General features: G+C 42.5%; 4 protein-coding genes and 2 long non-coding RNA genes across 40 annotated transcripts in view; 2 read left to right on the top strand and 4 right to left on the bottom strand.

Moving 5' to 3' along the window:
• The window catches only part of GPM6B (glycoprotein M6B), a 148,647-nt gene extending 99,967 nt beyond the window's left edge, over positions 1–48,680 (bottom strand). Inside the window, exon 1 of one of the 2 annotated variants that reach the window (XM_056556262.1) lies at positions 48,524–48,680. In XM_056556262.1, the coding sequence (XP_056412237.1) occupies positions 48,524–48,527 (4 nt within the window). In that variant the 5' untranslated portion in view covers positions 48,528–48,680. The remainder of the gene's footprint in view (positions 1–48,523) is intronic. The other variant, XM_056556259.1, reaches the window with a different exon arrangement.
• Positions 48,681–82,078: 33,398 nt separating this feature from the next.
• On the bottom strand, positions 82,079–140,174 carry GEMIN8 (gem nuclear organelle associated protein 8). Of its 6 annotated transcripts, none has more exons than XM_056556247.1 (4): positions 121,399–121,467; positions 109,015–109,050; positions 102,661–103,096; positions 82,079–83,660 (listed from the first exon to the last, which is right to left on the bottom strand). In XM_056556247.1, exons 1-4 carry the CDS (start codon positions 121,438–121,440, stop codon positions 83,404–83,406), a joined length of 771 nt encoding a protein of 256 aa, XP_056412222.1. In that variant the 5' UTR covers positions 121,441–121,467; the 3' UTR covers positions 82,079–83,403. The 6 variants fall into 6 exon arrangements, with proteins under 6 accessions (XP_056412222.1, XP_056412226.1, XP_056412227.1 ...); XM_056556251.1 differs by lacking the exon at positions 121,399–121,467 and adding an exon at positions 140,078–140,174 and having other exon boundaries at positions 82,081–83,660; XM_056556252.1 differs by having other exon boundaries at positions 82,081–83,660; positions 121,404–121,424.
• A 100-nt stretch (positions 140,175–140,274) lies between these two features.
• On the top strand, positions 140,275–177,051 carry TFG (trafficking from ER to golgi regulator). 4 transcript variants are annotated; one of them, XM_056556246.1, is made up of 8 exons: positions 140,275–140,412; positions 156,464–156,673; positions 162,718–162,801; positions 172,333–172,479; positions 172,568–172,735; positions 174,526–174,660; positions 175,998–176,096; positions 176,246–177,051. In XM_056556246.1, the coding sequence occupies exons 2-8, from the start codon at positions 156,490–156,492 to the stop codon at positions 176,617–176,619; spliced, it is 1,191 nt and encodes a 396-aa protein (XP_056412221.1). In that variant the 5' UTR covers positions 140,275–140,412; positions 156,464–156,489; the 3' UTR covers positions 176,620–177,051. The 4 variants fall into 4 exon arrangements, with proteins under 4 accessions (XP_056412221.1, XP_056412220.1, XP_056412218.1 ...); XM_056556245.1 differs by lacking the exon at positions 140,275–140,412 and adding an exon at positions 140,742–140,962; XM_056556243.1 differs by lacking the exon at positions 140,275–140,412 and adding an exon at positions 153,913–153,954 and having other exon boundaries at positions 174,526–174,648.
• A 12,019-nt stretch (positions 177,052–189,070) lies between these two features.
• ABI3BP (ABI family member 3 binding protein) lies at positions 189,071–652,899 on the bottom strand. 25 transcript variants are annotated; one of them, XM_056556215.1, is made up of 55 exons: positions 652,565–652,899; positions 541,659–541,838; positions 472,198–472,260; positions 468,748–468,880; positions 442,653–442,822; positions 437,420–437,481; positions 413,975–414,026; positions 412,226–412,276; positions 400,960–401,034; positions 377,661–377,732; positions 376,838–376,918; positions 374,765–374,839; positions 373,577–373,672; positions 361,246–361,314; positions 360,885–360,944; positions 357,144–357,215; positions 354,113–354,193; positions 353,472–353,546; positions 351,729–351,803; positions 348,362–348,418; positions 346,972–347,046; positions 344,625–344,696; positions 343,575–343,649; positions 341,989–342,060; positions 337,640–337,705; positions 336,009–336,080; positions 330,554–330,622; positions 330,376–330,450; positions 327,477–327,539; positions 325,990–326,061; positions 325,386–325,457; positions 322,941–322,994; positions 322,641–322,709; positions 322,421–322,495; positions 315,112–315,183; positions 314,923–315,003; positions 314,341–314,418; positions 311,275–311,349; positions 307,234–307,308; positions 304,892–304,957; positions 304,122–304,190; positions 303,645–303,713; positions 293,866–293,943; positions 280,089–280,181; positions 272,568–272,657; positions 271,009–271,098; positions 268,852–268,962; positions 264,149–264,217; positions 256,371–256,583; positions 245,149–245,257; positions 207,639–207,718; positions 205,280–205,309; positions 202,460–202,621; positions 197,789–197,911; positions 189,071–190,055 (listed from the first exon to the last, which is right to left on the bottom strand). In XM_056556215.1, exons 1-55 carry the CDS (start codon positions 652,641–652,643, stop codon positions 189,940–189,942), a joined length of 4,608 nt encoding a protein of 1,535 aa, XP_056412190.1. In that variant the 5' UTR covers positions 652,644–652,899; the 3' UTR covers positions 189,071–189,939. The 25 variants fall into 25 exon arrangements, with proteins under 25 accessions (XP_056412190.1, XP_056412192.1, XP_056412191.1 ...); XM_056556217.1 differs by having other exon boundaries at positions 354,122–354,193; XM_056556216.1 differs by having other exon boundaries at positions 376,838–376,915.
• LOC130355716 (uncharacterized) lies at positions 459,219–561,745 on the top strand. Of its 2 annotated transcripts, none has more exons than XR_008888639.1 (3): positions 459,219–459,325; positions 470,849–470,917; positions 561,531–561,745. It is a non-coding gene; the product is annotated as an uncharacterized LOC130355716 (long non-coding RNA). The 2 variants fall into 2 exon arrangements; XR_008888640.1 differs by lacking the exon at positions 459,219–459,325 and adding an exon at positions 465,122–465,250.
• Positions 652,900–848,461: 195,562 nt separating the features above from the next.
• LOC130357794 (uncharacterized) lies at positions 848,462–849,540 on the bottom strand. Its single transcript, XR_008889267.1, has 3 exons — positions 849,427–849,540; positions 848,798–848,903; positions 848,462–848,709 (listed from the first exon to the last, which is right to left on the bottom strand). It is a non-coding gene; the product is annotated as an uncharacterized LOC130357794 (long non-coding RNA).
• Between the last annotated feature and the right edge of the window lie 207,468 nt (positions 849,541–1,057,008).

Genomic DNA, 1,057,008 nt, shown 5'->3' with positions numbered 1-1,057,008 from the left:
TCCCAGCATCTATTCTCAGTAAATAACCTTTCCCTCTCTGACTTGGTAGCACTTGTGAGCTGCTGAGATATTTTTTGTGGTATGAAGAAAGGACATTGGGGGAGATTTATCAAAACCTGTCCAGAGAAAAAATTGCTGAGTTGCCCAAAGAAACCAGATTCCTTAAATTTTTCAGAGGCCTTTTCAAAAACAAAAGAAACGATCTGACTGGTTGCTATGGGCAACTCAGCAACTTTTCCTGTGGACAGGTTTTGATAAATCTCCCCATTGAGTTCCCACATGAGCTATGGGACAGACGCCATCAGACTTTGGAGGAGTCTCTTTTTGGCCAACTGTGCAGACTATTCTATAGAAGGGTGAAGCAGATGAGAAAAAAAAAAGAAGATGCGGTTTGAGTGTAGGAGGGTTTAGACATAGGAGGTTAAAAACCTCAGCAGGTCTATGGGACCTCACATCGAGGAAGCCCGGTCATGCGTAGATTAACTCATAATAAGCTGATCAATATTTCTACTGTATGACTCAGCTCTTCACTGAAATTAAGTTGTTTTAATGTTCATCTTTTCATCATGGTTTATTTCATTTTTAAGAGCGGCAAGACATTATTTTAGGTACTGACACAGCAGTTCACAGCTCCGGGACGTTACTGATAACAAGGCTCCAAATAGCATGCAGAATGCTTTAGAAAAGTTTAGAAAAATATCAAAATGCCTTATAAATGAAGACATGCAGTTCTTTAGAATAAAAAAAAAAGACAAATATGTAAATATAGCCTTTTGATAACCAAAATAGTACAATATAAATGCAAAACATCTGCCACAAAATGGACACCAGATGAGCAGATTAAGGTGGCCAGACACCTCTAATAGAATCCAGAATGTTCCTTGGAACAAACTTGATTACAAGTCTATAGGACTTTATCCAAATTACAAATTGACTTTACAAACGTAAAGTCTAAGTTAACCCTGTCCTCCCATAGGACGTATAATTACGTCATGGTAGGGAACATGTGAAAACATTAAAATAGCACGTCCTGCTATTTAAATGCTCTTTGAAACAGTAATCACTTCATAGATGGTGAAAAATAGGTGGAATCATTCAAGACCCACTATATAGCCAAGACACAATGCTAATGCTAAACAGCGGAGATTGTACTTATGCCTGGCATTAACCCTTTAGATCCCGCCATCAAAGTTGTTAGTGGCGGTATGTAAAAGGTATAGTTATTGGGACTGGTGGGTTTGGGGGGCTGACTGGTACCTTTGCAGGGTAAACAGCTCACTGAGGATTAGATAACATGCTGCCTATCCAAGTCTATGAAGAAGGGACAGATCTGTGCGGCTTTATAATGTCATTCATGCTGTTGCTTCTTAGGGTGTACTTTAAAGAGCTAGAGAAAGACCTCCTCTTCTGGGTTTGTGTGCGCACGCAGTGTATAAGAACCATCATGGACAATAAGGTCTACTCACTAGTAGAACTGAAAATTACAGATGGTGTCTGCAGAGCAAAAATCTGATGGACCATGTCATATACAAGTTCTAGAATGGGCAGCAATAATGATATTCTTTATGTAAACGTGACCGCATATTCTGAAAAGTTACTTTTAACAACAGCTACACTGGTCTTAATGGTGTGAGGAGGAAAACAGATTAGACAGCTAAATTTAAAACAGATATGGGCTACTTTCTTTAAAAAAAGCCTAGCTGTAGTGTGATAAGGTGGAAGGCAGAATAAACAGTGCTATACCTTAGCAAAGTAACTTGTTAAACGTACACAACACGATTATTCCCCACAATGGTGCTCACTTATTCTGTGAGTGGATATATTTTTCTTGAGTAAAGTTCATTGCAAGAGTGGAAAGAACAGTCCACATTCCATGAGATTTCCAGAGGACACTTACACGCCAGGCTGCTCTGCTGTCCAGCTGCTATGTATGCTACAGCTTTAATAGGAATTTTCTGGTGACTTTCAGTGCAGACAGATGTGCTCCCTCATATCAATGACACAGGAAGAGGATTCTGGCAGCAGCAACAAATACATTACAAAGAACCTTCAAATACATTTATACATAAAGCTGAAAAAAGACAAATATTGATACTAAGTTCTGGATCAGTTGGTATAACAGTGGTTCTGTGGCAAGAACATTTAAAAAGTGTACTTTTCATATTTTAAAGCTTTACATCCTTTAGACCTTATCTTATGATGCATCCATTACAGTACAGAAAAGCCAAAATCACTTTATTAATATACTGAGGATCAAATCCACACATCTACAATACTAATGGGAAATATCAAATAGGATAGTACAGCATATAGTAACTTTTTTTTATTTTTTATTACAGATCCCATGGTGAAACCGAGAGGCTGCAGTCAATTGGGTCTGTTGGGCCCCTCTGGTATCTATCATGCAATGGATTCTGAAGAACATTATGGCTTGGATTATAAAGAGGGACAATGGAAACACAGTTGCGTACAGAGCCATAATGTTAGATCATGATGTGCTCTCTCGCTACATACATTTATTTTGGGGTATAGCTCTTTAGAGAAAGAAAAACAAACATTACAAAGGCAACTCAATGTTTAGTTGTCAAAAAAGTATAACATAGAATTAGGTCATTGTGCAATGATTACATCCAAAATTAAATCTAATATAAAATGTAGTGAACAATAGTGTTCTCATCTTTGATCTTGAACAAAAAATGACTAACCAACCATATTTGCAAGATATTCTAAACATAGGGGTTTCTGTAAATATTTAGCCAGAAAGCAAGATGAGGTGTTCATTACAAATGCAGAATTACAATTTGCCTAAATGAAACATTTTGAGAAGATTATAAGAGCATAATCCTAGCAGAATCAGAAGTAGTGTAGAAGTGTATTTCGCTCTCTATAATCACGACAATAGTCATACCATTGTGATCTATGATGACCTTGGAAAAAAGTATTACAGTAAGATGTTTACTTTTAAGTGAACACGGTTACGGATCACAGAAAGGAACATGAAATTATCCAGACATTATTATGAATTCCTTCACTCGCAGGAAAGCTGGCTTTAAAAAGGGCCATCAAGTAAAAGGGGTTCTTTAGTATAGAACTTTTTTGAACCATCATCCTTGGGCTGCCGGCATATGAAACAGCCACCAGTGTCTACCTGCCGCCTCTACCATGGTGCCCTGGTATCTCTGCTCGAGTACCCTTTAAATATCTTTATTTACTGAAGAGGTGAATGTTGCCTGTTATTCAGGGAAATGACTTAAAACTGCTGGGCCCTGATGCTAAATCTTTACCAGACCATGCATCCAGTAGTTGCCTTTTATAGATTTACTGTCCTCTTGTGTGGCAGAAGGCCTTTTAACCCCCTTAGGCAACTGGGTCTGGGAGCAATTATAACCTTGCCAGCTACATCACTGCAGATGTTCTATGTAAACTATCATTTCAAGATGGGGGTGACTAATGTATTTCAGAAATGTACTTCTTGAAATATGGGGAGGATGTTCCGTGACCTATGCAATATTCATTGGAGAAGAGATGGGGCACTGAGCAGTCTCCAACATTTACTATAAATGGTGCAATCCTGCATTATCTGCATCCAGCAAATGAGGAAACTGCAAATACCGCACAAGCAACAGGGATTTGTTCATTAGCGATTTCCTACTGCAGAAACACACGACTTACAATTCTCTGAGCAAGATTAACAAAGCAGACCTGTCAGCAAGCTTTCAGAGGCTGAAGTAAGGGCATGGATGTATATGGCCTATCAGTTAATTGACCCTTCCAGTGCAAAAATATAAGAGGAGTTTAAGGTTATATTCACATAAGTACAACAGCAAACAAAAAATTTTGTATCAATATATCAGAATAATACTTATTACAATCAACCTATTGTGTACTCCTACACAAATATCATAGCAGAAAAAGAGAATTGAGACACTTATAATATAAAAATTATATAACTTTATTGAATATACATTAAAAATTAATTAATTTAAAATCACAAATAGGGAGAAGCATCCACAAAGTGGGAAGACAAAGGCGTTGCTCACAGACAGATCCACATTAATAAGTTATATAAGGAAAAGTAACATGGTGCAAAGTCACACATGTGTGCATTAACAGCACATATATAGGCACAACAATGCTCTAATTATCATACAGTACAATGCACACAGTGAAGACAATAGACATACCATGGTATGCCTATTGTCTTCACTGTGTGCATTGTACTGTATGATAATTAGAGCATTGTTGTGCCTATATATGTGCTGTTAATGCACACATGTGTGACTTTGCACCATGTTACTTTTCCTTATATAACTTATTAATGTGGATCTGTCTGTGAGCAACGCCTTTGTCTTCCCACTTTGTGGATGCTTCTCCCTATTTGTGATTTTAAATTAATTAATTTTTAATGTATATTCAATAAAGTTATATAATTTTTATATTATAAGTGTCTCCATTCTCTTTTTCTGCTAGGTTACATTCACATGTACAGGATCCTGTGCAGATTTGATGCGCAGGATTTGTACCTGCAGATTAGAAGCTGTGCTCAGTCATTTAGTTTACATTGAAATCTGCAGCAGAAAATCCTGTGCATCACATCTGTGTATGTGTGAATGTACCCTAAAGGGGTATTTTAACTCTAAACATCTTATTCACTATCCAAAAGGACAGGTTATAAGATGTCTGATCACAGGGGTCCCGCTGCTGGGACCACACGCGATCTCCGACGCGGCACCCCAGTCCTCCGGTGCGTGGAGCGAACTCCGTTCCAGATAACGGCCGACCACAGTCGTCATGCCCCCTCTATTCATGTCTATGGGAGGAGGCATGACAGCTATGTACTAGCCGTCACGCCCCTCTCATAGACCTAAATGGAGGGGGTGTGGAGTGATGTCATGAACACGAAACCTCCAAGCTTCCGTGTTCAGAATGCTGCAGTGCTGGCCCGCGGCCGGACCCCCCGCAATCAGACATCTTATCCCCTATCCTTTGGATATCTGGAGATATGGAAATTAGGATCCGGAGCCTGCTAGAGTAGCCTATAATGGGACCTCGGCAGTTTTATCCTGGGATCTGCATAAAGTTGTGACAAAAAGCTGTGGTTTTGCACACAAGGGTTTCTGCAGATACATAGTTTGCCCTGGACTCAGAGGTCTCTAGTTACACCCCTGTCCTGTCTTTCTTTCTCTCACAGTATAAACACTATTAAGTCAGCAGGAGTCAGCATCAATTCTTATAAAGACACAGTAAGTAAGGGTGGGCATACACTGTGGGATCCATAGTGTAAGTGCTGGGATTGTTTCTGGATTAAATGGATCCATAGAACCATCTTTACCTGGCCAACAGTTTATTAGTTATTGTTTTATTTTTATTCATTTAACATGCAACACTTTGTATGATGGATGCTCTTTGTATGACGGATGTACATGGGTATACGCTGGACCTACAGGTTGGGGAATACCCCCGACATAAACATCTGACTGACAACTCGTGAACCGATCGCAACTGTCAAATCTGCAATCGCCATTAGAGCTGCTGCTACTGGCAGACTGCTTACTTGCAGCTTATCGAAGGAAGAATTCCGTAAAGTGGCAGGTTCATAACCAGCCCTGAATTTTAACAGACTCTTCCTGCAACTAAGGCAGTGAATTTCTAGTGCATGCCTGCTAAAGGGGTTAAAGTAGGTTGCACCCCATATTTTAATTTGGACTGCAAATGGGCCTTTTCTTTGAACTCAAGAATGCACGTGGCAGACAGTAGAAGATGAGTTTTGGTGGCAATAGCCCCCCCCCCCCCAATAACAGGATTGGCAATACTGCCCTAATGGGATTACAACCCTGACTTTAGAACCACAATTAACATACATACTTGGCCAGGTGTGTATGTGTTCTCAAAATAAAAGGAATAAGCCACTGTGTATGGTAATTTTTACATAAAAAAATTATTTATTTTAATCTTTGGTGGAAATGTTTGTTTTATTTGCAACTATATTAAGCTACTAGCAGATTACCAGGAATTGGCTGGTCTTCCTACACCTTGTGAAAGAGAAAAAGCAACAAGGACCTTTCTGATCTCATATCCGGACCCAGGCACTATTTTCGGCACCTGCTGCTGAACAGTCTGTCGTATATTTAAAGGGGTATTCCAGGAAAAAAAAATTTATTTATCAACTGGCTCATATTTGTAAATTACTTCTATAAAAAAATCTTAATCCTTTCAGTACTTATGAGCTTATGAAGTTAAGGTTGTTCTTTTCTGTCTAAGTGCTCTCTGATGACACGTGTCTCAGGAACCAACCAGTTTAGAAGAGGTTTGCTATGGGGATTTGCTTCTAAACTGGGTGGTTCCCGAGACACGTGTCATCAGAGAGCACTTAGACAGAAACGAACAACCTTAACTTCAGAAGCTCATAAGTACTGAAAGGATTAAGATTATTTAATAGAAGTAATTTACAAATCTGTTTAACTTTCTGCAGCCCGAGGAGTAACATGATCAGGAGATGTACAGACTTATATAGACTTGAATGGGACTTAAAGAAAAATATTTTTTATTGACATATAAGAAACATGTGTAACAGGTTTCATTGAATTATCTCCAGCTATTTGGAAACCCTTATAAAAAACCTGTTCGTTAAAAGTTTTTTCTTCAGACAGAAAGCAATGCCACAGGCATCCTATTGGGAGTTAAACACTCCCAATAGGTTAATTCTTCTAACAATGCATCCACCAGACTGTGGCACCACAGCTATAATCACGTATTATGTAACAATAACTGCATGAAAACAAATAGTGGCCCATTCAGTGTTTATTAAGGAGCTCGTTCTTTAGCAGAAACATTCTACTTGCTACACTATACATGTCCTAACTGCAGTCATTGTGCAACTCCAAAGGCTGGAATTTTAGGACGCTTTCTTTGCTGGTACATTTAGATTTTCAATGAGAAAACTATGTAAGGGACTGATCTACTGCAAACATTTGGCTTTCTATGATATCTCTAAGCCTTTGCACTTGTTGGTCATGCTTTATTTGTGCTACTCTTGGTTAATGCATCTCTCTACATCCATGTGAATAAGGATAGTTATGCCCAATCTTGCTTTTAGCTTACACAATAAGCTTTCCACATGCAGATTGGAATCCAGGGGTTTACAATAGTGGAATGTATTGTAAGGCCTTTAATAAACCTTGTAAGGCCATGTTCACATGGCGGTAAGTCTGCAAAAAATTCCGCACGCACATTCCATTGTAGCAGAGTACCATTAATTCCAATAGACATTGCTATTCTTTATGCAGAATCCACTCGGAAATGCACTGCCGCCTATGAAGAGAGTGCATTTCTGAGCGGTTCTAGAGCCAGCCTATTCTGCCTGTGCCCGCTATCTGGAAAATGCAGACATTCTGCCGTGTGAACATAGCCTGATACTGGCACTTTCCCACCATGAAACAAGGGATTGTCTCATCAGATCAACCCTTTTTTCATTTGTTCTAGTAGGGTATTGCTCGGGAAACTTCTATATCATCCATCATTTCTGTACAGTGTTTGGTGTAGGTGTTAAAGGGGATATCCACCATAAGGTGATTTTAGTACATACCTGGCAGGCAGTAATGGACATGCTTAGGAAGGATCTGTCTTGGGGCTAAATGGCTATGTAGTGAGATTACCATAACACTGTGGCTAGCTTTTTATGAACTGGTATTTCCTTTTTGACTTATTTTATTTTTTTACTACAAATCCCACAATTCCATTTTCCTCCCTCCCACACATCAGCCACCCCACCCATTGAAACATAAATTAGCTGCATCCATTCAAATCAGTGTAGTTTTAAATCAGGGTGCCTACAGCTGTTGCATTAGTTGCAGATTGATCGCTCCACCCATTGAAGCAGACAGGCTCCCTGTCATCAGCTGACTAGTGAATCAGGTCTCGGCTGCATTGCAAGCTGGGAAAAATCTGAGACAACAGTCATTTTGTATGCTGTTAAAAATAAATATTGGAGTGAAAATCACAAGAATTGTGAGAAAACCGTCACACACAGGTGCAGACACTATATTATGAACTACACTAACTTTACAGCCCCTGTAGCATAGTCAAATAAAAAAAAAAATTCCTGGAATACCCCTTTAAGAAAATCTCTATGCACATAAACCATTGTTACCTATATGGCCCCATTGAACCTGTGTCGTATATGGTTATTTATAATGGGGCTACCTATACAGTGTCATATGTTTGGGCCTTCCATCTGAAGTATAAGTCAGGAAACAATTACCAAGTATAACTTCGAAGTAATGCAAAAACAATATGTAAACATGGGCATAATGACTTCATTTACTGCAGGTTACAATGCCAGTCAGGATTTAAACTTTTAGGGTACGTTCACACGTACGCAGATTTGATGCACAGGATTTGATGCTGCAGATTTCAATGTATAATAATTAATTACAGAAATCAATCATGGCTTACTATTTTAAGACTTTTTATTTATAACCACAAACCCTTCTGTGTACTAAATGGACCGGCCTAACCTACAAAATCATACATTATGGAGCTAGGCCTTGCTTAAAAGACCACAATTAGAGTCCTTATTTGAGATGAGGAAGCTCAGTAACCGATCTCTCAAACCATGTTACAGCAACTACTATAATGAATTAACTGCATATGACAAGTGTTCTATTTACTCCTAACTTTCCTTCCAGTCACTATACATATTTAAATACTTTAGATAACAAAACAATGCTTAAAAGTCAAGGTTATCTTTATGGAAAGTCTTAGCAGCAAAACTGCAGTTCTGTAGAGTAACCTCTGCATGTAATTACAATTAAGTTGCTCATCAGTGGCACCATCTGTTGGAAAATTACACCCGTAAAAAGGTTTAATTTAGCCCCCCCAAGCCCCTTTTCACGATTTTCAGGATAGCGTTGAAAAACTTAAAGCAAATCTGTCATCAGTATCACCTGCACTAACCTGTCATACGGGCTTGTAGTGCAGGTGATAGTGATCAAAACAATACTTACGGTGTCCCAAACCGTGCAGCCGATCCACTGTAATTTCTCGCTATCTGTATATTCAAATTAGGTCCTTGGGGTTTGGGCAGAGCTTTGACCGGCTTATGCATATTTATAATCTCCTCCCTGCTAGCGTGGTTGTGTTACTGTACAGCATGTGCCAGGGAGCGGCGCATGCGCCGTATAGTAACATGGCTGTGCAAGCAGGGAGGGGGATTATAAATATGCATGAACCCTCCATGGGCCCAGAGTGCCCAGAGCTCGGGTCATAGCACCGCCCATGCCCTAAGGACTTAACTTGAATATACAGAAAACGAGGAATTATGGCAGAACGGCTGGACGGTTCGGGACACCTTAGGTATCATTTTGATCAGTATCAGCTGCACTACAAGCCTGTATTACAGGTTAGTGCAGGTGATACTGGTAACTGATTTCCTTTAAAATAAAATAAATCTTGATAATATAAATGTTACCTAAACAGCAATGTTATTGGTTGTGGCTCTAGGTCGAGACAATAAGGAAGATTCCCACAATATAATATTCCAAAGTTTAGGTTTAAATTGGCCCAAATAACAATGTACATTCAGTGCGACAGATTTATTAGGTGTTGTAGACAGTTTTCACGCCTCCCTAAACAATTTTGACTAAAAAAGTAAACATGGTTAAGTGGAGTTCTTAACTGCACCAGATTAATGCTGTGCTTCATTATTTACAGAAAAAATATTGGTGTAAAGCAAGTCAGCTAAGAGGTAGCATTAGGAAAAGTATCTAACATGTCTAGAATGATTTATGACACTGCATTTAGGGACAGTGCTAGGTTTCAAAGTTCTGCCTCTCCAAATTTATGATTGTTAATAAATCTTCCCACTGTTCTTACAGTTACAGTGGAAAAACTCCATTGCAGTAAAGATGTATCTGCTGGGCTACAATAGAGACATCTGTGCCCTAACGTCTGTCCACCAAATTCATCCCCTTTTCTGTCTGTACTTTGTATATTATTAATATATGATGGAAACACAGCCACAATACATTCTTGTATGATCATTAATGTGAGCCCATGCTTTACAGTGTGGAATGTAATAGATCGAAATTGGATTTTCTTTGTTCTTCTATGAGAATTTCTTTAGAACACCAGCTGACTTGAAACATCTGACTCCTATTATTAACCATGCGTTCATTGAGCAACAAAGCTCTGTATTTACATTTTTAAGGCATTCCATGAAGCAGAAGAGTTAACAGTATGATTAAGAATTAGCCTCCTCTTGTTTTCGGTCCAAACTAACAACTACCTCAAGAACAAATAAAATTACCCTGCATTTTATTTCTAGAGCCTGTTTTCCTTATTTGTCATAGAAAAGAGAACATTTTTCTGCTAGTTTCCAGCAGCTGATGGCTGACACCCACACACTCCAAGACAACTGTGAGCAAATCTATAACCGTTCTTCAGAAAGAAGGAAAAGGAACAACAAGCTCCCACCATCACTGAAAGAATGCTGGCCCTATAACAAAATATTGTCGTCAATCTTACCCTATATTATTACGTCTTTGACCACTTCTATCAAGGTCTTATTACTAAAGACAGCTTGAGGTGTCCTGCAGTAACAAGCTTTATACAGTGCCAATCTATACAGAAGCATTTAATGAAGATCTACCACCATAGATACGTATCCCCTATCCACAGGATAGTGGATAAAAGTTCCTTTTACATGGAGCAATTATTGGGCAAATTAGTATACTTTGTTCTTGATAATAGGCCAATGTAACATGGCCAGGGATCAGCTGCCGAATAAACTGACACTCATTGGCTGATCGCATCTTGTGGGGCCATATACAGTGGGGCAAAAAAGTATTTATTCAGCCACCAATTGTGCAAGTTCTCCCACTTAAAAAGATGAGCGAGGCCTGTCATTTTCATTATAGGTATACCTCAACTATGAGAGACATAATGAGAAAAAAAAATCCATAAAAACACTGATTTTTAAAGCATTTATTTGCGAATTAGAGTGGAAAATAAATATTTGGTCAATAACAAAAGTTCATCTCAATACTTTGTTATATACACTTTGTTGGCAATGACAGAGGTCAAACGTTTTCTGTAAGTCTTCACAAGGTTTTCACACACTGTTGCTGTTTTTTTTTTTTTTGGCCCATTCCTCCATGCAGATCTCATCTAAAGCAGTGATGTTTTGAAGATGTCGCTGGGCAACACGGACTTTCAACTTCCTCCAAAGGTTTTCTATGGGATTGATATCTGGAGAGTTGCTAGGCCACTCCAGGACCTTGAAATGCTTCTTACAAAGCCACTCCTTCATTGCACAGGCGGTGTGTTTGACCCAGCCACATTTCACCTTTCATGCCGTTGCTGATGGAAAGAGGTTTTCACTCAAAATCTCACGATAGATTGCCCCATTCATTCTTTCCTTCACATGGATTAGTTGTCCTGGTCCCTTAGCAGAAATACAGCCCCAAAGCATGATGTTTCCACCCCCATGCTTCACAGTAGGTATGATGTCCTTTGGATGCAACTCAGCATTCTTTCTCCTCCAAACACAACAAGTTGAGTTTTTACCATATGACAATCTCCCAATCCTCTTCTGGATCATCCAAATGCTCTCTAGCAAACTTCAGACGGGCCCGGACATGTACTGGCTTAACCTTCTTAGCGGTTATCCCGAGCGTGACTCAGGGTTAATTTTCCCTGCCAGGAGCGGTAACCCCGAGTCACGCTCGGGGTAGCATTGGAGAGCTGCCGGGGTAATAAGGCTGCACGATATATCGCAAAAGCAATCGAATCGCGATTTTTGCTTTTTGCGATATAGCGATATGGCCCCCACGGGAAAACATGCAATTATCTGCTCGGGTTGGCTCCCGTGACGGGGCCAGCCAGTGCAGGTAAAGACAAATCTAAATACTAAAAGTCAGTGTTTCCCAACCAGGGTGCCTCCAGCTGTTGCAAAACTACAACTCTCAGCATGCCCGAACAGCCAAAGGCTGTCCGGGCATGCTGGGAGTATTAGTTTCACAACAGCTGGAGGCACCCTGGTTGGGAAACACTGACTTTTAGTATTTAGATTTGTCTTTACCTACTCTGGCCGGCCCCGCCATGGGAGCCGGCATAGTGTGTTACTGATGGTAGCCTTTGTTACTTTGGTCCAAGCTCTCTGCAGGTCATTCACTAGGTCCCCCTGTGTGGTTCTGGGATTTTTGCTCACCGTTCTTGTGATCATTTTGACACCATGAGGTGATATCTTACGTGGAACCCCATATGGAGGGAGATTATCAGTGGTCTTGTATGTCTTCCAATTTTAATAATTGCTCCCACAGTTGATTTGTCGATTGCAGATTCCGTCTTCCCAGCCTGGTGCAGGTCTACAATTTTGTTTCTGGTGTCCTTCGACAGCTCTTTGGTCTTGGCCATTGTGGAGTTTGGAGTGTGACTGTTTGAACTTGTTACGAGTATAAAAGACACCTGTCCACAACCTCAAACAGGTGCCATTAATACAGATAACAAGTGGAGGACAGAGGAGACTCTTTAAGAAGTTACAGGTCGGTGAGAGCCAGTAATCTTGGTTGTTTGTAGGTGACCAAATACTTATTTCCCACCATAATTTGCAAATTGCGCTCCAGTGTGCAATGGAGGTGGGGAGTCCTGGGAAAATTCAGTCCTGGGCCCGCCCCCTTCTGTGACGTGAGAGCCAGGTGTATTGAGGAGCAAAGTGCTTATAACCCCCATACACACTCATCACCACCGCAGTCCTTACGTCACAGAAGGGGGCGGGCCCAGGACTGAATATTGATAATGCTCCCCGCCTCCATTACACTGGAGAGCAATGGCAACAAAATTGTATAAGGCAGAATTCAGGAAATATCTAATCTGAAATTGTAAGTAACCCCTCTTTTAACAGCTATTCATCTGTGCTATAATTCAGTCTTTTGGGTTTAGTGCAGGTGCAATAGCTGTCAGATTCTCTAAAGAATCTCTATTATTTTCGCAAAATTAAAAGTTGCATCTGGAAGCTTCAAGTTTTAGTTACCATACAGTCTACTACTGAGCTGCTGAAAATAAAAGCCATATTTTTTTAGCTATGAAATATAACTATCCTGGTGACAAAAGATAAGATGAATGTATAATTTATAAGATTCCCACGGTCAGCTGTAATGAACACCACTTCAACCACTTTAGAGGACAGACCGCAATTACTTAGAAAAAACCTTCACGAGGATAACACTTAAAAGGGTTCATCCACCATAAGATGATTTAAGTACTTACCTGCCAGAACTGGGTATTTCCTGTTGGATTTTGTTCTCTAAACTACACATTCCACAGTTCCATGCTTGAAAGTTTGAGGTCACTTTCCTTCCTCCCACACATCAGCCACCCCACCCATTGAAACACAGTGTTTTCTAATCAGGGGGCCTACAGCTGTTGCAAAATTGAAGCAGGACAGGATCCCTCTGATCACCTGACTAGTGATGTCAGGTCTCGACACACTGCAACCTGGGAAATTCTAAAACATGAGTAATTTGGTATGCTGTTAAAAATTTATATTGGGGCGATATTCACAGAAGAATTGAGAGAACCGTCACACACAGGTACAGACACTATATCATGAACTACACTAACTTTACAGCCCCTGTAGCATAGTCAAATAAAAACAAATCCTGGAATACCCCATTAACCTTTTGGGGATGCAAGGTGTATGCATACGCCCTGCATCCCCAATCCTTAAGGACTCAGGGTGTACCTGTACGCCCTGAATGTTTCTGGTCCCTGCTGCTCGCCGGGCAGGGACCGGACGGGAGATGTCTGCTGAAATCATTCAACAAACATCCCGTAACAACGCCTGGGAGGGGGGGGGAACGATCGTCGATTGGCGGCAATTCCGGGTCAATTGGGTCCCCGGTAAAAAAGGATGATAGGTGCCGTCCGAGACGGCACTTACCACCCTTTAGCAGCAGGAGTGAGGTGGCACTGGTGCGAATCAGGACGCCTGCTGTGGTGGTGTCCCTAATGGCACCCACTCAGTCCCTGTTCCGGAGAGCGAGAGAGGGTGCCGGGAGTGTGTACCTGTGGCTGGGGCCCCAGGAGCGGAGTCGGCAGTGGCAAGCGGATCTTCAGTGCGCAGCAGCAGGTGCTAGGGATGGAGGGAGTTGTGCCTCCTGCTGTTGCTTAGCAACAACTCCCAGCATGCACACAAGCTGGGAGTTGTTGTTATGCAACAGCAGAAGGCACAACTACAACTCCCAGCATGCACAGACAGCCAAAGGGCATGCTGTGAGTTGCAGTAGTGTGCCTTCAGCTGTTCCATAACTACAAGTCCACGCATGCCCTTCAGCTGTAAGTGTATGCTGAGAGTTGTAGTTTTGCAACAGCTAAAGGCAACACACTGAGTTAAGTAACACTCAGTGTTTGGCAACCAGTGTGCCTCCAGCTGTTACAAACTACAACTCAGAGCATGCACTGAGACCATACGTGCTGGGAGTTGTAGTTGTACAACAGCTGGAGGCACACTGGTTGCGAAACACTGAGTTAAGTAACAAACACTCAGTGTTTTGCAAACCGTGTGCCTCCAGCTGTTGCATAACTACAATCCCCAGCATGCACGACAGTCAAAGGGCATGCTGAGAGTTCTAGTTTTGCAACAGCTGGAGGTTTGCCCCCCCTGATGTAAATGTACAGGGTAAACACGGGCGGGCTTACAGCAAGTTTCTCGCTGCAAGTTTGAGATGCAGCAAATTTCCCACTGCAGCTCAAACTCCCAGCGGGAAACTCTCTGTAAACCCCCCGCCTGTGTGATTGTACCCTAAAAGCCATTACATTACACTACACAAAATAAAGGGTAAAACACTACATATACACATACCCCTACATATTTATGCACCCCCCCCCCCAATAAAAATGAAAAACGTCCTTTATGGCAGTGTTTCCAAAACGTAGCCTCTACTGTTGCAAAACAACAACTCCCAGTATTGCTGGACAGCCATTGACTGTCCAGGCATGCTGGGAGTTTTGCAACAGCTGGAGGCATCCTGTTTGGGAAACACTGCCATAGGGTTATTTTGTTATCAGAGGCAAGTAATTCTTGCATCCGGGCCAGTCCCTATGCAAATCCCTAATTTAGGCCTCAAATGCGCATGGCGCTCTCTCACTTCGGAGCCCTGTCGCATTTCAATCCAACAATTTAGTGCCACATATGGGGTATTTCAGTACTCGGGAGAAATTGCCTAACAAATGATCTTTTTCTCCTTTTATCCCTTATGAAAAGGTAAAGTTGGGGTCTATGCTTGTATGTTATTGTAAAAAAGGTAAAAGGAAAAAAAAAAAAAAGACACCCAAAATTTGCAATGCAATTTGTATGAAAATACCCATTATGTGGACGTAAAATGCTCTGCGGGCGCAAAACAAGGCTCAGGAGTGAGAGCACACTATGTAAATTTGAGGCCTGAATTGGCGATTTGCACAGGGGTGGCTGATTTTACAGCGGTTCTGACATAAATGCAATAAAATAAATACCCACATGTGACCCCATTTTGGAAACTACACCCCTCACGGAAAGTAACGAGAGGTATAGTGAGCCTTAACACCCCACAGGTGTTTGATGAATTTAGTTAAAGTTGGATGACTTAAATTAATAAATAAATAAACATTTTCACTAAAATGCTGGCGTTACCCTAAATTTTTCATTTTCACAAGGGAAAATAGGAAAAAAGCCCCCCAAAATGTGTAACCCCATTTCTTCCGAGTAAGAACATATCCCATATGTGGATGCAAAGTGCTCTGCTGGCACACAACAACGCTCAGAAGTGCACACAAGTGCTCTGCTCTGCTGGCACACAACAACGCTCAGAAGAGAGGGAGCGCAATTGGGCTTTTGGAGAGGTGTTTACAAATCCCCCATGGTGCCCGAACAATGGACCCCTCACATGTTACCCCATTATGGAAACCCCTCACGTAATGTAATAAGTGGTACAGTTAGCATTTACACCCCACAGCTGTCTGACAGATTTTTGGAACAGTGGTCCATGAAAATGAAAAATTTTATTTTTCATTTGCACAGCTTACTGTTCCAAAGATCTGTCAAACACCAGTGGGGTGTAAATGCTCACTGCACCCCTTATTAAATCATGTAAGGGGTTTAGTTTCCAAAATGGGGTCACGTGTGTGTGTGTGTGTCTCCACTGTTGTGGCCCCATGGGGGCTTTGTAAACGCACATGGCCTCCGACTTCCATTCCAAACAAATTCTCTTTTCAAAAGCTCAATGGTGCTCCTTCTCTTCTGAGCATTGTAGTTTGCCCGCAGAGCACTTTAAATCCATGGGGTATTCAGAATAAATTGGGTTATACATTTTGGGGGGCATTTTCTCCTATTACCCCTTGAAAAAATAAAAAATTTGGGGGGAAAAACAGCATTTTAGTGGGAAAAAAAATTCACATACACATCTGACTTTAACGAAAAGTTATCAAACACATGTGGGGTGTTAAGGCACACTGTACCCCTTATTGCTTTTCTTGAGGGGTGTAGTTTCCAAAATAGTATGTCATGTGTGTTTTTTTTTTTGCTGTTCCTAAAAATGTGATATTCCCCCCCCCCCCCCCAAAACCATTTCAGCAAAATTCACTCTCCAAAATCCCATTGTCGCTCTTTCCCTTCTGAGCCCTCTACTGCGCCCACCGAGCACTTTACACCTACATATGAGGTATTTCCTTACTGGAGAGAAATTGGATTACAAATTTTTTTTTGGGGGGGGATTTCTCAACTTTTACCACTTGTAAAAATAAAAAAAAAAGGGCTCTACAAGAACATGCGAAAGTAAAAAATTAAGATTGCTGCTATTCCTGTGAAACACCTAAAGGGTTAACAAACTTTCTGAATGTCACTTTGAATGCTTTGAAGGGTGTAGTTTCTATAATGGGGTCATTTATGGGGTATTTCTCACAGAAAAGCCCCTCAAATCCACTTCAAACTTAACTGGTCCCTGAAAAATTCAGTTTTTAAGTTTTTCGTGAAAATTTTGAAAATTGCTGCTATACTTTGAAGCCCTCTAGTGTCTTCATTTAGTAAAAACATGTCAACTTTATGATGCCAACGTAAAGTAGACATATTGTATTTGTGAATCGATACATACATTTATTTGGAATGTCCATTTTCCTTAAAAGCTGAAAATTTTAAAGTTAGAAAAATTCAAAATTTTCATGAAATTTGGGGATTTTTCACCAAGAAAGGATGCAAGTAACAACGAAAATTTACCATTATGTTAAAGTAGAATATGTCATGAAAAAAAACTCTCAGTCAGAATAAAAAAGGTAAAAACATCTCAGAGTTATTCATATATAAAGTGAGAGTGGACAGATTTGTGGTTTGGTGCATTAATTCAAAATGCTTAGATATAGATTTGTGGTGCTTATGTTGTACAATTGTTACAGTTTGCATTATGCTTTATGAGCAAGTACAGAACTGAACTTGCAAATATCTTTCCTTAACCCCTTAGGGACTCAGACCATTTTCACCTTAAAGGACATCTGTTCTGCATGAATTTGACATATTCCTGTGCCTGGGCTATAAAAATAAACAAAATAAACTTTAACTCACCTTCATGTTCCCCCGTTGCTCCCGTACCGGCCTCACGGTTCTCCGCTGCGGTCCTCTTGCTGTTCCTGGGGATGGGAAGGTCATGGAGCCGTCAGCGTATCACCGGCCGCAGTGATGACCCGCCACGGCCAGTGATAGGCTGAGCGCACTGTCATATAAGGAGCCCGCAGGAACCGGCCATGGGGGACATCGCTGCAGCCGGTGATACGCTGATGTCTCTGTGACGTTCCCGTCCCCAGAAAGCAGCAAGCAGTCCCTAAGGGGTTAAGGAAAGATGTTTGCAAGTTCAGTTCTGTACCAAACTGTAACAATTGTACAACATAAGCACCACAAATCTATATCTAAGCATTTTGAATGAATGCACCAAACCACAATTTAAAGCCCAATTTGAACAGCCCAATCTTAAAACTATAGATCAGTTCCCAAAACTATGAATCACATGTTGCAAAACTACAGCTCCAAGCATGCCCAGACAGCCAACGGCTGTCTGTACATGCTGGGAGTTGTAGTTCTACAAATCTGGAGCGCACAGTTTGGAGGCCACTGCTATAAGCTATTTCCAAAATGACTATTCACTTAAACAAAGCTGTCTAGGTTGCTGCAGGACTGTACCTGTATAGACACAGCTAGTTTTGATGTCAAGCTTTGATGTCAGGTGCCAAGGCTGTGATGTGGTTATACAATGATCCCTCAAGTTACAATGGCCTCAGGTTACAAAACTATCAACATAAAATGGTGTTTCCAGGACCATTGTAACGTGTAGCCATACTCCATATACAATGGCAGAAATAGTTCTGACCCGTGGATCTTGTGTATAGCAGGAAAACCCCATAAAATCAGGATGGGCATTCCCCTGTATTATTGATGTGCATGCGCTGGTTTAAAGTAGCACCTCCCTAGAGTATAGTATGGTATTGCACTGCTCCTTATACTCTTTTGGACATCCAGTGTATCTCGGCTACAGTGTGTGTACTGTACAGGACCTTGAAGAACCACCTGCCCTCTATATATAAAGCTATTTGTATCGTCTCTAATTGTCATTTGTTCCTATTTTGGGATGACATTTTGGAGACTTTGGAACTAATTACTAGTTTTCCAGTGGTTGTGGTCTTAACATACAATGCTTTTATATAAACTTCTGGAATCAATTAATATTGTAACTTGAGGAACCACTGTATTTAGCAAACCACTATTGACATTGGATAATGGATAAATGGGATCCTGCATGTGCATTCCTTGGATTTTAAAGGGGTATTACGGGATTCAAACATTTTTATATCTTGCTAACGGGCTGCAAAAAAAACAACAAAAAAAAACAAAAAAAAAAACAAACAAACACTTATCTACCCTGGTCTGGCAACTTCAGTTCCTCTGCTGTTCCCCGCTTGTAGCTGCTTCCGAGATAATCACTGGCATGGCTGGATTTAGGGGGGGGGGGGGGGTGGGGCAACCTGGGCAACTGCCCAGGGCCCCTATGTCCAAAAGGGTCTCGTGAACTCTAGAGAACACTTAATGCATAATGCTGCGATTTTATGCAAATTGTGACAAACTACAGTAATGTGAGAATAGCCCTGTGGGAACCCAGGCTTCAGAGAGCCCACAGAGCAGAATAGGCACTCACACTGTATGGTAAAGGACCTTCCTGATGAGGTCATCACAGGTCCTTTACCATACAGTGTACGAAGAGGAGGAGGCGGTAATAGGGAAAAGCATGGAGGAGAAGGGGGCAATAGGGAGCAGTATATGTCATAGGGGGTCATAGAAAGCAGTTTATATGTGATAGAAGGTCACAGGGAGCAGTATATATGTGATAGAAGGTCACAGGGAGCAGAATATGCGAGATAGGGGGTCATACAGAGTAGTATATGTGAGATATGGGGCCATACAGAAAAGTATATATGAGAGAGGACCATGGGGGACAATGTGTGGTGGGGGAGGGTCTTTTGGTCCAGTCTGGGGTCTGTACACAAAAGGTCATCACCAATACACAGAATATCTAATCAGTGAAACCTGTCCCCTGGGACCACCACCGATCATGAGAAGAGAGGTCCCTTGTCCCCCAAATGAAACGAGCAGCAGCACATGATCACCTGCAGCTGCATTTGTTCTCTATGGGACTTATAAACATTGCTGATCGCTGCACTCACATTTATGGAGACCCCATAGAGAATGAATGGAGTGACATGGGATCATGTGCTGTTGCTCCAATCACCCAGGGGTTCCAGTGGTCGGATCCTACTGATTAGATTTTTACACTGTCCCCTAGGTATGCTGTAGACATGGTAATGGGGCAGCAGCAAGCACAGCATTAGAGAAGCAGGATGGCAGCGTAAAGGATGGGGGTTGTGTTACTATAGAGTTTTGGGTAGACTGCAGAAGGGGCCACAGATGTCTTGGTATAGTCATCATCAGGAGACAACATCATTATTTGCCTGGGCTGGATGGAAAAGAGAATATATACAATCAAAGAAGACGCCCCCTGTGGTCACTGGATTTAATAGTCCTGTATGCTGTGACTGCTTCCAATCAGGTCAGAGCTGCTCTAACATGGCCACAATACAGGAGAGTTTTAGGGTCTGATTTATTTTAACCTCTTCAGGACCCATGACGTATGCATACGTCATCACACCCTGGGTCTTAAGGACCCATGATGTATGCATACGTCATGTCTTTTCCTGGTCTCCGCCGCTCACCCGGCGGAGATCGGAAGCGGATCCCTGCTGAAATCCTTCAGCAGGGATCCAGGGCAAACGCCGAGGGGGGCCATGTAGGCCCCCCATGACGGCGATCGCCGCAGATCGCAAGGGAAATCGCCCTTGCGATCTGCGGCGATACCGGGCTGATCGGGTCTCTGGGACCCGACCGCCCGGTAATTTCGCATGATCCCGGTTGTCACAGACAGCCAGGACCATGCTGAAGTATAGGAGCGAGGTGGCAAACCGGCCACCTCCTCCTATACCCTGCGATCTGTCGGTTACTTAACCGACCAATCGCAGGGGGGGGGTGGTTACTTCCTCCCGCCCTGCCCGGCCCCTGAAAGTCCGGAGAGGACAGGAGGAAGACCGGAGGACACTGCGGGGGACGGGGGAGTGCTGGGGCCCGGCCCCGGTACTTACCTCGTCCCTGAAGACCCGGCGAGGAAGATGGCGGCGGCGACAGGTGAGTAGATCTTCAGCCGCGGTCGGGCCCTTTACAGCAATGCACGTCGCCGTAAAGCGATATGCATTGCTGTATTGGGACCCTATATACTACAACTCCCAGCATGCCCAGGCAGCCCTTGGCGTCTGGGCATGCTGGGAGTTGCAGTTTTGCAACATCTGGAGGTCCACAGTTTGGAGACCACTGTGCCCTTCCAGATGTTGCAAAACTACACATCCTCAGCATGCCCTTACTGTCCAGGCATGCTGGGAGTTGTAGTTCTGTAACATCTGGCCCTTCAGATGTTGCAGAACTACAACTCCCAGCATGCCTGGACAGTTTTGGCATACTGGGAGTTGTAGTTTTGCAACATCTGGAAGGGCACAGATTGGGAACCACTGTATTAGTGGTCTGCAAACTGTAGTCCTCCAGATGTTGCAAACTACAACTTCAAGCATGCTGGGAGTTGTAGTTCTGCAACATCTGGCTCTAAAGATGTTGCCGAACTACTACTCCCAGCATGCCTGAGAATGTTTGGGAGTTGTGGTTTTGCAACAACAGGAGGCACACTGGTTGGGAAACATTGTCTGTTTCCTAACTCAGTGTTTCCCAACCCGTGTGCCTCCAGCTGTTGCAAAACTATAACTACCAGCATGCACTGATAGACTGTGCATGCTGGGAGTTGTAGTTTTGCAACAGCTGGAGGTCCCCCCCTTGTGAATGTACAGGGTACATTCACATGAGCAGGGGGCTTACAGTGAGTATCCGGCTGCAAGTTTGCGATGCAGCAAATTTTGCGCGGCAGCTCAAACTCATAGCGGGAAAATCGCTGTAACCCCCCCTGCCCATGCGACTGTACCCTAAAAACACTACACTACACTAACACAAAATAAAATAAAAAGTAAAAAACACTACATATACACATACCCCTACACAGCCCCCCTCCCCAATAAAAATTAAAAACGTCTGGTACGCCACTGTTTCCAAAATGGAGCCTCCAGCTGTTGCAAAACAACATCTCCCAGTATTGCTGGACAGCCGTTGACTGTCCAAGCATGCTGGGAGTTTTGCAACAGCTGGAGGCACCCTGTTTGGGAATCACTGGCGTAGAATACCCCTATATCCACCCCTATGCAAATCCCTAATTCAGGCCTCAAATGCGCATGGCGCTCTCACTTCGGAGCCCTGTCGTATTTCAAGGCAACAGTTTAGGGTCACATATGGGGTATCGCCGTACTCGGGAGAAATTGCCTTACAGATTTTGGGGGGCTTTTTCTCCTTTCACCCCTTATGAAAAGGTGAAGTTGGGGTCTACACCAGCATGTTAGTGTAAAAAAATAAATTTTTTACACTAACATGCTGGTGTTGCCCTATACTTTTCATTTTGACAAGAGGTAAAAGGGAAAAAGCCCCCCACAATTTGTAATGCAACTTCTCCCGACTACAGAGATACCCCATATGTGGGCGCAATGTGCTCTGGGTGGCGCACAACAAGGCCCAGAAGGGAGAGTGCACCATGTACATTTGAGGTGATTTGCACAGGGGTGGCTGATTGTTACAGCAGTTTTGACAAACGCCAAAAAAAAAAAAAAAAAAACACATGTGACCCCATTTTGGAAACTACACCCCTCACGGAACGTAATGAGGGTGCAGTGAGAATTTACACCCCACTGGTGTCTGACAGATCTTTGGAACAGTGGGCTGCGCAAATTAAAAATTTTGTACAGCCCACTGTTCCAAAGATCTGACAGACACCAGTGGGGGGGTAAATGCTCACTGTACCCCTTGTTACGTTCCTCAAGGGGTCTAGTTTCCAAAATGGTATGCCATGTGTTTTTTTTTGCTGTTCTGGCACCATTGGGGCTTCCTAAATGCGACAAGCCCCCCGAGCAAAATTTTCTCTCAAAAAGCCAAATATGACTCCTTCTCTTCTGAGCATTGTAGTTTGCCCATAGTGCACTTCATGTCAACTTATGGGGTACCTCCATACACAGAAGAGATGGGGTTACAAATTTTGGGGGGTATTTTCTGCTATTAACCCTTGCAAAAATGTGAAATTTGGGGGGGAAACACATTTTATTGACATTTTTTACATATGCAAAAGTCGTGAAACACCTGTGGGGTATTAAGGCTCACTTTATTCCTTGTTACGTTCCTCAAGGGGTATAGTTTCCAAAATGGTATGCCATGTGGTTTTTTTTCCTGTTCTGGCACCATAGGGGCTTCCTAAATGCAACATGCCCCCCAAAAACCATTTCAGAAAAACGTACGCTCCAAAATCCCCTTGTCGCTCCTTCCCTTCTGAGCCCTCTACTGCGCCCGCCGAACACTTTACATAGACATATGAGGTATGTGCTTACTCGAGAGAAATTGCGCTACAAACATAACTATACATTTTCTCCTTTTACCCCTTGTAAAAATTCAAAAATTGGGTCTACAAGAACATGCGAGTGTAAAAAATGAAGATTGTGAATTTTCTCCTTCACTTTGCTGCTATTCCTGTGAAACACCTAAAGGGTTAAAATGCTGACTGAATGTCATTTTGAATACTTTGGGGGGTGCAGTTTTTATAATGGGGTCATTTGTGGGGTATTTCTAAGATGAAGACCCTTCAAATCCACTTCAAACCTGAACTGGTCCCTGAAAAATTGTGATTTTGGAAATTTTGTGAAAAATTGGAAAATTGCTGCTGAACTGTGAAGCCCTCTGGTGTCTTCCAAAAGTAAAAACTCGTCAATTTTATGATGCAAATATAAAGTAGACATATTGAATATGTGAATAAAATAAAATAATATTTGGAATATCCATTTTCATTACAAGCAGAGAGCTTCAAAGTTAGAAAAATGCAAAATTTTCAAATTTTTCATCAAATTTTGGGATTTTTCACCAAGAAAGGATGCAAGTTACCCAAAAAATTTTACCACTACGTTAAAGTAGAATATGTCACGAAAAAAACAATCTCGGAATCAGAATGATAACTAAAAGCATTCCAGAGTTATTAATGTTTAAAGTGACAGTGGTCAGATGTGCAAAAAATGGCCGGGTCCTAAGGTGTAAAATGGCTGGGTCCTTAAGGGGTTAATAGTTAAAGCGCAACTGTCGCATAAAAATAAGTCAACCATCAGCACAGCCTACAAGCTGATCACTGGTATACTGCGGCCCCCGAGCTGATCACTGGTATACTGCGGCCCCCGAGCTGATCACTGGTATACTGCGGCCCCCGAGCTGATCACTGGTATACTGCGGCCCCCGAGCTGATCACTGGTATACTGCGGCCCCCGAGCTGATCACTGGTATACTGCGGCCCCCGAGCTGATCACTGGTATACTGCGGCCCCCGAGCTGATCACTGGTATACTGCGGCCCCCGAGCTGATCACTGGTATACTGCGGCCCCCGAGCTGATCACTGGTATACTGCGGCCTACAAGCTGATCCCTGGTATACTGCGGCCCACGAGCCGATCACTGGTATACTGCAGCCTACGATCTCTCTGTTTTGGCACTTTGTGTCTTCTACACTGTAAAAATTACTTTTACCCACAGTTGCCAAAAGTCAGAGAGGAGTAGCCAGGGATCTATAATGCCCCGGGGCTGCCAAGCCTCTCTTCTCTGGCATCACAGCACTGCCCAGTCTGACTGGCACACAGCTCTGTTTCTTTCTCAGTCAGTGAGCGGTGCCGGGGCGGTGCTGTGATGTCGGAAAAGAGATTGCAGATCCCTGACTGCCTCTCTGACTTTTGGAGAGTGTAGGTAAAAGTCATTTTTACAACATAGAAGACAAGGAGTACCAAAACATGTATGGCTGCAGTATACCAGTGGTCGGCTTGTGCTGTGCTGACAGGTTATTGACCTATTTTTATCTGACAGTTGCGCTTTTAACAAACAGTATTCACGATGGGGGAGATTTATGAAGGCCCGTATAGAGGATGCTACCCTCATTTTTAAAAAGGCATCTGATCGGTTGCTATGGGCAACTCCACTACTGATCCTCTGCACAGGTTTTCATAAATCTCCCCCTATATAGCTTAGATTTGGACCCTATAATGCATTTGTGTTATGGCCTTCAGCTGAGATGCAACACAATTCAACATGGTGATCTTTGGTCATGTGACCCATGGACCCCATTTTTTGGGGCCCATGGCTGAGAAGGCAGGTCCCACTCTGAAGCTTTGTTTTGGAAGCAGCAGTGGGGAGCAACAGGGGGATCAGGGAAGGAAACTATCATTAGTTTTAATTTTTAGCAGTACATGAACAGTACTTTTAATATTTTTGCAGCAAACTGAAGAAATATGTTGTTAGAGCAGGACGACTGTGACAAGTCTACTAACGTACATAGTATTGTACTCAACTGGTCATTACATAGAGGGAACACATGAAGTGGTTGCTCAACCTGAAGTAATACAATGTACGGAATACACAATTGGGGGCTGTAAGTCAGTAATACTAATTATGTGACAAAGCGGATTTTAAATTGATTTTGAACTATCCACATGATACATACACCTAAAGATGAGTAATTTTTCTTGACCACTGTTATTTTTCATAACAGCTTCAGAGAGTCAAGGAAAATGACAGAGCCTCACCAGCTATTTGCATTCAATGCCTCTATTATTCTTTTATAGAAAAAGATACTTGTTTAGAGCAGAAGTTATTACAAGACTTTGCAATAGAACATTATAGACAAAGAGCACAAAGAGATCTATGTACAAAAACTGCTACATTGTCAAAAGTGTCAGCAGAAAACCAACGCAGTTCATGTCACAAATCATGAAGACATTCTATAAACGTTTTCATATACATTGATTCTCTGGCTTTTAAAGTAGCAATGGTTTATATATTGTTACCATCCCAAAACATGACAAAAAATAAACTCCAAAATAAGTAATAAACATCTAATGGGGCCATTAAATGTTTGAGATATCCAGAACACCTAGATAATTTAGTTTTTTTTAAATTAGAGCCAGATATTAAAACATGTCTGGAATTTTAGAGCACATTTGGATTGGGAAATTAACTAAGTGTAGTCAATATTAGATTACATTAAAGTCCATTAAGCCCAAAGGGCCTGCTGGAAGTATGCCGCAGTATACATTTTTTGACAGGTTGCTGGCATGTAATGGTGAGTAATGTGGGTAATGTGTGATGTAAAAGGGCCCTTGATGGAAACCTAAATGCCACAGGAATGTTTGCAGGAAGTGACAAAATGTTTCTTAAAAAAAAAAAAAAAAAAAATAAAACTGCATCAAAATGCTGAAAGTAGGCACACAGCCTAATAAATGTAGAATTTCTACAGCTCTACTAATCTCTTTCCCACATTAAGTTCATTGTTCTGTGCTTTACTAGTTTACCCATTACTTGCAGAAAGGGGTAAGGAAATAGAAGTTGGGGGAAAAAAGCAAGTTGTAACATCCCATTGGCTTTGGGCCAAACTTGGAAGCGGAGTCTAAGTGTTACCCTGGTTTTCACCCTTATCTGACACCCGACTGAAAATATATAGGGGTTTTCAGGGTAATATATAGATATGGGGGCCATATGATAGGTCTAGAGATGAGCGAATTTACAGTAAATTCGATTCGTCACGAACTTCTCGGCTCGGCGGTTGTTGCCTTTTCCTGCATAAATGAGTTCAGCTTTCAAGTGCTCCCGTGGGCTGGAAAAGGTGGATACAGTCCTAGGAGACTCTTTCCTAGGACTGTATCCACCTTTTCCAGCCCACCTGAGCATCTGAAAGCTGAACTAATTTATGCAGGAAAAGTCATCAACTGCCGAGTCGAGAAGTTCGTGACGAATCGAATTTACTGTAAATTCTCTCATCTCTAGATAGGTCATTAATACAAGAAGGGCACACTGCTGAAACATTCTTTAGTGAAATGTGCCAGTTAAAGGGGTACTCCGGTGAAAAACTTATTTTTTCTTTAAATCAACTGGTGACAGAAAGTTAAACAGATTTGTAAATTACTTCTATAAAAAAAATCTTAATCCTTCCTGTACTTATTAGCTGCTGAATACTACAGCGGAAATTATTTTCTTTTTGAAACACAGAGCTGTCTGCTGACATCATGAGCACAGTGCTCTCTGCTGACATCTCTGTCCATTTTAGGAACTGTCCAGAACAGCATATGTTTGCTATGGGGATTTCCTTTTACTCTGGACAGTTCCTAAAATGTCAGCAGACAGCTCTGTGTTTCAAGCGGAAAATAATTTCCACTGTAGTATTCAGCAGCTAATAAGTACAGGAAGGATTAAGATTTTTTTAATAGAAGTAATTTACAAATCTGTTTAACTTTCTGGCACCAGTTGAGTAAAAAAAAAAAAAAAAAAAAAAAAAAAATACGTTTTTCACCGGAGTACGCCTTTAATGTTTTACACAGAGCTATGTCTAGTACTATTGCTACAGGTACTACACATACTGCACCATTAAGCCTTGATAAACAGTAGTCAGACTCTAACCAATCGAACACTGATGGTTTCCCTGAAAAGGGTATTCCCAACTCAACATCTGTGGCATTTCTCAAGTATATGCCAGATAAATGTGTCACCACTGGGACCAACACCTATTACTAAAAAGGGAACCAACAAGCCCATCTGGCTTGGTTGGATCAAAGGTGGCCAAGATTACAAAAATAGGCAAGCAGCCTGTTCTGCCTTTTTTCGACACCTCCCACAAAAGTAAATGTTTCGGAATCTGCGTAGCACTAAGCGCTGTTTCAGATTTCAGAGTTACAGAAGCAGCATAGCTGTCAGTGCTACACTGTAAGGGAATACAGAATAGAACAGCCTGCTGTAATCCACAGTTCAGATGGGGGTCAGAAGGAGGGTAAGTTGTTCTATACATAGGTACAGGTCTAAGTGGTAAGACTACATCTATCTGGCAATGATAGGACCCGGGTGTATTAGCAGAGGTGTATCTTACGGCTGGGCCCCAATGCAAAATCTTTAACAGTGCCCCTTAGCATTTATTTATGTATTTATTTAAATTATTTATTTATTATTTGGAGTGCCCTTAGTTCCAGGGTACTGTACATATAGTATGAGGATAAAATATATACAGTCATGGCAGTAAATGTTGGCACCCCTGAAATTAAGTATTTCTCACCAAAATAGATTGCAGGAACATGATTGGCTATACACATGTTTATTTCCTTGGTGTGTATTGGAACTAAACAAAAAAAATAAAAAAGGGGGGGGGGGGGGGGAAATAAAAAAAAAAAAAATAAAAAGTCACACCAAACTCCGAAAATGGGCTGGACAAAATGATTGCCACCCTTTCAAAATTGTGGAAAAATAAGATTGTTTCAAGCATCTGATGCTCCATTAAACTTACCTGGGGCAAGTAACAAGTGTGGGCAATATAAAAATCACACCTGAAAGCAGATAAAAAGGAGAGAAGTTCACTTAGTCTTTGCATTGTGTGTCTGAGTGCGACACTAAGCATGGACAACAAAAAGAGGAGAAGAGACCTGTCTGAGGACTTAAGAACATAAATTGTGGAGAATATCAACAATCTTAACCTCTTCAGGACATAGGGCGTATGGATACGCCCTGGATCCCGAGTCCTTAAGGACCGAGGGCGTATCCATACACCCGTGGGAATTCCGGCCCCCACCGCTAGCCGGTTGGGGACCGGAGCCGGATGCCTGCTGAAATCGTTCAGCAGGCATCTCGGCATATCGCCCAGGGGGGTCATTATGCCCCCCCATGTCGGCGATCGCCGCAGATCGCTGGACAATTCAGTCCAGTGATCTGCGGCGATACCGGGTCAATCGGGTCTCCAGTGACCCGGTGACCCGGAATTACTGGCTGTTCGGGGCCGTCTCTGACGGCCCCGAACAGCCAGAGCCTGCAGGGGTGAGGTGGCACTGGTGCCACCTCACGATTGCCCTGATTCGTTGGCCGGATTACCGGCCGACCAATCAGGGCGCCTGCTGCGGGTGTCACTCCCGCACCCGCTCCGCCCCTCTTCTGGAGGACGTGAGCGGGTGCGGGACGTGCACCCCGGGTGCTGGGGACCCCGATCCCCGGCGCCCCTGTTGGGATCGGGGCCCCAGGAGCAGCTGCGGCGGCGGGACTGACCTGCAGCGTCTGGATCGTTGGAGGTGAGTGACAGCCTCCTGCTGTTGCTTAGCAACAGCTCCCAGCATGCAAAAAGGGCATGCTGGAAGCTGTAGTTATGCAACAGTAGGAGGCAGACCACCACAACTCCCAGCATTCCCTTATGGGCATGCTGGGACTTATGGTTTTGCAACAGCTGGAGGCACATTCTTTCTATGGAAAAGTGTACCTTCAGCTGTTGTCTAACTACAACTCCCAGCTTGCACAAACAGCTAAAGTGCATGCTGGGAGTTGTAGTGGTGCATCTGCTGGTTGCATAACTACAACTCCCAGCATGCCCGTTGGCTGTCGGTGACTGCTGAGAGTTGTAGTTTTGCAACAGCTGAAGGCACACTGGTTGTGAAACTCAGAGTTCTTTTTTACCTAACTCAGTGTTTCACGACCGGTGTGCCTCCAGCTGTTGCAAACTACAACTCTCAGCAGTCACCGTACACCATGCACCGTACATGCTGGGAGTTGTAGTTTTGCAACAGCTGGAGGCACACTGGTTGTGAAACACTGAGTTAGGTCACAAACTCAGTGATACATAACCAGTGTGTCTACAGTTGTTGCAAAACTGCAACTCTCAGCAGTCACCGACAGCCAACGGGCATGCTGGGAGTTGTAGTTATGCAACAGCTGGATGTCCCCCACAATGTGAACGTACAGGGTACACTCACATGGGCGGAGGATTACAGTAAGTATCTGGCTGCAAATTTGAGCTGCCGCAAACTTTCTGCTGCAGCTCAAATTGCAGGCGAGAAACTACTGTGAACCCCCCGCCCGTGCGACTGTACCCTAAAAACACTACACTACACTAACACAAAAAATAAAATAAAAAGTAAAAAACACTACATATACACATACCCCTACACAGCCCCCCTCCCCTCCCCAATAAAAATGAAAAACGTCTGGTACGCCACTGTTTCCAGAACGGAGCCTCCAGCTGTTGCAAAACAACTCCCAGTATTGTCGGACAGCCGTTGACTGTCCAGGCATGCTGGGAGTTTTGCAACAGCTGGAGGCACCCTGTTTGGGAATCACTGGCGTAGAATACCCCTATGTCCACCCCTATGCAAGTCCCTAATTTAGGCCTCAAATGCGCATGGCGCTCTCACTTTGGAGCCCTGTCGTATTTCAAGGCAACAGTTTAGGGTCACATATGGGGTATCGCCGTACTCGGGAGAAATTGTGTTACAAATTTTGGGGGGTATTTTCTGCTTTTACCCTTTTTAAAAATGTTAAATTTTTGGGAAACCAAGCATTTTAGGTAAAAAAAAATTTTTTTTTTTACATATGCAAAAGTCGTGAAACACCTGTGGGGTATAAAGGTTCACTTAACCCCTTGTTACGTTCCCCAAGGGGTCTAGTTTCCAAAATGGTATGCCATGTGGGTTTTTTTTTGCTGTCCTGGCACCATAGGGGCTTCCTAAATGCGGCATGCCCCCAGAGAAAAATTTGCGTTCAAAAAGCCAAATGTGACTCCTTCTCTTCCGAGACCTGTAGTGCGCCAGCAGAGCACTTTTCACCCCCATATGGGGTGTTTTCTGAATCGGGAGAAATTGGGCTTCAAATTTTTAGGGGTATTTTCTGCTATTACCCTTTTTAAAAATAAAATTTTTGGGGGAAAACAAGCATTTTAGGTAAAATTTTTTTTTTTTTTTTTACATTTGCAAAAGTCGTGAAACACCTGTGGGGTATTAAGGTTCACTTTATCCCATGTTACATTCCCCGAGGGGTCTAGTTTCCAAAATGGTATGCCATGTGTTTTTTTTTTGCTGTTCTGGCACCATAAGGGCTTCCTAAAGGTAACATGCCCCCCAAAAACCATTTCAGAAAAACGTACTCTCCAAAATCCCCTTGCGCTCCTTCCCTTCTGAGCCCTCTACTGCGCCCGCCGAACACTTTACATAGACATATGAGGTATGTGCTTACTCGAGAGAAATTGGGCTACAAATACAAGTAAAAATTTTGTCCTTTTACCCCTTGTAAAAATTAAAAAATTGGGTCTACAAGAACATGTGAGTATAAAAAATGAAGATTGTGAATTTTCTCCTTCACTTTGCTGCTATTCCTGTGAAACACCTAAAAGGTTAAAACCCTGACTGAATGTCATTTTGAATACTTTGGGGGGTGTAGTTTTTTATAATGGGGTCATTTATGGGGTATTTCTAATATGAAGACCCTTCAAATCCACTTCAAACCTGAACTGGTCCCTGAAAAATACTGAGTTTGAAAATTTTGTGAAAAATCGGAAAATTGCTGCTGACCGTTGAAGCCCTCTGGTGTCTTCCAAAAGTAAAAACTTGTCAATTTTATGATGCAAACATAAAGTAGACATATTGTATATGTGAACCAAAAAAAAAATGTATTCGTAATATCCATTTTCCTTACAAGTAGAGAGCTTCAAAGTTAGAAAAATGCTAAATTTTCTAATTTTTCATCAAATTTACGGATTTTTCACCAAGAAAGGATGCAAGTATCGACAAAAATTTACCACTATGAAAAAACAATCTCGGAATCAGAATGATAACTAAAAGCATTCCAGAGTTATTAATGTTTAAAGTGACAGTGGTCAGATGTGCAAAAAACGCTCCGGTCCTTAAAGAAGATATCCCATGCAGCAAAGAAAAAAAAAAGATACCTAGCCATTCCATAGTATGTTCACCTACCACCTCTCTGACATGTTTGTGATTTTTTTTCCGCCCCCCATTCACCGGCTATTCAGCTCATACATTCCAGTTACTTCCTGGTTATGGTGGCTATGCCTGTGATCTCAAAGACTACATTTCCCTGCATGCACTGCTCACATTTCCTGCTCTCAGCTGCCTGAGCAGAGCGCTTGTTACCACCCCTAACTTATGTTAGCCACTCCCACATAACACTGAGCTCCAATCATAGCCCTATACAGCAGGGTGGCCACGAGGAAACAAAATGTAATCTCAGTGCTCAGAGAGAGGGACCCTGGAGTTGAAGCTGCAGTTTTACACTGTAAAATCACTCCCTCCCCCTCCTCCTCTCAGTGAAATAGCTTTACAGTGGCACAATCACCTCCCCCCTCCTCTGCCCTGCACTCCTCTCCCCAGTGCTCAGTGTGACAATTCTACTCTCCCTCCCCTCCATTCTCAGTGTGACAGCTCCCTCTCCTCCGTTATCAGTGTAAAAACATTAGCAAGGAGAGGGGAGAGAACTATGATCTGAATCAGCCGGCATATAGGCAGTGCTGCTCAGCCAATCACTGCAGAACAGAGGGAGGACAGTGTGAATATTCATCAGATGGGAGGGGCTAAGGCCGAGCTCAGGCAACTCTCTGCAGCACAGGGGTTTTCTGGGTAATTGTCACATCACGGCCCCTGGATGCTGCTGATAACAGCCTGAATAGGGGGTCGAAAGTCATGAAAACCAGGAACAGCTGAATTTCCTGTCAGACAGAAGAATGCAGATAAAGCTTGTTTCTAAGCAGCACTGGTAATGGAAGTGATTTACAAACCTGTATAACTTTACCTTCTGCACTAAAAGCTGAACAATTGTTTACTGTGAGACTTCTCCTTTAAAGCCAAAATGGGCTCCGTCCTGAAGGGGTTAAGGTTACAAGTCCATCTCCAGAGATCTAGCTTTGCCTTTGTCCACAGTGCGCAACATTATCAAGAAGTTTGCAATCCATGGCACTGTAGCTAATCTCCCTGGGCATGGACCGAAGAGAAAAAAATTGATGAAGGCTGGAATTCCACTTGTTTTTTGGGGGGAAAAAATGCCAAGAAAAACGCCAATTCTGCTGCATGGTGTTTTTTCGGCCAAAAAAATGCTGCGGCCAGATGTTAACTGTAAATAAGAAATCGCAAAATTCTTTTTCCACGTTTTCCCACTTTTTCAACTCCCTGGCGGTTTTGCTAAATCAGAGCATGTTGAGCCTATGGCGTTTTTCTCCCTGAAATCATGGCGTTTTTCTCCCATAGAAGTGTTTTTCAGACAGTTTTTATTCTCTTTTGGACTTTAGCGATCAAAAAAGTGATAGATACACCTTTTTTTTATAAAATTTCGTAGGGTACCATAAAAAATAAAAATAAAAAGATACAGTAGTAATGGAAAAAAATTGTATTTAACGAAATTTATCTTTTTTATAACTTAATTTTTTATTAATTTTTTTGATCAATTTATGTGTGCAGGCAGGGCACTAAAAATATAGCCGACAATAATAAAAATGTAGTGTGTGACATCCGCTTTGATTTTTTCCTTAAAAGGGGTATTCCAGGCAAAACCTTTTTTTAACATATATCAACTGGCTCCGGAAAGTTAAACAGCTTTGTAAATTACTTCTATTAAAAAATCTTAATCCTTCCAATAGTTATTAGCTTCTGAAGTTTTCTGTCTAACTGCTCAATGATGATGTCACGTCCCGGGAGCTGTGCATGATGGGAGAATATCCCCATAGGAACTGCACAGCTCCCGGGACGTGAGTCATCAGAGAGCAGTTAGACAGAAAACAACAACTCAACTTCAGAAGCTAATAACTATTGGAAGGATTAAGATTTTTTAATAGAAGTAATGTACAAATCTGTTTCCGGAGCCAGTTGATATATAAAAAAAAGGTTTGGCCTGGAATACCCCTTTAACTGCAGGTACTACTACTCCCAACATGGAGCGCACTCTGCTCAATGCTGGGAGCTGTAGTACCTGCATTAATAGACAGATCGCAACATGTGTCAGAAGTTACACTCGCTGCGGTCTATTAATGCATGTACTACAGCTCCCAACATGGAGCAGAGCGTACTCCATGATGGGAGTGGTAGTACCTGCAGTTAAGGACAGATCACAGCGGGTATCACTCTTGACATCAACTGCTAGCATCCTTTCTGTTGCAGAGATGCAGAACAGCTTTCTCCTGCGCTCGCATCTCTGCTCTGTACTCCGGACAATGATGTGACTAGAACACTCACTCACAAAAAATGCAAAAAAGCCAGAAAAACATCAGATGCAGGAAATTGCACTGGCGTTTTTTTCTGGGGTTTTTTCAGTGAAAAAAAACGCTGGGAAAAAAACCAAGTGGAATCCTAGCCGAAAGGTGTCAACGCAGGATAGACCGGATGGTTATTTTTGGTGTGCAACGAAATATTAAGTTAAGGGTGCCAATAATTTTGTCCAGCCCATTTTTGGAGTTTGGTGTGACATTATGTCAAATTTGCTTTTTTTCCTCCCTTTTTGGTTTAGTTCCAATACACACAAAGGGAATAAACATGTGTATAGCAAAACATGTTACTGCAATCCTTTTCTGCGAGAAATACTTCATTTTCTAGAAAAATTTCAGGGGTGCCAACATTTACGGCCATGACAGTGTAACACAAATGCAAGTATAATAAACAAACAGTAAATGACAGACTGATATAGAGGAAGAGAGGGCCCTGCCTTCGAGGGCTTACAATCTACAAGGGGAGGGAGACAGTTGGTTGTCTGTGATCAGTTAGGAAAGAAGCCATTCATAGGGCAATGATGAGGGGAGGGCACAGACAGAGGTCTTGAGAGGATCAGAGATTACGTTGGGGAGGTATTGGGAGATCAGGTCAGAGATGTATGAAGAAGAGAGATTGTGTATGGCATTGTATGTCATGGCCTTTGACTGTAATTATAACCAGCGACCTCCAGTAGGTGGAACTGCTTCATGTGCTGAGAGACCACAGATAGCAGGTAAACCAGTCATTTATTCCCAATATGCAACGCCTTTCGAGCTTAAGCGCTTCATCAGCTATCCTGACTAATTGACTGTGCCAATATTTTGAGGGGTGCATACTGTATAAGATGCTGGGCAGCCCACCTGGCCGAGTAGTATGGGTGTCACTAATAGGTTGTAAGCCACAATGGTGCACTACATGCTATAAAGTTATAATGTAACTCAGGGGTCCTCAAACTACTCCTCCTCTGCGCTCCGTTGCTATGGGCACACGCACGGGACATCAGTGACGTCCCTGCGTGAGCTACCTCCCGGTGGCCCTTGCATTTTTAAAGTAAACGCGGGGCCGCCGAGAGTTAAAACATCTTTTGGGCACACAGGGATGTCCTTAGGCAGTGGCGGCAAAAACACCCGGCGGGACGGATAAATGTCCTCGGCGGGCCAAATAGAAATTCTATTCCAGAAACATCTGATGTGGAAATTCAATTTCCTTGTTCTGCTAAAAGAATGAACACTTTCCTTCTTTCACTGGTATCCACTTAGAAAAGCATGGCTGTCTATGGAGACTGCACATTTCCAAATGGTTATAATGGCGGCTCGTTGTGCCGGCGCCCGCTTCCCGTGGGCTATCTGCCTGGAATTTTTTCAGGCGGATATTCCGCCATGTAAAAGGGCCCTTATAGCTCCCCAGTCCTAAAGTTTCTCTTCAACTAAAGATACCCTGCTATTTCCCTCACTACCACCTAGGGTTCATTTATGCGACACAAAGTTTCCTAAACAAAAAGGTCTTCATAGGAGGAAAGGCATTTAAAGGGGATACTCCGGCCCTAAGACATCTTATCCCCTATCCAAAGGGATAAGATGTCTGATCGCGGGGGGTCCCGCAGCTGGGGACCCCCGCAATGTTGCCCGATCCGGCAGGCACTAGGACCGCTCGGAATTATGCTGTCTTGTAGATGGCAACGTATTTACTTGTGGACTCCACAGCAGAAAATGTCTGGCATGGAAATTCTGCCATGTGAACAGTACAGCAGAATCCCATTGAAATGAATTCCATTGAAATCTGCTGCAGCAGAATGTCTGTGTGGAATATTTCATGTAGACATTCCGCAAAAAATCCAGGGTGTGAACATACCCTATGGCAGGTGGATGTCAGTATGCACGATGCTTTTGTTTTCTCTATTGAAAATACATGGTGGAGGGTGGATGTATGGAGGGGTGCTGTGTGGCAACCACAATGTATAGATGCTTACGGAAGGCCAAAAAGATGCTCTTTTGGCTTTCATCTTGTGAATGGGGTCATGGGCATATGTAACAGAAACTTTCCTAATAAAATATGGAAAACACATTGAGGGACATTTATCAATCTTTGCTTATGTATTCCTTTTTTTAGTAATTTTTCCTTACTTTTTTTTTGCTTATGTGTGACGTATTTATCAACTGGTTTCAGCCTGTTGATAATTTTCTTTCACGTAAGCAATTTTTCCTTTTTTACTTTGGTAGTAGCTTTTTCTGCTCCATGTTTGAGCTGGAGTAAATTTAGTAAATTTTTAACCTTGTTGCGACTTTTTTAGCGCAGTTGCGACTGTCGCAGTTAATAAATACCTGACTACCCGTAGTCCATTTTAAAATTATTACTACGTAGTTAAGTTTTGGAAAACTTGCTTTTCTCGCTTTCCAGTCAAAATGTCACACAAAAAAATCACGTAGTCGCAGTTGCGACAATTTTGCGACAATTATAGTAAAGAAAACCTGACTAAACCCGTTGATAAATGTCCATAATTGTTGAAGTGTAATGTAAAAAAGGGGCCCGAGTAAAGGTGGCCATAGAAACTGCATAAAATTGCCAGCATTTCCACTGATCTAATGAGTATGGAGGCATCAAAATCATTTCCAATGCCAAGAAAGTCTGCATGGGCTTAAACATGTCTGATGCCTTGTTCCATGGGAGATACATCACTACACCGGACAAGCATCTTATTCCACCTCTCCCTACTGAAATAAACAGGTTCCGTCAACCACACTGGTGGCTGGTGCAGTCAGATACTGCATGTGTATGGACAACTGGAACCCTGATGCATAGTTGCCAATAGAGATGAGCGAACTTACAGTAAATTCGACTCGTCACGAACTTCTCGGCTCGGCAGTTGATGACTTATCCTGCGTAAATTAGTTCAGTTTTCAGGTGCTCCAGTGGGCTGGAAAGGTGGATACAGTCCTAGGAAAGAGTCTCCTAGGACTGTATCCACCTTTTCCAGCCCACGGGAGCACCTGAAAGCTGAACTCATTTATGCAGGAAAAGTTATCAACTGCCGAGCCGAGAAGTTCGTGACAAATCGAATTTACTGTAAGTTTGCTCATCTCTAGTTGCCATATCTGCTGATGCACCAGGTTACAAGTGCTGGTATAGAGATTGTAATTCACGTCAACAAATTACACTACAATATATCTAATAGTCTATTGCTCGAATACAAAGGCTTTTGTTTCACAAAGCTTCCTAATGCATAAGCAGACAGCACTTTGTTTGCAGTGAAAATGAGTCTATTGGTCCCCCCTCAAAGTAACAAAATATTAAAGAGATATAGGAATTCGATTCTGTTTTGGCTATAACTATGGTGAAATAATTAATAAATATGCTAATGGAAATAAAGAATTCAATTCATACTTCTGATGGCTGGCTAAACTTAAAGCAAGGCAGTACAAAGTCAGGAGATATGCACCAATGGGGATCTGCAGACAACGTGACTTTACCAAAAAGAATTTCTTAGCTCAAAAATTCATAAACATTTCTTTGGTAACCAGTTAACCAGCTGGGAAAGGGCACTAATGGCCCAGGATGCCAACGCATTAATGTTCAGCACCTTCCGCAAATGTATATTCTGCTATGTTGTGGCAGTGTTAAAGAACCTGTCAAACGGACAGTTTCCCATGTGAACTTTTTCATTCAGGACAATGGCATCACATGACCAGCCGCTGTGAGAGTTACACCATGCGGTGAACAAAAGCCAAGATCCATTCAAACAAACAATTGAGGCAGACAATCAGATTAAACAGCCATAGTCACATTAGTCCAGCTACAACGTGGAGCGGTGGAGTATTTGGAGATCACTTCTCAGATGCGCCAGCCATTTACTCTTACAGACTGTGGAACAATCCTATTCATATATATTTGTATGTATCAGAGATGCAGATAAGAAATGTATTAGTGCTTGTAGAGACAAAACCACTTCTATCTGACAAACAAAACATTTACCATATTTTTCGCCCTATAAGACGCACACAATTTTAAAGGTGCAAAATCTAGAAAAAAAAAAAGATTCTGAACCAAATACAATGTAAAGTATAGGACAGTGATCTTCAACCTGCGGACCTCCAGATGTTGCAAAACTACAACTCCCAGCATGCCTGGACAGCCGTTGGCTGTCCAGGCATGCCGGGAGTTGTAGTTTTGCAACATCTGGAGGTACGCAGGTTGAAGACCACTGGTATAGGAGGTAATCCTCACGTGTTCCCTCCGCTCCGGACCCGTCACCACTGCCCTGGATGTCGCCCTCCATCGCTGTCGCCGCGTCCCTGGGGTTTCCCCATCGCTCCGGAACGTCTCTGCTCGCACTCCGTCACCACCATCACATCGCTACGCACGCCGCTCCTATTGGATGACGGGACGGCGTGCACAATGACGTGATGACGACGGAGGAGAGCGCCGGCTATGCAGGGGATCCCGGCACGGAGCAGACACCGAGGAGGCAGGTAAGGTCCTTCCCGGTGTCCTGTAAGCTGTTTGGGACGCCGCAATTTCACAGCGGCGGTCCTGAACAGCCCCACTGAGAAGCCGGGTTAGTGTCACTTTCGCTTCAGATGCGGCGGTCAGCTTTGATCGCTGCGTCTGAAGGGTTAATACAGGGCATCACCACGATCGTTGATGTCCTGTATTAGCTGCGGTCCCCGGCCATTGATGGCCACAGGGACCGCCGCGATATGACATGTATTTGCCGTATAAGATGCACCAAATTCCCCCCCCCCCAGTTTTGGGGAAGAAAAAGTGTGTCTTATACGGTAGATTTGAGGTGGTTTGGTAACTATATAACATCACTTTGTGGTTGCAGTACTTTTCAGACACTCAGCAAAAAGTAATACTTTTCACAATTGACATTACAAGAAAAAAGCCGCAGAAGTGAAGCCAGTATTGGGCAAAAATTCCTTGGAAACCTCAAAACATGAAACATACATAGCGCCAACACACCCTTAGAATAAATAAGTCAACTAGACCGGAATTTGTAAGTGTGTCATGCGGTTAGATTATAAATTATGCCATGGAACAAGTGGGCAGATTAAATTCTGAACAAGTCAGCTTTACTGCTTGCCTACCCACATTTCACCATATTGGATTTCGATGGTTATATTTCTTTAGATTCATCATATTAACCTGCGATATGGTTGTCAAGACTCTTATTCCAGCCTTCACCTCAGAATCTGTAGCCCTAGCCTTGAAACACAAGCTCTCACTTAATGTTAATATGCTGCTATAAAAGACAGCTGTTGGGCTTGGAAACAATAGAAAGAATCCAAGAGAAGCATTAAATGGAAAAGAACTGAACCTACTTTCTAAGCAGCTCTCATTTTCATTTTAAGCAATCGAGTAATGAATTGCTAAATTATTAAGTGTATGTAACCAGAAGTAATGGATTAAAATAGATTAAATACATTTTAGATGTTGCTAGAAACAGTGCCACTCTCTGCCATGGGCTGTGTCTGGAATTGCAGATCAGCTCAATTAGCAATTGTCTATAGGCAGTGTTCACACGTTGTGGTCTATTTGTGGTACCACAGCTAATTACTACATGCGTTTTAGCATTGAATGATCGATATTTCTGTAAAATGGAGTGTTCTACCGTGATTATGCAAACTGCTGCAAAATGTACAATTTTTACAGTGCTTTCGTGGCAAAATGCAAGCAGTATTTAGCTGCAACATGTGAACACAGCCTTAAAGGGGTACTCCGCCCCTAGACATCTTATCCCACTGCTATGGACCCCCGGGATTGCCGCTTCGGCACCCCGCAGTCATTACTGCACAGAGCGAGTTCGCTCTGTGCGTAATGATGGGGGATACAGGGGACGGAGCAGTGTGACGTCAAGGCTCCGCCCATCGTGACATCACGGCCTGCCCCTTAATACAAGTCTATGGAAGGGGCGTGACGACCGCCACACCCCCTCCCATAGACTCATATTGAGGGGGGCGGGCTGTGATGTCACGAGGGGCGGAGCCGTGACGTAACGATGCTCTGGCCCCTGTACTGCCCGTCATTACGTGAAGAGCGAACTCGCTCTGTGCAGTAATGACAGTGGGGTGCCGAAGCGGCAATCCCGGGGGTCCTCAGCAGCGGGACGGTGGCGATCTGACATCTTATCCCCTATCCTTTGGATAGGGGAGAAGATGTCTAGGGGCGGAGTACCCCTTTAAAGGGGTTATCCGCTGCTCATGACATGACGCCCCGCCCCCTCAATACAAACTAACTAATAAAATGTCTATATGTCAAAAGTTTATACAAACGACACTACCGCTTTAACCTGTCAAAAAACATCGCTCATTGTGCGCACATCGTCTTGTGTAATAAGGGATGCACAGGCTACATGAAAGCAGCAGTGATCATTCGTGCAGCCCTGCCCCCACGATAGTCAAGACTTGTAACAGGCTTACAAGAGTGCAGATCTGAGGCTATGTTCACACCTCAGAATTTTCCGGAGATTTCGGAGAAGTCCCATTGTATTCAATAGCATTCTGCTGCACTGTGCAAATGGCGGAATTTTCATGCCAGATGTTTAACCCTCACGGAATGCTTAGCCGTCTATGAGACAACGCATTCCCTTGAAGTCCTAGCGCCGCCACCCACAGTCTCTGGAATGTCCACACAGTTTTGAAGTGTGAACATAGCCTAAGAGATTAGTGCATTTAGCCAGTGTAATAGGGTCCTAAGGTTTAATGTACTCTAACTTTTTCATAGTACTACAAAATTGATTGATTACTATTACTATTGATTGATTACTATTAATTGACGGCCGCAGTCCATAAGATTGCATGCAACTCAATGGGCCCGATTTACTAAACTGTTTGGCCTCAGTCGCAGATTTCATTTAAGGCCATTCCAATGCAGATGTCAACTTAGCATTAGGGTGCGTTCACACGAGCGGATCCACAGCGTACTTTACGCTGCGGATCCGCCACTGAAGGACCCTCTGTATTCTGCCTTCACGTGCTTGCTCATAGTGGCAATACACCGCTACGTGCAGACACACTGAAACGATGTGTGAGTCGCAGCGCATGCGCGGTGTACTCGCACACATCGCGGCCGCTCCCCTTGCTCAATGAGCCAGGCCGAGAGCTGCTGTCATGTGCGAGTATACTGCGCATGGGCGCGGCGACTCGCACTGTGTCTGCTCGTAGCGGCGTATTGCCACTACGAGCAGGCACATGTGAAGGCAGAACACAGAGGGTCCTTCAGTGGTGGATCCACAGCGAAAAACGCTGCAAAAATCCGCTCGCGTGAACGCACCCTTAGTCTAAGAAAGTACCAGATTTATCAAAGTGTATCATGCCCAGTCTAAGGTTAAAAGTACTATTAGTGGGCTAAAACAGAGTCTTGTGGATTTTTGGAGCATGGTGTTGCATCTTAAGCGAAGCTGCTTTGTAGAGGCCACACTCTTTTGTCAGATGCTAAGAAAAAGTGTCTAAAAACATAAGTCATGCAAGACAGTTTTTTGGTGCATATTATGCCAGAATTTTGGTGCATTTGCAATAGCAAATCTGCCTCATGTATTGCTTTAGAATTTAGCTGTAGCTCAATAGTTAAAGGGGTTCTCCGGTGCTTAGACATCTTATCCCCTATCCAAAGGATAGGGGATAAGATGCCTGATCGCGGGAGTCCCGCCGCTGGGGACCCCCGTGATCTTGCACACGGCACCCCGTTTGTAATCAGTCCCCGAAGCGTGTTCGCTCCGGGTCTGATTACCGGCGACCACAGGGCCAGCGGCGTGTGACATCACGCTCCGCCCCTCAATGCAAGCCTACCGGAGGGGGCGTGATAGCTGTCATGCCCCCTCCCATAGGCTTGCATTGAGGGGCGGAGCTTGAAGTCACACGGGGGCGGAGGTGTGACATCACACACCGCCGGCCCTGTGGTCGCCGGGAACACGCTCTGGGGACTGATTACAAACGGGTAGATGCGTGCAAGATCACGGGGGTCCCAAGTGGCGCGACTCCCGCGATCAGGGATAAGATGTCAAAGCACCGGAGAACCCCTTTAAAAGTCGTACTCTGCTGCTCAGTGTTTGGAACAAACCGTCATGCCCTGCCCCTCAATACAAGTCTATGGGAGGGGGCGTCACGCACTCTCCCATAGACTTGCATTGAGGGGGTGGGGTGTGACGTCATGAGGGGGTGGAGCAAAGACGTCACAAGTTCCTGGCGCCGGCTCCAGCGCTCGGAACAGTTTGTTCCAAATGCTGAGCAGCGGAGTACCCCCTTTAAAAGGTGGAAGTAAAGCTATAGCCTAATAGAACACTAAATATAGCACAGCAATATTCCAGCATTCACATTAATCTCCTCCTCTTATTCTGTACTATTACAAGTTTTCATTGAACTACAGGGGAGTAAGAAGTTGTGTACGGTATGTATGGTATTCATCAACATTTTCAAGCTCAGCTACGCTACAGTAGTCTGCTGTGGATTCTTTCAGGGCAAAATATTTAGAACTATCTTCAGCATTACTATCCAGTTTACTTGACTCCTAAACCTCTCTGATGAACTGCGTAAGGGCGCATGCACACCACGTTTTTGCAATACAGTTCCCGTATCAGGTTTTTGATGAAAAACGGATTCCACAAAACCTGACTAGAACTGTATCAAAACGTGTACAAATTTCAACCTGTATACGGTTAAAAAACGTATACGGTTTGAAAAATGGTGACCAGTTGAACCGTTTTTTTTTTTTTAAGAAAAAAAAGTATACATTTTGAACTTTTCACTCCATGTTGTATAAAGTTTCACTTGTTTGATTGAAATTACAAGAAAAAAAGAAACTGTACAAAGTGGTGAAAACCGGATGGAACCGTATGCACATACGGTTCCCATTGACTCCCATGTAAAAAAACAAACAAACAACGTTTACGGTTTTTCACCCGGACCAAAAAATGTGGTAGACTACAGTTTTGGGTACAGGAAAAAACTGAATAAACAGTATAAGACGCAAAACGGACTAAACCGGATGATGCGTTTGAGATACGGTTTACAATGTTAAGTCAATGCATACGGTTTTCAACTTGAAACCGTATACGGGAACTGTATAGCATGCACGTGGTGTGCAAGCTGCTAATGCCAGAATCTAAATAAAAAATCCGGGAAGAGGACAACATAAAATCCATACAGCAATGTATCAGGAGACATAATATAAGGTGGTAGGTCTTCTGAGTTGACCTTTACTCCATCCTGAGAAACACTTAGCCCATTAGGGTCAATAGGTGGCCTTATACACAGTGTTTGGACCAATAAAATGTTTCCTGGACAGCCTATGTAAATGTCTGAATACAATCAGATGTTATGAAAGCAAACAGCTGGGACCCTAACAGAGCAAAGGGAGTAGGTTCAGACCCCCCTTTATTGCCTATTTGGTAACATAAACCCAGCTTATTTAAAATAGATAAAGATTATGACATGTTTAATGGACAGAAAACAAGTCTGTATCACAATAACACACTGAATTAATATATAGAAAACCCACAAAACACAACAAAAGCACAAACTCAGCCCTGCTACATCTATATCCTCCCATCAGGTAGTTTCTCAGTCAGAGTTTATCTTTTATGAAAGAAGAAGTGTTGGCTCACTATCAAAAAGCTATTCGAGATCCCCGTTCTAAAACTATGGCAGTTCTGTTTCAATTCTGCTTTAAAATCCAGCTGTTTCTTATGATGACAAAACCAAATTGTTAGGACAGCTCCACATATGGAAAACCATTCAGTGGTTTTATTGTACGCATCAGATCCCTTCACAGCCCCTTGACATATTATGGTTCCGTAAGAACACGCTATACAAAAAAAATGTAACTTTTAACAGGGTGATATAATGTTCCATCAGACATGCCAGAAGTAAACTTAAAAAGGGTTTTCCCAGGGTTAGAAAAAAACTTGCTGCTTCCTTCCACACAGTGCCACTCTTCTCCTCAGTTTGTCTTTGGTATTGCAGCTCAGTTTGACTGAAAAAGCAGAGTTGTGGTACCACACTTAGGGTATGTTCACACTACAGTGTGAACGGAATCTCCGCTCGCTGAATTCAGCGAGCGGAGATTCAGACTGGCAGCCGGCGGCGGCGGAAGGACCGTGCGGCACTGCGCAGTCACCAATGACGGCTATGCAGTGCTCGGACTTCCGCGCAAAGAATGAACATGTTCTTTCTTTGCGCGTAACAATTTCAGCGGTGGAAATGTGCGCCGCTGAAATTCCGCAGTGTGAATGGGTCTTGCGGAGACCCATTCACACTAATGTTAAGTTCACACTGCAGAATTCCGCTCGCAGAATTCCGTAGTGTGAACATACCCTTAAAGGAGATATACAGTGCTGAAAAACGTATCCCCTATCCTAAGGACAGGGGATAAGTTTCAGATCGTGAGGGGTCCGACCGCTAGGACCCCCGCGATCTCCCCGCGATTTCCTGAAGGGGCGTGTTGACCACTGCACTAAGTGGCGGCTGCCTTCAACAATCTCCGGCTCTGCCATAGCGCTGTATTGAGGGGGCGTGTCGGCCGCCGCTTTGTGCGGTGGTCGACACCCGCTATCTGGCCAGCGAGCCCGGGCCCCGTACAGGAAATCGTGGGGGACCCCAGCGGTCGGACCCCCCGCGATCTGAAACTTATCCCCTATTCTTAGGATAGGGGATAAGTATTTCAGCACTGGACTACTCCTTTAACTGGAGGACATGTGTTGCGCTGTGTTTATGTCTTTTAATTCTGTATTCCATAACCCTTTATTTGTAACCCCCAATAGAGTGCAGCATATATCTACTATTCATATTCACATTTAATGTATGTTCACACACAGGGAGGAGATTCTCAAAGAATTTTGTGCCAAAATTGTGGTACGAAAAGTATCGACCACATTTTCAAAGGAGGAGAAAAAAAAAAAAAGGGTGAAAAATATCCCTGGAACAGAAATTACAGCAGTTTTTGAGAATCACCCTCAGGGTTTTAGGGTACATTCCCACCTGGCGTATTTTGCTGCGTATTTGCTGCTTATTTGCTGCTGCATATTTTATTTCCCATTGAAGTCAATGGGTTAGAAAATACGCAGCAGCAAATACGCAGCAAATACGCCATGTGGGAATGTACCCGTAAACTGTTTCTTGCTCCGTAAAAAAGCCATTTCACACTTTAAAAAAAAAAAAAAAAAGAAATACAACTGAAGATTTTTTTTCCAGTGCTGAATTCTATTGAGCTTAAAAGGAAAAAATGGCTGGTAATTCTCTTTCACTACAATTTTACAACCATAAACTGAAATAAAAACTCATTTTCGTTGGCAGCTGTTTTAGATGTTTTATGCATGATTTGTGAGCTATTTTGGTCCCAAAAATGTGCAAATTGCACAATAGAATTTGGCAAAAAAAAAAAAAAAACACATCAACCGTCAGGAAAAAATACTAACTTTTTCCATTAAAAACTTCCTTTTTTTGGCAAAAAATACAGGGGGAAAAGAGTGTGTACACAGGCTAGATTTTGATAGTTTATTCCTTGCTCTAGGATAGGGCGCCTCCGGCTGTTGCAAAACTACAACTCCCAGCATGCCCGCACAGGCAAAGGCTGTCCGGGAATGCTGGGAGTTGTAGTTTTGCAACAGCCGGAGGCACCCAGGTTGGGAAAATTGCTTTAGGATGATAAGAGAAAGTTACCATGAAACACATGATGTCACAATTGTAACAAAGTTGAATCCGCAACACATCCCAGCCCCCCAGAATAACTAATCCCATTTCCACTTGTCAGCAGGTGGACTCCTCCAACGTCACACCGCATCTTTAATTATGACCCCCCGACAAAAGAAAAAAAAAAAAAAGGCATTGTTTAAACAATGGGTCACATCGGGCCCCAATGAATGCATCAGGGACTGGTCAGAAACCTGCTGTGTCGAGAAATTCCATGGAGCAGCTTTAAATGACTGCACAGAGACCACTTGTAGGGGACATCTAGAATCTACCAGAAACATCTTCTTGGAAGCAGAAGAATGGGATTCGGGCCCACACTGGATGACATCAGCTTGTTACTATTTATATTACAATCACTGAATATTAGTAATAATAGGATTACAATAACAAAACATATCCAGCCCTTTGTATCCCTCATGGCAGAACCCAGTATAAAAGGAGAAAAAAGGAAATATGGGTCTCTACATGACGTATACATAGATGTCTCATTATATATACTATCCTACAGATACAGCATATATTTTAAACCTCTATTGCAATTAGAGATGAGCGAACTTACAGTAAATTCGATTCGTCACGAACTTCTCGGCTCGGCAGTTGATGACTTTTCCTGCATAAATTAGTTCAGCTTTCAGGTGCTCCCATGGGCTGGAAAAGGTGGATACAGTCCTAGGAGACTCTTTCCTAGGAATGTATCCACCTTTTCTAGCCCACCGGAGCACCTGAAAGCTGAACTCATTCATGCAGGATAAGTCATCAACTGCCGAGCCGAGAAGTTTGTGACGAATCGAATTTACTGTAAGTTCGCTCATCTCTAATCCTGACACTTTCTGTATTGCTGACCTCAGGTGCCACTCTTCTAGGCTGGCACTGTTTACATTCAGCTCTATAGTGGACAGGATGGGGGGAGATTTATCACTGCATTTAGAACTTTTATTATTTTGCTTACGCCTGGCGTACAAAATGTCGCACGTGCGCCTAAACACTTTTTTATTTTATTTTATTTTTTTGCGACTTTGTAGGTATGCAGAAAGTACTGCCTTAAAGGAGTAGTCCAGTGGTGAAAAACTTATCCCCTATCCTAAGGATAGGGGATACGTTTCAGATCGCAGGGGGTCCGACCGCTGGGGCCCCCCCGTGATCTCCTGTACTCGCTGGCCAGATCATCCGGTGGTCAACACGCGCTAAGTGGCGGCCGACACGCCCTCTCAAAACTCTATGGCAGAGCCGGAGATTGCTGAAGGCAGCGCTCCAGCTCTGCCATAGAGTTGTATTGAGGGGGTGTGTCAGCATCCGCTTTGTGCGGTGGTCAACACGCCCCCTTCCCGCGGGCTGTCGGAGCACCGTACAGGAGATCGTGGGGGTCCCCAGCGGTCGGACCCCCCGCGATCTGAAACTTATCCCCTATCCTAAGTTTTTCACCACTGGACTGCTCCTTTAAGTAACTTATCACATTGCGGTGGTCACGAATTTATGAAGTGCGAATGTCGCAGGTAGGCATAAAAAAATACAATAAAAGTCGCAAACCCCTCCAAAATATCGCAAGTCAAAGCCATGTTGCCAAGTCAGACCTGGCTTACAAAAATGCCTTTGCAGGGCAATTTTTAAAAAGTCACACAAAAAGTCGCAAAGGTGTTCTGAGGTAAAAACCTTTTTGGTTTTTTTTTGCGCTTATGCGCACCAAGTTTACCGACCCCTGTGATAGTATGATAAATCTGTCGCACCACCAAAGCAAATAAATAAATAAATAAATACATTGAGTACAAAACTTACTTTCTAAAGATAACAATGATAAATACCCCCTGATATGTTCAAAACCCTTAAATCAGTGTTTCCCAACCAGGGTGCCTCCAGATGTTGCAAAACTACAACTCCCAGCATGCCTGGACAGCCTTTGGCTGTCCAGGCATTCTGGGAGTTGTAGTTTTGCAACACCTGGAGGCACCCTGGTTGGGAAACACTGCCTTAGGATGGGTTCACATCAGGTTTTTAATAAAAAAAACGGATTCCTCAAAACCTGCCTAAACTGTATGTATACTAAAATGTGTGCATACGGTTTGAAAAATTATGTCTGGTTGCATCCGTTTTTTTTAAGAAAAAAAAGAGTATACTTTATTTTAACTTTTCACACCATTATGAATAAATTTTCACTTGTTTGATTGAAATTCCAAGAAAAAAAAAAAAACTGTGCAAAGTCAAAAACCGCATGGAACCGTATGCACACACTGTTCCGATTGACTCCCATGTTGAAAAAAAAAAAGTATACTTTTTTTCACCCGGACCAAAAACCGTGGTAGGCCACGGTTTTCTGTCCGGAAAAAGAAAAGTTAAAAACTGTATGGTTTGAAAAACGTAGACAACCGTATACATTATGGTGCATACGGTTTTGAATGGTAAGTCTATGGGCACGGTTTTCTGTACGGTTGCATACGTTTTTTTTAATGAAACCGTATAGCAAAATCGTGGTGTGAACCCAACCTTAGATAGATTAGGATTATATGGCAGATTGCTTAAGTGACCCCCATGTAACCCAACATTCCCATTTTTAGACATCAAAGCTTAAAAGTAGATAACCATGGATGTTATAGAGTCCTTTAAGTGTTAATGAGAAAATCAGATTGTTACCCAAGGGAATCACTTCACTAGAAGAAGTTTGGATGTGTCATGTGTCGTACCCAAGGGACTGCTGCCTCCAGCTATATTAAATCAAGGCTTAATAGGAAATTAGCACTTCAGGTAATGTGCAGTCAGTGTATAGCAGTGTTTTCCTAACAGTGTATCGCCAGCTATGGCAAAACTACAACTCCCAGCATGCCCCGACAGCCGAAGGCTGTCGGGGCATGCTGGGAGTTGTAGTTTTGCAACAGCTGGGGGCACACTGTTTGGAAAACACTGCAGTAGAGAATGGTGGAATTGTCTGCTGATACCCTGTCACCTGGCACATACCCCTTCAGGAGGCACTGGTGGGAAAGTTGGGAAAGTTAGAAAAGCCTCAATAAAGGAGGGGGCAGGGGTGTATATAGTATTCAGTGAAGCTCTCAGACAGGAAAGGGTCTAGAAGCACAAGACAGCACTTACCCATGATGTGCTCGGTGCCTAGTCTCCTGTCCTGTGCCTCCTTTGCTTGTCCCCTGTCCTGTGCCTCCTTTGCTTGTCCCTGTGAGTTCAGTCAGGATAGTACGGAGATGTTCCTCCTCGCTCTCACTTCATTGGAGATGTAGTAGCCCGGGCTGCCTGACAAGCTCTGCAGAGCAGGGGGAGGCGGGCCAGTGATGTCACGGAGCCCAGCTGAGGGGCGGAGATTGCTGCAGTTAGAGACTATGACGTCACTATGGAGCGAGAGCCGTTCATTATGATAAACTCCACACACGGTCTGTGAGAGAGATACGTGAGGGCTTTGGTTGTTTCCATGTGTTCACGTGATCTCCATCTCCTCTAGGGATGGGGGACAACAGTGCAGAGTTGTTTAATGTTCCTCAGTGTTAATCTATTATCATGTATGATTGATTATGAGTGTCATAGTCTGGGTTCACACAACGTTTTTGCAATACAGTTCCCGTAAACGTTTTCAATTTGAAAACCGTACGGAGCCGTATTGAAAACCGTATGTATTGACTCTCCTTATGCTAAAAGATGCATCAGGTTGTGTCCGTTTTGCATCCTGTACGTTTTTGTCAGTTTTTTTTCCCGTACCCAAAACCGTAGCCTAAAGCTGCATTCACACCTCGTTTTCAGCCTACGGTTGCAGGTTCCGGCTGGGGAGGGGAAAACCGGGCGCTTCCGTACCCCAGCCGGACCGTCGCTGAAATCCATTTACTTTAATGAGCCAACCGGAGTCAAACGGTGACTCATATCGGCTAATTTTTGACCCGTATGCAGTTTCCTGACCGGACCTAAAACCTTAGTATACTATGGTTTTAGGTCGGGTCACAAACCGAATACGGGTAAAAAATGTAAATGGATTTCAGCAACGGTCCGGCTGGGGTACGGGAGCGCCCAGTTTTCCCCTCCCCCAGCCGGATCCGGCAACCGTAGGCTGAAAATGAGGTTTGAATACAGCCCAACACGGTTTTTGGTCCGGGTGAAAACCTGTATACGTTTTTTTTTTAATTTGGGAGTCAATGGGAACTGTACAGAACCGTATGTGTGGATACTTGCTAAAATAATGGCCACTCACTAACTCACTCCTCCCCCCCCCCCCTTCCATCGAGTATGAAAGATCGTCTCAAGATGGTGCCCAAGCAGGATCTACACCCTGGATGATAAGGCCATGTGACCCTGGATGATAAGGCCATGTGACCCTGGATGATAAGGCCATGTGACCCTGGATGTTAAGGCCATGTGACCCTGAATGATAAGGCCATGTGATGGACGAGAAACACCTGCAGATGGAAGAAACCAATCACAAGGACATTTATTCATGACGTATAGCTTTGCACACGGCCCATTGTTACAAGATTATAAAAAAAACCTTGGAATTGTTAAAAATACAGGAAGTATTATTTATCTGAACTGCGTGTCAGAGTGATTCCTTTCTCTCGAGCATATGCTGATCCAGATACCTAATTGGGAGGGGGCAGATACTCATCTGATACCAGGTCCGGTTGCGATCCATTTCATCTCAAATATATAAAGGCTACAATACAAATGTTTTTTTAATGTATGATACTACTTTATACTTCTATGTATTAGGCCCCTTTCACACTACTGTTATCTTCCTGTAAAAGTCCATAAAACCGCCATCAAAAAATCCCATTCATGTCAATGGGATTTTTTGACCATGCTTTAGCATCAGTTATGTACCGTTATGACTAAAGTCCGTTATTTTGACGGGGCAAATAACTGCGCATGCACTAATGTTTGTCCCGTCAAAAATAACGGTGGAATAACGGACGTTAAAATTTTAACATTGAAGTCTATGGGTGTCGGATGTTCACAAATGACATCCATTATTGTCCGTAATTTTTATGCTCTGTTATGATCCGTTATTGCTACTGAGCAAACTCAGTACAGTATCACAACCAGGAAGTCACATAGAAATAAAATAATGGACATAAAATAACGGACTATAACGGTGCATGACGGGTGATAACTAATGGCACATGTCCGTTATATTGACAGAATGGCCCAGATTTATCAAACTGTGTGAGAGAAAAAGTGGAGTGATTTCCCCATAGCGACCAATCACAGCTCAGCTTTCACTTTACCAGAGCTTGTTAGCTGAGCTGTGATTGGTTGCTGTGGAAAAATCACTCCACTTTTTCTCTCGCACAGTTTGATAAATCTGGGCCAATGTCCGTCAAAATTGGTCATCGGTTATCATCTGTTGTATTCAGTTATTTCATCCATTTTTTCATGACCTGTTATTGCTGAATAATGGGTGTCAGAGTGCAGGAGCATACCATTAGTGTGAAAGGGGCCTTAGTTATACAGTGGTCCCACAACATACGATGGTAAACCGTTCCAAACGGACCATCGTTTGTTGAAACCATCGTATGTCCGGGCATGCTGGGTGTTGTAGTTTTGCAACATCTGGAGGTCCGCAGGTTGTAGACCATTGCTAGAGGAAGTTGTACGCGCCGCGTCGCCGCGTCCCCCGGCATCCGCGCTCTCCATCGCAGCCATCATGTCGCTACGCATGCCGCTCCTATTGGATGACGGGACGGCGTGCGCAGCGACGTGATGATGTCGATGGAGAGCGCCGACGATGCAGGGGATCCCGAAGAGGACGCGCCGGAGCCCCGAGGACAGGTAAGTGATCGTCAGCAAAGGGCACGGAGCACCGTAAACGGCTATCCGGTGGCAGCTGAAGCAGTCTGCGCTGCCGGATAGCCGTTTATGCGATGGCCCCGACATACAAAAGCATCGTATGTTGATGCTGCCTTCAACATGCGATGACCTCTGAGAGGCCATCGCATTTTGAAATTATCGTATGTCGGGGCCATCGTAGGTCGAGGGGTCACTGTACCAGTATACAATGAACAAATATCAACACTGTTACTGGACCAATCCAAGCTTACCAAGGCCAATATTACCGCTATACATCAGACAAATAATTCCGCCAGAACATGACCACCACATAGTGACCTAATAATACCACCAGGCTCTGCAGACTATATTAGTGGTTACACTGCAGTTACATCCAGTCATTCAGGCTATGCTCAGACGGTGGAATTTCCACACATTCCAAAATTTCTGTGCGGACCAACAGTGGAAAGCCAGCAGAACATGCCGGTGCTAGGACCGCTCGGAAATGCGCTGTCTCATAGAGGGCAATGCATTTCCGTGTGGACTCCGCAGAAAGAATAAACATGATGTTTCCGCCATGTGCACAGCGTAGCAGAAATCAATCTGCCGAATTGCACACGGAAATTCCATCATGTGAACATAGCCTCACAGGTCTTCTCTGATTTGGATTGCCACAAAGACATTCTCAATGTGTTGAACTTACTTTTTCAACACCATTTCTATTTCTATACAAATGCCCCATCCATAGTGCCCTAATGAGTAATTGTGCCCCAAACAGTAATTAGCCCCACTTGTGTGCACTTTAGTTAGACACTTCTTATGCTTCCTAGTCTATAGACAGACCCCACATTTTGCCCTCACACTGTAATTAGACTTTAAAGGGTTATTCCAGGAAAAAACTTTTTTTTATATATCAACTGGTTCCAGAAAGTTAAACAGATTTGTAAATTACTTCTATAAAAAAATCTTAATCCTTTCAGTACTTATGAGCTTCTGAAGTTAAGGTTGTTCTTTTCTGTCTAAGTAATCTCTGATGACACGTGTCTCGGGAAATGCTCAGTTTAGAAGCAAATTCCCATAGCAAACCTCTTCTAAACTGGGCGGTTCCCGAGACACGTGTCATCAGAGATTACTTAGACAGAAAAGAACAACCTAAACTTCAGAAGCTCATAAGTACTGAAAGGATTAAGATTTTTTAATAGAAGTAATTTACAAATCTGTTTAACTTTCTGGAGCCAGTTGATATATATAAAAAAAGTTTTTTAACCCCTTTAATTAGTTAAACTCCCATACACAGTATGTGGCCTAACTATACTGTGGGGTCATAATTTGGGGGCCCAACTACAGTGTGGGGCACATTGTGGGGTCTAACTAAAGAGTAGGGACACAATATGAGGGCCTAACTACAGTATGGGAAAGCAATGTGGGAGCCTAACTGTAGAGACTATGGGAGCCCTCCTACAGTGGGGCACAATGCAGGATTTAAACTCAAGGATATAGACAGGCATTTATCAAGCGATTTATTAAAACATTTTTAACTAAAAATGTCGCAAAAATGTTGCAACTGCGACTACGCGATTTTTTGTGCGACATTTTGACTGGAAAGTGAGAAAAGCAAGTTTTCCAAAACTTAAAGGGGTAGTCCAGTGGTGAAAAACTTATCCCCTATCCTAAGGATAGGGGATAAGTTTGAGATCGCGGGGGGTCCGACCGCTGGGGCCCCCTGCGATCTCTCTGTACGGGGCCCCGGCTCTCCGCCCATATAGCAGGTGTCGACCCCCGCACGAGGCGGCGGCCGACACGCCCCCTCAATACATCTCTATGGCAGAGCCGGAGATTGCCGAAGGCAGCGCTTCGGCTCTGCCATAGAGTTGTATTGAGGGGGCGTGTCGGCCGCCGCCTCGTGCGGAGGTCGACACGCCCCCTTCCAGCGGGCTGTCGGGGCTCCGTACAGGAGATCGCGGGGGGCCCCAGGGGTCGGACCCACCGCGATCTCAAACTTATCCCCTATCCTTAGGATAGGGGATAAGTTGCTCACCACTGAATCACCACTGGACTACTCCTTTAACTGTGTAGTAATAATTTTAAAATGGACTACGGGTAGTCAGGTATTTATTAACTGCGACAGTCGCAACTGCGCAAAAAAAAGTCACAACAAGGTTAGAAATTGACTAAATTTACTCCAGCTCAAACATGGAGCAGAAAAAGCTACTACCAAAGTAAAAAAGGAAAAATTGCTTATGTGAAAGAAAATTATCAACAGGCTGAAACCAGTTGATAAATAAGTCGCACATAAGCAAAAAAAAAAGGTAATGAAAAAATTACTAAAAAAAGGAATACATAAGCCAACATTGATAAATGTCCCTCATAGACACAATGTGGGAGCCTAACTATAGCCTGCATTATATATAGACTATAGACTGGAAGGGGCCTAACTACAGTACACACAGGGGGGCTAATTACTATTTGAGGGCACAATGGATGTGAAGTTTGTATAGAGGTTAGGAGGTTCTGTATATGATAGGGGTCTAAAATATTTTCTGCCAAATTTTATAAGATTAAGTAATGGCTGGAAGAAGGCTTCATGGCGATCTGGACTTGGTGGAAAAGAAAGTGAACAACTTTGATCAGAGAAGATGTCACACGTGAGTCTGCAGAGCCTGAGGGTATATTTCAGTCACTATGGGATGGTCATGGTCTGGCAGTATTAAAGGGGCACTCCATACAATTTTTTTTCCTTTTTTTGGCTCCTAAAATGGCATTTTCATTGCTCAAAAAACAGGCAACAAGTTTATTTTTTTAATTTTTTTTACTATTTCGTAATATTGAGCTCAATAGCAAATCGGTCATTAGTGTACACACACATTCAGAATTCTTATGGCCATAAAACTAATTTCCATGATTTCTGCTGAAAAAGTAGTCACCATAAAATCTCTTCTCGGTTACTTCATAGGTATTTGTCGCTGCCATGGTTCATGTGTCCCCCAATGAAGCGACCAAGAAAAGAGGATTTTTTGTAAAATCTTTTTCTCGTAGCCCGTATATAGGGACACAGGAACCATGCCACCGTAGCAGCATATACTCATATAGTTCCCATGTCCCCCCTTGAAACGACTGAGAATCCACCTTTTTTTTATTATCAGTATTTCCAGCCATTAAAAATGCATTATTTTATGCAGAAACAGTTTATAAAATTTTATCTATATAATTTTTTTTTTATGAAAATTGTCCCAGCTGTAATTATTATATGAACATGGTCTCAAGCTGGTATGTATAGCAGAAACTGATAAGCAATTAGAAACAGCTTTATGGAACCCATACAACACAGACAGGTCAGGTTAACTGTTGCCTTGCTGGGGTACAGGGTGTGTCAGAAACAAATCAGAAGATAGTTGTATAGACAACAGGAAAGAGATAAGTAGCAGTGCAGGTTGTGACATTTTATTATTATTCTTATAATTATTCTTAGTGGCCTTACCTGTTTATACAGGAGGTTGGTGCAAAATTATAGCTTTGGTATTCGTAACCGACAGAACATAACACAAATTGAACATAAAAGACATACTGGGGGAGATTTATCAAAACCTGTGCAGAGGAAGAGTGGTGCAGTTGCCCATAGCAACCAATCAGATTGCTTCTTTCATTTTCCACAGGCCTCTAAAGAGGCCTGTGGAAAATGAAAGAAGCAATCTGATTGGTTGCTATGGGCAACTGCACCACTCTTCCTCTGCACAGGTTTTGATAAATCTCCCCCACTATCTATACAAGTTTTAGCTATATACTACCATGGGTGACACGGCAGAGATTTAGGTAGTAGTCCAGTACAATCCAAACACATGTCAGCATATCCTCGAATATGGACTTCACTGTTTTAGTAATGGGGTGTCCTAGGTGGTTTAGATTCTGTAGCAATGGGGGCAGATACACTGAGTACTTGATGGAGTCCCAAAGAAAGAAGTTGCAGGGCATTAGATTTGGCGATCGTTGAGGCCAGTGCAACATTGGTGAATAGTTGTTTTTGGCATGTCCAAATAAACATATTCATTCATGTATGAGTGCACATCTAAAATCATTCCTATACCATGCCCAGTGATAGTATCCTAGACAAGTATAGACGGGACTATAGACTATGTGCCTGCTCATTGTATAGAACATGTTTCATTCGGGAGATTCAAATTCCAACACACAGTAATGTTTTTACCATCTTTTCAGTCCCTCGCCATTTATCACTGACGTTACTTTAACTACAGACCTTTTACTTTTTTACTTAAAGGGGTTATCCAGGAAAAAACTTTTTTTATATATCAACTGGCTCCAGAAATTTAAATTTTATATATCAACTGGCTCCAGGCAAAACCTTTTTTTTTTATATATATCAACTGGTTCTGGAAAGTTAAACAGATTTGTAAATTACTTCTATTAAAAAATCTTAATCCTTTCAGTACTTATGAGCTTCTGAAGTTGAGTTGTTCTTTTCTGTCTAAGTGCTCTCTGATGACACGTGTCTCGGGAACTTCCCAGTTTAGAAGAAAATCCCCATAGCAAACCTCTTCTAAACTGGGCGGTTCCCGAGAGACATGTCATCAGAGAGCACTTAGACAGAAAAGAACAATCCTTTCAGTACTTATGAGCTTCTGAAGTTGAGTTGTTCTTTTCTGTCTGTGCTCTCTGATGACATGTGTCTTGGGAACCGCCCAGTTTAGAAGAGGTTTGCTATGGGGATTTTCTTTTAACTGGGCGGTCCCCGAGACACGTCATCGGAGAGCACTTAGACAGAAAGTAACAACTCAACTTTAGAAGCTCATAAGTACTGAAAGGATTAAGATTTTTTAATAGAAGTAATTTACAAATCTGTTTAACTTTCTGGAGCCAGGAAAGGAAATAACTTGTAAACCAACACCGTGACCTTGTACATAGTGCAAGATGTTCATCTACATTTGAATGTGAACAATTTAAATTTTCAAATGATAGTCAGATAAAACGTTCATAATTAGCTATTTTCCTACTTTTATGTGAATGGAATTCTTGAGGAATACGTTGACAATCTTTTAGTGAACAATGCATAACATTTTCTGTTTTTGGGTCTTGGCCCAAATCTCATATTAATCTTTTTAATAGTACAAACATTTTATTTTATTATTTAACAAATTATTATTTTAACGCATCGTTATTTTACAGTAGATTTATTTTGACACAAAAATTCTGGCAATTTCCTTCACATTTCATGTTTTTCTATTACACATTTTTGTTGGGTAACCACAAGTAATTATGATTCATTAATGTAACATTAGTCCATGTTTTCCTTTGGCTAATGAATTTCCCAGGACCCCATTTTTTAGTAAAGGCATACATGTTATGGCACCACCTGGAAGTTTTCTTCTGATCCCACACTGTCATAAGGAGCCATTATATGGGAGTACAGGCTACATCAAACTTAATGTACACAGCAGCTTAGAGCGGACACTATATTGAACCTTGAAGTGGATAGGTTACTATAGCAGCTGCCTACATAGGGTATAACTTATGTTACCGGCGAACAGGAAACTGTGTATAATAATGGTATATTCATATGTGCCTTATACTTAGACTAGAATATATACTTTACAAATAAGTTCCCACTGGGTGGGAATGCTGTGGATTTTATCAGTGGATTACAGTATAAGGGATGTGGATTTTACAATCATATCTGCATGCAACTGACTTTTTTTCATTTTTAAATCTGCAGTATGTCAACTTTTGCAGCAGAATTTCACAGCACATTGCTCAGCTTTTAATGCAGGATGGGTGAAATCTGCAGCGAATCAGCAGCAAAATTCATGGCACGCATGTGAATTCGCTGCAGATTTGCCATGTATTTTTGGCAATATCTGCCATGTGTGGATGTATCCTGACAGTGTGAATCATGTATTTTAGCACATTTTAGGGAGGATACAGGATATATCATGGGTGGTCTGACTTGTATGACCTCCTGTGATCTTGAGAATAGTGTCTTGAGCCTCCTGTTGGAATAAAGTGGCGGACGCGCATCCACACTACGACTTAACTCATTGTCTATACAAGCTTCCGCAAGGGACCTAAATACAGAGCTTGGCTATCTTCAGCAGCTGCCATAGAGAATAAATGAAGTGTGAGTACACAAGCATGTCCACCGCTCCATTCTGACAGGAGGCTCGGGCCCTGTTGTCGAGATTACGCATGTCCCAGCAGTTGAAGACCCAACCATTTATGCCCTATCCTGTGTATTAATGGGGAGACCACAGGGAGTTCACTTATTATGAGATATCAGACATGGATTTGAGAATGTCAAAAGCTTCCCTGTGGGGCTATAGTTCATTGCACATAGTTTACTAAGCTTTATGATCACCATCCAGAACATTTTAGGAAAAAGAATCAGGAAAAACTGTTATCCTATAACATGTCCTCAAGCAGGAAAAATAGATTTATTGACCTTCATTAATACCGTGATGTGATAAGGCAAATTATGAAATAGAAATGTCCACCGGTTCTCTGGAGTGCTATCCATCAATCCCTCAGACTCAACAACAACATCCATAGTTTCAAACGTGGCCTGAAAACACATCTCTTTAGACAGGCCTACAACAGTCTCTAATTGGCCTCGACATATTCCCAACATATCCCCAACATACCCCCAACATACCCCCAACATATCCTCAACATATCCCCAGCATATCCTCAACATATCCCCAACATATACCCAACATATCCTCAACATATCCCCAGCATATCCCTAAACATATCCCCAACATATTCCCAAACATATACCCAACATATACCCAACATATCCCTAAACATATCCCCAACATATCCCCAACATATCTCCAACATATCCCCACACCTCTTGTTTGAATAGTTATTGTGTAATATTATGTCTGATACTTGTCTTTGTTTGTACCCCATAATTGTAAGCGCTGCGGAATCTGTAGGCGCTATATAAATAAATTATTCCAATATAAAAGAACATTCTATTGCCAATTGCCATGGTATATAATTTTTTCATGTGTCTTCCGGGCATGTAAGGGTTAACCCTGTCATCCAGGACTTGAATCTCATTAGGCTCCTCAGCCTGATCCACAGAACACTAGATGTGATAATCTTGGATTAACTGCTAAGTAAAGTGAAAAGAATCTGGTAGTCCAGAGAATGGTCTTTGTTTACTTCTGTCATAAAGCTGACTATTATTACCATTGTAGTATGGAAGGCTATAGCTGGTGGTACCACAGATAGCATATATGGGATGTATCCAAAGCCAGGCACCCCTGTGGTGTAAGCTACATCTTGTCAACATTTCCTTCTGGTGATAATGTATGGCCAATACTTAAAGGGGTACTCCACTCCTAGACATCTTATCCCCTATCCAAAGGATAGGGGATAAGATGTCTGATTGCAGGGGTCTTATCGCTGGAGGGTCTGGCTCCCGACCACGGGGACGGAAGATCGTGATGTCACGACTCCGCCCCCTGTGTGACATCACGCCCCACCCCTCAATGCAAGTCTATGGGAGGGGGCATGACATCCCATAGACTTGCAATGAGGGGTGGAGTGTGATGTCACACGGGAGCGGAGTCGTGACATCACGATCTTCCGTCCCCGTGGTCAGGAGCCAGACCCTCCAGCGCTTCCGGAGCAGTAACAGGTGGGTGCTGCATTCTATATTGCGGCAGGACCCCCGCGATCAGGCATCTTATCCCCTATCCTTTGGATAGGAGAGAAGATGTCTAGGGGTGGAGTACCCCTTTAAACGCTGTACATTTCTAGGGGGAAAAAAAATAAACAGACAGCCACATGTGAGGAATTTTCATATTCAGTTGAAAAGAAAGAAATCAATAAAATGTCCACAATATATGTGATGTATATCACAATCCACAGCACATATCAATTTGCTTTCACAGCATGTAAATGGGATTTAGAAAATCCCATTTAAATGCATTGTGGTCTCCTTGGTGTCAAATTGGGACCAAATGTAAAGTATGTGGTGAAGGGAAAGTCTTTTTGGCACCTATGCTCCTTTGAACTTGCATGTTTCCGCTTCATGGTAAATGGAGAAGAAATTATGCGGAATCACCGAATAAAAGGGAAAGTGGCAACACATATACTTCTCTGCCACTGCTAAAAAATATAGTGATCGTATGCAGGGGTCAAGTCCTGCATACGACAAGGAAAAAAAAAAGTGAGGGAACTCATCCAAGATTTCCACTCAAGGACTGGTCCTGCAGGACTCCTGCTAATGGGAACTGTGTTCTTGCTGTAAAAAAAAAAAGTGCAGGAACTCAGTTCTCACACGTTCCTTCAGGACTTCAGCCCTTGTTGTATGTAAGGGCTATAGGAGGAGACAGGAATAGTCCGCGTAACCACCCCCAGTGCACCAATGGACTGTCAGCATACGGAATAACTATGGCTATATATTTTTTTTAAGCAGTGACAGGGTAGTAAATGTGGTGTCACTTTACCTTTAAACAAAGGGACCATGCGGATTCTGACGAATCCAATGAACGTGAATTTTCCGCCATTGAAATTCCGCAATGTGAATGGGTCAGCGGAGGACCTTGCCACACCAATGTTTCGTTTTGTAAGCGGAATACCTGAGCGCTATCACTGGCTGAGACAGGACACTGCTGACGTCAGTGACTGGCCAGGTGGAAAAGTCTTGTGCCAACTAGTCTCAGGTAAACTTCCCTTCCTGGTGCACAGGAAGTGAAATGCGACAGAGCCTGGGAGCAGCAATACCGGAGGCTACAGGGGGATAGGGGGAAGAATAGTTCTATACTGATGTTGTTTTGCATTACTCCTCTTTGAAACAAACGTAGAAGCTGCGCTTTCTTCAGAGACAATGAGAAATGGCTGCCAGGACTTCCCTCTAATGCCGGGGCAATAACCCTTTAAATTCCTGGATCAAATGTGATCTACAGATCTAAAATGGTAAAATTTCTGGTGGCAGAATGTTCAGGGGGTTGATCAGGACCACTGCTGAGTAGTCCTGTTCAGCTTAGATGAAGGCCAGAGTCCCTAGCTGCACCCATGCTATCTGATTGTTGCTGCAGTACTACAGGCAGCAACAGCAACAGTGGAGTGCCAATTACATTTATCAATACTATGCCTATGGCATTGCATTGAACAGTGTATGCAATCAAATGATTGCATGTAATAGTTCCCTATTCCCAATTTTTCAAATAATGCAAATAAAAACAAACACAAACATGCAGTTTTTTTTTTCTGTTTTGCCTTCCTATGGATTACACAATAAGATAGCAGGCAGAATTTTTTTTAGCCTTATAAACTCTGAAACTATGTAATATTCTGAAAAGCTATCCCCTATCCATTGGCAACTAGCTGATTAGTGGGGGTCCAAGCACTGGGGCCCCTACAATCCTAAGAGTGGAGAACAATGGTCCCCCAAACCAATAGAGTGGGAACATGCATGCACGACCAATGCTCTATCCATTCTCTATGGAGCTTCTAAACATTGCTGAGCTCAGAGAAGTAAATTTGGATCTTGGGATAACACTGCCACCCACCAAAAAAAAGATACCTATACCTCTTAGAAACCTGAGCATACATATGTTCCCATTCATCAGAGGGTAAAAACCTGCTGCCAGACAATTCTCGTGGCAGTTTATCATAAAACAAAAGACTGACAATCCTGAAAGTTCATGGTCTGCTGCTCTTGCCAATATTGTCGCATTTAAAAGGAACCTGCCATCAGATTTACCATATATACCCGCATGGCAATGTGTTATATATGGTAAAATCTTCTTTCTAACCATACTCGGGAGATGTTCCTGCCCACAGGGATGGTGAGGATATATATTAAAAGTGTCCCCTGCTGGTCCCGTAAGTAGTAGTCACCTAGGAGAGCAGCAATACTCATCTTGTCCTGTCTTCTCCGGCTGTAATCTCATCACCCCACTGCTCCCTAAGCAGACGAAACAGAGCATTGAGGTGGGCCGTGCCCAGGCTGTCAATCACCCTGAGGAGGGAGTGATTACAGTGCCGCAGAAGGAACTAGGCGAGTAAAGCTTCCCGCCCAGGGGACTACTTACAGGGCTGGCCGGGGACATTTTTAAAACTATACATCCTCACCATCCCTTAGGGCAGCAACGTCTCCTGAAGATGATGAGGAAGAAGATTTTTGTATATACGGTATAATGCATTGTCATGTGTTATATATGGTAAAATCTGATGACAGGTTCCATTTAAGTGATGTTTATGACATTTTAAAGTTAAAGCGCAACTGATATGATGTTTGGGTCATATAAAGTAACAACAGTATGTTAAATGTGCTTAGAATATCGATCCAGCATTACCTTTATCAAATTTATGGCAGGTTTTATGATGACAAAAAACACTTTTGTATAGACTCAGCAACAGTTGGATAGGCATGGCCAGGGATTTGCTATGCCCCGAGCCACCAAGCCTATCTCCTTTCCTGCTGGAGGCAGAGAGCGCGTTCACTCTCTACCTCTAGTGACAGCAGCGACCAGTGCAGAGGGCGCTCAGTGAACTCCCCGGCGGCACGTAAAAGTTATTCAGGGTGCATGTGCTGGGACCTGTGTGTCAATCACACAGCAATCCCAGCACTGCAGGAAATCAGGTAGACTTGGTCGCTCGGGGCATAGCGAGCCCCTGGTCATGCCTAGCTGACTGTTGCTGGCTGTATACAAAAGGTGTTTTTTGAGAACATAAAACCTGCAATAAAGTTGATAAAGGTAATGCTGGATTGATATTCTAAGCACATTTAAGGGTGGGTTCACACTACGTTTTCTCCCATACGGGAGCGCATACGGCAGGGGGGAGCTAAAACCTCGCGCTCCCGTATGCCTTCGTATGCGCTCCCGTATGTCATTCATTTCAATGAGCCGACCGGAGTGAAACGTTCGGTCTGGTCGGCTCATTTTTGCGCCGTATGCGCTTTTACAACCGGACCTAAAACTGTGGTCAACCACGGTTTGAGGTCCGGTTGTAAAAGCGCATACGGCGCAAAAATGAGCCGACCGGACCGAACGTTTCACTCCGGCCGGCTCATTGAAATGAATGACATACGGGAGCGCATAGAAAGGTATGCGGGAGCGCAAGGTTTTAGCTCCCCCCTGCCGTATGCGCTCCCGTATGGGAGAAAACGTAGTGTGAACCCAGCCTAACATACTTTTGTTACTATATATGGCCCAAACATCATGACAGTTGCATTTTTAACAACAGCATCATGTTTTGTTTTTAATGCAGAAGAACAATTGTGTGACCTGAGCCTAAGTATTGTTTGCTGAATCCATGCTACACAGAATATTGGAGGTTTAGAGGGCAATAGGGTATTAGTAAGTAGTGATGATGCACTTAATAAAATGGTCACTAAGTTGAGGGGAATTTATCATTTCCGGCAGCAGCAGAAAGTGGCAAAAGTGACATAAGACATTGGTGGACAAGTGATTTATACTTATAGAAGCAGAATGTGGTACTCCTAGCAGAATCTCTCTGGAGTAGCCAGTCCCAAAGGAGGCCATTCTCTGAAAAGAAGTCACACCATTTAAAAAAAAAAAAAAAAAAACACTTTAAATATTGGGAACTAAAAATGATTTGCTTTATGTAAAAAAGCTTATGGTTGACACAACAGTAGATATATTGTTACGCCGAGCGCTCCGGGTCCCCGCTCCTCCCCGGAGCGCTCGCAACATCCTCGCTACTGCAGCGCCCCGGTCAGATCCACTGACCGGGTGCGCTGCGATACCGCCTCCAGCCGGGATGCGATTCGCGATGCGGGTGGCGCCCGCTCGCGATGCGCACCCCGGCTCCCGTACCTGACTCGCTCTCCGTCGGTCCTGTCCCGGCGCGCGCGGCCCCGCTCCCTAGGGCGCGCGCGCGCCGGGTCTCTGCGATTTAAAGGGCCACTGCGCCACTGATTGGCGCAGTTGTTCTAATTAGTGTGTTCACCTGTGCACTCCCTATGTATACCTCACTTCCCCTGCACTCCCTCGCCGGATCTTGTTGCCATTGTGCCAGTGAAAGCGTTTCCTTGTGTGTTCCTAGCCTGTGTTCCAGACCTCCTGCCGTTGCCCCTGACTACGATCCTTGCTGCCTGCCCCGACCTTCTGCTACGTCCGACCTTGCTCTTGTCTACTCCCTTGTACCGCGCCTATCTTCAGCAGTCAGAGAGGTTGAGCCGTTGCTAGTGGATACGACCTGGTTACTACCGCCGCTGCAAGACCATCCCGCTTTGCGGCGGGCTCTGGTGAATACCAGTAGTAACTTAGAACCGGTCCACTAGCACGGTCCACGCCAATCCCTCTCTGGCACAGAGGATCCACCTCCTGCCAGCCGAATCGTGACATATATATTTATATATATATATATATACTGTGGACATTATATGAAAAGTATCCACTGTATATCCAACTTGCATTAATTTACTCTTAAAGGTTATATGGCAGTATTTTTTTGTGATTTTCCTAGGGGAATATATACTAGGTTGAATTACAAGAGAACCAAAAGATAAAAGGTAATACTGGTAAAAAAAAATAAAAAAAATAAATAAATAAAAAACACTACAGCAAATCATAACATCTGCTTAAAACAAATACACCCGGAATTACTTCTATATATTTCCTCCCTCTAATTATATCTTACACTTAATAACAAAAACCACATTCCCTAAGAGTTCCAAGAGCTTGGTTTCTGTATAATGAAAAGAAAATATTGGCTTACACTGAGACATTTAAAAGACAATCTGACGACAACATTCTTCCTGGTTATTGAACTGTAGATAGAAGATTTCACAGAGGAATAAGACTTCGGGATACATAAGTGATGTATGTCTCTGATGTACATTATTAAGAAAATGTTGCCTTTAGTTACACATTCATCTATAGTATTGATCCAGGTGAGACAATAACATACTTCAGAGAACTCTATTAAATGGTGCTAGATACAGCTTTATGATCCATGTATTAGCTGTTATGCCAAATTAACGCCACATTTACACACACATGGTACTGTTCCATTAAAGACAGAAAACCCCACAATGTTCCCTGAAATAACTTGAAACTTACAAAAGTGTTAATGAATTAAAAAGTACTGAATATTAACTGATCAGAATGTCTCACTGGATTATTCTAAAGTGGCCTTCTATGAGCCCTGATCTGAATCCGTGGAAGGAGCTGAAACATGCAGTCAGACTGGAGCAGTATCTTATGAGGAGTGGACAATATACGACTGGAGCAGTATCTTATGAGGAGTGGCCAAGATACGACTGGAGCAGTATCTTATGAGGAGTGGCCAATATACGACTGGATCAGTATCTTATGAGGAGTGGCCAATATACGACTGGAGCAGAATCTTATGAGGAGTGGCCAATATACGACTGGAGCAGTATCTTATGAGGCGTGGCCAATATACGACTGGAGCAGTATCTTATGAGGAGTGGCCAATATACGATTGGAGCAGTGTCTTATGAGGAGTGGCCAAGATACGACTGGAGCAGTATCTTATGAGGAGTGGCCAATATACGACTGGAGCAGTATCTTATGAGGAGTGGCCAATATACGACTGGAGCAGTATCTTATGAGGAGTGGCCAATATACGACTGGAGCAGTATCTTATGAGGAGTGGCCAATATACGACTGGAGCAGTATCTTATGAGGAGTGGCCAATATACGACTGGAGCAGTATCTTATGAGGAGTGGCCAATATACGACTGGAGCAGTATCTTATGAGGAGTGGACAATATACGACTGGAGCAGAATCTTATGAGGAGTGGCCAATATACGACTGGAGCAGTATCTTATGAGGAGTGGCCAATATACGACTGGAGCAGTATCTTATGAGGAGTGGCCAATATACGACTGGAGCAGAATCTTATGAGGAGTGGCCATTATACGACTGGAGCAGTATCTTATGAGGAGTGGCCAATATACGACTGGAGCAGTATCTTATGAGGAGTGGCCAATATACGACTGGAGCAGAATCTTATGAGGAGTGGCCAATATACGACTGGAGCAGTATCTTATGAGGAGTGGCCAATATACGACTGGAGCAGTATCTTATGAGGAGTGGCCAATATACGACTGGAGCAGAATCTTATGAGGAGTGGCCAATATACGACTGGAGCAGTATCTTATGAGGAGTGGCCAATATACGACTGGAGCAGTATCTTATGAGGAGTGGACAATATACGACTGGAGCAGTATCTTATGAGGAGTGGACAATATACGACTGGAGCAGTATCTTATGAGGAGTGGCCAATATACGACTGGAGCAGTATCTTATGAGGAGTGGCCAATATACGACTGGAGCAGTATCTTATGAGGAGTGGCCAATATACGACTGGAGCAGTATCTTATGAGGAGTGGCCAATATACGACTGGAGCAGTATCTTATGAGGAGTGGCCAATATACGACTGGAGCAGTATCTTATGAGGAGTGGCCAATATACGACTGGAGCAGTATCTTATGAGGAGTGGCCAATATACGACTGGAGCAGTATCTTATGAGGAGTGGCCAATATACGACTGGAGCAGTATCTTATGAGGAGTGGCCAATATACGACTGGAGCAGTATCTTATGAGGAGTGGCCAATATACGACTGGAGCAGTATCTTATGAGGAGTGGCCAATATACGACTGGAGCAGTATCTTATGAGGAGTGGCCAATATACGACTGGAACAGTATCATATGAGGAGTGGACAATATAACTGTAGATAAGTGCACAAGTGTCATTGCGAGGAATAGTGTTGAGCGGCATAGGCCATATTCGAATTCGCGAATATTCGCGAATATATGGACGAATATTCGTCATATATTCTCGAATATTCGCATATTCGTTATATTCTTGTTTTATTTTCGCGTATGCGAAAATTAACATATGTGAATATTAGCACATACAAAATTAGTATACGCGAAAATGCGCATATGCGAAAATTAGCATATGCTAATTTTCGCATATGCGAATTTACGCACGCCAGTCTCACACAGTAGCATTAGAGCCTTCTTTACACCACACAAGCTGAAAGCAGAGAGGGGTGATCACTGTGATGTGTACTGTGAAGAAAAAAAAAAAATGAATATTCATAATTACTAATATATAGCGCTATATTCGCGAAATTCGCGAATTCGCGAATATGCGATATTCGCGAATAATATTCGAATTGCGAATATTCGTGAGCAACACTAGCGAGGAACAGAAATCACTTGGCCAAATTTATTAACTTGCAGTTCGTTAGGGCACGGAGACACAATATATATATATATATATATATATATATATATATATATATATATATATTTATATATATATATATATTGGTCTGGGTTTCTAGAATACATAAAAATGCATTTATTCTTGGGTACCAATAGTTAACTACATCTTTTACGGGTGGAGCTTATCCAAAATTTGTTGGAGTCCCTAACACCTGAAACTTTGTCTCTGGTGTGTAAACAAAAAAAAAAAAAAATTAAACCAACCAGCTCTTGGCTGATGATTTGACTTTGAAAAATGTGTATTGCTGAATTTTTCTTTTTAAGTGTCTATTACAAGCTGCATCATAGTTAACCTAGGCTAGTTTGTGCAGTTTGGAACATGCATTTCAGCATATTCCCTTTGCTCAACTATGCTGAGGGGAATAAAGACTGAAATCACAATACACTCTTGTGACCTCTAAATAGGTGGAAAACCTTTTTAAATCAGCTGGTGCCAGAAAGTTAAACGGATTTGTAAATTACTTCTATTTAAAAATGTTAATCCTTTCAGTAATTATCAGTAGCTGTATGTTACAGAAGAAATTCTATTATTTTTTAATGTATTTTTTGTCTTGTCCACAGTGCTCTCTGCTGACACCTCTGTCCATGTCAGCAACTGTCCAGAGTAGTATAGTTTGCTATGGGAATTTTCTCTTGCTATGGACAGTTCCTGATACAGGCATCAGGTGTCAGCAGAGAGCACTGTGGACAAGACAAATAAGAAATTCAAAAAGAATAGAATTTCCTCTGTAGCATACAGCTGTTAAGTATTGGAAGGGTAAAGATTTTTTTTATAAAAGTTATTTACAAATCTGTTTAACTTTCTGGCACCAGTTGATTTAAAAAAATGTTTTCCACTGGAGTACCCCTTTAAGTTAAGTAAAGCAAAAAAAAATAAGGATCGGAGGGGGAAAAAAAAACAGAATTGTGACATCGCAATAAAACTGTGCCAAGGAAAAAAGCCACAATATTTTAACATCAAAACAGAGGAAAAAACAACAACAACTCTGTATTGTGATGCCATCACATGGAACTGTGTCAGGGGAAGAGACAGTTTTGTGACATCAAAACAGAACTCTGCTAAGGGTAAGTTTACACGTACGCAGATTTGATGCGCAGGATTTTCTGCTGCAGATTACAAGGTAAACTGAATGGCTGAACACAGCTTGAAATCCTACGCATCAAATCTGCACAAAATACTGTACGTGTGAATAGACCCTTGAAAATGAAAGTAACAATCTGATTGGTTATTATAGGCAACTGAACCACTCTTCCTCTGCACAGGTTTTGATAAATCTCCCCCATTCAGTGTATGCAATTTCCCAATGCATATGCCATATAAGTACACCTGAACATTGTGTAGGCACAACCTAAAATACACACATACTTGTACTTTGTACTTGTACACATATTCACATAAAGCACACATATATGTGTGGTGTCCAGGTACAGAACATGGTTCTGTCCAGTCCTGCAGGGTCCCCCCTAGGTCATTATATGGTATTGTCTTGTATTTAAAGTACCGTATTTATCGGTTTATACCACGCACCGGCCTATAACACACACCCTCATTTTACCAAGGATATTTGGGTATAAAAAGTTTTTTACCCAAATATCCTTGGTAAAATGAGGGTGCGTGTGTGTGCATGTGTATACCCCGATACACTGTTTCTGACCCCGCAGAAGCCCCCAAGAAAGGCAGGGGGAGAGAGGCCGTCGCTGCCTGCTTATCTCCCCCTGCCTTTCCTTGGGTCTAGAGCCCTGCTGCCGCCGCTTCTCTCCCCCTGGCTATCGGTGCCGCTGCCCCATTGCTGGCACCGATAGACAGGGGGAGAGAAGCGGCGCCGGCAATGGGGCAGCGGCGCCGATAGCCAGGGGGAGAGAAGGGGCAGTGGCACCCATTGCCGGCGCCGCTGCCCCGTTGCCTCCCCCATCCCCGGTTGTATAATTACCTGTTGCCGGGGTCGGGTCCGCGCTGCTTCTGGCCTCTGGTGTGGCGTCCCCTGCGTCATTGCTATGCGCTGCAGGGCGTGGCGCAATGACGAGTGACGTCACTCGTCATTGCGTCTCGCAGCGCATAGCAACGACGCAGGGGACGCCACACTGGAGGCCAGAAGAAGCGCGGACCCGCCCCTGGCAACAGGCAATTATACAACCGGGGATGGGGGAGGCAATGAGGCAGCGGCGCTGGCAATGGGTGCCGCTGCTCCTTCTTTTCCCCTGGCTATTGGCACCGGCAATGGGGCAGCGGCACCGATAGCCAGGGGGAGAGAAGGGGCAGTGGCGCCGACAGCCAGGGGGAGAGAAGCATCAGCAGGGCTCTAGACCCCAGGACAGGCAGGGGCAGAGAAGCCAGCAGCGACGGCAGGTCTCTGCACCTGCAAAAGCCGCTGCAGTTCATTGATTTAAAGCGCGTATAAAACACGCAGATAGACTTTAGGCTAAAACATTTTGCCTAAAAAATGCGTGTTATACGCCGATAAATACGGTATGTACATCTATTATAAGTATTGTACAATGGATATGAGCTATATACAGAGGTTATTAGGATATTTACCCTGTATAGGACCTTCCTAAGGTCATGTGATATGTCATCACATGATACCCAGACTTCCAGAGGCACAGATAAGGCTGGGTTCACATCACCTTTTTACCAATACAGGACCGCATACGGCTGGGGGGAAGCTAAAACCTTGCGCTCCTGTATTCCTGGCGTATGCAGCCCGTATGTCCTTCATTTCAATGAGCTGACCGGAGTGAAACGCTGACTCTGGTCTGCTCATTTTTGCCCCGTATGTGGTTTTCCCACCGCACCAAAAACCGTAGTTGACCACAGTTTGAGGTCCCTTCCATCTGCACAGACTTTGTCTTCTGTTTAATGTACTAAGTAGAAAGGGGCCAGTCAGCATATGTCTATGAATTTGCTGATTGATGGAGCAGAACAGCTGATTTTAAGGGGAAAGTACTTATTGTAACCAAACAAGGAAGAGCTGATTGTGATCAGAAGAAGAGATACCGATTTTGTCAAGAGCAGAGGGCTGCTAAAGCAGTGGCGCTTTATTTCCTTTAGGCTGCAATCCCATCACGTTTTGCCAAAACCGGGCACTCCCGTATCCCAGGTGGACCCGTGCCGAATCTCATTCACTAAAATAAGCCGGCTGGAGTCAAACAGTGACTCCGGCCAGCCCATTTTTGCCCCGTATCCGGTTTTGTGACCAGATTTAAAACCATGGTATATTACGGTTTTAAGTCTGGTCACAAACTGGATACAGGGAAAAAATTAGCCCAGCGGAGTTACTATCTGACACCAGTCAGCTCATTTTAGTGAATGAGATTAGTTTTGACATTTTCTAGCCATACCAGGCAGCTGTAGGGACAAAATGCGATGTGAACGCCGCCTTAGAAGGATGCCGCTGTATGCTGCATTTTCTTTCCCATTAAAATGTCCTTTTTTTGCTGGGAAAAAATAAATTAATTGCAGGCCACTAAAACTTAGAAATCAAATTGTTAGGTCAGGATTCATATTTCGGGAGGTTGCAGACTATGCAGTTTGCTGTTCTCTTAAACAGGCATTTGGTACATCAGTGGTCTTCCAGTCACTCCACACTGCTATTACAGCCTTAAAGGGGTACTCCGGCACTAAAACATCTTATCCCCTATCCAAAGGGGACCTCCGTGATCTTTCATGCAGCACCCCGCTGCCATCAGCCCCCGGAGCATGTTCGCTCCGGGTCTGATGACTGCCGATCACGGCGCCGGAGTATTGTGATGTCACGGCTCCGCCCCCTCAATGCAAGCCTATGGGAAGGGGTGTGACAAAAATAACTTGTCATATTTCCCACTCTTGACCAGCAGAGGCAGCTAACATGAGGAATCTTGTGAAAACAAAGGAATTGCTGCAAACTGTGGCTTTACCCGTCTACACCTTCCTCTTGTGTCTGTATGCAAAAAGAGAGGGGGAAGGGAATTTTTTGTTTTTTCAATTCCACTAGGCAGAGCCATTTTGTTGGTGAGTAGTAAAGTACAGACTACCAAAAGCCTCTCACACACTTTTCTGCTCTAATGCCGCAGCTGTGTTAAAAATAATAGATATATTGTATATACACACATATACATACACATACAGTGGGGCAAAAAAAGGATTTAGTCAGCCACCAATTGTGCATGTTCTCCCACTTAAAAATATGAGAGAGGCCTGTAATTTTCATCATAGGTATACCTCAACTATGAGAGACAGAATGAGAAAAAATAATTTATTTGCAAATTATGGTGGAAAATAAGTATTTGGTCAATAACAAAAGTTAATCTCAATACTTTGTTATATACCCTTTGTTGGCAATGACAGAGGTCAAACATTTTCTGTAATTCTTCACAAGGTTTTAACACACTGTTGCTGGTATTTTGGCCTATTCCTCCTTGCAGATCTCCTCTAGAGCAGTGATGTTTTGGGGCTGTCGCTGGGCAACACAGACTTTCAACTCCCTTCAAAGGTTTTCTATGGGGTTGAGATCTGGAGACTCGCTAGGCCACTCCAGGACCTTGAAACACTTCTTGCGAAGCCATGGCTTCATTGCCCGGGCGGTGTGTTTGGGATCATTCACTCATAATCTCACAATACATGGCCCCATTCATTCTTTCGTTTACACGGATCAGTCGTCCTGGTCCCTTAGCTGAAAAACAGCCCCAAAGCATGATGTTTCCACCCCATGCTTCACAGTATGGTGTTCTTTGGACACTCAGCATTCTTTCTCTTCACAACACGAGTTGAGGTTTTACCGAAAAGTTCTACTTTGGTTTCATCTGACCATATGACTTTCTCCCAATCCTCTTCTGGATCATCCAAATGCTCTCTAGCAAACTTCAGACGGGCCTGGACATGTACTGGCTTAAGCAGGGGGACTGCATGATTTGAGTCCCTAGCAGCGTAGTGTGTTACTAATGGTAGCCTTTGTTACTTTGGTCCCAGCTCACTGCAGGTCATTCCCTAGTTCCCCCCGTGTGGTTCTGGGATTTTTGCTCACCGTGCTTGTGATAATTTTGACTCCACGGGGTGAGATCTTGCGTGAAGCCCCAGATCGAGGGAGATTATCAGTGGTCTTGTATGTCTTCCATTTTCTAATAATTACTCCCACAGTTTATTTCTTCACACCAAGCTGCTTGCCCATTGCAGATTCAGTATTCCCAGCCTGGTGCAGGTCTACAATTTTGTTTCTGATGTCCTTACACAGCTCTTTAGTCTTGGCCATAGTGGAGTGTGACTGTTTGAGGTTGTGGACAGGTGTCTTTTATACTGATAAGTTCAAACAGGTGCCATTAATACAGGTAATGAGTGGAGGACTCTTAAAGAAGAAGTTACAAGTCTGTGAGAGCCAGAAATCTTGCTTGTTTGTAGGTGACCAAACACTTATTTCACCAAGGAATTTACCAATTAATTAATTAATTAGAAATCCTACAATGTGATTTCCTGTATTCTTTCCCCGCATTCTGTCTCTCATAGTTGAGGTGTACCTATGATGAAAATTACAGGCTCATCTTTTAAAAGTGGGAGAACTTGCACAATTGTTGGCTGACTAAATACTTCCCCCCCCCCCCCACTGTATGCATATATATATATATATATACCCATATACATATATAGGCATGGTCGTAAATGTTGGCACCCCTGAAAATTTTCTAGAAAATGAAGTATTTCTCACAGAAAAGGATTGCAGTAACATGTTTTGCTATACACATTTTTATTCCCTTTGTGTGCATTGGAACTAAACCAAAAAGGTAGGGAAAAAAAGCAAATTGGACATAATGTCACACCAAGCTCCAAAAATGGTCTGGACATAATTATTGGCATCCTTTAAAAATTGTGGAAAAATAAGATTGTTTCAAGCATGTCATGCTCTTTTAGGGTGCGTTCCCACAGGGCGTATACGCAGCGTATTTGACGCTGCGCAAATTTTACGGCAGCAGCGGGAAATACGCTGCGTATCCCTTGCTCACTATACACAGCCCTATGCGTGTAGTGAGTTTTGGAGGCGGGGCCGTGTGCCTGGTGTCTGTGACGCGCGGCCCCGCCTCCAAAACTCACTGCACCCATAGGGCTGCCGCCGGAAAGCCCTGTGTGTATAGAGAGCGAGGAATACGCAGCGTATTTCCCGCTGCTGCCATAAATTTTGCGCAGCGTCAAATACGCTGCGTATACGCCCTGTGGGAACGCACCCTTAAACTCACCTGGGGCAAGTAACAGGTGTGGGCAATATAAAAATCACACCTGAAAGCAGATAAAAAGGAGAGAAGTTTACTTAGTCTTTGCATTGTGCGTCTGTGTGTGCCACACTAAGAGAAGAGAACTGTCTGAGGACTTGAGAACCAAAGTTGTGGAAAAATATCAACAATAGATTTGCCTTTGTCCACAGTGCGTGACATAAAGAAGTTTGCAACCCATGACACTGTAGCTAATCTCCCTGGGCGTGGATGGAAGAGAAAAAATGATGAAAGGTGTCAACGCAGGATAGTCCGGATGGTGGATAAGCAGCCCCAAACAAGTTCCAAAGATATTCAAACTATCCTGCAGGCTAGTGTTAGCACAAACTATCCGTCGACATTTAAATGAAATGAAACGCTATGGCCGTAGACCCAGGAGGACCAAACTGCTGACACAGAGACATAAGAAAGCAAGACTACAGCTTGAGTAAGCCAAAATCCTTCAGGGACAGATGAAACCAAGATAGAGTTTTTTGGTAAAGCACATCATTCTACTGTTTACCGAAAATGGAATGAGGCCTACAAAGAAAAGAACACAGTACCTACAGTAAAATATGGTGTTTTGCTGCCTTTGGCAATGGGTGCCTTGAATGTGTGCAAGGCATCATGAAATCTGAGGATTACCAACGGATTTTGGGTTGCACTGTACAGCCCAGTGTCAGAAACCTGGGTTTGGGTCCGAGTTCTTGGGTCTTCCAGCAGGACAATGACCTCAAACATATGTCAAAAAACACCCAGAAATGGATAGCAACAAAGCGCTGGAGAGTTCTGAAGTGGCCAGCAATGAGTCCAGATCTAAATCCCATCCCACCTGTGCAGAGATCTCAAAACTGTTGTTGGGAAAAGGCGCCCTTCCAATAAAAGAGACCTGGAGCAGTTTGCAAAGGAGGAGTGGTCCAACATTCCGGTTGAGAGGTGTAAGAAGCTTATTGACGGTTAAAGGAAGCGACTGATTTCAGTAATTTTTTCCAAAGGGTGTGCAACCAAATATTAAGTTAAAAAACAAAAATAGAGAAAAAGAAACACAGCCGCACATCCACAATTTGTATTTTGATCTACTTACTTCTCAGCATAAATTCAAAACACTAACAGGTTGTTAGTATACATTTTGATCAAAAAGTACGAGCCCACTCACCTCGTCAAGGCCACCTATTCAGAGTGGGTCCCTAACCCAGCATTGGCGGAGCGCCAGGCGGTGGCCACCACCACCGCAACACCATACCCACAGGAGGAGCAACCCAGTGGCCAGGCAGCCCCACTGCTGCCCAACGAAGCCCCTGGCTCCGGGCCACACCACCCCACAGACAAAGCATCACAGTAACAATTAAAATGAAAGGAGATACAGATGCTGGCACTGGTGAAATGTTGTTAGTGGTAAATGAAGGGTGCTTGATTGGTGCAGCAATAGGACAGCAACTCCTGCAATGTTAGACATATTACAGTAACAATGACCGCCGCAGTGCAACAACACCAAATTGAATACCTACCAAGTGCTCCCTGCCAGAGGGCAGGGAGAATTCTAGGAGGAAACCTTTATGCAGTCTCCTGCTAATTAAAAATGCCTGGGCCGAATGGATGGAGCAGAGTGCTGGCTATAAAGAGGGGACAGACTACAATTGTAAAACAAAAATAGAGAAAAAGAAACACAGCCGCACATCCATAGGAGAATGCATAAGGGTTTCCTCCTAACTTTCTCCCAGCCCTCTGGTAGGGAGCACATGGTGGGTGTTCACACTGGTGTGGTTCTCTGGGGGTGGCCATTGTTTCTGTGATGCTTAGTCTGTGGTGTGATCCGGCCCAAAGCCAGGGGCTTGATCGGGCAGCAGTGGGGCTGCCTAGCCACTGGGTCGTTCCCCCTGTGGGCATGGTGTTTTTCGGAGGCAGTGGTCGCCGCCCGGCGCTTCACCAGCGTTAGGTTGGGGACCCACTCTGACTAGGTGGCCTTGACGTGGCGAGTGGGTTTGTACTTTCTGATCAAAATGTATACTAACAACCTGTTAGTTTTTTAAATTATGCTGAGAAGAAAGTAGATCAAAATACAAATGGTGGATGTGCAGCTATGTTTCTCTATTTGTGTTGTACAAATATTAAGTTAAGGGTGCCAATAATTTTGTCCAGACCATTTTTGGTGTGACATTATGTCCAATTTGCTTTTTTTCCTCCCTTTTTTGGTTTAGTTCCAATACACACAAAGGGAATAAACATGTGTATAGCAAAACATGTGTTACTGCAATCGTTTTCTGTGAGAAATACTTCATTTTTCTTGAAAAATTTCAGGGGTGCCAACATTTATGGCCATGACTGTATATATAAACCCACATATATAAATATATATATACATATACACATACATAGGGAGAACTGAAAGTGACAGAATGGGGGGGGGGGGGCACCTATATGATGCTTGTTTTTAGCACTAACAATTGTACTTTGTAATGACATCACTCATTTTACAAAAAAAAAAAAGTGTGATTTAACCTTTTATAAGTGGAGGAACTTAAAATTTTTTTTAAAAGAAAATGTTAAAAATCTTAAGTTGTTCAGTCCCCATAGGGCAGAGTTTTACTAACAGTGTGCCTTCAGCTGTTGCAAAACTACAACTCCTAGCATACCTAGACAGCCTTTGGCTGTTGGGAGTTGTTGTTTTGCAACAACTGGAGACACACTGTTTGGAAAACCCTGCCCTATGGGGACTAAACAATTGTATGTATGTATATGTGTGTGTGTGTATTTATATATATTTTAGGGCTATCACAATCCCAATTAAATTGCGATAATTGGGGATTGCTAGATGTCAATGCAGCCATGCAGCATGGCCAGGCTTGGCCCCTGCACTGCCATGGGGACTATTACTTGAATTCTTGTGATTGCAGACACCGATCAATGCCATGCCATAGGCAGAGCTTTAATCAATGCTATCGGCGTTCCATTACTACAGGCTGCTGAGGCTGCCTGCATTTTTGGAGAGCCGATCAGACAGGATGGGCGAAGGTAAGGAACCTCCGCCCGTCCTCCAGCTGATCGGGACCCGGCGGCATTTTGTTGCGGGTGTCCCAATTAGCTCCATTAAGCTACTGACAGACACTTCGGCATTTGATTGCGGCGTCTAAAGGGTTTATGCTGGACATCACTCTGATCAGTGATGTTTGGCAATAACCAGTATGAAGCGAGCTCAGCTCCAGAGCTTGCTTCATTCACCCGCCGCACGACTGTGCCATTTATTAATGGTGACCAGCTGTGGTGGGGTTAACCTCACAGCACTGGGCACTGCTAGGAGGAGAGAGACAGTTAGCCGCACAGTGCAGTTTTTTTTTTTTAGTTTTTTGCACTTTCGTTTTTCTCTCATCACCTTCTAAAAATCGTAACGCTTTGAGTTTTGCACAGACAGACCCCTAATTTTTGCGCCACCAATTGTGCTTTATAATGACATCAATCATTTCACCACAAAATTTATGGCAAAACCAGAAAAATAAATATTTGTGGGGCAAAATTGGAAAAAACACACCATTTTGTAACTTGTTGGGGGCCTCCGATTCTATGCAGTGCACGTTTCGGTAAAAATGACACTATTTTTATTCAGTAGGTCCATACAATTACAAGGATACCTAATTTATATAGGTTTTACTTTATTTTACTACTTAAAAATGTATAACTACATGCACCAAAATTTGTATGTGTAAAATTGTCCTCTTATGACCCCTATAACTTTTATTTTTCCATATACAGGGATGTATGAGGGCTAATTTTTTGCGCCGTGATCTCAGGTTCTTATCACTACCATTTCTGTTTTGATGGTACTTTTTGACCACTTTAAAAAAATTTTTTTTAGGGTATACTAAGTGACCAAAAATACGCAATTTTGGACTTTGGAATTTTTTTTACATGTACGCCATTGGGCCTGCGGATTAACATAAAATTTTATACTTTGGACATTTACGCACACGCAGCGATACCACACATGTTTATTTTTATTTATTTTTAAAATTTCAATGAGAAAAGGGGGTGATTCAAACTTATTACTGAAGGGGTTAAATCACATTTATTAACTTATTTATTCTTCCTTTTTTTTTTTAGTCCTCAGAGGACTATTACATGCAATCCTTGGATTGCATACACTGTTCAATGCTATGCCATAGCATTGCATTGATCAGTGTAATCGGTGCTCTGCTGCACCAGCCTGATCCTCAGGCATAGAGCAGCAGAGTGACAACGGGAAGGAAGGTAAGAAGCATTCCCACTGCCTCCCAGCTGTTGGGGACACCGCAATTTCCTAACAGTGGTCCCGACCAGCCCACTGAGCTAAGCGGCAACAGTTTTCTGCCATTAAAGGGTTAATAACGGACATCAGCCTGATCTGCGATGTCCAGTATGAACCGTGGGTCCTGGCTGCTGATAGCAACCGGGACCTGCCGGGTATGAAGCGCGCTCAGCCCCTGAGCACACTTCACATAACGGGAGCTGCCGCAGGATGTAAATATCAGTGCTGTGGAGCCGGACAAAATTTTGGGTACCTGGAGTCGGAGTCGGCAAACAATGCACCGACTCCTACTAAATTTATATTTGGTTTACACAAGCGCTGGTGTGGAAATAGTGGAGTATACTAGCTCTGACTGCAGCTCAACCAGAAAAAACACCTTTCCCCGTATATAGTATTAAAATAAAATAAATATTGGTTGATAATTCTGGTCTGCGCTGTCAGGGGTGTGAGAAATCGTAGATGTATAAAGCATTCCTGCTCCTGTAGTAAAGTTGTATCAATGACGAGTGTATCTGTGCAGTTGGTGAGGATAGTGATATAACACAATAAATCTTTGCTGGATACTTCTGAAAAGAGGGGGGATGGCAGTTAGTGATATTTCACACTTGACATCTGGGTTAAGCATACAGCATAAAGAAGTATATACCTAGAATTAATACATAGGAATGCTTCTGGCAATCTGTTGCTATGGGAGACGCCAAGTGGCCGTTGCGCTAGTTTGCGCTCTAAAAGATATAAAAAGTAAGCTAAGATAAGTAAAGGAAGAGGACCAATACTTTATATAGGTAACACGAACCAGTTCTAGGAATTATTTATACACTGGGGGGTAACACTTTGCAAGATCGCAGGAGCATGGAATGCCGCCAGAGTGGTATACTAATGCAACGTATCACTTTACCGATCTTTCATGCTCTGTCCATCGATCCGGTGGTGTGTCTCCCCTACGGCGTAGATCCCGTGAGTTGCTGGCTGCTCGTGTTATCCTGTAGTGCAGCGGGAGAACGCCCCGGCCAGTGGCGACTCAACCAAACTGCAGTGCGGCTTCCGAGTCAGATGGTAACCAGTGACGTCACTACTACGGCGGCTCCTATGGTCCACAATACCTCGAGGCGTTTCGGAAACTGTAAGTCGGTTTCCTTCGTCTGGAGTAGTATTGTGGTAGTGCTGGCATCTTTTATACTCGTCAGTGCACCTATAGTTTGGGGATTAACCTGTTGTTTTTCAGACAAAGCAGGGTATATACCGTTGCCAGAGTTCTTATACGCTATCCTAAAAAGCCAAACAGTTCAAATTCTGAGTTGAGTCCATGTGGATTCATTAAATTCAAGTTATAGATCCACTTGGATTCCGATCTTGATAGATGTGCGATATGATCACCCCCCCCCCTCCAATGAGGTGTTACCTTTTCTAAACAAAAAAATACAGACCCTATAGGTGATTGTTTGTGTTTTTCCCTATAGTGCATGGATAGGGGGTGTCCATCATAGCCCCTTTGGAAATTATATAGATGTTCTTTTATGCGTATCCCTAATTGGCATTTTGTTCGACCAACATATGTTTTATTACAGGGGCAAATGATAGCATAAATGACACTCTTTGTTTTACAGTGCATATGATGCTTTATTTAATATTCAGTATGATCAGTTGAATTTTTTACTAATAGGGTAGGAGAATTGTTATGGAATGAAGTTGTGGGGTTCCCTAATGTTACATGTTTCTTTATAGTTGGGGCTATTTTGTTGCCTATGTTCTGTGCCTTTTTATACACAAAAATGGGGGCATTGGGGATAAGATCTCCCATTATTTTATCTTCCTTTAGGTGTTTCCAGTGCTGTTTTACTATCTTGCGGAATAGAAAGCTATGGGCACTGTATTGTGTAACAATGGGTATCTTAATTTGTAAACCCTGCTTGCTATCCCAAGTTCCTTCTTGTGTGTTGTTCTGCTCCTGGTATATTAGGGGTTCCCTTGTAAGTTCACGTATTTGTTTTTTTTGTCTCATTAAGTAAATCCTCCTTAAATCCCTTATGTGAGAAATTTTTCTTCATTTCATTGGCTTCTTGGTCATATTGTTCTAATTCACTGCAATTGCGTCGAAGTCTAAAAAATTGGCTCCTTGGGATGTTTTTGAGCCAAATCGGGAGGTGGCAACTGTGCATATGGATCAGACTAAAATACTCACCTCTACCTATAGCAAACCTACAGACAGTAATAGTCTGATCCATATGGACAGTTGCCACATCCCGATTTGGCTCAAAAACATTCCCAGGAGCCAATTTTTGTGACTTCGACGCAATTGCAGTGAAGTAGAACAATATGACCAAGAAGCCAATGAAATGAAGAAAAATTTCTCACATAAGGGGGGGGGGGGGTGATCATATCGCACATCTATCAAGATCGGAATCCAAGTGGATCTATAACTTGAATTCAATGAATCCACATGGACTCAACTCAGAATTTGAACTGTTTGGCTTTTTAGGATAGCGTATAAGAACTCTGGCAACGGTATATACCCTGCTTTGTCTGGAAAACAACAGGTTAATCCCCAAACTGTAGGTGCACTGACGAGTATAAAAGATGCCAGCACTACCACAATACTACTCCAGACGAAGGAAACCGACTTAGTTTCCGAAACGCGTCGAGGTATTGTGGACCATAGGAGCCGCCGTAGTAGTGATGTCACTGCTTACCATCTGACTCGGAAGCCGCACTGCAGTTCGGTTGATACGCCACCGGCCGGGGCATTCTCCCGCTGCACTACAGGATAACATGAGCAGCCAGCAACTCACGGGATCTACGCCGTAGGGGAGACACACCACCGGATGGACGGACAGAGCATGAAAGATCGGTAAAGTGATACTTTGCATTAGTATACCACTCTGGCGGCATTCCATGCTCTTGCGATCTTGCAAAGTGTTACCCCCCAGTGTATAACTAATTCCTAGAACTGGTTCGTGTTACCTATATAAAGTATTGGTCCTCTTCCTTTACTTATCTTGGCTAACTTTTTATATCTTTTAGAGCGCAAACTAGCGCAACGTCCACTTGGCGTCTCCCATAGCAACAGATTGCCAGAAGCATTCCTATGTATTAATTAAATGTAACAACACATCAGGTATATATACTTCTTTATGCTGTATGCTTAACCCAGATGTCAACTGTGAAATATCACTAACTGCCATCCCTCCCTCTTTTCAGAAGTATTCAGCAAAGATTTATTGTGTTCTATCACTATCCTCACCAACTGCACAGATACACTCGTCATTGATACAATTTTACTACAGGAGCAGGAACGCTTTATACACCTACTATTTCTCACACCCCTGACAGCGCAGACCAGAATTATCAACCAATATTCCTACTAAATTTAGATTGGAATAAAAAAAAAAAGCAAGTTTAAATGTCCCAATTCACAAAAAGTTATAATTAATGACGTAACCGCAAAACGAATAAGTTAAGTGACCGCAAAGAAGCATGCTTTTCATGTGCTTCACTATATGGCACGCAATGCACAATTAGGAGCGGCAATACTTACTTTCCATATTGTTGTATTCTGCTGTTACAGGGAACCCATGGGTAACCTAGTCTCTCACTGATAATGTTTTTTGCAGGACTAGAGACACTTGTATAAGTGAAGGGAATGGAGGGTCAATAGTTCAAGACTGAAGCTGTAAACCATTAGAAAAACTGCTGCCATTCAGCTAAGGCTATAAAAACTTGTAAACTCAGATTGTTAGCTTAAACTTTAAACCTGACTATGGGATTCTACTAGGGAAATCATGTTTTATAATAAATGCCCCTTCCTGGATCCTCCCAACGCCCTATCTTCAGCAGCAGATCAGCACACAAGGAGAAGGCAGCAGCTTCTGCCCAACTACCTCTTTCTGCTAGAAGCGCTTAGAAGAATTTGGTGGAACAGCTTCTTGGATTCAACTGTAAGTGTTTATAAATACATTCGCATATTAATACAAAGGAGTCGGAGTCTGAGTTGGAGTCGGAAGTACAAAAAACTGCAGAGTCGGAACATTTATCTACCGACTCCACAGCCCTGGTAAATATACGTCCTGTGTTGTTAAGGGGATACACCATAGTTTCTTCTCACCTCACTGGTCTTGACTGATATATTTTTACCTGTTTGGGTATAGAGAGAGATCTATAAAGGCTGGTATGGCAGGGAAAACCTGCCAGGGACCACCCCGGTTACTTGGAGCTCCATTCGCAGATAGTTTTATAACTATGATTACTCTGGAACGCTGCAGTGTTTTACAGTGAACTGATGACCGGTTCCCTTTAAAAAGTGACAATGAGGATATGTACTGATTTGAGTGAACAAAATGTCCATCACCGCAGAATACAGTAGCGCAATACACCTAATAGAAATATATAATGTTTAGCCTATATTTTTTTTTTTTATCGACTACCATGTATTCAGTGCATAATGGTATATAATACAGACCTTAAAAACAACATTTCAACTTTTTATTTTTCTAGCAAAACCAATGTTGCCAAAGGAACAGTGTGACATAAAAGCTTAAAGAGCATTTGTACTCTTTATACAGCACTATGCAAATGGACAGATTATGTTAAAGGGGTACTCCAACAATTTAAAACTTTGGGCTGGCTCCCACAGACAGGTCGTGTAGAGTGCGCCGACCCCATCGCTCCATTCACAGGGTTGGACCCCCGGCGATCGGACACTTATAAGTTTTAAAAGTACTGGAGTTCCCCTTTAAGGTTACAAATAAACATAATTGTTTTGCAAAATCTGTGCTGCAAGAAAAGGGGTGAAATCAGTAGGGATCGACCGATTACCGGTTTGGCCGATATTATCGGCCGATATTCATGATTTTGGACATTATCGGTATCGGCAATTAACTTGCCAATAATGCACCACCCCCCCCCCCCGCACAGAGACCGCCGCCGCTGCCCCATTGCCTCCCCCATCCTCGGTTTTAGAATTACCTGTTCCCGGGGTCCGCGCTATGTTTGGCTCCTGCGACGTCCTGCGCGCTGTGCAGCGCAATGACGAGTGACATCCTCAATGCGACGTCACCGCTTGTCCACACAGTGACAACCCAGGACGCCGCCTGAGCAAGAAGTAGCGTGGACCCCGGGAACAGGTAATTATAAAACCGGGGATGGGGGAGGCAATGTGGCAGCGGCGGTGGTGGTGGTTGGACTAGGGAGGACACCAGGACAGGCAGGGGGAGAGAAGCGGGCGGTGGTCTCAGGCCAAGCGAAACCCGCTGCAGTTCATTGATTTAAAGCGCCCTCTTTAAATCACTGATCTACAGCGGCTATTGCGGGGCCGGGTCGGGGGGTGAAATAGCCGATAACTTAGACCGGAATATCGGTATAAGTTATCGGCTATCGGCCTGAAAGGTCACATATTATCGGTATCGGCCCTTAAAAATCGATATCGGTCCATCCCTAGAAATCAGCAGAGAAATTCTGCACACTTCTGCAAGATAAAATGAAAGAAGATTAAAGAATCTGCAGGATGTCCTGAATCCCAATTCACATGTACCACACCAAAAAATCTGCATGAGACCTAAGACCTAATAACAATGTTTTAATTAACTTACAAAAAGGAGGGAAATGAGAAGATCTGATAAACATTACAGCAACTGCTACAAATATATAAAGATGACTTATATGTAAGCATATGTATCAGTACAAAATACAGAAAAAAAAGTTATATACTGGCAGGACTCTAGACCAGTGGTCTTCAACCTGTAGACCTCCAGATGTTGCAAAACTACAACTCCCAGCATGCTGGGAGTTGTAGTTTTGCAACATCTGGAGGTCCGCAGGTTGAAGACCACTGCCCTAGACCAATGTGTAATAACAGTTCCAGACTTCACAAACCTTCAAAACCACTGTGCCATTACTGAGGACAGCTCATGAGCAGAAACAATTCTGCAATGTCTGCAATACATGTGACCTGTTTTTCCAAAAGATTCTCCAAATACATTTTGTCAGTAATGAATACAACATGCTGAGAGTTATTTTACATTTGCAACATTGTAACCAAAAGATGGCCATCAAGTTCTATTTTTTACGTTCAAGTTCTATTTAATCTATATTTTTATGCTCAGGTACAGTTCACATAAGGAAAACTTGGCAGAATGTCAACAGTAGTTTGAATGAAAATTCACACATGGTTGATCCAGTACCAGAAAATTCTACATTTGTAAAAACATTACCTGTTTGTACACTTCAGTGTGGGAACCTATTGCTAAGTTGATACAGCTGTGGTTTCTGACATTGCTGCTACATACAGTCGGGGAGATTTATCAAAACCCGTCTAGAGGAAGAGTGGCGCAGTTGCCCAGAGGCCTGGGAAAAATGAAAGAAGCGATCTGATTGGTTGCTATGGGCAACTGCACCACTCTTCCTCTAGACGGGTTTTGATAAATCTTCCTCAGTATGTACATCACATCTTCTGCCCAGACACTTATAGCTTTAATGGGATGATAGGCCAGTACTTAGGTTGCTTTTTATCACAGTGTCTATCAAAGTTGAGTTGCATTGCAGTTTCCATTCCTTGGATTTGAGCGGCATCTTCTCCGTAAAGTTTGTTCATCTCTATTCTACGTCTTTCTCCAGGCTGTTCACAAGGAGGCTGAATTGATCTTTTAGTGGCGAAGTGTAGATCATGACCGGCATCAACATACTGCTCATGCATTTCCTGCTCAATCTGCTGCTGTTTCTCTGAAATGGAAAGGTAGAAATAAAATAAAACACATAATAAACATCTCAGAAAAATCCACAAGTGTCGTATATCCTATGGCCACAATCTGTTGAATTGGCATAAGATTTGTCACCACGGTACATTGACCCACCTAATCGATACAAAGTAATTTCAGTCAACTAGAAGGTGCTCCTTCAAGGGTACAATGTAAGGAATGCATGCTCCACAATCAATTGGAAAAACGGCCTTCATTTTCTTTGGTGCTCCTAGCCATGTTGTTCATGGTATTAAGTTTATACCAGTGATTAATTCTGTTTGTTCAATAGAGAACACCTGCTAAAGATGACCTGTTATGTTGGTTGCACAAATCCATACTTTCAATGAGTTAGAGGGGTATTCCAGGAAAAAAAAACTATTTTTTTTTAATATATCAACTGGCTCCAGAAAGTTAAAAAGATTTGTAAATGACTTCTATTAAAAATCTTAATCCTTCCAATAATTATAAGTTGCTGAAGTTGAGTTGTTCTTTTCTGTCTGGCAACAGTGCTCTCTGCTGACATCTCTGCTTGTCTTGGGAACTACACAGAGAAGAAGAGGTTTGCTATGGGGATTTGCTTCTACACTGGGTGGTTCCCAGAGATAGGTCTCACCAGAGAGCACTTATACAGAAAAGAACAACTCAACTTCAGCAGCTCATCAGTATTGAAAGGATTAAGATTTTTTTAATAGAAGCAATTTACAAATCTGTTTAAGTTTCTGGAGCCATTTGATATATATAAAGTTTTTTCTGGATAACCCCTTTAAGACAACTCATTCGTAAGTTTAAGGCTGTGTTCCCAAACAGTTTTTCAATCTTAAGGGAAAAAATGCTGAGTGGCTTAACTAAAAATATTAAAGGGAAACCGGTCATTTTCATGCTGCCTGAAACACAAGTATAATATAACAAACATAGGCTACCTTATTACAATAGTGTAAGATTTACTTGGAAATGCTGCAGTGTTTCAGAGGAATTTTAAAACCAGCTGGAAAGAGAGCTCGGAGTCATGGGGGCAGTCCCTGGCGGATTCTCCACTCTCCGCTGACCTCGATTTACAGACCTCTGTGTTTGGGTATAGGGAGGGATCTATCAATCAAGTCCAGTGGGGCAAGGATAAGCCACCAGCGAACAGCAAGAGGAGGGCAGGGAATTTCAAGAAGAGCGTTTCACAGCCTCTGCCTCTCCACGCCTGTGACCCGCAGCAGCAGTCAGTGCTCCACATGGCTGCCTGTTTCAGGTAAGGTGAGTGCCTCCTAGGTAGCGCCCTCCGGCAAGCGAATATTAAGGGCCTGGCCAGCTGTAAGAAAAAAATATATACACCAACTGTGCCCACTGCCCAATAATAATATATATGCCCTACTACCACACATGCAATATGCTTAACACTGTACTGTGACATCACTCTGTATATTAACCCTCTACTGTCACATCAGTGATGTGACAGTACAGGTTTAATATACAGTGATGTAACATCACTGTATATTAACCCTATACTATGACATCACTGTATATTAACCCTGTACTGAGACATCACTGTGTATATTATTCCTGTACTGTGACATCATTGTAAATTAACCTTGTATTGTGACTCACAGTTCAGGGTTAACATGTACAGTGATATCACAGTACAGGGTTAATATTAAACAGTTATATTACAGTACAGGTATAATACACACAGTGACTCCACAGTATAGGGGTAATACACAGTGATGCCACAGTACAGGAATAATGCACACAGTGATGTCTCAGTACAGGAATAATATACAGTGATGTCACAGTATAGGGATAATATATACAGTGATGCCACAGTATTGATATAACAGTACAGTTATCGCTTGTATGGGCACTAGTAATCATGGAAGATTACACGAGATTCTTCCCTAAGAATTTTTCCGGGATTTACAATTTGGTGACATACTCAGCAATTTTGGTGCAAAAACAAAACATAACAAAAGTGGCAGAAAAATGAACAGCAGCACAAGAGACCTTTAAAAAAGTGAGAAAAAAAAATGTGAAAAAAAGCTGTAACAGAAATTACAATAGTTTCTGAATATCTTCCCCCATCCCCATAGAGTTTTTGCAAAAGCATTTAACACTGTCCCTCATTGACACCTGAAAGGTAAATTAAAGGGGTACTCCGGTGGAAAATTTATTTATTTATTTATTTATTCATTTATTTATTTTTTAAATCAACTGGTTCCAGAAAGTTAAACAGATTTGTAACTTACTTTTATAAAAAAAATCTTAATCCTTCCAGTACTTATTAGCTGCTGAATACTACAGAGGAAGTTCTTTTCTTTTTGGAACATAGAGCTCTCTGCTGACATCACGAGCACAGTGCTCTCTGCTGACACCTCTGTCCATTTTAAGAACTGTCCAGAGTAGGAGAAAATCCCCATAGCAAACATATGCTGCTCTGGACAGTTCCTAAAATGATTTACAAATCTGTTTAACTTTCTGGCACCAGTTGATTTAAAAAAAATAAAAATAAAAAAAAAATAAAAACTTTTCCACCGAAGTACCCCTTTAAGGTCTTCAGCCTTAGATTGTTTAGTTTGTTACTGTATTGAAAATTGGCTTAAGGACCCTACCCAGAGAGTGGTGGTGAATGATTCGTACTCTGATTAATCCTTGATTATTAGTTGTGTACCCCAAGGTACAGTACTGGGCCTGCTTCTGTTTAATTTATTTATTATAATATAGAGGTTGGGATTAACAGCTCTGCTTTTATATTTGCAGATGAAACCAAGCTTTGTAGCGCGGTACAGTATGTGGAAGACGTGCATAAGTTACAAGCAGACTCAGATACACTGGGTGTTTGGGCATCCACTTGGCAAATGAGGTGTATAAATAGGATACAGATTCATAACTTTACATGTCCTAGTGGGCGATCTACTGGTAGAGAAGGATCTGGGTGTACTTGTAGATCACAGACTACAGAATAGCATGCAATGTCAGGCTGCTGCTTCCAAGGCCGGCAGGATATTGTCACGTATCAAAATAATATGCTGTTCATTCTTGGACAACGATTCATAGAAAGGATGTCCTACAGCTAGCAAAAAGTTCAAAGGTGTGTCACAAACTAATAAGGTTCACGCAGCATCTTAATTATGAAGAAAGATTAAAGGGGTACTCCACCCCTGGACATCTTATTTCCTATCCAAATGATAAAACACAGAGGGAGCCATCACTGGATGACCACTGGGGATGTGCCCGTAATCCATCCGAACGCCAAGGATGAGTACACTTCACAATCTCTCCAAAGGAAACAGCAACAATCGCCAGGTCCAGTATAGTAGCAAACTGATATTTATTGCATCAATAACAGCAACATTTCGGCTAAAAGTGAGCCTTTCTCAAGCATAGTGCAAATGACAATGAGTCCAACTTATATATGTAGTGAAGGAACATGATTGGTGACAATACAAGTGCATTACATTAATCATTAGACATTGTGTCCACCCTCAACCCATGATTGGGTAGATGGGCGGTCATGTGATTTCAAATCTGTCAAAATATCAATAATAAACTTAATCTCTGTAAATATTAATATTATTACTTCCCCACATGGAGCAATGAAGTCCGCAGGGATCAGCAATTCTTCTCCAACCTTCCGATTGTTGACTGTTTGCGGCTGTTCCCGTACATCTGTGCCGCCGTCTCTCCGCTCCTCCGTTTGTAAACAAAGGAGCTGCGGCTGCGCAGATCCCACATAGGTCTCCGTCCAGCCTCAATTTCATAGTATCGTCAGTGATTAGGCTGCGCATGCGCGGGTACTCCGTGCATCGAACCCGGCCGTCCTGCAGTGAGTACGCAGTGACCGCTGTCAATAAATGCAGCAGCTCTGTGTATTGAATTCACCAGGATCTTGGCCAATAGTGATAGACGTAAAACAGACTGAAAACTAACTAAAATATAAAGCAAGGCCAATATATTAGAAAAAAAGAGGGGGTCGTATGTATTCTTCGGCAGAATTGCGTAAGATTCCGTGCGTCTTCTCGCTCCATGTGGGTTAGGTGTGAACAAGGTGTCTAAAAATAATACAAAAAATTACAAAAAGTTAAAATATAGTAAAACCAACGCCTCTTTATTGTTCATTTTTGTTTTCCACTCATATCTTTTATTCTTAATTTTTTCCTTTTTCTTTTCTTCTCTCTTTTTTTCCCTTTCCCCCCTTTCCCCCCCCCCCCCTTTTTTTCTCATTTTCTCTATGTTTTTCTTCTAGGAATTCGTGAATACTTTTGTTATAATGATAAACAATGTGAGGCGTTGGTTTTACTATATTTTAACTTTTTGTAATTTTTTGTATTTTTGTATTATTTTTAGACACATCATCTTTCGATTTTTTTTTTTATTTTTTTTTTAAAGCCCCAATCACATATCTTTTTTCATCTATGCCACCAGAATATACTGGGATACTGGTATGAAGATGTATATTGTGGCATAGCCATAGTGGGCCCATTGAGATTAATGTACAGGGTGGTCCATTTATGTGGATACACCAAAATAAAATGGGAATGGTTTGTGATATTAACTTCCTGTTTGTGGCACATTAATATATGGGAGGGTGGAAACTTTTCAAGATGGGTGGTGACCATGGTGGCCATTTTGAAGTTGGCCATTTTGAATCCAACTTGTTTTTTCAATAGGAAGAGGGTCATGCGACACATCAAAATTATTTCACAAGAAAAACAATGTGCTTGTTTTTAACGTAACTTTATTCTTTCATTAGTTATTTACAAGTTTCAGACCACTTATAAAATGTGTTCAATGTGCTGCCCATTGTGTTGGATTGTCAATGCAACCCTCTTCTCCCACTCTTCACACACTGATAGCAGCACCGCAGGAGAAATGCTAGCACAGGTTTCCAGTATTCGTAGTTTCAGGTGCTGCACATCTCGTATATTCACAGCATAGACAATTGCCTTCAGATGACCCCAAAGATAAAAGTCTAAGGGGGTCAGATCGGGAGACCTTGGGGGCCATTCAACTGGCCCACGACGACCAATCCACTTTCCAGGAAACTATTCATCTAGGAATGCTCGGACCTGACACCCATAATGTGGTGGTGCACCATCTGGCTGGAAAAACTCAGGGAACGTGCCAGCTTCAGTGCATAAAGAGGGAAACACATCATCATGTAGCAATTTCGCATATCCAGTGGCCTTGAGGTTTCCATTGATGAAGAATGGCCCCACTATCTTTGTACCCCATATACCACACCATACCATCAATTTGTGTGTTCCAACAGTCTTGGAGGGATCTATCCAATGTGGGTTAGTATCAGACCAATAGCGGTGGTTTTGTTTGCTAGCTTCACCATTCACATAAAAGCTTGCCTCATCACTGAACAAAATCTTCTGCGTAAACTGAGGGTCCTGTTCCAATTTTTGTTTTGCCCATTCTGCAGAACCTGAAACTACGGATACTGGAAGCCTGTGCTAGCATTTCTCCTGCGGTGTTGCTATCAGTGTGTGAAGAGTGGGAGAAGAGGGTTGCATTGACAATCCAACACAATGGGCAGCACATTGAACACCTTTTATAAGTGGTTAGAAACTTGTAAATAACTCATGAAAGAATAAACTTACGTTAAAACCAAGCACATCATTGTTTTTCTTGTGAAATTTCCAATAAGTTTGATGTGTCACATGATCCTCTTCCTATTGAAAAAACAAAAGTTGGATTCAAAATGGCCACCATGGTCACCACCCATCTTGAAAAGTTTCCCCCCCTCACATAAACTAATGTGCCACAAACAGGAAGTTAATATCACCAACAATTCCCATTTTATTAAGGTGTATCCATATAAATGGCCCACCCTGTATTTAACAGTCTACTCTGAAAGCTTTCTACCTTCTTGAGGAGAGCTAATTTACATATCCTTTTTCCCACGAGAACACTGCTCATCTATAAAACTTTATGCACCAGCTGGTATTGGCATAGGCTGTCATGGATCTCTGATTATTCTATATGAAGGCAAGTATAAGGCTGGGGAAAAGGGGGAACATGCCCTGTTCCACCTCATTATATGATTCTAATGGAGATGATGGTCACTCCAAGACCAATGTACATTATGACACACACGAGTCCTAGGAGCAGGCTGTGTTCTATATTATGCAAGAAAATGAATAAATAATTCTCCACCAGTTAGCAGCAGTAGTATACGTACATCATACGTAGTAGCCTATACTCAGTGAAGGCTGTCAGGATATTTCATCAACCCTTCCACATGGCTTATGTGTCACTGTCCCTGCTAAAGAGGTATTTGTATGCCACTAAAGTAGAGAATGTTAAGCATCCAGGCTTGAGCAATGGACATAGCAGCATTTCTCTAACTCCACTTGGGTCTAAAATCCAGAGGGCTTAGCCACCATAAGGTGATATTAGTACGTACCTGCCAGACAGTAATGGACATGTCTAGGAAGGATCTATGCTTGGGGCTAAAGGGCTATGTTGTCAGATTACCATAACGCTGTGGCTAGCTTTTTCTCCTGGCAATCTGCTGGAAGGGAGCGTGCCGACCCATGCATGAAGCAGTGTCCAACATGCCCCCTCCATGAATACCATAGAGATACATGGAGGGGCGAGTTGGCCACGGCTTCCTGCGGGGGTCAGAACATCTGCTTCCGGCAGACTGCCGGGGGTCCCAGCGGTCATACCCCCCGCGATCTATAACTTATCCCCTATCCATTGGATAGGAGATAAATCATACTTAACTGCACTACTCCTTTAAGCTGTTGTGGTTTCACCATCATTTATTCTTTGGGTGATGGGTATTCGTACATTTGTCCAGGCTTTCCTTCATTGCAAAACAAACAGACCAGGGTATCATTTGGAAAAACATCAAATAGGGTAGATTTATAAATCCCATCCTAAAGATAGAAAGCATAAAGCTAGACAAGGGGGTGGGGGCTTATTTGATCACAAATCTATCACAGCGATGCACAATATATGTTAAATTTGAATTACAATTTTCAATACGTCACACCCATTAATGGCACTTCCTGGCTGGCCTACAATTCTGGTGCATTTTCAATTGCTCTTAGCCCTACCCCCCCTTGCTAGACACTTTTCATAATCAACCAATGTGACAATTTGGCACGCAGCATATGTCTAAGTGCAAGGAGACAGAATTCTGTCACATTTTTCACATAAATCTCCTCAATATTGTGTGTGTAAAAACTTCTGCTAGCATGGAGGCCAGGACAAGTTTGGTCCTAAGCGATCCCCAGCGTGAGGTGAATTCAGAGGACCTGCAAGAAACCTTCGCACACAACAAATCCTGGCATGAGTCATACTTTCCCTGGTAAATGGCAGCAGATGCAAAGTTAAAGCATACAAAAGGGTGATGAGGGGGAAGTGGGAGGTGGGAATGTACAAAAATCTCTTGTATCACGAGTGCCAGGTTGGAAAAAGGAAAGCATCAAGTGGAAAAAATGAAATGGGTCTGCCAAGCCATGAGCCAATTCTTGACAAGCCAATTTCTTGCAGTGAGAGTATTTTCTTTTAATTTTTTAAACATGTTTCTATCACAACAAGGCCTGTCTCTCTGCTTTTATAGGTTTATAAATGCCTTAGTTGTCACAGAAGTGTGTCCGTTGCTGTAAATGAATACAGCAACTGAGCTGAGATCGGAGTATAGAAAATAAAGTTAAAAGGGACTGTCTGGATACATTTTTTATATTAAGAAGTGCTCATGGAAGGCGGTGGGAGGGGGGATAGGATAAAAATACTGGTACTCACCTGCTGCTGCTGATCCCCTGCTGATGTTGGTCCCTTGCTGCTTGCCTTTCGACACACAGACTGACCAACCTTTTACTATGTGTTCGAACAAAAGCAGGAAACTCAGCAGCAGGCAAGGACACCAGCAGGTGATCAGCAGTAGGTGACAACCAGTGTTTTTTACCCACATCATTTTGTTTTAGGCTTTAATTTGACATAAAACTTAGAAAATTGCAAAACTTGTCTTAGACTGTCTTGTTTCAGGTTAAAAGGGGAGAAAAGGGAGAGCACTTCTTGGTGTGATAAAAGAGAGATAATCAGTATAAAAGTGAAATAAGACAGCAGCTCACCAGATGTGGTTGTATAACGTCATAGACAACAATGGTAAGCGCATCAAGAGGTAGTGTATCCGCAGCCCTCCGACCCTCGGTCTGGCTTCAAGGAGAATGCAGTCTCCACATGGCACAGGATACAAAAGGAATGGAGATCAGATAAAATAGAGGTAATTTATTTCTCAAGATGCAACGTGTTTCGCTGCGGGAAAACAGCTTCATCAGGCATCGTTGATGCCTGATGAAGCTGCTTTCCCGCAGAGAAACACGTTGCATCTTGAGAAATAAATTACCTCTATTTTATCTGATCTCCATTCTTTTTTTATCCTGTGCCATGTGGAGACGGTATTCTCCTTGAAGCCAGACCGATTGTTTCAGGTTAAGCAGAGTTCACACCTGCTTGGGGAGCGCAGTTGCAGAGTCCGTAAAGTGACAAACGTTTCTCATGAGTTAAGCAGAGAAAAGCTGGACGCCTCTGAACAGAGCTGAACGCTGATGTGAACCTACCTTTACACTGTCCAGCAACTGAACAACATTGTTCAATATGGGCCAATACTTTCAAATTCAGCACAATTTACATACTCCTGTTCCTATTTCACTCACTGTCCTCATCACAACGTGACTGTGACAGCCAACTGTTAACCATAGCAGTGATGTGTCCTCCCCACACAGGGTTTATTTACAAGGCTGTATGTGCAGTGTCCACTCCACATTTTTGCATTTTTTTTTAATATATATATATTGACAAAATAAGCATTTACAATAAATAAAACAAAAAAAAGCAAAAACACAAAACAATAAAGATGGCTCCTGTACAAGTACAGCATTTTACTAAGCTAAAGCCAGATGTGCATCCATAAAAAGTGGGAAGTATCATAATACTAATATTACTTTGTTTTAGCACAGAAAAAAAAATAGCATGTACCTGCTTAAACTAGCAAGCATGCTAATCTATACTGTGTGTGATTTTGTGTGGGTTTTGTAAAAGTGCTAAGTTTAGAAAATCTGTAATGATTGAATATAAACCTTAAATGGGTTCTCTGGCAAAATAGATACATGGCCCATCCCTAGAATAGTTCTTCAATGTCTGATCAGTGGGTTGCCCACATCCAGGACCACCACCGAACAGCAGCTCTGCAGGGCTGCCACATTCTGCATACAGCTAGATCAATGTTGTGCAGTGAACAGAAAGCACTTTGCTCAAATCACTGTGTAATGGCTGTGCCTGGTTACTGACGCTTAACTGAGAGGTCAGCTGAATAACCAGGTATGACCACTATACAGTGAATAGGGCCAAGTGCTTCATTTTCTTTCCAGAGAAAAGATTTGGGCGCACCAGCCCTGCAGCACTGCTGATCAGCAGGGGTCCGGGGTGTGGGCACCCAACTGATCATACTGCTACCAACTGATATTAGTCACATACTGACAGGCTATCCTAAGGATAGACCATCAAGGGTGCGTCTACAGGGGACCCATAAGGGTGCGTCTACAGGGGACCCATAAGGGTGCGTCTACAGGGGACCCATAAGGGTGCGTCTACAGGGGACCCATAAGGGTGCGTCTACAGGGGACCCATAAGGGTGCGTCTACAGGGGACCCATAAGGGTGCGTCTACAGGGGACCCATAAGGGTGCGTCTACAGGGGACCCATAAGGGTGCGTCTACAGGGGACCCATAAGGGTGCGTCTACAGGGGACCCATAAGGGTGCGTCTACAGGGGACCCATAAGGGTGCGTCTACAGGGGACCCATAAGGGTGCGTCTACAGGGGACCCATAAGGGTGCGTCTACAGGGGACCCATAAGGGTACGTCTACAGGGGACCCATAAGGGTACGTCTACAGGGGACCCATAAGGGTACGTCTACAGGGGACCCATAAGGGTACGTCTACAGGGGACCCATAAGGGTACGTCTACAGGGGACCCATAAGGGTACGTCTACAGGGGACCCATAAGGGTACGTCTACAGGGGACCCATAAGGGTACGTCTACAGGGGACCCATAAGGGTACGTCTACAGGGGACCCATAAGGGTACGTCTACAGGGGACCCATAAGGGTACGTCTACAGGGGACCCATAAGGGTACGTCTACAGGGGACCCATAAGGGTACGTCTACAGGGGACCCATAAGGGTACGTCTACAGGGGACCCATAAGGGTACGTCTACAGGGGACCCATAAGGGTACGTCTACAGGGGACCCATAAGGGTACGTCTACAGGGGACCCATAAGGGTACGTCTACAGGGGACCCATAAGGGTACGTCTACAGGGGACCCATAAGGGTACGTCTACAGGGGACCCATAAGGGTACGTCTACAGGGGACCCATAAGGGTACGTCTACAGGGGACCCATAAGGGTACGTCTACAGGGGACCCATAAGGGTACGTCTACAGGGGACCCATAAGGGTACGTCTACAGGGGACCCATAAGGGTACGTCTACAGGGGACCCATAAGGGTACGTCTACAGTGGACCCATAAGGGTACGTCTACAGGGGACCCATAAGGGTACGTCTACAGGGGACCCATAAGGGTACGTCTACAGGGGACCCATAAGGGTACGTCTACAGGGGACCCATAAGGGTACGTCTACAGGGGACCCATAAGGGTACGTCTACAGGGGACCCATAAGGGTACGTCTACAGGGGACCCATAAGGGTACGTCTACAGGGGACCCATAAGGGTACGTCTACAGGGGACCCATAAGGGTACGTCTACAGGGGACCCATAAGGGTACGTCTACAGGGGACCCATAAGGGTACGTCTACAGGGGACCCATAAGGGTACGTCTACAGGGGACCCATAAGGGTACGTCTACAGGGGACCCATAAGGGTACGTCTACAGGGGACCCATAAGGGTACGTCTACAGGGGACCCATAAGGGTACGTCTACAGGGGACCCATAAGGGTACGTCTACAGGGGACCCATAAGGGTACGTCTACAGGGGACCCATAAGGGTACGTCTACACGGGACCCATAAGGGTACGTCTACACGGGACCCATAAGGGTACGCCTACACGGGACCCATAAGGGTACGCCTACACGGGACCCATAAGGGTACGCCTACACGGGACCCATAAGGGTACGTCTACACGGGACCCATAAGGGTACGTCTACACGGGACCCATAAGGGTACGTCTACACGGGACCCATAAGGGTACGTCTACACGGGACCAAAATGCAGCAAGTCTTCACTTGCTAATTTTGCTGCAGCTCTGCGATGCTTCACTGATGTTGTACAGGTTCCATGAGGATTTTTTCTGTATTTTATGGAATGAAATTAGTTTAAATCATATGCTTTTTGTTGCTGTCAATATACAAAGCTGCTGTCAAAAGTCTGCAATATATATATATATATATATATATATATATAAACATGGCCTAAGAGTCACTGTCACAGAATAGAAACCAGTGCATACTTAGACTTTCCATCACACTTCTGTGCCACTCATCCGGGGAGGATCAGCGGTTGCTAACAGCATGGCTCCACTGCTGGAGAGTGGTCACAAGAAAACTATATGAAAGATCTATGCAAAACATAGCAAACGCACTGTGAAAAGGACTGAAAATTTACATTGCTCTTTATGTGCCACCTGTATCAAATCGTAAAAAAATAAATAAATAAATACGGCAGGCACTGGAATACTGCAAAAAATACTTTATCATGAAGATAAAATATAAAAAGAAGAATCTGACAATTTTAGGAGTAATACTAGCGTACATTACATTTTACTACACATTTCCTAGGTGGCGGAGGGGTTGAGGGGGCAAGTTGAGAAAATGTACCGTAACTACAGCTTGGTTGTCAGTATTAAAAGCATACATAACTCCAGCAGGGAATCCATGGGAACAGCTTTTGTCTTAAACATGGGACTAAAGAAACAACCGCAAAAAGTTTTCTTGAGAGGAAGTTATTGATCCCACCAGAAAAAAGTAACTGTGCCAAATATAATCAGCATAGAAACATGTCTAGGTCTAAGAAAAGCAACAGATTTCACCATAAAAGGTTGATGCACACTGGTTCTCCCTGCTGCCCGGGCTACTTACATGATAGTGTGCTCAGCCTATCAACGGCCGAGGCACGACATCGCTGCGGTACCAGTGATACGCTGACTGCAGTGTGATGTTCCCAGAAGAAGCAGAAAAAAGAGCATCACCAGAGGAATGGGATGCCGATATCGGCGCAATCGGGGAACATAGAAAGGTTGAGTTAAAGGTTGCTTTTTTTGCAGCCTGGGCATAGGGGGAAGTTAAAAAAGTGTTGCGCCGCAGTTCTCCTTTAAAGCTTTTGAGATAAATTTGTATTTAAAGGGAACCTGTCAGCAGATTTTACCCTATATAATGATTCACAATATGTTATACTGTATAGGGTAAAATTAGTGTTTTTACCATGTCCCCAATTGCCTTCTTTCATAATGCTAAAAAATATCCTATGCAGTATGTTAATGATCCTCAAGTAGTCTCCAGAGCGTAGTGCATCTTCTGGTATTCACCACTGTTCTAGACAATATTCACGCATAATCGCGCATGACTGAAAGCCCAAGCTGCTCCAACAACACCACTCTGCTCCTTCTGAACATTTAAACCCAGGCCCAGAAGCTGGTTTATCCTTGGCCATGTAGCTATTTCTAGACAGCGCAAGATTTTAATATGCAGAGAGAACAGAGTGGTGACATCAGAACAGCCTGGCATGTCAACCTCTCTCGAGTGGACGTGAATACAGCCCAGGAGACTACTTGGGGGTCATTAACATACGACACAGGACAATTTTAAAAGTGATATTTGGCTTTATGGAGTACTAAGTCACCCTACTTGTAGTGCCTAAAATATAACTTTTATTCTAAGTTACAGTAAAAATCTATAAAAGTTTATAGTACAGGTCGAACAACATTTAAAACAAATGCTCCTTTTCAAATATCGACACAACTCCGTGCAACAGACTCCTGGGGGCCACCTAAACATATGAAATCAGCTTAGTAGGTCAGCTTAGTAGGGACTCATTAGGGTTATAGGTTGAACTAGATGGACTCTTGTCTTTTTTCAACCTTATGAACTATGTTACTATGTTACTATGAAATACTCTCATCTAAACCCATAGAGAAGTATAGGACAGAATTGCTGGCCATCCTTAATACAGCTAGAGACAAACTCTTGAGTAAAGAGGAGTGTGAATACTTGCCACCAAGGGCCCTGATGACGCCAACCTTCAATGCCCTTCCCAAGGTTCACAAAGTCACGAATCCACTCAAGTGACAACCCATCGGGCATAGGAGGTTTGGAACATAACATTAGTACATTGACCGAGTGCTAAGGGATTCCGTTTTTTCCCTCGTATACGAGGGACACCATGGACCTCCTGGGCAACCTGGATGGCCTCACTTTACACTTTCACGTATAATGTATAAAGTATAGATGTGGATGCACTCTACTCCTCCGTCCCCCACCATATAGGGTTACAGGCTGTGAGGAACTATTTATCGCCAAGAGGAGAACACCTCCATAGACAGAACAAATTTATACTCCAATTGTTAGAATATATCCTTACTAGGAATTACTTCCTATTTAATGTTAAGTTCTTCCACCAATTTAGGAATACCACCATGGGGAGCCCCTGTGCCCCCACATATGCTAATTTAACACAGGGCTGGTGGGAGGCGACACAAGTCTTTACTGATGAGAGGGAACAGTTCCCGGGCTATACTTTGTTATGGTCCTAGTTCATCGATGACATCCTGGTATTATGGGCGGGTTCCCAAGAAGACTTCACCACATTTGTTGCCTCCCTGAACATTAATACCATTGGATTACACTTTCGTGAGCATCCCTACTATTCCTCGGCATCCTTTTTATGAAAGATAACATGGGCAATCTACACACCACTATTTATTGCAAAAAGACAGCCACAAACAGTCTCCTGAGGTGAGAGAGCTGCCACCCGGTTGCCCTTAAACGAGGGATACATAGGGGCAGTACCGCCATCTCAGGAGGAACTGTTCAGATTAAGCAGAGTATCGCTGATGGGTACCCTGATTACATACTTACCAACCTAAGTAGACAGATGAGAGAAGGGGGCCTACAAGGAGTATAGGCACATACAATCAAGCCACCCCACAGGTCCGAGCAATTCTACAAAAGTACTGTCATGTCTTACTCATGGACAACGATCTTAGGGATGTTATTGACATATACAAATAAATTACTTTCAGGAGAGGCCAAGATTTGGGGACAAACTTACACGAAGCCACCTTAAACAGTCTTACTCTGCCGCAAACACGTGGCTGACTAGAGCTCATGTGAAAGGCAATTATACTTGTGGCCACTGATAGTCATGTGATTACATGGCAAAAACCAAGACATTTAGTAATTCACACACCAAAAAGACCTACCCCATTCAGGACTTGTAGCAGTAAGGGGGTAGTATATTTCGTCAACTGTGGCTGTGAACTACAATATGCAGGCAAAACCATCAGAGAACTAAGGAAATCGGTCCTGGAGCACTTGGGGCATCAAAAATACCCGGAAAAACCACAGGCGAAGCATGTGAACCTGTGCCATGGTGGTACCACAAAAGGGCCTTACCTTCTGTGGCATTGAGAAAGTCCATCTAGCGGTGGTAGACAAGATTTTGTTAAGCATGGAATGTCTCTAGATTTTTTTTACCTGGACAGTGTGGCACCTGGGGGATTGAAAGGGGTACTTCATCAAAAAAATCTAATTCCTTATCCAAAGGAGCGAACTCCGTGTTGGATGACTGGCAACTACAGCCGCCACGCCCCCTTCCATTCATGTCTATGGGAGGAGGCGTGATGGCTACGTACTAGTCGTCACGCCCCCTCCCATAGACATGAATGGAGGGGGCATGGTGTCACGAACACGGAAGCTCCAAGCTTCCATGTTCCGGATGTCATCACTGCCGGCACAGACATCACAGGGGTCCCCAGTGGCAGAACCCCCACGATCAGACATCTTATCCCCTATCCTTTGGGTATGTGATAAGATATTTTTTATTGGAGTACCCCTTTATGAACAATTACACATGCTTTATCTGCTGTGCCCTCCCGGCTCCTTGACATACATATTAATATGTTTTCATCTTTTCATGTAGGTGGTACATTTCCCATGCCCCATCACTTAGGCAGATAGGGGGGACCCTAGTGAGGTCCATCAGGAAGTTGGGCTTGGTCGGAAACCCCACCTAAGAATAGGGCATAGTATTAGGTGGCTATAGGGCCAGAATAGATCTAGGCCCACACCAGCCTGCTCCCTCATTACTCCTAAAATGTATTTATGCTAACAGCCCTATTAGTTACTTGTAACCTTCAAGTAGCTGCATATTCACCCTTAAACATATAAATATATTCCATATCTTGGGTCTTCCATTCTACTACAAACACTCCTGTGCCATTATCTCCATTACCATCTAGTTAACCGCGTTTACTTTAAAAACACAGGGGCCGCCGGGAGGTAGCGCATGCAGGGACATCACTGACATCCCGTGCGTGCGCATATAGGAACGGAGGAGCGGACATCGAGGAGGACGCACGCTGGCATGGTAAGTTACCAGCTACATCGATCCTCCGGTCCTGGGACCTACTGCTATGGCCTGTAGGTTGTGACCCCTGACCGGAGGAGCGGTGGACGAAGCACTGTGAGGCAGTACACTGTGAGGCAGTACACAGGCATACAGCCTCCAGCCATACACTGTATATGGCTGTATGTTTGTGGGGGAACTATACTGCACCTAATGTAGGGGGACTACAACCTAATGTGGGGGAACATACTGCCAACCTAATGTGGGGGAACTACAACCTAATGTGGGGGAACATACTGCCAACCTAATGTGGGGAAACTACAACCTAATGTGGGGGAACATACTGCCTACCTAAGTGTTTTTTTCTAAACTTAAACCTCAGTATTCTGATTTAATTGCTGTGCTGGCACTTTGAGGGAACTCGGGCTCAAAAAGGTTCGCCATCACTGATCTAGTACATCCCTTCCATATTCATTTACATCTCAAATCAAAACCAAACTACACATTTGGACATTCCACGCTAGGAGAGGGTATCCCAGATATTTTGCTCATACTCCCCCTAGTTATTTTATTCACCTGAGGACGTCAAGCTTAATATCTATCCACGTATTGACAGAAACGTGTCAGGAGGGAACAGAGTTGTTGCACATGAGCAGGACAGACCCTTTTGGGTGTACTTATGACACAGGGTTGCTGGGACGTATCGGCAACTCTGTGTATAGTTCTTTATTGAGTTCTGTCAATATTTGACTAGGAGCATTTTGTAAACTTTATAGATTTTACTGTAACTTAGAATAAAAGTTATATTTTAGGCACTTCAAGTAGGGTGACTTAGTATTGTTTCAAGCCTTGAAGATTTTGACTGATCAGGTTGTGAGAGTACCTTTACAAAATCCTCATTTTTGCACTTGGCTTTATGGAGGACACAATCCAGGGTATCCGGACATAGTAAGAACACTAATTTTACCCTATATGACATATTGACAACAGTTATATAGGGTAAACTCTGTAGACCGGTTACCTTTAACAATGCTTTTGTACAAACTCTGGTATACAGGAAAGTGCTGTATCCTACTAACCTATGGACAGTAATATGGAGCTAAAAAGCAGATCTGTAACTGAGTCCCCTCAGACTTGAGCATATTGCAGTGATAAGCACATGCCAAGTATTAAGAATACTCCCAATAACCTGCTTATTCTTGACTTTAGAAGTTATAAGTATGCTTGTTCAATGAAAGACACTTCTCTGTATCTCTACGATAGGGAGTGGTTACCTGCCATGCTATAAGCCAGTAATCTCCAAACTATGGACCTCTGGATATTGCAAAACCCCAACTCCCAGCATGCCTGGACATCTATATGTGGGCAAGTTTCTATGTGAAGACCGAAGACTGAAGGTAAGGGAACAAGTTTTAGTATCCACATTTGACAGAATTGCTGCAGATTTTACCTGTGCAGGTGAAATTTGCAGTGGACTACAGCAGTATCCAAGTGGATCAGATTTTACATATCCTTCCAAATGCTTCAGACTTTTTTCCCCAAGGAAATAGAATTATGCTGCAGATTCTTTAACCTACAGCATATTCATTATATTGTGGATTTTTACTACAGAATTTACCACTTTCATCATAAATGTATTTATTATAACAATAAAGATGTTGAGTATTTATTTCGAGAGTCTTGACTCCATTTTTCTGTGTTTGTCTCCCTTTTGTTTCTACAGAGCTTCCAGTTCTCTCCTACTTGAAGAGGCCCTATTGAGTCCTGTCAATGGAGCCTTTCTAAGCACTCTGTACTGTTGTTATGGAAACTTTAAAGAGTGGGATTGCAATGTTTTATAGGAAGCTGAACATCATGATGTCTCGGAAGAAGTATCAGTGAGACCAGAAAGCTCAAGCTGTATCCCCCCTCAGAGCAATGTGCTTTGGGCTTATAGCAACATGGAATCACAGAAAATACATGGTCGCTGCAAGGTATTTTCCAATAAAAGAGAAAATTCTCTTGGGCAAGAAATAAGGGATGGAATGCAAATTTGGTCACGTTACAACAAACCAACAGATCCTACATAGCAGAGGAATACACATAAAGCAAAAATGAGATCAGAACCAAAAAATAACATTGCAATATACATTGTGTAATAAGTGGCTATTCACACAGACATTATGCCACTAACACAGGAAAGTGATTTTCCGACATGCAGGTTTATTTACCTTCTTCATGCTGTGCGTGAGCTGGTGGGCTCCAGACATAGAAAGAATGTGTCAGCAGATAAGAACCATTCGTCTCCTCTTGTTTGCTAAATATTCGGAATACTATGAGTAGTCCCTAGTCTTATCTTATATGAGGGATAGCCTTATGCCTATCCCATGTATGTTTAAACTCCTTCACTGTATTTGCAGCGACCACTTCTGCAGGAAGGCTATTCCATGCATCCACTACTCTCCGTAAAGTAATACTTCCTGATATTACTGTATAAACCTTTACCCTCTAATTAAAGGGGTACTCCACTGCTCAGCATTTGGAACAGTTTGTTCCAAATGCTGGAGCGGCGAGCTTCTGACATCATAGCCCTGCCCCCTCAATGCAAGTCTATGGGAGGGGGCATGACGGCTGTCACGCCCCCTCCCACAGACTTGCATTGAGGGGACGGGGTTATGACGTCACGAGCTGCTGCCGGCACCGGATCCAGCGTTCGGAATAGTTTGTTCCAAACGTTGAGCAGCAGAGTACCCCTTTAACAACTATGTCCTCTTGTGGTAGTTTTTCTTCTTTTAAATATACTCTCCTCCATATTGCAGTGCTAGGGTCTTGGATTCAAACCCCACCAAGGACAACATTTGCAACGAGTTTGTATGTTCTCCCAGTGTTTGCGTGGGAGACTCTAGTTTCCTTCAACTGGAGCCAGAAAGTTAAACAGATTTGTAAATTACTTCTATTAAAAAATCTTAATCCTTCCAGTACTTAACTGCTGAATACTACAGAGGAAATTATTTTCTTTTTGGAGCACAGAGCTCTCTGCTGACATCAAGAGCACAGTCCTCTCTGCTGACATCTCTATCCATTTTAGGAACTGTCCAGAGCAGCACGTTTGCTATGGGGATTTTCTCCAGAGAGCACTGTGCTCGTTATGTCAGCAGAGAGCTCTGTGTTCCAAAAAGAAAAGAATTTCCTCTGTAGTATTCAGCAGCTAATAAGTACTGGAAGGATCAAGATTTTTTAATAGAAGTCATTTACAAATCTGTTTAACTTTCTGGCACCAGTTGATTTAAAAATAAATAAATAAATAAATAAAGTTTTCAATTTCAGTGTTCAATGTTGAGATATATAAAAATGATTGTGCAGTGAACCAGTATGCATAGAAGGAAATGCAGTCACCTACAAACAGATGACAGATACTTACTTAACTCTTCTCTGTGTTTCTCCGTCTCTGCAAAGTATTGCCGCAGCTCCTCTGTTATCTCCATGTTGCTCATGTCACATTCTATTCCTTCCTCCTCAGAATCAGATGACACAGCTTCAAGTTCCATTTCAGACACTTCATCTTTAGAGCTTGATACCTTTAAACAGGGGTGACTCCTGCGTGGCTGCACAGCGTGCTTCTGGGGCCTTGCATAGACAGAGGGATAAGAGGACTCTCCTCCTTTCCAATCTGTATAACGGGAATTATGGAAGGTTTCAGCCAGGTACCAGGGGGGATAACATATGGATGCCATGGCCATTCTGTATGCTCTCTTATGTCTATACAGCCACTGCATGGCTTGACTGTAATGCTTCCAGTACCTGGAATACACCCGTCCAGCATACCAGGGCTCAGATTCTTGGAGAGGTATGCTTGCCTAGGGACAAAAGGGACAACAATCACTAAATGACAATTTTCTAGTAATGTCAATAAATCTTGTCTTTTCTAGTATCACCAACTATGTCTGTAAAAAAAAAAAAAAAAAACAAACAAAAAAAAAAACCTGCTTATTTTTTTATCATTGCGTATATTTATATACTCAAGCCTTGGAGTAAAAATGTAAGATTGTAAAGTATGGTCATATTCTCCACTTCCTTTTAAAGAGGACCTGTGGCTGACCCCCAAAAATGTACAGTTTACTAGGGGTACTCCGCTGCTCAGCGTTTGGAACAAACTGTTCAAAAGGCTGGAGCCGGGAGCTTGTGATGTCATAGCCCCGCCCCCTCAATGCAAGTCTATGGGAGGGGGCGTGACAGCCGTCACGCCCCTCCCATAAACTTGCATTGAGGGGGCGGGGCATCATGAAGGGGCAGGGCTATGACATCACAAGCTCCAGGTGCCGGCTCCAGCCTTCCAAACGGTTTGTTCCAAACGCTGAGCAGCGGAACACCCCTTTAAATAGCTTATGTTGTCCTGATCAAACACCTTTTTACAGTTTCTTAATACACCCTCCCGTTGCTGACATATGACAAATCTGTCATGTGTGAGTTTCCTGCAGCAGGTTTTTTGTCGCGGCAGATTTTCTGCAGTGGAAAATTTGCTACAGACTCCATTGTGGTCAATGTATTCTGCTGCAGATTTTCGGTTAGGGAAAATCCAAAAATCCACCTATCCAACTATGAAACTTGCAGAAGATCCACTTGTGTGACCAAGTTCCTTCCATTTGTCTCATACATTTGGTAGATCAGCAAGTAAAAGGACAGATAGAAGCAGGCAGGATCAGGCGATACAATATTTATTCGTAGCCTGTTACCGTGGAGACATGTTTCGGTAAAAAGGTGTTAAAACAAAACTATAGAAAATGTTTAATTACAACCTAATATAAATAGTGGTGTCATTTTCGATGCATTGGTACATTAAAGAAAAGGTTGTGTAAGTGGACACAGCCGTCAAATAATTCCATCTTTGGCTAGAAATTTCCTACAGCTGTAGCAGCTCTCAAGTGCCTTAAATCTTGGTCACTGCCTGTTTTCCTGAATCCACAAATGTCAAACACTATCTTCTGTATAACGTGTCCGGGTTGTAAGAAAGAGACATTTTGACATATAGTTGTATAATTTCCACTTCCCATACATTCACACAAAAAGCCAAAGAAAACATCCTACATAACACTTGGGACTGTTATAAAGATCCTAAAACACATCCGCTTCAGCAGCTGTCCAGCACTGTTAAACATACTTTAAGTACATACAGTGCCTTGCATAAGTATAACCCCCCCCCCCCTTGACTTTTTTTCGTATTTTGGTGCCTCACAACCTGGAAACCATGGATTGTTTGAGGATTCTGATCATTTAATTTACAGAACATACCCACAACTTCGAAGATTTGTTAAATGTATTTATTGTGAAGCAAACAACAAATAGGACAAAATAACAAAAAAAGTCAATGGGGGAGATTAAATCCTGCGCAAAGGAAAAGTTGACCAGTTGCCCATAGCAACCAATCAGATTGCTTCTTTGATTTTTCAGAGGCCTTTTCAAAAAAATTTAAGAAGCAATCTGATTGGTTGCTATGGGAAACTGGGCAACTTTTCCTCTACACAGGTTTTCATAAATCTCTCCAAATGTGCATAACTATTCACCCCCCTAAAGTCAATACTTTGTAGAGCCATTTTTTGCCCTGGGATTTTTGCCCATTCTTCCTTGCAATACTGTTTCAGCCACTTCAAGTTGGATGGTTGGCGCTTGTGAACACAATCTTTAAGTCTGACCACAGATTTTCGATTGGATTGAGATCTGGGCTTTGACTAGGCCATTCTAACACATTGACATGTTTCCCCTTAAACCACTCAAGTGTTGCTTTAGCAGTGTGTTTGGTGTCCTTGTCCTGCTGGAAGGTGAACCTCCGTCCTAGCCTCAAATCATACACAGTGGTACAGGTTTTGCTCAAGAACATCCCTGTATTTAGCATCATCCATCTTTCCCTCAACTCTGACCAGTTTCCCAGTCCCGGCTGTTGGAAGACATCCCCACAGCATGATGCTGCCACCACCATGCATCACTGTGGGGATGGTGTTCTTTGGGTGATGTGATGTCATGGGTTTGCGCCAGACATACCGTTTTCTTTGATGGCCTATAAGTTCAATTTTAGTCTCATCAGACCAGAGCACCTTCCTCCATACATATTGGGAGCTTTTTTTTTTAGCTGAAAGTAATGGCTTTCTTCTGGCCACTCTGCCATAAAGCCCATCTCTATGGAGTGTATGGATTATTGTCGTCCTATCTACAGATACTCGAGTCTCTGCTGTGGAACTCTGCAGCTCCACCAGGGTTACCTTATGTCTCTGTGCTGCCTCTCTGATTAATGCCCTCCTTGCCCAGTCCGTGAGTTTTGTTGGGCGGCCGTATCTTGGCAGGTTTGCTGTTGTGTCATGTTATTTCCATTTGGTTATGATAGATTTGATGGTACTCCTGGAGATCATCAAAGATTTGGATTTTTTTTGTACTTAACAACATTGTGCCTGTTTGGAGAGTTCCTTGGTCTTCATGGCAGTGTGTGGTTACTGATGCCTCTTTGCTTAGGTGTTGCCTCTGGGCCTTTCAAAAAAGTTGTGTATATGTAATGACAGGTCATGTGACACTTAGATTGCACACAGGTGGACAACATTTCACTAATTACGTGACTTCTGAAGGTAATTGGTTGCACCAGAGCTTTTTATGGGCTTCCTAACAAAGGGGGTGAATACATACAGTGGGGATCAAAAGTTTGGACACCCCAGGTAAAAATTTGTATTAATGTGCATAAAGAAGCCAAGGAAAGATGGAAAAAAAAAATCACCAAAAAGGCATCAAATTACAGATTAGACATTCTTATAATATGTCAACAAAAGTTAGATTTTATTTCCATCATTTACACTTTCAAAGAACAGAAAACAAAAAAAATGGCGTCTGCAAATGTTTGGGCACCCTGCAGAATTATCTTGTACTGCCCCCTTTGGCAAGTATCACAGCTTGTAAATGCTTTTTGTAGCCAGCCAAGAGTTTTTCAAATTCTTGTTTGAGGTACCTTTGCCCATTCTTCCTTATAAAATCTTCCAGTTCTTTGAGATTTCTGGGCTGTCTGTCACGCACTGCTCTTTTAAGGTCTATCCATAGATTTTCAATTATGTTGAGGTCAGGAGATTGTGAAGGCCATGGCAAAAACCTTCAGTTTACGCCTTTTGATGTAATCCCCTGTGAATTTCGAGGTGTGTTTAGGATCATTATCCATTTGTAGAAGCAATCCTCTCTTCAATTTCAGCTTTTTCACAGATAGCATCAAGTTAGCATCCAAAATTTGCTGAAATTTTATTGAATCCATTTTTCCTTCTACTTGTGAGATGTTCCCTGTGCCAATGGCTGCAATACAACCCCAAAGCATGATTGATCCACCCCCATGCTTAACAGTTGGACAGAGGTTCTTTTCATTAAATTCTGTTCCCCTTCGTCTCCAAACGTATCTTTGCTCATTCCGGCCAAAAAGTTAAATTTTAACCTCATCGATCCACAGAACTTGTTTCCAAAATGCATCAGGCTTGTCTATATGTTCATTTGCTAAGTTCAAACACTGATTTTTGTGCTGAGGACATAGAAGAGGTTTTCTTCTGATGACTCTTCCATGAAGACCATATTTGTACAAGTATCTCTTTATAGTGGAATAGTGTACCACAACTCCAATGTCTGCCAGATCTTTCTGGAGGGATTGTGTACTCAAATGTGGGTTTTGAATTGTTTTTCTCACAATCCTGCAAGCTGTTCTGTCTGATATTTTTCTTGGTCTTCCAGATCTTGCTTTAACTTCCACTGTTCCTGATGACTGTCATTTCTTAATTACATTCCGAACAGAGGATATTGACATCTGAAAACGTTTTGCTATCTTCTTATATCCTTCTCCAGCTTTGTGAGCGTCAACTATTTTCAGGTTCAGATTTCTAGACAACTGCTTAGAAGAACCCATGGTGCTGATTGTTGGGGCAAGGTCAGATGAGTCTGGGCATTTAAAACCTTTGAGATTGACATAACCTGGTCCTCCCAGATGATGATTGAGAACAATCCATGACACTGGCAGGTCTCAGCTTTGCAAGGGGGGCAGTGCATGCTATAAATTCTGCAGGGTGCCCAAACTTTTGCAAATAAAATTTTTTAGTTTTCGGTTATTTTGAAAGTGAAAATGATGGAAATAAAATCTAACTTTTGTTGACATATTATAAGAATGTCTAATCTGTAATTTGATGCCTTTTGGAGATTTTTCCATCTTTCCTTGGCTTCTTTATGCACATTAATACAAATTTTTACCTGGGGTGCCCAAACTTTTGATCCCCACTGTATGCACATGCCAATTTTCTGTTTTCTATTTCTAAACAATAGTTTTATTGATATTTTTTTCTCATTTCACTTCACCAACTTAGACTGTTGTGTTCTGATCCATCACATGAAATTCAGATTAACAAAACAGACACAGCTGCTGTCCACACGGGAGGATGGGGAAACATGTGGAAACTGTGGGAAAACCGTACTCTACATCCTGCAGTACATGTTCCGGACTATGAAACTTCCAGTGTTTAATATCGGCAGCCCTGGACAGATCATTACAGTTCTTTAGGAGTCTCTCATGGTACGAACAGAAATTATGACTTGCAATTCAATTACAACAATGAAATCCATATGGTGATTATTACCATGTATTGGTATAAATAAGCGCTATGGGAAATGGATAATCTTGTCTCTGTTCATACAGCTGGACTGGGACCACATCCTGCTCTCACAGTATATGGGGGCCCTATTTGTTGTATTGATGACATTTAACTATTAGTCACCAAACAACAGCACAGCTCCATTTCCTTATTTTTTTTTTTTTTAGGAAAACTACTTAGATATGGGACATGCATATATAAGGAAAATGGTGGAGGGGGGTCTGGTGACCCCTGCTCGATGACTAAAAGCCACTGAAGTCCCAACAGTTCAATGGAGCTAGCCTAGAGCACAATTTATCAAAGTGTTGAGCCCATTTTTCTGATCTATCTTCGTCACCATCACTGCAACTGTTTTGATTTACAATAGGGCAGATAGTAGTACAGAAATGATAAATTCCCCGCAATGTCTCCACTGAACGATGGTTGACAGATGGAAGTACGGCCAAAGTATAATAGGTGGGACCTACAGCTATGAAGTTATTTCATAAATGCCTAAGACACTGAAGGCCCTTACTGTCAACCTGATGTGGGTGCGATGATAAAGCTGGATTCACACACTGGAGGGGAATTTATCATTCCCTGCACCAGAGCATAGTTGCAAAATTACGCAATTTCTTCCACATGCCCAGACTTTATGGCAAAAATGTTGTGCAAACCCCTATTTTGCATGAAATATTTTTGCGCAAAAAAGGAGCTTGAGCAAAATGTTGCCACTCTGAGCTAGTGCAGAAAATGATAAATTCCCCCCATAGTATTTTGGTTAGTGATTGTCTGAGCAGGTAATTCCTATGTGTCGAGTGGAGAGCAGAAAGTACCCGGCAGCAGGGACCAACACTGTTAGAACGGCACTAGCGAGAAATTGGAGACAGGTTAGTACATGTTTATTTTCTTTTTATCTCAACCTGAGCCCTTTAAAAATACATGTCACTTAAGATGTGAACAGCCATGTAACAGGACACTTATTTGTTATAGTAAAATGTCACATAATCTGGCACTTCTAAAGGTCCCGTTCTTTATTGTAGATGAATAAAATACTACAAATCTTCACATAAAACCACGTAGCTGGAACAACATTTGAGATGACTGTACCTGCAGAATATATTCCTTACACTGTAAATACTCACCATTTTTGATGAATTGTTTAATACGTTGTCAAGATACTAGAAGAAGAAGAAAAAGAAAAAAAAAGACATTAATATAGGTTAAAGGAGAATTCCAGGCAAAAACTTTTTTATATATATCAACTGGCTTCGGAAAGTTAAACAAATTTGTAAATTACTTCTATTAAAAAAATCTTAATCCTTCCAATAGTTATTAGCTTCTGAAGGTTTCTGTCTAACTGCTCAATGATGATGTCATGTCCCGGGAGCTGTGCATGATGGGAGAATATCCCCATAGGAACTGCACAGCTCCCGGGACATGAGTCATCAGAAAGCAGTTAGAAAGAAAAAAAAACAACTCAACTTCAGAAGCTAATAACTATTGCAAGGATTAAGATTTTTTTAATCGAAGTAATTTACAAATCTGTTTAACTTTACGGAGCCAGTTGATATATATATAAAAAAAAGTTTTGGCCTGGAATACCCCTTTAAAGCATTTGTTTAAAAGTAGCAACTTTGCATGTAAGACCTTTTTTTTTTTGCTGTTTTAAACTTACTTTGCATACATTTTTTACTTTTTTAAAACCTTATCCACCAGGAACCAAGGGTTTAGTACCTTCAACTCTTCAGACAAAAAGCCTGGACCTCAACTGCTGGATTACCATAGGCTCTAGACAGACCTCATCATGTCATTCATTGAAATCTTCACATTGTTCTTCACCCTAATATAAAGCCATGTTACCATTTTTTTAAAGCAATTTATCACCCCAAAATGGCAGACAAAACAAAAACCCTAAATATCCTAAACCTAACTAAAAACCATATGGCCTGTTTTTCATCTGTGGCTTAAACCATTTTATGGCTTAAAAATAGCCCAAATAGAGGTTTCCAAATGAAAGTCCAAGTAAAAAAAATGGTAGATTGCTTTCTTCTTCTCCTCGCATACATCAAACAAACAAATATGCTTCCTTCTATTTAATTTTGCACTTTGAAAAAATGACCACTAGGGGTCTCCCTACCAGTCACCTTTTTTAATGATTTCAGACTCATGCTGGAGTCCTAAATCTCAGACTGCAGCCAGGACACAGACAAGCTCAGCAATGCTCCCTGCCAGGGAGCAGTGCTGAGCTTGTCTGTGTCCCGGCTGCAGTCTGAGATTAAGGACTCCAGCACGAGTCTGAAATCTATATAAAAAAATAAAAATACTTGTGGCCAGGACTGGTAGGGAGACCCCCAGTGGTCATTTTTTCAAAGTGTAAAATTAAACAGAAAGAAGATATTTTGAAATAACATGCTATTGGAAAGTCATTCTGCATACATTAATCTATAATATATCAAAAGTTTTTTTGATGTAAGGTACCCTTTAACCAGTGGGGGCCAAAGGAGAGTGTCCTTCAGGTTTTTACCTGGCTAGTATACCTCCTTATTCATTTTTGTACATTACAGAATAGTATAGGAGAACACATTATTCCTTAAATAGTTTTACAGTAAGATCCTATTGCTCCTTCCAATGAATACCTCTGACATAGGTTCTGACCATGATGTGACAATTGACTTAGCATTAACAATCTTTAAATTAACAAGAAAGGAGACAGAACGAAGCCATCTTGACATAGTGAAGATCCTACAGGGCACCGACTAAAAGCAAATAGCAAAACAACTTGTCTTGAATATAATACAACTCAAAGCTGCAATTGTGCCCAGCTATGAATAGCAGACACTGAACCCTTTATACATTGTAACTCATGCCAGAAGAGATGACGGCTTTTGTGTATCAAGAGCAAGGTCTTGTGTAACACAGGGTACACTTTATCATGTGTGTCCAGAAACATTACTGCACAAAGAACAAAATCTTAGATAAGAATGGCCATAGCTTCCTGCAAGCAACTTGGTTCCGAAGAAAAGAAGAATGAAACACTGATTCTGGAATTCATTTAAGACAGAAGCCATCAGATATCTTGGTGTAAAATGTATACCGACACATTCCAGATTCCCAAAATTAAGATGGATATACACAGGAATCTTGGCATTATATTTCCGTGTGCCATCTCACAGTTCTTGGCTTCTTTCACTATTTTTTCTCCATGTCTATTTTTTGGCATATTTTCTTTGGCCGTCTATCCTTTTTTTCTACGGTTGACCACCGGATCTTGTCAGTTGCTTCAGTATTTTAGTTATGTATTTGATAAAAATGGCCTTATTACCCTGTTTATATCACTCAGGGAAAATTTTCTATATATTCTAGTAATGGACTGGCCATCATTACACAGCGATCATTGCCCCATGATCAAAACAACAAGTCACTGTGAATCAAGGAGATGAATGGCCGCTTGACTGGCAGATGAAGCTACTACATGCATTGATATATAGCACAGTGCTCTTGCATGAGCCATCAGCAATGGTTTATGGTGGTTTCTAATGATATTCCTTAATGGCAGTCCTTAACCCATTAAGGATAAGGGCTGCCCCTTAATTAACCCATTAAGGACGCAGCCCATTTTGGCCTTGAGGACTTGCGGGATCGCCGCTGCCTGGCAAAGCAGTGGATGTCTGGCTACTGATAGAGGACGACACTTACTGCTCTGAAGAGAGCACAGCTCCTGCGCTCGCTTCAAAGACAATCAAGGCGTCGGAGCATACAGTTATGCCTTGCGTCCATAAAGGAGTACTCAGCGTTTGGAACAATCTTTTCCGAATTCTGGAGCCGGCAGCTCGTGACGTCATAGCCCCAGCCCCTCATGACGTCACGTCCCGCCCTCTCAATGCAAGTCTATGAGGGGGGCATGACAGGCATCACACTACCTCCCATAGACTTGCATTGAGGGGGCGGGGCTATGGCGTCACAAGCTCCCAGCACCAGTGTTTGAACAGTTTGTTCCAAATGCTGAGCAGCCGAGTACCCCTGTAAGTATCAGGGTAAAGGAAAAAACCCTGCCCGCCCGCCCGCCCACCCACCCCCCTGTAATCAGACATTTATAGGGGATAAGCTGCCTAGGGACAGAGTACCCCTTTAACTGGTCTCTCAACATAGTGATGCAAGTCTCACCAATAACAAGATTGTGAGAAAAAAAAAAAAAAATGGTCCCAACATATGATTCCATCCAGACATCCCGTCGTGTGAACATAGCCTTAAAGGTAGATACAAGCTATAACATTCTGGAATACAGTAACCCTTTTGTTATTTATAAGCAGGGCGCCAATAATAATAAATAAATGCACAGTTATCCTCAACAGGATTTTACAATATCAACGGACATTTACAGAGAGAGAAAAACCCACTCCGATGGTTTATAATGGGTGTGGGCTGCTCTGCTCCTTTTATATTTGGTGTCTACCACCATCTAGTGGAATAGGAAAGCAATAAGAAATGGCTCCTAGTATAGTACTTGACTCGTCATATGGCTTGGCTCTATGAAAAAAATGACCTGTAATCCTTTCACCCACATGACATACTGCTGGACAAATCAAGACATAAACAGTACATCACAACATAGACACATCAGTGATTTGTATCAGTACTGATGGGTTAGGGGTGAGAAGGGGCTCACATCTTCCCTTATATTTTATTAACACATGCATAACCACTTGGAACATTGTGGATATGGGAGTAAAGAAGAAAAAAAGAATGGGAAATCAAAAATGGAGATTTAAGTGCATAAAGCTGGTTGTAGAGATATAAGGGGTACTCCTGTGGAAAACAATATATATATATTTTTTTTTTCTTCAAATCAACTGGTTACAGAAAGTTAAACAGGTTTGTAAATTACTTCTATTAAAAATTCCAGTACTTAGCTGCTTTATACTACAGAGGAAGTTGTGTAGTTCTTTTCCGTCTGACCACAGTGCTCTCTGCTGACACCTCTGTCTGTGTCAGGAACTGTCCAGAGCAAAAGAGGTTTGCTCCTATTCTGGACAGTTCCTGACATGGACAGAGGTGTCAGCACTGTGGTCAGACTGAAAAGAACAACTCAACTTCGTCTGGAGCATACAGCAGCTGATAAATACTGGAAGGATTAAAGGAGTAGTCCAGTGGTGATTCAGTGGTTTACAACTTATCCCCTATCTTAAGGATAGGGGATAAGTTGCAGATCGCGGGGGGTCCGACCCCTGGGGCCCCCCGCGATCTCCTGTACAGAGCCCCGACAGCCCGCGGGAAGGGGGCGTGTCGACCTCCGCACGAAGCGGCGGCCGACACGCCCCCTCAATACAACTCTATGGCAGAGCCTAAGCGCTGCCTTCGTCAATCTCTGGCTCTGCCATTGAGATGTATTGAGGGGGCGTGTCGGCCGCCGCCTCGTGCGGGGGTCGACACCCGCTATCTCGGTGGAGAGCCGGGGCCCCGTACAGAGAGATCGCAGGGGGCCCCAGCGGTCGGACCCCCCGCGATCTCAAACTTAAGGATAGGGGATAAGTTTTTCACCACTGGACTACCCCTTTAAGATTTTTCTTAAAGGGGTACTCCGCACCTGGACATCTTTTCTCCTATGCAAGGATAGGGGATAAGATTGCAGGGGTTCCACTGCTGGGCACCCCGCAATCTCTCCTGCAGCCCCCCGAGTAATCAGCTCTCCGGAGCTACTTTTGCTCTGTGGCTGATTACTCACGATACAGGGACCGGCGGTTCGTAACTTCACGCCCCACCCTCTTAACCAGCCTAGTGGTATTCCCGAGCGTGACTCGGGGTTAATTTTCGCTGCTAGAAGCGGTAACCCCGAGTCATGCAGAGTTGCTGTGCGGGCTGCACAGTATATCGCAAAAGCAATCGAATCGCGATTTTTGCTTTTTGCGATGTAGTGATGCAGCCCCCGGGAAAATATGTGATTATCTGCTCGGGTCGGCTCCCGTTGCGGGGGCTGGCCAGAGCAGGTAAAGACATATACTAAAAGTCAGTGTTTCTCAACCAGGGGGCCTCCAGATGTTGCAAAACTACAACTCTCAGCATGCCCGGACAGCCAAAGGCTGTCCGGGCATGCTGGGAGCAGTAGTTTCACAACAGCTGGAGGCCCCCTGGTAGAAAACCCTGAACTAAGTGTAAAAGTAAAAAGGAAGAAAATAAAAAAACCTTTTGCTCACCTAGTCCCGGTCCCTGCAGATGTCGTTCCCCTCCGTGCGCTCTGGTCACTGTTCTCTTCATCTTACAGGACCTTTCCCTTTTCAGCCAATCACAGGCTGCAGTGGTGTAAAGCCTGTGATTGGCTGAAGGGGAAAGGGCTTGTTCTGCAGCAAATACACTAGGTTTGAAATCTGCCCGGCAAACCTAGTGTATGCTGCTGCAGGACAAGACAAGGTGACAGAGGGGGGAATGTGACACAGGGGAGAATGTAACAAGGGGGGGGGGAATGTGACATAGGGGGGAATTTGACACATGGGAGAATGTAACAAGGGGGGGGGAATATGACAAGGGGGGGGGGGAATGTGACATAGGGGGGAATGTGACAAAGGGGGGGAGTGGAATGTAAGATGGAGGGGGGAGAATGTAACAAGGGGGGGGGAGAATGTAACAAGGGGGGGGATGAATGTGACGGGGGGGGGGATGAATGTGACGGGGGGGGGAAGAGTGTAACAAGGGGGGAGAATGTGACAGGGGGGATGAATGCAACAAGGGGGGAGAATGTGACAAGGAGGGGAAATGTGACAAGGGAGGGGGAATGTGACGGGGGGGAGATGTGGAATTTCAATGCAAAAAATTGTACCGCTTTTGGTACAAATTTCCAGACGGAATCATACCGCTAGGGAGGTTAATGCAAGTCTAAGGGAAGGGGCGTGATTGTTGCCATGCCCCCTCCCATAGACTTTCATTAAGGGGGCATGGCGTGATGTCATGATGGGCAGAGCCATGACGTCACTAACCGCCGGCCCCTGTCATCAGCCATGGAGCAAACTTAGCTCCAAAGAGCTCATGACTAGGGGGGCTGCAGGAGAGATCGCGGGGTTCCCCAGCAGCGGGTCCACCGAACTACAAGTCTACACCAATAGGTTAGTGCGGGTGATGCTGATCACTAATTCCTTTTAACCCTTGATGACTGTTCTCCAAATTGTAGACTTCCAAATGTTGCAAAACTACAACTCCCAGCATGTCAGGAGTTTTAGTTTTGCAACAGCTGGAGGGCCACAGTTTGGAGGCCACTGCCCTAGACAGTCGATCGGTAAGATATCCCCATAGCAAACCTCTCCTACTCTAGACAGTTCCTAACATGGACAGAGGTGTCAGCAGAGAGCACTGTGGTCAGACAGAAAATAATAATTCAACTTCCTCTTTAGTATACAGCAGGTGATAAGTACTGGAAGGATTAAGGGGGTACTCCGATGGAAAACTTTTTTTTTTTAAATGAACTGGTGCCAGAAAGTTAAACAGATTTGTAAATTACTTCTATTAAAAAATATTAATCCTTTCAGTACTTTTTAGCAGCTGTATGCTCCAGAGGAAAATCTTTATTTTTTTAATTTCTTTCTTTTTTGTCTTGTCCACAGTGCTCTCTGCTGACACCTGATGCCTATATCAGGAACTGTCCAGAGCAGGAGAAAATCCCCATAGCAAACCTATGCTGCTCTGGACAGTTCCTGACACGGACAGAGGTGTCAGCAGAGAGCACTGTGGACAACACAAAAAAGAAATTAAAAAAGTTAAGAATTTCCTCTGTAGCATACAGCTGCTAAAAAGTACTAAAAGGATTAAGATTTTTTAATCAAAGTAATTTACAAATCTGTTTATCTTTCTGGCACCAGTTGATTTTTTTTTCTTTTTTTTTTTTTTTTAAAGTCTATTTTCTACCGGAGTACCCCTTTAACTGAGATGGAGAAGCACTGCCTTTATGATTACTTCAGACTAATAACAATGCACCTGGTGTAGGTGTTAATGGCTTCTGTTAGCTGTTTTGGCTAACACTAGTAGACCTGTTCCTATTCTATGTTGCTCCATTGTCATGTCTACCAGATCTACTTTAAAGGGGTATGCCAAACTTCAAAAGGGGCTAACAAGCTGACTGGTAGGGCAACAAGCTCAGCAGGGTTTGTAAGCCACATGGAGGATGATTGGACTGCTTGCCATGAACGTGCACTGTGCTCCATTCATTTTGGGGATGACTTTCCTCTCATGATCTGTGGGGTCCCAGCTGTTAGACCCTCAATGGTCAGCTTATAATAGGAGATACATTATTGAGTTGGGAATACCCCTTTTAATTATGACAGGTTTTTCAGCAGATACGGTACTACATCCAAGATTCACTCTTTAAATGACACAGTGCACATGTAATAGGGTTCTTAGGTCCCAGAACTCATCTTGAGCTGTCTGCGCGGCACCCTTCAGAGAGTGCAATGATGAGAGGCAGCACTAAGCAGTTTATAAGCAATGATTTATGACAGTGATCAGAGCGCAGAGATCTGTGTGCTTAGCCCCGGAATCACAGACAATAAATCACAGCTTGCTTGTTCTGATATCGCTGCCTCTCGTCATAACACTCAATGAATCTAGACTGCCAGGATCAGCCCAGAATCTGACAGAAAATATAGTCCAACCCTCACCAAGTCATATGCAAGTTTGGGTTTTTATTCAAAAGAAATCATAATGGTACAAAGGACGCGTTTCGGCACTCAAGAAAACTTGCATACGACTCGGTGAGGGCTGGAAATATACACTGCTCAAAAAAATAAAGGGAACACTTAAAGAACACAATGTAACTCCAAGTCAATCACACTTCTGTGAAATCACACTGTCCACTCAGGAAGAACACTGATTGACAATCAATTTCACATGCTGTTGTGCAAATGGAACAGACAACAGGTGGAAATGACATCCCAATAAAGGAGTGGTTCTGCAGGTGGTGACCACAGACCACTTCTCAGTTCCTATGCTTCCTGGCTGATGTATTGGTCACTTTTGAATACTGGCGGTTCCTTCACTCTAGTGGTAGCATGAGACGGAGTCTACAAACCACACAAGTGGCTCAGGTAGTGCAGCTCATCCAGGATGGCACATCAATGCGAGCTGTGGCACGAAGGTTTGCTGCGTCTGTCAATGTAGAGTCCAGAGCATGGAGGTGCTACCAGGAGACAGACCAGTACATCAGGAGACGTGGAGGAGGCCAAAGGAGGGCAACAACCCAGCAGCAGGACCGCTACCTCCGCCTTTGTGCAAGTAGGAGCACTGCCAGAGCCCTGCAAAATGACCTCCAGCAGGCCACAAATGTGCAAGTGTCCACTCAGTCAGAAACAGACTCCAATAGGGTGGTATGAGGGCCCGACGTTCACAGGTGGGGGTTGTGCTTACAGCCCAACACCGTGCAGGACGTTTGGCATTTGCCAGAGAACACCAAGATTGGCAAATTCGCCACTGGCACCCTGTGCTCTTCACAGATGAAAGCAGGTTCACACTGAGCACATGTGACAGATGCCGTGGAGAACGTTCTGCTGCCTGCAATATCCTCCAGCATGACCGGTTTGGCGGTGGGTCAGTAATGGTGTGAGGTGGCATTTCTTTGGGGGGCCGCACAGCCCTCCATGTGCTTGACAGAGGTAGCCTGACTGCCATTAGGTACCAAGATGAGATCCTCAGACCCCTCGTGAGACCACATGCTGGTGCGGTTGGCCGTGGGTTCCTCCTAATGCAAGACAATGCTAGACCTCATGTGGCTGGAGTGTGTCAGCAGTTCCTGCAAGAGGAAGGCATTGATGCTATGGACTGGCTCACCCGTTCCCCAAACCTTAATCCGATTGAACACATCTGGGACATCATGTCTTGCTCCATCCACCACCGCCATGTTGCACCACAGACTGTCCAGGAGTTTGCTTTATGATGCTTTAGTCCAGGTCTGGGAGGACATCCCTCAGGAGACCATCTTCCACCTCATCAGAACCATGCCCAGGCATTGTAGGGAGGTCATACGGGCACGTGGAGGCCACACACACTACTGAGCCTCATTTGACTTGTTTTAAGGACATTACATCAAAGTTGGGTCAGCCTGTAGTGTGGTTTTCCACTTTGATTTTGAATGTGACTCCATATCCAGACCTCCATGGGTTGATAAATTTGATTTACATTGATAATTTTTGTGTGATTTTGTTGTCAGCACATTCAACTATGTAAAGATGAAAGTATTTCATACGATTAGTTCATTCATTCAGATCTAGGATGTGTTATCTTAGTGTTCCCTTTAGTTTTTTGAACAGTGTTTTTTCTACCTGCTTCTGCATGTGATGCCACCACATGCATGATCACATTTAGGAGTTGTGCTGACCCTTATGGCCGGGTTCACACAAATTTTCGAGCCAAATTCAGTTTTGATATTCCGCTCGGAGTCCCATTGCTGGCAATTTGATTCTGCTCCGGAGTTTGAGGCGAACATTTTCGCCAGAACATTGAACTCCGCAGACATTGCTGTGTATGGGGACGCCAATATGGGTGCGGCCTTGACGCCAACTGATTCAGTGCGCTGAATCTGTCCGCTACCCGCTGCCCGCACTTGAAATCCGTCTGGAGATTCGGTAGTGTGAACTCCAAGGTGTAAAAGAGGGAAATTTATCAATCCTGGTGTTTAGTCTACAAATGTTGCGGAGAAAGTGGCGGATGTGCGCCAAATGTATTAAGTGGCACACAGACTTTGATGAATCCTCACAGAACTGTTCTACTTTAGTCTGATTAAAAGTTGCAGAGAAGTGGTTTCCGAGACTGGAGCTGCAGCCCCACATAGAATGCGGCACAGAGATCTGCACATAAGATGTCTGATCGCGGGGGGCCCACTGCTGGGACCCCCCACGATCAGACATCTTATCCCCTATCCTTTGGATAGGGGATAAGATGTTTTTGGCCAGAATACCCCTTTAATGCTGTGTTCAGTCGATTTGTTTACATTAAAACCTAAAGCAAAAATTCTGCGGCTTCAAATCCTGTGCATCAAATATGCACAGGATACTGTACGTGTGAATACAAATGAAGCTGCAGATTCATTTACATGAAACTCTGCAGCATAAAAATCTGCAGCTTCAAATCCTACGCATCAAATATGCGCAGGATACTGTACAGGTGAATAGATCCTAAGGGGGAGATTTATCAAAACCTGTCCAGAGGAAACGTTGCTGAGTTGCCTATAGCAACCAGATTGAAGAGGCCTCTGAGAAGTGAAAGAAGCAATCTGATTGGTTGCTATGGGCAACTAAGCAACTTTTCCTCTGGACAGGTTTTGATAAGTTTCCCCCTTAGGGTCTATTCACATGTACAGTATCCTGCAGATATTTGATACATAGGATTTGAAGTTGCAGATTTTAAAGGGGTACTCCGGTGAAAACCTTTTTTCTTTTAAATCAACTGGTGGCAGAAAGTTAAACATATTTGGAAATTACTTCTATTAAAAATTCTTAATCCTTCCAGTACTTATCAGCTGCTGAATGCTACAGAGGAAATTTCTTTCTTTTTGGAACACTGATGACATCACGAACACAGTGCTCTCTGCTGACATCTCTGTCCATATTAGCAACCATGCATAGCAGATGTATGCTAAGGGCAGCATGGTGGCTTAGTGGTTAGCACTGCTGCCTTGCAGTGCTGGGGACTTGGGTTCAAATCCCATTAAGGACAACAATAAATAAAGTGTTATTATTATTATAATAACGTCAGCAGAGAGATCGTGATGGTCGTGATGTCATCAGAGAGCATTCCAAAAAGAAAAGAATTTCCTCTGTAGTATTCAGCAGCTAATAAGTACAGGAAGGATTAAGATTTTTTAATAGAAGTCATTTACAAATATGTTTAACTTTCTGCCATCAGTTGATTTAAAAGAAAAAAGGTTTTCACCGGAGTACCCCTTTAAGCTACAGAGTTTAATGTAAATTAATCGGCAGCTTCAAATCCTGCGCATCAAATATGCTCTGGATGCTGTATGTTTGAATAGACCCTTAAAGTGTTCCTGTCATTAACAAAAACTTTTTATATAATGTAGAGAAAAACATTATATAAATATTTTTGGAAATTTTGTATATTTTTGTCCCTGCAGCTATTCCTGTGTGTCTCTGTTAGGAGTCCAGGAGTCGTCTGACCGGGACCCCTCCGTGATCTCCTGTAGTGGGCCTAATAAATGATATTTACCTACCCTGGTCTTCGGCAGCTTCTGGTCGCCTGCTGGTCTTTGCTTAGGAGAAGATATGTTTCAGGACCTGTCTGCTCCACCAGTCAGTGATTGGTTAAGCAGACAGGTCCTGCTTAGACATCTAGGAAGTAGAGACCAGCAGGAGATCAGAAGCTGGACCAGGATAGGAAAGTATCATTGATTTTTTTTCCATTTTACCAGCCACTTTCAATATAATATATATATATATATATATATATATATATATATATATATATATATATATATAAAATATAAATTCCAGAGTGCCCCTTTAAATGATTTTAATGGGAGAAACAGTAAAAACTGCATTGCAGTTATACTACGTGGAAAATACAATGACATGAAATCAATGGGAGCTTCACGTTGACTGCAGTTCTGAGAGAGGGCACTGTGCTTGGTTTATCAGCGGTGTTCAAACTGCGGGCCTCCAGATGTTGCAAAACTGTAACTCCCAGCATGCCCGGACAGCCGTTGGCTGTCCGGGCATGCTGGGAGTTGTAGTTTTGCAACATCTGATTGGCCACAGTTTGGACACCGCTGGTTAAAGGGGTATTCCAGGCAAAAACTTTTTTTTATATATCAACTGGCTCCGGAAAGTTAAACAGATTTGTAAATTACTTCTATTAAAAAAACCTTAATCCATCCAATAGTTATTAGCTTCTGAAGTTTTCTGTCTAACTGCTCAATGATGATGTCACGTCCCGGGAGCTGTGCATGATGGGAGAATATCCCCATAGGAACTGCACAGCTCCCGGGACGTGAGTCATCAGAGAGCAGTTAGACAGAAAACAGCAACTCAACTTCAGAAGCTAATAACTATTGCAAGGATTAAGATTTTTTAATAGAAGTAATTTACAAATCTGTTTAACTTTCCGGAGCCAGTTGATATATAAAAAAAAAGTTTTTGCCTGGAATACCCCTTTAAGTATATGGTGAGGGGAGAAGTCAGCAGGGAATGAGTGAGGAAAGTTGGGTTTGGAGAGCTGGATATATGGGGTGAGAGAGCAGAAAAGGAGGGAGAGGCTTCACACTACAGTATGCAGGGGAGCAATTTATAGGGGAAAGGCTGCACTAAAAATTCACATCAAAATAGGAACCAAAATCCCCAGGGAAGATTCTGTGCCGATTAAGGATGCGTTTTGCCTGTGTGAATAAGGACCTGACAGGTTCACATTGTAATTAACCATAGAACTAGGTACTGTGCATAGCTGGACATCAGATGTATGACAGTGACAGCGCCCCCCACAGCAGTATATAGTGTATAACCTCCACTGCACCCCTCACTAATAATAGTCACGCTGGGCTTTACCGTACAGAAGGAGCGATAGACAGTGCAAACAGCGCCTGTCATCCAGCCACACACAGTACAGATGTAGACTATAGGAAATATACCTCAGCAGCCTGAGCCACAAGCTGGACGCAATAGGACCTTCATGCTTCTAGATGATGTATCCTAGCGTGCTAAAGGACCTTTGGTGATGTCATGACCATGTGATCAGTGACACGTGTGGGAGGAGTTAGATTCCGGGTTATGCAAATAGGGCATTTATGAACTGCGTTCTTGATTACTCACTGTCCACATGAGCATGATTGTTCTTATGTAGCAGTAGAATCACTTTTTTATGCGTTTTTTGATGGCATCAGGTGCTGAATGCGATTTTTTTTTACAGTCTAAGGGCTGGTTCACACAGCCGTCTGCCCCCGTAAATTTATGCCCGTTCTGCAATCCGTTTGATATTTTTTAAACGGGTTGCAAACTGCTGTAAAATAATCCCATTGATGTCATTAGGATTTTTTACAATCCTTTTCACCCGTTTGCACCCGTTTCCTTCCTGTTCCATTTTTTTTTTTTTTGACAGGGAAAAAACGTTGCATGCAGTATTTTTTCTCCCGTCAAAAATAACGGCATGGAAACGGATATTAAAAATTTAACATTAAAGTCTATGGCAAATGGATGAGCATATAATATCATCCGTTTGCTCCCAGTTTTTAATATCCATTTTTCAACCGTTATTACTTCTGAGCATGCTCATGAGTGAAATCAACAAACTCTTGCTGTGCTGTGGGACTACTACTACTCCCACCATGGAACAGACTTGTTTCCTTGATGGGAGTAGTAGTATCCAGGTTGCGGGAGTCTGGGGAGGCTAGATTAGTGCTTGTACTACTACCCCCATCACGGAACAGAGTCTGTTCCATGTTGGGGGTAGTAGTACAGGGGCTGAGGGATTGATCGCACTGGGTCTCACGTCTGAGACCCCATGCGATCAAAAGTTATTAACCAGGGGAATGGGCGGCATGGTCCACGCACCGCTACCCTGCGATGTAGATCGTGTATGTATGTGTTTTATTTTCAAATACCCCGCCTGGAGCCCTGAATGGCCAGCACCGAGGGGCCATTCAGGGCTCCCTGCGGGGTTTTTAAGGTCATTATTACAAGGATTGTAATGTTGCACTACACTGCGCTGCGTTCCCCGGCTGCCCTGATGCACTGCAGGAGGGCAAGATCTATAGGTAGCTCAGCAGAGGGCAATATACATAGCTAGCGCAGTGGGGGCCAGACATATAGCGCTATATGTATAATGCCCCCCCGTGCGCTAGCTATGTATAATGCGCCTGGCTGCACAAGCTATGTATAATGCGCCTGGCTGCGCTAGCTATGTATAATGCCCCCCGCTGTGCTAGCTATGTATAATGCACCCCGCTGCACTGGCTATGTATAATGCCCCCACTGCACTAGCTATGTATAATGCCCCCTGCTGCGCTAGCTATGTATAATGCCCCCCCCCCCCGCGCTAGCTATGTATAATGCCCCCCTCTGCGCTGGCTATGTATAATGCCCCCGCTGCGCTGACTATGTATAATGCCCCCGCTGCGCTAGCTATGTATAATGACCACCGCTGTGCTAGCTATGTATAATGCCCCCCGCTGCGCTGGCTATGTATAATGCCCCCGCTGCGCTGGCTATGTATAATGCCCCCCCCCCCTGCTCTAGCTATGTATAATGCCCCCCGCTGCGCTAGCTATGTATAATTCCCCCCCGCTGTGCTAGCTATGTATAATGCCCCCCGCTATGCTAGCTATGTATAATGCCCCCGCTGCGCTGGCCATGTATAATGCCCCCCGCTGCGCTGGCTATGTATAATGCCCCCCCTGCTCTAGCTATGTATAATGCCCCCGCTGCGCTAGCTATGTATAATGCCCCCCGCTGCGCTGGCTATGTATAATGCCCCCGCTGCGCTGGCTATGTATAATGCCCCCCCACCTGTCTAGCTATGTATAATGCCCCCGCTGCGCTAGCTATGTGTAATGCCCCCCGCTGCGCTGGCTATGTATAATGCCCCCGCTGCGCTGGCTATGTATAATGCCCCCGCTGTGCTAGCTATGTATAATGCCCCCGCTGCGCTGGCCATGTATAATGCCCCCCCGCTGAGCTGGCTATGTATAATGCCCCCCCCCCCTGCTCTAGCTATGTATAATGCCCCCGCTGCGCTAGCTATGTATAATGCCCCCCGCTGCGCTGGCTATGTATAATGCCCCCGCTGCGCTGGCTATGTATAATGCCCCCGCTGCGTTAGCTATGTATAATTACCACCGCTGCGCTAGCTATGTATAATGCCCCCCCACTGCGCTGGCTATGTATAATGCCCCCGCTGCGCTGGCTATGTATAATGCCCCCCCCTGCTCTAGCTACGTATAATGCCCCCCGCTGCGCTAGCTATGTATAATGCCCCCCGCTGCGCTAGCTATGTATAATGCCCCTCGCTGTGCTAGCTATGTATAATGCCCCCGCTGCGCTGGCCATGTATAATGCCCCCCGCTGCGCTGGCTATGTATAATGCCCCCCCTGCTCTAGCTATGTATAATGCCCCCGCTGCGCTAGCTATGTATAATGCCCCCCGCTGCGCTGGCTATGTATAATGCCCCCGCTGCGCTGGCTATGTATAATGCCCCCCCCCCTCTCTAGCTATGTATAATGCCCCCGCTGCGCTAGCTATTTGTAATGCCCCCCGCTGCGCTGGCTATGTATAATGCCCCCGCTGCGCTGGCTATGTATAATGCCCCCCGCTGCGCTGGCTATGTATAATGCCCCCGCTGCGCTAGCTATGTATAATGCCCCCCGCTGCGCTAGCTATGTATAATGCCCCCCGCTGCGCTGGCTATGTATAATGCCCCCCCCCCCCTCTCTAGCTATGTATAATGCCCCCGCTGCGCTAGCTATGTATAATGCCCCCCGCTGCGCTGGCTATGTATAATGCCCCCGCTGCGCTGGCTATGTATAATGCCCCCCGCTGCGCTGGCTATGTATGATGCCCCCCGCTGCGCTGGCTATGTATAATGCCCCCGCTGCACTGGCTATGTATAATGCCCCCTGCTGCGCTGGCTATGTATAATGCCCCCTGCTGCGCTGGCTATGTATAATGCCCCGGCTGCACTGGCTATGTATAATGACCCCCGCTGCGCTAGCTATGTATAATGCCCCCCACTGCGCTGGCTATGTATAATGCCCCCACTGCGCTAGCTATGTATAATGCCCCCCACTGCGCTGGCTATGTATAATGCCCCCGCTGCGCTAGCTATGTATAATGCCCCCCACTGCGCTAGCTATGTATAATGCCCCCCACTGCGCTGGCTATGTATAATGCCCCCGCTGCGCTGGCTATGTATAATGCCCCCCCCTGCTCTAGCTACGTATAATGCCCCCCGCTGCGCTAGCTATGTATAATGCCCCCCGCTGCGCTAGCTATGTATAATGCCCCTCGCTGTGCTAGCTATGTATAATGCCCCCGCTGCGCTGGCCATGTATAATGCCCCCCGCTGCGCTGGCTATGTATAATGCCCCCCCTGCTCTAGCTATGTATAATGCCCCCGCTGCGCTAGCTATGTATAATGCCCCCCGCTGCGCTGGCTATGTATAATGCCCCCGCTGCGCTGGCTATGTATAATGCCCCCCCCCCTCTCTAGCTATGTATAATGCCCCCGCTGCGCTAGCTATTTGTAATGCCCCCCGCTGCGCTGGCTATGTATAATGCCCCCGCTGCGCTGGCTATGTATAATGCCCCCGCTGCGCTGGCTATGTATAATGCCCCCGCTGCGCTAGCTATGTATAATGCCCCCCGCTGCGCTAGCTATGTATAATGCCCCCCGCTGCGCTGGCTATGTATAATGCCCCCCCCCCCCTCTCTAGCTATGTATAATGCCCCCGCTGCGCTAGCTATGTATAATGCCCCCCGCTGCGCTGGCTATGTATAATGCCCCCCGCTGCGCTGGCTATGTATAATGCCCCCCGCTGCGCTGGCTATGTATGATGCCCCCCGCTGCGCTGGCTATGTATAATGCCCCCGCTGCACTGGCTATGTATAATGCCCCCTGCTGCGCTGGCTATGTATAATGCCCCCTGCTGCGCTGGCTATGTATAATGCCCCGGCTGCACTGGCTATGTATAATGACCCCCGCTGCGCTAGCTATGTATAATGCCCCCCACTGCGCTGGCTATGTATAATGCCCCCACTGCGCTAGCTATGTATAATGCCCCCCACTGCGCTGGCTATGTATAATGCCCCCGCTGCGCTAGCTATGTATAATGCCCCCCACTGCGCTGGCTATGTATAATGCCCCCGCTGCGCTGGCTATGTATAATGACCCCCGCTGTGCTAGCTATGTATAATGACCCCGCTGCGCTGGCTATGTATAATGCCCCCCGCTGCGCTGGCTATGTATGATGCCCCCCGCTGCACTGGCTATGTATAATGCCCCCTGCTGCGCTGGCTATGTATAATGCCCCCTGCTGCGCTGGCTATGTATAATGCCCCCTGCTGCGCTGGCTATGTATAATGCCCCGGCTGCACTGGCTATGTATAATGACCCCCGCTGCGCTAGCTATGTATAATGCCCCCCACTGCGCTGGCTATGTATAATGCCCCCACTGCGCTAGCTATGTATAATGCTCCCCGCTGCGCTAGCTATGTATAATGCCCCCCCTGCTCTAGCTATGTATAATGCCCCCGCTGCGCTAGCTATGTATAATGCCCCCCACTGCGCTGGCTATGTATAATGCCCCCGCTGCGCTGGCTATGTATAATGACCCCCGCTGTGCTAGCTATGTATAATGCCCCCCCTGCTCTAGCTATGTATAATGCCCCCGCTGCGCTAGCTATGTATAATGACCCCCGTTGCGCTAGCTATGTATAATGCCCACCGCTGCGCTAGCTATGTATAATGCCCCCCGCTGCGCTGGCTATGTATAATGCCCCCGCTGCACTAGCTATGTATAATGACCCCGCTGCGCTGGCTATGTATAATGCCCCCCGCTGCGCTGGCTATGTATAATGCCCCCCGCTGCGCTGGCTATGTATAATGCCCCCGCTGCACTGGCTATGTATAATGCCCCCTGCTGCGCTGGCTATGTATAATGCCCCCTGCTGCGCTGGCTATGTATAATGCCCCGGCTGCACTAGCTATGTATAATGACCCCCGCTGCGCTAGCTATGTATAATGCCCAACACTGCGCTGGCTATGTATAATGCCCCCGCTGCACTAGCTATGTATAATGCCCAACACTGCGCTGGCTATGTATAATGCCCCCGCTGCGCTGGCTATGTATAATGCCCCCGCTGCGCTAGCTATGTATAATGCCCCCCACCCCCCGCTGCGCTAGCTATGTATAATGCCCCCGCTGCGCTAGCTGTGTATAATGCCCCCGCTGCGCTAGCTGTGTATAATGCCCCCCGCTGTGCTGGCTATGTATAATGCCCCCGCTGCACTGGCTATGTATAATGCCCCCTGCTGCGCTGGCTATGTATAATGCCCCCTGCTGCGCTGGCTATGTATAATGCCCCGGCTGCTCTAGCTATGTATAATGCCCCCCACTGCGCTGGCTATGTATAATGCCCCCGCTGCGCTGGCTATGTATAATGCCCCCGCTGCGCTAGCTATGTATAATGCCCCCCACTGCGCTGGCTATGTATAATGCCCCCGCTGCGCTAGCTATGTATAATGCCCCCCACTGCGCTGGCTATGTATAATGCCCCCGCTGCGCTAGCTATGTATAATGACCCCCGATGTGCTAGCTATGTATAATGCCCCCCCCTGTATTGTGCCAAGGGACTGGCGCAAGGCGAATGTGGTGCCAATCTTCAAGAAGGGCTCTAGGTTTTCCCCAGGAAACTATAGACCGGTAAGTCTAACGTGCATTGTGGGTAAATTGTTTGAAGGACTTATAAGGGATTACATACAGGAATACATAGGGGATAATTGCATTATAAGTGATAGCCAGCATGGGTTTACTAAGGATAGAAGTTGTCAAACCAATCTAATTTGCTTTTATGAAGAGGTGAGTAGAAGCCTTGACAGAGTAATGGCTGTGGATATAGTGTTTCTGGATTTTGCTAAAGCGTTTGATACTGTCCCTCACAGACGTCTGACAGGTAAGTTAAGGTCTTTGGGCTTGGAAACTTTAGTCTGTAACTGGATTGAACACTGGCTCATGGATCGTACCCAGAGAGTGGGGGTCAATGATTCGTACTCTGATTGGTCCCCGGTTATTAGTGGTGTACCCCAAGATTCAGTACTGGGACCGCTGTTGTTTAATTTATTTATCAATGATATAGAGGATGGTATTAACAGCTCTGTTTCTATCTTTGCAGATGACACCAAGCTTTGTAGCACGGTACAGTCTATAGAGGATATGCATAAGTTACAAGATGACTTGGATAGACTAAGTGTCTGGGCATCCACTTGGCAAATGAGGTTCAATGTGGATAAATGTAAAGTTATGCATCTGGGTACTAATAACCTGCATGCGTCGTATGTCTTAGCAGAGTCACTGGTAGAGAAGGATCTGGGTGTACTTGTAGATCACAGACTACAGAATAGCATGCAATGTCAGGCTGCTGCTTCCAAAGCCGGCAGGATATTGTCATGTATCAAAAGAGGCATGGACTCGAGGGACAGGGACTAATTTTAGGTGCTAAGTTATCAATAAAGCTTTTGGGAATATTTTAAGTGCATGGGAAAAATGGGAACTATTGGATGACCCTGCGGGGAAATCTATTGGTAAACTTGATTTAATTAATTAACCCTCCATATACTGGTCTTAAAATTGGAAGGAAAGAGTGCAGAGACACGCGACTAAACTAATATGGGGCATGGAACATCTTAGCTATGAGGAGCGATTAAAGGAGTTACAATTGTTTAGTCTTGAGAAGAAACGTTTAAGGGGGGATATGATAAACGTATATAAGTATATTAATGGCCCATACAAAAAATATGGAGAAAAACTGTTTCAGGTTAAACCCCCCCAAAGGACGAGGGGGCACTCCCTCCGTCTGAAGAAGAAAAAGTTTAGTCTCAAGGGGCGACACGCCTTCTTTACCATGAGAACTGTGAACTTATGGAACAGTCTACCTCAGGAACTGGTCACAGCAGGAACAATTAACAGCTTTAAAACAGGATTAGATACATTCCTGGAACAAAATAACATTAATGCTTATGAAGAAATATAAAATCCCATCCCTTCCCCAATATCGCGCCACACCCCTACCCTTCAATTCCCTGGTTGAACTTGATGGACATATGTCTTTTTTCAACCGTACTAACTATGTAACTATATCCCCTATCCGCAGGATCCGAGCGCTGGGGCCCCCTGCGATCTCCTGGAGCTGCACGTCACGACCCCCGCCTGAAGCGGGAGCCTCCACCCCCCCACTTGCGGATAGGGGATACGTTTTTTGGAAGAGACTTCTTCTTTAACCCCTTAAGGACCCAGCCAATTTTCACTGTAGGACACGGCCATTTTTTGCACATCTGACCACCGTCACTTTAAGCATTAATAACTCTGGGATGCTTTTACCTTTCATTCTGATTCCGAGATAGTTTTTTCGTGACATATTTTACTTTATGTTAGTGGTAAAATTTTGTCGATACTTAAAAATTTTGCATTTTTTTAAAATTTGAAGCTCTCTGCTTACAAGGAAAATGAATATTCCAAATAAATTATATATTGATTCACATATACAATATGTCTACTTTATGTTTGCATCATAAAGTTGACATGTTTTTACTTTTAGAAGATACCAGGGGGCTTCAAAGTATAGCAGCAATTTTCCAATTTTTCACAAAATTTTCAAAATCAAAATTTTTCAGGGAACAGTTCTGTTTTGAAGTCGATTTGAAGGGCCTTCTTATTAGAAATACCCCGCAAATTACCCCATTATAAAAACTGCACCCCTCAAAGTATTCAAAATGACTGTTACGCCGAGCGCTCCGGGTCCCTGCTCCTCCCTGGAGCGCTCGCGGCGTTCCTCTCTCTGCAGCGCCAACCTGCATGAACTTATCCATTTGGCCACCCGCATTGACATGCGTTTTTCTGAAAGACACCAGGAGCTCCGCCAGGAAAAAGACCTTGATCTCTGGGCACCTCTCTCACAGTATCCTTTGCAATCTACCCCTGTGCCTCCCGCCGAGGAGGCTATGCAAGTGGATCGGTCTCGCCTGACCCATGAAGAGAGGACTCGCCGCAGAGATAAAAATTTATGTCTGTACTGCGCTAGTACCGAACATTTCTTGGTGGATTGCCCTATTCGTCCTCCACGTCTGGGAAACGCACGCACGCACCCAGTTCACGTGGGAGTGGCGTCTCTTGGTATGAAGTCTGCTTCTCCACGTCTCACTGTGCCCGTGCGGATTTCTCCTTCTGCCAACTCCTCCTTCTCAGCTGTGGCCTTCTTGGACTCTGGTTCTGTGGGAAATTTCATTTTGGCCTCTTTTGTTAATAAGTTCAACATCCCTGTGACCCGTCTCGTCAAGCCGCTCTACATTTCCTCGGTCAACGGAGTCAAATTGGACTGCACTGTGCGTTACCGCACAGAACCCCTGCTCATGAGCATTGGACTGCATCACGAAAAAATTGAACTTTTTGTTTTGCCCAACTGCACCTCTGAAGTCCTCCTCGGTCTGCCATGGCTCCAACGCCACTCTCCTACCCTTGATTGGACCACCGGGGAGATCAAGAGCTGGGGTGCTTCTTGCCACAAAAAATGGCTCTAGTCTGCTCCCAGTCCCGTCTGTCAAACCTCAGTGTCTCCTCCTATACCTGGTCTCCCCAAGGCCTATCAGGACTATGCCGAGGGTTTTTGCAATAAACGAGCAGAGATTTTGCCTCCTCGTAGCCCCCGTCCTGGTAACACTCTGCCCCGTGCCAAGCTTCACCCTCTGCCCCCCCCCCTCCCCATTCTGACTCCTTCTGAACTGCCTGCCTTTGACGAGTATACCCAGGACTTCTCTGTCTTCCAGAAGGAAACTCTACAATCGCTCCCAATGTCCTCATCCCATGAGGAGCTACAAACGGACAAAAAGAGGGGGAGACCCAAGGGGGGGGGGGGGGTCCTGTTACGCCGAGCGCTCCGGGTCCCTGCTCCTCCCCGGAGCGCTCGTGGCGTTCCTCTCTCTGCAGCGCCCCGGTCAGACCCGCTGACCGGGAGCGCTGCACTGACACTGCCGGCGGGGATGCGATTCGCATAGCGGGACGCGCCCGCTCGCGAATCGCATCCCAAGTCACTCACCTGTCCCGGTCCCCGGCTGTCACGTCCTGGCGTGCGCGGCTCCGCTCCTTAGGGCGCACGCGCGCCAGCTCTCTAAGATTTAAAGGGCCAGTGCACCAATGATTGTAGCCTGGCCCAATCAGTCTGATTAGCTTCCACCTGTGCACCTGTCTATATAACCTCACTTCCCCTTCCCTTCCTTGCCGGATCTTGTTGCTTTGTGCCAGAGAAAGCGTTTACAGTGTTTGCCTTACCAGTGTTCCTGACCTCTTGCTATCTCCATTGACTACTAAGCTTGCCGCCTGCCCCGACCTTCTGCTACATCTGACCTTGCCTCTGTCTAGTCCTTCTGTCCCACGCCTTCTCAGCAGTCAGCGAGGTTGAGCCGTTGCTGGTGGATACGACCTGGTTGCTACCGCCGCAGCAAGACCATCCCGCTTTGCGGCGGGCTCTGGTGAATACCAGTAGCAACCTAGAACCGGTCCGCCGACACGGTCCACGCCAATCCCTCGCTGACACAGAGGATGCACATCCAGCCTGCTGAATCCTAACAATGACATTCAAAAGGTTTGTTAACCCTTTAGGTGTTTCACAAGAATAGCAGCAAATTGAAGGAGAAAATTCAAAATCTTAATTTTTTACACTCGCATGTTCTTGTAGACCCAGTTATTGAATTTTTACAAGGGGTAAAAGGAGAGAAATCTTCCTAAAATGCGTAACCCAATTTCTCTCGAGTAAGAATATACCTCATATGTGTATGTCAAGTGTTCGGCAGGCGCAGTAGAGAGCTCAGAAGGGAAGGAGTGACAGTGGGATTTTGGAGAGTGAGTTTTTCTGAAATGGTTTTTGGGGGGCATGTCACATTTAGGAAGCCCCTATAGTGCCAGAACAGCAAAAAAAAAAAAAAAAAAAATGGCATACTATTTTGGAAACTACACCCCTCAAGGCACATAACAAGGGGTACAGGGAGCCTTAACACCCCACAGGTGTTTGACGACTTTTCGTTAAAGTTGGATGTGTAAATGATTTTAAAAAAAATTTCACGAAAATGCTAGTTTTCCCTCAAATTCAATTTTTTGGAAAGGAATAATAGGACAAAATGCCCCCCAAAATTTTTAACCCCATCTCTTCTGAGTATGGAAATACCCCATGTGTGGACGTCAAGTGCTCTGCTGGCGCACTACAATGCTCAGAAGAGAAGGAGCGCCATTGAGCTTTTTGGGGAAAAAAATTGTTTGGAATGGAAGTCAGGGGCCATGTGTGTTTACAAAGCCCCCCGTGGTGCCAGAACAGTGGACCCCCCCCCCACATGTGACCCCATTTTGGAAACTACACCCCTCACAGAATTTAATAAGGGGTGCAGTGAGTATTTACACCCCACTTGCGTTTGACAGATCTTTGGAACAGTGGGCTGTGCAAATGAAAAATTTAATTTTTCATTTTCACGGACCACTGTTCCAAAAATCTGTCAGACACCTGTGGGGCGTAAATGCTCACTGTACCCCTTATTACATTACATGAGGGGTGTAGTTTCCAAAATGGGTTCACATGTGGGTATTTCATTTTTTGCGTTTATGTCAGAACCGCTGTAAAATCAGCCACCCCTGTGCAAATCACTAATTTAGGCCTCAAATGTACATAGTGCGCTCTCACTCCTGAGCCTTGTTGTGCGCCCACAGAGCATTTTACGCCGTCATATGGGGTATTTACGTACTCAGGAGAAATTGCATTACAAATTTTGGGGGTCTTTTTTTCCTTTTACAGCTTGTGAAAATAAGAAGTATGGGGCAACACCAGCATGTTAGTGTAAATTTTTTTTATTTTTTTACACTAATAAGCTGGTGTAGCCCCCAACTTTTCCTTTTCATAAGGGGTAAAAGGAGAAAAAGCCCCCAAAATTTGTAGTGCAATTTCTCCCGAGTACGGAAATACCGCATATGTGGCCCTAAACTGTTTCCTTGAAATACAACAGGGCTCCGAATTGAGAGAGCGCCATGCGCATTTGAGGACTAAATTAGGGATTGCATAGGGGTGGACATAGGGGTATTCTACGCCAGTGATTCCCAAACAGGGTGACTGTTGCTAAATTCCCAGCATGCCTGGACACTCAGTGGCTGTCCGGAAATGCTGGGAGTTGTTGTTCTGCAACAGCTGGAGGCTCCGTTTTGGAAACACTGCCATACAATACGTTTTAAATTTTTATTGGGGGGGGGGGGGGGGACAGTTTACGGGGGTGTATATGTAGTGTTTCACCCTTTATTATGTGTTAGTGTAGTGTTGTGTTTTTAGGCTACATTCGCACTGGTATGTTACGGTGAGTTTCCCGCTGGTGAGTTTCCCGTGAGTTTGCGCTGTAAACCTGCCCGTGTGAAAGTACCCTGTACGGTCACCTGGGGGGGGGGGGGGGCAAACCTCTAGCTGTTTCAAAACTACAACTCCCAGCATGTACTGACAGACCGTACATGCTGGGAGTTGTACTTTTGCAACAACTGGAGGCACACTGGTTGGAAAACCTTCAGTTAGATTCTGTTACCTAACTCAGTATTTTCCAACCAGTGTGCCTCCAGCTGTTGCAAAACTACAACTCCCAGCATGTACTGATCGCCAAAGGGAATGCTGGGAGATGTAGTTATGCAATAGCTGGAGGTACGCAACTACAACTCCCAGCATGCCGAGACAGCTGTTTGGGCATGCTGGGATTTGCAGTTTTGCAACATCTGGAGGGCTACAGTTTTAGAGAACACTGCACAGTGATCTCCAAACTGTGGTCCTCCAGCTGTTGCAAAGCTACAAATCCCAGCATGCCCAGACAGCAAACAGCGGTTTGGGCATGCTAGGAGTTGTAGTTTTGCAAGATCTGGAGGAATACAGTTTAGAGATCACTGTATAGTGGTCTCTAACTGTAGCCCTCCAGCTGTTGCAAAACTACATATTCCAGCATGCCCAAACAGCTGTCTGGGCATGCTGGGAGTTGTAGTTTTGCAACATCTGGAGGGCTAAAGTTAGAGACCACTGTATAATGGTCTCAAACTGTACCCTCCGGATGTTGCTAGGCAACTCACCGGCTTCCGTCGGATCGAGCCACACGTCATCGCCGCCCACCGGTCTCCGTCGCCCGCTGCCTCCGACTCCCGCCCGGATCGGTAAGTGTATCTTCGGCGCTGGTCTCCTTCCGATCCCCGTTCTGTCCCGCCTATTGTGGGTGGGCAGGACGGGGAAAACGAAAGTTAACCCCCCCGCCCCCGCTCTGCCATTGGTGGTCGCGTCTAGACCACCAATAGCAGGGATAGGAGGGGTGGCACCTCTGCCACCTCACTCCTATTGCTACAGGGGGATCCTGGGTGTCTTAGACAACTGCGATCCCCCTTCTATTCCGGGACATCGGGTCACCATAGACCCGTAATGACCTGGAATCGCGCAAATCGCAAGTGTGAATTCATTTGCGATTTGTCGCGATTGCCGACATGGGGGGGGGGGGGGTCTAATGACCCCTCCTTGGCGTTTGCACTGGATGCCTGCTGAACGATTTCAGCAGGCATCCCGGTCCGATCCCCACCCGGGTGTCATGATGTACGCGTACGTCAAGGGTCCTTAAGGGGTTATGCGGAATTCACATGGATTCTGTTATAGAATACAAATTGAAACTACGTCATGTAACTAGGGCACTCCTGTTGCTCTGAATCATTCACATCTTTATTTTCTGTATTTCATTACTAATAAGCTATCCTGAATGCAGCAGCTTGATCTCTCTATCCAACCACTACATTAATGGTTCTACTCCTTGCCCATCCACTTTAATATACAATTTACTCTAGCGTTTAACAACTTATCTCCTATCCTCAAGATTGGGAATAAGTGTCTGGGTCAGGTATCTGCCCTTAAAACCCCTGCGATCCTCTAAAACGGGGCCCCAAATCTTTTGCTACATGGAGCAAGGGTTTGGTAACCGATTCATGCATTCTTTATGGACGAGCCATAGATACATGACCGCTGACTCTGTGCTCCATGCAGCGGGGAGAGTAGGGTTTTTAAATACTGTATTACCTCCTTAGACTTATCAACAATGCTGTACTCCCCTTTATCTCATTCCTCTACTCCCACTCTCTGCTTTTGTGTGGTTGGAGGTCAAGCTTTTTAGTAACTGAGGACGGTCTCAGCGGTCTGACCCCCACCCACCCCATCCCCACAATCTGGCATTTTATCTCCTATACAATGGATAGATTCTAGTTCTCTAATTGCAACATATTAAAAAGATATTCTAGAGAATATATTATCAATTGTTTCTGCTACAAATCATTTACCTGTAACTCTTGGAATAATGAATCATGGTACATTAGTTCATTGTTTCCCTGTCTGGGATCCTTGTTACACGTGGAATATAAATTATTACTAGCACTTCTACAGCCATTGTGAATTCCACTGATCTTATTTTAACTGCAGTTTCTCAAGGTTAACTGTTCTATAATCTCATTTTCTTTATAAGATGTCTGGTCGCGGAGGGGCCCGCCACTGGGACCCCCCGCCATCTCCGTGCAGCACCTGCATTCTATGCGGGCCGCTTCTCCAGTCTCAGAAACTTCTGTGTTTCCAGGACTGGAGACATGACATCACGCCACACCCTCCATTCATGTCTATGGGAGGAGGTGTGATGACCATTATGCCCTCTCTCATTGACATGAATGGAGGGGGCCTGGAGTGACATCACAATGGGGCGTGGCATGACCACCAGGGCCAGCGTTAAGGCAGGGCAAACCGGGCAATTGCTCAGGGCCCCCATCCCCCAGAGGGCCCCCTGCAGGCTGCTTAGTGGCCTGTCCAGGGTGGGGGGATCCGCCACTGAGCAGCCCATAGGGGGCCCCCTATCTCATTCGGGACATCCCTGTGTCCCAAAAGATCTTTTCGGGACACAAGGATGTCCCGGTTACCTTTCTGCGGCCCCTTGTTAACCTTAAAAATGCAGGGGCTGCCGGGGGGTAGCGCACGCAGGGACGTCAGGCATGGTAAGTTACCAGCTGCACGTCAGCTTCGGTGCTCCAACCACAGCTCCTCCGGTCCCGGGGCCTACTGCTATGGCCTATAGGCCATAGCAGTAGATCGTGACCCCTGACCAGAGGAGCGGCCGACGGAGCACTGAAGGGGGGCAGTACACAGGCATACAACCTCCAGCCATACACTGTATATGGCTGAAAGCTGTATGTCTGTAGGGGCCAATGCCAACCTAATGTGGGGGAACTATACTGCCAACCTAATGTGGGGGGACTACAACCTAATGTGGGGGACTACAACCTAATGTGGGGGACTACAACCTAATCTGGGGGGACTACAACCTAATGTGGGGGAACTATACTGCCAATCTAATATGGCGGAACTATACTGCCAACCTAATGTGGGGGAACTACAAGCTAATGTGAGGGACCTATACTACCAGCCTAATGTGGGGGAACTATACTGCCAACCTAATGTGGGGGAACTATACAGCCAACCTAATGTGGGGGAACTACAACCTAATGTGGGGGAACTATACTGCCAGCCTAATGTGGGGGAACTACAACCTAATGTGGGGGAACTATACAGCCAACCTAATGTGGGGGAACTACAACCTAATGTGGAGGAACTATACTGCCAGCCTAATGTGGGGGAACTACACAAAAATCTAAAATTGTACTATTCTGATCCCTATAACGCTTTTATGTTTCTGTATATGGAGATGTATGAGGGACATTTTTTGCGCTGTGATTTGTAGTTTTTATCGGTACCATTTTTGTTTTGATGGGACTTTTCAATGGCTTTTTAGATATTTTTTTATGGTATTTGAAGTGACCAAAAATGTACAAATCTGGTTAGTGCACTATTACGACTTTTGGGGCCCCACTTTTGATTTTGCCCAGGGCCATGTTAAGCCTAAAACCGGCCCTGGGCGTGATGTTACATCTCCAGTCCCGGAAACACAGAGGTTTCCGAGACTGGAGAAGCAGCCCTACATAGAATGCGGGTGCTGCACGGAGATCGTGGGGGGTCCCAGCGGCAGGCCCCCCACAATCAGACATCTTATCAACTATTATTAGTATGGGGATAAGATGTATTTCTGCCGACTAGGCCAAGTGTAAAAGGGCTCTGTGTAAAAAGTACCTGTCACCAAACAAAACTTTTAATGTATTGTTCCTTATGTAATTATAAGCACAGAAAAAAAGGAAAAAGGGATACGCGCCGCTAGACAAGTAGGTCAGTATTCGCAATTATGTAATAAGTGGACTTACACTTACCAAGTAGGGTTGCGCTTAGAGCACAACACCTCAGAAGACATCTAATGATAGCAGCCTGGGACCTGCAGCCTTGGCTTATCCGGTGTTAGCTCTGCTAATCCGGTAAATAGACACTGGTAGGAAACAGGAAAAATCTGAGCTTCTCGGCGCTGGTCCGGTTTGGCGTAAAGTAGTTAGGTCACAAGATTCACGTCTTATAACACGATTTATTAGCACTACAGCAATGTGTTTCTGGTCCAGAACACACCCTTCATCAGGCAGGTTTAATTATAAGACACTTTGCTATTTAGTTGCTGTAAAAAATTCTCCACGTTTATATATTTTTAATGTGATTGAAACAACGGCCACTAGGTGGCTCTGTTCTGTTTCCTCCCGCAAGTCAAACAGTTAGTTTGGTCTCCTCCCGACCTGGCAGGAGACCAAACTCAGGAAGTACGTGTGGGGCATAGCGAGGCACTGCTCTCGCAGGCTTCAGTGGTGTCGCACCTGCTGGGGAACACCCACTTTCTCCTGCTGGGAGCTCACACAATATGAGCAAGACGAGAGGTATGATAGAGCTTTGTAAAGTTCAGAACATTTGTTAAGGGCAGGAGGGGTGTTAGGAGTAGTTAGGGAATATAGTTAGTTTAGAAAATATTGTTTGATGACAGGTACTCTTTAACATATACAGCGGGTGAAATAAGTAATGAACAGGTTGCCACTTTTCTCACTAAATGTACAGTTCCAAAGGAGCTATTGACATGAGACTTTCATCAGATGTTGGTAACAACCAGAGCTGAACTGGCCATCGGGTAGCACCGGCATTTATCTGGTGGGCTGGGCCGTCTGCAGGGCCACCCATCTGCCCCAGTGTCAGACTTTATTCTTTAAAAAAAACAAAAAAAATACAAACTGGGGCTTTGGCAGGGGAGCCTAGCTTTATTTTGGTACAGGGCCCCTGAGTATTCTTTCCCTGGGGTCACAGTCTGCTCCTGGGGTAATGTGATTGAATGAGGAAGCAGCAGTGCAGGCTAGCAGAGGAACAGAGGTCGCCTTTAGTGTTTGCACTGCAGGTGCATATCGTAGTCTTTTCTGTGAGAGGAAGCTGCAGCCTTCAGCCGTCCAGCAGCCATCCAGCATTGCCGGGAGCTTTAGCAGTGACACTAATGAATGTGACTAACTTCTAGTTGCAGCCAGACTTTAGGCAACAAACAATCATAGGGGGATACTGTCTACAAGGGGCCACCCATCTATATGGGGCAAACTATCTAAGGGGATCTGCCTACAGGTGGACAACTATCAAGGGGCTTCTGCCTACAGGGGCACAATTTCGGGGGGGGGGGGGTTCTTACAGTGGCAACTATTTTAAGGGGGTCTACCTACAGTGTGCAGCTATCTAGGGGTGTCAACCTACCTGGGGCACCTATTTAATGGGGGAAGCTATGGGAAGGGACCTCTCAACCTACTGGAGTGAATAAATTACTGGCTAGAGCCCAAAATGTTTTTTTTTTTTTTCTGGCTGGTTCTGCAGAGATGAATAATAGCTAGAAGAAAGTCTCATGATGGTCTGGATGGAGAAGAAAAAGGAAAGTGAACGACTCAGATCAGAGAAGAAATCACCTGTGAGTCACCAGATGTAACTGCACTGTAATCACTTATATGGTCTGTCACGGTAATGATGGCGGTTGTTTTCAGTCTGTCACCTGTGTGGTGAGCTGGGGTGTTTCCAAAGTGTAGCAGGGTCTGGTGGTCTTAACCCTGTGGGGTAAGGTGTTATTAACCCCGGATTATTCGTGACGCCAGTATGTGGTTATTCCGGTATGGTAACCGCCGTCAACCAACCCAAAAACGGTTTTCAATAAAGGAATGTCCACAGCAGGAATTATGCAAGAACTGGAACTTTTACTTGTACTTGTAATTCTTAATAAACAGTTTTCACAGTTGTGCAGTTTCTCTAGAGGCAACCAGGCTGCAGGATACCTCATAGGCTTGCAGGGACTTGTAGTATTGAGATGATTTATGCAGGCCACTGTGCTACTAATATTCTTGAGTTGAGTAGTAGTCACTAGAATTGTAGCTAGAGCTTGATAACTCACGTTTTGAAGTGGCTGCAGGTTCTTTAGGCTTTGGCCTAGATGAGATGAATTTAGATAGTACAGGTATTGTGCTTGGCTGAAATCCAGGAGATAAGAGAGTGCAGGAACAAGAGAGCTAACTGAAAGTCTACAGCCCCTTATATACTAAGGGGCTGGACTAAAGCCCATTGGTTGCAAAGCCTGTGTGTCCTGTACCCATGGCACTGTGAGTAGAGTCACATGACAGTAGTTCACATGACTAACACTTCTGTACACATTTGTACAAACTTTATAAATATTGACAATGCATACACAATATATACAATGAATTTATAGGAGACAATAGAAGGTGAGCAAAGGAGTGAACCCTGCAGGAGAGCCTTATGGACTGCAGGGTCTCTTTCTGAGGGGCCTGGGGGGGGGGGTGTACAAGACCATGTCCTGTACCGGGACACCACACCTGTGTATAGGAGGTACTCCTAAACTTAGATGACAGACTGACATTATTGCTGGTATTCCCATTTCACATGTGCAGGCATATATATGCTGTGGCTGGGGGTATGGCTTGACCTCATTGCATTCAACAAAATTTGGGAGGTATGCGTATGCACACCAAGTAACAAGTGCACTAACACAGGGCGATATTACCCTAATGGGTCACAAATGCCTCCTGCACATATCCTAAGCCAGTTTTTTCGACCCATCACAAATACGCTAGTGACCCTACATTTGTTCACCTGCTGATTCCATCGCATGAGACAATGGGGGGAGATTTATCAAAACCTGTCCACAGGAAAAGTTGCTGAGTTGCCCACAGCAACCAATCAAATCGCTGCTTTCATTTTTCAGAGGTCTTATCAGAAATTAAAGAAGCAATCTGATTGGTTGCTATGGGCAACTCAGCAACTTTTCTTCTGCACAGGTTTTGATAAATCATCCCCAGTCTTTCCTAACCTCCAGCTGTTGCAAAACTCTGACTCCCAGCATTCCTGGACAGCCAAAGGCTGGGAGTTGTAGTTTTGCAACAGCTGGATGTACACTGGTTGGTAAACACTGCCTTAAAGGAGAACTCCAGACCATAAAAATTGTCCCCCATAGTGTCGGCAGTAAAAAAATAAAGATGTACATACCTTCCTCCGCTACCCCGGGGCCTCCGGTAACCGGCTCCGGTCTCCGCCTCAATCCACTTCCTGGTTGCCGGTGGTCGGATGAATCAGCCAAACACCAGCCGCAGCGCAGTCCGACTGATAGGCTGAGCGGCAGTGAGACGTTTTCGGCCCTGGCCGCAGGTGCCGTTGTAGTGAAGAATTTTGTGTCCTGAAGCGTTTTCACACTGACGCTCAGCCTATCGCTGGCCGAGTGAGACTGCGCTGCAGCTGGTGATTGGCTGATTCATCCGACCACCGGCAACCAGGAAGTGGATTGCGGCGGAGACCGGAGCAGGTTACCGGAGGCGCGGAGGAAGGTATGTACATCTTTATTTTTTTACTGCCGGCACTATGGGGGACAATTTTTATGGTCTGGAGTTCTCCTTTAATACATCCATATGATAAAGATGTAGCTAGCCAATGGCTGCTGGGAATGCTGGAAGTTGTAGTTTTACAACAGCTGGAGGTTTACAACTTGGGAAATAGTGCCATGAGACAACCGTCTGGTGCTGATCCCTCTTCAACTGACACCTAAACATAAAGACAAGCTCATGCTTTGGACGGAATGATTTCGTGTCAATAAAGTTAGGTGATAAAAAAAAAAAAAAAGTTTCTCCAGAGCGCCTGCGCAGCGTGCCGGCGTTCATGCCACGTACAGACTGCGTGTTGGGTCAGTCACCTGTGGGGCTGATCCTGGTATGTGATTGGCTGTGACCGGAGGGTGACGCCGCCAGACAGACAGCTATCGGAGGGCAGAAGCCGTACAAGTGCTCCAGTCATTGTCCTGCTCGCGGTCGTCCCCGGCCTGTGTGCGCGCCGCTGCGGGCCTTGTTTCTTCCAGCGGAGGAGCGAGAGCAGCAGCGCTAGGTGAGTGAGTGTACGGGGCAGGAGCGGGGGAGCCTGGGTTGGGGTGTGGCGGAGTCTCCATTGAGACCACTGCGGGTCATGTGCCCCTCCTGTCAATGACTCACACTGCTGCATAGTGACGGATAGGCTGTTATGGAACTACAAGTCCCATCATTTCACTCGTGTATTCTCTTATTTCTCTGTAGTCTTTATTTAACAGGTAGTTGGACTGTCTACACCAGTGGTCTCCAACCTGCGGACCTTCAGATGTTGCAAAACTACAACTCCCAGCATGCCCGGACAGCCTTTGGCTGTCCGGGCATGCTGGGAGTTGTAGTTTTGCAACATCTGAAGGTCCGCAGGTTGGAAACCACTGGTCTACACATTCTCCACCATACTGCAGCCACAGGTCACCGCATCTCCAGTTACATGACTTCTATAGGAACCATTGGACTCCATTACAGAATTGGAGACAGATCCTTTTTCTTTTGCCGACCATTGTAGAACGTAGATCGGTGGTGCCAGTCCCGGCTAGAAGTATGTAGAGGTGACATCTATTTCTAGTACAGCGGGCTGGTCTCTGTTTCGCTATTTCCATTACATTATGTCTCATTTTGCTGTAAACAAAAACATAGTCAACTACGCTATTGTGTATGCCCCAAAAAATCATGCGTCAATAACCAAAAGCAGAAAATACATGTTAGAAACCGACAACGTGAACCCAGCCTTATAGCAAATCCAGAGTACCTGTCATCAAACCATATTTACTAAACTGCTGCAGGTTATATTTCCTAACACCCCTCCTGCATCTAAAAAATGTTGCAGGGCTTTTAAGGGGTACTCCGCTGCTCAGCGCTTAGAACAAACTGTTCTGAACACTGGAGTCGGAGCCGAGAGCTCTTGTTGTCATAACCCTGCCCCCTCATGACGTGCCCCACCCTCTCAATGCACGCCCCCTCCCATAGACTTGCATTGAGGGGGCGGAACGGGATATCATGAAGGGGTGGGGCTATAACGCCACGAGCTCCAGCGTTCAGAACAGTTTGTGCTAAACGCTGAGCAGCAAAGTACCCCTTTTAATAAGCTCTGTATCATACCTTTCCCCTTGCTCGCATTGTGTGAGCTCTCGGCAGGAAAAAGTGGGCGTTCCCCACGTCACTGAAGCCTGCGAAAGCTGTGCCTCACCATGTCCCGCATGCATTTCCTGAGTTTGGTCTCCTGTCAGGCCGGGAGGAGACCAAACTAACCGTTTGGGCCGTTTTTTCAATTACATTTAAAAACATATAAGGGTTGAGAATTTTAACAGCAAGTAAATAGCAATGTGTCCAATCATTACATAAGGAACAATATAGTAAGAGTTTAGTTTGGTGATAGGTACTCTTTAAAGATCTGGTAGTTGAACCACCTACTGTAAGGCCCCCTTCACACATGCCTGGCAGCGTTTCCCTCTGGAGGGAAACTGATTAAAGAACTCCTCCCGTTCAGCTGAATAGGACAGTTCACATTCATCTGGTGTCTCAGGTTGGATTCCGCATGGGTGCCGGACATCTTGCTGCGTTTCTCTGTCCGCCATGCACAATAACTAATGCCGGATCCTAAACAACTGTTGGACTTTTGTCATCGGTTGTGGTATCACTCTCGGAGAGTTTAGGCTGTGCTGGACACCTGACATATGTAACCCCAGACTAAGGGGATCCTAGAACCCTCCCAAATTGGTATTTCTCTCTAGAATTCCTCTGCTGCAGGTTGTACCTGCTGTCTCTGGATTTACACCCGCTCACATAAGGGGGCAGACTACTGTATTGACATGATGTCATTTCACTCGGTCACATGATGTCATCGAGCCAGCATGTCAGTAGATGCAGTGGGAAAGCTGAATAGAAACAGAGAGGAAAGACATAACTGAATTATTTAAGTGTATATTCCTATGTTTTAATGCCAAGTAACGCCTAATCTGGCACATATTTTACAGTATACGTTAACCTGTCAGAACAGTATTATGACGTATGCAACATCGTACCCTAACTACATCCATTGCTTTCAGTGCATTGAACCTAGTCTAGAAGTGAATGTGTTCAGTCCATTCTGCTTTTGCTGGTTGACCACACTTTTCACCTTAAAGGGGTATTCCAGGAATTTTTTTATTTGACTATGCTACAGGGGCTGTAAAGTTAGTGTAGTTCATAATATTGTCTGTACCTGTGTGTGCCGGTTTTCTCACAATTCTTATGTGACTTTCACCCCAATATTTATTTTTACCAGCATACAAAATGACTGTTGTCTCAGATTTTTCCCAGGTTGCAATGCGGCCGAGACCTGACTCACTAGTCAGCTGATGACAGGGAGCCTGTCTGCTTCAATGGGTGGAGGGATTGCTTGGTGGGAGAAAGATCAATCTGTAACTAATGCAACAGCTGTAGGCACCCTGATTGAAAACCACAGGTCATTTGAATGGATGCAGCTCATTTATGTTTCAATGGGTGGGGTGGCTGATGTGTGGGAGGGAGGAAGATTGAATTGTGGGATTTGTAGTCAAAAAAAGAAAAGTCAAACAGGAAATACCAGTTCATAAACAGCTAGCCACAGTGTTATGGTAATCTCACAACATAGCTATTAAGCCCCAAGACAAGCGCAGATCCTTCCTAAGCATGTCCATTACTGTCTGTCAGGTATGTACTAAAATCACCTTATGGTGGAGAACCCCTTTAAGTGTAGCGTTTTCACACACTGCACTTAACTTTATTTAGAGACATACGCGTCTTAGTAAATTCAGTGGCGCAGTGGGTGCCTGTTGTGCCAAGCATAAAAATCTATATCAGCTCTGATCTGGTGTAGATTTCTTAAAGGGGTATTCTAGGCCAAAACTTTTTTTTTATATATCAACTGGCTCCGGAAAGTTAAACAGATTTGTAAATTACTTCTATTAAAAAAATCTTAATCCTTCCAATAGTTATTAGCTTCTGAAGTTGAGTTGTTGTTTTCTGTCTAACTGCTCTCTAATGACTCACGTCCCTTGAGCTGTGCAGTTCCTATGGGGATATTCTCCCATCATGCACAGCTCCCGGGACATCATCATTGAGCAGTTAGACAGAAAACTTCAGAAGCTAATAATTATTGGAAGGATTAAGATTTTTTAATAGAAGTAATTTACAAATCTGTTTAACTTTCCGGAGCCAGTTGATATATATATAAAAAAGGTTTTGCCTGGAATACCCCTTTAACTATTGTCTAAAGTCGAGAAGGATGTGTCCCATTCATGTGAAACTGTGCCCTCTTCTTGTTACCTAACCCTACCCCTTGGCATATGCGACAATTGTTGAGAAACTTTGTGCAAAATCTGTTACTTTTGAGCAAATGTACCACTGACAGCTCAGGAAATATCAATATCAAAACCTGTGCAGAGAAACAGCTGACTAGTTAACCATAGCGACCAATCAAATTTCTTCTTTATATTTTTCAGAGGCCTTTTAAAAATTAACCCCTTAAGGACCAGGCCATTGTTTCATTTTTGCACTTAAAGTTTTTTTTCTCCTCACTTTCTAAAAATCATAACTAGAGATGAGCGAAGTTACAGTAATTCGATTTGTCACGAACTTCTCGGCTCGGCGGTTGCTGACTTTATACAGTTGCTGCATAAATGAGTTCAGCTTTCAGGTGCTCCGGTGGGCTGGAGACTCTTTCCTAGGAATGTATCCACCTTTTCCAGCCCACCGGAGCACCTGAAAGCTGAACTCATTTATGCAGGATAAGTCATCAACTGCCGAGCCGAGAAGTTCGTGACAAATCGAATCACTCTAACTTCACTCCTCTCTAATCGTAACGCTTAAAATTTTCCACCTACAGACCCATATGAGGCTTTTTTTTTAACCAATTGTACTTTGTAATGACATCAATCATTTCACCTCAAAATCTATAGCGAAACGAGAAAATAAATATTTGTGGGGCAAAATTGAGAATTCCCTGCAATTTTGTAATTTTTGGGGGCTTCCGATTCTATCCAGTGATGTAGGAGAGAAAAAGACAGGGGGCGCTCCCTTCGTTTTCGCATACCGACTTAGTGTGACCCTCCACCATACCCAAGTAATATACTCACCAGATCGGTTAGCAAGCCTTGATCCCTTGTGTCAAATAAATTCTATTGTCCTGTGCAGGCTCGAGTCTTTCTATTTGTGACCACTTTTGCGCAGCGCCTCTAAGACCGTTTTTTTCTCTGTAACCCTCGATTCTACGCAGTCCACTTTTTGGTAAAAACGACACCTTATCTTTATTTTGTAGGTCCATACAGCTGGAAGGATACCCAATTTTTATAGGATTTTATTTTACTACTTAAGAATTAATTATAACTACATGCACCAAAATTAATATGTTTAAAATCGTCATTTTTACTTTCACTTTAGATGCGGCGATCAACTTTGATCACCACGTCTGAGGGGTTAATGCCAGGCATCACCGTGATCGGTGATGCCTGCCATTAGACACTGGTCCTGGTGGCTGATAGCTGCCGGGACCACCCAGCTACGTGTCTCGGGAAACGCCCAGTTTAGAAGCAAACCCCCATAGCAAACCTCTTCTAAACTGGGCGGTTCCCGAGACAGGTGTCATCAGAGAGGACTTAGACAGAAAAGAACAACCTTAACTTCAGAAGCTCATAAGTACTGAAAGGATTAAAGGGTACCTCTCATCAAATAAACTTTTGATATATTTTAGATTAATGAATGTTGAATAACTTTCCAATAGCATGTTAATGAAAAATATGCTTCTTTCTATTGTATTTTTCCCGAGCAGTCCTGTCAGCAAGCATTTCTGACTCATGTTGGAGTCCTAAACACGCAGAGCTGCCAGCCTGCTTTGTTCACAGCCAAACAGGCTGTGAACAAAGCAGGCTGGCAGCTCTGAGTGTTCTCCTTTGTGAACACAGAAGACTGGCAGCTCGTAGTGTTTAGGACTCCAGCATGAGTCTGAAATGCTTGCTGCCAGGACTGGTAGGGAGACCCCTAGTGGTCATTTCTTCAAAGTGGAAAATTTTTGATGAGAGGTACCCTTTAAGATTTTTTAATAGAAGTAATTTACTAATCTGTTTAACTTTCTGGAGCCAATTGATATATATAAAAGTGGTTTTTTTTTGCCTGGAATACTCCTTTAAATGTGAATGTGCGATAAGACTATTTCCACTGCTGTATAATCAGACCCCCATATGTATAGCCAAATTATGAACCTGTCTCTGGTAGGAATGAGTAGGCCCACTAGACTCAGCAGAGAGGCTCATGGAGACATCTTTTCACTATCGTGAAGCTAAAACTCAAGTTTCAGTCCGTTCTGATCAATTCTACAATGGTTATGTCTAGTACAGTAACCTGTAGTTCTTACTGTTTGCCTCCCTTTATGTAACAGTCATTTAATTCCATTATAGATGTGAACCTGCCTTATCAAGAAAGTAAGGTGGACAAACCAGTCCTTTACATTCCACTTAGTACAATATGTGTATATATCAGCTCTGAGGCTGTGCAATAGAGATGTATCCAGCAGAGGAATTTGCCTGAACTAAATAATAGGGATGTACGAAAAAATCGATTCGCGCGATTTTTCATTTGGCGATACTGAATCGATTCAAAATATTTTTGAATCGATCCTTTTAGGGATGTGGAATCTATCTCCTGATGCCTGGGACATGCTGTTCTGGGCGCCGGGCAGGTGAATTTTTCCGGCTCGTGCAAGCAGGGCCGGACCTGACAAGCGCGGCAGCGCTCTGGGTGTATGGAGCGGGCTCCCGACTCCTGCCCGCTTCGTACTCTGCGGCCCCTGGCTGATTTCAGTAGCCGGGGGCCACTGATGCATCACCGCCGCTAATATCCAGCATGCGGCGCTCAGCAGTCTGTATGGAGCTGGCTCCGGACTCCTGTCCACTCCATACTCTGCAGCCCCCGGCTGTTTTCAGTAGCCAGGGCCGCCGCTAATAGCCAGCATGTGGCGATTGCTGGCTGGCTATTAACCCTTTAGATCGCTGCTGTCAAAGCTGGTGGGCTAGTGGAGTGGATCGCCCCCGCAGCGCGGGCGGGCGATCCACTATGAAGGTAGCCGGAGGGTTTACCTCTGCTTCCTACTGTCCCGTGGCTCTGTCATTGATAGATCCTGGCTTGACTAGGCTCTATCAATGATCACAGATCAATGGAGTTCATTAGAACTCTATTCATCTGTCTGAGGAATCTAATGATTCCTCCTAAAAGTCTAATAAGGTGTATAAAAAAAAATAAAGTTTTAAAGTGTAAAAGACATTGTTTTTGAGACAGAATTGGGATATATTGCGATATATATCGTCCCGTTAGCAGAATCGGGATATATCGTATCGTCATACGTGTATCGCGACACATATCGTATTGCCAAATTCTTGCCGATTCACACCCCTACTAAATAAATATTATTTATTAAAGGAGTATGAAGAAAAGCATTGATTCTCACATCCATTCTGCAAGTATCCCCAACATATTGTGTGAAGACATCTAGGAAACTAGGAAAATTTCCAGTATATGACACATTGGGGGAGGAATGGAGAAAAAAAGCTGAACTAGGATTGCTGGATGGATCAGCACACTTATAAGGCTTCTTTTGCAGTGCTGCAGAGACTGTTGGAGAGGTATTCTTGTATGGGAGAAAACTGTACCGTTTCTGGAGCTGATGGTGGTTGCCAGACTTGTGAAAATGCTTTTGTACTTAAAAATCTCAATCCTTCCAGCACTCGCTCCGGCTCACCATGTAAACCCAATTGCAGCCTGGACTGGTGCATGGCAGCACCACCACAAATCATTACATGATGATCAAGAACGCCCAGCGCAGGGTTGTGCAAATAACGTAAAAACTTGATTCTTAAAAAGCCGGTACAGTACAGGAATAGTGATGCGTTAAGTGCCAATGTGCACTCTTAGTCGTACATCACGTACACTGGGACTTGAAACGCGTCACTGTTTCTGTACTGTACTGGCTTTTAAGGAATAAAGTTTTCTACGTCATTTGCACAACCCTGCGCTGGACCTTCTTGTTCATCATGTAGTAATTTACAAATCGGCTTTACTTTTTGGCACCAGTTGAAATTTTTTTTTTCCTCCAGAGTACCCCTTTAATACTAGTCATACACATAAGATAATGGCCCTCATTTACTAAGAAAATCGGGTTGTAAGTCTATGTTGCTTTCTTACCCGACTGCTTTTTTCCCCCGGTATTTATTATTATGTCGCATCCTGTTTGTTGCACGTGTGGTTTGTTGGTTTTGGTTTCCAACTCCTCTGAGCTGTCGGGAAAAAATCCACAACAATTCAACAAATTCGGGTTGGAAACCTTTATAAATACGTGGGAAAGCTCAGAAATGTCGGGTAACGCCCCTTTTTCGGGTTTGGGAGAATCCACATCGGGTCCGTCGGGGAAAAAATGTTGCATCGTGTCGCAGACTGGCGCACATGTCGCAGACAAAGATGCGCCAAAAAAAAAACAAAGTCGGGTTTAGAATAGTAAATGAGGGCCAATGTGTAGGCTGGTTTACTGATCCCTCCTTGATGGCAGATGTTTGAGAAGGATCAGGCATGTTGAAGGGGGTACTCCGCTGCTCAGTGTTTGGAACAAACTGTTCCGAACGCTGGAGCAGGGAGCTGGTGACTACATAGCCGCGCCCCATCGTAACGTCATGCCCCCTCAATGCAAGTCTATGGGAGGGGGCGTGACAGCGTCATGCCCCCTCCCATAGACTTGCATTGAGGGGGCGGGGCTATGACATCACAAGCTCTCGGCTCTAGCGTTCAGAACAGTTTGTTCCAAACGCTGAGCAGCGGAGTACCCCTTTAAACCTCAATTGGCTTGTTATTTTGTTCTGAGATAAGCAACCACCAGAGGTATCTGGCAGCAACTTTCTCCCCTGTTCCCATTCAGAAGACATGAACAGTTGTCTGATCCCCTGCATGTGTAGAAGTGTGTGTGTGTGTGTGTGTGTGTGTGTGTATAGATATAGATATAGATATATAGATATTAGCTGATGACAATCTTGTATATAGTCAGTGTAAAGCCTTTATTACTCTGAATGTAGCGAACCTTGTGATCCTGAGTACACGTGTGCTGCACATTTCGGGTGCCTACCTGTGTCCTACTTGGAAGTGGTCAGAGTTCAGATGATGCCTTTTCCTTAGCTGACTCCAGGGGTTATGCAATATATTTGGCACCAGACAGAACTGGATCGGCCCTGTGTCATGTGGGCAGAGCCTCCACTTTCTCTTTGCAGTAGTTATTTGCCACATAACATAAAGGGCTGCGGTTAAAACAGATTTTGGGAAATAAAACTTAAAATATCTATTTGAAGCTGCTTCAAAAGGGGATCAGTACCCTCCCTATAACTTAAAGTTTTGTATGTCCAAACATTTACCTTTAACTCCTCCTTAATGTGAGTGGTTAAATAGCAGATGTACACGGTTTTCTAATAAATCACACTTTAGTGTAAACTGGTTTTACCACTATGACTGTCAGGGAACGTACTTGATTTACAGGTCCTCTAATGGTCAGGGCCCTGGAAGACAGTAAGGCTGGGTTCACACCACGTTATTGCGTATATGTTTTCAATACGGAACAGTATTGAAAACCGTATGCCAAAAGATGCACCGGGTTGTGTCCGTTTTGCATCCTATACAGTTTTGTCAGGTTTTTTTTCACGTACCCAAACCCGTAGCCTACCATGGTTTTAAAGGGGTTATCCAGGAAAAAACTTTTTTTTTTATATATATATCAACTGGTTCCAGAAAGTTAAACAGATTTGTAAATTACTTCTATTAAATCTTAATCCTTTCAGTACTTATGAACTTCTGAAGTTAAGGTTGTTATTTTCTGTCTAAGTCCTCTCTGATGACATGTCTCAGGAAAGGCCCAGTTTAGAAGCAAATCCCAATAGCAAGCCTCTTCTAAACTGGGCGGTTCCCGAGACACGTGTCATCAGAGAGCACTTAGACAGAAAATAACAACCTTAACTTCAGAAGCTTATAAGTAATGAAAGGATTAAGATTTTTTTTATAGAAGTAATTTACAAATCTGGAGCCAGTTGATATATAAAAAAAGTTTTTTCCTGGAATACCTCTTTAAGTCCGGGTGAAAAACCTCATTGAAATGTATACTTTTTTTTTTTTTTTTTTAAGATGGGAGTCAATGGGAACCGTACAGAACTGTATGTGTGTACAGTTCCATACGGTTTTTGACTTTACAGTTTTTTTTTTTCTTGGAATTTTAATCAAACAGGTGAAACTTTATTCCTATTGGAGTGAAAAGTTAAAAACGTATGTGTTTTTTTAATTTATTTTTTTATTAAAAATGCAACTGGACATAATTTTTTAAACCGTATACGATTTTCAACCTTATACGGGTTAAAATTTGTACACACGTTTTGATATAGTTTTAGTCAGAGTTTGCGGAAACCATTTTTTTTAATCAAAAACATTATACAGGAACTGTAGTGCGAAAACGTGGTGTGAACCCAGCCTAGGAGAAGTGTGTGTTTTTTTGTTGTTGTTTTTTTTACTCTTAGGATATGTTAATATGTTCACACTTAACAGATGCACTGTGTATTTTGAATTTGTAGGTGGGAAGATGTCAGCACATTACAGTAGCGGTAAAGTGGATACGATGTTACAAATCACATCCACACATGTGGACATTGACCTGCACATAGGCATGAGTGATAAGGTCTGGAAATATTGACCTTTCCCTTCCCTTATCTCACTTTTCTTGTCTGTCTTTCTTTTTTTTTTTGCTAAAAGATACAAACAAGCAAAGTGAGCAGGTGCTGGAAGGAGTCATTTATCTTTGCTGCAGACTTCCTTGTCTTTCCACCTATACCCAAGAAACTGTATAGCCAGGGGTGGGAGCAGGAAGCCTACATGGTGCTGGGAAAGGAGGCCCAGTACATCCAAGTCTATGAGCTGTGCATGTGTAGTGACATCTGCTTTAACCCCTTAAGGACCCAGTCAATTTTCACTGTAGGACACGGCCATTTTTTGCACATCTGACCACTGTCACTTTAAACATTAAAGGGTAGCTCCCACCATCCTTTTTTTTTTTTTTTTTTTTTTTTTTTCTGTCCCTGCCTATTGCCCATCTATCCCTAACCCCCTCCCTGCCTTTATTTATTTATTTTATTATCTTAAAAATGGCATTTTGTCTGCCTGGTAGTGTGCTCACTACCAGGCAGACTTCCCCAGCAGGCACCACGTCACTGATGCCTGCTGGGGGCCGACTTCCGCCCTTAGTTCTCCTGACAGGGTGCCTCCAGCTGTTTCACCACTACAACTCCCAGCATGCCCTGACATCTATTTGCTGTCAGGGCATGCTGGGAGTTGTAGTGGGGAAACAACTGGAGGCACCCTGTGTTGGAAGACACCCAGCCCCCGACCAATATCGCCCTCCCCTCCTCTCCCCCTCACCTGTGCCGGACCATGAGCGGGGGTCCGTAGCAAGCAACAAGTGTATGCCCGGCTTCCTGTCATGCCCGTACACTCTGGAAACTGTCTCTATGTTTCTGGAGGATTGAAAGTCCTCCAGAACCATAGAGAGAGTTACCAGAGTGTACGGGCATGACAGGAAGCCGGGCATACACTTGTTGCTCCATATAACGCGCTCCCTCCGGCAATGACAGGACACAGCTGCAAGGAGCAGTGAGGAGGCGGCGTATCCCCACTGGAGCCGGGGCTGTAAGGAGAGGTAAGAGCCATGTGCCTCCCTACTGCAGGGAGAATATGCAGCAGGGAGGCGGCCAGTGTGAGAGTCCAGGAAGCCAATGCGCAGCCCTGGATTTCACTGTGCTCGCTCTCGCCTGTTTGATTGACAGGAGGGAGCGAGCACCGCAGTGACTGGAATTTCGACTCATTTGCCAGGCTCAAATGAGACGAAATTCTGTAGTGACGTCACTGCCGAATGCATTCGGCCACTAGGAGGGCGACCCCTAGTGGCCGAATTTAAAAGTGATTTTAAACTGGTTTAAAATCACTTTTTTTAATTAAACTATATTAGAGATATGTTGTAGTACTTAAGTACTACAACATATCAATTTTTTTATTTCATGACAGTGCCCATTTAATAACTCTGGAATGCTTTTACCTTTCATTCTGATTCCGAGATTATTTTTTCGTGACATATTCTACTTTGTTAGTGGTAAAATTTTGCAAATTTTGCTCGGGGGGCATGTCACATTTAGAAAGCCCCTATGGTGCCAGAACAGCAAAAAAAAACAAAAAAAACACATGGCATACCATTTTGGAAACTACACCCCTCAAGGCACGTAACAAGGGGTCCAGTGAGCCTTAACACCTCACAGATGTTTGATGACTTTTCGTTAAAGTTGGATGTGTAAATGATTTAATTTTTTGACTAAAATGCTAGTTTTCCCTCAAATTTTTTTTGCAAGGGATAATAGGACAACATGCCCCCCAAAATTTGTAACCCCATCTCTTCTGAGTATGGAAATACCCCATGTGTGGACTTCAAGTGCTCTGCTGGTGCACTACAATTCTCAGAAGGGGAGGAGCGCCATTGAGCTTTTGGGAAAAAAAATTGTTTGTAATGGAAGTCAGGGGCCATGTGCGTTTACAAAGCCCCCCGTGGTGCCAGAACAGTGGACCCCCCACATGTGACCCCCATTCTGGAAACTACACCCCTCACAGAATTTAATAAGGGGTGCAGTGAGTATTTACACCCCACTGGCATTTGACAGATCTTTGGAACAGTGGGCTGGGCAAATGAAAAATTACATTTTTCATTTTCACGTACCACTGTTCCAAAAATCTGTCTGACACCTGTGGGGCGTAAATGCTCACTATACCCCTTATTACATTACATGAGGGGTGTAGTTTCCAAAATGGGGTCACATGTGGGTATTTCTTTTTTTGCGTTTGTCAGAACCGCTGTAAAAACGGCCACCCCTGTGCAAATCACCAATTTAGACCTCAAATGTACATAGTGCGCTCTCACTCCTGAGCCTTGTTGTGCGTCCGCAGAGCATTTTACACCCACATATGGGGTATTTCTGTACTCAGGCAAACCTACAGCTGTCTCAAAACTACAACTCCCAGCATGTACTGACATGCATGCTGGGAGTTGTACTTTTGCAACAGCTGGAGGCACACTGGTTGGAAAACCTTCAGTTAGGTTCTGTTTAGCGATGAGCGAACTTACAGTAAATTCGATTCGTCATAAACTTCTCGGCTCGGCGGTTGCTGACTTTTCCTGCATAAATTAGTTCAGCTTTCAGGTTTCTGGAAAAGGTGGATACAGTCCTAGGAGACTCTTTCCTAGGACTGTATTCACCTTTTCCAGCCTACCGGAGCACCGGAAAGCTGAACTAATTTATGCAGGAAAAGTTAGCAACCGCCGAGCTGAGAAGTTCGTGATGAATCGAATTTACTGTAAGTTCGCTCATCTCTAGTTCTGTTACCTAACTCAGTATTTTCCAATTAGTGTGCCTCCAGCTGTTGCAAAACTACAACTCCCAGCATGTACTGAAAGCCGAAGGGCATGCTGGGAGATGTAGTTATGCAATTGCTGGAGGTACACAACTACAACTCCCAGCATGCCGAGACAGCTGTTTGGGCATGCTGGGATTTGCAGTTTTGCAACATCTGGAGGGCTACAGTTTTAGAGAACACTGCAAAGTGATCTCCAAACTGTGGTCCTCCAGCTGTTGCAAAACTATAAATCCCAGCATGCCCAGACAGCAAACAGCTGTTTGGGCATGCTAGGAGTTTTAGTTTTGCAAGATCTGGAGGAATATAGTTTTAGAGGTCACTGTTTGGTCTATTACTACATATTCCAGCATGCCCAAACAGCTGTCTGGGCATGCTGGGAGTTGTAGTTTTGCAACATCTGGAGGGCTACAGTTAGACCACTGTATAATGGTCTCAAACTGTACCCTCCAGATGTTGCTAGGCAACTCACCGGCTTCTGTAGGATGCAGCCACACGACATCGCCGCCCGCCAATCTCCGACACCCGCCTGGATCAGTAAGTGGATCTTCGGTGCCGGTCCCCGTCGTTTCCCCTTTCTGCCCCACCTATTGTGGGTGGGCAGGACGGGGAAAATGAAAGTTAACCCTCCTGCCCCCGATCTGCTATTGGTCGTCGCTTCTGGCGATCAATAGCAGGGATAGGAGGGGTGGCACCCCTGCCACCTCACTCCTATCCCTTCAGGGGGATCGTAGGTGTCTTAGACAACCGCGATCCCCCTTATATACTGGGTCACCATAGACCTGGAATTGCGCAAATCGCAAGTGTGAATTCACTTGCGATCGCCGACATGGGGGGGGGTCTAATGATCCCCCTGGGCGTTTGCACGGGATGCCTACTGAATGATTTCAGCAGGCATCCCGGTCCGATCCCTGCCCGGCGGGGACCGTAATTCTCCATGACGTACGCGTACGTCAAGAGTCCTTAAGGGGTTAATGTGATGCTGCACAGGCTACATTTATCGAGATCATGTTTATGTAGTGGACTATACACTGATGTTGTAACTAAGGCCTGTCCATCCAAGGGATGAAATACTGCTAACTGCATAGAGGAATGTAACCGGACATCCAGAGAACTTTGTACATCAGTATAGTGGTGATTTCCCATGCTGGTTATCAGCAGTGACACCTACACCCATGTCTTGGCTGCCAGCGACCATCTGATTGCTGGGAGGAGCCACTATAAGTGTACTGCTACAACATGGAGAACCAGGGATGGCCTAATTTACCTCAGGTCTCACTACTACTGTGCAGCGAAGCCTGGCCTAAGTGACACTCCGTAATAGCTACAACTGCACTCCTGACCTGGTCAAGGGTTTTCAGGGCTCCCATGTCCTGTATACAGTAGGCACAGAAGTCACCCATTCTTATGTGGGAAGTGCCAAGGCCTTGTGTGCTGCAACACATCTCTCCCTATTTCAGCTTAATAAAATAAATTGACAGCCCCAAGTGTCAGATTAAGCCCTCCCGTCCAAATGTGACAGGTCAATTCTTTCTGCAAATTTCACTCCGTGTATTGGGCAGGATGCAATAAAGGTAAAAAAATAAATCCATAGCAAATCCACACACAGGACATTGGGGAGATTTCCTAAGGGTCCCACACAGGATGAATTACATCTACAAATCCTTCCCGATTCTGGGTCTGATAAGCTAAACTAGCAACTGTCAATTCTGGCTAGGACTTGTGGCCATAGTATGTCCCTATGTGGGGACCTAAAGGGGGACTTCACAAGTGGTAGGGTGGTTCTAGAACTGAAAATCTTTTGTATGGCAATGTACCCTTAGGGTATGTTCTCACAGGGGAGTTTTTAGTCAAATGTCAAAGTGCTACTTTGATTAAAGAAATGGACAGCCTTCTAGTGGTGTAAAATACACTATAACCTGTACTTCAGACATCCCCAGTCCCTCTATTTACCTCCCTGGCTCTGCTGATCTGTAGACATTGTAGTCAGTGAGGTGGAATTGATGAAATCTGGTGTGAGTTTTGGCCGTTATTAATCCAGAAATGTCTGCGGAGATGTGGCAGACGTGCACCAAATTTATCAAATGTTGCACGCACTTTGATGAATCGCCGCAGAACTTTTACTTTAGTCTGGTTTAATGTCGCAGAGAAGTAGTGGCTGTGCAACAATTGTATGAAATGTCGCACGGACCTTAAAGGGGTACTCCGCTGCTCAGCATTTGGAACAAACTGTTCCGAACACTGGAGTCGGGAGCTTGTGATGTCATAGCCCCCTCATGACGTCATGAAGGGCAGGGGCTATGACGTCACAAGCTCCCAGCACCAGCTCCAGCGTTTGGAACAGTTTGTTCCAAATGCTGAGCAGCGGAGTACCCCCTTTAATACAATTGTTGCATAAAGCCATTTCAATAGTTCTATGGGGCACGGTTGAGATTGTGATAAATCAGTGACCACTACACAAAGTGCTCTAAATAAAGAACACTTCATGGTAATGAAATGTAAATGTTTTGTGGCTTTTCATGTGATACATTTAGATGAAAAAAGCTGTGTAAATGATTTGATACATTCCCCTCAGTGTGTTTGGAACATCAGCAGAGCTGGATAGCGCCACATCAGAGGTAAATAGAGGGACTACGTAGGTTTACCTTGTTTTGTCTGGTTTATTATTCTCGCTCAGTAGAGAGTAATTTAATTCAGATGACATGTGCATGTACCATCCATATATTGGAGCAACTGATTATCCAGTGCACCCATGTATTCATCCAGTTGTTTACCACTTGGAACATATTGTCCTGTATCTTCGCATGTGTTTTGTTCTTCACAGTCTGTTATTGATTTGTAATATTTGGTAAATAAAGAATTGATATTAAAAAAATATATATAAAAAAATAGAATGACTGAAGCTGACTAAAGTGCAAAGTTTTATTATTTTACCCCCCTAGCAGCTAGCCCTACTACAGTCAGAATACTTTTTTCTTTTGGAAACATATTTTTAAGTGATGTTATTTAAAAATTCTAATATGTCTCTTATTTTTATTTCCTGTAGCTGCCTCAGTCATCACGGAGTCCACCATGAATGGACAGCTGGACTTGAGTGGTAAGCTGATCATTAAAGCTCAGCTTGGGGAAGACATCCGCAGGATTCCCATACACAATGAAGACATCACTTATGATGAGCTGGTGCTGATGATGCAGAGGGTTTTTCGAGGGAAGCTCTTGACGAACGATGAAGTCACCATCAAGTATAAAGATGAAGGTACGTTTCTCCGTGGGTTCAGATTAATTGTTCTGCATTAAACTACACACTATACTAAGTCATCTGTCCTGAGAAACGTATTCGTTTTTGTTTTTCTAAGTGATTGTTTAGTCTTTATGTATCTCCAGAACTCAGAGGAGAGTGACTGCACATGCCTTAGCCAATTTGTGATCATAAATGTTAATTTTGAGCAAACTCATTGCTGACAGGTTCCATGTAAAGCGCCCCCCCATAACTTATCACCCATCTACAAGGTAGGTGATAAGTGTCTGACTGGTGGGGGTCTGACCTGTGGGTCCCCTACTTATCATGCGAACAGGGTTTTGTGTCCCCCATCTGGAATGGAGCAGTAGTTGAGCATGTACCCTGCTGCTAGATTCAAACTTTAATGATTACTCATTTAAGTTTTCACAGCATCCCCCTTCATGACTGCACCATGATGAAAGATGCTTCTTCATCGCAGCAGGGACAAGAAACTGGTTTAAACACCCTAATGTTGCCTGTCCCTACAGGGATGGATCAAAGAGGGTACACTGTAGGGGTGGTAGATTGCAGCCTCTGTGGTCTCCTTCCTTAAGCCGGATCCCCTATGTAGCCAGTACTCCTGGCTGTGAATGCCGACCTGTTCCAACTAATGGTGGGGGCTGTACAGGGAGTCTCTACAAGGCACACCCACAAAAAGCTGCATATCCTGCGCTTAAAGCCAGGGACTGTAACATCACTCTCTGCTGCCAGAAAGCAACATGGTGAATGGGGACCGCAGCCTGAGAACCTCCTCGGAGACTTGCAGATTGTGTAACTGTGCATTCTTTGGTAGGATTCTCACAAAACAATGGCCCTCAGAATGCATTCAGAGGCTCAGAAATCGGCATGCTCTGTGAGTAGGGACCGGCGCACCCAGCCCACTTTTGTTATCCATTTATCTTTCGGGCCTTGTGGAAGATATAAAGGCGAAAAAATAAGGTGCGCAAGCTTAAAGCGAAACTCAAAAAGAATATGCTTGTGAAGCTGCACACACCGTGCACTAGGGCTTCACGAGCATATTCTAGGCATAGCTTTAAAGGAGTAGTCCAGTGGTGATTCAGTGGTGAGCAACTTATCCCCTATCATAAGGATAGGGGATAAGTTGCAGATCGTGGGGGGGTCCGACCGCTGGGGCCCCCTGCGATCTCCTGTACGGAGCCCCGACAGCCCGCGGGAAGGGGGCGTGTCGACCTCCGCACGAGGCGGCGGCCGACACGCCCCCTCAATACAACTCTATGGCAGAGCCGAAGCGCTGCCTTCGGCAATCTCCGGCTCTGCCATAGAGATGTATTGAGGGGGCGTGTCGGCCGCCGCCTCGTGCGGGGGTCGACACCCGCTATCTCGGCGGAGAGCCGGGGCCCCGTACAGAGAGATCGCAGGGGGCCCCAGCGGTCGGACCCCCGCGATCTCAAACTTATCCCCTATCCTTAGGATAGGGGATAAGTTTTTCACCACTGGACTACCCCTTTAATGGTACATTAGGCTGCTTTATACTTACAGTATTAAGCTTTATATTACCCTCGGGAGTTGAGGAGGCAGAGCCTGAGGTCTTCTCTGGGCCACCCTGCCTCTTTCTGCCTACGTCGCACAGTTGATTGACAGCCAGGGCATGCGGGAATGAGAGCTACACAAGGCCGCTGCAGGCAGACGAGTCCTGTCTGTCAATCAATAGAGCGATGTAGGCATAAAGACGTAGTGGCCCGAAGCAGACCCTGGGCTCCTCCTCCCAAACTGTAAGACTGACTCCTGATAATATAAAGCTTAATTCTGTAAGTATAAAGCAGCCTGTTGTACCACCAAAGCTATGCCTAGAATATGCTTGTGAAGCCCTAGTGCACAGTGTGTGCAGATTCACAAGCATATTCTTCGTGATAGTTGCGCTTCAAAAAAAAAAAATAATAATAATAATTCATACTACGTCTACCTTGCCTTTAAAAAAAAAATAAAAAATGACATCCTACAGCAAGTTCTGAGGTGACTTCATTATAAAAATATATATATTTGTGCAAAATTTTTCAAAGTTTGCGTGCCTTATTGATAAATTTGGTGCACGTATGCCAAAAAGGCAGGAGGAATGACTGCACACAGACCCAAAATCCATAGAAGGTGGTAGCAAATGTGGCTTATTCGCCCATCCAGAGTCTGTCAGAAGCTAAGCGGGTATAGCGTCCCACCCAGGTGCTGCTGGTCCTTCATTATTTGGAAACACCATAGAACTATACATGACTCCTGCTTAGACCTGGAAGACCCAATCTGATTAGCTTCCATCTGACACAGGTCTAGAGGAAGATAATATTAAATACAAATATTATTTATCCTAGAAATTCTGATTCTTTGTTGTGACCATCTGCAATACGATAATATTGTGGGGTCAGTCAAATTTAGTTCAGATGAGACATATTCCTGTGTCCCTCCCTGCTGAGTTGGCTGCAAGATGGTGCCTTGAAAGGGAGAAGTCCCAGTGTCTCTTGTAAGTATGGGCTCTGGGTCCCCAATCATGCAATCAAATGCAAGTTTAATCCCAAAATCAGATACTCAGCTGGTAAATACTGGAAGGATTAAGATTTTTTAATGGAAGTAATTTACAAATCTGTTTAAACTTTCTTGCACCAGTTGATTTAAAAAAAAAAAAAATAATAATAATTATAATGTTATCCTGGAGTACTCCTTTTAAAGGAGTTCTCTAAGCTAAAACTTTTAACCCCCGCTGTTCCCGGGCTGTAAAACTATACATAACCTTTCACTTACATGCCTACGATCCCCCGTTGTTCCGATATCGCCGTTCCGGTCTCTTCCACTTCCTGCGGGTCGGTGACTTCACTCTGCGCTCAGCCTATCAGCGGCTGCGACGGGACATTGCTACGGCCGCTGATAGGCTGAGCGCAGGGTGAAGTCACCGACCTGCAGGAAGTGGAAGAGACCGGGAACAACGGGGGATCGTAGGCAGGTAAGTGAAAGGTTATGTATAGTTTTACAGCCCGGGCACAGCGGGGGTTAAAATTTTTAGCTTAGAGAACTCCTTTAAGAATGTTTGAGTACAAATCAAAAGAACATGGGGCACTATCTTTGTAGATGTGAGTCTTCAGTCATTAAAAGTGATCTTATCTGTAGAGTATTTTGACATTAATGAGTGTGGAGCTACATTTTTGTGATATTTTTAAGGAAAGTGGTAACGCACTCCTGGTTTTATGGTCCTACACTGGACCTTTATAAAACTATATCTAAATGGAAGTGGTGGTGAGTAACGTGTCTGGATGGTGCACACATACCTGTTTATATTTACATTCCTCAGATAAAACTCTGAATTAACTCGCAGAATTGGGGTGCTGTGGATTACTTTTAGGGTACTGTCCCACGTAGCATATATGGAGCGTATTTTTCAGCAGGGGATTTTGATACCTATTGATCTCAATGGGAAGGTAAATTATGCAGCAGTAGATACGCAGCAAAATACGCTGCTTATACGCTACGTGGGACTGTGCCCTTAAGATGTCACAATTGAGAAGACATGTCTAGCGAGGCTGCCCCTAAGTGTTAGCCCTGTTATCCAGACACTTGTATGGACTATGGCTCCATACACATGAACAACATGAATAGATACAAACAAAAAATGTGCTGCAGAGTTTTGATGATTAGGAGTCTATAGATACATTTGATAGTTTGTTGAGAGTTGCAGTTTGAAGTATATTTTTAACTAGGGATGCACCAAAATTTCACCTGCCAACAATTGTTGTCCGAAAATGCCCCTTTTAGGCATTTTCGGCTGATTGAATTTTGTGCCGAAAATTTCGGGGGGCAGGTCTTATAACCCCTTCCCGACCCATGACCTACATGTAAGTCATGGGTTGAGTGAGGACATGACGCGGAACTGCGTCATACACGGGAGATGCCATGTCCCGACCATATCCCGCAGGCCCCTGCTAATTCTTGTAGCTGAGGGCCGCCGCTAATAGCCGGTATTCGGCGATTGCCGCAGGCGACTATTAACCCTTTAGATAACCGCAGTCAATGTTGACAGTGGCGTCTAAAGGGACATGTAAATGCTCCCTGGTGATCCAGTGGGATGGATCGTCCCCCCCCGCAACGCCATTGCCAGGGGGCGATCCACTGTGGAGGTAGCCGGACGGCTTACCTCTGCATCCCTGGGGTCCGTGGCTCTTCATTTGATTGAGCCTTGCTAAGCAGGCTTAACCAAGTGAGCACATTAGTACCCTAAGGGAAAAAAAAGTTAAGTAAAAAAAAAAAAAAAAAAAAAAAAAATACACCCATTAACCCCTTCCATATTAAAAGTTGAAATCACCCCCCTTTTCCCAAATTCCATATGAAAAAAATAATAAAAATAAACATATTTGGTATCACCACATTACATTTAAATTATGTTTCTGATCCTGCACTGTGAACGGCGTCAATGCAAAAAGATCCCAAACACAAAACTTGCTGATTTTATCCCAAAAAACAATAATAAGATGTAACAAACTATGTTAAAAAAAAAAGGGGGCAGGGCAATGTATTTTCTGTTTTGGGCCAAGCCCAACTTAAATTTTCTGTTTCAGTCCAAAATTTCCCTTTCGGTGCATCCCTACTTTTAACATACAGTGGTCCCTCAAGTTACAGTATGAATCTGTTCCATGAGGACCATTGTATGTTGAGACCATAACTCTATGGAAACCTGGTAATCGGTTCTGAAGCCCCCAAAATGTCATCCAAAAATAGAAAAAAGTGAGGATTAAATATGAATAAGTAGATAACTAATACAGATAAAGCAAATCCTTACATATAAAAGTAATAAAGATCTGCTGGGAGCTGTAATCACTGTCTATGTAGAGGACAGGATCTTCTTCAGGGTCCTGTACAGTAAACGCAGTGTCCTAAAAATTAAAATGGAGCTGCCCTTACTTGGTGTTCAAAGGAGCAGCTAATCCTGGCACAGGTAAAGAGTACAGAACATGTAATACCTCCCTGTACTGTAGGGGGCACTACCAAACAGGAAGTCAGTGCATACACTTCAGTAATACAGGGGTTTTACCAGTGAAATGCCCATTTTTATTGGTCAGTTCTTCCAGCCATTGACACGTTTCACAGATCTGAACTGTCCATAGTATTGTATGTTGAGTCTGGTTTCAAGTTACAATGGTCCAGAAAAGACCATTGTATGTTGAGGTCATTGTAAGTTGAGGGGTCACTGTACTTTTAGAGAGTTTGATATCTGTGTGTCGTAGGGTTGGGCATTTTCCAGGAGTCTTGTAGCCAGTCTACATAAAAATGAGCTTTTAGAGCTGATCTATAAACTGGGTTTCTAGCCACGCCTGAGAAACGGCCCATGGAGAGCCCATCTCTGTAATACTGTATATAATACTGTATCAGCTTATTGTTTACCTTCAGGATTTAGTTGCTGCAGTATTGCATGACTTTCTTCCTACATGCCTGCCATAGGTGTTCTCAGTCCTAATTTAGAACTAAATATTGTAAGCAAATATCCTGCTCAGGCCAACATTTCATTATGCCACATCACCATACAGTGTGGAAATGTAAACTAACTAGTATTTCCACAAGGTGGAGCCAGCAGGATGTGCACTGTACAAATCCACCGTAGGCTCAGCATTTGGGACTGTGCGTCAAGAATATAGGATGTATTGCAGTAAACTCATGAAATGCTGCACTGGGAGACAGAAAACATTCCAATATCATAGCATGGGATATCTATGCCAGTGTTTCCCAACCTGGGGGCGTCCAGGTGTTGCAAAACTACAACTCCCAGCATGCCCGGACAGCCGAAGGCTGTCCGGGCATGCTGGGAGTTGTAGTTTTGCAACACCTGGAGGCCCCCTGGTTGGGAAACACTGATCTATGCACTACACAGGGCCTTATTCTTCCTCATTTAGATGAAGAAATCACCAGATGGGAAACTGTTACAATGTGCTTTAACAATACTGTGTGACAACGTATTCAGGCCGACTTATTAATATATATGTAACATGCACAAAGTTTGACATAATAATATTGTATTTTTTTGTCCACAGATGGAGACCTCATAACTATTTTTGACAGCTCTGATTTATCATTCGCCATACAATGCAGTAGAATATTGAAACTGACTCTGTTTGGTAGGTGGTGGCTTATTGCAACACTTATGATTTATGCCTCATAACTTTATTATTGATTTTTTTTTCTTCTTAGCAGTACAGCTTAAAGGGGTACTCCACCCCTAGAGATCTTATCTATGCCTGATCACAGGGGTCCCGCCGCTGTGGACCCCCCTGCAGCACTCCAAACATCCAGTGCACGGACCAAACTTCGCTCCGTATTGGATGACTGGCGTTGCGGACAGCCCTCACACCCCCTCCCATAGACTTGCATTGAGGGGGCACGGCCGTGACATCACGAGCCTCCGCGCTGCACCCAACTCTCTAAACGAATGCCAGGTGCAGCAGGGAGATAGCGGGGGTCCCCAGCTGCGGTACCCCGCTATAAGAAATCTTATCCTTTGGATAGGGGATAAGATGTCAAGGGACGGAGTACCCCTTTAACCCTTTAAGAACAGCCCATTTTAGCCTTGAGGACATTGAACTATTTTTATTTTTGCCTTTTTAGTTTTTTTCCTCCTCGCCTTCTAAAATCCATAACTCTTATATTTCCATTCACAGACCCATATGAGGGCTTGTTTATTTTTTTTTTTTTTTTTTTTTGTGTGACCAGTTGTACTTTTGTAATGGCATCACTCATTTTACTCTAAAAAATGTATGGTAAACAGAATTTTTTTTTTTTTTGTGTTAGGAAATTTTAAACAAACAAAAATCTGAAAGATATATACCGTATATATACAAATGTAAAGGTATATATCTGAAAGATATATACAAATCTTCCACTAGGTGGTGGTAGATTCACATTAGTTAGATTCATTAGCTGGTCATTTCCCATATCCTGCTCAAGCACACATGTGAGGTTAGCAGTGTTTCCCAACCAGGGTCCCTCCAGCAGTTGCAAAACTACAACTCCCAGCATGCTCTGACAGCCTTTGGCTGTCCGACCATGCTGGGAGTCGTAGTTTTGCAACAGCTGGAGGCACCCTGGTTGGGAAACACTGGGTTAGAGAATGAGATTTTCTGCTTTGTGGAATGTGGCTCACACTGTACGTATGTGGGATTTTCCATTTCAAACCCTCTGTTTAGATGCATTAGACATCTGTTCTGTTTAACAGGGCTCTCATACGATTGCATGTGTCATATGTGAATTTAATCCTTAACTTCTAAGTTGTTTTTTTTTTTTTTTTTTTTTTTTTTTTTACAGTTTTGACGTGTACAAATAAAACTAACTACAAAATTATAAAGCAAGCACATTTTTCATAATTTTCTGAAAGTAGACATCTAGCACATTGTTAAAATACAGTTCAACACATTGTACACAAGGGATCCCTTTTATGTATTTTGTTTCGTGACAAATGCATAAATACATTTTTTTTTTCCACCTCTGAATAAAAGCTCAAGATGTGCACAGTTCCCACATACCATTTAGACCTAGGTTTACAGTCACTTATGGTCACAAATCTCCAGAGCTAAGACTACAAATCTGGTTACAAGCTGGAAATGTACAAAAAGTAACTGCCTTTCTACATCGACGGATGAGATTCCTCTTTAGAGAAATGTTCAAGGGGTATTTCCATCTTATGTTAGGACATAGGCCTAGAAACGATGGAGGATCTGGCCTTCACACATGCAGTATGGGGACAACCCCTTTTTAAAAAGAACCTGTGGGTGGCAGGCTCAGCTGTCCATGTATCAGATAGTTGCACGGGTCCAGCCATGCCTGCCTGTCCATAATGAAGAATTTCTGACAAATGGCCAGCTATGTGACACACAGATGTACTGAGACTGACAGCAGGGGGCACTGCTCTGGCTCATGTGGGGGCATCCTGAGTTGTAGGACTCCCCTGCATGACATCCAGATGCCCTTTAATGCTCCGTACTGAATTGTCTGAGATCCCTTTCTGACAAACACATTTTATGTTGTGGATTGTCTTTGTGCACATTTTTTTCGCATTGCCTCAGTTCTTTCTGCTCCACATTACAGTTGTTCTCTCTTGGCATCACGTTGTCTAATTATATCATCCAGATGCCTTTGCTGAAATATTCATACAACATCTTGTCAGCTTCATGCTGAACAATGAGGCATATAAAACTCTTTGCTTTCTTTATAATTGAACCATGGAAACACATAAGTTACAATGGTCATCCATGACAGGGAGACCTGATTTGGTATGCTGACAATAGTTATTTTGTACTTAAAGCAGATCTCCACTTTCACAAGTAAAATTAATTTTAGTGCAGAACTTTGCAATCTAGTCTAAAACATTCATGGGGACTTTTGACATTGGCTGCGGACTGTCTGTTCTGGAGGCTGCTCTTTACTAGATAGTGGAACAAGAAGAAAATCAGAGCACACACCTGAAGGTCCTGCTGCAGCACTTTATTCATCGTTCATGGAAAGAACATAGATCTTGCAGTACCCCGTATCACGAGCAGAACCGAGCCAGCAGGACCGTGCACCCGGACGACAGCCGCTGTTTCACGCCTACCCAATGACCAGGTGCGCGCTCCTGCTGGCTCGGTTCTGCTCGTGATACGGGGTACTGCAAGATCTGTTCGTTCCATGAACGATGAATAAAGTGCTGCAGCAGGACCTTCAGGTGTGTGCTCTGATTTTCTTCTTGTTCCACTATCTAGTAAAGAGCAGCCTCCAGAACATGTCAAAATTACTTATGAATGGGTTTTAGACTAGATTGCAAAGTTCTGCACTAAAATTTATTTTACTTGTGAAAGTGGAGATCTGCTTTAAGTACAAAATAACTATTGTCAGCATACCAATTATACCATTTATCGTTTGAGTCGCTATTCTCGTGTAGCACCACACATATTCCTAGACTGTATCTAGATTCTTACCCCCTATATCCTTTGCTAAATCACATATCTCCTGAATTTGCCTGGTTGTCTCTCTAGTTGGAATTATCTTTACTAAACAGTATTTTGCCCTGGTTGTTAGGCTACTATCTTTGTGTTGTGGGATCACGATACCGACTCCTGCACGGCAACCAAAAGCAGGACGTATTCTACAGGGTGGGCCATTTATATGGATACACCTTAATAAAATGGGAATTGTTGGTGATATTAACTTCGTTTGTGGCACATTAATATATGTGAGGGGGGAAACTTTTCAAGATGGGTGGTGGCCATTTTGAAGTTGGCCATTTTGAATCCAACTTTTGTTTTTTCAATAGGAAGAGGGTCATTCCCAAACTTATTGGGAATTTCACAAGAAAAACAATGATGTGCTTGGTTTTAACATAACTTTATTATTTCATGAGTTATTTACAAGTTTCTGACCACTTATAAAATGTGTTCAATGTGCTGCCCATTGTGTTGGATTGTCAATGCAACCCTCTTCTCCCACTCTTCACACACTGATAGCAACACTGCAGGAGAAATGCTAGCACAGGCTTCCAGTATCCGTAGTTTCAGGTGCTGCAGAATGGGCAAAACAAAAATTGGAACAGGACCCTCAGTTTACGCAGAAGATTTTGTTCAGTGATGAGGCAAACTTTTATGTGAATGGTGAAGTTAACAAACAAAACCACCGCTATTGGTCTGACACCAACCCACATTGGATAGATCCCTCCAAGACTGTTGGAACACAAAAATTGATGGGATGGTGTGGTATATGGGGTAAAAAGATAGTGGGGCCATTCTTCATCAATGGAAACCTCAAGGCCACTGGATATGCCAAATTGCTACATGATGATGTGTTTCCCTCTTTATGCACTGAAGCTGGCACGTTCCCTGAGTTTTTCCAGCCAGATGGTGCACCACCACATTATGGTTGTCAGGTCCGAGTATTCCTACATGAACAGTTTCCTGGAAAGTGGATTGGTCGTCGTGGGCCAGTTGAATGGCCCCCAAGGTCTCCTGATCTGACCCCCTTAGACTTTTATCTTTGGGGTCATCTGAAGGCAATTGTCTATGCTGTGAAGATACGAGATGTGCAGCACCTGAAAGGACGGATACTGGAAGCCTGTGCTAGCATTTCTCCTGCGGTGTTGCTATCAGTGTGTGAAGAGTGGGAGAAGAGGGTTGCATTGACAATCCAACACAATGGGCAGCACATTGAACACATTTTATAAGTGGTCAGAAACTTGTAAATAACTCATGAAAGAATAAAGTTACGTTAAAACCAAGAACATCATTGTTTTTCTTGTGAAATTCCCAATAAGTTTGATGTGTCACATGACCCTCTTCCTATTGAAAAAACAAAAGTTGGATTCAAAATGGTCAACTTCAAAATGGCCGCCATGGTCACCAACCATCTTGAAAAGTTTCCCCCCCCTCACATATACTAATGTGCCGCAAACAGGAAGTTAAAGAAGAAATCCCATGCCCCAATTTAAAAAACAAAAAAAGCTCATATTAAAGTACATGTTCTTACCTTCATAATGACCTGGTCCCCGTCCAAATTGCCCATTCCGTTCGCCCGCAATCTCAGCTGAAACTCCGTTACTTCCTGCTTCATGTACCTCTCTGTCTTCCGGTCTGCACATGGGTTCCCACAGTTCCTTTCGTTCCTAGCAGGGCTCCAGCCCAGCCTACACTGCCTTACTTCTCCACCCCCTCATTAATGTAATAACACCCACACATTTCTCTTCTCCCCACCCTCCCCCGTTCTGCTATCCCCCTAGCTTCCCCAGCACAGGTGGCAGCCTGCGTCATCCAATCCCCACTCATGCACGTGTTCCCCGGCTAGTGATCCAGCTATGTAAGCAGTTTGCTTATCTAGCTTTCATCACTAGTGTCGGAGGAAGAAAGCCCCATCATGGTAAATCAATGTGCACAAGTGAAACATGCAATACAAAGAAAACAAATATATATTAACCCATGTATGTTTGTGTATATCTATATATATATATATATATATATATATATATATATATATATATATATATATATATATATAATTATACACATGCATACATTTGCACATGTGTATGTCTGCATGTGCATATACACACACACACACACACACACACACACACTTACACATGTGTGTCTGTATGTGCATGTGTGTGTTTATATATATATATATATATACACATTTCTCTTTTGCACCCTCCTTATATGCCAGTGTTTCCCAACCAGTGTGCCTTCAGCTGTTTCAAAACTACAACTCCCAGCATGCCCGGACAGCCTTCAGCTGTCCGGGCATGCTGGGAGTTGTAGTATTTCAACAGCTGGAGGCACACTGGTTTGGAAAAAACACGGGCATATAAGGACGCCACCGCTTCATGACATGGTGACATCCCTGAGGTACCTGGGGCAGATGAGTAGGGGGGTCCCTATTCATTACTTTCAATAAAACACATCTACCACTATGGCTTATTTTTAGGGGATGTCTTATTTTTTAATTACAGTAAGAATGATACAACATTTCTCTTTTGCACCCTCCAAATGTGCTAGGGTTTCCCAACCAGTGTGCCTCCAGCTGTTGCAAAACTACAACTCCCAGCATGCCCGGACAGCCAAAGGCTGTCTGTGCATGCAGGGAGTTGTAGTTTTGCAACAGCAGGAGGCACACTGGTTGGGGAACACTGGCCTAGAAGCATCGGAAAATGCTTTATATAGCCTAGAACAGTGTTTCCCAACCAGGATGCCTCCAGCTGTTGCAAAACTACAACTCCCAGCATGCCCGGACAGCTGAAGGCTGTCTGTGCATGCTGGGAGTTGTAATTTTGCAACAGCAGGAGGCACACTGGTTGGGAAACACTGGCCTAGGGGGAAATACTTTATATAGCCTAGAACAGTGTTTCCCAACCAGGGTGCCCCCAGCTGTTGCAAAACTACAACTCCCAGCATGCCCGGACAGCTGAAGGCACACTGGTTTGCAAAAAAATGGTACTACAAGCAGGGGGGGGGGGGGGGGCCTGCCTCTGCACACACGATTTATTTTCAACTCTTTAGAAAAGATATATATCTCATGCCCTCTCCTGACCTGTAGCACTATATGACTGCTGCTTCAGCGCTGATCAAAGCAGGGACATATACTTCTATAGCCCAGATGCAGGGGAGTGCGCTCCTGGGCTATAGAAGTCTGTATTCTTGTTCCAATCAGCGCTGAGTCCTCGGTAATATAGTGCTGCCGGGAGGACACAGAGCTAAACTGGACAGGGGAGAGTGCAGGGGGACAAATACAGGGCACAAATGAGGGTGATTACAGGTTTTTTTTTGACTGAGGCAGGGCAGAACACTGCCAGTTCCTGCTCTAACCTGCCGTGGGATAAGAATGAAAGTGAAAGTGTGCGCAGGGGCTGCTCTAATTGGCTGAAGCAGCTATTACATATTCATAGCTGCTCAGCCAACCACGTAGGAGGGGAGGGGGGTAAATGATTATTTATGAGATGGGGCGGGCAGAGGCCGTGCACGGGGCGGGCAGCCGAACTGAAGGCTGCGTGGGGTATTGTGGGAATGTGTTGCGTCACGGCCCCCAGTATAACGGAGGTGAATGGGGGGTCGAAAGTCACCAGAAACTGTAACTGCTGAGCTTCCTGACTGACAAAAGAATCGCTGAAAACATAATTTCCATGCAGGATGGGTGATGTAAGTGATTTACAAACTTATATAACTTTCATTTATGCACCTAAACCTGTACAATTTTTCTCCGTGGGACATCTCCTTTAATATCACCAACCATTCCCATTTTATTAAGGTGTAGCCATAGAAATGGCCCACCCTGTAGTAGAAACATTCAGTCTAGGTTAGAAAAATGTCCTAATAGTGTACTTTTTTTTTTTTTTTTTTTTAAACTGGAGGTATTCCTGACCTAACCTAAAACGATCAAAACTTAAGACATGTCAAAAGTTTTGATCGGTCAGGGTCTCCGTGTTTAAGACCTGACCATTCAGGAGAACAAGGGGAGAAGCGTGCACATAAGTGTGTCACTCCCCAGCTTCGATGGACGGCTCCATTATAAATCTATGGGCTGTGAGCAGTTATAAGCACATTAAAGGGAGACTGTTGGGAAGATCACCCACACTACCCTGAATGTAGAGGATTATAGTGTAGGTGACCTGCTTTCTAATGATTCTTAACTCATCCAAATCTGTCCAGACATTCAAAAGATATTTACAAAATGTATTTATACTAATGTGCAGAAACTAGCAATGGGGGCGATACCATAGAATAGATGAGTTAGCAATGATAAAGCAATAGTAATACCCCTATGCTAGTTTCTGCAACATCACTTACATATTTTGCTCATATCTACTGAATGGTTGGACAGATTTAGATGAGGTAAGAATCCTTAGAAACAGGGTCACCCTCACTATAAGCCAGGTTAGTGCAGGTGATCTTCCTGTCAGTCTCATTAAAGCACATCTGCCACCATTCCTAAGATGTGAATATGTGAATTTATTTCCTTCCATGTTTCCTGAACATAAACAAGTTCAACCAAAATGATTGATCATCGGGTGAAGTTTAACAATAAAGAATTGTTTTTGCCGACCAATGACAGATTAATATCTTAATATCTGAAAAGAAGTTGGCTGTGTTAGAAATTTTTGTCCGACAGCCATGCAGATTATCATCTATGAATGACCTTTTGGGAAATAATGTTCTCACAGTGTTCCCAGTAATATTGCTTGTCATTGATCATGTATGGCCAATCTAAATGACTGTACAGGCCAATATGACATGATCAGCAGACTATTGCTCTCTTCTCAACCTATCTAATGTGTATTGTAACCTTTATACAGTGTAATCTAGAGCTGCGACTAATGGCTATTTTCATAATCGATAAGTTGGCTGATTGTTTCGGCTAATTGGATAAAAATAACCATAGTGGAAATGAAGCTAATTTGTGAGTTAGATAAGTTCTCCTGTGTGTTTTAGGTAAGGGATACATTTTGTGTTGAGAGAATTTGTGGGGTCAACTAGATGCTGAGCTTTGCAGGGGCTGAGAGGAGGAGCTTTTTATTATATTTAAATGCTTAATGTATAATAATTATTTTAAATATAATTTTCTTAAATTTTTTTTCCTTGTAAGGGCTTTACCCCCCCCCCCCCTTCCTGTTTCTACCTGTCGCCAGATAGGAGGGGTAGCACATTCCCTGGTTGTCCATCCTACGTGCTCCCAGCAGGCTATTTAGTACAGAGGGGGCTAGCACGCGTAATCTTCCACTTCCTGCATCTTCTCTCTGGCTTTTAGCACAGAGCCTGACAACTGGGGACTCGCCATAGCTCCAAGAAGCAGAAGATGGTGTGTCCTGAACCCCCTCTTCACTAAACAGGCTGCTGAGGACCACAGTTTCATATATACTAGGGATCGACCGATTATCGGTTTGGCCGATATTATCGGACGATAATCACGATTTTGGGCATATTTGGGCATAATAATGCCCCCACCACCACCACACTGCCGCCGCTGCCTCATTGCCCCCCCCCCCCCCCCATCCCTGCTTTTATAATTACCTTTGCCCGGGGTCTGCGCTACTTGTGGCTCCTGCTGTGCGCTGCGCAATGACGAGTGACGTCCTCAACGTGACGTCACAGTCAGTGCACACAGTGACAGCTCAGGACGGGAGCCAGAAGAAGCGCGGGCCCCGGGATATAAAATCGGGGATGGGGCAGCAGCAGTGGTTAAACTCAGGACGGGCAGGGGGAGATAAGCGGGCGGCGGCGGTCTCTGGGCAGCGGGGGGGGGGGGGGGGGGGGGGCGGCAGTGGCGTGGACCCCGGGAACAGGTAATTATAAAACCGGGGATGGGGGAGGCAATGGGGCAGCGGCAGTGGTTAAGCTCAGGACTGGCAGGGGGAGAGAAGCGGGTGGCGGCAGCAGCGGTCTCTCTGTCCCCGAAAAAGCCGCTGCAGTTCATGGATTTAAAGCGCCCGTTTTAAATCATTGATCTGTAGGGCTGGGGGGGTTTAAGAGTGGCGAAATAGCCGATAACTTATACCGGAATAAGTTATCTGCCGGAAAGTCCACAGCTTATCGGTATTGGCCATAAAAAAAAATCAATATCTGTCGATCCCTAATATATACATAGTGATACTTTAGAAATTGTCTGACCAACTAACCGACCAACGAATTTAATAGATTATGAAAAGTTGACAACTATTTTTATAATCGATTATTTGTTTCAGCCCTAGTGTAATCCAAAACAAACACCAATCTTTCTGACACATCACACGCTATCATTTTCCCCAGGAGCCATTACCTTTAAACGCATTTTAAAGCCCTTTTGCAATTTTTTGTGGCAGTTGTAGTTGTCCCTTTATGAAAGAACTCCTCCTAGCTCAGATGTGTGCCACTTCTATATTGTTTTTTCTAATTCATTGCTTTTTGTCTTGTTAGTTATCATGTTTCCGATCTGCTTAACAAGCTTTTGGAAAACTAAAATATTTCTCCTGATATACAAAGTTAATACAGTAAAAAACAAAAACCACTGCCCATAAAGTTCACGAACTTGTGGCGATAAAGTGGATGTAGGAAATGATTATGGGCAACTTGACTACAAGAGTTCTGTACTTCTACATGTGCATTAACATTTTGTTCTAAGAATTTGCCTAAGGCTTTTAGTACTCAATGTTCTTTTGTTTTTAGTGAATGGACAGCCTCGCCCTCTAGAGTCCAGTCAGGTAAAATATCTTCGTCGGGAGTTGATAGAATTACGCAATAAAGTCAATCGTCTGTTGGACTGTCTAGAGCCACCTGCTGAACATGGGATGCCAAGCAGCATACAAGATGCAGGTAATAAATACTTTCAACTTATTTTGCCTGCCAGATATTAATAATTATTGTATGATGCTTACGTTCTCTTGTTGCTTTCATAAAACAGAAACTGTAGAGGGTCGAGAAGAGAAACCGGCTGCCCCAGACTCCTCAGTCAAGCCATCCAACCAGGTTATGGCTGCCAGCATGTCTGCTTTTGATCCACTGAAGAATCCAGAGGAAATCAACAAAAATGTCATGTCAGCCTTTGGACTAACAGAGGACCAAGTCACTGGTGGGTCTTAAGATGTAATGTACTCCTTTGAAGTTTTGCTAAAGCTGTTTACTTTGCCAGCCTTGCACAGTAGGAGAGAAGATGCTGTTAGAAGCAGTGTTTCCCATGCTTTTCTTGAGGATTACTTTCATGTCATGTAGGTAATGTCAGAAGTTTTGTGAAACTGATATCGCATCCCTGGGAGTACCTTCTTCCGCTACCTCCAGCTCAGGCATGCAGTTTTGGTGCTGTTTTGCTCCCTGAGGGTTACTCCTGCCTTTTCTAAGGTGGAGCTTCTCCTTGTTAGCACGGACCTCTCCAAACCCCTCACCCAAGCGTATGCACTTTTACAGACTTTGGGGCCTTGTCCCTTTGAGTTGGCCTTTGGTAGGTGGAGGACATCCCTGATTTATCTCACGACCAGTGGAGGGAGGTGGAGAGGTCGTACTACTCTACTGTGGTCAGTACTAGGGATATGCTGATTCAGTCCAGGTTTGTTCTGCGCCTTTACTATACCCTGGAGAAGGTAAAGGGGTTATCCACCATAAGGGGATTTTAGTACATCCCTGGCAGACAGTAATGGACATGCTTAGGAAGGATCTGTGCTTGTCTTGGGGCTAAATGGCTATGTTGAGAGATTACCATAACACTGTGGCTAGCTTTTTGTGAACTGGTATTTCCTGTTTGAATTTCCTTCTTTGACTACAAATCCCAGAATTCCATTTTCCTACCTCCCACACATCAGCCATTGAAATATAAATGAGCTGCATACATTCAAAAGACCTGTGGTTTTCAATCAGGGTGCCTACAGCTTTTGCATTAGTTGCAGATTGATCTCTCTCCCACCAAGCGATCCCTCCACTCATTGAAGCAGACAGGCTCCCTGTCATCAGCTGACTAGGGAGTCAGGTCTCGGCCACATTGCAACCTGGGAAAAATGACAACAGTCATTATGTATGCTGATAAAAATAAGTATTGGGGTGAAAATCACAGAAGAATAGTGAGAAAACCGTCACACACAGGTACAGACACTATATTATGAACTTCACTAACTTTACAGTCCCTGTAGCATAGTCAAATAAAAAGAGATCCTGGAATACTCCTTTTAAAGCGCATTCGCGTTTCAGGTGATGCAGTTAAGTCGCAAATGCCCAAAGAAATTTGATATGGTGTGACTCTCTGGGTCGGTCTGATTTGACACAGTTGTTGCTCTTGTAGTGGGTGGGTGGGTGGGGGGGGGGGGGGAGTGCTGGGGCGTGTGTGTGTGTGTGTGTGTGGGTGTGTGTGGCGTGTGAATGTATTTTTTTTCTTGGCACCGTCGGGCCAATTTCACTCCAGGCGTTACTGGGTTTCCATCCCTTCTCGCCCGGTGGGTGGTTTGTGAGCTGGTGCCTTCTACCCTGCATGTTATTGATTCCACTTACTGTGATATCCCTTGTTCACTATGACAGGGCCGCTTCCTGGAGCCTCTGGAGTGTGTGCCTTATTTTATGTATGTTCATTATTTTTGAAAATGCTAAAATAAATACTTCATTGGAAGCTCAGTGGTGTTTAAAAAAGATTTGTACCACGTATTGTCTACAGTTTGTATGTTTGCGAGAACGCCTTAAAAATTGCTCATGATTAAGACTCTGTTCAACAGCTGCCCATGTGTGTTACGATTTTAACAGAGAAATACCCGGACAGTGATTTTACTGCGTTTGTGTTTCATATGATTGGTCCTCCTAAAAAAGTGTATAATGCAGAATGAAAGGGTCTTTACGTGTGAGTATTTTGATCTAACTACATTAAGACTTATCTCTTGTGTTTAGGCCCACCCAGTGCTCCGGTAGAGGAACGTTCCAGCACACCAGATAGTATTGCCTCTTCCTCCTCAGCTCATCCCCCTGGAGTCCAACAACCACAACAGCAATACCCAGGAGCTCAGCAGACAGGTCAGATTGAAGGTCAGCTTATGTATTTAACATGTACCTTCCTCTTTAATGCTATGCCTTTAGCATCTTGTAGTAAAATTATGGTGTAGACCTTTTTATTTTGTCGTCTATCCAACAATTTTTTTTTATTTTTTCCTGTTGAATGCAAATGGACACAGCCTGCAGTACATGTACTGCTTGTTACAAACATCTGCCACCAGCAATGAGGGATCATATTGTGCCCTCTCCCTTATCCCAGGCAGGCTATGTGTATTACCTTGCGGAGGTTCCCCTTGCATGTAGTGGTTTTCAGAATGTTTTTCAGGAATATTGGTATTGGCATTCACTTGAAGCCAGCGCTTTCAAAGCCAAAATGAATCAGATAACCTATCTTGGCGGAGAACAGTTCCTGGTAATTCTTTGTTTTTCTGCTTTAAGAACATGTTTTTTTTTTTGTGCAAAGCGCATTTTGTGCTTAGTAACAGGAACACGCCTGTCTTATATTTCTCGGGGGAGACTCTTTTCTGATTAGCTCAGATAAATAGAGGACATTGAGTATTCACAGTAAAGTGATCTCCAGGGCTCTGACATTAATGTGGCTACAGTTCTGTCTCTCTTGGATGCTGCATGGATTTGTTTCCTCTTACCCATACATTGGCATCTATGGAACTACTACTGTATGGATATCAGTAAATTAACAGAAATGGCATCGGCCAAGTGATCAGAAGAGTTCAGCACTTCATGTCCTGACACAAATATCTGTCTGCTGTAAAGTAAGAGGTCATGGCTTTCTTTCCCTTACAATTAAAAGAAATGTCTGGAAAATGTTTACAGATTATACTTTACATACAGAGTATAACACCTTGTCTCTGGTTTATGTTGGCGTCTTTCTTGGCAGCACTAATGTGACTGATCCTTCTTGTCGCCAGCCAGTATTTATATGGGTAGCACGCATTGTAGTCTGCTCTCATTTGGAACATTTTAGAGCATTGTAAATGTGTAGACTTTTCTAATCATACTTTAGCCCATGGATAGGAGACTGTATGTGCTGAAGTATTTTGGAAATAATTTCACACGTTTCCCATTCTAAAGAGACTATTTCTTAGGATTTTATTCCAGATGTCCCCAGCACAGTGCATGCTATTTTCATCTCTATCTTTATTATTTGTTGCTTTTTCCAAGAAAGCTAAAACAATGGATTGTGAATTTTCACCTAATTTTCTTCTGTGGTGCAGAACCTTTATTTTTCTCTCCGTGCAGAATGTAGCTGTGAATCCAACCTCATGGGTACAGCTCCACTGCTTTGTGTATGTTGTCGGCTGCATTTTCCTAGGCACACTAACAATCTAAAATACATTTTCCTTTTATAGGACAAATATATCAGCAGTATCCACAACAGCCTGGGTATCCAGCAGCGCAAGGCCAGCCTCAAGCTCAGCCCCAGCAGCCGTATGGCATGCAGTATCCCGGTAAGACATTTAATCCATGTCACACTAGTAACAGTAGACAGTAAACTTTATTTCACTGCTCTCATAAGATGTACTATGTGCTGAGGATCAACTACATTAATGTCATGCATTATGATTCCAAACCTTACATGTGTGTTTATATGTTCCAGGTTATAATCAACAAACTCCCCAAGCAGCTCAGCAGTTCCCAAGTTACAGTCAACAAGCTGCTCAGGCTCCTGCCACTAGCTTTCAAGGCCAGCCACAGCAACTACCAGCCCAGGCTCCTCAACAGTACCCAGCTGGCTCTTACGCACCACAAACCTACACTACACAAGCATCCCAACCTGCTAACTATAATGTCCCCCCTGCTTCACAGCCTGGAATGGCACCAAGCCAACCAGGGAGCTATCAACCTAGGCCAGGATTTACCCCTCCACCAGGTAGTACTGTAACTCCTCCTCCAAGTGGGCCTAACCCATATGCTCGGAACCGTCCCCATTTTGGTCAAGGGTACACCCAACCAGGACCTGGATACCGATAAATGCACAATCATTACCAAGGCAAAGGCTGCTAGATCTGTTTCCATCCCAACAGACTTCACTGTTATGCTTCAATTTTAATCTTGCTTCAGACAACAGAAGAAAAGCATTTTGTGCTTTTCAGTGTTGTCCCTTTACTGAAGAAGACCAAATGATTTCTGCTTTTGATTGTATCTGCTCTCTAGTTAAAATTAAATCCACAATAAGAAAACTTGTGTTTGAACAACTAGTCGGCCTTGTCAGACACTGAAAATCTGCGAATTAAACCCCCACTTATTTGGCTTGTTTTTAATGATCTGATGTGTTCCTATAGAGCTCTTCTGAGTTATATACTAGGCATTATGTACACATTCTAATACACTAATACCTAATAATAAAATGTTCAACTCGTTTAATCTTTGGTGGCGTCTAAATAAACTGTGTCCTTATTGGAAGTTGTGTACCTGTTATTGGAGTCTTGGTGTCTGGATCCATGGAATCGTGACATACAGTGGGGATCAAAAGTTTGGGCACCCCAGGTAAAAATTTGTATTAATGTGCATAAAGAAGCCAAGGAAAGATGGACAAATCTCCAAAAGGCATCAAATTACAGATTAGACATTCTTATAATATGTCAACAAAAGTTAGATTTTATTTCCATCATTTACACTTTCAAAATAACAGAAAACAAAAGAATGGCACCCTGCATAAATTATAGCATGCACTGCCCCCTTTGCAAAGCTGAGACCTGCCAGTGTCATTGATTGTTCTCAATCATGATCTGGGAAGACCAGGTGATGTCAATCTCAAAGGTTTTAAATGCCCAGACTCATCTGACCTTGCCCCAACAATCAGCACCATGGGTTCTTCTAAGCAGTTGTCTAGAAATCTGAAACTGAAAATATTTGACACTCACAAAGCTGGAGAAGGCTATAAGAAGATGGCAAAACATTTTCAGATGATCAAATCCTCTGTTCGGAATGTAATTTAAGAAATGGAAGTCATAAGGAACAGTGGAAGTTAAAGCAATATCTGGAAGACAAAGAAAAATATCAGACAGAACAGCTCGCAGGATTGTGAGAAAAACAATTCAATACCCACGTTTGACTGCACAATCCCTCCAGAAAGATCTGGCAGACACTGGAGTTGTGGTACACTATTCCACTATAAAGAGATACTTGTACAAATATGGTCTTCATGGAAGAGTCATCAGAAGAAAACCTCTTCTATGTCCTCACCACAAAAATAAGCGTTTGAGCTTTGCAAATGAACATATATACAAGCCTGATGCATTTTGGAAACAAGTTCTATGAACAGATGAGGTGAAAATTTAACTTTTTGGCCGAAATGAGCAAAGGTACGTTTGGAGAAGAAGGGGAACAGAATTTAATGAAAAGAACCTCAGTCCAACTTTTAAGCATGGGGGTGGATCAATCATGCTTTGGGGTTGTATTGCAGACAGTGGCACAGGGAACATGGATTCAATAAAATTTCAGCAAGTTTTGGATGCTAACTTGATGCCATCTGTGAAAAAGCTGAAGTTAAAGAGAGGATGGCTTCTACAAATGGATAATGATCCTAAACACACCTTGAAATCCACGGGGGGATTACATCAAGAGGCGTAAACTGAAGGTTTTGCCATGGCCTTCACAATCTGCTGACCTCAACATAATTGAAAATCTGTGGATAGACCTTAAAAGATCAGTGCGTGACAGACAGCCCAGAAATCTCAAAGAACTGGAAGACTTTTGTAAGGAAGAATGGGCAAAGATACCTCAAACAAGAATAGAAAGACTCTTGGCTGGCTACAAAAAGCGTTTACAAGCTGTGATACTTGCCAAAGGGGGCAGTACAAGATGATAACTCTGCAGGGTGCCCAAACTTTTGCAGATGCCATTATTTGTTTTCTGTTATTTTGAAAGTGTAAATCATATAATATGTCAACATAAGTTTGATTTTATTTCTAAGAATGTCTAATCTGAAATTTGATTCCTTTTGGAGATTTTTCCATCTTTCCTTGGCTTCTTTATGTACATTAATACAAATTTTAACTGAGGTGCCTAAACTTTTGATCCCCACTGTATTCTGCACTTCCCAAGTTTACATTTGTAAACACTTTCAAAAGTGGAGGTTCAATACAGGTAATTATTGTATTTAAAGCCCCCCCCCCATCTAATAAGGCTATCAAAGGGAACAATCAGAAAAACCAGAAATAAGGTGGAGGAGAAGCTGCAGCCAAACAGCTGATCAGCATAGGTTGCTGGGTTTCGTGTCACACACATTACACATTTTTTTTTTTTAATCCATTCACTGCCTGTGATTTCTGGACAAATTTATACTTTTCCCAAACACAAATAAAAAAAAATAAAAACGTATTTTCTGAAGATGGGCACCTGCCAATTTTCTCAAACGGCTGTTAAATTATATTGTGCGCATTACCAGTCCCCCCTACTGGCTTTCAGTGAAATGCCATTTCTTTTTTTTCCGCCTTTCTTTTAACCCTTTGACGTCGTTTTGCCATTAATGACCGGGCCCATTTTTTTTTTTTTTTATCTGACATCTTTTATGTGGTAATAGCTTTTACTGATCGAAGCAAATTCTAAGATTGAGTTGTTTTTTTTTGATGGATAGATCATTTTTTGTTGATACAAGCATTGGTTTGTGTTTTAAAATTTTTATTTAAATTTTTTTTTTTTTTTTTTAACGTCATCTGTGTCCCGTTGGTTAGACCAATTATGGCGATACCCAATGCAGTTTTTTTTTCTCTTTATGGCAGTATAGTGTCACTGTCTGTATTACACTGACAGTTTGCCTGTGAGACCCAGCCTGTGGTTAAACTTTACAGGCTTTTGTACTTGGCAGAGAGGAGGCTGCCATCTCATCGCAGGGTCCCAGTGGGGGACAGGGGGAGCCCCTCTCTCGAGTCAATCCTATAAATGCTGTGGTCAGTACGGACTAGGGCATCTACAACCTGTTTCAAATTTATACTGCAAATTATATTTGTCACAAAGATTAAATATTTAGTTTTTCAGTTTAACTCTTGGATGGCATTGTGTTTCAGGGCTTTTTTGATCACTGAAAACAATCGCGGACACCAGTGATGATTAGATTGCCAGGTGAGCCCAATTTAAGGAAAAACTACTAAAGGTGGTTGTTCCACATTATTAAGCAGAGCACCATTTTCAAGCAAAGGGATCTCTTGGCTGCCGAAAAGAGTGAAATAGTTCAATGCCTTGGACGAGGTATGAAAACATTTAGATATTTCACGATAATGTAAGCGTGATCATCGCACTATTAAGAGATTTGTGGCTGATTCAGAGCGCAGACTGGTTTGTGCAGATAAAGGCATATTGAGAAAGATTTCAGCCAGATCCATGTATCGGATCAAGAGAGCAGCTGCTAAAATACCATTACATAGCAAACAGATATTTGCAGCTGCTGGTGCCTCCAGAGTCCCATGGACATCAAGGTGTGGAGTCCTCCAGAGTCTTGCAACTGTGCATAAACCTTCTATTCGGCCACCACTAACCAATGCTCACAAGCAGAAACAACTGCATTGGGCAGAAAAATAAAGACTAATTTTCAAACAGTCCTGTTCACTGAGGAGTGCCGTGGATGGTTGGTGGACGGCCACCCTGTTCCAAAAAGGCTGTGATGTCAGCAAGGCAGTGGTGGAGTCATGTTTTGGGACGGAATCATGGGAAGAGAGCTGGTCGGTCCCTGAAGGTGTAAAGATGACCTCTGGAAAGTATGTGGAGTTTGAGTGACCACTTCTCGGGTATAGAAGAAAGAACTATGCTTTCCGTAATAAAACCATCTTCATGCATAACAATGCACCATCTCATGCTGCAAAGAATACCTCTGCATCAATGGCTGCTATGGGGTTAAGTCATGGCGTAGCCTCCATCCTCCCCTGACCTCAATCCTATTGAGAACCTTTGTAGCATCCTCAAGCAAAATATCTATGAGGGGGGGAGGCAGTTTACATCCAAACAGCGGCTCTGGGAAGCTATTCTGACATCTTGCAAACAAATTCAAGCAGAAACTGTCCATAAACTCATAAGTTCAATGGATGCAAGACCTGTGAAGATGCCATCAAATAAGGGTCCCATGTTACAATGACCTGTTAAAATAATTAAAAAGTTTAAAAGTTTGATTGAAACACTGTTGAGACCAGAGCAATCTGTCCCTTCAGCTGTGGCGGGATCCTGGCTGTGACCGATGGCTGGCTCCTGGCTGGCTACCCATACATCTCAGAGGGATGGGGTTAAACCATAAAACAGCCAAGTAATAGCAATTTTTTTGTATTTTCTACAGTATGTGGCAGACAAATGTTTCTTCCTTACAAGCATTCCTGAAAACGTATTAATCTGTAAATCTGCCCAGAAAAAAAGGGCCTTTACCTGAAGCTCCCCTTTACGTACAATGGGGGAGATTTATCATTGCTTTTAGCGCATTCTTTTTGTCTGTTTTGGCGCAGTTCAGGCGCAAGCAGCATAGAGTCTTTTATGCGCCTTTTGATATAGACCGTTTCACTCTTTTTGCCTACCCGTGGAACTTTTTTCTTTTTGACCATGTAGTGGTCATGTATTTATCATTTGCGACTTTTGTCAAGTCGCTATTTTGTGCGCAATGGTCCTTTTTTTTAGGCGCAAAACTACACCACCTACCAGTAGGCGTGAGAATCAGTTCTACCTTCCGCAACCTTTAACCTCTTGTGGGTGACAGCCTCCCACTCCCCTTCTATGACACGCGCTCAGCACCTGATCATAGCTATCTGCCACCAGGACCCATCTCTAATGCCAGACATTACTGATCACAGTGATGCCCGGCTTTAACCCCTTAGACACCGCAATCTAATTTGATTGTAGCGTCTAAAATGGTATAAATGTCCAGGCTGCTCTGTGAAAGTAAGTAAAAACACCTAACCTGCCAAATCAGGTCCCGGGAAAGTGTCTACTTCCCTCCCGCACAAGCGTCTAGAAAAAGTGTATGTGGTAGAGCTTTTCCCATCCAAAGAAGAGCTGCGCAAAATTCATCATCCTGCTGCACCTTCTTGATAAATAAGATGCACGCTAGTCAAACCCACCACCCAAATAAACGTGGGAAAATAGCTCTACCGTAGACATTCTTTGATAAATCTGTGCCAATAACTTGAAGTAAACCTTTTATTCTGCCCTGACTACAAACAAGTGTTGCTTTCTGAATACTACAGTGAGAAGAGTTTCTACAACTGAAAAATCATTTTATTGGGCTTGTTTCTGCAGCATGTTCTTGGATTACTGTAAATCCCATTTAAGCAAATGGAACAGTCACATATTTCTGCGATAAATCTAATGTGTGTGAGACATTCAAAGAGGGTACAAAAAATGCACTCACCCGGTTTCATGCCGTAGAAGATGTGTATTTATTCCAAGAGGTACATGAAAATTAGAGGCTCGGGTCAGGGAGGAAAGAAAGCATGTGTGCATTTACACTTAATCTTTACACACACAAAATCTCTTTTGCCTATTTTCATCTGGATAAGAGACTGTATTGACCCTTTTCTTACAAATAACGTGGATGTAAGCCCTTAAGTTGTATGTTCACACGTACATAACTTGCTTCAGATTTTTCAAGTCAGTGGGTAGTAACAAATTCTGCAGCGGATTATGTACAGTCATGGCCGTAAATGTTGGCACCCCTGAAGTATTTCTCACAGAAAAGGATTGCAGTAACACATGTTTTCCTATACACATTTTTATTCCCTTTGTGTGTATTGGAACTAAACCAAAAAAGGGAGGGGAAAAAAAGCTAATTGGGCATAATGTCACACCAAACTTCAAAAAGGGTCTGGACAAAATAATTTGCACCCCTAACTTAATATTTGGTTGCATACCCTTTGGAAAAAATAACTGAAATCAGTCACTTCCTATAACCATCAATAAGCTTGTTACACCTCTCAGCCGGAATGTTGGACCACTCTTCCTCTGCAAACTGCTCCAGGTCTCTCTTATTGGAAGGGTGCGTCTTCCCAACAGCAATTTTAAGATCTTTCCATAAGTGGGATGGGATTTAGATCTGGACTCATTGCTGGCCACTTCAGAACTCTCCAGCGCTTTGCCATCCATTTCTGGGTGTGTTTTGACATATGTTTGGGGTCCTTGTCCTGCTTGAACACCCAAGATCTTGGACGCAAACTCAGCTTTCTGACATTGGGCTGTATAGTGCGACCCAAAATCCATTGGTAATCCTCAGATTTCATGATGCCTTGCACACATTCAAGGCATCCAGTGCCAGAGGCAGCAAAACAACCCCAAAACATTATTGTACCTCCACCATATTTCACTGTAGGTACTGTGTTCTTTTCTTTGTGGGTCTCATTCTGTTTTCGGTAAACAGTAGAATGATGTGCTTTACCAAAAAGCTCTATCTTGGACTCATCTGTCCACAAGACGTTTTCCCAGAATATTTTGCCTTAGTTCAGTTCATTTTGACAAAATGCAGTCTTGTTTTTTTGTGTCAGCAGTGGGGTCCTCCTGGGCTTCCTGCCATAGCATTTCATTTAAATGTCAACAGTTTGCACTGACACTGATGCTCCCTGAGCCTACTGTATATAAAAAACAGGCTGGCTCAGCATCATATACAAAGGGGTGCTATTAAGCGTACCAAACAACAATAACTACACAAAAAAAGAGAAAGAAATACGCAATATAATGCACACCCACGGTAACTGTAATCCAAAAAATATATCTTTATTACATATAAATATTACAAAAAGCAGACAATACAGTTATAACCAATTAAAAAAGGAACCCCCTAACAAAAAGGGGAGAAACCCCACCCAGGGCACCTGCCTCCACAAATAAACAGGTTATCAACCTATCATACAACAAGAATGTTAAATCAATACAGTCCTGTCCCCACAACACTGATAATATATATACAACCTGAGTATCCTTAATATATAGCACAGGGGACTGGTAGTGGAGGACAATAGATGGAGGAGTAGTACGGCAGGTGCCCCCCTAGAGACCCCACGCATTCCGTTGCCCGTCAGCAACTTCCACAACACCCCTGAGAAAGTTGCTGACGGGCAACGGAACGCGTGGGGTCTCTAGGGGGGCACCTGCCGTACTACTCCTCCATCTATTGTCCTCCACTACCAGTCCCCTGTGCTATATATTAAGGATACTCAGGTTGTATATATATTATCAGTGTTGTGGGGACAGGACTGTATTGATTTAACATTCTTGTTGTATAATAGGTTGATAACCTGTTTATTTGTGGAGGCAGGTGCCCTGGGTGGGGTTTCTCCCCTTCTTTTTGTTAGGGGGTTCCCCCCCCCCCCCCCCTCATTTGTGCAGTGGCCAATTGGGCCTTTTTAACCCCTTCAGGACGGAGCCCATTTTGGCCTTAAGGACCGGAGCGTTTTTTGCACATCTGACCACTGTCACTTTAAACATTAATAACTCTGGAATGCTTTTAGTTATCATTCTGATTCCGAGATTGTTTTTTCGTGACATATTCTACTTTAACATAGTGGTAAATTTTTGTCGATACTTGCATCATTTCTTGGTGAAAAATCCGTAAATTTGATGAAAAATTTGAAAATTTTGCATTTTTCTAACTTTGAAGCTCTCTGCTTGTAAGGAAAATGGATATTACGAATACATTTTTTTTTGGTTCACATATACAATATGTCTACTTTATGTTTGCATCATAAAATTGATGTGTTTTTACTTTTGGAAGGCACCAGAGGGCTTCAACGGTCAGCAGCAATTTTCCGATTTTTCACAAAATTTTCAAACTCAGTATTTTTCAGGGACCAGTTCAGGTTTGAAGTGGATTTGAAGGGTCTTCATATTAGAAATACCCCATAAATTACCCCATTATAAAAACTACACCCCCAAAAGTATTCAAAATGACATTCAGTCAGCGTTTTAACCCTTTAGGTGTTTCACAGGAATAGAAGCAAAGTGAAGGAGAAAATTCACAATCTTCATTTTTTACACTCACATGTTCTTGCAGACCCAATTTTTGAATTTTTACAAGGGGTAAAAGGACAAAATTTTTACTTGTATTTGTAGCCCAATTTCTCTCGAGTAAGCACATACCTCATATGTCTATGTAAAGTGTTCGGCGGGCGCAGTAGAGGGCTCAGAAGGGAAGGAGCGACAAGGGGATTTTGGAGAGTACGTTTTTCTGAAATGGTTTTTGGGGGGCATGTTACCTTTAGGAAGCCCTTATGGTGCCAGAACAGCAAAAAAAACCCACATGGCATACCATTTTGGAAACTAGACCCCTCGGGGAATGTAACATGGGATAAAGTGAACCTTAATACCCCACAGGTGTTTCACGACTTTTGCAAATGTAAAAAAAAAAAATAATTTTTTACCTAAAATGCTTGTTTTCCCAAAAAGTTTTTATTTTTAAAAAGGGTAATAGCAGAAAATACCCCTAAAAATTTGAAGCCCAATTTCTCCCGATTCAGAAAACACCCCATATGGGGGTGAAAAGTGCTCTGCTGGCGCACTACAGGTCTCGGAAGAGAAGGAGTCACATTTGGCTTTTTGAACGCAAATTTTTCTCTGGGGGCATGCCGCATTTAGGAAGCCCCTATGGTGCCAGGACAGCAAAAAACCCCCCACATGGCATACCATTTTGGAAACTAGACCCCTCGGGGAACGTAACAAGGGGTTAAGTGAACCTTTATACCCCACAGGTGTTTCACGACTTTTGCATATGTAAAAAAAAAAACATTTTTTTTACCTAAAATGCTTGTTTTCCCAAAAATTTTACATTTTTAAAAAGGGTAAAAGCAGAAAATACCCCCCAAAATTTGTAACACAATTTCTCCCGAGTACGGCGATACCCCATATGTGGCCCTAAACTGTTGCCTTGAAATACGACAGGGCTCCAAAGTGAGAGCGCCATGCGCATTTGAGGCCTAAATTAGGGATTGCATAGGGGTGGACATAGGGGTATTCTACGCCAGTGATTCCCAAACAGGGTGCCTCCAGCTGTTGCAAAACTCCCAGCATGCCTGGACAGTCAACGGCTGTCCGACAATACTGGGAGTTGTTTTGCAACAGCTGGAGGCTCCGTTCTGGAAACAGTGGCGTACCAGACGTTTTTCATTTTTATTGGGGAGGGGAGGGGGGCTGTGTAGGGGTATGTGTATATGTAGTGTTTTTTACTTTTTATTTTATTTTTTGTTAGTGTAGTGTAGTGTTTTTAGGGTACAGTCGCACGGGCGGGGGGTTCACAGTAGTTTCTCGCTGGCAATTTGAGCTGCAGCAGAAAGTTTGCGGCAGCTCAAATTTGCAGCCAGATACTTACTGTAATCCTCCACCCATGTGAGTGTACCCTGTACGTTCACATTGGGGGGGACATCCAGCTGTTGCATAACTACAACTCCCAGCATGCCCGTTGGCTGTCGGTGACTGCTGAGAGTTGCAGTTTTGCAACAGCTGTAGGCACACTGGTTATGTATCACTGAGTTTGTGACCTAACTCAGTGTTTCACAACCAGTGTGCCTCCAGCTGTTACAAAACTACAACTCCCAGCATGTACGGTGCATGGTGTACGGTGACTGCTGAGAGTTGTAGTTTGCAACAGCTGGAGGCACACCGGTCGTGAAACACTGAGTTAGGTAAAAAAAAACTCTGAGTTTCACAACCAGTGTGCCTTCAGCTGTTGCAAAACTACAACTCTCAGCAGTCACCGACAGCCAACGGGCATGCTGGAAGTTGTAGTTATGCAACCAGCAGATGCACCACTACAACTCCCAGCATGCACTTTAGCTGTTTGTGCAAGCTGGGAGTTGTAGTTATACAACAGCTGAAGGTACACTTTTCCATAGAAAGAATGTGCCTCCAGCTGTTGCAAAACAATAAGTCCCAGCATGCCCATAAGGGAATGCTGGGAGTTGTGGTGGTCTGCCTCCTGCTGTTGCATAACTACAGCTCCCAGCATGCCCTTTTTGCATGCTGGGATCTGTTGCTAAGCAACAGCAGGAGGCTGTCACTCACCTCCAACGATCCTCGCCGCACAGGTCAGTCCCTCGTCGTCTCCGCCGCCGCAGCTGCTCCTGGGGCCCCGATCCCAACAGGGGCGCCGGGGATCGGGGTCCCCAGCACCCGGGGTGCACGTCCCGCACCCGCTCACGTCCTCCGGAAGAGGGGCGGAGCGGGTGCTGGAGTGACACCCGCAGCAGGCGCCCTGATTGGTCGGCCGGTAATCCGGCCGACGAATCAGGGCGATCGTGAGGTGGCACCAGTGCCACCTCACCCCTGCAGGCTCTGGCTGTTCGGGGCCGTCAGAGACGGCCCCGAACAGCCAGTAATTCCGGGTCACCGGGTCACTGGAGACCCGATTGACCCGGAATCGCCGCAGATCGCTGGACTGAATTGTCCAGCGATCTGCGGCGATCGCCGACATGGGGGGACATAATGACCCCCCTGGGCGATATGCCGGGATGCCTGCTGAACGATTTCAGCAGGCATCCGGCTCCAGTCCCCAACCGGCTAGCGGTGGGGGCCGGAATTCCCACGGGCGTATGGATACGCCCTCGGTCCTTAAGGACTCGGCATGCAGGGCGTATCCATACGCCCTATGTCCTGAAGAGGTTAAATTGGTTTTAACTGTATTGTCTGCTTTTTGTAATATTTATATGTAATAAAGATATATTTTTTGGATTACAGTTACCGTGGGTGTGCATTATATTGCGTATTTCTTTCTCTTTTTTTGTGTAGTCCCTGAGCCTACTGGACAGCTTGAATATCTTTGGCCATCCGGACTATCCTGCGTTGACACCTTTCATCACTTTTTCTCTTCCGTTCACACACAGGGAGATAAGCTACAGTGCCATGGGTTGCAAACTTCTTAAAAATGTTACACAATGTGGACAAAGGCAAATCTAGATCTCTGGAGATGGCCTTGTAACCTTGAGATTGTTGATATTTTCCCACAATTTTGGTTCTCAAGTCCTCACACAGTTCTTTTCTGCTCTTTCTGTTGTCCATGCTTAGTGTTGCACACAGACACACAATGCAAAGACTAAGTGGACTTCTCTCCTTTTATCTGCTTTCAGGTGTGATTTTTATATTGCCCACACCTGTTACTTGCCCCAGGTGAGTTTAAAGGAGCATCACATGCTTGAAACAATCTTATTTTTCCACAATTTTGAAAGGGTATCAATAATTTTTTCCAATTATATCTAATTTGCTTTTTTTCCCTCCCTTTTTTGGTTTAGTACCAATGCACACAAAGGGAATAAACATGTGTATAGCAAAACGTGTTACTGCAATCCTTTTCTATGAGAAATACTTCATTTTCTTGAAAAATGTCAGGGGTGCCAACATTTACGGCCATGACTGTATGTGTAAATGTATTCTAAGGGGAAACAAAGTTTAAACATGACCATTTTGGCTGGAATTTTTGTCTAATGTGTATGTGGGTTTTACTCTTCTTCAGACTACATAAACACTTGGCCAACAGCAACTGATTTTGTCTACAGCACTATCTAATACCAGAAACAAAAAGAACTCCCCTCAATACGGAAATCAAAGAGATGGAAATTGGCTTCTTATGAGTAGTATTGTGATAAAGTGCTCAACAACCACTGTTCGTTACATATTGTTACGTGAGACAACATAACCTTGCCTTTGTTCTAGTACATCTAGATGCAGTACAGTATGTCAGGGTAGAATTATAATACACTTAGTATTAGTAGAATGATACAGCACATGTAGATAGCTGAACTTTATATATAGCACAGGTAGATGGCAGTATAGTACAGGTTATTTTATACTGTAACGCAGGTGCTTCAGTATTACAGCTAAACAGATCTACTTGAACCAAATGTAATTCTCTGATTCACATATGTTTTATCAGTAAAATAACCATGATGGTCCTCTACATCTATTGACTGGAATTCTGAGAGATGAGGGCCGGAAAATGTCATTGTATGTTGGAAATATTGTAACCTTAAGCCACTGGAAATTGAGGGACCACTTTACACAAGAAGAGAGTCAGAGAGAGGACCTCGAGTATGGCGCCAAACCTCAAGGTTTCATTAAATTCTTTCATTTGCCACACACTAACACTTTTTTTTTTCCTTTTTAAATGACGACCTTGTATTTACACAATTGTCTGCAAAGCTTGTATGAAAACATTAACTACTATAAAAGGGTTTTCTATACATCCAATACAACTATCATATTCGCCCAAACTTGGATCGGTGTTTTGTGGTAACTAGAGATGAGTAAAGTATGATTCTCAAGCACTGGAGCTCAATTTGTTGTGTTTACATAAATGAATCCTGCTATCCAACTTGGAAAAGTGGAACTTATTCTTGTAGACAAAACAAATCGATTGCAGATACTTGGGATTTGGTGATTTGTACTTCAAATTATCCTATTTCTGTTGGTAACTTTTGAGATTTTTTCCTATTTGGGAGTAACACAAAATACAACAGCAGTGTTTAAAAAAAAAGTTCAATATCTTTATTGTAGGGTTCATATACTGCTCTCTTCAGATACAAAACCAGATTGCATTTGGAATAAAGCTATACTGGATATACTGTACATTCTGTAAAAAGTTAATTACACATCTATTTATCACATGCTTATGTTAACTTTAAAATATCTGCAGTCACAAAAGTAAAATGTAATCTTGCACCAGAGTCTAAACATATATAAGTACCTGCCTTTTTTGTGTCTTCCATCTATCCATCTAATGTCACAACGCTGTAACAGATCCTGGGAGGAGATCTAGGATTGGGGTCAGAGATGGGGATTTCTAGAGGATCACTGGAGATGCATGCTACTATGTGATTTCTAGGTGTTCTTTTAATCACTCCTAATACAAGGTCTTAAAACAACGATAATAAACAGAAAATCCTTTTACCGTTATATGATAAGAAGGTTGTATAGACTGAAATGACAGACACTTGATGAAATAAATAAAAAAAATAGCGTTGATGACACTAGATGAAAGGTACGATGGAGAGAAACATTTAACCGTGCTCGTTAAACAATGTAGTTGGATAAAAATCTGCTTCAAAATATTTCTTACAACATTTTGATAAATAACATAGACACTGCTTTTCTTAAAATACCAGAAACAGGGAGCCAGCTTCCCGAAGTTTTTTTTCCTATGAAAACAATATTCTTATATGTATATTGATAAATATGGAAGCAGTCTGTTAACTTTGAAACATGTAGAACTATTTAATACATATCTTACATTAGTAGAACCGAGTAGGTAATGAGAGTAGATTGAAGCTAGCATGTTGTCTATAGGACGGATGGGGTTGATGTTGCAGGCAAGTCCATGAAGTCATTGTGGTATCACCATTCTTACCACTTTCCAGGTATTGATTTTCCACATTCATACCAGTGGACATAGCTGATGTGTGAGCTGCCTCCAATATCCCCAAAGTCAACTGGCTGCTGGCGGACAGCTCTGTAAAATCCTGTGCAGAGGGGATATTATAACACAATGTAAATTCAAAAGGGAAGGTAATTATATTACATGTAGGTTAAAATGTAAATTTTTTACCCATTAATAACTCATGGCTTGAACTCAAAACTCAATTTTCACTCAGAACCAGCACTCTGGTTAACCAGTTGAGAAGTATAGCCAGAGGCAGAGCTAGGCTTTCTTTCACATATTACAAAGATTCAGTTTTGCGTTAGCTTAAAAAAAGTAAAAAAAATAAATAAAAAATTGTAAGGGTGCATGCACACCACATTTTGTGCATCTAGCAGCCGGATCCGGCAGGGGAATTTCAAAAGTGTCTAGTGCTGGATCCCTTTCAGCTCCATGCCCTACCCTATTCATTTTGATCAGATGGACGGAGTTAGCTACTCAGGTTGGCTAATTTTCTGACCGTATCCGGCTTTTGATCCTGACTACAAATTAGTGTTCATGCACGCTAACATAGGCTTAACTGGATAAATTTGTTTTTTAACCTTACAAACTATTACCCAGCCGGGTTGAATTAGAGGAAAGGAAAGAACCTCTATGCAGAATACATTTTTTGATCACTGATCCTCCTCTAGGAACTATAATCTGTAATATTTTTACACTGAAATGCATTTTACTAAAATTCACCATGGCCACTTCCTCTGACAAAGAGTTCCATAGTCTCACTGCTCTTACAGTAAAGAATCTTTACTAGATGCCCCAGTATTATACACTGCTCAAAAAAGTAATGGGAACACTTAATCGACACAATGTAACTCCAAGTCAATGACACTTCTGTGAAATTACTATGTCCACTCAGGAAGCAACACTGATTGACAATCAATTTCACATGCTGTTGTGTAAATGGAACAGACAACAAGTGGAAATGATAGGCAATTAGCAAGACACGCCCTGTAAAGAAGTGGTTCTGCAGGTGGTGACCACAGACCACTTCTCAATTCCTATGCTTCCTGGCTGATGTTTTGGTCACTTTTGAATGCTGGTGGTGCTTTCACTCTGGTGGTAACATGAGATGGAGTCTACAACCCATACAAGTGGCTCAGGTAGTGCAGCTCATCCAGGATGGCACATCAATGTGAGCTGTGGCAAGAAGGTTTGCTGTGTCTGTCAGTGAAGTGTCCAGAGCATGGAGGCGCTACCAGGAGATATGCCATTACATCAGGAGATGTGGAGGAGGCCGTAGGAGGGCAACAACCCAGCAGCAGGACCACTACCTCTGCCTTTGTGCAAGGAGGAGCAGAGCCCTGCAAAATGACCTCCAGCAGGCCACAAATGTGCATGTGTCCACTCAAACGGACAGAAACAGACTCCATGAGGGTGGTATGAGGGCCAGATGTCAACAGGTGGGGATTGTGCTTACAGCCCAACACCGTGCAGGATGTCTGACATTTGCCAGAGAACACCAAGATTGGCAAATTTGCCACTGGTGCCCTGTGCTCTTCACAGATGAAAGCAGGTTCACACTGAGCACATGTGACAGACAGGGCAGAGTCTGGAGACGCTGTGGAGAACGTTCGGATGCCTCCAACATGACCGGTTTGGCGGTAGGTCAGTAATGATGTGGGGTGGCATTACTTTGGGCGGCCACACAGACTCTATGTGCTTGCCAGAGGTAGCCTGACTGCCATTAGATACCGAGATGAGATCCTCAGACCCCTTGTGAGACCATATGCTGGTGCGGTTGGCCCTGGGTTCCTCCTAATGCAAGACAATGCTAGACCTCATGTGACTGGAGTGTGTCAGCAGTTCCTGCAAGAGGAAGGCTTTGATGCTATGGACTGGCCCGCCCATTCCCCAGACCTGAATCCGATTGAGCACATCTGGGATATCATGTCTCGCTCCATCCACCGATGCCACGTTGCACCACAGACTGTCCAGGAGTTTGCTTTATGATGCTTTAGTCCAGGTCTGGGAGGACATCCCTCAGGAGACCATCTGCCACCTCATCAGGAGCATGCCCAGGCATTGTAGGGAGGTCATACGGGCACGTGGAGGCCACACACAATACTGAGCCTCATTTTGACTTGTTTTAAGGACATTACATCAAAGTTGGATCAGCCTGTAGTGTGGTTTTCCATTTAGATTTTGAGTGTGATTCCATATCTAGACCTCCATGGGTTGATAAATTTGATTTCCTTTGATAATTTGTGTGTGATTTTGTTGTCAGCACATTCAACTATGTAAAGACGAAAGTATTTCATACGATTAGTTCATTCAGATCTAGGATGCGTTTTCTTAGTCTTCCCTTAATTTTTTTGAGCAGTGTAGTTACAGTCTTGGGTATACATTGATCATTGAAGAGTTCTTTGTCTTTACCCTTGATACATTTATACATAGTTATCATCAGGTCACTCCCTCTAAACTAGGTATTCTTTCTAAACTAAATAACCCTAGTTTAAATAATATTTCTGGCTACTGTAGTTCACCTGTCCCATGTATTACTCTGGTTGCCTGAACCCTCTCCAGCTCCACTATATCTTTCCTGTACACTGATGCCCAGTATTATACACAGTATTCCATGTGTGTCCTGACTAGTAATTTGTACAGTAGAATTATTTCCTTAAAGTAGTACTGTGGCCCCTTTTTTTATTAACCACACGCTGCTCTCAGCGTATCACTGGCCGCAGCAATGTCCCGCTGTGGCTGGTGATACGCTGAGAGCAGCATGACTCACCGACCCGCAGGAAGCAGAAGATGATAGGGACCAGAGAACGGGACACCGACATCGGAGCAACGAGGGAACGTAGGCAGGTAAGTTAAAAGTTTGTTTTGTTTCATTTTGCAGACTGGGCACGGAGGGTTAATAAAAAAAAAGTGCCATAGTACTCCTTTAATAATCCTTATCGTGTGCATCATTCCCCCTTTTGATGCTCCCTATGATTTCTTCTTGCATCACCATCCATGATGTGGTTTTATGTGTCTGTGCACCGCAGAACCAAGTGTATGTGATGAACAAGTACCTAGTTGTGGTGAGCTGTTTTTTTCCCGTAATCATTTTGTTGTAAACCAAGAGAGAATTGAAGGAATCCCTGTTTTACTGCAGAATACCATGATTCTATGATTGAATGTCCATGTGCATTAAAGCATTGTGGAAAATTGATCTGCACTGTAAAGAATTGCTCATAACTGGAAAATATAACATTTTTACCATGTGCTGACAACAATAAGCTACATATTTCACTAGTCTGATATTCCTATGGATCTGTGTAGTATGCTTCTAATTAACCACCTTATTACATGACATTTTTCCTGGAAATGAAACCAAGCCTGCCCTCCCGGCTAAACCATTTTCATACACGGATCTCTTTGCTTTATGTCTTTCATTATATTGTTGTTTGATTAAATGACACCATATATTTTACTAAGTACAGCTTACTATATTATTATTAATGTGAATGACATAATAGTTGGAATAACATACTTTTTTTTCAGTGTACAACTACAGATAATTACTATAATCCATGCTCTTTTTAATTTTCCAACAACCTTCAAGTTGTACCCAAAAAATTCATAAAGACCATGGGGGGGATTTATCAAAGTTGTCTATTTCCTGCATCAATATAGACCAAACTACAGAGGGTTAGGCCGGTCTATTGTGCGCCTAATTTATCAAAAGGTGCACGACTCTTGATAAATTCTGTGCGCAGACTTTGGGATCTATGCTTTAGACTGTATTTATACCTGCTCCAGTATGGTCGGACATTTCAGCGTACTCTCGGCTGATGCGACTTTTCGCTGAAAGATCGCTATTGATAAATTCAGCACCAATGGATTTTTCCGTCTAAAATAGACTAGAATGCATCATGTTCTAACAATCCTCTACAGCAAAAGTCGCAAAAAAGTTGCAAGTATTTAGACTGTGACTTTCTGTGCGACATTTTTAGACATGAAAAAACAGGATAAATCCTTTGATAAATCTCCCCCATGAATATAAAATATAAATATTTTATTAACACGTATTTATAGAGAAGACATGGACAAGTCCCCAACAACCCATAAAAAACATAAACCTTAAGAACAATTGCACTGGTGTCTGTATAAGAAAGTGACGTAAGATGAACTGTTAAGCACAGCAGTACTACTCCTAGTATACAATATTCCACCTCATGTGTTTGGCTATACCACAACAAATTGTTCATAACTACCTGATGGACCTCTTGACGAAGTAACCCCAGCTACGAAATGGCGTCTGTCGAGGCGAGCCAGCACAGGTGATCCCTCTGATGTCGCACACTATGTCTACTCCAGGTAGTTATGAACAATGGTAGTTATGAACAATGATTAGTTGTGGTATAGCCAAACACTTGAGGTGGAATATTGTATACGAGGAGTCGTACTGCTGTGCTTAACAGTTCATCTTATGTCATTACCTTATACGGATACACCTGTGCAATTGTTCTTGGGGTTAATGTTTTTTATGGGATGTTGGGAAATTGTTCATGTCTTCTCTATAAATACATGTTAATAATATATATATATATATATATATATATATATATATATATATATATATTTTGTTTTCATGGTCTTCATGAATTTTTTGGGTAACACTTGTAGGTTGTTGTATTCAAGTATTGTGGTACCTAATGTGATTGTGTTTCTTTAGGAAAAGTGCAGGTTATTGATTGTTTCTTTTTCATTTTCCATTAACATGAGTTCATGGGAATTTGTCAGCCGATCTGCATGTTATGAGACGTGGACTGAAAGATAATGGAACAATCAAATAAATCATACCTTGACTGATGGCCTCTTCATAAGTAATGAAATCAGGTTTTAATTTATCCTGGTTTTAATTGACAAAGAGGCGGGACTTAGCTGCTGAAGTGCTCACTATCACTCGTCTTCTGGCTCTTTCTCACTCCCTGTTCTACCATAATTGAGATACAGGCGTGACTCACAGCGCTGAGCCCTGCATATAGATCATGTGCATACACCGTGCAAACTCATGATAATGTACTGAACTTTAACCCACAGCAGGGCCTGTCACATTGCGCCACTATTAGCAAGCAGGCATGCGGTCTGTAAACAGAGCTTGGAACTGTGAGCTGAGCACTGTATGTCAATCATGTGGAGCAGGAGGAGAGAGGAAGCCAGGAGACTGGTTATGCTGTGGTACATAAACAGCTCAGCCCTGCATCTTTGACACTTAAATGGACACTGTCATTAAAAAATTTTTTGCTATTGCACTCCTTATAGTAAATAAAAAAATCTTTCTAATTTAATTTGTTAAAACAAAGAAAACTTCATTTTTTTAATTTGTGTTTAAAAAAGCTCACACTAGGTGTCTCCCTACTTGTCCAGAGCACATTTATGTGATTTTGTTGTCAGCACATTCAACTATGTAAATACAAAAGTATTTCATAGGATTATTTCATTAAATCAGATCTAGGATGTGTTATCTTAGTGTTTCCTTTATTTTTTTGAGCAGTGTAGAAACCACATGGAAATGATGACTACATCCCTGTGCCCCTTCTGGTGTAATGTGGGGAACCCACTACCTGTACTGTATAATCATACCCCTTACAGTGATAGCTGGAGACATCAGATGAACACAAGTGTTTTGCATGTCAAAGTAATGTTTTGTTATGTACATACTTTGGAATTAGTTTGTTGCAGTTTTTTAATGGGGGGAGATTTATCAAAACCTGTCCAGAGGAAAAGTTGCTGAGTTGCCCTTAATAACCAATCAGATCGCTTCTTTCATTTTTGGAAAGGCCTCTAAAATATGAAAGAAACAATCTGATTGGATACTTGGCAACTCAGCAACTTTTCCTCTAGACAGGTTTTGATAAATTTCCCCCTATATGTATCCAGAAATATAGAAATGTTAACCATTTAATTTCTTAGTGCAAGGCAGAGATAAAAAAAAAAATCCTTATGTCCAAGTGGCCATATATCTTTAGATGAAAAAAAAAATTTCAATAAAATGTATACAATACAGTAAACCTCTTATATACAGTCATGGCCGTAAATGGTGGCACCCCTGAAATGTTTCTAGAAAATGAATTATTTCTCACAGAAAAGGATTGCAGTAACACATGTTTTGCTATACACATGTTTATTCCCTTTGTATGTTTGGAACTAAACCAAAAAAAGGGAGGAAAAAAGCAAATTGGACATAATGTCACACCAAATTCCAAAAATGGGCTGGACAAAATTATTGGCACCCTTTCAAAATTGTCGAAAAATAAGATTGTTTCAAGCCTGTGATGCTCCTTTAAACTCACCTGGGGCAAGTAACAGGTGTGGCCAATATAAAAATCAGATGAAAGCAGATAAAAAGGAGAGAAGTTCACTTAGTCTTTGCATTGTGTGTCTGTGTGTTCCACACTAAGCATGGACAATAGAAAGAGGAGAAGAGAACTGTCTGAGGACCTGAGAACAAAAATTGTGGAGAAATATCAACAATCTTAAGGTTACAAGTCCATCTCCAAAGATCTACATTTGCCTTTGTCCACAGTGCGCAACATTATCAAGAAGTTCGCAACCCATTCCACTGTAGCTATTCTCCCTGGGCGTGGACGGAAGAGAAAAATTGATGTCAACGCAGGATAGTCCGGATGGTGAATAAGCAGCCTCAAACAAGTTCCAAAGATATTCAAGCTGTCCTGCAGGCTCAGGGAACATCAGTATCAGTGTGAACTATCTGTGAACATTTAAATGAAATGAAACGCTATGGCAGGAGACCCAGTGTCAGAAAACTGGGTTTGCGTCTGAGATCTTGGGTCTTCCAGCAGGACAATGACCCAAAATATACATCAAAAAAGCACCCAGAAATGGATGGAAACAAAGCGCTGAAGAGTTCTGAAGTGGTCAGCAATGAGTCCAGATCTAAATCCCATTGAACACCTGTGGAGAGCTGTTGGGACAAGGTGCCCTTTCAATTAGGCTGGGTTCACACCACGTTTTCTTAAATACGGTTCCCGTATACGGTTGGGAGGAGGGGGGGCGGGGCTTAATCGCGGCGCCCGCACTCAACCGTATTCGGGAACCGTATTTAATGCAAGTCTATGAGCCGACCGGAGTGAACCGCAGCCTCCGGTCGGCTTCGTTTTCGGCCGTATGCGGTTTCCCAACCGCAGGCAAAAACGTGGTCGACCACGTACGGCCGAAAACGAAGCCGACCGGAGGCTGCGGTTAACTCCGGTCGGCTCATAGACTTGCATTACATACGGTTCCCGAATACGGCTGAGTGCGGGCGCCGCAATTAAGCCACGCCCCCTCCTCCCAACCATAGACAGGAACCGTATTTAAGAAAACGTGGTGTGAACCCAGCCTAAGAGAGACCTGAAGCAGTTTGCAAAGGAAGAGTGGTCCACCATTCCGGTTGAGGGGTGTAAGAAGCTTATTGATGGTTATAGGAAGTGACTGATTTCAGTTATATTTTTCAATGGGTGTGCAACCAAATATTAAGTTAAAGGTGACAATAATTTTGTTCAGCCCATATTTGGAGTTTGGTGTGACATTATGTCCAATTTGCTTTTTTCCTCCTTTTATTGGTTTAGTTCCAATACACACAAAGGGAATAAACATGTGTATAGCAAAACGTGTGTTACTGCAATCCTTTTCTGTGAGAAATACTTCATTTTCTTGAAAAATGTCAGGGGTGCCAACATTTACGGCCATGACTGTATGATACACCTAGGGCCTAATTTCACATTCTGATGAACATATTGTAGGACAAAAAGGAGTAAAATGTTAGAAATGATTGTGCCTTACCTTTCTTTGGTTCAAGCTCATTGGGCTGTAGCTGCTGTCCTGTCCTCCCTTCAAGGAATGAGTCTACAAACTGGCAGTGATCTTCCCCAAATCCTGACTGATCACCTATGTTATAAAATGTGCCTGAAAAACAAATATCACAAAATGTGAAATAATTTCCTTTTTCTGCTGTTCCAAACGTAACAGGCTAAGAATATATTTGATGTGGTTTTCCATTTACAGAAGTGCTGTACATAAAGCATCAAACAATGTCATCAGTGACAATCTGTGAAGAAATACAGTTTGTGGGCCCCCACCAATGACATCTTTTAATATATGCTAATAGTATATCAGAAAGTGTTTAAATACCAACCTTATCTTTAAATCACTAGAGAGAGAGGGCACTGTCCTTTCAGGCAAAAATAGTTATTAGTCTGTGACTCTGGTCAGCTCATTTTTTTGGACCTTATGAATTTTTGTTGGTGGACTGAAAACAGTTTTAGTCCTGCAACAATAACTGATACGGTCCAAAATTGAGCTGACTGGAGTCACTAGTTGACTCAATCCAGCTCATTGAAGTGAAAGGGGTGCAGCTGGGATACGGCACCAGACGGTTTTTACATTCTCCCACCAAATCTAAACTAAATAATCAATGACATTGTGGAATATAAACATGAATGTGACATTATTATCTAACAGATAAGTAATTAAGACAATAACATACATACCGTATATACTCGAGTATAAGCCGAGTTTTTCAGCACGATTTTTCGTGCTGAAAACACCCCCCTCGGCTTATACTCGAGTGAACTCCCCCACCCGCAGTGGTCTTCAACCTGCGGACCTCCAGAGGTTTCAAAACTACAACTCCCAGCAAGCCCGGGCAGCCATCGGCTGTCCGGGCTTGCTGGGAGTTGTAGTTTTGAAACCTCCGGAGGTCCGCAGGTTGAAGACCACTGCGGCCTTCAACATCATCCAGCCCCCTCTCACCCCCTTTAGTTCTGAGTACTCACCTCCGCTCGGCGCTGGTCCGGTCCTGCAGGGCTGTCCGGAGAAGAGGTGGTCCGGTGGGATAGTGGTTCCGGGCTGCTATCTTCACCGGGGGCGCCTCTTCTAAGCGCTTCGGGCCCGGCCTCAGAATAGTCACGTTGCCGTGACAACGACGCAGAGGTGCGTTCATTGCCAACGTACTTCTGCGTCATTGTCAAGGCAACGCCTCTATTCCGGGCCGGAAGCGCGGAGAAGAGGCGCCCCCCGGTGAAGATAGCAGCCCGGACCACCTCCTCACCGGACCACCTCCTCACCGGACAGCCCTGCAGGACCGGACCAGCGCCGAGCGGAGGTGAGTACTCAGAACTAAAGGGGGTGAGAGGGGGCTGGATGATGTTGAAGGCCGCAGTGGTCTTCAACCTGCGGACCTCCGGAGGTTTCAAAACTACAACTCCCAGCAAGCCTGGACAGCCGATGGCTGCCCGGGCTTGCTGGGAGTTGTAGTTTTGAAACCTCTGGAGGTCCGCAGGTTGAAGACCACTGAGGGCGAATGATGAGAAGAGGATGATGAAGGGGGGGGGGGTGTGGGGATGATGAAGGGGGGGGGGTGTGGGATGATTACAAGGGGATGATGAAGGGGGGATGTGTGGGATGATAAGGGGATGATGAAGGGGGGATGTGCGGTATGATAAGGGGATGATGAAGGGGGGATGTGCGGGATGATAAGGGGATGATGAAGGGGGGATGTGTGGGATGATGACAAGGGGATGATGAAGGGGGGATGTGTGGGATGATAAGGGGATGATGAAGGGGGGATGTGTGGGATGATGACAAGGGGATGATGATGAGGATGTTAATGACGGGTCTGGATGATGACAGGGGGGGATGAGGTATTTCCCACCCTAGGCTTATACTCGAGTCAATAACTTTTCCTGGGATTTTGGGTTGAAATTAGGGGTCTTGGCTTAAACTCGGGTCGGCTTATACTCGAGTATATACGGTACTTGTCTGGGATTGCTATTACGTTGCATAAGGCAATCATATAATATAATATAACATAATATAATTTATATATTACTGATAATACCAGTATCTGCCTATATAAATGAGACTTGCCACTGGGGCGTTAAAAAATGAAACTGCATTTTACTTCTATTGTAATGTTGTGTTTATTTCCCTTCTGTTACTGTAAAGTCACTGAACTCTTAACTTTATATGTGACATCATCATTTATTACTCTGGATTGTGACCTCAATCTGCATTATGACACATTAACATGCGGTACTTCAAACCAAAACAAGGAGTAGAACTAGCTCAGAGAAAAACTATAATGGAAAGAAGCTTTTCAGTGCTTTGGATCTACTCCTAGTTTTGTTTTACAAATACTTATGCAAAATACTAACTGAAATACTGTTATGTGAAAGTGGCCTTATTCTTGTATTATGATGCTGTGTTAATTATGACTTGAAAATGTTCATTATTTATGTATGTTCAGAGGCAGCTCTACCATTAGGCGGCCAAACCTGCCCCCCTAAAAAAGCAAAATGAGTGGCGATGCGTACAATTTACGCATTGCCATTCAGGAATCCCTGTTCCTGTGGTCAGAGCTCCGCAGCTCTTGCCGTGCAGGCCGATCGAGATAAAAAGATGTCTCGGGCGACCTGCAATTGAAGAGGGCTCTATATAAGGGGGTACAGGAGAAGAGGAAGAGGGCTCTATATAAGGGGGTACAGGAGAAGAGGAAGAGGGCTCCAAATAAGTGGATACAGGACAGGAAAGGATGGGTATTTAGGAGGGGACAGGAGGAGAAGATGGGTCTTTGGGGGGAACAGGAGGAATAGAGGGGTCTATAAGAGGGGGACATATGGGGAGGAGGGTGTCTATAATATGGGGGCACAAAAGAGAAGGAACTCCTATTGGGGGACAGAAGAGTCTATGTGGGGGTGCAGGAAAGGCATCTATTAAAGGAGGATCAAGAGGAGGAGTCCATACAGAGGGAAGGACAGGGAGTTTCTGAGAAGTGGGTGACTGGATATTTATAGGGCTTGCAGGTGAAGAGCTGCAGGGAAGGGGAAGGTTCTTTAGGGTAGTGTCAGGGACCTACAGGGCAGTAGAGCCATTGGGGTTGCCCCTTGTCTGTCACTATGAGGTCTCTTCAGGTCCTGTTTTAGCTGCTCCCATTCTGCACCTCACAGCACCATGAAGGCCGGACACACAGTGGTGAATTCTTCTGTTACACCTCCTTGGCACCAGGGTGACATCTCAGTCATCTTTCATTAGTATAGGAGATTTATGTGGATTTTATTGATTCCGAGATTTTGCTGCATTTTATGTGAAGCCGCCAAAGTCCATTAGAGCTTTTTTTTTTTTTGTAGTGACCGGCTCTGTGACTTGGCACCAGTGATACCTGAACCCACACAATACTGTCCCTTGACCCAGGTTCTGCCAATCCACACTACCTCGTCACATCTCGTCAGTTATTAGGGCCTCATATTCTAGTTTCGCCAAAAGCCTCACAAATTCTAGAGCCGCCTCTGTGTATGTTTGTTTTGATTGTTATGTGATTCATTGCATTTTCCCTATATAGTGAGTTATTCTGATTAAATTATGCACATCGTCCCTATTCTATGACTATAATTCCAGCTCTGTTATTTTGACCAATACTAACGTGCTGTGACCTCACTCACTTTAGGATACCTGTGCAGAAGCATCACTGATTATTATCTGTGTGGTAAAATAAATAAGGCAGACCTTAAAGAAGAGCTCTATTTGTTGCCTGCAGCAACCAATCTTAGCTTAGCTTTTATTTTTCAAGTTCAGAATGTAAATGGAAACTGTGTTTTGATTGGCACCTATGGGCAGTTTCTTTTTAGACAATTTTGGACAATTTTTTTATACTATTCTTGTACCGACACATCAAGGAGTTTGTTATTCCTTGGCTGTGACTACACTATGTTTATTACCCCTATTGTGTGCGTTATACTGGTCCTGTGATGTAACTACAGTCACAGTGACCTATTTGTGCGAATTTCCAAAGGTATATAAGGTGTAGAGGTTACAGTTGCAGAATATTGGTACCTGTGGAACAATTCCCCTTCCACATAGGAAGATACCAGTAATAAAAACAAGCAAACATGTACAATAATCATTTAATGGAAATAGGTGAACTGAACGACTAGTGATAAAATTCTCTTTGATCATGTGAATAATCATTTATGTGAATTTAAAGGGGTTCTCCACTTAAAAAAAAAAAAAAAAATGTTTAAATCACCTGGTGCCAGAAAGTTACACAGATTTGTAAATGACTTCTATTAAAAAATCTTAATCCTTTCAGTATTTATCAGCTGCTGTTATGATCCACAGGAAGTTCTTTTCTTTTTTAATTTACTTTCTGTCTGACCACAGTATACAGTATACTGAAACTAAACTGATTACTGTATACCAGACCAAGGAGTTCCATAACAATTCTACATTAATGTTATATGTGTACGGTGGTTTAGAACTAATGTTTTGTAGTCTACTGGACAGAATTTTGAATATAAAAGAATAAAGAATGAAATATTTTATCTTCCCATGTGAGTGCTGGATTCCTCCTACAAGTTTCCTATTAAATTATATTATAGACGGATGAGATTCTCCCAAAAGATAACCGTGACCTTTCCTTGTGCAGCACTATAAAGAATATTTCACACACAAGATTACCTGAGAGGGTATCGCTGAGGTAAATCTTATATCTGAGAGAGTTACAGAGCTGAATGCCAACAAACTTCTTATACCAGGTTCTCTTGACATATTGTTTTCCTCTACATTCTGAGTAGGAATCTGCTTTAAATTTTATTTCTGTCCATATAGCATCCTTTCCTCCTATACAAAAAACAGAGGCTCGGTAAAAAGGCAGCATAGAATTCACTGTTTAACTATAAATGAGATGACTAACAGAAAAGAATTACTTTCTATAAAAGAATTATATGACTGAAGGATACTAAAATACACATCTTTTATAATATGTAAAATATAATTTAACATGAAAATAATGTCAAGATAAGCAATAAATAAAAGATCTGCAATGTTCAACAGAAATACAGAAATGTAGTTTTTTTTTTACCATTTCTTTTTTTGTTACATGTTTGTGATTGGTTTGCTTTCCTATTGTTCCTGTGCTGTTTATTTAACTGACTTCACATTGAATAAAATAAGGAGCTGAGATGATTGTCCTCTGCTTTGTAGTCCAGTGGGTGGGTTCACACAATGATTGACATTATTCCCTGTATAAGCATTTACTGTATACAAGAGTTAGCTGTCAATCTCAGATTAGGACCACCCATTTCAATCAATGAGTTACAGGTTATACTAAATTCTTTCTGACAACAGTATATATCAACCTGTTAAGCATCCCCTGCATCGTAACGGAATGGCCCAGCATTGCAGGAGTGTTGGGGGGTGGGGTGGTGTCCGCATTGGTTTACACCACCAAGCAGGAAGCAACGGTGTAGCTATAGAGGTGCCTGCAGCCTCACACTTTTATGTGGTTTACAAAATTCCAGAGTAAGTTAAAGTGGTACTCCAGTGGAAAACATTTGTAAATGACTTCTATTTAAAAATGTTAATTTTTCCAGCACTTAAAAACTGCTGTATGCTCTAGAGGAAGTTGTATAGTTCTTTCCAGTCTGAACACAGTGCTGTCTGCTGCCTGACACCTCAGTCCATGTCAGGAACTGTCCAGAGCAGTAAACCCCATAGCAAACCTCTCCACCTCTGCACAGTTCCTGACATGGACAAAGGTGTCAGCAGAGAGCACTGTGGAGCATACAGCAGCTGGTCAGTACTGGAAAGGCTAAGAGTTTTTAATAGAAGTAATTTACAGATCTGTTTAACTTTTTGCCACCAGTTGATTTAAAAAAATAAATTCCACCGGAGTACCCTTTTAAAGCATTGTTATATTTTGTAAAATTGCATGCTTCATCCCACATATCAATCAGCACATGTATTTAACTGTTGTATTTTACCCATAAATTAATGAACTCAATATCATCAACTGTAGATGATTAATATATATTTGGCATAAAATAAAGTCTATAGGAGGCCAAGACCAAAATATGTATTGCATAGAGTGTACAGACACATGCTTATACTAATAAAGTCACTCTTTTCCACACATATGTGGTACATTTTACAGACCACATCTCATAACATAATTGATGTCATTCAGGAATGTACCCCCTTTGTTCTGTCATGTTCTTAAATCTTATTTATTTTCTCTACGCTTCATGGCTGCCCTTTGAAATATCTTGGGAACATTTAGATATACGGTTGCTGAATAGAAAGAATACTAGTATAAATAGTCGTGAACTTGACATTTAAATGCATTTCTATGTTTCATGTATTTGCGTAATACACTGGTGGCATAGGGTGTTCTTGTCAGATTTTTGTATTAACCAAGTAGGAAGGGGAGAAAATGACTCTGCGGTTTAATGCACTGCTATAATAGAATAATAGATACCCATATGTATTAGATACATATCTGCTGGCAATCTAACACATGAGGCAAAATAACTGGACAAAGTAGTGCAGCATGTTGTGCTGTTTTGTCTGGTAAAATGCCGGACACCATGTTGAAAGTCAATGGACTTCTTTGCAGCCAATGAGTTTTGTTGGGCCATGTTCCTGTCCAGCATGCAAGGTATTTGCTAGCAAAGATAATTTTTTTTCTTGCTCCAAAGGCAAAGCATTCCAATGGAACATATACTACAGTTTTGAACCCAGCCTTAGCTGTCTACAAGCTAAATAAAATAATAAAAAGCAGCTTGGGTACCCTTTATAAATAAACAAGGCTAATTCAAAGGGAGTAAATAAAAATAGAGAGACCATAATGTGCCTGTAGAGGTCCTATTGCACAGAAGGAATGTGAGAGGCGGCATCTAATCTCTCGAGATTAGATTGAAGTATCCGATCAATTCATTACGTGTACTGCAGTGATGACAGCCACTGACATCAATGCCATGCATGCAATGCTGAAACTTCAGTGCCTTACCCCTCACACACAGCCTAGGGATTCCAATGCTCTCTAAATAACTTGCTTTTTGGAATGTATAGGGTCAATAGATATATTATAGTAGTCTTCTTTGGCTCCAGCTGGGCAACAGGGTGACATCCTCTTTATGAATATTGTAAGCTTTCTCTGTTTTTGTTTTTCACTTTCTTTGAATTGATGGAAAGAACTCCTAACCTTTTATATAGCACCAACATATTATGTGATGTTGCTCCGAGATTGTCATTACTTACATCAGTCCACATTCCCGATGCTGCACACAATCTAACATTCCTATGTATATATCAGACACACACATACACACAAGGGCCTAATTCATAGAAATCCAATAGCCTATCAGTATGTTTTTCACTCCATAACAAGCTCTGTGGAAGTAAATGTAGTTGTTTCTACTAGTATTATATTGTGCTATATATACTTGTACGTAAAGTAAACAAATGCTATAATAATGATCAGGTTTCTGCCATTCTTACCTGTAACTGGTTCACTTACTCTTGGGTCAGCTGCAGAAAGGAAGAAATACTTTGTTAGTTACTGTACAGTATACTGACGCAGGATATTCCATTTTACTATTGTCTACGTCTTTGGATGAAAGAAGGAACACTAGACCTAGCACTTTGCTATGAGCCTTAAAACCTCTGAAACAAGGGAAAGACTATACACACATGGACATAATCGGAGTACATTTTTCAGCACAGAGATTATGACCAGATGTGTAGTCAGCTGGAGATGTTGCTCTGGAACACAAATCTCTCCATGAATCCCATGGTGCCTAATATTTCCAAATTAGAACTTCAGATTTTTCTGCTGTATTTGGAAATATGAGAAACTGGAACCATGAACTCTTTAAATGAACAAGTTTTGCGTCACTTCATCTTCTGTATGAAATACATTTAGGTTATTTATGTCTACATTATGTGTGTTCTCTCTGTAGTTTGTAGAGATGTCGTGAATTTTAGTTTTCCTTATTGAAAACGTAGCATATGTGGTCACAATATTCAACTCAGGTTCAATTCAGAGCCTTTGTTAGCAGTTCTGTCACATTTGACAGCAAGCATACTTCAGCATTAAATGGGCTCTGTCAAATACAAAAACTTTTTATATGTTCTACATCTAGGCAAAACATTAACCTTTCTAAAATGCTTCGTAAGAAAATCTTATTTTCTTTTTATAGAAATCATGGTTTATGAAATCACGGCTTTTGTCCAAGCTGAAGCACAGGCATGGACAAAGTCCAGTAAGTGAGGGTGGGCTAGCACTCCTCTGTGCTCTCTCCTGTCTGCTAGTACTCCTCTGTGCTCTCTCCTGTCTGCTAGTACTCCTCTGTGCTCTCTCCTGTCTGCTAGTACTCCTCTGTGCTCTCTCCTGTCTGATAGGTCTCCTCTGTGCTCTCTCCTGTCTGATAGTACTCCTCTGTTCTCTCTCCTGTCTGATAGCACTCCTCTGTGCTCTCTCCTGTCTGATAGTGCTCATCTGTACTCTCTTCTGTCTGATAGCACTCATCTGTGCTCTCTCCTGTCTGATAGCACTCCTCTGTGCTCTCTCCTGTCTGATAGCACTCCTCTGTGCTCTCTCCTGTCTGATAGCACTCCTCTGTGCTCTCTCCTGTCTGTTAGGACTCCTCTGTGCACTGTCCTGTCTGATAGCACTTCTCAGTGCTCTCTCCTGTCTGCTAGTACTCCTCTGTGCTCTCTCCTTTCTGATAGCACTCCTCTGTGCTCTCTCCTGTCTGATAGCCACTCCTCTGTGCTCTCTACTGTCTGATAGTACTCCTCTGTGCTCTCTCCTGTCTAATACCCCTCCTCTGTACTCTCTCCTGTCTAATAGACAGGAGAGAGCACAGATGAGTACTATCAGACAGGAGAGTGTACAGAGGAGGGATATTAGACAGGAGAGAGCACAGAGGAGTACTAATACCCCTCCTCTGTACTCTCTCCTGTCTGATAGTACTCCTCTGTTCTCTCTCCTGTCTGATAGTACTCCACTGTGCTCTCTCCTGTCTGATAGGACTCCTCTGTGCTCTCAACTGTCTGATAGGACTCCTCTGTGGTCTCCCCTGTCTGATAGGACTCCTCTGTGCTCTCTCCTGTCTGTTAGGACTCCTCTGTGCTCTCTCCTGTTCTATCAGACAGGAGGGAGGACAGAGGAGTGCTAGCCCACCCTCATTTACTGGACTTTGTCCATGCCTGTGCTTCAGCTGGTACAAAGCCATGATTTTATAAGCCATGATTTCTATAAAAATGAAAAAAAAATTCTTATGAAGTATACTAGAAAGGTTAATGTTTTGCCATGCAGTACAACATATAAAAAGTTTTTGTATCTGGCAGTGGCCATTTAAGCTACATTATAAACCCTTTCCACCATTGTGGTTTTAGAAACATTTCTTTCAATGCATTTTAGAATAAAATCTACCCAATTTTTTTTATTTAGTAATTTGAGGACAAGTCCTACTAAAATTGAGACTTATGCTACTGGACAAAAAGTGAAGGTTAGACTCTTATAGACATAACTATGATAAAAATCTTTGTCAGCTGATGAAAGATCCCATAGACTTCTACTGGAGAAAATGGTGTTACAAACTATAATGTTTTGTCCATGAAAAGCAACAGAACCCTAATGGAATAAAGTCTAACAGACATCAACTGATCAATCCTATTGATATCAACTATAATAAATTCCATACTATCTAGTTTTTTTTCTATTTACTATCAGTTGATGGAACATAAAAGTGTGTCACTGGAAGCAAAATAGTTGACTTGAATATAGGTATATTTCTGTAACATGACTTTATGTAGAGATACCGACCAACAGTAAAAAAAAGTATATAATTACCTGATTCTGTGTTAAATCCTACTGTTGCACTGCCTGGTCCTTCACCAAGAGGATTTATTGGTATCACTTTGAACTCATAACTATAAAATGAAGAGAACCTCAATTAGTGGTTTTCCTATAAATGGTCTCATAAATTGGACTCTGTGCCATCATTATGTGGGGCCGGCACTATGACTGCACCATGAGGTTAATCTGATAACTAAGAAATCTGTCCAGAATTGTGTCATAGTTTTAACTACTGTAAATATGTTGACATCTTGTAGGAAAAATAAAGTAAGGTCACATTAAACTGGGGTGCTGGAAGCTTTTTAAGAAGTACAACGTTGCATAAGTATAACAGGTTTGGACCTAGCAGTGGAAAAGAGAAAATCTCTGCAAAACTCATTTTCTAAGATCTGTTCTTGTTTTTATTAGAATACATATGTTGGAGACAGAGAATGTGAATGTAGAAAAGCTGAAAAATCCTTTTTGCACAGTATAGGGGAAAACTAGTGGATCAGTGGTGGTCCAATCGCTAAAACACCTGCTGGTCTTGAGAACAGAAGACTTTTGTCGCATTGAATGAATGCTGGTCGCACATTTTCATTGAACCCCAATCTTTTATTTTTAATTATTTAGGCATATATGCATTGCTCTGCTTTTTAATACTATTAATAATAGACTCAATAGCATCTTCAAATAAGTGTAAATAAAAATTTATATACACTGCTCAAAAAAATATAGGGAACACTAAGATAACACATCCTAGATCTGAATGAATGAACTAATTGCATGAAATACTTCAGTATTTACATAGTTGAATGTGCTGACAACAAAATCACACAAAAATTATCAATGGAAATCTAATTTATCAACCCATGGAGGTCTGGATATGGAGTCACACTCAAAATCAAAGTGGAAAACCACACTACAGGCTGATCCAACTTTGATGTAATGTCCTTAAAACAAGTCAAAATGAGGCTCAGTAGTGTGTGGTCTCCATGTACCCATATGACCTCCCTACAATGCCTGGACATGCTCCTGATGAGGTGACTAAAGCATCCGCCAACTCCTGGACAGTCTGTGGTGCAACGTGGCATTGGTGGATGGAGCGAGACATGATGTCCCAGATGTGCTCAATCGGATTCAGGTCTGGGGAAAGGGCAGGCCAGTCCATAGCATCAATGCCTTCCTCTTGCAGGAACTGCTTACGCACTCCAGCCATATGAGGTCTCGCATTGTCTTGCATTAGGAGGAACCCACGGCCAACCGCACCAGCATATGGTCTCACAAGGGGTCTGAGGATCTCATCTCGGTACCTAATGGCAGTCAGGCTACCTCAGGCAAGTACATGGAGGGCTGTGCGGCCCCCCAAAGAAATGCCACCCCACACCATTACTGACCCACCGCCAAACCGGTCATGCTGGAGGATGTTGCAGGCAGCAGAACGTTCTCCATGGCGTCTCCAGACTCTGTCACATCTTTCACATGTGCTCAGTGTGATCCTGCTTTCATCTGTGAAGAGCACAGGGTGCCAGTGAAGAATTTGCCAATCTTGGTGTTCTCTGGCAAATGCCAAACGTCCTGCACGGTGTTGGGCTGTAAGCACAACCCCCACCTGTGGACGTCGGGCCTTCATACCACCCTCAGGGGGTCTGTTTCTTACCGTTTGAGTGGACACATGAACATTTGTGGCCTGCTGGAGGTCATTTTGCCGGGCTCTGGCAGTGCTCCTCCTGCTCTTCCTTGCACAAAGGCGGAGATAGCAGTCCTGCTGCTGGGTTGTTGCCCTCCTACGACCTCCTCCGCATCTCCTGATGTACTAGCCTGTCTCCTTGTAGCGCCGCCATGCTCTGGACACTACGCTGACAGACTCAGCAAACCTTCTTGCCACAGCTCACACTGATGTGTCATCCTGGATGAGCTGCACTACCTGAGCCACTTGTGTGGGTTGTAGACTCTGTCTCATGCTACCACTAGAGTGAAAGCACCGCCAGTATTCAAATGTGACCAAAACATAAGCCAGGAAGCATAGGAACTGAGGAGTGGTCTGTGGTCACCACCTGAGGAACCACTCCTTTATTTGGGCATCTTGCTAATTGCCTATAACTTCCACCTGTTGTCTGTTCTATTTGCACAACAGCATGTGAAATTGATTGTCAATCAGTGTTGCTTCCTGAGTGGACAATGTGATTTCACAGAAGTGTGATTGACTTGGAGTTACATTGTGTTGTTTAAGTGTTCCCTTTATTTTTTGAGCAGTATATATATATATATATATATATATATATATATATATTACCAACGAAGAAGCGGCACTCCAATGTAGCATGTAAAAAAGTGGTTTATTCACCCATCCAGTCACAAGTGCTACGTTTCGGTCTACTCAATGAGACCTTTCTCAAGCCTGACTAAAGGTCTCATTGGGTAGACCGAAACGTAGCACTTGTGACTGGATGGGTGAATAAACCACTTTTTTACATGCTACATTGGAGTGCCGCTTCTTCCTTGATACTGCATTTTAAATGGACATTGAATCTTGTCCTGAGGAGCAGAGCACTCTCAGGACCTAGAATCCGAGCTGGCTCCTTCCACCACGCAACATATATATATATATATATATATATATATATATATATATATATACTTTTATCTTTTTAGCATTCAATTGCATTTTCTGCCAAAAGATCAATGATCAGTGTTTGATATCCAAAGCAAAAAAGTCAATTTTTCATCCAGCTGCAGAGAATATTGTTGTACACTCCAGCTGCATATTACTTAATCATTAAAACAAATGAATCTCTGACATTTTTATGTACTCTTTGCACTCTTTAAATCAGAATTTCCCTGATTAGATATTAAACCCTATACCTATATACTAAAGTCTGAATTATTATTTTACCTTTATGGAAACATTCAAATAGTTGCTCAGTAACATAGGGTGTACATTCTATATTATAGGTTTATTTCCCAGAAACCATTTAGTTGACTGTTGTTGTATCTGTGACTTTAAAAAAATATGTACACATTTTGAGATTTAGTTTGAGCCCCAAAACCTCCCAAACAGTAGTTTTTACAGGCAAAATGAGTCTTTAACTTTCTGATGTTTTATTCTGGCATTTTAAGTTTTCTGTGCCTTTTTGTGTTTTCAGCTGTGTTTGCACACCAGCCATTTTGTGCTTCCATTATAAGTCCAAAATGTGCAAAAATGCTAACATAAAATAAAACATCATGTCACCTGACAGACATCCTCGCATAGAATTCAATGCAATTTATTAGGATTTTTTGTTGTTGTTGTTGTTGAACATAGCCTTACCCTTGGGAATTGGAAAATCAAAAATTAAAAAAACATTCATAAGTGAACAACCAATTTAATCAGGTATTCTACATCTATAGTCAAATGTTAGAAATCTTATTGATGAATCCCGTTTGGCTTTGTTCATCTGATTTAGGGTAAGGTTTGGTCAAGAGAGCTCTGCAGAACAGTACAAACTGATACTGATACAGATCTTTCTTTCAAAGTACCTCATTCTGGACCTCCATCAATGAACCAGAGTAGAGAGAAGCTTCAAGAACCCTAGACATGTATACTGTACATTACAAAGACAGTCCATTGATTTCAGTGGGCATAATGAAATGCTTTTCCCTGCTTCTGCATAGGAATTGGAAGCTTGCAGCAGGATTCTCAAAAATGTTAAAAGCGGATGTTGGGGTCCAAGCAGTGGGAGAACCCTTATTACATTTTTTTTTCTAAGAAAATATTTTCTTAGTAGAAAATAAAATAAATAAAAGATTGTCAAAGCAGATACCCCTATTTAATCGATGCTATGAGCATCATTTGGGGCTTCTCTGAAACCAAAATGTGATACACAGCAGTATGAGGGACAACACATTTCTGTATTAGGGGGCATGCACACCACATTTTTGCTATTCAATTCCCGTATACGGTTTCAAGTTAAAAACCGCATGGAACTGTATAGAAATACGTATGCATTGACTAAACATTGTAAACAGTATGTCAAAAAATGGGAGTCAATGGGAACCATACAGAACCGTATGTGCGTACAGTTCCATCCAGTTTTCACCATACGGTTTTTGACTTTGCACAGTTTTTTTTTATTGGAATTTCAATCAAACAAGTGAAACTTTATTCAAAATGGAGTGAAAAGTTAAAAACGTATACGTTTTTTTTCTTAAAAAACGGATGCAACCGACCATCATTTTTAAAATTTGTACACATTTTGATACAGTTTATTTCAGTTTTGAGGAATCCGTTTTTCATCAAAAACCTTACACGGAAATTGCCAATGTGTATATTTAGCCTTCTAAAGGGTACATAGCAAAGCAAAACAAAACATTAATTCTACTTTGTAAATAAATTAAATGCATGAAAAATGTTATAACATTTCTTCTACTCCATCTTCACTTCTGGAAGCTCTAAAGGTGGGCTATTTAAAGTGACCACATATGATCTTGATATGGATATTTATTTAACAGATATAACTAAATTGGTTTGTGAATGAAATGGTCAGAGCTAAATATTTTAAATGAAAGGAACAGAGAAGCTTTCAAAAATAACATAAATAAACTTAAGTAGGTGAAAACCTTTTCCAATGCCAGCTGTACAAAATGGACCACTTGTTTTGAAGGGACAATCCATCATTGTTAAAGCTTTATTATTAAACAGTTCATAGTCCAAGATTCCATTTGCATCTGCTGCATACTTGACACCAAAGTCATCACTATAATTCATTTTACAGTGATATATTAATACCATTAAACAAAGGTCAGAAAAGCTTATATTGTTTCAAATGGTAAAATTGTGTCTATGTGAATCCATTTTTTATCTTCATACAAAAACCATAAAAGGTAAATTGAGGACAAAATGTAGTGTTCATAGTTCTTCCAACCAAGTGCAATTGTGATTGTATAGGTTAAAGGAGTTGTCCGACCCATGTAAAAAAAAAATATAACTGGAACATTGTGGCAATAAAGAAGAAAGCCATATTCCGTTGCATGATTCCCAACATTCCCCCCCGTCCCCAGTCCTTGATGCTCAGTGCAGCTTCCTGGTTCATGTGACTCTTTGACCCCACAGGATATGTCCATTCAGCCAATCAGTGGCTGAGACAGGTCACCCCTGTGTTTAGTGCACTGAATGGCAGTAGGACTGGGAATGTGAGAACGACAGCTTTGGGGGATCAGAGCAAGAGAATATTACTTTTTTTCTGGGTCTACAAAACCCATTTATAAAGAATCTTACTACCAGCCTGATGTAAGGCAAATAGACAAATTGCTAGAATTGTAAAAATCTAGAGCCCTTTGAGATAAAATATACAGTGCCTTGCACGTTTAGGCATTTTGTCATGGTATAACCACAGATTCAAATTTATTTCACTGTGATTTTGTTTAATGGACCACACAAAATTTGTAGGTGGGGGAAATATTACATGGATTTTTTAAATCATTTAAATAAAAATCTGAAAAGTATTTAGTGCATGTATTGACCCCCTTTACTGTCAGACACCTAACAAAAGATCTGGTGTGACCAATTGCCTTCATAAGTCACATTTGTAAGTCACATAATTAGTAAATAGGGTCCACCTGTCTGCAATTTAATCTCCACATAAATACACATGTTCTGTGAAGGTCTCAGAGTTTGTTCGAGTGCATTACTGAACAAACAACAACATGACCAAGTAGTGCAATCAAACATGTCCGGGATAAAGTTGTGAAGAAGTACAAAGCATGGTTAGGTTATAAAAAAAAAAAAATTCAAATGCATGGAACAGCCTATGGACTGTCATAAAATCTATGATTAGTAAATGGATAGAAATGGCACAATTGAAAACCTACCAAGACAAGATCATCCACCCGAATTGACAAGGTGGGCAAGGAGAAAATTAATCAGCGAAGCAACCAAGAGGCCCATGGTAATTCTGGAGATGGAAACCCAACACTACCTATCACCTTGAGCACACCATCCCTAGAGTTAAACATGGTGGTGGTAGTGGCAGCATGCTGTGAGGATGCTACTCTTTAGCAGGTACAGGGAAACTGGTCAGAATAGATGTAAAGACTAATGGAGCCAAATGCAGGACAATCCTTCAATACAATCTAATGCAGTCTACAAAAGACTTGAGACTGGGACAGAGGTTCATCTTTCATCAGAACAATTTGGGAGAGTTATCAAAACCTGTTAAAAAAAGTTGACCAGTTTTCCATAGCAACCAATCAGATTGCGTCAAAAGCCTTTTTCAAAATTAAAGAAGCAATCTGATAGGTTGTTATGGGAAACTGGTCAACTTTTCCTCTGCTCAGGTTTTGATAAGCAATGAAATGGCTTAGCTAGAAATATGTTAATGTCTTATAATAGTCAATTCAAAGCCCAGACTCAGAATCTGACTGAGCTTCAGCTTTTTTGCCTAGAAGAATAGACAATCATTTCCATCTCTAGATGTGCAAAGCTGGTAGAGGCATATACCCAAAAGACTTGCAGCGAAAGGTGGTTCTACCAAATAGGTGGTCCTATCAAAAGTCTGTTAAGTCAATTTGAGTTTCAGTTTGTAACAGTAGCAAAAGGGGCAAAATATGCATATCAACAAACATTGATTTAAAAGTATTATCAAATATCATCCCTTTTATGTCTAAGGGTGTTTTGGGACTTTATATTTAAAGCTAAATTTTATTCTTTGGAGGGATGAATTCTAAAAGTAAATGTTTTTTTCTTAGTCTAACCTATAACTAGATAACAGTATTACTAGTGATTTGTATACAGAGACGGGCAGAGATCTATGAGATCCCGCTGCAAGGGGAATATCTGTGATGTCCTTAACAGCAATAGCTTTAGGGGAAAACTGTCATCAGTGTCACTGCACTAACCTGCTGCTACAGGCAAGTAGTGTGGGTGACACTGACGACAACCATACTCATGTGTCCTCGATACGTGCTCCCGTTGTCCTGGTCTCTTCATCTGTTCCCTCCATTTGTCCGGCAGGCTTGGGGCACAGATGGAGCTTAGTGGCATTACCCCTGCTGTTTATCTGCTGGGCCCTGCTGCAGACAGGCCTAGGGAAACAGTACCAGTGACGTCATAAAGATCTGCCAGTGCTCCAAACCTGCTGGCCAAATGGAGGGAACAGATGACAATACCGGGACAAGGGGAGCATAGATCGTGGACACGTGAGTATGGTTGTCCTTAGTGTCACCTGCACTAGCTGCCTGTAGCAGCAGGTTTGTGCAGTGACTCTGATGACAGTTTTCTTTTAATGAAGAAGCATTTGCCTTTAGAAACACTGCTTAATATGAGCGATGTGATCAGAGCTTTTAATGGTAGGGAACTTATTTTAGTTCACTGTACAAGAACTGTCGAAAAGTGTGACAGCTCCATGGCACTATATGTAGAAGTGCAAAGAGTCATCACACCCAGAACAAAAAATAACAGCATCTTGAACGAGGAAAGTGCCATTATCCTTACATTAGGTGCAAAGAAATGAGCTAAGAATGACTTTGGCACAAAGCTTAAAGTGGCTCTGTTAGGTCTTTTATACTAACCTATGTTAGACCAGCATAGGATAGATGGAGGAGATGCTGAGCTCGGATATATAGTGTATTTGATATGCTGTTTAATGCTGTCAGGACTGATACAAAAAGCATCTGACCATTGCTTTCCTAACTCACTTGTGCTCCCACTGTTCACAAAATCATACAGATACAGTAAAATGACCAGTCATTCCCCTTTTAAGGCAAATGGTTCCACTTGAAGTCAAAGCAAGGTTACAAAGAGTGAGCACATAGAGTTGCATATGCCTTGTTATCTAGTGGCTGTACTGTAGATTGAAAGGCGGGAGGCCACAAATCAGCAATATGTCATGAAAGTAATGGTGTCATATTAAACCTTTGCCATATGTTAAATATGAATACCTGGCCCTAGTAAAGTTAAGAAGAAAGAAATCTGGTTCTAACACAGGATCTTCTTAAATGTCACAGTAAACATTATAGTTAATATAAAACAGATACTATACCTCATATGGTGTACATAATTAAACATTACTTTAGAGACTGACATGCCAGACAAGTCAGTGGTCAGTAGGCTTGTCTCTAGTTTCTTCGAGTCCAGTATTTCCCTCCATGTTGTAATACTTGGAATTATAAAACCCATTTTGTAGTTGGATTTTAATGCATTTGTGTACTTTTACAATGTTTATGACAATGTTTTCATAAATGTGTGAGTAGTATATACAAAAAGTACAACATATCATACCAAGTGCATGGCTGTCTAAAAATGTAAAGTTACTCAAAGTGTTACTGTCGTTAAAAAAAAATATAGACATTTCATGCAGACATGTGAAAAGTTTTGATCTGTCGGAGTCTTAGTGCTGAGACCCCAATCAATGTCTAGATATAGCCGCATTAGCTAGAAATTACTGGGGGTCTCATCAGTGAGACCCAAAATTATCAAAACATTTGACATGTCTGCATGTCAGGTCAAAGTTATTTTTTATTTTAATTATTATTTTTATGACAGTAACGCTTTAGGATGGTTAGTGTACTATAAAGCATTAAAGGGGTACTCCGCCCTTAGACATCTTATCTTATCGAAGTTTTGTTCGCTGCAGATGTCCTTTAAAGGGAAAAGTAATGTATTTATATTCAGTGTGTACTATCTGACTAGCACATGTTGCTGAGCTCATACATCCTACAAGTGGATGAGAGATTGTTCCTGAAATTAGGTCTACAAATATAACATTGAATAGAAATTTTTCTATTGTATCAGTGAACTATTTGTTCTTTGGTTAATATACATCCTAATACACTTTCAAAACATCTGATTTTAGTGGTTCATTAGGTCTTTGTTGTCTTTTTTAAATACCTAATAGTATGATTTTTTATGTTATCTGCATAATAGGAAATTATTTATGTACAGTCAGAACCAAGTACAATTTTTACTTTTGTATATCTCATAAAGTCTCTGTTGTCACTGAGAAATCTGTAAAATATGAGCCAGAGTTAAACATTGCAGTGATGACCCATTCATGTTGTAAAAATTCCAATCCAAGAATAATAAATGAGCATACCAGTTGGTATACACCACCCATGGCCAGTCATGCATTTTAGTTTTCTGCTGCCCTAGGCCTGGGCCCATTCACCCCCCCTACCCCCTGCTGCTACCAACAGCCCTTCCCTTGAGCATATATTGCCTCTTCTTCTATGGCCTCCCCAGCCCTACTCCACGTTGAAATTCTCTTACACCCATCCTGCTTTTCCCAGTGCTGACTAATTCCCAGAAGCCAACGAGAAATCCAGGTGCTGCAACGACCCCACTAGACAGAGGGCACTGCGCCTAATCTTAAAGTGGTACAGTAAAATAGGGGGGGTTTGGCTTCCCCCCCCTGATAAAGTGCCGTCCTAGGCCTGGGCCTTGTTGACTACATGCCACTGGCCCTGTTATTCTTGTGATCTATGAGGCTTTTAAAAAATTTTTCTTTCCTCCCATGTAAATGACTATGCCACATTTTGTATGTATGCATATGTACACAATATTGTACATACATCTAGTCAATGTAATTGGAGCTTCATCTCTGATACCCCAAAACCCTTTTGCTGAGGTAAATGCATATAACTCTTATTGTGAAATATGGTTCATGATAACTTATGTTTTAAATGTTTCCTCATGCATAGAAAACTTTGTTCTGTATGGCTCAAGCTTTCAGTCAGATTCACTCCTATATAATTTCTACATACATAAAAAAAAACAAAAAAAAACAAATTACATTTCCTAGAAATGTCCATGAAGAAATATAAACCATAAAGGCTATTACATTCCACTAATGCTACACCAGAGGTAAGTCCCTAATGTAAAAAAGAAATATTATTAAACTTTGCAATGTATTTCTCCCACCAAATATTGCTGGAGGCATGATGATAGATGGGTTATCTGATTCACAATCCTCTGTTGGCTCCACTGTCTCTGTCTTTCAAACACTGCTACGTGCAAACATCCTCTCAGACTATAACACCCCCAAACCTTTTGCCGTGCTAATATTATATGTACATCTAGTCAATGTAATTGGAGCTATATCTCTGATACCTCCAAACCCTTTTGCTGAGGTGAATGCGTATAATTCTTATTGTGAAATATGGTTCACGATGGAAACTTATGTATTAGACATTTCCTCTTGGGATCTATCTTGCATAGGAAACTTTGGTATGGCTCAAGCTTTCAGTCAAATTCAGTTTTCTCTATACCTTCTGACATTTATTATTGGTTCCTCTAGTCTAGTACCTATCTTATTATCAGGATGTAATATGATGTATGAAAGAATGCTTGTCAGTGTAACGTCTTCCATATGGAGGTGGGGTTAACTATGGGTTATGGTGAAATAGGAAATGTGGAAGTGGAGTGTACGAAAAGAATGGCTGATTTACACCATGATAACTTAAAGGGGTACTTTGGTGGAAAGCTTTTTTTTTTTTTTTTTTTTTTTTAAATCAACTGGTGCCAGAAAGTTAAACAGATTTGTTAATTACTTCTATTAAATAATCTTTACCCTTCCAGTACTTTTTAGCAGCTGTATGCTACAGAGGAAATTCTTTTCTTTTTGAATTCCTTTTTTTTTCTTGTCCACAGTGCTCTCTGCTGACACCTGATGCCCGTATCAGGAACTGTCCGGAGCAGGAGAAAATTCCCATTGCAAACCTATGCTGCTCTGGACAGTTCCTGACAAAGACAGAGGTATCAGCAGAGAGCACTGTGGACAAAAAAGACGAAAAAGAAAATAATTTCCTCTGTAGCATACAGCTGCTAGAAAGTTCTGGAAAGATAAAGATTTTTTAATAGAAGTCTTTTACAAATCTGCTTAACTTTCTGGCACCAGTTGATTTAAAAAAAAATGTTTTCCACCGGAGTACCCCTTTAACCTCTTAAGGACCGTTTCGGCATGCGGTGATACACATATGTTTATTTTCATTTACACAGTTTTTTTTTTTAAATGGGAAAAGGGCACCCCCCTTTTCCCATAAAAAAAAAAACTGTGTAAATGAAAATAAACATATGTGGTATCGCCGCATGCCGAAACTCAAACTTTTATTAGGGGAGGGGTTAAATGATTTTTATTAACTTTTTTTTCACTAGGGGGCTATAACATCGCACACACTGATCTTTTACATTGATCATTGGTATGGGATAACCTATGGGATAACATTGATCAATGATTCTTCCGCTTGACTGCTCATGCCTGGATCTCAGTCACGGAGCAGTCATTCGGCGAACGGACAGGCAGGAGGAAGGTAGGGGCCCTCCTTGTGTCCTGCAGCTGTTCGGGACACTGCGATTGCGCCGCGGCGGTCCCAAATAGCCCACTGAGCTAGCCGGGAGTAGTTTACTTTCACTTTAGACACGGCTTTCAACTTTGAATGCCGCATCTAAAGGGTTAATAGAGTGCGGCACCACGATCAGTGCCGCGCGCTTTTAGCCACAGGTCCTGGCCGTTGTTAGAGTCCCGTGACCCCGCGTTATAGAAAGGGAGCAGACTCAGGGCATTCAGGTATGGGTCCTTAACCCCTTAAGGACGCAGGACGTAAATGTACGTCCTGGTGAGGTGGTACTTAACGCACCAGGACGTACATTTACGTCCTAAGCATAACCGCGGGCATCGGAGCGATGCCCGTGTCATGTGCGGCTGATCCCGGCTGCTGATCGCAGCCAGGGACCCGCCGGCAATGGCCGACGCCCGCGATCTCGCGGGCGTCCGCCATTAACCCCTCAGGTGCCGGGATCAATACAGATCCCGGCATCTGCGGCAGTTCGCCATTTAAATGAACGATCGGATCGCCCGCAGCGCTGCTGCGGGGATCCGATCATTCATAACGCCGCACGGAGGTCCCCTCTCCTTCCTCCGTGCGGCTCCCGGCGTCTCCTGCTCTGGTCTGTGATCGAGCAGACCAGAGCAGGAGATGACCGATAATACTGATCTGTTCTATGTCCTATTCATAGAACAGATCAGTATTAGCAATCATGGTATTGCTATGAATAGTCCCCTATGGGGACTATTCAAGTGTAAAAAAAAATGTAAAAAAATGTAAAAGTAAAAGTTAAAAAAAAGTGAAAAATCCCCTCCCCCAATAAAAAAGTAAAACGTCCGTTTTTTCCTATTTTACCCCCAAAAAGCGTAAAAAACATTTTTTATAGACATATTTGGTATCGCCGCGTGCGTAAATGTCCGAACTATTAAAATAAAATGTTAATGATCCCGTACGGTGAACGGCGTGAACGAAAAAAAATAAAAAAAGTCCAAAATTCCTACTTTTTTAATACATTTTATTTTAAAAAAAATTATAAAAAATGTATTAAAAGTTTTTTATATGCAAATGTGGTATCAAAAAAAAGTACAGATCATGGCGCAAAAAATGAGCCCCCATACCGCCACTTATACGGAAAAATAAAAAAGTTAGAGGTCATCAAAATAAAGGGATTATAAACGTACTAATTTGGTTTAAAAGTTTGTGATTTTTTTTAAGCGCAACAATAATATAAAAGTATATAATAATGGGTATCATTTTAATCATATTGACCCTCAGAATAAAGAACACATGTCATTTTTACCATAAATTGTACGGCGTGAAAACAAAACCTTCCAAAATTAGCAAAATTGCGTTTTTCGTTTTAATTTCCCCACAAAAATAGTGTTTATGATATAATGAGTGATGTCATTACAAAGGACAACTGGTCGCGCAAAAAACAAGCCCTCATACTAGTCTGTGGATGAAAATATAAAAGAGTTATGATTTTTAGAAGGCGAGGAGGAAAAAATGAAAACGTAAAAATTAAATTGTCTTAGTCCTTAAGGCCAAAATGGGCTGAGTCCTTAAGGGGTTAAGAGGTTAAAGGGGTACTCCAGTGGAAAACATTTTTTTTTTTTTTAAATCAGCTGGTGCCAGAAAGTTAAACAGATTTGTAAATGACTTCTATTAAAAAATCTTTATCTTTCCAGTACTTTTTAGCAGCTGTATGCTCGAAGAAAATTCTTTTCTTTTTGAATTTCTTTTTTTGTCCACAATGCTCTCTGCTGACACCTCTGTCCATGTCAGGAACTGTCCAGAGCAGCATAGGTTTGCAATGGGGATTTTCTCCTGCTCTGGACAGTTCCTGATACGGGCATCAGGTGTCAGCAGAGAGCACTGTGGACAAGAAAAAAAAAGAAATTCGAAAAGAATTTCCTCTGTAGCATACAGCTGCTAAAAAGTACTGGAAAGATAAAGATTTTTTAATAGAAGTCATTTACAAATCTGTTTAACTTTTTGGCACCAGTGGATTTAAAAAAAAAAAAATGTTTTCCACCGGAGTACCCCTCTTAACCTCTTAACCTCTTCAGGACCCATGACGTATGCATACGTCATGGCGTTTTCCGGTCTCTGCCGCTCGCCGGGCAGAGATCGGAACCGGATGCCTGCTGAAATCCTTCAGCAGGCATCCAGGGCAAACGCCGAGGGGGGCCATGTAGGCCCCCCATGTCGGCGATCGCTGCAAATCGCAAGGGAAATCGCCCTTGCGATCTGCGGCGATACCGGGCTGATCGGGTCTCTGGGACCCGACGACCCGGTAATTTTGCATGATCCCGGCTGTCACAGACAGCCAGGACCATGCTGAAGTATCGGAGCGAGGTGGCAAGCCTGCCACCTCCTCCTATTCCCTGCGATCTGTCGGTTAGTTAACCGACCAATCGCAGGGGGGAGGGCGGTTACTTCCTCCCGTCCTGCCCGGCCCCTGAAAGTCCGGAGAGGACGGGAGGAAGACCGGAGGATGCGGCGGGGGACGGGGGAGTGCTGGGGACCGGCCCCGGTACTTACCTCGTCCCTGAAGACCTGGATCCAGACGATGAAGACGGCGGCGGCGGCGACAGGTGAGTAGATCTTCAGCCGCGGTCGGGCCCTTTACAGCAATGCACGTCGCCATAAAGCGACATGCATTGCTGTAATAGGACCCTGTAAACTACAACTCCCAGCATGCCCAGACAGCCCTTGGCATCTGGGCATGCTGGGAGTTGCAGTTTTGCAACATCTGGAGGTCCACAGTTTGGAGACCACTGTGCCCTTCCAGATGTTGCAAAACTACACATCCTCAGCATGCCCTTACTGTCCAGGCATGCTGGGAGTTGTAGTTCTGTAACATCTGGCCCTTCAGATGTTGCAGAACTACAACTCCCAGCATGCCTGGACAGTTTTGGCATACTGGGAGTTGTAGTTTTGCAACATCTGGAAGGGCACAGATTGGGAACCACTGTATTAGTGGTCTGCAAACTGTAGTCCTCCAGATGTTGCAAAACTACAACTCCAAGCATGCTGGGAGTTGTAGTTCGGCAACATCTGGCTCTAAAGATGTTGCCGAACTACTACTCCCAGCATGCCTGAGAATGTTTGGGAGTTGTGGTTTTGCAACAGCTGGAGGCACACTGGTTGGGAAACATTGTTTCCTAACTCAGTGTTTCCCAACCCATGTGCCTCCAGCTGTTGCAAAACCACAACTCCCAAACATTCTCAGGCATGCTGGGAGTAGTAGTTTTGCAACAGCTGGAGGTCCCCCCCCCTGTGAATGTACAGGGTACATTCACATGGGCAGGGGGCTTACAGTGAGTATCGGGCTGCAAGTTTGCGATGCAGCAAATTTTGCGCGGCAGCTCAAACTCGCTGTAACCCCCCGCCCGTGTGACTGTGCCCTAAAAACACTACACTACCACAAAATAAAATAAAAAGTAAAAAACACTACATATACACATACCCCTACACAGCCCCCCTCCCTCCCCAATAAAAATGAAAAACGCCTGGTACGCCACTCTTTCCAAAATGGAGCCTCCAGCTGTTGCAAAACAACAACTCCCAGTATTGCCAGACAGCCGTTGACTGTCCAGGCATGTTGGGAGTTTTGCAACAGCTGGAGACAACCTGTTTGGGAATCACTGGCGTAGAATACCCCTATGTCCACCCCTATGCAAATCCCTAATTCAGGCCTCAAATGCGCATGGCGCTCTCACTTCGGAGCCCTGTCGTATTTCAAGGCAACAGTTTAGGGCCACATATGGGGTATCGCCGTACTCGGGAGAAATTGACTAACAAATCTTGGGGGTCTTTTTCTCCTTTCACCCCTTATGAAAAGGTGAAGTTGGGGTCTACACCAGCATGTTAGTGTAAAAAAATAAACTTTTTACACTAACATGCTGGTGTTGCCCTATACTTTTCATTTTGACAAGAGGTAAAGGGGAAAAAAGCCCCACAAAATTTGTAACGCAATTTCTCCCGAGTACGGAGATACCCCATATGTAGGCGTAAAGTGTTCTGGGGGTGCACAACAAGGCCCAGAAGGGAGAGTGCGCCATGTACATTTGAGGTGATTTGCACAGGGATGGCTGATTGTTACAGCGGTTTTGACAAACGCAAAAAAAACAAAACCCCACATGTGACCCCATTTCGGAAACTACACCCCTCACGGAATGTAATGAGGGGTGCAGTGAGAATTTACACCCCACAGGTGTCTGACTGATCTTTGGAAGAGTGGGCTGTGCAAATTAAAAATGTTGTACAGCCCACTGTTCCAAAGATATGACAGACACCAGTGGGGGGTAAATGCTCATTTTATGCCTTGTTACGTTCCTCAAGGGGTCTAGTTTCCAAAATGGTATGCCATGTGGGGGTTATTTTGCTGTCCTGGCACCATATGGGCTTCCTAAATGCGACATGCCCCCCGAGCAAAATTTGCTCTCAAAAAGCCAAATATGACTCCTTCTCTTCTGAGCATTGTAGTTCGTCCGTAGTGCACTTCAGGTCAACTTATGGGGTACCTCCATACTCAGAAGAGATGTGGTTACAAATTTTGGGGGGTATTTTCTGCTATTAACCCTTGCAAAAATGTGAAATTTGGGGGAAACACACATTTTTGTGATTTTTTTTTTTTTTACGTATGCAAAAGTCGTGAAACCCCTGTGGGGTATTAAGGCTCACTTTATTTCTTGTTACGTTCCACAAGGGGTCTAGTTTCCAAAATGGTATGCCATGTGTTTTTTTTTTTTTGCTGTCCTGGCACCATAGGGGCTTCCTAAATGTGACATGCCCCCGAGCAAAATTTGCTCTCAAAAAGCCAAATATGACTCCTTCTCTTCTGAGCATTGTAGTTCACCCATAGTACACCTCAGGTCAACTTATGGGGTACCTTCATACTCAGAAGAGATGGGGTTACAATGTTTGGGGGGTATTTTCTGCTATTAACCCTTGCAAAAATGTGAAATTTCGGGGGAAACACAAATTTTAGTGAAATTTTATTTTTATTTTTTTACATATGCAAAAGTCGTGAAACCCCTGTGGGGTATTAAGGCTCACTTTATTCCTTGTTACGTACCTCAAGGGGTCTAGTTTCCAAAATGGTATGCCATGTGGGGGATTTTTGCTGTTCTGACACCATAGGGGCTTCCTAAATGCAACATGCCTCCCAAAAACCATTTAAAAAAAACGTACTCTCCAAAATCCCCTTGTCGCTCCTTCGCTTCTGAGCCCTCTACTGCGCCCGCCGAACACTTTACATAGACATATGAGGTATGTGCTTACTCGAGAGAAATTGGGCTACAAATATAAGTATACATTTTCTCCTTTTTCCCCTTGTAAAAATTCAAAAATTGGGTCTACAAGAACATGCGAGTGTAAAAAATGGAGATTGTGAATTTTCTCCTTCACTTTGCTGTTATTCCTGTGAAACACCTAAAGGGTTAAAACACGGACTGAATGTCATTTTGAATACTTTGGGGGGTGCAGTTTTTATAATGGGGTCATTTGTGGGGTATTTCTAATATGAAGACCCTTCAAATCCACTTCAAACCTGAACTGGTCCATGAAAAATTGTGAGTTTGGAAATTTTGTGAAAAATTGGAAAATTGCTGCTGAACTTTGAAGCCCTCTGGTGACTTCCAAAAGTAAAAACACGTAAATTTTATGATGCAAACATAAAATAGACATATTGTATATGTGAATAAAAAAAATTTTATTTGGAATATCCATTTTCCTTACAAGCAGAGAGCTTCAAAGTTAGAAAAATGCAAAATTTTCAAATTTTTCATAAAATTTTGGGATTTTTCACCAAGAAAGGATGCAAGATACCACAAAATTTTACCACTATGTTAAAGTAGAATATGTCACGAAAAAACTATCTCAGAATCAGAATGATAACTAAAAGCATTCCAGAGTTATTAATGTTTAAAGTGACAGTGGTCAGAATTGCAAAAAATGGCCGGGTCCTGAGGTGTAAAATGGCTGGGTCCTTAAGGGGTTAACCCCTTAAGGACGCAGGACGTAAATGTACGTCCTGGTGAGGTGGTACTTAACGCACCAGGACATACATTTACGTCCTAAGCATAACCGCTGATCGCAGCCAGGGACCCGCCGGCAATGGCCGACGCCCGCGATCTCACGGGCGTCCGCCATTAACCCCTCAGGTGCCGGGATCAATACAGATCCCGGCATCTGCGGCAGTTCGCGATTTAAATGAACGATCGGATCGCCCGCAGCGCTGCTGCGGGGATCCGATCATTCATAACGCCGCACGGAGGTCCCCTCTCCTTCCTCCGTGCGGCTCCCGGCGTCTCCTGCTCTGGTCTGTGATCGAGCAGACCAGAGCAGGAGATGACCGATAATACTGATCTGTTCTATGTCCTATACATTGAACAGATCAGTATTAGCAATCATGGTATTGCTATGAATAGTCCCCTATGGGGACTATTCAAGTGTAAAAAAAAATGTAAAAGTAAAAAAAAAGTGAAAAATCCCCTCCCCCAATAAAAAAGTAAAACGTCCGTTTTTTCCTATTTTACCCCCAAAAAGCGTAAAAAACATTTTTTATAGACATATTTGGTATCGCCTGGTGCGTAAATGTGCGAACTATTAAAATAAAATGTTAATGATCCCGTACGGTGAACGGCGTGAACGAAAAAAAATAAAAAAAGTCCAAAATTCCTACTTTTTTAATACATTTTATTAAAAAAAAATTATAAAAAATATATTATAAAGTTTTTTATATGCAAATGTGGTATCAAAAAAAAGTACAGATCATGGCGCAAAAAATGAGCCCCCATACCGCCACTTATACGGAAAAATAAAAAAGTTAGAGGTCATCAAAATAAAGGGATTATAAACGTACTAATTTGGTTAAAAAGTTTGTGATTTTTTTTAAGCGCAACAATAATATAAAAGTATATAATAATGGGTATCATTTTAATTGTATTGACCCTCAGAATAAAGAACACATGTCATTTTTACCGTAAATTGTACGGCGTGAAAACAAAACCTTCCAAAATTAGCAAAATTGCGTTTTTCGTTTTAATTTCCCCACAAAAATAGTGTTTTTTGGTTGCGCCATACATTTTATGATATAATGAGTGATGTCATTACAAAGGACAACTGGTCGCGCAAAAAACAAGCTCTCATACTAGTCTGTGGATGAAAATATAAAAGAGTTATGATTTTTAGAAGGCGAGCAGGAAAAAATGAAAACGTAAAAAGTTAAATTGTATGAGTCCTTAAGGCCAAAATGGGCTGAGTCCTTAAGGGGTTAAGGACCCAGGGCATACCTGTATGCCCTGAGTCCGCTCCGTTTCTATAACACGGGGCCACGGGACATTAACAACGGCCGGGACCCGTGGCTAACTGATCGTGGTGCCGCGCACTATTAACCCTTTAGACGCAGCATTCAAAGTTGATCGTCTGTCTAAAGTGAAAGTAAACTACTCTCGGCTAGCTCAGTGGGCTGTTTGGGACCGCCACGGCGAAATCACGGTGTCCCGAACAGCTGCAGGACACAATGAGCAGTCAATCGGTAGAATCATTGATCAATGTTATCTCATAGGTTATCCCATAACAATGATCAATGTAAAAGATCAGTGTACAGTGTTATAGCCCCCAAGTGAAAAAAAAGTTAGTAAAGATAATTTAACCCCTCCCCTAATAAAAGTTTGAATCACCCCCTTTTCCCATTTAAAAAAAAAACGCGGAAATGTCCGGATTATAAAAATATATTGTTAATTAAACTGCACGGTCAATGGCGTAATGTCCAAAATAGCGTATTTTTGGTCACTTTTTATGTCATGAAAAAAATTACAAAAAGCAATCAAAAAGTCTGATCAATACAAAAATGGTACCGCTAAAAACTTCAGATCACGGTGCCAAAAATGAGCCCTTATACCGCTTTGTACACGGAAAAATAAAAAAGTTAAACGTATACATTTTCCTGCATGTAGTTATGATTTTTTCCAGAAGTAATACAAAATCAAACCTATATAAGTAGGGTATCATTTTAATCATATGGACCTACAGAATAAAGAGAATGTGTCATTTTTACCAAAAAATTTACTGCATAGAAACTGGAGCCCCCAAAAGTTACAAAATTGTGTTTTTTCTTCAATTTTGTTGCACAACGATCTTTTTTTTCCATTTCGCCATACATTTTTGTATAAAATGACAGATGTTACTGCAAAGTAGAATTAGTGGCACAAAAAATAAGCCATCATATGGATTTTTAGGTGCAAAATTGAAAGAATTATGATTTTTTAAAGGTAAGGAGGAAAGAACGAAAGTGCAAAAATAGAAAAACCCTGAGTCCTTTAACCCCTTAAGGACCCTTGGCGTACGCGTACGTCATGACACACTGGTACTTAAGGACCCATGACGTACGCGTACGTCATGGAGAATTCCGTCCCCCGCCGTGGACCGGGATGCCTGCTGAAATCATTCAGCAGGCATCCCGTGCAAAGGCCCAGGGGGGGTCATCAGACCACCCCATGTCGGCGATCGCGGCAAATCGCAAGTGAATTCACACTTGTGATTTGCATGATTCCAGGTCATTACGGGTCTATGGTGACCCGGAATAGAAGGGGGATCGCGGGTGTCCATGACAACCACAACCCCCCTGAAGAGATAGGAGTGAGGTGGCAGGGGTGCCACCCCTCCTATCCCTGCTATTGGCGGTCTAGACGCGACCACCAATAGCAGATCGGGGGCGAGGGGGTTAACTTTCATTTTCCCCATCCTGCCCACCCACAATAGGCGGGGCAGGACAGGGAAACCCGACAGGGACCGGCGCCCAAGATCCACTTACCGATCCGGAAGCTGCTGGCTACGTCGTGCGGCTGGATCCTACGGAAGCCGGTGAGTTGCCTAGCGACACCTGGAGGGTACAGTCTGAGACCACTAGATAGTGGTCTCTAACTGTAGCCCTCCAGATGTTGCAAAACTACAACTCCCAGCATGCCCAAACAGCTGTTTGGGCATGCTGGAATATGTAGTTTTGCAACAGCTGGAGGGCTACAGTTTGAGACCACTATCTAGTGGTCTCTAAACTGTATCCCTCCAGATCTTGCAAAACTACAACTCCTAGCATGCCCAAACAGCTGTTTGCTGTCCGGACATGCTGAGATTTGTAGTTTTGTAACATCTGGAGGGTCACAGTTTGGAGATCACTTTGCAGTGTTCTCTAAAACTGTAGCCCTCCAGATGTTGCAAAACTGCAAATCCCAGCATGCCCAAACAGCTGTCTCGGCATGCTGGGAGTTATAGTTGCGTACCTCCAGCTGTTGCATAACTACATCTCCCAGCATGCCCTTCGGTGATCAGTACATGCTGGGAGTTGTAGTTTTGCAACAGCTGGAGGCACACTGGTTGGAAAATACTGAGCTAGATAAGAGAAACTAACTGAAGGTTTTCCAACCAGTGTGCCTCCAGCTGTTGCAAAACTACAACTCCCAGCATGCACGGTCTGTCAGTACATGCTGGGAGTTGTAGTTTTGAAACAGCTGGAGGTTTGCCCCCCCCCCCCCCCCCCCATGTGAACGTACAGGGTACATTCACACGGGCAGGTTTACAGTAAGTTTCTTGCTTCAAGTTTGGGCTGCGGCAAATTTCCTAGCGGGAAACTCACCGTAACACGCCAGTGCGAACGTACCCTAAAAACACTACACTACACTAACACATAATAAAGGGTAAAACACAACATATACACCCCCTTACACTGTCCCCCCCAATAAAAATTAAAAACGTATTGTATGGCAGTGTCTCCAAAACGGAGCCTCCAGCTGTTGCAAAACAACAACTCCGAGGATTTCTGGACAGCCACTGACTGTCCAGGCATGCTGGGAGTTTAGCAACAGCTGGAGGCACCCTGTTTGGGAATCACTGGCTCAGAATACCCCTATATCCACCCCTATGCAATCCCTAATTTAGTCCTCAAATGCGCATGGCGCTCTCTCACTTTAGAGCCCTGTCGTATGTCAAGGAAACAGTTTAGGGCCACATATGGGGTATCTCCGTACTCGGGAGACATTGCGTTACAAATTTTGTGGGGCTTTTTCTCCTTTTACCCCTTATGAAAAGGAAAAGTTGGGGGCTACACCAGCTTGTTAGTGTAAAAAAAAAAATTTACACTAACATGCTGGTGTTACCCCATACTTTTTATTTTCACAAGCGTTAAAAGGAAAAAAAGACCCCCAAAATTTGTAACGCAATTTCTCCTGAGTACAGAAATACCCCATATGTGGGAGTAAAATGCTCTGTGGGCGCACAACAAGGCTCAGGAGTGAGAGTGTACCATGTACATTTGAGGCCTAAATTGGTGATTTTCACAGGGGTGGCTGATTTTACAGCTGTTCTGACATAAACGCAAAAAAATAAATACCCACATGTGACCGCATTTTGGAAACTACACCCCTCACGGAATGTAATAAGGGGTATAGTGAGCATTTACGCCCCACAGGTGTCTGACAGATTATTGGAACAGTGGTCCGTGAAAATGAAAAATTTAATTTTTCATTTGCTCAGCCCACTGTTCCAAAGATCTGTCAAACACCAGTGAGGTGTAAATACTCACTGCACCCCTTATTAAATTCTGTGAGGGGTGTAGTTTCCAAAATAGGGTCACATGTGGGGGGGGGCGGTCCACTATTCTGGCACCACGGGGGGCTTTGTAAACGCACATGGCCCCTGACTTCCATTCCAAACAATTTTTTTTCCCAAAAGCTCAATGGCGCTCCTTCTCTTCTGAGCATTGTAGTGCGCCAGCAGAGCACTTGACGTCCACACATGCGGTATTTCCATACTCAGAAGAGATGGGGTTTCAAATTTTGGGGGGCATTTTGTCCTATTACCCCTTGTAAAAAAAAATGTATTTGAGGGAAAACCAGCATTTTAGTGGAAAAAATCATTTATACATCCAACTTTCACGAAAAGTCGTCAAACACCTGTGGGGTGTTAAGGCTTGCTGGACCCCTTGTTACCCCTTGTTACGTGCCTTGAGGGGTGTATTGTAGTTTGCCCGCAAAGCATTTTAGGTCCTAACATGGGGTATTTCCATACTCAGAAGAGATGGGGTTACAAATTTTGGGGGTCATTTTGTCCTATTATCCCTTGTAAAAATTTAAGGAAAAACTGGCATTTTAGTGAAAAAAAAAATACTTTTTCACATCCAACTTTAACGAAAAGTCGTCAAACACCTGTGGGGTGTTAAGGCTCTGTGGACCCCTTGTTACGTGCCTTGAAGGGTGAAGTTTCCAAAATAGTATGCCACGTGTTTTTTTTGTTGTTCTGGCACCATAGGGGCTTCATAAATGTGACATGCCCCCCAAAAACCATTTCAGAAAAACTCACTCTCCTAAATCCCACTGTCGCTCCCTTTTGAGCCCTCTACTGCGCCCACCGAACACTTGACATACACATATGAGGTATTTTCTTACTCGAAAGAAATTGGGTTACACATTTTAGGAAGATTTCTCTCCTTTTACCCCTTGTAAAAATTCAATAACTGGGTCTACAAGAACATGCCAGTGTAAAAAATGAAGATTTTGAATTTTCTCCTTCAATTTGCTGCTATTCCCGTGAAACACCTAAAGGGTTAACAAACCTTTTGAATGTCTTTTTGAATACTTTGAGGGGTGCAGTTTTTATAATGGAGTCATTTATGGGGTATTTCTAATATGAAGGCCCTTCAAATCCACTTCAAAACAGAACTGGTCCCTGAAAAATTTCGATTTTGAAAATTTTGTGAAAAATTTGAAAATTGCTTCTATGCTTTGAAGCCCTCTGGTGTCTTCCAAAAGTAAAAACATGTCAACTTTATGATGGAAACATAAAGTAGACATATTGTATATGTGAATCAATATATAATTTATTTGGAATATTTATTTTCCTTATAAGCAGAGAGCTCCAAAGTTAAAAAAAATGCAACATTTTCAATTTTTTCATCAATTTTTGAATTTTTCACCAAGAAATGATGCAAGTATCGACAAAATTTTACCACTAACATAAGGTAGAATATGTCACGAAAAAACATTCTCGGAATCAGAATGAAAGGTAAAAGCATCCCAGAGTTACTAATGTTTAAAGTGACAGTGGTCTGATGTACAAAAAATGGCCGTGTCCTACACTGAAAATTGGCTGGGTCCTTAAGGGGTTAAAGGGTTAATATGGGGACAAACTTCAGTTGTTTTTTTTGTATAGATTCTGCTTGTGTCTCTTGGAGCACAGGAACTTTATCATACAGAAAAGCAGTGTTGTAATTTTTTTCTCCTTCTTTATTTTTATAAGTGTTTCTACACATTTTAACAGTGTCACATTATCTGCCAGTCATATGGTTTTGCTTATGTTGCTGGCTCCTGAGGCAAAACACACACACATTTTAGTTATATTTTATGTTTGTTTACTTATTTTGCTGAATGATACCTATGCCTAAATAACAATAGAATTGTCACTCTTAGATGTGCATACGGTACTGAGGACGTGGAGGGATCTCTACAGTATACTGGAAAACGCTGGTGAGTGTACTGTGGTGCTCTGGCTTATAGATAGATAGTCACAGTAGTCCAGTACAGAAGATAATGAAAATAAAGCCGGCAGTCACCATTCTTCTTAAAATTCTTGCTTTATTGTGCTTCACATGTGAAGCACAATAAAGCAAGAATTTTAAGAAGAATGGTGAGTGCCGGCTTTATTTTCATTATCTTCTGTACTGAACAATAGAATTGTGGTTAATATTTGTCACCTGCTAATAGAGAGTAAAGGCCAGGCAGCATAATTACCAGTTGTATTGTAAGATACTGTATGTTCTGGCAGTATGTAGAAATTGTAAGTATACAACAGCATATTAATGTGTTACAAGTTTTTGCTATGGTGCATTTGCAATATTTACAATTATAAAGCAGGTGCTAGCCATGTGACTCCTGGTTACATACTTTCTTTTCCAGCAAATTTTGCTAATTATTCATTAATTTACTAGCTGAGTACCTGGCGTTGCCCATTTTTTCCTTTCCTACCTTATCCTTGTGGGGGAGGAAATGCAACAAAGGAGGAAGGTTTTCTCCTCATATTTCCATTCCTCATATCCTGACCCAATATCCCCCCCTCCTCATATGTCGACCCCAAATCCCCTCCTCATATCCAGACCCAAATCCTCTCATATTCCAACCTCATATCTGTTCCTTATATCCCGACCTCATATCCTGTCCTCATATTTTGTCCTCATATACCGACCTCATATCCCGTCCCCATATCCTGACCTCAAATCCCAACATCAAATCCCGACCTCATATCCTATCCTCATATCCCGTCCCCATATCCTGTCCCCATATCCCGTCCTCATATGTCATCCTACTATCCTGTCCTCATATCCCAAACTCATATCCCATCTTCATATTCCGTCCTCATGTCCCATCCACATATCCCGTCCACATATCCCGACCTCATTTCCCGACCTCATATCCCATCCTCATATCCCAACCTCATATCAAGTCCTTATATCCCGTTGTCATATCTCATCCCAATATCCTGTTTTCATATTTAAACCTCATATCCTGACCTCAGGTGGCCTGAGTTGTGATAAAGATATTGTAAGACGAAAATAGATGGGGCATGGCTTTGTGGGAGTGGGCATGACTTGCAAGCCAGACCGATACACTAAAAGGGTAGAAAATAAAAAGGGAGTGGCTTAAAGGAAGGGCATGTCTTTTCAAGATGGGGCATGGTATGCAAGGAGGGTGTGGCTTTCCAGCCTGACTGATGCATTCACTAGGGGATGCAGAACGGAGCTTGTGGAGTAAGGTACCAGAAGTCCCATATACTTGCATGGGACTTGAAACAAAAACCCCATTCTTCACATAAATGGGTAGGCTAGGGTTAAGTTAACTATCCTATATTTTTATTTGACATATAAGTAGTATATAAGTAATATTTGCATCTGCATCACTGGACTAATACTGCTACTCAAATTTACTATATATATATATATATATATATATATAGAGAGAGAGAGAGAGAGAGAGAGAGAGAGAGAGAGAGAGAGAGAGAGAGAGAAGGTAGTGAGACAGCACCGGAGGTTCGACCTCTGTGCCTGTGGTTGCCCAGGCAGCCAGCCCAGGCTATTTGTAGCAAACGTCCAAAATCACAGCACAAGACAGGTCACTGATCTTCAAAGAAACTGGGTATATATATTATTGTTCTTTTTTTATTTATACATTTTAATAAAAATGAAAAGTTTTTTTAAGAAAGAGTTTTTGAAAAATGGTCCTAGCTTTGCTTACATGGAAAACTTCATTCAAGTAGTGCAAGTAAAAGAACATGAGGTGTTAAGTTAAGCCGATATGTGTGAATGCATGCTACCACTGCACTGGAAAAACTGGAAATGGCCGGTTGTCTCCGGCAGTGTAAATCCTGTTATTTTAGGATCGAGAAAAGCGGGAGAAAAAATAGTGCTTGAACTGTCTTTTTCTCTGGCTTTTCTCTCCGAAAATAACGGTGGCTGTTGAATACAATGGGGTGCATCGGGACCCATTATTTGCCGGTATGCTCCGGCAAAATTACGGCCAGCAAACTGCAAAACATTTTTTTTTTAAAAAGGAGTTTGATGGCCGAATTTGCCTGAGCATACCGGCAGTGTGAAAGGGGCCTAGGAATGACAGAAACCACCTAAAACTCAAAACTAGCCTAAAACTAAGTCACTGCTACCTTCTGTTATTAGCTGTGTCACTACTGCTAGGTGACAAAAATTGTAACTTACCAATAAATGGCAGTAACTAATGATTATGAAATGGTTGATAACATAAACAAATGATAAGATAGCAGTCAAGAACTGAAGCTAAGGATGATGAACAGGAACAACTACAAAAAAATTACTGTTGCTAGATATCTTTAAATCTTTTTCTAGATCTATCCCTGAATTCTAAATTTTATACCAGATAGCACTAAGCCCCACTATCCCTGCACATATCCCTATAATAACCTTGATGTGTAAACTAACTCTACCAAAACAATAAGCAGACCCTAGGACCCAGAGACTAAAGCAAGGTACAGCAGGAAGTGAACCAACGGCTATTTGTATATTGTTGGGTATGTATTCCTACTTTTCTTGATGTGTTCCTAAATCACTTTCAGAGGTTCGTTACAAGGTGTTCATTGTTAGACTATCATCTTGACTGTTTGAGTCCACAAACTGCTTATAGCATTTTCGATTGTGCAAAGAGATTTCCACAGGCCTTAATGAGAATACAGGTTCATTTACCTTGTTACTAAAATAACTGCTAAGGCAACGAACTAACTAAAGATAATAGGAATACAATGACAAAAAGAAAATCCTGCTAAAGAACTTTCCTTGAAGCTATTTCCTATGGAACACAGTGCAGTAACTAATTTACCACATGTGACCCTGGCAACAGAAGTACATTTCTTCCTTTCTATACTGCAGATGTAATACATTTACACATTGAAGCTTAAAATGAATGAGTGTGAAATTAAGGCACTCAATAAATTGAATTTAATCTATATTAGGGGGGGGATCAAAACCTGTCCAGAGGAAAAGTTGCCCAGTTGCCCATAGCAACCAATCAGATTGCTTCTTTCATTTTGCAGATGCCTTGTTAAAAATGAACAAAGCGATCTGATTGGTTATTATGGGCAACTGGGCAACTTTTCCTCCGGACAGTGGCGTAAAAAGTTTTAAATATGTCCCCTCACTGAGTGTGAAACTACCCTAATAGTGAGATAGTACTGCCAAATGCAAGGTATTGGAATGATTTCCCTTGTTCCCTCTTCTGGATCCAATTCTGGTTTTGTAAAAAGTAAAGCAATTGGGATTCTAATAAGAAACAAGACTTTATTTACACCACATTATGCATCCTGTTATAATATGCTGCATTTAAGATAAGATTACTTCTGACTTTTATTGTATAAAGAATAAAAGTTGTGTTATTTTTGTGTCAAGTTACATTCTGTTATAAAGGTAAATTTTACCAAAAAACCTCACAGTGTCTGACATGGCCGCGTCACTATTTTCCCATGTCTGGAACTGTTCAGAGCAGGAGCAAATCCCCATAGCAAACCTCTCCTGCTCTAGACAGTTCCTAAAATGGACAGAGGTGTCAGCAGAGAGCACTGTGGTCATGATGTCAGCAGAGAGCACTGTGTTCCAAAAAGAAAATAATTTCCTCTGAGTATTCAGCAGCTAATAAGTACCGGAAGGATTAAGATTTTTTAACCTGTTGGGGACCGAGGGCAGACCTATACGCCCTCAGCACACTCCCTTTCTATAACGCAGGGCCACGCCGTCATAGCGGGTCGGACCCGGCCTCTAACAACGGCAGGGACCCATGGCTAATAGTGCGCAGCACTGATCGCGGTGCAGCGCACTATTAACCCTTTAGATGCGGTGTTCAAAATTGAACGCCACATCTAAAGTGAAAGTAAAGCACTGACAGTTAGCTCAGGAGGCTGTTTGGGATTGCCGCAAAAATCCCGGCATCCCAAACAGCTTGCAGGACCACAGGAGGGCCCCTTACCTTCCTCCTGTTGTCCGATCACCGAATTACTGCTCAGTGCCTGAGATCCAGGCATGAGTAGTCAAGCGGCAGAATCATTGATCAATGGTTTCCTATGAGAAACCATTGATCAATGTAAAAGATCAGTGTGTGTTGTGTTATAGCCCCCTATGGGAGCTATAACACTGCAAAAAAAAGGGGAAAAAAAGTGAATAAAGATCATTTAACCCCTTCCCTAATAAAAGTTTCAATCACCCCCCTTTTGCCAATTAAAAAAAAAAACTGTGTAAATTCAGAAAGAAAAGAACTTCATGTGGAGCATATAGCAGCTGATATGTACTGAAAGGATTAATATTATTAAATAAAAGTAATTTATAAATCTGTTTAACTTTCTGGCACCAGTTGATTTAAGAAAAAAAAATGTTTCCACCGGAGTACCCCTTTAAGGCCTTTCTGGTGATCCAGCATCCTAATTCAGGTGCTGGATAAATCTGAATTGTCCCATTCAAATGCATAGGATCAGTTTATTCATCAGTTTTCCTCATTTGTGCAAAAATAAATAAATAAATAAAAAGTGCATGTTAAAACTACCTAAAGAAATGTGCAACTCCTGACCTGGGATTAACCTAAACTCCCAAGTAAGTAAAATGTCCTTATTCTAAGCCAAATTGGCACATTTGAACCAAAATGAATAGTCTTTTGGTTTAACAATACTTAAGTGAAACTTTAAATCAGTATACTGATGCTTTTAGGATGTGGACAGTCTGGAAAATCAACCAGTGGCAAGTACAGTATTCATTCTTTCCAGAAACCACAAGTCACCTCCCACATCAACTAAGAGCCCCGTAGGTAAGCTTTGTTCATGGAATTCTCGTTAACAAACAACCAAATAAATGGAGTAACATCAGCTAATAAAACTCATGCACAAACACAATTCCACTTTTCTCTGCCAGCAGTCCTCTAGTTTTTTTTAATTCATGGAAACTTTGAAGATTTGTTTCACTGGTTCAACCATAATTAAAAAATGATGTTACATGTTTGCCCTAAATGATCTGAGAAATCAAGAACATTGTACGCATGACATAAAAGGCAATACACAATTATCTGATAGGAAAAGAAATGAAATAAAAGAATGTATGTGGTATGGGACTGTTAACATTCCAGAACCTTAAGTTATGGTCTAGCTCACTTAGGGGGAGATTTATCAAAACTTGTGCAAAGGAAAAGTTGCTGAGTTGCCCATAGCAACCAATCAGATCGCTTCTTTCATTTTGCAGAGGCCTTGTTAAAAATGAAAGAAGCAAGCTGATTGGTTGCCATGGGCAACTGCGCAACTTTTCCTCTGCACAGGTTTTGATAAATCTCCCTCTTAGTTCTTAGGTTATCCCAGTATTTATGACTAGCCTGTTATAAAATAAAATAACTAATGATACTATTGTATACATAAATTACGCTTTTAAATTATTTAAACCACCATTACCAACACTAAATAATGTGTCATAATAATAGTTTAGAGATACCGTATTTATCGGCGTATAACACGCATTTTTTAGGCTAAAGTTTTTAGCCTAAAGTCTATCTGCATGTTATACTCCGATAAGCCGCTGCAGTTCAATGATTTAAAGCGGGCGCTTTAAATCAATCAACTGCAGCGGCTTTTGCAGGTCCAGAGACCTGCCGTCGCTGCCCGATTCTCTGCTCCTGCCTATCCTGGGGTCCAGAGACTGCTGGCACGGCTGCCCCATTGCCTCCCCCATCCCCGGTTTTTCTGACCCCGCAGAAGCCCCCAGGAAAGGCAGGGGGAGAGAGGACGTCGCTGCCCACTTCTCTCCCCCTTCCTTTCCTGTGGTCTAGAGCCCTGCTGCTGTCGCCGCTTCTCTCCCCCAGGCTATCGGCGCCGCTGCCCCACTGCCGGCGCCACTAGCCCATTGCCTCCCCCATCCCCGGTTTTATAATTACCTGTTGCCGGGGTCGGGTCCGCGCTGCTTCTGGCTCCGGAGTGGCATCTCCTGCGTTGTTGCTATGCAGCGCATAGCAACAATGCAGGAGACGCCACACCGGAGTCAGAAGCAGCGTGGACCCGACCCCGGCAACCGGTAATTATATAACCGGGGATGGGAGAGGCAATGGGGCACCAATAGCCAGGGGGAGAGAAGCAGCGGCAGCAGGGCTCTAGACCCCAGGAAAGGCAGGGGGAGAGAAGTGGGCAGCGACGGCCTCTCTCCCCCTGCCTTTCCTGGGGGCTTCTGCGGGGTCAGAAACAGTGTATCGAGGTATACACATGCACACACACGCACCCTCATTTTACCAAGGATATTTGGGTAAAAAACTTTTTTTACCCAAATATCCTTGGTAAAATGAGGGTGCGTGTTATAGGCTGGTGCGTGGTATACCCCGATAAATACGGTAGTTTATAAACTATACTGGGGAAAAGTATCAAGAGCAGGAAATATTAGTGATAATCGAGATAGGGAGTCTAAAGAAGGCCGAGCACCTCCAATAGCTGTTAGCCAAATGGTATTTCTCTTGTTTATCCATTTACATTGATGCTAGGTTGAGCCTTCTAAATGCTGCTCATCTCCTTGAGAATAAAACAATTGGGTAGCTATATCTCAACCTGTCTGATCTTTCTCTCCCTAAACATCATCTGTCTGGGGAAGATTCAGGAAGCCATACATATACATTAGATAGCTTGTCTCGCTGAAAATTGGTGTGTCCAGCTGTATTTTTTCCTACTATGGATCTGTGATGTACTCTGAAACTCTGCAGCATTTCAGTGAAATTATAGCTTGAAAAAAGAAAACTGGGGGCTCTGATTTACTGGGGTGACCCCAGTCAGCTTCTCCACACCACACTGGGCTTGACAAATCTATACACAAGCAGGGAGGGTTCTTTTAATCAAGGCGGCTAGATAGAGAGAAGCTTGCTGGGACTGCTCTGGTGATTTAAAGGGAATCTGACAGCATGGTTATCCCCATTAAAGCCCATACATAGGGTTATAGTGCAGGTGAACATGAGTAAAACAAAGTTTTACTCACCGCAATGGATGGTCCCGTTAGTGAGATAGAGCCCCGTTGTTAATATGCAAATTAGCTCTTTCGCGCGATGGAGGCAGGAGCCGGCGGGAATAGGAGAGAAGAAGGGATGCTCGCAATGCCAACCCCCACCTCCACTGTGCGAAAAGCCAATTTGCATAGTAGTGGTTCAGGCAGAATGAAACAGATGACAGATTCCCTTTAAGATATCATGCTTTTCTTTAACCCAGCAAGAGGGTATTGACTAGAAGGCATATCTAAATTCATACAGCAGTTCAACACGGGGCCTGAGTGATGCTTGATGACGCCAGTAAGTATGGCAAGTGACAGCTACTGACATTGATAAGCTATAGCATTCACCATACCTATCCTGTACATTATAGCTGCTACATAGACATTTCTGCAACTGTAAGATACAAGCTTAGAACTCCTTCATATTGTTATATTCTAACAATAAAGAAACATTTAAACATGATTGTGTTTTTTTAAATGGGACATGCAATTTTAAAGGTGTTTTACATGCATTTTTGGTGGGGTGTTATTTGGTGTTTTTTCCCCCCACTTTTTCTTCCTCTGTGGTCTATGTTTCAATACACAAAGAGGAAGAGATCTTACAAGCTCAGTATTGTGGGGAGAAGCTGAGTGGGACTGCCCAGATGACTGTGCCTTGCTTTCGTACAATTTCAGCTGCATCATGAGTTAATCACAGATGGTTGTAATATGGTTCGGGCAGCAAAAAAACTGGCAACATATTCCCAATAAAACATATGCCTCCAGTATTATGTATAATTAATTACGACCCCTAGTAGAATAATAGAATCACCACAATTACAGGATGATCCCCAAACAAATCCACAAATCATAGATATGATACAGAACAATGTTTGTATGATAGATGAACATCAACTGAGCATCTTGAAGCATACCGCAAACAAATTAAAGTAAATTATTTTAATTATTATGATTTGTTTTTACAGAACATTCTGAGGAATTTGAATTTCTAAAGCAAACACTAGTACAAAGCTAAAAATGCTAATTATTTTATACATAACTGGGAAAGTGCTTATAGAACTAACCAAGCTAACGGAAAAGAAACACAGCCCTAACAAGAGAGTTATCGGTTGAGAAATGGAAGGAATTCCAAAATTGTTTCAAGATGGAAATCCAACACAAAGTATGGCAAAAGTTGTGAGTAAAATTTGGTTCAAGAATGAACAAAATGTGAAGGGTATAAATGAAACACATATAGGTAGACCAAGGTAGCCATCAAACTTAGGATACAAACTTAAAGTAATGTGCCTTAAAAATAGGACATGTACATCACAGCAGGATATAACCAAATGGGTGGAAACAGGACTCGGTGTTTGTGACAGAACTGTAAGAAATCTGCTAAATGAAATGGGGTTGACACAAAAGCCAAATAAAATTTAGCACTGACGTTTAAATAGAAGTAAACATGGTATCAGTGGACTATAGAAAAGTGATATTCAATAAATCACCAATATACAGTGGGGCCAAAAAAATTTTTAGTCAGCCACCAATTGTGCAAGTTCTCCCACTTAAAAAGATGAGAGTGGCCTGTAATTTTTATCATAGGTATACCTCAACTATGAGAGACATAATGAGAAAAAAATCCATAAAATAACATTGTCTGATTTTTAAAGAATGTATTTGCAAATTATGGTGGAAAATAAGTATTTGGCCAATAACAAAAGTTCATCTCAATACTTTGTTATATACCCTTTGTTGGCAATGACAGAGGTCAAACGGTTTCTGTAAGTCTTCACAAGGTTTTCACACACTGTTGCTGGTATTTTGGCCCATTCCTCCATGCAGATCTCCTCTAGAGCAGTGATGTTTTGGGGCTGTCACTGGGTAACACAGACTTTCAACTCCCTCCAAAGGTTTTCTATGGGGTTGAGATCTGGAGACTGGCTAGGCCACTCCAGGACCTTGAAATGCTTCTTACGAAGCCACTCCGTCATTGCCCAGGCGGTGTGTTTGGGATCATTGTCATGCTGAAAGACCCAGCCATGTTTCATCTTCAATGCCTTTGCTGATGGAAGGAGGTTTTCACTCAAAATTCTCACAAAATTCTTTAAAAACCAGACAATGTGATTTTATGGATTTTTTTTCTCATTATGTCTCTCATAGTTGAGGTATACCTATAATGAAAATTACAGGCCTCTCTCTCATCTTTTAAAGTGGGAGAACTTGCACAATTGGTGGCTGATTAAATACTTTTTTGCCCCACTGTACATTAGCCAAGGAAATGATATAGGGCAATTCCAATGAATGACTGCCTAAAAAGAACAATCAGATTTCTCCACGCAGTTATGGTATGGGGTTACAGGTAATGAATCAGCGGAGATGGAAGTCATTACCCCCAACAGCCAATGCACAGGTACCTTTTTTATTCCATCAATATAGGTTTGGTGATGATTAAATCACAATTCAGGACGATATTGTATCCTCAGAGCAAATAGTGGTAAAGCTTTTCTTCAAAAAAAGGCTTATCAACATGAAGGTAAACTGACAGCTACTTCACCCGCACTAATACTCAATACACAGGATTATGGTGCAGGCGAAGCAGATTAAAATGAGATATAACTTACTCTGATCAGTGTCACCGTTCAGGATATACAAGAGGTATTAGGGTCTGTTGCTAATGTGCTAATGCAATCCTTTGCGCAATGGAGGTGAGAAGCAGCAAACAGTGTTTCCCTGCCTCTGTCCCCTTTGCTCTGATATGCTGGGACAAATGCTGGCTGGGTATGCCATGTCCTGCCTCCATTGTGCAAAGGATGGCATTAGCATATTAGCAATGGACCCTAATACTTCTTGTATCTTCTGAACAGCGGCACCAATCAAAGTAAGTTATTTCTCATTTTAATCCAGTGTAGTAACACCAGCTGACATGTTCCCTTTAATGACATGACCTGCAAACAGTTTGAATCTCAAGCCAACTAAAAGTTTATGCTGGAAAATAGATTGGTCCATAACAAGGCTGATCTATCAAAATGCTTTTGGAAACAGTTGGAACAAAAGAAGTCAGGCAGTAATATGAATTAAATCTTTAAATAATGTATGTGGAGAAACTGGCTCCCTGTATGCCAGAAAAAAAGTTGCAGTGAACAAATACAACCATCCTGGAGCTACAATTATAAAGTATGTTTACAGCTCAGGACTCAATGCACGCTAGTAAAACAGACACAGTCAATTAATATAGTTACCTCAAATCTCAAGCTACAAAATGTGTTTATAGACCTTTGCTCCTAGGGTTGCGATCTTTGTTCAGCATTTCCGCCAAGCCAAAACTACAAAATCAGTCAGGCATATCATGGAACTATTGTTGTTTTTAGAAGCTGCCATGACTGTAAGGAGAGTATTAACCCCTTAAGGACCAAGCCCATTTTCACCTTAAGGACTAGGCCAATTTTATTTTTGCATTTTTGTTTTTTCCTCCTTGCCTTCTTCAATCCATAACTCTTTTTTATTCCATCTACAGATCCATATAAGGGCTTGTTTTTTTGCATGACCAATTTTACTTTGTAATGAAACCTCTCATTTTACCATCGCCCTATTTTGACCACCTATAACTTTTTAATTTTTCCATACATAGGGTGGTATGAGGGCTAATTTTTTGCGCCGTCATCTGTACTTTTTTTAGATACCACATTTGCATATATAAAACTTTTAGATAATTTTTAATACATTTTTTTTATAAAATGTGACAAAAAAGCAGCATTTTTGGACTTTTTTTTAATTTTTTACGTTTACGCCATTCACCGTACGGGATAATTAACATTATATATTTATAGTTCGGACATTTACACATGCAGCGATACCAAATATGTTTATAAAAAATTTTTTTTTAGCTTTTTGGGGGTAAAATGGGAAAAACTGACAATTTTCATTTTTATTGGGGGAGGGGATTTTTCACTTTTTTTTTTTTTTTTTTTACTTTTTACATTTTTCAACTTTTTTTTAAACACTTTTTATGTCCCCATAGGGGACTATCTATAGCAATCCTTTGATAGCTAATACTGTGCAGTGCTATGTATAAGACACAGCACTGCTCAGTATTATCAGTGATCTTCTGCTCTGGTCTGCTCGATCTCAGACCAGAGCAGAAGACCCTGAGAGACGGCTGTAGTCAGGTGAGGGGACCTCCGGCCGCCATGCAGGATGATCAGATCGCCGCAGCAGCACTGCGGGCGATCCGATCATCCATTCAAAGTACCGCACTGCTGCATATGCCGTGATCTGGATTGATCATGGCATCTGAGGGGTTAATGGCGGACATCCGTGCAACCGGAACCTGCCGTGTATGACGCGAGCACCGTTCCGATGCTCGCGGTCATACACAGGATGTAAATGTACATCCTGGTGCGGCAAGTCCAGCCAAACTAGGACTTACATTTACGTCCGTGGTCGTTAAGGGGTTAAAGGCACAGGTTAGCAAATAAGCTGAAGGTCCTGTCCAGTGTTGTGTTGTTTTCCTTGATCTTATAAGGGGGGTTGCCACTTTGTATTATTCAAGAGTAACACCCTCATGAGTAGATGGACAATTACAGTAACAATTCTGAGCTCACCATTAATGCTCTAATATCCTAAGTGCTGAAAATGGCTGAACAAGTTTAATAATGGGGCTCAAGGATATGGACATAGAAAAATATGAAGATATATACAAATTTATTAAAAATGTTACTATAATAATATCCAATCAGTATGTCACACTCAAAAAACGGAACTGCACGACACAGGGCCCTTGTGGGAGCAGAACCAAAAATATACAATTTATTCAGAAAACCCTTATCATACTATAAACTGCTACACCATTATGACATATGACTGTGCATAAGGCAGTGTTTTTTAATTCCAGTCCTCAAGGCCCCCTAACAGGTCATGTTTTCAGGATTTCCTTAGTCTTTCCCAGGTGATATAATTGTGGTGATGCCTGATTCACTGACCAGAATTATATCACCTGTGAAAGACATAGAAAATCCTGAAAACACGACCTGTTAGGGGGTCCTGAGGACTGGAATTGAGAAACACTGGCATAAGGTGACCCCATATATATATATATATATATATTCTAGCAGATGTCTCCCAGTATGCAACCTTCTAGTGTGAATAATGATATTAATATACAGTACAACATTTCAACAGTCACTAGTAGATTCCATGTAATGTCCAAAATAGTACTATATTACACACAGTAAGTGTTAGCTGCATCCTGGTCAAGGCAGTCTCCTGCTTTGTACACACCATGATCTCAAATACCGTAATATGACCTGTAGGAAAAGAACACTCGGCCCACTATACAGCTCACACCTCCCGCGTGATTTTGCCAGGAGTTCTATGTTGAATAATTCTATGAGTACACAAAGAGAGTCGGATTTGCTGGAAGGAACTTTATGAATGGCATAGAAATTAAATCGGGATTTTTATAGCTGGCATTAATAAGAGGTCTTCAAAATCCAACCAGTTATTCTATAAACACTGGGTGTCTGGATCACACATTGCCAGGCAAGTAGCCATTCTTTAAATCCCACTTTCTGTTTGTAAGATGCCAGTGGAAAGTCCTAAAAAGGAGGTTGGACAGTATTTCCAAAACAAGCAGCTGAATAAACAGCAAAAAAAACGATTTTGGCAGTGATGGGCAGGTGTTGGTGTAACAACAATGCTGTAAAACGTTCATGAATAAGAAACATGTTAAGTCCATTTAACTGAAGTCTACATGGCTCCTTCTCAACTGAGAATGGCAAAACTAACTCAGAAATCAGCAGTCTAATATATGTAACCAGCATTTCAGAAACGATTGCACTAAAGGGATTTGTCATTTCCATATCCCGGTAGACTATCACCGACTTTGTGACAGACACAAATCTGGTCTTTAGAATGGTGAGAAACACTGATCTAGGCACTGATCTCTTCAACATACCAGAACAAAAGTTATCACTACTATTGCTTAAAATATCTGTAAATTCTCCAGTGTATAGGAGACAATGATGACCCTGCCCTCTTAAACATTAGCACTATAACTGTTATGTATTAAATCTCTTACAGATTTTCAATAGGGCTCTGGGAGATTCAAGTTCAGTCTCTTGAATAAATATAGCCATACTAACCAATTTTCCCAGAATGTCCAGGGAACTCCCGGAAAAGGGGGATACCTACCATAATCCCAGAAGAGCAGGCAAGTGTGGGTACCCCCCCATCTAGATTGAATACTCACCCTCCTCATCCTCTACTCCTGGGAACTGCAGCAGGCAACATCCCGAGACTAGTGCTGGCATCAGGACATTGCCTGCAACTGTACCTAGCAGTTACGAAGACTTCAACATACTTTTCTAATATGGCATGTGTTTTAGACAGGGCGTGAGGTAAAATTCATATATGTGAAAAAAAATCTATTAATCCTAACATTATACAGAATAATAGAGCATTCAAGGTATGAAAAAGCACTGCTGAATTGCCCTTGACAGATGCTGTTCACATTATTGACCAAAAAACAAAAGGTACAGCTTTCAGCCTAATCTAAAGGTCATTAAATGAGGGGTGATGACAAATCGCACAAAGGTATATAATAGATGATATACAGGAATCATATGTATACCCATATAGATACATGGGTATTGATGGGCTCACTATATTATCTTATCCACTTACCTTGTATCTGGTTTAAGGTTTTCCACTGTAGAATGTGTTTGATTTGTGGTTATGATTGATTCATCTTTTCCAGGAACTCCACCATTCTCTTTGGAAATAAGGTTATATTCTGAAAATGAACAATGGTTTTCTGGGTGAAATAAGATACAGCTGAACAGTATTTACTGGCTTTAGGAAGAAGACGTTAGGAAGAAATGTCCTTCAACTAATACAACTTGCTGTCACCAGGACCAGAGGCTGATTGTGTCAGTCTGATCAAGCTGTTGCATTAAGCCCAGCAAACGTATAACTAAATGAACAACCAAAAACAACCCTGCACTGCTTGCAACAACTGTCCACACAGTGCATAAAAATACTAGCATCTCTGCTAGATCCACAATATTCTAAAAACAGGAGAGAAGGCGCTCCATAGGGTAATACCACCGGAGATGGGGGGGGGGGGGGGGAGGGGAGAATAAAAGCTGATTTCAAACTGCTCACCCTGGGTGGTTGTGGTACAACATACACAACAATGGGAATCGCTTGGATACAATGGTCCGTCTGCAGCCCTCCTGGTGTGGAGTCCACAATATGTACATGCAAGAGAAGGCTTCAGTAAGAGGTACAGGAGTACGTCGTCGCTGAACGGACCCAGGACACAGGAGGTAGGAAAATAAAATCCAGTTTATTTGATGCAACGCGTTTCCCTGTGCAAGCCTGATGAATCTGCGCTTGCGCAGGGAAACGCGTTGCATCAAATAAACTGGATTTTATCTTCCTACCTGCTGTGTCCTGGGTCCGTTCAGCGCCAACATACTGCTGTACCTCTTACTGAAGCCTTGTCTTGCATGTAGATCCACAATATAACCGTCACACTGGTTGCTCAAAGGGAAGCAACAGGATGTGATCCCGTTTATAAAAAAAAATTCTGGGCTGTGATGTGACAAAAACAAGTAAATCTTGCAATTGTTTTTTTGTTTTTGTTTATTCTGTTCACAGTGCGGGACCAATAACATTATATTTTAATATTTTTGACATTTCTGCAAGCTTAGAGGGGGGGAATTAAAATTTTTATGATCAGGGAATTTTTTCATGCATTTTTTTTTAAACTTTTCTAATATATTTTTTCGCCACCCAGGAGGACTTTTAAAAGCAATCATTAGACTGCTTTAACAGAACTGTGAAATTGGTGATCTTCTACTACAGCCTGCCTGAGGCAGACTGTAGAAGAAGATCTCCCTATGGCAGACACAGTGGCTTTCACAATGTATTTGGCTGCCATAGTGCCCAGTAGGCACCCTGTGATTGTGCCATGGGGTGTCAATGGTAACCCTGACAGGTGCCGCACCTGTCAATTAACTCTGTTTACATGCCACAATCAATATTGATATTGATTGCAGCATCCAGAGAGTTAAACTGCTGGGATTGGACCAGGGCAAGACTGACATATGGGCGCACCGGACATTTTGCCTGGTGGGCCGGGCCATCTGCGGGGCCGCCCATCTGCCCGCCACCAGACTTTACTATTTTTGGGTAAAACAAATAAAACATGCGGCCCTCGATCCACGGTCCTGACACCCCCCATTTCCAGCCACCGCCTCGCCCGAGTACCCCTTTTCAGTTGACGTTGAAGGGGGCATCGCTCCTGGCCAGTCTCATACTGCAAGTAGTAAGCCGGGGCAGGGACACTGCTGCTTCAAAAGCAGAAGACGTCCATTTGTGCGCAGGCATGCTCTGACTTCACGGATATCCCTGCCCCGGCTGCTCTGCTCTGTGCAGGATGGAGAATCACTGGCACTGTACCCTGATGACCAAGCCTGCATAAAGTAAAAAATATATATATAGATAAGGGGAGGTGAGGGGAGTTTAGGGGGAAGGAGATAGAGGGGTCTGGGGTGGGGGGGGGGGCAGATAAGTTGGAAGAAGGATGACTCAGGGGTCTGGGGGGGTAGGGGACCGAGGGGTCTGGTGGGAAGCACAAAAGTTGCAGGGGTGTGGAATTTATAAAAAAAAAAAAACTACTTGTCAGCGGCTAAAATGGGAGCTCAATCCACTTGTCTTGGTACACAAAATAAGGGGAGGTTTCGTTTTTTCCTCCTAACCTTCTAATAGCCATAATGCATTCAATTTTCCACCTATAGACCCATATGAGGGCTTGTTTTTTGCATGACCAACTGTACTTTGTAATAACTTCACTCATTTTACCACCAAATCTACGGCGAAATTTAAAAAAATATATCTCTCTCTCTCTCTCTCTATATGTATATATATATATATATATATATATATATATATATATATATACATATTTGTGAGGAGAGATTGAAAGAAAAAAAAGCAATTTAGCAACTTTTGGGGGCTTCAATTTCAATGTGGTGTCCTTTTTGGTACAAAGACATGTTATATCTATTCTGTAGGTCCATACGATTAAAAAAAAATAGCCAACTTACATTGGTTTAGTTTTATTTTACTACTTTAAAAAAATTATAACTTTTTGTACAATAATTACTATGCCTAAAATTGTCTTCTTCTGACCCCCATAACTTTTTACTTTTCCATATACAGGAATGTATGAGGGTTCATTTTTTTGTGCCATGGTTTTTAGTTTTTATTGATACCATTTTTGTTTTGATGGGACTTTTTGATAGCTTTTTATAAAAAATAATTCTGCAATATGAAATGACCTTTGACGCCCTGCTCACCCCATTGACTATGATGTTTAATTAACCTTATATTTTAACAGTTGGGAAATTTACGCATGCAACGTTACCTCATATGTTTATATATATATATATATTTATTATTGTTTACATTATTTTATTGAAAAAATTAAAATTAATGGGGGGCTTATATATATTTATTAACTTATAAAAAAAATATTTTACACTTTATTCACAATTTTTTGTCCTCATACGAGACTTTTACCTGCAATCTTCAGATTACAAACAATGAACAATGCTTTTCCATAAAACAGCATTGATCAGTATTATCGGCACTCTACTGCTACAGCCTGCAATGGCTAACTTCCATCCTAACAGCTAATTGGGACATCTGTGGCAAAATTGCGGCATCCCAATCAGCTACCCTGAACTACTGGCACTAGAATTTGGCACTTTTAGATGCCGCGATCAACTTTGATTGCAGTTTCTAAAGGGTAATGACGTACATCACCCTGATCGGCTATGTCCAGCATTAGCCACAGGTATGAAGTGAGCTTAGCTCCTTCGCTTGCTTCATACCAATGCCTCGCTGCTGCCCCACGGTGTTCTGTGGCAAGGGGTTAAATCGGTGCTCGCTTGGGGCATCCGGGACATGAGGGCTAAAGCAGGGCTAAATGCCTTTAGTAATCACCTGCCTGGCACCTGGAACTGCATGTCCTGGGCTTCGGGCAATAGGATTTCCTCAACTGTGAGTTGGAAGAAGGATGACTGAGGGATCTGGGGAAAAGGAGGCAGAGGGGTCTGGGGGTAAGACGTTATGAAGGAAAATGACGGATCTGGGGTGGGGGGGGGGGGAAGGGGACAGAGGAGGCTGAGGGAGCACATAAGGTGGAAGAAGGATGACTGAGGGTTCTTGGGTAGAAGGGGCAGAGGGGTCGGGGAGGGGGCAGAAAGAGGCAGAGGGTTCTGGGTGGGAGAAGGGGGGTCTGGAGGGGGGGTAAGAATGAAGGAAGATAACTGAGGGTCTGGGGGGAGAAGGGGACAGAGGAGTCTAGGAGGATGAAAGTGTAAAAGAAGATGACTGAGGGGTCTGGGGGTGGGCACAGAAATCTGGGGGGGCTAGTCTGGCCGTCTGAGTGTCTGCAGTGTGGAGGAGCCCTTAGTTGAGGAAAGAAGATGGGTCTGGGTGGGACTTAGGAGTCTGGGGAGGGATTCTGCCAAACATAAGAAACGGTGTCTGGCAGTATTATTTTTAGGGGCATAATGTCTGGCAGCATTATAATGATTATTGTTGTCATACAGAGGAAGTGGAGCTGCTGACAAAGTGAGCAACCAATGATGTCTGAGCGTCAGACTCTGCAGGGGACGATGTAGCTGGAAGAAGTCACGGCTGTCTGGACCAGATGAAGAATGGAAAAGACAACAGAGAAGGCGTCACTCAGTTCACTGATATTGTGTATTCTGCTTCACAGGCAAAACTGTTCCCCAATTTGTTGCTCTCAAGCTGAACCAAGGTGATTTTAGACTATACAACCCAATTTATTTTAATGGGGGTCAGACTGCTGCAACTCCCATCCAAAAGAATAAGCTACATAATCTAATATGCCTGGGCCTATTTTTGGTCCTGGATTGGACTACAGTCAAATGCCAGCAGTTGCCAGTGGGTAACATCTATAATATACAGCCGCCACCTGCTTACAACTGCTTATCGGCAGTAATTAAAAGGAAGCATACATGACACCAGTTATCACAATGGTTTGCAGAATGTTAGGCTAATATGTAAAGACAGCATGTTGCAGCAACAGGTCTAATATCCCAGTACCCAAACTAGCATAAAATCACTAATTTGTGCCATTGAAGCACTGCACTAATACAGTGGGCTCATACATGCGGGAGATTTATCAAAACCTGTGTAGAGGAAGAGTGGCGCAGTCGCCCATAGCAACCAATCAGATTGTAGCTTTGATTTTTCAGAGTCATTTAAAAAAATAAAAGAAGCGATCTGGTTACTATGGGTAACTGCACCACTCTTCCTCTACACAGGTTTTGATTAGTAATTCTGATAATGTTGATTAAAGGAACACTCTCACTTTCCTCCACCCTTCTCTGCAAAGACTGCAGGATGCTGGGTATAGGTGCATATAGATGGTCAGTTACCATCCTAAAGGTTGGGGGAGCAGGGACGTGCAGGGTGAGCGCTCACCTCATGAATACAGCTGAGCTATGTGAGCCTGGTGTAGTCTTTCAGCATTCCTATTTGCTTGGGATAGGAATGCAGTAATACTATATGTTTTTGCTCCAGATTATAAATATGAAGCAATGTTAACTGATGTGCATTTTACATATCATGTCGGAAATCCTAATTAGATTTGATACTGGAAAGTTGGGGATGAAAAACAATGAATATTTACATATAATGCCTTAAAACCATCAACAGATGATTTTGCTTAGTATTTTGCATAAATGTTAGGAGTGGGAACTACACAGACAGAGTATACTGTAATACAAAATGTGTAAATACGGACTTCACACAAAGAGTTTTATTAGTAATTTTGCAATGTAATGCAATGTTTTATGCTTCTTTTCAAAGTATACGTTGGGAGCCTCCAGTACAGTGACCCCCCAACCTACGATGGCCCCGATATACGATCATTTAAACATACGATGGCCTCTCAGAGTCCATCGCATGTTGAAGGCAGCATCAACATACGTTGCTTTTGTATGTCGGGGCCATCGCATAAACGGCTATCCGGCAGCAGCGCAGACTGCTTCAGCTGCCACCGGATAGCCGTTTTATGGTGCCCCGTGTGGTCTGCTGACGATCACTTACCTGTCCTCGGGGCTCCGGCGCGTCCTCTTCGGGCTCCCCTCCATTGTCGACGTTCTCCATCGTCGTCATCACGTCGCTGCGCACGCCGTCCCGTCATCCAATAGGAGCAGCGTGCGTAGCGACATGATGGCGGCGAAGGAGAGCGAGGATGCCGGGGAAGCAGAGGCCTTGCCGGAGCGTCGGGGACACCCCGGGGATGTGGAGACAGCGATGGAGGGCGACATCCAGGGCAGCGGTGACGAGCGGTTGCGATCCGGAGCGGCGGGGACACGTGAGTATAACCTCCAATACCAGTGGTCTTCAACCTGCGGACCTCCAGATGTTGCAAAACTACAACTCCCAGCATGCCCAGACAGCCGTTGGCTGTCTGGGCATGCTGGGTATTGTAGTTTTGCAACATCTGGAGGTCCGCAGGTTGTAGACCACTGTCCTATACTTTACATTGCACGGATCCCTCAACATGTGATGGTTTGAACAAACGATGGTCCGTTTGGAACGGATTACCATCGTATGTTGAGGGACCACTGTATATGCCACTGTAAGGGCATGTGTCAGCCCTTGACTATCATTTAAAAAAAAAAAAGTATACACATGGTATAAGTCTTTTTACTGTGTACTCACGTATAGGAAAGTGGAGCAGACCATACTTTTTTATGCAGTGGAAAAAAAGGCATACCGACACATAACAGTCCAACTTAATGGCAACCTTTTTAATATGGCACATCTTTCTCACTCTCTGTGTGCCAGACTTTAAAATATTCTCCAGCAATGAGCTGAAGTAGATATCTGGCATAATTTATGTTCATTTCTGGAGTAAGTTATGTTAAATCTAGTTGGTCGCACTAAGCCCTTTCCACTTTTAAAAAGTGGCATAAAATTTTGAAAAGTCTAAATTTTTGCTCAAATCTTTTGTATGCCAGAAAACTGATGAATTCCCCTTTTTTTAAATATATTTATGACAATCATGAATACCTCCGATATTGCTCTGGGGAAATAGGTTAATGGGGTTTTGCCCAGATTTATTTTGAAACCCTTGTAGAGGTTATGCTATGTATTGATATTTACCCCTTTTTGTTAGTGTGATTCATTTTCCTTCCTTTTTTTATTCCAGTGTGATTCTGTATGGTATGCTAAGAATATTTTTATATTGTATATTGTTTAATAAAGATGAGTCACTATGTATTTAGTTAAGGCTTTGTACTTATTGTTCTTTGTAGAATTTTATTTTTATCACATGCCTGAATAGCAGGATTCTTGGCCCACTGCATTTCAGGAACTTTTATTGCAGATAATTATTTCTTTTTCAGCTTAAATAGCTATTTCACAACATTGAAAATAAGCATGGAATAAAATATATAGTGAAGTGTTGATGAGGTATTAAAGGGGTACTCCAGTGGAAAACCATTTTTGTTTAAATCAACTGGTGCCAGAAAGTGAAACAGTTTTGTAAATTACTTCTATATAATAATCTTAATCCTTCCAGTGCTTATAAGCTGCTGTATTCTCCAAAGGAAGTTGTATTTCTTTCTGGAATTCTTTTCAATCTGACCACAGTGCTCTCTACTGACACCTCTGTCCATGTCAGGAACTGTTCAGAGTAGAAGTAAATCCCCATAGCAAACCTGTCCTGCTCTGGACAGTTCCTGATACAGACATAGGTGTTAGCAGAGAGCACTGTGGTCAGATTGAAAGAAATACAACTTCCTGTGGAGCATACAGCAGCTGATAGGTACTGGAAGGATTAAGATTTTTAAATAGAAGTAATTTACAAATCTGTAAAATAAAATATGTTGGAGTTCAAAAGTCTATAGATATTGGGATAATAATTTCTTTAAAAGGGTTTTCCAAGAAAAAACTTTATTTTTTAATATCAACTGGCTCCAGAAAGTTGAACAGATTTGTAAGTTGTTCTTTTCAGTCTGGCAACAGTGCTCTCTGCTGACATCTCTGCTTGTCTCGGGAACTACACAGAGTAGTAGAGGTTTGCTATGGGCATTTGCTTCTACTCTGGACAGTTCCCGAGACAGGTGTCATCAGAGAGCACTTAGACAGAAAATAACAACTCAACTTCAGCAGCTCATATGTACTGAAAGGATTAAGATTTTATCCTTATATCGCACATTCCGGCACAGATAAATATTCAAACAGACAAGGTGTTGTACAGGGCGATATCTGCCCGATATCTCTTATATCTAATATTGTCCGACACAGCGATAAGTAGGTTGTCTGTGAGTAGATAGTTGCGCTATGTATCTGTAGATGTTGGTGGCATGGCCGGCTGGATTAGCGTTCCCCGTATGCTCACGCTCTCAGTGTTTGTCAGCTGTAGATAACTTTAAGACTTCGCTAGCAGCACTGGATGCTAGGAGCACAAGCATGCTCTTGGATCACTCTGATGACAGAGGATGATGCAGAATGATGCTCAATGATGTGCTCGGATCCCTCTGATGACAGGGGATGATGCAGGATCATGCTCAATGATGTGCTTGGATCCCTCTGATGACAGAGGATGATGCAGGATCATGCTCAATGATGTGCTTGGATCACTCTGATGACAGGGGATGATGCAGGATCATGCTCAATGATGTGCTTGGATCCCTCTGATGACAGGGGATGATGCAGGATCATGCTCAATGATGTGCTTGGATCCCTCTGATGACAGAGGATGATGCAGGATCATGCTCAATGATGTGCTTGGATCCCTCTGATGATAGGGGATGATGCAGGATCATGCTCAATGATGTGCTTGGATCACTCTGATGACAAGGGGATGATGCAGAATGATGCTCAATGATGTGCTTGGATCACTCTGATGACAGGGGATGATGCAGAATGATGCTCAATGATGTGCTTGGATCACTCTGATGACAGGGGATGATGCAGGATCATGCTCAATGATGTGCTTGGATCACTCTGATGACAAGGGGATGATGCAGAATGATGCTCAATGATGTGCTTGGATCCCTCTGATGACAGAGGATGATGCAGGATCATGCTCAATGATGTGCTTGGATCACTCTGATGACAGGGGATGATGCAGGATCATGCTCAATGATGTGCTTGGATCACTCTGATGACAGGGGATGATGCAGAATGATGCTCAATGATGTGCTTGGATCCCTCTGATGACAGGGCATGATGCAGGATCATGCTCAATGATGTGCTTGGATCCCTCTGATGACAGAGGATGATGCAGGATCATGCTCAATGATGTGCTTGGATCATTCTGACGATAGGGGATGATGCAGGATCATGCTCAATGATGTGCTTGGATCACTCTGATGACAAAGGATGATGCAGGATCATGCTCAATGATGTGCTTGGATCACTCTGATGACAGAGGATGATGCAGAATGATGCTCAATGATGTGCTTGGATCACTCTGATGACAGGGGATGATGCAGAATGATGCTCAATGATGTGCTTGGATCCCTCTGATGATAGGGGATGATGCAGGATCATGCTCAATGATGTACTTGGATCACTCTGATGACAGAGGATGATGCAGAATGATGCTCAATGATGTGCTTGGGTCACTCTGATGACAGGGGATGATGCAGGATCATGCTCAATGATGTGCTTGGATCCTTCTGATGACAGAGGATGATGCATGATCATGCTCAATGATGTGCTTGGATCACTCTGATGACAGGGGATGATGCAGGATCATGCTCAATGATGTGCTTGGATCACTCTGATGACAGGGGATGATGCAGAATGATGCTCAATGATATGCTTGGATCCCTCTGATGACAGGGGATGATGCAGGATCATGCTCAATGATGTGCTTGGATCCCTCTGATGACAGAGGATGATGCAGGATCATGCTCAATGATGTGCTTGGATCACTCTGATGATAGGGGATGATGCAGGATCATGCTCAATGATGTGCTTGGATCCCTCTGATGATAGGGGATGATGCAGGATCATGCTCAATGATGTGCTTGGATCCCTCTGATGATAGGGGATGATGCAGGATCATGCTCAATGATGTGCTTGGATCATTCTGATGATAGGGGATGATGCAGGATCATGCTCAATGATGTGCTTGGGTCACTCTGATGACAGGGGATGATGCAGGATCATGCTCAATGATGTGCTTGGATCCCTCTGATGATAGGGGATGATGCAGGATCATGCTCAATGATGTGCTTGGATCATTCTGATGATAGGGGATGATGCAGGATCATGCTCAATGATGTGCTTGGGTCACTCTGATGACAGGGGATGATGCAGGATCATGCTCAATGATGTGCTTGGATCACTCTGATGACAGGGGATGATGCAGGATCATGCTCAATGATGTGCTTGGATCACTCTGATGACAGGGGATGGTTCCAGGTGATTGACAACAGCTCAGTAGAAGTGAATATTCGTGGTAGCGAGAAAATATCAAGCTATAGGTGGTATTACTAGACTTAGTATACAGTGCTAGAAACCGGACGTGTTTTCACGTTATCTACAGCTGACAAACACTGAGCACGCAAGCATACAGGGATTGCTAATCCAGTCGGCCATGCCCCCAACATCTACAGATACACAGCACAGCTATCTACTCACAGACACCCGGAGCCCCCACAAGGTAAGAAGTGCGCAGCACCAGATCTATTGATCCTCCGGAGGGTGAGTTGAATACAATCTACTTATCGCTGTGGTGGACAATATTATCACTAAGAGATATCGTGCAGATATCACCCAGTACAACACCTTGTCTGTTTAGATATTTATCTGTGCTGGAATGTGCGAGGATAAGACATATATAGACACTCATTGCACCGTATTCCCAAGCCTGGAACTGTTACAGAAATTTACTTGGATATAATACAATTATCTGGAGTTATGCACTTTATTGTGGAATCTTAAAAGTTACTCCAGTCATTTTGTATAAGACCAGCTCAGCTAGCATAGACTATAGTATCTAATTCCACTAAATAGTGACTATAATTGGTGGTATTCTATGTATTGGCTATATATATATATATATATATATATATATATATATATATATATATTATCTACACAGTGCAATATTCATGTGATTTTATTTGTGGCTATTTTAAGGGGTGGTTTCACAAGGGCCCTGTGAATCACCTATTTATGCACGTAATTTTATACATATTAAATCAATTACTATCCCAATATCTATAGAATTTTGAGCTCCAACATATTATTATCTCACTTTCCTTGCATTTTTACACCGTTGGTATAGGTGTCGGGTTGGGTTGCTCAGTCTAGCCAGTGCCATTTAGCATCAATTGAGCCGTATCTGTTTTTTTTAAATAATTTACAAATCTGTTTAACTTTGTGACACCAGTTGATTTAAAAAAATTTCCACTGGAAACAATTGGCTGAACAATTATTGAGCCATGTAAAAGGCTCATTAAACAATCAGCGATTTGCTAGATCAGTTCTTGTCTCAGGCATTGGTGTGCCCATCTAAAAAGACCCTAAGCCATATCTTCTTTTCTTCTGATCAACTATTCGCAGATTAGTCAACAGGGGGAAAATCTGTATGAAATTTACATCCCTACCATTTGCATTTGGGTTGTAAAATAAGAGGGAAGGTCCTTGGTTAGGCACAAAAAAAAAAAAAGCTCGGTAACGTGAGACACAATAATCAATGAGACGAGCTTCATAAACTAGACAATGTAAAAAATGCTAAATGACACTATTAATAAACTCCCCTCCCCCCCCCAATGTGTCTAACAATATAAAGCTACAGCTGCTGTTAAAAGCATGTTCGTTTTACTAACCTGTCACAGTATCATTGTTAGGTTTGTCCCACTGTATAACAACAAAGGATGAACACCCCTCTACAGTTACCACTGTAAGATTAGTTGGAGGGTTCTGAGGGGCACTGGTGATCTCCTGGTTGAGGTTCTCCTCTTCTGTGGAAAAGTGTTGGAGAGTATCTGTGATGGAGCATGGTACAGAATCATTCTTGCTCATGTATACTACATGGGGTGCTGTGGGAATAAAACAAAGACAATTTAGCATAACAGTTTAATCATGGCTTTTATAGAGATATATTCAATATACAGTCTAAAAGGTGTGCACTTTTTTTTTTACTATGAATTTTGTTAAATAAGACTTCTATTTACCTATCAGCTAAATATTTAGAATAGAAAAGGTTAACTCTATGTTCACGTATATAAGATTGGCATGCTCTCCTGTAAATTAGATACCTTTGAATAGTACATGTACATGCTAGTAAATTCCTTTGGCGATAACAGTTTAGCAGTTCAGTAGCTGGTCTATTGGTTATCAGCATATTATCCACTGGTTACAAAACAAATTTGGTTAAATTTGGTTAAAGTTGGTTATGATGACTTACTTTCTAGAAAATGCTACAGGGGTTTGTGGTACAGTATACCCTGCCTACCAGCTAAAGGTAAGATCCACACAAAAGTAAGAATTTAGCATTTTAATATAGCCATACCATTTGCATTTGACAAAATACTGTTGTACTTTTCTATACAGTAGAAAAAATGGGGATAGCGGCATATACTAAAGAAAACCCTTTTAGCCTTTGTCAGGTCATGTGGGCCTATAACTACGGTAAGTTATAGTTTTTGCAATGCTCTACTTTTGTTTACTTTGATTGCATCATAACCACACATGCATATAAAATCACTTACTTGCTGACTTTGAGATATAGATGTATATATATATATATATATATATATATATATATATATATATACATACATACACAGTCATGGCCGTAATTGTTGGCACCCCTGAAATTTTTCAAGAAATTTAAGTATTTCTCACAGAAATGGATTGCAGGAACACATGTTTTGCTATACACGTTTATTCCCTTTGTGTGTATTGGACCTAAACCAAAAAAGGGAGGAAAAAAAGTAAATTGGACATAATGTCACACCAAACTCCAAAAATGGGCTGGACAAAATTAATGGCACCCTTAACTTAATATTTGGTTGCACACCCTTTGGAAAAAATAACTGAAATCAGTCGTTTCCTATAACCATCATTAAGCTTCTTACACCTCTCAACCGGAATGTTGGACCACTCTTCCTTTTTAAACTGCTCCAGGTCTCTCTTATTGGAAGGGCGCCTTTTCCCAACAGCAATTTTAAGATCTCTCTACAGGTGTTCAATGGGATTTAGATCCAGACTCATTGCTGGTGACTTCAGAACTCTCCAGTGCTTTGTTGACATCCATTTCTGGTGCTTTTTGATGTATGTTTGGGGTCATTGTCCTGCTGGAAGACCCAGGATCTCGGACACAAACCCAGCTTTCTGACACTGGGCTGTACAGTGTGACCCAAAATCCATTGGTAATCCTCAGATTTCATGATGCCTTGCACACATTCAATGCACCCAGTGCCAGAGGCTGCCAAAAAAAGCCAAAACATTATTGAACCTCCACCATATTTCACTGTAGGTACTGTGTTCTTTTCTTTGTAGGCCTCATTCCGTTTTCGGTAAACAGTCGAATGATGTACTTTACCAAAAAGCTCTATCTTGGTCTCATCTGTCCACAAGACGTTTTCCCAGAAGGATTTTGGCTTACTCAAGTTCATTTTGGTAAAATGTAGTCTTGCTTTTTTATGTCTGTGTCAGCAGTGGGGTCCTCCTGGGTCTCCTGCCATAGCGTTTCATTTCATTTAAATGTTGACGGATAGTTCGTGCTGACACTGATGCTCCCTGAGCCTTGGGGAACTTGTTTGGGACTGCTTATCCACCATTCGGACTATCCTGCATTACACCTTTCATCAATTTTTCTCTTCCGTCCACACCCAGGGAGATTAACTACAGTGCCATGGGTTGGAAACTTCTAGATAATGTTGTGCACTGTGGACAAAGGCAAATCTAGATCTCTGGAGATGGACTTGTAACCTTAATATTGTTAATATTTTTCCAAATTTTGGTTCTCAAGTCCTCAGACAGTTCTCTTCTCCTCTTTCTGTTGTACATGCTTAGTGTGGCACACACAGACACACAATGTAAAGACTAAGTGAACTTCTCTCCTTTTTATCTGCTTTCAGGTGTGATTTTTATATTGCCCACATCTGTTACTTGCCCCGGGTGAGTTTAAAGGAGCATCACATGCTTGAAACAATCTTATTTTTCCACAATTTTTAAAGGGTGACAATAATTTTGTCCAGCCCATTTTTGGAGTTTGTTGTGACATTATGTCCAATTTGCTTTTTTTCCTCCCTTTTTTGGTTTAGTTCCAATACACACAAAGGACATAAACATGTGTTACTGCAATCCTTTTCTGTGAGAAATACTTCATTTTCATGAAAAATTTTAGGGGTGCCAACCTTTACGGCCATGACTGTATATGTTTATGAAACCAAGTGATTAGTTATTAAAACAACAAACAGCTATGATGTTCCCCCAAGGTGTCACCCATTACTAATACACAGAGCCTATGTATTAATCTGCATTTGTACATGTACAGAGAGGAGAGTCTGTAGATGGGACTAGCACAAGTGACTGGCCTTCTACACAAAGCATGGTAGGTATGCAATAGAAACTTATTCTGCAGGTGAGGGGCTTTCTAGATATTTTTTTCTGGTATTTAATTAAAAACAAAGGAAACATTACAATTTCCTAATGTTCATAAAATTCTGCTCACACCCCCTTTTTTATTTAATTTAACTATTATTTATTCTTATTTGACATATAAGTAACATGTGACCAAGTATTATTGAAATATCTCCAGCCGTATGGAACATACATTTCCCATAGATTTGCATTCGACTTTAAACAAAAATCTGACCCTCACAAATGAGGGTAGGTTAGGGTTTACTTAACTATTGTTTATTTTAGTAGACATATAAGTAACATGTGACCGACTATTAGCGAATTATTTCCAGCCGTTTGGAAGTTAGGCAATAACGTATATTTCATATAGACTTATATGGCACTTAAAATAAAAACCCTGACTCTTATAAAAGGGGGTTGGGTAAGGGTTAAATGACCTATCCTATGTTTGTTGTTGACATATAAGTAACGTGTACCAAGTTTTATCAAAATCACTTCCAAACGTCTGAAGATATGTTGGAACATACATACATACATACACACCTACACATTGGGGAAAATTTTTATCAAAACCTGTCCAGAGGAAAGTTGCTGAGTTGCCCATAGCAACCAATTAGATCACTTCTTTCATTTTTGAAAAGGCCTCTGAGAAAGGAAAGGAGCGATCTGATTGGTTGCTATGGGCAACTCAGCAACTTATCCTCTGGACAGGTCTTGATAAATCTCCACCATTGAGATATATATATATATATATATATATATATATATATATATATATAAATATATAAATATATATATAGATGTGAATAGTATAATATAAAATAATATATTTTTCTTTAAATTGATTTTGTTATGATCCCATGTATGTAAGTTTAATATGTTACTGTGCCTTTAAAAATGTGAGTTAATGAGACCCCAAAAGTCTCTGGACCCCTCTGTATAGTGAGGTACAGAGGAGGAGTTAGTCAGTCTAGTACTGGACATTAGCCTGTCTAGTTTCATCCAGCCTCTTGAGCAACAGCTAAGCTCAGGAGTGCTGTGTCGTGTGTTCTAAGCAGATGCCTACTTCAGTATCAAGTTCACTACTGGTCATCCTACAAGTGTCATTTGTGGGGAAGATTCATGCCCCTGCAGAATAGTCTACGGTGACTTGGAAGGACCCTAAATACCAGAACCACAAATTCGACAATTCTGTCCGGTAAAAAGCACCACAAGTCTCAGAACGGCAACAAGGCTTGCAAGGGGTACGCTGCACTCTCACACTAAGGGCAGCTGTTTGTGTTATACCAACTTCACAAGCTCAGTGAAAGCCGTTAACCGTAACAAGACGTGGGTGTGTTTATTGGCTCATCGGGTCTGGCCCAGGAAGACTGCTTCCCACCTTCAGAACGTGGATCGGATAAACTGTGCCCTGGCATCATAAAGTGGTCAGGTACGTCTACTAACACCCAGTGGCCACCACATCCCTTTTTGGCACCACAAACAGGATAATTCCCTCATCGTGCACTGACGCCACAACCCTTTTTGACATGCACGAATAGGATACAGTAGTGTGCCTAGTCTGAATTGTGTCTTAGAAACCACACGTAGTGAGCGACAGTTTATGTGCCAGAATATTGTACGGGATTTTGCTTTATTTCTACCAGCACTTACCCATCACTTACATGGCCATATATCGTGTGAAGATTGCCAAAGATTGTGTATTTCAACATTTCAGGTATGTGCAAGCAGCGCATGCTGTGCTACAGATTCAAGTCCGCCCCAGTAGGGGTTAACTCAGCAAGCACAAAGCGTGCTTAGAATTGCTGCCAGACGAAACACCCCACCCCTGGGCGCAGGAACCAAGTTGCTATGCCGAAGCTTAAGTGGAACTCAAAGGACTGCCCCCTTGTTGCACAGGGGACAGCTGAAGAGGCTGCACGGGTGACGTACTTCCGGCTGGCAGGCATTTTGGGGGAGCCTGCTATAAAGCCTGCATCATGACTTCACCCATCAGATTCGTCTTGTGAGGAAAGAAGGAGTAGCAGCCCCAGCAGCTGCAGCCTCAACAACGGGTACCACATCCACACAGGTGGTGGTCACCTTGAAGCCCCACATTTCTGGCTCACAATTGTCAAGGGTCTCCTGGATCCAGAGCATTGTGATACCGTCTGAGGCCCCTTGTCCACCACGTCAACTAATGAAGAAAGAAAAAGAAGGTTGCCCACCTGAGTGGGAGCCCCAACCTCCACCATATTGAAGTTCATGCTATGGTGAAGGAAAGTGAGACATAACGCTCACCCCTTCATGTGCCTTTCTTGTTTTGTTTCCGTTTACCACCCATTTTGGTGAAAGAGCCTAAGTTATTCAGTTCCTGTTATTATTACCCTCTACGAACCTGTGTAGGACATTCGGCATCAATGCCTCAGGACTGGAATATGCTTAAGTTTTAAGTTCTGCAATATTTAACCCCTTAAGGACCGGAGGTTTTTCAGTTTTTGCATTTTCGTTTTTTGCTCCTTGCCTTTAAAAAATCATAACTCTTTCAAATTTACACCTAAAAATCCATATGATGGCTTATTTTTTGCGCCACTAATTCTACTTTGTAATGACGTCAGTCATTTTGCCCAAAAATCTATGGTGAAGCGGGAAAAAAATCATTGTGCGACAAAATTGAAAAAAAATACGCTGTTTTGTAACTTTTGGGGGCTTCCGTTTCTACGTAGTACATTTTTAGGTAAAAATGACACCTGATATGTATTCTGTAGGTCCATACGATTAAAATGATACCCTACTTATATAGGTTTGATTTTGTCGGACTTCTGGAAAAAATCATAACTACATGCAGGAAAATTAATACGTTTAAAATTGTCATCTTCTGACCCCTATAACTTTTTTATTTTTCCGTGTATGGGGCGGTATGAGCACTCATTTTTTGCGCCGTGATCTGAAGTTTTTAACGGTACCATTTTTGCATTGATAGAACTTATTGATCACTTTTTATTCATTTTTAAATTATATAAAAAGTGACCAAAAATGCACTATTTTGGACTTTGGAATTTTTTTGCGCGCACGCCATTGACCGAGCGGTTTAATTAATGATATATTTTTATAATTCGGACATTTCCGCATGCGGTGATACCACATATGTTTATTTTTATTTTTTATTTACACTGTGTTTTTTTTTTTTTTATTGGAAAAGGGGGGTGATTCAAACTTTTAATAGGGGAGGAGTTAAATGATCTTTATTCACTTTTTTTTTCACTTTTTTTTTGCACTGTTATAGGTCCCATAGGGACCTATAACACTGCACACACTGATCTTCTATGTTGATCACTGGTTTCTCATAAGAAACCAGTGATCAACGATTCTGCCGGATGACTGCTCATGCCTGGATCTCAGGCACTGAGCAGTCATTCGGCGATCGGACAGCGAGGAGGCAGGAAGGGGCCCTCCCGCTGTCCTGTCAGCTGTTCGGGATTCCGCGATTAGCCGCGGCTATCCCGAACAGCCCGACTGAGCTAGCAGGGAACTTTCACTTTCACTTTTATCGGCGCTGCGTGCTATTAGAGGCGGGTCCCGGCTTCACTATGACGCCGGGCCCGCCATGATATGACGCGGGGTTACTGTGTAACCCCGCGTTATATCAGAAGAGCAGGACCAAGGACGTACCGGTACGTCCTTGGTCCTTAAGGGGTTAAGGACTGTGCCTGGCCTGGGCCAAGAAATAACCAAAATGCTTACATATGCTTGACTTATGTTGTGAACTTTACTACATATCTTTATGTCTTTCTTGTTGGTAGCCAAAAATGCTATGAGTGCCATTCAAAATTGCATTTTTCTAGTCAGGATTGTCTAGAGGAGAAAATGTTGCATTACCTAGATAGTCTAAGGCTCCTTTCACACTATGAAAAGGACCCGTTATATAACACCCGTTTATAAAATCGCAGGTGATTGCGGGGTAAAATGGCCATTAGAAAAGCCCTAACGTACGTTAGTAAATCCCATTATAGTCTATGGGATTGTTCTAATACACGTTTCAACCCGTTATCGCCCGTCATTCATAACACACGTTATTTGATACGAGATAGTAGCGGGAGAAATAGTGCATGCAGAGGATGAGGATCTGCTGAAAAATTAAGGAACCAATGATGTCCGGGCTTCAGACTCTGCAGAGAAGATAAAGTTGGAAAAAGTCCTGATGTCTGGACAAGATGAAGAAAAGGAAAGACAACAGAGAAAACATCACTCAGGTCACTGATATCATTGTGTGTTCTCCTAATTGTCTCATGTACCCCAACCTGTGGTTCTCCAGCTGATATAAAACTACAAATAACATAATGTCAGAGGCTCTCCAGGCATGATGGGAGTTGTAGCTTAACAACTGGTGGTGTCTGTCTGCCAGTATAGGAGGTTCTCCTAAACTCAGGTGACAGTCTGACAACATTATTGCTCTTAGAGGTATTCGTAAAAATTAAAATGATCCCCTATCCACAGGATACAGGATAACTAGATGATATGGGGGGGGGGGGATTGTTGTTGCGTATGTGCTGTGTGTCGTGCACAGTAGTGGAAGAATATTACAGAAGGAGGCTGGGTGTGGTTAGGGGCGTGTTTGAGGGTGTGGTTAGGGGCAGGGCAGGGATGTGGGCTCTAGCCCGCGGTCTTTTTGAGACCTTACAACGCCCCTGCCTAGCCCTATGCTGGCAACACAATTGTCACTACTCAAGGCATGAACTCCGCAAGACCTCTTAAAGTCGGTTGTGGTATTTGGTACCAAGGAGCATCCCACAAGACTGACCTCTCATCACTTGGCAGAGATAATAAATGTTATTGACTTAGTATACTATGCGTGGTTTTCTCAATGGAAAATGAAAATGCACTATAGTTCTTTTCAGCTCCTGCTGAGGATATCATTCTAGCTCCAGATTTCTAGTGTCTTATATACAACTGACCAATTCCTTGTAAGTAATCAGTATTTAACTGTAGTTTAATAAAAATTTTCAATATTTTAGACATGCACATTATTTCTTACCTGTGTATCTAGTTTTGCCCAAAGCATCAATATCTGATTTTGGAGATGGACTGAAAACTGTGGAATACACTAGGGGGAAAAACAAACAGATTTAGGACATCTACTATTATTAAAATCATTTTTGGAAGCTGTGCTCACAATATAAGGAAAAATAATTGGGTTACTAGTAGTTATGAGTAAAGGGATTGCTTGGATATTGTTTCTATCAAGCATTGGTTCATTGATATTATCGTCTACTTTTAAATATCTTTTGTTTGTTTTCGAAATAAACACTGGCAGTGGTGGTTTTAAGGGTTTTCTTTTTGTCATGCACATAATAGTCCCAGGATATTCTTTTATTACAGTGTGTATATCTATTGCTATACGTTTCCCACCTATGTCCAGACAGCAGACATTTTAGTACAAATTTTAGTAAATTTTTATACATACAAGTATTCATAATTATACCGTTTTTATTCCCCCAGATTAGAGTCTGGCTTCAATGGAGAACATTTCTGTAGTGAGCCTGCCAATGGCAAACTGAAGAAACACCCAACTGACTGAGATCATTATTATTACTGGATGAACACATGCCTAGATGGCGAATGTCCTTTTCATAAGTTTTCCATCTCTTTAATGTTGCTATTTCTTTGAATGATTGTTTTATTTTTATTCCTGCACCAAAATGTTTTGCGGAACCTTAAGAATGTTTTAAACTATCTGATCTAATATAAAACTGGAAAACTAAAGAGAATACATAGTTTACCTTTCCAGATAAATTTATTCCTTTGAAAGGTATCTTTTTATGTCTCCAACAGAAAACTGTTTGGCAGCATCAAAGAAATTCCTATGCCACTTTCTTATTATGCCAAAAAAGTCAAATATTTCATTTTTTTTCCTTTGCAGAGACACGTCTGTGGTTTTGGAAGTAGTGTACTCAATTATAGTCATAGGAAATGCAGGGGATTTGTTTACTATACTAAAAATAACAAAGTAAACATCATTCTAAATCCAAGTCTATTCAGCTCCATAAAATTCCAGGGCAACTGAATGGTCCAGACCTACGGTTTACATAAATGACTTCACTACCCCCAGATGATATTACCGGATTGACATTCATACAGGACTGACCATAGAAGAGACATCAGCTAGCTTACTGAAAAGGATGTAAAAGATGGCAATGCACCCCAGATTTGTAACTTGTGTGCTTTTTTAAACTATTATTTAGATATTGTATAATACTGGTATTAGATTACTATTATGCATAGAACTGTTACTTGATCACCATATGCTGGTATTTTTTAAAGGGGTTATCCAGTAATAGAAAAAACTGCTAATTTCTTTCAAAAACAGCTCCACGTCTGTCCCCAGGTTGTGTGTGGTATTACAACTTGGCTTCATTCACTTCAATGGAACTGAGCTGCAGAACTACACCCAACCTGGATGCAATACTGAAAGTAAAAATAGGCCGAGCTCCCCATTGAGTAGTATCGCCAATGAATTTTAGGCAAAATGTAGTGCAAAGTTCATTACAGGGAACGGTTTACCTTGTTCTGTTGTGTATCAGACACAACTACTATTAGTGCATTTGAGACAATGGTGCTGCTTTCCCAGTGACGGCGTGGAGGTCCCTCGGCCGAAATCCGGGTTTTGGTGCTACCAACAGAAGAAGATTCTTGTGGATAGCAATGATGTTTTCATTATGCCAGAATACAACATGTTTGTATACCTGATAAAGAGGCATTTTAGCCTTGAAACGCGTTGTATTCTGGCATAATAAAGACATAATAAAGAATGTTCTTCAGTTGGTTGCGACAAAACCCTGGAGACAGGCAGGGAGCATTTTTTGAAAGTAATTAGCTCTGCTTTTCTTTTCCTGAATAACCCTTTTAAACTTTGTTGGTATTTTCGTGTGAACCACTGCAACTTTGGCATTAAATAGTATATTAATTTAAGAGTTTTAGAAAAGGAAAGTTATTTTAATGTGAAGCCTATATTAATTTTCTGTCTTTCCAGATACATTTATAGTCAATACCTAGAAATACAGGCGAGAGCAGTAACCTTGTGTGCAGTAAACAACTTTAAAGCAATAATACAGTAAACATGTATAGATGTATAATTCATGTTCCTACATGGCTGTAAAATAAATTTTTATTGGTTACTTTATTATACATTTTCACTGTGACTGATCAACATGAAGACACACATTATACTTACCTTAACATGTACAAAGCAAAGATACTTGTGACAAGCAGCTATTAGGGGTGGTACAGACCATGCACACATAACATTACTTACTTATTGATGAAAATATAATGGTTTGAAACTTGATGGTGAAATATATATGAATTACTTAAACTAGAAGGTTGTTCATTTAGACTGTACTTGATGGGAGGACATTTTTTATGACTTGTACAGCAGTTTCCTGATGTACAAGAGTCACAATTGTTGTCCCAATCCCCACCTGCACATACACATAGGCTTAGTAGGAAGGAATGTGGCCTCCCGCAGCCTAACACAGTTACTATAATTTACACAATAAACTGGTGCATATTACAGGAGAAATCAATGCCAGTTTGTAGTTGGCACAAATTTCAGAGTATGGGGAACAGACAGTCAATTCCTCCCTGTGTCTGTAAAACTAGTCCACAACTTTTCTTTATTAACTACATTTTACATAATTATCCAACATTTTTTATCAAACGTACGCTGATTTTTCAATTCAAAAATATTTGCATTTTTGCAAAATTTAGAACATCAGGAATGCAGGATAAATATTCTCATTCATTTTATCAGCTGTATTTTTAGTTAGCAGCCCACATTGGTACAACATTTGTCCAAATAAGCATTATAGGGGGAATTTTTGTTGGTGTAAGCAAATGATTTCTGTCCACCTTTATTTTCTGCAAGTACACATTTTCTGAAATTTTAGTTCAGAATACCATTTTTAAGTATTTGTGACTTTTTACCACCAAAAAAACCTGTAGAACCAATGATAAATTCCATTTATATCTTTTTGATTCAAATTGATATGGCTGAAAAATGGATGAAAATATCACTAGCAAAAGCACATAGCTAAAAACACAAGACATAAATAAATATAGGCATAAATATGGATAATTTAATGACATATTAATACATATGTCCAAATTTCCATCATCCAATGTCTATACACTCATATAGATCAGGCCCCATCCTGATGCATGTCATGTGCCAACACAACACTGTAATGTGATGGGTGAACACAATTGAAGTTAATAATTAATATAGGACTAAGTTATACAGTATACATGCATATGGTTCCATACATGAGTGCAGCTGTCCCTGCTTAATTGACATTGGAATAAGCTATGTTATAAAACAGGTGCCTATTGTTTTGCCTCCTAAGTTCAGCAAAGCAAACATTATCACTATTGCCTATCAAGTGCCCTGAACACAAATTCCCTGCACTAATAAGCGTATTTCTGCTTTTATGTAAGGCCTAGGAACTCAGGAACTCTAACATCTTGCACCATATTTTACTCTTACCTTAGAGGAGTTCTGTAGTGAAAGATAACTTATCCCTTATCCAAAGGAGGGTCGGCATGCCCCTTCGAGTAGACTGCCAGGGCCCCATTCAGGAGATGGCGGGGGGTCCGGAAGGGGGCATGTCGGCCACTGCTTCCTGGGGGGGTCAGAGCGGCCGCTTCCAGCAGACTGGGAGGGGGGGGCTTGGGGTACCGGCAATCTTTAACTTATCCCCTATTTTTTAGATAGAGGATAAGTTATCTTTCACTGCACTACTCCTTTAAGCTATAACGTGGACATTAAATGGACAGTGCCGAGTTGCCACCTTTACAGTTTTAACCCAGACAGTGATACTTTGGGATGTAGAACTTTCAGCTGTAAATCCCTTGTTTGTGTTTCAGCTGCGGAATAAATCTGCATAGTACAGTTCTAGGTTACAAATACTAAAGTGGTTGGTTTAAAGGGGTATCCAGGAAAAAACTTTTTTTTAAATATCAACTGGCTCCAGAAAGATAAACAGATTTATAAATTACTTCTATTAAAAAATCTTAATCCTTTCAGTACCTATGAGCTTCTGAAGTTTAGTTGTTCTTTTCTGTTTAAGTTCTCTCTGATGACACGTGTCTCGGGAACCGCCCAGTTTAGAAGCAAATCCCCATAGTAAACCTCTTCTAAACTGGGCGGTTCCCGAGACACGTGTCATCAGAGAGAACTTAAACAGAAAATAACTACTCAACTTCAGAAGCTCATAAGTACTGAAAGCAATAAGATTTTTTAATAGAAGTAATTTACAAATCTGTTTAACTTTCTGGAGCCAGTTGATATTTGTAAAAACATTTTTTCCTGGATAACACCTTTAACACTGTCCTGGTTCTCATTTTTTGATTATACTCTTTGCAACTTTTCAAAAGGTGGCAACCCTAAAGCTAAGACGTGTATAAAGCGTGTATTAAAGTGGACCTGTCACCAAAAAATGTTTCATTCTAACATATATGAAAAATGACGTGTCCTATTTTTGTTTGCCTCCTTCATAATAAATTCGCCAAATAGTAAAGTAAGAGGACAGACACGTATTCTGCAATATTTACAGTGCATGAGACTGAGGCATAATCTCTATTGTGATTTAAAAGTAAGCGGACAAATCGCCAGTATAAAAGTATATGAAGATGAAAGGTCCACTTTAACAGCCTGGGGTGACACAGAGCTCTCCGTCATACCCAAATCTTCCTCTTGAGCAGGTAAAGTTGGCTGCTTCGTTGGTGACTTTATACATGCAACTGCACACTCAGGCTTGGTAGCTGAAGAAGCACGTGGTATCAGAATACCCCCTTGTTAAAGAAACAGGTACTTGTTAAGACATCAAAAATATATTTCTCTATAGTAAACAGGTAACTCTATGTGCCAAACAATTGCTAGAAAGGAAAGTGAGCAGTACAACTGCTATGGTCCAGATTTTATGTAGAAGACCTGACTATAAAAATTCAAAATGTGGGAAACACTAGACACTGAATGGGTTAGTTTATTTCATGAAAAAAATCAAAATGTAAACCTATCTGGCATCACTGTCTTCAATCAATAAAAATAAACAAATTAATAAAATGAATAATAGCTAATTCTACGCTGTATTCACTAGCAAATATTTCCAGTTACATAAATTGTGAAATCTCTGTGTTACTTTGTCTACCACTATTAGTGACACAGACCATACATAGTAAGGAAATCTTTATACTAAGCTGGAAGATGGCAGTCTGTATCTTAAAATGTATAACCTTTCTGCTATAGAGGGAGAACCTATTTAGAAAATAAAGTTGAGTGGGAATGGATGTGACAAAATAATTTAATGGGAATTTATAGATGTGCACAGAAAAATATATATATCATAGTCCAAGTCATCTTGAAGCATTCACAACATTTCTACAATCTGAATTGTAAACAGAGTTTTCACTGCTAACTTAGGAGAACATTTTAATTACTTTGCGGGAAGCTGAATCACATCATTTACTGTGGTGAATGTAGCAACAGCAAAGTCTTTGGATTCTGCCTTACTTTGCTGTGCTTCTTACAGGGTGTTGTAACTATTGTATCTATCTTTTTGGGGACTTAGGAAGGATTTCACTTACACTAAATCTTGGAGGATAAACTGACAGATGGCTTAGCTGAGGTCTTTAATTGTCTTTTTCTTTGTTAATACAGCATCTCCAGAATTACTTTAGTTAGCTTTCTGGTTAGAATCCAATTCTTATATATTGCTTAAATATTGAAAGTGTTGTGATGTGTGTGCCTGTAATGTAAAAGCACATTGAGGTGAATACCCACAGCAGTGGACCCCTGTTAAAGAAAAGTATGTGAGGCCATTCCTATCCCTCAAAATCAAAAATCCTATTCCTTGTAGAACTTTCAACTCTGTGCTAATTTCCCTAACATAATTTATTCCAATAAATTCAACTCAGGGAAATCCAATAAGACCCTAGTTTCCCATATACTTCTTTTTTTGTATGTAAAATTCCCATAAGCTTTATTAATTTTCTACACAGTTTAAAAACCTCTGTAATTACTGAGTAACAGCACTATTCTTAGTTAAAAATGTTCCTACTCTGCCCCCCTCGACATGTTTCGCTACAAAGTAGCTTTATCAAGAGGTGGCCGACACCTCTTAATAAAGCTACTTTGTGGTCAAACATGTAGGGGCGGGGGGGGGGGGGGGGCAGTGTAGGATAATTTTAACTAAGAATAGTGCTGTTACTCAGTAATAACAGAGTGTGAACTGCAGGCACACTCAGTTTCTATTTGCAAGTAAGCCAGCAATAAGGGTATACAGCACTATTGGTTTTTAAACTGTGTGGAAAATTAATAAAGCTTATGGGGATTTTACATATAAAAAAGAAGTATATGGGAAACAAGGGTCTTATTGGATTTCCCTAAGGGGAATCTATTGGAATAAATTAACAAAGTTAACCCTCCATATACTGGTCTTGACCAGTTATGGTGAATTTCCCTAACATAAGTCATGTAGTGTGATACCCTAGTTACCCGTTTGCTGGGTTTGGTGCCCTAGTCCTGGATCGGAGTTATAATCAGAGGTTCCCAGTCTTACCCTCTTACCTTCAGGCCCACTGTGCAGCTTCAGAAACCACACATTTAGATGCCCATCAATGTGCATTATAGATTTTGTACACATATACCCCTCTTACGTAAACCATCATTTATTAATAGATTACAGAGATGTTCTGCATAGCCCTTGGTGGAATGTAAAGGACTTGGGAACATTGAAAATATATTAGAGTGCAGCTTCATTCAAATAACATTTTAGAAAATATAATACATAGTTTGCGTCCTCTGTAAGTCTCACACATTTGATGTGTTTATTACTTTACCTTGATTTCCTGGTCTGCCTGTTTCATTGGCACTTGGAGGCTTCCTACGTATAGTTGTTGGTTTAACAGGAAGATGTGGTGGTGAAGATACTGAAAGGATAAGGAAAATAAAATTACTATAACCAAAGATATTAACACAATGGGATGAACAAACTCAGCCCGGAGAACCTGGTCTCGCTCTGACCATTGGGGTCAAAGCAGCTCTCCGAAATTTCAAACATTGCCAGGTTCAGCTTGTGTGAACCTGGCAGAGGCAGTAATAAAAGCAGAAGATATTAGGAACAGACAGCATTTTGGTGCCTAAATGGAAGGAGGAAGTATTAGGAACACAGAGATCACTACAGCAGCTATCAGGAAGATCACTGGACCCCAGATTATCCAATCATTGCTTGCATTTATGAGTCATACAACTTCCAAGTCAATAGGACACAGCATAGGAATGTGTGAAAGAATGTGTGAAAGAAACCCCATGCACTACATTGCAGCTGCCATTTTGGAGAAAGGAGAAAAGAGAAAGAGAAAAAGAGAGAAAAAGAGAGAAAGAAAGAGAAAGAGAGAGAGAGAGATACTGTCCCAAGAAAGCCTTCACAAACCCTATAGAATTCCAAAGCAAGCTGAGCAAAGCATTAATCAGTGGCTGGTCCACCGAGACTGGCCAAACATACTTTTAAAAAGTTTGCTCATCTTTACTAACAAATTTCTCATTTTTTACATTATCATGTTACTTTATAATTGTGATAAAACACTACTGGTATAACCCAATCAGCCATAAATTAAAACAAGTCGAATGAATACCACTGATTATCTAAGGACAATGGCTTCTGTTAAGGGGTAATATATTACACAACAAGGGAACAGTCTGTCCTTCACAATAATGTGTTGAAAGCTGTAAAAATGGGAAAATGTAAGCATCTAAGTCACTTTGACAGGGCCAAATCATGATGGCTACATGACTGGTTTAAAGCATCTCCAAAACGGCAGATCTTGTAGAGTATTCCCAGTATGCAGTGGTTAGTACCTACCAAAATTACACCCAAGGACAAGAGCTTAACCAGTAAAAGGGTTACAGGTGCCCAAGGCTCCTGGGGGATGAAAGCTAATCCATCTGGTTCAAGCTCACAAAAAAGCTACTTTAGTCAAAATTGCGAAAAAAAACATTAGCTATAATACAAATATGTCAGAGCACACATGCATCGTAGCTTGTTGTATATAGAGGTTAGTACCCAGAGACCAGTCACAATGCCTATGTTGATTCCTCTCCACTGCTGATAGCACCCACAATAGACATGTAAGAACTGGATCACAAAGCAATAGAAGAGCATGGCTTGGCCTAGCGAATCACCTTTTGCTTTCCTGGGGATGAGATAACACCAGAATACACTATGATAAAAAGGCAAGTCGGCAGATGCAGTGTAATGCTCTGAGCAATGTTCTACTAGAAACACATATTGTCTGACAGATATAGGCTTTGCCAAAGAGTGTTTATAAGTCAATAAAAGCACACAGACTACACTACTTTAAACTGTACATGGCAGTAGCATAAAAACTGTACACTATACCTGAAACCCCTGGTCTTCCTGTGACATTGCTTGGTTGAATTCTTCTACGTATGTAGGTTGGCCTTACAGGTGGAAGAGGTGGTGATGATACTTAAGGGGGAAACAAAATACTAAATTAAATGTATCCTGGTGTTATTCATATAAGTTACTGTAATTTCTCTTTGGATCTATGTGCTTAGTAGGTGCAGCATGAAAAATATTTTTTTTTTTTATTGCTTGCTCCAGCATTTCTAACTGATTGTTTACTCCTACCATTTGCGGTATTTTTGTTTTTTAAACTGTTTTTATAGTAATATCACAGAGCTCTAGTGGATACAGGCAACATATCTGCCTCTATGCTTGGAAATACAGAACTGCATCAAATAAATATTAACATACAGTGCCCTGTCTGTGTTGATATTTAATTGCTAATTAAGTTATTCCAATTTAAAATAATGTCTGTATCCCTTGTAGTCTAGGGTAGTGAAGGGCTCTGTATGCCTGTGGTCTATGGCAGTAAAGGTATTAGTGCCAGCATTACTGGGTTGATGTCAATATTACTGATGGTCTAGGGCAGTAATGATGTCAATGTCAGTATTTCTGGGATATCTAGGGAAGTGAACAAGATACCATCAGTATAGATAGTGGTTTGGGACAAAGAGGGGGTTACTTCTCATATCTTTGATGGCCAAAGGCAGTAAAGGGGTTTATCTAAGGATCCTAGTTATTCTAGGGTAGTGACGTGATTAATATATGGATTCTTGGTGGTCTAGGGCAGGGAAGTGGTTGTTGTCAGTATAATTAATTATCGTGGACAGTGAGGGGTTGATTCCAGTATTCCTGGTGGTTTAGGGTAGTAAGAGTTTGAGGGAAACTGACATATGGACCAACCCCACTAACCTGTATAAGCAGGTGGTTAGTTTTGGTGATCCTGAGTAAAACAATGTATTCTTTACCCAAAATTGTTCAGCTGTTCCTGAGATATAGCACAATCTTGCAATTTGCAAATGCAGTCTTAAGGATTAACTCACCAGGGGCAGGTTTGTAGACTAGCTGTACCTCTGATGCCATCCTCTGGGTCCGGTTCGTGCCACCCTGCTTATCAATATTTATCTCCTTCTTTCTCCTAAGTCTCTATGATCAGTGGGGCAGTGTGAATGAGACCCAGGGGGTGGCATCAGAGATGCAGATAGTCTTCAGACCCACCTTGAGTCAGTTAAGAGCATATTACAAGATTGTGGTATATCTCCGGGACAGCTGAACAGATTGGGGTAAGAAACAGATTATTTTACTCAGGATCACCCATACTAACCACCTGTATATTCAAGTTATTGTGGTTGATTAATCGGTCAGTTACCCTTTAATGTCAATATCTTTGTTGTTGAATGGCAGTGAAAGGATTAATGTCAATGTACCTAATGGTCCAGGGCAGGGAAGACAATAATGTAAGGATTCCAGGTGATCTAGGATAGTCAAACTGTTAATATACCAAGCAGAAGACAGTGGGAGGGTTATGCTACATAACTGGGGTTCAGTAGGTACTTACCCCTCTCGGGTCCAGCATGGTTCTTTTTTTATTTTTTTTATTTCAGTTAGAAGATGATTAGAGATGAGCGAATCGAATCCGACGAAGTCGAATTCGTTCCAAATTTCATGAAAAATTTGATTCGGAGACTGAATCCGAACTTTGACTAGATTCGAAATAACGAATTAGCGACACCCCTGCGATCATCCTGTATAATGAATAGATGCGAGCAGCTTTCTCCTGCGCTCGCATCTCTGCAATAGATAGGATGATTGCAGCAGGTGTCAGGAGTGACACCTGCTGTGATCTGTCCTTAATCCCTTAACGACGAAGGACGTATATGTACGCCCTCAGCCGGCTCCCGCGATATGCCGCGGGGTCACGCAGTGTCCCCGCGTCATATCGGGTCGGTCCCGGCGGCTATCAACGGCCGGGACCCGCGGCTAATACAGGACATCACCGATCGCAGTGATGCCCTGTATTAACCCTTCAGACGTGGCGATCAAAGCTGACCGCCATGTCTGAAATGAAAGTGAAAGTAACCCGGCTGTTAAGGACCGCCGCGGTGAAATCAAGGCATCCCGAACAGCTTACAGGGCACCGGGAGGGCACTTACCTGCCTCCTCGGTGTCCGATCGACGAATGACTACTCCGTGCCTGAGATACAGGCAGGAGCAGTCAAGCGCCGATAACACTGATCACAGGCGTGTTAATACACGCCAGTGATCAGAATGAGAGATCAGTGTGTGCAGTTTTATAGGTCCCTATGGGAGCTATAACACTGCAAAAAAAAGTTTTAAAAAAAGTGTTAATAAATGCCATTTAACCCCTTCCCTAATAAAAATTTGAATCACCCCCCTTTTCCCATAAAAAAAAATAAAACAGTGTAAATAAAAATAAACATATGTGGTATCGCCGCGTGCGTAAATGTCTGAGTTATAAAAATATATCATTAATTAAACCGCATGGTCAATGGCGTACACGTAAAAAAATTGCAAAGTCCAAAAAAGCGTATTTTTGATCAAAAAGTCTGATCAAAACAAAAATGGTACCAATAAAAATTCCAATCACAGCGCAAAAAATGAGTCCTCGTACCGCCCTGTACGTGGAAAAATAAAAAAGTTATACGGGTCAAAAGAGGACGTTTTTAAACGTATAAATTTTCATGCATGTAGTTATGATTTTTTCCCGAAGTACGACAATATCCAACCTATATAAGTAGGGTACCATTTTAACCGTATGGACCTACAGAATAATGATAATGTGTCATTTTTACAGAAATATGCACTGCGTAGAAATGGAAGCCCCCAAAAGTTACAAAATGGCGTTTTTTCTTTGATTTTGTTGCACACTGATTTTTTTTCCCGTTTCGCCGTGAATTTTTGGGTAAAATGACTAATGTCACTGCAAAGTAGAATTGGTGACGCCAATAATATGGATTTTAAGGTGGAAAATTAAAAGGGTTATGATTTTTAAAAAGGCAAGGAGGAAAAAACTGAAAAACCCTGTGTCCCTACGGGGTTAAAGGGGTACTCTAAATTACGTCTATTGAAAAATCTTAATCCTTCCTGTACTTATTAGCTGCTGAATACTACAGCGGAAATTATTTTCTTTTTGAAACACAGAACTGTCTGCTGACATCACAAGCACAGTGCTCTCTGCTGACATCTATGTCCATTTTATGAACTGCATATGTTTGCTATGGGGATTTCCTTTTACCCTGGACAGTTCCTAAAAATGGACAGAGGTGTCAGCAGAGAGCACTGTGCTCGTGATTCAGCAGACATCTCTGTGTTTCAAACGGAAAAGAATTTCCACTGTAGTATTCAGCAGCTAATAAGTACAGGAAGGATTAAGATTTTTTAATAGAAGTAATTTACAAATCTGTTTAACTTTCTGGCACCAGTTGATTTAAAAAAAAAAAAAAATGTTTTTCACCGGAGTACCCCTTTAACTGCAGGTACTACTGCTCCCAACATGGAGCACACTCTGCTCCATGCTGGGAGCTGTAGTACCTGCATTAATAGACAGATCACAGCGGTTGTCACTTCTGACACCTGATGCGATTGTCCTTTATAATGTATAGATGCGGACAGCTGGCCCCTCCTCTATGCTCCCACTGTAGTATGAGTATATGACATATATAACTATTATTCATATTTCCCGCAGAGAGCTGTGAGTGGCTGGAACCATCTGGCCAGTCCCAGCTCTCTGCAGGAAATATGAATAAGTGGTGTGAATTCTATTCACATCACTGGCCAGCCGGATTATAGGGCAGTGATGCGAACACAGGAGAAAGCCGCTCCATCTCTGCAATAAATAGGACAATCGCAACGGGTGTCAAGAGTGACACCCAGAGTGATCTGTCTATTAGTACAGGTACTACAGCTCCCATCATGGAACAGTCTGTTCCATGTTGGGAGAAGTAGTACTACCTAAAAAATATAAAAAATAGAGAAAAAAAGTGAATCACACACACGCACACACATACTTTATTAAACACAATATTAAAATACACTACTAATAAAAAAAAAATATTATAAAAAATATATTATTTTTACATTTAAATGGTCCCTTTCTACATTTTTAATACTGTCGACTACATTTTTAGGTCCCTGCCTGCCCACATAAATTGATCCCTGTTTAAAAATTAACATTAACATTTTTTTTTGTCTTTTAATTTTTGGGAGCGGGCAGGGACCAGAAAATTTAGCGCTCAATACTAAAAATGAATGAGGAGTGCATGTCATAATTTGTACTTTTTTAGCCCCATTTATTAAAATTTTTTGGGCATTTATATGTGCTGCCATGAATAATTGTGGGGATCAGAGAAGAGATGAGGACACAGTAATATGTGTAATACAGTAGGCAATAATAGGCCTAATTTACCAAAAATCCATACATTTACAGAGGTCTTCTATCAGAAATCAAAGATACTTCAAATTGTAATTTGCGGAGGCAGATGGCCGGGGCAATAATGTATGTATGTATTTATGTATTTAATCCTTCACAATTACATTAAATACATGTCATGTAAATACATGTTAAATACTCCTGACGGCCATTTGCCTCTGCAAATTACAAATTGAATGATCTTTGATTTCTGATAGAGGACCTCTGTAAATTTGTGTCCTCAGGTCGTCTCTGACTCCCGCAATTATTCTTGGCAGCACATCTAAATGCCTGAAAAAAATTAATAAATGGAGCTAAAAAAGTAAAGTGAAAATAAAAAAAAGTATGATTTAGAACGAAAACTAGAAAAAAAATATGAAATGCACTCATATTGAGCATAGAATTTTCTGGTCCCTGCCCGCTCCCCAAAATTGAAAAAAAAAAAAAAAAAAGTTAATGTTAATTTTTAAAAAGGGATCAATTTATGTGGGCAGGCAGGGACCTAGCCGACAATAATAAAAATGTATAAAGGGGTCATTTAAATGTAAAAATAATATATCTTTTATAATACATTTTTTAATATTGTGTTTAATAAAGTGTGTGTATGTGTGTTTCACTTTTTTCTCTACTTTTTAAATTTTTTAGGTAGTACTACTATTCCCAGCATGGTACAGACTTCCCTGATGGGAGCTGTAGTACCTGTACTAATAGATCGCCCCGGGTGTCCCTCCTGACACTCGATGCAATTGTCCTTTCTATTGCAGAGATAGAGCGGCTTTCTCTTGAGCTCGCATCTCTGCACTATACTCCGGCCAGCCAGTGATGTGAATAGAATTCAAATAACTTATTCATATTTCCCGCAGAGAGCTGTGACTGGCCAGATGGTTCCAGCCAATCACAGCTCTCTGCGGGAAATATGAATTATAGGTATATATGGGATATACTACAGTGGGACCAGAGAAGAGCGGCCGGCCGCCCGCATCTATACTTTATACAGGACGATCGCAATGGGTGCCAGAAGTGACACGCGCTGCTATCTGTCTATTAATGCAGGTAATACAGCTCCCAGCATGGAACAGAGTGTGCTCCATGTTGGGAGCAGTAGTACCTGCAGTTGAGGACAGATCCCAGCGGGTGTCACTCCTGACACCCAATGCAATCGTCTTATCTAGATGCGAGAAAGCCGCCCGCATCTATAAATTATGCAGGACGATCGCAACGGGTGTCAGGAGTGACACCCGGTGCGATCTGTCTATTAGCACAGGTACTACTACTCCCATCATTGAACTGTCTGTTCTATGCTGGGAGAAGTAGTACTACCTAAAAAAATTAAAAAAATTGAGGAAAAAAAGTGAAACACACACACATTAGTAGTAACAACTTTTTTTTAACATAATGATTTTTTTTTATTTGGCAAATCGGCCGAATAAAATTTTTCTAAAATTCGCTCATCTCTTAAGATGATACATCAATTTAGGTAGGAGGTAGCACAAATATAAACATAACATATTCCTTCTCATCTCCTATTTACTACAGTGTTAATTACTAATAAAAATAGAAGGAAAAAAAGAAGAAAAGAAGGAAGAGGAAAATAAAAAAAGAAGGAAGATTAAAAAGTTATATAGAAAATATAGAGAGCCTTACCCATCCACTATTTAACTTGCCACTACTTATTTCTTGAATCAATAAATTTAATCCATTTATCCAAGTTGGTATTAAACTGTGGAAGTCCATGTTGAATGGAGGCAATTGTGCGTTCCATGAAACAGTTGACATGCGTGCTATTAATCATTTGTTGTATCTTCGGGAGCTCAGCACATTTTCCATTTAGCTGCTATGTTTAACTTAACTACAGTTAGAAAATGTACTAAAATAGTTATATCTGATATTTGCGTGTCTTCTAGACCAATATGTAATAAAAATATTTCCGGGTTCCCAAGATAGGGAGGTGCCTATTATATGGCACAATGTTGTATGTATATGCAATTTCTTATTCATTTCTAAATGAGATATACAGCTAGACACTCTTATAGGTAAACTAAAGGCTTTCCCCTATTGCTCTATAGTAAAGGACTTCCGCAATTCTCTTTCCCATTTCCAACATGGGGACAATTTGTGTATATCTAGAGCAAGAGCCTTATATATTTGCAAAATCCCTTTTTGTAGAGGAGTATTTGAAAAAGAACTTTATGCTATATAGGGATTTGTTTAGTCAAATCCCCTCGCCACCATGCCTGCTCCTGGTCTAATATGGATGCCTGATAATAATGTTGTAAGTTAGGACAGCCCGCCCCTCCTCTCAAAATTGGGAGACACAGAAGGTTTACAGGGACTCTGTCTTTTTTACCTTCCCAAACAAGTTGTGTCAGTAAACTTTGCAGGGAATCAATTTTACTTTTAGATATTACTACGGGTAGGTTCCAAAACATATAAAGAATTTTTGGTAGGAGTGCCATCTTGACAGCGGCTATTCGTCCCATCGAAGAGATAGGTAACTTTGAGATATTATTCCCATCCCGTATAAGAGTAGAGGACAATGCTGCAATGGTATGTTTCACTAATCTAGAAAGGGGCACTGTTAATGTAATGCCCAAATATTGTAATTGACCTTGTGAACATTTGTGACCATTTGTAGGGGTAGTTACTCTGTAGGACTGCTTGTAATTTAGGTGGTAAGGATAATTTCATTATTACAGATTTGGCTGGATTTATTTTATAGTAGCTAACGTTACTAAATTCTTGAATTAATTCAGTTAATCCTGCATGGGGTTGACTACAACACTGTTAAAGACACTCAACACTGATAACTTAGTCTCCTGATTCTTGGTCATAAAGACGAGTGCAAAGAGGGATAGAGAGGACAGTGTGGCTGAAACTGTATATTCATACTGTGGGGAAGAATTTTCCTAAGAAGCTGCATAGTTAGATACAGCAAATTATGGATTACATGGACTGCCATTCAGGGGAAATACAGCCTAGACACAGATTATTTCATTAACCAGCTGTAATTCCACCACCTTCATTTTGAAAAGAGGATGCCTTTGTGAGACAACTTTTTTTTTTAATGGCAGGAGCAGCTATGAGTAAACTATTCGAAAGAAATACTCAAGAATTATCATACTCACCCGAAAATGTTCTTTTTCCAGTGTTGTTTGATTCCATTGAAGTATTTCTGGTAGCACCAAGAATCCTTGTAGTAGTATCATGTACTCTTCCACCTAAAAAGAAATTCATAAATGTGCCATGAACTTACACAATAAGTACAATATGTAAACATAAATGACAAAAATAATACCATAACACGGATCATATCTTTATGGCTGAGTCTGTGGGTGTCAATTAGCCACTCACAAGACACAACAAACTTGTGACAATAACATAACTTGCAAGCTATATGTAATGGTTGAAAGAATTTGGAGTACTTGCAATTGTTACATGGCCTAGGTAAACATTAAAAAGACCACAGAACCAACTGTGGTCAGATTACATACATACAGTGTTTGTACAAATCTCAGTTACAGTCAACGCCTTGAGGGGGCTGATGTCTAAACAACTCCTACGCAATAAGAGTCTTATGGTGGCAAGTTGTTTAGTCAGTTTTTTGTAAAAAATATAAAACAAAAAACGACATAACTGTTTTGCCATTTTTTTGTATAGTTAAGTCCGGGGATGTGTAGCTGGTGGCCTGCACTGTCATTTTGTACAGGCTCCACCATCAGGGAACATACGGTACATGCTTGTTCAAATATCTGCATCCTGTTGATGTAAAGAACAGAGAGGGGTCACGAGACAGCAGCTCTTCTCTGTTATTGGTTGCTGTTTAATTCTGCTCCATCAGGACACAGAATCAATGACTGTAGCCACAGTACTATATGCTGCAAAGGAAGTGTAAAGTCGTCTGATACATAACCTGTGATTAAACATAATATTGAAAACATAAATGTGATTATGATAGAGATGTGAAAACATAAATGTGATTATGATAGAGATGTGAAAACATAAATGTGATTATGATAGAGATGTGAAAACATAAATGCAATTATAAGTGGATGATGGATGTTGGACTATATTATATCATGTGCTATTCAATATTTTCTTTAAAGTTTAAACAGAGTCATAAAAAAATATGACCTTAGTAGAAGTATATACACAGATCTTCTGAATACTGTATAATTCTTGTGCTTCTTCTGCCCAATTTTTCCACTTAACAAATATTTCAATTTACTTCTAAGTTTGAGGTTATTTTGGATAACAATATACCAAAAAAGAGAAGATCACTCAGAGGTGGAGGAGGTCTTCTTATAAAATGGCCCCTATGAAAATTGTATGGTGGACTGATCTGCATGAGTGGGTAGTCTTCCAAAAAATATGGAGGGAGATTCATCAAAACCTGTCCAGAGAAAAAGTTGCTGAGTTGCCAATTAGATTGTTTCTTTCATTTTTGAAAAGGCCTCTGAAAAATGAAAGAAGCGATCTGAAGAAGCGAACTTCAGATTTGATAAATCTCTCCCATGGTGTTTTGGAGAGGTGTTACTGGATAATATTAATCTAGGCCCTCATACACTTTAGAGAAAAGGCGAAAATGTAATGTGTATAACGGCCTCCTTGAATTTTCATGCCCAATCCTTGAGTTTTCCCTAGAAATAAGCCCCTGCCAGAGGTCTATGACAGCAACTTTATCTTCCTCTCCATGAAAACACATGCACTCTCTGCTGATTCCAGCATGGAAGTGTATGGGAAACAGAAAAACAGCTGTGGGCTGACAGCTATTAAAGGAAATCTGTCATCAGAATCACCCGCACTAAACCTGTTACACAGGCTTGTAGTGCGGGTGATCCTGATTAAAACGCTTCTTACCTGGTTAAAAATGGTTCAGCTGTTCTTCAGATATCTTTATTTTTAGTTTTCTGTTGTTCCCTGGCTTGGGACTCAGTGGGAGGAGTTATCATCTCGGACTCGGCTACACGTCATTCTAGCTGGGCGGAGCGGCCGCCCGGCTCATGAATATTCATGAACTTATCCTCGTAATCTAACTCCTTTTTCTAGGTCTGGTGGGGAGGGACGCTCATGCGCCGCGTTCCGTACACCCGGAAGCGGCGTTCTCCCCCCGGCTTTTCACTCATGCCCGTCGTCTTACTTGTATTGGGCCGCAGCTCGAGTGAAGCCGGGTGGAGAACACCGCTTCCGGGTGTACGGAACGCGGCGCATGCGCGGCCCTCCCCACCAGACCTAGAAAAAGGAGTTAGACTACGAGGATAAGTTCATGAATATTCATGAGCCGGGCGGCCGCTGAACCATTTTTAACCAGGTAAGAAGCGTTTTAATCAGGATCACCCGCACTACAAGCCTGTGTAACAGGTTTAGTGCGGGTGATTCTGATGACAGATTTCCTTTAAAGTTATTGGATACCTTAAACCTGTGAACTTAGGGCACTGTTAATGTGTGTGCAAAGGTGTAAAAATGTTGGTCGACATGCTCAAGTAGAACAAATGTTATACTACCTGAATTCTTACAATTACATATCAATTTACTTACTCAAACTTCCTGAATTTACCAGAAGAGCAATATTTTAACGCACATAGCAACAACAATACTTATCTGGATGCAGGCTGAAGGGCCGGAATGAGTGTGTACATCCCATGTCTTATATTTACCAACTGCATTTTTAGATACAAAGCACTTGTTGTGTCTGATAAATCACCTTTTCCCAGTAATGGATTCAGAAATGATTCCAGATAAGTGTGTGTGCTGCATCACTACTGTTATGTAACCACACAATCCTAACAAAGCCTGACATTTCCTATGCATGTGATATTTATATGATACCCCAGCTACATGTTTTGGTTTGCTTGGAAATAACATTAGGTCCTGTGGTGTAAAGCTGAGCGCTGAAGAAAACCATTGTGTATTGAGGAATCTCATGCAATAGTGAAGCTGAAGATTTATTGTTCCAACAAAAAAGCAGTTTATAACTTCATAACTAAAAGCTCTTTTGGTGGAATTTATGAAGAGCCCCTGGGTCTCAGACATTTCAGCTCCAATTAAACCGAGAGCTGATTTTCTACAGAGGATGCTGTGAATGAAAGAAAAGTGGTTTACCATATGAAAAGACTTAACAGTTCTCTTTGGGTGTTGTGCACAGAGCACATAGTTTCTGCATCTCTGCATATTTTCATGTCTTGTGAAAGCTGGCATATTTTCATGTAAATGTTCCTCTAATTTGCTTGATCCCATCCATTACAGTATATATTCTATTCTTTTATCTTAGACCTACCCAATCATGCCATATTGTAATGGAAAATATAAATGATCTCTTAATCCTTACTTATTATAACAATGTCATCATTTCCCCCAAGTACATAGCATTTCTTTCTGACAAGCTGAGTAGCTACAGTAGCTACAAATATGGAAGAAGCTACTACTTTCTTGATAAAACCATCAATCATAAGTCAATTTTCTCCATTAATTTTTAAATGTATTCATGTTTTTTAATGGTGACTGTCTGTTGTTAAAGGGGTACTCAGGTGAAAACCTTTTTTTCTTTTAAATCAACTGGTGCCAGAAAGTTAAACAGATTTGTAAATTACTTCTATTAAAAAATCTTAATCCTTCCTGTACTTATTAGCTGCTGAATACTACAGAGGAAATTCTTTTCTTTTTGGAATTCTCTCTGATGACATCACGAGCACAGTGCTCTTTGATGACGTCATAATAATAATAATAATAATAATAACTCTTTATTTATTGTTGTCCTTAGTGGGATTTGAACCCAAGGCCCCAGCACTGCAAGGCAGCAGTGCTAACCACTGAGCCCCCATGCTGCCCTTAGCATACATCTGCTATGCACAGTTGCTAAAATGGACAGAGATGTCAGCAGAGAGCACTGTGCTCACAATGTCATCAGTGTTCCAAAAAGAAATGCATTTCCTCTGTAGCATTCAGCAGCTAATAAGTACTGGAAGGATTAAGATTTTTTAATAGAAGTAATTTACAAATATATAAGGGAGAAAAGGGGTACCAAATGCCTCTAGACTAATACCATAAATGGTACATGATGATATAAATTTCAGAATAAATAAAGTCGGACTGTGCTTCACTTTAAATGATGTACAAAATTTTATATAAAATAATTACAAATGAGACATAAAATAAAATATAAATAATATAAATCAAATACATAAATATCTCCTTCCACAGGGCCCTTGTGGGGAGGTAATAGTATTATAATAAAATTGATATTTTAAAATCCGCATGTATGGTTTATTCTTCCGCTACTCCAATTTTGTGCAAACCGGCATAATTCACTTTTTATAAAGTGCACTCCGTAATCGTAAAGTTTGAAACAGTTCATAAAATGGTATAGTTACCAACTCCCATAGATGATGTGATTTTTTGGCTTTACGTCCGAGAGATAGATGGCAAGTGCTGTGGAGGCTGTGTCCAGCGCTGGCATGCGCTTGCGGTGACGGGCCCGGTTGCCACAGGCCGAAGAGAAGTCACCGGTCACGGAGTAACTCCACAGCACTTGCCATCTATCTCTCGGACGTCCAGCCAAAAAATCACATCATCTATGGGAGTTGGTAACTATACCATTTTATGAACTGTTTCAAACTTTACGATTACGGAGTGCACTTTATAAAAAGTGAATTATGCCGGTTTGCACAAAATTGGAGTAGCGGAAGAATATACCATACATGCGGATTTTAAAATATCCATTTTATTATAATACTATTACCTCCCCACAAGGGCCCTGTGGAAGGAGATATTTATGTATTTGATTTATATTATTTATATTTTATTTTATGTCTCATTTGTAATTATTTTATATTAAATTTTGTACATCATTTAAAGTGAAGCACAGTCACACTTTATTTTTTCTGTAATGTATATCATCATGTACCATTTATGGTATTAGTCTAGAGGCATTTGGTACCCCTTTTCTCCCTTATATATTATTTTATATTGGTATTTTTTGGTCTAAATACTTTCCATATAGCCTCGACTAATTTATTTTGTGAGCTTCACATACCCCAATTTTTTCTATTTTTGATATAATTTACAAATATGTTTAACTTTCTGGCACCAGTTGATTTAAAAGAAAAAAGGTTTTCCCCGGAGTACCCCTTTAAGGGAAATCTGTCTCTAGCTGCAGAGAGACTTGGGGGAAAACACAAGAAGTGGGGGTGGGGCTTAGACAATTTACAAGACAGAGTATTGATATTGCGAATTCAAGGGGAGCCTGTCTGTCTCCCTACATAGGGTCCATGGCTTCTCTCTTATCTCTGACCACCCATAAAGTTCTGGTCTCACTCCCTGAAATAAAGAAAATGAGAAGTAGCTGAGCTATGGAGGGAACTCCCAGGGGCTCTTTAAAGGGGTTATCCTGCAAATGAAACATATCCTCTATTCACAGGATAGTGGGAAAGTGTCTGACTGCGGGGGATCTGACCGCTGACCGCTGGAACCGATGTCCCGCTGAGTGGAGTGGGCTGTCACTCCCGAGACTGGTTTGTCCCAGAAAGTGTTAAATCCAAATAACCCATAGGGTATTCCCCGGGTTATTAAACAAATTACTCAAATTCCCATTCAGGTTTGTGCCCTACTGGGACTAATTTCCCAAGCTCGGGAACCCTCTTAGTTAAAATATAACTTTTATTTTGTTATTTACATTAAAATCCAAACTTGGTGAGATAACAAAACAATAATGTGGATTAAAACCACAGTCATTTGGTCAGTCTAGGGTTAATTATTTTTCATTCCCCTTACATTCATATAGGCGCTGGAAAAAGATTCCTAGCCCGGATATCTATTTAATACTTTTGGAATTATCCATTCACATCCAGCACTGTTAGATAATTATACTGATCCAAATGCTGCTTATTTAAAATGCACTCTACCCCCCCCCCCCCCCGATTTTTCGCCGCCCGTAACCGGCTTTATCAAGGGTCAAGGTGCTAATGGCGTCCCTGTCTGTGATCCAGATTTTTATATCCTCTGTTTGTGGGTGGGCATAACCTTTCCTAATTAGTTCCACCTATCACATCATTTTAGGCATACACTTACATCACTTCCGATCCAGGGTTTAGCCCTGAATGGTTACGAGAGTTTGTCAGTTAAGTTAACCAACATTGTCCCTACCTGGGATATTACATTTTATAAGGCTGCGCATAGCATCACGTGACCTAGGTAAACAACACACGTCATGGACCTTGTGATTGATCACATGACATAAATAAACAAAGACGTTATGGGCTGATGCGCAAGCCGGCTGACGGATCACATGACCCTGCACGTCACTCGGATCATGTGACCGCACGGATGCGAATAACCCGGAAGGATTCTGGGGTTTAATAGGAAGCTATGCGCAGCCTTATAAAACATAATATCCCAGTTAGGGACAATATTGGTTGTTAACTTAACTGACAATCTCTCGTAATCATTCAGGGGTAAACCCTGGATTGTAAGTGATGTAAGTGTATGCCTAAAATGATGTGATAGGTGGAACTAATTAGGAAAGGTTATGCCCACCCACAAACAGAGGATATAAAAAGCTGGATCACAGACAGGTACGCCATTAGCACCTTGACCCTTGACAAGGCCAGTTACGGCCGGCGAAACGTCGGAGGGGGGGGGGGGGATGTTTGAGTGCATTTTAAATAAGCAGCATTTGGATCAGTATAATTATCTAACAGTGCTGGATGTGAATGGATAATTCCAAAAGTATTAAATAGAGATCTGGGCTAGGAATCTTTTTCCAACACCTATATGAATATAAGGGGGATGAAAAATAATTAACCCTTGACTGACCAAATGACTGTGGTTTTAATCCACATTATTGTTTTGTTATCTTACCAAGTTTGGATATTAATTTAAATAATGAAATAAAAGTTCTATTTTAACTAATAGGGTTCCCGAGCTTAGGAAATTAGTCCCAGTAGGGCACAAGCCTGAATGGGAATTTGAGTAATTTGTCCCAGAAAGTGGAGACCGCAGTGCTCAGAGGTTTGAGACATGCTTTGTTCTGGAGATCACGGGGGGGGGGGGGGGGGGGGGGGGGGGGCGGGTTGTGGATGGGGGGTTCTTTTGAAAGTATAGGTACACTTTAGCACTGTAGATGAGTGGTCTAGGGAAAGCATATTGACATTTGTGACAATATCACAGACAATGTCATAAGTTTATCTACACAGGGAGATTGCTGTCTTTTGCAGAGAGCATAAAAAACCGAGTACAGTACTACAGACATAAACCATCAAGCAGCAGTCATTATGCCTAGTAGAATTAAGGGCATCATAATATATGGAAAAAAAAAATGAAATGCCTTTTCAGTGATCAGCTAAGTGCCACAAGTCTGCCTCCCATTTGCCAAGTTGTCACAATACATTAATACATTATTTGCTCAAATCGCTGTAACTCATAGAGGGTATTAATATCAGGTGGGGGTTCTACCTTCATAATGTCCATAAACGGGAAAAGAACATGGAAACTGGTGCTCTTTTTTTGTTTGTTTTCATTTTTTAGTTTAATTATAGTGGTTTAGGGTCTTTGAGAAGCTGTACTACTGTATAAATCAGTGGATTAGCCTTTTTTCATTAATATATATACCTTGACACATTTTGGCACACACATATAAGTTTATATGTATTTCAATTATAGCATTTGATCTAATCTTTTAGACTGGGATTTTATGTGGTCCTATCATCAGAGCGCAGTAAAATTATAAATACTACAGAAATGACATGAACCAGCTGTGATCTGTGATGCACATAACATACAGTGAGCGGCTTTAAGTGCTATAATATTTATAATATCATATCTCTATGTCAACAAAAATTAAAGTTACAAGGCGACATTAGAAAGCATTTATCATAGTTAGGAAAGTTATTTCTGCAGATTCTTGGCAGGAAATGTGATATATACATTATCCAGGCTATTAGAAATAAAACATCACATTAATGTATATGGCATACAGTTAATTATTCTCATAGTCTAGGGTCAGAAATGGAAAATGGCACTGTGCTGACACAATAAACTTCTGTTTTTCATCAAAGCAAACGCTTTTGATTTTGTAATATGACTATGTTTCTCTTTGTAATATAATATACAGCACAGTGCACACACAAATACAATGTATAACAGCTTGACTATATACATGTGTTATGTTTTATGTAGGGGGCATTATGAGATGTAGTGCATACCAAGTTGTCATTTGGTGCATGCTGTCATCATCAGGTCACAACACTGTGATACTTTAATGTTAGGAAGTAGGAATAATAACAATGAGAAGTTAAACCGGTTTCCCTTTTCTAACTCCCAGTGGTTACAAGAAATACATTTATTTTTGGGATTCTGCCTTTCCTCTATTAACATGGCCTATGAGAGGTTTTTTTTTATCCCACGTACAAAATTACTTTATATTTTGTTAGCTTCTCCTCAGATATCCTTATAATTGGTGAACAAGTTTTCTGTATAACAACTGTTTCACCTAAAGTGTGTGATACAGTTAATGAAGATGAACTTAACAAACTATTGCTGGACAGTAGGGGGACCTTCTGTTCCATTAGTACCTGACCACAATGTTCTTTCCATCAGCTGCTGTTTTCCAGTGCTTGCTGCTGAACTCCGATTGGCATAGGAATACTTTATGGAACTTGAGTCAGGAAAATATTTTTTTAAAGGCATGAGAATTTTATTAAAATTCATGTTATATGGAAAAACATGTATTTTACATTATGACTTTAATCCTTAACTAGATTTGTTTTCCAGCAATCACTGGGACTATCACAAATATTCATTCAGTAGTGCTTGTAACTAACCAGTATACAAAGGCAACACAAGCTTGTATCAGCCTTGTCCCATTCACTTAAAGTATACGTCAACTTTAATTGAACTTTATCCTAAAATTCTCCTTGAAGTGTTACTGTCATTAATAACAACTTTTCACATGTCAATCCGACTTGTAAAAAGTTGATTGCAGTGGGTCTCAGCCCTGAGACTGGCTGTGAGCTTAAATTATTAGCTAGGGAAACGGGCGACATTGCACTCCACTCCCTGGTTGGCAGATAGATCCATCCATTATCCTGCAACTGGTTGGGAATTACTGCTCTATAGCATAACTTTATGTCATAAATTAGTGCATGGCCTGTCAATAGCACAAGTGTGGACAGGCTGTGTATGCTCAAGGAAAGGATAGTATGGGCAGAAACATCCCATTTGCTGACACATCCATCAAATTTGCTTTATCCAGGAAGTAAGAAAATCTCAGGGAGGAGCATTAATAGCAAATAACAAGGGGAAAAATATAAAAAAAAAATGCATGAGACTGACCTGGGCACATTGCTGCCAATTTAGGACAGATTACAAGGCTGCAATATACTTCACGCTACTACCAAGTGTATTGATTTATGCATTGATTTATGGATTCCCCATTAGATAAAGACATTAGAGGACATTTATCATTGTTTGCTTTGGTAAGCGAGTTCTCTAGACATTTTTTTTGCTTTGGATTTGCTTACGTGTGACATATTTATCATACTAACACAGGGAGTTGCTAAATTTGGCTCACATAAGCAAAAACCAATAAAATCACTTTGGAATTTTCTTAGCACACTTGAGCAAAAAAAAAAATGTATGTGTGTTTATTAAATTTTTTTACCACTTTTTCCCCCCTAAATGTAATAACCCATTTTTTTTTCTTTTCATTTCAGATCCTTCTATCCTGTGGGCTACTTCAGATTTGGTGGACTACGATGAACAAAGTTTTTTTGTTTAATATTAACAACATTTTGTACCGAGGGCTTGGGGAAGAGTGTTTTTTTTGGAATAAAAGTTTTTTTAAATGTGTTTTTCAAAATTTACTGTACAGGCTTAGTAGTGGAATTCGTCTTATAGACGGAGTCTATTACTAAGCCGGGGGTTAGCGTTAGCCCCAAAAACAGCTAGTGCTAACCCCCAATTATACCCCGGTACCCACTGCCACAGGGGAGCCAGGAAGAGCCGGTACCAACAGGCCCGGAGCATCAAAAATGGTGCTCCTGGGCCTAGGTGGTAGCAGGCTGGCATTATTTAGGCTGGAGAGGGCCAGTAACAATGGTCCTCGCCCACCCTGGTAACGTTAGGCTGTTGCTGTTTGGTTGGTATCTGGCTGAGAATAAAAATACAGGGAACCCTATGCACCCCACTGAGCAGCCGGGAAGCTTTCACTTTTGTTTTAGACGCGGCGTTCATCTTTGATCACCATGTCCAAAGGGTTAATAGCGCACGGCACCGCGATCGCTGCTGCGCGCTATTAGCTCCATGACCCAGCTTCAGTTACATGCTGGGACCGACCCGATATGACACGTGGTCACCGCGTGACACCGTGTTATATTGTGGGAGCCGGCCAAGGACGTAAATAGACATCCTTGGTCATTAAGGGGTTAAATAGGGATCAATTTATGTGGGCGGGCAGGGCACAAAAAATGTAGCCGACAATAATAAAAATGTAGTGTGTGTGTTTTTTCACTTTTTATTCTTTATTTTTTAGGTGGTACTACTACTCCCAGCATGGAACACACTGTTCCATGATGGGAGTAGTAGTACCTGTACTAAATGACAGATCGCCCCGGTTTCCGTTGCGATCCTCCTGCATAATGAATAGATGCGGCCGGCCGTTCTTCTATCGTCCCCTGCACTGCCGTATATATACACCTATTCATATTTCCCACAGAGAGCTGTGATTGGCCAGATGGTTCCAGCCAATCACAACTCTCTGTGGGAAATATGAATAGGTGTATATATACAGCAGTTCAGGGGACCATGGAAGAGCGGCAGTCCGCATCTATACATTATACAGGAGGATCACAGCGGGTGTCAGGAGTGACATCCACTGTGACCTTCCCTTAAGTGCAGGTTCTACAGCTCCCAACATGGAACAGAGTTTGCTCCATGATGGGAGTAGTAGAACCTGCAGTTAAGGAAAGATCACAGCGGGTATCACTCCTGACATCTGCTGTTATCGTCCTTTCTATTGCAGAGATGTGGAGCGGCTCTATACAGCGCTTGCATCTCTGCTCTGTACTCTGGCCATTGATGTGAATAGAACATCACCCATTCATATTTCCCGCTGAGAGCTGTAACATAGTAACATAGTTCATAAGGTTGAAAAAAGACCAAAGTCCATCAAGTTCAACCTATATCCCTAATGAGTCCCTACTGAGTTGATCCAGAGGAAAGCAAAAAAAAAAAAAACAAACCCTCATACTAGAGGTAAAAATTCCTTCCTGACTCCAATATGGCAGTCAGAATAAATCCCTGGATCAACGTTCTGTCCCCATAAATCTAGTATACATAACCAGCGATGTTATTACTCTCCAAAAATGCATCCAGACCCCTTTTGAACTCTTTCACAGAGTTCCCCATGACCACCTCCTCAGGCAGAGAATTCCACAATCTCACTGCTCTTACAGTAAAGAACCCCCGTCTGTGCTGGTGTAGAAACCTTCTTTCCTCTAAACTTTGAGGATGCCCCCTTGTTATAGATACAGTCCTGGGTATAAATAGATCATGGGAGAGATCTCTGTACGGTCCCCTGATATATTTATACATAGTTATTAGGTCACCCCTAAGCCTCCTTTTTTCTAAACTAAATAACCCTAATTCTGATAATCTTTCTGGGTACTGTAGTCCTCCCATTCCCCGTATTACTCTGGTTGCCCATCTTTGAACCCTCTCCAGCTCCACTATATCTTTCTTGTACACTGGTGCCCAGTACTGTACACAGTATTCTATGTGTGGTCTAACTAGTGATTTGTATCAGCGGTGATTGACTACAACCATCCGGCCAATCACCACTCTGAGCGGAAAATATGAATATGAGTGATGTTCTATTCACATCACTGACCAGATGGCCAGAGTACAGAGCAGAGATGCGAGCGCTGTATAGAGCCGCTCCTCATCTCTGCTATATTATGGACGATCGCATTGGGTGATATGTCTATTAGTACAGGTACTACTACTCCCATGATGGAACAGTGTGTTCCATGTAGGGAGTAGTAGTACTACCTGAAAAAATTTCAAAAAAGAGAGTAAAAAAAAGTGAAACACACACACTTTATTAAAAATGTATTAAAATTTAGTTATAAAAAATATAATCACTATTGCATTCTTTATTTTTTTTTTTTTTTGGTACCCAGCTAATTTTGGGTACCAAAAAAAAAAAAAAAGCCAAAGGGGCAAAAAATGCTATTTTCACACAAATGAAAAAAACGGCAGAACAAAATGGCAGAAAAAATGCCAGACGCAGGAAGTTGCACTGGCGTTTTTCAGGCGTTTTTTTCAAACCAAAAAACGCAGGACAAAAAACCAAGTAGAGACTTAGTCTTACAGCGCAACTTTCACCAATAATATGCTTGTGAAGCTTCACACACATTAGGGCTTCGCAAGCATATTCTTGGCATACTTTTATCAATATATTTGACTGCTTTATACTTTATTTTTGAATTTCCTTTCTGCCTGACCACAGTGCTCTCTGCTGACACCTCTGTCCATTTTAGGAACTGTCCAAAGTAGGAGCAAATCCCCATTAGAAAACCTATCCTACTCTGGAGAGTTCCTGACATGGACAGAGGTGTCAGCAGAGAGCACTGTGGTCAGACAGAAAGGAAATTCAAAAAGAAAAGAACTTCCTGTGGATCATACAGCAGCTGATAAGTACTGGAAGGATTAAGAATTAAGATTTTTGAATAGAAGTAATTTACAAATCTGTTTAACTTCCTGGCACCAGTTGATTTAATTTTTTTAACCTCCATATACTGAACAAGAAAAAGGATGTTACAATTAAGCTATAATCCTTTAAATCCTGCAGTATACATCTTGTGCAATATATCAAACTTTGGATTTTCTGCAGATATTATTGCAATGTGTTGAAAGTAAATTTTTGCTGTTAGTCTGTGATGCACTAGTACTTTTCTTAAGGTTGTTCATGACCAGTCATAGTTAATATATTTAATGTTGTTTCAATAAAATCTATCTTTGTAAAGGAGTTTACAAACTCATATGTTTTCCTGATGTAGCTGTAATGTGTGGACCACATGATTTGTTGGACACAAACCTGACTGACTGATTATAATGATAGACTTCTATTTTAGTGATATTTATTCCCACATTTAATCCACAGTGGTACCTACATACTGCAGCTTTCCCACACATCCCTAACAGTATCCACCATGTGTACACCTATCATTCATGCACATGCGGTGCCCTGCAGCGGTAGAGTAAAAGGGACCTAATGGTAGTGCCTGCCCATGCACAAAGGCATCAGCAAGCACTGTACCAGAGAAGGGGAGAAACAACTACATGTGTGACCACCAAAATGGCTTGTTGCTTGTGTATGTAAATAGAGGATAAATATGGAAAAGTAAATTGATCCATTATGTCTGATATTTATATAAAAAATAGTCCATTATGACTGGAAGCTTAGTTTCAGAAACCCAACACAGTCATTACATAAGTTATCAAGCTGTCTGCATCAGTATTTTTTTTAATTATGTTTGTGTGCACCTTGGCTGTGGCAAATAGCTGATCCACAGAGGTGCCTGGTGTCAGTCTGCCTCAGATCTGATATTATTCCTTGCAATTAGTTACTTAAGTTTGGAAGGGCAACAATTAATCTAGCTAAAAATATTATCCTGCAATGTTGATACAAGGGAAGGGAAAACCCATAGGGAATAATCAAGTTTTCTCTAGTTTAGGGGTAAAATTAATTCTCAGCTCCAAATATTACAATCAGAATAAGTACCTGTCAACAACCCATATATCTTGTATGTATACATTGTAATACTATTACTTTCAAACAAGATTTATCATACTCTTTCATAGAATGAACGGAGACGCTCTTGCAGAGAGCTCCTTAGTCTCATAAATTACCTGGTATTGTGCCAGGTTGCCAGTTGAATTCCCCATTAGGTCTTGATCTTACTGGTCCCTGAGTAGTTCCATTGGTTGCTGCATGAGAAACAGTAAAATAAACTTCTTGAGTTTCAGATTAGTTCCACTAATGGCTATTACCTAAGGTGGCTATAAATATAAAGATGTTGTAAATTATTAGATTGTGTAAAAGAGGGTTTTCTGATAACAAAAATGCTTCTAATAACAGACTACCTGTTACTTCATATATTTGCAGCTGCAATTTTGACACTCACTGGGTCCCAGCTCATCTATTGTACTGTAGTTTTACACGGGTGTAAAAATGAATGCTTAAAAAATAGAAGCATTAGGGGTTACACTTCTGCTTACTCCTAGCACCCCACTTTTGGCCTGATCCCATATCGCTAATGTCGCTTTCAAACCAAGGGTGGGGGTGCTTTGAAGGGTTGATGGGGAGACAGGGGTGCTGTGGGTGGTGGCCACTGTATCACAATCATCATGGACAGGTGAAAAGAGTTACTGAACAAAACAAAAGACTAAATCAAATCAATATTTGGCATGACCAGCCTCTGCCTTCTTAACAGCATTGATACTTCTAGGTACACTTGCACACAGTTTTAGAAGGAGCTTAGCAGGGAGGCTGTTCTGAACATTGGAGAACTATCACAGATTTTATGTGGATATAGGCTTGCGCAAATTCTTCGTGTAGTCCCATACAGACTGAGTGAAGAGACCAGCACTCTGTAAGGGGTCATATAATCACTTCCACGACTGTTTGTTCTTCTCTAAATTGAAAATAGTTCCTGGCTATATGTGTGGGGTCATTGTCCTGCTTTAGTATTAATGAGACACCTGATCGTATTGCATTATGGATAAGTACAGTGGGGAGAAAAAGTATTTGATACACTGCTGATTTTTCAGGTTTTCCTACTTACAAAGCATGTAGAGGTCTGTGTTTTTTTTTATCATATCTATTATTTAACTGTGAGAGACGTAATCTAAAACAAAACTCCAGAAAATCCCATTGTATGATTATTAAAAAATGTTTTTGCATTTTATTGCATGACAAGTATTCGAATCATCAGAAAAGCATAACTTAATATTCGGTACAGAAACCTTTGTTTGCAATTACAGAGATTATACATCTCCTGTAGTTCTTGACCAGGTTCGCACACATTGCAGCAGGGATTTTGGCCCACTCCTCCATACAGACCTTCTCCAGATCGGGGCTGTCGCTGTGCAATATCGACTTTCAGCTCCCTCCAAAGATTTTCTTTGAGTTCAGGTCTGGAGACTGGCTAGGCCACTCCAGAACCTTGAGATAATTTTTATAGAGCCACTGTTTAGTTTCTCTGGCTATGTGTTTCGGGTTGTTGTCAAGCTGGAAGATCCAGCCATGACCCATCTTTAATGCTCTTACTGAGGGAAGGAGGTTGTTGGCCAAGATCTCGCAATACAAGGCCCCATCCATCCTCTCCTAAATACGTGCAGTTGTCCTGTCCCCTTTGCAGAAAAGCAGCCCCAAAGAATGATGTTTTCAACTCCATGCTTCACGGTTGGGATGGTGTTCTTGGGGTTGTACTCATCCTTCTTCCTCCAAACACGGCGAGTGGAGTTTAGACCAAAAAGCTTTATTTTTGTTTCACCAGACCACATGACCTTCTACCATTCCTCCTCTGGATCATCCAGATGGTCATTGGCAAACTCAGACGGGCTTGGACATGCGCTGGCTTGAACAGGGGGACCTTGCATGTGCTGTAGGATTTTAATACATGACAGCGTAGTGTGTTACTTATGGTTTTCTTGGAGACTGTGGTCCCAGCTCTCTTCAGGTCATTGACCAGGTCCTGCTGTGTTGTTCTAGGCTGATCCCTCACCTTCTTCCTGATCATTGATGCCCCATGAGGTTAGATCTTGCATGGAGCCCCAGATCCAGGGAGATTGATCGTCATCTTGAACTTATTCCATTTTCTAATAATTGAGCCAACAGTTGTTGCCTTCTCACTAAGCTGCTTACCTATTGTCCTGGAGCCCATCACAGCCTTGTGCAGGTCTACAATTTTATTCCTGATGTCCTTACACAGCTCTCTGGTCTTGGCCATTGTGGAGAGTTTGGAGTTTGTTTGATTGAGGTTGTGGACAGGTGTCTTTTATACAGATGCAGTTAATTTAGGGAATGAGTGGAGAACAGAAGGGCTTCTTAAAGAAAAAAATAACAGGTCTTTGAGAGCCGGAATTCTTACTGGTTGGTAGGTGATCTAATACTTTTTTGTCATGCAATAAAATGCAAATTAATTATTTAAAAATTATACAATGTGATTTTCTGGATTTTTGTTTTAGATTCAGTCTTTTACAGTTGAAGAGTACCTATGATAACAATTACAGACCTCTACATGCTTTGTAAGTAGGAAAACCTGCAAAATCGGCAGTGTATCAAATACTTGTTCTCCCCACTATATCTCCTTTTATTTATCAGCATTGAGGACAACATTAATCCTGACTATATCCACAACTCCATTTGCTGAAATGCAGCCTCAAACTTGCAAGGAATGTACACCATGCTTCATTGTTGTCTTCGGTGAACAAACTGCCTTTTGCTACCACCAAATATTTAACATTTTTATTCATTAGTACAGAACACCTGCTACCATTTTCTGCACCCAAGTTTCTATGTTTTCATGTGTAGTTGAGTCATTTGGCCTTTTTTTTCACGTTGAAGGTATTATGCAAATGTTGCATTAAAGACTACTCCTAGCCAGGCTTCCCCAAACAAAAGATAGGTGTACCTGAGTTCCATTAGTTTCTGTCACTTCCAAGCTGATGGCACTGCTGGACATCTTCCAATTTCAAAAGAAAGTACATTTGATGTGTTTTTCATCTGCTGCACTAACTTCTCTTGGCCAAAATCTGTGTCAAAGGTTCTTATTGTGGCCTATTTCTTTTTGCCTCTTCAAAAGAGCTTGAAGTCTCAGTCTGCTATGAAATCTTTGCCTGGGATAGACCTTTGCTGATGCTGTAACTACCTTGTGTCTCGTTGCTGTTCCCAGTCTTGCCATGGTGTATGACCTGTAACATGACACTGTTTTCCACAACCTGATTTTTGTTGGAGAGTTTGTGTGTTCTGTACCCAGTTTTAAGCCTTCCACACAGTAGTGTCTGTTTCAGTTAATGACTGTGTTACTCATAAACCTTACTATAATCCTAAAAAATCCCTGCAGAATTGATTCTGTTTTGAAGGATACGGATAGTCACAGCAAATATTGATTTGATTTACATTTCTATTCTGTTCATTCACTTGGCATTTTGTTAACTGATAACAAATAAACAATTAAAGGGTATTAAAAAGTATTTCTATTATTTTCATATACTGAGGCCACCGTTAGAATAAAAAACAACATATACTCACCTATCTTGCTCCCTTGGGCATCTCTCTGTGAAGTCTTCCAGTCCCCTGTTGAATACTCTAGTTGCTTCTTCCGAGAATGACTCATCTCATCTTGGAAGTGACAGCCTACTCAGCCACGAGCTGCAATGGTGTCCCCTTCATTCAGTGATTGGCTGGCCATCCCTGTCGAGACTAACCTGTCTGGGAAGTAGCAGCCAAAGCATTCTGGAGAGGGACAGGAAGACTTCAAAGAGGCATCCCTAAGTAAGTAAAATAGGTGAGTATATATTTTATATTATTTTCATTGTGGTCCCAGCCCAGTAGGAAATACTTTTTAGTACCAGGATAACTCCTTTAAAACTTATATATATATATATATATATATATATATATATTTTTTTTTTTTTTTTACCATTCTTACATTGCAGAATTTTGTTTCCACAGTACTATATAGTTCCTGGTTCTGTACAAGAAAATTACAGCTAAGCCCGTAACTGGTTCAGACAGTTTACAGTAGCAGCAAGTAACTGACTGACACACATTTCAGGGGCTAACTTCTAAATACATTTAAGGCATCTTTGGCTTGTCTATACAGTGTTGGACTGAAATCTATACCAGCTATAAGCTGGGGTAAATTCAGCTTTAATATATATCATTTACCACTATCTAGCATGAATGATGGAAATATGGCAGGTAGTGGGTGGTCCGCCCAAAATGTGAAAACAGCATATATACAAAGTCACTAAATTTTGTGCAAGGAAACAGCACAAAACTGGTATACATACCAGAACATCTATATAACTGCTGGGCTCTTTATATTTAAATGGGTATTAGCAGAAAAGTTATCCCCTAAACATAGGACTGCTGCGACCCTCACCGATCACATGTAGAGCACACCTAAGTGTGTGGACAACACACCTATCATTCTCTATTAGGTTTACAAATGTTTAGAAGCCCCATAATGAATGAGTAGAGCACAGGGCGTGCAAAGGAGGAGCACTTCATTCATTTGGGAGGAAAGTTTTTCTACAATCGTGTGAAAAAGGGTGGTCTTAGAAGTTGGACCCTGACCAATCAGCTTCTTATCACCTATCCTGTGTACAGGAGATAACTCTTGGAGATGAGAATACCACTTTAACCTTTCTAGGACCCAGGCGTACTTGTACATCCTGAGTCCGCTCCCGCTCTATAATGTGGGGACCCGTGGCTAATAGCACGCGGCACTGATTGCGGTGCTGCGCGCTATTAACCCTTTAGACGCGGTGTTCAAAGTTGATCGACGCATCTAAAGTGAAACTAAACTAATGCCGGTTAGCTCAGGGGGTTGTAAGACATGAGGAAGGTCCCCTTACCTGCCTCCTGGTGTCCGATCGCCGAATGACTGCTCAGTGCCTGAGATCCAGGCATGAGCATTCAAGCGGCAGAATCATTGATCAATGGTTTCCTATGAGAAACCATTGATCAATGTAAAAGATCATTGTGTGCAGTGTTATAGCTCCCTATGGGAGCTATAACATTGCAACAAAGAAAAGTGAAAAAAAAAGTTAATAAAGATCATTTAACCCCCTTCCCTAATAAAAGTTTGAAATCACCCCCCTTTTCCAATTTAAAAAAACAGTATAAATAAAAATAAACATATGTGGTATTGCCGCGTGCGGAAATGTCCGAATTATAAAGATATATCATTAATTAAAACACATTTCTAAAAACTTTAGATCATGGCGCAAAAAATTAGCCCCCTATACGCCGAAAAATAAAAAAGTTATAGGGGTCAGAAGATGACAATTTTAAACGTATACATTTTCCCGCATGTAGTTATGATTTTATTCAGAAATACGACAGAATCAAACCTACATGAGTAGGGTATCATTTTAATCGTATGGACCTACAGAATAAAGAGAAGGTGTCATTTTTACCGAAAAATTTATTTTGCAGAAACGGAAGCCCCCAAAAATGGGTTTTTCTTCAATTTTGTCGCACAATGATTTTTTTTTTATTTTGCCGTCGATTTTTGGGTAAAATGACTGATGTCATTTCAAAGTAGAATTGGTGGCACAAAAAATAAGCCATCATATGGATTTTTAGGTGCATTTTAGGTGCATTTTTAGTAATTTTACCCAGAAATCTACAACGAAACAGAAAAAAAAGTCATTGTGCGACAAAATGTAAGAAAAAACGCCATTTTGTAACTTTTGGGGGCTTCCGTTTCTACGCAATAAACTTTTTGGTAAAAATTACACCTTCTCTTTATTCTGTAGGTCCATACAATTAAAATGATACCCTACTTATATAGGTTGGATTTTGTCATACTTCTGGAAAAAATCATAACTACATGCAGGAAAATGTATAAGTTTAAAATTGTCATCTTCTGACCCCTATAACTTTTTTATTTATTTTTCCGCATATGGGGCGGTATGAGGGCTCATGTTTTGTGCCATGATCTGAAGTTTTTACCATTTTTGTATTGATCGGACTTTTTGATCGCTTTTTATTAATTTTTTCATTATATAAAAAGTGACCAAAAATACACTATTTCGGACTGTGGAATTTTTTTGCGCGTACACCATTGACTCTGTGGCTTAATTAAGGATATATTTTTAGAATTCGGACATTTCCGCATGCGGCAATACCACATTATTATTTTTATTTACACAGTTTTTTTTTTTTTTAAATAAGAAAGGGGGTGATTCAAACTTTTATTAGTGAAGGGGTTAAATGATCTTTATTAACTTTTATTTTCCACTTTTTTTTTGCAATGTTGTAGCTCCCATAGGGAACTAGAACACTGCACACACTGATCTTTTACATTGAGCAATGGTTTCTCATAGGAAACCATTGATCGATGATTCTGCCGCTTGACTGCTCATGCCTGGACCTCAGGCACTGAGCAGTCATTCGCCGATCGGACACCAGGAGGCAGGTAAGGGGACCCTCCTGCTGTCCTACAGCTGTTCGGGATGCCGCTATTTCACCACGGTGATCCCAAACAGCCCACTGAGCTAGACAGGGGTAGTTTAGTCTCACTTTAGACACAGCAATTAACTTTGAACGACGTGCCTAAAGGGTTAATAGCACGTGGCACCGCAATCAGTGCCGCGTGCTATTAGCCACAGGTCCTGGCCATTGTTAGAGGCCGGACCAAACCTGCTATGATGCGGGGCCACGCCGTGGCCCCGCTTTATAAAATGGGAGTGGACTCAGGGTGTACAGGTATGCCCTGGGTCCTTAAGGGGTTAATCAGGCAGACTGAGCATGTTTTTTTTTGTACAATCTGGTAAGAGGACCTGGAAATTGTTGCAGGGAATGACCTGCAGGAAACCATTTATTTATTTATATTTTTATATGACATTGGAATACCCCTTTAAACAGGTGATATGTGTCTACCTTTATAGCAGAGAATAATTCTCTTAACATAGATCAGATCTGTAATGCTGCCTTATGGACCTCTTCTAATACTTTTATTTCTTATTACATACTTTTAGAAAGATCTTAAAGGGGAATTCCGGTGGAAACAAGTAGAAAATGTTTTCAAATAAACTGGTGCCTGAAATATAAACAGATTTGTAAATGACTTCTATTAAAAAAATCTTAATCCTTCCAGTACTTATTAGCTGCTGTATATTACAGATAAATTTGTTAATTTCTTTTCTGTTTGACAACTGTGCTCTTTGCTGAAACCCCTGTCCATCTCATGAACTCTCCTGACACGGACAGAGAGCACTGTGGTAAGACAGAAAATAGCTTCACATATTTCTCTGTAGTATCTGTAGTATACAGCAGCTGATAAGTACTAGAAGGGTTAAGATTTTAAATAGAAGTGATTTACAAATCTGTTTAACTTTCTTGCACCAGTTGATTTGAATGTCTTTTTTCACGGGAGTTCCCCTAATTTGTAAATTACTTCTATTTGAAAATCTTAACCCTTTCAGTACTTACTTTCTGGCACCAATTGATAAAAAAAAATGTTTTTCAGTGGAGTGCCCCTTTAACCCCTTAAGGACCAAGGACGTACCGGTACGTCCTTGGTCCTGCTCTCCCGATATAACGCGGGGTTACACAGTAACCCCGCGTCATATCACGGCGGGCCCGGCGTCATAGTGAAGCCGGGACCCGCCTCTAATAGCGCGCAGCGCCGATCGCGGCGCAACACGCTATTAACCCTTTAGCCGTGCGCTCAGAGCTGAGCCGCGCGGCTAAAAGTGAAAGGGAAAGTGGCCGGCTAGCTCAGTCGGGCTGTTCGGGATAAAGATCATTTAACTCCTCCCCTATTAAAAGTTTGAATCAACCCCCTTTTCCAATAAAAAAAAAAAAAACAGAGTGTAAATAAAAATAAAAATAAACATATATGGTATCACCACATGCGGAAATGTCCGAATTATAAAAATATATCATTAATTAAACCGCTCGGTCAATGGTGTGCGCGACAAAAAAATTCCAAAGTCCAAAATAGTGCATTTTTGGTCACTTTTTATATCATTAAGATCAATAAGTCCTATCAATGCAAAAATGGTACCGTTAAAAACTTCAGATCACGGCGCAAAAAATGAGCCCTCATACCGCCCCATACACGGAAAAATAAAAAAATGATAGGGGTCAGAAGATGACAATTTTAAATGTATTAATTTTCCTGCATGTAGTTATGATTTTTACCAGAAGTACGACAAAATCAAACCTATATAAATAGGGTATCATTTTAATCGTATGGACCTACAGAATAAAGATAAGGTGTCATTTTTACCGAAAAATGTACTACGTAGAAACTGAAGCCCCCAAAAGTTACAAAACGGCGTTTTTTTTTCAATTTTGTCGCACAATGATTTTTTTTCCGTTTCACCATAGATTTTTGGGCAAAATGACTGACGTCATTACAAAGTAGAATTGGTGGCGCAAAAAATAAGCCATCATATGGATTTTTAGGTGCAAAATTGAAAGAGTTATGATTTTTTAAAGGCAAGGAGCAAAAAACGAAAATGCAAAAACGGAAAAACCCCGGTCCTTAAGAGGAGGCAGTCTTTGGGCAAGCAATTTAAGATTAGTGGTAAGTGTCCCTCCCTAGGGGATTCTCACTGCATCCCAACATATTATGTTGGTGAATGAGGATGAACGAGAATTGTTGGTTTTGTAGGTAAACCCTGTTTCCTGTCCATTCCCTTAGTCCATTCAGCCTCTCTTATTTAGTTGGTAGTTTGTTAGATAGTACTGGAAAGTAACACAATGGGGGTGGCATTTGGGCTTAGGCTTCATCCATTAAAATCAGCACACAGGGCAGACAATTTCCCCACATCATGTTGTGCCACTGAATGGACAAAGAGAAACAACACAAAACCAACACTTTTTAATGAAGTCCTAAAAAGGAATGGGCAACAACAAATCTATGCAGAAGGACAAGACAATCAGACAGGCACAACACCAAACACTAAAATAAGTGTTTACAGTGACTGAGTGAATTAGTTTAGATTATACAAAGGTATTTGTAAGTAATCAAATGATATTTGTTTTCACTGGGACTAGCTTTCACTTCATGGTTTTGACTTGGAATCTGTCATGTTTCCAATCTTCTAACTCAGACTATTACAGTTTGTGGTAAAGAACAAAAAATTGCTAAACAAATGTGCCGCATTCTTCAAGTCGTGATTTGTTTTCGAATGATAAATCTTCTGCAGTGTATTACTTGAAGAATGTTGTCAACAGTGCAACAATATGTTTTAAAACTGACAAGTTTGTTTTTTACCTCTTAATTTACTAGTGATACTCATACGCATTTCTGTGAGTTAGGTATCCAATTTCTATACTCTGCAGATACGTCATGCAGCTCATTAAATATTTTAGGTCCTTTTTCTCATCTGTGTTGGATGTAGCCTTTTTTTGCAGATTACACAATATTTGATGGTAGAGATATCCATTACATGCTTGATGGAGGTTTTATGGTCATCAGTGGTATCTATTGTGTGATGGATCCCGCACCGTATCATGGTTTTCATTATAACTGAAATTCATGATCGTTTTGTGAACAGAGTCTTATTCTCTGCACACCAAGAATATATATTTTTTAAACAAACACACATGCTTAAAATCAACCAGCCCAAATGTTGGCTAGTTATTTAAAGTAGTGTAAGGCTTGGTTTATGTAACCATTATTGTTTATGTTGTTCTTCTTCATCATCACAGGAGGCCAACAGACCCCCTGGGTTTTCCCAGCTCATAACTCTTGGGAGATATACTAAGAAAAGGCTTTATAAATGTTTGTACAGTAGGCAAAAACACAAAAATAATTTTAAATATAAATAAACACAAACTGTTACAGAACAGTAGACTGGCAAACAGAAGAAAGACTGGCAAATGAAATATGTTAAGTTCCCTCAGAGAAAACAAACAAAAAAAAGTTAAGAATTACCAGGAGGTCTAGTCCGTGGTCTGAGTGACGTTTTGGGCCTGGAAGAATTATGCTGCAATCTGTATGGCGCTAAAAATAAAGAGAACATTTCAAGTTAATGAACAATAGACTAAGTTAATTTGTGAGATGAGTCCTTTACATGGCCATGCAGTCCATTGCAGCAAGATTGCAATGATGATGGAATGTTGCATCTGAAATGGAAATGTAAGTTTAATGGTAAAATGAAAAAATGATGACTTTTTGTTTTCCAGAATGATTGTAGAAAATGGTGGCATGCTGCGATCTCATCATAAAAGCAGGATGATGACAGAACGAAGAGTTTGGTGAATAAGTAATACATTTTTACCAAAGAATGGATGAAAACAGCTTGCAGGTTTTCAAGTATGACCACATAGCATGTCACATATGCATAATGGAGGCAACTGACTATGTCACAAGAGAAATAAGCCATTCACAAAATAATGATTCTACTGTTACCCAACGTAGTTGCATGAATCACATGTGGTTGTTTAGGTTTAGCTGTTTCCTTGGGTGCACCTGTAGAAGCTGTTAAGAAATCATTTCAGTTTCTACACATACATTTATGTAATTCCAGGGTATAACTGTAAAACAAGTAAAGCCTCTGAACGGATTTGTATACAGTGTTATTAGGGTATGTTTATGTGACACAGATTTGCTGCATACATTTTAGCAACTAAAAAATTGTTCTATACATTTTAATAGGATTTTCCTTTCTCATTCAGCTATATGTGCAGTTGCAGAAATTTCTGCAATGATTCTGCAATGTGTAAATAAAGCCAGAGCATACATGGTTTTACTAGAATCAAGAACCTCTATTTAAGAGACATTAAGAGAAAAACCAAGCGCGCTTATGATTTTGAAAAGCAGTGTGGTACAGTACCCCATTAACACATTACCAGGGCATGCACCACACACAAGAAATACATTTATAATAAAGACCTTTTGTATTTATTGTGGCTATTTTTGCCATTATAATATACTATATATATAAATATATATATATATATATATATATATATATATATATACATATACATACATAGGAGCACCCCTTAGTATTTCCTTTTTTTTTTAAGCTGTTTTTATATGTAATGTCTGTCTCTTACTTTTTAATGACAACATTTTTCACATTGTCTTCAATAGCTGTGATGCTCAAACTCCAGATTGTGGGCCTTTAAATGTAATAGAAATATTTAAAAGAAATTCAACATTTGAAAATGTATTACCAGGTTTTGTCCGACGAGTTGGTTTGGGTTTTTTGGTTGTTTGCGATGAAACCTTTTGCGTTGGAACTGTAAAAAAAATCCAGTAAGATCTCTTTTTTTTACTGCGCAAAGCAAAACTTGTCAATTGGAGTTGGAAATCAGAGAATGGATGGTAAAAAATGGATTGTGCTATATTAGTCATGATCACAGGGAATTAATATGGTGATGGTACATATTAATAATGGAGTGTTATTGCATGGTATATTTCACTTAGCAATAATTATGAAAACTATGTCTAGAGTTATGTAAGTTGCATTACACTTCCATGACATAGAAATGAAATAAAAAGTAGTATCACTTCATTGTTCTGAGATTTTACAAACGCATACGGATTTAAGACTACAAAGGTATCAGGAAAAAACATTACCACCATAGTGACAATGAGTGATAAGAACCTCAAGGATGTACAATCTTATTACTTTTTAGATTTATCCATGCGCATACATACAAGTGTGTATTCAAATTCAAAAGTACCAAATCCCAGGTTAAGGAAATAGTTACAATATTAACAGACTATCACAGTTTAAGGGTTTTCTCGTCTGCAAAAATAATGTGCAAATGGCTTACATGCAGTAAGATTTGGCACTTACTAATGTAGCTGAGATGCCCGCAGAAGCCAGTCTAACATGCAGTTACATGGCAAAGCTCCTGGTTTGTATCTTCTTTCTCCTATTCTACGGATGTCACCCATTACATGCTTGTTATCTCCACTGCTCCCTGGTTACCTCATGTCTCTCCTTGTCTCTGGAGGGATCATGTTTCACATGCTAGGCAGCAGATATGCAGAGCAACAGTGAGCAGATCAATAGCAGAACAAAAATGGAGTAAGGCTGTTTGTTTTCACATCTACATTAGAAGCTGTGTTTGGAGCTTTGGAGTTTGGAGTGAACAGTGCAGCATGCAATGGTATTCTTTCTGTTAAAATGATGGACACTCTGATGGAACTATACTGGCCCTATTAAGTTACTGGGGGGCATGGGGTGGCACTGTTTTCCATTGTATAATGGATATGACATGCCATCATTTTCATTGTTGTGATTCTTACAGAACAAAAAAATGTAACTAATAATTATGTGCTATTTACAGCACTACCTTAAAACTGTAATGCCTTTGAAAGGAATCATGGGAATTATAGTAATTTACATTGGTATTCCGACATTCATCAGCATCAACACAACAATGCATTACAGAGCTGGGAAATATGATGAAAATTTTAAATAATTATTTTTGAGTTATGGTGGTGTCACCTGGTGGTATTCAAACACATACAGACACTTATGTGCAATTTTATGAGCTCAGGAAACCCATTTAATCACTGTCCACAAGCAGCCATACTGTAAACCCATGCTTGTTGCAATGTATCCTTTAATAAGGGGTAGAATGTATTGTAAACAGGTGTTCCATAAAATATACACACTTGATTTTACTGCTAGTTAAATTATTGGTTATTACACCTAATAGAGTAATAATTGAGGCTTGCATGGGCACATTTGGGATCAATATACTAATAGGAAAGCACATATCACTCATACTTCTGTGTATACATCAGCATAGGTTAGTAAGTTAGTGTAGAGATATGCCAGCAAAACGTGTGCAAATTAAACTACCAAACAGCGTACATATTATTGATAAGTAGATAAAATAATTCTAATCTAAGAATTGCTTTGAAGACAACAGACAAATTAAAAGCGGTGTAGGATTCAGCACAGATTGTAGGCACTTGATTCTAGACAAGACTTCCTGTCTCTGGTTAAATGCCAAATTGCCTTGGCAGATTAGTGTAGCACAGGAGGAACACCAGTATTTTCGCTTCGTATATAAGGGGTATTGCCCAATATATGAATTAAATACAATTCAGTATAGAATATTCTCATAGCTTTTAAAATACATTAAAATGATAAAAATAATAACGTTATAAAGCATGGTCCTTCATACTAGTATAACCAAATCAGCTCAGTTTGTTAACTTTAAATTATAACATATTAGGAGTTTGTTTACATTAGTGTCATGGTTCAGTTTTGCTAAGTTTTAATAGGAGGGAGGGGGCACAACATTGTTTGCTAAACTATGCTGCCCACTGAATTAAACAGAAACCTGATTTACCCATTCTGAGTCAATCGGATGCCTTACTGAACACCTGACACCTCTGTAAAAAAAGGATCTTATGCCATCTTTAAAACTAGATTTTTTTCAATCATTGGTTGCCTTTAAACACTCCTATTTTCTAGATTCCCAACTGGCCCAACTGCCCAATAGGTCGTAATTTATATGAGCAGCGCAACGGCTGTAATGAAAATATTTACCAGGCTTTGTTTGAGGAGGACTTTCAGGCTTTTGTGTTGTTGTGGGCTGATAAAGTCGTTGTGTTGTATTAGGAACTGAAAGATACAACAGTTTTAGTAGTGGTAGCTGTTCAACATAAGCAATCTATTGTATACTGGATGCAATCATGTTTACTAGGTGTGGCAAGAATATGTGTGTATTCCATTTACGTTTCAAAGAAGATATAAGATCTTCTTATACTGTCTTATTTACAGAAAGTAGATAATTTAAAGGACTAATTCACATATATATAGATAAGAATAAATCACGGAGCACTCACTGTTATCTTGTTTGCTGTATCTTCGTGTGGTAGTGTGTGATGCAAAGGGAAGATGGAATGCCCTAGGGGCAGACGGCATTAACCCCTTATATTTGTGACACCAGGGCGTGGTTTATCCTCGATACCACCCGAAGGTATACCACTGGATCCTGGGCTAGGCACGGGGGCAATAATGACTCCAATGCCAAGTTGCGGACAACGGTAGCTTTACTGAGGTTAGACAGGTGGAAAAGTCTGTACAGTTCAACCAGGCCCACGGAGGAGACCAGTGACTCAGAGACCTTAAGGGCTTGCTGGGACTTGTAGTAGATGGGGTCAATTTAATGCAGGCCACGTTGACTTGACAAATGATGACTGAGACTAACTTGACTTGACTGGTGACTGACAACACTGTGACGGTGGCTTACTTGTAGATTTTGTAGATAGCGGCTGCAGGACTTGATTTGAGGCCTCCTATGACTCTGTACACACTCAGGTTCGACTTGACCTCAGCAAAGACACAGGAACTAAGAGCAAGGAAAGAGAGTGAGCTGGCTCCTCCCAGGGCTATTATAGGGGAGGCTAGCATTGGTCACCCTTGAGTCACCTGGTCACTGATACCTCCTGGGTAAAAATCACATGACAACATTCTTAAAGGGGTTATCCAGGGAAAATACTTTTTTTTATATATCAACTGGCTCCAGAAAGTTAAACAGATTTATAAATTATATAAACACAATGGAGAGGCTCCTGTCTATCTGACCGTCACTAAAGACCCGAGCGACCCAACAAACACCTATACCCACGGTGTAAAAATTAGGGACAATGTATTAAAAGAAAATGGGGCTCAAAGGTCAAAGATATCTGGTTTAGATTAATTTGTATTTATTAATATAGAATATAAAATGAATTAAATAGGGAATGCACAGGGCCCTTGTACTCCCCTAATTAATTTAATATACAGTAAAATATATATATTAATCCCAATATAAAAATAGCAGCTAAAAACTAAAATTCAATACAAACTAAAAATAACTGTAAAAATTATTCTGCGATTTGAGCCTGTGTGATCAATATAGCGATCGGCTAATCCTGTAGAGAAGCACAGTACGAATGTTCATTCCTGTTCACAGATACAATGTAGCAGCTGCAGATAACAATAAGTCAATTAGTATTGTATCTGTCCAGCCAGTGGCAACTAGATTCCACCAATATAATGATACAGTGTAGCGCTTTGTGGATAGTCGCTTGAGATCGATCTTTAAGTGTCTCTGTATATACCGCAAATTATCACATCAACCAGTTGGCAATATAATCCAAAAAAATGCTCACCGCTCCCGGGATACCATGGATCTCCCTTCGGTGTAGTCCGACTACACCGAAGGGAGATCCATGGTATCCCGGGAGCGGTGAGCATTTTTTTGGATTATATTGCCAACTGGTTGATGTGATAATTTGCGGTATATACAGAGACACTTAAAGATCGATCTCAAGCGACTATCCACAAAGCGCTACACTGTATCATTATATTGGTGGAATCTAGTTGCCACTGGCTGGACAGATACAATACTAATTGACTTATTGTTATCTGCAGCTGCTACATTGTATCTGTGAACAGGAATGAACATTCGTACTGTGCTTCTCTACAGGATTAGCCGATCGCTATATTGATCACACAGGCTCAAATCGCAGAATAATTTTTACAGTTATTTTTAGTTTGTATTGAATTTTAGTTTTTAGCTGCTATTTTTATATTGGGATTAATATTTATATTTTACTGTATATTCAATTAATTAGGGGAGTACAAGGGCCCTGTGCATTCCCTATTTAATTCATTTTATATTCTATATTAATAAATACAAATTAATCTAAACCAGATATCTTTGACCTTTGAGCCCCATTTTCTTTTAATAGATTTATAAATTACTTCTATTAAAAAATCTTATTCCTTTCAGTACTTATGAGCTGCTGAAGTTGAGTTGTTAGTTTCTGTCTAAGTGCTCTCTGATGACACGTGTCTCGGGAACTGTCCAGAGTAGAAGCAAATCCCCATAGCAAACCTCTTCTACTCTTCTGCAGTTCCCGAGACAAGCAGAGATGTCAGCAGAGAGCACTGTTGCCAGACACAAAAGAACAACTCAACTTTAGCAGCTGATAATTATTGGAAGGATTAAGATTCTTTAATAGAAGTAATTTACAAATCTGTTTAAAGGGGTACTCCGCTGCCCTGTGTCGGAAGCTCAGCTCCCCAGCGTCCGGAAGTTTATTGTTCCGAACGCGGTGTGCGGGCTTCCGTGTTCCGGGCCGCCCCTCGTGACGTCACACCCTCTTCCCATAGACTTTCATTTAAGGGGCGGGCGTGACGTCACGAAGGGGGCGGGCGTGACGTCGCGAGGGGCAGCCCTGAACACGGAAGCCCGCACACAGCGTCCGGAACAATAAACTTTCGGCCGCTGGGGAGCGGAGCTTCCGACACAGGGCAGCGGAGTACCCCTTTAACTTTCTGGAGCCAGTTGATAGATAAAAAAAAGTTTTTTCCTGGAATACCCCTTTAAAGTCATAACACCTTTACATATGTAACATAGGGATAACACATAATGACAATAAAACCAGTGCAGGGGAGGTCCAGGGGACACTGCAGGAGGCTGTCTGACAGGGCAGCAAGGGTACAGGGTAACACCTCCCATACTGGGCCACCACATTCGTCCTTCATTGCACAACTGCACTGACATAGCAGGATAAGGATAGATGTTACATGCGGGGGTATTCAAACAGCGGGTGACGGTCAGCTGTTTGAATACCCCCACATGTAACATCTATCCACATCCCTCTATGTCAATGCAGTTGTGCAATTACGGAGGAAGATACAAGCAAACATGTGCTCCTTGATTTATTCTTATCTTTACATGTGAATTAGTTGTGTTCAGGCATCTTATACGTTGAGCACCCCGGAGGCTTCAGTCCACACAGCAGTAACACCAAGTTAGTAGCCCATGTGTAGTGACGTCCCAATATTAGTGAACATGTGTCGAAATACTGTCAATGCTGAGTTTCTTCAGTGACTGGAAATAATTTAAAGGGTTGTCTTTGGCAACAAGTAGGAAGCCTGGTTATCAGTTGCTTTTCAATTTCCGTTTGTAATAATCCCTGCAGATCAGCTGTTATGTAAACCTTTTCTAAGAAAAACATTTTTTCTGCTAGTTTGACAAGGGGCAATTCAAATGAATTTCTGACCATGTGATATCTGGGTCATAGAGTAACAGCTTCCACCAGAGTAACAGCTTCTCTTTGTGATAATCTTTTTGTTCTGGCTCATAGGGGAAAGAGGTATTAAACACTCTTTTAAAATACACATTAAAATGATTTTAGTAATATTAGCCAATTACTATTATCTTTTACTTATGAATATTGGCTTGTCAAATTGAGCAGATAAAATAGGAGTAGGGAAGTTTATATTTAAGTCACAAACACATGCACATGTAAGAGCAATGTTTATTTTTTAAACTAAGTTTTTAACACTAGGAAAATTCACAAATAATTAATGTAAGTAATCAGATGCACTGTTATCTCTCCTTTAAAAGAGCATCTGCAATCTCTCTATGCTTTGAATAAAATTCTATGATCAAGACACTTGTATAACCTCTGAATGGTTAAAGTTCAATGATATAAGTGCAAACTCTCCATGACGTAAAAAAATGACAATAAAACATTCTTGATGTGGTCATTGCAGATTCTCAGTTAATAAACATGAAAGGCTCTTTACCCAAAGGTGCATCTGGTTCTTCAAAGATCTGAAGACTAATAAAATTTATAGGTACTCTCTGTGTTGATTTTGGAGCTGTGATGAAGAACAAAACAAATCCTCATTACATTGAAAGTAAATATGGCACCAGCCTGTACATTTCTGGCTTATAGGAAACTGTTAATAAAAATGAAAGCAACAACCTAGAACTCTGGAGACATTAAAGTCATAGTGATTATCTTTTATTTGTTGAGTTATATAATTGAGCGAAAACTTACAAGTTGATTATTATACTCCTTTACCGATCATTATATTGAAGGGACTGCAGCACTGGTGTAGTACTGTGTCCCTTTCACGGGTTTTCCCTGTTAGGTTACATTCACACAGCCATTGTCTTCCATCCCCCTTTTCTTTAGTTACTGCCTCCTAAATGAACTATACCACTAACGGATGAAAACTGATGCAAAAGGATCCCATTTAGTGACATCCTTTTGCATCCGTTTTTCATCCGTTAGTATTAAAAGCAAGCTGCCTACAGACTCCCACAGCTGGGACTACTACTACTCCCATCATGGAACAGACTTGTTTCCATGATGGGAGTAGTACTTCATGGCTGGGGGAGTCTGTGGGTGGCTGGGGAGGGTATATTAGTACTTCTACTACTACCCCCATCATGGAACAGAGTCTGTTCCATGCTGGGGGTAGTAGCACAGGGGCTGAGGGATTGATCGCACTGGGTTTCACTTCTGAGACTCAATGCGATCAAAAGTTATTAAGCAGGGGAGCGGGCGGCATTCTCCGCTCACCTTTGATGTATAGAGTGTTTTCACTTTTATTTTAAAATCCCCCGCAGGGAGCCCTGAATGGCCGGTACTCGAGGAGCCATTCAGGGCTCCCAGTAGGGTTTTTAAAATGAAGATTGTGAGTGCGCAGTGGGAGGCATATGTATATTAAAAGCGCTGTGGGGGGCAATATATATAGCGTTGCAGGGGGCAGACATATAGCGCTATATATGTAGCCCCACCAGCGCATCAGCAGTGCATCGGGCCAGCAGCCGGCTGGAAGATGCGCTGCTGATAGAATACTTTTCACACATAGCACTGCAGGGGCATATGTATATAGATGTGCTGCGGGGGGCGAGACATATGGTGTTATCTGGCTCCCCCAGCACTTCTATTTACATATGCCCATGCAGTGTTATCTGCTGGCTTCCCTGGCAGACACGCTGCTGAATACTTTTCCCACATAGCGCTGCGTGGGCATATTTATGTAGAAGCGCTGGGGGGAGGGTCAGTTAACGCTATAAGTCTGCCCCCCCGCAGAGCATCTATATACATATGCCCCTACAACGCTATGTGTGAAAAGTATTCTATCAGCAGCGCATCGGGCTGGCCCTGCTGGCCAGATGCGCTGCTGATAGAACACTTTTCCCACATAGCGCTGCGGCGACATATCGTGATAAATGCACTGCGGGGGGGGCACATTATAAATGTGCTGCAGGGGGTATATCTTTATAAATGCACTGCGGGGGTCATATCTTTATAAATGCGCTGCGGGGCATATCTTTATAAATGTGCTGTGGGGGGCATATTATAAATGCGCTGGTGGAGCTCCATATATAGCGCTATGTGTCTGCCCCCCTGAAGCGCTATATATCTTGCCCCCACAGCACTTTTAATATACATATGCCCCGCTACGCACTCACAGTCTTCATTTTAAAAATCCCGCCAGGAGCCCTGAATGGCTCCTTGGAACTGGCCATTCAGGGCTCCTGGCGGGGGATTCAAAAATGAAAGTAAAAACACTCTATACATTGCAGGGGAGCGTAGCATGCTGCCCGGTCCTATGCTTAAAAACTTCTGATCGCATCGGATCTCAGAAGTGAGACCCGGTGCTATCAATCCCTCAGACCCTGTACTACTACCCCCAACATGAAACAGACTTTGTTACATGATGGGGGTAGTAGTACTAATGTAGTCTCCACAGACTCCCGCTGCCGGGAAACTACTACTCCCATCATCTGTTCCATGATGGGACTAGTAGTGGTTCTGCAACACTGCAGGAGTCTGTTGATTTCACCTCTTCTGAGCAAGCTCAGAAGTAATAATGGTTCAAAAACGGATATTATAAACTGGGTGCAAACGGATGACATTAAAGGCTCATCCGTCGGCCATAGACTTCAATGTAAAATTTTTAATATCCATTTCTATTCCGTTATTTTTGATGGGAGAAAAAATTATGCATGCAACGTCTTTTCCCCCCCATCAAAAAAAAAAAAAAAAAAAATGGTACAGGAAGCAAACAGGTGCAAATGGGTGATAAAGGATTGTAAAAAAAATCCCATTGACATCAATGGGATTATTTTACAGCCGTTTGCAACCCGTTAGAAAAATTATGCAACGGATTGATAATGGGCATTTATTAATGGGGGCAGACAGCCTTGTGAACGAGCCCTTGCACATTGGCTGTGCAGTAAATGACAATGTTACCCCATTCAAGTGAGGATGCAGCTGTGAAGGGAAAAACTTGGAAGGGGATGCAGGCTGTAACGCCCCCTCCCATAGGCTTGTGTTGAGGGGGCGGATCATGACATCACTCTGAGCCGTGACGTCACTATGCTCCATCCCCATGATCGCCAGTAGTCAGACCTGGAGCGAGCACGCTCTGGGGGCTGATTCTAACAAGGTGCGGCGTGGAAGATCACGGGAGTCCCCAGTGGCGGGACCCCCGCGATCAGGCATCTTATACCCTATCCTTTGGATAGGGGATAAGATGTCTTAGCGCCGGAGTACCCCTTTAAGACCGTGTTATTATTTTAAAAAAACAAATAAAAAAATCATAAAAATTATAGTGGGAATTAAGAACAATGTTACTAATAGTGTAACTGACTATTTTTCTCTAGCAGGGCACATAAAGGTATAAAGAAATTGTAATAGCACTTTAAATATATAATTCTTAGTGAAAATGATGATAAATAAATGTTGTCATAATGATGACACTTTGACTTTATATACTATTTAAACTTGAAAAAAAAAGAACATCACAATGAAAAGAAAAAAAAAGTCTATGAAACAATTTAGAAATTACCAGGTTTTGAGTATAAAATTTTATTTGACTGAGTTGTTTTAGGAATAGGAGGTGAGATGGTTTGTGTCTCAGTTTTTTCTGGAATGTAAATAAAAGAACAGATGTTATAAACTTAGTAAAACAATTCTAGGAATAAAAATCCATTATGTGATCATTTACTAGTAGTAAGGAATACATTGTAAATATCATGAAAGACTGGAATACGCAGGCTTTTAAAAGCATTGTATGTCTTAGCGTGCAGATCTGTAGCATTGTGAGCCGATCTTGTTCTATAGCAATACATTTACAGGTGGAGCAGAGTTTGTTGAGTTTTAGGTACTCTGTGGATAGAAATTAACAGGGTTCACAATGTCTCATCAATCACCCTCACAATTTCAAACTGTTATAGTTCATGGTTAAATTTGCTGCAACAAACTGTACTCTTTCTGTGCATCTACAGAAATAATAGACTTGCAAGAAGAAAGCTAAAAATAAAACGAACAAGAGCAAAGTAAGCATATGAAGCATTGTAGGTGGATTTTGCACTAACTGGTTAGAGGCAACAATAAACATGCCATACTAATGTAAAGCAGGCAACTTTACCACTGGGAAGAGTTGGATCCGCAAATATTTGAAGACTAATGAGGTTAATGGGCATCTTTTTGGTGTGCACTGGTTTTATCACTGTGTAGAATATAACATATTTTTAAGTACAGTTAGATAAGGTAAAAATAAAATTTAAATAAGATATAAATATATATTTTTCAAACAATAGAGTTCATTTAAATTTACCAGTGGATATTGTAGGACTTTTTGTAGTTCTGTTGAATTTAGGGGAACTAGCCTTTTCTGTTTTATTTGCCTCTGAAAAATAAAGATTTATTTCATAGGATATTTTCATTTGTGGAATGTTCGTATATATATATATATATATATATATATATATATATATATCTTTTAACAGGCATAGGTACAAGTGTTTCTCTGCAAGTTTCTAATTGCAATATAAGGAAGCTAGTAAATAAATACATATATAAATAAATAAGAATTTTGTCAGACCAAATTGATGTCATGCCTATACGAGTTATCCAGGATTATAAAAAAAAACTAAAACATATCAGCTTTCTCCTAGAAAACGCACCACTCTTGTTCTCAGTTCCATTGAAGTGAATGAAGCCAAGTTGTAATACCACACACAACCTGATGACAGGTGTAGCACCTTTTTTTTTTTTGGACAAAAGCCACTAATTTTTTTATCCTGGATAACCCCTTTAAGTTTCATGTAAATTTATTTTGTAATGCAGAATGTGCATTTCTTATGGGACTGCAATAAATTCATGTTCATAAGTTCATGTATTAAATCCGTAGGTAAACTTTTAAGTGATTTCATATCAAATTGGAGGTACATGTATGTACAGTATTGGCTCATAGATGTTCCATGCCATCTTATGGCAATATATGTGCATAACCCTTTAGGACAACATACATTTGTTGTAATTACATTTCACCTTCTAGTTGATGACATGTAAAAGCTGTTGAAAATATATTTAGTTTAAATAATTCTTTACGAATGTTAAGTCAAATGTGTAACAGAAACTCTCTTTCACGTGACAGTTTGGTAAATTGATCAATAGGATGCAAAATACTGATCACAGTACTGCTGTGTATAAGTTACCTAATAGATAAGGCCCAACATCCATTTAGAAAATGAACATTTGGAAGTAATCAGCTATTTTAGATGTATCTGCATGAAATCACTGATGTCTGATGCAAATGAAAAGCTGTGTTGGTCAATGAATACAAACACAATTCTGATGATTTGAATTGTATTATCCAAAATACACTTAAGGTGAATAGTCTGATAGCTTTTGAGATATTTAGTTTGGAAACAAGATTTCACTTTTTCTCATACACATTTCCAATAGCCCTTCCTTTGGTATTTAATTGTTCCAGCTTAAATGGTCAACTTATGACGTGTTGCAATTTTAAGACAGTAGGGTCTTAATGCATTTTTACTGTATTTGCTTTTATGTGAACTGCTGCACATTTTTTAACACTGTTATTTAAATTTTTAGGTATAAGGTTAACTACCTCATGCCTGCATACTTAACTCAACTGTATATAGTGAGTGCAAGCAATAACAAACTCAGAGGATACAAGTCAAATACTAACAACACTGATTTTATAACAAGACAAAAGACTCCTATTATGCAAAATACTTTCTTTTACTACTGCAGCAGCAACCAATCAGATTACAGAAAAGAGAAAAAAAGCCGTAAATATGCAAATTAGGTATAGTCAGTCCTCCAATCAGTATGAAGCATAGTCCATAAAACCACTGCAGTCAACAGTAACTTCCTCTTTCTTGCTGCTGCCAGTGGCAACAAGTTAAGTACAAATTTCTCTCCCTTAATATCCCATTATATGATTTAAATACACTTATTATTGTCTTATATTTTATTGCTTTTTCTCTGAATCTGCTATATCTGTTATTCACTCCTAATCTACAGTTATATTCTTAATATTCATGTGATTTGGTATATTTGTATTTATATATTTCCCCCTTTTTCTGTCTACTCTGTATATATATAAATTTTTTATTTGTCATTCACTCATTTTCCTGTTACCGGCAATGCAATATATATATATATCTTATTGTTCTTTGCTTATTGTTCTACCCTTGCTATTGCTGTCTTCCCCTCCCCCTCCCCTTATTTCCCTCCCCCTCCCCTTATTTCCCTCCCCTCTCCTTCTGTTATTTATTACCTGTCTCGCGCATCCTGTCAGGTCCCTGTGTCGCATTCCTCTTCTCTCCGTCTCGTGCCCCGATCTCGAGCGCTGCCCAGATCGAGGCAGTGTCGCACTTGTTTTTTCAGCTGATTGTCAGCTGATCCCTTCGTCTCTCTTTCCTGTCCGCTCGCGCTCTCCTGTCTTGTGGCGCAGCTGGCAGTGAAAGCAGACGGGTTCAGCTCATCTCCACGTCCTCTATATATACTACTTGTATAAATATATATATATGTATATATATATATATATATATATATATCTATATATATATACACTGTATCCTATTTCATATTCCTAGTGCATAAATTGTTAGATAGAATGTTTATCAGTGTATATTAACAATATATTTTCAGTGTTTGAAATTCCTATATATATTTTCAGATATATATTTCTTTTCTCCCAACAGCCATTGTCATACCTATATTACATACTATATATTTTTTCCCTACCCTCATTTTTTCCATTATTTTAATATATATCTCTACATCCCATAATACATAATTTATTTCAACATGTCTGTGGATTGTGGGAATGTTGATAAATCACCTGTTCAAGGTGATAAAAGTCTTCCTTCTGATTCAATTGCAAAACATGGTTGACATGTTGGTTCGTTCCGCCATTCAATCCGCTATGTCCACTTTGCATGCCTTAGTGCAACCAACCTCTATAGCACCTGCCCCAGTACCCTCTACTCCTTCAGAGGTTTTTTGGTCTGCAGAAAATTCAACAGATAAACTTGCTAGAGGTTTCAAAAAGGCTGAAATTAATTCATCCCCTCCCACTAAAAAATCTTCTAAAAAACATTCTAAGAAAGCTCGCCATATGTCTACTGATGCTTCTAAAATGCATCCCAAACCCTCAGCCCATGAGGAAGTACATTTTAATAGGGCAAAGAAGTCTTCCTCTGGGAAGAAACCAGACTCCTTTAACACTTCCAGTTCCTCATCTGAGGATTCATCTCACCAATCTGAGGATGAAAATTGTATTTTTGTGGAAGATTCAGAGGAGGATTTGGACGCTTCGACGTCCACTGAAAATCCTTCAGCTATACCTTTGGATAGTTCCGGAGTGCCTTTTTTCCATCCGGAAAATATTCAACACCCTTGTTCGGGTGAATGGTTTCCGAATCCACAAGTTGCAAAATTCCTGGAATATTGGATTGCTTGGCCACTTGACAAATCCTCCAGGAATAAATTACGGGCAGAATGCCCAAGACCATTTTTAGATCACAAATTTTCCTCTACTCCAGATATTGATTTAAGTCTCATAAAATTTTTATCTAAATCCGGTCCCAATCATAAGAAAGGAATTGACCGTTCTTTTCGTTCAATCCAGAATTTTCGACATTTTAGGTCCACTTACAAAAATTTGGGACATTTTGGAGGATTCCATTTCTGGGGGATCCCCTTTAAACGTTCAAGTTTTGAAAGGTTGGGCTCAGAGAGCTTCTCTTTTATTAGGTAACGCCAATGCTTCTGTCAACACAGAACGTAGAAGGTCTATCCTTCTAAGGCTTGACCCTCAGCTGGTGAATTTGGCCCAAAATGAACCTCCTTCTTTTACTAAAGGCTTTTTATTTGGCGATTCTTTTATTAAAGAATTAAACAAATATGTCAATCTCTTTTCTTCACTGGAAAAAGCACAATCTTCCATGAAGAAAGTGTTTAATTCTAAGGTTTTCCACAGGGCCGGGAGAGGCAGGAGTCGCTTTCCCGGCCGACAAATCATGGATCGTAGATCCTACAGAGGCTCCTTTAACTATGACCATACATCTCAACCTACATTCCAACAACCCACCCCCTTTTTCCCACCCAGAGGTCACCCGTGGAGATCCAGAGGTCAACGTGGATACCCTAGATCTCGGCCTTCTTCAGGTAAGTCTATTTCTACCACTAGAATCTCATTTTGGGAGGCAGACTAACACATTTTTTCCAGAATTGGTCTATTCTCCCATCCGACACTTGGATATTGAACACCATAATGGGGTATCAGATAGAGTTTTATACTCTTCCAATTCAATGGGTGAATCCTCATCCTATCCATTTTTCCCAGCAAGACAAAAACCTAATTACTTTAGAGATCAAGGAACTATGTTCCAAAAATGCCATTTCTCAGATACCTTTTCACACCCCAGGTTTTATCAGCAACCTGTTTTTGGTGAAAAAGAAAGATGGGGGTCACCGCCCTGTAATCAATTTAAGACATCTAAACGGATACGTAAAAATACCAACATTTCGAAATGGAGGGCATGGATTTATTGAGAGACCTTCTTTGGCAAGGAGATTGGTTGATAAAAATCGGCCGTGACGTCACTAGGGGCGGAGCCATGGCGTAACGATGTTCCGACCCCTGTATTGCCCATCCTTACGTGCAGAGCGTACACGCAGTAATGATTTCGTGCAGAGCGTACCCGCAGTAATGATAGCGTGGTGCCGCAGCGGCGATCCCGGGGGTCGCCAGCAGCGGGACCGTGGTGATCTGACATCTTATCCCCTATCCTTTGGATAGGGGATAATATGTCTAGGGGCAGAGTACCCCTTTAAGTCTTCCTTCCAGGAAGCTAAAAACTATACGCAAAGAAATTCGCTCTGTGTTAAACAAATCCCTTATTTCCCTACGGACTATTGCATGAATAGTTGGCCTTCTATCGGCTTCTATCCAAGCAATTTTCCCAGCTCCACTTCACTACTGAGCTCTTCAACGTTTGAAAGCTCTACATCTGAGGAACGGTCTAGGCTATTCAGACGAAATTGCATTGAATTCAGAGGCCAAACAAGAACTCATCTGGAGCGTGGAATGGAAAGACGATCTTTCACTCCATGCCAGATCTTATCATCGAATCGGATGCGAGCCTTTTAGGTTGGGGCGCGAGATGCGGCCCCTTATCCACAGGAGGCAAATGGTCCACAGAGGAATCTCTCCTCCACATCAATTGCCTGGAGTTACTAGCAGCTTCCTTTGCCCTGAAAAGTTTTGCGAAGGACAAATCTCATTGTTGTATCCTTCTGAAAATGGACAATATTTCAGCAGTCCAATATGTGAACCACCTAGGAGGTACAAAATCCAAGATTTTGTCGGACATTGCAAAACATTTTTGGCATTTCTGTCTAGAGAGAGACATCATTCTCAAAGCAGAATATCTTCCTGGAATTTCCAATGCGGTAGCAGATTGGAATTCCCGTTATCTTGCCGATTCGAGCAACTGGATGTTAGATCGTTCAACTATTAGATTCCCTTTGGGGACCATTATGCCTAGATCTTTTCGCATCACGATTGAATTATCAGATTCATTGCTTTTTCAGTTGGCGTCCGGATCCAGAAGCACTGGGCACGGATGCTTTTCTTCAAACTTGGCCAACAGAGACCCTATACGCCTTCCCTCCATTCAACCTCATTCTGAGGGTTTTGCTTCAAACCAAAATTCACCAGTCAGCCCTACTCCTGATAACTCCATGGTGGCCGTCTCAGACATGGTTTCCTCACGTACTGAGTATGACGATAGATTTCCCCAGGATTCTTCCAACTTCTCTTTCCCTTAATCTCGATCTGTCGGGCCTACCTCATCCTCTCATTCAATCAGGTCTTCTTTCCCTAGTAGCCTAGTTCATTTCGGGTCAGAAAGACCTGATCTTGAACTTTCACGATCAGCTCAAGCCTTATTATTGGAAGCCTGGGCCCCAGGTACTAGAAAAGCCTACCTTTCCGCATGGAGATTCTGGTCTAATTGGTGCATGGAACAGGATCTGGATCCCGTACGTGCTTCTTTAGCTTATATTCTTAATTTCTTATCTGAATCTTTTGATTCAGGAAAGGCCTATCGGACTATCAATGTGTACCGTTCGGCCATATCTTTTTATCATGAACCTTTTAACTTTTTACCTATAGGTAAATACCCTCTCATTTGTAAACTGCTTAGAGGCATATGTTTCAAATGTCCACCTGCTCCCAAATATCCTTTTACTTGGGATGTTCACATTCTTCTAAACCTTTTATCTTCATGGCCAGACAATGATCTCCTATCTTTAAAACTCTTATCCATTAAACTCACAGTTCTTTTATGTCTGATCTCTTTCAAAAGAGTCTCAGACGTTAAAGCCTTGGATATTTCTCATTGTATCTTTTCACCTCATGGCATTCAATTTACTATTTTTAGGCGCACTAAAACTGCTCTACATAATGTCTTTTATCCTTCCTTTCCTCATAATGAACGTCTTTGTGTAGTACGCTGTTTGAAAATGTATGAATCTAGAACTAATTCTTTACGCCTTCCTACTTTTTCTCAGCTTCTCTTATCCTATGTTAAGCCTCACCTTCCAGTTTCATCTCCTACTTTGGCCAGATGGGTCAAACATGCTATGTCCTTAGCTGGCAGTGATACATTTCTTTTTAGAGCTCATTCCACTAGAGGCACTATGTCTACCTCTGTTTTTCAATCAGGTGGAGCTCTATCTGATATCCTAAAAGCTGCAGATTGGTCTTCTGAATCTACCTTTCGTGATTTTTATTTTAGACCTGAACCTCATGTCTCCATGGTTCTTTTCTAATTGATGTATATGTGTTTTTCTCTTTATGTATCATTTTTTGATTGTTAATGTTTATTAACTTTAAAAATGCATAATAGGAGTCTTTTGTCTTGTTATAAAATTATGGATTTTCCTAGCCTTGGTGCTGGAAAATATAGATTTTATTAAAGACAAAAGACGAGTATTATCCCTCTCTTTTTTCCCATCCCTAATTTATATATTTTGTATTTTCATTTTAATCTCTGGATTTATTGTTCCTGGATCCTTCCCAAGGACTTCAGACTTATCCGTTAAGAAGTTTTGCTCCAGTTTATATTTCTTCTAAGTTCCAGTTACACCAAGAAAGAGGAAGTTACTGTTGACTGCAGTGGTTTTATGGACTATGCTTCATACTGATTGGAGGACTGACTATACCTAATTTGCATATTTACGTGTTTTCTTTTTTCTGTAAGCTGAATGGTTGCTGCTGCAGTAGTAAAAGAAAGTAGTTTGAATAATACTCATCTTTTGTCTTTAATAAAATCTATATTTTCCAGCACCAAGGCTAGGAAAATCCCCAATTATTATGCATCAAAATAGTTTCTTAGAATAGTTGGATGGTTCACCAAGCGCTTTCAAAACTGCACTACTATGAGCAACAAGCACAAATCGAGGCACACGAAGGCCAGAAAAGAGAGATACAGACTTAGATGCAGGGCTGTCAATACATAGAGTTGTCTGCAGAAATGGAAGCCAAAACTACAAAATGTTGAGCAAATATGACACTGACAGAAACAAAATCTGATGTTTACCCAGTGGTATCTTGGAATGCTCAAAAATATCATATCCCAAATCGTCAGTTGGAAGACTATGAGTTGTTCTAGGATCTGCATGGAATAAAACAGTATTACAGTATTAGCAACGTAACACCTCTTCTACATTGGACTGATACCACTGGGCTGTTTCCTATGAAAAGTCCTACATAAAAGAAAACAATAGTGGAAAAATTCTACAAAATAAATAAATTATTACCAACTGGAAAGGATGGAAGTTCTGTAGTGTGGGCCTTTTTGGGAATAAGTTTTTGGGTTTTGGTTTGAGCTGAAAATATAAAGGAAGAGCTTGGCTTCATTAATATATAAATGTATGCCCAATGTCCAATGAGAATTAGATCATATGATTTTAGAACCTGGCAAAGAGAAAATAATGAGCAAAATCTGCAAAAACAAAGAGATGCAAGCCTCTTTTATCAAGGAGTATGCAAGCCTAGGAAAGAACATGCAACATGGTTCAAAATGAAGGAGGAGACTGCAATGGTAAAGAATTATTTACCCATGGTGGTGGTTGTTTCTTCCAGTAACTGAGTAGGATCTATGTCCTTTAAAACTAAACGGAATGGAAATATTAGTTATGGCATTTAACGAATTGTTGTTACTAGATGAATAAATCTCTGCTGACTTCTACTGGTAAATTTCCCCTATTACTTGTGCAAAAGATACGCATATTACTTCCTACACCATTATCAACTAGGACACAATAAAGAACATGCAGGTTGGAGCATACTGGTAAACAATGGATATGTATACAGCTCCTAATAAGTAATAAATTATCACATAAAAAAATAAATAAAAAAAAAGTACAGCCTGTCTCATATTGTTAAACGGGTCTGGTCTGTGAGGCCTAAATACTTCCAGTATTAGGGGGCTCACTGGAGGGGACAGTGTGTGATGTCACGAGGGGGCGTGGAGTGATGTCACTATGAGTGCACCCCAAACCGACCGTTCGTTCAGAATGCCGGGTGCTGCACGGAGATCACAGGGGGTGCCAGATGCTTAGTGGCAAAGTACCCATTTAAAGCTTAAGGTTAGGCTGTTGGATACTATTAGGGTAAATACACAATAGGCTAGATTTGCTGCTAGCTTTTTCCACAGAAATTCCACAAGAAAATCCTCAAAGAAAAATTGTAATTGTGTAGATTATGGGGCGTGTTTGGTGCAGATATTTAGATATTTCTTTCCCCCATTTATTTCAGTGGGGAAAACATAAATTGACATGCTGCAGGTTGTAAAATCCAGACCGCAGATCCATTTTAGTCTGGAAAATATCTGCTTTGGGTACATGAAATTGGAAAAATCACATCTACTTTGCTGATACTGTAATCAGCAACGATTCTGTCCATTGTGCATTTAGCCTTAGGCTATGTTCATACACTTGAACATTTAAACAAAAAAAAAGCTGTAAAATAGGTATTAAAAGCGGCCTTTTTTTTCCTAATAATGTGTTATATTACAGTATATGAAAATGAGTCCGTGAGTATAAACATTGGAATTACAGACTTTTGTTTTTTACCACTAGGCAACATTGGAAGTAAATGTAGGGCATGGCCGCCTGGTCCTTAACACACCATGCCATACATTTACATGATGGCAGTTCAGGAGGTCTATAAACCGAGCTCAGTAGCTGAGCTTGGTTCATAGATGTGAGTGACGGCTGCTATCAGTAGCTGGAACTCACAGTCAAAAATCGACATCAGCGATAATACTGATGTCAGTAATTTAACTCCTTAAGTGCTGCAATCAATAGTGATCGAGGCATTTAGGAGATTTAATGACAAATGCAGTACCTGTCTATACCTGATCGGGTGCCGCATCTGTCGTCACTCACATCTATAAACAAAGCTCGGCATTGTATTTATTAGTATAAACAATCTAAAGATTACAGTGAATTGCATAAATTAATTTTTTTTAAGTATTTCTATTTTTTTATTTTTTTGCTATATCATAGTTTGATCTAAGAAAAATCTAATTTAAACCAAAATAGTACAAGTAAAAAGCTACAGATCACAGCAAAAAGTTAGCCATCATAAAGATGGAAGATGTCAAAAGCAACAAAAGTTTTAAAAAGTTTAACTTTTTTTTAAAAGGCGGTACAATAATAGAAAAGCATGTTAATATGGGTAGCATTGTAATCGGATTGACTCACGGAATATAGATAAAATGTCACCATAAAGTGTGTAAAAAAGAAACCCCCTAAAAAAATGTCATTTTCCCCCCACAAATAATAATCGTTTGGTTCAGTAGATTTTATGGTAAAATGAAAAGTGTCATTACAAAGTACAATTGGCCCCACAAGAAAGCCTATATTGCTCTGTAAAAAAAGAGATATGTCTCATAAGAAGGAAAAAATGAAAAAGCAAAGATGAAAATCGGCCCAAACAGGATATGTTCTTAAAGGGGTACTCTGTTGCTAGACATCTTATCCCCTATCTGTCACTGGGACCCCCCTGCAATCTCAGTGTTCGGAATGCTGGGTTTTGGGAGGCCATGGCCATGACTTCATGCCACACCCCCTTATGATGTCAGACCACACCTCCTCTATTCATGTCTATGGGAGAGGGCGTGGTCACCATCATGCCTCCTCCCATAGACATGATGGGACTTAATTAAGGGGGCATGGCATGACATCACAACCACGGCCTCCCAAACCCGCCCTAATAAACATAATGTTCAGAAAGCTGGGCGTCTGCATCAAAATCGAGGGGGGGTCCCAGCAGCAGGACCCCACGATAAGACATTTTATGCCCTATCCTATGCATAGGGGACAAGTTGTCTAGCAAAGGAGTACCCCTTCAAGGGGATAAACAACGTGTGCACCTTTTAACTTAAAAAACTGCCACTTTTTTTTAAACCTATTTTATACCTTTTTTGGTCCTAATTTTACAGTGTGTGAACCCAGTCTCCTGTAAACCCCCTGAACATTGCAATAAAGTAACAATACCAGCTGTAGGGTGTGTCTTTTTGGGCAATGGTGTTTTATGCTGCACCGGAGACACAGTGGCTTTCTTTGATGCTGTAAAATAATTGCAATTTGTCAGTTCTACCAAACGTAATTTTTTTTTGCAAACAGGAAAAAACATGCAACTACACAAATATATTTCATGTGCCTCCTTTGTCCACTGGCCCAGGACTTTTGGTGCCAGTGATCACATTTAGTTGTCTTCTGGTGCCCATGGTGCCCTAGTTTTCTTCATAGCTTACCAGCACCCCTGCATATATGCAACCTGTACAACATGCAGTGTACTAAATCATTTTGAGGTAGTTTATGCATGTACATAATTAATGTAAGTTTAGCCCTGCAGTATTGACACATGGTGTATATAAATAAAAAGGGCTACTGCAGACTTCCAGAAAAGGATATAATTTACTCATGCACATGTATGGTTATGAATCGATTGCACAGCCGAATCTACTACATAGGAAAAATAATTTTCTAAGAGAAAAAAAAGGTACAGAGAACCTTTCTACTTAAGAATAGCCCTAATATTGCTGAAGCAAAGCATTTTAAAGCAGAACTTGGGGCATAACAAATAAAGACATATTACCCTGTGTTGACTGCGTCCATTGTGAAGTTGTGGAAGAAATAGTTGTAAAAGGTCTGGATGTTGTCTTATGTACTACAGTTAGAAAAGAAAATGTGAATCTATAGCTAAATACAGTAATATTTCTTCACATATATGACTATCATCTAATATCTACCCTGGAAATTCTTTACATTGTTTGAAGGAAATAACCTAGATACATTAGAGATCATTTATCATAAAAAATGGGTCAGACACAGAAACTTACACTGGCCTTAATAGTTAAGATGGAGGTATTTTTGAAGTGAAGGCTTGGGAAAGATGGGGCATTAAATATATAGAGGACATTTTCTATAGATGTTTCTTATCTTTTGAACAAAAGTCAAAACTGACCTTTTTTTCCTTTGAGGGAAATTTTACAAAAATGTACTTTTTTTGAGAACACTGCGTCAATCAAAAAGTGGTGCAAGACACGGTTTCAAAATAATTTTGCCTTGTTTTCACCATACAAGACAATTTTTTTTTAAAAGGGAGTGGCTTCAGAAAAAGCTTAAATCTAACCTTATACTTTCTCTTTGAATGCCTAGCACATGCACGTTTGTTGTTTAAAATATTCGTTATATTTTTCTTTAATGCCAGGGTCACACGATGCATATTCAAAGCATATTTCGCACTGTGGATGCATCAAAGGAGCACAGAGGGACTGAAGGGCAAGCTCCCAACTGCGGCCGGGTAGCTGTGTTTTCCGCTCATAGAAATCTGCTGCTACAAGCTACCCGGCCGCAGCCCAGAGCTCACTCTGCAGTCTCTCTGTTCCTCAAGCTTTTCAAGTTTCTCAAGTTGAAAAAGTCAATAAAAATTATTGTAGATAACAAAACAGGTCAGATTTACTACTCCTAAATATTCAATAAAGTCATTGATATAGGGAAAATAAATGAAAGCTGTGTCAATATTCATTCTAGTCTTGGAAAAATGTAATATACTATGTCTGATTTGTACAATATAGTTCCTTGATGCTACAGAAAATAACATCCACTGCTACATATGACTAGACTATACAGTACAGCAGAAGTTGCAAAGATGATGCTTCCACTTTCTAACATTACTTAAGGCTCCGCAGTTAATAGCTGAAGACAATGGCATCTTGCTTTCCCTGCCCCCTAGATACATTTTGCCTATATTGAGAGCTCTCTACTGTTTCCTATGGCAGTTGGAATAAAAAGCAGAAGAAATAATAACACAATGCTATTTAAGGTCAATAAGTAATTCTGTTCTAATATTAGCTACCATGGTCACCTTTTCATGTCTAATACAGAGCACGTGATACATGGGGGAAAAAGGCATATGGCATATTTATAATAACAGCCCATAATAAAAGCCAACATAAGATATCAGCAGCAGCTAATAAAGCATTTATCCAGCCTTCAGCATATTACTGGCTGTACTATTTCTCTCAGTATATATCCTATCTCTGAATAATTGCATGCACGTTATTAAGAAATTGATTTTACCGGTTGTGGTTTTTGGCTTGGAAGTTGATGAAAACTTCTGAACAACTGTTTTATCTTGGGAAGCTGCAATAAAGACCACCTGGAGTTTGAAATATCACTGGGGTATTATAGTACAAGGCTCAAAGTATCAACTGATTCCTAAATTGTTCCATTAAGTGTGCAGTCACATATTCAGGTTTATAGTTGCAATTACTGAATACAAAGCCAGGAATAAATGTCCTCCATTTATGATCTGTTTCAGCTTTTAATTTAACAAATTGCAATTAAAAACCAGGATGTGTAAACGGAATGGGAGACTGCTGAAATGTATCTGTAAGCTACAAAAATCAACTTCATGAGAAATTTGTGGCCATAGCAGAAAGTTCAGCTTTCACCTAAAAGGTATGTCCCAAGCATTATAATTAGAGGAGAACTGAAATTACAGTGATGTGCCTGTGCCAGACCCACCAATTCTGAACTGTGCTGTCAAGAGCCAGACAGTATGTTGTACAGTGGGGATCAAAAGTTTGGGCACCCCAGGTAAAAATTTGTATTAATGTGCATAAAGAGGCCTAGGAAAGATGGAAAAATCTCCAAAAGGCATCAAATTACAGATTAGACATTCTTATAATATGTCAACAAAAGTTAGATTTTATTTCCATCATTTACACTTTCAAAATAACAGAAAACAAAAAAATGGCGTCTGCAAAAGTTTGGGCACCCTGCAGAATTTATAGCATGCACTGCCCCCTTTGCAAAGCTGAGACCTGCAAGTTTCATGGATTGTTCTCAATCATCATCTGGGAAGACCAGGTGATGTCAATCTCAAAGGTTTTAAATGCCCAGACTCATCTTACCTTGCCCCAACAATCAGCACCATGGGTTCTTCTAAGCAGTTGTCTAGAAATCTGAAACTGGAAATAGTTGATGCTCACAAAGCTGGAGAAGGATATAAGAAGATAGCAAAACGTTTTCAGATGTCAATATCCTCTGTTCGGAATGTAATTAAGAAAACACACCTCGAAATCCACAGGGGATTACATCAAGAGGCGTAAACTGAAGGTTTTGCCATGGCCTTCACAATCTCCTGACCTCAACATAATTGAAAATCTATGGATAGACCTTAAAAGAGCAGTGCGTGACAGACAGCCCAGAAATCTCAAAGAACTGGAAGACTTTTGTAAGGAAGAATGGGCAAAGATACCTCAAACAAGAATAGAAAGACTCTTGGCTGGCTACAAAAAGCGTTTACAAGCTCTGATACTTGCCAAAGGGGGCAGTATAAGATATTAACTCTGCAGGGTGCCCAAACTTCTGCAGACGCCATTTTTTTGTTTTCTGTTATTTTGAAAGTGTAAATGATGGAAATAAAATCTAACTTATGTTGACATATTATAAGAATGTCTAATCTGTAATTTGATGTCTTTTGGAGATTTTTCCATCTTTCCTTGGATTCTTTATGCACATTAATACAAATGTTTGATCCCCACTGTAATAAAATGACTTTTCTTAGTTCATAAGGTTGAAAAAAGACCAGAGTTCATCAAGTTCAACCTATAACCTTAAAAAGTCCCTACTGAGTTCTTAGGGCTCTTTACAGTGGAGCCTGGAATTTATGGCTTGGCACTGGCTTCAGTAATGGTCCAGGAGAGGTCTTCATAGTGGTGCCTCACAGGTAAGTAAAAGTTTTAGTGAAGCTACAGTATACAGTGTAGACTCAACTTTGATGTTCCAATCTAAGAAATAAATCATCTGGGACATTTATGTTATAGCCACAGGATATGCCAAAATTGTCCCCTAGGTCCGTGTTCCTCCTCTGGCCCCCCAATCTATCTTAAGAGTAAGGGCTACCTAGCCCCCTCTGACCTATTTGCAGCTACCGAAGGTATTCAGTAAATAGAAAACAGCTGAGTTAGCTAATTGTGGAGGATGTTACAGTACTTAAAGAGAGTCTAATTTGTTTCCTAAAACCTGTGGTGTGTCTGCTGCTTTTTCCACACTTGGCTCAGCTTGGGTAATTTGACAGGTCTATCCTTCCTTTTTATATTTGTGTATAGGATGAGACCCATCATTAAAGGGGTACTCCATGGAAACAAATTTTTAAATCAACTGGTGCCAGAAAGTTAAACAGTTTTGTACATTGCTTCTATTAAAAAATCGTAACCCTTCCAGTACTTATCAGCTGCTGTATACTACAGAGAAAGCTGAGTTGTTCTTTTCTGTCTGACCACAGTGCTCTCTGCTAACACCTCTGTCCATGTCATGAACTGTCCAGAGTAGGAGCAAATCCTCATAGGAAACCTCTCCTGCTCTGGACAGTTCCTGGCATCGACAGAGACGTCAGCAGAGAGCACTGTGGTCAGACAGAAAAGAACAATTCAACTTCCTCTGTAGTATAAGCATCTGATAAGTAGTGGAAGGATTAACATTTATAATAGAAGTAATTTACAAATCTGTTTATATTTCTGGAGCCAGTTGATATGAAAAAAAAAAAGTTTTCCACCGGAGTACCCCTTAAAAGCGAAGGGCGGCAGGGAGGCAGACCCCCCTCCCAAACACTTCCACCAATGCCAAAGCTTGTTTTCAATTGATGTTTTTCACTAGAATACTGCAGATCTGACTGAGTACTCAAGGTCCAAAATAGTTACGTCCTCAGTAGGTATGCTACAAAATGCGATTACCTTTCATATCAGTTAAGATTGGACATTTTTTGAGCCAAAGCCAGAAGTGCATTCAAAAGGAATAGGAAGTATAAAGGAAGAACTTCTACTTCTTCCTTCTGTAATAACTTCTGGCTTTGGCTTAAAAGCCTCAATCAAAAATGACAGCTTTTATTGGGGATTATAAATGAATGCTTAATTGCTTTTCCAAAGACCTTGCATTGGGTAAAATAAGGACTGCTGCTTCATTGAATTATTACCTAAAGTAACATTTTCTTCTTCATATGCGTGCGGTGCTTCAGTTCTACTTATTTCAGAACCTGGCTGTTTGCTGTCTGAGGTCAAATGAAAACAAGAAGCCATGGAGGCTGTTAGAAGAGGAAAGAATTCTGTCATAGGAACAAAAATATTGCTCATTTAAAGGGGTAATGACTTTACCAGCTTCAGCATTTTGTCCTTCAGTGCTAGGCAAAGGTTTTGGGTGAAATGATGCAGTTTCATTTGGAACTGGAAAAAAGAGTACAATTCACATTTAGCTTCCAGGTAATGTGGTATTTCGGTGAAAAATAATTTTTTTTTCATATCAACTGGCTTCAGAAAGTTAAACAGATTTGTAATTTACTTCTAATAAAAAAATCTTAATCCTACCAGTACTTATCAGCTGCTGAAGTTGAGTTTCTCTTTTCTGTCTGATAACAGTGCTCTCTGCTGACACCTCTGTCTGTCTCGGGAACTGTCCAGAGTAGGAGCAAATCCCCATAGCAAACTTCTCCTGCTCTGGACAATTCCTGAGACAGACAGAGCTGTCAGCAGAGAGCACTGTGGTCAGACTGAAAAGAACAACTCAACTGTAGCAGCTGATAAGTACTGGTAGGATTAAATTTTTTTAATAGAAGTAATTTACATATCTGTGTAACTTTCTGGAGCCATTTGATATGAAAAAAAAAATAGTTTTTCACCGGAATACCCTTTTCAGTTAACATAGGCTCGAAGGTGACTCAGGAACATAAAAATAAATTGTTCTGTGGAAGAAAAGCTGAGTGTAGCAGTGTACAGATCCACAAGGAAGATACACTAAGTATGCACAATGACAAAAGAGGATGATAAAAAGTAGAGCTTTGTATGCATATAAATGAATACAGAATATTGTCTGGATATAAATAATTAGATGTTTCTCTGCCATAATGTTAAAACCACTGACAGGTGATGGATATAACACTGATTATTTTGTTATTTTATTATCATGGCAGCTGTTAATATTAGGCTACCATCACACATGGCAGGCATTTTTTGTGTTTTTGAAAACTGCTACTGCTGTGTTTGAACCAAAGTCAGAAGTAGAACCAACAGGAAGGAGAAAAATAAAAAGTGTAAGATCACACAGTACATGGCAGATTGTTGTGCATGGGACTGTGATGCCACAGACCAATAAGAGCACCCTACAATGGCACAAAAGCAAGAACTGAACCATAAAGCAATGAGAAAAGATGGCCTGGTCTGATGAATCACATTTGTTTTTTACTTTATATGGACAGTTGGGTGCATGTGCATCACTCACCTATGGAAAAGATGACAGCTGCCATGGGCAGTATAATGATCTAGGCAATGTTCTGTTTGCTAATTTTAGGATAGGTTCACGCAGTGCTTTTTCAGGCATGTTACTATTGTTAAAATGTGTCCGCACCATTGCGTCCATATTTTTAGCATTAATGTTCTCTATGTAAGTCTATGGGAAAAGGGGTTTATGCACATAATGGCCTTCATTTACTATTGCAAACCCGACATGTTTTGTCGGGTTGTGCACCAGTTTTGGGCGCATTGCGCCTGAAATTCTGTCTGCGCCAGAATATGCGCCTGAAATTCTGTCTGCGCCTGAATGTGCACCTGAAATTGTGCCTGAATTGAAAAAACCTCAACTAACTCTCCATTTTGCTAAGAAAACCCGAAAAAGGGGTGTGGCTGTAGGGGAAAGGGGGCGGGGGTCACAGAAAAGGGGGTTGTCCCGACATTTTCACAAAATCCCAACATATTTACTAAAGTTTCCACAGAAAATGTGGTGGATTTCAGCTGAGGAAAACCCTACAGATCAGAGCATGTGTAAAAAAAGCAAAGTGTAGGGAAAGTGGAAACTGCAGGGAAAGCTTAGTAAATACCGTGGAAAACAAATTGTAGGGAATTAAAACCCACAAAGAAACCTACACAACACTCTTAGTAAATAAGGGCCAATATGTAAAAAATGTGGAAGCATGAAGCAGCAACATGTCACTTAATTACGCGGCTGTAAATACGCGGCCGTATTTTTCATATATTACATGCACAGACAATCACTTTTCCATAGACTTAGATAGAGCACATAAATGTAAAACAATGGGGAGGCAATTTAGCAATTTTTAACAAATGCAATACGCCTGAAAAAACACTCTGAACATAGCCTTAGGCAGTCGGTTTTATATATTACAAAAACAATCTTTTTCATTTGTTCACCATCTCTGGTTCCTGAACAAAAATACGCTTTAAAAGACCAAACCCCCGATCGACTCCTGGACCCAGATCATCGTTCTTATCCTTTTTTTTTCTCTTTCTTTTTTATATAAAGACATGCATGAATGATTCCTTGCTGGTCTCTAATCGGGACATACCATTCTCCGTGGTAATATAACTGTGTTATTACCTTATTTTGATGACTAATATCTTATTTCAAAGTTGCTAATCTCGATGGTATTGTAACGAGACCTGTTTTATGTAAAGTTATTCATATTCTACTTTTATTGCTGACTTGATTCATAGTCACCATGTCATTGATGTAAGTGTAATAATGATGATACTTGGGAACTTTTATGGTCATATTTTTTCCTGTTTCTTTTTTCAGTTTTTTCTTTCCTATGTCATTTAAAAATGTTAAAATCTTACAAATAAACAGTTAGTCCAAACCCCTAAATTACTAGTCAGAGAGTTCAAATACTAATCCCCCAGACAACACTTATTAGTTGAGACTGGAAGACAAAAAAGGAATCTGGATTAAGGGTAGTTTCACTTGGGAATCAGATTTACACCTATGACCCTGGGCCAGAATTAATGTAACTGCAATTGTAGATAATCATTTGATCATGTACAGAATTTGCAGGATCAATACCTATAAAAATATAACACAAAGGACAGTCTTTACATTACTCACATCTATATAGTAAATAAAAGTCTAAAATAAACTTATCACAGAGACCTAAGTGTAAGCACCTAAACATATAGTATGTGTAAAAATCTGTTGTGGGGTGATCACCCAAAAAAATCCAGAAAAGTGCAACTGGTTAAGCAGCTTGAAGCTACCTAAGTTTTCGTTCTAGTTCTTATTTAGAGGACAACCATTGCCATGTTGTATGTCCATTTCTAGAACTCTGGAAATCTACATCTTACATTTTATGATGACAACTATGCCATGATTTCATATTTTGCTTTGTACATTGTAAATTATTAATTGTATTTTGTGCTAAATTTTTGAATGTTTTATATTTTTAATTATATGGGTTTGATCTATGGTTGTGCTCTGGTTTTATTACACCTTATTGCACCATATATTTATCTTTTTGTTTTTCATTCAGGTCTACTATTAATCTGCAAACACTGATTTTAGTAATGTGTTTCTCTCATGATCAAATATAGACTATAAAATAAGACAGTATGAAGAAAGTAAAATGTTCTCCAACTCTTGCTGATAAACTGACTAATATGTTTAGTACATGAGAAAATTACAAATTTCCTATAAATATGTGCTAAGCAGTAGACCTCATATTGTGTAATTATGTGTAATGTGTAAAAGGATGTATACCCTGAATAGAGTATGGTGCTTCAGTCTTAAAAATATTGCCCTGTGTTGTATGAGTATGCTGATGTCCAATAAATGCTGAAAGACAGATACCAAAAACAAAAATTCAATCTATCCAATAAGAATTGGAGGACATATGCTTGCCCCTCTAAAGACAGTGACATGCAAATTTAGAATCCTTTGAGGCAGACCCTTTAAACTTAAAACTTCCAAAAAAGCTTTTATGGATACCATAATATTAAAAAACAAAGTCACAAGAAGTTTCCTTAATATTTTAGATACACTGTCACACCTTCAAAACTCTTAAAAAATGTAACAGATTTCTGCTGAGTTTACAAAACACTAATGCACTAAAAATGTGTTTGATATCTGTGCTTCAAATCATTGTATGTAGAAGAAAAAGAATATAAATCTTTCTCATATATATGAATACTGATATTATGAGTTCACATTCAGTAGATAACAATGGCCATACAGTAGATGCCACTGGAAAAGTGGAGTGGCAGCAATTATGGACTGCGCTACATAGGGACTATTTGATAGACAAGTGAACATTGGCTAGGCAATAGACTGTATTTTGTAAGGCTAGGTTCACATATGTCCGGCATCCAGCATAGGTGAACTCAGCCTAGATCTGGATGCAACTGGTGCCACAACTGATGACAAGTTGTCATCAGTTGTATGGCATCCGGTGTCCATTGTTTCTGGACTGCGGACAGGGGAATGCAGTAAGCTGCGTTCCCCTGTCCAGTGCCAATCAGGGTGTCCAACCATCCGGTGTCAAAATTGGGATGCTGAATGAATGTGAACTGTCCCATTGAAATGAATGGGATCAGTTCTAGCATCAGTTTCCCTCCGGTGCAAGCCAGACGCTTGATATATGTGAACCCAGCCTAATAGATTCAATTTATGCTGAACTCTAATGGGCTGTACTGTATGATCTAAAATTCAGATCTCTTTAGAATTTTATGCAAATCTTTCATTCATAATGCATTGGACAATCCAAAAAACAAGTAGTGAATATTTTTAGTTACAGGATGAATTACATATATCATCTAGATCAGTGTTTCCCAACCCAGTCCTCAAGGCACACCAACATTCCGTTTTTTTCAGTTACTCCATTGGAATAGAACAGGGAAAAATTAAAATCCTGGACTGTTGGTGTGCCTTGAGGACTGGGTTGGGAAACAGTGATCTAGATGTATTGGACAATCTAATGGTCTGAGAAAGGTCTTATGACTGAAGACATTCACCACATGGTTATTGGATTGACCACCATTTGTGAATGAAAGAGAGTGCTGAATTTTCTATGTATATCCTGAACATGGTTGATAACCTACTCCAAGTGCCTCAGTTAAACCAAGGAGCCATTACCCTGCAGTTGTAATGTGCAATGCGCTGGATTTCTTCCTGGATTACAAATTATTTTATGCAAACCTTATTTGCATTGTTGCTCCCTTAAAGCACATAAATCTGTCTATACTTGCTACATCACAAAATCTATCGGAACTGGAAGTGAAAACAGTGCAGGTAAAGGTAGAAAGTTTAAGGCATGTACTTGTATTGGTAATAAATGCTTGTTAAGAGGCAGATGTGTTGGAGTGAGAGGGACTTTCACTTGTATTTTTATTACTGTTCTCTTATCAGGTGCCAAAATACTACTTAAATCTTATAATAATACACCTTAGCTGCATTAAATGTAGTTATATATTTATGTATGCATCAATTTTAAACCATCTCCTCAGTGACTTTATTTTAAGAGCTTGCAATGTAACCTGCAGCGAAAACTTAGTTTGATATATTAGCCTCAAAGCATTCATTTGGAGCTGAATGTTTTTCATAGAAGAATACATAGCTCTAACAGATAAAGCAGAAGAGAATAGCTATACAGTGACTGCTACTGAAAAAATTGTTGCATGGCAGGAATCACGGATTGTGAGATGGTTCGTATGCTGGATGGATAATGATGTGGACTGAATTCATGCCTTTAAGCAAAAATATGTACTTTGCAATCCATGATATCTAATGCCATTCTGAAATGACAAAACAGCACTAAAAGCTACCAAACTTTACCCGTAGTCACTTTTGTTCGTGGATGAGAGGGCAGAGTTCTTTGTTTGGCTGGTATAATTTGCGTTGTAACCGCTGGAAAATACCAAACCTAACTAATTAATAGAATAACAGAAATGCACTGATATAAAATGTACTAACACAAGCCCAGTAAATATACACAAAATAATATATACCAAACACAACATATAAAACCCAGTTGGTGATATTCTAATGGAAAGAATCCCCAAGACCTCACTTTTGTAGTCCTTGGCCACTAAATAACAGCCATTCTGCTGAAACCTACCAACCACATCACAAAATGTAAATGCAGTAGAGCCCAATAACATAAAAGGGATACTCGGGAAGAAAACATTTTTTTTTTAATCAACTGGTGCCAGAAAGTTAAACAGATTTGTAAATAACTTCTATTAAAAAAAATCTTTACCCTTCTAGTACTTTTTAGCAGCTGTATGCTACAGAGGAAATTATTTTCTTTTTGAATTCCTTTTGTGCCCTGTCCACAGTACTCTCTGTGGACACCTGATGCCCGTGTCAGGAACTGTCCAGAGCAGGAGAAAATCCCCATTGCAAACCTATGCTTCTCTGGACAGTTCCTGACACAGACAGAGGTGTCAGCAGAGAGCACTGTGGACAAGACAAAAAAGAAATTCAAAAAGAAAAGAATTTCCTCTGTAACATACAGCTGCTAAAAAGTACTGAAAGGGTAAAGATTTTTTAATAGAAGTAATTTACAAATCTGTTTAACTTTCTGGCACCAGTTGATATAAAAAAAAGGTTTTCCACTAGAGTAGGTCCACACATGGCAGATTATTTCACTTCAAATCAACCACAGATTTTGACACACATCTGCTGTGGATTGGAAGCAACTCTGCATTTGTAGTGTTGATTTTAAAATACTTAGTTAAAATATATAACAAAAATTGACACAGTGATGACTTTAATATCTGCATTGCAGGCCAATTTCCTTGCAGAAAAATAGTCCATCCATGTTGATTAAATGTGTAAAATCTCTCAAATCCAAACATAAAATTTAAAATTCACCAATTGTAAATTTACCATTGAGAGTAAGAAAGTGACAAGGAGATTATATTTACACAAAGGAGTAAAAAGTTCTACTGTAAATGAACACAGAACCTGAACTATTCTAACCTAATAAAATCTTGAATAAAGTAATGTAACTGAACACAAGCCATCAGAAAGACTTTCAAATAAACTAAAAAGATGTATATAAAAATGTATACAGTATAGTATTTGATCTTAAAGATACTGTAAACAAAATAATTTGTGCAAGTAATAACTGTATACAAATTTAAACCTATACATGACTAAATAAGGTTAGAAGATGATGCTCTCTAAACACTTCTTAAAGGCGTTATCCAGGAATAGAAAAACAGAGCTACTTTCTTACAAAAACCGCTCCCCGTCTGTCTTCAGGTTAGATGTGGTTCTGCAGCTCAGTTCCGTTGAAGTGAATGGAGCCAAGTTATTAAACCATAACCAACCTGGAGACAGATGTGGAGCTGTTTTGTTTAAAAAAATAAATAAAAAAGCTGTGTTTTTTTATTCCTGGATAACCCCTTTAAGAATGCTGATTTACATTTTATATTGTAAATTGGTAATTAGAACTATACCAGATACAGAATGAGGTGCTTCAGTCCTAGCAATACTTTCATGTGTAGTATAAACATGCTGACCTCCTGTAAAGGCAGAAAAACAAATCCATAATCAAACATTAATTCTCCTCTTTTAATAATGAACTGTGAATGAAATGTATCAAAGTAATAGAGACTTCCAAAGATATTTTTCTGTCAAATGCAAAATACTACTTGAGTCTCATTGGTTGAATATGGTAACAATGTGGGAAATTTAGCTTACATTAAAACTCCTGAAGTCCATAGATGACCCATGATTTCTGTTGACCTTAAGTAGAAGTATATGAACTAGCAAGAGATCAATATGCACAAGTGATTAATTAAGGCCCACCCCTGACCTGCCTTATATACCTAGCAAAAGAAGACACAGAACTCATAAAGTATGCAACAATGTGAGAATTTTATTGGGAAAAAACACTTGTGCTGCCTATGGACTCCAGGAAAGGAAAATTTCAGGTAAAATTTATTTTTACTTCTTCGTTGTCCTACAGCGGCACACAAATGGGATATTCACAGAATAGGAAGAAAATAATAAATTAGGGTTTTACTGGCTTCCTGCTTCTTGTATGGTATTCAAACCAAAGGCTTACCCTTCAGAAACCATGATATCCAATTTATAATGCTGAATGTTGTAGGTGACAACAACATTGCGGCCATATAGATTTGATACCTCTCTGCAAAGCGTGCAGCTGTTGAATATGTAGTAAGCTCCTTCAATACCTTGATTGAATACCTTCCATTGCATAGCAGATTCTTATGGTATCTCTTATTCACCTTGCCAGAGTCACTTTGTTTGCCTTCCATTATTGGGACCCAGAAATTGAAGAATGGAGCTGTTCATTCCAGATACTTGATGACTATTCTCTTGATGTCTAAGAGATGCATATTTTTCCCTTGAGATTCTGATAGCATCGGAAGTACAATTTCCTGATTCACATTAGCAGATGATGGTACTTTTGGTAGAAAACTGGTCATTGTTCTAAATTCCACAGCATCTGGAAGAATTTTCGTGTATGGTTCTTTACACAATAACACCTGAAGCTCACTCAACCTCTGAATTGATGGGACAGCTATAAGGAACAAAGTCTTGAATGATATATACTTCATTGGTGAAGAAGCAGGTTATAAGGGACTTTCACATAACTCCTTAAGAACAAAAGGTAAGTCACAGGACTTACCCGGAAGGTAAAAGATTATGAAATAAAGGTCTTAATTTCATGATAGCCTTAAAGACTAGATGCCACTAGATGAAATCCTGAGAAAACATCTTCGATTTGAGCATTTTTCCACCTTCAAAGTGTTTGGCTCCAATCCTTTTGCAAGGCCTTCCTGAAGGAAATGCAACAAAGTAGGCACTTTTTAGTGTCTTTATTATTCTTTCTGCACCATGCCGAATACAGGTTCCATACTCTTTATTGAGTATAAAAATCGATGTATACTAGAATTAACACAATTAGTTTCCCACAGTAAACAATTCACAGGATAAAACAATTATTATGTCTAAAAAGCATCCAAATGCCAAAAAATCTACATAAATAAAATATACAAAAAGGTCCTCTTGATGTCATGAGTAACCACACTCCATACTCTAGAGTATACCTTTAGTATAGCAGGGTTGCTTGAGGCCATCAAGGTGTTCACCACTTCCCTAGACTAGCCTTAGTTCATTAATGAGTAGCGTTCAAGTTCCAGGCTGCCAAAAGAAGTCTGTCTAGATTCTTGTGTAGCATTCCTGCTTGAAGAAGAAGGCCTTTGGATACCGGAAACATTATGAAGTCTCCGTTCGATAGAATCCACACGAGTGGAAACCATGCCTCTCTGGACTAAAATGGTATAATGTAAATGGCCCTAACTCCCTCATGCCTGACCTTCTTCAGGACTCTCAGAATTAGAGGTACTGAAGGAAAGACATAGATAGACAAATTTTTCCACCCAATCAACAGACCATCTACAGCCATCGGGTGATCGGCCTTTGATAGTGAGCAAAACCTGGGGAGTTTTAGTGTTCTAGCAGATAGTTATCACATCCAGTGATGAATTGTCCCATTTGTTCGTTATTGTGGTGACAACCTGAGGGTTCAGCTGCCACTCTACCTGTAAGATGAAATTCCTGCTCAACCAGTCTGCCGTGGTGTTCACTGAGCCTCTGATGTGCACCTCTGAGATTGACATTAAGTTGTTCTCTGCCCAATTCATCATCTAAACACATTCTTTCTCCATTATCTGACTCTTGTTTATTCCTGACTCTTGCTTTTTCCTCTGTTTATTATGTAGTAAACATAGGGTAGATTGTCCGAAAGAACCAGCATCATTCTGTGGAGGAGAAGAGGTATGAAATTACCTATATCCCCTCTGATTTCTCTAAACTCTTTGTGATTGAAGGATAACCTTTTCTCCTCTGGAGTGCAGGTGTTCTGGACCCAGAAATCTTCCCAATCGAAGCCTGACGCATTTGTAGTGAAGTGAGAGAAGAGACTTTCCATGCAGTAAATGACCACTTAAAGTCTTCCCTGACTTGGATGGGAATAGTAATCTGAGAATTCACTTTCTAATGACTTGTTTCAATCCCTCATGATGTGACTCTGCAGAACCCTGATATGCCACAGGTGTAGAGCTCTTGCAACCAGAAGAGATGCTGTCACCACTTTAGTAGATGCTGCTGCTGCAGAATACATTTTCTTGCAAAGAGAGTCAGCTTTTTTTTCATTTGGGTCTGGTAACAGATGACTTGTTTGAAGGGAAAATTGACCTGTAAAGGCAGATGGATCCAGCTTGTTCATAGTTCTGAACTTAGCACCCAGGTCAGTTTTATTCCCTGATTTATTTTTGAGACATCTCTATCAGATTCCAATACTCCCTTAACCACTGAGATAAGTTTAGGTACCTTGTCCTTTTGAAGCAGATATAAATCATCAGCTACTTTCACATGTGAATTTATCCAATTCAGAGCTCACTGGAGGAGGTAGAGGTTTTAGGAGATTCATGTCTGGTTCTCTTATCTTTCCCTTTAGAGGACAAAGAAGCTATCATATCATAAAATGTGGTGGAAGTTGATCTTTAAACCAAGTAAGAAATGTATCAGTATTTATATGATCAGAACCTTTATGGGGCATGCATCTTTCACATAAGTGATGTTTCCAGGACTCTCTTTCCTCCCAAGTAAAGCATACTGAATAATAGCATATTACTTATTCAGTTAACAACTACCAGACATAATGCACAAAACTCCTTTGAGAAACAAACCTTAATATTCCCCTTATGACTCTAAAATGCCTGAGCTGTCTAAAGGATCAGATGCCCTGACTGTTTCAGACTGACCGCACAACATCTTTAAAGATGCTGCTCGAGAATCCTTTGCATGCGCAGTAGCTCTGAAGAGTCTACGTACCCACTGTGAATGCCCTGCTGAGGTTAATACGGATGCAATCTTGGATTTCCCTGCATAGAGCACACAACACTACCCAAGCCAAGACCTGGGTAGCTGTTACACAGAGTCAAGGGGTCGGATGAGTGCAGGCTTATTCCAGAAAACTGCAGAGGTTGAGGCTGCATCCATCAGAATGCTGGAGAATACAGCAGGGCATAGCTGAGTGACCAAAGAACTCCCCCCCCAATATATGGCTGGCACCGAAAATATGCCCTAGGGATCAGGTAAACACCCAGTATAGAGGCATCACTTGTTTACTTTTCTTCTTACTTCTACATCCAAGAAGGAAAAAAAATATGGCTTGTATGTCTTCCTGTGCTAGGTTTATAGGAGAGGTCAGAAACTGAACTTAATCTATTGCTAGTTAATATGCTTCAACTGGAATTAGTTAACCCATTCATGTGGTAACATAGGACAACCAGAAAATACATATTTATACATTAGGCATAAAATACTTTTAGATTCTACCAATGGCTTTACTTTAGGGACTTGCCATGCATTACTGCAGTGAATACCTAGTTTGATATCTTTGCCTCAAAGCTTTTTAGTAGCAAAATGTATGCAAGTGAAAGAATCAACTAAGTTTCCTTTTGTATATGTAGTCTTCTAAAAAAGCTTTATATGTTAGTATTCCAGCCCATTAGGAGCTTAAAAAAATTGAAACAACAATCCATACCTAGTCTATTCCTAGTTCTCATTGATAGGGATAGGCTGGTTATAAAGCCATACAGTGACTGCTGCTGGGAAATTTGCGTGGTAGCATTTCTCATTTGTGAGATGATTTGTATGCTATATGGACTTTAGATCCTGGGCCTTCATGCAGAATCATTTACTGTATAAAGCATGATATATAATACTATTATGCAATGATAAGAGAGTGCTACAAGCTATTAAGCTTTACCCATGGTTGCTGTTGTTTGAGTACGAGGGGGCCTTGTTCTTTGTTGGATTGGTGACATTTGAGTTGTAGTAACTGAAGAAATATCAAACCTAGCTGATTATTAGTATAATAGAAATGTAGTTTAAAACATATTTTAGCACAAGCCTAGTACATTTATACATTAGCAATGTATAATGTTCAAAGCCCACTCACTCCTATTAAGGAAATTATACTCCCTGATAATAAATACAGGTTACAAGACTTAAACCTACTGATGACAACACAAAATGAAGATCTTCAGGACATTAACTACTGTTCAAGCTATTCCTCCTGTTTCCCCCATAGAGATGGCATGCATGTGTTTTCAATAGGATGGAGGGCACAGACTGGTTCAGACACCTCTGGCAGATGCTTATCTCATACATGCACAAAGGATTGGCAGGTTGAAATCCAACATCTACTGTCTGGGTTGGGTTGGTACAACTTTTGTGCAAATGGCAAATGCATTTGCACAAAAGCTGTAAAAACTATACTAGCACTAGTGTTGCTCGAGAATATTCGCAATGCAAATTTTATCCGTGAATTCACGAATATTCGCGAATATAGCACTATATATTCGTAATTACGAATATATATATATTTTTTTTTGACAGTACACATCACAGTGATCACCCCTCTCTACTTCCAGCTTGTGTGGTGTAAAGAAGGCTCTAATACTACTGTGTGAGACAGGCATGCAAATTTTCGCATATGCGAAAATTAGCATATGCGTATTTTCGCAAATGCGTATTTTCGCTTATGCTAATTTTTATATGCTAATTTTCGCATATGCTAATTTTAGCATAAGCTAATTTTCGCATATGCGAAAATAAACCACAAATATTACGAATATGCGAATTCGAATATGGCCTATGCTGCTCAACACTAACTAGCACAAGGCTAATTAATATACACAATATCAAAATATTATTTAACACAATTTTTTAAACTTCGTTGCTGCTATTATGGTAACTACCCTGAATACCTCACTTTTTGTAGTCCGTGATAATAAAATAAAAGTACATTACCAAAACCTATTGATAATATAAAAATACAAGTTTGTAGAGCCCAATAAGCACTGATGTATCTCCACATACAAAGAAAACTGTTGTCTGACAGCTATTTCTCCTGACTATACCCCTGCCAGAGCTGCCAAAACACCTCTGGCAGGGGTATATCTATCACAGGAACAAGCATATGGCATATTAAAATTAATCATCTGCTGTCTAGGGAGAGTTGGTATAGGTCATATACATAAGGTTTCTGATGTGTATAGGCTTCTTAGGAGTGATAAGTATATAAATCAGTAGTAGAAAGTTAGACTGTAAATGACAATGCAAAAACCTAAAAACTATTTAAAGCTTATAGGAATTATAAATACATTAGCTGATTTTGAATTCTAAATACCGAAAACAAAAATGTGTGTAAATATAAATAATGGTATGCACAATTTATCTTGCAAATTATTTTCTATGGCTCTGATGAAAGGATGATATTCTTTCAGAATAGGGCCAGCATACTGGGAATATATAAGACCCCTAAAATATTGTAAAAGTGGTGAAATATACCCGATACAGAATGAGGTGCTTCGGTCCTAGTAATACTTTCATACGTAGAAGGTATATGCTGCCTTCCTGTGAATGCTAAAAGAAAAAATCCAAAATCAAGCAATAGTCTACCCTGAAATGATGAATGGGGATCATGCTCATGTTAGTAACAAATTTGAAATTCTGATTAGGAATACATTGGCAGATGACAGCAATAGAGACTTTTGCAGATACTTTATTCTATCAATTGCAAAATACTACTATAAAACACTACTTGAGTCCCATTGATTGATTGTGGTTACAATTTACAGTTTTACTTATCTGGGCTTAATGACTTTTAGATTCTCCCAATAACTGTACTTTTGGACCTCACAATGAATCCCCATTTCTCTATGTGTTCCTACTATATATCTGACAAAATGGGAATGATGACAAATACTGCTGCATTCTGGCAGTGGACCCATTTACTTTAACTGCCTGAATGTAGTCAACTAATGACTATTTCCAGGCTATTTATAAAATGATACCTTTACTTTTGATGAATTAAAAGTGTTGTCCGCCATACTTTTGCGTGTGGAAAATGGCCTGACGTAGTCACTTGTTTCATATACTGTTGCCTATATTTGGGCCATAAAAGTTAATACTGAAATATACAATTAATATATAGTGAAATCATAATGGGAGAACACCCTTTGTTTGATTTTCATGCCTCATCACTTTCAGTAGCAAAGTGTGTGGAAGTAAAAGAAGTAAATACACTTTCCTATATAGATATTCTTCTGAGAAGTTTCCTCTGTTAGTCATCTAGTCCTCTAGGAGCTACCAAAATTGTAACCACAATTCTAGTTCTAATTCTAATAGATAGGGACTTGCGGATTGTAAGGCCATACAGTGACTGCTGCTGAGAAAGTTGCGTGATAGCATTTATGGTTTGTGAAATGGTTTGTATGCTGGATGGATTATAATATGGCATAGATCCTAGGTCTTCACACAAAAAGATATTTGTATAAAGAGAGATATCTAATACAATTATGCAATGACAAGAGAGCTCTACAAACTACAAAGCTTTACCCGTGGTTGTTTTTATTTGGGTACGAGTGGACCTTGTTCTTTGTTGGACTGGAGACATTTGAGTTGCAGTAGCTAAAGAAATATCAAACCTAGCTGATTATTAGTATAATAGAAGCGTGGTTTAAATAGTATACTAGAACAAGCCTATTAAATTGATACATAAGCAATATATTATATACAGTGATAGCCGTAAATGTGGGCACCCCTGAAATTTTTCTAGAAAATGAAGTATTTCTCACAGAAAAGGATCGCAGTAACACATATTTTGCTTCACACATGTTTATTCCCTTTGTGTGTATCGGAACTAAACAAAAAAAAAAAAGGAGAAAAAAAAGCAAATTGGACAAATTGTCACACCAAACTCCAAAAATGGTCTGGACAAAATTATTGGCACCCTTCCAAACTGTGGAAAAATAAGATTGTTTCAAGCATGTGATGCTCCTTTAAACTCACCTGGGACAAGTAACAGGTGTGGGCAATATAAGAATCACACGTGAAAGCAGATAAAAAGGACAGACGTTCACTTAGTCTTTGCATTGTGTGTCTGTGTGTGCCACGCTAAGCATGATCAACAGAAAGAGGAGAAGAGAACTGTCTGAGGACTTGAGAACCAAAATTGTGGAAAAATATCAACAATTTCAAGGTTACAAGTCCATCTCCAGAGATCTAGATTTGCCTTTGTCCACAGTACGAAACATTATCAAGATGTATGCAACCCATGGTACTGTAGCTAATCTCCCTGGGCGTGGACGGAAGAGAAAAATTGATGAAAGGTGTCAACACGGGATAGTCTGGATGGTGGATAACCAGCCCCAAACAAGTTCCAAAGATATTCAAGCTGTCCTGCAGGCTCAGGGAGCATCAGTGTTAGCGCAAACTATTCATCGACATTTAAATTAAATGAAACGCTATGGAAGGAGACCCAGGAGGACCCCACTGCTGACACAGAGACTACATTTTGCCAAAATGAACTTGAGTAAGCCAAAATCCTTCTGGGAAAATGTCTTGTGGACAGATGAGACCAAGATAGAGCTTTTTGATAAAGCACATCATTCTACTGTTTACCGAAAACGGAATGAGGCCTACAAAGAAAAGAACACAGTACCTATAGTGAAATATGGTGGAGGTTCAATGATGTTTTGGGGTTTTTGCTGCCTCTGGCACTGGGTGCCTTGAATGTGTGCAATGCATCATGAAATCTGAAGATTACCCACTAATTTTGGGTCACACTATACAGCCCAGAGTCAGAAAGCTGGGTTTGCTTTTTTTCTCCCTTTTTTGGTTTAGTTCCAATACACACAAAGGGAATAAACATGTGTATAGCAAAACATGTGTTACTGCAATCCTTTTCCGTGAGAAATTCTTCATTTTCTAGAAAAAATTCAAGGGTGCCAACATTTACGACCATGACTGTATTTAACAATTATAGCTAAGTCCCTAGACAATAAATAAAGGTCATACCACTTGAACCTACTGGTGACATCAGAAAATGAAGATGTACAGTGTAATAAACACTAACTAGCTTACAGTACTTATAAGCTACTGTATATTACAGAGGAAGTTGAGTTGTTCTTTCCAGTCTGACCACATTGCTCTCTGCTGACACCTCTGTCTGTGTCAGGAACTGTCCAGAGTAAGGACTATCTGGAGAAAATAGCCATAGCAAACCTCTCCTGCTCTGAACAGTTCCTGACACGGACAGAGGTGTTAGCAGAGAGCACTGTGGTCAGACTGAAAATAACTACTCAACCTCCTCTGTAGTATACAACATCTGATAAGTACTGGAAGGATTAAGATTTTTTTTTACAGAAGTAATTTACAAATCTGTTTAACTTTCTGGCACCAGTTGATTTGAATTTTTCCCCCCCACTGGAGTACCCCTTTAAGCTCCCCATATATATTTTTATAGCTATCAGTTGACTGCTATTCCACCTAGCTTCCCCTTAAAGGTGTCTGGGTTTTTAATAGAAAACAGGTAACAAACTGCTGTCAGACACATCTTGTAGCGCTTTGTCTCCTACATGAACTTACAGGTAGGTATCATGTATGATTATACTGTAAATGAACACACAACAACTATTCAAACTTCTTAAGAATTCTTAATGTAGCAATACAGTTAAATACAGATGTTTTTATAACTAACTCAAAATCTGGATAAAACTCTGATTTAATTTGCTTACATTTCTACATCTAGAAAATAAAACCATGTGCAAGTAAAAATAATGGTATGCACATTTTTTCATGAACATATTTTTTTCTTAATTGCAACCAAAAAAATGATAATCCTCTCTATTAAAAGGGCCAATAGACACAGAATAGAGAACTTTTGTAAAATGGTGAAATATACCAGATACAAATTGAGGTGCTTCAGTCCTAGCAATACTTTCATATGTAGAAGGAATATGCTGACCACCTGTGAAAACTGAAAGAAAAATTCCAACGTCAGCCATTTAATCTTCCCCTAAAATGATGACATGGGGCTAAAGCTTGCATGGATAATGCACATAAAATGCTTATTTAGAATCCATTGAGGCAGATGTATCAAAGTAATAAAGACTTTTGCAAATATGTATCTGTCAACTACTACTTGAGTTTCAATGGTTAAATGCGGTTACAATATACAGCTTTATACTCTAGTCTAAAAACCTTTTAGATTTCTCCTGTTACTTTCCATTTAGTTTGTGAACAAAGTATCACTGAAAACTTGGTTTGATATTCCTGCCTCAAAGATTCCACAAGCACAAGCTGTGGAGGCAAGAAAGCAGCAAAGTCACCTTGTAAACAGGTATTGTTCTAAAAAAAAGCCTCCCATGTTAGTAAAAAAGGGAAAGAAGAGCGCTCCATAGCGCGATACCGCAAGGTAAGGGGTCCACAAATACAATAGGTAATGCCCTTACCATAAGCGGTTGTGTAAGCTCACACACAACAGTGGTCAGAGTGGGTGAGAAACAGGTCCAGTCTGCAGCCTTCCCATCCGAGCAAGACAATGGCAAGAGGGGACTTCTGGGTGTGATGGGATTCAATGGCGCTGAACAGGAGCAGACAAATCAGGTAGGAAGGAGAATGGCTTTATTAAAACAATGCAACGTGTTTCACCACAGGTGCGGCTTCATCAGGCATCAAGATGCCTGATGAAGCCGCACCTGTGGTGAAACGCGTTGCATTGTTTTAATAAAGCCATTCTCCGTCCTACCTGATGTGTCTGCTCCTGTTCAGCGCCATTGAATCCCATCACACCTAAAAGTCCCCTCTTGCCATTCCCATGTTAGTAGACCAGCTCACTAGGAGCTACAACATTTTCATGACAAATCCATGGAAGAATACCTAGTTTAAACGGATAGGAATAGGTGACTGTAAGGCCATACAGTGACTGCTGCTGGGAAAGATGCATTGTAGCAATTATGGTTTGTATGATGAATGGGTTGTGATATGTTGTAGATAATGTGCGCTTAAATTGAAACATATAGGGGAGAGTTTATAATTTGCTCAGTTTCTTGTGCTATGCATATGTTTCTAAAGCTATTGGTAGAACTGGTTTCCCACCGTGTACTTTATCATTAGTTGGGCGCCTTGGCTTTTTCATAGCCTGTGAGCAATTCAAAGCAAAATCCAGAACTCTCCCTATATTGTATAAAGGCACAATATCTAATACCATTATGTAATGATAATAAGTAATAATTAAGTAATAAGCAATAGTAAGTAATGATAATAAAGCATCACAAGCTGGTAAGCTTTACCCTTTGTTGTTTTTGTTTGGGTACGAGGGGGCCTTGTTCTTTGTTGGACTGAAGTAGCTGGAGAAATATCAAACCAGCTGATTAATAGTACAATAAAATTTTATATAAAATATACTAGCACAATCCTAAAAAATATATGCAATATAATATATTATAGCTTTTAAACCGGACCTTTGTTCAAAGCCCAGGCATTACAAAAAGTTAGGTATTTAGAATAATTTTCATAATAAAAGCAACTCTGTTTAAATGTTGTGTTAAAGGGGTTGTGTGCTGCCCTGACTTTCGGAGCTCCGCTCACAGCGTCCGGAAGTTCATTACTCCGAACGCTGTGTGCGGGCTTCCGTGTTCGCGGCCGCCGGGCGTGATGTCATGCCCGGCCCCTCGTAACGTCTCGCCCGCCCCCTTGTGACGTCGCGACAGCGGTCGCGCCCCCTTCCCACAGACTTTCGTTGAGAGGGCGGGCGAGACGTCACGAGGGGGCGGGCGAGACGTCACGCCCGGCGGCCGAGAACACGGAAGCCCACACACATCGTTCGGAGTAATGAACTTCCGGACGCTGTGAGCGAAGCTCCGAAAGTCAGGGCAGCGCACAACCCCTTTAAGCAGACCTGCCAGCAAGTTTTAGAGCATAAATGAAGGACATGGCTTTATAGGGCCTTTGCCCCTGAATCTGTACATACCTCTCATCAGTTAATTGACCCCTCCAGTGCCAATTAATTTACTAATGCGCAGTATGTACAGATTTAGAGGCAAAAGCCCTATAAGGCCATGCTTTAACCTTGCACCTTAAAAACCTACTGGCAGGTCCACTTTAAGGGTCTATTCACACCTACAGTATCCTGCGCATATTTGAAGCACAGGATTTGAAGCTGTGTTCAATCATTTAGTTTACATTGAAATCTGCAGCATAAAATCCTGTGCATCAAATCTGTGCAGGATACCGAACATAATAATACATTTAAACTGGAGCATTTAAAACTGGAGTTGTTGCTATTATGGAAACTATTCTGAATACCTTACTTTTTGAAGCACCTGGCCTTTATGCACAGGTTCATCACAGGTTTATATGAATTAAATGGGTACTCCGGTGGAAAACTTTTTTTCTTTAAATCAACTGGTGCCAGAAAGTTAAACAGATTTGTAAATTACTTCTATTAAAACATCTTAATCCTTATTAGCTGCTAAATACTACAAAGGAAATTATTTTCTTTTTGAAATACAGTGCTCTCTGGTGATATCTCTGTCCATTTTAGGAACTGTCCAGAGCAGCATTAGTTTGCTATGGGGATTTTCTCCTACTCTGGACAGTTCTTAAAATGGACAGATATGTCAGCAAAGAGCACTGTGCTCGTGATTCAGCAGAGAGCTCTGTGTTCCAAAAAAGAAAATAATTTCCTCTGTAGTATTCAGCAGCTAATACGTACTGGAAGGATTGAAATTTTTAATAGAAGTAATTTACAAATCTGTTTAACTTTCTGGCACCAGTTGGTTAAAAAAAAAAAAAAAGTTTTCCACCGGAGTACCCTAATCTATCAAGGTACACCACCTTGATATCAAGGTCCAAGTTTCTGGATGTGTATCGTGTACTTCCCCCACATTTATCATTTATCAAACAGGTCCACAATCTTTACAAATAGCAAAGTAAATTAGATGTAGACAAGTTGATAAATGTGGTTTGGGCTGGTATTGATTTGTGGTGTAAGGAGTTCTGTTGCTACAAAAAATGCACCTTTTCCCAAAAGTCATTCACAGAGGGGTACACATTTAAAATATAACTTTTAATAAAGAGGCTTAAAACCAAACAACCCCACTCCTAAGGATCAGGACAAACAGACAGAGACAACATAGAGCATCCCCAACAATAAACAGTACCTTCTCTATAACCAGTCAGATGCACTAGGGGTTCACGGTCAATATTGCACATCCATTATAGACCTGGGAAACAATTGCAAATTAGGAGACAGAGTAGTAGGTATATAATCAAACCTAGGGTTTGATATGACTCTGGAATACCCTATCAAGAAGATGTAGTGGTTCTACCCCTACTCCCACAGGGCACTCGCCCTAAGAACTAGAAATCCCTATAATAGAAGCCCACCCATGCACTGGTATAACCCGAAGTGTTTCTTGCACTTAGGTGGATTCCTCAGGGGTTAACCAGGCAAGCTATGCAGTTAACACGCATTTTTTAGACTCCAATTTTTAGCCTAAAGTCTATCTGTGTGTTATATGGCGATAAACTGTTTCTGGCTCCGCAGAAGCCGCTGCAGATCAATGATTTAAAGCGGGCAATTTAAACAAATGAACTGTAGCGGCTTCTGCAGGGCCAGAGTCCTGCTGCCACTGCCTGATTCCCCCCCCCCCCCCCGATCCCCAGTTTTATAGTTGCCTTTCCTAGGGCCAAAGTCCCACCGCTGCTGCCCAATTCCCTCCCCGTCTCCGGTTTTAAAGTTGCCTGTCCTGGGGACTGTGATCCTTCAAGCTCCGGTGGCATCTTGCGCTGTTGCTGTGAAATGACAAGTGACAGCTCAGCGGTGGCTGGATTCTGGCCCCGCAGAAGCCGCTGCAGTTCATTGATTTAAAGCATCTGCTTTAAATCATTGAACTGCAGTGGCTTCTGCGGGGCCAGAAACAGTTTATCGGGGTATACAAACACACACACACACACAACCTCAGTTTAACATGGATATTTAGGTAAAAAAAACTTTTTTTTACCCAGATTTCCTTGGAAAAATTAGGGTGCGTGTTATAGGCCGGTGTGTGGTATATCCCGATAAATATGGAAGTTACAATGGTTCCAAGTATACAAAAATCAAAGGGTAATATCAATCACTACATACATTGCACAGATAGCATAAGTGTAAGTCAAATCATAACCAGTGCAATAAAACAAATGGATATTACCACTGGGTGATAGCAATAAATAAATACAATAGTAATGGAAAAATGCAAGAAATATGGAGATAACTGTGAGGAATAAATCTGCATGTAATAATGCCACAATCTCAAGACAATCTGAATGCAATAATGCCACAGTTTAAAGTAAAACTAACTGCATGCAGGGCTCGTTGATACTCCACAGCTGCGGCTCCACGCTAGCACGGGAGGAACATCTTTATTAAAAGTTATATTTGAAATGTGTACCCCTCTGTGAATTACTACTTATCCCGGTACTCTTTCTCCATAGTGGAATTCTTTCTGTGAATTTTCCTAAAAGTCACATATAATAAATTAAGACAAAAACACACTGCGACAAACCACTGCAACAAATGTACGCAAAAAAGTGCAAAACCAATGATAAATTCCCGCCAATGTGGAGGGCCAATATAGACAAAATATAAAAATATTGCAAAATGGTAAAATATACCCGATACAGATTGAGGTGCTTCTGTCCTAGCAATACTTTCATATGAGGTAGGAATATGCTGACCCCCTGTGAGTACTGAAAGAAAAATTCCAAAATCAAACATGTAATCTAGTTCTGGTGATGCTCAAGCTCATTAATGCCCATAAAATGCTGATTTAGAATCCATTGAGGCAGAAATAATAAAGTAATAAAAGCTTTTCCAGAATTATATTTTTTCTTGAGTCTTTTTGGTTAAAAGTTGCTACTATTACAGTTTATATAAAAATACAGTTTTATAATTCGCCCTAAATAAAATTTAGATCTGAATGATTTTACTTAGAGAAAGTTCAACGCAGTACATCACTGAAAACTTCAAAGCCTCAAAGCTTTCAGTAGCAAAATTTGAGGAGGCAAAATAAGCAAAATTTGAGGAGGCAAAAGATTCTTATGCATTAGTATTTTTCCTGAAAGCATTTGAAATATTATAGGTCCAGTCCACTAGGAGCTGGAAAAATTGTGATTACAATTCATAGAAAAATACCTTGTTCTAATAGTTAGGGATAGGCTATTTGTAAGGACATACAGTGACGGCTGCTGAGCGATTGAATGGAAGAAATAGTGCATGCACTATTTCTCCTGTTACTATCTTCCATCACAAAATAACGTCCGTTATTAATAACGAGCGATAACGGGTTAAAACAGCTATTAGAAAAAGCCCATAAACTATGATGGGATTTTCTAACGTCCGTTAGGGATTTTCTAATGGCCGTTTAACCCCGCGATCGCCCGCTATTTTATAACGGGCGTTATCTAACGGGTACTTTTCATAGTGTGAAAGCAGCCTTATACTATATTTATACTTAAACCTACTAACCATATAAGAAATAACAATATATAGAGACTAATAAACACCGTGTAACTTCCTCGTACACTTTAGGTAGGTGGCAACAACTATTCCTCCTGACTCCCACAATTACATGCATTATACATGTTTTATCTCCCACAAAAAACAAATACGGGTATGTTAAAATCAAACACATGCTGTCTGGGGAGAATTGGTATACCCCCATACATGTTAGATAAGTTGCTATTTCTGGACAATGGGTTAAGCTGACATTTATCTAATGTGTATGGATCCCTAATGGCTGGGCTGACACATCGTAAGTAGAATACTGTAGGGAAACAGACTTTCATAGTGCATATAATTAGATAAACAATATGGCCGCATTTTATGGCCGCATCTAGCCAAAAGAGTGAGAGAATGATAATGGAGGAGATTTATTAAAACCTGTCCAAAGGAAAAGTTGTTGGGTTACCCATAGCAACCGATCAGATTGCTTTCATTTTTTAAAAGGCCTCTGAAAAATGGAAAAATTATCTGATTGGTTGCTATGGGCAACTCGGCAACTTTTCCTCTGGACAGGTTTTGATAAATCTCCCCAATGTAGTTAAATCAATAGTTGAAAATAAGTTCTTCAATACATAATAACCTAGAAATTATTAAACACTCTTAAGAATTCTAAATATAGTAATATAGCGTAATACCGATAATTATCCCTGACAAGATGTTTATACAAAACTCAAAATTAATTTGGTTTAATTTCTTAATATAGAAAACAAAAACATGTGCAAGTAGAAAGAATGGTATGCACATTTCACCATGTGCACATTCATTTTACATTCCAGTAAAAAAGAGCTGATCCTCTCTTTAAAACGAACTAGCAGACTTATAATATAAAAATATTTGAAAACGGTGAAATATACCAGATACAGAATAAGGTCCTTCAGTCCTAGCAATACTTCCATATAAAGTAGGACTATGCTGAACTTCTGTGAATGCTGAAAGAAAAATTCCAAATCAAACATTTATTGTTCTCCTGAAATGATGAAGTGGGGCTCATGCTGGTGCTGGTAATGAACAGAAAATACTTTTTAGAACCCATTGAGACAGATTTATCAAACTTGTAGAGATTTCCACAAATATATATTTTCTTACTTATTTCAAATGCCAAAACATTGCAAATGGCACAACACGTATGACACAGGTTTATTGACTTGATATCAATAAATTTCAATGATTCTTGCTCCTAGCTTGGTTTGATATCTCTGCCTCAAGACTTTAAAAAGCATGAAATGATCAAAGCAAAAAAGGAACTGAGATTTCTCATATATAGGTATTCTTGAAGAAACCAATGTACAATTTTCTAAGAAGAGAGTAAGGAAATTGTAATTGTTGTAAAAAAATACCTATTTTCCACAGACACAGACAGACTAGTAAATGGCTACACATGGATGCTGCTGAGAGATAGCTATTGTGAGATGGACTGGATTGTGTGCATATAAGCAAAGAGGCTGAATAATGCATGATGTCAACGATAAGACAGCAGTACAAACTACCAGTTTACCCAGTTTACCAGTAGTTGCTTGTGTTCGTGTAGGGGAAGGCAGGTTGCTTTGTACAGCTGGGATTATTTGTCTTGTAGTAGCTGGAGAAACATTACAATTATGTAAGATTTAACTTACCAACATATTCCCATTCCCACTGTGCAAATATTTTATTGAATATAGTAAACTTTTCCTCTACACAGGTTTTGATAACTCCTCCCTATAGCTTCTGTATTCTTGCACAACTAAAGGTTAATTAATATAATCCAAAGGACTAATGGGTTAAAGGTGTTCAACACTATTGTAAATGTACTGCACGTGTATGTGAACGCTTTAAAACACACATTGGGGTAAATTCATATTAGGCAAAACTACACTAATTTTCCTTATTGATTGTATTATTTAGATAGCTAAGGGAATTTTCTTTTATTCAGGCAGAGTAATGTTTATGGAAGATGTTGTGTGTATATGCAGCAGCAGCATAGGTGAGACTGAATGTGTGCTTTGTGTAATCAGGGACCCTATAAAAAAGTGGCATCCTAACTCAAAAAGCATTAACTCAGCAGTGTATCCATTCTTCCTAACACATGATTTACTTTGTTGCTATTTATTAGCAATAGCAAATTATTCTAATGCTATTTACTATAATAACATGTACTTGTTATAGGTTAGAAGCATACCATTATTTAAGGGGGTTTTCTGATAAGAAAGAAATTGGTAAAAATACTAAAGAAAAGCTGTATGTTTCTAAAATAACATAACATAGTATTGACCTTTTCAAAAAGCCAGCAATGATCCACTCAACACAATCTCTAAGGCTATGTTCAAACATTGTATTATGCTTGGTATGTTTAAACAAACCAGGAATGGAACCAACACAGAAATGGTGCCAATTTTAATTTTATAATTTTTCTCTATGTTGGTTCCATTTCTGGTTTTGGTTAAAAATAATGTGCAAAATACTATGTGAGAACATAGCCTTAGATTGGCACTTTAACAAGTTTATTACATGACTTAGCTTTTGTTCAATCATCCGTCAGCCATACATTACTTATTACACAGGGCAATGTGCATCCAATGAATGAGGAATGTTTTACAGGTTAAGCCCATGCCATCAGCCAATAAACAAGTCTTTGCTTGGCCTGTTTAACCCCTTAACGACCAAGGACGTATATTTAAGTCCTTGGCCGGCTCCCGCGCTATAATGCGAGGTCACGCGGTGACCCTGTGTCATATCGGGTCGGTCTGGGCATGTAACTGAAGCCGGGACCCGGGGCTAATAGCGCGCGGCAGCGATTGCGGTGCCGCGCGCTATTAACCCTTTAGACGCGGCGTTCAAAGTTGAATGCCGCATCTAAAACGAAAGTGAAAACTTCCCGGCTGCTCAGTGGGGCTGATCGGGACGACCGCAGTGAAAATGCGGTGTCCCGATCAGCTGGGACACGATCGGAAGTCTTCTTACCTTCCTCCGGCGTGTCCCTTCGGTGATTGATTGCTCCAAGCCTGAGATTCAGGCTTGAGCAATCGACTGCTGATAACACTGATCAATGGAAAGCTATGGCTTTGCAGTGAACAGTGTATAAGATCAGTGTGTGCAGTGTTATAGCCCCTATGGGACCTATAATACTGCAAGAAAAAAAAGTTAATAAATGTCATTTAAAATAAAAAGCAATCAAAACGTTCGATCAATACAAAAATGGTACCGCTAAAAACTTCAGATCCCAGCGCAAAAAATTAGCCCTAATACCACCCCATAAACGGTAAAATAAAAAAGTTATAGGAGTCAGAAGATGACAATTTTAAACATATACATTTTTCTGCATGTAGTTATGATTTTTTATAGAAGTACTACAAAAATCAAACCTTTATAAGTAGGGTATCATTTTAATTGTATGGACCTACAGAATAAAGATAAGGTGTCATTTTTACCGAAAAATTTACTGCGTAGAAACGGAAGCCCCCAAATATCACAAAATGGCATTTTTTCTTCAATTTCGTCGCACAATGATTTTTTTTCCGTTTCGCTGTAGATTTTTGGGTAAAATGACTGATGTCAATACAAAGAAGAATTGGTGGCGCAAAAAATAAGCCATCATATGGATTTTTAGGTGCAAAATTGAAAGGGTTATGATTTTTAAAAGGTGAGGAGGAAAAATCGAAAGTGCAAAAACGGAAAACCCTGTGGTCCTTAAAGGGGTTAAAGGATAGCCCCCTGTAATAGACCCCTGAGTTGTTAAGCACTGTACCTACTGGCACGACAATTTGACAGCATCTGTGAGGGTATTGAAAAGTCCTTATTTTAGAACCTTTACTTTTTTCTTATAAACTATTGGACAACCCCTTTAATGGCCTAACCTTTAGCCATTTGAGAAACAGAAGTGATACATCCAGCGATGCTCCAGCAGGAAGATTTATTTTTTAAATTCCCAGGCAATCTCAGAGCCCGAGACTTGCACGAGACTATCACGATATGGGACTTCTGGCACATATGTATCGAGATTGCTTTAGCATTATGGAAGTTTTGGGATTTAAATTTTAAAGAGATATCCTCCTGAATTTCTGGATGTACACTCTAAATATTTGTATTGTAAACAGAAGAAATTAATATGTGAGGGGGAGGGAGAGAGAAGGAAAAACTAGCACAAAGCTGCTGACACATCCACATTTATGGCTGAATATTACTATATATTACTATATAAAACACTACCTTAAGGATGTTAGCAGGGACAAGTTCTATTGGTGGCAAGGTGGTAGTTTTTACTTGCTGGGTCTTTGGGTTTTAGACAAGGAATTTTTTAGTATGAATATGCTACTGAAAAACCTGTAGCAGTTTGTCGAATCCATGCCATAAAACATTTTGGCACCTTATTGTTCCTACCCAGTACCAATAAGGTGTATAAAGTGTTCACTTTGTGTATAGTCCAAGCTAATGATCTAAAACACATTTTTATCTTCGTAAACCATTTACCAAAATCTTATTTCTCCTATATACTGATAATTGAGAGGTTTCACGTAAAATATATACAATACCCATACAGTGGTTGCTTTTACCTAAAGTTGTCATGTATTTTTTTATTGGGGACAGAGGGCTCACTTGTGGTACACCAGTTGCTAATGGATGCCCTGCAAAATCCAAAATCAAACTGCATTAGTAAAAGACCAAACTAAACAGGTACCTTATTCACTAGGAAACATACCTGTTCAAAATACTTGTAAATATGTATTTGTTTGTAGCATTTTACACAAACACAATATCAGAATTATTAAATCAAATCCATTTTATTTTGTTTGTATTAACATTCCTATAACTTGCAGGCATCATATGTCCTGGCGGGAATAAAACTGGAAGAGAAGAACTGGCCTGTAGAAAGAGACCTGGGTCTCTCTGAGGCATGACAGTACAGAGGAGGCAAAAGTGGGCTTGTTCATTGGCAACTTGCCCGTCATGAGAGTGAGGATGCACAAGAGGTCTGGATTTGGCTTGTTAACTGTAGAGGAGTCAGAGTACTGGAGGCCTGAGAAGTGTGAGACATGGCCTGTAAAGTTGTGTTGTAGGTTGCCTAGCATACTACTGGGAGATCTACTAGGTGGAATTTATCAGATGGATTTCTCTGAGCAAAAGCCTAGAGTGGGTCACGGATAGCTGACAGTGAGCTAACATTTGGTACAAATTGGAAGCAGTGGACTGCCATAGTGTAGCTGCATATGAGGATAGCTTGCTCAGAGGACTGATGAAAATGTAAGCCTTGGAAGTGGTTAGTTCTGAGGAGTCTACTGAAGTTTTACTATGTGTCATGGTAGGCTACCCTGAGACCTGGAGCGTGGCCTATGGTATAGTGGGCTAATCACAAAATAGTAGTAGGAGTCTGGTGTGGAATGAGCTTTTAGGAATGAGGCTGGGAATAGTAGGGACTCTAATGTGCAGATCAATTTCATTGGGAAATTGATCTGTGAGTTAATTAAAACCAGTTAAATCCTGTCTTGTTAAGCTGTGTGAAGTTAACACAGGCCTTGGATTCTGTGAAGTTATCAATTATCTGAGAGAGCATTGGAGCCATTACATTCTGAAGGCAATTAAAGAATCAAGTGTTTAGTGCCCTTTAGAGTGAACTGTAACCATCAAGTATTTTTGGGGCCTCATGTACAATTGGGGCTCTGTGTAATTTTAGGTGAAGAAAGTATAGGAAACTGCATTTCACTTATATCTATCAATGTTGTTCTCTGTAAATTCCCTGTTTTTCTACCCTGTTCATCTTTTTTAGCTAATATATTTATTTAAAAAAAATCACAATCCAAGTGATTTATGAACAGGTTAAATAAAGGTTAAATAAAAAAATAAAAAATAAAAAAACTGTAACATAGTACATGAGGCCCTATGTGTCAACATTGTGAAAAGAAAAAAGCAAAAAAAATATTCTGATTGAATCAATGCAGTGTGTGTTTCTTTTATATTTTTTTGTCTACCTTGTAAAAATAATGTACTACCATGTGTCTATATGACTGGATGTCTGGATTGGAAGGGCTCACTCCTGTTTTTCTTCACTGCAACTGGACCTAACAGGGTCAATCTACAGCACCCCCAAGGATAAAACACACCTGACACCTTACAAGCTGACCCCACAGCCCCAGCAGACTTTTCAGATCTTAGCACTCCATTCATTAAAGCACACTCCAAGACCATGATGATTTAATGGCAGCCCACATAGAACATTGTATGCTACCATCCTCTATGGTCATGCCTTCCTAATAACAGAATAACATGGCTCCCTTTACTAACTGATGGTCTGCTCTATCCTTTATTAACTTATTCACTGAATCACTCAGGGACTTGCTCTTAACTCAACTGGTGAACCATTTGTGCAACTCTACACATGCTTGTGTCACATCACCCAGCCTCCACACACCAGGGCATTCTGCCCTCCAGCCTGCAGTCCACCAGCACTAGCATTCTTGCCTCTTCTGCAGAATAACAAGTTTACATCCTGATGTACAAGCCTCCATATTACTCCTCAGAGTAACAGAACTCTTGTGAGATGTCCAAACACTCCATCATTAGTGTCAAACCTTAGAATTTTTAATAATTTTCCAGGCTTTTTCCACTATGCACAGTGCTGCAGTATATAAACATCATCACGTGTCCTCTTCCCAGAATTAGCCTCTTTTAGAGCCTATGTGACTTCCAGTACTTGATATGTGGCTGGCAGACCAGAATACTCTCATTCCAAAAACCTAGTTTTTTGTAATAATACACAGTGGGGCAAAACAATATTTAATCAGCCACCAATTGTGCAAGTTCTCTCACTTAAAAAGATGAGAGAGGCCTGTAATTTTCATTATACGTATACCTCAACTATGAGAGACATAATGAGAAAAAAAATCCATAAAATAACATTGTCTGATTTTTAAAGAATTAATTTCCAAATTATGGTGGAACATAAGTATTTGGTCACCTACAAACAAGCAAGATTTCTGGCTCTCACAGACCTGTAACTTCTTCTTTAAGAGTCTCCTCTGTCCTCCACTCGTTACCTGTATTAATGGCACCTGTTTGAACTTGCTATCAGTATAAAAGACACCTGTTCACAACCTCAAACAGTCACACTCCAAACACCACTTTGGCCAAGACCAAAGAGCTGTCAAACGACACTAGAAACAAAATTGTAGACCTGCAGCAGGCTGGGAAGACTGAATCTGCATTAGGCAAGCAGCTTGGTGTGAAGAAATCAACTGTGAGAGCAGTTATTAGAAAAAGGAAGACATACAAGACCACTGATAATCTCCCACGATCTGGGGCTCAATGCACGATCTCACCCGTGGTGTCAAAAGGATCACAACAACGGTGAGGAAAAATCCCAGAACCACATGGGGGGGACCTAGTGAATGACCTGCAGAGAGCTGGGAGCAAAGTAACAAAGGCTACTATCAGTAACACACTACGCCGCCAGGAAATCAAATCATGCAGTGCCAGATGTGTCCCCCTGCTTAAGCCAGTACATGTTCGGGCCCATCTGAAGTTTGCTAGAGAGCATTTGGATGATCCAGAAGAGTATTGGGAGAATTGTCATATGGTTAGATGGAACCAAAGTAGAACTTTTTGGTAAAAACTCAACTCGTTATGTTTGGAGGAGAAAGAATGCTGAGTTGCATCCAAAGAACACCATACCTACTGTGAAGCATGGGAGTGGAAACATTAGGAAGACTGATCTGTGTAAAGGAAAGAATGAATGGGGCCATGTATAATGAGATTTTGAGTAAAAACTTCCTTCCATCAGCAAGGGCATTGAAGATGAAACGTGGCTGGGTCTTTAGCATGACAATGATCCCAAACACACTGCCCAGGCAACGAAGGAGTGGCTTCGTAAGAAGCATTTCAAGGTCCTGGAGTAGCCTAGCCAGTCTCCAGATCTCAACCCCATAGAAAACCTTTGGAGGGAGTTGAAAGTCCATGTTGCCCAGAGACAGCCCCACAGCATCACTGCTCTAGAGGAGATCTGCATGGAGGAATGGGCCAAAATACCAGCAACAGTGTGTGAAAACCTTGTGAAGACTTACAGAAAATGTTTGACCTCTGTCATTGCCAACAAAAGCAAATACATTCTTTAAAAATCAGACAATGTGATTTTATGGATTTTTTTCTCATGTCTCTCATAGTTGAGGTATACCTATGTTGAAAATTACAGGTCTCTCTCATCTTTTTTTAAGTGGGAGGAAATGCACAATTGGTATCTAACTTCATACTTTTTTGCCCCACTGTGTAATTTTTAAATGCCTTCAGTGAAACACAAAATTTACCAGGTATAAACTGTGGGACAGTCGTATCCTGAGGCATGTAAGTTGCCAGTCTCTCATTTGCTAAAAAAAATAAATAATATTATCAACATTTTTGCATTTTATATATGTGATTATGATGATAGAATGGATAAGATAGGAAATGGCAACAAAACATATATCAAGGACACTCTATTGCAATCATGCACTGTTAAAGGCCATAATGAAATGGAAATTATCTTTATATTATGCCGTCTAGACTTTAAAAGCTCTAAAAGCGCTACAAAGTAAACTTTGTCTGTTGTAGTTACTGCAGCGAGACAGTGTGAAAGCAACTAAACACTGCAGTGAATAGTGAATAGCTTATATACTCTTCTTTATTTACCAAGTGCTTTCTCTTGTTGATGAGAGGGAATTTCCTTTGAATATGGAAACAACGTGATTGTAGGGGATACTGTTAAATGAAATATTACATGTCTTAGGAAATTACATGTCTTAGGAAAGTAAAGTATAAGATTGCTTGATATATATAAAATATTAATGAGTATTTACAAATCTGCTGAATATTTTACCGCTATTATAAATAAGACAAGCCTTTTCATAAATAATGATTCTTCTTGTGGAGACCCATCAAAAGGTAAAGAGACTTTAAAGGGTACCTTTCATCAAAAAAACTTTTGATATATTATAGATTAATGTATGCAGAATAACTTTCCAATAGCATATTATTAAAAAATATGCTTCTTTCTATTTAATTTTTCACTTTGAAAAAAGGACCACTAGGGGTCTCCCTACCAGTCCTTTTTTTTATTTTTTTTTTATTTTATAGATTTCAGACTCATGCAGGACTGCAGCCGGGACACCGACAAACTCAAAACTGCTCACTGCCAGGGAGCAGTGTTGAGCTTGTCTATGTCCTGGCTGCAGTCTGAGATTTAGGACTCCAGCATGAGTCTGAAATCTATATAAAAAAAAATAAATAAAAAAGGACTGGTAGGGAGACCCCTAGTGGTCCTTTTTTCAAAGTGGAAAATTAAATAGAAAGAAGCATATTTTTTAATAACATGCTATTGGAAAGTTATTCTGCATACATTAATCTATAATATATCAAAAGTTTTTTTAATGAACAGTAACCTTTAAGGTGATTCTCTCTATGAAAAATAGCTCTCCTGCTTTCCTTACATGGCATCACTGAGTATGGCAAGTTTACCAATATGGGCTAAACTTAGACTAGACTAGTCTAAAATGGGGCACATATATCACTGTGATCCATGCTGTTGGGTAAATATAAAAAAAAATTAAACAATTTTGGGTGCATAATGTTGCATTCAAGTCATGTCCCATTTTCTACTAAAGCACAGCAACACAACTATCAAATAATTACACAAATAATGTAAAACTGCACAACAATGCACAAGCATAACCCAAACTATTGGGAGTGTCAAAAAGACAACTGGCATGGCATTAGAAAAATATCAAACTACAGGAGAAAAGAATCCAATTTATCTATAAATGAACTCGATTTAACATTAAAGGAGTAGTCCAGTGGTGATTCAGTGGTGAGCAACTTATCCCCTATCCTAAGGATAGGGGATAAGTTGCAGATCGCGGGGGGTCCGACCGCTGGGGCCCCCTGCGATCTCCTGTACGGAGCCCCGACAGCCCGCGGGAAGGGGGCGTGTCGACCTCCGCACGAGGCGGCGGCCGACACGCCCCCTCAATACAGCTCTATGGCAGAGCCGAAGCGCTGCCTTCGGCAATCTCCGGCTCTGCCATAGAGATGTATTGAGGGGGCGTGTCGGCCGCCGCCTCGTGCGGGGGTCGACACCCGCTATCTCGGCGGAGAGCCGGGGCCCCGTACAGAGAGATCGCAGGGGGCCCCAGCGGTCGGACCCCCCGCGATCTCAAACTTATCCCCTATCCTTAGGATAGGGGATAAGTTTTTCACCACTGGACTACCCCTTTAAAGCCAGGAGATTTATTTGACCCTATCCGAGAACAGCATATAATAGAGGGAGATAAGCTAAGCACTGTGATATATAGGTTTATATGATTTGGAGAAGGATTTTTGAGTGAATCTTGACCGGACTTTGAGACAAGACAGTGATATTCCTGCTTATCCCACTTACACACGCCGATTGGCATATTTCTCTCCATTAGTGTGTAGAGATGAGACTGGATACAGAGAACTGTACAATGGCACAGGACTGTCTATGATCAAGCAAAGCAAATCAGGAGTACTGTTCTGACTTGCTAAGTATTTTCCTGAATGGTATGATGCTACTATACCACCCATGCTGCAAGCCACAGTTATCTTTGAGCTATGCAAAAGTTCTAGAGTTCTAACACAGTAATCCCAGGCTAATCTGGAGTTATCCATGATTTAAATGTATGTAATGGTGCCCTAGTACTTTGTCCAGCATGACGTACATGCTAATGGCGGACATCAGTGATCTATAGATGCCGTGATAGCCATTGATAAAGGAATTTATAGAGTTAACAACTTATTTGATATAGCTGTGCATGACAATGGGTGAACTATTAAAAAAAATACTAAATGCAGATGTTTGTTTACATCATATGTCAGATAAAATCATCAACAGATCACTGTGAAAAAATGAGCCCTTATACAGTAAAAAAAGAATAATAGAGGTCAGAATAGGGCAATTTTAAACATATTTATTTATTTATTTAAAAATTTGACGGCTGTTAAAAGTAGTGTTACAGTCGCACTCCAGTCGGATTCGCCGGCCGTGAGCGCTTTCTGTCCCTGCTGTTTGCGGGGCTGAGATTCAAAGTTTGGGATGTGCCCGCATGCAAGTCTCAGTCCGTCGCTCACTTTTCTGTGTCCTTACTCCCTGATGTCCCCGCAGCTCCGGCGTGTGTTCCTCTGGCCCCGTGGGCGTGCGCATGCCGCAGCTGTTTCTTAAAGGACCAGTATCCAATTATTCTAAGTGTTTGCACCTGTCCCCTGGTCCATAAGTATCTGTTCCTCCCTGCTCCCTGGGCCGGATCTGGGTTGTCTGTCTTAGTATTTGTTAGTCCTAGCCTGAGTCTAGTCCTGTTTCTAAGTCTAGTCCTGTTCCAGAGTCAAGTCCTGTTCCAGAGTATGTGTACCTGTCCCTAGTTCCGGCCTGTCCTGTTCACGTGTTCCTGCCTGGTCCTTCTGCCTTGCCAGTCACGTCCTGCCCACCACGTCTTGCCTGCCACGTCCTGCCAGTCTTTGTCTGTGCCACGTCACCCCCCCAGCTACCTGTGTGGACGAGTCGTGCCAGGGGTAGTGACCTGGGTGTCACCCGCCACAGCAAGACCATCTCGCTTTTACAGCGGGCTCTGGTGAATACCGGTGGCACCTTAGACCCCGCTCCCTGGCACGGCTCAAGTCTCTATACACACAGGCCCAGAGGATCCACCACCTGCTGTCCACCTTTCGTGATTCCTAACAGTAAAATCCGGCCTGTCTTTACAATAATAGACAAGCATTTAAACTAAAATGCAAAACAAAAATAAAAAGTGTCCTCAAGGCCCAAATGGGCTGTGTCCTTAAAGGGTTGTTCAGGCAGAGGTTGTTTTTTTCTCACTATGTGGCCTGGACTGCTTTTAAAATAACAAAGTGGTATACTTACCGGGCCTGTTATCGAACCGTTGAGCAGACATTTCTTGGCCACCTGAAACTTCACTGGAACTAGTTAAAAAGAGGGTGCTTGGGAAATTGGCAGCGGTGAGCGAGCAGGCTAGGTAAGTATACCACTTTATTATTTTCAATTCAGCCTATGCCACATACCAGAAAACACCCCCTCCCCAGACAATCCCTTAAGGGGTACTCCCGTGGAAAACTTTTTTTTTTAAATCAACTGGTGCCAGAAGGTTAAACAGATTTGTAAATCACTTCTATTAAAAAATCTTAATCCTTCCAGTACTGGATACTGGTGCTGGATACTGAAGAGAAATACAAAAATAGAAATGCATTTCCTGTGATGTCCTGACCACAGTGCTCTCTGCTGAACTCTGCTGTCCATTTTAGGAACTGTCCAGAGCAGCATATGTTTGCAATGGGGATGTTCTTCTGTTCTGGACAGTTTCTAAAATGGACAGCAGAGGTCAGCAGACAGCACTATGGTCACAACATCACAGGAAATACATTTCTTTTTTGGATTTCTCTTTAGTATACAGCCCCTAAAAAGTACTGGAAGGATTAAGATTTTTTAATAGAAGTGATTTACAAATCTGTTTAACTTTCTGGCACCAGTTGATTTAAAAAAAAAAAAAAAAAAGTTTCCACGGGAGTTCCCCTTTAAAGCCAGTCATATGTGCAATATTTCAAGATGATGATTAATAATATAAGTAGCTTACTTACCCTAACAACATAGTTTTTAAACACACTTTACGTCCTATAGATATCTGCAATAACAGCTATCTATGGGTAACATGGGTATTTTTTATTACTGGATACCAGTGCTATTAGGTAAAGATGCTGCTTAAAGGGGTTATGCACCATAAGGTGATTTTAGTACATACCTGGCAGGCAGTAATGGACATGCATAGGAAGGATCTGCGCTTGTCTTGGGGATAAATGGCTATGTTGTAGATTGCCATAATACTGTGGCTAGCTTTTTGTGAACTAGCATTTCCTGTTTGACTTTTCTTTTTTTGACTACAAATCCCACAATTCCATCTTCCTCTCTCCCACACATCAGCCACCCACACATTGAAATATAAATGAGCTGCATCCATTCAAATCAGTGTGGTTTTCAATCAGGGTGCCTAGAGCTGTTGCATTAGTTGCAGATTGATCTCTCTCTCCCACCAAGCGATCGCTACACCCATTGAAGCAGACAGGCTCCCTGTCATCAGCTGACTAGTGAGGCTGCATTGCAAGCTGGGAAATATCTGAGACAACAGTCATTTAGTATGCTGAGAAAAATAAATATTGGAGTGAAAATCACAGAAGAATTGTGAGAAAACCGTCACACACAGGTACAGACACTATATTATGAACTTCACTAACTTTACAGCCCCTGTAGCATAGTCAAATAAAAACAATTCCTGGAATACCCCTTTAATTTTAAGATAGATAGATGGATAGATACAGCTTAGAAAGTTAACAATGTTTTATTTCAAGCTAAATTTAGATACATTTCTAATAAAACAGACAATATTGTACAGCAAGGAAAAGCATATTTTCTTCTCTGGGAAACAAATGAGAATTTAGGATGGTTAATGAATTTACACGATGGAAAAAAAAAAAACGATGGAAACTTTGTTGCCTTAGCTTTGTAGGTCATGGCCTGGAATATAATAATCAAGCTTTCCACCATGCTGTAGAAATTGCTCCAAATGACTTGTGACTTTTGTATTTGTTTATAGTCACTGAGGTCCTCTTCTGACAAAAGGCTTGATACTATTTTTATATATTTTGGCCTTATGAAACATGATTATTATACAAATATGTTTTATAATACAATTTTATTAAATATACTTTGTGGATGCAGAAGCCTTTTTACCATAATGCATAACCTTTTTATGTGGTACAGTTAAAAATATATGCCTATGACATTAAATATGACTGGGCACTACAGCAACATAGAAACATAGAATGTGTCGGCAGATAAGAACCATTTGGCCCATCTAGTCTGCCCAATATTCTGAATCCTATGAATAGTCCCTGGGCCTATCTTATATGAAGGATAGCCTTATGCTTATCCCATGCATGTTTAAACTCCTTCACTGTATTTGCAGCGACCACTTCTGCAGGAAGGCTATTCCATGCATTCACTACTCTCTCAGTAAAGTAATACTTCCTGATATTACTTTTAAACCTTTGCCCATCTAATTTAAAACTATGTCCTCTTGTGGTAGTTTTTCTTCTTTTAAATATGCTCTCCTCCTTTACTGTGTTTATTCCCTTTATGTATTTAAAAGTCTCTATCATATCACCTCTGTCTCTTCTTTCTTCCAAGCTATACATGTTAAGGTCTTTTAACCTTTCCTGGTAATTTTTGTCCTGCAATCTGTGTACTAGTTTAGTAGCTCTTCTCTGAACTCTCTCTAGAGTATCTATATCCTTCTGGAGATACGGCCTCCAGTACTGCTCACAATACTCCGAGTGAGGCCTCACCAGTGTTCTGTACAACGGCATGATCACTTCTCTCTTTCTACTGCTTATGCCTCTCCCTATACATCCAAGCATTCTGCTGCTCCATTACATTGTCTTCCTACCTTTAAATCTTCTGAAATAATTACTCCTAAATCCCTCTCCTCAGATACTCAGGTCAGGACTGTGTCAAGTATTCTATATTCTGCCCGAGGGTTTTTACCCCCCAGGTGCATTATCTTGCACGTATTCACATTAAATTTCAGTTGCCAGAGTTCTGACCATTCTTCTAGTTTTCCTAAATTCTTTTCCATTCGGCGGATCCCTCCAGGAATATCAACCCTGTTACATATCTTTGAGTCATCAGCAAAAAGACACACCTTACCATCGAGACCTTTTGCAATATCACTAATGAAGATAGTAAACTATTTTGGTCCCAGTACAGATCCCTGAGGTACCCCACTGGTAACAAGACCTTGTTCTGAATATACTCCATTGACTACAACCCTCTGTTGTCTGTCACTCAACCACTACCTAATCCACTTAACAATATGGGAGTCCAAGCTCAATGACTGTAGTTTATTGATAAGTCTTCTATGTGGGACAGTGTCAAAAGCCTTACTAAAATCTAGATATGCGATGTCTACTGCCCCTCCGCCATCTATTATTTTAATCACCCAGTAAAAAAAAAAGATTTGTTTGACATCATCTCCCTGAAGTAAACCCATGTTGTTTTTCATCTTGCAATCCATGGGATTTTAGATGTTTCACAATCCTATCCTTTAGTAGGGTTTCCATTAGTTTCCCCACTATTGATGTCAGACTTACTGGCCTATAGTTGCTTGATTCCTCCCTACTACCTTTCTTGTGAATGGGCACGACATTTGCTAATTTCCAATCTTCCGGGACGACTCCTGTTACCAGTGATTGGTTAAATAAATCTGTTAACGGTTTTGCTAGCTCACCACTAAGCTCTTTTAATAATTTTGGGTGTATCCCATCAGGCCCCTGTGACTTATTTGTCTTCACTTTAGATAGCAAACGTAGAACCTCTTCCTCTGTAAAGACACATGGATCAAACAATTCATTAGTCTTCCTCCATAATGGAGATCCTTTTCCTTCTTCTGTAAAAACTGAACAGAAGTATTCATTAAGGCAGTCGGCTAGCCCTTTATTCTCTTCTACATACCTTCCTTTGTTTTTAATTTAGTTATTCCTTGTTTTAATTTCCTTTTTCATTTATATATCTGAAGAATGTCTTTCCCCCTTTTTTTTACAGACTGAGCTAGTTTTTCTTCTGCCTGCTCTTTAGAAGTTCTTATAACTTGCTTGGCCTCTTTCTGCCTAGTCTTGTAGATTTCCCTATCTTCATTGCTCTGGGTTGTTTTATAATTACTAAATGCTATCTATTTGTTTTTTATGATTTTGGCCACTTCTGCTGAGTACCACAGTGGTCTCTTCCTTTTCCTGCTTTTACTGACAAGTCTTATGCAGTTTTCTGTTTCCTTCAATAATGTGTCTTTTAAGTAGTCCCATTTCTCCTGGACTCCATGTAATCCGTTCCATTCTGATAGGGACTCATTTATGACTAATCTCATTTTTGAAATGTCTGTTTTTCTAAAATCCAAAACTTTTGTTTTTGTGTGGTGTGACTCCTTCACTGTTCTTATATTAAACCACACTGACTGGTGATCACTGGTTCCCAAGCTTTCACATACAATAACATCATGTACTAAATCCCCATTTGTGAATACCAAATCCAAAATGGCCTCCCTCTGGGTTGGCTCCTCAACCACTTGTTGTAGAGATAATCCCAGTAGGGAATTTAGAATATCAGTACTCCTGGCAGAACTAGCTATTTTGGTTTTCCAGTTTATATCTGGAAGATTGAAGTCTCCCATAATGATGAGGTGAAATAAGTAGGTGAAATAAGATCCCTAGACAAAAATAAATAATTGCATGCATCACTTTCTCACCTTACAACAATTCACTGTGCTGAAACAAAAAGGAATTGACTAAAACATCAACTTTTGTTTTTTTTATGTTGAAAAGTAATGTTATGGGCTCTTTATGCTACAATAAAGAAAAATAACTTTTCTGTTTAAAGTTAAATAAGGCAATCCTGTTTACTGATACAAAAAATTTACAATAGGGTTGATATTCCTACAGGTGTCTGTAATATGGAAAACAATATACATTTGCTAGCTAATTGGTAAAACTAAAGAAACTGCAGTCCAATATTTTCAAATGTAAAATAATGCACTTGGGTAGAAGGCATCCTCTATCTGAGAATCATATTGGCAGTTCTGTGCTGCCAAAGACTTCATAAGAGAAGGATTTCAGGGTAGTGATTTCTTAAAGCCTCAAAATGATTGAACAGTGTGGCTTGGCAGTAGAGAAAACAAAGTCAAAGGGTACTCCACTGGAAAACTGTTTTGTTTAAATCAACTGGTGCCAGAGAGTTGAACAGATTTGTAAATTACTTCTATTAAAAAATCTTAATCTTTCCAGTACTTATCAGCTGCTGTTATGATCCACAGGAAGTTCTTTTCTTTTTGAATTTCCTTTCTGCCTGACCACAGTGCTCTCTGGTGACACTCTTTTCATATCAGGAACTGTCCAGTAGTAGGAGCAAATCCCAATAGAAAACCTCTCCTGCTCTGGACATTTCCTAAATGACCAGCAGAGGTCAGCAGAGAGCACTGCGGTCAGGACATCACAGGAAATGCATTTCTTTTTTGTATTTCTCTTTTGTATACAGCCCCTAAAAAGTACTGGAAGGATAAAGATTTTTTTTATAGAAGTGATTTACAAATCTGTTTAACTTTCTGGCACCAGTTGATTTAAAAAAAAAAAAGTTTTCCACGAGAGTACCCCTTTAAGGTATAACTAGTAGAAGGAGAGAGATGGTGATCCCACTATAAAGAGCTCTAGTGAGACCACATCTGGAATACTGTGTCCAAAAATAGGCCAAAATACAGGCTACAATAATAGTGGAAGGTCTTAAGCATCAAGAAACATCCTCTGGAGGAAAGAAGGGAAAACCGTTAAATATTTTAAAGGGTAACACAAGGTTCAGTAGGAAAATGTTTCCTCCTGAATCACAAAACAAGGGTGCACAATCTAAGATAAGCCAGGGGACAAATAATGAGCAACATTGGAGTATTATTTCTTTGAAAGAGTAGTGGATGCTTGAAACACATTTTCAGCAGATGTGGCTGGTAAGTCGACAGTAACTGAATCTAAACCTACCTGGGAAAAACCTTTATAAATCAATCCCAAGAGAAAAATTAAGGAAATAAAGGCTGACAGGATTCACAAATGTTTTTTAACCCCTTAACGACCATGGACGTGTATACACGTCCAAGCAGGATGAACGTTCCCGCACCAGGACGTGTATACGTGGGCAGCACCCACGAGATCGCCGCAGGGACTCGGCTGTAACACACAGCCAGGACCCTGCCGCACTGCCGGGACCGAAGAAAACTTTGGTCCCGGTAGTTTAACCCTTACAGCCGCGGTCGAAAGTGACCGCGGACTGTAAGTGTTATGACAGAGGGAGGGAGCTCCCTGTCTTCCCTGCAGCACACCGTAGCGCGATAGCGGGGTGCTGTGTGTAATCCCCGGCGGGAGGGGACCTGGCGCACTGCCGGGACCGAAGAAAACTTTGGTCCCGGCAGTTTAACCCTTACAGCCGCGGTCGGAAGCGACCGCGAGCTGTAAGGAGTTTTGACAGACGGAGGGGGCTCCCTCTGTCTCTCTCCTGTCGGAAGCACCCCGCAACAATCGCGGGGTGCTGCCGCTCACCTGGGCAGCAGGGGATCTTTACAAGGACCCCCAGTTCTGTCCTGGATATTGCCTGCCAGGACGTGCCTCTGGCTGATATGCTGCCTGCTTGTGTAAAACTAGCAGGCAGCATATATCTGCAATGCTTTGAATTCCAAAGCATAAAAAGAAGTGAAAAAAAAATAAAATAAATAAAAGTGTATAAAAACAATGGGGGAGATTTATCAAAACCTGTGCAGAGTAAAAGTTGCCCAGTTGCTCATAGCAACCAATCAGATCGCTTCTTTCATTTTCAAAAGGGCCTGTGGAAAATGAAAGAAGCGATCTGATTGGTTGGTATGGGCAACTAGGCAACTTTTCCTTTGCACAGGTTTTGATAAATCTCCCCCAATAAGTATAAAAAAAAGTGTAAAAAAAAAGAAAAAAAAAGTGTAAAAAAAAGGAAAAAAAAGTGTAAAAAAAGAAAAAAAAAGTGTAAAAAAAGGAAAAAAAGTGTAAAAAATAAAATAAAAACACATTTATTAAATAAATATAATAAAAAATAAAAATATATAATGTGTAGTATCACATGGCTCACATAGATATTAACGTTAAACATTTTCTTCAGTTCATAAAAAATAATGCAGTTATATCCCTAATCATCCAAGCCAATGTTGAATATGTTTGGTATGACAACTAGCAAGTAATTCTGGGATTAGTGAGTGTATATCTGTTTAACACCAGACGTGCACAGAAATATTGCATATATTGAATAGTCCAAGCAGGTCTGATTCTCTTCTACAACTCCTTTCTACCATCACAGATTACACTACTCATAAAATATGTGGGTGCGGTAATAAAACAAAATGTTCACTAAATGGTCTCCAGGTTCTCTTAAACTATGCCACCTTGGGCAAGAATTTACAGAATGCCACAACATAACTCACCAGCAACTTTCCAGTCTATAAAATATTACTTCAAACAGAAAATGTTTACCTAAAATATAATTTAATAAAACAGAATAAATGGATCTAAAACATTTAACTGCTCTGTTGGAAACCAATAGTCATTTATGAAAGGAAAAGCCTGTTCTCTGCCTAAACTACCAAACTATATAAAAAGTTTACTTGAAATTTACTGTATAGCAATCACTGTACTTATTGAGAGGTAAGCATTAACATTATGGAATATTTATAATGATGTTAGCATCATGAAAGTGGGAAAATGCCACATTTTATTCCTTGTATTTTTCACTTTTTTTTTTTTTTTAAATGCTTTAAAAAAGTTGGAAACTAGTATTTTAACATTGCCAGATATATCCATGGGGCAATGTTTGTATCATTCATGTCTTCATTTCTTTTTTTATGTATTGTACATTGTAGCCTACCTTTTTCAACTTTGAGTTAAAAACAAATATTCAAAAAATGTCCCCTTATTTTTTATCTAATAATAAAAGTCAATGAGCAGATGTATCCAAACACGTGGCATCTGTTTGCATACATGAGAATAACGCTTAGTTTGCATGTTCTCCCAGATTGGGTGAGTTTTCTTTCACATTCCAAACATATCATTCTCAGTTAACTGGCTTTCTATGACACTGGGCATTAAGCATACATATGTAAGACAGATAAGCCCCACTGGTACCATATTCAATCTTTAACTTTAGTCTGTAACTTGCTGTTGAGCAACTCTATTACATTGCAATTTGGCTGTTAAATATATATATATATATATATATATATATATATATATATATATTTTTTTTTTTTTTTTAAACATGCAAAATTGCAGAGAAGTTGCAAGCAGGTCACAGTCACATCTGCATTGTGGTCAATGCTTGGAAAGTTACGTGAGACTTGTGAACTGTAACCAAAAATCCATAAAATTTGGATTTTGTGCATCTGTTGTGTTGTGTTCACATCATGTCATAAGTGCAACACTGCAATCTTTACATCACCATGTAGACCAAGCATTAAGAGAAGGCAATTTTACATGGTATGGCTGTCTTTCCCTGGATAAACTTCAGCCATTCATGTACATTATGAGCTTGTCCCTACCATTAAAAACAGAGCAGTTAAATAGTTATCTCCTCTCTTATGGGGGCACTGTGGTTGCTCATTTAAAAAAATAGTATGTATGTTTTCCTACTTGTATCTATATGTAAGCTGGTGATATGACTACACAACAATACCAATTCCTCTATTGAATGTGTATTTTACAAAAAAAAAAAACTCTCCAAAGATCTGTTTTGAATAACTGCTTATTGTTGTGCTTCATAGGAAAGTTTTTTTCCCACCAAAATGTAAGAATAAAATGCTGGTAACCAATACAGCTTGGTAAATGATCATCCCTAAATACAAAATGTATTCCTTTATTGGAGTCAAGGGCTGCAAGTCAAAAATTGTGAACCACTGTAATAAATAAAAACTGGAAACATCCACTTAAAAACACATGTTCGCATTCTGGAGCTTGTAAAATGAAATGATCCTGCATATTTACATATCTGATTTTCTCTGCAATATGGGAGACAATATTGAAATGCTTAACAACAGTATAGAACTTAAAACCATATTTTGGGTGCTATTTAGCTCACTTTTTATGTTTTTCTTTCACTATGGCTTGAGACCCTACTTGGAAAGCAGACTGACTGTAAATAATCCCACAGGCCCTTTCCTTGCACATTAATAATTAGACATTAAACAGCAACAACAAGATGTGTAAATGTTTATCATATCCCTCTATAGATAGAGACATGAGATACAAAGTCCACTTAGCACACCATTTGCTTAACAGTGTGTATTATAATATCATTAATAGAAGTAGGAGCAGCGGAAAAAGAGATCAAGTTCTTTATTACCCAATTTATCCCTTGAAGGATCCATAGTAAGAATAGGCTCCAATGGTGCCATGTCAGCAGACTCATCTTGTGTGCCATCTGATTCTTTTACAACAACTAATGGCAAATCATAAAGCAATGTAAATAGAAAATTAGAAAAGAAAACCCTATTATAAACATGTGTATTAACTGAAGCAAATGGAACAAATGTAACTTTATGTAGTAACATCAATGATTTTAAAGTCTGTAACTTGGGACATTATTGTGCGTAAGTACTTTAACCTTCCTCCCTTTTTAAAGTACTCAATACATCCCATACTGGAATTAACTCCAAATATACTTATTTCCTATTAATCCACATTTATTCATTAGTATGAAAACAAAGAAAACCATCAACCGTAACTGGAATATAAAATATGTCATTCAAGTGACCCAAGGAACAAAATGATATAAAAGGAAACAGAAAGAAATAAAAAGTCCCCTACATTGTGTTGTAATGATAAAAAAAAAGAAAATCTGAAAAAGTATATATTCTAGAAAGACATCATTATATTTTACATAATAGATGCAACGACATTAAAGGGGTACTCCACCCTTAGACATCTTATCCCCTATCCAAAGGATAGGGGATAAGATGTCAGATCGCCGGGGTCCCACTGCTGGGGACCCCCGGGATCTCCGCTGCGGCAACCCGCTATCATTACTGCACAGAGCACACTCGCTCTGTGCGTAATGACGGGCAATACAGGGGCCGGAGCATCATGACGTCATGGCTCCGCCCCTCATGATGTCATGGCCCACCCCCTTAATGCAAGTCTATGGGAGGGGGCGTGATGGCCACCACACCCCCTCCCATAGACTTGTATGGAGGGGGCGGGCCGTGACGCCACAAGGGGCAGTGCCGTGACATCACGATGATCCGGCCCCTGTCATTACGCACACAGCGAGTGTGCTCTATGCAGTAATGATAGCGGGGTGCCGCAGCGGAGATCCTGGGGGTCCCCAGCAGCGGGACCCCGGCGATCTGACATATTATCCCCTGTCCTTTGGATAGGGGATAAGATGTCTAGGGGTGGAGTATCCCTTTAATGTTATCCATGATATCCCAAACCTTTCTGAACTGCACACTACTGTATCTAACAAAAATCTAGACAAGACTCATGATAAATTATTTCTATGGAAGAAAATTGTACAATTCTATATTTTTACCCAAGGAAGCTGTGGGTTCATCTCTGGCAGAGGATTCAATTGGTATTTTAGTGACTTGGAAAAAAGGATGGGTTACTGTGGGTACAAATAAAGATGCAGTTGGTGTGTTTGCCTACAATAGGCTGCAAGAAATGACTGGTATGGAAAAAATCATAATATATACTAATTTTAATGCAAGAATAGTAGACAACTTGCATACATGCATATATTGCATGGCACCAGCTAAACAAAATGTTAAACCATAAAGCTGATATTATACATGGCAAATTCAAAAGTGGGGTATAGGTTACCCTTAAAATTATAGAGCCATACATTTATATATATATTTCAGGCATTCAAGTTAAGTTGAAGAATGTTGGGTTATACTAAGCAGACAGACAGAAGAAGCACAACAAAATCACAAGCCTAAAAATAATAATATTTAGTGTAAAAATATAAATAATTGTATTGACTGAAGAAACGCAGCAGGACACTGACTTCCCTGTGAATGTAAAATTCAGTAAGGACCTATCTGGAAGGATGAAAGTAAAAACAAGGCTTGTTTGAGATTTTCAGTGCCAATTACTATTAGAAAAGAATGAAATGGAACCGCAGTAATATCATTAAATGCAGTTCTTTGTTTTTGAATCATTTTCTCCAGCTGAAACAAAGGAGTTATTGATGGAATAAGCTAGTTCTGCTTGGTCTGATTGTGGCTGACTTGGAATGCTATAATGAAGTGTTTGGTTGAATTTTTTCAGTGTGGTTACAAATGTGTCATTTACTAGTCCCTTGCATACACTTCTCTAATTAATATTGTTATACGGAGTAAATTGAGAAAAACTGACTTTTATAACATTTATTTCTGTCACAAGTCCCAACATTCTCACACCCAATAAATGTTATCCTTTTTTTTTTTTTAAAGCAGATGATTATCTATAACCTCATTACGTTAGTGAATATAATATATATAAAGTGAATACTTCCAATTGTCTTGGTCACCTTAATGTCCTTAGATTCAAGAGCCTTTAAGCCTTTAATACTATATACAGTATAGCCAAATATACTCTTTGGCTGAGCTGGTATTAATTAGTACCAAATACTCTTATATCCTATGGACATTGCTGTACTCGCAGCCCTAGCCATTAGCTACTTTTTAACTCCAATAATATTGCCACTGCAATGTTTTTAAATACAGATACAGTTACAGATAAGACAAACATTGAAAGCTGGGTTCTCTTCAATAAACTGATTGTCTAAGGTAAGCTCCTTTATAAAACATCACTGACAATGGTGAAGAGACAACACACATTTGGTGAGGCTGGTATATGCCTTGAAAAGCTTGATTTTGAAGGCAGTTTAGCCATAGACAATGGTTTAGAGAATACAGAGTCACGGTGCTTATTGCTGTTACTAACTGTGTTGTACATTGCAATGTTCGTAGAATCCTTTTTTGATGTGATGTAACATCTACAGCACTGTAGCTGAAAATGTTGTCATATTCAGGCGAGTTTAGATCAGTAGTTAGAAAAGGATGTTTAGGCAGCAGAACATTACGATGTTGGGATTTCCCCTTATATTGGCACAGGTTATAGCAGTAAGTGCAAATCACCATATTACTGTGAATTTACAAAACTTGTGGCCATATCTAAGCTTCAGTCACCGTGCAGTGTTATAAGGTTCCCTTTGTATATTTTTTCTCAGTTCACATTTGTTTTAGATCCAGTAAACAAACTGAAAAGCTTGGGATTTTGAAATAAAGACATACAAATAAAACAGCACTTGCTTTGTAAACTTGCTAGCTGCAATGCACATGATTAATCTGTAGCCCAAAGCAATACTTAAGTGCTAAACAAGGGGGAAAAAAAGCAATTGCCACATGCAGCACAAGTAACGCATGAGCTAAGCTCACTGGCTGTTGAGCGATTTTCAGATGAACAAAGAAGAGAAGTCATGAGAAAATGGAGAAAATATGTAGCAGCAGAGTGACAGTTCAGCTATGGTTTCCTAGAAAGGCAAGTATGTAAATTGTTCATTGGAAAATATGAACTCAAGTAATGAGGATAATGGCGATAATCATGGAAGTTATGTTACCCATGGTTGCTCTGACCCATTCTAGGGTACCAGTTGATGAATCTGGAGTGAAAGATTTCACAACAGGTTGGCTTGAAACTGCTACAGAAAATTTGAAAATCAATACACAGAAATGTTTAGAGAAGATAAAAAGAATACACATTACTACAAAAAGTACATATCTTCAACCTGTAATGAAAGACTTATTTGAAACAAAATAACAACAAAATGTATTCATGTAATGGACATAAAATAGATAAACAGACAAAAACAAATATTTCATATTAGATATTATATAATAATAGTAAAATGGTCATATGAGATGACTCGTTTTGTCGGGTTGTGCGGCAGAATCAGGTGCATTGCACCAGAAATTCTATCTGCGCCAGAATTTGTGCAAGAATTCTGTCTACAGCAGAAATGAAAAACCCGACCAACTCTCCATTTTACTTGAGAAAACCTTAAAAAAAGGGGTGTGTCTGTTGGGGAAAGGGGGTGTGGTTACAGAAAAGGGGCGTGTTCCCGTCATTTTCACAAAAACCCAACATATTTACTAAGGTTTCCACAGAAAATGTGGTGGATGTGAGCTGAGGAAAACCAGACAGATCAGAGCATGTGTAAAAAAAAAAAAGCAAAATGTAGGGAAAAATGCAAAATGTAGGGAAAGCTTAGTAAATAGGGAAAATAAATTGTAGAGAATTAAAACCCACAAAGAAACCTACACACCACTCTTAGTAAATCAGGGTCGATATGTATAAAAAAAAAGCCTTAGATGAATAACAAATCAATGATTTTACTCTTCAGAGGGAACATTTTATATAAAAATTTTTATAGAAATCTGTACCTGGTTTGGGATGTTCAACAGCAGGTTTTTCTGAAGGTTTTGACACTGGAGGAGCCTCTGTACTTTTAGTAACTAAAAAAAAAATAAAACCCATATTAATACATTTTCTTGAGTAGTCTGGGCTATGAAAATCTTGGATGCACAAGTATTTTTCTATAAAAGAGCAGGGTGAACTTATAAATCATAATAACGCCAAGCACTCTGTATAAGAGCTGAGAAGAAACAACTGTCACAAAAAGCAGAATAGTCCAATAAGAACAATGTATGTGCCAATTTCCCCATATTTGTATTTAAACCCTTAAGGTGGAGAAAATGTCAACACAAGGACTTGCAACTCATCAGTGGCAGTGAGAAAAAGTTTCTAAAAGGTAATGACAACAACATGTGTCTTTATTAACCACTTGGTACCTACAACGTGCATGTGCACCCTTGTAATGCCTTTAGGATAATTTTTTTTCAAATGTCAGCAGAAATTTTCTACAAGATAAGCATGAAAGGAGGCAACATAATCTATAACTTTAACTAAGAGTTAACATGCCTTGACCATAGTAAGACCACTCTTTTTTATGCTTATTCAGCAAAGTACACACACTTAATTGCCATCTGTACAACTAATGAAACTATATCAAATGCAAAATATTCATTAAAATAAAGCAAGTATACTGAAACAGAAAGGTAGTCTTCGGTCTCTATAAGGGTATGTTCACACTGAGGAATTGGGGCGGGAATCAAGCAGAAAATCTGTACAACTCTATGGGGTTTTCACTGCTGAATGCATTGGAGAGGAAAAAGCGAGCAGAATTACTTGTGGAAATTCCTCTCCAATTCCTCAGTGTGAACATACCCTAATACAGAATCTTTTTACCACTGAATGTAAATTTGTACATAATAAACAAACGCTCTATTTACCTCGTGAATCCATGCCTTATTAGATTTTTTTTTTAGGATGTTTTCAGTTAAGTAAATTAGTAGTTTAAACGTGTTAAAAGTTGTAATTCCTATAAAATCCTTGGAGTGCTCAATTTGGACATCAATTCAAGAACATTGGGGGTCTATGTTTTGGCACAGTTCAGGCGCAAGCAAAATATTTAGCGACTTTTATGCGTCTTTTGATATAGACAGTTTCACTCTTTTTGCCTACCTGTAGAACTTTTTCTTTTTGACCATGCAGTGTCACGTAATTATCACTACACATACTTTTGTGCGCAAAGGTACTTTCTTAGGCGCAAAGCTACACCACCTACCAGTAGGCGTGAAAGTCATTTCTACCTTCCACAATTCAACCTTTAACCTCTTGTGGACGATAGTGTCCCACTCCCCTTCACAGGAGCTGAGTGCAGGTCATAGCTGGGTGGTCCTGGTGATCTGCCACCAGGACTCATCTCTAATGTCAGACATCACCAATCACAGTGATACCCTGCTTTAACCCCTTAGACACTACAATCAAATTTGATTGTAGCGTCGAAAATGCAAGTAAAAATGTCCCAGCAGCTTTGTGAAATTAAATAAAAACACCTAACCTTCCAAATTCAGGCCCCGGAAAGTGTCTACTTCTCGCCCTCACAAGCGTTTAGAAAAAGTGTATGTGGTACAGCTTTTCCCACCACAGCGGAGCTGCGAAAAACTTATCATCCTGCTGCACCTTCTTAATAAATAAAATGCACACTAGTCAAACCCATCACCCAAATAAACGTGGGACAACAGCTCAACCGTAGACATTCTTTGATAAATCTGGGCCATTATACCTACATTTTCTGAAAGACGCAATGTTTCCAGAACATAAGTAACATTGTACCTGTATCTAGCAAGCACCTTAGGCATTTTGCCATACCTGATTCTCCCATTGCACAGAGCTGAGCGGGGGTGTAATAAATTCTATGAAGACTACTAACAAGGGGAAGACCAGAGCTGTTGCCCAAATCAGCTATACCTTTCTTTCATTTCTGAAGGGCCTCTTCCTTCAAGATTTCATGTCAGATGTCATGTGGTCTCACATGACCAGTAGTCACTTGAAACTGCTTAAAGGTACAAAAAGTAACCCCCCCCCCCCCCGTATTATTTGAAAAATTAGTAATTCTATGCAAACTCCAAAAGCAGTTATTTAGAAGACTTATGAGCCCTAGAGGCATGTGTGCTGACCCACTGGGCTATCAAATTTTTAGTATGGCATACCATTCTTGATGCAACCAACACTGTAACAGGCAGATAAACTCCATGGCAAGTAGGACCCCTCAACAAATGTTCTAGCATGCTCTGACCTGGGTTGAGAATTCTATGTTTAGGGGCACAGCCACAAGTCCACAGGTATTCAAGTCGACTGTTTACTAGATAGTTAAACGTCCCTGTTCACCAGCTAGTACACCCACCTAAACTATTTTACATTATTTCATGACCAAAAAAGAATTGTTTGCCAGAGTAAGGGATAATAAAAAATAAAAAAACTTGGGTACTAACTTTAATTAACCCCTTAAGGATCGGGGTTTTTTCCGTTTTTGTATTTTCGTTTTTTGCTCCTTGCCTTTAAAAAATCATAACTCTTTCAATTTTGCACCTAAAAATCCATATGATTGCTTATTTTTTGCGCCACCAATTCTACTTTTTAATGACGTCAGTCATTTTGCCCAAAAATCTACGGTGAAACGGAAAAAAAATCATTGTGCGACAAAATTGAAAAAAAAAACGCAGTTTTGTAACTTTTGGGGGTTTCTGTTTCTACGTAGTACATTTTTCGGTAAAAATGACACCTTATCTTTATTCTGTAGGTCCATACGATTTAAATGATCCCCTACTTATATAGGTTTGATTTTGTCGTACTTCTGGAAAAAATCATAACTACATGCAGGAAAATGAATACGTTTAAAATTGTCATCTTCTGACCCCTATAACTTTTTTATTTTTCCGTGTATGGGGCGGTATGAGGGCTCATTTTTTGCGCCGTGATCTGACGTTTTTAATGGTACAATTTTTGCACTGATAGGACTTTTTATTCATTTTTAAATGATATAAAAAGTGACCAAAAATGCACTATTTTGTACTTTGACATTTTTTTGCGCGCACGCCATTGACCGAGCGGTTTAATTAATGATATATTTTTATAATTAGGACATTTCCGCATGTGGTGATACCATATATGTTTATTTTTATTTACCCTGTGTTTTTTTTTTTTATGGGAAAAGGGGGGTGATTCAAACTTTTAATAGGGGAGGGGTTAAATGATATTCATTCACTTTTTTTTCACTTTTTTTTTGCAGTGTTATAGCTCCCATAGGGACCTATAACACTGCACACACTGATCTCTTATACTGATCATTTTTATTCCATAGGGACCTATAACACTGCACACACTGATCTCTTATACTGATCATTTTTATTCCATAGGGACCTATAACACTGCGCACACTGATCTTTATCATTGATCACTGGTTTCTCATAGGAAACCAGTGATCGATGATTCTGCCGCATGACTGCTCATGCCTGGATCTCAGGCACTGAGCAGTCATTCGGCGATCGGACCGCGAGGAGGCTGGTAGGGGCCCTCCCGCTGTCCTGTAAGCTGTTCGGGATACCGCGATTTCACCGCGGCTATCTCGAACAGCCCACTGAGTTAATCGGCAGCTTTCACTTTCACTTTTAGCCGCGCGGCTCAGCTCTGAGCGCGCGGCTAAAGGGTTAATAGCGCGCGGCGCCGCGATCGGCGCTGCGCACTATTAGCGGCGGGTCCCGGCTTCACTATGACGCCGGGCCCGCCGTGATATGATGCGGGGTTACCGTGTAACCCCGCGTTATATCACAGGAGCAGGACCAAGGACGTAACAGTACATCCTTGGTCCTTAAGGGGTTAATGTAGATTAATCCTACCAACTAGAATTAGACTTCTCTTGCCAATCCCAGCAGGGCTATGTTGCAAACATAAAAAATACAGATAGAACAGCATCTCAGGAGCTATTAGGTTCTAAAAGGTGAGTATTTGCTCCCTTACTGATAAGCTGATATAACTATCTGGATCGTGGGAAAGCTATGTTCAATCTTGGAACAGTATTAATAGTACTTATTTTCTCAATAAATAAAGTCTTTTGGAAATATATACAGTACTGTGCAAAATGTATAGGCAGGTGTGCAAAACAGCTGCCAAATAAGAATGCTTTTACAAATATAAGTGTTCATAGTTAATTTTTATCATTTAACAACATGCAAAGTAAATCAACAGAAGAGAAATCTAAATCAAATCAATATTTTGTGTAACCACCCTTTGGCTTCAAAACTACATAAATTCTTCTATGTGCACTTGAAAAAAGTCAGGAACACAGTACTGTGTTCAGCGACTACTCGGCTTTGTCTCCTTCGCTGGGTGCCACCTAAACAACAACAATTTATTTTAGATGCTATTAGGCTTACTCTGGACTATAATTATCATTTGTACAGTGTGTCACACCAGTTCCAGGACTATGATAACAATGACCCTAATTTATTAAAGATCACCCCCAAAGAGAAAGTGAACACTAGGGAATATAAAAAATTGTGCAAATACCTTTTCGTCATATGGACTAAACAAGGCCCTAGTACAAGTATATTAATAGAATGCATATGCGCATATAAGAAAATTAGTGAATATGTACAGATGTTTACATAGGTGTGTGTATATGAGAATGTTTGTTTATTTTTAAGAGAGGATTACACATTTTTAAGAAAAACTACAAAAAATACCTATAGGAAGGATTTAAAATATATATATATATATATATATATATATATATATATATATATATATATTAATAAGAAGAAAAAATCTTGTCCACAGCACCAAAGTTCATGAAAAAATATGTGTTTTATTCCATAAAAGGTGTCAATACAACAGCGACGTTTCAGTCAGCTCAACCTGACCTTTCTCAGGTTGAGCTGACTGAAACGTCGCTGTTGTATTGACACCTTTTATGGAATAAAACACATATTTTTTCATGAACTTTGGTGCTGTGGACAAGATTTTTTCTTCTGTTTGAAAGATGATCCCCTAACCAAGGATCCAGGAGCTGCGTGCACCCCCCTACGATATTTTTTCTTCCATTGGCTGTGCTGTTCTTCTACTACTATATATTAATAAGGATAGATAAGTATGGGAGTATATGCATGTATCTGCAAGTAAATGCCAGTGAAGGAGTATATGCATGAATTATAACTTATATGAATTTTTGTTTTTAAATAAGAGTGTATGTGAAGTATCCGCAGGATGCCAAGTGGAGCGCAAAGTGCATTCAAGGCAGAGGAACCAGAAGAAAATGGGAGTAAGATCAGGAAGCCAAAAGTGAAACACATTGCAAAATGTTTTTTTTTTATGTGTATACTGTTTGTATTTTTCTGGAACCTTGTTGAAATAAAAGCCAGGATTGGAAGTGTTTGTCTAAAAGATCCCAACAATCCCTGTATATTGATACCCCCCCCCCCCCCCCAGGAGGGGGTGGGGGGGTAGTGTACACTTGAATCCCCTCCACAGTGAAGTAAGTCCTCAATGGAATCTGAATAATATTGCTGCAAGATTAGATAAAACCTCCCTTTAAGCACTGTTTTTTTCTTCTTCATTTATTTCATGTTATCTATCCAGTCTGATACATTTCTTTCCAGGAGATGAACTAGCGATCTCTTCAAGCCACAGCAGATGATGGGATGGAATATCGATTGACAACCACTATATGCTATCTTGGCCCTAAGCTGTTGTGTACAGTTACAGTGATAATTCACTACTGCCCCCCCCTTAAATCTCGCTTATTTTGAATGTTTACTTTTGCACACTAGATGTATCATGATTAGGTTTAAAGCACAGCCTGTTTTTCTTTGCTAGGTTATGGACTCCAGGATTGGTATGCTCTGGATGGAGTAAGAAAGTCTGGCTTGGAGATTATGCACTGTCTGCTCTTGCACTTTAGGCGACTAATATTTTCTATAAGATGATTGCTTAAAAGAGTACTCCGCCCCTAGACATCTTATTCCTTATCCAAAGGATAGGGGATAAGCTGTCTGATCGCAGGGGTACCGCCGCTGAATACCCCCGCGATCTCTCCTGCAGCACCCCTGTCTCTCAGCCGCACAGAGCGAGGATCACTTTGTGGCTGATGACAGGCGATGCAGGGGATGGAGTATTGTGACGTCACAGCTCTGCCCCCTCATGACATTACACTCCGCCCCCTCAATGCAAGTCTATGGGAGGGGGTGTGATGGCTGCCACGCCTCCTCCCAAAGATGTCTAAGGGAAGAATACCCCTTTAAACATTGACTGTAACTGTTTTTACAACTTAAAAGTTAAAACCTAAAGATAAAACTTAAAGTTATGGAAAACTGACACATTTCTCTTGTCTGGGTGATTATTACATGTACATGCCTGGATTGACTGGAGTGTAACAGAGCCTCCGCCCAATTCACACTAATACACCTAAGTGCTAAAAGGGTTCATTTCAATACTTGTTTGGATTGACAACTAAGGCAAAATCCAACTCTATCATAGGCTCTCCAATGATGCAGGATCAGTGGCCCCTGACTGGCTACAGGATGGCCTCTAGCAGAAAAAGCAATGCCTGAGCACCAGCCACAAATCCAGGCTATGGCTTTAATCCATGGAAGTAGAAAATCCCGGCACTCATGTTATGCTACAGTCACCATCGTGTTTAATCACAAAGCATCTTTACAATACGCAGAACTTCTTTAAAGAAATTCAGAGTACTTTCATTTGGGGAGGGAGGAAACCACGGGTGAAACGAGATATAATGAGGAATGCGAAAAAAAGGGGAGGTGCGGGTGTGCCGGACTTAAAAATACAGCTAATTCAAACACGTGGTAATTGACATTCGGGGTCTAGGAGGTGATTCTCACTTCTTGGATGGCCGGGAAGGAGGGGTGGATTAACCATTTTATTTGATTAATTTTCTTTTGTGTTTTCCGCCCTACTTCTTTTTCATATTTCATTTTCCCTTGCTTCAATATTGGCTTTGGTGGATTGTTTAAAGGTTTACAATGCTGTGGGAATAACCAATGATGATGGTTGTATCATGTTTGAATGTTAAATAAAGAAGAAAAATTTAAAACAATACGCAGAACGCGTTTCGGCTGATTAGCCTTCCTCAGCTGACATCGGCTGGTTAGCAAATCAGCCGAAACGCGTTCTGAATATTGTAAAGATACTTTGTGAATAAACACAATGGTGGCTGAAGCATAACATGAGTACTGGGATTTTCTACTTCCAGGACATTGTGATTTGTCTGCGATCACCACTTAAAGACGATTGCCGACTCCTACTATTTTCATGGCTTTAATTCATACTGTGGGCTGCTCAGGATTGGACGTGCTAGATTCCACAGTGTCAGCTGAACAAAAAAGTAGGATACATGCTTAAAGAGGTGAGGAAAGGTTCAAAAGATTAGACCCAGTAGTGTGCAGCTTACTTTCTACTCTCCCTCCTGGCTCTCCATCCAGATCATGCAGACAACTTAGAATGTTAATCCAATTAAAATATATTCAATTCATTTCCTGAACAAATAGCCACCACCTGGCTGCCTGGTGGAAATCTACCCACTCCTTGCAAAGGTTAAATCAAGTTTTCTCATTTACTAGCAATCGTTGGGGCTTTGACTTAATTCACCAATATATGACATTAGAGCTTAAAGGGGTTATGCACCATAAGGTGATTTTAGTACGTACCTGACAGACAGTAATGGACATGCTTAGGAAGGATCTGCGCTTGTCTTGGGGCTAAATGGCTATGTTGTGAGATTACCAGAACACTGTGGCTAGCTTTTTGTAAACTGGTATTTCCTGTTTGACTTTTCTTTTTTTAATTATAAATCCCATAATTCCATTTTCCTCCCTCCCACACATCAGCTACCCCACTCATTGAAACATAAATGAGCTGCATCCATTCAAAAGACCTGTGGTTTTCAATCAGGGTGCCTACAGCTGTTGCATTAGTTGCAGATTGATCTCTCTCCTACCAAGCCATCCCTCCACCAATTGAAGCAGACAGGCTCCCTGTCATCAGCTGACTAGTGAGTCAGATCTCGGCCGCATTGCAACCTGGGAAAAATCTGAGACAACAGTCAGTTTGTATGCTGTTAAAAATAAATGTTGGCGTGAAAATCACAGAAGAATTCTGAGAAAACCGTCACACACAGGTACTTACACTATATTATGAAACTACACGAACTTTACAGCCTCTGTAGCATAATCAAATAAAAAAAAATCCTTGAATACCCCTTTAATTCTGGAAGCCTTAATGGCAGAACATTATTGTCAGTACATATATTTTGAGCCCTAGTGCAGTAGAACAACATCTGGAATAATCGCCCATTGAGCTAAAACATTTACTATATATATATTATTTTTAATATAATGGTGGTGAAAGCTGATGATTCCATTGGTAGAATCTGTTCCTTTTCACAAGGTTTGATAAATCTCCCTCTCTATGTTTGTTTACAGTCATGACTAAATATGATGTACTGGGCTCCTGTTCTGGGGTACGAAACTAATCATATATGACATGGTCATACATCTATTTAAATGGCTAGCATCTACTACAAATGTTTCCCTGTATGGCCACCCAGAAACTCAACTGGCAATAGCAAATACATTTTCAGGTTCTCAGCTGCCAAGCCCACTGAGCCAACTATACAATAACACATAATCAAAAACAGCAAAGAAATGTATTTGCAAAGTTGCTTAATATTTTATATAGGTTGTGCAAAATGATTCTCAAAGAGGATTTATGCTCTGTAGGGCAAACTGATCCCTTGTGTGGTCCTGGTGTGGGTAATTTCTATCAGTACATCAAGATCCAAACCATCTTCCAGATATTAGTAAGTTTATCAGGTGTTTTAGTGTTTTAGTCTAAGAGCAATTACTACAAACTATATCGCATTTACACAAAAATGGAAGGAGGGATGAGAACAATGTTTTTTTTACAATCAAACTTGACAAGCAAATATATTTCAAAATTAATATTGGCAGAGTAACAATCCAATTGTGATGGCTTTTGCATTATAACAACAAACAGACTGGAAAACATGTGGAAGGGCTGCATGAAACAATGTTGGCATCACAAATTGGAACAAGCATGTGATAGATTTTATATCATGGATTCTATTAAGGGGATACTATAATGGAATTGATATATTCAAGCCAGAATGGAGGAAAAAGCCAAAAAATAAAAATAAAAAATTATAATAATCAAGCTTACAGATACAAAAGACTACAAAAATGAAGAACAACACAACATTTTCATATATAAAATCCTTGTGTCCGCAATGTAAATGCCACCAGCACTTTGTAATCCAGTCACAGAATACCAACTGCATCTTTAGGGCAGCTAAAAGGAATCTTCTTTCAGAGATACTATTGATCCAAGAGCAATTTCAATATTAAATTTGAGGAAGGATACACAGTGTTTTTTTTTTTTTATATATATAATTGTTAAAATGTGTCCAAGAGCCTCCTTTTTACATTAAATACCATATTTTATCCTCATGCTGTCCCATTGAATTGGATTAAATATGATTAGCAAATATGCATTCACTTAGAATGAAGTTACCATTATGACCGTGATGGTGTAACTACAGTTACTACAGACATTCATGGACATTACATTCATTTCTTCTTTGCTGTACTTCTTGTGCTACGTTGGAAACACTGAACTTATAAATTCCAGTCATAAACAACTCTGAAACAAGCTGGGTTACAATATTCTATATATTTATAAGCAAGGGCTACACAGCAAATCCCACCAAGTCAGGTAACCAAAATATTTGTGCTGTTTGTTGCATGACTTTAGTGTGTTTACAATGAATTTTCCAATAAAATCAGATTCCCATGTGCACATTTTGTAGAAATGACTGGTGGACTCAGAGACTTACTTCTTATGGTGGACCCTATAACTCCAGTCTTTCACTGCATTGACTCCTTACATTATTGCTATTTGATAAATACAAAAGTAAATGTTTATGTTACCAATAGCCTTACAGTGGCCAGAAGTCTCTAGAATACTATATGATTCTGTAATTTCAAGTTAACATGGATAAGACAACAGAATATTTTAAAAGCTGCTATTTTAGCACCTAAAACCATCAAAATAGAACAGTTTTCCTCTATAGTAAAGTATATAACATTCCAAAATAAGCAACAACCTACTTGATGAATTAATGACACAGACCTAAATGTCACCACCCTCGACTTTGATTATTTGGTTATGTGTAAAATATACAGTATGAGTGTCTTGTCCTGTGTATTGGTAAAACAAAAGAATAACAGATGGATTTAACTACAAAGCCAAGTTTTGTTTCAGAAAAGAATAGCAATGTGTAGGCTTTCAAAGCAGTGGAAATATGTTAATGAGCAGCCCTCACATCTGATGGCAGCTCATGACTACTTGGCTGCATGCTCACATTTTATTGAAAGAAAAATGCACTTAAAGGAATAGTCCGGTACTAACTTTTCTTTACCTTTCACTTACCTTCCTACGTTCCTCTGGAGCTCTGCTACAGCTGATCAGTTGGCCGGGCTGTCTTCTTTCTACTGCCCTTAGCCCCGAACATCACACTGCGCTTCAGCCTGTCACCGGCCGCAGCGATTTCCTGCTTTGGCTGGTGATAGGCTGAAGCGCAGTGTGACGTTCCGGGCTAAGGGCAGTAGATCAGCTGTAGCAGAGCTCCGGAGGAACGTAGGAAGCTAAGTGAACGTTTATTTTCACTTTTTTTTGCAGCTCAGGCAGGATAGAATAAGAATAGCCTGTACCAGACTATTTAACATTTTGTGTTGGACATCTTCATGCACACACTACCTATACATTAACCTATTACAGAAGGCATATCCTTCAAATGATATCCTGAAAATACCAAATTTATCAATATTTTAACGGCTGGCTGATTCTGCAATGAAGGTAAAGAACCTTGAATAGTACAAAAACACTGATGATTGCAAGTCCTCTCATGTATTAAAACTAGCTGTCAGCAAACAATCTTTACATAATATATTGATTAAAATGTACCAATAAGGGAAAACTCTTCATAGCTGGAGACTATATCTAGATCACGTATTTTCTGTGAAGTGCCTTCATTAAAGGGTAGCTCCCACTATCCTATTTTTTTTTTTTGCTAGCCCGTTCCCCCCCTCCCCCCCCCCGCTACGGCACTAGCCCACTCCCTCCTCCCCCCCCCGCCCCGCATACCCCGTTCCCTCATTACACTTGCAGTTACTGCAGAGTCCGGCAGCGGGCGTGCAGGGACAGCGGCGGCAACGAGGCGGGGGCGGCGATGTGCGGGAGGAGTGGCCTCCCAGCCAGTGGCCGGGAGCCATTGTGCTCACTCCCGCCTATTTGATTGACAGGCAGGGAGCGAGTGCAGCCTAACTGAAAAAGGACTGATTGCAAATCCAAAAATGAAAAATAATAATAATAATAAAAGTATATTAGAGATATGTTGTAGTACATAAGTACTACAACATATCAAAAAATAAAGTTGGTGACAGTGCCCATTTAATTTAAATAAGCATATAGCAATAATTTCATTTGGGTATACAGAGGTCTGACCACTCCTGATATTGATATAGAAGACCCTACCACCCTGATACTGATATAGAGGTCTACCCCATCGGATATTGATATAGATGTGCCAATATGATCTCAATGAGACTGCCTGTTATAACCTATTATAGGGTGGCTGACAATAATGAATTTGTCTACACTGGATAAACTTTGCTGAATAATGCTAAGATCAACTTTCTTTGAACCATATTGTGTGAGGATTTTCCTTTGGACAACTCAGATTTTCCTTTTATGATTACAAAAAAAAGTTGGACATTTAGGATTAGAAACAATGATTTCAGCACATCTGAAGAAAATTATAACAGCAGGTCGTTCTTGTTCTATGATATTTTTCACTCTAGAACAAGGCTATTATTGAAAAGAAGACAGGGCCAGTTAATAGAAGAAAGTACCGAAACATATGCCAGAACCATCACAGCTGTGGAGAGGCTGTAAAATAAATCTCACCACTGAAATGTGGCCATCCTGGAGTGTCTCCAGCTCAGCACTATCTTCTCACAGCAAGTGCTAAGTAAACAATTAGTATATTTCAATCTTCCTTGTCATAACTCTGGTAATTTAATATCATTCATTCACAAAAATTCCACACCTGCTGTGTGACTTGTCTCACAACGTCGACAAAAACAGCCTAACAGACGGTATAGGGCGGTTGCCGCCAATTTCTTCTTACTTGACTTCCATTAACCCCTTCACTGTCCTATTTGGGGCCTTAAACATGAACCTCTCCAGGACACCACACCAACCTAGAAGGCCACTATTCAGTGCATTTTAAGAGAGGTTTTAATATATATATATATATATATATATATATATATATATATATATATATATAATCATTGAACTGCAGCGGCTTGTTGGCGTATAATGCGCAGATAGACTTTAGGCTAAAAATTTTAGCCTAAAAAATGCGTGTTATAAGCCAATAAATATATATATATATATATATACCGTATTTATTGGCATATAACACGCATTTTTTCGGCTAAAATTTTTAGCCTAAAGTCTATCTGCGTATTATACGCCAATAAGCCGCTGCAGTTCAATGATTTAAAGCGGGCGCTTTAAATCAATGAACTACAGCGGTTTTTGCAGGTCCAGAGACCTGCCGTCGCTGCCTGATTCTCTGCCCCTGCCGATCCTGGGGTCCAGAGACTGCCGGCGCCGCTGCCCCATTGCCTCCCCCCGGTTTTTCTGACCTCCGCAGAAGCCCCCAGGAAAGGCAAGGGGAGAGAGGCCGTCGCTGCCCGCTTCTCTCCCCCTGCCTTTCCTAGGGTCTACAGCCCTGCTGCCGCCGCTTCTCTCCCCCTGGCTATTGGCGCCGCTGCCCCATTGCCTACCCCATCCCCGGTTTTATGATTACCTGTTGCTGGGGGTGGGTACGTGCTGCTTCTGGCTCCGGTGTGGCGTCTATGCGTCATTGCTATCCACTGCGAGGCACAATGACGAGTGACGCGAACAGGTAATCATAAAACCGGGGATGGGGGAGGCAATGGGGCAGTGGCGGCGGCAATGGGGCAGCGGTGCCGACAGCCAGGGGGAGAGAAGTGGCGGCAGCAGGGCTCTAGACCCCAGGAAAGGCAGGGGAGAGAAGTGGGGAGCGACGGCTTCTCTCCCCCTGCCTTTCCTGGGGGCTTCTGTGGGGTCAGAAACAGTGTATCGATGTATACACATGCACACACACACACCCTAATTTTACCAAGGATATTTGGGTAAAAAACTTTTTTTACCCAAATATCCTTGGTAAAATGAGGGTGTGTGTTATAGGCCGGTGCATGGTATACCCCGATAAATACGGTATATTTTTATTACTTTTCACTTTTTCTTACAGTACTCTACCCTATTCCATACAGTAAAAGTGTGTGAAGGAGTAACAGAATGCAAGTAGTTAATGTCTAATTGTCTAATTATCCTGTATAGTAGACATCCACCTAGAAGACCACTATTCAATGCATTTTGGTTGGTCTTCTCAAAAAGGTGTCTATATATATATTACTGGAGGAATAGCCCGCGCTTGTCAGAGTGAGTGTATATATTGTATTTAATTTATGGTGTATGCACATATCATGAATTTTGGCACTGTGAATGAGATCGACATCTGTTAATAGATGCTGATGTCTTTTAATTGTACACTTATATCCCCAGCTTTTATTGTAAATGAATTTACACTTTTGTTCATGCAATTATTGATTATTATTGATTATTCATGTATGTAATTATTAGCACTTTACCTGGCCTATTTAAGTGGCCTCTTAATTCACGAGAACATGCTTGAGAATGACGATGTGAGATCGTTGAAACGTAGCACTTTTGTATTGTGCCTGGGGATGGAATAAAATTTCACCTGGATTATTTACTCATGTGTGCTGCCATCTGTTCCTATGGATATGTAGAAAGCCTATCTGGCTGAATTTGTGGGAGGGGCTTAGTGTATATAATCCCCGCTAACCCCTCCCTCAGGGCTTATGAGGGGTTGGTGAAATCGGCTGGGATTTTCGTTGCGTACGCTAGGGACCGTGGTAGTGGTGGTTCAGGTAAGTGCCGGGTATCCGGCAGGTTGTTACTCACTCTGGGTGCCCTGGTCCGTAGCCTTTGCTCCCCGTGTCCGGCGGGCGGTCTCCGGCACCCAGGGCGTACAATGCGGCGGCAGCTGTCGGGCGGGCAGCGGCATGCCCGAGCTGTCCACGGCCCGTACCGGCGTTGGTGTTACGAGCGACGCTCGGTGCTAGCATGGCTGGCACGGCCCACGTGGGTCTCCCTGCTCCGGTGTCTCACGTGACACGCTGGGACTCTGGGCGGGTGGAGTTGTAGCGTGTCAGTGTGAGAAACCGGCGCTGCTGGCTGCAGTGCCGCCTGTGTGCTACAGGTGGCGCCGCGGCATATATGAAAAAAATATATATATATGTAAAGTGTGTATTAGATGTAGTAATAAGATAGGTTTAAATGTAGTAATAAGGTTTTCTGAGCAGAATCTACACAAGGAGCAGATCCTGTGGTATGGTCGGTACATAGACGATCTCCTGTTTATCGGGGGGTCGTCTATACCTACCATACACCAGTTTGGCCAATATCTCAATCTGAACCCTTGCAACCTCAGATTCACACTTTACAGTGATGAATCTGAGGTCAGCTTTTTAGATTTAAAGCTGAAGGGAGATAATATTAAACAAAAATTATTAGATAGGGAAGTATTTTGGATTATAAAATTGCAAACCAGAAATCCATCCAGTCTTAATTTAAGACAAGATGTAATTCTGCAGTATAACATTTTCTTCCCTTCTGTCAACTCACATGAGGATTCATTCATAAATTCACATACCCCCTTTTAGTTATATCCATATAATCAAGGTTGGCCGGTTGTTCAATATAATATGATTGATATATATTGAAATATCATTGTATTGATTGTATATGCAGGACTTATGATAAAGTAAGATGTTTTGTTTTTTTCATCTATGTGTGATGCGGCACCTGCCTAATAATATATATATAAATTTAAAGAGAAATAGTTGGTATTTACCAGTTAATTTTATTAATGAAAAAACAAAAATTGTCTGGTGCTGCTACACACATATATATGTATATGAGTCCGACATAATTTGGAGTAACTACAAATTTTAATATATTTGTATACAAATAATTCTTTTTTTCATGTTTAAAAATTTTTTGTTGGTCACTATTCACATTTTCATGCATTTTTATAATGTGTGTTATGTGCAGGGGAACAGTGGGTTAAACCCTGGGATGGTTTCCCATGGGTGGATCCCCACTCTTCCCCTCCATAAAAAAGATCCATTTGCACTCTATGTTTGTAAGACTAAGGCCATTGATTGCGGCCGAAACACGTCACCTGTCATCACTTTGCGTTATGGCTGAATAAAGAAATTTCGTATTGCTTGACATCCGCGCTGGACATCTGTTTCTTATCATGTACACGTGAACCAAGGTCCGGTTCTGTCCGGGTGACGCGGGAGGGGCGACAGAGTGAGCTGTGCCGCACTTGCTATATCTACCCCATTACATACAGTAAAAGTGTGTGAAGGGGTAACACAATGCAAGTATTTAATGTCCAATTGTCTATTATATAGCTATTTTTTATTTTTTTTTACTTAGAACACTTTTTGTAACACAGTGCAGTTATTTAACGTCTAATTGTTATTTTTAAAAGAACGTCAGATCCCAACCATTAAGCTTTATTATGTACTAATAATATGCACGAGCAAATATACATTTGGATAAGTAGTTTTTAGCCTCAACAAAAAAAAAATAAGAAAAAAAAGAAAAAACTGATAAAACTTTCCTTGTTGGGGAACATACTTCATTTTAAAACACTTCCTAGGAAAACCTACCTATTTGTAATAATATTATATTGCAGGTGCAGATATATTTTTATTGATATCCAAAACACTGTGTTCTGTGATAAATGTCTAAAATTCTGGAATGGATCTATTTAAATTTTGTTTCAGTAAATGGCTAAACTCATATTTTAAATCCTAGAGGGGAAGTACTGAATTTCACCGGAGCCATGTTAATTAAATGTTGTAGCTGCTTTTTATTCTAGTTCTTTATGTATACCTTTACAATGCAAATGTTTCTGTGATAATTCACAGAGTCAAAATGGGGTTCTAGTATTTAAAACCCCTGTTTTCCAGACAGGCCACCCAGTGACTAACTGAATGGTCTTGTTAGGACATAATGAGTTATATTTTTTGTGCACAATAGTAATTTTTTTGCGGCCTTGGAAAAATTTACAATGATGATCTCTGGTTAAATTAATCGGCTGTCTCAACAAATGTGCCAGATTCTTCAAAGTGTTAGCTACTCATTGCAGTGAATGTTCATACTGTCTAAAAGATGGGGCCCAGATCAAGAGACCTTTTCTTTTACCTCTAAATAGCTTATTGGACTATTTGATGGGTTTGTCATTACTTGTTTTTTTTGCAAAATGTTTTTATGTAATGTAGATAATAGAATTATATGCATATGTTATATACATTGATTGGAATTTTTTTTACTTCTTGGGTAAAAATGCTGTCCCTGCAGCTATTGCCTGTGTGTTTTTGTGTGGAGACAAAATACATCAGGTGTGGGCAGGACACGCAGGGCTCAGTGCAGGCTCCTGGCTTGTCAATCAGCCTGCTAAGTGAGCTGGGGGAGTGTCACAGAGCCTCACTGCACAGAGCCCTGCTTGTCCTCAGTGTACAGAGCCCTGCTTGTCTTCAGTGCACAGAGCCCTGCTTGTCCTCAATGCACAGAGCCCTGCTTGTCCTCAGTGCACAGAACCCTGCTTGTTCTCAGTGCACAGAGCCTTGCTTGTCCTCAGTGGACAGAGCCCTGCTTGTCCTCAGTGTACTGAGCCCTGCTTGTCCTCACTGCATAGAGCCCTGCTTGTCCTCACTGCACAGAGCCCTGCTTGTCCTCAGTGTACTGAGCCCTGCTTGTCCTCACTGCATAGAGCCCTGCTTGTCCTCACTGCACAGAGCCCTGCTTGTCCTCAATGCACAGAGCCCTGCTTGTCTTCAGTGCACAGAGCCCTGTTTGTCCTCAATGCACAGAGCCCTGCTTGTTCTCAGTGCACAGAGCCTTGCTTGTCCTCAGTGCACAGAGCCCTGCTTGTCCTCAGTGTACTGAGCCCTCCTTGTCCTCAGTGCACAGAGCCCTACTTGTCCTCAGTGTACAGAGCCCTGCTTGTCCTCAGTGTACAGAGCCCTGCTTGTCCTCAGTGTACAGAGCCCTGCTTGTCCTCAGTGTACAGAGCCCTGCTTGTCCTCAGTGTACAGAGCCCTCCTTGTCCTCAGTGTACAGAGCCCTCCTTGTCCTCAGTGCACAGAGCCCTACTTGTCCTCAGTGTACAGAGCCCTGCTTGTCCTCAGTGTACAGAGCCCTGCTTGTCCTCAGTGTACAGAGCCCTGCTTGTCCTCAGTGTATAGAGCCCTGCTTGTTCTCAGTGCACAGAGCCTTGCTTGTCCTCAGTGCACATAGCCCTTCTTGTCCTCAGTGTAGAGAGCCCTGCTTGTCCTCACTGCATAGAGCCCTGCTTGTCCTCACTGCACAGAGCCCTGCTTGTCCTCAGTGCACAGAGCCCTGCTTGTCCTCACTGCACAGAGCCCTGCTTGTCCTCAGTGTACAAAGCCCTGCTTGTCCTCAGTGTACAGAGCCCTGCTTGTTCTCAGTGCACAGAGCCTTGCTTGTCCTCAGTGCACAGAGCCCTTCTTGTCCTCAGTGTACAGAGCCCTGCTTGTCCTCACTGCATAGAGCCCTGCTTGTCCTCAGTGCACAGAGCCCTGCTTGTCCTCAGTGCACAGAGCCCTGCTTGTCCTCAGTGCACAGAGCCCTGCTTGTCCTCAGTGCACAGAGCCCTGCTTGTCCTCAGTGCACAGAGCCCTGCTTGTCCTCACTGCACAGAGCCCTGCTTGTCCTCACTGCACAGAGCCCTGCTTGTCCTCAGTGTACAGAGCCCTGCTTGTCCTCAGTGCACAGAGCCCTGCTTGTCTTCAGTGCACAGAGCCCTGCTTGTCCTCAGTGCACAGAACCCTGCTTGTCCTCAGTGCACAGAGCCCTGCTTGTCCTCACTGCACAGAGCCCTGCTTGTCCTCAGTGTACAGAGCCCTGCTTGTCCTCAGTGTACAGAGCCCTGCTTGTCCTCAGTGTACAGAGCCCTGCTTGTCCTCACTGCACAGAGCCCTGCTTGTCCTCACTGCACAGAGCCCTGCTTGTCCTCTGTGCACAGAGCTTGTGTAGCCCACGCTTCCTGCATTTTTGTCTCTGCACAGGCACAGGCAATAGCTGCAGGGACCAGGCAGTATTTTTATTCCAATATATACAAATTTTTTAAATCAATGTATATTACAAATATACCTATAGGCCCTCATTTACTAAGAGTTTTTACTAGTGTGAAATGTTATTTCTGACTTGCAGGATTCTACTCTATTTACTGTGGGGATTCACAGATTTACAGATTTACAGTAAGTTGGGAACATTTTCTGACCAGCTTTTTCTAGGTGGAAATTTCCAGCCATTTATTCCCAGCATTTTCTGTGAATTCAATAGTAAATGGTTGGGTTGTGAAACCATGCCCCTTTTTGTGACGGCCATGCCCCCTTTGCGACAGACCACACCCCTTTTTAGGCTTTTCACAATGCAATGTCAGGTTTAATGGATTTTCCTGGAACACACTGGCACAGACATGTCACAGACACATGTGCCAGAATAACTTGAAATTACCCTACAATAACTTGTCGGTTTTAACTTAGTAAATGAGGGACATAATGTTATCTACATTATATAAAACGTTTTTGCAAATTACCGGTACACTTTAGGAACCAGTGACACTAAAAAAACAATATACATATCTATATCTAGTCAACTTTACAATAGACTATTAGTATTTTATTTTTTATTGTATTTTTTGCTTATTTTCAGTTTGTCACATCTAGTCACACATAAAAACCAACATACTGGACAAAATATGACCTTTTAGCTCTTCTCAAAGTTGAAAAGCTATTGTCATATAGTCACCTGATTGCTTTTCCAGATGACTAAATGACTATAGTGTCCTTTCTCCTATTAGAGCACCAATGGCAACACTGTGTTATGGCTTCCAATCAGAGTTAGATCCTCACAGAGCTGGGATGCTGGACCAATCAGGCTCAGCACTGGTGTCCCATACTTCCTAAAGCATGGTCTTTTAACCCCTTAAGGACCAAGCAGTTTTCTGTTCTTGCCCTTTCGTTTTTTCCTCCTAACATTTTAAAAATCATAACCCTTTCAATTTTGCACCTAAAAATCCATATGAGGGCTTATTTTTTGTGCCACCAATTCTACTTCGTAATGACATCAGTCATTTTACCCAAAAATCTACGTCGAAATGGGAAAAAAAATTATTGTGCAACAAAATTGAAGAAAAAACAAAATTTTGAAACTTTTGGGGGCTTCCGTTTCTGCACAGTACATTTTTTGGTAAAAATGAAACTTTATCTTTATTCTGTAGGTCCATACAATTAAAATGATACCCTACATATATATGTTTGAATTTGTCGTAGTTCTGGAAAAAATCATAACTACATGCACAAAAATGAATACATTTAAAATTGTTCTATTCTGACCCCTATAACTTTTTAATTTTTCTGTATACGTGGTGGAATGAGGGCTCATTTTTTGCACCGTGATCTGAAGTTTTAATCGGTACCATTTTTGTTTTGATCAGACTTTTTGATCGCTTTTCATTCCTTTTTTTATGGTAGAAAAAGTGACCAAAAATACGCTATCTTTTAATTTGGAATTTTTTGCGTGTATGCCATTTTCCCCGCGGTTTAATTTATGATATATTTTTTTAGTTTGGACATTTATGCATGCAGCGATACTACATATGTTTATTTTTATTATGTTTATATATTTTTTTTTAAATGGAATTAATGTGTGTGTTTTTAAACTTTTTTTTTTTTTTTTTTTTACACTTTTAGTACCCTTAGGGGACTTTTAGGAGGAATCATTTGATTCCTCATACAGATCAATGGGATTCCATAGAATACCATCGATCTGTGTGCTCTGCGCTCGATTGATAAAGCCTGGTCCTGCCAGGCTTCATCATTCAGAGCACATGATCCAACGCAGCTGGAGAGGTAAGCCCTCAGGCTACCTCCACAGTGGATTGCCCCCCCCCCCCCCCCCCGCGATCGCGCTGCACTGGACCACCAGGGACAGGATAAAGGAACCTTTAGACGACGCTGTCAACTTTGACAGCGGTGATCTAAAGGGTTAGTAGCATGTCGGCTATTAACGCCGGCCCCCAGCTACAGGAATTAGCTGGGGGCTGGCCGGTATGATGCAGGCTCGAGTCGGGAGCCCGCGTCATATCACCTTAACGGCACATGGACGTGTATACACGTCCATGGTCGTTAAGGGGTTAAACAGGCATCTGCTCCCCACCGACACAAGTGACTGGTTTTCTTTGTGTCACGTGCATTATTGCGGTTTTCTAGATTTACTGTGCTATTGAACTCCCTTGCTTGGTGTCCTTACTTTGCCTATGCCTGTTGATATGGTCCCTGACACAAACATTCTGTCTTGGATTCTGACGTAACTACTGGTTTCTGATTCCGCTTCTTGGTTGGTTGGTTCTAACAGCGCGTTAGGATGACTGTTCTTCCATACTAGATTAGGACCTCTGCAGTTAGCTATGTAGGTAGGGACACAATGGCATATAAGGCTGCCCTTTTCAGTCCATTTTTCATCCCTTTTTCATTACATTACATGTAAAGTTATGAAAAATGGCAAATGTATAAACAAATGTAAGACATCTTTAGTTCTTTTGCAATCACATTTCTATTAAATGTTTCTATTGAAAAACCTGTGTTAAAGTGTCCATATAAATGGAGTACTGTGGGGGCATAATGAGGCGCTGAAAGGAATGGCCGCATAAACGAGCCGCTCCCGCAGCCCGCTGCCGGCTGTATCAGCAAGTGACCTGCACTCCTGGCGTTCCCAGCAAAGGCTGTCCTCCCCCTGGCGGTCCTCCGAACCTCCTGCGGGCATCACCAGGTTCCTCCGGCCGCCTCAGGATCTCGCCGCGGGATGCCCGCCCTCCATCTTGGGTCCAGCCTCCAGTCTGCGCTCCCGCTCAGCCAGCACTGCATCCCACCGAGAAGCCCAGGCTTGGAGTTCCTTCTTGCTCCGGTCCTCTGACGCTCCTCCAGTGCCCGGACTGCTGGTGGCTGCGGCAGCTTCTCTTCTGGACCCTCCTCCAGCCTCTCAGGTCAGTCCTCCCTGCCACACTTCAGGGACCCCCCCTGGATGGGGCTGGTTTGCCCTCTGCTGCAACATCTCTGTACTGTCCTCAGCCCGGGACTTCTCTGGTGGTGAGTGCTACCCCTAGCAGTGTGCCCCCTGCCCTGGGACTGCTCCTCTCCTCTCCCCTGGACCAGGGAACACCATCTTGGGCCTCTGTGGTGGCCAGTACAGCCTCTCCCCTGCTCCCAACCTCCGGATCCCCCCTGTCCCCTCTACAGGGTGCCCCCAGGACTGCCACATTGTTCCCTCCCTCTGGGCTCTGCCTCCTGCTGCCCAGGTCTCTCTGGCCTCTCCTTCCCCTCCACCTCAGGGATCTCTGCTGCCACATCTGTCCTCTCCTGCAACCTCTCCTAAACCCCAGAGAACGCAGACCTCCAGTAGGCTCTCCATGGGGGCCTCCCAACCCTCTGCCCAGAGGGGTCCTGCTTCTTCACCTGGGGCACGGGTTGCACCTCCGGCTCCAAGGGCCCTACAGTCATGGGATGTCCTATCTGATACTGACCTGGACTGCTCGGGAGTTCCCACTCCCTCCCCAGCTCTCCCTGATTGGAGCCAATTTCTTTCTCAAATTCCAACCAAGGATGATTTTCGGTCCCTTATTTCTGAGGTGAAGGACACTTGCCGTGCTGAGATATCTTCCCTCTGGCAGAACCTCCAGTTGGTTTTGGATAGGGTCGAGGGGTTGGAAGAGGCCCACGATTCTACTAGGTCCTATGTTGCTCAGCTGCAGGCTGCCCTGACTGCCCAGTCTACTTTAATCACTGATCTTCACGACCATGTTGAGGATTTGGACAATCGGGTGGCGACGTAACAACATTAGGGTACGAGGTCTTCCGGAGGCTACGAGGGATGAGAACCAGGTGACACTGGAGGCTATCTTCAATACTATCCTGGGGGGAACCCCCCATGCATCAAATAATGCTGGATCATGCCCACCGAGCCGTCCATCCCAAGTCCTCTATTGGTGTGCCAAGGGATGATTTCCAGCTGAAGGAGGCAATCATGTCGAAAGCCCGCAATCTGCGGAACTTTGACTTTGATGGTGCCCCCATACAGTTGTATCAGGGCCTCTTGTGGATTACCCTCAGGAAGAGGTACCCATCGATCCCTCCGCAATGCTGGTGTTTTGAAGTGGGGATTGGGTCCACATTTCATTTTTTTTTTGTTCGTGCCCGCTTATTGTGGAGTACTGGAGACTGGCAGCCCGTCTACTAGAATCGGTACTGGGGGTCGCTGTTCCCCTTGATCCCCTGGTTTATCTTTTACATTTATCTCCCAGGGTCCTGTCCAAAAAAAATTTAAACTTTTTATGCATGTTGTCCTAGCGGCTAAGAAGCTGATCGATAAATACTGGAAGCGAACACTCCCTCCGACGGAGAATGAGCTTTTAGCCCAAGCTCAAGAGATCAGATCCCTCGAGTCCCTGACTGCTTCTTTGAATAACACTGTGCCTCTGTTTCTCTCTGTTTGGGATCCGTGGGGTCGTTTTCCTCCCCTCCCCCTCCATTCTTTCTCCTGGTATCTTTATGGCACAGCACTCCAGAATCAAAACAAAGTACTTATTGCACTACTTTAATAAAAAGTCTAACTTTATTTTTTTTTACAAAATTCGTATGCTTAAAATTGTTCTTTTCTGACTCTGACTAACTTTTTTTTCTGTCTACGGGGCTGTATAAGGGCTCTTTTTTATTGGGACTTATTGATCAATTTTTATTCATTTTTTTCTGATATATGATGTGACCAAAAATTTGCATTTCCCTTGTCTTAAGAGGTCCAAAAAGTGTTTAAAACACATAACCGTGGTGTAAATATGTATATCAGTTATTTGGTAAACTGAGATAGAACTGGTTAATCTCCCACAATAAGTTCACAACAATATATTTTAAACTTCAGATAATTGACTTTTCAGTCGCAATCAAATGAGTAAGTAAGGAGGTTTACCTGGCTTTGGTTTTGGAGTTGCTATTCTTGTCGTAGTTGTTGCTACATATGGTTTCTTAATTTCACCCCTGTAGACTAAGCAAACAACAATGAAAATCAACAGCTAGCAACATAAATCCATGTCAATGTCCAATAAGTAACAAAAAAAACATTGATTTACCATCATAACAGAACATTACATGGACACCCTGTTATAATAGATTTATCCTTGGATAAGTCAGTAGGCTTATTTATGTCATTGTAGAAAATACAATTTTATGTCCGACAGGAGGCTCCCAGTATTTGCATTATCTTTCTTTACTGAACTCACATAGCAGCGAAACAGTTAATGAAAGTTTGCAGAGAAGAAAACTTAGGTGTAACCAAACATAACAGGTAGTCACAGGTGCACTAATCATGCTCTTAGTACAGGTAATAAATAGCCAGACAGGTTAAGCCCCGCCCTCTTTCTTCGCTGCTCACTTAGAGATAAGTATCAAATTGTCTTCTTTCTCAGTGTGATATGTTGGCTTGATATAATATAATATATAGTTGTTGGAATCACCATACAATTAATATATTTGGTTAACCCTTATAATACTATACATACTTTAGCATATTTCATACCCCCGTACACAATTATACTCCTTTCCCCATCGCAGCTTCACACTGCCACGCACCGCTTCTTCCCCCCCTCCCCCCCCAATTACAACCCCCGCTGGTAATCTCCGATACATTCTACTTAACTTAAGTCTCCAACACTAACCGTTATAATCCTATACGCGCGCTCTCCTCACAGTGCGAGTCTCACATATCGCGAAATCTCGCTTCACTTGCTGTCTCAGCAGCGGCGCGAACCTACCAGTCAGCTCTTTGCCGCGGTCTTGTCACAGCGACACAGTGTCCCTCCAGTCTTGTCAGACCCGGGGAAAAAACCCTAATTTACTTCAGGAAAGTGATTATTTCCCATAATATTTGTCATTACTCCTACCCTTATTCTTCAGAGTCCATAATTTAATTTTGCCTTATTGGTATTCAGCACACTTATTTTACTAAATAATTACTTCATAATGTCTGCTGAAAATAAATTACCCAAAGAGGGACAGCCCTCTACTCCTACTGACATTGATATGTCAGACCCAAAAGCCGTTAAAAACATGGTGAACCAGTCAATACAGCTGGCCATAAAGTCAGCTATTTCCTCCATACGTGAGGTCATATCAGAATCAGTATCAACTGTTATATCACACAGTAACCCTAATATTGCTCAACCCTCTACTCCTTCAGACATCTTTTGGTCTACGGAGGAGTCCTCTAGAACTTTAGCCAAAGGTTTCAAACCTCATGGTAAACGCACACATAAAAGACGTTTTTGTGCAAGGGACGACCAGCAAACCCAGTCCAAGCGACATTCTAGCCACGGGTTAGGTCAGGACATAAATGAACAATTGGCCACTACTAGCCACCAGAACGATGTTAACACAAAACATCCCAGACCCTCTGCCCAGAAGGAAGTTAAAAATACTAGGGCAAAAAAGGCTAAAAGAAGATCAAAACCTGACACTTATGTAGTCTCATCTTCCTCAGAACAGGATTCTGATTCAGATTCAGACACATCTGACCATTCTTTTGTTGAAGCAATGGATTATGAGGAAGGCGAGATCTCTGACACACAAAATAATACTGAAACTGGGATAAACACAGAACCAGTTCTGCTAGACAGCCAGGGCACCCCATATTTCAACCCAGATCTAATTCAACACCAGAGATCCTCAGAATGGGTCCCAAATTCCCATCTGGCTAAATACTTGTCTGCCAGAATAAGAAAACCCTTGGATAGATCCACCCGAAATAAATTAAGATCTGAATGCCCTCGGCCTAATCTACCCGATAAAGCAGAATGCACCCCTGAACTAGACCCTATTTTGGTCAAATATTTAAATAAAACGGGGAAGAACCCTAAAAAAGGCCTGGACAGGTCCTTCAAGGCATGCCAAGACAAACTCCTGGATGTCTTGGTCCCGCTAACACAAATTTTAGAAATTTCTGATTCATCACTCTCCTCAGGGCATCCTATAGATGCCAGCAATTTGCGCGGTTGGGCACAGAGAGCCCTTTGTCTGCTGGGCAACGCTAACTCAGCCATTGCTGCAGAACGATGCCGCACAATCCTTATGAAAATGGATCCTCAGTTAGCCAACATGGCAACACATGAAATAGAAAATTCCTCTGAAGGTCTCCTTTTTGGAGATGCTTTTATCAAAGAAATAGGAATATTTGTCGGGATTTTTACATCTCTCGACAAAGCTCAATCTTCCTTAAAGAAAGTTTTCTCTTCCAAAATTTTTGGGAAAGCTGGGAAAGGTAGGGGCCGCTTTCCCAGCAGAGCCTCCTCATCTAGGCAATACCCCAGAGGCCCCAATCAAGATAGAGGCAACTTTCAATCCTCATCCTCCTTCAATCCAGCACCATTCTTCCCAACCAGAGGACGTCCATGGAGATCCAGAGGCAGCAGAGGTTTCCCAAGGACCAGACCATCTTCAGGTAACTCCAGTTCCTCTATTTTCTTTTCTTCTTCCCCTAGGAGGAAGACTCCAACATTTTATCCATGCTTGGTCTTCAATAACCTCAGATCTTTGGGTTCTGAACACGGTCTCAGGATTCCTGATAGAATTCATAACTCCCCCAATACAACATTCTCTCCCTATTCCGATTCAGTTTTCAATTACAGATCAAAAACTCATAGACCAGGAGGTCTTAGATCTTCATTCCAAAGAAGCAATTACTCCAATCTCAAATCACACACAAGGATTCCTCAGCAATCTTTTTCTAGTAAAGAAAAAGGACGGAGGATACAGACCGGTGATCAATCTTCGCATTTTAAACAAATTTGTTCTATATCAACATTTCAAAATGGAAGGGATTCACCTTCTCAGAGACATGTTGATTCAAGGAGATTGGCTAGTAAAAGTAGATCTAAAGGACGCCTATCTCACTGTTCCCATACATTCCTCTCACCAACAATACCTCCAGTTTATCTGGAAAAGTCAAAAATGGCAGTTCACCTGCCTTCCCTTCGGCCTGTCATCAGCTCCATGGTGCTTTACAAAGCTAATGAAACCCATAACGTCCATCCTCAGGAGCAGAGGTGTCCGTCTAATTATTTACTTAGACGATATCCTCATAATGGCTCAGTCTCAATCAACTCTTCTCCAACATCTTCAATGGACAATATCCCTTCTCACCTCTCTAGGTTTTTCTATCAACAACAAGAAATCTATCTTGACCCCTTCAAGGGAAGTAGAATTCTTAGGTTTCATGATAGATACCCACAAGACTATACTAAGTCTCCCCACCAAGAAAATAAAAACAATTCGGAAGGAGATCCGATCTACCTTGAACAAACAAGTGATATCTTTACGGACACTTGCTCGTATAATTGGCCTATTATCCGCTTCAATACAGGCCATCTTCCCAGCACCTTTAAATTATCGGGCCTTACAACGTCTCAAAATTCATCATCTGAGACAGGGTATGGACTATTCGGATTTGATACCCCTTTCAACCGAAGCCCAGGAAGAACTTCTATGGTGGCTTTCCCACCTAGAATCCTGGAATGGCAAAACCATTTTCCATCATACCCCGGACATTATCATAGAGTCAGACGCCAGCCTTTCAGGCTGGGGAGCTCGTTGCGGAACACTCACCACAGGAGGAAAATGGTCAGAGAACGAGGCCAACCTTCATATCAATTGTTTGGAACTTTTAGCAGGTTCCTTTGCCCTGAAAAGCTTCGCGAAATACAGATCTCACTGCTGTATTTTGCTTCGAATGGACAATATCTCGGCGGTCCAGTACATCAACCGCTTGGGTGGCACAAATTCCAAAGCTTTATCAGAAATTGCGAAAGATTTCTGGCATTTCTGCTTGGAAAAGAATATCATTTTGAAAGCAGAATACTTACCTGGTTTAGCCAACTCTATTGCGGACTGGAATTCTCGTTTCCTTACGGATTCCAGAGATTGGAAACTAGATTCCTCCGTTTTCTCCTCTATCAATTCCATATGGGGACCTCTCTATATGGATCTTTTCGCCTCCCGCTTGAACAATCAGCTACCTCTATTCTTCAGCTGGAGACCAGACCCAGAGGCTTTAGGGATAGACGCCTTCCTACAACTCTGGCCACAGGAAATCCTCTACGCTTTCCCTCCATTTACAATGATCCCCAGAGTCGTATCCCAAGTGATAACTCATCGGTCGACCATGGTATTGATTACTCCATGGTGGCCGTCTCAAACTTGGTTTCCCCAAGTTCTCAGTTTATCCATGGACATTCCAAAAATCTTACCTGTCTTCCCTCTTCTTCTTCAGGACCCCTTAGGGAACCCTCACCCCTTAATAATCTCAGGCTCTCTATCTCTCATCGCCTGGATGAGCTCAGGCAATCCCCTCTTGATTGCGAACTTTCACAATCTGCTAAGGACATCCTCTCAGAATCATGGGCCCCGGGTACCCATAAAGCTTACAGATCAGCCTGGAGATTTTGGGTTCATTGGTGCTCTCAACGATCTCTGGATCCCGTTCGAGCATCTATCTCCCATGTCATGAACTTTCTTTCACAATCTTTTGATTCAAGCAAAGCTTACAGAACTATAAACTTGTACCGCTCTGCCATCTCAGCAGAACACGAACATATCAACTCTTTTCCAGTGGGCAAACATCCACTTGTATGTAGATTACTAAAAGGAATTCGTTTCAAAAGACCTCCTCATCCTAAATACGAATCCACCTGGGACGTTTCCCTCATTCTCAATCTCTTTTCCTCTTGGGAGGACAACGACCTTCTCTCGTTAAAACTACTTTCTATCAAACTTACAGTTCTACTTTGCCTCATCTCTATAAAGAGAGTCTCAGACGTCAAAGCTCTAGACATATCGAATAGATCCTTTTTACCCCACGGGGTTCAATTTTTGATCTCTCGTCGTACAAAGACTAATATACACTCGGTCTTCTATCCCTCCTTCACCAATCATCCTAAACTTTGTGTAGTTAGATGTTTAAAATCTTATGAACATAAAACATCTCCCCTTCGTAACCACTCTCTTTCCCAGTTACTCATCTCCTATTGTAAACCCCATCTTCCAGTTATATCCACTACCTTAGCGAGGTGGGTCAGGATAGCCATGAACATGGCTGGAATAGATACCTCCAAATTCGGAGCACACTCTACTAGAGGGGCTATGTCCACTAGAACCATCCAAAGAGGAGGATCTCTTCTTGATCTTCTTAAAGCGGCCAATTGGTCTTCCGAACATACTTTTAAAACCTTCTATTTTAAACCTGACACTCATGTCTCCATGTCTATCCTATGAAGTATAATATGATGCTTATGTCATTATAGCTTTAAACTTGCAAATATTGGGAGCCTCCAGTCAGACATAAAATTGAAGATTTTCCTAGTTTTAATGACGAAAAATATAGATTTTATTAACGACAGGAGGCGAGCAATATCCCTCCCTATCTATTGTCCCTCCCTCATTATGTTTAACAAATTATATCTTTCAGCGTACTGAGGACTCTCATCACATATCCGTGATCTACTCTTCGGACGACTTCCTTCCCCTGAAGACTCTTGATGACTTTACGTTCCGATTCAAGATCCTGGTTTACATCTGCTAACTTCGGTTTTTCCTGGACTATATTTTTCTTTGGAAAATTGGACTTGCTTTATTTTGGTTATACTTATATCTTTATCGCATCTCAGAAAGAGGGCGGGGCTTAACCTGTCTGGCTATTTATTACCTGTACTAAGAGCATCATTAGTGCACCTGTGACTACCTGTTATGTTTGGTTACACCTAAGTTTTCTTCTCTGCAAACTTTCATTAACTGTTTCGCTGCTATGTGAGTTCAGTAAAGAAAGATAATGCAAATATTGCTCGCCTCCTGTCGTTAATAAAATCTATATTTTCCGTCATTAAAACTAGGAAAATCTTCAATTTTTTTTCAAGTTCTAAGTTCAATTCAAAGTGTGTACTTAATATACAAAGCTAACAATGGTTTTTAGACTAAAATATTCTACTAGTCTGCATGATTTTTAAGTACTGAAAGCTACATAATAAAAAACCAGTGGGGATTTATTAATGTAAAATGTTACAGCATTATTTACAATGCTAGTAATTGTTTGCATGATACATATCAGTGTAAACATTTGAGTCTGATTTGAAGAAGGGCTTGTTACATATTATGTGTAGACATGTCCTTTCTTGGTGATGTGTTTCTGCATTTTTTATTTACAGTATAGTCCTGTGATGTTACTAAAAGATCTCAGATTATTTTATTCGACAGTTGCTCTTCTTGGCAACATAAGTGTCAGCTCTCACAGGGCTAACATGAACAATTGTCTGTAAAGTGTTTTAAGTTAAACAAAGTTAAAATGTAATACATATACAAACATAATACAAAACTATATATTTGGAAAACACTTTTAAGCTAGTTTACATACAAGAACACTTAAAACTTATTAAAGTGGAACTACGGTGGAAACAAGTAGAAAACAAATGTTTTCAAATCGACTGGTGCCTGAAAGTTAAACAGATTTGTAACTTACTTCTATTAAAAAATCTTAATCTTTCTAGTACTTATTAGCTGCTGTATAATACAGAGACATACGTGAATTTATTTTCTGTCTGACAACAGTGCTCTCTGCTGACACCTCTGTCCGTATCGGGAACTGTCCAGATTACAATCATATCCACATAGAAAACCTTTCCTGCTCTGGACAGTTCCTGACACGGACAGAGGTGTCAGTAGATAGCACTGTTGTCAGACAGAAAAGGACTTCCCAAATTTCTCTGTAGTATATCTGAAAGGGTTAAGATTTTTAAATAGAAGTGATTTACAAAACTGTTTAACCTTCTTGCACCAGTTAATTTGAATTTTTTTTGTTTCCACCGGAGTTCCCCTTTAACTCCAAAATCTCTTACTTTCAGACACTCCACTTTGCAAATGTTTGTAGAGGGAACAATGGCTTTGAAGATGGGCAATGGCTATTCAAATGGACAGGAAGGTGTATAAACCACATAGAAACCACACTGCTGAGGGCATGGCTTTCCTAACCATGGAAGTTGAATCTGGCCATACATATTCCCTGCAGCATCAGATGCCCTAACATGGCATATATAGTATCTATGCAGAAATATTTTTTTCAGTCTTGGCATTTTGGAAGCAAGTTGTACATACATTACATTAGAAAAAAAATCTAATTATGTTGACATTATAAGAACAGCTAAATAAAGAAAACATATTATATGTTTATGTATACATTATATTATAACATTACGCTTCTGGTTTCCAGGAATCTTAGACATTTTCAAAACTAACCAAGAAACTTAACTTGCTACACATTGGCATTGAAAGAGCCAGCTGACTTTCAATGCTTTATGTTCAGAGTGCTAAAGTATCACTGTCACAAAGACATGTAAAAAATGTTGATGGCTCAGAGTTTGGGTGCTGAGACCACTAACAATCACTAAAATAGGAGGGGAGAGGCACTCAGATGATCCCTTCTCTCCCTATATCTCTCATCACTACAGGGTACAGGCTGCATAGACTTTCTATAGAATTATCTTCATTCTCTTAGGGGAAGGCAAGGAGTAACTTTTACTTGCTCTATTGCCACCAGCAGCCAATTCTGGCAATTACTCTTGGTTTGCCTTAGTGCCTATTTATTTATCCAGAGAGTTAATCATCCTGGAAAAACAAGCATGGAAATGTTTGAGGCGGCAAAGTAATTCTAAAGTTTTTTTCTGGGTGTGTCTAAAACAATGATTATTTACCAGTTAATTGAGAGTTTTTAACCCTCTGAAATAATTGAAATTATTAAAGTATATTATTAAAAATACCTACTTAACCCCTTAAGGACTCAGGGCTTTTTAGTTTTTGCACTTTCATTTTTTCCTCCTTACCTTTTAAAAATCATAACCCTTTCAATTTTCCACCTAAAAATCCATATTATGGATTATTTTTTGCGTCGCCAATTCTACTGTGCAGTGACATAAGTCATTTTACCCAAAAATGCACGGCGAAACGGGAAAAAAAATAATTGTGCGACAAAATCGAAGAAAAAACGCCATTTTGTAACTTTTGGGGGCTTCCGTTTCTACGCAGTGCATTTTTCAGTAAAAATTACACCTTATCATTATTCTGTAGGTCCATACGGTTAAAATGATACCCTACTTATATTGGTTTGATTTTGTCGCACTTCTGGAAAAAATCATAACTACATGCAGGAAAATTTATATGTTTAAAAATGTCATCTTCTGACCCCTATAACTTTTTTATTTTTCCACGTACAGGGCAGTATGAGGACTAATTCTTTGCGCCGTGATCTGAAGTTTTTATCGGTATGATTTTTGTTTTGATCTGACTTTTTGATCACTTTTTATTCATTTTTTAATGGAATAAAAAGTGACAGAAAATGCGCTTTTTTTGACTTTGGAATTTTTTTGCGCATACGCCATTGACCATGCAGTTTAATTAATGATATATTTTTATAGTTCGGACATTTATGCACGCGGCAATACCACATATGTTTATTTTTATTTATTTTTACACTGTTTTATTTTTTTTATGGGAAAAGGGGGGTGATTCAAACTTTTATTAGGGAAGGGGTTAAATGACCTTTATTAACACTTTTTTCCCGTTTTTTTTGCAGTGTTATAGGTCCCATAGGGACCTATAACACTGCACACACTACAACACGCCTGTGATCAGTGTTATCGGCGCTTGACTGCTCCTGCCTGGATCTCAGGCACGGAGCAGTCATTCGCCGATCAGACACCGAGGAGGCAGGTAAGGGCCCTCCCGGTGTCCTGTAAACTGTTCGGGATGCCGCGATTTTACCACGGCAGTCCCGAACAGCCCGACTGAGCAGCCGGGTCACTTTCACTTTAGAAGCGGCGGTCAGCTTTGACCGCCGCCTCTAAAGGGTTAATACCACACATCGCTGTGATCGGCGATGTGTGGTATTAGCCGCGGGTCCCGGCCGTTGATGAGCGCCGGGACAGACGCGATATGATGCGGGATCGCGGCGCGATCCCGCTTCATATCGCGGGAGCCGGCGCAGGACGTAAATATACGTCCTGCGTCGTTAAGGGGTTAAAGGGGTACCCCGGTAGAAATTATTTTTTTCAAAGGAACTGGTGCCAGAAAGTTAAACAGATTTGTAAATAAGTACTTCTATTTAAAAATCTTAATCCAGTACTTATCAGCTGCTGTATGCTCCACAGGAAGTTGTGTAGTTCTTTTCTGCCTGATCACAGTGTTCTCCGCTGACACATCTATCCGTGTCAGGACCTGTCCAGAACAGGAGCAAATCCCCATAGAAAACCTCTCTTGCTCTGGACAGTTCCTGACACGGACATAGGTGTCAGCAGAGAGCACTGTGGTCAAAGAACTATACATCTTCCTGTGGAGCATACAGCAGCTGATAAGTACTGGAAGGATTGATATTTTTAAATAGAAGTAATTTACAAATCAAATTTCTGGCACTAGTTGATTAAAAAAAAATTCAATTGGAGTACCCCTTTAAATGTATTCATACTAAGCAACACATGTTGCTGAAAAGACTTCAAAAGCCTGGATATAATTCAATATGCTAAACCCATTTCTTCAGTACCTCTAAACATGGATGAATTAAATAAACCTTCAACAAAGTAAAGTGGATAACAATGTCCCAAATTGCTCTCTTGACTCAGGCTTAAACTTTTACAGTTTCCTCTTGATCTATTTAAACCTTCAGGCACTTCCTACTTGTTTAAAGGGGTTGGGGACAAAAAAAAAATGTCTATATGGTTGGGAGTAGTGTAATAGTTATTAAGAAGCTATACTCACCTATATCAGCCCTTGCCGGCCCATGTACAGTATTGTGTTGTTTTCTTGATTGAAGAGCGATTCATGTGTCCCTGGCATTTCCTCTTCTTTGGCTGATATCTCCTTTTTTTTTTTTATTCTAGCATCTTACTGCACTGGATGTAATTTCTATACAGTTTGCATAGACTCACTAAAATTGGACAATAGAAGACTGAAAGAACATTGTCTGGTCTGATGAGTCTTGCTTTCAACTGCAACATTTAGATGGCAGCAGCAGAATTTGGCATAAACAACATGAAATCATGGATTTACCGTGCCAAGTATAAACAGTTCAGGCTGGTGGTGGTGGTTTAATTGTTGTGGGGGACACAATTTCTTGACACACTTAGGGCACCTTAGTACCAACTGAGCATTGACAGTATTTCTGCTGACCATGATCATCTCTTTATGACCAGAGTACCCATCTTCTGATGGTTACTTCCAGCAGGATAATGCGCCATCTTACACGGCTCACATGATCTCAAAGAGGTTTCTTGAACATGACAATGAGTTCACTTTACTCCAATGGCTTTCACAGTCAACAAGTCTCAATCCAATAGAGCACCTATGGGATGTAGTTGTCTGGGAGATTCACCTCATGGATGTGCACCTGACAAATCTGCAGCAACTTTGTAACACCATCATGTCCATATGGACCAAAATCTTTGTTAAATGATTCAAGCACCTTGTGTAAAATTTTCCACAAAAAATAAACACAGTTCTAAAGGCAAAAGGGGGTCCAATTTGATACTAGCAATACCTAATAAAGGGGTGAGTGACATATATTTGTAGTAATACAGAATCCTGTATTACACTGCCTAGGGGTAGAGTAAGCAAAGATACATTCCAAGAGGAGGGTGTGGAGGAGAAGGTTTGCCAAAGCTGACGATGAGGTCAGCCCTGCCAACCCCTGCAACCCAGATATTACATCAACAGGACGTTCTGTATGTAAATAAATAAACAAAGATCAGAAAAGAAGCCACAGAGGATGCCCAGGATAAAAAGGTTGGAGGAAACCACTAATGGAAAGGGAGGGATTAAAAATGATAGTCTATTCCAATAAGGGTCAGACAACACCTTTAACGCTAGATCTTATATTACTGTATTTATTTAAAGTTTACCTTGTGCCCCTATGTAACTTAGAGATTTGTAAGACATTAACAGCAAGCAACATCTTGAAAACATAGTGAAAATGAATAGCAATGTATGTAAGAAAAAGAGAAGCCTGGCAAAAGCAACCATTGGAATTCTTTTGTAACTGAATGACAATGAACTTTATATTTTGCAAGTTCAATTTTTATATATGATAAAAGTTATCATATTTTTAAATATTGGAAAAATAATATTCAAGCACAAACAGTAAACCAAATAAATACCTGGACTTTTCCCAGTTGGTGGAGGTGTGGATTTAGTGAGATTATGAAATCCTAGGAAAAACATTTATTTTATGTCACTGAGCTGCATACATGCAGAATAAAATACATACAGTCTATATATACAAAATATATTGTTTTTATTAATTCTGACTTTGCAATCATACAAAAACAGGCAAAACAACAAGATTGGTGCAGTTTGTTTGACTAAATCCCCAAATTAAGACTGTAACTTGTGTATTGACGATATTTCCGATTATTAAAACCAGAAAGAGATCTGAAATGGTTTTATTTTATTACATTAAATTCTTTTTTATAATTTTTTTTATTATATTCTCTGTACATGATTATATGGGGGTCATCTTGACTAAGTGGTTAACAGCATTCAGACTGTGAACTGTTGCCTGAAGATGTTTATTGACATCTATAGGACACTGTTATAGGTATTCTCTGTTACCTGTCTAGGGGTCAGTGTACAGGCAGGAGGAGAAAGTGGGCTGTGACTATTATCTATGCCTTGCCAATGGTAGCTTGTGTGTTACCTTTTATTGTAATCATGCCTGTAGCAAGACTGTGGCGAAATGATTCTACAGAACTGCAAATGTCAGCCAATTATGAGGCCCAATGGTCACTAAAATTGTCAAAATTACAAGATTCTTTTTTTCTTTTTTTAATAGATACTGATAATAGAAAATTAAAACAAAAATGATTAATGTAGAAACAATAGGTCATTTTCTGACGGCACATTCTGTTAAATGTGCTCTTTTTTTGAGAATTTTAGTTTTTATACTATATAATGCAAAAGCTGCACAATGTAGAACTATTATTAGTGATTTTATTATTAGTGATTCTTTTTCAACCACTAAATAAACATATTTACTCAATGTGTGATTAAACTTGTGTGGAATCAGGTATTTCTCCCATTTTTGTATAAACACAAAGGCCCTGAATCACTTAATATGTCTTATTATTAGAGAGCGAAACATATTGGGCCTCATTTGCTAAGAGTTTTAGGTTTTTACTAGTGGGAAAAGTTGTTTCAGACATGTAGGATTCCTCTCTATTCACTATTGGGAAAATTCGGGAACATTTTCTGACCAGCTTTTTCTAGGTCGATATTTCCAGCCATTTACCCACAGGATTTTCTGTGAATTTTCTAGTAAATCGGTGGGGTTGTGAAACCACGCCCCTTTTTGGCCGGCCACCCCCCTTTTGAGACAGACCACGTCCCTTTTTCGGGTTAGTCTGGTTTTTCAGGCGCACACTGTCGCACACTGGCGCAGACATGTCTCAGACATGTCTCAGACAAAATAACCAGACAAAAACTGGTCAGTTTCAGCTTAGTAAATGAGGCCCATTATGTGTGAGCAGTTTAAGAATGCATCAGATTTATCAAAGTGGCAGAGACAGTTTGCTAAATCTGTTGCATTCTTAGACTTTCTAGTTAAAATTTAGCCAAACTGTGCCAGGATTGTTGGCCAGAATTTTGGAACACGATGTTTCATCTGAAGCCACTCTCTTTTTCTAATGCCACATGCCTTTAACAGAATCCATACACCTTATTTATTCATGTCAGGCGAGTAGCTAAGGTATCTGAAACTCAGAAATTGTAAGTCACGTATGGCAGATTTAATACACAAATTGTACCAGAATACTGTCACATTTGTAATAGAAAATCTGCCTCAAAGGGTATGTTTTGATATTGAATAGCTTTATCATTTATGTATGAAAACTTGCAACTTAAGACATTACCTTGCTTCACCTTGGTTACTGGAACAAATGCTTTTGTGTCTTCTGTAGCATACTGTAAATATTAAAAAAAATGCATTAGTATTAATTGCAAACAAGAGAATTGTGGGAATTGTAAACCAAATTTAGAGGACTAATGCCATGAAGAGTAAACATGAAATGGAACTGTAATGTCTGTTTATTTGTCTTTTGGTATTTTCTGTTTTTGGACCTGTTCAGACATGCAGTTTATGTCTGTTAAAATTTACCAAACCCCTTGGCCGGGGCCCGGGGTATAAAACCCCTATAATGCTACCCCTAAAACGTAACTTTTACTGTTATTGTTAAAAAAAAAAATATATATATATATATATATATATATATATTCCCAATGCAAAAGATAGGTTAAAACTGATACCAGATGATTCAGTATAAGTACAACAGTTTATAGGAGAGCCGTCTCCAATTTATAATCATGTAGCCCTGCAGTGGCTATTGAAACAAGAGATCATCTTTGTATTGCCTCTTGAGAAAAACGAGTGTTCATTTTAAGTGATACCTAGATGATCTCTTGTTTCAATAGCCACTGCAGGGCTACATGATTATAAATTGGAGACGGCTCTCCTATAAACTGTTGTACTTATACTGAATCATCTGGTATCAGTTTTAACCTATCTTTTGCATTGGGAATATATATATATTTTTTTAACAACAACAGTAAAAGTTACGTTTTAGGGGTAGCATTATAGGGGTTTTATACCCCGGGCCCTGGGGTTCGGTAAATTTTGTTGGATTGGCCCCCTACTGCCCTAGGGGTAGTTTGTTTTAAGTTTATGTCTGAACAGTTTCTGTGTTAGCTTCTCTCTGTTAATGTAAGAGCTAATGCTTTCAGCCATTCAGCACTGGGAGAGTATATAAGGCCACTTCAGGTGCTGCTCAGGGCTGGTAATTTCACCTGTTACTCTGACCATGTTTATTTATGCAACTTTGTCTGTCTGAGCACATTTCCTGAGTTTGAACACGTTATCTGTCCTGTCTATGTTATTGATATTTGGATTTTAGCCTGCTTTGTTTATTACCTTGTCGGGTTTTAGTATTCTTGCATTGCATATATTTAGTGTTTCTTGTTTAGACCAGTGTTCAGATTGTATTCTGTTTTGCCTGAGGTTTGTGAATCTTAGCTCCTGTTCACATTATGCCTTTCTATCAGTCCTAGTTTGACCTAGTTGGATCCTGGATCGTCTAGGATAAAATCCTGTTCAGAGCTTTGTGCTAATGCATCTATCTAGGAGTATGTTTGAGTCTATGCCCGTGTTTTTTTGTATTTTTATTTATGTTTCCTCCTTGGCTGGTATCCGTTCCCCACTTGGTTGTGCCGCTAGCAACAAGACCATTTTGAGTTATTATTGCTGTCCACTCCTTTTAAGGAGTGGGGTGTAATTTTGTCTAGTGGGAATTGTGCTCTTGGTATACACCAAGAGTGCACTCATAGCAGTGGTTCCTGGCAAAGATTGGAGGAGGACAAGAATCATGGACAGGCACAGATCCTTAAAATGACAACCCGGGCATGCATGCAGCCCCTACTGTCGCCGGCTCTTACAGTGTAGGGGAAGAAGTCTGGAGCCTGTAATGAGGGTGGAGAACCGAGCATGCGGCTCGGCCATGGTAACCTGCAGGACACCGGCGGCTATCAATCATTGGTGTTACAGCTTACAAGTTATTTTAAACATGCTTTACAAGCCTTTAAAAAATGTTGGGTTTTAAAATATAAAGGGAATTCTTTATTTATATATTATTTATATATCAACATCCACTTCCACAAAATATTACAAGGCACGTTAGAAAAAAGACTCTAGCATCAATGGTATACAGTATCTCGCAATGCAATCATTAAAGTGAATGGCTGGGGGGGAAAAATTTATATATTTTTTAATCTGACTTTTATATAATGTATCACTATGTTGCAATATTTGCATGATATTTATGGATACTTTCCTTTGTAGAACTTCCTCTGATTTGTGCCCAATTTATTGGTTTCCAAACTTGATTTAAGTGCAGATGAAGACATGGGGTTTAAACTGAATACTTTAAAGGATTAGGTGACTCTACCTACATTGTCACCAACTGATATTGAAAGCCAAGAATAGTTCCAGAACAGTACTTTATCATCAAAAGAGTTGTGTTGAAGGTGATCCCTGCTGAAACAAAATGTTCTGTGGAGTATGACATAGATAGAGTATGATGTGACTTATTAGTAATAACAAGTTATATAAAGATTGGGATGATAATTATTGGCCTAAGTTTTATCTAAAAGTTATATAAAGACAGGGATGACCATAATTATTGACCTAAGTTTTGTCTAAAAGTTTCAACTCTAACTGAATCCTGGAGTGAAGGTTTAAAATAAAATGCCATACAAAGCACAGAAAGCCTATTAAAGACAGCTATTAAAACCTGACAGCTGTGTCATGCTGTCCAAACCAGGCTGTATGGAATAGATACATTCAATGGGGTGCTGGGGCACTATGATTTATTCTGAAATGATTGGGAATTTTAGAGAAATTATACTTTAAAGGGGTACTCCAGGCCAAAACTTTTTTTTATATATATCAACTGGCTCCGGAAAGTTAAACAGATTTGTAAATTACTTCTATTAAAAAATCTTAATCCTTCCAATAGTTATTAGCTTCTGAAGTTGAGTTGTTGTTTTCTGTCTAACTGCTCTCTGATGACTCACGTCCCGGGAGCTGTGCGGTTCTTATGGGGATATTCTCCCATCATGCACAGCTCCCGGGACGTGACCTCATCATTGAGCAGTTAGACAGAAAACTTCAGAAGCTAATAACTATTGGAAGGATTAAGATTTTTTAATAGAAGTAATTTACAAATCTGTTTACCTTTCCGGAGCCAGTTGATATATATAAAAAAAAGGTTATACCTGGAATACCCATTTAAAAAAGCAGCCGTGACCTGGGAATGTAGCCACAGGGGGTGGTCTCTGCAACTCCTCACTGCCTCCGGCCTTAACCTTCACATCTCTCTCTAGTGAAAGATGGGGAGCAGCCTTGGCATCTTGATGCCTGTATCTCTTTTATGCTGCCTGTAGTTTGGGCAGCATGAAACAGTTGACAGGTTAATGTCAAAATCATGTTCCCAATCAACTGCAGATTTCCACACCATAATAATATAAATAGCAAATAGAAAATAGCAAACAGAAACAGGTGATAGAATATCTCAGCTTTGTAGAAAGGACCAAAGCTCAAATCCTTCAGGTTTTTCATTATCTATATTACCCACAATAATAATTTTTGACTTTTATAAAACAGAAAACACAGAAAAGATAGTTACACCGCTAGTATACAAAATCAGTAACGAAGCAGAAACTCAATCATATCATCAGTCACTAAAAAGATTAGCTTTGCTATGTAGGACTGCCGAGGTAGGAGACATGGTGCTTTACAACTCTGCACTCTGTAACACAAGAGACAGGAATTTAAAAAACTCCAGGACACTGTTATTTTGGGTAAATCATTTAATCCCTTTTGCGCTTCATTTAGCTGTACTGTAACAAAGTAATGTTAGCAAATTTAGATTTTTAGCAACCCTCTTGGGAACAAGGGCTACTTTTAATGATGACAATCTCTGTATATTCTGCAGAGAAAAGTCAGAGTGTGCATGGAGATGTAGTCTTGCAACAGCAGGTGAAAGGTTGGTGATCACAATTGTACTACCATTATAGAGACTGATACAGCTCTGTGTTTTGGTGCCCTGGATTTAACTATTATAACAAGAACACAGCTGGGTATGAACATCTCTCCAAATAAGTAAAAGCTACTCTACCAGAACAGCTCTCCATTATAAAATACAGAGGGAAAATTCCACCCATAAGGACCATATACAGTGTTCCTTCAACATACAGGGTGGGCCATTTATATGGATACACCTTAATAAAATGGGAATGGTTGGTGATATTAACTTCCTGTTTGTGGTACATTAGTATATGTGAGGGGGGAAACTTTTCAAGGTGGGTGGTGACCATGGTGGCCATTTTGAAGTCGGCCATTTTGAATCCAACTTTTGTTTTTTCAATAGGAAGAGGGTCATGTGACACATCAAACTTATTGGGAATTTCACAAAAAAAGCAATGATGTGCTTGGTTTTAACGTAACTTTATTCTTTCATGAGTTATTTACAAGTTTCTGACCACTTATAAAATGTGTTCAATGTGCTGCCCATTGTGTTGGATTGTCAATGCAACCCTCTTCACACACTGATAGCAACACCGCAGGAGAAATGCTAGCACAGCCTTCCAGTATCCGTAGTTTCAGGTGCTGCACATCTCGTATCTTCACAGCATAGACAATTGCCTTCAGATGACCCCAAAGTTAAAAGTCAGATCGGGAGACCTTGGAGGCCATTCAACTGGCCCTTGTTGACCAATCCACTTTCCAGGAAACTGTTCATCTAGGAATGCTCGGACCTGGCACATTCCCTGAGTTTTTCCAGCAAGATGGTGCACCACCACATTATGGGTGTCAGGTCCGAGCATTCCTAGATGAACAGTTACCTGGTAAGTGGATTGGTCGTCGTGGGCCAGTTGAATGGCACCCAAGGTCTCCCGATATGACCCCCTTAGACTTTTATCTTTGGGGTCATCTGAAGGCAATTGTCTATGCTGTGAAGATACGAGATGTGCAGCACCTGAAACTACGGATACTGGAAGCCTGTGCTAGCATTTCTCCTGCGGTGTTGCTATCAGTGTGTGAAGAGTGGGAGAAGAGGGTTGCATTGAAAATCCAACACAATGGGCAGCACATTTAACACATTTTATAAGTGGTCAGAAACCTGTAAATGACTCATGAAAGAATAAAGTTACGTTAAAACCAAGCACATCATTGTTTTTCTTTGAAATTCCCAATAAGTTTGATGTGTCACATGACCCTCTTCCTATTGAAAAAACTAAAGTTGGATTCAAAATGGCTGACTTGAAAAGTTTCCCCCTCACATATACTAATGTGCCACAAACAGGAAGTTAATATCCCCAACCATTCCTATTTTATTAAGATGTATCCATATAAATAGCTCACCCTGTACAATATTAATTGGTTCCAGGAGGTTCATTGAATGTTGAAACCTTCATATGTTGAGTACATATGTCTATGGAAAACTGGTAATTAGTTCTGGAGCTCCGGAACCATTGTATGTTGAGTACATATCTCGATGTAAAACTCGTAATTCCGTGACGACCATTGTATGTTGAGTGTGTGTGTAGGTTCATACGATTAAAATGACACCCAACTTATATAGGTTTGATTTTGTTTAACTTCTGTTAAAAAATTATAACTGTTTGCAGGAAAATTAGTATATTTCAAAATGTCCTCTTCTGACCCCTATAACTTTTTTATATTTCCATATGAGAGGATGTGTGAGGGCTCATTTATGTTTTGGTGGGACTTTTTGATAGCTTTTTATACATTTTTTTTTACGTATACAAAGTGACCAAAAAAAAATTTGCAATTTTGGACTTCGGTATTTTTTTAATTATACGCCATTGACCGTGTGGTTTAATTAACGTTTTATTTTCACAGTTCAGACATTTGTGCATGCAGCGATACCACATTTATTTATTTTTATTTTATTTACATATTATTTATATAGAATGTGGGAAAAGGGGGGGGGGTGATTAAAAATTAATAAGGAAGGGGTTAATGTGTTTTTTTTTTTACACTTTTATTAAACTTAATTTTTTACACTTTATTATTCCTCTTAAGGGAATTTTAGGAGTAATCATTAGATTCCTCATACAGATCAATGGAGTTCCATAGAACTCCATTGATCTGTGTGCTCTGTGCTCATTTGGCTGAGCCTGATCCAGCCAGGCTCAATCAAATGAAGAGCCTTTGCGGGGGGACGATCCACCCCACTGGACAAGCAGGGAGTGTTTTAAGGTCCCTTTAGACGCGGCTGTCAGCTTTGACAGCATCGATCTAAAGGGTTAATATCCGCCCGCATGACGGTTATTAAATGGGCACTCTCATTTAAACAAATTTTTGCTATTGCACTCCTTATGGTAAATAAAATATATTTCTTATATACTTTGTTTAAAAAAATAAAGTTTTCTATGTTTTATTTGTGCATAAAAAAACTCAAGAGCACATTTTCCCCCATCTCATGCACAGACTTTGGACCAAAGGCCAAACACAGGAAGTGCAGCCTAGAGTGCTGAGGGTGATGTGTCCAACCAACAGCATTTGGCAGTTAAGTGTGAGAGGAGCTATGATTTCATGAGGCTGGACACCCAACCCCCTCAGCACTCCAGGCTTCACTTTCTGTGTTTGGGCTTCGGTCCAAAATCTGTGTATAAGATGGGGGAAAATGTGCTCTTGAGCTTTTTAAAGCACAAATAAAACATAGAAAACTTCATTTTTTTTAACAAAGTATATTACAAATATTTTTTATTTACCATAAGGAGTGCAATTGCAAAAAGCAGTTTTAATGAGAGTTACCCTTTAACCCCGGCCCCCAGCTACAGGAATCATTTTAGGAAATAGCAAACCAATCGCTGCTCTGGACAGCTCCTAAAATGGACAGAGATGTCAGCAGAGAGCTCTGTGGTCATACAGAAAGGAAATTCAAAAAGAAAAGAACTTCCTCTGTAGTATACAGCAGCTGAAAAGTACTTGATGGATTAAGATTTTTACATAGAAGAAATTTACAAATCTGTATAACTTTCTGGATCCAGTTGATTTGAAAAACATTTTTTTTAAATCAACTGGAGTACCCATTTAAGTTAGAAAAGAACCTGAGGCAAAACAGTAATTCTTATAGTAGCGATCAGCAATAGACAGCGGCAAATTCCTCCAAATATGAGGTTTATCCTTCATTTTTTTGACAAGTGATTTAAAGTGGTTACCAGGAATAGAAAAACACAGGTAATTTCTTTCCAAAACCGCTCTGTCTGTCTGTCTCCAGGTTGGGTGTAGTATTACAACTTGGCTCCATTCACTTCAATGAAACTAAGCTGCAGAACCACACTAGTAACACAAGTTAGCAGAGATTTTTGCCCCCAAATATTCAAAGAATTTCCCTTCCTTTATTATATTAACTTCTCCAGATTCAGACAAATTAGACATGTTACCTTCTTGTGGGAGAAGGGCTGATTTAGACCAGTTTACTTTAAACATGGAGATTTTCCCATAATCTCCTACCAGCCTCATTACCCTAGGCAAAGTGGTGACTGGATCTCTCAAAAAAAACAGAAGAGCATCATCTGCATATAACAATAATTTCTCAGTTTTACCTCCCTTCCCAAACCCCCTTATATCCACCTGTTCATTTATAGCCTAGGCAAGGGGCTCAATATATATTGCGAATAATAGAGGGGATAATGGACACCCCTGCCTGCTGCCTCTCTCCAGCTTGACAGAGTCAGTAAGTTCTCCATTAATCAATAACCTTGCAGTTTGATTAACATACATCCGCTTGATCCATTCCAGGAACTGTCCTCCTAAACCCATATACTCACAGGTAAGCCATAGGAAGCCCCGCTCCACTCTGCCAAAAGCCTTCATGGCATCTAATGACAGAATGGAGCTAGCCCCTTCCATCTCCCCTGGATATTCATAAATACTTTTTTTTTATGTTGTCAAACATAGACATTTAGGGATATATCCCATTTGTTTTAAGACTATCACCTGATTTATCATTACAACCAGCCTCGCGGACAAAAATTTCGCGAAAAGCTACACATCGGAATTAAGCAGGGAGATTGGCCAGAACAATTCCCATCTAGTATGATCAACTTCCACTTCTTTGGAATCAAAACAATATTATCCTCACTCAATAAGGCAGGTGATTTACCACTTTTACAGGATTCATTAATAGTCCAAAGTAGTGGGGGAAGCAACTCATCAGAAAATTCCTTGTAAACCTCAAAAGTAGAGATAAGCGAATTTTTGAAAAAAAAAGTTTTGGTCTGAATTTATTTGAGGTGAATCGCCTCAAGGTGTAGAACACCTTGCCTTGTTGTAACATGCATAGGGTGTGTGCTGGGTTAGAGAAATAATACTGTTATTCAGTATGACATGCAGATCAGAGGGATCACTATGAGAATCACTGTTGCAGAGTGGCACAATGACACAGCCTGGAGGTGGCATCAGAATGAGGAGACCATATAGTGGCTGAATGACAGAGCATGGAGGTGGTGGCAGCAGTATGAGGAGACCATATAGTGCCAATGACACAGCGTGGAGGTGGCAACAGCATGAGGAGACCATATAGTGGCTGAATGACAGCGTGGCGGTAGCGGCAGCATGGGAACATATAGTGGCTGAATGACACAGCCTGGAGTTGGCGGCAGCATGAGGAGAACATATGGTGGCAGAATGAGACAGCCTGGAGCTGGCATCAGCATGAAGAGAAAATATGAATTAGTTTCGGTCTGAATTTATTTGCGGCGAATTGCTATTAAAAACATGTAACATGCATAGGGTGTGTGCTGGGTTAGTGAAATAATACTGTTATTCAGTATGACATGCATATCAGAGGCATCACTATTAGAATCACTGTTGCAGAGTGGCACAATGACACAGCCTGGAGGTAGCATCAGAATAAGGAGACCATATAGTGGAAGAATGACAGAGAGTGGAGGTGGCAGCAGTATGAGGAGACCATATAGTGGCTGAATGACACAGCGTGGAGGTGGCAGCAGCATGAGGAGACCATATAGTGGCTGAATGACACAGCGTGGAGGTGGTGGCAAAATGAGGAGAAAATATAGTGGCTGAATGCCACAGCGTGGAGTTGGTGGCAGCATGAGGAGAACAAATAGTGGCTGAATGACACAGCCTAGAGTTGGCGGCAGCATGAGGAGACTATATAGTGGCTTACTGACACAGCCTGGAGTTGGTGGCAGCATGAGGAGTTAATATAGCTGCTGAATGACAGATCGTGGAGGTGGCGGCAGCATGAGGAGAACATATAGTGGCTTGAATGACACAGCCTAAAGTTGTGAACAGCATGAGGAGACCATATAGTGGCAGAATGACAGTGAGTGGAGGTGGCAGCAGTATGAGGAGAACATATAGTGGCTGAATGACACAGCGTGGAGGTGGCGGCAGCATGAGGAGACCATATAGTGCCTGAATGACACAGCGTGGAGGTGGCAGCAGCATGAGGAGACCATATAGTGGCTGAATGACACAGCGTGGAGGTGGCGGCAGCATGAGGAGAACATATAGTGGCTGCATGACACAACCTGGAGTTGGCGGCAGCATGAGGAGACCATATAGTGGCAGAATGAGACAGCCTGGAGCTGGCATCAGCATGAAGAGAAAATATGAATTAGTTTCGGTCTGAATTTATTTGCGGTGAATTGCTATTAAAAACATGTAACATGCATAGGGTGTGTGCTGGGTTAGTGAAATAATACTGTTATTCAGTATGACATGCATATCAGAGGCATCACTATTAGAATCACTGTTGCAGAGTGGCACAATGACACAGCCTGGAGGTAGCATCAGAATAAGGAGACCATATAGTGGAAGAATGACAGAGAGTGGAGGTGGCAGCAGTATGAGGAGACCATATAGTGGCTAAATGACACAGCCTGGAGGTGGCAGCAGCATGAGGAGAACACATGGTGGCAGAATGAGACAGCCTGAAGCTGGCATCAACATGAAGAGAACATATGTTGGTAGAATGAGACAGCCTAGAGGTGGCAGCAGCAGTATCAGGAGTCCTGAAAGTGACCAGGTGACAGAGTGGTGCGGTGGGTGGCAATACCAGTACCCGGTGATGAAGGTGGGTGAAAAAATAAGAATTTGGCATCAGATGTGTGGCATCAGGCAGGTGGCAGGATCAGAATAGTAGCTGAGGCAGGTAGGCAGAAGAAAATGGTCTCTTTTGTAAAAGTGTCAGTGTGCAAAAGTAAGGATTGAGGATATGCAATATGTAAAACTTAACTTTTCATAACTTGCTTAAGATAAAATATATGGACCCAAAATAGTTTTTTAAATCAAATTAAAGGAAAGGTGTGCAAAAAACACCATGTGCCACCTCACCATCAAGTTTTGATGTGATGCACAGACCTCTAAAAGGTGGAAGGGAACAACGTATGGTCCATTGTAACCGCTGGGGGTAAAATCTTCCCCTGTAAGGCCCTAATCTCGCATTATTAATCCCCTTCTTGGCAAGTGTTACTCGCCCTAGAAAGGGCGGCCCACACAGGAACCTCTCCCTATTTCCACCTACAAACACTTCCATTTCCCAAGGTTTTTAGGTGGAAATAGGGATTGGTTCCTGTGTGGTGCCGCCTTTTTTAAGATAAGAAACACTGTCCTCGAAAAGGTGGAAGGGAACAACGTATTGCCCATTGTAGCAGGTGGGGGTAAAAACTTCCCCAGGAAGGCCCTACTCTCGCCCCATCAATTTCCTTCTTGGCAAGTGTTGCACCTTAAAAAGAGCGGCCCACACAGGAAACTCTCTATTTCTACCTAAAAACCCTGGGAAATTGAAGTGTTTATAGGGGGAAATAGGGAGAGGTTCCTGTGTGGGGCAGCCCTTTCTAGGGCGAGTAACACTTGCTAAGAAGGGAATTAATAATGCGAGAGTAGGGCCTCACAGGGGAAGTTTTTACCCCCACCAGTTACAATGGACCGTATGTTGTTCCCTTCCACCTCTTAGAGGTCTTTGCATCACATCAATACTTGGTGGTGTAGGTGGCACATGGTGTTTTTTTCATACCTTTCCTTTTGTTTGATTTAAAAAAATTAAATTGGGTACATATATTTTATCCTAAGAATATTATTAAAAGTTAAGTTTTATGTAATGCACATCCTCAATACTTACTTGTGGTCTGATGCAGAGGAATGTCTATAACTGGGGAGCAGCATCTTAAATATGTTTAGCACTATCCATATTTGTGAAATGTTGATGTGGCACAATGATCAATCTACTCTGATGCATAAGGTATTGGTGGGTGGTCAGTCTCTCCACATTTTTTGTGGACTGATGAGTTCTCCTTGGGGTTACTATGGCCCCCACTGCACTAAAGACCCGCTCTGATGGCACACTACTGGCCGGGCAGGACAGCTTTTCCAGGGCAAATTCTGCTAGTTGCGGCCACAAATCAAGTTTGGCTGCCCAGAAGTCTAGCGGATCTTCAAGGTGTGTTGGCATGGTCATGTCAAGGTATGCCCTCTCCTGCTGGCTCAGGTCCTGCTCCAGGTCTACCTGCTGCTGATGAGTTGCTTCATTATGCAGGTGAAGAAAGCTACTCATCAGTGAGTGTAGACTCAGGCTACTGTTCATGGACCTGGTACTGCTCCAGCCACCCCATTCCTCCCTAGCAGTCTTGGCAGTGGAAGGTGAGTGCAGAGCCCCCTCCCTGAGTCAGACCTGCGAGAGAATGGACAGTGGCGCAGATAATTATTGGCCAACTGACTATGCAGGATGTCTCTGTAGTAGGTCAGTTTGTCCTCCCTCTCATTGAGTGTAAAAAAGGCCCCCATTTTGTGCCGGTAGCGAGGGTCCAATAAAGTGGAGAGCCAGATTTCATCCCGCTGCCGAATGGTGAAAATTCAGCAGTCACTATGCAAGCAAGTGAGCATGCATTGTGCCATTTGTGCAAGTGACTCGGAGGGACTCCCTGCCTCCATCTCCACTGCATACTGACACAGTGTGTCTTGGTCCTCTGGCTCGCCTTCCTCATAACCCCCTAGCTCCTCTAGCTGCTTGTGCTCCTTCTCTCCTGTCAGATAACTAGAAAAACCGCCCATCTTGCGAAACTCAAACTGTTCTCCACTGTGCCCCTCCTCTCCTCCCTCCTCCTCCAGTTCAGCCCCCACAGGGCTCATGTGGCCGTGAGATGTAAGCGCCACATCTCCAGTGCCCTGACCAGCCATTGTTTCCAACACGTGTTGTACTAGATGAAGCAGTGGAATGACGTTGTTCATCCCGTAATCCTGGCGACTGACTAATAATATGGCTTCCTCAAAGGGCCTGAGCAAACGGCAGGTGTCATGTATGAGCTGCCACTGGTTGACATTGGAGGGGAGTCCCCTTATCCGCTTGGATCATCAAGAAATCGGTGATGGCTTTTCTCTGTTCATATAGTTGGTCCAACATATGGAGGGTGGAATTCCAACATGTGGCAACGTCACAAATAAGACTATGTTGGGGGATACCATTCTGTTACTGCAGCTCAAGGAGGGTGTACAAGTGGCTGAAGTTCATTCAAAGTTTCCTTGCCATTGTTGGAATGTCTTGCAGATGAGGGAAACACTTCACAAACGGCTGGACAACCGGATTTAACACATGTGCCATGCAGGGTGCATGTCTCAGGCTTCCTTGTTGCAGCGCAGACAAGATGTTCTTCCCATTGTCAGTTACCATGGTTCCCATTTCCAGTTTTTGTGGAGTAAGCCTGATTCGATTTCTTGATGAATAACTTTTAGTAGTTCCTCCCCTGTGTGACTCCATTCGCCAAGGCAAACCATGTGAAGAACAGCGGGACACCGCCGTGCCCTGCACACATGGTATTCTGGAGGGGCACTGTGACTTGTCCGTGCAGTGGAGGCTGAGGACACGGAGGATGAGAAGGTGGAGTCGCACACTGTCACAGGACAAATGGCCTGAAAGCTTGGAGGCAGAAGCGGCGTGACCGGTCCAAGTTGCTGTTGTGGCGGTGCAGGAACCACATTCACCCATTGTATTGTTCCTGACCGTAGTTACAGCTCCACATGTCGGCACTGCCATGCACTTTGGTCACTGACAGGCTCATTCAGCTTCTGTGCCGTTGGATAAGTGGGTGCATACTGTTGTCTCTTGGACATGGCTTTGGCGATGGATTGCTGATGGAATGACTGACTCGAAATAGGAGGAGCAGGAGCATCTTGAGAGACAGAAAGAAGGTATGACACACAGCTCCCTTCAGCTGAGGTGGTGGAGTTTTGGCTGGCTGAAACAGGGAGCGGTGTGCAACTGGGTGATGTAGCAGGCTGGACCACTACATCGGAGCCACGGTTCTCCCAGGCAGCTTTATGGTGACGCTGCATATGTTGACGAAGGGCCGAGGTGCCAAAATTGGGATCCTGGCCAGGCTTCACCTTCTGCCAACACATCTCCGGATGCTTGATGAAAAACTGCCACACCGCCAAGTAGCTGATTTTCCCACCAACAGTCCACACTGATTGACTGCTACTGACTGCTACTGCCGCCAACTCCAGGAATCCCTGTTCTACTACCGGGAAGGTAGTAGAACGGTTCCACTATTATACCTGATGAATTTTTATCTACCACTTTATTACAACTATTATCTGAAAAAAGTTGTAGAGCTTATATCGGACAAACTTGATCACTGCATTTTTTCGTTATCCAAGTTCCAACACTTACCCGAATATACTGAGTGACAGTCGTCCCACAATGAGAAGACGAGTAAATTAGAACAAGAAATTCTGCAAAAGAAACTCCCCAAACTCAAAAGAGATAGGGACAACTACCAACATAACATAACATAACATCAAATACTGGCTGAAAACCATCACACCAATAGATTCGCCCCCCCCCCCCCACCGCCAGCATAACAACGTCAAAACCTTCAAACCCTCCAATAAAACTCCGTCTCAACGATCCAACATTTCTATGCAGAAACCACATCCACCCAGAGCTACCCCACACCCTGTACCCCCTACAAACCCAAACCACCTATCACCCAGAACTTACCACACAATCCAATATACAGACATAAACATAACCCACATCTTCCACCCTTGGTGTCCTCGACTCCAACCAACATCATTACCCAGTCAGCTACTCATCCCCACCAGCCCCCTAGTCTGGCTCCTCCTCCCCTCCCCCCGCAAGAACTCATCGATTTCATTAACTCATGCTCCACACATCCCTCCACACAGGAACCCTCTAACCATCTTACATCTGGTCGTTTCTCAGGATCCGAGTCTGAATCCCTCATTGAGGATTCCCTCCTCACTGTCCACATCACTATTCCACCAGATACCAGCAACCACGGACTAGCATTTTTTACTACCCTTGATCATCTTCCCACATACCCCCAGCAAGTGCCTACCAAGACCATTCCAGACATGGACTTATCTTTACCATACAACCAACACAATCACACGTTTTTTTTAGCCCTCCCCCGCAAGATAAAGATACCACCGCCGCCATTGCAAACACCAACTACGATCGAACAAGTGGATATAGCTCCTCCCCTAGGGGGAAAAAGAAAAAACCTCGGAGAGGGGGATGCAGGGGAGGTCTACCACTTTATTACAACTATTATTTGAAAAAAGGGACTCAGTTGTAGAGCTTATATCGGACAAACTTGATCACTGCATTTTTTCGTTATCCAAGTTCCAACACTTACCCGAATATACTGAGTGACAGTCGTCCCACAATGAGAAGACGAGTAAATTAGAACAAGAAATTCTGCAAAAGAAACTCCCCAAACTCAAAAGAGATAGGGACAACTACCAACATAACATAACATAACATCAAATACTGGCTGAAAACCATCACACCAATAGATTCCCCCCCCCCCCCCCACCGCCAGCATAACAACGTCAAAACCTTCAAACCCTCCAATAAAACTCAGTCTCAACGATCCAACATTTCTATGCAGAAACCACATCCACCCAGAGCTACCCCACACCCTGTACCCCCTACAAACCCAAACCACCTATCACCCAGAACTTACCACACAATCCAATATACAGACATAAACATAACCCACATCTTCCACCCTTGGTGTCCTCGACTCCAACCAACATCATTACCCAGTCAGCTACTCATCCCCACCAGCCCCCTAGTCTGGCTCCTCCTCCCCTCCCCCCACAAGAACTCATCGATTTCATTAACTCATGCTCCACACATCCCTCCACACAGGAACCCTCTAACCATCTTACATCTGGTCGTTTCTCAGGATCCGAGTCTGAATCCCTCATTGAGGATTCCCTCCTCACTGTCCACATCACTATTCCACCAGATACCAGCAACCACGGACTAGCATTTTTTACTACCCTTGATCATCTTCCCACATACCCCCAGCAAGTGCCTACCAAGACCATTCCAGACATGGACTTATCTTTACCATACAACCAACACAATCACACGTTTTTTTTAGCCCTCCCCTGCAAGATAAAGATACCACCGCCGCCATTGCAAACACCAACTACGATCGAACAAGTGGATATAGCTCCTCCCCTAGGGGGAAAAAGAAAAAACCTCGGAGAGGGGGATGCAGCTCCCCTGCAGAAACTGCAGAGAAGCATGGATAGACCAGAGAAAGAAGAAAAACAAACCACACAGTGGTTCAATATTTCCACATATATCTTAAATGACATTGAGAACAAAATCCTCAAAAGAGGCTTATCTTTTTGCCCCACCGGCAAATCTAACAGCTTCGACTTATTTATTGATCTTAATAGTTTTGTTAGAAAACTAACTGTGAAACATTTTTTTAACATTAAAGGGGAACCCCGGGTCGAGTCTAACCCCACCACTATCAACAACTCCACAGAGCCAGCCCCAATCCATACTGAACTGAAACCTAAGTCCAAATTTTACCCACTCCAATCTAGAGGGAGCTACCTTGACACTTTTCTAAGTATGTTCGCCAGTGACCTAGAAAAACTGACCAAGAAGAACACCCTGCATTCTAACAACCTATCACGTATTGAACACCAAACCCTTAAAAAACTATCTGACAACCACGACATTGTCATCCGCCCAGCAGATAAAGGAGGAGGAGTCGTCATTCTAAACACAGTGGATTTCATCAAGGAAGCCAACAGACTACTTAATGATCCGAAATGTTACAAAACACTCTCCTCGGACCCAACCAAATCATACACGGAGGAACTTAAGAACTTGGTTAATGAAGGTTTCCAAACAGGTGTTTTAAATAAATCCGAGAAAGACTTTATCCTCATACGGGAACCTGCCATGCCCCCCTTCTACTATCTACCGAAGGTGCACAAAAACACTGATAATCCACCCGGTCGACCCATAGTGTCTGGTATTGGTTCTGTATCTTCCAATTTATCTCATTACTTAGATTTACTGTTGCATAAATACGTTTTTAAGATAAAATCACACCTAAAGGATACCACCGATTTTATCTCCTCAATTTTAAAAGTGGAATGGAAAAATGAATACACTCTGGTCACGATGGATATCACCTCCCTCTATACTATTATTGACCATGACCTGGGGATAAATGCAGTAGCCCACTATTTAAATGGTGACCCAGACCTCCCGCAATCACATTTTATCCTAAAAGGGTTCCGCTATATTTTAACACATAACTACTTTGAATTTCAAAAACTTATTTATGCACAGCATACAGGCACTGCTATGGGCTCGTGAGTGGCACCTAGCTTCGCTAATTTGTTTGTAGGCCTGTTTGAGGCAACTTCTATTTATTCTCATCATTTATTCCAACACTGTGTTTATTTTAAGCATTTTATTGATTATATATTTTTTTATCTGGAACGGTTCCACCATTTTACTTGATGAATTTTTATCTTCTCTTAATAATAACACCTGGGGACTTCATTTTACACAGAGTGTTTTTAATGACAATGCCGAATTTTTAGATGTGGTAGTTTTCCACAATGGCCAGGGATCCCTTAACACCAGAACCTTTTTTAAGAAAGTTGACAACAGCAGCTACCTCGATTTTACCAGTTCACACTATAAAAAATGGCTCCTTAATGTCCCCTACGGGCAATTTAAACGCATCAGACGTAACTGTTCCAAAACAAGTGATTTTATAGAACAAAGTAATATTTTAAAAAAGAGGTTCAAGGCGAAAAATATCCTAATGCCATTGTGGACTCTTCTTTTAAAAGGGCTAATAGTCTATCACAACAAGAGTGTCTTACCAAAGTACAAGACACCTTGGAAAAGAAACAAGACTGGTCTTCACGACCTTTACCAGGGAGCACAAACTCATTAAAGAGGTCCTTCATAAACACTGGCCGATCCTATTGAATGACCCCTTCCTACAAGACACACTTCCAAAATAAAACGGTATTACATACAAGCGAGGTAAGACCCTGCGTAATATTGTAGCTCCAAGTAGATTAAAAGCCCACAACCCACAACCCATGAGTTTCCTCTCCAATACTGGTGCTTATAGATGTGGGGACGCTCGCTGTAAATGCTGTGCTAATCTTAATCACCGAGCCAAGACATTCACATCTAGAACCACGAGCGAAACCTTCTTCATTAAAACCCTTCTAAACTGTTCCTCCCAATATGTTGTCTATCTGCTCGAATGCCAATGTGGTGTTCAATATGTAGGGAGGACCATCCGGTGTCTACGAGGAAGAATTACTAAACATAGAAACAACGCCACCAATGGTTTCCTCCTTCACAGCGTCTCCAAACACATTTCTGAACTCCATAACCGCAATTTCAATGTTATTTCCATCACCCCCATAGAACAAATATCTACAGACAATCCACATAGATTTGACACCCTCCGTAGGAGAGAGAATTACTGGATATACAAACTACAAACCCTGGCCCCCTCTGGCCTTAACGAAATGATTGAATGTTCCCTTTAACTACACACTGGCCCATATCTCCCCGTGGGCCCCTGTACTATGCTCTATCTAACACTGTTTTTAGCATTTTTATTATTATTCATTATTTGATACTTTTTTATTATACCCCTGTATACCACTGCTGTATGGTTTTAATATTATGTGGGTCCTTGTATTATGGTCCATTTTTTAACTATTACACAATTTTCTATTTATTTATCTTTTTATCAATTTATGGATTACTATTATTATTCATTATTTATCTCTATGTATTATAATTGTTATCACTACTACTACTATAGTATCCTTCTACGTATTTTTGCTTCCTTTCTTGACAAATTGAGGAGTCATTTTTAATATTTTTTGTTCATTAATTCATATTATGTAACACCGACATCTCCCTCCTATATTATCTACCCTGACTTCCCCAAGTAAATAGCCCCCATATTAAGGTCTTTTTCCCTTTTTCTACATCATGCTATCATGCATTTTATACACCTCTATATACTCCGCATATATATGGTTCATTTACCCACTATAGTGTTTTATGCCTCTACATGCTGTGTGTCCCTTGCACACAATACTGACCACCTGTCAGACATCCAGCCTGCACTCTAACCCCATGATTGATCTTCGCATTCTGCCAGCTTTCATCCCACATCCATCTCTCTTATCTCTTATCTTATCTCTCCCCATTCACACCATTCCTTCCCTCAGTAATTATTCACTGAGCTCTTTATTTCCCTTCCAACCCGGCCCAGCGCTCACTGTCAGTGCGATCTGCGAGCTGACAGTCGGCTTGCACGGATGTACGAGCACTGCTCCCACCTCGCCATCTGATTGGCTGACTGCCAATCACATGGCTCTCCTGTAAAGCAATGCGTCCTCAGCAACTAGCCGGTGTGAGGTGGTTTTTTGCGCCCCCGTAGATCCATGCGTCCGCTCCTCCCCCAGCTCTCCGAACATTTCCGAAGCTAGAACTGGGGGAGGGCAGAGCAAGGGAAGGGAGGAGGTTCACGCCCCCTCCCTCATCTCCCTGAGCTCGGCTGGACGCAGATCTCTACGGCCACACCCCTCCCTGAGGACATAGATCTCCACAGCAGGTCCCCTCCCTCATCTCCCCGAGCTGAGGACGTAAATCTCCACGGCAGGTCCCCTCCCCCATCTCCCCGAGCTGAGGACATAGAGCAGTGCTCCCAATGAGCTCTATGTGTAAAGGGGGACATACTGTACGGGCTAAAGGGGGACATACTGTATGGGCTAAAGGGGGACATTTAGCCTGTACAGTATGTCCCCCTTTAGCCCGTGCAGTATGTCCCCCTTTACACATAGAGCTCATTGGGAGCACTGCTCTATGTCCTCAGCTCGGGGAGATGGGGGAGGGGACCTGCCGTGGAGATTTACGTCCTCAGCTCGGGGAGATGAGGGAGGGGTACCTGCTGTGGAGATTTATGTCCTCAGGGAGGGGAGATGAGGGAGGGGCCTGCCGTGGAGATTTATGTCCTCAGGGAGGGGAGATGAGGGAGGGGACCTGCTGTGGAGATCTATGTGCTCAGGGAGGGGGCGTGTCGTAGAGATCTGCGTCCAGCCGAGCTCAGGGAGGGGAGATGAGGGAGGGGGCGTGAACCTCCTCCCTTCCCTTGCTCTGCCCTCCCCCAGTTCTAGCTTCGGAAATGTTCGGAGAGCTGGGGGAGGAGTGGACGCATGGATCTACGGGGGCGCAAAAAACCACCTCACACCGGCCGCAGTCTAACATAGGAGGCTGCACAGAGCTTCCGTTCACACGCCGCGGTGGGCCACTTCTGCCCAATGCGGTTCTACAGCTGTTTATAATAAACACACCTGCTTACTAACCCTGCATCCTTTTTACATTAAAACTTCATAAATATATGTTTTTAGAGTTATATGTTTATATGTATTGTGTTGTATCTATGTTTTGCACTTTATACTGTATTTTTACCTGTATTCTGCTGACTCCTCCCCCTTGTTTTTGGCGCCCATTTTGGGACCATATAAACCTGTCAATGCTGTTGTCATGTCATCCTGATTTGAGGAAGGGAGGGATCCTCCTGAAACGCGCCAGACTATCCGTTTTTTTATTTTTGTACAATAAAATGTTCTGCTGAGGACTTTTCCAGTATTCCTGGCTTCGCTTCATCCTTCATACCAGAGCTAGCAGTGCCATCTTCAAGGGTCCTTTTTCTGCCTTCTTCTATTATCCACTCCAGGACGACTCAGTCTTTTCCTGCAACCCTTTGGCTCAGCAGCAGCTCAGACCTTTAACACCCCGTTGTGGGTTACATGCGCAATAACTACTACCATCAGGTGAGCAGCCACCTATAAGCTCCGCGGGGTTGCCCCCCCCCCCCCCCCCACTCACCACTCTCTGTACCCCTGGGTAATACACAAGGCGCTGTCCGTCGGTCTTCTTTTTCTTTTCTCCACAGAATCCAGGGAAGGTAGGCTGCCGTGAAGGATGTGGTCTACCTCGGACACGTTTGGCTCCAGACTTTCCATTTCTGCCACTATGCTGACTGCTAACCATCATACCACCTTGCTGGCTCAGCTGCTGCCTCACGGGTAACCTGCAACCCTCTTCTCCTGATGATAATGAATCCCCTTCTGCATCGGCTTCCAAGTGCCATCGGCTTCATCATCAACGAGTTGTGTCTGCATGTCACTGTTGTCCTCCTCAGGTTCCTCAACAGTGTCTGCTTCAGGAGCCTGAATGCTCTTAACACCACCTCCCATGCCACTCTCCTCATCACTACTTGCATGCCTAGCAAAGGAAGCGGCAGATGTCTCCTCCACTTCTTGGCTGGGCAGTAGCTACTGACTGTCCTCTAGTAGATCTTCCTCACTAAATAGTGAAGCTGAACCCACAGCATAAGATACTTCTGTGAGAGAGGGAACAGCATAGGACAGATGAATTTAGGCCTCTGCCACTCCTCTCTGCACGTCCTGGCACTTCTCTGCCTGATATACTCAGTGCGTATATGTGGGGAGTACAACACGCTACACTACGCTTAAAACAGTATTTGTCTACAACTTCAGCAGGTGTGTTCTTTTGCCTGGCCTTTCACAGTATCTGGGCCCCTAAGATTTTAACAGGAACAAAATGGTGCACCACTTAGATTTACGTTTGTGGTATGCACTTATGAGGGGAGGATAATGCGCTCCAGTATGCTTAAAACAGTATTTGTCTACAACACCAGCAGGTATGTACTTTTGGTTGGCCTTTCACAATATCTAGGCCCTTAAGACTTTAACAGGAAAAAAAACAGTACACCACTTAGAGGTACGCATGTGGTATGCACTTATGAGGGGAGGACAAAACGCTCCAGTACGCTTAAAACAGTATTTGTCTACAACACCAGCAGGTATATACTTTTGCCTGGCCTTTCACAGTATTTAGGCTCTTAATACTTTAACAGGAAAAAATGGTACACCACTTAGATGTACGCACAGGCTATACTTTATAGAGGACAATATGCTTTTAGTGTTCTGCTCACCATAACTGGCTGGCTACTATTAGCTTTTCAGTTGTTGTACACACCAGTGCTGCAGCACACAGTCACTGTGTACTACACCCAAAATTTCACTCTCTCTCTTAATCTAACTCCCTTCCCTTTCAGTGCTTCTAGGCTGGATTTGAGCTTGAGGTGAATCGATGCTGTAAAAATGATTTTCTGTGCAACACACTGTTCTCTATCCCTCTCTGCAATAGAACGCTGATGTAACTGGGAGGTGAATCACTGCTGTAAAAATGCTTTTCTGTGCAACACACACTGCTCTCTGTCCCTCTCTCTCTCTGCAATAGAATGCTGATGTGACTGGGAGGTGAAACACTGCTATAAAAATGCTTTTCTGTGCAACACACACTGCTCTCTGTCCCTCTCTCTCTCTGCAATAGAATGCTGATGTGACTGGGAGGTGAAACACTGCTATAAAAATGCTTTTCTGTGCAACACACACTACTGTCTGTCCCTCTCTCTCTCTGCAATAAAAGACTGAAGTGACTGTCCGCAAGATGGCTGCCGATTATGTAGGGCTGTCACATCACAGGGGTGGCTGGTTGCTGATAGGCTGCATGCTGCATGTGATTCAGGGTCATCCCACCTTCCCAGGATTCCTTGCCCCATGTCCTCACATGTGGATCCACCATTTTAGATGCCCTGGAGCCTTGACCACACTAAATGGAGTTTAATTAAATGATTTGCGCATTCGTTGCAAATCGAATTTTTCCTGAAATTTGTAGCGAATTTGGATTCGTCAGATTCAATTTGCTCATCCCTTCTCAAAATGTAACCCATCACCCCCAGGAGCTGATCTAGACTTGCAAGAACTAAGTGCCAGGGTTCTACTAGTGGTACCATTTTCTACAAAATCCTTCTGTCTATGGAAGAAATGGTTCTATTGTACTTTATTATTAATGCACTAGTTATATTTCTCTTGAGTTGATTAAGATATTCAAAATTACTATTAGAAGGATTATTGATGAAATATACCTCTTTCCAATCCACCCTTTCCACCATCTCATTTTCCTCATGCCTAAAGCCACAAACGCTTTAAACAATAGCCCTCTAAGAATGGCCTTCCTCATATCCCACACAACCCGTGGACTTGCTGAGCCCAAATTTTCTGTCCAACCAGGCCCAGTGCTTTTTTAGTCTGTTCTTTCTCGGAGAGAACACTTAATCAATACGGGTTGAATCGAAATCCTCCTCCTCCAGTCAGGAGGAGGAGCGTAAATTCCAAAGAAAAAAAACGAACACAAAAGGACATAGTTTTAAATTAGAGGGAAAAAGGTTGCAAAGCAATATAAGGAAGTCTTACTTTACTAATAGAGTAGTGGATACATGGAATTTCCTTCCTGTAGAAGTGGTAGCTACTAATACAGTGAAGGAGTTTATGTATGCATAGGATAGGAATAAGGCTATCCTTCATATAAGATAGGGCCAGGGACTATTGACAGTATTCAGAGTATTGGGCAGAATAGATGGGCCAAATGGTTTTTATCTGCTGGCACATTCTTTGTTTCTACAAAGTGGTAGTGGTGTTTTGTTGTTGAAAAGTCTAGTTCAACAGTTCTGGCTGCAATCTCAGGAGCTTTTTAATCCTGACCCAGGAGTCAAGTGACATTAATAAGGTGAAGATTCAGTAATACCAAGTTATCCCTGGTGTCATTGGTGGACAGCAGTTTCTGTAGTTGCCAACAGAAGGAACTTACAACACTGGTCTAAATAGTCAGCTGTTCAGTATGTAACTTTGTATTTTACTGTATATGAAAATTTGGATGCAATTTATTTCCTGATTCTGACAAATTTATTATTTCTTGGTATCAGGACATTTTTATTCAGGGAAAATCCATTCTATTTCATAAAAACTAGTATTGTAAATCGTGTACAGTTTTATTACCAGTTCTACAGTAACATTATTCTTCTCTTTACTCACATATGTAGTTCTGTGATATTTATTCCACATGCACGCTGCTATGTAAACTGTGGAAACAGCTGGCACAGTTAAAATACATAATTAAATCCACTGTCCAAGCACATGGAAATATGGATAAATAAGAAAACATTTGCAGATACTGAATTCCCAAGCATTGATATCACAGCTTAGGACAGTATTGCTGATTATTGTTAAGAACTTTATTATATGGCATTCATAGCCTTCTTTTCTTTAAAAGAAAGTCTGCTTAAAAAACCCAAATTTTATGATATTAAGGGGAATAAAATGTTAATAAAAGGGCAGTCCCAGCACATGACTAACTTCCTCTGTTCCTCTCAACATAATGCTTTCAAATCAGTGGATCTTAAAACTTTAGATGAACATTAAAATATCATGTACACAGTGGAATCATTACTATGACATTACATTGTTGCACTTTTAAACATACCTGTAAGGTGCCTTTTGGAATTTTATAGTTGTTTTCTATGTTGCCATTTTCTTTACCTTTAGCTGTAAAAATAGAAAGTCAGCTTCAAAAACAATACAGATAATTCACCAGCCTGTTCTTCCCCCGAGGTCATCTTAAAACACAGTAAATTCGGCAGTTTTTCAGCAGTAAATGGCTTTAAAAAAAATGCAATTTCTATGGTGTGTATGACATTGCCTAAGGAGTGGTGATCAATCATATAGAAAGTCCATCAATGCCTGTTCAATTTTATTTTTATTTGCCAGTTATTGAAAGTGGATTAACCCCTTGGGGACTCTTTGCACTTTTGTTTTTTTCCTCCTCACATTTTAAAAATCAGAACCCTTTAAATTTTGCACCTACAGACCCAAATGATGGCTTATTTTTGGCGCCACCAATTCTACTTTCTAATTACATTAGTTATTTTACCAAAAAATCTACAGTGAAACAAAAATAAAATCATTGTGTGACAAAATTGAAGAAAAAATGCCATTTTGTACTACGTTTTTACGCAGTACATTTTTCGGTAAAAATTACACCTTATCTTTATTCTGTAGGTCCATACGATTAAAATGATACCCTACTTATATAGGTTTGATTTTGTCGTACTTCTGAAAAAAATCATAACGACATGCAGGAAAATGTATATGTTTAAAATTGTCATCTTCTGACCCCTATAACTTTTTAAATTTTCTGCGTATGGGGTGGTATGAGGGCTCATTTTTTGCGCCGTGATCTTAAGTTTTTATCTGTACCATTTATGTTTTGATCAGACTTTTTAATCGCTTTTTATAAAAAATTTTATGGTATAAAAGTGACCATAAATACGCTATTTTGGACTTTGGAATTTTGTGTGCACATATGCCATTGACCGTGCGGTTTAATTAATGATATATTTTTATAGTTTGGACTTTGGATGTTTATATTTATTTTTATTAACATGTTTTTTTTTTTTAATGGGAAAAGGGGGTGATTTGAACTTTTATTAGGAAAGGGGTTAAATCACATTTATTAACTCTTTTTTTGCAATGTTATGGCCCCCATAGGGGACTATAACATGCAGTACATTGATTACCAGCACTGTTTAATGCAAAGCCATAGCATTGCATTGATCAGTGTTATCGACGGTCGATTGCTCAAGCCTGGATCTCAGGCTTGAGCAATAAATCGCCGATCAGACGTGCCGAAGGCAGGTAACGGATGCTCCGCTCACGTCCGTTTTACAGTTTAGACACGGCGATAGGTGACGCGCGCTCTTAGGCCCGAGTCCCAACTACCGGTAGACACTGAGACTGACCCGATATGACGCAGGGTTATGTCACGGGTACGCCCTGAGTTCTCAAGAGGTTAAAGGGGTACTCACTGGAAAAAAAAAATGTATTCAACTGGTGCCAGAAAGTTAAACAGATTTGTAAATTACTTCTATTTAAAAATCTTGACCCTTCCAGTACTAATCAGCTGCTGTATGTTCAAGAGGAAGTTCTTTTCTTTTTGAATTTCCTTTCTGTCTGACCACAGTGCTCTCTGCTGACACCTCTGTCCATTTTGGGAACTGTCCAGAGTAGGAGCAAATTCCCATAGCAAACCTCTCCTGCTTTAGACAGTTACTAAAATGGACAGAGGTCTCAGCAGAGAGCACTGTGGTCAGACAGAAAGGAAATTCAAAAAGAAAAGAACTTCCTCTTGAACATACAGCAGCTGATTAGTACTGGAAGGGTTAAGATTTTTAAATAGAAGTAATTTACAAATCTGTTTAATTTTCAGGTACCAGAGGATTTAAAAAATGTTTTCCAGGGGAGTACCCCTTAAAATCAATGATTGTTCTTGCAATTGTTCATTCAAACCTCTGCACTCACAGATATACTGTACATTGTTTGTCCACAGAACATTTTACACAGGGAGATGTGATGCTAGCAAACAATGCATCAGCCAGCAAATTGAGCATTTGCTGTTTGTTGACTCATCGCTGGAATGTTTACATTGGAAAAGGAATGGAAAGGGATGTCCATAGGAACCTTCGTTCACCCCTTTATCAAAGGCAATTAGCCTGGGGAGTCATATTTTCTATGATTTTGGTATTTTCATGTAAAAAAATCTTTTAAATGCTACCAGAAGTGATAGACAAAATCCCCATAGCAAACATATGCTGCTCTGGACAGTTCCTAAAATGGACAGAGATGTCAGCAGAGAGCTCTGTGTTCCAAAAAGAAAACCATTTCCTCTGTAGTATTCAGCAGCTAATAAGTACTGGAAGGATTAAGATTTTTTAATAGAAGTAATATACAATATATGTTTAACTTTCTGGCACCAGTTGATTAAAAAAAAAAGTTTTCCACGGGAGTACCCCTTTAATGCAGAACTTCTTAGCTATACTTGATATCCTGTCACAACATGGATGTTGATGTATACTGTAATGTAATGAAGTCAGCTAGTGACTAAGTTTGACCACATTCCACTCATATTTGCTTAGTTTGCTGTAATCAATAGTGTAGTCTGTTGTGTTATTGAGTCCAGCAAATTAAATATATAACAGTGGGAATAAGTTCATTCCATTGAAATGAATGGGGCCTGCAGCAGTGCATAACAGTATATTGTATATCTGCATGCCTTTCTTTTTTTTATAGGATCCAAGTATAGCTGGGATATACTGCATTAATGCAACTAGACTAAGCTCTTTTTTTTCTCTGCTAGTAGTTTCTGCATTTAATTCATTTTCTTAACATGATCATGTGGGCAGCCATATTTCTTCTACTCTGGTGTATTAAAAGGATTTGTTTAAGATACGTCTCTCTGGCTATCAGCACCTCCACAGATCAGCTTTTTTAAGAGGCCACAGGGCTCAAATGAAAGGCTTCTTAGATGAAACCTAATCTTACAGCTCAGTTAAAGGGGTATTCCAGGCAAAAACTTTTTTTTTTATATATCAACTGGCTCCGGAAAGTTAAACAGATTTGTAAATTACTTCTATTAAAAAATCTTAATCCTTCCAATAGTTATTAGCTTCTGAAGTTTTCTGTCTAACTGCTCAATGATGATGTCACGTCCCGGGAGCTGTGCATGATGGGAGAATATCCCCATAGGAACTGCACAGCTCCCGGGACGTGACATCATCATTGAGCAGTTAGACAACAACTCAATTTTAGAAGCTAATAACTATTGGAAGGATTAAGATTTTTTAATAGAAGTAATTTACAAATGTGTTTAACTTACCGGAGCCAGTTGATATATAAAAAAAGTTTTGGCCTGGAATACCCCTTTAAAATCAGTAGATAGTACAATGCTGATGTGAACTCTAATACCACACTTAGGCACTACTAAAAATACAGCCTTTTTAAAACCGCTAATATACAAGAATTGGACCACCATCTAATATTGATGGACCGGATAATCTAGGCTGGAGATTATTATTGATTTTGATGGTATGTGTTCTAGTTATGTTCTGTGACACTCTGGGGTCACTCTGCAGGGAGAGGAAGGTGAGCTGCGACCATCACCTATTGTCAATAGTGAATCCCGTGTTATCTGTATAAGTTACCTTTCATTATAATCCTGTCTGTGATGATCATGGGATGACTGCCGACATGTGACCCCAGCAGAGCTGGAAGTGTCAGTCTATTATAAGTATTTAAATTTAAATAACAACATGGAAAATTATAAAACAAACATAGGAAAATCAAGCTATACAAGCAGGTGTATTCATTAAAGGGGTACTCCGGTGGAAACTTTTTTTTTTTTAATTAACTGGTGCCAGAAAGTTAAACAGATTTGTAAATTAGAAAAAAGAAGAAAAATGTGTGCAGCTCACAACCAAATCTCCGAGGCTTAATGTGGCTATAAGATCGATCCCCACCGATCGAAAATTTAATAAATACAAGTTAACCGCACCTAGAATACTGCCCTGCTGGGCACACAATGAAAATGAGTGTATACCATTTGCCTACTGAGGAAGGGGTCATTCTTTGCACCCTGAAACGCGTCTAGGCTGTTATCCAAATCTGAACTGAGCGATATAACGCGGTACAGCCGACTTCAACATAGCCGATTTGTGAGAGAAAGAAGGAGGCCGCCATTTGCACCTGCCTTCCTAATCAGCTGTCTTCCACATCGAGTGCATTTCCAGCTTGTCCGCGCTCACCTCGAGTATCCTGCTACAAGATCTGCAGCGAGGGTCCGACACGCCAACACAGGCACACTACCAGCGCAGACCCCGTACAGAGGAGTCTCATGCCGGAGCTCCACAGGCTCGTGAGGATCTCCTTGCATAACAACCGCCAGTGACCTTACAGGGGCCGCGTGATCTGTCAGCATCGGCACGTCGCAGTACGGGACCAGCGGCTCTGGATACGGTGAGCAAACCATTCATGCACACAAAGACTATGGGCAGCATGTTTTAACTTCTACAAAGATTTAAAAAGAGATTTAAAAAAACGTTACATCCAATTGCCGGACTATCAGTCTCCTCCGGATTATCGGCCTCCTGCACCAAACAAAATTGCAGACTTTTCTATCATCGGCAGTACTATACCTACCATCTTATATTTATATTTTGCCATTAGGGCCCAATGGCATAAGAATTGTTATTTAATATATTCGCTCTAATATTATGTTATATTTTATGCTTATTTTAGGTAACTTTATATTTTAATAAACATTCCATATATTTTTCAAACAAACTGTTCCCACTCATTTTCATTGTGTGCCCAGAGGTGCGGTTAACTTATATTTAAGATTTGTAAATTACTTCTATTAAAAAAATCTTAATTCTTCCAGTACTTATAAGCTGCTACAGAGGAAATTATTTTCTTTTTGGGACACAACGGTTTCTGCTGACATCACGAGCACAGTGCTCTCTGCTGACATCTCTGTCCATGCCCCATAGCATATGTTTGCTATGGGGCATTTCTCCCACTCTGGAAAGTTCTTGAAATGGACAGAGATGTCAGCAGAGAGCACTGTGCTCGTGATATCAGCAGAGAGCTCTGTGTTCCAAAAAGAAAATAATTTCCTCTGTAGTATTCAGCAGCTAATAAGTACTGGAAAGATTAAGATTTTTTAATAGAAGAAATTTACAAATCTGTTTAACTTTCTGGCACCAGTTGATTTAAAAAGAAAAAAGAAAAGTTTTCCACCGGATCACCCCTTTAAATGTAAAATCACTCTCACAAGATAATGTTCATGGCATTACATAAATAGAGGACATGTTAATGCAACTTACGACTTGTCTTATGAGTTTGAGGCTTGCTCCAAATTTCATCCTCTGAATTATCCTTCACACCAAATTCATATACAGTGTTGGGCTTCAAGTTTTCTATTACTGTTTCAGTTGTTGGGCACAGCTGGAAAAGCCAATCCTTATTCTTTTCTCTGTAGCGAACTGTATAAAATCTGTGTGAACATTTGGGAAAATTAGATACACAGCAGTCTAAAACATTTTCTTAAAGGGGGAAATGACGAACCTCTTCATAACCTGGCATGTTTTGGACTTAAAGGGGTACTCCAGTGAAAAACTTTTTTTTTTTCAAATCAACCGGTGCCAGAAAGTAAAACAGATTTGTAAATTACTTCTATGAAAAAATCTTAACCCTTCCAATGCTTATCAGCTTCTGTATGCTCCACGGGAAGTTGTTCTTTTCTGTCTGACCACAGTGCTCTCTGCTGCCACCTCTGTCTATGTCAGGAACTGTCCAGAGTAGGTGCAAATCCCCATAGCAAATTTCTTCTGCTCCAGACAGTTCTTGATATGGACAGAGGTGTCAGCAGAGAGCACTGTGGTCATACTGGAAAGAACAACACAAATTTCTGTGGAGCGTACAACAGCTGATAAGTACTGGAAGGATTACATTTTTTATATAGAAGTAATTAACAAATCTGTATAACTTTTTGGCACCAGTTGATTTGAAAAAAAAATAAATAAAAATGTTTTCCACCGGATCACCCCTTTAAGGTCCAGGACAATTTTCATTTTTGTATATTAGTTTTTCCCTTCCTGCCTTCAAAAAGACTTAACTCTTATTTATCCATATACAGAACTTGTTTTTTTCTGGGACCAATCTTACTTTGTAATGACCCCTTACATCTTATTTGTGGGGTGTAAATTTACCCCCCCCGCCTCCGTGCGCACACACACACACACACAAAATTATGAAAATGGGGATTTTTTTTTAATTACACAGAGCACCTTTACAGGAAAACTTATAATTATTTATATATTCTGTGGGTCAATACAATTACAACAATAACCATGTTTACATAGTTTTTGAATATTTTACTACTTAAGAAAAATGCCTTAAATCACCGTAATATATATATATATATATATATATATATATATATATATATATATGTATATATATATATATATATATATATATATATGTATATATATATATATATATATATATATATATATAGAGAGAGAGAGATATTGTGACAGTGTAGCAAGGAAAGGGTGTATTTCTCTAGCTAACCCTGAAGAAACCTCAACCTGTGGCCTAATTAATGAGGTAGCAGAAAGGGGGAATGTGTGTTTAAAAGGAAATCAGAATAATTTGGGCTGTCCCCAGAAGACAGCAAGGTGGCTCTAGGGGGGAGGCAGCGGTCCTGGTGAGAAACACACAGCCTGAGCTGTGAGTGGCCCCAATGGTGAAGTGTGGGCAAGACACACAGCATGACGTTGCAAAAGTTGTGTGCGAACAGTGAGTAGAAGGTTGCAGGAGGCATAAGTTTAACTGGCCGGGAAAAGCCCACCAGTGATAGACAGGGCATGCTGGATTGTTTAGTTAGTGACTGGACGGTCTAGGGTTTTGTTCCTGTGTTATGTTTTTATTTATACTGCAACCTGTCTAATAAAGCTGGCGAGGGGCCGGCCTTGCATAAAGTACAGTTTTTTTCCCAGTTTATTGAAGTGGAAACGTGTCCTGTGGCGGTGTCAAGGACAATCCCAGAGCTATCCCCAGGGAGAAATCTGTACAATTTGTGGAGGTTGCAGGCAGCACGTTGCTAAGAGCAATCAACAGTCGAGTTGCAGTAAAGTTGTTGCTAGGAGCAACCCACCCTGCATGTTGCAAGTCGGACAAGCCCAGCTGTGGAGTACAGGAGCAGGACTGAGCCTGTGGTGAAAGCGTTGCTAGGGCCAACAGATCGTGTCAAGCGAGTGAGTGCTCTCTCCACTAACGCAACAGGTGGATGGGCACCTGCACAGCGCAACAGCAGTAAGGCAGTAGATAGATAGAGATCCGGCACTCTAGTGGTCCTGTAAAGTGCTGAAGGTGGACTGATGCAGGTGGACGGGCGGTGCGGCAAGGGTGTCAGGGGTGCGCTTACATGGAACAAATAGAATGATAAAATTCAACAAGAGGAGGGTACAGAAAATGCACTCACCCGGTATTATGCCAAAGAAGAATGTCTTTATTCCAGGGGTCACATGGAATACAGGAATCAAGGTTGGGAAGAGAGGAGAGAAAGAGCTTGGCCGAGCTCGTGGAACGACGGTCCCGTTTCGCAGGTTCTCCGGGGAGTGACCAAGCGGAGAACCCGCGAAACGGGACCGTCGTTCCACGAGCTCGGCCGAGCACTTTCTCTCCTCTCTTCCCGACCTTGATTCCTGTATTCCATGTGACCCCTGGAATAAAGACATTCTTCTTTGGTATAATACCGGGTGAGTGCGTTTTCTGTACCCTCCTCTTGTTGAACATCAGCAGTAAGCCGTGTTGTTTGTTTTGCAAAGATGGGTCGACGTCGAAATGCCGTTGCTAGGAGCAACAGATGTGGTCAGCAACCGGTTGTCGAAAAGATGGATGTGAGGATCCGTGAGTTGATGGTGGGAGTCCTGCTGTATGTGGAACTGGACTGTTGCCAGGCTGTATCCAGAGTCATGCCAGACATGATACCATTTGTGAAGGTTCGACCAGAATCTGGTAAGACTGTTCTAATAGACTTTGAAACATGTTATGGGACAGTGAGCCATGTTATGGAGGTGTGTGCCGAGCTTGAGATAGAGATTATACTGGGCAGAGACTTCCCATATTTTTGGCAGTTGTGGAATGAGGAGAGTGTGCCAGAGAAACCGCACACAAAGGTTCCTGAGGTAATGATGGGTGGTGAGTCACTTCTTTACTGTGTGAACTGTCCTGTAAATTTTGAACCTATGCAATGTGATACGGTTTTGTGTGAAAAATGAATGCCTGCGTGTTCTGAAGTAATGTGTACTGCTGCCAACTAAGACAGGACAAAAGAAAAAAGATGATTGCTTTGCTAGAATCTAGGGGTATAATAAGTCTGGTGAAGCCAGACCCTGTCATAGCCGGAGAGCAGAGAAACAGTCCAGAGAGACTGTCCATGGACTAACCTGAGGCCCAAGGGGCCAAGATCCTTGCAAAGGGGATGACTACCCCTAAAGGAGGAGAAGAGTTGGAACAAGTTGGCTTGAAAGAGCAGGAAGCAAAGCTTCAGCTGCATTGCAGAAAAATTAGTTTGTGGCTCTGCAGGAACTGAACTGTCCCGGTCCCAGGATCTTGTGACCAGTAAGGAAAGAGAACTGGAGAGTCTGGCCAAGCAGGTCTCATTCAAGGATAAAGAAGTGAATGTCCTGTGTGAGGCATATTTGGCTCTACAAAGTGATCACAAGGCTAGGTTAGTAGCCATGGAAGAGCCGGAGAAGGAGAAAGTAGCAATGGCTCATAAGGTGCAGCGCCTGGAGGCGCAGAACGAAACGCACCTTAAGAAAGTGTCCAAGATGGCGCATCTGAATAAAGACAATGAGCAGATGAGAGAACAACTTCTGTCCCTGGAGGATACTGTCAAAAACTTGACAGAATTGCTGGAAAGTGAGAAGGTGAACTCTGCTAAGCTCAAGAGTGAGCAGCAGAAATATTTAAAGCTACTGAAGACTAAGATGCTTTCTCTAAAAGTTCTCTAAGAGTCTGAGCAATGGACTCAAGAAACTAAAGTCTGAAGACCATGAGAGGAAGCCATATGAAAAGTCCTTTGAAGCTGAGACTGAGGGGAAACCCTATGAAAGGTCCTCTGAAGCTGCAGAGATATGGAAAATGCTGAGGCAGAGAAGTTCTTTGAGGCAGAAGCTAAACCAGAGATAACTGCAGAAGTCCTTCAAATGGGTGATATAGGCTTGGTTGGCCACCAACAAAGTTCGGCGATGGCCGTACCGTAGACAGAAGAAGACAAAGGCCTGGAGCATCTGCCTTGTCTGCCCCTATTGTCCAGAGCACTGCACAGACCAAAGTGAAGAACCTGGTGTTGGAAAGGTGTGACATGAATAGAGCCTTTTACAAGGAATTTGTCAAAGGTGACCAAAAGTCTTGTGCTTGATGGCTGATGAAAGTGTGAATGAAAGAAGGGTGCGCCATTGAAGTGGTGCATACAAAATCTGCTGAAGAAGTAAGCCAAATGCCTCAACACCTGTTGGATGAAGTTGTTCAAGGAAAAGAAAAGGCAGTTGGACTCTGTCTTTTGAATTCCGGTGGTCTGAGCAGGGGGGGAGGGGGGTATGTGACAGTGTTGCAAGGAAAGGGTATAGTTCCTTATTTCCTTAGCTAACCCTGGAGAAACCTCAACCTGTGGCCTAATTAATGAGATAACAGAAAGGGGAGGTGTGTTTAAAAGGAAGTCAAACAGAATAATCTGGGCTCTCCCCAGAAGACAGCAAGATGGCTCTAGCGGGGAGGTAGGGGTCCTGGTGAGGAACACACAGCCCGAGCTGTGAGTAGCCCCAAAGGTGAAGTGTGGACGAGACACACAGCAAGAGGTGGCAAACGCTGTGTGAGAACAGTGAGTGGAAGGTTTCAGAAGGCATAAGTTTAACTGGATGGGAAAAGCCCACAAGTGATAGACAGGGCATGCTGGATTGTTTAGTTAGTGACTGGACGGTCTAGGTTTTTGTTTTGTTCCTGTGTTATGTTTTTATTTATCCTGCAACCTGTCTAATAAAGCTGGCGAGGGGCCGGACTTGCATAAAGTACTGTTGTTTGCCGGTTTATTGAAGTGAAACGTGTCCTGTGGCGGTGTCAAGGACCATCCCAGAGCTAGTCCCAGGGAGAAGTCCTTACAATATATGTGTGTATATATATATATATATATATATATATATATATATATGTGTGTGTGTCTGTTAGAGAGCAAATTTTTTGTACCATTTTGGTTTTGATGGGACTTTTGGATTTTCTGATGTATGATATGACCAAAAAATACTGTATATACTCGAGTATTAGCCGTTCCGAATATAAGCCGAGGCCCCTAATTTCACCCCAAAAACCTAGGAAAAGTTATTGACTCGACTATAAGCCTAGGGTGGGAAATACATCACCCCCCATGTCATTGTTACGCCGAGCGCTCCGGGTCCCCGCTCCTCCCCGGAGCGCTCGCAGCATCCTCGCATTCGCAGTGCCCCGGTCAGACCTGCTGACCGGGTGCACTGCAATATCTCTCTCAGCCGGGATGCGATTCGCGATGCGGGAGGCGCCCGCTCGCGATGCGCATCCCCGCTCCCGTACCTGACTCGTTCCCCGTCTGTCTTGTCCCGGCGCGCGCGCCGGGTCTCTGCAATTTAAAGGGCCACTGCGCCACTGATTGGCGCAGCAGGCTTAATCAGTGTGTTCACCTGTGCTCTCCCTACTTATACCTCACTTTCCCTGCACTCCCTCGCCGGATCTTGTTGCCATTGTGCCAGTGAAAGCGTTTCCTTGTGTGTTCCTAGCCTGTGTTCCAGACCTCATGCCGTTGCCCCTGACTACGATCCTTGCTGCCTGCACTGACCTTCTGCTACGTCCGACCTTGCTCTTGTCTACTCCCTTGTACCGCGCCTATCTTCAGCAGTCAGAGAGGTTGAGCCGTTGCTGGTGGATACGACCTGGTTGCTACCGCCGCTGCAAGACCATCCCGCTTTGCGGCGGGCTCTGGTGAATACCAGTAGCAACTTAGAACCGTTCCACCAACACGGTCCACGCCAATCCCTCTCTGGCACAGAGGATCCACCTCCAGCCAGCCGAATCGTGACAGTCATCTTCCCCCCCCTGTCATCGTCCAGACCACCGTCATTCACACCCCCGTCATCATCACCCTCCTCGTCATCATCCCCCTCGTCATCATCCCCCCTTTATCACCACCGCCTGTCAATCCCTTCGTCATCATCCAGACCCCCCTTTTGTTTTCTACTCACCTCCCCAGTTGTGGAAGGTTGAGCTTGTCTGGTCCGTCCATCTTCGGCCATCTATGCTGCAGGGACCGTCCGGTGGGGAGGGTTAGTTGTTCCGGCCGGTCCATCTTCACTGGGAGGCCCTCTTCTCCGCTCCGGGCCAGCCACGGACTAGTGACGTTGAGATGAAGACAATGCGCAGGGACGTCCGTGCGCAGCAGACATCCGTGATGTCCCTGCGCATGAACGTCCCTGCGCGGTGGCGTCAATGCAGCGTCAATAATTCGGGGGCCGACCCGGAGTGGAGAAGAGGGCCTCCCGGTGAAAATGGACAGCCCGGAATGACTAACCCTCCCCACCGGACGGTACCTGCAGCATAGATAGCCGAAGATGGATCGCCTGGCCCATCCTCTCACAGATAAGCCATAAGCGTTTTTTGTTCACTCAAGTATAAGCCAAGGTAGGGCGTTTTCAGCACAAAAAACGTGCTGAAAAACTCTGCTTATACTCGAGTATATACGGTAATAATTTTTTTTCCGCTCATGTCGTTCACTGTATGGGATCAATAACCCATTTCCGATCCATGACATACAAAAAAAAAAAAGAAAGAAAATAAAAAACACAATAGAAAAGAGTCACACAAGGACCTCTGGAAAATTCCTCTCAAAGTCTGTATGTATTTGAGAGTTACATTCATGTTTGTACTGGTGGTTGCTACCATACAGTATAATGGGATATTTGTTTTAAAACATCCCTTTTTTTTCTAATGCTTTAACTTTTTGCTGTAAAATTTGTCCCAAACAAAAATTAAACATTTTAGGGGGGCTATAGCTCTTGCTATAGCACAACAATATGCTTAAGAATACAAAGATTGCAGAACCGGTAATGCTGAGAGACTTCAGATCTAAAGCTGCAGTCTAAGAATGACTTTGCAGTCTTTAATAAGGCTGTATATTATGATTTTTATAAGATACGATGAACCAGGGATGTACACACATAGGGCTGTGACTTAAAACATTCCTTGGCTCTTTAATGTTATCACAGGGCCTGCCAGGCAGAGATGGAGCTGACAGACTATAGAGAGGGAGCCCACAGCCACCTCCCAGCTTCCTCCAGGGACTTTTACTGACAAGATGCCAGGGCCCTTTAATGCTAGTGCAGGGACTGCCAGGGTAGCAGACATTCATGCCGCCCACAGGCACGTCTGCTACGTCATGTGACCCCCCCAGTGAGAGACACGGAAGAGTGAGTACCTGTCTGCCTTCTTCTTCCACTGAAATGTGGAGTCTACTTCAAGCGCTGGTCAATTTCTGCACTGGTAATAATGTTAAAGAGTACCTGTCACCAAATACAGTGGTCCCTCAACATACGATGGTAATCCGTTCCAAATGGACCATTGTTTGTTGAAACCATTGTATGTTGAGGGATCCATGCAATGTAAAGTATAGGACAGTGGTCTACAACCTGCGGACCTCCAGATGTTGCAAAACTACAACACCCAGCATGCCCGGACAGCCAACGTATGGATATACAGAATAAAGATAATGTGCCATTTTTACCAAAAAGGGCACTGTGTAGAAACGGGAGCCCCCAAAAATTTACAAAATGGTGTTTTTTTTCACCCCACAAATATTTTTTTTTGGTTTCGCCGCAGAGTGTATTATAAAATAAGTGATGTCGTTACAAAGTACAATTGGTGACACAAAAAACAAGACCTTATATGGGTGTATAGGTGCCAAATTGTAAGCATTATGATTTTTAGAAGGGAAGGAGGAAAAAACGAAAAAACCATAAGATGATTTTAGTATGTACTTGGCAGACAGCAATGGACATGCTTAGGAAGGATCTGTGCTTGTCTTGGAGCTAAATGGCTGTGTGAGATTACCTTAACACTGTGGCTAGCTGTTTGTAAACTGGTATTTCCTGTTTGACTTTTTTTTAACTACAAATCCCACAATTCCATCTTCCTCCCTCCCACACATCAGCCACCCCACCCATTGAAACATAAATGAGCTGCATCCATTCAAATCAGTGTGGTTTTCAATCAGGGTGCCTACAGCTGTTGCAGATTGATCTCTCTCCCACCAAGCGATCCCTCCACCAATTGAAGCAGACAGGCTCCCTGTCATCAGCTGACTAGTGAGTTAGGTCTCGTCCGCATTGAAAGCTGGGAAAAATCTGAGACAACAGTCATTTTGTATGCTGGTAAAAATAAATGTTGGCATGAAAATCACATAAGAATTGTGAGAAAACCGTCACACAAAGGTAAAGACACTATATTATGAACTACACTAACTTTACAGCCCCTGTAGCATAGGCAAATAAAAAAAATTCCTGGAATACCCCTTTAAGGTGAAAACGAGTCCTTAAGGGGTTAATTAGTTCAAAGTAATGAAAGCATTCAGACTATGAAAGCATTCAGACTATGAAATGACTACATGGACAGTAGGATAATTATTTTTTATAGAATACTAAATATAATAAGCTTTTTCACTACACTAGTGGCATATTATTTTAGGAAAGATTTTAAATAAAATGGCATATTTTTTATATTTTGCAAATTATAATGTATTGCTTAAAAAAAGGCTTTAAAAGAAAAAGATCTTTGTTTGGAATGTGAAGTAGTTTAAGGGGCATTTTGGTTTTAATAAATTAAGTTTTCTTATTGTATAATGAGAAGTTATACAATGCTCTACATGTAATAGTTTCCATTTAGTAACTAGAAGCAGCAGTCTTTAAAATGATGTGGAACTGATGTATGCAGTTTATCAGAAAACTGCCTAGTTTTTCAGTAGACAATGATCAAACTTTATTTATGAAAATAGGGAAAATCATAGAGTTTAGGCTCCACCCACTAGCCCATGGACAACTGAAAATTTGAAATGAACCTGCAGAGCAGAAATCTGGTGAATAATAGCAATACACTGTGTCCATATTAGGACATCATCAGGCGTCAGACAAACCTCCCTCAGCCGTCAGACAAATCTCTGTCACGCCTCAGACAAACCTCCCTCAGCTCTCAGACAAACCTCCCTCAGCTCTCAGACAAACCTCCGTCACGCCTCAGACAAACCTCCCTCAGCCAAACCTCCGTCATGCCTCAGACAAACCTCCGTCACGCCTCAGACAAATCTCCCTCAGCTCTCAGCCAAACCCGTGTCACACCTCAGAAAAAACTCCCTCAGCTCTCAGGCAAACCTCATTCATGCCTCAGACTTCAGCCGAACAGCCATTGATGAAAAGTTTTCCTTGATTCGTAGAAAACTGGGAGCTCATGCGCAGCACAAGTAGGCAGCATTAGGAGCGTAGCCCTGCACATGCGCAGTTGTCCATACTGCTCAGAGCGCATGCTCTGTTTTCCTCTGGTACACCGTTAGCGTCGGGAGGCTGCAAAACTTTAAAGGCTGTCTGGCTGACGTGTGAGGCATGATGGAGGTTTGGCTGAGAGCTGAGGGCTGAGGGAGGTTTGTCTGTGGTGTGATGGAGGTTTGGCTGAGGGCTGAGGGAGGTTTGTGTCGACACCTGATGATGTCCTAATATGGGCACCGTAGCAATATGTAAGAGATATGGTCAGCACAAATAACGAGAATTTACAGAAATAAATCTGAGTCAAAGCAGGGTCAACTTGTGCTACCATGAATATTGTTCAGATGGATGTTGCTTCAAAGGTCCCTAGCCTAAACTCAGGTCTATTGGGGGAATTCATGAAAAGTGGTGTAGGTAAAAGTCTTTTTATTCCATTAATTCATGTGGTGGAAACGGTGTACCTGCATCACAGTGAACCAGTGGTCTCTGATCAAGGCAAGATGCAGCTAGGGAGCAGGGAAAGGGATCTGGCCACTGTGAACCAGCGGTATCTGGTTGTTGCGAGAAGCAGTGGGGGAGTGGGGATGGAGACACCATGTGAAGCAATCCACACTGCTTCTCCATTCCTGCTCTCCCCTGGCTTGGGGATGTAGATAACTGTGTTACCGCTGGTAGAGAGCAGAGGCACCCCCTGCCATCCCTACTCTCCCTGGCTCTGATTGGTCTGTAAATTATCTGCTGCAAAATACTGAGCTGAGCTGCAGCACACCCTCTGCAAACCCCCCTAACAACCAATAGTGGGTGGTCTTGGCTCAGGCAGCAACATTAAGGTTAGTTAACTCAGCAGTTGATCAACTGCTTGGGTCACATTCGGCCACAAGGGTACTTTTTTTCACATCATCATACTCTCCCGTGATCAGGCATGTTATCCCCTCTCCTTTAGATGGGGGATAAGATGTCTAGGGTTGGAGTACCCCTTTAAACTTAGTGGAATAAAACAGGACTTCAGAGATAAATCAGGATTTTCGGCGCTGACCATAGAGAAGATATCGGAGCCCAGGTAAGAGAATGAGGCTTATTAGCAACGCATTTCACTGCGCTTGCACGGCTTCATCAGGCTTCAATGATGATGAAGCCGCGCAAGAGCGGTGAAAGGCGTTGATAATAAACCTCATTCTCTTACCTGGGCTCCGATACCTTCTCTATGGTCAGCGCCGAAAATCCTGGTTTCTCTCTGAAGTCCTGTTTTATTCCACATATTCCCCAGGAAGGCTGCAGACAACAGGATTGTGATCCTTAAAATCACATGCATTCAGCATAGTTGTGTATGTCCTCACACAACTCAGCAGGGTGAGCACAGATATTTTACTTTTCCTCCTCCCCACCCTCGTGCTGGCTATACTCCACAGGGAGCACCTTTCCTCTTTTTTTTCACCTTTAAACTTAGTGTAAGGGGTTAACTGTCTGCACCCACACTTCTGTATAAAGCTGGTAGGATGTCCCACTTTTCAGCAGGGGCCAAGTCCTGGGGAAAAACTGTGGGAACTCACCCGAGATTTCCACTCAAGGGTTGGTCCTGCAGGACTCTGCTAATAGGAACAGTGTTCCTGCTGTATAAAAAGTGCAGGAGTTCCCACGCATTCCTGCAGGACTTGAGCCCTGCCTTTCAGCCAATCAGGGCGAAGAGCAATCTTGTGTCCACCCCAGTCCCCAGGGAAAAGAGTGGGACCCAAAGCACATCATTTGGAGTCTGGCCTTAGCCAGAGAAGAAGCAACACCTTACTGGTACAGCTCCCACACCTTCAGGGGGAGTCTGCCTCCAAGCACAAGATTTCAGTTACAAATCCAGCTGCAACCTTGCTAAAGAATCCTGCTGTAGGGGTAGAACCAACTTAAGTGGAGATTTAGGGACAATAGCAAAGCTGATGGCCCTTCTAGCAAAAAAGGACAAATTTCAGGTATTCCCTGGGATGAATTGTCCAAAGCAAGGGACTAACGTCTGGGATCTCCTTGCTGGATGCTCTCAGATCAGTGGTGTCTCAGTGCAACTTAAATACATGTAGGTGAGGAAGGAAGACTTTGGAAGTGTACCATGGACCATCCTTGTGAAGACCCCCGGGGTCAGCACGCTCACTGGATAGCTGCCAGCGTAGGAAGCCAGCCTCAAGTGTACAGTCTAGTGTACCCTGAGAGCTGAGAGGGACAAGCCAGGTACCCACAGAGGTCATGCATAGCAGTAGATCCCGGGACTGTAAGCTTCTGAGCCTAATCCTGTATTGAGAGAGAAAACTGAACCAAGCCAGGTCAGATATTATTAGGTCTTTCACTAGTCAAGTCAGTCATTAGTTAAATCAGTCATCAATCAAGTCTGTCACAATTCACGTCTGCCATGAGTCATGTCAGTCATTAGTTAAGTCTGTCATTAGTCTAGTCAGTCACAAGTCAAGTCTGTCTTCAGTCAGTCTAAAGTCAAGTCTACTTAGTAGACTTAGTCTACGGATAGTCATTTCATTTGAAGTAGTTGGTGGTGGGAATGGTCAATTAAACAACAGGGTTTTCACACTACAACTCGGTCACTAAAACCCCAATCATCAATCCATACACAGACTAACCACCCTATTTATAGCGTCATGAACCTGACAACCTGCTAGTCAAGTATCCATGCCAACTGTTATAACCCCCCCCCCCCCCCCCAGTAACCACATCTTCCAGTTCAGTGGTTCTCAGTGTTGCAGAACAGAGGTAGCAGAAAAGTTCAACAATAAAGATAAATTATATAGCACTCACAGTCGTCACTAAAAGTGTTTATCCTTTATTGTTCTTTTTGCAGGTACATAAGATCCATTAAGGGGAAAACTGCCCAGCCAATGGCCATTTTGTGTTGGTCAGGCAGTTTTTTTTTGTGTTACCCTGAATGTACCTGCAATAAAGCATGAAAAAAAGATATCTTATTTTAATGAAGATGGTGATATACAATGTTAAGCTATGCTATGTATTCATCTTTATTGCTGGACAATTTGGTAAAAAGTGCAATATAAAATTGATATAATGGCAAAGTTACAGGTATGCTTTAAGAAATGGAATGTCATTTATTTTTACTTAGAAATCTTTCCTGCCCAGACAGATATAGCCAATTGTTAAGAAAATAAACCATACAAAACTATGTTAACTATCATGTCATAGACCTAATATAATAATCAATGTCAAAACAATGACTCAAAAGAAATGTCTATTGTTGAACCCTTGTATTTCAGAGCTTGTTGATTCTTTCTACAAGATAAACCTGCTAATACATATTTTCAGAGGGGCTGAAAGTGACTGCCTTTCGAGTTTAGGTTGGCCTGTCATATCTGATTGACATGTACAGACTTTAATAATCCTTACTTACTGCTCTGACAATTGAAACAATTATTTCAGGGTTGGCTTGAAACATTCATGCAGATATGCACATTACATAGTATCTTAGCACTATGTACTCTATAATAACACAAAAACAGATATAAAATAACTTAGGAATGCGTCATGTCTGCCACATATCACCCAGATGGACTAAACAATACAGATATGCTGCCATAGCAACAAAACATCAGCAAATCAGGGCACTATGATTATAAGCATCATGAGTTTAAAGCTACTTCAGCTAAGGGCACTATTGAAAGTACTGTAGTGCTGATGGTTTATTGCATACTTTTCATTTTAATTGTTAACACCTTAACGACCAGGGGATTTTCCACTTTCGTTATTTCCTCCTTACCTTTAACACCATGGCCCCGCATTATAGAAAGGGTGAGGACTCAGGATGTACCAGTACATCCTGGGTCCTTAAGGGGTTAAATGTGATTTGGCATGCCTAAGGCTCTTTAATATAAAGTCTTTTAGGTAATGTCCATTCATTTCGGGGCTATATTTACTTGTTTCCCTACTGTGTTGATCCACTGGCAATCAGAATAAATCCCTGTCTCCATAAATCTAGTGGTGTTGAGCACTAATATTTGTAATGTGAATTTTTATCACGAATATCAGCACTTCACGATTTTGCGAATATTTAGAATATAGTGCTATATATTCGTAATCATGAATATTTGTTTTTTTCAGATGTGAATTATTATGCAAATTTTTCATGCAAATTTTCGTCTGGAAAAAAAAGTGAATGAACGTAGCAAATATGTGAATTTTGCCAACATAGGACGAATAATCATCAATATATTCCCGAAATATTGCGAATTCGAATATGGCCCCTGCAGCTGATTACTAAAATCTAGTACCCATAACTAATATTTTATTTTACATGGAAAGCATCCAGAACCCCCTTGAACTTATTGACTAGACAGATCTCTGTACTGTCCATGTATATATTTGTACATTGTGATCAGATTGCCCCTAAAATGTTTTTTTTCTCCTAAATAAATAAGATCAAGCTTGATAACCTGTCTTGGTGCTGAAGCCCATTCATTCCATTAGGAACCTTGAATGCCCTACTTTCCACCCCTTCAGTTCAGCCATGTCCTTCGTTTATACGGATGCCCAAATTTGGACACAAGGCTGCATATATGCATAAGTGGTCTGACTAATGATTTGTACAGAGGTAAAACTATGTTTTTCAAAAGCCTCTATGCCTCTTTTCATGCTCCCCATGACTTTATTAGTCTTGGCAGTAGCTGCCTGGCACTAGTTGCTAAAGTTGAGTTTACCAAGTCATTTTTTATTAAGCTCATAATTGTACATTTTGTATTCACCGCCCAAGTGCATAACCTTACATTTACCTACATCAACCCCTTAAGGACACAGCCCATTTTGGCCTTAAATGGGCACTGTCATGAAGTAAAAAAATTGATATGTTGTAGTACTTAAGTACTACAACATATCTCTAATATACTTTAATTAACCCCTTAACGACGCAGGACGTATATTTACGTCCTGCGCCGGCTCCCACGATATGAAGCGGGATCGCGCCGCGATCCCGCATCATATCGCGTCGGTCCCGGCGCTCATCAATGGCCGGGACCCGCGGCTAATACCACACATCGCCGATTGCGGCGATGTGCGGTATTAACCCTTTAGAAGCGGCGGTCAAAGCTGACCGCCGCTTCTAAAGCGAAAGTGAAAGTGACCCGGCTGCTCAGTCGGGCTGTTCGGGACCGCCGCGGTGAAATCGCGGCGTCCCGAACAGCTGACCGGACACCGGGAGGGCCCTTACCTGCCTCCTCAGTGTCCGATCGGCGAATGACTGCTCCGTGCCTGAGATCCAGGCAGGAGCAGTCAAGCGCCGAACACTGATTACAGGCGTGTTAATACACGCCTGTGATCTGTGTAAAAGATCAGTGTGTGCAGTGTTATAGGTCCCTATGGGACCTATAACACTGCAAAAAAAAGTAAATTTTTTTTTAATAAAGGTCATTTAACCCCTTCCCTAATAAAAGTTTGAATCACCCCCCTTTTGCCATAAAAAAAATAAAACAGTGTAAAAAAAATAAAAATAAACATATGTGGTATCGCCACATGCGTAAATGTCTGAACTATAAAAATATATCATTAATTAAACCGCACGGTCAATGGCGTACACGCAAAAAAATTCCAAAGTCCAAAAGAGCGTATTTTGGTCACTTTTTATACCATTAAAAAATTAATAAAAAGTGATCAAAAAGTCAGATCAAAACAAAAATCATACCGATAAAAACTTCAGATCACAGCGCAAAAAATGAGTCCTCATACTGCCCCGTACGTGGAAAAATAAAAAAGTTATAGGGGTCAGAAGATGACATTTTTAAACGTATAAATTTTCCTGCATGTAGTTATGATTTTTTCCAGAAGTGCGACAAAATCAAACCTATATAAGTAGGGTATAATTTTAACCGTATGGACCTACAGAATAATGATAAGGTCTAATTTTTACCGAAATATGCACTGCGTAGAAACGGAAGCCCCCAAAAGTTACAAAATGGCGTTTTTTCTTCGATTCTGTCGCACAATGATTTTTTTTCCCGTTTCGCTGTGCATTTTTGGGTAAAATGACTAATGTCACTGCAAAGTAGAATTGTCCACGCAAAAAATAAGCCATAATATGGATTTTTAGGTGGAAAATTGAAAGGGTTATGATTTTTAAAAGGTAAGGAGGAAAAAACGAAAGTGCAAAAACGGAAAAACCCTGAGTCCTTAAGGGGTTAAAAAAAGGGATTTTAAACAAGTTTAAAATCACTTTTAAATTCGGCCACTAGGGGTCGCCCTCCTAGTGGCTGAATGCATTCAGCAGTGACGTCACCACAGAATTTCGACTCATTTCAGCCTGGCAATGAGTCGAAATTCAGGCACTGCTGTGCTCGCTCCCGCCTGTCAATCAAACAGGCAAGAGCAAGCACGCTGATAGCTGGGGCTGCGCGCATTGGCCAGCTCCACTGGCCTCGCGCGTGGCCCCGCCCACCCCTGTTATCCTGTCCGGAGGCAGGGCGCGCACTCATTGCTGCGCTGGTCCTCCGGATGGGTAAGTCTGATCTGAGGTCTTATATTACTTTACAAACTATAAAAATTATGGCAGCAACATGTTCTGGTTGGGATCCGCCAACTACAACTCCCAGCATGCCAACTACAATTCCCGGCTGTAATATCGTGCAAGGCAGGCCGGCGATGCTCCTCTACTCCTCCTCCCTGGATAGCACATGCACAGGTAAACAGGGAGGAGGAGACCCCGAAGCTGCCTGCCTTGCTATTGACAGATCATCTTTCTCGCTCCCGACAGGAGCGCTGCATAGACGATCCGAGGGCGGAAGCAAGCGCCCAGCAAGTGATGTCGTGCCTGCTGGGAAGCGCTGCTTCCTGCCCTGCTTTATAGAGCAGATTTAGAAGCACTAAATCTGCTCTATTAAAGCGATTTAAACGTTTTTTAAAGCCAGGTAGGGGATTAGGGCTAGATTACTAATAGGTAGGGACATATTAGATTATATATTACTTGGTGGGAGCTACACTTTAAGGACAATTTTCTTTTTTGCATTTTCATATGGTAAAAATGACAAGTTCTCTTTATTTTGTAGTTCAATGCAATTAAAATGCCAAATACCCAATTTATATAGTTTTCTATTTTGGTACTACTTTAACAAAAAAAGCCAAACTTTATTTAACAAAATCAATATGCTTAAAATGAATTAATTCCACACTGAATCCTTAAACCTTTACATGCTTTCTAAGGATATATCCACACATCAGAAATACTGGAAAACTTTATTTAACAAAATCAATATGCTTAAAATTATTTTCTTCTGACTCCTACTTTTGATTTTTATGTATATGGAGCTCATTTTTTGCACTGTGATTGGTAACATTATTGATTTGATGGTTGATCTCTATTTCTTTTTTTTTTTCTATAACGCTATGGAAAACTGGTAATTGGTTCCCGAGTCCCCGAAATTTCAACTAAAAGTAAGAAATTATGAAGAATAAAGGTAAAAATAACCACAAAAAGAGTACAGATAAACCATGTCCTCACTTTTATTAATCAGAAGGAGCAACTTAAAACAGTTTAATCAGTACAGTACTGTATACAGTGCTTACCTCCCCCTCTGTCCCTATATACAGTACTGTACAGTACTCAATTGAATAAGGGGCAATACTGAATAGGGGCAATGTTGAGAATGTGTGTGTACTGTTTTGTGCATATTACTGTACTGTACTTGCTGCCTTGCTCATATCCCTGCAACCGCATGCACACTAGAGGTACATTTGGACTCCTAGTGTGCAAGGGGCCCATCGTATGTTAAAACCATCGTATGTTGGGGCCATCATATGTCGAGGGACCACTGTATGTAATTTTTTTTTTCTATTTTAATTTTTGTCATCATATATTCTATTCAGATCTCTAATTTGCAAATCACATGTAAGAAATACATATTGTACTATTTAACTAGTATATTGTTGTAAAAGGTAAGTAAAATACAGAAAAATATCAGGAAAACAAAGATGGCACAGCACCACAATATGTCATGCCTAAGATTAGCATTCACTCTTGTTTGGTCCGGTTCTAGTAACTCCTTCACACCAGAATCTTGCTATAATTTTTTTTTACATTTCTTTTTATTTTCAAGTAATTATATAAAACTGCACAAAACATAATACATCAATCAATATAAATACCCCCCCCCCCCCAGGAATTGGAGGGAACTAAAGAGATAAAAATTAAAAATAAACATTCTAAAACAAAGATACTTAAAGGGGTACTCCACCCCTAGACATCTTATCCCCTATCCAAAGGATAGGGGATAAGATGTCTGATCACGGGGGTCCCACCACTGGGGACCCCCGCAATATAGCCTGTTTCTGGTCCGGAAGCGCTGGAGGGTCTGGGTCCCGACCACGGGAACGGAAGTTTGTGACATCAATGCAAGTCTATGGGAGGGGGCCTGACATCGGGGGCGATGAGTGCAGATATACTGCTCGGTCATCCAGCCGGATCTATAAAAATGTCCCTGATCCTAGCCAGAAGCCCAGAATACCAAGGGTGAGTGCCAAAAGGTGAAGAGTATGTGTGGTGCAGTGCGTTCACTCAGTGAGTTATAACACCCATTGAGTTTCGGCACCTCAGGGTCCCCACTCCCAGCCTTATGGCGAGACCCGGAGGAACAGGTCACATCAGGGCAGCCGTTGAGCTGGTTTTGTGGCACCAGCCCCAGAATGCCCCGGTACACCTGAACCATACTATGGGCTTTGCATTGAGATGCAAATTTCTAATTAGCAATAGCCTTTTGCCATACATCCATTGATATACTGCCCAAATCCCTTTCCCATCTTCCCCTAATGAGATCCTGAAATTTTCTTTAACCCCTTAAGGACCAGGCCATTTTACACCTCAGGACCAGAGCGTTTTTTGCACATCTGACCACTGTCACTTTAAACATTAATAACTCTGGAATGCTTTTAGTTATCATTCTGATTCCGAGATTGTTTTTTCGTGACATATTCTACTTTAACCTAGTGGTAAAATTTTATGGTAACTTGCATCCTTTCTTGGTGAAAAATCCCCAAATTTGATGAAAAATTTGCATTTTTCTAACTTTGAAGGTCTCTGCTTGTAAGGAAAATGGATATTCCAAATAAAAAAAAAATTGATTCACATATACAATATGTCTACTTTATGTTTGCATCATAAAATTGATGTGTTTTTACTTTTGAAAGACACCGGAGGGCTTCAAAGTTCAGCAGCAATTTTCCAATTTTTCACAAAATTTTCAAATTCACTATTTTTCAGGGACCAGTTCAGGTTTGAAGTGGATTTGAAGGGTCTTCATATTAGAAATACCCCACAAATGACCCCATTATAAAAACTGCACCCCCCAAAGTATTCAAAATGACATTCAGTCAGCATTTTAACCCTTTACATGTTTCACAGGAATAGCAGCAAAGTGAAGGAGAAAATTCACAATCTTCATTTTTTACACTCGCATGTTCTTGTAGACCCAATTTTTTAATTTTTACAAGGGGTAAAAGGAGAAAATTTATATTTGTAGCCCAATTTCTCTCGAGTAAGGACATACCTCATATGTCTATGTAAATTGTTCGGCGGGCGCAGTAGAGGGCTCAGAAGCAAAGGAGCGACAAGGGGATTTTGGAGAGTACGTTTTTCTGAAATGGTTTTTGGGGGGCATGTTGCATTTAGGAAGCCCCTATGGTGCCAGAACAGCAAAAAAACAACACATGCCATGCCATTTTGGAAACTAGACCTCTTGACAAGGAGACACGTAACAAGGAATTAAGTGAGCCTTAATACCCCACAGGTGTTTCACGACGTTTGCATATGTAAAAAACAAATTTTTTTTTTCACTAAAATGTGTTTCCCCCCAAATTTCACATTTTTGCAAGGGTGAATAGCAGAAAAGACCCCCCAAAATTTGTAACCCCATCTCTTCTGAGTATGTAGGTACCCCATAAGTTGACCTGAAGTGCACTACGGATGAACTACAATGCTCAGAAGAGAAGGAGTCATATTTGGCTTTTTGAGAGCAAATTTTGCTCGGGGGGCATGTCGCATTTAGGAAGCCCCTATGGTGCCAGAACAGCAAAATAAACAAAAACACATGGCATACCATTTTGGAAACTAGACCCATTGAGGAACGTAACAAGGAATAAAGCGAGCCTTAATACCCCACAGGGGTTTGACGACTTTTGCATATGTAAAAAAAAAAAATAAAATGTGTGTTTCCCCCCCCAAATTTCACATTTTTGCAAGGGTTAATAGCAGAAAAGACCCCCCAAAATTTGTAACCCCATCTCTTCTGAGTATGGAAATACCCCATGTGTGGACGTCAAGTACTCTGCTGGCACACTACAATGCTCAGAAGAGAAGGAGCGCCATTCAGCTTTTGGGAAAAAAATTGTTTCGAATGGAAGTCAGGGGCCATGTGTGTTTACAAAGCCCCCCATGGTGCCAGAACAGTGGAACCCCCCACATTTGACCCTATTTTGGAAACTACACCCCTCACAGAATTTAATAAGGGTTGCAGTGAGTATTTACACTCCACTGGCGTTTGACAGATCTTTGGAACAGTGGGCTGTGCAAATGAAAAATAAAATTTTCATTTTCATGGACCACTGTTCCAAAAATCTGTCAGACAGCTGTGGGGCGTAAATGCTCACTGTACCCCTTATTACATTCCGTGAGGGGTGTAGTTTCCAAAATGGGGTCACATGTGGGTATTTTTTTTTTTTGGGTTTATGTCAGAACCGCTGTAAAATCAGCCACCCCTGTGCAAATCACCAATTTAGACCTCAAATGTACATGGTGTGCTCTCACTCCTGAGCCTTGTTGTGCGTCCGCAGAGCATTTTACGCCTACATCTGAGGTATTTCTGTACTCAGGAGAAATTGCGTTACAAATTTTGGGGGTCTTTTTTTCCTTTTAACGCTTGTGAAAATAAAAAGTAAAGGGCAACACCGGCATGTTAGTGTAAATTTTTTTATTTTTTTACACTAACAAGCTGGTGTAGCCCCAACTTTTCCTTTTCATAAGGGGTAAAAGGAAAAAAAGCCCCCCAATATTTGTAGTGCAATTTCTTCCGAGTACGGAGATACGCCATATGTGGCCCTAAACTGTTTCCTTGAAATACGACAGGGCTCCGAAGTGAGAGAGCGCCATGCGCATTTGAGGAGTAAATTAGGGATTGCACAGGGGTGGACATAGGTGTATTCTATGCCAGTGATTCCCAAACAGGGTGCCTCCAGCTGTTGCTAAATTCCCAGCATGCCTGGATAGTCAGTGGCTGTCCGGAGTTGTTGTTTTGCAACAGCTGGAGGCTCCGTTTTGGAAACACTGCCATACAATACGTTTTTCATTTTTATTGGGGGGACAGTGTAAGGGGGTGTATATGTAGTATTTTACCCTTTATTATGTGGTAGTGTAGTGTAGTGTTTTTAGGGTACATTCGCACTGGCGGGTTACGGTGAGTTTCTCGCTAGAAGTTTGAGCTGCGGCGAAAAATTTGCCGCAGCCCAAACTTGAAGCAGGAAACTTACTGTAAGCCTGCCCGTGTGAATGTACCCTGTACATTCACATGGGGGGGGCAAACCTCCAGCTGTTTCAAAACTACAACTCCCAGCATGTACTGACAGATCGTGCATGCTGGGAGTTGTACTTTTGCAACAGCTGGAGGCACACTGGTTGGAAAACCTTCAGTTAGGTTCTGTTACCTAACTCAGTATTTTCCAACCAGTGTGCCTCCAGCTGTTGCAAAACTACAACTCCCAGCATGTACTGATCGCCGAAGGGCATGCTGGGAGATGTAGTTATGCAACAGCTGGTGGTACGCAACTACAACTTCCAGCATGCCGAGACAGCTGATTGCTGTTTGGACATGCTGGGATTTGCAGTTTTGCATCTGGAGGGCTACAGTTTTAGAGAACACTGCAAAGTGATCTCCAAACTGTGGTCCTCCAGCTGTTGCAAAACTACAATTCCCAGCATGCCCTGACAGCAAACAGTTGTTTGAGCATATTCCAGCATGCCCAAACAGCTGTCTTGGCATGCTGGGAGTTGTAGTTTTGCAACATCTGGAGGGCTACAGTTAGAGACCACTGTATAATGGTCTCAAACTGTACCCTCCAGATGTTGCTAGGCAACTCACCGGCTTCCGTCGGATCCAGCCGCACGTCGCGCCGCCCGCCGATCTCCGTCGCCCGCCCGGATCGGTAAGTGGATCTTCGGCGCCGGTCCCCGTCGTTTCCCCGTCCTGCCCCACCTATTGTGGGTGGGCAGGACGGGGAAAACGAAAGTAAACCCCCCCCCCCCCGCCCCCGATCTGCTATTGGTGGTCGCGTCTAGACCACCAATAGCAGGGATAGGAGGGGTGGCACCCGTGCCACCTCACTCCTATGCCTTCAGGGGGATCGTGGGTGTCTTATACACCCACGATCCCCCTCACATTCCGGGTCACCGGGTCACTATAGACCCGTAATGACCCGGAATCGCGCAAATCGCAAGTGTAAATTCACTTGCGATTTGCCGCGATCGCCGACATGGGGGGGTCTGATGACCCCCCTGGGCATTTGCACGGGATGCCTGCTGAATGATTTCAACAGGCATCCCGCTCCGATCCCCACCCGGTGCACGGCGGGGACTAGAACTGCCCAAGACGTAAATGTACGTCCCTGGTCCTTAAGACCCATCTTAAGCCCCTATTAATCCAAAACTGTGTGTCTTTCATTTTAGAAAATTCAGTGAGAGTCAAATTTTCCCATAGTGGTGTGCAATCAAAACTACCTTTCATTTTGCTAAATATTTTTAATTCCCCCACACCATTATATAAGTGGGCATAAGTGTTCTTCCTAACCGAATGAGATGACAGAAAACCTGCCTCCAACAGCTCAATGGGGGAGATTTTTCAAGACCTGCCCAGGGGAAAAGTTGACAGTTGCCCATAGCAACCAATCAGATCGCTTCATTGACATTTCAGAGGCCTTGTTAAAAATGAAAGAAGCAATCTGATTGGTTGCTATGGGCAACTGGGCAACTTTTCCTCTGGACAGGTTTTGATAAATCTCCCCAAATATCCTTATAGGGGGAGATTTATCAAAACCTGTGCAGAGGATAAATTGACCAGTTGCCCATAGCAACCAATCAGATTGCTTCTTTAATTTTGCACAGGCCCTTTTAAAAATGAAAGAAGTGATCTGATTGGTTGTTATGGGTAACTGGGCAACTTTTCCTCTGCACAGGTTTTGATAAATCTCCCCCATAGTGATTAGAGATAGAAAAAAAATATTAAATAATATATTACTTCTCCATCTCATAAAGTCTTGTGATTTTAGTGACAAACCACCCATCCCAAACTCCTCAAAGGCCCTTCAAAGGAACCTCCACTTCATCTAGAGAATGCTAGAAGGTTTAGTATTTGGATTAATTCCACATTGAATCCTGAAACCCTTACATTCTTTCTAAGGGAATACAGTGGGGCAAAAAAGTATTTAGTCAGCCATCAATTGTGCAAGTTTTCCCACTTAAAAAGATGAGAGAGGCCAGTAATTTTTATCTTAGGTACACCTCAACTATGAGAGACATAATGAGAAAAAAAAATCCATGATTTTTAAAGAATTTATTTGCAAATTATGGTGGAAAATAAGTATTTGGTCACCTAAAAACACGCAAGATTTCTGGCTCTCACAGACCTGCAACTTGTTCTTTAAGAGTCTCATCCATCCTCCACTCATTACCGGTATTAATGGCACCTGCTTGAACTGGTTATCAGTATAAAAGACACCTGTCCACAACCTCAAACAGTAACACTCCAAACTCCACTATGGCCAAGACCAAAGAGCTGTCGAAGGACACCAGAAACAAAAAACTTTAGACCTACACCAGGCTGGGAAGACTCTCACTGTTGATTTCTTCACACCTTGCCTATTGCAAGCAGCTTGGTGTGAATAAATCAACTGTGGGAGCAATTATTAGAAAATGGAAGACATACAAGACCACTGATAATCTTCCCTCGATCTGGGGCTCCACGCAAGATCTCCCCCCATGGTGTCAAAGTGATCACAAGAATGGTGAGCAAAAATCCCAGAACCACACGGAGGGGGAGGGGGGGTGGGTTGGGACCAAGTGAATGACCTGCAGAGAGCTGTGACCAAAGAAACAAAGGCTACCATCAGTAACACACTATGCCGCCAGGGACTCAAATCATGCAGTGCCAGATGTGTCCCCCTGCTCAAGCCAGTACATGTCCGGGCCCATCTGAAGTTTGCTAGAGAGCATTTGGATGATCCAGAAGAGTATTGGGAGAATGCCATATGTCAGTTGGTAAAAACTCAACTTGTTGTGTTTGGAGGAGAAAGAATGCTGAGTTGCATCCAAAGAACACCATACCTACTGTGAAGCATGGGGGTGGAAACATCATGCTTTGGGGATGGTTTTCTGTCAAGAGACCAGGACCACTGATCAGTGTAAGGAAAGAACAAATGGGACTATGTATAGTGAGATTTTGCGTGAAAACCTACTTCCATCAGCAAGGACATTGAAGATGAAACGTGGCTGGGTCTTTCAGCATGACAATGATCCTAAACACACCGCCTGGGCAACGAAGAAGTGGGTTTGTAAGAAGCATTTCAAGGTCCTGGAGTGGCCCAGCCAGTCTCCAGATCTCAACCCCATAGAAAACCTTTGGAGGGAGTTGAAAGTCCGTATTGCCTGGCGACAGCCCCAAAACATCACTGCTCTAGAAGAGATCTGCATGGAAGAATGGGCCAAAATACCAGCAACAGTGTGTGAAAACCTTGTAAAGACTTACAGATAATGTTTGACCTCGTTGTCATTACCAACAAAGGGTATATAACAAAGTATTGAGATTAACTTTTGTTATTGACCAAATACTTATTTTCCACCATAATTTGCAAATAAATTCTTTAAAAATCAGAAAATGTGTTTTTGGAATTTTTTTTTTCTCATTATGTCTCTCACAGTTGTTGTATACCTATGATGAAAATTACAGGCCACTCTCCTCTTTTTTAAGTGGAATAAGTTGCACAAGTGGTGGCTGACTTTTTGTCCCACTGAATTTACACATCAGAAAAGTCACAGACATATTTTATTTTATTTTATGCATGCATTTTTATCCATAATCAGACCATAATCAGAAAAAAATGCAATTTGTTTGTGGTACATTTTTGCCAATTATAGATGAAAATATGTCTATAAAAATTAAATACATTGGTAAATATTCCAATATGTGAAATCAGCCTAAGGTTATGGGAATAACCTTGTAAGCTTTTATGTTGTCTAACAAACAGTATACATGGATTATTCTGGGGAAGGAAGGGGGCCCAAACAATTCTTGTTGAGTGCCATATTTTAGCTCAGATAAGTTTACTAGTTTCCAAACAGCTGAAATCAGTTTGGCTTTCCAAGTGTCAGATCTTACTGGGGAAATACTGGTCGAGAGGAAAGGATGTTTCACTACCACTGAAAATCAGGCTGGGAATCCTTTCTTGAAATACGATAATAAGTATTAGATGGTTCATTAAAGGGGTACTCCGGTGGAAAAAAATTTTTTTAAATCAACTGGTGCCAGAAAGTTAAACAGATTTGTAAATTACTTCTATAAAAAAAAATCTTAATCCTTCCAGTACTTATTAGCTGCTGAATACTACAGAAGAAATGTATTTTCTTTTTGGAACACAGAGCTCTCTGCTGAATCACGAGTACGATGCTCTCTGCTGACACCTCTGTCCATTTTAAGAACTGTCCAGAGTAGGATAAAATCCCCATAGCAAACATATGCTGCTCTGGACAGTTCCTAAAATGGACAGAGATGTCAGCAGAGAGCACTGTGCTCGTGATGTCAGCAGAGAGCACTGTGTTCCAAAAAGAAAATCATTTGCTCTGTAGTATTCAGCAGCTAATAAGTCCTAGAAGGATGAAGATTCTTTTAATAGAAGTCATTTACAAATCTGTTTAACTTTTTGGCACCAGTTGATTTGAAAAAAGTTTTCCACTGGAGTACCCCTTTAATCCAGGGATCTGCCTTATCTACAACAGTCATGAAGGATTTGATACACCATAAAATCAAGTGTTTCATAGAGCAACTGTGTAAGTGTTGTGAATTGACACACTACAAAGAGGTTACAATATGGCAGCCCACAGTACATAATTTATTAATAAATAACATTAAAACTACATTGTCCTAGAACTAAATATATAAATGAAATGCTTTATCTTGATAGAACAATTATATTTATAAAAAAATAAAAATAAATGGTGACACATTTACTTTAAGAACTTATCCCCTATCTGGCTGATAGGGAATAACCATTCGACAAATGGTAAAATTGCAAATTAAAGTTGAATAAAGTTTTAAGCAATTTAAACCAAAAGTGGTAGATTCTTCTTGTTACCAGAGTTGTTTACATTGTGCAATTAGGTACAGGTATTCAGGGGATTTTCACAATTTTGTGTGACTTTTTAAAAGTTGCAGATAATAAATCTGCCACTAGAAGATTTGCCATACAAACACACCAACTATGCCCAACAAACACACTCTCTGGCGCAGATGGCACAAATGGCATTTATGCTTGCCAAAAGTCCTATAATAAATGTGGAGAGTGCAGATTCTACATTTGCCATTTGTGCTATGTTTACAGGGGCAAATTCTTTAGTAAATGTCCCCTTTTGTCTTCAATAATGGTAATGCACGTAGATCACTTTGCAACTTGGCTATGACAGTAAATATTATTTTCTGCTGATCAGTGTTAAACAATTGGTGAATATCCGTTTTCCAGAGATTAACATTTCCTGCAGCTGGTTTGATTCTGTGTGTAGATAATTTATGAGGCAGTACAGTATGCATGGCCAGTACTCATAGACATGTTCAGTTTCAAGCACATTTACCTGTCATTTGGACATTTGTTGAGAGCAGACCAGTCTACTTGTGGATTTATTAGTATGCCCCATGAGAGGAAGACAGATGTGGGAGACAGTGTACCAATGACCAGCTGTAGAGGTTTTTGGAAGGAATTTTTTTCTGCAAAAAAAAAAAAAAATACATAAAAAAAAAATATATATATATCAGAGGAGCCATTGTAAAACAAATGTCCTAACAAGGCAGGCAGTAAGTGATAAGACATTAGAACAGTATCCACTACATAACACTCTGCCTAAATCATTATATCATATTGCACATTATTATGTGCCACAGTTTTACCAAAAATTATATTTTGTTATCAAAATGTATCAATGTTACTTGTTTAAAACTGTTCTTTTTCATTAGGAACTTAAATAGGGCCTGCAGTGGTATCTAGTAAGGATTGGACTGACAAATTTCACCCCCTTTGAATGTTTTAGATCATAAAATTCTATATAATGGTAATATACATTTGTCTAACATATGTATATGGAGTATTCAGATTGTTTTTAATCAAGAATAAAAAAAGTGGGCAAAATTGTTGATACCCTTCCGATAAAGACTTAAAATTCCACAATGCTCCCTGAAATAACTGGAAACTGACAACAGTAATAATAAATACAAATTTACTGACTATTAACTTATAAAAATCATACATTGGTTCTGAATTGTGGCTAACAGATTTATTTAAAAAAAGCTAAATAATAAAACTGGCCTGGACAAAAATGATGGTCCCCTGAACTTTAATTTTTTGTTGCAAAACCTTTTGGAGCAGTCACTCCAGTCTAATCCCACTCCCCATATGCAAACTGCTCCAGCTGTCTCGGGTGTGAAGGGTACCTTCTCCAGACTGCATGGTTCAGCTCCTTCTACAGATGATCAATAAGATTCAGATCAGGAATCATGACAGGCCACTTTAGAATAGTCCAATGTTTTGCTTTTATCCATTCTTAGGTGTTTTTAGCTGTGTGTTTTGGGTCATTATACTGTTGGAAAACCCATGAGCTGTGACTCAGACCAAGCTTCCTGACACTGGGCTGCACATTTCACTCTAGTCTTGATATTTCATTGCACTCTGTACAGATTCAAGACACCCTGTGCCACATGTAGCAAGGCACCCTTCACGCCTAAGACAGCTGGAGCAGTATCTTATGAGGATTGGGCCAAGATACCTCTAGACAAGTGCAAAAGTCTCATTGGCTCAAAATGTTGTGTAACAAAATATTAAGTCTGGGGTACCATCATTTTTGTCCTGGCCAGTTTCATTATTTTGTTTACTAAAATGATTCTGGTGAACCACATTTCAAAAGCAATGTTGGATTTTTATCAGTTATATTTCAGTAAATGTTTATTCATTATTACTTTTGTCAGTTTGAAGTTATTTCAGGGAGCATTGTAGATGCCCGGGTAGGGGATGCCATTCCTAATACTTTGGATGGGGCATACGATGTCTAAGGCAGAGTAAACAATTTTTTTTTCACATCAACTGGCTCCATAAAGTTGAACAGATTTGTAAATGACTTCTATTAAAAACTCTTAAACCTTCCAGAACATATCAGCTGCTTATACTAGAGAGGAAGTTGAGTTGCCCAGGGTAAGGACTGTCCGGAGCAAATCCCCATAGCAAACCTCTCTTGCTCTGGACAGTTCCTGACACAGACAGAGGTGTCAGCAGAGAGCACTGTGGTCAGACAGAAAAGAACTATGCAACTTCATCTAGAGCATACAGCAGCTGATAAGTACTGGAAGGATTAAGATTTTTTAACAGAAGTAATTTACAAATCTGTTAAACTTTCTGCCACCAGTTGATTAAAAAAAAATATATATATATATATATATAGTTTTCCACCAGAGTACCCCTTTAAAGTATATATAGGCTTTGTGTACAGGCTGATATCTTTGTTACAGTTTGTGGCATAGTGCATAACATTTACATTGTTTGTGGTTTGTCTTTATCTTCTGTAGAATTAGAGCCATATGTTTTGGTGAACTTTTCACTTTTATTAATTCATTAAGGACACAGCCAATTTTCATTTTTAACCTCCTTAACCACTAAAAACTGGAACTCTTACATTTTTTCATCTACAGGACCACTGTGGGAACAACTGTTCTTTGAAATGACAGCTTTGGAGACAGAAAGACAGTAAGAGTAGAGTGGTGAGATAGTTATTTCCTATCTTGCGGATATGTTCTAACTTTTCAATATGGCAGAAACCCTTTAAAGGGTTAAAATCAGGGGTCAAGTCCTGGGGAAAAAAGTGAGGGAACTCACCCAAGATTTCTACTCAAGGGCTGGTCCTGCAGGACTCCTGCTAATGGGAATGGTGTTCCTGCTGTGGAAAAAGTGTGGGAACTTAGTTTCCACACGTTCCTGCAGGACTTGAACCCTGCTTAAAATTGATTCTTTATGCTCTGGATCGAATGTTATCTGTCAGTTATACACTGACAAAGTATAGCTCAACATGTGTCACATAGCACCAAGGACAAGCTCTAGGCAATATGAGAAGTAAGAGCAAGGAAGTAAAACATATAGCACTCCCTTGATTTAAATGAGCCAAATTGGGTCAGATAGTGACTCCAGTCGGCTAATTTTCGAGCCTTATCAGTTTGATTGCCGGACTAAAAACCATGGCAGACCGCGGTTTTCAGTTTGGCAACAGAACCGGACAAGATCTAATTATGAGCCGACCGGAGTCACTATCTGACTCCATTCGGCTCATTCAAGTTCATATCTTCATCAGAGCTCAGTTTGGGATGATCCTTCTTGTGTTCATTTATTTGCAGGATTTGAGCACTAAAAAAAATGATTGCATTATTTTATCACTGCTAATGTCCAACTATATAGAACAAATTCTGAATGGAGATCTGATGCAGATGTGACCTTAGCCTTATAATGTTTTTTTTTTTTTGCAAACTAATAGTATGAAAATCCCGATTGGAAGCAACACCCTAAAAGGCATAGTGTCATTGAGTGAAATGTAACCTTGGAATGTAGGGGCATGTCTTAATGTGTTTACTATAAAATAAAAAAGGATTGGGGGTGGGGGGGGGGGGTGATATGGAAGATTCCCTAATACCAAAGAGTTTGAGTTTGTAGATGTTATTTTTCTTCCCTTTCCCCTTAGTAGGGTACTAACAATTGGAGGCATACAAACAAAAATATTAAATCCCCAATTTTAGGGATTATGCCAAATATTACAAAAACAAAGGTAACAACTAAAAGCAGAAACATTGTGAGCATCAAAACAATAGCAGAGGTAAATCTGAGGGGTAACACTTTTTCAAAAATATTTTTCTCTTTAGACAACTCCTATAAATTGCATATTCTTATAAAATAATAATGCAGCTAAATTGTTTTCTGTAGAGTGTTTCTTCAATGTACATTTTGCTATTTAGCAACACTGAAACAAATAACATTTTTTTTTTAAATATACTACCTTTACAGGATTTTTTGGGGTTGTCATTTGGCTTCACTGCTATCAAGTATCTGGTCTCTGCATCTGAAATGATATAAATATAATACAATAGGTCAAATCAGTTAGTTGTATCAACTAATCATTAAAGTAAAAAAAATCTAACTAAATTTCTGTAACATAATTATAGTCAACAACAGTAAGCAGGAGATTTATCAAAACCTGTGTAGAGGAAGAGTGGTGCAGTTGCCCATAGCAGCCAATCAGATTGCTTCTTTCATTTTTTGCAGACCTTGTTAAAAATAAAATCTTATTGATTGCTATGGACAACTTCCCCACTCTTCCTCCACACATGTCTTAATTAATCTTCCTCTAAGTGTTTTCCAGTTTGGAAGACCTATTTTCATCTAACCTTTCAAGGAATTCCAAGTTAATAGAGGAGTTTTCCTATAAGGGTCCTCCTTTCCTAGTCAGGGTGGAAATTGGTTACAAAGATTTTTGCTCTGGAGGACCTGTCCTGACCTGAATTATGCAGACAAACAAATAGATTTAAAGTGTGAAATGTAATTTCCCTTTGGAGGAGCTGTAGGGAGAGTCAACACTTACAGGTAGGTTACCTTACAGATTTCAGCTGATTGCTTTGGGTCTCAGCAGGGTAACATGTTGTGATCAACTTCTTGTACTCTGATAACAGAGAAGGACTGTCCAAAGGGGAGAACCCTTTAAAGACTTAAACAAGAAAAAATGCAAAAAGCGAGGACAGCGCCTCGTGTAATCCTGCGGATACAAGGAATTTAGTGAGGGTCTGGATTATGGACTCTCACCTGGCGTAACCTTGAGAAATTGCATATCACCCCTAATTGCGGGGTATCCTAGGGATTGCAGGCCGTGGGAGCTTGAACGGACGTCGTAACATCGGATCCAGTAATAGGCATATAGAGAGATAGGAAAAAGGATCTACAAGAAATGGCGCTATTCCGTATAAAAAAGCATAAATGGCTCTCTAGATAAGCAAACCATACTTTGCTGTCAAAGACAGTCTACATGTACATCCAAGGTAAGACACGTTTCAGGTATTTTCCTACCCTTTATCAATTGCAGATGTGTCACATGTGCAATTCATAAAGGGTAGGAATATACCCGAAATGCATCTTGCCTTAGACTGTCTTTTACAATAAAGTACGATTTGCTTATCTAGAGAGCCCTTTATGCTTTTTTTTTTTTATATGGGATACCGCCATTTCTTGGAGTTCCTTTTCCTATCTCTCTATATACTTTAAAGAGGTACTCCGCCCCTAGACATCTTATCCCCTATCCAAAGGATAGCGGATAAGATGTCAGATTGCCGGGGTCCTACTGCAGCACCCCGCTATCATTATTGTACAAAGCAAACACGCTCTGTGCGTAATGACGGGCAAGACAGGGGCCGGATCATCGTTATGTCCCGGCTCCGCCCCCTCATGACGTCGCCCCCTCAATAAAAGTCTATGGGAGGGGGCATGGCGGCCATCACGCCCCTCCCATAGACTTGCATTAAGGGTGCTGGCCGTGATATCACGAGGGGGTCGAGACGTGACGTCATGATGCTCCGGCCCCTGTATCACCGGTCATTACGCACAGAGCGAGTTTGCTCTGTGCAGTAATGATAGCGGGTGCTGCAGTGAAGATCCCGGGGGTCCCCAGCGGCGGGACCCTTGCGATCTGACATCTTATCCCCTATCCTTTGGATAGGGGATAAAATGCTAGGGGTGGGGACTTAGGGGTTTTCTGTTATAAGATGTCAGAGACAATCTCTACTTTTACTACTAATAAACTGCTAAAAACTAAAACTACTAAAAAACTGACTTGTAGCTAGGGTGTAGCAAATTTTCTTGCTACACAAAACACTTATTTAGGCCTTTCTTGATTTAACACTAATATTTCTAAAATACTGAGTTCAATCACCGCCTTCATTAAAAAACATATTTTATTGCTCATATTAGAAATAACAATAATAATACATTAAGGTAATCAGTCAGAGAGGTATAAACAGGAATGTGCTATAAAATGCACAGAGAAGTAGCCATATCACTGAAAATGTTAGTAGTGAAAACAATGCCTAGATATATCCTGGGTATCCTAATATATGCAATAGTCAAATGTGCTACTCTTTGCATTAAGTAAACAGCCCACACAGGTCTTGGGCAAAAGGAAGTGCCCAACTCTACTAAAGCTAAAGCTAACGATATATATATTCGATATACATATTCGATATATATATTCAATATATATTCGTAATGAAAAAAAAAGTGATCATCCCTCCCTGCTTTCAGCTTGTGGTCCACAGAAGGCTCCAACATTATTTACTGTGGGAGTAGATATATAGCGTGAATATGTTGTATATGCGAATATTCATGAATATCGGCACTTCCAGAGGACACTGATCCCTCCTTTCTATTAGTTTCTGGGCCAATGAGAAGGATGCAAATACAATGTGGAATCACAGTAATGAAGAAAAGAATACTGGAGCACTCACCCAATTCTGAGTTGCTGATATTAAATTCAAAGTCCAAAGACATGGAAATGAAAAGTTCATGCAGGAGAGCAGAGTTTAGGTGTTCACCGGTCGCCTGGTGAATGCCTAAGCCTCCGCTCTCCTGCATGAACTTTTCATTTCCATGTCTTTGGACTTTGAATTTAATATCAGCAACTAAGAATTGGGTGAGTGCTCCAGTATTCTTTTCTTCATTACTGTGATTCCACATTAAAGTTTTTAGTATTAACCTGTGAAGCACAACGCTATCTTACATCATGCCGCTGAATCCATAGACACACCTGCAGGTGATTGTCAACATACCGTTGAACCAGTGCCAGGGAGCTGTTTCTCTTTGGACAGGATGCAAATACAGTTGTCAAAGGTTAGCAACATCCCTAGGAAACCAATCACCAATAGGAAACTTGCCCACAGATAGTTATTTGAAAGATATAATCACGGATGTGTACTATATGAATTTCATAACGATTTTCGCATGGAAAAAAAGTGAACAAACATAGCGAATATGCAAATTTCGTGAACATAAGACTAATATTCGTCCATATATTTGCAAAATATTACGAATTAGAATATGGCCCCTGCCGCTCATCACTATTCCCCATACATTTTATTTACAAATTGGATTCAGTCTGAATTTTAATTAAAAAATTGTAAGAACCCAGACTTTTTTTGCTTAATTTCAGATTCTTAGTAGTAGTGTTTTTAAGAACATCAGTTATGTGCATAGTTAAAAGTCATCTATGTCAGTGTGCATAAATTTACTTTGATGTGAAATAGAGTTATAAGCCAGTGGTTTCAGTATCCATGCATAGGAACCTAATACATATATTCATATATCATGAGTTGCCATCTTCTAGGGGCCCATGCACAATACAGAAATTCAGCTCAGATTATTAAGAGCGGAATTCTGTTTGTAGCATCCCTGACAGAATGTCTCTTAATGGCTGAGCGGGCATTGACTGCAAGTTCTGGTTGGATTCCGGCAAAAGAATGGACATGCTCATTCTTTAGGTGCTACCTGACTCTGCACAAAGCAGCAGAATCTCAATGAAAATAATAGGAAGGTGTTGCAAGTGGAATTCTGCTTGGAATTTCCATAGTATGCAAGGGCCCTTATATTTTACTCATTCACTGTCCAAACAACTGGGATCACTTTAATGAAATTGCATGTTCAAAATCCTGGAGGATCTACAGGATTGTACATGTATAGAATAAATGTTAGAAATGGTAGAAATCTGCCTGATATAACAATACATTTATAACTTTATATTTGCCATTACAGAATTGTTCTTGTGTTTTTTACCCCCTGATTTGACCCTGTTGTAAGTAATACCTATACATGGGCTCCAAATAACAGTAATCTCTCATATATATGTTTTTACTTGGCCACTTAGCACTGGCCACTCTTATAAACTACAGATGCTATAGTCAGTCAGATCCTGACTACAGATGCTATTTCAAAAGCGAGATCCTGCCCCCCCCCCCCCGTCGTATTATAACCACTGAAACCTCAAAGTTGTAAAACCCCCTTTTAATATTCTGCACTTGAAGTTGTTGTTACTTGTGCAAACTAAGCAGTAGACATTTTTAGATATGCAACTAATATACCTGCCAGAACACTGGATAAATTAGGTAACCTTCTGATATGTTCAAATCCCATGTCCATGTCAGACAACCATTTACATAAAAATAACAAAATGATTATTGCATGAAAATTTAGCAATAAAAATATATAATACAGTTTAAATATGGTTATTTTCTTGTTACGATCAGATTTTATTTAAAAGTATATCAACTCTGGATATGACTAACTTACAATACAGGACCTTCAGCAGCAGAGATTAATTGGTGTTTATACATTTGGCAAAGATAAGTAAATTAGATGAAAAAACATATCAAAAGACTGCACAGCTTAGAGGAGAAAGGTCTTTTATAAACATGAACCTAACTTTTCCTTTTGCATGTATTCCAATTCCCTAAACGGCATTTTCTACATGAGTGCAAGCTGAAAAGTGTGGGTAATGGAAATTTAGATAGAATATAATAAATGAATAGGCAGGTTATATTTGTACTTAAAACTTTTACAGTCAAAATAATTTGGGAGTTATATTAACATAACTGTGCCAGTTTTCATGCTGTTTTTTATTTTTTACAAGTTTGTACAAATTTCTAAAGACCATGGATGCAGGTATGAAGGTCTCTGTAAATATCCCCTACCATTCTTGGCAGACATTCTTTTTAGAAGTATGACTGGTTTCCTATGGTCCACATTGAGGAGAAGATATTTTCCTAATCGTGAAAGGCTTGAGTACCAACCCGTGCAAAGTTTGTGCTAAATCTTTTTTCTTGTAATAATCAGTGATCTCTGCAAAGTTGTGAGCTAGAAATGATTATTATTTTTCTTAAAGGGTTACTCCGCTCCATAGCGTCCGGAACCTTGAGTTCCTGAACGCTGTGTGCGGGCTTCCGTGTTCATGCCCGCCCCCTTGTGACATCACACCCCGGCATGTGACGTCACATCCCGCCCCCTCAATGCAAGTTCATGGGAGGGGTCGTGATGGCCGTCGTGCCCCCTTCCCTGTGACGTCACCAGGGGGCGGGCATGAACATGGAAGCCCGCACACAGCGTTAAGGAACTCAATGTTCCGGACCATTACCAGTACCCCAGTAAGGGGCCCGAGCTCCCAAGGAGGCCTGGCCCACTGCACCCCCCTGCAGCAGCCAGGGTTGGAACATTGGCAGTGGCTGAAAGCAAGGAGTCTTGAAACACATATAGATCAGTCAGTGTGTCAGCCTGCGAACTCAGGACCTGTGTGCACCGCAGCTACAGCAGCACACACAGGTCCTGAGACTGACAGGCTGACACAGGGACCGGAGTTCCGGGGATACAGAGTCTGTACTACATACTGTACAGACAGGACGCTCACTGCTGCCTCTACTGTCTGCCTTCTCCTCACTGTTTATGGCTCCTCCTGCTGATGGCACACAGGAACAGAAGCTGCTCAGGGGAGATCTGCTACACTGGGTAAGAGGAACCTGATCTTATTACTATGTGAGGAAGGGGGACTGAGAGTCCTGCTATGCTTGAGGGGGACTGAACAGGGGGACCTGTTATGTGGAGGGGGGCTGAGAGTCCTTCTCTGGGTGAGGGGGGCTCTTATGTGGAGGGGAGGGGTGCTGAGAATCCTGCTATGTGTGAGGGGGGACTGAAAATGGGGGGCTCTTATGTGGAGGGGAGGGGGCTGAAAGTCCTGCTATGTGTGAGGGGGACTGAACAGGGGGGCCTCTCATGTGGAGGGAAGGAGGGCTGAGAGTCCTGCTATGTGGGAAGGGGGGCCTCTTATGTTGAGGGAAGGAGGGCTGAGAGTCCTGCTATGTGTGAGGGGGACTGGACAGGGGGGTCTCTTATGTGGAAAGGAGGGGACTGAGAGTCATGCTATTTGTGAGGGGGGATGAATAGGGGGTTCTTATGTGGAGGGGAGCTGAGAGTCCTGCTATGTGTGAGGGGGGACTGAATAGGGGGGCTCTTAGTGGAGGGGAGGGGGGTTGAGAGTCCTGATATGTGTGAGTGGGGAAGGGGGGAGTGGGGAGGGGGGGTGGAGAGGGGAGACCTGTTATAAGGGGGGAGGGTGGTCTTGGGAGTGAAGATCTGCTGTTACTACTGTGTGAGGGAGGGGGCACTTTGGTGCTTTATTTTTTCTTCTTCTTGCAATTCAAGTTGTTTATTGTCTTTTAATGAAGTATATTTCAATATAGTTACTTACAGTTAAAGGGAACCTGTAATCAGTTTTATGCTACCAAAACCATGGCCAGTATAAAACAGGCATTGCAATTGCAAGATACTATGATATATATCCTGTGTATCCAGGGGATAAGAAGTAAGGCACGGGAGTACCCCTTTAAGCTCTGAAGTATACAGGATTTGATCAGTAACAATATGATGGTAACAGGTATGGTGATATTTCCTCCTTCCTTCCTCATTGAATTCACTGGCTCTTGTTTTTCTTGTCCTGTGTTTAAAAAAATGTTTTATGGATGATGGAGAAGATGGCAGTCGTGTCCTGGGGGAGGCTGCAAGAGGTCGGGGGCCCAGACTTTGAGCTGTGTAAGGGGCCCCAAAATTTCTGATGGCAGCCCTGGTCAGATCAGATGAGAGGCAGGAGAGAAGTCATGAATCAAGCCAAAAAAGTCAGAGCTCAGGCAAGGCAAACAGGATTACAAACAAACAAACAAGCAGAATCAAGCAAACCAAGGTCAGAACCAAGAGGAAGGACTAAAAGGTACATAATGGCAGGCAAAGAATAGTCAGGTTAAGGAGATGTAAGATAATCAAGACAAGTAAGCGCTGGTGGGTAGAATCTACAATCACAAGCAGGGCTGGAACACACTCACAAAGGGATTTAAATAATTAACTCGGATTTCTGCTAATTAACTCGGCTAGCAACACTTCCAATTGGCCGGTGAGGCCATGTGAGAGCATGACATGCCACTCCTAGCAACTCTATGACAACTAATAGTCTCTATGAAAGCTAGTAGTGTGGAGCGATGGTAATGAAGGAAGGCTGCATCTGCCTGGTGCAACTTGACACAATGTCTAGTGACCATAGAAGTATGACGCGAATTGAAATGGTAATGTCTGAAATGTGTTTTTGGATTCTGGTTTTTAATGTATTAAAAGGTACAACCCATATTGGACTTTGCATGTGCTGCAAGAAAAAAGGTATAGGACATGTGATGTATTACAATTTATGTACTGCTGTACCACATGATTTTTGCATGTAGAATACAAGATAAATTGAGCAGAATTACACAAAATCTTACAGCACATGCAAATCCTGTGAATGCATTTATAGGAACCTTTGGTGGTTAGCCATGTTTTTTCCATTGGTGTCTTACTACTTAACATGCTTGGAGACAATATTTGCCCAATAGTGGGGGCCTTCCTAGAAACACATCTGCAATATTTTGGATAAAGGTATGAAGAGAAATGCAATCCTAATGATGTGTGTTTGTTTACAAGTGTGAATAAAGTTTACTGACTAGGATTGAAGGAACTCCTAGTACATACACTTGGGAGCTATCCTGAATGTTGTTAAATCCAGCTGTCGGCTAAGTGTTGAATGGTGAGATTGCCAAGATGTACAACAAAAAGTTTTTGTATCTGATAGTGCCCATTTAATGTCCATTGTGGGGAAATTGTTTGAGGGGCTCATAAGTGACAACATACAGGAATACATAGGGGATAATAATATTATAAGTGATAGCCAGCATGGGTTTACTAATGATAGAAGTTGTCAAGATGTGAGCAGAAGCCTTGACAAAGGTTGGGTGTGGATATAGTGGGCGATATTTATCAGAAGATGTGTGGAGGAAGAGTGGTGCAGTTGCCCATATCAACCAATAAGATTTTTTCTTTCATTTTTAAAAAGGCCTGTTGGAAATTAAAGAAGCAATCTGTTTGGTTACTATGGGCAACTGCACCACTCTTCCCCTCTACAGGTTTTGATAAATCTCCCCCAGTGTTTTTGGATTTTGCAAAGGAGTTTGACACTGTACCTCATAGATGCCTGACTTAAGGACCGTACCCAGAGAGTGGTGGTGAATGACTAGTACGGTACTCTGATTGGTCCCCAGTTATTAATTGTGTACCCAAAGGTTCACTAATGGACCCATTTTTGTTTAATTAAAATATTAATGATATAGAGTATATGGTTAACAGCTGTATCCTTGCAGATGACTCCAAGCTTTGTAGCATGGTGTTACGCCTAGCGCTCCGGGTCCCCGCTCCTCCCCGGAGCGCTCACGGCGTCCTTCTCCCTGCAGCTCCCCGGTCAGCGCTGACCGGGAGCGCTGCTCTGCCATGGCCGTTGGGGATGCGATTCGCACAGCGGGACGCGCCCGCTTGCGAGTCGCATCCCAGGTCACTTACCCGTTCCCGTCTCCTGCGGTCATGTGCTGGCGCGCGCGGCTCCGCTCTCTAGGGCGCGCGCGCGCCAGCTCCCTGAGACTTAAAGGGCCAGTGCACCAATGATTGGTGCCTGGCCCAATTAGCTTAATTGGTTCCCACCTGTTCCCTGCTTATATCTAGTCTCCTCCCTTGCACTCCCTTGCCGGATCTTGTTGCCTTAGTGCCAGTGAAAGCGTTCTTTGTGTGTTTATACCCTGTGTACCAGAACTATTGCTATCTCCCCTGACTACGAACCTTGCCGCCTGCCCCCGACCTTCTGCTACGTCCGACTTTGCTTCTGCCTACTCCCTTGTACCTCGCCTATCTTCAGCAGCCAGAGAGGTGCCGTTGCTAGTGGATACGACCTGGTCACTACCGCCGCAGCAAGACCATCCCGCTTTGCGGCGGGCTCTGGTGAAAACCAGTAGTGTCTTAGAACCGGTCCACTAGCACGGTCCTCGCCATCCCTCTCTGGCACAGAGGATCCACCTCCTGCCAGCCGGCATCGTGACAGTAGATCCGGCCATGGATCCCGCTGAAGTTCCTCTGCCTGTTGTCGCCGACCTCCCCACACTGGTCGCCCAGCAAGCCCGACAGATCGCCCAACAAGATCACCAGCTGTCGTACTTGACCACCATGACTCAGCAACTCCAGTCGCAGCTACAGCAGATACAGTCTCAGCTACAGCAGCAGCAACCATCTCCTCCGCCAGCTCCTGCACCTCTTCCGCAGCGAGTGGCCACTCCTAGCCTCCGCCTGTCTTTGCCGGACAAATTTAATGGGGACTCTAAGTTTTGCCGTGGCTTCCTTTCCCAATGTTCCCTGCATCTGGAGATGATGTCGGATCAGTTTCCTACTGAAAGGTCTAAGGTGGCTTTCGTAGTCAGCCTTCTGTCTGGAAAAGCCCTGTCATGGGCCACACCGCTCTGGGACCGCGATGACCCTGTCACTGCCTCTGTACACTCCTTCTTCTCGGAAATTCGAAGTGTCTTTGAGGAACCTGCCCGAGCCTCTTCTGCTGAGACTGCCCTGCTGAACCTGGTCCAGGGTAATTCCTCCGTTGGCGAGTACGCCATACAATTCCGTACTCTTGCTTCTGAACTATCCTGGAATAATGAGGCTCTCTGCGCGACCTTTAAAAAAGGCCTATCCAGCAACATTAAGGATGTTCTGGCCGCACGAGAGACTCCTGCTAACCTGCATGAACTCATTCATCTAGCCACTCGCATTGACATGCGTTTTTCTGAGAGGCATCAAGAGCTCCGCCAGGAAAAGGACTTAGATCTCTGGACACCTCTCCCACAGTCTCCACTGCAATCTGCGCCTAGGCCTCCCGCCGAGGAGGCCATGCAAGTGGATCGGTCTCGCCTGACCCTGGAAGAGAGGAATCGCCGTAAGGAAGAGAATCTTTGTTTGTACTGTGCCAGTACTGAACATTTTCTGGTGGATTGCCCAATCCGTCCTCCACGTCTGGGAAACGCACGCTCGCACTCAGCTCTCGTGGGTGTGGCGTCTCTTGATGCCAAGTCGGCTTCTCCACGTCTCACGGTACCTGTTCGGATTTCCACTTCAGCCAGCTCTCCCCTCTCAGCCGTGGCCTGCCTGGACTCTGGAGCTTCTGGGAATTTTATTCGGGACTCCTTTGTGAATAAATTCCGGATTCCGGTGACCCGTCTTGTCAAGCCACTCCACATTTCCGCGGTCAACGGAGCCAGGGTGGACTGTACCATACGTTTCCGCACGGAGCCCCTTCTTATGAGCATCGGATCTCACCACGAGAGGATTGAACTTTTGGTCCTCCCCAATTGCACCTCGGAAATTCTCCTTGGACTTCCCTGGCTTCAACTTCATTCCCCAACCCTGGATTGGTCCACTGGGGAGATCAAGAGTTGGGGGTCCTCTTGTTCCAAGAACTGTCTAAAACCGGTTCCCAGTAACCCTCGCCGTAACTCTGTGGTTCCTCCTGTATCTGGTCCCCCTAAGGTCATTAAGGACTCTGCCTGCCACAGGAAATGCCCCTCCCCCCCTCCCAGTTCCATCAGGCAAGCTTCTGTGTCCCCTCATGGCCCTCGTCCTGGTGTCACACTGCCCCGTGCCAGGTCCCGCCCTCTGCCCTCTCTCCCCATTCCTACTCCTGCGGTTCTGCCTGCCGTTGAGGAATCCCTCCATCCTTTCCCGGTGTCCTCATCCCAGGGGAGGCAGTTACCCGATAAAGAGAAGGGGAGACCTAAGGGGGGGGGTACTGTTACGCCTAGCGCTCCGGGTCCCCGCTCCTCCCCGGAGCGCTCACGGCGTCCTTCTCCCTGCAGCTCCCCGGTCAGCGCTGACCGGGAGCGCTGCTCTGCCATGGCCGTTGGGGATGCGATTCGCACAGCGGGACGCGCCCGCTTGCGAGTCGCATCCCAGGTCACTTACCCGTTCCCGTCTCCTGCGGTCATGTGCTGGCGCGCGCGGCTCCGCTCTCTAGGGCGCGCGCGCGCCAGCTCCCTGAGACTTAAAGGGCCAGTGCACCAATGATTGGTGCCTGGCCCAATTAGCTTAATTGGTTCCCACCTGTTCCCTGCTTATATCTAGTCTCCTCCCTTGCACTCCCTTGCCGGATCTTGTTGCCTTAGTGCCAGTGAAAGCGTTCTTTGTGTGTTTATACCCTGTGTACCAGAACTATTGCTATCTCCCCTGACTACGAACCTTGCCGCCTGCCCCCGACCTTCTGCTACGTCCGACTTTGCTTCTGCCTACTCCCTTGTACCTCGCCTATCTTCAGCAGCCAGAGAGGTGCCGTTGCTAGTGGATACGACCTGGTCACTACCGCCGCAGCAAGACCATCCCGCTTTGCGGCGGGCTCTGGTGAAAACCAGTAGTGTCTTAGAACCGGTCCACTAGCACGGTCCTCGCCATCCCTCTCTGGCACAGAGGATCCACCTCCTGCCAGCCGGCATCGTGACACATGGTACAGTCTATGGAGGATTTGCATAAGTTACAAGCCGACTTGCATAGACTGAGTGTCTGGGCATCCATTTGGCAAATGAGGTTTAGTGGGAATAAATGTAAAGTTATGCATCTGGGTACAAATAACATGCATGAATCATATGTCTTAGGGCTGGTAAAACTGGGCGAGTCACTGGAAGAGAAGGATCAGGGTGCATTGACTTGAGAGACAGTGACATAATACTACCACTTTATAAAGCATTGATACTACAGTGGTTTAGTCTAGTCTGCCTCAGGACCTGGTCATTCCAGGAACAGTTGGGGACTTCAAAACAGGGTTAGATTAATTCCTAGAACAAAATAACATTAAAGCGTATTCAGAAGTATAGAATTCTCTCTAATTCCTTCACCATACACCTTCCCTTCACCTCCCTGGTTGAATTTTATGGACATGAGTCTTTTTAAACCATGCTAACAATGTAACTATGTACATTGGTGCCGCCGAATCAGCACAGGCAGAGGAGACAATGCTGGAGCCTGACCATGTAAATTCGTTACAGGTATTTTGCTACATTAATCCAGAAACATTGGAAATTACTAATGGTGCTTGATGTTCAAGCTTTACACTCAGACATACCCACCAGACTGGAATAATAGTTTTACATGACTGGATACAGCCCTCTAAGTATGCATATAATATTATGTGTACTACTAAAATAAAAATAAATAAATAACTGATTTGGCTAGTTTTACGTAAAAAGGAGATTTTTTTTAACACTTACCGTAAAATCTCTTTCTCGAAGGATCCATTGGGGGACACAGACAGTGGGTGTATCTTGCTGTCTCTAGGAGGTGTGACACTATGGTGATAAAAAAAAGTCAGCTCCTCCCAGCAGGATATACCCGCCTTCAGGCTCTGAGCTAGTCAGTTTCAGTTCCAGAGCAATAGGAGGAGACCAATCAAAGAAAAACCCCAAACTGTTTGAGAACCAGAAGAAAAAACATAACTGAACACACCCTGGGACAGAGAACCAAGGAAAAAAACCAAAAAGGGCGGGAGCTGTGTCCCCCAATGGATCCTTCTAAAAAGAGATTTTACGGTAAGTGTTAAAAAATCTCCTTTTCTCTATTGGCTCCATTGGGGGGACACAGACAGTGGGACATACCAAAGCCGTCTCTTGGGTGGGCAGATAAGTAATCAGGCAGATGGCTGATCCACTGCCGCCTGCAACACCTTACGCCCCAGGTTAGCATCAGCTGATGCGAAAGTATGAACCCGGTAAAACCCTCGCGAATGTGTGCAAAGACGACCAGGTAGCCGCCTTGCAAATCTGCAAGGCCGAGGCTCTATTCTGGAGAGCCCAGGATGCCCCAACAGAACGTGTGGAATGAGCCACAACCCTGAAAGGAGGAATCTTTCCCTTACAGCGATAGGCTTCCGAAATGGCGGACCGAATCCATCTAGAAATGGTGGCCTTGGAAGCAGGTTGTCCCTTGTGACGACCTTCCATAAGGACAAAAATCACACTGACGAAATGAAGAAGTGATGGAGAGAAGACCGAACAGCCCGAACCACGTCCAGCTTGTGCAGTAAGCGCTCCCTAGGATGAGAAGGAGCCGGGCAAAATGAAGGGAGGACAATATCCTCATTGAGATGAAAGGCAGAGACCGCCATAGGTAAAAAGGAAGGGTCTGGCCGGAAAACAACCTTGTCCTGGTGGATCACCAGAAACGGAGAATGGCAGGAAAGGGCTGCCAATTCAGACACCCTCCAGAAACACCACTTTCCAAGAAAGGAGGCAGAGAGACACCTCTCTAAGGGGCTCAAAGGGTGCACCCTTTTTTTTGGACACAAAAAGAAGGATCTTCCGATTGTGTCGGGACGCAAAGAGGTCCACGTCTGGAATGCCCCAGAGGTCGCAGAGTTGCGCGAAGACCTCTGGATGTAGGGACCGCTTGCTGGGGTCGGGTGAGGACGGACTGAGGAAGTCCGCTTCCCAGTTGAGCACCCCCGGGATGTGAATCGACGAAATGGCCGGAACCTTGCTCTCTGCCCAGGAGAGAATCTTGGTTACCTCGGCCATGGCTGCCGAGCTGCGAGTGCCGCCCTGACGATTTATGTATGCCACGGCCGTGGCATTGTCCGACTGGACACGGACAGGACAGGACTGAAGATGGGACTCCCAATGAAGAAGACAAAGAAGAATCGCCCGTAATTCCAATATGTTTATCGGAAGAAGGGTCTCCTGGGGAGACCAGAGTCCCTGAACCGTCCAATCCCTGAACACGCCGCCCCAGCCCGACAGGCTGGCATCCGTTATAACAACCTGCCAGAGAAGGGGAAGAAATGACTGCCCTTGGAGAAGAAGGGGGGAGCGGAGCCACCAGAGCAGAGACTGATGGAACAATCTGACGATCGAGGGACAGAGGAGACCTGTTCCATCGGGAGAGAATCGCCAATTGAAGGGGGCGGTAATGAAACTGGGCAAAAGGTACGGCCTCCATAGTTGCCACCATCCGACCCAGGACTTGCATACAAGTGTGGATGGAGACCGATACCTGGGTCTGAAGGGAGCAGACCCCCGACCGGAGCTCCAGACGTTTGTCCGGCGGAAGACGAATTTGGGCAGAGGCCGTGTCGAAATGAAGTCCCAGAAAGGTTAGAGACTGGGTAGGATGGAGGACAGACTTGTCCTGGTTGATCATCCACCCGAAGCGAGTCAGAGTGTGGAGAGTGATGTCCAGATTCTCCAGAGTCTGGGCCCTGGTTGGAGCCTTGATGAGAAGGCCGTCCAGATAGGGTATCATGAGATTCCCCTCAACCGTTACAGGCCCATCACCGGCGCAAGGACCTTTGTAAAGACCCGAGGAGCCGTGGCTAGACCTAAGGGGAAGGCTACAAATTGAAAGTGCCCCTCCGGGACCGCAAAGCGGAGGTACCGATGATTGCCCGGAAATATTGGCACATGGAGGTAGGCATCCTTGATGTCCACCGATGAGAGGAACTCCCCTTGTTCCAGGGACGCAACCACCGAACGGAGAGATTTCATTCAGAAGTGGCGGATGAGAAGATGATGGTTGAGACGCTTGAGGTCCAATATTGGACGCACAGAACCGTCCTTCTTGGGGACAACAAAAAGATTTGAATAGAAACCCCGAAACCGTTCCCCTGGAGTAACAGGAACAATGACCCCCTGGAGAAGCAGAGACTAGAGAGCCGCTCGAAACTGCTTCGCCAGAGGAGGAGACCGGGGGGCCCGGGAGCGAAAAAAGTGATCCCTCGGAAGGGACGCAAATTCGATCCGGTAACCGTTTGACACCACGTCCCTGACCCAAGAATCTTGAATGTGAGCGGTCCAAATGTCTCAAAAAAGCAAGAGACAACCTCCCACCAGAGAAGAAACCACGGGTGGGGCCTCACTTCCTGCAGAAGTGGGCTTGCGGTTGCCTGATTTGGGCGCAAAACGGCCGGACCGGTTGGAGTCCGACTTCCAAGACGGGCGAGCCCGTAACGAGGGAGCCTTCTTATCCCGCGAGGGCACCTGCCCGGACCCCTTATTGGAGCCGGAGGTCTGAAAGGACCGAAAGGAAAAGGACTTCCTTTGGGAAGTAGGGCGAGCCTTATTTTGAGGTAACAAGGAACTCTTATCTCCCGTTGCCTCGGAGATAATCTCATCAAGGCGTTTGCCAAAAAGATGGCCACCCATAAAGGGAAGCTCAGTGAGAGATCTTTTGGAAGCAACATCCGCATTCCAAGCCTTAAGCACATAGAGCGGCAGAGAGCCGCTAGATGACCCACAGCATAGGCAGAACAACGGGCTGCCTGCATGAAAGCTGCGCACAGAAAATCCCCAGCTTTAGAGCATTGGAGAGCCAAAGTAGATAAATTCTCCGGGGGGGGGGTGATCCCGCTAAGATATCCTGACGGAGCTTTTGGCACCACTCCGACAGGCCCTTGGACACCCAAGTGGAGGCGAAGATAGGAAGAAGAGAAGAACCAGCAGCTTCAGTGGCAAACTTCGCTAAGGATTCTACCTTCTTGTCCGTGGGATCTTTGAAGGCAGCGGCATCTGCCAGAGGCAGTGTAGTCACCTTATTGATCCGGGAAACTGGTGGGTACACTGAGGGAGGAGAAACCACCTTAGTGACAAAGATCTTGTCAAATGGATAACGATCTTGAATCGTCTTGATTCCCGGGAACCTCTTGTCTTGATGTTTCCATGCGGTTTCCAGAATGTCGTCAAAGTCAGCGTGACAGATGAACTTCTGAGGTGCTGGCTTAGCACGATGAAAGGATACTCCTGGATTGACATCCGAAGATCCTGGGTCCTCTAAGTGAAAGGTGTCTCTTAGGGCTGTAACCAAAGAGTAACCAAAGAGGACCGGGCGGTCCTCTGAGTCAGATGATGGCTCGGAAGCCTCGTCCACCAGTTCACCAGGGGAATGAGAATGAGTAGAGGCAGTCCTGGAGGGGGGCGACTCTGACCGAGTGCGCAGCTCTGGTGTGGCAGAGCGGCGACTCCGAGAAAGTCCCCTGGAGGAGCGACATTTGTGCCCAGATGACAGGGGAAAGCGGGACCCACAAGGGGAACGCTCACGTCTATCTGAAGACTCATTGGAAGAGTCAGATGAGGTACCTCTAGGATGCTTGTGAGAGCGTGAAGTATGTGGAGACGAGGAGCGAGCCCTGCCAGAGGTCCTGCGCCGGGAAGACCCCTTCAAGGCGGACACCACTTCCCGGGAGGCCTCAGCCACCGAGCGGGAGACTTGGGTCAAGTCAGCCATATACTGGGTCAGGGAAGGAACCCAGGCTGGGGGAGCGGCTGGATCCACCGGGACCGAAGGGGCATCAGGGGGAACCAGGGGGTCTGGGGGAGCAGTTGAGCAGGCAGAATGAGTGGGCTTGGCAGAGCCAGACATCTTGGTATTACAGAGCTTACAGAGATAGTAAGTCACTGAAGTTCCAGGTCTCTGTTTAGAGGGAGGAACAGCTCTGGGTACGGACATAATGTGTGAAAAGAAGGGAAAACTTTCTCACCCTAGTCTGTGTCCCCTGTCAGCTGCAGTGAGGAGACTCACTCTGTGCAGCTAGAGAGAGAAACAGGCCAGCCAATAGGAAGAGAGGGGCGTGCCTGAAGCAAGGCACGAAGTAACTGACCCCTTCCTACTGAAAATCACGTCCACGGCGCTGATTGGAGGCTGCTTCGCGCCTCTGAGCGCTCCCAACCCTGTGGGCGGAGCTACAGACTGTCACACCTCCTAGAGACAGCAAGATAAACCCACTGTCTGTGTCCCCCAATGGAGCCGATAGAGAAACATTTATTAAACTATTAATTAAAAGTCACGTCTATAGAAGGGCCCTTGTCACAGATGAGATACATACATATGAATTAGCAATAAATGATGAGAGTAAAATGATGATAAAAATCACTATTAAGTCCAATGAAAGACTGCCTGCATAACAATGTATATATAGTCACTCGTTGGATACAGTCTATGATGTGATCAGATAGGTAAGTTAAGCATATAAAAACATATGAGACATTTGGTGCGCTGCGCCACTCATCACCCGACAGTCGACAAATAGAGCGAGGTCCCTGCAGCTTTTATAGGAGATATGTGATCTGGGTAGCAGTTCAGCAATGTAAAGAGCCCTTCTTCCTAATGCTTGCAGACTGGCACGGACATGCGTCCGGCCCAAAATGTTAGTCTGCGGCTCCGGAGAGTACTGCGTGTCGCGATCTGATATTGCTGCAGGATGACATGTACGTGCATCCGGACGTGATGGAAGGGGCTGTAGTTTGTAGCAGTGGTTGGTGGTGGGTGCAGCGGGGAGTGGTGGCGTCCTTGAGGATTGCGCGTGTGGTAAGTAGTGAGGTTCCAGCAGTTGCGAGTGAAAAAAATAATTTGTTAGTGAATATATCTGAAAGTTCATATGCAGGTGGTCTAATAGTATTGGGGTATACAGCAATACCAAACACGTTTCGGGGGTCCCCTTCCTCAGTAGCGGTGTATAGTAGTCCCCATATTGAATCTGAGTGTTTATATAGTCTTTGGCTTCTGATTAACAGGTGTCCCTGACATAGTGAAAAGATGGATTAAAAAACATGGGCTGGACTGCATTTGAGAGCACGATTAAAAACTTTTTAAAATACATTAATAACATTAATAGCATTATCTAGAACTAGCGATATTAATGTTGAAGAGTATGTTACATGGAATATTAATATAATAAAATGTTAATGAAGATTGCCAACTACAGTACAGACACAAATAAACAATCTATAGATAAATGGTAAATGATAATGCAAGATGACAAGCCTGAGGTGACGTCCCAGGGTTAGGTAGGGTTAGAATTATTGTTTTTTCTTAGGGCTTTACCTGTACCCCCTTTCCTATGGCCAATTTATTTAGGTCAGTACAGACCATACTTTGTCTTGTTTTTTGCTTTGTCGTTATCTTTATAATGTCATTGAGTAAATGGTAAACCATATCAAACCTTATTGGTATTATTTCTTGTTGTACTGTATTTAAATTACATAACCAAGAGCCAGACTTATTATTAAATGTGTGGATAACTTGTATTATTATCTAGCTGTCGGATTTCTACTGATAAGAGTAAGATTGAAATAAACAATGTCATATTTTCCTCATAAGACTCTTTGAAATCTATAGTTTTATGTATTACAAAGAGTATATGTATATATATATATATATATATATATATATATATATATATTATTTTTCTGCAAAGAAGCTGTGGTTCATTAAAATATTGAAGTTGAAGGATAGACAATAAATTAAAGCACTGGTGAAGGGCTCTAAAATGTGTCCTAAGTGTAGTGTGCTTCTATGAAAACATATGTAATGAGTAAAAAACACACATGCTGAGCAGTGATACAGGTCACCAATAGTTCCAGTAAATGTGGCCAATGATCTTAAATTTCTTTTTAACAGAGAGCAGTAAAATTAAAAGAACAGAAACATATTTCTTTCCATTGTAAACTGATATAGTGACAGATGCCTTTTTCATTTCTTTATGTTCGGAGATCTGTTTCTTTCACACTCCCAGTAGCTCAGACATCCATATGTACTATTAACCCCCACAGTTACTCTATGTATAGAAATTGTATGTACTGTATGGGTGACATGTATCAAAGATTTTACCCCTGTTTTGTGTTTACATTTTTGCGCAAAATTTCGCGCAAGCTGTTTTTCTGTGTCTTTTTTGCGTACATTCTGGTGGAGCATTTCCTCCGTATTTAGTATGCACGAATTTATTAACTGTGTACATTTAAGCAAATATAAGCCATCTTGGACTGCACATAGCAAGGTGCTCTAAATCATCGATTCCATTTTTCAAAGAGTGGTTTGCGGAGATTACTATGCTTCTACCACCAGTCAGATTATCTCTGGGATACTTAAAATCTTTTCCATGTACTTTAACCCCTTAAGGACTCAGCCCATTTTGGCCTTAAGGACTCAGACAATTTAATTTTTACGTTTTCCTTTTTTCCTCCTCGCCTTCTAAAAATCATAACTCTTTTATATTTTCATCCACAGACTAGTATGAGGGCTTGTTTTTTGCGCGACCAGTTGTCCTTTGTAATGACATCACTCATTATATCATAAAATGTATGGCGCAACCAAAAAACACTATTTTTGTGGGGAAATTAAAACGAAAAACGCAATTTTGCTAATTTTGGAAGGTTTCGTTTTCACGCCGTACAATTTATGGTAAAAATGACATGTGTTCTTTATTCTGAGGGTCAATACGATTAAAATGATACCCATTATTATATACTTTTATATTATTGTTGCGCTTAAAAAAAAAATCACAAACTTTTTAACTAAATTAGTACGTTTGTAATCCCTTTATTTTGATGACCTCTAACTTTTTTATTTTTCCGTATAAGCGGTGGTATGGGGGCTGATTTTTTGCGCCATGATCTGTACTTTTTTTTGATACCACATTTGCATATAAAAAACTTTTAATACATTTTTTATAAAAAAATTTTAATAAAATGTATTAAAAAGTAGGAATTTTGGACTTTTTTTTTTTTCGTTCACGCCGTTCACCGTACGGGATCATTAACATTTTATTTTAATAGTTCGGACATTTTTTATTGGGGGAGGGGATTTTTCACTTTTTTTTTACTTTTACTTTAACATTTTTTTACATTTTTTTTACACTTGAATAGTCCCCATAGGGGACTATTCATAGCAATACCATGATTGCTAATAATGATCTGTTCTATGTATAGGACATAGAACAGATCAGTATTATCGGTCATCTTCTGCTCTGGTCTGCTCGATCACAGACCAGAGCAGGAGACGCCGGGAGCCGGACGGAGGAAGGAGAGGGGACCTCCGTCCGGCGTTATGAATGATCAGATCCCCGCAGCAGTGCTGCGGGCGATCCGATCATTCATTTAAATCGCGCACTGCCGCAGATGCCGGGATCTGTACTGATCCCGGCACCTGAGGGGTTAATGGCGGACGCCCGCGAGATCGCGGGCGTCGGCCATTGCCGGCGGGTCCCTGGCTGCGATCAGCAGCCGGGATCAGCCGCGCATGACACGGGCATCGCTCCGATGCCCGCGGTTATGCACAGGACGTAAATGTACGTCCTGGTGCGTTAAGTACCACCTCACCAGGACGTACATTTACGTCCTGCGTCCTTAAGGGGTTAAAAAAAACTTGTGATCCCCCTTCACCCGCAGTCTAACCGGATACTTGGGATAATACACCGGTTATAGTGCGGGTGAAATACTTCCCTGCACAGTTAATACTTCAAACTGTGTAAAATTCAAACTCTTTGCTGTTCTTGATGAGAGTAGGAGATTGCACCTGTGTAGTGTTACCATGATGACCATACAGCTAAGAATATACCACTGTATGTGCAGGGAGGGAGAAGGAGGTACAGCTGTTAGGTCTATGTATATATGTGTGTGTGTGTGTGTGTGTGTGTGTGTGTATATGTGTATGTAGCAGAGTTGAGTGTGTGAGTGTGTATGTAGCAAAAATGAGTGTGTGAGTGTGTGTATGTAGCAGAGCTGAGTGTGTAAGTGTGTGTATGTAGCAGTTCTGAGTGAGTGTGTATGTAGCAAAAATGAGTGTGTCAGTATGTGTATGTAGCAGGGTTGAGTGAGTGTATGTAGCAGAGTTGAGTGTGTGAGTGTGTATGTAGCAGAGTTGAGTGTGAGAGTGTGTGTATGTAGCAGAGTTGAGTGTGTGTGAGTGTGTGAATGTAGCAGTTCTGAGTGAGTGTGTATGTAGAAGAGCTGAGTGTGTGGATGTGTGTATGTAGCAGAGTTGAGTGTGTGAGTGTGTGTAGCAGAGTTGAGTATGTGAGTGTGTGTATGTAGAAGAATTGAGTGTGTGAGTGTGTATGTAGCAGAATTGAGTGTGTGAGTGTGTATGAAGCAGAGTTGAGTGTGTAAGTGTGTGTATGTAGCAGAGCTGAGTGTGTGAATGTGTGTATGTAGAAGAGTTGAGTGTGTGTGCATGTAGCAGAGTTGAGTGTGTGTATGTAGCAGAGTTGAGTGTGTGAGTGTGTGTATGTAGCAGAGCTGAGTGTGTGTATGTAGCAGAGCTGAGTGTGTGAATGTGTGTATGTAGCAGAGCTGAGTGTGTGGATGTGTGTTTGTAGCATAGCTGAGTGTGTAAGTGTGTGTATGTAGCAGAGATGAGTGCGTGAATGTGTGTATGTAGCAGAGCTGAGTGTGTGAATGTGTGTATGTAGCAGAGTTAAGTGTGTAAGTTTGTGTATGTAGAAGAGCTGAGTGTGTAAGTTTGTGTATGTAGTAGAGCTGAGTGTGTGAATGTGTGTATGTAGAAGAGCTGAGTGTGTAAGTGTGTGTATGTAGCAGAGCTGAGTGTGTGTATGTAGTAGAGTTGAGTGTGTGAGTGTGTGTATGTAGCAGAGTTGAGTGTGTGTATGTAGCAGAGCTGAGTGTGTAAGTTTGTGTATGTAGCAGAGCTGAGTGTGTGAGTGTGTGAATGTGTGTATGTAGCAGTGCTGAGTGTGAGGATGTGTTTGTAGCAGAGCTGAGTGTGTGTGTGTATGTAGCAGAGATGAGTGTGTGAATGTGTGTATGTAGCAAAGCCGAGTGTGTGAATGTGTGTATGTAGCAGAGTTAAGTGTGTAAGTTTGTGTAAGTTGCAGAGCTGAGTGTGTGAATGTGTGTATGTAGCAGGGCTGAGTGTGTGAATGTGTGTTTGTAGTTGAGTGTGTAAGTTTGTGTAGCAGAGCTGAGTGTGTAAGTTTGTGTATGTAGCAGAGCTGAGTGTGTGAATATGTGTATGTAGAAGAGCTGAGTGTGAAAGCGTGTGTATGTAGCAGAGCTGAGTGTGTATGTAGCAGAGTTGAGTGTGTGAGTGTGTGTATGTAGCAGAGTTGAGTGTGTGAGTGTGTGTATGTAGCAGAGCTGAGTGTGGGAGTGTGTGTATGTAGAAGTGCTGAGTGTGTGGATGTGTGATTGTAGCAGAGCTGAGTGTGTAAGTGTGTGTATGTAGCAGTGATGCGTGTGTGAATGTGTGTTTGTAGCAGAGCTGAGTGTGTGAATGTGTGTATGTAGCAGAGTTAAGTGTGTAAGTTTGTGTATGTAGCAGAGCTGAGTGTGTAACTGTGTGTATGTAGCAGTGCTGAGTGTGTGAATGTGTGTATATAGCAGAGCTGAGTGTGTAAGTGTGTGTATGTAGTAGAGCTGAGTGTGTGAATGTGTGTATGTAGCAGAGCTGAGTGTGTGAATGTGTGTATGTAGCAGAGCGGAGTGTGTATGTAGCAGAGCTGAGTGTGTATGTAGCAGAGTTGAGTGTGTAAGTGTGTGTATGTAGCAGAGTTGAGTGTGAGAGTGTGTGTATGAAGAAGAGTTGAGTGTGTGTATGTAGCAGAGTTGAGTGTGGGAGTGTGTGTATTTAGCAAAGTTGAGTGTGTGAGGGTGTGTATGTAGCAGAGCTTAGTGTGTGTGATCAGGTGTATGTAGCAAAGTTGAGTGTGTGCGCGGTCATGCTTACACATAATCACACATTCAGCTCTGCTGCATATCCATGTCGCACACTAATTTCTGCTACCAGGGTGCCTCCAGCTTTTGCAAAACTGCAACTTCCAGCATGCCAAGTTTTTCAACACTTGGAGGCATCCTAGTTGGTAAACACTGATACAGAGGGAAGGGGACAGATTGTTCAGCAAAATTACATATTTTTTAAACCCAGACATTCTGGGGGAGATTCTCAAAAACTACTGTAATTTCTGTTTCAGCGATATTATTCACACCATTTTTTTCTCTCCTCACATTTTCAAAGGCCTCTTTTGCTGCTATGAAAATATGTGAAAATTCATTTTTGTGCCACTTTTGTTTATTTTTGTTTATTTTTTGCACCAAAATATTTTTTTTGTTGCAGCCATATTAGATTTTTTTTGCGCCAAAATTGCCGAGTTTGGTGCAAAAATCGACAATTTTTGTGCCAAAACTTTTACATCCAAGAAATTTCTGGTGGTAACATCTCACGAAATATTCCATGGTTACTAGTGCCCAGACAAGTGATAACTGTATAAATAAAACATTTCTGAGCTTAAATGTGAGTGCAGGTGCAGTGACCAATATATATATTTTTTTTAATAACCTTTTTCAATAATAATTATTTCTTTTTTTAATAATTACTTAGATACACCTTTCCACCTCCCCCCAAAAAAGAGGAAATAAACCCCAAAACAATAAAACTACAACCATTTCTGTGATTTCTACACTATCAAAAAGCTGGTATAAACTGGACTCTCACCCCTTTGAAAATATCATGTAAAGCAGACAATATACATGGACACGCCCACTTATACAAAACTGACATGAACAGTGTAAACCGCGGCACAAAGCTCTTTGAAAATGTGTTAGATACTTTTCGTGCCAAAATAGTTTTTTTTGGCTCAAAATTCTTTGAGAATCTCCCCTCTGTGTACCTTATAAATATTTATGATTTTACTATTGTGCAGAGTTTTGTTCGGCGCACACTGCTGTTCCGGCACTTCTAGCTGCAGTACAGACCAAAAGTTTGGACACACCTTCTCATTCAGAGTTTTCTTTATTTTCATGACTATGAAAATTGTAGATTCACACTGAAGGCAACAAAACTTCATAAAGTAACACATGTGGAATTATATACATAACAAAAAAGTGTGAAACAACTGAAAATATGTCATATTCTAGGTTCTTCAAAGTAGCCACCTTTTGCTTTGATTACTGCTTTGCACACTCTTGGCATTCTCTTGTTGAGATTCAAGAGGTAGTCACCTGAAATGGTTTTCACTTCACAGGTGTGCTGGTGTGGAGGAGGAGGTGTGATGGTGTGGGGGTGCTTTGCTAGTGACATTGTTGGGGATTTATTCAAAATTGAAGGCACACTGAACAAGCATGGCTACCACAGCATCTTGCAGCGGCATGCTATTCCATCCGGTTTGCGTTTAGTTGGACCATCATTTATTTTTCAACAGGACAATGACCCCAAACACACCTCCAGGCTGTGTAAGGGCTATTTGACCAAGAAGGAGAGTGATGGGGTGCTGCGCCAGATGTCCTGGCCTCCACAGTCACCGGACCTGAACCCATTCGAGATGGTTTGGGGTGAGCTGGACCACAGAGTGAAGGCAAAAGGGCCAACAAGTGCTAAGCATTTCTGCGAAAACCTTCAAGACTGTTGGAAGACCATTTCAGGTGACTACCTCATGAAGCTCATCAAGAGAATGCCAAGAGTGTGCAAAGCAGTAATCAAAGCAAAAGGCTAGAACCTAGAAAATGACATATTTTCACACTTTTATGTTATGTCTACAATTCCACATGTGTTGATTCATAGTTTTGATGCCTTCAGTGTGAATCTACAATTGTCATAGTCATGAAAATAAAGAAAACTCTGAATGAGAAGGTGTGTCCAAATTTTGGTCTGTACTGTATGTGAGCAGTGTAGTGAACTGTGAAGTGTGAGGTAGAGAAGCAGTGCGAGGGGGAGGCGTTTCTATATTTGCACACAATTTATCAAAGGATGTGCACAACTTTAGTAAATCTTGAGCAAGAGTGTAAATTAGACAACAGTGTAAAGGGGTAGATCTATGTCTACAATAGACACCTAATGATACATGTCCCCTTATGTCTTTTACATAAGTCTAAATAAAAGTATGTAATGTTGCTGTCCCCTCAAAATATCTGAACACAAACCCATTAATAGTTAAGCCTTGGCAATAAAAGTGAGTACACTCTGAACTAAGTGTAAAAATTTTGTGTGGCCACCATTATTTTCCAGCACTGTCTTAGGCCTCTTTGACATAGAATAGGGACCTGAAGAGTTCACAGACATAAGTGGATATTGACAAGGTACAATTTATATTTTATAGCTCTGTCATATGTTGAAAAAATAGTCCCCTGAGTTATATGTGGTTGTTGTTGCTAAAATAGTAAACTCCAGATCTGAAGGGTGATTGTAATAAAATTGAGGTTTGCTTGTTATAGCCAAATCTGGTTATAGCAAATTGAAGGAAAAAATAAGGTTAGTGCTTTATAAAGATCTTAACATTCCTAAGCAGATCCAAAAAGCATGTTTTGTTTGTCCAAAATGTTTAATATACAGGAACATTTAAACTTAAAAATATAGGATTTCTTTCAGGAATGGCACTCAAGGTTTTTTCAATAAATTTTTGATTTGCACAACTGGAAAAAAGATTTGTATAAAGTAACGTACAGGAAATGCTTTAATTTCAAATCACTGTAGTTTGGAATATAAAAAATATTTTCTTACACTTGTATTACACATGTATGAGCATAGTGTATGGTGATGCCAGGTGTATAAGATCTATATCGAGAAAACATTGCAGCAAACTATTTACGAGTCCTTACTGTAAATCAGTGGCAAAACATTGCCACAAGAGCACTTTGTTTTACAGCAATACATTTTCCAGGAGGGTACACTGCTAAGTGCTCATCACAGGTAATCCTTCGTAACCTCAGCTGCCTGAGAACATCCACCAAAACATGTCATTAGTGGTTAACCGCTCAAGTGTATAAAACATTTCAGCTTGATTTGGAACGGTGCAGTTACTCAAGCATTAAACCCACTGGGCTCATATCCCAATGTCTACAGCCTAAAATACTTAATCTTGAACTGACTAATGTTATAAAATATTTCTAACATTCATGTAACAATGTTTATCTCTTGACTTTTCTGTCATTTTGTCAGATACTAAAAATAAATATAATCAGAACATTCACACTTAAAGGAAACCAAGCACTAGATTTTACCATATATAACGCTTGGCAATGCGTTTAACTCCTTAAAGGGGTTCTCCGGTGCTTACACATCTTATCCCCTATGCAAAGGATTGGGGATAAGATGCCTGATCGCGGGAGTCCCGCAGCTGGGGACGCCCGTGATCATGCACACGGCACCCCGTCTATAATCAGTCCCCGGAGCCTACGGGAGGGGGCGTGATAGCAAACGGGTGCCGCGTGCAAGATCACGGGCGTCCCCAGCTGCGGGACTCCTGCGATCAGGCATCTTATCCCCTATCCTTTGGATAGGGGATAAGATGTGTAAGCACCGGAGAACCCCTTTAAGGACCAGGGTTTTTTCCATTTTTGCACTTTTCTTTTTTCCTCCTTACCTTAAAAAAATCATAACTCTTTCAATTTTGCACCTAAAAATCCATATTATGGCTTATTTTTTGCACCACCAATTCTACTTTGTAGTGAAATCAGTAAGTTTACCCAAAAATCTACGGCAAAATGAAAAAAATAAATAATTGTGAGACAAAATTGGAAAAAAAAAAACGCCATTTAGTATATTTTGGGGGCTTCTGTTTCTACGCAGTACATTTTTCAGAAAAAAATTACACATTCTCTTTATTCTGTAGGTCCATACGATTAAAATGATACCCTGCTTATATAGGTTTGATTTTGTCGTACTTCTGAAAAAAATCCTAACTACATGCAGGAAAATTTATACGTTTAAAATTGTCATCTTCTGACCCCTATAACTTTTTTATTTTTCCGCATATGGGGCAGTATGAGGGCTCATTCTTTGCGTCGTGATCTGAAGTTTTTAGCGGTACTATTTGTATTGATCGGACTTGTTGATCACTTTTTATTCATTTTTTCATGATATAAAAAGTCACCAAAAATACACTATTTTGGACTTTGGAATTTTTTTGCGCATACGCCATTGACTGTGCGGTTTAATTAATGATATATTTTTATCATTTGGACATTTTCACACGTGGCAATACAACATATGTTTATTTTTATTTACACTTTTTTTTTTAAATGGGAAAAGGGGGGTGATTCAAACTTTTATTAGGGGAGGTGTTAAATGATCTTTATTCACTTTTTTTTTGCAATGTTATAGTTCCCATAGGGGGCTATAAGACTGCACACACTGCACACATCTTTTACATTGATCAATGATTTCTCTTAGGAAACCAGTGATCAATGATTCTGCCGCTTGACTGCTCATGCCTGGATCTCAGGCACTGAGCAGTCATTGGGTGATCGGACACCAGGAGGCAAGGTAGGAGACCCTCCTCGTGTCTAACAGCTGTTCGGGATGCTGCGATTTCGCCGCAGATATCCCGAACAGCCCCCTGAGCTAACCGGCAGTAATTTAATTTCACTTTAGACGCGGCGTTCAACTTTGAACACCGCGTCTAAAGGGTTAATAGTGCGCGGCACTGTGATCATTGCGCGTGCTATTAGCCATGGGTCCCGGGCACGACCCGCTCTGATGCGGGTTATAGAAAGGGAAAGGTCTCAGGACGTACTGGTACTTCCTTGGTCCTTAAAGGGTTAATATCTTTCTCTCTACCATCCCCAAGGACTGTGTTCCCCTCAGGTATGGTGAGGATGTGAAGTTTGTAAGTTATCCCTGCCACCTGTAAGTAGTCCCCTGGGCGGGGAGATGTACTTACCATGTCCCGTCGCTTCGACCACAGTGACAACCCCTTGGCTAGACTGACAGCCTGCATCAACGCTTTGCTCGCTAAGCAAACAGAGCAGAGCAGTGTTGTATGCAGTCAATCACACCGAGGAGGCATCACTATGGCCAGAGTGACGGGACTTGGCATGTACAGCTCCCTGTCCAGGAACAGTTGCTTAGACCTTTAACCATTGAAACAAATACTGTCAAACAATCCTTGCTCAGCCACACAACTAAATTCTGCGTAGCAGCTGGTAAAGCTGTGATTGACAACCACACAGCCTTGTATTTCATTGTTTGAATTTGCTGGGTAATGGGTACCCAGTAAAAGGATTGGCAGAGGAGAGAGGCAGAGAAGGAGGGGCAGGTAGATTAGTTAAGCAGCAGCATTACAAATGGATTGTAGGGGAGCAAGGGTGTTACATGTGTCAGGGACCGGACTGGTAAGCGGTAGGATGCAGGTAGTGGATCCTCTGTGTCAGTGAGGCGATGATGTGGGCCGTACCAGGGGAAGGTTCTAAGAAGTTACTGGTTTTCACCAGAGCCTGCCGCAAGGCGGGATGGATTTGCTGCGGCGGTAGCTCCCAGGTTGTATCCCCTGATAGCGACTCGACCTCACTGACAGCTGAGACAGGCCTGGTACACAAGGACAAGGCGAAGGCAAGGTCGGACATAGCAAAAAGGTCAAGGCAGGCGGCAAGGTTCGTAGTCAGGGGCAACGGCAAAGGGTCTGGATACACAGGCTAGGGATACACACAAAACGCTTTTTCAGGGCAACAAGATCCGACAAGGACAGGAAGGGGAAGTGAGTTTTTATACATTTCGAACTGATTAGACCAGGCACCAATTAATGGTGCACTGGCCCTTTAAATCTCAGGAAGTTGGCGCGCCCTAAGGAGGGGGGCCGCGCGCGCCGAGAGGAAGGAGCAGTGGGACGACGATGAGTGAGTTGCGATGCGATCAGTGAGCGGGGACGTCCCGCCACGCGGATCGCATCCCCGCCGCTGACAGGGGAACAGCGCTCTCGGTCAGGAGCAGTGACCGGAGCGCTGTCAGACCGAGGACGCCGCGAGCGCTCCGGGGAAGCAGCGGGACCCGGAGCGCTCGGCGTTACAACTTGAAAGGGCAGAAAGAATGTTGCAGTGGTCTAAGTGGGAAATAATGATGAAAATAAAAAAGGGTGAGTTTGAGAAATGTTTTAGAGGTGGAGGCGACAGGAAGTGGTAAGGGTCTAGATGTGTGGTTTTAAAGACAGAGTAGAATTGAAGGTTATCCCAACAGAATGCATGTGGGACAGGGAGCGAATAGTTTTGACTACATTTGACAGATTTGGAAGGGTGTGGGTGGGGGGGGGGATGAATTCTGTTTTCTTTATGTTGCCTTTTATAAAGCAGGAAAGGCTGAAAGAATATATTGCAGTTAGATATTCTAGGAATCTTGGCAGCACAGAGGTAATTTTTAGACTTTAGAGATATATTTGAAGGTCATCAGCATAGTAGTGGTATTTGAAGCCATGCGATTCTATGACCTGCCCCAGGCTAAACGTATAGATAGAGAAGGGTAGAGGCCCCGGAGAGTGTCTTAGGAGACTCCAACAGTCAAAAGGTGAGTTTAGGACATGATATGTGACTGGGAGACACTGAATATACAGCTGGTTAGGTATAAGGAGATCCAGGAGAGGGCCAAGTGTGTAACACCTAGGGAAGGAAAGTGTGTAGGAGGAGGGAATGGTCAACTGAGGCAAAAGGCAAAGAATAGGTGATGAAGGAGCACAGAGTATTGGCATGTGTCTTTGACATGTAGCAGATCATTGGCCACTTTGGTTAGTGCAGTTTTAGTAGAGTTGTGGGGACAGAAACAAAATGGTAAGTCTTTGAAAAGTGAGCTGGACAAGAGGTTAGAGGTCAGGTCAAGATGGACAAGTGCTTCAAGTAGTTTTGAAGATGGGTGATATGTTTAAATGTTGAAGGAAACATGTCAGTGGTTAGTAATAGATTGAACAGATGTGTTATAGATGGGGTGAGCACAGTAGTAAGGTTAGGGCTAAGGTGGAATAAGATTAGATTGGATTACATCACACTTCTCTTAATGAGACTTCTATGTGGAACCACTACAATTGTACAAAGCGCAGATAGATACACTTAAACATCAAAATACAAGCTAAAATACAGTGCAACTGTCCTGGGATATCATTCTAACCAACTCTTATTCTAATGTATTTGTTAGTTTGGGGTATATGCATTAAATATAAATATATTACTGAAATATACACACTGTTCCAAATAATTATGCAAATTCTATTTAAAGGGGTATTCCGGCTTTAGACATTTTATCCCCTATTCAAAGGATAGGGGATGAGATGTTTGATCGCTGGGGGCCGGCCATTGGGACCCCCACGATCTCCCTGCAGCACCCGCATTATGTGCAGAGCTGTGCTTCCAGGCACGGAAACCAGAAGTTTTCGGGACTAGAGACATGCTGTAATGCCATGCCCCCCCCCCCCTTGTGACATCACGCCCCCTCAATTCATGTCTATGGTAGAGGGCGTAATGGCCAATACGCCTCCTCCCATAGACATAAAGGGAGGAGGCATGCAGTGACGTCACGAGGGGGGCGTATCGTTACATCATGTCTCCAGTCCCGAAAACTTCCGGTTTCTGAGCCTGGAGACGCAGCTCTGCACATAATGCATGCCTATGGGAGGGGGCGTAACAGCCATTACACCTCCTCCCATAGACATGAAGGGGGGGGGGGGGGTGACGTGACGTCACGAGGGGGACGTAGCGTTACATCATGTCTCCAGTCCTGAAAACTTCCAGTTTCTGAGCCTGGAGACACAGCTTCGCACATAATGCGGGTGCTGCAGGGAGATCGCAGGGGATCCCAACGGCAGGCCCCCAGCGATCAGACATCTTATCCCCTATCCTTTTGGATAGGGGATAAAATGTCTAAAGCCGGAATACCCTTTCAAATGTCAAAAAGGCAAAAAGGCTCTTTTGATCATTGAAAACAATCTCGGACACCTGTGATAATTAAATTGCCAATTTAAGTAAAAACTACTAAAGGTGGGTGTTCCACATTATTAAGCAGAGCACCATTTTAAAGAGAGGGTATGAAAACATTAGATATTTCACAAAAACTTAAGCGTGATCATCGCACTATTGAGAGATTTGTGGCTGATTCAGAGCACAGATGGGTTTGTGCAGATTAAGGCACATTCGGGAAGATTTCTGCCAGATCCATGTATCGGATCAAGAGAGCAGCTGCTAAAATACCATTACATAGCAAACAGATATTTGAAGCCGCTGGTGCCTCTGGAGTCCCACAGACATCAAGGTGTAGAGTCCTCCAGAGTCTTGCAACTGTGCATAAACCTTCTATTCGGCCACCACTAACCAATGCTCACAAGCAGAAACCGCTGCATTGGACAGAAAAATACATAAAGACTAATTTTCAAACATTCCTGTTCACTGATGAGTGCCTTGCAACCCTGGATGGTCCAGTTAGATGGAGTAATGGATGGTTGGTGGACGGCCACCCTGTTCCAACAAGGCTGCAACGTCAGCAAGGCGGTGGTGGAGTCATGTTTTGGGCTGGAATCATGGGAAGAGAGCTGGTTGGCCCCTTTATGGTCCACAAAGGTGTAAGGATGAGCTCTGCAAAGTATGTTTCATTTCTGACTGACCATTTTCTTTCCTGGTACAGAAGAAAGAACTATGCTTTCAGTAATAAAATCATCTTCATGCAAGACAATGTCAAATCTCTCTAGGACAATGTCAAGGTCTAGGTATAAATAATATGTGATGAGGAGGGTGGGAAAAACCCTTTTCCCACCCTCCTCATCACATATTATTTATACCTAGACCTTGTTGCTCCCGTATGACGATTATCCTCGACATCTAACCCTGTCAACCGGCATACCTATGCAAAAGGTAATGTATGCTTACTACTATCATCTAACCCTCCCTTGCCCTTCCCATCCCACCCACCCTATCTATCCCCTTCCCCCTCCCCCCCCCACCTCTCAGCTACAATCAATGAATTAAACTATTTAATCTATACGCCCCGTTACTGTTTTAGACCCATTCTACTTATTCTACGTCAGAGTGGAGACTCCTCTCATCACATAAACAGGTGTCATCAAACACCCCGATTTAAGATAATCTCTACCTCTCAGCAGTCCCCTCATATATCTATAAAATGTAGTAAGTAGACAGATTTAACACCTTCCTGTGTATCTTCTATTCTAGATTGCCACTTGTATGCAGCTGTCCAGATCAGTGTGTCACTTTCAATATATCATCATATAAGTATATCTACTGTACATTTCTTCATTTACATGTGATGATGCATTGTTACCTTATGTGTGATCTCTCATGACCCTATGTTTACAGTATTCGCTATCTGTGCTATATGAGTTATCTGTAGCCACACGGATTAGCGAAACGCGTTGGTTTAATGCTATCTCCGTCAAATGCATAATTGTACCTTCAATTATGCAACACATATAACTGTGGGTCTGTAAAGTGAATACTACTATATTCCTGGATACAACCCTCGGGTCTAGATATTGTACTGTATTTTACCACATGTATGTCTATTCCTGTATAGTACACTGTCAAATGGATCATATGGGACATTGGCCAAGCTCAACTGCTCCTTAGCGATACAGTACTACGATTGTTTGTCCCGTATGTAACCTAGGGTCACTAGCAGGTTCCAGTGTAGGCCCAGATCATAAGGACAGGGGACCTGCAGTACCGCTAGGCAGGGCCATTACATAGGGACATACTAGTCTTCCCCTGGCCATCCATGATCCCATTTACACTATCTTTCTATGTATATGTAAATACTACTGGCCCCTACCAGTTGCTATATGAATTTTATGTTGTACTTTAATAAATATATTTGCATATGAAATATGTTGTTCTTGATTCATACTTTTACCTTATGAAAGCAAAAAAATAGTCCAGCACAGGATTCCAGATGAAAAGCCTTTCCTCCTTTAAAAATTCATATAAATGAATTTTTAGCAATGAAAGAATAAGTGTGAACAACAACATTACGTCTTTCGACCTGGCAAGGTCTTGGTCATAAGCTACATTGCATATACACTTTATGCACTTTTGACCCTGCCAGGTCGTAATGCCTAAAGCTGTTGTTCACAATTATTTTTCATTTTATTTTTCATTGCTAAATATGCATATTTTTAAACATATTTTTTGTAATTTTTTCTCACATAAGAAAAAACAAACATAACAATTGTAAACAGTCCAGTAAAGTACAAGTGAGTGCTTACATACGAGAAAAAGAAATATACAGACACCCACCATAATATTGAAAAAGGCAGATACAGTCATGGCCATAAATGTTGGAACCTCAAGAAAATGAGGTATTTCTCACAGAAAAGGATTGCAGTAACACATATTTTGCTATTCACATGTTTATTCCATTTGTGTGTATTGGAACTTAACCAAAAAAGGGAGGAAAAAAAGCAAATTGGACATAATGTCACACCAAACTCCAAAAATGGTCTGGACAAAATTATTGGCACCCTTAACTTAATATTTGGTTGCACACCATTTGGAAAAAATAACTGAAATCAGTCGCTTCCTATAACCATAACCGTAACCTATAACTAGCTTCTTACACCTCTCTGCCGAAATGTTGGACCACTCTTCCTTTGCAAACTGCTCCAGGTCTCTCTTATTGGAAGGGAGTCTTTTTCCCAACAACAATTTTAAAATCTCTCCACAGGTGTTCAATGGGATTTAGATCTGAACTCATTGTTGGCCACTTCAGAACTCTCCAGCGCTTTGTTGTCATCCATTTCTGGGTGCTTTTTGATGTATGTTTGGGGTCACTGTCCTGCTGGAAGACCCAAGATCTGGGACTCAAACCCAGCTTTCTGACACTGGGCTGTACAGCGTGACCCAGTGTGAGGATTGGTAATCCTCAGACTTCATGATGCCTTGCACACATACAAGGCATCCAGTGCCAGAGGCAGCAAAACATCCCCAAAACATCATTGAACTTCCACCGTATTTCACTGCAGGTACTATGTTCTTTTCTTTGTAGGCCTCATTCCATTTTCAGTAAACAGTAGAATGATGTGCTTTACCAAAAAGCTCTATCTTGGTCTCATCTGTCCACAAGACATTTTCCCAGAAGGATTTTGGCTTATTCAAGTTCATTTTGGCAAAATGTAGTCTTGCTTTTCTATATCTCTGTGTCAGCAGTGAGGTCCTCCTGGGTCTCCTGCCATAGCGTTTCATTTCATTTAAATGTCGACAGATAGTTCACACTGACACTGATGCTCCCTGAGCCTGCAGGACAGCTTGAATATCTTTGGAACTTGTTTGGGGCTGCTTATCCACCATCCGGACTATCCTGCGTTGACACCTTTCATCAATTTTTCTCTTTGGTCCATGCCCAGGGAGATTAGATACAGTGCCATGGGTTGCAAACTTCTTCTTAATGTTGCGCACTGTGGACAAAGGCAAATCTAGATCTCTGTAGATGGACTTGTAACCTTGAGATTGTTGATATTTTTCCACAATTTTGGTTATCAAGTTCCTCAGACTGTTCTCTTCTCCTCTTTCTGTTGTCCATGCTTAGTGTGGCACACACAGACACTAAATGCAAAGACTAAGTGAACTTCTCTCCTTTTTATCTGCTTTCAGGAGTGATTTTTATATTGCCCTCACCTGTTACTTGCCCCAGGTGAGTTTAAAGGAGCATCGAATGCTTGAAACAATCTTATTTATCCACAATTTTGAAAGGGTGCCAATAATTTTGTCCATCCAATTTTTGAAGTTTGGTGTGACATTATGTCCAATTTTCTTTTTTTCCTCCCTTTTTTTGTTTAGTTCCAATGCACACAAAGGAAATAAACATGTGTATAGCAAAACATGTGTTACTGCAATCCTTTTCTGTGAGAAATACTTAATTTTCTTGAAAAATTTCAGGGGTGCCAACATTTATGGCCATGACTGTAAATAAAAATCTGAACTAAATACACACTATGGCGGGAGCTGTAAGGCACCCAACGTGTTTCCTATAGATCCTAAACATTACCATTCAGTGGAGCTAAATGGTCTAACAATATCAGCAATTTCAGTTGCTGTGTATTGTGAGAGAATAAAGATCTTCCATTTGTCGAAAAAAAAATTTGTGTCGTTCTGATCTTATCTATCCCACACAGTTTTTCGAGTTGCGTAATCACCATAGACAGAGTAGGGAGAGAAAGGGAAAGCCAAGAGGCAAAAAAAGGGCCACATAAAGTATATCAACTGTCACGATGCCGGCTGGCAGGAGGTGGATCCTCTGTGCCAGAGAGGGATTGGCGTGGACCGTGCTAGTGGACCGGTTCTAAGTCACTACTGGTTTTCACCAGAGCCCGCCGCAAAGCGGGATGGTCTTGCTGCGGCGGTAGTGACCAGGTCGTATCCACTAGCAACGGCTCAACCTCTCTGACTGCTGAAGATAGGCGCGGTACAAGGGAGTAGACAGAAGCAAGGTCGGACGTAGCAGAAGGTCGGGGCAGGCAGCAAGGATCGTAGTCAGGGGCAACGGCAGGAGGTCTGGAACAGGCTAGGAACACACAAGGAAACGCTTTCACTGGCACAATGGCAACAAGATCCGGCGAGGGAGTGCAGGGGAAGTGAGGTATAAATAGGGAGTGCACAGGTGAACACACTAATTAGAACCACTGCGCCAATCAGCGGCGCAGTGGCCCTTTAAATCGCAGAGACCCGGCGCGCGCGCGCCCTAGGGAGCGGGGCCGCGCGCGCCAGGACAGGACCGACGGAGAGCGAGTCAGGTACGGGAGCCGGGGTGCGCATCGCGAGCGGGCGCCACCCGCATCGCGAATCGCATCCCGGCTGGAGGCGGTATCGCAGCGCACCGGGTCAGTGGATCTGACCGGAGCGCTGCAGTAGCGAGAGTGTAGCGAGCTCTCCGGGGAGGAGCGGGGACCCGGAGCGCTCGGCGTAACAGTACCCCCCCCCTTGGGTCTCCCCCTCTTCTTAGAGCCTGAGAACCTGAGTAGCAGACTTTTGTCTAGGATATTGTCCTCAGGTTCCCAGGATCTCTCTTCAGGACCACAACCCTCCCAATCGACCAAAAAAAAAGTTTTCCCTCTGACCTTCTTGGAGGCCAGTATCTCCTTTACGGAGAAGAAGTCCGAGGAGCCGGAAACAGGAGTGGGAGAAACAAGTTTGGGAGAGAAACGGTTGATGATGAGTGGTTTAAGAAGAGAAACGTGAAAGGCATTAGGAATACGAAGAGAAGGAGGAAGAAGAAGTTTGTAAGAGACAGGATTAATCTGGCACAAAATTTTGAAAGGACCAAGATAGCGTGGTCCCAATTTGTAGCTAGGGACACGGAAGCGGACATATTTAGCGGAGAGCCATACCTTGTCTCCAGGAGAAAAAATGGGGGGAGCTCTTCTTTTCTTATCAGCAAACTTCTTCATGCGTGATGAAGCCTGTAAGAGAGAATTTTGGGTCTCTTTCCATATGGTGGAAAGATCACGAGATATTTCATCCACAGCGGGCAAACCAGAGGGCAAGGGAGTAGGGAGGGGGGGAAGAGGGTGACGGCCGTACACCACGAAAAATGGGGATTTGGAGGAAGATTCAGAGACTCTGAAGTTATACGAGAATTCGGCCCATGGTAGAAGATCTGCCCAGTCATCCTGGCGGGAGGAAACAAAATGCCGTAAATAATCACCCAGGACCTGGTTAATTCTTTCTACTTGCCCATTGGATTGAGGATGATATGCAGAAGAAAAGTTTAATTTAATCTTGAGTTGTTTACAGAGAGCCCTCCAGAATTTTGACACGAATTGGACGCCTCTATCCGAGACGATCTGCGTGGGCAACCCGTGAAGACGAAAAATGTGTACAAAAAATTGTTTTGCCAACTGAGGCGCTGAAGGAAGACCAGGAAGAGGGATGAAATGTGCCATCTTGGAGAATCGATCAACGACCACCCAAACAACAGTGTTGCCACGGGATGGGGGTAAGTCTGTAATAAAGTCCATACCAATCAGAGACCAAGGCTGTTCGGGGACAGGCAGAGGATGAAGAAGACCAGCGGGCTTCTGGCGAGGAGTCTTATCCCGGGTACAGACAGTGCAGGCTCGCACAAAATCCACAACATCCGTCTCCAGAGTCGGCCACCAATAGAAACGAGAGATGAGTTGCACGGATTTCTTGATGCCCGCATGACCTGCGAGATGGGAGGAGTGACCCCATTTGAGGATTCCGAGGCGTTGGCGTGGAGAGACGAAGGTCTTCCCTGGAGGAGTTTGCCTGATGGAGGCTGGAGAAGTGGAGATCAGGCAGTCAGGAGGAATGATGTGTTGCGGAGAGAGCTCTACTTCCGAGGCATCTGAGGAACGAGAGAGAGCATCGGCCCTAATGTTCTTATCGGCAGGCCGAAAGTGAATTTCAAAATTAAATCGGGCAAAGAACAGAGACCACCTGGCCTGGCGAGGATTCAGCCGTTGGGCAGACTGGAGATAGGAGAGGTTCTTGTGATCGGTGTAAATAATAACTGGAAATCTTGATCCCTCCAGCAGATGCCTCCATTCCTCAAGTGCTAATTTAATGGCTAGTAGCTCTCGATCCCCGATGGAGTAGTTCCTCTCCGCCGGAGAGAAGGTCCTAGAAAAAAAACCACAAGTAACAGCATGCCCGGAAGAATTTTTTTGTAGAAGGACCGCTCCAGCTCCTACTGAGGAGGCATCGACCTCCAATAGGAAGGGTTTAGATGGGTCAGGTCTGGAGAGCACGGGAGCCGAAGAAAAGGTAGACTTGAGCTGTTTAAAGGCGTCTTCCGCTTGAGGAGGCCATGACTTAGGATTGGCATTCTTTTTGGTTAAAGCCACGATAGGAGCCAAAATGGTGGAAAAATGTGGAATAAATTGTCTGAAATAATTGGCGAACCCCAAAAAACGTTGGATAGCACGGAGTCCGGAGGGGCGTGGCCAATCTAAGACGGCAGAGAGTTTGTCTGGATCCATTTGTAGTCCCTGGCCAGAGACCAAGTATCCTAGGAAAGGAAGAGATTGACATTCAAACAGACATTTCTCCATTTTGGCATAAAGTTGATTGTCACGAAGTCTCTGAAGAACCATGCGGACATGCTGGCGGTGTTCTTCTAGGTTGGCAGAAAAAATCAGGATATCGTCCAGATATACAACAACACAGGAATATAAAAGATCACGAAAAATTTCATTAACAAAGTCTTGGAAGACGGCAGGGGCGTTTCACAGGCCAAAGGGCATGACCAGATACTCAAAGTGTCCATCTCTAGTGTTAAATGCCGTTTTCCATTCATCCCCCTCTCTGATGCGGATGAGATTATAAGCACCTCTTAAGTCCAGTTTGGTAAAGATGTGGGCACCTTGGAGGCGATCAAAGAGTTCAGAGATGAGAGGTAGGGGGTAGCGGTTCTTTACCGTGATTTTATTAAGACCGCGGTAGTCAATGCAAGGACGTAGGGAGCCATCTTTTTTGGACACAAAGAAAAATCCGGCTCCGGCAGGAGAGGAGGATTTGCGGATAAAGCCCTTTTTTAAATTTTCCTGGATGTACTCAGACATAGCAAGAGTCTCTGGGGCAGAGAGAGGATAAATTCTGCCCCGGGGTGGAGTAGTGCCCGGGAGGAGGTCAATAGGACAGTCATAAGGCCTGTGAGGAGGTAGAGTCTCAGCTTGTTTTTTGCAAAAAACATCCGCAAAGTCCATATAGGCCTTAGGGAGACCGGTTACAGGGGGAACCACAGGGTCACGGCAAGGAGTACTGGGAACCGGTTTAAGGCAGTCCTTGAAACAAGAGGGGCCCCAACTCTTGATCTCCCCAGTGGACCAATCCAGGGTTGGGGAATGGTGTTGAAGCCAGGGTAGTCCAAGGAGAATTTCGGAAGTGCAATTGGGGAGGACCAAAAACTCAATTTTCTCGTGATGAGGTCCGATGCACATTAGGAGGGGCTCCGTGCGGAAACGTATGGTACAGTCCAATCTTTCATTGTTAACACAATTGATGTAGAGGGGTCTGGCGAGACTGGTCACCGGGATGTTGAACCTGTTGATGAGAGAGGCCAAAATAAAATTTCCTGCAGATCCGGAATCCAAGAAGGCCATAGTAGAGAAGGAGAAGGTAGAGGCAGATATCCGCACAGGCACAGTAAGACGTGGAGAAGCAGAGTTGACATCAAGGACTGTCTCACCTTTGTGCGGAGTCAGCGTACGTCTTTCCAGGCGGGGAGGATGGATAGGACAATCCTTCAGGAAGTGTTCGGTACCGGCACAGTACAGGCAGAGATTCTCCATGCGGCGTCGTGTCCTCTCTTGAGGTGTCAGGCGAGACCGGTCGACCTGCATAGCCTCCACGGCGGGAGGCACAGGAACGGATTGCAGGGGACCAGAGGAGAGAGGAGCCGGGGAGAAAAAACGCCTCGTGCGAACAAAGTCCATATCCTGGCGGAGCTCCTGACGCCTTTCGGAAAAACGCATGTCAATGCGAGTGGCTAGATGAATGAGTTCATGTAGGTTAGCAGGGATTTCTCGTGCGGCCAGAACATCTTTAATGTTGCTGGATAGGCCTTTTTTAAAGGTCGCGCAGAGGGCCTCATTATTCCAGGATAGTTCTGAAGCAAGAGTACGGAATTGTACGGCGTACTCGCCAACGGAAGAATTACCCTGGACCAGGTTCAACAGGGCAGTCTTAGCAGAAGAGGCTCGGGCAGGTTCCTCAAAGACACTTCGAATTTCCGAGAAGAAGGAGTGTACAGAGGCAGTGACGGGGTCATTGCGGTCCCAGAGCGGTGTGGCCCATGACAGAGCTTTTCCAGACAGAAGGCTGACTACGAAAGCCACCTTAGACCTTTCAGTAGGAAACTGGTCCGACATCATCTCCAAGTGCAGGGAACATTGAGAAAGAAAGCCACGGCAAAATTTAGAGTCCCCATCAAATTTATCCGGCAAGGATAGTCGTAGGCCTGAAGCGGCCACTCGCTGCGGAGGAGGTGCAGGAGCTGGCGGAGGAGATGATTGCTGAAGCTGTGGTAGTAGCTGCTGTAGCATCACGGTCAGTTGAGACAGCTGGTGGCCTTGTTGCGCTATCTGTTGTGACTGCTGGGCGACCACCGTGGTGAGGTCGGCGACAACTGGCAGAGGAACTTCAGTGGGATCCATGGCCGGATCTACTGTCACGATGCCGGCTGGCAGGAGGTGGATCCTCTGTGCCAGAGAGGGATTGGCGTGGACCGTGCTAGTGGACCGGTTCTAAGTCACTACTGGTTTTCACCAGAGCCCGCCGCAAAGCGGGATGGTCTTGCTGCGGCGGTAGTGACCAGGTCGTATCCACTAGCAACGGCTCAACCTCTCTGACTGCTGAAGATAGGCGCGGTACAAGGGAGTAGACAGAAGCAAGGTCGGACGTAGCAGAAGGTCGGGGCAGGCAGCAAGGATCGTAGTCAGGGGCAACGGCAGGAGGTCTGGAACACAGGCTAGGAACACACAAGGAAACGCTTTCACTGGCACAATGGCAACAAGATCCGGCGAGGGAGTGCAGGGGAAGTGAGGTATAAATAGGGAGTGCACAGGTGAACACACTAATTAGAACCACTGCGCCAATCAGCGGCGCAGTGGTCCTTTAAATCGCAGAGACCCGGCGCGCGCGCGCCCTAGGGAGCGGGGCCGCGCGCGCCGGGACAGGACCGACGGAGAGCGAGTCAGGTACGGGAGCCGGGGTGCGCATCGCGAGCGGGCGCCACCCGCATCGCGAATCGCATCCCGGCTGGAGGCGGTATCGCAGCGCACCGGGTCAGTGGATCTGACCGGAGCGCTGCAGTAGCGAGAGTGTAGCGAGCGCTCCGGGGAGGAGCGGGGACCCGGAGCGCTCGGCGTAACATCAACCATTTGAGGCACCTTGGGGACAAGCGGATGAGGAGAGTCTGGTGGTCAGAATTGGTGAAAGAGGAGAGCTCTGGGATTACATGGTAAGGTTAGACCCCACGTGTCATTAAAGGGTACTCCAATGGCCAATGTGTTTCTTCAGTTTCTACTTACCCTTGCAGGTGAGTTTTCTTATTATCTCTGGTCTCGTGCTTTCTCTTTGTTTATCTTTCTTTTCCTTTCTTTGCACAAGTGTGTCCATGTAGTGAACCATCTATTTCCGTTTTGCCTTTGCTTTAGAAACGACAGCTCCCAGCATGCCTTGAAGCCTGTTTCCTCTATCAGTGCCCTGCCCAACTTGTTTTGAATTGCCGCCCAGCCCTGTTTGTGGGCGGCTTTTTTTTCTTTCCCCTTTAGCACCCCCTTTCCCCGCCCAGCTCATTAGTATACTCATCCCACCCTCACCGTCAGATTCTCCCCCCAGAGTCCCCACATCAGGGAATGAATGAATTGTCAGCGTGGGGAACTGATCATAAGTGACCTGAGGGCGCTGCTCTCCTCCCCCCCCCCCCCAATGAATTGTCATCCATCTGCAGCACGCTGTCCCCACATAAGGGAACTAATCATATGTGATCCGTGGGCGCTGCTCTGCTTCCTGCCCCCCCCCCCCCCCCCCAAAGTGATGTCCTCGCAAGGGTTAAAGCACATCTGTACAGATGAATTTTACATATTCCTGTGCCCAGGCTGCAAAAATAAACAAAATAAACTTACATGACAGTGTGCTCAGCCTATCATCGCTGCAGCCGGTGAAACGCTGACGGCTCTGTGACGTTCCTGTCCTCAGGAAGCAGCATGAGGATTGCAGCAGAAGGACAGTGAGGCTGTTACCTTAGCAACAGGGGAACGCAGGAAGGTGAGTCAAAGTTTATTTTGTTTATCTTTGCAGCCCGGGCACAGGAATATGTAAAATTCATTAGTACAGCTGTCCTTTAACCCTTGTGGGGACATCCCTTTGGGGGGGGGGTGGAAGGGCAGGAAGCAGAGCAGTGCCCCCAGATCACATATGATTAGTTCCCTAATGTGGGGACAGCAGGGTGAGAAGCTGACATTGCGCCCGCGGGGGGAATCATTATAGCGCTGCAGCTGACATGTTACTAATTCCCTCGCCATGGGGACTGTGCGCCCGCAGGGGGAATCATGATATCCGATTCCCCCCGCGGGCGCACGGTCCCCATTGCGGGGAAGGGGTTACATGTCAGCTGCAGCGCTGATACAGGGTATTCAGTACATTGTGAGCCAGAGCCGGGAGCAGGGCTGGCTGACAGCGGGAGGAGACATCCATCCTCCCGCAACAATTCAATGAATATTCATTACAGAGGTGTGGAAAAGGGGGGAAACCATTACAGGAGGAAAAAAAACAGCAACTGACATCTTGTCCACAACAGTAAACAAACATGGCCGTGAGTGTGGATGACAGCCAAAAGCAACCAGAAAAACTACTGAACTTCCCTCACAAAAGAGGTCAGTAAAAAACATATATGCTGTGGAAAGATGTATAACATGTGAATTACAAAAGTGCTAAATTCGCTACAAACACTCTAGATAACCATAAAACTGTGGTACTGGAGTACCCCTTTAATATAGGTCAGGATGAGCTCCCAGTAGGACATAGAATGAGGAAAGGTCCACACCCCATGCCATAGGTTGGTCAAAGGTGTGGAGCATTTAGGGCATACTGTGATTCTATCAGGGAAATGGCAAAATATTAAAGCCGTAGAGTGCCCTATGAGACAGTTTAAAATAAGCTTCCCTCCAGCGTTCGTTAATGATGCATCTACGGATCCCATTCCAACCCCGCAACACACAGTCAGAAATGTCATCATCCGGTATCCAAGCAGACCATAGGGGAGTAGAGGGTGGTAGGGTCAGTTTTTAGGAGGACTCTCCTGAGGGCAGAATATATTGTGGAAATAGTGATTTTACGTGGAGTAGTACCTATGAGATAATCTAAGTTGTGGTCCAGCGATTCCATATCTAAGTTTTTCAAGCGAGCAGAAAGGAATGAATACAGCTGAGTTAAAGGGAACATGGGAAGACGGCAACCCAAAGAGAGTCTGCAAAGACATCTGTGAGATCCAACGTTTTGTGGGTCTATCAATAAGGTTATGAACCGTGGATAGGCCCTTAGAAGCCCACAAAGCACTAACCTGGGAAGGGATACCTGTTGGAAGTTCCGGGTGCTTAGTAAAAGGGAGATGTTTGGATACCAGAAAAAGGTTTCCAGACCTCCTTCCATGTCACCACCGTGTCTCAGGACAATGGAACGCTTTACTAAAGAAGGCAATTTAGAGTATGATGTGTGGAGTAGAGCAGTTAGCTCCCATGGGGTAGCCTACACCTTCTCTAAGTCCAGGATGGCATGGAAGGAGGACCCATGTATCCAGTCAACCACAAACCTAAAAGCAGACTAGATAACGGCAGGGTCTTTAAGGGATGAAGAAATCTAGCAAAGCTAACCATCTTGATCAGATTACATCTGCCCATAAAGGTGAGTGGGAGGCCCCCCATCTCATCAATTCAGAAAGGATTTTCGACAATAGAGGAGGGAAATTAAGGGTTTAAATGGTGTCAGGAGTCTTACCCACTTTGATCCCCAAATAAGTGACAAAGGAGTAAGCAATTCTAACATCCAGGCCACTAATTTTGGGAAGCCAGCAGGGCTTGGAGGACCCTAAGGGAAGCAATTTGGACTTGGTAACATTTATCTTATATTCCTATTACCCCACAAAATACTGTAAATGGTCTAGAATAACCTGTAATGATGCACAGGATTATCAAGGAAGAGTAGGACGTCATCTGCAAATTTAATGAGATTCACACCCTTCTCTCTCTCACCTTAATGCCTGAGTAAATGTCCGAGGACAGTAATGATCTGGCCAGGGGCTCAGGGGCAAGGTCAAAGAGAAGGGGCAACCTTGCCTCATTCCCTTAGAGGAAAGGGTGCCTAAATGATGCCGGGTGTGTAAACTCTAGCCACAGGTGCTCTATAGACTCCCACCAGGTAAGTACGGAATGCACCATCCCCAGCCAATCCCACCGGACATGGTCAAAGGCCTTTTTGGCATCAAGAGATAACAGTGCTGGCCTGTCACCTGGCCGGGAATGGTGCTGCAGCCGGTCCAACACTGCCAATACAGTTCTCAAGTTCATTGTAGCTGAGCGGTTTCTAATGAATCTCACTTGGTGGGCCCAAATGAGATCTGGCAGGAAGCAGAACAATCGGTCAGCTAGGATTTTAGATAGGATTTTAACATCCTGATTAATTAAAGAGATAGAACGGTATGAACCCGGGTCCCTGGAGTCCTTGCCCAGTTTGGGTAGTACCTTGATATAGGCCAGAGAAGCCTCCTTTGTGACCCAGCCAGATACCTTGCAAAATACATCTACTAGTAATTGGGACAGTTGTGGCAGGAGAGATTCATAGAATTCCCCTGAGTAGCCATCGGGGCCATGTGCCTTACCATTAAGGAGATATTTAATTACGCCTTGAATTTCCTCCTCCGTCACTGGGGCATTACGTTAGTGCCTGTGAGTATCTGTCAGTGAAGGGAGATCTAGTCCCTGAAGGAAGGCCTCCCCTGAAGATATATCAGTGGGAGAATCGTCACATAGGTTGGTGTAAAAATCCGCTAAAAGTTTGTTAATAGGTGGGGATTAGTCTGCACTACACCAGAGGGATCCTTTAACGCTGTTATGTGTGATGGAGTGCATTTACCCTTCGCCAAGCGGGCCATGAGATGACCAGCCTTGTTCCCATGACGGAAGAGGTCCACCTCAAATTAAGAGTGGCGCAAGTCTCCCTTCGATCAAAACAGAGTTCAAATTGAGCTCAAGCCATCTTCCACTCCTCACTATGCAACTCTGAAGGGGAGGCGAGGAAAAGTGCATATGCATTGCGCAAAAGGGTACTAGCTGCCGTTAACTGAGCAAGAGAAGTGCATTTCAAAGCTGCGACATGGGCAATTAGGCATCTCCTGAGGACCGCCTTCTCAGTTTCCCAGTATAGGGAAGGGTTAGACCGATAAGACACGTTATGTACAGTAAATTCCAACCACCAGGCCCTGAGCAAGTCTACAAAGTCATCTTCTTTCACCAAGAAAGAAGGGAAGCGCCAGAATATGTCTTGGCCCTTGGGGTAGGAGGGGTAAAACCGTATGGTCAGAAGTGCATGATCCAAGAGCGCCAGATCTCCAATGTCCATGGAGCGCACTTGGCTACTGATTTCCAGACTACCAAAAAAAAATTGTCAATTCTAGACCACGATTCAAGGGCATTGGAGAAATGGGTGAATTCCCGATCATCCGGGTGAAAAGACAGCCATTCGTCCTGTAAGCCCAGTTGTTCCAGGAAGGGGGCAGAACGCAATTGCATGTTCCAACAGGTGTGGGGAGAAAACTTTTCCTGTCTACCAAGGGATCTAACACAGTATTAAAATCACCACCTATCAATTTACCCAAGAAGACATCTGACTGTATCCTAGCCGTGAGATCCCTAAAAAATGACCCGTTGTCTCTGTTAGGTGCATAGATATTATAGAGACTTAGAGGCTCCCCATTGTGTTCCATTTGGAGATGTGAAACCCGACCCTCCATGTCATCCGTGTGGGAAAGGAAGGTAAAGGCAAATGATTTGTTGATAAGTGTTAGAACCCCAGCTTTGCCACCCCTGGCCATTACTGCTGCATCCGAGAGAAATCAGTCTCAGGCAGGTGAGTTTCCTGAAGGGAGAATCGTTTGAGATTAAAAAGAGCCGCCTCTTTTGCGGGGAACGTAGGCCCTTTACATTCCAGGAGATGACTTTAGCCATTGGCAGTCAGTAGTGAGGAAAGTACCACAGGAGAAATAGAAATGGGCACAAAACAATGTTCACCTTGAGAAAATATAGTACTGAAAACATGAATGAAAATTATATTGAAAAAAACTAAAAAACTAAATAATAAAAACAGACACCAACAACACACCCACAGGATGTCACCCACATGTGGACACTACATTCTGGGCAATAGGACTTCCTTTTTGTCCAACAACATAGGGAAACCTGAGAAAGCAAAATCAAGAGGGAAACAGTTGACCACCCAAATCCTCCCCAGCCAGGCCTAAACGGGACAGTGTCAGATCTAAACCATGGGGGAGAAATAGTACACCCAGTTCAGTTCCTGCGTCCAGCAACGGGAGATGGTCAGACCCAGAGGGGACAAGGACATGAGCACAAGGGCAGGGCAACAGGGGAAGAGAAAAAAAAAACATATGACCTGGGCAGAACTGTGTCCGCTAGGAAGTTCTATTTAATCGAGGAAAGACCAGCCTGTTCAGAATTTGGCAGGAGAAAGACATCTCACCAATGTTGGTCCCTCGGTTCAGGAGAGTGCGCAGAGTGTCTTGTAGGTGATCTGGAGCATTGAAGACCTCAAGAGGAACAAGGTCTTTGACTTGGTGTGGAGAGAGTAGAACGTCTTGAAGAGGAGTTCAGGATCTGTTCCACAGAAGAGGCCGCCGCCTCTGGACTTTTATAAACTAAAATAGTCCTGTCTACATGAAATACCCATAATATGGCTGGATATTAAAGCTGGAAGCGATATGTAGCCTTAAATAGTGAGGTGCAGATAGCATTGAAAGCGTTTAGCCACTTCCACTGAGAAATCTTCAAAGAGTTAGAAGCACATGCCATGAATCACTAATGGTTGTAACAGACGCCTGATGCGGCCAGAGTGCTCCTTTAGCAATAAATGCAGATTTTGTAAAGTAGCTTTAAGTACCTCCTCCACAATGTGGTGTGCAGTAGGGGCAATGCGGAGTGCTACCTCAGCAGCTAGAAGATGATAATCAATGTGCACAGAGGCTCCATGAGGTGCAGGGAGCAGCATGTCCTGAGGAGCTGCAGTTGTGGGCTTATCTGTGCCCTGTGATGAGCTGGCAGACTGTGGTGGCTGGTCTGCCTGCAAGGTAACCTCCATGTGCTCTGAGGCCGTGCGCCCGGAGCAGCTGACTGCTGCGATGTTTCCCCTGTGGACATATTGGATGTGCCGCATGGCGCCTGGGAAGGAGGCATGGACGTACCGCTCCATGCCTGAGGTGGTACAGCAGGGCTGGGGATCGTAGGACCCCTGGGAGGCGGTGTGCAGGCCAGGAGGGAGCAGGAGCTCACTGACTGAGCACCCTACATTAGCCTTGCCAGAACCGGAAGTCAAAAATGCATTTTTAAAATGAATTAATAAAGGAATCCCATGCTGGACTACTTTTTAGTTTTCATGCCCTTCTGGAATGGCAGAGCCCCCAGTCAGCCTGAGCATTGACGCTATATCACACCTGGTGTGCTGGATAGCCTGCTTCTGTTACTTTTATTGTTTAATTAACTTTGTTAATTTCCCTAATGGTGCATACTGTAATTTTTTTTCTACAATTAGGATAGTCTTTGCAAATGTGTTTTGTAATGTTTTATATTGAGTACTACTTATTTAAACAAATGTATAATGCTAGTACAACAAACATACAGTATGTGTGTTCCCTGGCTTTACAGATATAGTTATGCATATTTATGGTAATGTGTTTATTATCAGGGGCCTCGCTAAACAATAAGATTGGATTAAAAAAAAAAATCAGTGTCCCAAATCTTTTACCTAGAGCTGCACTCAGCTAAGTACCAGGGGGGACTGACAGGACTGCCGAAGGGCCCTGGAGATCTGGGGAGCAGGGAAAGACGCTCTGTACTTCTCCCTGCCAGACTTACCACTGCAATGCTGACAGGGCTGTCTGTGGGGTAGCTGTTTGACTGAAGGCAGCATCTATTAGTAGTACAAGCTGTGGCCCCAAAATCTGTGGCTACCACTTCAAAAAGATACCTGCCCATTACAGACATGGCACAGAGGTGGGCCTTTTTGCTTTATGCTGACACAGAGAACAAGTAGGGTTTTATTTTATTTATTTTAGAGAAACATAATCATAAAACACATCAATGATGTTTTACATTAGCATAGCTGCAAGTTTAACCACCAGCAATCAGAAATGGCATATATAAGTAACAACATGTTTTTACTTCATGAACACCCCAGCTTGGCATTTCACACTAATTTTTGTCATTTTATTTCCTAGTGTGTATGTGAATTGAATGTCTTAACTTCAAAGGCTATAGATTTATTGGCTATAAAAGGTGCCATTTGGCAGTAAAAGGTGTTAGATGTGTTTTGCTTCAAAGCAATTTCAAATCTTGCAACTTTAATTGTTCCTAATAACATAATATTGATGATTTATACTCGCCAATCTGTTACATTTAGAAAAGACATTCTTACATATCTGTTATCTGCCAATGGAGCTTGTATGTATTAATGACTCATCCCTGGACTTTCTTGGAATCTAGTACAGCAGATTTTATTTTATTTGCCAAAAGTCCATTTTTTTTAAAATACATTTATCTTACATAGGAAACTGAATAAAGGGAACCTGTCATAATTACCATGTAGTACAATCTGCAAGAATGTTATAGAGCAAGAAAAGTTAGGGTGCATTCACATCAAGGTTTTTTTTATATGGTTTTGTATAGTAAACCATGTACAACCAAATAGAAAATCTGTATGTAACCCATGCAAAAATGTATGCAACAAGAAGTATCCGGTTGTGTAAGTTTTTGGTCACGTACGGTTTTGTGCAGTTTTTTACCATACACAAAACGGAAATCTTCTGCGTTTTGAGTCCTGTTTAAGAACTGTATATGTTTGGTTTTTTTACATTGAAGTCAGTGAAAAATGAGTCTAAGGTGGCATACAGTTTTTGGGATACATTTTTTTTCTTGCACATGGCAAACCAGACCTACTTCTCTTCGAATTTCAATAAAACTATTTCAACTTTGTTGCAAGAAAGTGTTAATCAAAAGAATGTATACTTTTTGATGCATCTGGACATCTAAGTTCAAAATGAATATGGTTTAAAACTGTATGCAGTTTAAATTTATAGAACATGTTTGCATACAGTTTTGTTAATTTTGAAGGCATACATTATGCAAAAAGAAAAAAAAAACTGATGCAAAACAGTATTGCAAAATTGTGATGTAAATGTAGCTGGTGGGTTAATGTTGACCCAACATGTGCGATCTTTCTTTCCCACCTAACATATGCTATTAGGGAGAGTCAGAAAAGCCCATTTATGTTAATCGGCCTATCCTAGAGATTTTGTTGGGGAAAGACAGCTATCTTTGTATGCATATCTTTAAAGAGAAGGCAGCTGTACCTGTCATTAACAAAAACTTTTGATATAATGTAGATAATACTATTATACAGTACATATATTTGTAATATACATTGATTTAAAAAAATTGTATATTTTAGAGTGAAAAATGCTGTCCCTGCAGCTATTGCCTGTGAGGAGTCCAACTACAGGAAGTGAGGGCAGGACAACAAGGGCTCTGTACAGGCTCCTGGCTTGTCAATCATCCTGATGTGTAAGCTGAGGGCCTGTCAAAGAGCTTCACTGCACAGTCCTGCTTGTCCTCAGTGCACACTGCCCTGCTTGTCCTGAATGCACAGAGCCCTGCTTGTCCTCAATGCACAGAGCCCTGCCTGTCCTCAATGCACAGAGCCCTGCCTGTCCTCAATGCACAGAGCCCTGCCTGTCCTCAGTGAACAGAGCCCTGCCTGTCCTCAGTGCACAGAGCCCTGCCTGTCCTCAGTGCACAGAGCCCTGCCTGTCCTCAGTGCACAGAGCCCTGCCTGTCCTCAGTGCACAGAGCCCTGCTTGTCCTCAGTGCACAAAGCCCTGCTTGTCCTCAGTGCACAGAGCCCTGCCTGTCCTCAGTGCACAGAGCCCTGCTTGTCCTCAGTGTACAGAGCCCTGCTTGTCCTCAGTGCACAGAGCCCTGCTTGTCCTCAGTGCACAGAGCCCTGTTTGTCCTCAATGCACAGAGCCCTGCTTGTCCTCAATGCACAGAGCCCTGCTTGTCCTCACTGCACAGAGCCCTGCTTGTCCTCAGTGTACAGAACCCTGCTTGTCCTCAGTGTACAGAGCCCTGCTTGTCCTCAGTGTACAGAGCCCTGCTTGTCCTCAGTGTTGAGAGCCCTGCTTGTCCTCAGTGTACTGAGCCCTGCTTGTCCTCAGTGCACAGACCCTTGCTTGTCCTCACTGCACAGAGCCCTGCTTGTCCTCAGTGCAAAGAGCCCTGCTTGTCCTCAATGCACAGAGCCCTGCCTGTCCTCAGTGTACAGAGCCCTGCCTGTCCTTAGTGTACAGAGCCCTGCCTGTCCTCAGTGTACAGAGCCCTGCTTGTCCTCAGTGCACAGAGCCCTGCTTGTCCTCAGTGCACAGAGCCCTGCTTGTCCTCAGTGCACAGAGCCCTGCTTGTCCTCAGTGCACAGAGCCCTGCTTGTCCTCAGTGCACAGAGCCCTGCTTGTCCTCAGTGCACAGAGCCCTGCTTGTCCTCAGTGCACAGAGCCCTGTTTGTCCTCAATGCACAGAGCCCTGCTTGTCCTCAATGCACAGAGCCCTGCTTGTCCTCACTGCACAGAGCCCTGCTTGTCCTCACTGCACAGAGCCCTGCTTGTCCTCAGTGTACAGAGCCCTGCTTGTCCTTAGTGTACAGAGCCTTGCTTGTCCTCAGTGTACAGAGCCCTGCTTGTCCTCAGTGCACAGACCCTTGCTTGTCCTCACTGCACAGAGCCCTGCTTGTCCTCTGTGCAAAGAGCCCTGCTTGTCCTCAATGCACAGAGCCCTGCGTGTCCTCAATGCACAGAGCCCTGCTTGACCTCAGTGTACAGAGCCCTGCTTGACCTCAGTGTACAGACCCCTGCTTGACCTCAGTGTACAGACCCCTGCTTGTCCTCAGTGCACAGAGCCCTGCTTGTCCTCAGTGCACAGAGCCCTGCTTGTCCTCACTGCACAGAGCCCTGTTTGTCCTCAGTGTACAGAGCCCTGCTTGTCCAATACACTTCCTGTATTTGGACTCTTCACTGAGACAGACAATAGCTGCATGGACAAAAATATACATATTTTTAACCAATGTATATTACAAATATACATATGATATTATCTATATTATATAAAAAAGTTTTAGTTAACTACAGGTACACTTTAACTATTTATCAACATGCTCTGTTACATGCTCTGATGTTACAGCGCAGGTTCAATGTCACATGCTCCATTTAGGGCATGTTCACAAAGTGTAAAAAGAAGCTCCAAAAGAAACCTGAAGAGCAGGTCCAATTGGCTCTAAAAGAATCTTCAACCAAATCAACTGGCTGAAGAAATTGTCCGCTGCTGAAATTCCGCAGTGTGAACGGGTCTCGCGGAGACCTATTCACACTAATGTTAAGTTCACACTGCGGAATTCTATTCGCGGAATTTCTTAGTGTGAACATACCCTTAGACAGAAAAGAACAACCTTAACTTCAGAACCTCATAAGTACTGAAAGGATTAAGATTTTTAATAGAAGTAATTTACAAATCTGTCTAACTTTCTGGAGCCAGTTGATATATATAAAAAAAGTTTTTTCCTGGATAACCCCTTTAAATAAGACTATCACTCCTAGATTACTAATATAATTTTGTTATAAATTGTACTGGCTTCAGTGTGTTTTTGCATGATTCACCCCTGACAGAAATTTGTGTTGTTTTTTTTCGAATTCAAAGTGGTATTGTCTCCAGCTCCATGGCACCTCCCTCTCTCCCAAGACAATGTCACCCTCCTCCCTCTCTCCCAAGACATCTTTATTGGGACATTTAGGGAGAATAAGGTGTGTTTACAGCATGCTGCCTTGTGCTTAAAGGGGTACAGCGGTAGAAGTACAACGATTGGTAAATTACTTCTATTTAAAAATCTTAATCCTTTCAGTACTTATTAGCAGCTGTATGCTACAGAGGAAATTCTTTTCTTTTTGAATTTCTTTTTTGTCTTGTCCACAGTGCTCTCTACTGACACCTTTGTCCATGTCAGGAACTGTCCAGAGCAGGATAGGTTTGCTATGGGGATTTTCTCCTGCTCTGAACAGTTCCTGATACGGGCATCAAGTGTCAGCAAAGAGCACTGTGGACATGACAAAAAGAAATTCAAAAAGAAAAGAATTTCCTCTGTAGCATACAGCTGCTAAAAAGTACTGGAAGGGTAAAAAAAATGTAATAGAAGTAATTTACAAATCTGTTTAACTTTTTGGCACCAGTTGATTTAGAAAAAAGAAAAAAGTTTTCCACCGAAGTGACCCTTTAAGGCTGTGTTCCAGCCTTAAAGTGGCATTTTTTTTATTATTGGTACTGTTGAGGAACCATGCATTTTTTTTCACATTTTTATAAAATGACCAAAACCTCTGTAAATTGCAAAAGAACCACTAATAAAACTCCACATGTGAACACAGCTTAACAATGGCAAAAACAGGAATGAGTACAAGGTATTTAAAGGAAATCTGTCATCAGCATCACCCGCACTAAGCCTGTTACACAGGCTTGTAGTGCGGGTGATGCTGATTAAAACGCTATGTACCTTATTAAAAACCGAGCAGTGGATGTTTAGAAATCTTTATATTTACTTACCTGTCAATCACAGGCTTGGGGCTCAGTTACGTCAGCAGGACTCGGGACTCGGAAGCGGGACTCGGCCGGCCATTGATGTAAAGTTTCCTGTGATCTAAAGTTTTTACAGGTGCGCATGTGCGGGTTTACGCTAGCGCATGCGCTAGCGTGCGCATTTCTGTTTCTGCACAGTACATTTTTCGGTAAAAATGACACCTTAATTTTATTCTTTAGGTCCATACGATTAAAATGATACCCTACTTATATAGTGTTGATTTTGTCATACTTCTGAAAAAAATCATGACTACATGCAGGAAAATCTATACGTTTAAAATTGTCATATTCTGACCCCTGTAACTTTTAAATTTTTCCGCATATGGGGTGGTATGAGGGCTAATTTTTTGCACCGTGATCTGTAGTTTAGTGGTACCATTTTTGTATTGATCTGACCTTTTTATTCATTTTTTCATGATATAAAAAGTGACCAATAATACGCTATCTTGGACTCTGGAATTTATTTGCGCGTACGTCATTGACTGTGCGGTAAAATTTTTGATATATTTTTATAATTCGGACATTTCTGCACGCAGCGATACCACATACGTTTATTTTTATTTACACAGTTTTTTTTTTTAAATTGGAAAAGGGGGGTGATTCAAACTTTTATTAGGGAAGGGGTTAAATGATCTTTATTTACTTTTTTTTGCAATGATATAGCTCTCGTAGGGAGCTATAACACTGCACACACTTTACATTGATCAATGGTTTCTCATAGGAAATCATTGATCAATGATTCTGCCGCTTGACTGCTCATGCCTGGATCTCTGAGCAGTCATTCGGCGATCGGACAGCAAGGAGGCAGGTAGGGACCCTCCTGCTGTCCTGTAAGCTGTTCAGGATGCTGCGATTTCGCCGCGGACATCCCGAACAGCCCCCTGAGCTAACGGCAATGATTTAATTTCACTTTAGACGCATCTAAAGGGTTAATAGCATGCGGCACTGCGATCAGTGGTGCGCTATTAGCCATGGGTCCCGGCTGTTGTTAGAACGGGAGCAGACTCATGAGGTACCGGTACGTCACGGGTTAAGTGCCTAGAGAGAGCCTCAATACCCAAATTATGCCTGATGTTACTGTAAAGGCTTTAGACAACCAAGATGGTTAAAATGGTACTGTGACCATAATATCTGGCTACAGTGGGACAGGGGTTGAACATAACTTTAAATTCATTGTCAGATATTAGGCTTTTATCTTTGGCGGATAGCAACAAGCCCTTATACTCAATCAGATACAGTATGCACTAGTAGGATCAGATGGTAGTTTTTCATATTTAGTAGAGTCCAACAGCAGAGCCATGACCATGTCAACATCATTTTCTTTATCCATCACTACAATGTTTGCACCCTTATCACTGGGTTTAGTTACGATGGTATCATTGTCTTTCAGTTATGCAAGGGAAACCTGTTTTTTTCTTTCTAGATTTGATCCCATTATTGTTCTATTTGGGTGAATGTTGCCCAACTCTAGAGTCACAATGCAACGAAGATCTCAATATTCAGATATTGTGTGAAAGGTGGTGTTAGTTTAGACTTCAGTTTTAGCTCTTTTTTTTCCAATTCAAAAAGGTGTTTATTAAGTATAGAACGCATTAATATACATAGAGCATGGAATGAAAAGCAATGAGGATACATAGGTGACCATGTAGGTCCAGGCAACACAAACAATGCTCAAACGGTATCAAATATATAATACAATGGCAAAATATTTCCAATAAAGGGTGAGAGCAGAAGAGGAGCACATAGGAGGGACAAGAAAGAGAGACAGAATAAAGGGGGCAGGGGAGGAAGAGTATGGACAAAAAAAAAAAAAAGGGGGGGGGGGGAGCAGGAATGAATATAAGTCAGAAGGCCTTGTAGAGTAACTGAGAGAAGGGGTGGGGGTGGGGGGGTAAAGGAACAAAGTGTGCAGCCAAAGGAGGGGATGGGAAGGAGGAGGGAGAAAGCAGAGAGGTTATCCAGAAGATATCAGAAGAGCAAAAACTAGACCAGGGCAACCAAGTGGAAGCATAACGGGCGATGTCAGGAGGGGACACAGCCAATAGTTCTTCCATGCGTTGGGTAGAGGCTACTTCAGCAACCCATTCCTCTACAGTGGGAGCTTCTGGGGAGCGCCAATGTCAGGGGATGACCGCCTGTAGGAGGTGTCGTAGCAGTGAACGTTTAAATTTAGGGGCAGACATGGGGAACACAACAGGACCGCGTCAGGTTCATTCGGGATGGAGACACCAGACACCGTTTGCATAATAGATAGAACTGAGCGCCAGGAGGACAGAGCTGAGCAGCTCCACCAGATATGAGTCATCGTGCACTCGGCAAGTCCACACCTCCAGCAGGATGCAGAGACCGATGGGTACCAGCGGTGAAGCACCGATGGCACTCGGTACCAACGGGAAAGAATCTTGAAACTGGTCTCTTGGGCCTTGGTGGCCATTACCGACTTATGAGTCAAATAAAAACAGCGAGACCATTGCTCAGGGGAGTAATGTTCGACCTCCCAAGCCCCACAGTAGGCCAGCAATGCCTCTGACCTAGGTGAGAACAGAAGAGCATACAGAAGAGAAACGGAATGCCGAGGGCAGGACGAGGCCATACACAGGCGCTCATACAGGGTCAGTGAACGAGTGGCTGGGAGGGTACTACGTAAAATAGAGTAAAAGTGCTTCAGTTGCAGATATTCGAACACGGCCCGTCAGGAAACTGGCCAGGACTCCCGAAGAGACTCCAGAGGCTTAAGGCCCCCATCGGCCTGGACATGACAGAGGTGCATGGGGTTAGAAAGAGAAGAGCCTAGGAAGCTACCTTCGGAGGACCAGCAGGGAGGAAAGTCAGGGTGATCAGAAATGGGGAGCAAAGGGCCAGAACGATCCACGAGGGAGCTTCCACTACCCGCCGAGTATATGGAAGCCAGGGTGTGCTTAGTGGAGAAGGAGAGCGGAAGGGAGTCAGTGCGTAAGGGGGACCAGGTCCAGGGGAGTGTAAAGAGAGACCGAGTACATAAAGCTTGCGCCAGGCGAACCCAAAGCTTGCCAACTGAATTGTGGAACTAGCGTGAGCACAAGCCAGGTAGTAGAGTTTGCCATCTGGGAGTCCCACCCCACCCGATAGTTTCTGACAAGTCAGAAGGAGTCTGTTGATCCTGGGACGGGAGGACGACCACACAAATGAACCGAAACAGCTCTGGAGTTGCAACCAGAACACAGAGGGAATGTGTATCGGGAGCATTTGGAGCAGATACAACAAACGCGGCATGATCGTCATCTTCAGTATGGCAATCCGACCGAACCAAGAAAACTCCCTGCGATCCCATGCAGACAGATCGGTACGAATGCGCGCTAGCATGGTCAAAAAGTTAAGAGAGAACAATGCAGACAGAACAGCAGGAATGACAGTCCCAAGGTAGGAAATACCCTGAGAGGGCCAGGAGAAAGGGAAAGAGGATCGTAAGACCATCAACTCACAATCTGGCAATGAAACACCAAACGCCTCAGATTTAGAAAAATTTATTTTAAAGTTGGACCAGTGACCGAACTCAGAAAGCTTGGCCATCAGAGCTGGAAGAGACAGCACCGGATGAGTGAGGTAAACCAGTAGGTCATCCGCATAGGCTGAGCATTTGTATTCATGGTCGCCCACCACGAGGATGTGAATGTTAGGATCAGCACGGATGGAGGAAAGCAGGTGTTCCATTACCAGAACGTACAGGAGGGGGGAGAGGGGACATCCCTGTCGGGTGCCATTCCGAATGTGAAAGGGAGAAGAGAGGGAGCCGTTGATTTTAAACCGAGTGGACAGGGAGCTGTACAGTGCCATAACCTTTGCGATGAAGGTAGGGCCCAGACCAATACTGTGGAGGGTTTGTGACAGGGAGGACCAGGACACACGATCAAAAGCCTTTTCGGCAGTTTTAGCTCTTTTAAGGGCGTTTCAAAACGTACTTCTGCTCCTTCACTCTCCATCAGAAGTTCATGTAAGTTATGTTTACTTCCTCATCTCACTGCAACTGTACTCATGTATCACTATCTCTCTGTGCGTGCCACTTATGTAAAGTGAATTTTCGTGCAAATAAATGAATGTCCTTCACCCAGGTGAAATGGTCAAACTTTGGAACTGGGGTGAAGGATAGACCCTTGTTCAATAATGAGATCTCTGCTTCATTCAACTTATATTTGGAAACATTGAAAATCTGAAGTGAATATCTCACATTGGGAGAACTATCCCCCTCTATTTGTGTTGTCAAAAGAACGTTGGAGGTGGGAACAGTTGTGGGAGTGCCCCTAAAAAAGATTGTGCTGGGTTGCTATTTGCTTGTGACAGTGGTGCTTGTGATGACACTGTAGCCATACCATTCTGAGAATTGGTGGATCCTACCTGCATGGCCGCAGAGCCCTGCATTGCCATGCCTATGTTTTTGGTCATTGGTTGGGCAGTATTCATTTGAGCCATAGTTGTGCCAGATGCACAAGATAAGAAAGATGAAGAGGCACCACCTCTCTGTGACATTAATGCCTGAGGGCCACTGTAAACATTTGGCTGGCATGTCATGTAATTAATAGGTGATGGTCTAAACTGAGGAGTGGCATTCTGTGGGACAGGTAGCTCAACTTGAGATTGTCTGAACCAATGAGACTTTTCTTTATTAATATGTTCGTTGTGTACTACTACCGTCAGACAGGAAGCCTTCGGATCCCGAAGCCTCAATACGTCTCTGTGCCTGTTGAACTGGATAATAAGATTTGTATTGTATATTAGAGTTATCATAGCCACAATATGTGTATACTTGGTCGTTGTGTTTCGTGTCCTTGATTTTGTTTTTAAACTGTTCTAGATGATTTTGTAATTTGGATTCTAACGTCACAGAATTTCCAGTTCTTGGCTAACTTTGGTGAAATGTTTTTTTTTTGTACTCCAAGAGATAAGTTATCATACATAATGAATTTTCCGTTTGGACTTGTTCCAAAACTTTGATAAAATGCCTGATCCTCCCTATGTTAATTAGGAGTGATCGGAATGCGCAACTCTCGATAGACAATTCTTTATTTGTGCGTATCTATCTAAACTTCAAACTTCCCAACAAGACCTAATATATTTTTTGTATTTTTTAGACAGGTTTCTGCATGCCTTTTGTATATTATTTTGGTCTGGTGGTAGGCTATCGGTTGAGAACACTTGCAACGCTTTAGCTGCTAGGTTTTCTAAATTAACTTGTTGTGCAACAAACCTGCCATGATAATTAGCAGTAATTTGGTGGGTATCTTTATAGAGAATTTTATCTCTACACACTTCAATGAAACTCTACTAACCCGAGGCAGTAAGGGGCCCCTGGCTAGATCTAACAACCAAACCCCAGGGCCAAAGCCTGGGGTAAAAAAAAATAACTATTTAACAACCCCTAAAACATAACCTTTATTGTGTAGTTACTGTTAAAAGTATAATCTCCAACAAAAATGTTAAAAATAAATATAACGGACAGTGTCAACTGTAGCTCTATAAGGAGTTAACACTCCATAAACAATAGTAAATGGTCCTGCAGAAGTCGCAATACTGTGCCCCATTCTGGTATATTTTAAAATTCCCTTAATTGCCAGTCTCTACATGTTTTGCTGTCACAACGGCGTTCTCAAGAGGCAAGAGTGGCAATGGAGGAGGTAGTAGTTATAAGCATTCTCTATTGCATCACTCTCCTGCACCCGATCTCAGGGACCATTCATACTTGCTAGGTAAATGAAAAGAAGAAAGTTCTCCAGCTCAATGCAGATCAATGTGCCATCTTTATTAAACTTTGGAGCTACATGGATCACAGGTAAAACAGGATGTGACACTTTTGGCCAGGTGCTGGCTTTACTCATGGTATGACAAGGGAAATGATAGAAACCATTAAATAAATAAAGGGAATCAACGTGATAAAGGAGGAGAGAATATTTCAAAGATAAACTACCCCAAGACGACAAAGATTTAAATTAGAGGGGCAAAGGTATTACTTTACTGAGAGAGTGGTGGATGCATGAAAAGCCTTCCTGTAGAAGTGGTCGCTGCAAATACAGTGAAGGATATAAGATAGGGCCAGGGACTATTGATAGTATTTCCAATACTGAGCAGACTAGATGGTCCAAATGGTTCTATGTTTCTTTGTTTTTATGTTTCAAAGTAAAATTGGTGGAACAAAAACAAGCCATAAATTGCCCTGTAGGTGAAAAGTTCAGTGTTATGGCTATTAGAATGCGAGGAGGAAAAAAGGAAAGTGCAAAAAATGAAAAATTGCTGCTTCCTTAAAGGGGTACTCCGCTGCTCAGGGTTTGGAACAAACTGTTCCGAATGCTGGAGCCGGCAACGGGAGCTCGTGACATCATAGCCCCGCCCTCATTATTATGGCTGAGCAGCGGAGTACCCCTTTAAGGGGTCAATATTGTTTGCTATGGATGTAACACCCCCTCCCATAGAATTGCATTGAGGGGGCAGGGCTATGACCTCACGAGCTCCCGGCACCGGCTCCAGCATTGAGAACAGTTTGTTACAAATGCTGAGCACCGGAGTACCCATTTAAGGGGTCAATAATGTTTGCTAGGGATATTTATTCATGAAAGAACAAAAAATTTAAGAACAAAAATTGAAACTTGCTTGCCAGGCAAACAAAACATTTACAAAAGTTTAGATCGCATGGAATCACATGTTCAATATACTTCAAACTGTTAAATTAATTTTTCCTGAAGAACCTGTGTGAAAAACTAGCCTCACAGACAATCCAATCTTTCTTGTAATTTCATTGTTTGCAGAGCACATGAGATGGCAAAGGCTCTGTGGGGGGGAAAAGACAGCAATCCCTTTCTGGGGAGATATGGAAGGGAATATAAGGTCCAGTAAGTTGGGGGATGGGGGTCCGTTACTAGCATAAAATCCCCTCTGGTATCTGGTGTCTATTATGAGGAGAATCCTTCCTGCTGCATAATGCCATTATCAGCTCTGTTCTCAGAAGCCTCTAACTACTGGCTCCTCTAATAACCTGGTTCTCTGCATACTCAGTCTCAGGGCCTTTGGTCTCTTTTAGCAGGTATCTCAACAATTACCCTTGTCTTTACACCACAGTACTCCCTACTGTTTTCCCCATCATGCCTTTTCTGTCGGTTCCCTCAGACTCACTCATTTTGGCTCCCTTGGTCTCCAAAAAACTGCCACCCTTCGAGGGGTATGCCAATTGGTCCTTCATCTCTTCTTTATGTGGCCAAGAAAGGATAGATGAGCTGCCTGTAGCACACATGTGGATGACTCTCCCACCGGAGTAGTGGGAGTGCTCATCTGAGGCTTCACAGAGAAACAGCTTATCGCACAGACACCTAGTTTTGTTACAGTCCAGCAGGGCATCGGCTGCAACTAGGATGCTTTTATAATACATGGCCAAGAGATATGAGATTTTTAGGGTTTTTACAGGTGTTCTAAAAAAGATGCCTTTTAATTTATAAAAATGACCATAAACTACAGATCTACAGTATAGCAGCTATATTGTACAGCAGAGTTTTGCAAAGGAGACTAGTGCAGCCTATCACAACGTTACGCAATCTGCTTTAGGTACAACATTGATTTTTATTAAACCCTACAAGAATTCTACTTCATTTTAATTGCATCGTATATATTTCATGCACTACAACACTGAGCTATTTGCTAAGTTCATCATCAGTCATTTAATAGCTTGCAGGTGACTACATAAAGGGAGCCAGCTGGAATTCCCATCTTAGGAATCCATAAATCAAAATGCAGTGTACATTATTCTGAATGGAAATAGCTGACATTCTTTTCCAATGTTAAGGATTCATAGCTTTGTGTTATTATTGCATTTTTCATATGTGTTAGCTGTAGTGATCATAGAAGTGCTGGATTTGTTCAAATAAAAATATTAGTTTATGTTCTTTCCTTTACTGCTACTTTGTCTTCTGTAATAAAAAAAATAAAAAATAAGACCCATGTGAGATTTTATAAGTGACCAGATAATCTACATTTTACCTTCAGGACAGTGTGTTAGGGTCAGTAGGTCAGTCACTAGTCTTTAGGTACTGAGCACATTTAGATCAATGGACACATGATAATTTGATATACCTGCAGGCACAGTTCTAATAATGACATGCTTCTTACTAGTTTTGTTACTTTAAGCTATTTAGTCTCTATTATTCTCTCTATGAATATGCAAGGGTTAGCTGGCCAGTTTATGTATGGTACATAGACCTAAGGCTGACCCAGGAAAGGTCAAAACAAAAACGGAATCCTTGGACAGGTCATGTCTTGAGCAATTTGCAATTCTTATGTTGCAAAGACAATTATTTACATGGTATGGACAGAAGTCTTAGCCTGCCCATAATAATGAATGGATTAGCAAGACCTAGCAAGCTTATTTTTTTTTTTGTAATATGAAAACAAGTATAGTGGATACATAGGCAGTGCTGTAGTGTTGTTTTATTTTTACAATTAAAATAACAATTAAAATAAAATTGACTAGAATTGATGCACTTACACCTAAAACAATGCACCAAATATTAGAATATCGTGCAAAAGTTTATTTATTTTAGTAATGAAACTTGTCTGCGGAAGGAAGCATGAAGTGCTCCAAAATCTCTTGGTAGACGGATGTGTTGACCCTGAACTTAATGAAGCACAGTGGACTAACACCCGCAGATGACATGGCTCCCCAAATCATATAATATATTGGGGATTTGGGGTTTTCATGAGCTGTAAGCCATAATCATCACAATAATGAGAAATCACGGCTTGAACTATTGACTAAACTTCCACAATTGACTAAACTTTTGACATGTCTGCATGACATGTCAAAAGTTTTAGAAATGACAGCAATGCTGTAACAGTATAATGGGAAAACTACAGCATAAATATTCAGAAAGAAAAAATTGTAACATGAATATTCAAATGCTTATTCTGCAGCAATTGTATAACACTGTCTTCTTTACAATGATAATGTTTTAGGAATGTTCCAAGCACCTTGTTTAATTGATGTCATGCAGAATTAACAGAGTGTAGTACTACAGGTGTCCTTAATAAAGCTACCCCCATGTTAGTAGAATTTCGTTGCTCCATCCTAACTCTATTGACATGGATATGTATGTACCTGATGGAAGCCCATAAGTAATTTTTTAAAATATTTACTTACAGTATTTTGACACGTTTTAGCGAAACTGTACTAATACTGTGCAATAAGTACGTGTACAGCTATGCTTGATGAAGAAAGGGAAGATCAGTATTAAAGAGTACCTTTCATGATCTTGTTACATTTTATAATCCTCCCAGTTCACTTCCCCCATCATTATAAACCACCCCCTGCCTTCATTTTTATTATTTGTTAGTTTTCTACCTTGATATTGTTCTTTATTTTCTGCTCAGTCTCACAGACTGGGATGGGGCGTTACCCAGCAGACATTACATAATCTGAAGCCATACAGAGGAGAACTTCCCTCACTCTGCTACACACAGCCCATAGCTAAACACAGCTCCCAAACCTTCCCAACCCCCCCCCCCCCCCCCTCCGCTCAGCTTTTTCTGATTTTGGTCTTTTGCCAGGCCAGCAGGAGTCCAAAGTCTGTGCAAAAGATGGGGGGAAATGTGTTCTGGACAAGTAGGGAGACACCTAGTGGCAGCTTTTTTAAACACAAAACATAGAAAACATTTTTTTCTTAAACAAATTACATTAGAAAGATTTTTTTATTTACCATAAGGAGTGCAATAGCAAAAGTTAGTTTTAATGAGAGTGCTCATTTAAAGAAAATGTCCTTAATGCACAGTTCCCCAATTAAAGAAATGGTTCTCTGAGTTAGGACTTATGTCTCATGTATGGTTCCATTGCTTTTATTTTGTTTATATCAATGCATTTCTAAGCTGAACTGGCTTCTTCACCAGATACTACATAGTGATGAAAAAAATTAAACATATTTTTGAAAGCTTCTTATCTTGTAAACCAATAATAGATATCACTTTAATTGCAAAGTTTCTACAGTAAATGTTCTTTAATAGTGCAAGATAAGTGCTATTTACTAAGAGCAGGAGTGTTCATGGCTACTACATCCCTCCACCATTCCAGGGGACATGAATTCATGAATATGCTAAAAACTTAAATAGAAAAGCCACACATCTGTAGAGGTTGTCACAGCTTTGGCAACATTTACTACAGGAAAAATGATTTGCTGCTACCTAGGTGGATGTGAAAATCCCATGACATAATAACGCTTTACAGAGTCATGAAAAATATACTGGAAATTCAACTGTGTTCAAATGATGGAAAGCAGTTTTTCAACCTAAACCATTTCCATCTTGATGTTTATTTAGGCCCCTGCTGCTTAGATTTTCCAACATGACTGTAGATTAACAAGATGCATTTCTCTTCTAAGGCATACAGTAGTTGTTTTGGAGATGTCTACTGATGAATGTTTGACAAGAAAATAAGTTTGGTTACTAAAGCTAAGTTGTGGATTGTAATATATGTTTTACTTACTTTATTTGACAAAGTATCTACCACATTTGCAATATACCATATATCTCAAAAACACATATGGATGCATTTTATACAATATTTATTCTGTATTGCACCCTAGAAATCTTACGACCAGTGTAACTTACTAACCCAATTCTCAGTTATATAGTTTAAAGGACCAGTACTTTAATACAAAATGCTGTTAAAGTGCTACTAAATCAACTGGTGCCAGAAAGTTAAACAGATTTGTAAATTACTTCTACTTACTGGTATCCTTCCAGCACTTATCAGATGCTGTATGCTCCACAGGAAGTTCTTTTCTTTTTGAATTTACTTTCTGTCACAAGTGCTCTCTGCTGACTTCTCTGTCCATGTCAGGAACTTTCCAGGGCAGGATAGGTTTGCTATGGGGATTTGCTCCTACTCTGGACAGTTCCTAAAATGGACTTAGGTGTCAGCAGATAGCACTGTGGTCAGACAGAAAGGAAATTCAAAAAGAAAAGAACTTCCTGTGGAGCATACAGCAGCTGATATGTACTGGAAGGGTTAAGATTTTTAAATTGAAGTAATTTACAAATAGGTTTAACTTTCTGGCACCAGTTGATTAAAAAAATAAAAAAAATGTTTTCCAGCAGAGTACCCCTTTAAGTAAAGTGAGGCTATGTTCACACTAAGGAAAATCACCATGTGGTCATTCCAGAGATCGTGCGCTTAAAGCGTACCTGTCAGATCCCACACAAAAAAAATTTACTCAATACCTAATCCTGACAATGCACGTCTAATTTTATGCCTCTATCACCTATATCTATTATATAAAATCCCTCTTTTCATTAGCTTACAGTGTTATAAACCCTCTCAGGGGAAGGGGGTGTGTCCCTCCCTTGTGGTGGTGGGAGGTGATTGGTGTGTCTGCTCATGCCGCCTTGTCTATGAGTCATCTCTTGTCCATGACTCATGGTCAAGCCTGATGCTGCTGCAGGACTGGTTAGTTTCCCAGTAGGTATGGGGACCCCTAGTGGTGGGAGTTTCAGTAGCATTTTTCTTCATTAACCCCTTCCTGACCCATCACATACATATATGTCATGGGTCAGGTGGGCGGACATGACGGGGACCCGGGGGTCGGGTCCGCATCATGACCGGGAGATGTCTGCTGCTATCAGCAGCTGACATCTGCCAATAATGACAGACATCGGAGATCGCTCCGATGTCCATCGGTTAACTGGTTAAATACTGTGATCTATACAAATCACAGCATTTAAACATTAAATGCCGCTATTCTCTGGTGTCTAGTGGTCCCATAGCACCCCTCCCCCTCATGACATACATGTTTGTCATGAGTCAGGTGGGCGGACATGACGGGGGCCCGCAGGTCGGGTCTGCGTCATGACTAGGAGATGTCCGCTCCTATCAGCAGCTGACATCTGCCGGAAATGACGGACATCGGAGATCGTTCCGATGTCAGTCAGTTAAGTGGTTAAATACCGTGATCTATACAGATCACGACATTTAAACATTAAATGCCGTCATTCTCTGGTGTCTAGTGATCCCAAAGTGCCCCCCCGTGATTACATGGGTTGCTAGGGAAGCCCGAGGCCTTGCCCTGGCTCTGTTATTGCTTAGGGCTCTTTTTGGCAGCTCTTAGCAATCGAGAACAGATTTCATAGATAAATGTAATGCAATTAACCCCTCAGATGCCGTGATCAATACAGATCACGGCATCTGCAGCATCAAGGTACTTAGAATGGATGATCGGATCGCCCGCAGCGCTGCCGCGGCGATCCGATCATCCAGCAGGCGGCCGGAGGTCCCCTTACCTTGCTCCGGCCGTCTCCCGCGGTCTTCTGCTCTGGTCTGCGATCGAGCAGAAGATAGCAGAAGATGACCAATAATGCTGAAAAGTGCTATGTCCTATACATAGCACTGAACAGTATTAGCAATCGAATGATTGCTATAAATAGTCCCCTATGGGGACTATTAAAGTGTAAAAATAAAAGTAAAAGAAGTAAAAAATAAAAGTAAAAAAATGTGAAAAACCCCCTCCCCGAATAAAAACGTAAATTGTCCCATTTTCCCTATTTCACCCCCAAAAAGTGGAATAAAAATATTTTATATACATATTTGGCATTGTCGCGTGCATAAATATCCCAACTATTAAAATAAAATGTTAGTCCAAAAGTCCAAAATAGCTGCTTTTTTTATAACATTTTATTCCCAAAAAAATTAATAAAAAAAAGTATTAAAAGTTTTATATAAACAAATATGGTATCAATAAAAAGTATAGATCAAGGCACAAAAAATGAGCCCTCATACCGCCGCTTATACGGAAAAATGAAAAAGTTATAGGTCTTCAAATAGGGGGATTTTAAACATACTAATTTGGCTAAACAGTTTGCGTTTTTTTTTTTTTTTAAGCGCAACAGTAATAGAAAAATATATTTTCAAGGGTATCATTTTAATCGTATTGACCCAAAGAATAAATAACACATGCCATTTTTACCATAAATTGTACGGCGTGAAAACGAAACCTTCCTTCATTGACTTTAATGTTATGTTACGTACTATTTTAATATGTTAAAAATTTTAATAAAAGGATTGAAACAGAAAACGAAACCTTCCAAAATTTGCTAAATTGCGTTTTTCTTTTTCATTTCCTCACACAAATAGTATTTTTTAGGTTGCGCCATACATTTTATGGTAAAGTGAGTGATGATATTACAACGGACAACTGGTCGCTCAAAAAACAAGCCCTCATACTAGTCTGTGGATGAAAATATAAAGGAGTTATGATTTTTTGAAGGCGAGGAGGAAAAAAGGAAAATTTAAAAATAGAATTGTCTGCGTCCTTAAGGCCCAAATGGGCTTTGTCCTTAAGGGGTTAAATGGGTCTGTAGATGGAAATATAAAAGAGTTATGGATTTTAGAAGGCGAGGAGGAAAAAATGAAAACGCAAAAATAAAATTGGCCTGGTCCTTAAGGTTAAAATGGGATTGGTCCTTAAGGGGTTAAAGGAGTACTCCGGCGCTTAGACATCTTATGCCTGATCGCGGGGGTCCTGCCGCTGGAGACCCCCCTGATCTTGCACACCGTACCCCGTTAAAATCAGACCCCGGAGCGTGTTCGCTCCGGGTCTGATAACTGTCGATCACGGGGCCTAAGCATTGTGACGCCATGGTTCTGCCCCCATGTGACATCACGCTCCACCCCCTCAATGCATGCCTATGGGAGAGGGCGTGACAGCTGGGATCTATAGTGATCGTGAGCGACATTAATCAGACCCGGAGCGAAAAAACGAAAACGCAAAAATAAAATTGGCCTGGTCCTTAAGGTTAAAATGGGATTGGACCTTAAGGGGTTAAAGGAGTACTCCGGCGCTTAGACATCTTATGCCTGATCGCGGGGGTCCTGCCGCTGGGGACCCCCCTGATCTTGCACACCCCACCCCGTTAAAATTAGACCCCGGAGCATGTTCGCTCCAGGTCTGATTACTGTCGATCACGGGGCCTGAGCATTGTGGAGCCATGGTTCTGCCCCATGTGACATCACGCTCTGCCCCCTCAATGCAAGCCTATTGGAGGGGGCGTGGCAGCTGTGATCGACAGTGATCATGAGCGACATTAATCAGACCCGGGGTCTGATTTTAACGGGGTGCAGCGTGCAAGATCACGGGGGTCCCCAGCAGCGGGACCTCCGCGATTAGGCATCTTATCCCCTATCCTTTGGATAGGGGATAAGATGTCTAAGCGCCGGAGTACTCCTTTAATTTTTATCAGTAACAACATTTCTTGCATAATATATGCCAATTTCTGTTGAAAGTATGCTAAATCTGTTAGGCTGGAATTCCACTTGTTTTTTTGGGGGGGGGGGGGGAATGCCAATTCTGACGCATGGCCAGATGTTAGCTGTAAATCAATGAAAAAACGCAAAATTCCTTTTCCATTTTGCGTTTTTCAGTTTTTTTTTTATGTAAATCCTTTTGGTGTTTTTTCACTCTTTTTCAGCTCCTTGGCGGTTTTGCAAAATTGCAGCTTGTTGAGCCTATGGCGTTTTTTTCCTTGAAATCGTGGTGTTTTTCTCCCATAGAAGTCTATGGGAGTAAAAAGAACGCCAAGAAAAACGCCATGTAGGTTTTAATTTTGGCATTTTTGCATTCTATTGCATTTTTTTTTAATTCTTTTTCAGACTTAATGGAGGGTATCAATTAAAAAACTAATAAAAAAAATACAGTAGTAATTGAAAACATTTTATTTAAAGAAATGTATCTTTTTTATAATGACATTTTTATAAATTTTTAAACAGGGATCAATTTATGTGGGAGGGCAGGGCACTAAAAATTTAGCTGACAATAACAAAAATGTAGTGTGTGGGTTTTTCACTTTTTATTCTTTATTTTTTTAATTTTTTAGGTAGTAATAATACACCCAGCATGGAACAAACTGCTCCATGATGGGAGTAGAAGTACCTGTTCTAATTGACAGATCGCCCCGTCTGTTGCGATCATTCTGTATAATTTATAGATGCGGCCGGCCGCTCTTCTATGGTCCCCTGCACTGCCGTATATATACACCTCTTCATATTTCCTGCAGAGAGCTGTGATTGGCCAGATGGTTCCAGCCAATCACAACTCTGTGGGAAATATGAATATGTGTATATATACATCAGTGCAGGGGACCATAGAAGGCCGCATCTATACATTATACAGGAGAATCACAACGGGTGTCAGGATTGGCACCTGCTGTGATCTGTCCTTAACTGCAGGTACTACTGCTCCCAACATGGAGCACAATCTGCTCCATGCTGGGAGCTTTAGTGCCTGCATTAATAGACAGATCGCAACAGGTGTCAGAAGTGACACTCGCGGCGATCTGTCTATTAATGCAGGTACTACAGCTCCCAGCATGGAGCAGAGTGTGCTCCATGCTGGGAGTAGTAGTACCTGCAGTTAATGACAGATCACAGCAGGTGTCACTCCTGACATCCGTTGTGATCGTCCTATATATTGCAGAGATGCAGAGAGGCTTTCACCTGGGCTCCGCATCCCTGCATTATACTCTGGCCAGTGATATGAATAGAACATCGCTCATTCATATTTCCCTCTGAGAGCTGTGATTGGCTGCAACCATTCGGCCAACCCCCAGTCTGGGCAGAAAATATGAATGAGTGATGTTCTATTCACATCACTGGCCAGAGTACAGAGCAGAGATGTGAGCACTGTATAGAGCCGCTCCGCATCTCTGCTATTTTATGGGCGATCGCATCGGGTGTCAGAAGTGACACCTGGGGCGCTATGTCTATTAGTACATGTACTACTACTCCTATCATGGAACAGTCTGTTCCATGCTGGGAGTAGTAGTTCTACCTAAAAAATGGGGGGGGGGGAAGTGAAACACACACACTTTATTATAAATTAATACAAATTTTGTTATAAATTTTTTTTTGTTAAATACAATTTTCCCATCCCTACTGCATCTTTTTTTTTTTTTTTTTTTGGTACCCAACAAATTTTGAAAAAAACTACAAAGGGGCCAAAAATGCAATTTCCACTCAAATGCAAAAACGCCAGAAAAACACCAGAAAGAGTATCAGATGCAGGAAATTGCACTGCCGTCTTTTTTGGCGTTTTTTTTTCTGTGAAAAAAATGCAGGAAAAGAAAAACAAGTGGAGTCATAGCCTTAGGAAAAGCAGACTTTTTATTTTAAACAAAAAGTGGCTTGCAAAGAAACTGGTATTGAAAAAAATAGTAATACCGTATATACTTGAGTATAAACCGACCCGAATATAAGCCGAGGCCCCTAATTTCACCCCAAAAACCCAGGAAAAGTTATTGACTCGACTATAAGCCTAGGCTGGGAAATACATCATCCCCCCCTGTCATCATCCAGACCCCCGTCATTAACACCCTCATCATCATCACCCTGTCATCATCATCACCACCTGTCATCATCCCCCTGTCATCATCCCACACCCCCCTTCATCATCATCACCTGTCATCATTCCACACCCCCCCTTCATCATCACCGCCTGTCATCATTACCCTGTGATCATCCCACACCACCCCCTTCATCATCACCGCTTGTCAATCACAGTGGTCTTCAACCTGCAGACCTCCAGATGTTACAAAACTACAACTCCCAGCATGCTGGGAGTTGTAGTTTTGAAACATCTGAAGGTCCGATGGTTGAAGACCACTGCCCGGGCCTTCGTCATCAGGAACATTCACGAGCAACATCCCTGTGCGTCGTCGTCAAGGCAACGTCATTATTCCGGGGCTGGGCCCGAAGCGCGGAGAAGAGGCCCCCTGGTGAAGATGGACAGCCCGCTTGTGGTCCAAAGAAGGCTTCAATATTATTTACTGTGTAAGTCAGTGTGGAGCGCGAATATTTTGTATATGCGAATATGCAAATATTTGCAAATATCGGCACTTCTAGAGGACACTGATCCCTCCCTTTTTTTAGTTGAAAGATATAATTGCGCATGCGCACTATGCAAATTTCATTACGAATCTTTGTAAAAAAAAAAGAGAACGAACATAGCGAATATGCGAATATCGACAACATAGGACGCATATTCGTCCATATATTCACGAAACATTGCAAATTCGAATATGGCCCCTGCCGCTCATCACTAATGCTCAGTACATTTTCTCCATTTCCTTGAGTCCCTATAACATCATAGTACATAGCAGCAGGGACTCTATGGCCTAGATTTATCAGTCCAAAACACAAATGTATCTGATTTTTGTCTCAGACAGATAGCAACCTATCGCAGCTCAATTTCATTTCTCAAAATAAGCTGTGATTGGTTGCATTATGTCTGAGGTTGGTTGATATAGTCAACCCTATGTGTTTCTGTTCAGTTTCTATGTGCAAGAGGCCTAAGATTCATAATCATGATTATTAGGAAAGATAGTCCTAACAAAGAACGGGTTCCAGGTTATAACTAGACTGCTTTGCTTCTGAAGAGGCGGCCTTCTAGGCAACTGCATGTCTTACTTATGTATTTGACCTTTTAAGACATGACAAAACAGGATTATGATTTATTTAAAAAAAATTATAAATACATTCAATGATAAATTATATCATACATTTTATGATACTATATATTTGAAAATAACACAAAATATATTTTCTCAAAGATAAAGAAAAAAAAACTTACCGACATCTGTTATGTATGACTTCCCATTGTCTGGCCATTGGATATATTGGTTTGAGAAGTAATTGCTACCATATCCTAGAATAAAACCTTCCAGCTTTATATTCTGATTTGGCCGGTGAAATCTCATTATGAGTGTGTCCCCAGTGACGTTAATATAGGCCTTCATGTTTAGTTTCTTTACTGCAGGGGAAATAAAAACTATTTTAACTTTGAAAATACAAAAATAACTACAGTGCACAGTCTTCACACAATAGCAAATATGTAACATGTTGGATTGGTGAGAGTTTGTTGCTGTTCTGCATAATATTCTATATATAAAGATTTGTATGGATTGGCACTATATGGATCCATAATATAGCTGTTATGAACCCATTATTGTGTAAATATATTAGATTTAATTAAAAAACATTTCCAACAAAGATTGATACCATTGTTACCCCCTGAATGGTAAATCTACCTTGCTATGGTCACAACACTACTGAAAATCAGTAGAATGTATTTACATAATGCCAACATGATTGATAGTTCTTTACATTTGGGGTAGCAAATATGTAATATAAAAATGGTCAAACATTAACATAAAGGATAGAGGTACAGGGACCTGCAAGAGATTAAAATATCTAAATATATAGTTCCGTTCCTATAGAAGCCTAGTGACCCATACTGTAGAAAAGTCTGCCTCCAATATACAGTGTATTTTCCCTAACAATCTGGGAGATAGAAATTGTGCATGCTCTAATGAATGCTGTATTACAGAGGTATTTTGTACTAGCGCTGCACAAGTATTACTTTTATTGAGGCACCATATGGTCACATACTGTAATATGGAACTGTTGGGACTCCACATGTCATCATTATGGTAAAGGTTGCATGAGGCATAATACGTTTGCAACGTGAGCCAATATATAGAAGCCAGTAGTCTAATGTAAGTTCATGTAAGAATAACACAAACATAGATATTAGACATATTGATATAAAAGTTTTTTTAGTATCCCTGTTCTTCCTGTCAAAACGATGGACACTGAGAAGGAACATGATGGAGCCAATTATAAGTTAATGGGGTCAATCAGGCACTTCAGGTGATGTGAAATAACTGCCACAGCTTACAGTACAGAAAAGATGCTAAAACATTAATTTTCCAAGAATCATGTTGTTTTTTAAGTTTTAAGATATATTTGGATATTGGTCTGTATTAGGTTATGTTCTGACATAGTGGCCCAGATTTATCAATCTGTATGAGGACAAAAACCGTCAGATTTGCCCATAGTAACCAATCTGGTTTCATTTTATCAGAGCAAGCTGAGAAATGAAAGCGGAGCTATAGGCAATGCAGATAGTTTTTGTCCTTACATATCTGGGTTGATTTTTCTGTTGCATTATGCTGTGCTTTTTCTTTTCTTTTCTTTTTTTTGTAGAAGTTTAAAAAAAAATAATAAGTTCTGAAAGCACACCAAAAATGTGACCACATACTTACTACATTCGTTCAGCAGTTCAGACAGCTGTATTACAACCCCTGACAATGGGTTGATTTAGGCCAAGGATAAGAAATAGGAAAGATTTTTATTTTAGTTTACTTATTTCCATTATGTTACCATTATTTCTCAGGTAAAGATTCCCCAACATGACCTCGCAGAAAATGTGTAGCCTTTGGTGCCATCTGCATGCTTGTGTTGGTAAAGTGCCACTTTATGATCCCATTACCCTACTAATAACTGAAAAAGGGAATTTCAAATGAAACAACTTATTTTTTATAAAGAACTGAAATTACTAACTCATTTCTATTCCTTGGCCTTATTCTTCTTTTGTTCACAGGCTGGAATGCAGCTGTCTAGATTATTGAATGATTGTTCTTGACAATTGTAGTAAACCAGAGCATGGACATCAGCATTGCTGAGAGAGTATGACCCTTTGTTTTTGTTATTTTGCATCAGAAGTGCATGTAGTATTGTCTCACTGATAAGGGGGATGGAAAAATAACATGCACATAAATACAATGATCCAGATGTTTCCATAATATTGTAGCAATAAAAAATGTAAAAACAATTCTCAAAATAGTGGTACACACAATCTGTGGTCTACTAGACATTGTCCTACACCACAAGGTTCTTATTCGTGCACAACCGTTTTGTGCTTAAAAAATACCCTAAGCATATGTTTAGACATACAGCAAAAACCATGCAAAAAAAAAAAAAAGTTGTAAAAAAAAAAAATAGAAAATACAGGCTGTAAAAAGAAAGGACAGAGAAGTTTCACTTCATGAAAAAATTGCATGAAATTCACATGAAAAAAAATCACATTAAAATCTTCTATGCTGATTTTGAGGTGTTTTTGTCTATGTGAACAAACCCTGGGCAAAATGAATTAACACTGTCTTAAATTTAGACAGCTTGGAGGTACTGTATGTTAAGTGTAGCATATCTCTTAGCACTCTTGTCTAACTTTATCTTGGTCAGCTTATTTTATTTCTTCACCTAGACAATTCCTTTACTTCTAAGTCAAGTGCGCTGTATAGCAAGGCTCCATACACCTAAAACAGTACATGTGTGCCAGAATTGTTAGTCAGTTTTAACAAGAATACTGCCACATTTTTATTAGGAAATCTGTCCTGATGTGGCACTTTCCTCTGCATTTGGTCTGACAAATGTTACTCATATATATGTATTAACATAGTGAATGGGCCCCCCTCAGTACACTGTGCATTACATTAGCATGACCTTATGCTGACATCCTGATATATGCCTAGGACATAGAACCTGAAAGCAAGCTAAACTTAGCCTTAAATTGTTGTCCCTGCCTTTAGTGCTGGGCGGTATAGCAGTTCATACCGAATACCGAAATTTTTGTCCTGCACAATATGAATTTTTCCCATACTGCAATTTCCGGTTGGGCCCTTCCCCCTCGGGAATGAATGAATTATCAACCCAGCGTTGTCCTCACATCGGGAAACTAATCATATGTGACCCGTGAGCGCTGTTCTGCTTCAACCCCCCAATTAATTATCAGCCCAGTGCTGCGCTGTCCCCATCAGGGAACTAATCACATGGCACCCGCAAGCACTGCCTTCCTCATCCTCCTGTTTGTTGTGGGCCGCCGGCGCTGGAACTCTGTACTGTATGTTGTATCCTTATGCCCGGGCTGCAAAAGATAAACAAAATAAAATTTAACTCACTTTCCCCCGTTGGAGAGCCGTTAGCCTATCACCGGCCGCAGCGATGTTCTGTCTTGGCAGGTGATAGGTTGAGCGCACTGTCAGGTAAGAAGCCGGTGATACCAAATTTGTTTATTAAAAAATTTACGCTTTTTGGGGGTAAAATGGGAAAAACTGACAATTTTCATTTTTATTGCCTGGGCTGCAAAAGGTAAACAAAATAAACTTTAACGCATGTTCCAACGTCAGCCTTACGCTGGGGACGGGAATGTTGGAGACCCGTCAGCCTATAAATGGCCGCCGCGATGTTCCGCCTCGGCCGGTGATAGGCTGAGCCCACTGTCATGTAAGAAGCCGGCTTCTTACATGACAGTGGGCTCAGCCTATCAACGGCCGAGGCGGAACATCACTGCGGCCGGTGATAGGCTGACGGCTCTCCAACATTCCCGTCCCCAGGAAGCAGATGAGGTCGGTACCGGACCAACGGGAGGTGAGTTAAAGTTTATTTGGCAGCCTGGGCATAGGGATACCGCACAGTACAGAGCAGTGGTCTTCAACCTGTGGACCTCCAGATGTTGCAAAACTACAAATCCCAGCTGGCTGTCCGGGCATGCTGGGAGTTGTAGTTTTCCAACATCTGGAGGTCCGCAGGTTTAAGACCACTGGTATGTCAGCGCCGGTGGCCGCAACAAACAGGACGAGGAGGGCAGCGCTTGCAGGTGACATGTGAGTAGTACCCTGATGGGGACAGCGTGGGGCTGATAATTAATTGGGGGGGAGGGGGGGGCAGAACAGCACTCACAGGTCACATAGGATTAGTTCCCCGATGTGGGGACAGCGCAGCGCTGGGCTGATTATACATTCATTCCCGAGGGGGAGGGGCCAAACCAGTATTGCGGTGTGGGTTAAAATTCATATCGTGCAGCACAAAAATTTTGGTATTTTCTGCAGTATGCTACAGTGAAAGTTGTATAGTTATTTTCAGTTTGACCACAGTGCTCTCTGCTGACACCTCTGTACATGTCAGGAACTGTCCAGAGTAGGAGCAAATCCCTAACATGGACAGAGGTGACAGCAGAGAGCACTGTGGTAAGACTGAAAATAACTATGCAACTTCCTGTGGAGCTGATAAGTACTGGAAGGATTAAGATTTATAAATAGAAGTAATTTACAAATCTGTTTAACTTTTTAACACCAGTTGATTTAAAAAAAAAATCCACTGGAGTATCCCTTTAACTTTATTGACAACAATACAAATAGCAGTGTTTTGCTGTCTGGGCATGCCAGGAGTTGTAGTTTTGCTACAACTGGAGGCACACTTTTTGGAAAACACTGCAACTAGCAACAGGCAGCCACAAGTCACCTAGAAACTGGCAGTCATATTTTATAAGTATTGAAGGGATACTCTTTTCTTTTTTTTTTAAATAAACTGATTCCAGAAAGCTAAACCGATTTGTAAATTGTCCACAGTGCTCTCTGCTGACACCTCTGTCCATGTCAGGAACTGTCCAGAGCAGCTATGGGGATTTTCTCCTGCTCTGGACAGTTCCTGATACGGGCATCAGGTGTCAGCAGAAAGCACTAAAGACAATAATTCAAAAAGAAAAGAATTTCCGCTGTAGCATACACCTGCTAAAAAGTACTGGAAGGGTAACTTTTTTTTAATAGAAGTAATTTACAAAACTGTTTAACTTTCTGGCACCAGGCGTTTTGCTGTTTTTGAACTTTCGTTTTTTCCTCCTTACCTTTATAAAAAATCATAACACTTTCAATATTGCACCTAAGAAAAACATATGAGGGCTTTTTTTTTGCGCCACCATTTCTACTTTGTAATGACGTCAGTCATTTTACCCAAAAACCTACGGCGAAACGGAAAAAAAAATCATTTTACGACAAAACACCATTTTGTAAATTTTGGGGGGTTCCGTTTCTACGCAGTAAATTTTTCGGTAAAAATGACACTATCTTTATTCTGTAGGTCCATACGATTAAACTGATACCCTACTTATCTATAGGTTTGATTTTGTCGTACTTCTGGAAAAAATCATAATTACATGCACAAAAACTAATATATTTATAATTGTCCACTTCGGACCCCTGTAACTTTTTATTTTTTTGCGCACAGGGCGGTATGGGGGGTAATTTTTTGCGATGTGATCTGAAGTTTTTATTGGTACCATTTTTGTTTTGATCGGACTTATTGATTGCTTTTTATAAATTTTTTTATGGTGTAAAAAGAGACCAAAAATATGCTATTTTGGAATTGGAATTTTTTTTTGTGTGTATGCCATTGATTGTGCGGTTTAATTAATAATATATTTTTATAGTCCGGACATTTATGCACGCGGCGATACCACGTATGTTTTTTTTATTATGTTTATATATATATTTTTTATATGGAATTTGGGAAAAGGGGGGTGATTTCAACTTTTAATAAGGAAGGGGTTAATGTGTGTGTTTTTAAACTTTTTTTTTTTTTTTTTTTACACTTTTAGTCCACTTAGGTGACTTTTAGGAGGAATCATTTGATTCCTCATACAGATCAATGTGGTTCCATAGAACCACATTGATCTGTGTGCTCTGCGCCTGATTGATAACAGGAACCGGTAAGGGGAGAGGTAAGCCCTCAGGCTACCTCAGCAGTGTATCGCCCCCCCCCCGCCAGGGAGATGGGATAAAGGCACCTTTAGACACCGCTGTCAACTTTGACAGCGGTGATCTAAAGGGTTAATAGCCGCCCGCGGCGATCGCCGCATGTCGGCTATTAACGCTAGTCCCCAGCTACAGGAATCACCTGGTGGCTGGCCGGTATGAAGTGGGCTCAAGTCGGGAGCCCGTATCATACCCTATTAAAGGCACATGGACGAGTATAGAACAGAGTACCCCTTTAAAGTAGTTGAGCAAATTTATAGGTCTCTCAGGGATATATTTGGTCAACACATAAAGGACAAAATCAAGAAGGAAATCAAATAGGCCCAATTGACGAAACTCAATGGGGGTGGAAAACTATTTTTTTTTTTAAATCAACTGGTGCCAGAAAGTGAAACAGATTTATAAATAACTTCTATTAAAAATTCTTAATCCCTCCAGTACTTATCAGCTGCTGTATGCTCCACAGGAAGTTCTTTTCTTTTTAGAATTCTTTTCTGTCTGACCACAGTGCTTTCTGCTGACACCTCTGTCTCGGGAACTGTCCAGAGAAGGAGAGGTTTGCTATGGGGATTTGCTCCTACTCTGGACAGTTCCTGACATGGACAGAAGTGTCAGCAGAGAGCACTGTGGTCAGACAGAAATTAAAGAAATTCAAAAAGAAAAGAACTTATTGTGGAGCATACAGCAGCTGATAAGTACTGGAAGGATTAAGATATATTCATAGAAGTAATGTACAAATCTTTTTAACTTTTTGGCATCAGTGGATTTAAAATAAACTGTTTTCCTCTGGAGTACCCCATTAAAAATATGAATTCTTTGAAGTTAAATTCTAATTTTAAAAGCATTTAATTTAACTTGATACATGGCCTGTACCACTCCCCTAACCAACTTTATAAGTACGGTTGTAGGAGTAATTCTGAATGTCCAATGTGTAAAATGGAAAAAGCCGACTTAAAACACATAATATGGGAATGAAGGGAGGTTGATACATATTGGGAAAAATGTATAAGTACCTTGGGGAATTAGAGATATCCCTATGGATATAGGCCCAGATTTTACAAACGGTGTGAGAGAAAAAGTGGAGAGATTTTCCCACAGCAACCAATCACAGCTCAGCTAAAAAGCTCTGGTAAAGTGAAAGCTGAGCTATGATTGGTTGCCTCTCCACTTTTTCTCTCACACAGTTTGATAAATCTGGGCCATAATGATTACTTTTACTCAAGCTATTCTTTGGAGATGACACAAAGTTGAATTGTACTCGATTGTTGACCAAATTATACATATGTACAAAAACATTAATTCTTTGAGTTTAGCTCTCAGAGAAAAATCCTACATTTGCACAATGGTATAACTTAGTGAAAAAGGTTAAGAATTACCAATACAGTGGTCCCTCAACATACGATGGTAATCCGTTCCAAATGAACCATCGTTTGTTGAAACCATTGTATGTTGAGGGATCCGTGCAATGTATAGTATAGGAAGCTGTACTCACCTGTCCCCGCCGCTCCGGACCCGTCACCGCTGCCCTGGATGTCGCCCTCCATCGCTGTTGCCGCGTCCCCATGGTGTACCCGATGCTCTGGACGTCTCTGCTTCCCCACGATCCTCGCTCTCCGTCGCCGTCATCACGTCATTATGCACGCACGCCGCTCCTATTGGATGATGGAACGGCGTGCGTGCGACGTGATGACAACGAAGGAGAGCGCCGGCGATGGAGGGGATCGTGAATAGGACGCTCCAGAGCCCCGAGGACACGTAGGAGACCATCACAGGAGCACACGGGGCACCGTAAAAAGCTATCGGGTGGCAGCTGAAGCAGTCTGCGCTGCCGGATAGCCGTTTATGCGATGGCCCCGACATACAAAAGCACTGTATGTTGATGCTGCCTTCAACATGCGATGGCCTCTGAGAGGCCATCGCATGTTGAAATTATCGTATGTCGGCGCTATCGTAGGTCGGGGGGTCACTGTATAGGGTGGCCCAGAGATCAAAGAAAGGATTAATGGTATATTATTATTAGATTACGGGGTCCCCAGCGGCGGCACCCCCACGATAAGACATCTTATCCCCTATCCTTTGGATTTAAACCCGTGCGACACAAAAAAAAAAAAAACAGATGAGCGACAGATTTGTAAATCAGGAGAAAAAAACTGAGTAAAAAGAAAAACACTCCACATTAAATACTAAGGTTTTAGTAAATCAGGGCCACTGTGCGTAATCATTTGGAACAGTGCATTGTAAGTTTTTTTTGTTTAAAAAAAATACTGTTATCATAAGAAGGTTTATTTGATAAAATTCAAATTGTACTCTTAATAGTTAATAACAAGAGAATTATGCTGACTGTTATTTACATCAATTATTTAGGTAAATGAGAAAAACATAATTTGCATAATAATTTGGAACAGGGTGTAGAGTACGCACTACAGACAGCATTACCTCACTCCCTATGGCTCAACAGAGCTGAGCAAAATGTATATGTGTGTATATATATATATATATATATATATATATATATATATATTTACTGTATTTAAACAGATGCAATGCTGCATATATATATATATTTAATACACTACTAGTGGCAAACATATATTTATAGGATTTGTAAGATCTAAGTTATCTACAATCTACTTTTTGGCATGCTTTGGCTTCTATGATTTTGGGATTATTGTATTCAGACAAATTGGACTCATTTCCTGCAATAAAATATGATACATGCTTCGTGTGAACAGAATACCTTTTTGCTCAATGGGCTAACATATAATCCCAAATAAATCTCTCCGGACTTCCTTTACTTCAGTTTGCAGTCCAAAATATTATTGTAATTATGCATCATACTAAATTAAGAAATTGCATTATGTAAAAAAAAAAAAGTGTCGTGTATTTGCCAGAATTCTCCCAGAAACTTTTGTATAGTGTTTTCTTAGCTGAGCGAAAGCAAACTGATATCTGGAAATTACCCTCATAGGAGCCAAATATGACATGCCTGTTGTTTATATACAGGGATGTTTTTCCAGGAGGATAGTTCTGCTGTGCAGAATGTAAAACTCAGATTTCTTTGTTGATCACATCATTAACATTCATTCTAATTTGGCCAGAGATTATAGGTCAGTTAGGTCAGAGCTACTCAGTATGTCTACTAATAGCAGGTAACACTGTCGCCACATATCCTTTCTTGGCCTCTATTCAAAGCATTACATTGTAATGTAATGCATATTGGCAATGTGGCATGGCTGAAAATCTACAGGATGTCATGGGGAGGAAACCTCGAAAGTTGCCAAAGTGCTGCCAAAGTACTGTGCTATCATTTAGTTATTCCTTTCCAGTGACCTGTTCTTAATTTTAGTATATGGGCTCTGAAACATTATCGACCCTTGATGCAGGTGGTATGCTTGCATATTTTGGTGTAAATTTATTATTTCTGCAGAATGCAGGGGTATTGGGTACTTGTAATCTGTGGGGTTTAGTTAAAAGGTGCTTGGCAGCTCAAAATGATCTTAAAGAAGAACTCCAGAATACAAAAATTATCCTCCATACTGCCAGCAGTAAAAAAATAAATAGATACATACCTTCCTTCGATCCCCCGATGTCAGCGAGTCATACTGCACTCAGCCAATCACCGGCTTCAGCGAAGTCCCGACTCGGCCGGCGATAGGCTGAGCGGTAATGTGAGAATGCTTCAAGACACAAAATTCTTCACTACACCGGCACCTGCTGTCGGGGCCGAAAACGTCACACTGACGCTCAGCCTATCGCCGGCCGAGTCGGGACTTCGCTGCGGCCGGTGATTGGCTGAGAGCAGTATGACTCGCCAACCACCGGCAACCAGGAAGAGGATCGCGGCAGACACCGGAGGGGGTTACCGGAGGCACCAGGGGAGCGAAGGAAGGTATGTATCTATTTATTTTTTTTACTGCCGGCAGTATGGAGGATAATTTTTGCATTCTGTAGGTCTCCTTTAAATTATGGGTGTAACCAATAGGTTGTCATCAGGGATCAAGTCTTGGAAAAAAAAGTGAGGGAACACATCCATGATTTCCACCCAAGAGCTGGTCCTGCAGGACTTCTGCTAATGGGAATAGTGTTCCTGCTGTAGAAAAAGTGCAGGAACTCAGTTCCCACGTGTTGCTGCAAGACTTGACCCCTGGTTGTTATACAGCATTTTGCAGCACAATCATGTAAAAGGGGTCAAACTTGTATTGATAGGTAAGGACATTTTTAGTATTTCAAACAATGTTGCTGCTTGAGGGCTATAAATGCTTTGTATAGCTGAAATACAGGTTTAAGTACCTCCCATACTTAGACATTGCTTTATATTAGGGAAATACTGTTGCCTCATATATTGAATAATGCACAGATGTTTTCTGTAGAACTGTTTGCTATATGAGACAGCTCCTTTTGAGGCACAATTATAGGCACACGCAACTGCCATTTTACAGACCACAAGGCATTGTGCCTCTGATGTCTATTTTTGTAAATAATTCCATTCCCAATTAAATAATTCTTAAAGGGGCACTCTGGTGGAAAACACATTTTTTAAACTCAACTGGTGCCATACTTCTATTTAAAAATCTTAATCCTTCCAGTACTTATCAGTTGCTGTATGCTCCACAGGAAGTTGTATTTCTTTCTGGAGTTCTATTCAGTCTGACCACAGTGTTCTCTGCTGACACCTCTGTCCATGTTAGGAACTGTCCAGATTACAAGCCAATCCCCATAGCAAACCTCTCCTGCTCTGGACAGTTCCTGATGTGGACAGAGGTGTCAGCAGAGAGCACTGTGGTCAAACAGAAAAGAACTCCAGAAAGAAATACAACTTCCTGTAGAGCATACAGCAACTGATAAGTACTGGAAGGATTAAACTTTTTTAAATAGAAATAATTTAAAAAAAAATTGCTTCCCACCGGAGTACACCTTTAAGTATGCTTTCTTAAAACTCAGTTTCATTCTGTTTTTTTTAATTTTTTTTATACTTTGTGGAAGTTTATGAATAAATTGATGTTAGGATTCCCCTTGTCAGCACACAGTCTGACACTTCTAGCAGTGAACAATTTACACATCCATATAGACATGACTATATGACCGTAATAAAACTGGATGTGTACCGTAAATTGTTTACCTTTCTTAGTTATGTGCTCCCTGTTGGGATTATCTATGGTGCCAATTGTTATAGGATTTTAATATTATTGTGTATTTTTCAATAAAGATTTAGATTATTTTTTATTAACATGTTGTAGTGCTTTGGTATGGTGCTATAAATTATTACTATTGACACTAGAAGTTGTTGTGTTGGTTCACAGTGCATGTGTTGCCCTGTTTTTAATTTTTGGAGTATGATTGTACCTTTGCCAAAATTGTGTCAAAATCAAATATTATTTATGACTCATTGAATTTAGTATATTTGTAATGATGGAAAAGCTGATACCACTTTGCTGTTAAAACACACCAATGGCATCATAGTATTAATACTATGTCCCTTATTGTTGCCAAGGACCTGAGGAACTATAAAATTGTTCTTCTAAATAACTTCTTCCAATGTTTTACATTCTTGTGTATTTTATGTAAACTGCACCAGAATGTAAATGGTACCAAAATATGTTTTTCTTTTGCCATTTACATAAAATTGAAGGCACATCTGAAGATCATTTGCAGAAATGCATACTGCTGAGTTAGACACGTACCCAACTTTACCACAGACTACACAGACTATACTGTCTACATTATCCATCATGAAACAGTTGCTGAATTTGATTACAAACTACTACATTAGATAATATACAAAATAAACATACAAGACTAGAACTATTCAAAGACCAGCCCTGGAGCGGTCTCGGTATATTAGAAACAGTTTGAAACTATGCTTTATGAAAGGAATATGAGACAAGTGCTATGAGACAAAATTGTCTTGTGTAGAATGTTAGAGACAACCCATTGGCTTCAGGAGACCCAAAGAGTTTGTCTGATATTAGAAAAAGAATTAGATTTTATTCCCCACTTAGATGGAAATGAGCTCCAGTATCAGGCAGTGTCCAGTGGGGCTGTGCATATTGGCGTAACCCCAAAATATACTTATTCTACAATTAGCTGCAATTTGTTGCATCCATCATATATATATACTTCAATGTTAAGAAAACATATAATGCATGGTACATGGTCCCTGATGGACAGTCATTTGGCCTGATTGGGGTCTATGGACATTTGGGCTGCAGAATGCTGAGATTTCTAGATGCATACTTCAAATAGATACCACAAACGTGATGTGAAGAACCCAAAGAAGCTGGTCTGTCAACTGTGAAAGTCAATATTCTGTCCATTTGGCCTCTAAGTTTGTTTAAAGTGTAAATTGACCCAGCGATCACACCAGTGCCTGTCATTGACCGTTTAGATGTTGTGATAAATACTGATAACAGCATCTAAAGCATTGAGAGGGAGGCTTTATGAGATTTATCGGACCACCCACGCTACTGTTATCCATTTGTATGGTTTGCCTTCTGGCAGGCTATACAAGTGTATTACAGATACCACTGATCAGTTCTATGCCAACGCATAGCACTGAACAGTAATAGCAATTAATAGATTGCTATAAATCAAGGGTCTTAAACTGGTGGCCCTCCAGATTTAGCAAAAAAACTTCATCTCCCAGCATCCCCGACAGCCATTAGCTGCAGCAAACATTTCCAGGCATTCTGGGAGTTGAAGTTTTGCCACATCTGGAGGGCCGCCATTTTGAGACCCCTGCTATATATAATCCCCCTCTGGGACCTAAAAAAAATAAAAAAAAAAAAAAAAAAAAGGGAACAAATGGTTTTAAAAAAGCAAATAAGTCCCTTTCCAAATACAATTTAAATGACCTCACTTCCTTATTTTGCAAATGTAAAAAAAAACTATTTGTTATTGTCACGGGATCCCTCAAAAGTTGCTAAATTGTGGCTTTCTTTTTAATTTCCCCCCATAAATACAAAAATAAAAATTTTTGGGGTAGACATACATTTTATGGTAAAATAAACCCCATAGTGTATTTCCGTTTTTGCACTTTTTTCCTAGTTATTTTTTAAAAGTCATAACCCTTTCAATTTTACACCTAAAAATCCATATTATGGCTTATTTTTTTGCGCCACCAATTCTACTTTGCAGTGACACTAGTTATTTTACCTTATCCACGGCAAAACAGGAAAAATCATTGTGCGACAAAATTGAAGAAAAAGAATGCCATTTTGTAAATTTTGGGTGCTTCCGTTTCTACGTAGTGCATTTTTCAAAAAAAATGACACCTTATCTTTATTCTGTAGGTCCATACAGTTAAAATGATACCTTAATTATATAGGTTTTATTTTGTAGTACTTCTGGAAAAAAGCATAACTACATGCAGGAAAATGTATACAGTAACCCCCCAACCTACGATGGCCCCGACATATGATGAAATAGACATACAATGGCCTCTCAGAGGCCATCGCATGTCGATGTCAGCATCGACATACGATGCTCTTATATGTCGGGGCCATCGCATTAACTGCTATCCGACAGCACAAAATGCTTAAGCTGCTGTCGGATAGCAGTTTAAGCAGCCCGGACAGGTTCACTTACCTATCCCCGCTGCTCCATGTCCTCTTCGCGATCCTCCGGGGTCTTTTGCATCTTTTCCAGGGTCCGGGCCTCGCTTTCCGGTGTCGATATTGCGTCACTACGCACGCCATGCCGGCGCAGCAGCGTAATAACGTCACCAGAAAGCGAGGCCCGGACCCTGCAGAAGATGCGGAAGACACCGGAAGATCCCGAAGAAGATGCCGGAGCAGCGGGACAGCATCGGGAGCCCCTGGGACAGCATCGGGAGCGGTGAGGATGCGGTCCGGAGCGGCGGGGACAGGTGAGTATAACTTCCTATACTTTACATTGCACGGATCCCTCAACATACGATGGATTCGACAAACGGTGGGTCGTTTGGAACAAATTACCATCGTATGTTGAGGGACAACTGTATGTTTAAAAATGTCCTCTTTTGACCCCTATAACTTTTTTATTTTTTTGCATATGGGGATGTATGAGGGCTCATTTTTGGCGCCGTGATCTCAAGTTTTTATTAGTACCATTTTTGTTTTGATTGGACTTTTTGATCACTTTTTATAAATTTTTTTATGGTATAAAAAGTGACCAAAAATACGCTATTTTGGACTTTGGAATTTTTTTACGTGTACGCCATTGACCGGGTGCTTTATTTAATTATATATTTTTATAGACATTTACGCACATGGCGATACCACATATGTTTAAATTTATTTTTATTTAAATAGTGTTTTTATTTATGGGAAAAAGGGGGGTGATTCTGACTTTTATTAGGGAAGGGGTTAAATCACATTTATTAACACTTTATTTTTTGCAATAGGCTATAACATTGCACACACTGATTTCCTACACTGATCACTGCCAGGCAATAGCCTGACATTGATCAGTGTTATCGCCGCTCGACTGCTCCTGCCTGGATCTCAGGCACGGAGCAGTCATTCCACGATCGGACAGTGAGGAGGCAGGTAGGGATCCTCCTGCTGTCCTGCAAGCTGTTCGGGATGCCGCGATTTCACCGCGGCGGTCCCGAACAGCACCACTGAGCTAACCGTTCTAAAGTGAAAGTAAACATTGCCGGTTAGTTCAGTGGTGCTGTTCGGGACCGCCGTGGTGAAATTGTGGTGTCCCGAACAGCTTGCAGAATATCAGGAAGATCCCTACCTGCCTCCTTGCTGTCAGATCGCGGAAGGGTTAATACTGGGCATCACCGCAATCGGTGATGTCCGGTATTAGCCGCCGTGACCGATGCTATATGACGCAGGGTAAGTGTGTGACCCCGCGTTATATCGTGGGAACTCGTGCAGGACGTATGCGTATGTCCTGTAGCGGGAAAGGGTTAAAGATGTCATTACAAAATACACTTGGTTGTCAGGGGAAAAAAGCCTTCATATGGGTCTGTATGGAAAAATAAGAGTTATGGCTCTCAAAAGGGGCAATGAGGAAAAAGCGAAAACGTAAAAAAGAAAATTGTCTGTGTCCTTTAGGCCAAAATGGGCTGTGTCCTTAAGAGTTAAACATACCTCTAGAATTTAGCTGAAAATAGTGTTGCTGTTTCCAAGTATATTAGCTTCTGTAACTCTGAAGGAGATGTTCACTTAAAGTGGGAGTCCACTGAGGTCAAAGGAGTGAAAAGAAACTGCAAAGAGAGTCTATGGGGAGAGATTTAACTAAACCTGTCCAGAGGAAAAGTTGCTGAGTTGCCCATAGCAACCAATCAGATTGCTTACTTCATTTAAAAGCCCTCTGAATAATGAAAGAAGCGATATGATTGGGTGCTATGGGCAACTCAACAACTTTTTCTCTGGACAGGTTTTGATAAATCTCCCCCTATGACTCTGGAGGACTCACATTATATGGGTGTCTGATTACATCAGTTGCATACCTCCTATGTTTCCTCTTTTGGAGTCCCTTTGGCCCTTATTTCTCTTTAAATGTAAGAAATAAGCAATAGATTTGCATTAAAGCGGTTATCCAAAAATTGAAAAAATAGCACTAATTTCTTCCAAAACAGCACCACACCTGTCCTCAGGTTTTGTGTGGTATTATAACTTGGCTCTATTCACTTTAATGGAACTAAGCTGCAATATAACACACAACCTGAGGAAAAGTATGGTGCTGTATTTTGAATTCCTGGATAATCCCTTTAACCCTTTAAGGACCAGGCCATTTTACATCTTAAGGACCAGAGCATTTTTTGCAATTCTGACCACTGTCACTTTAAACATTAATAACTCTGGGATGCTTTTACTTTTCATTCTGATTCTATAGATAGTTTTTTCGTGACATATTCTACTTTAACATAGTGGTAAATTTTCATGGTACCTTGCATCCTTTCTTGGTGAAAAATCCCCAAATTTGATGCAAAAAAATGAACATTTTGCATTTTTCTAACTTTGAAGCTCTCTGCTTGTAAGGAAAATGGATATTCAAAATACATTTTTTTGGTTCACATATACAATATGTCTACTTTATGTTTGCATAATAAAATTTATGAGTTTTTACTTTTGGAAGACACCAGAGGGCTTCAAAGTTTAGCATCAATTTTCCAATTTTTCACAAAATTTTCAAACTCACTATTTTTCAGTGACCAGTTCAGTTTTGAAGTGGATTTGAAGGGTCTTCATCTTAGAAATACCCCACAAATTACCCCATTATAAAAACTGCACCCCCCAAAGTATTAAAAATGACATTCAGTCAGTGTTTTAACCCTTTAGGTGTTTCACAGGAATAGCAGCAATGTGAAGGAGAAAATTCAAAATCTTCATTTTTTACACTCGCAAGTTCTTGTAGACCCAATTTTAGAATTTTTGCAAGGGGTAAAAAGGAGAAATTTTTTTCTTGTATTTGAAACCCAATTCTTCTCGAGTAAGCACATACCTCATATGTCTATGCAAATTGTTCGGCGGGCGCAGTAGAGGGCTCAGAAGGGAAGGAGCGACAAATGGTTTTTGGGGGGCATGTCACCTTTAGGAAGCCCCTATGGTGCCAGAACAGCAAAAAAAAAAACACATGGCATACCATTTTGGAAACTAGACCCCTCGGGGAACATAACAAGAGGTAAAGTGAACCTTATTACCCCACAGGTGATTCACCACTTTTGCATATGTAAAAAAAATATTTTTTTTTTAACTAAAATGCTTGGTTTCCCAAAAATTTTACATTTTTAAAAAGGGTAATGGCAGAAAATACCCCCCCAAAATTTGAAGCCCAATTTCTCCCAATTCAGAAAACACCCCATATGGGGGTGAAAAGTGCTCTGCTGGCACACTACAGGTCTCAGAAGAGAAGGAGTCACATTTGGCTTTTTGAAAGCAAATTTTGCTCTGGGGGCATGCAGCATTTAGGAAGCCCCTATGGTGCCAGAACAGCAAAAAAAAAAAAAAACCCCCACATGGCATACCATTTTGGAAACTAGACCCCTCGGGGAATGTAACAAGGGGTAATGTGAACCTTAATACCCCACAGGTGTTTCACGACTTTTGCATATGTAAAAAAAAAAAAAAAAACATGTTTACCTAAAATGCTTGCTTTGCCAAAAATTTTACATTTTTTAAAAAGGGTAATAGCAGAAAATACCCCCAAAAATTTGTAACACAATTTCTCCCGAGTACGCCGATACCCCATATGTGACCCTTAACTGTTGCCTTGAAATACGACAGGGCTCCAAAGTGAGAGCGCCATGCCCATTTGAGGCCTAAATTAGGGACTTGCATAGGGGTGGACATAGGGGTATTCTACGCCAGTGATTCCCAAACAGGGTCCCTCCAGCTGTTGTAAAACTCCCAGCATGCCTGGACAGTCAGTGGCTATCTGGCATTACTGGGAGTAGTTGTTTTGCAACAGCTGGAGGCTCCGTTTTGGAAACAGTGGCATACCAGACGTTTGTCATTTTTATTGGGGAGGGGAGGGGGGCTGTGTAGGGGTATGTGTATATGTAGTGTTTTTTACTTTTTATTTTATTGTGTGTTAGTGTAGTGTAGTGTTTTTAGGGTACAGTCGCACGGGTGGGGGTTCACAGTAGTTTCTCGCTGGCAGTTTGAGCTGCGGTAGAAAATTTGCCGCAGCTCAAATTTGCAGTCGGATACTTACTGTAAACCTCCGCCCATGTGAGTGTACCCTGTACATTCACATTGGGGGGGGGGGGGGGAGAAACATCCAGCTTTTGCAAAACTACAACTCCCAGCATGTACAGTCTATCAGTGCATGCTGGGAGTTGTAGTTTTTCAACAGCTGGAGGCACACTGGTTGTGAAACACTGAGTTTGGTAACAAACTCAGTGTTTTGCAACCAGTGTGCCTTCAGCTGTTGCAAAAGCTTCAATCCCCAGCATGTACAGACAGTGGAAGGGCATGCTGGGACTTGTAGTTATGCAACAGCTGGAGGCATACTACTTTGGCTGGGGATTGTAGTTATGCAACAGCTGGATACACACTGGTTTGCTACTTAACTCAGTGTTTCACAACCAGTGTGCCTTCAGCTGTTGCAAAACTACAACTCTCAGCAGTCACCGACAGCCAACGGGCATGCTGGGATTTGTAGTTATGCAACCAGCAGATGCACTACTACAACTCCCAGCAGGCACTTTAGCTGATTGTGCAAGCTGGGAGTTGTAGTTATACAACAGCTGAAGGTACACTTTTCCATAGAAAAAATGTGCCTCCAGCTGTTGCAAAACTATAAGTCCCAGCATGCCCATAAGGGAATGCTGGAAGTTTTGGTGGTCTGCCTCCTGCTGTTGCATAACTACAGCTCCCAGCATGCCTTTTTGCATGCTGGGATCTGTTGCTAAGCAACAGCAGGAGGCTGTCACTCACCCAACTGCTGATCCACGCTGCAGGTCAGTCCCTCGCCGCCACCGCTCCTGGGGCCCCGATCCCAACAGGGACGCCGGGGATCGGGGTCCCCAGCTGCCGGGGTCCTCTTCCCGCACCCGATCACGTCCTCCGGAAGAGGGGCGGATCGGGTTGCGGGAGTGACACCCGCAGCAGGTGCCCTGATTGGTCTGCCGGTAAACCGGCCGACGAATCAGGGCGATCGTGAGGTGGCAGCAGTGCCACCTCACCCCTGCTGGCTATGGCTGTTCGGGGCCGTCAGAGACCCGATTGACCCGGAATCGCCGCAGATCGCTGGGCTGAATTGTCCAGCGATCTGCGGCCATCGCCGACATGGGGGGTCATCATGACCCCCCTGGTCGATATGCGGCGGTGCCTGCTGATTGATATCAGCAGGCATCGGGCACCGGCTCCCCTCCGGCTAGCGGCGGGGGGCCGGGAATGGACAGGACGTACTCCTACGTCCTCGGTCCTTAAGGACTCGAAAACGGGGGCGTAGGAGTACGTCCATTGTCCTTAAGGGGTTAATAAACATACTAAATTGTTCCAGAAAATTGTTCATAACTGCATTAGGCCCTCACTTGCATATTATTCTATTATCTTGTACAATTTGGTCTCATAAATTGTTATATAAAGATAAACTATGTGACAATGCCTGAATAACAAAGCATGTAGAAATGCATGTAAAATGGAACTTCCATACAATGAACAATTCATGTTCCTTTCTGGCCAAAAATTGGGAGTTATGCAACTTATGCATCATCAGCTGGACCAAGAAACTTGCTGATCAAGAAAGGGGATTGCCCTAGCTATCAGGGTTCACATCATTTTTTCTTTCTGATCTTCACAAGGTTTTAGACCTTGATGGATCTAGCCTTCAAAGCAAGATATTACCCTAGGCATTTCTGCTCCTTAAAGGGGTACTCCGGTGGAAAACAATTTTCCTAAATAAACTGGTGCCAGAAAGTTAAAACAGATTTGTTAATTAATTTTATTTTAAAATCTTAATCTTTCCAGTACTTATCAGTTGCTGCATGGTCCACAGGAAGTTCTTTTCTTTTTTAATTTATTTTCTGTCTGACCACAGTGCTCTGTGACATCTCTGTCCATGTCAGGAACTGTCCAAAGCATGATATGTTTGCTATAGGGATTTGTTCCTGCTCTGGACAGTTCCTGACATGGACAGGGGTGGCAGCAGAGAGCACTGTGGTCAGAATGAAATTAACTTCACAATTTCCTGTGGCGCATACAGCAGCTGATAAGTACTGGAAGAATTAAGATTTTTAAATAGAAGTAATTTACAAATCTGTTTAACTTTCTGACACCAGTTGATTTAAAAAAAAAAAATTCCACCGGAGTACCCCTTTAAGGCCCGGATATGTGAGCAGAGGGTCACACAGCAGGACTGTTACAATTAACATATTACAGGGTAGGTTCTATTCATACATACAACTATCAAAGACCATATACTTTAGTGTAATTTTAATTTTTATTTAGGTAAAATGAATATGTTATTATATGATTTGCATTAATCAGATACATACTTATATTAAGATTTTTATAATCATCTACAAATATATTATAGAACATTAGCAGAATGGGGTTTTGTCATGCTACATAACCAAACAAGGGTTCTGTTTTTTTAAAGCAACTGGCTAATGTAGTTTTTTTTACTCACAGCATTTTGTACAATGCAGGAGATTTTAGAAGACAGCCAGAAACATGGGTGATGAACACAATGCTTCTTCTAACCAGCAGATGCACTCTCAAGATTACATCACACTTCTCAGAGAAGGGAAATAGAGGAATACTAATAAAACACATACACTTGTTTCATATTACACGTGTCTTGTGTAGCTTGGAGAACACACGTTCATATGTATTGGGTACTGGGATTTAAAACTGAGCTTCATGATAACGCTGGCTATTAAACATTATAGCTTTATAGATTAACAGTTGTCTTGGTGCTTCATAGAACACAAACAAATACACTGCAACCTGATTTGTAGTGTGAATCTCCAAGTGCTGGGGAACATATGGTTCTTATTTGTCAGATAGTAACAGCTCCAAATGTGATTGTTCAAAAAATGTCCCTGAGCGATATAATAAAATGCTAAATGAGTCTAGGATCAAAATAATAAAATAATACAAAGTTATACTTTACATTGACAGTTCCAGCTTTAGTAAATGTAAACTAACAGATAAATTACTTATGAGAGAAAAACAGCAACTTTACCTAAATATATTAAAACCTTTTATAATTAGAGAACAATGTTTGTAACATAATAACAATGCAATTTACATTTACCCCTATGATCGCCTTCTTGGTATTCTCATTCCTGCTTTTCTCCATCTCTTAATGACATGTGTTAGGCTGGGTTCACATCACGTTTTGTCCCATACGGGACCGCATACGGCAGGGGGAGCTGAAAACTTGTGCTCCCGTATTTGGTCCCGTATGGAATTCATTTCAATGAGCTGACCGGAGTAAAACGCTGTCTCCGGCCGGCTCATTTTTTACCCCGTATGCGGTTTTCCACCGGACCTAAAATTGTAGTCGACCGTAGTCGTAGTTTTCAGATGCCCCTGCCGTATGCGGTCCCGTATAGGACAAAACGTGATGTGAACCCAGCCTTACTGTCATAGAAGGCATATATTTATAAATTGTTGAAAATGATGCACATTACAAAAATATGCACCAAACAGTGCTCATGGCACACTAAAAAAAACTTGGTACAACTTGCTAGTCATGTTGGACTTTTTTTCTCTTCCCCATGTCACCTCACACACCTACACATCAGCCAACTTAGGTGGGGCTTATAGCCTGCCTCCCTCCTCCCATTGTATGTGTGCCCAGCCACACTGGAGGTAACTGGGAGCAGGCTGTGAGTCGGACATAATGCTGATATAATTGCCCCTGACCACTGACACAGGTAGGTTAGTGTTAGGTCCTGTACCACTTGAGAAACCTTGGCGTTGGTGTGCGGGCTCAGGTGTGTCCTTCATATAAGGATATACTGGCTAATGTCTCAATTTTAACATCATTTTGAGGGTTAGCCAATGTCATTGTATACATCTACCACAGTATTGCACCTAAATGTATTATTACTCTATATGTTACACATCCACACCTTTCATCTGGTGTAGGATGCTATTGTGGCACTTGTAGTCTGCTGCAGGCATCCTCCATTGTATGCATTTTATGCAGGGGATCGCCCCTAGCAATGAACAACAAGGGCAGGATCTGCTCCCCCAGCTTAAATGCACAACTGCATTTGGCGTTGAACACCTCCTGCTTTTTGAGACCACGTTTTTTCTCCATGTCACCTCATACCTGCATTCATTTACAGAAATGTTTTGTGTCCAAAACGTCTTTAAATTGATAGACCCTCAATGTAAAATCCTAAAATGTATTTAACTGCTGTAGTATATACGTGTACACCTGTGCTTGCAAGCAAGTCAAATATGTGCAGAGGAACAAAAACCAATATTCACTTCTGTTATACATTACCACTTTACAAGATGTTGTAAGACAACTGCATGAAAAGTCCAGGACTAAGGACCTTGTTCTTATTTTCATTTTTTGTTTATTGACCAATTTTTGCATGCTTACGTACTGTAAGGTAATATTCCATGAATTTTTCACCTTAATGTTGGCTTCAAATAGGCAACTGGGGCTTTTGGCTCAGTGGTTTTCTATTTATTTAAATAAGAATGCCCATTTAAAGACAAAGTAAGTTAGAATTTGGGATTTTAGAGCAGTGGGGAGATTACATTTAGCACCTCAGATTTTGTTTAAGTTTATCTTAAACTGACATTTAACAGTGAGATGGGTCTATAAATGGCACATTGCCTGGATCCTTCCCCACCTTGTGGATGACAGGTTTGTGGGCCCGAAGAGAGTGAGGAGAAAGATGGAAGCTGACAAGAAAGGGAGTTCAGTGCATCAAAAAAGTGTCGATGGTGGATTTTTATTAAGGTTTAGGAGAGTTGTTTTCAAACAGGGGTCCTCCAAGATGTAGCTACACAAAAATTTCCGGCAAGCCCAGATTGCCCTTGGCATGGAGGTTCAAAGTTTGGAGACCACTGGCTTAGGCCCTCCTAGCATGTGTCTTTAAAGAGAGTTTGTCCAGAGATATTGGATGTTAAAGATCTGAGAGCAATTCAAGAGACAGAGAGCGAAAACCAGATTCTTTGAGGTTTTTGCAAGGTAAAGTGGGTGAATGAGTGTTAGGGTTGTTAGTTGGAGTGTTCTAGTAGGGAGCAGAATAGTAGTCCCCAAACACAGCTGCTATATCAAGCCGTAAGGGAACAGATTTTTTTCGGATGAGGGAAAAAAAAGCAACAGAACTTCTCATTCTGTGGTGTCACTATTTAGGATAAGAAAAAAAATAGTGGCTGTTTGTTCTCTCAAGTCTTAAGCCATGTTTAATCAATTAAATAAAGAGGTCCATGTCAGAAGAGGAATTTATTTCAAAATACATTGCTATGGTCTGTATTATGTCATGAAGGATAATTGGGTCACAGAGAGATTTATTTAGGTTACATGAGAATTCTCAAGGATAAGTAGGGGAAGAAGAGAGGGTAAGAATAGTCAGAATGTGGTCTGAAAAGAATATAGAATCAATGCAGGTAGACATTTTGGGTCAGGAAACAGAAGGAAAAATCTATGATTGTGAGGTAGAATATTACTAGATAGCTGATGTTCATAAAGACTTTGTCGTGGATACTCAAGAACTGCAGAGGGAATGAGAAAGGATCCAAGCCCTTAGAAATAGGGGTCATTTTTTTTTAGGGGTGGGGAATCCTTAAGGGCAGCAGGAGCAAATCAAAGGTCCATTGCAAGTCACTGAAAGGTCTTAGGGAAGGGGCTTAACAATGTAAACTGAATGGTGGCAGTCTATGGTGAGCAGACCAAATGTCACCTAAGTTACATGGTGGGAGTAGTGAGTAATGAAGTAGTGAAATGTTAAAAAGGAAGCGGCCCATAGACAGAAAACAATCACGCTTCTCTGGGAAGGGCTTGATATCCGTGATACAAAGAAGAGAAGGAAGGTGGTTTCTGTACAGAAGAGAAGCTTTGGTAGTATTCGCAGTGCAATAATGCAGAGCTTTTACACTACTTTTACACCACCATAGCTAAGTCACACACACCTGCCTTTCTTCTTTAGATGGGCAGGTATAGGGAAGGTCTTGGCCAAAATCAGGGTGTCTTCTTATAGGAAAATGTCAACATGAATGCACAGCGAATGGGATCAGGGATCAGACTTGTCAGTGGAGATGCTGCAGAGCTGAGAAAACCACAGTTTTATATAATCTGATAGAGTGCCAAGTAGTGCTCTAAGGGGAAAGGCATAAGAGAGGTGGTTTCCCTGGCCCAGCTGCAAAGCTGCTGCGGAAAATGCTTCCAATACCACAAATTGGGCCACAGGCAGTTCAGGAGTTTCTTTTAATTCAAGTGCAGTGCTCTGTCTCGATAGGCAGATCACATAAAATTGAGTCAGTTCTTTTCCAGAAAGTGATCTAATTTCTGGGGCAAATTAGATCTTGATGTGACAGGGATGGGCTGGAATTCCCAGTTAACTGACAGGAAATTCACCAGGATCATCTATCCTGCACAATGCTCAAGCTACTGTTATTTATTAACACTTAATTATGGCTTATTTTTCAGTTTGTTTGACTCCACAGACTTTCCTCTCAGCGTCTTTCTACAGACTCTCAGTTCCCCTTCCTGTCATTTTTTTAGAGGAGCTCTTCATCTCTCCTCTTTTCTCTCAGCATCAAACTCAGACTGCATTTTAGAGCCTACTAGATTTTATCAATTAGCAATATATTTATGCTACATATATAATTAGGTAGATTGATAACAGTGCTAATAAACTACACAATTATATTGAATATAGTACAGTGGAATAAAAGTTACACAGAGGATAAGAAATCTAACATTTCAGAAATGTTGACCCCTCTTACAACTGTCAAAGCTACAAATCTGTAACACATTTAGATAAACCTGATGATAACATGATAATTTGAAGGTATACATGGAGAAGACAGGCAGGCAAGTGTGTCTTAATGACATGCCTATAGTTAAATGCAATGTTTAGCTGTATGAGAAAACAAAGAGCCATCAGCTCCTCGCCCTGTGATCCCTCTTGTGGCCACCTGCATTATGCAGGCAGCCACAAGAGCTGGAACATCCCTTTCTGCTCTGGCACATGTGTGACATCATCATGTGTTGGAGCACAGAGTAAAAGAGAAGAGCAAAGGCTATGTTGTGGGAGCAAGGTGAGTACTACTACCTAAATGGGGTGCTGCTGCTACTACTACCTAAAAGGGGCTGCTACTACTAATATCTAAAGGAGGCTGCTGTTACTACTCTCTAAAGGGTAGCTGGGACACTATAGATGCTAGAAATGTGCAGAGCCTAAAATGTCTGTCTGGTAGGTTCTCTAGAGATGAGTTATGGTTGGAAGAAATCATCATGATGCTCTGGGCTGGATAGAGAAAAAAAAAGGATAGGGAATGAATCCAAATAGAGAAGACGTTACCTATTGAGTCACCCAATGTAATTGCACTATATGATCTGCCGAACCTGTGTACAGCTGGTATCTACCACTATATGTTCACTCTATAGGGGAAATATTTCCTCCTTTATACTGGTACTATTTTTTAGGTAATTTTTTCCCCGATTATGTACCCTATTATACGAAACTATGATTGACAATTAGCCCCTCCACCTGCACATAGCCACATACATGACAAAAATGGTCTGCTTAGTCTAATACACATGTACCTTTTTTCAGTCCAAGTCAAGCCCCCTAAAGGCAGGTCTTTAAGGTTCAAACCTTCCATCATTCCTTAGTACAAAATAATGAAATGTATTTAATATGCTAATCAATATACTGTATATAAATGGATATTTCATGGATGTGATCCTTCTAGCTAACATGCACTTGGTGTATGGTGAAATCCTTTGTTACCACTCAGAAGCAAATACAATCATATTAAAAGAGTTCATAGGAAAAAGCTGAGTGACATCATACGTTACATAGAAAGTAATTTGTACTGAATTATAGCGTCAACACATTCTTTCTCAAGGGAAAGTTCTTCAAGGAACAAGTTCAGATGGATAATTAGACTTTACAAATGCCAGACAAACTGAAGGCAAAAACACATGAGCTAGAGGCACAATCGGGATGTTTTTTATTAGACACATTTGCATTCAGATAATGCAAGCTTTATTATGTGGCTGTGCTGGATGCTTTCCAATGTTATCAAATGAAACTCACAGCAAAAGCATGCTACAAACACAGCAATGTTTACTGATGTAAGAGCATTTGGTTAAACAACATGAGTTAAGTGATCTAATCTGTTAAAGGTGGTTGACATTTAAAAACACATTGGGATGTGTTGAACTGATAGACTTGACACAAAAATGCCACAAGGGTACCAAAGTGGCACACACACAAAAGGGTCTGAGGGGTCTGAACTGCCCTCATGCCTTAAAGGATTTTTTTTTTGTAATCTATTTTGGCATTACCGGGATGTGGTGGTTGCCTGGGAGAGAGAAGACTGTGTGCTGCATTGCCCAGGTTGTGCTTGCTACTTGTGAGACTTGTTCACTATGCAAACATACTGCTGGCCTTGTCTGCAAGGGGACATGCAAAATCATCATGCCAGACACATGTTCTGCTCAAGTTGTTTAGTTTTCTAGGAGAAAAGGAGGGCCAAACTGGTCTAAGTCTAACTTTCTCAGCTCTCAGTTCTGCTCCTCCTGGACAGGTCAGTCAGTCAGTTCAGTTAAAGGGTACCTCTCATCAAAAAAACTTTTGATATATTATAGATTAATGTATGCAGAATAACTTCACAATTGCATGTTATTAAAAAATATGCTTCTTTCTATTAAATTTTCCACTTTGAAGAAATGACCACTAGGGGTCTCCCTACCAATCCTGGCAGCAAGCATTTCAGACTCATGCAGGAGTCCTAAACACTACGAGCTGCCAGTCTGCTTTGTTCACAGAGGAGAACACTCAGAGCCGCCAGTCTGCTTTGTTCACAGCCTGTTTGGCTGTGAACAAAGCAGGCTGGCAGCTCTGAGTGTTTAGGACTCCAGCATGAGTCAGAAATGCTTGCTGACAGGACTGATCGGGAAAAATACAATAGAAAGAAGCATATTTTTCATTAACATGCTATTGGAAAGTTATTCAACATTCATTAATCTAAAATATATCAAAAGTTTATTTGATGAGAGGTACCCTTTAACAACTTCTATCTTTGCTCCTGCTCTGCATACCTATACCTACTTCAAAGTGTTATCTCTAGGTGGAATTCTGTTCTACAAGTAAGTCCCTGTCCTGTTCTTGTTTCAGTCTACGCTGTGAAGATAGAGTGCTTTAAGTCTACAGCTCCAAGAAGGATATTTTTCTTAGAGGAGAATAACACTTAAAGGATCCCTGTGTGTACACTAAGCTCTTCAGTGACCTACAGTCAGAGTAAGTGCTGAGAGGCATCATGGCAGAAAACATTTCTACATACGTCCCTCCAAGTATTGTGCCACAATCAGAATTCATTAATAAAAGTATTGCACCACATTGAGCCAACCTATGTAGGTCCTTATCAGTAGAAAATAAGCTAAAACAAGCTGAGAACCCAGTAAGAAATCCGTGTATTATCTGAATCCTTTCCACATCTGCATCTGCCTTAGTCAATACATTTACACATGCTCAAGCATCTCAGAGATTATCTATTTAGTAGATTTATGGCCAAAACAACTTTTAAAGGGACCATGACCAAATACTTATTTATCTGAACCTAAAGCTTTCATATTCCATGCTGTGGTCAAAAGACTGTATTGTATCTAGCCTGGTGGATAATGTTCATTATTCCTGTTGGCACCATAATTTACTTAACAACTAAAAATTTATACTAAAAAAAATAGTAATGTTTTTATGACCAAGTATACTTAGCTCAAAATAACTAATAAAAAAAATAAATAGGTTGTTACTGTGCATCAGATGAATTTTCAACATCAGTGGAGGGCAAAACAAAGTAGAAAAATTTTTAAATAAGGCCTCATGCATATGGCAGTACTCTGTATCAATCACAAATATGCCCCACTAGACATACATAGGTATATACTGTATGTTCAGTTGCCCCTGATTTTAAGTGGGTTTTTTTCTCGCAGACCTAAGAATATTCTATTATTCATTCATAAATTTTGTATTATAAAGCCAAAGCTCTTGAGTCATAAAACATAATTTACAAAAACACTGAGGAGAAAAACATGGCAATAAGGAAGAAAGCATAAATTCCTTTTTATACATTTTATATTATCTATGTCATATTATACAGTGAAATAACACAATGCTCAAGCAGTTTCTTATTGCATAATGATCCAAAAGTAATGCCATCACTTGACTCAAATTCCATCAAATTTCTAATTAAAGGATTAAATGTGACAGAGGGCAACATGGACACATGGCCTAGTGCAGGTGTTTCTATATTTAGCTTTATTATTCATAATATGTTATTTAGAATTTGAAGTCAAACATGTATGTGACATGCTTCCTAAGTAGTAAGGAGGTATAAATGTACTAAAATCTACTTATGATGGATATCCTTTAAATAATAGTGTTATAACAAACCCAGATAAGTCATATATTGTTATACTAATACCATCATATCATGCCCAAATAAGGCTGTCATAATAAACCCAGATAACTCTGCCATATATTGCTTTACTAATACCATCACACCATACCAAAATATTACTGTAATAATAAACTCACAAAAAAAAAACAAGGGGATAACATAGAAATGAATTATTATTTAGTAAAAATCTGATAAAGTTTGCTGTATATCAGTAAATGTCATAGTATCTTATACTTAAAAGGGAACAAATCATCAGATTTTACCCTGTATAATGCTTGGCAAAGCGTAATATAGGGTAAAATCTTTATCCTCACCATCCCCGGGGGACACTCCTGCCCCCAGGGATGGTGAAGATATGAAGTTATAAACTAGTCCCCACCGGCCCCGCAAGTAGTCCCATGGGCGGGGAGCTCCTCTTACCTAGTCCCCTCCAGCCCCACAAATAGTCCCCTGGGCGGGATGCTCCTTTTCCATGCTCCTGTTGCTTTGGCCGGCAGCGAAGCCCCCTCGGTTTCATTGATGGACCGCGTCATTGCTCTGCTCCATCTGTTCATTGAGCAGAGAGATGACGCGGACCGTCAATCAAGCCGAGGGGGAGTCGCTGCCAGCCAAAGTAACAGGAGTATGTAAGAGGAGCACCCCGCCCAGGGGACTATTTGTGGGGCTGGAGGGGACTAATTTATAACTTCATATCGTCACCATCCCTGGGGCAGGAGCATCCCCCGGGGATAGTGAGGATAAAGATTTAACCCTATATAGTGCATTGCCAAGTGTTATATAGGGTAAAATCTGATGATTGGTTCCCTTTAAAGTATAAGATACTATGACATTTACTGATATACAGCAAACTTTATCAGATTTTTACTAAATAACAATTCATTTCTATGTTATCTCCTTGGTTTTGTGTGTGATTGTTTTCTCTCTGTTACCAGTGGTGGTACTAATTGGTGGGATATCCAAGTTTATTATTACAGTAATATTTAGTTATGATGTATTGGTATTAGTATAACAATATATGACTTATCTGAGTTCATTATAACACTTTTATTCAAAGGGGTTATCCATCATAAGATGATTTTAGCACTTACTTTAGACAGTAATGGACATGCTTAGGAGGGATGTGTGCTTGTCTTGTAGCTAAAAGGCTATGTTCTGAGTCAGCCATAATGCTATGGCTATCTTTTCATGAACTGGCTATTTCCTGTTGGAGTTCCCTCCCTCGAACTACAAGTTCCATAAGTCCTTGTTTGTTAGTGTGAGGTCATTTTTCTCCCTTCCACAAAATGGCCACCCCACCAATTGAAACGCACCTGTGATCTCTTCAATGTTTTCTAACCAGGGTGCCTCAAACTGTGGAAAACCTACAATTCACTGCAGAATGATCTACCTCCCAACCAGCGGTCGCTACACAGGCTCACTCTGAACAACTGACTAGTGATGTAATGTCTTGGGCCACACTGCATCCTGGAAAAACCTGAGATGACAGTCATTTAATTAATTATATTATAAACTACACTAACTTTACAGCCCCTGTAGCATAGTGAAATAAAAAAATAAAAAAATGAATGTGATATTGTTACATACTTTTCTCATACCCCTACAGACCCAATAGCATGAACATTGCACTGTATTTTTCTTCTGTACCTCAACATCTCAGATGGGAAAGTCAAAATCAGCTGGTGAAGAAGACACAAATCATGTTTCTAAGTAATAAGAGCTTTATTAAATTAATATTGTTGATAATATAAAATTATTAAATAAATAATATTAATAATCCAGAGTCTAATCTTTTTTGCCATTCCTCAATTGATGGACCAGTCGGGTTCACCCAGTTACACAATATCACCAGCCTGGCATAAAAAAGAGCTCTACCTATACTTTCTTTACTTCTCCCCAGGCCCCTGGTATCCCCCAATAGTACGGCTGGGACAGTCCTTGGGATTCTCTCCCCTACTTTGCTTTCTATCTCTACAATTACTTGTTCCCATTAACTTGCTACGTGGTTGCATGCCCAGAAATTGTGTAAAAGATCTGTATTTTCTAGACTACATTTCAAACATTTTGATGAATTCTTAGCCCCTATTTTCTGAAGAAACATCGGTGAGTTTTAAGTCCTATGTGGGATTCTAAATTGGGTAATTTTATGCTGCATGTTACATGATACCTTTTCAATATTTTTACCAATTCTTTCCCAAGCTTCCTCCTGGAGGGTGTCAATATCCTTAGTCCACTTTTTTTTTAAAATATTCATCATTTCATTTATACCTATATTTAAATTTTTGATAAATTTTAACCTGTTGGGGACAGAGGACATAACTGTACGCCCTTCGCCCACTCCCTTTCCCTTTCATCATAGCGTGTCGGCCCCAGCCTCTTACAACGGCCGGGACCGGTGGTTAATAACGCGTGGCACCGTGATCAGCTATTAGCCCTTTAGACGCGGCATTCAAAGTTGAACGCCGTGTCTAAAGTGAAAGTAAACTAATGCCGGCTAGCTCAGGGGGCTGTTCAGGATCGCCGCAGCGAAATCGTGGCATCCTGAACAGCTGTAGGAGAGAAGGAGGGTCCCCTACCTTCCTCCTCGCTGTCAGATCACCTGAGATCCAGGCATGAGAAGTAAAGCGGCAGAATCATTGATCAATGGTTTCCTATGAGAAACCATTGATCAATGTAAAACATCAGTGTTTGCAGTGTTATAGCCCCCTTTGGGAGCTATAACATTGCAAAAAAAAAAAGTGAAAAAAAAGTTAATAAAGATCAATTTAACAAATCCCCTAATAAAAGTTTGAATAACCCCCCTTTTCCCATAAAAAAAAACTGTGTAAATAAAAATAAACATATGTGATATCGCCGCATGCAGAAATGTCCGAATTATAAAAATATATCGTTAATTAAACCTGGTCACTTTTTATATCATGAAAAAATTTATAAAAAGCGATCAAAAAGTCTGATCAATACAAAAGTGGTACCGCTAAAAACTTCAGATCCCGGCGCAAAAATGAGCCCTCCTACTGCCCCGTACACGGAAACATTTAAAAGTTATAGGGGTCAGAAGATGACAATTTTAAATGTATAAATTCTCATGCATGCAGTTATGATTTTTATCCAGAAGTACGACAAAATCAAACCTATATAAGTAGGGTATCATTTTAATCGTATGGACCTACAAAATAAAGATAAGGTGTCATTTTTACCGAAAAATTTACTTCCTAGAAAGGTAGCCCCCAAAGTTACAAAATGGCATTTTTTCTTCAATTTTGTCACACAATAATTTTTTTGGGGTAATATGACTGATGGCATTACAAAGTAAAATTGGTGGCACAAAAAATAAGCTATCACATGGATTTTTAGGTGCAAAATTGAAAGGGTTCTGATTTTTTAAAGGTAAGAAGGGAAAAAAAAACTGTGTAAAAACGGAAAAAACCTCCATCCCCAAGGGGGTTAAATATATTCTTATTCACAGTATTATTAAGTGCATGTTGAATCTGTGCATAATACAACCAATCGTCCCCACCTAATCAAGCATCTTTCCTATTCTACTCACCCCCATCCTTTTCCAAAAATTTTGGTAACACGTTAATAATTCAATTAAATTCCTATTGTTCCACATGAATTCCTTACAATCTGCAAAGTGACACCTTTTTTTTTTTTAACTCCTTCCAGGTTTTATCAAATTTTATCAGTTGTGGATTTCCATTCCTCTCGTGCTCCCCTAGTGCCCCAAACTCTAATAATTCAAATACATTATCTATTTTGTTTTCTTTAACTAATCTATCTAGATACTCAGACTCCCTCCAGTTTACCAGTCTTACTAATTGGGCAAAGCAATCCCTCCTTTTCCTCACGTAGTTGTAAAGTTACTGTATTTCAACCTAACCCGTTTTCTGCCCCACAACACTCTTTCCAATATTGCTTCCAGCTTACTATACCAGGTGTTTCCTATCCAGATTGGCGATGCGCTAAAGAGAAAGAGGATTTGAGGCAGTATTATAATTTTCACTATTACCACTCGCTCTGACATTATCAAGGTCATTTTTATCAAAATTTTTATCCTATTAATTCAATTTTTTATGAAAGGTCGAATATTATTTTTCATAAACTGCTCCACTCCCGCTGATATTTTAATCCCTAAATAAGTAAAGCTCTCGGATTTCCCCAAAATCATCAATCTTCCTTCCATCCTGTCAACTTGTCATCCAGAGGGAGCAGGATAGACTTACTCCAGTTTATTTGGAGCCCTGAAACCAGAGAATATTTTTCAAACTTCTCCATAATCTGAGGGATTTTTTCCTTAGGCTGAGTGACAAACAAAAGTATATCGTCTGCATATAATAGTATCTTGTTGCTACCTTCCCTGCTCCCGTATCCCTCAAAAAAATTGTTCACACGGATTCACAATGCTAGCGGCTCTATGTACAATGCGAATAATAATGGCGAGAGTGGGCACCCCTGCCTAGTCCCCCTGCTTAGTTTAAACATCCTGGAGGGAATGCCATTCATCACAACACTTGCTTTCGGATTATTATACAATAGTTGAACATAACTAACAAATCTGGAGGCCAGCCCAAATTTGCTCAAAACCTTCCACATGTATCCCCACTCTACCCTGTCGAACGCCTTTTTGGCATCTAGCGACAGGATAGAGCGAGGACACGTATCCTTACATTGAATAGATTTGAATACCTGTTGAATATTATCATGTTCTGTCCGGCCCGGCATGAACCCTCCCTGTTCAAATCCTATTATTTTAGTTACCACCTGGTTTAATCCCCTTGCCAAAACTTTTGCTACTAATTCTATGTCTGTATTTAATAAAGATATGGGTCTATACAACCCCAAATCTAATGGATCTTTTCCTGCCTTTTTAATCAGAATTATATTAACCTCGCACATGGATCTAGGGAGAGTGCCCACCCTCCAGCATTCATTAATAGTTGCTAACAATCTAAGGAGCAGGAATGCTGCATATTTCCTATATAGCTGGAAAGGCAATCCGTCAGATCCAGGAGATGTATTGCCTATAGTGGCACATAGCACTTCTTCCAATTCTTGAAAGGAAATTGGTTCATCCAATGCTTTACTCATATCTTCCGATACACAAGGGATTTGGGTAATGTTTAAGAATACCATTATTTCTTCCTCATTAACTCTATTTTCCGTACTATATAAGCCGAAATAAAAAGAAATTAGGTCTCAATCTCTTCTCCATCTGTAGTTATGGAGCCATCTATCTTCCTATGGGCCATTATGTCATTATTCCCTTTTTGTTTTTTCAACAAGTTTGCCAACATTTTTTGGGTTCCCCCTTCTCAAAATAGTTCACGTGTCCCATAAACTGTACTCTATTGTTGGCTTTATTTAGGAGATCTGTCGCGTACGCCTCCTGTGGCTTTCCAAAACTGCTAAAATATTCCTTCTGTCCCATATCTCCTTTTCCTGCTTCCAACTAAGACACTTTTTTACTCAACCTAGTTTCCTCCATCACATACTCCCTTCCCCCCCCCCAATTTCCTTTTTATATAATCCTCTCAAGAAGGCCCTCATTGCGTCCCACGGCAAGCTTGCAGAGTTTAAAATAATTTCCCAAAAAGCCTCCAATTCTTTTAGAAACCACTCCTCTTCTCCAACCACCCTTATCCAATGAGGATTAAGTTTAAAATTATGGCGTCTACTATTCTTTCCCCCTCCCTTTAATTCGATTATCATCGGGCTGTGATCTGAGATTGCTTTAGGTTTATATTTAAACACTTTTAGTTACTCCCAGTGCACCCTCATCGCACAGACATATGTCAATACGGGAGGCAGCCTTGTAGGAGGAACTAAAACATGAAAATTGCTGTGCCCCTGGGATCTGGATCTGCCATTCATCATTCCACTCCCTTTCTTTACATAATCTGGCTAGTGGTGTTTCCCCTCCCTTAATCGCTTTTCCCTAATTCAACCTATTCTTATCCGGGTCGATAACACAATTCATGTCTCTCATTATCCATATTCCCTGACGTGGCCTTCCTTCACAAAATTTGGATAAATCAACTAGCACATCTATCTTAAAAGGGGGGGGGGGGGGGGCACAATGAAAAAACATATGCCAGGATAACTACTCTGGTTTCCCATCTTCCATAAAGGAAGATGTACCTCCCATATCTATCCCCCTTTTCTTTAGTTACCAAAGTTTTAGTTTAGTAAAAATAAATTGAAACCAATGAATATCTTCTTGGAATTTTCTCTCTCTATTATTTAGGCACCGTTTGGGCTTTTTAACAAGTGTAAATGTAGAGTGTGTAAATTTAGACTAAGATTGCACCAGATTTCAGTAAGATTGTACCACAATTGCACTAAGATTGCAACAGATTTTCAACAGGCTCTTTATCCAAGGCCATGCCCCTTTTTAAAAAAAACTGATTATGTATGTCTATGGATGGGGCCATACACAAACCCAATCGAAAACCTCTCGGCATCAGCTCAAACAAAATATTGTGTCTCATAGACAGAAGTGCCATTAAAACATAACTTTTAATATTTACATATTATAAAATTGCACAAATTAAATAACATGATCAGTCCCATGTGAGAAGACTAAACTATTTACTTGCAATGAATCCAGGTATTTGGCAAGTATGGTAAGGCACTGCAGTTGTGCGGCTGATCAATACATGCTCTCCCAAAGTAAAAAAAAAAAAAAATTGTCACTGTCCCTTTTTAAAAAAAAAAAAAAACAACAACTTTGTGAGCATGACATACACAAGGAAAAATTAGAGCATAATTCATTTGAAAATGTGATTGCTGGGCCCCACTTTTTCACAAAATCTTGTGCAAATTAAAAGCAAAAAAACATGTGAAACCCAGCCCCCCCATCCATCATTGAATATTATTTAACAATTATATAAAGACTTACACTATGACAAAATGTATTAATGATGTAAATATATTAACAAATAAGTTGAATTTTCCAAAAATATGAAGCAAGTGACAACACACCCCACTACAGTGCATTTTTTGCAGATCTAAGACAGGATTGTGAATGTAACTTTGCAACGTAATACAAACAAGTGTCATTGCCATATATGATGTATATATTTGCAATTTACAAAATTATTAACTTTTTATGTATAGCATTTCTAAATTGATATATAGCTATTCTGTCTTAAATAATCTAATTTATTTAACACATGCCCAAACTACTATGGTTAGGTAAGCTAGATGAACACAGTGGTTCAAAAATGAGGCGTAAGAAGTAACCATGGCCATCCATAGTAAAATTTAGAATAGGGGGCCCACTTCAGGACCACTTTCCACAACATGTTTAGAATCTGTTGTATATGATTATTGTGGTCCACTTTGTCCACTCTGTGCTATGTGTCTTACAGTACAGAGATAATGTATAGAGTAAAGTCACAGTCCAAGGATACTTCATTCAATAAAGTAACACAGGAATAACGTACTGTCACGATTCGGCTGGCTGGAGGTGGATCCTCTGTGCCAGAGAGGGATTGGCGTGGACCGTGTCGGTGGACCGGTTCTAAGTTGCTACTGGTATTCACCAGAGCCCGCCGCAAAGCGAGATGGTCTTGCAGCGGCGGTAGCAACCAGGTCGTATCCACCGGCAACGGCTCAACCTCTCTGACTGCTGAGATAAGCGCGGTACAAGGGAGTAGACAAGAGCAAGGTCGGACGTAGCAGAAGGTCAGGGCAGGCAGCAAGGATCATAGTCAGGGGCAACGGCAGGAGGTCTGGAACACAGGCTAGGAACACACAAGGAAACGCTTTCACTGGCACAATGGCAACAAGATCCGGCAAGGGAGTGCAGGAGAAGTGAGGTATAAGTAGGGAAGTGCACAGGTGACGGTACTGATTAAAACCTCATGCGCCAATCAGTGGTGCACCGGCCCTTTAAATCGCAAAGACCCGGCGCGTGCGCGCCCTAGGGAGTGGGGCCGCGCGCGCCGGGACAGCACAGACGGGGAACGGGTCTGGTAAGCGATTCGGGATGCGCATCGCGAGCGGGCGCGTGCCGCATCGCGAATCGCATCCCGGCTGGGAACATTATCGCAGCGCACCCGGTCGGCATGTCTGACCGGGGCGCTGCGAATAGGAGAACGCTGTGAGCGCTCCGGGGAGCGCTCGGCGTAACACGTACACTATGTACACTATGACATAACAGCACAAAATAAAACAAATTAGAATACTGAAGTGCAGTGAGGTATAATGCACACGAGACTCATGCATAAATGGTGCAACAGAGAGTAAACACACACAAATACCCATATGACTCCATAGAAAAACCTTAGGTTACCTTAGGTTATTAAACACCTCTAATAACTGTGATGGTAGTAGAATAGTTAAAAGTAATTCTTCTATGTTTTCATTCAGTCATGCATAAATTTTTTAAACCAAATCACTGCTTTTCAGTTATGAAAATAAAAAGTAAGTGCCTGTATTATTTGAATTATTCTTGTACAGCTATGGATATGATCTTTGCTAGGTGCAGTTTCCTTTTCCCTTTAACACGGCCAACAACTGAAGTTCAATTTCCTATCTGTATTTTTTTCCATGTGAAAGGAGAATAGATGAAATGATTTGTGCTTATGTAATTTAATTGGGCACTTAATCATTGTTTAAGGATAAAGGAAACACCTATACCATAAAAATAACTACTGACACAGTTAACAATATAGGTACTGTAGCTACAATAACTAAGCCTGAACTCACATTAAACATTGTTTCCACTGCAAAAAGTGAATAGTTACATCATATTACATATACACAATCAACTGTGTTATTGACACAACTACACCATGATCCTTGGCATTTCCAACTGGCAGTCAAAGTGTGTGAACAATTCAGCTGACATATTTAGCAAGCCCCCAACTGTTTCTGGAATACAGTTCTTCTTAAGATCATTTTAATTGTGTTTACAACACACAAGTGAAGAAGGTGAGTGCCCCATCCCATCCCCAAGAAAAGGAATTCTCAATTGCTAATTAGATTGGAACACAACAATAATAAGCTCCAGATGAAAGTCAGGCGCTTGCCTGCAGGAGGTCGTCTGAGAGAAATGTGAAAAGTTACCATCAACAGTATGACAATTACTAGAACATAAGTGTAAATTTATTGTAAAACTGCATTTGTATACTTAACTGCTCTCAAATAGTACATTATCATGTAATTTCAGGAACTGTCCAGAGCAGGAGAGGTTTGCTATGGGGATTTGCTCCTACTCTGGACAGTTCCTAAAATGGACAGAGGTGTCAGCAGAGCTCTGTGGTCAGACAGAAAGGAAATTCAAAAAGAAAAGAACTTCCTGTGGAGCATATAGCAGCTGATAAGTAGAGATGAGCGAATCGAAGCTGTCGAACCTGAATTTGTTACAAATTTCATTAAATATTTGATTTGCAACAAATGCGAATATAGCTGTGATTCTATAGCGCAAATCACTTAATTAAACTCCATTTACTGTGGTCCAGACTCCAGGACACCTAAAATGGTGGCTCCACATGTCAGTAAATGGGGCAAGGAACGCTGGGAAGGGAAGTAGGCGGGATGATCCTAAATCACAAGCATGATGCACCCTATCAGCAGCCAGTCACCCCTGTGATGTCACAACCCAATATATTTGGCAGCCATTTTGCGGCTCGTCATATCATTCATTACACTGCAGAGAGATAAGACGGACATTGCTGTGTGTGTGTATTACACAGAAAAGCTCATTCAAGCAGCTTTTCACATCCTAGTCACATCAGCGTTCTGGTGGACAGAAAGCAGTGTTTATTCCACTGAAAAGGATTTTTACTGCAGCCATTAACCTCCCAGTCACTTACTACAGCATTGTATTACAGAGAGGGGCAGATAGCTGTGTGTTGCCTCATAGATTTCAACAATCTGCCTCAACTTCTTAAACCTTAGCAGAGAGGGCAGGAATAATTTTTCAGCGCAATTCTGTGTCTTTGTTCCACAACAAATCAACTGCTGGTTATACTAGTCTGTAGATGGTATAATACCCAGCAGTCCATTCCTATTAGTCTTTGACAGAGTGCAATTTTGTGTTTAGTACACAGCTTTTTTGTGCTGCAGCACTGTTGTGTACTGCTGGTGTGCAAAAATAAGTTGTTTTTTAAGCGCACTGTACCCCATTTTCTGCCTTCATAAGTGCATACCACATACGTACATCTAAGTAGTGTACTATTTTGTACCTGTTGATCTGTCAAGGGCCTAGATACTGTGAAAGTCCAAGCACAAGTAATCATCGGCTGGTGTTTTACTAAAATAAATTTTTTTAAGCGTGCTGTGCTGCATTTTTCTGCACTCATAAATGCATACCACATACCTACATCTAAGTGGTGTACTATTTTGTGCTTTTTAATTTGTCAAGGGCTTACATACTGTGAAAGGACAACCAAAAGTAATCACCGGCTGATGTTTTACTCAAATAATTTTTGAAGCGTACAGTAGCGCATTTTTCTGCCCTCATAAGTGCATATCACATACCCACATCTAAGAAGTGTACTATTCTGTACCTGTTAATCTGTCAAGGCCCTACATACTGTGAAAGGACAGCCAAAAGTAAATCAGCGGCTGGTGTTCTACTCCAATACGTTTATTAAGCGAACTGTAGCACATTTTTCTGCCCTCACAAGTGCATTTAAGTAGTGTACTATTTTAACCCCTTAAGGACTCAGGGTTTTTCCGTTTTTGCACTTTCGTTTTTTCCTCATACCTTTTAAAAATCATAACCCTTTCAATTTTCCACCTAAAAATCCATATTATGGCTTATTTTTTGCGTCGCCAATTCTACTTTGCAGTGACATTAGTCATTTTACCCAAAAATGCACGGCGAAACAGAAAAAAAAATGATTGTGCAACAAAATCGAAAAAAAACACCATTTTGTAAATTTTGGGGGCTTCCGTTTCTACGCAGTGCATATTTCGGTAAAAATTACACCTTATCATTATTCTGTAGGTCCATATGGTTAAAATGATACCCTACTTATATAGGTTTGATTTTGTCGCACTTCTGGAAAAAATCATAACTACATGCAGGAAAATGTATACATTTAAAAATGTCATCTTCTGACCCCTATAACTTTTTTATTTTTCCACGTACGGGGCGGTATGAAGACTCATTTTTTGCGCCGTGATCTGAAGTTTTTATCGATATGATTTTTGTTTTGATCTGACTTTTTGATCACTTTTTATTCATTTTTTAATGGTATAAAAAATGACCAAAATACGCTTTTTTGGACTTTGGAATTTTTTGCGCGTACGCCATTGACCGTACGGCTTAATTAATGATATATTTTTATAGTTCGGACATTTACGCACGCGGCGATACCACATGTTTATTTTTATTTTTTTTACACTGTTTTATTTTTTTTTATGGGAAAAGGGGGGTGATTCAAACTTTTATTAGGGAAGGGGTTAAATGACCTTTATTAATACTTTTTTTTAACATTTTTTTTGCAGTGTTATAGGTCCCATAGGGACCTATAACACTGCACACACTGATCTCCTATGCTGATCACTGGCGTGTATTAACACGCCTGTGATCAGCATTATCGGCGCTTGACTGCTCCTGCCTGGATCTCAGGCACGGAGCAGTCATTCGTCGATCGGACACCGGGGAGGCAGGTAAGGGCCCTCCCGGTGTCCGATCAGCTGTTCGGGACGCCGCGATTTCACCGCGGCGGTCCCAAACAGCCCGACTGAGCAGCCGGGTCACTTTCAGTTTCACTTTAGAAGCGGTGGTCAGCTTTGACCGCCGCTTCTAAAGGGTTAATACCGAACATCGCCGCGATGTGTGGTATTAGCCGCGGGTCCCGGCCGTTGATTAGCGCTGGGACCGACGCGATATGATGCGGGATCGCGGCGCGATCCCGCTTCATATCGCGGGAGTCGGCGCAGGATGTAAATATACGTCCTGCGTCGTTAAGGGGTTAAACCTGTTAAGGGCCTAGATACTGTGAGAGTCCAGGCAAAAGTAATCACTGGCTGGTGTTTTACAAAAATACGTTTTTGTAAGCTTACTGTACCGCATTTTTCTGCCCTCATAAGTGCATACCACATATGCTGTTAAGGGCCTAGATACTGTGAATGCTCAGACAAAAGTACAAACCGGCTAGTGTTTTTACTCAGATCCTTTTTTAAGTGTACTGTAGTGCATTTTTCGGCCCTCATAAGTGCATATCACATACCTACATCTAAGTAGTGTACTATTTTGTACCTGTTAATCTGTCAAGGGCCTAGATACTGTGAAAGGACAACCAAAAGTACACACCTGCTGCTTTTCTAGACAAATACTGTTTTAAGCGTAGTGAAGCGTATTGTACTCCCCTCATATACGCAATAAGTATGTCAGGCAGAGTAGTGGCAGGACGTGCACAGAGGAGTGGCAGAGGTCACAGCAGAGTAGGGGTGTGTGGCAGCAAGAGTTGAGCTTACGGTGTCAGCTAGCAGTCGTGTCTCGACCAGCAAACGAGCAGCTGTGATTGATCGGTTCACTTGGTCATTCACTTCATCCCAAGTGACATCTGATACCCCCAGTCAACAGTCGGTGGGTTCCTCAGACTCAACCCTCAGTTGGCATGGCCCTCATGCTGCTGCTGCCACCTCAAGGCTCTGTCATTGTGCTGCTCTATGGTCTCCTCATGCTGATGCTACCACCTCCACTCTCTGTCATTGTGCCACCATATGGTCTCTTCATGCTGATGCTGCCACCTCCAAGCTCTTATTGTGCTGCTCTATGGTCTCCTCATACTGATGCTACCAGCTCCAGGCTTTCTCATTGTGCTGCCATGGATACTGCAAAACTTAATTAAGGTGCTGGTCCCCAGTTTCAGGAATTCGTCAGGGTCACTTTCAGACCCTTTAGGGTCACTTTCGGGACTCCTGATGCTGCTGCCACCTCCAGGCTGACTCATTCAGCCACTACATGGTCTCCTCATACTTCAGCCAACTCCAGGCTGTGCAATTCAGCCACTATATGGTCTCCTCATGCTGCCACAAACTCAAGGCTGTGCCATTCAGCCACTATAAGGTCTCCCCATGCTGTCATAAACTCCAGACAGTCATTCAGCAACTATGTGGTCTCCTCATACTGATGTCACTCCAGGCTCTGTCATTGTGCTGCCATGTGACTCCTTGTTTGATTTGGTCCTTTGTACCCACACGCTGGGGCCCGGGACACTAAAACTTGGGAGTTAACATTTAAATTTAAAAATGCTCAATTTTAAAATCTTACATTTCTATTAAAAAATTTTAAATTATAATGGTCTCCTCATGCTTCTGCCAACTCCCGGCTGTGCCATTCAGACACTATATGGTCTCCTCATGCTTCAGCCACATCCAAGCTGTGTCATTCAGCCACTATATGGTCTCCTCCTGCTGCCAACACCTCCACGCTGTGTCATTTAGCCACTATATGGTCTCCTCATGCTGCCAACAGCTCTACGCTGTGTCATTCAGCCACTATATGGTCTCCTCATGCGGCCAACACCTACACGCTGTGTCATTCAGCCACTATATGGTCTACTCATGCTTCAGCCACATCCAAGCTGTGTCATTCAGCCACTATATGGTCTCTTCATACTGATGCCACCTCCAGGCTCTGTCATTGTGCCGCTCTGTGGCAGTCATTCTAAAAGCAATGCCTGTAATCTGCATGTCATACTGAATAACAGTATTATTTCCCTACCCCAGCACACTCCATATTCGTGGAGTAAAGCAAAGTGTTCTACATTCCTATTGAGGCTCTCTCTGTAGCCCTGAAATAGCCATTTTTAAATGAGATTTATCACAAATAAATTCGAATTGAACCAAATTTTTTTTGAAAAATTCGGCGAATCGGCCGAAACGGATTTTTCAAAAGTTCGCTCATCTCTACTGATAAATACTGGAAGGGTTAGGATTTTTTAACAGAAGTAATTTATAAATCTGTTTAACCTTCTGCCAAAAGTTGATAAAAAAAAACAAACATGTTTTCCAGCAGAGTACCTGTCTAAGGGTGTTATTTATGACAGAAATGTTTTGAGAGATTGCTGTCTGTGAGTGGACTGTGATTTTATTGCATTTGGAATGAAGCACCCTTTTCCCATGGAGCTGGATCCTGTGTGTCCTTTCATGACATATATGTAAAGCCAAAGCCATTTTTGATCCATGCTGGGCTGGGGACATGAGGTGAATGTTGTAAACTGGATTATATGTTTATTTTTTACTATACTATGCTATATATTTATCTACAGTGGGGCAAAAAAGTATTTAGTCAGCAACAAATTGTGCAAGTTCTCCCACTTAAAAAGATGATTATAGGTATACCTCAACTATGAGAGACATAATGTCTGATTTTTAAATAATTTATTAGCAAATTATGGCAAATTATGGAAAATAAGCAGGGGTCAAGTCCTGGGAAAAAGGGTGGAAACTCACCCAAGATTTCCACTTAACCCGATAATGACCATGGACGGCCGTTGGCAGCAGTTCCCGCACCTGGACGTCTATACTCGTCCATTATTCTCGTGGGTGCTGCCCAGTGCACCCACGAGACCGCGGCAGGGACTCGGCTGTATCACACAGCCGGGACCCTGCTGCACTGCCAGGACCGAAGTAAACTTCGGTCCCGGCAGTTTTAACCCTTACAGCCGCGGTCGGAAATGACAACGGGCTGTAAGTGTTATGACAGAGGGAGGGGCTCCCTCTGTCTCCTCTGCAGCACCCCGCATCGCGATCGCGGGGTGCTGTGTGTAATGCGCGGCTGGCCGGGGCCTGACGCACTGCCGGGAGTGAAGTTCACTTCACTCCCGACAGTTTAACCCTTACAGCCGAGGTCAGAAGTCACCGTGCGCTGTAAGGAGTTCTGACAGAGGGAGGGGGCTCCCTCTGTCTCTCCTGCAGCACCCCGGACCCCCAGGTCTGCCCTGGGTATTGCCTGCTGCCTGCTAGTGAAAACTGGCAGGCAGCATATAACTGCAATGCTTTGGAATACTAAGTATTCCAAAGCATTAAAAAGTGTAAAAATAAAAAAATAAAAAAAATAAAAGTGTAAAAATAAATAAAAATGTAATAAAAGTGTAAAAAAAATATATATTAAAAATACATTTATTAAATGAATCTAATAAAAAAAAAATGCATAATGTGTAGGATCGCATTGGCGGACATCCGCAGCATGTAATATGCTGCGGATTTCCACCATGTGATCCTACACATTATGCAGCAGTCACGGTAATGAGCTTGCTGCTGCGGCTGGGTAGCTTTGTGTGTCCACTCATAGCGGCGGATTTCCCACCGGCAGTCATGAGCAGACACACTGAGCTACCCAGCCCCAGCAGTGATAGATATATTCGCCATGAGCGGGTGCTTATTCCCACAACATGGCGGATATATCCATCAGGAGCCTTAGCTGTCACAGACAGACGCGTTATACTGCAAGCCGACCAAGGACCAATCAGAGAGGTCCCTTGTCCAGCCAATAACTTGTAGGGGTGCGGTATATAAATGGGGTCACTTGTGGGGGTGGGGGTACTGTTCTGCCCTGAAAGCCAAATGGCGCTCCTCTCCTTCTGAGTCCTACCACGCGGCCAAGGAACCATATATGGCCAAAGCGGGGGTATTTCCGAACATGGGAAAAGCAGCTTAATAAAATATAGGATGCATTTCTTTCAATATCAGAAGTGATGTACAAAAAATATGCCCCCCAAATGATGCATTTGTGAAAAATTGCTAATTTTGAATTTTTAACACTGACTTTGTAATAATTCCTGCCAAAAAACTATGGTGTTAAAATACTCACTGTACCCCCTAGCGAATACCTTGAGGGGTCTAGTTTTTAAAATGGGGTAATTTGGGGGGGGGGGGGTGTTCCTATGTTCTACTACCTTTTAATTTCTTCAAACCTTGCATAGCACATAAAAAAAAGATGTACTTTTCAAAATTTTCAAAATTTCAAGTTAAATTGTTAGGCTTCTAACTAATTTAAAATGTTAATTAAAAACTAAAAAATGACGTCAAAATAAAGTAGACATCTGAAAGTATAAGTTTCATAAACTATTTGGTCAGTAAGTATAAATATATGCAACCTATTAGTGTTAAAATAGCAAAAAATCGTAATTTTTTGTAAAAATTTCATGATTTTTTGCATTGTAAAAAAAAACTACAAATGATATTGGCTTACTTTTACTATGTACATGAAGGACAACTTGTGACAAAAAAACAATGTCAGAATTATCGTGATTGGCAAAACGTTCTCTAATAAAGACAGACATCCTCGATTTGAAAAAACAGGCCTGGTCTTTCAGGGGTGTACAGGTTTATTTGCATTGGTCCTTAAGGGGTTAAAGGGGTACTCCGTCCCTAGACATCTTATCCCCTATACAATGGATAGGGGATAAGAAGTCTGATCGCAGGGGTCCCGCCGTTGGGGACCCCTGCATTCTCCCTGCTGCACCGGCATTCGTTTAGAGCTTTGGGTGCAGCGTCGGAGGCTCGTAATGTCACGGCCACAGCCCCTAAATGCAAGTCTATGGGAGGGGACATGACGGCTGTCACGCCCCCTCCCACAGACTTGCATTGAGGGGGCATGGCCGTGATGTCAAGACCCTCTGCCCCCCTTCACCAGTCATTCGGCATGGAGCAAAGTCCACTCTATGCACCGGATGTCTGGGGTGCCACAGCTCAGATTACGGGGGTCCCGATCAGACATCTTATCCCCTATACTTTCGATAGGGGATAAGATGTCTAGGGGCGGAGTACCCCTTTAAGGGCTGGTCCTGCAGGACTCCTGCTAATGGGAACTGCATTCCTGCTGCGGAAAAAGTGCAGGAACTCCATTCCCATGAGTTCCTGCAGGACTTGAGCCCTGAAAATAAGTATTTGGTCACCTACAAACAAACAAGATTTCTGGCCCCCACTGACCTGTAACTTCTTCTTTAAGAGTCTCGTCTGTCCTCCACTTGTTATCTGTATTTATTGCACCTGCTTAAACTTGTTATCAGTATAAAAGACACCTGTCCACAACTTCAAACAGTCACACTCCAAACTCCACTATGGCCAAGAGCTGTCAAAGGACACCAGAAACAAAATTGTAGACCTGCACCAGGCTGGGAAGACTGAATCTGCAATAGGCCAGCAGCTTGATGTAAAGAAATCAATTATTAGAAAATGGAAGACATACAAAACCACTCATAATATCCCTTGATCTGGGGCTCCAAGCAAGATTTCACCCTGTGGTTTCCAAATGATTACAAAGAATGGTGAGCAAAAATACCAGAACCACACAGGGGGGACCTAGTGAATGACCTGCAGAGAGCTGGGACCAAAGTAACAAAGGCTACCATCAGTAACACACTACGCCGCCAGGGAACCAAATTATGCAGTGCCCGACGTGTCCCCTGCTTAAGCCAGTACATGTTCGGGCCCGTCGGAAGTTCGCTAGAGAGCATTTGGATGATCCAGAAGAGGATTGGGAGAATGTGATATGGTCAGATGAAACCAAAGTAGAACTTTTTGGCAAAAACTCAATTAGTTGTGTTTGGACTAGAAAGAATGCTAAGATTCATCCAAAGAACGCCATATCTACTGTAAAGCATGGGGGTGGAAACATCATGCTTTGGGGCTGTTTTTCAGCAAAGAGACCCAGATGACTGATCCGTGTAAAGGAGAGAACGAATGGGGCCATGTATCATGAGATTTTGAGTGAAAACCTCCTTCCATCAGCAAGGGCATTGGATATGAAACGTGGCTGGGTCTTTCTGCATGCCAATAATCCCAAATACACCGCCTGGGCATTGAAGGAGTGGCTTCTTAACCCCTTAAGGACAATGGATGTACTCCTACGCCCCCGTTTCCAAGTCCTGAAGGACCGAGGACGTAGGAGTACGTCCTGTCCATTCCCGGCCCCCCGCCGCTAGCCGGAGGGGAGCCGGTGCCCGATGCCTGCTGAAATCGTTGAGCAGGCATCGCGGCATATCGCCCAGGGGGGTCATTATGTTCCCCCATGTCGGCGATGACCGCAGATCGCTGGACAATTCAGTCCAGCGATCTGCGGCGATTCCGGGTCAATCGGGTCTCCAGTGACCCGGTGACCCGGAATTACTGGCTGATCGGGGCCGTCAGAGACGGCCCCGAACAGCCAGAGCCTGCAGGGGTGAGGTGGCACTGGTGCCACCTCACGATCGCCCTGATTCGTCGGCCGGATTCCCGACCGACCAATCAGGGCGCCTGCTGCGGGTGTCACTCCCGCACCCGCTCCGCCCCTCTTCCGGAGGATGTGAGCGGGTGCGGGACGTGCACCCCTGGTGCTGGGGACCCCGATCCCCGGCGTTAATGTTGGGATCGGGGCCCCAGAAGCGACGACGGTGGCGGCGGCGGGACTGACCTGTGCGGCGATCAAGCAGCAGCAGGAGGTGAGTGACAGCCTCCTGCTGTTGCTTAGCAACAGCTCCCAGCATGCCCTTGCAAAAAGGGCATGCTGGGAGCTGTAGTTATGCAACAGGAGGAGGCAGACCACCACAACTCCCAGCATGCACTTATGAACATGCTGGGACTTATGGTTTTGCAACAGCTGGAGGCACATTCTTTCTATGGAAAAGTGTACCTTCAGCTGTTGTGTAACTACAACTCCCTGCTTGCACAAACAGCTAAAGTGCATGCTGGGAGTTGTAGTGGTGCATCTGCTGGTTGCATAACTACAACTCCCAGCATGCCCGTTGGCTGTCGGTGACTGCTGAGAGTTGTAGTTTTGCAACAGCTGAAGGCACACTGAGTTAAGTAGCAAACCAGTGTGTCTCCAGCTGTTGCATAACTACAATCCCCAGCATCCCCAGCCAAAGTAGTATGCCTCCCGCTGTTGCATAACTACAACACCCAGCATGCCCTTCCGCTGTCCATACATGCTGGGGGTTGTAGCTTTTGCAACAGCTGAAGGCACACTGGTTGCAAAACACTGAGTTTGTTGCCAAACTCGGTGTTTCACAACCAGTGTGCCTCCAGCTGTTGCAAAACTACAACTCCCAGCATGCACTGATAGACCGTACATGCTGGGAGTTGTAGTTTTGCAACAGCTGGATGTCCCCCCCCCCCCCCAATGTGAACGTACAGGGTACACTCACATAGGCGGAGGATTACAGTAAGTATCCGGCTGCAAGTTTGAACTGCAGCAAATTTTCTGCTGCAGCTCAAGCTGCCAGCGAGAAACTACTGTGAACCCCCGCCCGTGTGACTGTACCCTAAAAACACTACACTAACACAAAATAAAATAAAAAGTAAAAAAACACTACATATACACATACCCCTACACAGCCCCCCTCCCCAATAAAAATGAAAAACGTCTGGTACGCCACCGTTTCCAAAACGGAGCCTCCAGCTGTTGCAAAACTACAACTCCCAGCATGCACTTATAGACCCTACATGCTGGGAGTTGTAGTTTTGCAACAGCTGGATGTCCCCCCCCCCCCCCAATGTGAACGTACAGGGTACACTCACATGGGCGTAGGATTACAGTAAGTATCCGGCTGCAAGTTTGAGGTGCGGCAAAATTTCTGCCGCAGCTCAAACTGCCAGCGAGAAATTACTGTGAACCCCCGCCCGTGCGACTGTACCCTAAAAACACTACACTACACTAACACACAATAAAATAAAAAGTAAAAAACACTACATATACACATACCCCTACACAGCCCCCCTCCCCTCCCCAATAAAAATGAAAAACGTCTGGTACGCCACTGTTTCCAAAACGGAGCCTCCAGCTGTTGCAAAACAACTACTCCCAGTATTACCAGACATCCACTGACTGTCCAGGCATGCTGGGACTTTTACAACAGCTGGAGGCACCCTATTTGGGAATCACTGGCGTAGAATACCCCTATGTCCACCCCTATGCAAAACCCTAATTCAGGCCTCAAATGCGCATGGCGCTCTCTTTTTTGGAGCCCTGTCGTATTTCAAGGCAACAGTTTAGGGCCACATATGGGGTATCGCCATACTCGGGAGAAATTGTGTTACAAATTGTGGGGGGTATTTTCTGCTATTAACCTTTTTAAAAATCTAAAATTTTTGGGAAACCAACATTTTAGGTAATTTTTTTTTTTTTTTTACATATGCAAAAGTTGTGAATCACCTGTGGGGTATTAAGGTTCACTTTACCCCTTGTTATGTTCCCCGAGGGGTCTAGTTTCCAAAATGGTATGCCATGTGGTTTTTTTTTGCTGTCCTGGCACCATAGGGGCTTCCTAAATGCGGCAGGCCCCAGAGCAAAATTTGCTTTCAAAAAGCCAAATGTGACTCCTCCTCTTCTGAGACCTGTAGTGCGCCAGCAGAGCACTTCTCACCCCCATATGGGGTGTTTTCTGAATCGGGAGAAATTGAGCTTCAAATTTTTGGGGGTATTTTCTGCTATTACCCTTTTAAAAAATGTAAAAAATTTGGGAAACCAAGCATTTTAGGTAAAAAAAAAATGTTTTTTTTTACATATGCAAAAGTCGTGAAACACCTGTAGGGTATTAAGGTTCACATTACCCATTGTTACGTTCCACGAGGGGTCTAGTTTCCAAAATGGTATGCCATGTGTTTTTTTTTTTGCTGTTCTGGCACCATAGGGGCTTCCTAAATGCGGCATGCCCCCAGAGCAAAATTTGCTTTCAAAAAGCCAAATGTGACTCCTTCTCTTCTGAGACCTGTAGTGCGCCAGCAGAGCACTTCTCACCCCCATATGGGGTGTTTTCTGAATCGGCAGAAATTGGGCTTCAAATTTTGTGGGGTATTTTCTGCTATTACCCTTTTTAAAAATGTAAAAATTTTGGGAAACCAAGCATTTTAGGTAAAAAAAAAATTTTTTTAAACATATGCAAAAGTCGTGAAACACCTGTAGGGTATTAAGGTTCACATTACCCCTTGTTACATTCCCCGAGGGGTCTAGTTTCCAACATGGTATGCCATGTGTTTTTTTTTGCGGTTCTGGCACCATAGGGGCTTCCTAAATGCGGCATGCCCCCAGAGCAAAATTTGCTTTCAATAAGCCAAATATGACTCCTTCTCTTCTGAGACCTGTAGTGCGCCAGCAGAGCACTTTTCACCCCCATATGGGGTGTTTTCTGAATCGGGAGAAATTGGGCTTCAAATTTTGGGGGGTATTTTCTGCTATTATCCTTTTTAAAAATGTAACATTTTTGGGAAACCAAGCATTTTAGGTAAAACATTTTTTTTTTTTTTACATATGCAAAAGTCGTGAATCACCTGTGGGGTATTAAGGTTCACTTAACCCCTTGTTACATTCCCTGAGGGGTCTAGTTTCCAAAATGGTATGCCATGTGGGTTTTTTTTTGCTGTCCTGGCACCATAGGGGCTTCCTAAAGGTGACATGCCCCCCAAAAACCATTTGACGCTCCTTCCCTTCTGAGCCCTCTACTGCGCCCGCCGAACAATTAACATAGACATATGAGGTATGTGCTTACTCGAGAGAAATTGGGTTTCAAATACAAGTAAAAATTTTCTCCTTTTTACCCCTTGCAAAAATTAAAAAATTGGGTCTACAAGAACATGCGAGTGTAAAAAAATGAAGATTGTGAATTTTCTCCTTCACTTTTCTGCTATTCCTGTGAAACACCTAAAGGGTTAATACACTTATTGAATGTCATTTTGAATACTTTGGGGGGTGTAGTTTTTATAATGGGGTCTTTTATGGGGTATTTCTAATATGAAGACCCTTCAAATCCACTTCAAACCTGAACTGGTCCATGAAAAATCGCGAGTTTGAAAATTTTGTGAAAAATTTCCAAATTGCTGCTGAACTTTGAAGCCCTCTGGTGTCTTCCAAAATTAAAAACTCATTAAATTTTATGATGCAAACATAAAGTAGACATATTGTATATGTGAACCCAAAAATGTTTTATTTTGAATATCTATTTTCCTTACAAGCAGAGAGCTTCAAAGTTAGAAAAAAATTTTCATTTTTTTCGTCAAATTTGGGGATTTTTCACCAAGAAAGGATGCAAGTTACCATAAAATTTTACCACTAAGTTAAAGTAGAATATGTCACGAAAAAACAATCTCAGAATGATAACTAAAAGCATTCCAGAGTTATTAATGTTTAAAGTGACAGTGGTCAGAATTGCAAAAAACGCTCTGGTCCTTAAGGTGTAAAATGGCCTGGTCCTTAAGGGGTTAAGAAGCATTTCAAGGTCCTGGAGTGGCCTAGCCAGTCTCCAGATCTCAACCCCATAGAAAAGCTTTGGAGGGAGCTGAAAGTCTGCATTGCCCAGCGACAGCCCCAAAACATTACTGCTCTAGAGGAGGAGATCTGTATGGAGGAATGGGCCAAAATATCAGCAACAGTGTGTGAAAACCTTGTGAGGACTTACAAAAAACATTTGACCTCTATCATTGCCAACAAAGGGTATATAACAAAGTATTGAGATGAACTTTTGTTATTGACCAAATACTTAATTTCCACAATACTTTGCAAATACATTCTTTATAAATCAGACAATGTGATTTTATCCTTATCAGGATGCAGGGTGTGTGCATATGACCTGCATCTTGAGTCCTTAAAGGGGTACTCCCACCCTAGACATCTTATCCCCTATCCAAAGGATAGGGGATAAGATGTCTGATCACGGGGGTCCCGCCGCTGGGGACCCCGTAATATTGCATGCGGCACCCACCTGTTTCTTGTCCGGAAGCGCTGGAGGGTTTGGGTCGCGACTACGGACGTCAGGACTCCGCCCCCATGTGATGTCATTCCCCGTCCCCTCAATGCAAGTCTATGGGAGGGGGCGTGACGGCGTGCAGGTACGCCCGTGGGAATTCCTGTCCCCACCGCCAGCAAATTTTCCACAACGCAAATTCCTAGTGGGAAAGTCACCGTAAACCCGCCCATGTGAATGTATCCTAAAAACATTACACTACGCTAACACAAAATTAAGAGTAAGACACTAAATATACACCCCCTTACACTGTCCCCCTCAATAAAAATGAAAAACGTTTCGTACGGTAGTGTTTCGAAAACGGAGCCTCCAGCTGTTGCAGAACAACAACTCCTGGCATTTCCGGACAGCCACTGACTGTCCAGGCATGCTGGGAGTTTAGCAACATCTGGAGGCACCCTATTAGGGGTATTCTACGCCAGTGATTCCCAATGTCCACCCCTATGCAATCCATAATTTAGTCCTCAAATGCTCACTTCGGAGCCCTGTCGTATTTCAAGGAAACAGTTCAGGGCCACATATGGGGTATTTCCGTCCTAAGGAGAAAATTGCGTTACAAATTTTGGGGGGCTTTTTCCCCTTTTACCCCTTATGAAAAGGAAAAGTTCTGCTCTGCACCAGACTGTTAGTCTAAAAAAAAAATAAAAAAATTTACACAAACATGCTGGTATATACCCTAATACTTTTTATTTTCACAAGAGGTAAATGGAAAAAAAGACCCCCAAAATTTGTAACACAATTTCTCCTGAGTACGAAAATACTCCATCTGTGGACGGAAAATGCGCTGCAGACGCACAAAAAGGCTCAGGAGTGAGAGTGCACTATGTACATTTGAGGCCTAAATTGGTGATTTGCACAGGGGTGGCCGATTTACAGTGGTTCTGACATAAATGCAAAAAAATAAATACCCATATTTGACCCCATTTTGGAAACTACACCCCTCATGGATCGTAACAAGGGGTATAGTGAGCCTTAAAGGACATCTGCAGCGCTAGTACTAAAAATAAAAGTTTACCTTTGATAGCTCTTTGAAAGACCTTTCGAACGATACCTCATTTGTCCAAATCGGTCCAGGCGTTCTCCGGTAATTGCCGCCCGAAGCAGTAAGTAGCCATGTCATAGAGACTACATTTCCCATGACTCCCTGCGCCTGCTTCCTGTAAGCTGCTGCCCTCCCCCTGCTCCCCCCTAAGGAAATTATAGTACAACTCCCAGCATGCCCTGTCAGCAATGTACTGTCTGGTTATGCTGGGAGTTGCATTGGGAAGTGGCAATATTGGCTGGGCGGCGATACTTTGCTTCTATGAGGGCAGTGTGGAGAGGCCCTGTAGTCCGCACAGCACAGTGACAAACATGTAAATGAGCGGCTGGCACACACAAGGTTCACTGACAGCAGCACAGGTCGGTACCTGATGCTGAGCGCAGGCGGCGGGATCCCTGCGCCTCCTGGGATGTAGTGGGATCTGGAGTACAATGCGCAGTCAGCCTGTCATTTGACAGCGCAGCATCGAGGGGGTTTACTGTGTGCAGGCGCTCACAGCCTATACAGATAGGCTGCAGCCCTGAAACGCCCCTACTGTGCGCTCAACCAATTAGGGCTGAGCGCATAAGGAGCTTATGAATAGGTATGAGAGGAGAGGGGCAGGCGTGACATGCGGCCGGGGAGTGCAGCGCATTATGGGTAATAGTGACGTAGCGTCGACCAAGATAGCGGCCCCATAGGGAATAATAGGTAGACACTACGTGCATTAGGGGACTAGGGAGCGACTTACGGTGGCAGCATAGCGGCGAAACGGGGCAATCCAGGTAATGGAAACTAATTAGTAATGTGTATTACTTCTAATTTAATGACATTTGAGCTTAACTTGTACGGCGCTGCAGATGTCCTTTAACACCCCACAGGTGTTTGACACATTTTTATTAAAGTTGGATGGGTAAATGAAAAAAAAAGAGTATTTTATAACTAAATTGCTGGTGTTACCCTACATTTTTCATTTTCACAAGGGAAAATAGGAAAAAAAGCCCCCCCCAAAATTTGTAACCCCATTTCTTCTGAGTAAGAACATACCCCATATGTGAATGTAAAGTGCTCTGCGGGTGCACTACAATGCTCAGAAGAGAAGGAACTCCATTGGGCTTTTGGAGAGAAAATTTGTCCGGAATTGAAGGCCACATGTGTTTACAAAGCCCCCATAGTGCCATAGAAATGGACCCCCCCCACATTTGACCCCATTATGGAAACTACACCCCTCACGCAATGTAATAAGTGGTTTCCAAAATGGGGTCACATGTGTGGAGGTCCACTGTTCTGGCACCACGGGGGGGGCTTTGTAAATGCACATGGCCCCCGACTTCTATTGCAACCAAACTCTCACCAAATGCTCAATGGCGCTCCTTCTCTTCTGAGCATTGTAGTTCGCCCGCAGAGCATTTTACATCCGCATATGGGGTATTTCCATACTCAGAAGAAATGAGGTTACACATTTTGGGAGGCTTTTCTTCAATTACCCCTTGTGAAAATGTAAAATTTGGGGTAACATCAGCATTTTAGTGAAAAAAATCGAATTTTTCATTTTCCTGTCCAACTTTAGTGGAAATTTGTCAAACACCTGTGGGGTGTTAAGGCTCACAGTACCCCTTGTAACGTTCCTTCAGGCGTGTAGTTTCCAAAATAGTATGCCATGTTTTTTTTTTTTTTTTTTTTTTTGCTGTTCTGGCACCATAGGGGCTTCCTAAATGTGACATGCCCACCAAAAACCATTTCAGCAAAATTTTCTTTCCAAAAGCCAAATGTGACTCCTTCTCTGAGCATTGTAGTGTACCCGCAGTGCACTTGACATCCACACATGGGATATTTCCATACTCCAAAGAGATGGGGGTTACACATTTTGGGGGACATTTTCTCCTATTACCCCATGTAAAAATGTAAAATTTGGGGGGTAAAAACTCAATTTTATTGGAAAAAAATGTATTTACACATCCAACTTTAACAAAAAGTCTTCAAACACCTGTGGGGTGTTAAGGCTCACCGTGCCCCTTGTTACCTTTCTACAGGGGTGTAGTTTCCAAAATAGTATGCCATGTGTTTGTTTGTTTTTTTTGCTGTTCTTGCACCATAAATGTGCCATGCCCCCTAAAAAACCATTTCAGAAAAACTCACTCTCCAAAATCCCATTGTCGCTCCTTCCCTTATGAGCCATCTAGTGCACCCACAGAGCACTTGACATACACATGATGTATTTCCTCATACAAATAAGTATATCATGCCCCTATTGCCTATTGGCAATAGGGGCATGATATACTTATTTGTATAATTAACATTTCTCTACCACTTTGTAGATAGATCCAGGGAGCAGCTGATTAAGTTGCTTTATGTATTTACATTTAGGTGATAGCACTTTTATGCACTGTTCATTTTGGTGATATTTTTTATCGTTATAACTAATTAAAACTACGTTTTAAGGCACCTATCTTCTATACTCTTAGACTTCAGAATTAACATAAATTGGCACCCAAAGTATTGATTTATTATTAGTGATGTGTGTGTGTTTATAGTCTACGTGTACATAGTTTTGTCATGCACAAGTTTGACTTGTTTTGCTTCTAAGCGCTAAGCAATTATTAACTTTGTTCTTCTCCCCAAATGTCCAAATGTCATTTTGAGATTACTTTTTCTCTCTGCAAACTGTTCAATCTTGATTGTCACGCTGCACTGGTGGAGGAGAGGGTGATTTCTGTCTGGTCAGCTAATATTACGCAAAGAACAAAGAAGATGTAAAAGAAGTAATTTTATCATTTAAAATATATATATGATTATATATTAAATCCATTACACTCTCATTGTGCCTCCATATGGTCTCCTCATCCTGAAGCTGCCACCTCCAGGCTCTGTCGTTGTGGCTACATATAGTCACCTCATGCTAATGCTGTCACCTCCAGACTCTCTCATTGTGCCTCCATATGGTCTCCTCATGCTGAGGCTGACACCTCCAGTATTATATCGCTACCCCAGCACACTCTCTATGCATGTTACGGCAAGGCAAAGTGTTCTACACCCCTATTGGAGCTCTCTGTAGCCCGGAAATAGCAGTTTTTAATAGCAATTTGATGCAAATAAATTTGGATCTAACTGACATTTTTTGGAAAATTCGGCAAATCGGCCAAATTGAATTTTTCAAAAATTCGCTCATTTCTATTAATCATAGTTGGCATGAAGAACAGTAAGAATAGGAACAATAATACAGAATCCAATTCTCTACATCTTACATTGTCTACTATGGATCATAGCAAACATAACTGATGCACACCTTGCCCAATCTATAAAAGTCTGGGAGAAAATTTCCCTGGCAGCCTACCGATCAGATTTATAGGATAAAATGCATAATTTATTTACATATATGTCCCAAGAATTACAGTAACAATCAATACTTTAAACTCGGGTAAACATGTGAAAAAGCAGCGTCCCTTCATTACACCTTCAGTTTTGATTTTCATATACAAAAATAAAAATGATAATGATAATTGTGCCATAGTTCAAAAGGTGAAAGCAATAATCTATGAGCTGTCAATTGACATGGTTTTAATTAATCCTTGCACGCCTGATGATGATATGGTCCCCATTGAACCTTCATCTCATCAGCATAATTGAGTCTGAGTCTGTCGGGATAAAAGGAAGAGACAGAAGGATTTGAGCACGCCTTCTCTAAGATATTTGGCACCACCTCCATGTGAGTTCCTTCAAAAACTGTGTGCAACTGTGTGTGGTCACTCCAAATATTGATTCAATTTAGATTAAACTTCTGTTCATTTACTTTGCATTTTGTTAATTTATAAAAATTAACTAATTACACTTAATTTTTTTTTAAAGCATTCTTACTTTGCAGCATTTTTTCCATACCTGCCTAAAACATTTGCACAGTATTGTATAAAATATTTGATGCACTGGATTGACATGGGCTTTCTACCTACCAGTAATTAACAAAGAAAAACAGCGGGGGATATATCAAAGGCGGCGCCTGGCACAGACTAGAAAAAGTAGCACATGTTTGGCCAAACTAAGAGTTTTTGAATTTTTCCTGGTTGGCACAGCGTTCGCTAAAATGAGGGTAAGGGGGTCTTGCTTGCTCTAAGAGTGCGTACATTTATGCCGGAAAACAGGAGTAAGTTCTCATTGAACTCTATGCCAGTTTTAGCACCAAACATGGATGAAGCTAATCATTCTAGTTTTGTCTTGTATGGAGGAATATATATTGGCCATTATGCCATAAAAAGTCACCAAAAATTTTATTATTTCTATTATGTTTTGTATACCAAACACTTTTTTTTTCTGTATGGCTGTTTTTCATTTAAATTCTATGGGGATATTTATCAAAACCTGTCCAGAGGAAAAGTTGCTTAGTTGCCCACAGCAACCAATCAGATCACTTTTTTCATTTTCCAGAGGCCTTTTCAAAAGTGAAAGAAGGGATCTGATTGGTTGCTATGGGCAACTCAGCAACTTTTCCTCTGGACAGGTTTTGATAAATTTCCCCCTATATGTGCCAACTGGTTTTAACATTAAGTGTATTTATACACATAAAGTATAACAAAAAACTGTATGACAGCAAAGTTGAATAGGGGGTAGAAGAAGGAACCATGCCAAACAAAAGCCAAAAACATCACTGTCGCATAGTAATAAAACTTTTATGGCTGATTTTATGGCTGGGTTTACATAGGGACAAATGGCAAAAGTGCAAATGGCATCAATTGTTAAAGATCCAGTTTTCATTAATTGTGCATGCAGGACAGGGGAACGCAGCAATATGTGTTCCCCTGCCTGGTGCCCATGGGGCTGTTCCACTGGCCGGCATCCAACTTAAAACACCAGATGAATGTGAACTGTCCCATTTAAGTGAATGGGATAATTTCTACAATCAGTTTCCCTCCAATGTTTTTTCTATAGAAGCGGAGGGAAACACTGTCAAGGACTGGACATATGTGAAGGGGGCCATATATCACATTCAACTAAAACATATATCCATGCAGAGTAGCCCTCCATGCAAATGCATAATATATACAAAATGAGAATGACCTTCACAGTATACTCAGAAATAGGCAGATATATAATAACTGGGCTATAAATAAATTAAGAGGTCAATAACAAACAGTTAGGAGCTCTAGAACAGTACCTACATTGTAGACTACTAGTTAGCTGGGAGCCTGTAATTTAGGTACCGTTCTAGAGCTCTTTATCACCTGTATTAAAATAATCACTTTGTATAACAGTACTACAGTACAAGCGAATATTACTGCTTGCAACATCTATTGTACATGTGTAGCAGATGTGTGTGCTTGCAATAGACCCCCATGTCATAGGGCTCTTAGACTATCTATGTGAAATTAACATTGAACCTTCTGAAAAGAAAAATAAACCTTAGCATAAGAACAAAACAATACTAAAGTACATTGGTAGGTTGAATTAGAACTTTGAGATTAGACCTTTGATTTACATGCCCTGTCCAGAGGCTGAATTCTGTATTTTTTCTGATATTACTTTTGTTTAGCCCCTTAAGGACCAGGTCCATTTTGGCCTTAAAGGGTTACTCCGGTGGAAAACATTTTTTTTTAAATGAACTGGTGCCAGAAAGTAAAATTGACTTGTAAATTACTTCTATTAAAAAATATTTGTCCTTCCAGTACTTATTAGCAGCTGTATGCTACAGAGGAAATTTTTTTCTTTGTGAACTTCTTTTTTGTCTTGTCCACAGTGCTCTCTGCTGACACCTCTGTCCATGTCAGGAACTGTCAAGAGCAGCATAGGTTTGCTATGGGGATTTTCTCCTGCTCTGGACAGTTCCTTATATGGGCAAGACAAAAAAGAAATTAAAAAAGAAAAGAATTTCCTGTGTAGCATACAGCTGCTAATAAGTACTGGAAAGACAACTATTTTTTACAAATTTTTAATTGCAATTTACAAATCTTTAACTTTCTGGCACAAATTGATTAAAAAAAAAAATGTTTTCCACCGGAGTTCCCCTTTAAGAACCAGGCCAATTTTATTTTCGTTTTTTCCTCCTTACATTCTAAAAATCATAACTCTTTTTTATTTTCATACACAGACCCATATGAGAGCTTGTTTTTTGCATCATCAATTTTACTTTACAATGACATCATTCAATTTACCATAAAATGTACGGCCCAATCAAAAAAATATTATTTATGTGGGGAAATTGAAAAGAAAACAGCAATTTATCAAATTTTGGAAGGTTTTGTTTATACGCTGTACACTTTATCGTAAAAATGACGTTTTCTTTATTCTGTGGGTCAGTACCCAAGTAACATGCCTTTTTATAATTGTACCGCTTTAAAAAAAATCTCAAAACTATTTTAACAAAATTAGTATGTTTAAAATTGCCCTATTTTGACCACCTATAACTTTCAAATTTTTTCCATATACGGCGGTATGATGGCTAATTTTTTGTGCCGTGATCTGCAGGTTTTATCGGTACCACTTTTGCTTATAAATTTATTTTAGAAATTTCTCATTTTTTTGGGAATAAAATGTGACAAAAAAGCAGCAATTTTGGACTTTTTTTTTTTTTTTTTTTTATGATTACGCTGTTCACCATACGGTATAATTAACCTTTTTGACATTTACATATGCGGCAATAAAAAATATGTTTATTTAATTGTTTATGCTTTTTGGGGGTAAAATGGGAAAAAGGGGCGATTTACATTTTTTTATTGGGGGAGGCGATTTTTCAAATGTTTTTCCTTTTTTTTAACACTTTTTATGTCCCCATAGGGACATAAAAATTTGATTGCTAATACTGTTTAGTGCTATGCATAGGCATAGCACTGATCAGTGTTATCAGCGATCCTCTACTCTGGTCTGCTCGATCTCAGACCAGAGCAGAAGACCCCTGGAGACGGCCGAAGGCAGGTAAGGGGACCTCTGGCCACCATGTTGGATGATCGGATTCCCGCAGATGCAGATGCAGTGATCTGTATTGATCACAGTATCTGAGGGTTAACAGTGGATATCAACGAGATCGCTGATGTCCGCCATTACAGGGACCTGCCGTGCATAGCAGCCGGGTCCTGCTGTGCATGATGCGAGCACTGAGCCAATGCTTGCATCATGTACATGGCGTAAACGTACGTCATGGTGCGGTAAGTACCACTGCACCATGGCATACATTTACGTCCATTGTCGTTAAGGGGTTAACCAGCTCTGTACAGATAAACCAGCTTCCTAGGAATGCTCATTTTTCAGTGAGAGAATTCTCCAGCTAGAAAATGACTGTGGATATGTATACCTTGGCACATCCCCGTGTCCTCAACAAACCTTTGTCATACGCTGCTTACATGTCTCCTCCTGCTTTTTATAATTTAAAACACTTTAAAATTGTTAGTTTGGCAAGTTCCCTGCTAAGCTCACACTTTTGGCATCCCTTTAGAACTCAAACTGTGGATCTTCGCCATATGGATTGCTCAATTAATTGACTTTCTACAGGCTACAAGTACATGTGATTTCATTGCTTTTTCATGGGAGACACCGACATATTTTCACAGTGTTGACAAGTTATTCATGAAAATATAATTGGGCAAGAGGACAGCTGAGCCATGACATAAATGATTTTATTACAACAGAGAAACACAATGTATTAAATACAAGATGTTACATATTGTTCTTTTCCATGAAAAATATACATTTTAGAAAGCAAGGCATAGTGGTCCCACTGGTTATAATGACCTCAGATAACAATATTTTTAACACACTATGATTTTTCCTGTGCCATCATAACTCAAAGGCACTTTACAATTACAGCATACCATTCCACAGTGAGTGCCAAATTGTGGTGTATCATTTGACTGTGAGACCCTGGTTTTACTTCCGAAATGCCTGCCACTGACCACAACAACCAGATTGTGGGTAACAAATCCATCTTCAGTGTTGGTCCTTGTATTATAGGTTTTATTAGAAATCCGTATATCATATGATTACATTTTAAAAGCAGATATGAGTCTATTTGGCAAAGTTACATGTTTTAGTCCTCCTGAACCTTGTTCTCAATATCACAAGTGATAATGTAGCTTGGTTAATTGAAGGATAAGAGCTATTGTGGTGTCCCGGTACCCTATTACATACCGTACCTAGTGTAGAGGTCCCCAAAGTCAGAGTAACTACGCTCAGGTAGGGTCCCTCAGTTGGGACAGCCCCTAGTTGCCTCTCCTCAAGTCTAATTCTCTAATGTTAATACCTGTATATATTTAATAATAATGTATAGTGCTTACCTTGTTAGTGTTGCAGGACCTTCAGTCATGTGACCATGTTAATATCCTCTATGGTATGTTGGAGGACCTTTGGAGGTCCCTGGGTCACATGTTACCCATAAACCTTTGTAATGGTGATTGACATAAGTATTGGACCAATTAGCACTAGTCCAGCCCCTGCCCATAAGGGAGCTGTAGCCAATTATTGCTCTCTTGGGTTGCTGCTCTCGTGGATGCCGGACTAGCAGGACGGATCTGCGCAACTTGCAAAGACACGCTAGGCCTGAAAACCTACCGGCCTCAGCTGAACTAAAACCCTGAGTTATAAACTACCCCCCGCTAAAGCTAGCTTGACTACTGGACCGAAACTAAATCCCCTAAATCCAGTGGAACAGTGCACAATAATAAAAGACTCTAAATTGCTAAAGTCCCAACCTTTGTCAATCTCCAAAGTAAGCAGGTGTATGCATAGAGACTGTTCCGTTAATGAAGCTTGCAGAAAATCCTCAGTAAAAGTTATACCTGTTTCAGAAAGCTTTCCGGTTGTGGACATTCTATTCTTATCTACCTCCCTATCGCTCTTGGGAAGAATGGTGGTAGGACAAGCATTACTGAGGAGCCCCCACCCTGGCGTCACGAATAGCAAGGGATAACAAGCAACCTTTAATTACCTCACAGCTACACTCCCCATACCCTAAACCCCCAGGCCATCACACTATATATTATGCAAAAATAGATGCAGATGTTATGATTCGGCAGGCTGGAGGTGGATCCTCTGTGTCAGAGAGGGATTGGCGTGGACCGTACCGCTGGACCGGTTCTAAGTTGCTACTGGTATTCACCAGAGCCCACAGCAAAGCAGGATGGTCTTGCTGCGGCGGTAGCAACCAGGTTGTATCCACCTGTAACGGCTCAACCTCTCTGACTGCTGAGACAGGCGCGGTACAAAAGGACAAGGCAAGAGCAAGGTCGGACGTAGCAGAAGGTCAGGGCAGGCAGCAAGGGTCGTAGTCAGGGGAAACAGCAGAAGGTCTGGAACACAGGCTTGGGACATACACAAAACTCTTTCTCTGGCACAAGGCAACAAGATCCGGCAAAGCAGTGAAGGGGAAGTGAGGTTATATGAGCAGGGAGCAGGTGGAGGATAATTAGTGCACTCATTGGTGCACTGGCCCTTTAAATCTTAGAGAGCTGGCGCGCGCGCGCCCTAGAGAGCGGAGCCGCGCGCGCCAGAACGTGACAGCCGGGGACCGGGACAGGTAAATGGCTTGGGATGCGATTCGCGAGCGGGCGCGTCCCGCTATGCGAATCGCATCCCCGTCGTGTCAGTGCAGCCCTCCCGGTCAGCGGGTCTGACCGGGGCGCTGCAGAGAGGAGAACGCTGCGAGCGCTCCGGGGAGGAGCAGGGACCCGGAGCGCTCGGCGTAACAGCAGATTGCAGACAGTATAGAACTGCATGTACTGTTTTCTCAATGTGCACTATACTACCCTCAGTGTTACTTTTTCTGCACATAGCATTGTTCTCTCTGTCCTGGTACTGCTGCTTTTTTCATCCCAGGTTTAGCCCTTAGAGTGCATGCATGCTCCCTACCATTCTATAAAAGGGCCAGCATACATGCCCAAATCCTTCCCCTTCCAATCTTCTGGAATATAAGCCACACTTAGACTATTATGCCTGAACAATGTTTTTAAGTGAAGTAAAACTAGTTTTCTGAATGTGATCCTGTTACAGCGTATTACTTCAGCATGGTTTCTTGACTTCATTCATGCCTGCTTTCTAGAACTGTTCTGAATGTCCTGTGTATGAAAATGGCCTGCTTTTAATATGATTCTTTGCTGCCTACCCTGACCTGTCTGCCTGTCCCTGACCACACATGTAGACTGCCAGCATAAAACCTTTGCAAGACCTTGCCTGTCGCCTCAGTGTCTCACAACAATGTCTTTTTGTACACTGGGCCATCAGCCAACTCTGCACTAGGACTACTCCCAGGAGTAGCGATACAGATCCTCAAAGGTTTGTGTTAAAGGATGAAGACAACACAATTTGAGGTAGAAAATTACTCAAAAGCAGGATAAGCCGGCACTGATAGCTCTAGTCCAGTGCATAGGAGATGCACCCTGGCGTGAGCGGTAGATACTGCCCCACTGACAGACAACAGTCCCGTGTAGATGGTGTTCAATCTGGTACAGTACAAGGATCCCCGCTGTCTGTGTCACTCCCTGACCTGCATGTGTCTCTCTGCAACTAAAGAATAAAGACTCCCCGTTTTATGGTGTGTGCCGTCTTCTTGTCTCTTCTGTGTTTTAACCATTTGGGGGTAGCCGAAAGTAGAAATGGTTAGGTGTTCACATCTGTTACTGTACATTTTAGGACACCTCTAAAAAAAACTTTAAAATTGGATTTGTCACCTAATATCCCCAAAAACTAATGAATCCTGAAAATCCTATGTAAATTTGTCATGTGAGTTAGGTGAGTTGATAGAATATGACGTCACCAAAGTGTTGGATGTCTGATTTCCATTCATAAAACTGTTCATGATTTGTTTCTTACACACAACATAAGAAAGAAAACAACCTCCGAGGGACAGGAAAAAGAAATTAAATTATAAGGAGTAGAAAGGGATATAAAAATAGTTTGTTAGCAAATATGTGACAAAAATGAAATTTACTCTCATATATTTATGTTTTAAATCTCATTTTGTATGTTTTTGATCCATTATTAGCAAAAAAGGATCAGTAAATGCACACATACAAACATAGTGGAAAATCAAACTAGTGTAATCTATCATCATTGTGCGAAATGATATATGTCAAGTGGTTTTTTAAGAGGCACTTAGTATTTCCTCTAGTAATAATATCACAGCCTGTGGTTCCACGCATGGTTGGTAGGCCAAAAGTATCATGCTGAGCCAATATTTATTTATTAAACCCCTCATTTATATCTATGGCTTGCTTCATATGTTTTATATATTACACTGCAGTTTTTCTGATTTTGTAAACACACTTTTCCATTATGTTCTGGTAGAGCTGTTATTAAAAACAGTGGTCTTGGCTCTCAGGCTAATCCAATAGAAAAAATACATCTAGAGCATAAATTAAAGGCAATACGATGAACATGTCTTTGAGCATGTATCTGAGCGTATTAAATGTGAACAATAAACCTAAACCAATGGTTATAATACGGTAATATCCAACATTAAAATATTAGTCCATCTAACAGCAAGTTGACCTGTCCATGATGAACACAGGGTCAACAATATGTATAGTGCACTGGGGCCCTGGAGCCAAAGTGCCCATAAGGTCTCTAATCCCCATAAAAGGAAGCCAAATGAAACATTATAGTTGGTAGTCCAGATATTGCATTTTGGCCCAGAATCCTTTTAAAGTTAAGCTACTGGATGATCATGTAACTCTATGCTCAATATAGCTATAGCACCATTTATAGTCAGGTTATTTTATCACATTGTTTTAAATTCTAACCAAGCACATTTTAACATTACAAATTCATAGCACACAGGACAATGACTGGCTCAAGCTTTATGCCAGCCCTTGGGCATAGAATCATAGTGGGCACCTTTATGCCACAACATCTTTCATATTGCCTTTATACTATACACACATAATGAAGAAAAATGGAAATCCAGCGCAGATTCTTGTGCAATAAAAGGCAATTCTTTATTCGCAGCATAACAGAGCAGGGTACAAAGTGACACGTTTCAGCCCGTTTGATCAGCCTTACTTGTACAAATGTGCTATTACAACAGCCATACCTTTATAGGGGAATAGAGCCATCAACCTGCCCCGGTAACACCTGATGCAGGCCGACAAATCCCCTCCCACAAAGGAAATGCAAGTTATGGAATAAAAATGTATCTAACAACATTAAGAAAAAGGGTAATATACATATAAAAACAGTGCGAATGACTGTATGCACAAAGGGCATATCACAATACAAGAAAAAAAAAAAACACCATGTATTTTGCTTATAAAGTATACGTGACATAACATGAGGTCACTCAACATTGTGCTGAGGTCCATAAGGGGTATTTCTCTTCCATGACCCTTTTAGGAAATGAAAGAGTTATTCCCCCTAATATATTGGATTTTTAACTCGATACACGTCTCCCTAAAGGGTTAAACCGCAGGCAGGATGTTATTTTGCATTATTAGGTTTATTTTCACTTACATTTATTTAGCATTATTAGGCTTACTTATATTTATATATATTTTTCCTGTTTGTGCAACCACCCTATGAGTAAATCTTGTATGTATGTGATTCAATATATAATAGAATTCTCATATGTCTGGTTGTGTTCTCTTGTCTTTGTATCGAATACCTTATTTCAGCAATTCACACGTCAACATGATTCTTGACATACCTTGCATCTCTTTTTTATACATTTTAGGCATTTTACAATATTGTAACTATCATGTTATGTCACGTTTACTTTATAAGCAAAATACATGGTGTTTTTTTTCTTGTATTGTGATATGCCCTTTGTGTATACAGTCGTTCGCATTGTTTTTATATGTATATTACCCTTTTTCTTAATCTTATTAGATACATTTTTATTCCATAACTTGTATTTCCTTTGTGGGAGTGGATTCGTCGGTCTGCACCAGGTGTTACCTGGGAGGGTTGATGGCTCTTTTCCCCTATAAAAGGTATGGCTGTAGTAACAGCACATTTGTATGAGTAAGGCTGGTCAAAGCGGCTGAAATGCGTCACTTTGTACCCTGCTCTGTTGTGGTGTGAATAAAGAATTGCCTTTTGTTGCACAAGAATCTGCGCTGGATTTCCATTTTTCTTCACATTTTTCGGTGTTGGTTCACACCCCTCCGTGCACAGAATTTCTGTCTGAGAAGGTGAGCTGAGAAAACTGCTTGTCCACATATATACACATAATATATTGATCACCAGAGAACACAAAAAATGTAGTACATGTGAACATACTAAAAAGGAAAGTGACATCTTTAAACTACATAGTTTGTAATTTAATAATTTGCCGGATAGAAATGTGGGTGCAGTAAGATTTTTTTGTTGTTGCCTTCCCATATTCATAGCCATAACAGCCATAACTTTTTATTTTATTTTAACATTGACGTTACTGTGAGATTACATTTTTATTGTGGATACGCTACTGTTTTAGGTGACATTTTGCCATTCACATAACTATTTCAATTATTATTAACCTTTATTATGGTTTAAATAATGAAAAAAGTATGTGTGCCATTTTTATATATAACATTTACCAGTTCCCATGAAAATGTGTTCACTATATTGTACAAGTTTTTATGCAGATATCAAATAACCATGTGTTATAAAGTGTTTTGTGACATTTGTTTAAAAAGTGCATTACAAAAATGTGTTTTTTAAACTGAATTTGCGGAGAGCAGCAGCAAATGTCTGGCTGGTTCTGCACGGGACATGCAACGCTACCATTGTTTTGGTTGTTCTATTTGTTAGGAATAATTCTAGTGGAGTGGATTTCTGGCAGTTAAAGCTACTTGTGGTTGGCCTGTATGTGAAGAACATGCATGCAAGAAAGCATATTTAGTCTGCTAGAGAGTGTGTATAATAAGTAAAACAGCATTGGCAGGCATTCTTAAGCTTTCATTAAATGACCACAATGTGCAACTATGAATGCCTTGAGTGGGTGCTTGTATATTTTAAACTTATTTTGTACCAATTTTCTTTGTTTTAGGACTAGACATCCTAAACCACTTCCGTTGACTTTCTCATTTAGTCTCAAGTAGAAAATGAGCTGGGTGTCATCTGGCACCACTGCATGGAATGGTGTTTATTTTCAAAGCAAGACAAAGCTGCGTTGCAAACACGTTACACCGTATTCTGTAGGTTTGTAGAATCTTGTTTTTTTATGGCTTATACAATACTTAAAGTAAAATAAAAGCATTTAAACAGGACCTATAGTCAGTCCCAGTAGTCAGGGGCCCCCTGAACAGCTACAGGATCACAGAAATATTACTGCATTTTACGGACAGCGATTTGTGAAAATTCACTGCAAAAATTCAGCAATTTTGAGCAAATTGCAGCAGACTGCAGTAATGCGAGTATGGTCCCATAGCTGTTCAGGCTACAAAGAGAGGCAGAAGCACACTTACATTGTATACCCTCTACTGTGATCTTTGTTACCTTCATTAAGCAATATTATATGTGGAATACAGTATTTGGAAGTATTGGGCAGTGCCTTAGGTTTGGTAATGGGGGAACATGGGGCAGCCAAAGGCACAGTATTGATGGTAGCAGCAGAATGGCAGTGCAAAGGATTGGGGCTGTGTTGGTATAGATGGCAGAAATGTATGCAAAAGTGAGGGGCCGCAGATATTTTAATATAGTCTGCAGTCATCAGAAGACATCACCACATTTGTCTGGGCCTGATGAACAACAAAGAGAAGAAGTCATCTGTGAGACACTGGATGCTATACTTCTGTGTTCTGTGACTGCATCTGATCAGGTCAGAACAGACCATATTTCAATAGTTAAACACAGAAAATATTCACTATAGATCTTACATTTTTACCCTATATTATGTTTGTGTTATGGCCTTAGAAACATTTCCCTTTATTGGGATCTTAGGCCATATCACATGGATGTGTGATCAGTAACTGAGCACTGTGTATTCTGTATCACAAAATAGATCCCCTAAGAGGAAATCAGGAAAACCATTCCCAGTGGATAATTTAGGAGGAGGATGACTAGCACACCTCTGATAGGTTTCCAATCTGTTTTTGCTATTAAGTATACAGCATTGTGGCTGACCACAATACAGTAGTGTCAGTACTGGTGTAAAGAGTAGTCAGGTGTGGGGGCATTCTAATGCTGTAAGAGACATAAATAAGGGATTATTACACAGTAAGTGACACAAAGGTAAGCATAATTACAGTTTGAGCCATTAAGAGAAGACCTACTAGCACTTCACACTTTATGAAAACACTGACTGGTTGCCAGCAGAAAACAGACCCTAATACAAAAGTACACAATCTAAATTGACAGTTAATCTGGAAGTGGTTTATTCAGAATTATGTGCATTACAAGTTTTACGTTGGATGATATGTACTGCACTTTATGATAAATAAACCACTTCCAGATTAATCATTAATTGGTGTGTTTGCAGTCCTATTTAATAGTAGTGTTACACAGGTATTGGTCCGTGTACTGCTTGAGGACATTAAGGTCTAAGGTTTTATTGACTGGCGGACTGAGGTACAAGGGGGCCTCCTGTCATGGTGGTTGACAGTGGGGCTGTTAGATTCAAGATTACCAACTAACAGGAGAAGGTGATAGTGTAAACATGAGCCCTGGAAGAGTCTGACAGTGATGTAGATGTGTGTGTTGTGGTGCTTAAACGCTGCCCCTAAACATCTTATCCCTTATTCAGAGGATAGGGCATAAGATATCTGATTGTGGGGGTCCCGCCGTTGGGAACCCCCTGTCATCTGCTGCATGGAGCGAAGTTCTCTAGGTGCCTGATGACGGACGATACAGGGGCTGGAGTATCATGACATCACGGCCCTGTCCCCTCGTGATATCACAGCCCACCCCTCAATACAAGTCTATGGAAGTGGGCGAGACAACAGCCCTGCCCCCTCCCATAGATTTGCATTAAGGGGGTGGGCTGTGACATCACAAGGGAGTGTGGCCTTGATATCACAATACTCTGTCCCCTGTATTGCCCGTCATCAGGCACGGATCAAATTTAGGATGGGTATAAGATGTCTAGGGGTGGGAGTACCCCTTTAAGCTATGCACCTTAACTTTGGTGCAAGGGGCAAAAGGAGTGGTTTGGTATTTAGGAGCAAAGGACAGTTGGTTCACATAAGGTGCCTAAAGAACCGGTAGTTGTTCCATACAACATTTGAAATAGGGCTTGTCAATCCTGTGTTGGTAAGTTGGAGGTTAGAAGGAACTTTTTCATTGTGGAAGTGGCAGTCAGTCTTAGAAATTGTCAGCTCGTGGAGGTAGGAGTGGGCTTTAAAGGTGTACTTCGCCCCTAGACATCTTATCCCCTATCTAAAGGATGTCTGATCGCGGGGATTCTGCCGCTGGGACCCTCTCAATCTCAAGCACATTTTTTTTAAATATATAAATAAATAATAAAAAAAATTAAAACAAGGAATAATTAAATTAAAAACAAAGGAAAGAAGTTATGTAGAAGAAAATAAAGGACTAGCCAACTGCCTCGTATGTTCAGTTTTTACAGAAGAAATTGAAAGGAAATATCTTGGATAAGGAAAAAGGCTAATTAACCATTTGATGTATGTGCCTTTATAGAAGAAGAGGTTCTAAGTCAGATGTCTAAAGTAAAGACAAATAAGTCACAGGAGCCTTACACTGAAAGATATAAAAAAAAGATCTTAGCGGGGTACTAGCAAAACCATTAAGAGATTTATGTAACCAATCACTGCTAACAGGATTCATCCCTGAGTATTGGAATTAATCAAATGTTATGCCCATTCCCAAAAAAAAGGTACTAGGGAGGAATCGAGCAACTATAGGCCAGTAAGCCTGACTTTAATAGTGGGAAAATTAATGGAAACAATACTTAAGTATAGGATTGTTAACCCGTTAAGAACCGAGCGTTTTTCCGTTTTTGCACTTTCACTTTTTCCTCCTTACATTTTAAAAATCATAACCCTTTCAATTTTGCACCTAAAAATCCATATGATGGTTTATTTTTTGCGTCACCAATTCTATTTTGTAATTACATCAGTCATTTTACCCAAAAATCTACAGCAAAACAAAAAAAATATATCCTTTTGCGACAAAATTGAAGAAAAAAAACATTTTGTACATTTGGGGGGCTTCCGCTTCTATGCAGTAGATTTTTCGGTAAAAATTATACCTTTTCTTTATTCTGTAGATCCATATAATTAGAATGATACCCTACTCATATAGGTTTGATTTTGTCTTACTTCTGGAAAAAATCTTAACTATGTGCATAAACATTAAAACAGTCATCTTCTGACCCCTATAACTTTTTTATTTTTATGTGTACGGGGTGGTATTAGGGCTAATTTTTTGAGCTGTGATGTGAAGTTTTTAGTGGTACCATTTTTGTATTAATCGGACTTTTTATCGCTTTTTATTCATTTTTTTTCATGATGTAAAAAGTGACCCAAAAAAGCACTATTTTGGACTTTGGAATTTTTTTTGCACGCACGCCATTGATCATGTGGTTTAATTAATGATATATTATTATAGTTTGGACATTTACGCACGTGGCGATACTGCATATGTTTATTTTTATTATGGTTACATTTTTTTATATAGAATTTGGGAAAATGGGGTGATTTAAACTTTTAATAAGGAAGGGGTTAATAGGTGTTTTTTTAAACTTTTTATTCACTTTTATTTTTTTTATTTTTTTTTTAACACTTTTAGTCCCCTTAGGTGACTTTTAGGAGGAATCATAATAATTATTTCAGAAGACTAAAAGGTAGGCTGACAATGTAATGGGGCAGAAGGAAATGCTAGCAGAATGCTTGGGTGTATTGGGTATTAGCTATAGAAAGAGGGAAGTTGTACAAAGCACTGATGAGACCTCACTTGGAATATTGCACAGTAATGGAGAACGTATCTCCAGAAGGATATAGATACACTGGAGAAAGTTCAAAGGACGGCTACAAAACTAGTACTAGCAGGCTAACACTAGGAAAGGTTAAAAGGACCTTAACATATGTAGCTTGAAATAAAGACATGACAGAGGGGGATATGCTAGAAACTTTTAAATACATAAAGGGAATCAACATGATAAAGAGGGGGGTTCACTGTTCTGGCACCACGGGGGGCTTTGTAAACGCACATGGCCCCTGACTTCCATTCCAACCAAATTCTCTCACCAAAAGCTTGATGGCACTCCTTCTCTTTTGAGCATTGTAGTTTGCCTGCAGAGCACTTTACATCCACATACGGGGTATTTCCATACTCAGAAGAAATTTTGGGAGGCTTTTTCCAATTAAAATGAAAAATTTGGGGTAACACCAGCATTTTAGTGAAAAAAATCTCATTTTTAATTTTCACGTCCAACTTTAGCGTAATTTTTTCAAGCACTTGTGGGGTGTTAAGGCTCACTGCACCACTTGTTACGTTCCTTGAGGGGTATAGTTTCCAAAATAGTATGCCATATTTTTTTTGGGGGGAAACTACACCCCTCACAGAATTTAATAATAGGTGTAGTGAACATTTACACCCCACTGGCGTTTGACAGATCTTTGGAACAGTGGGCTGTGCAAATTGAAAATTACATTTTTCATTTTCATGGACCACTGTTCCAAAAATCTGTCAGACACCTGTGGGATGTAAATGATCACTGTACCCCTTATTACATTACGTGAGGGGTATAGTTTCCAAAATGGGGTCACATGTGGGGGGTTCCACTGTTCTGGCACTATGGGGGCTTTGTAAACACACATGGCCTTCAATTTCAAACACATTCTCTTGCCAAAAGCCCAATGGCGCTACTTCTCTTCTGAGCATTGTAGTTTGCCCGCAGAACACTTTACATCCACATATGGGGTATGTTCTTACTCAAAAGAAATGGGGCTACAAATTTTGGGGTGCTTTTTCCTATTCTCCCTTGTGACATTTTAGTGACATTTTTTTTTTTTTTTCATTTTCACATCCGACTTTAACGAAATTCGTCAAACACATGTGGGGTGTTACGGCTCACTATACCCCTTGTTACATTCCATGAGGGGTGTAGTTTCCAAAATGGGGTCACATCTGGGTATTTATTGTTTTGCGTTTATGTCAGAACTGCTTTAAAATCAGCCACCCCTGTGCAAATCACCAATTTAGACCTCAAATGTACATGGCACGCTCTCACTCCTGAGCCATGTTGTGCGCCCGCAGAGCACTTTACACCCACATATGGGGTAGTTCTGTACTCAGGAGAAATTGCGTTACAAATTTTGGGGGTCTTTTTTTCCTTTTACCGCTTGTGAAAATTAAAAGTATGGGACAACACCAGCATGTTAGTGTAAAAATTATTTTTTTTACACTAACATGCTGGTGTAGAACCCAACTTTACCTTTTCATAGAGGGTAAAAGGAGAAAAAGCCCACCAAAATTTGTAATGCAATTTTTCCCAAGTATGGAGAAACCCCATATGTGGCCCTAAACTGTTTCCTTGAAATACGACACGGCTCCGAAGTGAGGACGCTGTGCGCATTTAAGGCTTTAATTGGGATTTGAATCCGCCACAAAAACACCCTACGGCAGTGTTTCCCAGACAGGGTGTCTCCAGCTGTTGCAAAACTCCCAGCATGCATTGACAGTCAGTGGCTGTCCGGCAATACTGGGAGTTGTTGTTTTTCAACAGCTGGAGGCTCCGTTTTGGAAACAGTGCCGTACAAGATGTTTTTTTTTTTTTTTTATTGAGTTGGGGGGACTGTGTAGGGGTATATGTAGTGTTTTACTTGTTATTTTGTGTAGGTGTAGTGCTTTTAGGGTACATTCACAAGGGCGGGTTTACAGTGAGTTTCTCGCTGGGAGTCTCAGTGCATGCTTGGAGTTGTAGTTTTGCAACAGCTGGAGGCACACTGGTTGCAAAACACTAGGTTAGTTAACAAACTCGGTTTCACAACCAATGTGTCTCCAGCTGTTGCAAAACTGCAACAATCAGCATGCATTGACAGTCGAAGGGCATGCTGTTGTAGTTTTGCAACAGCTGGAGGCACACTGCTACAACTTCCAGCATGCCCTTTGGTAATCTGTGCATGTTGAGAGTTGTAGTTATGCAACAGCTGTATGCACACTTTTTCATAGAAAAATGTGCCTCCAGCTGTTGCATAACTACAACCCCCAGCATGCACAGACTACCAAAGGGCATGCTGGGAGTTCTAGTTGGAACTCCAGCTTTTGCAAAACTACAACTCCCAGCATGCCCCTTGGCTTTGCATGCCGAGAGGTGTTGCTAAGCAACAGCAGGAGGTGAACAGGCCTCACCTCCTGCTGTATCCTGCCGCCGGAACTGCCACCGCTGCTGCCACCGATCCTGCTGCTCCTGTCACTGCCACCGCACCAGAGGGGACCCCCGCTGGACCGGGGCAAGGTAGGAGACCCCCGCTGGCCCAGATCGCCACCATGTTCGCCGTCCCGATCACCGCCCAGCAGGGTCGTGATTGGTCGGTCGTTCCGATCAATCAATCACGTGATTGTGAGGAGGCCACAATCCACCTCACTCCTGCTGGGTAAGAGTGAATGGGCTGTCTCGGAGCCAAGGCAGCCTCATTCACCCTTTTTTTCTGGGTCACCAGGTCACCAGAGACCCGATTGACCCGGAATAGCCGGAAAAAAAAGATTTGCGGCGATCACCGACATTGGGGGGGGGGGGGTTTGTCTCAGGACCCCCCCAGGGATTTGAATGGGGTGCCTACTGATAGATATCAGCAGTCACCCCCATCAGGTCCCCGTCCGGTGAGCGGTGGGGACCGAAATTCCCACGGGCATACCCATACGCCCTCAGTCCTTAACCCCTTAAGGACTCAGCCCATTTTGGCCTTAAGGACTCAGACAATTTAATTTTTACGTTTTAATTTTTTCCTCCGCCTTCAAAAAATCATAACTCTTTTATATTTTCATCCACAGACTAGTATGAGGGCTTGTTTTTTGTGCGACCAGTTGTCCTTTGTAATGACATCACTCATTATATCATAAAATGTATGGCGCAACCAAAAAACACTATTTTTGTGGGGAAATTAAAACGAAAAACGCACTTTTGCTAATTTTGGAAGGTTTCGTTTTCACGCCGTACAATTTATGGTAAAAATGACATGTGTTCTTTATTCTGAGGGTCAATACGATTAAAATGATACCTATTATTATATACTTTTATATTATTGTTGCGCTTAAAAAAAATCACAAACTTTTTAACCAAATTAGTACGTTTATAATCCCTTTATTTTGATGACCTCTAACTTTTTTATTTTTCCGTATAAGCGGCGGTATGGGGGCTCATTTTTTGCGCCATGATCTGTAATTTTTTTTGATACCACATTTGCATATAAAAAACTTTTAATACATTTTTAATAATTTTTTTTTAATAAAATGTATAAAAAAAAGTAGGAATTTTGACTTTTTTTTTTCCGTTCACGCCGTTCACCGTACGGGATCATTAACATTTTATTTTAATAGTTCGGACATTTACGCACGCGGCGATACCAAATATGTTTATAAAAAATTTTTTTTACGCTTTTTGGGGGTAAAATAGGAAAAAACGGGCGTTTTACTTTTTTATTGGGGGAGGGGATTTTTCACTTTTTTTTTACTTTTACTTTTAACATAGGGTGTGTGCTAGGTTAGTGAATAAATACTGTTATTCAGTATGACATGCAGATTAGAGCCATCGCTATTAGAATCAATGTCGCAGAGCGGCAAAATGATAGAGCCTGGAGGTTGCATCAGTATGAGGAGACCATATGGTGGCTGAATGACAGAGCGTGGAGGTAGCGGCAGCATGAGGAGACCATAAAGTGCCTGAATGACACAGCGTGAAGGTGGCGGCAGCATGAGGAGATGATATAGCGGCTGAATGACCCGGCCTGGAGGTGGCAACAGCCAGACGACACATAGGTCGTCACAACTGAAAAGATTAAAGATATTTTTTAACATTTAATTGAAGATTTCAAATAGATGAACCTAAAAAGTTGAATTTAACGTGCCAGCAGCATGAGGAGACCACATGGCGGTACAGTGACACAGCCTGGAGGTGGCTTGAGGAGACCACATAGTGGCTGAATGACACAGCCTGTAGTTGGCGTCAGCATGAGGAGACCATATAGTGACTGAATGACAGCCTGGAGTTGGTGGCAGCAAGAGCATACCATATAGTAGCTGAAGGATACAGCCTGGAGTTGGCGGCAGCATAAGGAGTCCATATACTGTAGTGGCTGAATGACACAGGCTGGAGTTGGCAGCAATATGAGGAGACCATATAGTGGCTGAATGGCACAGCCTGGAGGTGGTGGAAGCATGAGGAGACCATATAGTTGCAGAATGAGACAGCCTGGAGCTGGCATCAGCATGAGGATAACATATGGTAGCAGTATGAGACAGCCTGGAGGTGGCATAAGGAGCATCAGGAGTCCTGAAAGTGACCCAGTGACATAGTGGGGTGGTGGGGGCCAATACCAGTACCCAGTGACGAAGGTGGTAAAAAAAGAGAACTTGGCATCAGATGTGTGGCATCAGGCATGTGGCAGGATGAAAATAATAGCTGAGACAGGCAGAAGAAAACGGCTTCTTTAGTAAAAGTGTTAGTGTGCACAAGCAAGTATTGAGGATATGCATTAAGTGAAACTTAACTTTTAATAATATGCTTAGGATAAAATATATGTACCCAAATTTTTTTTTAAATCAAACAAAAGGAAAGGTGTGCAAAAACACCATGTGCCACCTACACCACCATGTATTGATGTGATGCAAAGACCTCTAAAAGGTGGACGGGAACAACATGTGGTTCATTGTAACTGGTGGGGATAAAAACTTGCCCTGTAAGGCCCTAGTCTCGCATTATTAATTCCCTTCTTGGTAAGTGTTACTCACCCTAAAAGGGTGGCCCTACACAGGAAACTCTCCCTATTTCCACTTAAAAACCTTGAGAAATGGCAGTGTTTGTAGGTGGAAATAGGGAGAGGTTCCTGTGTGGGGTTGCCCTTTTTAGGGCGAGTAACACTTGCCAAGAAGGGAATTAATGCAAGAGTAGGGCCTTACAGGGGAAGTTTTTACCCCCCACCGGTTACCATGGACCATATGTTGTTCCCTGTCACCTTTTAGAGGTCTTTGCATCACATCAATACTTGGTGGTGTAGGTGGCACATGGTATTTTTCACACACCTTACCTTTAGTTTGATTTAAAAAAAAATTTGGGGTACATGTATTTTATCCTAAGAAAAGTGAAGTTTTACCTAATGCATATCCTCAATACTTACATGTGGCCTGATGTGGAGGAATGTCTGTAACTGGGGAGCAGCACCTTAAAAATGTTTTGCACTATCCATTTTGTGAAGTGTTGATGTGGCACCATGGTCAATCTACTCTGATGCATCAGGCATTGGTGGGTGGTAATCCTGGCTGATCCAAGTCTGATTCATCTTCACAAAGGTCAGTCTCTCCTTGGGGTTACTATGGCCCCCCGCAACACTAAATACCTGCTCTGATTGCACACTACTGGCCGGGCAGGATAGCTTTTCCAGGGCAAACTCTGCTAGTTTCGGCCACAAATCAAGTTTGGCTGTGGATCTTCAAGGTGTGTTGGCTTGGTCATATCAAGGTATGCCCCTACCTGCTGGTTCAGGTCCTACTCCAGGTCTACCTGCTGCTGAGTTGCTTCACTATGCGGGTGAAGAAAGCTATGGACGATGACGCAGATAGGCATCGGCCAACTGACTACGTAGGATGTCTCGTAGTAGGTCATTTTGTCCTCCCTCTGAGTGGGTGTAAAAAGGCCCCCATTTTTGTGCTGGTAGTGAGGGTCCAATAAGGTGGAGAGCCAGAAGTCATCCCGCTGCCGAATGGTGACAATTCAGCAGTCCCTACGCAAGCGAGCATGCATCCTGCCATTTGTGCAAGTGACTCAGAGGGACTCCCTCCCTCCATCTCCACTGCATACTGCCAGGGTGTGTCTGGGTCCTCTGTCTCGCCTTCCTCATTACCATCTATCTCATCTGGCTGCTCCTGCTCCTCCTCTACTGTCAGATGACTAGAAAAACCAAACATCTCGCAAAACCTAAACTGTGCTCCCCAGTGCCCCTCCCCCTCCTCCTCAAGTTCAGCCCCCACAGGGCTCATGTGGCCGTGAGATGTAGGCGCCACTTCACCAGTGCCCAGACAAGCCATCGTTTCCAACACGTGTTGTATATGAAGCAGTGGAATTACGTAGTTCATCAAGTAATCCTGGCGACTGACTAATAAGGTGGCTTTCTCAAAGGAGCGTTGGCCGAGGAAGTGCGTCATCACGCACGAAACGTTCGTTCCGCACACGCCCCCTACCGTCCGCTGAGTCTCACCTGCCTGCGGCTCCGTTTGTTTGAAGAAATAAAGCTACCCTGAAGAGCGGTGAGTGCCGTCTATTCTGTGTCTTATACTCCAACTTTGCTTGCTTCTTCACGGACTGAGCACCGCCAGTCTAGGGTCCAGGGCTTAGGAGTCCACGCTGACCAGGAGTCTGTGAGCATTACCAGTGCATGATATCCCTCGCAGCAGTGCCAACTATTTCTCTTTGTTTACGTGCTTTCTCAAAGGGCCTGAGCAAACGGCAGGTGTCACGTATGAGCTGTCACTGGTTGACATTGAAGTTACACAGGGGAGTCCCCCTATTTGCTTGGATCATCAAGAAATCGGTGATGGCTTCTCTCTGTTCGTATAGTCGGTCCAACATATGGAGGATGGAATTCCAACATGTGGAAACGTCGTAAATCAGACTATGTTGGGGATACCGTCCTGATGCTGCAGCTCAAGGAGGGTGTTTTTTGCAGTGTACGACTGGTTGAAGTGCATGCAAAGTTTCCTTCCCATTGTTAGGATGTCTTGCAAACTGGGGGAACACTTCAGGAACCGCTTGACAACCAGACTGAACACGTGTGCCATGCTGGGCGCATGCCTCAGGCTTCCTTGTCGCAGCGCAGACAAGATGTTCTTCCCGTTGTCCGTCACCATGGTTCCCTTTGTCAGTTTTCATGGAGTAAGCCATAATTTGATTTCTTGATGAATGACTTTTAGCAGTTCCTCCCCTGTGTGACTTGCCAAGGCAAACCATGTGAAGAACAGCGTGACACCGCTGTGCCCTGCACTCATGGTATGCTGGAGGAGCACTGAGACTTCTCTGGGCAGTGGAGGCTGAGGAGTGGCACACTGTCACAGGACCAACAGCCTAAGATCGTGGTTGTGGCTGTGCAGGAACCACATTCACCCAGTAGGCGGTAAAGGACATGTATTGTCCCTTACCGTAGTTACAGCTCCATACGTCGGCGCTGCCATGCATTTTGGTACACAGCGACAGGCTCAAAGACTGGCACACCTTCTGTTCCACAAAATTGTGCAGGGCTGGTACTGCCTTATTAGCAAAGAAATGACGGCTTAGGACTCTCCACCTCGGCTGGGCACAAGCCATCAGTACTCTGAAAGGTGCAGAGTCCACCACATGAAAATAGAGGGACTGCAGCACCAGCAACTTGGACAGGAGCACATTCAGCTTCTTCGCGTTGGATGAGTGGGCGCATACTGTTGTCTCTTGGATATGGCTTTGCCGATGGATTGCTGGCGGAATGACTGATTCGAAGTAGGAGGAGCAGGAGCATCTGAAGCGACAGAAGATGGGTATGACACACAGCTCCCTTCGGCTGAGGTGGTGGAGCCTTGGCTGGCTGAAACAGGGAGCGGTGTGCCACTCGGTGATGCAGCAGGCTGGACCATCACATCGGAGCCACGGTTCTCCCAGGTTGCTTTATGGTGTGCTGCATATGTTGATGCAGGGCCGTGGTGCCAACATTGGGACCCCGCCACGCTTCACCTTCTGCCGACACATCTTGCATGTGGCCAGGTTAACATCCTCTGGATGCTTGATGAAAAACTGCCACACCACCTAGTAGCTGATTTTCCCACCAACAGTCCGCACTGATTGATTGCTACTGCCGCCGACTTCAGGAACCCCTGTCCTACTACCTCCTGGGAAGGTAGGCTGCCGTGAAGCAAGTGGTCTACCCAGGCCATGTTTGGCTCCAGACTTTCCACTTCTGCCACCTTGCTGACTGCCAACCATGCTACCACCTTGTTGGCTCAGCTGCTGCCTCACAGGCAACCTGCAACCCTCTTCTCCTGATGATGATGATGAAGCTCCTTCTGCACCCGGCTCCCAAGTGCGATCACCTTCATCATCATCTAGTTGTCTCTGCATGTCACTGATGTCCTCCTCAGGTTCCTCAACAGTGTCTGCTTCAGGAGCCTGAAAGCTCACAACACCACTTCCTCTCCTCATCACTACTTGCCCGCCTAGTGGAGGAAGCAGAGGATGTCTCCTCCACTTCTTGGCTGGGCAGTAGCTGCTGACTGTCCTCTAATAGATCGTCCTCACTAAGTAGTGGAGCTGAACCTACAGCATAAGTTACTTCTGTGGGGGAGAGAACAGCATAGGACAGAGGCAATGGGAGGACAGGGACTGCTCCCGGACCATGCCAACTGAGGGTTGTGTCTGAGGAACCCACCGACTGTTGGCTGGGGGATGTCAGATATCACTTGTGATTAAGTGGATGACCGTGTTAACCAATCGATAACGGCAGATGGGTTGCTAGTCGAGACACGACCGCTAGCTGATACCGGGAGCTCAGGCCTCTCACTGCGTCTCCTGCTGCCACTCGCCCCTAGTCTGCTGCGACCTCTGCCTGATGAATTTAGGCCTCTACCACTCCTCTGTGCATATCCTGACACTTCTCTGCCTGACATAGTGCGTATATGGGTGGAGTACAATAGGCTCCACTACTCTTAAAACAGTATTTGTCTACAACACCAGCAGGTGTGTACTTTTGGCTGGCCTTTCACAGTATCTAGTCCCTTAAAGGGGAACGCTGGTGGAACTGGTGCAAGAATCAACTGGGGCAAGAAAGTTAAACAGATTTGTAAATCATTTTGATTTAAAAATCTTAACCCTTCTACTACTTATCAGCTGCTGCATACTACAGATATACTACAGAGAAATTTGTTCTTTCCAGCCTGACAACAGTGCTCTCTGCTGACACCTCAGTCCGTGTCAGGAACTGTCTAGAGTAGTAGAGGTTTTCTATGGGGATATTATTCTAATCTGGACAGTTCCTGACACGGACAGAGATGTCAGCAGAGAGCACTGTTGTCATACAGAAAAATTCACAAATGTCTCTGTTTTATACAGCAGCTGATTAATACTGGAAGGATCACATTTTTTTACTATAAGTAATTTACAAATCTTTTTAGCTTTCCGGCACCAGTTCATTTGAAAAAACATTCTTCTACTTGTTTCCACCGGAGTTCCCCTTTAACCCCTTAAGGACCCAGCCCATTTCGCAGATAATTTAATTTTTACGTTTTTGTTTTTTCCTCCTCGCCTTCAAAAAATCATAACTCTTTTATATTTTCATCCACAGACTAGTATGAGGGCTTGTTTTTTGCACGACCAGTTGTCCGTTGTAATGCCATCACTCACTTTACTATTAAATGTATGGCGCAACAAAAAAAATACTATTTGTGTGGTGAAATTAAAAAGAAAACCGCAATTTTGCTAATTTTGGAAGGTTTTTTTTTCACGACATACAATTTATGGTAAAAATGACATGTGTTCTTTATTCTTTGGGTCAATACGATTAAAGTGATACCCATGATTATACACTTTTCTATTACTGTTGCGCAAAAATCGCAAACTTTTTAACCAAATTAGTATGTTTAAAATCCCCCTATTTTGAAGACCTATAACTTTTTCATTTTTCCATATGAGCGGCGGTATGAGGTCTCAGTTTTTGTGCCGTGATCTGTACTTTTTATTGATACCATATTTGCTTATGTAGAACTTTTAAACAATTTTTTATAAATTTTTTGGGGAATAAAATGTTGTAAAAAAGCATCTATTTTGGACTTTTTTTTTTATTTTTACGTTCCCGCCGTTCACCTTACAGTATCATTAACATTTTATTTTAATAGTTCAGATATTTACGCACGCGGCGATACCAAATATGTATATTAAATATTTTTTTAACACTTTTTGGGGGTGAAATAGGGAAAATGGGACAATTTACGTTTTTATTGGGGGAGGGTGTTTTTCAAATTTTTTTAACTAATTTTTTTTACTTTTTTTTTGCTTTTATTTTTACACTTTAATAGTCCCCATAGGGGACTATTTATAGCAATCACTCGATTACTAATCCTGTTCAGTGCTATGTATAGGACACAGAACTGATCAGCATTATTGGTCATCTTCTGCTCTGGTCTGCAGGAAGGCAGATCAGAGCAGAAGACGCCAGGAAGGCAGCGGAGCAAGATGAGGGGACCTCCGTCTGCCGTGCTGGATGATCTGACCGCCTCGGCAGCGCTGCATGCGATCCGATCATCCATTTTAGTTACCGCGATGCTGCAGATGCCGTGATCTGTATTGATCACGGCATCTGAGGGGTTAATGGCGGACATCCGCGGGATCGCGGGTGTCCGCCATTACGGACGGGTCCCTGGCTGCGATCAGCAGCCAGTACCTGCCGCGCATGACCCGGGCATCGCTCCGATGCTCGCGGTTATGCTTAGGACGTAAATGTATGTCCTGGTGAGTTAAGTACCACCTCACAAGGACGTACATTTACGGCGCTCGTCGTTAAGACTTTAACAAGAACAAAATGGTAGCAGACAGATGGGAGATGTGCGGCACGGGCAGGTGGGAGGCAAGGGGGATGTAAATCATTGGAATCCATGATCAGGTAGTCAGAAAAGCAGAAACATAAGCAATGTTCAAGCAGGTGTAGATTCCTGGAGCTTTTTAATCAGATGCGTCTAGATCTGCAACAGTCATAGTTGATAAATCAGGGTGCACTGGAAAGTGAAAAGTTAAAAAATGTCTACGTGAGCAAGATGTCAAGATGGGCGGTGGGATGTAAACAAAAAGAAAGTTGCAAATAAGCAGAGTTGTGCCAAAGTTGAGCCAAATATACGGGAAAATAAGCTCTACACATTTTGATAAATCTACTTTTAATCACTTTTACTTTTAATCACAGAAATCTAGAAAGTAACTGAACATTCCATTATACAATCATAGGAGAATTCTCATAGTGAAAAATGTATCCCCCTATCTGCAGGATTAAGATTGTGGGGGGCTGGGACCCCCGCGATCACCTGTACAGGGTCCCGGCTCTCCCTGGGAGCGGAGGGTGCCACACCCCTTCCTCATACTTCTATAGCCGAACTGCTCTCCCATAAAGATATATGGAGGGGGCTAGGGGGCTAACGCTTCTGGGGGAGGTCATGACGCATCTTTCCAGGGGAGAGCCGTGGCCCTGTACAGGAGATTGCCGGGGTCCCAGCTGTCAGATAAGTTTTTCACTACAACATATCTTCTTTAGGGTCTATTCACACGCACAGTATTCTGCACTGTCAAATCCGGTGCATCAAATCTGCGCAGAATACTGTACGTGTGAATAGACCATTAAGGTCCATTTACCTAACCAAACAACCTAGTAAAAACAAACATCACCAAATGATAAGACACATACCACTGATAACAATTGCATTAAGGTTTTTATAACTGGCATGTCACATGTTCTAGTGTTGCTAGCAAATCTCATCATGGACTAAAAGTGTTTTTCTGATTTGCAAGGGCATAGATTCCATCTGGGAGGTGCCATTTGCCCACCACTGTTTTCTACTATAAGATCTATGATAAGGGTTTTCTATTTATATAAGAGCAGGCTTTAAACATGATACAACATGTTAAGCCCTTTCATGTCCTATTAATGAAGGAGTTAATAAAAGAAAAGAATGTTTACTTCTCTTCTGGTAAGAGAGATATGTGTAGCTGGCAAGTTTATACGTGCAACTATAAACAAAAGGAGACGGAGGGCAGCATTTATGCCTCAGTGACATTTTGGAAAGGATTCAGGGATCTGCACTTTCTATAACTGGAACAGATACATCACTTTTGTCATCTCAGCATAACACAAAAGATCACAGAGTAGTATATTGAGTGATGTGTTTAATGTTATAATACAGTTAACCTGCATCTCCACAGGTTTATTTGTCACACAATAAGTAAATGAGTGAGATCTATCAGAAATGTGATTATTATATTATTATTATTTTACAAAGTGCATTAATGCTTCTCTTCAATGATAGTCCCAGCAGCAGGATATGTGTTTAAATTTTATAGCAACTACGGAGCCTGAGACTTGCCCAGAGACAATCTCAATCAGAAGGATTTGCAAGAAGTCTCATAGACTTTTATAGACAATTACAGGGCAAGTCTTAGGCTCTGAAGTTGCTACAAAATTTGAACTCCTATCTTACTGCCAGGACCATTATTGTATGTAAGGTTTATCTTAGGAACTGCTATGCCTTCAAACATTCATCCTGTGCTACTGCAGAGACTTTGAGGGTAGCCTTTGTCCCTGGATTGAGTACAAAAGGACAAACCATGTTCAAAATTGAACCTAGCCATGAGCTCATCACCACTAAAGAAAGCTGCAGACAGCCTTTAAATGGGCACTGTCAGATTCAAAAACTTTTGCAACTTTTGCTTTCATTAGAACATTTTTAGTAGTCAAACAAATGCCCCCCCTACCTGCTTGGACACATACTAGTCCTACTGTGTCCATGCATCATCACCTATGTCATGGACCCACTTCCTTGATTGACAGCTGTGCGTGCAGGGCTCACAGCTGGAGGAAAAATCCTCCCACTGTCAGCTTGTGTCCCGCTACTGTCAGTGAGGATAAGCTGGGGGTTGTAGTTTTGCTAATGCTAGGGGAGATGTGAGCAGACAAAATAGTGAGGGAGGGGCGGAGACCTGCACAGTGAGGCCACGCCCCCTCCCTTTGAGAGGAATTCAGACTAGTGAGCTAAATTAAAAGTGTAATAAAAAAATAAATAAAGGTGCTAGACACATAAAAATTAGAAGTACATGGTCAGGATTAGGTACTGAGTGATATATTAAAAAAAAAATTTTTTTGTTGGATCTGACAGGTACATTTTAAGGTAAACTGTCATCACTTTCATTCTGCCTGAAACACAAGTCATAGGGTGCAGTCACCTATAGATTTTTCCTCATGACACTTGTTGACAGATCTCTCCCTGTAAGTAAACAGGGAATGATCTATTAATCAGGGCTGGTGGGGTGGGAAGAAGCCACCATGGACTGTCCTTATGACTCCAAGAGGCATCATTTTTTTTTCTTGCAGTGGCCACTACTAAGGAAATAAAGCAATTATAAATGAATGGAATAACTGAGTCTTATTCTGGGTCATAAAGACTGTTCTGTCCTCTCTGTGAAGACCATATACCCTAACAGAGCATAAGGGAATAGGTTGTATTCAAATTTTGCTTAGGGTGAGCTTTTTGTTACTGATATGCTCAATCATTTAGCAGATCACTACAATAGCAGTGGCTATATGCCCTTAAAGGAGTACTCCACTGGCCAGCCTTCTGGCTGCTTTTGGAACATTTAGTTCCAAATTCTGTGTGCAAACTCTGGGGGTTGGCCACGCCCCCTTGTGATGTCAGGCCCTCAATGAAGGTCTATGGAAGGGGCATGGTGGCTGTCACGCCCCCTCCCATAGACTTGTATTGAGGGGGCATGGCCTGATGTCACAAGGGGGCATGGCAGACCCCCACAGCGCGCACATCATTTGGACCTAAATGTTGGCCAGTGTAGAACCCCTTTAAGGTGGCAAAAAACTCAGAACAAATTGCTGTCTCACAGGAGAATCTATGTGCACAGCAAATATAACAATAACTCTTCTGGCAAGTCTTGAGGTACTCCAGTGGAAAACATTTTTTTTTTTTATCAACTGGTGCCAGAAAGTTAAACAGATTTGTACTTCTATTAAAAAATCTTAATCCTTCCAGTACTTATCAGTTGCTGTATGCTCCACAGGAAGTTCTTTTCTATTGGAATTTCATTTCTGCCTGACCACAGTGCTCTCTGATGACACTTCTGTCTAGGGATCGACCGATATCGTTTTTTTAGGGCCGATACCGATAATCGGTGCAGGTTGGGGCCGATAGCCGATAACTTATACCGATATTCTGGTATAAGTTATCGGCTATTTACCCCCTCCCCCCCCCCCCCGTGACACTGCTGCAGATCATTGATTTAAAGCGGGCGCTTTAAATCAATGATCTGCAGTGGCTTTTGCGGGGTCATAGGCCGCCGCCGCCACCACCCGCTTCTCTCTCCTACCTGTCAGGGTGGTCCGGGCCATCCATCCTTCCTTCCTGTAGTGTCCGGGGGCGTTCCGGGTGAAGAGTGAACCGGTCCGGGCTGTACTTCTTCTCCGGCGGTCATCTTCTCCACTCCGGGCAGGCTCCGGCCTAGTACGCTGCATAGACGCCGCTGCGCAGTGACGCCCGTGCGCAGCGACGCACCTGACGTCACGGCGTAGCGGCGTCTATGCAGTGTACTAGGCCGGAGCCTGCCCGGAGTGGAGAAGATGACCGCCGGAGAAGAAGGACAGCCCGGACCGGTTCACTCTTCACCCGGAACGCCCCCGGACACTACAGGAAGGAAGGATGGATGGCCCGGACCACCCCCATTACGGGTAAGTTTAAAAAATTTTATTGACTCGGAGGGTGGGGGAGGGGCCCGACCGGTATAGCGGTATGGGCAAAAATCCATACCGATATACCGCCCAGCATCACGGTGGGGGGTGCGACGTGGTGCGGTAGGTCGGGGGTGCGGCATTATCGGCTTATCAGCAAGGTAATTGCCGATACCGACAATGCCCAAAATCGTAATTATCGGCCGATAATATCGGCCATACCGATAATCGGTCGATCCCTACTTCTGTCCATTTTAGGAACTGTCCAGAGTAGGAGCAAATCCCCATAGAAAACCTAAAGTCCACTTGCGGCTCCTGAGGTATGACGCGCGCTCAGCAGGTGAGCGCGCATCATACCCGGTGGGTCCCAGTTGCTATAGGCAACCAGGACACACGACTAATGCCGGACATCGCCGATCGGGCTGATGTCTGGCATTAACCCCCTAGACACGGCAATCAAACTTGATCGCCGCATCTAAAATGAAAGCAAACATTGCCGGTTGGCTCAGTGGTGCTGTTTGGGACTGAACAGCTTGCAGGACGCGAGGAGAATTCCTACTTGCCTCCCCGCTGTCCGATCGCTGAATGATTGCTCTGTGCCTGAGATCCAAGGAGGAGCATTCGAGCGGCGATAACACTGATCAATGCCATGCTATTGCATGATTGCAAGGCAGCGATCAGTGTAGGAAATCAGTGTGTGCAATGTTATCGTCCTCTATGAGGGCGTTAACATTGCAAAAAAAAAAGTGAAAATAAAGTGTTAATAAATGTGATTTAACCCCTTTCCTAATAAAAGTTTGAATCACCCCCTTTTCCCATTTAAAAAAAAAAACTGTGTAAATAAAAAAAAACATGTGGTATCACCGCGTGCGTAAATGTCCGAACTATAAAAATATGTCATTAATTAAACCACACAGTCAATGGCGTACACTTAAAAAAAAGTTCAAAGTCCAAAATAGCGTATTTTTGGTCACTTTTTATACCATAAAAAAAATTAATAAAAAGTGATCAAAAAGTCCAATCAAAACAAAAAGGATACCGATAAAAACTTCAGATCATAGCGTAAAAAAATTAGCCCTCATACTGCCCCTTATACAGAAAAAAAAAGTTATAGGGATCAGAAGAAGACATGTAGTTATAATTTTTTTTTGTAGTAAAATAAAATCAAACCTATATAAATTGCGACCGTATGGACCTACAGAATAAATATAAGGTGCAATTTTTACCGAAAACTGCACTGCATAGAAACGGAAGCCGCTAAGAATTACAAAATGGCTTTTTTTTTTTTTTTTTTTTCCCCACAAATAATTTGTTTCTTGTTTCGGCATAGATTTTGTGGTGAAATTATTAATGGTATTACAAACTAAAATTGTTGGCGCAAAGAAAAAACCCTCATATGGATTTTTAGTTTGAAAATTGAAAGTGTTATGTTTTTTAGAAAGTGAGGAGGAAAAAACAAAAGTGCAAAAAAGAAAAATCGCCAAAGAGGGAAGGGGTTAAAATGTAAATTGGTTGTACATGATTTAATAAAGTAGTAAGGAAAAAAATACTAACCTATAAATTCCCCACCACTAAAGCACCATCAGTAGTCTGGTCATGCGAATGATGTACACGACACCAAGGCTGCAGTCCCAAAGGAGAGTTTCGGGGCAAGTAAAGTGTTTTTTTTTTTTCTATTTTATGGTGGATTTATCTCTGTAAATTTTTAACAAATTCAAGACAACTTATCAAATGTTTATAATTTATAAAGTTTATAATGAATTGAAGGCTGATTCCAGCTTTGTCGTTCTACAGCTTTTGATGCTTTTTTTTGGATTTATTTCTTTTACAAAACACATATGAAGATGTGTCCTTTCTAACCTTTTCACTTTACTCAATATATCCCGAGATGGGTGGTACGAAATGAGCCTTCTATATGTGGCCACCCAGAGATTGCAATATGAATTGCAACCTGTTGAGGGGTTTGTTAGTACATCACAATAGGGTATTGCATTTGTATTGTGAGATAAAGAGGCAGATTTACCAAAACCTGTGTCGAGGAAAAGTTGACCAGTTGCCCAAATCAACCAACCAGACTGCTTTTTTTTTTTCAGAGGCCTTTAAAAAAAATTAAATAATCAATCTGATTGGTAGCTATGGGCAACTGGACGACTTTTCCTCTGCACAAGTTTTGATAAATCTCCCCCATTGATCTCCTTTACAAAGTTTGTGAAAGGTAAGGGTGGTTACATCTGTACAATGGCACTAGACACTCCATTTGCCACAATGTGGTGTTGTATAATAATGCTTTAAGAGGAAAATAGCGCCATAACATGACATACATTACATGTATGAGGTCAGAAGAAAACAGAGGTACAATATGGCCTCAAATGTCCGTGTGCTCCAATCTTAGCAATAACTTTACCATGGTTAATTTCCTGTCTTAAAAACCCTATGGGGGAGATTTATCAAAACCCGTGCAGAGGCAAAGTTGCCCAGTGGCCCATAGTAACCAATCAAATCGCTTCTTTCATTTTTCACAGGCCTGGTTAGGAATGTAAGAAGCGAGCTGATTGGTTGCTATGGGCAACTGGGCAACTTTGACTCTGCACAAGTTTTGATAAATATCTCCCTATACCTTTGCAGATTTTAAATAGTACAAAATGATGTGCACTCCATCTCTTATTTTCATTTATTTTAATGAAAAGAACAGACAGGCATAACTCTTATGATATTAGGCATGTATCTTTAACTCCTTGTGGACGGAGGGCATATGCATACGCCCTCGCGTCCCGTCACTTAAGGACGGAGGGCGTATCCATACGCCCTCCGTATTTCCGATCACCGCAGCTCGCCGGGCGGTGATCGGACTGGGATGACTGCTGATATCCATCAGCAGGAATCCCGTGGCAATGCCTAGGGGGGTCCTGAGACCCCCCCATGTCGGCAATCGCAGCAAAACGCAGGTCAATTCAGACCTGCGATTTGCCACGATCCGGGCAAATCGGGTCACTGGTGACCCGATCGCCCGGAAAATAAGAATGATCGGAGCTGTCAGAGCCAGCTCCGACCAGCCTAGAGGATAGGAGCGAGGTGGCAGTGTTGCCACCCCCTCCTATCCCCTGCCATTGGTCGGTCAGGCTGACCACCAATGGCAGGAGGGGGGCGGGGGGGTTAGAGTTCATTTCCCCGCTCTGCCCACCGATCAAAGTCAGGGCAGAGCGGGGAGGAACACGGGCGGAGAGGGGGGAGCATGGACCGACGGAGGCGGCATCCACGAGCAGCGGCTGCAGCAGGAGGAGCGGCGGCCGGAAAGTGCGGCGGAGAAGGCTGCAGTGAAGATCGCAATCAGTGATCTTCACTGTGGCCTTCTAAAAGCTGCAAAACTACAACATCCAGCATGCCCACACAGCCAAAGGCTGCCTGGGCATGCTGGGAGTTGTAGTTTTGCAACATCTGGATGGTCACAGTTTGGAGACCACTGTGTAGTGGTCTCTAAACTGTGGTCCTCCAGATGTTGCAAAACTACAACTTTCAGCATGCACTGACTGTCTGGGCATGCTGGAAGTTGTAGTTTTGCAACATCTGAAGTGGCACAGTTTGGAGACCACTATATGGTGGTCTCCAAACTGTAGCCCTCCAGATGTTGCAAAACTACAATTCCCAGCATGGCAAGACAGTCAGGGATGCTGGGCATGTAGTTCTGCAATATCTGGCCCTTCAGCAACATCTGGAGGGCTACAGTTTGGAGGCCACTACTTAGCGGTCTCCAAACTGTTCTTCCCCAGTTGTTGCATAACTACAACTCCTAGCATGCCCAGAATGTCCAGGCATGCTGGGAGTTGTAGTTCTGCAACATCTGAAGGGCCAGATATTGCAGAACTACACGCCCAGCATCCCTGACTGTTTGGCCGTGCTGGGAATTGTAGTTTTGCAACAGCTGCAGGCACACTGGTTGGGAAACACCGAGCTAGTTTCCCAACTCAGTGATTCCAACCTGTGTGCCACCAGCTGTTGCAAAACTACAACTCCCAGAGTGCACTGACAGACCGTACATGATGGGAGTTGTAGTCTTGCAACAGCTGGAGGCACATAGGTTGGAATCACTGAGCTAGAGTCTGTTTTCTAACTCAGTGGTTCCCCACCAGTGTGCCTACAGCTGTTGTAAAACTACTACTCCCAGCATGTACGGTCTGTCAGTGCACTCTGGGAGTTGTCATTTTGCCACAGCTGAAGGTTTGGGGCGACCCCCCCCCCCCCATGTGAATGTACAGGGTATGTCCACACAGGCGGGTTTACAGTGGGTTTCCTTCAAGGAAACTTACTGTAAACCCCTGCCTGTGTTAATGTACCCTAAAAACACTACACTACACTACACTAACAAATAATAAAAAGTAAAACACTACACATACACCCCCCTTACACGTCACCCCCCCAATAAAAAGGAAAAACGTCTCATACGGCAGTGTTTCCTAAACGGCGCCTCCAGCTGTTGCAAAACCACAACTCAGCCATAGACTGTCCTGGCAGGCTGGGAGTCTTGCAGCAGCTGGAGGCACCCTGTTTGCGAAACACTGCTGTAGGGTTTTGGTGGAGACAAGCCCCGTCCTTGTAACCGGGTATACCACTATTGCAAATTCCTAATTTAGGCCTCAAATGCGCATGGCGCTCTCTCACTTCAGAGCCCTGTCGTATTTGAAGGCAACAGTTTAGGGCCACATATGGGGTATCTCCGTACTCGGGAGAAATTGCGTTACAAATTTTGGGGGGATTTTTCTCCCTTTACCCTTTGTAGAAATGGTAAATTTGGGGCAAAAACTGCACTTTAGTGAAATTGTTTTTTCTTCATTTACACATCCGAATTTAACGAAAAGTCGTCAAACACCTGTGGGGTGTTAAGGCTCACCGAACCCCTTGTTACGTGCCTTGAGGGGTGTAGTTTCCAAAATAGTATGCCATGTGTTTTTTTTTTTTTTTTTTTTTTGCTGTTCTGGCACCATATGGGCTTCCTAAATGTGACATGCCCCCCAAAAACCATTTCAGCAAAATTCACTCTCCAAAATCCCATTGTCGCTCCTTCCCTTCTGTGCCCTCTACTGCGCCCGCCGAACACTTGACATACACATATGAGGTATTTCCTTACTCGAGAGAAATTGGGTTACAAATTTTGGGGGGCTTTTTCTCCTATTACCCCTTGTAAAATTTCAAAAACTGGGTCTACAAGAACATGCGAGTGTAAAAAATGAAGATTTTGAATTTCCTCCTTCACTTTGCTGCTATTCCTGTGAAACACCTAAAGGGTTAACAAACTTTCTGAATGTCATTTTGAATACTTTTAGGGGTGCAGTTTTTATAATGGGGTAATTTATGGGGTATTTCTAATATGAAGGTCCTTCAAATCCACTTCAAAACTGAACTGGTCCCTGAAAAATTTCAGTTTTGAAAATTTAGTGAAAAATTGGAAAATTGCTTCTGAACTTTTAAGCTGATGTTTTCCAAAAGTAAAAACATGTCAACTTTATGATGCAAACATAAAGTAGACATATTGTATTTGTGAATCAATATATAATTTATTTGGAATGTCTGTTTTCCTTACAAGCAGAGAGCTTCAAAGTTAGAAAAAATTTACATTTTCTATTTTTTCATAAAATTTTAGAATTTTTCACCAAGAAAGGATGCAAGTATCGATAAAAATTTACCACTAACATAAAGTAGAATATGTCACAAAAAAACAATCTCGGAATCAGAATGAAAAGTAACAGCATCCCAGAGATATTAATGCTTAAATTGACAGTGGTCAGAATTGCAAAAAATGCTCCCGTCCTTAGGGTTATAATGGGCTCCGTCCCCAAGGAGTTAAAAGTGTATATTGCATTTGTATCACAAGTGAGTTCTCTCCCTTGAGATGCAATAACTACTATCCGAAATTGTAAAAAATTTGCGTGCCTGAGTTTATGGTCATGGCTTGTGACTATAACTTATATAAATTAGTTTCTTCTTCTCCACCAAATATTTATTTAATTCTGATCATGAATATGTAATGTTGTGTTACATATATTACCAATTCCTTCATATGACCCTACACTGTTTAGAGATTGTTTTCTCTTATACTGCTATTTTCGTTACATGAAAAATAATGTTATGTTTGTTGGCTTGCCCAAAGATACACTTTCCAAATGAATTTTACTGTTTACTTTGTAAACGCCTTCTCTAAGGATTATGACTCAGAAAGGAAAAGAGGATTTGTGGTGCATCAAATTTGTTAACTCCCTTGATTATCGTTTTAAGCACAATGCACATTAGGGAATATACTTGGTGGTACCCAAAAGTCATTTTACCCTTTAAGTACTATATTACAAACCTAAAAACTTAAATATTTAGTAAAATTGTCTGAATGACGATTTGGAAATAGTTTAGATAACAGTTCCTCAATATATTCTTTGTAGCTAGTAGTATTTGCAACAACCTGATCATATTATCCATGGTTGGTTGGAATCTAAAATTTTGAATTCTTTCCCTACATATCCATTAGCAGACTATATACAGTAGAACTAGAATACAATAGCACCAAGTCTTATTGCTTTTCAATTAAAATAATAATAATAAAAAGATATGATAAGAATAAAAGTAAAGACAAAAAAATTATGCTCACTAAAAATTATCAGCAGGCATTTATCCTCCTATAGGGTATTTTACGCTACAGATCCGCCGCTGAAGGACCGCTGAATGGTGGCTTTACATGTGCCACACTGAAGCGATGTGCGAATCGCACACATCGCAGCCGCTCCCCCTGCTCCATGAGCTAAGCAGAGAGCAGCTGCGATGTGCGAGTGTACTGCGCATGCACACTTCAGCTCGCACATCGCAGTGTGTCTGCTCATAGGGGCGTATGTAAAGCCAACATGCAGGGGTCCTTCAGCAGTGGATCCATAGCGTAAAATATGCTGTGGCTCCGCTCGTGTGAACGTACCTTTATATTGCAAAATGATAATGCACAAATACCATAAATAAACATATGCACTAAAACCAGGACCACGCCCAGGTGAGTCTACAGGGTCCATCATAAAGGGTTACTCCGGCCCTAAGATATCTTTTCCCCTATCCAAAGGATAGGGGATAAAATGTCTGGGGTTCCTGCCGCTGGGGACCCCCGCAATCTCTCATGCAGCACTTACCATCTTAGTTGCACGAAGCGATGATCGCTCCATGTCTGAAGATTCACGGCCACAGGGCTGGAGTATCGTGACGTCATGACTGTGCCCTCTTGTGACATCATGCCCCGCCCCCTTAATGCAAGTCTAAGGAAAGGGGCCTGACAGCCGCCACGCCCCCTCGCATAGGCTTGCATTGAGGGGGTGGGGCGTGATGTCACAAGAGGGCAGAGTCATGATGTCACGATACTCCGGCCCAGTGGTCATGAGGCTTCAGACACAAAGCGATCATCCCTTCGTGCAGTTGAGAAAGGTAGGTGCTGCATGAGAGATTGCGGGACCCCCGTGATCAGACATTTTATCCCCTATCCTTTGCATAATAGATAAGATGTCTTAGGGCCGGAGTCCTTTAATTAGGCAACAGACATCTGAAGAGTAAGGGCATCTGGGGTCTTCATTCAGTGCTTGGTCCTATCAATCAGGAGACAGAACCAAAAACTGAATTCTGATTGGATCATTGGGGTACGCTTCTGTGCTTGGCTGGTGTCATCAGTTGTTGACAAGGAAAAAGTAAAAAAAAAAGGGCTCCAGTTGCGCAATAAGTCCCCTTAAGTGCTATAAATGCACTAGTCAGTCATGTAGAGTAAAAAAGCTACATTTATTAGTCCATAACAAGCGCTTTCGAAGTCTGAACAACTCCTTCTTCAGGTTAAAAGACCTTTGATAGTCTTTGAACCTGAAGGAGTTTACTCCGAAAGCGCTTGTTATGGACTAATAAATGTAGCTTTTTTACTCTACATGACTGACTAGTGCATTTATAGCACTTAAGGGGACTTATTGCGCAACTGGAGCCCTTTTTTTTAACTTTTTCCTTGTCTACATATCACGGGTGGACGTTTGTCTAGTCCAACCCGGTCTTAGTCTCCGTGCTGCATGTTCCTGGCCTTCCCCCCGGAGAGTGATTGACTAACGTATAATAGTGTTGTGGCTAACCCCCAACCTATACAGGTGAGCACCCTGTTTATATACATCATATAGTTGTTTTCAAACGAAGGATAATATTCTATGAGGCGCTCCGTGTTCTCTTTTTTTGTCTTCCATATGTCATCAGTTGTTGTCAGTCCACAGAGACAAGGGGCGAGCCTGAGGCTTCTAAAAAGCAGAGCAAGGGAACAGGTCTAGAGCGGCAGCAGCAGGCCATGTGGCAGGCAGTCAGTGCCCAGACTCAGCCCAGCCAAGTAGCCAACCAAACCAGGATTCGAGCAGAGTTACATGATGCCTTTGGTATTAGATGCAATCTATTAGTTTTGCTCTTTAAAGGACATCTGCAGCATGATTAACACTTATCCCCTATCCACAGTATAGGGGATAAATGTTTGATCGCGGGGGGTCAGACCGCTGGGACCCCCTGTGATCTCCTGTACGGGGCCGCGGCTGTCCCATGCAGGGGGCGTGCCGGCCGCAGCATGACGTTGCAGCCGGCACGCCTCCTCCATACATCTCTATGGGAGAGGCGGGGAGGCAGCGTTCGTGCCTCCCCGTCTCCCCCATAGAACTGTATGGGGACGGGGAGGAGACGGGGCATCACCGTCGACCTCTAGGTCGACGCTACACGCCTTAGCGCTCACCATGAGCGCTAATGGCGGCGCCCCGTTAGGGAGATCAAGGGGGGTCCCAGTGGTCGGACCCCCCACAATAAAACACTTATCCCCTATCCTGTGGATAGGGTATAAGTGTCATACCGCTGCAGTTGTCCTTTAAGTTTATTCTCTCTCCCCCCATACTTAGCGCCTGAATGGACTCTAGAGAAATATGCGGTAAAGAAAAATGACAGCAGCAGAAAATGTGTCAACCAACCCATTTTTTTCTACAACTGCCCCCTGAAGCTTTTCTCACACACGAGAAGGTGCCCTTAGCACCACCGAGGCATTATACTGAATTAATTTTGCAACTGTGTGGAAATATCATGGCTGCCATATGGCACTATTATGACCTCCGTGCAGCCCTACTAGGACATTGTATGGCACTTATATTAGTACTGAATGATACCACATGGGCTCTGTATACCACTACAAAGAGCATGGTACACTAAGACTGTAACACAGTATCATAACAGCAGAAAGCAAAGAATGAGTGAGAATAAATAATTCTTACCACACATTTTAGGTACACATTTTGAGTATTCAATGACAGTATGGGCCTAATGAATTTATGCTCAATTGTTGGTGTTCAGAGTAGAATGTAGCCATTTCGATACAGTACATTTATAGTATGGGTATAGTAAGTTTTATTTGGGCAGTTTATTTCTATATATATATTATAGATAGTATATACATTATAACAGGTGTGATTTTGTATGTGTACTCTATCCTGCTCTTTTTTTTCCCCACTGTAAGTTCTGTCATAATGGTGACAACTATATATAAAGTAGAAACTGATTTACTGTAATCTTAAAGGAGTGCTCTGAATTAGGTGTCTAAAATACTGAGTACTGTACTTTAGCCTACTGTAGCCTTTGACAAGGTAGTTCTACCACCTGTGGTGTAATGTTTATGTGTAGCAACCTCCGCTGTGCTAACCCAAATTAACAAATTAGCAAAGGATCTCTGTACCAAATAACACACCAAGGCTACAAAAGCAGTTAAAAGGCTCTCATCACTGCCAAGTTTTTCTAGTTAACATGGTTACAGAGAAATTCCAAGTAACAAGAAGATGAAATAAAAAACATCTGCATAGCTTGGGCATATGCAATGCTGTATGTTCCAGAATCAGCTAGGATCGTACTGTACGTTATAAATTTTGAAAGCGTTTGGGCTGTTGCTGTAGCACTTATTGCACTAATGTAACTTAGAAGCTGCCAAAGTATGGACTGTACAAACATTCAACTGTAGTTATTGACTAAGAGTCATAGTACATTCCTTTCATTGGGATTTCTGTTGTTTTGAAGCAGATAGTTACAGACAAACTGAAGGTTCCTATCAGCCATGACATTTACAACTTTAAAATATAACTGCATTTTCAATAAGCTTTTGAAATTTCATGTGACAAGGGTCTTTATGCTGACCCCTCCTGACTGAGCACTAAAATAAAGGGGCAGGAGCACTGTTTCTCCTCACTTCCCAAAGAAGGGCTCATAGACTTTCTATAAGCTTGTCTTCAGTGAACAAGGAGAGAGTGTCCAGCTGAGCGCTTTAGTCCATTTGTTTAAGTGAACACTCTTAAAAGCGTACATAAAGGAAACACGTACGTATTCTTTAATTGTACAATGCAAAATATTTGTGCTGCCTTTCTTTGTTGATATATGAAGATTTTTACATTGTAGCAACTTGTGGTCTTTACCCCCACAATTTATATCAATTCCTATTATAATCTTTACAGGGTATGTGCATATATTAATAGCCTGGCAGCTGGCAGGTGCACACGGTTATGTCAACTACACTATGCCGAGAGTAGAAAAGAATTAAAGGTGCCCATACACCTTAGACTAAAGTCATATGTACATGCAGATGTTGGGGAATTCATCCAACTATTGTTATTGTGACCTCCTGACTCTCCACCTACAGAAGATGCCAGGGGAGTGAAGGGTTCAGCGTGTTCGATTTCCGCTGTCCAATCCAACTGTTCTGAGGGGTAAGCTAGCGCCAAAGCAGTCTGGCTGTGGCTTACACCTCCCTATAGAGGAAACACAAATGCTTAGCCATGTCAAACATTCATGTTAACAGTGGGAAATCAGGAAAATAACCGTTCAACTGGAAATTAACAATGTATGGGCACCTTTAGCATTATGCACACAAGCATTTGTAATGTGAGAAACATGTTGGTAAAGAAAAAGGCCACATTTTTAATTATTGTATGATATATATAAATCATTTTGTAGTCTTTCATAGGAATGCATTTGTAATGGATTCAAGATATGTATCTCATCTACCCTGTATATAATAATGGGCACAAAGCCCTTGAAAAAGTTGGAAATGGTACACCATTTAGGATAATTGAAAGAATACATTTATATAATTTCCAGTCATAACTTGTATCTTATCTGTCATGCTGTATTATATTAGTGAAATGTGGCCTATTTTAGAGAAGCAATAATGTGACATTTAGGAGACTAGATCAGGGAAAAATGCAACTTGGCAAATAACCTTGCTCCGACTACCATGGTAAAAAAACTCCTGCCTGTCTGCCTATGGTGATAATTTATAGACGCAAGATGATACAATTTCTCAGCTGCCTTTGAATAGTTCCGGTGTCTATTTAGTGGGGTATGCCAAATACTACTACTATCAAATCTGTAACAGCCATATATTATTATCCATAAAAGTTGAATGTCTATAGAAATATTTATAGATAGATTCCAGTCACATTGTAGACCAATGATGCCGCTGAATACACTTCTAGATTTAATGGATGATCAGCTATAATTCATTAATTGTTTTATAGAATAATTATCACAAGAAAATAAATTACAGTTTGCTTCACCACCCGGGAAATCTACATGAACAAGGTGAATTATCATTTTTTTCAGATTCCAGTACATGCCCAATGTGTTAGGCTGGGTTCACATATGTCCGGCATACGGCCTAAATCTCGACACAACTGATGCCACAACTGATGCCAACTTGTCATCAGTTGTATGGCATGCAGCGTCCATTGTTTCTGGGCAATGGACAGGGGAACGCGGCATGTCCAACCATCTGGTGTCAAAATTGAGACGCTGGATGATTGTGAACTGTCCCATTCAGATGAATAGGATCAGTTCTAGCATCAGTTTCCCTCCGGTGCACGCCAGAGGGAAACTGTGCCGGACGACTGATATATGCGAACCCAGCCTAACAGGGCTTGTAACTAATATAATATCTTCATGTGGGATCCAGTGTTTATGAAAACCAATGTTCTAATTACAAAGAATCAAAATGTATTTTCTTTCCAATAAAAAAAAGCATATTATTTTATAAATTAAATCTGTGGCAATTAAATCTGTTCAAGAACTGGACTCCTTGGGGGATATGTATCAAAACCTGTGTAGAGAAAGAGCGGGGCAATTGCCCATAGCAACCAAACATTTTTCACAGGCCTCTTCAACCTGTTAAGGATGAAGGGCGTACAGGTACCTCTTGCGTCCTGGTACTTAAGGACCAAGGGCGTACCTGTATGCCGAATCCTTAAACAATCTTAAAGCAAGCGCAGGAGCTGCACTCACTTCAGAACAGTGAGTGTCTACTATCTGCAGCCAGACACTCATTAACCCTTTAGACTCCATGATCAATGCTGTGTAAATAAGTGTAAAAAAAAAATAATAATTCTATGAGGCTAAGTTTCCACTTTTTTTTTACACCTAAAAAAGATGCTAGCAAAAAACGCCAGAAAATTTGGATTTAATTTTATTTAAAAAAAAAAGTATCTCCACCCCTTTTTTGGATTGCTAAAGTCCAAAAAGAATAAAAACCGCCGGCAAAAACGCCAAAGTTAAAACCCACATGGCGTTTTTCTTGACTTCTACGGGACTTCTATGGGAAGAAAACTCTAAGATTTTCCTTAATAAGAAAAAGCCAAAGTCTCAACAAGAGGTAATTTTTGAAAAGGATAAAAAAAAAAAAAAACGCCAAACTGAAAAACGCCAAGTGGATATGGCATTTTGCAGTTCCCTATTGACTTGCAGCTAACATCTGGCGGCAGTATTTTTTCATTAAAAAAAAAAAAAACGCCATGCGGCAGAATGGCCATTTTTCATGACCTTTTTTGGCCAAAAAAAAACAAGTGGAAACCTAGCCTAAAACTCCCTCCCCTATTAAAAAAGCAAACCCCCCCTTATTTTCCCATTTTACAAAGATAAAGTAAAGGAAAAAAGTTTACATATTTAGTATCACCACATGCGTAAATGTCCAAACTATTAAAATATAATGTTTATGATCCCGCACGGTAAACGGCATAAACTTAAAAAAATATCAAACACCAAAAATACTGATTTTATACGGAAAAATAAAAAAAAGTTATAGGGGTCAGAAAAGCACAATTTTATGCATATGAATTTTGTTAAAGTTTGCATTTTTCTTTAAGTTGTATAACAATAAAAAAATCTATATAAATTGGGTACTATTTTTATTCGCATTTATCTACAGAATAAAAAGAATCTATAATTTTTACCATAAAATGCACTGGGTAATACCCAAACTGGCTAAAGATTGCTAAATTTTGTAATCATTTTCCGCTTGCAAATATTCATTTTTGGGTTTCATGGAAAATCTTATGGTAAAATGAAAGAGGTCAATACAAAGTACAATTGGTCTCACAAAAATCAAGCCCTCATATGGGTTTGCAGGTGAAAAATAAAAGAGGTTGGCTAGGTTCAGACTACGGAATTTCCGCCTACAATTCTGCTTTGAAAGCAGAATTGCAGGCGGAAATTCCGCTTGCTAAAATGTACTGTATAGTGAATGGGTTTCCGTTCACAAATTCACACTTCGCGATTTGTGAAGCGGAATTTGTGAACGGAAAATCCGCTTGGAAATTTCCGCCTGAAGAAAGGGGTTGCTCTTTCTTCAGGCAGAAATCCGCGGGAACACATTGTAGTCTATTGGAGGGCTGGCTGCACTCGGAATCTCCGGGCGGAAATTTTCTGCCCGGAGATTCCGTAGTCTGAACCTAGCCTTATGGATTTTAAAAGCAGAGGAGGAAAAAACTAAAACAAAGTGTAGCAAACCTCTCCAGCTCTAGACAGTTCTTAGAATGGATAGAGGTGTCAGCAGAGAGCACTGTGGTCAGACAGAAAAGAAATGAAAAAAGAAAAGAACTTCCTCTGTAGTATACAATAGCTGATATGTACTGGAAGGATTAAGATTTTTAAATAGAAGTAATTTACAAATCTGTTTAACTTTCTTCCAGGGGAGTACCCCTTTAAATGGAAAAGAGACCTATATTCTTTAAATCAGTGGGGGTCCCAGCAGTCAGACCCCCTCCAATCAGCTAGTCATCAATTAGCCTGTATGCAGACACATCTTTTTGTTATGTCCCCATGTGAGTGTTAATATCACACAATGGGTCTGTGCGCTACTAGAGCATTACTGTTACTAGAGATTTAAAAAAAATTCAATACAGCCTATTCGTTGAATTAAAAATAAAAATGAAATAATGTGTTTAATAAAGTGTGCGTGTTTCACTTTTTTTCTCTATTTGTTTTACATTTTTAGGTAGTACTACTACTCCCAGCATGGAACAGACTGTTCCATGATGGGAGTAGTAGTACCTGTGCCAATAGACAGATCGCCCCAGGTGCCACTACTGACACCCGCTGCGATCGTCCTGTATAATGTAAAGATGCGGGCGGCTTTCTCGCATTTAGAGATGACGATCACATCAGGTGTCAGGAGTGATACCTGCTGTGAACTGTCCATAACTGCAGGTACTACTGCTCCCAACATGGAGCAAACTCTGCTCCATGCTGGGAACTGTAGTGCATGCATTAATAGACAGATCGCAGCGAGTGTCACTTCTGACACTCGATGCAATCGTCCTGTATAATGTATAGATGCAGGCGGGCGGCCGCTCTTCTCTGGTCCCACTGTAGTATAAGTATATGCCATATATATATATATATATATATATATATATATATATACACCTATTATTCATATTTCCTGCAGAAAGCTGTGATTGGCTGGAACCATTTGGCCAATCAGATCTCTCTGCAGGAAATAGGAATAAGTGATGTGAATTCTATTCACATCACTGGCCAGCTGGAGCATAGTGCAGAGATGCCAGCACAGGAGAAAGCCGCTCCATCTCTGCAATAGAAAGGACAATCGCATCGGGTATAAGGAGTGACACCCGGGGTGATCTGTCTATTAGTAAAGGTAGTACAGCTCCCATCATGGAAGTCTGTTCCATGCTGGGAGTAGTAGTTCTACCTAAAAAAATTGAGAAAAAAAGTGAAACACACATACACACATTTTATTAAACATAATATTAAAATACATTACAAATAAAATAAAAAAATTTTGATTTAGAACGAAAACTAGAAAAAAAAATGTATGAAATGCACTCCTTATTCATTTTTAATATTGAGCGCTGAATTTTCTGGCCCCTGCCCGCTCCTGAAAATTGAAAGACAAAGAAAAAAAAAATTATTTAAATTTTTAATCAGGGATCAATTTATGTGGGCAGGCAGGGACGTAAAAATGTAGTCGACAATAAAAAAAATTTGTGTGTGTGTTATACATGTTTTTTTCTTTATTTTTTATATTTTTTAGGTAATACTACTACTTCCAGCATGGAACACACTGTTCCATGATGGGAGTAGTAGTTCCTGTACTAATAGACAGATGGCCCTGGGTGTCATTCCTGACACCCAATGCGATCATCCATAATATAGCAGACATGCGGAGCGGCTCTATACAGCGCTCGTATGTTTGCACTATACTCAGTGCCGGCCAGTGATGTGGATAGAAATTCACATCACTCATTCATATTTTCTGCCCAGAGTGGGGATTGGCCGGATGGTGGTTGCAAAGCTTTGCTGTCAGAGGGAAATATGAATGGTGAGTGGCCGGCCGGAGTACAGAGCAGAGATGCAAGCGCAGGAGAAAGCTGCTCCGCATCTCAGGGATGAAGGATGATCGCAGCAGGTGTCAGGAGTGACACCCGCTGTGATCTGTTCTGAACTGCAGGTACTACTGCTCCCAACATGGAGCACACTCTGCTCCATACTGGGAGCTGTAGTACCTGTATTAATAGACAGATCGCAGCGAATGTCAGTCCTGACCCCCACTGTGATCCCCCTGTATAATGTATAGATGCGGGCAGCTGGCTGCTCTTCTATGGTCCCCTGCACTGACGTATATATACACATATTCATATTTTCCACAGAGAGTTGTGATTGGCTGGAGCCATCTGGCCAATCCCAGCTCTCTGCGGGAAATATGAGTAGGTGTATATATACGGCAGTGCAGGGGAACATAGAAGAGCGGCCGGCTGCATCTATACATTATACAGGAGGATCACAAGGGGGGTCAGAAGTGACACGGGCGATCTGTCAATTAGTACAGGTACTACTACTCCCATCATGAAACAGTGTGATCCATGCTGGGAGTAGTAGTACTACCTAAAAAATAAAAAAAATGTGAAAAACACACACAAACTACATTTTTATTAAGCTTCTTTCACACTATAGATTATTCATCCGTTATTAAACATCCGTTTTCTGTATTGTATAATAAAAAAACAGATGTATAATAACGGATGAAATAACGGGTGCTAACGGCTAAATAACGTCTGTCAAAATAACGTACATATTCAGCCGTTAAGACCCATTATAACATCAGTCATGTACCGTTATTTTATCTCTGTTTTAACACCTCTGCTTACAGACTCCCATAGCAGAGACTACTACTACTCCCATCATGGAACATACTTCTTTCCATGATGGGAGTAGTAGTTCCCCAGCTGCAGGAGTCTGCCGGTGGCTGGGGAGGCTACATTAGTGTTTGTACTACTATCCCCATCATGGAACAGACTCTGTTCCATGATGGGGGTTGTAGTACATGGGCTGAGAGATTGATCGCACTCACTTCTTAGACCCGATGCAATCAGAAGTTATTAAACAGGGGAGTGGGCAGCATGCTCCAATCTGTTGCAATGTACGGTGTATTTTTACTTTCGTTTTTAAATTCCCCATCTGGGAGCCCTGAATGGCTCCTCCGTACCGGCCATTCAGGGCTCCTGGCGGAGTTTTTAAACTTACAGTGTATGGGTACAGAGATGAGCAGTGGGGAATAGACTGACATGTCCCCGCTGTGCGCTCTGATTGCACTTGGAGTAGGGCAGCAACGGGGACATGTCGGGAATCAGCGGCGGTGGTGAATGAATGAAGCAGCGCACAGGGGGGACAGGTCCCTCCATTCTCGTCTGCTCATCTCTGTCAAGTACAGAGATGAGTAACAGGGAATGGAATGGCATGTCCCTGCTGTGCTCTGTGACAGGGCTAGAAGATGACCAGGCAGCAGGCAGGAGGGAATCATACATATACACATGGGGGGGGGGGGGGGGGGGGGTGAATGAATATACTTAACTCAGGGGAAATGTGATTATACAGTAATTAGGCACACTGTTAAGTTTAAAAAATATATAGGTAGAGCAGACTTCTGACTCCTATGGCTGCTGGTGTCTAAGATCTGTCACACTCCAGCAAGCATCTCATACTGTTCTTTCTCTATCCAGGCACAGCTCCATACATACAGTTATGAATTGGCCTGGCAATTTTGTATCAACCATATGTATGGCTATGTAACCTAAACTAACAATGAAATCTACACAGCACTTGCTATACCTGCTTCGTTCAGCTGATAGAGAACCCTAGATGGGGCAACCCAGAGACCTTTTCTCCTTTTTACATTCACTGGAAATGGAAAAGGAGGAATAACTTAGGATATTAGGTTAGGATATTGCTAGAAAGACAAAACTGTTTATTAAGTATTTTCAGTCTGTATTACAAAAATTACAAGCATTTTTGTAATATACATATACTTCCGTTAATTGAATAGCTTAATTTACAAAAGGTTGTGCCTTAGGTAGTTAAAAAATTCAGGCATAGACAAAACCATGCCTATGTGAGACAGCCAGTGGCTGCAAGATGGATGCTGCTGGGCTCACCAGTAATATAGCCTGTCCATTAACCACCGCAGTGGGAATGGTCTCATCTGTAACAACTGCTGCACTGCAGGAGAACACATCATACATTGTTCCTTCTCTGCCGCACATCAGCTTCTACCTCTGCAGAAGGAGAAATGCATTTGTGGAGACATTAGACTCTTTCACCTCTATTAATCCATCTAAACTACATTAATCAGTCCATACCCTAAGGGATACAGAATCTGTAATTGTTATCTTTCTACTCCCCTGCATTCCACAGTTGTAAATCTGCAAACAAATGAGCCTACATTGTCTTTTCTATCACACTTTTGGCTATTTGTAAACTTACAAAGGGTAAATGCAAGAGAGTAGAAAGATAAAAATAAAAGATTCAGATTCAATATTTTCTACCTATTTACTAATTACTATAGTTCAGGAGGGTTTTTGAAGGTGACGGAGTTCCTTTATATATACAGTGACCCCCGACCTACAATGGCCCCGACATATGATCATTTCAACATACAATGGCCTCTCAGAGGCCATCGCATGTTAAAGGCAGCATCAACATATGATGCTTTTGTATGTCGGGCCATCGCATAAACGGCTATCCGGCAGCGCAGAAACGATGGTCCGTTTGGAACGGATTACCATTGTATGTTGGGGGACCACTGTAGTAGCTTTTTAGTCCATCAGAAAATCAGACAACATTTGAGCTGCTTCATGGCAGCCGTCTTCAGGCAATGTAGCAGCTCAAACATCTGATATTCTGATGGTATAAAAAGCTACTCACTTTATTTCACCAATTTGGAGTGCTGCAGTGATCTCTTCTTTGGTTATCTGGTTATCTGGTTGGAGCCGCAGGAGTCAGGGCCCCCCCCACTGGTTTGCACTCAATCTAAATTCTCTGCCTCTTTATGTGTGCTGATTCTTCCCTTGCTTTTGTAGATAGATAGACACATGAGAAAGATAGGTAGATAGACAGACAGACAGACAAGAGATATATAGACAGACAGTAGGAAGAAAAACAGCACAGCTCTTTTGCTTCACAATAAAATGTCCTATTTGTTAATGCACATGAATTCTGGAGCCTGGGTCAAGGGCCAAAAGGATTTCTCTGCCGAACACAGATCAATGTAAAAAAGTGACATTTATTTCATACAAAAAAGGTGTCTTTACAAAAGCTTTGGTTAAGACTAGAGATGAGCGAATTTACAGTAAATTCACTCATCTCTAGTTAAGACACTTTCTCGTATGGAATAAATTTCCATTTTTTGTGCATTAATCTGTGTGCTGTGGAGAGATCCTTTCCTTCTAGATAGATTTCAACTTCAGCTGGCAAAATAGAGCAGTAACCCTGAACAATAATCCTCCATGTACACTCTCAGTCCTGGGTGCCACCTTAAGGGTATGTTCACACGTACTTTATATGCTGTGGATTTTATAAACAGTAACAGAGCATACTATCTGCAGCAGATACAGTAAGTTTGAACATACCCTTACCTGTAGAGGCATCCTTATTTCCACCAATCTCAGCATGCACTCTCTCTCCCAGTCTGAATGTCTGTGGGGAAACTAATCCTTATAACCTACACTCTTCCTCTGAAAAATGACACCAATAGAATGGCAACAAAAACCACCTATAGTAATGCTCCTACAATTGTCACCATACAATAACCACCAATAATGCCAAATTCATGCAAAAATAGTATAAACTTTATTAATGTTCTAACCACAATTAACAATAACAAAAGGAAGGACAGACAACCCCACCCCTAAAAAACATATACCCCAGAATGGCACTGGTGCCCTGGTCCTGATTATCAAAAGATGGTAAGTAACAGGAACACTGCATAAGGTTATGTATCCCCCTTAACATCGGTACGGCAGTGTATACATCAATACAGGGTCAATTATAAGAATTATATATATCCATCATACACTACCTGTAGTAGGCATGTTCCCACAGGCCATCCAGGGACACCGTGCACCCTCAACGGACGTCGTTTTGTGGGTCTCCCCACTTCGTCAGGAGGTGCTGTCATCTCACCCCTTTGCTCCTTATATATGCCTCCATAATCGGCGCACGGATCGCGTCCCGGAAGCGGAATCCGGAACCCGCCACTGGGTGTCCACCACCATGTGACCATGACAGCTTCCGCCCAAACGTGACACATAGGGATCTAATCCTTAACATGATACTAAACTTTTTTGGGGGGCTAATAAGATTTTTAGCTACAATATACAGTCCCTGGCTTCCCTATTTAACAGGCTACCTCACGCTCATGAGAGATGGCTTTTTCTCTAATAACAGCTTTTAATCTTCAGTATCTGTCTCTTATCATCTTCACATACTAGTCACCTAGAATCAACTCCCCCTCAGGTGTCTCTAGCTCTTCCTCTGACTTGGTCCATCAGTGTGTTCATCAGTAGCCGTTGAGCCCCAGACCTCCACTGACACTTGAATAGGTCTCTCTAACTCTCATCTACCAAACCTATACAGTAGGCACTATTACACTTACTTTTAAAGACATTCCTAGTCCCACTTACAGCCATTGCAACATAATGCTTTTTGTGCTGCAAAGTCCACTGTCAAGTCAGCCCAGAATGGCAGACCATTGACTCTTCCCTAACCAGCACCACCTCTTCCTGGAGAATGGCATACAGGAAAAGCATGGGAGTACTAGCCTCTATAATTCCAAAACCCCAAACTACTAAAAACACATAAACCTTGTGAAATAAAAACACAATTACAGGTTTGGAATAATATATGGCCTCAGTCTTTTATTAGATAAAAACATAAATAAGCAAACAAATTAATTAAATAAACAACAAACAAACAAAAAAAAACTCTTACAATAAACATTTCATCAACCTCCATCAGATATCTCAACACCTGTCTACCCAGCAAAGGTGGGTGATACCCATTCTAATGAAGGACCGTGACAACCAAAAGGGAGGGAGGGCAGGTCCTCTACCAGGCTTGAACCTGACGTACAATGAAGAGGATAGTGGGTCAAGTCCTGGGAAAAAAGTGAGGGAACTCACCCAAGATTTCAACTCAAGGGCTGGTCCAATAGGACTCCTGCTAATGGAAACAAAGTTCCTGCAGGACCTGTATCTATCCGTCCTTTCTCGCCAAATGACCCTTTCCCAGCTCTAATCGGCCTGGATACATGAAAGCACTTGGAGACAGGTAAGAACCAACCACTAACAGCTGTAAGATGACCTTAACCTAACCCCAACCACAACATAAAAAGGAAGAAAGTAGACCCTCCATAACAATTTTGGGATAGGGAGATATCTCCCATGTGGCCCTCCACCATGGCTACAGGCCTGGGGCATTCCCAGTGTTGAAAACTAACAAAGAAAATGGTGGCACTGCTGACACAATGGTTTGCTAGATCCTATTGAATGTGCCATCTGGTGTCTAAAATTGAGAGAAACAACATGCAAAATAGTATAATCCAGTAATAAACCGCAATATTGTGCAATTATATCAACAAAACAGTGTTTCTCAATGCAAACATGACACGGTATATGTTCTTTGTAAGGTAGAATGTATGGGTTAGGGCATTTTACCCTCCTTACCTACAGTAGGTTGTAAAAATGTATTTTGACTGTCTAGAAGCCCACATTGTTCATTTGCACCATTTTACTCCATAAGACTAGGTTTCCACGCAGGTTTTTTTTCTGGCATTTTCAGAAAACTGCCACAGCAGTTTTTGTGCCAGAGCCAGAAGTGTATTTGAAAGGAATGGAAAATATAAAGGAAGGACTTAAATGTTTCCTTTCTACTTGTCCACTTCTGACTTTGGCTCAAAAACTGCAATGGAGATTTCCACAAAAAATAAAAATAAAAAATAAAAAATTATTCCAGAAAAAGCCTAGTGTGGAAACCTAGCCTTATAGAAGCAGAACAACATAAATAACTGTCATGTGATGAATCTGATATACTTACACTTAGGCTCCCTGAAGCACCCTATTGAGTATGCTATGCTGAAGCTAGGTTCATATCTGTGCTGGAGGCTTAGTTTGGGGTATTTTTTTTATACTGTTAAAATTTAGTGACATGATGGGTACCAGCCATAAGACCAATGCATTCCATTATAGTTAGTGGGGTTTGTTGGACCCTCTTGGTGTCGGGGACTGGCCTTTTTAGTTTACTGTTGCTGAATGGAATCTGTGATGGAGGCCACGACATGTGAACATGTGAACCTTCATTTATGACATCATTTTGCCAGACAACTGATTCTCCACTAAGTAGTAGAATGTTAATGTATATCTTTAGAACTAGATTTTTTTTTTACATAGCGCTCTGTATGTTACCTGGGTGCCATCATTATATCAGCTATTTAGACCTACATTCAGCATCTTTGGTGAAATCTGTAATGAAGAGTCCATACAGAGCCTCAACACATATGTGAACACTGCCTAATTTTGAGGTTCCAAACTTCTTTGGCAGTAAGTATTCCATAAAGCAAAAACTGATGATAACTAAACAGTCCACATGTCCTATTATTTTCTATGGGGTACAAAGTGATAACACATAAGTCTACATCAGTCTTATTAAGTTCCAAGATCAGTTTGTTTGTTTTTTTGTTCTGACTGAGATCAATGAATGACAGGTTGGAAAAAACGTATGGGAGCTGACACACACCAATACGAATCTGCCATTATTTGAACACCAATTTAATATAGTTCAGGTAGAGAGATAACAGACCACATCTCGCTTCAAAAGTCACTAACTACAGGTTTTCAACAAGCTTTTACTTGAAAAAGACTGATCCCTTTAAATGAAGGGATCTATAAAATGTCCTGTCGGTACTATTGTAATGGATCCAACAGCACATAGGGAATGCAACTTATTAACAGATAAGCATGCAAATAGGGGATCTATTGAGTGGTTTGGGCCCTCAGACCATCTAGCTGTCTCAACTAGAGATGAGCAAACTTACAGTAAATTTGATTCGTCACGAACTTCTCGGCTCGGCAGTTGATAGCTTTTCCTGCATAAATTAGTTCAGCTTTCAGGTGCTCCGGTGGGCTGGAAAAGGTGGATACAGTCCTAGGAGACTCTTTCCTAGGAATGTATCCACCTTTTCCAGCCCACCGGAGCACCTGAAGGCTGAACTCATTTACACAGGAAAATCATCAACTGCCGAGCCGAGAAGTTCGTGACAAATCGAATTTACTGTAAGTTCGCTCATCTCTAGTCTCAACCAACACCTTTCTTGTAAAGTAGTCAGTGGCATCCTACCTTTCATGAAAGCAGTCATCAGCCATGATTCCTATAAGCTCTGATCTGGAGTTCAGAGGGCTGTCTATTAAAGACTATGGGGGAGATTTATCAAAACCTGGGCAGAGGAAAAGTTGATTAGTTGCCCATAGCAACCAGTTAGATAGCTTCTTTAATTTTTCAAAGCCTCTTTAAAATTTAAAGGGGTATTCTAGGAAAAAAAAAATTATATATCGACTGGCTCCAGAAAGTTAAACAGATTTGTAAATTACTTCTATTAAAAAAATCTTAATCCTTCCAATAATTATGAGCTGCTGAAGTTGAGTTGTTGTTTTCTGTCTGGCCATAGTACTCTCTGCTGACATCTCTGCTTGTCTCGGGAACTGCACAGAGTAGAATAGGTTTGCAATGGGGATTTGCTTCTACTTTGGACAGTTCCCGAGACAGGTGTCATCAGAGAGCACTTAGACAGAAAAGAACAACTCAACTTCAGCAGTTAAAAAGTACTGAAAGGATTAAGATTTTTTTAATAGAAGTAATTTACAAATCTGTTTAACTTTCAGGAGCCAGTTGATTGGTTGCCATTGGCAACTGGTCAACTTTTCCACTGCACAGGTTTTGATAACTCCCCCTATCGCACTAACCACTTTTAGTTCTTTTAGGTTACATTCACATGTACAGGATCCGGCACAGATTTAATACGCAGGATTTGTAATTACAGATTAGAAGCTGTGCTCAGTCATTTAGTTTACATTGAAATCTGCAGCAGCAAATCTTGTTCATTAACTCTGCGTATGTGTGAACATACCCTTAACTGGAAAAGGTCTGCCAAATTGTCTTTGAGTACATAAGAAAAGTGCCTATGCAGTAATATGCTTCTATTTTTGGAATTACAACCAAATGTGGCAATATAAAAGGACAGTTGTTAGAACTCAAATATATCTTGGCAACTTGTATTCTGTCTTTGATACAAAAGAAAGCAGGGTCACACTTGACTTTGTTTCACTACCCTTTTGCTACATTACAGTGATCCCTCAACTTACAATGGCCTCAACATACAATAGTTTCAGCATACAATGGTCTTTTCTGGACCACTGTAACTTGAAACCAGACTCAACATACAATGCTATGGAATCTGCGAAACGTGTCAATGGCTGGAAGAACCGACCAATCAGAATGGATATTTCTCTTGTAAAACTCCTGTATTCCTAAAGTGCATGCACTGACTAGTGTCTGGTAGGGCCCCCTACAGTACAGGGAGGTATTACATGTTCTGTACTCTTTACCTGTATTACTGAAGCATATGCACTGACTAGTGTCTGGTAGCGCCCCCTGCAGTACAGGGAGGTATTACATGTTCTGTACTCTTTACCTGTATTACTGAAGCGTATGCACTGAATAGTGTCTGGTAGCGCCCCCTACAGTACAGGGAGGTATTACGTGTTCTGTACTCTTTACCTGTATTACTGAAGCGTATGCACTGACTAGTGTCTGGTAGCGCTCCCTACAGTACAGGGAGGTATTACATGTTCTGTACTCTTTACCTGTATTACTGAAGCATATGCACTGACTGGTGTCTGGTAGCGCCCCCTACAGTACAGGGAGGTATTACATGTTCTGTACTCTTTACCTGCTCCTTTGGAAATCAGTTGAGGGCGGCTCCATTTTCCTTTTTTTTAGGACATTGCGCATTCTGTACAGGACTCTGAAGAAGCTTCTGTCCTCTAAATAGACCAGTGTTTCCCAAAGAGGGTGCCTCCAGCTGTTGCAAAACTACAACTCCCAGCATGCCGTCCGGGCATACTGGGAGTTGTAGTTTTGCAACATCTGGAGGCGCCCTGGTTGGGAAACACTGAAATAGACAGTGATTTACAGCAGATCTTTATTACTTTTATATGTAAGGACTTGCTTTATCTATATTAGTTATCTACTTATTATTCTTTATTTCTCACTTTTTCCTATTTTCGGATGACATTTTGGTGGCTTCAGAACCAATTACCAGGTTTTCATAGAGTTCTGGTCTCAACATACAATGGTTTCAACATACAATGGTCGTCCTGGAACCAATTGCATTGCACCCTACTGTATGACTGTAGATGCAGTTCCTTGAAATACTGAGCCTCATCTTTAGTTTACCATATCTAAGCCCGCACTTCAAATGATGAATGTCTTGTTATGTTTAAACTTTTTTTTTTATGAAATATGAAAGTTTGTAGCTATTGCATGGATATTTTAAGACATTGCTGCTAGAAGACTTTTCACACGGATACAGTAGAACTCCAGTCATTTATCCCAGATTGCACCAACTTGGAATATGGTCAAGAATGACAAAACGTGTGTCACCAAACCCTCCTGCTGTCAGTGAGATCATATATAAGGCTACTGTAGATGGTCCAGTGTCACATACTTGAAATGATATCATTATACATTAGGCTAAAACCTGTCCTTGATAAAGTAGAAGGAAGTGTACTATTCGGATACATGACATTACTAGGACTCCAGCTGTACTATTGCAATATGCCAAAAGCAAGTAACAGAAAATGACTCACCCAGGCAAAGGGGGGAGTGTCACTATTCTTCACACAAATACAGTGGTCCTTCAAGTTACAATATTAATTGGTTCCAGGAGGACCATTGTATGTTGAAACCATTGTATGTTGAGACTAGAGATGAGCGAACTTACAGTAAATTCGATTCGTCACGAACTTCTCGGCTCGGCGGTTGCTGCCTTTTCCTGCATAAATTAGTTCAGCTTTCAGGTGCTCCCGTGGGCTGGAAAAGGTGGATACAGTCTTAGGAGACTCTTTCCTAGGACTGTATCCACCTTTTCCAGCCCACCGGAGAACCGGAAAGCTGAACTAATTTATGCAGGATAAGCCATCAACTGCCGAGCTGAGAAGTTCGTGACGAATCGAGTTTACTGTAAGTTCGCTCATCTCTAGCTGAGACCATAACTCTATGGAAACCTGGTAATTGGTTCTGAAGCCACCAAAATGTCATCCAAAAATAGGAAAAGGTGAGGATTAAAGAAAAGTAAGTAGATAACTAATATGGATAAAGCAAATCCTTAAATATAAAAGTAATAAAGATCTGCTGGGAGCTGTAAATTACTGTCTATGTCAGTGTTTCCCAACCTGGGTGCCTCCAGCTGTTGCAAAACTACAACTCCCAGCATGCTGGGAGTTGTAGTTTTGCAACAGCTGGAGGCACCCTGGTTGGGAAACAATGGTTTATGTAGAGGACAGGAGCTTCTTCAGGGTCCTATACAGTACACACAGTGTCCCAAATGGAGCCACTCTTACTTGGTGTCCAAAGGAGCAGCTAACCCTGGCACATGTAAGGAGTAGTACAGAACTTGTAATACCTCCCTGTACTGTAGGGGGCGCTACCAGACGCTAGTCAGTGCATGCACTTAAATAATACAGGGGTTTTACCAGCAAAATGCCCATTCTGATTGGTCAGTTCCTCCAGTTGTGAAATGTCTCACAGATCTGGACTGTCTGTAGCATTGTATGTTGAGTCTGGTTTCAAGTTACAATGGTCCAGAAAAAAATATTGTATGTTGAGACTATTGTAAGTTGAGGCCATTGTAAGTTGAGGAATCACTGTATACCACTATATATATATATATATATATATATATATATATATATATATATACACACACACACACACACACACACAAACCATTTCACTATTTAGAGAACATATCACCTCACAAACATGCCTCATGTGTGTTCATGTCCTCTCAGTACTTCACACTGCATTATGAGTTTTTCCTTACACTTCCAATTGCAGAATAGAGCATTTCCACATACAAGAACACAGCAAAACATGCAGAAGGTATATACTTGCCTTTTGGTAACTTTTGTGCATCTCCAAGGTGAGCCCCAATAATTCCACAGAAAAGAAGGAGGGAGAGCCTTGAGACCATGTTTGCAGCTCCCAGCACAATGACAGATGCTGGTGTGTAACTCTCAGCAAGGTGGCTGCAGTTTAAACTTCTTCCCTTTCACTCACAGGGGCAGTAACTGGGACAGAGCTAAGTTTAGCTGGGCGGGAACATGACGGCATCTTCTAAGCCAGCTTCATTTACATAAAGGCAATAGTCTGACAGACTCCTTGGAATCGTCTGCATACAAAGTGAACAGTAAATGTGCTATACTACTGGAAGATGAGGCAGATGGAAAAGTAGTTTCCTTGCAGAATGTGAAGTGGAAGTGCAGCTCTACACTGATATACTGTGGACCAGCAATTCCCTTGTACTGTGTCATTCCTGTCATATTATTGTGATGTCACTGAAGCTTAGTTGAGTAATTGATGGTACAGGGTGTGTGGTGCAGGGCAGATGCTGTTACCCTAGAGGCAGATGGCATTAACCTCTTCTATTTGTGATGCCAGGGCGAGGTTTAGCCTAAAACCACCCTAAGGTATTCCGCTGGATCCTGGGCTAGACATTGGGGCAATAAAGACTCCGACGCCAAGGTACGGATAACGGTAGCTTTACTGAGGGTAGACAGTTGGTAAAATCTATACAGTTCAGTCAGGGCCCAAGGAGGTGACCGGTGATGCAGAGACCTTAAGGGCTTGCTGGGACTTGTAGTAGGACTGGACAATTGAATGCAGACCATGCTGACTTGACAGATGACATAAAGCTGTGACTTCAGCTTACTTGACTTGATGGTGGCTAAAGGATTTTACTTTGAGAGAGAGAAGATAGTTCCACCCAGGGCTTATATGGGGAAGACAAGCAGGGAACCTATAGGTCACTCTTGGGATCACCTGGTCACTGATACCTCCTGGGTAACAATCACATGACATAACTCTTAAAGCAACATTACATTTTATAACACTTTACATGGTAAAACATATTTACAATGTGGAAACAAGTGCAGGGGGCCTTGGGGACACTGAAGGAGGCTGCCTGACAGAACAGCAGGAGCACGGGGTAACACCTCTCATACTGGGCCACCACAAATTCATATGTGTAATACATAAATTTAGGTGTACTACTGTGGTAGACATAGACAGTAACATATGACTAACCCTCAAAATGATGTTAAAATTGAGACATTAGCCAGTATATCCTTATATAAAGGACATACCTGAGCCTGCACACCAACGCCAAGGTTTCTCAAGTGGCACGGGACCTAACACTAAACCTACCTGTGCCGTGGGCACTTACAGCAGCATTAGGTCCAACTCATTGCCAGCTCCCAGTTACCTCGTGTGGCTAAGCACACATACAATAGGAGGAGGGAGGAAACCTATGAGCTCCACCCAAGTTGCCTGATATGTTGCCAGTGTGAGGTGGTTGTTTGCGCCCCCGTAGATCCATGCTTCCGCTCCTCCCCCAGCTCTCCGAACATTTCCGAAGCTAGAACTGGGGGAGGGCAGAGCAAGGGGAGAGAGAAGGTCCACGCCCCCTCCCTCATCTCCCCTCCCTGAGCTCGGCTGCTCGGCTGGACGCAGATCTCTACGACACGCCCCCTCCCTGAGGACATAGATCGCAACGGCAGGTCCCTCCCTCATCTCCCCTCCCAATGAGCTCTATGTGTAAAGGGGGACATTTAGCCCGTACAGTATGTCCCCCTTTAGCCCGTGCAGTATGTCCCCCTTTAGCCCGTACAGTATGTCCCCCTTTAGCCCCTGCAGTATGTACACATAGAGCTCATTGGGAGCACTGCTCTACGTCCTCAGCTCGGGGAGATGAGGGAGGGACCTGCCGTGGAGATTTACGTCCTCAGCTCGGGGAGATGAGGGAGGGACCTGCCGTGGCGATCTATGTCCTCAGGGAGGGGGCGTGCCGTAGAGATCTGCGTCCAGCCGAGCTCAGGGAGGGGAGATGAGGGAGGGGACCTGCCGTGGAGATTTACGTCCTCAGCTCGGGGAGAGGAGGGAGGGACCTGCCGTGGCGATCTATGTCCTCAGGGAGGGGGCATGCCGTAGAGATCTGCGTCCAGCCGAGCAGCCGAGCTCAGGGAGGGGAGATGAGGGAGGGGGCGTGGACCTTCTCTCTCCCATTGCTCTGCCCTCCCCCAGTTCTAGCTTCGGAAATGTTCGGAGAGCTGGGGGAGGAGCGGACGCATGGATCTACGGGGGCGCAAAAAACCACCTCACACCGGCCTCACAGGTGCACCAAAATGCTGGCTGTAATAGTGATTAAGGTGCATTAGATTTGGAGTTTATTCACCTCCAAGTGCAAGATATGAACAACAAGAAAAAAATGTGGTTTCAAATGGCAGGAGGTGCTCAACCCCAAATGCAATTGTGCATTTATGCTGGGGGATCAGATCCTGCACTTGTCGTCTGTTGCCAAGATTAATCCCCAGTCTTGTACTTGGAGGTGTATTATCTCCAAATCTAATGCACCTTGATCACTTTCTAGGCAACATTAAGGTTCACCTGTGAGGCCAGCAACATATCAGCCAACTTAGGTTGGGCTAATAGTCTGCCTTCCTCCTCCAACTGTATGTGTGCCCAGCCGCACTGGAGGTAACTGGGAGCAGGCTGTGAGTCGGCCCTAATGCCGCTGTAATTGTCCACTGGCCCCTGGTATTGCCCATACAGCACAGGTAGGTTAGTGTTAGGTCCCGTGCTACTTGAGAAACCTTGGCGTTGGTGTGCGGGCTCAGGTATGTCCTTCATATAAGGATATATTGGTTAATGTCTCAATTTTAACATCATTTTGAGGGTTAGTCATATGTTACTGTCTATGTCTACCACAGTAGTACACCTAAATTTATGTATTACACATATGAATTTGTGGTGGCCCAGTATGAGAGGTGTTACCCCGTGCTCCTGCTGTCCTGTCAGGCAGCCTCCTTCAGTGTCCCCAAGGCCCCCTGCACTTGTTTCCCCATTGTAAATATGTTTTACCATGTATTCATATGTTACTATCTACGTCTACCAAAGTAGTGCACCTAAATTTATGTATTACTCTATATGTTACACATCCATTGTGGATGCCATTGTGGCACTTGTAGTCTGCTGCAGGCATCCTCCATTGTATGTAGTTTATGCTGGGGATCGTCCTTAGCAACAGACTACAAGGGCAGGATCTGCTCCCCCAGTATAAATGCACAACTGCATTTGGGGTTGAGCATTTCCTGTTATTTAAAATCATGTTTTTTTTCTTGTTGTTCATAATTCATATTTATGATGTCATCCTGCTTACCTGAATGTAAAAGGAGCTCACCTGACTAAAACCCATGTGTAAGAGTCATAGAAAGTTACTGAGTTATCTTGTGATGTCACAGAACTTAGCTTCCATATGTATCATTATTTAGGAATCCGTACACGTAACAGGGCAGGGGGACCATATAGAAGGCTGTATGACGGCTCATTTCCTGCCCCATGACCTGTAGTTTTTTTTTTTTTTTTAGTACCACTTATGTGTATATGTGACTAAATGTATACTAACAAAAAAAATATTTGTGGGGCAAAAAAAATACAAATGGAGATTCTACGCAGTGCACATTTCAGTAAAAATTACACCTTATCTTTATTCTGTAGGTTCATAGGGTTACAGGGATACCCAATTTATGTAGATTTTATTTCATTTTACTACCTAAAAAAATTATAACTACATGCACCAAAATTAGTATGTTTAAAATTGCCATCTTCTAACTTTTTTATTTTTCCATATACGGAGCGGTATGAGGGCTCACTTTTTGATCTGAAATTTTTATCGGTACCATTTTGTTTTGAGGGGACTTTTTGATCGTGTTTTATAAATTTTTGTTAGGATATACAAAGTGTCCAAAAATATGCAATTGGTATTTTTTTTTACATAAACGCCATTGATCGTGCGGTCTAATTAACATTATATTTTATAGCTCGGACATTTGCGCACATGGCAATACCACATATGTTTATTTTTATTATGTTTACATATTTTTTTATTTGGAATTTGGGAAAAGGGGGATGATTAAAACGTTTAATATGGGATGGGTTAATGGGTGCTTTTTTTTTTTTACACTTTATTAGTCCCGCTGGAACTCCAGTGAATGGTTAAAGGTCCCTTTAGACGCCACTGTCAGCTTTGACAGCAGCGATCTAAAGGGTTAATAGCTGGCCACAGCAATTGCCTGCATATTGGCTATTAACAGCAGCCCCCAGCTACAGTAAATCAGCTGGGGGCCAGCCACTATGGCGCGAGCTTGAGTCAGGAGCCCGCGCCATACACTGCTTGCCATCTTAGGATGAGCCGGCTAGTCTTTAGATGGCAACCGGTTAACTGTATCCCCTTTAATATTTATTGTTTATGTTGTTATTTATTGCCTAGGTTAGAAGTAGCAGTGTTAAGGTCCAGGTGAATAATGATCGAGGTTGCAGAGGGTGTGACCTTAACAAGGCCTGCATGGGAAGAAAGCCCACCCAGGATTTTGGGACACATGCCCAGGATCTCTGGACAAGATCACCTTCAGCTGCATGTGTGTCTTTAAGACAGACATGACACATAGTTGAAATGACACTATAATGGAATCAAGAGCCAGGTACTTTCTTTTCTGTCACAGTGGACACAGCTGGGGACTTTTAGTACATGCATCATCAATGTTTTGTGCTGCATGCACTAAGAGAACAGAGAGAACCTGTGTGGCACAGAGGAGACAAACTACTATTTGGTGGTGCAAAGGGGGCAAACTATTTCATGGGGCACATAGGCAGTAAACTACTATATGGGGGCACAGAGGAGACAATCCAACGTAAGGGAGCACAGAGGAGACAGAAAGGGCCTAACCACCATATAGGGGACAGAGGGGCCTAACCACCATATAGGGGATCGAGGGGCCTAACCACTATATAGGGGACAGATGGACCTAACTACTATACTAAGGGGAAAGAGGAATCAAATTACTATATTGGCGAAGAGTGCATCTAAGTGCTATATAGGGGCACATAATGGGCCAAACTACTATTTAGGGGGAACGGATGTGCCTAAATACAATATTAGGGCACAGAGGAGGCGAACAACTATATTGGGACACTACACTACAATATTATAGCACCGAGGGGATTACCTATTTCATAGGGTCACAGAAGGGACCATACTACTATATGGGAGCATAGATGGGTTAACCTACATAAAGAAGCACAGGGGGAGCCTTAATACTATATGGAAGCATAGAGGAGCCAAGCAACTATATGAGGTAACAGACTTAACAACTATGTCATTTAGTGGGCATTACTACTGTGTGGAGCAAAAGAGATAGAGGTTTTTATATAGTCAAGGAGGGTGCTGAAACAAGGAGCCTAAAAGATTGGTCAAGCACCTTCTGCAGAAATAAGTCATGATCGGGAGAAATATTCATGTTTTTTGGGCTGGATAGAGAAGAAACAACTCCAATCAGAGGATACATTGCCTCCTAGTTAGTGAATGTCATCACTTTTATGGTTTGCAAAGTCTGTGTAGCACTAATATCTATCACTGTATGAGTATTTTAAGGGTAAATATTTTTGGTAATAGTATAGTGGTATTAGTCACAGTCATTATATGGTCGTAATGGTAGTCGTCATGGTGCAGCAGTATTATTCTGTAACTCTTTATTATTACATCACTATGTTGTGGTAATATGTAGTCATGGTACGGCAGATTGATTTGTACCTTGTACAGTGATATTAATTGTAATGTCTCTTGATATAATAGAAAATTGTCTTATACTTGCTCCTTCATTACATTCTTGTGATGTCACAGCAGCTCACCTGACAGAAGACACAGCTATGATGTCATAGTCCCTTACCTGCGGTGGAACATTATCATTGGAAATCATTCCATTTCATAGTAGGATCATTCCATCAACAGGATACAGATATATATTCTCCACAATTACTGGCTATATATATACTTTTTTTTTACAGTTAGTAATGTGTTCTTTTACAGACAAAAGACTCCTGATTACAATGTTTTAGATACTTGCTTATTATGCAACAGACTAATTTATTAATTAAAATGGCTCCAAACCAGAATAGTTCTATATGAATGACAGATGTAAGGTATTTTTCTCATCACCTAAATTCTTCTACTACTTGACATTCTGCTGTTTCATTTAAAAGTAAAAGAGAAAATATTTCACAAAAGATGTAACACAGCATGCTTAAATGGACACTCTCATTAAAATTAATTTTTGCTAATGCACTCCTTATGGTAAATAAAAAATATTTGTAATATACTTTGTTTAAAAAAAAAAAGTTTTCTATGTTTTATTTGTGCTTAAAAAAGCTCAAGAGCACATTTTCCCCATTTTATACACAGACTTTGGACCGAAGCCCAAACACAGGAAGTGCAGCCTGGAGTGCTGAGGCGGTGTGTGTCCAGCCTCATCCAATCATGGCTCCTTTCACACTTAAAGGGGTACTCCGCCCCCAGACATCTTATCCCCTATCTAAAGGATAGTGGATAAGATGTCAGATCGCCGGGGTCCCGCTGCTGGGGACCCCGGGGATCGCTGCTGCAGCACCCCGCTATCATTACTGCGCAGAGCGAGATCGCTCTGCACGTAATGATGGGCAGTACAGGGGCCGGAGCATCGTTACGTCACGGCTCCGCCCCTCGTGACATCACGGCCCGCCCCCGTCAATACAAGTCTATGGGAAGGGGGTGTGGCGGTCGTCACGCCCCCTGCCATAGACTTGCATTAAGGGGACGGGCCATGACGTCACGCTGCTCCGGCCCCTGTATCGCCCGTCATTACGCATAGAGTGAACTCGCTCTGTGCAGTAATGATAGCGGGGTGCCGCAGCGGCGATCCCCGGGGTCCCCAGCAGCGGGACCGCGGCGAACTAACATCTTATCCCCTATCCTTTGGATAGGGGAAAGATGCCAGGGGCGGAGTACCCCTTTAACTGCCATATGCTGTTGATTGGACACACTCCCCTCAGCACTCCACGCTGCATTTCCTGTGTTTGGGCTTCGTTCCAAAGTCTGTGTATGAGATGGGGGGAAAATGTGATCTTGAGCTTCTTTAACACCTTAAGGACTCATTTAACCCCTTAAGGAATCATTTTTTCCTCCTTACCTTAAAAAAATTATACCTCTTTAAATTTTGCACCTAAAAATCCATATGATGGCTTATTTTTTGCAACACCAATTCTAATTTGTAATTACATCAGTCATTTTACCGAAAAATCTACAGCAAAACAGAAAAAAAATCATTATAAGACAAAATTGAAAAAAACTCCTGTTTCTATGCAGTACATTCTCTTCATTCTGTAGGTCCATACAATTAAAATGATGCCCTACTTACATTGGTTGGATTTTTTCGTACTTCTGAAAAAAATCATAACTACATGCAGGAAAATTTATACATTTAAAATTGTCATTTTCTGACCCCTATAACATTTTTTAGCGTATTGGGTGGTATGAGGGCTCCTTTTTTGCGCCGTGATCTGAAGTTTTTATTAGTACCATTTTTGTATTGATCGGACTTATTGATCGCTTTTTATTAATTTTTTCATGATATAAAAAGTGACCAAAAATACACTATTTTGGACTTTTTAATTTTTTTTCGCGTACGCCATTGACTGTGCGGTTTAATTAATTATATATTTTTATAATTCGGACATTTCCGCATGCGGCGATACCACATATGTTTATTTTTATTTACACAGTTTTTTTTTTATGGGAAAAGGGGGGGGGGATACAAACTTTTATTAGGGGAGGGGTTAAATGATCTTTATTCACTTTTTTTTTCACTTTTTTTTTTTTGCAATGTTATAGCTCCCATAGGGGGCTCTAACACTGCACACACTGATCTTTTACATTGAACACTGGTTTCTCATAGGAAACCAGTGATCAATGATTCTGCCGCTTGACTGCTCATTCCTGGATCTCAGGCACTGAGCAGTCATTCGGTGATCGGACAGCATGAAGGCAGGTAGGGATCCTCTGGCTGTCTTGTAGCTGTTCGGGATGCCGCAATTTTGCCGCAGCGATCCCAAACAGCTCCCTGAGCTAACTGGCATTGTTTTACTTTCACTTTAGACCCACTGTTCAACTTTGAACGCAGCGTCTAAAGGGTTAATAGCGCGCGGCACCGTGATCAGTGCTGCGCGCTATTAGCCACGGGTCCCAACCGTTGTTAGAGGCCGGGCCTGACCCGCTATGACGGGAAAGGGAAAGGACTCAGAAAGGGAAAGGACTCAGTACGTACCGGCACGTCCTTGGTCCTTAAGAGGTTAAGCACACAATAAAACATAGAAAACTTCATTATTTTTTTTTAAACAAAGTATATTAGAAATATTTTTTATTGACCATAAGGAGTGCAATAGCAAAAAATTTTTTAATGAGAGTTACCATTTAAGACTGTGTCTCTATGGCTTCCCCCATGGCCAGTAAAAACATCTCTTGGAAATATGTGGACCACTAAACTGCCTAATGTTCACACTGCTTCAGGGAATACAATCAATCACCTGACCACACTGACCTGTCACATACCTAAAATGAGGGATCATTCAGTAAGTACCACATTCTTCACATGTATTGCTTTCTCCTAAATTTTGCAGAACATTTTACAATAATGTGTGTATGTTGGTCTACAGTAATCAATTAGTGTTTAAAACATTCCCTCTACATTTTTATTCAAACACTATAAATGTTTGGCTAGTGTATGGTTGATTTGGATGAATTCTTAATTACAGCTTAAGGGTCCGTTCACACTGAAATTCAGCAACTAAATTGACAAACAGCACCTTTCAGGGGTTTTTTTTTGCCAGAAGATTGATCAACAAACTACTAGGGTGGGTTGGTATACAGTAACATGAGTAAACTGCATAGGAGGTGCAGCATCACTATAAAAGTACATAGGGGGCACAGTGACACTATTAAAAGCTACATGGAGCACACTGGCATCATTAAACTACGTAGGGGAACATAGGCACTATTAGACTACTTAGGTGGCAAAATGGCATCATTAAACTACTTGGGGAACACATTGGCATTAAACTACTTAGTAGGAATAGTGGCACCAATAAACTACTTAGAAGGGCACAGTGGACATCATTAAACTACTTAGAGGGCACAGTGGCATCATAAAATAAAACATTATTAAAATACAGTACCTGAAAAAACTGTCCATTTTGAACATCTAAAGCAATATATGCAGTTTGGGTCATGAAACACACATATTGCAGATCACCAATAAAAAGGATATTGACCAACAGCGGAGTGTGTACTAAACATCAGAACAACAAAGGGTTAACACTAAATACCATCCGACGAGTGCTATAAAAACATACAGAATCTCCACTAATGCCATTCCAGATGAAGAAGACCGATGTGCTGTTTCCGAAACGTGCTGACGGTATTGTGGAGCTCAGGAGCCACCGTAGTGACGTCACTACCCTTTGCCAGGATGATCAGGCAACACGGAAGTTGGACGCAGCTTGTTTGAGATGCCGCCGGACGAGGCGTTCTCCCACTGCACTGCTATTGGCTATTGAAGATCCAGCAGCGTGAGTCGGAGGACAATTAACACAGGACCGCAACAGGTACCGTAACCATAACGTAAAGAATGAGGAGGATAACACAGAACACGGCCACTGGAGGTACCTGTATAAAGATATAGATACAAATTTTTTTTATTGTTGGCAACAGCTGGAGCTCCCTTTTTCACTGACCACAGGAATCTAACTACAGGATAAACCAGGTATCTCTGTTTGAGAACGGCTACCTCGCTCTTAGATCATCACTATTAAGTTTTTTTTTTTGTCACTATATATCCCCATATAAGGTATATGGAGCTTATTAATGACAGTAATATTTAAATGTATGGGGTTTGCTTTATTTTCAGTACAAGCTACCTATACATTTTGTATTGAAATTTCATGAGTAGACACTAGGGCTTCACAGTCCCTAAGATTAAAAGATGAATTCTGAAATTTAAACTTAAGATTTTGGGTAGCTAGTGCTACCATAACATTTTTATTCCCAGGCCCAGCACCATCTGTAAACCATATATTGCATGAAAGACACAGCCTGGTGTTGGCTGAAGTGTGAGGAGACCATATAATGTCTGAATGGCACAGCCTGGAGTTGGCAGCAGCATGAGTAGACACCAGGGCTTCACAATCCCTAAGACAAAAAGACACATTTTGAAATTTAAATTGAAGATTTAGGGTAGCTAATGCTACCATGAAAAATGTTTAGGTCCGGACCCAGGCCCAGCAGCATCAGTAAACAATGTATTGGCTGAATGACACAGCCTGGAGTTGGCTGAAGCATGAGAAGACCATTAAAATGTATGATTTTTAAATTAAAATGTAAGATTTTGAAATTAAGGATTTTGAAATTTAAATTTCACTACTCTGCCTGACATTCTTATTGCGTATATGAGGGGAGTACAATACCCTTCACTACGCTTAAAATAGTATTTGTCTAGAAAAGCAGCAGGTGTCTACTATTGGCTGTCCTTTCACAGTATCTAGGCCCTTGACAGATTAACAAGTACAAAATAGTCCACTACTTAGATGTAGGTATGTGGTATGTGTGGTGTCCCGGCACGGATTGCATCCGTTGCGTTGTGGTGAGGTCCCCAAAGTCAGAGTCCCTAGGTGTAGGTGGGGTCCTCATCCTTAGCTAGCCCCTTGTCACCCCTTTTGTAATGAAAATTATTTAAATTTAATGTGTATATATTTCTATAGTAAGCGTACTTACCTAGTTAGTGTCGCAGGACCTGCGGGTCACGTGATGCGTTCCAAAGACTCTATGGTTTCAGTGTATAGGACCTTTGGAGGAAGTCAGGTGTTCACCCATCAGGCTATGTAACGGCGAGTAACAGCTGACCATGGACCAATCCAAAAAGGCCCCGCCCCTGCCCATATAAGGGCGCGGCCGCCATGGCTCGCTCTCTTGTTCCTGGGCTGTTGACAGGGAAGGATCTGCGCTGCTGTCATCAGTGAGTTTAGGCCCGAGCCTTGCGGCGACTGCTGATCTTTACTAAACTGTGAGTGTTATCAATCCCTACGCACTCTGCAAGATCACCGGACCATATCTAACCCCTAAATCCGGACAGATCTTCGCAAATTACCCTAAATTCTGAGACTTATATAAAAAGTCAAGGTCCGCAACAACTGTCAGTCACTGAGGTGTATGGAGACTGTATTAATGAGACTGTTACTGTTCATTGGATGTACCGCAGTCTTTAACCCCTTAAGGACGCAGGACGTAAATGTACGTCCTGGTGAGGTGGTACTTAACGCACCAGGACGTACATTTACGTCCTAAGCATAACCGCGGGCATCGGAGCGATGCCCGTGTCATGCGCGGCTGATCCCGGCTGCTGATTGCAGCCAGGGACCCGCCGGCAATGGCCGACGCCCGCGATCTCGCGGGCGTCCGCCATTAACCCCTCAGGTGCCGGGATCAATACAGATCCCGGCATCTGCGGCAGTTCGCGATTTAAATGAACGATCGGATCGCCCGCAGCGCTGCTGCGGGGATCCGATCATTCATAACGCCGCACGGAGGTCCCCTCTGCTTCCTCCGTGCGGCTCCCGGCGTCTCCTGCTCTGGTCTGTGATCGAGCAGACCAGAGCAGGAGATGACCGATAATACTGATCTGTTCTATGTCCTATACATAGAACAGATCAGTATTAGCAATAATGGTATTGCTATGAATAGTCCCCTATGGGGACTATTCAAGTGTAAAAAAAAATGTAAAAAAATGTAAAAGTAAAAGTAAAAAAAAAGTGAAAAATCCCCTCCCCCAATAAAAAAGTAAAACGTCCGTTTTTTCCTATTTTACCCCCAAAAAGCGTAAAAAACATTTTTTATAGACATATTTGGTATCGCCGCGTGCATAAATGTCCGAACTATTAAAATAAAATGTTAATGATCCCGTACGGTGAACGGCGTGAACAAAAAAGAATTAAAAAAGTCCAAAATTCCTACTTTTTTAATACATTTTATTAAAAAAAAATTATAAAAAATATATTAAAAGTTTTTTATATGCAAATGTCGTATCAAAAAAAAGTACAGATCATGGCGCAAAAAATGAGCCCCCATACCGCCACTTATACGGAAAAATAAAAAAGTTAGAGGTCATCAAAATAAAGGGATTATAAACGTACTAATTTGGTTAAAAAGTTTGTGATTTTTTTTAAGCGCAACAATAATATAAAAGTATATAATAATGGGTATCATTTTAATCGTATTGACCCTCAGAATAAAGAACACATGTCATTTTTACCATAAATTGTACGGCGTGAAAACAAAACCTTCCAAAATTAGCAAAATTGCGTTTTTCGTTTTAATTTCCCCACAAAAAGTGTTTTTTGGTTGCGCCATACATTTTATGATATAATGAGTGATGTCATTACAAAGGACAACTGGTCGCGCATAAAACAAGCCCTCATACTAGTCTGTGGATGAAAATATAAAAGAGTTATGATTTTTAGAAGGCGAGGAGGAAAAAATGAAAACGTAAAAATTAAATTGTCTGAGTCCTTAAGGCCAAAATGGGCTGAGTCCTTAAGGGGTTAAGTAAAGTTTATCCAAGTCCAAGTTCAACTACATTTTGGACCTTCAGTCATTATATGCATGCACCTATCGTTACTGGGAAGGGCGGCGATAGGCCGGAGAATTATCTCAGCATACTAGCCCTCAGCCTGGCGTCATGATTGATAGGGTTAACCTTAACCTCTGATATACTGAAGCAACACCCTGACTACACTAACCCTACCCTAGAGTCCTACCGCAAAGCCTTTTTGGTGTTGCACGAACAGGATTCGGGTGTGTGCCTACTACAGTTGCCACTAGTGAAAGTGTACTCCCCCCCCCCCCCCCCCCCCCAGAAAATGAACTTTATTCATGTACCGTGACTTATACTCCAGAATAAGGGGTTGCGCGCACGGGGCTGTGTGGAGGAAGTGCGCATGTAAAGTAAAGGGGGAGGCGAAGAATACAACGGAGTTGCAAGTTGGCGCGGGGTCTTCCTGCGCGCATGATCCAGAGACCCCGCCCACCGAGGCCCTCGGTGTCGTGGCGGCCATTTTGTTGGAGTCTAGTGCCAGAGACCAACGAAGAGAGAGAGTTCAGCACGGAAAAAGGCGCAGAGTGCGACAGCGGGTTGGAAGTTGTAAGGAGCCGGAACAGTACGGGACTCTGAGACACCAGATTGCCGAATTGAAGTCATATATAGAGTCGATTCAGCTGCCGATCAACGCACTCAAATTTCAACTAAAAGCTATTGGTTTTCAAGTCACCGCTCTCAAATTTGAAATCTACACTCTCAAGTTCCAGATTAGAGAACAACTGCGTACCTCCTCAGGACCTAAGCATTCAAGATTTATTTAAAGGTCCAGCGTACCAAATACAAAGATGTCAGAACCTGCAGCGCAACAGCCCCCATCTGAACAGCAAGGGGGCGATGCTCCAGTGACCCCACCAATGGGGTCTCCACCCCAAGTCAGAAGGGTATTGCCGCCTTCACCAACACTTTCTACCTCACAAAGACGGGCTCTACCTCTGATCCCGGCAAGACCTCCATCACAGGCGGAGCAGGATCCAGCAAGTCCACCTCCAGTATCTCTCTACATTTTGGGAGCCCCTGTTGCTGCACCTGTCTTCTTGGGGAATCCTGCGCTTCCCACTTACAATGGCGACCCTTTTACATTGAGAGACTTTAAAGAAAAGTTCTACAGCCTCTTTGGATTTTATGCATTACCCCCTCATCAACAGATACAGCTGCTTCTGGGACAGCTCCAGGGACCAGCCTTGGAGGAACTTCGCACCTGGCCGGCGGCTGATAAAGCCACAGTGGGACAGATTTTTGAGGGACTTTCTCAAGTGTTTAAATCTCATTCTCCCTCGGAGGTACGCCTCAGACTATATGAACGATGTCAGAGGCCAGTTGAGACTCTCAGAGCATATGCAGTAGCTTTACAGAGCGCATTAGAGGCGGTACAGAAGCTGGACGGCATCATGCCCGATCAGGGCAACCGAGTACTGATAGACCGTTTTATAGAAGGGGCACTGAACAAATGGGACAAGGCCCAACTTGGGATGCTGGCCGTGCAAAATCCCGACATGGCTTTCCCAGCTTTTAAGAGACTAGCGGTTAAAGTGATAGAATCAGGACCTCAGACAGAGGAGGCTAGTGTTTCAGCCACAGAATCTCCGGGGCCCTCGCCCCAGCCACCTGTCCCTTCTCAGCCTGCCCTGCCAACACCTTCTTCTAGCCCTTGGACAGCTGACTTACAAGACATTAAACAGGACATTGAACAGTTAGCCAAGGCCTTTAAAGAAATGGCTGTACGGCCCAATCTTTCGAGATCTGCAACATCACCACCTAAGAAACCTGACCCCCGCCCTGGTGATCCACCTAATACCCCTCCTGTGAGACCACCTGGGAGTCAGAGACCTGTCTGTAGTTATTGTAACAAGAATGGACACTGGAAGAGTCAATGCTGGGCTTTAAACGGGAGTCCCCTGGGGCCGAGGACCGCACCCCAGGAGTAGCTGCTGAAGGTCCAGAACCAACCAGCGACAAGAAAGGACTGTCTATGTATGTAGCTTCGTGTCCTTATGTACAGGTGATAGTTGAAGGTATCCGGTTACAAGCTCTAATAGATACGGGGTCTCAGGTGTCCACTATTCTGCAGGGGGTTTTCTATAAGTATTGGGGCCCAGAAAGGTTGTGTGAACCTAAGGAAGCAGAGTTTAGAGTAATTGCAGGGAACGGGAAACCAGTACCCAGGCATGGCTACTGGGAGCCCACGGTGAAGGTGGGAAAGCATGTGTTAGAAAGGCAGGGTGTGATTGTCACCAATGTTAGGGATGAATGGGCAGATGACTTCATCTTAGGAATGAATATTATGAGGCACTGTTTTGATGATATTGTCTGTGCACTGCATGCATCTCTTCCCCACTTGTCACTTCCAGGCCGGCAAGCTGCCCAACACCACCTCAAAATCCTCCAAGCAGAACAGAAGTTTGTGAACCATCAAGGAGAAATCTGTCGAGTGAGGATCCGTGCCGTTAGTCTACAGTCACAGACGGAGACAGTTATTTGGTGTCGTGCCCGACCCGAGGTGAAAAATCAAGATTATCAAGCGCTCTTGGAACCCATCCTACTGGAAGATTGTCCCTTGGTGCTAGCCGCTAGAAGCTTGGTAACAGTACGTAATGGGAAAGGTCGGGTGAGACTAATTAATCTCTCTCAAGTGGCCGTCCGACTACCCAAGTATACCCCTGTGGCTACCCTACACCATTTAGACGTCAGAGATGTGGTCTCAAAGTCACAAGTGGCCCAACAAGGACCTGACCAGAATCCTGCGGAACCTTGGTGGGGCCAACTACAAATAGGAGGCAAAGATACCCCCAAGGAACAGGTGGAAGGAGTCATTCAGGTAGCTAAGAAATATCAAGAAGCTTTCAGCAAGTTCCCCACCGACTTTGGCAGGACCACCATAATCAAACATCGGATTCTCACTGGGGACAGTCCACCCATTAAGGAGAGACATCGCCCTGTGGCTCCTGGGATGTATCAGACCATAAAGAAGATGCTCGTGGAGATGAAAGAGTCTGACGTCATCCAAGAAAGCCAGAGTCCCTGGGCCGCACCTTTGGTCCTGGTGAAGAAAAAAGATGTGACTATCCGCTTTTGCGTAGATTACCGGAAGCTAAATGGCATAACTCATAAGGATGCCTACCCTCTTCCCCGTATTGAAGAATCCTTGACTGCACTGGGGTCTGCCACCTACTTTTCCACACTGGATTTGACGAGCGGTTACTGGCAGGTGCCAATGGCGGAGGAGGATAGAGAGAAGACCACGTTTGTGACTCCTATGGGACTCTTCGAGTTCAATGCAATGCACCGGCTACTTTCCAACGCTTAATGGAACAATGTTTGGGACATCTTAACTTCCAGAGTGTTCTGTTGTATTTAGATGGTCATCGTCTATTCTCGGACATATCAGGAACACCTGGACCACCTGAGAGAAGTTTTCCAAGTCCTTATCCAGCATGGACTCAAGGTTAAACCTTCCAAATGTCACTTGCTAAAGCCACAAGTACACTATCTGGGACATGTCGTTAATGCTCAAGGAGTTCAGCCTGATCCGGACAAAGTGAGTGCTGTGAAAGAGTGGCCGGTGCGATACGCCCGAAGTTTCCTGGGATTTGCTGGTTATTACCGACGCTTCATTCTCCACTTTGCTCAAATTGCTGGGCCCTTAACTGAGTTACTGAGAGGAACTGCCCGGGAGAATTATAATTGGAGGCTACCCATACAGTGGGCCGAAGAACAAGAAGATGCCTTCCGAGCCCTGAAGTATCTCCTCACGGAACCCCTTATTTTGGCGTATCCCGACTACGGCCTGCCGTTCCGTTTATATACAGACGCTAGCTTCGAAGGTCAGGGGGCAGTCTTATCTCAGGTACAAGATGGCAAACAAAGGGTGATTGCCTATGCCAGCCGACATCTCCAAGGCGCCGAGAAGAATGACGCCAACTACAGCTCCTTCAAACTGGAGCTCCTGGCCCTGGTCTGGAAGTTTAACCCCTTAAGGACCAAGGACGTACCAGTACGTCCTTGGTCCTGCTCTCCTGATATAACGCGGGGTTACTGTGTAACCCCGCGTCATATCACGGCAGGCCCAGCGTCATAGTGAAGCCGGGACCCGTCTCTAATAGCGCACAGCGCTGATCGCGGCGCCGCTCGCTATTAACCCTTTAGCCGCGCGCTCAGAGCTGAGCCGCGCGGCTAAAAGCGAAAGGGAAAGTTGCCGGCTAACTCAGTCGGGCTGTTCGGGATAGCCGCGGCTAATCGCGGCATCCCGAACAGCTGACAGGACAGCGGGAGGGCCCCTATCTTCCTCCTCGCTGTCCGATCGCCGAATGACTGCTCAGTGCCTGAGATCCAGGCATGAGCAGTCATGCGGCAGAATCGTTGATCACTGGTTTCTTATGAGAAACCAGTGATCAATGATGAAGATCAGTGTGTGCAGTGTTATAGGTCCCTATGGGACCTATAACACTGCAAAAAAAAAGTGAAAAAAAAGTGAATAAAGATCATTTATTAAACTCCTCCCCTATTAAAAGTTTGAATCACCACCCTTTTCCAATAAAAAAAAACCACAGTGTAAATAAAAATAAAAATAAACATATATGGTATCACCGCATGTGGAAATGTCCGAATTATAAAAATATAAAATTAATTAAACCGCTCAGTCAATGGTGTGCGCGCAAAAAAATTCCGAAGTCCAAAATAGTGCATTTTTGGTCACTTTTTATATAATTTAAAAATGAATAAAAAGCGATCAATAAGTCCTATCAATGCAAAAATGGTACCGTTAAAAACGTTAAAAAATGAGCCCTCATACCGCCCCATACACGGAAAAATAAAAAAGTTACAGGGGTCAGAAGATGACAATTTTAAACGTATTAATTTTCATGCATGTAGTTATGATTTTTTCCAGAAGTCCGACAAAATCAAACCTATATAAGTAGGGTATCATTCGTGATACAGAGTGCTCTAACTTCCCAGGAGGGTGACGGAGCTGAATCTTCCAAAGTCCCTGAAGATTTATCTAAATGGAAGACCCTTCAGGATGAAAGCCGGGATATCGGGGACCTCTTGGACTATTGCCTCCACAAGAAAGTGCCCACTCGGGTGCACAAGACCCAAGGGGACTTTGAATTGAAGCGGTTGTGGCGGCAGAGGAATCACTTGTTCCTGCACAAGGGGTTGGTCTACCGAAATTCCCTGGACCCAGTCTCCTGAGACCGCATACATCAGATTGTGGTTCCCAGAAGAGATGCAGCCATGGTCCTGAATGCCTATCATGATCAATCCGGACACTTCGGGGTCCATAATACGGAGGCCACTGTCAGAAGGAGATTTTACTGGATTGGGATGCGGGGAGACATCGAGAAATGGTGTGCCGAATGCTCTGTGTGCAATGTGATCAAGAATCCCCGAATGGACGCAAGAGCCCCTTTACATCCCATCTGTACGAAGAGGCCGAACCAGATTGTTGCCTTGGATCATGTGAAGTTGGCCCCCACTCGATCTGGCTACTGTCATGCTCTAACAATGGTGGATCATTATTCCAAGTGGGTGGTTGTGGTCCCTGTCAAGGACCTTACCGCCAAGACTGCTGCTCAGTTCTTCTCTCGTCATTGGATCCAACCTCTGGGGTGTCCCGAATCGGTCCTCACGGATCGGGGAACGGCCTTTAAAGCCCAGTTGTTCCAAGAACTTTGCCGGCTGCATGACCGCAAGAAACTCCGGACGACAGCCTACCATCCCCAAGGGAATGGTCTCTGCGAGAGGATCAATCAAGTGTTCAGCCAAATGCTCAGAGCTGCCTCTGTATCAAAGCACAAACAGTGGCCTCAGCTGTTACCTGAACTCCTAGAAATTTACAACAACACTGTCCACTGCTCTACGGGGTATACACCTTTTTTTTTTCCTGATGATGGGCCGACACGCCCAATTGCCAAAGGACCTGACCTTCGGGCTGCAAGCACCTTTCAACAATTCCCCTCAGGTTTCACAAGGTTGGGTGTCAGAGCATCAACGAAGATTTGAGGAAGCCAAAAACATTGTTGTGAAGAAAATGAACGCCAGCACAAAGATTATAATCGACATGCTTCGGCTCAGCCCTTACAGCTTGGAGAGAAGGCGTGGCTCCGAAAATTTCCTAGAATCCATAAATTGGACTCATTGTGGGAAAAGGAACCATACACCGTTACTGCAGTCCCTTACCCTGAAACGGACGTATATGAGATACAGAAGGAAGGGTTCGAACCACAGGTGCTCCTTCTACTCCACCTCCAACAAGGCCAGTGGGAGAATACGTGCCGGGAAAAGGAATTCATCCCACCATGGATGTTCCTTTGTTCCCATCTCAGCAGCCTACTATGTATTGGGGTATACCGTTTCCAGCTCCATCCAACCAGCCGCCACTGGTTGCTCCCCCTAGCCAGTTGCCAATAGCTGTTGCTCCCTGTCAACCACCATTGGTTGCTACACCAAACATCAGTCCTGCTCCTGTGACTGCTCCAAGTCTTGATGTACCTACTCCACCTGTCCTCAGAGAACCTCCCGGTCCAATCAAAGACATTGCTTCTGTTTCTAGCCCTCTAGCTGGTCCCTCTGGGACTGAAGTCCTTGCAGAATCATCAAGTGAAGGAACTCCTGATGACTCGGAGGTGGTGTTGAAGCGGTCTCAAAGGACTACACAGGGATTGTAGCCTATTGTAGCCTATTGTAATTCAATTCCTGCCACTGTTAGGTACACTTCTTCTCTTTCTTTGCGTGTGTGAGATGCTCTACCTGGCCAGTAGGTGCTCTTGTGAGCTAACAAATGAAACACGTAATTCTTAAAATAACCTAGGTAGGTTATGTTAAGTAGCGTGTAGCCGATAGACCCTAGCAGCCAATCTTACTGTGACCTAGCTTCCGGCTAGCCAGTATACCTTAGGTGTACTAACAGGAAACTCATTGTTGGCGAATAAAATGTGTGAGATAATAGAATTGTTTAGTCAGCTTGAAACTAAAGGTATAAAGAGCTGTGCTAATGTTTAGTTAGCCTCATAAGGATGTGTAGAGAGCTAATAAAATGTCTTAGGAATTAGAATCTAAATGTTAGATAGCTGCCTAATTGGCTAGTAAGCTTTAAAATGTATAGTAAGCTTAATAAAAATGTTTTAGAAGCTAGAAACTAAAGGTCTAGATAGCTTCATAATTATTTAGATAGCTTCATAATTGCTGAGATAACTTCATAAGTGTCTTAGAAGCCTTCTCAAATGTCTAGTAGGATTACTAGTCTACAAAATGTTCAAATGCCTAAGAAAATGTCTAGTAGGTTTAAAAGTACCTAATGTGTATAAAAGTTTGTCAGGATATAGATTGTCCAGTAAGAGATCCTGCTTAAGTCTGTCCTAGTTCCTCTGCCTTAGGGGACAGGCATTGGGGTCGACTTATTTTAAGTAAGGGGGTTTGTGGTGTCCCGGCACGGATTGCATCCGTTGCCTTGTGGTGAGGTCCCCAAAGTCAGAGTCCCTAGGTGTAGGTGGGGTCCTCATCCTTAGATAGCCCCTTGTCACCTCTTTTGTAATGAAAATTATTTAAATTTAATGTGTACATATTTGTATAGTAAGTGTACTTACCTAGTTAGTGTCGCAGGACCTGCGGGTCACGTGATGCGTTCCAAAGACTCTATAGTTTCTGTGTATAGGACCTTTGGAGAATGTCAGGTGTTCACCCATAAGGCTATGTAACGGTGAGTGACAGCTGACCATGGACAAATCCAAAAAGGCCCTGCCCCTGCCCATATAAGGGCGAGGTGGCCATGGCTCGCTCGCTTGTTCCTGGGCTGTTGACAGGGAAGGATCTGCGCTGCTGTCATCAGTGAGTTTAGGCCCGAGCCTTGTGGGGACTGCTGATCTTTACTAAACTGTGAGTGTAATCAATCCCTACGCACTCTGTAAGATCACCGGACCATATCTAACCCCTAAATCCGGACGGATCTTCGCAAATTACCTTAACTGTCAGTCACTGAGACTGCATTAATGATACTGTTACTTTTCATTGGATGTACCGCAAGTCTTTAAGTAAAGTGAAGTTCAAGTTCAACTACCTTGTGGACCTTCAGTCATTATATGCATGCACCCATCCTTATGGGAAGGGCGGCGATAGGCCGGAGAATTACCTCAGCATACTAGGCCTCAGCCTGGTGTCACGAGTGATAGGTTTAACCTTAACCTCTGATATACTGAAGCAACACCCTGACTACACTACCCCTACCCTAGAGGCCTATCATATATGCACTTATGAGGGCAGAAAAATGTGCTACAGTACGTCTAAAAACTCTGTATTTTTGTAAAACACCAGCCGGTGATTACTTTTGTCTGTCCTTTCACAGTATGGCCCTTGACAGATTAACAGGTACAAAACAGTACACTACTTAGATGTACGTATGCGGTATGCACTGATGAGGGCAGAAAAATGCTATACAGTACCCTTAAAAATATATGTTTTTGTAAAACACCAGCAGTACACAACAGTGATGCAGCAAAAAAAAAAAAAAAAAAAAAAAAAAGCTGTGTACCAAGCACTAAATTGTACTCTGTCAAAGACTATTAGGAATGGACTGCTGGACTGCTGGGTATTATACCGTCTATAGAATAGTATAACCAGCAGATGATTTTTTTGTAGAACAAAGACACTGAATTGCACTGAAAAAATTATTCCTGCCTCCTCTGCTAAGGTTTATGTATGAGGCAACACACAGCTCTCTGTAATACTATGCTGAAGGAAGTGACTGGGAGGTTAATGCCTGCAGCTGCAGTAAAATTCCTTTTCAGTGAAAAAAAAACAATGCTCTCCGTCCATGAGAACGCTGATGTGACTAGGAGGATGTTAAACGCTGCTGGGCTGCGCTTTTCTCTGCTGTAACACACACACACACACACACAGGCACTGCGTTCTATGATCCTTCTGCAATGTATAGTAATGAAGTGATGAGCCGGAATTATGGCTGCTGATTATATACGGCTGTGACATCACAGGGGTGTTAATAAGTTATACCATGAGCTATACAGCTAATGCTTCCAATGAAATATACAGACACTCACTGTTAGATGCTTTGCAACTGTTCTTTCTTTATTCGATAGTTTTTGTAAAAATTCAGGACTGCAACATTTCCAAGCTTGCAGATGTTAAACATTCGGCATACAACCGTCCCAGCAGAGATGTAATTCACTAGTCGGGAGCCATCAGGGTCTGATGCGACGTTTCGGGGGAACGCCCCCTTACTCATGCGTGTCAGCAGAGAGCACCGTGGCCGTGACAGAAAAGAAAGAAAGAAAATAATTTTTCTCTGTAGTATACAGCTGCTAATAAGTACTAGAATGATTAAGATTTTTAAATAGAATAAATTTACAAATCTGTTTAACTGTTTAAAAAAAAAAAAAAGGTTTCCATCGGAGTACTCCTTTAATACAAGAGCCAGTCCAAAGTCCAACCCTCCTTTCTTGGGGAAAGAGGTGGACCTAAACCTGTTCTAAGATGTCTTAGCTGGCGCCATTCACACTCAGTTGCTGTTCTTTAGGCTAGACTCTGATCGCACTTAGGCAGCATGATATTTGCCTAAATCTCCAAGCAACTTTTTAGCCTTAGACTTGCCCGTGACAACAGTAATCAGAATACGTATTAACCGGAAGTCCCAAAGATTTGCATGTAGTCACAGGCCAGGTAGTTACCGGAATATTTAAACAGGAGCATGGTGCTTTGAGTGCAGTTCCTGGCCTGTTGCATGGATACATTTGTCTACATTATCTTAACCTCCAGAAGGAGAGTATTTTCAAGAAAGTAAAGTTATACAAGGACCTTTCTGCCTTTAGTTGATCTATGTCAGGCCTACGATCAGATCAGTGCCATCCTGTTTGTCAGAATTCACATTTCTAAGTGTTGCACCTTACACCACTACCATCGAGTAGTTTCAGTAATTTAAACTTGAGAACTACAGGGATAGCAATCATGAAATCCCTGCACATCTATCTGCAGAAGTTATTTTCATGTACATATGCTAGATCACTTCATGAGTTTTAAAATTCAGCTAAATCTACGTTCCTCCTAATTCCTAAACTGTATTTTTCTGGATTTATGAAAGTTTAGTAAAGTTTGCAAGTCATTTCAGGGATTCCTAGAATCAGAAGTCTTATTTCTGGGTTTTGCATACGGAAACAGCTTTACTGCTAAAAAGACCCGTGGGTCACAAAGGGTAATTTGGTTAACTCCACTATGATATATGACATATTCACCCATCATAGCCCACACTTACTAATTCTTGTGGCCAATATATTTATTCTTTTGAAATCATTTTTAATCACAGTCATGGATAGTCTCATTCAGTGTCCCTTATTCCAGTGTATTAGAAATACATGTTATGTTAAAGGGGTACTCCGCCCCTAGACATCTTATCCCCTATCCTAGCGGCGACCACCAATGCCGCAACACCAGTGCCAACAGGGGGAACGACCCACTGGCAGAGCAGCCCCAATGCCATTCAAACCAGTCCCCGGGCTGCGCCTCCCCATAGACACGGTTCAGCGGCAGCAATGGATGCTGCACAGCACCACACCAGTGTGAGCAAGGTGTAAAAGATCACTTACCATGTGCTCCCGGTCAGATTAGAAGGCTGCCAGAATGGAAAGGGCCCTGTGCAGCTGCTAATTTATATAGGCCGGGGCTAAGGAGGAGTGCAGACCAAAAAAAAAGAGAGGGAGATAGAAAACACATTGTGAATTCAAATAGAGAAAACAGACATGGTCGCACATTCACAACATGCACAATGATCTAATGCTTCTCAGCAACATTTATTAAAATAACAGATCTAAATGTATACTAACAACCTGTTAATTTTTTTAATTATGCTGAGAAGCCATTAGATCAAAATACAAATGGTGGATGTCCGGCTATGTTTCACTATTTGTGTTGCACATTTGTATTCTCTCCATTCTTCCATGGCCAGCACTCCACTCCACCAATTCAAAGCAGGTGTTTTTAATTAGCAGGAGACTGCATAAGGGTTTCCTCCTAACATTCTTCCAGCCTTTTGGTAGGGAGCGCATGGTAAGTGTTCACATTGGTGTGGTTCTCTGCGGCGGACATTGCTTTATCTGTGGGGTGATGCGGCTCAAAGCCACTGGGTCGTTCACCCCTGTGTGCAGGGTGTCTCGGAGGCAGTGTTCGCTGCCCGGCACTATGCCAGTGTTCAATGTGCTGCCCATTGTGTTGGATTATCAATGCAACCCTCTTCTCCCACTCTTCACACACTGATAGCAACACCGCAGGAGAAATGCTAGCACAGGCTTCCAGTATCCGTAGTTTCAGGTACTGTACATCTCGTATCTTCACAGCATAGACAATTGCCTTCAGATGACCCCAAAGATAAAAGTCTAAGGGGGTCCAATCGGGAGACCTTGGGGGCCATTCAACTGGCCCACGACGACCAATCCACTTTCCAGGAAACTGTTCATCTAGGAGTGCTCGGACCTGGCCCCTGACACATTATGGGTGTCAGGTCCGAGCATTCCTAGATGAACTTGTAAATAACTCATTAAAGAATAAAGTTACGTTAAAGCCAAGCAGATCATTGTTTTTCTTTTGAAATTCCCAATAAGTTTGATGTGTCACATGACCCTCTTCCTATTGAAAAAAAAAAGTTGGATTCAAAATGGCCGACTTCAAAATGGCCACCCTGGTCACCACCCATCTTAAACAGTTTCCCACCTTACTTGTACTAATGTGCCACAAACAGGAAGTTAATATCACCAACCATTCCCATTTTATTAAGGTGTATCCATATAAATGGCCCTACCTGTGTATAGCAATAATAGATCAGGGGGAGCACCGTGCACCAGGATTCCAGATCCGCTCGGGTGCCAAGCTTCGGGAACCGACCAACTCCCAAATAATATGTAGAATCAAGTAGAAGCGGCGCACCAGTATACCAATGAAAGCGTGGGTTTATTCACACATCTGTTAAACATATGTTTCGGCTCAACAATAGAGCCTTTCTCAAGCATATCAAACGTTGTACAAGCGTGTATATATATAGGCCCTTCAATTGAATACACAAATGAGGGGGGGGGGGTGCCCAAACCAAAATCAAAACAATATAGAAAAATACTCAAATAGACCATCATCGGTCTCATATATACGTGTTGTGAATACAGCAGTATACAATCATATACAGTGCTTACATATCATTCATACAATACAGTGATTCAATAGTGTACCATGCATGTAAACTCTAATAGTTCATCTGAGGTCCAGTTCAAGAGGCAGCGTTCACCTGTTGACAGCAGCGTAGATATCCAATCGGTGTCAACTTCCGTTGAAAACAGGGTGTTTGTACACAAGCCCAGTGCGCAGGTGCCGATTCACTGCATCTGGTCGTCGCCGGAAATCGTCACCAGTTGCCGGGTAAGTGATAGTTCAGCGTAAGGTGTCCATATTCCCACAGCGCATGTGCCAATATTCTGTGCGCACGCGCACAACAACAATTAAAGTACGGGCGCCATGTTAGGTACTGGCAAATTTACGGGCAAGATAAAGTACTGCGGATGACCATACTAAAGAAAATTTGTGGGCAAGACTAATACTTAAATAAATATATCATACACTAAACTCAAAAGGTGTAGCACAATACATTGTATATGGTTTGCGGCCATGGCTCATTTCGTAGGGGTCTGTCCTATGGACAGAAACCAGTTATATTGGCAGCATAATCTGACATCACTTTCATATCAGGTCTGCAACCTGTTCTTAGGGGACCACCACCGTGTTCTGGTCCCAAGACTAGGACTCATTCACTATGTGGTTCCATTTTTAACTCGTCAGTGCTGCCCACTGGGACATGCATAACCCCCACTATGCGCTCCCTAATACAATGTGATTAAACTAATACCTCATGCCCTCTTCTAAACTAGGTCATCCCCAATACTATAATCAAGATCCCATAAAAAACTGCAATCATGAGATGGTGTGGGATGTTTGACATCCTATAATATCCTGTATATTCAGCAGGATCCATATGGTGGTCACAGGTGCAACGCCGACTTGTCTCCGGACCCAGATGGTGAGTATCTAGAAATATAGAAAGGCATAGTGTAAGTGGCAAATATAAAAAAAAAAAAATTTAAAAAAGTTACAGCACCATTACTACGGAGTAGCTAACATAACATATATATAAGGGAACATCATTGGCTCTGCAATTTCAAAGTTCCTAAAGAATCTCAGAAACGTAAATGTATTCTCAGTAGAAGTACCTAATTAAAGGCACGAACAGGAAAATCTATATTAAGGCCATTTGGATGTAATGAATTTAATTTATCAATCCACATCACCTCTCTTTGTTTGAGAATTCTTTGTCTATTCCCTCCTCTTTTGGGGACATGTTCAATAATAGTGAACCTAAGCTGATTCACATTGTGACCAAACTCTCGGAAGTGTCTTGGGATGGGTAGTTCCGTTTTTTTAGTCCTGATGGAGGATTTGTGATTATTGAGTTTAGTCTTACATGAATTGCTAGTTTCCCCTACAAAAATTTAATTGCAGGGGCAAATAATCACATAGATCACATAATCTGTCTTACAGGTAACATGATGCCTAATGTTGTATTTATATTTAGTTTGAGGGTGGGTGAAACAGTCACCCTTGATCATGAGACTACAATTCTCACAACTGAGACATGGATAACATCCAGGTCTCAGTTGTGTGGCTAAATCATGTTTAACTGGAAAAATATCTGATTTCACAACCTTGTCTCTCAAACTGGCTGATCGTCTATATGAAAACAATGGGGGAGTCTGAAGTTCCGGTACATTTGTATACGAGTTGATATCACTGACCAATGTTTGTGAATAATCTGCGCCACCTCTTTACTGTATCCATTGTAAGTGGAGATGAAGGGTATCCTATTTTGGTGATCTACCCTGGGTGTTGTCTGCAGTAGTGTAGACCTATCTAATCCTCTTGCTTTTTCTTGTTGTTCCCTAATGAGTTTTTTAGGGTACCCTCTAGACATGAACTTATCTTTCATGTCAACTAATCTCTGTTCAAGGTGTACTAGGTCATCCACTATCCTTTTGACTCTTAAAAACTGACTGTATGGCAAGGAACGGACCATCCTTTTAGGATGTAGACTATTATAATGGAGTAAGCTGTTCCTGTCCATGTCCTTCACATACAAGTCAGTTTTAAGTCTCCCTCCTGCTACATATACCCAGGTATCTAAGAACTGTATACCTTCCTTAGAATGCACCATGGTAAATTTAATGTCCTGATCAATACAGTTGAGGAAATTAAAGAACTCACCCAACTGTATCTCATCGCCACTCCAGATGGCAAAGATGTCATCTATGTATCTCCACCACTTCAGCACAAGGCTAAAGTGGTGGGACACATAGACCGACATCTCCTCCAACTCTGCCATAACCATGTTGGCATAGGTTGGGGCCATATTAGACCCCATGGCCGTACCTTTTAGTTGGATATAGAAACGGTCATCAAATAAGAAATAATTACAAGTCAGAATGATTTCAACTAGTTCCAGAATGAACTCCCTACACTCATCCGAGTACCGGGAGTTCACCAAGGCCCTCCTCACACACTCCAGACCCCTATCATGGTTAATGCTAGTATACAAACTAGTAACATCAAAGGAGAATAGAATCACATTTTCAGGTAAAGTCATGTCAGCTATCTTGTTCAAGAAATCCGTTGTGTCCTGTAGATACGACTGTGCTCTAATTGCATATTCCCTTAGGACCCGATCCACAAAAATTGCTGCTGGACTCAAGATCGACTCACGCCCTGAAACAATTGGATGTCCTGGAGGCCGTTGCGGATTCTTGTGGATCTTGGGCAAGATATATATGACCGGGGTCACCGGGTGGGATGGTAATAAATATCTATGAAATTCGCTATCAATCACATCCAATGCGAATGCATGATCCACCAAAGTCTTCAATCTACTGGTAATCATAATTTTAGGATCCACCATTGTACATTTGTATACAGACGTGTCCTCAAGCTGTCTGTAAAGTTCTTCTAAATATAGGCTCCGGTCCATAATGAAGACTGCCCCTCCCTTATCTGCAGGTTTTATAACTAAGTCGTCATTATGGACCAGGGACTCAAGGGCATCTCTTTCTGCTCTAGACAGATTGGGCCGTCCCCACCACACTAATCCTCTACATTTCTGTTTTAAACCATCTATGTCTTTGTTCACCAGCTCAGAAAACGTATCTATAGTCTGAGAATTGAGCTGGGGAACAAATTCACTTTTATTGAAAAAACCCCAATGTTTCAAAGAGAGTTCAGAGTGTGGTCTGTGGCTGCGGATCAAAAACATTAGTATTAAACCATACTTTTAATTTGATGTTCCTGTACAAAGCTGCTAAATCAGCATATAATTGTACCCAGTCCATCCCTGCTGTGGGGCAAAAAGACAATCCCTTGTTCAAAACAGTCATCTCAGTAGGTGTAAGTGTGTGGGAAGAGATATTTACCACTAAGTTCTTGTGCCTTTTATCCCCCGGTTGCTTCTCGTGGATGTCATTCTTTTGTTGTTGCTGCCGTCCTCGGCGGCCACCCCGTCTGATTCTGCTCCTCCTCCCTCCGTGGGAAGATTCTGGCCCACATCTAAAAAACGTTGTGACTGTGGTTTGGGTCCTGGTTGCCTTTGTTGTCTCTGCCTCTTCTTGGTTGATTGAGCTGCTTTCATACCCCAGCCTCTCTGGAGTGGCGATGAGATACAGTTGGGTGAGTTCTTTAATTTCCTCAACTGTATTGATCAGGACATAAAATTTACCATGGTGCATTCTAAGGAAGGTATACATTTCTTAGATACCTGGGTATATGTAGCAGGAGGGAGACTCAAAACTGACTTGTATGTGAAGGACACGGACAGGAACAGCTTACTCCATTATAATAGTCTACATCCTAAAAGGATGGTCCGTTCCTTGCCATACAGTCAGTTTCTAAGAGTCAAAAGGATAGTGGATGACCCAGTACACCTTGAACAGAGATTAGTTGACATGAAAGATAAGTTCATGTCTAGAGGGTACCCTTAACCCCTTAAGGACACAGCCCATTTTCACCTCTAGGACGCAGCCCTTTTTTGCACATCTGACCACTGTCACTTTAAACATTAATAACTCTGGAATGCTTTTACTTATCAATCTGATTCCGAGATTGTTTTTTCGTGACATATTCTACTTTAACATAGTGGTAAATTTTTGTGGTAACTTGCATCCTTTCTTGGTGAAAAATCCCCAAATTTGATGAAAAAATTGAAAATTTAGCATTTTTCTAACTTTGAAGCTCTCTGTTTGTAAGGAAAATGGATATTCCAAATATTATTTTTTTTGGATTCACATATACAATATGTCTACTTTATATTTTCATCATAAAATTGACATGTTTTTACTTTTGGAAGACACCAGAGGGCTTCAAAGTTCAGCAGCAATTTTACAATTTTTCACAAAATTTTCAAACTCGCTATTTTTCATGGACCAGTTCAGGTTTGAAGTGGATTTGAAGGGTCTTCATATTAGAAATACCCCATAAATGACCCCATTACAAAAACTGCACCCCCCAAAGTATTCAAAATGACATTCAGTAAGTGTTTTAACCCTTTAGGTGTTTCACAGGAAAAGCAGCAAAGTGAAGGAGAAAATTCAAAATCTTCATTTTTTACACTTGCATGTTCTTGTAGACCCAATTTTTGAATTTTTACAAGGGGTAAAAGGATAAAATTTATACTTGAATTTGTAGCCCAATTTCTCTCGAGTAAGCACATACCTCATATGTCTATGTAAATTGTTCGGCGGGCGCAGTAGAGGGCTCAGAAGCGAAGGAGCGACAAGGGGATTTTAGAGAGTACATTTTTCTGAAATGGTTTTTTGGGGGCATGTTGCATTTAGGAAGCCCCTATGGTGCCAAAACAGCAAATAAAAAAAACATGGCATACCATTTTGGAAACTAGACCCCTTGAGGAACGTAAAAAGGAATTAAGTGAGCCTTAATACCCCACAGGTGTTTCATGACTTTTGCATATGTAAAAAAATAATAATAATTTTTCACTAAAATGTGTGTTTCCCCCCAAATTTCAAATTTTTGCAAGGGTTAATAGCAGAAAATACTCCCCAAAATTTGTAACCCCATCTCTTCTGAGTATGGAGGTACCCCATAAGTTGACCTGAAGTGCATTACGGGCGAACTACAATGCTCAGAAGAGAAGGAGTCATATTTGGCTTTTTGAGAGCAAATTTTGCTTGGGGGGCATGTCGCATTTAGGAAGCCCCTATGGTGCCAGGACAGCAAAAAAAAAAACGACATGGCATACCATTTTGGAAACTAGACTCCTTGAGGAACGTAACAAGGGATAAAGTGAACCTTAATACCCCACAGGTGTTTCACGACTTTTGCATATGTAAAAAAAATAATTTTTTTTTTACCAAAAATGCTTGGTTTAGCAAAAATGTAACATTTTTAAAAAAGGTAATAGCAGAAAATACCCCCCAACATTTGAAGCCCAATTTCTCCCGATTCAGAAGACACCCAATATGGGGATGAAAAGTGCTCTGCTGGCGCACTACAGGTCTCAGAAGAGAAGGAGTCACATTTGGCTTTTTGGAAGCAAATTTTGCTCTGGGGGCATGCCGCATTTAGGAAGCACCTATGGTGCCAGGACAGAAAAAAAAACACATGGCATACCATTTTGGAAACTAGACCCCTTGGGGAACGTAACAAGGGGTAAAGTGAACCTTAATACCCCACAGGTGTTTCACGACTTTTGCATATGTAAAAAAAAAAATATTTTTTTTACACTAAAATGCTTGTTTTCCCCCAAATTTTACATTTTTACAAGGGATAATAGCAGAAAATACCCCCCAAAATTTGTAACCCCATCTCTTCTGAGTATGGAAATACCCAATAAGTGGACGTGAAGTGCACTGGGGGCGAACTACAATGCTCAGAAGAGAAGGAGCATCATTGAGCTTTTGGAGAGAGAATTTGGCCATGTGCATTTCCAAAGCCCCCCGTGGTGCCAGAACAGTGGACCCCCCACATGTGACCCCATTTTTAAAACTACACCCCTCACGGAAGGTAATAAGGGGTGCAGGGAGAATTTACACCCCACTGGCATTTGACGGATCTTTGGAACAGTGGGCTGTGTAAATTAAAAATTTTATTTTTCATTTTCACAGACCCCTGTTTCAAAGATCTGTCAGACACCTGTGGGGCGTAAATGCTCACTGTACCCCTTGTTACATTCCGTGAGGGGTGTAGTTTCCAAAATGGGGTCATATGTGGGTATTTATTGTTTTGCACTTATGTCAGAACCGCTGTAAAATCAGCCACCCCTGTGCAAATCACCAATTTAGACCTCAAATTTACATGGTGCACTCTCCCTTCTGAGCCTTGTTGTGCGTCCCCAGAACACTTTGCGCCCACATATGGGGTATCTCCGTCCTCAGGAGAAAATGCGTTACAAATTTTGGAGGCTTTTTTTCTTTTACCGCTTGTGAAATTTTAAAGTATGGGGCAACACCAGTATGTTAGTGTACAAAAATGTTTTTTTTTTACACTAACATGCTGGTGTAGACCCCAACTTTACCTTTTCATAAGGGGTAAAAGGAGAAAAAGCCCCCCAAAATTTGTTAGGCAATTTCTCCCGAGTACGGCGATACCCCATATGTGGCCCTAAACTGTTGCCTTGAAATACACCAGGGCTCCAAAGTGAGAGCGCCATGCGCATTTGAGGCCTAAATTAGGGATTTGCATAGGGGTGGACATAGGGGTATTTTACACCAGTGATTCTCAAACAGGGTGCCTCCAGCTGTTGCTAAACTCCCAGCATGCTTGGACAGTCAATGGCTGTCCGGAAATGCTGGGAGTTTTTGTTTTGCAACAGCTGGAGGCTCCGTTTTGGAAACACTGCTGTAGGATACGTTTTTCATTTTTATTGGTGGGAAGGGGTGGTGGTGGGGGGGGCAGTGTACGTGTGTATATGTAGTGTTTTATTCTTTATTTTATGTTAGTGTAGTGTAGTGTTTTTAGGTTACATTCACACTGACGGCAGATTACACTGAGTCTCCCGCTAGGAGTTTGAGCTGCGGCTGCTGCAGCTCAAACCTGAAGCAGGGAATTCACTGTAATCCGCCGCCAGTGTGAATGTAACCTGTACATTCACATGGGAGGGGGGGGGCAAAACTACAACTCCCAGCATGCACTGACAGAACGTGCATGCTGGGAGTTGTAGTTTTGCAACAGCTGGAGGCACACTGGTTGGAAAATACTGAGTTAGGTAATAGAACCTATTACCTAACTCGGTATTTCCCAACCAGTGTGCCTCCAGCTGTTGCAGAACTACAACTCTCAGCATGTACTGATTGCCAAAGAGAATGCTGGGAGATGTAGTTATGCAACAGCTGGATGCACGCAAGTACAACTCCCAGCATGCCGAGACAGCCATTTGCTGTTCCTGAATGCTGGGAGTTGTAGTTTTGCAAGATTTAGAGGGGTTCAGGCTGGAGATCACTGACAGTGGTCTCTAAACTGTGGCCCTCCAGATGTTGCAAAACTACAAATCTCAGCATGCTAAGACAGCAAACTGCTGTCTGAGCATGCTGAGAGTTGTAGTTTTGTAATATCTGGAGGGCTACAGTTTAGAGACCACTGTCAGTGATCTCTAGCCTGAACCCCTCTAAATCTTGCAAAACTACAACTCCCAGCATGCCAACACAGCAAACAGCTGTCAAGGCGTGGTGGGAGTTGTAGTTTTGCAACATCTGGAGGGCGACAGTTTAGAGACCACTCTCTAAACTGTCGCCCTGCAGATGTTGCTAGGCAACAGACTATGGACACGCGGCGCCATACTCACCTCCACCGCCGCCGTGATCACAGCCGCCGCCGCCGCCGGGTAAGTGATCGCCGCCGCCGCTACTACACGGTTCCCCCCGCTGTGCCCGGACACCGATGGGCGGGCATAGCGCGGGGAACCGAACTTTAACCCCCCCGCCCCCAGTCTGCTATTGGTCGGCCGCTCCGCCGATCAATAGCAGGGATAGGAGGGGTGGCAACCCTGCCACCTCACTCCTATCTCTTCAAGGGGGATCGAGGGTGTCTTGGACACCCCAGATCCCCCTTATTTTATCACGGCGCCGCGATTGATGGGCAGGGGGAGAGCGCTCCCCCTGCAAACACCATAGATGCCGTGATCAGACTGATCACGGCATCTATGGGGTTAATGCTGCCGGGACCGGCGCGATCGCGGCCCCGGCAGCTGCGGTGGGACTCCGGCTGTGATTGACAGCTGAGTCCCACCCGCGATCTCCTGCGCTGCCCGCGGCAGAGCAGGAGATCGCTTGGACGTATGCATACGTCCATTTGCGCGAACGTGTAATTCGCCTGGACGTATGCATACGTCCAATAGCGGGAAGGGGTTAAAACTCATTAGGAAACAACAAGAAAAAGCAAGAAAAAGCAAGACAACACCCCGGGTAGATCACCAAAATAGGATACCCTTCATCTCCACTTACAATGGATACAGTAAAGAGGTGGCGCAGATTATTCACAAACATTGGTCAGTGATATCACACTCGTATACAAATGTACCGGAACTTCAGACTCCCCCATTGTTTTCATATAGACGATCAGCCAGTTTGAGAGACAAGGTTGTGAAATCAGATATTTTTCCAGTTAAACATGATTTAGCCACACAACTGAGACCTGGATGTTATCCATGTCTCAGTTGTGAGAATTGTAGTCTCATGATCAAGGGTGACTGTTTCACCCACCCTAAAACTAAATATAAATACAACATTAGGCATCATGTTACCTGTAAGACAGATTATGTGATCTATGTGATTATTTGCCCCTGTAGGGGAAACTAGCAATTCATATAAGACTAGACTCAATAATCACAAATCCTCCATCAGGACTAAAAAAAACGGAACTACCCATCCCAAGACACTTCCGAGAGTTTGGTCACAATGTGAATCAGCTTAGGTTCACTATTATTGAACATGTCCCCATGCCCAAAAGAGGAGGGAATAGACAAAGAATTCTCAAACAAAGAGAGGTGATGTGGATTGATAAATTAAATTCATTACATCCAAATGGCCTTAATATAGATTTTCCTGTTCGTGCCTTTAATTAGGTACTTCTACTGAGAATACATTTACGTTTCTGAGATTCTTTAGGAACTTTGAAATTGCAGAGCCAATGATGTTCCCTTATATATGTTATGTTAGCTACTCTGTAGTAATGGTGCTGTAACTTTTTTACATTTTTTTTAAATATTTGCCACTTACACTATTCCTTTCTATATTTCTAGATACTCACCATCTGGGTCCGGAGACAAGTCGGCGTTGCATCTGTGACCACCATATGGATCCTGCTGAATATACAGGGTATTATAGGATGTCGAACATCCCACACCATCTTATGATTGCAGTTTTTTATGGGATCTTGATTATAGTATTGGGGATGACCTAGTTTAGAAGAGGGCATGAGGTATTAGTTTAATCACATTGTATTAGGGAGCGCATAGTGGGGGTTATGCATGTCCCAGTGGGCAGCACTGACGAATTAAAAATGGAACCACATAGTGAATGAGTCCTAGTCTTGGGACCAGAACACGGTGGTGGTCCCCTAAGAACAGGTTGCAGACCTGATATGAAAGTGATGTCAGATTATGCTGCCAATATAACTGGTTTCTGTCCATAGGACAGACCCCTACGAAATGAGCCATGGCCGCAAACCATATACAATGTATTGTGCTACACCTTTTGAGTTTAGTATATGATATATTTATTTAAGTTTTAGTCTTGCCCACAATTTTTCTTTAGTATGGTCATCCGCAGTACTTTATCTTGCCCGTAAATTTGCCAGTACCTAACATGGCGCCCGTACTTTAATTGTTGTGGTGCGCGTGCGCACAGAATATTGGCACATGCGCTGTGGGAATATGGACACCTTACGCTGAACTATCACTTACCCGGCAACTTGTGACGATTTCCGGCGACGACCGGATGCAGTGAATCGGCACCTGCGCACTGGGTTTGTGTACAAACACCCTGTTTTCAACGGAAGTTGACACCGATTGGATATCTACGCTGCTGTCAACAGGTGAACGCCGCCTCTTGAACCGGACCTCAGATGAATTATTAGAGTTTACATGCACGGTACACTGTTGAATCACTGTATTGTATGAATAATATGTAAGCACTATATATGATTGTATAGCGCTGTATTCACAACACGTATATATGAGACCGATGATGGTCTATTTGAGTATTTTTCTATATTGTTTTGATTTTGGTTTGGGCACACCCCCCTCATTTGTGTATTCAATTGAAGGGCCTATATATATATATATATATATATATATATATATATATATACACGCTTGTACAATGTTTGATATGCTTGAGAAAGGCTCTATTGTTGAGCCGAAACGTAGCTTTTCTGCACAGATGTGTGAATAAACCCGCTTCTACTTGATTCTATATATATATATATATATATATATATATATATATATACATACATATACAGTGGGGATAAAAAGTTTAGGCACCCCAGGTAAAAATTTGTATTAATGTGCATAAAAAAGCCAAGGAAAGATGGAAAAATCTCCAAATTACAGATTAGACATTCTTATAATATGTCAACAAAAGTTAGATTTTATTTCCATCATATACAATTTCAAAATAACAGAAAACAAAAAAAATGGTGTCTGCAAAAGTTTGGGCACCCTGCAGAGTTAATATCTTGTACTGCCCCCTTTGGCAAGTATCACAGCTTGTAAACGCTTTTTGTAGCCAGCCAAGAGTCTTTCAATTTTTGTTTGAGGTATCTTTGCCCATTCTTCCTTACAAAATCTTCCAGTTCTTTGAGATTTCTGGGCTGTCTGTCACGCACTGCTCTTTTAAGGTCTATCCATAGATTTTCAATTATGTTGAGGTCAGGAGATTGTGAAGGCCATGGCAAAACCTTCAATTTACGCCTCTTGATGTAATCCCCCGTGGATTTCGAGTTGTGTTTAGGATCATTATCCATTTGTAGAAGCCATGATAAAGCTTACCAGGAAAGGTTAAAGGACCTTAACATGTATAGCTTGGAAGAAAGAAGAGACAGAGGGGATATGATAGAGACTTTTAAATTCATAAAGGGAATCACGGTAAAGGAGGAGAGCATTTTAAAAGAAGAAAAACTACCACAAGAGGACATAGTTTTAAATTAGAGGGGCAAAGGTTTAAAAGTAATATCAGGAAGTATTATTTTACTGAGAGAGCAGTGGATGCATGGAATAGCCTTCCTGCAGAAGTGGTCGCTGCAAATACAGTGAAGTAGTTTAAACATGCACGGGATAAGCATAAGGCTATCCTTCATATAAGATAGGGCCAGGGACTATTCATAGTATTCAGATTATTGGGCAGACTAGATGGGCCAAATGGTTCTTATCTGCCGACACATTCTATGTTTCTATCCTCTCTTTAACTTCAGCTTTTTCACAGATGGCATCAAGTTAGCATCCAAAATTTGCTGAAATTTTATTGAATCCATTTTTCCTTCTACTCGTGAGATGTTCCCTGTGCCACTGGCTGCATTACAACCCCAAAGCATGATTGATACACCCCCATGCTTAACAGTTGGACAGAGGTTCTTTCCATTAAATTGTGTTCCCCCTCTTCTCCAAACGTACCTTTGCTAATTCCGGCCAAAAAGTTCAATTTTAACCTCATTGGTCCACAGAACTTGTTTCCAAAATGCATCAGGCTTGTCTATATGTGCCATTTTTTAGTTTTACTGTTCTTTTGAAAGTGTAAATGATGGAAATAAAATCTAACTTTTGTTGACATATTATAAGACTGTTTTATCTGTAATTTGATGCCTTTTGGAGATTTTTCTTCTTTTCTTGGCTTCTTTATGCACATTAATACAAATTTTTACCTGGGGTGCCCAAACTCTTGATCCCCCACTGTACATATATGTGAGATATATATATATATATATATATATATATATATATATATATATATAATGTGTATAATCTAATGTAAAAGTTTACATCTACATACATCTACATAGTATAATATTACATAATAGCTGAGTACCCGGCGTTGCCTGGTTTTTCCTTCCTAATCCTTTTTGGGGAGGAAGCTTTTGACTTCATATCCCGTCCTCATATATTGTTGCCATATCCCGACCTCCTATCCCGACCTCCTATCCCGACCTCCTATCCTGATCTCCTATCCCGATCTCCTATCCCGTCCTCCTATCCCATCCTCCTATCCTGACCTCCTATCCCGACCTCCTATCCCGACCTCCTATCCTGTCCTCATATCCCGTCCTGCTATCCCGTCCTCCTATGCCTTCCTTATATCCCTTCCTTCTATCCTTTCCTCATATCCCGTCCTAATATCCCGTCCTCCTATCTTGACCTCCTATCCTGACCTCATATCCCGTCCTCATATCCCATCCTTCTGTCCCGTCCTCATGTCCCATCCTCATGTCCCGTCCTCCTATCCCGTCATCCTATCCCGTCCTCATATACCAACCCGTAATATGTGTACCAGGTACCGTATGGAAGTTATGTGGGAACATACATTTCTCATTGATTTGCATGGGACTTTAAACAAAAACCCTGACCCTCACAAATTGGGGTAGTTAAGGGTTAAATTAACTATCCTATATTTTAAGTGGACGTATAAGTAACATGTGACCAAGTATTATCGAAATATCTCCAGCCGTTTGGAAGTTATGCAGGAGGACGGGATAGAAGGACGGGATAGGAGGTCAAGATAAGAGGTCGGGATAGAAGGTCGAGATAGGAGGATGGGATAGGAGGACAAGATAGGAGGTCGGGATAGGAGGACGGGATAGGAGGTCGGGATAGGAGGACGGAATAGGAGGACGGGACAGGAGGTCGAGACAGGAGGTCGAGACAGGAGGTCGGGATAGGAGGACGTGATAGGAGGTCAAGACAGGAGGTCGAGACAGGAGGTCGGGATAGGAGGATGGGATAGGAGGTCAAGATAGGAGGTCGGGATAGGAGGTCAAGATAGGAGGATGGGACAGGAGGACGGGATAGGAGGATGGGATAGGAGGTTGAGATAGGAGGTCGGGATAGGAGGTCAGGGTATGAGGACGGGATATGAGGACAGGATATGGGGTTGGGATATGCCAACAATATATGGGGATGGGATTTGAAGTCAAAAGCTTCCTCCTTTGTTGATTCTCCTCCCCAACAACGATAAGGAAGGAAAAACCGGACAACGCCGGGTATTCAGCTAGTTGTTAATAAATGCGGATCGCAGCAGGTCTCTGGAGAATGATCTGCTGCGATCGGCCCCTCTGCCCTTGGACTACTACTCCTATCATGAGTCTGTACCATGATGGGGTAGTTGTAGTACCGCAGCGCTGCTGAGGGATGGCACTTGCAAATCCCCTGGCTGCCGGACTTTATAGGACTACTACTCCCATCATGGACAGACTCTGCCCATGATGGGAGTTGTAGTCCAGGGGCTGAGGTGCAGATCGCACCGGGTAATTCTGCAGAGACCCGCTGCAATCCGCATGTAAATTAGGAAGCCGGGCGGTACATGCATCTACACTGCGCTGCCCGCGGCTTCTTTATACACTGACATAATTTATAATCCCCGCCGGGAGAGCTCCCGTGTTCCGGCGGCGGCGATTATGAATTATGACAGTGTATGTAGAAGCCGCAATGTAGACGCATGTACCGCTTAATAAATGCGGATTGCAGCAGATCATTCTCTGAAGATCCACTGCGATCCTCATTTATTAACTATACAAAGCGGCGGTACATGCGTCTACATTGCGGCTTCTATATACACTGTCATAATTCATAATCGCCGCCGCCGGGAGAGGGGAGCTCTGATTGGTCAATAGCTGTTCTCCAATCAGAGCTCCCGTGTTCTGGCGGCAGCGATTATGAATTATGACATATATAGAATTATGACTGTATATAGAAGCCGCAATGTAGACACATGTACCGGCGCTTTGTATAGTTAATAAATGCTGATCGCAGCGGATGTTCAGAGAATGATCTGCTGCGATCCGCATTTAAGTTAACAAGCCGGGCGGTGCATGCGTCTACATCGCGCTGCCTGTGGCTTCTATATACACTGTAATAATTCATAATCCCCACCGGGAGAGCTCTGATTGGAGAATAGCTATTGACCACTCAGAGCTCCCCTCTCCCGGCGGGGATTATGAATTATTACAGTGTATATAGAAGCCGCGGGCAGTGCAGTGTAGACGCATATACCGCCCGGCTTCCTAACTTAAATGTGTATCGCAGCGGGTCTCAGCAGAATGATCCGGTGCGATCTGCACCTCAGCCCCTGGACTACAACTCCCATCATGGACAGAGTCTGCCCATGATGGGAGTAGTAGTCCTAAAAGTCCCGCAGCCGGGGGATGTGCAAGTGCCATCCCTCAGCAGTGCTGCGGTACTACAACTACTCCCATCATGGGACAGACTCTGTCCCATAATAGGAGGAGTAGTCCAAGGACAGAGGGACAGATCTCTGTTCACATTATGCGTTTTGCAAAATGGGAACAAAGCCTTTCTGGCAGTGTGTTCCCAAACAGGGAGACTCCAGCTGTTGCTTAACTACTGCCCCCCATAATGGGAGTTCTAGTTTAGCAACAATTGGATGCTCCCTGTTTGGGAACACGCTGCATTATGTGCGCTCTTCCCAGGGGAGAGCAAAAATAAATAAATGTACTAACCCGTTTTTCTTTTTTTCTCATTTCAGATACGTGAATGCAGAGGACTACATCAGATTCGGTGACGATGACCAGCATTTTTTTTATTTCAATAAAATGGTTAACGAGGGCTGTGGGGGAGTGATGTTTTTTAAATAATTTTTTTTATTAATGTGTCGTGTTTTTTATAATTGAATTTTCAGGCTTAGTAGTGGAAGACATCTTATAGATGGAATCCATTACTAAGCCAGGGCTTAGCGTTAGCCCCATAATCAGCTAGCGTTAACCCCCAATTATTACCCCGGTACCCACCACCACAGGGGTGTCGGTAAGAGCCGGTACCAACAGGCCCGGAGTGTCAAAAATGGCGCTCCTGGGCCTAGGCAGTAACAGGCTGGCCTTATTTAGGCTGGGGAGGGCCAGTAACAATGGTTCTCGCCCACCCAGGTAACGTCAGGCTGTTGCTGTTTGGTTGGTATCTGGCTGATACTGAACATGGGGGTAACCCTATGCGTTTTTTTTATATAAATAAATAAAAAAAGTGTGTGGTTCCCTCATTTTTTCAGTATCAGCCAGATACCAACCAAGCAGCAACAGCCTGATTTTACCAGAGTGGGCGAGGACCATTGTTACTGGCCCTCCCCAGCCTAAATAACGCCAGCCTGTTACCGCATAGGCCCTGGAGCGCCATTTTTGATGCTCCGGGCCTGTTGGTATTGGATCTTCCTGGCACCCCTGTGGCGGTGGGTACCGGGGTAGTAATTGGAGGTTAGCGCTAGCTGTTTTGGAGGCTAATGCTAAACCCTGGCTTAGTACTGGATTCTGTCTACAAGACGCCTTCCACTACTAAGCCTGAAAATTCAATTATAAAAAACACAACACATTGAAAACAAATGTTATTTAAAAAAAAACACTCCCCCACAGCCCTCGTTAACCCTTTTATTGACATTTAAAAAAACACTGTTCATCGTCGCAATCCACCAAATCTGACATAGTCCTCCGCATTCACTTATCTAAATTTTCGAAGAAAAAAAAAACAACAAAAAGTTTAGTAAATTTTTTTGTTTCCACACACCAAAACGCAAGTAAAAAAACGCAAGAAAAACTGACAAAACACAGGAAAAAGCTGGGAAGGTTTTTCTGGCATTTTTTGCTGATGGGCAAAAAACCTCAATGGAATCCTGGCCTCAAAGCAATAGAACAAAATCCCTACGTCCACTTTTCCGGTGAGGTAGAGAAGGAGTGTACGGTAGAGCGAGGGGGGGGGGGCGTTTCTATATTTGCGCACGATTTATCAAAGGAGTGCACAGCCATAGTAAATTCTGAGCAAGAGTGTACAATAGACAAGAAGTGTAAATGGATAGAACTGTGTCTACAATCTATATATATAAAACTCAATGGCCCTCATTTACTATTCTAAACCCGACCTCTTTTGTCGGTTTTTTTTTACGCATCTTTGTCTGCGCCATGTCGCAGATATCATGCGCCATTCTGCGACACTATGCAACATTTTTTCCCGACGGACCCGATGTGGATTCTCCCAAACCCGAAAAAGGGGCGTAACCCGACATTTCTGAGCTTTCCCACGTATTTATTAAGGTTTCCAACCCGAATTTGTTGAATTGTTGTGGATTTTTTCCCGACAGCTCAGAGGAGTTGGAAACCAAAACCTACAAAACCCAGTGCGACAAACAGGATGCGACATAATAATAAATACCAGGGGAAAAAAGCAGTCGGGTAAGAAAGCAAGATAGACTTACAACCCGATTTTCTTAGTAAATGAGGGCCAATGTGTGTGTGTGTGTCACTATGTATGTATGTGTGTATGTTCCACAAAAACTTTCAAACGGCTAAAGATATTAACATGAAACTTGGCACACATGTTACTTATATGTCAACAACAAACATAGGATAGGTGATTTAACCCTTACTCACCCCCATTTGTCAGGGTTGGGGCTTATGTTTAAAGTCCCAGGCAAGTCAATGGGAAATGTATGTTACCGCATAACTTCCAAACGGCTGGAGATATTTCGATAATACTTGGTCACATGTTACTTATATGTCCACTTAAAATATAGAATAGTTAATTTAACCCTTAACTACCCCAATTTGTGAGGGTCGGGGCTTTTGTTTAAAGTCCCATGCAAATCAATGGGAAATGTATGTTCCCATAAAATTTCCGTACGGCTGGAGATATTTCAATACCTGGTACACATATTACAGGTCGGGATATGAGGACAGGATGGGAGGTCGGGATAAGAGGTCGGGATAGGAGGACAGGATATGAGGACGGGATAGGAGGTCTGGATAGGAGGTCGAGATATGAGGATGGGAAAGGAGGATGGGATAGGAGGACATGATAGGAGGTCGGGATAGGAGGTCGGGATAGGAGGACGGGATAGGAGGACGGGATAGGAGGTTGAGATAGGAGGTCGAGAAAGGAGGACGGGATTGGAGGTGGGGATAGGAGCTCTAGATTGGAGGACAGGATAGGAGGTGGGGATAGGAGGACGGGATAGGAGGACAGGATAGGAGGTCGAGATAGGAGGACAGGATAGGAGGACGGGATAGGAGGTTGAGATAGGAGGATGGGATAGGAGGACGGGATAGGAGATCGGGATAGGAGGATGGAATAGGAGGACGGTTTAGAGGTCAGGACAGGAGATCGAGATAGGAGGACGGGATAGGAGGTACGGGTTGGGATATGAGGATGGAATGGGAGGTCGGGATAGGAGGTCAGGTAGGAGGTCGGGATAGGAGGACGGGATATGAGGACGGGATAGGAGGTCTGGATAGGAGGTCGAGATATGAGGATGGGAAAGGAGGACGGGATAGGAGGACGGGATAGGAGGTCAGGATAGGACGTTGAGATAGGAGGTCGAGAAAGGAGGACGGGATAGGAGGTCGGGATAGGAGGTCAGGATAGGAGCTCGAGATTGGAGGACAGGATTGCTGGTGGTAATAGGAGGACTGGATAGGAGGACGGGATAGGAGATCGGGATAGGAGGTCGGGATAGGAGGACAGGATAGGAGGGCGGTATAGGAGGTCGGGACAGGAGGTCGAGATAGGAGGACGGGATAGGAGGTCGGGATGTGGGGTTGGGATATGACAACAATATATGAGGACGGGATATGAAACGGCTAAAGATATGAACATGAAACTTGGCACACATGTTACTTATATGTCAGCAACAAACATAGGATAGGTGATTCAACCCTTACTCACCCCCATTTGGCAGGGGCGGGTTTATGTTCAAAATCCAATGAAAGTCTATGGGAAATGTATGTTACTGCATAGCTACCAAACGGCTGGAGATATTTCGATAATACTTGGTCACATGTTACGTATATGTCCAACTTAAACCTTAACTACCCCCATTTGTGATGGTCGGGGTTTTTGTTTAAAGTCCCATGCAAATCAATGGAAAATGTATGTTCCCTCATAACTTCCGTACGGCTGGAGATATTTCAATACCTGGTACACATATTACGGGTCGGGATTTGAGGTCGGGATATGAGGTCGAGAAAGGAGGTCAAGATAGGAGGTCGAGATGGGAGGTCGGGATAGGAGGTCGGAATAGGAGGTCGAGATAGGAGGTCAGGATAGGAGGTCGGGATAGGAGGTCGGAATAGGAGGTCGGAATAGGAGGTCGAGATAGGAGGTCGGGATAGGAGGTCAAGATAGGAGGTTGAGATAGGAGGTCAGTTACTACTTGCGCTCCGGCCGCGCATGGCGGCTGCGAGTGCATGGTCTCTGCTCCCGGAGGGGCCGGGATTCGCATCGCGGGACGCGCCCGCATGTGAGTCCCGGCCCGTCCCTTACCTCGATACCCTGCTGCCTTCTGCTCTGCATCACAGCACCGGCGCGCGTGTCCCCATCTCCTAGGGAGCTCGCGGGCTGGTGCTCTGAGATTTAAAGGGCCAATACGCCCATAATTGTATGCACCTGTACAGCACATTATAAAGTTGTTGCACCTCCCACACCCCCCTGCCGGATCTTCAGTGCCATTTGCCTGAGAGAAAGTGTACCCTATTGCCTGTTTGCCATACCCATGTACCCAGACCTTTCCGCCACGTTTACTGACTACGAACCTTTGCCGCCTGCTTTTACCTTCTGCTGCGTTGACTACACCTCCGTCTCATCCTCCTGTACCTCGTCTTGCCCGGTTACCTGTGTGGTCGAGCCGTATTGGGGGTAGCGACCTGGGTGTCCCTGCGGCAGCAAGTCCATCCCGCCGCGGCGGGCTCTGGTGAAGACCAGCAGCACCTTAGACTCCGCTCCCCGATACAGTCTGAGTCATCTGCCACACAGGTAGAGGATCCACATCTTGTCCAAACCGCCCGCATCCAGGTGCGTGACAGCAAGATCCGGCCATGGATCCAACTGGGGTTCCTCTGCCTGATTCGGATCTTGCATCGATCGTGGCGCTTCAGTCCCAGCAGTTGGCCCAGTAGGCACTGCAGCTCAACCAGCTTTCCGCCGTGATGCAGCAGCTGCTCTCTGCCCAGCAGAATCCGCCACTGCCTCAGCTTCCTCCAGCTCCTGTACAGCCTCCCGCTGCTGCAGTTTCCTCCGGTTAGAAACTCCGTCTGTCGCTTCTGGAAAAGTTTCAGGGAGATCCCAAGACTTGTCGGGTTTTCGTGACACAGTGCTCCATGCACTTGGTACTCATGGCGGACCAGTTCTCCACAGAGCGAGCAAAGGTGTCCTTTGTCATCAGTCTCCTGTCTGGTAGGGCCTTGGCCTGGGCTACTCCACTATGGGATCGCAGTGATGCTATCACTAATAACCTCCAGGCATTCCTGATGGAATTTCACACAGTTTTTGAAGAACCTGCCCGAGCTTCCTCCGCTGAGACGGCATTGCTGAGTCTTTCCCAGGGCAATTCCACTGTGGGTGAATATGCCATCCGATTCCGGACCTGGTGTCGGAGTTGTCTTGGAATAGCGCTACATTCAAGAGGGGATTATCTAGCCAGATAAAAGATGTCCTCGCTGCCCGGGAGTTGCCATACAATTTGAATGAACTAATACTATTGGCATCCCGGATTGATATCTGTTTCTCTGAGAGACGTGAGGAGCAACATCAAGAAAGGGAATCAGCACGACCTTGGCGCTTTCCTCGCTTGGCTCCAGTCTTCCAGCAACCACCGCAACCTTCTACCTTGCCTCCCGCAGTGGAGGCTATGCAGGTGGATCGGTCTCGCCTGACTCTGCAAGAAAGAACTCGACGCCGAGGTGAGAATCTGTTTCTCTACTGCGCCAGTGCTGATCATTTCCTTATTGATTGTCCTGTACGTCCACAGCCACAGGGAAACTCTCGCACCTAGGGTTTGTAGGAGAGGCCTCCCTAGGTGTGAATTCCTCCTCTCCACGTTTAAATTTGACAGTCCAGCTCCTTCTTCCCTCCAAATAGAGCATCTCCGTTCTGGCCTTCCTGGACTCTGGCTCTGCGGGAAACTTTATTGATGCCTCCCTTGTGCATAAGTATTGTCTGCCTGTGTCCTGCCTACAGAAACCACTGTACATCTCTACGGTCAATGGAGAAAGACTGGACTGTACCGTGCTTTACCGCACAGAACCCCTGTCGGAGTTTCTCATAAGGAGAACTTGTCCTTCTACGTACTCCCATACTGTACTTCTCCTGTCCTGCTTGGTCTACCTTGGTTACAGCTCCATGGCCCACAGCTGGATTGGAAAACTGGAGAAGTCCTACGTTGGGGTCCACATTGTAACACTCACTGTATCCATGTACGTGTTACTAATTTGAAACCAGCTTCTAGTCCTCTGCCTGCTTTTCTTCAGGACTTTGCGGACGTTTTCAGCGAAAAGCAAGTTGAAGTATTGCCTCCACATCCCCCCTACGATTGCCCTATAGACTTACAGCCTGGCACCACTCCTCCCAGAGGCAGAATTTACCCCTTGTCTGTTCCAGAAACCCAGGCCATGGCAGACTACATCCAAGAAAATCTGCGCAAGGGGTTTATCTGGAAGTGCTCTTCACCTGCCGGGGCAGGGTTCTTCTTCAATGAAAAAAAAGACGGTTCCTTGCGACCTTGTATTGACTGTCGTGGATTAAATAAAATTACTGTAAAGAACCGTTATCGACTACCCCTAATCTCGGAATTATTTGATCGGCTAAGAGGTGCCAAAATCTTCTCAAAACTTGATCTGCGTGGGGCATATAATTTAATTTGCATCCTCAAAGGGGATGAATGGAAGACCGCGTTCAATACCCGAGATGGACATTTCGAGTATCTTGTCATGCCATTTGGACTCTGTAATGCTCCAGCAGTCTTTCAGGAGGGGTAACCTCAGGGTGTGGACATCATTTTTCTTGGATACTTTATCTTTAGTCAGCTCATCGTCTTCTTGGATGCTTTATCTTTAGTCAGCTCATTGTCTCAACCCACGACAGGATTCTCCAGATTCCACTTCTTCATCCACTTCCATCCTGCAGAAAAGAATGTCCGTGCTGACGCTCTCTCCAGGTCTTCAGATGTGCACAACTGTGAATCTCTCCCACAGCATATTATCCCGCCGGAGCATCTCATTCCCATATTGTCTCCGACCGAGGGGTTGAGTTTGTCTCTAAATTCTGGAGGGCCCTGTGTTCACGTCTACAAATCAAATTGGATTTCTCATCGGCTTACAATCCTCAGTCCAATGGACAGGTCGAGAGGGTGAATCAGGTGTTGGGAGACTATCTACGTCATTTTATTTCTGCGCATCAAGATGACTGGGTGGTTCTGCTACCATGGGCTGAATTTTCCTACAACCACAAAGATTCCGATTCTTCTTGTGCTTCTCCCTTCTTTGTGGTCTATGGACTTCACCCTCATCCTCCTCTTCCTTTGTCATCTTCCTCTGGAGTTCCTGCCGTCGATGAACAAGTACAGAATTTTTCTTCCATCTGGCAAAAGACATGTCTTGCACTTCTACAGCCTACTTCTCGCATGAAAGTTCAGGCAGACAAGAAGAGATGTCCTCCTCCTGAATATTCTCCTGATGACAAAGTCTGGCTATCCACTAAATATATCCGTTTCAAGATACCCAGTTATAAACTTGGTCCTCGTTATTTGGGTCCCTATAAAGTCAAGAAACGTCTCAATCCTGTGGTTTATTCCCTTCATCTTCCCTCCTCTCTCCGGATCTCAAACTTCTTCCATGTTTCTCTCCTGAAACCAGCCATCTTCAACCGTTTTTCTCCTAAGGACATCTCTCCTGCTCCCATCTCGGGTACCTCAGATGTATATGTTGTAAAGGAGATCTTGGACTCTAAGTTCATCAGAGGAAAAGTTTTTTCTGGTTGATTGGGAAGGTTTCATTCCAGAGGAGAGGTCTTGGGAGCCGTAGGACAATATTCTGGACAAAGACCTGCTCAAGAAATTTCTTAGCCGCAAAAGGAGGGGGAGACCAAAAGGGGGGGGGGGGGGTACTGTTACTGCTTGCGCTCCGGCTACGCATGGCGGCCGCGAGCGCACAGCCTCTGCTCCCGGCGGGTCCGGGATTCACATCGCGGGACGCGCCCGCATGCGAGTCCCGGCCCGTCCCTTGCCTCGCTACCCTGCTGCCTTCTGCTCTGCATCACAGCACCAGCGCGCGTGTCCCCATCTCCTAGGGCACGTGCGTGCTGGTGCTCTGAGATTTAAAGGACCAGTACGCCCATAATTGTATGCACCTGTACAGCACATTATAAAGTTGTTGCACCTCCCACACCCCCCTGCTGGATCTTCAGTGCCATTTGCCTGAGAGAAAGCGTACCCTATTGCCTGTTTGCCATACCCGTGTACCCAGACCTTTCTGCTACGTTTACTGACTACGAACCTTTGCCACCTGCCTTAACCTTCTGCTACGTTGACTATGCCTCCGTCTCATCCTCCTGTACCTTGTCTTGCCCGGTTACCTGTGTGGTCGAGCCGTATTGGGGGTAGCGACCTTGCGGCGGGGTCTGGTGAAGACCAGCGGCACCTTAGACTCCGCTCCCTGATACAGTCCGAGTCATCTGCCACACAGGTAGAGGATCCACATCTTGTCCAGACCGCCCACATCCAGGTGCGTGACAGCGTCGAGATATGAGGGCAGGATATGAGGCCAGGATAGGAGGCCAGGATATGAGGACGGGATAGGAGGACGGGATAGGAGGACGGGATAGGAGGTCGGGATAGGAGGTTGAAATAGGTGGTCGAGATAGGAGGTCGAGATAGGAGGTCGGGATAGATGGACGGGATAGGATCTCGGGATAGGAGGTCGGGATAGGATGTCGGGATAGGAGGTCGAGATAGGAGGTCGGGATAGATGGGCGGGATAGGAGGACGGGATAGGAGGTCGAGATAGGAGGTCAAGATAGGAGGTCGGGATTTAAGGATGGGATATGAGGTCGGGATAGGAGGCTAGGATATGAGGACGGGATAAGAGGATGGGATAGGAGGTCGGGATAGGAGGATGGAATAGGAGGACGCGATAGGAGGTCGGGATATGGGGATGGGATATGACAACAATATATGAGGACGGGATATGAAGTCAAAATATGAAGTGTGTGTGTATATATATATATATATATATATATATATATATCTATATATATTTATACGTGTGTGTGTATGTGTATGTATATATATATATATATATATATATATATATATATGTGTGTGTGTGTGTGTGTGAATTTGTCATATATATTTATGTATATATATATATATATATATGTATATATACAGTCATGGCCGCAATTTTTGGAACCCCTGAAATTTTTCAAGAAAATGAAGCATTTCTCACTGAAAAGGATTGCAGTAACACGTGTTTTGCTTTACACATGTTTATTCCCTTTGTGTGTAATGGAATTAAATCAAAAAGGGAGGAAAAAAGCAAATTGGACATAATGTCACACCAAACTCCAAAAATGGGCTGGACAAAATTATTGGCACCCTTTCAAAATTGTGGAAAAATAAGATTGTTTCAAGCATGTGATGCTCCTTTAAACTCACCCGGGGCAAGTAACATGTGCATTGACAACAGGAAGTGGAGAACTGTCTGAGGACTTGAGAACCAAAATTGTAAAAAAATATCAACAATGTCAAGGTTACAAGTCCATTTCCAGAGATCTAGATTTGCCTTTGTCCACAGTGCACAACATTATCAAGAAGTTTTCAACCCATGGCACTGTAACTAATCTCCCTGGGAGTAGACGGAAGAGAAAAATTGATGAAAGGTGTCTACGCAGGATAGTCCGAACAAGTTCCAAAGATATTCAAGCTGTCCTACAGGCTCAGGGAGCATCAGTGTCAGCACGAGCTATCCTTCAACATTTAAATGAAATGAAATGCTATGGCAGGAGACCCAGGAGGACCCCATGGCTGACACAGAGACATAAAAAAGCAAGACTACATTTTGCCAAAATGAACTTGAGTAAGCCAAAATCCTTTTGAGAAAATAGCTTGTGGACAGATAAGACCAAGATTCTTTGGTAAAGCACATCATTCTACTGGTTACTGAAAACAGAATGAGGCCTGCAAAAAAAAGAGCACAGTACCTACAGTGAAATATGGTGGAGTTTCGATGATATTCTGGGGTTGTTTTGCTGCCTCTGGCACTGGGTGCCTTGAATGTGTGCAAGGCATCATGAAATCTGAGGATTACCAACGGATTTTAGTTCGCACTGTACAGCCCGTGTCAGAAAGCTGGGTTTGCGGTCGAGATCTTGGGTCTTGCAGCAGAACAATGACCCCAGACATATGTCAAAAAGCATCCAGAAATGGATGTCAACAAAGCGCTGGAGAGTTCTGAAGTGGCCAGCAATGAGTCCAGATCTAAATCCCATTGAACACCTGTGGAGAGTTCCTAAAATTGCTGTTGGGAAAAGTGCCCTTCCAATAAGAAAGACCTGGAGCAGTTTGCAAAGGAAGAGTGGTCCAACATTCTGGCTGAGAGGTGTAAGAAGCTTATTGATGGTTATAGGAAGCAACTGATTTCAGTTATTTTTTCCAAAGGGTGTGTAACCGAATATTAAGTTGAGGGTGCCAATAATTATGTCCAGACCATCTTTGGAGTTTGGTGTGACATTATGTCCAATTTGCTTTTTTTTCTCCTTTTTTGGTTTAGTTCTAATACACACAAAGGGAATAAATATGTGTATAGCAAAACATGTGTTCCTGCAATCCTTTTCTGTGAGAAATACTTCATTTTCTTGACAAATTTATAGCCATGACTGTATATAAACAAAGAATAAGTCAGCCAGCACTTTAGTTGATACCAAACTATTATATGGACTTGGCCTACAGGTGCACGCTACTAGGCTAAATATACAGCAACAGAAGAATGCAGCAGCACACTGCCAGCACAAGGATATAGGTGAAACATGAATATGCAGATAAAACATGGAGAGCTATACAGCTATGGTGTAATAGATGCAAATGTGAAACTATGAGATAGTGAGGCACTTAGCTCGCAAATTTGTCTCAGCCGGCGGTCAAATAGCATATTCACAGTGTAGGGTCCATCCCAATGAGGCCACCTTATCGCGGTGGGACGGTCCAAGCTATTTGACCGCCGGCGGAGACAAATTTGCGAGCTAAGTGCCTCACTATCTCATAGTTTCACATTTGCATCTATTACACCATAGCTTTATAGCTCTCCATGTTTTATCTGCATGTTCATGTTTCACCTATATCCTTGTGCTGGCAGTGTGCTGCTGCATTCTTCTGTTGCTCATGACTGTATATAGCTATCCATACATCTCTCTCTCTCCCTCTCTCTCTCTGTATATATATATATATATATACATATATATATATATTGTCACGATGCCGGCTGGCAGGTAGTGGATCCTCTGTGCCAGAGAGGGATTGGCGTGGACCGTGCTAGTGGACCGGTTCTAAGCCACTACTGGTTTTCACCAGAGCCCGCCGCAAAGCGGGATGGTCTTGCTGCGGCGGTAGTGACCAGGTCGTATCCACTAGCAACGGCTCACCTCTCTGGCTGCTGAAGATGGGCGCGGTACAAGGGAGTAGGCAGAAGCAAGGTCGGACGTAGCAGAAGGTCGGGGCAGGCAGCAAGGATCGTAGTCAGGGGCAACGGCAGAAGGTCTGGAACACAGGCTAGGAACACACAAGGAACGCTTTCACTGGCACAATGGCAACAAGATCCGGCAAGGGAGTGAAGGGGAAGTGAGGTGATATAGGGAAGTGCACAGGTGATAACACTAATTGGAACCACTGCGCCAATCAGCGGCGCAGTGGCCCTTTAAATCGCAAAGACCCGGCGCGCGCGCGCCCTAGGGAGCGGGGCCGCGCGCGCCGGGACAGGACCGAGGGAGAGCGAGTCAGGTACGGGAGCCGGGGTGCGCATCGCGAGCGGGCGCTACCCGCATCGCGAATCGCACCCCGGCTGGCAGCGGAATCGCAGCGCCCCAGGTCAGAGGATCTGACCGGAGCGCTGCAGCGGGGAGAAAGAAGCGAGCGCTCCGGGGAGGAGCGGGGACCCGGAGCGCTCGGCGTAACAGTACCCCCCCCCTTGGGTCTCCCCCTCTTCTTAGAGCCTGAGAACCTGAGGAGCAGACTTTTGTCCAGGATGTTGTCCTCAGGTTCCCAGGACCTCTCTTCAGGACCGCAACCCTCCCAGTCCACTAAAAAAAAAGTTCTCCCTCTGACCTTTTTGGAAGCCAAGATCTCCTTGACAGAGAAGATGTCCGAGGAGCCGGAAACAGGAGTGGGAGGAACAGATTTGGGAGAAAAACGGTTGAGGATGAGTGGTTTGAGAAGAGAGACGTGAAAGGCATTAGGGATACGAAGAGAAGGAGGAAGAAGAAGTTTATAAGAGACAGGATTAATTTGACACAAAATTTTGAAAGGACCAAGATAGCGTGGTCCCAACTTGTAGCTAGGGACACGGAAGCGGACATATTTAGCGGAGAGCCATACCTTGTCTCCAGGGGAAAAAACGGGAGGAGCTCTTCTTTTCTTATCCGCGAACCTCTTCATGCGTGATGAAGCCTGTAAGAGAGAATTTTGGGTCTCTCCCCATATGATGGAAAGGTCACGAGAAATTTCATCCACAGCGGGCAGACCAGAGGGCAAGGGAGTAGGGAGGGGGGGGAAGAGGGTGACGGCCGTACACCACGAAAAATGGGGATTTGGAGGAAGATTCAGAGACCCTGAAGTTATACGAGAATTCGGCCCATGGAAGGAGATCTGCCCAGTCATCCTGGCGGGAGGAAACAAAATGTCGCAAATAATCACCCAAGATCTGGTTAATTCTTTCTACTTGTCCATTGGACTGGGGATGATATGCAGAAGAAAAATTTAATTTAATCTTGAGTTGTTTACAGAGAGCCCTCCAGAATTTAGACACGAATTGGACGCCTCTATCCGAGACAATTTGCGTAGGCAATCCGTGAAGACGAAAAATGTGTACAAAAAATTGTTTAGCCAACTGAGGCGCTGAAGGAAGACCAGGAAGAGGGATGAAATGTGCCATTTTGGAGAATCGATCAACGACCACCCAAATAACAGTGTTGCCACGGGAAGGGGGTAAATCAGTAATAAAATCCATACCAATCAGAGACCAAGGCTGTTCGGGGACAGGCAGAGGATGAAGAAAACCAGCGGGCTTCTGGCGAGGAGTCTTATCCCGGGCACAGATAGTGCAGGCTCGCACAAAGTCCACAACATCCGTCTCCAGAGTTGGCCACCAATAGAAGCGGGAGATGAGTTGCACAGATTTCTTGATGCCCGCATGACCTGCGAGATGAGAGGAGTGACCCCATTTGAGGATTCCGAGGCGTTGGCGTGGAGAAACAAAGGTCTTTCCTGGAGGAGTCTGCCTGATGGAGGCAGGAGAAGTGGAGATCAGGCAGTCAGGTGGAATGATGTGTTGCGGAGAGAGTTCAACTTCAGAGGCATCCGAGGAACGAGAGAGAGCATCGGCCCTAATGTTCTTATCGGCAGGACGAAAGTGAATCTCAAAATTAAATCGGGCAAAGAACAGAGACCACCGGGCCTGGCGAGGATTCAGCCGTTGGGCAGACTGGAGGTAGGAGAGGTTCTTGTGGTCGGTGTAGATAATAACAGGAAAACTTGATCCCTCCAGCAGATGCCTCCATTCCTCAAGTGCTAATTTAATGGCTAGAAGCTCTCGATCCCCGATGGAGTAGTTCCTCTCCGCTGGGGAGAAGGTCCTAGAGAAAAAACCACAAGTGACAGCATGCCCGGAAGAATTTTTTTGTAGAAGAACAGCTCCAGCTCCCACTGAGGAGGCATCAACCTCCAATAGGAAGGGTTTGGAAGGGTCAGGTCTGGAGAGCACGGGAGCCGAAGAAAAGGCAGACTTGAGTTGTTTAAAGGCGTCTTCTGCTTGAGGAGGCCAGGACTTGGGATCAGCATTTTTTTTGGTTAAAGCCACGATAGGAGCCACAACGGTAGAAAAATGTGGAATAAATTGCCTGTAATAATTGGCGAACCCCAAAAAGCGTTGGATAGCACGGAGTCCGGAGGGGCGTGGCCAATCTAAGACGGCAGAGAGTTTGTCTGGATCCATCTGTAGTCCCTGGCCAGAGACCAAATATCCTAGAAAAGGAAGAGATTGGCATTCAAACAAACATTTCTCAATTTTGGCATAGAGTTGATTGTCACGAAGTCTCTGAAGAACCATACGGACATGCTGGCGGTGTTCTTCTAGATTGGCAGAAAAAATTAGGATATCGTCCAGATATACAACAACACAGGAGTATAACAGATCACGAAAAATTTCATTAACAAAGTCTTGGAAGACGGCAGGGGCGTTGCACAGGCCAAAGGGCATGACCAGATACTCAAAGTGTCCATCTCTGGTGTTAAATGCCGTTTTCCACTCATCCCCCTCTCTGATGCGGATGAGGTTATAGGCGCCTCTTAAGTCCAATTTAGTAAAGATGTGGGCACCTTGGAGGCGATCAAAGAGTTCAGAGATGAGGGGTAAGGGGTAGCGGTTCTTAACCGTGATTTTATTAAGACCGCGGTAGTCAATGCAAGGACGTAGGGAGCCATCTTTTTTGGACACAAAGAAAAATCCGGCTCCGGCAGGAGAGGAGGATTTACGGATAAAGCCCTTTTTTAGATTCTCCTGGACGTATTCAGACATGGCAAGAGTCTCTGGGGCAGAGAGAGGATAAATTCTGCCCCGGGGTGGAGTAGTGCCCGGGAGGAGGTCGATAGGACAATCATAAGGCCTGTGAGGAGGTAGAGTCTCAGCTTGTTTTTTGCAGAAAACATCCGCGAAGTCCATATAGGCCTTAGGGAGACCGGTTACTGGAGGAACCACAGAGTTACGGCAAGGGTTACTGGGAACCGGTTTTAGACAGTTCTTGGAACAAGAGGACCCCCAACTCTTGATCTCCCCAGTGGACCAATCCAGGGTTGGGGAATGAAGTTGAAGCCAGGGAAGTCCAAGGAGAATTTCCGAGGTGCAATTGGGGAGGACCAAAAGTTCAATCCTCTCGTGATGAGATCCGATGCTCATAAGAAGGGGCTCCGTGCGGAAACGTATGGTACAGTCCAATCTTTCATTATTTACACAATTGATGTAGAGGGGTCTGGCGAGACTGGTCACCGGGATGTTGAACCTGTTGACGAGAGAGGCCAAAATAAAATTTCCTGCAGATCCAGAGTCCAGGAAGGCCACAGTAGAGAAGGAGAAGGCAGAGGCAGACATCCGCACAGGCACAGTAAGACGTGGAGAAGCAGAGTAGACATCAAGGACTGTCTCACCTTTGTGCGGAGTCAGCGTACGTCTTTCCAGGCGGGGAGGACGGATAGGACAATCCCTCAGGAAGTGTTCGGTACTAGCACAGTACAGGCAGAGGTTCTCCATACGGCGTCGTGTCCTCTCTTGAGGTGTCAGGCGAGACCGGTCGACCTGCATAGCCTCCACGGCGGGAGGCACAGGAACAGATTGCAGGGGACCAGAGGAGAGAGGAGCCGAGGAGAAGAAACGCCTCGTGCGAACAGAGTCCATATCTTGGCGGAGTTCCTGACGCCTTTCGGAAAAACGCATGTCAATGCGAGTGGCTAGGTGAATAAGTTCATGTAGATTAGCAGGAATTTCTCGTGCGGCCAGAACATCTTTAATGTTGCTGGATAGGCCTTTTTTGAAGGTCGCGCAGAGGGCCTCATTATTCCAGGATAATTCTGAAGCAAGAGTACGGAATTGTACGGCATACTCGCCAACGGAAGAATTACCCTGGACCAGGTTCAACAGGGCAGTCTCAGCAGAAGAGGCTCGGGCAGGTTCCTCAAAGACACTTCGGATTTCCGAGAAGAAGGAGTGTACAGAGGCAGTGACGGGGTCATTGCGGTCCCAGAGCGGTGTGGCCCAAGACAGGGCTTTTCCAGACAGAAGGCTGACTACGAAAGCCACCTTAGACCTTTCAGTGGGAAACAGGTCCGACATCATCTCCAGATGCAGGGAACATTGGGAAAGAAAGCCACGGCAAAACTTAGAGTCCCCATCAAATTTATCCGGCAGGGAAAGGCGTAGACCAGGAGCGGCCACTCGCTGCGGAGGAGGTGCAGGAGCTGGCGGAGGAGATGATTGCTGAAGCTGTGGTAGTAGCTGCTGTAGCATCACGGTCAGTTGAGACAGCTGTTGACCTTGTTGCGCTATCTGTTGTGACTGCTGGGCGACCACCGTGGTGAGGTCAGCGACAACTGGCAGAGGAACTTCAGCGGGATCCATGGCCGGATCTACTGTCACGATGCCGGCTGGCAGGTAGTGGATCCTCTGTGCCAGAGAGGGATTGGCGTGGACCGTGCTAGTGGACCGGTTCTAAGCCACTACTGGTTTTCACCAGAGCCCGCCGCAAAGCGGGATGGTCTTGCTGCGGCGGTAGTGACCAGGTCGTATCCACTAGCAACGGCTCACCTCTCTGGCTGCTGAAGATGGGAGCGGTACAAGGGAGTAGGCAGAAGCAAGGTCGGACGTAGCAGAAGGTCGGGGCAGGCAGCAAGGATCGTAGTCAGGGGCAACGGCAGAAGGTCTGGAACACAGGCTAGGAACACACAAGGAACGCTTTCACTGGCACAATGGCAACAAGATCCGGCAAGGGAGTGAAGGGGAAGTGAGGTGATATAGGGAAGTGCACAGGTGATAACACTAATTGGAACCACTGCGCCAATCAGCGGCGCAGTGGCCCTTTAAATCGCAAAGACCCGGCGCGCGCGCGCCCTAGGGAGCGGGGCCGCGCGCGCCGGGACAGGACCGAGGGAGAGCGAGTCAGGTACGGGAGCCGGGGTGCGCATCGCGAGCGGGCGCTACCCGCATCGCGAATCGCACCCCGGCTGGCAGCGGAATCGCAGCGCCCCGGGTCAGAGGATCTGACCGGAGCGCTGCAGCGGGGAGAAAGAAGCGAGCGCTCCGGGGAGGAGCGGGGACCCGGAGCGCTCGGCGTAACATATATATATATATATATATATATATATATATATATATATATATGTATACACTTTATTAAACACATTATTAAAATACATTACTAATAAAAAATTATTTGGATCAAATCAAATTTTTTTGAAAATTCTGCAAATTGTCCAAATCGAATTTTTCATAAATTAGCTCATCTCTTATAAACACATTTACCTAGCTTGCTCTTCTTTCTATGCCCAATGCCGAAGAGAAAGTGCTGCTTCATAATTCCATGTGACTAAATTTAATTCAGTGTTTATTTGTGGAATTGGCAGTGTAAAGAAATGTAATATTTAAATATAGTTTTATTAGGCACATTGCTATTAGGCATACTGATGAAGGTCAGGTAACCCTCTTTCAGCACTTGAATACTTATTAACAGATGGTGACATGGTGTATCTTATAATAGACAGAATTAAAGAGGGTTTGGCACCAGTAAGACCTCACATCTGTAAGTTGTCCTAATAACCTTGAACTCTCTCTGTAGCACTCACTCTCTGTAATTAGATTCAGCAGCCATTACAATAATTGCTAATAATTCATAAATCTTTAAATCAACTGGTGCAAGAAAGTTAAACAGATTTGTAAATTACTTCTATTAAAATAATCTTAATCCTTTCAGTACTTATTAGCTGCTGAATACTACAGATGAAATTATTTTCTTTTTGGAACACAGAGCTCTCTGCTGACATAACGGGCACAGTGCTCTCTGCTGACATCTCTGTCCATTTTAAGAACTGTCCAGAGTAGGAGAAAATCCCCATAGCAAACATTTGCTGCTCTGGACAGTTCCTAAAATGGACAGAGATGTTAGCAGAGAGCACTGTGCTCGTGATGTCAGCAGAAAGCACTGTGTTCCAAAAAGAAAATAATTTCCTCTGTAGTATTCAGCAGCTGATAAGTACAGGAAGGATTAAGATTTTTTAATAGAAATAATATACAAATCTGTTTAACTTTCTGGCACCAGTTGATTTAAAAAAAAAAAAAAAAGTTTTACACCGGAGTACCCTTTTAACTCTTCGTAATGTTCCTCAAACCGATCATGAATCAATCACACTGAAAGAGGCCATAACCATTAGGTAATAATGTTGCCATGGAGGGAATTACTTAGTCTGCAAGAATATTTTTAGGTGGATGATGTGTAGAAATGTAACATCCACACGTACACCAGGACTCAATCATAACAATGCACACACTCAGACTGCCCTTGCTTACTTGCTCTTTTCTCATAATGCACCTGCAATTTCTTCCTTAAAAAACTAGTGTACACTCACCTAGCCACCCACATGATGTAAAGGGACATTGATCAACATACACACTTTGGACATACTGCAGCTATACAGGCCACATATCTTTATATCATAGACAGCATTAAAGAGGTATTTTGAGTACTAAAAATAATCTCCTATTGTGTTGGGGCTGCTAGGTAAAAAAAACAAAAAAACAACATATATTGATCCAACCATGCTTCCTCGGTGGTCCCCCTTGTGAATTCTTTGAGTCCCCCGCTAATTGTTCAAGTTGCTGATTTTGAGACAGATTCATCTTGGCAATGATGGCCTGTTCAGCCAATCATTGGCTGCAATTGTGTCTGCCTCAGTCGGTGAGTGGCTGAGCGGGCCATCACTGCCAGGGTAAATCAGATTCGGAAGTAGCAGTAAACTGGGGAATGGAACACCTCACAAAGGGATCCACCAGGGAGCGAGGTAGGTAAGTATATGTTATTTTTTTCCATGGCGGCCCCAGCATTATAAGAGATTTTAACATCAAGAATACCTCTTTTAAAGTGGTTATTTAATTTTAAAAATAATATATATATAACTACACAGCACTTTTTAACCCCTTAAGGACCAGGCCATTTTATACCTTAAGGACCGGAGCGTTTTTTGCAATTCTGACCACTGTCACTTTAAACATTAATAACTCTGGAATGCTTTTAGTTATCATTCTGATTCCGAGATTGTTTTTTCGTGACATATTCTACTTTAACTTAGTGGTAAAATGTTATGGTAACTTGCATCCTTTCTTGGTGAAAAATCCCAAAATTTGATGAAAAAAATGAAAATTTTGCATTTTTCTAACTTTGAAGCTCTCTGCTTGTAAGGAAAATGGATATTCAAAATATATATTTTTTGGGTTCACATATACAATATGTCTACTTTATGTTTGCATCATAAAATTTATGAGTTTTTACTTTTGGAAGACACCATAGGGCTTCAAAGTTCAGTAGCAATTTTGAAATTTTTCACAAAATTTTCAAACTCACTATTTTTCAGGGACCAGTTCAGTTTTGAAGTGGATTTGAAGGGTCTTCATATTAGAAATACCCCATAAAAGACCCCATTATAAAAACTACACCCCCTAAAGTATTCAAAAAAACATTCAGTAAGTGTATTAACCCTTTAGGTGTTTCACAGGAATAGCAGCAAAGTGAAGGAGAAAATTCAAAATCTTCATTTTTTACACTCGCATGTTCTTGTAGACCCAATTTTTGAATTTTTATAAGGGGTAAAAAGGAGAAAATTTTTACTTGTATTTGAAACCCAATTTCTCTCGAGTAAGCACATACCTCATATGTCTATGTTAATTGTTCGGCGGGCGCAGTAGAGGGCTCAGAAGGGAAGGAGCGACAAATGGTTTTTGGGGGGCATGCCGCATTTAGGAAGCCCCTATGGTGCCAGGACAGCAAAAAAAAACACATGGCATACCATTTTGGAAATTAGACCCCTCAGGGAACGTAACAAGGGGTAAAGTGAACCTTAATATCCTACAGGTGATTCACGACTTTTGCATATGTAAAAAAAATATATATTTTTTTTACCTAAAATGCTTGGTTTCCCAAAATGTTTACATTTTTAAAAAGGGTAATAGCGGAAAATACCCCCCAAAATTTGAAGCCCAATTTCTCCCGATTCAGAAAACACCCCATATGGGGGTGAAAAGTGCTCTGCTGGCGCAATACAGGTCTCAGAAGAGAAGGAGTAACATTTGGCTTTTTGAAAGCAAATTTTGCTCTGGGGGCATGCCGCATTTAGGAAGCCCCTATGGTGCCAGAACAGCAAAAAAAAAACACATGGCATACCATTTTGGAAACTAGACCCCTCGGGGAACGTAACAAGGGGTAATGTGAACCTTAATACCCTACAGGTGTTTCACGACTTTTGCATATGTAAAAAAATATATATTTTTTTTACCTAAAATGCTTGGTTTCCCAAAATTTTTACAATTTTAAAAAGGGTTATAGCAGAAAATACCCCCCAAAATTTGAAGCCCAATTTCTCCCGATTCAGAAAACACCCCATATGGGTGTGAAAAGTGCTCTGCTGGCGCACTACAGGTCTCAGAAAAGAAGGAGTCACATTTGGCTTTTTGAAAGCGAATTTTGCTCTGGGGGCATGCCGCATTTAGGAAGCCCCTATGGTGCCAGGACAGCAAAAAAAAAACACATGGCATACCATTTTGGAAACTAGACCCCTCGGGGAACGTAACAAGGGGTAATTTGAACCTTAATACCCTACAGGTGTTTCACGACTTTTGCATATGTAAAAAAATATATATTTTTTTTACCTAAAATGCTTGTTTTCCCAAAAATTTTACATTTTTTAAAAGGGTAATAGCAGAAAATACCCCCCAAAATTTGAAGCCCAATTTCTCCCGAGTACGGCGATACCCCATATGTGGCCCTAAACTGTTGCCTTGAAATACGACAGCGCTCCAAAGTGAGAGCGCCATACGCATTTGAGGCCTAAATTAGGGATTGCATAGGGGTGGACATAGGGGAATTCTACGCCAGTGATTCCCAAACAGAGTGCCTCCAGCTGTGGTAAAACTCCCAGCATGCCTGGACAGTCAACGGCTATCTGGCAATACTGGGAGTAGTTGTTTTGCAACAGCTGGAGGCTCCGTTTTGGAAACAGTGGCGTACCAGACGTTTTTCATTTTTATTGGGGAGGGGAGGGGGGCTGTGTAGGGGTATGTGTATACGTAGTGTTTTTTACTTTTTATTTTATTTTGTGGTAGTGTAGTGTAGTGTTTTTAGGGTACAGTCACACGGGCGGGGGTTCACAGTAGTTTCTCGCTGGCAGTTTGAGCTACTGCAGAAAATTTGACGCAGCTCAAACTTGCAGCCGGATACTTACTGTAATCCTCCGCCCATGTGAGTGCACCCTGTACGTTCACATTGGGGGGGACATCCAGCTGTTGCAAAACTACAACTCCCAGCATGTACGGTCTATCAGTGCATGCTGGGAGTTGTAGTTTTGCAAGCGCTGGAGGCTCCGTTTTGGAAACAGTGGCGTACCAGACGTTTTTCATTTTTATTGGGGAGGGGGGCTGTGTAGGGGTATGTGTATATGTAGTGTTTTTTACTTTTTATTTTATTGTGTGTTAGTGTAGTGTAGTGTTTTTAGGGTACAGTCGCATGGGCGGGGGGTTCACAGTCGTTTCTCGCTGGCAGTTTGAGCTGCGGCAGAAATTTTGCCGCACCTCAAACTTGCAGCCGGATACTTACTGTAATCCTCCGCCCATGTGAGTGTACCCTGTACATTCACATTGGGGGGGGGGGGGGGGAACATCCAGCTGTTGCAAAACTACAACTCCCAGCATGTACGGTCTATCAGTGCATGCTGGGAGTTGTAGTTTTGCAACAGCTGGATGCACACTGGTTGTGAAACACCGAGTTTGGTAACAAACTCAGTGTTTTGCAACCAGTGTGCCTTCAGCTGTTGCAAAAGCTACAACCCCCAGCATGTACGGACAGCGGAAGGGCATGCTGGGTGTTGTAGTTATGCAACAGCTGGAGGCATACTACTTTGGCTGGGGATGCTGGGGATTGTAGTTATGCAACAGCTGGAGACACACTGGTTTGCTACTTAACTCAGTGTGCCTTCAGCTGTTGCAAAACTACAACTCTCAGCAGTCACCGACAGCCAACGGGCATGCTGGGAGTTGTAGTTATGCAACCACCAGATGCACCACTACAACTCCCAGCATGCACTTTAGCTGTTTGTGCAAGCTGGGAGTTGTAGTTACACAACAGCTGAAGGTGCACTTTTCCATAGAAAGAATGTGCCTCCAGCTGTTGCAAAACTACAAGTCCCAGCATGCCCATAAGGGCATGCTGGGAGTTGTGGTGGTCTGCCTCCTGCTGTTGCATAACTACAGCTCCCAGCATGCCCTTTTTGCATGCTGGGAGCTGTTGCTAAGCAACAGCAGGAGGCTGTCACTCACCTCCAACGATCCTCGCTGCACCAGGTCAGTCCCTCGTCATCTCCGCCGCCGCCGCTGCTCCTGGGGCCCCGATCCCAACAGGGGCGCCGGGGATCGGGGTCCCCAGCACCCGGGGTGCACGTCCCGCACCCGCTCACGTCCTCCGGAAGAGGGGCGGAGCGGGTTGCGGGAGTGACACCCGCAGCAGGCGCCCTGATTGGTCGGCCGGTAATCCGGCCGACGAATCAGGGCGATCGCGAGGTGGCACCAGTGCCACCTCACCCCTGCTGGCTCTGGCTGTTCGGGGCCGTCTCTGACGGCCCCGATCAGCCAATAATTCCGGGTCACCGGGTCACTGGAGACCCGATTGACCCGGAATCCGCCGCAGATCGCTGGACTGAATTGTCCAGCGATCTGCGGCCATCGCCGACATGGGGGGTCATAATGACCCCCCTGGGCGATATGCCCCGATGCCTGCTGAACGATTTCAGCAGGCATCGGGGACCGGCTCCGCTCCAGATGGTTGCGGGGGGCCGGTAAAACACATGACGTTCTCATACGTCATGTGTCCTTAAGGACTCGGAAATGGAGACGTATGAGAACGTCATGTGTCCTTAAGGGGTTAAGGTAGTAGATGCCCTATTTGCCGCGATGAGAAAAATATATGGTTCCCTATTTACCATATAAAAGGTTGAAATTTGTATAAATAGTGTATTCAAAGCGCAAAAATAGGGACTTGTGTATAGGGAAGTTATGTATATAATGCAACTTACTATGAAGATGCGATGTTCTGTGCTAGTGTTCAGAGTTTCAATCTTTCCCACTGAAGGTGCCGACCTAAACCTACAGCGGGAAAGGTTAAGGTCGAGATGCTGCAGGCCGGGGCTGTCTCCCAAACCTCCCCAAACTTGGACTATCAAGCATTACCTGCAAGGACATTGCTGTATCCACATCATCTGGAGGACAGAATGAACATAAGCATATCGGTACAGAGCCTTATTGGGTGAGATTCTCAAGATTGAAACTCTGAACACTAGAACAGAACATTGCATCTTCATAGTAAGTTGTATTAAATACATCATTTCTCAAAGTCCCTATTTTTGCGCTTTGAATACACTATTTTTACAGGCTATTTAATTTATGTAAACATTTCTCCACTGCTTGGGGTAGAGTAAAAATAAAAAAAAAGAAGCTTTATTCAGTTCAGGTGATTGGCTGTAGTTGTGATGTTGGACTTTGAGAATGTTATTCTTGCAGTCATGTAAACAAAGACTGAAGTACATCAATAATTAACCCAATAATGACCATGGATGTCTATGCTCGTCCAATGGCCGTTAACGGGGTATGACGCGGGCTCCCGACTCGACCCCGCGTCATACTGGCCGGCCCCCAGATGATTCCTGTAGCTGGGGGCCGGCGTTAATAGCCAACATGTGGCGACCGCCGTGGCCGGCTATTAACCCTTTAGATCACCACTGTCAAAGCTGACAGCGGCGTCTTAAGGTGCCTGTATCCCGTCCCTGATGGTCCAGTGGGATGGATCGCCCCCCCCCCGAAGCGCAATCGCAGGGGGGGGGGCGATCCACTGATGAGGTAGCCTGAGGACTTACCTCTCCTGCTGCGGCGGCTTCGGTGCTCAGAATGATAAATCCTGGCAGGACCAGGCTTTATCAATAGAGCGCAGAGCACACAGATCAATGGGATTGTATGTAACCCCACTGATCTGTATAAGGAATCAAATCATTAGTCCTAAGGGGACTAAAAGTGTAAAAAAAAAAGTTTAAAAAAAGTTTAAAAACACACACACATTAACCCCTTCCTTATTAAAAGATTAAATCCCCCCCTTTTCCTAAATTGCATATAAAAAATATATAATCATAATAAAAATAAACATATATGGTAAAAAATATATCATAAACATAAAAAAATTCCAAAGTCCAAAATATGGTCACTTTTCATACCATAAAAGGAATAATAAGCGATCAAAAAGTCTGATCAAAACAAAAATGGTACTGATTAAAACTTCAGATCACGGCGCAAAAAATTAGCCCCCATACCACTCCGTACGCAGAAAAATAAAAAAGTTATAGGGGTCAGAAGAGGACAATTTTTAATGTAAAAATTTTCGTGCATGTTGTCATGATTTTTTCCAAAAGTACGACAAAATCAAACCTATATAAGTCGGGTTTCATTTTAATCATATGGACCTTCAGAATAAAGATAAGGTGTCAGTTTTACCGAAATATGTATGGCGTAGAAACGGAAGCCTCCAAAATTTACAAAATTGCATTTTTTTTCTTAAATTTTGTCGCCCAATATTTTTTTTTTCCATTTCGCCATAGATTTTTGGGTAAAATGACTGATGTCATTACAAAGTAGAATTGGTGGTGCAAAAAATAAGCCCTAATATAGATTTTTAGGTGAAAAATTGAAAGGGTTATGATTTTTAAAAGGTAAGGAGGAAAAAACAAAAGTGCAAAAACAGAAAAACGCTTGGTCCTTAAGGGGTTAAATCAGTGATTGTTATCACATTGTGAAGTATTCAAGGTTCAAACAACCACTTCAAAGTGAATGTAAAATTATATTTATTTCTTTACTGATTAGAGCCAGATACAGAAACATCTTTTTTTTTGTAGTTTGTTTCTATTTTCTGAATGTAATTTTTTATTTAATTTACATTTTTAGGATTTCTATGGGAGCATCCATATTGCCAAAGCTGCTTTTATCAGAAATCTCCATGGACATATTAGCAATAGACTGAAGCATATCCCATTGAGTTCTAAGGGTGAGAGTTCTAGACATGTGACCATCACCTATTTTAAAAGGTCTGATTCTCTCTTACTCATATACTGGTGTCACCTTACAATGTAAGCCTTTCTGTGATGATAATAAGTTTTCTATACAGAAGAGGAACTGTCCACGTTTTATTAGGCTTAGTTGTCAGAATGAAACAATTAAAAGGAACATCACTAAAAAGTCTGTTCTTTTTACTTTTTGTAATTTGTGCTAATAATGCTCATCTATAGGATCAGACCAGCAATTACCCTTTAGTCTTTAATCGCACTAAAATGGCTTGGGTACCCATGAGTTCACCAGTTGTCCTTTCTTGGACCACTTTTAAATGGTACTAAGCACACCCACAAGATCAGTAAACACAAAAATATTAGCTAACACAGCAAACACTTAATATTATGTCTGGTGCATATCAAATAACATATTAACTGTATAAGTGAGGGTAGTATGTGGTAGCGACAACTATACTTATATTATCCTCAAAATTATATTTTATGACTTTGTGCAGTAGTATATAGACATTTTTGTGGAATCATTCCAATGATTAAAACAGGCTCCATCATCCATCAAAGATTCCTTGCAAAAACCTGCCCCCAAACGTGCAAATGGTGTAGATTAAAGTCCACTGCAGTAAGTAATGAATGGGCGGCACTCACAGGTTGCAACAAACTACAGATGCTTTATTTGCATGGAGCAGCAGAGACAGGCAGTTGCATCACAAGGTGTAAGCGACAAATGTTTCATGCTACACGCGCGTGTAGCGCAAAACAATTGTCGCTTACACTTTGTGACTCAACCACCTGTCTCTGCTGCTCCATGCAAATAAAGCATCTGTAGTTTGTTGCAACCTGTGAGTGCCGCCCATTCATTACTTACTGCAGTGGACTTCTTCAGCTGCTACTATTTGGACTGAGCACCACATGTGAGGTACGCTGGGAGCTTCGGTAGCTGTGCTGCGTTTATAGGAACCTGTTGGCTTTATCACTTGGAGGGGGTCAAGGAATTTGGAATACAGTACCAACTTTGTCTCTTTTTTGCTATAGGTATAGATTAAAGAGTCTGACAGAGAAAAACAACAGATTAATTTTATATGGTTAAGACCACTCTGATGTCTCTGCACAAGAATTAGCAGTATTTCATGTAAATTTGAATATACCCTATCACTGCAAAATAGTGATCCCGATCAGCCACAGGGATGGGAACAGCAACATGACCCTATTTACTTTAATTGGGCATCAGTCTATCGCCAGTCAAAATGTTATGTCTCATCCTACCAATATGCTACCACATATACAGTGCTATAACAGTGCATGATGAAAAATCACCTTTAAAATTTGGTGAACATAACTTACTGAGCTTCATTAACAGCTAAGAGTTTTCTTATTGGGTCTAGTTTGTTCACACTGTAATTCTCAATTTTCTCAGCTTTTAATGGAACAGTGATAAGAACATAAGTAAAGATTGATAAATTACATATCTACTATAAATTTAAACTTTTGCAAAGTTAATTTTTTGGACACTGAGACATTTTTATCTATGGTACGATAGTTATTCCTAAAAAAGAAAAGAGAAGAAAAGAAGCAGCCCCCTCTCTTGTTACCAAGTTTTTCCACCCTGGTTAGATTATAATCACATTGCAAAGGTCAAGATTTTTGTAATCCTAATAATACTGCAACCCAGTCAATGTATTATGAATACTATCCATTGATCACATTCTCATTTTTCGCTTGTTAGTCATATACAGCTGTTAAGGTCAGTTCATGGGGAGGCACGGGTCACATAACACAAATGGGAAAAATGAATGACTACAAAGTCCTCTTCCACACAATCTGCATAATGTCTCCTACATAAGATGTATACAAAGCATATCAATGTAAAATAATTGGGGCATGATGCACTTGACCTCCTCTACATGCCCAGCTTGACTTCTCTGCAATGTTATATAGTAATTATAGATAACATTTATTGTCTTTACTCCCCTACATTGTCAGTTTGTCACACAATTATTTACTGTGGTTTTTATCAACTAGATAATGGCATGTACTGTGAACTATGTTTCAGAAGCTTTACTTATCAATGACAAGTAGAGATGAGCGAAGTTACAGTAATTCGATTTGTCACGAACTTCCCGGCTCGGCGTTTGCTGACTTTAACCTGCATAAATGAGTTCAGCTTTCAGGTGCTCCGGTGGGCTGGAGACTCTCTCCTAGGACTGTATCCTCCTTTTCCAGCCCACCGGAGCACCTGAAGGCGGAACTCATTTATACAGGCTTAAGTCAGCAAACGCAGAGCCGAGAAGTTTGTGACTGATCAAATTACTGTAACTTCGCTCATTTCTAATGACAAGAAATGCCCTCAGATTTATATAGAAAAATTATCATAATACAGGTGGGTGCTCAATAATTATTTATCGAAATGACTTGTATAGTTGATACTGCTTCTTAATATCAGCATGAACCACCTAAAGTCTATGCTTTGAGCATTACATAACTGCATTAGCATCTGTTTCCAAGGCATCTGTATTTAGTAGGGGAGTCAGCACTATAGTGTAGAAAGAAATATGATAGGCTTTACTACTGGACACAGGAGCCTACAGGTCAGAGGTCCCTGGACCCTCAGAACTATTGCAGTATATCACTGAGTGTTGTTTGTGTTTAGTGGTTTTCAACTATGGTACCTCATATGTGCACTTTCATGTCAGGTGCCATGTTATCTTTTTATGCAATGCACCTGTAATTTGCATTGTTAATGAGTAATGTTCCTGTGTACTGAGAGTGTTGTTGCCACCTAGTAGCTACATCCTTTTAAGACCCAGAGCAAGTGAACTATGCACTTACACCAGCATGTAGGTTCATATTGGGGAAAAAAACTAGAAAGTGGGAGGTCCTTTGCTTAGCCTTTCCTCTCAAGCCTAAGAGAGGATATCCTGTTTTTTTGTTGGAGGTGTCAAAGTTAAACTAGCTAGAGTGTGAAGAGATGAGGAGCAGTATATTAAACCTGTCTAGGGCAGAGCAAAGTAAGAAATGGACCTCCATTTCACACATAAGGCTATCTCAGGGTTGTTCCACTGTTCTGTTCTTATACTGCTGAAGTGTTGGAATTTTTAGCTTTCTTAAAACTGAATACGGTGAATTGTCTTTATCAAGTTCAACCAAGACTCTGCCTTTATTTATTCTTAACTCTATGACTAGCAATGCTTGGATCTGTGTCTCTGGGTCAAACAAAGTTTTAAATGCCTGTGAACCGTAAAGTCAGTTATATAGTCTTCTGTGAATATCTACAAAAGAGTCTAGATAAAAGGACAAAGCTATTGCTATAGAAATATTTTTTTATTCTCTTTTGGCCTTGTATTTATTATTGGGATCTTAACAACATTGCCAACAAAATTAGGGAATCCTTTTAAAGACAGGATTTTCCCAGCATCTAAAAGATGTCCAGTTGACCTTGTATGTACTTATAACCCAGGAGTAGTACTTTTCTTTTTCATTATGCCCAGCACGGTGCAACACTGTTTTGAGGGTGCCTGGGCTTTCTGTAGATGGTGATAATAATATATACAGGGTGGGCCATTTTATGGATTCTCCTTATAAAATGGGAATGGTTGCTAATATTAACTTCCTGTTTGTGGCACATTAGTATATGTGAGGGGGGAAACTTTTCAAGATGGGTGGTGATCATGGCGGCCATTTTGAAGTTGGCCATTTTGAATCCAACTTAGTTTTTTCAATAGGAAGAGGGTCATGTGACACATCAAACGTATTGGGAATTTCACAAGAAAAACAATGATGGGCTTGGTTTTAACGTAACTTTATTCTTTCATGAGTTATTTACAAGTTTCTGACCATTTATAAAATGTGTTCAATGTGCTGCCCATTGTGTTGGATTGTCAATTGTCAAGTTTACAAACAAAACCACTGCTATTGGTCTGACACTAACCCACATTTGATAGATCCCTCCAAGACTGTTGGAACACAAAAATTGATGGTATGGTGTGGTACATGGGGGACAAAGATAGTGGGGCCATTCTTCATCAATGGAAACCTCAAGGCCACTGGATATGCCAAATTGCTACATGATGATGTGTTTCCCTCTTTATGCACTGAAGCTGGCATGTTCCCTGAGTTTTTCCAGCAATATGGTGCACCACCACATTATGGGTGTCAGGCCCGAGCATTCCTAGATGAACAGTTTCCTGGAAAGTGGATTGGTCGTCGTGGGCCAGTTGAATGGCCCCCAAGGTCTCCCGATCTGACCCCCTTAGACTTTTATCTTTGGGGTCATCTGAAGGCAATTGTCTATGCTGTGAATATACGAGATGTGCAGCACCTGAAACTACGGATACTGGAAGCCTGTGCTAGCATTTCTCCTGCGGTGTTGCTCTCAGTGTGTGAAGAGTGGGAGAAGAGGGTTGCATTGAAAATCCAACACAATGGGCAGAACATTGAACACATTTGATAAGTGGTCAGAAACTTGTAAATAACTAATGAAAGAATAAAGTTACGTTAAAACCAATCATATCATTGTTTTTCTTGTGCAATTCCCAATAAGTTTGATGTGTCACATGACCCTCTTTCTATTGAAAAAACAAAAGCTGGATTCAAAATGGCCAACTTCAAAATGGCCGCCATGGTCACCACCCATCTTGAAAAGTTTCCCCCCTCACATATACTAATGTTCCAGCCACAAATAGGAAGTTAATATCACCAACCATTCCCATTTTATCAAGGTGTATTCATATAAATGGCCCACCCTGTAGTTTCAATTATTACTTACAGGCATTGCCTTTATTTACAGATACATGCAAACACCTCTATTACAAGCAGAAAGAGCTATTAGACTGCTGTCGGGCCGGAAAAAAAATAGCCCCTGATCTCGCTGATTAACGCTCATTTGTGAGCCATTACAAGGCTCAAGCAATCATGTATCATTTGTTTACTTGTTTGCAAATGAATGTTTATTGGAATGGTCATTCACCTGATAATTGTTACTTAAACGGGTACTCCACTGGAAAACATTTTTTTACAATCATCTGATGCCAGAAAGTTAAACAGATTTGTAAATTACGCCTATTTAAAAATCTTAGTCCTTCTAGTACTTGTCAGCCGCTATATGCTCCACAGGAAGTTCTTTTCTTTTTGATTTTCCTTTCTGTCTGACCACAGTGCTCTCTGCTGACACCTCTGTCCATTTTAGGAACTGTCGAGAGTAGGAGCAAATCAGCATAGCAAACCTCTCTGGCAGATGATTTTTAAATAGAAGTAATTCACAAATCTGATTAGCTTTCTGGCACCAGTTGATTACATTTTTTTTTTCCAGTAGAGTACCCCTTGTAAGATTTTACTGTAGTTACTCATTGTCCTCACAGACAATATAGATCTCCTACTGAGACACTAAACTGCTGCCCTGCTACTGACTAATAAATGTAAATAAGCCGTACAAATAAAACAATTTCAACTCAACCTCTTTTCCCAATTTTTAAATAAACTAAAAATGCATGTGGAATTACGTAAGCAATAATAAAAAATAAAAAAAACAGTATCACTTCATATATCGGAAAAAATGATCAAAAAGTGATCAAAAATGGTACTGAAAAAATAACACACATCACAGCACCAAAAAAATTGCCCTCAAACAGCCCTGTATAGAGAAAAATAAAAAAGTTATAGGGTCAGAAAGGGGCAATTTAAAGCTTATTTTCTTTAAAAAGTAGAAAAAAAAAAAAAAGGGAAAGTAGTAATAGGAGAAGCTTATGTAAACTGGGCATCATCGGTGAGAAAGGGATGTAAATAAGAAAAAGTAGAGGTGCCGCAGCACTAAAATCCTGAATAAATTTACCCTATTAACACTGAATGTGGAAACACTGACCATTAGAGAGTGAATCTCTCAATTATTAACCCTTACCTGCTTGGCCAACATTGTGGTTTTAATCACTAACCGATTCTGGCACTTATAAAGGGTATATTTTAATGGATCAAATAAAATCAAGTTTTATAAGAGGGGATACCCAGGAGATTAGGAATTAGTCCCCTTGGGGGCGTACGCCCTCAGGGTTTTTTTTTTTTTTTTTTTGGGTAAGAGCAGGAAATGACGGTACTAGAATTTTTATATAATTTGCATATCTATACTGCCAAAAACAATTTAGACTTAATACAACCTTTGCAATTTCAGTCATCATTGATCATCATCAATCATCAATCATCATCCATATACAAGTGTTTATATTTTTAGGATCCTATGATAATTGTATTTTTTTTATAATAAGTATTATTATTTCCTGTCAAGTTGGTAATGCAATGTGTGTGAGTCACATCCTTGTGCTTCCATGATATTTAAAGGAACTGCGGAACTACATTAGCACAAACTCAAGAAAACCCAGCATTTTCATTTTGCATAGTTACAGTCAGTGCAGCAGTAGGCTACCTGTGTATTTTACACTATTTAAAAACATTTGCAGCATGCTATGGTATAAAGGGACACAGTTTAAAATAAGGACAAGTGCACACCGAGCAGACTTTTTCAGCATGCATTGTGCTGCGTATTTGCCACAGATTTTAACTTTTGCATTGCAAAGGGCAAAATGTTCAATAAAAATTTCCACACAAAATGAGCATGCTATAATTTAATAATCTCCAGAGTGTTATTTAAAAATAATTTTTGTGCAGTGAATGAATTAAATATTGTATATCATATTGTCGCATTATAGCATGGTCTAAAGAAAACGAACTTGATATGTGTTTTTGTTTATTTAGGCAATAGTTTTTTGTCCAAATCTGGACCAACATAGCTGGCATTCCAGAGACTTGCATGACAAGTAAGGCTAAGTTCACACTGCGGAATCTCCGGGCAGAAAATTTCCGCCCGGAGATTCCGAGTTCGGCCATCAGTAGCGGACAATAGACTGAGTATTTCCGCCTGAAGAATGAGTAACGCCATTCTTCAGGCGGAAATTTTAAAGTGGATTTTCCGTTCACAAATTCCGAAGTGTGAATTTGTGAACCGAAACCCATTCACTATACAGTACGTTTTAGTAAGCGGAATTTCTGCCTGCAATTTCAAAGCGGAATTGTAGGTGAAATTTCCATAGTGTGAACGTAGCCTTAGAGTTTTGGTCAGTAAGTCTGCACCTCTAGAAATACTGGTATTCTGTTTGGCTGGTTGTAGCATGCCTGATGCTTGAGCCAATCTCTTTTTATCCCTATGAACAGAATAAATGTTTTACTCTTTTATAATTAAATCTGTCATGGTATAGCTACATAGTTAAATAGTTACATACCTTATGTAGTTCATCATTTGAGGGGTTGGGATTAGTTCATATAAAGTGGATACTAAGAAAGAGTAATTCATACATGGAATGAGAAGCATCCAACCAGTTGCTGTACAGTCAAGTTTAAATAGTAGTTATAGTAATATGTTGTGAGGAATTATTATATTGCATCATTTTACTCCAACATATAAAGATATTGGTATTATACTGTAGGTGGGGAAAAAAGATTTTTACTTAGTAATTAGGCTTGTGATAGACCTACCTAATACTGGAATGCATTGAGGAATGTGTAGTTGTGCTGTACTTAATTTATTATTCACATGCACAGTATCTCTCTTGAAAGTTTGTTTATTCATGTAGAAGCTGTTACTATGAAAGAATTAATAATATAAGGGAGTTTACTTCATACATCATCAATGTGTGCACTTTCCTTCATGGGAAAATAATATATATATATATATATATATATATATATATATATATATATATACAGGGTGGGCCATTTATAAGGATACACCTTAATAAAATGGGAATGGTTGGTGATATTAACTTCCTGTTTGTGGAACATTAGTATATGTGAGGGGGGGGGGGGAACTTTTCAAGATGGGTGGTGACCATTTTGAAGTCGGCCATTTTGAATCCAACTTTTGTTTTTTCAATAGGAAGAGGGTTATGTGACACATCAAACTTATTGGGAATTTCACAAGAAAAAGAATGATGGGATTGGTTTTAACATAACTTTATTCTTTCATGAGTTATTTACAAGTTTCTTACCACTTATAAAATGTGTTCAATGTGCTGCCCATTGTGTTGGATTGTCAATGCAACCCTCTTCTCCCACTCTTCACACACTGATAGCAACACTGCAGGAGAAATGCTAGCACAGGCTTTTACAGCCATGACTAATTAGTGGTCTCCAAACTGTTCTTCCCCAGTTGTTGCATAACTACAACTCCTAGGATGCCCAGACTGTCCAGGCATGCTGGGAGTTGTAGTTCTGCAACATCTGAAGGGCCAGATATTGCAAAACTACACGCCCAGCTTCCCTGACTGTCTGGGCATGCTGGGAATTTTACCTTTGCAACAGCTTTAGGCACACTGGTTGGGAAACACGGAGCTAGAGTCTGTTTCCTAACTCAGTGATTCCAACCAGTGTGCCTTCAGCTGTTGCAAAACTACAACTCCCAGAATGTACTGACAGACCTTACATGCTGGGAGTTGTAGTTTTGCAACAGATGGAGGTACACGGGTTGGAATCACTGAACTAGAGTCTGTTTCTTAACTCAGTGGTTCCCCACCAGTGTGCCTACAGCTGTTGCAAAACTAGAACTCCCAGAATGTACGGTCTGTCAGTGCATTCTGGGAGTTGTAGTTTTGCCACAGCTGAAGGTTTGGGGTGCCCCCCCCCCCATGTGAATGTACAGGGTACATTCACACGGGTGAGTTTACAGTGGGTTTCCTTCTACAAGTGTGATTTTCCGCCGCAGTTCAAGCTTCCAGCGGAAAACTCACTGTGAACCCCCGCCTGTGTGAATGTACCCTGAAAACACTAGACTACACTAACACAAAATAATAAGTAAAACACTACATATACACCCCCTTAGACGTCCCCCCAATAAAAATGAAAAATGTCTCATACGGCAGTGTTTCCTAAATGGGCCCTCCAGTTGTTGCAAAACAACAACTCCCAGTATTGCCGGACAGCCATAGACTTGCAACAGCTGGAGGCACCCTGTTTGGGGAACACTGCTGTAGCGTTTTGGTGGAGACCAGCCCCATCCTTGTATCCGGGTCCGCCCCTATTGCAAATTCATAATTTAGGCCTCAAATGCGCATGGCGCTCTCTCACTTCAGAGCCCTGTCATATTTCAAGGCAACAGTTTAGGGCCACACATGGGGTATTTCCGTACTCAGGAGAAATTGTGTTACAAATTTTGGGGGGATTTTCCTCCTTTTACCCCTTATGAAAAGAAATAGTTAGGGGCTACACCAACATGTTAGTGTAAAACATACAAATGTTTACACTAACATTCTGGTGTTGCCCCATACTTTTCATTTTCACAAGAGGTAAAAGGAGAAAAAGAGACCCCCAAAATTTGTAACACAATTTCTCCCAAGTACGTAAATACCAGGTATGTGGACGCAAAGTGCTCTGCGGATGCACAACAAGGCTCAGGAGTGAGAGAGCGCCATGTACATTTGAGGTCTAAATTGGCGATTTGCTGGTTACACAAAGGAAAAAATACGCACATGTGACCCCATTTTGGAAACTGCACCCCTCACGGAATGTAACAAGGGGTATAGTGAGCATTACCACCCCACCCCATTCGTGTTTGACGAATTTTCGTTAAAGTTGGACGTGAAAATTAAAAATTTGTTTTATTTCCCCTGAAATTCTGGTGTTACCCCAACTTTTTCATTTTCACAAGGGGTAATAGGAAAAAAAGACTCCCAAAATGTGTAACCCATTTCTTCTGAGTATGGAAATACCCCATATGGGGATGTAAAGTACTCTGCTGGTGAACTACAAGGCTCAGAAAAGAATAGCGCCATTGGGCTTTTGGAGAGAGAATTATGCTGGAATTGAAGGCCATGTGTGTTTACAAAGCCCCTATGTTGCCAGAACAGTGGACCCCCCACGTGACCCCATTTTGGAAACTACACCCCTCATGTAATGTAATAAGTGTGCAGTGAGCAATTACACCCCACAGGTGTCTGACAGATTTTTAGAACAGTGGTCAGTGAAAATGAAAAATGTAATTTTTCATTTGCACATCCCCCTGTTCCAAAGACAGTGTCACAATGAACAGAGTCTTGTGGTAAATATCTCTTCTCATGTACTTTCTGAATCTGAATATGACATATTGAACCGTGGTTTATCCTTTTGTCCAACACTAATTGTAGATTGGGTACAATTACAGGTTGATTTCACTGCATTTATTAGAAGTATTAAACTGAAAGTTTGGTTTTTGTACCAATTCTACAGGGGCAATGAAGTCACTGGATGAACATGTTAGTGAATCTCCACAATAAAAGTAGCATTGTTCCTTCGGTGACTTCTGGTGCTATTGAAACCTTTGTGACATTGGTTGAAAAGGACATAAAATGAGAAAGGAAACAGGTACTAACAGACAGTTTAACAATATGTCTAGATCTGAACAAGGGATTGTCCATAATTACAACATAGTCATCAAGCGATAAAGGTGGGGCTGTTGTCATTATGGACAAATCTGACTACATGAGAGAGGTATACAGACAGATCCAGGATTCTGAGGTTTATAAATGTGTGAATTATGATCCTAAACATATGGTGGAGCGGAGATTGAAAATTTTTGTCGATAACGTTCTAGCAATTGATGCCATTGACAAGGACCTACACACTTTTTTGTTACCTAAACACCCCAGGACCCCAATTATATACATACTGCATAAGATTCATAAGAGTATTAACAACCCGCTGGGATGACCCATAGTGTCACATATACACAAAAATCCCCCATAGGGTACCCAGGGTATTTAAATCACAAATTCCAATTCCTTTCAGGGTCGGAGACCCATCCGGGACAAAGACCCCCAACTAGGGTCACCCTTTTAAAACTTCACTTTTATTTATTATATTAAAATTTAAACCAAATTATAGTGCAAAAATAATACAAAAAGAAGTGTGTTTTAAAAGCACAATATATGGGATTGGATTGGTCCAATAATGGTTCCACTAATTTAATTTTCACTCAAGCTTCTATGTTAGGGACTCTTTATCCCATTTATCTGGGTCCTAAGACTCCAATTTTAGCGGTCCACACCACATAGAGCTTCCTATATTTTTTTTATATCTACCAATTCCCAATATTGCTAGTTAAAATTAATTACTCCCTAGCATCCCCCCGACGTTTCGCTGGAAGGACCCAGCTTTATCAAGGTATAGGACACTAATGCTGGAAGTGGGCAATCGCTGTGGTTTATATGTCCTCCGTTTGTAGGTGTGGCCACCTACAAGTCAATTTTACCCAATAAAGGACTGCCACATCACTATTTTGTCTCTTAATTATGATTCTATATCCTGTTACCTTCTTTATTATTCCCGGATCACTTCCGGGTTATCTACGTTATGTGATATCCAATTACATCCAAGCCTATCAGATCTCCAATATCATCCTTGGTTCATACCTGCGGTTAAGCCGTTCGGGCTTGCGCATTACCTCCCGTCCTTGCCCTTCTATCTTACCACGGCTTTACTCTATGGTATTTCCGGCGCATGCGTATTGAGTATTACGTTCCCATGGTGACATGTAAACATACCATCCAGCTTCTCCATGGTTTCAAATCCTCTCCATAGTGCTAGTAGCGCACGCGCACTATAGTATTTACGGCGCACGCATACTAGTTTCTTGGTTCCCATGGTAACATGTTGGAGGTAATAAACAAACCAATAGGGCCCGTTGACAATTCCCTCAATGTAGTTACAGCAGCTACAAGTTATTATTAGCGCACTAACATCTATTGGGGCTTGTTCTCTATGGTAATCTATAATGATGTAAATAAGTCACCATAGAGTAAACTCAAGTCATCTATCCTCTCTCCTAGATTATAGGACTATAAATTGTTGTTTTAGCCCATTAATTTATTTACTTTATTATCTTGTTGATGGATTCGGTCTGTTCTAATAGGGCCTCCAGGTAGGTATTATTCAGTTAGATGTTTAATAATGGATAATCGATTCTATTATTTATTTTCTTTTCTTTTAAAACAGGTCATTTAAATTCCAAACATATTCAGGTAAATTCAGGAATTCCCTATACAATTAGACAGGGATTTTATTGAATTTTAATTATGTTAGTGATTAATAAAGAAGGTAACAGGATATAGAATCATAATTAAGAGACAAAATAGTGATGTGGCAGTCCTTTATTGGGTAAAATTGACTTGTAGGTGGCCACACCTACAAACGGAGGACATATAAACCACAGCGATTGCCCACTTCCAGCATTAGTGTCCTATACCTTGATAAAGCTGGGTCCTTCCAGCGAAATGTCGGGGGGATGCTAGGGAGTAATTAATTTTAACTAGCAATATTGGGAATTGGTAGATATAAAAAAAAATATAGGAAGCTCTATGTGGTGTGGACCGCTAAAATTGGAGTCTTAGGACCCAGATAAATGGGATAAAGAGTCCCTAACATAGAAGCTTGAGTGAAAATTAAATTAGTGGAACCATTATTGGACCAATCCAATCCCATATATTGTGCTTTTAAAACACACTTCTTTTTGTATTATTTTTGCACTATAATTTGGTTTAAATTTTAATATAATAAATAAAAGTGAAGTTTTAAAAGGGTGACCCTAGTTGGGGGTCTTTGTCCCGGATGGGTCTCCGACCCTGAAAGGAATTGGAATTTGTGATTTAAATACCCTGGGTACCCTATGGGGGATTTTTGTGTATATGAGAAATTATAGCCGGTAAAACCGCGTTTAACCTCCCATCATTTCGGAAATGTCCGGATTTTTGAATCAACCTATAAATGCAGATTTATTTCAAACTGAAGCATCTCATGTCTTCTCAGTAACAAACTTACCCCTACATCAGACTGACATTTTACAAGCTTTCCGTACTCTGACAAAAACTTATAAACAATATATCCGTTCGTGGTGGGAAGTCACAAGCCTAGATACTTATGCCCAACAGAAGTTGGTGTATAGAGGCTTAAGATCACCACTTATACCCACCTCCCATAGAGAGGATGAACAATTTATGAGGGGTTGGGAACATTTACAGACGGAAAATTCCTTGAGACTAATTAATTATCTCCTGGATTATGAAAAAACATTCCTACAAAAAGCTAATACACAACTGCAGGTAGAGATACAGCAGATTCAAAACTTTACTGAAAAAGAACTACGAAATTAGGGAGTTCATTAACTGCAACAGTAAAAACGTAGTGTATGCAGCCAAATGTGGCTGCCCTAAATTATATATAGGGAAAACAGTACAACAATTGAGAAGACGTGTGGGAAAACATCTGAGCACAATACGCACCAACACTGAGACCCCTATATGTAGACATATGAGAACTGTACATAGGAACAATGTAGAAGCAATCCAATTTTGGGGTATCACCACAGTCAAATTGGGACAGAGAAAAGGAGATATAGATAATCTCCTTCAAAAAGAAGAAGCCAGATGGATCTTCCGCTTAATGAGCAGATCACCCAATGGCCTCAATGAAGGCTTTTCATATTCTGCATTTTTAGAATGAAATAGGTTGAGAAGGTATATTGTTATTATTATAGTAACATAGTGAGTGGTTTAAGTAGTGAAACAATACAAAACGAAGATTTGGGTTAATCGCTAACATAATTAAAATTCAATAAAATCCCTGTCTAATTGTATAGGGAATTCCTGAATTTACCTGAATATGTTTGGAATTTAAATGACCTGTTTTAAAAGAAAAGAAAATAAATAATAGAATCGATTATCCATTATTAAACATCTAACTGAATAATACCTACCTGGAGGCCCTATTAGAACAGACCGAATCCATCAACAAGATAATAAAGTAAATAAATTAATGGGCTAAAACAACAATTTATAGTCCTATAATCTAGGAGAGAGGATAGATGACTTGAGTTTACTCTATGGTGACTTATTTACATCATTATAGATTACCATAGAGAACAAGCCCCAATAGATGTTAGTGCGCTAATAATAACTTGTAGCTGCTGTAACTACATTGAGGGAATTGTCAACGGGCCCTATTGGTTTGTTTATTACCTCCAACATGTTACCATGGGAACCAAGAAACTAGTATGCGTGCGCCAGAAATACTATAGTGCGCGTTCGCTACTAGCACTATGGAGAGGATTTGAAACCATGGAGAAGCTGGATGGTATGTTTACATGTCACCATGGGAACGTAATACTCAATACGCATGCGCCGGAAATACCATAGAGTAAAGCCGTGGTAAGATAGAAGGGCAAGGACGGGAGGTAATGCGCAAGCCCGAACTGCTTAACCGCATTGGCTGAGTGACGTAGTAGGGTGACAAATCTATAAGACCTATCCGGATTGGATGATAAACAGCAAACAGGTATGAACCAAGGATGATATTGGAGATCTGATAGGCTTGGATGTAATTGGATATTACATAACTTAGATAACCCGGAAGTGATCCGGGAATAATAAAGAAGGTAACAGGATATAGAATCATAATTAAGAGACAAAATAGTGATGTGGCAGTCCTTTATTGGGTAAAATTGACTTGTAGGTGGCCACACCTACAAACGGAGGACATATAAACCACAGCGATTGCCCACTTCCAGCATTAGTGTCCTATACCTTGATAAAGCTGGGTCCTTCCAGCGAAACGTCGGGGGGATGCTAGGGAGTAATTAATTTTAACTAGCAATATTGGGAATTGGTAGATATAAAAAAAATATAGGAAGCTCTATGTGGTGTGGACCGCTAAAATTGGAGTCTTAGGACCCAGATAAATGGGATAAAGAGTCCCTAACATAGAAGCTTGAGTGAAAATTAAATTAGTGGAACCATTATTGGACCAATCCAATCCCATATATTGTGCTTTTAAAACATACTTCTTTTTGTATTATTTTTGCACTATAATTTGGTTTAAATTTTAATATAATAAATAAAAGTGAAGTTTTAAAAGGGTGACCCTAGTTGGGGGTCTTTGTCCCGGATGGGTCTCCGACCCTGAAAGGAATTGGAATTTGTGACCCATAGTGTCAGGCCGAGACTCAATTCTCAGCTCAGCAGCAATTTATGTCAACAAGACTTTCCGGGAATATGCTGTCAGTGCCTCATCATACATCTGAGTTATGTCAGATTTTTGGGTGAAATTGAGAGAGATTGAACCCCCTATGGATTGCATATTAGTCTCATTTGACGTGGTGAGTTTGTACACCTCTATCAGTCATGATAGAGGGATACAGAGCATCACTAAAGTATTGAACAACAGTTCACACTCTGTAGATTGCCAAGAATTTATTCTTGGTTTAGTCGAGATCATTTTCACATTTTATTATTTTTTATGTGAGGACAGGTACTATAAACAATTAAGGGGTACTGCTATGGGGTCTAATATGGCCCCAACATACGCCAATATTGTAATGGCTGACATGGGGGAGTCATCTATATTTACATCACACCACTTTGACAAAGTGTTAAGGTGGTGGCATAATATAGATGACGTCTTTGTGATCTGGAATGGCACAGAGGAGGAATTAAACATCTTTACTAACTTAAATGACATAGATAGTGACATCAAATTCACCATGGTGGCACCATCCAGTTCTTGGACATCTTGGTGAGTGTTGAGAATGACAAATTTGTGACTGATTTATTTGTCAAGCTGACAGATAGAAATAACCTTCTGCGTTTTGATCCGAGGGGTATGGTAAAGTCGCTACCATAAAGTCAGTTTCTCAGGGTGAAGAGGATAGTTGAGGACTAGAGTACCATAGAGGATAGACTTAGAGATATGGGACAGAAATTTGCAGCAAGAGGTTACCCGAGACAAGTAGTGCACTTACATAAATGCAGGGTGGATTCATTAAAGAGAGATGACATTTTTCATCCAAATGTTTCCAGCGAGAGTGTGGCCAGACGCATACCTTTTATGTCTACGTATGCTCCCATGAGTGACAAGATCGGACAGAGTATACTTAGACACTGTAGTGTTCTCGCCCATTCTTATGAAGACCTTCCGGAGTTGGCAATACCTCCTATTTTGGCATACAGAAGGGCTCCAAATTTTAGAGACAAGTTGGTCCGTACGGATTTGTTTACAGACAAAAACATACCACATTGAAACTTGTTTGTTATCCATGCAGGAATTGTGAGAACTGTAAGCTAATGATTAAGGGAGATATTTTTAAACATCCAGTATCTGGTAGAGAATATAGAATACGCCATCATGTCACCTGTAAATCAGATTATGTCATTTATATTTTAATTTGTCCATGTCCTATGATCTATATTGGTGAGACAACCACCACTTGTAAATTCCGACTCAATAATCATAAGTCTACTATACGAACAGGTAAGACTGAATTTCCAGTCCCCAGGTATTCTTCCGAATGTGGTCACATTGTGGACAAATGGAGATTTATGATTATTGATCATGTACCCTAACCCAGACAGGGGGGGGAGGGCTGACAGGGAAAAAATTCTGATGAAACGTGAACTTGTTTGGATTGATAAATTACGTGCTTTACAATTTAACATCTGCGCTCCGGCCAGACATGCTGGCCGTGAGTGCTCTCTTGTCATGTCCCCGTTGCCAGCAGGGCTGGGATTCGCATCGTTGGACGCGCCCGCATGTGAAACCCAGCCCGTCACTCACCTCCCTGGTCTTTCTATTCCCGCAGCCCCGGCGCGTGTTCCCCCAGCTCCTAGGGCGCGCGCGCCGGAGCTTTTACATTTAAAGGGCCAGTATTCATTTAATTAAGTGTATTCACCTGTGCTCTTGCTATAAATACTTGCTCTTCCCTTGTATCCCTGCCGGATCTTTGTTGTCTTGTGCCCTAGTGTAAGCATATTGTGTTGTTGTGTTCCTGATATCTTGTTCCGTTACCTGATGCTGCACCTGTGCCGCTTGCGCTGACCTACTGCTACCTTGACCTCATCTTGCCAGTCTCCTTTTGTGCCACGCCACATCCCAGCAACCTGTGTGGATGAGTCATTCCAGAGGTAGCGCCTGGGTGCCGCAGCAAGACCATCCCGCTTTGCGGCGGGCTCTGGTGAAAACCAGCGGCACCTTAGACTCCGCTCCCTGGCATGGCTCACGTCATCATCCACTGCAGGCCCAGAGGATCCACCTGCCGTGACCTGTTAAATACAACCTGTAGGATTGAATATAGATTTTTCAATGCAACCGTACATGTTTATTTGAAACCGGGGATGTTATTTATTCATTTGTGTATAGTATGTATAAATTTTTTCTCTTTTTGTCTTCTGACACTTTTTTTTTTTCCACAGTGTATTTGGGATACATTATGAACATTATATGTATTTGAAACCCCAAAGGATACTCTGTACATCACGGGTCATGTAGTGTTATATACATTGCATGAACGTGCCAAGTGTGATTGTGAGTTTGCTACACGTGTGGTTGTGTTGTGGTGGGGGAGTGACAGGTTATCTGTGCCTTCTCCACCATATCCGCCTTTGTGGTACTCCTACTACATTTTTAGGTGGCACAGGCTGGGGAATGTTTTTTACACCCCCCCCCCTGACATCCATAACAACGTATGCCACGGGCTGTGATGTATTCTAGATACCTCTCCAACTGGACCAAATCTATGTATGCATGTGACCTTTATTACTGAGCGACTCACCTGTAAACATAAATTAATTAATTTATAACACATTGCAATTTTGACTAGTATTGGGGGTGTTTCATTGTTTCCCAATGACCTGGGATTATTATCAAGAAGTTGCCAGCTATTGCTCCATATGTTCTTAAGAAGTGGGCTTCGGAGGTATTTTTCCCATATCCAAGAAGGCCGTATTCATGTAAGAACACATACAGCATATGTGCTGATGCCAAAGTATGAGTTCTCCCACTATCTGACCGCTGACTTGGATAAGTGAGTGTTGGACGCATGCGCAAGCGATTGTGGTGTCACCTGGTCCTCTGCAGTCCTGATATAACATCGTGAGAGCGCAGGAGGTATGGACATATGTTCTGGTCCTGCCCTCTCTGTTTGTTTACAAGCGGAGACAGCATGTTGAAGGGAAGATGGGGGCATACACTTGACACTAAGAATGATCGGGTGAGTCATAACCCACTTCATGATGAAATATGTTTATACTGGATGAAGTTGTGATGTAATTGAAGATCAGAATATGGAGAAACATTGCACATAATATATTGTTTATCACTAAGTGTTTCTATACTTGATATGGTGTATTACACTGTGTATTATTGTATGATTTGGTGTATGTTTATATGAATATATTATGCAAATTGCAAACACTGATTTCACTGGCAAGCATCATATAAAAGGAAGTGATGTATGTTGTTTAATTGGCTTGAAAAAGGTCTCATTCTGTAGACCGAAACGTAGCACTGTAACACGATGGGTGAATATTTCTTTATCTTTTTGGATATGAAGTTCATGGGACATTGAGTCCTGTCCCCAGCAGCAGAGCACCCACCTGGACCTGGAGTCCTGAACACAGTGCCGATTTCTTCCCAGAAGTTTATATATATATATATATATATATATATATATATATATATTCTACAATAAAGAAGGTTGCAGCATCAGTCTTGGTAAAAAAATGGAGGCTCTTAGCGCAATGTTTGATCAGAGGTGGCCTCTTGTCAGATGGTACCCTAACATGCTTAATCCACTCACCTGTGCTGGGCATATGGCCTCTGACTGGGTGACATGCAGGATCCACTGTCAATTTAAAAAACCTGCATGTTACCCAGTCAGAGGCCATATGCCCAGCAGAGGTGAGTGGAATAAGAATGTTAGGGTCCCATCCGACAAGAGGCCACCTCCGCGTGGTGGATGGGGGACAAGTTTTGATCAAAAAGTATGCTAAGAGCCTAAATTTTTTGACCAAGAGTGCTGCTGAAACCTTCTTTTTTGTATACTTTGTATTTGCCACAACAGCGTGCACCCGTGTATTAGGTAGTAGTGCTGGCTATTTTTCTTTTTTGTATATACAGTAATCCCTCGAGATACAGTGGCCTTGACATACATTATTTTTAACATACGATCGTATGTTGAAAGCAGTATCAACATACAGTACTTTTTGTCGGGGCCATCATGAAAATGAATGGTTCTCCGGCGGCGCTGGTTGCTGCAGCTGCCACCGGGCCACCGCCGGGCTCTTTCAACAAAGTACTGTACGGTAATCATGGAGATTCAACTCTCGCGACATCGTCACATGACATTGCCGCGTCACGCAGAGATTCGCTCTGTGACAGTGACGGTCTGCTGTTTCTTAGTCACGGAGTGCAGCCACTGCGGGCTGGGTGTATAAATAAAGAGTGGTGAGTGTCTGAAACCTATCCTCGGCGCATTAACCCCCATGGCTGCATAAACCCCTTAGCCTGTTAACGACCATTGACGTTTGTGATTGCGGGTGGCGATCCACTGTGGAGGTAGCCGGAGGGCGTACATTTGCTTCCATGCTGGTTGCTGTGCTGTGAAGGATAAAGCCTGGCAGGACCAGGCTTTATCAATCGAGCACAGAGCACACAGATCAATGTGGTTCTATGGAACCCCATTGATCTGTATGAGGAATCAAATTATTCCTCCTAAAAGTCCCCTAAGGGGACTAAAAGTGTAAAAAAAGAAGAAGAAAAAAAAGTTTAAAAACACACATTAACCCCTTCATTATGAAAAGTTTAAATCATCCCCCTTTTCCCAAATTCCATATAAAAAAATATCTAAACATAACAAAAATAAACATATGTGGTATTGTCGCGTGCGTAAATGTCCGAACTATAAAAATATATCAATATATCACACGCGCAAAAAAATTCCAAAGTTCAAAATAGCATATTTTTGGTCACTTATTTTTACCATAAAAAAAGGAATAAAAAGCGATCAAAAAGTCTGATCAAAACAAAAATGGTACCTATAAAAACTTCAGATCACGGCGCAAAATATGAGCTCTCATATTCGGGAACCAATTACCACTTTTCCATAGACATATGTTCTCAACATATGATGGTTTCAACATACAATGGTCCTCCCGGGAACCAATTACCATCATATGTTGAGGGACCACTGTATATCTATCTATCTAGCAAAAAAGGATCTCACTGCAGCACACATAGTATGGTGAAAAAAAGCTCAGTGATTTATTCCATAATAAAAAGTGTTTTTACAGCAAGTGACGTTTCGACCAGGCTCACCCAGTCTTTTTCAAACAGTACCAAAAAAAAGACGGGGTGAGCCTGGTCAAAATGTGGTGAAAACACTTTACATACTATGTGTGCTGCAGTGAGAACCTTTTTTGCTGTACAAATGGTGGGCTTCTGACCATAGCCCCAGAAACTGCGTGCACCAACTACTTTTATCTACTTTTCAGGTGTGCTGTTCTTCTCCCTATTTTATATATATATATATATATATATATATATATATATATGTGTGTGTGTATACACACACGCACATGTTTATTCCCTTTGTGTGTATTGGAACTAAGCCAAAAAATTGAATAAAGAAAGCGAATTGGACATAATGTCACACCAAACTCCAAAAATGGGCTGGACAAAATTATTGGCACCATCAAGCATGTGATGCTCCTTTAAACTCACCTAGGGCGAGTAACATGTGTGGGTAATATAAAAATCACACCAGAAAGCAGATAAAAAGGAGAGAAGTTCACTTCGTCTTTGCATTGTTTGGCTGTGTGTGCCACACTAAGCATGGACAACAGACACAGGAGAAGAGAACTGCTGAGGACTTGGGAACCAAAATTGTGGAAAAAGATCAACAATCTCAAGGTTACAAGTCCATCTCCAGAGATCTAGATTTGCCTTTGTCCACAGTGCGCAACAGTGCGCTAACCTCCCTGGGCGTGAACGGAAGAGAAAAATTGATGAAAGGTGTCAACGCAGGATAGTCCAGATGGTGGATAAGCCCCAAACAAGTTCCAAAGATATTCAAGCTGTCCTGCAGGCTTAGGGAGCATCAGTGTCAGCGCAAACTATCCGTCGACATTTAATTGAAATGAAACACCATGGCAGGAGACCCAGGAGGACCCCACTGCTGACAAAGAGACATGAAGAAGCAAGACTACATTTTGCCAAAATGAACTTAAGTAAGCCAAAATCCTTCTGGGAAAGCGTCTTGTGGACAGATGAGACCAAGATAGAACTTTTTTGGTAAAGCACATCATTCTACTATTTACCGAAAACAGAATGAGGTCTACAAAAAAAGGAACACAGTATCTACAGTGAAATATGATGGAGGTTCAATTACGTTTTGGGGTTGCCTTGCTGCCTCTGGCACTGGGTGCCTTGAATGTGTGCAAGGCATCATGAAATATGAGGATTACCAACGGATTTTGGATCACACTGTACAACCCAGTGTCAGAAAGTTGGGTTTGCATCCAAGATCTTGGGTCTTCCAGCAGGAAATGACTCAAAGCATAAATAAAAAAGCACCCAGAAATGGATGGCAACAAAGTACGAGATAGTTCTGAAGTGGCCAGCAATTACTCCAGATCTAAATCCCCTTGAACACCTGTGAAGAGATCTTAAAATTGCTGTTGGGAAAACCAATAAGAGAGACCTGGAGCAGTTTGCAAAGGAAGAGTGGTCCAACATTCCGGCTGAGAGGTGTAAGAAGCTTATTGATGGTTATAGGAAGCGACTGATTTCCTTTATTTTTTCCAAAGGGTGTGCAACCAAATATTAAGTTAAGGGTGCCAATATTTTTTGGAGTTTGGTGTCACATTATGTCCAATTTGCTTTTTTCCTCCCTTTATTGGTTTAGTTCCAATATACACAAAGGGAATAAACATGTGTACAGCAAAACATGTGTTACTGCAATCCTTTCCTGTGAGAAATACTTCATTTTCTTGAAAAATGTCAGGGGTGCCAACATTTACGGCCATGACTGTATATATATTTTGTATCTGACCACAATGTGCTCCTACTAAGCACACACAGTTTGAAAATAAACTATTTATTTAGTTTATTACAACATTATGTTAAAAAAAAAAGTACACTTAGTTACTACTTTGGGTGGATGACAGTTTGACCTAATCTTTCTGGCAGGGAAATTTTCTTAAGACAATAGGCCATGGTTCACACACATGTGGACATATTTTAGACAGTACTTGCATTTTTCACATGGACATGTGGGGTTTATTGGTGTGGAGGGAATACCATTTGGCATGCTAGCCAACAGGTGTTTTTGGCTTATAAACTAGATTCTGTTTCCAAAATGAGGTGTACTGTAAATGCACAGTTCTAAGTAATGATTGACTGGCTTGTAGTAAGAATACAGCTCTTAAGTGAATCATGCGAATAATCAGTCTCATGTAACACGAAGATACATTTCTGAAAGAATTCTTCTAGGCTCATCCATTACATAATGCAACCATAAAACTTTCATCACGTTAAAAAAATAACTTCAGTCCAGACCCATGTGGCTTTAATTTGCTATTGACAATATAGCTCACAAAATCTGTATTGATTTCACACAGTTATGATATAGAGTGTCACAACTGTGACGGCTTAGTCCATCAATTTTGTTTCCATTTACGGAGTTCAGCTTTTCTCTATAATCTTGATTGTGTGCTGTGGTGGATTGCAAGAGTTGTATTTAAGGAGCTATTTAGTGTAATTGATCCCATATGAACGATCACTAAAAAGTATGTAACATTATAAAAAAAATATATATATTTTATAATGTATTAAAGGTATGATAAAAATTAAATGAACCAATAAAGAAATCTATGCATGTGTGCAGTGTGGAGGTTACAAAACATGGAAGTACTCAAGCTTTTACTATCGAAAACACTGTGGCCCACACGAAATATATTATTTGACCTTCTGACCATAAACTTAAGGCCCTCTTAAGGCCCTGATTATTGGGTGAATGAACATACCTAGGAATGCTCACTCCCAATAGTCGGCCCGTGTAGAAGGGCCAGTGATCAGCCGATGAACAAGAAAAAGCTTGTTCAACAGTGGATTAGTGTCAGTTGCAACCAATAAAATCATAGTTATCAGCTGCACTTTGTCCTGTGCAAACAGGTATTGTGCAGCCAATAATGATGATATTGAAGGGTTGCACTTGTGGCCCAGCCGCACAACTGATCAAGCCTTGTGAAGACTCTGAAAGACAGCTAAAAGAAGGACCATCTAAAAGGGACCTTACAGCTATTGGTCCAATTCACATAATTTTCATAAAGTGGAATAAAAAGGGGGTGCAGTTTGCCACTTAGCTAGGTGTTTGACATGTTTATGGAATACACAACTGGGGAAAAAAAGTTGCATCCCAATCTCATACGAACTGTGGGGTTGAAAAATTGGTATAAATAGGTCTCCTCATTTGTGAATAGATTAGGTTAACTGTAACTTAGAAATTGACTATGATGGCACCACTTTGACATATATCCAAATAAACAGGGAGTATGAAAGAGGGTCATACCTTTCGGACAATATAGATGTCTTGAAAATAACAATACATTTCTGTATAACAAAATGTTAATTTTGTCACAAGATAGGTGGTTGGTAGTAGTGCAGGTAAGGTAGTGTACTCATATGCGCAACTTTAAGGAGGACATAAGGTATCAAATTCACCAGCATATAGCGTGGTTTCTGGTCCCAGCCAGTACCCAGCTGTGAATACAAGGAAGGCCACAGAGAAGCAGCAAATAATTAAGGACCAACTACAGGACACAGTGGGATAACAAGAGATACTTGCAGGCTTGGCCCTGCATACTATTATCAAACAGCCATCACAAGCATATAAAATATAATAGTAACTAATTTATGGGCACAGATAAGACAGTGCCTTTTGAGGAAGAATTACCCTCTTCACCAGGGCAAATTCTTCCTTGAAATGCGTTATCCTATCTGTTATTATTTTAGTTGGTCTTCAAATATTGGCTTCTTTCTTACTGACCCATGCATGTTATAATGCATTTGTAAAATTACTCCTTACCCCCCCCCCCCCTAAAAAAAAAAGCCCTTGGTAACATATATTTCTCACTTCTCTGCAAATTGCTGTCCACTGCCTTGTTGAAATTCTATCTCTATGATGAAATTCCATATCTATAATGAAACACAGGAAATGGGTGAGGTGAAGCTTGTGATACATGCAGAAGAAAGGGAGAGAGCCTGGGCAGTGTACCTGAAATCTAACCGGTCTGCTTTCTCCAGAAAGTCTATGTTGTGGCTTAAAGGTAAATCAAGGCTTCTGTCTTACGTCATACCACCCATAAAGGTTTGGATAACTGTCCCTTGTGTTACTACATGAGGTCTTACTAAGTACACAGTTTTGCATCCTGAATGTAATCCCCTTTCCCTCTTCCTTTAGCTCCCCCCAAATGTCATTTATATTGGTATTTCTTAATCATCCCCCAGCATAGTGCAGTCTGTTCAGTCCAGTCTATTTTCTCCAGCACTATGTTATCACATAGAAGAGAGCAGGGGGCTTGTGAGTAGGTGCTCTCCTGTTGTTGACCAGAGAACTAAAGTAAAGGAAGTCGAGATGTGTGCACACTCAAGCAGGCCAGATCTGGCTGCATCCCCTGAAGGCAGAATGATAAATAAGCTATGCATCAAGGAGGGGACCCTCAGAGGCTTGATAACAGAAGTAAGAGCCCAAAAATCGTCTCATTCTTAAAGGAAAACTGTCACGTTTGCTCCTGCACTAACCACAGGTACTGATGGATAGTGCGGGAGGCGCTGATTCCTATGATCCCTACCTTGGCCGGATCCGCCCGGCCGTTCGCCGCAATCTTAGTTTTATTATACCTGGAAATCTGGCTGTAACTGGCATGGGCGGGGTTTCTGTAGCTTAACTTGCACTGACGTCAGCACCGCCCGTCCGCAGCGCCACCCGCTTATGAATATTCATCCCCCCACCCTTCAGCTCTCCCTCTCTTCGATGCTCCTAACTGGAGGGAGGGGGGATGAATATTCATAAGTGGGCGGCACTGCGGACGGGCGGCGCTGACGTCAGTGCAAGTCTTGTCGTGATGCCAGGATGCCTTATAACCACCCGAAGGTAGTACCTCTAATCCTAGGTTAGGCAGGCGCAATAAAGAGTCTAAGGCCAGGTTAAGGGTAACGGTAGCTTTACTGAGGTAAGACAGCATAGTCTATGCAGTTCAGCCAATATCACAGAGAGGTGGCCAGTGGCACAGGGAGACCTCCCAGGCTTGCTGGGACTTGCATTGACTTGACAGGCTATAATGGAGGCCATGGTGACTATAGATGACTTGACTTGAGATGGTGATAAACAATAGAGATGACTTGACTTACTCAGGACTGACTGGTGGCTACAGTAATTTAGGCTTTAGGCCTCCAATGCTCTTGACACAGACACTGGAACTCTTGACTGGACTGGACCTCAGCAGAAGTAGCAATGAGCTAAGAGAACGATTGCAGCTCCTCCCCATATTATATATGGGGAGCTGTGCAAGGAGCCCATAGGTCACTTGGGGGGGTCACCTGGTCACTGGGATTCTCTTGGTAACAATACAATCATGTGGTACAGATTTAAAGGTATATTACACTTATAATACATAACTACACATAACCTGTAAATACAATAGGCTTGCTGCAGGAGAGCCCCAAGGACATGCAGGGACTCTGCCTGACAGTGCAGAAGTACAGTACGGCAACATCCCGTACTGATAACAATATACAGTAGCTGACATTAAAAAAAGTTAGTGCTCCCTTGATTAAACTACTTTCACCTATGTCCAAAACAGCTCTAAAGGCAGCTCTGGCTCTGAAGGATGCAAATGAATGTGAATATATATATATATATATATATATATATATATATATATATATATGTGGTGTTCCGGTACCGTATTTCATACTGTACCTTCGTAGAGGTCCCCATAGTCAGAGTCCCTAGGAACGTCGGGGTCCCTCTTTAGTTATCCCCTAGTCACCCCTTAGTTGGTTCATATTTGTATAGAAATTCATATAAATATAAGTATAAATATGTATATATTCAAATGCCTACCTGTTCAGCATAGCAGGACCTGCGGGTCATGTGATTGGGTTCGGAACTCTATGGCTTTGCTAAAGGACCTTTGGTGGTTCTCATGACGTGTTCACCCACAATGCAATGTAACGGTGAGTGACAGTTGTTATGGACCAATCCAAAACGGCCAGCCCCTGCCCATATAAGGGAGCTGCGCAATCTTGATCGCTCTCTTGGGTTGCTGATTCTGGATGAGGTAGGACCTCCGCAACTTACAAGACAATTTACTAGGCCAAAGCCTTGCGGCCTAGGCCTCTAACATAGCGGATAGACTAAGCAATTCCCCGTTACTTTCCGCAAGATCACTGGACCTAAACGCACCCTTAAATCCAGCGGATCTATGCTACAAAATCTCTGAGAAGCTAAATTGAGCTTATCTGATCCCAACCATCTGTCAATCGCTGCTCAGCTATATCTACAGAGACTCTGTTATCTGGACTTGTTACTATTACTGCATGTACAGAAATTCTTCAGTAAAAGTTCTTGCAAGTTTTCAGTTAACAGCGGTTGTGGACAATCCTTTATTCTACATTCACCTATTGCTCTTGGGAAGGGTGGCAATAGGCCTATCAAGATTACCGTATTTAACCCTCACCCTGGCGTCACGAGTGACAAGGGTTAACAGCGCCCTTTATTATTCTGAACAGCAACACCCTAACTACCCTACACGGCTTTATCCCCAAGGTTACTATATATATATATATATATATATATATATATAGTTTTATATTTACACAGCAGTTTCTCCAGTGATAGTAGTAGAATTCAGTTGTTGTGTAATACCAGAAGTCTGAAAAGAAATTGCCCAAATTTATTAGCATGCTGTTCTTATATGTTTGTTACACTTCCTTTGTATCAGCCTACAATGTTAGTAATATGCATTTTTTTTTAGCTGCTTATATGTTTTACTCCACGGAGGTAGGTTTATTTGTAATCCCACACACGCTTTAAATTGTCCTCTCCTCCACAAACATTATCATATTGGCCTTTAGAGTTCCTCACTTCCCCAGTAAGTTAAGCCATGTGCTAGTGCCAGTCTTGGCAGCATTGGTGTTTTTAACTTGGAATCTACCCTCCCATAATTAGCGCTTAGGTCATAATTTGATGATCTATGTAATCAGAAAGCGAAAATAGCAGACAGATGTTTCAAAACATTGTTCTGACATCAGCAAAAATGGAAACTCTACTGCTTGTTGGAACTTATTCACCATGAAAATAATCATGGGGAAAATTCTATAAGTGTCTAGAATAGATCAGGCATAAAGCATTAGCAAGTTATATAACAAAATTAAAATAAATATAAAAGGAAAAATAATAATAATTGTTCTTAATACACATTAAATCTATGTTGTACAACACACCAAATATGATGACAGCTGCCTACAGTATGTATAAATGATGAATTGGCAGTTGTATTCTTACTTAAATTAAAGAAAAAAGTCCTTACATAATAAAAAATTATTAAAGGGTTTTTCTGTGCAAAAAAGATTAATGGCAATTGCTGATCATCGGGTTGCTGATCAGCTGTTCAGTGGGGCTGCTGCGACTGGATCTATAAAAGAGTGGCGTCACAAGTATACCGTAAGAGCATAAAATATATCACAAACTGAGCAAGAAGTTAGTGGAAAAAACAGAAGAACATCCTGCCATGCATGCTGCCAACCTACCAGCTCCAACCCCAACGTACGTTTTGCGTTGTGCTTCGTCAGGGGGCATGTCTATAACCCCATGGGTATATGTATAATGAATTAGCCAATCCTGTTTAGCCATAATATGAATGGCATAAGACCTGTCCAATCAATGAGGATGCTGCCCAAACAACCTGCCCTAAGGTAAATACCAGTATTAAATACACCTGTGCAGCTTAAAAAAGTATAACCCACCCGAATGGCGGGTGACATCATTCACAATGTGGCCAGCGCGTCACAGTGATGTGCTGCAGAGTGCCACTATAATCCCAGTGAGGACGCGGCTGGGCAGAAGTATGCAGGCAGTCAGATGATACGTTTATGTGATGGGAGTTCCGATCACATGACGGATCGTCAGCAAATGGGACGGGGCCTTCTCAGGCTCCATGCTGGATGCTGATTAAATACCTCCGCATTGCATCCAATCAGGGGAATTGCAAAGTGGGAGGTAAAAAGCAAGTGGAGAGCCAGCAAACCGGCAATGGAGAACAGACATGAGACAAACTGACAACATAAAATAAGACTAACCGTATACAAACCAAAATGTGAAGAAATAATATAAAATGAGAAGTGCAAATAATGAGTGAAAAAACATCCACCAAGGAAAATAAGAAAAAGAAAAAGAAGGGATAGTGTATGTATGAATGTGTGTGGTGGGTGAACTGAATGTTCCACGTGTTATTGTTTAGTGATGTGATGAAATCCTTGGGATTCGTGATGGTGTTATCCCAGACAATAAAGATATCGTCTATATACCTCTGGTATGAGATACAGTTACAAAACAGGGGGTCTGTTTGAGAATCTTTTCATGGGAGCGTTTGAGGAACAAATCCTGTACCAAGACCCCCTGTTTTGTAACTGTATCTCATACCAGAGGTATATAGACGATATCTTTATTGTCTGGGATAACACCATCATGAATCCCAAGGATTTCATCACATCACTATACAATAACACGTGGAACATTCAGTTCACCCACCACCAGTATGATAACAATGCAGAATTTCTAGACGTCATGGTGTCACACAATAAAGAAAAAAAGATCACCACTAAAACCTTTTTCAAAGCAGTAGACAGGAATAGTTATTTGGATTATTCTAGCTGCCACTATCAGAAATGGATCCAAAACATTCCATACGGCCAATTTAAGAGAATTCGGCGCAACTGCACATCGGACAAAGACTTTTTTTTTTACACAAAGTGAAATCTTGAACAAAAGATTTAAAGCAAAGGGATACCCTAGATCCCTGATTCAGAATAGCAAACAAAAAGCTATGAAGACTGATCAGAACACTTGTCTTCAACCAAAATGTAAAAACCTTACCACCACAGAAAGTTTGGAGAATTCCTACGCCTACAACTTTCTCACTGCATACTCAACAGACCACAAAAATATAAAGATTTTGGAAAAACACTGGGCTACTCTTTTACTGGACCCTTTTCTGAAAGACATTATTCCTTCAAAACCACAGGTGACCTTCAGAAAGAATAAGTCACTTATAAACATACTGGCACCAAGCAAACTAAAGGAACCTACAAAAACCACCTTTCTGAAAGAAGGACTAGAGGGTTCCTACAAATGTGGAACATCAGCATGCAAATGCTGCACAAGCATTACGCATCGCAAGAAATCCTTTACTTCGAACATCACAGGCGAAACTTTCCAAATTAAGACCATATTAACATGTAAATCATCCTTTGTTGTCTATCTACTGGAATGCACTTGCAAAAGCCAATATATAGGCCGAACAATCCAGTGTCTTAATGCCAGATTGAACAAACACCGGTTTAATGTAAAAACTGGGAACCAACTGCACAGCGTATCACGCCATGCCTCACTAATGCACAACTGCGATTTTTCACATTTTTCTGTCACCCCGATCAAGCAGATACCAATCACCTGCCACCGACGTTATACTCAACTATGCAGGAGGGAGAACTACTGGATTTTTAAGCTAAAAACCCTTATCCCTCAGGGACTTAATGAATATATTGAAAATCCAACATAAATTATCAGGATATATTCACTCACCTTGCCGATGTCATTATGTCCATCCGCTCTTCTCTAGATGCCGGAGTGAATGGCTGAACAAACATCTACAACCTACCTACCAGGGATTCTTGATCATGCCCTGTATCCCCCAAGTGGAAATACACGATGAAGTAGGCGATTCTCCGATTGGCTAAAGTGTCTATCAGGAATTCTGAATACACCCGCCCTCTACTGCTAATCTAAGACGGATTAGGCGACGCCCTCATTGGTTCAAACGTCCACCTATCAGAAACCTCCCATCCTGCAGCAGTTTTCTTCATAGACCTTACATTATCAGATAGGCAGTGATCTGATTGGTCCAACCACCCACCCTTGTCACTTAAGAAACCTATGATTGACTTGAATCATATGGTCTCTTACATTCATAATACCTATGTTTACCGCCATACAACTACCCTTCAGCTCATTGATTGGCTGAACAGCTGGCTAACTTTATCTCCCATTGGTTGGAAATGCACACCACGTGACTATATAAACAAAGAGAAGCGCTTTCAACATCAACACAATACGTCACCCCAATCTCACAATCTGGTTGCCGACTCTACATTGAAATAAGCGGCACGTACAAATCCCGACTTACCCGTAAGGACAGTATAGTACATCATCGCGTATCTATACTCTAATTGGCCGCCCTTTGCACATAGACAAACAGCGGCAAGCCTTAACCACGGCCATTGTGACCATGCCTCACTATCAACACTAGCTAGCCCAAGCCTCGTTCTGAGTCCGTGGCAACCATGACTAGTACGTAACTGTTAGACTATGTAAAGTGGATTTGCAATGAATTAAGTAAATTCCAATAATTTACAAGTACCAAACACAATATTCTCTATATTGTTTTCTAAATATGACCATTTTTATTCGAAATGAATATGCAGCATCACTTTTTTCTTATGTTCAACCTTTGACCTGTGCCGGAATGTTTTTGGCGCCAGATTGTAAATGTATTTATATGTACCACATCCCCTGTCACATCAGACTGCATATGTCCACAATTGAGAAAGGGAGGGCTCACTCCCGAAACACGTCTTGTCCTGTCTGTACCCCCTATTGTATGTGTTTCAATAAAATATTGTTACATAATACTCTGGGTACCATCCACATTATTGCACCATCCGAGCAGCGCCGACGAAAAGGGTTTTTTCCTGTTTCTTCATACCGTACTTTGTTCCATGGAATGTGTGTTAAGTATGAATAAATCGATGCAAATATAAAGGTGCAAAAATTGTGTGATATAATTGATCTCTTTATTGTAGTGAAAGAGTAAATATAGAAAAAATGCAAATGTGATGTTGTAAATATAATGTAAACATTTTATTGTCCATAAAAATATACATCTAAAATATGGAAATCTGTCTAATTATGTTCTTTCAAATGATCAAATACAAGTCTTTAATCGAGGAATGTCTTTTTCTCCTACTTCTAGCGTGGACATATTTGAAGTCCAGAAAGACTTACAACATTTTGCCAGTAAGCTTCTTTTTAAAAAGAATTTTCATAATCGCTCTAAAGCATTTTTGTATTCCACCCGAGAGGAAACATTAGCCCTTCAGGCACTAGAAGAACTGTCAGAAGAACAAAATATACAGAATACCAGCTGGTTCCCAAGTACGTTGATACCTAGATCACATAAGTTCCCCCTGTTATCTTTATCTTCTAACATAGATATTTTTGTACAGATTACATCTATTCAGATTGAAAATTTGTCAACAATCCGTTCTTTTGATAACTGTACACATAGTCAAAAGCAAGCTATTGAACAGCTGCAATCTATGAATGATGTGTTGATCAAACCCTCAGACAAAGGGGGAAATGTAGTTCTCTGGCCCCTAGAATTATGTGAAAAGGAGGCCTTCAGAAAACTAAGAGACACCACTTGTTACAAATGTTTGACTTACAACTCGTTGTGTAAATTTCAAGGGTAACTTTCTGATATTTTATCACAGGCTACCAGCAAAGATTTAATTACCTCTCAACAACATTCATATCTTATGATTGAAAACCCTACGATTGCCACTTTATACCTTCTCCCTAAAGTCCACAAACAGATCACAAACCTGTCAGGTAGGCCAATCGTATCAGGTCGCAACAATATGTGTGAGCCTATTTGTAAACTAATTGATCATGTTTATAGACTTTTGGTAGAGACCCTGCCATCTTACATTAAAGACACCAATGATGCCCGATGCAGAATGGAGTACATTCAACTCAATGAAGACACGTGGATAGTGACAAGCTACGTGGAGTCCTTGTACACATCAATTTGGCATCAAGATGGGCTTCAGGCAGTTGGTGATTTTCTGACCTAGCTGAGTTTATAACTGAATTCCTCAAATTTGCCTTGACTCACAACTTTTTCTTATTCAAAGAAGTGTACTATTTACAAACGCAGGGAACTGCGATGGGCACATCATGTGCGCCTGCGTACGCTAATCTCTTTTTAGGGGCATGGGAGAGGCTCATCTTTCTAACTGACCCTCCTCCCTTCATTGAAAAAGTACAAATGTGGGCAAGGTATATTGATGATGTCATCTTTGTCTGGAAGGGATCAAGGGAAGAGCTACAGACATTTATGACCTCTTTGAATAAGAACAACCAAAACCTCAATTTCACTTACAAGGCTGGAAGAAATCATATGGACTTTCTGGACATTGCCTTCGATGTGGATCAACAAGGGTACGTATAGTCTGATCTCTTCTGTAAGCCCACTGCCACTAATTCTCTACTACATGCCCACTCATCACATCCTCAAAATCTGATTAAAGGCATCCCCATGGGTCCATTTCTACAATTAAAACGGATTTGTTGCACAGATGAGGTTTTTGAGAATCGGGCAATTGAACTTTGGAAAATGTTTTCTTAATGAGGTTATAAGAACAACTGGATCTGGCATGCGTACCTAAGAGTCAAACATATAAGCAGGAGATGTTTACTATAACCCAAGCACAGAAATAAAAATGATGACCAGGTAAGATTTGTAACCACTTACCATGCACAGGTGCCTCAGGTTAGAGAGATTCTGTCAAAAAATTGGAACATACTACTGGCTGATCCCACATTGAGTTTATATCTCTCAAAACAGCCTTCAGTATCATTTAGGAGAAGTGCAAATCTGAGAGATATCTTGGTGCATAGTCACCACAAAGGCAAAAAACAACTAATCCTTTTAGAGCCACTAAACCTAAGTGCTGTTGACATCTGTGTGTTAAATGTGTTGCTTGCCCAAACATATGTTCAGATTCTATGTTTTCTAATTAAAATGGTACTCGTTCCTTTCAGATTAGACACACGATCTCATGCAATACCTCTGGGGTAATATACCATGCTACCTGTCCTTGTGGTTATGTTTAAATAGGCATGACCACTTGTGAACTTAAGAAGAGAACCAGAGAACATGCCCTTGGAATAACAGCAGTGAAACATGAAACTGATCTTACGCACCTAACGACAGTTCTTTGACATTTCAAAACATTCCATGACTGTGATCCCTGAGGCCTTCAGGTGAGGGGCATTGATCGCATCTTTCCTGGCAGTAGGGGAGGCAATTGGGAAATAAAACTTGCTCAATTGGAAACAAAATGGATTTACAAACTAAAAACGCTACAACCCAGGGGTCTGAATGCACTTCAGTTCTTGGTCTGGTGTTTATAATCCTCCTGTCGGTGGGTTATTTTGTTGCATTTAATTTTAATTGTGTTCGGGGCTCCATACGTGTACTAGTGACAGGAAAGATTCCCTACATACCTATACAAGATCTTACCCTAGCATAGCGGTCTGAGTTGTGCCATAACCGCGTAATGAGGGAACGCCTATAGAGGGCAAAAACCAACCATGCTAGGATAAATACAATTCCGGAAATAACACATCCTACACCCAGCATCAATCTTCCCTACCCGATGTAGACTATATCTAATGTGCTGAAAGAGTAGCCCTGACCAACTAGTGACTACTAGAGTTGGCAACCATACCTTTGAAACCGTGGTAGTAAGTCAATCTGTAAAGAATCAACCTGAGAATAACATTCCCTGCCAAATATACTAACTGAATTATACCTATTACCATCCCTACTTGTGACATTACTTCAAATGGACACGGAAAGGCTAACTTCATGGCAGGTCTGAAAAGCACCAATCCCTTGCTATTTAAGAGGCAAAAACTAAACTGACAGGTAAATGACAAGAAATACCTATCTACCTGATAGACCGTGTGGGTCATGTCGCCTGACAAGGTTCACGAAGGCACCTTACCTGATTGAGACAGTAACAACAGACATACCTAACTAGCCACTGTACTGACCCAACTGGACTTGGAAGTGATGACCCTTTGCAGATAACAGCTCCCTGCGTGACCAGTGTTTAGGTGAACCATCATGCCTGTAGACCTTACAGGTCTTTGTGACACCGTCGTGCCTGAACCCGTCACAGGTCCCCGTGAAACCATCGAGCCTGTAGACATGACAGGTCTTTGTGAAATCATTGTGCCTGTAAACGTCACAGGTCTTTGTAAACCACTTTTTTTTTTCCAATACGTAAGTGTGAAATGCCATATTGAGATTGTATGCTATCTGAAACGTGTCAGATTACCTACATAACCATGTCAAATCAATTGCTCTGAAATGAGACAGCAACAACCACAATTCAATCTCCGATCCTAAAGAAATGAGTCATGTAACTGTGTATTAAATACACAATATATCTGCAACTAAATGCCGGCCCTCCTTAAAAGAGAACATGCAACTATGCCGGATAGTTGAATCTGTGTACTATAACGAAATAACGTAATCGAGAAATACAACAGACGAGGTTGTATCTGACCTGAAAACGTGTAAGGTCATAACAAATATAACAAACAACAAAATTGCTCTGAAAACTAGTCAGTAGCAACTGGCATTACCCCTTTAACCTGAAGAGGAGTCAGGCAACAGGGTAACATCATTAGTATTCCTGACAAAAAACCTGTATGAAGCTGGCGTGTTGTTCTGAAGGCAGTAACAAAAATGACCAATTGTGTCCAATACCCTAACCAAATGATCTACACCCACTGTGTGCACCGCATGAAACATGTTAACCGTATGTGCGGCATAACCTGCTAACAGTATACCCAACTACAAGTCGCTATTCAATAGGTTATTGCTCTGAGACATGTCTGTAACAATAACCTATGTGTTGCATCCCCCCCTGCAGACGTAGGAGGTTTAAGAATATGTGCTCGATATATCTGCAATGAATGCAAGCACAATATGAATACTGTAACCGTGTATTGTAAATATATGTACAGCCAGAGGTGCAACTGCTATTCAACACTAGGAACGAATGCACATAATAACCTACCCGCATACAACTATGGTAGTATGCAACAAATGCTGTGTACTGGTGCATGTATCATACACAAGCTGGGAGCGTAAGTACCGTGAAAATGTAAGGAATGTTATGAATTTATGCTCTAACACCATTATGAGTACAGCATACATGACTAGAAATAAAGTGTAAACAACATATCTCTAAAAAGATAAAAGACAACGTGCATCTATACCGGATAGTTGAATATGTCTACTATAAGTAACTGATAACGTGGTCATGAAATACCACGGAGGAGGCTGTATCTGTCCTGAGAACGTCTCAGGTCATGACAATAAACCACAATGTAATTGCTCTGAAAAGTTGTCAGTAGCAACCAACATTAACCCCTTAAGCTGAAGGAGTCAGGCAAATAGGGCAACGTCTAACAAAGCTGCATAAGCTTTCCGTATAAACACTATGCACGAATATGCAGTATGGAAGCTATGAGCAGGAGTGCAGTAAAGCTACGGGAGCATATGTGTAGTGTAGACTCTAAGGATGGAAATGCAGAAAAACTATTACCCACTTGAAGTACATCTATGAACGTAACCAGACTACCAAACTATGAGCGTAACGTGCAACTATGCCAGATAGTTGAATCTGTGTACTATAACGAAATGATAACGTAATCGAGAAATACAACAGACGAGGTTGTATCGGACCTGAAAACGTGTCAGGTCATAACAAATACACAAACGACAAAATTGCTCTGAATACGAGACAGTAGCAACCGACATTACCCCTTAACCTGAAGAGGAGTCAGGCAACAGGTTAACATTGTGACTATTCCTGAAATTGGTTGCTCTGAATGTGAGTCAGTAACAACCGCGATTCAACCCCTAATCCTGAAGGAACGAGTCAGGTGACCGGGTATTGAACAGCCAATTAGTGCCACTAAAATGATGACCACCCTTTGAAAGAGTACCTGTGCCGGGTAGTTGAATATGTGTACTATAACTAACTGATAACGTAGTTGTGAAATACAACAGAGGAGGTTGTATCTGACCTGAAAACTTGTCAGGTCATGACAATAAACAACAATGCCATTGCTCTGAACGAGTCAGTAGCAACCGACATTGACCCCTTAACCTGAAGAGGCGTCAGGCAATAGGGCAACATCCTGACAAACCTGAGTGAAGTTTACGTATAAAAGACTATGAACGAATACACAGAATGAATGCTATGAACATACGTACAGTAAAAGCTACGGGAGCATGTGTGCAGTGTAGACGCTATGGATGAACATGCAGAATACATACCATTACCCATGTACAGTAAACGCTATGGATGTTAATGCAGAGAACATAACAGAATGAATGCTACATGTACACAGAATAAGTACTACAACATGTCAGCATAATAATTACTACCATCGTATGTACAGAATGAATGCTACGAATATCCGTGTAGTGTATTGCTTCAATTATATGTGCAATATACATGACGTGAACATGTCTGTGGTATGACTACAACGAGTGTATATGTGGTATAAATGCTATGAGCGTATACTGGTATGATACTATGAGCAGTATAATGCTATGAGTATACTTGCGGTATCAATGCTAAGAGCGTATGTGCCTGATGTAGGCCATGAGTATGTGCAGTATAAATGCTACAAGTACATGTGCAGTATAAGCGTCGAGCATATGTGCTACGAATTAATATGTGGTATGATGCTATGAGGTATGAGTACTATGAGCAGTATAATGCTGTGAACATGCTATGAGCGTGTGGCCACAACCGCACGAAATAGCATAACACTATGTGCGAGAACCTTATGAAACCTGCGTGTATGAATGCGGTGAACTTGTGAACAACAAAACCATAACCGTGTGACCAATATAACTGCCATGAGCGTATGAAACCTGCGTGTATGAATGTGGGGAACGTGTGAAAAACAAAACCATGACCATGTGACCAATATAACTGCCATGAGCGTATGAAACCTGCGTGTATGAATGTGGTGAACGTGTGAACAACAAAACCATGACCGTGGAACAAATATTACTGCCATGAGCATATGAACCCTGCGTGTATGAATGCAATGAATGTGTGAACAACAAAACCATGACCGTGTAACCAATATAACTGCCAGGAGCGTATGAACCCTGCGTGTATGAATGCGATGAACGTGTGAACAACAAAACCATGACCATGTGACCAATATAACTTCCATGAGCGTATGAAACCTGCATGTATGAATGCGGTGAACGTGTGAACAACAAAACCATAACCGTGTGACCAATATAACTTCCATGAGTGTATGAAACCTGCGTGTATGAATGCGGTGAACATGAGAACAACTTAAGAACCGTGAGCGTGTGACCACTATAACTGCCATGAGTGTATGAACCGTATAATTGCTATAGGCAGTATACTGCCGTAACCAGTATGAAATACCATTAACATGAACCGAATGATACTTTGAGCGTATGAACCAATGATAATTACGAGGTGTTTGATTGCCATGAACGTAACATGGTAGAAAGAACGTAAGACCATGAACATGCCAAGAATATGTGAACAGCATAAAAGCCAAGTTTGTGGACCGTGTAAAACACCAGCGAGTGAGAGAATAACCATGAGGTGAACAGCATAAACCAGTTTGCACAGTATAAATGCTGTGAATGTATCGTCAGTGAGTATATGTACCGTATATAATAAGCGTATGAATTAACCATGAGAGTACGGACGATAAGAAACTTATTGAGTTATCAAACCGTGAAGATGCTCTACTCGTGTGCACCTTGTACCAGTAATGCATGTATGCCCATTATAAACCAAGCGTATGAACCGTATGGATACCATGATCGTGCAAATAACGAGTATTACACTGTGTATACTATGATTTAATTAGATGTAGCCTATGTTATATCTCTACAGAGCATTGCACCCTACTGTATACTTTATTGAAACAAGACACTGCAGAGCACTGCATCACCCCACACGGCATATGCTATGCTGCAACGAGATCCTCTGCAGAGTATTGCACCACACCAAACAGTAAATGCCACCCTGTCTTGCAACGAGACCCTTTCGCAGAGCATTGCACCACACTGCACATGCTAACTGTAACGACCCTCTACAGAGCATTGCACTATGCCCTATATATTATGTTATATTTAAACCATCCCATCTGCAGAGCATTGCACTAACTGTACAAAGTTTGTTTATAATGAGACCATCTGCAGAGTATAGCACTATACTGTATATAGTATATATTATATTGTAACAAGACCATCTGCAGAGTATTACATCACAACTGTATATCATGTATACTATATTGTAACGAGACCATCTGCAGAGCATATCACCATAGCTGTATATCATGTATACTATATTGTAACAAGACCATCTGCAGATTATTGCACCATAACTGTATATCATGTATACTATATTGTAACGAAACCATCTGCAGAGCACTGCACTATACCATTATACAGTACATGTTATATTGTAACGAGACCCTTTGCAGAGCATTACACTGTACCGTATACTGCAAGGGCACCGTATACCCCGCAGAGCACCGCAGCACACAACAAAAGTTATATTGAAACGACTCTTTGCAGAGCATTGCACCACACTGTATACAGCAAACGTTATATTGAAACATCCCTCCGCAGAGCATTGCACTAAACTTTAGATTAACGATTGCAGACCAGCTGACAGGACCGCCTAACGAGGACTGGGCAGCTGCCGCAACCTGTCCCAAGGACATAGACAATTGTAGCTGTGTGGGTGGCGGGCGGTCCACATGTCGCCATGAGGCAGCTAGCGGGCTGCGCGAAATGCTGAGGCCGTGCCACCCCCAGCACCAATTTAACTCACCTGCTTGCCGCTCCTGGCCCCCACTACCTCTGCAGGCAGAGCCAGCCAGAACCATACCTGCCCAATATTACCTTATAATCAGAGTGAGACACAGCATCCCCAGATAAGACAGCCAGCAGAGCTGCCAGGATGTCGCGCCTGCACCCCCCCAGACTCATGATCAGCGAGGCCTCCGCACCGTGAGCAGCAGCTCTGAAGATTTTTGTGGGAGATTCAAACACCAGCCTGCCACAGGAAGCAGAGATTCCACAAACGTCACGTGCTCCGCCCCTGTAGGAGAGGGGGAAGTTATAGACACACGCCCCCACCTGTTCCCAATAAGCCCCACCTGGAAGTGCAGGGAGCGATAATTACTTCCGCCCCTCGCACAAATACAGCCCATCAGGCTTTATACTTACATTTTTGTTGGTTTTAATTCTTACTCTTTCTTCTGTTCTTTTTTCTTGCTTTTAGGTTGGCCAGATATCCCTTCCTGCGATATTATTCCTCTGTATACTCTTATTGCATTTTTTAGATCCTGCCATGCATCCTGCCTACTGCCATTTAAAAAAAAGAATTAATAAACTTGTGGTAATTCATTTTCTGCTTCTCATATGCATCCATCACTTTATTGTATAACTTGCTGCTAATATACTAGCACATATGCACTTTTTTTCACACATGCTTTTCAGGTTCTCACCTACTTTCCATATTTTAGATATATATTTTTATGGACAATAAAATGTTTACATTATATTTACAACATCACATTTGCATTTTTTCTGTATTTATTCTTTCACAATACAAGAAAGAGATCAACTATATCACACTATTTTTGCACCTAAAGGGGTTATCCAGGAAAAAAACTTTTTTATATATATGTATCAACTGGCTCCAGAAAGTTAAACAGATTTATAAATTACTACTATTAAAAAATCTTAATCCTTTCAGTACTTATGAGCTGCTGAAGTTGAATTGTTCTTTTCTGTGCTCTCTGATGACTCGTGTCTCGTGAGCTGTCCAGAGTAGAAGCAAATTCCCATAGGAACTGCACAGAGCAGAATAGGCTTGCTATGGGAATTTGCTTCTATGCTGGACAGCTCCTGAGACACGTGTCCTCACAGAGCACTTAGACAGAAAAGAACAACTCAACTTCAGCAGCTGATAATTATTGGAAGGATTAAGATTTTTTAATAGAAGTAATTTACAAATCTTTTTAACTTTCTGGAGCCAGTTGATCTAAAAAAAAAAAAAAAGTTTTTTCTTCGAATACCCCTTTAACATTCACACTTCATAGTGGGGGTCGAGTGACTTCCCACTTTTTCCATTATTGTCACTCATTTGTTTATTTAATTGGGGCTGATTGCCAGCACATACAGCGTACCAAGGTTTTTACACACTAACTAATTATATATATACACAATGTCACACATATTCCATGTTATTTCCTTCTCTATATAGGATATATTGATATCTTTCTCACATTCTCTCCACACACTCCATACACTCCATATCCTCCACAGCATTTTTAACACACATTCATTCATACACTATCCCTTCTTTTTCTTTTTTCTTATTTTCCTTGGTGGCTGGTTTATTCACTCATTATTTGCACTACACTCGGGTTTTCTCTTCACATTTTATGTTATTTATTCAAATTTTAGTTTGTATGTGGTCAGTCTTATTTTATGTTGTCAGTTTGTCTCACCGGTTTGCTGGCTCTCCACTTGTTTTTTACCTCGCGCGTTGCATCCACCAGGGGTATTTCCTCAGCATCCAGCATGGAGCCTGAAAAGGCCCCTTCCCATTTGCTGACGATCATTCATATGATCAGAAATCTGATCACATGACCAAATCATCTGACTGCTTGCATACTTCTGCCCAGCAGCATCCATTCTGGCGTGTTATACTTTTTTCAGCTGCACAGGTGTATTTAATTCTGGTATTTACCTTAGGGCAGGTTGTTTGGACAGCATCCTCATCTATTGGGAAGGTCTTATGCCATTCATATTGTGATTATGATTGGCTGATTCATGATACCAATACCCTGAGCTGGGGGTTATAGACCGCCCCCCCCCAACGAACATGTTGGGGTTGGAGCTGGTAGGTTGGCAGCATGCATGGCAGGATGTTCTTTCCACTAACTTCTTGCTCAGTTTGTGATATATTTTATGCTCTTACGGTATACTTGTGACACCACTCTTTTTCCTATGTGGTTATACCACTAAATCTTCTTATCTTTTCAATTAATGTTGGTGTTGCATTATATATTTTGTGCTGTAGTCCCTATATTCCATGTATTTGTGCCTCCCATATCTCCTCCACTTCTCTAGATTTGTCATTTCAGTGCCTGCATTTTACTTTTCTCACTATATTTGAAATGTATGTCTATATTGAATACATGTTTAATAAAGTTGTTACTTTTACATAACTGGTTCTTTTGTGTTGGTGTTCACATTTACTTTTATGTTTTTTTGAGGAACACATTATCCATTCTTGAATTTTGATTTATATAGATAAGTAAAGGAAGTAAACAAGAGTCATATACTGGAACCAGCCTGGTAGTAGAATACATCTGCACTTTTATTAGCATATTAACATATCGGGCAAATAAAAAGAACATCATGTTTTTATATTATTAATAGCAATTCAGAATTTTGTGTCCATAATAATAGAATAAATGCATTACTTTTCTGAAGTTGCATTGTTTATTTATGGCGTTATATGAATGGTCATCATGTTGCCCATCTATAAGTGATTTATAGTCTCTATTTTAACAAAACAGATGTTGCACAACAGTTAAAAAGATAAAAAAGCAGGAGCAAAAACATTTTGTACTCGTGGAGAATAAATGAATAAAACCCAGTTTTAATATAACCACTTGTTACTATGATTGCATCAGGTGTTGTTTCTTCAAAGACTTGGCTGGCTGTTACGTTCAGTACACTTCAAGATTAACTTCACCACGTGGTATGAAGGCCTGAATCACTTACCTCTGTCTGCATGCTATAAGGAAATATTAATTTAAAGCATAATTCCCTCATTCTAATGATATATATTCAAGCTTTCTCCTGAATGACTGGTTGTTTTAGCAAGTTGATACGGGGTGGGCATTAGTCAGTAATTGGTAGCCATTTCTGCATAAGATTAATTGCATAGGCTGAAAACATGTCTATTGCATATAGGGGCAGATACTAGGCTACATATATAATGATTATATACTTTTCTTGGCTAGAACATTATTACTTATTTCCTATTATTTGCCATTATAGGCATATTGTAGATATTGAATAACTAACATCCAGAAGAAATGCTTTTCCCTGTATTTACCTGGCATTTTAGCAAATTCTCAAAGAAGTCCGCACATTTGGGATTTCAGTAAGCAATTTTCTGAATTCCTTTTTGTTAATGGATGATCTGTGAAGGTGGTTGTTTATAATGACAATACCATAAGTCTGTTTTTCATTCATTATTTAAAGACGTTTTCCAATAAAGAGAACACAAAAATAAAAGATAAAATCCCTTTACACAGAGCAATACTGAAAGGTAAACTATGCCTAAGGCCCACAAAACAGGGTATGGTCACCAAAAAAAGAGGAAGCCAAGCCACAGACACTTGAACAGCATAAGGAAGAGGGGAAACATCCCCACCAGCAAAATTAAAGATGGTGAGACCTTCTGTAGAAGAAGGAAAGGAAAGGGAAGGAGAGAAAGGGAAAAAAAACATACATAAATAAAAAGGGGGAGAGGGTAAGGGAAGTATAAGAGGGAAATCCCTGTGACTCACTCCGTAAATATGGTCCAATGGGACTAAGTACAAGAAAGCTGCTCATGATGTTTGTGGAGTTTGGAGATGAGATCTCCCTTTATTCAGAAGGCTGTAATGCAGGTCCTAACCAGTTGAACAAGGTGTCTCATAGTGGATTTGCAGTAAATTTCACAATATTTGCAAAACAAATATCACATTTATGTAATAGAAGAGAACACTCAGGAGAAGGGCATTTTAAAATCTCTGAAAAAAATACATATCCTCCATAGCCCTTTCCAAAAATGAGTGCAGACAGTTCCCAAAAATATGCAGAAGCATCCCTTGAGACCAACAGTTCCTCCCACAGAAACATGAGCCAATAGAGAATATCCGGTGAAGACATGTGGGAACCCTGCACCTCCTAGATAAGCTCTTATATCCCACCTCCTTAAGACAACTGAAGATAGAGGAAGAATAGGCCAAACATAGAAGTTAGCTTTTTTTGTCAGAGAATAACCTATTTAATTCCTGCACCCATTTTGTTATGAAAGGAGGAGGATGAGGTTGTCCAGGTCGAGACTCTCAATGAAACATAGAGGATTGAAAGGGTATGTCTACCCAGATCCATCTCAAGGCAAACAGATTTAAGGCCCAGAGATGTGCAAAGGAGGAAGCAACAAGGAAGCAAAGTGAAAAACCTCATGAGATTGCCAAAAGCCATAGGGGGGCATAGGGGCAGAAAAAGAATACAGGGAAGGCAGATCCAACTCCCATAGGGTTCTCCTGGACAGATGCCACCTGAAGAAGATGGGGCCAGAAAGACCAGTGGGAAACCTTTACAGACATCTCTTCCACTTGGAACCACAGTTAAGTTTTAGAATGCCTATGCCAGTCTATTACGCTAGAACTCTCGTAAGATGTGCAACAACATAGCAGGTGTGGATATCATTAAGGCCTAAATCTTCTTCAGTTTTTGGCCTCTTGCGAGATAGATTTGGCTCGTCAGGTTATTTATTTTCTCAGATAATTCTAGACATAAGTAGAGATGAGCAAATCGAAGCTGAAGAACCCAAATTTGTTACGAATTTCAGGAAATATTCGATTTGCAACGAATGTGAATATCGTTGCGATTCTATTGCGTGAATCGCTTAATTAAACTCCATTTACTGCGATGCAGGCTCCAGGGCATCTAAAATGGCTGATCCACTTGTCAGTACATGGGGCAAGGAGCGCTTAGAAAGCGGGAAGAAGGCGGGATGACCCTGAATCACATGCAGGATGCAGCCTATCATCAGCCAGGCACCCCTGTGATGTCACAGCCCTATATAATCGGCAGCCATATTGCGGCCAGCCACTTCATTCATTACACTGCAGAGAGATAGGATGGACAGCCTGTGTGTGTGTTACAGTAGAGAAAAGTGCAGTCCAGCAGCGTTTAACATCCTCCTAGTCACATCAGCGTTCTCGTGGACGGAGAGCATTGTTTTTTTCACTGAAAAGGATTTTTACTGCAGCTGCTGCAGGCATTAACCTCCCAGTCACTTTCTTCGCATAGTATTACAGAGAGGGGCAGATAGCTGTGTGTTGCCACATACATTTCAACAAGCTGCCTCAACTTAATAAACCTTAGCAGAGGAGGCAGGAATAATTTTTGTGTCTTTGTTCCACAAAAAATCATCTGCTGGTTATACTTGTCTGTAGGTGGTATAATAACCAGCAGTCCATTCCTAATAGTCTTTGACAGAGTGGAATTTTGTGTTTAGTTCCAAGCTTTTTTTGGCTGCAGCACTGTTGTGTACTGCTGGTGTTTTACAAAAATACTTTTTTTTTGGGTACTGTTGCACATTTTTCTGCCCTCATAAGGGCATACCACATACGTAAATCTAAGTAGTGTACTATTTTAAACCTGTTAATCTGTCAAGGGCCTAGATACTGTGAAAGTCCAGGCAAAAGTGATCACCGGCTGCTGTTCTAGACAAATACTGTTTAAAGTGAATTGAAGCGTATTGTACTGCCCTCATATACGTAATAAGTATGTCAGGCAGAGTAGTGAAATTTCAATTTCAAAATCCTTAATTTCAATTTCAAAATCTTAAATTGAAATTTCTAAATCATAAATTTCAATGGTCTCCTCATGCTGCTGCCAACTCTAGGCTGTGCCATTCAGACACTATATGGTCTCCTCATGCTTCAGCCATCTCCAGACTGTGTCATTCAGGCAATATATGGTTTACTGATGCTGCTGGGTCTGGGATTAAAAATGTTGTTATGGTAGCACTAGTTACCTAAAATCTTCAGTTAAAATTTCAGAATTCATCTTTTAATCTTAGGGATTGTACAGCCATAGTGTCTACTCATGCTGTTGCCAACTCCAGGCTGTAGCCCAGAAATAGCCATTTTTAATAGCGATTTGCCACAAATAAATTCAGACTGAAAATTTTTTGGGGGGAAAATTTGGCGACTAGGCCGAATCCAATTTTTCAAAAAATGTCCTCATCTCTAATGCTAATCAATACTGATTAAATAATTAGGGCTATATAAGACTCATCGGACCACGCGCAGCATGGTCACGGGAGTCGGAAATGTCAATATGGATTCCAGAGGACTCCTCACCTGCCTCCTGCTGCTTTGCGGCAATCCTCTGGTATAGTCTGTCTTCTGGCAGACCATTCAAGTAGATCACAGATATTATTGATCAGTGCTATGCCATTTTACATTAAAATAAAATAAATTAAAATTTTTGGTATCACCTCGGTCGTAAATGTTCAAACTATTAACATATGATGTAAATGATTTTGTATGGGGAATAAAGTAAACAAAAAAAAAATGAAAAAAACAAACTACCAATAAAACCTACATATCACAATGTAAAAATGTATCCCTGTACAGCCCTGTATATATGAAAAAATTTGAAAATGATAGGGGTCAAAAGAGGACAATTTTGAACACACTTATTTTTCTACAAACATTTTGAGTTTTTTTTAAGTAGTACAATGCAAAAAGCCTGCAAACATGTTTTTTTTTTTTTTTATGGTATTGACCCACAGAAATAAGAGAACATGTCAGTTTTACCGTAAAGTATACTGAGTAAAAATTAAACCTTCCAAAATTTGCAAAATTGTGTTTTTCATTTCCTCACAAAATAATATTGTTATTTACATTTTATGGTAATATAACATAATTATAACATTGTCATTAAAAATAACAACAGGTCCATCAAAAAAACCTGGCTCTCATGTCACAGAAGGGTACAGGCAGGGAATTAATATTGATAAGGCAAGGGAGCTGTTTGAACTGGTTTCCTGCCTCCATTGTACGCTGGAGTGCAATGGCGACAAGATTGTTACAGGCAGAACTAAGGTAATATCTAACCTAAAATGTAAGTTACCCCTTTTTTTTACAGCTATCCAATATATAGAGATGAGCAAATTTAAAAAAAATTTGGTTCGCCCAATTAAAAACTGCTATTTCAGGGCTACAGAGAGTCTCAATAGGGGTGTAGAACACTTTGCCTTGCCGTAAAACGCATAGGGAGTGTGCTGTGTTTAGTGAAATAATTCTGTTATTCAGTATGACATGCATATTAGAGGCGTCAATAATAGAATCACTGTCGCAGAGGGGCACAATGACAGAGATTGGAGGTGGCATCAGTATGAGGAGACCATGTAGTGGCTGAATGACACAGTGTGGAGGGGGCGGCAGCAGGAGGAGACCATTTAGTAACTGAATGACACAGAATGGAGGTGGCAGCTGCATGAGAAGATCATATAATGCCTGAATGACTCAGCCTGGAGGTTGCTACAGAATGACGAGATCATAGGGACTCACAATTAAAAATATCAAAGATATTTTAACATTTAAATAGAAAATTTCAAATAGATGAATCTAAAAAAGTTTTATTTAATGTGCCAGCAGCATGAGCAGACCATATAATGGTGGAATGACACAGCTTGGAGTTGGCGGCAGCAAGAGGAGACCATATAGTGGCTGAATGACACAGTCTGGAGGTGGTGGCAGCATGAGGAAACCATATAGTGGCTGAATGACACAGCCTGGAGGTAGCGGAAGCATGAGGAGACTATATAGTTGCTGAATGACACAGCCTGGAGTTGGCGGCAGCAAGAGGAGACCATACAGTGGCTGAATGGCACAGCCTGGAGGTGGCAGCAGCATGAGGAGACCATATAGTGGCTTAATAACACAGCCTGGAGGTTGCGGAAGCATGAGAAGGCCATATAGTGGCTGAATGGCACAGCGTGGAGGTGGCGGCAGCATGAGGAGAACATATAGTGGCTGTGGCTGAATGACAAAGTGTGGAGGTGGTGGCAGCATGAGGAGAACATATAATGGCTGAATGGCACAGCCTGGAGTTGGCAGCAGCATGAGGAGAACATATAGTGGCTGAATGACACAGTGCAGAGGTGGCAGCACCATGAGGAGACCATATTGTGGCTGAATGGCACAGCCTGGTGGTGGCGACAGCATGAGGAGACCATATAGTGGCTGAATGGCACAGCCTGGAGTTGGCGGCAGCATGAGAACATATTGTGGCTAAATGACACAGTGCAGAGGTGGCAGCACCATGAGGAGAACATATTGTGGCTGAATGGCACAGCCTGGAGGTGGCGTCAGCAAGAGGAGACCATATAGTGGCTGAATGGCACAGCCTGGAGTATGCAGCAGCATTAGGGGAGAACATATAGTGGCTGAATGACACAGCGTAGAGGTGGCGGTAGCATGAGGAGAACATATATTGGCTGAATGGCACAGGCTGGAGTTTGCAGCAACATGAGGAGATCATACAGTGGCTGAATGACACAGCGCGGAGGTGGCAGCAGCATAAGGAGAACATATAGTGGCTGAATGGCACAGCCTGAAGTTGGCGGCAGCATGAGGAGAATATATAGTGGCTTAATGACATAGCAGGGAGGTGGCGGCAGCATGAGGAGACCATATAGTGGCTGAATGGCACAGCCTGGACTTGGCGATAGCATGTGGAGACAATATAGTGGCAGAATGAGACAGCCTGGAGGTGGCAGCAGCAGCATCAGGAATCCTGAACGTGACCCGGTGACAGAGTGGTGCGGTGGGTGGCAATATATTACCCGGTGACAAAGGTGGGTGAAAAAAGGTCTGATGCGGAGGAATGTTTGTAACTGGGGAGCAGCGCATTAAATCTTTTTTTCACTATACATATTTGTGAAGTGTTAGTGTGGCACCATGGTCAATCTACTCTGATGCATCAGGCATTGGTGGGTGGAAATCCTGGCTGATCCATGCCTGATTCATCTTCCCAAAGGTATAGCCCCAGCGGATCTTCAAGATGTATTGGCGTGGGCATGTCAAGGTATGCCACCACCTGCTGGTTCAGGTCCTGCTCCAGGTCTACCTGCTGCTGATGAGTTGCTTCACTATGCGGTTGAGAAAAGGTACTCATCAGCGACTGTAGACTCAGGCTGCTGCTGATGGAGCTGGTACTGCTCCTGCCACCCCACCCCTCCCCAGGACCCATGGCAGTGGAAGTTGAGCGCAGAGGGCCCCCGAGTCAGACCTGCGAGAGGATGGACGATGGCGCCGATAGGCATCGGCCAACTGACTACGTAGAATGTCTCTGTAGTAGGTCAGTTTGTCCTCCCTCTCAGTGGGTGTAAAAAAGGCCCCCATTTTCTGCCGGAAGCGAGGGTCCAATAAAGTGGAGAGCCAGAAGTCATCTTGCTGCCAAATGGTGACAATTCCGCGGTCACTACGCAAGCAACTGAGCATGCATCATGCCATTTGTGAAAGTGACTCGGAGGGACTCCCTGCCTCCATCTCCACTGTATAGTGCCACGGTGTGTCTGGGTCCTCTGTCTCACCTTCCTCATAAGGCTATGATCACACTATGGAATTCTCGCGGAATTCCACAAGCGGAACTCCGAGAGCGGAATTCCGTGGTGTGAACTTAACATTAGTGTGAATGGGTCTCCGCCGCTGAAATAGTTCGACGCAAAGAAAGAACATGTCCATTCTTTTGCGCGGATTCCGCGAGCACTGCATAGCCGTCAATGGTGACGGCTCAGTGCCCCGCGGCCCTAGCGCCGAAGCGCCACCGGTGGCGGCCGCCAGGCGGAATCTCCGCTCGCGGAATTCAGCGAGCGGAGATTCCGTAGTGTGAACGGGGCCTTACCCTCTAGCTCCTCTGGCTGCTCCTGCTTTTTCTCTCCTGTCAGATGACTAGAAAAACTGCCCATTTCGTGAAATCTAAACTGTGCTCCACTGTACCCCTCCCCCTCCTCCTCCAGTTCAGCCCCCCCACAGGGCTCATGTGGCCATGAGATCCAACACGTGTTGTAGGAAATGAAGCAGTGTAATGACGTTGTTCATCCCGTAATCCTTGCACCTGACTAATAATGTGGCTTCCTCAAAGGGCCTGAGCAAACAGTAGGTGTCACGTATTAGCTGCCACCGGTTCACATTGAAGTAACACAGGGGAGTCCCCCCTATCCGCTTGAATCATCAAGAAATCGGTGATGGCTTTTTTCTGTTCGTATAGTCGGTAAAACATTTGGAGGGTAGAATTCCAACATGTTGAAACGTCGCAAATCAGACTATGTTTGAAGAATAGCATTCTGACGCTGCAGCAAAAGGAACATGTGTTTTGCGGTGAACGAGTGGCTGAAGTGCATGCAAAGTTTCCTTCCCATTGTTAGGATGTCTTGAAGATGGGGGGAACACTTCAGGAACCGCTTGGCAACCAGATCGAATGCGTATGCCATGCAGGGCGCATGGCTCAGGATTCCTTGTCGCAGCGCAGACAATATGTTCTTCCCGTTGTCGGTCACCATGGTTCCCATTTTCAGTTTTTATGGAGTAAGCCATGATTCAATTTCTTGATGATTGACATTTAACAGTTCCTCGTGACAACACCATGCCCTGCACACATGGTATGCTGGAGGGGCACTGAGACTTGTCCGTGCAGTGGAGGCTGAGGACACGGTGGAAGATGAGAAGGCAGAGTTGCACACTGTCACAGGACCAACGGCCTGAGAGCATGGAGGCGGAAGCGGCGTTACCTGTCCAAGTTGCTGTTGTGGCAGTGCAGGAAACACATATACTCAATGGGCCATAAGGACATGTACCTGACCGTAGTTACAGCTCCAGACATGCACTTTGGTACACACTGACACGCTCAAGGACTGTCCCACCTTCTCTTCCACAAAATTGTGTAGGGCTGGTACTGCCTTTTTCGCAAAGAAATGATGGCTTGGGAGTCTCCACCTCGGCACGGCACAAGCCATCAGTTCTCTGGAAGGTGCAGAGTCCACCACTTGAAAAGGGATGGACTGCAGCACCAGCAACTTGGACAGATGCACATTCAGCTTCTGTGCAGGTGGATGAGTGGGGGCATACTGTTGTCTCTTGGACATGGCTTCGCCGATGGATTGCTGGCAGAAAGACTGACTCGAAGTAGGAGGAGCAGGAGCATCTGGAGCGACAGAAGATGGGTATGACACATAGCTCTCTTCGGCTGAGGTGGTGGAGCCTTGGTTGACTGAAACAGGGAGCGGCGTGCCACTGGGTCATGCAGCAGGCTGGACCACCACATCAGAGCCACAGTTCTCCCAGGCCGCTATATGGTGGCGCTGCATATGTTGACGCAGGGCCGTGGCGCCAACATTGGAACCCTGGCCACGCTTCACCTTCTGCCGACTCATCTTGCATGTGGCCAGGTTAACCTCCTCCGGATGCTTCATGAAAAACTGCAACACCGCCAAGTAGGTGATTTTCTTCACAACAGTCCACAATGATTGACTACTACTGTTACCGACTCAAGGAACCCCTGTTCCACTACCTCCTGGTAAAGTAGGCTGCCGCAAAGCAGGTGGTCTACCCCGGGCACGTTTGGCTCCAGACTTTCCACTTGTCCGCCTAGTAGAGGAAGCAGCGGGTGTCTCCTCCACTTCTTGGCTAGGCAGTGGCTGCTGACTGTCCTCTAGTATATCGTCCTCACTAAATAGTGGAGCTGAACCCACAGCATAAGATACTTCTGTGGGGGAGGGAACAGCATAGGACAGAGGCAATGGGAGGATAGGGACTGCTCCCGGCCATGCCAACTGAGGGTTGTGCCTGAGGAACTCACCGACTGTTGACTGGGGGTGTCAGATGTCACTTGTGATGAAATGGATGACCGAGTTAAACAATCGATGACCGCAGATGGGTTGCTGGTCGAGACACGACCGCTAGCTGATACCGGGAGCTTAAGCCTCTCGTTGCGACTCCTGCTGCCACTCACCCCTATTCTGCTGCGACCTCTGCCTGCGCCTGATGAATTTAGGCCTCTGCCACTCCTCTGTGCACGTCCAGGCACCTTTCTGCCTGACATACTTAGTGCATATATGAGGGGAGGACAATACGCTTCAGATGCTTGTTTAGAAAAGCATCAGGTGTGTACTTTTGGCTGGCCTTTTACAGTAACTTGTCCCTTACGACTTTACCAGGAACAAAATGGTACACCACTTAGATGTATGTACGTGGTATGCAGTTATGAGGGGAGGACAATACGCTGCACTACGCTTAACACAATATTTGTTTACAACACCAGCAGGTGTGTACTTTTGGCTATCCTTTCACAGTAACTAGGCCCCTGTGACTATAACAGGAACAAAATGGTACACCATGTAGATGTACATACGTGGTAAGCACTTATGAGGGGAGGACAATATGCTTCACTCCACTTAAAACCGTTTTTGTCTAGAACAGCAGCAGGTGTGTATTTTTGGCTGACCTTTCACAGTAACTAGGCCCTCAGGACTATAAAAAGAACAAAATGGTACACCACATAGATGTACCTACGTGGTATGCACTTATGAGGGTAGTAAAATTCGCTCCATTACACTTAAAACAGTATTTGTCTAGAACAGCAGCAGGTGTGTACTTTTGGCTGGCCTTTCACAGTGCCTACGCCCTTAAGACTTTAACAGGAACAAAATCGTACACCACCTATGTACTCACAGGTAACACTTAATAGAGGACAAGATACTCCACTACGCAACCTGTATTAGGCACTAATTGCAGGTGGTTATGGGTTTTAGTGCTCTGCTCCCCCTAACTGGCTGGCTACCATAAGCTTTCAGTTGTACACACTAGTGCTGCAGCACACAGTCACTGTGTAGTACACCCAAAATTGTACTTTCTCTCTCTCCCTTCACTTTCAGTGCTTCTAGGCTGGATTTGGGCTTGAGGTGAACGCTTCTGTAAAAATGCTTTTCTGCAATAAAATGCTGAAGTGACTGGCTGCAAGATGGCTGCCGATTTATATAGGGCTGTGACATCACAGGGGTGGCTGGCTGCTGAAAGGCTGCATGCTGCATGTGATTCAGGGTCATCCCGCCTACACGTCTTCCCAGAGTTCCTTGTCCCATGTAATGGCATGTGGAGCTGCCATCTTAGATGCCCTGGAGCCTGGACCACACTAAATGGAGTTTAAAGGAGTAGTCCAGTGGTGACTCAGTGGTGAGCAACTTATCCCCTATCCTTAGGATAGGGGATAAGTTGCAGATCGCGGGGGGTCCGACCGCTGGGGCCCCCAGCGATCTCCTGTACGGAGCCCCGACAGCCCGCGGGAAGGGGGCGTGTCGACCTCCGCACGAGGCGGCGGCCGACACGCCCCCTCAATACAACTCTATGGCAGAGCTGAAGCGCTGCCTTTGGCAATCTCCGTCTCTGCCATTGAGATGTATTGAGGGGGCGTGTCGGCCGCCGCCTCGTGCGGGGGTCGACACCCGCTATCTCGGCGGAGAGCCGGGGCCCCGTACAGAGCGATCGCAGGGGGCCCCAGCGGTCGGACCCCCCGCGATCTCAAACTTATCCCCTATCCTTAGGATAGGGGATACGTTTTTCACCACTGGACTACCCCTTTAAAGAAGCGATTTGTGCTATCGAATCACGGCGATATTTGAATTAGTTGCAAAGCAAATTTTTCCTGAAATTCGTAACGAATTCGGATTTGTTACACTCTGTGATATTAAATAGTTTAAAGAAGAATGATAGTAGTGAAACTTTTATTGGCTAACCTAAAAATTTGCAAACTTTGGGAGCACAGACGCCCTTCTTAAGGCATGCTTTTAAATGAGTGACTGAGACACAAGCATGACTTTTATACATCATTAAGATGAGCCAAAGCCATAAAACTGATGAAATTGTTACAAATGGAAGGGGATTTTTCTAGTTAGCCAATAAAGTTATCACTCCAATAATATTTTTAGTATTTTTTAATTCAAAAGTTGATTCAAATTCCTGTTTTGTCCACTGTCTTACACAGTCGAGATATCACTGTGTGGCATTGCTTCATTCAGGAAAAAAATAGATAGACAGACAGATGGATTTGTTTCGGTCTGACATACCACCACATAAAGAGAACTGGCGCCAATGAACCCAAACTTGATCAGAGATCCTTAATAAAACTCGATCAGAGATCCAGATAGGAAGAAATGTCACAGCACTCCAGAAGGGAAAGCATGAGAAGTATGAACTCTTTATCAGCAACATTCGGTCCAACATTTAGACCCTTTTAAAGTGAATAAATTCCTCATTTTTCCATGCTTTACCACCTGAAGTGCTGTGACATTTTTTCGTAGATAGACAAACAGCTATTAAAAAATTTGATTAATAAATATTATTATTTTGAAGTTTACATTTTTTAAGTATATTACAAGCAGAAACATTTGCATAGTGTCATGCCTCACCCTAAAAGACAACTGCTTTTACACTTGACCTTTCACCTTCTGTGAAGTCATCCAAAGGACAATACTGGACTGAGCGTATGATGAGCGAAATGGAGGCCTTTGTTCCTATTATGTGAAGCTAATAATGGGTACTTGGCACAACCAACATCCTTAGAACAGAACTGTATCATCAATTATTTATAACTCTACCATAATACTGCTTACATTAGAACATGTATTCTGTTTCATTTTAACAATTCATATCCTGCATGTATTGGAGACTGACCAAGCCTTTATTGCTGACCAATCACTGACCTTTTTTCTTCTTTTTTTTTTTTTCTAATCTGCCTTTTTTCGTTTTTCTCTCTTATTTGCCCATATCTAAAACTTTTTTTCCCCCTAATTTTGCATTTTCAGATTGCACAGGTTAGTAAGCCTTCTTGCTTTCGGAGGCCTCATGGCCCAAAACCCAGAATTTCTTTCCTCCCTGGTAGTCCATAGTATAAATAGTTAAATCTCATTAGTGTTTAATAATATATGTCTCTTAATGTCTGTTCTATTTAACCATTCCCAAAAAATTCACTCTAAAATTCAAATCAGTACACTGGAATAATTTTGCAGTGCTTGATAGTATTTATTAACCCCCTAAGGCCAAAAAAGGCACCGACCCTTTTGGCCTTAAGGACACAGCAAATTTTCATTTTTGCCTTTTTGTTCTTTTCCTCCTCTCCTTTTAACCCCTTAAGGACCGGAGGTTTTTCCGTTTTTGCATTTTCGTTTTTTGCTCCTTGCCTTTAAAAAATCATAACTCTTTCAAATTTACACCTAAAAATCCATATGATGGCTTATTTTTTGCGCCACCAATTCTACTTTGTAATGACATCAGTTATTTTGCCCAAAAATCTATGGTGAAGCGGGAAAAAAAATCATTGTGCGACAAAATTGAAAAAAAAACGCTGTTTTGTATTTTTTGGGGGCTTCCGTTTCTACGTAGTACATTTTTCGGTAAAAATGACACCTGATATGTATTCTGTAGGTCCATACTATTAAAATGATACCCTACTTATATAGGTTTGATTTTGTCGGACTTCTGGAAAAAATCATAACTACATGCAGGAAAATTAATACGTTTAAAATTGTCATCTTCTGACCCCTATAACTTTTTTTATTTTTCTGTGTATGGGGCGGTATGAGGGCTCATTTTTTGCGCCGTGATCTGAAGTTTTTAACGGTACCATTTTTGCATTGATAGGACTTATTGATCACTTTTTATGCACTATTTTGGACTTTGGAATTTTTTTGCGCGCACGCCATTGACCGAGCGGTTTAATTAATGATATATTTTTATAATTCGGACATTTCCGCACGCGGTGATACCACATATGTTTATTTTTATTTTTATTTACACTGTGTTTTTTTTTTATTGGAAAAGGGGGGTGATTCAAACTTTTAATAGGGGAGGAGTTAAATGATATTTATTCACTTTTTTTTTTCACTTTTTTTTTTGCAGTGTTATAGGTCCCATAGGGACCTATAACACTGCACACACTGATCTTCTATGCTGATCACTGGTTTCTCATAAGAAACCAGTGATCAACGATTCTGCCGCATGACTGCTCATGCCTGGATCTCAGGCACTGAGCAGTCATTCGGCGATCGGACAGCGAGGAGGCAGGAAGGGGCCCTCCCGCTGTCCTGTCAGCTGTTCGGGATGCCGCGATTAGCCGCGGCTATCCCGAACAGCCCGACTGAGCTAGCCGGGAACTTTCACTTTCACTTTTAGCCGCGCGGCTCAGCTCTGAGCGCGCGGCTAAAGGGTTAATAGCGTGCGGCGCCGCGATCGGCGCTGCGCGCTATTAGAGGCGGGTCCCGGCTTCACTATGACGCCGGGCCCGCCATGATATGACGCGGGGTTACTGTGTAACCCCGCGTTATATCAGAAGAGCAGGACCAAGGACGTACCGGTACGTCCTTGGTCCTTAAGGGGTTAAAATCCATAACTATTAAATTTTTTCACCTACAGACCCATATGAGGGCTTGTTTTTTTGTGCAACCAATTTACTTTGTAATATTTGAACAAAATTGGTATGCATAAAATTGTCCACTGACCGCTATAACTTTTAAATTTTTCGGTTTACTGGGATGTATCAGGGCTCATATAGAGCTGTAGTGTTTTGTTGGTGCCATTTTTGTTTTGATGGGACTTTTTGATGGCTTTTAATGAATTTTTTTCTGATATACGATTAAAAATCTGTATTTTTGGTGTTTGGTAATTTTTACATTTATGCCATTTACTGTGCTGGATCAAAAACATTATATTTTATTGGTTTGGACATTTACACAAGCGACAAATATGTACATTTTTTTTTAAATGGGAAAAAGTGGGTTTATAAAATTTCCCATAGGGGACTTTTATATGCAATCATTAGATTGCATTCATTGTACAGTATAATGCTATGCCTGTAGCAAAGCATTACACAGTGTGATCACCGATTCACTGATACAGCCTAGCTAAGGTTACCCTCCTCCGCCATTTAAACTCATCAAACCCCTGTGATCATGTCAGAGGCAACTGTGATATTGAGCTGTAAAGTAGTGTTTACCCTATACATGATGGCGGTAGAGCGGCGCCATCCATGACTTAAACTTTTGTATGAACTACTATTTTTACTGCATATTAAACACTTTAACATTGCCATATAAGGGAAGAGTGGGATAGATGTGTTAGCAACATACAGTAAACTCAGTGACACAGTAAACAATAGATGTTAAATAAGTAGTTTAAATATACATACAAACAGAATTGCAAAAAGTACAAATAATGAACTTGTCGAGAATGTTTTGCATAGCAAATTCTCATGCAAAGCTAATATTCTGCAATATGCTGCTGGCATCCTGCTATACCAGCAGTTCTATTCCATGCCCTATTTCAAGCCAAAAAAGAATGATGTATTTTCCTGTGCATTGGAAGTACGTACCATGGTTCCTCAAGTTACAATATTAATTGGTTCCAAGACGACCATTGTATGTTGAAACCATTGTATGTTGAGACCATAACTCAATGGAAACCTGGGAATTAGTTCTGAAGACCCCAAAATGTCATCCAAAAATAGGAAAAAGTGAGGATTGAAGAAAAATAAGTAGATAACTAATAGAAATAAAATCCTTACATATAAAAGTAAAAAAGAGCTGCTGGAAGCTGTGAATTACTGTCTATGTAGAGGAAATGAGCTTCTTCATGGTCCTGTACAGAACACGCAATGTCCTTAAAAAGTAACATGGAGCTGCCCTCACCTGGTGTCCAAAGGAGCAGCTAACTGTAGCCCAGGTAAAGAGTAGTACAGAACATGTAGTACCTCTCTGTACTGTAGGGGGATAAGGAATTCAGACAGGAATTCAGTGCACACGCTTCAGTAATACAGGTGTTTTACCAGTGAATGTCTATTCTGATTGGTCAGTTCTTTTTGACATTTTTTGCAGTTCTGAACTGTCCATAGCATTGTGTGTGGAGTCTGGTTTTAAGTTGCAATTGTCCAGAAAAGACTATTGTATGTTGAGGCCATTGTAAGTTGAGGGATCACTGTACAGTATTTATACAGGTTACTGGGTTATGCATGGTCATTCTCCAAATCCTATAACAGCACCTAAGATAGAATGATCTAGGACAAGCTAGCTGTTACGCCGAGCGCTCCGGGTCCCCGCTCCTCCCCGGAGCGCTCGCAGCGTTCTCTCATTCGCAGCGCCCCGGTCAGACCTGCTGACTGGGTGTGCTGCGATATTACTCCCAGCCGGGATGCGATTCGCGATGCGGGACGCGCCCGCTCGCGATGCGCATCTCGGCCCCCGTACCTGACCCGTTCCCCGTCTGTGTTGTCACGGCGCGCGCTGGCCGCTCCTTAGGGCGCGCGCACGCCGGGTCTCTGCGATTTAAAGGGCCACTGCGCCACTGATTGGCGCAGCAGGCCTAATCAGTATCCTCACCTGTGCACTCCCTACTTATACCTCACTTTCCCTGCACTCCCTCACCGGATCTTTTTGCCATTGTGCCAGTGAAAGCGTTTCCTTGTGTGTTCCTAGCCTGTGTTCCAGACCTCCTGCCATTGCCCCTGACTACGATCCTTGCTGCCTGCCCTGACCTTCTGCTACATCCGACCTTGCTCATGTCTGCTCCCTTGTACTGCGCTTATCTCAGCAGTCAGAGAGGTTGAGCCATTGCCGGTGGATACGACCTGGTTGCTACCGCCGCTGCAAGACCATCCCGCTTTGCGGCGGGCTCTGGTGAATACCAGTAGCAACTTAGAACCGGTCCACCGACACGGTCCACGCCAATCCCTCTCTGGCACAGAGGATCCACCTCCAGCCAGCCGAATCGTGACAGTAGATCCGGCCATGGATCCCGCTGAGGTCCCGCTGCCAGTTGTCGCCGACCTCACCACGGTGGTCGCCCAGCAGTCGCAACAGATAGCACAACAAGGCCACCAGCTGTCTCAACTGACCGTGATGCTACAGCAGCTACTACCACAGCTTCAGCAATCATCTCCTCCGCCAGCTCCTGCACCTCCTCCGCAGCGAGTGGCCGCTTCCAGCCTCCGATTATCCTTGCCGGAAAAATTTGATGGGGACTCTAAGTTTTGCCGTGGTTTTCTTTTGCAATGTTCCCTGCATTTGGGGCACTGAAAGGTCTAAGGTGGCTTTCGTAGTCAGCCTTCTGTCTGGGAAAGCCCTGTCATGGGCCACACCGCTCTGGGACCGCAATGATCCTGTCACTGCCTCTATACACTCCTTCTTCACGGAGATTCGAAGTGTCTTTGAGGAACCTGCCCGAGCCTCTTCTGCTGAGACTGCCCTGCTGAACCTGGTCCAGGGTAATTCTTCTGTTGGCGAGTACGCCATCCAATTCCGTACTCTTGCATCCGAATTATCCTGGAATAACGAGGCCCTCTGCGCGACCTTTAAAAAAGGCCTATCCAGTAACATTAAAGATGTGCTGGCCGCACGAGAAATTCCTGCTAACCTGCATGAACTTATTCATCTTGCCACCCGCATTGACATGCGTTTTTCCGAAAGGCGTCAGGAGCTCCGCCAGGATATGGACTTTGTTCGCACGAGGCGGTTTCTCTCCCCGGCTCCTCTCTCCTCTGGTCCTCTGCAATCCGTTCCTGTGCCTCCCGCCGTGGAGGCTATGCAAGTTGACCGGTCTCGCTTGACACCTCAAGAGAGGACACGATGCCGCATGGAGAACCTTTGCCTGTACTGTGCCGGTACCGAACATTTCTTGAAGGATTGTCCTATCCGTCCTCCTTGCCAGGAAAGACGCACGCTGACTCCGCACAAAGGTGAGAAAGCTCTTGATGTGAACTCTGCTTCTCCACGTCTTACTGTGCCTGTGCGGATGTCTTCTTCTACCTTCTCCTTCTCTGCTATGGCCTTCTTGGATTCCGGATCTGCAGGAAATTTTATTTTGGCCTCTCTCATCAACAGGTTCAACATCCCGGTGACCAGTCTCGCCAGACCCCTCTACATCAACTCTGTTAATAATGAAAGATTGGACTGTACCGTGCGTTACCGCACGGAACCTCTCTTAATGTGCATCGGACCCCATCACTAAAAAATTTAATTTTTGGTCCTCTCTAACTGCACTTCAGAAATTCTTCTTGGATTACCGTGGCTTCAACGCCATTCCCCAACCCTTGATTGGACCACAGGGGAAATCAAGAACTGGGGTACTTCTTGCCACAAGGACTGTCTTAAACCGGCTCCCAGTACTCACAGTCGAGACCCTGTAGTTCCCCCGGTATCTGGTCTTCCTAAGGCCTATCTGGACTATACTGATGTTTTTTGCAAAAAACAAGCAGAGACTTTGCCTCCTCACAGGCCTTATGACTGTCCTATTGACCTCCTCCCGGGTACTACTCCACCCCGGGGCAGAATCTATCCTCTGTCTGCTCCGGAAACCCAAGCCATGTCGGAATACATCCAGGAGAACTTTAAAAAAGGGGTTTATCCGCAAGTCCTCCTCTCCTGCCGGAGCTGGATTTTTTTTTGTGTCCAAAAAAGATGGCTCCCTACGCCCTTGCATTGATTACCGCGGACTTAATAAAATCACGGTAAAAAACCGCTACCCCCTACCTCTTATCTCGGAACTCTTTGACCGCCTATGAGGCGCCCACATCTTTACCAAGCTGGACTTAAGAGGTGCTTATAATCTCATCCGCATCAGGGAGGGGGACGAATGGAAGACTGCATTTAACACCAGAGATGGACACTTTGAGTATCTGGTTATGCCCTTTGGCCTTTGCAACGCCCCTGCCGTCTTCCAAGACTTTGTAAATGAAATTTTTCGTGATCTTCTATATACTTGTGTTGTGGTTTACCTGGACGATATTCTGATTTTTTCTGCCAACTTAGAAGAACACCGCCAGCATGTCCGCATGGTTCTTCAGAGACTTCGGGACAATCAACTTTATGCCAAAATGGAAAAATGTCTCTTTGAATGTCAGTCTCTTCCTTTCCTAGGATACTTAGTCTCAGGCCAGGGACTACAAATGGACCCAGATAAACTATCTGCCGTATTAGATTGGCCACGCCCCTCCGGACTCCGTGCTATCCAACGTTTTTTGGGGTTCGCCAATTATTACAGACAATTTATTCCACACTTTTCCACTATTGTGGCTCCTATCGTGGCTCTAACCAAGAAAAACGCCAATCCTAAGTCCTGGTCTCCTCAAGCGGAAGACGCATTTAAACATCTCAAGTCTGCCTTTTCTTCTGCTCCCGTACTCTCCAGACCTGACCCATCTAAACCCTTCTTATTGGAGGTAGACGCCTCCTCAGTGGGAGCTGGAGCAGTTCTTCTACAAAAAAATTCTTCCGGGCATGCTGTTACTTGTGTTTTTTTTTTCTAGGACCTTCTCTCCGGAGGAGAAAAACTACTCCATTGGTGATCGAGAATTACTGGCCATAAAATTTTCGCTTGAGGAATGGAGGCACCTGCTGGAGGGATCCAAATATCCAGTTATTATATATACTGACCACAAGAATCTCTCTTATCTCCAGTCTGCCCAATGACTGAACCCTCGCAGGGTAGGTGGTCGTTGTTCTTTGCCCGTTTTAACTTTGAAATCCATTTTCGCCCTGCTGACAAGAACATTAGGGCCGATGCCCTCTCTCGTTCTTCAGATGCCTCTGAAGTGGAAGCCTCACCGCAACACATCATTCCTCCGGACTGTTTGCTCTCCACTTCTCCAGCTTCCATCAGACAAACTCCTCCAGGGAAGACCTTCATTTCTCCACGCCAGCGCCTCGGGATTCTCAAGTGGGGACACTCCTCCCACCTCACAGGCCATGCTGGCATCAAAAAATCCTTTCAACTCATCTCTCGATTTTATTGGTGGCCTACTCTGGAGACTGATGTTGTTGATTTTGTGCGGGCTTGTACTGTCTGTGCCCGGGATAAGACTCCTCGCCAGAAGCCTGCTGGTCTCCTTCATACTCTGCCTGTTCCTGTACAACCTTGGTCACAGATTGGTATGGACTTTATTACTGACTTGCCTTTATCCCGTGGCAAAACAGTTGTTTGGGTGGTCGTTGATCGATTCTCCAAGATGGCACATTTTATCCCTCTTCCAGGCCTTCCTTCAGCGCCTCAGTTGGCAAAGCAATTTTTTATACACATTTTTCGCCTTCACGGGTTACCCACGCATAATGTCTCGCGTTCAATTTGTGTCTAAATTCTGGAGGGCCCTCTGTAAGCAGCTCAAGATCAAATTAAACTTCTCTTCTTCTTATCATCCCCAATCCAATGGGCAAGTAGAAAGAATTAATCAGGTCCTGGGTGACTATTTGCGACATTTTGTTTCCTCCCGCCAGGATGACTGGGCAGATCTTCTACCATGGGCCGAATTCTCATACAACTTCAGAGTCTCCGAATCTTCTGCTAAATCCCGATTCTTCGTGGTGTACGGCCGTCACCCTCTTCCCCCCCTTCCCACTCCCATGCCCTCTGGTTTGCCCGCTGTTGATGAAGTGACTCGAGACCTTTCCACCATATGGAAAGAAACCCAAAATTCTCTTTTTCAGGCTTCATCCCGGATGAAAAAATTTGCTGATAAGAAAAGAAGAACTCCCCCCATTTTTGCTCCTGGAGACAAGGTATGGCTCTCCGCTAAGTATGTCCGCTTTCGTGTCCCCAGTTATAAACTGGGACCACGCTATCTTGGTCCTTTCAAAATCATGTGCCAGATCAACCCTGTCTCTTACAAACTCCTTCTTCCTCCTTCTCTCCGTATTCCCAATGCCTTCCATGTCTCTCTCCTTAAACCACTCATCCTTAACCGCTTCTCTCCCAAAGTTGTTTCTCCCACTCCTGTTTCCGGTTTATCTGACGTCTTTTCGGTGAAGGAGATTCTAGCATCCAAGACAGTCAGAGGTAAAAGATTCTTCTTGGTTGACTGGGAGAATTGTGGCCCAGAGGAGAGATCTTGGGAACCTGAGGACAACATCCTGGACAAAAGTCTTATCCTCAGGTTCTCCGGCTCCAAGAAGAGGGGGAGACCCAAGGGCGGGGGGTACTGTTACGCCGAGCGCTCCGGGTCCCCGCTCCTACCCAGAGCGCTCGCAGCGTTCTCTCATTCGCAGTGCCCCGGTCAGACCTGCTGACCGGGTGCGCTGCGATATTACTCCCAGCCGGGATGCGATTCGCGATGCGGGACGCACCCGCTCGCGATGCGCATCTCGGCCCCCGTACCTGACCCCTTCCCCGTCTGTGTTGTCCCGGCGCGCGCGGCCCCGCTCCTTAGGGCGCTGCGATTTAAAGGGCCACTGTGCCACTGATTGGCGCAGCAGGCCTAATCAGTATCCTCACCTGTGCACTCCCTACTCATACCTCACTTCCCCTGCACTCCCTTGCCGGATCTTGTTGCCATTGTGCCAGTGAAAGCGTTTCCTTGTGTGTTCCTAGCCTGTGTTCCAGACCTCCTGCCGTTGCCCCTGACTACGATCCTTGCTGCCTGCCCTGACCTTCTGCTACGTCCGACCTTGCTCTTGTCTACTCCCTTGTACCGCGCTTATCTCAGCAGTCAGAGAGGTTGAGCCGTTGCCGGTGGATACGACCTGGTTGCTACCGCCGCTGCAAGACCATCCCGCTTTGCGGCGGGCTCTGGTGAATACCAGTAGCAACTTAGAACCGGTCCACCGACACGGTCCACGCAAATCCCTCTCTGGCACAGAGGATCCACCTCCAGCCAGCCGAATCGTGACACTAGCATTTTTGCTACTAGTCAGTCATTAGAATGTAAAAAAATATCTGTGCACAAATGTAATTAATGTCAATTTTATGAGAAATACTTATACCTGCCTATAGCAGTCAGTCATTATTAGAATTGCTTACATTTATAGTGTGTGCTGTCATTGAATTGGCATTCAGTAATACATCTTGAGTAATGCATAAGAAGAATAATCCTTGACAACAACCATTACAATGTAAAACCATTATAATAAGGGAAGGGTATGAAAGGAATTCATCATTTTTGGACAGCCTATCTATAAAATACTAAGCAATAAGCTCCAAGCCATTTAATAAGACATTTAATATAGACTGCAGCTGTATGAAAAGTAACAATAGACCAAAAGCCAAAAAAAGAAATACTTTTTGAAAAGCTGACTTCTTTTACAGTCAAAGCCTTCTTGTGTTCCAGTTTAGAAATGGAACTGGAAGATGTGACTAATATGAATCCAGTTCTTCCACCTCTATGCTCGCAGCATGACTGTTGCCAAGTACCTTTCACTACCTTATGAGTTTTGTTTACATTAGGAGTTGAAGGATAATTTGGAAATACCCTTCCTCTACTTTATTTTAGATGAAAACTGGACATGAATAACTTTGTGTAGGCTGTAGTATGAACACCATTATAAATGAGTTTTAATGATTTTAGCCCCCTGTATACTTAGTTCTATTTATACAGCAGATGTCTAGACAACGTGTTACTGTGTAGGACTGTAAAAGTAGTCTATCCTTCTTTATTATTTAAATTCCTGTTTAGAAGACAAAATGTTGAGAAGCTGTTGGTGAGTAATAGAAGGCAATGGGAGACAAAAGACTAAACACTTTCAGATCTCATACTTGATAGGATTGGGGGGAAAAAAACGTCTTAAGACTTGAATCAATCTGCTCTAAATTTGGGGTAATAATGTCTTTCATTCAGAATTAATGAAATTATATTGAAGACTATTATTCCTTAATGAAGATTAGATTGTTCATATAATGCTTTGTCTCCTTAAGAACTGAGATAACTTGGGGCTGAAGTGAGCGGCAGCACCAAAATAAAGAGTTAAATTGATGCTGAAAACAAACAGCTAGCCAAATTAAAGTGTTGCTGTAACACCAATCTCCAGTCCATTCTTCAGATCAGGCAAGGCAACTGTACATTGCCTAATCATTTTCATGCATTAGTCCTGCTAAGTAGAAATGGGAACTCACTGAGCATTGTACAGTTGCCCTTAAATCGGTACTACCCAGTGTGGATCCTCATCTCTCCATGCACGATCTGGATGGGTGGAAGATTAAAAGGGTATTCACTGGAAGACATTTTTTTTCTATCAACTGGTGCAAGAAAGATTTGAAAATCTTAATCCTTCCATGACTTATCAGCTGCTGTATACTACAGAGGAAGTTCTTTTCTTTTTGAATTTCCTTTCTGTCTGACCACAGTGCTCTCTTCTGACACCTCTGTCCATGTCAGGAACTGTCCATAGTAGGAGCAAATCCCCATGGCAAACTTATCCTGCTCAGCACAGTTCCTGACATGGACAGAGGTGCCAGCAGAAAGCACAATTCAAAAAGAAAATAACTTCCTGTGTAGCATACAGCAGCTGATGAGTACTAAGATTAAGATTGTAAAGATTTTTAAATAGAAGTAATTTACAAATCTGTTAAAATTTTTATGACACCAGTTGACCAGTTGATTTCCCCCTTTAACATTCCAGGTGCTCTTTAGGAAATCTCCTTAAAAATGCCCTATTTTGACCATCAAAAACGGTCACTTTCCTTTTTAATATGAAAAAATGCAGATGTACTAACATCTTGCCAATAAACACAGTCCGCTTGGCGCACACAATGGGTCTTGGCTAGACAAAATCATGGACACCTTTTCAACAGTTTAGGAGTAATTTGGGAGTGTTCAAAATCTGGATACACCTGTTGGTAACACTTCTCTGGACAAGCACACGGAATTTAAATGTCCTAATAGTGAAAGGTGAGTTTTTTTTTTATTTTACATTTTTTACTTATATAAGTCATAAAGAAATTACATGGAATGCCATAATCATACACATCACAAACATTAAAGGAGTTATCCAGGAAAAAAAAACCTTATATATATATATATATATATATATATATATATATATATATATATATATATATATATCAACTGGCTCCAGAAAGTGAAACAGATTTGTAAATTACTTCTATTAAAAATACTTTCAGTACTTATGAGCTGCTGAAGTTGAGTTGTTCTTTTCTGTCTAAGTGCTCTCTGATGACACCTGTCTCGGGAACTGTCCAGAGTAGAAGCAAATCCTCATAGCAAACCTCTTCTACTCTGTGCAGTTCCCTAGACAAGCAGAGATGTCAGCAGAGAGCACTGTTGCCAGACAGAAAATAACAACTCAACTTCAGTAGCTGAAAATTATTGGAAGGATTAATTTTTTTTAATAGAAGTAATTTACAAATATGTTTTTAACTTTCTTGAGCCAGTTGATATATGAAAAAAAAAAGTTTTTCCTGGAATACCCTTTTAAGTTGGAAAAAACTATATTACAAAAAAAATGTTAAGTTTTTATATGCACTGCCACATGATTCTCGCGTGTGCCATAGGGGCCGCATGTGTGCATGTGCCTCCTCTTACAGAGCAAGTGTGCACTCCTGATTTCTGTCTTTCTCCAATTCCTGTAAGGCACAACCTATATGAGAGCACTTTTCCCTTCCTGTGATGCCTGAGCAATATTGTAGTATCTACATGCAAAGGTATCTGTTCCCTTGTTCCTGACTTGCATACCTATGTCTGATCTTAGCCTGATATCCTGACTCTTCTTCTGCCTTCTGACTTTGTACCTGCTTCTGCTCCTGTGTATGACCTGGAATGAAGACCATGCCTCTGTCTGCTGATGAAGCCTAGTCCACCAGGCTGCATCTGAGCTCCTCATCTCTGCTGTACTAACAGCTCCAGCTCAGCTATAACACCAATTAAGCTCTGCTTGATCAGGCTCTTTTGCTGCCCTAATACCATCTATAGCATTAGCTTGCCCAACCTGCATGTATTACTGGGACTTGGCATTGGGGGCGTTCTGGCCTGCCTGACCTGTTCTGGCCTAAGGGGGCCGTTCTCTAAATGTCAACACATTCATGGTGGAGATTGTTTGGTATGAGCAAAGACTGCAGCTTGCCGTATCTGTTACTCATCCATATGCTTAATGTTTATAGACAAGATTCAAGTTCATGAAAAAAAGAAAAATAGAAAAGCGATGACTACAGAAGCATGAGTTATTCCTGTGCTGGGTTTTCCTTCTATATCTATCAGTGAAGTACCTTGCTTTTTCCCTATATGATATTTTGAAGGTTATTGCATATGGAACATAGTGGAGTTCCCAAATATGGGGATTGTGTTATTACAACTAAAGTACAACAGGAGTAATGAATTGTCTGTTTTCCAAAAGTATCCAGTCCAGCACCCTGGTAGTCAATCTGTCCTGGAATAATGAGGCCCAGCAAGCCATTTTCTAGGAGGGTCTTAGTGACCGAATTATTAGCGAGCTGGCAGGAAGGGACCTTCTTATCTCCCTGGATGCCTTGGTCATGCTCCTTGGTCATGCTAGCCAGGCGTGTGAGTCCAGGAATGTTTCCTACAGGCTGCTTACACGGACACCTAAACTCTCATCTGTCTTCCAGAGGACTGTTCAAAGTTATGTTGCAATACCACCTGAAGAACCTATGCAGGTGGAATGCCTGAAGCTCTCTGATCTGGAGAGTCATTGACACCGGGCAGAGCCTCTACTGTGGCTGAAAAGGTTACATTGTTCATATTTGTCCCCAAAAAGGCAGAACGCTTCAGGGCCTACAGTCTATGGGAGAAATGACCCTTGGCGAGAGACAATTCTTCCAAAGTTCATGTGCCCATCACCCTAACAACAGGGAAAACTAGTATTTCTGTACCAGCCTATCTGGCTTCCGGCGCTGTGGGGAATTTTGTTAGCCAAGCTCTGGTGACTCAGGATCAGTTACCTACAACCCATGTGGTGAAGCTGCTCTGGGCAATAATTCTTAATGGACAATCTCTACCTTAGCAAATTTAGCTTTTCATTACCCTCATCAGTTCCAAGATGTTTCACTCTGAGGTAGTTGCCTTTTATGTCCTGCTAGACTTCTGGGATTGCCCTGGTTGCCACAACATTCTATAATCATTGATTGGCATACAGGGAATAACCTTTACTGGGGATGTCAGTGCCAAACCAGTCTGGGGTCCGTCCAGCATCTTCTCATCCGATACCTCCAAATCTGCTTGAATTGCCTCCTCAGTTTGCAGCGTATGTGAATGTCTTCTGTAAAAGGAAGTGACCTTGCCTCCCAATCTGTCGTAGGCTAAACAAAATTGCGGTCAATAATAAGTACCCCACTGCCTTTGACTTCTGAACATCTGAGTGCGTCCCAATTTTGAAGAATACGGCCTCCCGTTATGCCATAAATCCATCTAAAGAAGAGCACAGGATAATATTTCTATATTTTTTCTTTTACTTCCCCCACCTCCTCCCTGAAATATTTACCTTCCCCCGGATATCATCTTTAATTTCCCACATTATTGGGTACATGTTTAAGTTTTTCCAAGCACAGGAAAAAACTGCTGATTTCTTCAAGAAACTACAACACATTTTTCTGGAGGTTGGGTGGGGTTTTGCAGCTCAGCTACATTAAAGTGAATGGAGCCAAATGGTAATACCACACACAACCTATGGACAGGAGTGGCGTGGTTTTTGCAGGAAATTTGATCTATTTTTCTATTACATAATAAACCCTTTTATTATTCATTTCATCCATTTCATAATTCAGTCAAGTTCATACCTCAATGAAGTAAAATTAAATGATTGACTACCTGAATACACTGCTTGACTATTCCTTGCATTTATTTATTATTTAAAAAAGACAAGGATTTTCCAGTTGACAGGGTTTTGGATGTGTTAATGATCTGAAAGGCTACAGCTCTTTTTATGCATATGCATATGGATATACCGCATATCAGGAAGATAAGCAGAGTGACAGACGTGTAGATTTAAAAGTTTGATGTACAAAAGGTAGATTTCCAATTATTTTTTACTTTCAGTACTTGTAAAGATCTGTTGCTTAAGTGGCATGTGACTATCATTTTACCATTTTCTTAATCATAATCTCTTAAGTGATTTTGCTTTGGTCTTTTATAGTAGGTTCCCGTCCACAAAAGATCAAAGACTCCATACAGACTTATGATGGGAAAGACAACCCAACATGTTTGTGTCTTCTGTGTTTTATAGTTCAGGAAAACTCTGGAAAAAACAGCTATATGACATGTGATTTTAGAGAGATTGAAACATATGGTTTTAAGACATCTTAAAAGGCCAAATTCAGCTAAATAAGCTGGCCTTTTACGGGAAAGTGTTGCCTTAAATATAATGCTAAAAAGTACAAAAACAGGAAATTGAGGCATAATTAACCAGTATATCTAGTAACCCTTGTGATCTGTAAATGCTTACATAAGTTATCAAAGCACATGCATATACCCACGATATAACGTATTATGTTCTCCTCTTCTGCATTCTTTCTGTAATGTGTCGACTGATTTCCGTAATGTCAATTTAATAACTCTCCAATGTCACATTAAGGCTGTGTTCACACATTTCTATATGCAATTATTGAATACAAAGCCCAGAACATATTATAAAAGGAGGAGTATAAAGAAAAGACTGAGATTTTACCATAAAGTAAACGCCAAAAAACTAAACCATCAAAAATAGTTTTTTACCATTTGAAACAAAAAATAAATATATTTGCCATATTTTTGCAACAACTCACATAGGGGGAGATTCATCAAAACCTGTCCAGAGGAAAATTGGCTGAGTTGCCCATAGCATCCAATCAGATTGCTTTATTTTTATTTTTTAAAAGGCCTTTGAAACTCAGCAACTTGGGCAACTCAGCAACTTTCCCTCTGGACAGATTTTGATAAATCTCCCTATGGAGTATAATCTAACAAGTCTCTCCATTAGAATAAAAACAAAACATAGAACAAAAAAAATAGAAATAGAAATAAAGAGCAGTATATTAGCAAACACTAACACCTTGCCCTGCTGATGCTGTTATTTGAATTCTACTGTAGCAGTGTGATGTCCTCCTTCATTTTGGCTGGCTACAGCCTGCAGGGAGTCAGGTTTTGCTAACAACCAAAGGTCATACTAATAGGTCAGTGGAGGGTCAAGAATTTGGTTCTATTCGGTTTGTACAGTAAATATTTAACACATGGAATTAGACCAGTACATTAGTAAAAAAAATATATAACTAGTCACATTAGGTAAACACTAGTTTGCATTAGGTAAAATGAACTTTACATTTGCATAATCTAAAATTTATGTTATGGTAATTTGCCATGACATCACTTCTCTTTAAAGAGCAGAGGAAACAATTTTTGCCATGATAGGGCTACATATCAGAAGATGAACTACATAAGAAAAACTTTATAAATAAAACAAAAAGAACAGAATGCTTCATATTTTTTACTCCTATTGCTGGGACAAATTGAGGTTTACTGAGGTCAACCTACATAAGTGGTACTACCTGCTGGCCATTCAAATTACTCAGAATCTCTCCAGTATTATTATTAAATAAATAATAAATTAATGTAATTTATTACTTTATATATATATATATATATATATATATATATATATATAGCACCCTTGGTTACAGGGTACTTTATATTTGATAAGGGTAAAAGTACATAACACAAATTCAGGAACAATAAATGTGACACAGATTGCAGACTGACATAGAGGTCTTAAGATGATCGGACAGCACATGAGGGGCAGTACCAGGTCAGATGTATTGGGGGGGAAGGGGGTACAGGTTGTGGATACCCTTGTATGTTGTGGTGAACAGCTTGAAATGAATTTGTTGAGCAATGAGTAGCCAGTAAAGGGATTGGCACAGGCAGAGGAGAAGAAAGGTTAGAGGTTAATAGTCAGTATGGGTCAGAGAGGGCAGTCCTATATGGGGATTATTTCTTTATTACATTCTTTGAAATTAATAGCAATAGGTCATATCAAAAGCAGTTGTCCTTATGAGCCAATCACAAAAGCCTTGAAGGACTTCCAACAGACCGTATTGGAAGTACAGTGTCTCATTCCTCACAAAATTAAAGGGGTATTCCAGGCCAAAACTTTTTTTTATACATATCAACTGGCTCAGGAAAGTTAAACAGATTTGTAAATTACTTCTATTAAAATCTTAATCCTTGCAATAGTTATTAGCTTCTGAAGTTGAGTTGTTGTTTTCTGTCTAACTGCTCTCTGATGACTCACGTCCCAGGAGCTGTGCAGTTCCTATGGGGATATTCTCCCATCATGCACAGCTCCCGGGACATCATCATTGAGCAGTTAGACAGAAAACTTTAGACACTAATAACTATTGGAAGGATTAAGATTTTTTAATAGAAGTAATTTACAAATCTGTTTAACTTTCCGGAGCCAGTTGATATATATATATAAAAAAGGTTTTGCCTGGAATACCCCTTTTAACACTACAATAGAGGTAGTGTACATTAATTTACATTGTAGTAGAGTGTCAATTCTTCAGTGTTGTCAAATGAAGATATAATATAAAAATTTACAAAAATGTGAGACACCTATGTGAGACAGATGTATTCACCTATGTGAGAAGGGGTTCACTAGGTGCTGTTTTCATCCATCAAATAACGAATCCTGTCCAGTTTGAGGGCTTCAATTATCAATAGAAGACATATTAGAGATATGAACAGAGCATTAAAGGAGTAGTCCGACACGCATTTTTCTCATTTTATCCCGTCTGGGCTGCAAAATAAAAGAAAACAAACTTTCTCTTACCTGCCAACGAGCCCTCGGAGCTCCGGTACACTCCGGTACAGGTGTTCGGTCCCCGGGCTGTATTCTTCTTACTTCCTGTTAGCCCGGCACGTCACACGGAGCTTCAGCCTATTACCAGCCGAGGCGGGACATCACTGCGGCCGGTGATAGGCTGAAGCTCCGTGTGACATGCCGGGCAAAGAAGAAGAATACAGCCCGGGGACCGATCACCTGTACCGGAGTTCCGGGGGCTCGTTGGCAGGTAAGAGAAAGTTAAAAGGATAAAATGGGAAAAGTGCGCACCGGACTACTCCTTAAAAGCTTAAGATAGGCAACCAATGTTATATTATGAAAGAGGGACAACTACTGGCAATATTGATGATCAGCTGTTTGTCTGAAGAGGGTAAGGAGCTCACTTAGGCATTGTAACATTGCAGTATACATAGACGCGTCTGTTGGTTCATGCTTTGCATATGCCATTTCTTTTCATAGCAATGTTGCAGGTACAGCACAGTTGTCCCATTTATCATGTAATGCCTTTCAAAATAACCTTAAACCTGCTTAAGTGTCCACACATATTCAGATTTTTGTATGCAATTTTTGAAGGCCAGAAATAGATCATAAATGGAGCTCAAGTATTAAGGAAAGACTGATATTTCACCTCTTGTTAATTCCTTTCTTGGCTTTGCTTTCAAAAACTGCATCTAAAAACAAGAAAAGCCTGAATCTGGAAACAGCCCTCTTACAGTAGTATTGATACTGAGTTAGTAATAAATACAGGTGTTTGCCTTGTAGTAAATTAATGCTTAGATCAGTCATCTAACATTTTCAGCACTGCCTGCGGCTAATTCTGATTTATTGTGTTGGCAAATTACAGTTGCTTGTAATACATGTGCCTCTTGCTTATAAATCTACAAGCAAAGAACAAAACCTTATTTGACCTTCTGATAAATAAGATGGAGAAGAACATACTTCAATCTTTTGTTTTATAAACACAGAGCAATAACAATATAAAGCAGCAATTGCAGAATACATCCAATATTTTATAAGATTAAAGAGTTTACTCACTAAAACTACAGCAAACAACTTCCCTGACGTCTTCATGCCAAATTATGTCTTTTGGGTCTATTAAAACATTTTCATGTTCTGAGAATATTGTTGTGGTTTTAATACTGTCATGATTTACAAATGCCAGAACAGACAATATGCCTGGATTTTATGGCTGAGAAAAAGACTGTTCAAGCCCAATATAAATTTGTTCAGATGATGTCAGATTTCACCATAGAAAAGTGATGCTCACAATGCAGGTGGACGGGCAACAAAATTAGCCGGTTCAGTAGTCAACTTCTTTATTGGAGTAAATGCAGCAGACAATCTTTGACAGAACAACAGCAATTATTACATATACAGTATATGGGATGAATCTAAGAATGTAAACAGTCTCTGTAATAATGATGACCGCACCAAGTTGCAGCCTGGCTTACTGGAATAGTTCTGATGTATGTATGCCTGTAGTATGTGAGGTTAATGATCAACAGGGGTGCTGGGGGATGGACATCCCCCCATGCTGATATTGATGGCCTATACTAAGGAGTAGCTGTTTCTGGTAACTTTTTGGGATAAGTTGCCCGGTTTGTGCATGAGAAGTAGCATAATATTGGCCATTTTATATCTTGTACATTACATTTTTCAACAGATTTCTGTTCTGCGGGCTCCATCTGTAATTTTTAGTTTGCCCAGAGCTGGTGGACAGAGCCTAACGTATATGGTGTCTGCCATACACTGCACACTCAGATGAAGAGATCCTGCACTTCTATTTTTTTATACACTGCAAAGAGGAGGGTATCCTGCACTTCAATCTCTCTATACAGAAAAACACACAAAGGAAGAGATTTTGCACTCCTATGTCTCTGTACACTGCACATAAATAAAGGAGAAGATCCTGCACTGCAATGTCTCTGTACACTGCACACACACAAAGGAGAAGATCCTGCACTGCAATGTCTCTGTACACTGCACACACACAAAGGAGAAGATCCTGCACTCCTATGTCTCTGTACACTGCACATACACAAAGGAGAAGATCCTGCACTGCAATGTCTCTGTACACTGCACACACACAAAGGAGAAGATCCTGCACTGCAATGTCTCTGTACACTGCACATACATAAAGGAGGAGATCCTGCACTGCAATGTCTCTGTACACTGCACACACACAAAGGAGAAGATCCTGCACTGCAATGTCTCTGTACACTGCACACACACAAAGGAGAAGATCCTGCACTGCAATGTCTCTGTACACTGCACACACACAAAGGAGAAGATCCTGCACTGCAATGTCTCTGTACACTGCATACACACAAAGGAGAAGATCCTGCACTCCTATGTCTCTGTACACTGCACATACATAAAGGAGGAGATCCTGCACTGCAATGTCTCTGTACACTGCACATACATAAAGGAGGAGATCCTGCACTGCAATGTCTCTATACACTGCACATACATAAAGGAGGAGATCCTGCACTGCAATGTCTCTATACACTGCACACACACAAAGGAGAAGAGCCTGCACTGCAATGTCTCTATACACTGCACACACACAAAGGAGAAGATCCTGCACTGCAATGTCTCTATACACTGCACACACACAAAGGAGGAGATCCTGCACTGCAATGTCTCTATCCACTGCACATACATAAAGGAGAAGATCCTGCACTCCTATGTCTCTTTACACTGCACATACATAAAGGAGGAGATCCTGCACTGCAATGTCTCTATACACTGCACACACAGAGGAGGAGATCCTGCACTGCAATGTCTCTGTACACTGCACACACACAAAGGAGAAGATCCTGCACTGCAATGTCTCTATACACTGCACACACACAAAGGAGAAGATCCTGCACTGCAATGTCTCTGTACACTGCACACACACAAAGGAGAAGATCCTGCACTCCTATGTCTCTGTACACTGCACATACACAAAAGAGAAGATCCTGCACTGCAATGTCTCTGTACACTGCACACACACAAAGGAGAAGATCCTGCACTGCAATGTCTCTGTACACTGCACATACATAAAGGAGGAGATCCTGCACTGCAATGTCTCTGTACACTGCACACACACAAAGGAGAAGATCCTGCACTGCAATGTCTCTGTACACTGCACATACATAAAGGAGGAGATCCTGCACTGCAATGTCTCTATACACTGCACAAACACAAAGGAGAAGATCCTGCACTGCAATGTCTCTGTACACTGCACACACACAAAGGAGAAAATCCTGCACTCCTATGTCTCTGTACACTGCATACACACAAAGGAGAAGATCCTGCACTCCTATGTCTCTGTACACTGCACATACATAAAGGAGGATATCCTGCACTGCAATGTCTCTGTACACTGCACATACATAAAGGAGGAGATCCTGCACTGCAATGTCTCTATACACTGCACATACATAAAGGAGAAGATCCTGCACTCCTATGTCTCTGTACACTGCATACACACAAAGGAGAAGATCCTGCACTCCTATGTCTCTGTACACTGCACATAAATAAAGGAGGAGATCCTGCACTGCAATGTCTCTGTACACTGCACATACACAAAGGAGGAGATCCTGCACTGCAATGTCTCTGTACACTGCACACACACAAAGGAGAAGATCCTGCACTGCAATGTCTCTATACACTGCACATACATAAAGGAGGAGATCCTGCACTGCAATGTCTCTGTACACTGCACATACATAAAGGAGGAGATCCTGCACTGCAATGTCTCTATACACTGCACACACACAAAGGAGGAGAGCCTGCACTGCAATGTCTCTATACACTGCACACACACAAAGGAGAAGATCCTGCACTGCAATGTCTCTATACACTGCACACACACAAAGGAGGAGATCCTGCACTGCAATGTCTCTATACACTGCACATACATAAAGGAGGAGATCATGCACTGCAATGTCTCTGTACACTGCACACACACAAAGGAGAAGATCCTGCACTCCTATGTCTCTGTACACTGCATACACACAAAGGAGAAGATCCTGCACTCCTATGTCTCTGTACACTGCACATACATAAAGGAGGAGATCCTGCACTGCAATGTCTCTGTACACTGCACATACATAAAGGAGGAGATCCTGCACTGCAATGTCTCTATACACTGCACATACATAAAGGAGAAGATCCTGCACTCCTATGTCTCTGTACACTGCATACACACAAAGGAGAAGATCCTGCACTCCTATGTCTCTGTACACTGCACATAAAGAAACAAGGAGATCCTGCACTGCAATGTCTCTGTACACTGCACATACACAAAGGAGGAGATCCTGCACTGCAATGTCTCTGTACACTGCACACACACAAAGGAGAAGAGCCTGCAGTGCAATGTGTCTATACACTGCACACACACAAAGGAGAAGATCCTGCACTGCAATGTCTCTATACACTGCACATACATGAAGGAGAAGATCCTGCACTCCTATGTCTCTTTACACTGCACATACATAAAGGAGGAGATCCTGCACTGCAATGTCTCTATACACTGCACACACAGAGGAGGAGATCCTGCACTGCAATGTCTCTGTACACTGCACACACACAAAGGAGAAGATCCTGCACTGCAATGTCTCTGTACACTGCACATACACAAAGGAGGAGATCCTGCACTGCAATGTCTCTGTACACTGCACACACACAAAGGAGAAGATCCTGCACTGCAATGTCTCTATACACTGCATACACACAAAGGAGAAGATCCTGCACTGCAATGTCTCTATACACTGCACATACATAAAGGAGGAGATCCTGCACTGCAATGTCTCTGTACACTGCACATACATAAAGGAGGAGATCCTGCACTGCAATGTCTCTATACACTGCACACACACAAAGGAGAAGATCCTGCACTGCAATGTCTCTATACACTGCACACACACAAAGGAGAAGATCCTGCACTGCAATGTATCTATACACTGCACACACACAAAGCAGGAGATCCTGCACTGCAATGTCTCTATACACTGCACATACATAAAGGAGAAGATCCTGCACTCCTATGTCTCTATACACTGCACATACATAAAGGAGGAGATCCTGCACTGCAATGTCTCTATACACTGCACACACAGAGGAGGAGATCCTGCACTGCAATGTCTCTATACACTGCACACACAGAGGAGGAGATCCTGCACTGCAATGTCTCTGTACACTGCACATACATAAAGGAGGAGATCCTGCACTGCAATGTCTCTATACACTGCACACACACAAAGGAGGAGATCCTGCACTGCAATGTCTCTATACACTGCACATACATAAAGGAGAAGATTCTGCACTCCTATGTCTCTATACACTGCACATACATAAAGGAGGAGATCCTGCACTGCAATGTCTCTATACACTGCACATACATAAAGGAGGAGATCCAATGTCTCTATACACTGCACATACATAAAGGAGGAGATCCTGCACTGCAATGTCTCTATACACTGCACATAAATAAAGGAGGAGATCCTGCACTGCAATGTCTCTATACACTGCACATACATAAAGGAGGATATCCTGCACTGCAATGTCTCTATACACTGCACATACATAAAGGAGAAGACCCTGCACTGCAATGTCTCTATACACTGCACATACACAAAGGAGGAGATCCTGCACTGCAATGTCTCTGTACACTGCACACACACAAAGGAGAAGATCCTGCACTGCAATGTCTCTATACACTGCACATTCATAAAGGAGAAGATCCTGCACTGCAATGTCTCTATACACTGCACATACATAAAGGAGAAGATCCTGCACTGCAATGTCTCTATACACTGCACATACATAAAGGAGAAGATCCTGCACTGCAATGTCTCTGTACACTGCACATACATAAAGGGGAAGATCCTGCACTGCAATGTCTCTATACACTGCACATACATAAAGGAGAAGATCCTGCACTTCAATGTCTCTATACACTGCACATACATAAAGGAGGAGATCCTGCACTGCAATGTCTCTATACACTGCACATACATAAAGGAGGAGATCCAATGTCTCTATACACTGCACATACACAAAGGAGGAGATCCTGCACTGCAATGTCTCTGTACACTGCACACACACAAAGGAGAAGATCCTGCACTGCAATGTCTCTATACACTGCACACACACAAAGGAGAAGATCCTGCACTGCAATGTCTCTATACACTGCACATACACAAAGGAGAAGATCCTGCACTGCAATGTCTCTGTACACTGCACATACACAAAGGAGGAGATCCTGCACTGCAATGTCTCTGTACAGTGCACACACACAAAGGAGAAGATCCTGCACTGCAATGTCTCTATACACTGCATACACACAAAGGAGAAGATCCTGCACTGCAATGTCTCTATACACTGCACATACATAAAGGAGGAGATCCTGCACTGCAATGTCTCTGTACACTGCACATACATAAAGGAGGAGATCCTGCACTGCAATGTCTCTATACACTGCACACACACAAAGGAGAAGATCCTGCACTGCAATGTCTCTATACACTGCACACACACAAAGGAGGAGATCCTGCACTGCAATGTCTCTATACACTGCACATACATAAAGGAGAAGATCCTGCACTCCTATGTCTCTATACACTGCACATAAATAAAGGAGGAGATCCTGCACTGCAATGTCTCTATACACTGCACATACATAAAGGAGAAGATTCTGCACTCCTATGTCTCTATACACTGCACATACATAAAGGAGGAGATCCTGCACTGCAATGTCTCTATACACTGCACATACATAAAGGAGGAGATCCAATGTCTCTATACACTGCACATACATAAAGGAGGAGATCCTGCACTGCAATGTCTCTATACACTGCACATAAATAAAGGAGGAGATCCTGCACTGCAATGTCTCTATACACTGCACATACATAAAGGAGGATATCCTGCACTGCAATGTCTCTATACACTGCACATACATAAAGGAGAAGACCCTGCACTGCAATGTCTCTATACACTGCACATACACAAAGGAGGAGATCCTGCACTGCAATGTCTCTGTACACTGCACACACACAAAGGAGAAGATCCTGCACTGCAATGTCTCTATACACTGCACATTCATAAAGGAGAAGATCCTGCACTGCAATGTCTCTATACACTGCACATACATAAAGGAGAAGATCCTGCACTGCAATGTCTCTATACACTGCACATACATAAAGGAGAAGATCCTGCACTGCAATGTCTCTGTACACTGCACATACATAAAGGGGAAGATCCTGCACTGCAATGTCTCTATACACTGCACATACATAAAGGAGAAGATCCTGCACTTCAATGTCTCTATACACTGCACATACATAAAGGAGGAGATCCTGCACTGCAATGTCTCTATACACTGCACATACATAAAGGAGGAGATCCAATGTCTCTATACACTGCACATACACAAAGGAGGAGATCCTGCACTGCAATGTCTCTGTACACTGCACACACACAAAGGAGAAGATCCTGCACTGCAATGTCTCTATACACTGCACACACACAAAGGAGAAGATCCTGCACTGCAATGTCTCTATACACTGCACATACACAAAGGAGAAGATCCTGCACTGCAATGTCTCTGTACACTGCACATACACAAAGGAGGAGATCCTGCACTGCAATGTCTCTGTACAGTGCACACACACAAAGGAGAAGATCCTGCACTGCAATGTCTCTATACACTGCATACACACAAAGGAGAAGATCCTGCACTGCAATGTCTCTATACACTGCACATACATAAAGGAGGAGATCCTGCACTGCAATGTCTCTGTACACTGCACATACATAAAGGAGGAGATCCTGCACTGCAATGTCTCTATACACTGCACACACACAAAGGAGAAGATCCTGCACTGCAATGTCTCTATACACTGCACACACACAAAGGAGGAGATCCTGCACTGCAATGTCTCTATACACTGCACATACATAAAGGAGAAGATCCTGCACTCCTATGTCTCTATACACTGCACATAAATAAAGGAGGAGATCCTGCACTGCAATGTTTCTATACACTGCACATACAAAAAGGAGGATATCCTGCACTGCAATGTCTCTATACACTGCACATACATAAAGGAGAAGACCCTGCACTGCAATGTCTCTATACACTGCACATATACAAAGGAGGAGATCCTGCACTGCAATGTCTCTGCACACTGCACACACACAAAGGAGAAGATCCTGCACTGCAATGTCTCTATACACTGCACATTCATAAAGGAGAAGATCCTGCACTGCAATGTCTCTATACACTGCACATACATAAAGGAGAAGATCCTGCACTGCAATGTCTCTGTACACTGCACATACATAAAGGAGAAGATCCTGCACTGCAATGTCTCTATACACTGCACATACATAAAGGAGAAGATCCTGCACTGCAATGTCTCTATACACTGCACATACATAAAGGAGGAGATCCTGCACTGCAATGTATCTATACACTGCACATACATAAAGGAGGAGATCCAATGTCTCTATACACTGCACATACATAAAGGAGGAAATCCTGCAATGCAATGTCTCTATACACTGCACATACATAAAGGAGGAGATCCTGCACTACAATATCTCTATACACTGCACATACATAAAGGAGGAGATCCAATGTCTCTATACACTGCACATACATAAAGGAGGAGATCCTGCACTGCAATGTCTCTATACACTGCACGTACATAAAGGAGGAGATCCTGCACTGCAATGTCTCTATACACTGCACATACATAAAGGAGGAGATCCTGCACTGCAATGTCTCTATACACTGCACATACATAAAGGAGAAGACCCTGCACTGCAATGTCTCTATACACTGCACATACACAAAGGAGGAGATCCTGCACTGCAATGTCTCTATACATTGCACATACATAAAGGAGAAGATCCTGCACTCCTATGTCTCTATACACTGCACATACATAAAGGAGGAGATCCTGCATTGCAATGTCTCTATACACTGCACATACATAAAGGAGGAGATCCTGCACTGCAATGTCTCTGTACACTGCACATACATAAAGGAGGAGATCCTGCACTGCAATGTCTCTATACACTGCACATACACAAAGGAGGAGATCCTGCACTGCAATGTCTCTATACATTGCGCATACATAAAGGAGAAGATCCTGCACTCCTATGTCTCTATACACTGCACATACATAAAGGAGGAGATCCTGCACTGCAATGTCTCTATACATTGCACATACATAAAGGAGAAGATCCTGCACTCCTATGTCTCTATACACTGCACATACATAAAGGAGGAGAACCTGCACTGCAATGTCTCTATACACTGCACATACATAAAGGAGGAGATCCTGCACTGCAATGTCTCTGTACACTGCACATACATAAAGGAGGAGATCCTGCACTGCAATGTCTCTGTACACTGCACATACATAAAGGAGGAGATCCTGCACTGCAATGTCTCTATACACTGCACATACATAAAGGAGGAGATCCTGCACTGCAATGTCTCTATACACTGCACATACATAAAGGAGGAGATCCTGCACTGCAATGTCTCTACATACTGCACATACATAAAGGAGGGGATCCTGAACTTCTATTTCTTTAAATGCTATATAGAGGAGGATATCCTGCACTTCAATGTCTTTATACACTGCACAAACACACAAGGAGGAGATTATGCACTTTTATGTCTCTATACACTGTGCACACACAGAGGAAGAGATCCTTCACTTTTATGTCTCTATATACTGCACACACAGAGGGGGAGATTCTGCATTTATATTTCACTGCACATGTACAGAGGAGAAGATACTGCACTTCCATGTCTCTATTTATTGCACATATACAGAGGAAGAGATCCTGCACTTCTATTAATCTGCAAACTGCACATATACAGAGGAGAAGCTACTACACTTCTATGTCCCTATTTACTGCACATACACAGAGGATGAGATCCTGCAGTTATATACAGCGGGGAGAACAAATATTTGATACACTGCTGATATAGCAGGTTTTCCTACTTTCAAAGCATGTAGAGGACAAGAGGGCTTCTTAACGAAAAAATAGCAGGTCTGTGAGAGTTGAAATTCTTACTGTTTGGTAGGGGATCAAATACTTACTGTATGCCATGCAATAAAATGCTAATTCATTAATTAAATTAATTAATTTAAAAAACATACAATGTGATTTTCTGGATTTTTGTTTGAGATCCTATACTTCTATGTATCTATACACTGTTTACACAGAGGAGAAACTGCACTTCTCTGTCTCTATGCACTGTACACACAGAAGAGTAGATCCTGCACTTCTATGCCTCTATATACTGCACACACAGTGGAGAAGGTCCTGCACTTCTATGTCTTTATACAGTGCACACACAGAGAAGAAGGTCCTGTACTTTTATGTATCCATACAGTGCACACACAGAGGAAGGTCCTCCACTTCTATGTCTTTATACAGTGCACACACAGGAGAAGGTCCTGCACTTCTATGTCTCTATACAGTGCACACACAGAGGAGAAGGTCCTGCACTTCTATGTCTTTATACAGTGCACACACAGGAGAAGGTCCTGCACTTCTATGTCTCTATACAGTGCACACACAGAGGAGTAGGTTCTGCACTTCTATGCCTCTATATACTGCACACACAGAGGAGAAGGTCCTGCACTTCTATGTTTTTATACAGTGCACACACAGAGAAGAAGGTCCTGTACTTTTATGTCTCCATACAGTGCACACACAGAGTAAGGTCCTGCACTTCTTTGTCTCTATACAGTGCACACACAGGAGAAGGTCCTGCACTTCTATGTCTCTATACAATGCACACACAGAGGAGAAGGCCCTGCACTTCTATGTCTCTATACACATCACACAGAGAAGAAGGTCTGGCACTTCTATATAGACTGTATGGACCACATGACCACCAAAGACTATGGGGTGTGGAGCAAGACCAAAACAGAAAGAAAGACATACACATCAGAGCCTCTTTGCTTGATTGTAGGGGTCATTCACAACTTTTATTAAACATAGGTAAATGTGAACTGTAGTAACAATAAACCTGTATGTCTCTTAATGCTTTGCAATCTCAGTCGGGTCCTTAGCCCCTTCTCTCCTAACCCTGACCAAGCATAACTGCCCAAACAGTCAGTAATACCTGTGCCTATGCGGTCAGACTGCACACACAGAGGAGAAGATCCTCCACATCTATGTTTCTTTACACTGTATACAAACAGAGGAAGAGATCCTGCATTTCTATGTCTCTTTACACTGCACACACAGAGGAAAATCCTTCACTTCTATATCTCTTTACACTGCACACTAACAGAGGAGGAGATCCTCAATTTCTGTGTCTCTTTACACTGCACACTAACAGAGGAGGAGATCCTTCACTTCTGTGTCCATATAGACTGCACACAGACAGGGCCGGCTCCACCTATAGACAAAATAGGCAGCTGCCTAGAGCACCCTCTTGATGGGGATGCCGTCCTGCCCTCCGCAAGAAAGTTATTTCTCAAGGTCCTGACAGCCGCTATGCTGTCACCCCAGTAGTTAGGTGAATACATGTGGAGGGGGTTTGTTACAGTATGTCACCCCAGTAGTAAGGAAATTACATGAGAAGGAGGTTTGTCAAGGGGGTGGCAAAATTAGCTTTTGCCTAGGGTGAAAAAATCCCTGCACCAGTCCTGCACACAGAGGAGGAGGTCCTGTATTTCTATGTCTCTATACACTGTATACACAGAGGAGGAGATCCTGCACATTAATAGCCTCTAGACACAGCACCCAGAGGAGGAGATTCTGCACTTCTATGTCTCTATGCACTGCATGTTCACAGATGTGGAGGTCATCAGTATGGAGGGCATGATAAAGAAGTAGTGAACTGTGAATATAGCCCTGGGGTGAGATATCTTTCTTACACAGTTATCTTTTTGCTCTCTCTTTTTCTGCTCTTGGCACTGATGGCAGCTTCTGTGTCCCTCCAGGTGCTCCCCCTCTCATCTCCATTCTTCCACCTCAATAGGCTTGTATAGAAAGTGAGTCGTGAGCTACAGGAAACTCTTGTAAATACATAGGAAATTGGTTTGATTTTCATGGTGTATAACAGTATATTGGGGGAAGGGCTTGATAACACGAGAAAGAAGCATTGTAAAACGATTGTGGTATTATTACAACAATAGTTTTACTATTAAACTATGCAAAGTTTGTTAAAACAATAGTGCCTATTTAAAGTCTTAAAAACCCTTCTTAAAGGGGTACTCCGCTGCTCAGCGTTTGGAACAAACTGTTCAAAACGCTGGAGCCGGAGATGGGAGCTCGTGACGGCATAGCCCCGCCCCCTCATGACATCATGCCCCACCCCCTCAATGCAAGTCTATTGGAGGGGGCAGCAGAGTACCACTTTAAAGGAAAACGGTCACCTGTTCATCCGCACTATAACCCAGTACACCAGATATAGTGCGGGTGAACAGGAGACTGATGCGGGGTCTTGAACTGCTATACTTACCTGCAGTTCGGAGCCCTGATCCCCCGAAAGGTTCCCCTCATCCAGCACTGACTTGCGCTTTGAGGTGGGCCCGCCGTCTAGATTTAAATATTCAGAAGCGCCAGTCACGTGAGCGCTCCATAGGCACGAGCGCTCTTGTGACCAGCGCTTATGAATATTTATATCCAGCAAGTGGGCCTGCCTCAAAGCGCAAGTCAGCGCTGGAAGAGGGGAACCTTTGGGGGATCAGGCTCCGGACTGCAGGTAAGTATAGCAGTCCGAGACCCCGCATCAGTTTCCTGTTCACCCTTACTATAACCAGGTGTATCGGGTTATAGTGCGGGTGAACGGGTGAACGGGTGAACGGGTGACCGTTTTCCTTTAAATAATATTAGTTTTTTTTTCTTTTCAGATTATGAGTGAACAGATTAGGTAAACATTCTGCAATAGAAAAATATAACACTGACCATTCATACTAAGAACACTTGTTTCTGCTAGCAAACATCACTCCAGTGCAAATTAACTTAAATCTTTGAAATGCCTATTTTGCCTCCATTATCTGTTGTGCATAAGGCTGTTATGCATAATTCATTGTAATGATTTTAATTATTTTAATTGTACCAATTGTATGCAAGGTACATGCATTTTAGTCTTCAGCACTCCAAACTCCATTTCTTTTATACAGAATACCAATGGTCCAGTCTAGCTGATACTTGCAAATTTTCAAAATTCCAGCCTTTTTTTGCCTGCTGATAGCTATATTTAATTATTTTACTACCCCATGAAGGTGGTTATCGAAGTGGTTATCGAAAAGCACAACCTATAACCTATCTATAAAATAGGTGGTAAGAGATTGAGTGGGAATGGTACCATTAGGACCGCCACAGATGAAGAGAACAAAGGTCCTGAGATGCCCTGCATGAACAAGCACACTGCCATCCTATTCGCCCACTATGGGACCGCCAAAGATTGCTGAATGCAGTACCTAACTATCTATTCTATAGAGAATGAAGTGACAGCACACATGCTTAACTGCTCCTTCATTGACACGGGTAGTCACAGAAGGACCACTATTCTCATAAATGGTGATATGTTATAATCTTGGGTTAACCCTTTTAATGCATTTTATACCTACTGAAATTTTCCAACAGTGACACAATAATGAGCAGTGCTGAAATTTAGCAAATTATATAAACTAAGACCAGACTGTTGATGCTTCATAGTCTTATGAAGATATAAAAAAAGGGGTTTGCTTGTTATTTGAGAAAAGTACACAAAATGTGTCCACCACTGTGATATATTTTGACTTTGTGCCATTTATTTTTCATTAAAGTTTTTTCTTCAGGCAATGTTAATACATGTAAGCAATCTCTTTGTAATGTTTGCTAAATATAGTCTTATTTTAAACATTGCAGCTTCCACTTATCCATTTATCTAATAAATTGAGATCCAGATCTGTTTTTCTATCCTTGCAGGAAAATGAGTATTATAATTTAAGATAGCATCATATAACTGAAGCACAAGTGGTTGTCATTTACCATAAATGGACATAAAACTGCAGTCTGGGCTGTAGAAAAACAGAGATGATATATAAGCTCTGCACTTTTTTATAGCTATGGCAATGGATACTGTCCAGTTGTACAGCCTCATTGTATACTGGATTTATCCTCTTGAACAAGTAGAAACAAAGTGGCCAAATTGCCGTGTTGTAAATAAAAAGAATGAAAAGGAGCACTATGGCCTTTAACACATAGATCACAAGGTTAAGTAGGTGAGTGGCCTGCCCCAACAGGATATAACTTGCACCAGTGTAATAGGCATGCTGGGACTGCATGAATAATATAGATGAAATGTGATATAATAGTTAAAAAAACATTCTGTACCATTTCCTCATGGCTTATACATATATGTATATATATATATATATATAGAGAGAGAGAGAGAGAGAGAGAGAGAGAGAGAGAGAGAGAGAGAGAGAGAAATGCACAGATATATATATTGATATGGGGACAACTTCTGACATGTCAAAAGAGGTGTATAACCCCTATGATCTCCATAACAGGGTCTGTTTTTCTGTGCATGGGGCATCATGTCGACAAGCGTTCAATGCATTCTCTATGACAAGCGCTAGAGGAACTCGAGTTCAGCATTTGTGTATCTGGCACGTCCATAGACAATGCATCTAACAAATACCAACACATCTGTTTTACATTTACACCGTTTACCGTGTGGAACCATAAACATTATATTGTAATAGTTCTGACAAATCTGCACTTGACGGTACAAAATATGTTTTTGAAAAATGGGAAAAAAGGGGTAATTTTTATCTTCATTAGGGGAGGGGCTTATATATCATTTTAAAAGATATATTTTTTTATTTTACACTTTTTAGGTCCCTTTTGGGGATTATTATGTGAAATCATTAGATTGCATTCACTGTACAATGCAATGCTCTTGCATAGCATTGTAAAGGGAGATTAACACTTCACTGTTGCAGCCTAGCTCTGCCATGTAAAATAATTGCAATGATCCGTCCTGCAGAAGAAGGGTAAATGAGCATCTCTGCCATTTTAATTCATCGACCCCCGCGATCTCACTGCAGGGGTCTGATGAGCATTCCTAACTAAGGATGAGCGAATCGAATCTGACGAATCCGAATTCATTACGAATTTCAGGAAAAATTTGATTCGCAACGAATGCGAATATCGCACAACTTGCTTCAGTAAACTCCATTTAGTGCGGTCAAGGCTCCAGGGCATCTAAAATGGCGGATCCACATGTGAGTACATGAGGAATCATGGGAAGGCAGGAAAAAGGGTAGGCGGGATGACCTTGAATCACATGCAGCAGCCAGCCACCCCTGTGATGTCAAAGCCCTATACAATCGGCCGCCATCTTGTGCCAGTTACTTCAGCCTTTTATTGCAGAGAGAGAGAGAGAGAAGGACAGACAGTGTTGTGTGTTGCACTGGAAAGCATTTTTCCAGCAGTGATTCATCTCCCAGTCACATCAGCGTTCTGTTACACAGAGAGAGGGACAGAGAGCTGTGTGTGTTGCACAGAAAAGCATTTTTACAGCAGCAATTCACCTCCCTGTCACATCAGCATTCTATTACAGAGAGGAACAGAGAGCAGTGTGTTGCACAAAAAAGCTTTTATACAGCAGCGATTCACCTCAAGCCTAAATCCAGCATAGAAGCACTAATAATTGAAAGAGAGAGAGAGTGCACTTGTGGGTGTAGTACACAGTGACTGTGTGCTGCAGCACTGGTGTGTACTGCTGGTGTTGTACACAAATACTGTTTTAAGCATACTGGAGCGCATTGTCCTCCCCTCATGAGTGCATACCACATACGTACATCTAAGTGGTGTACTATTTTGTTCCTGTTAAAGTCTTAAGGGCCTAGATACTGTGAAAGGCCAGGCAAAAGTACACACCTGTTGGTGTTGTCCGCAAATTCTGTTTTAAGCGTGCTGGAGCGCATTGTCCTCCGCTCATAAGTGCATACCCCATACGTACATCTCAGTGGTGTTCTATTATGTTCCTGTTAAAGTCTTAAGGGCCTAGATACTGTGAAAGGCCAGCCGAAAGTACACACCTGCTGGTGTTGTAGACAAATACTGTTTTAAGCGTAGTTGAGCGCATTGTCCTCCCCTCATAAATACATACCACATATGTACATCTCAGTGGTGTACTATTTTGTTCCTATTAAAGTATTAAGGGCCTAGATACTGTGAAAGGCCACCCCAATATTTCTTTTTAACAGCATACAAAATGACTGTTGTCTCAGATTTTTCAAATGATGCAATGCGGCCGAGACCTGACTTACTAGTCAGCTGATGACAGGGAGCCTAACTGCTTCAATGGATGGAGGGATCGCTTGGTGGGAGAGAGATCAATCTGCAACTAATGCTACAGCTGTAGGCACCCTGATTGAAAACCACAGGTCTTTTGAATGGTTGCAGCTCATTTATGTTTCAATGGGTGGGGTGGGTGATGTGTGGGAGGAAGGAAAATTGAATTCTGGGATTTGTAGGTAAAAGAAGAAAACTCAAACAGGAAATACCAGTTCACAAAAATGTAGCCACAGTGTTATGGTTATCTCATGACATAGCCACTTAGCCCCAAGACAAGCGCAGATCCTTCCTAAGCATGTCCATTACTGTCTGCCAGGTACTTACTAAAATCATCTTATGGTGGATAACCCCTTTAAGTGTAGTGGAGAGCATTGCTCTCCCCTCATAAGTGCACGCCACATACATACATCTAAGTGGTGTACTATTTTGTGCCTGTTAAAGTCTTAAGGGACTAGATACTGTGAAAGGACATCCAAAAGAACACACCTGCTGGTGTTGTAATCAAATACTGTTTAAAGCATAGTAGAGCACATTGTCCTCCCCTCATAAATACATACCACATACGTACATCTCAGTGGTGTACTATTTTGTTCCTGTTAAAGTCTTAAGGGACTAGATACTGTGAAAGGCCAGCCAAAAGTACACACCTGCTGGTGTTGTAGACAAATACTGTTTTAAGCATAGTAGAGTGCATTGTCTTCCCCTCATATATGCACTAAGTATGTCAGGCAAAGAAGTGCCAGGATGTGCACAGAGGAGTGGCAGAGGCCTAAATTCATCAGGCAGAGGTTGCAAAAGACTAGGGGCGAGTGGCAGCAAGAGTCGCAGCGAGAGACCTGAGCTCCGGATATCAGCTAGCGGTCGTGTCTCGACCAGCAACCCATCTGCCCTCATCTCTAGGTTAACACGTCATCCACTTCATCACAAGTGACATCTGACACCCCCAGTCAACAGTCGGTGGGTTCCTTAGACATAACCCTCAGTTGGCATGGCCCGGGAGCAGTCCCTGTCCTCCCATTGCCTCTGTCCTATGCTGTTCCCTCCCCCACAGAAGTATCTTATGTTGTGGGTTCAGCTCCACTATTTAGTGAGGACGATCTACTAGAGGACAGTCAGCAGCTACTGCCCAGCCAAGAAGGGAAGGAGACATCCACCGCTACCTCCGCTAGGCGGGCAAGAAGTGATGAGGAGAGTGGCGTGGGAGGTGGTGTTGCGAGCGTTCGGGCTCCTGAAGCAGACACTGTTGAGGAACCTGAGGAGAACATCAGTGACGTGCCAACACAACTCAATGATTATGAAGCCGATCGCACTTGGGAGCTGAGAGTAGAAGGGGCTTCATCATATTCATCAGAAGAGGGTTGCAGGTTTCCTGTGAGGCAGTAGCTGAGCCAGCAAGGGTGTAGCATGGTTGGCAATCAGCATGGTGGCAGAAGTGGAAAGTCTGGAGCCAAACGTGCCCGGGGTTGACCACCTGCTTCATGGCAGTCTACCTTCCTGGGACGTAGTGGAACAGGGATTCCTGGAGTCAGCAGTAGTATCAGTGTATCAGTGCAGACTGTTGGTGGGAAAATCAGCTACTCGACGGTGTGGCAGTTTTTCATCAAGCATCTGGAGGATGTTAACTAGTGTTGAGCGGCATAGGCCATTTTCGAATTCGCGAATATTCGCGAATATATGGACGAATATTCGTCATATATTCGCAAATATTCGCATATTCGTAATATTCTCGTTTTATTTTCGCATATGCGAAAATATACGAAAATTCGCGTATGCGAAAATAACATATGCAAAAATTAGCATACACTAAATTAGCAAAATATGCGAAAATTCGTACACCAGTCTCACACAGTAGTATTAGAGCCTTCTTTACACCACACAAACTGGAAGCAGAGAGGGGTGATCACTGTGATGTGTACTGTGAAAAAAAAAACAAAAAACGAATATTCGTAATTACAAATATATAGCGCTATATTCACGAATATTCACAAATTCGCGAATATGCGATATTCGCAAATAAAATTCGTATTGCGAATATTCGCGAGCAACACTAATGTTAACCTGGCCTTATGCAAGATGTGTCGGCAGAAGGTGAAGCTTGGTCAGGGTCCCTATGTTGGCACCACGGCCCTATGTCAAGATATGCAGCGTCTCCATAAAGCGGCTTGGGAGAACCGTGGCTCCGATGTGGTGGTCCAGTCTCCTGCATCACCCAGTGGCACGCAGCTCCATGTTACAGCAAGCCAAGGCTCCACCACCTCAGCGGAAGGGAGCTGTGTGTCATACCCATCTTCTGTCGCTCCAGATGCTCCTGCCCCACCTACTTCGAGTCAGCAATCCTAATTCCGCCAGCAATCCATCGGCAAAGCCATGTCCAAGAGACAACAGTATGCGCCCACTCAACCAACAGTGCAGAAGCTCCTGTCCAAGTTGCTGCTGCTGCAGTCCTTCCCTTTTCAAGTGGTGGACTCTGCACCTTCCCGAGAACTGATGGCTTATGCCGAGCCAAGGTGGAGAGTCCCAAGCCGTAATTTTTTTGCGAAAAAGGCAGTAATAGCCCTGCACCATTATGTGGAACAGAAGGTGGGCCAGTCCTTGAGCCTGTCATTGTGTACCAAAGTGCATGGCAGCTCCGACGTGTGGACAATACAGGTCAGGGACAATACATGTCCTTTATGGCCCATTGGGTGAATGTGGTTCCTGCACAGCCACCACAGCAACTTGGACAGGTCACGCCACTTTCGCCTCCACGCTCTCAGGCCGTGTCCTCAGCCTCCACTGCACGGACTAGTCTCAGTGCCCCTCCAGCATACCATGTGTGCAGGGCACGGCGGTGTCACGTTGTTCTTCACATGGTTTGCCTTGGAGGAACTTATAAAAGGCATTCATTAAGAAATCGAGTCATGGCTTACTCCACGAAAACTGTAAATGGGAACCATGGTGACCGACAACAGGAAGAACATCTTGTCTGTGCCGCGACAAGGAAGCCTGAGACATGCGCCCTGCATGGCACACATGTTCAATCTGGTTGTGAAGCGGTTCCTGAAGTGTTCCCCCATCTGCAAGACATCCTAACAATGGGAAGGAAACTTTGCATGCACGTCAGTGACTCCTACACCGCAAAGCACACCCTCCTTGAGATGCAACGTCAGAATGGCATCCCCCAACATAGTCTGATTTGCGACGTTTCCACACCTTGGAATTCCACCTTCCATATGTTGGACTGACTATACGAACAGAGAAAAGCCATCACCGATTTCTTGATGACCCAAGCGGATAGGGGGACTCTCCTGTGTATCTTCAATGTCAACCAGTGGCAGCTCATACGTGACACCTGCCGTTTGCTCAGGCCCTTTGAGGAAGCCACATTATTAGTCAGGTTTACGGGATGAACAACTTCATTCCACTGCTTCATCTACTACAACACTTGTTGGAAACGATGGCTGGTAAGGACACTGGACACTGGAGACGTGGCGCCTACATCTCTCAGCCACATGAGCCCTGTGTGGGCTGAACTGGAGGGGGAAGGGCACAGTGGAGCACAGTTTAGGTTTCAAGAGATGGACGGTTTTTCTAGTCATTTGACAGGAGAGGAGGAGCAGGAGCAGCAAGAGGAACTAGAGGGTTATGAGGAAGGTGAGACAGAGGACCCAGACACACCGTGGCAGTATGCAATGGAGAAGGAGGCAGCGAGTCCCGATGGCACGATGCATGCTCACTTGCTTCAGACAGCGGGATGACTTCTAGCTCTTCAACTTGTTGGACTCTCGCTACCTGAGAGGGAGGACAAACTGACCTACAACAGAGACATCCTACCTAGTCAGTTGGCCGATGCCTATCTGTACCATTGTCCAACCTCTCGCAGGTCTGACTCAGGGGGTCCTCTGCACTCATCTTCCACTGCCATGGCTGCTGGGGAGGGGTGGGGTGGCAGGAGCAGTACCAGCTCCATCAGCAGCAGCCTGAGTCTACAGTCGCTGATGAGTAGCTTTCTTCACCCGTATAGTGAAGCAACTCATCAGCAGCAGGTAGACCTGGAGCAGGACCTGAACCAGCAGGTGGTGGCTTACCTTGACATGACCATGCCAACACACCTTGAAGATCCGCTCAACTTCTGGGCAGCCAAACTTGATCTGTGGCCGCAACTAGCAGTTTGCCCTGGAAAAGCTGTCCTGCCCGGCCAGTAGTGTGCAATCAGGTGTTTAGTGCGGCAGGGGCCATAGTAACCCCAAGGAGATCAGCCAGGATTTCCACCCACCAATGCCTGATGCATCAGAGAAGATTGAACATGGTGCCACACCAAAACTTCTTAAATATGGATAGTGCAAAACATATTTAAAGGTGCTGTCCCCCAGTTACAGACATTCCTCAGAATCATACCACAAGTCAGTATTGAGGATATGCATTAGCTAAAACTTAACTTTTCTTAGGATAAAATGTATGTACCCAAAATTTTTTGAAATCAAACAAAATGAAAGGTGTACAATAAACACCATGTGCCACCTACACCCACAACTATTTATGTGATGCAAAGACATCTAAAAGCTGGAAGGGAACATTGTATGGTAAATTGTAACTGGTGGGGGTAAAAACTTCCCCTGTAAGGCCCTACTCTCGCATTATTAATTCCCTTTTTGGAAAGTGTTACTCGCCCTAAAAAGGGCGGTCCCCCTACAAACACTGCCATTTCCCAGAGTTTTTAGGTGGAAAAAGAGAGTTTCCTGTGTGGGGCTGCCCTTTTTAGGGTGAGTAACACTTGCCAAGAAGGGAATTAATAGAGCGAGGGTAGGGCCTTGCAGGGAAAGTTTTTACCCCCCACCGGTTACAATGGACCATACATTGTTCCCTTCCACCTTTTAGAGGTCTTTGCATCACATCAATACTTGGTGGTGTAGGTGGCACATGGTATTTTTTACACACCTTTCCTTTTGTTTGATATAAAAAAAAAAACGTTTGGGGTCTATATATTTTATCCTAAGCATATTATTAAAAGTTAAGTGTAACTTAATGCATATCCTCAATACTTGCTAGTGCACATTAACACTTTTACAAAAGAGACCATTTTCTTCGGCCTACCTGCCTCAGCTACTATTCTGATCTTGCCACCCGCCTGATGCCACACATCTAATGCCAAGTTCTCCTTTTTCCACTCACCTTCACCACCGGGTACTGGTATTGCCACCTACCGCACTACTCTGTCACCGGGTCACTTTGAGGACTCCTGATGCTGCTGCTGCCACCTCCAGGCTGTCTCATTCTGCCACCATACATTCTCCTCGTGCTGATGCCACCTCCAGGGTGTCTCATTCTGCCACCATATGTTCTCCTCATGCTGATGCCACCTCCAGTCTGTCTCATTCTGCCACCATATGTTCTCATGCTAATGCCAGCTCCAAGCTGTCACATACTGCCACCATATGTATTCCTTATGCTTTTGCCACCTCCATGCTGTGTCATTCAGCCACTATATTGTCTCCTTATGCTTCCACCACCTCCAGGCTGTGTCATTCAGCCACTATCTGTTTTCCTCAGGCATCCGCAAACTCCAGGCTGTGTCATTCAGCCACTATATGCTGCCGTCAACTCCAGACTGTCATTCAGCCACTATGTGGTCCCCTCATGCTGCTGCCAACTCCAGGCTGTGTCATTCAGCCACTATATGTTCTCCTCATGCTGCCGCCACCTCCACGTTGTGTCATTCAGCCACTATATGGTCTCCTCATGCTGCCGCCAAACTCCAGGCGGTGTCATTCAGCCACTATATGTTCTCCTCATGCTGCCGCCATCTCCATGCTGTGTCTTTCAGCCACTTTATGTTCTCCCCATGCTTCTGCCACCTCCAGGTTGTGTAATTTAGCCACTATATGTTCTCCTCATGCTGCCACTAACTCCAGGCTGTGTCATTCAGCCACTATGTGGTCTCCTCATGCTTTCATCACCTCCAGGCTGTGTCATTCAGCCACTATATGTTCTCCTCATGCTGCCGCTACCTGCACTCTGTGTCATTCAGCCACTATATGGTCTCCTCATAATGATGCTACCTCCAGGCTCTGTCATTGTGCCACTCTGGGACAGTGATTCTAATAGCGACGCCTCTGATCTGCATGTCATACTGAATAACATTATTATTTCACTAACCCCACACACACCATAAGGAAAAGTGTTCTACACCCCTATTGAGGCTCTATGTAGGCCAGAAATATCTGTTTTTAATAGTGATTGGCCGCAAATAAATTCATACCAAAAAATTTGTTTGGGGAAAGTTCTGCGAATCGGCCAAAACTAATTTGACAAAAATTCGCTAATCTCTATCCCTAACCCGTCAGCATCTGTCCTTAAGCCTTCATGATATAGTTCTGTATACACTATGGAAAAAGGAGCTGACATTGGCCAGGTCAGTGCTGGTAACACATCATGTAATGTACTGAACTGGCTTAATGTAGAGATGGTACAAGGTAAGTTAAGTAATATAAATGTAAGCAAATCTCCAGGGCCAGATGGATTGCACCCAAGAGTTCTTAGAGAGGTAAGTTCAGTAATATCTGTACCCCTGTTCATGATATTTAGAGATTCACTGGTGTCTGGTATTGTGCCAAGGGACTGGCGCAAGGCGAATGTGGTGCCAATCTACAAAAAGGGCTCTAGGTCTTCACCAGGCAATTATAGACCGGTAAGTTTAACGTGCATTGTGGGTAAATTGTTTGAAGGACTTATAAGGGACTACATACAGGAATACATAGGAGATAATTGTATTATAAGTGATAGCCAGCATGGGTTTACTAAGGATAGAAGTTGTCAAACCAATCTAATTTGCTTTTATGAAGAGGTGAGTAGAAGCCTTGACAGAGGAATGGCTGTGGATATAGTGTTTCTGGATTTTGCTAAAGCATTTGATACTGTCCCTCACAGACGTCTGACAGGTAAGTTAAGGTCTTTGGGTTTGGAAATTTTAGTTTGTAACTGGATTGAACACTGGCTCATGGATTGTACCCAGAGAGTGGTGGTCAATGATTCATACTCTGATTGGTCCCCGGTTATTAGTGGTGTACCCCAAGGTTCTGTACTGGGACCGCTGTTGTTTAATTTATTTATCAATGATATAGAGGATGGCATTAACAGCTCTGTTTCTATCTTTGCAGATGACACCAAGCTTTGTAGCACAGTACAGTCTATAGAGGATGTGTATAGGTTACAAGATGACTTGGATAGACTAAGTGTCTGGGCATCCACTTGGCAAATGAGGTTCAATGTGGATAAATGTAAAGTTATGCATCTGGGTACTAATAACCTGCATGCGTCGTATGTCTTTAGGGGGATTAAACTGGAAGAGTCACTGGTAGAGAAGGATCTGGGTGTACTTGTAGATCACAGACTACAGAATAGCATGCAATGTCAGGCTGCTGCTTCCAAAGCCAGCAGGATATTGTCATGTATCGAAAGAGGCATGGACTCGAGGGACAGGGACATAATACTCCCCCTTTATAAAGCATTGGTACGGCCTCACCTGGAATATGCTGTTCAGTTTTGGTCGCCTGTTCATAAAAGGGACACTGTGGAGCTGGAAAGGGTGCAGAGACGCGCGACTAAACTAATATGGGGCATGGAACATCTTAGCTATGAGGAGCGATTAAAGGAGTTACAATTGTTTAGTCTTGAGAAGAGACGTTCAAGGGGGGATATGATAAACGTATATAAGTATATAAATGGCCCATACAAAAAATATGGAGAAAAACTGTTCCAGGTTATACCCCCCCAAAGGACGAGAGGGCACTCCCTCCATCTGGAGAAGAAAAAGTTTAGTCTCAAGGGGCGACACGCCTTCTTTACCCTGAGAACTGTGAACTTATGGAACAGTCTACCTCAGCAACTGGTCACAGCAGGAAAAATTAACAGCTTTAAAACAGGATTAGATACATTCCTGGAACAAAATAACATTAATGCTTATGAAGAAATAAAAAATCCCATCCCTTCCCCAATATCGCGCCACACCCCTACCCTTCAATTCCCTGGTTGAACTTGATGGACCTATGTCTTTTTTCGACCGTACTAACTATATAACTATATATATCCACCAGTAGAGATGTTTCCATAGCAAACGAGAACAGTTCTGACACTCCCTTCGTATTTGGTAAAACCGCTACAAGTACCAGTGCATAGTGATGTACATGTATGTTTCATGTCCTCTAGGGGTAATGAGTTCTGGTAAAATTAAAGCTGTCATTTGTTGCTACGGGCAAATAATACATTTTTTGACGGATTGATAAATCTCCCTCAGCTTCTTCTGTTTTTTAATTTTTGGGGAAATTCAGTTACTAAGTACCTCTCATATAAAAAAAATGTATTTTTAATCTTGGCATGCTTCAGATACAATGAGATACAGTGGTTAAACCATATTCATTGTTGCTTTCAAGTATCTTCATTAAGCATTGCTATCAATGAAATGCACTAAAGAAATATCTATTATAAGGACTTAAAATGAGCGAATTTTGGAAAAATTCGATTAGGTCGATTCACCGAATTTAAAAAAAACTAAAACGTTTCAATCCGAATAAATTCTCAGCGAATTTTATTAATAATGCATTTTATTGATGTGTTCAATAAAGTGTGTGTGTATTTCACTTTTTGTCACTATTTTGTCACTCCTAACACCCGCTGCGATCTTCCTGCATAATGTATAGATGTGGGCGGCTTTCTCGCATCTAGATAGGAATATCGCATTGGGTGTCAAGAGTGACACCTGCTGTGATCTGTCCTTAAATGCACGTACTACTGCTCCCAAAATGGAGCACACTCAGCTCCATGCTGGGAGCTGTAGTACCTGCATTAATAGACAGATTGCAGCGGGTGACACCCGATGCAATTGTCCTGTATAATGTATAGATGAGGGTGGCTGGCCGCTCTTCTCTGGTCCCACTGTAGTATGAGTACATGCCGTATATATACCTATTATTCATATTTCCCGCAGAGAGCTGTGAGTGGCTGGAACCATCTGGCCAATCACAGCTCTCTGCAAGAAATATGAGTAAGTGAAGTGAATTCTATTTACATCACTGGCCAGCCGGAGTATAGGGCAGAGATCCGAGCGCAGGAGAAAGCTGCTCCATCTCTGCAATAAAAAGGACAATTGGGGCGATCTGTATATTAGTAAAGGTACTACAGCTCCCATCATAGAACAGTCTGTTCCATGCTGGGAGTAGTAGTACTACCTAAAAAAATATAAAAAATAGAGAAAAAAAGTGAAACACACATACACACACTTTATTAAACGCAATATTAAAATACATTACTAATAAAAAAAAATTTTTAAAAATTATAAAAAATATATTATTTTTACATTTAAATGCCCCTTTCTACATTTTTATTATTGTCAGCTACATTTTTAGAACCCTGCCTGCCCACATAAATTGATCCCTGTTTAAAAATTAACATAAATGATTTTTTTTTTGGTGGCTTTATAATTTTTTATGCGCCCAAGAATGGAGTCTACATTTTAGGCTGCTTTCACACTATGAGTATTTATTCATTATTAAACATCCCTTTTCTGTATTGTATAATTAAAAAATGGATGTTTAACCTCTTAAAGTGCAACTGCCATGGAAATTATACCCCCCAGACTAATAACATGATAGTATAGATGATGACAGCTGTACTTTTGGCTGCTGTTTATCACTCTTTATCAAAGAGAAAATAGTTTTATCGTGCGGTCAGCAACAGTGAGCGCTGGACCACTGTGTGATTGACACACAGGTCCCCACCCCCCGATGTCCATGATGTGCGGGCCAGCGTGACTCCACTGAGCCTATACATATAATGTGCACCTTTATGATATATGATATACAGTGCCCGTACTCCTCTTCTTTCTTCACATGGTGCCGGAGACGCACTGCTTCTGCTTTCACTATAGGCAGAGAGCTCGCTCCAGTTGTCTGCCGCCAGCTCAGTGCGCCTGCGCAGTGCTAGAGGCAGGGAGCGAGCTCACTGCCTATAGTGAAAGCAGAAGCAGCGCGTCTCCGGCACCATGAGAAGAAAGAAGAGGAGTACGGGCACTGTATTTTATATAACATAAAGGTGCACATTATATGTATAGGCTCAGTGTAGGCCCGCACATCATGGACATCGGGGGGTGGAGACCTGTGTGTCAATCACACAGTGGTCCAGCGCTCACTTACAGGGGGTAGGCGTGGCGGAGGTGGGGCATTACGATCCCCAGCCACGCCTATCAGACTGTTGCTGATAAAAAATTTTCCTGCTGATAAAGAGTGATAAACAGCAGCCAAAAGTACAGCTGCATTACACGTATCATCATCTATACTATCATGGTATTAGTCTGGGGGGTATAATTTCCATGACAGTTGCGCTTTAAGGATGCAGGGCTTTTCCTTTTGTGCATTTTAACTTTTTCCTCATCACCTTCTAAAAATCATAACGGTTTAAATTTTGCACATAAAATTCCATATGATGGCTTATTTTTTGCAGCACCAATTCTACTTTGCAGTGACATTAGTTATTTTACCCAAAAATCCACGGCGAAACTGAAAAAAAAATTAATTGTGCGACAAAATTGAAGAAAAAATTTCATTTTGTAAGTTTTGGGGGCTTCCATTTCCACGCAGTGCATTTTTCGGTAGGTCCATACAGTTAAAATGATACCCTACTCATATACCGTAGGTTGGATATTGTTGTGCTTCGGAAAAAAATCATAACTACATGCAGGAAAGTTTATATGTTAAAAATTCTCATTTTCTAACCACTATAACTTTTTTATTTTTCCACATACAGGCCAGTATGAGGTCTCATTTTTTTGCTTCGAGTTCTGAAGTTTTTATCAGTACCATTCTTGTATTGATCGGACTTTTTGATGGCTTTTTATTAATTTTATTCATGATATAAAAAGTTACAAAAAATAAGCTATTTTGGACTTTGGCATTTTTTTGCCCGTACGCCATTGACCGTGCAATATAATTAACAATATATTTTTATAGTTCGTAAATTTCCACACGTGGCGATACCACATATGTTTATTTTTATTTACACAGTTTTTTTTTATGGGAAAAGGGGGGTGATTCAAACTTTTATAAGGGAAGGGGTTAAATGACCTTTGTTAACTTTTTTTTTCGCTTTTGTTTTGCAGTTCTATAGCTCCCACAGGGAGCTATAGCACTGCACACACTGATCTCTTATGCTGATCCCTGCAAAGCCATAGCTTTGCATAGATCAGCGAGATAGGGGCTCGATTGCTCAAGCCTGTAGCTCAGGCTTGGAGCAATCAAACCCAGATCGGACGCTGCGCTGCGGTAATGGGACCTCCTCTCGCGTCCTAGCTGATCGGGACATCACGATTTTATCGCGATGTCCTGATCAGCCCGACTGAGCTGCCGGGAAGCGTTTACTTTCACTTTCAGATGCGGCGGTCAAGTTTGATCGCCGTGTCTGAAGGGTTAATAGCGCGCGGCACAACGATCAGTGCCGCGCGCTGTTAGCCCAGGGTCCCGGCTATGACTAGGAACTGGGACCGACCCGGTGTGATGCGGGGTCACGGTGTGACCCCGTTTTAAACACCGGGATCTGGCGTAGGGCGTACAGGTATGCCCTACGTCCTTAAGAGTATAATAACAGTTAAAATAACGGGTGCTAATGGCTGAATAATGTCCGTCAAAATGTTGGACATATTCATCCGTTATCATCATATACCGCTATTTTATGTCCATTTTAACACCTCGGCCGCTGGCTGCGTGGCTACATTAGATTTTGTACTACTACCCCCATCATGGAACAGACTCTGTTCCATGATGGGGGTTGTAGTACATGGGCTGATGCGAACAGAAGTTATTAAACAGGGGTGCAGGCGGCATGCTCTGCTCCCCTGCGATGTACGGTGTATTTTTACTTTCACTTTTACATTCCCCGCCGGGAGCCCTGAATGGCCGCCACCGAGGAGCCATTCAGGGCTCCCGGCAGGGTTTTTAAACTACTATTTTGAACCCCCAAATGGAAGCCCCCCATGCATATTTATAATAATTCATTGGCCCCAGTGTGTTTATAATAATTCATTGGCCCCAGTGTGCTTATCCTTATTCCCCCCACCCCACCCCCAGTGTCCTTATTTCTCCTCCCACTGCCTGCTCCTCATTTTCTTGGATCAGGGCAGCAGAAGGACATGCCGGGAACCGATGGCGGTGAATGAATGCATGAAGCCGACATGTCCTGCATATAGGCTTCATTCATTCACCGCCGCCGCCCGACATGTCCCTGCTGCTGCCCTGCTCCTAATGTAATCAGCTCACTACCGGGACATGTCTATTCTCTGCTGGTCATCTCCATATGAGGCCAATTAATTATTATAAATATGCATGAGGGGCATACATTTGGGTGTCAAATTAGTAGTTTAAAAACCCCGCTGGAAGCCCTGAATGGCTCTTCGGTGGTGGTGGTGGGGGGGGGGGGGGGGTTAAAAGTGAAAATAAAAATACACTGCAAATCGCAGGGGAGCAGAGTATGCCACCCACTCCCCTGTTTAATAACTTCTGATCGCATCGGGTCTCAGAAGTGAGACCCAGTGCGATCAATCCCTCAGCCCCTGAACTACAACCCCCATCATGGAACGGACTCTGTTCCATGATAGGGGTGGTAGTACAAGTACTAATGTAGCCTCCCAAGCCAGCAGCACACTCCCGCAGTTGGGGAACTACTACTCCCATCATGGAAACAAGTCTGTTCCATGATGGAAGTAGTAGTAGTCCTGGCTGCAGGAGTCTGTAGGCAGAGGTGTTAAAACGGCGATAAAATAACGGTACATAATGGATGTTATAACGGGTCTTAACAGATGAATATGCCCATTATTTTGACAGACTTTATTCAGCCGTTAGCACCCATTATTTCATCCATTATTATACATCCGCTTTTTAATTATACAATACAGAAAATGGATGTTTATTAATAGGTGAATACTCATAGTGTGAAAGCAGCCTAAAATGCAGACTCCATTCTTGCGTGTATAAAAAATTATAAAGCCACAAAAAAAATAAAAAAATGTTAATGTTCATTTTTATACAGGGTTTAATTTACCCAAAAATGTAACCAACAATAATAAAAATTTAGAAAGGGGCCATTTAAATGTAAAAATAATATATTTTTTTAGAATGAAGTTTTTACATTTTTTTATTAGTACTGTATTTTAATATTGTGTTTAATAAAGTGTGTGTATGTGTGTTTCACTTTTTTCTTTTACATTTTTTAAGTAGTACTACTACTCCCAGCATGGAACAGACTGTTCCATGATGGGAGCTGTAGTACCTGTATTCGTTGCAACCATATGGCCTAAATTAAGTTACTGAACTTATCTGTTAGAATTGCTTTCTCTCCCTCTATGTGTTAAATTTGAATATTATATATTATATGTTCATTTTTCTGCCCAGTTATCTGGAGCATTTTCAGTTCCTGGACCACTCACCAATTATACGAATACATTTACACAAAATAATATAGAATGCGTCCAGCCTACCAGTCTTTATTTAGTATTTGTGCCTTAATCTTCACCAGAATAAAATTGGTCCCATCAGTTGTTGGGATGCCGTTGAGCTGAACCCGAGGCACCCTTGGGCTGCTTCTTGTTTGGTGCTGCCACTCTCGGAGCATTGAGTTGGGACCTGGGATTCACCTCTCTGCCCCTGCAGCAGGCTGTCTCCCATGTCTGTCTGTGCTGGTATGCGGACTGTGCGGCTCTGTTTGGCACAGCTGTGGACATTCGGCATGCACCACACATGCTGTTCACTTCTGAAATAATGCAGTGTCTGCAATATAGTTAAATGGTTAGTTTGACCATTTCATCCTTAGTTTCATAATTTATTTCTAATATACGGAGCGTTATGTTTGTTAATTGTCCAATGGGGTTTGTTTTATTCTGCATGTGTATGCTTTTATAAAATCTACTCCAATTGTGTTCATATGTAAACCCGTTAACATGTTCGCGGGCTGTTTTTTGTATAAATATGACATGTTGAATGCTGTACCAATCAGAGGACCTGAGGACCCCCTGTCCCACTCCTTGAAATGCGTAGTCCACAGCGCTTTTAATGAATCATTTTTGTTTAATAATTTTCACTGTCCGACTCGGTATTTGCCAAATATCACTGGGAGTGCGCCAAAAGGATCGTTACTTTTCTTCTGCATTCTGCAAGTTTAAACTGGAATTCTCCTGACTGCCCTGAGGACTTCAAAGATGAGCACGATTCAGGCAGCACCCCAGCTACTCACCCAGAGATTGGGGATTCAAGCTTCAGTAGGTGTTATGCTCTGAGCATAACACCATCAGATTAGCATAACCTTATCGTTGCTAGTGGTAACCCCTTGTATACTGGAATAACTGCACATGTTTGCGCTTTTGTCTGTTTTTCATTCTTTTTTTTTTTCCATACAACTACCTGTACTAATAAACAGATCATAGCAGGTGCCACTCCTGACACCTGATGTGATTGTCCTTTCTATTGCAGAGATGGAGCGGCTTTCTCCTGCACTTGCATTTCTGCATTTTACTCTGGCCGGCCAGTGATGTGAATAGAATTCACATCATTTATTCATATTTCCTGCAGAGAGCTGTGATTGGCCAGATGGTTCCAGCCACTTACAGCTCTCTGCGGGAAATATGAATAATAGGTATATATATATACGGCATGTACTCATACTACAGTGGGACCAGAGAAGAGCGGCCAGTCACCCTCATCTATACATTATACAGGACAATTGCATCGGGTGTCACCCATTGCGATCTGTCTATTAATGTAGGTACTACAGCTCCCAGCATGGAGCAGAGTGTGCTCCATGTTGGGAGCAGTAGTACTTGCATTTGAGGACAGATCACAAAAAGTGTCACTCCTGACTGCAGAGATGTGAGCACAGGAGAAAGTCACTTGCATCTATACATTGATGAATGTTATTTCAAATTGAGTCGAAGTTTGGATTCAGTCCGAATCAAATTTTTCATGAAATTCGGAATGAATTTGACTTCATCAGGTTCGATTCGCTCATCTCTAGGAACTACTCTAATTTTTGTTAAACTTCCTGTCTTCTTTATTTTCTTTCCAGCAAATCATTTTACCGTTCAATTTTTCTGGCTATACTCTCTGTTTGCTTTGAAACTGTGGTAACAGTGAAGGTAATGTGCTTTGCAGAATTAGAATATACAATATATAAAAATAAGTATTTGTTTTACAGTGTTATTTTATTTACTCCCCAAATAGGCTTGTATAAAAACATCAGAAGTTAGAAGTATAACAACTTTTTTTTTAGAAAGCAACTTTAGACAACCCCTTTTTATTGCAAGTTTCAAAGAGCTGATCTCCGGTAAGCAGATGCTTTGTTCACCAGAAACACCAGCACAAGAAAAATATGGGTACTGGATTTTAACATGCCTGATCCTTTGTTCTGTAAGATGAAATGTTAAGTCAGAAATGTCTGGCATGTTTATGGGAAAATCATGGATATAACTGTCAAACAAGCTTGGCCATCTTTTTTGTATGACCAGTTTAATGTCTGCTATTGATCCATATCACACTAGCATCTGCCCTAGGTACATAATCTATTAGGTGTACAGTATGTGGGGGGATTAAAACCGATCTAGAGGAAGAGTAGTGCAGTTGCCCACAGCAACCAATCAGATCCCTTCTTTAACGTTTTAGAAGCATTTAAAAATGGGAAAAACAATATGATTAATTGCTATAAGCAACTGAACCACTCTTCCTCTACACCGGTCTTAATAAATCTCCCCCTGTATGTATGGGCACTGATGTGAATTTTAATGGGCTCTGTCAGATTGCTTTAGAAAGAATGGCTTATAAAAAAAGACCACAATACCATCAACATAATCTTGTCTGACTAATGACTGCAGCATCATCTTTGTCCTAGCTGAGGCACAGGCAGGGACAAAGTTCAGTAAGTGAGGGTGGGACTAATACTCCTCTGTGCTTACGCCTGTCCTGTCCATCATATTCCAGGAGAGGAGGGGGTTACAGAGCATCCTGCAGTGTTGGGCTGAAGAGACCCAGCACCGCAGACTCAGGGAGGAAGTGAATGCATGGTGGGGAGGGCAGGCTCAGTGCTTGCCTTAGACACATCCCTTCCTGATCAGTGGATATCAGAATGAGTAAGCAGCAATATAGAGAGATTTGTGAGCCAAAAACAAAGCTAGACACATAAAAAGACATGTAAAGTATCTGCAAGACCTAGTAAGTATTAGCGTTATTTTATTTCTGTGGCAGGTACACTTTAGCCCCTTAAGGACTCAGACAATTTTATTTTTAAGTTTTCGTTTCTTCCTTCTTGCCTTCTAAAAATCATAACTCTTTCATATTTTCATCCACAGACTAGTATGAGGGCTTGATTTTTGCAAGACCAGTTGTCCATTGTAATTGCATCACTCACTTTACCATAAAATGTATGGTGCAACCAAAAAAATTCTATTTGTGTGGGAAAATTGATAAGAAAACCGCAATTTTCCAGATTTTGGAAGGTTTCGTTTTCACGCTGTACACTTTACGGTAAAAAAATACATGTTTTCTTTATTCTGTGGGTCAATAAAATTAAAATGATACCCATGATTACATATTTTTCTACTATTATGCCGCTTAAAAAAAAAAACTCCAACTTTTTAACTACATTAGTGCGTTTAAAATCCCTCTATTTTGCTGACCTATAACTTTTTCATTTTTCTGTATAAGCGGTGGTATGAGGGCTCATTTTTTGCGCTGTGATCTGTAAGTTTTTTTTATATCACGTATGCATATATAAAACTTTTAATACATTTTTTATCAATTTTATTTGGAATAACATGTTATAAAAAAGCGGCAATTTTGGACTTTTTTATTTTATTTTTACGTTCACACCAGACGGGATAATTACCATTGTATTTTATTAGTTCAGATAATTGTGCATGCGGCGATACCAAATATGTTTCCCCAAAATTTTTTTTTACACGTTTTGGTGGTAAAATGGGGAAAAATTTACAATTTACATTATTCTTGGGGAGGGGATTTTTCAAATTTTTTTACTTTTACTTTTACACTTTAATAGTCCCCAGAGGGTACTGTTTATAGCAATGGTTTGATTGCTAATACTGTTCAGTGCTATGCATAATGCATAGCACTGATCAGTGTTATCGGTCATCTTCTGATCTGGTCTGCTCAATCTCAGACCAGAGCAGAAGACCCATGGAAGGCAGGTGCGGGGACCTCCGTCTGCCGTTCTGGATGATTGGATCTCCACGGCAGCGCTGCAGATGTCGAGATCTGTATTGATCACGGCATCTGAGGGGTTAATGGTGGACATCCGCGTGATTGCGGATGTCCGCCATTACGGCTGGGTCCCTGGCTGCTATCAGCAGCCGGGACCTGTCGCGCATGACCCAAGCATCACTCCGGTGCTCGAGGTTATGTATAGGACGTAAATGTACGTTATGGTACGTTAAGTACCACCTCACCAGGATGTACATTTACACCCTGCGTCGTTAAGGGGTTAAGGAACAGTGGTATGACTATGGAATTAGCATACATTAGATTTACTAACGTAAAAAAAGAAGAGTGGGAGTCTACATACTAAGAGGTAGCTTTTGTATCTGGGTACAAAAGCAATGCACCGTTTTTGAGGAGAGAGTAAGACAACATGGGGATAGGTATGTGAAGCTTGTTAAAGGGGTACTCCACTGGAAAATATTTTCTTTTAAATCAACTGGTGCCAGAAAGTTAAACAGATTTGTAAATTACTTCTTTTAAAAAATTCTAATCCTTCCATTACTTATCAGCTGCTGTATAAAACACAGGAAGTTATTTTCTTTTAAAATTTCCTTTCTGCCTTAACACAGTGCTCTCTGCTGACACCTCTGTCCATGCCAGGAACTGTCTAGAGCAGGAGCAAACCCCAATAGCAAACCTCTTCTGCTCTGGACAGTTCCTGATGTGGACAGAGGTGTCAACAGAGAGCACTGTGGTCAGGCAGAAAGGAAATTCAAAAAGAAAAGAACTTCCTGTGTATTATTCAGCAGCTAATAAGTACTGGAAGGATTGGAATTTTTTAATAGAAGTAATTTGCAAATCTGTTTAGCTTTCTGGCACCAGTTGATTTTAAAGAAAATGTTTTCCATTGGAGTACCTCTTTCAGGCTTTTCAATCAGGTTAGTTTTGGTTAATTTTAGTAAGGAATTGTGGTCACAGATACTATTTACCGCCAGGATGAATAACTTAATTGCTGAATAAACATAAACATTTTAATAATCCCAGGACTATGTGTAAATTACCAGATGTTCGGCAAGTAGAATTATTGAATGGCACAATATAAAACAAACAGTAAATAGATTTTCTTCAGAAACAGACATGTTTATATAAGCGAAATAAGTGGCATTTCTCTTTTGTAGAAACCAACTGAGACTAAATAAATGATGTGACAAATTATTGCATTCTGTTAGCTTTAAATCACATGACTGAGCCAAGGGAACAAAGGGCTCCAATAATGTTCAGCTATGAGAGGAGGAAATTCCACAAGATTGCAATTATAATCCAATTACCATGGTTTTTGTGCTAGAAACACATAATATGCTCTACAGTATGTATTTCACCAGCTAGTAGGAAGTAGGAGATTTATAGAAGATCTATCAAGTATACTGGACAGCATTGTAGATCATGCTATTAAAAAATAAACAGTTTGCATTAAAGAGAATGGACACAATTTTAAAAAGGACAGGGGTACTCCATCTCACTAGGAAGTAAGCATGTAAACCGCTAATCTCCATTACAGCAATGATAAAAATCATTAGAAATGACAAGCTTTGAGACTTCCGGTTCTGACTCGGGCATGTGAGGAGCGTGGTCGGAGTTCCTGCGCCCCGGACCTCATAACCGCGCCGTACCAGCTGACACAAGGGGTACTCACCTCCCCATCCAGCAGCTAGAGGTCCAGGAGTGAGTTGGGAGGACCGATTTCTTCATGTGGCAGCAATAGCATTCCAGCGGGCCCTCTCTGCTTCCCCCTGAGAACTGCCATCTCCTGCATGCGCAAGAAGCGCTGCTGCTCAGTCACAGCCGCCCGCACACAGCACTGAGGTACAGGACGGGGGGCACACACAGAAGACGTGGCAACTCTCTCAGTGGCTGACAGCCCCAGAGATTGGGGCTGCTGTTAGGCACAGCACCGCTATGGCCAAGCTACATTGAACACCGGGAGTGCCTCCTATACTACCCCATCATGTCACCCCCCCCCCCCCTCCATCTATCTTCCTAACTGCTAGAGTGGCAGACTGCAGCAATATCATACAGTGCTCATAGGCACTGAGAGGGTCTGGGGGTCCTGCTTCATATTCATCCATACTACTATTGGCAGTAGACATGTGCAATTCGTTTCAGCACGAATGTCTAATTTACCGAATGTTACCGTGTTCGGGCATTCGGAGCGATCCGAATGCACGAAAACATATTTTGAACATTCCTGAATAGCCACGATAATAAGAACAGCAAAATAATGAATGCATTCGTTATTTACTGAATGCATGTGGTAAATAACGAATGCATTTGTTATCCATAAACGAAAGTAAAGAATTCATTATAATTTTTTTATTGGTCCTTGCGCTGTTGCGCTACACACTGTTTCTGTTACTGTTACCAGGGTGCCTCCAGCTGTTGTAAAACTACAACACCCACCCAGCATGACTTAATTGGATAATTGCCGTTTAGAACGTTTGGGGTCCCAACGTTCTAAACGGCAATTATCCAATTAAGCCTGCGGTTTTATGAATGAAAAATGTTCCCACGGCAATTACTATGCATGTTATTGACCTACTAACCCATTTCTGAACAAAGCGAGCGGAATTTGAAAATTAATTAAAAAGCTTTGCGCATGTTTGCCAAAGTGATTCCAAGAAACGTTGCAAGTCAGCAGGGAGACGTAGCAGGAGTAGAAGCAGCCGATCCACCTCTCCAGACTGAGTATTGTTTTCTTGCATGTCTATTGTTGATTATATCGATAGGAGAGATGTGATGCCTTTCCGTAATACCAGTTGCTCTTGAACTGTAGGATTATACTTTTTTTCCTTATTGGGGGGGGGGGGTTCTCTATTTTGTAGGTTGTTTATTGTACATTTTGGGGTGATTACCCCCTTCTGATGGAATAAAATTTATGGTTTGTGTAGGTATTATGTCTTCACTGCTCTCCTTCTTAAGTTTCCTTCCTTCCAAACTGTATCCGGAGATGGATGCAAGTTATATATAGTCATATATTTTCATGCTAATATTCAGTCCTCCCTACTGACTAGCCCCACTATGCAGAGTATACATAGGTCTCACACTGGGATTAGTGGGCGTTTTCTTCCATCATTCCTATGTGGTGTACCAGGGGTTCTCCTCCCTGTCATTACCTGCCAGGTAGCTCCTCGGGTGTCTTGCTGTTTCCAGAGGGTCTGATTATTATCCATTCCAGTTCTTGCCTCTGGTGCCAAATTTCACTAGCTATATGAGGGTCCAGGGTGGGAGTTCTGATGGCCCACATGCCTGAAAAAAGTGAAGTCCCTTACCCACTTGTTCTATGCTGGGGGTCGGTATGTCCCGGATATTTTCTGTTGATGTTTTCGTTCTGGTTACGGAAGACTTTGTACTGTTCCATGTGTTGGTTGCCCTTTCCCCTCCTAGCCCATCGCCGGGATCAAATGGTTACCCTGTCGAGTTTTACAAACCCCTTGTGGATCAGGTGGTACCCTCTCTGACAGCATTAATGAAATATTGCGAACGGGTGTGCTATCTCCAGCAGCGAAACTAGCTTATATTAAGGTACTGCCAAAACCTTGTAAGGACCCCTTAGATCCTAGTTCCTATCGCCCCCACCTCTCTGATCAATCAGGATGTGAAGCTGTTATCCAAAATCCTAGCTGATCATCTGGCCAGATTTTTGCCCACACTTATAGGTTACCACCAGGTAGGGTTCGTGAAAGCCCGCTCGGCGGTGACGAATATTAGAAAAGTACTAGCGACGATGGATAGTCTTCAAGACCAGTCCCAGACAGCCACCCAGCCTGCTTTGCTTGCCTTAGATGCTGAGAAAGCTTTTGATAATGTTCATTGGGACTGGCTGGGACAGGTCTTGTCAAAATTTGATATGGCGGGAAGATTCAGCTCCTTCATAGAGGGCTTACATGCTGGTCTTACGTCTAGGGTGCATACACCAGGTATACTCTCCACTCCACTCACACTAGCGAAAGGTACATGCCAGGGTCACCCCTTGTCGCCTTTATTGTTTGACCTAGCGATTGAGCCTCTGGCTCGAATTCTGATATCTACTGATCTCTATAGGGGTGTAAATATGAGCACCCAGGAGCAAAAATTGTCTGTTTGCAGATGATGTCCTTCTTTACCTCAGCAGTCCCAGAATGGCTGTTCCTAAGATTCTTGATTTTTTATCCTATGCTGAGAGTTTTATGGGCTACAGAGTTAATGCATCTAAGAATATGCTCTTGCCTCTGGGTGCGGTGTTCCATGGGGGGCTTCCTGATGCGGGTGTGCTGGGGGTGGCGATAGCCCCCTCTTTCATTGCCTATTTGGGAATTCACATCGGGAAGACTCCTGACATGCTCTACTCTCTCAACTATACCCGACTCTTCCAGCGCATTTTAGCTGAACTGAAGTGCTAGGAGAACTTGCCATTATCCTTCCTGGGGAGATGTCACCTCGTTAAAATGATTAGTTTCCCTCGACTTCTGTTTTCTCTGCAAATGCTCCCGCTCCTGCTTAGGCACGCTGATATTATGCACCTCAACTTTACTATCCAACGCTTCCTGTGGCAAGGCAAGAGCCCATGTATTGCCCTGCAGAAACTAATGCTTAGTAAAGCGGAGGGGGGATTGAATTTTCCCAACATCAGAGGCTATAACTTAGCATGCTTATTTCGCCATACACTTGTCTGGCTGAATGGCACCAATTATTTCTCTAATTTAACAGTGGAAGAAGCTCTGACTGCCCCTTTGTCATTGTTGGCCCTGCTTCATACCTCTTATGCCAAGCTCCCGACCAGGATCAAGGGCTTAGCTCTGCTGCATTATACTATATTGACATGGAAGGAGGTACGGAAGGCCTTTGGACTACCGTTTCTTTTAGCCAAAGCTATGCCCTTGCTTGACCATCCAGAATTCCCACAGGATAGGTCCTCCCCATGGCTGAGACTGTGGATTTCAAAGGGGATTAGGACGGTGGGGCGACTTATTCACAGTAGTGATTGCAGATGACTCACATCGGGGGAGATGATTCAGACCTTTGACCTTCCCCCTTCCCACGCTCTCTATGCCAACCAGGTTCACGCCTTCAGTTCCTCTAGATTACGGGACCTATCGATTAGCTTTCCAAGGCCACTTTCTTAAATACGACTACAAGCGTGTGTTCCGTACATGGGAAAGGTGGACTGGGGACGCCAAAATTGCTGATATTATACTACGTGGTTGGGAGGCCGTGAGGAAAAAAGTTATAAATGAGAGGTGGAGGGAGACTTATTTCAAGGTTGCTCACACCCTATTGTACGGCTTTAACATTTTGCCCTCTCCTTCTTTCCCAGATAGGATCACTCACTGTCCTAAATGCAAAACCCTGCTCGCTAACATGTACCATGGGGTCTGGGAGTATTCCGACTCAGCTGATCACTGGCCTCTCATTCAGTCATATATATGGGACCAAATATGGGACCATTTACACCACAATCATTACTCTTTCACCAGTTACGCCCACCGGAGGGAGGAGGGGAGAGGTTCCCATTGTTCCTTCATGAGGTTCTTGTTACGCCAAGCGCTCCGGGTCCCCGCCCCTCCCCGGAGCGCTCGCTACACTCTCCCCACTGCAGCGCTCCGGACAGATCCACTGACCCGGGGCGCTGCGATTCCGCTTCCAGCTGGGATGCGATTCGCGATGCGGGTAGCGCCCGCTCGCGATGCGCACCCCGGCTCCCGTACCTGACTCGCTCTCCCTCGCTCCTGTCCCGGCGCGCGCGGCCCCGCTCCCTAGGGCGCGCGCGCGCCGGGTCTTTGCGATTTAAAGGGCCACTGCGCCGCTGATTGGCGCAGTGATTCCAATTAGTGTGTTCACCTGTGCACTTCCCTATATCACCTCACTTCCCCTGCACTCCCTTGCCGGATCTTGTTGCCATCGTGCCAGTGAAAGCGTTTCCTTGTGTGTTCCTAGCCTGTGTTCCAGACCTCCTGCCGTTGCCCCTGACTACGATCCTTGCTGCCTGCCCCGACCTTCTGCTACGTCCGACCTTGCTTCTGTCTACTCCCTTGTACCGCGCCTATCTTCAGCAGTCAGAGAGGTTGAGCCGTTGCTAGTGGATACGACCTGGTCACTACCGCCGCAGCAAGTCCATCCCGCTTTGCGGCGGGCTCTGGTGAAAACCAGTAGTGACTTAGAACCGATCCACTAGCACGGTCCACGCCAATCCCTCTCTGGCACAGAGGATCCACTACCTGCCAGCCGGCATCGTGACAGTTCTTTTAGTGGCACTTCGGTGTCTTTTTGCCAAATGGTTGGACCCCACTACTACAGATTTGCCTATGGTGATAGCACAATTAAAACATTTTCTAGCAGTAGACCGGTTAGATGCTGAACGGCACTCTGACACAGGCACAAAACGTTGTTTCCAGAAATTGAGATCTTTCATTGTTACTCACTTTGACTCTCAGAGGATCGCTGAAATTGTCCGGCCTTTTAGATACACAACCTGGTATGGTATAGAATCTCTGAGAGGTTCTCTAGGAATGTTACGTTTACCTGATACCTGATGTGCTCTGGCTGCTCTATATTGCCGTTTGGATTTTATTTGGATCCCTTGGGAGTCAGAGAAGCTGTTGTGGGGCTCGATTGTGGTTTTTGAGATAAGGAACCGCGCTCCGCGCCCGTTTGCCATGTATGGGGGACGTGTGATGGTGTTACGGTTCCCACCTGCCGTTAGACCCTACTAAACTGCCTCGGACTGTCTTTTTAATAGCCAGCATCATTCCCAGGGACTGCATCTCCTTTTCTTTGAGGAGCATTATATGCTTATTCTGTCTGGGGGGGACTGTTATACTGGGTATGCTATTTGTTCCTGTCCGGGATCTTCAATGCACTCCTCGGGATCCTGTGGTTTCTACCTTCTTATGTCCACCTTTTATCTATTTGAGATGTTTTGTTTATTGTTTTTGAAAATTTGTTTAATAAAAATATATTTAAAAAAAGAAAACTTTGCAAAAATTTATAGCACAATACCTTTTACATGTCTGCTCACTGACATTACAGCTGCCTATACAAATCTATTAAGTAGGGAGGGGAATGGAGGGAGAGGATTAATAGCTGGAAAATGCTCTTTATTGATCAGGGATAATTTTACTTCTATTACTTAAGGCACCCAGCCAACAAATGATTTCTTACCTGCTTCTCACTATGCATTTGATGCAGTGAATCCACTTCCAGAAGAAGGCTTTAGCGCCAAAACGTGTTGAAGTGGTTGACCATCTGGATTTCTCTCTGTTGCTTCTCCCACATGTTACCTGATGGTCCTTTTTAAAATTGTTCCAGCATTTCACGCATGCACTTGCACTTCAGCATTTTGTTTGCAAACCTGTGTATGGAATCATCATTTGAGATATATATATATATATATATATATATATATATATATATATATATATAAATATATATATATGTATATATAGCATATTTACAATTATTGTATCATTAGCTATCTAGCTATTGAGGATTATACGCCTCCCTTAGGTGCAATATGTGTCATGTGTATTTCCAGTGAGAGATCCTGGTAATGTCGTCCATTGATGCATGTATTTCCTACTTTTTTAATTTATGTAAATAAAAATCTACTTTTATATCTTGTTTCTGAGTGACTTCACTGGTGTTTTTTCCCCCTTCGGTTTATGACATACAATGTATTTACAATGTATGCCTTACTGCTCAGTTTATAGTTTTCATGGCCCTCTAGTGTATAATGCCACACAAACTATGTAGAGGAGCAGGGGCTCATTTCAAAGACAGCAGTACCAACCTTTCTACAGTAGGCTATATAAATCTCTGCTTACTTTTCTTTGGCAAAACGAGAGTAAGCAGCAATGTCTGGCCCAGCAAGTGTTCACTAAACCACAAGGCATACAGTGTATACCCCCTCCTCAGGCTGCCACAGAAATTACATAGAAGACCAGGGTTGCCTCTGAATGACAGGAATCCCTTCCCGTGTACAGTGAATAGTGGTGCACTATGCATGGTTGACTACTGCCTACCCAATATAGGTAAACAGGGATGCTGTGCTACAATGTGGGAGTGTAGATCCAAATCAGCCATCAAATTGGCATAACATGGATTTGATGGCTTATTTGCTGCAAATCTTACCAAAATAAATTTCAGAAAATTCTCTCACCTCTACTCACCACAACTAAACTTCTATATGCTGAGGCGATATTTTTGGGTTAGGGGCACTAATGATAAGTAAGAATCTTTAATAATTGTGACATGCACTACTACATCCATGTTTTAAATAACTGAGGCACTGAAAACTATTGCTAGTTCATTTATTGAATTACTGCTTTGAATTTTATTGAATTACTGCTTTAAATGACATTGGTGCTCATTGCTGTGAGGTAACTTTATTGTCTATAACTTTAATATATTTTCTGTTATACTGCATTGAGAAAATGTATATCTGCAGAAAAAGCCTTGCATAATAGTTTTATGGAGAATGGAATGATTGAGTGGAAATTGGCAGCCGACCTTTCATTCCTTAACCTTTAATTAGTACTTCATGACCTTTCCAAGCCAGTGAGCACAGGGTGATATGACTATTACATCTTTGCATTTTATAGTTGCTCTCATGAAGAAGAAAAAAGATCAGCCATGTTAATAGAGGACAAGAAGAAGCCTTGTTTCACCCTTTATTTATTTTGAAAGTTGTAATCTGACCTCCAGTAAAATGCAGTTAATTGCTGTTAAAAGGGGGTAATCCAGTACTTAAAAATGTATCCCCTGACTACTAAGATCCCCTACAATGTCCAGAATATGACTGTCTCTTAGGCTGCATTCACTTCTCGTTTTTACACTACGGGTGCCGGATCCGGCTGGGGGAGGGGCAAACCGGGCTCTCCCGTACCCCAGCCGGACCAGCGCTGAACTCCATTCACTTTAATGAGCCGACCGGAGTCACTGTTTGACTCCAGTTGGCTCATTAAAGTGAATGGAGTTCAGCGCTGGTCTGGCTGGGGTACGTGAGAGCCCGGTGTACCCCTACCCCAGCTGGATCCGGCACCCGTAGTGTAAAAACGAGATGTGAATGCAGCCTCACTGTGCATGCAGCTCCATGCATTGTCTATGGGACTACTCAAAATACATTGGAACACGCTCCATGCATTGTCTATGGGACTATTGTCTATTGTCTATGGAACTACTCAAAATACACGAGCACTGTACTTGGATATCTCTGGCACCACCATAGACAGTGCATGAAGCACGTGCCTACATGCTGCTCACGCACAAGGAAAGGCGAAGCCCCATTCTGGAGATAGCGGGGAGTCTCAGCAGTTGGATCCCCATCAATCTTATATCCTCTATTCTGCAATACAGAATACATTTTTGAAGTACTAGAATACCCCTTTAAATCCTACTCAAGAGAACAAAACAGGAATTTCTGCTGGCTGCAGCATCTGAATACAGCCATACTGGTAACAACAGGGACGACTAGCTATAGCCTAGCCGTATGTAGTTAACAGTCATATTGTATGCTAATGTCCTTTGTAGGACAAGGTTCCTTACGAAGAGAACTATTTAAGAAGCCCATAAAAAAGCCTAACATGCAGTATTTGACTGAAAAGGGGCTTTCTATCCTTAAAATTTGCTGCTCACATACCCAGTCCAAAAAATGCAAAGTATGAACATGATCAGGACAGAATATTTATTTCCATTCATTTAAAACAAGCAGAGCACTGAAAGAATAATACATGAAATGGGAAAATAATGTGCAGTACATAGTACAATGAATAGATGCTTAAAGGGGTACACCAGCCCTAATACATCTTATCCCCTATCCAAAGAATAGGGGATAAGATGTCTGATCGCGGGGGTCCCACCCCTGGGGACCCCGCAATCTGTCATTGCTCACCCACCATTGGAGGCTCCAAGTGTAAAGCATGACGACCACGGGGCCGGAATATCGTGACCTCATGACTCCGCACCCTAAATGCAAATCTATGGGAGGGGGCACGATGCCGTTACTTGCGCTGCTTAGAGCTCACAAATGTGGAAGCGCAATGACAGATTGTGGGGGTCCCCAGCAACGGGACCCCCGTGATCAGACATCATATCCCCTATCCTTTGAATAGGGGATAAAATGTATTAGGGCCAGAGTACCCCTTTGATAGGTTGTCCACTATACACAGTATAGGGAATAAGTAAATGGCCGTCGGGTGTCCTTGCAGGAACAGGGATCTCAGTTTGCAGTAGACAGCACACATTCCTTTCCAATTTCTTTTCTAGGGGCATCTGTGGCACTGAACAGAAATGAATGAAGCATGTGCCATCTACCGTATGGTCTTCGGAGAGCAGTCAGACCTATCGCAATCAGCTACTTAACCCTTATACTGTAAATAGAGGATAAGTTGCTGCATGAGTTATTGTAGTTTAGCATATCCAGGCACAACCTATGATGAGCTGTGCCATGTTTTTCTAGTTCTGTACAAACCCTCTAATCTGTAGTCACATAAAACTGAGATGCATGTGTTTACACATCATGTAATATTTATATGAATATTTATAGAAAGAAATCTAGTAATAAAAGCTGCACAATCTTTTGTCATGCTTTCATTAGATTTTTCTATTTACTGGAGAACTTTTTTAGTTTTCATGCATTCACTTTATGCAATACTTACTAGACACATCAAATGAATACAAATGACACAGACACAGCACCCCTAACTGTAAGGAGGGGGAAAGGAAATGGAATAATCCTGCTCCTATATACTCCCGGGGTATATGTGAGTGGACCCTATATGGACTGCTAATACAGCAAAAAAGCTGCACATACCAAAATAGAAAAAAGCTGTAGCAGGCAAATGTAACCAAAATACAATTTTATTACGGTATTTAACCCCTTCCCGACCTATGATATACCTGTACGTCATGGGTGGCAAGGTGTTCCCGACCCATGACATACAGGTACGTCATGAACATTACTGCCGCTACTCGCGGCATCCCGCAGCGCCCGGTGAGATGGTGGCTATCACTGATAGCCAGCCATCTTACCGTGCGACCACGGGGGGTTTCATCCCCCCCCCCCCCCCCCCCAGCGATCGCTGCTATCAGCTGGTCAAATCTGACTAGCTGATAGCAGCTTTTCCCTATGAAAATACTTAGCAGCGCGGTGTGTGAGTCCCGATCACGGGGATCGGGACACACACCGCTCTGCTAAGTGTCCCTGACCCGTCCCCCGGCGTCACTTACACGTCCGAGCGGTGTCCCGAGCGGTCCCGGCGGTCCCGGCGTCCTCCATGCGGTCCTGGCTGCGCTGCGTCCCGGAGGTGAGTTTCCGGCAGCAGTGCGGCATCTTCATTGGCAGCAGTGAGATCGCCGTAAAGCGATCTCACTGCTGCCTCTGAGAGTTTCAAAACTGCAACTCCCAGCATGCCCAGACAGCCTTTGGCTTTCTGGGCATGCTGGGAGTTGTAGTTTTGCAATATCTGGAGGTCCTCAGTTTGGAGACCACTGTATAATGGTCTCCAATCTGTGCTCTTCCAGATGTTGCAAAACTACAACTCCCAGCATGCTCAGTCTGTCCAGGCATGCTGGGAGTTGTAGTTCTCTAACATCTGGAAGAGCACAGATTGGAGACCATTATACAGTGGTCTCCAAACTGTGGACCTCCAGATGTTGCAAAACTACAACTCCCAGCATGCCCAGACTGCCCAAGCATGCTGGAAGTTGTAGTTCGGCAACATCTGATCCTTCAGATATTGCCGAACTACAACTTCCAGCATGCCTGGGCAGTCTGGGCATGCTGGGAGTTGTAGTTTTGCAACAACTGGAGACACACTAGTTGGGAAACATTGTCCGTTTCCTAACTCAGTGCCTCCAGATGTTGCAATTGTTGCAAAACTATAACTCCCAGCATGCACTGACAGACCATGCATGCTGGGAGTTGTAGTTTTGCAACAGCTGGAGGCACACTGGTTTGGAAACACTAAGTTTGGTTGCAAAACACTTGAAAGTTTATTACTTAACTTAGTGTTTCCAAACCAGTGTGCCTCCAGCTGTTGCAAAACTACAACTCCCAGCATGCACGGACCACCAAAGGGCATGCTCGGAGTTTGCAACAGCTGGATGTTTGCCCCCTCCCCCCAATGTGAATGTACAGGGTACACTCACATGGGCGGAGGTTTACAGTGAGTGCTGCAAGTTTGAGATGGCGCAAATTTTGCACTGCAGCTCAAACTCCCAGCGGCAAACTTGCTGTGAACCTCTGCCCATGTGACTGTACCCTAAAAACACTACACTACACTGACACTAACCTAAAATAAAAAGTAAAAAACACTACATATACACATACCCCTACACAGCCCCCCTCCCCCCAAAAAAATGAAAAACGTCTGGTACGCTACTGTTTCCAAAACGGAGCCTCCAGCTGTTGCAAAATAATAACTCCCAGTATTGCCGGACAGCCATTGACTGTCCAGGCATGCTGGGAGTTTTGTAACAGCTGGAGGCACCCTGTTTGGGAATCACTGGCGTAGAATACCCCTATGTCCACCCCTATGCAAATCCCTAATTCAGGCCTCAAATGCGCATGGCGCTCTCTCACTTTGGAGCCCTGTCGTATTTCAGGGCAACAGTTTTGGGACACATATGGGGTATCGCCGTACTCGGGAGAAATTGCCTTACAAATTTTGGGGGGCTTTTTCTTCTTTAACCCCTTATGAAAAGGTGAAGTTGGGGTCTACACCAGCATGTTAGTGTAAAAAAATAAATTTTTTACACTGACATGCTGGTGTTGCCCTATACTTTTCATTTTCACAAGAGGTAAAAGGGAAAAAAAAACTCTAAATTTGTAACGCAATTTCTCCTGAGTACGGAGATACCCCATATGTGGGTGCAAAGTGCTCTGAGGGCGCACAACAAGGCCCAGAAGGGAGAGTGCACCATGTACATTTGAGGCGATTTGCACAGGGGTGGCTGATTGTTACAGCAGTTCTGACAAACGCAAAACAATAAATATCCATATGTGACCCCATTTTGGAAACTACACCCCTCATGGAATGTAATAAGGGGTGCAGTGAGAATTTACACCCCACTGGTGTATGACAGATTTTTGGAACAGTGGTCTGTGAAAATGAAAAATAAAATTTTTGATTTGCACAATCCACCGTTTCAAATATCTGTCAAACGCCAGTGGGGTGTAAATGCTCACTGCACCCCTTATTAAATTCCATGAGGGGTATAGTTTCCAAAATGGGGTCACATGTGGGGGGGTCCACTGTTCTGGCACCATAGGGGCTTCCTAAATGGGACATGCCCCCCAAAAACCCTTTCAGAAAAACTCACTCTCCAAAATCCCATTGTCGCTCCTTCCCTTCTGAGCCCTCTACTGCGCCCGCCGAACATTTTACATACGCATATGAGGTATTTCCTTACTCGAGAGAAATTGGGTTACAAATTTTAGGGTGATTTCTCTCCTTTTACCCCTTGTAAAAATTCAAAAATTGGGTCTACAAGAAAATGCGAGTGTAAAAAATGAAGATTTAGAATTTTCTCCTTCACTTTGCTGCTATTCCTGTGAAACACCTAAAGGGTTAAAACACTTACTGAATGTCATTTTGAATACTTTGGGGGGTGCAGTTTTTATAATGGGGTCATTTATGGGGTATTTCTAATATGAAGACCCTTAAAATCCACTTTCAACCTGAACTGGTCCCTGAAAAATTACGATTTTGAAAATCTTGAGAAAAATTGGAAAATTGCTGCGGAACTTTGAAGCCCTCTGGTGTCCTCCAAAAGTAAAAACTTGCCAATTTTTTTATGCAAACACAAAGTAGACATATTGTATATGTGAATCAATATGTAATTTATTTGGAATATCCATTTTCCTTTCAAGAAGAGACTTTCAAAGTTAGAAAAATGCTAAATTTTCAAAATTTTCATGACATTTTTAGATTTTTTACCAAGAAAGGATGCAAATATCAGTGAAATTTTACCAATAACATAAAGAAGAATATGTCACGAAAAAACAATCTCGGAATCAGAATGATAAGTAAAAGCATTCCAGAGTTATTAATGTTTAAAGTGACAGTGGTCCGATTTTCAAAAAATGCCCAGGTCCTGAAGGTGAAAATGGGCTGGGTCATGAAGGGGTTAAAAGCCACAATTAAAATACATATATGACAAGGAGGAATAGCAACTGACACACAGGAAATCCCCTGGATAAAGTGCAAGTGTGTAATGCACACATATAGATATGGATACATAATAAAGTGGTGAGTGCCACATGCTATACAGTGGTCCCTCAACATACGATGGTAATTCGTTCCAAACGGGAGCGTCCTCACCGCTCCAGATGCTGTCCCAGGGGCTCCTGATGCTGTCCCGCTGCTTCGGTGTCTTCTTCGGGATCCTCCGGCTTCTTCCGCATCTTCTGCAGGGTCCGGGCCTCGCTTCCTGGTGATGTTATTACGCTGCTGCACTGACACGGCGTGCGCACTGACGTAATAACGACGCCGGAAAGCGAGGCCCGGACCCTGGAGTAGATACAGAAGACGCCGGAGGATCGCGAAGTGGACCCGGAGCAGCGGGGATGGGTAAGTGAACCTGTCCGGGATGCTTAAACTGCTATCCGACAGCAGCTTAAGCATTTTGCGCTGTCGGATAGCAGTTAATGCGATGGCCCCGACATATAAAAGCATCGTATGTCGATGCTGACATCGACATGTGATGGCCTCTGAGAGGCTATCGTATGTCAATTTTATCTTATGTCGGGGCCATCGCATGTCGGGGGGTTACTGTATGTCTAATAAGTAAGGATAGGTATGTCAATACAGGTTACATACAATAGATAAAGTAATAATAAACTTAGTATGATAAGTTTAAAAAATGCTGCACATAAAGTGCAGATGAGTATAAAGAGTTAATACAAAGTGCATGAGAACAAAGGTGCAGAATAATAATGAGCGTATCCAGGAGATGCCCACCCCTACAACTGTTTCGGTCCTTCTTCCTGGAAGAAGGACTTTTTGTCTGAAACGGTCATAGGGGTGGACGTCTCCTGGATACGCTCATTATTAGTCTTTTTATTCATTGATATGTTTTCAGCCTGCACCTTTGTTCTCATGAACTTTGTATTAACTCTTTTTACTTATCTGCATATTATCTGCAGCATTGTTTAACCCCTTAAGGACCCAGCCTATTTTCACCTTAAGGACCCAGACATTTTTTGGACATCTGACCACTGTCACTTTAAGCATTAATAACTCAGGGATGCTTTTACCTTTCAATATGATTCCGAGAATGTTTTTTTGTGACATATTCTACTTTATGTTAGTGGTAAAATTTAATCGATACTTGCATATTTTCTTGGTGAAAAATTCCAAAATTTGATGAAAAATGTAAAAAAATTGAAAATGTAGCTTTTTTTTTTACTTTGAAGCTCTCTGCTTTTAAGGAAAATGGATATTCCAAATAAATTATATATTGATTAACATATACAATATGTCTACTTTATGTTTTCCGCATAAAGTTGACATGTTTTTACTTTTGGAAGACATCAGAGGGCTTCAAAGTTCAGAAGCAATTTTCCAATTTTTCTAAAAATTTTCAAAATCAGAATTTTTTAGGGACCAGTTCAGTTTTGAAGTGGATTTGAAGGGCCTTCATATTAGAAATACCCCATAAATGACCCCATTATAAAAACTGCACCCCTCAAAGTATTCAAAATAACATTCAGAAAGTTTGTTAACCCTTTAGGTGTTTCACAGGAATAGCAGCAAATTGAAGGAGAAAATTCAAAATCTTCATTTTTTACACTGGCATGTTCTTGTAGACCCAGTTTTTAAATTTTTACAAGGGGTAAAAGGAGAAAAATCTTCCTAAAATTTGTAACCCAATTTCTCTCGAGTAAGGAAATACCTCATATGTGTATGTCAAGTGCTCTGTGGGTGCAGTAGAGGGCTCAGAAGGGAAGGAGCGACAGTGGTATTTTGGAGAGTGAGTTTTTCTGAAATGGTTTTTGGGGGGCATGTCACATTTAAAAAGCCTCTATGGTGCCAGAACAGCAAAAAAAAAACAACAAAAAAAACACATGGCATACTATTTTGGAAACTACACAATGAGCCTAAACACCTTAACACCCCACAGGTGTTTGAAGACTTTTCGTTAAAGTTGGATGTGTAAATTATTAAATTTAGTTTTTTCACTAAAATGCTAGTCTTCCCCTAAATTTTTAATTTTTACAAGAGGTAATAGGAGAAAACGCCCCCCAAAATGTGTAACCCCATCTCTTCTGAGTATGGAAATACCCCATGTGTGGACGTCAAGTGCTCTGCTGGCACACTACAATGCTCAGAAGAGAATGAGTCACATTAGGCTTTTGGGAATTTTGCTGAAATGGTTTTTGGGGGGCATGTCACATTTAGGAAGCCCCTATGGTGCCAAAACAGCAAAAAAAAACAAAAAAAAACATATGGCATACTATTTTGGAAACTACACCCCTCAAGGAATGTAAAAAGGGGTACAGTGAGCCTTAACACCCCACAAATTTCTGCTAAAGTTGGACGTGAAAATGAAAAATTAGATTTTTTTCACTAAAATGCTGGTGTTACCCCAAATTTTTTCTTTTCACAAGGGGTAATAGGAGAAAAAGCCTCCCAAAATTTGAAGGAGGAGCGCCATTGAACTTTCGGAGAGAGAGAATTTGATTGGAATAGAAGTCAGGGGCCATGTGCGCTTACAAAGCCCCCCGTGGTGCCAGAACAGTGGACCCTCCCCCCACATGTGACCCCATTTTGGAAACTACCCCCCTCACAGAATTTAATAATGGGTGCAGTGAGCATTTATACCCCACTGGCGTTTGATAGATCTTTGGAACAGTAGGCTGTGCAAATGAAAAATTTAATTTTTCATTTTCATGGACCACTGTTCCAAAAATCTCTCAGACACCTCTGGGGTGTAAAGGCTCACTGTACCCTTTATTAAATTCTGTGTGGGGTGAAGTTTCCAAAATGGGGTCACATGTTGGGGGGCACTGTTCTGGCACTATGGGGGCTTTCCAAACACACATGGTCTTCAATTTTGGACACATTCTCTCTCCAAAATCCCAATGGTGCACCGTCTCTTCTGAGCATTATAGTGTGCCCGCAGAGCACTTTACATCCACATATGGGGTATGTTCTTACTCAGAATAAATGGGGTTACACATTTTGGGGGACTTTTTTCCTATTCTTCCTTGTGAAAAGGAAAAATTTACACCTGCATTTTAGTGAAAAAAAAAATTTATTTTCATTTTCACATCCAACTTTAACGAAAATTTGTCAAACCCTTGTGGGATGTTGTTACGATTCGGAAGGCTGGATGTGGATCCTCTCTGTCAGCGAGGGATTGGCGTGGACCGTGTCGGTGGACCGGTTCTAGGTTGCTACTGGTATTCACCAGAGCCCGCCGCAAAGCGGGATGGTCTTCCTGCGGTGGTAGCAACCAGGTAGTATCCACCGGCAACGGCTCAACCTCGCTGACTGCTGAGAAGGCGTGGGACAGTAGGACTAGACAGAGGCAAGGTCAAACGTAGCAGAAGGTCGGGGCAGGCGGCAAGGTTCCTAGCCAATGGATATAGCAAGAGGTCAGGAACACAGTTATGGCAAACACAATAAACGCTTTCTCCAGGCACAATGGCAACAAGGAAGTGAAGGGGAAGTGAGGTTAAATAGACAGGGAGCAGGTGGAGGCTAATTAGACAGATTGGGCCAGGCACCAATCATTGGTGCACTGGCCCTTTAAATCTCAGAGAGCTGGCGCGCGCACGCCCTAAGGAGCGGAGCCGCGCGCGCCAGGACGTGACAGCCGGGGACCGGGACAGGTAAGTGACTTGGGATGCGATTCGCGAGCGGGAGCGTCGCGCTATGCAAATCGCATCCCCGCCGGCAGTGTCAGTGCGGCGCTCCCGGTCAGCGGGTCTGACTGGGGCGCTGCAGAGTGAGGAACGCTACGAGCGCTCCGGGGAGGAGCAGGGACCCGGAGCGCTCGGCGTAACAGATGTTAAGGCTCTCTATACCCCTTGTTACATTCCGTGAGGGGTGTAGTTTCCAAAATGCGGTCACATGTGGGTATTTATTGTTTTGCGTTTATGTCAGGACCACTGTAAAATCAGCCACCCCTGTGCAAATCACCAATTTAGACCTCAAATGAACAATGTGCGCTCTCACTCATTTTTCGCCCACATATGGGGTATTTCCGTACTCTAACATAAATTATGGGGGTCTTTTTTGCCTTTTACTGCTTGTGAAAATTAAAATTATGGGGCAACACCAACATGTTAGTGTAAAAAATGAAATTTTATTACACTAACATGCTGGTATAGACCCCAATTTTACCTTTTCATAAGGGGTAAAAGGAGAAAAAGCCCCCCAACATTTGTAATGCAATTTCTCCCGAGTACGGAAATACCCCATATGTGGCCCTAAACTATTTCCTTAAAATACGACAGAGCTCCAAAGCGAGAGAGGGCCATGCGCATTTGAGGTCTATTTTGGGGATTTGCTTCCGCCACCAAAATACCCTACGAGAGTGTTTCCCAAACAGGGTGTCTTCAGCTGTTGCAAAACTCCCAGCATGCCTTGACAGTCAGTGGCTGTCCGGCAATACCGGGAGTTGTTTTTCAACAGCTGGAGGATCCGTTTTGGAAACAGTGCCGTGCAAGACGTTTATTTTTTTTATTATTATTATCATTGGGGGGGGGGGGCTGTGTAGGGTATATGTATGTGTATGTAGTGTTTTACTTTTTATTTTGTGTAGTGTAGCGTTTTTAGGGTACATTCACATGGTCGGGTTTACAGTGAGTTTCTCGCTGGGAGCTGGAGCTGCCGCGAAAAATTTGCCGCATCTCAAACTTATAGCAGAAAACTCGCTGTAAACTCGCCCGTGTGAATGTACCCTGTACAATCACATGGGGGAGGGCAAACATCACACTGTTTCAAAACTACAACTCCCAGCATGCACTGACAGACCATACATGCTGGGAGTTGTAGTTATGCAACAGCTGGAGGCACATTGGTTGTGCAACACTGAGAGTTTGTTACTTAACTCAGTGTTTTGCAGCCAGTGTGCCTCCAGCTGTTGCAAAACTTGAACTCCCAGCATGTACAGTCTCTCAGCGCATACTGGGAGTTGTATTTTTGACACAACTGGAGGCACACTGGTTGCAAAACACTGAGTTAGGACACAAACTCTGTTTCACAACCAATGTGTCTCCAGCTGTTGCAAAACTGCAACAATCAGCATGCATTGACAGTCAAAGGGCATGCTGAGAGTTGTAGTTTTGCAACAGCTGGAGGCACACTGCTACAAATCCCAGCATGCTCTTTGGTAGTCTGTGCATGCTGGGAGTTGCAGTTATGCAACAGCTGGATGCACAGTTTTTCATAAAAAATAAATAAATGTGGCTTCAGCTGTTGCATAACTACAACCCCCAGCATGCACAGACTAGCAAAGGACATGCTGGGAGTTGTAGTTGCAACTCCAGCTGTTGCAAAACTACAACTCCCAGTATGCCCTTAGGCTGTGCATGCTGAGAGCTGTTGCTAAGCAACAGCAGGAGGTGAACAGGCCTCACCTCCTGCTGTATCCTGACACCTGCACAGCCGGGACCATCGCCGCTGCTGCCACCGCTCCTACCACCAGGACCGCTGCCGCCACTCAGGGAATGCTGGGTGTTGTATAGTTGCAACAGCTGGAGGCATGCATATACATCTCTCAGCATGCCCAGAAAGCTGTTCGTGCATGCTGGGAGTTGTAGTTATGCAAGATCTTAATGGCCACAATTTAGAGACCATTGTACAGTGATCTCCAAACTGTGGCCCTTCAGATGTTGCTAGGTAACTACTCACCTCCTGGCTCCCCTCAACAGCACAATCGCCGCCTGCCACTGCTTGAGGAGGACCTCCACCGCTGCTCACATCACAGTTCCGCCACTCTGCCCAGACTACCATGGGTGGGCAGAGCAGGGGAACAGAACTTTAACCCTCGCGCCACCTCCACGATCTGCTATTGGTCGGTCGCTTCTGACCAACCAATAGCAGAGATGGGTGGGGTGGCACCGCTGCCACCTCACTCCCTTCACTTCAGGGTGATTGAAGCTGTTTTGGACAGCCTTGAACACCCCTATTTACCGGGTCACGGAGACACATGTGACCTGGAATCGCTGCCAATCTCCGGTCTGAATTGACAAAGAGGGGCTCAAGAGCCCCCCAGGCATTGGCACGGAATGCCTTCTGAACGATTTCAGCAGGCCTCCCATTCCGTTCACCTCCCGGTTACCAGTGGTGAACAGAAACGCTGAGGGCGTACAGGTACGCCCTTGGTCCTAGACAGGTTAATGATTTAATAAAACTCCACTCACAGAATTCTGCAAGTGAAGTTTTAATGTGGCATCCACCGCCAAAATCTGTTTTCTCCTCTTCAATTTCTCCAGGATGAAGCTGTACATGCTACAGTGTTATTTCTCCTGTACGTCCCTCCTGACAAGAATTTCTCTCGAAGACGCCTATATTGTATCTCAGTAGTCTCCTGGGAGTTGTAGTTCACCAACACCTATATTGTATCTTAGTAGTCTCCTGGGAGTTGTAGTTCACCAACACCTCTATTTTATCATAGTAGTCTTCTGGGGGTTGTAGTTCACCAACACCTCTATTGTATCTGAGTAGTCTCCTGGGAGTTGTAGTTCACCAACACCTCTATGGAATCTCAGTAATCTCCTGGGAGTTGTAGTTCACCAACACCTATATTGTATCTCAGTAGTCTCCTGGGAGTTGTAGTTCACCAACACCTCTATTGTAACAGTAGTCTCCTGGGAGTTGTAGTTCATACACCAGTGTTTCCCAACCAGGGTGCCTCCTCATGTTGCAAACCTACTACTCCCAGTATGCCCTGGTTGGGAAACACTGACATATACACACATAGCAGGGACTACAACTCCCAGCATGTCTCATTCAGTAGCCCAACCCCTCACACATAGAAATCAACCCCAGTATGATATTTATTCCCCTGCAGTCTATTCATCCCCATCCCATTCAGTATGTCCTCTCATCCCCAGTGTCTCCTCACACACAGCAGTCATTATGGAGGTGAGGTGCTCTGCATGTGCCCTCTCCCCTCCTCCGATCTGTGTTTCCCCCTTGATAACATCAAACCTCCCCGTGATATCTTAGGTCCTGTATGTACAGACAGGGGGAGGGAGGAGCTTTCCCCGTGATAACATCAAACCACCCCGTGATAACTTAGGTCCTGTGTGTACAGACAGGGGGGAAGGAGCTTTCCCCAGTGATAACATCAAACCTCCCCGTGATAACTTAGGTCCTGTGTGTACAGACAGGGGGGAGGAGCTTTCCCCCGTTATAACATCAAACCTCCCCGTGATAACTTAGGTCCTGTCTGTACAGACAGGGGAGAGGAGCTGTGTGCGTCCTCATTCTCCCCCTGCACTGTCTTGTATTATACAGAGCTGTGCTCCAGCGCTCTCCATCCTCCGGGAGGGGGGATGAGGGGGCGTGGCTTAAATATCTGCAGATGTGCGGTGAAATGATCAAACCCATGTGTCTGCCCTTCACGTGCGGCGAAAAAATCAAACCCATGGCTCTGCCCTCGCTCCTCCCCGCTCTGCCCTCGCTCCTCCCCGCTCTGCCCTCGCTCCTCCCCGCTGTAGCTTCGGCACACTTGCTCCTCCCCCTTCTAGCTTCGGCAAACTTCGGAAAGGGGCGGTCCAATTTTTTCACGGGTCTTAATTTTTCTCCTCACACCACCTCACTCCTGCTGGGTAAGGGTGAATGGGGCTGTTTCGGACAGCCCCATTTACCCTTTTTTCCAGGTCACCAGAAACTCGATTTACCCGGAGTCGCCGCAAATCGCCAGTCTAAATTGGCCTGGCCGATATGGGGGGGGGAATCTCAGGACCCCCCTGGGCATTTGGAAGGGATGCCTGCTGACAGGCGGGGACCGAAATTCCCTCGGGCCTACAGGTACACCCTGGGTCCTTAAGTACCAGGAAGCCAGGGCTTACCCATACGCCCTGGGTCCTTAAGGGGTTAAACTTATCATACTAAGTTTATTATTACTTTATCCATTGTGTGTAACCTGTATTGACATACCTATTCTTACTTATTAGACATTTAGCATGTGGCACTCGCCACTTTATTATCTATCTATCTATCTATATATATATGTGTGTGTGTGTGTGTGTGTTTGCGTGCATTACACGCTGTCACTTTATCCAGGGGATGTCCTGTGTATCAGTTACATAGTTACATAGTGAGTACGGTTAAAAAAGACATACGTCCATCAAGTTTAACCAGGGAATTGAAGGGTAGGGGTGTGGCGCGATATTGGGGAAGGGATGGGATTTTATATTTCTTCATAAGCATTAATGTTATTTTGTTCCAGAAATGTATCTAATACTGTTTTAAAGCTGTTAATTTTTCCTGCTGTGACCAGTTACTGAGGTAGACTGTTCCATAAGTTCACAGTTATCATGGTAAAGAAGGCGTGTCGCCCCTTGAGACTAAACTATTTCTTCTCCAGACGGAGGGAGTGCCCCCTCGTCCTTTGGGGGGGTTTAACCTGGAACAGTTTTTCTCCATATTTTTTGTATGGGCCATTAATATACTTATATACATTTATCATATCCCCTCTTAGACGTCTCTTCTCAAGACTAAACAATTGTAACTCCTTTAATCGCTCCTCATAGCTAAGATGTTCCATGCCCCATATTAGTTTAGTCGCGCGTCTCTGCACCCTCTCCAGCTCCACAGTGTCCCTTTTATGGACTGGTGCCCAAAACTGAACAGCATATTCCAGGTGAGGCCGTACCAATGCTTTATAAAGGGGGAGTATTATGTCCCTGTCCCTCGAGTACATGCCTCTTTTTATACATGACAATATCCTGCTGGCTTTGGAAATAGCAGCCTGACATTGCATGCTATTCTGTAGTCTGTGATCTACAAGTACACCCAGATCCTTCTCTACCAGTGACTCTGTCAGTTTAATCCCCCCTAAGACATACGACGCATGCATGTTATTAGTACCCAGATGCATAACTTTACATTTATCCACATTGAACCTCATTTGCCAAGTGGATGCCCAGACACTTAGTCTATCCAAGTCTTCTTGTAACCTATACACATCCTCTATAGACTGTACCGTGCTACAAAGCTTGGTGTCATCTGCAAAGATAGAAACAGAGCTGTTAATACCATCCTCTATATATCATTGATAAATAAATTAAACAACAGCGGTCCCAGTACAGAACCTTGGGGTACACCACTAATAACCGGGGACCAATCAGAGTACAAATCATTGACCCCCACTCTCTGGGTACGATCCATGAGCCAGTGTTCAATCCAGTTACAAACTAAAATTTCCAAACCCAAAGACCTTAACTTACCTGTCAGACGTCTATGAGGGACAGTATCAAACGCTTTAGCAAAATCCAGAAACACTATATCCACAGCCATTACTCTGTCAAGGCTTCTACTCACCTCTTCATAAAAGCATATTAGATTGGTTTGACAACTTCTATCCTTAGTAAACCCATGCTGGTTATCACTTATAATACTATTATCCCCTATGTATTCCTGTATGTAATCCCATATAAGTCCTTCAAACAATTTACCCACAATGCACGTTAAACTTACCAGTCTATAATTTCCTGGGTCAGACCTAGAGCCCTTTTTGAAGATTGGCACCACATTCGCCTTGCGCCAGTCCCTTGGCACAATACAAGACACCAGTGAATCTCTAAATATCATGAACAGGGGTACAGATATTACTGAACTTACCTCTCTAAGATCTCTTGGGTGCAATCCATCTGGCCCTGGAGATTTGCTTACATTTAAATTACTTAACTTACCTTGTACCATCTCTACATTAAGCCAGTTCAATACATTACATGATGTGTTACCAGCACTGACCTGTCCAATGTCAGCTCCTTCTTCCTTAGTATATACAGAACTAAAGAACCCATTCAGTAGCTCCGCCTTCTCTTTATCGCCTGTGACAACCTCCCCATTATCATAATTAAGGGGTCCTACATGCTCTGTCGTTGTTTTTTTTGCATTTATATATCTAAAAAAAATATTTAGGATTAGTTTTGCTTTCTTTGGCCACCTGTCTCTCATTTTGAATTTTTGCTGTTTTTATTACATTTTTACAGATTTTATTAAGCTCCTTGTACTGTTTAAATGTTATCGCTGACCCATCAGATTTGAATTTTTTGAAGGCTATTTTTTTGTTGTTTATTGTTCTTTTAACATCAATTGTCAGCCATGTAGGATTTTGTTTTAATTGTTTATATTTGTTCCCCTTTGGTATATATTTAGCTGTATAGTTATTTAGAGTTGATTTAAAGATGTCCCATTTACCTTCTGTATCAGTATTTGACGACACCTCCCCCCAGTCTATGTCCTGTAGTGCAGCTCTCAGCCCTTTTTAAAGTTATATGTTTTTGCCTTCCCCGCCTGTCTTTGTTTTCTACATTTTAAGTCAAAAGTAACTATATTGTGGTCGCTATTACCAAGGTTTTCCCGCACAGTTACATTACCAACCAGCTCTGCGTTGTTGGAAATGATCAGATCCAACAAGGCATCACTTCTTGTTGGGTCCTCCACAAACTGGCCCATAAAATTATCCTGCAATAAATTTAGGAATTGTCGCCCGTTTGTAGTTTTAGCCAACCCCGGACCCCAGTCTATATCTGGATAGTTAAAATCTCCCATTATTACCACTGGACCTGCCCGGGCGGCCCTCTCTATTTGTTTATGCAGCCGACCTTCTATCTCCTCAGTGATATTAGGGGGTCTGTAGATCACACCAAGTATTATTTTTTCAGTATTTCCCTCCTTTTGTAATTCTACCCACAGTGATTCCACATCCTCAGAATCATCACACACTATGGCATCGTTCACACTGACTTTCATACTACTTCTAACATACAGACAGACTCCACCACCCATTCTATCCTTGCGAAACAATGTAAACCCCTGCAGATTGACAGCCCAGTCATGCGAGGAGTCCAGCCATGTCTCAGTGACCCCCAACTATATCAATATGTTCCTCCAGTATCAAGGCCTCAAGCTCCCCAATTTTATTTGCTAGGCTTCTGGCATTTGTGAACATACACTTTACATTTCCATCCTTTATGTTATTGGGGTTAATGGGATTCAAGGGTGTAAGTTTTTTTTTCCTATGAAGCCTGTTCCTATTAACTATTCTAACCCCTCCCTCCGCTCCACCCCAGGTACATTTATCATTCCCACCTCTCTATCTACACTATCTTCCCCCTCTTTGCTGTAGGTCCCCTCTCCCCAAGTCCCTAGTTTAAACACTCCTCCACAGTTGCTATTCCTCCTTATCATATATGTATTTTAATTGTGGCTTTAAAATAATAAAATAGTATTTTGGTTTCATTTGTCTGCTACAGCTTTTTTCAATTTTGGTATGTGTTACTAGACACACCATACTGTTCTCTTTGTAATTTCATATTTAATATTGGTGGCTGGAAAGTTAAACCTAAAAGCTGTCACACATTATTTATAAATTTTTTGTAAAGGTTAGTACGAATCCAGTTCTCCTTGGCTTGTATCACTGCATTCTATAGAATCTGTTTCATAGTGACTAGAGATAAGCAAATTTTTTAAAAATTTGATTCGGCCGATTCGCCGAATTTTCCGAAAAAATTGGGCTTGGACTGAATTTATTTGCGGTGAATCGCTATTAAAAACGTCTATTTCTGGCCTACAAAGAGGCTCAATAGGGGTGTAGAACACTTTGCCTTGTGTGCTGTGTTAGTGAAATAACAGTTATTCAGTATGACATACAGATTACAGGCATCGCTATTAGAATCATTGCCACAGAGCGTCTGAATGTGGCAGGTTTTTTTATGCAATTTTTATTTAATTTAATTTGAATTTATTTTCATTTTTTGATTACCCATTCTGGTGGGCATTGAGCTGGCGGTCCTCCGCCAGGCAAGACACCACCTGTTCCAGCCCTTTCCTCTCAGCACCCCACTGTGAATGTTTCATTTAATCAGTTATGGTTCATTGTTATCGCTCCAAGCTGTTTCATTGGATTCTTGTGATAATTCCACAGGTAATATGACGTCGATGACTATAGGGCCTCGGTCTTGAAAAGATTACATAGATTATTTTATATTTAAATTTAAGACTTATATTAGATTCCCAAGTTTAATGTCCCGGAGTTTACTTTGAACTAATACTGTATGACCAAAAAAAACTAATAAGGAGTCACATGGCAGCACAATGAAAGAGCCTAGAAGTGGCAGCAGCATGAGAAGACCATAATCTGGCAGAATGATACAGCCTGGAATTGGCAGAAGCAAGAGGAGACCATATAGTGACTGAATGACATAGCCTGGAGTTGGCGGCAGCATTAGGAGACCAATCCCTAAGATTACATTTGAATTTTCAAATTTAAATGAAAGATTTATGGTAGTTGGTGCTACCATAACATTTTTTAGGTAAAGTCCCAGGTCCAGCAGCATCAGTAAACCCTACAGTAGCTGAATGACACAGCCTGGAGCTGGCGGCAGCATGAGGAGACAATGGGGCTTCACAACCCTAAGATCAGGGGCGTTGCTAGGCCTCCAAATGTCCTAGGCCTCCAAATGTGGAGCGTTGCTAGGCCTCCAAATGTGGGTGGGGCCAATCTGGAGTATAATACAGGATATAATTAAGGATCAGTACAGGATAAGTAATGTAAAGTATGTACACAGTGATCTCACCAGCAGAATAGTGAGTACAGATCTGGGGTATAATACAGGATATAACTCAGGATCAGTACAGGATAAGTAATGTAATGTATGTACACAGTGACCTCACCAGCAGAATAGTGAGTACAGCTCTGGAGTATAATGCAGGATATAACTCAGGATCAGTACAGGATAAGTAATGTAATGTATGTACACAGTGACCTCACCAGCAGAATAGTGAGTACAGCTCTGGAGTATAATACAGGATATAACTTAGGATCAGTACAGGATAAGTAATGTAATGTATGTACTCAGTGACCTCACTAGCAGAATAGTGAGTATAGTGAGTGGGGTCACTGTATTAAATTACATTACTTACCCTGCACATGGGTTTACATTATTAGTGTCTATACTGTATACCAGTATTTCCTAACTAAAGTCCTTCCAGCTGTTGAAAAACAACAGCTGGAGTCACCCTGGTTGCCCCCTCTTTATATTGTATCAGTGCCCCTATTATACAGTAGCCTGACCCCCCCCCCCCCCCCCGTATTACATACACTTTGTACAGATACACACTCACACACATGCACTTTATATATTCCTACACAAGCCAATTACATAGACACACAGATATACACATACATATATAATAGTAAATATGATACAGCACTCCACAAGTTGCAAAGAAAGGGTGGTTTTATTCCATCATGTGCATAGACAACGTTTCACCAGCATCACACTGGCTTTTTCAAGTGAATCATAGTGATACCGGTGGGTATTTATAGACCGCCCACCAGGTCATGTGACATAGGTAATACATGATTGACATATGTAAACAAAGTCATAAGAGAAAATTGTGCAATCAATAATGTAAACAATCATATATACAGTGTTAAATTCATATATAAACATCCGATCATCATCTGGTATAAGAATATCAGTATTAAGAATAGTAAATCAAAAGTGCAATAGTAGTGATCAATAATTACGTGCAAAGACGTGAATGCCTTCCGGGGTCCTGCCGCAATGTATCCCGATCACAGGCGCCAAAGCGCCGGATGCAGTGTGTGCATCGCTGTGGAGTAGAAGTATTTGAGACGTGACACCAGGAGCGCGTCCTCGCATCCATGGCAACCCGACTCCGGACTGAGCCGTGGCTGACGCATGCTCAGAAGAGTTCCACTGCCTGTCAGTGAGAATCTATCCATGCGCACAATGGAAATCAAGAATCAAGGCCATATCAATATCACCGCAAAGTCCACAAGGTGTATATATTGATTGGTTGAATTTGCTCAGCATTCATACGTGGTAGATACAACACTAAATAAAGGGATAATATATCAATTCCTGGGGGACAGCGAACAAAGTCTCAGTGAGAGCTGAAATGTAAAGGCAGCAAACAAAAGAGAAGGTAAGTGGACAAGAAGGAATGCAGTCACTGATGCTTGGACTTGGGCTCCATATCTTGTGGTTGCCCCTAGCAACCGACCACAGTAATAACAAGCTGCAAAGATAGAAAAGAGGGTAATGACTAGCTCCAGTCGGCGTGTTTGGGCCGACTCCACTCTCCAGACATACTAAAATGAGTTTACCGGTGTACATGAACCGGGACCGTTCTGACATCAGCATATATGGACCAAGATTTCATCGGTGTGTATGGACCGATATCCGTGTCACAGTAGACTGTAGAGTAAATAGCTGAAAAAATAGAAAAGTGAAAAATATTAGAATAACCTAACAGACTCCACCATGCAAAAACATTTGTCTAGATATACATATATATCTACACACACATGCTCACACACATATGTACATGTAGGGACACTTGCTTTAAAAAAAAAATCCTCTATTCAGTCAGCATCTTCTTTGTAGATCTTTCCCCTTTGCACAGTCACGGGCAGCCAGGGCCGGACTGGGACCAAAAATAGGCCCGGGCATACTAGAATATGCTGCCCATTTATTTTTTGGTGGGGGTCCCAGCAGTCAGACCCCCACCAAAATAAAATGGGCTGCATAGTCTAAAACCCCCAGGTTCATCTCCAGCTGTTGTAAAGCTACAACTCCCATCATGTCTGGAGCCTCAGGCATTATGGGAGTTGTAGTTTTGTATCAGCTGGAGACCACAGATTGGAGTACAGTGTCACCCATCATCACTGCAGGACTTAAAAGGGACTACAGCAGTGATGGGACAGTTAGGAGAATACACAAGGATGTCACTGACCTGAGTGACGTCTTCTCTGTTGGTCCAGATATCAGGTCTTCTTCCAGCTCCATCTTCTCTGTAGAGTCTGACGCCCGGACATCATTGGTTCCTCACTATGTCAGCAGATCTACATCCTCTGTATGAAGACAATGATTATTATAACTCTACCAAATACTATGATATCTGAAAATTATTCTGCCATACACTGTACCCCCGAATATAAAACAACCTTCCACTGTACCCCTGAATATAATACGGCCACACACTTTACCCTCTGAATATAATACTGCCAACCACTGTACCCCTGAATAATATACAGCCAACCACTGTACCCCTGAATATAATACTGCCAACCACTGTACCCCTGAATATAATACTGCCAAACACTGTACCCCTGAATAATATACAGCCAACCACTGTACCCCTGAATATAATACTGCCAACCACTGTACCCTTGAATATAATACTGCCAACCACTGTACCCCTGAATATAATACTGCCAAACACTGTACCCCTGAATAATATACAGCCAACCACTGTACCCCTGAATATAATACAGCCCACCACTGTACCCCTGAATAATATACAGCCAACCACTGTACCCCTGAATATAATACAGCCCACAACTGTACCCCTGAATAATATACAGCCAACCACTGTACCCCTGAATATAATACAGCCCACAACTGTACCCCTGAATAATATACAGCCAACCACTGTACCCCTGAATATAATACTGCCAACCACTGTACCCCTGAATGTAATACGACCAACCACTATACCTCTGAATATAATACTGCCAACCACAATACCCCTGAATATAATACAGACAACCACTGTACCCCTGAATGTAATACGACCAACCACTGTACCCCCAAATTTAATATTGTATCTATTTAGAATTGCCCTGTAGTAATTCCGCAATGTGCACAATGCATTAGCATCCCGGAATTTCGCTGGCAGAATGTCCACAGTGTGGATGAGCCCTAAGTCCCCCCCCCAGACCCATATCTACCCTCTTCTTTCAGACACTTAAATCCCCCCAGACACATCTGCCTCCTCCAGACCCCTAAGTCCACCTTTAGAAAAGGGTCGCCACCTTTCTTGCAAAAAAATACCAGCCATACTGATTAGCATAATTAATTTTATTAGCGTGACATCTCAGGATACACATAGGAAGGGAAATTTCGTCCTATTCTGACCCCTATAACTTTTTTATTTCTCCTTATACGTCCTGTATAAGGTAATTTTTTTGCACCCCGATCTGTAGTTTTTAACGGTTCCATTTTTGTTTTGATGTGGCCTTTTGATCGCCTTCTTTTGTCTTTTTGATTCAATTCTGGAGTTGCAGTTAGTTACTAACTACAATCCCCAGCATGCCCTGATACAGCCTGTGGCTCAGCAGCTGTCCCAAACAAAAACTACAACTCCCAGCATGTTGGACTATATAGTAGAATACAGTATGGGTCAGTGTTTCCCAACCAGGCGTGCCTCCAGCTGTTGCAAAACTACAACTCCTAGTATGTTGGACTATAAAGTAGTATATAGTATGGGTCAGTGTTTCCCAACCAGGGGTGCCTCCAGCTGTTGCAAAACTGCAACTCCCAGCATGCCCAGACAGCCAACAGCTGTCCGGGCATGCTGGGAATTGTAGTTTTGCAACAGCTGGAGGCACTCTGGTTGGGAAACAATGGTATAGTATATGGTGCAACATGCAGGGAGTTATAGGATTGGTTGGATAAATACCGGCCAGGTGGCAACCCTACTTTAGACCCCTAAGTTCCCGCCAGACCCATCTGCTCCCTGCCCCCTCCTCCTGTACATTCCTTTGCCCCTTCCTAGACCCCTTTGCCACCACTCCTTTGCACTGTTCTGTCCCTCCACAGACCCCCTCCTTCACAATCTTTTTACCCCTGACCCCTCTGTTTTAACCCCCCCCCCCCCCCCCTGTTTACCTTTCCGGGCTGCAGGTGACACAAGGCCGGCTGTATATCATGTCGGGGTAGGCTGCTGGTCACGCCTGGATGCTCCTGTAGTGATTACAACTCCGAGCTTCTGTCCTGCTCGGAGCAAACAGCCGGGGCAGGGAGCACGCCTGCGCACAGACTTCTGCTACTCTTAAAGTAGCAGTGTCCCGACTCCCTGCCCCGGCCTAATAAACTTGGGACCGGCCCTGAGCAAGGTCCCCTTCTGGGCACCTGCGAAGGGGACCTTGCAGAGGACAGATCGGCCCCACTGTTTAATAAATATATATATATTTTTTTAAATTAAGATAAAAAAAAAAAGGCCAGGGCAGCTGACATTCGGGGCCTGTGTGCTAACATCCGGGGCCCCGGCCCCGGATGAAATGACCTAGTGACGCCCCTGCCTAAGATTAACCCCTTAACGACACAGGACGTAAATGTACGTCTTGGTGAGGTGGTACTTAAAGGGCTACTCCGCTCCCCAGCATCCGGAAGTTTGAGCCTTCGGGTGTCTGGGCATGCTGGGAGTTGTAGTTTCGCAACCGCTGGAGGCACCCTGGTTGGGAAACACTGCCATAGCAAACCTTCAGGAGCTGTCCAGTGCTCCGGAACTCACCTCTGGCCAGGTTAGGGTTAACAATCCTCCAGCGCGTCAGGCCCGATGCTGACATCACTATGGCACATGGGCAGATGATCCTCCAGAGCGAGGACCAACTGCGCATGCGCCCATCACGGCATCCGATTCGCCAAAAGCAGCCCAATCCGCATTCAGCTTAGAAGAAGCTGAAAGTAAGGAGGGTGCGCGCTGATGACGACAGAGGATTCCGTCGCGCGGGAGGCGGGCACGTACGGAGTGAGGGGCAGGCCGGCCTCCAAAACACCACCCTCCACGGTGACGTCCCGGTGGCAAGATGGCGGCGGAAGAAAAGAAAAAAGTGGTCGAGGCAAGGCAGGGAGCAAATGAAGAAACCAGCTTCCGGGTCTGGAAAAAAGGTAAGTAAAACACCACATACAGAACCGTTAGCAACATGAAAAAAAGCCATAATAACATATAGCCACAGAGCTAACTAACTGCCAAAAGTAGGTTAAGGCAGTGGAGAACCCCTATAACATCTATAAATTAGAACAAGTATCTGCCTTTTCTTTTTCGTTAAAGAAAACATAATTTGCCTTCAATTATGAAAAATTAATAGGAAGTTATATAGCACAAATATGGGGATTTTGCCAAGATAAATGTAAAAGTTAATAATTATATTTGTACATGAAACTAAGATGTCAACTGGAATTACACAGTAAAATAAAATATACCGGTAATAAGGGAAGCATGAAACTGTAATGTCTGACATTTATACTCCCTGTTTCTCTGTTAATGAATTTTCCATTACTTCATATATTTTATGACAAAAAACAACTTTCTAAACGATGACATTTTATTTCATGCCACTTACAGTTTAAAGTTGTTAATTATTTTGTATTTTTTTCTATTTAGTGAATAATTGAATATAGTATTTGATTTCAGAAATTTTACATAAAACATTATTTGTACCATGCAAATCAGCCATAACTTTAAAACCAACTGCCTAATGTATAGGATCCCTTTTGTGCCACCAAAACAGCTCTGACATCCATAGACTTCACAAGAGCATAGGCAGGTAAGAGAAATTTTGTTTTCTTTTATTTTGCAGCCCGGAACGGATACAATAAGAAAAGTGAGCACCGAACATCTCCTTTAAAGGGACATTCTAGAATTTTTTTCTTATTTGTCTATGCTACAGGGGCTCTAAAGTTCATGTGGTTTATAATATAGTGTATTAACCTGTGTTTGATGGTGGTCTAGGAATTCTTCTGTGTTTTTTGGCCTAATGTTTATTGTTATTGTTAACAGCATACAAAATGAGTGTCGTTTCAGGTTTTTCCAGGTCGCAGTGAGGTCCCAGACATTACATCACTATTCAGGGGTTCAGGGGGAGCTATTATTTGCTTCAATTAGTGGAACGACCGTTAAGTGGAAGGTAGATCATTCTGCAGTGAGTTGTAGGTTTGCAACAGCTGGAGGCACCCTGGTTAGAAAACACTGGTCTATTGCATTAAAAGGAGCACAGGTGTGTTTCAATGGGTGGGGTGGCTGATGTGTGGGAAGAAGAAAAATAACTTCACACTTACAAACAAGAAATTACAGAACATGTAGTTTGAGGAAGGGAACTCCATAACGAAATGTCCAGTTCACAAAAAGATGTCCTCAGGGTTATGGTTGACTCAGAACACAGACAAGACAAGCATGGAACCTTCCTAAGCATGGCCATTACTGTCTGGCAGGTATATACTAAAATCACCTTATGCTGGAAAACCCCCTTTAAACAATTCCTGTATAAATTTTGCAATGTATCAGGGGGTATTATCCTGCTGAAAGAGGTCACTTCCAATAAGGAAACTGTTGCCATGAATCAAAGTACTTCAATTGCAACAATGCTTATGTACTGTAGGAGGCATTTGTCAAATTAGCATCCATATAATTGTCAGAACACAGTGTTTAATGCCCCCTTTTTCCCTTACTCCATTGTCTAGTCCTGATGCTCAAATGCCCATTATAGGCACTCTTGCCAGTGTAAAGGGAGGGACAGGGGTCTTCTATGGGCCCTTTCTATCACCAGCACTAACGCTATTGGCTATTTGTGCTACAGTAATTCTTCTGTGGGATTGAACCAGGCCTATCTGGTGTGAATTTTTGTGTTCTATGTTAGCAACCCTAAGAATGTCAGCATATGCCACAGTGTGCCCCTGCTGGACCCATTTATTTAAATGTGCCAATTGTCTTTATTAGACCAGCACATTTGTAAGCATACACCGTTTCATTATTGGACTCAAAAGTGTGGTCAGGAATTGCTAATTGCTGAGTTGCCTAGTTATGACAAATGGACCCTTGTAAGTTGCCCATATCCTTATCTTTCCCATTTTTCTTGCTCCCTGCATATACTTGCATTTAGGGGGCGTGGCGTGATGTCACATGTGGGCGTGTTGAAGTTGTGACATCATTATCATCGTCACGCTTCACACTCGGTGCCTCGGTGACAGATTGCGGGGGGTCCCCAGCGGCGGGACCCCCACAATCATACGTGTTCTCCCTTATCCTTTGGATAGGGGATAAGATGTATTAGGGCTGGAGTACACCTTTAAACATTTAAACATCATCTTTAGGAAATCTGGTATCTTTACATGTGTAAGATTTGTTGCAGAAATGTGAACATTACAAAATATACCTCTGGGCATATGTTGCAGAAACAACCTTATGTATGAAATGGAAATTTCTGCAACAAATTGCTGTATGTAAACATACTCTACCATAAGAACATCAATTTATAAGCTAGTCAATATGCTTCTGTGACCTAGCCAGCATGTCATTGTCCTTGCAAGTAGGCATTTATTTAAATACTTATTTTTCCATTATGTTGTTCTTTTTTTTACTAGGTAAAACATTCCAAAATATTATTTGTGAAACAGCTTATTCCTGTATTACTACCAGCCAAACTTTATATATATATATATATATATATATATATATATATATATATATATATATACTTAATAATATAATCTTATAAACACAGTCATATTGTTTAAAATAGTATTTACACTTTACAGTTGCAATGACAAATGCTTAATCATAGGAGTGTCTTCCTTTGTCTGTTTTCCTTGTTGCTTAGCAATTCATGTTACTGTTTGGGAAAAGCTAGTGATGTCACAGTTCAGGAGAGCACATAGTAACTCATGCCAATCACTTTCACTGTCCAGGTTTTTGTAAAGTCTTATCTTTAATATTGTATTCGCGATTAAAGTTTAATTCCAGTCAAAAAGCCATTTCATGCATGAACAGAAAGCCAAGAACATGAAAACTATTCTGATAAACATGGCCAAGGAATTCTATATAAATAGAAACTCTTTATAAAGTGCACCTTCCCAGGTCATGCGTATTTTAATAAGCAAAGTTCCAAAATTGTAAACTAAGTGCATTCATTTCTAGTTATAGTATACAGCAGCCCGAAGTTGATTTCAGGGTTGAACTCTACAGTGTGTTGGGTGGGATGTCTTATCTTGCTGAATTACCATGATAACCAAAAGAGTTATCTGCTGTTTCTTATGGCTATTATCTTTTGTAATTGTTAGCAGAAACCATAGCGTTAAAAATAAATATGTTCCCAAAAGACAGTATGGACAGTGTGTAATAATAAAGTAAACAGCAATTACAAATGATAAAAAAATGCCAATATAGTTTAAATATGAAAGGCAATTACCTCCTAATCACAATATCTAAAGCCATAGGCTTACCACATACCACATCCAGTCAAATAATAAAACTTCCCAGTGGTGTTAGAACATTTGGTTTAGTTCACTTGTAAAGTCTTTTTCCTCAAAATTCAACTATTTATGCTGCCATCCTCTCCTTCCTAATTTATGTATAGTAAGTATCTCTCATTGTTAGCTACATTACAGATACACTAAAGCTGCAGACCAGTCAAGTCTATAAGTTGTAGTTTACATTCCCTATTTCTAGGGTAATAAAGGAGTAAATTCAAAGGGGGAGATTTATTACTGAGTTGTTTGGTATGTAATATTTTTTTGGCGGCTATGCGCATAATTTATCATATAGTTTTACAATGTGTGATAAATAGTCCATCAAAGCTAACAAAATGACTTCACAACGCCGTTTCTCACTTTCTAGAGCAGCACCGAGGGTGATCTATGTTTAAGGGATTTTTAAACCATTGCGTTGTAATTTTGCGTATTTGAAAACAAAAATTGCAAATGATGAATTCAAGACCACTGTATGTAAAGTGACCTACACAGACATGTCTTATATTGTAAGTAAAAAAAAAAAAAGAATAAATAAATTAGACCAGTAACAAATAAAAGATTAATAAATCGTTCCAAAGATCTATTGTTTTGCTTAAAATTAACAAATGGGCAAAGTTTTCCCACATGATTTAACACTGAATAGCAAACAGATGTCAATGTTGGTTCAAGAGTTATATTTTAGTTCCATGCTGCTTTTATAAATAGCAATTTATCCTCAGTCATTTGTTTTTTGGTGTGCTTATGCCTTTATAGGAATTAAGTAACCAAACTCTTGCAGATTCTGTCAATGAGTGACAAGAAAGGGTGTTTTGGTGCCCTAGGCAAATGGCACCCCTGCTGGTGGCTCACATATATTTACACAATGACATACTGCACTTGTGAAAGCATTGATTATGAAGCCATGGGGATGGACAACATTTTTTCTCACTTAGGCTGCATTCACAACATGTTTTTGAAATTCAGTTCCCGTATAAGGTTTTTGATGAAAAACGAATTCCTCAAAACCGTACTAAACTGTATCAAAACGAGTGTACAAATTCTAACCCGTACACGGTTTGAAAAATGATGTCCAGTTGCATCCGTTTTTTAAGAAAAAAACACATACGTTTTTAACTTTTCACTCCATTATATATAAAGTTTCACTTGTTTTATTGAAATTCCAAGAAAAATACTGTGCAAAGTCAAAAACCCTATGGTGCCAACCGGATGGAACCTTACGCACATACGGTTCTCTACGGTTCCCATTGACACCTAGGTTTTAAAAAAAACATATACGGTTTCAATATGGTTTTTCACCTGGACCAAAAACTGTGGTAGGCTACGGTTTTGGGTACGAGGAAAAAACAGACAAAACCATACAGGATGCAAAACGGATGCAACCGGATGCATCATTTAGCATACGGTTTTCAATGGAGAGTTAATGCATATGGTTTTTAAAACTGTTCCATACGGTTTTCAAATTGAAAATGTATACGGGAATTGGATTGCAAAAACGTGGTGTGAATGCAGCCTAATGCTTACAATAAGGATTGTCATTGACATGTTATGAACACTGTGTTCCAATCACAAACATTCAGAGCTAAGCACCACACAATGATTTTAGGAAAATCCACTTTTATATTTTTTTAAGCTACCTATTATATCTAAACATATTTATAGACTTTCATCCTTTTTCTAGTCCAGATTTAAACATTTTTGTAAAAGATTGGAGTTTGCCAACATTTAAAAGTATAGAGAAATGCTAATAGTACACAATGTAAGCAATTAAGTCAGATAAGTAGAAATATAGTATAATACCAGAGATGAGCACATTTTTTAAAAATAGATTCGCCCAATTCACTGAATTTTCCCAAAAAATTGGTTTCGTTCCAAACTTATTTGCAGCGAATCACTTAAAAAATTGCTATTTCTGGCCTACAGAGAGCCTCAACAGGGGTGTAGAACACTTTGCCTTGCTGTAACACACATAGGGTGTGTGCTGGGTCAGTGAAATAATACTGTTATTCAGAATGACATGCAGATCAGAGGCATCGCTATTAGAATCACTTTCGCAGAGCGGCACAATGACTGAGTCTGGAGTTGGCATCAGTATGGGGAGACCATATAGTGGCTGAATGACACAGCGTGGAGGTGACGGCAGCATGAGGAGACCATATAGTGGCTGAATGACACAGCCTGGAGTTGGCGGAGGCATGAGGAGACCATATAGTGGCTTAATGACCCAGTGTGGAGGTGGTGTCAGCATGAGGAGACAATATATTGCCTGAATGACACAACGTGGAGGTGGCGGCAGCATAAGGGGAAACCATATAGTGCCTGAATGACACCATGTGGAGACCATATAGTGGCTGAATGACACAGCCTGGAGTTTGCGGCAGCATGAGGAGACCACAGCCTGGAGGTGGCAGCAGCATGAGGAGAACATATGGGGGCAGTATGAGACAGCTTGGAGCTGGCATCAACATGAGGAGAACATATGGTGGCAGAATGAGACAGCCTGGAGCTGGCATCAGCATGAAGAGAACATATGGTGGCAGAATGAGACAGCCTGGAGGTGACAGCAGCAGCATCAGGAGTCCTGAAAGTGACCCGGAGACAAAGTGATGCGGTGGGTGGCAATACCAGTACCCGGTGATGAAGATGGGTGAAAAAAGGAGAACTTGGCATCAGATGTGTGGCGTCAGGCGGGTGGCAGGATCAGAATAGTAGCTGAGGCAGGTAGGCAGAAGAAAACAGTCTCTTTTGTAAAAGTGTTAGTATGCACAAGTATTGAGGATATACATTACGTAAAACTTCACCTTTAATAATATGCTTAGGATAAAATATATGGACACAATTTAATTTTTTTAATCAAACAAAAGGAAAGGTGTGCAAAAAACACCATGTGCCACCTTCACCAAGTATTGATGTGATGCAAAGACGTCTAAAAGGTGGAAAGTAACAATGTATGGTCCATTGTAACCTGTGGGGGTAAAAACATTCCCTGTAAGGCCCTACTATTGCATTATTAATTCCCTTCTTGGCAAGTGTTACTCACTCTAAAAAGGGCGGCCCCACATTGGATCCTCTCCCTATTTCCACCTACAAACACTGCCATTTCACATGGTTTTTAGGAGGAAATAGGAATTGGTTCCTGTCTGGGGCTGCCCTTTTTAAGACGAATAACACAACCAAACTAAAGCGGGCTCAGCAGGTATAGTAATTCACGGGGTGCTGCCATGTATATCCATACTAAGACATAATACCACCAAAGAAAAAAGATGATATACTTAAAAGAAGCACACACGCACTGTTCAAATGTAATCAAAGACATAATTATATTAGTATAGAAAAACATGATTCAAAGCAGACAAACATTTAAAACCATTTAAAAGGCACAAAGGCCACCTCACAACATGGGGGACCCCCTACAAAGGGGAGACCACTCCCGGGACACCTGCACACTCAATAATAATCAGTTCATCCTCAAAGCCCTAATCAGGGTAAAAGCATAATGCATTGTATATACAGAAACACATATGACCCCTAACTCAGTATACAAGTATACACATCTTCATAAATGAGCACAATAATAGCATTGCATATGAACTAAAAACAACTGAGAGAGGAGGGCTAGAGGGCTAGAGACAGCAAATGGAGGATAGAAATGCAGGTGCCCCCCTGGACCCCACACGTTCCGTTGCCTGTCAGCAACTTCCTCAGGGGTGTTGTGTCCTATGTTGTACATGCTGCCTTATATATACTCAGTAATGAATCTAAGTTTATATCAGAAGGAGGTACCTGGTGGTCTGTGGCTCCCATCATACACACAATGACGTACTCGTGCGCTCCCCGACACTTCTGGGTCCTCCACAAACTACATCCGCCCAACCGCATCACTCATACGAATGCGCTCACCTCATTCACACATCAACCACTCACATCGTCACTTGTTCTAATGCGCATGCGCACACCCTTAGAGTTTCTGCCAGCATTTAGCGATGCCCAGTGCGCACGCGTATCACAATACTGCCGTCCCATGCCATTAATACATTATATCAATGATAAATATATATATATATCATTGATATAATGTATTATTGGCATGGGACGGCAGTATTGTGATGCGCGTGCGCACTGGGCATCGCTAAATGCAGGTCGTATGCAATGCTCTTATTGTGCTCATTTATGAAGATATTTATACTTGTATACTGAGTTAGGGGTCTTACTACTTTTAGGGGTCTTAGTGGTCTTATTACTTTTTAACACTTTCCTCAAAAAGGTGGAAGGGAACAACATTTTGTCCATTGTAGCAGGGGGGTTAAAAACTTCCCCTGTAAGACCCTACTCTCGCCCTATTAATTCCCTTCTTGGCAAGTGTTACTCAACCTAAAAAGGGACGCACCACACAGGAAACTCTCTCAATTTCCACCTAAAAACCTTGGGAAATGGCAGTGTTTGTAGGAGGAAATAGGGAGAGGTTCCTGTGTGAAGCCCCCCTTTTTAGGGCGAGTAACACTTGCCAAGAAGGGAATTAATAATGCGACAGTAGGGCCTTACAGAGGAAGTTTTTACCTCCACAGGTTACAATGGACCATACGTTGTTCCATTCCACCTTTTAGAGGTCTTTGCATCACATCAATACTTGGTGGTGTAGGTGGCACATGGTGTTTTTTGCACACCTTGACTTCTGTTTGATTTAAAAAAAATGTTGGGTACATATATTTTATCCTAAGAACATTATTAAAAGTTAGGTTTTACACAATGCATATCCTCAATGCTTTCTTGTGGTCTGATGCGGAGGAATGTCTGTAACTGGGGAGCAGTGCCTTAAATATGTTTAGCACTATCCATATTTGTGAAGTGTTGGTGTGGCACCATGGTCAATCTACTCTGATGCATCAGGCATTGGTGGGTGGAAATCTTGAATGATCGATGCCTAATTCATCTTCACAAAGGTCAGTTTCTCCACATTTTTCATAAACAGATGAGATCTCCTTGGGATTACTATGGCCCCCGCCTCACTAAACACCCGCTCTGATGGCACACTACTGGCCGGGCAGGACAGCTTTTCCAGGGCAAACTCTGCCAACTGATTACATAGGATGTCTCTGTAGTAGGTCAGTTTATCCTCCTTTTCAGTGGGTGTAAAAAAGGCCCGCAGTTTGTGCCGGTAGCGAGGGTCCAATAAGGTGGAGGGCCAAAAGTCATTCCGCTGCCGAATGGTGACAATTCAGCGGTCACTACGCAAGCAAGTGAGCATGCATCGTGCCATTTGTGCAAGTGACTCAGAGGGACTCCCTGCCTCTATCTCCATTGCATACTGCCACTGGGTCCTACATCTTGCCTTCCTCATAACCCTCTAGCTTCTATGGCTGCTTCTGCTCCTCCTCTCCTGTCAGATGACTAGAAAACCGTCCATCTTGGAAAATGTAAACTCCACTGTGGCCCTCCCCCTCCTCCAGTTCAGCCCCCACAGGGCTCATGTGGCCGAGAGATGTAGGCACCACGTTTCCAGTGCCCTGACCAGCCATCGTTTTCAACACATGTTGTAGTAAATGAAGCAGTGGAATGATGACGTTCATCCCATAATCCTGGTGAATGACTAATAAGATGGCTTTCTCAAAGGACCTGAGCAAAAGGCAGGTGTCACTTATGGGCTGCCACTCGTTGACATTGAACTTACACAGTGGAGTCCACCTGTCTGCTTAAATCGGGGATGGCTTTTCTCTGTTCGTATAGTTGGTCCAACATATGGAGGGTGGAATTCCAACGTGTGGAAACGTCGCAAATCAGACTATGTTGGGCATACTGTTCTGACGCTGCAGCTTAAGGAGGGTGTGCTTTGCGGTGTACGAGTGGCTGAAGTGCATGCAAAGTTTCCTTCCCATTGTTAGGATGTCTTGCAGATGGGGGGAACAGTTCAGGAACCGCTTGACAACCAGATTGGACACATGTGCCATGCAGGGCTCATGTCTCAGGCTTCCTTGTCGCAGCGCAGATAATATGTTTTTTCTGTTGTCGGTCACCATGGTTCCCATTTCCAGTTTTTGTAGAGTAAGCCATGATTTGATTTCTTCATGAATGACTTTTAGCAGTTCCTCCCCTATTTGACAAACCATGTGAAAAACAGCTTGACACCGCTGTGCCCTGCACACATGTTATGTTGGAGGGGCACTGAGACAGTGGAGGCTGAGGACACGATGGAGGATAAGGAGGCAGAGTCGCACACTGTCACAGGACCAACGGCCTGAGAGCGTGGAGGCGGAAGCGGCGTGAGGCGGAAGTTGCTGTTGTGGCTGTGCAGGAACCACATTTAATCAGTGGGCCGTAAAGGGCATGTATTGTCCCTGACCATAGTTACAGCTCCACACGTCTTCGCTGCCATACAAGTTGGTACACACCGACAGGCTCAACAACTGACCCACCCTCTGTTCCACAAAATTGTGCAGGGCTGGTACTGCCTTCTTCGCAAAGAAGTGACGGCTTTGGACTCTCGACCTCGGCTCGGCACAAGCCATCAGTTCTCTGAAAGCTGCAGAGTCCACCACTTGAAAAGGAAGGGACTGCAGCACCAGCAACTTGGACAGGAGCACATTCAGCTTCTGCGGAGTGGGCTCATACTGTTGTCTCTTGGACATGGCTTCACCGATGGATTGAGGAATGACTGAGGAGGAGGAACAGGAGAATCTGGAGCAACAGAAGATGGGTATAACACACAGCTCCCTTAGGCTGAGGTGGTGGAGCCTTGACTGGCGTGCCAATGGGTGATGCAGCAGGCTGGACCACCACATCGGAACCACGGTTCTCCCAGGCCACTTTATGGTGACGCTGCATATTATGATGAAGGGCCGTGGTGCCAACATTGGAACCCTGGCGACGCTTCACCTTCTGCTGACACATCTTGAATGTGGCCAGGTTAACAGCCTCCGGATGCTTGATGAAAAACTGCCACACCGCCGAGTATTTTCGCACCAACAGTCCGCACTGATTAACTGCTACTATCGCCAACTCCAGGAACCCCTGTTCCACTACCTCTTGGGAAGGTAGGCTGCCGAGAAGCAGGTGGTCTACCCCGGGCACGTTTTGTTCCAGACTTTATACTTCTGCCACCATGCTGACTGCCAATCATGCTACCACCTTGCTGGCTCAGCTGCTGTGTCACGGGCAACCTGCAACCCTCTTCTCCTGATGATGATGAAGCCTTTTCTACCCCCGGCTCCCAAGTGCGATCGGCTTTATCATTATCGAGTTGTGTCTGCGCGACACTGATGTCATCCTCAGGTTCCTCAACAGTGTCTGCTTCCGGAGCCTGAACACTCGCAACACCACTTTCCATGCCACTCTCCTCATCACTACTTGCTCGCCTAGTGGAGGAAACGGCGGATGTCTCCTCCATTTCTTGGCTGGGCAGTAGCTGCTGACTGTGCTCTAGATCGTCCTCACTAAATAGTGGAGCTGAACCCACAGCATAAGATACTTCTGTGGGGGAGGGAACAGCCTAGGACAGAGGCAATGGGAGGACAGGGACTGCTCCCTGCCATGCCAACTGAGGGTTATTTCTGAGGAACCCACCGACTGTTGACTGGGGGTGTCAGATGTCTCTCTGCAAAAGAACACTGATGTGACTGGGAGGTGAATCTCTGCTGTAAAAAATGCTTTTCTGTGCAACACACACTGCTCTCTGTCCCTCTCTCTCTGCAATAGAACGCTGATGTGACTGGGAGGTGAATCGCTGCTGTAAAAATGCTTTTCTGTGCAACACAACCTGCTGTTTGTCCCTCTCTCTGTAATAGAACATTGATGTGACAAAATGGCTGCTGATAATGTAGGGCTGTGACATCACAGGGGTGGTTGACTGCTGATAGGCTGCATGCTGTATGTGATTCAGGGTCATCCCGGGAACCCTTGTTCCCGCGTTCCCAAGATTCCTTGCCCCATGTTCTCACATGCCGATCCACCATTTTAGATGCCCTGGAGCCTGGACCGCACTAAATTGAGTTTAATGAAGAGATTTGCGCGATCAAATTGCGGCGATATTCGCATTCGTTGCAATTTTTTTTTCATGAAATTCTTAACAAATTCGCATTCGGCAGATTCGATTCCCTCATCCCTATATACTACTCTCATCTTGAAAGTATTATTATATTCTAAAAACTGTCATAGTTCATCAGTCGGCCAGTTATTGCCAGGGATTTTCAGGTAGGATTTGCAAGAGTAAAAACAAACTACATAATAAATTGCAGCTCTTCTTACTGATGGAATTTAATTTCTCTTAGGAGGATAAAACAGTGATACAATATCCAATGGTAAATTGTGTTGGATTTAAGAAGAATGCTTTAGGTATACAGTATGTCAAGTTGTTTGGCCTATGGCAATCCTTAACTGGTGGATCCATGTTATAAAAAAAAAACATGAAATACACATAATAAATCTATCTAATATATCTCCTATATGTATAGTTTCCTATATGTTAGTTTAGGTTAATATGTGCAATTGCATTTATTACGTATGAGGAAAAAAGTAATGTACATTACAAAGTAAGGCTATGTTCACACACTATTAGATCAATTGTTTGAAACTTAAACAATTTCATTGACGGCTAAAAAAAGGATACACATTTGTTTTTTGAGCCTTATTTTCAGCCTTTATTGTGTTTACACAATTTTTACTGGTATTTGCTCTATTGTAGATTTTCTATATAAATTTCCACAAAGAAATTCTGCAGAAAATCTAGTGTGCATTTGGCCTAAAAGAGGAATTGCTGGTATATATTTTTATTTTTTATTTTATTTTTATTGTTAGTGTTCCTTTAGGGCAGGGTCGCAAAGGGCCTATCCGCAGCATATTTCACGCTGCAGTCACAGAGGGAATGTAGAGCGAGCTCCTAGCTTCGGTCGGGTAGCTCTGTGTGGCTGTTTGTAGCGGTGGATTTCTACAATGGGAAATCCGCCACTACGAGCGGACAAACAGAGCTACCTGGCCGAAGACGGGAGTACGCTCTGCAGTCTCTCTGTGACTGTTGTTGGTGCATCCGCAGCATGAATTACACTGCGGATGTGCCCTGTGAGACCCTGCCCTTACTGTATATTTAAAGGTGTGCATACTGTAGCCTTTTTTGTGATTTTGCGGCAGTAAACTTTTCCTGTAATTCTAAATTGTAGTGCTGTAATATTTAGTTTTACTGGCAAAAGTTTTAGGATCATTTTTTTGAGAATTTCTGAAGGCAGAAGGGAAGTGATTACAAGTTCTTAGTAGTTGATACCTTTTAATGGCTAACTGAAAAAGATAATTACAAAATATGATCTTGTAAGACTAGCTTGGTTTCTGTGTCAGACATGGTTTAACAAAATAGCTGAAAAATAACATTTATACTCAAAAGGAACATAGGAATATAATGGTAAGTTAGACAGAATGAAACATTACACAGGCCATCTATTGCTTTCAATGGACACCAGCTGTTCCCTGGAGCAGGCCTGCTCTTGGCTCCAGCTATTAAAGGGAAGGCCCACTTTGCAGTTTTAACAAACTTTCAATGCAAGGAATATACAGTATAGTAGTTTTTTCTTTCATGAAGTAAACCAATTGTGATATAAATATTAATTTTATGACTGGCATAACTGTGTAATTGTGTTGTATCCTGCATAAGCAGTTCCACAGTGGAAACAAGCTGTTTTGATGACTTATGTGTTTATCATTTGGGTTTGCATTCCTCCTGCATTGTGACCTTTGCTCTTCTCCTTTAAAGCTTTTATTGGCTGATGTGCTTTTTTTAACAGCTGTGAGCACTAGGTTTCCTAGTCCAACTTTACACTTTGTTAAAGCATGATCTCACTTGTAACTCTGACAGTTTCTTATCTTATCTTAGCCTAAAAAAAATTGGGGTATTGGCAAAGCATAGACTGTGTAGAATTTAGCGTAATAGCTAACTTTCTTCACATATTAAAGAAGCACTCCAGGATTTTTTTTTTGGTCCATATCATGCATATTCGCTATCACTAGTCATACAGTGCCAATAGTGTGCCCAAGGATGTCTTCGTGTGAACTACAGGATGATAATCGCCTACCAGATCCCCTCCTGCTAGCTCCTAGACCCCTCCCAACCCAGATCTGTATTCTGCTGCTATTTACTTGGGTTCAGTATGCATAGTAGTTATAAACCTCCGCTGAGGCTGTGATACAGATATGTTTGTTGATGAACAGCTACAGTAATCAAACTCCACACCCTCAGCCAGAAGATTCATGAAAAATGTATACAACATTACAGAATTACATCATTGTTGCAAACACAACATGCACAAGAACCTCTACATTATTCTCTGATAATAGCCTATGCTCCACATTTAAAAGCAAATAAATAAATAAATAAATAATAATCACAAAGAGGCTTCTTAAAAAAATTAAAAAAAAGATTGATATTTTTAATTCCCTCTCCCAGATATACACACTAATAACTATTTTATAGAAAGCCACATTTTTTTTATAAATTTTTTTGGCATGTGTTTGTATGTACTTCTGGTGTATGTACTTCTGGTGTACATAGGACATGGGGAGAACATATAAACTCCATTCAGATTATATTATTATATTGGTCAGATTCTAAACCAGGACCCCGGTGCTGTAAGACAACATTACTTACCACTAAGCCACTTACTTTATAGATTAGTTTGATATATTTTAAGATTTCAGTATGAGAAAATAACATATACTTTATTCGGCCTAATTTACAATTAGGCATACATGTTGACACCTGTGTATTTAACACATGGCTGACTTATATTATGATGTGAGAAAAAATGGGCCATCAAGAAATTGGCCATGAGCTGATATAACAAAATAAATATGGATTGTTTTTTGTGTTGTTTATTTAATTTTCATGTTTCGCATATCCCTTTTACGGGGTTGAACCTCCATATTTTCTGTTACAGGGCTCCACATCTTCTGGATAAAAGTTAAATCATATTAAATTTAAAGTTCTGTCTGTTTACTGGGAGGAGTTTTCTGAATATGGAATTATTGAGCTCAGTGAGGGTTGTGTACATATATATATATATATATATATATATATATATATATAATTCAACAAGTTCAATGCAGCACTACTTCACTGTAGGTTCCTGGTGCCAGCGCCCTGACCAGATCACAGTCCCGTAATAGAAGAAGATTGGCGCAGCACTCGATAAATTACAAGAGAAAGTGAATTTATTCCCACATGTCCAGAAAAAACAAGCGACGTTTCAGCTCCTTAATTGAGCTTTTTTCAAGCATGCTTGAAAAAAGCTCCATTGTGGAGCTGAAACGTCGCTTGTTTTTTCTGGACATGTGGGAATAAATTCACTTTTTTTTTTTCAATTTATCGAGTGCTGCGCCAATCTTCTTCTATGTATATGTATATATATATATATGTATATATATATATATATATATATATATATATAAGTTTGGGGCCCATTCTGAATGGACTTGTGCCTCTATTTTCTTCCTTGGCCCCAGGACGGATTAGGACTTTACGACGTTAAGTATGGAACTTTTCTGATTTTTATTCCCCCTTTTATTTTTTATAACTGTTTTGCACATTTTGTATGTCTGTTTCTTTAACTCTTTTTGTAATTAAGTACTGTACCCCTTTATGTACATTAAAGCCATAACTTTAATGCGTAGCCGTGTATGCTCTAACGAACCTATAGCCCTATAGCTTATATAGTTGTATTAGTGTATAAGTGTGGCTCATGCCGTTACCATAGTTTTGGTGTCAAAGTGCAGAGTGTAAGAATCTGTGTATGAACGGAGGTGTTCTATCGCCCTACTGATGGTGGCAGCATATTTGTGTGTGGGCGTGTGGACTGGTTTTGGGGGGTGTGTAGCTCATTTTTAGGGCCTATTGTGGTAGGTGTGTGTGAAAGTGAGTGTGGAAGCAGAGTACCCCTATACCTTCCCAGCCAAGGTCACGTGTGCAGGAAAGACATGGGGACCTACAAACAGTGTGTATTCAAAGGGGTTCTCCCTTGTTTATACTGTTTTTTGTTATTATGTTTGTGTGTTATGTGTGTATAAGTATGTGTTTTTTTATGTGTGTTGTGATTATGAATATATGTATTTTCTTACCTTTTGTGAAGATCCGGAAGCTGGCCCCTTTTTCTTCCAGCGGCTTGCTGTGTAACCTCGGCCTCCGCCATGTTGTGTTCGGTAAGTGGGATGTCGGGGGGTGTGTTCTTGCTTCTGTCCTTCCTATCTTCTGACGTCCGAGGCAAATCTTTTCTTCCTGTTTCTTCCGTTGCTCAGCGACGAATATGCGGCCTCTTCCGGCGCATGCGCAGGTAGTTTTTTGGTTTTTTTACCAATAAAGTTTTTTTTTGTCTAATTGACAAACTGTCTGCGCTTGCGCGAAGATACGCTATTAGCGTAGACCTAACTTACGCTACGCTGTTAGCGTAGCACTTGCGTACTCGCGCATGCGCAGACAGTTTGTCAATCAGACAAAAAAAACTTTATTGGTTAAAAAAACAAACAAACTATCTGCGCATGAGCCGGAAGAGGCTGCAAGACCCTGCATTAACCCCTTCTATCCCTGTTAAATGTATCAAGCATTGACTCTCATTGCTATCACAAACTCCTATAGCCCTAGGGACAGAAAGCTGTTCTGGATTGAGTGCTTGTGTGAGTGTATTGGTGTGTAATTAGGGGGCTGGGAAAGATATTGTATTGGGTTAAATGGTAATGTAACTAGTATAATGTTAATGTATTGAAGTTGTCTTAGCCTTTGTTGTATACACTGAGATACATTGATATTATACTGATATAGATATATGTTAGCTAAAGTTATATAGTGTATTAGTGAATAAACCTTTGTATTATTAACCCTGTGTTGGGAATTACTTAAAACCGTGCAATCTACACAGGGAAACAAGAGTAAGTTAACACTTGGAAAAGGAAGGAAGGAAGGACGAATAGTATACAATATTTATATCAATATTTATACACGTCCTCCCACATTAGTACACCCTTTTACATCAGAAGTGGTGCCTCTCCCTGAGGAAAATACTCGTCCCTTTTAGCTAGTCGCTACAGGTCTCTCATCCTAGCCAGCCAGAACACCCTGCTCTGTACTGACGAGGGGCAAGCACCCCGAAACAGCTGTCTGCAGATGGGTTCTCTTCCTTTCTGGGGAGATTTCTAACTTGGCATTAATCCCAATCAACTTCTGAGACTTTGTAACCAAAGCCAGGGCTGATCAGAGAGAGGGCATGCTACCTTATATGGTGGTGTGATGAGAAACTTTTTTGCATAAATTCTTACCCAGAAAGCCCACGGAGTGCTAAAGGCCTATTTGAATCTCTGTTTTACACCAGCAGTGGTGCCTCTCCCTGAGGAAAATACTCGTCCCTTTTAGATATATATATATATATATATATATATATATATACAGGGTGGGCCATTTATATGGATACACCTTAATAAAATGGGAATGGTTAGTCATATTAACTTCCCGTTTGTGGCACATTAGTATATGTAAGGGGGGAACTTTTCAAGATGGGTGGTGACGATGGCAGCCATTTTGAATCCAACTTTTGTTTTTTCAATAGGAAGAGGGTCATGTGACACATCAAACTTATTGGGAATTTCACAAGAGAAACAATGATGTGCTTGGTTTTAACATAACTTTATTCTTTCATGAGTTATTTACAAGTTTCTGACCACTTATAAAATGTGTTTAATGTGCTGCCCATTGTGTTGGATAGTCAATGCAACCCTCTCCCACTCTTCCCACACCGATAGCAACACCGCAGAAGAAATGCTAGCACAGGCTTCCAGTATCCTTAGTTTCAGGTGGTGCAGAATGGGCAAAACAAAAATTGGAACAGGACCCTCAGTTTACGCAGAAGATTTTGTTCAGTGATGAGACAAACTTTTATGTGAATGGTGAAGTTAACAAACAAAACCACTGCTATTGGTCTGACACCAACCCACATTGGATAGATCCCTCCAAGACTGTTGGAACACAAAAATTGATGGTATGGTGTGGTATATGGGGTACAAAGATATGGGGTTCTTCATCAATGGAAACCTCAAGGCCACTGGATATGTGAAATTGCTACATGATGATGTGTTTCCCTCTTTATGCACTGAAGCTGGCACATTTCAGTTTTTCCAGCAAGATGGTGCACCACCACATTATGGGAGTCAGGTCCGAGTATTCCTAGATGAACAGTTTCCTGGAAAGTGGATTGGTCGTCGTGGTCCAGTTGAATGGCCCCCAAGGTCTCCCGATCTGACCCCCTTAGACTTTTATCTTTGGGGTCATCTGAAGGCAATTGTCTATGCTGTGAAGATACGAGATGTGCAGCACCTGAAACTACAGATACTGGAAGCCTGTGCTAGCATTTCTCCTGCGGTGTTGCTATCAGTGTGTAAAGAGTGGGAGAAGAGGGTTGCATTGACAATCCAACACAATGGGCAGCACATTGAACACATTTTATAAGTGGTCAGAAACTTATAAATAACTCATGAAAGAATAAAGTTACGTTAAAACCAAGCACATCATTGTTTTCCTTGTGAAATTCCCAATAAGTTTGATGTGTCACATGACCCACTTCCTATTGAAAAAAAAAGTTGGATTCAAAATGGCCAACTTCAAAATGTCCGCCATGGTCACCACCCATCTTGAAAAGTTTCCCCCCTCACATATACTAATGTGCCACAAACAGGAAGTTAATATCACCAACCATTCCCATTTTATTAAGGTGTATCCATATAAATGGGACACCCTGTGTATATATCTCCATGGCCATTAAGCTCCATTGAGCAGAACATTTGCAGCTTTGTATAAGAAAAAAGTACAAGCTTGGTACCATAAAAGAATAAGAAAAAAAAATGGAAATAAATCAGTCTGGACTTATTAGGCTCTAAGTAATAAATTGGATGACCGGCGCTTGACAAGGCGGGAGAAGGTGAGGGGTATTGTGAATCTTCCTACAAGTAGCTGGCCTGCCAAAATGACTGCAGATCATCCAGGAAATCACAAAACATTTGAGAAGAACATCCAGGGAACTGCAGATCTCTGCTGCTAGACAATGACTCACAACAATCCATATTAAAGTTTTGGATTTTCTAAGTCTTGACTTGATTTTCTGTAAAATAGCATGCTAATATTTCTTCATGAACCATTTGGTGGCAACCATGGTTACTAACATTAAAGGGTTATTTCTATCTCCTAATGTGATAGCATGCCACTAAGTTATGTCATTACTTTATGATCAAATGGGGTCCAACCTCTAGGACTACCACCAATCCTAAGAAAAGAAGGTAAGTGTAGCCCTGATTCAGCTCCGCAGCTACTTCCCACTTTTCTTGTAAAGTGACGCTTCTGACCCCCTAGGATGAAGAGGAACTGCAGCTAACCCCGTTCATAGCAGTTCCCTAGCTTGGTTGATGACTGGGTGCTGCATTGTGGGAAAATTCTCTGAAGGAACTGTAATGCTAAATCAGTGCTGCAGTTCCTTAATTTTTAGATTTGTTGGGGATCCCAGAGGTTTGATGTCATGTTTCATGAGATGGGAATAGCCCTTAAAGACTATTATCTATGATCACAGCCAAAGGGTTACTTGAGAATTTTAAACCTTCTGCATGAAATGCCTAGGTTTCCTATAGAGACATGTATCTAGAATGTAATCATTGTACCCAATGGAGCTAAGTAAAACAGAACTAAAGATATCTAAAGAAATATTCAGTGCACCATTTTGTACCTACCCATTGCTGATAAGTCCACCCGTGTCCACATATTTACCCAGATTTATCAAACTGTGTGAAAGAAAAGGTGAGCTCTGGTAAAGTGAAAGCTGAGCTGTGATTGGTTACTGTGGGAAAATCACTCTAATTTTTCTCTCACACAGTTTGATAAATCTTGGCCATTGTGTATAAATTGTAAATATTCCATTATTGTATTCCTAAAAATTTCCTAAGCATTCTATCGATCTATTTTTGGGTTTCATAGGTCCTTTCTTCAAAGAAAAAAAAAACCTTTGAAACTCCAACCTTGTTAATTTTAATATCTGGCAAGCAGCTGAAGCTCTATTCTAATCCCTATCACAGAGGCGTAGGAACCCTCAGAAATCTGCGGGGCATAGCATTCTAGCCGGGTGTGGATTTGCAAGGGTGGAGTCACAGAGGGGGCGGAGCCACAAAAAAGGAGGAACCATTCAATGTTGCATGATGCTACAAAATCATGTTTTAGGCTCCTCAGCACAGGTACCTTCAGGGAGCAGGGAATTCAGGAGACAGGGATCTATCAGGATTGTGGGAGGCAGGTAGTGTGGAGCGGCATAGGCCATATTCGAATTCGCGAATATTCGCGAATATATGAACGAATATTCGTTATATATTCGCTAAATTCGCATATTCGTAATATTCTCGTTTTATTTTCGCATATGCGAAGATTCGCATATGCGAAAATTAACATATGCGAAAATTAGCATATACAAAAATTTGCATTAGCTAAAATTCGCACGCCAGTCTCACACAGTAGTATTAGAACCTTCTTTACACCACACAAGCTGGAAGCAGAGAGGGATGATCACTGTGATGTGTACTGTGAAAAAAAAAAAAAAAAGAATATTCGTAATTACGAATATATAGTGCTATATTCGCCTGTGTAGGCCCCTTAACACCTTAATGGGTTACCCTGGTGGAAAACTTTTTCTTTTTCTTTTTTTTATCTACTGGTGCCAGAAAGTTAAACAGATTTGTAAATTACTTCTATTTCAAAATCATAATCCTTCCAGTACTTATCAGGTGATGTATGCTCCAGAGGGAGTTGTGTAGTTCTTTCCAGTCTGCCCACAGTGCCCATGTCTGACACCTCTGTCCGTGTCAGGAACTGTCCAGAGTAGGAGCAAATCCCGATAGCAAACCTAATCTGTTCTGGACAGTTCCTGACACGGACAGAGGTGTCAGCAGAGAATACGGTGATCAGACAGAAAATAACTACACAACTTCCTCTGGAGCATACAGCAGATGATAAGTACTGGAAGGATTAGGATTTTTTCAATAGAAGTCATTTACATTACAAATCTGTTTTACTTTCTGGAGCCAGTTAATATAAAAAAAAAATTCCTCCGGAGTACCCCTTTAAGGCAGTGTGCCCTTTCGGCATCTGGGGTCTGTGTTCGTTTTTACTGTGTGAATCTTTTAGGGGCTTATGTTTGTACACACTGTGTAAAGTACTGTGTAGTTTTTTTTTTTATTTGTCCCCACAAAATTTTATTTTTAACAGTTTGTGCTAAAACGAGTGAAGTCATTACAAAGTAACATTGTTGGTGGAAAAAACAAGTCCCATATGGGTAGGTGGGAAATTCAAATATTAGAAGACTAGGAGGAAAAAACATGCAAAAAAAAGTGCAAAAATGAAAAATACCTGCCTCTTTAACCCCTTAAGGACGCAGGACGTAAATGTACGTCCTGGTGAGGTGGTACTTAACGCACCAGGACGTACATTTACGTCCTAAGCATAACCGCGGGCATCGGAGCGATGCCCGTGTCATGCGCGGCTGATCCCGGCTGCTGATCGCAGCCAGGGACCCGCCGGCAATGGCCGACGCCCGCGATCTCGCGGGCGTCCGCCATTAACCCCTCAGGTGCCGGGATCAATACAGATCCCGGCATCTGCGGCAGTTCGCGATTAAAATGAACGATCGGATCGCCCGCAGCGCTGCTGCGGGGATCCGATCATTCATAACGCCGCACGGAGGTCCCCTCACCTTCCTCCGTGCGGCTCCCGGCGTCTCCTGCTCTGGTCTGTGATCGAGCAGACCAGAGCAGAAGATGACCGATAATACTGATCTGTTCTATGTCCTATACATAGAACAGATCAGTATTAGCAATCATGGTATTGCTATGAATAGTCCCCTATGGGGACTATTCAAGTGTAAAAAAAAATGTAAAAAAATGTAAAAGTAAAAAAAAAGTGAAAAATCCCCTCCCCCAATAAAAAAGTAAAACGTCCGTTTTTTCCTATTTTACCCCCAAAAAGCGTAAAAAACATTTTTTATAGACATATTTGGTATTGCCGCGTGCGTAAATGTCCGAACTATTAAAATAAAATGTTAATGATCCCGTACGGTGAACGGCGTGAACGAAAAAAAATTAAAAAAGTCCAAAATTCCTACTTTTTTAATACATTTTATTAAAAAAAAAATTATAAAATATGTATTAAAAGTTTTTTATATACAAATGTGGTATCAAAAAAAAGTACAGATCATGGCGCAAAAAATGAGCCCCCATACCGCCGCTTATACGGAAAAATAAAAAAGTTATAGGTCATCAAAATAAAGGGATTATAAACGTACTAATTTGGTTAAAAAGTTTGTGATTTTTTTTAAGTGCAACAATAATATAAAAGTATATAATAATGGGTATCATTTTAATCGTATTGACCCTCAGAATAAAGAACACATGTCATTTTTACCAGAAATTGTACGGCGTGAAAACAAAACCTTCCAAAATTAGCAAAATTGCGTTTTTCGTTTTAATTTCCCCACAAAAATAGTGTTTTTTGGTTGCGCCATACATTTTATGATATAATGAGTGATGTCATTACAAAGGACAACTGGTCGCGCAAAAAACAAGCCCTCATACTAGTCTGTGGATGAAAATATAAAAGAGTTATGATTTTTAGAAGGCGAGGAGGAAAAAATGAAAACGTTAAAATTAAATTGTCTGAGTCCTTAAGGCCAAAATGGGCTGAGTCCTTAAGGGGTTAAAGGGGTACTCCACTGCACAGATGCAAAGGATAGGGGATAAGATGTTAGACCAATATCACTTTTAACACCACTACTATACAAGGGACAGATAATACCGCCACACTAAGACCATTACCACCATATAATGACGGGATAATATGAATAAAAAGCACTATACAGAGACCATTATCGCCACTATTCAAGGGACAAATAATTGCACCACAATATGAAGACTACCATTACCACCATATAATGAAGGGATAATACTACCATACTGATACAAGAATAAAACCACTGTACACAGACTAATATCCCCCATACAGCAGTGACCATATAGTAGTGACCTCGGCTCTATAGACCATATAAGTGATGACATACTGTTACACCAGGTGACGTCATCTGTTATCGGAGTCATTCACTTTTCCGTTTTCTTCTCCATCCAGCCCAGACCGTCATGCCGCTTCTTCCATCCACAGTGCCTGTAGGTAGGTCCCCATGTAGATACCTGTTAGTATTTACTCCCTGTAGGCAGTAGCAGCCTCCTATAAGTAGAAGTTACCCCCTGTAGGTAAGTCCCAATGTAGATGGTTGCCCCCCATTATTAAGTTGAAGTCCCCAGTATATAGTTGCAACCCCCCACACACATCTATCATACATAAGCACATCTATCATACATATCATACATACACATGCATAATACATAAATGCATACATTATACAATCATGTATACATCTAGCTTACACACATCTATCATACATGCATTACATACATACATACACACATCATGCATACATGCATCTATTAGGCCCCTTTCACACTACCGTTGTCACACGGCAGTGTGACGGCCATCGGGGCTGCTGGGGAAAATAGCGGGAGGAAAAATACATCATGCAATGATTTTTCTTACCGCTACTCGCGCTGAAAAACAGCGGAAACCCGACCGACCCCATTGACTATAATGGGGTCCATCGGGACCTGCTGTTGCCCACTGCGCCCACTCAAAATGACGGCTTTCAAACTTGCAAAAGAAGACAGTTTGATGGCCATTCATGACGGAGCGCAGCGACAGTGTGAAAATAGCCTTATACATACATTATATACATACACACATCTTACAAACACACAGCATACATACATGCACACATCATGCATATACATGCCTCCCCCCCACATCATACATTACATACACACATCATACATATACACCCACCATACATACATATACATCCCCCAGCCATTCCCCCCTGAATACTGCAAAGCTTAAAGCGGTACTGTGCTACTTTACTTCTTATCCTCTATCCACAGGATAGGGGATAAGTGTCTGATCACAAGGGGTCCGACCACTGGATCCTTTTCTGTGAGAAATATTTCATTTTCTAGAAACATTTCAGGGGTGCCAACATTTACGGCTATGACTGTAAATGGAGAGGAGGTGTCGACCCTCACTCCATGGATGAAGAGAGCCAGGATGCTATGGATAGGAAATAAGAAGTAAAGTAGTGGAGTACTCCTTTAACAAATTTCTTTTGAATCTAGGAAGTTAGGAAAAAAAGGATTATAATTATTATTTTTTTAGACCAACAGCACAATGTTTCAGATTTTGAGAGGTGGTTAGTTAAATATGTATTTTTTCACTATTTTCCCAGCTATATTTTGCACAAGGACTTGGGTAACAAGTCACGGGACCCACCCCAAGGACTAGTACCCAGGACACGCCGGCATTTTTAAATTATGATTACTCTGAAACACCTGGGTGTCTCAGTGTAATTCATAGTGTCCCACAAGCGCAATGACTGCACCAGTTTTATACTACCTGTGGTTTGGGCAGCATAAAACTTATGACAGGTTCCCTTTACCTGTAGTTAAAAGAAAAGTGTCAACAGAGCCACCCGTACTAACCAGTGGTACTGGCTGGTAGTGGGGGTGACCCTGATTAAAATGAAGTTCACCATGACCGGATCTGTCGCTCTTTTCTTCCATTATTTAAACTTTTCAGAATATTCAAATGAGCAGCAAGTGGCACAGGCAGGGTTGCGATCCTTGTCTAGGGCACTGTGATGTCAGCGCTCTGCATTCATTCAGCGCTCAGCCCAGCTAATCTATATACATTGCCTACCTCCCCCTCCTGCACGCTCTGTATTTTAGTCTACCGTGTACTGTTTGGCGGACGTTTATTAATGTTGGTGCAAAGTAGTAAAGATTTTACCTGTTTGCTTGATGCATTGTTTACACAGTTGCTAAAAATTTACCAAAAAGGTGCACAGGACTTGATACATTTTGTGCAATTATAGAAACCAGTGAACTGCAGAGATTGGTTTAAGCTTTCTGCTCTGGCATCTGAAACTTTTGTACTTGTCCTATTAGGTGGTGTAAGTTTGTGCAAAAAAAAAAAAAAAAACTTCTAAATTTAATTTGCGCAAATAATAAATACAGCTCTACTGCAAAAAGTGGGGTACGGTGTACCAAACAGTAGACAACTTTGAAAGATGTTATACTGAAAATTGCGCAAAAAATGCTATTGCGCAAAATTTGCAGGGACATTTAAAACATTGAAGTGGTGTAAAGCCAATGAGAAGTGTCCCCCTATGTGTTTATATATGTATCTCTACCAAACAGTGTGTAGCTAGCTTTTGCAAAACTACAACTCCCAGCATGCCTGGACAGCATTTAGCTGTCTGGGCATGCTGGGAGTTGTAGTTTTGCAACAACTGGAGACCCGCTTGAAGACCCGCTATGAAGCTGCACTGAGGCCACTTCCGGGTGTACCCAGGAAGCTGTACATGCACAGTAGATGATAAAACAGAGGGAGAGGCAGAGGAAGGCAATAAATACCGATCAGCCGTGCCGAGCGCTGAACGAACAGAGCTGATTTCACAGTGCCCTAGGCAAGGGTTGTAATCCTGCTTGTTGCTCATTTGCATATTTAGAAAAATTAAGATAACAGAGCAGGATGCGGGCATGGTGAGCATCGTTTTTATCAGTGTCACCTGCACTACTAGACAGTATCACTGGTTAGTGTGGGTGACTCTGCTGACAGTTTTCCTTTAACTATAGTAAAATACTATACTTAATTGAAAGACAATGAAAAAAAAAAAATAAGCAAATTATACTGCAAAAAAAGAGAACCAAAGTGCCCAGCAAGTCTACCCTCTTCAGCCACGTCTCCCCTCTTCAGCCTCCCCCCATAACACGTCACCTCTCTCCCCCCCCATAGATGGTCTCCCCTTGCAGAACTCTCGGCTCCCCTCTCCCTTCCACATAACAGGCCCCCCTATTTAGCCTCAAACCCCCCCTTCCCTCCAGATCAGGTTCCTCTCACCCAGTGCCGCACATGTTCCCCCGAGCAGCATCTGTTCCTGTGTACCAGCAGGAGGAGGAGCCAGAGGAGCAGAAATGAGACAAGAGAGGAGAGGCTACCAGGAGTGTCCTGTCTGTACTGTAGGTCACACTCCGTAGCCTCCACTCACTGGCCCTCATTTACTATTGCAAACCCGACATGCTTTGTCGGGTTGTGCGCCAGATTTTGCGCCAGAATTTGGGCCAGAATTAAGAAAACCCCAACTAACTCTCCATTTTGCTAAGAAACCCCGAAAAAGGGGCATGGCCGATAGGGAAAGGGGCGTGGTCGCCTATAAGGGGCGTGTTCTTGACATTTTCACAAAAACCCAACATATTTACTAAGGTTTCCACAGAAAATGTGGTGGATTTGAGCTGAGGAAAACCCTACAGATCAGAGCATGTGTAAAAAAAAAAAAGCTAAATGTAGGGAAAGTGGAAAATGTAGGGAAACCTTATTAAATACTGTGGAAAATAAATTGTAGGGAATTAAAGCCCATAAAGAAACCTACACTTTACTCTTAGTAAATCAGGGCCACTATGTGAGCCTGTCGGTCTTCTCTGGACAGGAGAGAAGAGCAGAAGAGTTGCCTCATGGCAGCTACAGCTCTGCCTGTAAGTACCCAGCAGAAGCTCAGTGGGGGGATAACTTCATTATAGGTCCCCCAGCAGGAATTCCTGGGGGGGATCCGTCCCCCTGGTTCCTACGCCCCTGCCCTATCATAAAATACAATCCCAAGTGTAATCTTCATTTCCATGCCTCGTTATACAGGCTTGGTACAAGTCTATAACGTATTGGAATGTCAGTTTAATCTACCCAAAAATATTCTGGTTCTGGTACAGTTTATGAACTTTGTCATACAGTAAATTGGGCATAGAACATATATATATTAAAGATTCTTAATTCTTATTTCAGTTATGGGAAACTTTAGAGCACTGGTCTTCAACCTGCGGACCTCCAGATGTTGCAAAACTACCACTCCCACCATGCCCGGACAGCCGTTGGCTGTCCGGGCATGCTGGGAGTTGTAGTTTTGCAACATCTGGAGGTCCGCAGGTTGAAGACCACTGCTTTAGAGGATATACTGTAATATGAGAGCTATAGGTCCTATCTAAGCATTATAAATTATTGTGCAATTCTCATACAGTGCTTTACCTTACCCATTGGTTGCCCTCATTTGCCTGCTGTAGTATAGAATAATAAATAATAATAAAATATTATATAGTTTAAATATATATGGTATATATTATGAATTTATTTTATGTAAAATAGTAAAAGTAATATAAGACAGTATATTCAGTAATATAAAAATAAACACAGCAAGATAAATCTCTTACTGAAAATAGGATTTAGCTTGTAAACTGCTGATCAGCCTACACACCAATCCATGACAACTGAATGTTCATCTTCCCTAATTCAAGAGTCAAATATCAGTCTCCCAAAATACTTTGAATAAATTGCATACTGACAAATTACCCTGTACAGGGATGTGCTCACTGAAGTTTTGTCCTGATATATGAGTATATCTGAAAAGCCCCCACAGACACGTATCAAGTGCATGTCATAAAATATTTGTGTTGTATAGCCATAGTGCTTGCATGATGAATAGTCATACTACACTATTGAAGCTATACACAATTTGGATTTCTCAAATAAATTTGGCTTATTTAATTAGATTTAAGAGCTGATATTTTTATTTTCTGTTTTATTACCGTATCTATCGGCATATAACACGTATTTTTTAAACTAAAATTTTAAGGTAAAAGTCTATCTGCATGTTACACGCCGATAAACTCTTTCTGGTCCCGCAGAAGCCGCTGCAAGTCAATGATATAAAGCGGCTGCTTTAAATCATGTAACTGCAGTGGCTTCTGCGGGGCCAGAGTCCCACCACTGCCCGATTCCCATGTCCTTCCCCATCCCCGGCTTTCATATTTTCCTGTGGGCGCTTCTGCAGGTTCCAGCAGCACCCTGTGCTATTGCTGGGTGCTGCGCACTAATGAGTGACGTCCTTAACGTGACAGCGCAGGTCGCTGCAGGAGTGTGCCCACAGGACAGGTAAATATAAAAGCGGGGATGGGGAGGGATATGGGAATCAAGTGGCGGCGGGACTCTGGCCCCGCAGATGCCGCTGCAGTTACATGAATTAATCCATACGATTTTATCCATATGATTAAAATAATACCCTACTGATATAGGTTTGATTTTGTCGTACTTCTGGAAAAAATCATAACTACATGCAGGAAAATTTGTCCGTTTAAAATTGTCATATTCTGACCCCTATAACTTTTTTATTTTTCCACATACGGGTCAGTATGAGGGCTCATTTTTTGCACCATGATCTAAAGTTTTTAGCAGTACCATTTATGTATTGATCGGACTTTTTGATCACTTTTTATTCATTTTTTCAGGATATAAAAAGTGACCAAAAATACGCTATTTAGGAGTTTGGAATTTTTTTGCGCGTACGCCATTGAGCATACAGTTTAATTAATTATATATTTTTATAATTCGGACATTTCTTCATGCGGTGATATCACATATGTTTATTTTTATTCACACTGTTTTTTTATGGGAAAAGGGGGGTGATTCAAACTTTTATTAGGGAAGGGGTTAAATGATCTTTATTCACTTTTTTCCCACTTTTTTTTTTTTGCAATGTTATAGCACTGATCTTTTATATTGATCAATGGTTTCTCATAGGAAACCATTGATCAATGATTCTGCCGCTAGACTGCTCATGCCTGGATCTCAAGAACTGAACAGTCATTCGGCGATCGGACAACAGGAGGCAAGGAAAGGGACCCTCCTGCTGTCCTAGAGCTGTTCGGGATGCCGCGGCTATCCCAAACAGCCTCCTGAGCTAACCTGCAACATTTTACTTTCACTTTAGACACGGCGTTCAACTTTGAACACCACGTCTAAAGAGTTAATAGTGCGTGGCACCGCTATCAGTGCCATGCGCTATTAGCCACGGATCCCGGCCGCTGCTAGGTGCCGGACCCGACCCGCCATGACGTGGGGCCATGGCCTGGCCCCACGTTATAGACAGGGAGTGGGCGGAGGGCGTACAGGTTACAGGTTAAACAAAAAAATGCTTCTTACTCCTGTTATCAAACTTTTTCCCCTTCCTCACCTCATGCTGTTTAAATCTTCCCAGCTTTTGTCCTGTGTCTGCAAGACAAGGAATTCATGTCGATTTCAGACCAGAGCAGAAGACCCGTGGAAGGCAGTGGAGGCAGGTGAGGGGACCTACGTCTGCCGTTCTGGATGATCTGATCACTGCGGCAGTGCTGCGGGTGATCCGATCATCCATTTTAGTGACCGCGATGCTGCAGATGCCATGATCTGTATTGATCAGGGCATCTGAAGGGTTAATGGCGGACATCTGCATGATCACGGATGTCCGCCATTACCGGCTGGTCCCTGGCTGCTATCAGCATCCGGGACCTGCCGCGCATGGCCCGTGCATCGCTCCGTACATTTACGTCTGGCATCGTTAAGGGGTTAAAGAACAGCAGCACACTATAAGAGACCTACTGGGACAATCTAGCCTGGGGGGTCCGCCGACACATCAAGTAAAAGTCAGGGGGTCCACACTTTGCCAAATTCCCTAGGGCACTTACGACTCACAAACAATGCCTGGTACAACGGGACATATTTGCTAACCAGACTTAGCCACCTAGACAGAGGGGGAGGGGAGGTATCCTTCCAGGTCATCACTACCACTTTACAGGCACAAAATAGATGGAAGTGGATCAGCAGGCGTCTGTGTGAACCAGCGACAACTTCATTAATAACTCCCAACAGGCACACCACAGGTGTGAGTAGAAAAGGGAAGTCCAGATTATCTGCCAGAAACCCCATCACCTCCCTCCAGAAGGCATTGGTGACAGGACACTCCCAAACAGTATGCAAAAAGGTACCAACTTCTGAAGAACAACGAAAACACAGATCAGACGGGGAAACACCTATACACTTCAGTTTAGCAGGGGTATAATACAACCTCAAGACATATCTAGATTGGATCAACATATCTCTACTACTAACTAGTGTTGAGCGGCATAGGCCATATTCGAATTCGCGAATATTAGCGAATATATGGACGAATATTCGTCATATATTCGCGAATATTCGCATATTCGCATATTCGCATAGTCTCGTTTTATTTTCGCATATGCGTAAATTCGCGTATGCGAAAATTAACATATGTGAATATTAGCATATACAAAATTAGCATACGCGAAAATTCGCATATGCTAATTAATTTTCACATACGCGAATTTTCGCATATGCGAATTTTCGCCCGACAGTCTCACACAGTAGTATTACAGCCTTCTTTACACCACACAAGCTGGAAGCAGAGAGGGGTGATCACTGTGATGTGTACTGTGAAAAAAACAAAAACAAAAAAAAACGAATATTCGATATTCGCGAATAATATTCGAATTGCGAATATTCGTGAGCAACACTACTACTAACTACAGTGGAATAATAAGAACCTTCAACCTCCTTCCACTGGCATTCAGACAAATCCGGGATATCAGCCACCCATTTATGAAAGGCTTCTGAGAAAGGGCTACGCCCCACCGACTGGAGGAGAGCATAGGACTGAGTAAGGGGTTTAAAAAGATCTGTGGTGCCCAGGAGAAGCTCCATATCAGAAAATACAGGAGTGAACGTCAGGGAGCCAAACTGCGCCCGAACCGAATGCCTAAGCTGAAGAAACCTATAAATGCATTTCCAGGGATGCTATAACGTTACTTCATGTCGGAAAAGGATAAGAAAACCTGATCCTCTCCAAACAAGTGGATCACGAATTTGACTACATGAGAACCCCAGAAACCGGCCTCCTGTAACCCATGCAGGTGAGGTAAATGCACATTCCCCCACAAGGGTGCTCTAGGAGATACCAGAGGCTGTGGAAATTTGCTCGACACCACAGACCACACTTTAGCTATAGTTTGAAGGGGAGTAAGTAAAGAGGAGTGAGATTGATACCTGTAGAGTGAGTTAGCAAGAGCTTCATAGGAACCCATAATTGCTCCAGCCAAGGCTGTTGGCGAGTTCAACAGGTCTAGGTCGATCCACCAAGCTGCATAGACCAGTTGAGAGGCAAGAAAATTGTTATATACTTCAGACAGCTAGGCCACCATGCCGTTTAGAAGCCTGAAGAAGAGCCCGACCAAGTCTGGGAGGCTTTCCCTCCCAGTAGAAGGATCCCATAGCACCACACAGTGTACTAAAATATTTCTTAGGGGGAATCATGGGAGCTAAATGAAAGAGGTAAAGGAATTTAAGAAGGTAAATCATTTTAAATATATTGATCCTGCCAGCTAGATATAGCGGGAGCGAGGACCAGGCAGTCAACCGCTCCACAGTGGAGCATAATAGCGGTTCGAAATTCAGGGAAAGATAGTCCATCAGGGACCCAGTAAACGGAAGAGAGGAGGGAAGAAGAACCCCATGGGAGAGTGCCTTTAAAGAGGACTTAGCCCAGTTGACCCGCAAGCCCGAAATCGAACCAAACCGAAGATAGGAGAGAACCCCCCGCATCTGCCAAGTACACTAACGTTTCATCCGCATAAAGGGAAGCCTCTACAATAGACCCACTGAGGATACCACAGATAGTGGGGTCTCTACGGATGGCTGCTGCCAAAGGGTCAACCGCTAGCGCAAAAAGGAAGGGAGATAGCAGGCAACCCTGCCTCGTCCCACGACCCAGGAGGAAGGGAGCAGAATCATCCCAGTTAGTGCGAATGCACGCCCTAGGGCTATCATACAACAAACAAACCCAAGCACAGAATCGGGGACCAAGCCAAAACACACCCAGGACCTCCCACAGATAAGGCCACACCACTGAGTCAAAGGCCTTATAAACATCCAGACTAACTACCACTCCAGTAGGAAACCCTCCCCACTTCTGCAATGTTGAGTTGCAGGTGCTTTACATTAACATCAGTAGCTTTACCCGGCATAAACCCAGTTTGGTCAGTATGAATTATGGAGTTAATGACATCACGTAGGTGAGTAGCCAGCACTCTAGCCAAGATCTTAATATCAACATTCAAAAGGAAAATAGGTCTCTAAGAATCACGCAGCAACGGGTCCTTTCCAGGCTTAGGAAGCACGACAATGAATGTTTTCCCATGAGAAAGATCACATTTAGCCTGCTCCACCTCTTCAACTGTAAAGGGAGCATCCAATGCCTCCGCCTGTGTGCGACTAAGAGTGGGAAGGGATAGCTCTTGTAAGAAAAACAGAATTTCCGCCTGACAGGGCCTAGAAGGAGCAGCATACAAAGAGGAGTAAAAGACCCGGAAGACAGAGTTAATCAACTGGGGTTCAGACACGACAGAACCATCCCCGCCCCTAATACAAGGGATAGAGGCAGCAGGACAACTAACCCTCGCCAAGTATGCCAACAGCTTCCCGTTCTTGTCCCCAAACTCAAAAAGAAAAACTTCCCTGTCCGCCAACCGCTACTGGATCCTTCTGAACAACCAAAAGAGACCTCTGATCCCTGGCCCACGCTCTCTCATTATCAGGGGAGGGATCTCCAATATATGCCGCCTTCAAGGAACTCACTTCCTGCAGCAACCCACCCTCCATAGCCGACCTAATTTTCCTCTGACCTGCTACACCTGCTATAAAAGCACCCCTGACCATGGCCTTGTATGCATCCCATTGAATTAAAGGGTCAGGATAAGAAGAATTATTCTCCCAACAAAAGCCTCCACAACTGGCTGGGCCTGCAGCCAGCCAGGGTGCATGCACCAGACACAGGAAGAACCTAGGTGGAGAACTACTAGTACAGCAGAGTGGTCTGAGAACCCCCTTGTGGTGTAGGAAACATCTCTTACCGCCTGAAGGAGGTCCTCGGACGCCAGAGCCAGATAAATGCAAGAGAAGGACCTATGGGCCGCAGAGTAAAAGGAAAAGGAAGATGCACTTCCACCTCCATAGGTCAGTCAGGTCCAACACCTAGGGCCATGTAATAAAAGAGGAGGAGCAAGGTTCAGCAGCAGTGGTGCGGTTGAGTACAGGAGCCACATGGAAATCACCTATGAAAAGGACAGGGTCGGAGGGAAAAGACAGCAGTTTGTTAATAATATGCTCCAACACAGAGACCTGAAAAGGAGAGGGCACATAAACAGAGACAAGAACAAAGGAGAAGGAACCCATAGAACAATGCAATATCACAAACCTCCCAAAGTAGTTACAGGCTGCCTGGGAAACAACCAATGGCAAGGACTTAGTAATTAGAACAGAGACACCTCTAGCGTAATTAGAAAAGGAGGCATGGTAGCCCTGCACTATCCAGCCCTTTTCAGGGCAAGAACCTTCTGACCCGTAATATGAGTTTCCTGTAGACATATAATGTGAGGAGACTGGCGTTTCACAAAGTCTAGACATAAAGTCCTCTTAAACTTGGAGTTAAGCCCCTGAACATTCCAGCTAACAAACTACTATTACTCGAGCCCTTCCACCACCCCACCCAAACTAAAATGGCCGGTAACTGAGGAATACTACCCAGAGAAACCTTTGGAGAACTGGAACCCATGGAGACCCTAAGGGAAAATCTAACTCCATAACCACTATCTAAGGACAATGGCGGAGAGCAGCCATGAGCAGGACAGTCCAGGATAGTTCAATCCGGAGGTCTTAGAGGGGGGCTGCATCAACCCAAAGAACTTAGTAGAGGTCCCATCCACCACTCTCAGGAGAGCAGGATACAGCATCGAGTAGCGGTAGCCCTTGGCACGCAGCTTCGACCGGACCTCAGTGAATTGCACCCGCTACTTTCAGAGCTCCACGGAAAAGTAAGGGTAGAAAGACACTCTGCTCCCATTGCAAATTACCTTTCCCTTGATTTGCATTGCACAAAGAACAGCATCTCTGTCCTTAAAGTGTAGAAGTTTGGCCAGGAAGGGATGTGGAGGACCCCCAGGAGGAGGCCTAGCCGGGACTCTATGAGCCCATTCAATGAAGAAATAAGGAGAGAAGGAGTCCACAGGAAAAATCTCCTTCAGCCATGTTTCAAGGAACAACACAGGATCATTCCCTTCCACCTTTTCAGGGAGGCCCAGAAGACAGATGTTATTGCGCCTCACGCGGTTCTCCATATCATCCATGCAGCTCAGAACCCCCGAAAACTGGCATTGTAGAGAGTCAACCCCCTCCAGCAATGGATGCACCTTTTCAGTGTGCTCACATATCTTCTGGGTCTCATGTCGTAAAATAACACCGCATGCACTGACACTTTAGTAGCAAGCGAAGTCTGAACACCAGGATCCCGTTGAGAAGGGCCGCAGGAACAGGAGGACCAATCATCAGAGGAGGCCTCCTCATCAGAGGTCGGAAGAGAGGGCTCAACATAATGTTTGGATTTTTTATTTCTGTGACTACCACGGGGGCCACCCATGGTTGAATTGACTCACGCTCTTATCCATTATCCCAGATCAGTTCCTCCCCTTAGACATGACTTAGCCCCTTGATTTCCAGCATCACTCTCACTGGCAGAAAAATCAGACAGCAAAGAGGTGCAGGTGTGGGGCTTGTTAATGTTGCTCATTACGAAATGACGAAAACACTCTGACAGACTCCCTTTTAGTACTTCCCTTGTATAGCTTGAAAGTGTCACCTTTCATCAAAGCCATAGGAAAGGTACAGTACATGGGGTAGCTGTAGGAGTGACACGGTGGCTGTAGTTGGGCCTTCTATCCAATAAATTTTGTCTTAGATTAACACTGTAGCATAGTAATATATAAATCCAAGGATCAACAACCCATCTACATCGATCTAGTAGAGTTAACTTCCAGGCTCCTTATAAACATTTTTAAAGAATTAACCATGATAGAGAGAGTTCCATAATCTCACTGCTCTTGCAGTAAAGTTCTATGCTGCTGAAGACACCTTCTTTCTTATTTGTTGTAGTAGATGCCCCTTTGCCTGCAGCTTTATAGGCCCTTGTGGATTAAAAATATTGCTACTTGAGTCATTGTAGCATAATGGACCGCTATATCATTGTCTCATTGGAAATTTACCCTTCACATGAACCCCAAGTGGAATAAAGGAGATATTTTTTAACACCCAGATGATTCTTAGTTATTGGGCTACCTGCTAAACTAATAGGGGGACATTTATCATGGTATTTAGAGTTTTTTTTTTTGCTTATTCTGTGCGCACAAAAAGTCACACGTGCGCCTAAGCACTTTTTCTTGAGAAAGTAGTAAACAGCCTTTCCTAAGGAATTTCAGTTTTCACTTTGCAGTGTAAGCAAAAAAAAGTTGCAAACTCTTTCTAAAAGCCTCAAGTCAACTCCAGGTCAGAGCAGGCTTGCAAAACTGCCTTTGCAAAACGCCTAGGCATGCTCCTGATGAGGTGGCGGATGGTCTCCTGAGGGATGTCCTTCCAGACCTGGACTAAAGCATCTGCCAACTCCTGGACAGTCTGTGGTGCAATGTGGTGTTGGTGGATGGAGCAAGACATGATGTCCCAGATGTGCTTAGTCGGATTCAGGTCTGGGAAACGGACGGGCCAGTCCATATCATCAATGCTTTTCTCTTGCAGGAACTGCTGACACACTCCAGCCACATGAGGTCTAGCATTGTCTTGCATTAGGAGGAACCCAGGTCCAACCACACCAGCATATGGTTTCACAAGGGGTCTAAAGATCTCATCTCGGTACCTAATGGCAGTCAGGCTACCTCTGGCAAGCACATGGAGTGCTGTGCGGCCCCCCCAAAGAAATGCCACCCCACACCATTACTGACCCACCACCAAGCTGGTCATGCTAGAGAATGTTGCCGGTAGCAGAACGTTCTCCACGGCATCTCCAGACTCTGTCACGTCTGTCACATGTGCTCAGTGTGAACCTGTAAAGAGCACAGGGCGTCAGTGGCAAATTTGCCAATCTTGGTGTTCTCCGGCAAACGCCAAACGTCCTACAAGGTGTTGGGCTGTAATCACAACTCCCACCTGTGGACGTCGGGCCCTCATACCACCCTCATGGAGTCTGTTTCTGACCGGTTGAGTGGACACATGCACATTTGTGGCCTGCTGGAGGTCATTTTGCATGGCTCTGGCAGTGCTCCTCCTGCTTCTCCTTGCACAAAGGCAGAGGTAGCGGTCCTGCTGCTGGGTTATTGCCCTCCTATGGCCCCCTCCACGTCTCCTGATGTACTGGCCTGTCTCATGGTAGCACCTCCATGCTCTGGACACTACGCTTACGGACACAGCAAACCTTCTTGCCACAGCTCGCTTTGATGTGCCATCCTGGATGAGCTGCACTACCTGAGCCACTTGTGTGGGTTGTAGACTCCGTCTCATGCTACCACTAGAGTGAAAGCACCACCAGCATTCAAAATTGATCAAAACATCAGCCAGGAAGCATTGGAACTGAGAAGTTGTCTGTGTCACCACCTGCAGAACCACTCCTTTATTGGGGGTTTCTTGCTAATTGCCTATAATTTCCAACTGTTGTCTGTCCCATTTGCACAACAGCATGTGAAATTGATTGTCAATCAGTGTTGTTTCCTAAGTAGACAGTGATTTCACATAAGTGTGATTGACTTGGAATTACATTGTGTTGTTTAAGTGTTCCTTTTATTTTTTGAGCAGTGTAGAATACCCCCTCCCCAGGGATACCCTAATACAAGAACCAAATCCAAAATGGAGAAGTTGGAAGAGCACTGTGTAAGAATTTATAGTTCAATGAAGGGACTTCAAGAGGGTGCTCAGCTTCAGGACTCCAATAGATTGAAGAATAAACTTGTTTTTATTCACAGAGTAACTTATTTTAATTATTACAAACATTCATGTTATACTTATAAGAGACACTCAGCAATTTCTCAGAACAGAAAGAGTCTACCAAATGTAAACTGTAACAAAGTACATGGCCCGAACATGACATGTTGTACAACAATATTCAATTACCTAAAGACATTCTGTATAGCTGATTCAGACATTTGGGATAAGAAACATCAGATTTAGAGAAAGATGCACTCATGTTTTAATTTTCATAGTTTACTTCCAGGTGCATGCACTTTTAGTTACATGTACACTTTGTGCAGTTAGTAGATCTGGAAGATAGCGTAAGAGTACATAATAATCACATGTTAAATCACATCAGTTGCAACGTGTTACTTGAGGGATGTTATAGAATAACTAACCCCCAAAGGGATACCTCAATATGATAACCAAATATAGATGTAGTTTATTATTATTGTAAGAAACATTCATGTTTCAGCAATTTCTTAGAGCTGAAAGAGTGTTCCAAATGAAAACTGCAACAAGTACATGTCCCGAACATGACATGTTACTAAAACAGTCTAAATATACATTGTGCCTTATGATTTTTAAATCATTTAAGTTTTATTCTGACTATCTCATTTAAATTACTCTTCAGACTAATTCAGGCATGTGAATATCTAATAAGTTTAGATATTTTATCTTTATATAATGTATGTGCAAAAATTTCTATTTATGCTAAAAAAGGGAGTTGTTTTTATTACTTTGCAGACATTTTTTTTATGTTCTTTATTCTATTTAACACTTTTATTTTAAACTAATAATTTATTACAATACTATGACACAGGCTGTATTTACTGTAGTTTATCCTAACAGCAGGCAATTAGACAGCTCTAGCTGTCTGACCAAGTGCCCCCAGTGCCCATTAGTGTACCCAGTAACCCAATTGTAGTGAGGAGTCCCTTTTGATCATGCCACTTTTGTTAAGTGCCAGGGATTGAAGGTTTTTCTACTTTAGATCAGGAGTTCGTTAGAGTAGAGTCACATTGGAAAACCGCATGGTGCTGTAAAAAAAAAAAAACAACTAAAAAAAAGGACATAACAGCCGCTGTTAAATTGAGTATTGGTGGGGTTTAGCCCACTGTTTGGAATGGTTTAAAAAGAACACTATAAATTATCTCAAACTAAAAGCATGTTATAAAATATGGAGTATCCTGTTTAGAAACTTCCAAATCTTCCTTTGGTATGGTTTCTACTTGTTAAGCATGGAAAGATTAGGAGTAGGAAGCTACGGCTTGATAAAAAAAATAAAAAAAAAGCTTCAAATGTCACATATCTCATAGCCTGAAAACTGTGTATCTGGTTATTCTCAGGATGCCTAGAGAGCACCCTGCAGCTGTTCAATAAGACACACTTACACTACACACTTATGATCAGTAGGATGTTACTCTATACTGTCTGAAGACTTGCTGTCACTGCTGATCTGACAATTTCTCAGTTTCTGCTTAAGTGTTATGCATGCATAATACTAGAGATGAGCGAATTTTTGAAAATTCAATTTGACCGATTCGCTGAATTTTCCCAAAAAATTTTTTCCGTCTGAATTTACTTGATGCGAATCACTATTAAAAACGGCTGTTTCTGGGCTACAGAGAGCCTCAATAGGGGGGTAGAACACTTAGCCTTGTCGTAACACGCATAGGGAGTGTGCTGTGGTAGTGAAATAATACTGTTGTTTAGTATGACATGCAGATTACAGGCATTGATATTGGAATCCCTGCGGCAGAGCATCTGGATGTGGCAGCAGGGAGACCATATGGTGTCAAAATTGAAGAGATTAAAGGGTGTTTTAATTTTATTTAATTTAATTTGAACCATTGAGGGGCACATTGAGCTGGCGGTCCACCGCAAGGCAAGCTACCACCTGTTTCAGCCCCTGCCTCTCAGCGCCTGGAGGTGGCACCAACATGAGGAGACCAAAATGTGGCAGAATGACACAGCCTGGAGGTGGTGGCAGCCTGACCAGACCAAAGGGGGTCAAAATCGAAAAGATTAAACATATTTTTTTAAATTGCATGTGGCTAGGTTAACCTCCTCCGGATACTTGATGAAAAACTGCCACACTGCAGAGTAGCTGATTTTCCCCCCAACAGTCCGCACTGACTGACTGCTACTGCCGCCGACTCCAGGGACCCCTGTTCTACCTCCCGGGCAGGTAGTCTTCCGCAAAGCAGGTGGTCTACCCCGGGCACATTTGGATCCAGACTTCCCACTGCTGTCACCATGCTGATTCTCAACCATGCTACCACCTTGCTGGCTCAACTGCTGCCTCACGGGCAACCTGCCACCCTCTTTTCCTGATGATGATGAAGCCCCGTCTGCATCCAGCTCCCAAGTGCAATCGGCTTCATCATCATCGAGTTGTGTCAGCATGTCACTGATGTTCTCCTCAGGTTTCTCAACAGTTTCTGCTTCAGGAGCCTGAACGCTCCTAACACCACCAACCACGCCACTCTCCTTATCACTACTTACCTAGCGAGGGAAGCGGGGGACATCTCCTCCACTTCTTAGCTGGGCAGTAGCTGCTGACTGTCCTCTAGTAGATCGTCCTGACTAAAAAGTGGAGCTGAGCCCACAGCATAGGATATTTCTATGGGGGGAGGGAACAGCGTAGGACAGAGGTGCAATTCGAGGACAGGGACTTCTCCCGGGCCATGCCAACTGATGGTTTTGTCTGAGGAACCCACGACTGTTGACTGGGGGTGTCAGATGTCACTTGTGATGAAGTGGATGACCGAGTTAACCAGTCAATGACAGCAGATGAGTTGCTGGTTGAGACAGGACCACTAGCTGATACCAGGAGCTCAGGCCTCTCTCTGTGACTCCTGCTGCCACTTGCCCCTAGTCTGCTGCGACCTCTGCCTGTGCCTGATGAATTTAGGCCTCTGTCACTCTGTTTGACGTACTTAGTGCGAACATGAGTGGAGTACAATACACTCCACTACAATTAAAACAGTATTTGTCTACAACAGCAGCAGGTGTGTACTTTTGGCTGGCCTTTCACAGTAACTATGCCCTTAAGACTATAACAGGAACAAAATAGTACACCACGTAGATGTAAGTATGTGGTATGCACTTATGAGGGGAGTACAATGCGCTCCAGTACGCTTAAAACAGTATTTGTCTACAACAGCAGCAGGTGTGTACTTTTGGCTGGCCTTTCACAGTAACTAGGCCCTTGAGACTTTAACAGGAACAAAATGGTACACCACATAGATGTACGTATGTGGTATGCACTTATCAGGGGAGTACAATGCTCTCCAGTACGCTTAAAACAGTGTTTGTCTACAACAGCAGCAGGTGTGTACTTTTGCCTCGCCTTTCACAGTAATTAGGCCCTTAAGACTTTAACAGGAACAAAATGGTACACCACTTGGATTTATGCACAGGTTACACTTAATAGAGGACAATACGCTTTTAGTGCTCTGCTCCCCCCAACTGGCTGGCTACTATTAACTTTTCACACCAGTGCTGCAGCACACAGTCACTGTATACTACACCCAAAATTGGACTTTCTCTCTCAATCTCACTCCCTTTCCTATCAGTACTTCTAGGCTGGATTTGGGCTTGAGGTGAATCGCTGCTGTAATAAACCCAAAATTGCACTTTCTCTCTCAATCTCACTCCCTTCCCTGTCAGTGCTTCTAGGCTGGATTTCAGCTTGAGATGAATCACTGCTGTGATACACCCACAATTGCACTTTCTCTCACAATCTCTCACCCTTCCCTATCTGTGCTTCTAGGCTGGATTTGGGCTTGAGGTGAAATCGCTGCTGTAATACACCCAAAATTGCAATTTCTCTCTCAATCTCACTCACTTCCCTGTCAGTACTTCTAGGTTGGATTTGGGCTTGAGGTAAATCACTGCTGTAAAAAAAGTTTTTCTGTGGAACACACACTGCTCTCTGTCCCTTTACCTCTCTCTGCAATAGAACGCTGTTGTGAGTGGCCGCAAGATGGCTGCCGATTATAAAGGGCTGTGACATCACAGGGGTGGCTGGCTGCTGATAGGCTGCATCCTGCATGTGATTCAGGGTCATCCCGCCTACCCTTGTTCCCGCCTTCCCAGGATTCCTTGCCCCATGTCCTCACATGTGGATCCGCCATTTTAGATGCCCTGGAGCGTGGACCGCACTAAATGGAGTTTAATGAAGCGATTCGCACAAATCACGGCGATATTCGCATTCACTGTGAATCTATTTTTTTCCTTAAATTCGTAAAGAATGGGTAGTTGATGAGCAGTGCCTGGTTTCCTCTAGATATGATGCTGCCCCCACCATACTTCACTGTAGGGATGGTGTCAGGCAGGTGATGAGCAGTGCCTGGTTTTCTCTAGATATGATGCTGCCACCACCATGCTTCACTGTAGGGATGGTATTGGGCAGGTGATGGGCAGTGTCTAGTGTCCTCTAGATATGATGCTGCCCCCACTATGCTTCACTGTGGGGATGGTATTGGGCAGGTGATGACCAGTGCCTAGTTTTCTCTAGATATGATGCCCCACCACCATGCTTCACTGTAGGGATGGTATTGGGTAGGTGATGGGCAGTGTCTGAGAACAAAAGATTACATCTTGGTTTAATCAGACCAGAAAATGTGATTCCTTACACTCTAAGAGTCCTTTGGGTGCCTTCTTATCTAACTTCAGACATGCTTTCATGTGTCTATTGCTGAGGAAAGGCTTCTTTCTGACCACTCTGTGATAAATTCCAGTTTGGTGCAGTGATGGTTGACCTTTTGCTAACTATCTTGTTATGGGTAGGGTCACACATGACATATACGCAGGGTTTTTAACACACAGTAAGAAATCCACTGCGCAGATGGAAATACGTTTCACATTTTGCTATGCCCAGACACACAGGGCTTTTCCCACTGCAGCCCTTTATGAGCAGCGAGGTTGGAAGACGGGCCCACACATTAAAGTCATGTAGGCGTGCTCGGTCCACCTCCCAACCTCACTGCGCATACAGAGCTGCAGAGGGGAAAGCATTGTATGTATGCTCATAGCGGATTTTCTGTTGTGTAGTAGATTTCTCATAATACATCCTATGTGTGACCCTACCCTACATCACTTTCATTTAGATTGGGATAGATTTTGTCATAGATGGGGATGCATGTCGTTTAATATGGAAATTTACTTTTAGATTTTCCTTATAGACTTTTGAAATTATAGTGTTACTTTCCGTATATTATTCTGTATATTATGCTGCGCAGATTTCTCTACTGGGGTGTAAATTTTAAAAGACAGCTTTCAATAGACCAAACCCTTCCTCCTCTTTTCTGGAAGATTTGTGAGCAATGATTCACTTCCTTTTCTGCCAATCTTCGCCATGGAAAAGGAAGGTAATTGTGTATGGCATCCTACAAATGTGTTGTCTTCCTATTTCAAGCATCTGGTGTCTGACTTTCTGTGCTCAGATTCCATCACATAATTACTGTACTAGTAGTAAAGTGAATACAAGGTTTAAAGGATTGGCAGCACAAAATGCGAAAATCCAGTTCTTGGATCACATGATAAAACGATTAATCCCTTACTTATAGTTGCTCTTTACAATGAGGGAACATCTATACAGTGATCTTATGAAGCTTGAGCACTGGCTACGTTTCAACCTGGTCAATTCCATGAGAAGAAAAAAATGTACTGCCAAATAAACATTCTCAAATGAAGTCACATTTATATGTTCTGTAATTCAAATAAATGTACAGCATACATCAAAAAGTATATTAATGGAATAATGTTTTTTATTATCAGAGAGAAACACATAGACATCTCTCTTTTACCTATGCATGACAATAGCTGCAAGCAAAAAATATAATCTTGGCTGCTTAATGCCTTTAAAAGCCATTACCAATAGTGATCACTGCATCAACAAAAGCAGAAGACACCCTTAGTGATACTGCTGTCAACTGCTGCAAAGTAATTGTTGGGGTTTATGGTCTTAAAGTAGCAACCTGGTGCCTTTTAAGACATACCCAGATACCAGAGAATTAACCCCTTAAGGACACATGACGTACCGGTACGTCATGTGTCTGCTCCCGATCTATAACGCGGTGCCACGGCGTCATAGCGGGTCGGGCCCGTGGCTAATAGTGTGCGGCATTGATCGCGGTGCCGCGCGCTATTAACCCTTTAGACGCGGCGTTCAAAGTTGAACGCTGAGTCTAAAGTGAAAGTGAAAGCATGCCGGTTAGCTCAGGGAGCTGTTCGGGATCGCCGCGGCTAAATTGCGGCATCCCGAACAGCTTACAGAACAGCTGGAGGATCCCTACCTGCCTCCTCGCTGTCCAATCGCCGAATGACTGCTCAGTGCCTGAGATCCAGGCATGAGCAGTCAAGCGGCAGAATATATGAGAAACCAGTGATCAATGTAAAAGATCAGTGTGTGCAGTGTTATAGCCCCCTATGGGAGCTATAACACTGCAAAAAAAAAATTACAAAAAAAAGTGAATAAAGATCATTTAACCCCTTCCCTATTAAAAGTTTGAATCACCCACCTTTTCCCATAAAAAAAACACAGTGTAAATAAAAATAAATATATATGGTATCGCCGCATGCGGAAATGTCCGAATTATAAAAATATATCGTTAATTAAACCGCACGGTCAATGACGTTTGCGCAAAAAAATTCCAAAGTCCAAAATAGGGAATTTAACCCCTTAAGGACTCAGGGTTTTTCCGTTTTTGCACTTTCGTTTTTCCTCCTTACCTTTTAAAAATCATAACCCTTTCAATTTTCCACCTAAAAATCCATATTATGGCTTATTTTTTGCGTCGCCAATTCTACTTTGCAGTGACATTAGTCATTTTACCCAAAAATGCACGGCGAAGCGGAAAAAAAAATCATTGTGCGACAAAATCGAAAAAAAAACGCCATTTTGTAACTTTTGGGGGCTTCCGTTTCTACGCAGTGCATATTTCGGTAAAAATTACACCTTATAATTATTCTGTAGGTCCATACGGTTAAAATGATACCCTACTTATTTAGGTTTGATTTTGTCGCACTTCTGGAAAAAATCATAACTACATGCAGGAAAATTTATACGTTTAAAAATGTCATCTTCTGACCCCTATAACTTTTTTATTTTTCCACGTACGGGGCGGTATGAGGACTCATTTTTTGCGCCGTGATCTGAAGTTTTTATCGGTATGATTTTTGTTTTGATCGGACTTTTGATCACTTTTTATTCATTTTTTAATGTTATAAAAAGTGACCAAAATACGCTTTTTTGGACTTTGGAATTTTTATGCGCGTACGCCATTGGCCGTATGGCTTAATTAATTATATATTTTTATAGTTCGGACATTTACGCACGCGTACATACCACATATGTTTATTTTTTATTTTTTTTTACACTGTTTTATTTTTTTTATGGGAAAAGGGGGGTGATTCAAACTTTTATTAGGGAAGGGGTTAAATGACCTTTATTAACCCTTTTTTTAACTTTTTTTTTGCAGTGTTATAGGTCCCATAGGGACCTATAACACTGCACACACTGATCTCTCATCCTGATCACAGGCGTGTATTAACACGCCTGTGATCAGCATTATCGGCGCTTGACTGCTCCTGCCTGGATCTCAGGCACGGAGCAGTCATTCGTCGATCGGACACCGAGGAGGCAGGTAAGAGCCCTCCCAGTGTCCGATCAGCTGTTCGGGACGCCGCGATTTCACCGCGGCGGTCCCGAACAGCCCGACTGAGCAGCCGGGATACTTTCAGTTTCACTTTAGAAGCGGCGGTCAGCTTTGACCGCCGCTTCTAAAGGGTTAATACCGCACATCGCCGCGATCGGCGATGTGTGGTATTAGCCGCGGGTCCCGGCCGTTGATTAGCGCCGGGACCGACGCGATATGATGCGGGATCGCGGCGCGATCCCGCTTCATATCGCGGGAGTCGGCGCAGGACGTAAATATACGTCCTGCGCCGTTAAGGGGTTAAGTCCTATCAATGCAAAATTTGTACCGCTAAAAACATCAGATCCCGGCGCAAAACATGAGCCCTCATACCGCCCCATACACGGAAAAATAAAAAAGTAATAGGGGTCAGAAGATGACAATTTTAAACGTATTAATTTTCCTGCATGTAGTTATGATTTTTTCCAGAACTACGACAAAATCAAACCTATATAAGTAGGATATCATTTTAATGGTATGGACCTACAGAATAAAGATAAGGTGTCATTTTTACCGAAAAATGTACTACGTAGAATCGGAAGCCCCCAAAAGTTACAAAACAGCAGTTTTTTTTCCAATTTTGTCTCACAATTATTTTTTTTTCCATTTCGCCGTAGATTTTTGGGCAAAATGACTGACGTCCTTACAAAGTAGAATTGGTGGCGCAAAAAGTAAGCCATCATATGGATTATTAGGTGCAAAATTGAAATAGGTATGATTTTTTAAAGGCAAGGAGGAAAAAACGAAAATGCTAAATCGGAAAAACCCTTGGTCCAGGGGTTGTGCGCTGCCCTGCAGTTGGGAGCTCTGCTCACAGCGACCGGAAGTTCATTACTCCGAACACTGTGTGCGGGCTTCCATGTTCACAGCCGCCGGGCGTAACGTCGCGCCCGCCCCCTCGTGACATCACGCCCGCCCCCTCTACCAAAGTCTATGGGAATGGGGCGTGACAGCGGTCGTGCCCCCTTCCCATAGACTTTCGTTGAGGGGGCGGGCGAGACGTCACGAGGGGGCGGGCGAGACGTCACGAAGGGGCCGGTGTGAGGTGGTTTTTTGCGCCCCCGTAGATCCATGCGTCCGCTCCTCCCCCAACTCTCCGAACATTTCCGAAGCTAGAACTGGGGGAGGGCAGAGCAAGGCGAAGGAGAAAGTTCACGCCCCCTCCCTCATCTCCCCTCCCTGAGCTCGGCTGCTGGACGCAGATCTCTACGGCACGCCCCCTCCCTGAGGACATAGATCTCCACGGCAGGTCCCCTCCCTCATCTCCCCGAGCTGAGGACGTAAATCTCCACGGCAGGTCCCCTCCCTCATCTCCCCCAGCAGATCTCCACGGCAGGTCCCCTCAAAGGGGGACATACTGCACGGGCTACAGGCTAAAGGAGGAAATACTGTACGGGCTAAAGACTGCACAAGCTAAAGGGGGACATACTGAGCTCTATGTGTAAAGGGGGACCTACTGTACAGGCTAAAGGGGGACATACTGTATGGGCTAAAGGGGGACATTTAGCCCGTACAGTATGTCCCCCTTTACACATAGAGCTCATTGGGAGCACTGCTCTACGTCCTCAGGGAGGGGAGATGAGGGAGGGGACCTGCCGTGGAGCTCTATGTCCTCAGGGAGGGGACCTGCCGTGGAGATTTACGTCCTCAGGGAGGGGGCGGGCCGAAGAGATCTGCGTCCAGCCGAGCTCAGGGAGATGAGGGAGGAGGCGTGAACCTCCTCCCTTCCCTTGCTCTGCCCTCCCCCAGCTCTAGCTTCGGAAATGTTCGGAGAGCTGGGGGAGGAGCGGACGCATGGATCTACGGGGGCGCAAAAAACCACCTCACACCGGGCGTGACGTCACGCCCGGCGGCTGCGAACACGGAAGCCCGCACACAGCGTTCGGAGTAATGAACTTCCGGACGCTGTGAGTGGAGCTCCGAACTGCAGGGCAGCGCACAACCCCTTTAAAGGGGTATTCCAGGCCAAAACTTTTTTTTTATATATATCAACTGGCTCCAGAAAGTTAAACAGATTTGTAAATTACTTCTATTAAAAAATCTTAATCCTTCCAATAGTTATTAGCTTCTGAAGTTGAGTTGTTGTTTTCTGTCTAACTGCTCTCTGATGACTCATGTCCCGGGAGCTGTGCAGTTCCTATGGGGATATTCTCCCATCATGCACAGCTACCGGGACGTGACATCATCATTGAGCAGTTAGACAGAAAACTTCAGAAGCTAATAACTTTTGGAAGGATTAAGATTTTTTTAATAGAAGTAATTTACAAATCATACAAAAAAAGAGGATTGCAGCAGCACACATTGGTCAAAAAAATTGAGGCTCTTAGCGCACTTTTTGATCAAAACGTGTCCCCCATCCACCACGGGGAGGTGGCCTCATTTAGGATGGGACCCTAGCACAAATTCTAAGCCTAACACTCAGATACCAACTCACCTCTGCTGGGCATATAGCCTCTGACTGGGTGACATGCTGAATCCATATACAATTTAAAACACCACCTGTGAGAAAGGGGGAGGGGTGCACAGCTAAAGGGGGTGCCATTCCCCCTGAGTTGTAAATACAAGCAAAAAAGAAAAATAGCCAGCACAACAACCTAATACACGGGTGCACACTGCTGTGGCAGATACAGAGTATACAAAAAAGAGGATTGCAGCAGCACATATTGGTCAAAAAATTGAGGCTCTTAGCGCACTTTTTGATCAAAACGTGTCCCTCATCCACCACGGGGAGGTGGCCTCATTTAGGATGGGACCCTAGCACAAATTCTAAGCCTAACGCTCAGATACCAACTCACCTCTGCTGGGCATATAGCCTCTGACTGGGTGACATGCTGGATCCATATACAATTTAAAACACCACCTGTGAGAAAGGGGGAGGGGTGCACAGCTAAAGAGGGTGCCATTCCCCCTGAGTTGTAAATACAAGCAAAAAAGAAAAATAGCCAGCACAACGACCTAATACACGGATGCACACTGCTGTGGCAGATACAGAGTATACAAAAAAGAGGATTGCAGCAGCACACATTGGTCAAAAAATTGAGGCTCTTAGCGCACTTTTTGATCAAAAAGTGTCCCCCATCCACCACGGGGAGGTGGCCTCATTTTTGTGGCCTCTTTTTTGTGTACTCTGTATCTGCCACAGCAGTGTGCATCCATGTATTAGGTTGTTGTGCTGGCTATTTCTTTTTGCTTTTAATTTAAAAATCTGTTTAACTTTCCGGAGCCAGTTAATATATATATATAAAAAGGTTTTGCCTGGAATACCCCTTTAAGGGGTTAAAAGAAGACCTGTAGCCCACCTAAAAACTTAAATACTCCTCCTATTCCCCAAGATATGTAGGTTTATAGTTTGTCTGACAATTCAGGAAATCGATTGGCTGTGACCTTAATTTTAATAATGAGAATCATAGGTAATGGGCAGGATTACACACTCAGGGAATGTGAATCTTGTACATTCAGGGGAATGTATGCCTAATACACCCCCACCCCCTGACTGTATAATCCCGCCCATCACCTGATAATCACTACCATTTTTTTTTATGAAATTCACACCCATCTGACAAACTATAAACCCACATATCTCAGGAATGGGAGGGTAACATGTATTTTTCACAATTAAAAAGTGATGATCATCAGTAAAAGCAATTTGGAATTTGGAGTGATTTAGAACAAAAAAGTATAACAAAATTTATGTAAAAAGTTACGATATTTAACACTAGAATACTTCATTACATTTTTAAAACATGTTTTAAAAAGTCATAGAATGTGAAAGTATGTACAGTATGTAAATCTCTGTGAGGCTGTGTTTACACATTGCATTTTATTTGCAGTACTGTTGTGAAACCGATTTTAATGTGAATGACAAAAATAGTTGTAAAAAAAACTGTTTTATGCAAATTGCTGTAACATTGGGCTACTTTTACTAAGATTTTGAAAAATTATAGTAAAACACGGCAGTTCCACAATGATACTGCAGCAGCCCCGCCAATAAAATGTAACACAAACAAATGTAACACAAATGTGAACAAATGTGAACACAGCCTAATAGTCTAAACAATATTGTTTTTTTTAAATGATGTAGAGTGACTTGTGTAAAAAAAAAAATAATAATAAAGGAGGACCTATCTACAATACTATACCCATAATTACAATAAATAACTGATTATCATCACACATTTCTAAGTTGTGTTTTTAAGTATTTCAGAACATAGCTTTATAATATATTAAGACCTGTTGTGTCCTTGGAGATCTAATGGGCCAACATACTGTTCCTAAAATGAATTGACTGGACTTCTGAAGAAATGTTTTTACTTGGTTAGTGAGATGCTTGTAAAGGTTGTTTTTATTCAACTTTAAAGTTATTAAACCTCAAATGTGCTATATGTAAAGGAAACCCTGCTATTTTTGTTCTATTATTACTGAATATTAAATCATATGTAAACAGTAACACACATGTATGTAAACATTTCTGAAGTTTCTCTAAACTATGTTGTTCTTTATGTGATTATAAGACACTTTGCTAAATATGTTGTTCTTTATGTGATTATAAGATACTTTGCTATTTACTTGCTGTTGAAATTCTCAACCTTTATATGTTTTTAATGTGATCGAAAAAATTTCCACTAGGTGGCTCTATACTGTTCCCTGCGCAAGTCAAACAGTTAGTTTGGGAGGTCACATGATGACAGGATTTGGTGTGTAGGGAGTAAGTGAAGTCAAGGGGTTCATGTCGATGACGTGGACCAATATGGGGAGGGGAATGGGGGGATTAGTAGGGAGGGGGGGGGGGGTTGGGGGGAAAAACAAGGGGCTTTGTCTTTCCAGAAAAAGGAGAGTAGGTTAGGAGGAAATGAGGAGGTGGAAAGGGAATGTCGATGAGAAAGGAAAATAAGAAAAATTTTTGGAATATAAGGGGGATTAAGGAAAGGGGAAAACGTGTCGCAATGTTTGATAGGATCAAAAATGATCTCCCTGCTATAGTTTGTATAAATGAGACTCATCTTTCTAAAGACACAGAAAATTTACTTACCCGAAGATGGGCAAAGGAGACGTTCCATTCCACCTTTTCAAATTACTCCTCCGGGGTTTCGGTGTTAATACACAGATATTCAAGTCTTAAGGCGTACAATGGATGGGAGAAGAAGATTTATATTCTTACAAACTAGCTGGGAAGGGAGGAAAACGGTCCTTGCATTTGTGTATATTCCCCAGCCCTTTAGAATTTGTTAAAGATATCAATTATTACTGTTTATATGTATTGGGAGATTTAAACAGAATAATGGATAAAGAATTGGATTAGCAGGGGAGTAAATTACCTGATAGAGAAACTCAACTGAAAGGATGGTGTCTAGAGATGGGTTGTCTTGATGCGTGGCGTGAATTGCATCCATATGACAAAGTATACTCATGTTTTAACGCCACGCACAAGACAGCCTCAAGAATAGATTACGTCCTGGCCAATAAAGAGAGTTTACTTACGAGCCTAGATGCCTGTCAGATCATACGATGATAGTATGCTCAGTTCATAAGAGAATAAATGAGATTGGAATGGTAAGAAGTATGTACATTAATCCATACTGGTTAACAATCGAAGAGGTGGTAGGCGGAATTAAAGAGGAAATTAATACTTTTTGGGAAATTAACAAAGGTTCGGCGGATTTACTTATTGTATGGGACACTCTAAAATCCTTCCTTAGAGGAATACTCTGTGTAAATATAACAAGATTTAAAGGGGTACTCCGGCGCTTAGACATCTTATTCCCTATTCAAAGAATAGGGGATAAGATGCCTGATCGCGGGGGTCCCGCTGCTGGGGACCCCCATGATCTTGCATGCAGCACCCCAGTTAAAATCAGTCCCTGGAGCATGTTCGCTGGGACGTTTGACGTCACGCCTCCACTCCGTGTGATGTCACACTCTGCCCCTCAATGCAAGCCTATGGGAGGGGGTGTGACAGCTGCAGGACCCCCGCGATCAGGTATCTTATGCCCTATCCTTTGGATAGGGGATAAGATGTCCAAGCGCCGGAGAACCCCTTTAAGAAAAAATATAAACAGAAAGAAACAGAGATGAGGGATATAATAAAAAAAAAGCTGAACAGGAATATGGAATAGCTCCCTCTATGGAGAATTGGGAAAAATTTGTGACAGTTCAGGATTCATATCAGAAAATGCTTATGGAAAAGGCACAACATGTGCTCTTTTTTAGAGGGCATAGATCATATGTGGAAACAGGGAAACCTAATAAAATACTGACAGGTATGATTAAAAATCAAGAAAACAACAATAAAAATATTTACGTTTTAAAAAATAGTGAAGGGGTGGAGGTAAGAGACCCTATAGAGATGGAAAAAATTGTGGTGGAGTATTACTAAAAACTGTATACTAGGGAAGGACAAGAGTCGGAGAGTGAAATTCAGGACTATTTAACAAAAATGTAATTACCTGTTTTGGGGGAAGAAGATAAGAGGGAGTTGGACAGGGATGTCGGCCTGGAGCAGCACTCAATTCCTTCCCGCGAAACTCAGCACCAGGGTCAGATGGAATGGTTTTTGAAATTTATAAAATATTTGGGGACCCATTACTCTCATTCTTACTTGAAATATTTAATGAATCCTTAGAGAAAGGCATGATGCCCCCCTCAATGTCAGAAGCAATAATTTTGTTGATTCCAAAAAAAGGAAAAGACAGTGTAGATATGGACTCCTTCAGGCCGATATCTCTGTTCAATACAGACCTAAAGATATATGCAAAAATATGGGCTAGGCGACTGCAAAGAGTTATTACCAAATTGATAGGTGAGGAACAGAAAGGGTTCATCCCGGATAGAAATATCTATAGTAATATAAGAAGAGTTTATTTGAATATGCAGTGTGTGAAGGGGAGGGGGACCCACTCCATCCTGTCACTCGATGCGTAAAAATTCCGTGTTCGCGGCCAGCGGGCGTGACGTCACTCCCGGCCCCTTCGTGATGTCTCGCCCGCCCCCTCGTGACGTCTCGCCCGCCCCCTCAACGAAAGTCTATGGGAAGGGGGCGCGACCGCTGTCATGCCCCCTTCCCATAGACTTTGGTAGAGGGGGCGGGCGTGACGTAAGAGTAAGTCAATTGTTCACGGATAAATCTATAATTGAGTGGGACACTTTGGTAGAGAAATATAAAATTAAAAGAAGTAAAGGTTTTGAATATGCACAGGTGCACAGTGCGTGGGAAAAGGATAGGTTTAACCCGACATGGGAAGTGGGGAGACACGGTTTGATGGATAAAATTTTCAGTTTACAGGATAATGCCAAAAAAATGTTGGGGTTAATTTATAGGTATCGTAAAAGCTGTATCAAATCGTAAGATACCAAAAAGGAAGGACAAATGGTCGGCTGAAGTAGGAAGTATTACAGAGGAAGAGTGAGAAGAAATTTTTTATAATATTAATCTATCATCAATACATGAGAATCACAACATTTCTTTAATAAAAATAATACATGGGCTCCCGTACACACCAAAATTTCTGCAGAGTATTGGGAAGAGGGGTAGCACTGAGTGTCCAAAATGCCAATTTCAAGATGCAGATTTAATCCATATGCTCTGGGACTGTGGGCAAATTCAAAAATTATGGGATGACATTTTTAATAAAATAGAACAACAATTAAAGGTTAATCTAAATCATGATGTAAGAACAGCAATTCTTGGAATAGGGCTGAAAAAGGCTAAAAATAAACTGATAGTTATAAAATTATTAGGTGTAGCAAAAATCTGTATTTTGAGGAAATGGTTTGCACTCTCAGTACCGAATGTAAATGAATGGAATAATATGGTGGAAAGAATTAAGATACTATTGATAGGAACAAAGAAGGCAAGGCAGCTATGGAAGGAATGGAAGGAATGGAAAGGTATGACAAAGTGGCTGGTGGGGGTGGGGGTGGGGGGTAAATAGCTTAGATAGGGGGGAAAGGGAGGGGGGGAAGAAGGGGGGAGGGGGGGGAATACTTGAAATGTGTGACGACGTTTTGAAAAATTAATATTTGTAATTTGTTGCATTGCTTCTGTAACTGTTAAAGTTTACTAATAAAAAGATTTGAATATAAAAAAAAAACAGTTAGTTTGCTATCCTCCCGGACTTACCAAAGTCCAAACTCAGGAAGAGGGTGCGGTGCATGGCGAGGCACAGCTCTCACAGGTATCAGTGGCACCGCTCCTGCTGAGAAATGCCCACTTTCTCCTGCCAGGAGCTCACACAATGTAAGCAAGGGGAAAGGTAAAATACACAGCTTTTTAAAGCTCGGAAAAAAAATTAAGGGCAGGAGGGATGTTAAGAGTAGTTAGGGAATATAATCTGAGTTAGTTTCCAAAATGTGGTTTAATGACAGGTACTCTTTAACCTGTTAAGGACCAAGGGCGTACCTGTATGCCCTGAGTCCACTCACGTACTATAACGCGGGGCCACACCTCTAACAACGGCAAGGACACGTGGCTAATAGCACGCGGCACTGATTGTGCTATTAACCCTTTAGACACGGCATTCAAAGTTGAATGCCGCATCTAAAGTGAAAGTAAATCATTGCCGGTTAGCTCAGGGGGCTGTTCGTGATGTCCGCGGCGAAATCGCAGCATCCTGAACAGCTGTGACACAGCAGGAGGGTACCTTACCTTGCCTCCTGGTGTCTGATGCCAAATGACTGCTCAGTGCCTGAGATTCAGGCATGAGCAGTCAAGCGGCAGAATCATTGATCAATGGTTTCCTATGATAAACCATTGATCAATGTAAAAGATCAGAGTATGCAGTGTTATAGCGCCCTATGGAAGTTATAACATTGCAAGAAAAAAGTGAAAATAAAAAGTGAATAAAGATCATTTAACCCCTCCCCTAAAAAAAAGTTCGAATCACCCCCCTTTTCCCATAAAAAAAAAACTGTGTAAATAAAAATAAACATATGTGGTATTGCTGCGTGTGGAAATGTCTAAATTATAAAAATATATTGTTAATTAAGCCACACAATCAATGGCGTATGCGCAAAAAAGTCCAAAATAGTGTATTTTTGGTCACTTTTTATATCATGAAAAAATTTATAAAAAGCGATCGAAAAGTCTGATCAATACAAAAATGGTACCGCTAAAAACTTCAGATCACAGAGCAAAAAATGAGCCATGATACCACCCCATATGTGGAAAAATAAAAAAGTTATAGGGGTCAGAATATGACAATTTTAAACGTATACATTTTCCTGCATGTAGTTATGATTTTTTTCAGAAGTACGACAAAATCAAACTTATAAAAATAGGTTATCATTTTAATCTAATGGACCTACAAAATAAAGATAAAGTGTAATTTTTACGGAAAAATGTACGGTGTAGAAACAGAAGCCCCCAAAAGTTAAAAATGGCGTTTCTTTTTTTCAATTTTGTCTCACAATAATTTTTTTTTCCATTTCGCTGTAGATTTTTGGATAAAATGACTGATGTCATTACAAAGTAGAATTGGTGGCACAAAAAATAAGCCATCATATGGATTTTTAGGTGCCAAATTGAAAGAGTTATGATTTTTTAAATGTAAGGAGGAAAAAATGAAAGTGCAAAAAACAGAAAAAAAACATGGTCCTTAAAGGGGTACTCCGCCCCTAGACATCTTATCCCCTATCCATAGAATAGGGGATAAGATGTCAGATCGCCGCGGTCCCTCTGCGGCACTGTGCTATCATTACAGCACAGAGCGAGTTCGCTCTGCACATAATGACGGGCAATACAGGGGCCGGAGCATCGTTACGTCACGGCTCCGCCCCTTGTGACATCACGACCCGCCCCTTTCAATACAAGTCTATGGGAGGGGGCGTGGTGGTCGTCACGCCCCCTCCCATAGACTTGCATTAAGGGGATGGGCCGTGATGTCACAAGGGGCGGAGCCATGACGTCACGCTGCTCCGTCCCCTGTATCACCCGTCATTACGCACAGAGCAAACTCGCTCTGTGCTGTAATGATAGCGGGGTGCCGCAATGGCGATCCCGGTGCTCCCCAGAAGCGGGACCGTGGTGATCTGACATCTTATCCCCTATCCTTTGGATCCCTATCCCTATCCTTTAAGGGGTGAAGTAGTGAATATGAGAACTGTTTTTCCACAGATCAATGACTGTATAGATATTAATAGACTTGTGCACGACCAAAATTTTGGTTTGGTTTCTTTTTTTTCGGATACAAATTTTATCGTTTCATCTTCGGTATACAGTAATTCGTTTTATCCTGTTTTCGGACGCATTTATATATATTTTTTTCAGTTCTATTCGGAAACTGTTCGGCTGTTGGATGCATTCGTTATTTCGGATCTATTCGTTATATATATAATTCGTTTCACTTTCATTTTTGAACGATTTCGTTATTCATTTTAATGCTTATTTCTAACGCAGGCCTTGCTGATCCTCTCTTGTAAAAAATAGCAGGTGTTACCTTAGCTTGTTTTGCAGTTGTCTCTGTGCCAGTAGTCAAGTTTTCCTCAGGTAAACTGTCTATTTCTGCAAATCCAGGGACTCCACACTCCGGTAACACCGGGCAAACTCTCACAGGACTGCCTCACAACTAATTAAACAGCCTCACTGTCTGTGATACAGTAGGGATCGACTAGAATAAGCTAATTGAATAAATGGTATCATGTAACAATGAACTCCGATCATGTGACCTCCCAAGGACCAATTGAAAAAATCAAATTAATTATTTACTTTCGTTTTACGGTTAACGAATACATTTGTTATTTTCCAAATTTATACGTCAATCAGATGTTCGTATTATCGTGGTTATTTGGAAATGTTCCAAATATGTTTTCGTGCGTTCGGATCAATCTGAACGCCCGACAACGGTAAAATTCGTATAAATTAGCATTCGTGCCAAAATGAATTGCACATGTCTAGATATTAATAACAGCGTGCTTAATTTCCCAATTATTTATATACAGTATACCCCAAAAAAAGTGTTTAATACTCATTGTCTAAGAATGTAAAGGAAGACAACTTTGTACAACAAATCATTTAATTTCTGTATATATACCTATCATATGCTACCCCCATAGATGATAGCAGCCATTAATCACTGCCTATGAAATTAGCACTATTCCTGTGCTCGCTTCTTAGCCAGGGTGTAAATGTGCACCTTGGACTGGAGCGTTAACTACCAGATGTACATTAATGCCTTGTGTAGCCTTAGGGGTTAAAAATGTCTGCTATTTCATAAAACACATCATTGTAATGCTACTACATAGCAGTGTTCAATCAATAATATGTTTCTGCAAATAGTAAAATTTGTCTTTCCATCAAAACCATTAAGTAAGGGTTTCTCATAATTTGTTACCCAAAGTGTATTCCACTAGATGCTTGCTGCAAAAAATTGGTCTGGAATTCTGGGTTTAGAGAAAACATGCCTTCTGGGGTGCTAATTATTTATATAACCTGGCTGTTGGCTAAATATCATGGGACTGGCAACTTCCAATGAAATTGGACAAAAAATATTATGAAAATGTCAAATAGCTAAAGCAAAGGAAAGCATTCAAGCTGGGCCAAACCAACTTGGCAATGCTGGATAAAGTCCCAAACATAGACAAAAAATTAAAATGCATCAAAAACACATGTGCTGAACAGGATGTATTGTAATAGTACAAAATAAATGTTTGTATTGAAGAATTGTAGCTACAGAAGATAACACAAGCCAAGAGGAAATCCTAAAGATGATGACCTGACAGTGTATTTATTTGATGAAGGCTATTATGCTACCAAGGTCAATTATGCTTACAGGACAAAATGCATTTAAAGAAAATTGAAGAAAATTGTAGCACACAGTGTTTGAAATAATTGTATAAAGAGTTTTTTTTTTTTTTTTTAACTGAACAAAGAGAACAAGACTAAAAATAAAGAAATATTTCATAGATTTTATTGATTGGTAAAGAACTCAACGTGACCATAAGTTATAATTATTCTCGTTCTGTAACCATTATCATTGAATACAACCTGCAGGGGCTAAGATTTACAGCCAAACTCTCACTGTAATACCTAGGTAATGTCCACACAACATTTCTGGGTGGAATCCAATGGAAAAATTTCACTTGGAAATTCTTTTGCTTGTTTTCTGTTGCACTGTGCACATGGCAGAATTTTCTGCATATGTTTCGGTCATGAAAATTCAGACTCTGGTCTCTGCCGAAAGAATGCACATGTTCGTTTTTTGGATGGAATTCACATGAACATGGCCTAGAACTGGGGTAGCTTGGTCGATTAATAGAGATAACCAAGGGGCTGTTAAGGCAAGCAGGGGCTTCCTCTGATTAAATGTTTTCAGGGCTTTACTCTCTTCCTCTTCCTCTCAAAAAAAAAATGACAGATATATATGTATGTGTAGTATATAGCTACATCACCATAACAATAAAAAATAGGCTACTTAAAGCAAGATGTTAAACCTGAACTCATCCATTCAAAACATAATTTCAGCTATCCACTATATCGAAATTCTAGCAGTTTTAACCTTTTCTATGTAGCTGTTTATAGGAGTTGCATCTAAGACTATCATAACTGAATCTTCTATAAATGTAATTCATCGGATTGCAGTAGCTGATTTTTTGTGGGTGACTACATGTCTTCTTTAAAATCACAACTATAAAAAGCTAAACTAAAGAACTAGAAAATAGTAATACAGTTGTAAAATTGGGAAATGTTGCCTAACAGAAGTGCAATGTTTTGGGGGGAGGCAAACAGGACTATAGATAAAAGCATACATCCCCACTGTAAAGCATAGTGGTGGCTCACTAATATTCTGCTCCTGATCTCTGCTGTGTTTTACCTCTTGGTGCTGGGGCCTAGCACATCACAGGGCTTTTCAGCCAGCCACTGGCCACAGCGGTGTCCAACTGCAGCCAGAGATTGGCATTCTGACATCCCGAGCTCCAGTACCAGGAATTGTAATGGGGGACCAAGTAAGACAATTCTATTTTTTGTTGAAAAAGGCAGCCTGGCCAAGTTTAAAAAAACAATGTTAATGGACAACCCCATTAATATCATTGAACCACTCAATGGGGAGATCTCAAACATGCGATTTATGCAAGATGACCAAATACTTTGCATGACCTGGAGGCACTTTACCAAGACAAATGGGGCAGCTATTCCATTTGCAACAATTCTGTGCCTCTAAGACTATTACAAAAGACTGCTGTCATGTAGGGCAGAGAATAGTATGGCCCTGAGCTCACCCAGAATGCCTTTCCATGTCTGCTTGCAAATCAGCTCTATACAGGGCATTGACAACCGGGCCCCAGTAGCCCAAGGGTGACACAAGTCAAAACAATAAACAGAACTCTAGAGAGGACAGGGAAACAGGTAAAAATACAAAGGGTTAACAAGCCATAAAAAACAAACAGGAAACTAGGATAATATATAGCAGCAGATATGCAAAGTAGTAAATAACAGGTATCAGGAAGATATAATGTCAGGTATATAGCTTTGCCTACTAACATCCTCAGGACCAAAGCAATATATAGCTGGTATGAATGTAATTCACCAGAGGTTATAGCAGCAGGTTTACCAGGAATGATGGTAGTGAACAGTTTAACTGAAGTCAGCAAACTATACAGATCACAAAATACATTAGTACAGGATAGCATGAGACAAAAACCTCACCAGGTATAGGCGCAAAGCAAGAAGCAGTGGATCAGGAACCATACCATGGAGGAGTACAAAACACAGCAGATCCGAATACAAGTCAGGATACAGATCCTACAGATAGGATTAAACCGGCCAGACAGTTCACAAGACAAACAGATCACAAGGCAAACATGCTAAAAAAAAAAAAAAAACAGCAACAAAAACAAGTCTGAACAGATGCACACAAGGCAGAAAACTTAATAAACTTTATTTGAAAAAAAAAAAAGACAGAAAACTAAACAGAACTGAATTAGAACAAAGCTAAAATCAGGAGCATAGCCATGACCAAAGCACAACATGCAAGGCCTGACCATGTGCCATCTTTACAACTGCACACTGGTATTGATGCTTGTGGGGCAATACACAGTATTGTGAACTAAAGGTATGTTGATTTTTTTTATACCTTGTTGCCATGTTTTGTATTATTCATTTCAAATTCAAGTAGACTAAAAATTTTAGCCTAAAGTCTGTCTGCGTGTTATACGCCGATAAGCCGCTGCAGTTCAATGATTTACAGCTGGCGCTTTAAATCAATGAACTGCAGCGGCTTTTGCAGGTGCAGAGACCTGCCGTCGCTGCCGGCTTCTCTGCCCCTGCCTGTGCTGGGGTCCAAAGACTGCCGGAGCCACTGCTCTGTTGCCTCCCCCATCCCCGGTTGTATAATTACCTGTTGCCGGGGTCGGGTCCGCGCTGCTTCTGGCCTCCGGTGTGGCGTCCCCTGCTTCGTTGCAATGCGCTGCGCGGCGCAATGACGAGTGATGTCACGTTGAAGACGTCACTAGTCACTGCATCTCACAGTGCATAGCAACGACGCAGGGGACGCCACACCGGAGGCCAGAAGCAGTGCAGACCCAACCCCGGCAACGAGTAATTATACAACCTAGGATGGGGGAGGCAAATGGGTAGCGGCGCCGGCAATGGGTGCCGCTGCCCCTTCTCTCCCCCTGGCTATCGGCGCTGCTGCCCCTTCTCTCCCCCTGGGTATCGGCAATGGGGCAGCAGCGCCGATAGCCAGGGGGAGAGAAGGGGCAGCGGCACCCATTGCCGGCGCCGCTACCCATTTGCCTCCCGCCAAATATCCTTGGTAAAATGAGGGTGCATGTTATAGGCCGGTGTGTGGTATACCCCGATAAAAATGGTAATTGCTTCTCAGCATAAATTCAAAAACTAACAGGTTGTTAGTATACATTTTGATCAAAAGGTACAAGCCCACTCGCCATGTCAAGGCCACCTATTCAGAGTGGGTCCCTATTTTGTATTCTGTTTGTGCCATTCTGTTATCACCTAAAGCTGTATTGCACATATGAAATAAAATAACTGTTTTGCCTGCTCACTCATGTTTTCTTTAAAAATTGTTTATACATTATCAATTCTCTGAAGAGTATGCAAATTTTTTAGCACAACTGTATATTGTGAGGGAATATAGGGAGATATGAAGGAATAGCACATAAAAAAAACAGCTATTATACCTAAACAACCCATTCACATGCTTGTCCTGCTGAGCTACATTGTTATTTCTATACAGTGAAGGTGATTCAATTTCCTGTAACTCTCCTGTAACTTTCTGGGACTTTCAGGTGCTAAGAATGACACATCATTACTAGAGTTGAGCGAATTTTTGAAAAATTTGATTCGGCCAATTCAACAAATTTTTCAAAAAAATATGGTTCAGTACGAATTTATTTGCGGTGAATCGCTATTAATACAGCTATTTCAGGGCTACAGAGAGCCTTAATAGGGGTATAGAACACTTTGCCTTGTCGTAACACTCATAGGGAGTGTGCTGTGTTACTGAAATAATACTGCTATTCAGTATGACATGCAGATTACAGGCGTCGCTATTAGAATCACTGTCGCAGAGCAGCACAATGACAGATCCTGGAGGTGGCATCAGCATGAGGAGACCATATGGTGGCAAAATGACACAGCTTGGAGATGGCAGAAGCATGAGGAGACCATATAGAGGCTGAATGACACAGTGTGGAGGTGGCGGCAGCATGAGGAGACCACGTGGTGGCACAGTGACACAACCTGGAGGTGGCAGCAACATGAGGAGCCCATAATCTGGCAGAATGACACAGCCTGGAATTGGCTGCAGCAAGAGGATACCAAATTGTGGCTGAATGACACAGCTTGGAGTTGGCAACAGCATGACGAGACCATAGGACCTCACAATTGAAAAGATTAAAGATATTTTCTAACATGTAAAATTAAGATTTCAAATAGATTAGCCTAAAAAGTTTTATTTAATGTGCCAGCAGCATAAGGAGACCACATGGCAGCACAATGACACAGCCTGGAGGTGGTAGCAGCATGACGAGACCATATAGTGGCTGAATTACATAGCCTGGAGGTGGCGGCAGCATGAGGAGACCATATAGTGCATGAATGACACAGCCTGGAGATGGCAGAAGCATGAGGTGAACATATGGTGGCAGAATGAGACAGCCTGGAGCTGGCATCAGCATGAGGAGAACATATGGTGGCAGAATGAGACAGCCTGGAGGTGACATCAACAGCATCACGAGTCCAGAAAGTAACCCGGTGACAAAGCAGGGCGGTGGGTGGCAATACCAGTACCAGATGACAAATGTGGGTCAAAGAAGGAGAACTTGGCATCAGACGTGTGGTATCAGGCAGGTGGCAGGATCGGAATAGTAGCTGAGACAGGTAGGCAGAAGAAAACAGTCTCTTTTGTAAAAGTGTTAGTGTGCACAAGTAAGTATTGAGGATATGCATTAGGTAAAACTTAACTTTTAATAATATTCTTAGGACAAAATATACAGTCATGGCTGTAAATGTTGGCACCCCTGAAATTTTTCTAGAAAATGAAGTATTTCTCACAGAAAAGAATTGTGGTAACACGTTTTGCTATACACATGTTTATTCCCTTTGTGTGTATTGGAACTAAACCAAAAAAGTTAGGGAAAAAAGCAAATTGGACATAATGTCCCACCAAATTCCAAAAATGGTCTGGACAAAATTATTGGCACCCTTTCAAAATTGTAGAAAAACAAGATTGTTTCAAGCATGTGATGATCCTTTAAACTCACCTTGGGCAAGTAACAGGTGTGGGCAATATAAAAATCACACCTGAAAGCAGATAAAAAGGAGAGAAGTTCACTTAGTCTTTGCATTGTGTGTCTGTGTGCCACACTAAGCATGGACAACAGAAAGAGGATAAGAGAACTGTCTAAGGACTTGAGCACCAAAATTGTGGAAAAAATATTAACAATCTCAAGGTTACAAATCCATCTCCAGAGATCTAGATTTGCCTTTGTCCACGGTGTGCAACATTATCAAGAACTTTTCAACCCATGATACTGTAGCTAATCATCCTGGACGTGGGCGGAAGAGAAAAATTGATGAAAGGTGTCAACGCAGGATAGTCTGGATGGTGGATAAGCAGCCCCAAACAAGTTCCAAAGATATTCAAAGTGTCCTGCAGGCTCAGGGAGCATCAGTGTCAGCGCAAACTATCCGTCGACATTTAAATGAAATGAAACGCTATGTCAGGAGACCCAGGAGGACCCCACTGCTGACAGAGAGACATAAAAAAGCAAGACTACATTTTGCCAAAATGAACTTGAGTAAGCCAAAATCCTTCTGCCAAAATCTCTTGTGGACAAATGAGACCAAAATAGAACTTTTTGGTAAAACACATCATTCTACTGTTTACCGAAAACTGAAAGAGACCTACAAAGAAAAGAACAAAGTGCCTACAGTGAAATATGGTGGAGGTTCAATGATGTTTTGGGGTTGTTTTGCTGCCTCTGGCACTGGGTGCCTTGAATGTGTGCAAGGCATCATGAAATTTGAGGATTACGAACGGATTTTGGGTCACACTGTACAGCCCAGAAAGCTGGGTGTGCATCTGAGGTGTTGGGTCTTCCAGCAGGACAATGACCACAAACATATGTCAAAAAGCACCCAGAAATGGATGGCAACAAAGCGCTGGAGAATTCTGAAGTGGCCAGCAATGAGTCCAGATCTAAATCCCATTGAACACCTGTGGAGAGATCTTAAAATTTCTGTTGGGAAAAGGTGCCCTTCCAATAAGAGAGACCTGGAGCAGTTTGCAAAGGAAGAGTGGCCCAACATTCCGGCTGAGAGGTGTAATAAGCTTATTGATGGTTATAGGAAGCGACTGATTTCAGTATTTTTTTTCCAAAGGGTGTGCAACCAAATATTAAGTTAAGGGTACCAATAATTTTGTCCAGCCCATTTTTGAGGTTTGGTGTGACATTATTTCCAATTTACATTTGTTTCCTCCCTTTTTTGGTTTAGTTCCAATACACACAAAGGGAATAAACATGTGTATAGCAAAATATGTGTTACTGCAATCCTTTTCTGTGAGAAATACTTAATTTTCTGGAAAAATTTCTGGAGTGCCAACATTTATGGCCATGACTGTATGTACTCAAATTTTCTTTTCTTATTTAACAAAAGGAAAAGTGTGCAAAAAACACCATGTGCCACCTACACCACCAAGTATTGATGTGATACAAAGACCTCTAAAAGGTGGAAGGGAACAACTTATGGTCCATTGTAACAGGTGGGGGTAAAAACTTCCCCTGTAAGGCCCTACTCTTGCACTATTAATTCCCTTATTGGCACGTGGTACCCTAAAATGGGCAGCCGTACACAGGAACCTCTCCCTATTTCCACCTAATAACACTGCCATTTCCCAGGGTTTTTAGTTGTATAGCAGTATAAGGCTACAAAAACAAGTGTGTAGCTTTGGCTGGCCTTTCACAGTAACAAGGCCCAAATTAGTTTAACAGGAAAATATATTAAGGACACCATGTAGGTGTACGTACAGTTTACACTTATTAGCGGTGGACAATACGCTTGCCTACAAACTGTATAAGGCTACAAAAAACAAGTGTTTAGCTTTGGCTGGCCTTTCACAGTAACTAGGCCCAAATTAGTTTAACAGGAAAATATATAAAGGACACCACGTAAGGGTAGGTACAGTTTAAATTTATGAGAGGAGGATTATGTGCTCCACTTCAAACTGTATAAGGTCACAGAAACAAATGGGTAGCTTTGGCTGACCTTTCACAGTAACTAGACCAAAATTAGTTTTTCAGGGGAAAAAACTTACACCACGTAGGTGTACCAACAGTTTACAACTATGAGAGCTGGACAATATGCTCTGCTTAAAACTGTATAAGGCTACAGAAACAAGGGTGTAGCTTTGGCTGGCCTTTCACAATAACTAGGCCAAAATTTGTTTTTCAGGAAAAAAGAAACGTACACCACCTATGTACGCACACGTTACACTTATGAGAAGGCAATAAGCTCCGCTACGCAACCTGTATTAGGCACTGTAATCAGCTGGCTATGGCTTTTCGTGCTCACCCTCACTGGCCCCTGTTAGTTTTACAGTTGTTGTACACCCAACTGCAGCAGTACAGAATCGCTGTGTAGTAGAGCCCAGTACAGTATTACTAGGCACAATAGCTTTTAGTGCTCAGCCTAACCGGCCCCTTAAGCTTTAGAGTTGCTGTACACTCACTGCAGCAGTGAAGTCACTGTGCATTACACCCAAAAGTGTACTTTCTCTCTCTCTCTCTCTCTCTCTCTCTCTCTCTCTCTCTCTCTCTCTCTATCAGTGCTTTTATGCAGTGATTTGGGCTTGTGGTGAATCACTGCTGTCAAGCTGTTTTCTGTGCAACGCACACAATGCTCTATCTCTACCTGCAATGAAACGCTCTCTTTGAAATAAAACGCTGAAGTGAGTAACTGGCTGCAAAATGGCTGCCAATTATGTAGGGCTGTGACATCACAGGTGTGGCTGGCTGCTGATAGGCTGCATCCTGCATGTTATTCAGGGTCATCCCGCCTACCCACCTTGCCGCTTTCCCAGCGTTCCTTGCCCCATGTCCTCACATGTGGATCCACCATTTTAGATGCCCTGGAGCCTGGACCGCACTAAATGGAGTTTAATGAAGCGATTTGTGGGAAGCAAATTTTTCCTAAAATTCGTAAAAAATTTAACTCATCCTTTATTATATATTATTGGTAACAAGGAACAGCATGGGGCAGAAGACACCAGTGATGTTCTCATAATTCACAGAAATTCATTCTAGATATGGTGGCTTGATTTTAGTTGTTAAAATTAAAGGAAACCAAGCACTAGATTTTACTATGTTAATCTCTTGGCAATGCGTTATATATGGTAAAATCTTTATCCTCACCATTCCCGGGGATGTTTTTGCCCCAAGGGATGTGAAGTTTTTAAGTCTCCCTCATCACCCCATTCCCTAGGCAAGGAGCTATGCTTACCTAGTGCTGCTGCACCGACCATAGTTGTTACGCCGAACGCTCCGGGCCCCTGCTCCTCACAGCTCACAGCGTTCTCCTATTCGCAGCGCCCCGGTCAGACCTGCCGACCGGGTGCGCTGCGATAATGTTCCCAGCCGGGATGCGATTCACGATGCGGGACGCGCCCGCTCGCGATGCGCATCCCGACTCGCTTACCAGACCCGTTCCCCGTCTGTGCTGTCCCGGCGCGCGCGGCCCCCGCTCCCCAGGGCGCGCGCGCGCCGGGTCTTTGTGATTTAAAGGGCCGGTGCGCCACTGATTGGCGCATGAGGTTTAATCAGTACCTTCACCTGTGCACTTCCCTACTTATACCTCACTTCCCCTGCACTCCCTTGCCGGATCTTGTTGCCATTGTGCCAGTGAAAGCGTTTCCTTGTGTGTTCCTAGCCTGTGTTCCAGACCTCCTGCCGTTGCCCCTGACTACGATCCTTGCTGCCTGCCCTGACCTTCTGCTACGTCCGACCTTGCTCTTGTCTTCTCCCTTGTACCGCGCTTATCTCAGCAGTCAGAGAGGTTGAGCCATTGCCGGTGGATACGACCTGGTTGCTACCGCCGCTGCAAGACCATCCTGCTTTGCGGCGGGCTCTGGTGAATACCAGTAGCAACTTAGAACCAGTCCACCGACACGGTCCACGCCAATCCCTCTCTGGCACAGAGGATCCACCTACAGCCAGCCGAATCGTGACAGTAGATCCGGCCATGGATCCCGCTGAGGTCCCGCTGCCAGTTGTCGCTGACCTCACCACGGTGGTCGCCCAGCAGTCGCAACAGATAGCGCAACAAGGCCACCAGCTGTCTCAACTGACCGTGATGCTACAGCAGCTACTACTACAGCTTCAGCAATCATCTCCTCCGCCAGCTCCTGCACCTCCTCCGCAGCGAGTGGCCGCATCCAGCCTTCGCTTATCTTTGCCGGACAAATTTGATGGGGACTCTAAATTTTGCCGTGGTTTTCTTTCACAATGTTCCCTGCATTTGGAGATGATATCGGACCAGTTTCCAACTGAAAGGTCAAAGGTGGCTTTCGTAGTCAGCCTTCTGTCTGGGAAAGCCCTGTCATGGGCCACACCGCTCTGGGACCGCAATGATCCTGTTACTGCCTCTGTACACTCTTTATTCACGGAGATTCGAAGTGTCTTCGAGGAACCTGCCCGAGCCTCTTCTGCCGAGACTGCCCTGCTGAACCTGGTCCAGGGTAATTCTTCTGTTGGCGAGTACGCCATCCAATTCCGTACTCTCGCCTCCGAATTGTCCTGGAATAACGAGGCCCTCTGCGCGACCTTTAAAAAAGGCCTATCCAGTAACATCAAAGATGTGCTGGCCGCACGAGAAATCCCTGCTAACCTGCATGAACTTATTCATCTTGCCACCCGCATTGACATGCGTTTTTCCGAAAGGCGTCAGGAGCTCCGCCAGGATATGGACTTTGTTCGCACGAGGCGGTTTCTCTCCCCGGCTCCTCTCTCCTCTGGTCCACTGCAATCCGTTCCTGTGCCTTTCGCCGTGGAGGCTATGCAAGTTGACCGGTCTCGCTTGACATCTCAAGAGAGGACACGACGCCGCATGGAGAACCTTTGCCTGTACTGTGCCAGTACCGAATATTTCTTGAAGGATTGTCCTATCCGACCTCCACGTCAGGAAAGACGCACGCTGACTCCGCACAAAGGTGAGACAGCTCTTGATGTGAACTCTGCTTCTCCACGTCTTACTGTGCCTGTGCGGATTTCTTCTTCTACCTTCTCCTTCTCAGCTATGGCCTTCTTGGATTCCGGATCTGCAGGAAATTTTATTTTGGCCTCTTTAATCAACAGGTTCAATATCCCGGTGACCAGTCTCGCCAGACCCCTCTACATCGCCTCTGTTAATAATGAAAGATTGGACTGTACTGTGCGTTACCGCACGGAACCCCTCTTAATGTGCATCGGACCCCATCACGAAAATTTTTTATTTCTGGTCCTCTCTAACTGCACTTCGGAAATTCTTCTTGGATTACCGTGGCTTCAACGCCATTCCCCAACCCTCGATTGGACCACCGGGGAAATCAAGAATTGGGGTACTTCTTGCCACAAGGACTGTCTTAAGCCTGCTCCCTGTACTTTCAGTCAAGACCCTGTGGTTCCTCCGATATCTGGTCTCCCCAAGGCCTATCTGGATTATGCTGATGTTTTTTGCAAAAAACAAGCAGAGACTTTGCCTCCTCACAGGCCTTATGACTGTCCTATTGACCTACTCCCTGGTACTACTCCATCTATCCTCTGTCTGCTCCGGAAACACAAGCCATGTCGGAGTACATCCAAGAGAATTTAAAAAAGGGGATTATCCGCAAGTCTTCCTCCCCTGCCGGAGCTGGATTTTTTTTCGTTTCCAAAAAAGACCGCTCCTTACGCCCTTGCATTGATTATCGCGGACTTAATAAAATCACTGTAAAAAAACGCTATCCCCTACCTCTTATCTCTGAACTCTTTGATCGCCTACGAGGCGCCCACATCTTTACCAAGCTGGACTTAAGAGGTGCATATAATCTCATCCGCATCAGGGAGGGGGACGAGTGGAAGACCGCATTTAACACCAGAGATGGACACTTTGAATATCTGGTTATGCCCTTTGGGCTTTGCAACGCCCCTGCCGTCTTCCAAGACTTTGTAAATGAAATTTTTCGTGATCTTCTATATACTTGTGTTGTGGTTTACCTAGACGATATTCTGATTTTTTCTGCTAACCTAGAAGAACACCGCCAGCATGTCCGCATGGTTCTTCAGAGACTTCGGGACAATCAATTATATGCCAAAATGAAAAAATGTCTCTTTGAATGTCAATCTCTTCCCTTCCTAGGATACTTAGTCTCTGGCCAGGGACTACAAATGGACCCAGATAAACTATCAGCCGTATTGGATTGGCCACGCCCCTCCGGACTCCGTGCTATCCAACGTTTTTTGGGGTTTGCCAATTATTACAGACAATTTATTCCGCATTTTTCCACTATTGTGGCTCCTATCGTGGCCCTAACCAAGAAAAACGCCAACCCTAAGTCCTGGCCTCCTCAAGCGGAAGACGCATTCAATCATCTCAAGACTGCCTTTTCTTCTGCTCCCGTACTCTCCAGACCTGATCCATCTAAGCCCTTCTCGCTGGAGGTAGATGCCTCCTCGGTGGGAACTGGAGCAGTACTCCTACAAAAAATTCTTCCGGGCATGCTGTTACTTGTGGTTTCTTTTCTAGGACCTTCTCTCCGGCGGAGAAAAACTACTCCATTGGTGATCGAGAACTACTGGCCATAAAATTGGCGCTTGAAGAATGGAGGCACTTGCTGGAGGGATCCAAACATCCAGTTACTATATACACTGATCACAAGAATCTCTCTTATCTTCAGTCTGCCCAACGGCTGAACCCTCGCCAGGCTAGATGGTCGTTGTTCTTTGCCCGTTTTAACTTTGAAATTCATTTTCGCCCTGCTGACAAGAACATTAGGGCTGATGCCCTCTCTCGTTCATCAGATGCCTCTGAAGTGGAAGCTTCTCCGCAACACATTATTCCTCCGGACTGTCTGATCTCCACTTCTCCAGCTTCCATCAGACAAACTCCTCCAGGGAAGACCTTCGTCTCTCCACGCCAGCGCCTCAGGATTCTCAAGTGGGGGCACTCCTCACACCTCGCAGGCCATGCTGGCATCAAAAAATCCATCCAGCTCATCTCTCGATTTTATTGGTGGCCTACCCTGGAAGCTGATGTTATTGATTTCGTGCGGGCTTGTACAGTCTGTGCCCGGGACAAGACCCCTCGCCAGAAGCCTGCTGGTCTCCTCCATCCTTTGCCTGTTCCTGAACGACCATGGTCTCAGATTGGTATGGACTTTATTACTGACTTACCTTTATCCCATGGCAACACAGTTATTTGGGTGGTCGTTGATCGATTCTCCAAGATGGCACATTTTATCCCTCTTCCAGGTCTTCCTTCTGCGCCTCAGTTGGCGAAACAATTTTTTATACACATTTTTCGCCTTCACGGGCTGCCCACGCATATCGTCTCGGATAGAGGCGTTCAATTTGTGTCTAAATTCTGGAGGGCCCTCTATAATCAGCTCAAAATCAAATTAAACTTCTCGTCTTCTTATCATCCCCAATCCAATGGGCAAGTAGAAAGAATTAATCAGGTTCTGGGTGACTATTTGCGACATTTTGTTTCCTCCCGCCAGGATGACTGGGCAGATCTTCTACCATGGGCCGAATTCTCGTACAATTTCAGAGTCTCTGAATCTTCCGCTAAATCCCCATTCTTCGTGGTGTATGGCCGTCACCCTCTTCCCCCCCTTCCCACTCCCATGCCCTCTGGTTTGCCCGCTGTTGATGAGGTGACTCGGGACTTCTCCACCATATGGAAAGAGACTCAAAATTCTCTCTTACAGGCCTCATCCCGGATGAAAAAACATGCCGATAGGAAAAGAAGAATTCCCCCCATTTTTTCTCCCGGAGACAAAGTATGGCTCTCTGCCAAGTATGTCCGCTTTCGTGTCCCCAGTTATAAACTGGGACCACGTTATCTTGGTCCTTTCAAAATCAAGTGCCAAATCAACCCTGTCTCTTACAAACTCCTTCTTCCTCCTTCTCTCCGTATTCCTAATGCTTTCCAAGTCTCTCTCCTTAAACCACTCATCCTTAACCGCTTCTCTCCCAAAGTTGTTTCTCCCACTCCAGTTTCCGGGTCCTCTGATGTTTTTTTCGGTGAAAGAAATTCTGGCATCCAAGACGGTCAGAGGTAAAAAAATGTTTTGGGTTGATTGGGAGAATTGCGGCCCAGAGGAGAGATCATGGGAACCTGAGGACAACATCCTGGACAAGGATCTTGTTCTCAAATTCTCAGGTTCCAAAAAGAGGGGGAGACCCAAGGGGGGGGGTACTGTTACGCCGTGCGCTCCGGGTCCCCGCTCCTCCCCGGAGCGCTCACAGCGTTCTCCTATTCGCAGCGCCCCGGACAGACCTGCCGACCGGGTGCGCTGCGATAATGTTCCCAGCCTGGATGCGATTCGCGATGCGGGACGCGCCTGGTCGCGATGCGCATCCCGACTCGCTTACCAGACCCGTTCCCCATCTGTGCTGTCCCGGCGCGCGCGGCCCCGCTCCCTAGGGCGCGCGCGCGCCGGGTCTTTGCAATTTAAAGGGCCGGTGCGCCACTGATTGGCGCATGAAGTTTAATCAGTACCTTCACCTGTGCACTTCCCTACTTATACCTCACTTCCCCTGCACTCCCTTGCCGGATCTTGTTGCCATTGTGCCAGTGAAAGAGTTTCCTTGTGTGTTCCTAGCCTGTGTTCCAGACCTCCTGCCGTTGCCCCTGACTACGATCCTTGCTGCCTTCCCTGACCTTCTGCTATGTCCGACCTTGCTCTTGTCTACTCCCTTGTACCGCGCTTATCTCAGCAGTCAGAGAGGTTGAGCCGTTGCCGGTGGATACGACCTGGTTGCTACCGCCGCTGTAAGACCATCCCGCTTTGCGGCGGGCTCTGGTGAATACCAGTAGCAACTTAGAACCGGTCCACCGACACGGTCCACGCCAATCCCTCTCTGGCACAGAAGATCCACCTCCAGCCAGCCGAATCGTGACAATAGTGACATACCCTCAATGTGATTGACAGCCTGTGTCTCTGTTCTTCTCCACCTGCTTAGGGAGCAGAGTGATGACGTGAGCCGTAGCAGCGGGACTAGGTAAGCATAGCTCCCCGTCCAGGGGATTACTTATGTGTGCAGTGGGGGAGACTTACAAACTTCACATCCTCACACACACCTACTGTATATACACATATTTTTGACCAATATAGAAATGTCAGCTGGCACTGCTTCCTTCCCGGGTACAACCCTCACCTCAATATTCCTCTGCCCAATGTAGTTATAGAGGCACAGTCACCTGCTGGCGCTTTTGAAACTGGTGGTGCACAGACTACACAGAGTTCAAGTGTCCATATGAAGCAAAGCAATAGAGCAGAAAAAGACGGCAGCTCACCATGGAATTCAACGCAAGCTTCTTTATTGACCAGCGTGTGCAGGTTACAAAACTTGAAGTGCAGGTGCTCTACCCCAAAACCGCACGAACAACGTTTGTTTCGCATTAACTGTGCTTTTTCAATAAAGAAGCATGCGTTGAATTCCATGGTGAGCTGCCGTCTTTTTCTGCTCTATTGCTTTGACAGATATTTTTGCCAGTACTTTCAGTACAGACTAAAAAGCTAACATATCAGTACATTTCAGTTTGATAATATTTCCTATATCTAAAGTATACAGAGGCATGTAGCTATGATTATGTTACTACACAATTACTAGTTTCTTTCAGAAATTCCTTACTCGTAATGGATTTGTCAAGCCCCTATTTAGATAGCAGAAGAAAACATCCATAAATACATTACCCACTTAAGATAATCCCTATACATTACTCAGTTAGCTTGGACTGCTTATTGGAGCACTCAGAACAGAATAGTTAGTATATACAGTAGTTTTCTGCTAGGTAAATTTGGCTACCAGAACGATAGTATGTGAGGTCATTCTTCACTTATCCCCTGGTTTTCTGTAGACAATGAGGGTATTGTGTGGTATATAAAGTCTTGTGGATGTTTCTGGTATATACTTGTTCTAACAATTTAGGTCAGCTGGCAGTAGTATAGTAAGGTTTGCTGGACAGTAATATGTGTGTATAAAGTGCTAAATGTCTATATAACTGTGTTTTTACAGTGAACATGTATATTCTTGTGTTTCTGTGGTAAAACATGCATATAATGAGTGTAATCCTGTAAGTAGTATACAACCTGTCTCAACTGCATTTGCTAAATGTATTTTTTATACAGTGACAAAACTGAATTAGTTCAGCTCTTGTTTAATAAATGCAAGTGATGTCTCAACTCTTCCCCACTACTGCACCTAGAGGTGTAACCAATTCTTTAGTTAGTTGAGTTTAGGCTCAGTAGTAGTATACATGCCCTGCGGCTGCAGTGGTGAGCCTTAGGTGTAGCTAATGAGGCACAGCCCATATAAATAAATCACAATGCCTTATACTAGCAAATCTCCCTACCAAGTCCCGCTGAATGGGTATTACAGGATTACCACCATACTGTTACTGACCAAATCCTGCGTACTGAGACCAATATTACCAATAATACCTGTAAAGAAGGAGAAATAGTATCACCATGCATGTTATCATCATATCGTTACTGATCAAATTCAGTATACAGACACCAATATTACCAATAATGCCAGTATACAAGGAGGGATATTATCACCTTACATATAACCATCATATTATTATTGACCAAATCCTGTATACTGAGACCAATATTACCAATAATACCAGTATAGAAAGAAGACTATCATCACCATGTATACTGTATTACCATCATACTGTTATTGAGCAAATCCTATATACTGACACCAATTTTACAAACAATACCAGTTTAAAAAGAGGGATATTATCTTAATACATATTACCATCATACTATTACTGACCAAATCCTGTATACTGAGACCAATATTACAAATACCAGTATACAATGAGAAATATTTATCACCATACTGTTACTGAACAAATCTAGCATACCAAAACCAACATTCCTAATAATACAACTTTACAAGGGACAAATAATAATGCCACATCATGACCACTACCACCACATAATGACTAGTACCACCAAACAATTCAATGTATAAAGACTAATTCTCTCCATCTCTATTGCCCTGTATTGTGGATTCCTGGCCCTTCAGGACTAGTCACAGGTATCTGTGGTGCTAAATATCTGTGGAAATCCAAGTGGAATTTCAATGTGTAAATGTTTCCGTAATAAAAAAAAAAAATAAAAAAAAAAGTCAGCTAGGTGATGCTTTGTAGTGGTGAGGAATTTTGTTGGAGTTTTTGCAAAATAAAGTCAGTGAAATCCAATGAGCACATCCAATCAGCAGTACCATATGTACAATTTCAAAGGTTAAAATGCATCAACAGTGAAAATTCAGACTATGTGGTTCAAGCCCCTGAATTACGTCAGCACCATTTAAACAGAGGCTATCCCGCAATAGTTTCGGATTAAGTCATGCAAAAGCAGAGAAATTTACCCACAGGCATTTTCTGTGGTAAATAGTGAAAAAAGGAGTAAAAATAGACATAGCCAAACCAGTAAGAAATGGCAAACAGGACATGTCTACCGGATTTTCTTTGGCCTTTCAATATAGTCCTTACGCAGCAAATATCAAAAAGTCTATCAATGATAATTAATGCAAAAGGAAAAAACACAGCCAAATGTGCGCCCCTGGGTGAGGACCGTCCGGAAAGGTGAATCAGGGTGAAAGAAAAGATGGATCCTTACCCTTAGGTGTTGCGCTAAGAGCACAACACCTACTGTAGTGTCTGGGATAGAGCAATGCCGGACAGCTGCCACGAGGAACTTCCCGGAGTTCCCGCAGAACAAAAGGAGAAGGTATGAAAACGTGTTCCTCAATGAAGGCGCTGGTCCATGGATACATGTAATAGTTTTATTTTAGCATATAAAGTAACGCGTTTCGACCCCAGACAGGGGTCTTCATCAGGCATCATGCCTGATGAAGACCCCTGTCCGGGGTCGAAACGCCTTCATTGAGGAACACGTTTTCATTCCTTCTCCTTTTTATCAATGATAATTGGTTCATCTTACAGAATGATGCCAATTTGCTACCCATCACTAAAAATAGACCCTTATTTGCTTTTAAAATATGTTTAAAAAAATAATGACAAACTAGTGCAGAGTAAATTCACCAGTCAGCATAGAGAGAACTGGTCCATTTCCACAGATGTGAAACCTGTGCATGGGGCAGTAATCTTTGTAATGATAAAAACATCACTGTAGGAGGTGAGGAGGTGAGGTTCAGGAGTGCTTTCTGCTGTAGAACTACTACTTCCATTGTCAGAGGTTTTATCTTGGGTGTACAATCCGCTCGATGAACATGGGGTTCAGAGAGCAAGTGCATTCGCTAAAAACTAAAAAAAAAAAAAAAAAAAGATTCCCCCATCTAATTTCTCATGTATTGGAAGGGCATAATGGTAATCTCAAAACACTTGCTTTTTTTGGTATAGACATATGCAAACTCCTTTTACAACAGGAAGCAAAATAGATCATCTGTACAGAGCAGAAGGGAATCTTTGTCTCAATAATAGGTTGGAAGTGTTTTCATATAAAGGGTTAATTGTTATAAACAAAGTCCAATGCAGCACTCCATATAAAGTGAAAAAATGCAAAAAAATTAAAAGTTTATTCCATCTTTATGTGCAAAGCAACCTTTCCACCCACTCCTGAGTTTTTTTGAAGCAGCCAAAAAAAAATCAGGAGTGGGTCAAAAATTTGCTTCTTTGCAAATAAAGATGGAATAAACTTTTTAACATTTTTTCTCTTAATATGGAGTGCTGCATTGGACTTTGGACTGTTTAGTATGTTGCAGAAGACTTAGTGGACCTTTTCCTTTTTCTTTACTTGCACCAGCATTTTTTGGGATATCAAGTGGAAACCTGTTTGTAAAAGTGCTGCTATTTTTTGTGCCGACTGCTATATCTCCTTGTTCTTCAATGAGTAAAATCCATTGAATACATCACAACAAATACTACAAAAATAAGTATAAAATGTAATTTTGAAAAGGCATGTGTGGAAAAAGATAAAGGCAAAAGTAGAGTACTAAAGAGGTGTATAAAACATTGCCAATACAATGTAACAAAGTAATACTACAGAAAATGCACTCACCAGGAGTATAGAAACACAAGCAAACAAGTGCCATTTTTAAGGCTCAATCATTTTGGGGGTCCTAATCCCTCCTTACCAAGAGCAGAAACTGCAATTGGGATGGTCTGATATGATAGACCTCTTAGATGTGTATAAGGGTTTTCTAGACAATGTGGCAGGGGTCATAGTTGACTCCTCCCAGCTAGTGAGTACATTCTATTGGACATTTACTTTGTTACAGTGTGTTGTTAACATTCTACACGCCTCTTTAGAGCTTTCCTCATGCCTTCATCTTTTTCCATTATGGTCAATTAGTTAGTGTCTTGTCTTCATGTGGCTATATTTTTTCTAGACTAAATACAGCAAAAACAAACTGGAAAATAAATGAAATTTAAAAAAAGAAAGATGTGAAGACAAAGTGAATTCACATACTCTGCTTTTATGTGAGTGAAGTTGAGTGTTTACATTTACTTTTACTGCTACGGTTTTAGTCTATTACAAAACAAACTTGTCCTCATAAAACGATTGGATTTCAGGTCAGTGGCAAAACTATCCAAGCAGCAAGCCCAAAACAATAATATTTTTGGGCTAGCTCCCTAAAAGCTCTAGTTTTAATAGTTGCAATTGTTTTGATGCATAGATGAACCCTTTTAAGAGGCGGGTTTGCAGTTCACAGTTCTGATCTATTTGCCAAACTCTTAAAACTTTTATAAAGCTTTAAATTCCGTACTAGTATAACTACCTTAAGGTCCAGGAACCTGCATGTTTTTTATGGCTTTGTCTACTTCTGTTCTCCTGTATATTCTTAGTATTATACAAGCTCCCTATCCTTTAACCAATTGATATTACTAGGGATAAGCTAATCGAATCAGACGAATCTGAATTAATTCCGAATTTGAGGAAAAATTGAATTCGTAACGAATGCGAATATCGCCTCTATTTGATTGCGCAAATCTCTTCATTAAACTTCATTTAAAGTGGTCCAGGCTCCAGGGGCTGGGCATCAAAAATGGCAGATCCACATGTGAGGACATAGGGCAAGGAATCCCAGGAAGGCGGGAACAAGGGTCGGCGGAATGACCCTGAATCACATGCAGCATGCAGCCTATCAGCAGCCGGCCACTTAAGGGCCTAGATACTGTGAAAGGCCAGGCAAAAGTACACACCTGCTGGTGTTGTAGACAAATACTGGATCGCATTGTCCTCCCCTCATAAGTGCATACCACATACGTACATCTAAGTGGTGTACCATTTTGTTCCTGTTAAAGTCTTAAGGGCCTAGACACTGTGAAAGGCCAGTCAAAAGTACACACCTGCTGGTGTTGTAGACAAATACTGTTTTAAACGTACTGGAGCAAATTGTAAACCCCCCCCCCCCCCCAAGTGCATACCACATATGTACATCTAAATGGTGTAATATTTTGTTCCTGTTAAAGTCTTAAGGGCCTAGATACTGTGAAAGGTCAGCCAAAAGTACACACATGCTGGTTTTGTAGACAAATACTGTTGTTAAGCCTACTAGAGCGCATTGTCCTCCCCTTATAAGTGCATACCACATACGTAGATCTAAGTGGTGTACCATTTTGTTCCTGTTGAAATCTTAAGGGCCTAGATACTGTGAAAGGCCAGCCAAAAGTACACATCTGCTGGTGTTGTAGACAAATTCTGTTTTAAGCGTACTGAAGCACATTGTCCTCCACTCATAAGTGCATACCACATATGTACATGTAAGTGGTGTTCCATTTTGTTCCTGTTAAAGTCTCAAGGGCCTAGATACTGTGAAAGGCCAGCCAAAAGTACAAACCTGCTGGTGTTGTAGACAAATACTGTTTTAAGCATACTGGAGTGCATTGTTGCAGAGGTCGCAGCAGACTAGTGGCAGCAGGAGTTGCAGCGAGAGGCCTGAGCTCCTGGTATCAGTTAGCGGTCAGGTCTCGACCATCAACACATCTTCCATCATCGATTGGTTAACACGGTCATCCACTTCATCACAAGTGATATCTGACAACCCCAGTCAACAGTTGGTGCGTTCCTCAGACACAACCCTCAGTTGGCATGGCACGGGAGCAGTCCCTCTCCTCCCATTGCCTCTGTCCTAGGCTGTTCCCTCCCCCACAGAAGTATCTCATGCTGTGGGTTCAGCTCCACTATTTAGTGAGGACGATCTAGAGGACAGTCAGCATCTACTGCCCAGCCAAGAAGTGGAGGAGACATCCACCGCTTCCTCCGCTAGGCAGGCAAGTAGTGATGAGGAGAGTGGGGTGGGAGGTGGTGTTGCGAGCGTTCAGGCTCTGGAAGCAGACACTATTGAGGAACCTGAGAAGGACATCAGTGATGTGCAGACACAACTCGATGATGAAGCCGATCGCACTTGGGAGCCAAGTACAGAATGGGCTTCATCATCATCAGGAGAAGAGGGCTGTAGGTTGCCAATGAGGCAGTAGCTGAGCCAGCAAGGTGGTAGCATGGTTGGCAGTCAGCATGGTGGCAGAAGTGGAAAGCCTGGAGCAAAACATGCCTGGGGTAGAACACCTGCTTTGCGGGAGCCTACCTTCCCGGGAGGTAGTGAAACATTGGTTCTTGGAGTCGGCGGCAGAAGCAGTCAATCAGTGCGGACTGTTGGTGGGAAAATAAGCTACTCGGCGGTGTGGCAGTTTTTCATCAAGCATCCGGAGTTTGTTAACCTGGCCACATGCAATATGTGTCGGCAGAAGGTGAAACGTGGCCACGGTCCCAATGTTGGAACCACCGCCCTGCATCAACATGCGCAGCGTCACCATAAAGCAGCCTGGGAGAACTGTGGCTCCGATGTGGTGGTCCTGCTGCATCACCCAGTGGCATGCCGCTCCCTGTTTCAGCCAGCTAAGGCTCCAGCAACTCCTCCGCTCCAGATGCTCCTGCTCCTCCCACTTCGAGTCAGTCATTCTACCAGCAATCCATCAGCAAAGCCATGTCCAGGAAACAACAGAATGTGCCTATTCTTCCAACGGCACAAAAGCTGAATGTGCTCCTGTCCAAGTTGCTGGTGCTGCAGTCCCTCCCTTTTCAAGTGGTGGACTCTGCAGAGAACTGATTGCTGGTGCCGAGCCAAGGTGGAGAGTCCCAAGCCGTCTTTTCTTTGCGAAGAAGGCAGTACCAGCCCTGCACAATTTTGTGGAACAGAAAATGGGCCAGTCCTTGAGCCTGTCGGTGTGTACCAAAGTGCATGGTAGCGCCGATGTGTGGAACTGTAACTATGGTTAGGGACAATACATGTCCTTTATGGCCCACTGGGTAAATGTGGTTTCTTCAAAGCCACAACAGCAACTTGGACAGGTAACACCGCTTCCGCCTCCACGCTCTCATGCAGTTGGTCCTGTGACAGTGTGCGACTCTGCCTCCTCATCATCCACCGTGTCCTCAGCCTCCACTAAATGGTCAAGTCTCAGTGCCCCTCAAGCATGCCATGTGTGCAGGGCACAGCGGTGTCACGCTGTTCTTCACATGGTTTCCCTTGGCGAACGGAATCACACAGGGGAGGAACTGCTAAAAGTCATTCATCAAGAAATTGAATCATGGCTTACTCGATGAAAACTGAAAATGAGAACCATGGTGACCGACAACGGGAAGAACATCTTGTCTACACTGCGTCAAGGAAGCCTGAGACATGCGCACTGCATGGTACACATGTTCAATCTGGTTGTCAAGCAGTTCCAGAAGTGTCCCCCCCATCTGCAAGACATCCTAACAATGGGAAGGAAACTTTGCATGCACTTCAGCCACTCGTACACAGCAAAGCACACCCTCCTTGAGCTGCAGCATCAGAACAGTATCCCCCAACATACAAACATAGTCTGATTTGCGACGTTTCCAAACATTGGAATTCCACCCTCCATGTATTGGACGAACTATACGAACAGAGAAAAACCATCACAGGATTTATTGATGATCCAAGCGGATAGGGGGATGCACCTGTGTAACTTCAATGTCAACCAGTGGCAGCTAATACATGAAACCTGCCGTTTGCTCAGGCCCTTTTAGGAAGCCACATTATTAGTCGCCAAGATTACAGGATAAACAACGTCATTCCATTGCTTCATATACTGCAACACATGTTGGAAACGATGGCTGGTGCACTGGAGATGTGGCGCCTACATCTCATGGCCACATGAGCTCTGTGGGGGCTGAACTGGAGGAGGAGGGGGAGGGGCACAGTGGAGCACAGTTTAGGAATCATGAGATGTATGCTTTTTATCTAGTCATCTGACAGGAGAGGAGGAGCAGGAGCAGCTAGAGGAGCGAGAGGTTTATGAGGAAGGCGAGAAAGAGGATCCAGACACATCGTGGCAGTATACAGTGGAGATGGAGGCAGGAAGTACCTCCGAGTCACTTGCACAAATGGCACAATGCATGCTCACTTGCTTGCATATCGACCGCCGAATTGTCACCATTCGGAAGCGGGATGACTTCTGGCTCTCCACCTTATTAGACCCTCCCTACCGGCACAAAATGGGGGCCTTTTTTACAACTATTGAGAGGAAGGACAAACTGACCTACTACAGAGACATCCTACATAATCAGTTAGCCGATGCCTATCTGCGCCATCATCCATCCTCTCGCAGGTCTGACTCCGAGGTCCCTCTGCGCTAACCTTCCACTGCCATGGCTGCTGGGGAGGGGTGGGGTGGCAGGAACAGTACCAGCTCCATCAGCAGCAGCCTGAGTCTACAGTCTCTGATAAGTAGCTTTCTTCAACTGCATAGTGAAGCAACTCATCAGCAGCAGGACCTGAACCAGCAGGTGGTGGCATACCTTGATATGACCATGCCAACACACCTTGAAGATCTGCTGGACTTTTCCAGGGCAGAGTTTGCCCTGTAAAAGCTGTCCTGCCTGGCCAGTAGTGTGCCATCAGAGCGGGTGTTTAGTGTGGCGGGGGGCCATAGTCACCCCCAAAGAGAACTCATCTGTCCACGAAAAATGTGGAGAGACTGACCTTTGTGACGATGAATCAGGCATGGATTAGCCAGGATTTCCACCTACCAATGCCTGATGCATCAGAGTAGATTGACCATGGTGCCTCACCAACACTTCACAAATATGGATAGTGCAAAACATATTTAAGGGGCTGCTCCCCAGTTACAGACATTCCTCGGCATCAGACCACAAGTAAATATTGAGGATATGCATTAGCTAACTTTTATTAACCTGTTCAGGACGTAGGGCGTATGCATACGCCCTGCATCCCGACTCCTTAAGGACGTAGGGAGTATGGATAAGCCCGTGGGAATTCCGGTCCCTGCCGCTAGCCGGTTGGGGACCGAACCAGGATGCCTGCTGAAATCATTCAGCAGACATCACGGTACATCGCCGAGGGGGACCCCGCCCCCCCCCCCCCCAATGCGATCTTCTCCTATTCCGGACTGATCGGGTCCCTGGTGACCCGATCACCCGGAAAATAGGTATAATCGGAGCTGTCAGTGACAGCCCCGATCATCCTGAGGGATAGGAGCGAGGTTGCAGCGCTGCGATCTCCTCCTATCCCCTGCCATTAGTCAGAAATGAGAAATAACCAATGGCAGTGAACGACAGGGGGTTGCCATGGAAACCCCCCGCTATGCCCACCCCTGGATGTCGGGCAGAACGGGGGGAGAAGATGGTGTCCTGTACCTGTGCAGAAGAAGCCGTGGGGACCGCCGATCATCGGTGGAGACAGCAGAGATCAGCGGCGCAGGTAGGGAAGTGATGGTGGGGGGGAAAGAAAGGTGGCAGTAAAGCGATCTTTACTGCTGCACTTCTAGTGGTTGCCAAACTGCAACTCCCAGCATGCCCAGACAGCCAAAGGCTGTCTGGGCATGCTGGGAGTTGTAGCTTTGCAGCATCTGGAGGGTCACAGTTTGGAGACCACTATTACAGTGGTGCCCAAACGGTAGCCCTCCAGATGTTTGCCAACTAAAACTCTCAGCATGCCTAGACTGCCCAGGCATGTTGGGAGTTGTAGTTCTGTAACATCTGTCCCTTCAGATTTTGCAATTTTCATGAAAATTTTGAAAATTGCTCCTATACTTTGAAGCCCTCTAATTTTTTCAAAAAGTACAAATATGTCCAATTTATGATGCCAACATAAAGTAGACATATTATATTTGTGAATCAATATAACATTTATTTGGAATGTAAATTTTCCTTACAAGCAGAGAACTTCAAAGTTAGAAAAATGCTAAGTTTTCATGAAATTTTGGGATTTTTCACCAAGAAAGGATGCAAGTAACAACGAAAATTTACCACTAACATAAAGTAGAATATGTCACAAAAAAAATTTCTCAGAATCAGAATATTCATTAAAAGCATCTCAGAGTTATTAATGCATAAAGTGACAGTGGTCAGATTTGCGAAAAAGGGCTCAGTCCTTAAAGGGGTACTCCGGTGAAAACCTGGAAGAAAGTTAAACATATTTGTAAATTACTTCTATTAAAAAATCTTAATCCTTCCTGTACTTATTAGCTGCTGAATACTATAGAGGAAATTATTTTCTTTTTGGAATGCTCTCTGATGACATCACGAGCACAGTTCTCTCTGCTGACGTTATTATAATAATAATAATAACGCTTTATTTATTGTTGTCCTTAGTGGGATTTGAACCCAAGTCCCCAGCACTGCTAACCACTGAGCCACCATGCTGCCCTTAGCATACATCTGCTATGCATGGTTGCTAAAATGGACAGAGATGTCAGCAGAGAGCACTGTGCTCGTGATGTCATCAGTGTTCTAAAAAGAAAGGAATTTCCTCTGTAGCATTCAGCAGCTAATAAGTACTGGAAGGATTAAGATTTTTTAACAGAAGTAATTTACAAATATGTTTAACTTTCTGCCATCAGTTGATTTAAAAGAAAAAAGGTTTTCACCGGAGTACCCCTTTAAGATGAAAAGGGCTGCATCCTTAAGGGGTTAAGATAAAATATATGTACCCCAATTCTTTTTTAAAATCAAACAAAAGGAAAGGTGTGCAAAAAACACCATGTGCCACCTACACCACCAAGTATTGATGTAATGCAAAGACCTCTAAAAGGTGGAAGGAAACAACGAATGGTCCATTGTAACCGATAGGGGTAAACATTTCCCCTGCAAGGCCCTATTCTCCCATTTTTTATTCCCTTCTTGGCAAGTGTTACTCACCCTAAAAAGGGCGGTCCCACACAGGAACCTTTCCCTATTTTCACCTACAAACACTGCCATTTCACAGGGTTTTTAGGTGGAAATAGGGAGATATTCCTTTGTGGGGCCGCCCTTTTTAGGGCGAGTAAAACTTGCCAAGAAGGGAATTAATAGGGCGAGAGTAAGGCCTTACAGGGGAATTTTTTACCCCAACCGGCTACAATGGACAATACGTTGTTCCCTTCCACCTTTTGGAGGAAAGTGTTACTCTTCTTAAAAAGGGCGGACTCAGCTACTATTCTGATCCTGCCACCCGCCTGATGCCACACATCTGATACTGGTATTGCCACCCACCGCCCTACTATGTCACCGGGTCACTTTCAGGACTCTGATGCCACATCCAGGCTGTCTCACACTGGCACCATATGTTCTTATGCTGATGCCAGCTCCAGGCTGTCTCATTCTACAACTGTATGGTCTCATTATGCTTCTGCCACCTTAAGGCTGTGTCATTCAGCCACTATATGGTCTCCTCATGCTGCCGCCACCTCCAGGCTGTGTCATCCAGCCACTATATGGTCTCCTCACCTGCCGCCAACTCTAGGCTGTGTCATTCAGCCACTATATGGTCTCCTCATGCTGCCGCCAACTACAGGCTGTGTCATTCATCCATTATATGGTCTCCTCATGCTTCCGCCACCAACAGGCTGTGTCGCTGTGTCACTGTATCATCATGTGGTCTCCTCATGCTGCTGGCACATTAAATAAAACTTTTTAGGTCCATCTATTTGAAATCTTCAATTTAAATGTAAAAAAATATATTTCAATTGTGAGGCCATATCGTCTCGTAAGGCTGTTGCTACCTCCAGGCTGGGTCATTCAGCCACTATATGGTCCCCTTATGCTGCCGCCACCTCCACACTGTGTCATTCAGCCACTATATGGTCTCCTCATACTGATGCCACCTCCAGGCTCTGTAATTGTGCCACTCTGCAACAGTGATTCTAATTGTGATGCCTCTAATCTGCATGTCATACTGAATAACAGTATTATTTCACTAACCCAGCAGACACCCTATGCGTGTTACAGCAAGGCATAGTGTTCTACACCCCTATTGAGGCTCTCTGTATGCCAGAAATAGCCGTTTTTAATACAGATTCGCCGCAAATAAATTCAGACGAAACTAAATTTTTTCGGAAAATTCAGCAAATCGGACGAATCTAAGTTTAAAAAAAATCGCTCATCCCTAGACATTACACCAAGAACCTTTTTGTGGTTGCTGTTGTTTTCATACCTACATTCCAAGTCATAACTTTATTATTTTTCCATCACCATTGATAATTGAGGGCTTGTTTTAGGTGGGAAGAGTTACAATTTTCATAACTTTTCCTATTTTGGTGACAGTTAGTTCCATCATAGATTTATTGAACTTTATATGTGCCGTCCTTCATGTGGTATAAACAACATCTATGGGCAAATTTATTAACATGTGCAATATTTGGCGTTTTTGCCAGTTTGGCACAAAAGTCACATGACATACATCAATACATAAACTGTGCGCCTAAGAAACCATGCCCAAACCATGTCCACAAAACTTACATCATAAATATGCTGTATGATGTACGCTGGGACTTTGCAAGTACAGTGGGGCAAAAAAGTATTTAGTCAGCCACCAATTGTGCAAGTTCTCCCACTTAAAAATATGAGAGAGGCCTGTAATTTTCATCATAGGTATATCCAAAAATCACATTGTCTGATTTTTTAAGAATATATTTGCAAATTTTGGTGGAAAATGAATATTTGGTCACTTACAAACAAGCAAGATTTCTGGCTCTCACAGACCTGTAACTTCTTCTTTAAGAGTCTCCTCTGTCCTCCACTCATTACCTGTATTAATGGCACCTGTTTGAACTTATCAGTATAAAAGACACCTGTCCACATCCTCAAACAGTCACACTCCAAACTCCACTATGGCCAAGACCAAATAGCTGTCGAAGGACACCAGAAGCAAAATTGTAGACCTGCACCAGGCTGGGAAGACTGAATCTGCAATAGGCAAGCAGCTTGGTGTGAAGAAATCAGTTGTGGGAGCAATTATTAGAAGATGGAAATCATAAAAGACCACTGATAATCTCTCTCGATCTGGGGCAAGATCTCACCCTGTGGTGTCAAAATGATCACAAGAACAGTGAGCAAAAATCCCAGAACAACACGGGGGGACCTAGTGAATGACCTGCAGAGAGCTGGGACCAAATTAACAAAGGCTACCTTCAGCAACACACTACACTGCCAGGGACTCAAATCATGCAATGCCAGACTTGTCCCCCTGCTTAAGCCAGTACATGTCCGGGCCCATCTGAAGTTTGCTAGAGAGCATTTGGATGATCCAGAAGTCGATATGATCAGATGAAACCAAAGTAGAACTTTTTGATAAAAACTCGACTCGTGTTTGGAGGAGAAAGAGTGCTGAGTTGCATTCCTACTGTAAAGCATGGGGGTAGAACATCATGCTTTGGGGCTGTTTTTCAGCAAAGGGAACAGGACTGATCTGTGTAAAGGAAAGAATGAATGGGGCCAAACCAGCAACAGTGTGTGAAAAGCTTGGGAAGACTTACAGAAAATGTTTGACCTCTGTCATTGCCAACAAAGGGTATTTAACAAAGTATTAAGATGAACTTTTGTTAGTGTCTAAATACTTATTTTCAACAATAATTTGCAAATAAATTGTTAAAAAATCAGACAATGTGATATTATGGATTTTTTATTCTCATTATGTATCTAGTTGGGCCTCTCTCATCTTTTTAAGTGGGAGAACTTGCACAATAGGTGGATACTAAATGCTTTTTGCACCACTGTATATAGGCTGAATTAGGCCTTGATAAATTATCCCCTTAAAGGAGTATTCTGGGATTTTTTATTTTATTTGACTATGCTACAGGGGCTGTAAAGTTAGTGTTGTTTATAATATAGTGTGTCTGTACCTGTGCTTCATGGCAGTCTCACAATTCTTAGATTTTTGCCCCAAGGTTTATTTTTAACAGCATACAAAATTTGTGCTGTCTAAGGTTTTCCCAGGTTGCAGTGCCGCCCGAGACATTACAGCCAGGGCTAGATCATCATTGGCGCTCATGGAGCACCTGCTCCGGGCCCCGTGCCGCAGGGGGCCCCGTCACATTTGGGACATTCCTGCGGGCTGCTCAGTAGTGGATCGGGGCCCCCCGATAGCCCGGCCGCGGCTACTTTAAAACAGTAACCAGCTGCGGCTCCTGTGGGCCCGCCCCGGACTCCTCCTGCTTTTTCTATATTTCCTATTTCCTTACCTGCCCGCACTCGGCAGGCTCAGGTGATGCGTCGGGTCATGTGGGCTATGACGAGTGACGTCTCCTGCGGCTCTTCTGCACAGCATCAGGGGCGTCACTCATCATTTCCTGCAGGGCACAGTTTTCTTCATTACTCCCCAGCGCTGCAGGAAATGACGAGTGACGTTCCTGAAGCCGGGCAGAGGAGCCGCAGGAGACGTCACTCGTCACACGACGCATCACCTGAGCCTGCCGAGCGCGGCCAGGTAAGGAAATATGAAAAATAGAAAAAGGAGGAAGAGGGGGGGCGCAATGATGGGGGGAATGATTGGCAGGGGGAATGATGAGCGGGGGGGGGTTGGGGGGGTAATGATGAGCAGGGGGGGTTGATGATGAGCAGGGGGGGTTGATGATGAGCAGGGGGGTTAATGATGAGCAGGGGGGTTAACGATGAGCAGGGGGTTAATGATGAGCAGGGGGTTAATGATGAGCAGGGGGGGTTAATGATGAGCAGGGGGTAATGATGAGCAGGGGGGGTTAATGATGAGCGGGGGGGTTAATGATGAGCAGGGGGTTAATGATGAGCAGGGGGGGTAATGATGAGCAGGGTGGGTAATAATGAGCAGGGGGGAATGATGAGCAAGGGGGGGAATGATGAGCAGGGGGGAGAATGATGAGCAGGGGGGAGCAGGGGGGAGAATGATGAGCAGGGGGGGTAAAGATGAGCAGGGGGGTAATAATGAGCGGGGGGGTAATGATGAGCAGAGGGGGTTAATGATGAGCGGGGGGGGGTAATGATGAGCAGGGGGGGTACTAATGAGCAGGGGGGTAATGATGAGCAGGGGGGATGATGAGCAGGGGGGGATGATGAGCAGGGGGGTTAATGAGGAGCAGGGGGGTAATGATGAGCAGGGGGGGTAATGATGAGCAGGGGGGATGATGAGCAGGGGGGTAGTGATAAGCAGGGGGGATGATAAGCGGGGGGGTAATGATGAGCAGGGGGGATGATGAGCAGGGGGGGTAATGATGAGCAGGGGGGAGAATGTTGAGCAGGGGGGAGAATGATGACAGGGGGGTAATGATGAGCAGGGGGGGTAATAATGAGCAGGGGGGGTGATGATGAGCAGGGGGGGTAATAATGAGCGGGGGGGTAATGATGAGCAGGGGGGGTAATGATGAGCAGGGGGGAGAATGATGAGCAGGGGGGAGAATGATGAGTAGGGAGAGAATGATGAGCAGGGGGGAAATGATGAGTAGGGGGGGGGGTGATGAGCAGGAGGGGGGGGGAGAAGGATGAGCAGGGGAAAACATGGGAAAGGAGACGGGGGGATAAATATGGAACAGAGGCTGATAAAAGGGGGAGGAAGGAGGGGGGCAAAATGAGGATCAAGGGGAATCAAAGTTGGGGTGATGATGAGGCATATAGTTCAGAGCTATAGTCATTTATTTTACATTTATTTTTTTCCCCTCAAATTTTCCTGTTGAAAATGAGGGTACGTGTTATATGCCAGTTAGTGTTATACGCAGATAAATACTGTAATTCCCCCTCCCCCCACCCCCCTCACATTCAGCAGGACATCCCTGTGTCTTGAAAGATCTTTTCGGGACACAAGGATGTCCCGGTTACCTTTCTGTGGCCCCGCAATAACTTTAAAAACGCATTGACGTCCCGTGCGTGTGCCCATAGGAGCGGAGCAGCGAGGATGCACGCATGGTGAGTTACCTACACGTCATCTTCAGTGCTCCGACCACCGCTCCTCCGGTCCCAGGACCTGTTGCTATGTAGTAGATCATGACCCCGGACCAGAGGAGCCGTGGTCGGAGCACTGAAGTGGGGCAGTAAACAGACATACAGTTCTCCAGCCATACACTGTATATGGCTGGAGGCTGTATGTCTGTGGGGGACACTGACAACGTAATGTGGGGAAACTGGGGGTGGGGTTGGTGAAGAAAAGTGTAGTGGAGAAGGACCAGGAGGGAATGGGGGACTGAAGTGAGGTTGTTTGGGGGGTGGGGTGGGGGGTGAGGTAAGGTAAGTGTGGGTAAAGGGGGCAGAGGAGTGTGAAGGGGACTGAGGGGGGGTAGGGGGTGCAGAAAAGTGGAATAGTGGAGAAGGACTAGGAGTGTTGAAGGGGGGGACTTAAAGGGATACTCCACCCCTAGACATCTTATCCCCTATCCTTTGGATAGGGGATAAGATGTCTAGAGGTGGAGTACCCCTTTAAGGACCAGGGGAGGACTAAGCCTAGGCAAAAGCACAAGAAAAAAATGCCAAAAAATTACCATAGCACAGGAAAAAGCAGTAGCAGTTTTTCTGTGTTTTTGCAGGTAAAAAAGGGGGAAACCTAGCCTTAGGGGTCTCTGGGAGCAGGAGTCTGGAGGAGGACTTAGGGGTCTGGGGGGGTAGAGGGGTCTGGGGGGATTAGGGCTCGTCCACACTACAAACTTCCGCCAGCAGAATTTCGCTTGTTTTCAATGGGATGCTGCTGCTCTGTGCACACTACAGAAGACACAATTGTAAGTATTTTTTTTAGAGGGCATGATGTTTGGAAGTATAATATACAGGGTACACAGGGTTTGGCAGTATAATATACAGGGTACACAGGGTTTGGCAGTATAATATACAGGGTACACAGGGTTTGGCAGTATAATATACAGGATACACAGGGTTTGGCAGTATAATATACAGGGTACACAGGATTTGGCAGTATGATATACAGGATACACAGGGTTTGGCAGTATAATATACAGGGTACACAGGGTTTTGGCAGTATTATTTTTAGGAAGCACAGTCTCTTGTAGGGTTATAATGATTGTTGTCTTTATACAGAGGATGAGGATCGGCTGGCAGAGTGAGGAACCAATGATGTCCGGGCGTCAAACTTTACAGAGGAAGATGGAGCTGGAAGAAGACCTGGCGTCTGGACCAGATGAAGAAGAAAAGGAAAGACAACAGAGAAGACGTCTCCTGTGAGTCATTTTATGTTTGTGTATTCTCCTGACATTGGATCTCTCCTCACTTCTAAGTTTTGCAGTAATAATGGATGACACTGTACCCCAATTTGAGGCTCCAGCTGTTACAAAACTACAACTCCTATAATGCCTGAAGCTCTCCAGACATAATGGGTGTTGTAGCTTTGCAACAGCTGGAAAGAGTGACTTGAATTGAAGTGATTTTAGACCATGCAGCCCATTTTATTTTAACAGGGGCCTGACTCCTGTGACACCCACCAAAAAAAAGGGGGACATAGTCTAATATACCCAGGCCTATTTTTGGTCTCAGTCTGTTCCTTACTTGACAGGCCCACAACAGGTCTCAGTGGAAGGTAAGGGGGACTATAGGGGGGGCCGGGGGGGGGCATCATAATGAAGTGCTCTGTCTTCCGGGCAGTCTTAATCTGGCCCTGATTACAACACTAGTCAGGTGATCAGAGAGAGCCTGTCTGCTTCAATGGGTGGAGCAACCACTGGGTGGATCATTCTGTTTCTGCAATAGCTGGAGGCACCCTGGTCAGAAGACATTGATCTGTTGCATTGAAGGGATGACATTAAAGGGATGTGTTTCAATGGATGGGGTAGAAAATGAGTGGAAGGGAGAAAAGTTACCTCACACTTACAAACAAAAAGAATCATGGGATTTGTAGTTTAAGGAAACAAACTCCAACAGGAAATAACCAGTTCACAAAAAGATCGCCTTAGCTTTATGGTACTGTCACAGCATAGCCATTTAGCCCCAAGACAGGCACAGATCCTACCTATGCATGGCTATTAATGTCTGGCAGGTATGTACTAAAATCACCTTATGGTGGATAACCCCTTTAAACTTTATTATACATCATATATGCCTATATTTTTTTACTTTAAGTGGTTTTGCATTTTACATATACATTTTTGATGGAAATTGGCTTTATTACTTTCTAAACTTGTCAAAATTTTTACTTATTTTATTATTTATTTATTTAGTTTAGTCTTTTAAAGTACTTTACTATGCAATTATCCAATCACTATAATACACTGTAATATTCCTCATAATGAGTGTTTTACTCTTTGTGTTTTCCATAGTTTTACACTATTATATAATAATATGACGGGTTGGCTGAACAACCATCTTGGGGCTTCTTTCACACAGCCGTTGCGACACAGCAGTGCAACGCACGTCAGAGAAACAGGGGAGAATAGCGGGAGAAAAAATACATCATGCAACATCTTTTTCTCCTGCTACTCCCATAAAAAAATAACCCCATAATAGTAAATGGGATCTGTTGGGACCCGTTGTTGCCAGCTGTGCCCCTTCTGGATAATGGACTTTAAAGTCATAAAAATAAATAAAAAAAAAAGAGCCTAACAGCTTTTTTCTGACATGGCACAACATGTGTGTGAAAGGATCCCTACTGTTATGTACTATATCATCATGAGGTAGATTATATTATGCAACAAAACATCACTTTGATCACTCTGGTACGGTTTTACACCAGTACATTGATCACACAATTTTTTTTGTTTTTGTACCCTACTGACCGTGCTTTCATACCCTTTCATTTTTTCTGCAAATTAAAGGTTTGGTCATAGAAAAAAGCAGCTCTGCAATAAGACCCATGCTAGACGAACATTTGCTGTTGACTTTAGCTCAGGAAACAGCATCTGTGTTGCAACCAAGCTAAGAGACAACCCCACTGACGTTCTCACGAACATAATGTTGTCGTAGTGCATGAAGGACTTGTGCACCTTACAAAATAAATGGTATTATGAGGAAGGAAAATTATGTGGAGATATTAAAGCTCCATCTCACAACATAACTTAGGAAGTTAAATATTTGGGCGTAAATAGATCTTACATATGGGCTTTGTCACCAAGTTGTGACAAAATGGCTTAAAGGGGTATTCCAGGATAAAACTTTTTTTTATATATCAACTGGCTCCGCAAGTTAAACAGATTTGTAAATAACTTCAATTAAAAAATCTTAATTCTTGCAATAGTTATTAGCTTCTGAAGTTGAGTTGTCTTTTTTTGTCTAACTGCTCTCTGATGACTCACGTCCCGGGAGCTGTGCAGTTCCTATGGGGATATTCTTCCATCATGCACAGCTCCCGGGACGTGACATCATCATTGAGCAGTTAGACAGAAAACTTCAGAAGCTAATAACTATTGGAAGGATTAAGATTTTTTAATAGAAGTAATTTACAAATCTGTTTAACTTTCCAGAGCCAGTTGATATATAAAAAAAAGTTTTTGCCTGGAATACCCCTTTAAGGACAACAAAATAAAGAAATAAACAGAGCGACTATCACAATGCCCTTGATTCAGAATTGAAAACCATGTGCAAACTGGGAGGCCTACACACCTGACTTTTTATGAGAAATGTGCCAAAATTCTACCAAGTTATGGTAACTTGCAAAATGTTTGACCCAAGCTAGATAATATAAAGACAATGCTATGAAATGTGTGTATGTAATACTCTGAGCCACTAGGAATGTGATGAAAGAAAGAAATTATTGTCTCTTGTTCTTCTAATATTTACCTTTACAGATATATAGCAGCGCTGTAAAAGAGGGATTTTGAACTACGATTAAATCCGTTTCAATGAAGTGGCTAAGGTGTATGTAAATTATGACTTTAAAAGTAAGACCGTTTTATTAGATGAGTCTTTGGGTCCCACAGGCACAGGGTCCAAGTATGACTGCTTCCTCTCTATCTCGCAGTGGTACTCAACTGACGGACAGCAGGCTCCGCCCACACTGTTAAAAAGTTTGTAAGGAAAGGGGGGCCTTTCTGTGGCTGTGTTATGTGTGAGCACAGCTGAGGCAGTAAGAACTGCGAACTTTAACAATCTGAGGGTGAGTATAACAGTAGGAATGTTAGGTATATTAGTATATTTAACTTTATTTGTATATACATATGTACCATGGTCAAGTCCCTTTGCCACATGCAGTTATCCCCTTTGCCCATTTACTATAACAGCCAGAGTACCCCCCATAGTCAAAGATTAGTAGGAGTGCCTCAATAATATGGGAGAAGCCATAGCAACAGAGTGCCATTACAGTCAGTGACTGGTTAGAGAACCACCATAATGGCATGCAAAGTGTCTCCTCAGTCAATAACTAGTAAAAGTTCCCACTGAGTGACTGATCATTGCCACCAATTAAATTAAAGTTCAGGAAGGATGAGAGAAAGTGAGGAGGTATATTAAGATACAGAGAAGAACATATACCGTATATACTCGAGTATAAGCCGAGTTTTTCAGCACGATTTTTCGTGCTGAAAACACCCCCCTATGCTTATACTCGAGTGAACTCTCCGCCCTCAGTGGTCTTCAACCTGTGGACCTCCAGATGTTTCAAAACTACAACTCCCAGCAAGCCCGGGCAGCCATCGGCTGTCCGCACTTGCTGGGAGTTGTAGTTTTGAAACCTCTGGAGGTCCGCAGGTTGAAGACCACTGCGGCCTTCGACATCATCCAGTCCCCCCCCTCTCACCCCCTTTAGTTCTGTACTCACCTCCGCTCAGCAGGACGTTAGGGTGCGCTGGTCCGGTGCTGCAGGACTGTCCGGTGGGGAGGTATTCCGATGGGATAGTGGTTCCGAGCTGCCATCTTCACCGGCGGGCCTCTTCTCCGCGCTTCGGGCTCGGCCCCGGAATAGTCACGTTGCCTTGACGACGACGCAGAGGGACGTTCATTACCAACGTCGCTCTGCATCGTCGTCAAGGCAACGCCTCTATTCCGGGCCCGAAGCGCGGAGAAGAGGCGTGGTGAAGATGGCAGCTCGGAACCACTATCCCACCAGACGACCTCCCCACCGGACAGTCCTGCAGCACCGGACCAGCGCACCCTAACGTCCCGCCGAGCGGAGGTGAGTACAGAACTAAAGGGGGTGAGAGGGGGCTGGATGATGTCGAAGGCCGCAGTGGTCTTCAACCTGCGGACCTCCAGAGGTTTCAAAACTACAACTCCCAGCAAGCCTGGACAGCCGATGGCTGCCCGGGCTTACTGGGAGTTGTAGTTTTGAAACATCTGGAGGTCCGCAGGTTGAAGACCACTGTATCCGACATTGACAAGCGGTGATGATAAAGGGGGGGGGGGGTGATGACATGTGATGATGACAAGGGGATGATGAAGGGGGGTGTGGGATGATGACAAGGGGATGATGAAGGGGGGGATTATGACAAGGGGATGATGAAGGGGGTGTGGGATGATGACAAGGGGATGATGAAGGGGGGGAGGGGATGATGACCAGGGGATGATGAAGGGGGGGAGGGGATGATGACAAGGGGATGATGAAGGGGGAGTGTGGGATGATGACAAGGGGATGATGAAGAGGGGTGTGGGATGATGACAAGGGGATGATGAAAGGCGGTGATGATGAAGGGGAGATGATGACAGGCGGTGATGATGAAGGGGGGATGATGACAGGGTGATGATGATGAGGGTGTTAATGACGGAGGTCTGGATGATGACAGGGGGGATGATGTATTTCCCACCCTAGGCTTATACTCGAGTCAATAACTTTTCCTGGGATTTTGGGGTGAAATTAGGGGCCTCGGCTTATATTCGGGTCGGCTTATACTCGAGTATATACGGTACATGGTGGCAGGGGTCAAGTCCTGGGAAAAAAGTGTAGGAACGTACCCAGTAATTCCACTTAATGGCTGATCCTGCAGGACTCCTGATAATGGAAACAGTGTACCTGCTGTGGAAAAAGTGCAGGAATTCCGTCCCCATGCGTTCCTGCAGGACTTTAGCCCTGCATGGTGGGCAAGGACTGCCAACTACAGTGTCGACAGTCTTACTAATATCAGTAGGATTACTAGTCTAAGGCACATGAGGGTCTTTCATAGTCAATGTGTTTTACATTAGAACCTTATATTAGTATCCCTATTGTGATGTACACTAGCTTAAAGGGTACCTTTCATAAAAAAAAACTTTTGATATATTATAGATTAATGTATGCAGAATAACTTTCCAATAGCATGTTATTAAAAAATATATATATATATACTTATTAAAGCCACCTCTACACATCTGCCTTGTGACACTATCGAGATCCAGCAAGTGATTCCTCGGTTTTAATACCATGAGGTTTGCTATACTTTATTTCACAATACTCACATACTTCTGGCTAATTTCTCTTTTGGCAGTCAGTAACTGAACAATTCTGTTAAAACAATCACAACAGTAGACTATTATTGATTTTGGACATCTCAATGCTTTTTCAGGGTTTAAAGTTAATTCTTTCTTTAATGTTATTCAATATCTCATGCCTCATATGCATGCCAGCCAAACGTTTTCTCCATAGAAATTCCAGGAACCTGCAGCTCGGAGAGTTACTAATATATGCAGCATATTTTCTGACTGCTGTCAACTGTTTTCATCCATAGGGTCCTGACAACTTCTGGGTCTTACATCACATGTTTTTGGCAAAAGTTTAATGTGTAGGTTAATCCATTCTTTCTGCCAAGTGCTACGACGGGAAGTAATGAATTCTACATTTTCAAAAAAAACATTTAATGGAACATGCATATATATTATATAAAGCAAACTATTAAAAGCTTAGGGATCTCATTTACATTGAGAATTTGTACAATAATGCCAGTATCCACATCCATTACATACTCATTTCTAAATATACAACTGTGCTAGCACTCATAAAACACCCTAACCCCCCCCTTTTTTTTTCAAACATTACATCAAACTAATCTGAGCTTTATACCATTAAAGAACAGAGAACCTTATTCATAGCAAATGAAGAGATGTGTCATAGCAAATGTTCCTGTTTTAATTTAATTAATTGCATTTTGGTACAGTTACATTTTTAAACAATCTTATTAGATGTTTAGCTATGAACAAAAGTGCATCTTTCAAAAGTCAATAGGATCACAACGTACCATTCATCTCCCTTAAAGAGGTTATCCACCAGAAGGGGATTTTAGTACTTACCTGCAAGACAGTATTGGGCATGCATAGGAAGGATCTGCGCTTGTCTTTGGGCTAAATGGCTGTGTTAGGAGTCAACCATAATGCTGCTGATTTCTTTTTGTGAAATGGCTATTTCCTGTTGGAGTGCCCTCTTTCCAACTACAAGTCCCAGGATCCCTTGTTTGCTAGGGTGAGGACACCTTTCTCCCACACATCAGTCACTCCACCCATTGAAGCACACCTGTGACAAAATTTCTGCAGCTCTGAGAGAATGATCTCCCCCAACCCAGTGGTCACTATACCCATTAAAGCAGGCAGCTCCCTTATCCGACTAGTGGTGTAGGCCAGGCCACACTGCAACCTGGGAAAAGATCACATAAGAATTGCAAGACCATCCATTAAATACAGGTACAGACACTATATTATGAACTACCCTAATTTTACAGCCCCTGTAGCACAGTCAAATGAAAATAATTCCTGGAATGCCCCTTTAACCTGTTGGGGTCACAGGGCATACCTGAACGCCCTGGCTGCCTGGCACTTGGAGCACCAAAACGTACATGTATGTCCTGAGTCTCGTCCTGGCTATGAAGTGGGCACAAGAGCTGCGCTCGCTTTATGAACCGCGGGTCCCAGCTGCTATCAGGAACCTGTCGGTAATGACCGTCATCAGTGATCACGCTGTTGCCCGCCATTAACCCTTCATGATCAATAGTGCAATACGGCATCTGAGGTATGCAGGAGGTTTACAGACATTTATTGGACCACCCACAATGCAATTGCGGAGGTTCGATGAGTTAAGATGGCTGCCGGAGCTCTGCTCACCTGCCCCTGGCCGTCTGCTGTGCTCTTCTCCTCTGGTCTGTCTTTTCCTCTGGCCTGTCAGAGAAGCAGACCGCAAATAACTGATCAGTGCTATGTCTATGCATAGCACTGATCAATATTAGAAATTAAAAGATTGCAATACATAGTCCTCTCAGAATACGAGTATTCATACAGCTCCGTATATTGAAAAAAAAAAGTTATGGGGGTCAATCAGAATACAGCAAATTTAGTCATACTTTTTTCATTCAAAAGTTTGGAGTTTTTTTATTTTTAGTAGTACAATAATAGGAAAGTGTGTAAAGATGGAGATTATTCTAATCGTATTGGCTCACACAATAAAGGTAACATGTTCGTTTTACCGTAAAATGTACAGCGTTAAAACACAAACCTCTTAAAAGTAGCAAAATTGCATTTTTTCCTTTTCAATTTCCCACCATAAAGAATATTTTTTTTGGTGGTGCTGTACATTTTAAAGTAAAATAAAAGGTTTAATTGCAAAGTACTATTGACTGTGCAGATAACAAGCCCTCATAATGCTTTGTGGATAGAAAAATAAAAGCGTTATATCTCTTAGGGTGTGTTCAGACATGCACATTTTTACTGCAGATCTGCAGCAAATTTGCTGCTGCAGATTTTGCTGCCCATTGACTTCAATGGGCAGCAAAATCTGCTGAAGTAAATCTGTAGCAGATCTGCAGCAGTAAATACGCACGCGTGAACGCACCCTTAGAAGGCAAAAAACAAAAATGTAAAAATTAAAATTTCCTGTGTCCTCAAGGCCAAAAGAGACTGTGTCCTTAAAGGAGAAATGCGGTGCAAAATGTTGTGCCCGGGCTGCAAAAACTAAAAAAACTAATTTTAACTCACCTTCCTACATTCCCCCGTTGCGCCAATATCGGTGTCCCGTTCCTCCGGCGTTGCTCGGTTCCCTGCTTCTTAGGCTCGGAACATCCCACTGCAGTCAGTGTATCGCCGGCCGCAGCGATGTCCGTCTCGGCCGATGATAGGCTGAGTGTCATTCAAGGAGCCCGGGCAGCAGGGAGAAGGCGGGGCCTGAGCCTATTACATGACAGTGCGCTCAGCCTATCACCAGCCAAGACGGGACATTGCTGCGGCCGGTGATAGGCTGACCGCAGTGTAATGTTCTGAGCCTAAGAAGCAGGGAGCCGAGCAGCGCCGGAGGAACAAGATGCCGATAATGGCGCAATGGGGGAAAGTAGGAAGGTGAGTTAAAGTTTGTTTTTTAGCTTTTGCAGCAAGGGCACAGGGGGAGTTAAGAGTTTTGCACCGCATTTGTCCTTTAAGGGGTTAAAATTTTACCCAATTTGTCTTCTGCAGCCTGCATGTTTTCATATATAGTACAGGCTGCTCTGTCTCCTTCTGAATCAGAAATGCTACCTGATGTATCAGTCTCTGGCTCCTCTCTCATTTTAGATAACCAGATCAAAGTTGACCTTTGTCAAGATGCTTTTCTGACATTGTTTAATTTAAACCAGACAGAGCAGCATACACTGTGTCTATAAGCACGCAGGCCACAGAAGAGAAATGGAGAAAAATGTTTAATTAAAACCTATAGGAAAATTTTATTTCACCAAGTACAATGCAATGTATAATAAAATACATTCAAAGGTCTTCATGTAAGTGTTACTAGGGAAAATCCATATAAAATAATGGCAGTTATTCATCATAGTAATTTGCCACACAAATTATACAGTTCATACACGATTTCAACATGGAAATGAGTAGTCGAAAACAATGGAGTATACATTTAAAATACATGAAAATGGAGCTTTCAAGAATGACTAAAAGTTATTACTTCCAAATGGAGGCAGAAACTGTTAGGTGACATACAGTATGTCCTGTTATCAGGGAATAATAGGGAATGGTAAGCATTGCTATACTTTATGCAGTATTTGTAACATATTTAATTGATCCACAATGGGAAAACCATATACAGTGCTATACTTACTGTACTCTAAGTACCTTTTGTAGTGACCATTGCACATACCAGACCAGTGTCACCGAACAAACACAATTGGCTAACAGGCAATTGCGTAAACTGGATCCTATCATAACCTAACTACACCAAAAAAAGAAGATACCAGTAAACTTATTTGAATACAAAAAATAGTGGATAAGCTTTATTGAAGTGCATTATAAAATCATACATAAAATACAAGGTACTATACAGATGAAGGCTACAGAAAGCAGGTAGTGATACTAAATCCACGATGGTAGAAAATACAGACAGCAGGGATACAGTCCACAGATGTCAAATTGCAACATGCCCATAGGTAATAAAAAATAAATAATAAATAGTATAACATACATATTATAGATATATAAAGCTGATATATGTCCTCAAAGGGGCTATGGGTAAAGTGCAAATAACAAATAGTAAGGCACCTAGCCCTATTCAGAGGTTAGTCAGCAGCAATAGATAAGAGCATAAAGGACAGCATAAAATAACAGATACCTGCCATACACCAAAAGGGGAGATCACTACCTGTACCCCAACGCGCGTTTCGCGTATGGGCTTCGTCAGGGGGCGTGTCTAATGTTAAAGAGCGTCCCTATTTATAGTGGTCCTCTGAACGTAATTGGTTAGGGTAAGGTTGAGGGGCGGCTATTGCAGCCAATGGTGGTGGGTGTATTATAAGATAACCTACTTGAAGATGTGCATCAGTTCCGACAGCCTAAGTGATAGGACAGGTACCGCATGTGGCGCTGGTGCCCGCCGTCTCGGCGGGTGACGTCACTTCCTCCAGCGCCACATCCGGTCCGGCTCCCGATCACCTGACCCACACGTCATCGAGCCGGCTCGAGCCGGCTCGATGACGTGTGGGTCAGGTGATCGGGAGCCGGACCGGATGTGGCGCTGGAGGAAGTGACGTCACCCGCCGAGACGGCGGGCACCAGCGCCACATGCGGTACCTGTCCTATCACTTAGGCTGTCGGAACTGATGCACATCTTCAAGTAGGTTATCTTATAATACACCCACCACCATTGGCTGCAATAGCCGCCCCTCAACCTTACCCTAACCAATTACGTTCAGAGGACCACTATAAATAGGGACGCTCTTTAACATTAGACACGCCCCCTGACGAAGCCCATACGCGAAACGCGCGTTGGGGTACAGGTAGTGATCTCCCCTTTTGGTGTATGGCAGGTATCTGTTATTTTATGCTGTCCTTTATGCTCTTATCTATTGCTGCTGACTAACCTCTGAATAGGGCTAGGTGCCTTACTATTTGTTATTTGCACTTTACCCATAGCCCCTTTGAGGACATATATCAGCTTTATATATCTATAATATGTATGTTATACTATTTATTATTTATTTTTTATTACCTATGGGCATGTTGCAATTTGACATCTGTGGACTGTATCCCTGCTGTCTGTATTTTCTACCATCGTGGATTTAGTATCACTACCTGCTTTCTGTAGCCTTCATCTGTATAGTACCTTGTATTTTATGTATGATTTTATAATGCACTTCAATAAAGCTTATCCACTATTTTTTGTATTCAAATAAGTTTACTGGTATCTTCTTTTTTTGGTGTAGTTACATACCAGACCAGCATTTAGAGCAGTGTAAAATCCGCCAGCTTGAGAGTTATCCTAGTTACATCACACATTGCTGTTCCCACACATAATTTACTTAAAAATTCCATCTGACAAGCTGTAATACCCAATATACCAAGCCTAATATATAGCTGCATGAAGAATCTCTGTGGCATGGTAAATTCTATTGACAAAAATAATGTTTACATATCAATCTTAGCCATTTATTAGCCATTCAGGAAAAATGAAACGGCAGTAATTGGTATTGATAAACTCTTTTTGAATTGGAAAAAAATTGAAATGACAGGAAATGACAATCTTGAGTGGGATGGGGATCGGATGTATGTGCCGGGCAGGTGCACTGTGCAGCACTGGAGTCTCCCTATTGTGGTCCCACTTTTACCCTGGTGGCACAGGGATATTGTGACAATGGTTCAAGCTAGGTCAGGAGTTTGGCACCAGGTGCCTCTTACCAGTATTGCCAGTATCAAGTAATTCTCCTCGGGGTAAGCTTCTATGTTGGCTGGCCAGCGGAGTAGAAGATGCTTTGTGGAGTGCACGCTCCGCTTCTTTTGCAGTGGGGATTGAAGTGGTGTATAATTATGTCAGAGATGGGATGCAACTATATATATAACTGGGATAGTCGCATTTCGGGGAGCCAGGTCCCCTTTTTCAATAGCTGATGGTGTTAGTGGTATAGATAGGATGCCCAGGAAAGTTGTGGCTTTTTATAGCACATGGAACAGCATATCAGGTGAGCAACGGGTGAACTCCTGGCTGGATTGCCCAGGGATATGTTACATCTGGCTATATTATTCAAACTGAGAATCAAAGTGGTTATTGTACAAGAAGAGAGGAGAAAAGAAAAAGGAAAACCTGGAAAACATAGAAAAACGTAACGGAAGAACTTGATGCAAATAAATATACTTGAGGCAAAATAAGATTACAATACATCGTAATATTATCAATAGGTAAATGACTACTATAATAGTAATTTATATCTATAGTGTTAAGTGTGTATATACACGGAGAATCGGACTGTATATATATGTAAACAAAAAATTGTTGATACATATTAATATATTACTAAAATTGCACTAATAAAGATGAAATATAAAAAGTAAAAAATGTAAATAAAAATAATAATTAAAAAAATGAAAATAGTTACGGTGGACTGTGCATTGATAAAGGTACCAAAATGACATATGGGCTGGGCTGCAGAGACCGTCCCGGCGTCGGGTAGACGACCAGGCTCAGGATGGGCCGTGCAGCCCAGCCCTACATGTCTAAATCATAAAAATAAAAAAACTCCAATTCTGCGTTCAGTCCTCTCGGTTCCAGACTGACAAATTCATAAATTTTTCTCGCTTCAGCTCTAGACATCTGTAGAAAATAGTTGCCACCTCTCCAATTTTTCTTGACTGACTGAATTGCTGTGAATACCAGGCCAGACGGATATGAATTATGGTAAGTATGAAAATGTGCTGATAGCGGATGTTTGTCATTGCTTTTTTTAATGTTATAAATGTGTTCAGCAATTCAGGTTTTTAATGGATGTTTGGTTCTACCAATAGATTGTTTATTGCATGTACGTGTTATTATATAGATCATGCCCTATGTTAGCAATTGTTTTATTTCCCACTGAAATGCATTGGATGTGGATGTGATTTTGTCAGTCTTTTTCGGAAATGTTGTTATTTTGCAGCATGAGCAAAGGCCACATCTATGGAACCCCTTTCTAGACAACCATGTGTCTAATCTACTATCTTGTATATTACTGTCAGAACCTATAGGGTTAAAAGGTTCTGACAGGTTCTTTATTTTGTTGCCGGGTTACACCTAGCTGCCTAGCTGGTCAGCTGACCACTTGATGAGAGCACCTGTGAGTTGCCTATTTAACCTGGCAGTTTGCACTCGGTCAGCACCTGTGAAAGAGTCTTTTTTCTCCATTAGCTTTTGTGTATTCCCTGTTTCTCCTGTATAACCCGGCATCTTTGACTTTTTGCTCTCATTTGACTTCTCTCTGGTAATAGTGACTTGGTACCTTGACTTCTCCTGGCTTTGACGCAGTTAGTTGACTCTGGACTATTGTGTGAGTGTATAGTCGTATTTTGTTAGTCTGTCTGTTATCCCACTGTCCCCGGACCTACTCAGTGTCATTGTAGTTTATTATTTTGACAATTACGCCCCTCACGTATACAGGAAGGGACTGTCTTCATGGATACGGACCTGTCATTTAGAGCAGGTATGTAAGTAGGCAGGGATAGGGGAGCAGGCAAGATTAGTGTGCACTCCCCAGCCCATATGTGACAAATACGGATGGTTGGGGCCATTTGGGTTCCCAAGTTGGGAGCTTTGGGGAAAACGATGGGCGGTGTATTTGGTAACAGTGTGCCTAGATATTAATCTTGCTGTAGCAAGTGCCAGTTCTTATTGCAAATTTGCTTTATTTTTCTATAATTTTTGTTAAAGGGAAGTATTAGACGTATAAAGTTATTGTTTACTTGTGACTGAGGTTTATTCTGAAAGAATACAGTCCTGTCAAGTTTGTGAATTTTATCTTTGGAGTTTGCTTGAGTTTTAGTTGGATAATCTTTGTCTAAAATGTTTTTGTTAGTGCCCCATTAAGAACAGCCGTCAAACTCATTTTTTTTATTTTTTTTAGTTTGACGGCCGTCATTTTGACAGGGCACAATGGGGCAACAGCGGGTCTGGATGGACCCCATTATAGTCAATGGGGTCCATTGGGCACTGCTGGTTGCAGCGGGAGAAGCAGGAGAAAAAGATGGTGCAAGCTGTATTTTTTTTCTCCTGCTATTTTCCCTTGCGGCCCTGACGGCCATCACACTGCCGTGTGATAATGGTAGTGTGAAAGGGGCTTAAATTGGATAAAATGAACTGTTCTCAGCAGTTAATTAAGCTGATAGGCATCTAATGCACAAATGTGTTTCCATACATAAGACATTAAGTAATTTGTGGCCCATAATAGGAAAAACTAAGCCTCCAAATGCATGAACATTTAAAGCTATGAATTCATGGTAATCATTCTGTGCAGATTTATCCATTTACAGTGGGGCAAAAAAGTATTTAGTCAGCCACCAATTGTGCAAGTTCTCCCACTTAAAAAGATGAAAGAGGCCTGTAATTGTCATCATAGGTATACCTCAACTATGAGAGACATAATGAGAAAAAAAATCCATAAAATCCCATTGTCTGATTGTTAAAGAATTTATTTGCAAATTATGGTGGAAAATAAGTATTTGGTCACCTACAAAAAAGCAAGATTTCTGGCTCTCACTGACCTGTAATTTCTTCTTTAAGAGTCTTCTCTGTCCTCCATTCGTTACCTGTATTAATGGCACCTATTTGAACTTTTTATCAGTATAAAAGGCACCTGTCTACAAGCTCAAACAGTCACACTTCAAACTCCACTATGGCCAAAACCAAAGAGCTGTCGAAGGACACCAGAAACAAAATTGTAGACCTGCATCAGGCTGGGAAGACTGAATCAGCTTGGTGTGAAGATATCAACTGTGGTAGCATTTATTAGAAAATGGAAGACATACAAGACCACTGATAATCTTCCTTGATCTGGGGCTCAATGCAAGATCTCACCCCATGGTGTCAAAATGATCACAAGAACGGTACACAAAAATCCCAGAACTACACGGGGGGACCTAGTGAATGACCTGCTGAGAGCTGGGTCCAAAGTAACAAAGGCTGCCATCAGTAACACACTACGCGACCAGGGACTCAAATCAAGCAGTGCCAGACGAGTCCACCTGCATAAGCCAGTACATGTCCGGGCCCATCTGAAGTTTGCTAGAGAGCATTTGAATGATCCAGAAGAGGATTGGGAGAATGTCATATGGTCAGATGAAACCAAAGTTTTGGTAAAAACTCAACTCGTCATGTTTGGAGGAGAAAGAATGCTGAGTTGCATCCAAAGAACACCATACCTACTGTGAAACATGGGGGTGGAAACATCATGCTTTGGGGCAGTTTTTCTGCCAAGGGACCAGGAAGACTGATCCGTGTAAAGGAAAGAATGAATGTGGCCATGTATCGTGAGATTTTGAGTGAAAACCTCCTTCATCAGCAAAGGCATTGCAGTTGAAACATGGTTGGGTCTTTCAGCATGACAATGATCCTAAACACACCGCCCGGGCAACAAAGGAGTGACTTCGTAAGAAGCATTTCAATGTCCAGGAGTGGCCTAGCCAGTCTCCAGATCTCAACCCCATAGAAAACCTTTGGAGGGAGTTGAAAGTCTGTGTTGCCTAGCGACAGCCCCAAAACATCACTGCTCTAGAGGAGATCTGCATGGAGGAATGGGCCAATATACCAGCAACAGTGTGTAAAGACCTTGCCAACAAAGGGTATATAACAAAGTATTGAGATGAACTTTTGTTATTGACAAAATACTTATTTTCCACCATAATTTGCAAATAAATTCTTAAAAAATCTGACACAGTAATTTCATGGGTTTTATTTTCTAAATATGTCTCTCATAGTTTAGGTATATCTATGTTGAAAATGACAGGCCTCTCTCATCTTTTAAAGTGGGAGAACTTGTACAATTGCTGGCTGACTAAATACACTGCCCAAAAAAATAAAGGGAACATTAAGATAACACATCCTAGATCTGAATGAATGAATGAACTAAGCGTATGAAATACTTTTGTCTTTACATAGTTGAATGTGCTGACAACAAAATCACACAAAAATTATCAATGGAAATCAAATTTATCAACCCATGGAGGTCTGGATATGGAGTCACACTCAAAATCAAAATGAAAAACCACACTACAGGCTGACCCAACTTTAATGTAATGTCCTTAAACAAGTCAAAATGAGGCTCAGTAGTGTGTGTGGCCTCCACATGCCCATATGACCTCCCTACAATGCCTGGGCATGCTTCTGATGAGGTGGCGGATGGTCTCCTTAGGGATGTCCTCCCAGACCTGGACTGAAGCATCCACCAACTCCTGGGCAGTCTGTCGTGCAAGGTGGCGTTGGCGGATGGAGCGAGACGTGATGTCCCAGATGTGTTCAATCGGATTCAGGTCTGGGGAATGAGCGGGCCAGTCCATAGCATCAATGCCTTCCTCTTGCAGGAACTGCTGACACACTCAAGCCACATGAGGTCTAGCATTATCTTGAATTAGGAGGAACCCATGACCAACCACACCAGCATATGGTCTCACAAGGGGTCTGAGGATCTCATCTCGGTACCTAATGGCAGTCAGGCTACCTCTGGCAAGCACATGGAGGGTTGTGCAGCCCCCCAAAGCAATGCCACCCGACACCATTACTGACCCACCGCAAAACCGGTGTTACGCCGAGCGCTACGGGTCCCTGCTCCTCCCCGGAGCGCTCACGGCGTCTCTCTCCCTGCAGCGCCCCGGTCGGTCCCGCTGACCGGGAGCGCTGCACTGATATGGCCGTCGGGGATGCGATTCGCACAGCGGGACGCGCCCGCTCGCGAATCGCATCCCAAGTCACTTACCCGTCCCGGTCCCCTGCTGTCATGTGCTGGCGCGCGCGGCTCCGCTCTCTAGGGCGCGCGCGCGCCAGCTCTCTGAGACTTAAAGGGCCAGTGCACCAATGATTGGTGCCTGGCCCAATTAGCTTAATTGGCTTCCACCTGCTCCCTGGCTATATCACATCACTTCCCCTGTACTCCCTTGCCGGATCTTGTTGCCTTGTGCCAGTGAAAGCGTTTAGTGTTGTCCAAAGCCTGTGTTACCTGAACTCCTGCTATCCATCTTGACTACGAACCTTGCCGCCAGCCCCGACCTTCTGCTACGTCTGACCTTGCCTCTGCCTAGTCCTTCTGTCCCACACCTTCTCAGCAGTCAGCGAGGTTGAGCCGTTGCTAGTGGATACGACCTGGTTGCTACTGCCGCAGCAAGACCATCCCGCTTTGCGGCGGGCTCTGGTGAACACCAGTAGCCTCTTAGAACCGGTCCACCAGCACGGTCCACGCCAATCCCTCGCTGACACAGAGGATCCACTACCTGTAAGCCGAATCGTGACAGTAGATCCGGCCATGGATCCCGCTGAGGTGCCGCTGCCAAGTCTCGCTGACCTTACCACGGTGGTCGCTCAGCAATCGCAGCAAATTGCCCAACAAGGACAGCAGCTGTCGCAGTTGACCGCCACATTACAGCAACTTCTGCCTCTGCTACAGCAGCAACCATCTCCTCCGCCAGCTCCTGCACCTCCTCCGCAGCGAGTGGCCGCTCCTAGCCTCCGCTTGTCCCTGCCGGACAAATTTGATGGGGACTCTAGACTCTGCCGTGGATTTCTGTCTCAATGTTCCCTGCATATGGAGATGTTGTCGGACTTGTTTTCTACAGAACGGTCTAAGGTGGCATTCGTAGTGAGCCTTCTTTCAGGAAAGGCCTTGTCTTGGGCCACACCGCTCTGGGACCGCAATGATCCTGCCACAGCCACAGTCCAGTCCTTCTTCGCTGAAGTCCGTAGTGTCTTCGAGGAACCAGCCCGAGCTTCTTCTGCCGAGACTGCCCTGCTGAACCTGGTCCAGGGTAATTCTTCAGTGGGCGAGTACGCCATCCAATTTCGTACTCTTGCTTCCGAATTATCATGGAATAACGAGGCTCTCTGCGCGACCTTTAAAAAAGGCCTATCCAGTAGCATCAAGGATGTGCTGGCCGCACGAGAGATTCCTGCCAACCTGCAAGAACTTATCCATTTGGCCACCCGCATTGACATGCGTTTTTCTGAGAGACATCAGGAGCTCCGCCAGGAAAAAGACTTAGATCTCTGGGCACCTCTCCCACAGCATCCTTTGCAATCTACGCCTGGGCCTCCCGCCGAGGAGGCCATGCAAGTGGATCGGTCTCGCCTGACCCAGGAAGAGAGGAATCGCCGTAGGGAAGAAAATCTTTGTCTGTACTGTGCCAGTACCGAGCATTTCTTGGTGGATTGCCCTATTCGTCCTCCACGTCTGGGAAACGCACGCACGCACCCAGCTCACGTGGGTGTGGCGTCTCTTGGTTCAAAGTCTGCTTCTCCACGTCTCACGGTGCCCGTGCGGATTTCTCCTTCAGCCAATTCCTCCCTCTCAGCCGTGGCCTGCTTGGACTCTGGTACCTCTGGGAATTTCATTTTGGAGTCTTTGGTGAATAAGTTCTGCATCCCGGTGACTCGTCTCGTCAAGCCGCTCTACATTTCCGCGGTCAACGGAGTTAGATTGGATTGCACCGTGCGTTACCGCACAAAACCCCTCTTAATGTGCATTGGACCCCACCACGAAAGGATTGAATTTTTCGTCCTCCCCAACTGCACCTCTGAGGTCCTCCTCGGTCTGCCATGGCTCCAGCTTCATTCTCCCACCCTTGACTGGACCACCGGGGAGATCAAGAACTGGGACTCTGCTTGCCACAAGAAATGCCTCCCCCCCCTCCCAGTCCCGTCAGGCAAGCCTCAGTGCCTCCTCATGGCCCCCGTCCTGGTGTCACCCTGCCCCGTGCCAAGCTTCACCCTCTGCCCTCCCTCCCCATTCCCACTCCTGCTGTACTGCCTGCCGTTGAGGAAACCCTCCATTCTTTCCCGGTGTCCTCATCCCAGGTAAAGCAGTTGTCGGACAAAAAAAGGGGGAGACCTAAGGGGGGGATACTGTTACGCCGAGCGCTCCGGGTCCCTGCTCCTCCCCGGAGCGCTCACGGCGTCTCTCTCCCTGCAGCGCCCCGGTCGGTCCCGCTGACCGGGAGCGCTGCACTGATATGGCCGTCGGGGATGCGATTCGCACAGCGGGACGCGCCCGCTCGCGAATCGCATCCCAAGTCACTTACCCGTCCCGGTCCCCTGCTGTCATGTGCTGGCGCGCGCGGCTCCGCTCTCTAGGGCGCGCGCGCGCCAGCTCTCTGAGACTTAAAGGGCCAGTGCACCAATGATTGGTGCCTGGCCCAATTAGCTTAATTGGCTTCCACCTGCTCCCTGGCTATATCACATCACTTCCCCTGCACTCCCTTGCCGGATCTTGTTGCCTTGTGCCAGTGAAAGCGTTTAGTGTTGTCCAAAGCCTGTGTTACCTGAACTCCTGCTATCCATCTTGACTACGAACCTTGCCGCCAGCCCCGACCTTCTGCTACGTCTGACCTTGCCTCTGCCTAGTCCTTCTGTCCCACGCCTTCTCAGCAGTCAGCGAGGTTGAGCCGTTGCTAGTGGATACAACCTGGTTGCTACTGCCGCAGCAAGACCATCCTGCTTTGCGGCGGGCTCTGGTGAACACCAGTAGCCTCTTAGAACCGGTCCACCAGCACGGTCCACGCCAATCCCTCGCTGACACAGAGGATCCACTACCTGTAAGCCGAATCGTGACAACCGATCATGCTGGAGTATGTTGCAGGCAGCAGAACGTTCTCCACCGTGTCTCCAGACTCGGTCACATCTGTCACATGTGCTCAGTGTGAACCTGCTTTCATCTGTGAAGAGCACAGGGCGCCAGTGACGAATTTGCCAATATTGGTGTTCTCTGGCAAATGCCAAACGTCCTGCACAGTGTTGAGCTGTAAGCACAATCCCCACCTGTGGATGACGGGCCCTCATACACCCTCATGGAGTCTGTTTCTGACCGTTTGAGTGGACACATGCACATTTGTGGCCTGCTGGAGGTCATTTTGCAGGGCTCTGGCAGTGCTCCTCCAGCTCCTCCTTGCAAGAGGTTGCGGTCCTGTTGCAGGGTCGTTACCCTCCTACGGCCTTCTCCACATCTCCTGATGTGCTGGCCTGTCTCCTGGTAGTGCCTCCATGCTCTGGACACTACATTGACAGACAAAGCAAACACTCTTGCCACAGCTCGCATTGATGTGCCATCCTGGATGAGCTGCACTACCTGAGCCACTTGTGTGGATTGTACACTCCGTCTCATGCTACCACTAGAGTGAAAGCACCACCAGCATTCAAATGTGACCAAAACATCAGCCCGGAAGCATAGGGACTGAGAAGTGGTCTGTGTTCACCACCTGCAGAGCCACTCATTTTTGGGGGTGTCTTGCTAATTGCACAACAGTATGTGAAATTGATTGTCAATCAGTGTTGCTTCCTGAGTGGACAGTGTGATTTCACAGAAGTGTGATTGACTTGGAGTTACATTGTGTTGTTTAAGTGTTCCCTTTATGTTTTTTTGAGCAGTGTACTTTTTTGCCCCACTGTACCCCAATGCTATTTGGAGTTGTAATTTAAAGAGAAAGCAAGTATTCAGTATGGAATCATACAGCAGGATCAGTATTCTACAGCTAGTAATATACTTAACCTGTCCCATAAAAATCATTACATTGGTTCACAAAAAAGTGTTGTCCTATCTACCATTGAGGAAGATTATTTTAAAAACAGCTTATTTAAGCATTGGAAAGCAATCTTTGGCCACACACAGATTATGCATTAAGGAGTCAGATGGAATCTCTGTTGCGTAATTACAATGGGAAACTCTGTTTTTCATGGGAGATTCCCTTACAGCTGATGTGAAGGTGATTTACTGTATACTGCTTTCCTAGCTGATGCAGAAGCATATTTTCCAAGATTTTTTAAACTGATGTTCAACCTCAAATACGTATTGAGGAAATTTAAAAGCAATTTGCTTGTAAATAATTTGCTCAGTGCTGCTCGGCCCATCATCTCCTCCTTTTTTAAATGGCATGTTGAGGTCATTCACATTAAGGTCTTATTTAAAAGGTCAAATGAGGCTCTATAGTTGTGCAAAATAAATACAGCATGTGTAGATATAAAGATTTTTTATATATTTTTTCAGTATCCTATTTTAAAGTGTGATGGCCAAGTACTGGATTGTGCTGCCCCGTACCTTTCCTGTCAGGCAGTGTCCCTCAGTGTCCCCAGGGCCCCCTGCAGTTGTTTCCCCCATGTAAATATGTTATGTATTATATTGTGTGTTGTACCTTTAATAAAATGTACCATATGATTGTTACCCAGGAGGTATTAGTGACCAGCTGACCACAAGGGTCACCTATGGGCTCCCTGCTAGTCTCCAACATAATCCCTGGGTGGAGCTAGCTTGTCTCTTTTTGTGCTGAGGTCCAGTGCAGTCAAGTTGTCTCAGCTTGTGTGTCCAGAGCATTGGAGACCTCAAGCCCAGCCTGCAGCCACAGTCAAGTGCAAGTAAGCTAAACCTGCAATAATTGTCAGTCACCAGTTAAGTCAAGTCATCTATCTAGTCAACATGGCCTGCACTAAAATACCCAGTCCTACTACAAGTCCCAGTAAGCCTGCAAGGTCTCTGAGTCACTGGTCACCTCCTTGGGCCCTAGCTGCACTGTATAGACTTTAACAACGGTCTACCCTCAGTAAAGCTACCGTTGTCCGTAACTTAGCATCGGAGTCTTTATTGCCCCCTTGCCTAACCCAGGATCCAGTGTATACCTTCGGGTATAAACCATGCCCTGGCATCACGAATACAAAGGGTTAATGCCATCTGCCCCTAAGGTAACAACATCTACCCTGCACCTCACACCCCACCACCACAACCTTTGGTGTCCCACGGACAGGATACGGGTGTGCGCCTTATGCCTAAAGTCCTCCCCCAGTCTAAACTGTGTCCAGTATTGTCAGAGAATCCCATGCCGATTCGAATAAAATTAGCACCAGAAAGTGTACGGGACTTTGCCAGTGAAGAGTGTTTTACTCGAGGCACTTGCCAAAGCCAGCATCCCTCCCTTAGGCAGGGAAGCCAAGTCGCAGCCCTAAGTGGAACTTGAAAGGTCCGCCCCTTGTTGCCAGGGGGGCGGAAGAAGAGGATGCACCGCTGAGTCCCTCCCGATCCCAGGCCCTGCTGATGACAAAGTTCTGGCCGGCGGCCACTTTGTCGGAGACCGGTATAAGAAGCAGAGCGGAGCCGGACCTCTTCAGTCTTGCGGAAGTTCCTGGTGAGAGCAAGAAGATGGCAGATGCACAGCAGCACACGAGTTTGGAGAGTCCCAAGATGGTGCCGGAGGCCCAGCAAGTTGCCGCGGCGCAGGTGTTAGCGGTTCGTTTGCAGAGATTCTCCATCGGGGCCAAAGATACCCATCTTAAAGTTCCGCTGCCTGAGGATGATGGAGATTGAACTCTGGCGGGTAGAACACCCGCATCATCGTGAGGATCATTGCCGGTGAGGCTTTCTCCCTACTACCGGACCTTGGGATCCTGGGCGGAGATCCCTGCAGAGTAGTCGGAAGTTAGTACCCCGTCCGAGGCCGTGTTCTCTACCCCTCCATCTACCCCCAGTCCAGAGCCTGCACCCCAGGTCCAGCAGCCCCCTGCATGTCACCAATCACCACCCCTGTCACGGTGGGTATTTGGCGACAATCCAGACCTAATCCAGTACATGAGGGACCATCTCCTACCCCTGCCAGGGAAGTCTCATCCTCCAGTTCCAGTAGCCCAGGCCAAGAGGGCCAAACGAGAGGCTGCAGTGGCCGCCATAGTTGAAGAAATGCGTGCACAGAGGAGAAAGGAGTATGGCCCTAAAGTAATGCCATATGAAGTGCGCCAATCACAGCAACAGGACACTAAGGGCCTTGAGGCCTTATATATCAGAAGGCTAGAACATCCTCGGGAGGTAGAGCCAGTCACAGTCATCAAGTTTGAAAGAGTTTGGGGTACGGCACATTGATGGACTGCCACCATGGAGGCACTATTCTGGTTAACAGGAGAGCGGAGAAAAGAGACTACTTCCCTACACCTCTACACTCCCTAGAGAGTGGGGAGATTGTAGAATACACCCCTGTACAGAGCCTGTGAGGGAAATGGGCTGCAGCTGTCACCAGGCCCAAGAATCCTACGCAGAAGAATTAATCCTGAGTCACCTGTCATGGATCCTAAGTATCTGCGTCGAGGGTCCTCTACAGATGGGCCCAGGCCTACTCCTGCTGTTGCAGAGGTTTGGCCTACCCAGCAGGCACCAACGAAAGTGCCTCGGCCTACTCGTGCTGAGAAGGAGGTTTAGGCAAGACATTGGATAGATAGCCTCCAGCAACCCAATTCAGAGAGTCGTATATATTTGTTATGCATATTGTTGTTGGAGCGTGTCAAGAAAGCAGTTACAAGGTCAAGGTCAAGGTTTTGGCATCAGACCTGGAAAGGACATTGTGTTAAAAAATGCCTCAGGAATGGTCATTGGCCCCAGTGGTCACTTCGGTCCTCCGCCGTCCAGGACTGGGCATCGAGGGCTACTGTACTTAAGAGGGGGAGTTTGTGGTAGCCCAGTACGGAATGGTGTTGCCCCGTGCCTTTCCTGCACTGTCAGGCAGTGTCCACAGAACTCCTGTAGTTGTTTCCCCATTTGTACATATGTCTTGTATTATAAGATGTGTTATACCTTTAATAAAATGTACCATGTGATTGTTACCCAGGAGGTATCAGTGACCAGCTGACCATAAGGGTGACCTATGGGTTCCCTGCTAGTCTCCCCATATAAGCCCTGGGTGGAGCTAGCTCCTTTCTTTTTGTGCTGACGTCCAGTGCAGTCAAGTTGTCTCAGTGTGTGTGTCCAGAGCATTGGAGGCCTCAAGCCCAGTGTGCAGCCACAGTCAAGTGCAAGTAAGCTAAACCTGCAATAAATGTCAGTCACCAGTCAAGTCAAGTCGTCTGTCTAGTCAACGTGACCTGCACTAAAATACCCAGTCCTACTACAAGTCCCAGCGAGCCTGCAAGGTCTCTGAGTCACTGGTTACCTCCTTGGACCCTAGCGGCACTGTATAGACTTTGCCCCAACTATCTACCCTCAGTAAAGCTACCGTTGTCCGTAACTTGGCGTCAGAGTTTTTATTGCCCCCCATGCCTAGCCCAGGATCCAGCGGCATACCTTCGGGTGGTTATAGGCTAAACCACGCCCTGTCGTCATGAATACAAAGGGTTAATGCCATCTGCCCCTAGGGTAACAAGATCTACCCTGCACCTCACACACCACCACCACAAAAGCATCACTGTTATGCGAAAAAACATGAGATTTTGCCCGGACATTAGATGTTAGATGTTTAGATTGCACCAGGTTTCAGTCCTGAGATCTGCTGCGATCATGTGTTACAGCCGAGTGAAGTGTGTGGTAGCGAGTGCCTCTCTCCCTGGTTATCACTTAAACCCGACTCACAATAGACTGTAATGCAGTGAGTCGGGCGGGCGGTGCAGCTGGCCAGAGGGTTGTAACTTGCAGTCGTAGTGGGTCTCAGGACTGACATCCAATGTGATCTAAACTTTTAAAGTCTGATCAACATGTCCAAAGTTTTTCCAAATGATAGAGATGCTTTAAGCCAATAACAAAGGACAGCAACTGCTGTAATAAAATGCAGAGCCTACAAACACAGCACTACAATGGTGAAAAACATGACGTGTTATGGCAATTTTTCTATATTTCTATTCATTATTATGGGACATCAAGTGGCTTTAACCTCTTAAGGACCCAGCCATTTTACACCTTAGGACCCGGCCATTTTTTGAACATCTGACCACTGTCACTTTAAACATTAATAACTCTGGAATGCTTTTAGTTATCAATCTGATTCCGAGATTGTTTTTTTCGTGACATATTCTACTTTAACATAGTGGTAAAAAAAATTGTAACTTGCATCCTTTCTTGGTGAAAAATTTGAAAATTTTATGAAAAATTTGAAAATTTTGCATTTTTCTAACTTTGAAGCTCTCTGTTCGTAAGGAAAATGGATATTCAAAATATTTTAATTTTTTTTTCACATATACAATATGTCTACTTTATGTTTGCATCATAAAATTGACAAGTTTTTACTTTTGGAAGACACCAGAGGGCTTCAAAGTTCAGCAGCAATTTTCCAATTTTTCACAAAATTTCCAAACTCACTATTTTTCAGGGACCAGTTCAGGTTTGAAGTGGATTTGAAGGGTCTTCATCTTAGAAATACCCCACAAATGACCCCATTATAAAAACTGCACCCCCCAAAGTATACAAAATAATATTCGGTGAGCCTTTTAACCCTTTAGGTGTTTCACAGGAATAGCAGGAAAGTGAAGGAGAAAATTCACAATCTTCATTTTTTACACTCGCATGTTCTTGTAGACCCAATTTTTTAATTTTTACGAGGGGTAAAAGGAGAAAATGTATACTTATATTTGTAGCCCAATTTCTCTCGAGTAAGCACATACCTCATATGTCTATGTAAAGTGTTCGGTGGGCGCAGTAGAGGGCTCAGAACCGAAGGAGTGACAAGGGTATTTTGGAGAGTACGTTTTTCTGAAATGGTTTTTGGGGGGCATGTTGCATTTAGGAAGCCCCTATGGTGCCAGGACAGCAAGAAATACCCACATGCCATACCATTTTGGAAACAAGACCCCTTGAGGAACGTAACAAGAAATAAAGTGAGCCTTAATACCCCACATGTGTTTCACGACTTTTGCATATGTAAAAAAATAAAATAAAATTTCACTAAAATGTGTGATTCCCCCCAAATTTCACATTTTTGGAAGGGTTAATAGCAGAAAATACCCCCCAAAATTTGTAACCCCATCTCTTCTGAGTATGGAGGTACCCCATAAGATGACCTGAAGTGCACTACGAGCGAACTACAATGCTCAGAAGAGAAGGAGTCATATTTGGCTTTTTGAGAGCAAATTTTTCTCAGGGGCATGTCCCATATAGGAAGCCCCTATAGTGCCAGGACAGCAAAAAAATACCCACATGGCATACCATTTTGGAAACTAGACCCCTTGAGGAACGTAACAAGGAATAAAGTGAGCCTTAATACCCCACACGGGTTTCACGACTTTTGCATACGTAACAAAAAAAAAAAATTTCATTAAAATGGGTGTTTCCCCCCCAAATTTCACATTTTTGCAAGGGTTAATAGCAAAAAATACCCCCCAAAATTTGAAACCCCATCTCTTCTGAGTATGGAGGTACCCCATAAGTTGACCTGAAGTGCACTACGAGCGAACTACAATGCTCAGAAGAGAAGGAGTCATATTTGACTTTTTGAGAGCAAATTTTGCTCGGGGGGCACTTCGCATTTAGGAAGCCCCTATGGTGCCAGAACAGCAAAATAACCCCCACATGGCATACCATTTTGGAAACTAGACCCCTTGAGGAACGTAACAAGGGGTACAGTGAGCATTTACCCCCACTGGTGTCTGTCAGATCTTTGGAACAGTGGGCTGTACAACATTTTTAATTTGCACAGCCCACTGTTCCAAAGATCCGTCAGACACCAGTGGGGGGTAAATTCTCACTGCACCCCTCATTACATTCCATGAGGGGTGTAGTTTCCAAAATGGGGTCACATGTGGGGTTTAGTTTTTTTTGCGTTTGTCAAAACCGCTGTAACAATCAGCCACCCCTGTGCAAATCACCTCAAATGTACATGGCGCACTCTCCCTTCTGGGCCTTGTTGTGCGCCCCCAGAGCACTTTGCGCCCACATATGGGGTATCTCCGTAGTCGGGAGAAATTGCATTACAAATTTTGGGGGCTTTTTTCCCTTTTTCCTCTTGTCAAAATGAAAAGTATAGGGCAACACCAGCATGTTAGTGTAAAAAAATTATTTTTTTACACTAACATGCTGGTGTAGATCCCAACTTCACATTTTCCTAAGGGGTGAAAGGAGAAAAAGCCCCCCAAAATTTGTTAGGCAATCTCCCGAGTACGGCGATACCCCATATGTGACCCTATACTGTTGCCTTGAAATACGACAGGGCTCCAAAGTGAGAGCACCATGCGCATTTGAGGCCTAAATTAGGGATTTGCATAGGGGTGGACATAGGGGTATTCTACGCCAGTGATTCCCAAACAGGGTGCCTCCAGCTGTTGCAAAACTCCCAGCATGCTTGGACAGTCAACGGCTGTCCAGCAATACTGGGAGTTGTTGTTTTGCAACAGCTGGAGGCTCCATTTTGGAAACAGTGGCGTACCAGACGTTTTTCATTTTTATTGGGGAGGGGAGGGGGGCTGTGTAGGGGTATGTGTATATGTAGTGTTTTTTTACTTTTTATTTTATTTTGTGGTAGTGTAGTGTAGTGTTTTTAGGGTACAGTCACATGGGCGGGGGGTTACAGCGAGTTTGAGCTGCCGCGCTAAATTTGCTGCATCGCAAACTTGCAGCCTGATACTCACTGTAAGCCCCCTGCCCATGTGAATGTACCCTGTACATTCACAGGGGGGAGACCTCCAGCTGTTGCAAAACTACAACTCCCAGCATGCATGGTCTATCAGTGCATGCTGGTAGTTATAGTTTTGCAACAGCTGGAGACACACGGGTTGGGAAACACTGAGTTAGGAAACAGACAATGTTTCCCAACCAGTGTGCCACCAGTTGTTGCAAAACCACTACTCCAAAACATTCTCAGGCATGCTGGGAGTAGTAGTTCGGCAACATCTTTAGAGCCAGATGTTGCCGAACTACAACTCCCAGCATGCTTGGAGTTGTAGTTTTGCAACATCTGGAGGACTACAGTTTGCAGACCACTAATACAGTGGTTCTCAATCTGTGCCCTTCCAGATGTTGCAAAACTACAACTCCCAGGCATGCTGGGAGTTGTAGTTCTGCAACATCTGAAGGGCCAGATGTTACAGAACTACAACTCCCAGCATGCCTGGACAGTAAGGGCATGCTGAGGATGTGTAGTTTTGCAACATCTGGAAGGGCACAGTGGTCTCCAAACTGTGGACCTCCAGATGTTGCAAAACTGCAACTCCCAGCATGCCCAGACGCCAAGGGCTGTCTGGGCATGCTGGGAGTTGTAGTTTACAGGGTCCCAATACAGCAATGCATGTCGCTTTACGGCAACGTGCATTGCTGTAAAGGGCCCGGCCGCGGCTGAAGATCTACTCACCTGTCGCCGCCGCCGCCATCTTCCTCGCCGGGATCCGGGTCTTCAGGGACGAGGTAAGTACCTGGGCCGGTCCCCAGCACTCCCCCGTCCCCCACAGCGTCCTCCGGTCTTCCTCCCGTCCTCTCCGGACTTTCAGGGGCCGGGCAGGACGGGAGGAAGTAACCGCCCCCCCTTGCGATTGGTCGGTTAGTTAACCGACAGATCGCAGGGAATAGGAGGAGGTGGCAGGTTTGCCACCTCGCTCCTATTCTTTAGCATGGTCCTGGCTGTCTGTGACAGCCGGGATCATGCGAAATTACCGGGTGGTCGGGTCCCAGAGACCCGATCAGCCCGGTATCTCCGCAGATCGCAAGGCCCCCTTCGGCGTTTGCCCTGGATGCCTGCTGAAGGATTTCAGCAGGCATCCAGTTCCGATCTCTGCCCGGCGCGCGGCAGAGATCGGAAAACGCCAGGGCGTACTAGTACGCCCTGGGTCCTTAAGGCCCAGGGTGTGAGGGCGTATCCATACGCCCTGGGTCCTTAAGAGGTTAATGGTCTGTTAATACATTTTACCTTTTTTGGGAATGGAATCAATTTCTAATCTAACAATCTTAATGTTCTGTAGAAACCTGTTATTCATTTATTTGATCAAGCTCTATTAGATTTATAGCGTAGATATGAGAAATGGACACACTTTATTAAATTTATTAGTGAATACATATTTTTAGTATATGTTGACAATTCCGTTACATTTTATGGTTTATATGTAGATTCAATCTACTGGTAAATTTGTTAGTGTAATATGTGTCTTATATTAGGTATATGTACTGGCAGGGGCAGCACAGTATATGGTCTTTACCTTCTGGTTACTTTAGGCAAAAGTTTTCTAGAACATCTTATGTTTTTAGAATGTATAGGATTGCTACCTTATAGAAAAAAAAGGTAAGCAGTTTTTTCACATTATTTAAATGTGGTGTCCCGGTACCGGATTACATCCGTTACCTTGTGGTGAGGTCCACAAAGTCAGAGTCCCTAAGTACCGGTGGGGTCCTCATCAATAGTTAGCCCATTGTCACCCCTGTAATAGTTAAAATTATTCAGATTTAATGTGAAAATATGTAAATAAAGTGTACTTACCTTGTTGTAGTGTCGCAGGACCTGCGGGTCACGTGATGCGTTCCAAAACTCTATGGTTTTATGGTTCAAGGACCTTTGGAGGAAGTCAGGTGATCGCCCACCATGCATTGTAACGGTGAGTGACAGCTGACATGAACCAATCCAAAACGGCCCTGCCCCTGCCCATATAAGGGAGCGGCGGCCATTAATCTCGCTCTTTCCTCGTGGGCTGCTGATGAAGGAGGATCTGCGCAGCTGTCATCAGCAGTGACTAGGCCCAAGCCTTGCGGCAACGGCCATCTTACAAAACTGTGAGTTACCTCAATCCCTGTTAAGCCTGCAAGATCACCGGACCTAAACAGACCCCTAAATCCGTACGGATCTCTGCATCAACCCTAATTCTGCTAGTCATTGGATAAGCTAATGGTCCGCGGCATCTGTCAATCACTGCCGTACTACATAGAGACTGTATTGCTAAGACTGTTGCTGTTTATTGGATGTACCGCAAGTACCTCAGTAAAGTTTATACAAGTTCAAGTTCATCTCTATTGTGGACCTTCATTCATTTAAACACGCACCTATCGTTTCTGGGAAGGGTGGTGATAGGCCGAAGATTCACCTCAGCGTATGAACCCTCACCCTGGCGTCACGAGTGACAGGGGTTAAGTTAACCCCTCATATACCGAAGCAACACCCCAACTACACTACCCCCCAAGGCTGCTATCACATAAATCTTTAGGCTAGGGTCAGCTGCGTATTTTGCTACCCATTGGCTTCAATGAAAAAAAAGTGCACTGAGACTATGAAACTCTCTGGCAGATGAAGTGGTCATGGCAATAAAAGAGTTCATAAGGGGCCCGCACACGTTTCTGGAGAGGAATCACATTACAGGTCATAAATCAGTGATGGCAAACCTTTTTGAGCCCGAGTGCCCGAATCATAATACACGCCAACTTTTTTTCCCCTCAAAGTGCCAGCACAGCAATTAAATCAGAATACTGAGGTTTAAGTTTGGAAAAAAACAACTCATACAGTTGCCATAACAAATTAACTTATTTAGTTTTAACTAATGAACTAATTGTTGTGTGTGTGTGTGAGTTTGAGGGGTGCTGTGTCTGTGAGGTGCTGTGTGTGGGGGTGCTGTGTGTGTGTTTGAGGGGTGCTGTATGTGTCTGAGGGGTGCTGTGTGTCTAAAGGTGCTGTGTGTGGTGGGGCTGTGTGTGTTTGAGGGGTGCTGTGTGTGGGGGTGCTGTGCGTGTGTGTGAGGTGCTGTGTGTGCAAGGTCCTGTGTGTGTGAGGTGCTGTTTGTGTAAGGTGCTGTGTGTGTCTAAGGGGTGCTGTGTGTCTAAAGGTGCTGTGTGTGTGTTTGAGGGGTGCCATGTGTGGGGGTGAGGTGTGTGTGTCTGTCAGTGGGGTGCTGTGTGTGTATGTTTGAGGGGTGCTGTGTGTGGGGTGTGCTATGGGTGCTATGTGGGGACTGCTGTGTTTACATGGGTGTGAATGGGATGGAGTGCTGTGTGTGTGGGCGTAGGGGTTTACGCTTTACACAGCCTGCTCTCAGGAGGACGGATCTTTTCAGATCCCTCCTCCTGCCTTTCCAGTAGAAAGCAGAGTATGCTGTGTGGCACTGCTCGGATCTTTTCCAATTCCTCCTCCAGTCTTGTGGGTAGCATAGCGGAAGTCCCGCACCGGTGTGAAGTGGAAACATGCGACCGGTGCAGACTTGCGACCGCTCCTCCCCTCAGCTCTCCAAAGATTTCCGAAGCTAGAGCTGGGTGGATAGATGGCAGAGCAGAGGACGCAGGTCTGCATGGAGAAAGAAGGCAGAGCAGGGAAGAGAGGACATACACGGCTCCTCATCTCCCCTCCCTAATGATTTCTCTTTGTGAAGGGGGACATACTGCACGGGCTGGGGATAAGGGGGGGGACATCACAGACTGGGGATGATTTCTATGTGTGAAGGGGGACATACTGCACGGCTGGGGATAAGGGGGGGGACATCACAGACTGGGGATGATTTATTTATTTTTGAATAATTGTTTATTTTAATGAAATTTTTATACATTTTTACAACACATATAGTAAATAAAAGAAGTAAAAAAAGAAAAGGAAACAAAAGGTAAACAATATCAGTAACTGCAATATAAATCACTCCAGTAAAGAAGAAGCATATAGCAGCACAATGATGGATGTGTGAAGGGGGACATACTGCACGGGCTGGGGATAAGGGGGGACATCACAGACTGGGAATACTTTCTATGTGTGAAGGGGGACATACTGCAGGGGCTTGGGATAAGGGGAGGGGGGTGGGGGGAGACATCACAGACTGGGGATGATTTCCGCCCCTGCAGTATGTCCCCTTTGACACATAGAAATCATCCCCAGTCTGTGATGTCCCCCTTCGCACATAGAAATCATCCCCAGTCTGTGATGTACCCCCCATCCCCAGCCCGTGCAGTATGTCTCCCCTTCACACATAGAAATCATTAAGGAGGGGAGATGAGGAGCAAGGTACGTCCTCTCTCCCTTGCTCTTCTGCATTCTTTTCCCCTTGGAAACTTGCGTCCTCCGAAGGCAGAGCAGGGGGAGGGGAGATGAGGAGCCGTGTATGTCCTCTCTCCCCTGCTCTGCCTTCTTTCGCCCATGCAGACCTGCGTCCTCCGGGGGGGGGGGGGAGGTGAGGGGGCATGGCTCCTTTCTCCCGTGCAGACCTGCGTCCTCTGCTCTGCCTTCACTCCACCCAGTTCTAGCTTCTGAAACCTTCGGAGAGCTCAGGGGAGGAGCAGTCGCAAGTCTGCAAAGGTCGCAAGTTTCCAACTCACACCGGAGCGCATCAAAAGGCATCCATGGCAAACTATGACGGAATGCCCACGGAGGGGGCTCGGCATGCACCTGTGGCACGCATGCCATAAGTTTGCCATCACTGTTATAGATGATCCATATTTGGAGTCAGGAACTAATTTTTCCTCTAGTATGGGCCATTGACATAAGCCACATAAGGTTTTTTGTTTTTTTTGCCTTCCTCTGGATCAACTCTGTAGGGATACAACAGGGATATAGGTTGAACTTGATGAACTCTGGTCTTTTTTCAACCATATGAACTATGTAACTATTTCAAAGAAAAAATCAAACATGGATCAGGAATAAAAAAAAATAAAAAAAAACATGTGCAGCAGCACACATGAATCTGATAAAAGAAGCAAGATGAAGCAATATAAAGATCTGAAAAAATGATGTTGCCATTTAAAGGGGTACTCTGCTGCCCTGTGTCGGAAGCTCCGCTCCCCAGAGTCCGGAAGTTTATTGTTCCGGACGCTGTGTGCGGGCTTCCGTGTTCAGGGCTGCCCCTCGGGGCGGGCGTGATGTCACGAGGGACGGCCCATAACATGGAAGCCTGCACACAGCGTCCGGAACAATAAACTTCCGGACGCTGGGGAGCGGTGCTTCCGACACAGGGCAGCAGAGTACCCCTTTAAGGCTGGTTACTCATCCTGGTAGCCTGAGACTTGGCCCAACATTGCATGAGATTTCTAGGATTTCAATGCCGAATTGCATCATATCTGGCCAAGTTTTGTGCTACAAGAATGCTTGACCAGTTAAAACATATCCTGCTGCCGAATCATTGTGGTAAGTATCTTTTAGGGGAGGAAGAAGTGGATGTGCTCTACCAGAGATTTCAAAATGTTTTAAATGTATACATTACCAAAATCCTTGTTAAGTGGGCACTCCTGTACTTAAAAGGGTACTCCGCCCCTAGACATCTTATCCCCTATGCAAAAGATCGTTTAGAACATCGGGTGCGGCATCGGAGGCCTCCGCCCCGCATCACCAGTCATACGGCACAGAGCAAAGCTTCCTCCATGCACCGGATGTCTTGGGTGCCGTAGCTGAGCTTAGGGGAGTCCCCAACAGCGGGACCCCCACGATCAGACATCTTATCCCCTACCTTATCCCCTATCACAAACAGACATCTTATCCCCTATCCTTTGGTAGGGGATAAGTTGTTGAATACCGGAGTACCCCTTTCACTACCCTCAACATCCATCTGAATGTGGGCTTATATTCCTTGCCTGCCATTCTTCTTATTTCTTTCCTTCTTTTTTCTTTTCTTTTTCTCATCTATATTTTAATATTCCACATTCAGTCAAAGCCTTCTTTCTATGGAGAATGTAACAGACATATCCTGGGCACAGGCAACACTTATCCTAATGCCATTTCAAAGAATAATATAAAATGTCTGTTTGTGATATTGTTCTAATCATTGGCTTCCCCTATGTTGGTTTTTATTACACAAGTACAATTTGAATAAAAGTCATAGTTTCCAATAACACAGCAATAAAGCATAAAAAAAGCTTCACATGATTAGCTGGACTTTAGGACTACTACTGAAAGTAGGTTTTCCCCTAAACTTTCCTGCACGGCAGGCAGCATATTCTGGCTAGGAATACAACAGCCTTGTGTTTACATTAATAACACCTATCCAATGTGTTTTACGTTCCAAGATCCAAGGATAAAAGCAATTTTTGAAAACAACATTAGATGCTAAAACCAGACAGGCAGCATTGTGTCTGCACTAGAATACTTGCCTTATTTTGCTACGAATAAAGCTACACCTATCCAAAAATGGAAAATGCTAATTTATTTTTAGACTTTTTTTGTTTTGCAACTTTTCATGAGTATAAGTGAAGAGGAAAAATGTATTATTTTGTTAATTACCATTAATGCACTGTATGATATAAGGCTAAGCTTTTAAAAGTAGGTTACATATGCAGCTGCCAGAGAAAGCCAGATATCTTAACAAGAATATTCAGTAAGCTATATGTGTCTAAACATATTTAGAGTGGAAGGAAAGATAAAAACATTTACTCACCATCCACCGATCTCCCAACATTGTCATTCAGACGGTCTCACTGTTCAGAGATTCCTGAAATTCCTACTCTCTGACCCCAGTGGGGATCTGCCACATTCAGTCATTGGCTTAACAGGCGCCTATATGTTGGGACAGAGAACAGGAAGCTCTGAATGACAACATCAGAACAGCAGTATCGGGGAATCCATAGAAGATGAGTACGCATGGGTGGGCTAGGCCAGGAAGCAGGGTGGCATATGCCCACTTGGCCGGTCCCCCAGAAGATACTTAAGGCTGTGTCCAGCATGCGTTATATTCCTTTGCTGGTGTCATTTGGTAACCAGAAACCTATTTAGAGATATTAGATATTATCATACATTTGCTGTGTGGCGTTTGGTGCTGATTTCATGTGGTGTTTCAGGCCTTTTTTTTATTTCAGCTAGAACTGCTGTGAAAAGTGACATACCAATTCTTTCTTTAGTGCTGTTTTTTTTTTCAGTGCTGTTTTGAAAATCACATGCTTACTGAACATTTATAATTAAGTTCAATGGGAGTTGGAAACCATGCATCTTGGGGGTCTATGTAACATACCGTATATACTCGAGTATAAGCCGAGTTTTTCAGCACGATTTTTCGCGCTGAAAACGCCCCCCTCGGCTTGTACTCGAGTGAACATAAAACGTTTCTGGCTTAGCTGTGAGGGGATGGTCCTGGCCGCCCATCTCCGCCTGTCAATCCCTTCTCAGTGGTCTTCAACCTGCGGACCTCCAAATGTTGCAAAACTACAACTCCCAGCTGGGAGTTGTAGTTTTGAAACTTCTGGAGGTCCACAGGTTGAAGATCACTTCGGCTTTCGTCATCATCCAGACCCCCCTTTTGTTTTCTACTCACATCCCCTCGTGGGATGGAAGAGTGAGCTGGTCCGGGCCGTCCATCTTCGGCCATCTAAGCTGCAGGGACCATCTGGTCGGGAGGGTTAGTCATTCCGGGCTGTCCATCTTCCCCGGGAGGCCCTCATCTCCGCTCAAGGCCGGCCCCGAACTAGTGACGCTGCATTGACGCGCAGGTACGTTCATGCGCAGGGATGTGACGGGCGTCTGATGCGCACGGACGTCCTTGTGCTTCGTCGTCAACGCAACGTCACAAGTCCAGGGCCGTCCCGGAGCTGAGATGAGGACCTCCCAGTGAAGATGGACAGCCCGGAGCGACTAACCCTCCCCACCGGACGGCCCCTGCAGCATAGATGGAGATGGACGGCCCGGACCAGCTCACCCTTCCTTCCCACCAAGGGGAGGTGAGTAGAAAACAAAAGGGGGGTCTGGATGATGACGAAGGCCGATGTGGTCTTCAATCTGCGGACTTCCAGATGTTTCAAAACTACAACTCCCAGCATGCCCGGACAGCTGGAGGTCCGCAGGTTGAATACACTCAGGAGGGTTTGACAGATGGTGATGATGAGGGGGGGGGATGATGACGAGGGTGATAATGAAAGGGTGATGATGACGGGGGTGTTAATGAAGGGGGTCTGGATGATGACAGGGGGGGATGATGACATGGGGGGATGATGTATTTCCCCCCCCCCCCCCCCCCTTGGCTTATAGTCGAGTCAACAACTTTTCCTAGATTTTTGGGGTAAAATTAGGGGCCTCGGCTTATATTCGGAGTGGCTAACACTCAAGTATGTGCAGTACTCCTAGAGTAAAAAACTGCATAATAAAAATATGCATATAAATAATCTGTAGGATTTACCTTCTTAGGTCTGTTATGACTTTGAAGAAAACCTGATGGTGTGTGTACAGTGTGTGTGTGTATTTTATAGCAACCTTTAAAAACATATGGCTGAAGCTTCACTGCCGCTGACATAGTATTAATCTAGCAGACTTTAGCATCTTAGCATCTGGCAGCTAAAGAAATACTGTGATGCCATAACACAGCAATCAAGACTCCAGCATTTCGTTTCCTGAAATCTAAGTCGAAGCAGCAAGAACTCCTTGCAGACACCTTAGTGGAAATTTCCCATTTTCTCCCATAATGATGGTGATTAAGAAAAAGCCTCGAAAGTGTAAATGCCAAGTGTGGCACATGACATCAGATCCGATTATCTAAGCGAAATACTTGTCTCACAACTGGTTAGCTTGAAATAAAACATCCATCTATCTAAGATTCTTTGTATTTGAAGAAAAGAGAAAACGTCAAGGAAAGATGTCGTCTCAAATAACAGTTACAGTACATATTATTTGGTACCTCTCCTCTCCAGGAGTTATGGTTGTCTATATGTATTACATTCAAATTCAAATTAATCCATGTGAACGATTTTTTCTGTTGTTTTCTGGAAACTTTAGAATACGTCCAAACTTGAACATAGTGAGATTATCACACCAACCTAATGAGGTGACAATGATCTCAGCCAGGGTAACATTATTCAGGAAGAACATCTAGTATGGATATGCATGGTACTCGTTCCTCTGTCACGTCAAAGAGTTCAACATCTGCTCCCACAGAACTTCCATAGCATTACTGTTTTATTATATTTCCCTCTGTTTAATTGGTAGCCAAGAAAATTAAATCACATTGAAATGTGAATGTAGAAGCTTATATTAACTTGTTTCCTGTTTAAGTGTGTGTATATGTTGTCCTATAGATTACCTACAGGAAACTTCCAACTGCAAACTGTTCAGATGTCTATTTTCTAAGTAAATAAGTTTCTGTCTTTAATTACGACTTTTTTTTTCTACGAGCCAGAGTCACGGCAGTGTCCAGAACTATGGTTTTAAAGATCAGAACATACTTGACAACCAATAGAAGTTTTTTTTAGTTTTCCTAAAAAAAAAAAAAAAAAACTCCTACACCGTGTTAGAATAATTTTGGCCCATTCTTCCTTTCAACAAGACAATTTCATCTTTTGTATGTTAGGGCTCTGCTCCAATATCTCTAAGAGATGAGATATGGATTTTGACTTATCCTTTCTAAAACCTTTATTCCTTCATTTATCAGTAACCAGTTTGCATAGGAAAATCATCCTGTGACATAATTCACTCTTGGACCAGCTTCACCTGAATATCCTCACATTTTCGATTGGAATAAATATGAATTAAAGGGGTACTCCAGTGGAAAAAAGTTTAAAAGATTTGTAAATTATTTCTATTGAAAAAAATCTTAATCCTTCCAGTACTTATTAGCTTCTGAATACTGCAGAGGAAATTCTTTCCTTTTTGGAACACAGTGCTCTCTGCTGATATCACGAGCACAGTGCTCTCTGCTGACATCTCTGTCCATTTTAGGAACTGTCCAGAGCAGCATATGTTTGCTATAGGGATTTTCTCCTACTCTGGACAGTTCTTAAAATGGACAGAGATGTTAGCAGAGAGCAGTGTGTTCCAAAAAGAAAATAATTTCCTCTGTAGTATTCAGCAGCTAATAAGTACTGGAAGGATTAAGATTTTTTCATAGAAGTAATTTACAAATCTAATACAAGGAAGAAAACATATGTTCACTTACCGCTCAGCGGAGACAATTCGGTGTAGGGGTCCGGTTAATGGGTAGCTGGATCACAGCATCAGCGCAGGTGTAATGCCGCTCGGAGGCTACACCGGCAGTTTCACACAGGCAGTTTCACACATGAATGCGTGCTTCTTCCGGCCTGGAAGGATTAAGATTTTAAATAGAAGTAATTTACAAATTTGTTAAACTTTCTCGCACCAGTTGAAGAAAAAGTTTTCCACCGGAGTATCCCTTTAACCCCTTAAGGACCGTTTTTGCATTTTCTTTTTTTGCTCCTTGCCTTTAAAAAATCATAACTCTTTCAATTTTGCACCTAAAAATCCATATGATGGCTTATGTTTTGCGCCAACAATTCTACTTTGTAATGACATCAGTCATTTTGCCCAAAAATCTACGGTGAAACGGGAAAAAAATCATTGTGCGACAAAATTGAAAAAAAAAACGCAGTTTTGTAACTTTTGGGGGCTTCAGTTTCCACGTAGTACATTTTTCGGTAAAAATGACACCTTATCTTTATTTTGTAGGTCCATACAATTAAAATGATACCCTACTTATATAGGTTTGATTTTGTCGGACTTCTGGAAAAAATCATAACTACATGCAGGAAAATTAATACGTTTAAAATTGTCATCTTCTGACCCCTATAACTTTTTTATTTTTCCGTGTATGGAGTGGTATGAGGGCTAATTTTTGGCGCCGTGATCTGAAGATTTTAACGGTACAATTTTTGCATTGAAAGGACTTATTGATCGCTTTTTATTAATTTTAAAATTATATGAAAAGTGACCAAAAATGCACTATTTTGGACTTTGGAATTTTTTTGCGCGCACACCATTGACCGAGCGGTTTAATTAATGATATATTTTTATAATTTGGACATTTCCGCACGCGGTGATACCATATATGTTTATTTTTATTTTTATTTACACTGTGTTTTTTTTTTATTGGAAAAGGGGGGTGATTCAAACTTTTAATAGGGGAAGAGTTAAATGATCTTTATTCACTTTTTTTTCACTTTTTTTTTTGCAGTGTTATAGCTCCCATAGGGACCTATAACACTGCACACACTGATCTTCATCATTGATCACTGGTTTCTCATAGTAAACCAGTGATCGACGATTCTGCCGCATGACTGCTCATGCCTGGATCTCAGGCACGGAGCAGTCATTCCGAGATCGGACAGCGAGGAGGCAGGTAGGGGCCCTCCCGCTGTCCTGTAAGCTGTTCGGGATGCCGCGGCTATCCCGAACAGCACACTGAGCTAGCCGGCAACTTTCGCTTTCAGCTCTGAGCGCGCGACTAAAGGCTAAAGGGCGCCGCGCGCTATTAGAGGCGGGTCCCGGCTTCACTATGACGCCAGGCCCGCCGTGATATGATGCGGGGTTACTGTGTAACCCTGCGTTATATCAGGAGAGCAGGACCAAGGACGTACCGGTACGTCCTTGGTCCTTAAGGGGTTAAGGGCTCCAATATCTTCTTTCTACCTAAGCCGTTCTTGTGCTGCTTATGACATGGAGGCGGGTACTGCACATAATCCTATACTTAATGCAGGGATGTATAGGAGATGCAAAGCACGGAGGAAGAAGAAAGCAATGTTGCACTTACGGGTCCAATATGAACTTCTTTATTGAAGATATTCAGCGGTGAACAAGTCAGTAATGCGGGCGCCTCCATGGGAGGGATGATATCCTTTTCGTGGGCTGTACAAACTTCGTCTGCCAACGCTCAAAGATTGGCGGAGACTATATCCACACTTACACAGGTGATGCTCACAAAATTGTTATACAAAAATAAACGTGAAAAAAAATTACAAAAATGTACTCAAATCATTCCTATCATTTAAATCCGATAAGACCTAAAGCATCTGTGTTATTATCCAACGTGCATCACATTGCAAGAGATTAATTCCACAGTCTCCTCCATTCCGAGGAGGGTTAACTATTTGTAGCCCTTGTAGAATTTTAAATAGCTGCAATCCGCATTGTGGAATTCCTTTATATGAGCAATAAGGCGCAGAGCACCATGTCCTGAACAGACTGAATAAAAATGTTCTCGGATACAATCACCTAACAACTTCAGCAGTGTGAGATAACACTATACAGTGGTCCTATCATATATCAACACTAAACACTTATGGACTAGAGTATAAAGATAATAACTAATACATCTTTATTGAGCATAACATGTAAAAACATATAAAACACATATATTAGGGAGGTAGAACGGTTGTATACAGGAAGATGAGTAGCGAGATAGGAGGCTATATGATCTTCAGAGTAAACTCACATGGGTACTTGATACATAATGCAGGGTGACATTCTGACATGCACATGGGAAGCAAAGATTATAGTACAGCACTATATAATTAGGCATGGCAGAGAGCAAGGCATAAAACAAGCATACGAAAGTAAGATAAATACAAAGATGATGATGCACCCTGCCTATTCTCCTCACCTCAGCCCCGTAAAAAGTTGCGTAGTCTTGCCGACATAAAAGAAACCATAAGGACAAAGTAAAAGTGTTCTTGAATACGAGTAAAAAGGTGTTGCGTAGACTTGCTGACATAAAAGAAACCATAAGGACAAAGAATAGCATAAACCAAATAGGTGGAGCGACATGTGATAAACTGGTTAATAACATGAGTGTATCCTCCCAATTTTACAGACCATGATTTGATATTATGTGAACAAAAATTACAGTGTCCACAGGCAAAATTGCCCTTGTGGGTGCTCCTATCTAACCATGTGTGTTTTTTTATTAACATCTGTCATGGGTAAAGAAAGGGCATCACGCAAAGTGGTACTCTTACGGTGTGTGACTAAAGGTTTTTAATAGCCACATCTTTGATTTCAAGACCAGCTTCTAGTATACAGTAACCCCCCGACATGCGATGGCCCCGACATATGATCAAATTGACATACAATGGCCTCTCAGAGGCCATCGCATGTCGATGTCAGCATCGACATACGATACTTTTATATGTCGGGGCCATCGCATTAACTGCTATCCGACAGCTCAAAATGCTTAAGCTGCTGTCGGATAGCAGTTTAAGCATCCCGGACAGGTTCACTTACCTATCCCCGCTGCTCCGGGTCCACTTTGCGATCCTCCGGCGTCTTCTACATCTTCTTCGAGGTCCGGGCCTCGCTTTCCGGCGTCGTAATTACGTCCTGCGCACTCCGTGCCGGCGCAGCGTAATAACATCACCAGAAAGCGAGGCCCGGACACCGGAGAAGATGCGGAAGAAGCCAGAGGATCCCGAAGAAGACGCCAGAGCAGCGGGACAGCATCGAGAGCCCCTGGGACAGCGTCGGGAGCGGTGAGTATGCAGTCCGGAGCGGCTGGGACAGGTGAGTATTAAATGCACTTTTTACATTGCACAAATCCCTCAACATACGATGGATTCGACAAAGGATGGGTCATTTGGAACGAATTACCATCGTATGGTGAGGGACCACTGTATACCAAAATCTGCAAATTGCTGAAGATATCCTAGAGTTGAGATTGGAATTGGCAAATGAAAATCTGTGTATATTTAGTGTTCGGTTGACTGGTTGTTTTTTTAGAATATAATAACTTCTCACGAGGAACTGATTATGCATGTACAAAATCGATATGATTAAGGTTTATTAATAAACCGAAAGGCGTCAGCATTTCATTTGGTTTTTATGGGGTCACCTATATGTTTTTTGCAATTTTTTAAAAGGATCTAAATAAAGTTCATGTGTTTCAGGGAAGCTGGAAATTTACCTTTTTCTCTATGTGTGTACAAAAGCATCATTTATAGCCTTCTCAGGATGATTCTGGGCTATTAATCTGTTTTTTAGCTCCTGGCTCTGCAACAAATAATAATCTCTGCTACTATTTATCCTTTTCAATCTGAGGAATTGTGAGTATGGTATACTTTTTTTATGTGGGATGGGTGTGAACTAATGTACTCCAATAATGTGTTTTTAGCTATTAGTTTTTGAAACCCTTGAGTAGTAATTGAGTTATTGACTATCAGAATGAGGACATCTAGGAATTCAAGTTGTTGGTCACCATAGTTGTACGTGAATAACATATTTACATTGTTAAAGTTTAAATATGTAACAAACTCTTCAAAACGGTCATGACTGCCCTCCCACACAATAAGGACATAATCGATGTACCTAATAAAGAGCTTGATATTGCTAACAAAATGGTTAGTTTAGGAAAAACGTAGTTCCTCTCAAAAATAGAAAGAAACAAATTGGCATATGTGCAGGAGACCGGCGTGCCCTTAGCAGTGCCGGTCTCCTGCCTATACCATTTGTCTCCAAACTTAAATTCATTGTGAGAAATAATAAATGTGAGGGCATCGCTGTCAAAGGAAACAAAATTGGGAGATTTTCCAGTTTCAGAAAGAAGTTCCCAAATAGCCTGTACACCCACATTGAGAGGGATGCGGGTGTACAGGGATTTGACATCAATTGAAGCCAAATGAAAATTGTCATTCCAGGGGAAATGTTGCAGTTGTTTTAAAAATTTGCCAGTATCTTTCACGTACGTGGGCATGGAGCACAACAGTGGCTTGTTCACCCGCTGAATATCTTCAATAATGAAGTTCATATCGGACCGGTGAGTGAGACATTGCTTTCATTTTCCTCCGTGCTTTGTATTTGCAATGATCCACTCCACTTGCATGTCAGCACCGCAGCAGTCCCACACAGGTGTTCCCACACAGCCATTCTTACTGGATTCATTTACAGAACAGTGATCAGCTATATTGAAGTGCATGCCAACTCCTTGCTCTATTCTGTTGATGTATAGATGTCCGGCAGCAATAAATGTATCCCCTATTCAAAGTGACGTTAGCACATAGCACGTCAGCTGGTGGATACCTGGCCCCTCCTTTTGCGTGTCTCTGCCTCTCTTATAGAGATGAATAGGGGTGGTGTGCTTTCACCAGTTGACATGCTGGGTACGAAACCCATTCTAGCAGAGTGGAGTTTGAGCCCCATATGGCAGATCACAGGGGGTCCTGCTGGACTGTTGTACCTCTTTATTAAGGGCCAGTGTATTGCTTTGGACTACATCTGTAGCTTGCTAAAATCAATCTTGTAGTGGTACAAATGTCACAGTGGAGCCCTGGCCTAAATAGCTACAAAACCATTGAGACCTATAAACTTTTACCATGTAGCCACACACAATTATTAGACCACTGCAACATTGTGGTACAAAATAAAGACAAGACAAGATATCTTCAATTTGACCATTATAGAGGACCAATATTTCTTAAAGCCATATATTACTTGAATGTATAAACATACTCTTATACACATTCTTATGAATTACTTGCTTTGCTTTCTGTTCAACATTTTCTAATGACGTTGGGCGTCCACAGTGGTAAAAAGAAATGTCTTTTCTTGGAAAGAATGTACTGAACTGTCATTCTATGATATAGGTTAATTTGCTCCATACATTACCCAGGAGCCCAGAATGCTACTATTGTTACTGGCTTGATGGTCTACTTGGTCTGATCTGTGTCTGAGCAGTAAGTGAATGCTATGATTACATTTGTATGTGGATTTTATTTAACATTTAAGATGTTGGAATACTTCCATCCAATTTGAAGTATATATACGTGTATATATATATATATATATATATATATATATATATATATATATATATATATATATTAATTTAATTTAATTTATATACACACACCATGATCAGCCATAACATTAAAGGGGAACTCTGGGGGGAATTTTTTTATTTTTTTTCTTCAAATTTACTGGTGCAAGAAAGTTAAACAGATTTGTAAATGACTTCTATTTAAAAATCTAAGGCTAGGTTCACATCACGATTTAACCATCCGATTATTGGACCGTAAAATAGGAAAAAATCGGATAGCAAAAAATTGTATACAATCGTATGTATAAATTTGTTTTCTATCTGATTTAAAATCGTATCCAAAAATCATACGGATGAAAATTCCATCAGATTTTCAATAAAAATCTGATCCTGTTTTTAAAATTTATATGTATGCCAATGGCAGTAAAGTTTTATACATTTGAAGTGTATGTGTTTCAAAGTCTACTGCGCATGCATACAAAAAAATCGTGTGCAATTAATCTGATAGAAGTCACACAATTCCGTGCGATTTACATCAATAATAAAACAATTTCAATCAGATTTTGAATCTGGACGAAAAATCGTGGTCAACCACGATTTTACCTCCGATCTTAAATCGTGCAAAATCGGATGCGGATCAAAACTGATGCAATTGTTGTCTATCATTAATGAATGGAAGTCAATGGATATGACTTGGCATGCAGATTTGTTCATGATGCAAAAGAAAACATGATTAAACAGATCAGGCCACCTTGGTTTCTTGGATTATGTCCACTGATGAACTCGGGCATCTCCATTGAAAACCTATTGGCACTGGTTTATAGACAGTGCATGGTTATTTTGATGTCAAATTTTCATGTCTATTTTCTGCGTATTAGTGGTACAGACTTCTGGCTTGGGGGACTAAATATTATATGTATCACTTTAAACCAACATAATATCATGCATCTTTTTTGTTTAGTGGTTGGCCTGATCCTATTGGATGTAATTTATTCCCTTATGCATATTGGCTTGGACCTACTTGAATTCTTCATACAATTGGTGATTTTAAGGCATATCTAATAAAAGTTAGATTTTAGTCACTACGGTATAGTGATATTATTTTAGATTAATTTGGTTCATCCTTTATCTTTACCCATCCCCTCCCCCCGCCAGAATATGACACCTACCTCCTACCTCGACCCCCCAAACCCCCCCTCCCCCGCAACCTGGTGGCACTGCTGTGGCAGAGGCTGCGTTACTGGGAGAAGACGTGCAAATGTCCTAGCCCCTGAGGTGCCGGCCGGCGGGTCTTTCTGCGGCTGATCGGTGAGCTCCAACACTGTTTCTCCGGAACCACAGCGTAGACCAGACAGGCCACAAACTCAGGTGAGGGGCACACCAATGCCATAAATACAATACAAACGCTCAGGGTGAAAAAAGTTGTGCAACACAACTCTGTGCCAGATTAGTAAATTAGAAGGGAGATAGGAGTCGGGAAAAATCATAACTAGATGAAGCAGGAGCCGACTCAATAGTAAATGAGCCCCATTATGTACAAAAACTTAGAGAGATAAGGGATAAGTTTTAGATTGCGGGGGGGGGGGGGGGGCAGACCGCTGGGATGACTGATCTCCTGTACAGGGCCCCGACTCTCTCCAGGAACTTGGCACGTCGACCCCTGCACAAAGCAACGGCCGACACACCCCCTCCATATATTTCTGCGGGGGTTGACACGCTTTGTTCCCGGGGAGAGTCAGGGCAGGGCCCTGTACAGGAGATTGCATGGGTTCCCAGCGGTCAGACAGGCTGTAATCTAAAAAAGTTTTTGTACATGATACTTCTCCTTTAACTTTCTTTAGCAATTTATGCAATGGTAGCTTTTTTGTGGAATTGGAGAAAACAGCCTTTACTCCTCACATGAATCAATGAGCTTCAGGCACCCACCAGTTTACAGGTTCTAGGAACACCTCAAAAGACTGTTCAACCTTATATGTCCCATCTTTTGTCTGATCTTGATATATATATTATTCCAATTATTATTTGTATTGTGTATTGAAATTGATATATTCAGCTAGTAAACAGTAATTGTGTTTACTTTTACTCTCCAAACAGACTTCCAAATTATATTGCTTCATAGCAAAATAAGAGCCAGTAAGCAGCCCACAAACTTCCTTTTGCACCACAACAATCAGCAGTTTATAAATAATTGGTGATATAAGGACATGGCACAAAATCATAACTTTTCTGCCTGCTTTTCCTAGTAGCAATTTCTTGTTTCTCCTAGTATTAGAGATATGTGAATTGCACAAATGGTTAAAGCAATATTTGAGCTTAGTAGGACATTTTTAACAAGTGTCTTCATCACTTTGTCCCACTGGTAGCTAGTAAGGATGTGAAACCGTGGTTGAACATTCCCAACGACAATCAATCATTCCAGCCAATGTGAAGAAGGCATTAGACTTGGTGAATAAACATCACCCACACATCACATTAGAGGCAAAAGAGCTTTGAAGTTGAAGATCTGCAATTGGCAGAGGACTGACGTACTTGAAACACATAGCAATGTGTACAGCTCACAGGCACATTTTATAATAGGTTAAAGTCTCAGAACCTTAAAGACTCTCTCGCTGTGTTTATTCTTTGTATAACAATCAGACATTTGTTACCTGTACTGGTGCTAATTTGGTTTTGGATTACATTATGAGTATGGACAGTCAATTTAGCTATTAGACATGCGGATTACATGTGAGTATTTGCTGTAACATATGAAGACCGTGAAAATGCCCCTACATTTTGCCCCTACAGAGCCTACATGTAGAAAAATAGCTAAGGAAAGCCATATGTCTCAAGGTATACCTGCTTAGGAGGCTCATCAGCTCTTTCAGTCATGCTACATAGTGTTTGATTATATGACATTATATATATCTTTAATAACGTTGTTGCATCTAGACACCTTTTCCGCAATAGAAAGCTCCCTTCCTGGTGATCAGTTACAGGGAGAATGTCATGTTAAAGGGGAATTCCAGTTTTATGTAATAAAGCACCAGACATCCAAATCAATGTGTAAACAGCAACTAAAATAAGTCCTCAAATATCTAACAACTAAATATACTTCCTATAAATGAGGTACCGTATTTTTTGCCCTATAGGATGCACCGGCATATAAGACGCACCCAATTTTAAAGGTGAAAAATCTAGAAAAAAAAGATTCTGAACCCAACAGTGATCTTCAACCTGCGGACCTTCAGATGTTGCAAAACTACTACTCCCAGCATGCCCGGACAGCCGTTGGCTGTCCGGGCATGCTGGGAGTTGTAGTTTTGCAACATCTGGAGGTCCGCAGGTTGAAGACCACTGGTATAGGAGGTAATACTCACGTGTCCCCGCCGCTCCGGACCCGTCACCGCTGCCCTGCGTCGCCGCGTCCCTGTGGTGTCCCCGACGCTCCGGATGTCTTCTTCCCCGGGATCCACGCTCTCCGTCGCCGTCATCACGCCGCTTCTATTGGATGACGGGACGGCGTGCGCAACGACTTGATGACATCAAAGGAAAGCGCTGGCCATGCAGGGGATCCCGACACGGAGCAGACACCGAGGAGACAGGTAAGGTCCCTCCCGGTGTCCTGTAAGCTGTTCGGGACGCCGCGGTTCACCGCGTCGGTCCCAAATAGCCCAACTGAGCAGCCGGGTTAGTGTCACTTTCGCTTCAGACGCGGCGGCCAGCTTTGATCGCCACGTCTGAAGGGTTAATACAGGGCATAGGTGTGTATTCGCCGTATAAGACGCACCAACTCCCCCCCCCCCCCCCCCCCCCAGTTTTGGGGAAGAAAAAGTGCGTCTTATAAGGGCGAAAAATACGGTAATATATATCCCACACAAATGGCACTTAAAAAAAGCTTCTGTATACTGCAAAACTTACTATAAGAAGCAAAAAGTTACACTGTATCTATGTCACTACAAAAAAACATAAATTTATCTTTATTATGATGTTATTTAAATGTTGTATTATGTGGGTATTACAAAGCTTTTCATACACTTGTAAACACATAGCTTTTTCTTGCAATACATTGTGATTTTTGCCCTATGTTTGTGGAGCTCCAGGGTGGTAAGAAACGTTCTTAGCGTTATTTGATTTGTATGTGGTTTTGTTGGGAAGGATTCGAGTAGCATATAAATTGTTTTGGATATTGCTTCTGTGTGCTTCCTTAGCCCTCCTACTGTGAGCTGAGATGAATGTGTTATTGTGAGGTTAATGTTAGCGACTAGTGATAGGAAAATGACTGGGGTATGAGAGCAATAAAATTGGAACAGAAAATGAGGTATACTGCCCAAGTGCTGCTGGTCTTAGCCTAGTCGGATCTCGATGTACTTTCCTATTTGGCTAAAGTATTATTAAAGCAAATTAGCACACAAAAACATACAAAGCTACCAAGGCTGTCAAATTTAGCTTGATAATTTTTTTTCCATTTTCCATTGATGTGTCTGTGAATTATAATTGTTAGCTACATTTATAAATAGAATTGTTTGTTTGCTACACTACCTAGGAATCACCAATCTCTGGCAGATGTCTCTGGTTAGTTCCTCTATCTAAGCCAACATAGCATGAAGTCCACAGACAGTCCACTCACTTGTGGCAGCAGAGAACACAGGGCAATGAACAGATAATTGTGACTTTAACTGATAATGATTGTAGCTAGTTATAATGGTGTGGAACAGCCACCTTTTGTTGCTACAACCATACCAGAATGGATAGAAGGCATTCAAGACAAGTAGGAGTCCCAGAGGTGGAACCCACATCAATCAGTACCCGGTGTTGGCCAGTCTTCCTACCTAAACCTTGTAGGAGAGGAAAAGTAACAATGTCCTCATATCCTGACCTCAAATGCTGTCCTCACATCCCATCCCCTGCATTAACTAGTCTCTGCACCTGACTGCAAGAAAGTTGGCATGATGTTTAAAAGTCAAGAGAGGTAGTGGAAGTCCTGTAGACAAAAAATCCCCGCCCTCACAAATAGGGTTAGTTTAGGGTTGTTTTAACTTTACAATAGTCTTAGTTGACATATAAATAACATTTGTACCAAGTTTCATTGAAATATATCAAGATCTTCCCTAAGGGGCTTCCACAGGACAGGGGATAAGAGTCTGATCACCAGGGGTCATACAACTCAGAAACCCAGGTTCAAATCCCCCACAATCAGACATTTACCCCTATCCTGTGTATATGGGGTAAGTTGTCTTTTATTGGAATACCCCATTAACCAATTTGAAGAATATACAGTGGCACCGACCATCACACTGAAACCTCTGCCACATATGAAGCCACCAGTTTAATACAGTAAATGGCACATGATAGGTGTTTGGTCCTGTTACCGTTTTGCCCTGGGCTCCTCAGGCTTCAAGTTAGGACATTGTCAACACTTAACACTATTTTCAATGGACACAGTGGAATAAGGCACATGTGAGTAGGCTTGGCTATGTGGTTCCACAGCCTTGTCACAGTTTTGTCCCATGCATGAGTAGTTGTCACATATGCCCTCTGTCCCCAGTATGGACTGTAGCAGGTCTGCTGCATTGTACCGGAAATCATATCAAGGAATAGAGGATGATGATAGGTGTACAAGTGAAGTAGACGATGCTGAGTTAACTGGAACAAAACTTTATAATTTATTTCTTAACTTGTAGGATACCAACACAGGTTTTTCCACGTACAGTTCAGATCTCAATAGTATTTATAATCTTGGTAGGTAGTATATGACATATCTGGCTAGAGCATGAGTACACCTAGAGTTTAGCTAAGTAGATTCATAGGGAGATCCCATTATATGTCTAACAACTTAAAGAAATTTGCTAGGATTCCTTTTATTAAGACACTCCAATTGCGCCCAATCAAATCCACTACTTCTACTACTAGCAAGAGAGCCACAACACATAGGATTAGCAACACAAAGTTGTGGTGGCCCAATACAGGAGTTGTACGCTGTACCCTAGCTGCCCTATCAGGCAGCCCCCCTGCAGTGTCCCATGGGCCCCCTGCACCTGTTCCCCTTGTATAGTTATCTTTATGCTGTGTATTGTATATAAAAGTGTTATGTCTTTAAGTACCGATGATTTGTGATTAACCAGTGTCATGTGATTGTAACCCAGTGAGGTATTAGTGACCATGGGACCTTAGGGTGGCCTATGGGACCCCTCCTAGTCTCCCCCATATAAGCCCTGGGAGGAGCTAGCTCATGCTCTAGATTTCCAGTTAAGTCTTTGCTGAGGTCCAGTGCAGTCAAGTCCTAAGAGTGTGTCTGGGGTCCAGAGGAAGCCTCAAGTCAACCATGCAGCCACAAGTCTACAAGTGCACAACCTCAAGGTCCCAGTCAGACCCTGTTAAGCAACAAATGGGGTATAGTCAGTCTCAGTCAAGTCAGTTAAAGTCAACCTATCTTCAGTCAGCGTGGCCTGCATCAAAATTGTCCCAGTCCACTTCAAGTTCCAGCAAGCCCTAAGGTCTCCGAAGTCACTGGTCATCTATGTGAGCCTGGCTAAGCTGTATAGACTATTTCACCTGTCTAACTCAGTAAAGCTAAGGTTATTCTGTAACTTGGCATCAGCGTCATTATTGCCCCCGTGCCTAGCCCAGGATCCAGGGGTATACCTTTGGGTGGTATTGAGGATACACCATGCCCTGGCGTCACAAACACAAGGGGTTTATGCCATCTGCCCCCAGGGCCATTCCATCCTTCCTCATCCCACCCTCTACCAAAACATTTGGTGTCCTACAAACAGGATACAGGTGTGTGCCTTGTGCCTAAAGTACCCCCCCCCCCCAGTCTGAACTGTGTCCAGTGTTACATAGTAGAACGCTCGTACAACAAAATTTGCTCCAGAAATTGTATGGGACTTTGTCTGTGAAAAGTTGATGTCAATGGGCGCTTGTGAAATAGAGGGGGAAGTGATGGAAAGACTGTTGTTTGCCATTGTGAACTGTAGAGAGCCTGTACCTGAACGGGTTAACTTGGCCAGGTGCTTCCCTCGTGCGCGAGCAGACGAAGCTCTGCCCCATTAGTCCCCAGTGGTGATGCCTCTTCAGTACAGCGAGGAGGAACCAAAGAGCTGCCCTGTGTGGCACAGAGGAAGATTTTGCTTTCCGGACCAAAACCGGAAGTTCCCTGGGCGCAGCCATATTGGAGGCTCCGGCTGCTGCGCTCGTCTCCGCTTTCATCTGTCAAAGACCCGCTGCAGCGCAAACTCTGCAAACACCAACGATTGTCAGTATCAAGTCTCTGGTGCCCATAACCTTCAGTATTACCATGTTACTGCCTGCAAGTCTGGTCGCAAGACTATCCATAACTGGGTGCCTGCAAAATAGAGGGTGGAGTATTCATTACAGCCCCCCCCCCCCCCCATTAGTCAAGTCAAAGCCGCTGCAGCGCTTCAGCAAGCATCATGAAAGGGGAACGCACCTTATTTCTCTTTAAGTGACATCCACTCAAAAATCAACAGAATGTCTGAACACAGCACCACAGATCAACCGGGCACCAGTGCCCCTTCATCTCCAGCAGCAAGGCCATCTCCTACTCCAGTAGCCAGGGCCTTGTTCCCCCCTTCCTGCAGTCAACATCAACAGTCCTGGTGTTCCAGCATCTGCACCGGTATTCATGGGGAACCCGGTCCTACCCACCCTACAATGGAGACCCCCTTCCCCTTGAGGGAATTCAAAGAGAGGATCCAGGGTTTGTTTGTCTTTTACTCTTTTCCTAACTAACAGGTGCAATTGCTCACAGGACAACTCCAGGGACCAGTGCTAGAGGAAGTCAGCACCTGGCCAGCCTCCAAGAAGGCGACTGTAGAGCAGATCTTTGTATACTAGGTATTTGAGTCACATTCTTCATCAGAGGTACATCTCCGGTTATATGAAAGGCGACAAAAGCCAGGTAAGACCTTGAGAGCGTATGCTGTAGCTTTTCATAATGCCCTAGAGACTGTTCAGAAATTGGATGGTATAACTCCCGAGCAGGGCAACAAGGTGTTAATGAACATATTTATTGATAGGGCTCATAATAAGGGAGACAAAGCCCAGCTGAGAATGTTAGGGGTCCAAAACCCTAACAAGTCATTTCCCTCTTTCAAAAGATTGGCTATCCAAGTGAATGAGTTAGAGGAATTTTGTAACCCCTTACATTCGTTCAAGAGCCACTAGGGGCGGTAGCTAGACCTATACCACCACCGTCACCAAGCCCGGCTAAGCTGGCCTGGCTAAGCTGTATAGACTATTCCACCTGTCTAACCCAGTAAAGCTACCATTATTCTGTAACTCGGCGTCAGCGTCATTATTGCCCCCCGTGCCTAGCCCAGAATCCAGCTGTATACCTTTGGGTGGTATTGAGGATAAACCACGCCCTGGCGTCACGAACACAAGGGGTTAATGCCATCTGCCCCCAGGGCCATTCCATCTCATGATCGGAAGCTGCGTCAGACGCCGGCACCCCGCCATACTAGGCGGTAAGAGCCACAGTTAGCGGCTCCCTGCGCTACATGCAGGTTGGTGCATCGCCCGCTGTCCATGCTACAGAACCGTGAGTAATAATAGGGGAATGTATACATACATCCTCCTCTTTTATCCACAGAGCGAGCACTGAACGGGTGTCACGATGCCGGCTGGCAGGAGGTGGATCCTCTGTGCCAGAGAGGGATTGGCGAGGACCGCGCTAGTGGACCGGTTCTAAGCCACTACAGGTTTTCACCAGAGCCCGCCGCAAAGCAGGATGGTCTTGCTGCGGCGGTAGTGACCAGGTCGTATCCACTAGCAACGGCTCACCTCTCTGGCTGCTGAAGATACTGAAGAAAGGCGAGGCACAAGGGAGTAGGCAGTAGCAAGGTCGGACGTAGCAGAAGGTCGGGGGCAGGCGGCAAGGTTCGTAGTCAGGGGAGATAGCAAAGGTACTGGTACACAGGCTATTAAACACACAAGGAACGCTTTCACTGGCACTAAGGCAACAAGATCCGGCAAGGGAGTGCAAGGGAGGAGACTAGATATAGCCCGGGAACAGGTGGGAACCAATTAAGCTAATTGGGCCAGGCACCAATCATTGGTGCACTGGCCCTTTAAGTCTCAGGGAGCTGGCGCGCGCGCGCCCTAGAGAGCGGAGCCGCGCGCGCCAGCACATGACTGCAGGAGACGGGAACGGGTAAGTGACCTGGGATGCGATTCGCGAGCGGGCGCGTCCCGCTGTGCGAATCGCATCCCCAACGGCCATGGCAGAGCAGCGCTCCCGGTCAGCGCTGACCGGGGAGCTGCAGGGAGAAAGACGCCGTGAGCGCTCCGGGGAGGAGCGGGGACCCGGAGCGCTAGGCGTAACAGTACCCCCCCCCTTAGGTCTCCCCTTCTCTTTATCGGGTAACTGCCTCCCCTGGGATGAGGACACCGGGAAAGGATGGAGGGATTCCTCAACGGCAGGCAGAACCGCAGGAGTAGGAATGGGGAGAGAGGGCAGAGGGCGAGACCTGGCACGGGGCAGTGTGACACCAGGACGAGGGCCATGAGGGGACACAGAAGCTTGCCTGATGGAACTGGGAGGGGGGGAAGGGCATTTCCTGTGGCAGGCAGAGTCCTTAATGACCTTAGGGGGACCGGATACAGGAGGAACCACAGAGTTACGGCAAGGGTTACTGGGAACCGGTTTTAGACAGTTCTTGGAACAAGAGGACCCCCAACTCTTGATCTCCCCAGTGGACCAATCCAGGGTTGGGGAATGAAGTTGAAGCCAGGGAAGTCCAAGGAGAATCTCCGAGGTGCAATTGGGGAGGACCAAAAGTTCAATCCTCTCGTGATGAGATCCGATGCTCATAAGAAGGGGCTCCGTGCGGAAACGTATGGTACAGTCCAACCTGGCTCCGTTGACCGCGGAAATGCGGAGTGGCTTGACAAGACGGGTCACCGGAATACGGAATTTATTCACAAAGGAGTCCCGAATAAAATTCCCAGAAGCTCCAGAGTCCAGGCAGGCCACGGCTGAGAGGGGAGAGCTGGCTGAAGTGGAAATCCGAACAGGTACCGTGAGACGTGGAGAAGCCGACTTGGCATCAAGAGACGCCACACCCACGAGAGCAGAGTGCGAGCGTGCGTTTCCCAGACGTGGAGGACGGATTGGGCAATCCACCAGAAAATGTTCAGTACTGGCACAGTACAGACAAAGATTCTCTTCCTTACGGCGATTCCTCTCTTCCAGGGTCAGGCGAGACCGATCCACTTGCATGGCCTCCTCGGCGGGAGGCCTAGGCGCAGATTGCAGTGGAGACTGTGGGAGAGGTGGCCAGAGATCTAAGTCTTTTTCCTGGCGGAGCTCTTGATGCCTCTCAGAAAAACGCATGTCAATGCGAGTGGCTAGATGAATGAGTTCATGCAGGCTAGCAGGAGTCTCTCGTGCGGCCAGAACATCTTTAATGTTGCTGGATAGGCCTTTTTTAAAGGTCGCGCAGAGAGCCTCATTATTCCAGGATAGTTCAGAAGCAAGAGTACGGAATTGTATGGCGTACTCGCCAACGGAGGAATTACCCTGAACCAGGTTCAGCAGGGCAGTCTCAGCAGAAGAGGCTCGGGCAGGTTCCTCAAAGACACTTCGAATTTCCGAGAAGAAGGAGTGAACAGAGGCAGTGACGGGGTCATTGCGGTCCCAGAGCGGTGTGGCCCATGACAGGGCTTTTCCAGAGAGAAGGCTGACTACGAAAGCCACCTTAGACCTTTCAGTAGGAAACAGGTCCGACATCATCTCCAAGTGCAGAGAACATTGCGAAAGGAAGCCACGGCAAAACTTAGAGTCCCCATTAAATTTGTCTGGCAAAGACAGGCGGAGGCTAGGAGTGGCCAGTCGCTGCGGAAGGGGTGCAGGAGCTGGCGGAGGAGATGGTTGTTGCTGCTGTAGCTGAGACTGAACTTGCTGTAGCTGTGACTGTTGCTGCTGTTGCTGTGACTGGAGCTGCTGTAGCATGGTGGTCAAGTACGACAGCTGGTGCTCTTGTCGGGCGACCAATGTAGGGAGGTCGGCGGCAGCTGGCAGAGGAACTTCAGCGGGATCCATGGCCGGATCTACTGTCACGATGCCGGCTGGCAGGAGGTGGATCCTCTGTGCCAGAGAGGGATTGGCGAGGACCGCGCTAGTGGACCGGTTCTAAGCCACTACAGGTTTTCACCAGAGCCCGCCGCAAAGCGGGATGGTCTTGCTGCGGCGGTAGTGACCAGGTCGTATCCACTAGCAACGGCTCACCTCTCTGGCTGCTGAAGATACTGAAGAAAGGCGAGGTACAAGGGAGTAGGCAGTAGCAAGGTCGGACGTAGCAGAAGGTCGGGGGCAGGCGGCAAGGTTCGTAGTCAGGGGAGATAGCAAAGGTACTGGTACACAGGCTATTAAACACACAAGGAACGCTTTCACTGGCACTAAGGCAACAAGATCCGGCAAGGGAGTGCAAGGGAGGAGACTAGATATAGCCCGGGAACAGGTGGGAACCAATTAAGCTAATTGGGCCAGGCACCAATCATTGGTGCACTGGCCCTTTAAGTCTCAGGGAGCTGGCGCGCGCGCGCCCTAGAGAGCGGAGCCGCGCGCGCCAGCACATGACTGCAGGAGACGGGAACGGGTAAGTGACCTGGGATGCGATTCGCGAGCGGGCGCGTCCCGCTGTGCGAATCGCATCCCCAACGGCCATGGCAGAGCAGCGCTCCCGGTCAGCGCTGACCGGGGAGCTGCAGGGAGAAAGACGCCGTGAGCGCTCCGGGGAGGAGCGGGGACCCGGAGCGCTAGGCGTAACAACGGGCTTGTGTCTGTCCCGCTTTTGTCTTTGCAGGTCCAATGACGGCACTCCTGGAGAAAAAAAAAAAAATAGAGAACTGGCCACAACACACTAGTGTCTGTTATTTGTGCATTTTTTCTTTACAGGTTGGGGGACGAAATCCCATTATGCCAAAATACATGATTACTACTTATGAAGTGTTGCCATGTTTCTCTCAACAGGTCGTAGCTAATTAATTTACAAATATTGTTTTGCCCTTGAACGGCTATTTATCTACTTGTGGTTTAAAACGTGAATAACCCCCCTGATGACGCCTGGCTATACAGCGAGGCAGAAACGCGTTGGTGGTTAAATCCTGAGCATACGGACCCATAATTTGTCCCTGCTGGGACAATGGGCCGGTGTTGCTGATTGATAAGACTAGTACCTGTGACGATAGGGGTATTACATTACCCGACTGTCTAATGGACTAGCATTTATGTCGCAAATTGTATCATTAGTTTGATCTTATTTTGTTTTTGGGGTGCACAGGCACATTACAATTTTGGTGATTTTTATGATAATTATCATTAAAGGTTATATTTTAGCACACCCTGAGCACAATATTATTTAAATTGTCTCATAAATTGAACCATTCCATCGGCCCTCATCCTACCCTCTACCAAAACATTGGCGTCCTACGAACAGGATACGGGTGTGTGCCTTATGCCTAAAGTACCCCCCCAGTCTGAACTGTGTCCAGTGTTACAGAGTAGAAGGCTTGTGCAACAAAATTTGCACCTAATAGACCTATACCACCACCGTCACCAGCCCCCGCCCTGGTGTCATCCTCTTTGCCAGTGACCGCAGCCTCAGATCTTCAGAATGTTAGGCAGGACATTGAACAACTGACTAAGGCTGTGAAGGAGCTTGCCACCCGGGCAGCTCCACCTGACCGTGATCCGCCCCTGCCTAGAAAACCTGCCCCTGCTCCTGCTCCCCACAATTTCAATTACCGTAATCCTCCACCCAATAAATATTTGTGGACTCAAAGACCTTTTTGCACCTACTGTAACAAGTCAGGATATTGGAAAATGCAGTGTTGGGATTTAAACGGATTTCCCCTGAGGTCGAGGACCGGCTGTCAGGAAAACAGTCATCAGGTCCACACCCCCCCTCCCCCCCAACGACCTAAATCAGGGCTCTCACTTTATGTCACCTCCTGCCCCTATGTAGAAGTTATTGTAGGAGGTGTACCTTTAGAGGCGTTGATAGATACAGGGTCGTAAGTGTCTACTATACCTAAAAGTGTTTTTTATCAGCATTGGGATGCTAGTTTATTGTGTGATCCTGATAATGTTCATTTCAGAGTAGTTGTGGGTAATGGGCAACCAATCCCCAGACATGGATACTGGGAGCCAGCGATTCAATTGGCAGAGCATGTACTTACCGGGCAGGTAGTGATTGTAACTAAAGTGACAGATAAGGGGACTGTTGAGTTTATAATGGAGATGAACATTATGAAAACATTTTTGCTGAAGTATTAGATGCCTTGCATGCCTCTCTTCTCCATATGTCCCCTTCAGGCCAGCAGGCTGTGCAGCATCACTTGAAAGTTCTACAGGCAGAGCAGAACTTTGCCAACAAGCAATGTAAAATGTGCAGAGTACGAGTTGAAGACATCAGGTCATGCTTGTCCCGGAGTCAAGAATAGAGACTATCAGGCCCTACTGTAACCTATGCAATTAGAAGATCATCCTCTTGTCCGAGCTGCAATAACCCTTTTCACTGTCATCAATGGGAGAGTCCTGTAGTGGTTAGTGAACCTGTCTTATTCAGCTACTGTCTTATCCAAATATACTCCAGTAGCTCAGTTGTACCTCCTACAGTCAGAGAACATTGTGACAGAATGTGGCCCAACAGCGTGCAGCCCAAGTGGCGGCCAAAGGATCCAGTGTGAGCCCTCCAGAGCCCTGGTGGGCGCAACTCCAGGTGGGAGACAACACTAACCAGAGGGACCAAGTCAATGGAGTCATCAATGTCACCAAAAGGTACCATGAGGCTTTCAGCAAACACCCCACAGACTTCGGGCATATTTCCATGATCCAGCACCGAATCCTCACAAGCGACAGTCCGCCTATCAAGGAAAGACACTGCAGGCATGCCAGGCATCCACCAGACTGTCAAGAAGGTGCTGGCCAACATGAAAGAGGTGGACGTGATCCAGGAAAGTCAGCGTCCCTGGGCAGCGCAACTTGTCCTGGTCAAGAAGAAAGATTGAACCGTCCACTTCTGTGTCGACTACAGGAAACTGAACAATACATAAAGATGCTTACCCTTTGCCAAGGATCGAGGGGTCACTCATGGCCCTCGGGACGGCCGCTTACTTCTCCACCCTGGACTTAACCAGTGGATATTGCAAGTGCCCATGGCCATGGAGGATCGGGAGCAGACCGCTTTCGTGACACCCATGGGGTTGTTCGAGTTTAAAAGTATGCTGTTTGGGCTATGTAATGCCCCGCTACATTCCAGCATCTGATGGAAAGGTGCCTGGGACATCTGAATTTTTGAAGTGTCTTATTGTACCTGGACAATGTCATTGTGCACTCCAAGTCCTACCAGGAACATGTCAGTCATCTGTCAGACGTCTTTCAAGTCTTAATCAAGCATGGACTGAAGATTAAACCATCAAAGTGTAATTTGCTCAAACCTCAAGTCCATTACTTGGGTCATGTTGTCAGCGCAGAAGGATTCCAGCCCATTACTGAAAAGGTGGAAGCTGTCAAGGACTGGCCTACTCCGTGCACGGTGAAAGATGTCAGGAGCTTCCTGTGATTTGCCAGCTGCTACCGCCGCTTCATTCCACACTTGGCCAAAATTTCAGAACCCCTCACAGCTCTCCTCTGGGGGGGGGGGGTACAGCGAAGGAGAACTACAATGGAAGACTACCTATTGAATGGGCCGAAGAGCAAGAGACAGCTTTGCGAGCTCTCAAACATCTGCTGACAGAACCACCCATCTTAGCATATCCAGACTACAGTCAGCCATTCTGGCTATATACTGATGCCAGTTTTGAAGGTCTGGGAGCTATCCAGTCCCAAATCCAGGAAGGACAAGAGCGAGTAATCGCAAGGAGCAGAGAAAAATGATGCTAATGACAGCTCATTCAAGTTGGAACTTTTCTCCCTGGTATAGGCCGTGACCAAAACATTCAAAGACTATTTGGCTGCCACATCTTTTACTGTCTACATGGATAATAACCTGTTGGCCCACCTGAACACTACCAAGTTGGGTGCTATCGAACAGCGTAGGGTTTCGAGATTAGCCAATTACAGTTTCACCATCAAGTACAGAAGCGGCAAGTCAAAAGTCAATGCTGATGTACAGTCTCGAATGACCCCCAGCGAAGAACCACCTGGCGAAGAACCACCCGTCGAAGATGTGTGGGAAGACGTGGAGATGCCACCATTTTACCAACACTTTGTGAACCAGAATGTTGTGACCACCCTCATGGATGGTAAACACAGGTCCGAAAAGGTTAAAGAAGACCTATACACCTGGAAGACTCTTCAGGATGAAAGTCGAGTCATGGGGGATCTGTTGGACTACCTTCTGTCTACGCTGGGCCCTGTGTAATTATGAGCTGAAACGTCTGTGGCGACAGAGGAAGCGACTGTTTGTGCACAAAGGACAGTTGTACCGAAATTCTTTGGATCCGGTCTCTGGTGATTGACATCATTAGATTCTGGTTCCCCGAAGAGGTGCGACGATGGTCCTCAATGCATATCATGACCAGTCGGGACACTTTGGAGTCCACAAGACTGAAGGTACTGTCAGGCGAAGATTCTATTGGATTGGAATGCGGAGTGACACTGAGAAATGGTGCGGTGAGTGTGCAGTCTGCAATTTCCCCAAGAATGTGTGTGTAAGAGCAACCCTCCATTCCATCCAGAGTGAAAGGCCCAACCAGTTGGTCACAGTAGACCATATCAATCTGTATCCTACCCTGTCCGGGTATACTTATGGTTTCACCATGGTGGATCATTACTCCAAATGGGTTGTCGTAGTACCCATCAAAGTTCATATACACAGAAGAATAAGAGGAGGCACTCACGTTTTCAAGGTGCAGTAGTTTTCTTTTATTCACGGTGCATGCTTGGAGCAGTACAGCATCCGCAGGACACCAAGGTGGAAGCACAGGTGCAGTTGTACCCGTCAAAGATCTCACAGCCAAGACAGCGGCCCAGATGTTCTACTCCAAATTGGTGCAAACCCTTGGGTGTCCGCAGTCTGTCCTAACTGACCGGGGAATGGCCTTCGGGGCACAACTCTTCCAAGAGCTATGCCAATTCCATGCCTGCAAGAAACTCCGGACCCCCGCCTACCACACAGGGGAATGGGCTCTGTGAACGCATCAATCAAGTCTTTATTCATATGCTGCGGGTAGCCTCTGTGCCAAGACAAGAAGAGTGACTCCGACTACTGCCCGAGTTGCTGGAGATATATAATAACATAGTCCATTGTTCTACGGGGTATACCCCCTTCTACTTGATGATGGGGCTACATAGGCAGTTGCCTAAAGACTGCACATGTGGGCTACAGGCCCCGATCAATAACTCTCCGCAAGCCTCTCTTGAGTGGGTCTCTGACCATCGAGAAGGATCCAAGAAGCCAAAGTAATTGTCAGTAAGAAAATGGTTGAGGCTCAACAGAGACAACAAGAGGATTATAACCGTCATGCCTCCACCAGACCCCTTCAATTGGGTGATAAAGTCTAGCTACGAAAGTTCCCAAGAACTCAAGCCATACCTTACTCCCAGTCTGATGTATAGGAATTACAGAAACCTGGGTATGAGCCACAGATCGTCCATCAGAATCATATCAAGCTTTGTCTCAAAGAAGATCGACCTGTGCTCCCAGCACCGCCTCCTCCAGATGTCAGACCTGCGTGGGAATACATTCCTGGCGAGGGGATCCATCTATGGATTTCCCCATGTTTTCTCCAAACAACCCGGCAATCTTCTGTGTGTCTCCAACCTCAGGACTAGTTCGGCCCACGTTAGTCACCACACCAGTCCCAGTCCTGCCAGCCTATACACCTGCCTCCCAAGTGCCGACCATGTCTCCAACATCTTCAGTACAAATGCCAGCTATTCTAAGTCCAGCAAGACCTGAATTAATCCCTGCTCCTGAGTTCACTGAAGAAGAGCCGGCTGCAGCTCCAGAAGTCCCAAGAGCTCCAGATCCTCCAGAGGTGGTGCTGCACAGATTCCAAAGGTCAACACAGGGACAGTTACCAGGCAGTTACAGAGAATAGTGCTAGTACCTTGTGTTATATTTAATCAGTCTGGCAAAGTTAATGATAATATATAACTAATTCAGTGATGTACATAGAGTTTTGTGCATTAACCAGTCAAATGTAATATCTAGTTAGGACTGTAGCTAAACTGTATATTTCCAGTCCACAAATGTTCACATTTCTAACTATTTTTCCTGTCCATGTACAGAGTGCTCTACTGGCCAGAGGATCCCCCTGCAACTTTAGTAAGATACATGTAGTGCCATGGTGTCACATAAAGGTAATATTGTTATATTGTCTAAAGTATGTATAGTGTTCTGGGGAGAAGTAACTTCTGCCAATGGGCCCCAGCAGCTAAGGCATCAGGTAGAAAGCCTCTGGCAGCCCGATACAAATCAGGTGTGTAAAATGTGTTACGTATGCAGTTACAAGGTTTACAAATCCCACATGTTCAAGATCCCATAACCCAAGGAGCATGTAAGGTCATTGTCAACAAATGCCACATGGACTCGTCCCTAGTTATTTTTTCTTCCTTACTCAGACCTGTGAAGGACATTCGGAATTAATGCCCCAGGAACTGTTGTCATCACCAGGCCCCAGTGGCCACTTCAGTCGTCCGCCCTCTAGTACTGGGCTCCAAGGATGGCTGTGTTTAGGAGGGGGAGTTCCTTTCTGTCTGACCATAGTGGTCTATGCTGACACCTCTGTCCATTTTAGGAACTGTTCAGAGCAGGATAGATTTGCTATGGGGATTTGCTCCTACTCTGGACAGTTGCCAAAATGGACAAAATTGTCAGCAGAGAGCACTGTGGTCAGACAGAATGGAAATTCAAAAATAAAAGAACTTCCTGTGGAGCATATAGTAGCTGATAAGTACTGGAAGGATTAAGATATTTTAATAGAAGTCATTTACAAATATATTTAACTTTCTGGCACCAGTTGATTTAAAAAAACATTTTCTTCCAGTGGAGTATACCTTTAAAAACAATTGACATTAACCAGTGTCATGTAATTGTAACCCAGTGAGGAATCAGTGGCCATGTGACCTTAGGGTGACCTATTGGACCCCTCCTAGTCTCCCCACACATAAGCCCTGGGAGGAGCTAGCTCGCTCTCTTGATTTCCAGTTAAGTCTTTGTAGAGGTCCAGAGCCGTCAAGTCCTAAAAGTGTGTCTGGAGTCCAGAGGAGGGCTCAAGTCAAACACGCAGCCACAAGTCTACAAGTCCACAACCCCCAGATCTCAGTCAGAGCCTGGTAAGCAACAAATGGGGTATAGTCAGTCTCAGTCAAGTCAGTCAAAGTCAACCTGTCTTCAGTCAGCGTGGTCTGCATCAAAATTGTCCCAGTCCACTGCAAGTCCCAGCATGCCCTACGGCATGCACTAATTCACTGGTCACCTCCATGGGCCTGGCTAAGTTGTATAGACTATTCCACCTGTCTAACTCAGTAAAGCTACCGTTGTTCTATAACTTAGTGTCAGAGTCATTATTGCTCCGTGTCTAGCCCAGGATTCAACGGTATGCCTTCGGGGGGTATTGAGGATAAACCACGCCCTGGCGTCACGAATACAAGGGTTTAATGCCATGTGCCCCTAGGGCCATTCCATCTGCCCTCAACACACCCTCTACCACAAAGTCGCCACATATTAGACTTGTTCAGGTTTAGAACGTAAGACATTCTGCAATGCAATTTTGACATCATGTGATATGTCTGTTTTCTGTAACATCATATAACTACTACTATTGTTCTTTATATTAACTTTATAGCTAGGTTCTGATTAGGTTCTGACTAGGATACTATGAATTGTATCTGTAGTGCCACTTTTGCTTCTTTTCTGGCCTGCTCCTGGATTCTGCCTTGCCTCACTCTCATTCCTGATATAGCCTGCTCCTGGTTTTCTTAGTTCCAAATTTCCTGGTCTGGTCCTGGGATGCTCCTGATCTTAATTTCTACAGCAAAGTCCACATCTCCTTGTGAGGGTTAAGGGTGAAAGTCAGAAGATTCCCTAGATTCCATACCAAAGTCTACCTACTGCAAAATCAATTGCAGTATAAGGGTCCACTATAATTGTCACTGGTACCTTTTTATGGGAGCCTATTCTGTCTCCATTGTATTTGGCACAAAATGTGGCTGCCATGGCGTGTGGGGTTGGCACTACACATGAGAACCAGACACATGGCTGGTGAAACATGGTATGTCCTAATATGAATTAATAAAAACAACAGAAGTTACTTGTGGCTTTCTTGATTTATAGCCTCATGTTTTTGTATAGGAAAATAAAACATGCTATATGCTAGAAAGAAAACAAAACTTCTGCATCTCAGTCTGTTAACTCAAATTGGAGGTAAGGAAAGGTTGAGCTCATGAAGGGGGGGGGGGATTCTGGCTTTAATGGAGTGTAATGTTGGCAGATGGCAGCTGCTGGGATACAGCACGTATTGTCTCTTTTAGGGTTCATGGATGTTCTTGATTCCAGTACTTCTCCAATCCCTGCTAGGCACTGCCTATATAATAATGCTCCACCCATTCCCTGATGCCTGAGCAACATTGTAGTTTCCCACAGCAAGGAGTTTGTCTTCATTGTTCCTGTGCTCCTGACCTAAGCTTGTTTCCCCCATCTCTGCCTGATCCTCCTGTACCTCACTACCCTCCTGTGGATGACTTGGACTGTCATCAAGCTAGCTACCACCACATGGCTGTTTCTGAGAAATCAGCTCTGCTAAAACCACTCTTGTGGTAGAGACTTGATATCTCCCATGCAGATGAAGTCCAGCTCCCACATCCTGGAGCGAGATAAAGGGTAAAAACTAGGGGAATACTTAGAATACCGGGCAGGTACAGTGGTAATAATGGGAGATTTTAACTATCCAGATATAGATTGGGGTCCGGGGTTGGCTAAAACTGCAAAGGGGCGTCAATTCCTAAATTTATTGCAGGATAATTTTATGGGCCAGTTTGTGGAGGACCCAACAAGAAGTGATGCCTTGTTGGATCTGATCATTTCCAACAACGCAGAGCTGGTTGGTAATGTAACTGTGCGGGAAAACCTTGGTAATAGCGACCACAATATAGTTACCTTTGACTTAAAATGTAGAAAACAAAGACAGGCGGGGAAGGCAAAAACATATAACTTTAAAAAGGCAAACTTCCCTGGGCTGAGGGCTGCACTACAGGACATAGACTGGGAGGAGGTATTGTCAAATACTGATACAGAAGGTAAATGGAACATCTTTAAATCAACTATAAATAACTATACAGCTAAATATATACCAAAGGGGAACAAATATAAACGATTAAAACTAAATCCTACATGGCTGACAAATGATGTTAAAAGAGCAATAAACAACAAAAAAATAGCCTTCAAAAAATACAAATCTGATGGGTCAGCGATAACATTTAAACAGTACAAAGAGCTTAATAAAATCTGTAAAAATGTAATAAAAACAGCAAAAATTCAAAACGAGAGACAGGTGGCCAAAGAAAGCAAAACTAATCGTAAATATTTTTTTAGATATATAAATGCAAAAAAACCAAGGACAGAGCATGTAGGACCCCTTAATAATGATAATGGGGAGGTTGTCACAGGCGATCAAGAGAAAGCGGAGCTACTGAATGGGTTCTTTAGTTCTGTATACACTATGGAAGAAGGAGCTGACATTGGCCAGGTCAGTGCTGGTAACACATCATGTAATGTACTGAACTGGCTTAATGTAGAGATGGTACAAGGTAAGTTAAGTGATATAAATGTAAGCAAATCTCCAGGGCCAGATGGATTGCACCCAAGAGTTCTTAGAGAGGTAAGTTCAGTAATATCTGTACCCCTGTTCATGATATTTAGAGATTCTCTGGTGTCTGGTATTGTGCAAAGGGACTGGCGCAAGGCGAATGTGGTGCCAATCTTCAAAAAGGGCTCTAGGTCTTCCCCAGGAAACTATAGACCGGTAAGTTTAACGTGCATTGTGGGTAAATTGTTTGAAGGACTTATAAGGGATTACATACAGGAATACATAGGGGATAATTGCATTATAAGTGATAGCCAGCATGGGTTTACTAAGGATAGAAGTTGTCAAACCAATCTAATTTGCTTTTATGAAGAGGTGAGTAGAAGCCTTGACAGAGGAATGGCTGTGGATATAGTGTTTCTGGATTTTGCTAAAGCATTTGATACTGTCCCTCATAGACGTCTGACAGGTAAGTTAAGGTTTTTGGGTTTGGAAATTTTAGTTTGTAACTGGATTGAACACTGGCTCATGGATCGTACCCAGAGAGTGGTGGTCAATGATTCGTACTCTGATTGGACCCCGGTTATTAGTGGTGTACCCCAAGGTTCAGTACTGGGCCCGCTGTTGTTTAATTTATTTATCAATGATATAGAGGATGGTATTAACAGCTCTGTTTCTATCTTTGCAGATGACACCAAGCTTTGTAGCACAGTACAGTCTATAGAGGATGTGCATAAGTTACAAGATGACTTGGATAGACTAAGTGTCTGGGCATCCACTTGGCAAATGAGGTTCAATGTGGATAAATGTAAAGTTATGCATCTGGGTACTAATAACCTGCATGCATCGTATGTCTTAGGGGGGATTAAACTGTCAGAGTCACTGGTAGAGAAGGATCTGGGTGTACTTGTAGATCACAGACTACAGAATAGCATGCAATGTCAGGCTGCTGCTTCCAAAGCTGGCAGGATATTGTCATGTATCAAAAGAGGCATGGACTCAAGGGACAGGGACATAATACTCCCCCTTTATAAAGCATTGGTACGGCCTCACCTGGAATATGCTGTTCAGTTTTGGGCACCTGTCCATAAAAGGGACACTGCGGAGTTGGAAAGGGTGCAGAGACGCGCGACTAAACTAATATGGGGCATGGATCATCTTAGCTATGAGGAGCGATTAAAGGAGTTACAATTGTTTAGTCTTGAGAAGAGACGTTTAAGGGGGGATATGATAAACGTATATAAGTATATTAATGGCCCATACAAAAAATATGGAGAAAAACTGTTCCAGGTTAAACCCCCCCAAAGGACGAGGGGGCACTCCCTCCGTCTGGAGAAGAAAAAGTTTAGTCTCAAGGGGCGACACGCCTTCTTTACCGTGAGGACTGTGAATTTATGGAACGGTCTACCTCAGGAACTGGTCACAGCAGGAACAATTAACAGCTTTAAAACAGGATTAGATACATTCCTGGAACAAAATAACATTAATGCTTATGAAGAAATATAAAATCCCATCCCTTCCCCAATATCCCGCCACACCCCTACCCCTTAATTCCCTGGTTGAACTTGATGGACATATGTCTCTTTTCGACCGTACTAACTACCGTATATACTCGAGTATAAGCCGACCCGAGTATAAGCCGAGACCCCTAATTTCAACCCAAAATCCCAGGAAAAGTTATTGACTCGAGTATAAGCCTAGGGTGGGAAATACCTCATCCCCCCCTGTCATCATCCAGACCCGTCATTAACATCCTCATCATCATCCCCTTGTCATCATCCCACACATCCCCCCTTCATCATCCTCTTATCATCCCACACATCCCCCCTTCATCATCCCCTTATCATCCCACACATCCCCCCTTCATCATCCCCTTGTCATCATCCCACACATCCCCCCTTCATCATTCCCTTGTCATCATCCCACACATCCCCCCTTCATCATCCCCTTATCATCCCGCACATCCCCCCTTCATCATCCCCTTATCATCCCACACATCCCCCCTTCATCATCCCCTTGTCATCATCCCACACATCCCCCCTTCATCATCCCCTTATCATCCCACACCCCCCCTTCATCATCCCCACCCCCCTTCATCATCCCCACACCCCCCCTTCATCATCCTCTTCTCATCATTCGCCCTCAGTGGTCTTCAACCTGCGGACCTCCAGAGGTTTCAAAACTACAACTCCCAGCAAGCCCGGGCAGCCATCGGCTGTCCGGGCTTGCTGGGAGTTGTAGTTTTGAAACCTCCGGAGGTCCGCAGGTTGAAGACCACTGCGGCCTTCAACATCATCCAGCCCCCTCTCACCCCCTTTAGTTCTGAGTACTCACCTCCGCTCTGCGCTGGTCCGGTCCTGCAGGGCTGTCCGGAGAGGAGGTGGTCCGGTGGGATAGTGGTTCCGGGCTGCTATCTTCACCGGGGGCGCCTCTTCTCCGCGCTTCCGGCCCGGAATAGAGGCGTTGCCTTGACAATGACGCAGAATTACGTTGGCAATGAACGCACCTCTGCGTCGTTGTCACGGCAACGTGACTATTCTGAGGCCGGGCCCGAAGCGCTTAGAAGAGGCCTCCCCGATGAAGATAGCAGCCCGGAACACTATCCCACCGGACCACCTCCTCACCGGACAGTCCTGCAGCCGATGGCTGCCCGGGCTTGCTGGGAGTTGTAGTTTTGAAACCTCTGGAGGTCCGCAGGTTGAAGACCACTGCGGGTGGGGGAGTTCACTCGAGTATAAGCCGAGGGGGGTGTTTTCAGCACGAAAAATCGTGCTGAAAAACTCGGCCTATACTCGAGTATATACGGTATGTAACTATGTAACTATGTAACTCTGCTCCCAAGTTTGTCCCAAAACCCACACATTCACAACTGTTGGGGTGTTAAAGGGAGGCATGTCTATAAGTTAAAAAATAATTATAAATGCTCTACAACACAACTTTGTCTTATTTAAGATTTATTGAAAAAAATACATTCAGCATTTTCCCAGATTACTGTATGTTACATTGTTTTCTCCAGTTTTTCTCAGGAGATAGCAACAAAATTTATATAAAAGAAATTTTTCCTGTCACTGTTTTGCAGTGATGCATTCAGGACTCCTTTCCCTCTATATATCTAGCCACATTTACCACTGCCTGACGATGACTATAGTAGATGTAATGGAGACCATGTTGATCATTACAGAATTTTTGAAGAAAGTGATATCACTAATGAACAGCTAAATAAAATATTTCTCATCTGGGTGTACCATTACCAGGGTAATGATTCATGACTGCCTATGTTGTCATGCATATAGTTATGCACAAGACTGACTCCACTGTTTGTAGGTGATAGTCTCATTTACAAGAGTGAATACGGAGAAACCACAATTAAATATGAACCAGGTTACAACATCACTAATTAGGATAGATGGATGTAATCCTGGTAGAAGTTCCTTGCAGACAGAATGAGATAATGATTTCCTTCCTATGCTGTATGTGTTCTGTTAATTGAATCCTGTCTCCATTCATTTAACAATGATGAGGCATGCAATGGACGGAATTCCTCAGATGAAGTTTTTCTTCATGACATGGTACACTTTCAGAAACCTTTAGGCTTTAGATTGATTTCATTGTCAGTGTCACATATATAACTAGGACATGACATTGGGCATTTTACATTAGTAGAATAACATAAAAACACATTTTAACTTGTTCATTTACATTGTAACTTGTATTTGAAAACAGAGATGTTATTTTATATGCCACTAATTTAACAGTACCTGGGCTCTTCTCCTATACTTTTACTAAAGTGTCATGTCATGTAAGTAGAGGTATTCAAAGCCCGAAGTTTCCCAGTTGACCAATCAAGGAGTGTGAGCACAGTCCTTAAAGGGGTACTCCGTACCTTTTTTCTTTTAAATCAACTGGTGGCAGAAAGTTAAACATATTTGTAAATTACTTCTATTAAAAAATCTTAATCCTTCCAGTACTTATTAGCTGCTGAATGCTACAGAGGAAATTCCTTTCTTTTTGGAACACTGATGACATCACGAGCACAGTGCTCTCTGCTGACATCTCTGTCCATTTTAGCAACCATGCATAGCAGATGTATGCTAAGGGCAGCATGGTGGCTCAGTGGTTAACAATGCTGCCTTGCAGTGCTGGGGACTTGGGTTCAAATCCCACTAAGGACAACAATAAATAGAGTTATTATTATTATGATAACGTCAGCAGAGAGAACTGTGCTCGTGATGTCATCAGAGAGCATTCCAAAAAGAAAAGAATTTCCTCTGTAGTATTCAGCAGCTAATAAGTACAGGAAGGATTAAGATTTTTTAATGGAAGTAATTTAGAAATATGTTTAACTTTCTGCCACCAGTTGATTTAAAAGAAAAAAGGTTTTCACCGGAGTACCCCTTTAAAAGGTGTCAGTGAAAGTGTGGTTGACCTGTTTACTGTAAGGCTATGTTTCCACTATATTTTTACATCCCAAAACACAGTCTGAAAATGGCTAGTTTACCGCTGAAAAAGTGCCTAAAAAAACAGCCACATAATAACTCTTTGTGCGCACAGTTTACATTTATGGCTGTAATACCAAAGTGTACCTGTCAACAGGTTTGATGGAAGTGCTGAAAACTTCCCCAATCATTAGAACAGGCTTAAGAGCTTTGAATGCCGTTTCACAGTGATCTGCATGTCCAGAGAAGCTGGATGAAGATCACTGCACTTCTCTTGTCTTATTCTGCTGATTGGTTGGGGTCAAATAGCAACAAGTTCCAGGGAAATAATAAAACAGATGAAAATACAGCAAATGCTTTTTTTTAACCTCTTAAGGACCCATGATGTACCAGTACATCATGAGTCTGCTCCCGTTCTATAGTGGGACCACGGCATGTTGGGCCTGGCCTGTAACAACGGCCGGGACCCGTGGCACTGATCGCGGTGCTGCACTCTATTAACCCTTTAAATGTGGTGTTCAAAGTTGAACACCGCGTCTAAAGTGAAAGTAAAACATTGTTGGTTAGCTCAGGGGGCTTTTTGGGATAGCCCGGACAGCTCTAGGACAGCAGGAGGGTCCCTTACCTGCCTCCTGTTGTCCAATCGCCGAATGACTGCTCAGTGCCTGAGATCCAGGCATGAGCAGTCAAGCGGCAGAATCATTGATCAATGGTTTCCTATGAGAAAAGATCAGTGTGTGCAATGTAAAAGATCAGTGTGTGCAGTGTTATAGCCCCCTATGAGAGCTATAACATTGCAAAAAAAAGTGAAGAAAAAAATTTATAAAGATCATTTAAATAAAAGTTTGAATCCCTCCCCTTTTCCCATTTAAAAAAAAAACCTACTTTGTAAATAAAAATAAAATTAAACATGGTATCGCCGCATGTGGAAATGTTCGAATTATAAAAATATATAATTAATTTAACTGCACGGTCAATGGCGTATGCGCAAAAAAGTCCAAAATAGCGTATTTTCCCTCACTTTTTATATCATGAAAAAATTTATAAAAAGCGATCAATAAGTCTGATCAGTACTAAAATGGTACCGTTCCAACTTCTGTTCACGGCACAAAATATGATCCCTCATACCACCCCCACGCCCCCGCCCCCATACGCAGAAAAATAAAAAAAAAAGTTATAGGGGTCAGAATATGACTATTTTAAACGTATACATTTTCCTGCATGTAGTTATGATTTTTTTCAGAAGTACGACAAAATCAAACCTATATAAGTAGGGTATCATTTTAATCGTATGGACCTACAGAATAAAGATACTGGGGGACATGTATCAAAGATTTTACCCCTGTTTTGTGTGTATTTTTTGCGCAAAATTTTGCGCAAGTCCTTTTTTTTGCGCATTTTTTTGTGCACGTTTTGGTAGAGCATGTCCTCCAGATGTGGCTGAATCAGGGTACCTTGCAGTGACATCTATAGTACACATGGATTTATTAACTGCGTACTTTTCCTTTACACCAAAAATGTTGCCACAAGAGCAGTTTTTTTGCGCAAATATACGCCATCTTGGACTTAACGGAGCAAGATGCTCTAAATCATCGATTCTATTTTCCAAAGAGTGGATTGAGGAGATTACTACATTTACCCGCAATTTATGAAGCTCATTGCGCTTGATTGATAAATTTAGCGCTTCTGCGCATAATTTAGAATTCGGGAAAAGGAGTAAACTGCTTCTACCATACACAAATAATGATACATGTCCTCCACTGTGTAGAAACGGAAGCCCCCAAAAATTACAAAATTGATTTTTTCTTAAATTTTGTCGTACAATGACTTCTTCATTACAAAGTAGAATTGGTGGTGCAAAAATTAAGCCATCATATGGATTTTTAGGTGCAAAATTGAAAGAGTTGTGATTTTTTTAAAGGTAAGGAGGAAAAAAACTAAAGTGCAAAAACGGAAAAACCCCAGGTCCTTAAGGGGTTAAAGGACCCAAAAATTGCCCAAATTAGAAAAAAAGGGTTTAACCCCTTAAGGACGCAGCCCTTTTTCACCTTAAGAACTGAGACCTTTTTCGCAATTCTGACCACCATCGCTTTACGCATTAATAACTCTAAAACGCTTTTACCGAAAATTCTAATTCTGAGATAGTTTTTCGTGACATATTCTACTTTATTTTGGTGGTACATTTTCGTTGTTACTTGCATCCTTTTTTGGTGAAAAATCCCAAAATTTCATGAAATTTTTGAAAATTTTGAATTTTTCTAACTTTGAAGCTCTCTTTGAAAGGAAAATGGATATTCCAAATACATTTTATTTTTATTCACAAATACAATATGTCCACTTTATGTTGGCATCATTAAATGGACATATTTTAACTTTTCGAAAAAATTAGAGGGCTTCAAAGTAGAGCAGCAATTTTCAAAAATTTCATTAAAAATTGCAAAATCTGAAGGGACAGATGTTACAGATCTACAACTCCCAGCATGTCTGGGCAGTCTGGGCATGCTAAGAGTTGTAGTTTGGCAACATCTGGAGGCCACCGTTTGGGCACCACTGTAACAGTAGACTCCAAACTGTGACCCTCCAGATGTTGCAAAACTACAACTCATATATAGCCAAAAACAAAGAGACCCACAATACTAATATTATTTCAAAAAGTATAACAATCTTTATTAGACAATAAAAAACTATTTTAAAAATTATTAAAAGGCAGAGGATGACCTTACGCAGGAGACAACAAGTGCCAGTGGACCTGGTATGGGTAATGTAGGCATTCAGTCAAGAGCATACATAATATAAGGCTGGCGTAGCTGCATACTTATGATATCGTAACAGTAGATATAATATCTAACATACATTGATGTAACATAGGGAGCAGCAATGCAATATAACAAACATAAATAGGAACCCAAGGTGGGTAATACCTAAAAAAGACTACCTGTCATATACCCAAAGGCCAGGAGCACCAAGCACCAACACCCCAACGCACGTTTCGCGTATGGGCTTCGTCAGGGGGCGTGTCCTGATTCCCAAAAGAGGTAAGTATATAAGGGCTAGCATGCCCAATCAGTATCCGCAGATCATGGTGATGGACACTCGTCAGGGCCAATGATGATCCAGCCGATCAGTAAAGGTCAGACCGGATAGGATAAGTACAAACCGCCCAATTACCTGTAAGCCGGAAAGAGGGGGCATCTCTCCTCATGAGCCGGAAGTCCGGCGCTAAAGAATGACGGCGCTTGTATTTCCGGCATCCCGTGGTGACGCACGAAGCGTCATCCATAGTAGGCAGGCCACACAAATATGGCGCCCGTCAGTGTGGGCATGGCTTCACAAAAATGGCCGTGCGATTAGTCGCGCGCATGCGCCCAGAGGGGAACGTAGGGGAGCCCATGGCATCGCGCACGCGTCGGATAGAGGCGCACGCGCGATAGGAATGGCTCCACAAAAATGGCGCCGGAACGGTAAGCGGAGACAATGAGGCCATGAGTGGCGACACTGGGAGGAGACGCTCGGAAGACCAGACAACCCATACAGAATAGCAGCATACGTAATGATATAGAGGGGAAGGTTAGAAAGGTTTAACATATAAATAAATAAAGACAAGTAAGTAAGAAATAGGGGAGATGAAGAGAAACCACCGCACGTGAGAAAGTGTGTGAAAAATAGGAAAACAAGTAAAAATACAATAAAAATACCTACCACCAAAGAATAAAATGAACACCTATAATGGACATAAAAATGAATAAATAAATAAACAAAACACAATTAGTCATATAAAAAAGGGGGAGTGAATATAAAAAATATATATGAAAACATAATATGAATAAATTAAGAGAAAGGGTGAATTTGTAAAAATATCAATATAGTGGACTACATAAAAGGTGTGATAAAACGCACATGTACAGGTTTATTGAGGTGTGAATAAGCGTGTGAAGAGTGACATGTGAAACAGACAAGAGATAAAATGACAAATGTGATCCAGGCTAATGGGGATGAAAACCCCGTGTGACAACCATAATAGCATACTACTAGATAGTGATATAAGTGTGAAAGATGCGAATGTATGGGCAATCGTATCAAACAATTGGGATACAGAGTGCCGTAAAGTGCCAAAAATTGTGTAAACACATGTGTGTAAATAGGTAAAGATGGCCAAAAATGGAAATAAAGAGTGACAACATGATAAGTATCAAATATAAATGTGCAAAACTGAATAGAAAAATTGTGATAAAAATATGTGATAAAAATAATAATAATGATTTAATGATTGATAATAAATATTGGTAATAATGATAATAATTTATATGAGCAATATCCCCTACAGTAAATAGAAGAATAAATACCGTATATACTCGAGTATAAGCCTAGTTTTTCAGCACGATTTTTCGTGCTGAAAACGCCCCCCTCGGCTTATACTCGAGTGAACAAAAGAAACGTTTTTGGCTTTAGCTGTGAGGGGATGGTCCCGGCCGTCCATCTCCACATGTCTATCCCTTATCAGTGGTCTTCAACCTGCGGACCTCCAGATGTTGCAAAAGTACAACTCCCAGCATGCCTGGACAGCCATCGGCTGTCCGGGCATGCTGGGAGTTGTAGCTTTGAAACATCTGGAGGTCTGCAGGTTGAAGACCACTGAGAAGGGATTGACAGGCGGTGATGATGAAGGGGTGTTAATGACGGGGGTCTGGATGATGACATGGGGGGATGATGTATTTCCCACCCTAGGCTTATAGTCGAGTCAATAACTTTTCCAGGGTTTTTGGGGTGAAATTAGGGGCCTCGGCTTATTTTCGGGTCGGCTTATACTCGAGTATATACGGTAAATAAATTCATAAATAAATTCATTAATAAATAAATTGAACCCCAATATTAGTCAAGCGTAGCTAAAACTAAGCAAAGGTAAGTATACAAAAATTAGTGCTTGGTGGTATCGGCCTGTGGGTATATGATTAGAGGGATGAGTACATCATCCTGACCTAGCGGAGAGAAGAAAAGAACAGAGAGTGTAAAACCAAATAAAAACATAGCACAATACCTCAAAAGAGGAATAGGATCACGATCTAGAGTATAATATATATAATAATACAGTTGGTTTAAGGAGAATTACAATTAAATAAATGGTACAAAACTAACATGGTCATTGAGTCCCAAAGGTGCCAATGTTTTCAAACGATAAATCCAACGGGTTTCTAACTGTGCCAAGCGTAATTTCCAATTGCCTCCCCTGGAGCCCACGTATACCATATCAATTCCTCTTACCATAAGTCCACTTGGGTCACATGCGTGAAATTGCTTGAAATGACGTGGAATAGTGGTGAGTTTATGTGGGTCTATTTCATCCTTTGCGACCGTGATCCCAAGGATGTGCTCCCGGATCCTACGACGAAATTCGCGAGAGGTCATACCGACATAAATCAAGCCACATGGGCACGTTGCATGGTAAATGACACCTGTGGTTTGACAGTTAATCTTATGAGTGATGGAAAATCGACGTGTCCCGTTTGAATCAGAGAATTCGTGATCCGTACAGATATTGGGGCATGTGACACATTTACCACATGGGGCACATGCCCATTTGGGGAGTTTTGAGCCGAAGGGACATGGTTTCTTGGGAACTCTATGATAGCTCCTTACCAACATGTCGCGGAGATTAGGAGATCTCCTAAATGTGATGGATGGTTGGGGAGGTAAATAGAGTTTCAAAATAGGATCTAGAAGCAATATATCCCAAAATTTGCTCAAAATGTCACGAAGCTGCGGGACCTGTGCATGGTATGCCGAAATGAGCCTCACCTGGTTATCAGTGATGGATTTTCTCATCCTAGGCCGCATAAGATCTTCCCTTTTCGCATGCTTAGCTCTTAGATAGGCTCTTCTGATCCATTGTTCTTTATATCCTCTCTCCCGAAATCTTTCGGAAAGTTCAATGGCCTGTAATTCAAATTGTGAGGGTGTTGAACATATACGACGCAAACGTAAAAACTGACCCATGGGAATGCCCTTGAGTAGACTTGAACGATTGAGCATTTGGAACGATTGAGCATGGAGTAGTGAATTAGTAGAAGTAGGCTTTCTAAATAGATCGGATTGGATATAGCCATGTTCATCGACCCCAAAAGACACATCCAGAAAATCCATTTTCTCCCGGCCTGATTTATAAGTCAGCTTTATATTCAGGTCATTATGATTTAACTGATCGATGAATTGTTTAAGTTCCACATCACTCCCTTTCCATATAAAGATAATATCATCGATATATCTTGCCCAGGTCTGTACCTTGTCAATAAAGGGTAGTGGATCAGTCAAGAAGATCGCACGTTCCCAGGCGCCAAGGAATAAATTCGCATAGGCGGGCGCACATGCCGAGCCCATAGCGGTGCCACGGATTTGTAAGTAATAGACCTCTTTAAAGATAAAGAAATTGTGTGTAAGAGTGAATTGCAATAGCTCAGTGATAAACTCACCCAACAGTCTATCCACATCCGACATTCCCAGGAAAAGTTGTGTGGCTCTGATTCCATCATCATGATGTATTGACGTATATAAAGATTCGACATCACATGTCACGATTAGCATATCATCATCGAGATGGATATTTTCCATACGCCTTAAGGCGTCCGAGGTATCTTTCAAAAAAGATGGAAGAGTGTCAACTAGTTTCCTAAGGACATGGTCAATCAACTTACATTCCTTATCGCAAAAATTACCACACCCCGTTATGATGGGCCTACCTGGTGGGGTCCGGGCATCTTTGTGGACTTTTGGCAAAAGATAGAGAGTGGCAATTGAAGGGTATTCGATCCACAGTGAATCGAACTGTTTCTTGGAGATAATGTCAGTAGCCATTGCTTTGGTAAGTATGGATTTCAATTCATCCTGAAATTTAGATAAAGGATTAAACGTTAGCTTTTTATAACAAGAAGTATCCTTCAACTGCTTAAAAGCTTCTTTCTCATAAAGTTTAGTCGGCCAAATAACGATATTTCCTCCTTTATCAGAGGGCTTTATTGTTACATCCTTCATCCCTTGCAATTCACTAATAGCCTCTCTTTCCATCCTGGAGCAATTATCGAAATTGGGGGCTCTTTGTAAGTTCTCAATCTCATTTGTAACAAGCTGTACAAAAGTTTCGATGTTAGAATAAATTGAGATTGGAGGGAACTTACGTGACTTTGGATGGAGTGTGGAAGGAAACCATCCTTCTGTATCCTGGGTGTGTTCCTCGGACAATTCCTCAAGTGCTTGTAGAGCTATGAGTTCATCACGTGAAGAGCAGAAAGCGGCAGTTGTGGAATTATGGTAACGTTTCTTAAATATCAGTTTCCGGGCAAATAATTGTAGATCCTTGTGGACCTCAAATTTATCTATACTAGATGTGGGCGAGAAAGATAATCCATAACTCAATACATTATTCTGTGCTGTAGTTAAGACCTTATCTGACAGGTTAATTACCTTCATCGTATGGCGTTGATGATCATGGTGTTGGTTCCTATCCTGTCTATGTCTTAACACTGGTCCAGCTGCCTGGTCATTCTTCCGTTTGCCTGATTGGCCACGGGAGGAAGATGAAGCCACCGAAGACGTGTCTGACATAGCACCGTGTGAGGCATTAGAGGAGATAGAATTGGTTCTATTCCTAGTCTGGAATTTCCACTTGTAGACCCGTTGGTTATGGTAATCAGAGAGATCACGCTGAAATTTCTTAACTTTTTGGGACTGAATTTGTTTTTCCCATGTAGTAAGTAAATCGTCGAGTTCCTTAAGGAAGCTCTCATTATCAGGTGGAGATAGGGTGTCATGGAGTTGTTTCAAATTATTTTCAATTTCACTAGAAATACTGACCAAAGTTCTAGAATTGAGATCAATAATGAGTTGTAAAAAGATACCTGCACAATTATGGCAGTTCTCCTCCCATGCTTTAGTGAAGATTTCATCCTCCCTTCCGTACGATGGGAATGTTTGAATACGCAATCCACGGGGTATCATCCCCTTTGACCTATATTGCTCCAAAGACATCCGATTCCACCATATTTTCGTTCTCCTATGTAATAAATTCCGCAATGTCATTTTCAAAGTCCGTGTTAACTCTAGATCTGTGCCACCTGCCGAGGTCATCGAACCACCGAATAGATTTTCAGCCTGGGAACGCCAGGGCGTTTCACGTGCCGTAAAATCCATATTAGGACAAAAAGTGTACTCTGTAAACACAGGAAAATTCTATTTAGCCAAACAACAGAAACGGCAAAACAATACGTGCCGTATGTAGGTCCCGGGGGTACCAATATAGCGACTAATCGCACGGCCATTTTTGTGAAGCCATGCCCACACTGACGGGCGCCATATTTGTGTGGCCTGCCTACTATGGATGACGCTTCGTGCGTCACCACGGGATGCCGGAAATACAAGCGCCGTCATTCTTTAGCGCCGGACTTCCGGTTCATGAGGAGAGATGCACTCTCTTTCCGGCTTACAGGTAATTGGGCGGTTTGTACTTATCCTATCCGGTCTGACCTTTACTGATCGGCTGGATCATCATTGGCCCTGACGAGTGTCCATCACCATGATCTGCGGATACTGATTGGGCATGCTAGCCCTTATATACTTACATCTTTTGGGAATCAGGACACGCCCCCTGACGAAGCCCATACGCGAAACGTGCGTTGGGGTGTTGGTGCTTGGTGCTCCTGGCCTTTGGGTATATGACAGGTAGTCTTTTTTAGGTATTACCCACCTTGGGTTCCTATTTATGTTTGTTATATTGCATTGCTGCTCCCTATGTTACATCAATGTATGTTAGATATTATATCTACTGTTACGATATCATAAGTATGCAGCTACGCCAGCCTTATATTATGTATGCTCTTGACTGAATGCCTACATTACCCATACCAGGTCCACTGGCACTTGTTGTCTCCTGCGTAAGGTCATCCTCTGCCTTTTAATAATTTTTAAAATTGTTTTTTATTGTCTAATAAAGATTGTTATACTTTTTGAAATAATATTAGTATTGTGGGTCTCTTTGTTTTTGGCTATATATTGGTACCCCCGGGACCTACATACGGCACGTATTGTTTTGCCGTTTCTGTTGTTTGGCTAAATTAAAACTACAACTCCCAGCATGCCCAGGCAGGCTGGGAGTTGCAGTTCTGCCTTCCTAGTGGTTGTCACAGTAAAGATCACTTTACTTTCACTTTCATTACCCCCCCCCCCCCCCCACCACCACCACCGTCGTAACCCTACCTGAGCCAGGATCTCTGCAGTCTCCAGCGACGATCTGCTGTCCCCAGGCCTCTTCTCCTCCAGGTACCGGCCTCCATCTTCTCCCCCCGTTCTGCCCGACATCCAGGGGTGGGCAGAACAGGGGTTGCCATGGCAACCCACTGTCCTGCTCTGCCATTGGTCAGAATCAGTTCTGACCAATGGCAGGGGATAGGAGGAGATTGCAGCACTGTGACCTCATTCCTATCCCTCAGGATGATCAGGGCTGTCACTGACAGCTCCGATCATTCCTATTTTCCGGCTGATCGGGTCAGCAGAGACTCGATCAGCCCGGAATAGCAGAAAATTGCATGTCTGAATTGACATGCGATTTTCTGCGATCGCCAACATGGGGGGTCTCAGGACCCCCCTCGGCAATGTGCCGGGATGCCTGCTGAATGATTCCAGCAGGCATCTTGGTCTGGTCCCCAACTGGCTAGCGGCAGGGACCGGAATTCCCACGGGCGTATGCATACGCCCCACGTCCTTAAGGACTCGGGATGCAGGGCGTATGCATAGGCCCGGCGTCCTGAAGATGTTAAAAAAATATCTAACATATTTCAAATATTTTTCAACTTGAAAAATTAAGTCTCAAAATGAAAACATAGACTGTGTTGGCAGATAAGTATTTGATTTATTTAGGCTGCCCAATATTCTGAATACTATTAATAGTCCCTGTCCCCATCTTTTATGAAGGATAACCTTATGCCTACCCTATGCCTATTTAAATGCTATACCATGCCTCCACTACTCTTTTAGTAAAGTAATACTTCCTGATATTACAGCATAATTAAAAACTGTAATCTTGTGGTAGTTTTTCTTCTGAGCCTCAAGAGCCCAGAGATTCCGAGCGCGGCCACTGCAGTATCCAATAGACTGCAATGTGCTCTGCCAGTATTTCTGCCTGAAGAATGAGCAACGCCATTCTTCAGGCAGAAATTTCCAAGTGGATTTTCCGTTCATAAATTCCGCTTCACATATTCCGAAGTGTGAATTTGTGAACGGAAACCATTCACTATACTATACATTTTAGTAAGCAGAATTTCTGCCTGCAATTTCAAAGCGGAATTGCAGGCGGATATTCCGTAGTGTGAACCTAGACTAACACCATTTTTTTGGGCTGCGGGGGCACTAGTGGAAGGGGTGTATGGACCAATGTAAAGCTGCACAAGAAGCTTGTCTGTAAAGTTAACAGTGAGTTTCTGAAGGAGACGCAGATTACTAAGTGTGGCCTGGTCGTACAGTGAGCTAGTGAAGTAACCACTACTATAATTCTGGGACTAGAAAGGTGGGACAATGAGAAGAATGGCTTAGTATGTACTTACTTAGCTGCGGTCTAAGGTCCTTAGCCTTGCGCTTAATGACACATCCACTGTGGATCACAGGCTGGGGCTCTAGTACGGACTTTGGCAGTATAATACTGGCAATAAATTACTCTGGACAGCACACCCCAATTGTGTTCTTTGACGGACTTGTTCTCAGCCCATCTCCTTAACCCCCGACAAATTCACCAATGTGGTGAAGTCCAAGGGGTAGATCAGCGTAGGGGTCGTCCTTATCAGGGTGAGTGCTCCAACAGTCCCTCAACAAGTGGGGATAGTGCCATTACACTTGACCCTTAGGGATTTCTAGGGTACAGTTTAGGAGTGAATCAATTCTTGTTACGCCTAGCGCTCCGGGTCCCCGCTCCTCCCCGGAGCGCTCACAGCGTCTTTCTCCCTGCAGCGCCCCGGTCAGTCCCGCTGACCGGGAGCGCTGCACTGTCATGGCCGTCGGGGATGCGATTCGCACAGCGGGACGCGCCCGCTCGCGAATCGCATCCCAGGTCACTTACCCGTCCCGGTCCCCTGCTGTCATGTGCTGGCGCGCGCGGCTCCGCTCTCTAGGGCGCGCGCGCGCCAGCTCTCTGAGACTTAAAGGGCCAGTGCACCAATGATTGGTGCCTGGCCCAATTAGCTTAATTGGCTCCCACCTGCTCCCAGACTATATCTGATCACTGCCCCTGCACTCCCCTGCCGGATCTTGTTGCCATCGTGCCAGTGAAAGCGTTTCCCAGTGTGTTCCTAGCCTGTGTTCCAGACCTCCTGCCGTTGCCCCTGACTACGATCCTTGCTGCCTGCCCTGACCTTCTGCTACGTCCGACCTTGCTCTTGTCTACTCCCTTGTACCGCGCCTATCTTCAGCAGTCAGAGAGGTTGAGCCGTTGCTAGTGGATACGACCTGGTTGCTACCGCCGCTGCAAGACCATCCCGCTTTGCGGCGGGCTCTGGTGAAAACCAGTAGCAGCTTAGAACCGGTCCACTAGCACGGTCCACGCCAATCCCTCTCTGGCACAGAGGATCCACCTCCTGCCAGCCGAATCGTGACAATTCTCTTGCTCTCTTTTTATCCAGACACTCCTGGTCACTTCGCATATCCTCGCACATAACTGCACATGAAACATCAGGATTAGGTAAGAATACACCTTTTTTTTTATCACTGTTGATGTGTACCACAATGTTGGTTCACCATCCATATAAACCATATATGGTCAAAAAAGTTAACCGAGTTATTCTTTAGCTCCATCTCTAGGTTAGGGAACTGTGGTAGTCCATATGGGACTAACTGACTTTGTGTTGTAGGGAATTATTTTTTATTAGTAATCATATTCAAAAGTTACTTTTTGTTCTGTGTACACTCCCCCTGTGAATTGTTATATCATATTGGCGTAACACATACTTGCCTCAGGCTTGACTATAGCCTACTATACAGGGGCAGTGGTCCTAAATACTTTATAGGGTCAGTGGTCCACTCCTAACTACTGTATTTAATACAGTGTAATACAGATAGGAAGTTTGTTTAGAGGTGGGGTTGGTGCTAGGAGCGAGGACCCATAATGATTATCTGGCAGATTATGTGGAAACGAGTCATGAATGGCAAAATCTATATAATGCCCCATGACAGATGGAGAAGGGGAAAAAAGGTGAGAGACTACGATCAGAAAAGACATCACCTGTGAGTGTGCCTCTGCGTAGAATTGTCATACACATATTCAGTAAATATATATATGTATATATCATTCTGGGAGCCAGGCAGCACAATGCAGTGCTAACCCTGCAGATCCTCAACAGAAGGATTAACCCCTTTCTTCCACCATATACAGACACTCAATAGGAAGGATGGAAAGTTTTAAAGGAGATGAAGGTTTGCAGATTGCCTGCCACTGTTTATTAGTTATCTACTTATCCTGAGAACGAGCTACTTGTCATAATAGCTCTCACATGGGCTCAATGTGCTTGGTTCTCCTGTTGTATTTATGTTATTAGCTTGGATCTGGTATTGTATTTATGTTATGAGCTTAGTTCTGATGCTAAATTTCTGTACTGAGGTTAGTTCTGGTACTGTATTTAATTAGCTTCATTCTTGTGCTGTATTATGTGATGAGTTTAGTTCTGATGTAGTAAGCTTCAATATAATACTTTTGAATTGGGGAATGATGATAGAAAGAGGAGATTTTCTGAAGAATCCTGCACACCTCTCCTGTCTTTACATGGTTCACAACCTAAACAACTCTGCTCTCTTTTCTCTACAAGCATATACCATGGCTGCATTCTAATATTACCAAGCTGTGCATCGGAAGACCAGCTCACATGTAGACCCAGGAAGCTGGGCAGTGAATATTCGACCAATAGCAGCTATGCAAAGAAATGCTACAAGTTATCTGAGCCTGCCTATTTATGTTGGGTCCGCCTACTTCCACTTGGACCAGCCTGTATTATGAAAACAATATCATATACTGCACATAATACACACAAGGACAATTTTTGCATACATTTTAATACATTGTTGACTAGAATTTGCCACATTTTAGAATTCAATTTCAGGTATCAATTGCTGAACTGGGGCATTATGAGGAAATCAAATGAGATCATTCAGAGGACCTGGGGACATACGAAACATATGCCTGTACACAGCAACTCCCACTTATTTGCCATAGCACAGTTGCTCAGCGGTTAGCCTTTTTGCCTTCCAGTACAGGGTCCAGTTTCCTTTCTTACTTTAAAAACATACTGAGAGGTGAATTGACTTCATAGGACAATTGACCCTAGTGTGAGTGTGTCTGAAATAGTGTTCCTAGATTGTGAACTTCAATCGTTACAGGGACTGGTATGATTGGTAAGAATCTCTGTACAGAGCTGTGGAATATGTTGATGCTATATAAGTTATAGAAATAAATAATGAACTTTGTGGTTATTATTCTGCACATAGATTATATAATAAATAAGTTCTAATAAGGTATTCGCAAATCAACCCATAAAAAATTGTCCAAAGCCATAAGTGCTTTCAAACAGGACCTGTGGTCAGTACCATTTGTAACCTCAGGTGCCCTGATTCCAATGCCGTTTTTTCGTTTGTTAATAACACCCCCATGTTCAGACACTAACGGTGTCGTATTATGCAGTTAGGTGATATGCATTTATCTAGTGACATTGTGCCTGGAACTTAATGTCCAAAAGGGACTTAAAGGGGTACTCCACTGGAAAACATTTTCTTTTAAATCATCTGGTGCCAGAAAGTTAAATAGATTTGTAAATCACTTTGATAAAAAAAAATCCCAATCCTTCCAGTACTTTTTAGCTGCTGTATACTACAGAGGAAGTTATTTTCTTTTTGAATTTCCTTTCTGTCTGACAAAATGCTCTCTGCTGACACTTCTGTCCATGTCAGGAACTGTCCAGAGCAGGAGAGGTTTGCTATGGGGATTTGTTCCAGCTTTGGATAGTTCCTGACATGGACAGAGGTGTTAGCAGAGAACAGGGACGTAACTCTAGGCAGTGCAGAGGTAGCAGTCACATCGGGGCCCTGGTCTGCCCCATAGGATACCTGTATTATAAATGGCACATGGGGCCCTATTGCAGATTTTTCACTGGGACCCAGAAGCTATAAGTTATGCCTCTGGCAGAGAGCACTGTGGTCAGACAGAAAAGAAATTCTAAAAGAAAAGAACTTCCTCGGCAACATACAGCAGCTGATAAGTACTGGAAGGATAAAGATTTTTAAATTGAAGTAATTTACAAATTTGTTTAACTTTCTGGCACCAGTTGATTAAAAAAAAAAAAATAGTTTTCCACCGGAGTACCCCTTTAAGTAGGTAGCACCATAAGTTGCACACAGTCAGCTCTTGGACAATGCTGCCTTTGTCATCTAATTCTAATTGATGGTTCATATTTACTATCACATTTCGGACCAACTCATTTATGTATTCTTTTACCATGGCACTGATTTTCACCCCATTCCATCTGGTTGGCATCTAAATAGGTTTTTATATCTCAGATCAGAAGATAATTCCAGATCATTCAGCTATGTTAGCAAATTCATTCCAGACTTTTACAATAATCTGCTGAACTACACTAGTGTATTGTATTTCTAGTATTGTGTAGTCGCTCTCCCGTAGCTCAGACTATGACAAAACTGAACAACATCAGCAACGTTTGGTTTTTGTGCTTTGTAGTAAAGAAGAAGGGCCATCAACCAATCCAGTTACTTCACCTAGCAAGTTTATGACTTGACTAAGTTAATTTACCTGTAAATAAACAATGAAGGTTTAAAATTGTACAACTTTTCATAATACAAAGAATAGCAGTTATATGAACACCCATTTAACCAGCTGCAGCTATATACATATGCCACCGAACTGCCGGTACAAATCACATACAAAAAACAAATATAAAATGACGATTGATCTTTAACACTGAACACATTTTCCTTTCATGTTAAATGAGTTGCTATTACGTTTATGTTTCAGAGATTCTGTATTACCATTATAATGTCAGTATAGGTTATGGGTTTCCAATGGTTCTAGCTCCATCTGGTGGAATGTTCATCATAACCCTACATTTGGATACCATATGTGCATGTGTTTTGTTATCCATTTTTTATTATTATTTCCTCAGATTTATAAAGGCATAAGCTATAACTGGAAACCACATAATGTGATTAGATGTTGGCATGCTATCTGGAACTCTCAGCAATAAAGAATAATTGTTACAAACGGAAATTTGCTGAATACAGTTACTGGAACATTTTCTCTCCATTGCTATAGGTGCTTGCTAATCCACACAGAATAAACTAAATGATCTTGTCTTTAACACAATGATTTTACAACCTTATGCAAATGCATTTATGTGGCGTTACAGTTAAATAGGTACATAGTTCTTAAGGTTGAAAAAAGGCCCGAGTCCATCAAGTTAACCTTTAACCTTATTTTTTCCCTCCTGTGTTGATCCAGAAGAAGGCAAGAAACCCTTATGAGGCTCATTTCAATTTCCCCATAATAGGGAAAAAATTCCTTCCCTAACCCTTAAAATGTTTATTTCTATTTATGAAGAATCATTAAACTATTTTACTATTTATTATACTGTAGATTAGATTTTTTTTTAAATTTTAAATATACATATTATAATATTTTATGAACAAGGCAAATTGCGAAAATTTAAAAAATCATCTTTCTACTATCAATGACAATACGATGTAATATGTTATTTGGCATTTATTTTGTATTATTGTTATGATTGCTATTGGTAATATTAAATCATGTACTATCCCAGCAACTAAATCACAGCCAGACAGAAATTATTTAATGTTTTTTGCAACACAACAGTGTAAAGTAGATAGAAAGCTGTAAAAAGTTCAGAGGTTGTATATCACTATATATATATATATAAATATATATATATATATATATATATATATATATACAGTGGGGCAAGAAAAGTATTTAGTCAACCACCAATTGTGCAAGTTCTCCCACTTAAAAAGATGAGAGAGGCCTGTAATTTTCATCATAGGTATACCTCAACTATAAGAGACAGAATGAGAAAAAAAATCCATAAAATCATATCGTCTGATTTTTAAAGAATTAATTTGCAAATTATGGTGGAAAAAAAATATTTGATCACCGACAAATAAGCAAGATTAACAAGAAGTAACAGAGGCTACCATCAGTAACACATTACGCCGCCAGGGATTCAAATCATGAGGTGCCAGATGTGTCCCCCTTCTTAAGCCAATACATGTCCGGGCCCTTCTTAAGTTTGCTAGAGAGCATTTGGATGACCCAGTAGAGGATTGGGAGAATGTTATATGGACAGCTGAAACCAAAGTAGAACTTTTTGGTGAAAACTCAACTCGTCGTGATTGGAGGAGAAAGAATGCTGAGTTGCATCCAAAGAACAACATACGTACTGTGAAGCATGGGGGTGGAAACATTATGCTTTGGGGCTGTTTTTCTGCCAAGGAAAGAATGAATGGGGCCATGTATTGTGAGATTTTGAGTGAAAAACTCCTTCCATCCGCAAGGGCGTTGAAGATGAAACGTGGCTGGGTCTTTCAGCATGACAATGATCCCAAACACACCGCCCAGGCAACAAAGGAGTGGCTTTGTAAGAAGCATTTCAAGGTCCTGGAGTGGCCTACCCAGTCTCCAGATCTCAACCCCATAGAAACCTTTGGAGGGAGTTGAAAGTCTGTGTTGCCCAGAAACAGCCCCAAAACATCACTGCTCTAGAGGAGATCTGCATGGAGGAATGGGCCAAAATACCAGCAGCAGTGTGTGAAAACCTTGTGAAGAGTTACAAAAAAAAATGTGACCTCTGTCATTGCCAACAAAGGGTATATAACAAAGTACTGAGATGAACTTTTGTTATTGAACAAATACTTATTTTCCACCATAACTTTCAAATAAATTCTTTAAAAATCAGCTCTCTCATCTTTTTAAGTTGCACAATTGGTGGCTGACTAAATACTTCTTTGCCCCACTGTGTGTGTGTATGTATATATATATATATATATATATATATATATACATATATATATATATATATATATATATATATATATATATATATATATACAATAATAGAACAAAGAGAGCAGCACTCCAGTCTAGGTGAAACCCAGTGTGGGTGTTTTATTCACACATCTGCAAAAAGCACGACGTTTCGGTTCATCAATAGAACCTTTCTCAAGCTCAATATTAAGTGAAAACACAGCATACTTATAGGACCCTCAATTACAAATACAAATGAGGGGGGGGGTGTCACAAAGCTGTCACAACATAGTGACGTCATATAATACAAAAATGTCACTCACAGTGATCAATCAATATACATTTATAAGTGCACATCACCAGTGTCATCTAATGAATACATAGTGTACTTCTCTCATATATACTAACATACTTTTGCAATAGTGTAGTCCAATTGTACACAGATCTTCATGATGTCCGGTATAATGGGCGGCTCTCAACTGCTGCAAGACACGTCTCCCACCCAATCGCACTTGCTTGTTCATTTCGTTCACTTTGTTTGTATACAAAGCTAGTGCGCAGGTCACGGACCTCCACTTCCGGTAAAACCGGAAGTCGTCGATTCGCGTCATCGGCCAGCCTTCAATGCGTGTTCTAGGGACCAGCCTCCCCCATGAGTCATGGTCACAGCTCCATGCGCCTGCTCCATATCGCTCCACGTTCAGCAGGCGGCCATTGTTAAAGTGGGCAACTGATCCCCAACTAAACAATGTACATTTCGCAGGAAGAGGGGCGACTAACTATATAGAATATCTACTACAGCGGTCGGTTACTAAATAAAAGAATGTTTCAATACTAACTAAATTCTAATAAACATGTTTACATTATGGACACACTACGACTGACAGCTTCTTGTGTCTGTAAATGCATACAGGTAGCCGTCCACCAGGTCCCGCTACCCAATTAAGTGGTCCCACATTCCGTGGTCAAGTTTATTCACCTAGACCTCCTTTTTGTGGAAAGGACATCTATTGGGGCTACTCTCACTATGTCCCCATCCGGGGTTCTCAAGGCAGCCCCCTATAGTCTTCCAACCACCAGGTATGAGTCTCATTAGTGGAATTTTTTATTCAGCCACCGAAAGTCCAGACCTGTCATTTAGTGTGTCCCTCAATAAAAAAAAAAACAGCCTGACCGCATGAAAAAAACGGTGTTACCTCGTGAAAATATTTACATGTAAAAATACAGGTATTGTATACCTCAGAATTACAAAAAAAACTCTACTACTAATTGACTGTCAAAGTAAAACATGGTGGTATGGAAGAGAAGAGAAGATCCAAGTACAGCTCCAACTACCATATCAAACTCATGAGAATACCCTTAATGGAAAGTCAATATTTAAGCCTTTAGGGCTTAATGTGTCCAATCTATGTATCCACACTATTTCCCTCTGTTTCAGTATCCTTGTTCTGTCCCCCCTTCTTCTGGGGATCGGGACATGTTCCAGGATACTGAACCTGAGCTCACTAATCTTGTGACCTTGTTCCAAAAAATGACGAGGTATTGGTAATTCTACTTTCTTTGTCCTTATCGATGATTTATGGTTGTTCAGCCTTATTCTCACCTCATTCGTTGTTTCCCCGACATATAATAAGTTGCAGGGGCAACGTATTATATATATTGCAAACTCAGTCCTACATGTCAAGTGTTGTCTGATTTTGTACTTTTGTTGTGTTAAAGGGTGAATGAAACTGTCACCCTTCAACAGCAAATTGCAGCTTTCACATCCTAGACAGGGATAGCACCCTGGTTTTAGCTGTGAAGATAAGTCAAGTTTCCTAGGGGTGATGTCTGACTTTACCAACCTATCTCTCAAGTTGGCCACCCTTCTATAGCATAACAATGGGGGAACACTTAATTCGGGGATATTGCTAAATGTATGTGAAATGATCGACCAGTGTCTATGTAAAAATTTTAGCAATGTCTGCACTATATACATTGTAAGTGGATATAAAGGGTATACGGTTTTGTTTACTAGACCTGGGTGTAGGGTTGAGTAACTCACATCTATCCCTGCTAGCAGATTTTCACTTACAGATACACAGCATGAGGTCCGGTTGAAGATGGGCGAGTCACTCATCTGGGGCAAAGACCAGTAATCTTGGAGTAATTGAACATCAGCCAGAACTATAAGTACCTTTCAGGTCATTTTCCTTTACATATTTCTGCCTTTTTGCAGGAAGGGGGATGATGGAATGAATTTTTTATGCGGTCAGGCTGTTTTTTTTATTGAGGGACACACTAAATGACAGGTCTGGACTTTCGGTGACTGAATAAAAAATTCCACTAATGAGGCCCATACCTGGTTGTTGGAGGACTATAGGGGGCTGCCTTGAGAACCCCGGATGGGGACATAGTGAGAGTAGCCCCAATAGATGTCTTATCTACAAAAAGGAGGTCTTGGTGAATAAACTTGACCACGGAATGTGGAACCACTTAATTGGGTAGCGGGACCTGGTGGACGGCTACCTGTATGCTGTTACGCCGAGCGCTCCGGGTCCCTGCTCCTCCCCGGAGCGCTCGCGGCGTCCCTCTCTCTGCAGCGCCCCGGTCAGACCCGCTGACCGGGAGCGCTGCACTGACACTGCCGGCGGGGATGCGATTCGCATAGCGGGACGCGCCCGCTCGCGAATCGCATCCCAAGTCACTCACCTGTCCCGGCTGTCATGTCCTGGCGCGCGCGGCTCCGCTCCTTAGGGCGCGCGCGCCAGCTCTCTAAGATTTAAAGGGCCAGTGCACCAATGATTGGTGCCTGGCCCAATCAGCCTAATTAGCTTCCACCTGCTCCCTGTCCATATTACCTCACTTCCCCTGCACTTCCTTGCCGGATCTTGTTGCCTTGTGCCAGTGAAAGCGTTTAGTGTTGTCCAAAGCCTGTGTTCCAGATCTCCTGCTATCCTCATTGACTACGAACCTTGCCGCCTGCCCCGATCTTCTGCTACATCTGACCTGGCCTCTGCCTAGTCCTTCTGTCCCACGCCTTCTCAGCAGTCAGCGAGGTTGAGCCGTTGCCGGTGGATACGACCTGGTTGCTACCGCCGCAGTAAGACCATCCCACTTTGCCGCGGGCTCTAGTGAAAACCAGTAGCAACCCTAGAACCGGTCCACTGACACGGTCCACGCCAATCCCTCGCGGACACAGAGGATCCACAACCAGCTAGCCGAATCCTAACATATGCATTTACAAACACAAGAAGCTGTCAGTCGTAGTCTATCCATAATGTAAACATGAAAAGAATTTAGTTAGTATTGAAACATTCTTTGATTTAGTAACCGACCGCTGTAGTAGATATTCTATATAGTTAGTCGCCCCTCTTCCTGCGAAATGTACATTGTTTAGTTCGGGATCAGTTGCCCACTTTAACAATGGCCGCCTGCTGAACGTGGAGCGATATGGAGCAGGCGCAAGGAGGTGTGACCATGACTCATGGGGAGGCTGGTCCCTAGAACACGCATTGAAGGCTGGCCGATGACGCGGATCGACGACTTCCGGTTTTACCGGAAGTGGAGGTCTGTGACCTGCGCACTAGCTTTGTATACAAACAAAGTGAACGAAATGAACAAGCAAGTGCGATTGGGTGGGAGACGTGTCTTGCAGCAGTTGAGAGCCGCCCATTATACCGGACATCATGAAGATCTGTGTACAATTGGACTACACTATTGCAAAAGTATGTTAGTATATATGAGAGATGTACACTATGTATTCATTAGATGACACTGGTGATGTGCACTTATAAGTGTATATTGATTGATCACTGTGAGTGACATTTTTGCATTATATGACGTCACTATGTTGTGACAGCTTTGTGACACCCCCCCCCTCATTTGTATTTGTAATTGAGGGGCCTATAAGTATGCTGTGTTTTCACTTAATATTGACCTTGAGAAAGGTTCTATTGATGAACCGAAACGTCGCGCTTTTTGCAGATGTGTGAATAAAACACCCACACTGGGTTTCACCTAGACTGGAGTGCCGCTCTCTTTGTTCTATTATTGGATTTACGTGGGGTCTAAGTCGGACCCTGGAGCTGAGCACCCGATTGGATCTGGAATCTTTGGCAATAGCCACGCACGGTGCTTCTTCATTTGGACTATTTTATATATATATATATATATATATATATATATATATATATATATAGAAAACAATGGCGCAGCACTCCAAAATTGCAAAAAAGTGTAAAAAATGTTATTCCTTCATGTCAAAATTCAAAGTGACTTTTCAGCTCCCCACTGGAGCTTTTTTCAAGCATGCTTGAAAAAAGCTCCAGTGGGGAGCTGAAACGTCGCTTTGAATTTTGACATGAAGGAATAAAATTTTTTACACTTTTTTGCAATTTTGGAGTGCTGCGCCATTGTTTTCTATTACATGGACTTTGATCGAGTCAGGGCACTGGCACCGGACATCTAATGGTGAAGTAGTGCTGCATTGTTTTTGAATATATATATATATATATATATATATATATATATATATATATATATTTGGCATGTAAAACAACAGAGTAACTGAAGAAATATAAAGGGATGTATGAGATGAAATAAAAGAAATTACCTGTAAATTTTTTCATCTCAATCCCATTCACTGTAACACTTTAAGAGACCTAAGGACACAGCCCATAGACAAAAGTAGCACCATTTTCAATAATAGTCAAGTAAATTGTCTGTTATCCAGTGAGTGTTTGAGTCAAACCCTGATTCATTTGCCCATGAGAGAGACATTACCAACACTGCACCTAGGAGACTCTCTGTTTAAAACCCATCTGAAGGAGTTAAAGGGGTTATCTCAGTGGGTTAGTTTTCAGAACAATGCCCATGCTACAGTATATAAAAAAATATATATATACCTATACTCACCTCTAGCGCCCCCACAGTGCCTCTGGTATGACACTTTGGCTCAGAGTGATGTCAGGGCCAAGTGTGTCATTTATCACTCAGCTAATCACTAGCCCCAGTGATGTCCCACCTCGCCCAGTGATTAGATGACAGTGGCAGTGACTATAAAGTATTATTGTATCTGACATTGATATGTGTATGATTTCCTCATGCAACTGCTGACTGATAACCATTTCTGTGCTAGTTATGAGGGAATCTGAGTACTTGGAGCACTTGACAGGGCACAGGAAAAGAGGCTGCTGAAAGTAAAGACTTGTTCTGCCATCTAGTGACCCATTAACAGTATTGCATACTGTATAATAATTGATTGCTTTGATTATTGCTCCTGAATACTGTCAAATGGATCCACCTGGTAAGGAGTTAATATACCTTCTTCAGCTGACTGTAGTTTACTCATTTGCCTCTCTTACATGCAAATCTTAATGCATGCTTTTCTTATGTGCATTACTAAGTAACATAGACTGGATTCTCATTCTTGCATGGTAATCCTCATTGATAATCCACAAGAAAGTAACAGAAGAGACATGGCAACTCACCAAAACTGATGTCTGGAAAATGATAGTTTATTGAAGTATGCTTAAAGGGGTTATCTACCATAAGGAGATTTTAGTACGTACCTGGCAGATAGTAATGGACATGCTTAGGAAGGATCTGCTAAATGGCTAAATGAGACTAAATGGCTATGTCATGAGATTACCATAACACTGTGGCTAGCTTTTCATGAACTTGTATTTCCTGTTTGACTTTTCTTTTTTTTTTTACTTCAAATCCTACAATTCCATCTTCCTCCCTCCCACACATCAGCCACCCCACCCATTCAAACAAAAGACCTGTGGTTTTCAATCAGGGTGCCTACAGCTGTTGCATTAGTTGCAGATTGATCTCTCTCCCACCAAGCGATCCCTCTACTCATTGAAGCAGACAGGCTCCCTGTCATCAGCTGACTAGTGATTCAGGTCTCGGCAGCATTGCAAGCTGGGAAACATCTGAGACAACAGTCATTTTATATGCTGTAATAAATATTGGAGTGAAAATCACAGAAGAATTGTGAGAAAACCGTCACGCACAGGTACAGACACTATATTATGAACTACATTAACTTTACAGCCCCTGTAGCATAGTCAAATAAAAAAAAATCCTGGAATACCCCTTTAAGCAAACATCAAAGAATAGTTGTGACATGCTGCAGGAGAGTGGGGTGGGTGCGGGGCAAGGCATGATTCATTGATGTTTGCTTAAGCATACTTCTATAAACCATAGTTTTTCAGACATCACTTTTGGTGAGTTGCCATGTCTCTTCTGTTACTTTCTTGTGGATTACCATTGCTTTTCATTGACAATGAGCACCATGCTGACTAGTGAGCTGACTGCTGCTATCACCATATGTGGCTTACTCAGTGACTATTTGAGCTATATCCACACTTGCAGTGCCTGGTTACTACTCTTCTTGTACAGATATTGTTTAATCCTCATTGACTTTGCTACTTCCCTAAATAACCTACAGGGATGTTTTGAGGCACATGAGCACTGGTGAATTTCCAGACAAAACAAAGCATTTTCTTTAGAGTTTACTATCCTAACTGCTCCAGATACTAAAGTTCCAAATATTCCAAACTACTGTATACCCAAGTATACACTACTCTGCAACAAATTATGAAAAATGTTCTCCACTTCTTCACAAAGTCAGGATAGTCTGGATTAAGAGGGTGAGACCTGTCTGGGGCAGGAAAAGGTGTCTCCTGCACCAGATAGGTATTGCCCTTTTAACACTTTCATGTGGTCATATCGCCCATTCCTATGTGGAAGGAAGATATCTGAGGTTGTAGAGAGACGATACCTGGGGGAAGGGTGCTGGAGAAAGTATACATAAGGGTCTTAGATGACACCATTTTTTGGGAGTGGTGATGATGCCATCCCAGCACATCATCACCTGCTTAATTTAGTGCAGGAACAGGGGAGGTCCCGCTGGGCCAAAATATATTATTTCAATATATATTTGTAGCTCGTGCCATGTTCACCTTGCTGCAGCTTCCCCATAATGTATGGCATTCTGTCACGATGCCGGCTGGCAGGAGGTGGATCCTCTGTGCCAGAGAGGGATTGGCGTGGACCGTGCTAGTGGACCGGTTCTAAGTCACTACTGGTGTTCACCAGAGCCCGCCGCAAAGCGGGATGGTCTTGCTGCGGCGGTAGTGACCAGGTCGTATCCACTAGCAACGGCTCAACCTCTCTGACTGCTGAAGATAGGCGCGGTACAAGGGAGTAGACAAAAGCAAGGTCGGACGTAGCAGAAGGTCGGGGCAGGCAGCAAGGATCGTAGTCAGGGGCAACGGCAGGAGGTCTGGAACACAGGCTAGGAACACACAAGGGAACGCTTTCACTAGGCACGATGGCAACAAGATCCGGCGAGGGAGTGCAGGGGAAGTGAGGTATACATAGGGAGTGCACAGGTGAACACACTGATTAGAACCACTGCGCCAATCAGCGGCGCAGTGGCCCTTTAAATCGCAGAGACCCGGCGCGCGCGCGCCCTAGGGAGCGGGGCCGCGCGCGCCGGGACAGGACCGACGGAGAGCGAGTCAGGTACGGGAGCCGGGGTGCGCATCGCGAGCGGGCGCCACCCGCATCGCGAATCGCATCCCGGCTGGAGGCGGTATCGCAGCGCACCCGGTCAGTGGATCTGACCGGGGCGCTGCGGGAGCGAGAGTGTAGCGAGCGCTCCGGGGAGGAGCGGGGACCCGGAGCGCTCGGCGTAACAGTACCCCCCCCCCCTTGGGTCTCCCCCTCTTCTTGGAGCCTGAGAACCTGAGGACCAGACTTTTATCTAGGATATTGTCCTCAGGTTCCCAGGATCTCTCTTCAGGACCACAGCCCTCCCAGTCAACCAAAAAGAAGGTTTTTCCTCTGACCTTTTTGGAGGCCAGTATCTCCTTTACAGGAAAGATGTCCGAAGAACCGGAGACAGGAGTGGGAGAGATAAGTTTAGGAGAGAAACGGTTGATGATGAGTGGTTTAAGAAGAGAAACGTGAAAGGCATTAGGAATACGAAGAGAAGGAGGAAGAAGAAGTTTATAAGAGACAGGATTAATCTGGCACAAAATTTTGAAAGGACCAAGATAGCGTGGTCCCAATTTGTAGCTGGGAACACGGAAGCGGACATATTTAGCGGAGAGCCATACCTTGTCTCCGGGAGAAAAAATGGGGGGAGCTCTTCTTTTCTTATCAGCAAACTTCTTCATGCGTGATGAAGCCTGTAAGAGAGAATTTTGGGTCTCTTTCCATATGGTGGAAAGATCACGAGTTATTTCATCCACAGCGGGCAAACCAGAGGGCAAGGGAGTAGGGAGGGGGGGAAGAGGGTGACGGCCGTACACCACGAAAAATGGGGATTTGGAAGAAGATTCAGAGACTCTGAAGTTGTACGAGAATTCGGCCCATGGTAGAAGGTCTGCCCAGTCATCCTGGCGGGAAGAAACAAAATGACGTAAATAATCACCCAGGACTTGGTTAATTCTTTCTACTTGCCCATTGGATTGAGGATGATAAGCAGAAGAAAAGTTCAATTTAATCTTGAGTTGTTTACAGAGAGCCCTCCAGAATTTTGACACGAATTGGACGCCTCTATCCGAGACGATCTGCGTGGGCAACCCGTGAAGACGAAAAATGTGTACAAAAAATTGTTTTGCCAACTGAGGCGCTGAAGGAAGACCAGGAAGAGGAATAAAATGTGCCATCTTGGAAAATCGATCAACGACCACCCAAACAACAGTGTTGCCACGGGATGGGGGTAAGTCTGTAATAAAGTCCATACCAATCAGAGACCAAGGCTGTTCGGGAACAGGCAGAGGATGAAGAAGACCAGCGGGCTTCTGGCGAGGAGTCTTATCCCGGGCACAGACAGTGCAGGCCCGCACAAAATCAACAACATCCGTCTCCAGAGTCGGCCACCAATAGAAACGAGAGATGAGTTGCACGGATTTCTTGATGCCCGCATGGCCTGCGAGATGGGAGGAGTGACCCCATTTGAGGATTCCGAGGCGTTGGCGTGGAGAGACGAAGGTCTTCCCTGGAGGAGTTTGCCTGATGGAGGCTGGAGAAGTGGAGATCAGGCAATCCGGAGGAATAATGTGTTGCGGAGAGAGCTCTACTTCCGAGGCCTCCGAGGAATGAGAGAGAGCATCGGCCCTAATGTTCTTATCGGCAGGGCGAAAGTGAATTTCAAAATTAAACCGGGCAAAGAACAGAGACCACCTGGCCTGGCGAGGATTCAGCCGTTGGGCAGACTGGAGATAGGAGAGATTCTTGTGATCGGTGTAAATAATAATTGGAAATTTTGATCCCTCCAGCAGATGCCTCCATTCCTCAAGTGCTAATTTAATGGCCAGAAGCTCTCGATCCCCGATGGAGTAGTTCCTCTCCGCCGGAGAGAAGGTCCTAGAAAAAAACCCACAAGTAACAGCATGCCCGGAAGAATTTTTTTGTAGAAGGACCGCTCCAGCTCCTACTGAGGAGGCATCAACCTCCAATAGGAAGGGTTTAGATGGGTCAGGTCTGGAGAGCACGGGAGCAGAAGAAAAGGCAGACTTGAGCCGTTTAAAGGCGTCTTCCGCTTGAGTAGGCCATGACTTAGGATTGGCATTCTTCTTGGTTAAAGCCACGATAGGAGCCACAATGGTGGAAAAATGTGGAATAAATTGTCTGTAATAATTGGCGAACCCCAAAAAACGTTGGATAGCACGGAGTCCGGAGGGGCGTGGCCAATCTAAGACGGCAGAGAGTTTGTCTGGATCCATTTGTAGTCCCTGGCCAGAGACCAAGTATCCTAGGAAAGGAAGAGATTGACATTCAAACAGACATTTCTCCATTTTGGCATAAAGTTATAAAGTTGATTGTCACGAAGTCTCTGAAGAACCATGCGGACATGCTGGCGGTGTTCTTCTAGGTTGGCAGAAAAAATCAGAATATCGTCCAGATACACAACAACACAGGAATATAAGAGATCACGAAAAATTTCATTAACAAAGTCTTGGAAGACGGCAGGGGCGTTGCACAGGCCAAAGGGCATGACCAGGTACTCAAAGTGTCCATCTCTAGTGTTAAATGCCGTTTTCCATTCATCCCCCTCCCTGATGCGGATGAGATTATAAGCACCTCTTAAGTCCAGTTTGGTAAAGATGTGGGCACCTTGGAGGCGATCAAAGAGTTCAGAGATAAGAGGTAGAGGGTAGCGGTTCTTTACCGTGATTTTATTAAGACCGCGGTAGTCAATGCAAGGACGTAGGGAGCCATCTTTTTTGGACACAAAGAAAAATCCAGCTCCGGCAGGAGAGAAGGATTTGCGGATAAAGCCTTTTTTTTAAATTTTCCTGGATGTACTCAGACATAGCAAGAGTCTCTGGGGCGGACAGAGGAAAAATTCTGCCCCGGGGTGGAGTAGTGCCCGGGAGGAGGTCAATAGGACAGTCATAAGGCCTGTGAGGAGGAAGAGTCTCAGCTTGTTTTTTGCAAAACACATCAGCAAAGTCCATATAGGCCTTAGGGAGACCGGTTACAGGGGGAACCACAGGGTCACGGCAGGGAGTACTGGTAACCGGTTTAAGGCAGTCCTTGAAACAAGAGGTACCCCAACTCTTGATCTCCCCTGTGGACCAATCCAGGGTTGGGGAATGGTGTTGAAGCCAGGGTAGTCCAAGGAGAATTTCGGAAGTGCAATTGGAGAGGACCAAAAACTAAATTTTTTCGTGATGAGGTCCGATGCACATTAGGAGGGGTTCCGTGCGGTAACGCACGGCACAGTCCAATCTTTCATTGTTAACGCAATTGATGTAGAGAGGTCTGGCGAGACTGGTCACTGGGATGTTGAACCTGTTGATGAGAGAGGCCAAAATAAAGTTTCCTGCAGATCCGGAATCCAAGAAGGCCTTAGTGGAGAAGGAGAAGGTAGAGGCAGATATCCGCACAGGCACAGTAAGACGTGGAGAAGCAGAGTTGACATCAAGGACTGTTTCACCTTTGTGCGGAGTCAGCGTACGTCTTTCCAGGCGGGGAGGACGGATAGGACAATCCTTCAGGAAGTGTTCGGTACCGGCACAGTACAGGCAGAGATTCTCCATGCGGCGTCGTGTCCTCTCTTGAGTTGTCAGGCGAGACCGGTCAACTTGCATAGCCTCCACGGCGGGAGGCACAGGAACGGATTGCAGAGGACCAGAGGAGAGAGGAGCCGGGGAGAAAAAACGCCTCGTGCGAACAAAGTCCATATCCTGGCGGAGCTCCTGACGCCTTTCGGAAAAACGCATGTCAATGCGAGTGGCTAGATGAATGAGTTCATGTAGGTTAGCAGGAATTTCTCGTGTGGCCAGAACATCTTTAATGTTGCTGGATAGGCCTTTTTTAAAGGTCGCGCAGAGGGCCTCATTATTCCAGGAAAGTTCTGAAGCAAGAGTACGGAATTGCACGGCGTACTCGCCAACGGAAGAATTACCCTGGACCAGGTTCAGCAGGGCAGTCTCAGCAGAAGAGGCTCGGGCAGGTTCCTCAAAAACACTTCGAATTTCCGAGAAGAAGGAGTGTACAGAGGCAGTGACGGGGTCATTGCGGTCCCAGAGCGGTGTGGCCCATGACAGAGCTTTTCCAGACAGAAGGCTGACTACGAAAGCAACCTTAGACCTTTCAGTAGGAAACTGGTCCGACATCATCTCCAAGTGCAGGGAACATTGTGAAAGAAAGCCACGGCAAAACTTAGAGTCCCCATCAAATTTATCCGGCAAGGATAGTCGTAGGCCTGAGGCGGCCACTCGCTGCGGAGGAGGTGCAGGAGCTGGCGTAGGAGATGATTGCTGAAGCTGTGGTAGTAGCTGCTGTAGCATCACGGTCAGTTGAGACAGCTGGTGGCCTTGTTGCGCTATCTGTTGTGACTGCTGGGCGACCACCGTGGTGAGGTCGGCGACAACTGGCAGAGGAACTTCAGCGGGATCCATGGCCGGATCTACTGTCACGATGCCGGCTGGCAGGAGGTGGATCCTCTGTGCCAGAGAGGGATTGGCGTGGACCGTGCTAGTGGACCGGTTCTAAGTCACTACTGGTGTTCACCAGAGCCCGCCGCAAAGCGGGATGGTCTTGCTGCGGCGGTAGTGACCAGGTCGTATCCACTAGCAACGGCTCAACCTCTCTGACTGCTGAAGATAGGCGCGGTACAAGGGAGTAGACAAAAGCAAGGTCGGACGTAGCAGAAGGTCGGGGCAGGCAGCAAGGATCGTAGTCAGGGGCAACGGCAGGAGGTCTGGAACACAGGCTAGGAACACACAAGGGAACGCTTTCACTAGGCACGATGGCAACAAGATCCGGCGAGGGAGTGCAGGGGAAGTGAGGTATACATAGGGAGTGCACAGGTGAACACACTGATTAGAACCACTGCGCCAATCAGCGGCGCAGTGGCCCTTTAAATCGCAGAGACCCGTCGCGCGCGCGCCCTAGGGAGCGGGGCCGCGCGCGCCGGGACAGGACCGACGGAGAGCGAGTCAGGTACGGGAGCCGGGGTGCGCATCGCGAGCGGGCGCCACCCGCATCGCGAATCGCATCCCGGCTGGAGGCGGTATCGCAGCGCACCCGGTCAGTGGATCTGACCGGGGCGCTGCGGGAGCGAGAGTGTAGCGAGCGCTCCGGGGAGGAGCGGGGACCCGGAGCGCTCGGCGTAACACATTCCTACTTACACTAACCGAGATCTCACGTCACCCAGCTGAGTATATGTTGGAATGCAATGAATTCTGGGGGAAGCTGCAGCAAGATAAACCTGGAATATTCAGTGTGAGACAGTCTTATTATACAAATGTAGCCTGATTTAACTTTAAAGTTGGCGCAGGATACATGTATAATACGTCATGCAAAATGTAGTACACTATTAGCATAGCATGCTTTGCAAGGAGTTGGGAGATAAGCCTTTGACAGATACCCATACTCCTTTGTGATGTTTCCATAGCGCCCTTAGCTAGTATTGTAGAGTGTCTTAAAAAGCAGACAGTAAGCTTTTTTTTTTTTTTAATACAGGAAGAAGACCTGACTAAGCCAAATGCAAGAAGGGAGGTTTGGTGAATGAAGGGTCTGGGGGGTGCTTCAATAAAGTAGTTGAAGCTGTCCAAGCCGTACCAAGCCAGGGTTTAAAGTAAACCTGTAAAACAGCTAACATTAACTCTCCCCTTTATTCCCTCACTTGTGGTGTTCCAGCACCGAAGGCTGTCCTGTGGGCTGCGGATCTCCTCGGGCATGCCTGCTGCATATATGCTGGGCCCACTAAGAGACTCTGTTATATTTACTATGTTCAAGGACTGTATTACATAGTTATTTATATTTCTCATATGCACTGTAAAATATGTCATATATGTGTGTTGTACCTTAGCGTAAGGAGCAGTGTAAACCAGGTGACCCTGTCTGCCCAATGGGAACCACTAAATTGTGAGGTATATCGTGTAGTGGGGGAAGAGTTGCCCCAGTTCAGTTCATTTCAGAGCTCATGCTGAACAAGAGTGTGGTAAAGAGGTGAAGTCGTGTGTGGAGAAACTCTGAGGGAAGCCCAAGAACAAATCTCTTCTCAATTCTACCGAGCCATTCTGCAAGTGATCCCTGTACAGTGAAAAGTCAAGCCCTGGCGGAGAAAGCAATTGGACCTTGTCAGAACCCTAGCTGGCATGGAGAATCTTCAGCCTCTAATAGTCAGTATTATTAAGTGTGTAAAAAGCACCATAAGTCCCAGCAAGGCAACAGGGCTCCCTAAGGGTTACACTGTATCCCTTCCACTCTGCTCCAGACTGTGAGTAATAACATCTGCACCCTGCTTTGTAAAAGGCAGTTATCCGTAACCCGACATGGGTGTATTTCTTTACTCCCCGTGTCTGGTGCAAGAGAAGCTGTCTCCACCTCGGACTGTGTATAGGCTAACGGTACCCTGGCGTCACGAAGTGATCAGGAATTCCTTGCACCCCTGTGTCACCACACAATGGCACCAGGTACTGGGAAAAGCAGGCCTGAATCATCATAAATGACCAAAAAATAAGGAGGAGCCCACACACTTCATTTTTTTAAACATTGTTTATAGCCGGTATAAAAAAAAGCCTCTTCTAAGATTTACCTTTGAAGAAAGAAGAACAATTATGGAACTAACAGGATTGAAATGTGTTGTTCAGTGGGGATGTATTAATAATGGTTCTTTTTGTGGTTAATATTATAAATTTGCTGTATATGTGGTTAGTGTTGCTCGCGAATATTCGCAATGTGAATTTTACTTGCAAATATCGCATATTCGCGAATATAGCACTATATATTCGTAATTATGAATATATGTTTTTTTGGGGTTTTTTTCACAGTACACATCACAGTGATCATCCCTCTCTGCTTCCAGCTTGTGTGGGTAAAGAAGGCTCTAATACTACTGTGTGAGACTGGCGTGCAAATTTACACATATGCGAAAATTAGCATATGCTAATTTTCGCATTTGCGCATTTTCGCTTATGCTAATTCTGCATATGCTAATTTTCGCATATGCGAAAATAAAACGCGAATATTACGAATATGCAAATTTAGCGAATATATGACGAATATTCGTCCATATATTCGCGAAATATCGCAAATTCGAATATGGCCTATGCCGCTCAACACTATATGTGGTTTCTTTCTCTTGGAAATTTTCCATCTTAAAACTATTGGCCAACTAATAGTACATATTACCTATCCTGGAAGTCTAACACAACAATATTGTGTCTGCGGGCGGGTGCGGCCCATAGACTGGTTTGAGAGACATTGGGGCCGCTCTGCCAGTGGGTCGCTCCCCCCCGTGCGCATCTGTGTCGCGGCGGTGGTGGTCACCGCCCGGTGCTACGCCATTTTATGCTAGGGACGTTAGGGACCCACTCTGAATAGGTGGCCTTGACGTGGCGAGTGGGCTTGTACTTTTTGATCAAAAATGTATACTAACAACCTGTTAGTTTTTGATATTGTGCTGAGAAGCAATCAGATCATTATACAAGATTGTAGATGTGCGCTATGTCTGTATTCTACTCGAATTCACAACAATATTAATATTGGAAGTCCCTGAATGCCCCCTGTAAATGTAGCAGTACTGCTATGGGACTGACACCGATAGTCAAGCACAATTTGCATCAGTTCTATAGCAGTGAATGAAAGGGCAGCAACCAGACATGCCCTGTGGATAGGTGGTAAATGCTATTAGTGGGCCTACAAGTGAGAACACATGAAGACATATGGGGGGAGATTTATCAAAACCTGTCCAGATAAAAAATTGTTGAGTTGCCCATAGCAACCAATCAAATCGCTTCTTTGATTTTTGAAAAGGTTCCTGAAAAATGAAAGAAGTAATCTGATTGGTTGCTATGGGCAACTCAGCAAGTTTTCTTCTGGACAGATTTTGAAAAATCTTCCCCCATATTCTTGTCTCCTGACTGTCAGACATGCTGAGGTGTTATACTGTAATAAGTGCTTTATAACTTCTGCTCCCGAATGAATATCTGTTCACATTGACAGTGTCCTAAAATAATGTCTGCTTACATGAACACTGATGTCTAACAAACACCATCATCATGTTGACATTAAAGGGGTACTCCGCCCCTAGACATCTTATCCCCAATCCAAAGGATGGGGAATAAGATGTCAGATCGCGGGGGTCCCGCAGCTGGGGACCCTCGGGATCTCCGCTGCAGCACCCACCTCAACGGCTTCCGGGTTCGGAGGCTTCGGATCCCGACCACGCGAGCTAAAGAGCGTGACATAACGGCTCCGCCCCCATGTGACATCACGCTCCGCCCCTCAATGCAAGTCTAGCCGTGATGTCACAACACTCCGGCCCTGTGAAAACGCTCCGGGGACTGATTTTAACGGGGTACGGCATTCAAGATCACGGGGTTCCACAGCGGCGGGACCCCCGCGATCAGGCATCTTATCTCCTATCCTTTGGATTGGGGATAAGATGTCTAAGCGCCGGAGTACCCCTTTAAGGGCATCACTTGGATGTTCACAAAAAGATTCATATTGTAACAGTTTAGCTTCTGTATAAAGCATTAAGCATAAGACAAACACAGTGAAAATAGTCACAGAACGAGTGTAACCTCATTTCCCCCATTCCACCTCCACCCCTTACAGAGAGGGGCTAATAATTGGTTAGGAAATCTATATACACAGTAAGTAGCGTTGCGCTGAGTCAAACAGTAATGTAAGCAGTTACTGAGAACTAATAATACCATGAAAACAAACAGCCTTTATTACTGCTCATTCTTTATTGTGAAGATTCCATTTTGATCAAAAGAGTATTCTCTCTGTTCTATGCTTTCTAGAACAAAGGATGGAATAGCAGTCCATGTTTATGGCTTCATTAATTAATGACAGGATTCTGTATGTGCCAGGACTCTGCCCATCCAACATGGCTGGTATTCAGAACAACACAGGACATAAAGATTTGATTGTCACCAGATGGACGTCTCTAAACATTCCGTAGGAGGCGGTGAGAAAGTTGCTTTATCTATGGCAGTGTTAGACTTTGATAGGTGATGGATGTTTGCTTGTTTATTCTATCACTGTGTTATTCATAAGGATTAAGTAATGATTTTACACATTATGTAATTATATGAATTCCTATTGTGCAAAGATATTACTAATACATTATATTAAAAGACTATATGTAGGAATATAAATTATATTTATCCAGTATTTGTAAAGATATAACTAATAAATGATAAATAAAATAAATTACAGTGACTTAATGGGATATTGTAAAAGTATCTTAAATTCTCAATGTGAGCTATACATACTTTATAAGAATAAAAGGGTCAGACTTGCTGTGCTGGGGCATCTCCGGCACTCCCTTACAACTGAATGGAGCATGTGCTGTCTACAGTACGTGCTCTCTCTCTCTCTCTCTCTCTCTAAAATCTGAGGTCAAGCTCCAGAGATCGCAGTGGGTCCAAGCAGCCGGAACCCCAGTGATAATATTCTTGGATAGGAAATAAGATATTTTGCACCAGGCAACCCCTTTAACCCCTTAAGGACCAGGCCAATTTTCACTGTAGGACCAGAGAATTTTTTGCACATCTGACCACTGTCACTTTAAGCATTAATAACTCTGGGATGCTTTTACCTTTCATTCTGATTCCAAGAATGTTTTTTCATGACATATTCTACTTTATGTTAGTGGTAACATTTTGTCGATACTTGCATCATTTTTGGTGAAAAATGCAAAAATGTTATGAAAAAAATGAAAATTTAGCATTTTTCTAAATTTTAAGCTCTCTGCTTGTAAGGAAAATAGACACCCCAAATAAATTATATATTGATTCACAAATACAATATGTCTACTTTAGGTTGGTATCATAAAGTTGCCATGTAAGAGGGCTTCAAAGATCAGCAGCAATTTTCCAATTTTTCACAAAATTTTCTAAATCAGAATTTTTCAGGGACCAGTTCAGGTTTGAAGTGGATTTGAAGGGCTTTCTTATTATAAATACCCCATAAATTACCCCATTATAAAAACTGCACCCCTCAATGTATTCAAAATTACATTCAGTAAGTGTGTTAACCCTTTAGGTGTTTCACAGGAATAGCAGCAAAGTGAAGGAGAAAATTCTAAATCTTCATTTTTTACACTCGCATGTTCTTGTAGACCCAGTTTTTGAATTTTTACAAAGGGTAAAAGGAAAAAAATCCTCTCAAAATTTGTAACCCAATTTCTCTCGAGTAAGGAAATACCTCATATTTGTATGTCAATTGCTCGGCGTGCGCAGGAGAGGGCTCAGAAGGGAAGGAGCGACACTGGGATTTTGGAGAGTGAGTTTTGCTGAAATGGTTTTTGGGGGGCATGTCACATTTAGGAGGCACTATGGTGCCAGGACAGCAAAAAAAAAACAAAAAAAAAACCTGCGCGACGCTACAAGTAAGTGCCGGCGTCTCTCTCAGGCCTCAGAGCCTGGCTGTATTACAGCCTTTGCAGCAGGCCCTTGTTGCTGCGACACAGCTCAGAGAATCAGCATGTGCCCGCGCTGCGCAGACCCAAGGCTCCCAACACCGCAATCCAGGGGATCAGCTAGTGACCTCTCCCCCTCCTGCTACCACATACCCACCTGTGCACTTGCCTGTAACTGCCAGCCCGTCCATGTCAGGACGCCAGTCTGCAAAGCAGGCGGACGCCATCCTGCTACCTGCCTGTAATCGCCCTTCAGTGACACAGATGGGGACTACTTCCATGCCGGCTGCTGAACACCAGTCGGTGCGGCATGCGAAGATACCCTCCTCTCCTGCTTCTGACAACCGCTTGGACACGCAGCCAGAACCACTGACTCTCCTTGTCCCCGATCACCAACAGGGGACACACCCTGAGTCTCCCACCACCACTGTAGTGCAAACTAAAACAACGACATCTACTGCAGCTGTCAGTGCTGACCATGTGAGCAACCACTCAATCAGCCCCTCGCTACCTTTGTTGTCCCCTGCCACCAGACAGCCTGCTCAAAGAGGGACTCAGTCCATGGACACTATATCTAAGCCGCCGGCCCAGCCTGACTGCTCTGACCTAGTAGGTGAACCACATGGTGATGGCTGGTACCCTGTTACAAGAAGTCATAAAGTACAAAAAGCAGCGAATGAGACACCGGTTAGCGACTCGCCAGTGATGACCCAGTCACCTGCAATCCCAGACAAGGTTCCTGGCCCTCCCGCTCGTGACATTACTGAATGGGCTAATGAAATGTACTCTGATGGCTCTGACTCCGATAGAGACTCACAAGACTCTTCTGTTGATAGTGACGCTCCTGAATACTGGGGTAACAGCCCACCTGCAAAGAAAAAGCTGTTCAGAACCCCGTTGAAAATGAGACATAACAGACGCCGCTCCCATGGCCATTCATCTTCTGAGGACTCTCACACCCCAATTGAGGATGCCCCTCAACGCCATGAGGCCCCTGAGATGCTATCCTCATCTGCTGATACAACACATAGATTCAATGGATCGGCTCCCAACTTTGCGCTTACTCCGGAGATGGCGATTTCGACTCTACAGGGGCACCCTGAATTGCAGGCCCTCTTGACCCTTATCCCCACCAAGGCTGACTTAGCCACTCTGGCCACGGATCTCAAACGTGCCTGGAACCGTGACCTGGAACCTGTTAAAACTGAGGTATCTGGCTTGCACCAAAAAGCCCAGAGTTTAGAGGACTTTCGATCTAATACTATATCCCAACTCCAGAAACTACAAGACGCCACGGCGAAATTGACGCTGCATCAAACCCAGACAATAGATCATTTGGACGATATAGATAACAGGAACCGACGCAATAACCTCAGGATCAAGGGTCTCCCAGAGACGATCCTGCCCCAAAACTTATCAGACACATTGCAGCGTGTCTTTAATGAGCTGCTGCAGAAGCCACCTGACTCGCCTATAGAACTGGATCGGGCACACAGAGCCCTTAAAGCAAAGCATCCTGATCCTAAAAAGCCCAGAGATGTTATTTGCAGAGTTCACCACTTCCTCCAGAAGGAAGTGATAATGAAGCATGTTAGACAGGCTAAAAATCTCTCATATGATGGGTCCCCGATACAAATTTATCCGAACCCTCCGCTTGAGAGCCTCCTTGAAGCCGTTGCTGTCTCTGCTACAGAATGCTAAAATAATTTACAGATGGGGCTTCCCCTTTTCTCTGATTGCAAAATATGGATCCACAATGTCCACACTTAGGAGGCCTGAGGACTTGCCTGCTTTCCTTGGAACCTTCCGTCTCCCACCAGTCAGCTTGCCTGAGTGGGAAGCTATGTTCCTGTCCCCTTTACCTGCTACAACACAGCGCCCTGCTGACCGATCTCCGAAAGACCGTTCATCCAGTACCCCTACCACTGCTCCGCTGCGGCACAGTACAAAGTGTAAAACTTGAATTGACATATGTGATACTGATGTTACACTGTCTGCAATACTCTCTACTATTGTTTGTAGTTTCTCTATGACATACCTACCTGATGTATGATGTTACTGAATTATTTGTGGTTTGCACCCCTATGGTTACCGATTTACCACCCTCTTAGATTTACACTTCTACTGTGTTTAAAGAAGTGCTTCTACATCTATCTAGTTGTCACACTTCCTACTTGTGGTTTCCAATCTATATCCAACATGCCCATGACCACAGGTTACAATTGTTTCCTCTTTTGACTAGTTTTGTTGTATTTAGCCCGTCCCATTAGCGCTTCTCCCCCTCCATATGGGATGAAGCTTTTTTAGTTGCCAATAAGTCCACAACATGGTCCCTAAATGCTAGCCTCTCTGGCTTGTCTATCGCGTTACCCCACTAGCATGTGCTTCGGACTGGTTCCGTTGTCACTTCTGACCCTTATGGTCTACTCTTTTAGTTCCTCTGTTCCTGTGCCTGTGCAGGAGCTTTTCTTTCTTTATCTCCCTCCCCACTCCTACCTTACTTACTTCTTCTCATTGATGCTTTCTCTTCCATGCAGATCAGAGACCTCGGACACTTTCTTGCCTGGTGGACCGGACCCTCCACCTGTCTATAGACGAAAAGGTGAGTCTTGGCATATCCACACTGATCCCGATGGCGGTTGACCTCCACATTACTATCCTTAACGTTAAGGGTTTCAACACCCCTGAAAAGCGTGCTCAAATATTGTACTCCTTACATAAACAGAGATCCCATATTATAGCCCTGCAGGAAACACACTTCAAAAAGGACCACCTCCACTATGCCTTCCAGACACTACGATAACTGGCTACACAGTGTTAACCCTGATTCTAGGACTAAAGGAGTATCCGTAGCCTTCCATAGAACTCTCCCCATCACAATCCAATCTTCCCTGATAGACATTGATGAGAGATTTGTCTTTGCCAATTGTCTCCTCGCAGGACGTAATCTGACAGTGGCTTCTATTTACGCTCCGAATCATAATCAAATCTCCTTCTTGTTGAGGACTTTAGAAAACCTCTCTTCCTTTGCCACTGGTCGGATCCTCCTGTGTGGGGACTTTAATATCCCTCTTTTCCCCCAAGTAGACACCTCGTCGGGACACTCGTGTATTTCACACAGTAAACTTAGGGCCCTTAGACATAAACTGCATCTGCTGCAATTGGCCGATGCTTGGAGAGCCTTTAACCCACAAGGCCGCGACTATACCTTTTTTTCGCACCCTAGGCAAACTTACAGCAGAATAGACTACATTTTTTGCTCGCACTCCCTACTCCCCTCCTTTAATAAGATCACGATTGGTGTTGTCTCTCTGTCTGACCACGCTCCAGTCCATGGCACGTTTACGCTTCCGGCGTTGGCCAAGCCCCATGCTTCTTGGAAACTCAACGAAACGCTACTATCTGACACCCTCTGCATCCAGGAGCTGAAGTCGGCGATCCCCCTATTTATTCAAGACCACTCATCAGACCCATCTTCACCGCTGCTCAAGTGGGAGGCTTTGAAGTGTGTCTTGAGGGGCATATTGATGAAGCATGGGGCTCGGCTGAAGAGGGAAGCCTCGTCTAAACTAGCATCACTACACCTAGAACTCCACTCTCTAGAAACACAACACAAACAACAGCAACAAGACTCGATCTACCGAGAGCTTATCAGAGTCAGGAGTGAACTGTTAGAGTTGCTCAATAAAAAACACCGTCACTATAAGCAATTAATGGGTAAACTATTCTATGAATGGAGCAATAAATCGGGGAAGATGCTGGCGAGGGCCCTCAGGGCAAAACACTCAACCCTCTTTATTCCCTCCATTCACATTCAGAAGGGCGATCCTACCCACCTCACGCCAGAAATACTAGAAACTTTCAGAAAGTATTACTCAGACCTTTATAACCTTCCCAAACCTACCGCTCTCACTTCCTACACTAGTTCCCAACTCTCCTTACAGGACTACTTAAATGACACGGCATTGCCCACCCTGACTGCTGATACCATCTCAGACTTGGAGGCTTCGTTCACCCCTGAGGAACTTCACGCTGCAATTTCTGCCCTGCCTGCTGGTAAAAGCCCGGGGCCAGATGGCTATACTGCCAAGTTCTACAAGGCCCTCAGGGATGATCTGACCTCCACACTCCTGACGACGTTCAATACCATCTCCACCACCCCCTCAATACCTCAGGCCTTTCTTGATGCCTACTTAATGGTCATCCCAAAAGATGGAAAGGACCCTTTGCAGTGTTGTAACTATCGCCCCATTTTGCTCCTTAACACTGACACAAAACTCTTTGCAAAATTACTAGCTAATAGACTGGCCCCCCACATGGGCTCCCTTATCCACTCGGATCAGGTGGGCTTCATCCGGGGAAGAGAGGCAAGAGATAACACTCTACGTGCATTCTCCGCAGTGCATTACGCACGCTTACAAAATTCTCCTCTATTCTTGCTCTCTCACGACGCGGAGAGGGCCTTTGACTGAGTGGATTGGGAGTTCCTGGAATCGACATTGCGACAAATAGGACTAGGCCCTTTGATGCTTGCCAGAATTATGGTGCTGTATTCTTCCCCCCAGGCTAGAATCAGAATAAACGGACAGTTGTCGGCCCCTTTCAGCATTTGTAACGGTACGAGACAAGGGTGCCCGCTGTCGCCTCTCCTTTATGTCCTCTGTATGGAGCATCTACTCAATGCTATACGCTCAAACCCAGATATTAGGGGCCTCTCCTCTCCCTCATACGGTTGCAAATGCTCAGCGTTCGCTGACAACGTCCTTCTGTTTCTCTCTTCTCCACTCACAACTCTTCCCTCTCTTCTTTCCACGATAAGACAATATTCGAATTTTAGCAACTATAAGTTGAACCAATCCAAAAGTGAAGCTCTGAATATCACGCTGTCTCCCCATTTGGTCACTCACATCTCATCCACCTACCCTTTCAAATGGCAGAAATCATCGCTTAAATATCTTGGTGTCTTTGTCCCTAGGGACCTGGCTACTACTTTCCCCCTGAATTTTCCCCCATTACTCCAAGTTCTGCGATCTGACTTATCAAAATGGGACAAAAAAGACTTCTCATGGATAGGCAGGGTGAATATTTTTAAGAGGACCGTCCTACCCCGCTTACTTTACCTATTCACCTGCATCCCCTGTCACATCCCCCACTCATTCTTTAAAGACCTCTCTACAATGCAGTCAGTATTTGTGTGGAACAGGAAGCACCCCCGACTGGCGAGGACTGTGTTATATAGGCGCAAGAAAGAGGGTGGCCTTGCTTTGTCAGATTGCCTCTCATACTACGCAGCAGTAATATTGACCAGAATACTTGACTGTTTTCACGGTCAATCCACTAAAAAGTGGGTAGCTTTTGAATACATGGTCAGTGGCGTGGACATTAGGTCGACTCTGTGGACTAGAAACCCACCTTCTTCCTTGCGCCCATTCGATCATCTCCCGCCGGTAACGTTCTCGATACTACGAGCACACCAGACCTACTTAAAACATACACCACACTATTCCCCTGATGGTCCACTTATGCCCCTGTTTGGCAACGAGTCCTTCCCACCAGCATTAGCATCTGCTACCTTCTTGACGCTTAAAAAATCAGACTATACTCCACTAGCCTCCTTGCTTCAGACCACTGGCCTGAAGCCTCTCTCGGAAATTCTAGGCGACAAACTCCTTTCTGCTTTACACAGGTTCCAATATAATCAACTACTACATTTCTATAACGCTAACAAAACCGCCTTACGCTTTCATAGACAATTGACCCCATACGAAACCCTCTGCTCAGCCTCCGCTCCTGTCTCACATGCGGTCGGAACTCTCTATGCACTGCTTATTGAGGAACACTCTGATGCCCCCCTGCCTTATCGAGCGGCATGGGAAAGGGAATTGCAGTGTGCTATTCCCGATGAGGACTGGTCTCGAGCCCTACGCTATTGTCATAAATCTAGTGTCTCATGCAAGGCACAGGAAACTAATTATAAAATCCTCACAAGATGGTACAGGGTTCCGTCGCTCTTGACACGAATGTATCCACAGGTTTCCGACACATGTTGGCGGTGCGGACGATTGAAGGGGACGATGTCTCATATTTGGGTGACATGTCCGACGTTGAATACGTTCTGGACACAAGTGCTGTCCACTATAAATAGGCTGACGTCCCTTTCCATAGACTCAGACCCGCAACCTATCCTCCTCTCTATATTTCCTCGCACATTCCCCCAAGCGTCAGTTGCTCTAGCTCACCATTTACTTATCTCAGCCAGAGCCGTGATTCCTCGCCTTTGGAAATCCCCATTTCCCCCAACCTACTCCTTCTGGCTGAAGGAAGTTACCTGTGTTTCCAGGATGGAGGAGCTCCGAGCAGACTCTGCTAGGCAAATAGAAAAGTACTATGCTACCTGGTCTCCATGGCTATCCTACGTAGCCTCCCAGGAGTTCACTAGTGACAATTTAGATCTGCCAGTACACACGCTTAACCCCCTTCACTCATCCCCACATTAGCTCACCAACGATTAGGACTCGCTGTGTGGACAGGTGGAGTGGTCCCGTTCGATCAGGTAAGGCTCTATATAGTTGTATGCTACGACTACTGCAACTTCCCTCTTCTCATCCCCCCACTACCCCCTCCTATCCCAAACTTTCTCTCACTCTCATTTCACCCCCTCTCTCTCTCCTTCCACCATGCAGTATGTTGTCGATCCTTTTGTGCCCTTCATGTCTTCCCTGGCTCACCGCCTTACTGCTAGCGATTGTACCTGCTTTTTCCTTATTGTTGTCGAATTGTTATATGGCTACAAGCCCAGTTGGTCAATTACCGACCTACCTTTTAGAGTTCTCATATGAAGTAAGGCTCTGTATGCAGTAATGCCTAATTTTTGTTGGTTGACTAGGATGCTTTGCATATTAGTGTCTTGTTGGCTTACTGGCCTCGCCAGTGCCGACATTTCATGTACTGTTTATTTCCTGTATTATTGGAAAAACTTCAATAAAACTTTTACTTTGAAAAAAAAAAATAATAATAATTAACTGCAAGTGCTCTACATCACACTTATTTGTGGCCCAATATGTACTCCAATACACACAATTTCACAAGAAAGAGTCACTATTTATCATAAAAAAAATATATATTTTTTTTGATAATCATGTTATATTTAATGCATATCAATAAAATATATATTCCATTTCTGTCTTGTATGTTGCGGCTGCGCCCTTTGACTTCAGGGCACAGCCACAACAGTGACCCCAACAATGGCCCTGACATACAATCATTTCAACATACGATGGCCTCTCAGAGGTCATCGTATATTGAAGGCAGCATCAACATACGATGCTTTTGTATGTTGGGGCCATCGCATAAACGACTATCCGGCAGTGCAGACTGCTTCAGCTGCTGCCCGATAGCCATTTAATATGCCCCGTGTGCCCCTGCGAGTGTCACTTATCTGTCCCCGCCGCTCCGAACCGTCCTCTTCATTCTCGGCTGCATGGCCGTCGCTGTCCTTCATCGTCCTCACATTGCCGCGCACACCGTCCCGTCATCCAACAGGGGCAGCGCGCGCAGCGACGTGATGACAGCGATGGAGAGCGACGATCCAGGGCAGTGGTGACGGTCCGGAGCATCGGGGACAGGTGAGTATAACTTTGTCTTTTATTATTGCACGGATCACTCAACATACAATACATTCAAGTAACGATGGTTCATTTGGAAACAATTACCATTGTATCTTGAGTGACCACTGTAGTTCTCAAATGTCAGGCTTCCCTGTCCCTTCCCTGCAGCCGTCGGCAGCCACAATGATGCAATGCTGAGGGTCTGGTATGATAATTTTTCCAGGGCTGGTTTTTAGCCCCAGTCTGGCCCTGTTGAAACCTGATTGATCACAGTATAAACACAGTAGCGCTCAATTAGAATGACTATTTATGGTGAACCTAAATATTTAAAAAACATACAGGGGTATTTATCAAGCTGCCATATAGGATATTTTTCCTGAAAAGTGTGGAGAATTAGATTCTACCTTATGAGGTTTTTGAATTCCTCTGGATCAGTGGTTACTAACCTATTTTCGACCGAGGATTGCTTGGAAGCCAATTTCCAAAAATGTAAATATAGTTGCTATTATTTCACGTCTATGCTTTTTTTTTTTTTACTTAACCTGTTGGGGATGAAAGGCGTATGCATACGCCCTTGCGTCCTGGTACTTAAGGACGAATCCATACGCCCGTGGGAATTTCAGTCCCCCCCACACGCGAATGCCCAGGGGGGTCATTAGACCCCCCATGTCGGCAAACAGCACAAATCGCAAGGGAATTCACACTTGCTATTTGCGTTGATTCCGGGTCATTACGGGTCTATGGTGACCCGGAATATAAGGGGGATCGCGGTTGTCTAAGACACCCATGATCCCCCTGAAGGGATAGGAGTGAGGTGGCAGGGGTGCCACCCCTCCTATCCCTGCTATTGGTGGTCTATACGCGACCACCAATAGCAGATCGGGGGCGGGGTTAACTTTCATTTTCCCCGTCCTGCCCACAATAGGTGAGGATGGGGAAAACCGGTGAGGACTGGCGCCGAAGATCCACTTACTGATCCTGAGGCTGCGGGCGACGGTGATCGGTGGGCGGCGATGACGCGCGGCAGAAGAGGACGGCTCTCTGGATCTTATGGAAGCCGGAAGTTGCCTAGCAACATCTGGAGGGCTACAGTCTGAGACCATTATACAGTGGTTTCTAACCTGTAGCCCTCCAGATGTTGCAAAACTACAACTCCCAGCATGCCCAGACAGCTGTTTGGGCATGCTGGAATATGTAGTTTTGCAACAGCTGGAGGGCTACAGTTTGAGACCATTATACAGTGGTCTCTAAACTGTAACCCTCCACATCTTGCAAAACTACAACTCCTAGCATACTGTCTGGGCATGCTGGGATTTGTAGTTTTGCAACATCTGGAGTTTCACAATTTGGAGCAGTGGTCTATAAACTGAAGCCCTCCAGATGTTGCAAAACTGAAAATCCCAGCATGCCCAAACAGCTGTCTCGGCATGCTGGGAGTTGTAGTTAAGTACCTCCAGCTGTTGCATAACTACATCTTAGCATGCCCTTCGGCGATCAGTACGTGCTGGGAATTGTAGTTTTGCAACAGCTGGAGGCACACTGGTTGGAAAACACTGAGTTAGGTAACAGAACCTAACTGAAGGTTTTCCAACCAGTGTGCCTCCAGCTGTTGCAAAAGTACAACTCCCAGCATGCAAGGTCTGTCAGCTTCAAGTTTGGGCTGCGGCAAATTTTTCACCGCAGCGCAAACTCCTAGTGGGAAACTCACCGTAACACGCCAGTACGAATGTACCCTAAAAACACTACACTAACACAAAATAAAGGGTAAAACACTACATATACACCCCCTTACACTGTCCCCCCCTATAAAAATGAAAAACGTATTGTACGGCAGTGTTTCCAAAACGGAGCCTCCAGCTGTTGCAAAACAACAACTCCCAGCATTTCCGGACAGCCACTGACTGTTCAGGCATACTGGGAGTTTAGCAATAGTTGGAGGCACCCTGTTTGGGAATCACTGGCATAGAATACCCCTATGTCCAACCCTATGAAATCCATAATTTAGTCCTCAAATGCTCATGGCACTCTCTCATTTTGGAGCCCTGTTGTATCTCAAGGAAACAGTTTAGGGCCACATATGGGGTATTTCCGCATTCGGGAGAAATTGCACTACAAATTTTGGGGGGCTTTTTCTCCTTTTACCCCTTATGAAAAGGAAAAGTTGGGGGTTACACCAGCCTGTTAGTGTAAAAAAAAAAAAAAAAAAATGTACACTAACATGCTGGTGTTGGCCCATACTTTTTATATTCACAAGCAGTAAAAGGAAAAAAAGAACCCCAAAATTTATCACGCAATTTCTCCTGAGTATGGAAATACCCATATGTGGGTGTAAAGTGCTCTGCAGACGCACAACAGGGCTCAGGATTGAGAGCGCACCATGAGGCCTAAATTGGTGATTTGCACAGGGGTGGCTGATATTACAGCGGTTCTGACATAAACGCAAAGAAATAAATACCCACATGTGACCCCATTTTGGAAACTACACCCCTCACGGAACGTGACAAGGTGTATAGTGAGCCATAACACACCACAGGTGTTTGACGAATTTTCATTAAAATTGGATGGGAAAATGAAAAAAAAAATTTCACTAAAATGCTGATGTTACCCTAAATGTTTCATGTTCACAAGGGAAAATAGAAAAAAAGCCCCCCAAAATTTGTAACCCCATTTCCTCTGAGTAAGAAAATACCCCATATGTGGATGTAAAGTGCTCTGCTGGTTTATTACAATGCTCAGAAGAGAAGGAGCGCCATTGGGATTTTGAAGAGAAAATTTGTCCCGAATTGAAGTCCACGTGTGTTTACAAAGCCCCCATGTTGCCAGAACAATGGACCCACCCCCCACATGTGACCCCATTTTGGAAACTACACCCCTCACGTAATGTATTAAGGGGTGCAGTGAGTATTTACACCCCACTGGCGTTTGACAGATTTTTGGAACAGTGGTCCGTGAAAAAGAAAAATGTAATTTTTCATTTGCACAGCCCACTGTTCCAAAGATCTGTCAAACTGCCAGTGGGGTGTAAATACTCACTGCACCCCTTATTAAATTCTGTGAGGGGTGTAGTTTCCAAAATGGGGTCACATGTGGGGGGGTCCACTGTTGTGGCACCACAGGGGCTTTGTAAACGCACATGGCCCCTGACTACCATTCCAAACGAATTATCTTTTCAAAAGTTCAATGGCGCTCCTTCTCTTCTGAGCATTGTAATTCGCCCATAGAGCATTTTACGTCCTAACATGGGGTATTTCCATACTCAGAAGAGATGGGGTTACAAATTTTGGGGGGCATTTTCTCCCATTACCCTTTGTAAAAATGGTAAATTTGGGGGAAAAACTGCACTTTAGTGAAAAATAAATTTTTTTCATTTACACATCTGACTTTAACAAAAAGTCGTCAAACACCTGTGGGGTGTTAAGGCTAACTGGACCCCTTGTTACGTGCCTTGAGGGGTGTAGTTTCCAAAATGGTATGCCATGTGGGGTTTTCTGCTGTTCTGACACCATAGGGGCTTTCTAAATGTGACATACCACCCCAAAAACCATTTCAGCAAAATTCAATTTCCAAAATCCCACTGTCGCTCCTTCCCTTCTGAGCCCTCTACTGCGCCGGCCGAACACTTGACATACACATATGAGGTATTTCCTTACTCAAGAGAAATTGGGTTACAAATTTTGGGGGGCTTTTTCTCCTATTACTACTTGTAAAAATTCAAAAACTGAGTCTACAAGAACATGCGAGTGTAAAAAATTAAGATTTTGAATTTTCTCCTTCACTTTGCTGCTATTCCTGTGAAACACCTAAAGGGTTAATACACTTACTGAATTTTGGAAACTTTGAGGGGTGCAGTTTTTATAGTTGGGTCATTTATGGGGTATTTCTAATATGAAGGCCCTTCAAATCCACTTCAAAACTGAACTGGTGCCTGAAAAATTCCGATTTTGAAAATTTTGGAAAAATTGGAAAATTGCTGCTGAACTTTGAAGCCCTCTGATGTCTTCCAAAAGTAAAAACATGTCAACTTTATGTTGCAAATATAAAGTAGACATATTGTATATGTGAATCAATATATAATTTATTTGTAATGTCTATTTTCCTTACAAGCAGAGAGCTTCAAAGTTAGAAAAATGCTAAATTTTTTAATATTTCATCAAATTTTTTAATTTTTTACCAAGAAATGATGCAAGTATCGACGAAAATTTACCACTACCATAAAGTGGAATATGTCACGAAAAACAATCTCGGAATCAAATTTATAAGTAAAAGCATCCCAGAGTTATTAATGCTTAAAGTGACAGTGGTCAGATTTGCAAAAAATGGTCCTGTCCTTAGGGTCATAATGGGCTCCGTCCCCAAGGGGTTAATATCCTCCTCCCAGGCCCCCTGCTCCTCTCTCTATCTCCCTAGTTCCCCCGACTTTCAGGTGACATCTTCTCTGATTATTCACTTTTCCTTTTCTTTGCTACTCAGCTGTCCTCCTGCTCTACTCCTCGGGGTAGTGATGTCAGCTGGTACCTGCAGCCTCTGCCACTTCTCTTAAAGTGGCTGTGGTGCCCTCTGCCAGTTTAAAGGGGTACTCCGGTGAAAAAAATATTTTTTTTAATTGTCCAGAGCAGGATAGGTTTGCAATGGGGATTTGCTCCTGCTCTGGACAGTTCCTGATATGACGGTGTGGTCAGTCAAAAAAGAAACTCAAAAGAAAAAAAAATTCAAGTGGAGCATACAGCAGGTACTGGAAGGATTCCTTTTTTTTTTTAAATAGAAGTCATTTACAAATCTGTTTAACTTTCTGGCACCAGTTGATTAAAAAAAAAAATTTCCACCAGAGTACCTCTTTAAGATCAGGCCGCATGGGCCATTGCCACTTTAGAAGTAGTGACCGGTGGCTGTGGCCACCATTATGAATTTTTTTTCTGCTCACACCTAGGAAATCTGCTAATTACCTCTTGGGGCATGCGTACCTCAGATTGGGAACCTTTTCTCTAGATAAGCCCTGCAGCATAATAGGTTGAGCTGGATGGACATATGCTGTTTACAACCTCTGTGAGCTGTGTAGGAAGTAAACTGTGACCATTACCTATTATGAATGGTAAATCCTGTGTTATTTAGAAATAAGGGTTAACTTTCATTGTAATCCTGTCTGTGATGATAATTAGATGACTATTGAGAATGGATCTCTATAGGACCGGAATGGTCAGCTTACTATGAGGCCCAGTGATCAGAGTAAAAACTACAAAAGATAGTGACATGAAAAAAATAGACGTTTTAAACAAATTCTAATATATACTGTATATACTGTATATAGATATATATATATATATATATATATATATATATATATATGTTTTACGAAAATGTGAACTACACAATAGACCATTTTCTCACGACAATTCTCTTTAATTAGACTGTACATTTCCTGTTACTAATAGCAATAAATGGTAAAGCCTTCAACATGTCTGGAGGGATCTATACGGAAGTCTATCCTATTAACTAATGCTTTGCATTCTTACACTTAGGAGGATTTCTCCCTGCACATCATTTGCCTATATATAGGTTTGACGCCAATTAGGGTAAATTCAATTATCTACCGGATGGCAAATAGTAATCTCTTAGAGACAATGCTATTATGCATTTCAGCAAAAAGAATACTAAAAGGATAACAGCACGGATATGTTCTACAGATCAGTAATGCCAAAGCCAGGAAATACACATATTCACTGCTACTGCGTCTGATCTTTATTAATGAAGACAGGGTTCTTTGGGTTTTAATGTGCACTTAAAATTACATATTTTAAAGCAATCCACAAACTCAAAAGCCCCAATGACATATGTGAAATAGAGCTCTGCCTACCATGTGCCATTTAAAAAACAATGTGGTGCTAGGGCCCAAGTGCCTCTGCAACCCCTATAGCTACTCCATTTCAAAAATGAGATCTCATGAATTTCCATTACACGGACAGTATATATCCAGCCTCTAATACATCAGTAATGTCTAGTAGTTCCTGGGGTCTCAGTCGTAGTCACACAGCTTTATGTTCTTTATCTTCTATTATCAGTAGATGTAGTTTAAGCAATTTGGGGTTTTTCCTTCTGCAACGTTTCACTGTATGGTAAAAGCAATAATAGAAAAGATGTTATTCCATCCAATTGGATTCTGTAATTTGAAAAAATTATCCGTTGAACAGATTCCATATGGGTGACTGATGCACTACTGTGGCATTTATCCTGGGCACCTGTTTAAATGATAAGCTCCAGTGACATCACATAGTTATACTGGAGCCTTCAAGCAGAGAAACCTCCTTCAGAGTTCCCTGCAGATCTGTGATCCCGAGGATAGCCACCAGACACACATTTTCATGTAAAATATATTGGGTCTCTATCAACAGTACCACCATTCTGCAGGGAACTCAGGAGTAGGAGAGTAGAGAGCCATACTATCTGGTTAGGGAAAGATCTGAGATAGTAACATTCCAAACATTAACCATTACCACATATGGACTGTCCATATATAATAGATGTCTACATATAATAACTTTCCATAGATGGTTACATAATCAGAGCCCCACCGGGAAAGTAGTCAGCCTGTGTCTCATACTGCTGACATAGGTTTCTATGGAAAACATACAATGTTTGCATAATAGCTGAACATTCTTGATTCAAGATACCTAAGCCCCTTGACCAGCGATACACCATTTTAAGGTGCTCCATACAGAGATTTATGTAGACAATTCTAGAAATGAAGTAAAAGTAATAAATAAATGAATACATTTTATAAGGAATAAATTAAGACATAATAAATAAGCCCCTACCATTAATACAAAAAGTCCTGCCCTGACACACTAATCTTAACTTAGCATGCCATATTTCAAAATTACTGATGTACAATGGTGGAAAAAATCTGTTAGCAAAATTAACAATTTGTATTTGGTAATTATTGCACTATTTGCCTCAAAAAAGGCACAAAAATTCTTTACTAACCTGAATATTGAAAACGATGTAGCCATTTAACCAATATGTGCCCGACATTAAACAAATTTGAATTGGTCTTCGGCCCACAATGCACCCAGAGGGAAGAAGATAAACATGGGAAAGTAAATTATTTTAATTGCTGTCATATGTTTTGTAGAGGAAAGAAACATGAAATCACTTAGTATTGAAGTACAAAATGCCAAATAGCAATTTATTTATTTTTGCTCCTCCTTAGGGTTTTATGACGGCCTGAAGTTTTGGAGACAGACTTTACTAATGATAAATATTATTCTACATGGAGCTGGTTCCAACATTCTTGAAGAGCAGTTTACACATCAGCTTTGCAAAATAAAGCAATGTTGACAAAATTAGGTTTAAATCAGATTAAGATCCAAACTGTTTGCTGGTCTTGTCATGAAGTTGATATGCATTTTCCTGTAAAAATTTTTAACTTTTCTTGCTATGTGGCAAACTGTATCATTAAACCTAATATAATAGATGTCATAAAAAGAGTAATGATAGCCATCATCCCGTTCCTTTATCTGTCACGTAACCCCATATATAATAAATGAATTAAAAAGGGGATTTTTTCCTTCAGGTGTCAAAGTCCCTGAATCATCTCCTTGGCCAATTCAGTTGAATTCATTACATATCATTACTTTCACTTAATGCTCTGCACTCCAGATTGCTTCTTTTTACCCTTATTGAAGCCTTGTTTTCTTTTGTTTAAGTA

The sequence above is a fragment of the Hyla sarda genome, chromosome 2 (genome assembly GCF_029499605.1).
Source record: "Hyla sarda isolate aHylSar1 chromosome 2, aHylSar1.hap1, whole genome shotgun sequence".
Classification (NCBI taxonomy): Eukaryota; Metazoa; Chordata; class Amphibia; order Anura; family Hylidae; genus Hyla; species Hyla sarda.
This window is presented reverse-complemented; position numbering and strand designations above follow the sequence as displayed.

Excerpts from the sequence above, each read along its gene's own strand:
- GEMIN8 (XM_056556247.1), bottom strand. The coding sequence starts at position 121,440 with ATGACAGGCGCTGTTTGCACTGTCTATCGCTCCTTCTGTACG. Across the intron at positions 109,051-121,398 it reads TCTATCGCTCCTTCTGTACG|TATCTTGACAACGTATTAAA; the intron begins GTAAAGCCCAGC and ends TTCTTCTTCTAG. Across the intron at positions 83,661-102,660 it reads GAAACACAGAGAAGAGTTAA|AGAAACAGCAGCAGATTGAG; the intron begins GTAAGTATCTGT and ends TTTCCATTTCAG.
- TFG (XM_056556246.1), top strand. The coding sequence starts at position 156,490 with ATGAATGGACAGCTGGACTTGAGTGGTAAGCTGATCATTAAAGCTCAG. Across the intron at positions 156,674-162,717 it reads CATCAAGTATAAAGATGAAG|ATGGAGACCTCATAACTATT; the intron begins GTACGTTTCTCC and ends TTTTGTCCACAG. Across the intron at positions 172,736-174,525 it reads AACAGAGGACCAAGTCACTG|GCCCACCCAGTGCTCCGGTA; the intron begins GTGGGTCTTAAG and ends TCTTGTGTTTAG.
- ABI3BP (XM_056556215.1), bottom strand. The coding sequence starts at position 652,643 with ATGGTCTCAAGGCTCTCCCTCCTTCTTTTCTGTGGAATTATTGGGGCT. Across the intron at positions 437,482-442,652 it reads TCAAACTCATAAGACAAGTC|CTAAAGGTAAAGAAAATGGC; the intron begins GTAAGTTGCATT and ends CTATTTTTACAG. Across the intron at positions 256,584-264,148 it reads GGGCAAAACTAGATACACAG|CACCCCATGTAGTATACATG; the intron begins GTAAGAAATAAT and ends TTATTCCCACAG.